The following is a 1,073,475-nucleotide window of genomic DNA, read 5'->3' as shown; positions in this document are numbered from 1 at the left end:
GGGGTATGACCGTATCCGCTCCCAACGCTGCAGTGCTGAATCTGGCAGACTCTGTGCCGGGAGCGGGGTAACATCATACCCTGCTCCCAGCGTGTACTATACTGACCTGGGGGATGGAGGAAGGACTGGGGGGGCTTGACTGGCCACATTTTAAGCAATGGGTGGGGGAGAGGAAGATTTGAGATACATTTAATTTAGATGGTTAAGTGGCTGAATATACCAAATTTGCCATTTAAGACATCCGTCTAAATTGCTTTTGAATATTGACCTCTTAATAGTTACTGCACATGGGAAGCGTTTTGGACTGAACAGAGCTTACGTTTATAGATTTTTCTTCAACACTTTGTTTTATTTTCATGGATATGTGCACTGAATAATAAAGTAATAGTGAACCAAAAGTATTGTGAATGCTTTTTTTTTCCCCCTGATCTTAGCCGAGCCTTTATCTGCATAGTGCCTGGCCATTTGGACATGGTTGCCAAGGGCTGACGTGATGTTTTCTTAACGAATGTCGATATATAAAAAACTTTAAATAAAATAAATAAATATTAACTACTCTGTAGTGTAAGATTTTAATCATCAACCCATCCTCTGGGTTTTTTTTAAACATTTGTTTGGTCATGCCTATAAAACCCACAGTCTCTTGTAAAAAATAGTTCAGAACTTGGAATTACTACTTTCCTTTCTTGTTGTTCAAAGAACCCCGCCAGAGTAGTTATTACCCTTGGCAACCACTTCTGAATGTCCCAGTGCTATGCAGGTGATGGCTCAGTTTAGTGAATTTTTGCATTCTTCTGTTCAATTTTTTTTTTCTGATTGACATTCACAAACAGTCCTCTTTGTGGAGCTTCCTCCTGCTCCTTTAGGGGTTAATTTTGTAAGACAGCATAATTAAGTCAGCAAATACACGCATAAAATATTCAAATTTTAAAAAGTGACTTACTGGTGTATTGTAGATTGTGTTACGTGCCGGGTTTGGGGAGGGAGGGACGGGGTTTGGGGGGAAAACAAAAACTTTTGGATAATGGGTTTGCCCGTTTGAGGCTTGGCTGTAAGAAATTTTACATGGCATGTATATATTTTGCATTATCCAATAAAAATGTTCAGTACAAAAAAAAAAAAGTGACTTAACACGCATAAGTCCACTTTGAAAATTATCACACCAAATCTGCCCCCACACATTTACACCTGCCATTTAGTGCTCAGAAACTTTGTGTGAAAATTTACATGTATATATTAGCATTTTCAATCACATGCATAAGTCCAAAGCCCCTCCCTGCCCCCAGGAATGCCCCGCTCAGTCTGGGTAAAGTTATGTACAAACAGGTCATACAAGCATACACTTACCTACATACCAGGAAAGCAATTTTGTCAAAGGTCATTTATGCAAGCAAAATACTATTTTACTTGTAACTTTAGAAAATTGCCCTTATTGGTCTTCTAGCTTAATCTAAACCTGCCTTAACTGAGCTAAGGTACCATAAGTCTTCTTCAGAGTTGCCTGGAGGTTTTCCCCTGTTGTTCCCCCTTGCATCCAACCTAGTCATCCTGTTGCATGGGAGCTCCAGGATTGCAGCTGGACCTCCCACACAGCAGAGCTGCTACTGAGCCATCAGGCGCAGTGCTCCAGAAATGCCTTTTCTATTAGTGATATGAAGGCCTAATCTTACTCCCTTGTGCTGAGCTGCCTGTGTCCATCCTTCTGTCAGCATTATTGGCACAGAGTATGCATAAAAAAGCTGTTCAGTCACTTTAACACACGCTGACCAAGAGCAACACAAAAAGGCAATTGGAAGATGAGTGTGAGAGGTAGCATATGTGCTCCTCTCCACAGATCCAACCGCAAGCCTCGCGCCCCCATGCACAGCTTATTCACTCAAACGCACGACCTTTCCTCCCTACAGTGTTAAGGATTAGCCACCCATTCAGCCTTGAGAAATCTGATATTTTAATCTAATAAAATGAAAAAAGTCACCCAATAGCAAAAGCTGAATGTGCAATTAAAATCATTGACTTTAGTGCCTGTATGAACCAGCCATTTTTTTCACTCATTTTTGGAGTTTTTGGTTAAATTTTGTGTAAATTGGACACTCGATTTCTGCTTTAGAAATATTGATTGAATCTTTTTTTCTTTGATTGATCAGTTGATTTTGGGTTGCCTATTTCGAAGATACTGGGTGGGAGAGAGAGGCAACAGAGATGAGGATGTTCGAGATATGGGATAGCTAATAGGAGAAAGGAATACAGGGTGAGAATAGGGGAGAGGATGCTGGGGGAAGCAAGCAGGGGCACATGTTGTAGGGAGATAGACAAGGAGTGGATGATGGTAGGGGGAGGGAGGAACCCCTGCCATTCACTCGTAGAGAAAGCTTGCTTGTGATTTCAGTTACCCTAATATTGATTGGATAAATGTAACATCAGGGCCTGCTAACAAGGTAAAGTTCCTGGATGGAATAAACGACTGCTTCATGGAGCAAATGGTTCAGGAACCAATGAGAGAGGGAGCTATTTTAGATCTAATTCTCAGTGGAGCACAGGATTTGGTGAGAGAGGTAACGTGGCAGGGGCACTTGGCCATAGTGATCATAACATGATCAGATTTGAACTAATGACTGGAAGGGACACATATCTATAGGTCTAACAACTTTCAAAAGGTAAACTGATAAATGAGAAAAATAGTTAACAAAACAAAACCGAAAGGTGCAGCTACAAAGGTTGAGTGTATAACAAGCGTGAACATTGTTAAAAAAATACCGTTTAGAAGCACAGTTCAGATGTATTCCATGCATTAAGAAAGGTGAAAGGAAGGCCAAACGTTTGCCGGTATGGTTAGAAAGTGAGTGAAAGAGGCTATTTTAGCCAAAAGATCTTCCTTCAAAAATTGGAAGAAGGATTCATCTGAAGGAAATAGGAAAAAGCATAAGCACTGGCAAGTTAAATGTAAGAAACTGATAAGACAGTCTAAAACAGAATTTGAAAAGAAGTTAGCCAAAGAGGCAAAAAAATACTAATAAAAACTTTTTAAAATATATCCAAAGCAGGAAGCCTGGTAAGGGAGTCTGTTGCCTGTTAGATGATTGAGGGCTTAAAGGGGCACATAGCAAAGATAAGGCACTCATAGACTAAATTAATTCTTTGCTTTGGTGTTTACTGAAGATGGTGATGTGGAGATACCCATTCTGGAGATGGTTTTCAAGGGTGACGATTCAGATGAACTGACCCAAATCATGGTGAACCTGGAAGATGATGCAGGCCACACTGACAAATTGAAGAGTAGCAAATCACCTGGACTGGATGATATTCACCCCAGGGTTCTGAAAGAATTAAAAAATGAAATTTCAGACCTATTACAAGTAATTTGTAACCTATCATCAAAATCTTCTGTTGTGCCTGAAGACTGGAAGGTGGCCAATGTAACCCCGATATATAAAAAGGGCTCCAGAGGTGATCCGAGAAACTATATACCAGTGAGCCTGACTTCAGTGCCGGGAAAACATTGTGGAAACTATTATAAAAAATAAAATCACAGAACATATAGCTAGACATGATTTAATGGGACACAACCAGCATGATTACTCAAGCCTCTGTATTGCTCAATGATTAGACCACACCTTGAATCCTCTATGCAATTCTGGTTGCCACATCTCAAAAAAGATATACCATATTTTTTGCTCCATAAGATGCACTTTTTTCCCTCAAAAGTGGGGGGAAAATGTCTGTGCATCTTATAGAACGAATATTAAAAAAAAACTAACTACAACCTCCCCACTCTCCTGACCACCCCAAGACTTGCCAAAAGTCCCTGGTGGTCCAGCGGGGTCCGGGAGTGATCTCCTGCTTGCGGGCCGTCGGCTGCCAGTATTCAAAATGGCGCCGATAGCCTTTGCCCTTACTATGTCACAGGGGCTACCGGTGCCATTGGTTGGCCCTTGTCACATGGTAGGAGCAATGGACGGCCGGTGCCATCTTATGCTCCTACCATGTGACAGGGGCCAACCAATGGCACCGGTAGCCCCTGTGACATAGTAAGGGCAAAGGCTATTGGCGCCATTTTGAATATTGGCAGCCAACAGCCCGAGTGCAGGAGGTCGCACCTGGACCACTGCTGGACCACCAGGGACTTTTGGCAAGTCTTGGGGGGGGGGGGGGTCAGGAGAGTGGGGGGTTGTAGTTAATTAAATTTAAAGGGTTGGGATGGGGAATAGTGACAAAAAAAAAATTTTATGTTTTTAATTTTCCCTCTCTGAATCCTAGATGCGTCTTATGGTTAGGTGTGTCTTATGGAGCGAAAAATACAGTAGTTGCAATAGAGAATGTACAGAAAAGGGTGACCAAAATGAGGAAAAGCTAAAGAGGTTAGGGTTGTTCAGATTGGAGAAGAGATGGCTGAGGGGGGGATATGATAGAGGTCTATAAAATCATGAAAGGACTTGAAGTGGTAAATGTGAAACAGTTATTCACCTTTCGAATAGAAACAAAGAAAAATAGAAATGATGGCAGAAAAGGACCAAACGGTCCATCCAGTCTACCCAGAAAGTTTATGGTAGTATCTGCCGTGCCATACAAGTCACCCCCATACTTAACAGTTTCAAAGACCATCAAAGTCAGGGCCCTTGATTGCTTTTTGAGCCAATTCCCCATCACTTCTTGCAGTTGAAACAGAGAGCAATGTTGGAGTTGGATCAAAATGTTCAGGCTTATTGGTTAAGGGTAGTAACAGCTACATCAGCAAGTTACCCCCATGTTTATTTGTTTTCCCAGACCATAAAATTTGTTGTCCTTATTGGTTGCTGTCTGAATATAATTTCCTTTTTCCTCTTTTCTTCCTGCCATTGAAGCAGAAAGAAATGATAGAGTTGCATCAACAGTATGAAGGCTTATTGGTTAAGGGAAGTAACAACCATACCAGCAAGTTACCCCCATGCATTCTTTTCTTCATTTCCATCTTCTAGCCTTTAGGGATCCACAATGTTTATCCCATGCCCCTTTGAAATCTTTCACTGTTATTGCTTTCACCACCTCTTCCAGAAGGGCATTCCAGGCATCCACCAATCTCTCCTTGAAGAAATATTTCCTGATGTTGGTTCTGAGTCGTCCTCCCTGGAGTTTCATTTCTGGATCCCTAGTTCTACTGATTTCTTTCCAATAGTAAAGGTGTGTTGTTTGTGCATCATTAAAACCTTTCAGGTATCTGAAGGTCTGTATCATATCTTCCCTGCACCTCCTCTCCTCCAGGGTATACATATCCCACCATTATGGTTGCCCTTCTCTGGACTGTCTCCATGCTGTCTCTGTCCCTTTTGAGATACAGTCTCCAGAAATGAACACAGTACTCCATAAGAACATAAGAAAATGCCATACTGGGTCAGACCAAGGGTCCAGCAAGCCCAGCATCCTGTTTCCAACAGTGGCCAATCCAGGCCATAAGAACCTGGCAAGTACCCAAAAACTAAGTCTATTCCATGTTACCATTGCTAATGGCAGTGGCTATTCTCTAAGTGAACTTAATAGCAGGTAATGGACTTCTCCTCCAAGATCTTATCCAATCCTTTTTTAAACACAGCTATACTAACTGCACTAACCACATCCTCTGGCAACAAATTCCAGAGTTTAATTGTGTGTTGAGTAAAAAAGAACTTTCTCCAATTAGTTTTAAATGTGCCCCATGCTAACTTCATGGAGTGCCCCCTAGTCTTTCTACTATCCGAAAGAGTAAATAACCAATTCACATCTACCCGTTCTAGACCTCTCATGATTTTAAACACCTCTATCATATCCCCCCTCAGTCGTCTCTTCTCCAAGCTGAAAAGTCCTAACCTCTTTAGTCTTTCCTCATAGGGGAGCTGTTCCATTTCCCTTATGATTTTGGTAGCCCTTCTCTGTACCTTCTCCATCGCAATTATATCTTTTTTGAGATGCGGCGACCAGAATTGTACACAGTATTCAAGGTGCGATCTCACCATGGAGCGATAGAGGCATTATGACATTTTCCGTTTTATTCACCATTCCCTTTCTAATAATTCCCAACATTCTGTTTGCTTTTTTGACTGCTGCAGCACACTGAACCGATGATTTCAATGTGTTATCCACTATGACACCTAGATCTCTTTCTTGGGTTGTAGCACCTAATATGGAACCCAACATTGTGTAATTATAGCATGGGTTATTTTTCCCTATATGCATCACCTTGCACTTATCCACATTAAATTTCATCTGCCATTTGGATGCCCAATTTTCCAGTCTCACAAGGTCTTCCTGCAATTTATCACAATCTGCTTGTGATTTAACTACTCTGAACAATTTTGTGTCATCTGCAAATTTGATTCTCACTCGTTGTATTTCTTCCCAGATCATTTATAAATATATTGAAAAGTAAGGGTCCAGGTGAGGCCTCAGCAAGGGACCTGTACAAGGGGGATTATCACCTCCTTTTTCTTTCTGATTATTCCTCTCTTGATGCAGCCCAACATTTTTCTGGCTTTAGCTATTGCCTTGTCACATTGCTTCGCCATCTTCAGATTGCTAAACACTATCAGCCTGAGGTCCCTCTCTTGCTCTGTGCACAACAGCACTTCACCCCCATCACAACAGCTCTTTTGGATTACTGCACCCCCAGATGCATGACTCTGCACTTCTGGCATTGAATCCCAGCTGCCGTACCTTTGTTCAAGCTTCCTTAAATCACATCTCATTCTCTCTACTACTTCTGGTGTGTACACTCTGCTGAAGATCTTAGTATCATCCACAAATAGATGAACTTTACCTTTTATCCCTTCTGCAGAAGGGCCTCTGCTTAACACTGTTCTCTCTTCAGAGAAGGTTCCATTTACCGTCACACGGTGTCTTCTATCCATCAGTTTGTAATCCATGCCACCACTTTGGCACTCACTCACAAGCTTTTCATTTTATTCACACACCTCCTATGCGGGACCGTATCAAAAGCTTTGCTGAAATCACAAGGAGATGACATTGAGCGCTCTTCCTTGATTCAATTCTTTAGTCACCCAATTCAAAAAAATCAATCAGATTGTCTAACAAGACCTTCTCCTAGTGAATCCATGTCCTATCTGGTCCAGCCATCCTCCTGACTGTAGATAATTCACTATCCTTTCCTTTAACAGAGTCTCCATTACTTTTCCCACCACCGAGGTGAGGCTAACTGGCCTGTAGTTTCCAGCTTCCTCTGCTACAACTCTTGTGGAGCATGACCATCTCTGCTCTTATCTAATCACTTGGCACCACTCCTGTTTCTAGGGATCTACTGAACAGGTAGTGCAGTGGACACGCCAGCACATCTCTGAGTTCCATCAATATTCTGGGGTGAACCTCATCACGCCCCAATGCTTTGTCCACTTTCAGTTTTCCTAGCTCTTCCCATACATTCTCTTCTGTAAATGGAGCTTCATCTACCCCATTTCCATCTATGGACTTGTCAACCAGCAATAGTCCTTCTCCAAGGTCTTCTTTAGTGAATACTGAACTGAAGTTTTGTTTAATATTTCTGCCATTTCTTCATCTCTCTCCACACAATGCTTCTTGTCATCTTTCAATTTTGTTGTACCACTTTGGGCCTCCTATCTCTGGTTTATCTGAAAAATGTTTTGTCTCCTTTCTTTCTCTTTCGCAATTTTCTTCGCTTGACTTTTTGCTTTTCTGATTTCTTTCTTTGTCTCACTCATTTTTAACAGATATTCTTCCTTGTGGTCCTTTTTTAGATCCTTTATACTTCTTGAATGCTTTCCTTTTTCCCTTAAAATGTTCAGCCAGCTCCTTAGAGCAGCATATTGGTTTCTTTTTCCTCTTACTCTTCTTTACTTTCCTAACATATAGATTTGTTACCTTTATAATAGCTCCTTTTAATTTGGCCCACTGTTGTTCTACCTCATCCATTTTCTCCCAGTCTTTCAGTTCTTCCTCCAGGTACATCCCTATTTTGACAAAGTCCATATTTGTGAAATTCAAAACTCTGGTCTTTGTGTGACTTCTCTGTATCCTATTCACAATATCAAACCAAACTGTCTGATCACTACTGCATAGGTGAACCCCTATCCAAACATCAGAGACATTATCCCTATTAGAGAGCACTAGAATGAGGATCACACCCTCTCTCATAGGTTCCATTACCATTTGTCTGAGCGGAGCCCCTTGAAGATCATCCACTATCTCTCTACTTTTTGTAGATTCCGCAGAAGGGATGCTTCAATCCACATCCGGCAGATTAAAATTTCCAACGAGCAACACTTCTCCCTTCTTTCCCAACTTTTGGATGTCCTCGATCAGATCTCTGTCCAGTTCATCCGTTTGGGTTGGAGGCCTGTAGATCACACCAGTGAAAATGGAAGCACCATCTTCTCTTTTTAGGACGGTCCATAATGCTTCTCCTTTACTCCAAGTCTCTTGCAATTCAGTTGCTTGGATATTGTTTTTGACATACAGAGCTACATCCCCTTTTTTTTTCCTCTGTCCTTCCATAACAAGTTATAGCCTGGGTTGGCCACATCCCAATCATGAGCCTCTATGAACCATGTCTCCATAACAGCAATGTCCAAGTTCACCTCCAACTAGGACCTGCAGGTCTAGGATTTTATTACCCAAACTATGAGCATCTGTAGTCATAGCTTTCCAATTTTTCTCCCTTGATTTGTTGCACTTTCTAGACACCTGTTCTGCTTTTTTGAGCAGATTTTGTTATTTTCTCCTCCCACATATTTTATTCCTTGGGGGTGACATGTCACTTTCATTGGCTATTCCCTGCCACCCCCATTTGTTTAGTTTAAATGTCTGCTAATATATGGTATGAATTTCTCACTTAGCAACCTCTTTCCTGCTACAGACAAATGTAGGCCATCCTTTCCATAAAGCCTTTTACTGCTCCATACTCTACCCCAGCCTCCAATGTATCCAAAACCACTTTCTGTACAGCAGTTCTTGAGCCAGGAATTGAAATTATCTATATGGCATAGCTTTTCATTTCCCTTTCTATGATCAGGTAATACTTCCAAAAAGGCAATAGTCTTTGTAGTGTTTATCATCTTTCCTAGATTTTGGAAATCGTTTGTACTATGTGGATATCATTTCTGTGGAGGTCATTGGTCCCCACTTGGATGATAAAGGAAAATTGGTTATTACCTGCTAATTTTCGTTCCTGTAATATCACAGATCAGTCCAGACAAGCAGTTTTATTCATCCCTACCAGCAGATGGAGGTAGAGAACAAAACTTTGGGCACTGCCACATCTATGAGAGTGCCACCTGCAGTCCCCCAGTATTAATTGATACCCAAGCCAAGATAAGAAAATGAAGAGCAAATGAGGCTCCCAACATGGATATCCCTGACCAACTCGATAACCATGCAGAAAACACTAAACCTAGAAATTGAAGCCACATGCTTCTGCTGTTGCAAAAGCAGACAGCTGCCCATGAGGTTTTTTGTTTTGTTTTTTTTTACAACAAAGATTTAAAGGCCCAGACACACAGGAAAGCACAAAAATAAAAGTAAGGGTACTTCCCTGTCCTGGGCAGGGGCCCACCGAGGGAACCTGACCACTGGCTGTCAGGGGTCGCGGGCTGAAGCTGGCCAGGGGTATCCAACCCCCCCGTTCACCCGGCTCAACCAGAGGGATAACCCTTCTGCAGGAGCCTGTCACCTTGGGAAGCAATTTTCCTTAAAATATCCAGTCAGTCGGTACTGCAGGGTTAGCACTTCTACCATCTACTGGAGGTAGAGAAATACTAGGGGACTTCAGGTGGCAGTCTCGTATATGTGGCAGTTCCCAAAGTTTTGTTCTCTACCTCCATCTGCTGATAGGGATGAATAAAACCGCTTGTTTGGACTGATCTGGGTATGTTCAGGAACACTGATATCAAAGTTCCTACTTTCTTCCTCAATTACTTGGACTATCTGGTTTGAATTTCTATTAGCTGAGGATCCTGGAAGGCATTTAACTGTTGTATCACCATCAAAATGTGCTCCTAAATTGGTTCCTCTGAGTCTCCCACCAGAATCAACTTTCTTTTATGACATTTGATTCTATTGAAGGTCTTCTGGGTGCACTGGGAGACCTCACTTTTAGAAATCACTTCAAAACCTATTGCTGAGGTTTCTTCATTCTCTAATACAGAAAAAGCATTTTCTAGGGGTAACCGTGGGTGTCTCTTCCACATAGGCCTTATTCTGCCAGAGCCCACTGTTATCTAATTGTTCCTGGGTTTTTGAATCTTGTATTTCTGACATCTCTGTGGGAGTGAGGGTTGATGCACAGGATGCTGTAAAATTGGGGAAGATGGGTGTCTGTGAGAACAAGACATGTGACAATTAGAGCTCACTATAAACCATTTTTTCCTGGGGTTCTGAAACTTCTGTCTGAGATGGGTGAGAGATATTGGATGGTTCAAGGTTAACTGAAACCTGGACAATTCCTCCCTTAGATGAATCAGCTCCATTTTAATTGCAGACAGCTGAAGGCAGCAGGGACAACCTTTGGATTCTTCAAATGATAGGCCTTGGGCCATAAGCACCACAATTGTTGCATTGACTGAAAGATATTTTGTCAAATTATCACTGATTCCTTAAAAACATATAGATAAGGTAGAATTTAGGCTCTAGCAAAGATTTTTAATAGGTATTTGAACTAAAACTAAAAGTATTAGTGTTAGGCAGTAAAGATGAATAGGTGGAATAGAATGTAAAAACCCATTTTTGCAAGCAATTTGACAGTTTAAGTAAGGGAGCTGTAAGGGACTACTATATAATGGGAGATGAAGTAATTGAAGCTAATAATCTAGGAGGCCAGGGAAGTTATAAAAGAAAAGTGAACTCAGGAGAGGGAACTAAACAGTTGAGATTACTTGCAGGAAAAAAATACTTTTTTTTTTCTTTCAGATAGCTTGTAGCTGCCTCTCACAGGAAATATAATACCACCTAGAAAGCAAGTGTAAGATTTCAGCAACACCCAAGACAATAAACCGCAGAACTAAACCACTGTCTACTGGAGATTTATTTCTTTTTAGCTAAATCAATCAGCTACACACAAGCCAGATACCAACACCGCAGCAATCTCTATTGAGAAAACAACAATCCACCCACACACAAGAACAGATTCAAAACAATAGTAAGAAAACCATAAGAACATAAGAAATTGCCATGCTGGGTCAGACCAAGGGTCCATCAAGCCCAGCATCCTGTTTCCAACAGTGGCCAATCCAGGCCACAAGAACCTGGCAAGTACCCAAACACTAAGAAGATCCCTAAGGCTATTCCCTAAGGGGCGGATTTTAAAAGGCGCGCGAATAGCCTACTTTTGTTTGCGCTCCAGGCGCAAACAAAAGTACGCTGGATTTTAGTAGATACGCGCGGAGCCGAGCGTATCCACTAAAATCCTGGATCGGCGCGCGCAAGGCTATGAATTTTGGGGCAGATTTTCAGAGCCCTGCTCGCGTAAATCCGCCCAAAACCGGGCGGATTTACGCGAGCAGGGCCCTGTGCGCCGGTAGGCCTATTTTACATAGGCCTACCGGCGCGCGCAGAGCCCGGGGACTCGCGTAAGTCCCGGGGTTTTCGGAGGGGGCGTGTCGGGGGCGTGTCGGGGGCGGGCCCGAACCGTGCGGTGTTTTCGGGGCGTGTCGGGAGCGTTCCGGGGGCGGGCCCGGGGGCGTGGCCGCGCCCTCCGGACCCGCCCCCAGGTCGCGTCCCGGCGCGCAGCAGGCCCGCTGACGCGCGGGGATTTACGCCTCCCTCTGGGAGGCGTAAATCCCCCGACAAAGGTAAGGGGGGGGTTTAGACAGGGCCGGGCGGGTGGGTTAGGTAGGGGAAGGGAGGGGAAGGTGAGGGGAGGGCAAAGGAAAGTTCCCTCCGAGGCCGCTCCGATTTCGGAGCGGCCTTGGAGGGAACGGGGGTAGGCTGTGCGGCTCGGCGCGCGCCGGCTATACGAAATCGATAGCCTTGCGCGCGCCGATCCAGGATTTTAGCGGATACGCGCGGCTCCGCGCGTATCTACTAAAATCCAGCGTACTTTTGTTTGCGCCTGGAGCGCAAACAAAAGTAGGCTATTCGCGCTCGTTTTAAAATCCGCCCCTTTGTATAGCCGGCGCACGCCGAGCCGCGCAGCCTACCCCGTTCCCTCCAAGGCCGCTCCGAAATCGGAGCGGCCTCGGAGGGAACTTTCCTTTGCCCTCCCCTCACCTTCCCCTCCCTTCCCCTACCTAACCCACCTGCCCGGCCCTGTCTAAAACCCCCCCTTACCTTTGTCGGGGGATTTACGCCTCCCGGAGGGAGGCGTAAATCCCCGCGCGCCAGCGGGCCTCCTGCGTGCCGGGCCGCGACCTGGGGGCGGGTACGGAGGGCGTGGCCACGCCCCTGGGCCGTAGCCACGCCCCCGTACCCGCCCCCAAAACGCTGCCGACACGCCCCCGAAACGCCGCCACGACCGGGCCCGCCCCCCGACACGCCCCCTTCGAGAACCCCGGGACTTACGCGAGTCCCGGGGCTCTGCGCGCGCCGGGAGGCCTATGTAAAATAGGCTTCCCGGCGCGCAGGGCCCTGCTCGCGTAAATCCGCCCGGTTTTGGGCGGATTTACGCGAGCAGGGCTCTGAAAATCCGCCCCTAAGTAAACTTGATTAATAGCAGTTAATTGACTTCTCCAAGAACTTATCCAAACCCTTTTTTGAACCCAGCTACACTAACTGCACTAACCACATCCTCTGACAACAAATTCCAGAGTTTTATTGTCCGTTGAGTGAAAAAGAATTTTCTCCGATTAGTCTTAAATGTGCTACTTGCTAACTTCATGGAATTCCCCCTAGTCCTTCTATTATGCAAAAGTGTAAATAACCGATTCACATCTACTCCTTCAATACCTCTCATGACCCCTCAGTCGTCTCTTCTCCAAGCTGAACAGCCCTAACCTCTTCAGCCTTTCTTCATAGGGGAGCTGTTCCATCCCCTTTATCATTTTGATTGCCCTTCTCTGTACCTTCTCCATTGCAACTATATCTTTTTTGAGATGCGGTGACCAGAATTGTACACAGTATTCAAGGTGTGGTCTCACCATGGAGCGATATAGAGGCATTATGATATGTTCCATTTTATTAACCATTACCTTCCTAATAATTCCTAACATTCTGTTTGCTTTTTTGACTGCTGCAGATTTAAAAGTATTAACCACTATGATGCCTAGATCTTTTTCCTGGGTTGTAGCTCCTAATATGGAACCTAACATTGTGTAACTACAGCAAGGGTTATTTTCTCCTATATGCAACACCTAAGATGCATACAATTGGGTCCAGGTGATTTGCTACTCTTTAGTTTGTCAATCTGGCCTACTACATCTTCCAGGTTCACAGAAATTTGGCTCAGTTAGTCTGATTCATTACCCTTGAAAACTATCTCCGGAACCAGTATCTTCCCCAACATCCTCATTAGTAAACACGGAAGCAAAGAATTAATTTGGTCTTTCTGCAATGCCCTTATCTTCCCTAAGAGCCCCTTTAGCCCCTCAGTCATCTAACGGTCCAACAAACTCCCTCACAGGTTTCTTTGCCTCTATGGCCAACTTAATTTTAAATTCTCTCTTTGCCTGTCTTATCAATGTTTTACACTTAACTTGACAATGCTTATGCTTTATCCTATTCAGATGGATCCTTCCAATTTTTGAAGGATTTTTTTTGGCTAAAAAGCCTCTTTCACCTCACCTTTTAACCATGCCAGTAATCGTTTTGCCTTCCTTCCACCTTTCTTAATGTGTGGAATACATCTGGACTGCGCATCGAGGATTGTATTTTTAAACAATGTCCATGCCTGTTGAACACTTTTAACCTTAGAAAAAACTGAAAGGTGCAGCTTCAAACTATTTTCCTCATTTTATCAAATTTCCCCTTTTGAAAATTTAGTGTTAGAGATGTAGATTTACTTATTTTTCCCCTTCCAGTTATTAGTTTAAATTTGATCATGTTATGATCACTATGGCCAACTGGCCCCACCACTGTTACCTCTCTCACCAAATCCTGTGATCCACTAAGAATTAAATCTAAAATAGCTCCCTCTCTCTTTGGTTCCTGACCCAATTGCTCCATGAAGCAGTTATTTATGGCACCCAGGAACTTTGTCTCTAGCATGTCCTGATGTTACATTTACCCAGTCAATATTGGGGTAATTGAAATCTCCCATTCTTATTGTACTGCCAAATTGGTTAGCTTCCCTGATTTCTCTTAGCATTTCATCATCTGACCATTTTGTCCAGGTGGACGGTAGTATACTCCGATCACTATCCTCTTACCCAACACACATGGGATTTCTACCCATATAGATTCTACTGAGCATTTAGTCTCTTGTATGATCTTTATCCTGGTGGACTCTATACCCTCCCGGACATAAAGTGCCACACCCCCACCAAGTTGATCCTCCCTATCATTGCGATATAATTTGAACGCAGATATACCACTGTCCCATTGGTTATCTTCCTTCCACCACGTTTCTGTGATGCCAATTATGTCAATCTCATCATTTGCTGCTATACACTCTAACTCTCCCATCTTACTTCTTAGACTTCTGGCGTTGGCATACAGACATCTCAAAGTGTGTTTTTTTGTTTGTATTAACAACCTACTTTTCAGTTCTTAGGGATAATGTGAAAAGCTTTAGCTCAGGTGATTTTTTACATATAGGCACATGGACTATATATCTGGAGAAAAATATAGAAGAAAGTTAATTTAGACCTTTTTTTTTTTTTTTTGTAACTTGTTTTTATTGAGTTTTAAAGAACAGAAAACAGAACATACAATGATTCACAGGTGTACAGCCTTTACATGAAATCGACCCCAATTACAGAAGACGACAAAATCCCCGGTAAATCCCCCTATTATCCGAGGCTTCTGGCTACTGTGAATTAAAAGAGAGATTTAGAAACAATCATCAAAACATGAGTTAGGGTAACTCTGAGGACTAGTAAAGGTTCATGAGAAAACCCTCATTCTGGGCTATTCAGCCAGGCCAAACAGACCCCGTTTCCCAGCAGATCCCCGTGAGGCCTTTGAACTCATCCACACCTAACAGAACAACAGAACACCCCGTTAACTGTTCCCGTAAACTTCTCCCCTCCCCCCCTCCCACCTCCCCCCCCCTTTTTCCTTCCCTCCCACCCGTGAGAACCTGTGTGAGTACCAAGTGATGTGAGAGTGTGACTGTTTAATTTAGACTTTTAAACTTAACAGAAGCAGGACTCAGGGACCTGGTTGAGAAGCTGAACATTTTACCTATGTGCGTAGAGGCAAAATTTCAAGCTATCGATATCTCTAGTTGTGCGATAGTTTCAAACCACTCCCAAATTCCTAGCAGATACCAGTGCTCTTGGTTCCTCTCTTAAATAACTAGGGGGCACAACATGAAGTTAGCAAGTAGCACATTTAAAACAAATCAGAGAAAATTCTCTTTCACTCAGTGCACAATTAAGCTCTGGAATTCGTTGCTAGAGGATGTGTTTAAGGCAGTTAGTATGGCTGGATTTTAAAAGGTTTTGGATAAGTTCCTAGAGAAGAAGCCTATAAGTCGGTATTAATCAATAGGCAATAGCTACCATTTGTTGCCAGCATTTGTAGCAAAAGAGCAATTTTCTATTTTGATAACTTGTCAGGTACTTGTGCCTTGGATTGGCCTCTGGTGCACACAGGATGCGGGGCTTGATGGACCCTTGATTTGATCCAGAAAGGCAGGTCTTATGTTCTTATGCATACTCTGTCCCATTGCTAATGCACAGGAAGGATCAAGGGGATTAGCTGAGCTGGGGGCTGCATCAATGATTTTTGGCCAGGGCACCATTTGCTCCAGAGCCAGTCCTGCTGGAGAGGGAGCAGTTTTTTCCTCTCCCTGCAAGTGTTTCACAGGGAGACCACTAGCAGTGTTGGATCTGAGAGAGGATGTAATTAAAATTTAGAAAATCATGGTTTGCTCTCTGAGAATGACCCAGTGCCACAATTGTGAAGAGTGGGCTTGTCCACCTGGTACTGATCAGGAGGTGAGAAAGGAGAGTGTGTGATAATTCTGCAAAGAGGACAAACCTCAGAGGATTGGTACTCAGGTAGAAGAGGAGTTCCTAAGAAGGAGGCAGCCTCGGCTAGAGCTTTTTCCAGGGAGGTCCAGAAGCCTTCCTACTAGAGGGGATCCTAAAAGACTGTGCTTGTGCCTGCAACACTGTGTTAACTATGGACTCTTCTGCAGCGAAATGTGTATTATACCAAATTATTTCCAATGAAGAAGGTGAGTATTATGTAAAGTTTTAACTTGTTAAACTCCACCTCTTGTGTGAAAAGCAGTCATTTGAGGAGATTCATGGTTTCGAGCTTACAGGCCCTAAAGTTAAGCATTTCTCCCTGTTCTGAATCGATTTGAAGCTGCAGCCAAGATGGGGTAGTGAATTATGACGGTATGCAGGTGCGACTAGTAGGCGATTGCCGTGGGTGGGGTTCTGCTGGGGTATGCAAGGGAGCCATTTTCAAAATGTGAAAGAAGGTAAGAGCAACAGCAGCCATGGAGAATTTGTTAGGTTTGTGCAGAGAGCGTGAGAACGATTAAGAGGGTGACCATAACGCACTATATCTCAGCGTGCACATTCAACGTGGAGGGGGTGGGGGGTGTTTGGGGGCACAGTGTTCCATTGGTCTGCCTCGGATGCTACAGACCCTTGCACCCACCACTGGGGCTACATATCTTTTCTTACCACAGCTGGCATACAAACAGAATGTGGGGGAAAGGGAGTCCCAACAAAGCTCTTTCTGGAGGTTATAAAGATTTTGAGTGACTAAAGCCCTGCTCTGCAACTACACTAACAGGAAAATCAGCAGCAACTCAGCGCCACTTGACCAACCGCCTCTTCCCCCTATCCTCCCGCTGGGCTTTCCTTTCTCTACACACGGAGCAGAGTTTCGCTTTCCACTTCCTCCGCCGTTTCCCTACAGATAAGATACCGTCATCTTCAGACATCTTATACAGCTCGGCCGACCGTTAGCTCCGCCCACAGAGGCTTCACAACCAATCAAGGACTGGTGCGCTCACAGCCCCGCCCCCACCTAGCTCCAAAGGCAGCAAAAGAGCCCCTGCAAGCGGTATTTTTATTAAACTTTAGCTTTGTTATTGTTTCGTTGCTGCCCCGGGGAGCTAACGTCTCTGTTTTTAATAGCGGACCTCCTCTCTCTGTCTTCATTTATTAATTTTGCATCTGAGTTCTGCCCGAGTGGATTGAGTTTTCTAGAGCCGGACGGTGAGGGGGGAGACGATGGGGAAAAGGTCCTTGAGCCGCGGGCGGCGGCGAGAGCGACCGGAGCGGAGTCCTGATTCCTCGGAACCTGCAGCCTTCCCCTGGTGGCTCTTCCCGGCCCGGATCTGCCAGCGCGGCTCTCCCCGGGGACGGCTCCGGCAGGTGCTCTGCCCCCGGGGGTACCTGGCGCTGCTGCTCAGCACGGGCAAGGCGGTCGTTTTGGACACGGAGGAGCGAGAAAACGGAGCTGGAAGCTGCACCAGCAAACCCAGTAAGTGATTTAATGCAAAAACTGCTGCTTAATTAACCGCCGGGGTTATGCTCTGAAATCTGGAGCCTTGCTCTGTGGCCGGAGGAATCTGTCAGATGGTAACGCCCGGCTTGTTTGTGAGGGTTGCTGGAGACATTGCTTGCCTGTCCTGTGAGGCTCGTGCTTGCCCTAGGCTAGGGATTGCCCTGGCTCCTCCTCATCCTCACTGTTTTGTGTTTCTTGGCTTCCCCCCAGCCCAAAGTGTAAGTTTCGTTTCTCGGCGATGACGTTTCCCAGTGCGCCAGAGGTTTCGTTTTCTGTTTCAGAGCATGGGGAAGGCTGGCGCGTGCCCTGTGCTAGAGCCCTTGAACATGTATTAGGGACTTTCCTTTTTATTTTATTTTGCCTGTGACTTTCAATGTTATGGCAAAAAAAGAAATCAGGGGTAAAATTATTTTCCCCTCTGATTTTATTCCTGTGTGTTATAACTGTCATTTTCCCGCTGGCTTGTTATAATATTGAAATTCCCAGGCAAAATAAAATTAAAAACTGAAAACGAAGGTCCCTATCCTATAAAATGTTATAGGATAGGGAGTCTGTTTTATTGTAAATTGAGAACTGGTAAAAAGAGAGAAAACGGAGAGTAGAACATTTCATTGGAAGAAGGTAAATAATTCGGAACTGGGACAGCTGCTTTCTAACATATTCATAAATGACCTAGAGATGGGAACAAGAAGTGAGGTGATTAGTTTTGCTGATGATTCAAAATTATTCAAATTTGTTAAATTACAAGAGGATTGTGATAAATTGCAGCAGGCCCTTGGGAGATTGGGCAGCCAAATGACAGAAGACATTTGATGTGGACAAGTGCAAAGTGATGCACATAGGGAAGAATAACTCAATTTTAGCTAAACAATGCAAGGTTCCACATTGGGAGTCACCACCCAGGAAAACCATTTAAGGATCATCGTCAATAATATGTTGAAATTCTCTGTTCAGTGTGTGATGGTGGCCAAGAAAGCAAATAGAATGCTAGGGATCATTAGGAAAGGAATGGAGAATAAAACAGAGAATATCATAATGCCTTTGGTATGTCCTTATTTTAAGTATTGTGTGCAGTTTTGGTCACATCTAAAAAAAATAATATAGCAGAACTAGAAAAGGTACAGAGAAGGGTGATCAAAATTTAAAGGGGATGTAACGAATTCCCTATGAGGAAAGGCTAAAGTGGTTAGGACTCTTCAGCTTGGAGAAGAGATGGTTGAGGGGAGATCTGAAAGAAGTCTATAAAATAAATAATGAGTAGAGTGGAATGGATAAATGTGAATCAGTTTACTTTTTCAAAAAGTACAAAGACTTGGGGATATGCAATGACGTTCCTAGGTAATACATTTAAGCCAAATAGGAAAAAATATTTTTTTACGCAGTGCATAATTAAGCTTTGGAATTCATTGCTGGAGGATGTGGTGAAAGCTGTTAGTGCAGCTGGGTTTAAAAAAGGTTTGGTACGTTCTTGGAAGAAAAGTCCATAAATCATTATCAAGGTGGACTTGGGGAAATACCCTTCTTATTCCAGGGATAAGCATCATGGAATCTATCGACATTCTGCAATCCTGCCAGGTACTTGTGACTTGGATTGGCCACTGTTGGATTTATTTATTTATTTATTTGTGTATTTATTTAGAGGCTTTTCTATACCGATATTAGTAGGAGCATCATAGCGGTTTACATCCAAAACTGAAGGTAGAAATTACATTAAACAGGGAAAGGTGTTGGAATAACTAGGAAAACTAGAGGAGAAGCTAACGAAGCAGAGGGATATAAGGCTGCAGATAAGTAGAGAAGTAACATGATAACGCTTGATGGACCTTTGGTCTGACCCAGTATGGCAAATCTTATGCTCTTATGAAATAAGAGTCGACAAACAAGCCCTAGGTGAGATGTAATACAGACACAGACAAAATATTAATACAACAGATACTATAAATCTTTTCAACAGAAAGTTTAACTTTATTATTGCACTAACTTAATCCATAACCTACAACTTGTTTGATTTCTGCAGTGACTAGATAAAACTGCTGTAAATAACCAGAAAGTCAAGAAATATGTTAGTTCAATTAATGCAGTCTTGTCTATTGACTGAGTATTGAACTGGTTATCTGTTTAATCACGTTTTGCTAGTCTGTCCACGGTTGCTTTTGAAAACAATACTGGCAGGCTGATATCACTGCAGGGTTATATATACTGTATGTCAGTTTGCTCAGTCTCCATCTGCTGGTAGAGATGCGTAACCCACTTGTTCTGGATTCATCTGACTGTCCTAAAGAAAAGGAAATTATCAGGTAAGTAGTAATTTCTCAATAGGAATTATATGGTCGATTTCGTCTGCCCAATTTCATTCCTGGCACAAGGCTATAGAGCTTGGTAGCGCTCTGGTTCACCCTGCAGTTTTCTTCAGCAGCTCAAGTGTAGATTCTGTGGCAAGTGTTAGAGAATTCTGTGGCAATTCTGAATATTTGCATGCATTTGCATATTAAATAATGCAGATAGTTGTTTTCCTGTTATAAAAATGATCATTTCCACTCTTTTATGGGTCTTGGTAACTTATATTTTTTAGATTTTGGGGGGATGAGGGGAGGGGGGAAAGGATCTTTGTGACCGGTGCAGCCCTTGTCAGGGAATCTGATTTTTCTCTTCACAGCTAGGGATCCCCTGTGCTTATACTTTGCTTTCCTCAGTTTAATTTTGATCAGTCTCTTCTGTGGAGAGTGTCATTGCCAGGCACTCTCTGGGGTAAATTTTAAAAGCCCTGCGCGCATAAATCCAGCCAGATTTACGCGCGCAGGGGACTTGCACGCCGACGCGCCTATGTTGCATAGGCCGCTGGCGCGCGCAAAGCCCCAGGACACGCGTACATCCCGGGGCTTTGCTTGGGGGGGGCGTGTTGGGGGCGTTCCGGGGGTGGGGCCATGGGCGTGGTACTGACCCAGGGGCGTGGCCGAGGCCTCTGAAGCAGCCCCCGGGCTGGAGAATGGCGCGCCGGCAGCCAGCCGGTGCGCGCAAGTTACACCTGCCTCAGGCAGGCGTAAGTTTTTCGACAAAGGTAGGGGGCATTTAGTTAGGGATAGGGGGTGGGTTAGATAGGGGAAGGGAGGGGAAGTCGGGGGGGCCAGAAAAAAAGTTACCTTCAAGGGAAGGGAACTGGGAAAGCCATCGGGGCTCCGCTCGGGCTCGGCGCACGCAAGGTGCACATGTGTGCACCCCCTTGCGCGCGCCGATCCCAGATTTTATAACATGTGCGTGGCAGCGCAAGCATGTTATAAAATTGGGCGTAGATTTGTTTGCGCCGGGTTGCGCGAACAAATCTATGCCCGCGCGTATGTTTTAAGATCTGCCCCTCTATGTTTTCATATCCTCCCCTGGATAGACTTTAGTATTGCAAAGGCCTCCTATGGCAAAGATGTGGGGAAAAACATTTTTAGTCTGCAAAGAGATGTTCTGACTATTCTGCAAAAACTGACAAATCTATGGATTTATTCTCCATAATCTTTATATTTTTATCTATCTATCTATGTTTATTTTAACAACCACATAGAAATGACTAGATTTAAACCAGGTATTAAAAGTTAAAAAGAGTGAGTATAAATCTTTTCTCTATAAATGGCAGAAGAGTGCACGATTCTCACGTTTTAAATCCTACCAAAAGGAAAGGAACATTGCACAAGTATGGGGAGACAGTAGAGAAAGAGAAACCAAAAGAAATGTATAAAATTCAAGTGTCCGTATAAATTCAACTTAATAAATATAAAAACTTGATTAATGAAACAAAAAAGCAATATTTTAAAAATAAATTGGAGAATTTTAATAATAATCCTCGAGCACTGTTTACTCTAGTGAAGAATTTAACAAAAGCTCCCAATACTGTATCAACTATGCTAAACGAATCCAAATGTAATGACGTTGCGCTTTTTTTCAAGAAAAAAGTAGAGAATATTGTTGCTTCAATACCTAGCATCAGCAACCAAGATATTAAAATGGTAAAAAGAGATGTGCCGGAATGGTCCTCTTTTGATGAGATCTCTATTGCTGAAATCAAAAGTGTGATAAAAAAAAACCCTAAATCCAATACCACCTTCAGCCTTGAAACCATTTGCACCAATTATTGCTCCAACGATAGCTAAGATTGTTAATCTGTCTCTAAAGGAAGGACATATCCCTGAGATGTTAAAATCTGCTATAATTAAACCAATCTTAAAAAACCAAACCTAGATCCTGAAGTAATATCTAATTACAGACCAATTTCGAATCTTTCTTTCATATCGAAAATACTAGAAAAAGTTGTACACAGTTATCCGAACATTTAGAGAAAACAACATTCTATTCCCAAATCAATTTGGTTTTAGGCAACATCTCAATACAGAAACGTTATTAATATCATTTACAGATACTATTTTGAAAGGATTTGACACTGGTCAGAGATATCTTCTTATCTTACTTGACATATCGGCTGCTTTCGATACAGTCAATTATGATATCTTAATAAGCAGATTAAAAGAAATTGGTCTAGCAAATAATACTCTTAACTGGATGTCCTCTTTTCTCCATCAAAGATCCTTTCAGGCCAAAATAGGCAATTCAATCTCTGAAAAATATGACAATATGGGAGTCCCCCAAGGCTCAGTGTTATCAGCCACTTTATTTAACATCTATCTTTTGCCAATCTGTCATCTCTTAGCCGGGCTCAGTTTGAATTTCTTCGTCTACGCCGACGATATACAGATTCTTATTCCCATAGTCGACACTATTGAACAAACTTTCAAGGAAACAAATATCTATCTAGCTGCAATCAAACAGTTATTGAAACACATGAAACTTGCCATTAATATGGAAAAAACAGAAATTATCCTCCTTGAAAGAAAATCTAAGCCTGACATCAAAAACGTTTTTTCGTTATCAAATAATGTTAGAATTGAACTAGCCAACTCAGTTAAAGATCTAGGAATAACAATCGACTGAATAGAATTTCAAAAAGCATATCTCTATGAAAACAAGAGATGGATATTATAAACTTTTAGTCCTCAGACGTCTAAAGCCATTATTAGATCTTAATGATTTTCGATCCATCTTACAGGCCCTTATATTCTCATCTTTAGACAACTGCAACTCTCTTTTTTTTAGGACTTCCACCGTCAACACTCCGACCTCTACAAGTGCTACAGAACGCGGCTGCACGGGCTCTTGCAAACTGCAACAGGCGAGAACACATCACACCGATTTTGATTAGATTACACTGGCTTCCCATTACACAAAGGATCCTGTACAAAACTTGTGCATTATTCACAAGGCGATTCATGATCATAAGACAGACTGGTTAAACTTTTCCATATGTATGCACACGCCACATCGATCCTTAAGATCCACTAATAAAGGACTTCTTTCCGTCCCTTCAATAAATACTGCACATCTAGCATTAGTACGGAAAATAGTTATTTCCATAGCAGGCCCAAATACATGGAACATCTTACCAACTGAGTTGCGGCTTGAAACTGAGTTTAAGAAATTTAAGAAAGGACTAAAGACTTGGCTCTTTGAGCAAGCCTTTGCGCCCAGCCCTTGAATTATGTTCTCAGTATGATATATAACTGTATATTTTTTTTATTTATTATTTTTAGTTGCTTTGAATGTTGTATTTTTTATTTTATTTTATGTTACTATTGTGAATACCCTTGTTTTAGATGCTAATACTTGTACACCGTTGTGATGTAACCAGGAATGATGGTATATAAAATCTTTTAAATAAATAAATAAAAACCTGGAGGGCTAGCAGACCTGGATAAAGGTGAAACCCTAATCCCAAAACAGGTAGATTTTATTCCAAAATGTAATCTGGCATTTGACAGGATATTTCAACCCAAAGCCAGCTCCAAGATTCACATCTGGGTAGACAGTCTCCAACTTCTGGAGAGAGATTTCTAAAACTCAGTCCTCATCCAAATCCAGGGGGAAGGAAATCAGTATCCTAGATTTTTCCCCATAGGATTTAACACATTTCACTCCTGCGATAAAGTCCCACCCTTATAATTAAGATCACCTGTCTGTTCCCTACAGGGATGAAAGTGGGCTCCAACTAACCGAGGGAGGCCTTCAGTGGGAATCTTCAAACCCTCCAATGTATGTTTCCTAAACAACACCAACCCAACAGAACTCTTGGAAAGTTGACCACCTTCAGGTTTTTATATCTGGGGATATTCTCCATAGTATCTTGTTTTGTTCTTAAAGCCACATTGTCCTTAACTAGTGCTAAATTTGAAGTTTGCAAGACATTACCTATTTTTCTCCCCATGACTGAATAGGTGAAGTGTGAGAGCTAACTTCAGGTTTGGAAAATAAAGTTAATTTCTTAACAGTAGTGAAATATTTAATATCTGGGATTGTTCTCCATATTTACTGAGGATTTGCATCTCTGCTGTGTATTTTGTTTCTTGTGATTCTCATCCTTATCTGCTGCTGGTTGACGGACGTTTCACCCCCTCCCAGAAATTTTTCACTTACCCACGGCCGCCTCCGACCCCGACCACGAGGCAGCCCCTGCCGGCTTCCGTCGAACCGAGACGCCTGAGCCCTCTTCCTCCGGACGCTGAGCCCTCTTCTGAAACGCCGAGCCCTCTTCCTCCGGACACAGCACGCAGCACGGCGGAGCAGTGAAGCAGGGCCTGCGCGATCGGCGCCGGAGACCCGCCGGGGTAAGGCCTGATTTTTCACTTACCCACGGCCGCCTCCGACCCCGACCACGAGGCAGCCCCCGCCGGCCTCCGTCGAATCCGAGACGCTGACGACATCCGTCTCACCTCCCTCCGCCTCCGAGGGGCACGCCGAACACCTTCAGCCAATCAGGGGACAGCCCTGATTTGGCCCCTAATTTAAATTGAGAGACACCCAGGCGTCGCGCGCCTAGCGTCGCGCGCCTAAGGAGCTCGACAAAGGAGCCTGCTCCTTTGTGCGCTCCTTAGTGCACTCCCTATTAGTGGGACCAGCCCGAGACCCATCCCTCCCAATAGGAGGCCTTTTAATAGAGCAAAGGAACCGAAGCTACCCAACTACCATTCTAGCATGTTATCTATCAACCTAATCATCGGAGGCCGGAATATAATAGTCTTCGATGTAACTGCTTGTGACCAGAATCATCCCAGCAACCAGTCAGGCAACCACTCAAGCTTACAGAGGACAGAGCACTCTACCAGCCAAACCCACTAACTTACAAATACCTTCAGCATTTTCATCCAAACATCTACCCTTACAGACAGACACCTCTCTCTCACCCACCCTCAGACACCTCTTGAATTTCTACAGACTCACTCCTTTGGGCCTCCAAACCCGGACCCAATTAATCCGTATCTCAAAACAAACCTACCAGAACCACTCTCACCATGCTCACTTTTAATATCCCTATCATCCACAACAAAAGGCGAACCCCCTTAACTAACATCACCAACAGCTTACAAAAAAGAATCATCCCTATTACGACATCACCATTGAACCAACTATTAGGCCTCACGCTACTCTCAGTAACTCTCATCAATGCGCAATCTTTAACGAAGAAGACACATATCCTCAATGATTACCTCTTGGATAGCAACCCAGACATCTGTGCCATCACAGAAACCTGGTTAAAAAACTCGGACATTGCCTTAACCAATCAACTACCAATTCAGACATACGACATCTTCACCTTCCATAGACTCAAAAAAAGAGGAGGCGGACTTCTTCTAGCCACGAAGAAAGAACTCAGATTGACTGCGCATACTATCAAGACAGAATCCAAATTAGAATTGGGTCTAGTCAAATCTAAACAACTACAAATTCTGTTAGTCTACGCTCCCCCGGGAGTTCTAGAAACGGACCCATCACCCCTCGTAGAATCCATCGTGAAATATATTAATGCAGACATCCCAACAATAATTATGGGGGACTTCAACCTTCATACAAATGCAATACCTCGCTCTACCAATTGTGAAGCTCTCCTCACCACCCTCGGCGTGATGGGATTCACTCAGACCATCAACAGCCCCACACATAAAGCTGGTCACACCCTGGATCAAATATTCATCAATTCTAATTTCACTTGCACAATAGAACCGTCCTGTACACCAATCCCTTGGTCAGATCATTTCCTAATAGAATCTTCCTTTTCCACACACAAACAGACACACACTTCTCCATACACTTCTACCATTCAATTCAGGAAAACATGTCCTTCTGACATACTCGGCGATCAGCTATCCAAAGAACTCTCCAACCTAGACCTAGCTAATCCGGACTCAGCACTATCTTCTTGGCAAAAGATTACGGAAATAGTTGCAAATAAATGGTGTCCAATAATCTCCAAATCACTCAACCCAATAAAAAAGGGAAACCAACCTTGGTTCTGCTCGGAACTGAAACGAATGAAACAGGATTTACGCCAGAAAGAAAATAGATGGCGCAAAACCCCAAATAAAACAACCCTCTCATCATACAAGGGACTCTTAACTCAATACAGGATCGCCATTCTACAGAAAAAGAAGGAATACTACGCAAACAAAATTCACCATTTTCAATACGATGCCCAGGCCTTATTCGCCTACGTATCACAAATCACTAAATCAACCTCACCACCTATTCCAGATGAACAAGCTCTCTCAAAAGCTATAGAACTCGCTTCTTACTTCCAACAGAAGATCTTAAATACCCTCGCCCTCCTTCCTACAAATACAACCCCCCTAAAGTCAGGTGAGAATTCCAATTCTCTAAATAGACCCAAATTTGACTGTTTCGAATCAATCTCCACCAAAGAGATTGAATCCCTTCTAAATAAACTGAAACCTGCTAGCCATCCAGTTGACAACATCCCATCGAGACTCCTGCTTCTAATCCCTAACTTGATCTCAGGACCTCTGACCAGTATAATAAATAGCCTCCTATCCCAAGGAAGCTACCCAGACATCCTAAAAACCGCTTCACTCAAGCCCCTCCTCAAGAAACACAATTTAGACCCAAATGTTCCAGCAAATTTCAGACCCATCTCTAACCTCCCTTTCGTCGCTAAATTAACGGAGAAATTGGTAAACACACAGCTTTCTGACTACCTGGAAGACCACAAGATCCTACACCCTTCGCAATATGGTTTCCGGAAATCACGCAACACGGAAACCCTCCTCATCTCACTAACAGACCATATTATTATGGGGTTAGATAAAGGACATTCCTTTTTACTAGTCTTGTTAGACATTTCGGCGGCTTTCGACACCGTCAATCACACCATCCTGTTGGATCGTCTAGCAGATATCGGCATCTCGGGATCTGCGTACAACTGGTTCAAGTCCTTCCTCAGTAATAGGACTTACAAAGTCAAAATCAATAATAAAGAGTCTCCCCTAACAAAATCTAATCTTGGCGTACCACAAGGATCTTCTTTATCCCCAACCCTCTTCAACATATACCTCCTCCCCCTCTGCCAAATGTTAACAGATCTCAATCTAATTCATTATCTGTACGCAGACGACGTACAGATTCTAATCCCCATAACAGATTCAATAGCAAAAGCGCTCACCCATTGGAATAACTGCCTACTTTCCATCACCAATCTACTCAATAGCTTAAACTTGGTCCTTAACGCTTCTAAGACAGAGCTTCTCCTCATCTCCTCAAATGATAATATCCATCAACCAACATCACTCAACGCTCACATCACATGTAAACAGGTGAGAGATCTTGGGGTGATTCTAGACAACCGACTAAACCTCAGGAAAATGGTCAACACAACAACGAAAGATTGCTTTTACAGATTACAGGTCCTAAAACGACTTAAACCTCTCTTATTCTTCCACGACTTCAGGACAGTCCTCCAAGCGTTACTGTTCTCCAAAATAGACTACTGCAGCGCCCTGCTACTAGGACTTCCCAAATCCTCTACTAAACCGCTGCAGATGATTCAAAATGCGGCAGCAAGATTGTTAACCAGTACCAGCCGCCACGATCACATATCACCCATTCTCAGGAATCTACATTGGTTACCAGTAAATTACAGAATTCTTTACAAATCAATCACCTTAATCCATAAAACTATCCATCATCAACTTCAACTTGACCTGGAAATACCTCTTAAACTCTATTCTTCTATCAGACTAACTAGAGACATGTACAAAGGCACTCTGAATGTTCCCCCCACTAAAGCCTCACGCCTCGCTATGACCAAAGACAGAGCCTTTTCAATAGCAGGCCCATCGATCTGGAACAGTATCCCATCAAACCTCAGACTGGAGCCATGCCTTTTAACTTTCAGAAAAGGACTTAAGACCTGGCTCTTTCAACAAGCCTTCCCTGAACCAGACAATCAATAGTTGGCCTTCATTGCTACTCGGTCTGGCACTCCATTTTTCAATGAAGGAATAAATGGACTCTGAGTCATTAAGGTTAAAACACCGTCTAAGTTTTTAACTTGTACTTTCTATGGTAAAATTTCTTTTACCGGCCTATCTTCCTTCCAGCTTGTTGCAAGCTTCCAAGTTCTCTCCCCTTGTTGATTGTAATTTTTGACTTATTCCTACTTATTGTTATCTTTCGTTTACGTGGATTTGTTACTCTTGTTGTTTTTCCCTTTTGTTAATCTGTAAACCGATCCGATATGGTAATTTACTATGAAGGTCGGTATAAAAAACTGTTAAATAAATAAATAAATAAATATCTATCAGCGTCGCCCTTGGACAATATGAGGCGAGGCCAGTAGGTGGGCCTTTGCCAAAAAGGCCACCCCTAAAGGGGGCTCCTTCGTGGAGCCATGAGTGGAACTATGAGTGGAGTTATGGGAAGCTGTTGGTATTGGATGTTAGGTATTCTTGTTGTATGGGATGGGTGCTTTTGGTTTGATGGTGACTATGGTTGGTTCCTGTTATATTCCTGTTATTGTAGGGTAAAAGAAGTACGGCGAGCATGCTAAACCCAAGGCTTGTATTTCTAGACAGCGATGTGTAACTTATCCTTTTATTCAATTTGAGGTTATGACTCTTATTATACTCATGTAATGCATATTTAAGTGCTCATTCAGTTAGATGTAAGGAAATTTAAATTACCGTACTAATCTTTTGCTTCAGCTTGATTTAGATGTTTTATTTATAACAGAGCCATGGTATAATTTGTGCCCGCCGAGTTACCTTTTTGTGGGTATATCTAAACAGAATAAAGAGGGGGGTGAGGTGTTAATTTCCCTCCCTCCGAATCCTGCTTAAAACTAACTACCTTTCATTTATTATTAGCAGAATGGAAGGGATCTTGGTGAAGGTTAATGGGCTGGGTACAGTAAAGGTTATAGATTTTCTTCTGCTATGGATCTGTTAGGTTTCATGCAAATTGTTCAAGAAGCATTGGTCAGAGCATGTTTTAGATCTTATTTTTACTCCTGATTTCTTGGTTAATGATAGGATAATATTTTAATTTAAAAATATGTTTGTGCCTTGGCCTGATCATTGGCTTCTGTGTTTTAAATTGAGGTTATAGGGTGATAAGGTAAAGCAGTGGGATTAATTTAGGCAGGCTAGAAAAAGATTTTCCATTATGGGATAAAGTAGATTAAAATAAGGTATATGCTACTGCTACTGAAGCTGTGAAGTGGTGGAATAAATCTGTGAAAGAAATTTTATGATGAGGTAGGACCTTTAGTTGTTCTAAAAAAAAAAAAAAGAAGAATTTGAAAGAAACGCCATGGTTTACTGCTAAACTGAAAAATGTACTAATTGAAATTAGTGAGACAGGCAGAACATTATTGGAGGAAAAAAAATCGGTAACTAATAAATTGAGTTATGATGAGGTAATGATAGATTAGATTTTGTTAAAAGGTTAAGAAGAATTATTATTCTGCTTTGTTGCAAAAATCCATTAATGGGCCATTGGAACTTTCTAATATTATTAAGGTTGCTATGGGGGTCCTATTAGGGATAAGAAAGAGGATATGCCATCCTGTGAAGCCTTAGCAGGCTACTTTTCTGAAAAAGTTCAAAGGTTAACTGCCAAGATACCACTGGTTAATGTTTTGTAAATCACCATGTTGATAATTTAGTGAAATGGGATCTGTTTTCATTAATTTCTAATAGATCTCTGAAAGATACTATGACTCAAATACGGGTTACGTCTTACAGGTTGGACCGTTGTCCTTTTTTATTGATTGAAATAATCTTGATACATTTTGCTCCCTTTTTAAAAGATGCAGCAGATATGAGAAAATAGACTAACAAGGACTGACAATATTTTTCAACAACTCTATAAAATTTTGTATACTGCGGTAGAGGAGGATTGTGATAAACAGGCTGAATTTATTTGTGATTTAGTCTTGCCCACTTTGACTGCAGAGCAATTGGCCTTTTTTAATGGCCCATTCACAGAAGCTGAAATAGTTGGGGTGATCCAGAATCTTAAGGGTCAAAAAACCACTGGATCTGATGGATACTCTGCAGAATTTTATAAAATCTTGAAAAATCAAATTGTGCAACCTCTGCAGGGGATGTTTGTGAAATCTGTGCAAAACCCTTATGGAAGCTTATATTGCAGTTTTGCCTAAAAAAAGGCAGGGATTTAGAAACACAAGCAGCTTATAAACCCGTTTTCCTCTTAAATGTAGATGCAAAGATATATATTAAAATACTGGCAAATTATTTGTCCTTGGAATTGCCTCAGTTAACCTTGAAGGAACAATGGATTTTTTTCAGGGACGGACAGCAATCTGTAATGTTCTCAAGGTTTTGAAGGCCAACCAGTTATTAGTTTTGATATTTGAGAAGGCCTTTCATCATCTGGCATGGGGATTTTTATTTTTTGACCTAGTGAAATTGGGTTTTCAAGGAACTTATGTGGAATGTCTGTGGATTCTGCATACAAAACCCCAAGGCAGTAGTTGTGTGTAATGGAATGATTTCAGAGCAGTTTTTCTTTCAAGGTTAGCTAAACAGAGATGCCCCTTATCACCACTTTTATTCATTTTAGGCCAAATCTTGAAAGGCCTGCGCACGTAAAACCTGCACGTGCAGCTCGCATTTTATAACAGGCCTGGCCATGTGTGTAAACCCCGGTGTACGCATAAGTGCCTGGCCCTGAAAAAAGGCCGGGCTGGGACAGCGGCCATTAGCCACTGTTCCGGGGAAGCTTGAGCCAGCAGCCAGTTGGCGTGCATAACTTGTTTCTGCTCCAGAGGAGCAGTAATTAATAAAATAAAAAATGTTGGGAAAGGTAGGTTAGATTTAGGGGATAGGGAGGAGTGGGGAAGAGGCAGGAAGTGTAGGCAGGGGGGTAGGGAAGTTCCCTCCCAATCCACTCCTTAATTGGAGAGGACTTGGAGGGAATTGGGGAAGGCCCGATTGTGTTGCCGTGCGTATTTTATGAAAATTTGCCCCCCCCCCCCCGCACACACCGCCTGCACATGTGCTCATGGATTTTAAAATCCAGCACGCATGTGCGCGCAGCCATCCGATATTAGCCAGAAGACTTCTGTAGGGTAAGGGGTAAATTTGAGAGCTGAGGAGATGAAGATAGTGATGTTTGCTGATGATCTCTTAGTTTGAATGTCACAACCTGAGTAAGTTTTGCATGATTTTGCTTCTTTTTCAGGGCTTCATATTAATATGGTGTGAGATAGAGCCCCTAGTGTTCCCTTATTTACCTGTGCAGAACCAGGTTAGATGCCTTGTCCACCTTAAATCCCGTAAGGAGAGTATGCTCTGTGGGCAGGATTCTGCGGGGCAGGTGGAGCCTTCTTAGGTCTTACGGGATACTATAGAAGATTCATCCCTAACTATTCTGATAAGGCAGAGCCAAGAAGGTCAGATCCTGATCAGCCTGGACTTCACTGAACCCTTTACGGTGCAAACCGATGCTTCGGAGGTTGGCTTGGGGGGCATGTTAGCCCAGAAGAAGGATGGCTTGTAACATCCTATGGCATACCTTATCTGGAAGCTGATGCCACTGGAGAGAGGTTACTCAATTGTTGAGAAGGAGGCCTTGGCAGTCAAGTGGGCCTTAGCAGGTAGTAGCACAAGGCCTCTGGATCGTCACTTTACGCTCATAACGGACCATCAGCTGCTCATATTGATCAACAGAAATAAGGAATCCAATGCAAGAGTGATGTGGTGGTTCCTGGCCCTGCAGCCTTTCAGCTACAAGATCTGACACAGAGCAGGAAAGGAGAAAACCAATGCAGATTTCCTGTCAAGGGAGGTTGCCCTTGTGCAGGAGAACACTTAACCCTGGCAAAGCTTAGCTGAGAGATGGGGGTGAACATGTCACTAGGTCCGCGTTCCCAAGCATAGCTGACGGGAAGCTAGAGGAAGGGGAATGGGATGTTTTGGACTCTCCTGGAAGGGATCCAGGATGAAGTAGGGTCACTTGGCCCGATGGGGCCAAGTTGAGGGGAGGGGATATGTGAGATAGTGCCCCTAGTGTTCCCCTTATTTACCTGTGTGGGACCAGGCTAGATGCTTGGTCCACCTTAAATCCCCTAAAGAGAGTTATGCTCTGTGGGCAGGATTCTGCGGGGCAGGTGGAGTTCAGAGGGTACGACCAGAGACTGGAGAATAAAGGTCTGAGCCTAGCTAAGATCAGCAGAACAGGCCTGGGTCTCCAGGAAGAAGGCAACTCCTGTTGAGTAACGCTGTCCAAACACATAGCTGAGACAAAGCTTTGTGAGTACCGAAAGAAGCAGTACAAGCTGTGAGTAGAGAGAGTACACTGTCTGAAATAAGACAGTCTACTGTTGTGTATATGATTGAAGCTGTAAATAAAGATATAATGTTTTAGGAAAGGCTGGAATCTCTGCTTGTTCTCACATATGGCTAAATCATTTGTGTTGGATCTTAAAGGTTCCTTAACAGATTCTTGGGAAAGGTCTTTCCCATGGTTGGGCAATAGTATAAAAATATTTAGGGCTGTTTATTCCTAGAGAGATAGCTCAGGTTTGTCAATTAAATGTAAACCCTTTGCTGAAGATTATATCTCATCTACTTCATAGTTGGAGGAATCTCTCAGTCTCATTTTATTGTAGAATTCAGTTAATAAAAATGATTGATTATATATGTTGCGAAATCTTTCTATCTTTTTAATTAAGGTGGAGGTTCTGAAACTACAGAAGATTGTCAGCTTTATTATGGAACGGAAACATACCAAGGATGCCAATCCAAAAAACTACAAATGCAGACGATGGATGGGGGGTGTTAAACTTATTGGATATTAGTACATATAATGAATTTGTTTACTATGAGTGGCTCATGATTGGATTACACATACCTCTGGAGTAATATATATAATGGTTGGAGATGGCTTTTTATCTTCACTTCAGTGATCTTATATTTTACAAGCCAAACTTTGGACCTAGTCTTAATGGTGAAAGATTCTATATTATTTAGCCTTGTGTGAGTAGGATGGGAATGGGCCAGAAAAAAGTATGGTTTACCTCCTTGGATTTCCTTTTATTGTCATTTAGGGGCAACAGAATGTTTACACCTAGTTTGGAGAACAAAATGTTTATGAACTAGGAAGCTAAAGGTTTGCGATCCATATGACATATTTTAATGGAAGATAGACAAAGTATCCAAACATTTGAGTTCTTGAAATAGAAATTTGAGTTCTGGCATAAAGAATTGTATGTATACTTGCAATCCTGACATTTGTTTGTTGCTTTATTGCAAAAGTCTGCTGATAAGAACATGCCAAACTGGGCCAGACCAAGGGTCCATCAAGCCCAGCATCCTGTTTCCAACAGTGACCAATCCAAGCCATAAGAACCTGGCAAGTACCCAAAAACTAAGTCTATCCCATGTTACTGTTGCTAGTAATAACAGTGGCTATTTTCTAAGTCAACTTAATAGCAGGTAATGGACTTCTCTTCCAAGAACTTATCCAATCCTTTTTTAAACATAGCTACAATAACTGCACTAACCACATCCTCTGGCAACACATTCCAGAGTTTAATTGTGCATTGAGTGAAAAAGAAGTTTCTCCAATTAGTTTTAAATGTGCCACATGCTAACTTCATGGAGTGCCTCCTAGTCTTTCTATTATCCGAAAGAGTAAATAACTGATTCACATTAACCCGTTCTAGACCTCTCGTGATTTTAAACACCTCTATCATATCCCCCCTCAGCCATCTCTTCTCCAAGCTGAAAAGTCCTAACCTCTTTAGTCTTTCCTCATAGGGGAGCTGTTCCAGTCCCTTTATCATTTTGGTTGCCCTTCTCCATCGCAACTATATCTTTTTTGAGATGCGGCAACCAGAATTGTACACAGTATTCAAGGTGCGGTCAGAGCGATACAGAGGCATTATGACATTTTCCGTTTTTATTCACCATTCCCTTTCTAATAATTCCCAACATTCTGTTTGCTTTTTTGACTGCAGCAACACACTGAACTGATAATTTCAATGTGTTTTCCACTATGACGCCTAGATCTCTTTCTTGGATGGTAGCTCCTAATATGGAATCTAACATTGTGTAACTTTAGCATGGATTACTTTTCCCTATATGCATCATCTTGCACTTATCCACAATTAATTTCATCTGCCATTTGGATGCCCAATTTTCCAGTCTCAGAAGGTCTTCCTACAATTTTATCACAATCTGCTTGTGATTTAACTACTCTGAACAATTTTGTATCATCTGCAAATTTGATTATCTCATTCGTCGTATTTCTTTCCAGATCATTTATAAATATATTGAAAAGTATGGGTCCCAAAACAGATCTCTGAGGCACTCCACTGCCCACTCCCTTCCACTGAGAAAATTGTCCATTTAATCCTACTCTCTGTTTCCTGTCATTTAGCCAGTTTGTAATCCACGAAAGGACATCGCCACCTATCCCATGATTTTTTACTTTTCTTAGAAGCCTCTCATGAGGAACTTTGTCAAACACCTTCTGAAAATCCAAATATACTACATCTACCGGGTCACCTTTATCTACATGTTTATTACCCATGAAAACCTTCTCTGATATGGGTATCTCCCCAACATCCTCTTCAGTAAACACTGAAGCAAAAAAATCATTTAATCTTTTCGCGATGGCCTTATCTTCTTTAATTGCCCCTTTAACCCCTCGATCATCTAACTGTCCAACTGACTCCCACAAGCTTTCTGCTTCGGATATATTTAAAAAAGCTTTTACTGGAAGCAAGTGGCAGACTGGCTTATCCAAATTGTGGGAAAGAAAGTCCTCGTTGATCCAACCATTGTGCTTCTGGGGAAACCTATAGAGGGTTTACCTACAAACTCTTAATGACTCTGCCAGCAAGTATATATAGTAGCATGTATTGCCTTGGCTTGTAACTGGCAGAGTCCCCACTTGCCATTAATAAGCGTACTCATACGACGCTTACACATCCTACAAATACTGGAACACATTACGGCCATCTGCCATAATCGCTTGTCTGCTTACCAGGCTGTTTGGGCTCCTTTTAATTCTTGGTACCAGACTCATGATACCTCATAAAGCTATGTCATTATCAGTCCCTTTGTCATTCATGTTTCTTGTTGAAATAAAGTCATATTCAAGTGCTCCTGTTTCCTTGGGCTGTCATTCCTTGCTATGACCATGACACCCACAGATATGCACTGGGAACTATCCTCTTATACTCTATCCATATCCTCATTATTGATGTTTTTGTCTTTTTAATATAATATGTTTAAATATATCAAGTGGACGACTGAAGTTGTACTCTATCTTGACTATGTTAATCTCTGTACAGCTGAAGCATGTTTGGTTGGGAGGGGGTGGGAATTGAAATGATCACATACCTAGAAAATGTTGGCTATGTTTATTATGTTTGTAAATTGTTTTCATGTTTTGCAAATTTGCCAATAAAAGCTTTAAATACAAAAAAAAAAGTTTTTACTGTGAGTTTTTGCCTCTACGGCCAACTTCTTTTCAAATTCTCTCTTAGCCTGTCTTATCAATGTCTTACATTTAACTTGCCAACGCTTATGCATTATCCTATTTTCTTCTGTTGGATCCTTCTTCCAATTTTTGAATGAAGATCTTTTGGCTAAAATAGCTTCTTTCACTTCCCCTTTTAACCATGCCAGTGATTATTTTGCCGCCTTTCCACCTTTCTTAATGTGTGAAATACATCTGGATTGTGCTTCTAGGATGGTATTTTTTTAACAATGATCACGCCTCTTGTGCACTTTTTACTTTTGTAGCTCCTTTCAGTTTTTTTCTAACTATTTTTCTCATTTTATCAGTTTCCCTTTTGAAAGTTTAGCACGAGAGCCGTGGATTTGCTTACTGTCTCCCTTCTAGTCATTAATTCAAATTTGATCTTATTGTGATCACTATTGCCAAGCGGCCCCAGTACCGTTACCTCTCTCACCAGATCCTGTGCTCCACTGAGAATTAGATCTAAAATTGCTCCCTCTCTTGTTGGTTCCTGAACCAATTGCTCCATAAAACTGTCATTTATTCCATCCAGGAACTTTATCTCTCTAGCATGTCCCGCTGATATATTTACCCAGTCAATATTGGGGTAATTGAAGTCTCCAGGCGCGAACAAAAGTACGCTGGATTTTATAAGATACGTGCGTAGCCGCGCGTATCTTAAAATCCGGAGTTGGCGCGCGCAAGGGGGTGCACATTTGTGCAACCTGTGCGTGCCGAGCCCAGCACGCGCTGCCTGTTCCCTCCGAGGCCGCTCCGATTTTGGAGCGGCCTCGGAGGGAACTTTCCTTCGCCCTCCCCCCCCCCCTTCCCCCCCCCCCTTACCTTTGTTGGCAGATTTACGCCTGCTAAAAGCAGACGTAAATCTGCACACACCAGCACCCGACCCGGGGGCTGGACCGGAGGCCTCGACCACGCCCCCGAAGCGCCGCGTCATTTCGGGAACGCCCCTGATACACCCCCTCCCCGCCCCTTTTACGAAGCCCCGGGACTTACGCGCGTCCCGGGGCTCTGCGCACGCTGGCGACCTATGCAAAATAGGTGCGCCGGCGCGTGAGGGCCCTGCGCGCGTAAATCCGGCCGGATTTATGCGCGCAGGGCATTTAAAATCCGCCCCTAAGTCTGTCATTATTCACTGCTATACATTCTAATTCTCACATCTTCTTAGACTTCTGGCATTAGCATACAAACATTTCAAAGTTTGTTTTTTGTTTTTCATTCTGCTTTTTAATTGATAGGGATAAGTTAGAATTGTTTAGCTCAAGTGAGTTTTTAGTTACAGGCACTTGGACTACTTTTCTTATTATTGGAACCTCACTGTCGGGATGCCCTAATTTTAATGCATCATTAGTATCCTTTGAAGATAACTCCCTCCGAACCATGCGCTGCTGAGCGACTGTCGGCTTTCCCCTTTGTTCTAGTTTAAAAGCTGCTCTATCTCCTTTTTAAAGGTTAGCACCAGCAGTCTGGTTCCACCCTGGCTAAGGTGGAGCCCATCCCTTCGGAAGAGAGTCCCCCTTCCCCAAAAGGTTCCCCAGTTCCTTACAAAACTGAATCCCTCTTCTTTGCACCATTGTCTCATCTACGCATTGAGACTCCGGAGCTCTGCCTGCCTCTGGAGACCTGCGCGTGGACCTGGGAGCATTTCAGAGATTCTGGATTTAAGCTTTCTACCTAAGAGCCTAAATTTGGCTGCCAGAACCTCCCTCCCACATTTTCCTATGTCGTTGGTGCCCACATGTACCACGACAGCCGGCTCCTCCCCAGCAATGTCTAAAAGCCTATCTAGGTGACTCATGAGGTCCGCCACCTTCGCACCAGGTAGGCATGTTACCAGGCGATCCTCATGCCCACCAGCCACCCAGCTGTCTACATTGCTAATAATCAAATCACCAACTATGATGGTCGACCTAACTCTTCCCTCCTGGGCAGTAGGCCTTGGAGACACATCCTTGCGAAAGGACGATGCACCACCTGGAGAACAGGTCATTGCTACAGGATCCTTTCCTGTTGCACCAGGTTGGTGTTTTCCGATCATGAGACCTTCTTCCTTCAAGGCAGCATAATTAAGAGATGGAATGAGGATCTGGATAAGGAACTGCTAGACAAGGAACTTCAAATGACTCTAGGGCAAGTAAATAAGTTGGTTGAATGTGCTGCTTTGAGAGCTTCATTTCAAATTTATATTCATAGATTATATTTTTTTCTCCCACAAGAGCTTATCAGGCGAAGGTGATTCTATCCAGTGCATGTTTTAAATGTGCGGAAGAGGGTTCCTTTATACATTGTGTGTGTAACTGCCTCTATATACAATGATTTTGAGCAGCATTTTTCTTCCACATTTCATACCATGCGCATATGAGTATACTTTTGAGTGCTGACCTCTGTCTTTTAGATATTATTGATGACTATGTTTTTGACGATCTAGACATGCTCACAATGATTAGGAAACTACATCTTTTCTCTAGTGGTGTACTGTTTAGTATTCTCATTTTTTTAAAAACAATTCTGTTTTTGCCTTATGTATAAAATAACGCTTCGGTACATTCTATGATAGAAACACTTGCCAAAATAGAAATTCCCCCATGGATTTTGCCATGAAGACAGAAAGTTTACAATTTGCCAGATTCACTTCTGCAGCAAATTAATTTTCTCATATCTCCAGCCTAGAGAGTAGGTTGCATTTCTTATTACGGTCATTTCCAGAGCCCTTCAGCCAGCAGATAAGGGCGGTCAGTGACGTACCTAAAGTATTTGGCACCCGGGGTGGATACTTTCTTTGCCACCCCCCCTCAGATTCACTTCTCCCCCCCCCCCCCCCTAGTAATCTCTGGTTCCTGTCTCCTTCACACAGGCTCCCTCTCTCGCACACAAATATGCACTCTCCCTCACTCCCACACACAGACATTCACAGACTCTCCCAGACAGACACATATAGTCACAAACTCTCACTTCCTACCCTGCTCCCCATCAAAAGTACAGCAGCAGCTTCTTCTTTCAGCCCCCGTGACAGACTGGGTCTCTTCATTTTTCTTGAGGCTGCGCGGGGGCTGCTGTGGCTCTGCTTCCTGTACTTGCGGTGGGTAGGAGGGCAGTGCTGTTGCTGTTCCAACTGCAAATGCTTATGCTGCATCTTCATGCGACCCGGGTCACGTGCTCTTCCTTCTGCTTCAGGCCGTGACTGCAAGATCTTTCCTTTTTCCCGCCCGTGCCAACTCACCACTTCCTCTTCCGGGCTGCATGGGTGGGAAGAAGAAAAGCCTATGCAGTTTGCCAACTCCAGAACCGTAGCACTGTAGGCGGCAATTCAGTGCTTACACTGGCCCTGCTTCCACCGCTTTTCGGCTCGGAAGCCTCCCTCTTCTTCTGCCACGAGCAGGATGGGGTCTGCTCGTGGCCGCCGACTTCCCGGCTGGCAACTCCTCCTGGTTGTCACCCGGGGTGAACCGCACCCCCCCCCCCCCCCCTTAGTGCGCCACTGGCAGTCACAAAAATGAGAAAATCCTAAAACATTCTTTATGAAATCAGCAGCTGCAATAATCCTGAATATCCCCTTCCACCTAAGATTTAACATAAGAACATAAGACATGCCATACTGGGTCAGACCAAGTGTCCATCAAGCCCAGCATCCTGTTTCCAACAGTGGAGGAGTAGCCTATGAACTTGGGAGACCAGGGTTCGAGTCCCACTGTTGCTCCTTGTGACCTTGGGCAAGTCACTTTACCCTCCATTGCCTCAGGTACAAACTTAGGGGCTGATGCAATGCAGTGCGCTCAGCCAAGAGCACTGTATAACTCGCATTTGGACGTGGGTTGTATAGGCGTTAACTAATCCTCTTATGCAATAAGGGGATTAGCGCCTCTACAATGCGCGTTCAACGCGGAGTGAAACTAATAGCGCTCGTCACATGCAAATGCATGGGAATGAACCTATTAGCTATTCGCTCCCAATGCAAAAACAAAAAATGTGCCCCTAAATGGCGGATGGCAGACTCCTCTCTTGGGCTCCCGTTATCAAGGAGGCGTTAGGGGTGCACAAGCGACCCTAGCACCTCCTTGATAACGTGACCCCTAATTTAAATATTGCATGGTGCCCCCAGGAGGGGCGCCTGGGGGCGCGTTAGTAAAGCAGGCACTGACTATTCAGCGCCCGCTTTCTGCACAAAAATATTGCATCGGCCCCAAAGATTGTAAGCCCTCTGGGGATAGGGAAATACCTACAGTACCTGAATGTAATCCACTTTGAAGAGTCGAAAAAGTGTGAAAAGTGGAATATAAAAATCTAAGTAAAAAATAAAACAGTGACCAAGCCAGGTCACAAGTACCTGGCAGGAATCCAGGGGGTGGATGGATTCTGAGCTGCTTATTCTAAGAATAAGCGGTGGATTTCTGCAATCTCCCTTAATAATGGTTGACTTTTCCTTCAGGAACTTGTCCAAACCTTTTTTAAATGCAGCTACACTAATAGCTTTCACCACATCCTATGGAATCAAATTCCAGAGCTTAATTATGCATTGAGCAAAAAAATATTTTCTTTTATTAGTTTTAAATATATTACGTAGTAACTTCATTGTGTGTCCCCTGGTCTTTGTACTTTTCAACAGAGTAAGCAGCTGATTAAAGTTCACTCATTCCATTCCATTCATTATGTTGTAAACCTCTGTCATATCTCTCCTAAGCTGTCTCTTCTCCAAGCTCAAGAGACCTAGCCTTTGGGAATTGTTCCATCCCCTTTATCATCTTGGTCACCCTTCGCTGTACCTTTTCTAATTCTGATATATCTTTCTTGTGATGTAGTGACCAGACTTGCAGCCAACACTCAAGATGAGGTCGCAGCATGGAAGTCAGATTTACTGGTAGAGTCTCTGCTGTGTGTTTCCTAAGCTGAGAAGCTGCACAGTTGAAACAGCACTGGAGTTAACTGTAATGGTTACTCTTGTGTTTTTGAATGAAGTTTAGAGAGCGGGCTGAGTAGATGGGGCCTCCATGACTCAATTTGTGAGAGGCACCAAAAATCACAAAATTGTGGCTCAGAGGTTAAGTTGTCCTCAGAGCTTTAGTGTTCAGGAACTTCTGCCAGATAATGCAGTATTTACCTGGACTCCTTCAGAGTAACTTTGTGTTTCTGTCTGTCTTTTCCTGCAGGGGATGTTGAATTAGGAAACGTGCGGGTGTGTTCCTTGGCCTGTGGAACATCTTATATGCTTTTTCTTTCTTCAGAAGGAAAGCTTTATGAACAAGTCTATATAGCAGGGCCTCACAGCTTGCAGCCAAGGTAAGCCTGGTTATGTGTAATTTCCCGTTGATAAGCAGGCTGAATTAGCCATGCTGTCTGGAATGTCTCTCTGGTGGCCCGAGGCAGAAAACTCTCTCCACAGATAGAGCTTTGCTCTGTGTGTCCGTTCCCATGCGATTACCCAACTTCCTCAGTTCTGTTTCTTCCTGCACAGCTCATGGACACGGATTCCTCTCTCTCGTGATTCTTCTCATATTTTCTTTCTCTTCTACACCTCAGGGTACCCCAAAAAAGCACTTTTAAGTGCTATTCATGGCACACAAAGCCCCAGGCTTTAAGTATTGCCAGTGTGGCAAAGTTATGTCCATCACTGATGGGCATGACTATTGCTACCTGTGCCTGGGGCCGGACCATGACCAGACATCCTGTTGAGACTGTGGCAGGATGTCCCCAAAGGCCCAACTTCAACAGGCCGAGAAAATCGCCAGACAGAGAACTGGTTATCGGGCTCTATGCCCCGACACACTGCTCCACTCAGTCTTCACCGGCGCCAACCCCAGCAAAACGGGTGGTGTCGCTGGAACCAATCTCAACCGACTGGGGCCAGGTGGGGGAAAGCCCCAGAGAGCCCGAAGGTAGGGGTTTGGGGCGAAAACTTCCCAAAAGACCCGAAGGTACCATCAAAGCCAAAAGCCATTGCACTAGAGCCGATGGCTCTGAAAAAATCTAAGCACGATGCAGCTCAGCGCACAGCGCATGAAATAGATGTATAACATGATGTATAATAACGCTCGCCACACAATGCTCAAAAGCTTATGACGCAACATGGAGCACAATGCAACACCGATGCAAAACATATCGACACATGTGTTGAAAGGAAAGGTGAAGGACAAACGTTCAATACAGGAATGCCATTTGTCAACACATTTGACGCACAAGACACAGCATAAACTAAAGGAACATTAAGAAGGAGCCTTTCAGGCTCAAAGGTGTCCGGACCCACAGGTAATTTTCACTGCAGAGGAACTCCGGGGATCTGACGACTCTGACATGGACATTATGAGAGTCTTCAGCTTCCTCTTCCAGAAGTAGTGTGTTCAGTCTTTCAGATGTCTCTAAGCAAAAAAGGAAACAGCCTCATCTCCAGGAACCCCTGGTCAAAAGACAAAAGTTTCATCATGAAGACCAGGTTCGTTCAGATAGGAACAGAGGACCAGACTCCTCATTTCTTTTGGCAGCATTACCATCTTCCAAAACAAGGTGTTCAATCCAATCCATTCAAGAAGGAGTAAAGATGTAGCTTCACCTCTGTAAAAAAAAAGAAACACCCCCTTTCCAACCCTAAATTGGATAATGCCGCCTTACATGCCATGTCCCAAATTTCAGTCATTCTACAGACCTTCTTTGCACCTCTGCCTGCTACCCACCACACTAGGCTATCCTCTAGTGCCTCGGAAGATAATTTGTTGTCATGCTCGCTTCCCTCTTCCCCACCCCCTTAGGACGTAGATGTAGGAGAGGACAACCACCAAGGCCTGAGTCCATCAGTTTCAGAACTTGACATAGACCTTCTAGACTCCTCGCCAGCTTCTCCAGGCATGTCCATGGGAATTCCATTAGACCCTCCAGAGGAGCCCCAGAACACTCCTCACCTCCAGAGGACTTGACATATTCAAAGTTCATCAAAAAGGTGGGCTCCCTCTTAAAAATAGAAACACAAAAATTGCCAGATTTGAGATTGGAGGTGCATGGGATTTTCAAGATTTTTGACATCGTGTCTGAGCCGATGGCACTTCCATCTCATGTGGTCTTGGAAGGTCTATTGGACAAATCCTGGGAATCTCTTTTCTCGGGGCTCCCATTTCGTGAAAATTGGATTTGAAATACAGAATGCGAAAATCTTCACACTACGGATCAGTACAGTTACCTCACGCATCAGTGGTGGTTGAATCGGCCATGAAAAAAGCAAAGAAGACACACCTGCACTCGAATACACCACCAGGGAGAGATGATAAATACCTAGACAACTTCGGTAAGGTTTTTCAAGCAGTAATGCTGAACTTCAAGATTCAGCAATATCAGTTTTAAATCACTCAATATTTGTATGAATGCTTGCAAGTCTTGAAATCTAAAGAAGGTTCGAAGACTGACGGCCAGCTGCAAAACCAAGCCATAGCTGACATGGAGGAAGGGTTACGCCATCTCTTTCATACGGTGTATGAGGCCTTTGATACATCAGCTAGGATGTTAGCAGCTTCAATAGCAGCCCGCAGAATTGCTTACTTCTAGCAATCCTCCTTGAGAAGGTTCTACCTGACTTATAAAAAGTCTTTCTACCAGAGACATCAATACAGACTACTCAACCCCTACAGGGTATCTCCCTACCAAACTCAGAGGCAAAAGCTGCAACAAATGCAAGCAAGGGGACATGCAATAGTTCAACGACCACAAAAGCAACAACAGGGAAACAACCAAAAACCTCAACAGAATTTTTGAAGACAGCTCGGCCACAGCCTTTGTCGGCTATAGGCGGAAGGATATCCTCCTTTTACCATACCTGATCCTCCATCACATTGGACCGTTTGGGTTCTCAGTGTGGTACAGAAGGGTTACCAACTGAACTTCAGATTAACCTCACAACTGCCCCATCTCGCACCATCTTCTTGAAACGAAAGGACCATGATCTTCTTTACCAGGAGGTTCAATTGCTTCTCAGACAGCAAGTGATCCAACCATTACCTCGACATCAGCACAATAGAGGATTTTATTCCCAATGCTTCCTCATCTCGAAGGGTGGGGGGGGGGGCCCTCCGCTCAATCTTGGACCTATGGGCTCTCAATAGATTTATTCGGAAGGAGAAATTCAAGATATCTCTCACAGAGAGGTCACATGATGCGATAAGCCAGATCAGACATCTCTGATCTGGCTCTACATACCATCCTCCTCTATCTACAAGATATCTTGGGCATCCCTGCTTCTTCACAATCGTTTTCCCCTCTGTGAAACCAGCTTATGTTATTAGAATCCTATATGCAGAAATGCCCATGGCATATGCCCCTAAAAGGAGAGAAAAAGGAGAAGGAAAACCCGACGGGGCAGCAGACAAGATGGCCGGTATAGTGGAGAATGTAAACAAATCTACTGAACATAGGGGAGTCGTTCCATCTCCTTTATCATTTTGGTCACCGCCACAGCGGCCTCTGTAGCTCACCTTCGAAACGTACCAATTCTGGACATATGTAAAGCAGTTATTTAGTCATCTCTTCATACCTTCTCATCCCATTATTGCCTCCAACAACAGACAAGATCAGATACAGAGATGGGTGAGGTGATATTGCAGTATGCTACTCGCATGTAAAGCTGTCTACCAATGAGAAGGTTGTTTTTTTTGCATATGAAGACTCTTAACCAATGCCAGAGACAAAAGGTCACCTCCATGAACATACGGTTAAAGGTGTGTTCAAAAGACCATCAGCTGGGGACTCCCAGACAGAATGGCTAATTCATCCTGCTTATTGATGGGGAAAAAAGCAAGTTTGCTTACCGTAAACTGTGTTTTCTGTAGATAGCAGGATGAATTAGCTATTGGACCCCTCTCTCCTCCCTGGACAGCCTTTTATTCCTTCTATCTCTGCCTGTATTTCTTCTCTGTATGCTGCTCGTACATGCTTTTCTATCAATTGAGCAAGTTGGGTAATCACGTGGGAACGGCCATGCAGGCACGCAGAGCAAAGCTCTGTATCTGTGGAGAGAGTTTTCTGCCTTGGGCTGCCAGGAGAATGTCCCAGACAGCATGGCTAATTCATCCTGCTATCTACGGAAAACTTGCTTTTTCATTCATTATGAAGACACCTATTACTTTCGGTAGCCGTCTATCTTTAATCCTGCTCTGCTCCAGTGGCGCTTTGCAGCAGTTTCGTAAGATAAGCTATTTAGAAAGTAGAAACCAATAGATGGCACTACACCCCAGAACGACTTCATCGTCTATATCCCCAGGTCTCAGATATATGCTGGAAAGGTTGTGGGACGGTGGGTACCTTTTTCCATCTTTGGTGGAAGTGCCCTATGATCTCTCGGGTCTGGGATGCCGTTTCCGCCTGGCTCGCGGCAATTATGGGGGCGGTGGTATCTCTCACACCGCAGCAGGCTCTTCTTAATGGGGATCTTGCGTCCGGGGATGTGTACCATTCTCGGTTTGTTAAGTTCGTGGTTTTGGCTACCAGGTGTGAAATAGCGCGCCTCTGGAAGGCACCTGAGACACCAACTCTGGCGGCTATTAAAGCGAGAGTGGACAAAGTTTATCATATGTGCAAGATCACTGCTCACAAACGCCAGAGATTGTCTTCTTTCCAGAAGGTATGGCAGCCTTATCAGTTGTGGCGAACGACCCTCATCACAGAATGATTACTGGTTGGCGCTCTTTTTACCCAAGCCTAGGGTATAATAGGCAATTTCATAATTATGATTTGCTGCGTGTGTATCTTTTGCGACTGGAGATTGTGTTAAATGGTTCCTGCAAGATCGGGGGGAGGGGGTGAGGGGAATAACTTAATAACACCATAGAAACTCATTTTTGTTCAGTGTTTATTGTACTTCCCATTTGTACTTAACAAAGTTACATATTTTTGTTTATGATGTTTCTAATAAAAATTTTCAATTATAAAGAAAGTAGAAACCAAAATTAGATCATTTATGTTCACAAAATGTATTTAGGGAGGGTAATGTTCAGTGGCTCAGACGTAAGGCTAAAGTCTGCTGGAACAAAGTCAACTGCAGACTTTAGCTGGATTTTCAAAGCAGACTTACGTGCTTAAGTCCGCTTTAAAAAATGCGCGCATGTTATAAAATCCAGGGACGGCGCGCACAAGGCGGTGCAGACTTGTGCACCTTGTGCGCGCCCAGCCCTAGGGGAGGCCCGATGGCTTTCCCCTTTTTTTGGTGTACCCACCCCCCAGCCCTACCTAAATCCCCCCCCCCCACCTTGTTTCGTAGAGTTACGCTTGCTGCCGGCGCGCCAGGCCCCCGGAACATACGCGCGTCCCGGGGCTTGCATGTGTCGCCGAGCCTATGCAAAATAGGCTCAGCGCATGCAGGGGTAGGTTTTAGGGGGTTACGCGCGTAACCCTTTGAAAATCTACCCCTTAGTGTGGCAGGACTGTGCATTCTGGGCCTTACTGCTACTCATGACTGTTTCCTCTCTGCTGATGTCACAATATCATCCCCTCCCACTCAACCAGTGACCCCGCCCACAACAAAGACTGTACTTTTGTGCTTACTGGAGGATCACTAAAAAGACTATGAAATGGCCGGGCTTCCCAACCTGTCCTGATGACGCCATAACCAGACAGGTTTTCAGGAAATGCACAATTAATATGCAAGAAACAAATTTGCACAATTGGAGACTCAGTATATGCATATTCTTTGTGGATGTCCTGAAAGCCCGACTGGCTGTGGAGTCATCAGGACAAGTTTGAAAAGTCCTGGTTTCTTTCATTACGTCACCTATATGTGATACTACTTACTACATTTTATGACCAATATAATGCAGTTAATTCTATTATCAACAGTAAGCAATTTGTTATGGTTAATTTTTTTTTAAAGGATATGAAAAGTTCTGTGGGTGCCATTGATCATAACAGGCAGGACTGAACAAATAAAAAAGATAGACATAGCACCATGACTTTGACTTTCACATAATTTCTTGTTGCTTGCAATTCCACAGTAGCAGGATTAGACTTGACATCCATAAGGACAACAAAGTTCATGATTCACAAACTGCTGAGGTCCTTCTCAGAACAGTCAGAAACAGTGCTTTGCCTCTTTGTTTTCCTTGTTTTCATTTTATCAGAAACCCACTTTCATGCCTTCTCACTCTCTGGTCTCTTTCCTGGACTCTGCAGCTTGGGATGTATTTTTTTCTCTTTATCTCTCCAGCCCCAAAGGCTGCACAGCTTAATTCCTTCTTCCCCCCCCCCCCCCCCCCCTCCCCAACTGCCTCCAGCTACAAGCCCCAGTCCTGTTCAGCTGCCAGTCTCTTTTTATTTTGGGGGAGGGTTGGAGAATATTGCTTGCCTTGGCAACTGCATAGTCTAGTTCTGTTCTGGAAGAGAAGATGTTTTAGCAGGAAACATAAATGTGCACTTCCAAAAATGTTGCAACCCCCTCAGAACTTACACATGGCAGAATGTGTAGTAATGTATGCACTTATTCCATTATAACCAATAGGGATGTGAATCGTTTTTCTGACGATTGAAAATATCGTACAATATTTTCAAAGTCGTCAGAAATCGGGGGCTCCCCGAAACCGACAGGAAAACCCCACAAAATCGTTCATGGGGTTCTCTTATCGTTTTGGGGGAGGGCGGGAAAAACGGCACACAAAAACAACCCCTAAACCCACCCCGACCCTTTAAAACAGATCCCTTAGCTTCCCCCACCCTCCAGACCCCCCCCCCCCAAAACTTTTTTAAAGTACCTAGTGGTCCCTTGGGGGTCGCGGGAGCGATCTCCCACTCTCGGACCGTCGGCTGCCACTAATAAAAATGGCACCGATGGCCTTTGCTCTTACCATGTGACAGGGTATCTGTGCCATTGGCCGGCCCCTGTCACATGGTAGGAGCAATGGATGGCCGGCACCATCTTTAAAAATAGTGCGGGCCATCCAGTGCTCCTACCATGTGACAGGGGCCGGCCAATGGCACAGATACCCTGTCACATGGTAAGAGCAAAGGCCATCGGTGCCATTTTTATTAGTGGCAGCCGACAGCTGGAGAGCGGGAGATCGCTCCCGCAACCCCCAAGGGGACCACTAGATACTTTTAAAAAGTTTTGGGGGGGTCGGAAGGGTGGGGGAAGCTAAGGGATCTGTTTTAAAGGGTCGGGTGGGATTTTTGTTTATTGGCTTGGGTGCAGCCGATTTAAAAAACAAACAAACAAACAAAAAAAAACGATTGGACCGCACGAAAAAAATTTCACGATGTGAATTGGAACCGGAATCAGTTCCGATTCACATCTCTAATAACCAACCCAAATATCCCTTGCCTGTACTCCCTTGTCTGCCCTAACAGGCCGATACAGAACGGTGGGCTCGGCCGAGCGCACCGTTTAGCCCCCGTTTGACCACGCGTTTTACACGCGCTATTTTACCCCTTATACGGTAAGGGGTACATAGCGCGTGGAAAACATGTGGTCAACTCCCCGAAACTAATAGTGCTCATCACATGCAAATGCATGTTGATTAGCCTATTAGTTATCCCCTTGGGATTCTGAAAGTAAAATGTGCGGCCAAGCTGCACATTTTACTCTCAGAAATTAACACCTGCCCAAAGATAGGCATTAATCACGGACAACACCGGGAAAGTGTACAGAAAAGCAGAAAAAACTGCTTTTCTGTACACCCTACGACTAAATATCATAGCAATATTAAGTCGGAGGTACCAAAAAAAACCCAAAACTTTCCGCCGGCCCACGGATGCTCAGTTTTGCCGGCGTCCGTTTTACGAACCCGTGGCTGTCAGCGGGTTTGAAAACAGACGCCGGTAAAATTAAGTGTTGGTTGTCAGAGGCGCTGACAGCCGCCGCTTCCGCTAATAAGGAGGCGCTAGGGACCCGCTAGTGCCTCCTTATTAGCGCCGGCCCTAATTTAAATACAGAATCTCGCGCCCAGGAGAAGTGCCTGGGCGCATGTCGGGAGAGCTGGCACTCAACACGGAGCGCCTGCTCTCCCGTGGGGGTTTTTTTTAAATTGGCCTGTAAGCTTTTTTTTCTTGCACGTTCTCCATAATATCCTCCCCCCCATAAATTCACTGCCTCCCCTCCGCTCTCTTATTTCCCATCTCTGTTTCTGGGGTTTCTTTTCTTTTCCCCTGCTCATGCCCTCTCTCCTTCTACCGCAGTTTCTCTTCTGCTATAACTTCTTACCCTCCCTCCTTGTGATGATTCTCTCCCGTTTCCCCCGGCTTTGTACCAAGGAGGAGGCTTTTCTCCTGGTGTCCACTTTAAACTGGCACTGTTATGGCTCGCTGAGACTCTGGGGCAGGCCGAGAATGGGGAACGTCCTCCACTTTTCTGTCTCCAAGGTCTTCCAGCTCCCATTCTCCAACCCTGCCTGTGGGCCCAAAACACTTAAATCTGGCTCTGCCTGTTCTCTCTGCGAAAGCTACGTAAGTCGCAGTCCTGACGGTAAGGAGAAGGCAGACGAAGCGTTTCTCTCCCTGGTTCCTGCTTCCAGCCCCTCCCATAAGACCTGTGCGTTCGCTCTAAAACCAGTTGGCCGCAGGAGGAGGCAGACTCACGGGACATAATGTGATCTCCTTACCGCTGGAGACTCGTTATGCAGCCCCTGGGAGGCAGGGTGCCTGCACTCTGCAGCCCTTTGCTAAATAGTGCATTTGCAATTTATGTTTTCCTGCAGCCTACAGAAAAGCTTACGCGAAAAATGCATAATCCAGGTGTCCTGTGGAAAACATCATTCCCTGGCACTGTCTAAAGGTAAGAGCCTCGCCTGAATTGCTTATGGTTTTTCTTATTTGAGAACTATCGGGACGTTACTCCAAAGTTGTTGGGTTTTATTTATTTATTTATTTATTTATTTATTTATTTATTTTAAATGTTTCAAAAACTTTTCAATATCTATGTGTCAGTATTGGGGGGGGGGGGGAAGAAATGTACAAGATAAACCAATTCCCCTGAAGGATTCACATTGTTGTCCCACATCCGCTTGTGAGGAGGAAACGATTAGAAAGCCGATCAGGTCTGAGTCTAGGAGGCTGTCCCGTCTTCCCCGTCCCGCATGGTCTCCCTCAGGAAAGGACGTCTCATCGCTTTAGGAGCCGGCCTGCTGGAACCTGGCTGCAAAGGAGAGAATTAATGCACAGGGTGAAGGACCATGGATTCATCCCACCTACCTCTACAAATGATGGAGGCTGAGGGAGCTGGCACTGGGCAGGATCCCAGCAGGGCAGAGCTATTTCCCCCAACCGAGAGAGGCCAAGAGTAAATAGCGGCTGCGCTCTGCTTCTTACTTGACTTGCCATGCCCTTTTCCCGTTGGGTGTGAGGTGACCTAGGTTCCTCCTGGCCTCTTTTATTTCTCCTCGGGGTTTTATTTAATTTTTTGCGACCCAGGCGTTTCCTCGTGCTCCGTTTGGACTTCCAGAGCTGGGATCTGGAACCGTGAGAGCCTTTATTCACAGCCGCCTAGGGATTTTCCCTTTGTTATATCGTGCCCCTCCCCCCCCCTCGCAGCCAAAGTCCTCAACTGGGGGCCGTGCACCAGGGCTCCTTCCAAAACCTTGCAGGCCAGGCTCCTAAATCAGAGTTTTTGGTACAGGAATTCAAAGTTTTATAATTCCATACTCTTTTGAAGATCCCTCCCTCCAAGTCTCCTCTGGCAGTTTAGGGGTTGATTTGGTGGCAAACGGGATACAAAAATCTATGGCCCAGTTTTTGCAGTTCTGCAATGATTCTGTGGCCTATTTGGACAAAAAAGGCACATTTTGTATTGAAAATGTATCCATTGTGTAAAATATTTTAAAATAAAATGTTTCTCCAATCTGTTGCACGTCTGAATTTTATATTTTTCTTTTTCTAGTGCAGCATTCTTGCTCTTTCAGAAATTTTTACTTTCTTTCATTTTTTTTTCTGCCTCTTACTTTTTTTCTCTTTGCCTTATTTCTCCCTTCAGCCAGTTTCACTCATCTTTCCCTCTCAGCTTCCTTTTATTCTTCCATTCTCTCCTTTCACTGCTCATTCCTCTCTGACTTCCATACCCATCCCTCCCCAGTCCCTGTTCTTCTTTCCTCTCTAGTCTTCTACCTCTTTATCCCTCCTTATCATCTCAATTTCCTTTCAGTCTCTTCCCCTTCCCTCTAGTGTTTCACCACCATTCTCTCTAGTATTTCACTACCAATTTCTCCATCTTTCCCCTCAGCACTTCATCATTCAGTTCATTCTCCACTTCCATGCAACTCCTTTCTCTACCCTCACACTTTTGTTGATCCTTTCTCTATTTTACCAGTTGCACCCCTCCATATCTCTCCTTCCCTCTTCCTCCATATTTCCTCCCCACACTCATCCTCTGTTTCCTTCTCACCACTCCCTTCCCGTACTAACTCTCCATCCTCCTTCGCTTCCTTTTCTTCACTCTGGTTACAGTTGCCCTTCTCAATGCCAATGTATTTTTTTTTTTTTTACAAATCACTTTGAGGCCGATTTTCAAAGGGGTTAGGCTCCTAAACTTGGCCCTTTCAGATTGTTACTAGGGCCGAGACCCTAAATTTATGCTCTTGGACTCACTAGCTCCTAAATTTAGGAGTTGAAAAAGTAGGTGGGGTTATGATAGAGAAAAAAAAATTAGGAGGTCAGTATTCGGACATAGCCAGCTAAGTAAGGTCTAGATTTGTCTTTTTGCTATAAATTTCGCAGGGCTAACGCCCGCGATAAGAAAAAGGGGCATGGTTAGGAATGCTTTCCTGGTACCGCATCGCACAGCTATTTTATTGGAACGTGATTTGAGGGAGAGAGAGAGACTCTTTAGAGGCTCCCTGATTTGTTAGTTATTTCTAACCCTATAAGAGGGATCAATAATAACTCTGGGTGAGGTTTTGGTGTTGGGGGGCAGTTTTACATGCACAGTTACAGGTATGAACAGAACAGTAGACATCAATGAAGATTTTATGTGACTTGGCGTGAGGAAAGGTTCAAAAAGATGAGATTTGTACATTGAACTCTTGCCCTAGCTTGAAACATAGAAATGACGGCAGAAGAAGACCAATAGGCCCATCCAGTCTACCCAGCAAGATTTTACACTTATTTTCTCATACTTATCTGTTACTCTGATGCACTCTCTACCTAGCTGCTATCAGTCCAATTGATGAAAAGTGCAAGAGGAGTTGATGTGTATTGTACAAACAGTAGAAAATCTTTAGTGATGTCAACTTTGCTGTTCATACCTCCTACTGTGTATGTAAAACAACCCCCCCAAATCCCACTCTGAGTTAAAAGTGCCCCCTTTTACAGTGGTATAAATAGTAAAGTGATATATTGTTCTCTACAGAGGTGTTTTCTCTCTCTCTCTCTCTCTGGCATTAAAACCCGCTTTGCTGTGCGTTGCTCTATCAAATTTTATTTATTTTTTCATATATGGCCTAGTTTTAAATCCCCGGCGCGCTCAAATACTGGGAGATATGTGCGTGGCTGGGCCGCACGCATTTTCAAAGCAGCCCAGTCATGTGTGTAACTCCCGGTATGCACGGAAGTGCCAGGTTCGTAAAAAGGGGCAGGCTAGGGGAGGGGCCGGCTGGGACAATGCTATCAGGCGCTGTCCCAGTGAAGCGTGAGCCGGCAGCCAGCTGGCGTGCGGGACTTACTTCTGCTCGTGAGAACAGATAAGTTTTAAAACAAAAACATTTAGGTGAATTTGAGGGGGTTTGGGGTGGAGTGGGGGAAAAGGGAGGAAGAATAGTTAGGGGGTTAGGGAACTGGGGAAGGCCCGATCGCGTCGCCACGCGCTCTTAAATAAGATCCCCCCCTCTTTGCGCATGCTCTTTTTAAAATTTACCTTATATTTAAAAATTTGTATACCATAAACTTCCAGATAACTTTGTGTTCAGAGTGGTTTACATAATACGTACATAAAATATACATAAATAGATAACAATAAAAAGTCATAAAACAATACAATATAGACATTTCATGCATTTGACGTTAGGAGCCATTCATTACCATTAACTCTTCTCCCCTTTGATAGCAAATGTGACATTTGCATACTAGCCCACGTTGCACTATTTAAAGCGCGCTTTACAACGTTATCAGTGTGCAATAGGGCCTTAACACTAGTGTTAAGGTCCTAACGCGAAATGATAAATGACCCTGTAAATTAGCCAGATAAATAGCACCGCCTAGTTACACCCAATGCTTGTCCACTGACATTCCAGCTAACTACTTAGCTGGATAAGTGACTTTTGTGGTGATCCCTGAATGTAGTCAGATATTCAGTGACTGCCACTTAGCTGGATAAGTCTCTATTTATCTGGTTAAGTAGTGTTCAGTATCTTTTCAACATCAGGGCTCTGCTGTTGAGCACTGGTTTTCAGCACTAGACAACTAATCTGGGAGACTAAATCTAGACCAACGAACAGCAAGCCTAAATGGTTGGCCTTTACATTTAGGTGAATTTTCAACTGAAAACTTAGGACCTAAGTTTTGACTAAAAATAGATGCCTAAGAGATTCCTGAGTTTAGGAGCTCAGCTTCTTTGAACATTGGCCTCTGTCTTTCCCAGTGTTTGAAAATGCTTGGAATTTTTAGCTTTCTTCCCCAAGGGAAGCAGGCTTATGAGATATCCAAGTGTGAGTATGCGTTTGGTGCTGTATTCATACCACATTTTCAGGAGATATAAGGAAGGCCAAGGGGATCCTGGCAGGGGAGTTTTTTTTACTTGATCCACATCTACTCGCCTATACTTGCATGCCTGAAAGTGAACTCCTTTATTTCTGTATGGAACTTAAATTTCACTTGCTATATATTTTAAGCCCAGATTTCTTGGACATTATTGAAACTGGAAAATGTCAGGGGTACTTACTTTGAAATAAGGCTAACAAGGGGTGAGATTTGGTTGTAGCGTTTCCATCTCTTTTTGAGCTAGATGAGGACAAGAAGGCCAGACTTTTTTTTTTTTGTGTGTGTGAAGTGGAACATTTTTTGTGTTTTGTCCTCTGCTATCTCAAAGACTATTGGACCAATTTTTCTGAAATTTGGCAGGCTGATTTGAGAGGGTTTGAGACTCTGACCATGTTTGTCAAATGTCAGAAAAATCAGAATTTTTTTTTCTGACATACAGAACGTGTGAAAATTGTGTTCTGCTATAGGAGTGCTCTTATATATAGCCTTAACTCTAGGGCTGCTACCACACCGCCATGTCAGACTTTTGTGCTAGAATGTTTTTTTTAAATTTGACCATGGAACGTAAACTCAGGTACTACTAATATTGTCCTCTACAATAAGACCATGCAGACAGGGCTGGCTTTAGGAGTGTGCAAGCTGTGAGGTTGCTTTTAAAGGGGACTGATTCAGCATTCTGGGGAGGATCCCCCTCTCCTTCCGGCCACTGAGAACATGGTGTTTCTTCGGGGATGCAGGGGCGGCGCTGTAGGGGGGGATACCCCATCATGGAGAGCAGGGCGCTGCTGTTACAGGGACGTTGTGGTAGCTTTAAAGGGGAACTGCTACCCACAGTGCACCAGGGAAGACCCCTGCTCCTCCGCAGCCTTAGAGAATGTTTGTTCTCCCTGCTTGCACCGGGTGCCGCTGGCACTAAAACCGGCCCCGCGTGCGGATGACATGAGTACTTTTTTTCTACAGGTACATTTCCCCCCCCCCCCCCCTCTCTTTTTTTTTTTTTTTCATTTTCAAATTCCCTATTGGACGTACTACCTCGATGAAGACTTGCACAAGATCCCTAGCCCTTGCCTCCATCTGGGCCATCGATGCCGAGGCCCTCCCGGTCCCATTTCACATAGGCTCAGCAGTTCGGGGGAATCGGAAACGGACCGGGAATAGGAGAACATACAGAACATCATGGCATGAGCAGGCTGGCAAAACAAGCATGTAAAATGATTTGGTCTTCCAGTTCTGTTTAGGTTCATTTTCCTTTGTAGCAAATATTGTGAAAAGCAGGTATGGGTCTCCGCCCAGCAGGAGAGCCCCATGGTGCTGTAGCTGGTTGAAGGAGCCTTCAGGCAGTGGTGGGAAAGATGCTTTACTGTGGGGGTACAGGGCACGCATTAAGAAACAACAAGGAGGGCAGGCTGCCTGTTATTTCGTTTCCTCCACAGGCTTCTTTTTAGTTCAGTCCAGAGGTTGGTTTTTTTTTGTGTTTTGCTTTAGCAGTATAATATTCCTTGAATAAAATAATTAAAAAAACCAAAAAACATTTTCTAACCTCAAAAGTTTTTTTTTTGTTTTGGGTTTTTTTTTTTTTCCACAAAATGGTGCAAAATTTGGAACTTCTTGAAAAATTCTAGAAGTTTCACAGAACCCAAGACATTCCTGAAGTCTCCTCCATCACTTGTAACGTAAATAACCCTGGCCACCTGAACTGTTTGCAGCTGGTGAGTGCCCTGCAGTAATTGCCTTCGTTCCCCACCCCTCCCTTGGTGCTTTCAGACGGGCAGCTCTTCGCGTGGGGAGAGAACACGCATGGCCAGCTGGGCCTGGAAGACTGGTGCTCTCCACAGCCCAAGCCCAAGCTGGTGAGAAGTCTCGGCGGCAGCCCGTTGGCTCTTATCACCGCAGGAGGCGAACACAGTGTCGCTCTCTCCGTTTCAGGAGCCGTTTACGCCTGGGGGAGGAACAGTGCGGGACAGCTGGGGCTCGGCCACACCAACAGTAAGTGACAAGACTGCTGACCGCAGCTGTGAGCCGGGGGAGTCTTCGTCTTCTCTTCGTAGAGCGGATTGTTAGACATTTTTAAAAGAAGGATGGACTCCATGCCCAGCTTTCAATGTAACCATTTCTTTCTTGATATGAATTTGTCTTTGTGGGACCTTCTTACAAACAGCTTTGTTAATGTACTATTGATGTATGATGGGAGGTGAAGGACAATGCTTTTTAAATTGAGCAGTCTGTCATGATGGTTTATGCAAGGCAGCTGCCTTCATTTAAACCCACAATCGCAGAAAGGCATAATAATAACCTGGTGGGTCGAGCATGACGTGGTATGATCCATAATTATTATGGGGGCAATGTTCAGAAAAAAGTGCACGCAAAGATTAGAAAATGCAATTTGCGCTCTACTTTTCCTCCCCTGACCTAAACATGCCCCTGGGGAAGGGGCCCCTGCCCTTCATTGTGGAGCAATGACCCTACATTAACCACCTACAGTGGCAATTCTTAAGGCAGCTAATTTTTGTGGGTAAAAGGCTTTGTACCTGTTGAAACCACTTGGACAATCGCCCTCCCCATTAGTTTCTACAAGTCATAATGAAGTTCCTGAGTCTAATTTTCAGGATTAGAGCAAATTAGATTTTCTTGCCTAAAAGTATGAAGGTGTTGTAGATATTTGCTTCTATTCTCAGCCAATCTGGCGATGATTAAATATTGTCTCCGTTTACTTTTCCATAATTGCTTTCGCAAAAAGGGTGGTGGATGCACGGAGCGACCTGCTAGTGTAGGTAGGGGAGGCAAAAACAACAAAGAAGTTCCGGAAAGCCTGGGATAAGCGCAGAGCATCCCTAGTTGTCAGGAAGCGAAAGTCAGAAATCAGCTTGGCTCCTTGGCATTGCACTGGGCATGAAACTGGGCGGATTAGATAGCCTTAATGTCCTTATCTGCCGTCATCAGCAGAGCACTTGATGCTGTGGAGAGCAGCCTCCGGGAGCAGGAAAAGAGAGACAAGGCAGGCCCTTGGTCACACACCACATGTCAGAAGTTAAGTGAGCAACTTACAAGCAAAATAGGAATAAAAGTGGTAAAGAAGAGAAAAAAAAATACATTCAGTTGGGTTGTTGGTACGAAGCCTGACTGTGACATATGAAGTTGCTTAGTTTCAGAATAGCATTTATCCTTGACCCTTTGACATGCAGTTCTCCATTACTGCATTCAGGTATTGAGGTGCTCCCTTGCATGCTGCTATCAGAACAGGCCATTAGGGCTGTTCGGACTTTTACTTCAGCTGTTGCCTACCAATGTACCTTCTGGTTCTTTTTCTCTCCTTTCTAGGCCTCTGTTGCCCAACATTTGTTGCAGCCCTGGAACAGCAGAAAACAGTGTTTGTCTCCTGTGGTGAAGCGCACACCGCTGTTCTCACAAAGGTTTGCCTATGCTTGTCTAGGGTGGATGACTTTTCCATGGACAGTAACCAGACACCTCATTAAACTTCATCTTTGGGAGGGAAGAGGGGGTGGAGGTTACAGACTACTATCAGTTGTCGATCCACTCATTACTTAGCTTTCAGGCACCCCTGTCAATATACTTTGTTTTATAAAATGTTATTTCAACTATCTTACATTTACCTTTATTAATATATGTTAATCACTTAACACATAAAATAAAACATACATAATAAAATAAAAAACTAAAAACATACCAAATCTAAAATAACTTAATAGTGCTATGCATTCTAATAGTTAAAACAAGCATTCCAGCGCTAGAGAGTATTGGATGTGAATATCTGGATGAAATTTGTTTTGCATGTATAAAACTAAGAAATGTATCACATATATGCCAGCTTAAATAAAAATAAAAAAGATGTTGAAAAGTCCTCTGAATGGGTTTAGAGAGTCGCATAAGCATAGTTCTAATGAGAGAGAGTTCCAAAGAACTGGGCCTGTGACAACTCTCGGGTGATATGAAGACTTGCTAATTTTAATGAGGGGATATTTAGAAGGCCTCTTTGGGAGGAACGCAAATGTGGATGGTTGGTAGATCTTTAAAAGGGTGTTGGACCATGGGCATGAATGACTGTTAATCAGTTTGAACGTTATCATGCCTATTTTATATTCGATCCACTCATTGATTGAAAGCCAGTGGAAATCAATCAGGACCGGAATGATGTGGTCGTGATGCTTAATGCCTGCAATTAAGCAAGCAGATGAAATTAATAAGCATTTGTTGTGGTTGCAGTGTAAAGCTGGGAAGGCCTAGGTAAAGGCTCTTACAATAATCAGTAATTGGAAAGATGGAAGCTTGTACAACAGAGCGAAAATCTGAGGCATGTAACACATTTTTAACACTGGATAAGACATGCATTTTGAAAAAAAACCCTGTTTGAGTACCATTTTGATATATGGACAAAAAGATAGGATACTGTCTAGTCAGACTCCAAGAAAACAAACCGGTAACCGATCCAAGATGACTGACAGCAATTCCACCCTGTTGTGTGTTTGTAGTCAGACTCCAAGACTTTTAACTTGATTCTGAATTGAAAAAGATAAGTTTTCTAGGTAAACAAGATTGTCAGAAAAGGAAGTATAAGGACTATGAACAGAAAGGAACTCTGTTTTGGACATGTTCATAAACACATCAGCCACAGCCTTTCTCATGCAGTTTTTACTCTCTTATCACAACTAAAGCCTTTATAATACACACTCATTTCCAGACTTCCCCATAAACACACAGCCTCCTCTGTCAGACACACACTCTCTCTCTCCTATACACACATTCACAGACACATACACACATACACACATACACACATACGCTCTCTCTCTCTCTCCTGTCTCATACACACATGCTTATGCCCAAAAACACAGCCTCCTTGCTCAGGCACATATACTCCTAAACACACAGCCTTCTCTCTGACAAAAGTGGTTCACACTCCCTTTTTTAAAACCTTCCCAGCCTTTCATCTCTGACTCCGTTGTGCCACCTGTCTCTCAATATGCCTTCCCCCCTCCTCTGTGCATGCCTCTCTTGTGCTGCCCTCCTGTCTCTAATCCCCTCCTCATGCATCAGTCTTTTTCTCCCTCTCCTCCCCAGTGCCTTCCACTTTCCAAGTGAGTATGATGATGCACCTCATGCACGTGCACTCCTCCCGTTTTTTGTTACCTGAGCGTTCGCTTATTGTTGCATCCCGATCTTTGGAAATTTTGCCCCGAGATGACTTGGCTCTGAGTTTGCTTTCTTCTTTTCCCCCCCGGCCCCCGCCCAGGACGGACAGGTGATGACCTTTGGAGCTGGAGGCTATGGGCAGCTGGGCCACAACTCCACAAGGAACGAGCTGCGGCCTCGTTTGGTGGCGGAACTGTTTGGCGTCCGTGTCTCTCAGGTGGCGTGTGGGAGGTGAGCCTGTCTTTTCGTTAGAAGCAGAACTTCAGTTAAACTCAGCACGGAGAGTTTTTATTTTCAGAGATAACAGGGTAGAAGTTCCCCAGTGCAGACAAGAGTTCTTTTCTTCTCTTTATGTAGAAATAAAGATTAACAAATGAGGCCTAGGTGATACCTTTTCGTTGGATTAACTTAATACATTTCTGACACTCTTGAGAGCTATGCCCCCTTTCTTAGATCAGAGTTAAATCAGCTGAGAATAACTTTTATTGTTTGTGCATTATATTTTATAACAGTTATTCTGTGATCTGCCTTAGAGCTATTCTCCGTAAGAGAGAGAGTGAATAAATAAGTAAATCACAGGCTACATTATAATGATGGCGTAAGGAAAAGGATAGAAGAGGGGGTGATGTGTTAGCAGAGTGGTGAGGAGACTGTCGGATTATGTCTGTATGCATTTGTGAATATATAAAAACACAATGGAGACAATTGGTTCCTTCATTCCCACACCCAAGCTCTCTGCTTCTCTCTCTAGTCTACATCTTACACCTCATTGTAAGAGAGGCTTATATAGCAAATCCAAGCTGTCTTAATTTTATTGGAAGTATTCCCTTGATGAACCCTTTGCTGGGACTTGACTAAAGCAACATGGGATTCAACTAGCACAGTATAAATTAGGGTTAGGAATGCATGTGAATCATTACTCTGATTATTGCAAATTTACTGAACAGAATATTGAAATGCAGTTGTAATTAATCTTGTAAACTCTGTGTCTGAGTATATTCATTCCGCAATTGTGATATCTATTTAATATATGTAATTTTTATAGATACTAGCATAATATAAAAAAAGATTTTTTTTTTTTTCTGTATGAGTGGAGCTCATGATGTGGATGGAGTGAATGATCGTGTGTTGATATGTGTGCTTATTAATTGTTAATAACAAGTGCTATGGAGACATTTTAAATATAATAATTGAGATGTAATAGGTTTTTGTTGGCAATATATAATAAAGTATGTGAATTGAACAATATACCCCTACATATATTTGTATAATATACCCCCTACATATATTTGTACATATACAATATACCCCCTACATATATTTGTATAATAACTTGTTGAGTACCTATATACTGTTAATTAGTTAAAGCCAGTATTCACAGTGGGGTAGATTTTTAAAGTTATGCACAGGCGTAGATTTGTTTGCGCAAACAAATCTACGCCCGATTTTATAACATCCCAGCTTGCAGACTTGCTGGGGGGGGGGGGGGCTGTCTGGGGAGACTTCTGGTAGATTAGGATCTAGAAACTTCTTTCCTACCTGTATTCCGTAAGCTTTTCAAAAGGCGTTTGTATTTATACTATGAGCTTTAACCCTGTGCACTGCCCACCCAATGTAAACTTGATACCACAAATGGCCACCTGTGTCCTCACCTTAATTTGTTCCTGTCTGTTCTTCTCTTTACAGGTCTCATACACTTGCCTACGTTCCTTCTTTAGGAAAAGTGTATTCTTTTGGTGCTGGGGAACAGGGGCAGCTGGGAACCGGGCCAGAGTGTAAGCAGTTGGTTCCTCTTCCTATGGAATTACCAGGTATGTCACTCTCTCTAGGCTGGCGTGAGCACACTAAAATCCCAGCTGCCTTTAGCTGTTTTATGGGCACAGCAGACATTCACCGTGTACTGGGAGAATGTGGGCCAGGAGTTTCCATACCTGACCTGGGGCACCCAACAGCCAGTCAGGTTTTCAGGATCTCCATAGTGAATATGCAATGATATAAATTTGCATACAGTGCAGACACAGCCTATTCCTATTTCTCTCATGCATATTTATTATGGATATCCTGATAGCCCAGCTGGAGGCAGGGCAGGTTTGGGAGTCTCTCATCTAAGCTGTGACTTAGGCCACTGTAAGGGCTTTTCCAAAATGGTAAATAAGATTGGCTTTGAATGGCAACTTTCCTCCACATCAGGACCCCCAAAGTGTTTTCCAGTTATGATAGTTCTGAAATATATATACAGCCATCTCAAAAAATGAGCGGAATTACTGGCAATTATTATGAGTGCCTCAATTACAGTGAGTGGGACAAAGCATCTTCACCTCCCACCCACCCACTAAAAAAAAAAAAAAAAAGTAAAAAGTCCTTCATTTTCAGGCTTCTCTTTTTCACTGTGCTGCAATTTTTCTCTCTTGGGTAGTTGGTTTGATTAGCCTGCATACGCTCTGTATCCCTGAAGCTAATTTAGATTTTTGGAGAGATTTTAGAATCTCATCCGCTGTGAACAGTGCGGGTAGAGATGTAAGAGAGGCAGAAGAGCCGGGGAGGAAAACGTATGTGTATGAGGGAGGAAGAGAAAGGAGACAATTTATATTAAAAAAATGCTATGCTGGGTCAGAACAACGGCCCACTGAGCCCAATATTCTGTCTGACAGTGGCCAATTTCAATCCACGAGGGAGTTAAACAGAAACACTAGCACTGGGATAGGCAACTCCAGTCCTCGAGTGCTATATACCGGTCAAGTTTCAGGATAGCCACAATGAATATGCATAGGATGCATTTGCATGCACTGCCTCCACTGTATGCAAATGTATTTGGTGCATATTCATTGGGGCTATCCTGAAAACTCGACCAGTTTGAGGCGCTCGATAACCCTAGCTGCCTACCCCTGCAATAGCAGCTTTGGTTCTGATGCATTTGTGGTTTTGGCTCATTGCATCTATGGACTTGTAGTTCCATTTTCTTTAATACAGGCAGGACTACAAGTCCATGGATGCAACAGGTCAAAACGACAACTGGATCATTCGACTAAGGATTTAAACATAAGAGCATAAGAAGTGGCATGCAGGGTCAGACCAGCATCCTGTCTCTGACAGTGGCTAATTTATTTATTTATTTTATTTATTTAACATTTTTCTATACCGACCTTCATGGTTAAATACCATATCAGGTCGGTTTACATCGAACAGGGGTAAATAACTAAGGTAAAGGAAAAACAATCCAGATAACTTGGGTGAACCTGGCAGATCTCAATGGGGAGCGCCATCCCCTGTTGCTCAGATCTCAGGGCTGCCTGACTAATTGTTAATTGACCTGTCCTGCAGAAACTTGTCCAAAATTTTTTTAAATGCAGCTGTATTATTGGCCTTAACCATATCCTCTGGCAGCAAATTCCACAGGTTGACCAAAGTCATGTAGCAACCCTAGGAGTGAAGAGTGTTTTATACCAGTGGTTCCCAGTCAGATCCTTGGGTGTTTCAGTTGGCTAGTCTGCTTTTCAGGATATTCACATTGAATGTGCACGAGAGAGCTTTTCATGCATGCTCTCCATTGTGTCAGATATAACGCCTCCTTATTTAGAGTTGAATTTTAAGAGTTACTTGTGTAAAAAGGCTGAAGAACCAGAGGGGTCTTGATGACTTCGAGATAGACTAGGCAAACTGGTGGACTGCTAGGTCAAACTGGTAATTTCCTTCACATGCACATGTTTTAAAATGTTCTCATTTTCTCATATAAAAGTCAACAGGTCCTAGGGAAACACATGCGAATAACGTTTCCTTATATAACCGCTTAAAATTAGGGGCACAATGTCCCGCGCTAGGCATATTTTATATAATATGTGCTCATTTGCACGGCCAATTTAAAATTCCAGCGTATGGGTGCTTGTGCACAAATATGGGCGCACACACGCTCATTTTAAAGTTACCGTCCTTTTGTGGGTATCCTGAAAGTCAGCCTGACCTGTCAGTCTCCAAAGACTGGGTTGAGAGTTTCTGTTTTACACTGTCACATACTCATATAAATCCCTGCCGTGTCCACCGAGACACTAGAAATCTGCAGAAACTTTTCAGAAGAGTTTTCAGGAAATGTGTAGTGTTTTCACCTCTGTAGCTTTCTGGTCATCTGCTTCAGTGCAGAGGCACGTTCAGGATTTGTACATCCTTAGCGATATCCTGCAGGGAAGGAAAGAAAAAATGTAAAATGCTGGTAAGATTTACCTCATTCATTAAAATGTATGTGTGACAAAGCATAGACACAATTTTTGATTTGCATTATGTTTTACAGCTTTGAAAAGTCTGTTACTTTATAACTTTAAGTTTACTTTTATCTATTTATTTTAAAAAGATTTATATTCCGCTTCATTCAAATAAAAAGTTTGAAACTGATTGCAATGCATTATGATCATAAAAGCATAAAGACAAATGACAATGAAATGCATAAAAATTGAAAACAGTATAAACAGAAATTATAGATCAAAAACCGAAATCCTGCTACTAAGGTGAACTTTTGAGATTCAGTAGTCTCAATTGCTTGACAAAACAGATGGGTCTTTAATGCTTTCTTGAAGGCTTTTGGACATGTGATCGTATGAAGGGCTTCTAGCAGCGAGTTCCACCAACGAGGGCCTGCCACTAAGAATGCTTTCTCTCTAGTAGAGGGGAGGTGCACTACTTTGGGTGATGGAATTTCCAAAGATGTTTATTGGCTAAGTGTAAGGCCCTAGGAGGTTTATGCAGTATATTCAGAATATGATGCTGAACCCAGATGGACAAATCATTGCTTGGTAGCTTCTTGAATAACACTTGTAATTTTATAGTGGATGTGCCAAAATATGGAAACAGTGAAGTGCCTTCAGAATCGATATGATCACGTGGTTTTGAGTCTGTCAATAGCAGAGTTTTGGACTATCTGCATTGCCCTGATGGAAAAAGCTGGTAACCCAAGGGATTGTATAAGGCATTGCAGTAATCCAAGCCATTTAGAATAAGAGCTTAGCATACAAACTAAAAATCAGATTTTTCAAGCAAGGCTTTTTAGGTGGCTAAGTTTATAAAAGGATTGCTTTACCACCGAATTAAACTGAATACTAAAAGATAAGGTGGAATCAATGAGGACTCCTAGGTTTCTGATTTTGTGCTCAATCAATATACAGGTTGTTAGGCTCACCGCTCTTGGGATGGCCCTACGAGCGGCTCTACTCACTTTGACACTGGCTAGTCGCTGCCGCTCCATGCGGCAGAGGGATGCCACTGACACTGCTCCTCCGATGCTGCTCCTAGGCGCATGCAGGCTCGATACTATTTCCTTTAAAGGGCCTGCCACAGGAAAAGCCCCGGCGAGCTTGGATGATGTCATTCCTGCCTGCCCTTTAAAAGGGTTCTTCTGACACCCCTGCGTTGCCTCAGCAAGAAGGTCTCCTGGTTCCTGCTCATAGTTCCACTCTTATTTTTACCACAGTCCTCTTCCAAGTCTTCAGCTACTCTTCTACTTCAGTCTGGTTCTGGTCTTCAGTCTTCAGCTCCACTTCAGTCTTCAGCATTGCCTCAAGCCACCAGCCTTGCCTTTGCCAAGTTTTCAGTCTCAGCCTTATATTTGCAAAGCTCTTGGACCCTGTCATAGCCTGGCCCATGCCAAGACTCACTCACCCGCCGTTGGCAGGGGCCTTGGGACCCAATCCTTAAGGTTGCGCTATGGCAAAAAGGGCTCTCTGAGGGAGTTTATAGACAATTCCCTTAGTTTATTTTAAGATATGGGGACACAGCTATCCCACTAATCTAGAGACAGCTGGGGAGGAGGGGTCAGATACGGAGGGAGAACAACCAGCCCCCCAGAATGTCATACCTGGCTCCTGGAAGTGGGAACAGGGTAATCCAAGGAACTTTTGATGAGCTCAAAGGGAGGATGAATCCTTAAAGCGGACCCTCAAACAGGTACAATGGATGGATGGGAGAGTAGTCCCGGGGGACACAGAGTGTAGGCCTTGTCCCACCTTGTTTTGTGATGAAAATGCTTGCTAGCTAGGCAAGAGGTGCAGTATCTTGGCTACACTCTGGGGAAGGGTAAGATACATCCACAGACCTGGAAGGCCGAGACAATCACTGGGCGTCGTTCCTGCAGATGAAAGCCAAAGTGAGAGCCTTCTTAGGCCTTACAGGATGCTGTAGAAGATTCATCCTTAACTATTCTGAGAAGGTGGATCCTCTTACAAGGCTACTGTTAAAGAAAGCACCAGAGAAGGTCCAGTGGTCGGAGGAAGCTGAGAAAGCCTTCAGAACCCTGAAGGAGGCATTGTGTTTGGAACTGGTCCTAATCAGCTTGGACTTCACCGAACCCTTTTATGGTGCAAACTGATGCTTCAGAGGTTGATTTGGGAGCTGTATTAGCCCATATGGCAAAGAACATGCTGTGTCGTCTTTCAGCCAGAAGCTGATGCCACGTGAGAGACGGTATTCAATGGTTGAGAAGGAAGCCTTGATGGTAAAGTGGGCTTAGAGGTCTTGTTCTACTGTCTGCTGGAGTGGCAGTTCAGCCTCATAATGGACCATCAAACACTTATGGATCAACAGGAACAAAGAATTCAATGAGAGTTATAAGGTGGTTCTTGGCCCTACAACCCGTCAGCCACAAGATCCGACACAGGGCAGGAAAGGAGAATGCTAATGTGAATTTCCCTTCAAGGGAAGTGTCCCTCGTGCAGGTAGACGTTCACCCTAGCAAGGCTGAGCTGAAGGGGAGGGTATGTGAAGGAATTTATAGACAGCTCCATCAATCTACCTTAAGAGACAGGGCACAGCTATCCTGTCCGGTCCTCCTTAAGGCTGAATCCCGCAGTGAACCCTGGGTGAAGGGAGGAGCCCTTCACCAGTCCTTAAAACTTGAGGATCTGAGAGGGTTAGAGAGGCCCTGAGGAGCAGATTGAGTCCCAGGTTATGCAAAGGCCATGTATTTATAAGGTTGGTGAACTACATGTATTTTGAAGCTGAGCTACATTAGCGTCTAGCCTGAAATAAGGTGAACTGCACTGATTACTTGTATGAAAGATCGGGTGGACCCTGGCATAAGGGCCACCTTGGAACTGTTTTGGTTTGTTTGCTGAAGAGCACTGCTGACTTTAAACTGAAGGCCAGTGGCCATTTTGTGTTGAAGCCATTCTTTCTTGTACTGTAAATACTGTAGACACTGGCTATGACCTAGCCACCCACTGCATAAGCTACCACAGGCTCACGCACATATGTGGTTCTGAACAGTTTGCTGTGGCTATGATCTCTGTGAATGTGTCCCCGTGATGGTCCATCACTGCCTTGATCACCCAGATGCAGGACCAAAAAACAGAATTGATTGGTCTCCTGCACCAGTTCATAGAACAGGCCCAGCAGCAACTTGCTCAAGTAAAAGACTCATGAAAGTCCTTGTCACAGCGAAGAGATGTAATACAAGTTCAATGTCCAGCTTCAGTCCCAGTTCCAGTTCCAGTTCTGGCGAACCCTGCATTGGCACCTATCTGGACTGGTGAGTCCATGATTCAACTCCCGCCGCCTCTAAGGTATGGTGGTGATCCTAAAGGGTGCAAAATGCAGTTATAGCTGGCTCGTTTTTTTTCTGATCTTGTCAAGAGAACCTTCAGTTCTATACTATCCAAAGCATGCAGCCCTTTTGTACTTGGACTACCCTGGATGAGTCTCCATCAACTGTCTATTGACTAGAATTCCTTACAGAGTGACCAATGGGGTATTTACTTATTTATTTAGATTTTTATATTCCACTTTTATGGCACTTCAGAGTGGATTACATTCAGGTACTGTAGGTATTTCCCTGTCCCCACAGGGCTTACAATCTAATTTTGTACCTGAGGCAATGAAGGGTAAAGTGACTTGCTCAAGGTCACAAGGAGCACCAGCAGGATTTGAACCCTGGTTTCCCTGGGTCATAGCCCACTACTTCTCCTCCAGGGCCTGGCCTGCTGAGAGCATTGTATCATTTCACCCTTGTCTCCTGGCATTTCACTTCAAACTTCAGTGAAGTTGCAGTTTCAGTGTATTTCCTGTTCTTATGTGAATTCCTTACTGTGTTGTTCTCCTGCCAAAGAATTCTTGTTTATCGATCAGGACCAGCCTCAGTCTTCGTCTAAGTCCGCTGTTAGGCTCACCGCTCGTGGGATAGCCCCGCGAATGGTTCTACTCACTCTGACGCGGTCAAAACGCTGCCCCCTCCTTGTGCGGCAAAGGGATGCGACTGATGTCGATCCCTTCACTGCTCATAGGTGGCGCATGTGATACTATTTTCCTTTAAAGGGGCCCGCAGTGGGAAAAGCCACAGCGCCCTTGGATGATGTCATTCCTGCCTGCCCTATAAAAGAGCTCTTTTGACACCCCAGGATTGCCTCAATAAGAAGGTCTCCTGGTTCCAGTCTTGCTTTTGCCACAGTCCTGTTCCAAGTCTTCATCTATTCTTCTACTTCAGCCTGGTTCCTGTCTTCAGTCTTCAGCTCCGCTTCAGCCATCAGTCTTTTCTTTGCCAAGTTTTTAGTCTCAGCCTTATATTTGTGTAGGCACTTGGACCCTGTCATAGCCTGGTCCGTGCCAAGACTCGCTCACTTGCCATTGATGTGGGCCTTAGGACCCAGCCCTTGAAGTTCCGCCATGGCAAAAGGGGCTCATGCATACGCGGTTCCCAATACTGGTGCCCTGAAAGGTGAAAGTGGTAGGAAAGGCAATGGCCGGTGATTTGATGATAGAATAATAATTTCAGTCTTTCGGATGTTGAGTTGAAGTTTATTGTGCATTAACCAATGCTTCACTGAATTCATGCAAAGGGAAACCAGGTCAAAGGTGTAGTCTCAGGAATGATCATTAATGTATGAAAAACTGGATATGGTCCCCCCTACAGTTTGTAGTTGACTCCTAGGCAGGCTAAAATTTTGCACTGAGGTGAGAGGTTTATATTGAAGAAAGTGGCTGAAAGGGAAGAACCTTGCCGGACACCACTGTTGATGGGATACCAAGAAGATGACGCACTGCCTGTTCTGACTTGTGACTAGTGGGAAAGATCAGAGTTAAACTAGTTTAAGACTGTACCCATGATACCTACGGTTTGAAGCTGAGCGATCAGACTTGTATGTTCGAGAGCGTCTCAAACAGCGGATATGTCCAGGAGGGCCGTCTTGTAATTAACATTCATGTCAAAATCTCTTGGTATTGTATCGACATTAGATAATAGAATAGTCTTTAGTACTGAATCCCTTACAAAAGCCAAACTGAAACTGATCAAGTATTGATTGTTCAGCTAGAAAATCAGAAAGTTGTTCAAGATCAAAGGTTTAATTATGTTTGAAAAGAAAGGCATTGAAGAGATAGGCTGGTAATTAGAAAGTAAAGAAGGATCAGCATTAGATTTCCTTAAATAGTTCTAACTCATGCTCGTTTCAAAAGGGGACAGACGTATAGCAGAAGCTATGAAAAGACTGGTAATGCTTCCAATAGATGAGCTGATGTATTCTTGACCAGTTTCGAAGCTTGCAGATTCGTGTTAGATGGAGGTTTTCATTTCATTAGAGTTATTATATATTTTTTTCTTCTCTCCTCTCCTTGTGTTTTAACCACTTTGCCCGCAATTTTATAATGGCCTACGTACATTTTTGGACTGTTACATGCGTATATGGGCGTAAGTTGGCTTTGAAAATTATTCGGGCAAAACTACGCACGTACAATTGCACCTGCCGGGAAAATTTACGCACAGATATATTTTTTGTTGTTGTTTTTTTTAATCAAAAAGTTTGCATATAAATGAAAATCCCCATCCAGATTCTGCTTCCTAGGAAGCCTCTTCCAAAGGTATTTTTTCACCTCCCTGTTAAGTGGGCAATTTTATAAAAGGTTATTTCTGCAGGAAAAAAAGGTATGTTAGTTGCAGTAATGACCTTTTTACAATATTGTCCACCTAGTATGCAGGTAATTTGCATGGATATGTCCTGCTTGCTTTGAAGTTTACCCAAACTGAGCGGAGGCATTCCTGGGAGGGGGGTTGGGGCAGGCTTTGGACTAGCATTGCATATTTTTGCATTTTCAAAAGAAGGTGTGTAAAAACCTTTCTGTGCATGCAATCGTTGGTTGGGTTGTTTAGGTGGGATAATTTGCAAAGGGGACTTGTGCGCATCAGTCCGCTTTGAACATTGTGGTCAGTTAGGTGTGTTTTGGTCCTGGGAGGGGGAGGGAAACCCAGTTTTATGGTGTAAATGGTTGTAGTAAGAGGCCGGGGCTGAGTGCCTGCAAAAGCACCTGGGCACTTTTGCACAAGCTGAGCAGAGGCATTCTGGGGACCGTGTAGGAGCGGAGTTGGCACTTACGCGTGTATGTTTGGATTTTAAAATAGACGTGTGAGTGTACACGCATAAGTTACACCCTCCAAAGAGGAGGTGCAACTTTACACAAGTGAATGTGTGAGTACTCTGCCAATTACTTGAGTATTTTCCGAGCAAATCTACACATATAAGCTCATTTTGAAAACATTCGGTAAAGTCTAGTTGAACAATGTACATGCAGATTTTACTACTCTGTGGGCTGTCACTTTGACAACACATGTACAAATCATCAATAAAGTTTCCTGAATCTGAATCTAGTGTTTTCTCCCCTCATAGTTCATGCCTTTGCTGTCACAGTTTCTGAAGTCTTGTCTGCTTTCTCCTTCTACATGATATATTTGACACCTTCTTCCTTCTCAGCAGATAATAACCTGTCCCTCTCCTAGGGTTGCCAACTGGCTCCAGATTTACAGGATAGGTTGATGCAGTACTGTTTTTACCCCATGACATGCAGGAACTTGTAGTTCTGACTTCCTGTGAAGGAGTGGCTCTAGAGCCCCTCCTTAACCAGTGCAGGACCAGGCTTGATGCCTCTTCCACCTTAAATCCTGCAGGGAGAGAGAGCTCTGTGGGCAGGACCCTGCTGAAAGTGAAATAAAGGTCTGAGCCCTGGAGACACTGGGATCAGAAGGCCCCAGTATCTCCAGGAGAGGAGCTCCTGTATAGAACCAAGGTGAGAGTACACTGCTGGGAGGTAGGCAGTCTACTAAAATGTATGTTGTTTGATGTTATAATAAAGTTTAAATTGCAAGAAGAGAGGCTGGAGTCAGTCTGAAGTGTGTCTCCAGCCTGAAGCTTTGCTCAGCTATCCCACACTTCCCTATTGCATTTCCTAAGAAAAGGAAGACTACAAGTCCCTGCATGCAGTGGGTTAAAACCAGGACTGGATCGACCTGAAAATCTGGAGCCTGTTGGCAACTCTAACCTCTCCTGCTATCTAATTTAAATTTAGGGTTTCAGACCGTTTAGATATAGATTTTTTTTGAATTGCCTTTATTACAATAAGTCAAAGTGATGTACAAATTAAAAGTAAATATATAATACAATATAATAAAAATAAACATATAATGGTGAGTAATCAAATAGAATAACAAAGTACAAACGCATGCAAATAAATACTCACAGATAAAACAATGAAGACATAAAAATAATAGTAAATTGGAATCAAAATAAAGGAAGAAATACTGCTAAACATAATCCTAAATATAAAGATGAATAATAATAATAAGCCAAACGAATGTAGTAGTAATTAAAGGAAAACTCTAGAAAACCGCCATACTTTTAACTGTTGCAGAAACTCCATTGGCTCCCTATATCCTCATAATCAGTTTAAGTATTACATCATCTTTCACCATTCTATTTCTCAATGTAGTAGTAGCATATCAACCATTCCATACTCTCCAGTCTTCTGAACTTGAGCTCCTGAAATTCCCCTTGCTTAAAGAATTATTCTGGAAAGAATGCAGGAGATGATGAGACTTTCATACCTGGCCCTTGCCTTTAACTTTGCGACTTGAGAAAGCATATCTGAAATTTAGGAAACTAGTGAAGTTCCTGCAACAAGAGGGTCTCACGATCATATTTTTGTAAAAAAAAAAAAAAAAAAAGTTCGGCAGCTATGTTTTGAATTAATTGCAGGCAGTGGATTGAACCTGAGGTAAGGCTGTGAAAAAGGGCATTGCAATAATCCAACCGATTAAGGACTAATTCATGTGTCAAGGTTTGCAGAACGGATTGATCTAGGAATGGTCATAGTCACTGAATGAAACACAATAGAATGAATGCTACACTAAGTGAGAAATCTGTGGAACAAATGTCAAGAGGATCAAAAGTATTGCCCAAGGTAGTAACCAGAACTTTCAGTTCAATAGTGGATCCTGCCACATGACCTTTGATTTCTCCGGATTGACTTTAAGTTTATGAGAAGAAAGCCAAGTGGAAACTGCATAAAGATACTGAAATTTGGTAATGATTTTGGATTCTAGGATCAAAAGAATATCTGCCTAACCCGCTGAGGGACACCACAAACAACCATCTGGACTTTGAGCACATAATATTGTTAAATAAAGAAAATGGCAACAAAGAAAGTATTAAAAAAAAAAATTGAGTGTGTAAAAATTCTCAAAATTACAGAGAAGACTAACACAGGGCTTCCCCAACGTTTAGCCAATGTGACCCTGTTTTAACACTTGAAAATTCGCATGACCCCAGGGGACGATCAAACCCAAAATAGCAAGGGTGTGCTCCCTCTTCAAAAATCAGTCCACTCACCCTCCCCCACACTCCAGCACATTCTCTCTCTCTCACTCCCTCCAGCCTTTTTGCATCCCCCTTCCCCAGATGACCATCTCTTGCCTTCCAGCCTGTCTTATAATCCCCAACTGACCTGTCATCCCCTCCTCTCACCCTGTCCCCCATTCCCTCTCTCGTATCTTGGCCTCCCCTCCAATCCTTCTCTCACATTCTTTCCGAGCAGATCCCTTCTCACAGCCACCTCCTCTTACATCCCTCAGTTGATCTTCTGTAATTTTACTTTCTCTCACCATCCACAGTCAATCCCTCTCCACCTTATCCAGCCTTCAAACCATCCCTGCATCTCATCCTTACCTTCAAATAACCCCTCCTTCATTCATCCTTCTGGCAACATTTTCCTTTGGCCTCTAGCTCAAAGGTGGATGACAGCCAGTGGGAAGAGAGGGCAGGCTGATGACAAGGGCAACATTTTTCTCTTGGTTAGGTTCAGTGGTGAGGGAGGAGAGAAGAGCAGTGGCAATCTCTGCTGATCCGTACATGCTCAGCCCTCCCCTCTCCTCACTGCTGGTCCCAAGCCTGACGGTCATCTGCAAGTGGCAGCAGCATTACTAAACAAAGTCAGCACGGGGTCTGTGGTAAGTGCAAGCTCGCTGGTTCTGCAGTGGCCCTAATCCCTTCTTGTGCAGCGCTTCCAGTTACCATGGAAACTCATGCAATTGCAGTGCCCCTTGCAGGGCCTGTGAGTGTGTGCTGGCTCACAGGCCCCCACATTGACTTCCACTACTACTGGCACCTGCAAAGTGCTGCTGTTTGTGTAGGCACTTGTGATCCCAGCTGAATGCTTGTGACCTCATTTGGGGTCCCAGCCTGCAGTTTGGCAAGCCCTGGTCTATCAGTTACATTTTTTTTTTTTTTTGCTGGGCAGGATGTCCCTCTTCATAACTTACTGACCTCTTCTTTTTTTTTTTTTTTTTAATCTTTTCTCTAGGAAGTGTTACATGTACCTCGGAAGAGCTGTATAAAATTGCTGCTGGAGGAAACCAAAGTGTTGTGTTCTGCCTAGACAAGGAAGCAGAGAAGGTGATTAATAGAGCAGTCTGTGGTACTGGAGACAATGATACAGCAACACTGAGGCCAAACTGTTGCATGCCTTGATTTGTAGTATAAACCAGATCTATCGCTGTGACTTGGGAAATAATAAAATTTCAATTTCTAGAACAGGTCGGCAAACTTTTTTAGGATGAACGCCCCGAAATAAGGCAACATCACTATTTTTGGGGGGGTGGGGCCTCTGAGAAGCAGCCACATGGCACTCACGAAAGCCCTCCACTCCCTCACAGCTTGCTGCTTACCTCCTGAGATTATTACAACCTGCACACAAGGTTTGAAACTGCTGGCAGCGCCAGGATTCAGGGGCAAGTGGCATGCCAGTTAAGAGGCTTTGCGTGCCACCGTAAGGTACACATGCTGAGTTGCCAACCAGTGTTCTGGAGCATGTTGTATCTGTAGTAGCATAGGTAGTAGATAGTTCATGTCATGGAGGGGCACATCTGGTGAAAGAAGCAGGTTCTTAGTAATCCTCAGAAATTTATTTTTGTTTTCTTTTGGCCTGGCAGGTTCTTCCTGCAACTTTGGATGTTCAGTTCAATTGCATCTGGCCTCTGTTGAGCTATGGCACCAAGAACCTTCATTTGCAGCTGCCCAAGGATTTTCTCCATTTTCTGTATACTGCCTAGCCATTGCCCGGGGGGGGGGGGGGGGGTTTGGGGATAATGAGCACGGCTTCCTCCAACCCCACCCCCCTCAACGATAATGGTGAGCCTGAGTCTGGCCTATCTGTGTCACTGACTATGGGCACTGCCTTTACGGCATCCACAGCCCCGGCTGGCCCAAGACCGCTCGCTGTGGCACCCGCCTGGCCCCCTAGAAGCAATCATTTGATAAATTCTGCAGTGCTGCTATTTGCGGTGAGGAACCGCCTTTGCTGCTGCCACGCATTTCCATCAGGGCTGGTGGGAAGCTCGATGTATTAGCCACCCGGTGTTCTTGTCATGACTTGCGTAAACAGAGAATCTTTCCGCGGTGGCAGCAGCCCTGATATAAACAGGCGGTGGGGGGTGTGAACCTCACGTATTATACACGTTCTGAATCTGAGTCAAAAGGCCAGGAAAGGATCATCCTCAGATCATAACTCAGACCCTACGCTTGACTCTTAGCTAAAACGCTGAGAAGTGATACCGGGCCAATGTGGGAGGCCATCCTACGATCTGATCCCTGGACCCTGACACCTCAATGGTGACGCCAGCCAGCAGGCTCAGGGGTACGCACAGGCCAGGTTCTGAAAAGAACAGCAATCCGCGACCCTGGGTCTGAAGACCATCACAGTAACGTGATGTTAGTTAAGGGGAAGAAGAGAGGACTGAAGGGGGGAGTAAATGCAAGTGGCAAGAATGAAAGCCTGTCCTATTACTTCTTTAGAACTCTCCTTCATCACAAAATGCCAGAAAATGAGGCAGCAGCAAGTTCTGATTAATTCCGAAGTGTACGAGTTTGACATTAGCCACCCAGAGACAAAAATGCGAAAGTAAATAAACTGAGCCCGTTTTCCCCAAAAGAGATTTTCTCTTATTTTGTTAGTATGGGAACAGTCTTTGGGCCTGCTGGGAGTAATTTTGTAACATTGCACACAAGTTAGCCAGCATATGCATTCATAAATTATAGCAATTTTCAAAGCTGGCTTACATGCATAATTCCATTTTGAAACTTATCCCACCAAATCTACCCTGCCCACACTCAACACCTGCTAAAGCTGGCTCAGAATTTTTCTTGAAAATTTCGGGACATATCTTTTGGAAATCGAAAAGTTTGCGCCTAAGTCCAAAACCCTCCCCAGCCCTGCTCCCCAGAATGCTTCTGCTCTATCTGGGTAAACTTGCGCGCGCGTGCGCGCACACACACACACACACGCATATCTGGCGGGCAATTCTGTAAAAGGCCCTTTCTGCCGGTAAAACACTGTGTTCCCTAGAGAGGCCCCTTTGAAAATTGCCCTCATTGTGTTAAGTGAGCACCGCTCCAGTGTATACTTCCTGTCATCTGCACCTTATAATTACCGTATTGTACATCCTGTATTCTCCAGTCTCCATTTTTTTTTTTTTTTTTCAAAATCCTATGCTTCTGGAACATGGAAACACCAGTTACTAAATTAGGTAGGGATGTGCATTCATTTTAACAGTTGACTCTCTATTTTAAAAAAATGTGCTTTCTTTTCTTCTTTCACATTTGTTGTACCTGGTGAGACTGCTGGAAAGTGTTGTGGTTTCATGTCTTTCTTTGGTCAACGCCAAAATAGAAATCTGTCACAGTTTCTGAAAACTGATTAGTCCTGAGGTCATGAGATGGAAAAATGTCTGTGAAACAGAAAGAGATCCAAAAAAGAATAACACAAAGAAGTACATTACTTGTGATCTTTAAAATGAGGGCAGAAGAGAACAAAGGAAAGAATGCTGTAGTGGATGAGCCCCTTGTGTTCTGTCGTTGAAGAGAGATGCTTAGATTTACCCTTGGGTGGGTGCTTATTTTCCTTTGTCAAAAGAATGTCTCACGGACAACTGAGTTCCGTCCTTGGAGCCTGCTGTCCAGGCCTAAAGGCGCTCGGACCCCTTGACAGTGCTTGTTTGCGTTTACAGTAAGGTGTGGAGGCTCGCTAGATGTTGAACCTCATCCTTCTACTTTTCTGTTTTTGTATAGCATCCAGACATGAAGATCGCAACAGTGGAAGAGAGCATGGTGGAAAAATGGATTGCACATGGGAATTCCAAAAAGTTGCAGAAAACAAAGAAGTAGGTTCCTTCTGTTGTGTTGTTATTATTATTAATTAAAGTAGATATAATACCTGTAAAGCAAGTTAACCAAGCGGTTCACAATAAAAGAAGCATAAAACATTTAAAGTAGAAAAAGAAAATCGATACAATATACAAAAATGCTAATAACAAAATACCATTTGGCACCATTAGGGATACTATTGCAGCATAGAGAGTAAGGCCCAGCAGTGAAGTCCAGCGTAGGCTTAGAGGGTGTCTCCATGTATTTCAAAGTACCATCGCCATTAGAGAGACCCAAAAACCCTGCTGTCCAAGCCAACCTCGGGTATTTCTACAGACTGCAATAAAGATGCTGAGAGAGGCCTCCTATAGCTGCTGCTGCTTTAGAGGAACCTTCCTCTGCAAACGTGAGCTGGCATTGCTATAAGAAAATGCAAACTACTAAAAGACAATAATAGTTTATGCTAGAGAAGGCAAAAGCTACATAAGCAAGCTGTGACAAAGCCAAGTATATGAAGCATGGTTAAGAGCACAGAAGTGGGATTTTGGTAAGAGAGAGTATCGCCAACTGGCTCATATATTTTCAGAAGAGGCTGATCAGTCCTGGTTTTATCCCACTGCATGCTTGCACATGCCCTACTTTTCTTAGATAAATCAGAACTGCAAAGTCGTGCATGCACTGGGATGAAACCAGGATTTGGATCGACCTGTCCTGAAAAGATGGAGCCAGTTGGTGAGCCTAATAAGGGATCAGCTTGGAAGAAAATCGGTTTTCCCCTGCCAACTGCTAAAGTCCCAGATGTGGGCAGCTGCCATGGACTGGGATCCTGAGGCTCACTGCTAGCGTAAGCCTGCCCCAAGAAATTGGAAGCCAGATCAGGTAGATGAAGAAGGTTAGTTTATTCACTATACCTTTCAGGGAACAGAGATCCCAAGGTAAACAAGGACCAGGTCAAGATAATAAGAACTCAACAGCAGGCATGAACCGATGCGACAAACCAAAAGTAATCACAGAAGACAGGAGCACAGAAGTAACACAGATAACCAGATGTATGAACACAGAGGACTGGAACCAAACACAGGCAACAGGACCAAGTAACACAGAAGAAAATCAGGCAGCCAGGAACTAGGAACACGGAGGACTGGAACAAAATCGCAAGCAATGAATGAATCAGCGGAGAACACAGCTCAAGGTGGTAGCAGAAATGCCCTGACCAATAAGGGCTGATTGCTGCTGGACGAGTCAGGACAGGACGGCACCTGCACATGCAGCAGCTGACACACAGACCGATACAGTAAAAGTTGCGGGCGAGCGCCCGCTCTCCTGTGCGCGAGATTTAGTATTCAAATGAGGGCCTGCAGTAAAAAGAGGCGCTAGGGACACCAGCGCGTCCCTAACGCCTCTTTTTTGACAGGAGCGGCAGCTGTCAGCGAATTTGACAACCGACGCTCAATTTTGCCGGCGTCGGTTCTCAAACCCGCTGACAGCCATGGGTTTGGAAACCGGACGCCAGCAAAATCGAGCATCTGGTTTTCAAGCCGTGGGCCGATTTTAAATTTTTTTTAAATTATTTTTTACTTTTGGGACCTCCGACTTAATATCGCCATGATATTAAGTTGGAGGGTGTACAGAAAAGCAGTTTTTACTGTTTTTCTGTACACTTTCCCGGTGCTGGCAGAAATTAACACCTACTTTCGGTTGGTGCTAATTTCTGAAAGTAAAATGTGCGGCTTGGCTGCACATTTTACTTACTGAATCGCGCGGGAATAACTAATAGAGCCATCAACATGCAATTGCATGTTGCGGGCGCTGTTAGTTTAGGGGGGGGTTGGCCGCACGTTTTCGACGTGCTATTACCCCTTACTGAATAAGGGGTAGAGCTAGCACGTCGAAATGCGTGTCTAAACACGGGTTAACGGCGGAGCGCACTGTACTGTATCGGCCTGACAGTCAGTAGAGAGCCGGTTGAAATACAGGAGGGGCCTGACACCAGCTGAGGATAAAAGGGCTGACCCATTCTTGTTGAGAGAAGAACCTGATACTAATCCAGGAGGGCTATTTTGTGTTGGCAGTCTTGATCCCGTATCTTTAATGGATAATAAGAAGATACAGTACTGGGTCACACTGCAGCATGCCATTCCGTACTTGCTTTCAGCTTTGGAAGTAGAAGCATTATCAACAAAGCAATTAGTGTTTCACTCAGCGCATGGTTAAACTCTGGAATTCATTGCCAGGGGATATGGTTTCAGCAGTTAGTGTTAATGGGTTTAAAAAAGCTTTGGATAAGTTCCTAGAGGTTAAATCCGTAAACTGCTATTACAGTAATTAATAAGCAATAGTAGCTTGAGATTTAATGTTTGGGTACTTGCCAGGTGCTTGTAGCCTGGATTGGCCACTTTTGGAAACAGGATACTGGGCTTGATGGACCCTTGGTCTGACCCAGTATGGCATTTCTTATGTTTCACTGTGGTCACCTGTCAAAAAGAAGCAAGTGTCATATAAATGATTTATTTTTGGTGATGTAGAGGGGTGGGGATTATAGCATTTCTCAATAAAAGAACCCTAATCCATGCACAGTAAGTAGTTTAATCAATACTAGATATCCAAGAGTCTGATTCTAGTATCGCCAAAGTCCCTTGGGATTCATTACAGCTCAAATGTCAGATGGGTTGAGTACAGTCCTGCAGTCAGAGGGCCTGGGGCATGATGTAATCGTGAAATATAAAACATGGACTTCTGCTCAGCAAAGAAAGTATTATTTCTTCCTGTTCTAGCTTACATTTTGCAGCCCAACACACTCCTTGCTTTCTCTTATGATGTGGGATCCACTGATATTGGTGTTTGATTCTGTACAGTTACTGTGAATTGAACAGAGTTTTTTTCCCGTTGGCCAAGAACTCATAGGTGTGAGTAATGGCTAAACTTTGTGCTGCCTTGCACGGAGGTGGAACCAGTCTGCTCACTTTCAAAATAGCTCAATTATCTGTCCAGGTCAGGTTTGCCATTGATTGATGGATAAAATCTTCTACATGTCTTGTGCTAGAGGAGAAGAGAAAAATAGTTAAGCTTTGGGTTGTTTTTAAAAGCGATGCGTTTCCAAGCCATTTCTGCGGGTAAATGGGACTTTTCATGTGGAAAACTGATTGTCTGAACATTGCCCTTCCTTAGCACACATGCGTTTAGCCGCGTCGAGGAGAGGCATTCCCCGGGAGGGGGGAGGGTGTTGAGCAGTACTGGAAAACATGCAAGTAGTTTGTATTTTCATGTTCATAAGGACGTGAGTCAGAGTTACAGAATAGTGGACCAGTCATGCTATTTATTCTGTTACTGCATATTTAAAGCTGAGTGAGCCAGATTAAAAGGTCCTGTGGGCTAATTTCGGCCTACAGGCCGTAGTTTGCCCACCTCTGTGTAAGATCAAAAAACAAAAAGTGATATTTATATTTAATAAGAAAATCAATAGTTTATTCTTACAAAAAAATTACAATAATCATATACAAGTTAATACCCACCCAGAACGTATTTTTAAAAAACATTCGCACTCATCCATACATTTAAAACCATCAAACCCCAAAACACCAAGTATCTCCCATCATCTTTCACTGTCCAAAGCTTCTTCAGGGGAGTTCACAATATTATATTGTAAAAGGCTGGGTCGGTGTCTCCCTATACTTTATTCTCAAGGGTTTGTAGCCCATTTCTGTATTCTATTCACAATGCCGGTCTACTTCTCCGAACACCACATATACACAAGATATTTTTCCAGTCTACATAAACGTACACACTAAGTAAATATACAAAAAACCACCCCAAAAAAAGGAAAAGATAAAGAAAAAAACAGCAAACCTTAAAATGCAAAGACTGCACGTATATGTGTGTGAAGGATAAAGCAGGACAGCATCCTCAATGTCTCAATGACCAAATGTCTCTATACAACAAAATTAGATAATCAAATCAAAATTCTAAAATGCCTCAAATATATGAAAGCGGGAGAAGTTGAAACTTACCAAAGATTTTTAAATGAAGCAGATACTATAGCTACAGCAACTGCAAAAAAAAATGCCACAGCGCTTGTCCAGAGCAATGGCTCAAAATATCCAAAGGGATCATATATAGTGTGTCGAGACAAATCAAAATGTTGAATTCAAAAACATGAAAGCCAGGGGATTTTCTCATTCAGACCATCTGGAGCAATAGTTTTCAAATTGAAAATCCAACGTTGTTCGGCCCGTAACAACATTTTATTGATATCCTCAGCTCGTCTGTTTCCCAATTGTTGAAGACAAAAAAACGGAGATCATCAACAAAATGTTGATACATCTGCCAATGCTCAACAAGTGGAGCATTGGCAACAGAGTTGCGAATCCTGTTACAATGTTCCATAATCCTGCTCTTAATTTTTTGCATACTTTTACCTATATAAAATAAATTACACGGGCAATGAACAATATAAATTATAGATGCTGAATCACATGTCGTTGCAGATCTTAAAAAATAAGTCCTACCTGTAACGAAATGCAAAAAAGAATTTAGTGACAAGACAGCTTACAAACACCACAATTATTACAAGGATGATGTCCTGCGGGTGTCTCATCCATCACCGTAGATGGTAATATATCTGAATGCATCAATATATCACGCAGAATTTTAGATTTACGAAAAGAAAATACAGGAAAATTTTCTAAACCGGGAAATCCCTGTACTAAATGCCAATGTTTTCTCATGATACCAGTCAGATTCCCCGCACGATTAGATGGAGGTTTATGAGATTTTCTTGGAATTAAAAGAAGGTCCTGATTTATAAATTTAGCCCTCTTGTAAATTTGACGAACCACCCGCTGGGAATAACCCCTTTTGAAAAATCCGTCAGAAAGATCTCTAGCATGTCTTTTATAATCTTCCATCCTTGATCAAACTCTTGTCACTCGGAAAAACTGGTTTATAGGGATATTTTCCCTAATAAACCAAGGGTGAAAACTAAAATGTAAAAGTCTGTTTTTGTCAGTCACTTTTCTATGTAAATGGTGAAAAGAATGCCCCCATCCAGATGTACCATCAAATCCAAAAAAGAAATATGGTGCATATGAATATTACATGTAAACCTAAGGTTGAAATCACATTGATTTATAAATTTAAAAAATTGTTCAAAATTAGACCGCGATCCTGACCCTATAATAAAAATATCGTCAATGTAACAACACCACACTTTTACAAATTCAAATAAAGGAGATGTATACACAAAACGTTCCTCAAAAAGTGAAACACATAAACACGCCAAATCGGAGGTCATAGTGGTCCCCATCACGGTTCTATGTATTTGCTGGAAAAATTCATCTTTGAACATGAAGTAATTCTGGGTCAGGGAAATTGATGCCAACTGCACTAAAAACTGAGTATGGACCCTTTTTACAACAAGAGTGTCTAGAATTTCTTCTGTCAATCAAATTGAGTCATTCTGCAGAATACTGGACTATAAAGATTCAATATCCGTGGATATAAGGAGTACAGAGTCAGACATCGTGGATAAAGTTTCCAAAATGTGAATAAAGTGAAAGGAATCTCTGATATAGGATTTTGCCAAAGGCACAAAAGGTTGCAAAAAATGATCAATAAAGATCGACAAAGGCTCAAGTACCGACCCTATACCAGAGACAATTGGTCTCCCCGGCGGGGAGACCAATGATTTATGTACCTTTGGAGGTACATTAAAAACCAGAATCCTGGGTTTCTGTTGGACCAATAAAGCCACTTCTTTGGCGGTTACCCAACCCACACTAAGAGCCTCAACAACTAAATCTGAAATTTGTATCATTAAAGAATGAGTATGATTTGCACACAATTTACGAAAAATCAATTTAAATTCCACGTGCCTGCCAGCTGCTGGCATGCGCTTTCCCCGGACAGGCCCTAATGGCCGCTGTCCCAGCCTGCCCGACCACACCCCGGCCTGCCCCTTTTACACAACCCAGAACTTCTGCGCGTACCAGGAGATATGCACATGACTGGGCCATTTTCAAAATTTGCTCGGCATCCACTTGGCCCAGCCACACTCTTTATCTCCCGGTTTTTGCGTGTGCTGGGTTCTGAAAATTTACCCATAAATGAATAGATCCCAAGCTACTGTTCCTTCTTGATTAATAACAGTTTATGGAATTCTAGGAACTTATCCAAACCTTTTTTAAACCCAGTTACACTAACTGCCATAACCACATCCTCTGGCAATGAATTCTAGAGCTTAACTATGTGCTGGGTGAAAAAGAATTTTCTCTGATTTGTTTTCAAATGAGCTACTTGCTAACTTTATGGAGTGCCCCCCTAGTCTTCGTATAAATAACCTTTCATGATTTTGTAGACCTCTATCATATTCCCTTTCAGCTTAGAGAAGAGACGGTTGAATGCCCTAACCTCTTTAGCCTTTCCTCATAGAGGAGCCGTTCCATGCCCTTTATCATTTAAGTCGCCCTTCTCTGTACTTTCTCCAGTGAAACTATATCTTTTTTTGAGATGCGGCGACGAGAACTGCACACAGTATTCAGGTGCGGTCTCACCATGGAGTGATATAGAGGCATTGTCAATCACCATTTTATTCGCTATTCCCTTCCTAATAATTCCTAACATTCTGTTTGCTTTTTTGACCACCACAGCACACTGAGCTGACAATTTCAATGTATTATCCACTATGATGTCTAGATCTCTGTCCTGGTGGTAACTCCTAATATGGAACCTAACATCGTGTAACCACAGCAAGGATTATTTTTCCCTATATGCATCACTTTGCACTTGTCCACATTAAATTTCATCTGCCATTTGGAAGCCCAATCTTCAAGTCTCACAAGGTCCTCCTGCAATTTATCATAATCCACATGTGATTTAACTACTCTGAATAATTTTGTGTCATCTGCAAATTTGATCACCTCACTTGTCATATCCCTTTCCAGATCATTTATAAATATATTAAAAAGCATGGGTCCAAGTACAGATCCCTTAGGCACTCCACTGTTTTCCTTTTTCCACTGTGAAAACAGACCATTTAATCCTTTACTCTCTGTTTCCTGTCTTTTAACCAGTTTGCAATCCACAAAAGGACATCGCCTCCTATCCCATGACTTTTTCGTTTTTTAGAAGTCTCTCATGAAGGACTTTGTCGAACACCTTCTGAAAATCCAAATACACTACATCTATCAGTTCACCTTTGTCCACATGTTTATTCACCCCGTCATAAAACTGTAGGAGATTTGTGAGGCAAGACTTCCCTTGAGTAAGTCCATTCTGGCTGTGTCCCATTAAACCATGTCTAACTAAATGTTCTATGATTTTATTCTTTATAACAGTTTCCACGATTTTTACTGGCACTGAAGTCAGGCTCACCGGTCTATAGTTTCCCTGATCTCCCCTGGAACCCTTTTTAAATATCAGGGTTACATTGGCCACCCTCCAGTCTTCAGGTACAATGGACAATTTTAATGATAGGTTACAAATGTTTACTAATAGGTCTGAAATTTTATTTTTGAGTTCTTTCAGAACCCTGGGGTGTATACCTTCCAGTCTAGATGATTTACTACTCTGTAGTTGACAGTCTGGCCTACCTCATCATCCATATTCTCCATAATTTGGTTCAGTTCATCTGAATCATCATCCTTGAAAACCATCTCTGGAACGGGTATCTCCCCAACATCCTCTTTGGTAAACACTGAAGCAAAGAATTTAAGTCTTTCCGCAATGGCCTTATTTTCCTTAAGTGCCCCTTTAACACCTCAATCATCTCAGGGTCCAACTGACTCCCTCGCAGGCTTTCTGCTTCGGATATATTTTTAAAAGTTTTTATTATGAGTTTTTGCCTCTAAGGCCAACTTCTTTTCAAATTCTCTTAGCCTGTCTTATCAATGTCTTACATATAACTTGCCAGTGCTTATGCTTTATCCTATTTTTCTCTGATGGATCCTTCTTCCAATTTTGAATGAAGATCTTTTGGCTAAAATACCCTCTTTCACCTCACATTTTAACTATGCTGGCAATCATTTGGCCTTTCTTCCACCGTTCTTAATGCGTGGAATACATCTGGACTGCGCTTCTAAGATGGTATTTTTAAACAGTAAGAAACCAAAAAAGGGGCAAGTGAAAGATAACTCAAATCTGCAAAATTCTTTCACTGAAATAGTTATATTAAAGAGAATATCATGGATTCATTTTTTGTTATATATATTTATAGTTATTATATTATTATTATAATATGAAGGAGGAAAAGACTTCAGAGATCTGGCATACTGCATCAGCCGACTTCAAAATGTCAGTATTTTTTCTAATCATTGGTCTAAAAAACTCAATCAGCCAGTTTTATTCAAATGTCAAAAAATCTTTTATTCAGTCCAACTGTTTTCTTTTTATATTTTTGTAAATGAGATAAAATAACTTATCTTATAATTACCATTCTTTCTGATGAACAAGAAAAATCTCTGCAAAAGCCGCCACCGACATTGGCCAACCGTTTTGTCAGTAGGCTGCCTCAGGGCGGAAATCAAACTTTTTGCCGCCGCTTCAAATTTTCTTCCAACAGGGAGCAACGCTCTCACTGCTTGCTTAATAGCAAGAAAAATACTGACGGTTGAAGTAGGCTGACACAGTATGGGAGATCTCTGAGGTCTTTTCCTCCTCCATATTATTACTATAATTTGAATCCAAGATATTCTCTTTAATAATATAACTATTTCAGTGAAAGAATTTTGCAGATATGAATTTTTAAACAGTATCCATGCCTGTGGTAGATTCTTTACTTTGTAGCTGCACCTTTTAGGTTTTTTTTTGTTTTTTTTAAAACTATATCTTCCTCATTTTGTCAAAGTTTCCCTTTTGAAAGTGTAGTGCTAGAGCCAAGGATTTATTTACTGTCCCCCTTCCTGTCATTAATTTAAATTTGATCAAGTTATAAACACTATTGCCAAGCAGCCCCACCCGATTTCTCTCACCAGATCCTGGTCTCCAGTGAGAAAAATTGCTCCCTCTCTCATCTGTTCCTGAAACAATTGCTTCACCAAGCCAGGAACTTTATCTCTCTAGCATGTCCTGACTGTTACATTTACCCAGTCAGTATTAGGGAAATTGAAATCTCCCATTACTGCACTACCAATTTGAATAGCTTCCCTAATTTCTCTTAGTATTTCACTGTCCATCTCTTCATTTTTGGCCAGATGGATGGTAGTATATTCCTATCGTTTATACTCTTCCCTACCACACAAGAGATTTCCAGATACATGAGGTACTACATGGTAATCAGGGGGAGGTGATTGAGATTAAAACATTTATCATATTTTAGGAATGCATGGGGCAAGCGGATCCCAAACTCAACCAGACCTGATTTTTTCAAGATAACCCAAAATATGCAAATTATCCAGAGTTTTAGCCCACATATATGCAGCTGTATTTCATCAGCATGTGGATATCCTCAAAGTCAGACTTGGTTGAGGATCCCAAGGACTGAATTTGGGAAACCCTGACCCTTGCTTCTGCCTCCATCAGCCCTACAGCAATAAGTCACTTTATAAAATGTCACTTTCAGGTTCCTTACCCGAAGCTGTTCTGTGATTTCCAGATTATTAGCTGCTCTTACTGATTTAAAATCACTTTACATATTTAGATACTGGAAGGTCCAAGATATGCTAGGACAGGGGTGACCAGCTCCAGTTATCAAGAGCCACACACAGGCCTGGTTTACAGGATATCCATATGAATATCCATGAGAGAGATTTGTATGCACTGTTTTCATTATATGCAAATCTGACTCATGGATATCCTGGAAACCAGATTTGTGTGTGGCTCTTGAGGATTGGAGTTGGCCTCCCCTGCTCTAGGATTTAGGATGATTCTCTCAGGAGCCAACATTATGAAACAATAACTATCCTAGAATGTGATGACAACAGCTTATAAGAGAATCTTCCAGAATATTCTAATTGTGTTTTTTCTTGTCAAGGCCACTTTTAATTTTTTTCGGTTTGAGTTTCAGCTGTACTTTGAATGTGATCTGAGAGGAAAGTAAAAGTTGACATTTTTCTTTTTCCTATTTAAAGCACAGACCTTCATGCGCCCGTACTTTGAGACTTACTTCAGCTCTTTAGATTGACATTTTGATTATTAATGCTGTTTTGTAAGTTTTGGGTTTTTTTGTATAAATGTTTTTATTGGTTATTATCAAGTAAGTTTTGTTTTATATTTTTAAATTTCAGCCAAATTGAACAGATTTTCTCATCTGTGGCTTGTGTCAACGGGAGTTTTTTGAAACAGAGGTAAGGTAATGGAATGGTAAAACCACAAAGCAGCTTTCCTTTTGGCGTTAAAGGCACATTATATTGTCATGAAGATGAATAGTATAATTTTTTTTTCTTTAAAAAAAGTCAGTGCAGAAATGTATAAAATTGTTATTACTTGTACCATATAAATAGACTCAACAGTCATTTCACAAACTTTATTGGAACAGCCAGTGATTGCTGGAGAGTAGCCTCGGGTTGGAAACAGCTGAGAGTACAAAAAGGAGGGCCCAACTCCAGCTGGTTCCAGACAAACAAACACTTCTTTTACAGGAAACAACAAAAGTACAGCGTAAAGGCCAGGTACCTCAGCAGTCCCTTGTGTTAATTAAATATATGTAGTTCTGGCATAAGATGGATTCTCCTGCCTTTTCCCACGGCTTCCTCCGTCCTTCTGGGCCCTGCCTTCTTATGCTAGGCTGCTGGTATCCTCCCTGGGCTCAGAATGCCTGGCTGGCTTGGTCTAAGGAAGAGCAGGCCAGATAGCTGTAGGCCGGTTTTCTGAGGGAGTTTCTTATATACTCCTTCACACAGCCATTAAATTTATTTTCAAAAAGCATAGAATTGGTGCTGAGGAATAACTTTGTTTATCTACTATTAAATCTTCCTCTGGGATTGGATTGCAGTAATACCAACACCTCATATCTGGCCAGTTGCAGGCACTATAAGCCGATGGACATTACTTGCCAGTGCATTTTACTAGTTAAAACTGTCACCATTTGCAGGTTTTGTCATGAAATTTGACAACCAAATCTGTGTTCAGTGACAGTCTTAAACAGCAAAACATGCTATTAATTTCCTGTAAAACACTTATGAATTTTGTAATTGTAGAAATTCTAAGGTTTCTTTTCACTCCTTAATTAGACTGAAAATAAGAGTCTCACCCCAAAACTGCTGCAGTTATAAAATTCTTCCTTTATTCAAGGTATGTGTATACACAGAGAATTGACTTGCCAAAAAGTAGAAGCAATTCTTGCCCTATGCAGCTAAAATTAATTTTATATAGACAAAAGTACTTCTGCTTTTGTACCATACAAAATACATTTTGAAGAACTAACAAATGAGATAAGTTTCATACTCATCATAATTATTAAACCAACTAATGAATATTTAATAATTGCTTGCTAAAGCCTTATTGGTGCAATATAACAGGCTTTTTTAGGAGAAAAACTCATCTAGTTATATCTGGCTTATCTAGTTTGTTTACAGCTCTTCTGTGCTTTGTCCTTTATGTAATGTACATCACTGCAGTATATGAAGAGATATTAAGTTCTTTTGTGTAGCCTCAGTATTACCAGGGAATCTAACTAGAAATTCCCTTTGAATTTGATTTTGACACACATCAGAGGCGGGGTCCCTGGTCCATGAGAATGTACAGTCTGGTGCAGAGACAACACAGACAAGACAAATAAGGGGCTTCAGGAAACTTATGTTTACAACCTAAGGTTGTGTGTGTGTGCAGTGGTGATCTTCTGCAAGGTCCACACCCCATAACTTTTTTTTTTTTTTTTTTTTTTTAACTTGCCTCCTTTTCATCATTGGGAAGAAGGTAGAAGGTAGCGGCCACCAGCTGCTGAACCCAACATGATACTTTTTTTTTTTATTTAGAAAATTACCAATGTTGGTGTATGCACAGATGAGGGATCGAGGAGGAGCCAAAATGATATAACAAGAAAGGAAAAAAGGTGAAAGAGGAGAAGCGGATAGGAATAGCTTAAGTGAAATGGGAAGGGCAATAGGGCATGCAAGAAATAATTTCTTTAATAAGTACTCAGTATCTCAAATCCTACTTTTCCTCATGCCCTGGGGTTTTGAACTGTTCTATTTGTTGGTGGTTGTGCTACAAAGCTTCCTTCCATATCTGAGGATGCCTTTCTGACGTCCCACACCCACCAGCAGAAACACCTTAGTGGTGTTATCTTCTCAGACAGATGGGTTAGTCTGGGTACAGTATGCAGTCTAAACGTTTCTCTCTTTAGATTTCTTGTGCTGACGAGCAGAGAGGCTGATTTTTCTTTCAGTTTTGCTCTCTCTCTCTCTCTTCCACAGTAAAGATGAACACTTCAGAACTTGCATGGGACTATCTGGGCTGGACATGTGGGCAGTCCGTCTCTTTTTTGAGAAGCTTAAACAGAAGCCTCGAGTTGTACAGCAGGTAAACAGATGAGGAATGGAGCAATGCTGTCTCTCTGCTCCTTCCAGGAGAAAAAAAAATGCAGCACCAAGCTTTTTCTAACCCAGTGTTTCCCAACCACTGTGCCATGGCACGCTGATGGGCCTTTCAGACCTGTTCAGGTATGCCATGGAAAAGTCACTGCTGCCTGATGCTCAGATTCAGGCCAGCCCTTGAGCTCTGCTCTCAGTAACAACAGTCAGCAGTGGTGTCTCATAAACATGTAGGGGCTCCTTTCTGAGAACATGTGTAATCATGCAGGACTCTTCTTCCTAGCTACAAGCATGAGCCCCAGAGTGTGTGAATTAATGGGCAGCATGCAGGGAGGGCGTGAATAGCTGGTCCCAGCTTTGTGCATCACACATGTTGCACATAGTGCCTCCTCCATTGAGTCCTTCCAGCCTCCCTGTTATCCCCAGGCTGAGTGGGATGGGAGAGCGTGCACGAGCACTGAATGTGACTGAGAGCAGCAGCAGTGGACAGCAGTGGCAGTCAAGGTAATTAACTGAGCCAGCTGCTCGCCCAACATGGACTTCTCTCATCTCCTGCACTTATTTATAGAGGGAGCTGGTGCGATGGCTTCATGAGTGTCCTTTGTCCCCTTTTCCCTTTATTTTGAATTTGGAGACTGGTGAGACTTCTTTCATTGCATTCCTAGTTCTTCTTTTCATGATATGAGTCCTCTCCATGCTGCACTGCTTGTTCTGCCGAGGTTGGTGTGCCACACAAACATTGTTAATGTAGTGTGCCTTGGGCCCGAAAGGGTTGGGAATCACTGTTCTAAGCATAAGGCATTACAGGAGCCACTAGTTTTATTTAAATACTGTCTGTTAATTTGTTGACTGAGAGAGTCAGATTAAGGGTCTGAATTACTGGATGAAACCAGCTTGGATATTCGACTCTCAAAACTCAGAGGCACGAGGATATAAAATGACTTGGCCAAGGTCACATGCGAAGAGAAGAGCAGAGTTAGATATGCCTTAACATTGGATAGCAGGTACTTCACAAGACAGGGTTAGAGCTGTCCTTTTGGGGCCAAGCTGTCACTCCACCTAGATATGAGGGAGGCAATAAGAAGAGGGTTAGTTGATAGTGATAAGTGCATTCTTACCTAGACGCCACCCCTCAGTGATACGGTCAAAATTCCTGATTGCGAGAGAATGTAGGCATAAGTGGATTCTGTATCCTGGACATGACAGCCACGATGATGCCCTTGGCATCACAGACTACCTGCATATTGAGGGAGTGGAAGACATTATGGTAGGTGGCCTCGTCTCCCTCTGGTGCCTTTGTAGGGATGTGAGTGCAATCAATAGCCCCAAGACAGAACGGAGAACATGCTGTTTGATAGGAATTGGACATTGATGTTGCTATCTTCTCCGAGGGAAGGATTATAGTGTTGCATTTTCATGATCAGTGCAGCAGGACCTGATCTATACACATAGAGGGTGGCAGACCAGCTTGTTCCAGACATGACTACTAGAGTAGTAGTAACCTTGATGATTACTGGCAGGCATGACCCCCTTAGAGTGGAACCTGCAACCTACCACCTGAACTGCTGGCATAGGTACAGTATGGTTTCCTTGTTAAACCTGAGCTTGCACATGATTTGCTCCTTGGACGATCCAAAAACTGTGCCCTAGTTCTGTCTACTCTCTGTAAGGTGTACCTCCTCTGTTCTCTCTCCTTCCTCAGCCATTGTGACAGTATCCATAGGGCTATTCGAGTCATATTGAAAAAGGAATCTCCACTACGACCTCGCACCCCCCTGTATGTCCCAATAACTCCCACTCCCACCCCCGTTTATTGCCTGTATTTTGCAGTTCTACCCCCTCCCTCCAGTAAGAACCTGTATGTCCCAGTTACCACCCAGTTGGTCCCAGTCTGTCCCAGGTACACTCCCTCCCACCCCTAGCCTACTCCTGTGTCTACTCATCAAGAGAAGCCAAACTGCCAAACACCAAGTCCAAAATCAAAATGAAAGTTTGTATTTGTGTGCGTAAATGAGTTGTAAATGAACATACGGACGTTTGACGTTTGCAAGTATGTCAGTGTTTGTGTGTGAAAGAAAGTAAGAGTGCCTGTGTGTTTATATGCAAGAGAGAGAGTGTGTGAGAGTGCCTCTGTGTTTGTATGTGTGTGAGTGAAGAGAGAGTATCTGTTTGTGTGTGACAAAGAAATCTGCCCGTATGAATATGAGAGAAAGAGAGCTTGTGTGTGAGAGAAGTTTGTGTTCCCCCTCCTATCTATGACAATCTCAGGGTGACTGGAAATCTAAAGTTCCCAACTATGGAGAATGGAATTTTTTATCCTTATTAGTTTTAATTATTAGATGTGATGAGTTTGCTGTTTTAAAATATTTGATGTTTGGTAATTTTTGAACATTTTTGTATGTGTTTTTAATTATTGGATGTTCTATTATTTTATTGGTATGGTTGAGGTTTTAATATTCTTGATTGTATTTGATGTTTGACAAGGAATGGTAAATTTTGTTTAAGAACATAAGAACATGCCAATCTGGGTCAGACCAAGGGTCCATCAAGCCCAGCATCCTGTTTCCAACAGAGGCCAAACCAGGCCACACGAACCTTGCAATTACCCAAACACTAAGAAGATCCCATACTACTGATGCAATTAATAGCAGTGCTATTCCCTAAGTAAATTGATTAATAGCCATTAATGGACTTCTCCTCCAAGAACTTATCCAAAACCTTTTTTGAATCCAGCTACACTAACTGCACTAACCACCGTCCTCTGGCAACAAATTCCAGAGCTTTATTGTGGGTTGAGTGAAAAAGAATTTTCTCCAATTAGTCTTAAATGTGCCTCATGCTAACTTCATGGAGTGCCCCCTAGTCTTTCTATTATCCGAAAGTGGAAAATAACCGAGTCACATCTACTCGTTCAAGACCTCTCATGATTCTATAGACCTCTATCATATCCCATCCCCTCAGCCGTCTCTTCTCCAAGCTGAACAGCCCTAACCCCTTCAGCCTTTCCTCATAGGGAAGCTGTTCCATCCCCTTTATCATTTTGGTTGCCCTTCTCTGTACCTTCTCCATCGTTGCACTGCATTTATAGTCTGACTTGTGTTTTCTAGTTCAGTTTATGTCTGCATATTTCGATTTATACTTTATAGTCTCTCTATTCTGTATTTAGCAAGGATCTGTCTGTGTTCTGTATGTGACCGAGATGAGGTATTTTGCTAGCATGTAGTGTCTGTGTAGAAATCCATAGCAGCCTGACTTGTTCTTTTTTCCTAATAGAAGGCATATTGTTTTAGGGCCAGGTGTAATATTGCAGTGTTGCCGTTTCATGGGTAGGGTTGATGCTGTTTGAGTACGTGTGTTCTAGTATGGCAGGTTTCCTACAGGTTCTGAGTACAATTCTATTTCTTTTCAGGGTTCCGAGGGCCACTAAAGAGTTGCTGTTACAATGAGGTGACACCAGAGTTTTGAATAGTATTTTCTATGGTGAGTGGTAAAGAGGAAGTGTCCTAGTTCTGTCCAATTCTTATTCTCTTTGTTGAGGAGCTTCTGGAATGCAGGATATTGTAGAACCTGAGGTGCGTGCAGGGTTTATTTTGGGATTCTGTTCCTATTTTGTATAGATCCCAGACTTCACCCTTAGAAGAAGAAATGATTATTGAATGATGCTCTTGAATAATTGTAATGGTAGTTTTAGTAGATGGTTGAAACTGGCTAGGGTCTTTTGTTGCTTACACGGTCCTTCTGTCTAGAGATGAACACGGACATACATGCCCCGCGTTTTCCAGCAATGGTGGAGAATATTTGTAAGGGGGTGGGGCCATGGGACCCCTGCCAGGTTCAAACTGGGTGGTTTCCCTGTCACAGTTCACACAGAATGACTCCCTGATGACAGCTGCATTGGAACGTAAATCAGAGATGATTCAAATTAAATATTTAAAAATGTGATGTCAGCTTACGTGTTTACAGAATTATTCTGGGGAAGTGGGGAAGCTATTGATCGTGATGAGTTCATTATTAAAATCTCGAGGGAAAGGACAAAGAGAGCTTATAAGCTTCTGCCCATGATGGAATTGCCTAGTGGTTAGAGCAGTGGACTATAAACCAGGAGACCAAGGTTTGAGTCCAGCTGTTGCTCCTGTGTGACTTGGGCAAGTCACTTTACCCTACATTGCCTCAGGTACAAAACTTAGATTGTAAGCCTTCTGGGGATAGAGAAATACCTACAGTACCTGAATGTAAACCGGTGTGATATCTCAATTGAGAATCAAATGTCTGTATATAAAATAATAATAATGATCTTTTAGGTACCTAGCAACATTCCTACCTTTTAACCTTGACCTGAGAGGGAGAATGGGGATATATCCTGGTTTTAGGGCGTGTACCTGCAGCAACATTGCTGGGGAATATTACCACACAGCCTCCAAAGAGAAGAGAACATGTCACTGCAGGATACTTCCAGCAGTGTATAGTGCCCCTGGTTGCTTGACAACAGGCTACACAGATGTAAGGAGTCCCTTTCCAAAAGAATTATAATCAAAGTAAATACCTGAGACAGTGGAAGATAAATCACCCAAGGTCACGTGCCTTTCAGTAGTAGAAGCAGAATTTGAACGCAGCTCTCCTAGTTTCCAGTTCATTATTCTAACCACTAGGCCACCCTCATAGCCATCCATGTGTTTTCTTTTTAGAACTTACAATCTTGCTATGACAACTGTTGTTTCCTCAGATAAGTACATTATGAGTTAGTATTTTTTTTCTTTAGGTGAAATAATGCTTGTAGTAAGTGCTGCTGCCGATCTGCTGCCTCCCCCTGTCCCGTCTCTACAGAAGCCTTTCGGGTGTATCTGATCATCCCTGAGCTTATCCGGATACAGGAGCTCTCTAGGCGACTCTGACCCAGTCGTAAACCTGCTGGTTAAGAAGCCATCCTGAATGTCCAGATAGAAGGGCAGATAATATTAGGTGAGGGTTTCTGGAAGTTTAGGCAGATATGTATCTCTTGCAGTTACGGGACAATCCCTTCCCCCCTCCGCGGGATCTCCGTTAGTTACAGCCCCTTTTGCAGGATCATAGGTGTAATTACAGGATACCTCCAGATTGGAAAGCACCTCTCTAGAATAATGGGAAAAGTGACTAGAGGGGGAGGCAAAGGAGGGACATGCAAAGGGGGGCTTGAGTAATGGGAGGTTAACAGAGACGGGGGAGAATGGTCCAGGCATCCTCTCTCCCCCCTTGCATTGTTTGCAAATGACATTCTCTCAGCCCACACCCTGCCCTGCCTTTATCCTTTTTGTTTCCACCACAGGGAAAGAGATGCCAAAAGCAATGGAGGGAGGAAGAGGGAATCCATTTTTTTTTTTTTTTTTTTTTTTTACTGAAGATCTCCCAGGAGGAGAGTGAGAGAGAGCTGGAGGAATTAATTTGCCACAGGATGAGCTCTTATTAACCCAAAAAACTTTAGAGACAGATTCTAAAACGTTTTCAGGAGCTGTAAAAGCCTGCTAATTCCACGAAGGAAATCCTCTCACTTAAGATAAACACCTCTGCTTGTTGGCTCCCAGATCATTAAACGCCGCTAGCTGCAGAGCTTACTGTAATCTGTCCCACTGTATCTTATAGATTAGCACAGTTTGGTCATGTCCATTGTCAATTTAATATTAGTGTTTTAAAATCCTGATTGGCTCAATTCACTCAAATTCGAAATGTTAGAAAATATTTTGCCAGAACGTGAATAAAAGTCAACACCATGCTATGCTAAAAAAAAAAACAAAACCAAATCAACTGCAACTGAAAGCCTTGCCAGACTCAAGAAAGGCGAATAAATATTGGATTTTTAGACCATCCCTCGTTGTGTAATACATTGTCAGGTTTATTACAGCATGCCTGGCCCTCTCCTTTTCACCTATGCTGAGTTGCTCTCCTGCTGTTGTGAACATCTGCACTTGAGTAGTGGAAGCGAAATGAGCTGGAGGAATCTTTGATGCTGGCTCATATTTAGGGAAAGAAGCCAAAAATGCTTGCCCACACTTCAGTCACCATATTTTCTTGTTTAAATATAGTCAAAACCAGTTATGTGGCTCAATTCGGGAGAAAGTGTGGGAAAAAAGAAAAGTAAAATAGAAATTTTTGTCCTTGATTGAAACCCCCCTCCCCCCCCAAAGAAATTTATGCAGTTTGGGAAGGCTCACATAGATGAGGACTTAAAAGAATGAAAATAAAATGTCTCATCGCCTTTGTCTTGTCCTTATTTTCTTAATGGTACCATCCAGGAGGAACAATACCTTCATAAGTCTGCTCTTCGCTTCTCTAAAACCTTTATCCTGCACTGTTCTATTACTAGGACAGATGCTTTCGCAGCTCAGACTATACGAAGCTTTCCACAGTTTTGTGGCCGTGGGAGCCAATGCAGAATCTACCACTTGCCGTGGGATCATAGCAGCTAGCCCCGCCTCTACCTGTGGTCAGCAGCTGTGTCCATTCTCCAAACCCCTCCGTCTTCCTTGTGACAGTGGCAGGCTGGAAGCCATTACTAGCATTCCAACGGTGGCTTCTTCCCCTGTGTACCTCAAATATCTTTATTCGGGGTATGCCGAATGTTTTTCTTCTCCTGCCACACCTTACGAATACTTCCTTTCATGATTGTTGCCATTCAGCATTCTTAGATTGGCATCTGGGGGCTGAGCTATGCATTAGATTATTATTAGATTATATTTGGTTTATATGTTGACGTGTAATATTCAGTGACATGCTGAGCAGCAAAATTTGTCTGGGGAAAGTTATGTGCGTAACTTATGCCCAGTGTTCAGCAGGACTTGCATGCACAAGTCTCCTGCTAAATATATTCAGATAAAGTTAGGACTGCTGTTTTTTCATTTGAGACTTGCGTGTGTTTAACTTTACCTGGACCGCGCTGACTATGCAGTCTCCTGGAGTGAAGTTAATCCCCGCCCCTGGAATGCCTCCATTCACACCCCTTTCTGTGTGGGTACATTTGGCTCATGTAATAAACTGTGTGCACAATATATATGCATTTGATAGGGAAAAATATTGAAAGCTTGTTTTTTTGTGTGCATAACTCTGAAAGATGCACACAAAAGCTTTGAATATTGATGTCGTATTGTATTATGATATTTTTACTGTATTGCTATTGCTGCTGTTTATTGTCTTGGTTGTAAACGACTTTTGAGTTTTGTCTTTTTTTTTTTTTTTACACTAAAAACGCTGTCGATAAACATAAATGGAAAATGGAAATGGGCATGTACTCGCCACATTACAGATTGTTAGCCAACCACCTTTGTTCTTTTACAGAATCTCTGTGGGCAAATCTTCCCAAAGCCATTTTTCAAGAGTCTTGTGAACATACACCAGCAGGCGGCCAGCCGTTATCTACAACAGATGATGGAACATCAATACAGAGAGAACACAATTTATCAGCTCAAGAAGACTGTGGCTGTACTGCAGATCCTTTACCAGGTACAAAGGCTTTATTCAGCAAAAGATGCCTGCCCAAGTAGTAGATATTGATTATGTGTTTTATGCTGACTGCCTCTGAACAATCCACTGTTGGAAAGGGGCTGTTCTCATGTGCTGTGTGAATTATAAAGCAGTTTCTCACTTCCTTGTATAGATTTTTTTTTCACCATCCTATTCTCGGTATCTGCGACTGTAGTATAGACCAGTGGTTCTCATCCTTTTTCCCTTCATAACACACCTGACGGACAACGCTCACATGTGTGACCACACTGCTTATTACAATCCATGAGGGAAATTAAAAAAAACAAACCAAAAACCTAAACCTGGCCCCATATTACTTTTATTGTTAAGAATGACACAAGGGAAAGATAAGAGTACTCTCTCTGAAAGAAATTACATAAATAATAAACCTCCCATACCAGAACAGTACCAGTTTCCAGCATTCAAACCATAACCTCCTTATCTACGAAAAGGCAACATTGAAAATATTACACTAGTAACCAATACTTCTCCTATTAGGAAAACAGAACAAGCCAGGCTGCTATAGAGCCCTACACAGAAACTACATGCCAGCAGAATACTTCACCTCGATCACATGTGCAAACCTTCACCTAATAAAGAATAAAGAGATGATAAAGCATAATAGAAACATGCAGACAAAAAAACTGAACTGGAAACTGCAACAAGCCAGAGACTCTGTATGCAGTGCAACAAAGGAAAAAGAGAAACAGCATTAATCCTCTAAAACAAATCAAGAAATATAAAATCAATAGCTGTAAAACCTTCATAATAAAAAGAACAGATTATTTCAAAACAGCTGATGAATGGAATACCCAATAATTAAAACATTATTTAAAAAATGTATAGACACTAATAAAATATTTCAAAACAGCTGACACAAAGACCCAATAATTAAAAATAATAAGGATTAAAAAATGTTCTGCTCTCCATACCTGGGAACATTGGATTTGCAGATGCCCTGAGATTGTTGTGAATTAGCAGGAGGGGAAAGGGGGGGATTTGCTAGCAACTTTCTCCTCTGTCACACACAAGACCCCTCTCTCTCTCACTTACATAGGCTCTCAATCACACACACATACACATGCTCTCTCTCACTTACTCACAGGCTGTCAATCACAATCACGCATACTCTCACACATACAGGCTCTCAATCACACACTTACTTACATGCTGTCTCTCTCACACACAAGCGCACACAGGGTCTCAAACACACATGCGCGCTCACTCACTCACTCATTCTCTCTCCCCCCCACAGAAGAGCAAGTAGCGGCAGCAGCAGCCTCCTCTTCTTACAACTCTCACGGCATTGAGAAAGGAGTCCCAGTGGCCGCAGGGGTTTTGTTTCTCCAGGCCACGCTGCTCTTTTGCTTTGGGCCAATGCCTCAGGCACTTGTACCTTAGCATGGTCTCTTCTTCCCGCTGCTGCACACCCCTTCCTTTCCAAGCTGGCAGGGGCTGGAAGAAAAGAGCATGCTGCTAGTGCCGCTGGCTCCCTCTCTCGTGCCACATTCCACCTGAGCTATCAGCATTTCAAGCCAGGCGGAGGAAGAGTTTGCACCTTGCTGGGGCAGGGGAGCAACTGAGCCAGCGGGGAACCAGGAAGTGGTGGTGACACACCTGCGTGTGCTGAGAACCACTGGTATAGACAGTAGTACCAGAGTGCAGGGTGGGATGTGCCTTGCAAACTCTTTTCTTCTCCAGAGAATCCTTCAGTTGTCAGCTGTTGCTTTTGTTCCAGGGATATCCCTTTGCGTTCTTTTTTTGCTTTTTGTCTTCTCACAGCAGATGGAGCTCAGGGGATCTGTATGGGAAGAGGGGCACTACTCTAGAAGGGAAGGAAGGGGGCAGAGCAAAATGCAGCCAGCCTGGGAGCTGGCAGGGATCCAGGAATTGTGGCTTTTCAAGATGCTCTGTGGCACAACCTGGACAGGTTTGTGCTATTATTCCTTTAGAACTTATCTGCTTTTAACATGTGCAAGTTAGCCAATTTTAAAACATGCCCCCGTGAAAGAAATAACCAGTTTGCCCACTCTATCTGTAGGCCATCAAGACTCCTCTGGATCTTCAGCACACATTGTCCCCGGTTTACCCAGACCCGTCTCCTAGTCAGGTTTTGGTTATAACTAAGTTTTGTTTTGTTTTGTTTTTTTTAAAGAATTACATCTGAACAAGAGCAGAAATAAACGTGTGCAGGCGTGCTGCAATTCGCTTTTTAAAATCGGGATTACGCACGTAGATGTTGGCCCCACCCCCATAACGCTCCTGACCCACCCTTAATCTGCCCTTTCTATCGCGCGTTCTCTTGCATGCGCATATACGCAGATTTGTTTATTTATTTATTTTAAAAGTTTGTATATACCGCATATACATACACAAAGTAGATCTAGGCAGTTTGCCAGTTTTAAAAATACTTAGTTTCTCGCACTCGACCCATATACCCGCCTTTTAACTTGAGCAACTCTTTTAAAATTCACCCATTAGAGGTAATTTTAAAAGGAGTTACACATGTAAATGTAACATATTTAATGTAACAATTTTAAAAAGCCATTTACACGCATAAAGTACACTTACACTTGAATGTCCTATGGACAAGTCAATGGCATATATTGTAGCAATTTTCAAAAGTCCACTTACCTGGCTAAAGTGGATTCCAGTGTAAAATCCAATTTTAAGCTTCTAAGTGCTTTTTTTTAAAATTACCCTCCTATTGAGCAGTGCAATATTGGGCTCAGTTTATTACAAAGTTAACAAAAGGTGAAATTAGTCTTATTTCCAGTTAAAGATACAGACACCGTGAATCTTTTGTTACATATAAAAATCAGTGAATGGATGGGTCCAGATTGGAGGCATAGCAGCTGGCTTGTGTGAAGGGTAAGCTCCTGGTACCCTGGCTAATACTCACAATTAATCCTGCTTCCCACCTTGCAAGCTATGGCTAAATACCCTCCAAGCGGTCGCTGTCCAGGATGTGGCCTGCCCAGAGTGTCAGACCTACCAGAAAAGTGGCATAGAAAAATCTGCAACCCAAGAGCAGGCTGGATCCATGAAGAGTGGCTGGCGAGCCAGGTGTCTCGGGCAATATGCTAGATAAGAAAAGAGAATGGGCAAAATCAGAAACCAGCTTGGAAACTAAGCTAGAATCAGTGATGGCACAAATTTCAAATCTGGTAGCCATAGTTGCCAAAAACACTGCCAGGCTGGAAAGTTTTCAGGAGAGAGTGGAGGAGGTAGAAGTGACGCTAAAGTCTGCCGGCCGGCGCATATAAAAACTGGAGGTTACGCAGCAGCCGTGAGAGCGACAGGGCGAGGAGGAAAACAGAAGCTGATAGAACAGCATCTCTATAGTCTGCCTTCCTGAAGGGACAGAAGGAGGCGGACCCGTCTGTTTTTTTTTGCTAAATGGCTGCCGCAGGCCTATCATCTGCAGGGTGCCAAGCAGGTCCTGAAAAATCGACAGATCGTATCGGGCCCTTGCGCCTAGGCCCGCAGGCAAAAACCCAACCTCATGCGTGTTGGTGAAGCTCCCAACTTTACTGAAAAAGCTAGAATCATAGAGACATCTCGCAGAATATTGGAGCTGCAACATGAAGCCAGCGTGTCTGTTTTTCCAGGATTTCTCAGCGGAACTCCAGACGGTGCCAAGGTTTCCTTGAGGTGAGTTGCAGCTGCGAGCCCTCAAAGTACAGTATGCAATGTTTTATCTGGCTCGCCTACGTATCTGCTATGATTGGATTACAAAATTCTTTTAAAAGACCAAGCAGAAAAGTAGACCAAGGACCTGCAGGACAAGGCTTAGAGTTGGACAATGGGCCTGAGTTGATCCGGTGGGGAAGCCTGATGAATTTTGGGGATCAGGAGCTGACGGACTAAGCAGCAAGCAAGATTCAGAATGGGAGGTGGGGGGGGGGGGGGAAGGTTGTTTTGAAGAGGGTTCTGCGGGGTGTGGGTCACTTGTAGGAGGGAGGTGGGCATGAGAGACACAGGATGCACTGTTTGGGACATTGAGGCAGCTGGCGCATTACCATGTAGTACAAGATGGCAGCGAGGATGGACGGCGGCCACGTGTGCAAATGAGAATAAACTGCAGCGATCAAACGGCAACTTGTGTCTGAAGGAGTGGACACAGGGGAGGGGGGTTCTGTGGTCAAACCAGCACAGCGGTTGAGAGGAGATACAGCTGTTCCTCATGACAATCCAACGCTTGTGGTGCTCCTGTTTGGGCCGAGGTCATGTTATTTTGGCAGGAATTTGACTGCATTGCAGACGGGGTGTAGTTCCAGGTGGTTAGAGCGTATTGTACATAGAAGGCCTGTCTATTGTATTTCCTGACTTTATTGGCAACCTATTGCACCACCATGTGCTTTGACAAGTCCAGCACCGGAAGAAGCCAACACCCCAGAGACAGTACCTGATTGGACTAAAAGCAACGATCCCCATTGGTTACCGGAAGTAGAAAACACACCCAGGATGCACGTCAAGGCATTTCTATTGGACAATGCAAAAAGTTTAAAAGTTTCGGACACAGAGCTCCGTGCTGAGAAGCAGCGCTGAATACCAAGTTGTAGCAGACCTGTTTCTCCAGGGAACAACTATTTCCTCTTTTCTTGTTCCGCTTTTTATTGTCTCTGTCTTTCTATCAATAAACTTGCTTTTTAGATTGCAAAGCTGCCTGAAGTTGTCTTTCTGAGTCCCGCTATAAACAGTATGACTGAATGCGTCTTAAACTTTGCATGTTAAATTTGATCATGATGAAGGGCTAGATGTGGGGAGGGAGCTAGGTGGGGTAGGAGGGTTGGTGTGGGGGTTTTGGTTACTATAAGGGAGTATGTCAGCGGGATCTGCAAGGGGAAGGGTGGTCACGGGTGTGGGGAAGGGAGGGGGGGGGGCAGTCCGTGGCAGTCCACGGCAGTCCACAGACCTCTGGTTTCCCCCTTTTTATGGCATTGCACACTAGAAGTACCTGTTGGAAAACAGGGTGGGGGATCCCTGGAAATGAAGGGATTGTAGGTAGGGAGAAAGATCCCCATTATTTACAAAAGGGGAGGTGGAGAAATAGGCTGGTTTTGATTTCGGTTGACTTTATGGTCAGTTCGGGTGTTCCAGTTTAATTGGTTTGTAATTGATTTTAAAAAAAAAAGGGGGAAAAGAGCAGAACATATGCTCTGTATTTTCTGTTTCAAGATGTACTACGGGATATGTGCTGGGAGGGATGAGTGCATAAAAGATTGCATATTTATCTTGTTAAACAAATATGTCTTTCACAAGTGAACATTGTCACTTTTAATGTTTTGAGGTTAGTCTCCCTGATTAAAGGAAAGAGATTGTATACATACATACTTAAAAAAAAAAAACCCAAAAAAACGCAGCGTGTACACATAACGATGTTGCAGGAGATGCATCTCACCGACTGAGAACACAGTAAGTTGCAGAGGGACTGGGTAGGACAACTGAGGTTTGCCTCATACAAGTCCCACAGCTGAGGGGTCTGCATTTTAATACACAAGATACTCCTGCTGGTCATCCATGAGACTTAGATGGACCCAGAGGGCATATTCATGTACATGGATTGTACTCTTTATGGCAGAGATGTAATCTTGGCAAATATATACTGACCCAAGAAAAGGCAAAATGGTTCTTATAGGAGATTGGTGGCAGGTCTGTCTTCCTTTTTTGCACAGAAGGATATCATAGCTGGAGGGGACTGGAATGCATGCTTGAACCCCCAGCTGGATCGGTCATCCCAGGCATCTGGACAATTACGTTAAACAGCAGGGCTGCGATTTTTTTTTTTTTTTTTTTTGAGACCGTTATGGCTACAAGACGTGTGGCGAAAGCAGTACCTTATAGGGCGAAAATACCCATTGGTTTTCTCTTACGCACAACACATATAGTTGCCTGGACTTTTTTCTTTATTCCACCTGGCTCTCTTTGCATTTTGGGGCGGCTGATATTTTGCTAACGATTATGTCAGACTAAAATAGTCCACCTTCCTTTTTCCACTGGGGCAGCAGAGATGGGAAACAGAATGTGGAGGCTTAAATCTCTCCTTTCTGGGCAGGGACAACTTCTCAGATTTAGTGGTCCAAATGGTGCAAGAATTTAGGGAACATCATGAGACGTCCTGAGTTATTGTGGGAGACACTTAAGGCAGTCCTGAGAGGTAAGATAATTGGATAGGGTAAGTTACCTTAAGAGACAAAGGTGTAGGAGGGAGGCTTCACTATTGAGGAAGATCAGGGAGCTTGAGAAGCGTTATAAAGCCGCATGCTCCAGGCGTGTCTGGAGGAAACTTCAGCGGTATTGAACTCTCTCCTGCGTGCTGTCCAGGTAGATCAGGTGGAGCAATCATATGGCTATACAAGACAGAAAATATACGAACAAGATAACAAAACAGGGGGTGTTTCTGGCCAGAATGATCAGAAAAAGGCAGGGGGGGGTAACACAATTGTAGGGGTTTGTGCAGCCACGGGAGCACTTGCATGTCAAACAACGGGCATAAATTACACCTTTGCAAATTTCTTCATGGGATTATATGTCTGGGAGGACGGAATGTCTCTGCGCGAAATTAATACTTAACAAAGTTGCATCTCCCACGTGTGACCGAAACACAAAATGCGAGTCTAGCGATGCCTATTGCAGTGGTCAAAGTTCTACCCAGCGGCAAATGTCCAGGGCTGGAAGGCTACCGTCTGGACTTCTATAAAATGTTCTTACCTCAGATAGGACCACTCCTATGTAAAACATTTCAACATCTCCATCTGCATCCCAAGTGTTCACGTAGGCTAACGGTAGTATTGCTTCCAAAGAAAGGGAGGATGTTCTGGATCCTGGTTCATACTGGCCCATATCGCTGTTAAACGCGGACATAAAAACTGTGTCTAAAGTGCTCCAACTAAGGCTGGAAAACGTGTTAGATCTCATAAACCTGGGCCAAACAGGATTTATTAAGGGGAGTCAGTACTCGGCTAATACATGTTGGATTTTCAACATTCTATTGCAGCCAAGATTCTGAACTTATTGGTAGCGATAATCTCTCTGGATGCAATGAAAGCTTTTGATCATTTGCAACTGTACTTCCTCTTTGCTGTCCTTGGAAAATATAACACAGACCTGCAGTTCATGGCATCGATCAGGGCCCTATGCGCCCACCCAGAGGCCAGAGGGCCGACCAATGGGATTACCTCTGTCCCTTTTCCACTCCAGAGAGGTACGAGGCACAGCTGCCCCTTATTGCCTCTTCTGTTTGACTTGGCAGTTGAAGCTTCCGCACAGAAAACAAGACAGGACCCAACAGTAACCGGTTTTAAGTATGCTGTGAGAATTCACAAAATATTGCTAGACGCGGACAATGACCTATTATATTTGACTGAGTCCAAACGCTCCATCCCCAGCCTGTTTGAAGTTATAGCAGAATATGGTAGAACCTCCAGATACAAAGTGAACACCTAAAAGTCCGAGATTTTTATGGTCCCTTCTGAATCGGGGGGTGGGGGTACTACACAGTGCTTGTATTCCCTTTCAGATGGCTTCTGAGGGGTTTAGATATCTAGGAATCTTTATTCCTCGGAATTGGGGGGGGACGACGACATATGCAAAGCAAATTATGCCCCGGTCACAGGTAAGAAACATGCTGACCTCAGGAATGGAAGGGACTGTTGCTCTCCTGGGCAGGCAGAAGTGGGGTGTTGAAAATGAACATATTACCCAGGCTGATATACTTGTTTCAGCATGTCCCAGGATTATTGCCCAGGAATTTCTTCTCCGCTCTGGAGAGCAGCATTTCCAAGTTTATCTGGCAGGAAAGGCTTCCCAAGATCAAGCTTGCTACGCTGTACCAGGCAAGGGAGGGATGGCCCCTTCCTCATCTGTTGGGATATTACTGGGAGGCTAGACTGTGCTGTCTTAAAGGCTGGTTAGGGGGTGATGCTGAATTAGCATGACTGTCCTTGCAGAGGGGGACAATGGAAAGGCCAGAACTGGCTACCTTGCTCTTTCTTCCCCCTCACATTGCCTTTAATTAGGTGGGTGGCCAGGTCTCACCCTCAGATTGCATATACGTTTACGGTCTAGCAGGAGGAGTGCAGATATATGCGGATGCCAGGGAGCTTCAGTCGCCTGTCTCACTGCTTTGGCACAATCCCTGCCTTTCTATTCATACTTTCAATGCAGAGGTGCAGGACTGGTGGGATTTGGGCCTTAGGCACCTGGGACAATTATGGGATGAAGAAGGATAGTTGACTTTTGAACAACTGTGTAAAGATTTCGGCATATGACTTGAGTCCCAGGTATTGTATACGCAGCTGACGGAAGCGATACACAAATGGGAACACACTGGCTGGATGAGGAGAGTGCCTACTGCTCTAGAATCTGATCTAATGAATGAGGATCGCAAGAAGAGCATAGTTTCTGTATTTTACAGGGCAGTCAGGGCATTGGGGGAAATGCCACTCCCGCTAATAGATAAGTGGAATGAGGATCTAGGGCTAGAACTGGAGTGGTTGGCTTGGAGGAAGATTTGGAGGAGGGCCGTTAAAGTAGCCATTTGTAGCTATAAGGTAGAATGCCTGTATAAACCTTTGCACAGGGCTTATCAATACACAGTATATTTTACAAGATTTTCTCCCACCTTGTCTAAACTATGTGGCCAAGAGGGTACATACATTCACATGTAATGCTCTTGCCTATATTCCCAGTCCTTCTGGATGGAGGTCCAGGAAGAAATCTCAGAAATCTTGGCCCAACATGTTTAGTTGTCAGCAAGTATGTATCTCCTAGGGAAGCCCACCAGAAAGGATCGAACAAAGTATAAACACATACTCTGTGTTTACATTTATTTTTATTTATTTATTTAGTCATTTTATATACCATCCTTCCAAAAGATGATCTCAACAGTTTGATTAGGTACCAATATTTGTTAATCAGAACAGCAGTGAGTCATTCAGGACAACTAACTGTAGTGTAAATCTGCACAAAGGTATTGTTTTGTACAAATTTATCTTAGAAGCACAAGATATATTGCAAGTGAAGAGCTCAGTAACCCATAATCCAGTGGGAGCACTGCTGGTAGCTGGAAAGAATCAGTAAGTACTACTTGGAGAAATTTTTAAAACTTAAAAGTATTGGGGAGAACTAAACTATTGAGGTATATTATTTAGTGTGTTCATGTGTTTTATTTTAAATAGGTAGTCAAAGTCAGGCAACAAACAAAACTTTGTCTTTTCCCACCCACCCCTAGCTCATCCTTTCATTTAAAGGCAGGAGCCACTTTCACACTTGAAATAAAATTAAAAATAAATTAAAAAAATAAAAAATCAGCCTTTTAACTTAAACTCAGAAATTCCCCATACCTTATCCAAAGTTGGATCATGCCCTTGTAGGTCACTACCAGATATATAGTAAATACAGAAATACATTTAAAGGACCCTAATTGTACGCAGTCCTACACCCATAGCAACCTAAAACTTAACTAGGAGCTGAACAAATTTAAGATGAAGGCAGCAGTCCAACAGCAAGAGAGGGTCTCCCAGTCTTTTGCAAGTAGTGTCACATATATTATTTTTTTCCCGCCGGTGAGCAGTTGTACGTGTGCATGTGATGCAAAGAGTTCCTGTCTCTCAGAGAATGAGTCAGATGTCTGGAGGCTAGAGTGGCAGACCTGGAGGAGCGGAGGCAGACAGAAAGGTATATAGATGAGACCTTTGTGGACTTAGTAGCCAAGTCCCAACTCCATTCTGGTGCTGTCTTGGAAGAGAAAGGTCTCATGATCAGAGAGCATGAACCTGGTGCAGCAGGAAATGATCCTGTAGCAAGGACCTGCTCTCCAGGTGGTGCATTGTCCTCTCGCACTGAGGATGTGTCTCCCAGGGTTTCTGCCCAGGAGGGAAGGGTCAGGTCGGCCGTCATAGTTGGTGATTTCAATTATTAGGAATGTAGATAGCTGGGTGGCTGGTGGACATGAGGACCGCCTGGTAACTTGCCTGCCTGGTGCGAAGGTGGTGGACCTCACTCGTCACCTAGATAGGATTTTAGACAGTGCTGAGGAGGAGCCAGCTGTCATGGTACACGTGGGCACCAACGACATAGGAAAATGTGGGAGGGAGGTTCTGGAAGCCAAATTTAGTCTTAGGTAGAAAGCTGAAATCCAGAACCTCCAGCGTAGCATTCTCTGAAACATTCCCTGTTCCACGCACAGGTCCCCAGAGGCAGGCAGAGCTCCGGAGTCTCAATGCATGGATGAGACGATGGTGCAAGGAAAAGTGATTTAGTTTTGTAAGGAACTGGGGATCCTTTTGGGGAAGGGGGAATTTTTTCCAAAGGGTTGGGCTCCACCTTAACCAAGATGGAACCAGGCGCCAACCTTTAAAAAGGAGATAGAGCAGCTTATAAACTAGAACAAAGGGGAACGCTGACAGTCGCTCAGCAGTGCATGGTTCGGAGGAAGGTATCTTCAAAGGATACTAATGAAGCATTAGAGTTAAGGGATCCCAACAAAGAGGTTCCACTAATAACAAACGGGCCGATACAGAAAAACCCGCGGGAGAGCAGGCGAGTGCCCGCTCTCCCGACGCATGCACAAGCCACTCTCCTGGGCGTGCGATTCAGTAAAAAAAAATGTAAATGAAGGCCCGCCTCCTTTTTGACAGAAGTGGTGGCTGTCAGCGGGCTTGACAGCCGATGCTCAATTTTTCTAGCATCTGTTCTCGAACCCACTGACAGCCACGGATTCGGAAAATGGACGCCAGCAAAATTGAGCATCCGTCTTCCAACCTGCGGGCAGATTTTACATTTTTTTTTTTTTTTTTTTTTACTTTTGAGGGTGTACAGAAAAGCAGTTTTTTCTGCTTTTCTGTACACTTTCCTGGTGCTGGCCGAAATTAATGCCAGCCTTTCGTAAGCATTACTTTCTGGATTGCACGAGCGCTATTAGTTTGGGGGGGGGGGGGGGGTTTGGACGCGCATTTTCGACGCGCGGCCAAATGCGGACTAACAGTGTGCTCTGCTGGAGCACACTTTACTGTATTGGCCCGAAAATTTGTCCAAGTGCTTGTACTTAAAGACTCACCTGAGTTAAAAGATTCCTATTTATCCCTGACAACTGAAAAGCAGAATGTTAATACAAACAAAAAACACACTTTGAAATTATTGTATGCTAATGATAGAAGTCTAAGAAGTAAGATGGGAGAATTAGAATGTATAGCAGTGAATGATGACATAAACTTAATTGGCATCTCAGAGACACGGTGGAAAGAGGGTAACCAATGGGACAGTGCTATCCCGGGGTACAAATTATATCACAATGAGACTAAATGTACAATCAAATCTTTATGGGTAGAAATCCATTGTGTGTTGGGGAAGAGGAGTATACTACAGTCTACCTAGCCAAGATGGTGAGACAGACAGCGAAATGCTAATTAAAGAAGCTAACCAAACTGGTAGTACAGTAATAATGGGAGATTTCAATTACCCCGATATTGATTGGGTAAATGTAACATCAGGCTTACTAGAGGGATAAAGTTCCTGGATGGAATAAATACAGTTTTATGGAGCAATTGGTTCAGGAACCGAGAGAGGGAGCAATTTTAGATCTAATTCTCAATGGAGCATAGGATTTGGTGAGAGATAATGGTGGTGGGGCTGCTTGGTAATAGTGATCATAATATGATCAAATATGAATTAATGACTAGAAGAGGAACAGTACATAAATCCACGGCTCTAGCGCTAAACTTTCAAAAGGGAAACTGTGATAAAATGAGAAAAATAGAAAAACTGAAAGGAGCAGCTACAAAGGTAAAAAGTGTGCAAAAGAGGTGGACATTCTTGAAAAATACCATCCTAGAAGCACAGACCAGATGTATTCCATGCATTAAGAAAGGTGAAAGAAGGCAAAATGATTACCCGCATTCAAAAATTGGAAGAAGGATTATTCAGAAGAAAATAAGATAAAGCATAAGCATTGGCAAGTTAAATGTAAGACAGGCTAAGGGAAAATTTGAAAAGAAGTTGGCCATAGGCAAAAACTCACAATAAAAAGTTTTTAAAATTATATCTGAAATAGAAAGCCTGCAAGGGAGACTGTTGGTTGATCAAGGGGTTAAAGGGGCACTTAGAGGCAGATTTTCAAAGCTTACGTGCGTAAATGGTCCTGTGCGCGCCGAGCCTATTTTGCATAGGCCCGGCATCGCGCGCAAGCCCCGGGACACGCATATGTTCCGGGGCTTGAAAAAAGGGGCGGGGCGGGGCCAGAGCCTCCAGACACAGTGGCCATTTGTCGCTGTGCCCGGGATCGCGGGCCAGCCCTCGGCCGGCGCGCACAACCTGCACCTGCCCGGAAGCAAGCGCAACTTATAAGGTAAAGGTAAGGGGGGGTTTAGGTATGGGAAGGGAGGGGAAGGTGGAGGGGGCGGAAGGAAAGTTCCCTCCGAGGCCGCTCAGATTTCCTCCGTGCCTACGTTTCATCTCGTCAGAACGACTGGGCCGAACTGTTACTGTGGGCCAAGTTTTCCATCAACTCCCTGTTATAATTAGTGAGATTTGGGTGGACCCTTGGACACTGTGGCAGCTGACCCCGCCCATGGGGGGAAGTCCCGTGAGGGGGCCACTGGTCAGGCTCAGCTCAGAACACCAAACACGGAGATTGATCTTTTATTAGATAATGTGGTAGAGCCACCAGAGGTGGCAGTAGTGAGCAGCTGAAGTATCCCAGCTGGGCTAGTATCCCTCAGGTGCTGGAACAGTGACTCCTCCGGTAGCAGTGCTGTAGTGGAAAGAACTGAGAATAATGAGTACAGTGGAATATGCACAAAGCCGCAGTATGGAGAACCCCAGGATAGGGAGAGCAGGCCCTTGAGGAGCGAGTACCTGATCCCTGAGAGCTGAGAGGCTTGAAGGTAATGTACTCACACAGCGGTTCCACGTAGGAGATGGCACTAGGGCTGGAACGGAAGCAAGCCCTCGAGCGAGTACCTGGTTCCAGGGAACAGCTCTGAGGTGAAGATGTTAGTACTCACTGATGTTGAAGATAGCGAATCCTTCCAGGCAGAAGAGAAGATAGGAGCAGGCAGCGAGTCAGGGAACATGGACCGTCGAGGAGCGAGTACTGGTTTCCTGATAGCGACCTAAAAAGCAAGTGAGGCCCCCGAGGAGCAGGTATCCCATTAGCATTAAGAGTCCAATGAAGATTGGAGAGGCAGATTAGCTGGGTACAGAGAGCGAATCCCATCCATAAGATTCCCCTTGCTAACTCAAAGGCTAGCAAACAACGTTGGCACAATCTGCTGTGTGGAAGCTTACTTTTTCGCTAAAACATAAGTTTTCGTTATGGGGTCTTTATGGAACATCCATGTTGATATGAAACTATAGGGAGGTCTTCAGTTTGAAGTGCACATATTGGAAGGTGAGTTCCTCTGTACTATGGTGCATTGCACGGCTTGCCCAGTTTGTAGGTACACACTATTGGAGATCTGTGGCGTTATTTGTTGGATATGTCTACTCTGTTAAATAAAAACTTAAAAAAAAAAAAAACTAAACAAATGAGTTGTAGGAGATGCCTTTGCACTGAACTAACGTTATACATTTGTGGCCAGCTTTGGAGGGCTGTAGTCTCTTTGCACCAACTTTACTTTCTTGTTTTATTTTTACATTTATTAATCACACTTAAATTGCCCAAGGTGAGGTACAACAAGAAATAAGACGTAACATATAAAACACAATCATAAAATATAAAATAAATCTAAAAACAATTGTGCATAACCAATCCAAATTATCCATCTGTGCCTGCACTCTAATATAAATAGGTGAATTAACATGGCAACTAAGCTAGTAAGGCACACACAAATTCTCTTGCGATACTCTGTTACCACATTTGGTGACATGCAGGCAACCATGAGCTCTCTTCAGAGGTAGTAAAAAGAAGAGGTATCCCTGCAGGATGAGGTCTCTGGGGAGTAGACCCAGGATAAACTAATAACTTTAGCAAAAGAAGCAGACAGCCAGCGGCTGACTCCAGTGACTCTTCTTGCTCCACAGATTAAGATGTGACAATTCTGCCCAGTTTTATGAGTAGTGTCCATTTTTCAGATTAAGTCAATTCATGAATGATTCTAGTAGGTAGACTAGAGAAGTCTGTAACTTTTAAAGAGAAAATAAAGCTGCATTGGGTAGTTTTCCTTCTGACTGCTAACACCATCTTCTGATTACTTACTGAGCTGAGAGTGGACATGGGTTCTGGGGCACACCAGCTTCTCTTGCTTTTTGGAGTTCATGATACCCGGGAGAGTTCAGGAATATTGTCAGCTGCCATAAGTGATGTCTGCCCAACAGAAATTCCCCATCTCCTGCTCACTGGCTCCCTGCCACAGTCCATCGCCAACAGCTTCCTTTCTCTGGCAGTTAACATCACACCCACCCTGTCTCTCTCCTCCCTCATCACCCTCCTCTGGCTGCCTCTTACCCATCTCCTGCACTGACTTTTGTCAAATACCCACCTGCCCTCATTACAAGCTTTGGCACTATCTCTGTCTTTTCTTCTCTTTCTGTCTCGCGCGTGCGCGCACACATCCTCCTCCACTCCATCACCAACTTTCCCTCTCATCTCTCGTCCCCACCTACCCCAATTTGCCATCTCTACCAAACTTTCCCTCTCCCTACAGTACCATCTCTCAGCTCTAATTCAGTGTCCTACGCCTCCTCCCATTACTAATTCTGGGCTCCTTTTCCTCCCTTCTTAGGGTCTCTTACATCTAACCCCCTCACCGCCTCTCCGCTCCCTTTTACCTGCCCTATCCCATCAACATTTCTAGACCTTCCATTTTCTATTATGGAACAGATGGCAGTGCAGGTCCCCATGACTGCCCTCACCATCTCCTCTCCTTGCATGTGCACTTCTGTTCAATCCAAAAGTGCTTCACAGGGGAGTGAGAGGAAACTCTAGCAAACAGACATCGCTTTGGGGTAGCAAATGCCATCCCCAAAAAATGGCATGCCACCCCTTTCTCACCCCAGCTTTATACATCAGATTGGGCAGGGATAAACCAAACCTCTACTTGAACCAATGCTTAGATATAATTTCCACCCCCCCCCCCTCAACCACCACCACCAGCAGCAGGAGTCGCATTTAAGCCTGCTACGATGAGGCCAACCTCACAGCTCTTACAGTGAGACTGACGCTGCAGCAGTAAAAGATGATATTTCTTAAATGCAGCTCCTGATGACTGCCACACTAACAATCTGGTGGCCACCAGTGAACCCTATCCCACTGGCAGCTGAAGATGGAGAGAGGCCCGGTGGCAGCCAAAGAGAAAAGAGGACATTTGTCCTGGCAGCTGAAGAGAAGGCAAGGCCCAGCAAGTTTCTAGAAGAGCCCATCCTGCTGGCGGCTGAAGATAGTAAGAGGCGCAGCAGGCTGCCGCAGAGCTTATCCTGCAGCCAAAGAGAGAGGACCCGTCCCCAGCGGCTGCCAGTGGACCCCATTCCGCTTTTGGCTGAAGAAGAGGCCCAGAAAATAAGGGAAGTCCATGAGATTATGTGTGAGCCTGTGTGTTTGTGTGTGGGGGAGAGAGAGAGAGAAGGGGAAGTGTGTGACTTCCCTTCCTCTCCCCCACTAATCCATGACCATCTTGGTTTATCTGGAAATCAAAATTTCCCAGGTTTGGAGAGAGGGATTTTTTTTTATCCTTGCTTGTTTTAATTATTTCATGTTTTTTAGCATCCAATCAGATGATTCCAGAATAAGTGGGTTATGCACCTCTACCAGCAGATGGAGACAGGTAAACTGACTTCACAGTATATATACTCCTGCAGGGACATCAGCCTGCCAGAATTCTCCGTCTCCAGCAGACGGTGGATGTTCATCTTCCCACTGGGGATTGCTTCAATTTTAAGATGGAGAATTGGGGTGGGGGAAGTGTTGTCATCCCTGGAATATGGACATTTAAAATGTCTGCTCCCCTCACATTCTCTCCTTCAGAAATAACAGCACAAAAGCAGTGGGATTTCACAAGATCAGAGGCTATTTTATTGTGGATGAGTGGAGGGATGACTGTCTGGAAAACATCAGTAGATTTGAAGCATTTTTCATACGATTCCGGCGGATTGAGATTTGTGGCCTTGAGTGAAATGGCGGATGTGGATGCTAGGCGCCCTGAGATTTGAGAACTTCCCACTACGGGAGCTGAACCCACAAAAAGGGATTTTCGCTGCTGAGAAAGTAGTCTGGAATGTGAAAATTCAAATAGAAGAAAAATTAGGAAATACAGTAAAACAGGGGGCAAGACTTTTTTATTTTTAAAGGTATGTTCGTGATAGAAGGAAGTGCAAAACTGGCATTATGAGACTCAAAAGATGAAGGGGAGGAATAAGCAGAGGTTGATGAAGAAAAAAAGCAAAATTGCTTAAATATTTGTTTGGTGTTCACTGTGGAAGGATCTGGTGCAGAACCACATAAAACAAACATAAATAAGACTGGAAGTGAGGTAAATCTCAATCAGTTTTCAGAACAGTGTGTTTGTGAGGAGCTAACTAAACTTAAACCAGAGAAGGTGATGGAGCTGGATGCGATACATCCAAGGGTACTAAGGGAACTTGGATATGTCCTGGCCTTCTCCACTGGCTGACCTTTTCAATGCTTCTTTAGAGTCAAGTAATTCTGAAAGACTGGAAAAGGGCAAACATTTTCCTATTCATAAAAATGGAAATAAGGAGGAGGCTGGGAACTTAGAGGCCAGTTAGTCTGATCTCTGTGGTGAGTAAACTAATGGTATCACTGCTAAAACAGAGGATAGTGCAATTTTTGGAATCCGAATGGATTGCAAGATCCGAGGCAGCATGGTTTTACCGGAGGTGAATTTTTGTCAGATGAATCTGATCATCCATCCAGAGCCTCCACAGCGGGCACTTATCCCACCCCTCAAAATAGCACACCACTCAACCACTAGAGAGAGAGCCTTTACCATAGCTGGCCCCTCCCTCTGGAATTCTCTTCCCATGTATCTCCGCCTTGAACCATCCTTACCCAACTTCAAAAAAGGCATCAAAACCTGGCTCTTCTTACAAGCATACCCTGACTCCAATCAGACCTAAACCCCTACCACTGCCACATCCCCTTCCCTTACCCCTTTTAATCTGTTGATGCATCATATGGAATTGCTGATTTTGTAAATTTGTAAATTTTTTTTTTTTTTAACATTTCTTTATTAACTTTTTGAACAAATGATAACTGCATACAGTAAGCAACCTAATCAGTTACATTGAAAAAACCACCCAGCGACCTGTAGGTCAGTCCTACGAGCCGTCAGGCCCCCCCCCCCCCTGTTTCCCCATCTCAAGCAGTAACCGCCACCTGCCACTGTCAGGTGGGCGGTGGTTATAGATGCGCATTCCTCGGTGTTCCGGTAGAGTCTCTGTAGGTATATGTGGTAGCTCTGGTAATAAGGTCCCTTTTTGACGCAGAAAGTGACCACCAAAAACAGTTCCACACAGCATGGCACGTCCCGTGTGTCCCCTTCTCGTGCGCCGCCACCGTTAACAGCTCATGAATTAATAACTGTTCCAGACGTGCCTTCCATTGAGCTCTCGTGGGCCGGCGTTCAGAAATCCACTGATGCATGATCGTTTGGGCTGCAATAAGCAGCGCCTTCTGCAAGAAGAGATGATCCAGATCCGACATAGGGTCGAGAGTTTCCGTGACCAAGCGCAGCAGGCAGACTTGTGGTGTCCTAGGAATCCGAACCTTCAAGATCTTGTCCAAATCATCCAACACCTCGCCCCAAAATATAGTCACTTGAGTACATTCCCATAAGCTGTGGAACAACGTACCCTTAGTAACGTGGCATTTTATACAGGTATCGGAGTCGTGCAATTTAGCTGCAAATAATCTGTCCTGGGATATATACAGACAGTGTAGAATTTTATACCCCAGCTCTCGCAAGATTACATTTTCCGATACCTTTGTATAATTATCCAACAGTAGAACAATATCTTTTTTAGACAAAAAAATATTAGCATGTATCACCCATTTATTTTGTATAGCTAAATAGGCTGTATGATCCGGTATCTCCCTCAATGCTCTAGAGAAATGAGCACACTAATGTGCCCTACCCCCATGGCGGGTATTCATAAAAATATCCTGAAGGCCCGTCCAGTAAACCGCTATCTTAGACAGCCCAGACATCGCATGGATATAGTGTCTGACCTGTAGGTAAGCATAAAAATCAGTCTTTAAAAGCTTATATTGGTCTTGCAGTTCCTGAAAGCTCCACAAACGCCCCCCTACTGGCATAACGAACTGGTGGACCCTTTGGAGCCCTTTCCCCTGCCATAGCCTGAAGACCTCACTATCCAATCCCGCAGGAAATTGTGGATTGCCTCTTAATGGTATGTATAAGGGGACAACCTGCTCCATGCGTATCTTGGAGAGACAAAGATACCGCCAGGCTTTCCAACTAGACATAACTATCAAGTGTTGGCGGAATCGCGCTGGTATCTGGGCGCTAGTTATTTGTATGAGAGCATCTGGTCTATACGGTGTCATCCACTCTAGTAAAAAGGAAAGAGGAGAGTATTTCTCCGTGTCCGTCAACCAGTCCTGAATATGCCGCATTAGACAGGCCACATTATAATCCCTCCAACTTGGGCAATTCATACCCCCTTGCGACTTGCTCAGTTTTAAAATGCCCAATGACAATCGGGCTTTCCGGCCCCCCCCACAGGTATTTTCGTAACTTGCTATCGATACATTTAATATCGACTGGCGTAATCCACAGTGGTATTTGTTGTAGGACATACAGCCATCTAGGCAGCTCCAACATTTTCAAGAGACTTAATCGACCCGTTATGGACAGAGGTAAGGCTTCCCACAAAGTAAGTCTGCCAATCATACGGGTCAGTAAGGGTCGTATATTAGCCTCGTATAGCTTCTTCGGGTCCCTAGTTAATTGAATCCCAAGATATCTCATCTCCTGACCCACCCAGCGAAGTGGAAAACCCCCCCGCCAATCCCGCTTAACCTCCGGGCTGAGGTCCATGGCCTCTGATTTATCTACATTGATTTTAACCCTGCGAAGGACCCAAATAATACCTGATGCTGTAGAACCCGCTCCAACGACCTCTGTGGAGAGGTCAGAAAAACCAACACATCATCTGCAAAAGCAGAGACTTTGAACACCTGTGAACCCCATTGGAAGCCCTGTATATTGGGGTCCATCGCTATCTTACGTAATAAGGGGTCAATTGATAACACATAGAGCAGTGGAGATAGCGGACACCCCTGTCTAGTTCCCCTGTGTAAACTAAAATCTAAGGAAACTTGACCATTTGCCAGTATCGCAGACTGGGGGTTATGATAAAGCATTTTTATGCTGGATAGAATCGCCCCGGTAATGCCATACCGCTCAAGCACTGAGAATAAATACTCCCAAGAAACCCTATCAAAGGCTTTCTCCGAGTCGAAGCCCACCAGCATCGCCGCCGTATTCTGTTTTTGACATTCCTCCATGGCCACGATTAACTGTGTCATATTCCTACTGATGGCACGCCCTTTAACAAAGCCTACTTGATTATCAGTAATAATACTTGGAAAAACGACACTTAACCTATCCGCTATGATTTTAGCAAACAATTTGGCCTCCACATTTAATAGCGAGATCGGCCTGTAGGCGGCCGGGGATGACAAATCCTTACCCGGTTTTTCCAGGACCGTAATATAGGCCCTGGTAGTGTCTAATGGGAACTGGCCTCGTCTCTGAGCATCATGATAGAAATTTAGGAGATCTCCAGTGGCATGATTAATCAAAAGCTTATAATATTCGACACTCAAGCCATCGGGACCAGGGGCTTTATTATTCTTACTGGTCATAATGGCCCCCCTTAACTCCAGGAGACTTATGGGAGTATTTAGAGCAGACAATTGAGCTGCAGTAATCTGTGGGATATGTAGGCCATTGAAGAATTCATCCTCCTGGGTAGGCCCACCTTGCCTATCCTCTGCATATAAAGCTTCATAGAATCGACGAAATTCTGCACAAATCTCCGTCCCATGGACAAGGAGCTGGCCCTCTTTCCCCTTTAATTTGTCTATAACGGTACGGCCCTGGTGCAAACGCACCATGTTAGCTAACAACCGTCCCGCCTTATTTCCATATCGGAAGAACCTATGAGCCCCCATCTGCAACATCTTTAACATACGAAGGATATCATTATACACCCTTTGAGTTTGCGGGGTTTTCCGTTGGGCAAGTTGGAGCTTGGCCCCTTGTAGTTGTTCTTCCAACAGCAAAATGTTTTTAACCATTGCTTTAGATTTCGCAATCAGGTAGGACGTTATGTCACCCCTCATAACCGCTTTGCTAGTAGCCCAATAAAGTCCCGGATCAGATTTATGTCCGCCATTATGTTGTTCATACGCCTTCCATTTAACATACAGAAAATCCTGAAAATTTTTATCTGCCCTTAAATGATTAGGGAACCTCCACAATCTTCCTCCCCTATCGGCCAACCCATCCCCTATATCCACCCATATCTGCGCATGGTCTGAGATTGCTATGGGCCCGATATGCACCAGCTGTGCTTTAGAGAATAACCCGGTCGATATCAACAGATAATCAATACGGGATAGGGTAGCGTGAGCCCTCGATACATGAGTGTAATCACGGGCTGTCTGATTCAGCGTGCGCCAGATATCCATCAGGCCCAGCTCAGCACACAGGTAGGAAATACCTTTAGCCATGGCATCTTGGGATACCCTTTGCGACTGAGACTTGTCCAATTGCGGGTCGTGGATACAATTGAAGTCGCCCATCATCACCAATGGTCCACGCACTATGAGAAGGACCTGCCTAACCAAATCCTGAAAGAATGAATGAGTGTAAGCATTGGGAGCATAGGCATTACACAGAGTAAGTTCCTTGCCCCCTATTTTCCCTACAAGAATTACATACCGTCCCTGTGGATCCACAACCTGTGTAACAAGCTCAAACGGGACATTTTTGTGGATCAAAATTGCCACGCCGGCCTTGCGCCCTACCGCTGGAGCATAGTGACAGTGTTGAACCCATTGATGCTTTAGCTTTTGGCTTTCTACAGCCGTCAAGTGAGTTTCCTGGAGCCCCACAATCCCTACTTTACTTCTTTGAAGGGCACTAAGCACTTTCTGCCTCTTAACAGGCATACCCAAGCCTCCCACATTCCAGGATATATACCTGATTTTACCTATCCGGTTTGTAAATAGGTTTCATAAAATACAAAAGACAGATACTTCCTCCAGGCCCATGATTCCCCAGCCTGAACCATGAGTCCAGCGCCTAAAAGAATACGCAGCTCCCCCCCCCTCGATTGCAGCTTGAGATCTCCCCTCCCCCCCCCTTCAAACTAACATACCTGTCCAAACAACCCTCCCCTGTACCCCACCCCCTCCCAACAAACATTCTCCCTCCCAACACATCGCCCGATACAACTCGGGCTGGAGATCCGTATTGAGATGCATTCGGGTGCTGGCCCACCCCCAGAAAGAAAACATGACTAAACAGAGCAAAAACCTGTGCAGTAGGAATTAAAGATAACCATTGACATAGATTGGGCAGAACTCTGTCCTCCCCGAGCCCATGCTGCTCCTCACAGCCCATAAAGTATCTGTAGTGAATAGGCTAGTACCAGGGGCCCACAAACTAATAAAGGAACCGCTGGTCTTACAAGGACTGAACAGAGTTCCTCCTCTGTCACATACACCTCCGGCACCCAGAGTCATCAGCGGTGGCCTAAGTTGGCTTTCACCCATTCCACCGCTTTGTCCGGTGTCTCAAATGTAAGCACTGTACCATCCCTCCAGATCTTCAGGAGAGCAGGGTACTGCAAAGCAAAGCGAACGTTTTGGTTGAAAAGGTCGTTGCAGACCGCTGAAAACCGCCGTTCCGCGCTGCCACTGCCACCGAGAAGTCCTGAAATATGACAACTTTATGGTCCTTGTGGCGCAGGTCTCGTTGTTTCCTGAAAGCTGTAAGAATGGCTGCCCTCTGTGCCCAGTTAAGAAACCGGGCAATAACCAGCCTCGGACGTTTCTCAGTCTCTCTTCGGGGCCCCAACCTATGCGCGCGCTCCACCTCTAATTTCCCCTCCAGGGCAGGCAGATTTAGAGCCCCGGGAAGCCAGTCCGCCAAAAAGTGGGAGAGTTCACCATCTTGCACGTCCTCCGGTATCCCTAGGAATTTGAGGTTGTTGCGGCGGGCTCGATTTTCGAGATCCTCAAGCTTCTCATCCGCCATCTTGGCCGAGGCCTCCAGGGCTACAACTCGTGCCGTCAGAGCCTGATGATCTTCCTCTACCGCTGATATCCGGCCTTCCGCGATATCAATTCGCTTGCCAATGTCCCGTAGTGTTTCCTTCACGACGTTGAAATGGTCATTAATATTATCAAACTTAGTTTCCAACGCCGCCACTACAGCCGCAGTCAGCCGCGCCACAGCGCCCTCATCCAGGCTCCCGCCGTCAGAGAGACGCCCGCCGTCCGCCATTTTAGGGTCTCCACCGAGCACTTTAGATTTATCTTTGCGCAGCGGCTTAGACGTCATGTTTTGGAGGCTCAGGGTGTGTATCGCGTTCTACCTCCTTTCCGCTGCCAGGGGAGCCCTTTGCATCTAGGTCCGGTGCGGTTTCAGGTAAGTTTTTAGGTTTTGGTGGGCCAGCACCCGGAGCCGCGAGAGAAAAGCGTCTCGCTGGGCTCACTGCATCACGTGACCTCCCATTTGTTAATTTTTATACTCAGTTTTTAACACAGTTCCTATCAATTTCTCTCTCTCCTAGCACTTCACTACCTTTCTCCTTCCCGCAACTTCTGCGCTTGCTGTCACCTGGCCCCCATCCTCTCCTTTTTCCTTTCCTGCTCCACCTCCCCCCTCCCTGTTATTTGTAATTTCCTCTTCCGCCTTTCCAATGTTGATTGTGAACCGGCATGATATGTCCTATGAATGTCGGTATATTTTAAAAGCATTTAAATAAATAAAAATAAATAAATCAATTTCTTTGATTGGGTGGTCAGAGTTGGATCTTGGAAGAGTGCTAGATGTAGTGTACTTGGATTTCAACAAGGCCTTAAACGCAGAAATTGTGCACCCTTGGTATGGATTCTAGAGTGACTGACTGGTTTAGAAACTGTCTGAGTGGGAGTCGACAAAGGGTAGTGGTAAAGGTTGTTTTCTCTGAGGAGGGGGTTATTACTAGTGGTGTGCCTCAGCGATCGGTCCTTGGACTGGTACTTTTCAACATTTTTGTGAGCGATATAATGGAAGGATTGTCTGGAAAGGTTTGTTATTTTGCAGGTGATACCAAAATCTGTAACAGGGTGGACAGCCAGAAAGAAGTGGAAAACATGAGGGATCTAGCGAAGCTTGAGGGAATGGTCTGAGGTCTGCGAGCTAAGATTTAATGCTAAAAAAATGCTATAAAATGCACAGTAATGCTTTTAGGTTGCGAAAACCCAAGGGAAAGGTACAGTATTAAAAGTGAAATACTTCTAAGCACAAAGGAAGAGTGGGATCTGTGGCTAATTGTATCTGATCATCTTAAGGTGGCCAAACAGGTGGATAAAGCAACAGTAAAAGCCAGAAAGATGCTTGGCTGCTTAGGAGGAATGGTCAGCAGAAAAAAGAAGATGCCCCTATATTGGTCCCTGGTGAGACCTCACTTGGAATACTTTGTACGATTCCGGAGTCCGTACCTTCAAAGGGGTATAAACAAGATGGAGTTGTTCCAGAGGATGGCTACTAAAATGGTCATTGGTCTTCATTCTACAGCACATGGAGATAGACTTAAAGATCTAAACATGCATACTCTAGAGCAGCGGTTCTCAACCGGTGTGTCGCCACACTTCCCTGCTCCCCCTGCGCCAGCTGCTCTCCCTGCCCGGGTAAAATGCGGCATTGGAGCTAAAGTCAAATGCACCAGTATAATCTCTTCTTCCCGTCCCCGTGGCCCGGAACAGGAAGTGGTATGCGGCGGCCACGCCCGCGGAAAGAAGAGACCATACTAGTGCGGGCAGCATCGGGCCAAAGAAGCGCAGCGCGGCTCAGAGCAAAAGAGCAGTGTCAGCCCCCGTGGCCAATGTGACCAGTGTTCCCTCGAAGCAGTGACTAGTTGTGTGCAAATTTTTTTTTCACGTGAGCAACAATTTTTTTTAAAACAATTTTTAGCGCCAGTATTAGCGTTGCATTTCTGCATATAGCACAAAGAAAAATGTATGTGAGTGACCATGTGAAACGTGTGACTGGCGCTGCGAAATGTATGAGCAATTTCTCACATGCTCAGCTTAGAGGGAACTAATGGATGGGACTCCTTTCTCGAGGCCTCGAGGGCTGGAATTGGAGGAGGCTGCTGCCGCTGTTGCTGATAGTTCGGTGGGGGGAGGGAGAAAGAGTGAGTGAACAAGCATATCTGTTTGAGATTGTGTATGTGTGTGTGAGACAGCATGTACGTAATTGAGTGATTGAGAGCCTGTATGTGTGTGTGATGGAGAACCCGTTTTTGTGAAAGAGTATGTGTATATTATTGAGCGCCTGTGTGTGATTGAGATTCTTTGTGTGTGTGTGTGAGAGAGCATGAATGTAAGTGTATGATTGAGAACCTATATGTGTGAGAGAGATCATATGTATGTATGATTAAGAGCCTGTGAATATAAATAAGAGAGAGAGAGAATGTGTATCTGTGTCTGAGAGCCAGTGTAGGTGAGAGAGCATGTGAGTATGTGATTGAGAGCCTGTGTATGTGAGAGAAAGAGACAGCCTATATGTAAGTGTGTTACTGAAAACCTGTGTGTGTGTAAGTGTGAAAAGAACAGATGATTAAGAGCCTATATAGTGAGAGAAGCAAAAGCATATGTATATGTGTGTGATTGAGAGCCAGTAGAGGAGAGAGAGAGAGCTTGGTGTGTGGACTGAGACAGAGAGGAGAAAGTTGCAAGCAAACCATCCCCCTCCTGCTAATTCAAAAACAATCTCAGGGCATCTGGATATCAAACGTTCCCAGGTATGCAGAGCAAGCATTTTTTAAATCCTTTTTATTTTTCATTATATGTGGTCCTTTGTGTCTGCTATTTTAAAATATTTTATTGGAATCTGGAAATTTTTGATATTCAATTCATCAGCTGTTTAGAAATATTCTGTTCTTTTTGTTAGTATGATTTTACTGCTATTGATTTTATATTTCTTGATTTGTTTATGAAAACTGGTGATGTTTCTCTTTTTCCTTTGTTACAACCTGCATACAGATACTCTGACTTGTTGTGGTTTCCAGTTCAGTTTTTGTCTGCATGCTTCTAGTTATGCTTTATGGGGTAGATTTAAAAGCTGTGCGCGCGCATCCATGTGCACGTGGTTCCCCCGCGAGCGCACGTGGATGTGTGGATTTATAACATGCACTCGCCAGCACGCACATGTTATAAAATCCATGGACCGTGCAGACATGTACGCCAGATTTTAAATCCGCATGTTGCGGGGGGAGGAATTTTAGTAAATTACGCGCTGACACGCAATCGGGCCTTCCCCAGTTTCCCTCCCAGTCCACTCCAGTTAAGGAGCGGACTGGGAGGGAACTTCCTACCCTAAATTCCCATCCCTCTTCCCCTTTCCTCTCCACCTCCTAAACCCGTCCAGCAACTTACGGGTTTTTTGTTTAACTACTTACTACTCCCCTGGAGCAGAAGTAGTTTGCATGCGCCAGCCGACTGCTGGCATGCGCTTCCCCGGGACAGCGGCTGGCCTCTGTCCCACCCCCAGCCTGCCCCTTTTTCAGGGCCCGGCAGTTGTGCGCGTAAGTGCCGATACGTGTGTAAGTCGGGCCCTTTTGAAAATGCATGTGACGCCGCAGGGCCCGGCCACACGCCAAGTGCCGATATTTGCACGTGTGGCCCTTTTAAAATCCACCCGTTAGGTCTCTGTTCTTTGTTAGGTGAGGGTCTGCACATGTGACTGAGGTGAGAGATATTCTGCTGGCGTGTAGTTTCTGTGTAGGGCTCTATAGCAGCCTGGCTTAGTCTGTTTTCCTAATAGGCCTGGTGTAATATTTTCAGTTTTGCTTTAGGTAAAGTGGTTACTGTTTGAGTGCTAGAAATTGTTGCTGTTTTGGTATGGGCTGTTTACTATTTATGCAGTTTCTGTTCAGACAGAGTACTTATCTTTCCCTTGTGTCATTCTTAACAATAAAATTAAATACAGGACTTTTATTTTTATTTCCACCCGTGAATTGTAATGAGCAGTGAGTCACATATGTTAGTGTGGTCTGTCAGGTGTGTCACAATGAAAAAAGGTAGAGAACCACTGCCCTAGAGGAAAGGCGAGTTGGGGAGATATGATAGAAACATTCAGATATCTCAAAGGTTTCCAAAGGTAAGCCTTTTTCAATGGAAAGGAGGCTGTAGAATGAGGGGTCATGAGAAGATCTGCAACAGAGTGGACATGCCTGAAGGAGTAGAGAGAATGAAAAGAAGCTTGAACACTGTTCGAGGATTTGGTGGCTGGAATTCCATATCAAGAAGTGCAGAGTCATGCCTCTAGGGTGCAGTAATCCAAAAGATCTGCATTGGATGGGGTGTGAAAAACTAATGTGCATGGACTGGAAGACGGACCTTGGGGTGATAGTGTCTGCTGATCTGAATGCAGCGAGCCAATGTGACAAAAAGATAGCTAAGCCAGACGAATGCTGGGATTGCATAGAGAGAGGAATAACCAGTAAGAAAAAAGGAGGTAGTGATGTCCTTGTTGAGACCTCATCTGGAGTACTGTGTTCAGTACTGGAACCCATATCTCAGAAAAGGATAGACACAGGATGGAGGTGGTCTAAAGAAGGGTGACAGAAATGGTGTGGGGTCAGTATTAGAAGACTTATGAGAATAGGCTGAAGAATCTGAATATGTATACCCTGGAAGAGAGGAGGTGCGGGCTGGGTATGATACAGACCTTCAGATACATGAAAGGATTTAATGATGCATAAACTTTGAACCATTTCTTTTTGAAAGGAAACAGTAGAACTAAGGGATCATGAAATGAAAGTCCATGAGGGAAGACTCCGAACCAACAAAAGGAAATATTATTTCATGGAGATGTTGGTGGATGCCTGGAATGCCCTTCTCGAAGAGGTGGTGAGGATGAAAACAGTAAATGAATTCAAAAGGATGTGGGATAACACTGTGGATCCTAAAGGCTTGAGGACGATAATGAAGAAAAGGGTGCATGGGAGTAACCTGCAACGGAATAGCGTTTAGTACCCTTAACCAGAAGGCATGGGGGATTACACCCTTAACCAATTAGTCTTGATGATTTTGATACAACTGCAACATCATTCTCACGCTTTGATGGCAGGGGTGGGGGGAAAAAGGGGTATTGGATTCTGAAGACAGCCAAATGCTGGCCCCAACATTTTCTGTCTCAGTTTACTGATATGCTGACATTGAGGATAAAGCTTCTGTGGCCATGTTCAAAAGCAAAGAATGTTCAGCTGCTCACCATGTAAAAATGTTGCAGTAATTTGTTGATGGTTTGACAGTTGCTTGTGTTTGCTTTGAGTATTACTGTCCTTACATAAGGCATGGGAGTAACGTGCACAGAGTGGCACTTACTGCCCTTGGTGGACACTTGGGGGGTAACCGGCATGCAGTGGCAGTTTGCTGCCATGGGAAGGGTTGCTGGCAGGCTGAGATGGACTATTTGGTGTTTTTCTGCTGACGATATTAGGTTACTATGATTTGAAAGGGGGTAGGACTTAGGAGTAATCTATGAAATATTTATTTACAGAGAGGGTGGTAGATGTGTGGAGCAGCCTCCCAATGGATGTGGTTGGAAACAAAAACAGCATCTGAATTGATGAAAGCTTGGGGATAAATACAAGGGATCTCTAAGGAAGTGATGAGAATTATAATGCTAAATGAATTGGATGGATGGGCAGACTGGATACCATCATGTTTCTATGTTTAGACATTTATCCTAATGGTTCAAAATGGGATAAAGGACCCTCTTCCCCTTCATAAACAATCTACAGCAGCTAGAGTAAGAAAATAGAAGGGAAGGGCATATTATCAAAGAAACAAAACTGCATAGCCATTTAACTATATGAAGAACAACAAGTACAGTGTATTTCAAGTGGAGAGAACTGGAGATGGATAGACAAGCGCATTCCATTATCATAAATCTTAATCCATTATGATAGCAGTAACCTTGGAAAGCAGGGAATAAAAAGGCATAATCTCCCTTCATATTTTCATGGGGTTTCTAGAGGGATTGGTATGTCATGGGGAGGGATGTGAAGTTTTCAGCAGATGAATTTATATCCTGCAATTAGGATTCAGAGCCTGATATTCTGGGTAAAGGAAACACATGGAAGATTCTGTTTTCTTTAGAAAAGTAAGAATGCTCTGTTGTCCAAAGAAATGAAAACCTCCACTAAACAAAAGAAGTGATAATGCCTTTATATACGTCTTTGACACATCACCTGGAGTATTGCATCTTTCTGAAGGCCGTATCTCCAAAAGGATGTAGTCAGAATAGAGACATTTTGCCCAAAAGCCATATGAGATAAGGACTAAATATATGCATTAGATTCCATGCTGCTTATCCTAGGGTTAAGCAGTAGATTTCCCCAAGTCTACCTTAATGATTTATAGACTTTTCTTTCAGGAACTTGTCCAAACCTTTTTTAAACCCAGCTATGTTAATAGCTTTTACTACATCTTCTGACAACAAATTCTAGAGTTTAATTATGCGTTGAGTAAAAAAAAAACCAATTGTCTTCTATTTGTTTTAAATGTATTATCTAGTAACTTTGAGTGTCCCTTAGTCTTTGTACTTTTTGAAAGCATAAACAACGGAAAGAGAGGAGAGGTGGGGGGGATATGATAGAAACCTTCACACGAGAAGCGATCATTTCTCAGTGGAAATAAATTCTAGGTCATGGTGTAGGGCTCAAAGAGGGCAGACTCACGAGCGATAGAAAGTATTTCTTCATGGAAAGGATGGTTGATGCATGGAATGGGCTCCCACTAAAAGTGGTGAAAGCAAACAAATGTAATGGACTTTAAGAAAGCCTGAGCTAAATACCAGTGACCCTAAGTTGTAAAGAAGGAAGGGGAAAACCAGAGACTGACTAGGGTCTATGCCATTACAACAGGAGGTAAGTTGGACAGACTAGATGGGTGCTTACCCGCCATCATATTCTGGGTTTCTGTGTAACTCCACGCCATCAGGGGCAGTTGTTGGGGGGGGGGGGGGGGGGGGGAGGTTTACCTGCTTTTCTCCTTTAGATATTCAGGGATCTGTATTTCTGCTTTCAGCAGTACAAAATGGAGGACTAGACATGGCAGTGTGTGCCTGATGACTTGTGGTTGGCCACCAGCTCTTAAACTGAGAGCCCTGGGTGGGAGAAACTCACCAGAACATGAGCCAGGTCCAGAATGTTTCCAAGGCCGAAATGTCTAATCCATGAACATGAATGAAACTTGTAGAAAGTTTCCTTAACAGGTTTCCTTCATTTGCTGATACTGCTGAATCTACACCTCCATACTTCACCCTTCTGTGTTACTGTAACAGCCAGTTAAATTAAGCACTTTTTCCTTGTTTTTTACGTTAAATTCAATGCAGATGAATTCCAAGGCGAGTTTCAAGATAGAAGACTGTCACTTCTACCTACCTGAACTGGAAATTTTTCTTCAAAACCCTTTGAGGGGATCGACGCTTCAGCATTCTGTTCAAATAATAGTATGTCTCTGTTAAGTTTATTGGGAATTTTAACATTGTTTAGACCTGATTTTCTTTTAATGCTTCCAAAGTTGTTGCCACTACTGACAGGTTTCAATCCTTTCTTTATAATTTGTACTTTAATTACTTTATCTAGTTCCTTGCTTATTTGTAAATGCTATAGCTAGAGAAATTGAAATTCAGAACCTCCAAGGTTGCATTCTCAGGAATGCTCCCTGTTTTGCACACAGCATACCAGCCACATGCTGAACTCCAGAGTTTCACTACATGGGTGAGATAATGATGCAGGGAAGAGGGTAGTATATTTGTTAGGAACTGGGGAACATTCCGAGGAATGGGGAGCTTATTCCGATGGGATGGGACAACCTTAACCAGGCTGCTGGCACTAACATTTAAAAGGGATATAGAACAGCTTTTAAACTATACCATGGGGGGAAAGCTGACAGTCACTCAGAAGAGATGGCTTGCAAAAGGATACTTGCAAAATGGGGAAGTTAAAATATCCCACTAGAGAGATAGTAAAGGTTGAAGAAGCCCAGATTGATGTAGATGAAGAGCATATACAGGTAGATGTGCATGGCTCTAACCCAGGGGTTCTCAACCTAGTCCTCAGGACACACTTAGCCAGTCAGATTTTTAGGATATCCACAATGAATATGCATATGAGAGATTTGCATGCACTGCTTTTATTGTATGCAAATCTGTTTCATGCATATTCATTGTGGATATCCTGAAAACCTGACCGGTTAGGTGTGCTCCGAGGACTGGGTTGAGAGCCCCTGCTTTATACTGACTGTATCATCTGCTAATAAGCAGGTTGTGATACAAATAGAAATAAAAGAACAAATAAACATAACTTAAAATGTCTGTATGTGAATGCCTGGAGTCTGAACAGTAATATTGGTAATTAGAATATATGGCATTATATAAGCTTATAGATGATATAGGCATTTCAGAGATGTGGTGGAAAGAGGATAATAATGGGACACTGTGATACCAGCGTATAAATTATATCGGCGAGACAGAGCAGATTGAACTGGTGGATGGGTGGCACTATATGTAAAGGATGACATAGAAACAGGCAATGATAAAAATCCTGAAGGAAACAAAATAGACGGTGGAATTCTTATGGCTAGAAATTCCATGTATGAAGGGTAAGAATATAGCAGCAAGCGTATCTACTATCCACCTTGCCATGATGAAGAAACAGACTGAAATGCTAGCTGAAAGTAGAAAGGGACTTAAATTTGGACACAATAATAATTAGAGATTTCAATTACAATAGTATTGACTTGGTCAGTGTCTCATCAGGATATGCTAAAGAGGTGTGTGATGCCCTTGGAGCGGTCTAGGACTGGGTAGGCCACAGAACAGACCAGACTGGTCTTCTTTTCACCAGTTTATTTACAAAAGTATATATATCACTTAAGGGACCGGGCCAGATAGCTGGAGCCGGTCCCTTAAGGTAGTCTGAGGCTTTGTCCTGTACTCTTATCATATTCCCTCCCCCCTCAGCTCAACCTTCCTTAGTTGAGCGCCTGCCTGTCAAGGGAGACTTCCCTAGAAAGGAAGTTGGCATTTATGTTCGCTTTCCCTGCTCTGTGCCGGACTTTAAAGTCAAATGGTTGGAGTGCCAGAAACCACCTCATCATTGGACTCCTTATTCCGAGCGATCCAGACAAGGGGTTGGTGATCCGTTACCAGCGTGAACTGGCGGCCTAGCAGGTAATAATGAAAAGCCTCCAAGGCCCATTTGACCGCTAAGGCTTCTTTCTCTATTGTAGAATAGCGTCTTTCTCGGGGTCTTCCTGCTAATGAAGGCTGAGTGTTCTTCATCTTCTTTCTCTTGTGTGAGGATGGTTCCTAGCCCCACCTCTGATGCGTCTGTCTGTACTATAAAGGGCTTAGTAAAGTCCGGGCTTAGCAAAACAAGTTCCGAGCATATGGCTTTCTTTAAACCCTGGAAGGCTTCCTCCGCCTCTTCAGGCCATCTAACCTTCTCTGGGGCTCTCTTTTGTAGTAAGCATTTGAGTGGTTCTGCCATTTCTGAAAAGTTTGGTATGAACCATCGATAGTAACCGATGAGACCTAAAAAGGCCCTCACCTTAGTCTTAGTCTGTGGGACTGGTACTTGGGTAATTGCTTCTATTTTCCATGCCTGTGGGTGGACTTTTCCTCTCCCAAGGGAGTATCCCTTCGTAGACTTGTAAGTACTGCCTGTAATTGCCTTAGGTGGGTCTCCCAGTCACCACTGTAAATGACTATGTTGTCAAGATAGGCCGCTGCATAACCCTGATGTGGGCGTAACAAGCGGTCCACCAAGCGCTGGAAGGTAGCTGGAGCCCCATGAAATCCAAACGGCAGGACCGTAAACTGGAAGTGTCCTCCCGGTGTTGAGAAAGCCATCTTCTCTTTCGCAGTTGGCGCCAGAGGAACTTGCCAGTATCCCTTTGTCAAATCAAGCGTGGAGATGAACCGGGCAGTGCCTAAGCATTCAGTGAGTTCAACCACGCAGGGCATTGGATATGTGTCCAACTTCGAAGCCTCATTGACCTTCCGGAAGTCAATACAGAACCGGATACTACCATCCGGTTTAGGTACCATTACAATAGGCGAGGACCAATCGCTATTGGATTCCTCTATTACCCCAAGTCGAAGCATTTCTTTCACTTCCGCTTCTACAACTTGCTTCCTAGCTTCGGGGATCCGGTAGTGCCGTTGTTTAACTATTACTCCTGGGGTTGTAATAATGTTGTGACAAGCTAAGTGAGTTTTCCCAGGCATAGTCGAGATGACATCTTTATTCCTAGTCACCCAGTTTATCTAGATCCACTTTCTGCATTGTGGAGAGTTGGTCCCCATACAGGATCATCTGGTGCCTGGAAGTTTGTGAAGTGTCTGGACCAAAGTCGTCTTCTTGGACCAGACTGCAGGTCGGAGCAGCCCATTTTTTAGTAGATTCACATGGAAGATCTGGGGCCTTCTTCAGTTTGTCGGGTTGGGCCACTTTATAATCCACCGGGCCCATCTTCTCCAGTACCCCATATGGGTCTTGCCAACAGGACAACAATTTACTTTCTGAAGTCGGTAATAACACTAGTACGTGGTCTCCCGGCTGGAAGACACGATGCACAGTGGACTGGTTATATTGCCGGGCTTGGGTAACCTGGGCCTTTTCCAGGCATAGTCGGGCAGCTTCCCCTGCCCTCCATAGTCATTCCTGCATCTTGATCACATAGTTGGCCAAATTCCGTCCAGAGTCTGGTTCCTCCTCCCAGGTTTCTTGTACTACATCCAGGATTCCCCATGGTCTTCTACCATACAATAATTCAATCTGTGAAAATCCAGTCGAACTTTGAGGGACATCCCGAATGGCGAACAATATATATGGCAAGGAGAAAGTCCCCAATTCTTGCCATCTTCCGCAATGAACGTCCTCAGTATCTGCTTGAGAGTTTTGTTAAAAAGCTCCAAGAGCCCATTAGTTTGTGGATGGTAAACTGATGTTCGCAGGATTTTTACCTGCAATAATGCGCAAACTTACTTCATCACTTTAGAGACAAACGGGGTCCCTTGGTCGGTTAATATCTCTTTGGGTAACCCCACCTCGGAAATCACCTCTACCAAGGCCATGGTTCAGAGTAATTGTTCAACCTTGGAATTATCTTTACTTGTCTAATTGAAAGCCTAATGAGTCAATCAATTCTTTGCGCACTATTAACAGCTGTTTAAAAAGAGGATTAATGAATCATTTGGAAGGGTGTCAAAACTTTTGCACAGGCTATATTCATTTTTTTTATTATTGTTAATCTGTTAAAATCAGCAAATAAAGTTCTTCACTTTTTATTGCCAAATTATTATGTCATGTTTATCTTTGTACTATGTAGACATTGCGTCAGCTTCTGTTCACTTTGAGATTCATTAAAACATACAATTTGACCAATTTGCACACAATAGGATGCATAGCCTCCAAAAGCACAGTACTCAAATTGGGGTTTCCCTAGCAATCTACAGAAAGTCATCTATTTGTTTTTGTTTATTTGAAAGCATTTATTACCCACCCCTCCTACATTCAGAGCAGGGTAGAATAAGAACTATACAATCAAACAAGCAAGATAAAATGGAACATTACATCATTCTTCCATGGGGGGGGAGGGCAGCACAAAAAGAACAGGGGAGTTCACTCTAACATTACAGTAGTATGGCCAAAAGACAGCTATGTAGTCTTCCCTGAGGAGGGATATGTTGTGGGTAATCGTCACTTTTATTTGGGAATGCTTTTTTGAAGAGGAAGGTTTTTAAGGCTTTTTTAAAGAATATTCTCTGAGACATCTTACTTCCTTCGGTAAGCTGTTCCATAGGAGAGGGCCTGCAGAAAAGAAAGCTTTAAGTTTAGGAGATGGGACATCTAATAGTAGTAGGTTTGCTGATCTGGGGAGGTCGTGAGGAAGTGTGAATTTTTTATTGAAGAAATCCAGGGGGAGTGTAAATTATAAATAGAGGAGTGTATGATCATAGCGAGTTTGTACTGAATACAGAAAGAGATTGGGAGCCAGGGTAGTGATCCAAGTACAGGAGTGATATGTTCGTGAATGAGAGTGCTAGTTAGGAGAATTGCTGCCAAGTTTTGTATAATCTATAGAGGACAGGTCATATATAATGGTAGAGTAAGTTACAGTAGTCTATACCGGAGAATAGTAGGGATTGAAGGACCTATCAGAAGTCAGTGTTCAAGAAGATGACGGAGTAGGCGTAGTTTGTAGAAGAAAGAGTTGGTAATGGTTCTTATATGGTTGCGCATAGAGATGGAGGAGTCAATTGTGACACCCAAATTGCATACATTTTGGGAAATAGAGATAGCGTAGGTATCTAATGAGAAGTTTTGGGTGTGTTTTTCAACAGGAAAATGTGATAAAACAATGATTTCTGTTTCAGAATGTTAAGGGCTAATTTATTGTTGTGGAGCCATTTTTGGATGGTTTTAAGACTGTAAGTAGGTAAGGAAAGATTCTGTAAGGGCCCATGTTTCTTTCAGGGGAAAAAAGAATTGGATGACATCAGCATAAACGTTATAGTGGACTCCAAGGTCAGCAAGGGTGCAGCATAATGGTGTAAGGTAGAAGTTAAATAAGGCTGCAGAGAGAGCACACTCTTGGGGAACCCCAGAGCTCAGAGACATCTCGAAGGAAGTAAAAGAGTCAATATGGACTTGTTGAGTCCTGTTATTGAGGTATGAAGAGTACCAGGCCAGGACAGCACCAGTTATACCAATAATATCTCTGTTTATTTCTCCTGGTGATACCCCTTCTTTTACACTCAAGCATGCTGTTAGCTTTCCCTGCTGCTGTATTAATCTGATTGACAATCTTTAGGTCATTCAAATGGCTACTCCTAGGTCCCTTTCCAGTGTGCAGATTTCAGTTCAAGGCCTCATAACTCATACCAGGGCTACTGGATTTCTGCACCCTTGATGCATGATTTTACTGATGGAGTAGCTCTACTTTATGGGCTTAATTTAAGCCAAACGGAGGCTGTAGGCATCTACTGTCCCCATGAGCATTAGTCAGATATTCCAGCAATTTTCATTTAATTACAAGAAAACCAGTATAATAGTAGGGTAGATAATGCCCATTACAAGGTTAATGAAAAGTTTATAGATGCAAGCTTTCAGACTTCCTAAGGTATCTTTCTTAGGTAGTGTCTGATTTTATAATTGTTGCATGTGATCTTTTTTTCTTTTCACAGGCCACTCTACTAAAGAACCTGACATTATTTCCCTTGTATTTTTACAAGGCAGATTAAATGTTGGTTGCATGATGTAGACTTCTTGTTAATGACTAAGGTAAGAAGTTCTCAACTGGACAGTAGTTTGTGAGCTGTGCAGTTCTAGTTGCCACATCTAAGAAAAGATATACTATAGTTGCACTGTAAAAGGTAGAGAGAAAGGTGACCAAAATGATAAAGGGGCTGGAATGGCTTCCTTATGAGGAAAGGCTAAAGAGGTTAGGCTTGTTCAGCTTGGAGAAAAGATGGCTGAGGGGGGATATGATAGAGGGTTATAAAATCATGAGTGGTATAGAACGGGTACATGTAAATTGGTTATTTGCTTTTTGAAAAAACACAAAGACTAGGGGACACTCCATGAAGTTATAAATAGCACGCTCAAAAGAAATAGGAGAGAATTCTTTTTTACTCAGTGCAGAATTAAACTCTGGAATTCATTGCCAGAGGATGTGGTTAAGGAAGTTGGCGTAGCAGAGTTTAAAAAAAAGGTCTGCACAAGTTCCCGGAGAAGTCTATAAACTGTTATTAACCAAGCAGACTTAAGGAATAGCCACTACTTATTAGAGATGAGCTTTGTTTTTTTCTACCGTGTTGTTTTTTGAGTCTGACGCTTCGGGGTAAAGTTCGTTTTTCCTCGGTTAGTTTTTGGAAAAACGAACAAAAAACTAAGCAGGGAAAAACGAAACGGGCCCAAAAAACGAGGCGGAAAAACAAAGCTCAAAAAAACCCACCCCAAGCATTAAAATTTACTATAATACATTAAATACAACCCCTCCACCATCCCGATCCCTCCCCAAGACTTACTAACATCCCTGGTGGTCCAGCTGGGTCCTGCAAGCGATTTCTCCCTCCTTGCCGACAGGCCTGCCTCGCATCAAAATGGCACCGATAGCCTTTGACCTACTATGTCACAGGGGCTACCGGTGCCATTGGTCAGCCCCTGTCACATGGTAGGAGCAATGGATGGCCAGCGCCATCTTGTGCTCCTACCATGTGACATAGTGAGGGCAAAGGCTATCGGCGCCATTTTGATTACTGGCAGCCGACAGCAAGATTGCTCCCGCACCCCAGCTGGACCACCAGGGACGTTTGGCAAGTCTTGTGGGGGACAAGAGGGTCTCTTGCACTCGGACAGTCAGCTGCAGTAATCAAAATGGCGCCGATAGCCTTTGCCCTCACTATGTCACAGGGGCTACCGGTGCCATTGGTCTGCCCCTGTCACATGGTAGGAGCACAAGATGGCGCCAACCAGCCATTGCTCCTACCATGTGACAGGGGCTGACCAATGGCACCGGTAGCCCCTGTGACACAGCCTTTGACCTATCTGCGCCATTTTGATGCGAGGCAGGCCCGACGGCACGGAGGGAGAAATCGCTCGCTGGACCACCAGGGATATTAGTAAGTCTTGGAGAGGGATCAGGATGGGGGGGGGGGGGGGGGATTGTATTATAGTAAATTTTAATGCTTGGGGTGGTTTTTTATTTAAAAAAAATAAAATGTACCCCTTCCCCCGTACAAACCCGAAAAACAAAATTTCCCTGAAGTTCGGGGAAAATCCATTTTGGGGTTCAGGGCCCCCGACCCACAACAAATTAGGCAATTTCAAAAAAATTGCCTAATTCATGATAAACGAATGCACATCTCTACTACTTATCACTGCACAATAGCAGCATAGGATCCGTTTACTGTTTGGGATCTTGCCAGATACTTGTGTCCTGGATTGACCACTGTTGAAACAGGATGCTGGGTTTGATGGATCCTCAGTCTGACCCAGTATTGCAGTTCTTATGTTTTTATGTTAAAAAGAGTTGTACTTTGTATCATTTAGTTTCTGTTTGTCATTTGTTTGGGTGGGGGGGGGCAGCCAGGAATCCTACCGCCGCACACTCTTCCGGTGAAGCGGGAACAGCTGGTGGCAGATGCATGGTTTCACCTGAAGCTGAAAGAAGGCTCTGTTTTCCAGAGAAGACTGGAGGTAAGAAAGCTGTAGGGTTTTCTGTTCTGATATATGTCCGTACCAAAATTAATGAGGTCTTACAAAAATGTTTCATATACCTTAATCTTTTTTTTTTTTTTTTTTCCTGACAATTTCCCTCCTTTTGCTGAATGGTAATGGTCATCTCTTAAACCATGTTTCACTCCATTTCAGATAAAGCTCCTATTGTCTTACCAGGGCATGTTATAAGCCACAGTACTCAATTCATGGTATGGGGCTGCCAACCAGATTCTGTGTCATCATGAGATTATGCCCATTCCCCATTTTCTAACACCTATTACTAGTAACATTTTGTAGGACAAACAGACTATTCTGGGGTGAGGAGGTGAAAAATCAGTACTGAACTACCCATCTCATGATGATGTGGAATTTGGTTGGTCTCTGTTTCTCTCTTTATCCAGATTGCCTTTTTTCCAGCCACTAAGTCTGTAGCAGGCTGTCTAGTAAAGGTGCACCTCTTCCCTAATATAGGGATGAGCCCTGAAGCTCTTATAACCCTCTCCCCACCACAAAACTAAAACGTTGGAGAAGCTTGAGGTATTAGGGGAATTAGAAATAATAGTACTATCAATGCCAAAATAAACAATGAGAGTTAGAAATAAATAATTCTTGGAGCCTAGAAAATCAGTTTCAAAGCCCAGTTTCAAACGTGAACTGAAAACATGGCTCTTCAGAAATGCATATGATTTAACTTAAAATATCAATATGGTGATAACTTCACTGTAAAAAAAAAATCATAGATAATGTTAGTGTAATGAGCGATATAAAGTGCAACATGCAACTTACTGATTAATATGTGAAGGATAATGAAAGGGAAATTATGTATTACAAACTACTATCATAGCCCCCTTGATGTTGATGTGTTGACCTAGAATACGTATTTGCTGATGTGTTGATATAGAATATGAATGTTGACCCAGTATATGAATGCTAATTTCGTAAAACGTTGAGAACTTCTTTTGGAATGTCGGTATATAAAATGCCTAAAATAAACAAATAAGGCTGCTGCATCCATAGCGCACTTAAGAGGTGTACCTATCGAAGATATTTACAAGGCTACCAATTGGTCCTCTGTGCATACCTTCACCGCCCACTACTGTCTGGACTCCGTAGCTGCTCAAGCCAGTGCAGTGGGGCATGCCGTGCCACAGCACGCTCAAGTCAAATAGTCTGCTTTCCACAGTGGGATCCGGGTTGCGAAAAAAAAAAAAAAAAAATTAGAAAAGGTAAGGGAATGAATTCTATGCTTAACCCTCAGCTATGGGACTCCCCACAAATTCTGGCTTATTCAGCCCTGCTTATCGACGGAAAAAGCAAGTTTGCTTACCGTAAACAGTGTTTTCCGTAGACAGCAGGATGAATTAGCCATGATCTGTAGTGCTGCATCCCCTGGTGACACAGGATGGAAACTGTCTCTCCAAGCTATTAGAGCTTTTGCTCCACTGAGCATGCGAGGGGGTTCCCATAGGTGGGCATCACCTGCATACCGCCTCAGTCCATTTCAAAGCAATAAGAAGAAGGAAGAGTCTGCCGTCCAGGGAGGAGAGCGGGCATCTCATGGCTAATTCATCCTGCTATCTACGGGAAAACACTGTTTATGGTAAGCAAACTTGTTAAACATCCATTATTGCTAGGCTTTGGAAGTCTACTTGTCCCCTCATTTAGAGATTATTTTCCCATGTGATAGGCCCAGCAGCAGGGAAAACAGCAGAGGTGTATTGACCCCCCCAGTTGGGGCCCAGGAGCAGGATCTAGGAGAGGCAGAAGGAGAAAGAGGTAGGGAATGAGGAAAGTAAGGGCATAGGGCAAGGAAAGGAAAAATAGCTCCTGGGTGAGGAGAGAAAATAGGGAGAGGACTACATCAAGATGAGGTGGGGAGAAATGTGACCATGTACTTCTGCTGCCTACTTGCCCACGCCTCCTCTCCCCCCCCCCCCCCCCCCCCACACACACACAAAAAAGAAAAAAGAATTGTCGGGAATAGAGGCAGAAGGTAGGAGTACATGGTGAATAAGTCTTAGAGGAACAGTAGAGTCTCTGATACCAGAGCGATCAAACACTGACAAAACTGAACACACTAGAGGGGCATCCCTCCACCGGCCACCCATAGTGCTGCTGATAACCTAGTAGGGGCTGCCCCTTAGCAGTAGTCGCCATCTTCCAATCCTCCCTAGACAGTAGATCTGAATCTGGATTCTCCATACTTGGAGTACAGAGCACAGCAGCACAAACCACAGGGTCTGCTCATTGCATTTTTTTTTTTACTTTATAATGAAATATCTAGAACACATCAATCCATAACCATTATCTTTATTAAAAAAAAAAAAAAAGTGTATACAAAATCAAAATGTCAAAGTTCTCTCCTCTGTTTAAAATGTATAATAATCTTTCTGTGAAAGTGCAACAGGGACCTGATAAGACTGGACATCATTCAGCCGGTCCCTGTAACAGGCATATGCAGTCCCTCCCCTTCCTTAAGGCACCAAGGGCTGTAAGTGTCACTGCAGCGGAGGAAGAAGCCACAGAACCACTATATCGCATTCCAGTTCTGCAAGGCTTCAGGTCTGGATTCTTGTTACACAGAGCCACATGCCCCTGCCCTAGTGGAAGAAAAAGCTTTGCCTAACGGTGAATACTGGAGCCTGGGGAGAAGCTCCACCTTACAATAAAACTATGAAGGGCGAAGACACAAAACACCTAAATTCACTACAATTAGATACCTGCAGTCTGTTCCAGAGGCAAATTCCTTTTTAATTATTGCTCTGCTGGGCTGTGAAGGTAACTATTATTACATCCATCCCCATAGCAAGTGGCCAAACCTCATACTTTGCTAAGCGCGAAGTCTGAATGAGCCTCCTTTCCTGTCCATCATGTCTCCCCTAAACTGAGCATGAAAATGAGCAGAAAGCTCTGTGCAGTCCTGCAGCACCAAGAGGTGAATTACACAGTTTAAAGTTTCCAAACAAAACAGCAAGGAGATGCATCCAAAGAAACACCGGAACAGAAGCTAAATTGATTTTTACAGTCATCTTTTTAATTTGATATTTTACACAAAACTATTGGGACATATCTGATAACAGGCTGAAGCTCCCAAATTTGTTACAAAATGTGACTGCTATAGTGATTTACAGCAAAAATGTCATAGAACTTACATTTGTTATAGCAAAGGCTTACCAATAACTTAACATTATAGACTCATTTTAAAAAGAAAACCAAAAAGCATGCAGTAGTCAGCATATAAATATTAAATTTATATTAATGCCTCAGTGTGTTTAAGGCAACAGGTGGGGATTTATTTTGCCTTTTCGCCCTTAATTGTACAGTAGTTGCTGCTGCCTTTTGTTGGCCCCAGTAGGGGGTGTCATTTCATAGTCACAGCCTCAGCACCACTGTTTGGTTGCCACTATTGCAGCAGCACTTGCCCCCTCCCCCCGGGCCTCACAACCCACCAGATCTGGATAGAGGATCCAAATCTGGATCACACATGCTGCAGAACACACTGCTGTAGCCTAAGCTCCCAGGCCAGCCCAGCACACGGGAAGCAGAGGTTCATTCTCATTTACCAAATACTGCAGAAGCTATTTGTTTTACCTTTTGGAAAATGACTGCAGTTTGAGTTCATTTTCTGGGCCCTCAGCAATTGTACATCATTTAAGAATTGCATTTTATATAAAAAGGAATATGTATGCAACTCCATTTACAACATACCGAGGGCCCAGTGTACCCAAAAACTAGAATATCTGCTCCCATCACACTAAATTAAGGTTACCCGGTTTTCTTTTCTAATTTTCCTTTTTTTTTTAACCAGACCTGCAGTTTTCAGTAAAACCATAAAATGACAACTACAATCACTAGCAAACTATGGGAAAAAGCTCCACAATTTCTTATACCAATGCTTTGCTAGTTGTGCCTGAAGAGTTTAATCCCCATCCATGTCCAGAGGTGGAAGAAGACATACACGGGGATGGTGATGGGGAGGAGTAGACTGTAGAAACACAAGCTCGCTGTGCTGGTGCAGCCATGGGGAAAATCTTCCTCCACAGATGCCGAATAGAACAAACCAGCCAAGGACAGCAGTGGGATGAGCACAGTTAGCGTAGGTAGAGACAGGAAGGTGGCCATCGCCTTTCCCCGAACGCTGCCGGTTTAGGCGTGTATACGCTGCTACGCTTAGGGCTGGCTCTGCTCAGGATCTTCTTGCTTCTTTTCTTTCTGGATCATCCGTGCCTCCTGCGGCAACATGTTAGGCATCCCATCGATGATGGGGTATGCTATTCCCAGCTCTTCATTAATTAGCTCATTGGTGGACTCTTCATATCTAGACAAACAGACAGCAGTTTGAGAGTTCTCTCAGAGGCAAAACAAACATAACAGGTTATGAACAGGTGGCTGCTTGGCAATAGTGACCATACTATGATCAAATCTGAACTAATGACTGGAAGGGGGACAGTAAGCAAATCCAAAGCTCTCGTGCTAAACTTTCAAAAGGGAAACTTTGATAAAATGAGAAAAATTGTTAGAAAAAAAACTAAAGGAGCAGCTACAAAGGTAAAAAGTGTGCAAGAAGCGTGATCATTGTTAAAAAATACCATCCTAGAAGCATAGTCCAGATGTATTCCACACATTAAAAAAAGGTGGAAAGAAGGCAAAACGATTACCGGCGTGGTTAAAAGGGGAATGAAAGAAGCTATTTTAGCCAAAAGATCTTCATTCAAAAATTGGAAGAAAGATCCAACAGAAGAAAATAAGATAATGCATAAACGTTGGCAAGTTAAATGTAAGACATTGATAAGACAGGCTAAGAGAGAATTTGAAAAAAAATTGGCTGTACAGGCAAAAACTCACAGTAAAAACTTTTAAAAATATATCCGAAGCAGAAAGCCTGTGAGGGAGTCAGTTGGACTGTTAGATGATCGAGGGGTTAAAGGGGCACTTAGAGAAGATAAGGCCATTGCGGAAAGATTAAATGATTTTTTTGCTTCGGTGTTTACTAAAGAGTATGTTGGGGAGATACCCATTCCGGAGAAGGTTTTTCATGGGTAATGATTCAGATGGACTGAACCAAATCATGGTGAACCTAGAAGATGTGGTAGGCCTGATTGATAAACTGAAGAGTAGAAAACCACCTGGACCGGATGGTATACACCCCAGGGTTCTGAAGGAACTAAAAAATGAAATTTCAGACCTATTAAGTAAACATTTGTAACCTATCATTAAAATCATCCATTGTACCTGAAGACTGGAGGGTGGCTAACGTAACCCCAGTATTTAAAAAGGGCTCCAGGGGCGATCTGGGAAACTACAGTTAGCCTGATTTCAGTGCCAGGAAAAATAGTGGAAAGTGTTCTAAGCATCAAAATCACAGAACAAATAGAAAGACATGGTTTAAGGGAACAAAGTCAGCATGGCTTTACCGCAAGTCCTGCCTCACAAATCTGCTTCACTTTTTTGAAGGACTTAATAAACATGTGGATAAGGGTGAAACGGTAGATGTAGTGTACTTGGATTTTCAGAAGGCATTTGATAAAATTCCTCATGAGAGGCTTCTAGGAAAAGTAAAAAGTCATGGTATAGGCGGTGATGTCCTTTCATGGATTACAAACTGGCTAAAAGACAGGAAACAGAGAGTAGGATTAAATGGACAATTTTCTCAGTGGAAGGGAGTGGGCAGTGGAGTGCCTCAGGGATCTGTATTGGGACCCTTACTTTTCAATATATTTATAAATGATCTGGAAAAAAATATGACCAGTGAGGTAATCAAATTTGCAGATACAAAATTGTTCAGAGTAGTTAAATCACAAGCAGATTGTGATAAATTGCAGGAAGACCTTGTGAGACTGGAAAATTGGGCTTCGAAATGGCAGATGGAATTTAATGTGGATAAGTGCAAGGTGATGCATATAGGGAAAAATAACTCATGCTATAGTTACACAATGTTAGTTCCATATTAGGTGCTACCACCCAAGAAAGAGATCTAGGCGTCATCGTGAATAACACATTGAAATAGTCGGTTCAGTGAGCTGTGGCAGTCAAAAAAGCAAACAGAATGTTGGGAATTATTAGAAAGGGAATGGTGAATAAAACAGAAAATGTCATAATGCCTCTGATTCACGCCATTGTGTACAATTCTGGTCGTCACATCTCAAAAAAGATATAATTGCGATAAGGGGAATGGAACAGCTCCCCTATGAGGAAAGAATAAAGAGGTTAGGACTTTTCAGCTTGGAGAAGAGATGGATGAAGGGGGATATGATAGGTGTTTAAAATCATGAGAGGTCTAGAACGGGTAAATGTGAATCACTTATTTAGTCTTTCAGATAATAGGACTAGGGGGCACTCCATGAAGTTAGCATGTGGCACATTTAAAACTAATCTGTGAAAAAACTCTCTCTCAACGCACAATTAAACTCTGGAATTTGTTGCCAGGGGATGTGGTTAGTGCAGTTAGTGTAACTGTTTAAAAAAGGTTTGGATAAGTTCTTGGAGGAGAAGTCCATTACCTGCTATTAAGTTGACTTAGAAAATAGCACTGCTATTACTAGCAACAGTAACATGGAATAGACTTAGTTTTTGGGTACTTGCCAGGTTCTTATAGTCTAAACGTAGTGTGCTTGGATTTCAATAAGGCCTTTGGCACAGTTCCACACAAAACTTCTAAATAAATTAAGCACCCTTGGTATGCTTGGTAACAGACTGTGTCAGAAACCTGCTGCTTAGGTGGTGACAAAGGATAACAGTAAATGGTATTTATTCTGAAGAGGGAGCATTATTAGTGGTGTGCCTGAGGGATCAATCCTGGCACTGGTTCTTTTCAATATTTTTGTGAGCAACATAGCGGAAGGACTATTGGGAAAGGTTTGGCCTTTTGCCGATGATATCAAAATCTACAACAGGGTAGATAGCCAGGAAGATGTGGAAGACAGGAGGAGAGATCTAGCAAAGTTCGAGGAATGGTCTAGAGACTGGCAGCTAAGATTCAATGCTAATAAAGGTAGAGTACTGCATTTAGTCTGCAAAAATCCAAGGGAGAGGGTACAGTATTGGAGAAATGCTTCTAAGCTTGAAAGAAAAGTGGTGGGGTCTGGAAGAGATTGTAGCTGATTATCTTAAGGTGGCCAAACAAGTGGATAAAGTGATGACAAAAGCCAGAAAGATGCTTGGCTACTTAGGGAAAGGAATGGTTAGTAGAAAAAAAGGAGGCGATATTGCCCCTGTATAGGTCCCTGGTGAGATCTCATTTGGAATAGTGTGTACAATTCTGAAGACTGCACCTTTAAAAGGTTGGAGTCAGTCCAGAGGGTGGGCACTAAAATGATCAGTAGTCTTTGTTCTAAAGCATATGAGGATAGACAAAGATCTAAACAAGCATACCCTAGATGAAAGATGAGATATGATTCCATGAACAGGAGGGCTCTAGAACGAGGGGGCATGGGATGATGGTGAAAGGGGATAGACTCGAGTAATCCATAGAAATATTTATTTACAGAGAGGGTAGAAGATGAATAGAGCAGCCTTCCAGTGGAGGTAGTGGAAACAAATTTTCTGCCATCATGTTACTATGAAAGGAAGAGAGTCCTCTCTCTTTTCATTTCCATTATATTCACAATTAATGACTGCAATCCTATTTTTCATCCCCTAATCACGTCTCAGTGTGGGTTCTGGACTGGTCTGTCAGGACTTAAGAAAAGATATTAGTAGGCAAGATCTAATTGAACCTGCCTTATCAGCCTACAGACCAATCCAGACAAGTGGGATGTACTTAAGCAGTAACTATCCTGAGTGGGGCTCATCCTAGAGTTGTTTCTAATGCTGGGCTTCCCAAACCTACCCCACAGCCAGTTAGATTTTCAAGATATCCACATTGAATTAGCATGGGAAATTTTCATATCATGAAATTGCAGTATATACAAACTTTTCTCATCTAAATTCATTGTGGATATCCTGAAAACCCAAGTGGCTCTGAGGTCCCCAGGACAAAGGCTGTATCTCCTCTGTCTTGAAGATTCAGCCTATAGTGCTTTGAAAATGAATGCTATGCCAACCATGTGGCTGCCCTTTCAAATCTCTGCTGGGTCTACCAGACTATATTCAGGCCTTGAGGCCACCTGGGCCCTCATGGAGTGGGTCTTCAGCCCCTGTTACTTGCTGCCTAGTTTTTCAGCCACAGTAGTCTCCGGGCCAACACTCTTGTTTCCATTGGGTTGGCCGACACCCTGACCAAGTCATACAGAGAATAGACAATAAAGGGCACTGAGGACTAAGTACTGCTGGATTGTAATGCAGCTGGGTCCTCACCCCCAAGGGGACTGCTGCATTCATATGAGTAATGATCTTACTATATAGCGGCCACAAATGGCAGCTTGGAGTTCAAGGCTGGCTACTTCAAATGATCTCTTCAAAGCAGACTCCACCTTCCTATCCCTGTGCAGCTCCTCCTTCAAGCAGATTTGTGGTCCTCCTAATGGCTGCCACTATAGCTGCATCTACCTTAGGCAACCAGCACAGCTGTTTCTTTTGTTGCTGTTGTAGTGGGTATAATTTTTCCATAGTTCTGCCTTTAAAATGTTGCAACTGGGTATTACCACTCTAGTAGCAGCATTTTCATTATGGGTGCATGGAATGGGAATGCATTAGGAGGCTTCTGCACCCCTCTCAGTATTGGGTCCCTTTAGGCCCTTCCTGTCTAGGTTGGTCATCTTGCAACTTCAAGGCTTGGTAAACTTTAGCAGTTGGCTGCCCCAGTTCTTCACCAACAGCCAAACTGCTGCATGTTCTACTACTTTCTCCTTCCTCCTGGCCCTTTAGTCAGTCGATGTACCATATAATCAATATCTTCTTTATCTAAGATGGAGCCTTCCTGCAGATGATCCAATTTTGGTTTCTTGTGGTGCCTGGGCTCCATTTCTCTTTTCCTCCTGATTCTTCCTAGACTTTAGCCTGCAAAATTGCCTTGTGTAGTACCATCACAAAACCAACTGCATCACACTCCTCCAATTCTTGTGGTTCCTGTGCCAGGTGAGGGCTTGCCGAAGCGTGTCTAAAGTGCTGTGTCCTAGAGTCCTGTGGCAAACACTGCTTCTGCTGGGGCCTGGAGCTCCACAGTTGCTGTTACCTGCAGGCCCCCTTCCTATCCGGTCCTGCACTTGTTTCAGCACCACTGCAGCTCTTTCAAAAGGAGATGACTACATTTGCGACATGGTGGGCTCCACCCCCACTGCACTTCCTCCTGCATTCTATACCTTGCTCCAAACGTGGTGGAGGGGTGTTCCCGGTAAGACTGAAAATTCTAGATGAGACACCCCTGTGGGATACTGTTACTTACTTCATCTCTTTTCCTCTCCTTTTTTTTTTTTAGTTTCTTGAAGGGGAAGCATTGTCCAAGGAAAATCAAAGGATCTCATGCTCTGATTGCCCTAGGGAAGAGGTTCCCAAACCTGTCCTGGAGGATCCCCATACAGGTTTTCAGGATACCCACAATGAATATGCATGAAACATTTGCATGCCATGGAGGCAGTGCATTCAGATTTATGCATATTCATTGTGGATATCCTGAAAACCTGACTGGCTGGGGGTCCTCCAGGCCAGGTTTGGGAACCACTGCCCTAGGGGGTGGGAAGATCAGTCACCTTGCTGCTGTTTCATGCTCCAAAGCCCCTGCTTGGCCAAGGTCTCTCTGGGGATTAGGATCTATCCAACAGAACATTGCTCCAGGCACCTTCCTCTTCTGTCTTTTCTGCTGTCCTGGATTTTGCCTACCATCTGCTGTAGGCAGAGAACTATTGACAGGTCAAACATTTTTGCCTCCCTCTGCTGATACTAATAGGGATGAATCCCACTTGTCTGGACTGGTCTGCAGGCGATGAGGAAACCTTTTAAAATAGTAAAATGTTACAAGGGACAAAGTTGCCCTAGCTCTTAAAAGATTTCTCAGACACTTTAAGTTTTCTAATTATTTTTCTACTCCAATTATATATGTGTAGGCGTAACACAGGAAGCATGCAATGCATAGTGCTATATAAAAAAAACTTAGTAGTCATGAGGGTCATCAGTTATTGCACGGTGCACATGTGAACCATTTTTCTTGAACATGAGTGCTAAAGTTACAGCGCAGAAGAAACACCTTCATAAATAGGGGTGGTGAAATATTCTGTCACATCTAAAAAGCATATTCTGTTTAATGACTTTCCTGCATGGGAAACATTTTTCGATGGTAACAATTTTGAGCAACTAAAACAAATCTATGAAAATGTAGGGTGTAATAGATCAAATTGATAAACTAAAGCGTAACAAGTCACGAGGACTGGATGACATCCATTCCAGAGTCCTGAAAGAATTTAATCATGAAATTATAACTATTACTTATTTAAAACAGCCACAATACCTAAGACTGGAGGGTAGCCAGTGTAATGCTGAGTTTCAAAAAGGGTTCTAGGGGTGATCCGGGAAACTACAGAGCAATGAGCCAGACATCTGTGTTGGGCAAAATGGTAAAAGCTAGTCTTAAAAACAAAATTATTGGCCATAGACAGTGCTTAATAGGGATGAGTTAACATGGTTTTAGCAAAGGGAAGATGTACTTTACAAATCAATTATTTTTTTGAAGATAACACCAAACATGAGCTGGTTTGTATTGTGTATTTGGATTTTCAGAAACATTTGACAAAGTCCCCCATGATAGATTCTTCAGAAAACTGAAAAGTCACAGAATTGGAGATAGTGACCTACTGTGGACTGCTAACTCTGTAAAAGAAAGGAAACAGAGTAAGTCAGTTTTCCAAATGGGGAAAGGTTACTAGTGGAGTATCACAGCGATCAGTATGATGATCTGTGCTGTTTAACATAGTCATGAATGTTCTGGAAAAGGAACAATGAGTGAGGTGATCAAATCTGCAGATGAAACTAAATTATTAAAAGATTGCAAGGAACTGCAGAGGGACTTTGCAAAACTAGGAGACCGGGCATCTAAATAGCAGATGAAAAATAATTTATTTATTTATTTAAATAATTTATATACCGGAGGTTCCTGTATAATATACATATCACCCCGGTTTACAAGGAACAGTAACTGTCGCTACATTTAGCGGTTTACATAGAACATAATTAAAAACGAGGTAAACAAGTTTTATATTGAACAAATTAATCATAGTAAGCAAATAGTATAAAATAGTAAAACAGTTACTAAACATGCAGTTAATAAATAAATAACATGGTAATATGTTAGTCAACATGAAATATGTATATAGTCAGCATGAATATGTGTATATCTGGTTGTATAAAGGAAGAATATAAATGATCTGATTATCTGATTATAATGTGGAAAAGTGATGCACATAGGGAAAATAATTGCAACTAAAGGTATAAAATGCTAGGTTCCTGGGAGTCAGTGGTTAAAAAAAAACAAAAACCAAACCCAAATAGATTCTTCAAAAACGAAATAAGAATAAAACAAAATTTATATCGCCTTTGTACTGGTCCATGGTGTGATCACACTTTGTGTATTGTATGCAGATCTGATCACCCCCATCTCAAAAAATACTTAGTAAAACTAAAATGATAAAGGGAATGGAACTGATCCCCTATGAGAGGCTTTATAGGTTAGAATTCTTTAGCTTGGAAAAGGGACAGCTGAGAGGGGGGTATGATGGAAGCTTATAAAATGATAAATGGAGTGCAATGAGTAATTGAAGGACCAGTATTTACCTTTACAATGTCTAAAACAAGGGGACACGCCGTGCAAGAATAAAATTTAAAATAAATCACAAAAGTCAAGCAATGGAATCTGTTGTCAGAGGACATGGTCAAGGTGACTAGCATAGAAAGGTTGAAAAGAGGTTTGGACAAATTCCTTGAGAAGGATTCCCAGATCTAAAATTAGATTAAACATACATCCAGTACTTTAGACCCAGATTGGCCAGAATGGCCTCAATGGATCTTGGTCAGTCCTAGCATGACACCAGTTCTCAGATTAGAGCATAAAAGATTGCACTAAGATCAGGAAAGGGGGAAATGCAAATTTATTAATTTTTTTTTTTTAGTTTGGCTATAAGAAAGTTCCAAAGAGCCAGCAGGAGAATCAACAGCCTTAATCTGAGGCCTAACTAGAAACAGAAAAGGGTGGGGTCCCGTGTCTTCACCCTTCCTTTCTAGATTGCAGAAGCTATTCCAGTAACCTAGGGCTAGAAATTGATTGCAGTACCCACCAACAAGCAATGCAACAAGGTGTCTTGTGGGGGGTTGGGGGTCAAATTCCTTATTTCCTCTCTTGCCCCCCTGGAGCTCAGCTGCAGCCATGTCTTTCTAAGACTTCCATAGTAAGAGATGTGGTCAGGGTGCACAGGGCAGCAGCTGCGACAGGCACCTCTATAGCCCCCCCCCCCCCCCCCCCGAATTAAAATGTGTATTCAGCAGATACAGAACGTACATTTTAACTCTTTTCATCCTCTTGCACATTTCCCACAGGACGAAAGATTTAACTATTCCAGAAAGAATCCTCAAACCCAATCTGAAGTCCAGGCTGTGTATTTTGTGCGTGCATATGCCGGTAGCAGGAGAAAACAGACACCCAGAGATTGAGCGTCCATTTTCCCAACCGGCTTGACAGCCTGTTTGACAACCACTTCTCCTGTGCATCCAATACAGAGGAGGCACTAGGGATGCACATTTATCCCTAGCTCCTCTTTTAGCATGACCTTTCATTTTAAAATTGGATTGTGAGCCCAGAAGAGATGGCTGGGCACAGATTAGGAAAACAGGTACTCAACACTGAGTGCCCATTTTCTGTGCACATTTATTGTATTGGCTGGCCCCTGTGAGATCTTTCCTTTTGTCCAGCGTGCACTACCATTGCCACATTTTGTGTGTGTGTGTGTTTGTAGCGACAAGTCTGGGAGTTGGTAGGAAGCACTGCACTGGTACCCTAATCTCTGAAAGCACTCCTGATTCTACCTTGCCTCTTCGGGGGGGGGGGGGTGTTTCGGGTCAAATTCCCTATTTACTCTCTCGCCACCCCTTGGGTACAGCCATGTCTTTCTGAGACTTCCATAGTAAGAGACACTGTCGGGACATACAGGGCAACAACTGCCACAGACAGCTCTAACTCCCCCCCCGAATTAAAATATGTTATTCAGCCGATGCAGAACGCACATTTTAACTCCTTATGCATTATCCTGTGCATTAAAACTGCTTTCGTCCACTTGCACATTTCCCACATGACGAAAGACTGTACTGTTCCAGTAAGGATCCTCAAACCCTGTCTGACCCCTCTCTGCTTTTCTGCAAACTAGAGGGGAGGGGCTGGAAGCCAGGGAGAAATGCACGGCGAGTAAAGAGCCGAGAAACCAAGCTTGTTAACCAGAACATGCGAAAACAACAGAGAGGCGGCTTCACCCCTTTCTGCTCTGAGGGAAGGCGCCCCTGCATGCTTAACGTGGCTTCTTTTCGGCCGGGGGAAGCACCGACGGCTGCTGCCCAGAGTTTCTCAGGCCCTTCTGACTAATGACAGGCTAAGAGATACAAGCCCGACTCCCCCTCCCCCCAAAAAAAATATACAGTTGTCCAGCAACATCCGGGAAGGAAAGTCAGAGAAAGAAAGCTTCAGACAAAGCAATAACCTGAGAGGTTTGTGGGAGAGCGGACAGACAAGGATCCGCAGCAGCTCGGGGTTAAAACTCTTCTTGCTGCCGGCAGGGTCCTTAGGGCTCTGGGACGCTCTACGAGGCCCGGAGTGCAGGAGGCTCCGGATGGCGGCGGTAATAGACCGGCACGCGCCCAGCCCCAACATAGTCACCTCCGAACGTCCCCCGGGTTCCTTCCTGTTTGCCCGGTGCAAACATCTAACCAGCCCCACCCACAACACTGCCTGTCTGGCTAGTTCCTACTTACCCCGTTGCGCAGTGTAACTCCGCCCCTTCCCCCTATTAATCCGTGAGTTTCCCAGAAAGGATCTCAAATCTAGCAGCAAGACTGAGTTAAGGAGCAGGAGTTTCGCCATTTCAATTCTTTACCCTCCAGCACCACACAGGGTGTAGCGAGTCCGCTGGGGAAAACGTTAGCAATTTAGCCCCCCCAAATCAAACGTGTAATCTGATAACTCGGCACCATAGTATTTTTCTTACCAGGAAATGTGAACTACATGAGCCAACAGGCTAAAAAAAAATTAGATTAACCTGCCTGGTCCTCCAAAAAAAAAAAAAAAAATCAATAGCAAAATGCACCAAGCTGCAAATGAACTATCCCACCGAGCTGCAGAGGCGTACGAGGTGGAGGGCAGCTCTTTAGGAAGACGAGAGCCGGGACAGCATTCAGGAATATTATCGGGGAGGGGGGAGAAACAGGAAGTAGTGAGCAAACAGAATAAAATACAATAAATCTGGGCGAACCAGGAAATGTGAATAGAGGACGGGTCCTAAAAAGAAGGGACATTCAGATAAAGGTGTTGCCTGTATTTTTCCCCCTATTATTTTAAAAGCAGGATTAAATATAAAGGAAAGAGGCAGGGAAAACACCTGTACAAAGAACGTTTTTATTTATACATTTTGGGAAAACAAATCGGGCAGGCAATTTCCGGAACAACCATAACAAATGAGCTCTTTACCGAAAATGACAAGTTACCACTCCCCTTCCTCAGGAAATCTGCAGAGAACAGGAGAAATGGGGGGAGCCTGGCGTAGACAGCAAAGCAGCATGTGGAGAGAAACTGCAAAGGGGCTGCAATAATACACAAAATTCAGTCTGCAGCTGTGATTCCAGGATTTGGGAATCACTCAGCTAAGGATAGAGTGAGGATATATACGTCATGGAGCTGAGACTTAATAGGGAGAGGGAGCAAAGAGTGCTGGGGTCAAGAGAGAGACTGAAGGGGAAGTGTGCAGGGTCATCTCTGGTGGGGGGCAGGTGATGGTGACAGGTGGGAGAAAAAGAAAATGTGGATTAGTTGGGTGGGGGTTTGGAAGAGAGAAAACAGATACATATTATTCCATTCCTTCCCCCTCCCCAACAGCAATCTCAGGGTGACCACAACTCAAAAGTTCCCAGATATGAAAATTAGTTAAACAAGTAAATTGCAGAGCAATTCTCTTACAGTACTTTTTTTTTTCTAATTAACTGCAACAATTTTCTTCTTGTTCATTTCATGTCTTGTTTTAGTTTTTTAGCTGTTAAATTTGGTATGCACTTATACTAATGAAGATACTTTGTCATTTCTTCTCTTTTTGTTTTCCATTTTTATCCTAGTTTCATATAAGGACTTAGGAGACTGATCTTACAAAATTGTCTTATCTGCGCATATTTGTCCGTCCACCTAATAACTTTTGAACCATTCATCCAATTTAATTCAAATGTAGGCCATAGATAGTAGAGCACCCAGTACCCTCCTTAGAGTCACTTTTTCTTTTTTATTTCCTGTAGTGAAACAGACCATAAGAACAGAGACATACGGGCCAATCCTGTAAAGTGCGGCTGCATTTACCCTGCTCCTAAGCCGCTTTTAACTCACGTTCCGGCCGCGTTAGCCCTTCCTGCGATCCCGAATCCCCTTTAACCTACTCCTACCGCGTCCTAAATTCCCCGGGTAACCCCTTCCGCCCGCGGCATGTATATTGCATGCAAACGAGCGAATTAGCGCGATATTGCATGCAAACGAGCGAATTAGCTATTCCCCTAGCATCCCGCAACCCGCGCCCCGACTAACGCTACCTTTCCCTGCCGCTTTGTCGCGCGTTTAACCTGCAAACTTACCGCCTACCCTGACCCAGGCGGTAGAGGCAGGGGTCAGGGTAGGTGGCAAGCTTTCCCCCAGCCCCCGCTCACCTGCCCCGGCCGCGATCATGGGTGCCGGTCTCCGTGGCAGCCCCAGTCCTCTCCCCTGCTCCCGAAGCCAAAAAAAAAAAGCTTTTTTTTTTTTTTTGGCTTCGGGAGGAGGGGAGAGGACTGGGGCTGCCACGGAGACCGCTTTCCCCCCGTGCAAGTAAGTTGTTTCGCCGCTTGTCTCTTCTCCCCCCTCCCGGAGCAGGGCGCGAAAAGCCGCCTTGCTCCGGGAGGAGGGGGGACACTGACAGCGGCGAAGCTTTCCCCCAGCCCGGACACCGGCGAAGCCAGAAGATAGCGGCGGAGAAACGGCGAAACGACTGTCAGTGTCCCCCCTCCTCTCGGAGCAGGGCGCGAAAAGCCACCTTGCTCCGGGAGGAGGGGGGACACTGACAGCGCACAAGCAGCGATGGAGAAACGGCGAAACGACTGTCAATGTCCCCCCTCCTCTCGGAGCAGGGCGGAAAAGCCGCCTTGCTCCGGGAGGAGGGGGGACACTGACAGCGGCAAACCTTTCCCCCAGCCCGGACACCGGCAAAAAACTTACTTTTTTGCAGCCACGAGCACGAACACGATCTGGCCTGCCTTAGCTCCTCCCGACAAGATGGCCGCCTGCACGGGGAAAGCGTGCAATTGGCCGCTGAAGACGTGACGTCACGACATCACGTCTTGAGCGGCCAATTGTACTCTTTCCCCGTGCAGGCGGCCATCTTGTCGGGAGGAGCTATCGGAGCCAGATCTTCGCGTTCCTGCTCGTGGCTCATGGCTGCAAAATTGTAAGTTTTGCCGGTGTCCGGGCTGGGGGAAAGTTTTGCCGCTGTCAGTGTCCCCCCTCCTCCCGGAGCAAGGCGGCTTTTCGCGCCCTGCTCCGAGAGGAGGGGGGACACTGACAGTCGTTTCGCCGTTTCTCCGCCGCTGTCTTCTGGCTTCGCCGGTGTCCGGGCTGGGGGTAAGCTTCGTCGCTGTCAGTGTCCCTCCTTCTCCCGGAGCAAGGCGGCTTTTCGCGCCCTGCTCCGAGAGGAGGGGGGACACTGAAAAGTCCTTTCGCCGTTGCTTCTGCGCTGTCGCCGCCGTTGCTTCCTGGTATCTGTCATTTCAAATGACATTTGAAATGACAGATACCAGCGTGGCGTGAAGCCTTAGGCCCGCGCACCCAGGATCCTGTATAGGCGCTCTATCCAGTATCCTGGGTTGCGCGGGACTAAGGCTTTTCGGACGCGGCTTACATTTACATATAATTAGGCTTCAGGATCGCGCGGTAGGTGAGCTGCTCTGTGCGGGCGGTAACCGCGGGTGCCGTAGGCACTAACGCAGCTCTTCCTACCGCACGATACAGGATTGGCCCGATAATTAGGAGTTTACCACGCCTAGGCACTGTTTCTGCTGCTGTGCCCCCCCCCCCCCCCCCCCGGGTAAGGGCAGACAATGAGGCTGATGCAATATTGGCAAACCGAAAATGGGCACTCATGATTGGGTGATCCATCTCTCCCGGGCGCCCAATTTAATGTTAAAATGAGCTGCTGCGGTAAAAAGGCACACGGGGAAATTGTGTGTTCCTAGCGCCTCTTCGTGACGATACTAATAAGAGGAATCACAGAAAGCAGGAAATTTTGTTTTTTTTCCAGTGAGCCCTTGAGCGTGGTAGCCCTTTATGCCAGCCCTGGGTTCGTGTAAAATTTGCCGCATTGCAATGGGTGCATTGGCTGCGTGGGAAATTTTTCGAATCCCGGGGATTAGCTAATCGCCTCAACTACATGTACTTTACATGTAATGAGTGCTATTACCTACACACTCGATTGGACACACGTTTTGGACGTGCTAAACCCCATATTGCCTCAGGGGTTATGGATGCACATACAAAACACACGTCCAGTCCCGTGTTAAGCTGTGCGCTGGCCACGATGTATGATATTGCATCGGCTTGATAGCAGGAGGTGTAAGGGACAGTCCCACGGTTTGCTGTGTCAGCTCAGGCATAGATTCTGTGGCAAAAACTAGAAAATTGTGAAGCACATTGGCAAACATTTTCCATCTTTCATATTATAAAAATTAAGCAATCTTCCAACCTTGCTTGTGTCTTTATAATTTTTTTTTTCTTGGGTGAGGAAAAGGGATCTTAAGTATTAGTACAGGAAGAAAATTTCAGGGATAGGCAAAAGATAAGGAGAGGGTGGGAGGGCCAGGGATGGTGAAAGAAAAGGAGGACTAGGCATGGGTTGAGAAGGTGAAAGGACTGTGGATGGAGGGAGGAGTATCAGAAGAAAGGAAAACTGGGGATGGGGAAGATTGAGAAAGGGAGGAAAATCTGGGATGGGAAGAAAGGGAGAGAGGTTCTGGGATTGGGAAGGGGACTAGGAAATGGGGGATTAGTGCGTCCAAAACGTGCATCCAAACCAGTATGTAGCTAATAGCACTCATCACATGTAAATGCCATGTTGATAAGGCAATTAGCTATTGCACCCTGATGTAAAAAATAACCGTGCACCCAACACGCACATTTTAACCCTCAAAAATTAACGCCAGCCCTGGAACTGGCATTAAGTTTTGAGGAGTCCCAAAACTAGAACTAAAAAGCAGAAAATACTGCTTTTCTACGGATCCTCCGACTTAATATTGTGGCAGTTTTAAGTCCGAAGAACCACAGAAAGCAGCAACCTGGGAAAAAAAATGTCTTGACAGCAGTCAGGTTAGTCCATTTTCTTAACCCGCTCACAACCTCTTATCCGATGCCTAGGAGGTGCTAGGGATGCACAATTTCCCTTTGTGCCTCCCTTTTAATGCAGTGGCTCAGCCTTCTGCATCGTGCACCCAGGAGAGGTGGATGGGCATGTGTTAGGTAAGCGAACACTCAGTCATGAGCACCCATTTTTCATGCACACATATTGCATCAGCCTGATAATGAATAATGTCGTAACAATATGCTCTTTAATCTACAAATCTGCTTTTAGGAAGATAGACTGAAGGTAACAGACCAAGGGACCTATTTATTAAGCTGTGTAATCACAGTAATATGCGGTAATTACAAATAATGTGTATTATGTGCCAATTAACGTGTGTTATTTGCCAGTATCAAGTATAATTTGATGATTTCACAGCTTAGCTCTACAATAAATCAGATGCAATGTGAGAAATTCTTACAATGCAGTTCTTTATTATACAAAAAGAATTATGTGGCTTGTGGCTAACTTCACACGCCATGTTATTCCAGGAGTTTCACTAGGCTGAGGTGCCTGCTGATGCTCTTACAGTTAGCTTGTTAAAGAAGCCACAAGCCCCAATTAATTGCTCCCTCCCCTGCCCCCAAGCAAAACACTCCCCTTCTGGTGGTTTGTGGGATGCCTCCTTATCCCACTTGGCAAGCCCCACCCCCAACATGGCTTAACCCCACCTTACTGAAAGAAAAATACTCCCCATTCCCAGGATACCCCACTGGCTTCCCCCAACTCACCCAAAGAAAGACAGTGGGCCAAAGGGGCAGGAGTGCCAGCTGACCCAGAGTGCCCTATGCCCTGTGTGTTCAGGAAGAAGATCCTTGGGTCAGCCAGGACCATTTTGAAATTCATCACCGCAGGGCAGGAGCAACAGAGGTGAGCTGCAGGAAGAAGAGGAGGAAACAATCTATACTGTAGATACACAATGTTAGGTTCCATGTTAGGAGCTATCACCCAGGAAAGAGATCTAGGCGTCATAGTGGATAACACATTGAAATCGTTGGCTCAGTGTACTGCGGCAGTCAAAAAAGCAAACAGAATGTTGGGAATTATTAGGAAGGGAATGGTAAATAAAACAGAGAATGTCATAATGCCTCTGTATCACTCCATGATAAAACCGCACCTTGAATACTGTGTACAATTCTGGTCACCGCATCGCAAAAAAGATATAGCTGCACTGGAGAAGGTAAAGAGAAGGGCAACCAAAATGAAAATGGGGATGGAACGGCTTTCCTATGAGATAAGGATAAAGAGGTTAGGGCTGTTCAGTTTGGAGAAGAGACGGCTGAGGGGGGACATGATGGAGGTCTACAAAATCATGAGAGGACTAGAATGGGTAAATATGAATCTGTTGTTTACTTTTTCAGACACTAGAAGGACTGAGGGGCACTCCATGAAGTTAGCAATTAGCACATTTAAAAAAAAATTGGAGAAAATTCTTTTTCAGTCAACACACAATTAAGTGCTGGAATTTGTTGCCAGAGGATGTGGTTAAGGCAGTTAGCTTAGCTAGGTTTAAAAAAGATTTGGACAAATTCCTTGAGGAGAAGTCCATAAATCGCTATTTGACTTAGGGGATAGCCACTGCTTATTACCAGCATTGTAGCATGGGATCTATTTAATGTTTGGTTACTTGTATCCTGGATTGGCCACTGTTAGAAACAGGATGCTCGGCTTGATGCACCATTGGTCTGACCCAGTATAACAACTTCCTATGTTCTTAAGATGGAGGATACCCCAGAGGGAGGGGGTAATCATTATATTGGGTGGAGAGAAGGCTTTTGTGGCCAGGGATGGAGTTAAGTCACAGAGGGGAGACCTTCATCTTGGGGATGGGGGATATTAATGATGTGCAAAGTGAGGGAAAGAGAGCGTCTCATGGATCACCGGGTTGGGGGGGGGGAGGGGGAGATGTTTATGCCAAGGTATACAAGAGTGAGGGGGTAATTAGTTTGAGCTGGAGCCTTTGAGATGGCTGCCCTGGGATGGGTCAGATGTCATTTTCTGTTACCAGAGGCAGGAACATTGTTTCCCAGCCTTGGCAATGCAAGTAAATTTACTGTGGGTACTGTAGTTTAGTAAATCCCATAGTAAGTAACTCACAGTAAAACAGCGCGTAACATATTGTTCTCCAAGTTGACATTATTGATTTCAGAGAGATGAGGGAGAAACATTTATAGCAAATGCCCTTTCTCTTCTACTTCCCTTCAAAAAAAAAATAATAGACCAAAATTTTGAATTTGGTGTATCTTAACTGTAAATAGTTAAATACTACAGGAAATATGAGCCAGCAAGAGCAGAACAATACTACTTGTCTATTATTGCATATCTAATAAAAAAAATTGCACTTTGCACTTACAATCCTCTGTATATAAATACCAAGCATTTGTATGTTGTTCACTCTGTCATGATGAAAATGATCACTTTCCTGAGCATATGGGAAGCTGCAGATGGTGGAGTCGGTGTCCTTCCAGTGTCCTCGCCATGCAGCAGCAAAAATGAGCACGGGAGAAAATATTCTAGGAGAAATAGAAGTTTAATGAGCGGCACATTTTCCATAGAATCAGGAGGAAGCGAGACTTCATGCTGGTAACAGTATCAAAATAAAAAACAAGCAATGCACAAAAACAGCAACAGTTTAGCAACACAAGAAAAGGCAATAAAATATAGCTACAGACATCGTGCAATGAGCAAAATCAGGAAGGATTTAGCAAAACATACAAAATCAGCAGTAAGAATTAGACACAGGGAGTAGGCAAAAGTTTTATTGAAAGCTATTTGGAAGTAGTGGATTTTCAGTTTTCCTGAACGTATGGTAATCAGCAGTGTTTCTGAAGGATACAGATGGGGCCCACAATAGAAAAGGCCCTTCCACAAATGGTCTGCAAATGGGAAGATTTAATAGTGGGGACTACTAACAGACCCTTATCCACAGATCTTAATGGGCAATGGAGAAGATACTGTAGTAATTTATAAGTCAGATAACCTGGACCTTTGACGTGAAGCGTTTTGAAAACCAAAGTGATGACTTTGAACTGTATCCGATACTTTACAGGAAGCCAGAGAAGTTGCTGAAGTATGGGAGAACTATGCTGTCTGATAGGATGAGAGACAATAAGACGCACCCCATCATGTATTGAGACAGCCAATGTAAAGAGAGTTACAGTAGTCCAAGGAGGTCAGGATCAATGCCTGACCTACTGTTCTGAAATTGGCCATGGGCAGGAGGTATTTCAAAGGACAGAAGGATCGAAGCTTGAAAAAGGCTGACTTGATGATGGCTTTGAATTGGGGCTTAAAACAAAAAAGTGGGGTCTAATATGACGCCCAAGACTCAAATGACAGTGACAAATGCAAGAGGTGATCTGTTTACAATGATCTCTGAAACATCAGTGGGAGGCGGTGTTTGACTCAACCGCAGGACTTCGGTCTTGGCTAGGTTAAGAGTTAGGCCATTTTACTTAAGCCAAGAATTGATGGCGGTGATACAACTGGCTATATTCAGGTGTACAGAGGCGATAGAATCAATAATAGCAAAAACTAGCTGGATGTCGTCAGCGTAGATTTTTAAACTTGTCCGCAAAGGAAGAAATGATGGAACATAATGGTGCCAGGTACAAGTTAAATAACATAGACGAGAGGGCCAAACCCTGCAGGACCCCTCTTGTTGGAATTTTCCTAGATGAGATAGCCTGAGCAGATCTTATTTGAAAGCGTTGCCCTACTTTTATCTTATTTGTCTTCCCCTATCATCTTTTCATGTTAGGTTTCCTTAGGTCTGTCCTGCTGTCAATCTTTATCTCTTTGCTGTGTCTTTTCTTCATGACCCTTCTCTTCATCGTTATCCCCTTCTCTTTGCTTTTCTAATTTCTCGTCAGCTCCCATCCCCCTACATATTTCATCTTTATCTCTACTTTACTCTCTCTTACCTATCCATCTCCCCTCACAGTTTTTCACAGTTCATCATCCACTTTCCGACCCCCTCATCCTTCCAATTTGTCTCCATATTTAAGAACAGGCAATGCAGGCAACTGGTTCCAGTGTCAAGTTTTTATAGGTGCTGGAATGTCGCTGCCACTGCTATGCCTCCATCCAGGTCTGCTGCTGCAGCGCTACTTGTCCATTTTAGTGGCACCAGCCCCTACAGCAGCTGCAGCAACTAGAGATAGAAAGTTCAGTGCAGGGCCTTCTGTAGCCATCACATGCTGACAGGCCCTTTGCTGCTTCAGATTTTTCATGGGTTTCTATGGTAACCACAAGCCTGTGTGGGAGGAGGGGGCAGGGCCTGTCAGTGCACCATGGCTGACAGGCCATTGCTGCTACTGCTTCAGGGCCAAATGAAGACAAATGGCGCCATGACTTGGAGGTGAGGGAGGGACACCCTGAGAGAGGAGGGTTTGGGCAGGGATGACAGAAGAGAAGCAACCCTTCCCACTATTTTCTGTAGGTGCACCCAAATAAAATTCGGCCCTGTCTGTCATGTATTGTCTTTTTAGATGTCAGAAGAAGGGCCATATGTGGTCCAGAAAGCTCACACACATTATGTTTGCATAATTTTTACATTGCCTTAGCAGAGGAATCACAATGTACAAAGAATCAAGTGTTCTCTAGGACCAGTATGGCTATTAGTCCTCTGCAATATGTTGGCCAATCAGCCCCTCTTGATATGACAAAAGTGAAGTGTGTGCAATATTTCCTTCAGGAGATGTCATTCATGTCTTGTAATTTTAGAGTGCCGGAGTATTTGATACATTAAAAATTGAAAGGACCATGATGTTTTCCAGTCAGATAGCAATTGTCCTGGTATTACTTTCTTAGATCTTACCTTCCCCAAATAAGCTAATGCTATAACTATAGTGCATTGTTATTACTATTTATACTTGTATTATTTGCATGCAGTAATTAACTTTTTTTTCTGTAGGCTTATTAATCATGTGCACTTGACCACAATTCATCTTGGTCACTGGACAATTAATCCTTATCAGTTTGATCTTTCCAGGTGATATTTGTGGGAGAGCCAGGAATTGATAGCGGGGGACTATCCAGTGAGTTCTTCACTATAATTTCACGGGAACTCTCTTGTCCTAAGGCAAATATATTCAGGCAGTTTGAGGACTCTGGCCTGGTTTGGTTCCCAAGCCACGTAAGTATTAAAATGTTTGTACTGCCTCTCTTTCCTGCACTAATTTTATTTGTAGCCTTATATATATACATGATTTTATTTACATTGTCGCTGCACATCCATTGTTCTTGTGGAGCTTCACTTATTTAGTGTACAATCAAGGATTAAATATAAGATGCCTTATAACTTGTTATCTTTGCATTCTACTCCTTGGACCAATACCATGCTTCAAGTTTTTAACCCGACAAGGGTGCTGCGGTCTTCACAACCAGGAATACTGGATCACCTTGTCAATTCTAGAGAGCATTTTCAGTGGCAGCCTCACTGCTCTAGAATTCCCTTCCGCCTGAGCTACCTTTGACAGAATGTATGTCGTCATTTAACAGTATGTTAAAAACATTCCTTTCCAGCAAGCTTTTCTTTGAACGGACTTAGTCACTGACACATTAGTTCTGCTTTCGTCTGAATTGGAACTTGATGTTTTTTTAATTTGTTTTTATGTGTTCATATGGGTTTATGTTTTATTATTTGTTTATGTCTTTTGTGAATGTTTGATATGTGCGCTTCTTAGGACTTTGTGCGTAAGCAGGTTATAAATATATAAATGCAGCAGGCTCCCTTAAAGCAGCACCATATCTCACATAAATGTCATTTTTTTCAGCATATACTCAGTGGCTAAGATGCCCACTTACTATAACACATGTGTTAGCACTGTGCATTCGTTGCTGGTGTTGTGACTGTTCAATCCGGAAGTGGATCCTTGGGCCGACCGTCTCGGAGGGACGGACGGGAGGCGGAACACCGCAGTTCAGATGAACCTTCACCTGGAAACCCGTAACCCCTCCAGAGGAGCTGTGGGGGTCCGGGTCGCTAGGACTTAGGAGTCTTCACCCTGGAAGCCCGAGGTCCCCCCAGGAGGAGCCCGTAGGGACCCGGGCCGCTGGGACTTAGGTGAAGCTTGAAGATCCCAAGGAAGGAATACGAACCGGAATCAGGGCAGGCAGCAGACTAGTGGAATGAAGACACGGACCGGAGTCAGGGCAGGCAGCAGACTAGTGGAATGAAGACAAGGACCGGAGTCAGGGCAGGCGGAGGACAAGCAAAGTGGAGGTCACGAACCGAGGTCAAGGCAGGCGGCAAGCAGGAAGAAGTCAGAGTCGTTGGGCAGGCAGAATCCAGGAACCAGGCTAGCAGATGAAACCAGAGTCAGGCAGGCAGAGATCAGGAACCAGGCAAGCAGGAATCAGGAATCAGACGATCCGGAGGGCAACTAGTACTCAGCAGAGAGACCTCGTTGCAAGGCAAGTTGGAATCGCAAAAGACCCTGTTTAAATCCCCTACCCGGCGTCTGACGTCAAAGGGGGCGTGTCTGCATATCCGGGTGCAGACGCCTCAAAACGCGGCCCTTCGCGCGCGTTCCCCCGTCGAGGGGAGGAGTCGATGGCGGCGTCTCCACGAGGAAACGCCGCTGCCATGCGGCCCTGGAGGTCAGAAACCCGGCGGTTCGCGGCGCGGCAGAACAAGGTAGGAGCCCGGTCACTAGGTTAGTGACCGGGATCGTAACAGCTGGAGCGCTAGGGAGATTCAGGGGAGAGTGTGTGCCCTTTGGCCATGGCACGGCCCCAGAGAAGGACTCCGGAGAAGTGCCGAGGCAGGCGATACGTATCCCATCACAGGCGGGCAGGCTGAAGACTCGGGGCACTGACCTCTGCTGAACCCGAATGCACCAGAAGAGACCCAGCAACGCAATGCTGGTCTCTGGGGTAGCCCTTTGGCCACTCCATATCCCTTTTGGACCCGGCGCCTGGAAATGGCAGGTGTGACAGGACGGATAAAGTTCGAGGACAGGCGATGGCATTGGAACAAGGACGAGACGAGGCACTTGGAGACTTAAGCAGGCACTGCCCCTCAGGGCACCCTACACAGCCCCCCATGGGCTGGTCTCGGACCACACTGTCCTACTGCGCACCCTACACAACCTGAAGAGGCCGGTCGCGGACCACGCAGAGAGTGGGGCAAGTGCAGGATTGAAGCTCAGGATGGAAGAGGAATCCGGGCAGCACTTGAAGACAGATCCGACCGGAACGGGGCTCCGATGACTGGGAACAAGACTCAGGCTCAGATTCAGACATGGATTCAAGAAAACTCAGGATATACCTTTTTATGGCATCATTGTTCTTAATCATTTTCAATAAAGGTTTTAAAGTAAGAAGAAATAATAGTGCAGATAGTGGGCACCCTTGCCGGGTTCCCCTCTTAAGTTTGAAACTCTCTGATTGAGCCACATTTACCAAAATGAATGCGGTCGGTTTATTATAAAGCACCTTCAACAGTGCACTAAAATAGCCTGAAGAACATAAGAAATTGCCATGCTGGGTCAGACCAAGGGTCCATCAACCCCAGCATCCTGTTTCCAGCAGAGGCCAAAATAGGCCACAAGAACCTGGCAAGTACCCAAACACAAAGAAGATCCCTGTTGGTGTTTGGGATAGTTGTGGGTGGATTCTTGGGCCAATGCCAGATGACCATGCCCCCGGGGGAAGATCCCGAGAGGGACCACCGGTCAGGCTCAGAGTATGGAGACAGACACACACTACTTCTTTTATTAAACAGTATATTGAACCACCAGAGGTGGCAGTAGTGAGCTGGAAGTGCCCAGCAGGGCTGTAGTCCCTCAGATACTGGAACAGTGATCCTGGATAACTGAGCTGTAGAGAAACTGAATATAGTGAGTAGGCAGAGTATGCAGAGTTCAGGAACAGAACCTTGATGGTAACACTCACACAATAGTCTCTAGCAGTAGTCCAGGTGTTGGAATGAGTTAGGCCCTCGAGGAGCGAGTACCTGGTTCCAGGGAAAGCTCTGAGAGAGAGATGGTGACTCACTGGTGTAGTAGGCAGCGATGACTTCCAGGCAGAAAGAATATTCAGCAACCAGTCTGGGAACATGGGCCCTCGAGGAGCGAGTGCCGGTTCCTGACTGTGACCTGAAAAACAAAGAGAGAGCGAGGCCCCCGAGGAGAGGGTACCCTGGTAAGTCCGAGGAGGCAGAGTAGCTTGGAGAGAGCGAAACTGGTCCGAACCAACTCCTATTCAACTCCTTGCTAACTCGATTAGTAAGTGACTTCTAAGACCTTATATATCCGGTACTGATGACGTCATCTCAGGGGGACGCCCCTGAGGTAAGCGCCACTGCTGGTACATCAGTCGGGGCCGTGCCGCATGCGCACCCTTAGGCCCTTGTGAATCATGGCGGATCGCGGCGTTGAGCCGCTCCGGGGACGCCGGAGGAAAACGGCAGAGGGACGCCGCGGCAGCCAACCTTCCACTTGAGCAAGAGGGAGTTGCCAAAGAGGTGAGGAGAGTGGAGTGGAGACTTCAAGCAGCGACAGTCGCAAAAATCCCATGCTACTGAAGCCAGTAATAGCAGAGGCCATTCCCTAAGTCAACTTGATTAATAGCAGTTTATGGACTTCTCCAAGAACTTATCCAAACCTTTTTTAAACCCAGCTACACTAACTGCACTAACCACATCCTCTGGCAACAAAATGCAGAGCTTAGTTGTGCGTTGAGTGGAAAAGAATTTACTCCGATAAGTCTTAAATGTGCTACTTGCTAACTTCATGGAGTGCCCTGTAGTCCTACTATTATCCAAAAGTATAAATAACCGATACTCGTTCAAGGCCTCTCATGAATTTAAAGACCTCTATTATATCCCCTCTCAGCCGTCTCTTCTCCAACCTGAACAGCCCTAACCTCTTCAGTCTTTCGTCATAGGGGAACTGTTCCATCCCCTTTTTCATTTTGGTTGCCCTTCTCTGTACCTTCTCCATCGCAACTATAACTTTTTTGAGATGCGGCGACCAAAATTGTACACAGTATTCAAGGTGCAGTCTCACCATGGAGCGATACAGAGGCATTATGACATTTTCAGTTTTATTAAACATTCCCTTCCTAATAATTCCTAACATTCTGTTTGCTTTTTTGACTGCTGCAGCACACTGAGCCGATGTTTTTAAATTATTATTCACTATGATGCCAAGATCTTTTTCCTGGGTGGTAGCTCCTAATATGGAACCTAATATCATGTACCTACAGCATGGGTATTTTTCCCTATATGCAACACCTTGCACTTGCCCACATTGGCATTCAAATGGCAGTTGAAATTTAATCTTCCAGTCTCGCAAGGTCCTCCTATAATGTATCACAATTCGCTTGTGATTTAACTGCTATGAATAATTTTGTATCATCTGCAAATTTGATAACCTCACTCGTCATATTCCTTTCCAGTTCATTTATAAATATATTGAAAAGCACCGGTCCAAGTACAGATCCCTGAGGCACTCACCTGTTTACCCTTTTCCACTGAGAAAATTGACCATTTAACCCTACTCTTTGTTTCCTGTCTTTTAACCAGTTTGTAATCCACAAAAGGACATCACCTCCTATCCCATGACTTTTTAGTTTTCTTAGAAGCCTCTCATGAGGGACTTTGTCAAACATCTTCTGAAAATCCAAATATATTACATCTACCGGTTCACCTTTATCCACATGTTTATTCACCCCTTCAAAAAAATGTAGGAGATTTATGAAGCAAGACTTCCCTTGGGTAAATCCATGCTGACTGTGTCCCATCAAACCTTGTCTATCTAAATGTTTTGTGATTTTATTCTTTATAACAGTTTCCACGAATTTTCCCCAGCACTTAAGTCAGGCTCACCGGTCTATAGTTTCCCGGATCACCCCGGATCCCTTTTTAAATATCAGGGTTACATTGGCCATCTTCCAATCTTCAGGTACATCGTATGATTTTAATGATAGGTTACAAACTTTTACTAATATGTCTGAAATTTCATTTTTTAATTCTTTCAGAAACCTGGGGTGTATACCATCTGGTCCAGGTGATTTACTACTCTTTAAGTTTGTTAATCAGGCCTTCCACATCTTCCAGGTTTACCGTGATTTAATTAAGTTGATCTGAATCATCACCCATGAAAACCTTCTCTGGAATGAGTATCTCTCCAATATCTTCTTCAGTAAACACTGAAGCAAAGAAATTATTAAATCTTTCCACGATGGCCTTATCTTCTCTAAGTGCCCCTCTAACCCCTTGATCTTCCAATGGTCCAACTGACTCCCTTGCAAGCTTTCTGCTTTGGACATATTTTAAAAAGTTTTTATTGTGAGTTTTTGCCTTTATGGCCAACTTCTTTAATTAATGCTCCCATTTCTCAAGGAGATACCCATATGAGATTGCTAGTACATCACATTTGTGTTGCTGCTAGATGTGAAATCGCCAAATTCTGGCAAGTTATTGGAGTCCCATGTTTAGCTGATGTTACAAGCAGGCTGGAACAAGTATATTGCATGAACAAGATTACTGCCTCTAAAAGCAAATGTATGAGCAAGTTTGAACAAGTTGGGTCTCCCTACATCTGTTGGCGAACATCTATGGCAGAAACTCAATGATTGTTTTCCATTTCTTCTTATGTTAGATGGGCTTTAGGTATTGCTCCTTTGTGAATTTTTCTTGTATGTGTGATTATTGATGCATATCAGCAGGGTGGGGGGGGGAAGGATGGGTGGTTGATATCTGGTTATGAATATTGTCGATTGTGCTGTACTTTTCCAGGTTCAGTATGTAGAAGGGGATTTCTGCTGTCTATTTTTCTTAAAATCTACTTTATCCTGGCCTTTTGGCTATTGGGCAAGTTTGTTTGTATAGTCATGTGTTTTGCTGTATCAGAGTAGAATGACTGACATGTTATTAATATCTGGTTTTGGTACTCTGTTGCTTGTGATTTTGGTATGTGAACCTTAATAAAAAATTTCAGTGGAAAAAAAGAAATCTCCGGTGGTCCAATCTCAACATGTGAAACTTTCGAGAAAGTGAGGCCGTCAATGAGCAAATAATCTATGCGTGAGTGGGATCCATGTGCCCTGGAAATGTATGAATACTCCCTATCCCCAGGATGTAATGTATGCCACACATCTACCAAATCTAGCTTATTACAAACATAAGAAACTCCTTTTGCGGGTTGGTCCCCCATCATGCCTTTCCCTGAGGATCTATCCAGCTTAGGGACATGCACATAATTAAAATCCCCTCCCATCAGTATAAGACCTCGAACTTTGGTGGCTATTAATTTCACCAGGTTCGTGAAAAAAGAATGTATATATAGGTTCGGCCCATAGACAGTACATAAGGTTACTGACTGACCAAATAGTATACCTGTTACTATTAAATATCTGCCGTCCAGGTCAGTTATCAGTTGGTTCAATTGGGAAACAACTTGCTTCCCAATTAAAATGGCTTTGTTGTGTTTTATTATGTTATTTATGAATGTTTTATTGTAATCTGCTCAGTACAGCTGGACTGCTATGGGGGGAGTAGAAGTACTTTTAACTAAATAAATAACCACCTGCATTAGGTGAGCAGTGGAGGAGAGAGAGATTGACTGCGTTGGGATGGGGGTAGGGAGGTGCACTTGCCAGGGAGGAAGTTCATTCATCGTGTAATCCTGCTGTCCCCATCCCCATCCCCACAACAAAAACTATTGGAGGTGCAGAAGGGAGTACACGATGAATGCATTTTGCCCTTGGTGAGTAAGGCCTGGAGGAATTTTTACATCCTGTGCGCGAGTTGTCCAAACCCCACATCTGAAGGGAAGATCTCAAAGTTCGTATTCAACATCATCTGTCAATAATTCTTACATTAGTTGTGTCACAAAATACAGGGCAAATACAGCTCCTAGTGCTCCGCACAGCAGTTAAATCATGAAAACAGATTTTTTTTCAGTAAAAATCAGTAGAAACTGAAAAGGAACCGCTTTAAAGGTGTAGGAATCTAAAATACAAAGTATTTGGTACTCCATATGTGGGTGCCAATATCCTGATTTCCTTCAATCTAATGTGCCAATGACTGTCCCAAACTGAGAGGGGTGGACTGGAGAGTTTGACTGGGAGATGATGCTGTTTGTTGACACGATTAGAACAAAGGGACATGGACTGTAGCTTATGGATCCTCTTTTTTTTTTTTTTTAATCTTTTTTAATGTAGGACCCAGCCGGAAATGACACCTTTTTCCTGATTGGGATTCTCTTGGGTATGGCCCTATACAATGCCTGCAAGGCTGATTTCCATTTCCCACTGGCTCTCTACAAAAAGCTCCTTAATATGCAGCCAACATTGGAGGACTTAAAAGAATTGTCCCCTACGGTAGAAAGGTATGGTGAGCAGGCCTGCGCCATTTAACCCGTCCTTTCACTAATCTTTTTTTTTGTAGCAGAACGCCTTTCCTCTCTGTATCCAAAACAAGCACACACACGCACATGCAGGCATATTTCTGGTGAAGCAAGCAATGCTAACTAGATTTCTTATGCAGGGACCTTCTAGGTCTCCACTATCCATTTGTTTCCCTAGCTCAGGCCATGGGTTAGATGGGCAGGGTAATTTGCTGTCATCCCTTGCAAGCACCCTCCTCCTGTGAGGCTGCCTTGGTTGGTTAGGTAGTCTGCGTGAAAGCAGACAGAGCACCAGGAGGAGTACGGCACTTTGAGTTTGCAGTTTGTCAGAGCTGGAAAATCAGGAGAGGACTGGAGTTCTGTCCCCATTTATGGACCCCCACAGCCTGATACAGAGGAGGGGGCATATTTCTGACCAGTACCCCCCCTGATTTGGCAGGAAATGTCTCTGGGAGTGGAGAAGATTTTTGTGAAGAGTGATTTTTTTGTGTGCAGAACCTGATCCTGTCTCAGGAGGAATTTTTCCCCTGCAGGGAAGAGGGTCAGGGCACAAGAACCGTGGTTCCCTGCCTTCCCTACCAGGAGGAACAGCTGTGACCTGCTAGCAGAGAAATGAGAGGGATTTTTGAGAATAATTTGTTCCTGTTTAGTTCTTCTTTTCACTGTCTGGATGGTAGAATTTTGCATTTGTTCTCATATGCAGCTCTCCATTTCAGATTCTTCTCAACCAGAAATTTCCAAGGATCTTCTGAAAGCATTTGTTTTGGAAGGTCTCTAGCTTGTGAGCTAGTGCTGCCCGCTCAAGAGTTCTGCCCCTGATTTGCTTACATTCGTAATTGGGAGAATGTTTAACTAGGAAGAATTGGGAAAAAAAAGCCCCCCAAGCTTTAAAATTGAAAGACTTGATTATTTGAGTGTGTGTGTGTGCATAGTTTATGAGTATTGTATTCCTGATATCAAGGTTAGGTTGATTTGTTTTGGAACAGCCTAAATTTTGTGTAAAATAAATTTCAATTCATAATTTGTTAAACTGGCTGGCGTTGCCATGCAGAGAGACCTGGCTTCGATGCCTGACTCAGGTCCTCTGCTCACTGGATCAGGCCCAGGCTGGGGATACTGTGGAGACAGCGTTCACAGCCCCTGAATCATCGCTGTGATGGCTGCGCTAGATGGGAAGAGGGGAGCTAAAAGTTAGGACACCCCTGGCTAGTGTTGAAGGGCCCAGATATTTTTCCTATTCTCCTTTATATATTTTGATTTGTAAAACATTAACCCTAATGCTTCTGGAAAGGAGATTTATTTATTTATTTGATGAGTTTTATATACCGTTATTCGGGTGAGCCATCATAACGGTTTACAAAAGTATACAATATCTTGAAACTGAGCATTAGTAAGAACAGTAAACAGATTCTTAACAAATGTGTAGTAGTATAGAGACATTTGAACCATTGTTTCCACTTTTGTTATTGTTCATTCCAGGAATCTCCAGTTTTTACTTGATGAAGAAGACGATGCTGATATTGAAGACTGGAACCTGTATTTCAATGTAAGAATTTGTTTTAAAAAAACAATTTCTTTTAATTTTTATAATTTATTTTTTTTTAGTTAACATTTGGTTACTGCCATAGGCTAAAGGCATTGGAAGGTTAAAACTCAGATTGCTAGCACCAGAAAATTGTCTTTCTTTTGTCAAAAGAGCAGATACTGCACAGGCAGCAGTGTGCGCTTTCAACCCCCCCTCCGTAACTCCATACTTGAGCTTTTACTGGCTCTGAATAGACCACAGAGGGCCAACCCTACAGGGGTGCGGGGCCTCCCCCCCCCCCCATAAACTTGTTCATTTCTTCTCCTTTCCCTCCCTCCCCCATCCCAGTATGATCTGCTCCTCCCCCCAATATGATCCTTTCCCAGCCCTCCCCCACTGGGGCAATCTCCTCCCCTTTCCCTCGAGCAGGAGAGCAGACCTTCTTGTCTGCACCTGCCTCCTTCTTTGCTAAGTGAATCTAAAGTCCGAACGTACAGGCCCTGTAGCCTTGTGGGATCTACCCGCATCGTGTGTTCAGACTAACAGATTGAAGTTGGCAGTGGCAAATGCAGTGCAGCTTTCCTGTTGCCTATGGGAGGGAGGGAGAGATTGCATGGGGGTAAGGGAAAGGGAATTAGGGGGAGGATCATGCTGGAAGGGGCAGAGACCACTTGCCGATGACATATCAAAGTGCAGGAGCCTCCAAAAGTACAGGCCCCTGGGCAGTCTTCCTGATTTTCCTTTCCCTTGTAGTGCTCCTGGGACAACATTTTGAGTGAAAAGACAATTAAGTCTTAGTGCTCATCCAGTCTGATCTCTCTACTGAGGTTTTCAGATTGAAACAAATTGAGATGGTGGCTTTTGTGATGTGGACATCTATCTACCAATAAGGACAAGTATCGGCTCTATTCACATAGGCCAAGCACCAACTGCATCACTATTGTCCCGGGTCATATTCAAACAGCACTGCCAAGGTCCATGGCTCAATCCACTGCACCCTCTGCTCACAGCAGTTTCGTTTTGGGTATAGGGGGAAATAATGTCTTTGCATGGTATATAGTATGCTATGTTTCTGAAAAGGATTTCTTTTATCTTTGGGAATTTTAGGTGATAACAAGTCAGGAAGAATCTGTTGTGGACCTTGTGGAAAATGGTTCAAACATTCCTGTTTTGAAGCATAACAGGCAAGTTCTTTAATAGCTTTGCTGAATCACTAGCATAAGCTCCTCCCTCTTCCCCCCTTTCTGTTAAAAGAACATTCAATTTCCAGGTAGGTACCTGCCTCCAGCTGGTGACTGAGCAAGCATCTGAAAGACCATGCACAAACCCCTGACTTAGACCAAAATCTGCTCTATCTTAGAAAGTCCCAAGTGCTGGAAAATAAGAGCAAGGAAAACCACTGGGGCTGCCAGTCAGTTTGCAAAAGTAAACACATTAAATGCCAGTGTAGCATATGGGGCATGACTAGAACAATTCTTGAAGCAATGCTTAAGATGTGGTTCTCTCCTTTTTTCTTGCACTGCAGACATACGTCCAAGCCCTATGTAAAATGCTTCTCTCGGGTACTGCATTTGATGACGTGGACTCGAATCTTTGAAAGGTTATGGGAGGTGGACGCATGGAACATCCTCTGTGTCACTTTCACCTTCATCAAGGAGGCTGTTCCTTGCATCCACCTCCCTATCCATGAAGAAATATTTCTTTCCTTAGCGTTCGGGTAGGTCAGTCCCAATGAGCGGGTTATGCACCTCTGCCAGTAGATGGAGACGGAGCAAATGTTGATGTCATGGCCATATAATCCCCTCCCGACATCAGCCTGCCAGTATTCTCTATCTCCAGCAGATAGTGGACATGTATTTCCCTTCGGGGGATTGCCTGTGAGTTAAAAAAAAAAAAAAGAAGAGAAAAGGAAGAAAGAAGTTGGAAAGGAGATATCTGTGTAGCACCATTTCCTCCTGAGATGATACCTTGTGTCCCTCCCTCAGTAGAGTGCATTCAGTCCGGTAGCCTTGATTGGCATGGACCTAAATTCCAATTTGCAGTTGCAGGCTGAGAGAGGCTTGACAGTGAAGGCTTTAGCCCTCTTCTCCCATATCCGGGACCTATTCCTGCTCTCATCGAGGGAGGGCTAAGCTCAGATAAACATTTTTAACTTTAAAAAGTGTCAGTGTCAGGAAGACAACAGGAGAAGGGTCTGTTTCCTCAGTATTCGGCTGTCCCGTTCACATATCTGGGGAGTTCTGAGAGGTGAGGAGAGAGTGCAGGCATGGCGGGTTGAGCAGCTGTTTGGCTAGGACACGCTCCCTGGGTTCTCCCATTTTGGCGCGTGGTAGGCTGCGGGATACTTTCACGCACTTTTTTGCTGCAGGCTGTCGGCTTGCATGTCCGTTCTCGTCTATGTGTGCAATTTGGGAGTTTTCCTTCTGGGCATTCAGTTTGAGCATCCAGTAGGATGAGCAGCCTAGGCGTGTGAGCTTGGATGCTCATTTTTTAGTGTGTCCATTTTAGGTGCTCTTGTATGTGAGGGAAAGCTAGGCGCGAACCTTCATCTGGCTGAACACTTACAGTAAGGAGCTTGCAGTGAAGAAACATAAGCACCTATCTATCTGTGCTGCCTGTCACAGGGCCATTCAGCCAGAGCTTTCTTTAAGCCTCTGTCATCGCTGCCTGGCTGCTTGGGGAGATTTACCTCCTTCCGATTTTGCCGACGATGGTCCATTTCCTCGGTCTGAGGGGAGTGGGACTGAGGGAGACACTGCAAGGGTGTCCCCTCCCCTGATTGGTCCATGGGTCGAGTCCTTAGGGGACACTGGCTTGCAGGAATTCAGGTTCAGGCCTATGGGGCCTGGAATTGACCTGGCCTCCTTTTCCTGGGTGGAATTCTCCTAGGGATTGAAGACATTTCTACAGGGCTGGTGTGCTGAAGCAGCAGTTCCTACTAAAGTAGGTCCAGGCACTCCAAGTGCTCCTCCACCTGTCTCCACAGTCACGCGTCATAGCGCAGTGCAGTGAGACAGAGCTGGAATGTAGGTGGAGCGGGATGATATTGATGATGACGATGGGGGCTTTCCTGGTGAGGAAGGGGACATTAACCCCAGCTGTGAAGCCATATAGAACTCTTCTAAGTTTCTTTCAGAGAGATGAGTTGCCGGGTCTGATATCTCAGACCCTGAAGACCCTCGGAGTGGCCGGGCCTGACTCCTTGGATGCAGAAGGAGGATCCTATTTTATTCATCCTGTGCAAGGCTTCTTGCTTCTTTCCCCTCTTGCATGCAACACAGAAGTTGATTTATCTTGAATGAAATGTGCCAGAAGCGCCCTGTAAAGGATGACGCATCTTAGCGGGTTTATACGCTTAGGATCTGCAGGCCAGAGTGCAGATGTGTTTCCCTAAGGTGGATGCCTTGGTGTGTTCTGTCATGAAAAGTACCGCCATCCCAGTAGAGGGAGGTGTATCTCTGAAGGATGCTCAGAATAGCAGGATTGAAACTATCCTGAAGCAAGCCTTTGAGGCAGTGACAATGAACTTGCAAATTGCTTCTTCTTGTGCCTTTGTAGCTCGGGCTACCTTGTGTCTTTTTCAAGAGTCTGGTGGCATTGGGTCTGATTTGGGACCTATGGTAGAACCAGGGGCTGCTTTCTTGGCTGATGTGGGCTGTAGCTTGGTGCACACAGTCGCCCGAGGAGCTGCTTCAGTTATTGCGGCCAGGCTGCAGCTGTGTCTATGCAACTGGTTCGCAGATACTATTTCAAAGTCCAATCTAACTAAGCTGCCTTTCAAAATCTCACTTTTGCTTGGCAGTGAATTGGAAAAAAATGGCAAGTAAATGAGGAGAGAGACCCAGGTCCCATGTTTCCCAGAGGATAGGAAGCCGGTTTCCTGGACTTCTCGGGCGAGTGGCCGCTGTCCAGACTACCGGCATTTTCAGCCTTATAGGGAAGGTTCTTCCCAACGATCCCATCCCTTCCGCAGATCTCAGTCCTTTTGCCCCCAACGTTCAAAAATTTCTTTGCGATCACCCAGATATCTTCATGGTCTGTCCATGCAACTCCCCACAGAAGAGGGTAGAAGTGGAAGCGACTGTACAATGGCTGTTGATTCTAAAAGTGGTGATCCCTGTTCTCAAATCACAGCATCGTGCCCAAGAAGGAAGGTTTGTTTCGGCCTATACTGGATCTCAAGGGCATCAGTTGACATCTACGAGTCATGCATTTCAGAATGGAAATGGTGCGCTCTGTCATAATGGCGTTCAAGCAGGGGAGTACTTCACGTCTCTGGATTTGATGGAGGCGTATCTGCGTATTCCCATCCAGCAGAAACATCAGTGGTTCCTCCAATTTGTCATCTTGGATCGTCATTACCAGTTTCAGGCCTTGCCTTTTGGACTAGCCACAGCACACAGAACCTTTTCCAAGGACATGGTAGTGGTAGCGGTGGCCCTTTGCAAGGAGGACATTCTAGTTCACCCCAATCTGGACGACTGATTGATTTGGGCCACGACATTGGAAGAAAATCTTCGTGGTTCCTGCAGGGTGATTTCCTTGCTACAGGAACTAGCTGGGTGGTGACTCTGGCCAAGAGCAATTTGCAGCCATCACAGACCCTAGAGCAGGTCTAGGATTCAATATGATACAAGGCCAGGCAGAGTGTTTCTGCCAGAGTCTTGGATCCATATAGTGATGCTGCTAATCCGATCACTGTGGAACTCTCTTCATCCGACCGTGAGGTCTTATCTACAGGTCCTGGGGTTGATGGCTGATGCATTAGAAGTGGTTCCCTGGGCGAGGGCATATATGCGCCCTCTTCAGTGCACCTTGCTCTTGTGATGGAGTCCGCAGTCGCAGAACTATGCAATGAGGCTGCTCCTTCCGTTAGAGGTGAGATCCGTTAAACTGGTGGTAATTCGTGGACCATTTCAGGAAGGGAATTTCCCTGATGATGCCGAATTGGTTTGTACTCACAACAGATGTGAGCCTCCGGGGCTGGGGGGCTCACTTTAAGTAGTTGGTGGTGCAAGGGCACGATAATGCAGCGGAGCAGCAGTGGAACATCAACGGACTGGAGGCACAAGCAATTCAGTTGGCATGCCTGTGGTTCACCAAGCAGCTAGAGGCTCGACTGGTTCAGAAAGTGACAACGGTGTCTTACATTAATCATCAGGGTGGAACCAAGAGTCGACAGATGACGGAGAAGATAGATGCGCTCATGATATGGGCAGAGTAGCATCTCCTAAGCAAATCTGCCTCTCACATTGCTGGAAAGGACAGTTTCAGAGAACTGATAAGAATGGGGGACTTGTATGGCTCAAGAGAAACAACCATAAACTTGCTGGGCAGACTTGATGGACCTTTGGTCCTTTTCTGCCATCATTTCTATGTTTCTATATATTGTGATGGTTATTATATCCCCTGGGAAAGGTTGGGGCAGGAAACCTGGGTGGAAATCTCAAAACCAAAGAAACCCCAGGTTAGGGGAAGAGATCCTGCTCTGAAAAGTACTGGGAGAGGGGGAGGGGAGGTGAACTGAGAGGGAGGGACTGCACAACCGACACCTCATCAAGAGGGTGGGAACATCCAGGTGGACTGGGAGAAGCCAGGGAGGTGGCCTGACGAAGGGGCTGGACAGGAACAGGAAGAAAGACTACAAAAGACAGAGGGAGACATGGAGGAGATGGAGATGGACTTGCTGGAGAGTCCAGACCTGGTACCCCACTGAACCAGTTGGAAGGACTGCCAGTCAAATTGGGGTCCATGAGTTTGAAGCCAAGGGAGGCCCAGTATAACTGGGTGTGTTGAATGTTTTAAAACATATAGGAAAATCTCTTCTTCATGTAGGATTCTCACAGTGAGATGGAAGGTCACCGTGCAGTTCGTGATAGGTCCGGGGAGATGTTCCCCTTGGATAGAGGCTATGCGAAGAGGAACTTCTAGGAGTTGTACTGGGATTTTCAGAAGGTTCACTATGTCATCCATTATGAAGCTGCCACTTGCTCCTGTATCGATGAGAGCAGTGGTGGCGAAGGAGCGGGACGCCATAGATAGGGTAACAGGTAGTAGAAGTTGGGGTCCGGTGACAGTAGCGCCCAAGTTTGGGACCCCCGCCGGGCTTAGGCCTTGAAGCTTTCCGGATGGACCAGATAGGACTACCTCAGATGTCCGAAGGCACTGCAGTAAAGGCAGAGGCTCTGCTTCTTACACTGAAGACGCTCTTCGGAGACAACCGCCCACGGTTGACTTGCATCGGTTCTTCGTTGGAGGGAGGCGGTGCCGGTAGAGCCTTCAGCTGAGGGCTAAGGGCATGTGCTGGGTGTTGAACAGAAGGCCAGGGTGCTTTCACTTTAGGTGAAAGCACCTGTTCAACACACCTGGCCTTCAACGGCAGGGGAGAAGAAAAACTGATACTTCATGCATATCCAGCATAGCTCCCTGCTTCAATGGCAGTGGAGAAGAAAAACAACCAATAAGGGCTGAATAACATAGTCTGGGTAAAACAAATAAGCATGGGTGTAGCTTGATTATTTCGGCGGTTACTATCCCTACTACCCCTAACTAATCAAGCTTGATATTTCACTTGGATGCAGCTCCATCACTGCTCTCTACATTAATGGTGGGGTTGGAACGGAAATAGAACCAAAGAGCTAAGAGAAACAGATAAGAATGAGAAAAAAATGTGTGAAGCTTGCTGGGCAGACTAGATGGGCCGTTTGGTCTTCTTCTGCCGTCATTTCTATGTTTCTATGTTTCTATAGGTGCCATTGTCTGAGGCGATGGCCAATTTTCCCAGTGAGGGAAATCAGGTCCTCTAGAGATATAGGAATCTCAAGGACAGCAAGTTCATCTTTGAGAGCAGGTGATAGACCCTCAAGGTAGAGTGCCCGAAGGCAATCCTCTTGCCATCCCAGTTCCATTGCCAGTGTCCGGAACTCCACCGTGAACTTCGAAAGGGATCTGGAGCCTTGACGAAGGTGGAGTAGGTGATGACCAGCAACCTCCTGATGACCAGGATTTCAAAGGTCTGCTTGAAGGTGGTGATGAACTGGGACAGTTGCATGAGGATGGGGTCAGAGCGCTCCCAAAGTGCAGAAGCCCATGCCAGGGCCTTCCCCTCAAGGCGAGAGAGGATGAAGGTTATCTTTGTTGATTCCTTCAAGAACAAGGAGGGCTGAAGGGCAAATTGCATGAAGCACTGATTGAGGAAGCCTTGGCAGAGGTGTGGATCCCCATTGAATTGAGGAGGTGCTGGCAATGCCAGTGATGCTCTTGGTAGCAGGGTAAAGGTTAGGCCCACTGGATTGGCCATTGCTGCGTCCTGCATTTGAGAGTGGAGTTCCTCTATGGAGGAGGCTAGAGTCTCTATGGCTTGTCATTGTTCTTGAACAGTTGTGGCCGAATGGTCCGTATGGCGGGAGACTCCGCTGAGTCCATGTCCTTGGCAACCTGTTGCACCAGGAGGTGGACCCTTGTCATAGTGCATGATTGGTAGGCTCCCTGGTCGGATCCAGAGAGCGCCTGCCACCAAGAGGTGGAGCACAAGAGGAGACAGAGGCTAGCTGGAGCTTCGCCACTAGCAACCCGGAATTCCCTCGGGTTGAGCCTTTGGGTACCCGGGCCGCCTGGTCTTAGGTGGGCCTCGCAGGATCTTCTAGATAGAAAGTTCAGAGGTGTGCCTACCACGATCAAGGGTGTGCGGTCGATATTCAGGCCAGATGTCCGGGATGCCTGAGAAGGCCAAAAGAGAGTCTATGAATGTATGGCAAGGATCAAGGCCAGATTCAAGGAAGCGTGGTCATCCAATGCAAGGGTCAGAGCCAGTAATCAGTCCGTGGATAGTCAGTCAATGCAAGGGTCAAATACCAGTAGTCAGTCCATGGGTAGTCAGCCAAAGCAGAGGTCAGGTTCCAGGAGACAGTCAGTTGTGGTCGAATTCAGGCAGAAGTCAGTTCCAGGCAGCGTGCAGATGTGGTTTGTTATCAGGCAGAGGTCAGTTCCAGGCAGCGTGCAGACATAGTCGTAGAAAAAGGCAGAAGGTCAGGGGCAGGCAGTGATCAACGTAGACAAGAACAGGCCGAGATCAGTACCGAGAAGACAGTCCGAGAGGTACTACCTGGGGAGACGAGACAGAAGGACGCTGGAACAGGACTGGAACAAGACTAGAATAAGCCTAGAACGAGACTGGAACACAAACTGGAATGCATAGGCAAACTAGAAATCACGATGTGATCGACCCGATTGCCAAGGCAAGGAAGTGAGGGCCGGAGCTTCCTGTCATATTGTGCTCAATCAGGGCATGCCGCGGAGCTGGGATCCGCCCCTGGCCCTTTAAGGCACCGGGCGGTCCGCGCGCACGTGCCTAGGGGCGGGGCCGATGCCACAGAGGACACCGAGCCCCGCCATGAGACCTGGCTGGAGGAAGAGGGCCCGGCGACCGCCGCTGCGAGATGCCGAGGCCTGGCTGTGCTTGCCACCATTGCAGGGGAGGATGACCCGGGACCCCTGGAGGAGCTGGAGAGGTGAGCATGCCCGGGTGCGGACGAGACACGCAACAGGCTTGTTACAGGGGAAGAGTCAATGGAAGGCCTTTGTCTTCTCATCTAGACATAATCTTCTTGCAGGGAGTTAAACATCTTCGTCCCCTGTTGCAGCTTTTGGTGCCTTTGTGGGATCTTACTATGGTCTTCTCATTCTTGGCAGGTCCAGCTTTTCAACCACTGCGACTTTCCTTACAGCTGCTTACCTTGAAGACAGATTTTTTGGTAACAATTTGTTCAGCACGTCGGGTCTCTGAGCTGCAGGCTCTTTCCTGCCAAGTGCCTTTTCTCTTTATGACTCCGAGTGCAGTTCAACTTTGTTCCTGTTTTTTTGCCGAAAGTGGTTTCGGATTTTAATTTGAATCAGTCCATTTCTCTGCCTGCCTTGGACAGGGACAGAGATGAAGCTGAGTACCACCTTTTGCATTCCTTGGATGTCAGGCATCATTTACTGTGGTACTTGGAGATGACTAAGACTGTTCGAAAGTCTGATAACCTGTTTGTGCTCCATGGTGGAGGTAAGCAGGGAGCACCAGCGATGCGGGCAATGATTGCCCGCCTGGTTAAGGAAGTCATTACGGCAGCTTAAGTGGTTGCTAAGGTTCCCTTAATGAAACAGATTAGACCACATTCCACGAGGGCTCAGGCGGTATCTTGGGCGGAGCTTCGTTTGTTGTCACCTGCTGAACTTTGCTGAGTGGTGGCATGCCATCTTTGCAGACCTTCTCCAAGTATTACCCCGCTTGGATGTTAGGGCTAGGGTTGATACCACTTTTGCACAGGCGGTTTTGACTGGGCCTCTGGCAGCCTCCCGCCCTTTTTGGGATTACCTTTGGTACATCCCTCTTGTTGAAATTGACCTACCCAAGCACTAAGGAATGAGAAATTACCTCTTACCTATAATTTCCTTTCCTTTAGTGAAGGGTAGGTCAATCCCAGAACCGCCCTTGGCTGCCAGAGTTAGATGTTGTAGTTAGCCTTCCTAGGGCGAGCTATGCAGAGAATGATTCCTGCTCTTTGTTGATAACTAATAAGTGGCTTCTCTAGTTTGCTAGATATGTTCTCCTTTTGGCTAAGCTCAGTTACTAATAATGTTCAAGTTGAATCAAGTTTGTCCACAGTTTGGCTTTTCCAGAAAATACTGGTGGGCTGATGACGGGGTGGGACTATATAGTCGTGACGTCAGCCTTTGCTCTGTCTCCATCTGCTAGCAGAAGTGCATGACCTACTCGTTGGGATTGACCTTCTCTTCACTAAAGTAAAGGAAATTATCAGGTAAGTAGTAATTTCTAGAGATGAGCTTCATTTTTTTACTATCGGGTCGTTTTTTGAGTCAGACGCTTCGGGGTAAAGTTCGTTTTTCCTCGGTTAGTTTTTTGGAAAAACGAACAAAACCTAAGCGGGAAAAACGAAACCGGCCCAAAAAACGACGCGGGAAAACGAAGCTCAAAAAAACCCACCCCAAGCATTACAATTTACTATAAAACATAAAATACACCCCCCCCCCCACCTCCCGATCTCTCCCCAAGACTTACCAGCATCCCTGGTGGTCCAGCGGGGTCCCACGAGCGATTTGTCCCTCCGTGCTTTCTGACTTTCGGGCCTGCCTCGCTCAAAATGGCTCCAATAGTCTCTGACCTACTATGTCATAGGGGCTACCGGTGCCATTGGTCAGCCCCTGTCACATAGCCATCTTGTGCTCCTACCATGTGACAGGGGCTGACCAATGGCACCGGTAGCCCCTGTGACATAGTATGGGCAAAGGCTATCGGCGCCATTTTGATTACTGGCAGCGACGGCGAGATCGCTCCCGGACCCCCGCTGGCCCCCCAGGCACTTTTGGCCAGCTTTGGGGCCCAGCAAGGGGGGCCTCCTGACCACCCCCAAGACTTGCCAAAAGTCCCTGGGGATCCAGCGGGGGTCCCAGAGCGATCTCCTGCCCTCGGGCCATCGGCTGCCAGTAATCAAAACCAGAAAAACAAATTTTTCTCGTAGTTCGGGGAAAATCTCTTTCGAGTTAGGCAATTTCATTGAAATTGCCTAATTCGTCATAAACAAATGCACATCCCTAGTAATTTCTCCTTATGATACCCTCAAGTTTGCCCCCTGAGCTTGATTAATGTATTACTAATCATTTCTATAGTGTATTCCTGATGTATGCAGCACACATAAGAGACAGTCCCTGCTTTTTGGAGCTTACAATCTAGACAAGACACACAGACATAAAAAAACTAAACAGAACATAAACACCCAGTCATGGTGTCTTGTTCTAGAACTTCCTTTCTGCAGGGACATGCTCACCGCTTCTGTACTACTAACACCACTGGAAATGTTAAATTTAATATTTCTGCAGAAAACAATATGTGGACGCCTATGTGAATTATGTGTTCAACGTATCGGTGAAGAAACAGTTTGCAGATTTTTTCAGCGGGTTTTTAAGAGGCTGCCAAACTACAGCGTGGAGACTTTTCCTTCCTGAGGAGCTTCAGGCTGTTATCTGTGGGAGTGCAGAATATAATTGGGGAGACCTGGAAAAGGTAGGAAGAACCAGCTGTGCTCCCTTTCCCCCACCCGCTTCTTTTGTCAGCCTTACAGCAGTAGGGACACGTCAGCCCAAGTTCTCGAACACCTACCCAGCTGGCATTTAAGGTACAGCGTATATTTGTTTGTGATTTGAATTTTATTGTGTATGTTCTGTTGTGAACCGCTACAATTGTTCAGAGCTGGCGGTATAGAAAAGATTTAAAGTAAATAAATACAGTGTGCCCTCGCTCAGAGTATTTGTAGTGTACTAGCAAGTAATATGTTTTAAGAAAGAAAAAACAGGGGAACCTGTCTCCCCACGCTTGTCTTTTAGAAGTCTTTGAGAAAACTATCCAGGAAAAAAAATCATCGAAATGAAAGGGTCAGCAAACATGTTGTGGTGAAAGCTTTTTTTTATTGGGCTAACTTTATACAACGCTATGTTAAACACGAAAAATCAAAAGAATGTGAAATTTGTAGGTGCTGTGGAATAAGAGGCGAGGTGCTGCTAGTGATGTCTCTCATTCTGTAAGAGCTATTATCTTATGCTGGTTAGGACAGATCAACCTGCTTTAGGTAATTAAGCCAATGCAGGGTGCATATTACAGGATGTCAAGCAAGGTACTTCGGGCATTTTGAGGCTCTTGACTCAAGGCACCCATGAGAAGTGCTTTGTAATTCTGTAATACACGCCCTGCATTATATGTGATTTCGCATGTAAAATGGAAGTGGAGCAAATTAGGTTTCATAAAAAGAAACTATAGCGAAAGAAAAGTAGGCAAGAAAAACAGGTTACAGCATACAGTGCATGAGCATGTCCAACATACGTAAACTGCAGGATCTCTCGACTCATTTCTAACAGAGCTAATTAGAATGTAGAGTCCCTAGTTTAAGACCAGTAGGAAATGAAGGAATGGAGCATACCATTTTACTACAGCATCCCCTGTATGGTCCCTGCAGTGGTAGGCTCCGGCCTGCTCAGTCTTTGAAGAAGAAGAATCCAATTGTTGCTCCCCTGTTCCAGTGTGGTTGGGCCTCGCACCTCCTGCCCCTCCCCTGTCTATACAGAACAGAGGTGAGATTGTACTTTTCTAACTCAAAACCTGGCTAGAGAGTGTCTCAGAGTTTTTGGATTGTTTAAGAGATTTTGGATTTTCTTTTTTGAGATTATGCCCAAAACCTTAGTCCTAGCTCAGGGAGGGAAATCTCCCTGAGAAGGATTAGGACCTGCAAATCTCAACTCACACCCAGTGGTTGGGCTGTGATGATTCTGTGCCAGTGAAGCTGTTTTTTTTGGAGATTTTTGAGGATTTTATCTTTTTGGTTTGGGAGGAAGATTTGCCCACCCTTCCTGCCCAGGAGTGAAGAGAGAGATTTACCACTGTGCTGAGTTTGGGCTTTTTAACTAGCAAGATGTGGGGTTACAAATGGCGGAAAGTGAGAGAGGACGTATTACTGTATTAACTCTGACACACCTCCATGTTGTGCTTGTAATGGTTTGTGTGTTTGTGGACCCTTGGCCTGAGGTGAGAGTTGTTACCACCTGTGGGGAGAAGCCCCACAGGTCCACACAGTCGGGATGCGAGGTCAGGGACAGCAGGAGCTCTGGGTGAGAATCTGTGGAGCGGTCCCAAGGAGCAAGGTAAGAGACACAGCAAGGAGGGACCCCCACAGTAAGTAGGCAGGCTGGAGATCAGTACCTGGGCTAAGACCTCCGAGGGGGGTGGCACTAGGCAGACCCGAGGTGCTGGAAGCGCGAGACAGGACATGCAGGAGGTATACTGTAGAGACAACCCCGAGGGGTGGAGCTGCGTAGCGAGGGAGGTACTGATGCGATGACATAAGCTAACCCACAGAGCAGGGAAGCCCGAGTCAGGTCTCCAGGTGATGGCGTAGACAAGCTCGAGGAGCGGGAAATACCGGCAGTCACCGGTGGTTGAACAAGGGTACTGCCCCGAGGAGCGCGGAAGCACAACAGTCTCTGGTGTCGAATGTAAGCATTGCCTCGAGGAGCGGGGAAGCACTGACAGTCCCAAGTGTAGAACTTAGGCACTGCCCCGAGGAGCGGGGAAGCACAGAGATAGAACTCCCAAAAGCTGAAGGCGATCCCAGAGGCAGCCCCGAGGAGCAGGGCACCGGCAGAATAGGACTTCTGGAAGGCGCAGGGCCAGCTTGTTATAATTAGTGAGGTTTGGGTGGACCCTTGAATACTGTGGCAGCTGACCACGCCCACGGGGGGAAGTCCCGTGAGGGGCCACAGGTGAGGCTCAGCTCTGGACACACAAACACAGATATTTCTTTATTTAGACAGTTTGAGAAGCCACCAGAGATGGCAGTAGTGAGTAGAAGATGTAGCCCGGCTGGGCTAGTATTCCCCAGGGCACTGAAACAGCGATTCCTCTGGTAGCAGTGCTGTAGTGGAGAGAACTGAGAAAATGAGTACAATAGAACATTCACAGAGTCCCAAGTATGGAGAAGCCCCGAGATAGGGAGAGCTGGGCCTCGAGGAGCAAGTACCAGATCCCTGGGAGCTGAGAGACTCATTGGCAAAGTACTCACACAGCGGTTCCACGTAGGAGATGGCACTGGTGCTGGAACGGAGGCAGGCCCTCGAGGGGCGAGTACCTGGTTCCAGGGAGACAGCTCTGAGGAGTGGATGATAGTACTCACTGATGGTGTCTATAGCGAATTCTTCCAAGTAGAAGAAGAGATAGATGCAGGCAGCGAGTCAGGGAACATGGGCCCTCGAGGAGCGAGTACCGGTTACCTGATAGCGAACTGAAAGAAGCAAAAGAGGCCCCCGAGGAGCGGGTACCCCTTAGCAGAAAGTGTCCAATAGAAGTTGGAAAGGCAGAGTAGCTGGGTACGGAGAGCGAATCCCATCTGTAAGAATCACCCTTGCTAACTCAACGGCTAGCAATAAACTGTAGGCTTAAATATCCGGGCAGCATGACGTCATCACAGGGGGACGCCCCTGAGGAATGCGCCAATGAGGAAATAAGAATGAGGGTCGCGTGGCGCGCGCGCCCTAAGGTACCTGTAGAACATGGTGGGAGGCAGCGTCCAAGCCGGTCCAGGGATGCCAAAGAGGACGGCAGGCAGATGCTGTGGCAGCCAGGCGTCTGTGAAGAGCAGGAGGAGCCGCAAAAAAGGAAAGGTAGGCAGAGTGAAGCAGTCGGGAAGTGACGGTCGCAACAGTACCCCCTTCAAAGGGCGGTCTCCTCTGCGGGTACCAGGTCTTGGTTTCCAAGGATGCGAGAGATGAAACTGATGGAGCATCTCTTTGTAAAGGATATTAGCCAGAGGCTCCCAAGAATTTTCTTCGGGGCCAAAACCTTCCCATGAAAGAAGGTATTCCCAAGTCTTGCCTCATCATCTGACATCAAGGATGGCTTCGACCTTGTATTCTAGGTCATCTTCTGCATTGATGGGAAATGGTTCCTGAGACTTGGAAGAGAATTCACTGAGAATGAGTGGTTTCAAAAGTGAAACATGGAAAACGTTGTGGATGTTTAATCCAGGTGGTAGCTTCATACTGTATGTGATGTTGCCAAGACATCAGAGGATTGGAAATGGTCCAACGTAGTGAGGAGCAAATCAAGTGGAGGGGAATTTCAGTCTAAGGTGCTTAGTGGATAGCCAGACTTTGTCACCAGGTTGAAAGACAGGTGCTTTGGAATGGTGAGCGTCATAAAACCTTTTGGCTCAGTCACTCGCTTTGAGTAGCATTTCTTTCGTCTGAGTCCATAATTGATGGATATCATCAGCAGTGGATTGAGCTGCTGGGGATGTCACTGAGAGCTTCAATGGAAGTGGCGGTGGTGGTGAACGTCCATATACACCACTTCAAAAGGTGTTGATCCAGTGGATGATGCTGGATGAGAATTAATGGCGAATTCAGCCCATGGTAACAGTTCGGCCCAGTTATTCTGATGGTAACTGACATAGGCCTGAATGAACTGTTTCAGGGTCCTATTCATCCGTTCTGTTTGGCCATTTGATTGAGGATGATAGGCAGATGTATAATCTAGAGAGATGTCGAAAAGCTTGCACAAAGCCTTCCAGAATCTTGTCATGAACTGTGATCCTCGATCTGAGACTATGTGCTTCGGTAGGCCGTGAAGGCGAAAGATGTGGGTTATGAAGAGCTTCACAAGCTTCATGGCTGAAGGTAATCCAGGCAGCGCCACGAAATGGGCCATCTTGCTGAAACGGTCGACTGTGACCCAAATGGTATTCATACCTCCAGAAAGGGGAAGATGACTACAAAGTCAGTAGCTATGTGCATCCAGGGCTGTTCCGGGGCTGGAAGCGGTTGCAGCAATCCCCACGGTTGGCCAGAAGTAGGTTTGTGCTTGGCACAGTTGGCACAAAATGCTACGTAGGAGAGTGTATCTTCCTTGATAGTTGGCCACCAATACTACTTCTGTAGCTTCAGCAGGGTACGGTGTTGACCAGGATGGCCAGCCATCTTGGAATTGTGCGCCCAATAGAGCACTTTCTTCCTGAGGTGTTTAGGCACAATGGTCTTACCAGCGGGCACAGTATGAGTAGCAGCCAAGATGACTTTCTTCGGATCGATAATATGCTGAGGTTCTTCTGGAACATCCTCCGAGAGAAAGGAACGTGACAGGGCATCAGCTCTGGTATTCTTGCCTCCGGGGCAATATTTGAGCACGAAGTCAAAACGGTTAAAAATAAGGACTATCTGGCTTGTCTGTGATTAAGACATTGTGCGTGGCGGCGATACTCTAGATTCTTATGGTCCGTAAACACGGTAATTTGATGTTGAGCACCTTTGAGCCAAGACCACCATTCCTCGAATACCAACTTAATAGCCAGGAGCTCTTTATCTCCGATCCCATAGTTCTTTTCTGCCAGAGAGAAATGTCACGAGAAGAAGGAGCAGGGACGTAAGGATTTGGAGTGTCCGGTTTGGTTCAATACAGCCCCCACACTGACATCAGAAGCATTGACCTCCACGATGAATGGCTTGTCGGGGTCTGGCTGACACAGGAATGGTTCAGTGGAAAAGGCAGTCTTTAAATCCTCGAGTGCGGAAATGGCCCAACCCAGGAGAGTGCGGCGCAATTTCTGCGCTTGACCTTTCGGTGGTTAGAGTCCCTGGGGTTTATTATCAACTACCCGAAGTCCCATCTTGACCTGTCATGTTAGTTGAGCTTCATTGGCGCTCTCTTGGTCGCAGCTCAGGCCCAAGTGTATCTTCCACACGATCGGGCACTCTGTCGGGAGTGGTCCAACATAGCCAGCAGATTTCAGCACACCGCATGTTGCACCTTTTGGGAACACATGACCTTGACTGTCCATGTTACTCCCTTCACTCGCTTACATATGTGCAGAGTTCAATGGACCTTGCGGTCCCAGTGATGGCATGCCACCCAGGACCTCTGCGTCCGTATATGCATTACTCCACCTCTCCGGAACTCCTTGTCTTGGGAGAGTCTTTCCAATTTGGAGTAGGGGGGACCCTTTCAACCTACCCATGCCCAGATTGTGCTCACTATGGATTCATCCAACCTGGGGTGGGGTGCCCATGTGGAGGGCCTCCGCTCTCAGGGCATGTGGTTCACTGAGGAAGCACAGTGTTAGGTCAACTTCCTAGAGTTCTGTGAGATTCGGTACGTGCTCTGGGCATTCCAAGATCGCCTGCTTAACAAAGTGGTTCTGATTCAGACTGACAACCACGTGGAGATATGGTACATCGATAAGCAGGAAGGTACAAAAACATTCTTCCTATGCCAAGAAGCAGTTCAGATCAGAGACTCTATCCCAGTGTATGGTCCTCCGAGCCATGTACTTAACCGGGACAGAGAATGTGGTGGCGGATAGGCTGATTCGAGCCTTCTGGCCCCATGAGTAATCCCTGAAACAGGAAGTGGCAGACCATATCTTCCGCCTGTGTGGGACCCTGGATGTGGATCTGTTCGCTTCCCCCTGCAACAGAAATATGTGGATCGGTTCTGCTTCCTATACAGGGGAGACGGAAAACCAGCCTCAGATGCCTTTGCCTGTCACTGGGGCAAGGGCCTTCTGTTGGCATATCCTCCGCTTCCTCTGGTGATGAAGACTCTCCTGAAGCTTCAACAGGACGGGGGACTATGGTCCTCATAGTCCTTCATTGGCTGAGGCAGATCTGGTTCCCACTCCTGCGGGACCTCTTTCTCTGGGACCTGATCACTCTGGGGACTTCCCCGGATCTCATCACGCAGGATCAAGGCAAGCTGCACCTTCCCAGCCTCTGGGTCTTGTCCTTGATGGCCTGGATGTTGAGAGGTTGATTCTGCAGCCCCTTGACCTCTCGGAGGATGTGTTCCAAGTCCTGGTGGCTTCCAAGAAGCCTTCCACTAGGATGTCTTATGGCCTGAAGTGGAAGAGGTTTTCTGTGTAGTGTGAACACCATGGCGTGGATCTGTTCTCCTGCTCCACACCAAAGCTTCTTGATTATCTCCTACATCTTTCAGATGCTGGCTTAAAGACCAACTCCGTTAGGGTACTCCTGAGTGCTATCAATGCCTACCACTGGGATGTGGATGGTTTGCCCATCTCTGAGCAACCCTTATCTGGACACTTTATACAGGGTCTGCTTCAGTTGAAGCTTCCCCTGTGTCCTGGGACCTCAATGTGGTGTTGGCTCAGCTCATGAAATTGCCTTTAAAGCTGCTGCATTCTTGTGACCTCAAGTACCTGACCTGGATGGTCATGTTTTTGGTCATGTCACGTCATCGCGCAGAGTCAAGTGAGCTTCAGGTCTTGATGTCATATCCATCCTACATGAAGTTCTTTCATGATAGGGTCATTCTGGGTACACACCTAAGGTCCTGCCTAAGGTGGTGATGGATTTTCATCTTAACCTGGAGTGGACAGCAGGCCATAGGCAGTCCATGCAACTCTTCATCTCTTTTGTTAGGAATAGACTGGGAGTTGTGGTTACAAAGCAGACTCTGTCCAACTGGCTGGCAGATTGCTTCTCCTTCTGCTATGCTCAGGCGGGACTGCAAATTGGGGGTCATGCCAAGGCTCATTCTGGTAGAGCCATGGCAATTTCGGTGGCCCACTTGAAAGCAATCCTCATGGAGGAGATCTGCAAAGCTGTGATGTGGAGCTCTCTCCACACTTTCGCCACTCACTATTGTCTGGACAGGGATGGCTGATGAAATAGCAGCTTTGGCCAGTTTGTTCTCCAGAATCTCTTTCAGCTGTTAAAACCCAACTCTTCCTACCTACGGCCCATGGTTCGGGTTTATGCTGACTTCCTCTGTTACCAACAGCACCTGCGTTGTTGTGCCTGTTGGTCTTGCTTGTTGTTAGGGAGCAGCCTGTAGCTAGGGATTCACCCATGTGTGAGGACTACCATCCTACTTGTCCTAGGAGAAAGCAGAGTTGCTTACCTGTAACAGGTGTTTTCCTAGGACAGCAGGATGTTAGACCTCACGAAACCCACCCGCCACCTCACAAAGTTGGGTTTCTCCTATGTTTGATGTTTTATTTTTTTGTAATTTATTTTACAAGACTGAAGAGGGACCCCACGTGGATAATAGCATGCTGGGCATGCTCACTGTGCCAGTCAAAGTTTCTAGAAACGTTTTCTAGAAATTTTGACATACGTTTTCCGTGCCGGGCTCTGTCTCATGATGTCATACATGTGTGAGGACTAACATTCTGCTGTCCTAGGAGAACACCTGTTACAGATATGCAACTCTGCTTACTATTGCTTCTTTTAGCCACTGTGTGATGCTAGCCTTCAATGCCTTACATCCTTTCTTCACACTACTAAACAGTATGAAAAAGATGATTGGATCTTGAAAACCATTATTAACTTTGAGATACTGCAATAAAATCTGCCTGACATCCAATAAGTGAAGTTCCCTCGCATTTGGCATCCCTGCATCCAAATTTCAAAATGCGGGAAGCTCTCTGACTAAGGTGAGAGAACTTTTGTAAAAAGGAAGGCATCGTATGCAAAGATATCCATCATCCGATATTTGCTTATGGTTGAGGCGTTTCGTTTTTCTTTCTTTTTTAATAATTGTTATAAATTTTAGTATTTGTCTGATTATGTTTTACATTGATTGTATATGTCTGTTTTTATCTATTTTATGATTGTTACTTTGTAATCCGTGCCGAACATTTGATGGAGGTAGCGGAATAAAAGTATTTTTAAATAAACAAATTTGAAGGAAAGCATCCCTAAACGATAGGGCCGGCGGTTCAGAAATCCTTTTGGCTGAACAAATCGCCACCAGGAAAACCATCTTCAGGATAAGATCCATCAGCGATGGCTGCCTCAAAGGCTCAAAGGGAGCTCCATAAAGGACTCTAAGGACCAAATTAAGATTCCATGAAGGGCTTATCTTGCGAATCAGAAGATGCAAATGCTTCACACATCTAAGAGAACAGATGATATCCATTTCTTCACCTGGCAGTCGCAGCCATGTGACCACATGTGGCCAACCTGCCAAACAACCTTTGTCCTCGTCACCTCACTCAGCTCCCCAAGTCGCAGAAGTGCCTCGGCCACTCCTCTCTCCCTTCCCGCAGTTACAAACAAGCTCGTTCCCCACCCCCCACTATGTCTTTTTTAAATTTTTTTTTTTTTTAGAGACTGTCCTGCTGACCACCCCAAATAAAACAAAAAATACTCCCCTGTGGCTGGTCAGCGTCCAGCAAAGGGGAGACTCAGAAGAGAGAACGTCAGCGGGACCGAGGTCAACCAGACCCCTGGCTATCAATCCCCTGGAGAGTTCAAATTGATCTAGACCAGGGATACCAATACAGCATGCTGTATCCAAGGGATGGCCCATAAAGGCACCTAAGACCTCAGGGAGCTAATCTTCCTTCTTTGATTCCTTCCCCCTTTTTTTTTTTAAGCTACTCCAGACTGCAGGTTTTACACCTCTCCATCTGCTGGAGACAGAGGAATACTGAGGGACTGCAGGTGGCACTCTAGGTTAAGTAGCAGTATCAGAAAAGTGGTTTTTTTTATTCTCTGCCTTGATCTGCTGGTAGGGATGCAAAATCCAGGCGTCTGGACTGATCTAGGGTATGAATAGGAGCAGAGGGTGCACGGCCCCTGCCTAGATCTTTCCCTCTTACCTTGGCCTCCCACAGCAATTAGCCTCTGACCTTCAGGCCCAACAACCCTTTCCTTTCTTTTCTTCCAGGTCTGCAACAGGACCTTCCCCTAAACCGGGTGCGGGGCTCGTGTGGCCGGCACCTATGTGTTGACGGGCCCTGCGGCACTCCAGCCCTAGTGCAGGTTTCCCTGGTAACGGGACACCCATGCTGGAGTGCCGCAGGGCCTGTCAGCACGCAGACGCTGGCCACATGAGCCCCGCACCCAGTTTAGGGGAAGATCCTGTCACAGACCTGGAAGACAGAAAAAAAGAAAGAAAAGGCTTGGCAGGCCCGAGTTGGTGGCAGCATTGACCACACTCCGGCACCAGAGACAGTTGCATATATTGCTTGTGCCTAAATCCAGGTGTATGTATTCTGTTTATGGGACAATTTTCTTTTATTTAATTTGATTTTCAGTTAAGTAAAAGTTTATTCTTATTTATTGTGTGTGGTATTTTTGACTGCAGTGGGAGCAGGAAATCATGCGGATGGGGTCTGAGGTCACAGGAAGGTACCACAAGTTGGTGGGGTGTGAGCACCACAGCACTGTCTTATCTATTCACAAACCAGCAACCTGAGTCTCTAATTTATAGTGGGTCCCAGTGGGTTTCTTGTGTGCCACTTTTTTCAGCTGTCTTGGCACCAGTAACACTGTATTACCTGAAGTGGGGTGGGGCGCTACACTACGATTTTAAAAAAATGTCAACAGATTAGAGCATAATGTGGCCTCATGCCAGGGATTCTGGGTTGAATAAGGCAGCTAGCTCAGTGACTTTGTCTAACAAAAAGTTCATTCCTAGACTCTGCTAATTTCCATGTCATGATCAGTATAGAACTGTGAACCATATAATACAAGATATCATGAAATTTAAGTGACATATTCATGTTTTGTAATAGAATGCACAGTACATGGGCTATGAACGTACAGATGAAGCTATTAATAACTTCTGGACAATGTTTCATCAACTCTCAGAAGAACTGAAGAAGAATTTTCTTGGTAATCATGTTTTCTGTTATTATTATTGTTACTTATAATGTATCGACAGGGCCAGCCCAGTGGCTCAGTGGCAGCTGCATGTCGCTCTGCGGGAGATCTAAGTTTAATTCCCTATCCCAGCCTTTAATTCCTCAGGCCAGTCAAGGGTGCTGTGGAATATTCCGGAAGAGGGAGCAACAACTGCTGATTAGACTGTGCATGTGTGCTAGGATTTGGAGGGAGCAGGGGTCTGTGGCATCTGGCTAAGGACTGTTACTGTGATGGTAGGTTAGAGGGAAGCCCAGATAGTTGCAAGTGAAGGCTCCTGGCACTAAATTCCAGTAGAGACTGATTCTGATTGAGCTCAAAGCCCAAAGAAGCAGAGAGGTTTTATTTTGATTTTCCAGAAAGATCATTTGTAGATCCTGAATATGAAGTCTGCTTTGAGTTAATAGAGCAGTCATGCGTATTACTGCTCACAGTACACTGTGACGGTTACATGAAAGCAAATTACATTGGAAACCCTTGTTCTCATTGGCTGCTATTCTGTGAAATTCAGAGGGTGCAAAAGGTTTAGCACAGGAGGTCATCTTCAAGGGCCAGATGTCCTCTGAGCAAGCCCAAATATCTAGTGTGAAGCCTAAAGCAGCAAGAGCATCTTGGGATAAGGTAAAAAAAACCAAAACAGAGCCTCCTCTTACTGAAGAATAACAAGTGGATCTTTTGGTACTGTGACATGAGTGCTGAGTACTTGGCTGATCGACTACCAAAATTATTAGAACTTACATCAGAATGCTGAGGCCATTGAGAAACCAAATTCAGCAGCAGGTTCGCTGGAACAGATTTTTATAGTGGAGATGCTGAAAAGCCCTGCATATACTAGAGGTCAACAATACTGTCTTTCAAACCAGATGATGTTCCTGTACCTTCCCCTTTTCTTCCTGACACCACAGCACGTCTGGCTTCCAGCAGCTATGGTCACATCAGGCACACTGCATCATTGGCCCTGCAGCCTTCTGAACTACATTTCCCAGGATGCCAAGCTATATTAAAAATAAAACTGGCATGAAGGACCAGGATCTATGTTTAGCCACAGCTCAACAACCCCTCCAAGATCTGCTGTACCAGCACTTGCAGCCTCGTCATCCTCACCTGCCCTCATCAGCCTCCATCTGAAAGAACAAATGCTGCAGGAGCGCAGATAGCTTCTCACAGCTCTGCCTCCTCTGATTCCCGAACTGCCAGATAGAGTCACAGCTGCAGTCCTCGCCCCCTACCCCGCATACACACAATTCCACCATGAACACAAACAGCTCCACAGGGAGAGGAGCACCATGAGCAGTTTAAGGATGTGGGGGTAGATGGAGACCTGGGGAAGGTGAGATAACCTAAAGCAAAAGAAGAGCTGAGGCAGAGTCGAATACTACGTATGTGTGCGTGTGGACTTTGCTGTGTGAGAAGCTATGTGAAGTTACATGGGATTGTCAGCATGAGTATGCGACAAAGGCTGTGAGCACGTTTGGCAGTATATGGGAGAGTAACAGATGTGTTCTGTATGTGAGTGAGAGAAATACAGATATGCCCTGGAGTCAGTTTTCAGTAATGCACCTAACTGCAAAGTTGCATGCATTATACAAAATGTGTGCATAAATTGTGTTTGAATATCAGTCATTATGTGACTATATATGTGCATAACTTTGGGAGGTAAAAGGTATGGGCTGGATTTTAAAAGCCCTACGCTCGCTGGGCCTATTTTAAAAAGGCCCGGCGAAGCGCGTAAAGCCCCGGGATGTGTGTAAGTCCCGGGGCTTTACTAAAGGGGCGATCTGGGGGCGGGGGCAGGGCCAGAGGCCTCCAACACAGCGGTCATCGCGCAAAAGGTAAGACAAACGTCAGGGGTGGGGAGTTAGAGTATGTCTGGGGGAGGGGGAAGAGGTGGGAAGGTCAGGCTAGGGGGAAGGGAAGTTCCCTCTCGGACCGCTCAGGGAAAGCAGTGTGGCTGAGTTTGGGCTCGGCGCGCGCAAGGTGCACAATTGTGCACTCCCTTGCGCGCGCCGACCCCTGATTTTATAACACGTGCGCGCCTGCGCTCACGTGTTATAAAACCAGGCGTACATGTGTGTGTACCGGGTAGCGCGCGCACATGTACGCCCACGTGCACCTTTTAAAATCTACTCCTGTGTGTATAAATGGCACGCCGTTCAGCTTTAGCAGGTAAATCTCTAACAATATATATGCACTCATGTGCTTATTTTTAGGTGGCTGAAAATCCCACTTGTGTGCATAACTCCTTATTGCGCATGTGTAAGTCCTGACTGAGCTTTGGAAAATGTATACTTTTGTGTGTGTGTGTGTGTGTGTAAATATATATGTGACAGACAGCCTAACTGTTCCAGCTGTATAGGGAAACCCACAGCCTATAGGTATTCCCTCATGGCCCAAGATACAGAATCACACTTCTCCTTAGCGCTGGCGTGCCAAGGTCAGGAGGACAGGCATGTAGACTAGCATGCTTCTGAGTATATGAGGCACAGAATAGTGACTTCCCAACAACTAGAGAACCCATTGGACTGTGGCTAACTCATGTTATGAAATAAGACCGAAAGCCAGATTTTTGAGCAAATGTAAGCCAAGATCTCATCTTAGGCATCTTCTAATGATTAGTTTTAGCAGTTCCTACTATTTGGAGTGTATAGTTTGCATTAATAAAGGACAAAGGTAAGCATTATGCCCCTTGGCATTAATATGGACAATTTTTCCATACACTCAAAAAGTTACCTACATATTCAAAACAGGTTTTTTTTTAAAGTAAGAATTTGTATTTCTAAATGTGGGGACCCATTAGGAGTTCTGCCATGTTGTCTTTGATTTCCAGTGGTGTTGTGATAACCTCTACCCATGGGAATTCTCATCATTTGTTTCTAATGCATCAGAGGCTTCCTTGCAGTGGGTGATATTGTTGCGGTCCTGGGCCGTGCCCTGGTCCCCCCACCTACCTCGGGGATGGCCCAGGCCGTTTCGAGGCATCCCCGGGCCTGCAGGACTTCCAGTGCGTCTCTCCCTCCTCGGGAAAGACGCCGATGATCCACCGCGGCTGGTCCCGACCCCTAGATGCGTGTGCACACAGGGGCTCCGGATTTAAAGGGGCCAGCACGCGAAAATGAAGCTCAACCCTCTGGATGACGTCAGACGCTGCAGGGTTATTTAAACCCTGCAGCTGGCCTAGAACCTTGCCTTGCAATGAGGTTCTCTCAGTTCACTGAGCGTCTAGTTGCTGCAGTAGATCCTGGATAGTCTCTTGTGTCTTCTGGCTTCTGACCCGGCTCCGTTCCTGGACTTCGACTTCAGCTTCTTCCACCACCTCAGGTATTCGGTACCCGCTGGCCCAGAGGATTCTCCTAAGTCCCAGCGGCTAGGGCTCTCACGGGCTCCTCCTGGGGGAGCCGCAGGCTTCCGAGGGTGAAGACTCTTCCAACCTCCTGGGCCCGGCTGTCCTTTTCGTCCACCTCGCCGGAAGCTGTCCAGATCCTTGGTCGCATAGGGTCCCGCCTAAGTCCAAGAGACCCGGGTTCCTACAGGCTCCTCCTGGGGGGACCTCGGGCTTCCGGTGGTGAAGTCCTCTTCAGAGTCTCTTCAGTGCCACCTCCCGGCTGTGACGCTTCCTGTGGGTTCCCACAGTATTCCATCTACCGTCTCAGCCAGCCCAAGGGTCCACGACCGTAACAGATATTACCAAGAATTCATGAGCAAAGCAAGGTTTTAAAAAATTCAAGCCCTTTGAAATGACAGAAGTCTTCTTTCAAGTCACCTCCAGTGAGGAGAAATCAAAACAAATATAATGGACAAAATGCCAAACATTTTTTATAAGCTTAAAGTGACAGCAATAGTTCTCTTGTGTTCTCATTCCTAGCCCTCTGTGGTGTCCTCTTATTACGGTATTTAATTTCTTACATCAGTTTTTACAGCTTTCAAAAATGCAAAACATGAATATGCCCTCTGGAATGAAATCAGAATGAGAAAGGAGGAGCTTAAGGCCTTTGACTTTCAAATGTATTATCTCTAAATGATGGTTTTGTTGGTACTGCTGTATTAATGGCCCTGTGGCAATCACTCGTCGCCACAGTGACTAGCCCTGCAAGAGTCAATTGACTATGGGTAGCCTGTTCAGAAATGCTTCTAAAAGTCTATTTCTAACATGGGAAACCCAGGTTGTTCATTCCGTCTTACTACGCTCAAACGGCATACCTATTACCGAGAGCTTGTTTTCCCAGTGTGCACCTTGTACAATGTATTTTCATGATTGTTTTTTTATTATTTGTACTACCGCTTGGGTAACATGTTTAATCAAGCAGGATAGTAAGTTTTAATAAAATGAAATCTTTATTTGTTTTTAGCGTTTTTGACAGGAAGTAACAGAATACCTGTAGGAGGGATGGAACATTTTGTCATCATTATTTCTGACTACCAGCCAGAAGATCCAGATCTCTTCTATCCTGTGGCTAATACTTGCTCCCGTATCCTGCACCTTCCCAGATACAGCAATATCAAGATTCTGCAAGAGAAGTTCCTGCGTGCCATAAAGTCCTACGAAAAATTTGGACTTCAATGAGACTTTACAAGCTGCACTTTCATTTCTTTGGAACGTGCCACCAAATACAAATGTTTTTTTGGCTTGGGCCTCACTGTCTATCTGCAATGAGGCTTTGCTAAAAAGGAGTTTTGTGACACAAGGAGAGGTTCTAACTCTTATTAATCGTCAAGCACTGAAACAAGATGTGGGGGGAGGGGATGGAGAATAGTGGGATTACTGCATTTTTTTATCTATGTACTTGTTAAATTTTAAATCCTGAGCTGCACAATAATAATCCAAACTTGAATTTTATAAATATGTTTAAATTAATACAAAAGGTTTCAATTTGTCCTTCCTCCCTATGATGGCTTTTTTCTTTTTAAAAGATTTTCCATTTCTTGAGACTGGTGTTATATTTAGCATTGATAATGATAATGAAAACTCTGATAATTATAGATTCTGACTTCTTGGTTTCTGTATAGGTTGATAGTATTGTTAATGTGATATAGGTTAACATATCTAACAATGATTTTCCTTATTATATTTATGACTTTTTATTGTGTTTCAAGTTACAATTAAATGTTTAGTGCTCAGCAGGGACTAAAAATTACATGAAGACATCCCAAATAATGTCAGTGCTATGAGATGTGTAGGAAATGATCTCTGCCCCTCTGCTGCTGGGCTGCATAGAGGACGATCCACAACTCCATTGGCCCTGTGCTGCCAGGCCTCACACAGGATGAGTTGCCACAGCAGACCCTTGCTGTCGGGATACCAAAAGTTTTTTTAAATTTTGGAGCCCTGTGAGTGATTTATTTATTTATTTATTTATTTAGGGTTTTTATATACCGGCATTCGAGAACGCAGTCCCATCATGCTGGTTCACATTAAAACAAGTGTGCATCGTAAACAAAACTAAAACAATGGTGCGGAAAAAGGCAGTTACAAATAACAGGGAGATTAGAACTTGGCAGAGAGAGAAGAGAAAGGACAGGTTATTAAATCAAACATGTAACGATAGTGTAAAATAATATAAAATTCAAACATGAAGGTTAGTCATGGTGTATGTGAGGTAAGGATTGGCGTGGATGGGGTAGATCAGTTTGAGTCCGGGAATGCTTGTGTGAATATCCATGTCTTTAGTCTTTTTTTGAAGGTTGAGATGCATGTTTCAAGTCTGAGGTTTGAAGGGATGGAGTTCCATAACGGAGGAATGGCTGTAGAGAATGCCCGATCTCTTAGTGTGATGTGTCTGGTAGATTTGGACGGTGGTACCTGTAGCGATCCTTTGTATGCATCTCTTGTTGGTCTTGCTGAATTATGTAGTTGGAGAGGGATCTGTATCGATGGGAGCCAGTAGGTGGATATTTTTGTATGTGGTAAGGATGGCCTTGTAAATAATTCTAAAGTGTATAGGTAACCAATGGAGCACCTAACATGATGAGAGAACCTAACATGTTCCAGTTCTACCGGGGATTCTTACAGGTTTCTTAAATTAAATTAAATTAAATTAAATTAAAGATTCTTAAAGTGTATAGGTAACCAATGGAGCACCTAACATAATGAGAGAACCTAACATGTTCCAGTTCTACCGGGGATTCTTACAGGCTGCCTGTTTTCTCTCATGGCCGCCAAAACGGAATCACACACACACATACACCCCCCACCCCCGTATAGGATCCCCAGCCCTAGCAGGCCCAATCTGGGAATCCAGCCCAACTCTTGCACAGCACCTGCCACTGAGCCATCCCCATGAATCCACTATTAAAACTAATGAATTATGACTTCTGGTATAGCTTCCTGCTGAGAGGTCATTCCACAAGGAGCTCCACCATAGCCCAGCATCAACGTTTTTAAAAACCGGTGGAAATCTACTAAATTTGCTTCATTCCAAGCACTATATCTTTGTGGATATTGAAATAACATTGGCAGATTCTAAAATGCATACCTCAGCCGTGTCAGTGTTATTTCATTGAAACCTCAGGCCAGCACGTGATAAAAGCAGGAATACAGAAGCCGAGATGGAGATGAGGAATTCATTAAATGATTTTAAAGAAGAACTGATTAAATACATTTCTAAAAATGTATTGGCCATGACAGAGGACAGTTTGAGCAAAATTCAATCCTCCTTAAATGAGATATGGGAAGGATTTGAGTGCTATGCTAATACCATTTCCGACTTGGTCAATAGACTGGAGGCCCAGGAGTTAGCAGTGGATCAACATGAGATGCAACTAGAAGCCCTGTGTAAGGAAAATTTAGCAGTTATGGAAAGAGTAGAAGAAAATCATGGCAGGTGAAACAAAGTTCGTGTGATCGGCACTCCAGATTCGGTAAGAATAATGAATTGCTGCAACTTATTCAAGTTTGGCTTCTGGAGATCCTAGGCTTGTCTCTTTAAACAGAGCCTGTTTTGGTGGAGTGCACATAGACCAAGACATAGACTGGCCAAGACCAGTGATTGACCAAATGTAAAATTATGCCAATAAGATAAAGTTGTGGTAGGCTGTGGGAAATATAAGCTTTGCCAGCAAGCCATTTCATCAGGGTTTAAACACGTAACTTCCCTTCTCCCTGACCTTTGCCTGAATAAAAGCATCACTTGTGCTTAAGTCTCTGCCTGGGAAAGGATACCTGACTGTCATGTATTTCTCTAGTTTATAATTAATCCTGATAGCCTGAAAGTAGGGCTGGGTGTTCCTTAGTCAGAGGCAGGACGAAGTCAGGAGGTATAGATTTCAGCAGCCAATGAGATGATCCGTGCACACCCCCTGAGCCAAAGCCAATAGTGTAGGGACTCGTCTGTTGCTATGGGGAAAGTAGCCAATCATGTAATGACACATCATCTGCCTTTGTATGAATGTACAATAAAAGAGAGCGCTGCATTGTGCTCAAGTCCTTTTTTTACCTGCCTGCCATGAAAGCTGCCTGAAGTGTCTTCTTTGCCTCCATATTCAACAGTAGGCATACAAGAAGAAGGGAAACATAGACTATAAAGGCTATAAGCTTTTACTTTTCAACAACTATTTGTCTAGATCTCAGAGAGCAGGAACCTCTTAAGCCCAATTTAGTCTGAGGTGTACCATAAGGGCGTCACATTTTTCCTCTTATTTCCACTGAAGTTAAAGGACACCCATGAAGGGAAAACTGTTCCTTCAATCTAAAGGACAAATTGATGCTTTTATGGTGAAGGATCACCAGAAAATATGATTTTGATAATGATCTGCTCTAATTATTTATTTTTTGTCCTCCTGGAACTTTCTGTGAAATGTTGCTGGCATTAATTTGATTGGTCACAGCACAATCATAAGATCTTGTATATATTTTATTTATTTGTTTTTGTCCTTTGAATCTTTATGGGCTACGCTTCAGGACGAAATTTGGGAGTCTGATATACTGAGGCTTAGAATGGACTCTGAGTATCCTCATCTAGTTTGACTGCAAACATTTATGTTCTATTGATTGCTTGCTGTCAATGGCTTTTTTTGTGTATCTATAGAAAATTGTGTCAAAGCGTGGCCTTTTTCACAATGCTGCAAATTTTCCTAAACAGTGGAAACTATTTTTTTCTTTTTTTCTATCAATGGAGAAAACCTCTAGATAAATCTCAATGTGTAGAGGTGCTCCCTTGAAGATGTGTGAGTGTCTGCATCATCTGCCAGCAATTTCTGTGTAGATACTGATCTGCTGGGTTTTTTTTTTTTTTAGCTTTACTTATAATTCAGCATCATTGTCAGCGATATGAATTATCGTTGCACAACAGAAAGGAGTTCTTATTTTACTTCTTGTGAAAAACCCACAAGTTGTACCTTGGCTCCCTAATTGGAAGTTTGGTTACTGTGACACTAGCATATGACACTATTTTGGAGATCAACGTGCCATGGCTACTTAACTGATTAGCTGCTTGCGACTTTTGAACATTTATTTGATAAAAAGCCTACAACTGGACAGCTGCGATTTGCCTGCAAGAATTTTTGGAAACACCGACTCTATTTATTTATTTTTTGATGGTTTAGTGTGTATAGCCAAATGTTTATGGTGAATCTTAGTTATTCCAATTCTATCATTAGTTTTTCTAAAGCAGAAGTTTATTTTTAATTGGAAAACTGAGTGGACACAGCTTTGAGATTTAACATGTAGATGAGCTAAATGAAATTTGTTCATTTTCCTGCACAGATAATATTATAAATCTAAATAAATAATACATAAATAAATCTAAATAAATAAATATTATAGCAGCATTTTAGTCCTGTTTATATCTCAGTGCATTGGAGAATTTATTTTCTTTCTCAATTCTTGCAAAGGATTCTAGAAAAGACTCTTGCAAATATCTTCTTTTTCCTTCTGCGCCTGAATTTCCAGGACATAAACCTGGTTTTAGCTATTTACTTAATATGCCAATAGTGCTACCACTTTGATTTGGAGAGAATTGAAAATCCTTTAATAATCTGTTATTACAGAATGATGCCAGTGCCCATAATTTTCAATTTGACCCAGAATATTGTTTGCATAGGAGAGATAGTATAGATATTTCTATATTTCATTTTCTCTGGTTTCTGTGTTTAATAGTTTTTCCTCTTCAGTTTCTGGGGGCACACAGGGAGTATCTTCAGCTCAAGAAGATAGACCAGGCAGAAGATGCAGTCCTTTGGCGCTGTAATATCTGTTTATGTAATGCAGCGGAACTGAATGCAGACTGTGAGAAAGAGATGTTGATTTAGCCACGGAAGGAAGTTATGCTGATGGAACGGTGTAAAATTGGAGTCACTGCAGGATATGGAGTACAGTTTTTGAAGAGTGGTTTCCCCTGAAGCAGGACCGGGTGGTCTGAAACACGATCGTGTCGGGACTGTTCTCTCAAGCAGTTCAGATGAGTATTGTTCCACAGACTTGTTTGTGATAATTTCTAACATGATCTATAATAGTATATCCAGTTTGTGATGAACATGGGACTGTTTCTAAAGTAGCACAGATGATTATTGCTCCATTGACTCTTTGTGATAATTTCCAAATATGATCTGCAATGATATACCCGTGTTGGGATAAATATTGGAGTTCGTCAGCTTTTATGAAGATTTCAAGATAGAAATCAAAAATGTAAAAAAATAACAAAAAAATGTAATAATAAGTCAATCATTAAAATAAAATAAATTAAAGGGACCTATGACCATAATCATGAGTTTGATTGACAGACAAACTCATTGAGTGTGGGTCCTACAAACAATATGCACATGTGGTTATATTATAAATGAGAAAATCTGACCAGTGAAACCTATTTTGTTTTTGTGAGTGTGTTGCACTTGTGAGGGTTTCTGGAATACATTGGATATTGGGCGTTTGTTGTGACTGATATATTGATGACATAATTCATGATTTGGACTGCATCAGAAATGGAGTTATCGGCTTTTATTGGATGGATTAATTCCCTTGATAAACATCTCCAAGTCACATATCATTGTGATAGAAATTCAATAGCTTATTTGGATGTGTTAGTCCAAATTCAGGGGCAAAGCATCACAACAACAGTTCAGACTAAACAGCATTGGGCTGGTGGCTTCCCATTGCAATGGGCAAATATTAAAATTAAATATCTGAGTGCATGTGTGCCGCAGGACCATTATTTATTGTATAAACTAAATATTAGTAAAATTATTGATGATTTGCAAGAGCAGTTGTCAGCTTGGATAGAATTGCCTCTTTTGCTATTTGTTAGATATTCATTTAATAACACCCTTTTACCTAAGCTTCTATATACACTGCAGCTGATTCCCTGTTGCTGACCAAGAAAAGTATGGCTCAGTTGAAGTCTATGGTAACTAAGTTTTTCTTGAGAGGTAAAACTTCTAGATTCGGATATATCATTTAAATGTGGACAAAGAAATATGGAAGATTAAATATGCCTGATTTTCATTTTTATAATATGGCATGTCAACTGTGTTTTTATTGGGAGCAGCAGTCTGGGATATACGAATATAAATTTGATATTCCACACGGGATGGAAACTTTATCTAAGCCATTTTTACCCATAGGTTTATTTCATTCCAATGATTATTTGATCCCTGATAGGGAGAAATCTAATGCTTTATTTAAGCCCACTCTGCTAGCTTGCTGGTGGTTGGTTAAATGGTAGGGTGTTTTGTCCCATTTTACTTAGTTGCTCTTATTAGTTGGGAATCTAGATTTTCTACTAGGTTTGCATAGTGCTATATTCCAAGAATGGAAACGAAAAAGAATTGTTAGTATTTCACAACTTTATTGCAAAGGACAACAAAATCTTTTCCTTTATGCTGTTAACAACACAGCATAGTCTTTCTCAATATCATTTCTTTGCTTATTTATAAGCTAGGCATTATGTGCCAGTGCTACTTTCACAGTTTCCAATGTTATTTCATATTAATTAATTGGCTTATTGGTAAAAGAACGACATAACACACTCTGTTATTGGTATAAACTGCAGCTCTCCAAGTACACACAAGCTTCGTGTTCTAAGTTAGAGAAGTTTTGGACTGATACTATTGGTGTGCATTTGCTATCAGAGGATGTGATAAAATATTTTGATATTACGTTCACAACTTTCTTAGATTCTAAATATCAGGAGCTGAAATTTTAACTGCTGCATCATTGCTACATTGATTCCCTTTGGGCATATAGGATGGGTAAGATTGATCTGTTTCTAAGTCTTAATTTTCATATTGAGAGGGACTCTCTGGTGTATAGCTTTTTATTTTGTGTTCAACTCTTCCTTCTTTGGAATGCCATATTGTCAATAGTAGGAAAAAATTGTGGATATCAAGCCTTTTTACTGTGGAGCTTTTCTTTTCTTAGGGTCTGTGCATTGGGCTGCAGGATTGGCCAAAGGACTACATAAAATTCATTTGGATTGCAACTTTTTTGGCTAAATTTTGTATGCTAAAAAATTGGATACAATCTTCTCCACCTCTGCCGCTACTTTGGTATCAAAATGTGGCAGACTGGATGTCAAGTATACTCATGTAGCCAAAGATTATATTAAGGCCTGGGAGGTTTTCTATTATTTATTGCCTCCTCCAATTAGAGATAAATTAAAAGGGGTAGGGTATACTACGGATTGGGTTTGATGTGCCCAGAATGCTGTTCTTGTTTATGTTTCTAGCACTTAGTATGCATGATGTATGAATGTCTAGATGTTTGATTTGTCTTGTGTTATGCAAAATATAGTTATGCAAAAATATAGTTAAAATATAGTTAATATATATATAGTTATATAGTTAAAATTGAACGTAATGCATTCTTTATAGACATCTAGATGCTCATAATGTTTCTGTATCCTGCTTGGTTATTTTTGTATTTATAATTGTCTTGAGATTTTAACTAAGTCTGTATCACATTATTAATAAATAAGACATTTTTAAAAATTAATCATGAAGGGCTAAATTTTCCCAAGCTTAGCAAATTTGTATGAAGGTGATTTGTTGGAGAGAGTTCTGTTTTTTAAGCACATTTCTAGTGTCAGTTTACATGTACTTAATATAAATTTATTTATTATTTGTTTTTATATACCGTCGTTCAGTATTCTGTCACAACGGTTTACATAATCATAAAATAATAATACATAAATAGTAGATAAAACAATAAAATAGTAATAAAAATGATAAAAGAAAATATAAAAGCTAAAAATAAAATAAAACTAATACCTTAAAGCCTTAGGGGTAGATTTTTTAAAAAAGCACCTTCGCGTACTTTTGTTTGCGCACCAGGTGCAAACAAAAGTACGCTGCAAGGCTGCCGATTTTGGGCGTGCAAGGCTGCCGAATTTGGGCAGCTGGCGCGCTCCGAGCCACGCAGCCTGTCACCGTTCCTTCCGAGGCCGCTCCGAAATCGGAGCGGCCTCGGAGGGAACTTTCTTTCGCCCTCCCCTCACCTTCCCCTCCCTTCCCCTACCTAACCCTCCCCCCCGGCCCTATCTAACCCCCCCCCCACCTTTATCCATGGATTTACGCCTCCCGGAGGGAGACTTAAATCCACGCGCGCCATCGGGCTGCTGGCGCACCGAGACTCAACCCAGCGGCGGTTCTGGAGGGCACGGCCACGCCCCCGAAATGCCGCGTCGTTCAGCCCCGCCCCCGACACGCCCCCTTCCGAAAACCCCGGGACCTACGCGCGTCCCGGGGCTCTGCGCGCGCCGGCGGCCTATGGAAAATAGGCGCGCCGGCGCGCAAGGCCCTGCTCGCGTAAATCCGCCCAGATTTACGCGAGCAGGGCTTTTAAAATCCGCCTGTTAATTAAATATAAAGAAATGTTTGACTGTGAAGATTTTAAAGTGTCTTTTGAATTTGGTACACATCTTATTTATTCCCACCCAGCCTGTTTAAATATTATAAATGTTTTGTATTCTGGGGTAGATTTTCAAAGGGATACGCGTGTACCCCCCGAAACCTACCCCAAACCCTCCCTGCGCGCACCGAGCCTATTTTGCATAGGCTCGGCGGCGCACGTAAGTCCCGGGGCTTGCATGGAGGGGCATGTCGGGGGGCGTACCGCGAGTGAAGCTGCATTTCAGGGGCGGGCCACGAGCTGTGAAGATAGTGAAAAACCTGTGCATACATACAGCCTCTTACTAACCGATATATGGCACTCAGTGCAAAAGCTCCTAGCTCACAAAGAATGAGTGTGATCTATGGAGGCTAGAGTGACTAGGACTTGAATTGGTGTGGGCAGGCTCTGCTGAGGCTGGGAGAAAGGACTTGGTCTGGGAGAAGGTTATGTTGCGCCGGAGGTGGACCCTTGGACAAGGAGGGGTTGATGCTACCCTGTAGAAGAGATCCTACGGGTCCCCACCATCGGCAGGCGGAGTGGACTGAAGGACGGAGGTCGACTGGTGCTTCACCAATACCAGCCCTCGTTCCCCACGGGCTGAGCCTTTGGGTACCGGAGCCAGCTGGACTTAGGTGGGCCTCCGTATGTTGTCGTTGATGGAAGAACAAAGAGGTCAGCCCTGAGGCAGCAACGGTGGAATGGAGAAGTCTGTACTGGACAAGGCAGAGTCCCAGAGACCCGGGCGCCAATAGGAGCAAAGTCGGACAGAGGACGCCTGAGCAAGAATAGGCCGAAACCTGTGTAGGTCAAGTCCAGGACGTAGACTGGAGAGGCGCCATAGAACAAGCTGGAGTCAGGTCCGGTGGAAATCAAGAAACGATGGTGAGTCAAGACTGAGGTCTGGACGAGGAAAGAGTCACTGACGTGGTCAGGCAATGTAGAGGTCGTGGCTCGGAGAGGATCAGTAGAGTAGTCAAGCAATGCAGAGGTCATGGCTCGGAGAGGATCAGTAGAGTAGTCAGGCAATGTAGAGGTCGTGGCTCGGAGAGGATCAGTAGAGTAGTCAGGCAATGCAGAGGTCGTGGCTCGGAGAGGATCAGTAGAGTAGTCAGGCAATGCAGAGGTCATGGTTCAGAGAGGATCAGTAGAATAGTCAGGCAATGAAGAGGTTGAATCCAGGAGTCAATCACAGGAAGGACCGGAAATCAGGAACACAGGAACGGAGAAGACAATCAGGAACACGAAGAATCACCAAAGGCAACGAGTAGCAAGGAGACCTGTTGTGAAGGCAACCAACAAAGGCTAGGCCCGGCCTTATATACCGGACCCCGTGATGTCACTGTGGGAAGGGCCGTCAGCCTTAGCGTGCTGCGGGCCCTTTAAATATTCTAGCAAGGCATGCATGCGAGCGAGCCTAAGGAGCTAGGCTTGCAGAGGAAGCAGCGGCGGCGTCTCTGCCATGCCGCGAGGCTACCAGCGGCAGGCAGGGCCACCGTAAGGAGGGCAGCACTGGAGTCGCTCCCTCCACATCGAGAAGGGCCCGGAGCCTGTCCCCGGGAAGGCGACGAGAGATAAGGAAGGCTGGTCACCGTGGCCGGCCGATGTAACAGGTTGGTTGTGCTGGGGCTGGAAGGAACGCAGGCTCTGAGGCTGCTGATGGATGAGGGAAGGCTATGATGGAGCTGGGATAGCAGGATGCGCTGGGATGGAGAGGAGAGGACAGGGCTATGATGGGGCTGAGATTGCAGGGGCAGCAGGCTGCACTGGGAATGGAGGGAAGAAGGTAGGCTGCTGAGGTTGGGACTAGATGGGGGAGGGCAGTAATAGGAGCCTCAATAGAGGCGGGGTGGGGGGTGTTTTGGAAAGGAGACACTGATTACCTATGCTGACATCAAAACCTTCTGCTCAACCACATACCATCTTGTCATGTCTCACATCATCAGAAGGCAGTGATTATTCCTATAAATATAATACATTGAAATCATCAGCTCAGTGTGTTGTGGCAATGAAAAAAGCAAACAGAATGTTAGGCATTATTAGGAAGGGAATGGCAAATAAAACAATGGATGTCATGATGCCTCTGTATCGCTCCATGGTGAGACCATATCTCGAATACAGTGTGCAATTTTGGTTGCCACATCTCAAAAAAGATATAGGTGTCATGGAGAAAGTGGGCAGGGAACGGCTGCCCTATGAGGAAAGGCTAAGGAAGTTAGGGCGGTTCAGTTTGGAGAAGATCCGACTACGGGGGGATATGATAGAGGTGTACAAAATCATAAAAGGGCTTGAACATGTTAATGTAAACCATTTATTTACTCAGATAATAAGCGGACTGGGGGCACCTCAAGAAATTAGCAAGTAGCTCCTTTAAAACAAATCGAAGAAAATTCTTTTTCAGTGCATAGTTAAGCTCTGGAATTCATTGCCAGAGGATGTGGTTACAGCAGTTAGTGTAACTGGTTTTAAAAAAGGTTTGGATAAGTTCTTAGAGGAGAAGTCCTTAAACTCTTATTAATCAATAAGGAATAGTAGCTTGGGATCTATTTAATGCTTGGGTACTTGCCAGGTACTTGTTACTTGGATTGGCCATTGTTGGAAACAGGATACTGGACTTGATGGACCCTTGGTCTGACCCAATATGGCATGTTCTTATGTTCTTACGAAGCTGGTAGCTGTGCTCTGCCAAAGCCACATGCCAAATGGATATATCCCTAGATGGAATTTGGGACATCAAATTTCTTTGTGTAAGTTGTCTCCTTCCTTTATTTTCTTGAATTGGTCGTATGGGGAAGAAGAGGAAGGGAAGTGTTAGACTTATCCCATCTGGATCCACGCCTTTGTCCTATGGAATTCTGTTGTCCATACAAAGTATTATGTCTGATATCTGGGCCTGTTCAGCACCGTTTCATTTGGGACTTCTATCTCCCTCAGCTCTGATGTTCGCGCTCCACCTCAATGTGAGTCTGAATGAAGGCCCCCAACTTGGGAACAAGACTTATGTATCTGAAGTAGTTTTTTAATCCAGTCCTCTTCATGGGAAAATTGTGGGCCAAGTAGACTCTTGTTTGGGAGCCAGTGCAGGATCTGGCAGTGATGCCTTGGCTCCCTTAATTTCTACTAGTTTTCTCTTTTGTCTATACCAGAATTGATAACATTAGACACTTTATGGTTAGCTATCTCAGAATTGGGCAGATCATTATCTGATAAAACTGATTCAGTTTATGTCTGGACATGGTGAAATTCATGGGCATGTTATTTCACATGATCAAATTCTCAAGATCCATGAAGAGAAACTGAAGGATTTAGAGGATTATTGGATAGATTTACATAAATAACTTAGAAAAATGGATAGGTTTTCAATATCTATCCATCTGTATATTACATTGGCAACACATATAAAACTGTCATGCCAATAAATGTATCTGAATCTGAGAATCATAGAGTGTTTTCTGGAAGCTGGGTTGGGGTGATGGGATGGGAGTGAGCAGGCACATTAAATAACACCCAAAAAATAAAATTAAAAAGGATTTTAAAAATTCACACTCACCATACCTGGGAACTTTTGATTTCCATTCACCCTGAGATTGTCATGGATTAGTGGGAGTGGGATTCATAAACTTTCTCCTTTCTTTCTTATATTTGCACACACATACATTCATATGCACAAACAAGCTCATACTCGCGTACGCTTCCTCTCAAACCAACCCACAGGCATCTCCAGCTCTTCTTTGGTTAGGATCTGCCAGCAACCCTGTTCGCACACACATACATACATCCCAGACAAGCTCCCATTCACACACACACATACACCCATCCCAGACAAGCTCCCATTCACACACACACATACATCCCATTCACACATATACATACACCCATCCAAGGCAGCCTCCCATTCACACACATGCACCCACTCATGCCAGGTAGCCTCCCATTCATACACACACACACACACACACATTAATACCACCCGCATCTATTTTATTTGTACATTGCTTTGTTTTACATTTGTAATTAATTGTGATTAATCAAGTATTAATAAACATAAACACACACACACACATCCATCCCAGGCAGCCTCCCATTCACTCACTCACTCACACACTCACACACACACACACATACACACACACAACCCAGACAAATTCACATTCACACCAACACTCCCCCTCCCAGGGAAACTCCCATTCACACACACACATTTGCAGACCAGGAAGGCAGGGTCCACAGGTCATTCCTCCTCTGCTGCTGTTGCCGCCAACCTGAAACTTCTTCGTTGGGGAGAGCAGAGATGAGAATACAGGAAGTTATAGCACCGCAAGTGTTGAATTACCGCATAGCCAACTCTTGAGAAGAAGCTGCAGGATGGGCTTCTTCTGCCACCGGTGGAATGGAGCTCGCTGGCGGCCGCACGGGCTTTCTGATTCTTCTGCCACCAGTGGGATGGGGACCACTGGCGGTCATACGGGCCTCCTGTTTCTTCCACCACCAGTGGGATCGGGTCCACTGGTGGTAGCACGGGCCTCTCCTTGTTCCCAACACCGCCCCCCTAGGTGTGCCTCCCTGTACATATTTTAATGGTGTTTGGGACATTTAAAAAAAATTGTGAGTTTTTAATTATTCATTCTTTTACTTGTCATCTGTTTCTGGAATACCATTATTATTATGAATTTACTGTTATGATTATGTATTTATTTTATTTCTTGATTTTATCGTTTGATATTTGAGGAATGGCGATGGTTCCGGTTTTGATTTTCCAATGCATAGAGAGTCTGGCTTCTTGTGGTTTCCAGTTCAGGTTTTGTCACATTTATAGTTCTACTTAATGGTTGCTCTATTCTGTATTTGGTGAGGATCTATTTATGGTCTGCATGTGTGACTGAGATGAAGTATTCTCCTAATAGGAAGTGTATTAGTGTTTTAGGGCTTTTGTAGGGTCAGGCGCACACACAACACATGTTACAATAGGTCTAATACCATATGGCTTCCAAGTGTACTCGTGGAGAGTGAGACCCTGTTCGAGGGGCACTTGGCCTTGGGGCCACCCCTCAGCGCTTGGGCCATGGGCGCTAAAGTCAGGCCTGGGGATTGGGCCTGACGGTTAAACAGCTGGACACATCTGTGAGGGGCCCTGGAGGGTTCTGCTTTGTGGCAGACTGCCCAGGACTCCTTGGAGTGTGGGCCATGGGCGCTAAGGTGAGGACCGGGGATTGGGCCTGACAGATAAACGGCTGTACGCATCTGTGAGGGGCCCTGGGGGGGGTCTTGCTGGGTGGCGGAACGCCCAGGATCCCGCTGTCGAAGGCAGTCATTGCGGGGCAACACCTCAACGCTTCGGTTGTTGGAGAAGAATGGACAGTAGAATGGACAATCAAATCGATGGGTCAAGGAGGCATGCGTTGGCATCAGCTCTATCCCATGCCACAGTCGGGAAGAGTGAGGTGACACCTCCTGACCTTATCGCCACATGCTTTGGTGGCAGCAATTTAGGTAACCGCATCAGCATCAAACACAGAAGACTGAGAGCCTTGCCTCACTGCGGCCATCCTCAAGAATCCACTGGCCAAAAGCCATAGCTTGATAGAGCATTACCCTGCCAAGTTCAAGTGGCAGGTAACTAAAGCCGTACAGCTGTTATAGTTAGTGAGGTTTGGGTGGACCTTGGACACTGTGGCAGCTGACCACGCCCACAGAGGGAAGTCCCATGAGGGGCCACAGGTCAGGCTCAGCTCTGGACACACAAAAACAGATAGTTTTTTATTTAGACAGTTTGAGAAGCCACCAGAGGTGGCGATAATGATTAGAAGATGTAGCCCGGCTGGGCTAGTATTCCCCAGGGCGCTGGAACAGCAGTTCTTCCAGTAGCAGTGCTGTAGTGGAGAGAACTGAGAAAATGAGCACATAGAACATTCACACAGTCCCAGATATGGAGAAGCCCCGAGATAGGGAGAGCTGGCCCTCGAGGAGCGAGTACCAGATCCCTGGAGATAGAGGGACTTGTTGGCAAAGTACTCACACAGCGGTTCCACGAAGGAGATGGCACTGGCGCTGGAACGGGGGCAGGTCCTCGAGGAGCGAATACCTGGTTCCAGGGAGAACAGCTCTGAGGAGTAGATCATAATAGTACTCACTGAAGGTGTCTGTAGCGAATTCTTCCAAGTAGAAGAGGAGATAGATGCAGGCAGCGAGTCAGGGAACATGGGCCCTCGAGGAGCGAGTGCCAGTTACCTGATAGTGACCTGAAAGAAACAAAGAGGCCCCCGAGGAGCGGGTACCCCATTAGCAGAAAGAGTCCAATGGGAGTTGGAAGGCAGAGTAGCTGGGTACGGAAAGTGAATCCCATCCATAAGATCACCCTTGCTAACTCAACGGCTAGCAATAAACAGTAGGCTTAAATATCCGGGCAGTGTGACGTCATCACAGGGGGACGCCCCTGAGGAATGCGCCAATGAGGAAATAAGAATGAGGGCCGTGTGGCGCGCGCGCCCTAAGGTACCTGAAGAGCATGGTGGGAGGCAGCGCCCAAGCCGGTCCGGGGATGCCAGAGGGGATGGCAGGCGGACGCCATGGCAGCCAAGCGTCTATAAGGAGCAGGAGGAGTCGCAAGAAAGGAAAGGTAGGCGGAGTGAAGCCGTCAGGAAGTGATGGTCGCAACAGTACCCCCCTTCAAAGGGCGGTCTCCTCTGCGGGTACCAGGTTTTGGTTTCCAAGGATACGAGAGATGAAAGTGATGGAGCATCTTTGTCAAGGATATTAGCCAGAGGCTCCCAAGAATTTTCTTCGGGGCCAAAACCTTCCCAAGAAAGAAAGTATTCCCAAGTCTTGCCTCGTCTTCAGACATCAAGGATGGCTTCGACCTTATATTCTAGGTCATTTTCTGCATTGATGGGAGATGGTTCTTGAGACTTGGAAGAGAACTCACTGAGAATGAGTGGTTTCAAAAGTGAAACATGGAAAGGATGTTTAATCCAGGTGGTAGCTGGATGTTTAATCCAGGTGGTAGCTGGATGTTTAATCCAGGTGGTAGCTTCAAACTGTAAGTGATATTGCCAAGACGTCGGAGGTTTGGAAATGGTCCAACGTAGCGAGGAGCAAATTGAGTTTAGGGTAACTTCAGTCTAAGGTGCTTAGTGGATAGCTAGACTTTGTCACCAGGTTGAAAGACAGGCGCTTTGGAATGGTGAGCGACATAAAACCTTTTGGCTCGATCACTCACTTTGAGTAGCATTTCTTTCGTCTGAGTCCATAATTGTTGGATATCATCAGAAGTGGATTGAGCTGCTGGGGACGTCACTGAGAGCTTCAGTGGAAGTGGTGGTGGTGGTGAACGTCCATATACACCACTTCAAATGGTGATGATCCAGTGGATGCGAATTAATGGTGAATTCAGCCCATGGTAACAGTTCGGCCCAGTTATTCTGACAGCAACTCACATAGGCCCGAATGAACTATTTCAGGGTCCTATTCATCCGTTCTGTTTGGCCATTTGATTGAGGATGATAGGCAGATATATAATCTAGAGAGATGTCGAAAAGCTTGCACAAAGCCTTCCAGAATGTTGCCGTGAACTGTGATCCTCGATCCGAGACTATGTGTTTCGGTAGGCCATGAAGGCGAAAGATGTGGGTTATGAAGAGCTTCTTAAGCTCCAAGGCTGAAGGTAAGCCAGCCAGCACCACGAAGTGGGCCATCTTGCTGAAGCGGTCGACTGTGACCCAAATGGTATTCATACCTCCAGAGAGGGGAAGGTCAACAACAAAGTCAGTAGCGTATGCGTCCAGGGCTGTTCCGGAGCTGGAAGCGGTTGCAGCAATCCCCACGGTTGGCCAGAAGTAGGTTTGTGCTTGGCACTGTTGGAACAAGATGCTACATAGGAGAGTGTATCTTCCTTGATAGTTGGCCACCAATAATATTTCTGGAGCTTCAGCAGGGTACGGCGTTGATCAGGATGGCCAGCCAGCTTTGAATCGTGCACCCAAAAGAGCACTTTCGTCCTGAGGTGTTTAGGCACAATGGTCTTACCAGTGGGCTCAGTTTGAGTAGCCACCAAGACTACTTTTTTCGGGTTGATTATATGCTGAGGTTCTTCTGGAACATCCTCCAAGAGAAAGGAGCGTGACAGGGCATCAGCTCTGGTATTCTTGTCTCCGGGGCAATATTTGAGCATGAAGTCAAAACGGTTAAAAAATAAGGACCATTTGGCTTGTCTATGGTTAAGACGTTGCGCATGGCGGAGATACTCTAGATTTTTATGGTCCGTAAACACGTTAATTTGATGTTGAGCGCCTTCTAGCTGAGGCCGCCATTCCTTGAATGCCAACTTAATAGCCAGGAGCTCTTTATCTCCGATCCCATATTTCTTCTCTGCCGGTGAGAAACATCGCGAGAAGGAACAGGAATTTAAGGATTTGGAGTCTCCAGTTTGGCTCAAAACAGCCCTCACACCGACATCAGAAGCATCGACCTCCACGATGAATGGCTTGTCGGGGTCTAGATGATGCAGGCATGGTTCAGTGGAAAAGGCAGTCTTTAAATCCTCTAACGCGGATATGGCCTCCGCAGACCATTTAGAAGTGTTGGCCCCTTTCCAGGTCATTGCAGTTAAGGGCACAGTTAAAGAAGAATAGTTCTTTATGAAGCTTCTATAGTAATTAGTAAACCCCAAAAATCATCTCAGGGCCTTCAGGCTTGTAGGTTGGGACCAATTTTTAATACGCTCTAATTTTTGGGGATCCATCTGGAAGCCATCTTTAGACACAATGTAGCCAAGAAAAGGCACAGTGTCCTTATGGAAGTCGCACTTGGATAGCTTGGCATAGAGCCAATGGTCTCAAAGTCTTCATAGTACTTGTTTGATGTCCTCTAGATGAGTAGACAAGTCCTGAGAAAATATCAGAATATCATCTAGGTACACTATGACACTCTTGTACAACAGGTCCCGCAAGATGTCATTCATCATGTTCTGGAACACAGCGGGTGCGTTGCATAGGCCGAAGGGCATTACTAAGTCCTCGAAATGACCATCTCGAGTGTTGAAGGCCTTTTTCCATTCGTCACCACTACGAATGCGAACTAAGTTATAGGCTCCCTTCAGGTCAATTTTCGAGAATATCTTGGCACCTTGAAGCCGGTCGAACAGCTCTGAGATTAAAGTCAGGGGGTATCAATCTTTGATCGTGATCTCGTTCAGACCTCAATAGTCGATACAAGGATGTAAGGTGCTGTCCTTCTTCCCCACAAAGAAGAAGCCTGCACTGGCTGGAGACTTTGATGGTCTAATTAATCCTTTCTATAAATTCTCCTCAATGTACTCGGACATAGCCTTATTCTCTATTACAGAGAGTGGATAGACACGTCCTTTGGGAGGTTCAGTGTTCAGTTTCAGCCTTATGGCACAGTCGTAAAATCTGTGTGGAGGAAGGATGTCAGCAGCTCGTTTGGAGAACACATCAGCGAATGATGCGTATTGAGGCGGCAGTCCTGGCATCACTGGAGTTGTAGGCACGCAGAGGACAGGAGAAACCTCCTTAAGGCACTTGCCATGATAACCTGGGCCCCAGCGGGAGAGTTCCAAAGTGGCCCAGTCAAATTGAGGCTGATGCGATTGCAACCAGGGTAACCCCAGAACGATAGGGTGCATGGCTTTCTCTAACACAAAGAAGGAAATCGACTCAGTATGGAGGGCTCCGGTGCGAAGGGTTACCGGTTCCGTGCGATGGGTCATGTCACCCGGCAAAGGCTCTCCATGGATAGATGATAAGAGCAGTGGAATCTTCAAAGTGACGAGGGAAATCCTCAAATGTTCCACTAGGCGTCGAAGTATAAAGTTGCCTCCTGCCCCTGTATCCACCAGGGTAAGAGTTTGAATTTCAGACGGTCCGCAGATCAGGGAGACTGGGAGAGAGAGCGGAGGAGAGGGAGTAGTAAGGCCTAAGAACAGTCCTCCTGCAGGTCTTAGGCCCAACCGTTTCCTGGGCGAATTGGGCATGTTGGGACATCGTGACCAGCTTGCCCACAGTGCATACACAGGCCATGCCTCTTCCGAAGTCTTCTCTTTTGTGAAGTCAGGTGACTGCGACCAAGTTGCATCGGTTCCTCTCCACTGGCGACAGTATTGCTGGAACCATCTGAATAGCAGGTTTAGCATGAACCTCCCTCTGAACCGGTTCTCTACTAGGCTTGAGTTCTTTCACCTTATCACGAAGCCGGTGGTCAATTCTAGTAGCCAAAGACACTAGTTCATCCAGCGAGTTCGGTGTCTCACGAGCGGCCAGCTCGTCTTTCAAGCGAGTATCCAAACCTCTGAAGAAGAGGATTTTCAGACATTTGGAATCCCAGCATAATTCGGTAGCAAGAGTTTTGAACTCTATTGCAAAATCAGCCAGTGGTCGGTTGCCTTGCTTCAGGTCCACCAGAGCAGAACCAGCAACAGTCACTCGAGCAGGATCATCAAAAACGGATTTAAACAAATCCAGAAATCCGTCGCTATCCTGCAGAATTGGATCCTTACGTTCCCACAGCGTTGAGGCCCAAGAGAAGGCCCTTCCATCAAGATAAGATAGAATATAAGTAGTCTTGGCGTAGGCTGTGGGGAAGTGAGAAGGCTGTAATGCAAAATGCATGCAGCACTGATTTAGGAAACCTCTGGTTCTTTGAATTTCTCCAGAGAAACGAACTGGAGCAGCCAGAGGTACCATAGTCTTTATAGTTACTTCAGGTAACTGACCTTCATTACTGGAAGCAGCGCTTTGATTTTTCAGTGCGTGCAGCTAATGAAACGCAGAAGTGAGTTTCTCCAATGCATCCTGTTGTTCAGCAATGTGCAGGGCCAGGCCGGGAATGTCCTGCAAGGCATTGAGCTGCGCCGGATCCATGGAGTTAGCAATCTGTTATAGTTAGTGACGTTTGAGTGGATCCTTGGACACTATGGCAGCTGACCATGCCCATGGGGGGAAGTCCCGTGAGGGGCCACAGGTCAGGCTCAGCTCTGGACACACAAACACAGATAGTTCTTTATTTAGACAGTTTGAGAAGCCACCAGAGGTGGCGGTAGTGAGTAGAAGATGTAGCCCAGCTGGGCTAGTATTCCCCAGGGCGCTAGAACAGAGGTTCTTCCGGTAGCAGTGCTGTAGTGGAGAAAACTGAGAAAGTGAACACAATAGAACATTCACACAGTCCCAGATATGGAGAAGCCCTGAGATAGGGAGAGCTGGCCCTCAAGGAGCGAGTACCAGATCCCTGGAGGTAGAGGGACTTGTTGGCAAAGTACTCACACAGCGGTTCCATGTAGGAGATGGCACTGGCGCTGGAATGGGGGGCAGGCCCTTGAGGAGCGAGTACCTGGTTCCAGGGAGACTGCTCTGAGGAGTAGGTGATAATAGTACTCACTGATGGTGTCTGTAGCGAATTCTTCCAAGTAGAAAAGGAGATAGATGCAGGCAGCGAGTCAGGGAACATGGGCCCTCGAGGAGCAAGTACCGGTTATCTGATAGCTGTTACATATCGGGTGGCATAGGAAGGCCGTGCATTTTGTTACAGATCGGGAACGCTAGGGAGCGATCCCAGGTGAGGGATTTTAGTGTGCCCTTGGGCCTTGGCCCAATCCCAGATGAATCTAAGGCCGAACCAAGGGTTGGCGGCGTGTCCCAGCATGGGCGAAGACAAGGTCTGACCCTCTGCCGGACCTGCATGCTTCCGGAGCCAACAAGCTGATGTTGGTATATAAACAGTCCTCCGACTGTTCCCAGCCCTTTCGGACCTGCCGCTTAGGATCGGCATGAAGCAGCAGGCCGGACTGAGGATGAGGGCAGACGGAGGCCTTGTAACACAGAAGATTCATGACGTGAAGACACTGGAAGTGGGTTAGGATCTTGGAAGACTCTCGATGAGACGTGGAACTTGGAAGGCTCTTGGACGAGACAAGAAGCTGGGAAGGTTAGACATTGGCACTGTCTCTCAGGGCACCCTACACAGTCCACCCGCTGGACTGGTCGCTGACCACCCTTTCCCACTGTGCACCCTACACAACCTGAAGAGGCTGGTCATGGACCACGCGGAGAGCGGGACAAGCACAGGTAGGGAATCCAGCCAAGATGAGACTCCAATGACGAAGCTGGTGTCATCCGGAGAACCACAGGAGCTGGCAGGTCAAGAAGACTCGGGAAAACAGGAAACGGATCCAGCTGGATGAGACTCCAATGACGGAACAAGGTGTCATCTGGAGAACCACAAGAGCTGGTGGATCATGAGGACTTAAAATGGCGAAGGAGGGCGGAACCTCGGAGACATCAGGAAGAGTGGAACATCAGGAAGCAAGTCATCAGGAGGCGAGACATCAGGAAGCCTGGACGAGGAACCTCAGGACAGGGAACACAGGAAGCAGATGAGACATGGAGCTCCAACGATGACCAGAGACCTGACGGAGCGCTGGAAGACAGGAACTTCCAGGAGCGAAGTATTTATTTTATTTATTTTATTTAACAATTTTATATACCGACCTTCATAGTAGATTACCATATCGGATCGGTTTACAGTTTAACAGAGGGAAAAAACTAGAGTAACAAATTCACGTAAACGAAAGATAACCAAAGCAGGAATAAGTCAAAGTTACAATCAAAGTTACAATCAACAAGTAACTCCGATGCAAGGCAAAGCTGAAATGCAGGAGAAGCCCTTTTATAGGGCTGACACAGGAAACAGTCCTTAGGTGGGGCCCAGGGCATATCCGGCCGAGGGTCCTTTAAATCTAGCAAGGAGGCGCGGCCGCGCACCGAGGAGCAGGAACAGGAAGCTGTGCAGGACCGTGGACAGCGGCCCTGCACCGATGTTGACAAGGAAGAACCAGGGCTGGGCCCGAGGAGCAGGCCCCGATGTCGGCAGCGGCTCCTGCTGCTGCAGGGGGAAGCAGAGGCAGCTCCAACCGCGAAGAAGCACGGCGGCCGGCCCCGCCGTGCCAGAGAGGCAGGCCAAAGTCCACAGCTCCTGCGGCAGTGAAGAAGGAGAGCTGACTGCAGCACCGGCCGCAAGGAACGTCGGCGGCGTCCGGCCGTTCCAGCATTGAGGTGAGGAGCCTGCTCGCGGGGAAGCCTGCGGGCAGTTATTCATGACAATAGCGACCTGAAAGTAAGAAAGAGGCCCCCCGAGGAGCGGGTACCCCGTTAGCAGAAAGAGTCCAATGGGAGCTGGAAGGCAGAGTAGCTGGGTACGGAGAGCGAATCCCATCCGTAAGATCACCCTTGCTAACTCAACGGCTAGCAATAAACAGTAGGCTTAAATATCCGGGCAGCGTGACGTCATCACAGGGGGACGCCCCTGAGGAATGCGCCAATGAGGAAATAAGAATGAGGGCAGCGCGGTGTGCGCGCCCTAAGGTACCTGAAAAGCATGGCGGGAGGCAGTGCCCAAGCCGGTCCAGGGATGCTGGAGGGGACGGCAGCCAGGTATCCATGAAGAGCAGGAGGAGTCGCAAGAAAGGAAAGATAGGCGGAGTGAAGCCGTTGGGAAGTGACGGTCAAACAACAGCTCCACAAAGCATATAACCATGAATGCTAATACTGTATAATGTTGTAATCTTCTTTTGGAACAATGGTATATAAATCGCCTAAATAATATAATAAATAAGTGTGTTTTTACTTGATTTCTGGTTAGCATCACAGCAGTACATGTAAGTATAATGTAATATTTTTACCTCAGAATATGATACTTTGATATTTTTCATGTAAAATGTTATTATAAATGCATAACTTTTAACTGTGTGTGTGAAGTGGGCCAAGGGTGAGGGGGTGGGGCATTGCACAAGGCTAGAAGGTTCTCCTAGGGCAGTGGTCCCCAATCCTGTCCTGGGGGGGGGGGGGGGGGGAAGCCCCACCAACCCAGGTTTTCAGGATATTCCGCATGAATATGCATGAGAGAAAATTTGCATGAGAGAAAATTTGCATGCAAATTTTCTCTCATGCATATTCATTGTGGATATCCTGAAAACCTGACTGGCTAGTGGGCACCCAGGACAGGGTGCCCACCATAGGCCCACTGACCTATGGTATCTAATATCGGGTGGGGTGCAGATGGTATCAGTTTTCAAAATTTGTATCACTGAAGGAGGCTGGACAGACAATGAATGAACAAGGGGAGGGGGGGGGGGGGGGGTGCAGTACAATAATTGTTCGCACAGAGCAGCAAAAAAGCTAGCACAGGGGGGAAGACAGCTCTTTTACGGTCTGATCTGGTCTTCAGGTTGTCCTGAAGCCGGGAAATAGCAGTGGGCCAGTGTCAGAGGACCGGGAGGGACTTTGTCTCCCTCCCGCTCACCGTGGCTGATTGGCCCAAGCTGGACGTCAACGCCGCCCCCGCCCCTCCCATGCACAGCGCTGGGGGCGGCTCGAGATCAGTTAGCGCGAGCCGTGCCGAGGGAGCAGCCTGTGCACGGGGAGAACCAATCCCGACTGCTTCCCAGCAGGCGGAGGCGGCGGCGGCCCTGAGCTCAGCTGCTCAGGAGCAGTCCCGGGGAAGGCTGCGACTTCCTGCCTGCGGGAAGCATTGGCTGGGGCTCCAGAGCTCCACATCCTGCTCTTCCGGACATCTCGCAGGTCAGCCTCGGATCACTTTCTCGGCGTGACAGTTTGCTTTCTCTAAAGCTTGCTTTCTTTGCGCTTCAGTTCCGGTTCCGGTTGTTATATTTGGAGAGTGGGCTGGGAGCTCTCCCAGGGTTTGCGTTGCTTATTCTGTCGCCGCTCTGCCGGGCCCGAGAGTCTCCGGGGAGCCCCTCGGCTCCACCTCCCTGGAAATGAAAGAAGCCGCACTGAGAATGCAGAGGCGCTTTAGAGGCGGGAGAGGTGAAGCCACCTCTGGGTTGTTGTCTCCTGCTGCTTTGCTTTACACTTTTGTTTACTTAGTCCGGAGCCCGCAACTATTTCCAGGGACCTACTTTGAGGGGGTTTGAGGCTCCTGCTGGAATAATGCAGCATAGTTTGTCTTCCGGTGAAAGGAAAGTGGCTTCGACTAAGGAGGGCTGCATGGCTGATCGGATTAGCACAGAATTATGCTTTTATTCTTCGAGTTATCTTAGCTCAGGTGGATTTTGGACAAACCAAGAGAGTTCAAGGAATTGCAGGTCTCGGTCCAGTTTCATGTTGAGGGCTTTATTTTATTTCATTTATGTTCTGCTTTTCTGCACCTCAAAGTGGATTACAGTCAGGTACAGTAGGTGTTTCCCTATCCCCAGAGAGTTTACAATTTAAGGGGCCTCATTGACTAAGCATTTTCCCCCTTAGAATGGGAGAAAAGCCTTGGTAAACAGGCCCTAAATTTGTACCTGAGACAATGCAGAGTGATGTGATTTGCCCAAGGTTGCAAGGAGCGGTAGTATTCACATGGCAACTCCCCTTAACTTTACTCTCCTTGGGGCCGATGCAATAAATAAATGTGTTAATTATTATATCTATACTTGTATGATGTGCTCTCTTTCTTGTACGTTTCACCCAATAAAAACAATTTATACATAAATAAATGTGGAAAGTGGGCGCTCAGTGTGCCCGCTTTCCTAACATGCCACCAGGCACTTCTCCTGGATGTGTGATGCAATATGTCAAAGAGGGGTCATGCTGCCAAGGAGATGCTAGGAACAATTGTGTGCCCCTAGTGCTTCCTTGGCAGTGGATGCCCAGGAGAAGTCTGTTTTCCGTCCGTTAGGAAAACGGATGCTCAATTTTACAAGTGTCCGTTTTCCTAACCGGTGCACAGCCACTGGATAGGAAAAATGGACACTTATTAACTGAGCATCTGTTTCCCTAACCTGACCACCTGTATTTAAAAAAAAATAAAAAAAAAAAATTTAACTTTTGGTTCCCCCAACTTAATATCTCCATGATATTAAGTTGGAGGATGTACAGAAAAGTAGTATTTTCTGCAGGTCGGGTGCACCATTTTTGGGATGAATAACTAATAGCCTTATCAACATGCATTTGCATGTGATCGTGATTAATTTTGCTGTGGAGTTGGACACACGTTTTGGACATGCTAATCCCCTTATAAGGGGCTGTGGATGCGTGTCCAAATTGTGCGTCCAACCACGGGTTAAATAGTGCGCTTGGCCCCCTTGTTTTTGACACCTTTGTCGATGGTCTTGGCTAAGAGGCCCAAGTCTGTGCAGGCCTGAGATCTGAATTGCCCTTTCACTCTCCAGAGCAGGGCAGTCTGGCGAAACTGGCACTATCCCTAATCTGCCTATTCTGTGGAAGACTAGAGTTTCCAGTGCTGCCAGTCTAGCACCTTTCTCAAGCCCTGCATACTGAAATGAATGGGCAGACTTGCTGGATGAAACAATTCGACTTTTTCCCACTGTGTTAATTGTGTATGTTATGTATTTAAAACAGAGGAAGTGTACTGCAGTGGATTTCTGATGTTGTCAGTTGGCAAATGCAGAAATGATCAAACTTTCGGGCCGATACAGTAAAAATCGCGGGAGAGCGCCCACAGGCCACTCTCCTGTGCGCGCAATTCAGTAAATTAATTTACTTAAATTAGAGCCCTTGGTAAAAAGAGGTGGCTGTCAGCGGGTTTGACAGCCAACGCTCAATTTTGCCGGCATCGGTTCTCGAGCCCACTGACAGCGACGGGTTCAGAAACCGGACGCTGGCAAAATTGAGCATCCGGTTTTTTTTTTTTTTAACTTTTGGGACCTCCAACTTAATATCGCCATGATATTAAATCGGAGGTCCCAATTTTCCCTGGCGCCAGCAGAAATTAACGCCTACCTTTGGGTAGGCACAAATTTAAAGTAAAATGTGTGGCTTGGCTGCACATTTTATTTACTGTATCACACGGAAATGACTAATAGGGCCATCAACATGCATTTGCATGTTGCGGGCGCTATTAGTCTTGGGGGGGTTGGAAGCGCGTTTTCAACGCGCTGTTACCCCTTACTGAATAAGGGGTAAAGCTAGCGCGTCGAAAATGCGCCTCCAAATGCGGGTTAACAGTGCGCTCCACCGGAGCACACTGTACTGTATCGGCCTGTTAGGCTGCAAAAGTCTATTTGTAGCATTGAAGTAGAGGTATTGGATAGTTTTGAAAATGTTAGTATACCTATTTTGGGGCTTCAGTTCTGTCTTTTTGTCTTATTCTCTGGTCTCCTGTGTCTCAGTTTATATTTGTTCCTATATTTTCACGTGTTCTTGGGTTATTTTATAACCGTGTGTCTATCTTGGAAAATCACAATCCCAGCCTTTGGTGCAGTGTGTGTGTCTGCATGGGGCTCTGAGGATCAACAGCCCCTGATTTGCTTGTTTTGAATCTGAGTAGATGCAACTTTCAAAAACTTGAAACTTTCCCCAGGAAAGAGAGAAAAATTTAAAGCTAAAAAATGCAGGAGGGAGGAGTTATGATGTTTTAACTGTCTACTGAATTATTAATAACATGATTTGCTAGTATTGCTCCTGCTGTAGGTTAAAATAAAATTTAGTATTTTTCCACACTGATGTAGGCCTGGTGGCTCAGTGATAAGTGATGAGCACTGCCATACACAGAACCCGGGTTCTTTTTTTTTCATGCCAGTATTCTGCTCCCTGGGTTTGGCTGGGGATGCCAAAGAGGCGGTGTTGTTTAGTCCCTGGAGGGAGGGTAGGATGTTGCTGTCATTGCACAACTGAAACACTTACAGGTAGATTTTAAAAGGGTTGCGCGCATAAAGTACGTGCGTAACCCTTTTAAAACGCCCCGACGCGCGCCGAGCCTATTTTGCATAGGCTCAGCGGTGCGCGCAAGCCCCGGGATGAGCATAAGTTCCGGGGCTTCGCTAGAGGGGCATATCGGGGGCATGTCGGGTGGGCGGCATGACGTTCGGGGCTTGTCGGGGGGGCGTGGTGCCGGCCCGGGAGCGTGACCGAGGCCGCCAGAACAGCCCCCGGGTCGAGAGATGGCGAGCCAGCAGCCCGCTGGCACGTGCGAGTTATGCCTGCCAGAGGCAGGCGTAACTTTTACAACAAGGGTAAGGGGGGGTTTAGATAGCGCCGGGGGGGGGGGGGGGGTGGGTTAGGGAGGGGAAGGTGCGGGGGGGGGGGGGAGGGAACGGGCAGTGTGTGCAGAGCTCGGCGCGCGCAAGTTGCACAAATGTGCACCTTCTTGCGCGCGTCGACCCCGGATTTTATACGATAGGCATGGCTACGCGCCTATCTTATAAAATCCAGCGTACTTTTGTTTGCGCCTGGTGCGCAAACAAAAGTACGCGTGCGCGCGCTGTTTTTTAAAATGTACCCCTTAGTGTCTGGATTTAAGGCCCAAGTTAGCCAGGGTCTGAAGAAAGCTGTGGTATGTGGCCCTCAGCCGAGGACTGTTACTACACTGTTTGTCACATATAGATAGGAATTCCATTTGTGATGGGTAAGAGTATAGCAGTGGATGTATACTACTAGCCACCCGGCCACAATGGAGACAAATTGTGAAATTTAAAATTTGGTAACACAATAATAGGAGATTTCAGTTACCTTGGTATTGATTGGGTCAATGTTTCATCGGGACATGCTAAAGAGGCAACGTTTCTAGATGCCATAAATAACTGTTTCATGGAGCAACTGGTCCTACATCAGTGGAAAGAGACAGCTACTTTGGATCTAGTCCTCATTGTAACACATGAACCGGTTGCAAAGGGGTTACTGTGGTGGGGCTGCTAAGCAATAGTTGTCATAATGCAATCAAATTTGACATAATCACTGGAGGAAGAGATTAAGTAAAAGTACTACTGTAGCATATAAACTTAAAAAGAGAGACTGATAAAATAATTATAAAATAAACTAAAAACGACTGAAGGGTTAAAAAGTTTGCCTGAGGCATTGAAGTTGTTTAAAAATATCATTTTGGAAGCTCGGATAAAATGTATTCCATGCATTAAGAGGTCAAGTTTAATGGTGAGGTAAAGGAGGCAGTTAAAGCTAAAAAGGCATCGTTCAAAAAATGGAAAGCAGACCCAAATGAAAAGAATAGGCAAGAGCATAAGAACTGGCAAGTTAGATGTAAAATAGAACAAGAGAATTTAAGAAGAATCTTGCCACTGAGGCAAAAACTAATAACTTTTTAAAGTACATTCGAAGCAAAACGCCTGTGAAGGAGTCATTTGGGCCACTAGATGACGAAAGGCAAAAGTGGTGCTTGGGGAGGACAAAGAATTAGGCAAACTAAATTTAATTCTTTTCCTTGGTCTTTAGGGAGTGTTCATTTACCTGACCGATGGTCAGGGAGTTCAAAGGATCACTATTTGTGTTCTCCACGCACACAGAGAGTTCAATTCCGGAGCTTATACTCTGGGGCAGAAGGCTGGCCCTTCTGTAATATTCCACAACTTCTTGTCTTAGGGGTAGATTTACAAAAAGGGCGCCCTCGCGTACTTTTGTAGGCGCATCAGGCGCAAACAAAAGTACGCGGGATTTTAGTAGATACGCGCGTAGCCGCTAAAATCCTGGATCGGCGCGCGCAAGGCTGCCTATTCTGTGTAGCCGGCGCACGCCGAGCCGTGCAGCCTGCCGCCGTTCCCTCCGAGGCCGCTCCGAAATCAGAGCAGCCTCGGAGGGAACTTGCTTTCGCCCTCCCCTCACCTTCCCCTCCCTTCCTCTATCTAACCCACCCCCCCGGCCCTATCTAGACCCCCCTTACCTTTGTCGGGGGATTTACGCCTCCCGGAGGGAGAAGTAAATCCCCGCGTGCCAGCGGGCCTCCAGCGCGCCGAGACGGGACCTGGGGGCGGTTCCGGAGGGCGCGGCCACACCCCCGGACCGCTCTGGCCTGAAACCACGCCCCGGCCCCGCCTCCGAAACGCCGCGTCCCGCCCCGAAAACGCCGCGCCGATCGGCCCCGCCCCCGACACGCCCCGGACCCGCCCCCCTCAAAAAACCCCGGGACTTATGCGAGTCCCGGGGCTCTGCGCGTGCCGGTGGGCCTATGGAACATAGGCGCATCGGTGCGCAAGGCCCTGCTCGCGTAAATCCGCCCGGATTTACGCGAGCAGGGCTCTTAAAATCCACCCCTTAATGAATAATTTTTATTAGTAAAATGCAAGAAATGAATATATAGAAGTAGCATAGTGCGTCTAACAGCAAAGTACTACCTAGCCTGTTCTGCTCTCTCGCTTCTCCCTAATACAAGACACATTGTCTTATATACATGTATGGCTGACAACATTTTTTCTTTTTTTTTTCTCTTTTGTTTTGGGATGACTCCTTTATTTGGAGTGGAGAACTACTCAACCTTTACCTAAACTAATGATGTCAAAATACTGTTATTCTGGTATACTGCCCCCATTCCGTGTTCAGTAACTAGGCCTTGAGTTGGAGACAGTTCTGTACACAAACTGCTTTTGTTTCTCATCCAAGGTCTATTTTGCCTGCTCATAAGGCAAAATATATTCTTTTCTCTTTTGCAAAACTGTTCCATTAATTTCATTTTTTAATTATTTAATCCAGGTTATCTTCAGGAGGAGGATGTTGGGGAACACACCCATACCTGAAAAATTCTTTATTCCCTGTACGTACCCGGATCAGCCCAGACTGCTGGGTTATGCCTTCCTTCCAGCAGATGGAGACAGAAAAATTCTTTATTGGTGTAAATTCTAAGCAACAAAATATTGAAATCATTGGCTCAGTGTGCTGCAGCAGTTAAAAAAAAGCAAACAGAATGTTAGGAATTATTAGGAAGAGAATGGTGAATAAAATGGAAAATGTCATAATGCCTCTATATCGCTTCATGGTAAGACCGTACCTTGAATACTGTGTACAACTCTGGTTGCCGCATCTCAAAAAAGATATAGTTGTGATGGAGAAGGTACAGAGAAGGGCAACCAAAATGATAAAGGGGATAGAACAGCTCCCCTATGAGGAAAGACTAAAGAGGTTAGGACTGTTCAGTTTGGAGAAGAGACATCTGAGAGGGGGGGGGGGTATGATAGAGGTGTTTAAAATCATGAGAGGTCTTGAACTGGTGAATGTGAATCTGTTATTTACTCTTTCAGATAATAGAAGGACTAGGGGGCACTCTATGAAGTTAGCAAGTAGCACATTTAAGACTAATCGGCGATAATTTTTTTTTCACTCAATACAAAATTAAGCTCGGGAATTTGTTGCCAGGGGATGTGGTTAGTGCAGCTGGGTTTAAAAAAGGTTTGGATAAGTTCTTGGAGGAGAAGTGCATTAAGTGCTTTTAATCAAGTTGTCATAGAGAATAGCCACTGCTGTTACTGGCATCAGTAGCATGGGATCTACTTATTGTTTGGGTACTTATAGCCTGGCTTGGCCACTGTTGGAGAGAGGATGCTGGGCTTGATGGACTCTTGGTCTGACCCAGTATGGCAATTTCTTATGTACAAATATCTGTAACAATGGAAGATGTAATAGATCAAATTGACAAACTAAAGAGTAATAAATCACTGGGACCTGATGGCATCTGTCCTGTCTCCACAGTTTTCTGTTCTCCTGCTTTTACAATGCCGATTCCACAGTAGCTTTTCCGTTTGCTAATGTGTTCATTCTCTTTTTCTGCAGTTTCTTTGCTTACTGTTTTACTGCCAACTGGTGGTCAGCTGGCATGTTCACTGCTTCTGTTATATTGAGTAGAGCTGGCTCTGAAAGGTTACTAGTATGCCTACTTTAAGATCTTCACAAAGGGGTCTTCAGGATGTTCCCTTTGTCTGGTACACACATCTGGCAGAGAAGCATGAAAGGGCTTTCTCGGTGGCTGGACTAATCCTTACCAGAAGTGCAGTGTCTTTCTACCTATGCAAAAACTTTCAAGAAAAGGTGCAGCTAATAGATTTGACTAGATCTTATGCTGGTTATTTCATTGTAGTGTTTATAATATATAATATATTGATTTGCTCTGATTTTATTATGAATGTTTTGTTACATGCCACTAGAGCTGTGGAAATAGGTGGCCTATACATCTCTTAAAGAATGAACTAATGCTATTGCTATCCCTGAGTGTGAGCATCAGGAATGGGATTGGCCAGGTACTTGTGACCTGAATTGGCCACTGTCGATGGACCTTGATCTGACCCAGCATGGCATTTACGTTTTTATATCTGGGCTTATACAAGGGGGGGATATAAAATAGAGGAAATAACCTTGAGTATTTGCAAATGAAGGCTCATAGTAAACAGAGGTTAGTTTCAATTGAGCTGGAAGAATAAAGCTGCTGGAAGATACTGCTGGGCTAAAAAGTCCCAATAATGGGGAAGTCTGTATAAATGAAAATTAATTCCACTCCTGGTTATTTCATTAACAGCTGCAGCATCCTCAAGTGGTGAGTTAATATTAGCATTGTACATTTCTCCAGAACGTATGGCACAATATGCTCCATTTCTTAGCGTTCAGGAAGGTGAACCCAGAACCAGTGGGTTATGTACCTCCTACCAGGAGATAGAAATTGAGCAAAGCTGACATCAGGGTGTATATATATATATATATATATATATATACGCCCTGCACTGACAGCCTGCCAGCATTCTCAGTCTCCAGCAGATTGTGGACTTTCATCTCCCTACTGGGGATTGCTTAAAACTTTTAAATGAGAAAGGAAAATTATTCACTCCGCTCTTCTGTGGTGATACCTTATGATCCCTCCCTTAGTTGAGAATTCCTGAGGTGATTTCTTTGGATCCTTCCCTCAAATGACTGCCTTGGTCAGGTAGCTGTTTTTTTAGCCAGCATGGACTTAGCTGTGTTAAAAACAAACAAACAAAAAAAAAAAAAACTGCTGAAAGGCAAGCGGGTGCAGGAAGCAGAGTGTGGCGATGAAGGTCCTTGCCCTCTCTCCCCACAGCCGGAGACCAACCTTGTACTCAGCCGGGATGGGCTGAGCTCAGGTAAAAGGTAACTTAAAAAAAAAAAAAAAAGGGGGAGTTTAGTAGGGATTCCTCTTCCCCTCCTCCCCCCCCCCCTTGCTGGGTGTGCCGATCCGATGTTCTTTCCCACCTCCAGGGGAGCTTTGAGGACATGGGTAGCTTGGTGGGTTGAGTGGCCTTTTTTGGCTCGGCCCCGTTTCTCTTGTTTGCTGCTTAGTAGGTCGTGGCGGCGTGCTTTTCTGCGCACAAGACTGCCCTCTTCAGTACCATCTGTTCGTGTTTGTGCATCCAGTTTGTGGGTGCTCAGTTGTGTACATGCACATGTGCACACTATCTGAGCGACCTGGTTGGAGCACAGTTTGTGCACTTATTAAGGCACAGTGGGGCACAGTGGTGTGCGCCTAAACTTTGGTTGCCTAATTTTTGCAGCACGACCTCACTATTGTCAGATGCCTGTTGGGGCGTATTGAGACTGATGATGCCCATAGTAAAGAAGCCTGAGCGCCTTGCCCTATGTGTTGCTTGTCATATTCAGGTATCCCAGCTTGGCGTTCCCTCTAACTTGTGTCAGCGCAGTTTGGAGGCTCAGGGAGAATTGCCTCTGTCTGATTTTTTACTAAAGCTGGTTTTTCCCAGCCTGGTGCAGGAATAGATAAAGAGCTGCCAGAGGTGTTGCCTGATTTTGGGACTTTTCTAACTGGTTTGTCAGTGGGGGTCCGATGCCCACTGGTTTTGGAATGGATCCCTCTGCCTTTTTCTTGGGTAGAATATTTTTTCAAGGACTGTAGTCCTTTCTTTTGGGCGCTGTCCCTGGCCAATTGTGACGGATCATGATCGCAGGCTGCGGATTCCTGCACGCCTGGCACTGCAGGTAAGCGTCGGAGTAAGCCTTGGTCTGCTGCAGGTCTCTGATAGGTACCCTGATGCCATGGATGATGAAGCAGATCCTTCCTCCCTGGAGGATGGGGAAATTCCTCCGGGACTGGAGCTGTATAGAACAGTGTTTCGTTTCTTTCATAGAGATGAGTTACCGGCTCTGATTTTCCCAGACATTGAAGATGCTGGGAGTTCCGGAGGCTGAATCCATGTCTGAGCCAAAGATCCCATTTTGGTTTCTTTGCGTAAAACCTCCTTGTTCTTCCCTATTATGGAGGCCATTCAAGAATTGATTGATCTTGAATGGGGCGCCCCTGGAAGCTAATTTTAAAGGGGGTTGAGTCTTGGAAGGGCTGTACCCCCTGGATCCAGTTGCATGAGAGCAATTGCGTTTTCCAACGGTGGATGCGATTCTGTGTGCCGTTTATCAAGGGGACAACTATCCCCGTATGAGGGGGAGTGGCCTTGAAGGATGTACAGGCTAGGAGAATTGTGGCTATTTTTAAGCAGGCCTTTGAAGCAATGACAGTGGATTTGCAGAGAGCTTCTGTTCCTGGTGTCTCACTCATATTTGCTTCTCTCTCAGGAGGTCGATGAATCTGGTGTGAATTCCAGGGCAGTTGCAGATGCAGGCTGCAATTTGGTTCACACTTCGGTAAAAGTGATAGGTGTCAGCTATGGCTGAGAAATTGGTCGGCCGATGCAACCTCGAAGTCTAACCTTACAAAGTTGCCCTTTTAAAGGCACACTCTTGTTTGGGAGCAAGCTGGAAAAAATGGCCAGTAAATGGGGTGAGTGTCAGGTTCCTCAGTTACCAGATGATAAACAGGCGCCACACATCTTCAAGTCGTAATGGGAGGGGGGGGGGGGTGTTTCAGACTTTTTCAGCCCTACAGAGGAGCAGCCCTTCAGCGGACTTGACCTCTTGGGTAGGCCTCAGTCCTTGGGGCACAGGCTCAGGTGGTGGAGCATCGAGATCACATCAGACTGGTGGGTCTTGGAGGTGATAAGAGATAGCTATGTGCTGGAGTTTCACAGGACGTTTTCATGGTGTCTCCCCACAGAAGAGACAGGCAGTGAAGTGTATGTTGTCAAGATTCCTCAGCCTGCGGCCTGTGGTTCCAGTGCCCATGGCTCAAGAAAATAAGAGCCAATATTTCATTTATTTCATTGTGCCCAAGAAGAAAGGCTCCTTTCACCCTATTTGAGATCTCAAAGGGGTCAAGCCATTTGTGGGCGACTCTTTCGCATGTTAACCTTGCGCTCAATGATAATGGCAGGGGAGTTTGATGTCTCTGGACTTGTCCGAGGCGTACCTTCATATTCCCATCTGGCTAGAGTTCCAACAATTTCTGCATTTCGTGGTATTCGGGCATCATCAGTTTCAAGCGCTACCTTTTTTGTTTGGCCACTATGCCCAGAACTTTTTCCAAGGTTATGGTGGTGGCAGCAGAGCTGAGAGAGAGGATGGGATTCTGGTACCTCCGTACTTAGATGATTGGCTGATTTAGGCCAAGAGTCTGAAAGAGAGCCTTCGGGTCTTGCATAAGCTGATTTCCTTGTTATAGGAGCTAGGTTGGATGGTGAACCTGGCCAAGAGCAGTCTTCAGCCATCTCAGTCCCTGGAGTATCTCAGTGTTCGATTTGACACGAAGCAGGGTTTTCCTACTGGAGGGCTGCAGTAGGAAGCTGATAGCGCAGGTGTGTCTATTGATGAACACGATATGAATGACAGTGTGGTCTTATCTACAGGTACTTGGGTTGATGGCGCCAATTCTGGAGGTGATGGTGAGGACGCATATGCATCCTTTTTGGCACGCTCTACTGTCTCATTGGACCCCACAGTCTCAGGACTGTTCAATTCGGCTCCACCTACCGATGGAGGTCTGCATACACCTGCAGTGGGGGTTGCAAGTTGATCATTTAAGAAAGGGGGTTTCCCTAAGATCACTGGACCCGCTAGTACTCATGACGGATGTGAGCCTCCAGGGTTGGGAAGCTCACTGACATGAGCTGACAGCACAAGGGCACTGAAGTGCAGAAGAGTCTGTCTGAAGTAACAACCTGCTAGAAGCCCATGCCGGGTTTTGGCATGCTTGCGATTCGGCGACTGACTGCAGGGGTGAGGGGTCCAGGTAATGTTGGACACTGTGACGACAGTGGCTTACATCAATGGCCAGGAAGGAACCAAGAGCCAGCAAGTGTTGCGGGAAATAGCCCAACTTATGGAATGGGCGGAAGTGCATCGTCGGGAGATCTCAGCCTCATACATTGTGGGAAAAGACAATGTAAGAGCCGACTTTTTCAGCAGATAAGAGTCTGGATCCAGGAGCATGGCAGCAGAATACGTCACCTCAGTCACACATGGAAAACACGGAGAGACCCTGACCAAATACGTACTAATGAGACCAGAAAGTATAAACAGAAACATGCTGAGAAGAACTGAACTGAAGCCAGCCTCAATAAGCAGAGCAACAATGGAAAAACAGAAACGCTACCATTCTTCATAAAACAAAAATAAAATCAAGAAATATAAAACATCAGTCATAAAAAGAATAAATATTTCAAACCAGTTAACAAATAGAATATCCAACATTTCCCAAACATCAATAAAATATTTCAAAACATCTGATGAATAAAAAAAATCCAATAATTAAAATGTTCTATTTCCCAAAAAAACAATAAAATATTCAAAACAGCACAAACATCAAATTACACCCCAAAATTAAAACTAATAAGGATTAAAAAATCCTTCTGCTCTCCAAAGCTGGGATCATTTATTTATTTATTTGCAGATTTTATATACTGTCATTTGTTTAGTAACTTCACATCGGTTCACAGAGAGCGTAAAATTGCAACTGTGCTAAAGAACATAGGGTTAGCAACGGAGCATTACAGTTGACACATTAACATTAACGGAGCAATACGGTTAACACATTAACTAAGGGGAAAAGGGTAGGGGAATAAAGAGCATAAATATATGAAAATAACTGAGTGTAAACGGGTTTAAATAAGATAAGATAAACTAAAGAGATACAAATTAGATTACAATGTGATGCAACTTAATTAAATAATGCAATATCATGGATCTTATATACAAATTTGACAATGGTTGCTAGAACAAATGGAAAGTAGCTGTTAGAATATTGCTAGGCCGTGAATTACTGGGGGTAGGGTCGAGATCTTATGTGAATTTTAATGAGGAAGTGGGATTGTATGTGATATGAAAATGTATGTTAGGTGTATGCTTGTAGGAATAGCCATGTTTTTAGTTTTTGCTTGAATTTTATTGGGCAGGTTTCTTGACGCAGTTCTGGTGTCATGTTGTTCCAACAGATAGGCCCAGCAATGGTAATCGCACGTTTCTTAGTTGACTCAAGAGTGAATGTTTTGTGAGAGGGGGTGTGTAGGGTTGCAGCATGTTGTGTTCTGGCGGGTCTAGAGTGCTTGTGGAAATGTATATCATTATTGAGCCATGTCATGTTGTCAGTATGTAGGGTTTTGTGAATTAAGGATAAAGTCTTGAACATGATTCTCTGTGCAGTAGGTAGCCAGTGTAGGTCTCTGAGTATGGGAGTGATATGCTCTGATTTTTTTTTGTATTGGTGAGTATGCGCGCTGCTGAATTTTGAAGCATTTGCAAAGGCAGTATGGTAGTTTTGGGGAGGCACAGGAGGAGGGCATTACAATCTATTTTTGAAAAGATGAGTGATTGCAGCACTGTATGGGAATCATGTTGACATAGAAGTGGTCTGAGTTTTTTTAGTGTATGTAATTTGAAGTAACCATCTTTAATAGTATTATTGATGTGCTTTTTAAAGTTAAGGTGGTTGTCTAATGTGACTCCAAGGTGAGTGGTGTGTGAGTGGTAGTAAGTATGGTTTTGCAGTTCTGGGGGGTAATGATCATAAGCTCTGTTTTATCAGGATTGATGGCCAGTTTGATGTTTGTAAGTAGTTTGCTAATAGCATTGAGGGCATTGTTCCATGTTTTGAGGGCGTCATTGAGGGAGTCAGTGATAGGAATGATGATTTGTACATCATCGGCATAGATGAAGTCTAGGAGGCCAAGTTCAGATAGGAGGTGACAAAGTGGAAGAATGTATATATTAAAGAGGATTGAGGATAGGGCAGATCCTTGTGGTACTCTGTGGTTTGTCATATGGCTGAGATTCATAGTTTTCAAAATTAACTCTATATTGCCGACCATGCAAGTAGGCTTCAAACCATTGCAGGGGGTATCAGTTATGCCGATTTTCCTGGAGCCGAGTGATGAGAATGTTTGTTTGATTTCCAGTCACCCTGATGTTGTTGTGCATTGGGGGAGATAGGGCCGCACAAACTTTATCTACACACACACACACACACACACATACACACACATATATATATATATATATATATATATATATATATATATATACACACACACACACACACACATTCATTCTTTCACACATTCCATCACTCATATACATGCCTAAGCTCTCTCACATGTTCCCCCTCTCTCCCTCATAGACACATTGTGTGTGTGTGTGTGTGCGCGCGTGTGCATGCCTGTAAGAGCCTATATGTGACACACAGGCTCACAGGTACACGCACTCACACATAGGCTGTCACACAGATACACACACATTCACATGAACGCAAACTCTGACACAGACAATACACACACTGTTTCCTTCCTCCAGGCTCCTGGTACGGCCACATCGATCCTCTTCTTCACTTCAGACTATGGTGGGATGAGCTCAACCACACCCCCGCTGGCTGCCTCCTGCCTTAAGATCGGGCCATGGTGCACCACATGGGCTTGTCTTTCCTTTGGACCTGCTGGCCTTCTTGTGATTGAGGGAGGGTGATGGGGGCTGGAAAGCGGTGAGCGTCTGCGTGGCTAACAGAGAAAACTGCCACGGCATTTCCTCAGCCCACTGGTGACCTGCCTCTCTCTTTCCAGGTCTCTTTTCATTTTCAGCCGCTGGCAGTTTGAGCTCTGTCAGCAGCCCATTTTCCTCTCCTGCTGCCGCTGCCCCCTCATGTATGCTACCCTGTGCACACCTGGTCGCGCCAGGCATGGTTAAGTTTTACACACAAATGCAGTTTGGTGCATTTTTTTTCGAACATAAATCCATGTTTGTATGGTTAAATTTTATTTATTTTTAGAATATGCATCAACCACATAATTATGCAGCTCATGATCTATTTTGCTTCGCACTTTGACTTTTTTTGGAACATAATTTTATATTTGTAAACGAGAGAACGCAAAATTCCACAAAAGTTGGCCTCATTTGGTGTTGTGTTACTTCTTCTGTGAAGTGCAGCACAGCTAGGTACATGGACCTCTGACCCTGTCCCAATTTTGCTGCCTCTGCTGGTAGGCTGTTCCACACATCCAAAAAACAGTAGTTACATTTTCTTTGATCCTTCCTCCTGTCTAAAATGAGTGGTAATCACTCCACATCTTCAAGGGCTACAAATGGTTCAAGATTCCAGGATATCCCTAATGAACATGCAGGTACACTTCCTCAGTTTTATGTAAATGTTCCTGCATATTCATTAGGGATATCCTGGAAATCTGTTCCACTTTAGCTCTCGAAGACAGGAAATGAATACCACCGATCTAGACAGTATATTTAAAGTTCAGTTTTAAGTCTCTGTGACACTTAAGACATACTTGAAGAAAGAAGGCCATTCGTTATCGCTGACGGAGACAAATCTAGACTAAGGGCCTGCATGATGAAGGCTTCTCTCCCAGTTTGTCTCTATATGGGGAAACCACCTGGATGAATCGGGCCTTAGGAATAAAAATGCAAAAACACTCAAGTTCTTTTCTTCGGCAAAATTATGGTTAATAGGGGTTAACCATTCTCTCAGCCATCAATGCCCTGTTTTCCCCTACACAGCAGTTATAACCAAAAGATGGGGTATCCAGCTTTTAGACCTGATTCCCTTATATTATAATTCTGGTCACCAACAAACTCACCCCACAGCTATGGTAAAGACCTGTAAAAAAAAAAAAAATTCTACTAGGAAATCTCACAGAGATTACCTTGGTCATGTGGAAACACGTAAGCCTGCATCCCAGTACATGACAGTGACTCAAACTGTAGGGCGGTGCCCCAGACGAGAAATAAATTACCACGCTCCAAATGAAGTGCTCTGAAATTTTATTCACTTAGCAGTCTGCTGTGAAAGCATGACTCATAGCTCAAACTTGAAAAATAGGTCACTGCCAAGGCAGGATGACTTTTTTTTTTTTTTTTTGCAGATTAATCAATTAATTTTTTTCTAACAGGACGTTTTATCAGACTTAGAAGGCACTATGATTGTCAATGAATAAATAGTGTTCAGAAATCCAGTTTTAAGGTTATTCCCAAGTCATATCAAGCTAATTTATCTGTCTGCCATTATTGGCTCTATTCTCAGCTTGAGACAAGCTACAGTGATTAGGGAAGGGATATGAGCATTCAGGCTAAAGTGAACAGTTATGTCCTATTAGCTGAGCTTGGGGAGCTGCTGCTTTAGCTCAGTGGGGAGAGTCCCTGGAGGTACAGCCAGAAGGCTGCAGCATCAGATCTCCAGAATTCGATTGGTGAAATAAGCTGCAACTCTGTGGAGCCTGTTGCACCAAGGGTGAAACCCTCCTGCAGGATGTCACAAAAGTCTCTTCTGAACCAGGTTTCCGAAACACAAGTCCATAGATGCACTGGAGCAAGTCTTAAGCTATCTGAGTGTGGCCCTGGTGATGTGGAGTCAACTGGTAAACCGTATCTGGAGGGGGTTGAATACTTCCAGGCATCAAGTTATCTAAAAGGTTGTGCCTGCTGCCATCTCAGGAGGAGCTACTACCATTGAAATAGTCCCTGCCCTCTGCCCACACAGAATATGAGAGAGGCTGGAGAAAGGGGAGAGAAAAAATTTAATTTTTTTTGCCCCAGTTCCTAAAAATTGTTGCTGTTTCACAAGTCCACTAATATTGCTGGATCAGAGGAGGGAAGGAGGGCAGCCTGCTTCCCATACTTACCCCATCAGCAAACCTCTGCTCTGCAAGCTGCCCCTTTTTACTCAGACAGGGAGAAATAATCAGAACCAGCAAAATATTCAGAAGACTCTTTTTGAGGTGGAGTGAGAGAGCCAGGGGTGTGTGTGTGTGACACTCTGCTTTCTCTTCCCTGTCGAACCGGTTGCATTTTGTGGTTGGGCTTGGTACCAGGCACCAAAATTGTAGGCGCTCTACTTTGGGGTTTTTTCCAGCCCCGATTTAATGCACAGAAGAGAATATATCCCTAGGTATTTTTAATAGTTGTGGAAGTTGTGCCCCATAAAGGTGTTTAATGCTGCAGGAAACGGGGCATCCAGAGCACAAAACAGTAACTCGGCGGAGCTAGAAGGTGGCAGAAATACTGAACTGGTTTAGAGCAGCAGTACTGCTGCTATTTTTCTTTATGTAATTTTAGTCAGCAGCTGTACTGTGAGCAAAGCGTGATCAGGCAAGGCATCACATTTTCCCACAGGCTGACAACGCATTACTGTCGCTGCCAGGAACGCTGTGATAACAACATGCACCATTTTGCTTGCACTAATTCATTGCTCTGACTCTTACTAGCGAACAAAAATCTCACAGACATTCATCTTGTTTTTCCAACTGCAGCTTCATTTCAGAAGCCAAAAAAAAAAACCAAACCCTCCACAACCAACTCAAGCTGCCATGTAAATTCTACACTTGGGAGAGCGCCACTTCTTATGCTCTTCCCTCAGACTTATTTACCTTCTAATCCCACGGCTTTAAGCCTACACCTTCCAGCTTTCCACCCCATCCTCCTCCAGTTTCTCGTACAAATCCAGCTGCACCCTCCCTCCTTCCGGCCTACTCGCGGTGGCGTGGTGGTCGACTTGGCAGCAGAAAACTGTGAAACAGTGCGGAGGGGCGGATGCTGAGGAAACGGCGTGAGCACAAGGGGACCCCACTGTGTGCAGTTGATGCTGAAGAGTTGGAGGCAGACTTTTACCATAGTAAACCCCGATGGCGTTATACCACTGCACCAGTCAGTGTGCCTCTGTCTACCTGCTGTGATGTCAGCATTGCTAATAGACAGACAAAGCAAAACAGCTTTTTTTTTTTTTTATTACATATTCAAAGAGGTTAGGATGAGAAAACTCTCTCAGGGCCAGTGCATGATCTAGGTATCTTAGGGGAAGCTTCAGCTATTTTGTACCTATTCCCTGCCCTTTATTAACTTTCATAGGCCAATCCCCCTCCCTCTGAGATTTTGATAAAATCGGCGATCATGATGGCCTCTTCCCAGAACAATTCCCTCCCCCCCCCCCCTGCCATTGAAGTGGATTGTTGGAGCAGGCTTCTCCTTGGCATAGCTGCAATCCTTTTTTGGCCTTCACAATTGCCGTAGCCTAAATCTGGGCCAATTTCAAACTCATATCAATAAAATGACATAAGAACATAAGAAATTCCCATGCTGGGTCAGACCAAGGGTCCATCAAGCCCAGCATCCTGTTTCCAACAGTGGCCAATCCAGGCCATAAGAACCTGGCAATTACCCAAACACCAAGAAGATCCCATGCTACTGATGCAATTAATAGCAGTGGCTATTCCCAAAGTAAACTTGATTAATAGCAGTTAATGGACTTCTCCTCCAAGAACTTATCCAAACCTTTCTTGAACCCAGCTACACTAACTGCACTAACCACATCCTCTGGCAACAAATTCCAGAGCTTTATTGTGCGTTGAGTGAAAAAGAATTTTCTCCGATTTAGTCTTAAATGTGCTACTTGCTAACTTCATGGAATGCCCCCTAGTCCTATTATTCGAAAGTGTAAATAACCGAGTCACATCTACTCGTTCAAGTCCTCTATCATATCCCCCCTCAGCCGTCTCTTCTCCAAGCTGAACAGCCCTAACCTCTTCAGCCTTTCCTCACAGGGGAGCTGTTCCATCCCCTTTATCATTTGGTTGCCCTTCTCTGTACCTTCTCCATCGCAACTATATCTTTTATGAGATGCGGCGACCAGAATTGTACACAGTATTCAAGGTGCGGTCTCACCATGGAGTGATACAGAGGCATTATGACATTTTCCGTTTTATTCACCATTCCCTTCCTAATAATTCCTAACATTCTGTTTACTTTTTTGACTGCTGCAGCACACTGAGCCAACAATTTTAAAGTATTATCCACTATGATGCCTAGATCTTTTTCCTGGGTGGTAGCTCCTAATATGGAACCTAACATCGTGTAACTACAGCAAGGGTTATTTTTCCCTATATGCAACAACTTGCACTTGTCCACATTAAATTTCATCTGCCATTTGGATGCCAAATTTTCCAGTCTTGCAAGGTCCTCCTGTTATTAGAAGAATATTTTTGAATTTTTTTTTTTTTAACAACCTCAAATTTAACATACTACCAGAGAGAAAAAATAGGCAATGTCAGACAAGGAAGCAGTCTCCTTATTTAGAGAGAATTCAGATTTTTAACCTATTTTTTTAATTAATTTTTTTTCAGCTGGTGGTTTCCTGCTGCTCCTTTTGTAATTCCAGCAGAAACAAAGCCAGGACTAGGATCTGGTGTCAGAAGCTGTTATCGGAGAAAGTTCTTTTTCACTCAACACACAATTAAACTCTGGAATTTGTTGCCAGAGGATGTGTTAGTGCAGTTGGTATAGCTCTGTTTAAAAAAAAAAAAAAAAGATTGGATAAGTTCTTGGAGGAGAAGTCCATTACCTGCTATTAATTAAGTTGACTTAGAAAATAGCCACTGCTATCACTAACAACAGTAGCATGGAATAGACTTAGTTTTTGGGTACTTGCCAGGTTCTTATGGCCTGGATTGGCCACTGTTGGAAACAGGATGCTGGGCTTGATGGACCCTTGGGCTGAACCAGTATGGCATGTTCTTATTTGTAACTACCTGGTAACTTTTTTTTTTTTTTCCTCCCCCCTTCTATTTTAGGTCCCCTCCCAACTTAAGTTTCGTTCAGTTGTTCCTGCCACTGTGTTTCACCCTTAGGACATGACCATGCCTCTCTCATCCAGGAGTTTTGAACAATGCTGCCATATCGTCCCCATCTGCAACTAACCCTGGGAGTGGAAGACCCAATCTGGGGATAAAAAGGGGGCCTTTTGCACACACCAGGCCAGCCCTGAAATTTATAATTTTATTTTTTTAACTCAGTTTAAAAATTAAAATGAAGTACTTTCAGTTTTTCAGTCTTTAAGATTCATACACATGCTGATTGAAGATGCTTCTAAAAGTTAGAGCAACATGTTCAGTGCAGACACAAAGCATCACTTGGCTGCCACTTAGGAGACCTGTGTTTTGGTTGCTGCACCCAGCCAGGGTTTGGAGCGAGTCCTGGTTGCCTTACTGTAGCCCCATTATCAAGTTGGTATAGTATGCAGGGCCTAGGACCATCACTGTGACCACCAAGTGGATGGAGGCAAAGGGCAACCAGAGAAGGAAAAGATTTCAATAGATTCTTAAGAGTTGAAAAAGCTCAGAGTCTGACTTCCATAGATGATGTGCTGCTGAGAGGTCATTACTAGTCTGCTCCTATAGAGTCTGTGTGGTTTTGGGTTTTTTTTTTTCTTTTCAGTTTTTTTTGGTACCTCTGGCAGCAATTCCATCACATGATATACTTGTTTATTCATGGGCGATTTAAAAAAACAAAAAAAATCATCGAAATGTCAAATAGAAAAGAACTGGAATGCATAAGATGCCATCTTCCAAGGACAAGATGGCACCTGAAACTGGGCCCATAGTGGAAGGGTTTTCGGATGCAGTTTTTAAAGAATTCACACGAACAATATCTGTGGCGGTCAGTGATAAGCTGCAAAAATTGCAATCCTCTTTGGATGAACCATATGGCAAGATGGAGTATCACAATTCTGTTATAACTGCGATTTGACAAAGTCATACAGCATGGAGATCATCTGGAATCGCTGGATAATATGTGAACTGTGGGGGAAAATAAATCAGGCATTGGAAGATAAGCTAGATGGTCTTGAAAATCACAGAGGAAGAAATGATGTGCGCATATTAGGACTACCAGTAAAGGTATAAGGAGAAGCTTTCTCCTTAGTTTTTAATTGTGTAAGAAAAACTTTCAGTTTTACATATCTCCCGCTTCCCCTCCTCCCTAGCTCTGTTCCCCTTATTTGCAAACTCATCTTCAGTTCCCTGTGCCCTTTCAAGTTCTAAAATTTCAGTATTAGCAATTGCTTCTACAGCAACAGAATAGTCAGTCTCACTAGAGGAACTCCCGTGTCATTCCATGACCCTATTCTGAGTGTCCACGGCAAGTGTAAATTGAGACTGTCTTCCTGGAGCAGATCTCCACGCTGGGATTTGGGCAGACAGCTGCGGTAACTCACTTCCATCATAGCAGCAATCAGACATAAACATAAGACCTGATTTCAAAACAGTTACACTTGCCAACCTTCACTGGAAAAGGCAAGTAACAATTTCAAAAATCAAATCAGAATTTTGTCCTAGCGTTAAAGCTACTACTCCTGGATGTTCAGAGAGCACTCCTGAGATATTTGAAGGTGACCAAAGGTTTAGAAGGTCAGATAAGCTATTTTATACAATTTGCAGGAGGGTGAAAAGGTGAGGCAGCTTCTAAAGCATCCATCACAAGATGGATTCAGGAGGTGATATCAAAAGCATATATGATAAGAGGGAAAATTGTTCCATGAGGGTTGAAAGTGCATAGTACGAGAGCTCAGCTAGCAACCTGGGCAGAGTATGGAGAAGTTTTAGCCTATGCCATTTGTGAGGCAGCCATGTGGACCTCAGTACACGCATTCACAAAGCAATATAGGTTAAATCTCCATGAAAGAAGGGAAACTAAGCTTGCCACCAGAATCCCTTAAGAAGCGCTAAGTATCTCCTGCCTGGGATAGGTACTGCTCAGATACAGCTCCCTGTAAGGACTGGTCTGGTAGGACAAAGAAGAAGGTACAATTTAGTTCTTACCTGCTAATTTTCATTCCTTAAATCCTGACGGACCAGTCCAGAACTTTCCCCGTGAACAGGGGGTAAGGAGGGAAACTTTTTTTTTTTCCCCTTTCTTTTGCAGGAGCAGAGCCTGGATGTGTTGGGTAGGAATCATAATCGGGAGAAGGAAGCATAGAAGTGACGAATACTCCGAGGTTCTTTGAGTTGTTAAGGTCTAACTTCTTTTTTTTTGTAAAAAAAAAAAAAAAAGTACAAGGAACAAGAGAAGGGAGCGTATGCATGCCGGGGAGAAATGCATCTTGGGGAAGGAAGAGCAGAAGTTATGCTCAAGTTGGAGGAGGCCCTTGGCTGATGAATCAATGAACTAATTCATTTTGATTATTTTTCTGTTTCTATTTACCAAAAAAAAAGAAAAGGGAAGATTGTATATAATAGGGAAGTAAAGGAACCGGCTTGGGCAAACTATTACCGGCTCCTTCCCTGCTGTACCAGCCTATAGAGGGAGGGGTGTCAGAAGGATTGCTGCTTCAGGAGACTGTGGGGCTGTGCCTTAGATCTTCTACTCATCGCTATCCTTGTAGGGGGCAACAGCACCAACTGTGCCAGAGGGCAGCAAGAACTTAAATCACTGCCTGTTTCGTCTTCCTAGCACCTCCATGTACTCAAACCTTTTCCTTACCTACCTTTTGATTCATGCCACAGAACTAGTTCCACTAAACTATTTATAACTAAATAACCCACCATGTACACTCACAGTTCACACAACCCTTCTGGTATTCTTTTTTATTCTTTTTTATAATATTTATTGAATTTTTGTTTCACAAAAGATACAAGCAGATACTGGAAACCAACAAATTGAACAATTAAACAGTCTAACATTCCAGTTACTACATATCTGCATAATATCTATAATCGAAAGTTCAGGTTGGTTTTGCTGCCTTATTAACCAGAAGGAAACTTGGATCTGTGGTGCATCTTAAAACCGAGATCCTTAAGAAAGGAAGAGTCCATCAACAGTTGCATAGCAAACAGCTATCCCCACCATATCCAGTTACTATATACATACTCTTCCCCATCCCCCCTTCCCTCCCCCAACAAAGATCCTGCGAATAACTGTATGTGTTAGTGTATTGATCAGTTGAACTGCCATGAATCGGACATAAGAACAGACTAGTGGTGTTGTGCCACCTGGGATAGTAAAGTCTATAAGCTCTCGGAGACACCTTCAACCTGTTCAATGCATCAATGTATCCCATCTCAGTGGTATAAAGTAAGTGAGTGATGTCACCCGTTCACTCATTGGCGGTAGATAGATAAGTAAACCAGTCCTAGGGAAATCAGGGTTTCTCCCACCATACACAGACTCACTGTACCTTGAATGTGCTCCTACCGATCTGCTTGATCTTTCATTTCTATAGAACATCTGATTGTTAGTATTCCAAAATGAAATTGAGAATGAGAAGTTCTGCCCGACCATGTGCTAAAATGTAGTTGGGGAGATGAATAGTGAAAATTCTTCCCATGTCTGATGTATAGTACGCTTCTTAATAGATAGTGTTTGGGCTATTACATATTCAAAAGAAAATAAACGGAGCATGCTAGAGAACCACTGTTCTGTATCCAGGCCTTGAGATGTGGTCCAATGGGAGAGAATAACTTTGCGTCCAATCAAACCCGCCTTCTGTACAAATAAAAGGTTGGATCTTGTAAGTGGTGTGTCTTGATCGGTCAGAATTCCAAATAACCACAAATTAGGAGTTAATGGTAATGTGATGTTTAAAAGTTCACAGTATCATTGGAGCTTTCCCCAAAAAGTGAATATAATTCTGCATTCCCAAAATGAATGTGTGAATGTGCCTTCTTGTACTTTGCATTTCATACAATTTGGGGACTCCGTAATTTTCATAACATATGCTTTGGATTGTGGAATGTAGACCTGCCATAAGAATTTATAGTAAGATTCTTTTAAGAGGACATTCTCTGAAATGGTTGAAAGGTGCGTGAAAATGAGTTTGAAATCATGAAGGGATAAGGTGAATAAGGGCCTCTCGGACCATTTAACATGTAGCTGGTGTGTAAGGATTGCGTTTTGGTGTTTAGTGAGGGCTCTATGAAGTGCTGAAAGTGGTGGACAGGCCGTTCCCTCCGTTTTCAGCAGCTCGTGGATTTTTCTTGCCAGCTGTAAGTTTGTTAAACCTGGTAGATTACTGCGAAGGAAATATCTAATTTGGAGAAAGGCAAAAGAATCGGTCTTGGGCAATTGGAAACAAGACTGTAATTCTGCTGGCGTTAGCAACTCCTCTGATTTGGGATCAAACAATTGATAGATGTTAGACCATGTTTCTGCAGTGTTATATAGGCACTATCAGCTAATCTGGGAGTAAAGAGTGGGTTATGTGTGCTGGCTCAATAGAAAACGTCAGAGTTTCCCCTCATCCAGACTAACTTTCCTTCCCAATCAGTCTTCGGACAAAGATCTCTTAAGTTTGAAATTATTTATTGTACAGATAATTTTCCATTACTTACAATTGTTTGCTTCCAAATGTATAGCCCCAGACAAAGACCTTTGTAGCTGGAGAAAGGCAGGAGAAGGGAGAACTGAGTTTCTTGGGATGCAGGGTGAGAAGACAAGGGGTTCTGAAGTTGATTTAATCTTTAGAATTTAAAGTGATAAGAAGGAATGTAAAAAAGCTGATCGTATCACAGAGGTTGCAGACACTTCTAGCTTTGAGTCAGCATAGCTGAGACTGACTAACAGTCTTGGAGAGTGATTATAGGAAATATTCCCACAAGCTGGGGCTAGGGGGTGAGATCCAATGGTAGCGAGCCTAGGATCCATGTGATGCAGGTGGGAACATGAAGGGCAGTCCCTTGAGCCAATAAGGCACTTAAGATTCAAGTTAGATTGAGAGGGTATACAGACCCTTCCTAAGTGGGAGAAGCAAAGGATGAAGGGAACTTCTCTTAAGGGCAAGCTCCCTTAAAGGCAAGGCTTACCGGTTTTTATCATGGGTTACAAAGAAGTGTTGCAGCACTAAGCACAGCATATACAGACACAAACATGTACCCACTGCTGGGGACAGAACATTATGGGGTAGATTTAAAAACCCCTGCGTGTGTAAATCCTCCCGGATTTGCTTGCGCGCCGGCGTGCCTATTTTGCATAGGCCGCCGGCGAGCGCAAGTCCCGGGGCTTCGTAAAAGGGGCGGGAGGGGGCGTGTCTGGGGCAGGGGGCGGTCTGGGGTGGGTCCAGGGGCATGGCGACGGTTTGGGGGAGGGCGGTCCCAAGTCCCCCGGCACTGCGGCTTGTGCCGGGGGATGCCGGGGCGGCGCGTGCAAGTTACACCTGCTTCAAGCAGGCGTAACTTTCCCAACAAAGGTAGGGGGGGGGATTTAGGTAGGGCTGGGGGGTGGGGTAGATAGGGGAAGGGAGCGGAAGGAAAGTTCCCTCTGAGGCCGCTGCGAAATCGGAGCGGCCTCGGAGGGAACGGAGGCAGGCTGCACGGCTCGGCGCGCGCAGCCTACCGATTTTTGCCCAGCCTTGCATGCGCCGACCCCGGATTTTATAAGATACGCGCGTATCTTATAAAATCTGGTGTACTTTTGTTCGCGCACACGTATGTTTTTAAAATCTACCTCAGCATGTTATAGTAAGCAGTGGTGTTAACCGTGTTTTATGCTGCCCACAAGTGCACATCTTTAACCAGGCATTTTGACAGGTGTGTAGTAAGAGATGATTCTTTAAGTGCTCCGGTATGAATTTAGTGTGAATATGGAGAAGGCGATTTAGTGATGCTACTCCGTACCATTCTAACAACATACTATACGGCGTTGCATGTGATTGTGCTAGGAGCCAGTCTCTGGCATAACGGAGGCAACACGCTAAATTATATAGACTAAGATTCTGCAAACCAATCCCTCCCTCTTCTGATGGTCTCATCAACACTGAGAGAGGAATCCGTGCTCACTTACCCTGCCACAAGTACTGTCGCAAAACTTTATTAAGATCTTTGAGATCTCGTTGTTTGAACCACAAGGGGACCATCTGCATAAGATATAGCCACTTTGGAAGAATTATCATTTTGAATAATTGTACTCGACCCATAAGTGATAATGGCAGTGGTTACCAGCGGGCTAAGGCATTGATGGTATGCTGCATTAAGGGTTTTATGATAACTTGGTAAATGTTTTGTATGTTTAAGGGAATTTTGATTCCTAAATATTTTAAGATCCTTGATTACCCACTTTAACGGAAAACTCCCTTGCCAGGTAGATTGTATTATACCCATCATATCCATGGCCTCTGATTTGTCTTTGTTAACTTTTAGCCCTGCAAACCGCCCAAAGAGATGCTGTATGGAAAGAGCTGCAGGAAGAGAAACTAGTGGGTTCATTAGGGAGACTAGCACATTTATTTATTTATTTGTCGAGTTTTATATACCGTCTTTCGGTTTTGCCATCGCAACGGTTTACAAAGGGTCAATTTCTACAATCGCACATTTGTTGACATGGTTTTTAGAGATGAAAGCATATATTTATTCATAGGGTTGTTCTAGTATAGTCAGGGCTAAGCTGGTAAAGACGATTAGGTAAAGAGTCAGTAGAAGTTTTGGTAGGCTTTTGTAAACGTCCAGGTTTTTACCTCTTTTTTGAAGGTTTTAAATTTTGTTGTGTTCTCAAGTCCATTGGGAGGAAGTTCCATAGTTTGGGGCTTCCGAGGGATATGGCTCTCTTCTTCTGAGTTGAAATGAGTATTTGGACATCATCTGCAAATGCCACCTTGAAAATAAATTCCGGGCCCCCAAAATCTTGAACTGCCTTAGAAGCTTCTAATCGCCGTAGCAAGGGATCAAACGAGAGTATATAGAGAAGCGGCGAGAGTGGGCATCCCTGGCGAACTCCTCTCTGTATGTGTACTGCCCCGGACAGGAAACCATTGGAGACTATTTGGGAAATTGGGTTATGGTACAATAGTTGGATGTACTGCAAAAATTCATCCCTAAATACTTTGTTACTTTTGACTTTTTTTGCTTTCCTCTTCTCCCCCAGCCACCTCACTTCCACATGGCCTGGAGCAGGGCACAGCATTGGGCCCAATGTCTCCTCTAGAGTCTGGACTGGCTCTGGTACTGGCATTTCTTGTGGGATGGCTGTAGTACCAGGTGCTGACTTTTAGGTGACCTGGCACTTGAGGATTTTTTCCACAGTCAAGAATCATAAGAAATCAAGGGGAGAGGCCTTTTATATGAAAGAATAGCAGAAAGGTCCCATTGAAAAGCTGTTTCAGTGGCATGACAGAAAGCTAGATTGAAGGCTCTAGGAGGAAAACAAATATGAATAACTTGCTTCAACATTTTCTAAAGAAAATACCATTAAGGTAGTTGTTAACTAGATATAGAGAGTGAACCAAATTTTTTTTTTTTTTTTTTTTAAGAATTGGAGAGAAAAGTAGTGCCAGGCAGGTTGCTGCCTTTAAGAGGTGGTCGAAACAGGATGTGGGACCAGGGTGGGGCATGTTATTTGTGGGGTAGGAGACACATGTTTGGTGTAAAGGTAAGGACAAGTGTCCTTGTGAGGACTAATGCCACAGAATTTTTTTTTTTACTTCATTTGTTAAGATCAATATCAAGTCGTCATATTGGGCCTCCCTCCATTTTCACCGTTTTGCCTGCTGACTTCCTGTGAGCACTTCATTTGAACCCACTCCCCTTCAAGTGACATTAAATGCTGCCAAATGCACCCCTCCTCTCCCTCCCTTAAGAGGGGTTGCCCATAGGTGTGGCTCACCGTCTAGTGAGCCACACCGAAAGCTGTGCCACCTTTTTTCATTTATTGTGTATAGTAACTAAGCTGTAATAGCAAAACAGTATTGAATGAGAGGAGGAAAACATAATACATTAAAGCATCAAAATCATACAAATCAGTCAGGGATGTGCATTCGTTGGTCATTCGTTTCTCAGTACGTGTGATTTCTAGTACATGAGTAAATGTCTGTGCTTGTATAAGGGAAAACATCCACATGTACTGCGAAACGAACGACCAAAGAATGCACATCCCTATCATACTAAAAACCAGAGCCCAACATGGCTATGTTTTGGCTAACATCTGCATCAAGAGCTGGACATGAAATCTATAAAGATTCAGTAGATGCAAAAACAAATGAATACATCATTAATGATCATATAGAAGTACAAAGGAACATAAAAATACAAGTGAAAACAAAAAGGTCATTTGAACGTTCCTTTATGTAAAAACAAAAATAATAATGGCAATCTCTATGGTTCTTGTATTGGAAACATATGTATGTAGATATATTAAAGCAAAAAAACATAAGAAAAATAAAATAGAAAAATAAGGAATAAAATTTAAACATTAAGAATGTTTTAAATCCCTGGCCAGACCTCCACGCACCACTTGCCTGCTAGATAAACTCCAAAACCATGACACACACCCCCACCTTGTTGGAGAAAAGCTGTAGTTCTCCACTGAAAAACTAGGGTGAGCACTAATTGCACCCCACATCCTTCCAGATTGTCCTGCTCTTATATTTTGCTAGAAATGTTTTCAACATCTTCCATGTCGGTCCTCAGTTTACTGGTAATCGTAAGGAAATGGTTTGTTTTGATGCCAGCTGTGGCCAGGGCTACTATCTGTTAAAAAAAAAAAAAAAAAGCAAAAAAAACCCCCCAAAAAGGTCTGCCCATAGGCATGATCTTACGGGTGAAATGTAGGTGACTGATCGGTGATTGCATGTCTTTCTTTTTCAGTGTGACCTATTTTTTGTTTTCAGTGTACTGTTGATTATCTACTTTAAGGCTAGCGATTTGGACAGTGGGAGATGAGATTTCATTCCCACAGAGTCAATTTCTATCCCCCCAAGAACACCAGGGACTGTTTGGGGCTCTCGGTCTTTTCTTGTGAAAGTGGGAGCCCTGATAGCTCAGCTTTATGTATAAAGACTAATGGTGCACCCTTCCAATGTGTCAGCTTGATGGGGGCCACACAAAAAGGAAATCCATGGAGGAAGTGAATCCTTTCTTCTCCTACCTCCCGATATCCTGCTCCACTCCTCACCACGGCACAAAACTGCCGAATTTCTCAAAAGTGTGCACAGGAGGTGGAACAACCAGTGGGCAAGCATTTATCATAATAACATTTCCCTTGAAATTGGAAGCCCAACAGATGAAAAGTTTAACCAAGTGAACTGAGAGGAGTCGGAAGGCCAAGTCATTATCGGCCTTCGCCATCCAAGTCCCCAATCCCATTTTTGTACCAATTCCCATTGCCTGATCAAAGGATGCGTTACTAACTGAACATAGAAAAGGGTCCAAGAAATCCACCACCTGGCAAGTGATGAATCATCTTAAACTCCCCTGCTTCTTTTTTGGGTACCGCCCCCCAGAGGTGAGATTTTAAAATCCTTCATGGGCCTACTGTCTGTGGCCTGCCACTCTCCCTAGAGAACAAGATCCCTGCATTATCTTGGGCCAGGAAGGACATAGATTTATGGCTGGAACTGATGACACCCGCTCAGCCTTTAGCTTAAGCAGGGACAACAGGGGCTTTATATCATTACAGGTACATAACACCGCAGGCTTGGGTGGCGCTGCAGGGGGAGATAATCCGGCCGAAAAGGGTGTACGCTCTTTGACAGCAGATTCGGAACCGGTTGTAAGTTCAAGCATGCCTGCCCGTCCTCCAGGTCAAGTCACCCTCAGTCTAGGAGAATCCAGGGAACATACCATCCCAGCCATCGTTAATTGTAATGTACAGCACCGAGAGAGGCTCTGCAGGGCTTCCACGCCCATAAAATTATATCTGTTGCTGAATCCTTAGTGGCTACAATACTGAAGGAGGCCCAGTGGTTATAAAAAGGATTTTTACATGGTTTTCATATTCCCTGCAAGTGTTCCCAAAGTGACATGGAGTTGAGGAATCTTTAAACCTGCAGAGGACAACCTGGGGATCATTAAAAAGAAATGATCTGTGTAACATGCCACCAACCATGGGGTGCTGCACTGGGGTCCGCATTGGCCCCCTGGCATCCTACTTGTTTGCTGCATCCTTCTACCCTAAGTAAGGGTCCATTGCAAGTCCGCAGCTTTATAGGGTCAGCTTCCAGGATTTCTTGGGGTGCGGACTGATGACATCAGCACTGCGCTAACATAAATGGAAGTTCATTCCTTTTGGCAGATGCCTAAGCAGCAGGTCCCGATTCTTCCTTCCTCTGCTCGTGGCTGTTCCTGATTCTGACCTCTGAGACCAGATTTCTTATCTACACTGGGGATCATGGCTTCAGTAAGCTATCCAGTGCCCAGATGATGCCCATCTACCCCCCTTCCTGCCCTTTTCTGTGCCCCCCCCAGGGACCCCTGTTGCTCATTAGGAGCTTGGTCTGTTCAAACTAGCCAGGACCCTTACCAGCCTGGCCCTAAGTTCCCTTCCCCTTCCTTCCCAGTTAGTCTCTGCTGCTACCTACACTCCTGGATAGCATCCCTGGTTACATGTCCCATACACCCTACCGAGGCTAGGCCTTCGCGCTCTTCAGGTTGTACATTAGAGAGAATGAGCCCCTGATTTCATGAGTCAGACTACAGATCTGTTGAGCCCAGCACCCTGGCTCCGACCGTAGCCAGATGTGTAGTGTCTGTGTGGAAGCTTATAGTCAGCTGATTCCTTTTTGGAGTGAGTAGAAGGGTAGATCACATGATGAAACCTAGCTGGACAACAAAAGGATGAGGTGTTCCTGATGAAGAGAGACCAGACAGTGTAACTTATGACATAAGGGAACATTCTTCTGTTCTCCTGCCACCTCTCTTCCTTAAATAAGATGTAAATGTGGGCTAGCATGTGGGAAGGTCTGGTGAGTCACAGTGAAATCTTGCTTGACAAGAGTTTGGCTATATAAACAGCACCATACAATGAAGTCTTCATTATCTGGCAGGCCAGCCTAGTTAAACCACTAATGTTCTAAATTTCAAAGTTCATTTTGTCAGAGAACTGGTGTACCTTGTGGTTGGTTGATATTTTTCTTTTATGTGTCTCCTGTGCCTTGTTCTTCCTCTAATAAACTATGTGCCAAGCTCCTGGCCTTCCCATGTATGAGACACACAGTGTAATTTCTATAGCACTTGACTGTTTCTTTCTCTCTCTTCCAGACTTGGGTAGGCTTTGTGTGTGAGCGGTGCTGTTTGCTCTTCCCCCCCCCCCCCCCTCCCCCCTCATAGGGTAAGCTTTTCTTGCCATTGCCAGCCCTTTGGTGCTGCACTATATAAATCACCAATAAATAAAAGTGAGCAGCAGCAAGGTGTGCACTCCAGTTCTTGCATTTGCCCTGCTGTTTGGAAGCAGATTGATTTGGCATTAATTAGCATGACCCTGTGGACTTGGGCAGCTGGTGGCTGAATGTTGAAATAGAGGGTGAAAGATTCCACGTGCCTAAAAATCTAGCTTTTGCTACCAGCCAGGGTCCACAGAGAAGCCACTGCTGCCCACTTCCTGCCGGCATGGAAGAGAGACTGAAAAGGTAGGGATGGAAGAAAGAGGCTGGAGAAGAAACCAAATAGAACCACATGAAAATAATCATGAGAGACGGGCATTTCCTTACCCTAGCTCCTAAAATTTGTGGCTGGTGCCCAAGCTTTCTAAAGTTTTTCCGTCCCTGCTTATAGTGACTGGATAAAAGTTGCAAGCTTTGTGATATCCCAGATCTTTAAAATGAAATTGCAGCCTTCTTTATTGGAGCACTAAAACACTGCAGGCCCTGTGTTGTGTTGGGGTCATTAGCAGTTCCTCTTGCCTTGTGTTTTGTCACCCATCCATTGAAAGGCTTATCACTTACCTATGACTAAAACCAGCTCTTTGGGCTGTATCTTGGAGTGCTGCAGTGGCATGGCATGGCCTGTTCTACCTTAATGCATGCAGGGCTGGTGAACTCCAGGCCTCTGGCTGCCACACGGATGGCATCTCCTGGATTTGCCACATTTTTTTTTCTGGTTTTTGTTCTCAGGGGACACCCTCTCGGGAAGGATGGAAAACTGGTCCTTCCCTCCTCCTGAAATCAGTAGCCTTCTGTTGTAACTATCCAGTGTGAGTTCTCATCCAGCAGTGTGTGGGGAAAAAGACAGACAGAATTTCAAACAATGGGGGGCAATCATGTACTAAGCCAGGGAGTTTTCCCTTAGAAATGGGCAGTACCATGTGAAAAGGTTTACAAGTTAACCAGCCCATTTTACTAATGTAAGTGACTTTGTGGACTTTTTTTTTTGGCGGTAAAGCTTGTGCAAAATCATGGACTTCATTGCATTTTTATGACATTTTTTTCTGTGTCATTTTTGCTCCTGATTTGCATGATTTTTCAGCTGCTTTAATGATTTTGCATAAGTTTCACAAACACAAAATTACATGCATTAATACTGCAAATAGCGCACACAATCACATTTGTGAAATTTTATGTTCACTGTTTTTGCCATCTTAACTCGTGTAATCGTGTTTGCGGCTTGGTTCATTGGCCGCCTGTTGTTGGATGAAGAAGCAGGGTCTAACTTTTTAAAATGAGCTTGAATGCTTATCTCAAATATGTATTTCTCACTGTCTTTAGTTTTAATAATCTATCAGTAACAGTTGACATGGCTAACAAATGGGTCTACCGTCTGTCTGAAGAAACCCTTGACCGTGGGATGTTCTTGAGGGGGAATTGGTTCTCGGATAATAGTTTATATTCATATACTTTGATAACACTAATATCGCTTCATTCAAGAACTGTCTGTGCGCAAACATTTTACGAAAAAAAAAATTGTAAAGGAATATTGGGATCCTCTTTGTAAAAAAAAAAAAAAAAAAGTAATTATATAAATACAGACTATTCTTAATTTACATTTGTGGAAGGACAATATTATTGGAAGAGGCACAAGAAGGATGAAATTTTAGTACATGCTCCGATGCAGGAAACATTTTGTGACACAATTCTTACCTAGTGGGCAGGGCTGCAGTTTTGTGTTGCATGAATCAAAATGTAGCAAATTTTAGATTGTATGATATACATCTTTCTGTCTGTCTTTTTCTTTCTTTTTTCCCCTAACCCCCCCTTCCTACTCCCCCAATTCCAGCTTTCATATTCTTTCTCTCTCTCTCTCTCTCTCTCTCTCTCTCTCTTCGGCCTCCTCTCTGCTTCTTTTCTTTTTTTTTTCTCTTGTAATTCATTTGTCCATATTGGGTTTTTTGACCATTTGTCCCCCTTAAGTCAGTGTTTCCCCCCCCCCCCCCTTTTTTTTTTCCTCTCTCCCTTCATCCCTCTGCAGGTAGCCAGCCGCCTGGGCTATGCCCTTCAGTGACCCACCAGCCTCCCCTTTATAGACACACGTTTACTTCACCTATTTTTTTTTTTTCTGATGCAAACCACTGCCTGCACCGTGGCCACACGCACTGTTCCCACTCAGCAGCCCGAAAGCCATCCTGGCACTTCTTCAGCTGGTAATAATGACTGACGTGGTACTATTACCAGTCTCTCCTTCATCAATAATCATACATAACAGGAGAGAGGTATATACTCTATAGTCAACAAAAAGCTAATGTATAACAAATCTCAACAATATTTATTATAAAACATGTATAAAGTACCCAAAATACAGTACAATATCAATAGACACAATTTACAACACTGTTATTTTGTATATTTTGATTGTGATATATCAATACTTGCAATATACAAAATCATGATACACAATATTCAAAATACTTATATCACTTATATATGTTATACATTTCACTCACATACCCATGATTGCCCCGATAGAGACGTCTGTAGGGTAGGTTGGTTTTGTCGGTGCAGTTTTGAGTGCTGTTTAACATTCATGCGATAGATATATCAGTGGTTCCTTGTCTTTTGGAATTATAGTTGGAAGCGCTGTTCTTTACATTTTATGGCTGGAAATGGCGAACACACACGTTCTGTATTGACGTAAAGTTATGAGGTATCCCTGAAGAAGTCCTGTTGGGTGAAACAAGGACCCTTTGGATCTTGACATCTTGAAATTAAGCCGCATTTTGGTATAGTTGTGGATATTTTATCATAGAGTTTTTCGGGGTACAAGATAGTGGGAATAACAGCGTGCTGTTGGATTTGTTTTGAAGACAACCAATACTGAAGTTCGTGGTTGAGTTTATTGCAGCAGTTTCCAACATTTCTTAGTGTTTAAAAAAAAATGTTTTTGGGTGGACTTACAAACATTACGCCATTTCTAAAATTGGGTGAATGTGGAATTATTGTTGATTGGGGGAACAATGTGTAGTTTGATTGGTGTGGTATGAGTGTTATATTTTATTGTTATGCATGTGCATTCAATAAGAATGTAATTAATGACATATTTGCAATTATGGGTGTGTGAATGAAATGTATAACATATGTGAAATAAGTATTTAAATATTGTGTATCATGATTTTTGCATGATGGGCCTCTCCTTCGGTCGCCGGCGCGCTCTCCTTCTTTGGCCGCCAGCTGGTTAGGCTCCACCGGCGGCCCGTGCCCTCTTCTGCAGCCGCCGACCCATCTCGCTGGGTGTGCCGCCCCGAGCAAATACACAGTACGCACACCCGGTCGGGCCGGGCCTGGTGATAAGTGCTCTTGTCACTGTTCTCTATCAACCCCTGCTATCCTCTTCCATTACTTTTTTTGCATCTCTGGTCTCAACATTTTTTTTACTTTTTGATGGTACAGTTTCCCTTCACCCTCCCCAGCCATTGACCCAGGTCCACTTGCTGTCATTTCTGATCAGGGGAGATTTGAAGTTAAGATACTCTGGGGGGGGAGGGGTGTCTTCATTCCTATATGCTCTTATTTCCCCCTCCCTTTTTCATGTGCTCTGTGATTCAGGGTAATGATGTGAGATTCAGATCTGATGGTCTCCGATTAAGGACTCTGAGTTGGGAGTAGGAGGCAAGATCTCTGAAATCTACCGTGATCCAGCAGCCAGAGAGGAGAAGAGTCTGAGTGATCTGCAGACAAGCTGCTGCTTTTCTGCACCTAAACAATGGCGGTTGTAGGTGCCGACTGCGTTGCTTTTGTTTTCTTCTTCTTTTTTTTGTTACACAGTGATGTTGAATGCCACCTGCTGCAAGCATGCAAGGCAGAGGCGTTATTACTAGGCTCAGCCCCCATGCACACTCACTCTCTCCCCTTGGGGTTTTGATAGTTTTAAATTGAACAGCGCTGATCGGCTCCCTCCCCTTCTACCATCCCAGAGAGAGTGATCACGCTAGTGTAACAAAGATCCTGTCGGCCTTATGGCATTCATCTCCTCTCTCATATCACTTGCGCTTGGCCGAGCGCACCGTTTAGCCCCCATTTGGCAGCGCGTTTTAGACGCGCTATTATTACCCCTTATACTGTAAGGGGTAATAGTGCATGGAAAACGCGAAACTAATAGTGCTCATCACATGCAAACGCATGTTGATGAGCCTATTAGTTATTACCATGGAATACTGAAAGTAAAATGTGTGGCCAAGGGCAGGCGTTAACTTGAAAGCACCAGGAAAAGTGTACAGAAAAGCAGAAAAAAACTGCTTTTCTGTACACCCATTGATTTAATATCATAATGGTATTAAGTCGGAGGCACCAAAAAAAAAAAAATCTGCCTGTTGGTCGAAGGGTTCGAAAACAGATGCTCAGTTTTGCCGGCGTCCGATTTCCGATCCCCTGCCTATCAGCAGGTTCGAAAACAAGACGCCGGTAAAATTGAGCATCGGTTGTCGGACCCTCTGACAGCCACCGCTTCTGCTGATGATGAGGTGCTAGGGACTCGCTAGTTTCCCTAGCGCCTCCTTATTAGCCCGCGGCCTAATTTGAATACAAAATCGCGCGCCCAGGAGAGGGGCCGGCTTGGAGCATCGGCTCTTCCACGCTGGCCTCCCCCCCCCCCCCCCCCCCCCCCCCCCCCCCCCCCGGCAGGATACCTTTTTAAGCAGGAAGCCTGCTGGAGTAGGAGGTGGGGCTGCTGCGGGGGTTGTGATCACATGCGGGCATTCGGTGCTGCTGCTGCCTCCTTTTGTGCCCGCACCTCTCACCTGAAGAATGGCGTGTTAAACCTATCAAAAGCTAGTCTTCAGGTCAGACATTAAGTTAGTCCAATAAAAGATATGGTCTTATTCATTTTTTGTTGTTGTTTTGACCCTTATTTCCGAGAAGATCCCTTGCAGTTAGTAAGCTAAAGAGTGCTGTTCTTGAGGGTTGCCACTGCAATAGAATAGGACTGGACAATTGTTCTTTTCATCTCCAATCTTTTTTTTCTTTTCAATTTTCTCCCACCTAGATTTTTGGCAGAAATTGTCCTTTTGCCCAGGTCAGTGGTGGCCAACCTGTGGCTCTTCCTTTTCTTTTCTTTTTTTTTTGTTTAATGGGCAAAATATCAGATCTTTGTCTCTTGGCCCCCTGGCAACTTAAGGCTCTGCTCTGAGCCCTTGTCATTTGCAGAGCTGCTTTCTCCCTGCTCCAGTCCCTCCCTCCCAGTCCGCACAGCGGCTGCTGATTTGCTACAGAGACAGGAGGGAGGGGCTGGAGCAGAAAGCGGTCTCTTCGCCCCCCCCCCCCCCCCCATGCTCTCCCTTCCTGTCTCTAAACAGGATAGAGGGATTGAGAGAGACTAATGGCATAGGGGAAGGATGTGGGACCCCCTCCTCATACCTTCCCTTGAAAAGCTGAGCTCTTTTGCTATCATGCATTCTGTTTCTTTGCTTCTTGTTGTGTGGAAGGTTGGCCACCCCTGCCCTAGGATATATTTATGGAGATCTCCTCCTACCTGAAATAATTTTCCCAGGCTCTCCTCCTACCTGAAATAATTTTCCCAGGCTCTCCGCCTTTGTACTAGGCCAGGATGGTTTGGTTGGGTTGTGACCGCCTGCATACAGCAGGCTGTATTATTTTCCCTTCTGTCATCCTCTCTTTATTCCTTTTATACTTTTTTTGCTGCTCTGGCTTCCTATCCACTTGAGCAGAACCTTGTTGCTGTCTGGTCGATGCGTCGTTGACATTGCATCATAATGTCGGGTTGGTCCATGTACTGCAGGGTGAGTCGTCACTGGAGGGCTCTTTCTGCTTAAACCCCCGCTCCCTTTAGACTCTGTTTTGATATTGGTCCATCACACAGGGTTGTAAGTTAGGCTGATCCTTGCACATTTGCTTGATTGGGTTGGGGAGGTAGAGGGTATTGTGATGACTGATGAGGTCATGGCTCCGCTGCCTACCCAATAAAATTTGCACAATTAGGGATTACTTGAGTTTTTCATAAGCATAGTAAAACTTGTGGGGGTGGTTTTGTTTTTTTACTTTTAGCTTTTAATTAGCAAGGTAGATACATTCTGTTAGGATGTTAGAAGGTGTATAATTGGGACATGTTCTCAATTTATTTATTTATTTTTTTAGCTGTTGACAGCTATTATTTGGCTGAGATTTGATTTTAGGTCCTTTTTTTAAATTTCCTTTTATATTTTGGTGCTATCGTCTCTTATGGATATTTTGTTATATTTTTTATGTAATTGTGACATTTTTAATGTTTTTTTTTTTGTTTTTTTTTATAAACCTGCCCAAGAGTCCTATGTGAAAGGGTGTGTTATGAATGCAAAATGTTAGGAAGCACATTGGCAATTATGTAGCACAAAAAAATACAAGTGTGTTTTTTTTTTTTTTCTTCTTTCCTTTTTGATGATCTAGTTGGCCTCATGAAGGTTCTGCATACACTGATGCTTGGATATGTAATTGATTTAATTTCAGTAAGTCTATTTACAGATTGGTAAATTGCATGACTTGTATGTTTGAATTATTTGAAGGTAGATAGCCACACTGCCTCCTTTAGGTCACAAGCAGTGATATGGTGTGATGTCAGTTTTCAGGCAAAATGCATTTTCTATGTGTCACTTAGCAGGTATGGCCTTTGGGATGCTTCTGTAAACTTGAGGAATGTCAGCCCCCTAGATCTTAAAACATTTTTAGGTAAAAGATGGATTTTAATTGCACCTTGTTCTCAGGGCCAGTGCAAGGGTATTAGATGCCCTAGACACCCTTCCCCAACCCCTTCCAGCTTTAAGAGCATCCCTTTCTCTCTTTCCCCATCCCTACCCAGAATGTGCTGAGAAAGTGGTGGGGAGAGTTTCACCAGATCAGCTCTGAGAGCATGGCTGGTGGTTTCAGAGCTGCTGCGAATCCAAAAATCGAGCCAGGTTACAGTATCAATGATAGCCAGGGGGGGAGTACGTGGGCAAGCTCCCGGTTGCTATGGCAAGGCTTGGGTCCCCGATCAGTGCTAGCCTGGTCCAGTTCTGCTGCTGCAGCTGCCTCCTCCAAACCTGTGGTGCTCTAGGCATCCACTAGCCCTGCTTACTATGAAATCTGCATTCTTGGTGTCTTAGCTTGTTTAAATTCTCCTCTTATATTTCTTTTTTGGAACGTGCTTATCCATTTTTTTGAATGTGTAACTCTTGCAATGAACTTTTTCCATATCCTGACTTTTTTTTTTCCCCTGAAGTCCTGCTTCTTTGTATATATTGAGAACATTTGCTCTGACCATGCTGGGCACCAGGGGCTTACCTGCGTGCAAGCATCTGTCCTTGTTTCTCCAACCTTTTCAAGCCCAAGGCACACCTACATTAACAAAAATTGCTGAGTGGCGCGCCAGCCTGAGAGGGCTCGTGTAGCCAAAAGAAGAGCTAGAGAAACACTGGAAGGCCCCACTGGTGTGACTGCCAGAGCTCCTCTACTGCTGCTGCTGCTCCCAGTACCCAGCATGCTCAGAGCACATCTTCTTCCCATCTCACTCAGCCTGGGGGAAGGGGCAGATGAGATGCTGTGTGCACTGCACAAAGGGGGGATCCCAGCTGTCTGTGCCCTGGAACCTGCCCATTAATTACCACACTCCGGGAGGACTCCTGCTCTAGCTAGGAATGAGAGTAGTGCATGATTGCACACGTTCTCAGGAAGGAGTTCCTACATGTTAAAGAGCCACTTTTGAGGTGTGGGGTTTTTTTTGGGGTTTTTTTTTCCCTCCCGCTAAAAGCAAAGCCCAGATGCTGGCCTGGATCTGAGCATCAGTCAGTGGTGACTTCCATGGCACACTGGTGGGCCAATGCAATATTTGTGTGTGAAAAAACTGGTCCAAATTATTGAGCGCCCGTCCTCCTCTCCTGGGCACATGATGCAGTTAGCTAATGAGCTGCAGCATTAAAAAGCAGGCGCTAGGGAATATTCAGCTTTCCTAGCTCCTCCTTGGCATCGGGCGCCCAGGAGAAATGGCTGTGGGCCATTAGGTTAGGAAAACGGATGCTCTAAAATTGGGCGTCTGTTTTGCTAATCTAACTCCCATCAAGACTTTTTTTTTTTTTTTACATGTTGCTGCTTTCTGTTGTTCCTCTGACTTAATATCACGATGACATTAAGTTGGAGGAACCACAGAAAAGCAGTGTTTTCTGCTTCTCTGTCCAGGCTTTGGGGTACCTCAAGACTTAACGCCAGCTGCAGGACTGGCGTTTAATTATTGAGGGTTAAAATGTGCGCGTCGGGCGCATGCTTATTTTTTTACATCGGGGGGGGGTGGGGTGGGGTACTAGCTTAATAGCCTCACCGACGTGATACACTTACATGTGATGAGCGCTATTAGCTACACACAGGTTTGGATGTGTGTGTTGGACGTACTGATCCCCTTATTGCATCAGGAGTTAGGGACGCGCGTCCAACCGCAGGTTAACCTGTGCGTTAGCCTGACTGCGCGATATTACATCGGCCTGAAGGTGAGAAGCACTAACGAAGTGTTCTCAGCAGTTTCTCAGTTTTGTAACTAATTCAGTTGACACTTTTTTTTTTTTTTTTTAAATTTTGTGTGACATGGCCTGATTTTATCTCATGTCCGATGCAGATAATGGGGAAACTGCTTCCTCCTGAAAATAAACTCTGATACATTTCACCAAGTAATTTGGAATCTTGTTTTTTTTTAAACTCCAGGAAAAAGAAGGCTACATAACTTACTGACACATCCAGGCTATATGATCCATTCCAGGAGGAAAAAATGTTATGCTGGGGCCATTCTGCTTTTGGCCAGCTGGGACTGGGACACGACTTTCTTACAATTGTGACCGAGCCACAGACATGCAGGCTCTTTCAAGGGAGACTCGTCAAGGAAGTGGCCTGCGGAAGGAGTCATTCGGCTTTCCTCCTGGAAGATGGGGAGGTCTACACTTGTGGGCTGAACAGCAAGGGACAACTTGGCCATGACCATGAAGGACTGGAACCAGGTACAGCCACGCCTAGGGGTAGATTTGAATACGTGCGTGCGCTTCCCGGCACGCTCACATGGACACGCCAGTTTTATGACGTGCGCAGCAGCACATGCATGTTATAAAATCATTGGCCGCACACATAAAGGGGGGGGGGGTGGATTATGCAATGTTCATGCGGTGACACATCGCGGCCTTCCCCTTCCCCTCTCCTCCCCAACCCCAACCCCTAAATCCATGGGGGGTTTTTTGTTACATTTCTTGAGCAACTTACTTCAGCTCCTGAGCTGCCATCAAAGTGAACAATGGCGCCCTCCCGGCCCACTCCTTGGAAGAGGCCTGGCTCCTGTGCGCGTAAGTTACGTGCATAGCCAGGTCCCTTCTAAAATGCGCGCAAGGCCCAGCCACTCGCATAACCCTTGTTTTCCTCGTGCACACCTTTTTTTTAAAAAAATCGACCCCTTGTTTTAGAAGGCTTGGGTTGGAGGGAGACCAATGATTAACAATGTTGGTATCTCTTGCTGCTGTCTCTGGTAACAATCTGGGGGAAGTCGGATGATAAAAACCCTCCCAGTTGCTTTGCTGTCCCAGTGGAAGAATTACTTCCGTGATCTCCAAAAGTGGATCCGTACCTGGAATCTAAGCAGATCTTAAAATTGTTTATTTACTTGGCAGCTTCTGCCTGCTCAGTGGTGACTTCTGCTTCAGTAACCCCCAGGAGCACAGCGAGTCTTAATTCATAGGCTAGCATCAGGGGTTTTTTTTTCTTATGATTTTCTCTTATTTTTCTCTTATGCATCAACCTGGCCATCTCTGCAACAGTCTTCCGCTGATAAGCGTGGATCCATGGCTTCCTCCACCCAATACAAAGAAGCTCTTGGGTGTTGCTGTCCGAGCAACAACTATGACTCCTTCCATCTCCACAGTCCTGGAAGGCTCCACCCAACTCAAAGTTTACGAGTCCGAGCTCTTCCTGGATGGGAAGTGGTCTTTGTTAATTTGAGCAAGATGTTGGAATTCCCCTACAGCAGGACATAGATGGGCTCTGTATTATTGCCTCAGGATGGGAGTGGCAAAGAGTTCGCCAGAATTGGGGAGGGGAGGATCCCCTGTCTTAGGGATGGGGGAGGAGGCTTTGTAGACTTGCAGAAAAAGGCCCGAGCACTTTGGGTGTAGCACAGCTTTATTTCAGAACTCCAAGGGCTTTCGTGGCACAGGCTGAGGGGCGTTACCATTGTATGTTCAACTCCTAGCCAAGGGACCATTGTGTGATTACCCCCTAATCCTGCACAGAGAAGCCTCTGACCGGGTACACTTGTGTAATTTAAATTTTTTTTTCCTATATGTAATGGCATGTGTATCCAGTCACATAGGCAAGCTCAGCAGCCAAGTAGGTGAGAAAAAGAGCAATGCAGGGTGTGCCCAAGTTCAGCCCAGAGAAAAGCAGCTTTTGAAAACGTTTTCATAGTTGGCAGGCAGATTTCCATGGGGCCTGGAGGAGACCGCAGGGAGAAAAGTGAGAGGGCTGTACAGGGATGAATAAGAGGGAATGGGAGAGTGAGAGGGCTTATTTGGGGCTACAGCACTTTGGAGTAGAAGAGGGTGTAATGTGGGGAAGACAGGAAAGTGAGGGATCTGTACCAAAAAGACAGAAGAATGAGAGCGCTGGAAGGAGAATAGTGGGACGAGAGGTATAGTATAAAATGAGTGCATTTCCACTCTTGTGGGTAAACCATGGAGGGATTTTTTTAAAGAGAAATTTGCAAAGCAGTCAAATTTAAAAAGGTCTCGTGGGTTTCCCCGAGGAATAGTTCTGGGAAGTGGGAGGGTCCAGAGCTCCAAGGCTAAAAGGAGGCAAGCTTGGATGTGAATGCACGTCTAAGAAGACAGCCAATGCCTAGAAGCTGGAAACCACATGTTTCAGGACGGTATCCAAGGTCATTACTAGTATGAAGCAATGTCCAGCTGGAGGAATTATCCAGGACATATTTAAACTCTTTGCCCAACAGGGAGTAATGTGTATAAGACTATTTTCCACCGTGAATCAATACCTCACCCTAGAATGGACTCCACTCCTTTCAGTGAAGCCTATAATGATTGTTGGCACCAAGGTATGAGGAAACTCCTAGCCAAGGGACCTAGTAAAGTTGTGGTCCATCACTGGAACAATACAAGGAAAATTTGTCCAAGAACCACTGTAGATACATCGGAAGCACCTGTTTGTAAGAGACACTGGCATGTATACCAGCCTAGTAATAAGGCACCGCAGGTCTGGAGAGAGAAAAGAGTGACCAGACCTAGCAGGACCAGAGAAATGCTCTACTTACCTCAGGAACTTCATGTGGTGTAAGAAGTGGGATACATCATCTACAGATGGCAATATTGCACAAGATGAATCGGTGCAGACAAATGATGTGCCTGTTCTGAAAGGACTGTGTTGAGAGGACCTAGGGTCAAACTCCTGGAATTGGGAAGGAGAAAAAATGGCTATACATACATTTATTTTTAGTTCTTCCTTAGTATTTACTTTTCATTCCTGGCTGTCAGGGAGCTGGAGAGGAAAGGAATTGACTGATAGAGACCTAGCAGGTTCCAAACAGATATGCTCCTTATCCAGGGAACTTTTAGTATGTGAAGTAAGATAGTGCAGTAGCAAGTTCTTACTTCCTTCTGTGACAATCTGGTGCATTATGGATGGGTGGTAATGAGACCATACTATAAATGTCCTGTTCTCTCGCTCTCTCAAAGCTTTAGTTTTACCACTCTCTGTATAAAAGAAACACCTTCCACTGGAGCTGATGAAATCTTTTCTCTCTAGTCTGCGAAGGTTTCGGCTTGTTAAGTCACTTGCTGTATGAGTGAACACCTGCCCCTGCAAGATCTGTGTTTTTAATGCTTACTAACTTCTCTACATCCCCTCTTCTCCCCACCATGGAGTGTTAGAGAGTCCTGCAATTGTACAGCAGCTCTAGGATGGACTCAGCAATGGGTGTGGTTAGAGGCCTGCTCTCTACCTGAGAATCATTTAAAAAAAAAAAAAAAAAAAGTTAGCTTTTCTGGATAAAAGACCCCCTAATTCCAGTACCATTGGTCAGATGGGAATCTGAAGGAAAACTGTGAAAATGAAAACCAAAGAGCATTCTAAGGAAGTTAAAGATAAAGTTATAGAATGCACAAGATAGGAAAAGGCTACAAAATAATATCAAAGTGCTTAGTTATCCCAGTGCGTCATACCACCCGGACACTAGACAAGGCCGTTCCTCAAAATTCAGCATCAGAGCAAGAAGGGGACTTGTGAGGGAAGCTGCAGAGAGGCCAACAATTACTCTGAAGGAGCTACAGAATTCAGTGGCTGAGACGAGTGGAGCTGCACCAGTCAACCATAATCAAGAGCTCTGCAAACAACTGGCCTGCATGGGAGGGTGGCTAGAAAGAAGCCATTACTTAAGAAAACCTACATCAAAGCATGTCTGGAGTTTGCCAAAAAGAATCAGAGTGACCCAGCTAAAATGTGGGGATATGGTTTTGTGGTCAGATGAGACGACAATGGAGCTTTTGGGCCAAAATTCAAAACGTTATGTGTAGCAGGAACCTAACATTAATCATTCCTCAGCAAACACCATCCCAGCAGTAAAGTATGGGGGTGGCAGCATCATGTCATGGGGATGCCTTTCCTCAGCGGGGACTGGGCCTCTTGTTAAAATTGAAGGACAGATGGATGGTGCAACATAGGGGCAGATTTATTTATTTAGACACTTTTATAAACCATCGTTCCATATAAAGGTTTACAAAATTAACATTCATATTATAAATCAACAAATGATTACAGTTTAAGGGGGGTAGTATTCATAGACAGGAATTAATATAAATCACATGGGATGTTCAAATACATATTAACTAAAGATCTAAGAAATAAGGCGAGTAGTATGGACAATTAATCTGATAAGTTTTCACATGATGATCAGTACATTGTATTGAGATTCTTACAGTCTCTCGTTAGATGAAATTAATACCTCATTTAAAATCTCTTGTCCTTGTTTAAGGCAGTTCTCTGTATTCTGATGTTTTTTAAGTTAGGTTATAAGTATTTTTGAATAGCCATGTTTCTAGTTCACGAATAAATCTCTCTGGTATCATATGTAACTTCTCAGCTAGAGAGTTCCAAAGCTTTGGTCCCGCTATGGAAAATACATGATCTCTTCCTTGCGTCAGATGTGTACTTTGTATTGTAGGAACAGTCAATGGACTTTATTTTGAGATCTTAGTGTTCCCTGAGGTGTGTATGTTGTATTGTCATGCCTATCAGACTCATGTTACTGGAGTGAATGATGTGGAGTATTAACGTTAATATTTTATAACAGATTCGGCAGCTAGTGTAGTTAAATCAGTAAGGGTGTGATGTGATCAGATTTCCTTGTTCCTAATAAAACTCTTGCAGAGGCATTTTGTAGTAATTGTAATGGTTTTAAGAGAAATGTGGGACGACAGAGTAATAGGGAGTTACTGTAGTCTAGGTTTGAGAGAAGTAGAGTTTGTAATACAATCTTGGAAGTCTTCTAAGGTGGTTAAAGGTTTCAGCTGATGTAATATTCGTAACTTGGCATAGTCAGCATTAATTTTTTGATGTGTTTTTTTTATTGTCATGTTTTCATCTAGCTGGATACCTAAATCATGTACTTGATCTGAGGGAATAATTTTGGAAATTACCCAGGATAAGAGCCTGAAGTCTAACTATAGAAGCATTTCTGTTTAACCAAATAATTTCTCTCTTTTTGGGGATTAATGTTAGTTTAAATTGGGAGAGTTCATGTTGCATTGCTTTTATATGGGTTGAGTGTCGATGCAGTATTTTCAAATGATTTGGAGAATGCAATGTAAAACTGTGTGTCAGCATACAGGAAGAAGGTAATTCATAAATCAGCCATTAATTTATTTACACAATGGGAGCATATAAATATTGAATAGTGTTTCTGAGAGGGCTGAACCTCGAGGGATAACCTGTATCAATATGGAAAAGTATCAGATATGTGATTGCCCAGTTTGACTTGGAATGTTCTCGATATTGCTCAGCTGATGGCACAACAGGGTATGATCCACAGTGTCAAAGGCGGCAGTTAAATCGATTAGCACAAGAAGGAAAATTTCTTCAGCATCACACCTTTGTAGAACAGAGTCCATTAATGAGAGGCATAAAGTCTCAGCTTAATGATGTTTCCTAAATCCAAATTGGTTTGGGAAGAGAATATTGTGGTCTTCCAAATGACTTACAAATTGATAGCACTGCTTTTAAAAGTATTTTTGAGAGAGAGAGGACATATTGGATGATAGTTGTCCCAATTGGCGATTCAGCCATTGTTGTTTTATAGGATTGGTTTAATCGCAGCTTGAATTAGCTCGTATGGAACAGATCCTTTTGATGGAGAATGATTAATTAAGGTTGCAGTTGTCGGAGCGATAACACTGTGTACTTGCTTTAAGGAACTGGCTGAGATTGGGTCACGTGGGTGATTAGCAGGATTACTTTTTGTAATGATTTAACTAATTTCAAGATTAAGTTACTCTGTTGAATGTGGTCCATTTATCCAGGCCATGTGATTCTGCAGGTGCTTTTGTTGGAGAGCAGGTAGGAAACGGAGTCTTCAGCTTAATGATTTTTATCTAATAAAGATATTGGGTATTCATTGCATGCATCTTTTGAGAAGTTTTTCTTTCTCGAGATGGAAGATGACCAGTGTTCCTTCTATGCCTGTAAGGTAGCACAAATGTCCAACAGCTGAGATAAGTCAGGAAACTGCTCCTGCTGCCTAGTATAAGCAAATCATGTCTTCAAAATTCTTCAGTGCACCTGTTGCCAGCTTCTCACAAGCAATTTAAAGTCCACATACTGAGCAATCCAATTCTTCTTAAATACTGCTTCTTGCTTGTTTAGCAAGGTGCTATATCTTGCTGCCAGTATTTCAAGTTTGTCTGATCCAAATGAGAAATTCTTCAAATTTTCAGAAGCAGTGAAAGAATCTTTACTTAACAGACCATTCACAGAGTTCATCATCAGGAAATCTACTGCTAAGTGATCACAAACCGGTTCTATAAAATGAACTATGGCAGTAGTGTCAACAGGAGATCGATTAAGTTATAGACTTCTTCTGTGAAGTGAATGGTTTCCCCAAGATATTGTGATCAAAGTTAAATTACTTTTGCTTGGTAAACTGGAACGCCTCTACAGTTGTTAGGTTACATCTCTGAAGATGTTGACACAGTTCTGCCAGTTCTCTTAGGACTTCATTCAAAATAGTGATGGCAACTTGATACTCTGGTTTGGTCAACTTATCTAAGCAACATTTGTGGATAGGGTCATTGTTTTCTTGAATTTGTTCTCTGCAGTACTGACTTAACATACTCACAGAGAAATCTCTAAAAAGCTACCTGACTTCATTTAATGGCCTGAAGAATGAAACTAACTCATATATTCTGCTGCCTTGCAAAGTTCCTCAAACTTTGATTTCTTCACAGAAGACAGACTGAAAATAGTATAGGCTGTTCGTATTAGGGTCTCAATGTCTTTCATTAAAGAGACATGTTTCCTTGCATCATCCATTCCTACATCCTCTCTATGTGCCACACAGTGCTGCTCAAGCAAATGTGGAATAGATCATCGAAGTATTACAGGGACACCATTATATTTTCCAAGCATTACAGAAACCCCTTCTGATGTAAATATTACCATTTTGCCCCAAGTCAAGCTTGTTCTCTTGGTAGAATTGTGTAATGGCTGCTACAATATTATACTGGTACATTATGTCAGCTTCAGCATCCCAGCAAACATAGTACAGTATGATGTCTCCTCTGCTTTACTAAATTTGACATAAAGAATTAACATTTTGCTCATGGAAATGTCTGTACTTTCATCAATTATGAGAGTGTGGAAAGATGATCTGCGCCAATCTTTTCACATTTTCTTTTGTATCAGAGTTTATGCGTTCCATAAATTAAAAAGCATAATTTTTGCTTCTCCAAGTTTCCAGAATTTTAAAATATTTCGCAATGGGATTATGGACCTCCTGAACTGAGAACATCGAGGAATTTAATTTTATGGCAAAGAGGACATCGATTTAGAATCTTGACTTCATCACCGTCGGCTGGTTTTCTTTCACACAATTCAGTTCCGTTCTCTCTGTCTTCATGGGTTTCACTTAACAAGGTCCTAATTGTTCCCAGACGCTGACTGGGAACAATCCACAGATTTTATATGAACTTTCCTAAGCAAATGTTTTAAATAGTCCTGTTTCAATTCATCCCATTGCTTTCCAAAAGCCAAATCATACTGGGCATTTGTTCGATTGCAGATGGCGCAGACAACTTCACAGTTCTCAGGATTGTACTTAAAAATATCGCCTATAATTGTGCGCTGCTTACTGGATGAATCTGGCATGTCAGCTTGTATATATTCTAGCAGCCATTCTTCCTTAAATCTTAAGCAGACCTCCTTCGACCGTTTTATCGTTTTTTTGCTTTCTTCAAAACCACATTTCGACACTTTACTAGCAGTAGGTATCGCTTTACAGAAAAAGTAACGATCGACTTTCCTCACTTTGCAAATTGCCATGAAAAGAACAGGAAACAAGACAATAGGTGATGTTTTTACCACTTTGCCAGTTGCACTTTTATAGCTTTCATAGCACTATCATAGAGGTATTACAATCTGAATGCAGACCTTATAAAAATTTGTTACGTGAACAAAATAATATATATAACTTTTTTTTTTTTTTTTTTTAATGGCAGGTTAAAACGTTTGCACGGCAGGAGTCTTTCTTTTGCATGGCCGCGCAATTGCACAGCTTAGAAGGAACGTTGAAGATGATGGGTCCTTTAATTAGATGTTTAACAATCCCCAAGAACAATTTAGAAATAAATAATATCCCATGAATCCGTTTTAGCATAGTGATCTTTTTTTGCTTTATTAGTTTGTGCATGGTATTTTGTTAGGAGAGAGCTGTATTTTCCGAGGGTTTCAGTAGATGGGCATTTCCACCATTATTTCTCAAAATTTCTAAGGGTCTGTTTCAAGTGTCTTAAATCATCATTGTACTAGGGTTTAGAGCAGGGTTGTCCAACTCCGGTCCTTGAGGGCCACAAACCGGTCTGGTTTTTAGGATATCTCTAATGAACATAGATGAGACAGATCTGAATACAATAGATGCAGTGCATGCAAATTTATCTCATGCATATTCATTAGGGTTACTCTGAAAATCAGATCGTTTTGCGGCCCTCTAGGACTGGAGTTGGACACCCATGGTTTAGAGGTTTTCCTTTCTTTTATTAATAGTTTTTGTCTGGACTGTACTGAGGTTTTTAGCTATTTCATTGACAATCTGATCCCAGGAATCTAATGCTGAAGAGGCATTAGCTTGATTCTAATTCATGGAGCTTATTTTCCATTGATTCTGCAAGTACCTCCATGTCTGTCTTCTTCCTGAAGGTAAAACTTTGGTTATTATCTATATTTTTATGTTTTGGGTTGAGGAAGGTTATTTACACTTTTATTAATTGGTGATCAGACCAGGGTAATACAGTGTGGGAAGTATTGATTAGACAGTCTAGAACGTGAGTAGCTTTTGAAACAAATTGGGACAATCCTAAAGCCTCCATTGTCTTTAAAAACATTTCACAGGTTACTGTTCTAGGTGTTTTATCTAGATGCAGGTTAAAGTCTCCTACAATTAAGGTAGAGTCAGGGGATGGAATCACCTTAGCGAATAATTCAGTCAGTGGCGAGTAATCTTTTTGTACTATTCCTGGGGGACAATAGACCAGAGTTATGTTTAGTTGTACTGATTTTAGAATTGCCACCTCATAGGGATGGTTAATCTCTACTTTGTAGGGTATTAGCTTAGGTTGTTTTTTGTTTTGTTTTTTTTTATTTACAAATTATTAATAAGCCCCCACCTTTTCGTTTCGGTCTAGAAAAATGAAATACATCATAGTTAGGAAGTGAAATTTGGTTTAAGAGCGCATTATCTTTGTCATTCAGCCAGGTTTCAGAAATGCAAAAGATGGGATTTAAATCCTCTAGCAGGTTATTAATCAGAGGGATGATTTTTTTTTTTTTTTTAAGTACGAGGAGACAACCTGCTTCAGTCTGCTATAAACTAAAACTTGGGAGAAAGTTCACCTTTCAGCAGGACAATGATCTTAAACACACAGCCAAAACAACACAGGAGTGGTTGAACAGCAAAAAGGTGAATGTTCTGCAATGGCCAAATCAAAGTCCAAATCTCAATCCAACTGAGAATCTGTGGCACTATTTGAAAACTGCAGTCCATAAGCATCATTCAACCAACCTGGAACAAATCTGCCAGAAAGAATGGGCAAAATCACTCCCATACAGTGTGCAAAGCTGGTAGAAACTTAGCCCCAACAGCCAAAGTTCTTATTGCAGCAAAAGGTGCTTCTACCAAGCACCAGTCTGAAGCAGCATTTTTCCATTTCCCATTTTATTTTACAAAAACTACAGAGAAATAATGAATTGCGATTTTGAAAATTTATTTTAAGAGCCTACTGGTTTGCAGTAAACAAATTGTCTGGAGCAATCTGTGTCATTTGTAATCCACACAGATCTGTTGACTTTTTTTTTTTTTTTTAGGGGCTTGAATACTTTTGCAACTCCACTGTGTGTGTGTGTGTAATTTTTTTTTTTTTTTTAAATTATGTGCACTATCTGCAGTTTCTGGTGCTATCTTGTAGGTAGGTGTAAGACTCCTGATGCGTGGATTTTTATTGTTTTGTTTTTTTTAATTGGTACACAAGTCTTGTGTTCTGGAGCTTCAGGCTTCCTCTCCTCCCCTGAGAACTCTTCTGATTCCCCTTAACTTTTTTTTTTTTTCTTTCTTTCTGCGTTTCAGTGCATGTGGGAGCCTTGGCAGAGGAGCACATCATCCATGTGGCCTGTGGAGAATCTCACAGCCTGGCACTCAATGACCAGGGGCAGCTCTTTTCCTGGGGTGTTGGAAACGATGGACAGCTGGGCCTGACTACCACAGAGGGCTCAATTTCAGTGCCCAGGTAAGGGCATGCACCCGCCTCACGGTCTTTTTTTTTTTTTTTTTATTTAAGTAATTTCCTAATCTTTTTGTATCTAATCTTGGTAAGAGACGGCAGGAGTGGAATTTTCAGTCTGATGTTCTCCCTTAAACTCTTATTCCTTCCCCACCCGCCAATTGGTCAGGAAAACTTATTATAGTACACATCTTTTTACAGCATGCATACATCTTGCCATGATCCCTTTTGAGAGAGTCTTTGAAATAGCTGCTGTTTGTAGTTGCTTTTTGGTGGGATGCAAGAACTGAGCTGCCGGATCTTTTTTTTTTTTTTTTTTGTACTGCTCTTTGGTATAGGGAAAGATGGTAAACCTGTCTTTCCTCAAAGTTTGTAATATTGGGAATTGTTTGACTAAATCCATAGCCAGCTTCTGGTAATTTGTGTTGAGGGTTGATGGGCTATGCCCATAATTGGAGGAGGTAGTACGGATTAATCTTGTTTTCTGAACTTTTTAATGTTGCTGTTGTGAAGGGGGATGAATGATGGCCTTTGATTTATTGTCAGAATGTTTGATGAAATAAAGGGCCTAGAATCATTGAGCTTTTTATGTATGAGATGCGATTTTACTTTTGAATGCGTTAAACAGAAAGGACCATCCAATCTGTCCAGCAAGCTTATAGTAGTATCTGCTATGCCGTGCCGTGTTGGTTACCCCATGCTTATCAGTTTCCCACACCATAAAAGTCAGGACCCTCATTGGTTGCTGTTTGAATCCAATTTCCCATTATGTCTTGCCGTTGAAGCAGAGAGCAATGATGGAGTAATGCATCAACAGTATCAAGGCTTATTAGTTAAGGGTAGTAACCGCCACACCAGCAAATTACATCCATGCACTTTTTTCTTCATTTCCATCCTTTAGCCCTTAAAGATCCACATGTTTTGAATTCTTTCACTGTTTTGGTTTTCACCACCTCCTCTGGAAGGGCATTCCAGGCATCCACCACCCTCTCTGTGAAGAAATATTTCCTGATGATGGTTCTGAGATGTCCTCCCTGGAGTTTCATTTCGTGACCCCCCTTACTTCTGCTGATTTCTTTCCAATGACGATTGTACATCATTAAAACCTTTCAGGTATCTGAAGGTCTGTGTCTTATCTCCCCTGCATCTCCTCTCTTCCATGGTATACAAATTCATATCCTTTAGTCTCTCCTCATAGGTTTTCTGATACTGACACCACACTATTTTGGTATTCTTCTCTGGACCGCTCCATCCTGTCTATCTCTTTTGACATAAGGGCTCCAGAACTAAACACAGTACCCCAGCTGAGGCCTCACCAAGAATCTGTACAATGGTATCACCACCTCCATTTTCTTACTGGTTATTCCTCTCTTTATGCAGCCCAGCATTTCTGGCTTTAGCTATCGCCTTGTCGCATTGCTTTGCCATCTTCAGATCACCAGAGACTATCGCCCCAAGATTCCGCTCTTGGTCTGTGCACATCAGTCTTTCCCACCCCATCAAATACAGCTCTTTTGGATGACTGCATCCCCAGATGCATTTCTTGGCATTGAATCCCAGCTGTCAAATCTTTGATCACTCTTCAAGTTTTCATAAATAACTTTTCATTCTCGCTACTCGTTCAGGTGTGTTCACTCTGCAGATCTTGGTATCATCTGCAAATAAACTTTACCTTATATCCCTTCCGCAATGTCACTGATAAAGATATTGAACAGAACCGGTCCCAATATCAACCCCCGAGGCACTCCACTTAACACAGTTCTCTCTTCAGAGTATGTTCCATTTATCATTCACTCCGAAGCTTCTCATTTTGTTCACAAGCCTCCTATGTGGGACAGTTCAAAAAATTTGCTGAAATCCAAGGAGATGACGTTAAGTGCTCTTCCTCTATCCAATTCGCTTGTTACCCATTCAAAAAAATCAATCTGATTTGTCTGACAGGACCTTCCTCTAGTGAATCCATGCTGCCTTGGGTCCAGCAACTTACTGGATTGTAGATAGTTCAGTATCCTTTCTTTCAGCAGCATCTCCATTAATTTTCCCACCACCGTGGTGAGGCTAACTGGCCTATGGTTTCCAGCCTCCTCTCTGCTACCACTTTTATGAAGCAGGACTGCAACCGCTCTTCTCCAGTCTTGTGGCACCAGTCCTGTTTCCAGTGATCTATTGACCCAGTATGGCATGTTCTTATGTTATGTTACCAGGATTGAGGTGCCTAATGATTTAGAAGCCAGAATAAGGCTCACATACACGATAGCTGAACGCATCGTATGAAGGCACTCTCAATCCACATCCTTTATATAACAAGTCTTGTATTTATTGTATTATGTTACCAGGATATCCATTTCTCCTTCCTGAGCAAGAGTCACTTTATTTTTAGGAAGATAATACGATTTAGATAAGAGGAACTTTAACTTCATCAAAAGCTAATATTTCACAAATATACTTCTTAAATAATTCTCTAGGTGAGAGCAATCTAGAAATAGGAAAATTTAAAAATTGTAGGTTACATGATCTCATTTCATTTTTTAACACATTGATCTGATAATGAAGAATAAGTTTATCCTTAAAGGATATGCAAGCAACTTGCAAAGAAGTAAACTGAGAATTAATTGTAGGAATTGAACCCTTAACACTTTTTAAATCCTATTATCTTGATCTTCCATATTAGCTCTTGATTCTGTTGAGAAGATATGAATCTGGGACATAGAACTAGATTTTTTTCCACATTGGCAATCAATTTCCAGACATCCAGAAGAGTAACATTAACTGGTTCTTCAATTCCTTCAACCATTCCTCTCAAAGAAGGAATTATTGAAGGAAGAGGAGCAGATGAGGGGTTAACACCCGAAGCCAACAGTGGTGAAGAACTAGGCTTCGCCTGATTTCCCATCCCAACGAGCTCTAGAGCCTGATGAGATTGAAAGGCTACCACTGGAGTGTCAGATATGTTCTTTAAATACAGTCAAATCATCGGAAAAAGACACTACAGCAGGTTGAAGGTGTGGCTGAGTTGGACCAAGACTTAAAGATATTCCAAAGGTCGAATTCTCACCCAAGCAGTCTCTATTGAATGTCTCACCAACACGAGTAATGTGGTCATCCATAGGTCCATGTATTGTAGGAACAGGAGAGGAGGTCCAGGCTTTAGATTTTCTTTTCCTCCCCATTTTGCACCCAGGGGTGCGCCCCTTTGGCACGCGGCTTCGGCTGCACTCCGCAGGACCCTGAAATTTAAGCTGTTCTGGGCGCTCCTAGATGACATCACTCGGGCCCAATTGTGGGGAGCCTCACCACCTCTCTCGAGGCGTTGGCATCGGCAAAAGATGTCAATTCAGCCCACAGAGCTCTCCACCACACAGGATCTTTCCTCTCCTCCCCCCGTTTCCTGTCTTTTAGCCAGTTTGTAATCCATGAAAGGACATCGTTACCTATCCTGTGACTTCTTACTTTTCCTAGAAGCCTCTCATAAGGAACTTTGTCAAATGCCTTCTGAAAATCCAAGTACACTACATCTACCGTTTTATCCACATGTTTATTAAGTCCTTCAAAAAACTGAAGCAGATTTGTGAGGCAGGACTTGCCCTGGGTAAAGCCATGCTGACTTTGTTCCCTTAAACCATGTCTTTCTATATGTTCTGTGATTTTGATCTTTAGAACACTTTCCAATATTTTTCCTGGCACTGAAGTCAAGCTAACCGGTCTGTAGTTTCCCGGATCGCCCCTGGAGCCCTTTTTAAATATTGGGGTTACATAAGCCACCCTCCAGTCTTCAGGTACAATGGATGATTTTAATGATAAGTTACAAATTTTTACTAATAGGTCTGAAATTTCATTTTTGAGTTCCTTCTGAACTGGGGTGTATACCACCCGGTCCAGGTGATTTACTACTCTTCAGTTTATCAGTCAGGCCTACCACATCTTCTAGGTTTACCGTGCTGTGCTTGAGGTGGGGCCTGGAGTTTAACCCCCACCCCTGGAATGCCTCCATTTATCCGAATAAGTTTTAGCTGGATAATGACTTACTTGAACTATGGGGACATACTGTCCAGTTAAATCCCAAGCATAGCCAGACAATCCGTTTTGAATATTGAGCTCTGTTTCATGTTCATCATCTTCCGCCCCCGTGCCCCCCCCCCCCCCCCCTGAGTCCACTCTCTTTGGAGCAGTTATTGAGCTGAGACATGTCCTTTTGATGAAAAGTCTCCAAGGAGATGGATCCTGTCCCCATCCCTCAACACCACTCTTTGGAAAATAGGTTTCCCTTCCCCTGGAAGCTGAAAATACCACCTCTTCTGTACTCCCCCTCCCCCCCTTTATTAGGAGATCTGAAGAGGGTATCCTGCACCACTCGCTGGGACCATGCTTTGGAACCAGGCAGATTTTTCTGCCTGAGAGATGTCAGTTTGCCTGTCACAGTGGACAAAGAATAGTGTTGTACAGGGTCTTGAGTTCAGTTTATGGGCCTCTTCCTCCAGCTGGAAGGAGAGGGGAAGGTGCCTTGCATGTTCCACAACGGCGATGCCCAACAATACTGTTTTATCGGGCTCTGGAAAGAGATGACAGTGTGACCCTTAGCTGGTCTGTTGCAGCAACTTCTAGGCCGCAGCTGTGGAGAGGCATAGCCAGAATAAATGGTCTGCGGGGCCATAGCTGGGAAGGCTTTCCATCCCCACAAGCACTGCACGTAAGTAAGGTCAGGCAGTGTCCATTTTGGGTGGAGATCTAGGAGACCAGTGAACCTTTTTTATTTTTTTCTGGCAGTGCTGTGCATACTGCTCCATAGGACCAGGGAATGGGGCTCGAGGCTCGTGTTTGTCAGGACCATCTGGGATTCGGGTGCATTTGAAGAAGTAATGCCTTTGGGGCCCTGTGGGAGTGGGAGGACATCTGCCTGCTGGCCAGCACAACCTTGACCAGAAGGGAAGAACCCTGCTGGGTTTCATTCTGTCATCTTCCTCAGTCAGTTGGAAGCTTGGGTTTGGGATCGTGTCCTTCCAGGAATGGAGTGGGTGGAAAAGGGGAAGGGGGGAGAAGCATCAGAACAGCCTTTCTTCCACAATAACAATCTTATACACTTTTTTTCTGCTTCAGGTTGATAAAGAAACTGAATCAGCAGAGAGTCCTGCAAGTTTCCTGTGGCAGCTGGCACTGCTTGGCTCTTGCAGATGGTACGGCAAGATTGTGTTGCAGTGCTTATTGTACGAGCTGTGGAACTGTAGGCGGGGGGGTGGTCTCATGTTTTGGCGGCGTTCATTGCTCATGAATTTGGAGGGGGTGGGATGTTAATCGCTCTGTCAAGAGTCTGTGTTCAGAGACCCAGGGGTGGGTCATGGGAAACCTGGGTTTGGCTGGCCAGATGACACGCCATTCTTTTTATGCTTTAAGTTTCTGAAGGGTTGTAGCTTCTCAATAGATGGATATTTTAAAATCCGAATTGAATTTGTTACAAAATGTTGCATTATATATAATTGCTGTCAAACTGAAGCCCCAGAAAATCTATTGCCAAAATGCATTCCGCTCTGCAGGCCACTTAAAATGTTTTTTTTGGCTGCACATTTGCACAGGTGGCTTTGGGGGGGGGGGGGGGGGAACAACCTTTGCTCGCTCTCATTCCTCAGCCCTGCCAGCTACTGTGAGTGTCGCAGAGCCCTACAGTTTTGCCCAGTGGCTGGGACTGGCATTGCATGCCAGAATAGCGGGGTTTCCTCCTGGCTGGCGAAGGGCATGCAAACACAAGCAGCTGGTAGGGTGGATGGCAGTCGGACGAAGAGAGGGAAGAGCCTAGGAGGAATGCAGTGGCATTAGTTTCAGATGGCCCACCGCCTACCTTCCTCCTCCTCAAGCCTCTGCGGCCTTCATGGCTTTTATTTGCCCCTCCATGACAAGGGCTATGCACTGGGACAGTGATGGCAAAGTGGTTTGGTGGGGCAGTGTGGTCCTAAAATATTTAGGTTTCTTAATATTTTAGGATTGGCTTCCTAAATGAACAGCTACAAAAAAAAAAAAAATCATCCACCGCAGAATTTAAATGTCAGATGGCTGAATATTAGATATAATTGCTTCTGTAGTTAGAAAAGGCAATCTCGTAAATTGTTTTTGTAAAGAATAAGTTGATAGAAAAAAAGAAAATGCAATCTGTGATGTTACTGCCCGGAATCAGTTCACCTAAAAGCATTCGGGTGTCCTTTCCATGCAAAATAATGTGCAGTCTTAAGCTCACAAATCACATTGGGATGTATATTTTACAGAGCTGGGAAAGCAGATTCAAGCTGACAACCGTTCCTCGCTCTGTGTGTTCCGTTGCTCCTTTGCCTGTCCAGTATTGACTTCCTCTTTCTGGTTTCCCCCCCCCCCCCCCCACCCCCTTTTTTTTCCCCTGCAGATGGACAGTTCTTTTCTTGGGGTCAGAACAAGCACGGGCAGCTGGGCCTGGGCAAAGGATTTGACGCCCAGTTCAGCCCTCAGCGAGTGAGGTCCCTGGAGGGCATCCCCCTGGCTCAGGTCGCTGCAGGAGGGGCGCACAGCTTTGCCCTGTCTCTGTCGGGGGCTGTGTTTGGCTGGGGCAGGAACAGCATGGGCCAGCTGGGACTCGGCGATGAGCAAGGTAGGCAAGCATTTCGAGGGGAAGGATAGCGGGGCAGGCTTTGGTGGCCACGTTAGGATAATCGCGACCCCCCCCCCCCCGCCTGCAGACCTGTGGCGGGGATAAGATTGTGATATCTGTGCACTGGCGGGTAAGGTGTATGGTGCGAAATGGTAAAACGTCAGTGAGAGGGGCAGACGATTTAGAATACTGGGACTCTTGCTGCGAGTGCAAGGAATGGAGACACGAGCTCTGGTACTCTCGCTGGTGCCCCTTCCTGGCTTTGGTTCCCAGGCCTCTGTTTCACTCCCCAAGGCAGCCCCCCCCTGGAAGTGGGGGGAATGAGGGAGTTTCAGCCATTTCTGTATGTGTACTGGGTTAGAAAGAGAGCCAAGGACGGATGCTGGGGAGGCAGACCCGGACCCTGGGTGCCTGGGCGGCTGCATATGAAGGCTCATAGCACTGTTGCCCAGTAGCAGCCAGTTCCTATTCATACCCAGATCAGTCCAGACAGGGATGCAAGACCTCGCTTATCAGCAGATGGAGGCAGAGAACAAAAACTTTGAGGCGCTGCTACATATCCGAGAGCGCCACCTGCAGTCCCTCAGTATTTTCCTGTCTCCAGCAGATGGTAGAGGTGCAAACCTGCAGACTGAGTATATAAAAAAAAAAATATATATATATATATATTTATTTTTATTTTTATATACCGATGTTCCTGTATAAACAAAACACCGTCCTTAAGTTTTAACTTGTACACTCTATGGTAATATTATTTTACCGGCCTATCTTCCTTCCAGCTTGTTGCAAGCTTCCAAGTTCTCTCCCCTTGTTGATTGTAACTTTTTGACTTATTCCTACTTATTGTTATCTTTCGTTTACGTGAATTTGTTACTCTTGTTTTTCCCTTTGTTAAATTGTAAACCGATCTGATATGGTAAATTTACTATGAAGGTCGGTATAAAAAACTGTTTAAATAAATAAATAAATAAAATACATATCACACCGGTTTACAAGGAACTAAAACTGTCGCCTCGGGGGTGGAATACCTTGAAACAAATAACAATGGCTAACTTAAAGATAAATAAAAGACGTAATATAACTGAGATTTGGTGATACTCTGAAACATATATACAGGGGAGAAAGGGGACCGGGGACTATAATGTCATAGTATTCCTCGGGTCTTAGTTCTTAGTGAGACTAGAAAAATTTGGATTTGGAGCTCCCTGAGGTGTTAGGCTCCTTCATGGACCATCCCTCAGGTGGAGCCAGGTGACCGGGGGGGCTGGGAACCTCTGGCTGATTTAACCCGTTGGTGTCCGAAGGTGCTGATAGCCAGTGGACTGGCTCCCTTGCGACCTCTGAAGTCTCTGCCTGTGGCCTGTTGATCCCTGAAGGGGAAGTACCCTTGCTTGTTTTCATTTGTATTCAGTTTTGTTTAAAAAAAAAATTAAAAAAAAAAATTAGTGAGTTCACTGTTTTTTTTGTTAGAGCAGGAACTTGTCAGGCTTGACGGGCAGGGCGCCATTGACTGTGGTGCGGTTGGCACCAGCAGGATCAAGAGAGTGAGTGCCGTTTCCTGTTCTTCCTTCGCTTTGGAGGGCTGAAGGTTGTTTCCCCGAGCGCAGTTGGGCTCGTTTGGAGCACCACATGGCAGCCACAAGTGCAGCCTGTTTTTCATGCGCCATTTCTGCAGTTTGCAGCAGCGTGGCGCTGCGTGCACAGCAAGTGACCATGTGTGTGGTCAAACTGGCCCGCAAGCGGTGCTTGGTAGTCCTCTATTGCAAGCACGTGTTCAGTAGTGCCAAAGCCGCTTGTAGCTGAATGCAGGGGTTATGGTATGTGTTTGGCACACTTTAATGCGCTGTCCCTGTGCTCAGGCTGGGCCTTGGGAGTAGAGGGTCCTTCAGCAGGGTCAGCCATAGGGAAAAGGGCACTACGGTTGTCTGGGCCCATTGCTGCAGGCTCAGAAGGCTCTCAGAACACTGAGGAGCCCACGTGGGTTTGCAGGTGAGGGTCCACAAATTCCAGAGAGTCTGGGGAGTCTCCTCCCACTCTTTCATCGTTGGGAGAGTGCCCTGCAGGAGGTCAGGAGGGGGGAGCAGAGTCTAATGAGAGCCTGCTGGATCAGGGGATTGAAGATCTGAAAGATTTTTCTCTGGAGGTTGTTTTTCTTATGCATAAGCCTTCCTGGCGAGAGAGGGCATGGGGAAAACGATCCCGGAAGGAGCAGCCACTTTGCGCTTCCAAAAAGCCTAAGAGGCCGTCTGGTGGTTCCGGAGATCTGTTACGCCAGCTCGGTCTGGTCTACGCAGGTGTGGAAGCTGATCCTGATGAGTCGGGAGATTCTGAGGATTTCCAGGAGGATTCACCGGCTCCGTGGGGAGCGGATCTGGAGGCAGATGTAGCCACAAATGCTGACCCAGAGGTTCACAAGGATGATCCAGATCTGGATGGTTTTCCAGTCTCTGAGGGAGATGATCCTTGAGTGTTCTATTTGTTTAAAAAGGAGGAGTTGCATCCCCTTATTCCCCAGATGTTGGAGGAACTTGGGGTTAAGGTGGCTCAGGAAGAGTCCGATAATGAGGGCGTGAATCTGGTCCTGGAAGGATTGCAGGGTCCCCCTAGTGCCTTTCCTTTGCCGAAGAAGATTCAGAAGTTAGTGAACAGAGAATGGGATTTTCCAGAACGGGCCTAAAGTTCAACAGGTTGTTGGCGAAGCTTTACCCTCTTATGGGGGATACCTTGGAGTTCCTGAGGGTCCCCAAGGTGAATGCTGCGGTATCACAGGTTACCAAAAAGATGATCATTCCGGTAGCCGATTCCACAGTGCTTAAGGATGCAGAGGACCGCAAGTTTGTGATTCAATTGAAGTGGATGTTTGAAGTTTCCGCTTTGAGTCTGTGGGCCACGATTTGTAGCAGTATGATGCAGAGGGAATGTTTGTGTTGGTTTCAGAAAGCCCAGGAGCAAACTGCGTCTGGAGATGCCAGTAGTCTGTATTCGTGGGCTGTGGTGGTCTATGTTGCAGATATCCTGTATGACTTGGTATGTACTTCGGCCAGGAGTATGGTCTCAGCGGTGGAGGCCCACAGACTTTTGTGGTTGCGCATCTGATGTGGCTGATGTGGTCCAAGGCTTAGTTGTCTAATATTCCTTTTAAGGAGAAACATCTTGGGGATGATTTGGACCAGCTGATGAAGACCCTGGGGGAGTCCAAAGGGAATACACTCCCTGAGGACAAGAGGAGCAGCAAGAAGATTCTTCCAGCGCAATCCTGTTTTCGAGATTCATGTTGGTTTTATTTGAACAAGAGTTCCGTGGGCTTAGGGACTAAGCCGTCGAGGGGACGACAGTAGTCCTTTTGAGATGCCCACGGTTCTTCCAGAGAGGTCACCGGTCAGGGGGTCAGTAGGGGGAGGAAGTCATTGCAATAAAGCCAGGGTCTCCCATTCCTCCGTAGAAGCAGTAGGGGGCAGATTGTCCAGCTTTTGAGGCATGGTCCAAGATTACCTTGGACTGTTGGGTTCTTGAAGTAGTGAGAGATTATGCCTTAGAATTTTTGCACCTGTCTAGGGGGCCTTTTTGGAGTCCACGTCACTTCTCGAAGTCCTTCTCACCAAGCGAGAGGCGGTGAGAAGGGACTCTTCAGAGGTTGTAGGATTTAAATGCAATAATACTGATCCTGCTGGAGTAGCAGGGACAAGGCAGAAACTAGATTTATTTTGTGGTTCCCAAAAAGGAGGGCACTTTTCGGCCAATTCTGGACTTGCAAAAGGTAAATAGGTTCTTGCAGATGCCGCGATTTTGGATGGAGACCTTGCAAATGGTAATAGCAGCAGTACGCAAGCGAGAGTTCTTGGCATCCTTGGACTTCACAGAAGCTTACCTTCATATTCCTTTTTGAAAGGATCATCAGACGTATCTTCGCTTCATGGTACTGGGACAGCATTTTCAGTTTCAGGCAATCCTGTTTGGATTAGCTATGGCACCCAGAACCTTCACGAAAGTGGTGGTAGTGTTAGGGGCAGCTTTGCAGCAAGAGTGGATTCTTGTGTATCTGATGATTGGCTCATTCAGGCAAAGATTGAGAATGACTGTTTGGTTAGTCTAGCAAGTTATGAACACCTTGAGTTCGCTGGGTTGGGTAATAAATGTGGCGAAGAGTCATTTAGTTCCGACCCAGTCATTGGAGTATCTGGGGCGCTGTTCGATACCCAAACAGGCAGGGTATTCTTGACTGCGGACAGAGTGTCGAAGTTAAAGGCGCAGGTAACGTGCTTTCTACGTCGGCCAGTACTGACAATCTGGGATTATTTACAGGTCCTAGGTTCCATGGCCTCTACGTTGGATTTTGTTCCGTGGGCCTTTGCGCACATGAGCCCTTTTTTCAGACAGCGGATTCCACCTGGACGAGAGCGCCTTCTGTAGAGAATCATCTCCCCTTACCTTTTTTTTTTAAGAGAATCAAGATCCAATCTCTCATGATGGTTGTTGCTTCACAATCTGGAAAAGGGAATGAATCTGGAGACCCCAGACTTGGGTGGTGGTGACCACAGATGCCAGTCTCAAGGGTTGGGGGGTAGTCTGTCTGGGGGTGATCTGCCCAAGGTCAAAGAAAGGGGATAAAGCCTCAAAACGAATTTTTTGTTGGCTGAAGGAGACCATTTGCTCTACTTATATTTGTAAGGGTCAAAGTTCCACGTGATCTAAAGGCGCATTCTACGAGAGCTCAGACGACCTCCTGGGCAGAGTGTCAATTGTTGTCTTCCCAGGAGATATGTAGGGCTGCAGTGTGGTCCTCTCTACATACTTTCACAAGGCACTACGGTTTGGATGTGCGGATGCAGGAAGATGCGTCTTTTGGTAAGAGTGTTCTCTGTGCAGGTCTTTCTGTTTCCCGCCCAGTTTAGGGGTGCTTGGGGTACAGCCCACTTGTCTGGATTGATCTGGCTATGAACAGGAAAGGAAAATTGGTTATACCTCCTAATTTTCATTCTTGTAATACCACAGATCAGTCCAGAGACTCAACCTGTTGCTGCCAAAAGACTGAATTTCCTGTTGGTTGAGAAACCCAGTTTTTCAAATGAGATCCTTTTCAGTGTAAATAAGTGTTTGTTTGTTTGTTTGTTTTTTTGTTATCCGACTGTTTTTGGTCACGAAGAGTGAGGGGCTCCTACTCCAGGTTGTCTGTTTGCCTTGATCGGGGGTTTTGAAGGGACATTATCTGGCTTGAGTACAGGTCAATACTGAGGGGGACTGCAAGTGGCAGTTTCAAATTACGGTAATAAAAATTAGCAGATAAGAACCAGTTTTCCTTTCTGAGTGAACTGGAAGCCCAAAACAGCAAAAGGAAACTTCTGGGCTGAAAAAATAAAATTAAAAAAAACTATAAAGTCTCTAATTTTGCCCTAAGGCTGAAATAAGTCTCTGCATATTGCTCATAGCCCTGCCTGGAACAACAGCTAGTATTGTTCATGGCTGCTCTGATATAGATCTTTTTGCAGAGGATCTGACATGTTTTATATCTGACCTTTATCTGTGGTCGAAAATGATGTATTGTATTCTCAAGCTGGTTTGTGGACTGAGCAGAGAGAGACAGGGCTGTTCCTGTGTAGAATACATGGGGTTAACGCCAGACACAGATTCACCTGTAAAGGAGGTGGGCAAGTGGAATAACCGGGTAGGAAAAGCCTTTTTCCTTTTTTATTTCAGCAACTATTAAATCTCCTGTGAAGCAGTGCAGAAATCTCTAGAAAATGACTTGTGCTGAAACTGGCACACACGGTTGCCCTTTCCTCTCTGGCCTGTCGCACCGGATGGTTTTGCAGCAATGGCCGTGTTCTCAAAGGCGCACTCAGACCCCAAGAGCCTGAAATTAGTGTTAATAAGAGCTACCATAATGTCCTTTCAGACAAAATGCTACTCATGTATGGTAGGAACAGGCAGTGGAATGATTGCCCATCCAGCCCTAGGCTCGGCCCTTTTCCGCTTCTCGCATAGTGGTGCCAGTGGTTTTGGGAATTTCGACTTTGCAATTGACGCACGGGGTGCATGAAGAAAAAAAAATCTCTTCTTGAAAGGGCAGCCATTATAAATCACAAGTGAGTTTATTTGAATAAAAGCCAGTTCCATAGGGGGGGTGTGATGGTGGGTTGTGTGGTTTTTTTTTTTTTAATGGCTTTTGTGAGATTTGTAAAATCCTGAAACTTTTTTTTTTTTTTCTGATTGCTGTGTGTAAAGAATGTTCTGGACTCTGGGGGGAGCAGGAGGGAGAAGTTTTCTGTCGCTGCAGAGAGCTTCCTCTTACCCTCTCTGGCACAGCAGTTAGCGCTGCAGTCAGATGTTTGGATGTCAGCTGTCAGATGAAAAGGAGGGCCCAAGAGCAGAACTGCAGGCAGCATCTGGCCAGCTGTAGTTAAAATTCTTGTTCAGACTGTGCACAGGACGTCCCCCTGAGGCCATTCACTACTTATTTCCAAGTGAGGGGTTTCTTGATTTATAGGTTGTGTGGGTTTGTGGTTTTTTTTTAAGAATTGTAATTCCCTTTTGTATGATAACTAATACAAGGACTGCCCTCAAAAACTGAGTTTACTGTTTCTAAGACTCCTGGTGATAAATACGCCACTTTCCCTGTCTCTAGAAGTCCTTCAGATTATAACCGGGTGGTAAAGGGTGAAATTCCCAGTCCAGTAGCCCAGGGTTCACTAATTATGCTATTGAGCAAATGCTATTTGTTGAATCTTTTCCCCCAGGCCTGAGGTAGATTACGATGGCTGTAATAAAGCCCCTGATCTTAGAAGTTGCAAAAGGCAGGGTTGTGTGTTGTTTTTTTAATGTTTGTTTTGATTGTCAGAATTAGCATGCCCTTGCAGTGATCTCGCTGCCTTCTTTGTCTGTGCCAGCCTATATCACAGGATGCAGCTCTTGGTGCTTTCTGAGCGATCTTTGCTATTTGTGATTTCAGAGATGCTGTGCTTATTGGACATCCTTGCAGAGGCTGGTGTAGCCCCTGTCTGCGGTACTCCGCGTTCTGTATCGTACTGTTAGGGGCTCACTGCCAGCCTTGCTCAGATCGGCTCTTCAGGTCAGACACTATAAAAGAAGGGATGTGCAGCCAAAAAAATATTTTAGTTTTAGTGCGCACCATGTCTATTTTTAGTGTGCACTAATTGAAACGAAACAAACAGCACATCCTTTTATATAAGAAAAGCTTTTACTAGTCTGCCATAAAACAGCAAATAGAGTCCAGAACAGCTTTAGCAGGGAAGCTTCTCACAGGAAAAATCCTCACCTGTTTTTTTCTCAACCTACTTCTGTCTTTTACTTCCTGTGGTTCTCGCAATTCCTGCAGGAATTCAGCAGCAGCTCATAAGGATCACATGCTGTCAGAATACATCCAGCTGATTTTGCTAAATTATTCAGTGTAATATCTTAACTAAATTAACTGGTCACACTATCCATTGCCACTGCTACCCTCCATTCCCCCTCCCTCCACCTCCCTTGTACTTCAGCTGCTTCCCCCAGTCAGTACTCAACCACATCTCCCACCCACACAGCATGACGCTGCTGCTGCTTCTCCTCCATACCACTGCAACCACTCCGTGGCTTTGCCTTGCAAAGACATAATACTCATTGCCTTCCTCAGCTGCAGCTTAACCCTTCCCAAGTTGGTCCCTTGCTACCTGCTTCATAATGACTCTTACCCCCAGGTAATGTCCCCAACTGGCATCTGCTGCCCACCCATTACCTTCTTCCGATCTTGGTCCTTTTCCCCTGCAGGAGCCTTCCCCATTGAAGGCAAAACCAGAGGCATGCACCTGCATGAGCTCCACAGAGCTCTGTGACATCCCATCTACCCAACAGTCCTTCCAACAGGGAACACAAAAACTAAGATGATGATTCACAGCGAAACAGGAGATGACGCCAAACATACTTTTATGGTTTATATTCTAGCAAGTGAAAAATAGTGTTAATTTTTTTTTGACCAATTTAGTAAGGCAGTAACCATCTTGAAAGAAAATTGTTGATACTTCACCTTTTAATGGCACCATATTACCTAAAGCAAGTGATGGAGAGGAGGCTAGGAATGGAACATAAGAACTTTGCCATGTTTTTCTTCCTCTCACATGTATTGTCATCTCTGAATCTGTATGTACACGTGCTTGTGAGAAACCCAACGCACACTGGCATTTGTGTAACCTTGTGCTGCTTGTGGTACAGAATTGTGCCCTACTTCAAAATGTAAGGGGGGGTGCCACTGCAGGAGGCATCTGCTTTGGGTAGCATTGAATTAAATGCCTTGTTTGTTCCTGTATAGACAGAGCAGCTCCATGCCATGTGAAATCCCTGCGCACTCAAAAGGTTGTGTATATCAGCTGCGGGGAAGAGCACACCGCTGTCCTGACAAAGGTGAGCAGAGCCCAGCCCAGCCTTGCCTCTCTCCCACCCATATCCTTCGCTTATCTTTGTGGTTTCCAGCCGTTGAGGTTACTGGTTTTCCCCCTTTACATAACTATGGAGATTGATGACACTCAGGTAAGAGGTAAGTTGACTTCTACCATGCAATCGCTTGAGGTGAGTTTTTCATAATGGGAGACTGTCATGCATTTTGTTAAGGTGAATACATGAATGTAATTGCTGACCACAGAACGCTGTGCTTTTGGCAAATGGTTAAAATGTCTAACCTGCTGCTTTTACTTGATTCCAGTAGTATTGGGCGGGTGATGGCACTGAAAGGAATGCAGCTTCATGTATGGAAGTGCAGTGATGTTGCTGCAGTAACATTACAAGTCAAATTCCCACTATTGCTGTAGTACACTAAAAAAAAACAAAAACCCAGTGTGCATATATATATAAATACCTATAATAAAAAATAAAAGCATACAATTTCCAAAAACCCAAGTGCCTGTGGTTGGTAATTACAGGGTTCATTACAGGAAAGGAGAAACAGACTCTGGCTGGAACTACACGATCTGTAGAAAGCAGCAGCAACATGCAATCAAATGAAACAATTTGTTTTTCCAAGATTGTGCACAACCCTTTAATATGCAGCTCAGCTAACATGGATAATTATTTTCTGCTTTTACAAATGAGAATTTCTCTGCAACAAATGGTCATGTACAGAAGATGAGATGTTTCCATAATGATTCTATCATGAATGCTAGAAACAGATGGTGGGTAGATTATGCATTTGATGGAGGAGGACCATTGCATATGTTCTGTATTTTTTTTCAGCATTTCAAGGAAAGAAATTGAAATGCAAGTTTAAATCCTTAGGAAAATGAGCTGTCTTTTTGACAATCATTTTGGCTAAAATCATAGGCGCAGCATCCATAGTGTACAGTGGTACATGGGCACCACCAACTTTAAAATGAGGCGTGCTGTGCACCACCAACTGCGTACACATCCAGGAGAGCAATGACAGAGAAGAGGAGTAAGACCGGGAGGCTGCTGGTGGACCCACCATTCCCCCCCCCCCAGCAGCCGAGAACAGGAGGAGGCCTGCAAGGCTGCTAATGAACCCCATCCCACCAGTGGCTATAAAAAGAAGAGATCCAGGAGGTCGCCGGCAGCTGAGAAGAGGAAGAAGCCTGGTCTTCAAACCATCTGTGGGCCAGTACGTTCTCTATGCTGATCTCGTGTATTGTGAGATCAGCATAGAGGAAGTGCTAGCCCTGCGAATTTTGAATAGTGCAGATCAGGCACACAAGGAGCAGCAGGAGAATGGGTTCCTTCCTCTTCTCAGCTGCCAGCGGCCTCCCAAGCCTGCTTCTCTTCTTGGCTGCAGGCGGGATTGGGTCTGACGGTGGCCTTCCGGACCCAATGAGGAGCCTGTCTGTGTTTTGTCTTTCTGTAAGTGAGTGAATGGGAACCTGCCTGGGTGTAAGTATGTGTGAATGGTAGCCTGCCTGGGTATATGTGCTTGAGAGAGAAAGAGAACATGTGGGAGTGAGCTTATGTGAGTGATGGAGTATATGGGTGTGTGGGAGTGGGAACCTGTGTGTGTCTCTGTGTGATGGTGGCAGCCTGCATGTGAGTGTGTGTACGTATGTAGGGGAGTGGGAGCCTGCAAGTGAGAACCTATGTATTTGTATGGCAATAATAAACTGTATGAGAGACAGTGTGTGTTTGTGGGGGGGAGCCTGAGTGTGTGTATGAGAACATGGCAGCCTGCATGTGATAGTGAAAGCCAGTTTGTGTATGTATGTATGTATGGGAGTGGGAACCTGCATGTGAAAACCTGTGGGGTAGATTTTCAAAGGGTTACGCGCGTAACCCCCGAAAACCTACCCCAACCCCCTGCGCGGGCCAAGCCTACTTTGCATAGGCTCAGCGGCGCGCGCAAGCCCCGGGACAGCGTCGCAGCTGCGCGTCATCCGGGGCTTGCGCGCCGGATGACGCGCAGCCAGGGCCAGATGACGCGCCGGATGACGTGCACCCCGGGCCAGAACCAAGCCCATGCGTTGGCCGTGGGCTTGGTTCTGGCCCGGGGGCATTCTGGGGGGCGTGGCTGTGGCCTCCGGACCAGCCCCTGGACCGGAACCTGGCGTGCCGGCAGCCGGCCCGCGCGAGTTACACCTGCCTCGAGCAGGCATAACTTTGGGAATAAAGGTGTGTGTGGGGTGGGTTATGGAGGGGAAGGTGGGGGGAGGCGGAAGGAAAGTTCCCTCCGAGGCCGTTCTGAAATCGGAGCAGCCTCTGAGAGAATGGGCAGCGCACGCAAGGTGCACAAATGTGCACCCCCTTGCGCGCGCGCCGACCTGGATTTTATAAGATACGCGTGTATCTTATAAAATCTGGCGTACTTTTGTTTGCGCTCGCGCTTTTTTATAAAATGTACCCCACTGCGTTTTGTGTGAGTGAGCATGTAAGAGCCTGTGTGAGTCTGAGGGGGCATGAGAGTCTGTGTGTGACAGCATATGATAGTGAGAGCATGTGTGTGTTTTATGGAAATGGGAACATGCATGTGGGAGCCTGTGTGAATGAGAGGATTTAAGAGTGAGTGTGTGTGGGAGCTTGTATGTGAGAGAGAGCCTGTGTGTGTGTGTATGGAGGAAGGAAAGAAGACAGGAGGAGAGAGAAGAAACAGAATAAGAGACCCTGAAAAAGGACTAAGGAAAAGACAGACAAGGGGAAAAAAGAGACTGGGACCAGCAGATTAGAAAAATAAGGTCAGACAGCAAAGGTAAAAAAGGCAATTGGAATAGGTCATCTTTGGGAATGTGCATTTTTTATATATTTGTATTTTGTTTTTTTTTCAGCATTCCTGAGTTCAGAGTCTGGTTTCTCTGGCTTTACATTTCAGTTTTGCTTGCATGTTTGTTTCTAATTTATAGTTTCTTATGCTATATTAGGGACGGGTCTGTCTGTGATGTGACAGAGGTGCAGTAGTTTGACTAGCATGTAGCTTCTCTATAGGGGTTTGTAGTAGTCTGGTTTGTTCAGAAGGTGTTGTATTAATGTTCTGGGGCCTGGTATGTCACTCACAGGCAGGTGCGTGAAAGAGAGCCTGTGTGTGTGTGAGAGAGGGAGTGTGTGAGAGCAATGGCAAGTCTATGAGAGAGGGAGTGTGAAAGAATGAATATATTACTATGTATGTGTGAATGAGAGAGGAGAAAAAATAATTTGTGGCCCTATCTCCCCCAGTTTATGATAATTTTAGGGTGAGTGGAAATTAAAAGGTTCCTGGTATGGAGAGCAGATTTTTTAAAATCCTTATTAGTTTTAATTATTGGGTGCAGTTTGTTTCTATTGTTTTGAAAACATTTTTTGGGGGGGAGGGGGGAATATTAGAACATTTTTTAATTATTTGTTTTGAAATATTTTATTGGTATTTGGTAAATATTAGAACAAATTTATGCAAGTTATTTTAAATTATTGGATGTTTGTCAGCTGAGTTGACATTCTTTTTATTAATATGGTTTTAATATTATGAATGTTTTATATCGCTTGATCTTCTTTCTTGATTTGTGAAGAATGATGATTCTGGTTTTCCATTGTTGCACTGCACTATACAGTTGGGCTTGTTTCCAGCACAGGTTTTATCGATACATTTCTATTTTGTATTTGGTGAGAGTTTGTCTGTATTTTAAAGGTCCAGTTCTTGTGTAATTTGAATTCTTGCTGTGAAAATTATTGTACTTACTGACTTTTATGGCATTATGGTCCTCCCTTTCTGATTTCTAGTTTCGTATGTTCTTGCAGAAAATATGTTTTTCATTCACATTTTATTGTAACTAATGTTAGTAGATTAGGCGATTATTTTAAGGGATGGCTTTAGCTAATTTTCCCTCTTAAGGGTTGGGTTACTGTGAGCATAAAATTGATGGGCTTTTTACATCAAAGAAAAACCAGATGCGGTTAATGGCTTACCTATGGGAAACGTTTTGAATCTGTCACTGAGGGATTTACATTCAAAACATTTTCCTCCGATCTTTGGTTTAAAGACTTGTCAGAAACAGGTAAGGGAAAAAGTAATGTGGGCACTGCGAAAATGATGAGCGACAACCTGTGGTATCTCCTGCTTCAGCGCCCCTCCTTACCTGTAGTCTGTCATTTGCCAGGGTGGCGAGAAAGTGTCTTTTTATTAAAGAGCTTGCCTGTTTTGGGGCAGAAGTAAACTTTGGGCACTTCTGTTACCCAAGGTAAATGTTTTCTGCAAAAGTGAATGGCATAATTGTGCCAAAATAACTTTTTCATTTTTTTTTTTGTAAACAAAACGATGGCGTTTAACCTAACAAATAACACTGGCGGCAGCTTTTACAGCCTTGGCTGTGAAAATAGCTGTTCTCAGCAGCTATCGGCAGCATTCTGTGAGGGCCAGGGAATCCCTCCTCATGGGCCTGGAGGAGAGGAGCGGGACGAGCTTGCACGGCAGACCAAGAATTCCCTCTCAATTTCACGTGTTGCTACTTGTACTTTTAGAATTTTGCTGAATGCGTGTCTTTAAAATGCCAGTACTAGCCCAAAAAAAAAAAAAAAATTACAGTTGGAAGTTAAGCAAAATAATAAGCATCCTGGGTTTTTTTTTTTCTTCTGACTTGTGTATTTACTCGCTATTTAAGTTCTATTACCATTTTTATATGAATGGGCATAAATCAGGAGCTGCTATGCTGATCTTCCTCTGAGCTCCATCCAGGCAACGTGGTGATACATGCAAAGCACGAATGTGTTGCTAACAGCTGGAGAGGAGGCTTGGGGAGGAGATTTCAAAACCAAGGTTTTCAACTTTTATTCTCCTAGGGCAAGCAGGATGGTAGTTCTCACACATGGGTGACATCATCGGGTGGAACCTGGCATGGGAAACTTATGTCAAAGTTTCTGGAACTGAGGATGCCCAACATGCCCTCTGCCACATGTCCACGTGAGGTCCCTCTTCAGTCTGTTTTTTTTTTTTCCTTGGAGCTTTCGCATCACGGTAGAGTGAGTTTGTGGCTTTTCTTTTGAAATTGCCTCTGGAAACTTTTATACCATCTCTTTTTCGGTTTTCTTGCAATTTCATCGAACGCGGGTCCCTCTTGATTCCCCTTAGTCTCCTCAATCAGGGTTTTAGCAGTTTGATACGTTTTATTTTTGCTTCCATTCCCCTCCCCCCCCCGTCCCCATGGCGGTAGGGCCTCTGTGCTCACCAGCATAGACTGCCTGCCATCACTATCCCTCGTTTTTCCCCTTTTTTTTTTTTTGTTCGGCATGGCCTCGTCTGGTTTCGATGCTTCCAGCGTCCAAGGACCATGTCCATCTCAGACCCCCACGACGTATGTGTCCTTTGCCTTGGGACATCACACAATGTCCGGGGTTGCCGCATGTGCACGCAAATTGCCCTAAAGAGACGTCACGCTCAACTCGATAAGATGAAGAAGTTCTTCTGGTCGAGCCGTTGACATCAGCATTGGCGGCATCTGCACCGATGGACCTTGGAACCGCACTGATGGACATCGAGCCATCGACTTCGGCGGGGCCGTTGGCAGATAGAGGCTGGTCTCTGGCGCCCCTGTCTGTCTCTTCCAGGTCGAGGATGTCTGGTTCATCGTTATAAACCTCGGCACTGGGGAAAGATCGGACCGAGCACAGAGGGAAGCTGAGGAAGCATCAGCACTGGACACCTTCAGTGCATGGTGCTGGGCTATGGAAATTGCCGGCTCATGCCATGATGCCCCCAATTTGACCCCTTGGTGAGGAGTGCCCATTGTCCATCGATGCCAGGGATCTGCGATGGTCTCCACTGGTGCCGGTCATTGATCCACCTTGGCGATCTGAGGAAGATTTGGCCACTCTTCATGCCTCCCAGTCTGTTTTGGCATCGGCAACTTTCGAGGAGGAGTTGGAGCGTAGAGTCTAGCTGGTGGTGGAGCAGGCACTGCAGGGCATCGAACTGGCAACACAGACAGTGCCAGTGTCAGCACTCGCCCTGCTGGAACCGCTGCTGAAACGGCTCAACATGATGATCGATGTGTTACCGACCCAGTTGGTGTCTGTTCTTGGGAGGCCATTAATGCCTAGCAAGGCACCGATGCTTCCTTCAACTGATACAGTGCTTGTTGCCAATTCCTCAGAGGAGGAAGCTCCATCAAGGCTGACAAGGACACTGAGGCCTGCAGCCCCCCCCCCCCCCCATTTAGCTCTGCTGGGGCCAGCACCGGTGCCACAGATGCCCATGCCTCTGGATGAAGGCCGAGCACCCCTGTGGATTACAATGAGGATGAGGTCCCGTATAACCCCTGGGGGGATGACATTGTGGACTCGAAGGTCTCCCCTCGGAGCCGTCTCCTCCATAGGACTTGACCGTCGAAGGGTTTGTCCAGACAATGCCTGAGGCCATCCCTTTTCAGTTAATAACAAGAGGAGGATGCCAGGCACAAGATGCTGGAAATACTCTAGTTCATGAAGGCTCCTAAAGAGATCATGATGGTCCCAGTACATGAGATCTTTAAGGAGTTGCTGCTGAGGATCTGGGAACACCCCCTTACAGTACTTCCTGTCAACAGGAAGGCGGATGGGGTTTACCTCGTCCAACAGGCTACCGGATTCAAGAAGCGCTGTCACACCAGTTGGGTAGTGGTCGAATCCGCTCTCAAGAAGGCCAAGCACTCTCGGACACATGCCTTGGCGCCCCAGGGCAAGGATCATAGAGCGATGGGAGAAAAGTGTTCCAAGGGGCCATGCTCATTGCCCTCATTGCCTCTTATCAGCTGTACATGAGCCAATTCTCACGCAACCTCTGGAAGTAGGTGCAAGAGGTAGCCGAAAGACTGCCTGAACAGCAGCAAGACCCTCTTCCTTATTGCTGGTGCGACAAGGGCTTGGAGTGTGGAAAACACAAAGTTCGTTCAACCTAAGATGTTTTTGAGAAGGCATCATCTCTACAGTGGGAATCTGTGCCCACAGGATGGCATGGCTACAGGCTTTGGATCTCCGGTCAGAGGTACAGGAAAGACTCACTGACTTCCCATGTGCAGGAGAGAATCACTTCAGAGGTAAGGTGCCGGACGTGGTGGCCCAGATATGGGATCACTATGAGACCCTCCAACAGCTCTCTGCCAGCACTTCTGCGAGGCAGGGTCAGAGGAAGTCTTTCTACCACCAGAGGAAGTAATATCTTCCAACTCCCATGGCCATCCCAGGCAACAGATATCCAAAGCCCCAGCCGGCTCACCAGCCGAATCCTGGGATGGGATTTTGGCTGGATCATAGGAAGCATGAGCCTGCCACCTGTACCCAAGACGCTGGATTCCCCAGTCAGGGGCACACTATGGTTCTTTGCGGATCGGTGGCACAGTATAACCTCGGACCAGTGGGTTCTGTCCATAGTCCGTGAAGGGTACCAATTGAACATATATTGGACATCCTGCCAAATTGCCCTCCATGCCTGTTTTGGGGGCCAGTAGTGCATCAGGAGGTACTGTTATGTGAGTTTTCTGCCCTCTTAATGGTTAGATTGGTTGATCCTGTTCCACCAAGGCAAAGAGGGCAGGGATTCTACTCCCAGTACTTCCTGATTCCAAAGAGAACAGGGATTCTATCCCATCCTAGAACTGAGGGCCTTGAACAGATTTCTCAAAAAAGAAAAGTTCAAGATGGTTTCCCTGGGCACCCTGATTCCCCTCCTGCAAAAAGGGGACTGACTATGCTCCCTCGATTTAAAGGACACATACACTCACATCAAGACCTTCCCAGGTCAAAGGAAGTATCTCAGATTTGTGATAGGAAAACAGCACTTCCAGTACAGAGTGTTGCCATTCGGGCTAGTGTCAGCTCCACTTATCTTTACAGAATGTCTGGCCATGGTGGGGGTGCACCTCTGTAGACTGGGCGTGCATGTTTTCCCTTACTTGGATGATTGGCTGGTCAAGAGCCACCTCTCAGGCAGGGGCTGATTGGACCTTGTGCTTGACCATCCAGGTGTTGGAGTCACTAGAGTTCATCATCAACTTTTCTCAAAGTCCCATCTCAGCCCTTCACCTCTATTGGACTTCATAGGAGCCCTGCTAGACACGGCTCAGGCAAATGCCTTCCTGCCACGATCCAAGGTGATTACCTTGGTGTCCGTAGCGGCGGTGATTCAATAGAGCCAGCAGGTTTCAGCTCAGCACATGTTGAAGCTATTGAGTTACATGGCCGCAACCATCCATGTTACTCCCTTGGCATGCTTACACAAGCGCAGGTCCCAATGGACCCCGAAGTTACAGTGACATCAGGCCACGCAGAGCTTCTGGGCTCACATCTGAGTCACTTAATCTCTCCGGGACTTTGTCCTGGTGGTGGGCTCTCTCAAATTTGGAATGGGGAATATCCAAAATCCTCCTACCAAAATTGTCCTAAACATGGCTGTGTCTACCTTGGGGTGGGGAGCTCATGTGAAAGGGCTCTGCCACCAGGGCATATGGTTCACCCAAGAAGCACGGTATTACATCAACTTCCTGGAGCTCCAAGTAATCAGGTATGCGCTATGGACTTTCAGAGATCAGCATATCCAACAAAATTGTCCTGATACAAACAGGCAACCAAGTTGCGATGTGATATGTGAACAAGCAGGGAGGCACAGGGTCGTACCTCCTGTGTCGGGAAGTGGTCCAGATCTGGTCCTGGGGCCTGTCCCACGGGATGGTACTCAGGGCTATGTATCTGGCCGGAACAGAGAATATGAATGCGGACAGACTGGTGTGCCTTCAGACCCCACAAATGGTCTCTGGGCCAGGGGGTATTGAACTGGAGCTTCCGCCTCTAGGGGAAACCCGGTTGTGGACTTGTTTATGTCCCCCTGCCACAGAAAGGTGATTCAGTTCTGCTCCCTGTACAGGTGAGACTGCAAACCAGCCTCAGACGCCTTTGCCCTACATTGTAGCAGAGTTCTTCAGTGCGCATATCCTCCTATTCCTCTAGACATGAAGACTGTCTTGAAGCTTCGCGAGGACCAAGGGACTACGGTTTTCATAGCCTCTCATTGGCTGAGACAGATCTGGTTTCCACTCCTTTGAGAGTTGTCCTTCCGGAGACCAATCAGTCTGAGGACTTCCCCAGATCTCATCATGCAGGATCCGGGCAGGCTGCAACATCCCAACCTCCGAGCACTGTTGCTCACAGCTTGGATGTTGATAGGTTAATCCTTCAGCTGCTCGATCTTTCAGAGGATGTGTCTCTGGTCCTAGTGTCTTCCAGAATGCTTTCCACTATAAAGTCCTACGGGCTGAAGTGGAGGAGGTTTTTTGTGTGGTGTGAGCAGAAAACAATGGATCCATTATCATGCCCTATGCAAAAACTGCTTGACTAACTCCTACCCCTTTTAGAGGTTGGCTTGAAAACAAACTCTAACAGAGTTCATCTGAGTACAGTTGGCGCATACCACCAAGGTGTAGATGGTACGCCCATCTCTGTACAACCTATAGTTGTATGCTTCATGCGGAACCTGCATCAGTTGAAGCCTCCCCTAAGGCTTCCCGCTGTGTCTTGGCACCTCAGCATGGTGCTTGCTCAGCTGATGATAGCTCCTTTTGAACCACTGCTCTCTGTGATCTGAAGTACCTGACCCAGAAGGTCATTTTTTTTGGCAGTCATTTCCGTGCGTAGGGTCAGCGAGCTCAAGACCTTAGTGACTTATCCACCTTTATATCAAGTTTTATCATGACAGGGTGGATTTGCGTATGCACCCTATATTCCTGCCTAAGGTGGTGATGGATTTCCATCTTAACCAATTGTCCTGCCAACATTCTTTCCCAGGCCCCATTCGCACGAAGGCGAACGAGCACAACTCAGTTTGGATTGCAAGAGCGCCTTAGCCTTCTATCTGGAGTGGACAGAATCCCATAAACAGTCCACCCAACTTTTTTTTTTATTTCTTTTGACAGAAATTGCTGGGGAATTGGGGTTGGGAATTGCTGTTGCCAAACAGACACTATCCATTTGGCTAGCAGATTACATTTCCTTCTGTTATGCCCAGGCGGGACTGCATCTTGGGGGTCATGTCAAGGCTCATTATGTTAGAGCCATGGCAACATTGGTGGCCCACTTTGAGCACTTCCTGTAGAGGAGATCTGCAAGGCTGCAACGTGGAGTTGTTTCCACATATTCGTTTTTCACTACTGTCTGGATAGGGATGGTCAACGTGACAGTAGGTTCGGCCAATCTATCCTTCGAAATCTCTGAGGTGTAGAACCCAACTCTTCCTGACCAGGGCCCATTGTTTGGGTTCAGGCTGTTTCCCCCTCTGTTACCAACAACACTGTGATTGTTGTGCCAGTTGGCATCTGGTTGGTGCTTGTTGGGCCCTTTTGTATTGGGGAGCGGCCTGTAGCTAGGGATTCCGTCGTGTGTGAGGACCACCATCCTGCTTGTCCTAGGAGAAAGCAGAGTTGCTTACTTTGTAACAGGTGTTCTCCTAGGACAGCAGGATGTTAGTCCTCACGAAACCCGCCACCATGCTGCGGAATTGGGTTTCTCCTGGTTTTTTTAATTTTAATTGTTGTTCTGTATTACGAGACTGAAGAGGGACCCCACGTGGTATAGGGCATGCTGGGCAGGCTCAGTCTACACATTCGAAATTCCAGAAACTTTGACATAAGTTTTCTGTCTGGCTCCATCCCATGTGTGAGGACTAACATCCTGCTGTTCTAGGAGAACACCTGTTACAGGTAAGCAACTCTGCTATCCAAAAAAATGTTTTAAAGACATAAGCAGTAAACTTTGAGCACAAAGTGGGAAGGAGTCCTGGGATTAAGACCAAAAGGGAAAGTAACATAGCCAAGAGAAAAACAGTCTGTTAGGATTGTAGATGGCAGTGCTGCTATAAGTGACCCTTTGAAGGGTTTGAACTGATGCCTCAGTTTTCAGTGCTATATGCTTACGGCCTGACATATAACACTGCTGTTAAGCAGTCACCAGGAAGCACTGGTAATAGAACAATAACTGGAATTATATACTAATGGGTATTGACTTTTTAACATTTGTTAACATTAGTTAACACCGTTGTATTACCACTGATTATGGTATTTGTGTGCACCTTGTTACTGCTGATTCCCCCAAATGTAGCAATAAATTGCACCCCTCCCCCCAAAAAACCCTTTAAAATAGCTTTTTGAGAGGATGGGTGTTACAATGCAAGGGAATTACTTGCTTGGCAAATAAATCCTGGAGGAATTTTTGATATCCTGTATGCACATTATTGGATAGTGGGGATCTTTTTTGCTTTTAGTATTTATTTTTATTTTCTCTCTGTTCTTTTATATCTGGCACGGTGTTTTGTTAAATTGTTAAAAGCAAACAATTATAATACCCCTGCTGCCTTACTTCTAGAAAGCTTATAGTAAGGGAAGATAAAGTGCTGATGAGAACACCATGTGATATATGCAAACAAACCCTCACATGTTTTGGCCAAATATTTAGCCTGATCCTGAGGAAACTATGCAAGTAGGTACAAAAGCTGTACATAAGCAGGCATTTTTTTCATCTTCCTCCTCCAGCAATCAAAGGGAAGCTGCAGGTGTTTGATCATTACCACTTAGTCCCATGGAGATGCCTCTCGAGTAGCCTAAGATTATATAGTAAGTCATCTTGAAGTGCCCCACCCAGTTGCATTAATGGAAGGAGGGGCTGTGGCTCAAAAAAAAAAAATATCTATACACACACGTACATATGTGAAAGGTATTCACCAGGCTACCACACCACCAGCCAGTGGCTCAAAGCCCCCATTTAGTTTCTCTTTAAGTATCTCTGAAAGGAGTAAGCTCACATATAAATGTACACGGACACAGAAAGACGGACCCCGTACCCAGACAGACACAGAGAAAGAGATACCCCACACCCAGACCAACAGAGTGAAACAGATGCCCAGACAGACACAATTACCCCATACCCAGACAGACAGAGAGAGACAGACACACCACAGAGAAAGAGAGAAACTAAACATCCAGATTAGGCATAGATATGCCACATCTACACACACACACACCACCCCTCAAGAAGACACAGGCATAGACACAACATACCCAGACATAGAGAGATGCACAGGCATACAGACCATATCACACCCAGAGACATAGACCACATGCCAGACAAACACAGACACACACTCTACACCATACTGGTAAGAACTGGAAAACTTTTTTAAAAACCGAGACGCTAGCCAAAATATTTTTAGAAACTGAGACCTCCATCCCACCTGCCAAACTTTTTTTTTTTTTTTTTCTCATTAACTTTTCCTTTTTTTTCCCTCTTATTGTATCTTATTTACTCGTCTTTATTTTCTCATGTTTTTATTTGCTTATTTAACTTTTTTACACTTCTTGCTTTCATTCTCTCTTCTTCACCTCCTCCATCTCGTCCCTCCACTTCTTCATTCTCTGGGATCTCTTTGCCTATTTCCCTCCCCAACCTCACCACCACTTTTCCTCTAGTGGGCAACAGCTGTGATCTCTCTCCCTGAGTAAGGACCTGGCAGCAGCCGGAGCTCCTCCTAGGCTGAGGGTGGCAGCTCTTCCTGGGTTGTGGAACCACCACAGGAACTGTTCTCATGTCCAGTTCTGCCACAGAGCAAGCAGCTTTCCCCATCTCTGCAGATCCTCTCCCTGGCACACTAAAAGACACGTGGCTAAGCCATGACATGCTATGCTTTGGCAACTACCCCCACCCTCCCCCCAAACTTGCAGTGCTTCCACGGCCCTGAAACTCAGCATAGCTATTTTTTTCTTTAATGATTGGGCAGCCAGTGTGCCCCCCCCTTGCCCCCTTTCAGGTTTAAGATCCTCTTGGGCGGTTTGCCCCCTGAGTTTGCTCACCTCTGTGTTAGAGAATGTGTGTATATAAGAGAGGAGAGAGTTTGTGTGTTCCCCACACCCATCTGATTCATGACTATGAAAGGGTGAATGGAATCAAAAGTTCCTGGGTATGGAAAACAGAGATTTATTTATTTATTTTTAATACTTTTTGGGTGGTGTTTGTTTTGAAATCTTTTCTTGGTGTTTGGGAAATTTAAAAAAAATGTATATATGAGTTTAATTATTGGATGTTCTATTCAACTGTTTTTTGAAATATTTTTTTTAGTTTGGTTTTCCTATTATGTTTTATTGAATTTTTTTTTTGTTTGTTTTTCCATTGTTGCACTGCATATAGCGTCTGGCTTGTGGTTTCTAGTTCAGTTTTTGTTTTACTTTATGGTTTCTTTATTCTTTATTTGGTGAGGGTCTGTCAGTCTGTTCTGCACATGTGACTAAGGTGGGGTATTCTGTTAGATTGTAGTTTCTATGTAGTGCTCTGTAGCAGCTTGGCTTGTTCTGTTTTCCTAATAGGTGTATTGGTGGTAATATTTGCATTGTAGAGTTCATAAGTAGAGTTGTTTATTTGAGAACTTGCAGGTCAGTTTTCATATGGGAGGTTTACTATATTGTAATTTTAATTGTTTACGCATGGCTTTTTGAAGGCCTCGTCCACTCCACACACTTTATCCTAGACCTAATATCATAGGGGTTCCAACTGTCTTGTTGGTTTTTTGCAGGGTTGTCTGGTTGGCACTACAGCAGTGCATGTAAATACAGGAGGTAATTTTTAAAGGAGTTAAGGCGGGTAAATGTAACTTACTATCATAACAATTTGCAAAAGCTATATACACACGAAAGGTGCACTTTCACTGGTAAATCCTATGGACGATTCAATGGCATCTAGTGTAGCAATTTTCAAAAGCCCATTTACACAGGTAAAGTGCATTTATATGTATAAAACCCAGTTTTAAGCATGTAAATGCTGTTGAAAATCAGGCCCTAAATGCACATTTTAAGTAATATTTTTATCTCAAAACTGTACTGTATACATTTATAATAGATTTTACATGGAAAAGGACGTTTACTTTTTAATTTTTTGAGAAGGGTGAGGCTGGGGGGATGCAAGGCTGTAAGGCTTGCCTATGGCTCCTGCTTACCTGTGCACCAGCCCTGGCTGTACTGCTTTCCCATGGGAAAGGAGGATTCTACCTGGAGCTTTGCTGCTTTGAGTCTGTTTCTCTTCCCGGTCTTGGCCAGGGCTTAATATTTATTTTTTTTTTTTTTTTTAAAGCCCAGGGAAAGGCATGGATCACGTCTGGTCCCCGGCCCCTCCCCCCCCCCCCCCTCCCCTAGAATAGGTAGGCAGAGCCGAGCCTGGGGAACCATAAAAGCAGAAGACTCTGTAGTGCACAGTCAATGGTAATGCATTGGAGTGGTGTTGGTGATGGGGTGGGCAGTGGAGGTAAGCTACAAGCACATAAAGGAAGTAGGCGAGCCAGGAAGTGGCCGTGCAGTGTTTGTGAGGCTACTCTGAGAAGAACAGCTGGCTGTGGAACCAGCGAGAATCGGGAAGGGATGGGACTGCTGCAGGCTGGGAAAGGGCTGGCAGCAAGCGAGAACTTAATATAATGATGTAGCAGTGCTGGGGTGTGGGGCACTCCCTGTGTGAGCACAACAGCAGAGTGTATATGTAGAGAGAGTGACTGTGTGTGTGTGTCTTTGTGACAGAGAGAGAAATACCCCCGTACACACTATGGAGGTAATTTACAAAATAATTTATGTGCTTAAAACTGATTTTTCAGCATGTAAACAGGCTTATAAAAATTGCTATGGTATATGCTACTTTTATACGTGTAAATCTTTTTGATTATTACCCCCTTTAGTATCTGAGAATGTTATGTGTGTATAGGTGGTGTTCTCTCTGACACTCACTTGCTCTTAGGCCGATGCAAATAACGTGTGCCCAGCCCAGCATGGTTGGACGCACGTTTTGGTGATACTGCATCGGGAGTTCGTCTAGCGAGGGGATTAGCGAGTCCAAAATGCGTGCTCAAACAAATGTGTAGCTAATGGCGTTCATCACATGTAAATTCCATGTACATGAGGCTATTAGCTATTACCCCTAGATGCAGAAAATTATTTATTTATTTAAAGCTTTTCTATACCGGCATTCATGATACAATCATATCATGCCGGTTTACAGATAACAAGGGGTGCAATAACTTTGTTCTTTTAACCAGTGCCAAGGAAGTAAAAAGTTACAATATAACAAGGTTGTTGAAACTGGGGGAGGAAGGAGACAGGGATAGACAAGAATTATATAATCTTTACAGAGATAGATTATTTACATTGTGCCGTAATGTCTCTCTTAATGGAAATTATTTACATTGTGCAGAAGGGTCTCTCAATTGTGCAGTTGCCCAGCGCACCCTTTTTAACATGGCAAACTTAACGCCAGCCCTGAAGCTGGTGTTGTCATTCCACGAGTTCAAGGGCTCATAGCAACGAGATGTAACCAGGGCTTGTGGTCTACACCTTCCAAGATTGAATCCTATCCCTGACCTATATTCTGATGTTTTCTTTATTATCCCGAATACAATACATTTCACTCCTCCTTCATGATTTTTTTTTTTTTTGTTTCTTTTGAAACTTGCAACAAAACAAGTCTGGTTTTTAGAGCAGTGCCGAAACTGTCTAGTAAGTGCAGAGGATGCACTTACTTCCTCCTCAACGTTGCCTAAGGTCTTGGATAAGAAAAATAACAAGATCATAAAGGTCGCTTGAAAACAGCTGGGGATCTTTTGGTTTAATTTCACGGTGGTTGTTCTGCTTCCCTTCCCCACGCATGTCTCCTGGGAACCCAATGCATTTGAGCGCTAGGGATACACAATTTCTCCCTAGCACCTTCTTTTTAGTGCGACAGATCATATTATAGCATTGGGCGCCCAGGAGAGATTGTTGTGCATGTTAGGAAAACATGATATTGCATCGGCCCCTCTGTGTGTGTATTTGTGTGAGAGCAAGAGAGAGTTTGTGTGTCTGTCAGAGAGAGAGAGAGAGACATCCAAAGAGTATGTGCCAATAAAGATTTCTCAGTCTTAAAATCTGTCTGAGTGACTGGGCATGTTGTCTGAGAGCGTGTGTCTGTGTGCGCCTGACACTGGTTGGCAGGGTGGTTGTCTCATTGCTTGGCAAATGGTTCAAGAGCTGATTGACAAGAGGTTTTAACACCAGACCAAAAATCCAGGATGGATATATATATATATATATATATAAGATGTACCAAACTTGTGGGGGAACCAACTGATTGTATGGATGGAAGGGAGACTGCAGCTCTCTTTGCTTATCCCTGCTCCAGGCTGTAATGTACTACTTAGTTATTTAGGGAAAAATGTGAAAATTTATCTTGGAGATTTTTTGGATCAATTCTGCCAGGCTCATTGGTTCTCAACCTTTTTTTGGCCAGGACACACCTGACAGATGGTTCTCACATGCGTGACACACTGAACATGTGACCGTAAAGGGGCTATATGTAAACATGCACTCTGCATCCACAGGAATCCCCTCAACCCCCAGCAATGAGTGCAGAGCAGATCTAGGGCATTACCCTGTATAACTCACCATACAAAAAAGATGTTCTGGTGACATCCCAGTAAAAGCAAAACAAACTCCCTTTACTACCAGGCACAATAGTCTTCCTTATGAAAAGACAGTAATTTACCACTAATGCATGTCCTTTTGAGAAAACACAACATATAAGATTGATACAAATGCCTACATGCTAGTAAAATACTTCACCTCGGTCACACACAAAGCCGACCTTCACCAAGGACAGAAAGACCACAAATTATAAATTATGGAGACAAACTGGAATGGAAAACCAAAAAAGCCACTCTGTATGCAGTGTGAACCTGGAGAAATGGAAACAAATATAGCACCTAACAATCCCAGGATCTGCAATAATGCACACAAACTAATCTGCACAAAGTTACACCTGCATTAAGGCATGCACTCCAACAGTAACAACCCTATCTATGAAAAGGTAACACTATAAATATTAAACTAGGCCCTAAACACCAATATACTTCGTATTAGGAAAACAGAGTAAGCCAAGCTGCTGTAGAACCCCACGCAGAAATAATTGTAAAACTATACTAATAAATGTTTCAAAACAGCTGATGAACAGAATAACATCCAACAATTAAAAACTCATAAAAACTATTTTAAAAATTGTCCAAATACCAATTCAATATTTCAAAACAGACAGATTACATAATACCCAATAATTAAAATGGCAGTCAATCAAGAAAAATAAACTTAAAAAGCCACCTTTACTTACCCTCTCCAGCAACTCTCCTACTCCTTTCTCTTGCAGGCCAAAAGCACAAGCAGCAGCAGCTGCTGAAGCTCTGTCCTCACGATCCTCTTCTTAGGGCCCACAACCAGTTACTCACTCACACATTAGTCATCTTCCTGACCAGTCTCTCTCTCACCCAGAAACACATCCACCTCCCTGACCAGTCTCTCTCTCTATCACACACATACTGTCTCATATACAAGCTCAAAAATCACACACATGCTCTCGCACCCATTCACACCAGCCCTCACCCAGGCACCGATTCACACCCACACACACACCAGCCCTCACTCAGGTTCTCATTCACACATGCATGCACCGGGCCTCACCGCCAAACCTCTTCTTTCTTTGCTGCAGGGATGGGCTCCAGTTCCTCCACGGCTTTACTCCAGCGGGACTTCTTTTTTGCCGCCACGGGGATGGGATCCTGTGGCGGCCTTGATTCATTGGCATCGGGTTTCCTCTTCGCGGCCACGGGGATGAGCTCCCGTGGCGGCCTTGCTTCGTTGGGGGTCGGGTTTCCTCTTCGCAGCCACGGGTATGAGCTCCTGTGGCGGCCTCACTTCGACACTGCCACTCCTCCCAACCCCCGGCCTATGCTATTTCCCTTCTGCCTCACCACCCAATCAGAAGCTTCCTCCCTTCTTCCTACTTCCACTGGCTGGTAGAAGAGAGGAGGTTTCCGATTGGCCTGCGCGGTGGCAGGAAGAATGGAGAAGGCTTGCCATTGGCCAGTGGGGACAGGGAACGGGGAAGTACAACCGGGGCAGTGGGACACCAAGAGCCGTGACACACCTGCCGGTGCTTGGCGACACACCGGTTGAGAATCGCTGCTCTAGGTGATATGATGTGCCTCTAAAGGGTCGGCTTGATGAGCATTTGGGAGCGGCTGAATCATAATGCTGCAGGGAAAGCACATGAGGAAGTCAGATACCCCATGGGCCAGTTTTCAAAAAAATTCCCCAGGCTGATTTTCCTGCAAACTGCCCCTGATTGTGGAGAACTTTTTTTTTTTTTACTGTATGTACTTTTGATACATGGGAGAGATGGGGAGGTGGAATTTTTCACTTGAAGCCATATATCGTAAATGAATGTGCGATTACTTCTTTGTGAGTTGTGGAATATAGATCATTTTGTGATCTAGTCTAAGATAAGTTTGCCATCATTTTAAGTTAGAAGGCAATGAGGAAGGTTGATCTTTGTCTAAGCTTGCAAAGGACATTTTTCCTTCCTGATGGGATGTGTTCATGTATCCAGTCTGAACATGAGTGATTAAACCACAGTGTGAAATTAATCAAGTCTTCAAACTTAGCCAGTGGTATGGGGAAAAATCTCTGTGTATTCAGTCCTGCCATGGTAGACCCGTTATCTGAGGACATTTCTACAAATTGGCAGTGGAAAGACTTTTAAACAAATAGACTATGTAACACCATGAGAATTGTTTGTGTAGTGAAGAAGGTGAAAATGATTTCTTTATACTTTGTACTGTGTGTAGCATGTGGTACCTGTATCTAGCTTTTGCCTGTGCCCTGCCAAGACTCTCACGATATAAACATTGCTTCTGAATGAGCCTCCCTAGGAAAGAAAATAAGATAAGGAGAGATGTCTTATTTTATCTACACTTAGTTCCTGTTGAAGTTGAGGCAGCACTGTAGAAACAGAGAGGACTTGTACTGTACAAGGCAGTGACCTGGATGACCTTGGGGTTTTGTTTGTTTTTTTTAGAGTGGAGGAATCTTCACTTTTGGAGCTGGTGCTTGTGGGCAGCTGGGCCATAATTCCTTCCAGGACGAGGTTAATCCAAGAAGGGTTCTAGAGCTGATGGGCAGCGAAGTCTCCCAAATTGCCTGTGGCAGGTAAGTGATCACTTTCCCTTACCATTTTAAGAGGGTAATCTTTTTATAACATCGCAGATAACTTATGCAGCAGGTAAGCACATAAGTTTGCTTTGAAAATTTTTCCAAAATAACACGCATAAACTGGCCTGCACAGCCGCACATATGCTTTCTGCAGCATGTAACTTGTGCTGTTAATTTACGAGCATAATATGTAAAATTAAGCTTGTGAGTAAATCCAAACTCCACGCCAACTCTGCCACCAAAATGCGTATTTGTGCACCTAAAAGTATGCACGAAATGTATGTTACATGCATTCTTTTATACACACACACACCAGCAATTTTATAACGAGCCATTTATGCGCATAAACTCATGTTTTTTTTCATGCGCAGAAATGGCTTCTGTGTGACAATTTCTAAACACTAGTGGAGGGAGGTGAATGTGGTAGCAGTCACTCCGTGTTTGGAACTGCAGTGTTTGGGGTTGTGTTTCTCTACCCCTTTACCTGCCCCTTTTCATATATTGCATCTGGAGAATGTTGTATTAGTGTGGAATGGAATGCCCCCCCCCCCCCCCCCCCGCCGTCCCTCTATACAGAGGACACTTGCTGGTTTCACAACACAGACAAAGGCCTGTTGAGGACTAGACTAGCTTCCAAATTAATTTAACCTGTGACCTGTTCCTGACTCTTCGTAAAATCACTGGATGTGACAGACCACCTGCTTTAACTCGTAATAACATAGTAATGATGGCAGAAAAAGACCAAATGGTCTATCAGGGTCTACTCAGCAAGTTCCCTATGGTAGTAACTGCCGCTCCATGCAGGTTACCCCCAAGCTTTATCTTAAGGGTAGTAATATTAACATTCAAAACCAAGCAGTGTCAAACCCAAAAAAGAAATTACTATCAACATTTTTACAGAGCGAGCAGCCTTCTTGATCAATTCAGGCAATGCTACTTGAACATGCTTTGCTTTAGGATGCTGCAGAAGCAATCCTATACTTTTTCCCCTAATGTCTGTGTATCAGTACACCGGACCATAAAAGTCTGGGCCCAGCATTGGCTGACACCTGAATCCAATTCCCCTCCCCCCATCATCGAAGCAGAAAGCGATGCTGCAGTTGTGTCAAATTCATGAAGGCTAATTGATTAAGGGAAGTAACCCCCATGCCTTCTATTAGGGTAATAGCTGCCGCACTGAGAAGGTTACCCTCATGCACCCTTTTCATTATTTCCACCTCTAGCCTTTAGGGATCCACAGTCTTTATCCCATGCCCTTTTGAATTCATTTACTGTTTCATCTTCACAACCTCCTCTGAAAGGGCATTCCAGGCATACACCACCCTCTCTGTGAAGAAATATTTACTGTTCCCGTTCGTATCCCAGATCAGTCCAGACAAGTGAGTTTTGCATCCCTACAAGCAGATGGAGGCAGAGAACAAAAGCTTTAAGGCACTGCTACATAACCGAAAGTGCCACCTTCAGTCCCTCAATATTTCTCTGTCTCCAGTAGATGCTAGAGGTACAATCCTGCAGTCTAAATTAAAAAAAAAAGTTTAGACTTAGTTTCAGGAGTAAGAAGATCGAAGGAGTCACTCCCTGAGTTGTTTAGGCACCTTCATGGGCCATCCCTTAGGTCGAGTCGGGCGAACAGGAGGTTGGTGATCCTTGTGCTGCTTTTGCTGCACCCTCCAGGGTCCTGACAACCAGGAGTCCTGGTTCCCTCTGGTCCGTGCAACCTATGATGCTTTTGAGATGACATCGAGAGTCTCTGCAACGGAATTGGCACCCACAGAATGGCATGGCTGCGGGCCTCAGATCTCCAGCCAGAGGTACAGGAATGACTCGCTGACATACTGTGTATTGGGGAGAATCTCTTCAGAGATAGGGAGAAGAGGTGCTGTGACCCAATTTCAGGACCACCATTTAACCTTCCAATAACTCTTCGTCCTTCTCTTCTAGGAGGCTGGCAAGACGGGCCAAGGAAGTCTTTCTTTTGCCAAAGGAAGTACTATACTCTGCCCCCTCACTCCCATCCACATCATCTGGGCTTCCATGGCTGTCCTAGGCAGCAGAGAACCGCCAAGCCCCAGCCGGCAATTGTCAACTCCGGGGACAGGGTTTTGACTGGGTGGTAGGAAGTGTAGGCCAGTTGCCCGTACCCACGATGATGGACCGTCTGGTCAGGGGTAGGCTGCGGCTCTTTGCAAACCAGTGGCCCAGTACAACCTTGGACCAGTGGGTTCTGTCCATTGTCTGTCAAGAGTTCCAATTGAATCTATTGGGTGTCCCGCCAAATTGCCCTCTGTGCCCATCTTGGGGGCTGTGGTAGCTCATCAGCAGATGCTACTAGCGGAGCTCTCCTCCCTCTTTATGGCCAGAGTGGGCGAGCCTGTACCACCAGGGCAAAGAGGGTGGGGATTCTCCTCCAGGTACTTCCTGATTCTAAAGAGAACAGGAGGACTCCATCCCATCTTAGACCTAAGGGCCTTGAACAAGTTTCTAAGAAAAGAAAAGTTCAAGATGGTTTCCCTGGGCACCTGATCCCCCTTTTGCAAAAAGGGAACTGGCTATGCGCCCTCAACCTAAAGGACGCATATAGTCATATTGAGATCTTCCTCTATCACAGGAAGTATCTCAGATTTGCAGTGGGAAAACAGCACTTCCAGTACCGGGTGTTGCCGTTCAGGCTCTCATCAGCTCCGCAGGTCTTCACAAAATGCTTGGCCATGGTGGTGCAGGCTAGGAGTGCATGTTTTCCTGTATCTGGGTAGGGGCCACGAGGTTCATGCATGTGGCCATCTGGGTGTTGGAGTCACTAGGGTTTATTCTCAACTACCCAAAGTCCCATCTCAGCCCGTCACTTCAATTAGACTTCATAGGAGACCTGCCAGCCAAGGCTTTCCTGCCTCAACAGAGGGCCCGTCACCTTGACAACCATTGCAGCAGAGATCCAACAGAGCCAGCAGATGTCAGCCTGGCACAAGTTGAGGCTGTTGGGCCATATGGCCGCAACCGTCCATGTCGCATGCGCAGAACCCAATAGACTCTGAGGTCACAGTAGCGCCAGACCACGCAGAGCCTCCAGGTTTGCATTCGAGTCACCTCGTCTCTCCAGGATTCATTGTCCTGGTGGCGGGAAGTTTCAAATCTGGAGCAGGGGATCTCTTTTTGAAGTCTCCCTGCCCAAAAATGTCCTAACCACAGATGCATCCACCCTGGGGTAGGGAGCTCATGTAGATGGGCTCAGGACCCAGGGCCTCTGGTCAGCTCAAGAGTGCTCAATTTCCTGGAGTTTCGGGAGTTCAGGTATGCGCTATGAGCTTTCAGGGATCTGCTGTCCAACAAAGTTGTCCTTATCCAAACAGACAACACGGTAGCCATGTGGTATATTTATTTATTTATTTAACACTTTTTTATACCGACCTTCATAGTAATAACCATATCGGATCGGTTTACATTTAACAAGGGTATAACTGAAGCGTAACTAAATTAAATTAAATAAAAGAGGTGAAATAAGGCAAAGTTACATTCAACAAGGGGTAAGAACTTGGAAGCTAACGTAGCTGGAAGAAAGGTAAAGGCGGATAATAAACAAGAAAATACAATAGAGAATACAGGTTAAAGCTACAGGTGCTTTAACCTGGCAGTGCCATATGAACAAGCAGTGCCATATGAACAATGCCATATGAACAAGTGCCATATATGAACAAGCAGGGAGGCACGGGATCATACCTCCTGTGTCAGAAAGTGGTCCAGAAGTGATATGGGCCCTGTCCCTCGGGATGGTGCTCAGGGCCATGTACCTGGCTGGGACAGAGAACATGGTAGCGGACAGACTGAGTCAAGCTTTTAGACCTCATGTGTGGTCCCTGGACAGGGGGTAGCGAATCAGATATTCCTCCTTGGGAAGCTCGGGCGTAGATCTGTTCATGTCCATCCTGCAACAGGAAGATTCCTCTGCTCCCTGTACAGATCAGACAACAGACCAGCCTCTTATGCCCTTGCCCGTCATTGAGGCAAGGGTCTTCTGTATGTGTGTCCTCCAATTCTCCTAGTGGCAAAGACTCTCTTGAAGCTTCGTGAGGACAGGGGGGACTATGAGCCTCATAGCCCCTCACTGGCCAAGACAGATCTGGTTTCCACTCCTATGGTAGTCCATCCGGGAACCGATCAATCTGGGGACTTCCCCAGATCTCATCACACAAGATTAAGGAAGTCTGTAGCATCCTAACCATCAGGCCCTGTCACTCACAGTTTGGATGTTGAGGTTAATCCTGCAGCCTCTTGATCTTTCAGAGGAATGTGTCTCAGGGCCTGTTAGCTTCTAGAAAGCCTTCTACTAGAATGTCCTATGGACCGAAGTGGAGGAGGTTTTCTGTGTGGTGTGAGCAGAAGGCCCTAGATTTATTCTCTTGCCCCACACAAAAACTGCTTGATTACCTTCTACATCTATCGGAAGCTGACTTAAAGACCAACTCTGTTAGAATTCAACTCAAAGCAATTGGCGCATACCACCAAGGTGTGGATAGTACGCCCATCTCTGTACAGTCTGTAGTTGTTTCATGCAGGGCCTGCTTCAATTGAAGCTTCCACTAATGCCTCCCACTGTGTCTTGAGACCTCAGTGTGGTGTTAACTCAGCTGATGAAAGCTCCTTTTGAGCTGCTACACATCTGTGACCTGAAGTACCTAACCAGGAAGATCATATTTTTGGTGGCGGTCACCTCATCTTGCAGGATCAGTGAGCCCTAGGCCTTAGTGATTTATCCACCTTACGTTATCCAGCACTGCTCTCTACATTAATGGCAGGGGTGAAAGGGAAATAGAACCAAAAGGTTACTAAGGGCCAAGAGTAACAGTTAAGTATGAGAGGGTAAAAAAAAAAATTGCGAAAGCTTGCTGGGCAGACTGGATGGGCCGTTTGGTCTTCTTCTGCCGTCATTTCTATGTTTCTATGTTAAGTTTTTTATCATGACAGGATGGTCTTGCATGTGCACCCTAAGTTCCTGCCTAAGATGGTGAAGGACTTCCATCTTAACCAGTCAATTGTACTGCCAACATTCTTTCCCAGATCCCATTTGAACCAAGGTGAAAAAGCAGTGCACAATTAGGACTGTAAGCGAGCCTAAGCCTTCTATCTGGAATGGACAGCAGCCCATAGACAGTCTACCCAGCTTTTTATTTCTTTTGATAGAAATAGGTTGGGCATTGGCATTGCCAAACAGACAATATCCAATTAGCTAAGCAGATTGCATCTCCTTCTGTTATGCCGAGGCAGGACTTCATCTTGGGGGTCATGTCAAGACTCATTCTATTGGCGCCATGGCAGCATCAGTGGCCCACTTGCAAGCAGTTCCCATGGAGGAGATCTGCAAGGGTGTGACGTGGAATTCTTTCCACACATTAACATCTCATTACAGTCTGGACAGAGATGGCTGATGTGACAGTAGGTTTGGCCGATCTGTCCTTCGGAACCTGTTTGAGGTGTAGAATCCAACTCTCCTGCCTAGGGCCCATTATTTGGGTTGAGGCTATCTCTTCCTCTGTTACCAACAGCACTGGTGGTAGTGTGGCCGTTGGCACCCTTTTGTTGTTGGTACTCTTGTGTTGGGGAGCAGTCTCTAGCTAGGTATTCACCCTTGTGTGAGGACTACCATCTTGTTCTCAGAGAAAGCAAAGTTGCTCATTTGTAGCAGGTGTTCTCCGAGGACAGCAGTATGTTATCCCCACAAAATCTGCCCACTTACCCCATGGAGTTGGGTGTCTCCTATTTTTTATTTTAATCATAATTCTATGTTAAAAGACTGCAGAGGGGACCCCACATGGATGCATGGTATAAGGCATGCTCAGTGTGCCTAGTCAAAATTCTAGAAACTTTGACATAAGTTTTCCACATTGGGGCTCCATTTGATGATGTCACCCATGTATGAAGAATAACATCCTGTTGTCCTCGGAGAACACCTGTTACAGGTAAGCAACTCTGCTTTATTCAAAAGAGAATCGGGGTAGTATACATGTTTTAACCAGAAATATACAGAAATATTTTAAAGTAAAAAAATTGCCTGAAAGCTAGGCCTGTTTGTTGCCCTTGAAGACCATGGTTGTGCACTTCTGTTTATAATCTATTCTATACATGTCGATTAGCCAGGACAGAATTTCTCAGGCCCCCCTCCCCCTTTCATAAGTTTTTGCTTAGATGCCATTTTCTCCTTTTTATAAACTTTTTATTGGGCTTTGTATAAGAATGACCCTAAAGTGGAATCTTCATCACATATGTTGCAGACAACACACGCTAGCCTTCGTGCCTTCTTCAGGAGTGATCTACGCCTTCGGCTGTGGTACTGGAGGCCAGCTTGGCACAGGGCACACTGTTAACATGAAATGTCCAGTGCTGGTCAAGGGCAGCTGGGCAACACATCCTGGGCAGGTCTCTGCAGCAGCCGGTAAGTATCTTGCTAAGAATTTATCTACGTGGTAATGTTTTGGGTTTTTTTTTTTATTTTCCATTTTTCAGCATTTCAAAGCAAATTACATTCAGGTACTGTAGGTATTTTCCTGTTCCCAGAAGACTTACAAGTTTGTACCTGAGGCAATGGAGGGTGAAGTGATTTGCCCAAGGTCACAAGGAACAGCAGTGGGATTTGAACCCTGGTTTCCCTGGTTCATAGCATGCTGCTCTAACCACTAATCTATAGAAAATTTTAATATTAACCTAAAATGTTTTTTGAGGCTTTATATTTTTATTCTGTGGGAAGGGTCTCAAGGGCCCTAAATCAGGCTTCTTTTGAATCCACAGTGAATATCCATCAAATGTATCTCCATACATGTGGTCTATAAACAAACTGAATTGGCATAGTTTACCGGAATTTTTGCTCCATAAGACGCACCTGACGATAAGACGCACCTAGGATTCAGAGGGGGAAAATTAAAAAAAAAATAAAAATTGTGCTAAACCTGCTCTGTCCCTGGGCGTCTGTACGTCTTATGGAGTGCATAACATTTTTTTTCTCCCCATTTTGTTTTCGGGTCTGGGGAGGGCCATTTTTGTCCATTCCCCAGATCAGAAAACTTTTGTCTTTCTAATTCTGTGGGAACCCCCCCCCCAAACAAAAACCCCCATCCCAACCCTTTAAATTAATTAACAACCCCCCACACTCCTGATCCCCCCCCAAGACCTGCCAAAAGTCCCTGGTGGCCAGCGGGGGTCCGGGAGCGATCTCCTGAACTTGGACCATCGGCTGCCAGCAATCAAAATGGCACCGACGACCCTTTGCCCTTACTATGTCACTGGGGTCGACCAATGGCAGCGGTAGCCCCTGTGACATATTAAGGGCAAATGGCCATCATCTGCCAGTAATCAAAATGGCGCCGACGGCCCTTTGCCCTTACTATGTCACTGGGGTCGACCCATGCCAGCGGTAGTCCCCGTGAGGGCAAAGGGGTCGTCGGCGCCATTTTGATTGCTGGCAGCCAACGGCCCAAGTCCAGGAGATCGCTCCCGGACCGCTTCTGGACCCCCGCTGGACTACCAGGGACTTATGGCAGGTCTGGGGGGGGTCAGGAGGGGGCGGGGGTTTTGTTAGATTTTTAACTTTTTTTTAATATTCACTCCATAAGACGCACAGATATTTCCCCCCACTTTTGGGGGAAAAAAAGTGCGTCTTATGGAGCGAAAAATACGGTAGTTACCCTGAAATCCAGGCATCTTCATTTCCCTCAAGGACCAGGGGACTGGTGAGCAGGAAATCTCCCCAGATAACTTTATCTGGCTGTTCGGTGACACTCAGTTGGGTAAGTCTGCTGCTGAATATACCCGGTTACAACTGAATCAGATAACTTTCCAACCAGACTTACTCTAACTGTATGCTCACCAGCTAAAATTTAACCACGCCTCCACCACTGCATCTTTTTATCTGAATAAATTTAGTGTGGCCAATGAGTTACAATGGATACAATTTAGCTGGGGGGTGGAAATTTCCAGTCTTTTTGTCCAGGGAACTCCAGAGGTTACCGAGAGAAAGCCTTTGAATATCAACCACCTTTCTTTTTTTTTTTTTCTCCCCCTGAAGGGGGGGAGGGGAGCAGATTTTAGAGGAATTTAAAAAGAAAACATGCTTTAACTTGCTGAAAACAAACGAAAATTGGCCTGGCATTAGCCATTTTTTCTACTGTTCTAGCTTGCGTGAGTTGTTCGGTTTTTTTTTTGGTTCTTTTGCCGCAAATGGTAAACGTGGTATGTGCCCCCTTCCCAAGCTGGGCAGTTCTGTGCCTTCTAGGAGCAGCAACATAGACAATGCAGCATGAATGCGGCATACGTGTCTATTTTACAAGTGTTTAAAATATCCTTCTGTTAGGCAAACATAATGTAAAAGAGAGCAGTAAAGCTGCAAGGTTCTGATTTCAGTAAAAATACCTACCAAAATGGGGCCTCTGCAATTCAAACAATTTTTTTTTTTTTAAACACTTCTAAAAGTGGTGCTTGCTGCATTTGTGCTGCACTGAATCTCACCTGCCCATCCCTTGTCATGAAACAGGATGTCTTGGAAGCAGGCCTGGAGCAGTTTTTAATAGGAGGCCACAATATCACAAGGCCACATGTGCACAAGATATTCTGCAACCGTGTGCAGCCTCTTCTGCTTTGTGATTTATTATGGCTTACTATGCTTATGGAATTTTTATTTGCTGGATCTCACTTTCAACATGTTTTAGAAAGGCTAATAACAATAAATATTATGGTCCTTCCATGTCCTTGCAGTACAGTAATGAGGATATGGGACTAATGCATCAGTAGTAGGGACTTCCATCACCTTCATTTATAGTTTACTCTCTAAGTAGTTTGTTCTCCATTAGTCAGAGCACTTTCCAGTCTTCGGTTATAAAATCATTTTTATCCAGATATATAGAATAGGTGTATACTTGTATCAAGAACGATAAGAGAATGACTTGTCTTGTCTGCATGCTGGGCGGGGCTTATAGTTTCTTGTACAAATAATGTCATTGCATCCATTTGCCAGCAGGCTCACTCGTTTATGTTAAACGAATCTTCTCTGGTGGAGACCAAACTTTTGTGCTTTGCACCAAATACGAGGTAAGCAAAGGTATAATATTTTGGTGCTACCCTCCCCCCCCCCTTTTTTTTTTTTTAAAGCTACGTTTATGGGTCCACGTTTGACATGGAAGTATAGGAAGGTCCTTACATGGCCACTAAGCCAGGTTTTAGCGCTTGTTTGGTTTATTTAGTGTTATGGTGCTTGCAGCTCAGGCACAGCTGCAGAACCGGAACATTTTATGCAAAAGCTGGGTTTAACTATAAGTTGAAATCCCAAGTAAGACCGTGGCACAAAACTGTAGTAATAATGTTCCAAATCTGAACACATGAAAACGGGCACAAGCTCCCTCTATACTTCTTTCTCTGAAACCAATGTCCTTGTTCTGACAGGCATCATATAGCCCTCATGGAATGGTCAGCATGATTTGAAAGAAATAGGTTTGGTTTGTTTTATTTTTAAATATCCCCCATTTTTCCTCTTCTTCTTTTTTTTTTTTAAATTGGATTCCCCTCCCCCCCCCCCCCCCCAGCCACCCCCATCTCCACAGACACCACGCTCAGGTACTACATGTCCTTACGGGGGAGGGGGGAGCTGGATGGAGGCCTCCTCTGAGAGTCTCTGTGCTGCTCCTGTGTCCCAGAGTGACACCTGCCCTCCCCTCTCTCGGTGGGACCAACAGCATGGTCATTACCTTGCAGGACCCCTGCTGGCCTCTTTGGGTAGGTGCCTCTAATTTTGAATCTCCTGAGGCACAGGGCCGTTCCTCTTCCTATTTCTCTCTCTTTTCTAATGGAGTACTGAGGTGATCATGCCAGTCCATTTAAATGCATAGAAAGGCCAGCAGACAAAAGTTGCAGGGGATACATTTTTGCTAGGCTGACCTGACCCAAAAGGTTTTTTTACTCCTCTCCTTTTGGATTTATCTGATGAAGGAAGGATGGTAACACATGTAGCATTTTAGTCTAATAAATGATGTAATTTAAGACTTTGAGGACCTTTTCTAGCTGTTGTGAGAAGGTTCCTCAAAGGAGAGATGTAGAGGGGGCAGAGCGCTGCTATGACGCGGTGGTCTTTGTCCTCTGCCATGAAATAGAGTTCTTCTTCTCTACTGATAGCTTGCAGCTGGACTTGGTCAGGAAGGGTTTGGGATGCAAATGAGAGAGAATCAGTCAAATGTACAGGCAGTAGAAATGAAAACCAATATATATATTTTTTGTTTTCACTTTGCCTTCTACACTGTTTCACAGAATTCCATACCTGCTGATGACTTCCGGTCCATTAACCAAGCAAATTACACCAACGTCATAAACGACGAAACTATGGATATGTGGCGATGTAAAGTGTTAGAACATAATCACGCAAACTCTATCAAGTATGTGCGTTTCTACTTTCAGATATCTGCCTTTCCGAAGGCACATTGCTGCCTATGCTTCTGGAAGGCTTTTTGGATGAGAACTTCGAGTTGGTCTCCTGGGGCTATCCTGTGCCTTACAGCTCTTGTCTGCTCAATGTACTGTGCAGTCGAGAATTTTTCATACGCATTCACTTAATGCTCACTTGATTGGGTGTTGGGATAATTCTTTCCAGAACTCCTGAACTGACCCCATCAGACGGTGCCCATCATGCTATGTGATGTCATTTCCTGAAAGAATCTTCCTGAGCTCAGCAAGCCATTGCCATCACTTTTGTCACTAGAACACTTTTTTTGATGTATTTTTTTTTCACTCCATTTGAGGGTCTTGGCGTGCCACTCAAACATTGTTGATGTCAGCACAAAGCATAATGTTGTGCGTATTAACAGATTTCCATTTTTGGAGAGAACCATATCATAAAGGCTCATCCCTTATGATGTGGTTCTATTTTTAAAAGTGACTTGCCAGAAGGAAATACTGTGTTGCCTGAATGGTGTTGATTTTGCAATTCAGGTTTGGCCATCTTTCTGTGCACTTGCTGCCACACAGGGGAAAGAGCATTGTTTTTTTTTTATACCTGATGGCTGGTAATTGGGAAGTGCAGCCCTCCTATTTTATTTTTTTTTCAGTGCCTTTTTATACCTAAAGGGTCCTACCTCTGTGCCATGCAGTACAGGAATATTTCAACTGAGATAGAAATGTTTGTTGTCAGCATTTTTTGTTTTAGTATTGTGCATCGCTTTGAGCGATTTTAATCTGGAAAGCGATCTATAAATGATATTAAATAAATAAAATTACAAAGCATAGCCTTCCACAGTAGTTCGGAGAAAGTGGGGGGAGGGGCTCAGTTAAATTTTGCATTCCTGGAGATGAAAAACACTTTGTGGATCCAAATTTGGAAGATCCCCACATTTTGGAGGCAATGAGTATGATTCCCTGTATGTACCTGGATCAGTCCAGACTCCTAGGTTTATGCATCCCTGCCAGCAGATGGAGACAGAGAGTTTTACTGACACTGCTACATAATCCTTGGTGCCACCTGCAGTTCCTCTGTATTTCTCTGTCTCCAGCAGATGGTGGTGCAAAAACCTGCAGTCTGGCAAGTTCTTTAATTTCGTGAGCCTTCCTCCCAGGGGTTTTTGAGTCCTGGAGGATTGTTCCTTGTTTGGTTGAGGTGGACGAGCTGGAGGTCGGGGACCTTTTTGTATGCTCACTCCATTGTTCAGTGGGGTGTAAATATGGTGGTCCAGATCCCTCCCCTTCACGAGGTTTCTTAGGCAGCTGTGGGCACAGGGCAGCTGGGTTTTTTTTGCTTAGCTTGCCTCTCCTTTTTAAATCTGGCTGATCTTGGGCTAGACAGCTCTGTTTTCCATCCTGAGGGGAGGTTTGCCAGTTTTGTTTAAATTTATCAAAAAAAACCCCCCAAAAAACAAAACAATAAAGGAGACCCAATTCTGAGGTAAGGCAAGGGTGATTTCATGTCTCTAGCTAATGTCTCTCTCCCCTCCGGTTGTTGGGAGTAGAGGGAGAAGGACTTCTTTCGCCTCTCCCACTCATTGCTGCGTTATGGGCTTGGCAGGGGGGGCATTTTCTCGCCAAGTAGACTATGGTGCACAGCTTGGAGTGCAGCGTGTCTAAGCCACCTAGGGCTCTGTGCGGCTTGCATAGCAGGGGAGAGGGACCGTTGAAGCTCCTGGCAGCTGCGAAACAGAGGAAGCGGGGTGCAGGAACAGCCATGGTGGCTGTTCCTGCATGCCGGAGTTCAGTGCATGTTGGAATCCCCCTCCTGAGGCTTTCCCTGGTCTGCCAAGCTCAGTGGAGGGGCAGATGAGAGGGCTGGCTCAAATTTGCTTATCTGTAGTGATGAGTCCATGCAGTTTTTGGTGGCTCCTCGCCCTGTCTCAGCTGATTTCGCCTGCTGCTTCATGAAGCTTATTTGGCTCAGCAGGCAGGGCTGGGGACCCAGTCTTGGCCTCCCCGTGGGTCTAGGCTTGGTTTCTACACCTGAGGGATCCCAAGGTAAGAGGCCTTCCTTGGTGCAGCGTTTGCTGGGTCCTTTTCAGGCTGGTGAGGATTCAGATGACTCAGTCGAGTCGCAGGGGATCCCTGGAGCTTCGGGGGCGTTGTTGTCGCTGGACCAGGGTGTTGATCCAGATGCAGCCACCACAGGTACTCCAATTTCTGAGAGGGATGACCCCAAGGTGCTCCACTTGTTCTGGAGGGAGGAATTAGGCCCTTTGATTCTTCAGGTTCTAGAGGAGTTTGGGATAAAAGTAACACAGGAAGATTCAGACCTGGAAGGAGCGGATCCGGTCCTGGATGGGCTTAGGGGTCCCAGAGAGCCTTTCCCTATTATAGGTCTGTGAAGAAGATGGTGGATCGGGAGTGGAAGGGGCTTCTGACTCAGACTTGAGAGTGGGGAGGGCAATGGTGAAGCTTTATCCTTTTCCTAACAGACACTGGAGCTGTTTTCCCTTCCAAAAGTAGAAGTAGTGTCGGCGGTCACAGAGAAGACGAATAGCCAGGTCACGGGTTCCACAGCTTTGAAGGATGTTTAGCATCGGAAGTTGGAGATTCACCTTAAAAGGATTTTTTGAGATGTCTTACCCTGAGTCTGTGGGCAGCCAGCTTCATGCAAAGAGCGTGCCTGCACTGGGTACAACAACTTCAGGATGGACAGGCGAAATCTGGTGACAAGGCTGGTAAAGCTGAGCGCATAGAGGCGTCGGCATACATGGCGGCTGCCTTGTATGACTTGGTGAGAACTGCGTCTCATATTATGGGATCCACGGAGTCAACCAGGCGGTTATTGTGGCTGTGTAATTGGTCGGCGGATGTGTCATCTAAGTCCCAGTTGGGTTCTTTGCACTTTAAGGGACGCCTCTTGTTTGGAGAGGATCTGGAGCACTTGATGAAAGATGTGTACCTTATTGTCTCCAACATAAGTTGCCAGAGGACAAGCCTAAGGGGAAACTTTTTTCAGTCTCTGTTGTGGTTTCATGATGTCAGGAGGTCTCGTCATAAGAAACATAAGAAATTGCCATGCTGGGTCAGACCAAGGGTCCATCAAGCCCAGCATCCTGTTTCCAACAGAGGCCAAACCAGGCCACAAGAACCTGGCAATTACCCAAACACCAAGAAGATCCCATGCTACTGATGCAATTAAAAGCAGTGGCTATTCCCTAAATAAACTTGATTAATAACCGATTAATGGACCTCTCCTTCAAGAACTTATCCGAACCTTTTTTGAACCCAGCTACACTAACTGCACTAACCACATCCTCTGGCAACAAATTTCAGAGCTTTATTGTGCGTTGAGTGAAAAAGAATTTTCTCCGATTGGTCATGCGAGGGGAAATCAGCCTTGCAGAAGCATTTCTCTCACTGAGGTCGGTCTTGGTGGCAGTCCTTCTGAGGAGGCCGGATGCCCTTCAGAGCCTCCACAGGGGGTGGACCTACAGGAGCCAAATCCTCGCAATGAGGCGAGGCTGGTCCACTCCTCCGTTTCTTTTATAGGGGGCTGTTTAGCATGGTTTTATGGGGAGTGGGCCAAGATAGTTCAGGATCAATGGGTCCTCAGTGTAGTAAGAGACTGTTCCGTGTTAGAATTTGCTCAGCCCGTTCGCGACTTGTTTTGCATCTCTCCTTGCAGTCATTGGAAAAGCGATAGGCGGTGCAGGAGACGTTAGGTTGCTGATATTAGGGGGCAGTGATTCCAGTTCCCATGGGCAAGTGAGGCGAGGGGAAGGTATTCTATTTACTTCGTCGTTCCAAAGAAGGAAGTCACTTTCTGTCCGATTCTGGATCTAAAAAAGGTAAACATGGCACTGAAGACCCAAGATTCTGGATAGAAACCCTGAGGTCGGTGATTGCTGCACTGCGCAAGTAAGAATTTCTGACTTCTTGGATCTGATGGAGACGTACCTCCACATTCTCATTCGTCCAGATCCTCAGGTGTATTTGCGGTTTATGGAGCTGGGACAGCATTTCCAGTTTCAGGCTCTTCCTTTTGAGTTGGCCACGGCTCCCCGCACGTTCAGTGCTGGTGTTTCCATACCTGGATGATTGACTCATCAGGGTGAAGGTTTTAGAAGTTTTGGAATTGCTGGGCTGGGTGGTTCCATCTCAGATCCTTGAATATTTGAGAGCTCAATTCAACATGCAGATAGGCAAGATATTTCTTACAGAGGAGCATGTTTGCAAGTTGCAGAGTCAGGTCTGATGTTTGGAGTTACCGGTACCCAGAGTTTGGGATTACTTGCAAGTTCCGAGTTCCATGGCTTCGACGCTGGAGTTGGTGCCATGGGCCTTTGCGCACATGAGACCACTGCAGAGAACTCTGTTGGAGTAGTGGAATCCACTTTTGGAATAGTTTCATCTTCCTCTACCACTCACGGGTTCAGCCCGGGTCAGTCTGTCTTGGTGGCTGTTGAAATCCAGTCTGGTTCAGGCTGTTGATCTGGAGTTCCCGGATTGGGTGATTTATTACTAGTGATGCCAGTCTAACGGATGGGAAGCAGTGGTCAGCTCAGGGCAAGTGGTCCCTCAGGGAAGCGTCTTGGTCTATCAATCGGTTTTAGACCAGGGCAGTATGGTTAGCATTACTTGCATTTCTGCCTTTGATTCGAGGTTGATCAGTGAGGGTATTGTCGGAGAATGTGACTGCCATAGCCTGCATCAATCAGCAGGGAGGAACCAAGAGTTGTGTGGTGGCCCAGGAGGCTCAGGGTCTGGTCCATTGGGTGGAGCAACACGTGGAACGACTAGCAGCACCTCACATCGCAGGCGTCAAAAACATCCAAGCATATTTTCTAAGTTGTAGTTTTCTAGATCTAGGGGAGTGGGAGCTGTCTGAGAAAGCAATGCAGCACATCTGAGAAAGGTGGGGCTGTCCCCATGTGGATCTAATGACGACTCGTCTCAATGAGAAGGTGGAACAATTTTACAGCTGAAGACAAGATTAGGGAGTTGATGCTCTGGTGCTACCCTAGCCTTGGGAGGTTCTGCTTTACTTGTTCCCTCCTTGGACTCTAGTAGGCAAGGTGTTGCGTCAGATATTGAGACACCAGGGTGACGTGGTGTTGGCAGCCTCGGAATGGCCACGTCGGCTGTGGTTCGTGGATCTGGTCAACTTGGCAGTGGACAGGCCGTTATGTTTCAGTCATATTCCATGCCTTCTTCATCGGGACCCCATATTTTCAGACCAGGCCGATCGCTTTTGTCTAATAGCTTTGCTTTTGAGAGACTGACTTGAGTCGCAGAGGATATTCAGAGCCGGTCATTGCTACTCTTCTTCAAGCTAGGCGAACATCTTCTTCGTTGGCATATGGTGCAGGTCTGGAAAGTTGGTTTTTTTTGTTTTTGTTTTTTTATGCCTGGTGCATAGCTAATAGTGTACATGCTTTACGGTCTTAGTTATCTCAGGTTTTATCCTTTCTTCAAGAAGGTTTGGTCAAGAGCCTGGCTTTCAGCTCTCTTAGGGTTCAGGTTGCAGCTCTTGCTTGTGAGGTAAAGTGAAAGGTTGCACACTGTCTTCTCATCCTGATGTGGTTAGACTTCTGTGCAGGGTTAAGAATTTATGCCCTCTGGTGAGGAAAGTTTGTCCATCCTGGAATCTTAATCTCGTTCTCAGAGGTTTGTATGAGGCACCTTTTGAACTTCTTCACAGGGCGACGCTTAAGGACTTGACCCTAAAGTTTGTTTTTTCTGATGGCTATTTGTTCAGCTAAGAGAATCTGAGTTGAAGGCTTTGTCTTGCCGTGATCTGTTCTACAGATTTCGGACTCTGTAATGTCATTGTAGACAGTATCCTTGTTTCTACTGAATGGGCATTTCAATTAATCAAATGGTGGAGCTTCCAGCCTTTCCGGAGTTGGATTCTTCTGTACTTCATGTGTGGAGCTTAAGCTTTTGGATGTCTGCAGGGCCTTTTAATATATCAAGGTAACAAATTAGTTTAGGAAGTCGGACCATCTTTTTGTTTTATGGAATGGTTTGAAGAAAGGTACCCAGGCTTCCAAGGCTACCATTGCAAGAGTGGCTCAAGGAAGCCATTGGGTCAACATACATTCTCAAGGGAAGTAAGGTGCCTAAAGGCTTAAGGGCACACTCTACGCATTCTCAGGCAGCCTCGTGGGCAGAGGCTTAGTTGGTTTCACCTCAGGAAATTTGTAGAGCAGCGACTTGGACATCGCTGCATACCTTTGCAAGACACTATCATCTGGGTATGGGGGATCCAGAGTCTGTCGTTTGGTAAAAGTGTCTTGCGAGTGGGGCTCTCCAGGTCTCACCCTAAGTAGGGAGCTTTGGTACGTCCCAGTAGTCTTGGCTGATCTGGGTATGTATAGGGAAAGGAAAATTGGTTCTTCATGCTAATTTTTGTTTCTATAGTACCATGGATTAGTCCAGAACCCGTCCAAATTCTGGAGGTGAAGAGTCATCCAGTCAGCTGCAATTTCTTGATACAGATTACGATTTTTTTTTTCATGGTATAGAATACAGACTTAAAATTTAAATGTAAATGTTTTTTGTGCTTGGGTACAGGTCAATACTGAGGAACCAGGGATTATGTAGCAGTGTCAGTAAAACTTTGTCTGTCTCCATCTGCTGGCAGGGATGCATAAACCCATTATTTTGAACTGATCCGTGGTACTACAGGAACGAAATTTAGCAGGTAAGAACCAATTTTCCTTTGTTACTGCATGAGCAAACTGTTGGCACGAGTGGCACAGCAGCAGATGTTAATCTTAGGGAGAAACACTTCATGGGGAAGGTAAATCTTTGGTGATGGTGATGGGTAATTTTTAATAGGTGAAAAAAAAGGAAAACCATCACTTGGTATTAGTAATTGTAGTGGGTCAGGGCAGGGAAGGTGATTTGGTCTTTGTGTTGGGTCAGAATATCAAGGTAGGTAAACCTCATTGCCTTGCTTCTGTGAGGTGGCATTTGTGAAAGTTTATTCTTATCTTAACTTCTAAACTGTTTCAGCAACTTAGTAGCTTCCCAGCATTGGTTAACATATAGTATATTAATAGAGGTGCAAGTAACGCATTTATTTTGTCTCTTTCTTATGCATTGTGATGAGGTGCGCAACAGACTTCACAGATCCAGGGGAAATTGACAGGAGCCATGCTGTGAATGCTTCTGCTTTAGACCCTGAAACTGGATTGAGACCACCATCTCATTTCACGCAGGTTGCTTGGGCTGGGATTTGAACTTGTGTCCTAGAGCTCGAAAGGCTCTGTAATGTTGTGACTATTCTCCTGAGCTGATTAAAACGAGGGCTTCCAAGATTGGCCTGGTGACCCCACAGCCATTCAGGTTTTAAGGGTATCCTCACCGAATATACAGGGAGTAAATTTTGCAATACTAGAGATCCACTGTGTGAAAACTTCTCATGCATATTCAATGTAGATATTCTGAAAACCTGACTGGCAGTGGAGGGGTCAAAGGGACAGGTTTGGGAAGACCTTAGTTAAAACAGATGTAATCGTGAAGTGCACACAGAGCCCACCTGCTAGGGATTCCAGTAAAACCCAGGACTAGGGCCGAAGGCCCAATGTTCACAGGGCCATCTAATTTGGGCCATACCATACCTCTGTAAAGGCTTAGGCAGAAAGTGCAATGGAAATATCAAATCCATGCATGCCGCCGTGACGTGGCCCTGTTTTTCGTCACACTGACTCTATTTTTTCATCCCCCACTTTCTCTGCAGTGCTGTTGTCCAGTCGCTGGCCTCCTGTGCCTGTTGGAATGGGAGTTTCCTGGAGAGGAAGTGAGTTTTTGCCTTTGCTGATCCTCCTTGATGTTGGAAAGCGCTATGTGCTGTGCCATTTATCTTATTGTGTAAAGAAGTTGCCAAGCTTAAGACCCAAGGGATGAGTGCCAGGAGGGTAGTGCTGCCATGCCTGCCCTTTGCACTGTAAGGTGTGCTTGGCACACAACCTATGTTATTGTGAAGCACCTTCAAGTGTGACATTACTTGTTGCTTTGTAATATATTAGAATGTTTGGGGGGGGGGGGGGGTTCCACCTTTTTAACAAATGTTTTGCAGTGCAGAGCACCCTCACAAACTGTGGTAGAACAATCCAACTGCTCTTTACAATGCACAGGACACAGCAGCTAATCCATTCCTTGGGGCTTCAGAACAGGGTTAAGGAGGTTTTTGTGTGTTCCTAGGACAGACTGCGCGAAAATAATCTTAGCTTCAGAAATGTAAATAAAATGAAGCAAGTACGGCAAACCTAAAAATGGAAACGTGTCCATACCAACTTATGATTCCTTTCATTGGCATTAAAGTATCTAATTTTGCCCAATTTTTACGTAAACAAAAATCCTTGAGGAAGTAGTCAACATGCCAGCATTAAAGAATACAGGAAACTGCACGTGTGTGTGTGTGTTTTGGGGAGACTCTCCCTTGCCTCTCTCTCGTCTCTTAGAGCACATGTGGCATGGTGATTTTTGCGCCCTGAAATTGACGGATTTGATGTGATATTTCTGTGTATGCAGGGGGCTCAATTCTCCCCATTTTTTTTTTTTTTTTTTTAAATCTGAGAAATAGTAGTTTCCTCTTCATCCGGGCAAGCCAATCCACACCAGTGGGTTGTGCACGCCAACCAGCACTTGGAGACAGAGAACAACACCGAGGTCCCTCTCATAATAGCTCACCACAGACATCAGCCAGCCAGCCAGTATTTCTCCATCTCCAGCAGGAGGTGGATATGGATCCTTGCTTGTGGACTTCAGCCTGCCAGGATGGAACAGGCTTTCCTGACCTCCTGAGGTGACTGCATTTGTTCCCTCCCTCAGTTGAGTGTCTAATGTCTCGGGATAGGAGTGAATTGAAGGCTGGTGCCCTAACCCCCACTCCTGACAGAGAAGAGAGTTCCTGTAGGGTAAGACAGCTTTGGGCTCAGCCTGTTAATTTGTCTCTCTGCCACTCCTGTCTGTTTTGTCCTCCTCTCCTCTGCCTGCTCCATCCCCTGGTGTTTTCTCTGGAGTTCTGCCTTACCCAGTCTTCAGCACAGTGAATAAAGTGAAAATAAATAACCCACGCCGGCAGTCTGCTGCAGCGATCACGCGCACAGGAGGGGCAGGGATAGAAAACCTCATTGGGCCACACTGAGTGCCTTGCTGAGGTGCTGCTATTTCCAAGCCGTCCAGAGTGCCATGAAAGGGAAACCATGTGGCAGGCGCCATTTTGGACTTGCAGTGATACTGCTGAGGCACGCACAGGGGAGAGATGGCATTGGGAGAGCAGCGCAGGAAAAAGCTGCGAGTCTGCTTGGCCTGTCGGATGAGGGTGATTAGTCCCAGGAGATCGCTAAGCATTTGCCAGAAATATGTGGAGGCTGAAGGGCATGTCTCTACAGGGGAATTTATCCCTGCAGGGACTTCAGGGGCTCCAAGTTCTCAGGAGGGAAGTGTCCCCACAGTTCCTCCTGGGGGAGATGAGACTTCCTCACCACCTCTACTGCTAATCCTCATGGGGGGTAAGCTCAGAAAGGGCTTCATCTACTAAAGCAATGTATCTTTCCACAGTGTCATGGGTGGAATTTTTTTTTTTTTTTTTAATTTATTTATGCATTTTCCTAAATACAACAAAATGTTATAGAATACAGATATCATAATTTTCATTAAAGAATTATAATAATTAATGTAACATTTATATCTGTGACATCAGGAAATAATGGGAGAGTAGGTGCAATAAATGGTTATAAAGAAAAAAAAAAGCACAAGGATCCTTTTTACCAATTGTAATAAAGAGGTATTATCTAGTTTACATTCATACTTCCTCCAAGCTGTGGTCTCTTGGGTATGTGAGTCCAGGAATACACGGAGTTCTGAAAATTCATAGAAAACATACTTATGATTTAAATGCAGGATCTCACATTTACATAGAAATTTAAGTAGAAATTTACCCCTATGGCATCCACCTCTGATTTCATTCCAAGAAATGTTCTCCTCCTTTCTTGGGTAGTTCTGGATAAATCAGGGTACATCCATATCTTTTTTTTCACCATGGAAAGTTACTAGGCGATACCGCATGAACAGACGCAAAACTACGTCTCGATCAGATGAAAATGGAAAAGAGACATGAAGTGTAGATCTTGTGGAAATTATAGTTTCCAGTGAAGATTCAATTATAGCCGTCAGATTTAAAGACACCTCTGCTGGCTTATTTCCAGTGATGTTATTTAAATTAGCTTTTGAAGGAAGATAGTAAATCTTTGAAATAATAGGAAGTGCTTGCTTCAGCATTTTCAAAATCTGAATAAGATATTCCTTAAACATATCATAAGCAGTTATCATTTTTACCTGTGGAAAATTGAGAACCCTAAGATTTAAATATTTTAATAAGTTTTCAATACTTTCAAGCTTTTTCTCATTTACAATGTCCGTTCATGCAAATTTTTGCTGCCATGCTTCTAAATTCACCATCCGAACTTCCAGCGTCTCCAGCTTAGCATTATTTATAGAGATTGAACTTTCTATATTTGAAAAGCGTTAATTAGAGTCCAAAGTTATTTTGGTCAAATTTACTATAGCTGTTTCCAATGATTTAATGGCGGACCATAGGGAGTCTAAAGTAATCTCTGCAGGTTTCAAGGAAACAATTGAACTCACGGCAGACCTGGGCTCCTCTTCACCCACCATTGCCTGGTTTTCACCTCTCAGCCCCTCAGTAGTAAATCTCATGAAATTACCAGAGTCTCTGGATGTTATGGGGAGAGTAGGCCTCGCCTGAGAAAAGATTTTTTTTTTTTTTTTTAATTTTTATATACCGACATTCTTACATCCGATGTAAATCATACCGGTTTACATTAAACAGAATAGCAGGAAATAAATTTCCATAGTCTAATACAAAGAACATTTCTAATTAAAATTATTAACAAGCAAAAAGAAAAGGTAAAGAATTGGAATAAAGTTTAAATAAAAGAAAAATATAAAAGATTTTTTTTTTTTACAAGCAGAAGGGTTGCACGAAGGGGTGCACAAAGGGGAAGGCCCCTTTGTCGCGCCCCTTTGGTGCACGGCGCCTGATGGTGAGGCGCTCTTCAACCGTCGCCGGAGCTCCCAGTGACTTCAGGGGGGGGGGCGTGGTCATAGATCTCAGTCATTCAATTTCCCTCACCTCCTGCTGTTGGTTGTTGGTTCCGTATCTTTTTTTTTTTTTTTTCCTGCCATTCAGTTTGTTGTTTAGTTCTCGCTGGGGCCCAGGATGGAGGGTGGCCTCCCCGCTCTCCTATTTATCCAGTGCTTCCACAATAATGGCATCAGACGTACCTTCTTCCTCTCTGCCTTTTGACGAAATGAAATTTTGGGGTGGAGAGGGAGTGCGCGAAGCGCCCAGGGCTCAAAGATATTACTTCAGCCAGCAGTGCCGACTCCCACTCAGTGTCTGCTTCTGCAGCGGCCCTTTCTTCCGGTGACATCCCCAATGCTGGCGCAAAGAAAGTCGAAATCCGGAGCTGAGATGTCTCCGGTAAGGGAGATGAGGTTGAAATCTCCCTTACCTTAGCTTTTCGCTTGGTATGCGGCATTATTCCGCGGCAAATGCAGAGGAAATGAAATATCAGAAATCGGAATGAGAGCGGCTCCTTCGTGTCTACCTCAGTCAGCGGCCATCTTGCTCTCTCGGAATTTTTTTAAAGGCCTGCAGGCTTTTTGTAAGGGGCAGGAAGTGTCCCGGGTGGGATCTCAAACACCTGCATCAGTGGTCTCCCTTCTCAAGATCGTGGAAGCAGTCCAAGGAGGACTCATCTCCACCGACAGGTAAAGCAGAGAAGGGGTCAGCGTGCTGGGGGGGGAAGGTGAGAACATGGATCCTTCGGGAGACTCCTGAAGTCTGGATCTTTGATGGGGGATCCCGCCGAGGCATTTTTGGAGGAAGGGGAAATTTCTCAAGATGTAGAACCGTACAGGACGATGCTTCGACTCTTTCACAGAGATGAGATGTCTGGTTTGATTTTACAGATCCTGAAGGCTCTTGGTTGTGAGGAGGCCTTGCCTGCTGCGGCTCAGGATCCGAAGAAGAATCCTGTGATGGTTAGTTTGCAAAAGAATCCTGGGGTTTTTCTTCTGCACAAGGCTGATCAGGAATTGATCGATTTTGGAATGGAGTTCTGAGGCTAATTTTTAAAGGGGGTCGCTCATTAGCGGATTTGTACCCTATGGAGCGGCGACGTGGTCTTCCTTGCATATGTTTGCCAGATACTAACAGTTAATTTGGCTGCATGGGAGGATTTGGCCTTTGCTAGGGCAGTGCTGCTTGGGACTTAGGCAGCTTCCCACCCTTCTGGGGAGTAGCTTTGGTATATCCCACTGGTGTGGACTGGCTTTCCTGGATGAAGACGAAGGTGAAATTACTTCTTACCTGATATTTTCCTTTTCTCGAAATAGAGTAAGCCAGTCCTCCATCCCACTATGGGCTGCCTTGAGGCAGTCAACTTTCTTCTGTTGTGTGAGATCCTTATTATGGAACGTATCGTATGGCTTGGATCTTGGATGCTAATGGAATTGCACTGTACCTGGTAAGTGAGTTTCATTCTACGATATTCGTTTTACAGTTTTCTTATGTGACTATTGTTGGTGGAGCTGAATCCAGTGTTTCCATTATATAATAAAAAAAAAATTGAGTTATTATCTAATGGAAGAATGTTCTGTTTTGAATAATGATTATTGGAGGTTGCAATAACATTTAGGTGGTTTAGTGTCCACAGTTGACTTTTGAAGAAAAATACTGGTTGGCTGATGTCTGTGGTGAGCTATATGAGAGGGACATCAGCGAGTTGTCATTCTCCGTCTCCACTTGTTGGTTGGAATGCACAACCTACTGGTATGGACTGGCTTGCCCTACTTCAAGGAAAGGAAATTATCAGGTAAGAAGTAACTTCACCGTTGACTATTATATATAAGCACTGTTGTATACAGATGATGATGTATACAGGTGTAAATTGGGGAATTAGCAATAACTGGTAACCATGTCAAAATAAGCAATAAAACTTACAAACCAAATATTTCTTAGGGACTGGAAAATCACTCAAACTAATATTTTATTATAATTACTACAATTACAATACTAATCAGATTATAATGTAGTGTGTGTATGAGATAAAATTAGATGTTTGCATTTACTTTGGATCTCCAAGAGAATTTGTAAAGAGAGTAAGGTTCTGCTAAATTTATCTTTGCAAGAATAATACAATAGGACCTTCTGGCAGTTTGGCCAAACTACTACTTGTAAATAAAATGGGCAAGTCTGCACCCATACTTGCTTCTTGTACATAAGATTTGCCCTACTGGGTCAGACCAAAGGTCCATCAAGCCCAGTATCCTGTTTCCACAATGGCCAATCCAGGTCATTAGTACCTGGCAGGATCCCAAGGGGGTAGATAGATTCCATGCTGCTTATCCCAGGGATAAGAAGTGGATTTCTGCAATTCCATCTTAATAATTCTTCATGGACTTTTCCTCCAGGAACTTGTCCAAACCTTTTTTAAATGTAGCTACACTAATTACACCACATCCTCTGGCAATGAAATTCCAGAACTTAATTAGGATGATGATGATTTGAAGGTTCCTTTGTTTTGGCAGCTTGTCTAACAGACATCCCTGTCACTCATGGGTTACATTGTGTGCACTCTGGTTAGAGGTACTGTGATTTTCCACTTATAAGTTGTGGCTTCTCTAGGCAAACATGTCTTTTTGTTTTGGCTGTGCAATATCTATATGAATGCAGAAACTAAAGACAGTTCTCAAAAGTCTGAGCAAATACTGTATATTGATCTTGGCTTTTTCAGTAGAAACATACATAAACATAGAAATGACGGCAGAAAAGCACCAAATGGTCCATCCAATCTGCCCAGCAAACTTTTTAAGATAGTAACTGCCTCTCCGTGCAGGTTACTCCCATGTTTCTCTTAAGGGTAGTAACTGTCGCCCTGTGCAGTTATCCCCAAGCCTTATGGTACCCATAAAAATTACAGCTAGCAATATTGTTTTACTAGGTGATGAGCTTTCTTGAAAATTCAGACAGTATTGCTTGATGTGCTTTGCTTATGGACTTGTCCATAGAAGCAGTCCTGTGCTTTTTCTCTTACGTCTGCGTATCAGTACCCAGACTGTAGAAGTATGGCCCTCTTGGTTGTTTTCTCAAGCATCCACATTTTGGAGTATTTAGACTTGATTCACAGAAGTTGCCACGAGTTCCCAATATGGCCTATAGAAATGTACCTAAAACATTGTCCCATGCGATACATAATATAGCAAAACTAAAACTGGCTGCCACAATGGTACGAATTGGCAGTGTCAGCAATGAGGCAAAGGGTTAAAGAACAGGAAGACTGAATCCCCCTCAACAGCACTCATTCTGAGTGAGATGGAAATGTATTTTGCAAAGTAGTGTGAAGGCATTCGTACTGCTCTTTCTCTGTAGTATCTGTCGTCTTAGTACACAGAGGCCCTTTGCTTACAGAGCTTTCATTTTTGATACCTTTTTGACAAGCATGAAATTCATCTTGACAGTAAGTAAAAAAAAAAAAAAAAATCCTCTGGACAGCATAATTCTTGTGGCAACAGCATTCTTATCTCTGAGCTCAGACTCTGAAACTGAGCATAGGAGAGAAGGCGCCACATAGTGTAAGTGGACCAGGGAGCTCAAGCCATGCTCTGGATGCTGACCATGTAACCATACTGCCAGTCCCAAAGCAAGACCTTAGCGTGGCCCAGAGGCTTCACTGAAGTCTTCAGCTCCCGAATATTCCCCTCAAAAATATCGTTTTCAACGGGCAACCCAAACAAGGACATGTTCTCTGACCAAGAGAATCCAACAGTAGCCTTTCAAAGGTGTCTTCCATCCTACATTTCCTCATTAATGCTGGAAGTTGAGAGACTGCATGTCAACAGAAATCTCTCGTGAGCTGCGAGGCAGCAGGATTGAAATGAGGGGTTTGTTAGTTGCTGGGTGTTCGTAGATGTACTGCTTATCTCCCTCCGCTTTTCTCTTTGCTGATGGGTTTCATCTTTTTTTGGGTTCCTTTAGGAATGATGAGCACTATCAAACAAGTCCAAAGATCCCGGGGATCAGCCTGGGCTCTATCAGACTGCTGTTTGAAAAGCTGATGAGCTCTCGGCACTCGAGGCTGCTTGAGCAGGTACAGACTCCCACCTGCTGCCGTAAGATCTTGTCGGAACTATCAGGGCCATAGGTGCCACTGCCGGAAGGGGCTCCATGACACTGCTGTACCTGCAGCCAGGAAGCGTGGGGCAGGAGGAAATAGTAGGAAAGGAGGAGCTGGATTAGAAAGCAGAGTAGCTCTTCTTAGGTCTGTTCTGTCCACTTCAAATGTATTTATTTTATTTTAAAATACTTCTATACTGCTTACCACACCAATAGTGGATGTCCAAAGACAGGAAGGGAGGGGATAGATATGGGGTGACTTTTTTTTTTTTTTTTCTTCTCTGCTGTGCAGGCTCCAGCCTCTGCACTACCTGTCCCCCTCCTCTACTGGAGCAGGAAGCAGAGGGCTGTTCTCTTCTAAGCCATTTGTGCCTATGACTAGGGAAGGGGGAGAGTATTGGGGTTATCCCTGGAGGGGGGGAGGGAGGGAGGATAAAGCGAGAATATGAGGTGAGGTGAGAGAGTAGAGAGAATGTTGATGCATGCATCCCATCTTTCCAGCCACACTGAATCTCAGGGTGACCACAATTCAAAAATTCCCATGTATGGCATTTACAGAAAGGTACTGGTTGGGGAAAAGTGTGCAATGTACCGCGGGCTTGGCGCTGTCATCAGAATTGAGCAAGTGCCAATCCAGATTATACAAAGAAAAAAGACTGGTTTAGAAAACTAACAGCTGTGAAGGAGAAGTATACAGCTGACTGTATTTTAGACTTGTAGCAAACAGAGAAATCTAGTGAGAGACTAAGCAATGAAGTGATTAGAAAGTGGGCAAATGGGTCAGCAAGGTGTGTGGGAAGAAGAGCCTGTTGTGCAAAGGGCCTTGCTGTAAGATTGTTGCTGTGGGAGTTTTAGGTATTAGTGCTGTTATGGTGTGGTGGATTTGCTATAAATGTTCCACGTGTTTGGCAAGGTTTTGCGGTTCATCACGATGTGCCTGGCAGTGGGGGAGTTTCATTTGCTGTTAATGAGATCTAGAACCTAATTTGTTTTAATATAATAAAATATATAATTTGATAAAAGCACAATAGGCATGATATGCTCAAGACTTAAAGGCACACACTCCCTTTTCAACATCTACTGCTTACCAAGGTAGAGATTACTAATCAGGTGGGTGGAGATTAAGGATCACATCCATACAAACTGAAGGGTCACAGTTTTGAGACAAAGGTCATACTTGTCTGCTTAGAGGTTATAAATAATAGCATTATGTTTTATGTTTTAAAAAAAAAAACCCAAAAGTTTTAAGTGTCTCCCACTGATGTGGTGTGTTTGTGTACAGGGTGAGGGTTCACATTTTCACTTGTCCAAATTGCCTAGCTACGGTTCTGGCAGCCAAGCTCCCTTATTTCCCTGAATTTTACTGGGAAAGGAAGATCCTTCTCCCTGCCCTCGTCTCCCTTTTCAAGTGTACAAATCATCCCTGCTTGATCTCATGTGATTTGCTGTTCCTTTTTCTGCAGGTTTTAAAGAGCTTTGAAAGCTTCTTGATTCCTCAGCTGCCTAGCTCCCCGCCAGATGTTGAGGCAATGCGGATTTATTTGATTCTGCCTGAATTCCCTCTGCTTCAGGACTCAAAGTACTACATCACGCTAACCCTGCCCTTAGCCATGGCCATCCTGCGGTTGGATGCCAACCCAAGCAAAGTGTTGGGTAAGCGTAACTCTTCTGTGTGTGGCAGCATGGGTGGGAGGGGAAAGCCAGCTGTCAGCTTCCTGCTGCTTGGGCCGAAGCGATGAAGCTTCTATACCCCATGAGGCATTATATGGGGAACATGCTTCCAAATATACCATCATTCTCCCTGGTGCAGCTGTTTGTCTTCTGTAATCTCATCATTTACACGGTGATGGCAGGAGCAGAAAAAATGCACAGGCTCGATCAATTTCTTTAAGAATTAAGTAGTGCGGTTGCCATATTAGTCCATGTGATTCCACGGAAATAGTTGTTTCTTGTTTTGTTTTTTTAAATTTTATCTCTATTTATTTATTTACTTTATTTATTTGACAGCTTTAATATACCATCATTAAGTGGGACCATCACAACGGTGACATTGCTGTGACATAATAACATAATAAATATTAATAATAAAATAAAATTACTCAAAACATAATAAAATTTTATAAAAATCAATGAGCATAAAACAATAATATAAAATGCACAATAAATACTAAAATCTTAATAAAAAAGAAGAAATAAACAACAAATAACTAGTCTAAGAATCTCCTTTCTTGGTGGTAAAAGCCTGTGTATATAGCCATGTTTTCAAGTCCTCCTTAAATTGCCTGAGGTCATGCTAAATTTAAATCTTAGAGAGTGATGAGGTGGGGTTTTGTAAATATTTCTCCAATAAGGATATTCAGTTCTGTGGTCAGAGAGTTCAAGTATTTCCAAATGTATCATATATAACTGAGTCTGGAAGGAAACAATTCCTTTTGTTGAAACAACAGAGTGTTATCACTGCAGCTTTTTTTTTCTTAAGTTTTCTTGCAAACGTTTAATTTATTATCAAAAAAGAAATTTCTATTCTCTGACTTTATACAATGGAAATAAAGGTTAACAAACAAATAATATAAGGTGTGATACCATTTTTGTTGGACTAACAATACATTTCTTGACTAACTTTTTGTGAGCTGACCCTCTCTTCCTCAGAGCCAAACAGAATAGGGCACATTTCAGCTTCTGAAAGCTAGTAAAGAAATGTAAGTTTCATGTGACTATTTGATTTTGTTAACCATTATTTCTGTAAGAATTAAGTAAGGCTTGTATGGTTTTTTGTTTACTTGTTTTGTTTTTAACTTATCTTGGTTTAGGGCTTTTAATGGCTAGCATTAAGTAATCTTGTTCTAAAAAGCCCAAGAGTTCATTACTTCAGCTGTACCAAAATTTGCCCTCTGAACTACTGTATTGGCAAAGGATGCATTTTCCATCACAGTTTCCCCCCAACACCTCCCCATTTAGACAGCATTCCATGAGGAATGATTTGCAGTGTGGGAATAATGTTAGCAGGTGGTGGTGCTGGCTGCACAGGAACCCTAAGTCTTGCCGGTGAAAACATGTAGCTCTTTGGGACACTGCAGCTTGGTGTAGTTTTATTTAAATTCCGTCACTGTAGAGGGTGATACCTTTTAAAGGCCCAACGTAAGATGTTGTACAGGAGCTTGAGAGATCACAAATATGATACCATCAGGTATGAAGAAGGAGCCCTTTTTGCTTTCTCAAGCTTTCGTTCTTTTATTAAATTATTTTTTAATAGGTAGGGGCATCCTACAACAAAAACTACAGATTCCTTCAAGATTAAGATGAGTACTGACTACTGCACTTGTGACACTGATACAAAGATGTCCATCAGCGAGATATAATTCATTAGATGTGATGCCGAGGTGTGGACCAGGCATAAGTGTAAACTGTTATGTCACCATGTGCTGGTTCTTGCATCTGCGAGCCCTGAGCATGATAACAGCACCCAGTGCTCCTGGACCAAGTCAGGAAGTACTAAACAGCCTGGGGTGCCCTTTGGAAGATAGTAATATTTTGAACCCAAAGAGTTGAATCCTAAACTTTTGAACACAGAGCCTGATTTATAAAAGCCTTTTCTCCCATTGTGTGCCACTGGAGAAAAACCTCTTAACTGAATATGTGGTTTCTTTCTCCAGATAACTGGTGGTCCCAGGTGTGCCCCAGTTATTTCTTTAAGCTGGTGGATCTGTATAAGAGAGCCGTGGTGTATCTCTTGAGTGGAAGGAAGACACTGCTGATCCCTGTGCTCTTCACCAGTTATATCACGGCTGCACTCAAGCTGCTTGAGAAACTCCACAAGGTAAATCTGGATGTGTGCTTTTGTGTAACCCCTGGAGGTTAAAGATTAGTTGGGGGGGGGGTGTAATTTTTTTTTTTTTTTAAATAGTAAAACTGATCTGGGCTGCTGGGAGGGTCACTATTAAATTTTACTCCAAAAGGGCAGGGGGGCTAGAAATTGGCATCACATGAACAGGAAAGTATCTATTTTAATAGTAATAGTATATTACTATATACCGTATTTTTCGCTCCATAAGACGCACCTAACCATAAGACGCACCTAGGATTCAGAGGGGGAAAATTTAAAAAAAAAAAATTTGTGCTAAACCGGCTCTGCGTCTGGGCGTCTTATGGAGCAAATTAGGGGAGTGCATAGCTTTTTTTTTCCTCCCCATTTTGTTTTCGGGTCTGGGGAGGGCCATTTCGGTCCACTCCCCAGATCAGAAAACTTTTTTCTCTGGGAACCCCTCCCCCCCCCAAAAAAACCCCCCCATCCCAACCCTTTAAATTAACAACCCCCACCCTCCTGACTCCCCCAAGACCTGCCGACTTAATTTACCGCAACCCCCCACCCTCCTGACCCCCCCAAGACCTGCCGACTTAGTTTACCGCAACCCCCCACCCTCCTGACCCCCCCCAAGACCTGCCGACTTAGTTTACCGCAACCCCCCACCCTCCTGACCCCCCAAGACCTGCCGACTTAATTTACCGCAACCCCCCACCCTCCTGACACCCCAAGACCTGCCGACTTAGTTTACCGCAACCCCCCACCCTCCTGACCCCCCCCAAGACCTGCCGACTTAATTTACCGCAACCCCCCCACCCTCGTGACCCCCCCAAGACCTGCCAAACGTCCCTGGTGGTCCAGCGGGGGTCCAGGAGCGGTCCGGGAACGATCTCCTGAGCGTGGGCCGTCGGCTGCCAGTAATCAAAATGGCGCCGACGGCCCTTTGCCCTTACTATGTCACTGAGACCGACCAATAGCAGCGGTCGGTCTCAGTGACATAGTAAGGGCAAAGGGCCGTCGGCGCCATTTTGATTACTGGCAGCCGATGGCCCACACTCAGGAGATCGTTCCCGGACCGCTCCTGGACCCCCGCTGGACCACCAGGGACGTTTGGCAGGTCTTGGGGGGGTCAGGAGGGTGGGGGGTTGCGGTAAATTAAGTCGGCAGGTCTTGGGGGGGTCAGGAGGATGGGGGGGTTGCGGTAAACTAAGTCGGCAGGTCTTGGGGGAGTCGGGGGGGGGGGTGTTAGATTTTTGTTTGTTTTTTTTTATATTCGCTCCATAAGACGCACATACATTTTCCCCCCACTTTTGGGGGAAAAAAAGTGCGTCTTATGGAGCGAAAAATACGGTATATACTAGTATATATAATAGTAATAGAAAAGCCCTATACTGGTTACCCATTGATAAAAGGATAGAGTTCAAAGTTCTATCCATATTACACAAATCAATTTACGGAAAAGAAATCGATTGGCTGAACAATGTAATCCAAATATACACCCCACAACGCAATACAAGATCAACCAATAAAGCATTACTATCAATACCCACGGTCACCTTCGCCAGACTTACATGAGTATGGACAGAGCGATTTCCCTACCGGGACCATGCCTATGGAATACCCTACCAGAAAGCTTACGAAAACTAGGCAACATAAAACTATTCAGAAAACTCCTAAAAACCTGGATCTTCGAACAAACATATAAAAACGGTATAGGATAAATACCTTTCCAACAACTCAGATCCTCCTCCTCCCAATACCAACATCATTTACATGGACTTTAGCTCATGATTAGCCTTGATCTAAAGCAATAACTATAAGAATCATAACTCTCTCAACTTACAAAGTACCAAAAACCCCAATTAATCTCGTTTCCACATCCCTAGTTCTAACTTTGCTACCTTCTTTCTTTCCCATCAAGACCCTCATAATACTCACTCCTCTGTTTCCCCCCTTATAGCTTGATATATCTACAATCTTATGTATCGACCAATAACGCTCCACAACATATCTCCCTAAGATTTTTGTTACAATGTACCCAGTTATGTTCTGTTGCTATGTAAACAGTTGTAATAACAGTTAACAGTTATGAAAATTTCTCCCTTCTCCCCTCACCTAAGTTGCTTGTTATAATGTAATCAATTTGTGCTCTGTTTTATGTAATAAGTTGTTACTTCTGTAAACCGTTGTGAAGGCATGCTCCAAACAACTGTATATAAAAATGGACAAATAAATAAATAGTACTCGTTAATACTTGGTCATAGGAAAACGGGAGGTTGTCATGCTAAGTGTCTGCCAGATTTCTGTCCACCCCTTGTTTAGTTTCTGGGAAGATTCCCGAAGCTATATTCACTGAAGTCAGTTCGCCAGAGTTTACAAAGTGAGTCAAGACCTGGAAGAAATGGTGTACACCTTACAGGCACAGATGGAAACGCTGATGCACCAGAGCAGAGAAGAAAGGCACAGAGCAGAGAAATTTGAAAAAGGCCCAAGGATGACAGCATTGTACATGCCTAAGGATTAGAAAATCCCTTATTTATCAGGGATCCCACAAAAGCTGGGAGACTAAGGAGGAAGACTCAGAACCAATGTCAGGAAGTATTTCTTCATGGAGAGAGTGGTAGATGCCTGGAATGACCTTCCGGAAGAAGTGGTGAAGACCAAAACTGTAAAGGACTTCAAAGGGGCGTGGGATAAACTCTGTGGATCCATAAAGTCTAGAGGATGTGAATGAACGAATGGGTGGCTCACGGGAACGACGGCTACTACCTGGTGATATACCCTTATTCAATAAACATTCACACGGTTAATGCGACTCCATTGCTCTAAGCTTCAGCGGCAATGAGGAAATGTGGAAAAAAGGATTTGCATTCACAAAAAAGTGGGGAGTAGCTTGCTTGTTACGGTGGTTACTACCCCAAGCCAAATAAGCCTGATACTTCACTTTCAATGCATATCCAGCATAGTTCTCTGCTTCAACAGCAGGGGGGAGCAAGACTGATACTTCACTTTCAATGCAAAGCCAGCATGGCTCTCTTCTTCAACAGTAGGGGGGGATGAAGAAACATGGATCTATATTCAGGCAACAACCAACAAGGACTGAGTTGGAAATAGTCAAGGACCATTTTCTGGGACAGGTGAAAGATGCAGCAGAGTATGCAAGACCAAGACCCAGAAATGTTAGAAGCACTGTTTAACCACCTTTGAGTGGTATTCGGTGACAATATTAAAGTAAGCACAAGATTACAGGAGTTTCATAAGAGACAGACAGTAAATGAAGATCTGTACACCTATGACTATGGTCTGCAAGAAAAGTTGGGTAGAACACACTGGCTAGATGCCCCATCCAGCAGATCCTGAAAAAATGCTGAAAGAGAGATTTGTAACAGGTCTTAGAGACAGCAATTTAAGAAGAGAGCTGGGAAAAAGTCTATTTGAACACCCTGATAAAACTTTCCAAGAGGAAGCAGCCATAAGATCTGAAGAAAATGCACCTCGGTTATTGGTACATGGCAAAAACTAAGGGGCAAGCAGAGCAATAGTGACAGAACCAAATAGATATGCAGAGATGGACACCATGAGTAAGATGGTCTTAAGTTGCATAGAAATACAAAAACAACTGATGCCAGACAGGACCAAGTGGAACTGCAACAACAAAGTCATTATTGGGCACTGCCAGTTAGCAGAACAACATGATCAGACACCAGAAATAGAACTGTGTACCAGACCCGGGGGGCGGAACCAAGATGGCTACTCAGTAGCTGAATGCTACGTTTGAGCTCCTTAGGACAGAATTTGTAACGTATTTTCCTGCTGTGGATTTTCCAAAATGGGACAAATGCATAAATCGAGAGGTGAGCCTTACCCTGCAGCCCCTCCGAACGCTATCGTCGCTGGTCCTATGGATGCGCACATGGTGCGTAGAGACCCGAATGCAGGAGCTCAGCCGCTGGAGAGAGGGGGAGAGGAAGATGAGCTACCCCCATTCCCAGGCTCATTATCACCGCTACGTCCTGCTGAAGGAACTCCACCCGTGAATCTGGCCGCAATATGGAGCACCTCTGAGGTGGGAGAACTGCCATTAGACCAAGGAGTTTTTCGGCGGAGCTCAGCAGGGCATGACAGAGGAGAAAATGCAATCTTGAGCCCAGGAATAATAGCTGGAAAGACCAGGGAAGAAGTTCCATTGCTGGAGGTAACTGGAGGAGCAGAAGGAAGCACTCCCGTAAGAACTTTGCTGATAGCGGTAAGACCAGCTGTATTCACCCTAGAAACTATATGGGAGACAATAGTGGATATGAAAATCTCTATTTTGTCACAAATAAAACCTTTAAGTGACTCTGTAAAAGAACTCGAAGATAAAGTTGTGGTTAACTCAAATGTCTACTTGGAGCAACAGATTGCAACTAACAGAGACCAAATTAGGAATATTCAACAAATACAGAATGTTACTATAAAAGAAAGGAAGAGCATTTCACTGAAATTGGAACAATTGGAGAATGCAATCAGAAATAAAAACTTAAGATTCATTCTTTCCTCAAATTTCATTAATCCCCCCACCTAATATCTTTAAAAGATATCTTGGCGAAGTTTTACATATAGGGGGAAGTTGAAATGCCACCAATATCGAAGATTTAGAGCAATGGAACATAATGGAGGAATAACATGTTTGGTTCCGGTTGGTGAAATGCCCTTGAATATTTCTACATTTCTTGAGACTTCTGATACTGAACTTGCGATACCAGCTACATTGATTATTAACTTAACTTTAGAGCCAGATAGAGATTGGCTATTAAAACGTTGTCTTAGACATAGAAACGATCAGTTTCTGAGATGTAATGTAAGGGTTTTCCCGGACGTGGCACGGGAAACACAAAAGAGGAGAAAGGCTTTTCTCCTTATAAGACCGCAGGTAATACAACTTAGGGGTGCATTTTTCCTAAAGTTCCCTTGCAGGTGCTTGGTAAAACATGATAGTAATTCTTAGGTATTCTATGACCCTCCACAGCTGTCTCATTTTCTGACAGGGAAATGTCCTGTAAGCGCCACAGTATCCAGAGAAAATGTAACTAGTTCCTCATAAATATGGTTCTCGAGAATGCTACTGAGGATGTCCTTTTTCCTTTGATTGTGTTAATTGCATATTTATTTAAGTTGTGTATTCCTGTTCCCCAATATTAAGGACTAGAAATCAGAGAAGAAATGTTTGATTTCAGTAATTTGTTAATTTCTTGAAAATACATTGATACAATCTTTCTTTGTATTACCTATCAAGGGTGTTATCTTGTTTGATTTTGGAAAATTGCATAAAGATAAAATAAAAAAAAACCTGTCCCAGCCCAGAGAAATATCCCTTCTAAGATTGTGCCAACAAACAAAGATTAAAATATAACCAACAAAGAGCTCCACCCTCTAGAAATGAGAGGTGAAATCATATACTTGGAATTGTGAAAGCAAGAATAGAAACCATTCACATGTAAAAGATTGGTCCAGTAATGAAGAATCTCAGGGGGTGCCTGCTGAATCAAGAGCAGATGTGATTAGACCACCAGTACAACAATAACAAATCATGTCACCAGAACTGCCCATGGCTCCAGCAAAGTAAAAATAAATAACTGGCTGAATTAGAGAAAAAGAAGGTAAAAGTTCTGATCTGGAGATTATTGTTGACTCAGTATCTACAAAGTATTTTGTAGACACTGGCTCCCATGTGACCACCATCACCATGTCCCATTTTCACAAATATTTTGAGCAGAATTGCAAACTGGAAGATGCTAGTAGGGTAAAGCTGAATGCTGCAAATGGCCTTCATCTCCCAGTATTTGGTTACTTAGAGGTAAATGTTCATTGTCTGGGTCAGAAAATAAAGCAACAATGCATTTTTATTGTGCCTGATCGATCCTCTCAGAAGTATCTGGCATATTAGGAATGAATATGCTTCAAGACATCAGTGTGACCAAACTGATCACAGCTCTCACTAGGTGCCAAGTTATCTAAAGTATGGAAAGAGCTATAACAAAGATCCTACTCGAATAGGCTTCATGAAACTGGGGCCTGGAAAGATTACATTGCCACCCTTGACTGAGGTGATGATCACCAGACTATGTGTGAGGCTTCAACAACTGGCAGCTGAAAAGGTAATAGTAACAACCTCTGACCAAATCACCTTACTATCCACAGTACTGGTGGCAAATACACTATTGAGTCCACAAAGAGACCGTGTTGGTTTGACTCATAAATGCGGGGCAGAGACAAATACAACTGGCTCCAAGGGCAAAGACTGCTGAAGTGATTCCCCTCAAAAGGTTTATGCAGCAGCTCCCATCTCCTTCCAAGTAAATGGTGATGTAATCCAGGTACAACCTGTGTCACAAAATCTAAGTAGCCAAGCAGCGACCAATTCCTGTGATATCTCAGTAAAAGTGCCCTGAGATGATTTGTCCTCTAATCAAAGTCAGACATTATGACAAGTTCTTTAGAAACATTGTTCCATCTTCTCTATCTCAGATACGGACATATATGAAATACAGAATTGGTCAAACATTCAATACACACTGGAAAGGTGGCATCAGTCAAGCAGAGGGCATAGACTAGTATCTTCCCATGTCTATGTCTAAGTTAAACGGCACATACATGACTTAGTCGCACAAGGAATCCTGCAGCCAGCAATAGTCCCTGGGCATCTCTGGCTGTGATCATAAAAAAGAAAGATGGCTCCATTTGCTTCTGCTGCGACTATCACAAATTAAAACAGATAACCACCAAAGATGCATATCCTCTGCCAAGAATCGATGAATCTCTGGACGCTTAGATCCAGTGATGAGTAGAAAACTGCCTGACTCAAACAGGATACTTCCAGTTGGCCATGGCCCCCCCCCCCCCCCCCCCCCCCAAGGATTAGTAAAAAAAAAAAAAAAAAAAAGCTATCGCCACTTCATTCAGGTTAGAGTGGACCCAAATGCATTTTGGCCTCTATAATACTCCAGCAGCATTTCAAAGACTCATGGAGTTGACCTTCAGTGTCCACCTATTTGACATTCTCCTCCTTTGCTTAGATATCCTGGTGTTCTCATGTGACTTCAGTAGTCATCTAGAGCATCTGGATAGAGTATTACGACAGTTTAGCAGAGTGTGGTCTAAAACTTAAGCCAAGCAAGTGCAAGTTATTATGCAGAGAGGAACTATCAAGGGCTCGTGGTCTCAGCGAAAGGGGTGGCCATGGACAATGACAAAATAAAGGCTCTGAGAAATTGGCTACCACCTAAAATCATAATGGAAGTCAGACAATTTACGGGTTTCACAACTCCTACAGAAGATTTGTGCCCTCCTTTGCAACAAATTGCATCAGCTCTCCCATCAATTAATGGGCAAACCAAGAAACAAATAGAAGCCGCAGCCTTCTTTCTGGACCCAGACTGCCGAACAGCTTTTGTCATACTCAAGAAGAAGTTAGTCAACAGCCATTTTAGCATTCCCGAGATTTGAACTGCCATTTGTATTAACAACTGATGCCAGCTTTTGTGGGCTTGGAGTCATACTGAGCCAGATACATGACAACAAGAAAAGGTAATTTCATATGCCAGTTGGCGGTCTGTGAAAATCTGAATGAAATCATAATTACAGCGCATTCAAACTAGAGCTGTAGGCATTAAAATGGGCTGCTACTGAAAAGTACAAAGAGTATCTAATGTACAAGAAATTCGCAGTATGAACTGACCATAACCCACTCAAGTATCTGAAGATTGCCAATGTATAGGCAGTTTAGCAGAGGGGGATAGCCCAATTGGCAGAACTAACATTCAGATATGCTACAAACCAGGTTGGCAGAACATGATGACTGATTCACTGTTCAGGTAGCCAAGTGAGGAAGAGTCAAAGGTCATGGAGCCAGAAAAGGACTTTTTAACTATTGAACCTAAAGAAATCAGACTGTAATGCTGAAAAAAAATATATAAAAATTAAAAAACAAAAAAGACCTGTCCCAGCCAAGATCCAACTGGTAAAACAAAATTCAAGGGCTGTTGTCATGGGATACTCGCCTGATATTTTGAGACATATATGCAGCAACAAGATCCAGACCTAAGTGTGATAGGTCTGGATCTATCACAATGTCACAGGTTCCACTTCATAGACTAGAGCGCAAAGAAAATGGTTACATTGGAATAGGTTATTCTGCAAACAAGGCCTATGTTATTGAGAAATACAAGAGCCCAGGGACGCTCAAGTACTCCAGTTCTTTGTACCGATTACACTTTGAGAAGTATTTCAAGCCAAGCACGATCATGCCAGACATCCAGGGGAAGAGACCACTTTAAATAGTTTAATAGCTGATTATTACTGGCCTAACCTGGCGATTGACATACATATGAATACAATAGTGCCAGCGGTGCATTTTCTCTAAATATCTTTCCCCAAGAGATCATGCAGAACATAAGCAATTTAAGGCCACCTCTCCTCTTGAAGTACTAGCAGTTGATTATGCCATGATAGAACCTAGTTCTAATGGCATCGAGAGTCTGTTGATAATGAATCTGGTGAACATGTCCATCATTATTGCAGTACTCACCTGTTATAATTAGACAGTTACTACTGCTAAAATGATTGCACAGAAGTGTATCAACAATTATGGGTGGCCCATGTACATTCTCGCTGATCAAGGGAGGAACTTTGTCAGCAGTCAGAGAAATGTGCAAACTATATGGAATGCAAAAGAGCAGAACAACCCTGTACCATCCAAAGGAAATGCATAATGCAAGTGTTTCAATAGGCCCTTGCATGACATATTGAAGATGCTGTCAAAAGAGGAGAAAAGGAAGTGGGTGGAGTACCTACCTCAGTTGGTGCTGGCCTATAACAGAATACGCAGTTCACCTTTTTACCTGCTCTTTAGGATTCAAAGCTACCATATGACCTCCAGATCAAATAAGAGGAGATACCAGAAGGAATAGATCATGGGTAGAGTAACAGCAGGAAAAGTTCCAAGTGGCGTACAGTATCACACAGAAGAAGTTGAACGATAAGTTTTATAAGAGAAAAAGGCAGTTTGACCGTTTCACCCAAGCGGCTAACATAAATGTGGGAGATAGTGCTTCTATGGAATCTGATACTCTGGTCAAAGGAAGATGGTTGACACTTGGGATGGGCATCCCTATGAGATCACGAAAGTGTACGAGCCACTTGGAACTACTTATAAAATTAAAGCTGCTGATGGTACATTAAAAGTCGTACATAACATCAACATCAGTTTGTATTTCCTGAAGATTTTGTTCCTCAAACTCCTGGAGAATTTGACCCAATTGTTCAAGAAAACAGAGGTCAATTCTGAAAGGGAGGGGGGACGAGAAAGTAGCACAGAGAAAAATTGGTGGAAATGTCAGATGGGAGCTGGGATTTGGAACCCTCTCAGCAGTCTTTTGGGGATGATTCAATAAGTATAAGTGAGGAAGTAGTTTGGTAGAGCGCAGATGAAACCCAGAATGAGGATTCAAGGCATCCTGTATAGAGTAACAGAAGGGAGACTTCCTTCCAACTTAGGTAACTGTTATATATATATATATATATATATTTTTTTTTTTTTTTTAAGCTTTCTTTATTAAATTTTTAATATCAAACAGTTATATAGGATGACGACAACATCAGATAGATCATCACAAAAACCTTGAACCCACCAAACCCCTCATTTCCCCCCCCCCCCCCCCCGCAGTAACTGTTATATATTAAAAGTGAGAAAGCAAAACAATTTATAAAATTGTTGATAGCAGTTGGGTCCTTCATACCCTTTTTACTTTGAAAAACAAGAGCTAAGCTGTTGACTGTGAAAAAATGATTGACAATGTTTTTCCAGATCAATAATAATTTTGGAGAAAACCACTCTCACTTATCTTGAATGAAAAGTTTCTGAGAGTATTGTCTGAAGATTGAAGCATACTTTCTTTGCTTGGCAGTGTAGCCCTGAATCTTACCTTTGGTTGAATGATGGTGTATGAATGAGGGACATGTTGAGGTCAACATGAAGTAAAGAGGGGGGGGAGTGTAACCACTCGAGGTAAAAAAAAATTAGCTGGGGGATTATAATTTTTTTTTTTTTTTTTTTACATATCTGAGCTGCTGGGAGGGTCACTACTAAATTTTATCCTGGGGGGGGGAAATCCCACAGAATAGTCAGAGCCTCACTGCCTCAATGGAGGTAATTTCCAAAAGGATTTATGCACGTAAATGGACTTTTGAAAATTCACTTCAGTGTGTATGTGGAAAAGAATTTTAATTTGGAGGTCAGAGAGAGAGGGAAGATGACTTGTCTTGTGTTTTTTCTTTTCTTTTTTTTTTTTTTTTAATAAAGTGAGTTGTCACCAGATGACCGGGCTATATGAAAACTGAACCACTGACTAATTTACAGAGCTTTGTACCAAAGTTAAACACTTGTTGCTAGAATATTTTATTTTTGGAATTATTCACATAGCATTCCTGCAGCGTTCCTGAATTCAAAATGGAGAAAGAACTTTAATAAATGAATTTGTTGGCCACAAAAATGTTGATTTCAGCATCTGTCCCAGAGACACAAAGGGGTAAATGAACTTGCCATGAGGCATATAGAGAATTGGGCAGAAGGGTATCTGGGGCTTAGGCACTGGGACCTCTCAAATCCTATATTTAATTATCCAGGCCAAGATTTAATTTAAGTGTACACTTAATTATTTTTATGATGTTCAGATTTTGTTTTGGGTGGGCAGAAAGCAGTGCATGGAGTGTTCTCTGTACATAAAACGAATTTTCCGCACTGAACACAGTATCAGCTGAAAATCTGAGGGCTTCTATTACATGCCATAAAGCTGCTGCTCAAAGTGAGACCTTGGAAGGGTCTGGTTTTATGGTATATGCTGTAATTTATCTCACATGCTTTAAGTGAGTTCAAGATACATGTAAAGATCAAGAGCCCCTGCTTAGTTTCCTCCAAGGACAGGTATAAGCATCAGTTGTAATTTTGTCTCTAAAAAACATTGTTTAATTAAAGTATAGTGTGATAAATGAAAGCCAAATACAAAAAATATATATATTAAGTTACTTGGTAGAGTATGAATGCTCCTTGCCCATGCAAAATATGGTGAATTCTTTCATGGAACTGTATAAAGAGAATTTTAAAAACCCCAGAATGTTTTGGTTTTTCAATTAGGTAAACGTGAAAGTCAGACATGTGGAATATGACAAGTTTTATATCCCTGAGATTTCCAGCTTGGTGGACATTCAGGAGGATTATATCCTGTGGATAATCAATCAGGCTGGAGTGGTAAGTGCAGTCTGACATCACCATGGTAATGCAGGGGCCCTCATGATGGATTATGTGGTGAGGGAGGCCTCAACGGTGGAGGAGGCTCTGCTGCTACTTCCCCTCTGCCTATGAGCATAGATGTCAAAGAAAAACAAAAGTAGATAGAGGTGCATAACTCACTGGTACTGAATCTATCTATCAGCAGATGGAGATGGAACAAACTGACATCACAGTATTTATTTATTTATTTATTTATTTATTTAACTTCTTTTACTATACCGACACTCAAGACCAGGTCTTATCGTACCGGTTTACATTAGAACAAGGGGAAAAATCAATTAACGTATAAGTGGAAAAGAGAAGTTACATTAAAACAGGGAGAGTAAAAACATGGATGTCGGAAGATAGGACAGAATTAAGTAATTGAACAATAAGTTAACAAAATTACAAACTATAAATTAACATAAAATAATAAATTAATAATACAGAAAACATGGATTATAATCAGCGGAAATATACATGGAACATATACACATATGGAACATATACACATATATACATATATACACATTCCATATTATACACATATATATATATACACACATACACATATATATATATATTCCATATACATACATATATATATATATATACATATATGGAACACATACAGCTGGAATATACATGTTATGTCAGATGGGATGTATATATCGTATATATCGTATTTTTTGGGATGTATATATCGTATATATCGTATATATCGTATATATCGTATATATCGTATTTTTTGCTCCATAAGATGCATCTAGGATCAGAGGGGGAAAATTAAAAAAAAAAAAAATGGTGTGATAAACCGGCTCTGTTCCCGGGCGTCTGTGCATCTTATGGAGCAAATTAGGGGAGTGCATAAAAATTTTTTTTGTTCCCATTTCGTTTTCGGGTCTGGGGAGGGCCATTTCGGTCCACTCCCCAGATCAGAAAACTTTTATCATTCTCTTTCTGTGGGAGCCCCCCCCCCCTTAAAAAAAAAAACCCTCCCATCCCAACCCTTTAAATTTAATTAACTACAATCCCCCCAAGACCTGCCAAAAGTCCCTGATGGTCCAGCAGGGGTCCGGGAGCGTTCTCCTGCACTTGGGCCGTCGGCTGCTAGTAATCAAAATGGCGCCGACGGCTCTTTGCCCTTACTATGTCACAGCGCCCCTACGGCGCCTATAGCTAAGAAACCTAACTGCTTTGCCCTGTGCGCAGCCTGTCATATTCAGCTTCTCAGCCTGGCCTGCTCTCTAACTTGAGCCAGCGCTGTTTAGAGGCTCAGGGAGAATTATCTTCCTTTGCTTTTACTAAGCCTGGTTCTTCTCAGCCTGATGAGGTTCTGAGTAAAGATGTATCAGGAGGAACACCTGATATTGGAACTCCCTTGACAGGTTCCTCAACAGGAGGATGGCAGCTCAGTGGGTGCCGCACAAGTGCCTCCTGGTTTTGACGTGGATCCATCTGCCTTTTATTGGGTAGAATTTTTTTCAGGGATTACAATCTTTTCTTCAGGTGCACCTCAGCCCTGTCCAATCCTGTCAGGTCAGATCCTCAGGTGGGTGGCCTCTCCCTCTTCCGGTACTACATTTAAGCACTGAAGTACATCTCGAGCTGCAGGTATTCCTGAAGGAATCTGGGAGGGCACTGATGATTAGGTAGATCCTGACTCTCTGGAGAATGGGGAGATGAACTGCTGGCCATGGTTTCCCAGACATTGAAAATGCTGGGAGTCCCTGGGGCAGATTCCATTTCTGAGCCCAAAAAAAATCCCATTTTGGTTTCTTTGCACAAAGCCTCTTGTTTTTTCCCCAGTTATGGAGTCCATTCAAGAATTGATTGATCTTGAGTGGAACACCCCGAAGGCAAATTTTAAAGAGGGTCGGACTTTGGAAAGCATGTCTCTTCCCCCCCCCCCCCCCCCCCAAACCCAATGGTGAGAGAGTCTACATTTTCCAAAAGTGGATGCACTTTGTGCCGTTTCTAAATGGATGACTATCCCCATGGAGGAAGGAACGGCCTTGAAGGATGTGCATGATAGAAAGATTGAGGCCATCCTTAAGCAAGCATTTGAAGTAGCAGCAATGGCATTGCAGATAGTTTCCTTTTTGTTCCCTGGTGTCTCATTCTTGTTTGCTTCTCTCTTAGGAGGTTGATGACTCTTGGGTGAATTCCAGGGCAGTTATGGAACCCGCCTTCGCCTTTTTAGCAGATACGGACTACGATTTGGTCCATACCTCGGCCAGAGGAGTGGCTTCATTAATACCGGCCAAATGTCAGTTATGGCTGAGAAATTGGTTGGCCGATGCGACCTCCAACCTACCGTATTTTTCACTCCATAAGACGCACTTTTTTTTCCCCCAAAAGTGGGGGGAAAAAAGTGCTCCCACCCTCCCCAAGACCTGCCAAATTAATTTACTACAACCCCCCACCTTCCTGAATCCCCCAAGACCTGCCAAAAGTCCCTGGTGGTCCAGCGGGGGTCCAGGAGCGATCTCCTGCACTTGGGCCGTCGGCTGCCAGTAATCCAAATGGCGCCGACGGCTCTTTGCCCTTACTATGTCACAGGGGCTGTCGGGGGGGTTGTAGTTAATTTGGCAGGTCTTGGGGGGGTCAGGAGGGTGGGGGTTGTAGTTAATTAATTTGGCAGGTCTTGGGGGGGGTCAGGAGGGTGGGGGGTTGTAGTTAATTAATTTAAAGGATTGGGATGGGTTTGTTTGTTTTTTTTGGGGGGGGGTTCCCACAGAAAGAGAAAGATAAGTTTTCTTATCTGGGGATTGGACCGAAATGGCCCTCCCCAGACCCGAAAACAAAATGAGGAGAAAAAATGTTATGCACTCCCCTAATTTGCTCCATAAGATGCACAGACGCCCGGGGACAGAGCCGGTTTAGCACAAAATATTTTTTTTTTTTAATTTCCCCCCTCTGAATCCTAGGTGCGTCTTTTGGTCAAATGGAGTGAAAAATATGGTAATCTTATGAAATTGCCTTTAAAGGCTCGCTCTTATTTGGGAGCCTGTTGGAGAAGCTGGCCAGTAAATGGGGCACATCTCCGGTTCCCCAGTTGCTGGAGAATAAAAAGCAGTTGCTGCGCCCATTTAGTATGAGGGGGTCGTCTCGGGTTCCAAGCAGTTTCATCCCTATAGAGGTACGACCTTTCAAAGGATTCGGCCTTTTGGCAAGTCTCAGTCCTTTCATCCCAGACAGCCCAAGCGAGGCATGGGCTCGGGTAAAGGAACCTCCCGAGCCTCCCAGTGAAGGTTTTCTGATCCACCCCTGGGAGCAGGAGATGGGGGGGAGGTGCTTCTCTCTTTTCTCAGAGTTGGGTCAAGATCACATTGGATCAGTGGGTCCTGGAAATGATATGAGAAGGATCTGTGCTGGAATTTTGCAGTATTCCTTGGGACATGTTCATGGTGTCTCCCTGCCACTTCCCGCAAATGAAACAGGTGGTGGAGTGTGCATTGTCAAGGCTTCTTGGTCTGAGGGCTGTGGTTGCAGTATCCAAGTCTCAAGAAAATACAGGTCGTTATTCCATCTATTTCAATGTGCCAAGAAGGAGGGCGCCTTTCGTCCCATCCTGGATCTCAAAAGGAGTCAACCGTCATTTGCGGGTGACTCATTTTCGAATGGAAACATTGTGCTCAGTGATAATGGCTGTGCAGTCGGGGAAATTCTGACTTCCTTGGATTTGTCCAAGGTGTACCTCCATATTCCTATCCGATTTGAGCTCCAACGTTTTCTGAGTTTTGCGGTGTTGGGGTGCCATTATCAATTTTGGGTGCTGCCTTTTGGTCTGGCCACTGCTCCCAGAACTTTTTCCAAGGTTGTCGTGGTGGTGGTAGAACTGAGAGAGAGGGAGGATAGGATCCTAGTACACCCGTATTTGGATGACTGGTTGATTCGGGCCAAGTCTCTGGAAGAGAGCCTTCTGATGACCTGCCAGGTGATCTTCATGTTACAGGAATTTGGTTGGGTGGTGAACCTAGCCAAGAGCAGTCTTCAGCCATTGCAGTCGGAGTATCTGGGTGTGCGGATCAGCACAAAGTAGGGCAAAGTTTTATACACTCAACAATGTGGTCCTGTCTACAGGTACTTGGTTTGATGGTGGTGACCCTGGAAGTGTAGCCATGGGTGAGGGCGCATATGCGTCTTCAGCACTCCCTGCTGTCTCGTTGGAACCCGAAGTCTCAGGACTATTTGATTCATCTCCAGCTGCTAGTGGAAGTCTTCTCTCCCCTCCAGTAGTGGTTGCAAGTAGATCATCTGAGAGAGGGAATTTCGTTGACATCACCAGACTGGTAATCACAACAGATGCAAGCCTCCAGGGTAGGAGAGCTCACTGTCAGGAACTAACAGCACAAGTGCGCTGGAATACAGAAGAGTCTCTCTGGAACATCAATTGGCTGGAAGCCCAGGTGGTCCGGTTGGCATGTTTGCAGTTCAGCGGCAAGCTGCAGGGTCAAGCGATCCAAGTAATGTCTGACAATGCAAGAGCGGTGGCCTATATGAAATGGCAGGGAGGAACTAAGAGCCAGCAATGGGCAGAAATGCATCTTCAGGAGATTTTGGCATCACCATTGCAGGAAAGGACAATGTAAAAACAGACTTTTTTCTTAGCAGAGAGAGTCTGGACCCAGGAGAATGGGAATTATCGGACGAGGCATTTCAGCTGATAGTGGATCGCTATGGCCTTCTGTTTCTACACCTGCTGGCAACTTCTTGCTTTGTGAAAGTTCCTCGATTCTTCAGTTACAGGAGAGATCCGAAGTCCTTGGGTATTGATCTTATGCAGTCTGGCCGGAGGACAAGCTGCTGTATGCCTTTCCCAGTGGCCCATGTTGGGCAGAATAGTTTGAAGGGTCGAAGGCCACAGGGGCATGTGCTCTTGGCGGCACCGGATTGACCCAGGAGACCATGGTATGCAGATCTGCAAACATTCCTGGTAGACTTCCCCCCCCCCCCCCCCCCCCCCCGTCTCCAGATGCACAGGAATCTGTTGCAGCAGGGGCCTGTCCTTCACAAAGATCAGACTGTTTTGTCTTACACACCATAAGAGAGGGCGCGCTTGTTGAAGCATGGATATTCTACTGCGGTGATTGTCAACTTGTTACGAGCACGAAAGTTCTCCACTTTCATAGCCTATGTGGGTTTGGCGAGTGTTTAAGGCATGGTGTGAAGATCGAGGAGTGCTTCCTCATTCAATTAGGATCCCGCTCATTTTGGAATTTTTGCAGGATGGGTTGAATAAAGGGTTGACCCTTAATTCCTTGAAGATACAGGCTGCACCTCTTGCCTGTTTCAGGGGCCAGGTGAATGGTGAATCCTTATTGTCTCATCCTGATGTGGCCCGTTTCTTCAGGGGAGTGCAACATCTTCGTCCTTCCTTACAATTACCGGTTCCTTTGTGGAATCTTAATCTGGTGTTGGATTTCTTGGTGGGCCCTATGTTTCGACCACTGCATAGCCTTTCTTTGCAGTTACTGCCTTGAAAATGGTATTTCTGGTGGCAATATGTTCTGCACGTCAAATTTCCAAGCTGCAGCCCATGTCTTGCTGGGAACTGTTCCTTCAGGTGACTCCAGGAGCAATACAGCTGCATATTCCTTCTTTCTTGCCTAAACTGGTCTTGGATTTTCACTTGAATCAGTCCATTTCCTTCCGTCCTTGGATAAGGACAGTGATGCGGAGGAATATCACCTGTTGCGTCCCTTGGATGTCAAGAGACATGTCGTGAGGCATCTGAAGTTTCTAAACCTTTCTGAAAGATGGATCGCCTGTTTGCCCTTCATGGTGGAGATAAACAGGGCGAGCTGGTTTCGTGGGCTACAATAGCTTGCTGGATTAAGGAGGTAGTTATGGCCGCTTCTGAGGCTGCGGAAAAGTCGTTGCCTACTTTGGTTAGGGCTCATTCTACTAGGGCTCAGGCAATGTCATATGCGGAGGTTAGCTTGTTGTCTCCTATCGACAGTTGCTGAGCTGCTACGTGGTCCTCCTTATACACCTTTTCCAGGTATTATCGCCTGGATGTTCAGGCCCTTACAGGCCTGGGAGGATGCAGTCTTTGTATGTGTGGTTTTGAGTGGAATAGGGCAGCCTCCCATCCTATTCAGGAGTAGCTTGCCAGAGGATGTGGATAGTGCAGTTAGTGTAGCTGGGTTCAAAAAAGGTTTGGATAAGTTCTTGGAGGAGAAGTCCATTAACGGCTATTAATCAAGTTTACTTAGGGAATAGCCACTGCTATTAATTGCATCAGTAGCATGGGATCTTCTTGGTGTTTGAGTACTTGCCAGGTTCTTGTGGCCTGGTTTGGCCTCTGTTGGAAACAGGATGCTGGGCTTGATGGACCCTTGGTCTGACCCAGCATGGCAATTTCTTATGTTCTTATGTTGATGAATCCATCTATTTACATTCTAGGAAATGAGAAATTATTACTTACCTGATAATTTCCTTTTCCGTAAGGTAGATGGATTCAGCTTTCTGTCATTGGCTGCCAAATAATTGTTATTGTCCTGTGTGACTACGTGTCCCAGATGATTACTGGTAAGTGTTCATCCAGTCCCTAGATTAGTATTCATACATTCTTGCTTGAGTTCAGTGTGTGGTGTTGGTCGAATACAGAAATGGCTGTCTGTTTTTAATCAAGTTTTTGGCCAGTCTGTCCACAATTGGCTTTTGGAGAGAATACTGGCAGGCTGATGTCGCTGCAGGAGTATATATACTGTGCCGTCAGTTTGCTTTCCTGGCCATCTGCTGGTAGAGGTGCATAACCCATTGGTCCTTAAGGAAAAGGAAATTATCAGGTAAAGTAGTAATTTCTCTTTCTGCACTCAAAATATGATTAAAGAACAGCTGAAGTAAACTTAAAAAAAAAATCTTATTCAAATTGATATTGAAATAGCCCCATATGCCTTTTCTTCAGTAATTTGACCACCTTTTTTATTTTTACCACATTCCCCTCTCCTCTGCCAAACAAATTACATGTAAACTTCCTTTCTGGCTGAGGGGGTGAAAGGGAAGCTTAATTCATGAAGATACTCTTCCATTGCTACTCTTTTGTCTGTAGGAGTGTCTCCCATAATTCTGTCCTCTGTGAAGAACATAAGCATGGTTACATAGCCAAACCACCATGTCAGCTTTTTCCTCAAGCCTCCACTCCCAAAAAAGAATTCAGAGCAATTGTATCCTCCTACCTGGATTTGTGAGCTTTTTATTTTATTTGATTTTTTTTATGCTTTTTTTTTATGTTTTGTCCTATTCAACAATATAAAACATAAGAGACAAGAGCCAAAAACAGAAAAACTTGTAAAGGTACTATTGAAATATTAAATGTGAATATAAAGGTGTCAGCAGCTCCAACACCTGGTGTTATCCAGATAGCAGCTGACATTTTCATATATACTTCTTCGGGAGTGGATTCACAAATAGAACTTATCTGTGGTCTCCATGCTCTCATCTAGGCCGTGCAGGTTGTCTGAACAAAAATAGAGATCTGACTGGAGGATATACTGTATGAAGAAATGTAACCATTTTTTTCTTTTCTTTTTTTTTTTCCCCCACAGAAAATTGAATCCTCGATCATGCAGGTACATTTTCCCTCTCTCCGTCAGCAATTAAGAACTGTAAGACCCACATCGTCTGTCTTACTTCACTCCTGGTATATTGCTTATATATCTCCTATGATCTCTGGCTTTCCTCTCACTTCAGTGCTAGGGGTCACCTGTGCTTATCCCAGGCTTTCTTGAATTGTTTGCTTTTTGTCTCCACCACCTCCACCAGGAATCTGTTAAATGTATTTATCGTCCTTTTCTTGGAGAAATCTTCTCTGATGTTGCTGCTGAGTCTACCACCTTGGGAGCCTCATCCTGTGACATTTTTCATGTAAAACATTATTCTTTCTGAGAGGTTTTTGGGGTTTTTTTTGTGCATTTATATCCTTTGAGACATTTAATGGGGCAGTTTTGAAATCGATCCATGAAGCTTGCAGGAATGTAACAGTGGGACCTGCAAGTTAATTGTCAAGGAGAACATCCCCCACAGAGTTTTTTTGAAATTCAGACTGGCAGGGGAGAGCAGGTAGTTTTTGTAGCTACTTTTAAATAGGTGAAAAGTATGCATGAGAAAACGCATGGAGATTTTGAAATCTCTACATGTTCTTTCCCTATCCCATCCCATTTTACCCACACTGAGAGGGGGGATGCAGTTTTCCAACACACTTTTTACACAGGTAAACCCCTGTTTCCTGTTCATACCCTGGATCAGTCCAGACAAGTGGGTTTATGCATCCCTACCAGCAGATGGAGACAGAGAACAAAACTTTGAGGCACTACTACATAACAGAGAGCGCCACCTGCAGTCCCTCAGTATTTCTCTGTCTCCAGCATATGGTAGAGGTGAAAACCTGCAGTCTGGAGTTAAAAAAAAAAAAAAAAAAAAAAAGAAAAAGTAAGGAGATTCAGCTCCCTGAGGTGTTAGGTTCCTTCAAGGGCCATCCTTTGGGTGGGGCTAGACGAGTTGTTGGGGGGTTGGTGACCCCTGTTCTGACTCTACCCTTCTTGGCAGGATGGGTTTGATAACCAGGTGTCCTGGTTTCTTCACCCCCTCCTGGCCCTTTACTCCCTCTGTGTCCCAGGTTCCCTCAGCGCTCAGCATGGAAGTATTTCTATTTTTTTTTTGTCCCTTTCTGTTTGGCTGTTTCTTTAATAAAAAATAATAATAATAATAATAAACTCAACAATAGCAGCTGAGAGCAGGGCTGAGGCAGCAGGTAAGTTGCTGGGTGGTTTTTTTCTGCTGGGAGGCAGGCAGGAGAGAGCGGGCCAGATTGCCGTGGTTGGTTGGGCCCGGTGTTAGTTCAGCACCGGACAGTGTTGGGGTGCGCTTGTGACAGGACTATTTTTAGGCCCGACCATGTGTGCAGATCTGACTCCTGTGCAGTGCAGCAAAGTTTGTTGTGGCTGAGGTTTAAAATGGGCTCAATTCGGCCTTGTTTGCTGAGAATGTGCCTTGGGGCCGGACCCCCGGGGTGCGGCAAGAGCAAATTGGCAACTGGGCCAGTTCTGGAGAACCAGTGGGGGGGGGAGGGGTTGGAGGAGACGGCAGCCATTTTGTCAGCATGTGCAAGGAGTCAGGGTGCTATTTCAGAGCCTCTGGACTCCCCTCCCATGCTGTTTCCTGCTGAACAGGACTCTGCTAGTGACAGGGGAAGGGGAGAGGCTCAGGGTGTCACTGGTTGACTCTTCCTCCTCAGATCCAGAGTTTTCCACAGATTTTGTTCTTCTCCTCTATAAGGCTTATTTATTTATCCAGGAGAGGTTTAGGGTCCAAGAGACCATTACCCAGGAAGTCCCAGGCAGCCAAGAATGCTAGGGATTTGGATGCCTGTGGAGACGGGAGGGATCCTGTGCTCATTGGGACTCGGACAGGCTATCGGAAGGGATGGACAACCCTAATCAGATGAAGGGGGGGTCCCTTGGATCCAGACAAAGACTCTGTTGGTGCCTTAAGGGATCCGATGCAGGATCCATACCAGGATCCAGTGGATGCATTGGGAGATCTGATGCAGGATCCAGATATGGTGCCGGAGGGAGGAACAGGGTCCGCTGATTCCCCGGGTGTTGGAGGAGCTGGGGATTAAAGTCACCCAGGAGGACTATGATAATGAGGCAGTGAACCTCATTATCATAGTCCTAGACAATGACTATATATAATGTCATTATATAATATATATAATGACTATATATAATGTCTATTGCCAATAGACATTATCATAGACAAGCCTTCCCATAACACTCGTCCTTGCCTCATCCTCCACGGACCTTCTCTTCCTAAGCTCAGATGCCTAAGCACTAACCACATCCTCTGGCAACAAATTCCAGAGCTTTATTGTGCGTTGAGTGAAAAAGAATTTTCTCCGATTAGTCTTAAATGTACTACTTGCTAACTTCATGGATGTCCCCTAGTCCTTCTATTATTCGAAAGTGTAAATAACCGAGTCACATCTACTCGTTCAAGACCTCTCATGATCTTAAAGACCTCTATCATATCCCCCCTCAGCCGTCTCTTCTCCAAGCTGAACAGCCCTAACCCCTTCAGCCTTTCCTCATAGGGGAGCTGTTCCATCCCCTTTATCATTTTGGTTGCCCTTCTCTGTACTTTCTCCATCGCAACTATATCCTTTTTGAAATGCGGCGACCAGAATTGTACACAATATTCAAGGTGCGGTCTCACCATGGAGCGATACAGAGACATTATGACATTTTCCGTTCTATTAACCATTCCCTACCTAATAATTCCTAACATTCTTTGCTTTTTTGACTGCTGCAGCACACTGAGCCTTTGGAGTGGTTCCAAAGGACTGGAGGCAGGCAAATGTGGTTTCTCTTCATAAAAGTGGAAGGAAGGAAGAATCACTGCTAAAAACAGAGGGTAGTACAGCTTCTGGAATCCAGTGGATTACAGCAGTAGTTACCAACCCTTTCATGGGGGACGCCCAGCCTGTCAAATTTTCAGGATGTTTGCAATGCATATGCATAAGATTGATGGAGACAAAGATAGAATCAGAATTTAAGAAAACATGGGACAAACGCAAAGCATCTCTGAGCAAGAGACATGCACTATTCCTTATTGTCTCCCCAGACCAGTCCACAGTGCTTGGGTTTAGCATCCTTGCCAGCAGATGGAGACAGAGAAGAATCTGATTCACTGACGTCACCCCTCTTAGGGCACTGTGAAGCTTGCAACACTAGTAATTTCTGCTTCAACAGATAGCATAGGTACTGAATCCTGCAGCCTAGATTTTTGTAGTCCGATTGCCCTGGTGGAGTAGGAGAAAGCAGTGGGGGTCAGTGGCTCCTTTTTGTCTTGGTCTAAGTACGTTGGGAAGATTGATAGCCAGTGGAGCTGCCTGTCTTTTTCTTTCCTTTCTGAGTTTCTGCTCTCCTTACCCTGAAGTCTGTCTGTCTCTGGCAGGGAAGATTTTTTTTTCAGTCAAAGCTTTGCCTTCAGTAGTTATTCTCTTCAGGGAAATATTCTTATTCTTTGTTTTGTTATTTAATTAAAAAAAAAAAGTTAAGATTAATCTAAGTAGGCTCTGCTGACTCAAAGAAAAGAACCTCCGGTTTCACTTTAAGTGGCTTTCACAGTGGAAAGCAGAGCTGAGCCATGGTAAATCACTTTTTTAAATGTTTCAGTAGCTTCACTTCATGTCGGCTCTTGTGGAGCACAGGAAGCACTGCTCCTTCTGTGGAGGCCTCCACGGGAACTCTGCTGTGGTAGGAATTTGCAGGAACCATTTGCATTTTGAATCCTATAAGTCTCTGTTAGCAGCAGAAGAGTCTCCTTCACCTTCGATAATGTTGTGAGGGGGGGCGGGGGGACGGAGAGGAGAGTGACTCCACAGAACTGAGCACTACAATAGACACTGTCTCTGATGCAGGTCCCTTGGGAGTTCAGAACTCTTTTAAAATGATGGTGGCAGCTATTATGTTGGCCCTGGGAAGTAGCAGCTCTGGAGAGAACCCTTCAGGGAACTTCCGAATCTTCCCAGAAGAGGTAAATCCTGTTAAGTGTATGGGGAGAGAACTCTGGCCAAAAATGGTTTGAATTGGTTACCTCAGGTCCCCTCTACCTCTTTTTCACCTGTTTTGTTCTTTTGATGCATGAGGCATTTTGTTTGAGGCAGGGACCCCACAAGGGAGGTCTGGTTTAAACTTGGGGATGGGGAGAGGGGGCTTTTAGATTATAAGTTAACAGAGGCCCAGAATGGACCTTGTATGGGATCTGGAAAGGGATTCTGGGACTGTGTTTGAGGAACTTCTGGAAGGTAGAATTGCTTCAGAAGATGATCCCCCTAGAAGAGGATGAAATTCCCCCAACAGAGGGGGATAATCCTTGTGTCATTAGATTGTTTAGGAGGGAAGAGCTTTCCTCTATTCTATCTCAGACCATGGCAGAGTTAGATATTAAGGAGACTCCAGTAAAACCACTGGTGAAAGGAGAAGACTTAATTTTGGATGGTTTTTGTAGAGCAATCGGAACTCTCCCATTCCACAGGACTATCGGGCCGATTCAGTAAAATTCGCGGGAGAGCCGGCGCTCTGAGGCGAGCGCCCGCTCTCCCGAAGCGTGCTCAGGCCACTCTCCTGGGCGCATGATTCTGAATTTAAATGAGGGCCTGCGGTAATAAGGAGGTGCTAGGGACACTAGCACATCCCTAGCGCCTCCTTATTGACAAGTGGCGGCTGTCAGCGGGTTTGACAGCAGATGCTTAATTTTACCGGCATCAGTTGTCGAACCCGCTGACAGCCACGGGTTCGGAAAACGGACGCTGGCAAAATTGAGCGTCCCTCTTTCGGGCCGCGGGCAGATTTAATTTTTTTTTTTGGGGGGGGGGGCCTCCAACTTAATATCGCTATGATATTAAGTCAGAGGGTACACTTTCCTGGTGCCGGCTGAAATTAAAATGTGCGGCTTGGCTGCACATTTTACTTTCTGTATCGCGCGGGACTAAATAATAGGCTCATCTACATGCATTTGCATGTTGCGGGCACTATTAGTTTTTGGGGGGGTTGGACATGAGTTTTCCTCGCGCTATTACCCCTTACTGTATAAGGGGTAATATTAGCGCGTGGAAAACGCGCGTCTAGATGGGGGCTAACTGTGCACTCAGCCTGAGCGCACTGTACTGAATCGGCCTGTATGAAAACTCTTGTTACGGTTGAATGGGGTTTGCCAAAAGCAGATTTGCAAGTCTGCAAAGCTGTGGCAAAACTTTACCCTTTGCCATCTGAGCAGTTGGACGTTTTAAGATACCATAAGATGGATGCCTTGGTTTCGGCAGTCAAGAAAGACTATTCCAGTTGAAGGCGGTGCTGCATTAAGATACCTTGGATAGAAAAACTGAGGCTATCCTCAAGCAATCTTTTGAGGTATCTGCACTTGCTTTGCAAGCTGCAGTTTGCAGTAGTTGTTAAAGAATCTGGGATAGGTGATTAATTTTGCCCAGAGCAAATTAGTATCATCTTAGATACTGAATATTTGGGGTCCTGCTTCAATACTCATCAGGCCAAATTGTTCTTGACATCAGACTGGAGGGACAAGCTTATAAAGCAGATTCAGAACCTGTTAAAGATGGTCTCCCAGAGTTTGGGATTATTTACAAGCACTGGGCTCCATGGCAGCAGCCCTAGGTCTGGTTCCTTGGGCAAGGACTCGTATTCATCGATTACAGCAATATCTCCTTTTCCGTTGTCATGCACAAACTCAGGATTTCAAAGTGAGGCTGATGTTCACATCAGAGGCCAGAACTAGCTTTAGGGTGGTGATTCACAGTTCAGAATTTGGTCAAAGGAATGCCCTTGGAATTCCCAGACTGAGTGCTAGTAACAGATGCCAGTCTTGAATGGTTGGGCGCTCGTCAAGACACAGGGTCGGCATAGGATCTCTGGTACCCAGTAGAGGTGTCATGGTCAATGAATCATCTGGAAGCGAGCTATAAGAAAAACTCTACAGGTATTTTCTATAATCATACAGGGCAGATCTGTAAAGGTTTTCTCCAACAGTGCATCACCTGTAACTTGTGAATTGCCAAGGAGGCAAAAAGTCACCTGCTGGCTATGGAAATGGAGTTTTTATTCAGATGGTGGAGAAACATCTTCAAGTGCCCTTGGCCTTGCACATCACAAGAATGGAGAACATTCAAGCAGATTTTCTCAGTTGTCATACTCTGGATCCTGAAGAATGGGAACTAGCCGATGCAACCATCAAAATAACACTTGCATAGGGTGAACCAAGTTGCAATCTCATATACCAGAATACCAAAACTGTTCGCTGCTTAATTTGAAGAATGAAGGCAGCATCAGCGGGAGTAGATGTGCTGTCAGCAATGGCCTTGTCGAAGTCTTCTGTATGTCTTTTCTCCATGGTCCATGATAGGTTGAGTGATATGGAAGGTAAGAAAGTATCAAGCTCTAGTTATCCTGATAGCTCCAGATTAGGTGAGGCAACATTGGTGTACCAATCTCATCAGCCTCAGAATGGAGGGGCCTCTGACGCAGAACAGACTCAGGACTTGTTAAATCAGTGGCCGGTGGTCATGCAGGATCCAGTTCCATTTTGCCTTGAGGTCTGGCTGTTGAGAGGAGAAGGTTTAAGAATAAGGGTTATATGGATGAAGTTGTTGCCTCTTATAGGCAAGAAAAAAATCCATTTAATTAGCTTATGTTCGTCTGGAAGATTTTTTAACTTTGGTATGCAGAAACTGGGATTTTTCTTTGAAGCTTTTTATTCCTATAATTCTGTCATTTTTACAGAGATGCCTTAAAAATGTTTGGCTTTTAATTCCTTGAAGATGTAAGTTGCCATGATTACCTATCATAGAGGGAAAGTCCCAAGGCATGTCCTTGGTGGCTTTTCCGGATGTTCCTCGTTTCTTTAGAAGAGTGAAGCATCTTAGTCTGTCATTTCATAAAGAAATTCCTCCATGGAATCTTAATTTTAATTCTTTGAGCATTATCTGCAGCCTCCTTTGATCCCATTAAGAGGGCATCTATTAGAACTTAAGACGGCTTTTTCTGGTTACTCTTTCTGAATTCCAAGCTCTTTCTTGTAGAGATCCATTTCTTCAGTTCTTGGATTCAGGAGTATCTATTTGGATGGTCCCTTCCTTTTTGGAAAGATGTATCTGTTCCATCTGAATCAGTCTGTTGGATCTCCCAGCTTTCAAGAAGTGCAAGTAGACAGGACAGTTTAGAGATTTGCATGTTTTGGATGTTGAAAAGTACTAAATAACTTTATGGGCAGAGCAACAATTAGTGTTGCCTGAGGGAATTTGCAGGGCAGCCACGTGGTCTTCCTTTCACACTTTCTCAAAGCACTGCAGGTTGGATCTGAAAGCTAGGAAGTTTGCCTCCTTCAGGGCTGGGATGTTGAGGGTAGGTTTGTCTGGTTCCCTCCCTGTTTTAAGTGTAGCTTGGGTACATCCTATGCATTTTGAACTGGTCTGGGGGGAGCAATAAAGAATGGAAAATTTAGGATTTGTACCTTATAATTTTCTTTCCTTGAGTCCAACCAAATCAGTCGAGGGTCCCACCCTGTTTAGCCACCAACCTGTATAAATACGTCTGGAGCAGATTTTAAAACCTGCGAGCGGGCGCAGATTTGTTCACGCAACCCGGCGCAAACAAATCTACGCCCGATTTTATAACATGCGCGCACAGTTGCGTGCATGTTATAAAATCCAGGGTCGGCGCATGCAAGGGGGGTGCACGATTGTGCAGCTTGCGCGTGCCGAGCCATGCAGCCTGCCTCCATTCCTTCCGTCCCCCGCACCTTCCCCTACCTAACCCGCCCCCCAGCCCTACCTAGAACCCCCCCTTACCTTTGACGTTATGTGCACCGGCCAGCGGCCAGCCCGTGATCCCGGGCACAGCGGCAAATGGCCGCTGTGCCTGGAGGCTCAGGCCCCACCCCGCCCCCTGGACCGCCCCGGGCCGCTCACGCCCCGCCCCTTTTTGCAAGCCCCAGGACATACGCGTGTCCCGTGGCTTGTGCGCACTGCTGAACCTATGCAAGATAGGCTCGGCGCACACAGGGGCAGGCAGGGGCAGCTTTTCGGGGGTTACGCGTGTACCCCTTTGAAAATCTGCCCCTCTATTGGTAAGGTATGATTTGAACCATTGGAGGGGTTTAAGGACCAAGTGTTAAAATACCTTTTTTTTAAGTCTCCCTTGCTCTTAAGGGGGATGTTTCTTACATTTGCTTTGTTCCGGTATTTACTGAAGTACTGCAGGCTTCATAGTGCCCTATGAGGGATGTCAGCAAATGATTCTCCTCTGTCTCCATCTGCTGGCAGGGTTTCTAAACCCATGTGTTCTGAACTGATCTGATTGGACGAGGAAAGAAAATTACTAGGTAAGAAACCCAATTTTCCCTTAAGCTGAGCGCAGGAGGTCTGGATGGCCATATGATTTCATCTGTTATGTTTCTCCATTTTGCAGTACAGCATAGCTCCTAAAAATATTCTAGCTGAATAAGTATATATCCCAGTCACTGGATTTATGAGATGTCTCCAGGTTGCCTTTTTCCTTTGGTACTTCTTTCCTGATTGTAGTCTCACACCAACATGCTGTATAATTTACAAGCGTGCCTGGGGAGGGAGAGCCAGAGTGCCACAGTACACGGTTTTTGGAACTCTCTTTATTTCCTTTATTTTTTGTAATTTCGTTGATGGGAGAATATCAGTGATGAGCATCTTCCTTTCTTCCAGGATTCGGTGACGCTGTGTTCTTACCCTTTCGTCTTTGATGCTCCAGCCAAAACCAAAATGTTGCAGACAGATGCGGAGTTACAGATGCAGGTAACATCTGTGATTCCCTTGTGGTGTTAAGGATGAACAGACTCCCCCCACCCCTCACCAGCACTTTATTGGGGAATCTGTAGCTGTGGACAGTTTTCCTGAGCAAGAGCTCCCCTGTGGCCACAAGCTCAGCAGGATGTGTTCTCAGCAAGAAATGTTACGCTGCAAGTACAAATGTAGTATAGTGAGAGGTGGGGCTGAGGGAGGATTAGAAATAAAAGGTTAGTCAAATGCAAGGGGCCATAGCCTTTTAGCATGTATACAGAGAATTGTTTAGATAAAACTAACAGTTCCTGTGTTTTTCTTCGTTTGGTGGAAAAGTCAAAGTCCTTTACTTATTCTATAATAGGGAATATTGCAATCCGGTTATTGTGCTTGTAGCAAGCAATGGGGATCATTTCCCTTTTGAGGAAAAGACTGTGGGATTTACTTACCTGTGGTACAGAGCATCGCAAGTTAGCGAATCCTGTTTTGTTTTGGGGTTTTTTTGCCACGACATGGTTGCATCATGTGATGGTGGCTCTACATCCTGGAGCCACCATCTTTAAAAGGGCCAAACAGCTCCATAACTACTCCCACCCCTGTTTAATGCATTTAAACCCCTGGGGGTTTACTGAGACTCTCGTCCCACAGCCTCCTTCCCCCCTCCCCCCAGTAATGGCAAGCCAAGTGAGAGGGCTTTGCTTTTCCCATGGCAGCCCCTCCTCCTTTCCTTATTGAAAAACTATGTCACGTGATAGAGGAGAAGTGAAGCTGCCTTGGACAATGAGAGGCTCTCCCTCACTCTATCTGTTCCCATGATTCTTTTTCTTCTCCCTTCCCAGGTGTTAGTGGAGATAGGAGGGGACGCGGGGAGAGGGGGGAGATGTAGTGGAAAGAGCAAAGTAATTTTTATTACAATATTAATTGCCCTATGGCCCTGCCCCTGCAGGGACTCCACATGCCTTTCTTTGCCCTTTTTCCTTGGCTCTCTCATATTCGCACACACCCAGAGACCATGACTTGAGGAAATTGTAAAGGTGGGGGGAAAAATGGATGTGGGGCTGGGGAAGAGAGAGAGAGATGGGAGGAAAGAGGGAAAAGGCAGGGGAGCAGGGAAAGAGAGAGAGACCAGTGAGGGCCGGGGGGACAGCGATGGAGAGGGGTAAGGCTTGGGGGTATTCCGCTGCCCCTGGAACAAAGAGGGCTGCACACACACAGAATGGCACCTGCATGCTTGGGAAAAAATTGCTCTTCCTGTTCTCTTCTTTTCCTCCTGCTTTTGAGCTTCTTGCCAGCTAATGGTGCTGCTTTCCTCCGGCAAGAGCAGAGACCGCTGGCTACTAGCTGTTGTAGACTTTGCTGCCCTTTGGTGATGGTGGTGGTGGTGGTACTGCATATTTACATCCTTTCACTGAAATTGTTAGTCCCACCGCTCTGAGAAAATAACCAATATGAGGAACAATGCTCAGGTCTGTAATTGGATATTGCTCAGCGCTAACAATTTTTGGCCTGTAGGTCCAGCATGGACCCAACCTTCTGGTTGCATGGAAGGTGGTTTGTTCTGCTAGTACAGAGCAGTTGTGTGCCAGGATGACCACCCGGTGTCTGTCTCTCCCGCTCTCTCTTGTACAGGTGGCTATCAATGGAGCCAACTTGCAGAACGTCTTCATGCTGCTCACCCTGGAGCCCCTGATGGCCAGGAACCCGTTCTTGGTTCTTCATGTCCGCAGAAGTAACCTCGTTGGCGATGCTCTGAGGGAGCTGAGCATTTATTCTGACATTGATCTGAAGAAACCTCTGAAGGTGAGACCTGCTTCTTCTAGCCCAGCTTCCTACCTTCCTTTGCTTTCTCAACCAGTATTTTGGTTCTTGTGTGTATTGCTGATGATTAAAGTAGAACAGCACTTTCTATGTGAAGCTACCCTGCCAGCAACCTGCAAATCACAAATACCCATTGCCGTGCTGCTCCTTGTTCCGTGTTTCAGGGGCTGGCACTGCACAACAAGTTTGTCCGTTAGGTTGACGTATCACATGTGCCAGTCAGTGAACAGAGCAGCTGGTGGGAGGAGGTGCTCATAGTCATTTGAGATCTCTGGATCCCTTGTTCCTCTATCCCCAAAGTGCATCCTGTCTTCATTATATTATCTAAATGAGCAAGGCTGGTGCCAGGGGGCCAGCGGGTTGTGCTCATACATTAGCAAAGGCAGTCCAGCTGCCGATCTGGCCCTTGCTGTTCTAGAGACGGAGCTTTATCGGATTGTTCTGTGCTGTTAAAATTACCGATTGGCCTGGATTCAGGATTAAATTGTGGAACGCATTGGGTAGTTTTCAGCTGAGATATCTTACAGATAGGGATCTTAATTTTCAGTTTTTATTTTATTTTGCCTGGGAATTTCAGTATTAACCCAAAATGTCAGTGGAAAAATGACTATGACGACACAAGAACAAAAAAATCAAATCAGTGTAAAAATAACTTTCCTAGTGTGTAAACAAATGGACTCAGGACCAGTGGGTTTTATGCTCCCCTGCCAGCAGATGGAGACAGAGCAAGCTGATGTCACAGTATATATAACTCTGCAGAGACCCCATCGTGCCAGTTTTCTCCGTCTCCAGCAGATGTTGGACATGCATCTCCCTATGGGAATTGGTTTGAGCTTTCTGAAAGGAGAAATTTTAAATTCAAGAAAAGAAAGCCCTGCTCTCCTGCGGTGATACCTAAAGATCCCTCCCCCCAGTTGAGAATTCCTGAGGTGATTTCCGTGGTCCCTCAGAGGTGTGCCTTGGTCCGGTAGCTGGGTTTCCTGGCGTGGACTTAGCTGCTAGTTCAGCTGAAAGGCAGCGGGTGCAGAAGGCCAAGCATGGCGATAATGGCAGATGCCCTCTCGCCCTACAGTCGGAGACTATCTCTGTACTCAGCTGGTAAGTGCTGAACTCAGGTAAGGTTTAAAAGAAAAAAAAGGAGAAAGTTTTACGTGAATCAGAAATGGGGGGTTCAGGATTTCCTCCGTTCTTGCCACACCCTGCCAATGTTTGTTCCTGCTCACATTGGGGTTGGGGAACTGGGCAGCCTTGCAGGTTGAGCAGCCCCAATGGCTAGGCCCTCACACTTATTTTTCTTGTACGCCACATGGTAGGCCACAATGGCTGTTTTCGTGCACTATTGTGTGTGTTCTGCCCTCTGTAGGCTGTCGGTGTGCACAGTGTGTTGGCTCCGTGCACGCGTTGTGTGTTCAGTTTTTGGGTGTGCTTTTTACGCGCACAAATGTTTTTACGCGCTTAACTTGGCACACAGCTTGTGCATGCACCCTGCCGCATTTTCTTCTAGCCGCTTACTTTTTAGGCGCATTTCATTTTTGAGCGCAAGCCGTGCCAACGCACATTTTCCTGTACGTTCCCGGATCAGTCCAGACACCTGGGTTATGCCTCCGTACCAGCAGATGGAGACAGAGCAAAACTTTGACGGGCTCTGTCATATACCAGGGTGCCACCCACAGCCTCTCAGTCTTACTCTGTCTCCAGCAGATGGCAGGTGTAAAACCCACAGTCTCTGGAGATTCCTGATTGGGTAGTTGTATGGTTTAGTTATAGTCAGAATCTCTTTGTTAATTTGATTGGTTTTTAAAAGTTTAAAAAAAAAAAAAATAAAAAAAGTGAGAAGTCAGGTCCCTCGTCGCTGAGAGCCTCCCAGGGGGTTAGAAGGTCCTGACGGGACTATCCCCCCTGGTTGAGGCCGCTGCTTAGGGTCGAGGACCCGGTCCCATCGGGGTAGCAGCATCGGGGGTGATATCGGGGAGCCCGGCTCACTCACCCCCCACTGGAGCAGGAGGTCCAGCACCAAGGACAACGATCGGCAAGTGCTTCTCTGCAAAAAAAAAAAAAAAGTGTTGGTTTCTCCCTTTGCGCGCCGGCTCTCCGCTATCGTCGCTGCTGTCTGGTGAGTTTTATTGCAGTTTTTGTGGGGTGTTGAAGGCGGCAGGAGGGACGGATGTCTCAGGGGTCATCGTGCCGCGCGCGTGCCTATCAAGCGACGGCCTGTGTGCAGGGATGTGTGCAGGGACGCGAGGACTCTTCTGATCTCAGTCGGGGGGGGGGGGGGGGGGTCGTTTATGGGCGTCATGTTCGCCGGTGAGCGCCGGACCAGGTGAGGCAGGGCTGGAAGATCCGGCGGCCATTTTGCACTCACTTCGGGAAACCATGCGGCCAGCACTGGGGGAGGGATCGCTGCCTCCCGCATTTTCTCCACAACAGCTCCCACCGGGGGGGGGGGGGGGGGAGGGAACGCTTCAGCGGGGAAGCCTCTTCCTTACAGGAGGATAGCCCAGGGAAGGGCTCCTCCTCAGAATCGTCTTTTTCTCAGAATTTGTGCTTCTTATGCACAAAGTTTTAAAGCTAAGAAGGTAAAAAAAAAAAAAAAGAGAAAGCTGGCTCCTGGGAAGCTGAGGCTTCAGCTGAAGTCCCAGGAGAATCGTTAAAGGAATAAGTCCCGGGGGGTTTTCGGACCCGCCAAAAGGAAAAAAAAAAAAAAAAAAAGGACCATTGTGGTCTGCTACACCGGGGACTGACACGGTTTCCACATCTCAGGATGAGACGGACCCTCCGGTAAGGCCCCTGAAGGGGGGCCGAGGAGGTGGATACGGAGGTATCTGTGCACCGAGGTGCCAACAAGGGAGCGCAAGCGATGGAAGGTGACAACCCACGGGTGCTACGTCTTTAAAAAAAAAATAATAATAATAAGTTGAGTTGGCACCGCTCATTCCGGCCATCCTGTAGGAGCTCGGAATAGAAGCTCCTCTGGTAGAACCCCGTCTGGGAGTTATGGACCCGGTCATGTCTTTTTCCTTTCTCGTCTCGACCACAGATCTTTTCTTCCGGGAATGGGACACTCCGGATTTGGGTCTGAAAGTAAGCAAGAATATGGACAGGCTGTATCCTCCCAGAAGACACTTTGGGGATCCTGCGCCTCCCTTGGCTGGATGCAGCGGTGTCCGCCATCATGAGGAGGTCTACGATTCCAGTGCCAGGGGCTACAGCTCTTAAGGACTTACAGGACAGGACGCTGGAACTCCAGCTCAAGAAGATCTTCGGGGTGTCGGCGCTGGGTGTCCGCCCAGCGATATGTTGTAACGTTGCAATTTTGGGCGGGCCTTCGCTGGGCTCAGCAACTCCAGGTCAATGCTGATCGCTCGGAAGGAGAAGCCACATAGGCGAATCAGCTGGAGGTGGTAATCGCTTACAGCGCGGATGCGTTGTATGATCTCCTGCGTACGTCCGCCAGATTCATGGTCTCCGCAGTTTCCGTACGCCGTCGTCTTTGGCTCTGGAATTGGGCTGCGGAGGGGTCTTCCAAGGCCCATCTGGGGTTCCTACTCTTGAAAGGGAGGTTGTTGTATGGCGAGGAGTTGGCTGATAGGATGCAATCACTGGGAGAGAACAAAGTATATAAACTTCCAGAGGACAGGCCTCGATCTCGGGGCTTGTTTTCCGCTAGAACTCGGGTCCGGGGAAACAGGAGGCCCCGTCTAGCAGGATCTTCTGGGTCGTCCTACCACTCAGGTTTATCCAGACAGCCTTCAGGGCCTCAGTCTTTTCGCGGCAGACAATTCGGCACACAAGGTAACCCCCAATCGGGGGCAGGATCTAAGACTTCACCATGAGATACGTCCGGTCCATTTCTCTCTTCCGGTTTCTCATCCAGTTCTACATGTGGGGGTCCAGACTGTCGCTGTTTTTTGAGGAATGGACCATAATAACCTCGGACCAGAGGTTTTCACCGTGATAAGTCAAGGCTTCGCATTAGATTTGGTAAGTTCTTCGTTTTCTCCCTGCGAGTACCAAGAAGAGAGAAGAGTGGTGCAGGGAACTCTGCATACGGCCGGCTGAGCAACAGCACAGGGGTCGCTACTCCATTTACTTCATTGTCCCCAAAAGAGGAGGGGACATTCAGATCATTTTTAGACTTAAGAGTGAACAGGTGTTTTCGGATACCGTGTTTCAAAATGGAGACTATTCGCTCGGTTATCGCCTCAGTTCGGCCAGGCGAGTTTCTGGCCTCATTAGACCTCACGGGAGTATATCTCCATGTCTGCATACAGCCATTTTGCCAGAGGTTCCTAAGGTTCTGTATTTTGGGCAGGCATTATCAGTTCCGAGCTCTTCCTTTTGGTCTCACCACCGCTCCCCGCACGTTCACCCAAGGTAAGGGTGGTGGTGGCGGTTCAACTTCGGAGGGAGGGTTTTCGGGTACATCCCTCCTTGGACGTTTGGCTGATTCGAGCGAACTCAGAGCCTCTGTGTCAGATGGTGGTCCGGCAGGTTCTTCATCTGTTGCGGTCCCTCGGATGGGTGGTCTCCGAGTCCCGTGCCAAAAGTCATCTGACTCCGACACAGTCCCTGGAATTCCTGGGAGCTCTTTTTGACCCAAGGCAGGGCAAGGTATTCCTCCCGGCCGAATGAGGGGTCAAGCTACAGAGTCAAGTGAGGACCCTATTGTCTCTACAGATGCCACTGGTGAGAGGTTATCTCAGTCTTGGGCCCCATGGCGTCCACCTTAGCTTTGGTCCCCTGGGCGTTCGCGCATCTGCGTCCCTTTCAATCCGTTTTGCTGTCCTGCTGGAATTCCTGTGTCAGAACAGGGTCCTCTACCGTTTTCACTTACGGACCGGGCGAGAACCAGTCTTGAAGGGTGGCTTGTCTCAAATCATCTGATGTATGGAGTTCCCCTGGTAATGACCGACTGGACAGTGGTCACCACAGATGTCAGTTTCTCCGGATGGGGAGCAGTTTGGGATGGTCAGTACAGGGACAGTGGTCCAGAACACAATCGCTGTGGTCCTTCAACCGCATGGAGACCAGAGCGGTGTCTCTGGCCCTGCAAGCCTTCTTCCCAATGCTTTGGGGGAAGTCGGTCAGAGTCCTGTCTGACAACGCGACCACAGTGGCGTACATCAGTCGCCAAGGAGGAACCAGGAGTCTGCTAGTTGCGACGGAGGCACAACATTGGATAAGCTGGACGGAACAGCATCTCACATCACCGGGGTAGACAACATACAGGCAGACGTTCTCAGTCTGCACCATCTAGATCCCGGAGAGTGGGAACTGGCCGACGAGGCGTGTCGTCTAGTCTGCGAGCGGTGGGGCACGCCCCACATGGATCTGGTTACTTTCCATCTTGCAAAGGCCCCACGGTTCTACAGTCGGCGCAGAGAAAGGGGAGCAGAGGGAGTTGATGCTTTGGTCCTTCCTTGGCCGACAAACGTATTACTGTGTGTGATTCCTCCCTGGCCCCTGATAGGCAAGGTGCTTCGGCGTGTAGAATTTCTCCCATCAAGGTTTTCGATTTCGGGAGTCCGCGGTTTTCTTCATCTAGGTCCTGTCTGTTTGATGGAGGCGGATCACGTCTGTCTCGCGGCATGGCTTTTGGAAAGGCAGCGCTTGAAGAATAAAGGATATTCCAATGCGGTGGTAGCTCCTTTATTGAGGTCACATAAGTCGTCCACGTCCTTAGCTTATGTTCGGGTCTGGACAGTGTTTGGAGAATGGTGCAGCTCGGGTAGTGGATCCTACGCGGGCGTTGGTCTCCGACATTCTGGGATTCCTTCAGGCAGGTCTTTCTAAAGGTATATCTCACAGTTCTTTCCATCTCCAGGTGGTGGCTCTGGGTTGGTCTCTGGGTAAGATCCAAGGGGTATCCTTAGCTTACACCCCTATGGGACGCGTTTCTTCGGGGGGGCTAAGCATTTGTGTCCTCCACTGCATCACCCGTGCCCTTCCTGGAACCTAAATTGGGTGGTTTTGGTCCTATGTTCATCTCCTTTTGAACCTATCCAGAGGGTGATGCTGAAGGATCTCAGGCTGGAAGTGGTATTTGTAATTGCGATCTCGCTGGCTAGGCGGGTATCCGAGTTGCAGGCTTTGTCGTGTAGGGAGCCGTTCTTGCGGATCTCGGATTCGAAGGTGTCATTGGAGACGGTTCTCTCTCTTCTGCCAATGGTGGTGTCTTCTTTTTCCGTTTGAATCAGTCACTTGAGCTTCCTTCTTTCCCTGAAGAGGAGCGGTCGGATCCCATGGCACGGGATTTACGGAATCTGGATATTCGCAGGGGGCTGCTGCGATATCTCGAGTTAACAAATCCCTTCCGTGTTTCTGACCATCTTTTCGTGTTGGGGAGTGGTCCGACGAGAGGAAGTGCAGCCTCGAAAACTTCGATAGCTCGCTGGCTTAAGGAGGCCATTGGGTCGGCATTTTTGCTACGTGGGAATGCTGTGCCAGGGGGCCTTCGGGCTCCTTCTACACAGTCTCATACCGCTTCTTGGACAGAATCTTTTCAAGTGTCCTCTCAGGAAATTTGCAGGACGGCTACTTGGAAGTCGTGGCATACTTTTGCGAGACATTACTGTTTGGATGTCCAAGCTTCGACTGTGAGTGGATTTGGCGAGGGAGTGTTCCGAGCGGGCCTCTCTGGGTCCCATCCTAGGTATCTTGGCTCTGGTACATCCCAGGTGTCTGGACTGATCCGGGTACGTACAGGGAAAGGAAAATTAGTTTCTTACCTGATAATTTTCGTTCCTGTAGTACCACGGATCAGTCCAGGGACCCGCCCATATCTGTATGTTTGTAATTCTGAACTAGCAGAGAGTCCGCTCGGATGTTCTTTTCCTGGATGTTGTTATATTTTATCATTGTTCACTCCTTCTGGGTATTCTGTTCCAGTTGGGGGGTTTTTGGACTCGGCTTTTATAGGCGAAGTATAGTTAGGTAGTTTGGTTTTGTTCCATTCTGCTTTGACATTACGTAAGACTGAGAGGCTGTGGGTGGCACCCTGGTATATGACAGAGCCCATCAAAGTTTTGCTCTGTCTCCATCTGCTGGTGCGGAAGCATAACCCAGGTGTCTGGACTGATCCGTGGTACTACAGGAACGAAAATTATCAGGTAAGAAACTAATTTTCCTTTACCACAGCGATGGCACCAATAAGCAAGAAGCCTAAGCATCTTCCTATTTGTGTTGCCTGTCATATTAGGGCTTCTTAGCCTGACCTGGCTTCTAACCTGTGTCAGTGCTGCTCAGATGCTCAGGGAGAGTTGTCTTCCTCAGATTTTGGTAAGCCTGGCTCTTCCCATTCTGATGATGGGTTGATCATGGCCTTGACTGTGGGGACGCCAGCTCTTGATTCTTCCTTGACTGGCTCCTCTGCTGGCGAGGGCAGTTCTGGGGTCCAGCTCCAATTCCTTCTGGACTAGGTCTGGACCTGGCTACTTTTTCTTGGGTGGAATTTTTTCAAGGCCTATAAGCTTTTCTCCAGGTGCAGTCCTCCGCTTCCCCCATTTCTATCCGGTCGGACCCTCAGCCGGTGGCTTGACCCTCTTCCGGTCCTATGCTTAAGTGCCAGGGCTCGCCTCTGCTCCCTGCGGATATTCCAGACAGGAATCCAAATGACACTGATGATGAGGTTGTTCCTAATTCCCTGGAAGAAGGGGAAATTCCTCCAGGGCTGGAACAGTGTTAAACCATGTTGTGGTTCTTTCATAGAGATCAACTGCTGACCCTGATTTCCAAGATCTTGAAACATCTGGGTGTTCTTGGTTCGGATGCTATGTCAAAGCTGAGGAAGAATCCCATTTTGGTTTCCTTGCGTAAAGCCTCTTGTTTTTTCCCCATGATAGATGCCATTCAGGAATTGATTGATCTGGCATGGGAAGCCCCAGAGGCAAATTTTAAAGGGGGTCGGATATTGGAAGAACGATTTTGGATTACTTATGTATTATCTTTTTTTAAAATTCTGTAAACCGGCTTGAAGTTATTTACGAAAGTTTTGGTATATAAAATGGTAAAATAAAAAATAAAAATATCCCCTTGATCCGGCTGTGAGAGAGCGTTTGCATTTTCCCAAAGTGGATGCTCTGATATGTGCCATGTCTAAGCAGACAACTATTCCCATAGAGGGAGAAGCGGTCTTGAAGGATGTACATAATAGAAAGATTGAGGCTATTCTTAAGCAAGCCTTTGAGGCAGTGGCGATTAATTTACAGATTGCCTCTTGTTGCGCCCTAGTTTTGAGATCTTGTCTGCTTCTCTCTCAGGGAGTCTGGAGGAATTCCAGAGCAGTTATGGAGCCTGCTGCCACCTTTTTAACAGACGCAGGTTATAATTTGGTCTGGACCTCGGCCTGAAGAATGGATTTGGTGGTAGCAGCCAGGCGTCAACTCTAGTTGTGAAATTGGTCAGCTGACACAACTGCCAAAGCCAATTTTACCTTGATGCCCTTTAAAGGCTCGCTCTTGTTTGGGGAGAGAGTTGGAGAAACTGACCAATAAGTGGGGCAAGTCTCTGGTGCCTCGGTTGCTGGAGGATAAGAAACAGTTACAGCTCCCCTTTGGTGTGAGGGGTCGTTTCCAGGGTTCCAAGCGTTTTCATCCCTACTGAGGAAACTACCTTTCAGAGGACTCGGCCTTTCGGTAGGCCTCAGTTCTTTCGTCCCCGGCAGTCCAAGAGAGGAGCGGACTCGGGTGGTGGACCTTCCCGAGCTTCCCAATGAAGGTTTGCTGACCCACCTTCTGGAACAGGAAATAGGGGAACGTCTAACTCTTTATTGGAGGGGGTTCAAAATCACATCAGACCAGTGGGTCCTGGAGGTTATACTCGAAGGGTATGCACAGGAATTTTGCAGTATGCCTCGGGATGTGTTCATGGTGTCCTCTTGCCACTCCCCACAGAAGAAGCAGGCAGTGCCGTTCACGCTTCAATGCTCCTCAGACTGAGGGCTGTAGTTCTGGTGCCCACGTCTCCAAAAAGTATGGGGCGCTCTTCCATTTATTTTGTTGTGCCCAAGAAGGAGGGCTCCTTTCGTCCCATCCTGGATCTCAAGAGGGTCAATCATCACTTGAAGGTGACTCATTTTCGAATGGAAACCTTATGTTCTGTAATAATAGCACTGCAGTTGGGGGAATTTCTGACCTCTTTGGATCTGTCAGAGGCTTACCTTCATATTCCCATCTAATTGGAACACAAACGCTTTCTATGCTTTGCGGTGTTGGGGTGCCATTATTAGTTTCGGGCATTGCCTTTTGGTCTAGCCACCACTCCCAGAACATTTTCCAAGATTATAGTGGTGGTAGCGGCGGCTTTGTGAAAAGAAGGAATCCTGGTGCACCATATTTGGACAACTAGCTGATTCGAGCCAAATCTCAGGAAGAGAGAAGCCTGGTGACACACAAGGTGATCTCCTTATTGCAGGAGCTCTGTTGTGTGGTGAACCTGACCAAGAGTAATCGTCAACCATCCGTTGTACTATCTGGGGGTCTGGTTCGACACGGGACACGACAAAGTTTTCTTACCGGAAGTTTGGATCCAGAGATTGATGTCTCAAGTGCATCAGTTGATGAACACCATACGTCCGATGGTGTGGTCCTATCTACAGGTACTCGACTTGATGGCAAGTACACTGGAAATTGTGCCGTGGGCAAGAGTGCATATGCGGGTCCTTCAGCTCTCTCTGCTATCTCGCTGGAAACTGCAGTCTCCGGATTATGCGGTTTGGCTCCACTTGCCGATGGGAAAACTGCTCCCACCTCCAGTGGTGGTTGCAGGAGGTCATCTGAGAAAGGGAGCTCCCTTGTCCTCTCTGTACTGGTTGGTACTCAAGACCAATGTGAGTCTTCACGGTTGGGGGGGGTTCACTGTCTAGAGTTAACTGTCCAAGGGTGCTAGAATGCTGAAGAGTCCTGCTGGAACATCAATCTCCTGGAGGTCCGGGCAGTATGGCTGGTATGCTTGCAGTTCAGCCACAGGCTGTATAATCAAGTGGTTCACATGATGTCTGACAATGGTGGCCTATATCAATCGCCAGGGAGGAACCAAGAGCCAGCAAGTTTTGCAGGAAATAGACCAAACTGATGGTATGGGCAGAAGTTCATCTGCAGATTATCTTGGTCTCTCACATTGCAGGAAAAAACAACGTAAGAGTGGACTTTCTCAGCAGGGAGAGTCTGGACCCAGGAGAGTGGGTGTTGTCAGCCAAGGCGTGTCAGCTGATTGTTGATTGTGGGGCCTTCCGTTCCTAGATTTGTTGGCGACTTCTCGAAATGCAAATGTTCCTTGCTTCTACAGTCACAGGAGAGATCCGTGATCACTGGGAATAGACGCTTTCGTACAGGTCTGGCCGGAAGACAGATTACTTCATGCCTTTTCTCCGTGGCCCTTGCTGGGCTGGATAATTTGCAAGATCAAAGGCCACAGGGGGCTAGTACTCCTAGTGGCGCTGGACTGGCCCATGCGTCCATGCTATGCGGATTTGAGATAACTCCTGATGAAGCCCCCCCTTTCGTCTTCCACCTCACATGGATCTGCTTCAGCAGGGACCAGTTATTCACAAGGGTCCAACTCTATTCTGTCTTAGGTTTGGCCCTGGAGAGGGCTCGACTGTTAGTGTGGTTATTCCTCTGTGATGATTGTCACTTTACTCCGTGCTCTTGCTGGGAGCCGTTCCTTCAGGTGACTCTGGGGGCATTACAGCTGTATACTTGTTCCATCCTTCTTGCCCAAGGTAGTCTCGGACTTTCATTTGAATCAATCCATCTCATTGTCATCTCTGTATAAGGTCAAGGATGAGGAGGAGTTTCGCCTTTTGCACTCCTTGGATGTTAAGTGTCTTGTCATGCGGTATCTGGAGGTCTCTGAGTCTTTTTGAAAAATGGTTTGCCTGTTTGTTCTCCATGGCAGGAGTAAGCAGGGTGCTCCAGCTTCACAGGCTATCATAGCTCGTTGGATTAAGGAGGTAGTCACAGCTGTTTGTGTGGATGCTGGAAAGCTGTTGCCTACTCAGGTTAGTGCTCATTCCACTAGGGCTCAAGCAGTGTCATGGGCGGAGGTTAGTCTGTTGTCTCCCGTCGATATCTGCCAAGCTGCGATGTGGTCCTCCTTACACACTTTTTCCAAGTTCTGTCATCTGAATGTGCAGGCCCAGGAGGATGCAGCTTTTGCACGTGCAGTGTTGACTGGACCGTGGACAACCTCCCACCCTGTAGGGGAATAGCTTTGGTACATCCTACTGGTCCTGAGTCCATCTATCTACATGCTAGGAAATGGAGAAATTATTTACCTGATAATTTTGTTTTCCTTAGTGTAGACAGGTGGACTCAGCTTCCCACCCTCAGCTGCTGCATGAATGCGTCAATAGTCCTCCTGTGGGGCTCTGGGTCCCAAGGGATTATTGGTAAGTGTTCATCCCGTCCCTAGCTTGGGGTACCTTGAGTCTTATGCGAGTTAATTGTTTATGGTTTGTTGAGTAAAGTTCTTGTTATCTGTTTTTAATTGAGTGTTTTGCTAGTCTGTACACAGTTGCTTTTGAAGAGAATACTGGCAGGCTGGGGTCACTGCAGGGTTATATATACTGTGATGTCAGCTTGCTCTGTCTCCATCTGCTGGCAGGGGAGCATAAACTACTGGTCCTGAATCCTTCTGCCTACACTAACGAAAACATAATTATCAGGTAAGTAATTTCTCCTTTTTCCATTGATTTTTATCCTAACATTGAAATTCCCAGGCAAAATAAAAATTGAAAGCTAAGGTCCTTATGTACAGGGCAGCAGTCCTCTACACACGTCTCCGGTCTTGGCTTTCACCCCCTTATTGGACACGTAAAGCCATGCATGGGTGTGGATGGTGAATCAAGATGGAGAGTAGAAGTGGTCTACATGGGTGTGAAGGGTGGTGGATATCCCAGTGTAAAACCTAATTCGTAACATTAGGTGATGGCAGAAAGACAAACTGTGACCCATCCAGTCTGCCCAGCTAGTCCTGTCCTCACAGCCAAGGGTATATCCCAGTTGCCAGACAGTGACCACCTGTGAGATCTAACTTCATGATTAAAACAGTTTTTCTTCTTCCACTATACTCTATTATCCTAATTAGATGAGCATACAATAATCCCTTATTTAGTTCACATCCAGCACCCTTCCCCTCCCATGACTTACCACACAGCCCTGAAATAATCCAAATAGCTGGCAGCATTGTCAGAGCTGTTACCTGAACATCCAGCCTCCAAGGTTTCTATGGCCTTTCTAGACACACCAATCCAGTCAACATGAGGCATGCCTAGCCTGCCAGACAGATCCAGCTACATGAGTACCGACATCTCTGCTAGGATTTCTAGCTATAACTGTAGTTGCAGCCTGCCAGACAGTCTAGTTATTTCTGTCATCCCATGCTGTATCACCAGTGACACCTTTGCATATCTCTTAACTTTTGACTGTCCATACTGACTGCTAGAGACTTCAATACATCTCCTTTATTGAAAGGATAATAGCTGACTAGAAGAATAGTTGTGTATGTATAGCTAGCTTTGGGCACTTTATGGTCACTCTTAAAATCTGTGGATTTTTATTTTAGCCTTGTTAGCTGGACCATTTCATGCCACAGTCTTGCAGGTTTTGGTGGAAATTCACATCCTTTCAGCAGCTTGGCATTATACAAGGGAAGACATAATATTGTGTGTGCCATGTAAGTGTCTGGATGTTAAAAACGAGCTTTGTGTGCCCAGGAAATCCATTCCATTGCTTCTTAGATAAATGGGATTCTTTGGCGGATATATGGCTGCAAACATGAAAAGTCAGCAACATGGGCCAGCTCAATGGTAGTGCTGCCAGGCAGAAGCTCCCTATATAGTCAACCATGTCCCAAGTTGGCTGGGGCTGGGAATGCTGCAGAGGTGGCATTCACAGCTGCTGGAGGGGTGGGGGAAGGCATGGTCATCATTGGTTACCGATTAAGCAAAGAATTGAATATAAGTTGCTATGCATCCTATTTAAATCTATAAATAACAAACAAATTGGCTAAATGCTATTTTACGCCTACACACCCCACAAAGAAACATTCGTTCTGCAAATAAATGTTTGTTAATAGTGCCATCAACTAAAACTGCACATTTATCAGAGGTCAGAGAACGGGCTATCGCAGTTGCAGGCCCCAAATTGTGGAACTCACTACCCGAAGAACTTAGATTACAAAAGGACCTAAAGATATTAAAGAAACAACTGAAAACTTTGTTATTTAGAAATGCTTATGATCTGGCTGTAGAGTAAAAAATCTATGGTTTCCTAGCATGTAGCAGATGGACTCAGAACCAATGGGTATAGTGTACTCCTGATAGCAGTTGGAGACGGATCAGATTTCAATCTGACGTCAGCCCTAGTACATATACCCCTGCAAGAAGTGCAGCTCTTCAGTATTTTCCGTCTCCATATCACGCTCGCACAGAGTTAGAGTAATTTTACCAAAGAAATCAAAAATAAGAAGTCGTCTTACCTCTACAGACGAGCCCCGCTCTCCTGCGGTGACACCCATTGGGTCCCTCCCCCAGTTGAGAATTCCAGAGGTGATTTCCGCAATCCCTCGGAGGTAAGCCTCGGTTCGGCGGCCGACCCTCGGCAGGGACCTATCCCCAGATATCGGGTGAGGCTGAGAGGCAGCGGGTGCAACTTCGAGCACGGCGATGAAGGTATTTTCCCTCTCCCCCCGCAGCCGGAGACCGACTGGGAAGCGCCGAGACAAGGTAAGGTAGAAATCTATTTAAAAGTCTCCGGTCTCCGAAGCTCGAGGAGTCGCACAGGTCGCCAGCCGGCACCAGTGCCACCGGGTTGATCTGCCTTAGCAGGGCTAGACCTCGGTCAGATCCGAGAGTCCTCCCACGTGGAGACCCTCTGAGGTGGTCGCCATGTTGTCCGCATGGTCGCCGTCACCATTTTGATCTGTTCTCCACCCTGTCCGCTGTTCCGATCCATGCACACAGAGGCGAGCCATGCGCACAAATACCTTGTGCGCACAAATACCTTGTGTGCACAATGTTGCGCACACAAGCGACGCGCATAGCCATGCGCTTACTGTGCCAGGCGCATAACTTCGATCTGTGCGCACAACAGCGCACACATCTCCCTGAGCGCGCACCAAACCTGCGCGCACAATTTCAAGGCACCGGAGCGCACAACTGTATCTTACGTGCACAAGCCATGGCACCACTGGAAAAGAAACCCAAGGCGCTCAGGGCCTTTGCCCAATATGCCACATTAGAGCTGCACAGCATGAGGAGGCCACGGCCTTGTATATACAGTGCGAAGAGGCCCTAGGGGATCCAACTCATGGCCTTCCCCAGCCGGTACCGGGTTCCAGCCTCTTGAACAGTACACCGGACCTAGCATTGCACAGCGGGACCCCCCCTCAAATGGGGCTCCCCAGGGACATGGCGCCCCTTAGTCTAAACCCAGTATCTATCTCCAGGGTGGAATTCTTCAAAGGTCTGCATACCTTTGTCCACATGCAACCGGGGCCTCCTATAATATGGCCACAGGCTCCACCAGAGGACCTCAACATCCCGGGACCCTCTATGCCCAGGGAAGTGATCCCACTGCCCAGAAGCCCCACCTTCGGGGACACGGACAACTCGGATGAGGATTCAGAACCCCTGGAGGAAGGGGAACTCCCTCCGGGGACAGAGCCCCACCGAACCATGAGACGCTTCTTCACCAAGGACGAGCTTCCAGACCTGGTCACACACAGCTTTAAAAGAGCTTGCTATCCCGGGCACAAGTGCCTCAGGGGAACCTAAGATGAACTCCCTACTAGAGGGACTCCGTCAGACCTCTGTCATTTCCCACTATTACAAGCCATCCAGCAACTAATTGACCTGGAATGGGATGCCCCGGAAACTATGTTCAAAGGGGGGCAGGCTCTGGCAGCCATGTACCCTCTGGACCCAGCCGCCAAAGATCTCTTGGCATGTCCGAAAGTGGATGCCATGGTCTGCGTGGTCTCACAGCGCACTACTATCCCGGTGGAGGGAGGAGCAGCACTCAAGGATGCTCAAGACAGACGTCTGGAATCTATCCTCAAACAGTCCTTTGACGTCTCCGCTATGTCTTTACAGATCGCGGCCTGCTGTGTCATGGTGACACGTGCCTGCTTATCACAGACCAGGAACAACACTCCTGGGGAGGCCCTGGAACCAGCAGTATCATTCCTCGCGGATGCTACCTATGACCTGGTGCGCACTGCAGCTAGAGGAGCGTCATCTGCCGTGGCAGCCAGAAAACAACTCTGGCTCTGAAACTGGTCGGCCGACACATCCTCCAAAACGAGACTCACAAGGATGCCTTTCAAGGGAACACTCCTGTTCGGAAGCGAACTAGAGAAACTAGCCAACAAATGGAGTGAGTCCGGAGTCTCTTATTCCGGAGGACAGGAATAAGAGAAACCAGCGATCCTTCCCCCGAGCCTCCAGGGGCAGAGGATCACAGCGCTTCAACTCATATAGAAGCACATATCAAGTGGCCCGCCCCGCAGGCCAAAGCCAGTCCTTTCAGAACAAGCACAACAAAAGGGGCCCCAGCCGCACCCCACAATGAAAATCAGCCGACCCGTCCAAAGGAAGAAGCCATAGGGGCAGACTTCCCTATTCTACCAAAGATGGGTCGAGAACTTCGGACAAGTGGGTCCTATCCATCATTCGAGAGGGATATTACCTGGATTTCCACCACTTCCCTCCAGACAAGTTTGTGGAATCTCCCTGCCATGACCCTTCCAAGAGGATGGCAGTAGAAACTACACTGACCAGATTGCTAGCCTTAGAGGCTATAACACTGGTGCCTCCACAACAAATAAATACTGGACATTATTCCATCTATTTTATCGTCCCCAAGAAAGAAGGAATGTTCAGACCCGTCCTGGACCTCAAGGCGGTCAACAGTCACCTGAAGATTCCTCGCTTCCGCATGGAAGCACGGTAATAAGGGCGATACAACCGGGAGAGTTCCTTACATCCCTGGATCTGTCATAAGCCTACCTACACATTACGATCCATCAAGAGCATCAGCGTTTTCTACGCTTCTTGATCCTGGACCATCACTACCAGTTCTGGGCACTACCATTCGGGTTAGCCACTGCACCCCGGACGTTCAACAAGATCATAGTGGTGGTGACAGCAACACTGAGGAAGGAAGGAATCCACGTGCACCCTTATCTAGACGATTGGCTGATCAGGGCGAAATCCCCAGAGGAAAGCCACCAGGCAACCAACAGGGTCAAAACTCTACTGGAGAGCCGTGGGTGGTCAACACAAACAAGAGCTGCCTGCAGCCCTCCCAATCTCTAGAATACTTGGTGGTCCGGTTCGACACCAAACAAGACAAGGTCATCCTGACACCGACAAGGAGATCAAAACTGATGACCGAGTTATGAACCCTGTTGAGTGAACTTCGCCCCACAGCATGGGACTACCTACAAGTCCTCGGCCTCATGGCATCCACACTGGAAGTAGTGCCATGGGCACGGGCTCACATGAGACCCTACAACGCTCACTACTATCATGATGGAATCCACTGTCCCAGAACTACACCGTATGTCTTCAGCTCCCAGAAGGAGTTCGGGCCCAACTACGATGGTGGCTACAAGAAGGCCATTTGAGCCAGGGAATGAGACTATCCTCACCAACCTGGATCCTACTCACCACGGAATCCAGCCTACGAGGATGGGGAGCACACTGCCAGGAGCTAACTGCGCAAGGGCAATGGAACAAAGAAGAGTCGGGATGGAACATCAATCGCCTAAAAGCCGGGACAGTCAGACTAGCCTTCCTACGGTTCAGTCACAGACTCCGAGACAAAGCGGTCAGAGTAATGTCGGACAACACCACAACAGTGGCCTACATCAGCCGTCAGGGAGGAACCAGAAGCCAACAGGTGTCTCTGGAAATAGACCTCCTAATGTCATGGGCGGAAGCGAATCTTCAAGAGATCTCGGCCGTCCACATCACCAGGAAAGACAACTTCGCTGCGGATTACCTCAGCAGAGAACGTCTAGACCTAGGAGAATGGAGGCTGTCGACCACAGCATTCCAATTGATAGTAAACCGTTGGGGAACACCAACCATAGACCTCCTGGCAAACCGGTCCAACGCCCAAGTGCCCAGTTTCTTCAGCCGCAGGCGGGAACCCCAGTCCCAGGGAATCGATACCCTGGTACAGAACTGGCCACAGGAGACTCTGTTATACGCCTTCCCGCCGTGGCCCCTATTGAGCGCAATCATCCACAAGATAGAACACCACAGGGGACCAGTGCTTCTAGTGGCCCCGGACTGGCCAAGAAGACCATGGTACGCAGACATGCGTAGACTGCTGACAGGGTGCCCCCTTCCGCTACCTTCACACAGAGACCTACTCCAACAGGGACCGATCCTTCACGAGGATCCAGTTTGATTCTCTCTTAAGGTCTTGCCATTGAGAGGACTCGCCTAAGGAAGAGCGGATATTCGGGGGCAGTAATTGACACCCTACTCCGACCTCGCAAGTTCTCCACATCCCTAACATACATAAGGATTTGGAGAGTATTCAAAGCCTGGTGCAAGGACCACGACATCATACCATGCTCAGCCAAAATTCCTGCGATTTTGGAATTCCTGCAGAACGGCCTACAAAAGGGATTGTCTCTCAACTCCATCAAGGTACAGGTGGCTGCATTGTCATGCTACAGAACCAAGAGCGGCAGCATAGCCTCTCACCCGGATGTCTCCCGCTTTCTGAAAGGAGTCAAGCAGATCCGACCACCCCTAAAGTGGCTGGTGCCTCTTTGGAACCTCAACCTGGTCCTAGATTTCCTAGCAGGAACCTCCTTCAGACCTCTCCGCAGCCTGTCTCTCCGACTACTAACATTGAAGACAGCCTTCCTGCTGGTAGTCTGTTTGGCCCGTCGTATATCCGAGCTACAAGCACTGTCCTGCCGAGAGCCGTTCCTCAGACTAACCCCGGGAACCATCCAGTTACGCACAGTTCCGTCGTTCCTCCCCAAAGTGGTGTCTCACTTCCATCTCAACCAAAACATCTCGCTACCATCGCCAGATGAGCATAAGAATTCGGAAGAGGCTCGAAGTCTACGCCATCTCAACATTGGCAGGCTCCTAGTCCGATACTTGGAAAGGTCGGAAAACAATACGAAAGACGGACCATCTATTCGTCCTTCACAGTGGGAAGAAGCAAGGGGAAGCGGGCTCGCGAGCAATCATAGCCCGCTGGATCAAAGAAGTCATCAAGGCGGCCTACGTAGAAGCAGGCAAGCCACCGCCTTTACAAGTCAAGGCCCATTCTACTAGAGCCCAGGCAGTGTCCTGGGCGGAAACAAAGATGCTGTCACCCGCCAAGATCTGCAGGGCGGTGGCATGGTCCTCCATCCACACCTTCTCCAGGTTTTACTGCCTGGATGTTCAGGCTCGGGAGGACACAGCATTTGCAAGGGCAGTACTAAGTGGGTCACTGGCAGCCTCCCACCTGGTTCAGGAGTAGCTTTTATACATCCCATTGGTCCTGAGTCCATCTGCTACACGCTAGGAAATGGAGACATTACTTAGCTGATATTTTGTTTTCCTTAGTGTAGACAGATGGACTCAGCATCTCACCCACGGCTGCCGTTACTCATGGAATTCTCGGGTGACATCCCCGGGAGTGAGAGATTCATGGGTAAGATATGCTTCCCTTCATCTAGGACACCCATCCTACCGGGTGTCGACGTTTCTTGGTTGAGGGCACTGGCAGTCTCCAGCTGTAACCAATTCAACTGGTTCAAATTAATCAAGTTAACCAAGTTATAAAGTTATAAAGTTAATCAAGTTATTCAAATTATTCAGTCATACATATATCCACAATGCTTTTCAAGGAGAATACTGAAGAGCTGCACTTCCTGCAGGGGTATATGTACTAGGGCTGACGTCAGATTGAAATCTGATCCATCTCCAATTGCTATCAGGAGTACGCTATACCCATTGGTCCTGAGTCCATCTGTCTACACTAAGGAAAACAAAATTATCAGGTAAGTAATTTCTCCATTGTGCGAACCTGTGCTTAAAGCTATGTCACCTGGCTTTGTTTTTATTTTAGATTTTTTAAATTCTATCTTATTATTTTTACCTCATTGTGGTTCTTATGTTTTATTTTACCATTATTATTTTAGTTTTTTGAATTTTTATTGATTCACTTTATTATGTTGCATATAATTATTGTATTATTAATATTGGTTATTTTTACAAATGTTAACTGTTTTACTATGTAATTTTCATTGTATCATTATATAGTGTCTTCTATATAAGTGAGTGTAAACCGTCGAGATTGTTCCAGATTGACAGTTTACAAAATAAATGAAGGCAACTCCCAGTTGCCAGATTTAGAGTTCATGATGCAGGGTTTCAGAAGGAGCTCCCTCTGGTTCATGGCCCCTCTGCCTCAGGACTTTTGCTGCAATGACTTGAGTAGGAACCTTGGGAGGGCACATTTAAAATATGTAAAAAAGCACTGGGTAGTTGTGAATGAAGGCTCATGACTTCTTGTTGAGCTGGAAGAAAAAGAAGAAAGGAACTACCAGGCCCCAAAAGAGCCAGAAACTCTCTTGAGATCCCTGTACCCACAGGCCTTTTTTTTTTTTTTTTAAACTTTTGCAGGTCATATTTGATGGTGAGGAGGCTGTGGATGACGGAGGAGTCACAAAGGAATTCTTCCTCTTGTTGCTGAAGGAACTTCTGAACCCTGTCTATGGCATGTTTACCTATTACCCAGATTCCAACCTGCTTTGGTTTTCAGACGCGGTGAGTTGCTGAGGCTGAACCTCTGGACCAAGGGGTAAAATCTTTACTCTTGTCTTTGTGCAATGGAATCAGCTAATGTTTGGATATTTTGGTTTGATGGCCAGGATGGGTTTCTGGTAAGGCAGCAATATCACAGCAAGGATAGAAATTACATTTTGTGGACATTTTTCATTCCTGGGATTTCCAATCCCTTTTTATGAACATGTGTAGGATGGAGTGGAGATAGGTGCAGAAATAAACCAGATCCTGCTGTAGTGCCACAACAGCATTGTGCTTACAGAGAAGGCATGGCATGGTAGATACATCCTTATAGCCTGAAAGCAACATTGGCAGTGCCTTGTGGTTCCAAAAAGGCATTCAGGTGACCTGCAATGACATAATTATATTGGGCCTCCAAGAAGCTGGGGGACTAGCATGAAAGGATTTGTGAGCAAGGGGGAGGCTGGATTTTAACATGGAAGGGACCTGCTTAGCAGATGGTGGAGACCATCACTGTAACACATTTTTGGGTGATCTTGAATGGATATAGAATTGCAGGAAAAGGGTGAGGAGGAGTTTATATTGGGTTGAGAACATATGCACATCTACCCAAGTGCACAAACCTGAACTGGAGAGACCAGATAGGCCATTTTGGTCTTTATCGCCATCATTCACAATGATACTATGTAATGCTGTCACTGTAAATTAATAGCACATAAATATGTCTGTTCCCTGTATGTACCCAGATCAGTCCAGACTCCTGGGTTTTGCCTCCCCTCCAGCAGATGGAGACAGAGAAAAGTTTTACTGACACTTAACACAAGGTGCCACTTGCAGTCCCTCAGTATTTCTCTGTGGAGGTGGAGGTGCAAAGCCTGCAGTCTGAGTTTAAAAAAAAAAAAAAAAAAAAAAAAGTACAGAACTGCAATTTTCAGCAGTGCTGGCCTCCCAGGGGGTTGCTAGGTACTAGTGGGGCCATCCCCCCTGGTGCTTGAGGCGGACGAGCAGGGGCTCAGGGACCCTTATATAGCTTGCTTCCTTTCCCTGCCGGACAGGGCTGAAACCCGGGGGGCCCAGATCACTCAATCTGAGGGACAGACGGAATCTGCAGCCATTATAAGGGAAGTTCTTTCTTCTTCTTTATTTGTTAGTTTAAAAAAGAAAAAGTGTACGGAGGAGATTTTTCAGAACAGTCAGGGCTCTGCTCTCTCCTCATTTGGGTGGCTTTTTATTTATTCCTGTTCCTCTTTTTCTTTGCCTGCCGGGCGCTGATTTCGTTTTCCTGCCCAATGCCGTCTTCAGTGCCACATGGGGGCGGCTGCTGCCTCCCTGATGGGGAGGGCTCTTCGGGGAGCTTGGCGGGGGGAAAGTCAGTCAAGTGCTGTGAGCCTGGGAGGCTCTTGCTGGCATGGCAAGTTTCTGACTATTCCTTCCTGCTGAGTGCGGGAACAGCAGCCATTTTGGCTAAGTTGAGGACTTCCACGTGGGCTATGGAGGGGGGGCCAGTCCAGCACCACCAGGAGAACAGATGCTGAGGGGGCCCCACTAGGAAGTGAGGAGGACCCCTGAAGAAGACTCTGATGCTTCCTCTTCCTTCTCTTCAGACTTGTACTTTTACAGCATAAGGCCTATAAGGCCAGAAAGTCTGCGGGACGCAGAATTGAGAAGGAGGCTCCTGTAAGTCCGGCAAAGAGGTCCAGGTCCTCCAGGGATGTGGGGGCCACTGGGGTCAGGCAACTCCTGAGGGCCCTGGTGCCGCTGTCCACTGTGGACAGCTCTTCTGACACTTCTGACAAGGATGATCGTCAAGGGCTGAACCCTCAGGGATCTGTTCCGGGTTTGGTTGAGCAGGACCTGGATCCGGCATTACGAAAGAGCTTGGCAGTCAATGGGGATGATTCTAAGGTGCTACGATTGTTCCTCAAGGAGAAGCTGAGTCCTTTCATTCCCGCAGTTCTGGAGCAACTGGGCATAGAGGTCCCTTGAGAGCATTCCGAATTTGGAGCAGTGATCCCGATCATGGTTGGCCTCTGAGGTCCAGCCAAGTCATTTCCTTTCCATAAGTCGGTTAGCACTTTACTGTTCAGGGAGTGGGATACTCCAGACACAGGTTTAAAGGTCAGCAGGGCTATGGATAGATTGTATCCTTTGCCAGAAGATGTGCTTGACCTTTTTAAGGTCCCGAAGGTGAATGCCTCAGTCTCTGCGGTTACCAAGAAGTTGGCCATTCTGGTTACCGGTGCTACCGCTCTGAAGGAATTCCAGAACAGAAAGCTGGAAGTGCACTTCAAGAAGATTTTTTAGGTGTCTGCCCTTGGTGCTTGAGCTGCTATGTGTAGCAGTTTTATTTTGAGAGCAGAACTTAGCTGGGTGCAGCAGTTTCAGACAAAGACTTGTCTATTTGTGTCTCTACAGTGTAGATGCATTATATGATCTTCTCAGAACCTCTTCCAGGACAATGGTGTCAGCAATTTCGGCCTGGAGTCTCCTCTGGCTGAGGAATTAGTTGGCCGACGTTTCCTCCAAGTTGCAGTTGGAATCTTTGCCTTGTAAAGGGAAATTGCTCTTTGGTAATGACTTGGAGGAGATGATCAAGTCCCTTGGCAAGAATAAGGTTCATACGTTGCTGGAAGATAAGCCAAAAGAGAGGCTCCTTTTCTCCTTACTCCCACTTCAGGGGGAGTCAAAGATTTCAGGCGTTAAGACAGTCAGGAACTACTCCGAGGCAGTTCTCGGGTAGATGACAGTCCTGGAGTCAGTCCTTTTGTGAGTGTTGATCTGGCAGAGATGGCTCTTCCCAGGGAGGAATTGGTGCCAAATCTTCTCAATGAGGCGAGACTGGTCCACTCCTCAGTATCTGCGATAGGGGGCCGTCTGGCTCTATTTTACGAGGAGTGGACCAAAATCACATCAGATCAGTGGGTCCTAAGTGTGATAAAACAAGCTTACACTTTAGAGTTTGCTTGGCCGCTAAGAGACCGGTGTTTTGGTATCCCCATGCTCTTACCAGGAAAAGAAACTGTTGGTATGAGATACCAATCGTTGCCTGCGCAAGTTGGGCGACATCGTCCCTGTTCCCTCAGACGAGCAAAGAACAGGACACTATTCCATCTATTTCATAATTCCCAAGAAGGAGGGAATGTTCCATCCGATCCTCGATTTAAAGAATGTGAGCGTGGTTCTGAGGGTTCCTCTGTTCCAGATGGAGACCCTACATTCAGTGATTACAACGATTCACAAGGGGGAGTACCTGGCATCCGTGGATTTAACCGAAGCGTACTTGCACATAGGAATCTGGCCCGATCATCAGAGATATCTGAGGTTCATGATTCTGTGGGAGTACTTTAAATTTTGCACTCTACCCTTCGGTCTAGTGACAGCACCCAGGACCTTTACCAAGGTAATGGTTGTGGTAGCTGCAGCTCTCCGGAGAGAGGGGGTCCTGGTCCACCCGTATCTGGACAACTGGCTGATCTGGGTGAAGTCTGAATCCCTTTATTGGAGGGCAGTGGATATGGTCCTCTGGTACCTGAGATCGTTGGGATGGATAGTCAGTCTGTCCAAGAGTCGTCTTGTTTCTTCCAAGAGTTTGGAATTCCTGGGGGTGCATTTCAATATGAGGTGGGGAAAGTGTTCCTCACCGAAGAGTGTATTTCCAAATTGCAGGCTCAGGTTCACAGATTGTTGGAAAAGTGAGTACTCTAGGTCTGGGATTACTTACAAGTTCTCGGGTCTATGGCTTCCACCTTGGAATTGGTTCCATGAGCTTTTGCTCATATGAGACTTCTTCTGTTGGCTTTACTATCTTCTGTGACCCGTTAGCGGAGCTTTTTCAGTTACCTGTCCCGTTTCCGGAGTTTGCAAGTTCAAATCTTTTATGGTGGCTCTTCCCGGACAAGTTGAGTCGTGGCATGGATCTCAACATCTCGATCTGGACGATCATTACCACCGATGCCCGTCTTCCTGGGCGGGGAGCGGTATGTCAGAACCAGTCAGTGCAAGGCCGGTGGTTGATGGAGGAAGCTTCCTGGTCCATCAATCGTCTAGAGACCAGGGCGTTTGACCCTATTGGTGTTTCTATCCTTGCTGAGATGATGACTGGTGAGAGTCTTGGTGGACAATGTGACAATGATGGAGCGCTTGACAGTCTCCCACATAGCGGGCTCAGACAATGTGCAAGCAGATTTTCTAAGCCAGAAAAAGCTGGATATCCTGGGGAGTGGGAGCTTTCAGAAGAGGCGATGCATCTAGTCAGTCACAGGTAGGGTTTACCATGTGTCGAATTGATGGCGACCTCCCGAAATGCCAAAGCCCTGCGTTTCTTCAGTCGATGAAGAGAAAGAGGAGCAGAGGGGTAGATGCCTTGGATCTGCCTTGGCCAACGGATGTCCTACTGTATGTGTTTCCTCCTTGGCCATTAGTAGGCAAGATCTTACGGCGCATAGAGATTCATCTGGGCAATGTGATTCTCGTCGCACCACAATGGCCAAGGCATCAGTGGTTTGCAGACTTAGTCAACCTAGCAGTGGATGGACCATTGAGGCTCGCTCACCTGCCGAGTCTTCTGCATCAAGGGCCTATTTATTTAGATCAAGCAGATTGATTTTTGTCTAGTGGCTTGGCTTTTGCGAGGCATTGTTTGAAGGATAAAGGTTATTCGGACACGGTCATCGCTACCCTTTTGCAGTCTAGAAAGACCTCCACTTCCCTCACTTATGCGAGGGTATGGAGAGTTTTTGAGTCCTGGCATTCCACTCAGCGGGTGGATCCTAGGTGAGCCTCAGTGGGGCATATTTTGGCCTTTCTTCAGGACAGTTTGGTCAAAAAGTTATCCTTTAACTCTCTCAGGGTTCAGGTAGCAGCATTAGGATGCCTATGAGGTTAGGTTCAAGGAATTTCGCTATCAGCTTATCTGGACATTGTGTGTTTTCTTCGGGGAGCGAAAAGTTTATGCCCTCCAGTTCAGCAGCTGTGTCCTTCCTGGAGCCTTAATGTGGCCTTAAAGAGTATGTATATGCCCCCCCTTCAAAACTCTAAGACTTGCGTCTATGAAGAATCTCACCTTGCAAGTGGTTTTCTTGGTGGCCAACTGTTCGGCTCGTTGAATTCCTGAACTTCTAGCCTGGTCATGCAGGGAGCCTTTTTTGACAATTTCGGAGGAGGGAGTTTCCTTGAGGACAGTGCCTTCCTTTTTATCCAAGGAGGTGCCCTCTTTTTACTTAAATCAGTCAGTCCTTCTCAAATTTGGATCCTTTGGCGGTTATTGTAAAGCGCGTGTTGATGCGATACCTGGAGGTCACCAACAGTTTCTGCAAGTCAGATCATCTTTTTGTGCTGTGGAGTGGTGCCAAAAAGGGACATAAAGCATCAAAAGCCATCATTTCGAGGTGGTTGAAAGAAGCTATTAGTTTGGCTTATATCTGTCAGGGGTGCTCTGTTCAGGAGGGGTTACGGGTGCATTCTACTCATTCGCAGGTGGCCTCTCGGGCCGAGTGTCAACTAGTTTCTCCACAAGAGATCTGTAGAGCACCTACTTGGAAGTCGTTGCACATGCCAGGCATTATCGCTTTGATGTCCAGGCTCCAGAGGCCAGGGGCTTTGGTGAACGTGTGCTTCGAGCGGGACTCTCAGTCCCACCCTATTTAGGGAAGCTTTGGTACATCCCAGGAGTCTGGACTGAACTGGATACATATAGGGAAAGGAAAATTGGTTCTTACCTGCTAATTTTCATTCCTGTAGTACCACAGATCTGTCCAGAGTCCCACCTTCTGGAGGAAAGGGGTAGATTGGAGAGTCCACTCTATTTCTTTTCTGTGATTATTCTGAAGAATGGTGCAGGTTTTGTTAGGCCTATACAGGGTTTTGTATGGGCACAGTTTCGCTTTTAAGGTTTTCCTCTTCCCACTGCTCATTTGGGGGAGACTAGTTGGTTTTGTTTGTTGCATTTCTGGCTTGGGTACAGATCAATACTGAGGGACTGCAGGTGGTACCTTGTGTTGGCAGTGTCAGTAAAACGTTCTCTGTCTCCATCTGCTGGAGGGGAGGCAAAAACCAGGAGTCTGGAGTGATCTGTGGTACTACAGGAACGAAAATTAGCAGGTAAGAACCAATTTTCCTTTTCTTTCCATTCATCCTTCTTATAAGACCATTTTATGCCCTTGTCCCATCTGATTATAATCCGAGCCTTCAGTAGATTACTCCTATATCACCTTTATATAGAGCTGATTTTGGGCCCTTATGCTGCTGTTATACCACATCAGCTGCTGTAGAATTTGCCCCTTGCTGCAAAATCATAGCAACTGCCTCGCTCTGGGTCCTTGCTGCCTTTGTCACCGGTTGCCATGCTAATTTGTCTCCCCGTGCTCCCATCTCCCCTGTCTTTTTCATCCTAGGTCATCCCTGCAGCCTCTCTCCCCGTTTTCGTTACTGTCTGTCTTCCTATGAGCCCAAACTACTACTGCTGCTGCTACAGTCTCTCTCTCTGCCTTGTCCCTCTCCCCATGTTCTCCTCCCTCTCACCTGTGCTGTGTGACCTAAGTATGATGGCAAGAAAGGCGGTAGCTGCAGCAGTGTCATTTGTGGGCTGGCGGGGCAGAGCAGGAGGCAGAGAAAAATTGATGGAGCCAAGGGGAGGAGAAACTGGGATGGAAGGAGATAAAAGGGAGAGCTGGGGGAGTAAATGAGGGTTTTGCGAGATGGGAGGAGAAAGAGGAAAGAAAAAGAGAGCTAGATGAGTGAAGGGAGAGGTAAAACTGGTTACGTGACTGTGGCTGTGCTGAAATCATTCCCCTATGGTCACCTGAAAGCATCTGAGAAACACGCTGATCCTCACAGAGGAGATACGGGATGCTTCCCTTCACCTCCAGCAGCTGGTGCAGTGACAACTGGCAAGACGGCCCCTGAACCTGGCTCTTTTTTGTGTGACAGCACACACCAGGCCCGCTCACAGCAGCTCTTTATTCTTTCTAATCATGACTTGCAAAGGAATGGTGGCCAAGCATATACATCACTACAGTAGTGGCCAGACTTAAGTTGTACATGGCAGCTTCTGGAGGGAACTGCAGCCTGTAGACCCCTGGGTGTGAGGATTGTCACTTCAGCGTCTGAGCTGAATGGTGCGGGGGAGGGAAATACCAGGTAATTACAAATGAAAGCCAGTTCCAGTTTCTTTTGCTAAAATGTATGATATATGAACACGATATTTTTATCAAATCAACTTCTGGGCAACATCCCCGTTCTCTTAAAGAACTGTTGGTTCTTTAAGAGAACAGAAAAAAACTTTTCCCACCTTGAAGTGGATATAGATTTGTTGATATATGAACACATCATGTGAATGTAATTGGCTACATATCAAATTTTTGTCATGATGTAAACTGTTGTGATCTTCGCTGGGAAAGACAATATATAAAATGGCTAAATAAAATAAATAAATTGAGCAGTCAGCCCAAATGGAGCTAAAGGAAGTTGCTGGACCAAAACAAAACTATCATTTAATCTTTATCTTCCTCCTGTCAAAATCTGTGATCATGAGCTCGTAAACCCTTCTCACTGGTAAATGACTGAAGTATAAGTCAGGCCTGTAGGATTCTTTTTTTTGCTTCACCTCTAGAATTAGGGTACATATTAATGCATTTGACAGCCTCTCTGTGAGCTTTTTGTATTGGTGCTAAGTATGCCTTTTGTTTTTAGTGTATTGTAGAGCAGAACTGGTTCCACCTGATTGGAATAGTCTGCGGTTTAGCAATCTACAACTTCACGGTAGTGGAGCTTCACTTTCCCCTGGCCCTCTACAAGAAACTTCTGAAGGTGACGCCTGACTTGGAAGACTTGAAGGAGCTGTCCCCTGTAGAAGGAAGGTAGATAGCCTAGACCTTTACCTTTCAGCTCTGCTTTTGCTTTAATACTGAAGGATAAGATTGACGTGGTCACTGTTAACTTGGCGCACAAGTTGTGCGTGTGCCTTGCCACACTTTCTTCTACACACCTATTTTTTGTGCGCATTCCACTTTTGAGCGCGAGCTGTTCCAATGCATGTTTACCGCTGTGGTGGTGCCAGTAAGCAAGAAGCCTAAGCAGATGGACTCAGGACCAGTGGGTTTATGCTCCCCTGCCAGCAGATGGAGACTGAGCAAGCTGACATCACAGTATATGTAGCCCTGCAGGGACCTCAGCCTGCCAGTATTCTCTATCTCCAGCAGATGGTGGACGTGCATCTCGCTATGGGTATTGCTTCAGGCTTTTTGGAAGGAGAAATTTGAAATTCTAAATTCAGGAAAAGAAAGCCCCACTCTCCTGCGGTGAAACCTAAAGGTCCCTCCCCAAACTGAGAATTCCTAAGGTGATTTCCTTGGTCCCTCAGAGGTGTACCTTGGTCCAGTAGCTGGGTTTCCTGGCATGGACTTAGCTGTTAGTTCAACTAAAAGGCAACGGGTGCAAGAGGCCGAGTGCAGCACTGACAGCAGATGCCCTCTCCCCCTGTAGCCTGAGACAGTCTCTGTACTCAGCCGGTAAGCGCTAAGCTCAGGTAAGGTTTAAAAATATAAATAAAAGGAGAAAGTTTACCTTGCTTCAGTGCCAGAGGGGTCTCAGGACTTCCTGTGGTCTCTGTGCTTGGCACTCTATACTGACGGTCATTCCTGCTTCCGTTGGGGTTGTGGAACTGGACAGCCTGGCAGGTTGAGCGGCCCCTGGTGGGTTAGGCCCACACTTAGGATTTTTTCTTGCTCGCCGCATGGTATGCTGCGGCGGCCATTTTTGTGTGCTCTTGTGCGTGTTCTGCTGCCCTCTAAAGGCTGTCGGTGTGCACAGTGTGTCAGCTCTGCGCATACATTGTGCGCACGGTTTTTGGGCAATCTTCTGTGACTCACTTCTTTGGCGAGCCGCAGTAGCAGCTTGTCTCAGAGCTTTGAGGCTCCGCTGATGATGTCAGGTAGGCGGGTCAGCAGTAGCGTCCGCTGGGGGGGTGGGGGCATGGACAAGAGCCCGATGGTCCGGGGCTCAAAGAGCAGTGCTCGGGGAAAGCTGTGGTGGATAAAAACAGCGTCCCAGACCCCTCTCTGGACTCCCCCGCTGGTTATGAAGTTCAGAAAGCAGCGGTTCATCTTAAAGCTTTTGAGGCTCATGGTCTGCTGAATATTGGTTAAAGTTATTCTGATAACTTTCCTGCTCACCAGCCTGTAGGATGCACAAAATCTGTTCCGAAAACAAGGTGCAAATATACACTTTGTCTTTTTATGTGAAAGTGTATTCTGTTTATGAACATTTTGCTATAAAGGGAAACTATCCTGTCCTGTCATATTTTTAGTTTATATATTGTACATATATGTATATATAGATATAATATTGAAAGATACAGGAAACAAGTTGACAAGGACAGTTTTCAAAGGCATTGTTCTGGTTAAATTGTCCAGATTGAAAAACGGCCTCCTCATAGAAGCTAAGGGGCGGATTTTAAAAGGCGCGCGAATAGCCTACTTTTGTTTGCGCTCCAGGCGCAAACAAAAGTACGCTGGATTTTAGTAGATACGCGCGGAGCCGCGCGTATCTGCTAAAAACCTGGATCGGCGCGCGCAAGGCTATGGATTTTGTATAGCCGGCGCGCGCCGAGCCGCGCAGCCTACCCCCGTTCCCTCCAAGGCCGCTCCGAAATCGGAGCGGCCTCGGAGGGAACTTTCCTTTGCCCTCCCCTCACCTTCCCCTCCCTTCCCCTACCTAACCCCCCCCTTACCTTTGTCGGGGGATTTACGCCTCCCAGAGGGAGGCGTAAATCCCCGCGCGGCAGCGGGCCTCCTGTGCGCCGGGCCGCGACCTGGGGGCGGGTACGGAGGGCGCGGCCACGCCCCCGGACCGCCCCGGGCCGTAGCCACGCCCCCATACCCGCCCCCAAAACGCTGCCGACACGCCCCCGAAACGCCGCGACGACCGGGCCCGCCCCCGACACGCCCCCCTCAGAGAACCCCGGGACTTACGCGAGTCCCGGGGCTCTGCGCGCGCCGGGAGGCCTATGTAAAATAGGCTTCCCGGCGCGCAGGGCCCTGCTCGCGTAAATCCGCCCGGTTTTGGGCGGATTTACGCGAGCAGGGCTCTGAAAATCCGCCCCTAAATGTATGTGAGGCCTTCTTGCTCAGCTGGAGCCGGGACTGGGGTCTGGCACAGAACCTTCATTTGCACCTGCACAGGGATAATTTCCTATTATTTATTTATTTAATTTTTTCCCAATGTAACAGTTCTTGCAGCTACAGTCTGCAAACGGGGGGATGCGGGGAAGCCATGCACCAGGGCTCTTTTCAAAGTCCTGCAACAATGGACTCTAAATCCAGCCACCAGGTGTCGCCATTGCATGATGAGCATGACTTCCTCATCCCCTACTGGTGCCCAGGGACTGTGAGCACTGCCTCCGGACCATCCCTAGCCCTAACTGACTCGGGAAGTGGAAGGCCTGAGGGAGGAATCAAATCCAGGTCCTTCTGCATGGCAGCAAGCTGCATTACCTCTAAGCCACCAGGCTAACCGCCCAACATTTTATCTTTTAGGGATCTATTTACTCACCTTCAATAATGTGACAACTCGCATTAGCCCAAGTTTCAAACCCGTCCTCTGTACACCGTTTGCACTCATGAGTGGACGTGCGGAGATCAATGCTAAGAGTTTTATGAATCTTGTGGCTGGAGCAGCACAGTTTATAAAACACTGCATGCTTCTGCCCCCAGTAATACGCGCATGTAAATTTGTAAAGCAGGAACATGTATGCTTTCTCTACCCATTTTTTTTAAAAAATACTCATTTTATATACAAAATTAAGTGTAACAATGTGTGTAATAACCCAGATTTAAATGCAGAGGCAAGTACTTATTTTAAAAAATGTATATTCTGCATATTCTAAGGTTCACCGTGGAGTCCATGGATACATATATATAATAAATAACAAATACAAACATACAATTAATACAATATTAAAATACAAGTAAAAGAAAAACAAGAAAGAAAAAGTACAGCGCAGTCAGAGGACCTTGTGATACTGGCTGCCACATTATCTAACCTGCCCTTATAGGATCATAAGCACCATGGCCTAATCCATTGCTTTTGAGCAGTTTAACACTTGGCTCTGTAAACTGCCTTGGGGAGGATTTATTTTTATTTATTTATTTTGGCAAGGCAGTCTAGAAGTGCAGTAAATACACTAAAATAAAATAGATATGACAAGAGGAGGAAGTGAAGAAGCATCTTCTGCCAGAACCATCACTGGGCTAAACGGCACCCTGAGTAATCAGGGATCCCTTGGACCCGGCCACATGGTGGCACTGGTGCCCATCTTTCCTGCTGCTTGCGATGGGCCCGGTTTCCTGTCATTCCATGTTCTCCCTTCTCCAGTTGAGGTTTTCCATTGTTTTGGTAGCATAACTATATTGTGCAGTATTTCTTTTTTTTAAATTTGTTTGGTCTCTCTCTTTCTCTTTCTAGGAGCCTTCAGCAGCTTTTGGATTATACTGGTGAGGATTTGGAAGATGCCTTCTGCCTCAGCTTCACAGTAAGGAAACGTTCTTTAGCTCCCAGTGCTTAGGGAGCATTCCTGGTTTCTTCCAGGATCCAGACATTCAAAGGATGATGTGTATGGCAAAGTGGGTGTATGACCTGCACATTTTATGTATAAACCACCGCTGATCATTTTTGTGGACAGGATAAGGCCCTCTTGTGCACGCAAAAAATGGCATATTATGCAGGAAGTCCTTAACATGCAAGTTACTGTGTTACTAAAAAGGCATAAACATGCAAATGGAGGAGCATCTTATATAAATGAGCGCTTGGTAAATAAGAGGTATGCTCACCCTCCACCTTATTTATCAAGCGCTCTGTAAACAGATGCTAGTTAATACCTACTGGGACCAGGTGTTAACTAGCTATTATGCACAGAGCTGTTCAGCTTTCTCCTGTCCTCCCATGGCAACAATAAGCCATCTCTTTCCCATCTGTGGTCCAGAACAATCCCTGTTTGGGGCATCTCCCCCTGCGGTTTAAGGCATCCCACCGCTCCAGATTTTCAGGCCAGGGTGATAGCCTTGATTTTAACCCCTTGCATGTAGGGACTTGTGGTTCTAGTTTTCCTTTGCATATTAAGAAAAGCAAAACTGCAAGTTCCCGCATGCAGTGAGATAAAACAAGGATTGGATCAACCTGTCCTGAAAATCTGGAGCCTTTTGGCAATGCTTATCCCGCCCACCCCCTACATTCCTTTCTAGTCACTGTCCTGCACCCCCCCCCCCCCCCAATTGGTCCCACCCCCAACAAGATGAACTTACGATTTGAGAAAGTTCCAGATCGTCATGGTAAGGAGGGAAGGCAGAGCCTCCTACCTGCAGTGCGGCTCAATAGTGAATGGTGCTGCTGGGGACACTTCCCCAAAATCTCAGGAGGGAAGGGGGCCTTTTGACTGATGGAGGAAATGACCTCTTCTGCATGGGAGAGAATTGCCGTTGAAAGTTGAAACCTTATAATTTGATGGATGATTTTTTTTTTTTTAAATTTAAAAAACAGATTTGTAGAGAGAGTTTTGGTGTGACGGAAATGAAGAAGTTGGTGCCTGGAGGAGACCAGAAAACTGTGACTAAGGAGAACAGGTGAGGTACAGGACAAGGGATAAGATCAAATGTGGCCAGTGAATCATCATTGTACACTACAGTATCCAGGGATTTTCACCTTTTGGTCTTTGAAGGCTTCAAACAGATCTGGTTTTCAGCATATCCAAAATAAATATATATCAGATACAGTGTTAATTAAGCATGAGGTGAATTTACATGGCACCCTGAAACCCAGGCCTGTTTGACCCTGGTATGGACTCAGAACTTCTGCGACAGAAACTGGTAGTAGTTCCAAATATCAATTTCTTTATTCAAAATCACTTTTTTTTTTTTTTTTAAACTTTAGCTTTAGGGTTCTAAAGTGAATAAGATTTACATTTTCTAGAATAGTGTAGCCAACTAAAAACTCATAAAAATTATTTCAATTACATCTGAAGCAGGAAATCTGGGAAGGCATTGGTTGTACCATTAGATGATCGAGGAATAAAAGAGGCAGTTAGGGAAGACAAGCCCATAGCTTTTGTGTTTACGGAGGAAAGGGAACAAATCGTGATGATCCTGGATGACGTAATAGGGAAAATTAACAAACTAAAGAGTTACAAATCATCTGGACCCAACGGTTTATACCCCAGAGTTCTGAAAGAATTGAAAAATGAAATTTTTAGACCTATAACTAGTCATTTGCACCTGTCATTAAAATCCTCTATTGTACCGGAAGATTGAAGAGTGGCCAGTGTAATGTCAATCTAAACATTGGTGAGTTTGACGTCCGTGTTGGGAAAAATAATAGAAACTATTTTAAAGAATAAAATTGCAGAACATATAGATAAGGATACAAAAACACAATAGATGCCTCAGTCTTATTTCAGTATTTATTAGAACAGAGATGTGCTCAAAAGTTGCCCGACTCAGGCCGAGTTTCGCAGCTCGTTGGCCGCTGCCTCAGGGGCTTGAACACTTCAAATTCTCAATCGAAATCCACACATTGATTCAATGTGAAACTGAGTGCGGTACATCACCCGAAGCATTGATCACACATTGGCTGAACGTTTGATTAAATTCACTGTGTGGATTTCGATTGAGAATTTGAAGTGTTCAAGCCCCTGAGGCAGCGGCCAACGAGCTGCGAAACTCGGCCTGAGTCGGGCAACTTTTGAGCACATCTCTGTTCTAATAAATACTGAAATAAGACTGAGGCATCTATTGTGTTTTTGTATCCTGACGGCTATCATAGATCGCCTACCTCTTTGTTTTCTTGGAACATATAGATAAGACAGAGACATGGTTTAATGGATTTACCCAAGGGAAGATTTGCTTCACCAATCTGCTACATATTTTTGAAGGGGTTAATAAACATGTTGTTAATGGTGAGACAGTGAATATAGTATATCTGGATTTTCAGAAGGTATTTGACAAAGTCCCTCATGAGAGATGGCTCAGGAACTTAAAAAGTCATGGGATAGGGAGGCAGTGCTCTATTGTGAATTATGAACTGATTAAAAGAAAACAGAGTAGGCCAGCTTTCTCAATAGAAGAAGGTAAATCATGGAGTGCCCTAGGGATCTCTACTGGGCCTGGTGATTTTTAACATATTATTTATAAATGATCGAGATAAGGAACAGCAAATTTGCAGACAGCATAAAGTTATTCCAAGGTGTTAAATCACAAGTAGATTGTGAGAAATTGCAGGAGGACCTTGTGATTCTGGGCATCCAAATGACAAATTAAATTTAATGTGGATAAGTACAAAGTGATGCACATAGAGAAAAGTAATCCAAACTGTAGTTACACAATGTTAGGTTCCATATTAGGAGTCAGCATCTATTTATTTATTTATTTATTTAACGTCTCTTCTATACCGATAGCCGTTCACACATCGTATCGGTTTACATCAAACAAATAACTTTTGGGCAGGGCCCTTACAAGTAACAGTTGAAGATAATTAGTAAAGTAATTAGTAAAGTAATTATTAGTAAAATAATTAGTAAACAGTTGAAGATAATTAGTAAAGGAATCTAGGAAAGGAATCAAGGCTTCCTCATGGACAATACGTTGAAATCCTCGGATCAGTATGTCGTGGCTGTCGAAAAAGCAAACGGTATTAGGAATGATTAGGAAAGGAATGGAGAATAAAACCGAGAATATCATAATGCCTCTGTATTTTTCTGTGGTGTGACTACACCTAGGGCCGGATTTTAAAAGGGTTACGCGCGTAACCCTTTTAAAACTCCCCTGCGTGTGCCAAGCCTATATTGTATAGACTTCCGGCGTGCGCAAGTCCCTGGGCTTTCTTGGGGTGGGTGTGTCGGGGGGCGTGTCATCGGGGGGGGGGGGGGGGGGGGGGTGACGCGGGCGTGGTTTCGGCCCGGGGGCATTCCAGGGGTGTGGCCTCCGGACCAGCCCTCGGACTGGAACATGGCCTCCAGACCAGCCCTCGGACTGGAACATGGCGCGTGGCAGCCGGCCCGGCGCATGCAAAGTTACAAGCAGGCGTAACTTGTGCGACAAAGGTGGGGGGGGGGTTTAGATGGGGATGGGTTAGGTAGGGGAAGGTGGAGAGATTTTATAAGATACGTGTGGCTACGCGCGTATCTTATAAAATCCTGCGTACATTTGTTCGCGCCTGGTGCTTGAAAAAAAGGATGCGCGCGTGCTATGTTTTAATATGTACCCCCTAGAGTACTGCGTGCAATTCTAATCACCGCATCTCAAAAAGCTATAGTGGAATTAGAAAATGTACAGAGGAGGGTGCCTAAAATGATAAAGGGGATGGAACAGCTTCCCTATGAGGAAAGGCTAAAGAGATTAGGGCTCTTCAGCTCGGAGATCTGTAAAATCATGAGATGATGGGAACAGGTAAATGCAAATTGGTTATTTATGCTTTTAGAAAATGAAGACTAGGATAATCCTTGAAATTAAGTAGCACATTTAAAAGAATTTGGAGAAAATATTTTCATTCAACACACAATTAAATTCTAGAATTCATTGCCGGAGGATGTGGTAAAGGCAGTATTTTTCTCTTTCTCTCTCTCTCTCTCTGCGCCACAGGCAGGAGTTTGTGGATGCTTATGTGAATTATATCTTCAACCTGTCAGTCCACGAATGGTATGAGGCTTTCTCTGAGGGCTTCCTGAAAGTGTGTGGAGGAAAAGTGCTGGAACTCTTTCACCCATCTGAGCTGCGAGCAATGGTGACAGGGAGCTGCAACTACAACTGGCAGGAAATGGAGGAGGTAAGGAGCCCAACCTGAAGGTTTCCTGTCTGCCCTTCCTGCACTGAGGAGGATGTTATGGTGGAGACTTGCCTGTTACCCTGGCTTCCTTAGGTGGGTGGGGAGAGGTGCTCTCAGCGTCCTGGGAGAATGGGTATTTGCCCATCAGCATCCTCCAGTGAATGGCACCAAGTACAGGGACTGCTGATGAGAGCAAACTGGGAGCTAATGATGAGGTGGGCTTGGATTTAATTCATTAGTGAATCAGGAAGAGATCAGGTCGCATTGCTAGTGCGATCTGAGAATCAAAAGATATCTTAGAACTTGTGAGCTCAAATTTCAACCCCCTTCTCTCTTTTTTTTTTTTTTTAATTTTTCTCTTCATCCCTATGTGTGACCCTGGGCTAGTCACCTTTTAGCACCCTGTGACTTAGTTTGCCCAGCTGTCATTGGGAAACAAATTAATATTTACTTCTTCTCTTGCCCTGTAGAAAGTGTTCTTACGGTACTGTGTGTGTGTGTGTGTGTGTGTGTGTTGGGATGCCTGCTAAGATGGAGAGTCCTGAATAAATCCAGCATACTCCTGCAAGCTTTCCTTTTTTTTTTTATATTATTGAGTTCAGAAGTCAATGGTACTGTTCTGACAGATGAAATGAGTGTGTTTTGGGGAGGAGGGCCCCAGTGTGGGATATGACATCAGAAATGTATATTTCGTATAGTAGGCAGGATTCCGATTGCGGTTCAGGGCACACCAAGTGTCAGACGTACTGAGAATTGAAGCTATGACTTGGGCAGTCTGTCAGAGTCCCAGGCACAGGTCACTTCCTGTGACACTTCAAAGTGCTCAGGGCTTCCTGCCACTAAGCGAATGCAGCAAGAAATATCTGTTGCTAGACACATTCAACCAATATAATTGTTTTTTCTCTCCTTATGCACCCACTTCTCTGTCTCTGGCCATCACCTTATTGCGCTTTCACTATCTTCATACCACATCTGAAAACTGTTTTTGTTTCTGAAAGAGTGGAACCCTGATATCCCTGTCAGGAAACGATGTACCAAGCTTTGGCCATATTACACCTGTTCTGCTCTCTTCACTAGCTCTCGATACATTGACGAGTATGATGCAAACTAGCCATCACAGTCCACAATCTATTAAATGATGTCAAATAACTGGATTTTTTTCAGTATTAAAAATTCACAATACAGAAATGTGCGAGCGGGGGGTTTTCAATAGTGGGTCTTCTCTTTTGGAACTTGTTGCCCCTTATGGTAGGCAGTATTTCAGATTCTAAAATGTTTAAGCGAGCATTAAAACCTTTTCTTTTTTTTTTTTTTTTTTTTTTTTTAAATTTAAGCAGGCCTTTGAGATTTCTAATTAGCCACTTACACAGCCAGTTAATTTTAGTATGATTTTTATTTAGACCCTTGTATGTTTTATTTGTCTGTGCTTTACTTTAACATGTTCGTGAAATTGTAACCTGCTCTAACCATTCTGAGGGCACAGGCTATAAATTTAAATAAATAAATTGGAGGTCTCAGGAAGCCTCTCTCTGTCCTCACTACTGTTTGAGTTCTTTTTCTGCAGGGAGGCGGGAGTAGGCCGCATTGCCTTCTGTCATGGGACCGGGTTCCGAATGGTTTAGCAGTAGACAGCGTCGGGGAGCGATCGCATCAGCAGCGTCTATTTTTAGGCCCAACTGAGCTGGCATGCTGGCTTCCTCACAGCACGGCAAAGTTTGTCGCGGCGGTGGTTTGAGGTGAGCTCGGCTCGATTCGACCTTGTTTTGCCACGATTGTGCCTCGGTGGGGGGGGGGGGGGGGGGGGGGGGTCTAGGACCTCATCCGGAACCCCAGGAGGCGGCAAGGCAAGCTGATCCAGCTTGGGGATCCTGGGTGGTCAGAGGAGCCGGCGGATATTTTGGCAGCACATGCAGGCTGCTATTTCTGAGCCTTGGGACTCTCCTCCCATGCTGTTTCCCATGGCAGGGCTGGTGGCAGGGGAAGGGGAGAGGCTCGGGAGGTCGCTGATCAGGATACTTCCTCCTCTGATCTGAAGGCGTTTTCTATGGATTTTGTTCTTCTCTTCCATAAGGCTTATTTAGCCAGAAAGGATTTAGGGTCAAAAAGACACTTACCTAAGAAGTCCCGGATGGCCAGGAAGGCTAGAGGATCGGTGGAATCAGGAGGGATCCTGCGCTCTTTGGGACTTGAACGGGCCGCAGTGAAGGAAGATTTGTAGGAAGGTACGGATGATCCTGATCAGCTGCAAGGAGGTTCCGGTAGTGCCGGACAAGGACCCTATTGTTGCCTTGGGGGATCCGATGCAGGATCCGGACCAGGATCAAGTGGATGCATTGGGGGATCCAATGCGCAAGATCCAGATGCGGTTCCGATCGTGGAAGGTGATGACCTGCGAATGGTCCCTCTGTTCCAGAGGAAGAAACTGGGTCTGTTAACTCTCCAAGTGCTAGAGGAGCTGGGGATTAAATTTATCCGGAGGACTTGGATAATGAATGGGTCAACCCAGTCCTGGAGGGGTTGCGGGGACCCCCTAAAGCCTTTCCGTTGCCGAAGAAGATGAAACTGGTGGATCGGGAGTGGGAATCTCCCGAGGTGGGCCTGAAGGTAGCAAGGGCTATGGGAAAGCTATATCCCTTGCTGGAGCAGACCTTGGAGTCGTGGAGAATTTCCAAAGTGGATGCAGCCGTGTCTACCAAAAAGACAACCATCCCGGTAGCGGGGGCAGTGGCCCCAAAGAATGTCCAGGATCAGAAACTGGAGGTTTTACTTAAGTGGCTGTTTGATGTTTCAGCTTTGAGTCTTCATGCAGCAGTGTGCCGAAGTCTAATGCAGAGAGCTTGCTTGTGCTGGGTGCAGAAGGTGCATGACAAGCAGTCAGGGACAGCAGTTGAAGCAGCGCAGGCAGCCCACTTAGAGGCAGGAGTGGTCTTCTTGGCCAATGCTCTGTATGACATGGTCTGGGCTTCTGCCAGGACTATGGTCTCTGCAGTGGAGGCTCCTGTGGCTGCAAAATTGGTCAGCGGACGTGTGGTCTAAAGCCCAGCTGTCAAATCTCCCCTTCAGGGGGAAGCTGCTCTTTGGGGAGGACTTGGAGCAGCTCATGAAGCAGTTGGGAGAGTCTAAGGGTAATAAGTTGCCTGAGGACAGGAAGACCCCTAAGAAGTCTTTTCCACTGCAATCTCGCTTTCGAAAAGCACAGAATCTCCTTTTGTGGGCGGGAACCCTGCACCAGCATCACAGAAGCAGAGTTCTGGCAGGCAGCAGCCCTTTTGGTGTTGGCAGAGACCCCCAAGGGACTTTGGTTCTCAAGGGGGTGGCAGAAACAAGATTGGGTAATGAAGGCATGTTGGTCCGCTCCTCCCTGGAGGCTATTGGAGGGAGGCTGCCCCCTTTTTTTTTTTTTTACGAGGAGTGGACCAGAATCATGTTGGACCAGTGAGTCCTAGAGGTGATAAAAGATGGCTATGCCTTAGAATTCTCTGTCACTCAGGGACGCCTTTGTAGTCTCCCAATGCGTCTCCTGGTGCAAGCGAGAGGCAGTGCAGGATACACTACATTGGTTACAACTGCTGCAAGCCATTGTGCCAGTTCTCCCTGAGGAGAGGGGGCAGGGCTGGTACTCCGTATACTTCTTGGTACCAAAGAAGGGGACTTCTCAGCTTGTTCTTGATCTGCAGAAGGTCAGTGCTACCTCCGGGTGCCGTGCTTTCGGATGGAGATGTGCACGATGATGGCAGCGGTACACAAAGGGGAGTTTCTAGCATCATTGGACTTGTCAGAAGCCTATTTTCATATCCCCATCTGGGCCGAACACCAAATGTTCCTGAGGTTCATGGTTCTGGGAGAACATTTCCAGTTTGAGCTTTTCCCTTTGTGTTGGCAACGGAGCCACACACATTTATGAAGGTGATTGGTGGTAGTGGCGGCAGCAGCACTCAAGAAAGAAGGTGTCCTGGTGCACCTGTACCTGAACAATTGGCTGATATCGGCCAAGTCTGAGGTGGAGTGTGGTCGCTCAGTCCAGCAAGTATTGCAGATTCTGGAGTCATTGGGCTGGGTGACAAACCTAGCAAAGAGTCATTTGAAGCCGGTTCAGTTGTTGGAGTATCTAGGAGCACACTTCAGTACCCAGCTGGGGAAGGTGTTTCTGAGTACGGAGAGAGTCATCAAGTTGGAGCGTCAGGTTCTACGGCTGCTGTGCCTGTCTGTTGCCCAGGGTCTCGGATTACTTGTGGGTCTTGGGTTCCATGGCGTCTACGCTGGAATTGGTTCCATGGGCTTTTGCTCACATGCATCCACTGCAGAGGGCTCTGTTATCCCATTGGAATCTGTTGTCGGAAGAATTTCAACTTCCTTTACTGTTGTCAGAGGATGCCAGTCTGTCTTGGTGGCTGGCTCGGCACAATCTGGAGAAAGGAATGCATCTGGAAATGCCCGACTGGATGCTAGTGACCACAGATGCCAGCCTCCCTGGCTGGGGGTTGATTTGTCAAGGGAAATCAGCCCAAGGTTAGTAGTCGCCAGAGGAGGCGACTTGGTCTATCAATTGGCTGGAAAACAGGGCAGTGCGCAAGACCTTATTGGTGTTTCTTCTGCTCGTTCGGGACAAGTCAGTGCAAGTTTTCTCAGACAATACGACGACAGCGTATATCAATCATCAGAGTGGCACAAAGAGTCTCCTGCTGGCTCTGGAGACACAAGAGCTGTTTGTGTGGGTAAAGAAACATCTTGTTGAATAGCTGCTTCTTGTGGCCGGGGTGGACAATATGCAGGTGCCACAAGATTATAAGGTGGAAAAAGGGGTTATTTTGGGCAATAGGTTTTTGATACCTGTGCTGATTGATGGACAATATGTTCTGCTAGACAGACTGAACCTGATCTGTTACTTTCTGAGTTCCCAGGTCAGTGAAGCAGTTCGATTTCTACAGGGGCTGGCTCTTACAGCATTCCTGTGTTCATGCTTTCAGCAGAAAGGTTTCCAGACTTCTTCCTCAGAATATTCTTCACCCTTGTCTCTCAGTATTCATTGCTGCTGCCTGTTGAGAGGAGATGTGTCCTGTAAGCTGAGTCAGCCTCTGTGGCAACTCCCTGATGGCATCAGCAAAGGGTTAGTATAATTGGGGTGTTGCCCAACATTGATTTCTATAGCCTAGAGGCTATTTCTTTATAAACCTACAGCTCTGGGGTTTGCCTTCTTGTATTCTTCACTGCTTCTGACTTTCCATAGGAATGTCAAGGGAGAAGCCATGATACGATGTGGTGTACCTTAACATATAACTTCAGGGACAGGAACACCGTCCTTTTCCTGTTGACTCTTCATGCTTTCACTGGCAAAGGTATTTCCCGTTCGCCTGGGCTTCCTGCCAGGTAGATGGATTTGCCTTTCTATGATAGTGTCGAACATGGGTGCACTTCAGTTGCAGCTCTTCATCTATGCTTGGAGGCTTGGCGTGGTGCTTCCATTTCAGGGATAGCCTTTTCATGCCTTGGCATGCTTCCTTCCACGATCTGATCTGGGACATCAGATCTTTTCTTGTAGTTGTACAGGTGGGTCTGCCACAGACTCTAATGCTTTTTGGCACAGCTTCTTTCAAGCCAGTGCTTGGATTATATGCCCATTTTTCCTATCTGCCAATTACCAAGCCTAACTATGCAAAATGCAATCTGTTGTTCTTCTTCAGATACTAGTGAGCCACAGTTTTCTTTCTGGAGGGCTTTCTAGCCCCAGTTTGTCCTGCATAGAAAATCTATGTAGTCTCTGTCCAAGAGCTCTTTCTCTTGAGTGATGATTTGTGCCCTCTTCTGAAGAGGAGGTCCTAGGCTTACTGGTGTTTGTCAGAGTTAGCAGTATGGAATCTCTGCCTATATTATGTTTTGTGCGGCGAAGTGAACTTCTCACCATGAGTTTGCATCACATTCCTGCCTTAGGCACCTATGCTGCGCATCAGGGTTTTTGTGTCTCGGTCTGTCCTATGAGTCTCTTGAGGATTAGAGCCTAACTTTTTCCTTTCTAGAGCTCATTATGGGTAGGCTGCCTTACAAACAATAGGGGGAAAGGTGGTGGCTTCCACACTATGCATTTTCTTGCTTTTGGGCAGCCTGTAGCTTGGGATTCACCTCTGTGGGAGGACTGGCCATTCTGCTTGTCCTCAGAGAAAGTAGAGTTGCTTACCTATAACAGGTGTCCTTTGAGGCAGCAGGAGAACAGCCTTCCCTGGGAGTTGGTTTCTCCATGAATTATCTATATCATAGACTGAGGGACTCTGCCTAGGGGGCAAGGTTATCACTACAGCTTCACCTGCTCAGTAGGGCTTGCTGAAAGCTCTAGAATCTTTGAGATCAAAGTTCCATGCCGGGCTCCATCAGATGTCACCTACGTGTGAGGACAGACATCCTGCTGTCCTCGGAGAACACCTGTTACAGGTAAGCAACTCTGCTTTCAATAAATAACGTAAAAAGAATAGCCAACCGTGATTTCTCTAACAACGAAGCAAGGGCCAAACAAGCAATTTCTGATTCAGCGGGTGCCCCTTTTAGCTATTTACTTTTATTAATAATCACATCTTTTGACCTTTTTACATTTTTTTTTTCTCTTCTTTTGGCAGACTGCAGTCTACAAAGGGGAATACTCTGCTGAACATCCCACAGTGAAAATGTTCTGGGAAACATTTCATGAATTTCCCCTGGAGAAAAAGAAGAAATTCCTTTGTAAGTAAACTGTCCAGTGTGACTGGATTTACTCTGGGGCTAAGGAAAGGGCAGCAGGGTCAGAGCAGCAAAAGGCTCCCCCTTTGCCTTTCTCTGTTACTAGAGTTTCCTAGTTAAAAATTCCTCTCTACCTCCTGTTAAGAGTAAAAGCCGGGTGCCGATGGTGGATGCCACTGGCCTGTAAGCTACCACTTACCATCTTGACTCCAGGTTCAGGTACAGTGGGCACTATACAGTGATTCTATGAACTTTGAACTTATAGGAAAGTCCTAGATAAAGGCCATTTGGTTTTAGGGTTCAACCTAATAAAAAAAAAAGAAAACCCAAAAATTTTGAAGACAAATTAAAGTACTTAGATTTATAGCATTTTGAAGAAGAGTCTCCTCTGGCATATCCTAGCTGTGCAGAAGAACAATTTACTTTTGCAGTGCTCAAGTCAACCTAAATGTGCTCTGGTTACAAATAATTTTAGCCAAACCTATGATTTGAGAAGCTCAAATCTGCAATGCAATATGTTTCACACAATTTTGCAAATCTTAAAACCTGATACTGGATAGCTACCTATGTGGTAGGGAATACAACTTGGTGGGTGGACGAACAAGATAAATAAAGAAAATTAAAGGCAAAATAGCAATGTTCATTTAAAACTTGTTTTGTTTTGTGTTTTATTTTATTTTTGACCAAGTTGGGTTGCAAGTCCCTTGGATTGCGATCGCCTGCATTAACTGAGATAAAAGACCAATGTTAGTGCAGGGTTTTGTGGTCTGTTACCCAGTTGCTTTCCTCTATCCTTTGGTGCTGTTGGGTGCCATTTCAAGTCTGTTATGAATAGGCCTGGCCCTGTGGCTCACTTATAGGCATAAGCCCTCACTTATAGGCATAAGCTCAGGAGATGAAGGTCAGAACAGGCAGGGGCTCAAGTGGGTCACAAAAGAGGCATGAAAGGTGACTACTGCAGCCTGGTGTCGTCCCCCCCCCCCCCCCCAGATTTTTGGTTTTTTTCGTGGGTGTGTGTGCAGCAATCGGGCACATCATTTCAGTCGTGAACAGCAGAGGAGCAGGGCTTCTCTCTCTCTCCTTCCCTTCTCCAGGTTTTTCTCAAACTTTTTATAGGAGTGGAGGTGCATACATAACGTTATAAGTGTGCAGAAGGGGGAGGGGGTTATCCCATCATGTGATGTTTCTGCCCTGTGCCCAGGGACCCAAGCTCTTTCTCATTCCTTTATCTTTTCAGCTCTCAGCTCTTTTGCCATCTCTTCTCACTCCTCCATACCTTTTTCACATCTTTCAGCTCCATCACCTACCCTCCGGACTTTCATTCATTTTTTGTTTCCCATCACCTCTGCCACCTCTTCTTATTCCTCCATCTCCACAATATTTATCATCCATATAATGCCTCTTTCCCATTCCTCCACATTGAACACTTGCCCCTACTGACCCTCCTTTTTTTTCTCCCCCCTCTACCCCATCAGCCTTGGCACCTTTCCACCATTCTCCAGCATCTGCCCCCCCCCCGCCCCGCTTCCTCAGTAACCAGGTCACAGCTTGCATTCACTCTCCCTTCTCTCCTTGTGCCCAGAGGCATTGAGATTCCAGCAACAAACTCAGCTTGGCTCGCTCCACTCTCCTCTGCCCTAAAATCACACCTGCTTAAATTTTTCCCCTCTCCGGCTTTCAGGGCAAGCACTCCTCCTCTCCCTTCCTCATCTCTAAGTCCCCTGTACTGCAGCTAGAGTAATTTACACGGGGCAGCCTGCAGCTGTCATGTGCTTACAGGCCCAATGGTGCCCTCTCCCATGGGCTTCCTGTTACCATGGAAACCTGTGCAAGGGGCAGGATTCTGCAGGCCCTGTCAACGAGCGACAACTGCAGGAGGCCCCATACTGAATTTCTTGTTTCTGCAGGGCTGGTGCGGCAGGCCCAGAACCTGGCCTGGCAGTGGCAGCAGTGTTCTGACACTTTTATAAAACATTTTGTACTTATGCCTAAATCTGAGCCCACAGAGGAGTGAAGAACTCTCCTGGTTAGCTGTAGGCAGGTTCAAGAAATAAAAGAAGGTTGGGCCACACACCAATGTTGCCAGGTTTTCATGAAAGAACAAGCACTTTTTTCCAAAAAAAAAAAAGCCCCAAAAAAGCCCAAAACAGGTGAGATTGAAACTTTTTTTTTATTTTATATCATTTAACGCCCTCACATACTCATTCCCCTCGCCCCCACCCCCCTCCAAGCACATCTCTGGCCCCCACACTCTCATTCCCCCCCCCCCCTCCATAACCCCTCTGAGCACATCTCTGGCCCCCCCACACACTGATTCCCCCCTCCGAGCACATCTCTGGCCCTCACATACTCATTCCCCTCTCCCTAACCCCTCTGAGCACATCTCTGGCCCCCACACTCTCATTCCCCCCTCCGAGCACATCTCTGGCCCCCCACACACACTGATTCCCCCCTCCTAACACATCTCTGGCCCCCACACTCTCATTCCCCCCTCCGAGCACATCTCTGGCCCCCCACACTCTCATTCCCCTCTCCCTAACCCCTCTGAGCACATCTCTGGCCCCCACACTCTCATTCCCCCCTCCGAGCACATCTCTGGCCCTCACATACTCATTCCCCTCTCCCTAACCCCTCTGAGCACATCTCTGGCCCCCACACTCTCATTCCCCCCTCCGAGCACATCTCTGGCCCCCACACTCTCATTCCCCTCTCCCTAACCCCTCTGAGCACATCTCTGGCCCCCACACTCTCATTCCCCCCTCCGAGCACATCTCTGGCCCCCCACACACACTGATTCCCCCCTCCTAACACATCTCTGGCCCCCACACTCTCATTCCCCCCTCCGAGCACATCTCTGGCCCCCACACTCTCATTCCCCCCTCCCTAACCCCTCCGAGCACATCTCTGGCCCCCACACTCTCATTCCCCCCTCCGAGCACATCTCTGGCCCCCCACACACACTGATTCCCCCCTCCTAACACATCTCTGGCCCCCACACTCTCATTCCCCCCTCCGAGCACATCTCTGGCCCCCACACTCTCATTCCCCTCTCCCTAACCCCTCTGAGCACATCTCTGGCCCCCACACTCTCATTCCCCCCTCCGAGCACATCTCTGGCCCCCACATTCTCATTCACCCCTCCCAACATACTAATTCCTCCCCTCTTGATACCTGGCTTTAGCTGCACATTCTGAAGATTCCTTTGCTGTTGCTTGCTGCTGCCCTCCAATGCCGTGCTGCTGGCCTTCCCGTTCCAGGTCTGCCCACGTGCGATGCTGTGCTGGCTGGGTCTGCCCACAAAATGTGCTCGGTGTCCTGTGCATCAACAAGGCTTGCAGCTCTGCTCTGATTGGCTTACTGCTGCAATATAGGGATAGGGTGCGCCAGCTATGGACAGGCTTCATCACAGTAGCAGCCAATCACTGTAACATGATTCAGAGCACAAGTCCCGCCCAACAAGCCCAAAAAAATGCGACTGGCAGAAAAAATAGCCCAATTAAAAGCAACCCGCGAATGACTACAAAAAGAAGCCCAATCTCACGGTAAATAAGCGAGGTTGGCAACACTGCCACACATGTGCACTCACATTTATTCTGCGTTGGGGGGTGGATGGACTCATACAAGTTCAGCAGATTTCACTGCAGGCATCCAGGAAGTGTAAATGGAAGGCAATAATGTTCCGGTCTTTTCAAATACAGCAACTGTGTGCGGGCAGGATTAAAGGTCTATGCAGCCACGCACCTGCACAGATTAAAAGCATCGTTGCTGCCACTGCTGCAGCAACCCAGGCTGGCACAGGAACAGCACTGAGAGGTTCAGTCTCAGGAGAGACTTCCCTAAAACCCTGGGCCAGAGAGAGAACTTGAGGTCACCCAGATCAGGAAACCTGTGAAAGGGGGCATAAAGAGCGAGAACATGGAGAATAAAAAAAAAAAAAAAGTATGTAATCTGATTTTAAACTTTTCTGTACTAATTTCTCTTGCAACAGTATTTTTGACTGGGAGCGACCGGATCCCGATTTATGGTATGCGCAGCTTGCGGATCATTATCCAGTCCACAGCAAGTGGAGAGCAGCACCTGCCTGTGGCACACACCTGCTATAACCTGTTGGACCTGCCCAAGTACAGTAGGAAGGAGACGCTGGAGGCCCGGCTCACTCAAGCCATCGACCACTATGAGGGATTCAGCCTGGCCTGAGAGAGAGCTTCCCCGCTCCCTCACCAGGGAATATGCACTTTAGCACCATTGGACATGCTTAAATGTATACAAGATTGAACTAAGGGAAAAATGCATCTTTTTTTATATTTTTGTAATGTAATGAATCAAAATATATGTATATAATTAAAAAAAAATCAACGTGCATCTTCTGCCGCTGAGATTTTAGCAAATTGTGTTCCCCCTGCTGTTTCTAAGTAATTAAAGAATTGGATAGTTTTTTCACAGCTGCTTGCATTTTATGCAATGTATTTTTAGATTCATCATTCTAGATAGCATTCTTGTATTAAGCCTGGGTTTCTTTCCTTTTTTTTTTTTTTTTTTTTTTAAACTGTGTGGTAATATTTGCAAATGTTAACAATCCACCAGTAAGGTTAGTGCAAGTTGTAAGGATGGGAGTCATGTTACATGCCATTCTCCATCTTCTGACATGTGTTCCTGTACTGAGCTGTATTTGTTAAAGTTGGGTGCTGGGTGCATTGGATTCTTGTGGATGTGCTTTTCCAGATGTATTTTTTGCTATCCCCAGTAAGTCTTTCATCTGTTATACAGAATAGTAATCTTGTTCTTACTCTTCATCCAGTCAAACCAGTCCAGATGAATGGGTTATGCACCCCAACCAGTAGGAGAAAACAGATAAACAGGGTCACTGATTTCACTCTTATGTACATCCATGCTGACCTCAGCCTGTTGGTATTCTCTGTCTCCAGCAGATGGTACAGATGTGCATCCCATGCTGCTGACTGAGGCCTGATAGGCTAAATTGGAATACTTGAAGGGGCAACTCATGTGAAAGATCAGTTCTTCATCCCTCAGCTGAGCAGCGTCCCAGGATAGTAAGTTAAAAAGAGAGAAAGCAGTTCCTGAGGTGAAAGCTCAGTGCTCCCTCCCTCAGTTGAACAAAACCTGGGTCAGAGGGCTTCCAGATTGGGTTGAGGTCTTATCACTCCACTTACTGTCCAGATAAGATCCACAACTCAGGATTACTCTGTATGGCTTGACAATGCTGAAGAAGGTCCAAACAAGCTTGAGATGGTGATTCAATCCCAAGAATTTAGCGTTCACAGTGGATCTCAAGTCCCCAGCCTGGGTGTCAGTGATGATTGATGTTGGATGGGGAGCTCATTGTCTGGGACAATTTGTTCAGGGCTGGTGATCAAAGGAAGAGTCAGAATGGTCCATCAATCGCCTGGAAACCAGGTTATTCGACTAGTTCTGCTACCATTTGTCCTGCTTTTGAGAGATCAGGCAATCAGAATAATGTCCGATAATGCTACATCGGTGATGTATGTGAACCATCAAGATGGCACAGAGAGTCGGGTAGTGGAAGAGTTAGTAATGCTGCTCAACTGAGCAGAAAAAGCATCTGAGGATTCTGTCAGCCTCTAATATAGCAGGGGTGGAAAATGTTCAAGTGAACTTTCTCAGTCAACATGTGGTGGACCAGGAGAATGGCCTTTGTTTCCCATGGCATGGATTTGATGATGACCTTTGGGAATGTAAAGGTCAGCAGGTTTTTCAATAGAAGAGAGGTATGGGCTTCCAATATATATGCTCTAGTTCAGGGATGGCCAATTCTGGTCTGCAAGAGCCATAAACAGGCCAGGTTTTCAGGATATCCACAATGAATATGTATGAGATAGACTTATGGATATTCTGAAAACCTTGCGGATCTGCTACAATTGTTCCATGGCAGGCCACTGCACGTCCTTCAACATAGAACTGCTATCTCAAGGCTTGGTCCTTCCAGAGGATCCAAATCAGTTTTGTCTTATGGCTTGGCCCTTGAAAGGGCTTGTTTAGTCAGGAGAGATTATTCTCAGAAGGTTGTGAATACTCTGCTGAAGACCAGGAAAAGATCAGCCTCTTTGGCATATGTTCAAATCTAGAACATTTTTGAATTGGTGTGCTTAGAAACAGTTTTATCCCCTGAAAGTTTCAGTTCAAGGTTCTGGATATTTTTGCAGATGGGCTCTACAAGGGATTGGCTCCTAATTCCTTGAAGCAGCTATCGTGTTCTAGGGGACAGATACGAGATAAGCGCCTATCCTCTCATCCAGATGTCACATCTCCTTGGTTTATATTGAGTCCTGCAAACTTGCCAAACTCTGTTAGTATTTGTAGCAGTGGAAAGAGAGACCTGACAGGGTCCGTTAAGAAAATAAGGAAGTCATCTGCGAATGCCGCCACTTTAAATGGTATTGGATCTTGAGAGAAGCCCACTATGTCTAGTGACCTAGTAATCTTCTGCAGTAAAGGGTCAATTGATGAGACATAAAAGTGGTGAGAGGGGGCATCCCTGCCACACTCCTCTCTTAATCTCTACCGCTGCTGATCTCTCCCCATTAGCGACGATGTGAGAAACAGGGGTATGATACAATAAAGAGATGTAATGTACAATATTCCCCTTGAGGCCAAATCGTCTCAAAATGGAAAAGAGATAAGGCCATGACACTCTGTCAAAAGCTTTTTCGGAGTCAAATCAGATCGCGAGGGCTGGTATATGATCTAATTGACAAGTGGTCATGGCAGTTATAAGCTTGATAATATGTGAGCTCGCCGATCTCCCTCTTACGAAACCTACTTGTTGCTGAGAGACCAAGGATGGGAGAATCTCATTGTCTGTTTGCTAGGATTTTGGCTAGAAGTTTACAGTCACAATTTAGAAGTGAAATCGGCCTATAAGAAGCCGAGCTCATGAGGTCTTTCCCTGATTTTGGGAGGACGGTAATATGTGCCGTATTAAAATCTTTTGGAAATTTGTTTTCTGCTAATGCTTGTATGAAAAAGTCGTTCAATAAGGATGATAAAATGGTATTCAGTATTTTGTAGAAGTCATACGATAGGCCATCTGGTCTGGGTGACTTACCAGCTTTTGAGTCCCCTATGGCATTAATGACTTCCTGTTGGTGTATAGGTTTGTTCAAGTAATTCAACTGTGATTCAGAAGTCTGCAGGAGAGAAATACTATCAAAAAAGGTTTCCTCCTCTTTATGCCCTCCCGGAACATCATCTGTATAAAGGGTTGTATAGAATTCTTGAAAAACTGCACAGATATCTGTTTTGGTGGTTACCGTCATCCCTGCCCTATTTTTCATTTCTTATATAAGGGCCTTACTCCTGGCTGTTCATAACGCATTAGCCAGAAACTTTCCGGCTTTGTTACCATGCTTATAGAAATTAAGTTCTGATACTTTAAATGATTGTTGCGCTCTATAGTGAAGCATGGAATTGAGACTCCCCAAAGCAGTTAGGTATAAAGTTTTATTGGCCTTAGTTGGATGTTCTATAAAGGTTGATTTGGCAGTCTTAACCTTGTTTTCTAGGTGCAGTATGGTAGTGTTAGTGTGCTTCTTTCTTTTGCTTAGAAATGCTATAACTTCTCCTCTCATGACTGCCTTTCCTGTTTCCCAAAGAAAGGATGGTGTCTCCACATGTGCTCTATTATTTGTTAAAAAGTCCTGCCACTTTTCTTTAAGAACTGTTTGGAATTCTGTGTCTTTATTTTAAAAACTTGGAAATCTCCAGGAGTGAGATCTCTGCTGTTCCCCAAACATGGCAAGTTCAGTCATTACCGGTGCATGGTCAGAAAGTACTTGATGGCCAATAATTGCCCGTTTTATTAAATAAAAGGTTGCGTTCGAGATTAGTATGTAATCAATTCGGGAAAGGGTCGCATGTGCTTTTGAGAAGTGGATATAATCACCTTCTTCTGGGTGCAGCGTTCTCCAGATATCGATCAGATCGATTTTGTGAGATAGAAAATTCGTCCCCTTGGTACTCTGAGAGTGTCCTCTCCTGTCCCCTGGGCTTTTATAAATGGAGAGATCTGCAACCCAGTTAAAGTCACCCACCACAAATAAATGGCCTTGGGAATGTTGCACTAGTAAATTGAAGATCCGTTGGAAAAATGCGTGGGAATATTTGATGGGGCTGTAGAGATTGCATATTGAGATAGTTGTATTATGTAGTAGCCCTTTAATGAAAACATATCGTCCATCAGGGTCTGTTATGGTGTGAGTGTATGTAATGTTAAAATTTAAGTTTTTGTGGATGAGGATTGCGGTCCCCGCATGCTTACCCATGGCGGCCACATAATAGCATGTGCCTACCCAGTCCCATTTAAGTTTCTCGCTCTCTATAGCTGAGAGGCGTGTCTCTTGGAGACAGGCTATGGATGCTCCTTGTCTTTTCAAATGTGCTAACATTTTCTGTCTTTTTATTGGGGAATTTAATCCGTTTACATTCCAGGAATATATCTGAGTCATCATTTACTTATTATGGAGCTGTTGACATAAGGGCTTTTATATTCCAATAAGCAGTATTGGGCTGTGGGGCTCCCAGCGTAACCCCACTATGCCCTGAGTGTCCTTTCAAAACCTTTGGGGATGGTCACTGGAAATATTCGAGTTGTTTGTGCCTTAGTTTCCTCCTGTGTGTGTCTCTGAACCCAGCTTTGTGATACCCGTTTGATATTGGTGTCCTGATGTATTTCCCCTGCCCTATGTACCTTTTTGGTCCCCCACTCCCTTTTTCTGTTGCTTAACCCCGCCTCCCTCCCTTCCCCCTCCTCCCCATTTATCATAGAACCCCTGCTTTTGAGGGGATGCTTGGGTCATGTGTCTTATGTGAATGGCTGCCACACCACCCCATATACAACTGTGTAAAAGGAACAATGAACATTCAATACTTAAAAGGTAAACGAAGTAGCAGACCAAGAGTACTCAAATGTGAAACACTCCCCTCCATCATCCATTCCCTTGTCTCCATTATCTACTGGGCCTTATCTGCTGACTCTCCGGCAGTGATGATTTCCAACCTCGCCAGATGTTTATCCATGGCTTTGTTATGCTGGGGACCCAGGGTGACAGTTCCGGGCACCGATCTTCGTCCCCTTAACACAGTTCCACCGGTATAGTTGCCCATGTCGTCCGGTCCTTGAAGCCTCAAGGTTATGCTGGGGATTAAAAAGTTCCTATCTCCATAGGCTTCTTGAGATTCATTGGGCCCCATAACAGTTCTTTGAAGATTTATCCCACCACTCAGAGAGCGCCCGATGTTCAAGAAGATTGTCCGAGAGCTCAGCCTGTGCTGCTCCAAGTTACTTATGCTAGCTTCCGCCATTCTCTTCTCTTAGATATGTCTCTCCAGCTGTCTGTTTCAGAAATGGTTGCCCTTCCAGTAAGGCCCAGATACAGTCCAAGGAGGATGCTGGAGGGAATGAGAATGCTTCGTACCTGGTGTAAAGGCTCAGGGCCTACCACGAGTATGAAAAGTTCAACAAAAACGTTCTTAGGCAAATTCACTGCCATTGCCTTTATTTACTAATAATAGCATCAGTGTATGCTTGCGCCTCCATGGGTGTATCAAATACCTTCATCTGGCCTTCGTGCCATATCTGAAGTTTTGCAGGAAATCCCACCATGAATTTTATGTGCTGCTGAAACAGGTTGCAACATATTGGTGAGAATGTTTTCCGGAGCACCACTACTTTGGCAAAGTAATCTTGCATTATTCAGATTTTCTGGTTATGATAGCAAATTTCAGGGTTTTTCCTTGCAGCCTGTGTAATCCGGGCTTTGTGGGCAAAGTTTAATATTTTTACGATCACAATCCTCGGTCTATCTGCAGTGCCTCGTTTTTGGCCTAGTCTGTGAGCGCGTTTGATTTTCAAGCAATCTTTCAAGTCCGGGAGTTGTAGGGCCTCGGGGAGCCAGGCTTCTAAGATTTCCCCCAGCTTAGTTTCTTCAATTGATTCTGGCAGTCCCTGAAAGCGGAGGTTCGATCATCTCATGCGATTCTCGAGGTCATCTATTTTGATGGCTTGCTTGTCTAAGAGCTTCTCCAGCTTTTGTATTTTAACCGCATGGCTTTGAGTGTCATCTTCGAGGAGACAGATGCTCCCCTCAACCTGATCTAAATGCGGGCCCAGCTTGGCGATAGCCAATTTGACCTCCTCTAATTGGGTGCCTATGCTGGCAAGTTTTTCTTCGAGTGCCGCATGAACTATCCCCTTTATATCAGTGAGAAGTTGCTCCATCTTACCCTGCTCCGTCGAAGTGTTTTTAATAACAAGAGGCTTGGTCACCATTTTATCGGGAACCTGGCACCTTTCCTGCCTCCACGGACTGGCTTTGACAGCGGCAATTTGTTCATAAATGTCACGATAGACATTAGGTGCCGGTAGGATGATTAGTTTCCGTGAAGGCACAAGGTTTCAGCGGGTGGATAGAGGATTTGAGCGGCGTGGTGTCCGGAGCTGTGCAAGCTGTGTCCTTCTTAGCTCATTCAAATCACGTGACTTCCTGTGTCACATCTCCTAAAGGGAGCAAAGAATATTAGGTCTCCATTTAAGCGCTTCGGTCCCTCCTTGGGACCTCAGTTTAGTTTTGACTTTTTTGATGGATCTGCGGTTTGAGACTATCAAAGAGATTTTGGTTAGACTGCTTGCTTTGAAGACTGTTTCTGGTAGCGATTTTGTTCTGCCAGGAAGATTTCGGAGTTGCAGGCCTTGTCCTGCAGAGAGCCTTTTTTTTTGTTTGATATTTCAGATGGTCAGGTGGTTTCTGCTTTTCACTTAAATGTCTGTTTACCTTCATTTAGTAGACATACAGATGAGGAAAATACAGATTACTGCACCATTTGGACATGCGCAGAGTGCTTTGGTGGTATCTCAAGATCACACAAACTTTCAGAAAATCTGATCATCTTTGTATTATACAGTGGAGTATGAAGAGGCAAGGCAGCATCAAAAGTTTTGATCACTTGCTGGATTAAAGAAATTATTATAGTGACATATGAGAATTGTGGTAGGTCCTTACCTAAATGGGTCTGGGCACATTCTACAATGTCACTTGTTACATTGTTTACCTGTTTTTGCACTTGTTTTTGCACTTGTTTGCTAACTCCTCGCTATCGCTCTTGTTCCTTCTAGTCCCATACCCTGTACCTGTTTAATGTAATTTCAACCTGCAGTTATGATGTAAACCGATATGATGTAACAACTAATACCGGTATAAAAAAAAGCTATAAATAAATAAATAAATATGACTCAAGCAGTCTCCTGGGCAGAGCTGTTTTGCCTTCTCGGGTGGAAATCAGTGACTTGGACCTCATTGCTTTCCTTTTTGAAGTATTATAAATTGGATGTAGATGCCAATCTGAATGCTGCATTTGCCGCTGAGGTACTGAAAGCAGTTTTGGCAGCAACCCACCCCTATTCAGGAAGTAGCTTGAATGTATCCCATTCATCTGGACTGGTCTAACTGTATGAAGAGGAAGGAGAAATTAGGTGTTACCTGATTATAATTTCATTTCATTGAATCCAGTCAGACTAGGCCAGAACCTTCTCTGTGTTGCCAAATTCCTGTCTACTTTATTTCAGTACAAGAAGATTCATTATGTTCGATGTTGTACATTGCGGTGTTTATTATGGGATTACTCATATAATTCTTGCTGTTCTTTCCATTTCGTATTTGGGTGTCTTGGTCTTAGAAGCCCTGTGGTTCCTAAAACAAAAAAAAGAAATGAGGAATAAGAGAGAACTTTCATCATAAGATAAGGTTTTATGTTGCCCACAGTTAGCCTGCCAGTATTATCTGTAACAAGCTAAGATCAGCAAGCTTGTTTCTATGACTCCATCTGCTGGTCGGGGTGCCTAAAGCATTTTCTGGACTGGTCTGTCTGGACTCAAGGAAAGGAAATTATAAGGTAAGACCTAATTTCTCCTTCCTCTTCCCCAGGAAAGTTATTCATTTCAACAAAAGCTCATTTCTTAACCTTGCTTCCAGTGTCCCTCACTCTGCGCAGATCACCCATCTATCAGGCTATGCCGCAAATGCATATATAAATGTGTTTCCCTGTACGTACCCGGATCAGTCCAGACTGTGGGTTGAGCCTTCTGTCCAGCAGATGGAGACAGACCAAAACTGAAAGGGTATCCTATATCAGGACAGAGCCTACCCTGCAGCCCTTCAGTATTTGTCTGTCTCCAGCAGATGCAGGCAGCTCACCCTGCGGTACCCTGGCTTTCTTAACTAGCTTTTGCCCTGTGGAATTCCTTTTCCTCTATTTCTGTCAGGATCAAGCAAGTGGCTTGTTTAGAAAAAAAGTTTGACAGTTTGGACAGACTTTTTTCTTCAGGAGACAGCGCTGTCTCCTCACTCTTGAGGAGCCTAGGGGGGCTTGCCCCTTGTGTGATGCAGCCTAGGCTCCTTTCCCGATGAACCTTGTTTTGGGGCGATTACTGGTGGTCCAGTCACTCCCCCTATATAGCTGCTCTCTCTCCTGGGACGCTTCATTCCCCGGGTGTGCCAGCAGGGACGTTCATTCCCCTGCATTTAAAAAAAACAAAAAACCCCAAAGAAAAAGGTTTAGTTTGTATGGCACTACATCTTTGCAGCTGAGTTCTTACAGAAACGGAGCGAGCAGGGTTCATTCTCCTGCACCCGCTCATTTGAGGCAGCACAGCTCAGCCATTTTCTCCCTGCCTCGCGGCTCTTCGTCTGCTCATGCCGCGATCAAATCTTTGTCTGGCCTGCGGAGAGCCTGCTTTGCGGCTCTTTCACAAAGGCCTCTGTTCGGGGTGCTTGCCGGGGGAGGAAGGCCCCTCCTCGGCAGCAATTAAGCCGGCAACCTGGGGTAGGTCCTCCCGACGTATGGCCGGGCCATTCCCAAGTGGCCATTTTGGGAATCTCGGCAGCTCCTGTTTCGAGGCTGCAGGAGGCCGAGGGACATGATTTTAATGCCCCCCCCCCCCCCCCCCCAATTTAAGCCCCGCGCGGTCTCCAGATGCGGGTCCTGATACCCCCCCCCCCCCCCCCGGGAAATCCAGGCCACGTTTTTCATTGGAATTTGTGCTATTAATGCACAAATCTTATTTGGCTAGTTTGCAGGAGGAGGAGGACCCCCCCCCAGGTCCCCCTCCTGCTAAAATCCCCAGATGCCCTCCCCGCCCGCTCCCGCGGTGCCGGATGCGCAGGGGTCCGTCAGGGTACAGGTGGTTCCTGGGGTTCCCCCCTCCAGATCCATCGGCTCCTCCTGAGGCTCCGGATCCAGATTTGTCTGGGACACCCCCCCCTCCGAAGGGGATGACCCCCAAGTTCTCCGCTTATTTCAGAGGGAAGAGCTGGAGCTGCTCATCCCTTTTATCATCCAGGAGCTGGGAATTGAGTCCTTCAGTGGATGTGCTCACGGCCGTGATGCCAGCTCACGTGGACCTGGTCCTGGCGGGACTCAGGGCTCTTCCATGCACTTTTCCGTTCCATCCCGTGCACAAGCTGATGCTTCTCTGGGAATGGGAGGCTCCCGAGTTGGGGCTCAGAGTGGGGAGGGCTATGGACAAGCTCTATCCTCTCCCTGAGGATTGCCTGGAAATGCTGAAAAATTCCCAAGGTGGATTCTTCTGTGTCTGCGATCACTAAGCACACCTCTATCCCAGTGGTGGGAGCCACGGCTCTAAAAGATGTCCAGGACCACAAGCTCGAATTCTATCACAAGCGCATCTTCGAGGTCTTGGCCTTGGGAGTTTGGGCGACAATCTGCAGCAGTCTCATGCAGTGGGCAAGCCTTAGGTGGGTTCAACAATTGCTCAGCACCTAGGACCTCCCGTCTGCAGAGGCGGAGCAGGCTGAAAGGTTGGAAGGCGCTATAGCGTATGGGGCGGATGCTCTTTACGACTTACTTCGCGTCCCGGTAAAAGCGATGGTCTCAGCAGTGTTGGCCAGACGACTTCTCTAGCTACGCAATTGGTCGGCGGACTCTTCTTCCAAGTCGCAGTTGGGCACTCTTCCTTTTAAGGGATAATTGCTTTTTGGCGAGGACCTGGAACAGCTTATTAAATCCTTGGGTGTTAACAAGGGCCATAAGCTGCCTGAGGACCACCCGAAACAGTCGAGGGCTTTTTTCCCTACACGTTCCCGCTTCCGGGCCCAGCAAAGGTATAATAATCGGGGGCGAGTGTCTTTCTCTAGAGGGACTCGCTCCAGATCTCAGTCCTGGTCTCAATCCTTTTGAGGCCACCGTGCCTTCCGAGATGGTAACCCACAACAATCCACAACAAAGCCCGCCTCTCAGTGAGATTCGGCCGGCCCATTCCTCCGTTCCAAGCTTAGGTGGTTGCCTCTCCCTGTTTTTCGAGGAATGGGCCAAAATCATGTCAGGCCAGTGGGTCCTCGAGATAATAGAGAAAGGTTACGCTTTAGAGTTTGCTCAAGACCTGCCGGATCTGTATATCGTCTCCCCTTGTGGACATCAGAAGCGGGCTGCCGAATGCCAGACTCTCACCAGGGGCTGGGGGCCATAGTCCCAGTCCCGATGGAAGAACAAGGTGCCGGCCAGTATTCCATCTACTCCGTGGTGCCGAAAAAGGACGGTTCCTTCTGCCCCATTTTGGACCTCAAGAGTCAACCGAGCCCTCAAGGTGCCCCATTTTCGGATGGAAACCCTGAGGGCGGTAATAGTGGCTGTTCGCTCCGGAGAGTATCTGGCCTCTCTCGACTTGACTGAGGCTTACTTACACATACCAATCCGACACAAGCATCAGAAGTATCTTCGATTTCCACATCTTGGGCCAGCATTTTCAGTTCAGGGCTCTGCCTTTGTCTAGCCACAGCACTGTGCACATTTACCAAGGGTCATGGTGGTGGTGGCAGCTGCCGTCCGACGAGAAGGAGTTCTAGTTCATCCTTACCTGGATGATTGGCTCGTGCGAGCCAAGTCGGAAACTCTATGCAAGCTGGCAGTCGACCGCGTCCTTGCTCTTCTCACCTCTCTGAGGTGGATAGTCAACTTTCCCAAGAGCAATCTCCAGCCTTCCAGGGTCCTGGAATTTCTGGGGACTCGCTTCAAAACTCGGGTCGGCAAGGTATTCCTGCCAGACGCTCAAGCATTCAAGCTGATGGACCAGGTACGACATCTCCTTTCGATGCCACTTCCTACGGCATGGGACTACCTCCAAGTTCTGGAGACCATGGCTTCCACTATCGACCTGGTCCCCTGGGCTTTTGCGCATATTCGACCATTACAGAAAGATTTGCTATCCCGATGGAAGCCGATGTCGGAGCAGTTTCGGACGACTCTAACACTCTCCGACTCTACCATCGCTGGCGTACAATGATGGCTATCGCTACAGCACCTTCTGAAAGGAGTCTCCCTACAGACTCCACAGTGGATTGTAGTCACGACAGATGCCAGCCTCTCCGGGTGGGGAGCAGTGTGCCACTCTCAAGCTACACAGGGATACTGGTCCCCAGTCCAGTCCTGCTGGCACATCAATCGCCTGGAGGCCCGGGCGGTTCGTCTGGCTCTCAAAGTCTTTCTCGCGCTGATTCACTGCAAGGCGGTGTGCGTGCTCTCAGACAATTCCAGTATGGTGGCTTATATAAATCGACGGGGCACCAAGAGTCACCTGGTGGCTCTGGAAGCCAGCAAGCTGTTCACCTGGGCGGAGCGCCACCTGGAGTGCCTAGCAGCTTCTCACATAGTGGGCAAGAAGAATGTTCAAGCCGATTTATTGAGTCGCCAGCGTCTCGATCCGGGTGAGTGGGAGTTGTCCGGCGTGATGGATCTGATTGTCAGCAGGTGGGGTCCTCCTCACCTGGACCTGATGGCAACCCTAGACAATGCCAAAGCTCCCAAGTTCTTCAGCCGCTGGAGGGAGCACTGCTCGGAAGGAATAAATGCACTAGTCCTTCCCTGGGCCCGCAATGTCCTTCTGTACGTGTTCCCTCCTTGGCCTCTAGTGGGAAAGGTTCTCAGAAGAATAGAATTCCACAGGGGTCTGGTCATTCTCGTAGCACCCGAGTGGTCCCACAGACCGTGGTTTGCGGATCTGGTAAACCTGGCGACGGACGGTCCTCTTTGCCTCGGCCATCTTCCTCACCTGCTCCAGCAGGGTCCCGTATTTTTTGACCAGGCGGATCGCTTCTGACTAGCGGCCTGGCTTTTGAACACTGAAGACAAAGAAAGAAGGGATATAAAGAGGAAGTTATATCCATTCTGCTTCGAGCCCGTAAGCCGTCTACTTCGCTGGCTTATGTCCTCGTTTGGAAAGTTTTTGAAAATGTCTGTGCGGAATCGGGTGTCTCGGCTCGTTTGGCTCCAGTTTCTATGATGCTTTCCTTCCTGTAGAAGGGCCTCTCCAAGGGTCTCTCCTTCAGCTCGTTGCGCATCCAAGTGTCTGCTCTCGGCTCCCTCTTAGGCAACATAGATAGTTATGCGGTAGCGTCTGAGCCGGATGTTGTCAGTTTCCTCAAGGGCGCCAAGCATTTGAAGCCACCCGTCCGGTCCACTTGTCACAAAGAGTCCTTCGGGCTCTTTGTAAGGCACCTTTCGAACCTCTCCATCGGGCTACCCTTAAGGATTTGACTCTCAAGCCCGTCTTCCTGGTTTCTATCTGCTCTGCCAGAAGGGTGTCTTGAGATCCAAGTGTTGTCCTGTCGGGAGCCTTTTCTGCGGTTTTATGATTTGGGAGTTTCTCTCAAGACCGTACCTTCTTTCTTGCCGAAGATTGTTTCTTCCTTTCATGTCAATCAGTCGGTGGAGCTTCCTGCGTTCTCTCCTGAGTATATAGCTGGTTCAGTTGGGAGTGATCTTCGCCGCCTTGATGTAAAACCAATGACTTCCGGGTCTCAGGTTACCAATGACTTCGGGTCTCAGATCATCTTTTTGTCCTCTGGAGTGGTCCAAATAAGGGCAACCAAGCTTCTAAGACTACAATCACTTGGTGGTTGAAGGAGGCGATCTCATCGGCCTATATCTGTCAAGGCCGGGCAGCTCCGGAGGGCCTAAAGGCTCATTCCTTGTGTTCTCAGGCTACTTCTTGGGCGGAGAGTCAATCAGTCTCTCCGCATGAAATATACAGGGCCGCTACGTGCAAATCCCTGCATACCTTTGCTCTACATTACCGCCTTGATGTACAGGCGCCAGTATTTGGTTCCTTCGGTCGGCAGGTGCTTCGAGCGGGACTGTCTCGGTCCTACCCTTTGTAGGGAAGCTTTGGTACATCCCACAGTCTGGACTGATCCGGGTACGTACAGGGAAAGGAAAATTGGTTCTTACCTGTTAATTTTCGTTCCTGTAGTACCACGGATCAGTCCAGACACCCTTCCCTGTATTTTCTGCTGTCCACTTGAAGCTCTTTTTGCAGGTTACTGGATGTTTTTCATTGGTGATTATCCTTTAAAGGCACCAGAAGCATCTGTTTTGATGTCAATGGATATGCAAGAGCAATCATATACAGAGTCTATTCAATGTTTGCAATTGTTTAGTTTTGTGAGTTCTCTCTTTACTTGCTTGATCTTTTACTGGTTATCTTTATTCTTATCTGCTTTGACAATGGTTATACTGAAGGGCTGCAGGGTAGGCTCTGTCCTGATATAGGATACCCTTTCAGTTTTGGTCTGTCTCCATCTGCTGGACAGGAGGCTCAGTACCACAGATCACTGTGGTACTACAAGAACGAAAATTAGCAGGTAAGAACCAATTTTCTTATACACATAGGCACTTTCAGTGCCACATTACAAGAGTAAAAAAAAACCCAAAACAATAAATCCCCAATATTGTACTATTTTCAGGGAAACATATGTTGACACTAGCAAAAAAAATCCAGTATACGTAATCTTTGTTAATTTTTAGAAACATTTTGTGGGACCATTTAATGTACGAGTAATGGGGAACATGAACTGAAACTCTCTAACAAGCTTTTCATTTTTTATATTCTTGTGAAAAATAGACTAAGCTACACTGCTATAGCAGCAGAGAGATCTGTGTAATACATTGCCATGTCACCTAGTGCCAATTAGCAGTCACAGGTAAATGGCCGGTCTTGGGATAGATTTTAGACCCCAGCCCCAGTGCCATGCTCTGCAGGACAGACCTAGCTCAGGCTTTCTACATCATCATTATGAACCTTACAGCTGCCACCCCAGCAGGAAAACATTGAAATTCCAAGAGGATTAAAACTGCTTAAAATAAGGCAAAGAAAATGAATGCAAATGTTTTGTTACAGCTGAGGCATGCTCTCTTTTTTCCTGGAGTCTGTAGAACGAGAAGTTATTTATTAAAGGGTCTCGTGTAGTTTTGCCTACTCTGAAAGGTACATTATTTTGTGTAAAATAAAACTTGACAGGTGCTGCTCCCATTGCTGCTGTTGCTCTGGGTCATGAGCCACAGAAAAAGAGGCACAAGGTGGGGGTGGGTGGGATGAACCTTTTGTGGAATATGAGCAGCTTGGTGTGGATTTCCCTGAGCACCAACTTTTTTTATTTTTCTGTTTTCATTTCTGTGAACTTTCGTTTGTTAGCTCAACTTGTCAAACATTAAATACTAGGTCTCTAGGGATAGTCTTTGTGATAACTTCTGTAGTAGCAAAAAAACAAAACACACAGAGTGTGGTGACACCTTCTAGACCAACATGTTTGAGGCATGAGCTTTTGAGGCCAAGAATTCACTTCGTTAGATGATATAAATCTGATGAGACTATAAGGTGCTACCAGTCTTTGCTGTAAATCTTTTTTGTTAGGAAGATTTGAAATAGAAGTTAACACTTTTACATGTTAAGCTATATCCGGAAAGACTACTGCAGTCATCAGTAATTTTGTTTATTGTGTAAAATCCTTCTTTGCTTAGTGTTGGATCTGATATAGTAAACACTTTTCCCATAGGCACCAAATGGAAGAAACTCCTTAGGACATCAGGCCCATTTGCAGTGCTCTGATGAGGTGATCTTTTTTAATCCAAGGACAAGTTTTAGACAGAAAAATTGTAACATTTGAAACCTGCCAGTGAGGAAAGGTGTGAGCTGAGTTTGGAAGAATTGCAACCATTGGCTTAGGACATCTCCAGTCCCACATCAAACACAAAAAGCCATCCCCTCACTTAGGGGCCAATGTAATAAGGTGCGCTGAAGCTGCCACGGGTTTGTGCGCGCATTTTCCCCTGCAAAGCCCTAATCAGGGCTGTAATAAGGCTTTTGTGCGCAGGAAAACGCATACGAACGCGCTTAAAGACGTGGTCTTTCCTGTGCGAATGCATGCTAATGGCATACAAAGGAGGTGATTAGCTAATTAGAAGCAATGCAGGGAGCCACACTAATGCCACTGCAGGTTTTTTAATGTGGGTTTTTTACCACCAGAGTCAGGGAATGAGAAGTATCAGCACCGACTCGGGCCTATGTCGGCGTCCGAGCGTCCTGAAAACCACCTAGCTGAGCGCCTGTCTTGGCATCCAAGTGGCCAGCTTAGCTAGGTGCTTTTCTGGGCGCTCAATCATATAGATTTGCGACCAACTCCGTGCCTAGCTCAGCGCCTGACCAGCAACATTTGTTAGAGGCCTTTCTGGGTGCCAGAGCATCCATATTCACTCCTGCCTATGTCTGCAGCTTGAGCATCCAGAATGATCTCGCTGCTGGGCCACTGTGAATTAGCATCCATGAAAATATTTACCATGTTTTCTGCAGCACAGTTATTTGAAATATTAAAAATATTTTTCAGGGTCATACTTTCACTTAATAGGCAGACCTGTTTATTCGCTCGCTTTTATCTGCAGATTATTGGCACAGGTTTTGAGTGTGGATGCGGCCGCTTATTATATACTGCGCTTAGATACATGCATGTCTCCTTATGTGCATGGATCTCTGCACGTGAATCATTTGCATAATTTGTTTTTTTACAGCCCGAGGAAGCAGCATCTTCAGCCACGTGTGGTGATCAAAACCCATGCTCCAAGCTAGGGCCTGTTTTGCCACAGATCTTATTACATCTGCCCCTTAGGGACCATTTTGAAAGGCTTGAGGTTGGCAGCTGCTTTTTGTTAATTTGCATGTTGCCCTGTGTTGGGATGAATGGACACACTGGCACAAATTAACCCCAAGATATGGGTCATAGTCACCTAAATGAAAGAATGTTTTGAGACCAAGACTACTAAATTCTTGCTAAACCAGTATGGATGTTCTGTACTGTTGGGGGGTCCCCCCCCTTTCCATCCATTCCAATTACTGAGATCTTGGTATGCAAATAGAAGCTATTGCCTTGATGGCTTGCCTACATCCTTCAGTTGTCACAACCACTGTATTTGACACTACGGCCATTTCTATGGGTTTGATTTGGGTTGTCGCAAACTCTGTTTTGTCATTGCTGAAGGCATCAAAATCTGTAGTAAGCCATGATTTGGGGGGGGGGAGGGAGAAGAAAGAAAATCCACTGTCAGTGAAGGCATAAGTAATTCTTTATTCATTTTTTGGGGGGATGCATTCTATTTATGCTCAGGTTGATTCTCTCCATCCAGTCACACTAGTCCAGATGAACAGATTATGGCCACCAAACAGGAGATGAAGAGAGAGAACAACAGGTTCACGGATGTCATATCTTATAAACATTGGGCTGACCTCAGCCTGCCAGTATTCTGTCTCCAGTAGATGCTAGGTGAGTATCCCATGCTGTGCCCTGAAGCGGGTTCTTTTAGGCTAGCTGAAGATTGGATGGTAGTGGATGGCTCCTGAAGTTGAAGATAAATTTTCCGCAGATAAGCAGGGTGGAATTAGCCATGACAACTGGGGATTGTCCTCTGGTCCGCTAGGTGGCGGTGCTCCTCAGAGCACACAGAGTTGTCTGTGTATATAACCACATGGTGTCCCAGCCTGCCTCAGTTTTTTGTTTCTCCGCGCTGCATGGTGCACACGCAGTCTCCTATTACTAATATTTTTCTTTTTTTCTTTTGTTACAGGATTGTATGAAGCAGTGGCTGGGGCCTGGGGGGCCCTACCAGGACGAAGCCTTTGCTGCACAAAATGGTGGATGCCCTCTGAGGAGGGAGTGTGAAAGCAGATCAGTGGGGTTTCACCCCAGGCCGGATGCATTTCAGGTCCCTCAGGGAAGTCCGAAGCTCGGGTATCTCCCACCAAGCTCCACAGCCTAGCAGCACCAGAACAACCCATCTATAAATCAGCTGCAGGCCTCTTAGGAGTGGAGCAGGCAGTAGGAGCAGAAAAGGATATAACTCTCCTCTGGGCCCCCGATGGGGCTACCCGAGAGCAGGGTGTGGGGGCCCTCCTCAGAGGGGTTTCCCAGCGACACGAGATGGTCAAGGGACTGGAGTGCCATGATTGACAGCAGCACCATAGGCACACTGATGACCAGCATGTCGAAGCACAGAGACTGACACCGGTGCTGGTGCGTTTAAGCGCACTGATGACAGCGCATCGAATTGCTGAGGCGGACACACTGAGTCCGCACCGGTGCTGGCGCGTTTAAGTATACTGAAGGTGACGCATCGAAGTGGATGCACTGATGACGATGCATCAAGCCCTAGCAGCAGAAGTCAGCTGACAGTGACTGCTCATTCAGAGCTGCAGGGAACTCTGCCTCTAGGATACGAGGGGGGGGGAGGGGCAGTAGTCCAGCTAGTTAGTGAGCTGGGAGTTATTTCCTTATGGGAGCCCACTCGTGCCATCCCGCCCCAGGACTTCTGCCAAAACTAGCACTGTACCTGGGTCAGCTTTCTTTTAAATAAATGCCCTCTGGAAGCTGGGCTGGGGCAGGGGACCTGCATTTGCTTGAAAGGTAGAGCATGCAATCCGGCAGATTTCCCGGTATTCCGGCATCCCTAGGGTGGCTCGATGCTCCTTCGTGGGCAATGAGCATTGTTGGTGAAAAGATATCTCATTGGGGAACATGGGTTGGTCACAAGGTATGGCCACCTGGGGATATTAAGGCTAATGAATGACAGTTGTCGTTACTAGGGCAGTGTTACTTGACCATTTTGGGTGGTTGTGCTTTCCAACCTTCCTAAGAGCTTGCCCAGATGTTACCACTGAGCACAACTCCAGAGACGTGTGGATGTATCAAGGCAGAGCAAATGCCTTTTCCTGAGAGATAGTGGGCTGTAGGAATACCAGGGTATGCAGCAGAGTGGCCCCACAGCCAGGTGGTCTATGGCGCTTTCCTATACCCTCGAGAATGGAAGGAGCCAGGAAGGAAAACGTTATCAGTTACGCAAGCCCCATGAGAGGTGACGCAATGTATCGGTGAGATTCCATAAGGCATATGAGCCTGGGGGGAATGCTGCATGCGCATGCAGTATTTGAAGGGATACTTTCAACCTTGAACCCACACCATTGCTGCTGTTGGGACAACAACCCGCAAACAGCAGCATGCTAAGTGGGAAAGGCCTGTGTTCACCGTAAGACACCCGGCACATAGGCCAGAATCACAGGAGGCCATTACGGCCAGACATAGGACACGGTCTTGGACCAGAGTGCACAGGTCAGCTTCGTAGAGAAGCCTAGAAGAGGGCAGCACGGGGCCGGCCCCACAATGCAGTGTATGCCAGGGGAAACCCTCAGATTCTACATAGGAGACAATGCATCAGCAGCCTCTGCCTCAAACCTCTGGAATTCTCTAGTGGTGCTGTGCGGGTAGAGTTTCAGTCTCCTAACAAAACCAGGGGTCTCTATTCCCTGCACTTTCTCATTCCCGGGAGATCAGATGACCGTCGGGCTCTAAGCAGGGCCATCACCAGAGGGAAGTCGGGATGACTCCCTCTACACCATTCCAACCAGCAGTAACTCAAGGGCGAGGGTATGAGTCAACCCAAAATCCAGGGACCCATACTCTCACAGCCTTACCTTCACGCCATCCACGTGGAGCTGTGGGTTGAATCTCTTCCAAGACCCAACAAGAATTCTTGGAGTACCCAAGCCGTTAGTACCATTAACGGAAAGGAGAAGAATAATTGCAAGGGCTTGGGGAGGACTAGCCCTGTTCAAACCTCGGGCGGCTCAGTGGGGAGGTTAATTTCCCCCAGAGTCATATCCCATGTATAGCCCAACGACTAGTGGGGAGCACATGTTCAACTGCCATATCCGCGAGCAGGAGGGAGCGGTTAAGCCAAGAGCGCCCTTGTGAAATATATATGAAGGGGAGTAATCCATCTCAAGGAATGGATAACACAGGAAACTCTTTTCCACAGCAATAAGAAGCAGTTGCACTGACTCCGTTCCTCGGCAACACAGCCTATGGACTACTTTCTGATGACAAGGATTACCTTTAACAGGATGACAAATTCGATCCACGTGATATGCACATGGTTGCAGATGGGTCGAAGGCAGCAGGGTCAAGAGATACAATAACACCACCAAGGCCGCAAACAAGGGGTTACGGCGAAGGCCACATCTTCTGGCGTCGACGGGGGGCACCTCGAAGATAGTTCTTCAAGCGACACGGGAAGAAGTCAGAGATACATGCTCTTCACGAACGGAGGAAGAGAGCCCAGTAAACGTGAGCTATCAGGCTCACCCCAAAATCACAAGAAATGCAAGAATGGACAGTACCAGTTCACCCTCAAAATGTTGGGATGATATCGACAAACGAGTGCGCCTGTCACCCAGTGTCACCCCAAATCCAAACACTACAGGGCAACTTGTTCTCAGTTTGTGCCCCTTCAGTGTCACACAGTGGGGGAAATGAATGCACCATGGCCAACCTAAGATGCCCGGGTATCCTCCAGGGAAGTTTCCACCAGGAGGGATTGTTACACCAGGGAGCCAGGTGAGCAGAGCGATTCTTTCCTTAATAAGGAGGAGGAAAGCCGACTTGGTGATATTGGGTGTTCAGTGGGAACCCCAATAGTGGGGCTATCCAGGCAGTTTCCTGCTGAGGAAATGTGTATCTTGGTGAGAATAGCGGCCATTTTAGGAACATGGGCAGTTGGCAGAACTGGAGCCTCTCCCTCAATCCCGTGGAGCAGGAGCCCCATGCTGTGACTTCAAGGGGCTCTTCCCCCAAGGGATGCGCTATCAGTTCTGTCTCCCATGGAAGCTGCTTCTTTAGCCTGAGCTGCTATGTCCATTGAATTTAAGTGCAAGCAGCTTGTGGTACGGGGCAGAGTTTGATACCACACATCACTCCATGTTTTGCTGCATCAGGACAAATTTCAGTTAGAAAGGGATCCAGGAAGAGCAATGAAGTGGAACTAGAAGAGGTTGTTCCTGCAAAATCAAAGGATTCTCTAAAGGATTTTAAAGCCCCAAGACGTATTGATGCTGAGGAGGAATTGAAGGAAGGAGAATTCCATCCAGATGGGAAAGATGGTTCTTCCCTGGTAGAGAAGAAGTTCCTTCACTGATAATGCAGGCCTTAGACTCTGAATGCTTCACATGAGAAAGGGGTAGAAAATCCTGGGTTTATAGAGGATACTATAATGATCAGTATCAGGAAACCCTCTTAAGTTTTTCTCCTAGGTGGACAAGGATTTGATTGATCTGGAGTGGTTTTACTGGAGATACATTTTAAAGGGAATGCTCATTGTTTGTTATATCCCCTAGAGCTTCAGGAGAGGGAGAGACTGAAATTCCAAAAAGTAGATGCACTGTTTGTTCTATTTCTAAGTGAACAACCTTTCTAGTGAAAGGTGGCACTGTCTTAAAAGATGCACAGGATGAGAAGATTTTGAAGGCAGTTTTGAAGCAAGCCTTTGAGGCCTCTAGCATGACACTGCCAATTGCTGCTTGTGCTGCTATTGCAGTCTGATTTGCATTTTGTCTCAATGTATATTGGAGGAGGCTTCTGGTATTAGTAGAGAGGTTCTGGAGGATACTTCCCACTTTGAGCCAGGCAAGGTATACCTAGAAGATGCCTCTGATGGTTTGGTGTGTACTACAGCTAAGAGTATGACTTCTATAATAGCAACTAGAAAACTTCTCCGTGAATTCCATATCCGTCCAATTTGAAGAAACCTCCATTTAAAGGGACCTTATTTTTCAAAGTGCCTAGAGAAGATGACAGAGGTTTAGGGAGGGGGCGGAAGTATGGACTAAGATGCCAAGACTGCCGGAAGATAGGTCCAAAGGAGATTCCCATTCTGCTCAGCCCTGTAATAGATTTCGGGATTCCAGAAGTTTAAGCAAGGACGTGCTTTCCCTGGTCAAAGATCTCATTCATTTGAGAGGTTTTAATCCTTTCAAACTAAAAGAGCTGGTAAAGGGAGAGCCTGGGGTTCTTAAGGATGCTCTTGTGCTTCCCAATGAGTGTTTCAGGACCCAACTTCAGATGCTAGAAAGAGGTGGCTGTCTGTCTCAGTTTTGTTGGTTTGATCTACATTATCTCAGATCAGTGGGTCTTGGAGATAATTTGAGATGGTTACATCCTGGAATTTTCTTGTACTAGTTCAGATGCATTTATGGTTTCCCCCATGTCACTTGCTCATGAAGCCAGATGCAGAGATTCACTTCAAAGACTCCTCTGCTTAAGGGCTGTTGTTCTGCTTCCAGAACCTCATTTAAGTTTGGGGCAATATTAAATTTACTTTCCTTGGCTCCCCAAAAAAAGAGGGAATCTTTAGCTCTATTCTGAACTTGAAGCAAGTCAACAAATGTTTCCGGAGTATTTCATTTCTGTATGGAAATATTGAAGTCTGTGAAGCAAGAGGAACCTTACAGAGGCCTATCTTCACATTCCAATCAGAGAGTATCATAAGAGGATTCTTGTTTCATAATACTAGAAGAGTATTATCAATTCCAAGCCCTGCCCTTTGGACCTATTCAAAGGCAATAGTGGTGGTGGTTGCACTGCGAAGAGAAGGAATATTAGTGCACCCGTAAGTGGACAATTGGCTCATCAGGGTAAAGTTGGAGTAAAAGAGCCGCAAAGCCACCAGCAGGGTGGTAGAGTTGTCGCAGGAGCTTGGTTGGGTGATAAACCTTTCCAAGAGCAGTCTGCGGCGTTCCCAAATGTTTGAATATTTGGGAGCTCTGTTTGACAAAGAGTGGAATTTGTCAGTCGGATGGAACAGAAAGTTGAGAAGATCCAGCAGCAGGTTCAAGCATCAGTATCAGGCAGACGTCCAACAGTATGGAGTTTACTGCAGCTCCTGGGATCTATGGCAACAGCGTTGGATCTGGTGCCTTGGGAGAGGGCACATATGAGGCCCCTTCAGAGGGCATTATTATCCATATTGGATCCTTAGACACAAGAGTATTGTATTCATCTTCCAGTTCAGAGCATATCAAAGTGAGTTTGACTTGGTGGCTAGATTCCAGAAATCTATTGAGGCGTGAATCTCTAGACCCCATCTAGGTGATAACTACGGACAGTGGCCTGTTTAGATGGAGAGCCCATTACCTGTCAAAAGTGGCTCAAGGCTTGTGATCAAAGGAGAAAATAAAATGGTCTGTTGGTTGGAGGGCCATTCATTTGGCACACCTCAGGTTGGCACCTCTTCTTAAGGGGCCAGCAATGAGTGATGTCAGATAATGCTAATGCAGTAGAGTATGTGAATCATTAGAGGGAAACCAAAAGCCCTCAAGTATGGGAAGAGATTAATTTATATCTGCTTTTGGTGGAAAAGCAATCTGAAGATTTCAGTGTGTTGTAAATTGTAGGAATGGAGAACAGGTAGCTTTTCTCAGTAGGAACATCTATCCTAGAGAGTAGTCATGGTCTCAGAAAGCATTTGCAAAAATAGTGGGCAGGTCAGATCCATCAATGGGGGATCCAATGGTGACTGATAGGAATGCAAAAGCATGAGTGTTTTTCAGCAGGAGAAGACAAGAGGGCCTTCCGGGCTGGATGCCTTGGTGCAGCAATGACCAGTAGCAGAAATGTTGTATGTCTTCCCTTCAATTCCCATAATAGGAAGGGTGATCCAGAGAATTTCAAGTCATCGAGGTCTGGTCATCCTGGTGGCTCCTGTTTGGCCAAGGCATTCTTGGTATACAGATCCCGTCAGAATGTTGAATAGAAGTCCATTGCAGTTTGTTCCAGACAGGGAGCTGCTTCCTCGGGGGCCTTTTCTTCACGACGACCCGAATTGACTTTGTTATATGGTTTGGTCTTTCAGGGGTCATGTTTGATAAAGAAGGGTTATTCTCAGGTGGTCGTGAACACCCTTTTGAAGGCTAGAAAATCCTCTAATTCCTTGGCTTATGTGAGAATTTTTGAAGTGTGTTGTCCCAGGAAGCAGATTTTGCCCAGAGCCATTTCAGGGCACATTGTCTTCTATATCCTTGCTGGATCGCCTGTCTAAAGGCCTTGGTCCTCTCATCCGGATGTCACATTAGGCTGCCAATGAGGGATCCCATTCCATCTTGGGATTTGAATCAGGTTTTATCTTATTTAGTTGGGCCACAGTTTGAGCCTCTTGAATCAATTTTCTTGCTTTTGAAGGTGGTTTTTCTAGTGGCAATTTGCTCAGCCACAAGGATCTTAAGAGTTGAAGGCCCTTTCTTATAGGGAACTGTTTCTGGTGATTATAAAGAATATGGTGAATATTTGTACGGTACCTTCCTTTTTGCCAAAAGTATTTTCGGTTTTTCATTTAAATCGAATGGTGTGTCTGCCCTCCTTCAATAAGCGAGATAATGAGTACAGTACTATTCAATGTGAGGAGAGTTCTTCTGTGTTATTTGAAGGTCAGATCACCTCTTTTTGCTGTTTAGTAGAGTTAGAAAAGGTGAGGCAACAACCAAGGCTTCGATTGCCCATTGGATTAAGGAGATCATCACAGGAGCTTACGTCGATAAAGGGAAGGCCTTACCCAAGTCACAGGACACATTCCACTAGAGCTCAGGCAGCTCTATGGGTTGAGCTCCATTTGCTTTCACCCCAGGAGATTTCTAAAACAGGATTGGCAGCTCTTCCCCCCCCCCCCCCCCCCTGTTCAGGAGTAGCTTGGGTACATTCTGTTTCTCTGGACCAGTCTGACTGGATGAAGAGGAAGGAGAAATGTAATCATACCTGATAATTTCCTTTCTTTGAATCCAGTCAAACCAGTCTAAAACCCTCCCTCTACTACCAAATGTGTGTTCTTGTCTTTTCAGTGCTTGATGTGACGTATTGATGACCGCTCTTCCATGTGTTTGAGAGGAGTTGTTATGGTAAGTTTGAAGTTGAACTTACTTCTGTTCCTGTTTTTTCACCCTTATATTTTTTTCTCTAGATTCTGGGCAGGCCCCTGGTTATGGGGCATGTCAATCCCTATCTTAGCTTGTTAGAGGTAATACTGGCAAGCTGAATTCATCACAGACGCCTATAAGAGGTGATGTTAGTGAATCTGTTGATCTCTGTCTCCATCTGCTGGGTGGTGGGCACAACCTGTTTATCTGGACTGGTCTGATTTGGATTCAAGGAAAGGAAATTTTCAGGTAGGATTAAATTTCTTCATTGCTACACTCAACACCCTACCTCGCTTTCTGGCTTAGCTGGTACATAGCAGCCAGAGGATAAAAGCCAAGTACAGCTTATAGGGTGGTACTGAGTTGTCAGTCAAGAAGGCAGCTTTAGAAATTTGGTGTCAGTTCTCACAGGAAATTCTTTGGCCGTGTAAGGGTATGGTAAAAGAGAACAGGCTCAATGAGAAGTACAAAGGGAAAGCCTTGCCAAGAAGGATTAAATATAATGAAAATGGGGATTTGGTGCAATATGTGTGTTAATACTTGTGTAGTATGGTGATGAGTCCTTTAAAATGGCATCCGGCACAGAGTTTCTTCTCTGCTTTTATGTTTTGAGTGGAGGAGGGGCTTCTCCCCTCACCCAAGCTCCACCCATACACATCTTATTCCTCTATCCAGAAAAGTACCCAATAATGTAGATCCCCTAGCTGCCTGAGGACCCAAGGAGAAATATCCCCCAGCACTGTGTTCCAAGTTGGGGGGAGGGGGCAACCATCTTCCCTCCTCATACATTACCCGGGACATACCTGCATGCCACTAGGCTGGAACCTGGCTCCCGCAATCTTGGTTCAGCCTCAGGGATTGGCCAAGTTACTTTCAGATGTCTGATAATTTCCTGATTGAATGTGCTACTTTTTATAAATTTGACATCTTCTGGAAAGAAGTTTAAAAAAAAAAAAGAGAAAATCTTGGGTTTTGGATACTTAAAAAGGGAAAAGCACTTTAATTGCTATGTTGTATTGATCCCTTTAAAATCTTAAAAGCATGTTAATTATACAGTGTAAGACTTCTATGTATATATAGTTCAGTATTATGCAATAAATTTATTTAACTTGCACATTTCTTTTGGTTTTTCACCTTCATTAGGATCCATTCTTTTGAATCCTTAGATTCTCTGCCTCCAGATTTCCCTTCTGCCGTGCTCCAAATTATTATGCAACTGTTTTAAATCTAATGTTGCAAACTGGTTTTGACAGCATGAATTGGGAGCTGGGGCAGATGGCATACATATGATTGGATCACAAAAAGGAATCCTAAGCAAGAAATGGAGCATATGACATCAGGCATTTAAACTAAAGGAGGGGGGGGGGGGGTGGCAGAAGGAAGTCAATGCAATTGAAATGTCACCCCCAACATATACAAATACTGGAAGTGGGTGGAGAAAAGAGCAAAATTAGTCCATGTTTAGGCAAAGGCTGAGGGAGAGGGGCTGAAAAACTATATGCACAAATGCTTGCAGTCTGAGCAACAAAGTTCCAGATTTGTAGGCCCTAATGATGTAGGTGGATTTGGATACATGCAGACATAGTTCAATAAGTCTCATGAATAGGATACAGCCATCTTGGGCTATAACCCGTTGAGGAAGGATAGAGAGGGCAGAAAAAGGGGTTGGAGTTGCACTTTGTCAAAAACAGTATCCTAGTTAAAAAAAAAAAAATGCAGGGGGCGAGCGGGCAAGGTAGAAGCACCGTGGCCTATCTTCTAAAAAATATGACGACACTTCAGTTTACTCTGGTGTGTGATCTACAGGCCTCTGAAATAGAAGAACTGGTCAGAGATTTGGCTGAAAGCATCCAAAAGGTGGGAAGGCAGGAAGAAGTGCTGCTTGAAGATTTTAAACTACCGGATGTGAATTGGAGTATCCCTGCTGCAGAATCTGTAAGGAGTAGGGAGACTGTGAATGCCATTTAAGGAACGCTGCTTAAGCAAGTGGTGATGGAACCCACAAGGGGAGGAGCGATACTGGATCTGGTGCTCACATAAGAACATAAGCTATGCCATATTGGGTCAGACTTAAGGGAACATCAAACCCAGCATCCTATCTCCAACAGTGGCCAATTCAAGTCACAAGTACCTGCCAAGTACCCAAACATTAAATAGATCCCATGCTACTAAAGCCAGCAACAAGCATTGGCTATTCCCTATTGATTAATAGCAGTTAATGGACTTCTCCAGGAACTTAGCAAAATGTTTTTTAAATCCAACTACACTAACTGCCTTAACCAAATCCTCTGGCAATGAATTCCAGAACTTAATTGTGCGTTCAGTGTACAGTACCTGAATGTAATCTGCTTTGAAGTGCCAAAAAGTGGAATATTAAAAAAAAATCTAAATAAAATCTAAAGTGAAAACTAATTTTCTCCAATTTGTTGTAAGTTTGCTACTTGCTAACTTCATGCAGTGCACCCTAATCCTTGTATTATCTGAAAGAGTAAATAACCGATTTACTGAGCTGTTGATTTAAAAGTAATATCAACTAAGGCCCAGATCATTTTCGTGGGTGGTAACTCCAAATATGGAACCTAACATTGTGTAGCTACAGCAAAGGTTATTTTGCCCTATGTGAATCACCTTGCACTTGTCCACACTATAGTTCATCTGCCATATGGATGCCCAGTCTTCCAGTCTTTCAAGGTCGTCCTGCAATTTATCATAATCTGTGATTTAACTACTCTGAATAATTTGTGTCATTTGCAAATTTGATCACCTCACTTGTACCCCTTTCCAGATCATTAATAAATATATTAAAAAGCACCGGTCCCAGTTCAGATCCCTGAGGCATTCCACTGTTTTCCTTTATCCACTGAGAAAATTGGCCATTTAATCCTATTTCTCTGTATCCTGTCTTCTAACCAGTTTGCAATCCACAAAAGGAAATCCTATGACTTTTTAGTTTTCTTAGAAGCCTCTCATTAGGGACTTTGTCAAACACCTTCTGAAAATCCAAATCTACCACATCATCTGGTTCACATGTTTATTCACCCTTTCAAAATATGTAGCAGATTTGTGAGGCAAGACTTCTCTTGGGTAAATTCATGCTGCCTGTGTCTCATTAAACCATGTCTATCTAAATTGTTTGTGATTTTATTCTTTAATAGTTTCCACAATTTCTCCCAGCACTAAAGTCAGGCTCACTGGTCTATTGTTTTTCTAATGTCTGGGTAGGTGCCCACCTGAGCACTAGTGATAATTAGATGGTATAGTAGCCAAGACAGAGAAGCCACACAAGAGATCAAAGTCCTAGATTTAAGAAATACAGATTTAAAATGGGGGTAATACCTTCAGGAGGAGCTAAAAGATTGGGAGGGATCACATGATGCGGTGAGCCTAGCCAGTCGTGTCTGCTGGAGCTCAGAGTGCCACCCCTCCAAAACAGTCAATAAAGCCACATTTAATCAGTTTTTTCTGCACTGCTAGATAGATTCTCGGCTTGTGGACTACCAATGGCTGAGAAACAAAGCAATAGCTTTTGGAGGTACTGTGAAATGACCACGAGACTGGAACACAAAGAAAGAGGGAAGGGAAAACTCGTGGATCCCAAGATGGCGGACAGACTTGAGTCAATAGCGCCAGCTTACCCTGATGAGACAACAATCAGTAGGCTGAGCATGGCTGTGGTAGCTGCACTTGAATATAAATTTGATGGCATCTCTAGTCACTTCATAGAATTGAAAGAATCAATTCAAGATATTGGTTGTCGCATAGAAGTGGCTGAGGTCCAGATATCATTCATGGAGGATGACACAACCACGCTCACTTCACATGTAATCCAACTGGAGAGCAAACTAAAGGCCATGGAGGAGAAGGCCAAGGACCTAGAAAGCAGGTTGCGGCGTAATCTCAGATTCTTGGGGCTACCGGAAGACATACCGGATGGAAGCTTGACCGATATACTGGAACAATGGCTTCCAAAAGAGCTGGACTTACTGATGCTCAAGGGAAAGTTAATCATTGAACATGCACACAGGATGGGGCCTAAACGGAAAGCAGATGACGGGCCTTGTCTCATTATAGCAAAATTCTTGAATTATGCGCAAAAACATCTGATCCTTATAGCTTTCAAAAGCAGCAGAAATATAAAATACCTTGAGCATAAGGTCTTGATTTTTCAGGACTTTTCTGCTTTGGTAGCATCACAAAGGAGGGCTTATTTGTCTGTCTGCAGCGATTTGGTATATAAAAGAATCCTCTTCGCAATGATTTTTCCCACAAAACTAAAAATACAGATGAGCGATAGTCTACATGGCTGAGTCACCAGCCCAAGCATGTGTGATCTTAGATGAAAAACTCATCGTGGCAGCAACCCGAACTGCGTGGCAATGCAGCATGGAATAGATGGAGAAAATAACGATCTGGTATGCTCCCGCTCTTGTCATCAAGCTTTTCTAAATTGCTTTTCTAAATTGCTTTTCACAGCTTGAGGAGCTGACATAAGTTTGTAGAATTGACTATTGAGTTGACTAGTTACAGGTATTTTTGCTGTTCATAACAATATAAAAGGAATGGTGAGACTAATAATTGTAAATGTAATTTCTTGGTGATTTCCCAATGTTAGCATTAAAATATGGGGGGGTGGCTGGGTGGCACCTGACCACATTTTTATACGGATCTCATCCCTACATAAGAGGGGAAATCACTAATGTATTGGTGGGGAAGGGGAGGGTAAAGTATTTAGCTAAAATGGGATAGGAGCGGGTTATCTCTAAGAAGTAGGTAAGTTCTTTCAGTACAACACAGGAAATCGACAACTTTGTAGTCTCTCATAAGTGTGATTATCTATCTTTCCACACCATACTAACCCAGAAGGCTAGTTCACTTGCACAAATTCTTACAGCATGGATACTTTTCGACTGTAGGCTGATTGCCCAGGCTGGGGGAGGTCAGCCTAAAAAATGCAACTAATCAGCAATATGACAGAATACTTCTCGGGTATAATTATATGATGGGGAGCTTACGGCTGGTTTCCTGGAATGTAGGAGATATAGGGTCTCCCATTAAAAGACACATTTTTTTTTTTTATCAGCTTTGCAAAGATACAAAGTGCTAATAGCTGGGATTCAAGAAACTCAATTGTCTGCTGAGGAAAGCAAAAAATAAAAAAAAAGAGCTGGGTGGGGCAATGTTTTTACTCTTCTGCACAGAAAAGTAAAGCAGGGGTGGCATTTTTATTTAATAAGTCACTGAGCTTTCAGATGTCCCAACAAGAAATCACTGATGCTGAGGGTGAAATAATGGGAGAAGCACTTACTATCTGCAATGTTTATATCCCCAACAAATAAAATCATAGCTGCTTTGTGTCATTAGTGAGTCAAATTTTGCAAGTTGTCAAAGGTTCGCTGATACGAATGGGAGACTTTAATTGTGTCCATGATAATATGCTGGATAGGTCTAATGCCAGTAAACTGCTGGTAGGAGGTAAACCCAAAGGGATCATTTATTGGTGTAGCGAATTACAAATGTTGGATATTTGGAGAACAATGCATCCCACGGAGCATGACCACACTCACGTGGCCGGAGCCCATGCCACTTTGTCATGAATTGACTACATTTTAATTTCAGATAATCTTTTCTCTAAAACTCAGCAAACCGGGATTATTGAGATATCGGACCATGCTTTGATATGGTTCGAGGTCATTTTACACCCGATGATGGATAAATCTAAACTCTGGAGATTCCCGTCATCTCCATAAAAACCCTCAATTTAAGCAATTTCTTCAGGCCAAAGAGGAAGATTATTCTAAATTCAATTCTCAACATGAATGCAACCTATGTTTATACTGGGAAGCTAGTAAGGCAGTTTTAAGAGGGGAAATTACTTCTTTTTTTGATAAAGAGATCTAAAGACCTACATAAAAACATTTTAGACTTAGAACATAGGGTGCAGGCTGCCAGAATTAATACTCAGAGGTGTGCTGGTGGGTCCACTGCATGACCTGTTCAACAGATCCTTGGAAATGGGAGTACTACTGCAAGATTGAAGAAGGGCAGTTGTGATCCTACTTCACAAAATTGGTAGCAGGAAGGAGCCTGGAAACTGCAGGCTGGTTAGCTTTACCTCGGCAATGGGAAAAATAATGGAGATGCTTCTGAAGGAAAGGATAGTGAACTAGGTACAAAGCAGTGGGTTGCATGATCCTAGGCAGTATGGTTTTATCAGAGGAAGAACATGTCAGACAAACCTGATTTTTTTTTTTTTTTGGACTGGGTGACTAGAGAATTAAATAAAGGACAAGCACTTGATGTGATGTATTTGGATTTCAGTAAATATTTTGATACTGTCCTGCATGGGAGGCTCATAAACAAATTGAAAAGCCTGGGAATGAGTCCCAAGGTGGTGGAATGGATCAGAAATTGGTTAAGTGACAGATGACAGCAAGTAGTCATAAATGGAACCTACTCTGAAGAGAGAGAGTGTGATAAGTGGAGTCCCTCAAGGTTAGTTATTGTGAGCGATACTGCAGAAGAGTTAGAAAAGTTTTTGTTTTGTTGGGTTTTTTGCCGTTGACACTAAGAGAAAGCTGAGTAAGCTTGAGGAGTGGTCAAAGGCTTGACACTTGGCATTCAATGCATTCTAAAGAAGTAATAATATGATTGGTAACCCACACAATGGCAACTTTTTTGGAAATCTTGAGTTAATAGCTCATTATAACAGCATCACTCCAGATCATTTGACCAGAATAAAACCAAAGCATGCAGAGGTCAAAATGATGCAAGGACAGGCTCATTATCTCTCATGGGAGAGTCAGAATTAGTTTATTGAATTATGTGGCAAGAGTGTGCGCAGAAGACCACTCTTGCGCAGCTAGTGATAGAGAACAGACATTTATTATTATTTTATCATGTGATACTACTCCTGTCTCTCACTAAAAACAACATACTAAGGCATGGCTTCTCAGCCAGGTCTTCCTCACAGCAGACCCTCAGTCTCCTGCCCTAATTACCTGAAATTCCGAGTAAGGACTATAACTTATGCACTATACTATTCTAACTGTAAATTTTATTCTGTAAAGCTTTTTTGAATGCTCTTATTTGACTTTGAGGTCATTCTTGGAAAAATATCAAAAGTCTTAAGTAATTTAAATATTTCAATACATAATCCACAATAAAGATACTAGTATATTCCCTTATGTTTGTGCTGGATTTTGTATTTTTATGATTTATTGTTATATATTGTATTGTTTTCATGTTTTGCAAACCACTTTGGATTGAACTGTTTTCTAACGGGCGGATTTTAAAAGCCCTGCTCGCGTAAATCCACCTGGATTTACGCGAGCAGGGCCCTCGCGCGCCAGCACGCCTATTTTACATAGGCCGCCGGCGCGCAGAGCCCCGGGACGCGTGTAAGTCCTGGGGTTTTTTTAAGGGGGCGTTTCGGGGGCGGGATGCAGCGTTTCGGGGGCGTGGCGCTGGCCCGGGGGCGTGGTCCAGGCCTCCGGACCAGCCCCCGGGTCGGATGACAGCTCGCCAGCAGTCTGCTGGCGCGCGTAGATTTAGTCTGCTTCTAGCAGGCGTAAATCGAAGGACAAAGGTAAGGGGGGGGTTTAGATAGGGCCGGGGGGGTGGGTTAGGTAGGGGAAGGGAGGGGAAGGTGAGGGGAGGGCGAAAGAAAGTTCCCTCCGAGGCCGCTCCGATTTCGGAGCGGCCTCGGAGGGAACGGAGGCAGGCTGCGCGGCTCGGCGCGCGCAGGCTGCACAAAATCGGCAGCCTTGTGTGCGCCGATCCAGGATTTTATAAGATACACACGGCTATGCGCGTATCTTATAAAATCCAGTGTACTTTTGTTCACGCTGCTGCGCGAACAAAAGTACGCGATCGTGCTTTTTTTTTTAATCTACCCCTAAGGGAAGAAGGATTAGAAAATAACTAGGAACTTTTGTTTTCAGATTTTATTTTATTTTACATGGGAATTTCAATGTTATGACAAAAGAAAGACATCAGTGAAAAAATGACTGAAAAAAATCAGTGCAAAAGTAATTTTTCCCCTGATTTCTTCTTTGTTATAACATTGAAATTCCCAGGCAAAATGAAAAAAAACAACCCAAAAACCCAAAACATAACATAACATTTAAATTAAAGAAATATTGTTTATAAATTTTGATTTTAAAATAGAATGAACATACTAATTGCTGGCTTAACCAGCCATAACATTTCTCTTAACTATAGTGGTCAAGGTTTTGATAGTGTTTTTTTCCCCCGATATATTAAAACCCTTAACAATTGTTTTAAATTTCATTTAGCCCTAAAATATGACACTAGAAGAAGCTTCTAAATGTCTGCTTTACAAATATCCTCCAGATCTTTCTGAGACCTTTCCTTGTGAAATGTTGCATTTGAAAAAAAGCTTCAGATCTATTTGTGGAAAAAAGCAGGAACTACCCTCACTTATTTACTGCAACTAATTGGTAGTAAATCCTGCAGAGCCCCAGTTTTTTGGTTTTTTTTAACCATACTTCCAGTGAGTGTCGTAGAAGCTGAAAAAAAGTTTCAGAATGCTGGCATTTTACTAAGGGAATAAAGTGGTTAAGCTACTTTACTGATTTGTCTGAGTGTGAACTTGCAAGAAAAATTGACATTGTGGAGAAAATTAATGATTTCACAATGAAAAATACAGCTTTAAAGCGAATTGGTATATTTATAACAGAAGTGCAGCCACATTAGTCCATTAGAACAACAACAACAAAAAAAACCCAGCAACTGGGAATATCATTAGTGAGACCAACACCCAAAAAGTTACAAAATAGGAATGTAGAAGGGGACTTCAATTTGGCAAGAAAACCAGAGATAGATGCCTCTCGGGGAAGTGTATCTGCCGCCCCAATGCATAGGAAAAAATTGCAGGAGTTGATGGATAATTGGCAATTGATGGATGTTTGGAGAGCACATTATCCTTCGTCAAGATCTTATACTTTTTATTCCCCTCCACACATCTCACACTGTTGGATAGACTATTTCTTGATAGACAAGGTGCTGTTTCATAACATTACCAACCCAGACATAACCCCAGTGGCGTGGATGGATCACGCAGCTGTGTCGATTGATATTACTTTTACCCAATATGACAAAGGGATACGCTTCTGGCGTCTCAATGACTCTTTGCTGGTAGATGAGGAATACACCAAAGCTATCACTACTCGTATTCAGGAATATCTGAAACTAAACGACAATGGGGAAGTATCCCCACCAATAATATGGGACTCCCTTAAAGCTTACTTGAGGAGGTTATTCATGTCTAGAGCTACTTTCATTAAAAAAACGAGATACCCGAGTAGCTCAAGAGCTGAGGCAAAAGCTAGTGATACTTTCCCATGAACACAAGGCTACTGGAGCCCAAAAAGTACTGCTGCAGCTGTCCAATGCTAGGGAAGAGCTTTTGAGATTAGAATCCTCAAGGATGGTTCATTTATGAGATGTAGCTAAACAAGAGTATTTCGAGGGGGGCAATAAGGCTGGACGGAATTTAGCACAAAAACTAAAGAGGATAGCCTATCAAAATACAATTGCTAAGATAAAAGATGAAAAGAGCGCTCTATTAAACAACAATACAGAAATCCGCAAAAGATTTTTAAGTTTCTATACCGATTTATATACCCTGTAAAACAATATTCCACAAGAAAGGGTGGATAGGTACCTTGGGGCGATCCCGATACCCTCCCTATCTAATGAGGCCCAGTGAGCACTGGATGAGGAAATAACCACAGTAGAAATCTTGAACTTAATAAAAATGTTAAAGGTAGGGAAATCCCCAGGCCTGGACAGCCTTACGGTAAATTTCTATAAGCAATTTGCTTCTATGAGCAATTTGCATACCTCCAGAAAGTCTTCAACTACCTGAGGAATGGAGGATTATTTGTCCCAAATTCCAATCTTGCAGGGATAACAATATTGCTTAAACCATTTGCGGGTCATACAGACCTATATCCCTCTTAAATTTAGACTTTAAAATTCTAGCGAAAATACTAGCAGGACGAATGAATAAATACATCACCACCCTGATTCAACAAGACCAAGCTGGCTTTATACCTGGAAAGTTAGTAGGGGATAATATTTGCAAACTGGTAGATATAATGTGGTGGGCCCATGGGAATCATACTGAAGCTATTTTCCTTTCCATTGACACCGAAAAGGTCTTTGATATGGTTCACTGGCCTTTCCTCTTTAGCGTCCTGAGGGGGATGGGATTTGGGCCTTCCTTTTGTATATGGATAGCATGGGCGATTATCAAACAATCCCAATTGGCTGCGATGCCTTTAGAAGCCATGCCATGGCAAGCCAGGAAAACCTGGAGACCATGCCCACACATGCTGCCAACTACAAGACATACTTTAAACACCTGGGAAAGGTGGAAAATGAAGCTGGTGGGAAAGAGAACTTACTATTATCTTACTCAGCTGTTTCATAACATCACTTTTCCCCCTTCCCTGCCGACACTTTCCTTTCCAGTGTGGAAAGCCCAAGGCATAACACGACTTGAAAACATTTGAGAGGGAGGGGCATTTACTTTCTTTGACTCTCTGTGCTGGACACATGATTTACCAATCTCTGAATACTTTGCTTATTAACAGATTCGTCATTTTTGTAAGGATAATCATATGAAAGATAATCTATGCTGGGGGAAATCGCTGTTTGAAGGATATTGTTCATCCCCATTTCAATTTAAGGGTCTCATTTCTAAGGTTTACAGACTGCTAAATGTGAGACTTACCTCCTTTCCAACTCATATTAAGGCATGGAACAAGGACTTACTAAAACAATACTCCATAGATGAATGGTCTGCAATATACGAACTTATGGGCAAGATCTCAATATCTTCTTCTCTAATTGAAAATGGGTATAAGCAACTATACTGATGGTCTATAACTCCGAAGAGATTAGTGAAAATTCTACCCAGCAATGATGGGAAATGCTGGAGGGGATACATATGCGGTGGTCTGGGGATTGTATTGCACCCTTATGGAAGCAGGTAGAAGATATGATATCTTCTGTATTACAGGACACAATACATCTGTGGTTGCAGTCAGCACTTCTGCAAAATAACGACGCAGACACACATTCTTACCAACATCCCTTTGTCACCCAGGTGTGTCTAGCCACTAGACTAGAGATCGCCAAAGCTTGGAAATTGACGCAAAGCCCACCCTTAAAGACAGTGTTACTACGACTTGATCATGTGTGCACTATGAATCTGATGACAGCGACAAAACATCGCACTATCGCACTATGAAAAGGTACCATCACACCTGGGATCAGTATCTCCAGTGGCACTCCACAAACGCACCTGAGGACGCCGTGAAGAATTGATAATACAAGCGTTATAACTTAAGAAAGGTACCTGATACGATATAGGAACACTGTGTGTGGGGGAAGGGGGGAGGGAAGGGGTTTGGCAGTCAAGGGGAAAAAAATCACAACAGTGTTTATAAAGTTGTTAAATTCATTTCACATGTATGTTTATGCAAAACACCAATAAAACCGTTTATAAAAATAAATAAATGAAACATTCCCCCCCCCCCCCAGCCCATTTTAAAGCATCCCCTTCAATATGCAACTGGGGATAGTGGTAGAAGCAGTAGTCAGGGGTCCTTTCTGCAAGGCAGAGGACACTATTTGAAAAGGGGATGAGTGTTCCTCAAGAGGCTTCCACGCCTTCAGCTCCTTCTACCAGACAGGTGGCAGGCCAGCAGCAGGAGACCCCCAGCTATAACTAGGAAGCGACAGCCCCCAATGGAGGAGATGGGAGTGGTGTTGGGTAGCACTGTCACAGGGAAAGAAGCAGGCAGACTCTAAACTGGTGTCCAGGAGTATTAGCGAGATGATCGTTTTAGATGATCAGCCCTGTAGGTAGTGGAGAATGTGCATTTCAGCCTTTTGCTGCACGTGTTTGCACCAAAGGATAAAGTGCCCTCCAGGACCACTTTCAGCAGAAAGGTCATCCCCAGTTTCTACAATCATTGCTATGGTCGCATCCAGGTGCTAATGGCTAAGGCACAAGGGAGCAGTGTGCATTTTACAAGCGACATCTGGACATGTACAAATGCCTCACATGCCTTCCTCTCCCTGACCTGGCTGAGGTAGGGGCAGCAGCAGCTCCACAGGAGAATGGAGTAAGAGGGCGCAGAAGGGCTTTGCTGCCTACTCAACTGGTGGATGGGGCCCATTCCTTGACCAATATTTTAGAACAGTGGTCCCCATCCCTGCCCTGGGGGCCCACCAGCCAGTCGGGTTTTCAGGATATCCACAATGAATATGCATGAGAGAAAATTTGCATGTACTGCCACCATAACATGCAAATTTTCTCTCATGCATATTCATTGTGGATATCCTGAAAACCCGACTGGCTGGTAGGCCCCCAGGATAGGGTTGGGGACCACTGTTTTAGAAGCCATTAAAGTAGGGGTGGTGAACTCCAGTCCTCGAGGGCCACAAACAGGCCAGGTTTTCAGGATAACCACAATGAATATGCATGAGATAGCTTTGCATACATTGGAGGCAGAGCATGTAGATCTAGCTCATGTATATTCATTGTGTTTATCCTGAAAATCTGGCCTGTTTGTGGCCCTAGAGGACTGGAGTTTGCCACCTGTGCATTAGAGGAATACTGGAGGGCTGGCAGCTGGATCAGAAAGCCAGAAGTCTAAACGTAGGGTTCTTTGTCACAGACAATTGCTCTAACATGGTAAAGGTAGTATCTGACAGGGGCTATCAGGGTGTACAATGCTTTGCTCACACCCTACCCCTAGCACTGAAAGAGGTCCTGGGGCTGGGGTTCAGGGAGCCACAGAATGTCTACCTGCATGGTTTACTAGAGAAGTGTAGGAAAATAGCTGGGCACTTCCACCAAAGTGTGAAGGAGAGGCAACTTCTCTGTGAAAAGCAGAAGCAATTAGCAATGCCTAACAAGTGTCTCACTATAGATAGGGGCACCCACTGGAATTCTACCTACATGATGCTGCAAATGCTAATGGGGCAGCAGATGCCCCTGCATGATCTGGCTATGGAAATGGAGATAAGTGTGCAGGCCCCCCTAGGGCATCCGGACTGGTCAATCATGAGACAGCTTGGGATAATGCTGCAGCCCTTTAAGGATGCACAGTGGAGCTGAGTGCCACAAGCGCCACCTTGGGAGATGTCATCCCCATAGTAAACATCCTGTTAGAAAAGTTGGAGGATTTTCAACAGGAAGAGGGGATGAGAGCTGAGGTGCTGCACTGTCTACAGTCCTTGGAAAAGCAGATGACAAGACTAGGAGCTCTAACCACAAACCCGCCATACCTGTTCGCTACATTCCATGATCCATTCGCACTGCAATCTGACACCTATGAAGAGCATGCTGACAAAGGAGGTCAGAGGTCGGTCAACTAGAGCACCAGAGGTTAAGGGAGGATGAAGCACAGGAGGAAACACCATTATGGAGCAGGTCAGACAGTAGTGGAAATCTGAGCAGTACCCTGTTATCGATACCTAGCACTCACTCCTCCTCTGTAAAACAGAAACAATCCTCACTTCTGTCCCAGGTGATCATGAAAGCAGCCGTGAAGAAAGACACATGTGTGACACAAGCAAGGGAAACGGCCATTCAAATCTCTGTGACATGCTGTTTTGCAGAGACCGTTGAGGATATGATGTGCTGGCATATTGGTCCTAGAAGTCCAGCATCTGGCCAGACCTAATGAGAGTGGCTCAGCGCTATCTCTCTAGCCCACCACATGTACCCAGTGAAAGTATGCTTTCGATGACGGGGACATCCTCAGCCCTCATCACTCAAGACTGTCCCCACCCTTGATGGGAAAGCTAGTGTTCCTCAAAATTAATCTGCCTTTGCTTGGGTTTCCAGATTTGCCATGCGAGTGGCAAGATGAATGAAAGCAATTTGAAGTAATTGTAGGTGCTTTGCTGTGCCTCAAATAAATACCAGTAATGGGGTCTAGTATATCCAGCAGGCGCAAAACACCTTTCTGAGGGCCACAACACCCTGAATACTGAGCCCTGCTGTGTCTCAACCCCACTAGTTGGGCTACAGTTTTGCAAACAAATTACTGCTGCCTCCCAGGCCCGAGAAGCCATTCCAAAGACTACAACAAACCAGTGTTGTGTCCTGCTGTGTCCCCAGTACCATCAGTTGGGCCACACACATCCTGCTTCCTCCTGCCATGTCTTCCAAAACACCACTGCAGCCAACATGCACTGACACCTTCTGTCTGCCTTGCCCTAAATACCTACACTGGGATCTGACCAATCCTGCTACATCCTGACATGTCCCCATGAACAACACTGGATTCTGACTTAGCCTGCTGCCTCCTGACACATCCCCATCAACAACACTGGGGCCTGTCACATCCCTGCTGCCTTCTGACAAGTCCCCATCAACAACACTGTGGTCTAACTCGGCTTACTTCCTCCTGACACGTCCCCATCAACCATACTGGGGTTTCACTCCTCCTGCTTCCTCCTGACACATCCCTATCAACAACACTGAGATCTCACTCAGCTTACTTCCTCCTGACACGTCCCCATCAACCATACTGGGGCTTCACTCCTCCTGCTTCCTCCTAATATGTCCCTGACAACAGTATTGGGGTCTGACTCAGCTTACTTCCTCCTGACACATCCTCATCAACAACAATTGGGCTTCACTCTGCCTACTTCCTTTTGACATGTCCCCAACAACTCTGGGTCCTGACACTATAGGGGTCTATTAGTACAACCAGCAGCAGCCTTCCACTGCAGTTCCCCAACAACAACAGCACATAGGTCTGGCATGCAGCACATCCAACAGGAGTTTTACACTACCATACCATAACACCAACAGCAAAGAATTCTAATAGCACATCCAGCAGCAGCCTTATGTTTCCATACACGTCACAGAACTACAGAGTTATGATACATCCTTATTCTGCCTGCCATGTTCCAGGCACCACCACTAGGGCATATCTCCTGAGTTCCTCTGCCTCTTTTTCCCCCAAGCACCACCACAGCAGATCATGATCCACTGAGTTCCTCTGCCTGCTTAGCCCCAAGCAACATTGCAGTCATGACTCCACCGAAATTCTCTGCCTGCTTCTGCACAATCACCACCACCTAGGCATGATTCCACCGAGTTCCTCTGCCTCCTTTTCCCCAAACACCACCACTCCTCTGACTTCCTAAGCCTGCTTTGCCCCAAACAGTTGTTGAAACGAAGTATGCAGGGGAGGTCAGTGGAGTCATGCCTCAGTGGTGGTGGTGTTTGCCAAACACCACTGGGGTATGACTGCACTGAGATCCTCTGCCTCCTTTTCTCCAAACACCACCACGGAGGGCTAAAATATCCTGCAAAAGCCTGTCTTGCTCAAACCATAACCAGAGTGGCCTGACACTTCCAGCTTCAGAATGCCATGCTCCAACCATAATCTCTGTGGCCTGACATATCTTACATAAGCCTGTCATGTTCCAACCATGACTGCTGTGGCATACCATGCTTCACCATATCCACTGAAGCCTAACGTATCCAACAAAAGCTTATCTTGCTTCAAACATAACCACAGTGGCCTGACGTTTCCAGCTGCAGAATGACATGCTCCAACCATAACCTCTGTGGCCTGATGTATTCTGCATAAGCCTGTCTTGCTCCAAACATAACCACTGTGGCCTGACACTTCCAGCTGCAGAACACCATGCTCCAATTAAGGAGCAGACTGGGAGGGAACTTTCCTATCCCCCCAACCTAGCCTTCCTCCCTTTTCCCCTCTCCTCCCTGACCCCTAAACCTACCCTATCGTAATTGTTTTTGTTTTAGAACTTACCCGTTCTTCTGAGCAGGAGTAAGTTCCATGCGCTGGCCAGCTGACGGAGCCTGCTTCCCCAGATAGGGCCTAGTGGCTGCTGTCCCGGTCAGCCCCTGCCCAGACCCCCCCCCTTTCAAGGAGCCGGACACTTCCACGCATAATCGGGAGATATGTGCGTGGCTAGGCTATTTTTAAAATACGCGCATATCTCATGGATTTTGCACGTGCCGGGTTTTGGAAATTTGGGCTTTAGTCTTTACACTATGGCTTTATCTTCCCTAAGTGCCCCTTTAACCGCTCAATCATCTAATTGTCCAGCTGACTCCCTCACACACTTCCTGTTTTGGATATATTTTTAAAAGTTTATATTACCAGATTTTGCCTCTGACAAGCTTCTTTTCAAAATTCTCTTTCTGTCTGCCTTATAGATATTTTGCTTCTAACTTGCCAGTACTTATGCTTTTTTTCTATTTTCTTTATTTGGATCCTCTTTCAATTTCTTGAAAGATGTTCTTTTGGTTATAGTAGATATAGGTGAACCGGATTTGGATTTTCAGAAGGCATTTGACAAAGTTCCTCATGAGAGGCTTCTAAGAAAAGTAAAAAGTCATGGGATAGGTGGCGATGTCCTTTCATGGATTACAAACTGGTTAAGAGACAGGAAACAGAGAGTAGGATTAAATGGCCAATTTTCTCAGTAGAAAAGGGTAAACAGTGGAGTGCCTCAGGGATCGGTACTTGGACCTGTGCTTTTCAATATATTTATATATGATCTGGAAAGGAATACAATGAGTGAGGTAATCAAATTTGCAGATGATACAAAATTATTCAGAGTAGTTAAATCATAAGCGAATTGTGATAAATTGCAGGATGGCCATGTGAGACTGGAAAATTGGGCATCCAAATGGCAGATGAAATTTAATGTGGGTAAGTGTAAGGTGATGCATATAGGGAAAAATAAGCCATGCTGTAGTTACATGATGTTAGGTTCCATATTAGGAACTACTACCCAGGAAAGAGATCTAGGCGTCATAGTGGATAATACTTTGAAATAGTCGGCTCAGTGTGCTGTGGCAGTCAAAAAAGCAAACAATGTTAGGAATTATTAGGAAGAGAATGGTGAATGAAATGGAGGATATCATAATGCCTCTGTATCGCTCCATTGTGAGACTGCACCTTGAATACGGTTTACAATTCTGGTTGCCGCATCTCAAGACAGATATAGTTGCGATGGAGAAGGTACAGAGAAAGGCGACCAAAATGATAAAGGGGTTAGAATTGCTCCCCTATGAGGAAAGACTAAAGTGGTTAGGACTTTTCAGCTTGGAGAAGAGACGACTGAGAGGGGATATGATAGAGGTGTTTAAGATCATGAGAGGTCTAGAACTGCCTCCATAACATGCAAATTTTCTCTCATGCACATTCATTGTGGATATCCTGAAAACACGACTGGCTGGTGGGCCCCCAGGACAGGGTTGGGGACCACTGCTGTACAGGATACCCACCATGAATTCTGTTAAAGTTAGTAACTGCCTCTGCATGTGGGTTACTCCCAGTCAGAAATATTACACCTAAAGTTAACAAAGGTGACCCCTTTTCTTCATTTCCATCCTCTACCTAATAGGATCCTCTTTATCCCATGCCCTTTTGAATTCCATTATTGTTTTTGCTTCACTACCTCTTCTGGGAGGGCATGCATCCATCACCCTTTCCATGAAGAAATATCTCCTAACATTGTTCCTGAGTCTACCCTCCATGGAGATTCAGATCATGACACCTGGTTCTACAGCGTCTTTTCCATCAGAAAAGGTTTGATTCTTGCCTTTAAGGTATTTTAAAGTCTGTCTCATATTACCCCCGTTCTCTACCTTTCTAGGGAACACATATTTAGGTCTTCCAGTCTCATCCCCAGCATCTCTAAAATCTTATCTAGGTGATGCATGAGGTTTGTCACCTCATACCAGGCAGGAAAGTTACCAAGCAAACCTCACAATCTCCTAATGATCAAATTGCCAACTACAACAGCTGTTCTAACTCTTCCCTCTTTGGAGACCCATCCTTGGTGCAAGAAGATACTATCACCTGGAGAGCAGGTCCTAACTGCAAGATCCCTTCTTGCTATACCAAGATGATGCTTTCTTTCCAGGTGATCTTGTTCTTCCAAGGCAAGACAAGGCCTGCCAAACCGGAGTTAGGCCTTTACTACTCTACCCTCTAAGAATCTGTCTGCCTCAACTTCTTCAGATATGCCACTCTGGTCTCCAGAGACTTGACCTTTTCTATGAGCCAGGAGCTGTTTACATTAACTGCACACATACAACCTCTCACTAGTGCAAAAAACTGGATAGCCCCCCCATCTTGTTGCTGGACTACTGTTTGCATTCTAATATTGTTGTTATATAAGTTAAGGGAGTAAGAATATCTAAGCTAATATAAAGTCCTTAACATTTTGTATATTTTATGTTGGTTAGTCAATGATTAGCCAGGGGACTATAGTTAATCTACTTATTAGGTTAAGGTTACTCCCTTCTTTATATAAATCCCCAATTAACGCTTGTGAAAACTTTTCCCTCTTTTATTCTCTATAAATCAAAGAAATGTTTCTGGAGTGGGGATAGATGGGCAGAAAGGGGAAAGGAACAAACATATAGGGAAACTAACATCTAAGGCTTTTTAATATTCTAACACCCAGGGAATCTAACATTTCAACCACAATCTCTCTCCCCCTTACAGGCTTTAAGTCACAATTTCCCCAAACAGCAGTACTTACAATTTGTGCTCACCCAGCAACAGAGGCAGCTTCTGCTCTCATCAGTCTCTCAGCATTAAGGCATCTGAGCTCCTGCCTTGCTAAAGTATTAAATATATTCTGTGAGTGTTTTAAGGTAAAGCAATGTCATTTGCAGGAAGCCAATGTCCTGGGTTAGGATTGGTTCTGCAGCACCAGCCCTAGAGAATTCCAGCCCATAATTTGCCATAAATGTTTCTTAATTGAGAAGCACAGCCAACCAGACCTGTCCTACTTCTGAACAGTATCCTGTGGACAGACTGTTACCAGAACCTCCCTGGGCACAGGCTAATTAAAGTGAATCTTGATTAGGTAGTGTTTACTGTACAAGCCCTGCTCCTTTTGCTACTTATTTTATAACTTCTGCAGTTCAGGGTAGCTCCTAAACTGTTTGATTATCCTTACATTTTTTTGGTGTTTGGTCTGTAGGTGCATTTCTAGGACCAGTGTGACCTTTGAGTTTGGTGGGGGTTTCAGTGACCCTAGAAACCACCAGGGGATAGCTTGTGGGAGGGGTATTAGGCAAGAGGAAATCAAATTAGCGGGCAGGTTGCAAGTATAGGGGCATGTGCACAGATGCAGGTGGCCTGAGCAGTGTTTGACAGGACCCTCTAACTGTTCACAGGGTTAACCCTGAGTGGATTTTAGGGGTTAGTGCTAAGGCATTATGTGATACCTGGTAAATATGTTTCATGTTGCAAAAATATATTCAGGCTGACTTGGAGAACATTGAATTGACCTGGCTTGGACCCTAAAACTGGTGATAGGATGAGCCTAATATAATGGGGTGTGATGGGTGGGGAGAGAGAACCAAGAGGATTATGGAAAGAGAGAATGGTAATAGTGAGGTAAAAAGCATCACTTTATTAATAACACCATTCAGTTATACAATAAGTGCTGAACCCATGAAGTAAAAAATAATTTTATTTAATACAAAATACAATCATGTACAAAAATGTACACATAACATTTCTCAATCAGATTACATAAAAAAGACACAATTTCAAATTATTTTGCTTATGTAAGTTGTGTAAACTTAGAACTGGGCCCATATTCACAAAAATCCTTACATGTTTAATACATTTGCACAAGATCTGTATAGTTTCTTTAAAACAGAGAATTCAATCTGTGAACTTGGTTTCTTTGATTCAGCCCACCCTCGGGCTGTAATAGGCTTCACAAGCATTTCTCACTATATACATATTTATTTCTGCATATTAAATGTGCTTGATTGTAGTGCTCTTATAAAAGGAGAGACTGAGAGTGCGGGTCATTAACTGATGACTCTCCACACTGCTATACCAATCTGCCTGTAACCTGACCTGCATGACTATTGTAATACCAGTCCCAAGACTTTCCTGGTCAGGCCAAAATTTTGTGCTGGGTCTGGGATTGGAACAAGCATAGAGGAGAGTTTGGGTTGAGACCCAACAAAGGAGTCATTGCATCTGTGCCCTCAACCTTATTTTATCCTGGATCTATTGGGGGAGGGGGGGGGGGGGAGTGTAGTAGAGACTTTCACTCCTTCCTTGGCAACCTGAGCCTAATGCAAGCCTCCACATTTACATGCTTGCAGGCTGGATAATTTATGATTAAACAAGCTTGAAATGCCCATTGTCATCGCATGCACATGACTGGATGCACAGCATGTATTGCTTTACATAGCACTACTCATAAGCCATCATGAATACTTTGGAAATTTGATTATTCATAGAATTGCTCTTAATCAAAATATACATCCTCTATTTACAGGGCAAGAATTTTTTTTTTTAAATTCCTTTCCATCAATGGGTCTTCTTTAGGAAAAACTAAACCATTTATCTACATCACATACTGCAGACAAATGCAGGAGGCATCCCCTTTACCTGTACCACTGTGGTTATTAAAATCTGCCAAACCACGCGCTCATATCTGATAAACGGCGCCTCTCCCCCCTTCAATAATGCCAGGTCTTAGATGAAAGCGAGGCATTTTCCACAGAAAGCACAGTGACGTTCCCACTTTTCTCGGACAAGAGAACAGCTGCTCGAGACGTTGTTCCGGAAGATTTCACCTGCATACCCCTGTGTAACATTTTTACAAAAAAATTGCATTTATTCTATGCTTGCTTGTGTACAATGCCTGAGGGGAGTCACCAGCGCTCTTTTTCTCAATTCACATCACTGGCCACTGTGCACACCCAAAAAGTTGCCAGTGGCAGTTTGGTACACTTTTGTAAGTTCAGCTTCTATCACTGCATATTGCGGGCGTTAAACTCTTTGGTCTGTGAGAGCTATTCCTAGTTTAATATGGCTACTAGAAAGCTGAAATGTAATTGCACGAGTTTAAAAACTAAGCAACCCCCCCCCCCGCCCCTCAGATGGCGAATAACTCCCTCTCTTCATTGAAGCTCTTGATAAACAGTTTAAAAGGAGACAAGAAAGTCTCACAAGCTATTGTAATACATTCCCATTGTCATCTTTTGTAAAATTACAGATTCAGGCATGTCTTTCTTTACCACCTGTAAGATCTAAAACAGATGTAAAATTAAAGCATCTAATGAATAGGGTTGGATATTAAACAATTATAAAACACCCAGATCAGCCCCCAGCCACCAGCCCAGCCTTTAGGAAGATACATAATAATTGCTATTCAGCCCGATATTTCAGTTTGTAATGTGCACTGGGACTTTACACAAGAACTCTCTTTATAAACTGGAACACCTCTACAGAAAAAAGCTGCCTCCGAGCTGTATGTCCACATTTGCATCTGCTGCTCAGTAAAAGGGTAATTTTAAAAGGAGTTACACATGTAAATGTAACATATTATCGTACTATTTGAAATGCATGTAAAGTGCACGTACACATGAATATCCCATGGACAATTCAATGGCATACATTGTAGCAGTTTTCAAAAGCCCAATTACACAGGTGAAGTGCATTTACATGTGTAAAATCCAGTTTTATGCATATAAATTCTTTTTAAAATTACCCTTCTAAGAAAAAAAAATAATTTATACATCTCGGGTCCTTGAAAGTAGAACAACCTACTACTGTGGCAGGGATCCACTGCTGATCTTATTCCTTTCAGCTCTGTAGATGCAGCACCACAGCCAGTCAGTGAAATGTTAACCTGCTAATTTATTTAATTTTTCCTGTTTGCTGAATAAATATTGTGCACTTTGATATGGACATATTCTTTAAAAAAAAAAAAGAAAAGAAAAGGGAAATCATGGCAACTGAACAATTTAAAAGCATTTTCTTGCTAACTCTGCTCCTTTAAGTATACTGCTTGTAAAAACAGCCTTGAAAGCTTCATCATGGAACTGGATTTCCCCCTCAATAAGAGCATTTTACTGTATAATAATCACTTGTGATCGGCCTTTATTCTTCCAGGACATTCTTTATACTCATCGTGGCCCACATTCTGCCAGGGACAATCTGGTAAATTAACCAGATAACATCTGGATAACTTGAAAAAGTCAGACTACCATGAGGAAGAGTAAAGCTGCTTAATTTTTTCCTTTTACTCTATCATTTTACCATTCTATATTTTTGAAAGGAAAAAATAGAATTAACTTACTTGAATTTAAAATAAGAGCTTAAGCATTATTATTATTTATTACATTTAATATACCGCTTGTAATCAAACAAGAAGTTAATATCTTTAATTACATTAGGGCTTCCTAGCTTTGCTACACTTGATACGCAATATATTTCAGTCAGGAGGTGTGAGGCTGGTTGGACAATGTACCTCACCCTAGGTCAGAGGCTTCAAATGGGTTACTTAAACCCACTGGGCTGTAGGTAGAGCAGAGTCCCAGTTGGTGAGTATAAATTGAAACCTCCTGTGGACAGCACCTCTAGCAGAGCAAGCTACTGGCAGTGTGACCTGCTGACAGCTGGACTACTGTAAGAGTCCACTGGGAGAGGAGGCCCAGGGGACTAGGCACTAGGCTATCAAACCATTGAGCGACTTTTGTATTAAATCCTACCATAATCTCCAAAACCACATAGTTTAGCATTGTAAAGACCTTAGACTTTGTTGAGTATTCCCCAGAGCCTTTATTAACTATACAAGAGAGAAAAAAAGATGCAAACAGTAGTCTACTAGTGGGATAGGGGCTATTCAGTCTTTTGCACCAAGAGTCATATGTATGTTATGTTTGCACCCAGTGCGGAGAGATCCTACCTCTCAAGAGAACAAGAACCATCCTGTATAAATCATTCTAAATTACTTGAATCAGTTGTTAGCAGGCTGTGAACAGGAATATGAAGTGTACATTTAGGTGTCTAAATGCAAAGTTCAGAAATCTAAAAAAAAAAAGTAAGCCCGGAAAGGTATAGTGTATGACAGTAAATGATGATATAGTACAAACAAAACAAGTGCATTGAATATTTTATAGTCCATAGTGATAGCGCTCGATCACTACGGTTGTTGTTAAAATTGTTGTCCTTCCCGACGCAGCCTTGGCGAAACACGGGGTCCGTGTCGGGGGACCCTTTGAAAGTATTATTTATTGAAACAGTAGAGTTGCCGTTTTCAAATTAATAAAATCTTCTTTGAAGATTTATGGACTATAAAATATTCACTGCACTTGTCTTGTTTGTACTATAATTGCTGAGTGCAGTCTTTGCTCTTGTGTTCTTTAGTAAATGATGATATAGACATAACAAGCATCTCAGACACTTGGTGGAAAGAAGACAACCACTAGGGATACTGTGATCCCAGTGTATGGACTGGTGGTGTCAGTGGCATGGAGCCAAGTAGCAAACAAAACTCTGCATGAAAAAAACTGCACTCCGGCATCTCTACGATAGGAATTCCATGCACAATAGGGTTGAGTATAGCAGACTTATTCTACCATCCACCTGATCAGGATGGTGATAGAGACTATGAAATGCCAACAGAGATTAGACATAATACAATCATAAAGGGAGATGTCAATTATTACAGTATTGATTGGATGAATGTCTCATCAGGGCATATGAGAGCGCTTAAGGTTCTAGATACTATAAATGACTGCTTCATGAAGCAGCTGGTCATCCTACAACTAAGTTAAGGAAGTGCTACTTTATTTCTAATTCATATTGTAATGAAGGACCTAGTACACAGGGTAATGGTGGAGGCTTGGCAATCAAATCTGACAATCACTGAAGGAAACATAATCAATAACTTTAAAACATTTTATTATTGTATTATCATTTGCTGTACTCCATCTTGAGCAAGTTTACCTGAAAAGATGGACTATAAATTTTAGAAAAATTACTTTAGTAGCATTTAATTTAAAAAAGAAGGGAGTATAATGAAATTAGATGAAAACTAAAAAGGAACAGTTGTGATGGTTAAAACGTCTGCTTGAGGCATGGAGGCTGTTTAAAAATACCATCTTGGAAGACCAGATAAAATGTATTCCACAAACTTAAAAAACTGCCAGCATGGCTAAATGTTTCTGTGAAAGAAGCTAGTATATAAGACATCCTTTATAAGATGGAAAGTAAGAACTAATGAGGAAAACAGGAAAGATGGAAAATATTAATAAGGCAGACCAAGAGAAAATTTGAGGAGATACTTGTGAAAGAGACAAAAACTAAATAAAAATTTTCAAGTACATCAAAAGCAAGAAGTCTGTGTAGGAGGAGCCCATTGGACCATGGGGAGGTCAATTCTGAAAGCAATTTACGAAGGTCAAAAGCAATGTTCCCTTAAATTTTTGAAAGACTATGTGCAAACATTTTCTTTCTGTGCAACATTTTATAAGCCAAGTTTAAATTTGTGCACTATGAGCCAGTATAATGAAAATATTAGGATTTCTTGTGCACAGAGTTCATGACCTGTATGCACGCAAACATTTGCACAGCTTAGAGGGAACAGTGAGCAAAAACATTTTATTTGAGTTTCTCAACTGTCTGAAAACTGCCCTCTCTCAATGCAGCTAAAAAGTATGTGCATTGTTCCACAAATATGCACTTTTAGCTACATTAACATGAGGTGTTCCTGGGGCATGTTTGGCTGAGGAAAATAAGATGTATAGGGTGCATTTTTAAAGCTGCATGAGTTATTTTACATGAAAAAATTACCTACAGAAAAAAACAGGTAAAAATGGCCAGGGATACTTTGTACCCCCAGCAAGTTCCAATAGAAAAGAACATGCGTACTTTCACTTTGAAAACTGGGGAAAAGTCTGCAGGTAAAAAGTACCCATGGACTTTATCCCAAAAAGCATAGTTTGAAAATTGTCTCCTAGATGAATAGGGGGGAAAAAAAGGTGTGCTCAGGAGGATAAGGCAAAAAAAGAAAAATTAAATGAATTTGTTGTTTCAGTCTTCACTGCAGAGGATGTTGGGGATAATCCCACATTGGGATCCATTTTTTTGTAAATGATGATTCAGAGAAGCTAAAGATACATCATTGTAAATGTGAAAGAGTTACAAACTGACAACCTAAATAGTAGTAAATCACTAAAACCAGAAGGTATTCATCCCAGAATTCTGAAGGAATACAAATACAAAATTGTAGACCTGCTACTGATAATCTGTAACCTATCATTAACTACATTGGCTACTCTCCAGTTCTTAGCTATAGTGGCAGATTTTAAGTTAGTAGTATAACTGGATTTAAAAAACAAGATTTGGGTAAGTTTCTGGAGGGCAGGTCCATTAATACTATTAGCCAGGCAGACTCAGTGATTATCTCCTCTTACTTCTGGGGAGTGAGCCACAGGGAATGATCTCTCTACTAAGATCTTCGGGATATTTTCAAGTGAACCAGACTGGCCCCTGTCAGAAACAGCATACTAAGCTCAAAGGACCATTGGTCTCCCCCCCCCTCCATGGCACTTCTTACATTATCACTCTACCGGACCATAAAGAGAGAGACATTTTGTTAACTTTGTCTTTGCTACAGTCCTATTCATGAGGCATATTACACATAAATATACCCTATGTGGCCTGAGAATTCTGGCTGGAACGAGACACATTTTGTCCATCATCATAAAGGGAGAGGACCACATTGTTTGAGGAAGGAACCTGAGTGGTCTTGAAAGCTTTTATCTTGATACACTTGTCAGCATTATATAAGTTGTTATTTTTATGGTTTTCTATCAGCTAATTTCAGGAAGACATTGGTGAATGGCTCCTTGATGTATATTACTATGGTAGCCATCACCCACATGGTTAATCTTCAGTAATGAAACCTACGTGCAAGTCAAATAAAGACTACCCTACTCTATCCAACACCAACCCAGTTACGAGCCAGGTTGACACCACACCATACAGCTATAGGCTTCACAGCTGTGAAGTCTACTTCTGCCTCCCGTGCTAAGAACTTGCCAATTATATTTAGAATACGTACTTCTAAGGGTGGGGGGGGGGGGGGGAGGAGGAAGGGAAGGTTAGATAGTGATGGCTGGGGTAGAGGGAAAGTGATAGCTCGTCACAATGAAGTGAACCCTGTGCCACTACACTGTTATAAAACATTTCACACCGTGCGATTCTCACTATTCTCAAGAGGTGCTCCATTGCTCAGTCAGTTTAATGAGAGCTCAGCAATCCAAGTGACATTACAAAGGGAAAAAGAGCAAAAGCACTAGACCAGTCATTTACCTCAGATATTTATCTCTTCAATCGGTGATGATGTGAACATTTTGTGAGAATAAAGAATGTGGGAAATAGCTTTTCTTCAGGACCACCATGCAGGCTCACATTGGAGAGGTCACTGCATTTTTTAAATCTGAATTTTTACATTATAATTACTTTCTCTGTGGTTACACTTGTTTTTATTCTTTTCAAGTATGCATTTCATAACCGATTTTATAATGCTTTCAGTGAATTAAATTTACATCAATTTTTTTGTAGATGGTTTAGACAAAAAAAACCCCTCATTAAACAAAGACAATGACCTATGTAATAGTTTTAAAGTACAATTTTGGTTATTTATATAATATTTTTCAATTAAAAAAATACATATCTAAAGTGCAGATTTTTATTTACAATTTATAGCTCTCTGAGATTCTAGCAATATGCTTTGTAAACAGAAGTAGCTAAGAATTCAGGCATCAGCTCTGCAAGACCCACTGTTGAATCAAATTTGATCAGTCTCTAGAAGTTGTGCAGTTCACTTCTTGGGTGCTATGGGCTGTGCATTGCCTGCCTGGCTCTCCCCTCATCCCATGTCTCCTATAGCTTCCTTTTAATCACCAGCTATTGCAAAAGGCCCCATCATCGTCTAGAGCAGTGCCGTGCAACTTCCGGCACCAAGGGAGGCACATCTGCATGGCAGCGTAGCCTCAAAAGAACTATAGTCAAATGATTATCGTCTTTCAATTTTACAATTTTAGCTGTAGCTGAAATAGAGTTGCTGCTCTGTTACTAATTCTGTTACATGAAACAAACAGTTCCTTCCGAAAAGTTCTGAAGGGCAGCTTGTGACTCCTGATCCTTAAAAGCTAGGTATCGCTATCATAAAGCTTTTTTTTTTTTTTTATTAATGTCTGAGTGATTCAATGTAAGCTACTATATTCTGAACCATTTAGTAGGGTGAAACCTGCAGATCTGGGGAGAAATCTGTTTTACAAAATTTGAAGAATTTTCAACAGAAAAATAGGGAAACCATCTGTACAAAATGTCAAAATCCTAGGAAATATGGAGGAATTCCATTGATACTGCTGAATTCACTAAGAAAATCCTTCAGGATTCAGCCGTCTTCTTATGCACTACAAACAAGACCAGAAATTCCTACATATTTTTAAACAAGTCTGACTGGCAAAACAGAGGGAGGTTCACAGAAAATCCACAGAGGAGAAAAGCCCGCTTTGCTTTTGACATGGGGAAAATTCACACCTCTCTGGTCCCTTTCCATGCACACACAAATTTACAAAAACACGTCATGAGTAGGATCCAAAGAGACACTGTGGAACTATCCAACAACACTGCAAGCAGCACAATGGCAATCATGGATAGTCAGCTGAACAGCGAAGTGGCACAGTTTCCGTCAGCTAGTTATATTACGGAGCCGTGCGGAACCAGCAAGCCATGGCTCAGCCCAAAAAAATTTAACTGAAAAGAACTCGAGGCTTCTTCACAAGAAAAAAAAAAAAAAAAAAAAAAAAGGTCGGCATCATCACTCAATTCTGCCGGCCTCTTAAAATTAAGATCTAATACAGTGGAAGGGGCAACTGCATTTTCTTTCCCATGAATTGCTCAGGTTTGACTGGGGAAGAAGGTCGCCAGCTCCATTTTCTGCAGTGCCACCATTTCCAGCTGCCCTGGCCTTCTTTAAATAGGACACCACAGCTGCCCACGAGAAGCATCACCCTTTGCCTTCTCAGAAAACTCCTCTTCTTGCCCTCAGCACACACACACACAAGTATTGTAACCTCCAGCTCTGCACCCGGTGGGAGAGAAGCAGCTGAGCAAAAAGCTGTGCACAGGATTCTGGTTGCAATGGGCAACATCAAGACCGACCGGAGCACACAGCCATGGTTTGCAGCCTACGCAGGTAACTGAATGCAGGAGCAAATACCGAGGTAGGAAAATCCCCAGACTTTCTTAGACATTTTCATCTGCTTTGGTACCATGGGGTGATAATGTCACAAGGTGAGTCGGCTGCAGTGTTCTTTTGCTTTTTTAAAATTTTCGTTTAGGACTGAAATCTCTCATACAACCCTCATTTCTCAATGACAATTCACGGCACTAATTTCCAGTTTGAGGAAACCCCAGCAAGCTACATGAAGCTGAATGGCTTTGTTGGTATGGTTATGTATTCTGAGCAAAACTCTAGAGGGAAAAAAAAAAAAAAAGTCGCCTTGTGCCAGATCACGGGAATTCTCCAAAAATGCCAGAGGCACCAGGCGGGGTTTGCAGCTCTTAACGGGTCCATTCTTGAATAATCCACCTGGATGTTTGCAAGCACAAACTAAAACTGAAATTCTATTTAAGCAGAAATTGCACAGTGCCTCCTGTCTTACTGGGTTTGTGCTGGTGGTGTCTTAAAATGTATTTTGTTAGGACGCTTTTAGAATGCAAACAAGTGCCTGCCCGCTCATCAGATCACTATTCAAGCGTCAGCAGATACGCAACACTGCAGTGTCTCAAAAGAAAACAAAGAAAGAAACAGAACCGCCTGAATTTGTGGGCAACGGAAGATCTTCTCTAATCCTGTTGAAGTGAACTGCCACCTCAGCTCATCCACAAGAGGAGTTCAGACAACTGGCAAGGCGGGAGAGGGCAGACCACATGACATACAAAACAGGAAAGAAGCACTGACCCTTCCCATAACCCTCAGAGCTGATCTACTCTTGCAGTCCTCGGGGGGGAAACCACCAACTCTTCCTTCTCCCCTCTCCGGGTGAGTGCCTAAAGGGGTTCCTCATGCATCCACTCCTCCTTTCAAAAGCACTGCAGCTTTTCCTCATCACAGTGCACTCTTGCAGCTACACGACCTTCGAAGCATCTCTCTTGCTGATGAGGACCTCCAGGAGTCGCAGCTTTGCCTTGATGTGCTTGTACTCGCTGTACTCTTCTGCCATAGGACCACGGTCTTCTTTCTGAACGTTTCTAAAGAAAAGGCAAGGAACGGATGTGGGTGACTCTGGCATCCTCATTTCTGTGCCAGAGGTACAGCACATCTACGCAAATCAGATCTGGCATGAGGTAACGCTATGTCTTTCATGTACACAATCCTATGCACTTTACTTTTCAATTTACTTCATTTCAAATATATGTTTTCAGATCATATATAAATTATATATATATATATATATATATATATATGTATATATATATATATACATATACACACACACACAGAGCCTTGTAAGTGTCTTCACACACTTGTACATTTTTCACATTCTGCTGTCTAAAAAATACAAATCAAATGAAAGTGCATTAAAAGTACGAGTTTGTTTCACTAATCTACACAGCATATACTATGCTTTCATCATGAAAGAACAAACCAGAGTTGCTTACCTGTAACAGGTGTTCTCAAAGGACAGCAGAATGTTAGTCCTCACACATGGGTGACTTCTGATGGAGCCCAGAACGAAAAACTTATGTCAAAGTTTCTAGAACTTTGACTGAGCCTCTCTGAGCATGCTCAGGCTTGCATTATACCACGTGGCCACCCAGGGTCCCTTTAGTCTTATAATATAGAATTAAAGAACACAACCCATGAAGTGAGACCCAACTCCATGGGGAGAAAGATGTGTCTCATTTATTTATTTATTTTTAGATTTTTATATACCGGTGTTCCTGTATGAAATACAGATCACATCGGTTTACATTGAAACAGAACATAAAAATTACGCCAAGAGGCGGTACATGTAACAAGGTTAAGGAACTTGGAAACTGTAAACTAGTTTCAGAAATTAACATTGAAAATATAGTAAAGTCTCTTTGAGCATACAAATCATAAAATAAGGCGTAACTGTCTAAGTCAAATGTGTTCTGCAGAAGGGATTAGAATCAATGTTAAGTAGTAGAAAAGAACATGAAGATTGCGACGGAGAGAAAATCTTAATAGCTGGAGGTGAAAAATATGCTCATAGTTCTGGAAAAGCTTGGCTAAAGAGCCAGGTTTTAATTTTCTTTTTGAAGGAGGCGTGGCAGAGCTCTAGTTTAGCTTTAGTTGAAGCCTTCCATAAGAAATCCTGCTATGGCCTGAGACCTCCACATGGTTTTAGCTCAGCTGATGAAAGCTCCTTTTGAGCCACTGTGCTCCTGTGACCTGAAATTCCTGACCTGGAAGGTTGTATTTTTGGTGGCAGCCACTTCAGCGCGGAGGGTCAATGAGCTCCAGATCTTAGTGACTTATCCAATTTAAACTAAGTTTTTTCACAATAGGGTGGTCTTGCATACACATCCTAAGTTCCTGCCTAAGGTGATGTCGGACTTCCATCTTAAATCAAAAAATAAGCCCAACAAACCTCGGAAATCTGAGGAAATATCAATCAATCACATATATACCAAAACAACCCCAGTAGTGTACTCTTTTTGATTTTTAACAGGTAATTTGTAGGACTTTCATGACCTCAGCTTGCCAATAACACCAAGCCGTATCGACCTCTGGTCCAACTTTATTTTAATTTAATTATTGTGCTCACTCGGAGTCAAACATACTTTTTTTTATATTATTTTATATTTTTCCTAAAAAGTCATGAAAAGTCCACGGGGACTGTACATCACTGTACAGTGTTTGACATTAAAGTTAAGTACCGTTTACTTGTTTAGCTCCTGGACAGGGGCAAAAAATTGCTTTACAAGATCTCCCTGCCCCGTGGACTTTTCATGACTTTTTAGGAAAAATATAAAATAATATAAAAAAAGTATGTTTGACTCCGAGTGAGCACAATAATTAAATTAAAATAAAGTGGGACTGCCATGATCTCCTTAGGAGGCTCCACGTATGGGGCATCTTGTTCCAGGTATCCTCTATCTGCAAAGTAAACAGGATGGCCTCCGCCATCAACTGGACAAACCTGCGAAGTAGAGGTCTTCCGGAGGAGAAGATTGGAGTGGAGGCCATCTGATGCCTCTTTTTCCAAAGCCTCCGAGGAGTCTCGTCCCCAAGAGTCAAAGAGCTCTTCCTCACTATCATAGAAAGGGGATAGAGCCCGAGGTGCTCAGTCCTCAGCCAGCAGTATAGAACTGACTTGACTGGCTTGGACCCAGAGGCCACCCCAATCGTTGGGAGAGCTTCCTCCTGCAAGGAACCATGGATGACCAACAGACCGGTTGGCGGCAATTCCAATGCCCCAACGGGTGTTGAAGCTGCCCCGGGCACTGACATCGGTGGCAGCAGTGCATTGATAAGTGCATGCAGGGAGCCAAATAGCAGCTCGAGGAATGATGGTCCCGGTGTCATTGATGCATCAATGCCGAGGCCCTGTAGCATCTTCTCCACAGCCTGCTGCACTTACTTCTCCTGCTCCTCCTCAAAGATTGCCACTGCCGAGACGGACTGGGATCCAGGAGGCGTGACCAGATCCTCGTCAGAGCTGAGAGGATGATCGATGGCAGACATTGGGACTGGTGGAGGCTATGGTGAATCCCTGTGAACCGTGGAGGACTAGCACTTCTCACCATGGTGTTGCTCTGGAGTATTGCAGTCAAGGCTGGTGCATCCCCATGCCTGATACTGTGCATTGACGGGGACCAATGCCGATGCTTTTTTGGCTTCCCTCTATGCTTGGCTTGGTCCTTCCCCTGTGCCAAGGCCAAAGTCGATGGAAGAGCTGGGCGATGGCCCATCTCTGGAGTCCCTGGCAGCCACCGATGCTGATGGAGCTGATGGTCCCAAAGACGTCCATGGCTCGATGTCCATCAGTGCGGCTCTGAGGTCCCTCGATGCTGATGCTGCCGAAACATAGATCTGTCTTCCAGATCCTAAAGATTGGTCCATCTTCTCCAACCGGGCCCAGGCACAGGACATATCTATCATGGGGATCTGCGATAGATACAGTCCTCCCCCACTGAGGGCATTGCTGGAACGCCGAAGATGACATGGCGTCACAAAATAAATGGGGCGTAATATTAAAATCGATGGCAGGTACAGAGTGCACTGCCACCACAGGGATCAATGCAAACAAAAAAAACACCCCAAAACTTACCAAAACGTCAAAAGCCCTAACTAAAAATGATGTTCTTTATAGCGAAAAAATGACAGGAAACTATTCAATAAAAGTTTGAAACACCAGGCTCTGCTGAAAGGAAAGACTGAAGGACCCCTCTGCAAGGCCATGTGGTATAATGCATGCCCGAGCATGCTTAGAGAGACTCAGTCAAAGCTCTAGGAGTAAATATTCAGCCACTAAGCGGCTAATTAAGTTATCTGGATACCCATATCTGGCTAACTTATCCAGGTTATTCAGCAGCGCAGCCACGCCGCTGAATATACCCGGATAATGGAGAAATTACTTGTCTGATAATTTTGTTTTCCTTTGTGCAGACAGATGGACTCAGGACCAATGGATTATGTTCCCCTGCCAGCAGATGGAGACGGAGTAAGATTACAAAGCTGATGTCACCCAACATATACCCCTGCAGTGACCTCAGCCCTTCAGTATTCTCTTCAAGAGCCACTGTGGACATACTAGTGAAAAAACCTGATTAAAATATGATTAAAAACGGATAACAGTAACTGTACTCAACCAGCCATAAACAGTGAACTCCAGTAAGAATGTAGGTGCCTTGATCTAGGGACTGGATGAACCGTAATCTCTGGGATGCTGAGTCCATCTATCTACACTAAGGAAAACAAAATTATCAGGTAAGTAATTTCTCCATTTCCTAGCGTATAGCCAGATAGACTCAGGACCAATGGGATGTGAAAAAACTACTCCTGATCGGGGCGGGAGGCTGCCCATGGTCTGGTTAACACTGCCCTTGCAAAGGCTGCATCCCCTTGGATCTGTACGTCCAGGTGATAAAACCTGGAGAAGGTGTTCAAGGAGGACCACATCGCGGCTTGGCAGATATCGACAGGAGACAGTGGTCCAACTTCCACCCATGAGACCGCCTGAGCCCTGGTGGAATGAATTTTAACCTGAGAAGGTAATGATTTCCTGCCTCCACACAGGCTCCTGTGACCACCTCTTTAATCCAGTGAGCTATGGTAGCCCGCGAAGCTGGTTCGCCCTGCTTCCTTCCACCATGAAGGACAAACAGGCGGTCCATCTTTTGGACCAGTTCTAAGACTTCCAGCTACCGCACTAAAAGTCTCCTGACATCCAAATGACAGACGAGACAATATTCCTCCATGTCCTTCAGTTTATCTAGGGATGGCAACGAAATGGACTGAAGGGGCAAGAAGGATGCAGCTGTACCACCCCTGGAGTCATCCAGAGGAATGGTTCCAGGCATGACAACGCCCGAGATTCAGAGATGCGATGTGCCGAGCATACAGCCACCAGGAACAGTGTTTTCAAAGTCAATAACCGCAAGGAAAACTGTGCAGTGTTCAAAAGGAAAGGCCTGCCAAAAAATCCAGTACTAGATTAAGATTTCACAAGGGAACTGGCAACCGTAAGGGAAGTTGGAGGTGCTTCACTCCCTTCAGAAAACGGGTCACGTCAGGATGAGCCGACAGGGAGGTCCCATTTACCTCACCCCTAAAACAGGAGAGGGCGGTAACCTGCACCTTCTATTAGTTAAGGGCAAACCTTTATTTAAGCCAGCCTGCAAAAATTTCAGAATAAGTGGATTTTGGCCACCCAAGGGGGGACACTGCGTTCCTCGCACCAGGGCTCAAATACTCTACAGACCCACACATACGCTAGGGACGTGGAGAACTTACAAGTGCAGAGCAAGGTGACAATTACCGCCACTGAATATTCTCGCTTCATCAGGCAAGCCCTCTCAAGGGCTAGACCGTAAGACAGAATCGAGTTGGATCCTTGCGAAAAGCTGGTCCCTGTGCGGTGGGAGGCACAGGGGGGTTTCTCCACCAGGAGTCTCCGCATGTCTGCGTACCATGGACACCTGGGCCAATCTGGAGCTATTAGCAGGACTAATTCCATGATGCTCGATTCTGCGAATGACCCTGCCCAGCAGGGGCCATGGAGGAAAGGCGTATAGCAACTCTTCTTTCGGCCAAGACTGAACCAGAATGTTGACCTCCAGGGACCATGGATCTCTTCTGTGACTGAAGAATTGGGGGACCTTCGCATTCTGAGATGCAGCCAGCAGGTCGATGGACGGGAGGCCCCAGCGATCTACTATCAGTTGAAAGGCCTTGGCTGACAACACCCACTTATCCTGGATCCAGACTCTTCCTGCTTAGAAAGTCTGCTCTGACGTCTTTTCCTGCAATGTGGGAGGCTGAGATCATCTGTAGATATATCTTCTTATGGAATGGGCAGAAATACATCTCCTGTGACACTTGTTGGCTCTTGGTTCCTCTCTGGCGGTTGATGTAGTCTATCATTGTTGCGTTGTCTAACATCATGCTGCCCGCTTCACCCTGGAGTCTGTGGTTGAATTGTATACACACCAATTTGACTGCCTGGGCTTCCAGGCGGTTGATATTCCAGAGGGCCTCTTCTTCCATCCAATGTCCCCGGGCCGATAGTTCCTGACAGTGAGCTCCTGAGCTCCAGAAACTCGCGTCTGTTGTGAGGACCAGCCAGTTCGGGGATGACAGAGGAACACCCCTGCTCAGATGAGCTTCCTATAACCACCACTGGAGGCGAAAGCAGACTCCCATCGGTAGGTGAGATGAACTGAATAGTCTTGAGACTGAAGGTTCCAACGTGACAGTAGTGAGCGCTGGAATGATCGCATGTGTGCCCTCACTCACAGCACTACTTCCAGGGTTACCACTCTTAAACAGAGAATGTGGACATAGCTCCACATCATCGGGTGTATAGTGCTTATCAGCTGACGCACCTGGGTCAACAACTTTCTTATCCACATGGTCAGAAGGAAGACCTTATCCTGCTTGGTGTCAAACTGGACTCCCAGATATTCCAAGGACTGGGAAGACTTGAGACTGCTCTTGTCCAGGTTTACTAGCCAACCGAGTTCCTGAAACAAGGAGGTCACCTGGAGGCTCTCTTCCACAGACTTAGCCCGGATCATCCAGTCATCTAAGTATGGTTGCACTAGGATTCCCTCTTTCCTCAATGCTGCCACTATGACCACCATAATCTTGGAAAATGTTCTGGGGACGGTGGCTAGGCCAAAGGGTAGTGCCCTGAACTGATAATAGTGGCCCAGTACTGCAAAGCGTAGGAAACTGTGTTCTTGATGGATTGGAATATGTAGGTAGGCCTCGGATAGGTCCAGGGAGGTTAAGAACTCTCCCGATTGACGCTCCATTATCATGGAGCATAAGGTTTCCATGCGGAAATGATTCACTCGTAGATGTCGGTTGACACTTTTGAGGTGCAGGATGGAGTGAAAGGAACCTTCCCCTTCTTGGGTATGATGAAATAGATGGGATAACATCCCATATTTTCCTGGGGTGTAGGTACTGGGATTAAAGTCCTCATCCTGAGGAGCCTTAAAAGAGTAATTTCCATTGCCTGCTTCTTGTGCTGGGAGTGGGAAGGAGACATCATGAATATGTGCAGAGGAGTGCTGTGAAATTCCAGCGCATATCTTTCTCGTATGACCTCCAGTACCCATTTGTCCAAAGTGATCTCTACCCACTGCTGGTAAAAATGGGACAGATGGCCCCCTATCTCCTCGCTCAGAGGGTGGGTCAGCAAAACATCATTGGGGGGTTCGGGCGAATCTGAACCTCTCTTGGGCTGTCAACTACGAAAGGACTGAGACCTCCCAAAGAGCCGAGATCTCTGAAATGTTGAGTTGGGAGCCCCTACATTGGGCCCTCATAGGCAAGGGGCACTGTAACTGCCTCCCTCTTATCTTCCGGTAGCCGGGGGACTAGAGATTTGCCCCATTTACTGGCCAGTTTTTCCAATTTGCTTCCAAAAAGGAGTGATATTTTAAAGGGCATCTTTGTAAGACTGGCCTTGGAGGTTGCATCTGCTGACCAACTCTGCAGCCATAGCTGTTTTCTGGCTGCCAACACTGAGGCCACTCCTCTGGCCGAAATATGGACTAGATATGAGCCCGCATCTGCTATAAAAGGTGGCGGCGGGTTCCATAACTACTCTGGAATTCACCCCCGAGTCATCCACTTCCTGAGAGAGGAGTAGGCACAAAAGGGCTACCAGGGCACAAGAAGAAGTAATCAGCAAGGTCATTGCAACTGCATCAAAGGCTTGTTTAAGGATGGACTCCATCTGTCTATAGTGTGCAACCTTTAAGGCCGCTCCTCCCTCTATTGGGATAGTGGCTTAGAGACAGCATACACTAGCGCATCCACTTTAGGGAAATGTAAACGCTCTCTCACAGCTGGATCCAGTGGGTAAAGATTTAAAACTCGTCCCCCTTTAAAACTTGCTTCTGGGGCATCCCATTCCAGGTCAATCAACTCCTGGATGACTTCCAGTACTGGAAAGTAGCAAGAGGCTTTTTGTAGGGAGATCAAAATGTGATTCTTCTTTGTTTCCATTGTAGAATCGATCCCAGGGACTCCCAGCATCTTCAGGGTTTGGGAAACCAGGGCTGGCAATTTGTCTCTATGAAAGAACTGCAACATGGTTTGATATGGTTCCAACCCAGGGGGAATTTCCCCTTCTTCCAAGGGATCTGGATCATCCTCTTCATTTGAGCCATCTGAATCCCTACCAGGGATGCCCTTGGTAAGGCAAGGCATGCCTCGAGGTCTGCCGATAGGACTGCGCCTGTACGAAGGCTTGTAGGCCTTAAAAAAATTCCACCTAAGAGAAGACAGCCAGGTCCATGCCTAGCCCAGGAGGTATGGGGTAGGAGCGACTGAATTTCCCTCTCTCATGGATGACCCAGTCAAGGTAGTACTCAGATCCGGAATACTTCTAGTTAAGGATGTGAATAGCCCATCTTCCGAATGGGAGGAGCCGAGCTTAGTGAAGTCCAGGAAGGCCAACTCACCTTGGAATTCCTCACAGTACTGACATAAGTTGGAATCCAGGTCAGACTGTGAAGCCCTAATATGACAAGCAGCGCAGAGAGAAAAGCACTTATGTTTCTTGGCTGTCGGCATCATTGGTGGCGGTAACTATGTGCTCTATCAGCTCACGCTTAAAATTTTATGTGCACAGATTTCGAGCGCCTAGGCACGGCACAGAGAGGTGCACACACAGCCCGAGTGCCCGGCTTTTCCTGTATCCTGTGCTTACTTGGTTTTGCGCATATGTATGCATGCGATCTTATGCATGGGGTGCGTGCACAGAGCCGATGCACTGCGCGTACCAATGTTCTACAGAGAGAAACATGGCACACACATAGACGGGTGCAAGATGGTGCCGCCACGGCCTACCACGCGGTGTGCAGACCAAGCCTAAAAAAACGGGGCCTAGCCTACTGGGGAGCCAGTCAACCAACATGGAAGCCCACTTACCCTTACCCCAATGGGATTGGGAATGATGCTGGTATGGTGCGCTGAGCAAGGAGACAAGAAGTCTTACTGAAACCCCTGCAATGTCCCTGAACCAGGAAGTAGTAATTCTTTTTTTTTCTTTTAAACTTACCTGGGCTCAGTGCTTACCGGCTGAATACAGAGACGGTCTCCGGCTGCGGAGGGAGATGGCATTGGCCGTCACCACCACGCTTGGCTTCCTGCACCCGCTGCCTTTCAGCTGCCTAAGCAGCAAAATCTGTGCCGGGAACTGGCTATGGACCAAGGCACACCGCTGAGGCATCTCAGAAGTCGCCTCAGGAATTCTCAACTCGGGGAGAGTGGAGCTCAGTTTTTTCTCCAATTTAAACTTCCAAAAAGTACAGCAATCCCCATAGGGAGAGGTAAGTCCACCATCTGCTGGAGATGGAGAATACTGGAGGGCTGAGATCATTGCAGGGGTATATGTAGGGTGATGCCAGCTTTGTAATCTTACTCCATCTCCATCTGCCGGCAGGGGAGTATAACCCATTGGTCCTGAGTCCATCTGGCTATATGCTAGGAAAGTTACTGTTAGCAAGAGATGGCTAACCTTAGACCTGCCCTATGGCACATCTAGAGTTAGCCGATTAAGTTAACTGGATAACTCCAAATATCGGAGACAGCCGGTTAAGATAACCGGCTAACTCAGCTCCTGCCCAGAATGCCTACCTACCGCCCCACGAACACCCCCCTCTTACCCTGCTAAATTCTAGCCAGATAATTTGTTTCCGGCTAGAATTTAGCTGGGTAAGCATTTAAAAAATGCGGCAAAGCCATTTAGATGTATAACTTTCCCATTATCTGTCTAAATGGCTTTTGACTATGTACCCTCTAGAAACTCTGGCATAAGTTTTCCCTGCTGGGCTCTATCAGTTGATATCACCCATTGGTGAAGACTGCCATGCTGCTTGTCCTCAGAGAATTATAGAAATATTACAAAAGCAATTAAGAATACAAAACCAAAATCTCTTGATTGCACAAGTTTTCACACCCCTTGACTCAATGCTTGGTGGCAGTCCCCTATGCAGCAGTAATGGTCATGAGGCATTTATGATAAGCGTCTACCACCTGTTCACAGCAGGATGGAGCAGCTTTTATCCATTCTTCATGGTAGAAGAGCTTAAACTTGAAAAATTGATGGCAGATCATCGGTGGACTGCAGTCTTCAAGTCTTACCACAGATTTTCTACTTGATTCAGCTCTGGAATTTTACTAGCCACTCAAGGACATTCACTTTTTTCTTACTGAGAGACTCCGTTGTTACTTTTGCTTTGCGATTAGGATCATTGTCCTGCTAAAAATCTTCTCCCCAGTCAAGGGCCTATGGCAGACAGGAACAGGTTTTCCTCCAGGATCTGTTTGTACCTTTACACCATTCATCTTTCCTTCAAGCTTCACAAGTCTCCATGTCCCTTCAACTGCAAAGCATCCCCACAACATAATGCTGCCTCCACCAAGCTTTACTGTAGGAATGGTGTTAGCAGGGCGATATACTGTTTTACACCACACGTATTGTTTAGCATGGAGACCAAAAATTTCCACTTTGGTCTCATTAAAGCACAAAACATTTTCCCACATGCACGCAGTGACCCCTAAGTGTTTCTTTGCAAACACTAAGTGGTGCATCATATGGCTTTTCTTCAGCAGTGGCTTCCTTCTGGTCAGCCTTCCATACAGGCTATGTTTTTGTTGAGTAATCTTGAAATTGAACAGTCAACATTTTCTCCAGGCTCAGCCAGAGATAATTTGAACCCGAAGAATTTGGTATTTCTTTTAAAATAGAGGTTCCCAAACCTGTCCTGGGGGACCCACAGCCAGTCAGGTTTTTAGGCTATTCACAATGAAGATGCATGAGATAAAATTTGCATGCTGTGGAGGCAGTGCATGCAGATTTATCTCATGCATCTTCACTGTGGATAGCCTGAAAACCTGACTGGCTGGGAGTCCCTCCAGGACAGGTTTAGGAACCACTGTTTTAAAGTAATCTTAGATCTTGCAGTGGCCTTCTGCAGCAGTTTCCTTAACCCACAGCTACTGATGTTGGAAGGACGGCCTGATCAAGACAGTGTCTCTCAGTGGTTCTAAACTATTTCCACTTTATAATGATGAAGCTGACAGTATCCCAACGGATTTTCAAACAGAAATTTTCTTACAACCCTCAGAGAATGTTTTTCTTTTTGTAAAATTCAACTTGCAATATGACTTCACACTCTTATCCTAAGACTAAATTTCAAAAGGTGGGATCTTCTCAATGTTCAGGCAGCTGTTAAATAAGACACTGAAGAATTATATCTTTACATACCTTGAGTTTTGTCTAAAAAAATTATCTTCAAAGTCTCGGAGTTTTTTTCGGATTTTTTTCTTTTCTTCCCTCATTTCCTGAAGCTGCTCCAAGAGCTCTGGCCTGAGTTGAAAAGATGAAACAATATTCTAAACAAAAACCAACATGATTAAAGGCCAATTCAAAGACAGCATAGGATAATACAACAGATCACACATATTGCATGCCCGCTTCGGATATGCAATATTCACCTCAATGACTATATGACTGACTCACTGAAAACCTTATCAATTTTCACTCATTATCAATTCTTTCCCCACACATGATTTGAGCACAGATATATACCTCGTTATACTGTAAACATTTGAATGGTTCAAGTTATTTGTTATTTATTAAGTTATTTGTTATTTATTAATTTACTTGTTTCAGAACCAGTTTCAGTTACTGTTAAATGCTTTAGATGTAACAAGTTGTTGTAATTGTAAACCGGAGTGAAGGTATTTTTTTGCTATATCTTGGTATATAAAAAAAATCTATAAATAAATAAATAAAATAAATTACAGTACACATATAAATGGCAGTTTTCAAAGGGCTTTAGCTGGGTAACCAGATTTAAAAAAAAAAAATAAATAAATATATAAGACAGAGTTCTGGGATGGGGGTGGGGAGACAGATGGTGCTAAGCTCAGAGAAGTAAACACGGGGTCTACATTCAGAAGCAGAAGTCAGTCAGCTAAATGAATAATTTGGCACTTATCCAGCTATTTTCATGTAATTGTAAACCGCTGTGATGGCATTGCCGAAGTGACAGTATAGAAAAACCAATAAACTAAAAAAAACCTAAATTCTAGCCAGCTAAACTAGCCGGCTGTTAGGGGCATACCAGGGGCATAACGGAGAGCAGTCGAGTTAGCTGGCTAAGTTAACCAGCTAACTCAGATATTCAGTTAGCTGGCTACCTTGGCTGGTTAAGCCTAGCTGAGCCAAAAAGCCATCCTAAAGTTAGCCGGCTTACTTTAAGATAGCTGGCTATATTCAAAAGTGCAGCCACACTAGTGACTACACCTCCAAAGTTAGCTCGATAAGTTTTTCTGGCTAACTTTGCTATTCGGACAGTAACTAAATATGGACCTCCACAGGTATACTTGAATCTTCAAATGTTATGTGCAATGTTTTTCCCCTTTCTTCCATCTGCAAGTAAAGCACTTTTGTACCAGAGTATCTTGTAGGCCATTTTTGAAAAGGTAATTACCCCTGTCTATAAGGTCTGCAGGTATAGAGGTATTTGTGCACTTTGCAACACCTCAAGCAGACTCCTTCACCTCATAAAAAACACTCTACCATACCCAGAGAAGTTCATACTCAGCTACTGTGTGGCTTGGCTAGCTTAGCCCATATATTAAGTGTGCAGCTGCGCCTCTTGAGTATATCTGGCTATCTTAAAATTAGCAGGATAAGTTTATCCAGCTAAGTTTAGGACAGGTCTACAGGCTAACTCTGAATATTGTAGATAGCCGGATAAGTTATCCAGCTAACTCAACTCCTTCTGGTTACGCCCCTGGAATTTATTTATTTATTTTTGGCTTTTATATACCGATCTTCTTGCATTGGATACAAATCAAACCGGTTTACAGTGAAACAAACAGAATACTTGCCCTGGAGCAATTACATAGAACAAAAAAACATTCAAAAACAGAAAACTTTGAGTAACATGGTATAAGAGTTAAATAATATCATAAACAAAGCAAAAAAGATGAACATAGGCTTAAGAGTGCACAAAACCATTTGGGCATGTTGCCCCAACTTATGCCCCAACTTATCCGGCTAAATTCTAGCCGGCTAATTTATTTATCTGTCTACAATTTAGTTGGGTAAGTGCATAAATCTTCATTTATCTAGATAACTTCTGAGTTATTAGACTAAATTCTTTTGAATTTGGACCTCTATATTTACAAATATATAAATATGCACGCTACTATAATGCTGCCCTCCTTCAATCTCCCAGCAATTTCTGGAAAACTGCGGATTTGCTGGGGCAAGCTGTGATCACAGAAACAAAAGAGTTGTTGACAGAGGAAGAACACTTGGTCCAGCATGCCTGAGGCACCGTAACAGGTTTTATATGACCTAGGCGCTTCTCTCTTACTACACCATACTGTACCGCACGCAGCAAACAGACATGAAAAGTTTGACATTGTCAAGGACTCCCAGAAGTTTGAAAAGGCCAGCACTATCCATTATGAGAAGTACTGCTTCCTCAGAGAGTGATGATCTGATGAAGCAGAGTAAAATCAGCTCAGTGGTCTTACTTGTTTTAAAAACACAGTGCTATGGCTAGTTTTCAGCTTTAAAAAAGGGGGCAAGGGTTCTATTTATTATAAATTACTCATCATTAGCAATACTTATTTGTGGCCAGTCACAGTATCCCTTTGGATCTAACGTCTCCTTTTTATTTCTCTCTCAAAAGGTCTCAGATTTATTTGACTCCATCAATTACTAAGGCCTATTTCATAAGAGAGTCAGTTAAGCATCTGTCATTTGGCTATGAAATTTGCAAGGATTTGTTCTAGAATTAACATTTCTACAACTGTGATATTTCCACTCAGTTATTCAGATACTTGCATATTTATTGGTGTCAAAACATAAAATGATCACCCCCTTTTCTTTTCATATATACAGATCAAAGACACAAAATGTCTTTATGTAACAATATATACAGTATATTCAGCAAAAGACAAGACCAGTATTTTAAGCAGGAAACTCAGGCTAAAACAGAAATCTATGAGCATAACTTCAGCCAGAAATGAACTAGACATACATTGATGCAGAATGAAGATTTGAGAGTCCCACATCCTGGGCGTTCTTCGAAGGCATCTTGTCGTCCATTGGCGAAATGAAACCGTCTGCGTCATCTTCCAGCTGCTCCAGGAAGTTTCGCACACTGAAACCAGGCTTTTCCGTGACTAAAAAATCTGCTTTGATACTGGTGTCATCTTCTGAACCCTCCTCCTCCTCCTCCTCTTCCTACAGAGATGAGGTCCGGAGAGAAGGGGAGAGAGAATAAGAAAAATATGAGGTAACTCTACAGGGAGAGTTGAATGTATTTAATGACTGGAGTCCACTACACCTTGGTAAGTGTGCAAATACTTACCTATACAGCTTGCATTTATTTTCCCTAAAATGAATGTGAATAATTTCAGAGACTAATGAAGTCCATCAGGCCACTCTTCAAGTGGCTTACTCCAGTTTGAAACTTTGCTGCCTTCACTAATTTAACAAGTGGCTTGTGCCTCCCTTCCAGCAGATGGAGACAGAGAAAAACTTGAAAGGCACCCAACTCATAACACGGTGTGCCAGCTGCGCCCCTTCAGTATTAAGAATATCAAAGCAGAATAACATTTCAAGACCAATAGATAAATAGAACAAGCAATAAGAAACTGTATATTAACAAGAACTATAAACTTTGAAATGTATAGCCAGTAAGGCATAACTTGATATGCGGAGTCTTCGTGTAGAACAAGTTTATTCGTAGATGATGCTCCTCATAACTCTGCAGATAGAAAAAAACAATCAAATGGACTCTCCAGGAAATGTATTACCCATGACGGGTGGGCATCTGGACTGATCCGTGGTACTACAGGAACAAAAATTAGCAGGTAAGAACCAATTTTCCTTTCCCTGTACATAACCAGATCAGTCCAGACCATGGGATGTACCCAAGCTTCCCTAAACATAGTGGGACCTGGAGAGACCCGCTCGAATGACCTTATTCCTAAAGGACCCGAATCCCGGGCCCTGAACATTCAAGCGGTAATGCCTAGCAAACGTATGCAGAGACTTCCAAGTTGCCATCCTGCAGATCTCCTGCAGCGACACCAAAACACTCTCCACCCAGGACGTCGCCTGTGAACGAAGCAAATGAGCTTTAAGCCCTTCTGGAACTAGACGGCCATGGCAGATCTAAGCGGAAGCAATTGCCTCTTTCAACTACTGTGCCACCATAGTTTTGGTTGCCGAATGACCTTTATTCGGGCTGCTCCAGAGCACAAAGAGATGGTCCGACAAACGAAAATCATTCGTGACCCCGAGATACCGCAACAGTGTCAGTTTGACATCAAGGCGTCTCAACTCTGCCGAATGAGAAGTATCTTGTTCCAAATCAGGGAAGGCCGGAAGCTCGACAGATTGATTTACGTGGAACGAAGAGACAACCTTCGGCAGAAAAGATGGAACCGTTCGGTGAGACACTCCGGAATCGGAAAAACGGAGGAAAGGTTCCCAATAGGACAAGGCCTTAAGTTCCAAAATCCTTCTTGTGGAGGAGATAGCCACCAAAAACACCATTTTGAGAGTTAAATCCTTCAAGGTAGCCTGCTTAAGGGGCTTAAACGGAGGCTCACACAGTACCCGTAGAATTAGATTGAGACTCCAAGAAGGACAAATAGGATGGACTGGAGGGTTCAAGTGTTTCGCACCCTTCAGGAAACGCACCACATCTGGATGAGCTGCTGGGGATCCCCCTTCAACATGGCCATGCAAGCATCCTAAAGCTGCCACCTGTACCCGTAAGGAACTGAATGATAAACCTTTGCTTAATCCCTTCTGCAGGAAGGCCAGGATCTGAACAATGGAAGCACACTGAGTAGAGATCCCATGTGCAGTACACCAGGAGTCAAAAACCTTCCAAACCTGGACGTAGGTAAGAGAAGTAGAGGTCTTCCTTGCTTGTAAGAGTGGAGATGACTTCCTCCGAGTACCCTTTCTTCTTCTCAAAAGCCGGGCCACTAGACAAAAGCGATCTGCCTGGTTGAAAAATACCGGAACTTGACGGAGTAGACGTGGAAGATGTCCGAGGCGAAGAGGGCCGTCTATCGCGAAGATGACCAGATCTGCAAACCATGGTCCCCACGGCCATTCTGGGGCGACTAGGATGACTGGTCCCGGGTGAGTCTCTGTTCTCCTGAGAACTTTGCCCACTAGCAGCCACGGAGAAAATACATAGAGTAGTACATCGTGGGGCCAAGATAGGACCAGGGCATCCACTCCTTCCGCCCTGTGCTCCCTTCTGAGACTGAAAAAGCGCGGGGCCTTCGCGTTCCTATGAGTCGCCATCAAGTCCATGTGCGGAATGCCCCAGCGGCACGAGAGAAGTTGCATTGCGTCCTCTAACAACTCCCACTCTCCGGGGTCTAGACGCTGACGACTTAGAAAATCCGTCTATATGTTGTCGACTCCTGCTATGTGGGAAGCTTCCAGCCGCGCTAGATGTCGTTCTGCCCAGGCCATCAACTTGTCCACCTCCAAGGCCATCTGTTGGCTCTTTGTTCCCCCTTGACGATTGATGTAGGCTACTGTCGTCGCATTGTTGGACAATATTCGAACAGCCTGTTGGTGGACCAGGGGAAGAAACTCTAGCAACACCAGGCGCACTGCCCTTATTTCTAGGCAATTGATCAACCACTGTGTCTGCTCCCGCGACCACTGACCTTGTGCCGACTGAGATTGGCACACTGCCCCCCAGCTAGAGAGACTGGCATCCGTGGTCACTATTAACCACTGAGGGATCTCGAGATCCTTCCCCTTCTGTAAGTGGTCTAAGATGAACCACTAGCGCAGACTGCATCTGGTGGATCCCGGTAGTGGCAACGGGGCATAGAACTCTTCTGACTTCGGCTTCCTGCGGGAAAGCAAAGCCCTCTGTAAGGGTCACATATGAGCAAAAGCCCAAGGTACCAACTCTAGAGTTGACACCATAAATCCAAGAAGTGATAGTGACAAGAGAACTTGAGACATCAGCTTGAGAGAGCGGTCTTGCCTGAGAAAAAAAAAAGACTTTTCCGACCCGTGTATCAATCTGCGTGCCCAAAAATTCCAGGTCCTGGGAAGGCACAAGGCTGCTCTTGGCGTAGTTGACAATCCAACCGAGGGAGTGAAGGAGATGCAGCACTTTCTGAACTGCCAGCCGGCAAAGAACTTCCCACTTTGCCTGGATAAGTCAATCGTCCAGGTAGGGATGGACCAAGATCCCGTCCCTCCAGAGAGCTGCTGCCACCACAACCATCACCTTGGTGAATGTATGCAGAGTGGTCGCTAGACTGAACAGGAGGGCCCGGAATTGGTAATGACATCCGAGTATCTTGAATCTCAGAAATTTCTGATGCTCTGGGCATATTGCAATATACAGATAAGCCTCCGTGAGATCCAAGGAGGCTAAAAATTCTCCGCTTCGCACGGCTGAAATGACGGAGCACGGCGATTCCATCCAAAAATGCTGTACTTTGAGGGCCCTGTTTACCTTTTTCAAATCCAGAATTGGACGGAACAACCCTTCCTTTTTGGGAACTACAAAGTAGATGGAATAACGACCTGTCCCGCACTCCTCTGGTGGAACCGGGAGGATGGCTCCAAGACCAGTTAGTCTGCGGAGGGTCTGACGCATCACTTGCTTTTTTGCTGGGGAACCGCATGGAGAAACCAAAAACTGGTCTCGCAGTGGACGAGCAAACTCTAAAGCGTAATCGTGTTCGATGATGCTTAGAACCCATTGATCGGAAGTGATTTTGACCCATTCCTCGTAAAACAGGGAGAACCGCCCTCCTACAACTGGAACTGAGGAATGGGTCTGCGTTGTCTCATTGTGGACTTGGGACTGGATGGTCCGTGAGAAGCTCTGTCGCAGAAGGATCGGCGCCCACAAAAGGACTGAACCCAAGCCTGCGATCGTGCGGATAGGGGTCGTTGACCAAAGGAAGACAGCCTATTCTGACGAAAACACCGCTGTCCCCTAAAGCGAGGTCCGAGAGCTATCCTCGGGAGCTTATGCAGCTTGTTCTCTCCCAGGGACTTAATTTGTTCCAGATCCTCCCTGAATAAAAATTTGCCTTTAAAGGGGAGAGTTCCCAACTGGGACTTTGACGAAGTGTCTGCCGACCAGTTGCGGAGCCAGAGTAGCCTCCTAGCTGGAAACTGCTGACACCATGGTTCGAGAGGAAGATCATACAAGGCATCCGCACTATAAGCCACTGCTGCTTCTAGACGCTCCGCTTCCTGGGGAGAAAGATCCCTTGCGCTGAGGAGTTGTTAAGTCTACCTCAGGCTTGCTCGCTGCAATAGACTGCTACACACAGCAGCCCTGATTCCCAGAGCTGAAACTTCAAAAATTCTTTTGAGATGGACTTCAAGCTTCCGATCCTGCAATTCCTTAAGAGCTGCCACTCCTGCAACCGGGATTGTCGTCCTTTTGGTGACCGCGGACACCGAGGCTTCTACTTTCAGAACCTTAAGGAGATCCAGAGACTCTTCTGGTAAAGGATATAATTTGTCCATTGCTCACCCTACGCGCAGGTTCGCCTCTGGAGTATCCCACTCATGCAGCATAATCTATAGAAGCATGGGATGAAAAGGAAAGGTACGTGCCGGGTCCCGCCAGGACTGGATCCAGTGTGCTGTCGCTTGGAAGTTCTTGAGGAGTGGAGATTCCCAACTCATCCAGCACATAGGGAATTAAGGAGTCCAGCTCGTCTCTCAGAAACAGATGAAGCACCCTTGGATCATCCCTTTCCACCGGAAGAAAAAGCTGGAGGATCGCCGTCCGGATCTGGCATGTCCAAAGGGTCTTGGGAACTGACCTCAGGCGGGTCTAGGGCCCCTGAATCCCGGAGAGTGCGAATCCTATTAACTTCTTGCGCCGCCATCTTCTGGACCTTAGAGGAGGAAGCTCTGAGCCCTGAACATGGGCATGGGTACCTCATTTGGCTGAGAAAAACTGGCCATATAAGCCTTATGCAGAAGGAGAACAAAATCCATGGAGAAAGGAGCTGGAGGCCTAGGTCCAGTCAAGGGAATCATTAAATCCTCTGGAGGGTCCTGCAGCAGGTTCTGAGGGCCTTCAGGAATGAGAACAGGGGGCGAAAGCGGAGAAAAGGTTTCCTTTCCCCCAACTGCCTGCGCTGCTGTGGCAGCAAAAGTATCTAAAATGGCCACCGTTCCCACGCTTAGTGGGAACGGGTTAGGCCTGCTCGCACAGGCACCCGACGAACAAGACGACACATCGGTAGAGCGGGACTTAGCGCCCAATTTGCCTGTTGCTCTAGAAGTGCCTTCCCTGCCGGGCAGGCACGAAGAACACATGCTGTCGCGGGAGAGTCTCGTTGCCGACTCCCCGCAGGCAGCGCATCGCGAAGATTGTGGCATGGCCGGGCCCCGGAGCACAGCGTGCAAACAGAAAAAAACATGTCTGAGATGTCCGGGAAGGAGAGCGGGAATGCAGAGAACAAGTCGGCGAGATGTTAGCTTATTTTTAATTTTTTTTTTTTTTAAACGAATCCCAGAGGCATTAAGCTTCTCTGCAGGACAGTAACACAGGGAGAGGGACCGGACCACCGGTACTCACCCCAGCCAAACACTTCTCCCGGGCACTTAGTCCACCCTACAACCTGGGGAGGGTGGGAGGTCCACCTGGAACCTGCCTGCCCTCCGAGAGGAATGGCACCGCTGAGTCCTTCATCCTGGTTTTTTTTTTGTTTTTTTTTTTCAAAACTTGCTTGTTCTAAAAACTATGGACAAAGGAAGGATTCCTAAATAGAGAATCCCTCCTGAATAAAAATATTCTTTTTTTTTTTTAATTTGGAAGAGGACCACAGGTGCTGCCACCTTCATCTGCTAGAGACAGAGAAATACTGAAGAGGCGCAGCTGGCACACACCGTGTTATGAGTGGGTGCCTTTCAAGTTTTTCTCTGTCTCCATCTGCTGGAAGGGAGGCACAACCCATGGTCTGGACTAATCCGGCTACGTACAGGGAACAGACGCTGCAGGGTCTCTAGGGCAAAGAAGGCTCCTGATAGGTTTTTTTTTTATGAATTCTGATCAGGTTGCACATCCTTTCAGGAGTGGAGTGTCTAGGGACGGCTAGGGGCATTCTCAGTACTGACTCCAACGCTTGGAGCCAAGATTCCTGAATTGCCAATTCTAAAATGCATTCAGTGCCTAAATGAAGAGCTCTCTGTCCAGCTGAGAGCACAGCATGGGATTGGATCACACTGCTGGGTGAAAGCTCACGGGCGAAAAGCAAATGATCTATAACTGATCCAAGGCTTCCTTCAGGAGAAGGGAGCAGCTGTGCAGTGCCTCACTGTATCTATTTCTTTGGCTTCCCTCCATGAAGGCAGTGCTAGTCCAAGGCCCGGTGCTCAAACGTTTTAATGCTTCCATCCTGTAATTCTTCTAACAATCTGTGAACAGTGCGGGAAGGCTTCCTGGCAACCTTAAAAATGTTGAATGGGCCAGCCTGAATTGGGACTTCTGCACAAAGAATGGGCACCTTCCAAAGTTAGACAAAAATTGGTGATTAATAAAATACTGCAAGGTCCGGCTAACACCTAGAGCCACTAAGCCACCCTCTCCTCGAAAAATATCATGGCTCTATGGTGCTTTGTTTGTCTCGCGGCCAAATACTGCGGGACAAAACAACATGGTTAACGGCCCTTTAGGTGCGATGGTGGCTCCAACCTCAAGGGACTGCCATCGCCTTAAAAGAGTGGCCACTGAAAAATAGCCTGGCAAAATATATGAGTTGAGTGGGGGTCAGGGCTGACCCCCGGCTCAACCTGGGGCTACCACTCGAGGCAGCCCCAACATCCCAAATTAAAAAAAAAAAAATTACATTTCATGCGTGACAACGGACCCCCCACCCCCACCCTTACAAAATAAATAGTGCCCCCCCACCCCCTTTCCAAATACATACATGACGACCTTGGCTCCCCCCCACCCCAATACTGATCTCAACTCGTTGGGGGAATAGTGTCTCCTCTCCCCCCTCCAAATTATAAAATAAAATCTGAGGGGTTCAGGGGGACCTCTACAACCTCCCACACGTTCAAAAGTCAAAAAAGCTGACCCTCTAGCCCCGGTCAGCACCTTTTTTCAAAATGGCACTGACCAGACCTTGCTCCTGTCATGTGATAGGGGCAAGATTCCAAGATGTGACCTCATCCATGTGACCTAAGTCCAATCCCCAGACCTTACCCCAGTCACATGACAGCAGCAAGGTCTGAGCGGCATCATTTTGAAAAATGGTGTTGACCTGGTCTGGGGCTAGGGAGCACTCCAGACCCCATCGAAGGAGCTTCTTCAACTTTTGAAAGTTTAGGAGGGGAGCGGAAAGGAGTCTCAGTGAACCCAATGATTTTATTTTATACATGGGGGGGTGGGGGTGGGGGAAGGGGGCACTATACCCCTACTGATTTATCGTCGGTGCAGGGAGCGCGATTGTATTTGAATGAAGACTGGGTTGAGGGGGAGCCATTTCCGTGTGACATACTGAACACTTATTTATTTTTACTTAGGGGTGTGCAGCCCCAGATTGAGCTGGGGGTCAGCCCTGAACCCCGCTCAACAATAATTTTTTTGCCATGGCAGTACTTCATTTTTTTTCCATGGACCAGTGCTAGGGTCCCGGGCTCCTGCATTACATTTACCAATTCCCCAGGAGGTGGCATTTTTTGTGGCTGACCGCTTTTTGGTTTGCTGTGATAAAATATTGACATGAAATTGCCTCGTAATGACCTGCTTTGCAAGCATTTGCAGTATTCATGCATGCAAGGCACATGCAAAGCAAGTCATTGCAATAAGAGAGGGAACCTGGGCAGGGCCATGCAAAATATTGCATGATATCACGCGATTATACACTGTTTAATGTGCATTAAAGCACTAATGCTGCTTGATTCATCTCTCAGTAAGTTTGGAATTAGCCGAACAAATAGTGGGATTTGAAAGTCCTGCCCCGAGATAGCTGGATAACATGTTATCTGGCTCAAAAGTTACAGTCAGCTATCTGGCTAAGTTGGCCAGATAAATGCTGATTTTCTGTGTTATCTGGTTAACACAGCTAGATAACTCTAGAACAGCCGAAGTGCTGTCCTAAAGTTGGCAGAGAAGTTTATCCAACTAACATTTCCAGCTGAACAGGTCTCGCATATTTACCATCTGGCTGGAGAGCCACAGGCTGAATGGGACTCTGTACAGGGAAGGGCAGCATTCTCGGTTTCCATCTAGTGGAAGAGGGACAAAAACCGTGGGTCTGGACTGGTCTGACGATAAGGAAATGCCGATTTCAGCGTTATCCAGCTAACACTGCCCAATATCTTTAGGTTAGCCAAAGAATATCCCAAGATAAGTTCGCAAGATAAGTTTATCTGACTAACTTTGCTAGCCAGCCAGTGTCTAAATATGGACCTCAGTATTTTTACTTGCTTGGAAAGAGGATGCCACCGCTGCCAGAATAAATAGCATTTTTCTTTGGCCAGGCAGTTTTCCTTGCTCTTTTGTGCTTCCAGATCTATCAGAACTGGCCTATGCTTGGCAACAGCATTCCTGGACCTTTATTCACAGCCACCCTGTAATTTCCTTCTGGTTTTCTATCATCCTCCCAAGTTTAGCTCGGCCACTGCAGCAACAGTTTGGGGGCTGCAAGCTGAGAGTCCCTCGCCTAATGTGGACCCCCAAGACTGGCCACCAGGTATCACCATTTAGCGATGATTGATCCCTCTCCCTTAGGGGCTCTAAATGCTGCCTCTATTGCATTCCCAACCCTGGCATCAGACATCCTCTGTATGGCTGCACACAGCACTGCCACTGAGCTGGTCCAAAAAAACCAAATAATCTACCGAGGTTATTTAAAAAAAAAAAAAAAAAAAAAAAAAGAGAATTCAGCCCCTCACACATAACCCTGATTGGGTGGTGGTAGCAGCTCTTGGCTGTTGAATTTTTCCCCCCAGCCATGTAGTGAGTACTATAGCACGGCACATGAGCACGTTATCTTACAGCCCATGCTAAAGTACAGCTCAAAAGAAAAACTGTGGCCATGTCATATTTGAAAGATGTAGACTTTTCCACTGTGCAAATTGTTTTACTGCTCTGGCTACATTTTGCAGAAAAGTCAGAAGGGTTTTCTGAAACATCTGTAAAAGTGAGAGAGAACTCAGCTCTGCACACCTCCAGATACAATACTGTGTGCCAGCTATCAGGACTGCACAGATCAGGGCAGGGAAGTGAACATCACTGCACACTAAACCGCAAGCTCCATGCTCTTTGAATCCTACCACTGATTTTTACACGGAACAATTTCAAAATGAATTTAGAAATAAAGAATAAGCACAAAGTGGGAAATGAAGCAGTTGCATGCCTGACAGCCTCAGGTCTCCAGAAGGTTGAAAAATTCAGTGCAAAGTATATAAACTGCTGCCATCCGATGCAAAGCCAAGGTAAAAACAGGCACCAAATCAAATGAAATGCCAAACCAAAGCAAACAGCCAAAAGGAAAGGTGGCATTAATTACTTTCCTTGCAACGTAAAATGCAGACAAACGACAAAGCGCAGGAATTGTTTTAGAATCATGGGCAACAATGGAATAATCAAGAGACTGGAGAAGCTGAAGCAGCTGCCGATATTGGGGAGGCACTGCAAATAATCAACGCTGTGATTAAAAACTAGTCATGCCCTCAATCGGCTGTGGGGTGCAGGGGGGGGGGGATGAGCAGAAGGGGAGCATGAGGCAGATTCAGCAGTTAGCAGCTGGCAGTCTTCACCTTTTTGTCCTTGAAGAAGGAAGCCGTTTCGCCCTCGATAATTGGCTGCAGCAAAGGGCTTCTCCGCTTGCTGGAAGGGGAACCCTGCGACAGGTGTTAACAAGCATGTTACATTGTGAACCCCTTTCTCCTCCCCTCCACGTCTCTACAGATTAGTGACTACTAAAAATAAATAAATAAATAAAATAAAGGCTCTTCTGGTAGGTAGCAACCCTAGGATCGGTTCTGGTCTTGATCCATTTGGTGAACCTTGAATTGATTGCATATTTTCTGTGGTCCTTGTGAGATAACCCTCAATTCCCTCCAACCCAAATTATGAATTACTAGATTTTAGGATTACGTTATAGCAGTCTCTCTGCTTCTATGGTATGCCCTTCGTTCTTTTGATCCTCATTTCATGGTAATGCATTATCAGCTCCCTTCCTTTTGAAAAGCTTTACATAAAACTTTTCCATTTGACATTTTAAGAATGAAAAGTGCATCTGAGGACTGTGGAGGAGCTTGTCAGAATAGCAGAACTCACAAAATAACTTCACATTTGCTTTCCTCTTGCCAAAATATGTTTTAAGTCATGCAGATGGGTTTGAGCCTAATCATGGAAACCTCAGAATATTTGACACACTACGGATCTGTCCGCAAAATCCTGACCATAAAGGTTACTGCTCAGTCGGCCTCCAGCTTTCCCTCTCCTGTTTCAGGGCTGTATCACAAAGCAAGCACACACATTGCCACTTTCATTCCATAATGGAAGCGCTAGTAACTATCCAGGATAACACTGGATGTCAGATGTCAGCTACAGGCAATATCAAATCCTCACGCCCATCACTCTTACTTGTCTTGGGATCAATATTTTCCTTCACCTGATCTCGCTGGCACTCCGGATGGGCACACACAGTAGCTTATGTTTAGCTATGTCTTGCCATGAGATGCTGTTACCCTGACTGCGCACCTGAGTGACGAGGAGCCTGGGAGGTAAGCTTACTGAGGGTATGCGGACCACTAAAGTTATTAAGGAAGAGCAGATGCTGGAATAGGAAGGTGGGAAAGTCTGAAACACTGTACTCACAAGGACGGGAATTGTGCTTGCTCGGTAGAGGATCTGCTTGACCAGCCGATACCTGTCATAGAGTGGTTTCATGACCTGCCTCTCATTCTTTGTCGCCTGGAAAGGAAGGAAAAAAGAACATCACTTGTACAATTTGGCACAAGATTCTCCCCCTTCTGACTCCTTTAATTCATTTTCTTCTCCAGCTTCATTGAACAGACAGAAAAAGAGAGGCACTGCAATTCCGGAAACGTGGAGACAGAATGAAAAGCTCTGGTAGAAGCTTTATTATGTGTTTGTAACTGTTAAATGTATCGCCCCCACAACAGCTCCTTTATTTGCATTTCAGCCTGGAGCTGTGTGAAAGGCAGGTAAAGGCAAATGAATGGGCCAGCTGCCAGCGGCACTGCTGTTCACTGTCACATGAGAGACCAGGTTTTAATCCCAACACTTGACTCCTGCATCTTGAGCTGTCATCTAGGGATGACACAGAGGCAGCCATCACAAGGCCCCAGGAAGAGGGAGGTCCCACCATCGCTCAACAGTGACACCTACTGGCTGCATGAAGACCACATGTGAGGGGTTGGTGGGGCAGGTTCTGAATAGGCTGGAAAAGCAAGGAGGAGGAAGAAGCCCCTCCAACACAACCAAACAAAATAAAAACAGGATGTATTTTTATTTTTAACAGACAAATATTTTTGTTTCTACCAGCTACACTGAACAACAAAAAAGTTCAAGAGTCAAAGATGCAGGTTTGACCCCGGCACTCCCTGCATGAACCTGCGATGTGGCTACCTATCTCCCTGCTATCTTGAGACGTCAAGTCAAGCCTGAGTTCTCAATTACCATCACAACTTGATGGATTGGATTTTAGATTTGATTACTTGTCCTTCCAAATCTTGAGCGCAAAGCAAGTTAGAATCAAGTATAGTGGGTAGTTCCCTGCCCCAGTGGGCTTACAATCTTGGTCCTTGCTGGCCTGCACATTACACTGGAATGGAAGCTAGAGAAAAAGAAACAGAGATCTAAGTTCCCATAACATGGGTAACAATGAAGCTGTCATCTAAACAAAGTCACAACACACACAAACAGGTGAGTTTTCAAAACTTTACGCATGTAAAAATTAGCAGGTGCGTGCATAAGTAGCCTCTGGCTTGTATATTCCATATTTTATAAAAGTAGAAAATACTTGCCTATATTCACTTTCGTGCGCTCATACAGACATCTAAAAAAGGGTGGTCTGGGTTATTCGGGGGTGTGGCCAACATTTATGCATGAAAACGCTAACTTTAAAACAAGCACACGGGCACTCGTACATGCATGTATGGGCGCACGAGCGGACATCTGCTGAAATTTTAAATCATGTGAGTGGTTGCTTGCGCATGATTTAAGATATACCTACCACCTGTAGCCTTTGCTCCTAATTTTAAGCAGTTACTCGAGCAAACATACTTTGCATATCTTCCTTAGGATTTTTTCGGCTTTAACGCACGCATATAAGTGGATCTTAAAACATGCTCACATGAAGGACATTCTCAGTTTTACCAATTAGTCCACCAGTTTGCCCAGACTGCCCTCTGGTTCTTCAGCCTGCACTCTCCCCAGTTGACCCAGACCCCTCACCCAGTTATCCTAGGCCTAAACAAAGATTTATGCAGACTTGTACCTCATCAAGAGCAGAAGTAAACGTGTGCGGCTAACAGGCTGCCAGGCAACGTGGCTGCCAGATTTATGATATGCCCCCAACTCTGCGCCTTAATTTTTGGTTCACGCACATGCATGGATGCACATAATTTGCAGCTTTTAAAATGCACATTGCTCCTGTGTGGCCCATATACTTGCGTATATGAGCCTTTTAGCCCGAGCAACGCCTTTAAAAACTTCACCCCATTAGTTGATATTTTAAAAGACAAGCGTGAACATTTACCAACTTACTCGCATAATCTTATACCTAATCATCTAGCATAAGTGATATTAAACGGATTTATTGGGTACTCTTGGCTGGGTGGCAGGTCTGGGTAAACTGGGGGGCGTTCAGATGGTCTTGATGATCTGGAAGTGGTTAAAACTGGTAATTTCCTTGTTTTTAATTGGCCGACTTTTGTGCATAAATCCTGATATACATAAGTCAGTCCTACTTTACTTTCGCCCTTAAAATATCTGTGCGCACATTTTTAAGAGTACATGCGTTCAATGCATTGAAATAATGTTTCAGTGCACTGCATGTATCCTCGTGTAAGCCTACATGTGCCTGTACGTTCAGGGGTACGGATAAGCGTATTTTACAAAAACACGTGGGATATAAAATACTATGGTAAGAGTAGCATGGCCACAGACACATGTAAATGCAGCCACGTGCATCTGTTTGATAAGTTATCCTCATAATCGTGTACAGAATGTATCCTTGGTAGAGACCTTTCCCCAAGTTGGGAAGGGTTATGCAGATCCAAGTCAGTGCACCCTGCTCCATCTCTAGCTATATTCAAGTCCCGCTTAAAGAGCCCCCTCCTTGAGATTGTTTTTAAATCCTAAAACCCTGACTCTTCCTGATATTAACCCTCACATGACACATTTCACTGTAATACTAGAAATTCTTTGTCTTGTCTGTGGGTCCCAATTAGACTAGAAGCTCCGTGGAGCAGGGACTTTCTTGTGTGCATGTGTTCAGCATTAGGTGCATCTAGTCGAGCTACAGTAACATTAAGCAGTAATAGATTTACTGGTGTAAAGGACAAATCTGCTCAAGTATCTAAACCACAAATCACCAATACCATTTGGCTATAATTACTATTCATTCACACTATTCCTAGTGAAGTTAAACCTTGGCACTTGTGTTCCACTTTCCTTCTTTGCCCCACAGTAGCTCATAGAATTTATCATTTTGATTGCAGTTCAGAAAATGGGATATCTACATCTTTCTCTTCTTCTACATGATATCCTGCAAGAAGGCATTTCTAAATCAAGCCATGCATCTTTAGCCTGTAGGTAGCTAAGCTTCTATACACAGGAACACAATATAAAGACTTTATTTTGTCCAAAAATAAGAAAGTGTAAAAAACAGCAGAGCATGCGCTGGCCTGGTGCGATGACGGAGCCTTCCTGCAGAGAAAGCTTTCAAAGCCCCTGGTGGGAGGGTGTACCAGTGGTCTTGCAAGGGTGACACCTAATGGCCTCGTCTGAGGCCCATGACTGCAGGATTTTGGAAACAGCCCTGGCCACGGGCTGCCACTGCAGAGGACTGGACTAAGTGAGGTGAGCAGTTAGCAAGGATTGAGAGATGAGGAGGATGCTGGGTGATGCGGAAAGAAAGAGGATGCTGGCAGTACAGCAAGAGGGCAAAGAGACTGGGGCAATGCTGGGATACCAAGCTTGGAGAGGAGAGGAGAATGCAGGGGGATGAAGAAATGCTGGGCAGGGAGAGGTGGATGCTGGGTAGATGGGGACTAAGGGGTTGCAGTGCCAGGACTAATTGTGCAAAAGATGGGAGCACTCTGCTGGAGCTTCTGTTGTTGGACGGAGGGAGCACTCTGCTGGAGCTTCTGTTGTTGGACGGAGGGAGCACTCTGCTGGAGCTTCTGTTGTTGGACGGAGGGAGCACTCTGCTGGAGCTGCTACTAGTAGGTAAGTCAAGGTGTCTGTGTGTAAAACTGAAGGTCTGCCTATGGCATCTGATGCCCTTGCAGACAATCTGTTTTGAATTCGCTCACTTTAACGTCTGTCTTCTGAAGTAACTAAACCAAGAGTGGCCTGTAAATAAATCTGACAGCACTCAACACCTCATATTTGGTAACCCACACTCCTCTGTCACTCATTCTTATTCACACTGGGTCTCTCTCTCCCCTCTTTGGCTGCTGGCGGGATGGGGGTCTGCCACTGGCCATGAGGGGCCTCTTCTACTCTTGGGATGGGCTCCACCATTGGCCCCTGGCAGAATGGGATCTGCAGGCAGCCCTGGGGCCTTTTCCATCTCTTTAGCTGTTGGGAGGATAGAGACTTCCTCCTGGGGCCTGGCTGGTGGGATTTTGCCTCTTGACTACATTGTAAACTCCAAGGGAGTAGGGACTGTCCATTACGACGGTATCTTTCCAATGGACTTCTGCAGTAAAACAGTGCTTTACCTACCACAAAGTGGCCCCTTGTGCACATAAAAGTAGCAATTTTCATAAGTCCATTTAAGGTGTGTAAAACCCAGTTTTATGCACGCAAATCCTTTTTGAAAATTACCTCCATAGTGAGGTTTCAGGGTGCGGGCAGGGTTTAGATTTACATGTGTACCTTTCGATTTTGAAAAGTATGCACATCATTTTTCTGGGGAAACAAAAAATCACTGCAGAAATCAACAAATGTAACTTCTGCCGGGATCAATCTGGTGCAATTTGTGTGTTTCATTAACAGCCAACAAATGTTACAAAACACCGCCCTATGTTTCTGTAGAGTTCTGCCCTGCATCTGGTATGTGCTATACAAATCACAACAATAATAAAAATGATGGTCCAGATTTATACACGGAAATGTTTTTTTTGACAATTGCCCCGGGAGCTGTGCATGTAAAAGTATGCATTGAATCAATATTGCACAAACTGTTAATGTGTCTTTGACAGAGGTGTTCTGGGGGGCAGGGGCAGAGTTGGGGGCGGAAGAACCGTTTACGCACATACCTTCGGTTTTTCCAAGGTTCGCACTCAAATGTACGCATACACATTTACACGTGGTCCCAGGCAGGCGTGAATGCGAGTGTGCATGCCATGCCGGATTCCCTGGACACCTGCTATTTTCAAAACAGACTTATGCTTGCAAGTCCTCTTTGAAATTCTGGCTGAAATCCACACGTTACAAAGTGCCTTCTGCCCTAAGTGGGTTGTTATAAAATTATCCTCGATGTGCGTATGCAAGAAGCTTTCTTGGTGGCACCCCTTGGAATGTTTCGTGGTATCTGCTATATAATCAGGGATGAAATGCTGAGCATCGCTTGATCAATAAACTCTCTGCCTCCCACCCACCCACACACACAAAAATGAGTCCAATAGCAGTAACTAATTCTTTTCCTACAAAACAATGGCAAAGTGAGCATAGGCTTTACCATACGGGACACTGGTAGCATCTGCACCAGTCTCCAATCACAGCTATGGTGTATTCAGAAACTCATGTGCAATGTCGTCTCAGCTTAACATTTTAGCAAGCTGACTTCCCCCTCTGAAGGTTATTCTCTAGTGGTAGGCATACCCTTGGAAGGAGGAGGATAGAGATACCTACCGGTCGCCCGTGAACACTTTCATAGTAGAGCAGAGCCTTCTGCAGAGACACCTTCTCGGTGGCGATCTCTTCTCTAGTCATGTCCTGTACAAGAGCAGAAATCAAAAAGAGAGAGAGGCAAGGGCATTATCCACACATTACATCCGTTCCCTGCCTCACCCGTCTCCTGACGCTGCTTCCATTATCCGACAAGATAATTCCAATTGTATCCCAGTACAAAAGGAACATCAAAGCCCAAGCAAGGGATGCCAAAACCCCAGTGACAAAGCCCTAAAAACACATCTTTGCAGTAACTTGTATATAATGCCAAGGAAAGAGCTTGGAACACGAGACAGTGCAACGCCTCAGGTCCTGGGCACATACATCTCTGCACACTAGAGAGTCCAACAACAGAATTGACAAATCTGAATGCGAAACGAGAAGCTACTGCCTGCCCTCTGGTAGACAGATGCCTCCCTGTATCTCACATGCACTGCAGTCAAGGAATTTTTAGGAAGAAGGCAGTGGGAAAGAAAATAAAACAAAACGTTGACTCTTTATATGAAATGCTGGCGTTTATGAGGTTGGGCTGGGAACGTTTCAATGGCTTGCACTACATGATGCTGTCCTAGGTGCAATGCCGGTTATCTGCTCATGCCACAATCTTGCTCAGCAGTACCTTGATGTCTTCTGGTCGGCTCGTCTCCGTTCGCTTCTCCTGGAGCTTCTTCTGGATGGTCTCCAGCGTGGCTTCCACCGAGGGCTTCGCAGCTTTCTCTGCGGCCTCCTGTTTCCGTTCCTCCTCCTTCTCCAGCTGGGACCCGAAGCTCTTGGGGAGAGTGTTGCTCCGCTGACGCACCTGCGGAGCCAGGTCCTCTTCAGATATCTTCAGTTTGGATTCTGCATGACGGAGAAGTACATGGTCAACAAACCCAAGGCAACGGTCCTCTGAAACGATTCAAGGTAGACGGCCACTGTCTGCTGAAGTCCATGCCTCGCACTATTTACTTACCTTTCAGTTGTTTTCGAAACTTTGCCAGTTCATTCGTCCATTTCAGTACTTCTGGGTTGCCAGCTTTATCACTATGAGAAGGCTGAAAAAGGAGGGACAGAAATCCTTAGTAAAGAATACATGTTTGCATTTTGATCAAGGGGGAAATCTTTCCATCCATTTTAAATCTATTACAATCACCAGCCATAGTAAATCTCATTTCAGTGTCACAGAAAGAGAACAGCACAAGAAGTTGTGATATATGCAGAATATAAAAATGTTTAAATAAACAAACTTGCTTTGCTTGGCTATTTTTATTTTCTGGTGATGACCACAAAAGCTGATGGGAGATTTTTATTTTCTTATTTCTAAACAAACCCTCATACACTTTCTGTATGGAGTTCATTTTGAATGGACCATTTAAAACAATAAAATTGATTTGAATGCAGCAGTCTAATGGCCCAATTTTTATGATTTCCAAACTTAAAAGTATATTTGAAATTGCCCGTCTTTCCCCTTCCCACCTGCCAATATGGCACTTACTGAGGAGATCACTTTAAAAACATTTTTTTTTTTTAAACCATGCACATGCCAATGCAAAAAAAAAAAATAACATTCAAATAACATGCAAAACTGTGCCACCTCTGTTGTTCTAAGTTTAGCGAATTCACTGCTATCCCTGGTCAGACTGCAGGTTCGCCTTCAAGCGGGAGGCGTGAAATCACTCTTTTTTTTATTGTTTTGCTACGGTCACTGGAAAGCAGAACTCACTCTGTATTTCCTTTCTTCCTCAAACCTTTCCTCGAACTTTCTGATTTTTTTCTTGAGGCTCTGAATTCTCCGAGTCAGCTGCACAGGGCTCAAGTCTTCTTGGTCATCTTCATAGGAGCCCAGGGAGGAGCTCCTTCTCCTGCTGTGAACACAGGCACAACGTCACTTGCAGGGACTACAGGAAGCAATACCTTATCGCCAGGTTTAGCAAAGTATTTCCCACCCCCTCTCTCCAGACACTCAAAACAAGAGAGAGATGCTTTCCTTTTATTTTTCATTTGTTTTGCAGTGATGTTTTCAGTTAATAAATTTTGCACTAGCCTGCAAATTTAGCATGGGCGAGGTTTATAATTGTTTTAAATATTTTACATAGTCCTATTTTGCAGAATAGCCAGATGCTCCAAACTGTTTTCCGGCTATGTACTTATCTGGCTAAGTGGTGGCAGCTAACCAATTTTATTGACTGCACATAAAGTGTTACATATGCATATACATAATAAAATGTCACAATGTACCCCACAGCTCCCAGGAATTAAGCCTCTGCAGTGTACTAAATAAAAACCTTAAAAAGCTAGGCTTTTAACTGTCCGTGGAAAACTAAATAGTCCAACTCTATTCTGAGTTCATCAGGCAAAGCACTCCAAAAGTCTCTTTTCCTGGAGCCAGCCAACCAGGGTTCAGAATGTGCTGGAAGCTTTAGCTATGGGCCTCGAGTGCAATGAACAGCTCTGGAAGGCTTCCCCTCATTGGATCACCTTCTGCATGAAGTCGCTGTGTGATAATCCGGGGAAAGCAGAGAAAAATCTATTTACCTGCAGAAATGGATTTTTACAAAACTGCCTGCACAATATTTAGGTAAATTAGGTGTGCAGGCCCTGCACGTGAAAGTTTACCCACAGAGAGTGGTGGAATTTTTTGGTTTAGGTTTGAGAAGAGTTTGCACTTCGACACATTCTTACAAGTATACATGTCATTTTTCCCAAAATATACTTGCAAGTGGATAGTTTTGGTGGAATAATTTTCAGAGTGAAACCGTGTGTACTTTCCCTTTGAAAATTGGGGTGAAATATGCATTTAATTGCCTTTAAATGTATGCACAGACGGTTAAAAAAAAAAAATTACCTCCACAGGGAGCAATTCTGAGACTGTGTGTCTATGTGGCCTGCAGGCAATACCTGTACCTGCAGGCCTGCAAGCTAATTTTCAAAGGGAAACTCCTGGTGTAGTTTCCCTTTGAAAATCTGGGCTGGCAGGAGACAGCAGATATTTTCTATCCATGTGCTTTGCACCTGCTTTGAGGCAGATACAAAGCACCTGAGTGAAAGTATGTGTATTCCCCTGATCCAACACTGCCCTTTTACCCACAGTGAGAGAGGTGAGGTAATTTTCAAAATGGCCTTTATGTGCTGTTGAGCCATGTAAAGTTTTGAAAATGACCTCATACTGCATGCAGGTATATGCACCAGACACATATGTACATATAAATGCCCACACATGCTTTCCGGCCAGAGCCACATGCCAACCACTGCATCAGTTTGACCTGAAGATTTCTATTGCTGCCAATCTCATGAATAATGCTAACAGAAGAAAATCTGAGGTGCAGCAAGATATCAAAAGACAAACAAGTCCTTATATAATTAGCAAAAAGTCTACCTCATAAACGAATGAGAATTGGGAGGCGAGGGAGGAACTTCCGTATCATCCAGGTACTGCTGGCTTTGCCCATAGGCGTAGAAGCGAGGGGATAGCATGGGATCGCTGTCTCCATCTAGGAGCTGACGAATCAGATGGCCGGCCTGTGGGGAGAGGCTTGCTTCCTCACGATCTGGGCCATCTTGCTGCCAAGAGGGCAAAGATGGAACAGGGTCTGCTGATCAAAAAAATATTACTATTTATTTTGAACACTGTACACACACACATATAATTTGTCAAATTGTACAATTATGTTTGGGTTGGTTTTTTTTAAAGTCCAGTCTATTTTATAGATTCAGATCAGGCAGTGATCACAGTGCAGTGCTCTGAATAGCTCTTAAATCTGCAAACATTATCACTTGCAATGTAATGTGGCATTTACGTAGCTATGTGATAGGCCTGGACAAAGCATGGAACACTGCAGATCAATTCCATGGTGAAGTGGGCTTGTTAAGATTACTTATTTTGCACTGAGATCTTTGTGTCCCCCTAGTAAAACCTCATTTTCCTTGCAATGTTTGAACTGACAGCTAGCAGCCAACTCTTGCTTTGCTCTACAGTTTCTTGCAGCAAGAACTTAACAGATGAACTTGCCTATATCCAAAGTGAGGCTTGGAATGCCTACTCCCCCAATTTCTACAAGATTGTGTAAAGTTGCAACATTGTATTTTACTATTGGTTAGGAAGCCAGTGCCTTGGGCTTTCATTGGTCATACAATGCCAGCCCACAGTGATCCAGCCCAGAACCAGCTCTATACATCCTTGTGAGGCAGACTTTCTTGAACTTCCCCAGGCACTGATAAGTGCAGTGAAATTTATCTAATTAGAATTAACTATATAAAATTTATTTGTTGCTGTTTGCAAATTGAATCCTTTTTTTTCTGTTCACTGTTGTTGCTATTTGTTAATAAACAATTTAATTTGTTAGCTCTGTGTATCCTGTGGCTGATTAATGACCCCAGTATTTTTTTGTAGCCAATCTAAGTGCATTTCTAGAACTGTATGACCCTTGGATTTTATGGGCTCTCAGGAGTCCCTACAAACCATCAGGGGATAGCTTGCAGGCATAGTACATGCTCAGAGGCAAGTGGGAACCCAGCTGGCTAGCAGGTTGCCAGTATAGGGCACATGTGCACATGCAGGTAAGCCTGAGCAGTGCGTAGCAGGATCCTCTGAGTGTCCAAAGGGTTAACCCTAAGTGGGTGTTAGGGGTAGTACAGGGATGGTAGCTTTTAAATAGGCACGAATGTGTGTATGTTTGTCAGTCTGTGCCCAGGGATGCTGCCATTTTATAATATACACATGCATGTTGTAAAATTGCTTGAATGCATGCATGTGTGCGCAATTTTAAGTGGGCCACGCACCTGTGCATGCACGTGCTGCTTCTACTGTTTTAAGTGGGTGATTTTAATAAGCACACATGCTGATGCCATTACCAGTTTTCCCAGTTGGCTCCCCGTTCTCCCAGGTAATAAATAGGCCTTCCAAAGCACCCTAGTTTAATTGCCCTGACCCTTTGGACCCTGCTGATCTGCCTGTTTCTCTTTAGTTTTTTTTAATTTAGCTTCAGTCATAAGATATAATATCACAGATTCAATCCACTTACTGTCTAATGATGTAGGACACAAATGTCTATTGATTTATTTTTTTTTAATGATAACTTTTAATTTGTTTTACTTTGGTTTATTATGTATGTTCGGTTGGATACCGCTTTTTTATTTTTATTTTTATCTATTATGTATGTTTGGTTGTAAACCATTTTGATTAATTCTTTGAATTGTAAAGGCGGTATATAAACATTTTTAAATAAATAAATAAATAAATAGTTTATTACTTACAGGTCCTCCATAGCAGAAGTAAAGTTACAAGGCAGGGGACCCACGGTTGAAATCCAGGAATGCCCATGCCCCACCCAGACCACGCCTATTCCCTGCCCCTTTTTGCAACTTTTCATTTGTGCATGTGGCAGGAGATACACGTGAACACTGGCTGCTTTTAAAATCTGCTCAGTGCACGCTGGTCCAACATCGTCACGTATCTCCCGGTTTTGGGGCAAATCAGGTTCTTAAAATTCACCTTTAAGGTGTTGCATGACAACGCCTAATGCAACTTAACCAGTGAATGGACAAAAGGTTTGCCACATTAAGAAGTGACAGCCTGCATGTATTACTGCAGTAAGAAGAACAGTGCTGGGCCACTTGCTGGAACCTGCATGGGAGCAGTAAGTGCCCCCGTCCTAGAACACATTCCAGCACTCTCTGCCCCTACAAGCTGTTGAGCTGGAGCTAAGCGAGTGCTGTAGCTGTGTGCTACATAGCAAGGATTTCTTTTTCTTTTGGATAAACCTGAACCTATTGAACAGGATTACCACAATGCCCTCCAATTAGCTTGTATCATCAATTCAGGGGGCCGTTTTCCAGCTTTACGGGGTATCAGGATATCCCTTACACAAGACTAGGGAAAACACCTGAACCATTGCAAATTCTCCTCTCATGTGGTTATTTCATCACACTGTGCCACATGGTTCTATTAATGCACTAAGCTGGTCTGCATGCTTCTACTTAGCAGTAAACAATTAGACATATTAATGGAGCAGCATGGCAGTCCGCACATCAAAAACACAAAGCAAATAAGGAACTTATACAGCGGGGGGGGGGGGGGGGGAAGAAACACTGGAAATGGCCTGTTTGATGAAGAGTAAGAGAGTGAGAGTATGAATGAGGGGTGGGAGAGGGTGCGAAGTGGGAAAATGCTACAGTCCCTGGAGGTTGAGAGGGAGAGAGCATGTGAGTTTTTGTTTTTTTTAGAGAAAGAAAGTTTGCAAACTGTTTTCCCCACTTCTTTATGTCAAACATTAAAAACAAACAAACAAAAAAAAACCCAACTAAACAGGTATGTGCTGCAGGTAAAAAAAAAAAAAAGTTCAAACACCTAGTCACACAGGGGTCCATTTTCAGCTGCTGTGTGGCTCAGGTAGTTAGCCAGATAAATAACTCCAGGATATTTACAGCAGTGCAGTTGTGTCACTGAATGTACTTGGCTATCTTAAAGTTAGCCAATTAGGATAACCCTATGTCCTGACCAGAGTTAGCTGCATAGGTTACGTGGCTAACTCCGAATATCTTATGCGGCTAACTCTGCTCTGCCCAGAAATGCCTCCCACCTGCTCCCGGAGCACTCCAGACTTACGCAGCTAAATCCCAGCCACATGACTCACTGTGCGGCTAGAATTTAGCTACATATGAATATGAATATCACTGGTTAGCCATTTAGACAGAAATAACATCAATTTTCCCCTGGCACTATGGGGGCCATAGTGTGTGGTGTGGCCACACCCCGGCAGGCGAAACCGCACCCCCATGATGTGGCCAGCTGCCCACTATCGTCCCCCCCTTCCCTTTTTTTTGGTGACTCATCATTCTGTTATAAATATAGCAGAACGATGAATCTAGGGGTTGGTTAAGATTCACACCATCATTACTTGGGTTCTCTGTCTTTATAGTAAGTGAATCAGATAACATTACAGGCAAAAAGCACCACAAGAAGCAGTCCTGAAAGCTGTAACTACTTGGAGATGTCCATCTTAACTCAAATCATCATGCACTCACCGATTTAAAAAAAACCTGATGCTAATTTTAAAGCCATATAAGGAGGAGGGGATGCTTATGAATAATTCTCATCACATTTAACTTTGTATCTTTTGATATAAAAAGATGCTGTCTTTCAACAGGTAAAAAGAAGCATGCTTGAACCTGTCATGGAGACCAGTACTGTGACAGAATTCAAGCATGCTTGGGGCAGACAGAGGATGGTGATAGGGACAGGGTTGGGAAGTTGCAGGGAAATAATCCATCTTTTTCTCCTTCTAGAGCAGAGGCAAGGGGAAAATGGAAGCAAACCTAGCAACACTGCAGGTCATGGGATATCCAGGTTAGAATCAGCAGGCTACAACACTTTAGAAGCCAAATGGGTTGGTGCTGGTGGACTGGTGGCGGCTGGGCCATGGGGCACTAGGAGGCTGATGTTTGGGAAATAGCCTGCCTTGTTTTGGCAGCTGTTTAGATTAGAAAGTTTGGTGGTAAACCAAGAGGAGACTGGATGTTGGATTATGTATGAGCATTTGTAAGCTCATCACTTCCAGAAGGGTAGAAAACTAAAGAGAATAACAAAAGCTGACTTTGATAAGAAGTGATATCCTTCAAGCGATCAGACTTCCATGTCTGGCAGCTGAGGGCTGGAATAACTGAGCCGACTGGATGGGGCAACTGGTCTGAACTGTCATCATCTGCTTTGTTACTATGAGCCCTGACTCTCCAATCCCCCTGAAACCACTGAACTACAGAGAAACTTCAGGGGGAAGACTTTAAAGTGATCAGAATACAATAAGTGAATGCATTTTGTACCCAAAAATATATTAAACTGGCCTCCCCCCAATAAAACAGCAACAAATCGTAGAACAAGGAATAAAACCAATGGAACATGGATGAGATCTATGCCCTCCCCCACAAGGGGACACTGCCACTTACAAAATGATGGGCGCAACACATGCAGCTAACCCCTTGTGGAAATCTGAAAATAGGAGATATGCTTATCCACCACCAAACAAAAATATACAAACCACTGATGTGGAGCAAGTACAGCTAGTGACACTGTTGACAGGTCCAAATGCAGAATTCACGCTGTGACTTGTTCGCTGTCCAACATTCGCTTGTGGAAGGGAACTTATTGCGTCAACTCAGATGCCTTAAACTAAAAGTGTTCTTGCTTCTGGCTTCATGTTAACACCAGAAAACAGAGGTGTCTGCTTAAGGGCAGCTACAGAGCTGAGCAAAAGGTGAAGGAAGGCATGACCCCCAACCAATTTCATTCATCATTGTGTCCATCTGTCTTTCCCCATGTCCACTTGAATTACAAAGTGAGCAGCTCCGTAAAGGGGAGGGGAGTAGGACACTACCATCCTGCATACATTTGTGGGCCGCTATATTCCTAAGTTACACCAATTTTAAAAGTAAACTTATGCACTTAATTTCACTTTGAAAATTATTGTACAAACTTAACTGCACAAAAAGGTACACCTGCTCCTTTCTGCGGGGATTTTGGGGAAACTGACGTGCACACTGCTTAAAAATCGAAAAAGTATACAAACCTACTCAGATTCCGCCTCCCTGGGACGCTTCTCCCCAAATGCGCTTTAAAAATTACCCGCCTACAGGGCACATGTATGGAATTTTACGGGCAATGTCAGCCAGGCAATTTGCAAAAGGACCATTTCTACGGGCACAGCACGGTTTTACCCATAAAAGTCCAAGTACCATCTTATAATCTACCTAAATAGCAGAGTTACAAAGGCGAAATGGCGTAAACATCACAGACTCAATTTTCAAAAGCATTTAGGTGCATAAAACCCATATTTTTGCATGTAAAACAGGTTTTTAAAACGATCTGTGGGTTTGCACGCGCAAGAGCTATGCACAGAAGGGATTCCGCACAGGGCGCGAGCACACGTGCGCTTGAATTTTATATCGTCCACGCAACTGCGCTCGCGCATTATTTAAAATACACCTAGTGCGCGCAGGTGTGCTCCTAATTTTAAGCCGTTACACAAGGTATCGTTATTCCCGTATGTTCCTTAAGACTTGTCGGCTTTTACATGCACAAGCGAGCACATTTTATAACCTGCATGCGTGAAGGAAACAACTAGTTTTACCACTTAGCCCAATCTCTCTCTAGGTCATCCAGACCCTTCTGGTTCTTCAGCCTGTACTCTCCCACCCAGTTTACCCAGACCCCTCAGCCAGTCATTTTTTCACCTTTATGACGTTTACGATCACTTACACCTGACATTGGGCAGACGTAAACGTACGCAGTGGCTTTAACAGGTTTTAAAATAGTAACTTGTGCATCTCCATGCTGGCCCCGCTCGGAATGCCCCCCCGCCCACAACTTTTTTTCCTACACACAAAGTTACTTGCGGTCCCTGTGTTATGCGCCTAAGTAGTGGGTTTTGAAATACAATTTACTCGCGCACGTGGCCTGTTTTTTTTCCAGCTTTTTAAAATCTACCCCGTACTGTTTAGGTGAATTACAAAGAGGAGGAGTGGGAAACACCCTTAACATGCACACTTTCAGTTTTTCAGCGTATGCAAGTGAATGAGTGTGTTCACATTTACCCCTGGCTCCGTAAGCGGGGGCAGGCGCCCACCCACGCATGTTCCAAGCCGACTTTCGCACGTCAGCTTGCTCTGAAAATTCGGGCTGCAGCCCGCACGTGCTCTCCGCAGGCAGACTTTAGTCCTAAATGAGCTGCTATAAAAAAAATCACCCTCAATAGTTTTAGGCTGTTTGTTGCTCCAAACCCTGACAAATTGAGAAGAGACTGCCCTTACAGACCACAGACGACCAGAACAAGCAATACCAATTTTCTTCAATACTGATCCTTACCCATGCACTGGAAAGGGAGGGGAAGGGAAGCAGCGGCAAACTTTTTTAAAACTCAGATTATTGTATTTAACTGAAACAGTACCTATTGTAATTCATTACTGTTAGAACGAGCAGCTGCCTGTTGCAAATAAAAGTAAAACTAGAGTTAAATGTGAAACCAATGCTTTCCCCTTTCAATGCAGCGATATTTGGGAATATTTTCAAGGACTTCTTTTTCCTGTGTAGCTGTAAAATGTACCAGGGCAGGGCACCGGGATCCTCAACACTCAAGTCTCTCCTTAACCAAAAGGCTTTCCTCTTACCTTCCCAGCTCTTGTCATCACAAAGCGAGCTCAGGTCCAGCCGAGGCACTTCAGGGACGAAGCTCTTCTCCACATCCCCAGCATCTTGGCTTTTCTGCTGCTTGGTTTCTGGGTTGCTCTGATGTTCCTGAATCTTCATGCTGGAAATCTAAAATAATCCCAAAACATACAGAACAAACTGTATTCCTGCGTAAGATCAGAAACCTGCAACCAAAAGTGTGCCAAGGAGCTAGGGCTGACCCCTCAGAGCAATCCAAACGTTCCTGCTCGGCATCAACCAAAAACAAAAAACAAAACAAAAAAAAAAAAACAACCCCCCCCTCACATTTGCCCGTCTGCTTTGCTTTTACTTTCCCTGGCAGAAAAGAATCACAAGATCCAGTTCAATCTCTGCTTACTGATCGCAGTCCTCAAGGTACTGCGCCTCCTTTGGAACAAAAGCAGAAGGCAAAACAGGTCGACAAAAACAAGGCCCTCCTTTTTGCCCCCTGGGGGCGGTTGCTAGGGAAGCTGACTGTGTAGCGGGATCCCTGTGGGGCGGATGTGCAGGGCCGAGGTGCACCTTCGATTAGAGTTACTGGGTCATTACTAAATCTGGGGGAAGGAGAAAGCAGACAGTGCAAGCAGCCTGGGAGAGCAGAAAGCTGCTCGGAAAATGAAACCTTCCCCAAATGTGTATTCAGGAGACAGGCGACCCGGTTCCATCCATAGGAAGCTACACGCCAGCTGTTACACATAGGGAGGGCAACTTTCAGGCATTCATTTAGGGTCAAAGTCTGCCAGTAAAAAGAACTCACAGACTTTAGCCTGAATTTGCAAAACAGACTTATACGTACAAGTCTGCTTTGAAAACTTTGCTGGTATAAGCAGAAGCCAGTGTCGCACACGGGCACAAACTGACACCTGCTCATTAGCCGTGTGTATACCGATTCATACACACTCAAACATATGCACGTAAAATGCTACCCCTGCCCCAATTCTGTCCCCCCCAAAGCTCCTCGCTCTCGTGCGTGTACAAGTATGCATAGAATCACTTCTGCACCTATTTTTATGTACATGATCCCCCAGGGAAATTTTCAAAGTCCATTGATGTGCATAAAAGCGGGTTTTATGTGCGTAAATCCTTTTGAAAATTTAGCCAAAGCAGAACAAGATAGCTACTGCTAAATATACACACAGGGCTTTTATCATATTCTTCAACCCCCAAGACATATACAACCGGGTGCACAGTCACTCTCAGTACCCATAAATAAACTCATAAGAATGATTCCTTGAGCTCTCCGACTAAGGACAGCAAAACCAGGAAACGAGTGGCATAGCTGCAGAAATAGGGAGGTCATGACCTTTTTGACTTTGCTTGCATCATACATTTGGGATTTGATTTGCAGCAGGGGAATTGCTAATCTATCTTGTGACCAATTTTCACCAGTGCCTTTATCAAGCTCATACACTCGAGTGGTCCATTCCATTATGCAAATTTTAAACTAGACTGATAATTGACATCTGCAGCACTCAAGCCCCGGCCAGTCAACCAGTGACCACTTGTCTTCACAACCACAACTTTACTTTCAGGCTGATGCAATACAGACGTGCTGAAAAGCACTTTTTTTTTTTTTTTTAACGCGCACAATCACCTCTCCTGGGCGCCCAATGCAATACGCAAATGAGCCGCCATACTAAAAAGGACGCGCTAGGGATAAATCGTGCGTCCCTAGCGTGTCCATGACATCGGGCGTAAGTCTAGTGCGTCCAAAACGCGTGTCCAACTGCACATTCAGCGGTGCACTGAACTTAGCGCTCAATATTTCATCAGCCTGTATGCATATTTTCTTGAAGACAACCAAGTTTGTCAGTACAAGGATTCTCCCTAGGCTAGCTGGTAAAGTTCAGATTTATATTGCAGACTTCACAGCACTTGCCTGTAATTTTCACATGCAATGGATCACAATTTCCTGCTAGGCTACCTGCTACCTTTATTTCCACTGGTGCACAATTAAAAGTGGAGTGCACTGTGCACTTTGCCCCTCTCCGCTAATGTGAAAATCAAACACCAAAAGTCCAACACATCATGCAAGGCCAAGGTGGTGTATGCGAATATCTAGTGGCAGCCACAGCTCCCTTTAAAAGGCCAAATTATTATGTTCAAGGGCTCTAAGAGCACAGGCAGTTTTTCTAACAATGGGAAGATTCCTTGCATGAAAAGCACAAATATTTAGGTTTCTTCATAGGCAGCTGTTTGAGTTTGGTCTTGGGATAATCTCTGAAGGGGGTTTAAGAGGCTGAAGTCTGACCCTGGCCAAGGGTCATGTCAATCAGAGAAGAGAAACTATTTTTTTCCTTGGGCACTTGCCATATACATATGGGTCACCAATTAGCTGTGTTCCAGTCACATCTTTACTTTAAGCAATATCTGTAAATATAGTATGTGTGACATACACAGGAGTAAATAACAAATATTACCTACAGTCTTGCAAATTTGGTGGGTAATTTTAACCTACTGGGTTTGCCACAGTAATGAAAGCAAACGAGCATCCGTAGTTTACCTTTCATAATTGTCCCCCTGAAAAATGACCCACACAGAATTACGCCTGCTTCCTCTGTAGGTAAATTTATGTGGGACACAAATGAGCTTTGCTCTGATTATAGAAAACTATGAGCACTGTTCCTTCTCCTGCCCCCAGGAGGGTGAGTAATATTACCCCAGTTTCACAGGCAATGGAGAAATTGCTTACCTGAAAATTTCATTTTTCTTAGTGTAGACAGATGGACTCAGGACCAGTGGGTTATGCTCCCCTGCCAGCAGATGGAGATGGAGCAAGCTGACATCACAGTATATATAACCCTGCAGTAACCCTAGCCTGCCAGTATTCTCTTCAAAAGCAACTGTGGACAGACTAGCAAAAAACATGATTAAAAATAGTCAACCATAACTGTACTCAAACAACAACAAACAGTGAACTCAAGTAAGAACATAGGTCCCCAATCTAGAGACTGGATGAGCACTTATCAGTAATCTCTGGGAACCCACAACCCCACAGGAGGACTATTGACACAATCATTTGGCAGCAGAGGGTGGGAAGCTGAGTCCATCAGTCTACACTAAGGAAAACGAAATTATCAAGTAAGTAATTTTTCCATTTCTTAACATACAGAGAGATGGACTTGGGAGCAGTGGGATGTACCAAAGCTACTCCCGAAACAGGGTGCGAGGCTGCCTGCGGTCCAAACAACATCACACGTGCAAAGGCTGCATCCTCCCAGGCTTACATATCCAGACAATAAAACCTGGAAAAAGTGTGAAAGGAGGACCAACGTTGCAGCTTGGCAGATATCGATGGGATACAACAAACTAACCTCCGCCAATGACACTGCCTGAGCCCAAGTGGAATGAGCCCTAACCTGAGTAAGTAATGGCTTTTCAGCATCCATATATGCGGTCTTGACTACCTCCTTAATCCAGCGAGCTATGGTAGCCCACGAAGTCGGAGCGTGCTGCTTACTCCCGCCATGGAGAACAAACAGGCCATCCATCTTTCAAAAAGAAACCTCCAGATACTGTACGCCAAGTCTCTTGACATCCAAGGAGTGCAAGAGGCAATATTCCTCCACATCCCTGACCTATCCAGGGACGGCAAGGAGATGAACTGATTCACATGAAAGTCCAAGACTACTTAGGCAAGAAGGATGGAACAGGATGCAGCTGTAACGTCCCCGGAGTCATCCGAAGGAATGGCTCCCAGCAAGACAAGGCCTGCATCTCAGAAATTCAAAACGCCGAACATATAGCCACCAGTAACACTGTCTTCAAAGTCAACAACCATAAGGAAAGGCTACACCGTGGTCGGAACATAGGACGCGCCAAAAAACTCAGCTCCAAGTTAAGACTCCACAAGGGAACCGGTAACCGCAAGGAAGGCCTAAGATGCTTCACTCCCTTCAAAAAATGGACCACGTCAGGATGAGAAAACAATGAACCCACCATTCACCTGGCCCCTGAAACAGGTAAGAGCCAAAACCTGCACCTTCAAGGAATTCAGGGCCAACCCTTTATTCAACCAATCCTGCAAAAAGTCCAGAGTAAGTGGGATCTTAACTGAACGAGGACAAACACTACGCTCCTCACACCAGGCCTCAAACTCTCCAAACCCGCACATAAGCCAAGGAAGTGGAGAACTTGCAAACATGGAGCAAAGTGGCAATCAATGCAGAGGAATAACCACACTTCAACAGGCAGGCCTTCCATAGGTCAAACCGTAAGAAAGGACAGAGTCTGATCCTTATGAAGAACCGGTCCCTGCTGTAACAGATCCATGTGCGGCGGAAGGTGAAGGGGGCTCTCCAACAGGAGTCTTCGCAAAGCCACATATCATGAACACCTGGGCCAGTCCGGTGCTACCAGGAGTACTAGCCCCCTGTGGCCTTTGATCTTGCGAATTTATCCTGCCCAGCAAGAGCCACGGAGGAAAGGAATAAGCAATCTGTCTCCAGCCAGACCTGTACAAGAGCTTCCTATGCCTAGGGCCCACAGATCTCTCTTGCAACTAAAGAGGAACTTTCGCATTGCAAGAAGACACTAGCAGGTCTAGGAATGAAAAGCCCCAGCGATCCACAATCAGCTGAAATGTCTTGGCTGACAACACCCACTCTCCTGGGTCCAGACTCTCCCTGCTTAGAAAGTCCACTCTTATGTTGTCTTTTCTTGCAATATGAGAGGCCAAGACTATCTCCAATGACTTTCCACCCATTCCATAAGCTGGTCTAATTCCTGCGACACTTGTTGGCTTCTTAGTTCCTCCCTGGCGATTGATGTAGGCCACCGTCGTCGCGTAGTCTGACATCACATGAAACGCTTGATCCCGCAGCCTGTGGCTGAAATGCAAGCATGCCAGCAGTACCGCCTGGGCCTCCAGACGAATGAAGTTCCAGCAGGACTCTTCGACATTCCAACACACTTTGGCCATTAACTCCAGACAGTGAGCCCCCCCCAACTGTGGTGTGAGTACCAACCAGGTCAGAGGCGACAAGGGAACTCCTTTTCTCAGATGATCCTCCAGCAACCACCACTGGAGGCAGAAGCAAATTTCCATCGGCAAGTGGAGCTGAACCGCATAGTCCTGAGACTGCGAGTTCCAATGCGACAGCAGAGAGTGCTGAAGAGGATGCATATGTGCCTTTGCCCATGGCACCACTTCCAGGGTTGCCGCCATCAAGCCAAGCCCCTGTAGGTAGGACCACACCATCAGGCATATAGTGTTCACCAACTGACGCACTTGAGACATCAATTTCTGAATCTGAACTTCCGGTAGGACAGCTCTGTCCAGCTGCATGTCGAACCGGACCCCACAAATACTTCAACAACTGGGATGGCTGAAGACTGTTCTTGGTCAGGTTCAGCATCCAACTGAGCTCCTGTAATAAGGAGACCACCCTATGTGTCACCAGGTGGCTATCTGAGACTTGACTCGAATCAGCCAGTGATCCAAATAAGGGAGCAACAGGATCCCTTCTCTTCGCAAAGCTGCTGCTACGACCACCATAACCTTGGAAAATGTTCGGGGAGTGGTGGCTAGACCAAAGGGCAGTGTTCGAAACTGATAATAGCGTCCCGATACCGCAAAGTGTAGAAAGCGTTGGTGCTCTAATTGGATGGGAATATGAAGCTAAGCCTCTGACAGATCCAGGGAGGTCAGAAATTCCCCCGACTGCACCGCCATTATCACAGAGCATTAGGTTTCCATGCAAAAATGAGTCACCTTCAAAAGACGATTGACTCTCTTGAGGTCCAGAATGGGACGAAAGGAGCTCTCTTGGGGCACAACAAAATAAATGGAATATTGCCCCATACTTTCTTGAGACGCAGGCACCGGAACCACAGCCCTCAGTCTGAGAAGCCTTTGAAACGTGAACTCCACTGCCCGTTTCTTCTGAAGGGAGTGGCGATATGTCCCGAGGTATATTGCAAAATTCCAGTGCATACCCTTCTCGTATCACCTCCAGGACCCACTGGTCTGATGTGATCTCGATTCACCTCCGATAAAAGAGAGAGAGAGAGAGAGTCATCCTCCTATTTACTGTTCCAGAAGGTGGGTTGGCAAACCACTGGGAAGCTTGGGAAGGTCCGCCACCTGAGCCTGCTCCTCTCTTAGGTTGTCAAGGACAAAACGACTGAGACCTACCAAAAGGCCGAGTCCACTGAAAGGTCGTCCCTCTATAGGGACGACACTGCCAGAATCCCCAGAAACAACCCCTCATAACAGAGGGGGCGCTGCAATTACTTCTTATCTTCCGGCAACCGGGGAACTGGAGATGTGCCCCACTTACTGGCCAGCTTCTCCAACTCATTCCCAAACAAGAGTGATCCTTAAAAGGCATTTTTGTAAGATTAACTTTGGAAGCTGCGTTAGCTGACCAATTTCGCAACCATAGTTGACGCTGGGCCGCTACCACCGAAGCCACGCCTCTGGCCGAGGTACGGACCAAATCACAGCCCACATCTGCCAAAAAAGGTGGCAGCGGGTTCCATAACTGCTATGGAATGCACCCCAGAATCAACAACTTTCTGCATGAGAAGCAGGCAAGAATGGGCCACAAGAGTGCAACAGGAAGCAATCTGAAAAGCCATCGCCACCACTTCAAAGGCCTGTTTAAGGATAGGCTTAAGTCACCTATCATGTACATCCTTCAAGGCCGCTCCTCCCTCCACGGGGATAGTCGTTCGCCTAGAGATGGCACAGACCAGCGCATCCACTTTGGGAAGACACAAATACTCTCTCACAGCTGGATCTAGGAGTACAGACCTTCTGATGTCTGACCCTCTTTGAAAATTGACTCTGGCATGCCCCATTCCAGATCAATCAATTCCTGGATGGCATCCATAACTGGAAAAAAAAAAAGAGGCTTTACACAAGGAAACCAAAATAGGATTCTTCTTCAGATCCAACATGGAATCTGCACCAGGAACACCCAACTACTGCAAGGTCTAGGAAATCAGAGCCGGCAGTTCAACTCTATGAAAGAACCGTAATACGGTCCAGTCCCAGAGGAATTTCCTGTTTTCCAGGGAATCAGGATCTGCCTGATAATCCATGCCATCCGGGTTCCTGTTGGGAAACCTCATAATGAATCGAGGCGTGCCCCGGCGTTGAACCAAAGGAGTGGAAAAGGGAGGGGCCACTGGCTGAGGATTCGACCTGACCAGATTGGGTAAAGCGGAGGACTGTGCCTGAAGAAAGGATTTTAAACCCTGAAGAACCTTCACCCAAGGAAAAGCAGCCAGATCCAGGCCAAACTCAGAAGGAACTGGAGCGGGGCCTTCTGAACTGCCATCTCCTGCGGAGGAGCCAGTCAAGGGAGTACCAAGGTCTGGCGAACCTCTGGACAAAGCAGTCACAAAACCTTCATCAGGATGGGAGGGCCCTGGCTTAGCAAAAATCAGAGGAGGACAACTCTCCCTGAGCATCCAAACAGCACTAACACAGGTTAGAAGCCATGATAGGCTGAGAAGCCCGGTACAGAGAGAAAGATGCTTAGGCTTCCTGTTCACTGGTGCCATCGCGAAGGTGAATGTGCGGCCAAACGGCTCATGCTGAAAATTTTATGCGCACAAAAATTAGGCACCCTCAAAAAAAAATTAAGTGCCACTCAATTCACTCGCACACTGTGTGTGTGTAGGCTCTTGCACTTATCAGCATCATTAAAAAGCTGTGCACGCAAAAGGTGCGTCCTAACTGCACGCACAGCGTGTGTGCAGATCCTATGTACTGTACGCACCAACATCTTATAGAGGGCAGAAACACGCACAGAAACACACAAAAAACGCCACCGCGGACTACCACATGGCGCAAAGGTAAGAAGACTAACTGTGGGCCTAGCCCACTGGGGGCTGCTCAACCCACCAGGTTCCCCTAACCCCACTGGGAGCAGGAACAAAGATGGAATGGTCCTAAAACCCCTCTGTCTGTATCAGAAGGTAAAAAACATCTTCTGTCCTCTCTTTTATTTATTTGTGTTTTAAAAAACTTAACAGAGCCCAGCGCTTACCGGCTGAGCACAGAGACAAGTCTCCGTCTGCGGGGGAGAGAGGGCATCTGCCATCACTGCTGCACTTGGCCTCCTGCAAACGCTGCCTTTCAGCTGCACAAGCAGCTAAGTCCATGCCGGGAACCGGCTACCGGACCAAGGTACACCTCTGAGGGACCACGGAAATCACCTCAGGAATTCTCAACGGGGGGAGGGACCATTAGGTATCACAGCAGGAGAGCAGGGCTTTCATCCTCAATATAAAATTCTCCTTCCAAAATTTACAGCAATCCCCATAGGGAGATGCACATCCACCATCTGCTGGAGTCAGAGAATACTGGCAGGCTGGGGACACTGCATGAGTATATATACTGTGACATTAGCTTGCTCCAGCTCCATCTGCTGGCAGGGCAGCATAACCCACTGGTCCTGAGTCCATCTGTCTACATGCTAGTAAAAATTCTGTTTTACCAGCAAAAAGGGCTCTCATTATTACCCTTACACAATGGAGGTAGTTTTCAAAAGGTTTTACATGCGCAAATGGGCTTTTGAAAATTGCTTTGATATATGCTACTTTTACACCTATAACTCCTTTGAAAATTCACTCCAATGTATACAGCATGTGTGAAAAGAAACATGTCCAATTACATTATTTAAAATGGATTGGTTAAACAAGGTTTCTTTACAGAATGGGTGTGGATGCATGGAATGGCCTCCCAGTGGAAGTGAAGGAGACAAGAACAGTATCTGACTTCAAGTAAGCATGGGATAAATACAGGGGATCTGTAAGGGAGTGATGGGAATTACAAGGCTAAATTAGTTGGGTGGCTAGGGAGACTAGATAGGCCATACAGTCTTTTTCTGCTGTCTTGATCTATGTGATCTACGATCATAAACGGTGAGCCGGCAGTTCACTGCATCGTCAGTTGTGTTCTGGAGTGCAATCAAACCTACATTTTTTGAGGCTTGCACTACCTTTTGCTTGTTCAACATCCACTTTTCTCCAGGACCAATCTGGCTGCTAGAACTCTGAAATCAAGTCTATGGTATTAGAAATTGTAGCACTATGAGCCAGAATACTGTACACTCAAAGTGTGATGTGTGAACTGTATTCTAATGCTAATGAGGATACCCATACCCAGACTGAAACATACAAAAATAACATGATTCAGTCTTGTTCTGATTTTCCGGAAAATGATCCAGCCTAGCAAAGTAATTTGCATCTTGGTTTTCTAGAAAATTGGCATACACGAGTTGCGGTTAGTCTTTCACACTTGTGAAAATATTATGTGAAGAGATACGGCATGTTTTGTTATTATAGCATGGGGCTTCCAGCAGTGCTTGGAGTGGCACTTCCTCCCCCACTCTGAAGGTTGGACTCGCGTGCTCTTTTCAAGCAATTCGCAGTTTAACTTAATGGCCCTTGAAAGTTTATTTAATGATTGTTTAAATGATTGCATCAATCATGGTTATTGCCTGCATATGATTTTGTTTCTGGTCTATGGTGTGCGGGGGCAAAGGATAAGAGATGGAGATCATGGTGTACTGTATCTCTATTTTAGACTTTGTGGGGTCGACTTATTTTAATTTTTCTTTTAAAGGATTTACAGGGATAAAACCCGGTTGTGCACGTAAGTGGCCTTTTAAGCGCGGCCTTAGGAGACATTCCGGGTGGCAGAGCTGGGGGCAGGGAAAGATTTTACCTGCACACTTCTGATTTTCACAAAGTATGCACGTGTAGATTTGTGCCCAAAGTCACACCTGCCCACTGTCCATTGGGAAGCAAACAGGTGCAGCTGAAAGCACCCGCTTAGGAGAAATCTGGAAGGTCGTGAGGCAAAGGAGCCACATCTAGACCTCTTTTCTTCCTGGCTCACCAGACAGCAAAAACCAATCCACCAGCCTATTATGCCAACATCATCAGCAAAGGCAACTGGCATGGCAAGTACACTAAAGCTGGAGGTGACAGGAGACAGAACCATCACAGAGGGGTGGGGGAAAAAAAAAAAAAGTTTATCTGCATCGGCAGCCACTGATGCGATTTGGAGAACTTCTAACTAAAAATCTTTACATCTGTTTCCCGATTTTTCTTTAAAAGTAAATAAATGGATTCCTCACCTGCTCCTTCTAACCCCTGCGACTAACTGTAAATAAGTTATTTGCTACTAAAAGTCTGCTTTTAAGCTCCCTCAGCAGCAGGCTTAGCTGGCATCAGAGGAATGTGACCCTTTCCTGACCTTGCCATTCATTTAATGTAATTGTTGGAGGGGGGCCTAATAATCCACACAGTAAGTCTTCCGGTGGGAGGAGCTCTTACAGGATTTTAAAAATTCTTTCCAAGGAGATGTTCTCCTTACAACTAGGATTTAATTTTCTAGTTCTTAGAAGACAAAAATGCAGATCCTTCTAAGAAAGGATTTATACTGCCCTGACCGGGCCTGGCAGTCGTGCACCCGTGGCTGATCAAACTGCTGCTTTGGAGACAGCCCCAGCACGCCGGGGCACATCCCAGCGACACGCTCCACTGTCTGCCAAACTGGAAAAAAACAAACAACCACCCAGAAAATATTAATAAAGTTCCAGCTACACTGCCGCTGGGGTCTGGAGAGTGATGTGTAAAAGCTACTTCAACGAAGGTAGGAGAGGGATAAAAAAAAGACCTCCACCAAGTAATGACTGTGCAACCTTCAAGCAAGATTACAGCGAGGCGTGTACACTGTCTTCCAGGTTTCAGGGGAGACTGTTAAAGCCATTTAACAGCAGGAGCGGCGACACACAGGCCCTTATTTTCCAAATGTTTTCTTCCCCTTTTGTGTCTGCAAGAAAAAAAGCTTTGAAAAACATGTTTTGTCCTACTTGAAGCCATCTGCCAGCCTGCAGCAGCTGTTTGGGGGCTTCCTAGCTAGAGTAAACTGGAAAGCTGGCATGGTCATTTCAGGGTTGGTGTGCAACATGAAGGAAAACAACAAATTAAAAAAAAAAAAAAACCCAAAACACTTCCCTTCCCTGTCACAGCGTGGGTGAGTGCACCCTACCAAATACTGTAGACATCAGAGAATGAAGGCAAGCCTGCTTCAATAGACAATAAAACTGCATGCCGCATGTTAGTCTGTTTCTGATCCCTGCCTGTGCAAAGTTCTCTCTGGGGTAGCGGGCACAGAGTCCTTTTATGCTCGTCTGGCCTATACTCAAACCTGATTCAAGGAGAGTGGCTCTCTGTTCCGACATCGAGAAGATCTGGAATGTAGCAGGTGAAGCACAGGCCATGAGGTGAGAGAGGTAGGACTCTCTCTTAGGGCACTCGTGCACAAGGTGGGTGAGAAGGGGGATGAAGGTCACTGGATCCCTGAAAAGGGACCTCTTTAGATGAATGACAGATGTGAATCTTTCATCTGGATTTAATGGTATGCAATGGACTCTTTGAACTCTACAATAGCTCTCACTGGACCAATGCAAGAGTGATGCAAGCTTTTCAGACCACATGGCTTTAAAGATGCGCGAGTGTCTTACGTTGGGCCCCACTACAAAAAGTGTTGCATCTGCAAAGAATCCAGCTCTCTCTCTCTCCTTCCAGGATCAATCTGGCTACTAGCCCCCTGCATTAAAGTTATACAGAGCACCCATTCCCATTAGTGTAAATACAGTGTCTATGGGAGTTTCCATCATTTGCTAGATGACTCGCTCCTGGAACATTACCTACAGTAGCAGGCATGGTAAACAATCATCTTAAAACCACTTACGCCCAACAATATCAACCCTGGATACTGATGTGTAACAATGATATTCTTACATACTAGGGAAAAGTGCTCATCCAGAGATTCTGAGCCGACAGCCATATTTAGGGGCTGGGGGAGGTATTTGTCCCCACTATTGCAGAATTGGCTACAGCTATGAAGTGTTTTTCACCTTCCCCTGGAAGGCCATATTGAGAATGAGCTTAGGCAATTAGAAGGTCAGGTTCCATGGACTCCTGTTCATCTTTCAGCCTAAAGAACAGGTAACTATCACTCGCTCATATTCAGGTGTTTGCTTACGTGTCTGCAAGCGACGTGTAGGGGGAAAGTACATACCGGTGACCAGAAAACCCCTTCTGGTGGCTGGTTAGGTACACTTACCCCTACAACATAAACAGTTCAAAATGCTAGTCATGTTTTGCCACAATAGTGCTGCCATTGTTCCTCTTAAAGTGTTTGTTAGTGCAGAGTTCTAGTAACTGTACTGGTCCAGGAAAAAGCCAGATTCCTTGCAAGTTGTGACACTTTTAATGAGATCTACCTACAAATGATCTATTCTATCCTAGTTTACTGGCCATAGGCTTCTGAGGTCACACATGAAGTGACCTAAGTGGCCTCATAAGCTCACGCACAGCATCATCATCCCCTGATACTTTTCATATTGGTCCAATAAAAGATTCACACTCTGCAAAGAATCCTGCGAGCCCTGTTAAACATTCCGGGGGCTGTCAAAAGAAAACTGCTTGTTTCATGCAGTCCTTCTATTGGCCCACAGACACAGTTCCAAAGTGATTTCTGTTCATTCCTGCCCCTTGTGACCTCAAGCAAGTCACTTCACCCTCTATTGCCTCATGTACAAACTTAGGACTAGATTCATCAAAATATCACATATGATAAGAGAGAGGCATGTTTTATGGTAATAACCTATTTATTGCAATGTGGGTTATCTGCAAAGTGTGTTAACTTTTTGCACTTGTGGTAATACCACAAATACTGCATTTCCTACCTGCAACCACTTGGGGGGGGGGGGGGGGAGGAGAGAGCGAGCGAGCAAGCAAGAGACAGAGACAGAGGCACTGAGCTATTTATGCGACTATAGGAGGCCCACCTAGTAACTCGAGGTGAAGTTTAGGTAGTAGTGTAGGGGTTAGGAGCCACTTTGATATGCAGAGTGAGACGTACGAACAGAACAGTACACTCTTGTGAAGATTTGAAGTCCTTCAGAGAGAGAAAAATAACACAAAGATGAGTTTTGTACAATGTTTTCTCAACCTAGCTTGATGGATTCTCTACCTGGGTAACATCAAGCTAGGTTGAGAGAACATTGTACAAATCTCATCTTTGTGTGAGTTTCCTCTCTCTGAAGGATATCAAATCTTCACAAAAGTGTACTGTTCTGTTTGTACATCTCACTCTGTATGTCAAAGTGACCCCTAACCTCTTCACTACTACCTAAACTTCACCTCGAATTACTAGATGGGCCTCCTATAAATAGCTAATTACTACAAGGGCCTTATAGATAGTCTCTGTCTATCTCTCTCTCTCTCTGCCTAAAAATGGGCACATCACACAGCTTAACACCAATGAAAAAGGTGTATTTATTTTCGTCATTCAAATTGTGCGATATCATGCATTGTGGCTTCGCGAAGCCAGCTCCCTTTTACAAAAATCCCGCCCCCAACTCCACCACAATCCCTCCCATTTTTAAGAATTAGCATCGCACCATGCATTATGGTGCTTCTCGCATGCATTAAGGCGTTTTTTGCTTGCGAAAACGCCATAACGCGAGTTGGAAAATGACCTCCTTAGATTGTGAGTCCTATGAGGATAGGGAAAATACCTACAGTATCGGAATATTTATTTATTTATTTATTTTTAGTTTTTGATATACCGATGTTCTTGTATAATATACAAATCACACCGGTTTACAATGAAATCAAACTGACGCCTCCGTGGGCGTTTACATTGAAACAAGATAACAAGATAAGATAACAGATGTTATGGGGGGGCAGAGGAACTTGGCGAAAGTTATAGCAATTGAGCATGAATAGCTAAATGGAGATGGCTAAACATATATACAGTAAACTATGTACATAAGGTGATGGTGGTTCAGAGTCCAGGCTGATATTGTTTTCTTCTGGCTCTCAGCTTTCCGGGAATATAATATAATATAATATAATTATAATTATATTATATTATATATTATATAATAGAATATAATCTGCTTTGAAATGTTTGAAAGGTGGAATCTAACATTAAATAATAATTCCTGAGGGTTTGCAATTTGTGCAATGGAGTGATCCTCCCCAGAGATGCCACAGAGTCCCCTGCTGTGGTTAAGGAGTGAAACAGCACTGGTGAGCACAGGAGTTTATCCATGGCATACATAGGTGAGTATATAAGTCATGACTAAAGTATAAAGCTTGACTCAGAGCATTTTTTACTTTTTTCTCTACTCACAAATGGGGCTGCATGCATTGGATAACTAGTACTATGGGTCAATGTCATTCTTTTCTCTCAATCATCTAACTGAAGCTGATTTATAATTCACTGCCATGTTACCTTGGTCTGTGCTGCGGTGACCCTCCAGCCTGGTTAGGTTTTCACACTCGGCATCTCACTAAGCTATACTGTGACTTTGCTAGTTATCCCACTGTAGACCACAGAAATACATATTTGTTTCTGCCATGAAACCAAAAGTCTGCTCACATTCTTGCCTGTGAGTAGTTTCTTAACTATGCTTGCATTTTACACAAATTTATAAGCAGCTGCATGCCCCTTAAAAGGGGATATGACTTTCTTTGAAAAGGGCAAGTCCAACCTTTGGAGTTGGTTGGACAAAACCTCAATTGCAATGTTTCTTTCCCTTGCAAAGTGGATAATGTTTGAGTGCAATTTGTCCGGATTCCAGAGGCGGCACAGTGGGCATTACACGCATAATTTTATCAGGCTCGCCAGTTCTCTGAATTTCCACTTTGCTACTTTCAATGAGAGAAAAAAAAAAAGTACGCAGAGAGAAAGGCAGCCACAAACATTCACAGGTAGAAGTTTCAAAGTAAAAGTGGACATGTGCTTTGCCCTGATGCAGATGGCTTGGAAGTTGATCCCTTATTGACTAACCTCCTGCAGTTTGATTGCGACCCTTGAACAATAGCTTAGAATTCTGTGAAGGACTAACCTGTGGGCGTCTTAAATAGTCTCCCTCAAATTCATTTTCTTTGCTATAAAAAGAACAAATCATTAAAAAAAAAGGTATTATTAAAAAAACAGCAGACAAGTAAAAAAAAAGTCTTAAACTAGTACAGCTACAGTACTGCCTGTCCATGCCATATAGTAACGGACGTGGGAGAGACGGGTCCAAAATACCCAACACATAACTTGAGTACATGCACACGAGTGGGAACTGAAGGTCTGCAGCGACAAGAACCCAGGAAACGGGGAGGCTAAAGACACAGTCTCTGATACAACCGTGGCCTCCGCTGTTTGCAAACTGGATTTCGGGGGGGTTGTTACTGTAGTCTTTGATCATAATCCAAAAGACTCTGCATATGGAAAATACTTGCATTGCGAGCATAGGCTGCCCTTTCCTTTGGTCTATCTCTGGTACGTGCAGTAGTTACATTCCACTGAAGCTACTGCCTTGGTGTTGCACTGAACCGAGAGCAGCTGAAAGTTCAGGCTGAACCACTGCTGACACGTGGTGCCGTGTCTGGCTCCAGAATGTGCTGGCAAGGGAATCAAAGCATTGTGTTTGTCGGTTCCGTTCCAGTTCAGGTTCAGTTGCGACTGAAGTTGCTCTGATTCAGGCCAACAGAGGTTCAGTAACTAGTTAAGCATACATGAACCAACCAGATTATTTAAAGCTGACATGAGGAAATAAACATATAGGCACATTACAATGATCATTTGTAAAGTGCGGGTGGGGGCAAGCTAACAGGAATAAATCTTGTGTCAGCCATGTGAGGCAGGCATAAAACAAAAAATTAACTGACAGGTCTGATTTTCAAAAGCATTTACATGCTTAAAATGGGATTTTACATTTTTAAATGCACTTTAGCTATGTTAAGTGGCTTCTGAACATTGCTACAATAACGCCATTTAATTGTCAATAGGTTTCACCCCCATTAAGTGCACTTAAGGCTTTTGAAATTGCTACGATAGTATTTTACATTCACATGTGTAACTCCTTTGAAAATTCACCTGTAAGGAGGGAAATTTCAAATTATTTTACACGCGTAAAGGGGCTTTTGAAAATTACTATGATATATGCTATTTTTATGTGTGCAACGTCTTTGAAAATTCACTCTTAAGCATTTCATAAACTTGAAATGTATATTCTCCCAGATATTTATTAAATGTGCTTATTCTGGTTCAGTCTGATTCTGGAGCCAGTGCACGCACCACACATATTTTTTTTAGTTAAACACGGGAGGTTGCTATTCAGTGCCACATAGCCAGATAAGTAAGGACTTATCTGGCCATATATAGTGGCTGCCATTTATCTAGATAAGTATTAACCCATAAGCCAGATAAGTGGTGGGTGGGAAATGGGCGTTTCAGGGAGGAGCTAACTTAGACCCTGATTCATCATTTTGCTATAAATTTTGCAGGAATAGCATACGAGAAAGAGAGGGAGAGAGAGAGAGACTCTTTGTAAGGCTCTCATATAAGTCAACTATTTATACCACTGTAGGAGGGTGAACTAGTAACTCGAGGTGAGGTTTTGGTGGTAGTCTAGGGTTTGGGGGTCAGTTTTACATGCACAGAGGTACGAACAGCACAGTACTCAATGAAGATTTGATGTATTTGGAGTGAGGAAAAGTACATAAAGATGAGATTTGTACAATGTACTCTCGACCAAGTTTGATGCACTCTCTACCTAGCTGCTATCAAGCTAGGTTGACTAATATGTGTGCCTCCCTGGAGGTTCTCGCTCTCTCTCTCTCTCTCCCCCACTCCACTCTTCTCTCTCCCTCTTCCCAAAACGGAAATCCGTTTCGGGCATATCGCACGGCATAACACCAAGAAAAAAGGTGTAGTTATTTCCGGCATTAAAATGTGCAATAACATGCATTATGCTATCGCACGCAATGTTAAACACCCCTGATTTTCATAAACTCTGCCCAAACTCCTCCCTTTTGACTAAATTTTAAAAATCTGCATATGCTTCTTGCAATGCATTTTTTATTGCGGGCGTTATGGTCCCAACGCTCTTTGCTAGATAAGCAACAATATTCAGACTTATTATCCATTTAAGTTAACTGGTTAAGTTAGACCTGCTCATTAGCAGGTCTAAAGTTAGCTGGATAAGATTTATCTGGCTAACTAGTGACTTATTTGGAGATATTCAGCATCATGGCTGTGTTGCTGACTATCCCATGTGAGTTAGCTGGATTAGTCTTCTCCGGCTGGCTGACTCGTTTATACATTTATACCTGAATACCTACCTCTTATTCTGAACTGGTAACCTGACTTTATTTATTTATTTATTTTGCAGATCTGTTCTGGTTCAGGTTCAACAGAGACTTTCAAATAACGGTTCAGGTTCTTTTTCGATTCGGGGGAAAAAAAAAAGCCAAACAGTTTTGGTTGGGTTTTTAATTCCTGATCAGGTTCAGTTTCACGCCCTGGGCACTTGGTTTCTGCTTCCTTCCTTTGCTTTGTGATCTCCCCCAGAAGAGTGGCTTGGAAGGCAATGTGTACCCAATGCAGTCTGCCTGCAGTCCTCCAAGGACAATGGGGAGGGAGTCGTGGGAAAACGAAGTAGTACAGTTAAGTATTTCTGAGGGTGAGGGGATGGTTTTCAAAACGCGCGCAAAAAAAAAAAAAAAAATCACAGCTATTGATGTAACTGCTGCTGGTGCACAAGCACACAGAGGTCGATATTTAGAAGGCCAGTAATCAAGAAAACCTGGATATTCAGCTAAATTAAACTGGATAAGCATTCCACTGAATATACCAAGCTAAAGTTATCCGGATAACTTTACGACAGATATTTTCCAGCCAGATTTACCTGGTTAACTTTAACTAGATAGTGTTGAATATAGCTGCTCACCGGTTGAAATTGAACCACAATCCTGGAATGCCTTTATCTCCGCCTCTTTTTAATCATCTCAGTAAATTTGGTGCCAGTAATGAGTTACTCAGACAAAGTCTTGGAATATCGACCTCCATGTTGGAGCTTGGCACAGTTACAGGGGGCAGAGGGGGCAATCCGGACTGCCAATTATTGGAAACGCATGCCAATTCTCTTTCAGCAGCTTCATTAAATTGCAAACCCATGCCACATACACAGACAAGCTGTCTGGGCCAAGAAAAGCCATTTGTACAGCAGGCAACCAACAGAATTACCTTTCTTCAGGCAAAACTTCCATGCTGTCAGGTCCCGAGTGGTCTGCAGCTCTTGGGGTGCCAAAGCCCTCCACACTCTACAACACATCAATGATGGAAGACGTATGGTTACTGCTACTGCTCTGACACAACAGGAGGCAAAGAGCCCACTGAAACTGTTCAGATATAAAAGGACAAGTTGGAGGGTTCTTTTTCCACTGGCCAAAATAATGCACAAAATTAAACAGCTCGGGGAAGAGAAGCAGTGAGCGACCTCTCTGCAAAGGCAGTCACTTGTGCTGTCTGGATAGAAGCTAATCATCGTCTCTCTATTCTAGGACTCTTGGAGGCTGTTTACCCTTCACTCTTGTGAGTAATTTAGGGCTGGGACTTAAGAGGACTGGGGGTGTGGAGCTTTGCCCCTGGAAATCAGAGAGATGCAGGAGTCCCGTTTGTAGGCACCTTAAGAATTTGGCACCCTGGGCATGTGCCTATATTGCCTCTGCTTAAATTCAGCCCTGGGGGCTGAAGAGTAACTGTGATGCACCTCAGAAATTAATTATAACTGGATGGCACGATGGACTGATGCAGAACAAATACAAACGCAGGTAAGAGGGAGGGTAATTTTCAAACGAGAGATCTGTGAGTAAAGCCGTGGTGCACCCGCAGAAATGCCCCATTTGAAAAATGATCGGCCAATGCGCATGGAAGATAACATGCACGCGCCCTGCATGCGTGTAATTTAAGTGTACTGGGGAGAGGCATTCCTGGGGGAAGGGGAGGGGGACAGAACCTGGGTGGGGTTTATTTTCAAAATTACAGATGTAAATCCCCCTCTTCCCCCCAAAAAAAATTATTTCCCCACAGAAAAGAGCAGTAAGTATGTTTTTGCGAGCTTGCACACAAGTTCATTTTTGAAAACCGATGCAACTTATGAGTAAAGCAGCTTGCAAAGTAATGCTTGCTGTTATCAAATTACCCTGTAAGAGGACAATTTTCAAAGCGTGTTACCCACGTTAATCAGCTGTCTGAAAAGCACTCTCTCTCAATGCAGATAAAAGTCTGCGTGTCGTGGCACAATACTGTATGTAAGCCGCACTGAGAAGAGATGGCCCCAGGAGAGCGTTTAGGGTGGGAAAGGAAGAGTACATGCATAGATGACATTTTCAAAATTTACACGGCTGCTTTTCTGGCAAAGTTCTGCCCACAGAAAAATGCAGATAGAAGTGACCATACACATGAGTTGAAGGAGAGAAAGCCTCTTCAGAAACCCAGTTGGGCTGCTAGAAGAGTGGAAGAGGCTGTATCTGCTGTAAAAACAGCTGGCTCCATGACTCTCCACGCTAATTGCACTGACAATTCCCAAATGGCACCAGGTTTCCTAGCCAATGCCAGGCCATAGCACCAACAGGACTCTTTGGCTTATGCACAGAAGTGCTCCGCTCCGAGAAAATCAAAGGCGCCTTAGCCTGATGTGCCGAGAGTGTTGACTGCCCTTGAATGTGCACTTCTTGCCGATGAAACAGACAGCACCCTAGTCGGCACCAGGTCCAGGTAAAACAGGTGGCTTGGCACCATGGGGGTCTTTCGATATTTGAAGGACGATGGCACCCATGCTAATGAAGCTATCTCCCATCTTGGCATCAATGAAGGGCCTGCTCTCGGGGAGCCTTGAGCTGATGATGCTGATCTTCTCTTCGGTGCTGAGGAAGACTGCCCCAGAGGGGATCCCTCACCTCATTTAGGTGCCCTTCTCAGCACCTCCACCAGCACCACAAGTTGCCGCACCACCCTCGAACCCTGAACTCTGGTGGAAGCAGGAACTTGTACCATAGGGGGTCAGACACCACGTCACTCCTGGACGAGGAGTGGCTACACTGCTCAGTCTCACACTGGGCTTCAGGCTTTTAACTGTTGGCACCTTTCTCAGTGCCTCCATCTTCCAGGCACAGTACTGCTGTGCCTTTGGAGACCTCCAACCACAGGCATAGCTGTTGAAGCAGTCATGGGCCCAGGCAGTGATAGAAGATGGAATGCATATGCGTATCTATGATGGACATCAAGTGCCCACAAACGCAGGCCTTGAAACTGACGACTGTGGTCTTCTTGGCCTTGGCCTTTTCCATATTACTTTTTATATTGAAGGGCTATATTGAAGGGCTGCCAAGGCAGCAACAAAAATAGAAAAATCAAATAGGCAGATAGGGTTAACAAGGCCAACATAACAAATTCTGAGAAAAGACTGGGCCGTGCCTGTGCAGTACCTCGGATGAAGAAAGACTAAGGGGATTATGAGGCAGCATGTGTGTGTGAGGAACTCCTGTGTATGCTCACTAAGGCTTATTAAGTGCTGCCAGCTGGATCCGTTTTGTCGTCATTAGATGACATTATCCACATGTTAGGGCTACTTAAATGTTTTTTTTGTCTGCCCCACAGCTGCACTGGCAGGGAGGCGGGTCCTGACAACAACGTGCCCACCTCCTCTTGTCACTGCATATCAGGCCACAGAGCAGGAATTTTGTTGCCAGGGGAGGGGTACCATGGTGGTGCTGGGTCAGGAGCACTTGCCCTGGCTAAGATGCATATTATAGATAGGATGGATGTCATCCAGAGTGTGGCTCTGAACATTGTAGAGAGCCTGCACCAAAAGCCCTATGAGATGAGAATATCAGATCTAAATATGTATACCCTACAAGAGAGGGGACAAATGGTAAAGGCATTTCAATACCTAAAAGATATTAATAATATACAAGTGGTAAACCTTTTCATGGAAAAGAAAGTTGTAGAACAATGGGTCATAATATAAGGCTCTAAGGATACGGACTCAGGAAAAATAGTTTTCTATGGAAAGGGTGGTAGATGCATGATATGCACCCCACCCCTACCCCGGACTGGGTGGTGGAGGCTAAAACAGTGACAGACCTCAAGAAGGCATGGGATAAGCACAGAGGATGCTTACTTGGAAGAAGTGAATGAGATTGTAGTACAACGGACCTAGAAACACCACAGGATATGGGGGATAGCTGATCTGGTTTAGCAGGCTACAAAGTTAAAAGTCAGCCAAGTCTAACCTGACAGGTTGACTGTAGCCAAGTGTCTAGCAGGCTGTGTGGAAATGCATAGTAACCACCTGGACTTCAACTGTGCAAGATCAACAACTATGAATGAAGTGAGCAGGGTCCTGACTGTTATATACAGAATATAACATGATATGTGATATAATTATTATTTGACAACTGTTAAAGCTGCTATAATGCAAATAAAGCTACAACTTCCCAGAGTCTAGTGGGGTCAGTGGTAGCAGGCTGATGGTGACGGGATTACCATCCAGGAGGTCCATATTCACAAGCACTTAGCCAAAATACATAGGCCAAGTTAGCTGGCTATGTTTATCTGGCTAACCTGCCGAGCCGTGGCAGCTGTTGTACTAGTGTTGGTAGCTGTTTAAATTGCAACACTTTGGGTAAAACACAGGAAGAGAGGTGGGGGATGTAGGCTGTGAACTCAATAGGATCTTCTCTCTTTCATCTACTCAAGATGGTGGGATACAGAGGAGGAAGATGACAAAAACAGTCCTGGATAAGGAGAGATATCTAACAAGTTGTCACATTCTAAGGCTTGCAGCTGGGGATAGATCCTTAGCAGTGTGGACAGGTAGAACTGGACAGACTGGTGGAGCCAATTGGTCTTTTTCTGCTGTCACCCACTATGTTATCATGGGGGAAATTTTCAAACTGCCCGCACTGGTGAAAATTCAAAATGTGTTTTTATTTTTGTTATCTATGCTATTTACACCAATTTCAAAGTGAGGGCTTTCACTTTGAAAACTGTTACAGGTACAAAGTACTTGCGCCTACTTTTTTTGAGTGGGGAGAATTTTTCTTCGAATAAAGTACAAGTGTAGATTTGAAAATGCCATCTACCTATATACTCATCCTCCTTGACTTAAGCACGCATACAGGAATGTCTTCTCTCAATGTGGCTAGAAGTGCAGTGTAGGACTGGATTTCTCTCTAGGGACCTGTCTCTTGAACCGGACCAAAATTAAAAGCAAATCAACAAAAGCAGAATCCCTAATTATATTCCTTTACTTAACAATTATTCACCTTCCCAAAATCATGCACAAAGCGAGTTACAGCCTGGGTAGAGTAGGTAGGCCCCTGCCCCAAATTAAAGAGGTTACCTGAGACAATGGAGGGAAAAATGACTTGTGCAAGGTCAGAAGGAGCATCAGTGAGATTTGAACCCTGGCCTCCCTGTTACTTACTGGGCTATTCCTATCCGCCTATCCATGAGGTAAATGACCAGAGCTGATAACTTGCCTACAAATCATTGGCCCAACATCCAGCATGCACGGACGAGCGGTTATAGGGCAGTGATATGTGCTAGTAGGGCGAATAAGCCACTTACAGGGTGGCCACGCTAGATGCCAATCTTTCCACTGAACCGAGTGGCACAATCACATCCCCCCTTCTATCTCCCTTTAGCCTGCTCTGTGCGCTGCCCAAATGCTCACCACTGATTTAGCACCGCTAGTCTTTAATTTTGCTGGTGGGCAAATGTTCAGCTAATGCCATTTGCCCCAGAGCACAATCAATCCGCTAGCCCCAGGCTATAAAGATTTTGGATATGTCATACATGGACAGAGCAACACAGGGCACCGCCGACATTAAACGCCATACCGACCAGGGCTGGAGGAAGCACTAGGCGAGCTAGGCCTGGGCCTAGGGTGCCGACCATTAGGGGGCGCCGGCGCCGCTCATGAGTCAATAAGGCAGGGTGAAGTGGCCGCTTCAAGCGGCAGAATTTTCAAGCGGCAAAAAGTGCCCCTCCAAAATTCTGCCCAGCCTAAGCCTCACCCTGCCTCCCCCCCCCACCCCCCCCCCCCCGTGGTGCCACTCTCCCGACTCCCCCCAAGACTCACGAAAAACTCTGGTGGTCCTGCGGGGGGCCCGGGAGCACAGATGGCACCGGTGGCTTTAGTCCCTAACGGCCCCCCCCCCCGCTGGACCACCAGGGGTTTTCGTGAGTCTTGGGGGGGGGGGGAGGGTCGGGAAGGTGGAGCGGTTATTTTATTTAAATTTGGGGGGGTGCAGGGGGGGGGGTGGGGGAGTGGCGGCATGTGCTCCCCGCCCCTGGAGGTAGGAGTCGGGGCTGGGCGGGGTGGCGCAAGGCAGAACGTGCCTAGGGCGCCTAATCCCCTTGTACTGGCCCTGATATCGACAGCCATTTAAGGGACGATTTTCAAAACTGTGCAGGCCGATGAAACGGCCATGGCTACTTGTACCCAATTCATGGACTTTGCACCAATTCTCAAAGCTTTGAAAACTGCCCAAAAGAAAAAAAAAAAAAAGGTAGTCACAGAGATTTGCTTTTCATGTTTCTGCAGATACATTTTCCAGGGAAATCATGCGTAGTTTTGAAAATCCCTAAGTACGCACATTGCTACCTCGCCTGATGTAACCCTGTTCTGGGACGCCTCCACAAAGAAGGCTGATAAACATGTGCCCTGTGTACAACAGCACATGCACTTTTACCAGCATACAGGGTGGGCAACTTCCAAAATGCCCTTTTACCAAGATGAATAGCCATTCACATGAGGACATGACTGATTAATTGCTCAAAGCCATTTACGTGCATTAACCCATGTTTTAGGCCACTGCGATATAGCTCGGGGCTATATTGCATGTAAGCCGGTTACAAGGGCACTTTTACAAGAAAGGTGATCCGGAAGGGGTGCAAGAGCTGAAATTTCAAAAATCAAAATGAAAAAGTATCTGCATAAAGAATGCACATAAAAGCTTAACCTGCGCACGTTATGCTTTCCAAATAGAAGGTGCAACTTTATCTGTGCCAATTACCTGAGCAATTGAAGGCAAATTTATGTGCATAAGTTGGCTTACCTGTGCGAACAAGTTACATGCAGACTTTAGCCCTAAGGCTTATTTAAACCCCCCCCAAAAAGCCAAATAAAGAACCCACCTACTTAAAATATAATTTAGCATAGTATGAACTCTTAAGCAATATAACCACCACTGCAAAAATACCAGATCCAAAACTATTTTATGGGATATATACACAATTTTATAAAACTTAATGTACTATACAAATTTATAAGATATGACTAATGTTACAGGTGCAGAAATATTCACCGGCAGTAGTGCACACATGAGGCTTGTGGAGACGAACAGAGCTCTCATGCCCAAGGAGAGCAGAAAATATTGCATAACCTATACTCATCAATCTTTTACCAGCATGGAAAAGGGAGGCTAGGGCTTTACTGGTGCAATTGTTATCACTGCCTGCAAATTGAAATTGTGGGGACATACAGTCAGAGGACTCATCCCGTTGTTGGCATGTACAATTTTTTTTTTCCTGGAACAGCAGCAAACCAAGCAAATGAGCTGGATGCCAGTAACAAGACCGTGTCTTCCCTTTTTCACTAGACACCGGATAACTTGTACTAAGTTTCTTATGATCTGATTACTAAGCTTTTTGACTTAATGGACAGACACAGAATGAGAGAAAAGCCTTAGTAAAACCATGCCCTAAATATCTGAACTGCTGACAGAACAATTAATGCTAGAGGGTTCTAAAGTTAGCGTCTACTCAGAGGCTCTAAGGATCGCAACAAGCTCCAGCTCAAAGAGTAGGCAGCAGAATGTAAATCTCCATCCCCCAGACTATTTAGTCTGGCACACAAGAGCACCATGCCTGGTAATTGTGCAACCAGGCTAACACGTCCCCATTGCTCAGTGAGGATGGACCGGTGCAAGGAAGGCCTCTCTCACACTCGAGCACGTTCCACACAGGGAAGGCGGCCCTTGGCTCTCTGCTCATTCTCTGTGGCCCAAGCTAGTCCCCTCTCTTCTCCTGTGCCAGTGTGATGAGAGCGAGAGAGCGTGTTTACGGGCCAATGTCGCATGTGGAGTGAGATGTCCAAACAGTACAGTACACCTCGGTGAAGATATGAATAGTTCACTACGGTACTATGAGGGCCTTGTAGATAGTCTCTCTCTCTCTCTCGCAAATGTTGTAATCCACTTTGAGCTTACTCTGGAAAGGAACAACAAAAATATAAAATTATTTAAACATATCTTTCTCAGGTCCTCTCACTAGCTAGTCTCCCTCAAGTACTGATCTGAGGCTTTCGTCACTCCCCCAGGGCGGAGTGCACTGCTACTATGACCCATCCAAACCCCACCAGCCTTGAATGGGAGTAAAATTTAAAAAAATTAAAAAAAAAAAAAAGTTCCTTCATATAGGGAGCTTTGCTTCTTCCCAGCAAGAGGACAAGTTATACAGCCTTCAGCAGACAGAGCGTGTTTGCAGGCGTTGGCTTGCTAAGACAAGCTATGCATGGACTCCTAAGGGTGGCTGAAGCCTTACTTTTTTTTTTCCTTTTTATAGCCTGCTGCCAAGCTTTCCCCAAAATAATTGCTCCCGGTCGCTGTCACACTCCCACCAAGCACACCTGTGCTGTTTCCTCACCCGCGGCTTGCTTGAAAGCCCTGGACGGGGAAGGACTGGAATCTGCTCGGGCTGATTTTGCTTCCTCTGACTGCCGGCAGCTGTCATGACTCCCCGCTCTCCTTCGATGGCAGCCTTTGCGTGGGAGGACGGGAAACCGATACAGAACGGGCTGCGCACAGAGGAGCGGCTCCTGCTTCCTGGTAATCGGACTTGGATTTTAAGGAGGTCATTGCCTTACAGGGGACAGGGACAATCCTGTGTATTTTTTACAGCACGTACTGCACTTTGTAGCTAAATCTTCAAAGGAAAAACTACTGGTGGGCTTTACACCTGCTTTTTACACTGGCAGCAGAGGGGGAGAGAGTGAGTAAAAAGGCCTGCATACTTTACAAAACGACGACAGGCAGAGGGGTTTCCCTCCCCCGACCTCCACCCGTCCCCAGGATTGCCTCGTCTTGAGTGCTGTGCATGCCCACATGCACTTTCAGCCGGGCAGAGGAGGAGGAGGTGGCGGCGGCGAGGAATTTCCAGACATTTTCAAGTCAATTTACCCAGGTGAAACGGCTTGGAACGCTGCCCTAGAAACCTCGGACAATCAATAAGGGAAAGCAACTTATCAAAGAGAAGTTTCCTCATAGGCCCCCAAATGGGGAAGACCTTCGATAAGTCAGGCAGGTTCTCCCAGCCTTTGCTTGTAAAGGAAGAAGAGGTATCATTTAAGTAAAAGGGGAGAGAGAAGCCTCTGCCATCCACACAATAAAGACCATCCAGCGTGCGATCCTGCCCGCTGCCCTGCTAAACCAGGCCAGAGCTTCCAACTTATGTATTTATTTATGTCAACTCAAGGTCTTTTACAAATAACTCATAATCACAGGTATATTCACATGTTTTTTTTTTTTTTAAATAATAAAAAAGACGACAAAGTAAATTCCCCAATACACATAATATGTCCCTTTAAAAGGTAACATCTTATGCTCGGACAATAACATTACTAAAATATGTGTCCTCGGCCCTTGGCTCCACAATCATTCAATATCCCTTCCAATCATTTATTAAAAGATTTCTTACATCCCTGACCGCTTCGTGCAACCCACCTCCCCGGATGCCTGGATACTGTCTCTGCTTCAGAATTAGCCATATTGTACCCTGAAGTTACAGAGGATAACGTGCTCCAGCTGCTTACTGAGTTATCTTCCCAGAGACACAACATGAGGACCAACCCTTCTGACCCTAGAACAGCAAACACTGAACCTACTGGTTTCCTGCATCCCTAACAAATAAAAAAACAACCCACACACCACAGGCACCGCTTCACACTGCGCTGAAACATTGCTGGGTGCAGATGTTACAATCTAACCTCAGAAAAACTGTGTGGTCCCTGACTATTCTGCTGCGCTTTATGTCCATGGATTGCCCTTTTAGTCTCTCTTTTTTTTTTTTTTTAATTATATTTTTGGCCTGGCAGCTTCCTCTGCTCTTTCTGCCTTCCACCTCTATCAGAATTGGCCCCTGTTGGGCTAGAGCACTATGAGCCTTCATTCACATCTGGGAGGTTTCCCCTAGTTTCACAACCCTCCATCTAGTGCAGTCATTGCAATGATCATTCTTGTGCTAAAGCCATAGGACCTCTGCTCCCGCTGGAACCTGGTAGGTCATTACTGAGAGAACTATGTTTGTAGCATATCTTGCTTGTAAACTTCCACAAAAAAAAGTCAGTAAGAATGTAATTCATATTGAATTAGCTAGCAGTAATAAAACCTAACCCCCCTCACCAGCACCAGCACCGTTGTAAAATCTCAAGTTTACAATCAGCGTTCACCCAAAAAAAATCTCTCCTGTTAAAACCTTTGCTGGACCACGTTGGTGAGCCAAGAGGCAGTAAATTGATTTCCACCCTCAAGGTCACTGTCCTGCTTTCCTTCCAGACAACTCGAGTTCTTTGCATCGCTCGTGACAGACGGAGGGGGCTCGGGCGCTGCAGTACCACATCACTTACCAGGGGGCTATCCTGATTCTCATGCAGCTCCGAAAGCTTGCTGCTGGACTTCTGACGTTTCGGTTTAATCCTCTCCTCAATGTAGCCTGAACAGTTCTCTTGTAACTTGTCAGCTTCCTGGGCATTCAGAACGCCTTCTTCCAGGCTGCCAAACACAGAAGGAATGTTCTCTTTGTCGATAACCTCCCTGCAAATCAAAACCTATGTTATATTCTTTATCATTTTTTTCCTCACTCCCATTTTTTTTTTTTTGTATCCAGGCCTCTAAAATAGAGCGACAGTGCATGGCCTGATGGACAAACTGATGGACTGGGAAACTAGGAGATCAGAGTTCAAATCCCGCTTCTGTCACCAATACTCATATGTCATTTTATCTCCCACTGCCTCAGTTATTTGTTTATATTTATAAACTACTTTTTCCACAGAAAAATGCTCAGAGCGATGACTAAATCAGCAATACAATAAAGACCTAAGCCTAATAAAACAAATCATAAAGATAAGTAGTCACATGAAAATGACAATCTTTAACACAATAAAAGCATTTCAACAGAAAACCTCACAATAGGAAGCCAAGCAGCATAAAAATAGGACTTTAAAATCACCAGGCATGTCAGAAGAAAAACCCAGGTCAAACAAGTAAAAATCCCATTACAGTTTAAAAGTGTGTTGGGACAGCCAGGTTTTCACAAGACTTCGAAATCTCAAGTAATCAGTTGTTGAGTGACCTTCCTTTGGCACTGCATGTGTGGCACAGAACACCTTGGAGAAGGCGGGCTCTGCAGAGTGAGCAGCATCTTGACTAGGTACTAGAACGTCCACCAGTATGTGGTTTAGGGTGCTATATAGATGCCAAAATCACAACAATAATAAAAACAAGGGGCAGCAAAAACAATGTATTGCATGGTGGAAAATGCTGAACGATTCAAAGAAGTTAAATCAAGCTCCATGTAATTATAATAGCTTTAAAAAGCAGCCATTTTTATCTGTATCATTTTGACAAGATGATAAAAACATTACCTCCTTAACATTGGTATACAGTATATAAATGGTGTCGCTACCATCTGTGATACCAACAGAAACCTTTAGCTGATAATATGGCACAGGAATGTGGCTACAGGCTGCAGAAACTGAAACAGCTCATCTGTGCCCGTATTTACTGGGGCATCTCTGGAAGACGCTTCAAAATCATTTATTTGTGGCTTTCAAGTGCCAGGAGAAAAGCAGCACCAAGATTCTTCCACACTGACAAACATCTCCATGGATATTACTATATGCTGCAAGCCGATTGCTTCTTCAATATAGCCACACTGAATATTCATAAGCTGCATTTGCATGCACCACCTCCACTGCCTGCAAATGCATCCCATGCATGTTCATTAGGGATATCATGAAAACCTGACTGGCTTGCAGTGCTTAATGAACAGCAGAGAAAAAGTGGAAAAAATTGTGTGTAGAATAATCATGTCCTTTTATATTTATATTGTTTCTCTATAAAATTCTCCTCGAGGCAGGCAGGACTGCTGAAACACAGCCATGTTGGGCTTTATACCGGATTGAAATTTCAGAACTGTTCTTATATTGGGTTTTTTTTTTTTTTAAATATAATCAATAACTTTGTATTTATACAATTACATTTTGTATGCCTTGATCATGTATTTACTTTGTTTTTAACACACCACTGGATATTGCCACTGGATATTGTCCACTACATTGGAATTCACTTCCCCAAGACTTACGCCAAGAACAATGCCATTTAACATTCAGAAAGAAATTGAAAACCTGGCTGTTCGCAGAAGCCTACCGCTGAAGGATCTCCTCAACCATCACTGACTCTCACTCTCCCACCCCTCCCCAATCCCTACCCCCCCTCTTTTCCCTCTCCCCTTCCCCCCCACCCAACCTCACCCTTTCCTTCTCCCACTGGACATACCATGCTAATAACTGCCTAGGATAAATCTATGTTTATGTATCTTATAGTTTTTGTTGATTATATATTTATCTCTCTCTAATTGTTTCTTAGTTTAAATTCTGTACTGTCTTCCATTGCCCAGGTTTTACGCTCCCTGTTTAATGTAACTTTACTTTCTACCTTGATGTTAATTGGTTTCCCCTCAGTTACATTGTAAACCGGTACGATAAGACCTAGTCTTGAGCATCGGTATAGTAAAAGAAATTAAATAAAATATTACAAATAAATCACAATTTGCCTCTGACATATAAGGGGTCAAAATTATTCTTTTTTTAAAACATATTAAAAAAGAAAGGGCTCCTGTAAGTCAAAGTGAGACAGCCCATTGTCCCTGAAATAAGGAGAGTTTCCTTCTTTATGTGTTTTGATTCTTAAAAAAATTTACAAGAGGCACAGCCACTATCGGGGGGGGGGGGGGGGGGGGGGGGAGCCGGGCCCTTGGCTGCTTTAGTATACAACAGACCAAATAGGCCCCACCTCCTCTTACCTGTCTCTGATTCGTCGGGCCTCATCTTGCTCCTTGAGGTGCCGCCTCCTCTGCCGTGCAGATAACGCGGATGAAGCCGAGGAGGTTCCGGATTCAGAGTCCTCGGAACTCTGGCCTGAGCCATGCACATCAAAGAGATGCTGTTCCACTGCTGACCTGATTGTCCTCTCTAAGAAGCTGCCAAGCAGAGTGAAATCTTGTTAAGGCCCACAGGAAAACCTCTTTGCTTGTTCACATCTTCCTTAATTGGTTTGCATATTTCTAAAACCGCAGTACCTCAGAGTCACATTTCATAAGGACTGTGTGAGCAGGAAGTGACATGGTATGCTAGTTACATAACAATGTTGTGTGCTTGGCTGAGTAGCCCATGGAGCGAAGCTGCCATCTGTCTTAGAACACTACATCAGCTCAAAAGTAACTTGGACGAGATTTGACGGGGAAAAAAAAAAAAAAAAAGATGTTGGTGGCTATGATGTTATAGCTGCATGCTCTGGAAATGCGGTAATCAAGCAGTTCAGCCAGCGGTCATTATTAGGCCCAGCAATGGATTTTATTTTTGTCCTTGCTGCAAAATTGGCTACAGATGCACCCGTACTTTTGGATTTCATTACTCGCCTTTCTAAGTCTGGGTATTAAGGATGAGGATAGAGCCATGGATAAAAAAAAAACCAAAAAAAACCTCCTCAATTCATGCATGTTGAAAGGCTTACGGAAAAGCAAACACTATGTTAGCTGCCATGAGAATGCTTGTGTTTATAGGAAGTATTTATATTTCTAATGTACTCTCTTTACTGAAGTGCCAAGGTTTTGTTTGTTTGCACTAAGAATTCTCCTTCATTTTCAGCTGGGTGTTGCACTGGTAAGTTAAAAGGAGGAAAAGATATAGTTTCCCAAGACGGGTTAAGAGCACAGACCAGTCCATTTACTTTCTTGAAGCACTCTGGATATATCTGCTAAATACCATGAGAAACCAAGCGAAAAGTACAGCAAACTAAATGACAGAAAAGAAATGAAACCTAGGAATGACATCAGCAAAAGAAAAAGGTGGCAGCATAGGGGAAAAATACAGAAAAAAAGGTAACACTAACAGAATGAGGAAGAGAAAAAGAAATCAGGGGTGGATATGGAAAGGAAAACTACTAAGCAAGTTAGCCAGATAGAACTTATTTGGCTAACTTACATAGGATACTCAGCAGCATGGCTACGCTGCTACTTAGCTGGATAAGTTACATCTGGATAAGTCAGACCTGCTCATGTGTGGGTATCCCCTCCCTAATAAGCTTTGTGTTTTGGTGCCTTGTCCACACCAGATTTTCAGGGTATATCAGGGGTGCAGTAGGGTCCAGAGGGGGTGGGCTTTTGGGATCCATGAACCAGCATGGATGTGCGTGCCCCGGAGAGTAAGCTCCATTCATTCAGTGCGCAACTTCTGGTCTGAAATATGTTTTTATCTTTAGCTGAGCTAGGGGGAAGGCATTTCCTCTGGTACAACCGTGCGTTACCCGCAGAAATGGCCTGTTATAAAACTATTCGCTCAATACGCAGGTAAACCTTATTCATGTATGGCGTGAGTTTACCCGGACTGAGCAGATATATTCCTTGGAGCAGAGTTGGGGAGGGGTTTAGACTTACGCACATGGTTTATGGATGTTCAAAAGCATGCGTGTGGATTTTCCTAAAAATTTTCCAGTGATTTTCAGGTGTCATGGTGTGCAGGTAGATTTGGTGGGATAATTTTCAAAGCAGACTTTATGCGCGTAGGTCTGCTTTGAACACTGGTGTAACTTGCTTATTTGCCACCTAATTTAAGCCTCTAAATGGCCTCTAACGTGCAAACGTGAAATGCCCTTCCCCTCTAATCAAATCCAAAGAAGAAAAAGCCGCCCCCGCGGCTGTTTGAACAGGGCAATGTTCAAACAGCCCATGTAGCAATTATGCCTGTGTTGATATGATATACTGTACATGCAAACTTCACAGAGGATTTTCAAAACAAACAGCCATTTACACTTATAAACCCGGGCTTTGTGCACAGAAATGGCCTTAAAAATTACCCTCTGCGCATGTAAATCCTATCCCTTCAGAAACCAGGCTAAAAATATGCCCCGGACATACTAAACCTCTCCCCCCTTTTCTTGCGCTGACAACAATCATGAAGGTGCTCTGAGTTTGACGGACTTACTCTCCGCTGGCAGGAATGGCGGCAGCTTGAGAGGCAGGTACATGGGCACTATGGAGAAAGCAACAGAAAAGAAGCAAGTTACATTACATCACAGGTGACAGGCACGCTGGCAAAGCTGGGGAGCAGAAAGGAGTCAAGTTACTTGTTCCCAGTATCTTTTCCCAGTCATTCACTTCTGTCATCTACAGAACGGATTAAAACTGATTCAGTGTCAACAGGAATTAAATCTTCTGACATTATGATTAACACTATCCGTCCCTTTTATTACTTCAGCACCTTCATGACTTTTTTTTTTTTAGAGCACTGTATGGCAAGATTTAGGCTGTGATGTTCAACAAAACAGAAAAAACCCCCCCAAAAAAACAACCCAAAAAACTCTCCAACAATTATTTGTACCGCTTTAACTGACTGTAAAACTTGTACTGCATTTTTTTTTCTAAAAGAAAGGCAGGCAGGCCTCCTCCCATCATGACCCACTGCATGACTTTTCCTGGGCTGACTTTAGTGCTAGGGATAATATTGCCTGACCGTAACCATCTTTTACAGTTAGGTGGTTCATTTGGCTTTATTTGCTTATCCGTAGTAGATCTCACATCATTGCTGGTGCACTTGTAAACTGATCCTACAGCATGAAACTCTGCTATTAATTAAAAAAAAAAAAAAAAAAAAAAGAGGAAGCTGTTCTACATCTCATTTTGGTGACTAGGATTACTCTGCCCATTCCAGTAGCTATTTATGGCTCTCTTACTTCAGGAGGAAATTGTGTTCAGTTCCACCAGCATATATTTTTTAAAGCTATTGAAATTAAACAGAAACTTAGCCAACCACTGATCTCAAATCTTACTGCCCTGATGTGAGTCACGGAACTGACTGATAATGGCTTATGGGCACTGGCTTCCTACCAAAGTTATAATTTTATTCTTGTAGAAATAGTCCAGAGAGAAGATTCCTCACCTAATAAAAACGTACTTCAAAGCAGCCGGCCTACTGCCTGAAAGATATATTAACCCCAGCAACAGCAGCAGCAGCAGATCGGAGACTGAAATCTCCAGCAAGGGAGCAGGGATGCATAAATAAGTGGGTAGGGGATGTGGCATAGAAGAACGTAAAGAAATGTTACATATAATGATAGTCTTTACCTACAGAGTAAGGGATTCTTTAATAAAAATAAATAAGGGAAAGAGGGACAAAAGAATGGACAGGATCCAAAATAATTTGTATGGAAGGTGGAGTCAAAGGGTTGATCTCTAAACCAGTGGTTCTCAACCTTTTTTTGGCCGGGACACACCTGACAAATGGTTCTCATATGCGTGACACACTGAACATGTGACCATCACGGGGCTAAGTGTAAACATGCACTCTGCATCCACAGGACTCCCCTCAACCCTCAGCAATGAGTGCAGAGCAGATCTAGGGCATAACCCGAACAACTCACCATACAAAAAAAAGATATTCTGGTTCTGATGACATCTCAGTAAAAGCAAAACAAACTCCCTTTACTACCAGGCACAATAGCCATCCTTATGAAAAGACAGTAATTTACCACTAATGCATATCCTATTGAGAAAACACATCAAATAAGATTGATACAAATGCCTACATGCTAGTAAACACCTCACTTGGTCACACACCCAGAACTGACCTTCACCAAGTACAGAAAAAACACAAATTATAAATATGGAGACAGAAACTGGAACGGAAAACCAAAAAAGCCACTCTGCATACAGTGCGAACCTGGAGAAATGGAAAGAGAAATATAGCACCTAACAGACTCAGGATTTGCAATAATGCACACAAACTAACCTGCACAAAGTTACACCTGTATTACGGAACACACGCAAACAGTAACAACCCTATCTAAGAAATACAACTATTAAACCAGGCCCTAAACACTAAAACATTTCCTATTGGGAAAACAGAATAAGCCAAGGTGCTACAGAGCCCCACACAGAAATCATTGTAAAGTTATAACAAAAATGTTACAAAGCAGCTGCTGAACAGAATAATATTCAATTAAATACTCATAAAAATTATTAAAACATGTCCAAATATCAATAAAATATTTCAAAACAGCAGACATCGCATAATACCCAATAATTAAAATGGCAGTCAATCAAGAAAAATAAATTTAAAAAGCCACCTTTACTTACCTTCTCCAGCAACTCTCCTACTCCTTTCCCTTCCAGGCCAATAGCACTAACCAGAAGCAGCAAGGGCTGCTGAAGCTCTGTCCTCAATCTTCTTCCTTAGCACCCACAACCAGTCACTCACAACACACACACCCCCAAATAGACCCCACAACCAGTCTCGGTCTCTTTCACACCAGTCATCTTCCTGACTAGTTTCTCTCTCTCACACAGAAACACATCATCTCCCTGACCAGTCTCGCTCTCTCAATCACACTCATGTTCTCTTATATACAAGCTCTCAATCACACACAAAAGCTCTTACACCCATTCACACCAGCTCTCACCCAGGCTTCCATTCACACCCCTACACACAAGCTCTCACCCAAGCACCCATTCACACCCAATGACACAAGCTCTCACCCAGGTACCCATTCACACCCACAGACACAAGCTCTCCCCCAGGCACCCATTCACACCCTCCGACACAAGCTCTCCCCCAGGCACCCATTCACACCCTCCGACACAAGCTCTCCCCCAGGCACCCATTCACACCCTCAGACACAAGCTCTCACCCAGGCACCCATTCACACCCACAGACACAAGCTCTCACCCAGATATCCATTCACACCCACAGACACAAGCTCTCACCCAGGCACCCATTCACACCCTCAGACACAAGCTCTCACCCAGACATCCATTCACACCCACAGACACAAGCTCTCACCCAGACATCCATTCACACCCACAGACACAAGCTTTCACCCAGACATCCATTCACACCCTCAGACACAAGCTCTCACCCAGACATCCATTCACACCCACAGACACAAGCTTTCACCCAGGCATCCAATCACACCCATAGACACAAGCTCTCACCCAGACATCCATTCACACCCTCAGACACAAGCTCTCACCCAGGCACCCATTCACACCCACAGACACAAGCTCTCACCCAGACATCCATTCACACCCACAGACACAAGCTCTCACCCAGACATCCATTCACACCCACAGACACAAGCTCTCACCCAGGCATTCATTCACACCTCAGACACAAGCTCTCACCCAGACATCCATTCACACCCACAGACACAAGCTTTCACCCAGGCACCCATTCACACCCACAGACACAAGCTCTCACCCAGACATCCATTCACACCCTCAGACACAAGCTCTCACCCAGGCATTCATTCACACCCTCAGACACAAGCTCTCACCCAGGCCCCCATTCACACACAAGCTCTCACCCAGGCCCCCATTCACACACAGACACACCAGCTCTCACCAAAAATAACTTCTTCCTTCATTGCAGGGATAGGCTCCGGTTCCGCCGTGGCTTTAATCCGGCGGGCCTTCTTTTTTCGGCGCCACGGGGATGGGCGCCTCAGTCAGAGGTCGGGTTTCCTCTTCGTCGCTACGGGGCTGGGCTCCCGTAGCGGCCTTGCACCATCGGGGTTGGGTTTTCTCTTCACCGCTACGGGGATGGGCTCCCGTAGCGGCCTTGCACCGTCGGGGTCGGGTTTTCTCTTCACCGCTACGGGGATGGGCTCCCGTAGCGGCCTTGCACCGTCGGGGTCGGGTTTTCTCTTCACCGCTACGGGGATGGGCTCCCGTAGCGGCCTTGCACCGTCGGGGTCGGGTTTTCTCTTCACCGCTACGGGGATGGGCTCCCGTAGCGGCCTTGCTTCGTCGGGGTCCTACACTGCTATTCCTCCCACCCCACTCCCGGACAGTGCCATGCCTGCCTCACCGGCCAATCAAAGGCTTCCTCCCTTCTTCCTACTACCACTGGCAGGTGGCAGGGAGGAGGCTTCCGATTGGCCTGCGTGGGGGAAGGCAAAATGAAGGAGGCTTCCCATTGGGCAGTGGGGGTAGGAAGAAAGGAAGCTTTCAATTGGACCGCGGGGGCTGGAAAAAGGGAGAAGGAAAGTACAATGGGGCAGTGGGACACCGGGATACGCGACATACCTGGCGGTGTTTGGCGACACACTAGTGTGTCGCGACACACCGGTTGAGAAGCGCTGCTCTAAACTATAGGAGTTACTGATGACGGGGAATGAGGAAGTTGTTGATGGGTCATATGAATCACTGGGAGATTGAGAGATCAGACCAAAGAAATCCATAGAACAGTGAGGAACTATATTTTTAATTTATTAAAAAATGTATTAGATGGCTATTAAAAGGAGGTCTAGACAAGTTACACTAAGAAATAACATATACATTAAAACCTAACATAAAAAGAAAGACAATTCAATCAAACAATCAAAAAACAAAACAAAAAAACCCCCCACCCTTAAAAGTGAAAAAAAAAGCATTACATTTATTCCTAAAATGTCAGGTAATCCTCAATTGTTACATTAATTTTGAAAAAGAATTTCAGATCACTGACACTGTATATGAAAAAACCTTTGTCTGGGTAGTAACATTTAATCTTCTTGTTCGGAATACAAAAAGGTGACATAAACAGATCTCAATTGTCTTGTAGGAACAAAGTAGTCAGCAAGTGAGGCAGAAGAAAGGATTGCCAAAGAAGTAAAGCGAGATACATCAGAGAAAGGAAAAAGGTCCGAAGTGGTATAGTGAAATTGAACCGTGAAAAAGATCAATGTGTGGAGAGAGCCAAAGAAATGGCAGAAATATTAAACAAATACTTCAGTTTGGTGTTCACCCCGAAGGACAATCGCTAGTTAACAAGACATTGGAGGGGGGTGGAGTAGATGAAATTCTGTTTACAGAAGAGAATGTATAGGAAGAGCTAGGAAAACTGAAAGTGGACAAAGCCATAGGGCCTGATGAGGTTCATCTCAGGATACTGAGGGAGTTCAGAGACGTGCTGGTGGGTCTGCTGCACGACCTTTTCAATAGATCAGAAAGAAAAAAGAGGGGAGAGAGGCGGAGAAGGGAAGCAGAGGAATTCAATCTGAGGCTGACCTGAGCCATCCGGAGTGAGAGGGAGCACCTGCAGACCCGACCTGACCATCAGCGTGACTGCCGACGTCAGGGGGCGGACCCGGCGAGAGGAGGCAGGAAGCAGTGAAAAGCTGGCTGCGGGAGAGAGAACGCTGAGAGAGGCGGAGAAGGGAAGCAGAGGAATTCAATCTGAGGCTGACCTGAGCCATCCGGAGTGAGAGGGAGCACCTGCAGACCCGACCTGACCATCAGCGTGACTGCCGACGTCAGGGGGCGGACCCGGCGAGAGGAGGCAGGAAGCAGTGAAAAGCTGGCTGCGGGAGAGAGAACGCTGAGAGAGGCGGAGAAGGGAAGCAGAGGAATTCAATCTGAGGCTGACCTGAGCCATCCGGAGTGAGAGGGAGCACCTGCAGACCCGACCTGACCATCAGCGTGACTGCCGACGTCAGGGGGCGGACCCGGCGAGAGGAGGCAGGAAGCAGTGAAAAGCTGGCTGCGGGAGAGAGAACGCTGAGAGAGGCGGAGAAGGGAAGCAGAGGAATTCAATCTGAGGCTGACCTGAGCCATCCGGAGTGAGAGGGAGCACCTGCAGACCCGACCTGACCATCAGCGTGACTGCCGACGTCAGGGGGCGGACCCGGCGAGAGGAGGCAGGAAGCAGTGAAAAGCTAACTGCGTGCGGCGCGCAGCAGAGCCGGCGCGTCGCCAAAGCCGCGCGCGCCTAAGGGGCGCGCGACAGGTCGGCTTTGCCCGGCTTCGCCCGGATCGCCTGGACACCTGGGTCTTTCTGATATGTGACTTGAGGTAAAAGTTTTTCCTTTACTCTACTTAATACTCCCGTGAAACATCTGCTGGGGAATATAGGCAATATTAAATTGCAGAACGGCTTATATTTCCTATATCTAATGTGAAATGCCTCCGAAGAGGAAAGGAAGGGTGAGAGTATTTCCATCTCTCCCCTTACCCTCTCCAATTCAATTGGACATTAGCCGTTTCATGCTTGCTACTGGGGTAGATGGGTCAGGTGTCGAAGAAACTGGTGTGCCTGCCAATCAGGGAGGATTGGCAGTGCCTGCAGAGGAGGCCTCCCTCAGCCCAAATGCTGGGCTGCCACCGGCACAAAGGGAAGGGAATGGGTCAATTGGAGAAGCTCCAGGAGTAGCTGAGGGTGTTGTAACTAATGGAGAGAGTATAACAAACACCCCCTCCCAAGCGGAAGGTGGTGAAAAGCTGATCAACAGGACACCCCCCATCCCAGTAACCCGCCCAGCGGTGGTTACTTTAGATATGCTCTGGGATATGATGGCTGGAACCTTACACAATATCCAAAGGTTGGAAAATAAAGTTGATGCGATAAATGCAGGATATCAAATGGATCTTCTTCAAACTCAAAAACAGTTAAAAGAATCAGCAGAGAAAATTAAGCTATTGGAGATAAATGGAAAGAAGAATACAGACTTTCAAGTTGCAGTGGTCAAAGACCGAGAAAATATCTCTAAAAGACTGGAGAATCTCGAAAACAACGCCAAACGGTTAAACCTTAGATTTTTAAATTTCCCCAGGGTGGTGGGGGAAGTATCGTTGATTTCCCTTAAAAAATTTCTGATAGAGGCTTTGGGGTTTGTATTAGAGAATTCTCCAGTGATTACTAATTGTTATTTTTTACCTAAATCTAGTAATCCAATTCCTTTAGAAGATCAAATGTTTCAAGGAGATCTTACTAATTTTTTAGAAAATTCCATGGCTCAGATAATTGATAGGGGAACACTAATGGCAACTTTTTCATCTATTGAAGATGTAAATCTAATTATGAAAAAATACTTTTCTAAATTCCCAATCAATTACCTTGGCAAGGAAATGAAAATCTTTCCTGATTTAGCTGCAACAACTCAACAAAGGCGGAAAGCCTTTTTGGCTTTCCGAACAGAAGTCATTGCTCTGGGTTATAAATTTGTTTTAAGGTTTCCATGCAAATGTTTAATCTCAAAGCAAGACGAGATTTTTATTTTCTTTTTGCCCGACCATTTGAAAAATTTCATAGAACAACGTAAATTAACCACCTCATCCCCACTGTCATAACTGAAGTAAAAAAGAAAGGAATACCCAGTCAATATTGCCCTGTTAGTAAATTGTGGTAAATATATTCTCCCTTAAATTTCTATTTTCCATGCAGCTCTCTCAAGTTTGACTTGATTTATATAGAAATTGGTATAGGACGAAATATAATGTTAGCCTATTTTAATACTGTTAACAAGTGATTCTTGCTTTGTCCGACCAATAATGTTTGCAAAATTGATTTGTGTCTAATATTGAAGTTATATTGTGTTAACTTTCAAATTGATAAATAAAGTAATAAAAAAAAAAAAAAAAAAAAAAAGAAAGAAAGAAAAAGGAGGTGATAATCCCCTTGTACAGGTCCTTGATGAGGCTTCACTTGGTGTATTGTATTCAGTTTTGGAGACCAAATCTCAAAAGGGACAAAGACAGGATGGAGGCGGTCCAGAGAAGGGCAGCAAACATGGTGCAGGGTCTCCATCAAATGACTTATGAGGAGAGGTTAAAAGAACTAAATATGTATACCCTGGAGGAGAGGAGGTGCAGGGGAGATATGATACAGACCTTCAGATACCTGAAAGGTTTTAATGATGCACAATAAACCGTTGGAAAGAAATCAGTAGAACTAAGGGTCACAAAATGAAACTCCAGGGAAGACGACTCAGAACCAACGTCAGGAAGTATTTCTTCATGGAAAGGTTGGTGGATGCCTTGAATGCCCTTCCAGAGGAGATGGTGAAAACAAAAACAGTGAAAGATTTCAAAGGAACCTGGGATAAATACCGTGGATCCCTAAAGGCTAGATGATGGAATTGAGGAAAAGAGTGCATGGGGGTAACTTGCAGGTGTGGCAGTTACTACCCTTAATCAATAAGCCTTCATAGTGTTGATGTAACTCATTATTGCTCTCTGCTTTAACAGCAGGGGCAAAAGAAGAAGAGAAGAATTAGTTTCGGACAGAAACCAAAAAGGACATTGAATTTTATGGTCTGGGAAAACAAATAAGCATGGGGGTAACTTGCTGATGCGACTGTTACTACCCTTAACAAATAAGCCTTATATTTATGCTGTATCTCCAACTTTGCTCTCTGCTTCAATAGCAAGAGATAAAGAGATAACGGGGTACTGAACTCAGATGGCAATCAACAAGGACCCTGATTTTAACGGTTTGGGAAATTAAGTATGGGGGTAAATTGTACGGCATAGCAGATGCCACCACCTGATGCTACCATTATAGAGAGACCTGTATGGCCCAGCAGATGCTACCATAAACTTGCTGGTTAGTCTGGATGGACCGTTTGGTCCTTTTCTGCTGTCATTTCTATGTTTCTATATGTATTTAAAGATTAAATAAATTTTATAACACTGGATCCCATAAAATACAGCTGTTTAAAACATAAAACAGCTAATTAGTCTGAATTTTTGCTGTGACATCAATGGATTGTTTTGTACTCTCGGATGTGACCATGACCCAACAGAATGGAGACTGTTTATTGATTCATCAATCTTAAGTTTGAAGGCTGTTTTGCTGCACAACAGCAATATCTACCCATCAGTACCTGTCGGGCATGCTGTTCATATGAAAGAAACGAATGAGAACATGCAGCTACTGGTGAACCACATTGAGTACGCGTACAACTGGAATTTGTGTGGTGATCTCAAGGTTGTTGCAGTTCTACTGCGTCTGCAGCTTGGTTACACCAAGTATTGTTGCTTCCTTTGTGAGTGGGACCATCGAGCAAGAGATTCGCATTATATCAGAAAAGTCTGGCCTCTTCGCAAGATGTTGGTTCCAGGGCAGAAGAATGTTGTGCACAACCCATTGGTGGATCCAAGTAAGATATTTCTTCCACCTTTGCACATCAAACTTGGGCTGATGAAAAGCTTTGTTAAGGCAATGAACAAGCAAGGTTCATTGTCTTTGTTAAGGCAATGAACAAGCAAGGTTAAGGAAGTTAGGCTAGTTTTTACCTTACTTTAACTGGGGAAATTGATAGAGTGAATGGTAGCACAACAGCTTGAGTAGCTATTAAAGGAAAAAAAATGATTGGATGTTGCATAGATGGGTTTTCACCTTTATCACAGTAGGAAGGCAGCTTTGGTTGTTTAAATATGATTTTTTACATCAGGGATTACATAAAGGGGTTGACTCACTGATGATCCTTTTAGATTTGTCAGCTGCCTTTTATATCGTGGACCATGAGATTCTGCTTAGGCGTCTCATGGCCATTGGTGTCCAAAGTTTTATTCTTTTTTTTTAACTAATAGATCTCAGTGGGCAAAAGTAGAGGATCTGATTCTCACATCTTGAAATATGAGGTTCTGTAGGGGTCTATTCACTCCCCTATATTTAAATCTTTAGTTTTGTTTAATTAAAGAGGCATGTTTTAATCGCTTAATCTATGCTGACAACATTCAGATATATGTAGGAATGGGGCATCGATGAGCTGAGGATTCAAATATGTTATTTGAATGTCTGAATCTAATTGGGGATTGGATGATTAGAAATAAGTTTGTTTTGAATCCAGCAAAGATGGACTTGTTTTAAGTGAAAAGTCCAAAGATAAGTTTTCCTTTTCCCTCTGTTAATTTTTAGGGCCATGGTCTCCTGATTCAATCAGAAGGGAAAATTTTGGGAGTCATTTTGAACTCTGAATTGGCAAGGAGGTCTCATATTAATAAGGAAGTCATGCTGACTGTCAGCTTAGAATAGTACATAATCTTTGCCCTTATTTCTAGGGAAAACTTAGTCACTGTTATGCTTTTATATGCTAGATTGTGAAAAAAGTACTGAACCATTTACATTATGTTCAAAATAACTGCCCTGAGAATTCTAATGGGTCTGAAATTACAGGTTAATATTACCCTGGTTCTTCATCAGCTTCATTGGCTTCCTATACATTTTTCTTTTTCATATTTTATTTAAATTACACTGGTAAACAAATTTCTGGGAACATTTTGTTTCCTCCACAACCTTCGGTAAAACAAGTAGATTTTAACAAGCTGAACACAAATATGCATTTATTATGTCTGTATCACGTACCGTTTGCCAGAAAAGTGCGATATACATTAAGCATCGTTACATGTCTGTAGCAGCAAAAGCTATAAGGGCAGTGTTGGCACCAGAAAACAAAACTAAAAATGTTTTGCTGCAGATTTTAGTTTGGAATCACTGTCCCGACGCTTTGCGGATGAGAGTCCAATAGTCACCCAGCATGCCTTGATACCATTTCTGCATTTTGACAATGTCTTGATGAAACCTTTCACCATGTTCATCATTCACAGCGCCAAGGTTGTCTGGGAAGAAGTCCAAATGGGAATGAAGACAATGTATCTTCCATGACATGTTGCACTTTATCAATTTGTTCTACAAACTCAATTGACTACAAACCAGCCTACCCTCTTTTTTTTTTTTTTTTTTTTTTAGAATACCACAATGCTGCTCAAGTTTCTGGCCTTCTCAATTTAAGATATTGGTGTTCAATAGAAAATCAGGGTGGAAATGTCTGCTTGGATAAAAATTTAGTTTTTAAAAGGAGCAATTTTCTGCAATGACTAAAGATTGGGGATCTTGGCTATAAAGAATAAATGATTGATCCAGATTAGCTAGGAAATTTGAAGAAGTCAGCTAAGCCTTTGAATGAAGGTAATGTTTCTCTTAGCCAGCTTCTGTTTATTGTCTGATCACCATAACATAAAACTAATTAAACATTGATCAGACAAAACTACCGAATTATTCCTCTGGTGAGAAATAGTCCAATCTTGTCTTTTGGAATGTGTACATTCTTTTATAAACTGACTGCTTTGTAGCATCATAGAATAAAGCTAGACTTCAACCCCTGATGAAATAGAGTTTACATGAATATTTAAATCCTCTAGAACAAGGTGATGAGGAAATTCCAGCTGAATATTCTAGATCAAATGGGATAACTCCCTGAAATACTGTTCTTTACCCAGAGGAGCTTAATAGACAACTAATATAGCGAATAATTTATCCAATCAGAGAAAGGAGACACTCTGCTCCTTTAGGCTAAGTGATAAATATTAACTTACTACCAATGAGATTAGCCACAACACCACCCTAACTTCTTGAGATTGGGTAAAAATTAAAAAAAAAACAAAAAAAACAAAAAAAACTGCTGAGGCATCGTTGAGCTAGAATCAAATTATCAGCCAGACATAGCCACATTTCTGTTTATACAAAATATATCAAAACTTGATGTTCAGAAAGTCCTTAATTGTACTTAACCTAAATGTGATTGAATAAGCATTGATCAGTACTGTAGGGAGATATCAGTTATTTTATTACTGTATTCAACAAAATATGAATACTGACTCCACAAGATGGACACCGACATGCAATTCAGCAGAAATATAAAGATGAGGAACTTTGGCCAGAGCAATACATGACTAAGCTATCTGATATGCCTCTTTAACTAAGGAATACAGTTTCTCTCCATAAACACTGATCTAAGAAGCAGCCCAGGTGTCTGTCAGGGACATGACCCAAATCAGTTTTAGAAACAAGGACAGCCGATCCAAGAATGAGCTTATCAGGCAGGTGAATTACTGCAACCAAGTCAGCTTTCTGGTCCTAATGTCATAGAACTTAGATCACGCATCCTGGTCAGGAATTGCCATTCTGTAACAGTCAAGCACCAGAAGGTGGCTGCAGCTGTCTGAAATGAAGATCCCTTTTTCATGCTCCTGCTTGACTATGCATGAGCTTTTACATATGCATGCCCTGCCTGTTAAAAGCAGCAGGGGAGAGAACTCAGGGAGGTGGCTGGCGGAAGAAACCCATTCATGAGATATCACCCCTGCCCCTCTCTGCGACGTAGCAAAACAGCTCATAAGGCTGCACATAAGAAAGTCCTGTCTGTTACCTGGCTGCTCATGTTGTACCTGTCTTTTCTTCTCCAGGGCTCAGACAAGCTTCCTTAGCCCTGCAAGCACCAAGGGCCAAGAAGGCATGCTCCCTTCGGCAGAGACTGTCTCTGAGACCTCCAGCTACAGAGACTGCTCCAGGGCAAGACTGAAGGTAATCTAAGTTATGGGGGTAGTTAGCTAACTACATTTATTAATGCACCCTAAGCAAGTCAAAGTTTCTGATACGTTTGCCCTGAGTTCACTAATGATACAAAGTTTTAACCAGTATAAACCTACACTGTGTTAAGTACTGTGGAGGCACGAGTCCTAGTCTAACTGGTAAGCCTGAAATGTCTGATCAATACAAGTCTGATTCTGAGACTAACAGTGTCCTTTCCTGAGCTGTTTGGATTGCATAGATAGAAGTTAATACGTGGTCAGTTTCAGTGGTGCTGCCCTTCCCCCAGACACAAGGAGAGACAAGAGGGGGAGGAAGTGAGCAGTAATCCACAAGTTACAGAATACCCTTATTTTCCTACAGTACTACTTTAAATGGAACCTGCCTACAAGACTGTAAACAATAGGTACTATTACCAAACAAGAACAACAAAATTTGTCTCAAGGAAACACTGCATATTCACACCCCCCCCCCCCCCCGAATACATTTTATTATATCCTTCATATATTTCCCAATAAAAACAAATGCCCAGTCACCAATGTTTCTCCCAATAAATAAGCCAAAAGATTAAGTAAAAAAAATAAAAAAATTAAATCTTAATCACAAGTAGATATTGTTTGAATTATCTCTATTTAGACTAGTCAAAAACTAATTACCTCATTTCAAGTCTTTTGTTAAATTCCAGAACAATTGATGGTAATAAAAATAACATTAACCTTTTTCTTAGGACTCTTTTTGCAGGAAGGAGCACACAAAGTGGCAGCTCTTCTACTGTGCTCCTTCATGTGTGTAATGGAGTGTGTGCAGCAGTGCCTCCAGCATTGACTCTCAGGACTTTGGCACCCCCACCCCCAGACTGGTGACATCATCGGGGTTGGGGGGGGTCAGGCTCAGTTCACAGCTTGAGCAGGTGAGCAGAGAAGTGTCCAATATAGCAGCAGCTGAATCAATTGCTTTTGATTTTTGACAGTCTCCAAAAGTAATTCTATTAGTGCGCTTATACAGGACATAGGATATAAATTATTATACAGATAGTACCGTATCTTGGGCCAGTCATGCTGCATAAAAGAAAAGCCAGAAAACCTGATAGGTGCCAGAGGGAATGTGGGGAGGAAAGGACTTTGGTGTAGCAACTGGGGCCTGTCGAATCCCTCTGCTTTCTGGACATTCTTGGTGTCTGCCTTCTTACAATAGGAAATAAAATGTGTGGCATTTCTACATTCTCTTCCATACATCCAGTATGCTGCAACTAATTCTTTAGAAACATCCAGGTATTTGAGAAGGCTGTGAAGAGGTGCCCTGGGCGTTCTTTCAGTCAAAAGGTATATTCTTTGCAATCTTCGGAAAAATCTGGAAAGGCTAGGTCAGAAAAGTACTCTTCTTCAGAACAGAATTCCTTTGACAAACAAACAGAGTGATGGGACTCCAGATTAAGAGAGGACACGTTTAGTGGATACTTGGGAATCCACTGACCTTGGAGCTGTGTCCTGAAAGTCATCTCTTTGGGTGTTGAGATTGAGTGGTATCAAGTAGGAAAGGCGTTCTGATCTGGTTCGGTGAGTCAAAACTGCATCAGCAATTCCACTGGCCAGCTCAATCTCATAGAGTGCCAAAGACAACATTGGGATTGCCCTTCTAGGGGGGCCAATGTCTTCCATAGCTCTTTGGAGGTCTGGATTGAAGGTTGTGCACTGGACTTCTGGAGAAAGGCACATTGTTGTCTGAGTCTGGGAGGCAGAGGTAACTTCTAGGTGCAGCTGCTTTGAATGGTGTGGAGCCTTCTGCACCTCTATGCACTTGGAACTGTATGTCAAAAGAGACACAGAGCTTCTGCTTGATGCATACTCTCAATTCCTGGGCTTGTCTTCTGATCAAGAAGTTGAAGGGGTTGAAGGCTCCTTGGTTCTCACACTGACCTTTTGACACCACCTTCAAGGAGCTGAGTTTTTCTTCTCAGTAAGATAGGGGAGGAGCATGAACCACACAGAACGACATTTTAATGCAATACTGGATACAAAACAGATGACGCCTTGTGGTCTTGACCCAGAAATTTGCAACAAACTGTGATGATTGGCAATGAACAATTTATTTTTGCGCTTAGGACAGAATACTGACAAAACAAAATCAAATGAGGGTATTTTTCTTCAGAAGAGGACTGAAGAGAGAAAAATAAATCTGACTGGGTGCAAAGCTTGGTGTGGCTGCATCACGGGAAAACAGGCGATGGAAGATAAAGAAACTTACGTACCAAAAAACCTAACTGGGGAAACGGGGGGGGGGGGGGGGGGGGCAGGTGATTATGGTGAAGCCTGAGGTAAATTACAGAATGACGCTAACAAATGCAGCTTGGCTGCCGAAGAAACTTAATCAGAGTCAGACGGTCTTGGCAGGCAAAAAGGAACCGTGTGGAAACTGTGGGACTGCAGCAGCATGGGAACTAAAGTGCATGAGTGGTAAAAGCTTTTAGGATTTTCCAGAAAGCACTGGAAGAATTTGTCCATTTGACGATTAGCATGGTCACGTAACCCCCTTGGACGACGAGGTGAATCTGCTTGTTCTTAAGAGAAAGAGAGGTCCTGGTATGAATGTGGATAGCAGCCCTTCTGGCAATATATATTGCTCTTGGGGCAGCTGGAGGTGGAAGAGAAGGAAAGGATGAGCGCTCCCAATACCATTGATAAAAAAAAGTCATTGATATCCTAATATATCAAATACAATTATAAATAAATAAAAGCTGAAACAAATTTAAAAAACAACCAGGAAATTTATCCATATACAATACATGCAATGAGTCTGTTTCATCCCAAAAAAAGGTCACTGTAATAGGACACTTGCTATTTCCGGAGAGCAGGTGGCCTGCTGACTTACGTTATAGGCTGAGTGAAAAACCAAAGAGAGACATACTGTAGAGCAACACACCACAGGCACATGTTCATGTCACTTTTGTCCTCTACACATTATGTGTGGGTTAAGTTAGCCAGATAAGCTTATCTGGCTAACTTTAAGATAGCTGGGTTTATTCAGTTTAAGTTTATTCAGCTATTTCCACCAGTCACGCAGCAGCTGAAAATTCGACCACCTTGTTTTGGTGTGTGATGCATGCATGTAACACGTACACATTTCTGTAGAGGGTACCACCCACCACCATCCAACATCGTCTACTGGTACCACAGTTAAGTAAAAACTCAAATGATCTGCACCAACAGTGCTGTTGGTAAATCCTTAGAAATATAAAAGAAAGACAAAACTAAGTGCACTTTGTATAGAAATAAGGGAACAGTGAAAACATGTACTACTCCATGAACCACGAGGATAAAAAGACATCTTGTGAAATCAATAATGGAAGCGCTAACACATGAAATTGTAATTTGTCACATTACTGGCGAAGCAAGGGAAGAATAAAAGGGTAAGCGGGATCGATCTAAAAGCAGCATTGCTGCTCTCTGATCAATACTGTTATACATGGAAACAGAGAGAGCGAGAAAGAGAGAAAACTGAATGGGGGAACACTGCCGGCACTTACGGTGCCCACAGTGGGGGCCATTAGTGCAAGGCAGAAGAAAAAAATCAGAAAAAGAATGCCAGAATCTATCACTCTTGCTTCGTGCCGGTAACATTACTGCTCAAGGTGAAACGGAGATAAGGGCACATGAAGGCTGTCACTGGACACAATACCTCAACTCTGCTTCCTGCTGTGGAAACAGTGCCATGCTCGGTCCCAGCTCCTGCCGCGGGATTCCTGGGCGCCTTTCTGGGTGGCGGAAGCTACACCAAGCTGTGCAGCGCACTCTCTGCTGCAGAACCTCAAACAGGGCTGCACCCCTACACCCTAGCCACCGTCAGAGCACGAAACGCACGTACTAAAAAAGGACAATGGCTGATTGGTGGCAGGGGGAATCACTGATATAATTTACAGGCCTCTTAAAATTGGTTTAGCATAGAAGCCAATAGCCAAGTAAAGAGACAGAACGACTTTATGGCCTCCTGAGGTCCACATTAACCAGAGCGACAGGAACAGGGCAGAAAGCAGTTCCTCTACAATACTTGGTTAATTATCCACGAGAGAGAGACATTAAAGTGGATATAGAAAACAGTGCAGAAAATGTCCCCATCAAAGCCTGGAGAAACGCCAACTTGCTGTTCATACAGGGCGGCGAGGAAAACCCAGTGATGTGTCTTAGTGCTCACAACTGTGGAAATGGGCTGGGGGAAAAAAAAAAAATTGCAACTCTCACCTTCTCAGCCTGAAAGAGAGGGGCAGCGCCAAGCACTCCCCATGCTCCCCACTGCTGGGCGAAGGTGAAAGGGCCGGCACGTGTCATGTCGTCTTCTCCTCCCTTTGCACACCCTGTCATAAAGAGCTTACCACATCTCCCCTGCTGGAGCTGCTGTCCGCCGGGCTAAAGTCTTCTTGTGCAAGCTGGCTGCAGGCCAAGCTACTGTTTTGCTAGAGGTAGGCAAGCCAGCCAAGAGCTCTATTCCTGGACTGTGAAATGGGGGTCGTCGGCAGAGCTGGAGAGGATTTTCAAACAAAAGCCCGAGTGTCTGGAGGCTGCCCGGGTGGGTCCAGGCCTGCCACAACATCAGAAAAATCTTTAGGTATTTAGAAAAAAGTGCAGGATAATCTGCCGACAGCCTGGATAGCTGCAAAGTCTTTTCTGGAGTATGCGCATACATTTGCATTGAAAATACTCGGGCACTTAGCAGAATAAGCACGCCCATCATCACATCGCACAAAGTGACACCTCCTTTCCGGATCGTTCCAATTGGTGCAATGTTATTCACTCGCGCACTTTTCACACCAAAAAGCACGCGCGTAAATCCCAACCTCACCCCCAACGCTGCCCTCCAAAATGCTTCTCTGCGGGTTGCGTAAAAGTACGTTTGGGACTTGGGCTGCAAAACTGAGCCCGGGGCTAGTTTAGTACAGGCATTCACAAGTAGAAATGTGAAAAGGCATCCCAGCAAGCAAAGAAATGGGCAAAGTTGGCAATAAAACCATTCGCAGCACATGTTCACTATTTGTTTACCTGGAAGACTTACAGCTGCCCTCAGACTGCTCTGCAACCAAGGCTGTCCCGTTCCATTATTTGATTTTCTAAGTCTGTGCTGCCGCTTTCCAATGCTCCTGCGTTTTTCTCAGCTTTTCTCCTCGACCTCTGCCTGTCCACGCATACCTTGCATCTTCCAGACCCTCTTTTTCACACTTGTTCCTTTCTCTGTTTCTTTTTTCTACCATCTCACCTTTAGAAGCCTTATTTGCTTTGTCACCTCTTATTTTACTATCTTATATTCTGCTCTTTTCCTGTCTCCATCCAATCTTGTCAATATTTTCTCTTTCAGGATGATTTCTCTGTCGTGTCATTTTTTTTTGAACCCCTAACTTTTCGCCTCCTTGCATCATCCAGTGTCCCTTCCTTTTCCCACTTTTGAAATCACTTTGCTCTGATTTTTTTTTTTTTTAATTATAATCCTTGCTTGTGATTTTTCTGTGCTGAAAATTCTCCTCGGTCCCCTTGCTGGACTGCCATGGCTTAACCGTCCACTTGCTCTCCCACTCTCTCTCAAAGCCACTATGGATTTGGTGGCCCGATTAGCTGCAATCCTTTTCTTACTCTGGCATGCAGCCTTCTCTCTCTAAATCACTTTTTCTTTCTTGTCCAGGATCCCCAGAAATTACTTTCAGCACATCATTCGCTTAAATAAATGGACCAATCTCGCCCTCCACCTTAATCAGAGTCCTAGAACCTTTTCGCGCAGATCTCGTGCCTGCTTTTCTATTCCCACATTACTTTAATTCGTCACTTTTCCATTGCCTCTGATGTAAGCCCAGTCTGCTTTCTGGCCCACCACAAGCAGCGGATCTCTCTTTACCGCGGCTGTCCTCCCAGATGTGTCTTCACCTCAAACCACGCTCTTTCTCTCTTCAAAAAAATCCGCCTCAAGCCTCACCTTCTCTCCCTTGCCTTTCAAAGCTCATTTTTCATGCCGATACATTTCGGCATGGTTATGCACTGTGCATTGTATGTAACTAGAACCCTTTTGGGATTCTTTTGTGCGAAAGAGGCTTTTCAAAGTGAAATGGCACCGTACTGGATTGCACAGTATCTCCTTGCTTTTCAGTGTCCTACCCTCCCACCCCACGAACTGGGTATTCCCACTTCCTCTCTTTTACCCAGTTCTCTCTGGTTTCTGCACTTTGGGTGGGCCTCCCCCTATTTCTTTTTGCCAAATATTTACCTCTTACTCATCTTATATCCTCTTCTTTGCCCCTCACATTCAATTTGTTACCTAACAATCTCGCCCTCAGCTTTTCTCCTCCGATTCACCTCCCATCCCATTAATTTGCAGATCCCATTAATTGGCAGATTTTTATGTGGGTATGAAAAGTTTTCATCTTTCTATATAAAAAAAAGCAGACATACGTCACCCGCCAAACTGTAATTCAAGCCTCAATAATTCTGTAACAAAGGGATTATTTATAAATCGAGAACAGAGTAGACAATTCTTTTCTTGCCTACAGGATTTGGTGTTTTAGCATGGAACAGATATTCTTCTGGCACTTTTATCATGGGAACAGGCTTTTCTGTCCTTTCACACAAGGACGGTAACTTTTAAACCAGTGCACGGGGCATATGTGCGCGCGTTCGTCGGCCCGCACCCAAGGACGCAGCCATTTTACCACAACCGTGCGTATATGCATGCGTGTTATAAAATAGCCAGAACACGTGCACATGTATGCACAATTTTAAGTGAATGTACGCCTATGCGCGCAAACGCAGCTTCTGCCATGTAAGTGGGGGGGATTTTAATAGGCGCGCCAATGCCATTACCAGTTTTCCCAGTAAGGGACAGGACTTCCAAACCCCTTCCTAGTTTAAAAGCCTCTCTTTGCCCCCACCCTTAAAACGCCTCCGATCTATTTATTTTTACTTTATTACTTGTACGTTCCCCGCAGCAGAAGTAAAGTTATGCAGCCTGTGCACGCAAGCATCCACATGCTCATTTGAAGTTGAAATCCAAGAACGCCCACACCCCGCCCCTTTTTTTTGGAACTTTTCATTTGTACGCGCCATGGGAAATGTGTGTATACTCTGGCGGCTTATAAAATCTGCTTGACGCACGCCGGTCCAACATATTTGCACATCTCCCAGTTCTGGTGCACGTCGGGCTTTCAGAATTCACCATTTTTTTTTTTTTTTAAACAAAGCCTTCTTGGAGTCAAAGAAAGAAATGAAAAATCCCAAAATGGTGTCAGGGAAGTATGACCTAAACGGATGCTGAATTCTCTTTTCATAAGAGACCTCGCTTTAATTTCTAAACACAAAAGAAATACACGTACGCCTCGTTATGCCCAAAACAACTTTACTCTGTCAAGAAGACCAAAGAGTGAAGTATACGCTGGTTCCTCTTTTTCTACCAAATCTTTAGTTTAATTTTTGCCATTAAAAAAAAAAAAAGTTACTCCCCCTCCCCCACCCAGTGCAGGTTTTGGTTTGTAGAGATTTGTCCCACCTTAATGCTTCTCCACCATCATTCATCTTTTCTGTTGGTGATGCCACATTGCCTCAAAGCAGATCCCCACACTTCCTTGCCTCTGCCAGCGTCATGCGCCACCCAGATGTGGTAACCCAACAGGAATCATTAAAGAGTAGCACACAGTTGCTAGATACACAGCACAGGACACACTTTCACAATTTTTGACAGAAAGCACTCTGACATACTTTATAAGAAATAGAAGCAGGGCACAGCAGAAACACGGCACATTACCAGGGTCAGAAGATCAGTCAGCACCGTCTCTCTCTCTTTTTGCTTCCTTAGGACACCATTTCTTATTAGACTTGTCTGAGTGTCGGAGTAAACTGTAAGCTCTGGGGAACAGGGACTGACTCATGAGTGCTTACACAGTGCTATATAAATGGTTAATAATAGTAGTCATAGAAAGAGTCCAAATCCAACTTCTGCTGCAGTTATTCCAAAAAGCATTAGTGTAGGATTTGACTTCAAATAAGGTTTTAAGGTATACTCCACTATAATTTAAAAAACATGTGCCATTTCATTCTTCTCTTCCTAAAAGTACACTCGTACCCTTTACTTGTTGTAAAACAATGGTGTAAGGCATGCACGTCAACGGCACGCCTGCTAGGCACAGACTTCATAAAAATTCCCAACACGTCCACAAACCACCCTGCCTCCTGGAATGTCTCTTTTCTTGCAGTGAAAAGTACAAGCACGCTTTTTTTTAGGTGGTCACAAATAACTCGCTATATCCAGGCAAGTGTAACCACTTTTACCAACATGAAAGGTGCTTAGCCCTTTCGAAAAACTGCCCCTCAATGTCCCTTTGATTGTCAGTTCTCCGTCATAGGTAGAGGCTCAGCAATACGTAACAGCAGAGGAAATAATTTTAGGTCCTCTGCGGCTTGAACAAGCTTACAAAATAGAGTCTACTTGAGGAAGACTTCATTTAACTTTCTCACTCAGTACAAGTACTCCAGGTTTCAAATTGTGTTAATGCATCCTTGTGTGTGATACCACGTGTCCAATACACGTGTGGGTATGTTTCTGGTAGAGTTGGAAATTAGTTTCAAAAGTGTTTTTTTAAATTGGAAACTTAGTTTTTGGGTACTTGCCAGGTTCTTATGGCCTGGATTGGCCACTGTTGGAAACAGGATGCAGGGCTTGATGGACCCTTGGTCTGACCCAGTATGGCATTTTCTTATGTTCTTATGTTCTTAACGGTCTCCACTTACCAAAGAATGCACTCCTATTTGGTTTGGAATGCATTCTGAGAAAGTTACACTCAAATGTACAGCTCAATCTGCATTTATTTCTCCTCCATATCTATTTACGTATATACGGTATATTCTGCAAAACTATTCGACCCCCTATAAAATCAGCAGATTTAAGGGGATTACAAATAACAGACTGTTCCACACAGTATGTTTAAGAGCATACTGGTTTGCAATAAAGTACATTTTCAAAGTCACAATTGCATAAGTATTCAACCCCTTCAGACTAGTACTTGCTGGAACCAGATTTTGCTGCAATAACAACTTTGGCTGTTGGGGCTAAGTTTCTTCCAGCTTTGCACACAGTTTGGGAGTGATTTTTGCCCATTCTTCCTGGCAGATTTGCTCCAGGTTGGTTGAATGATGCTTATGGCCTGCAATTTTCAAATAGTGCTACAGATTCTCAATTGGACTGAGATCTGGACTTTCACGTGGCCATTACAAAACATTCACCTTTTTGTTCTTCAACCACTCCTGTGTGTTGCTTTGGCCTTGTGCATGGGATCATTGTCCTGCTGAAAGGTGAACTTTCTCCCAAATTTTAGTTTTTTTAGCAGACTGGCAGGTTAGGTTGTCTTTCAGTATCTCCCGTATGCTGCATCCGTTCTTCAATTTTAACAAGATGCCCAGTACCGGCTGAGGAAAAGCATCCCCGTGACATGATGCTGCCACCCCCATACTTTACTGTTGGGATGGTGTTTGTTGAGGAATGGGTGGTGCTAGGTTTGTGTCACATATTTTTGAATTTCAGCCCAAACGCCCCATTTTTGTCTCATCTGACTACAAAACCTTATCCCACATTTTAGCTGGGTCGCTCTTATGCTTTTTGGCAAACTCCAGACGTGCTTTGTAGGTTTTCTTCAGTAATGGCTTCTTTCTAGCCACCCTCCCATGCAGGCCAGTTGTATGCAGAGCTCTTGATTATGGTTGACTGGTGAACCTCCAACTCCAGTCTCAGCCACTGAACTCTGTAGCTCCTCCTCTCTGTGGCTTCCCTGACAAGTCTCTTCAGATTCAAAGTCTGACTAATGATACTGGAATTAGGGGGTCTTTTACCCAGAAATGCTTACTTTTTTTTTTTTTTTTTAATGATTCACAGGTAGAGGCCAATTGTTAGGGCAGTATCTTAAATCTGTGTAAACATGGAGCTTCCACAGCACAGGATCTGAATACTTATGCAAGCAGTATTTTTCAGTTTTTAATTTTATTTAACAAAAAATAATGAATTGTGACTTTGAAAATGTACTTTAAGAGTATACTGGTTTGCAATAAATATACTCTCTCGAACAATCCTCGTGTCATTTGTAATCCATACAAATCAAGGGGATCGAATACTTTTGCACGCCATTGTGTGTATATCTATCATATATCTATCTCTGTATAGAGATAGATAAGAATTCAGCCTATATTTAACTTTGTCACAATACAGTCCAAACCAGATCTATATATCTTTATCCAATTATATATAAAATCATTTGCCCATGATGGCTAGAATTAAGATAAGAATGAAGCCAATCTGGAAATTATGCTACTATATCTTTAGAAAGGTCATTAGAAATACTCATGTACTCACTACAGGTTTTGCCAACATGCACATAATTAAATGTTTACAGAACCTCAAACTTAAAAGAACTGCTTTTCTTTTGTAATATATTTTATACCTTTACCCATCTATATGTAAAGAATGAACATGAAAAAGAAGTAGGATTTGCCTCGGGTTTGGTAGAGTGATGTTATTTTAAAGCTCTTTGCTAAACTTGTATGATAAGATTTATAGATGCACTTAACAGCTAACCACTTAATTCCCAGTTCAAACTGGCCTAGCTATCCATATTGTGGCTTTTTTAGTTAATGTCTTCAGGAATACAGGCAAGATTGATACTGAAGTTAAATATTTTCTTGATTATTGCTCATACCATGTCCTTTAGGAAGTGAGTGGAATTAATTGTCTCAGTCTAGTTATTCAACTGATTAAACACATCTAGGATTTTCTTGGGGATAATAATTTCCTATTTCCCTTAAACCAGCACATGGTATAAGGATTGTTTTCATTGCTCAGAGATTATATCACAGCTATTGACCGAGTTCCTGCTTGGTAAACAACCATAAGGGGCAGATTTTCAAAGGCCTACGCGCGTAGGGGGGGGTTACACGCCCCAGGCCGATTTTCAAAAGGCCTGGCGGCGGCGCACGCAAAGCTCCAGGACGCGTGTAAGTCCCAGGGCTTGAAAAAAGGAGGGGGGGTGGTCCAGGGGCGGGGCTGGAGCCTCCAGGCACAGTGGCCATTTGCTGCTGTGGCCGGGATTGCGGGCTGGCTGTTGGCTGGCGCACGCAACCTACGCCTGCCCAGAGGCAGGCGCAACTTATAAAATAAAGGTTGGGGGGGGGGGGGGTGGGGGTGGAAGGAAAGTTCCCTCCGAGGCTGCTCCGATTTCAGAGCGGCCTTGGAGGGAACGGGGAAAGCCAGCAGGGCTCCCCAAGGGCTCGGTGCGTGCAAGGTGCACTATTGTGCATCCCTCTTGCGTGTGCCGACCCCGGATTTTATAACATGCGCGCGGCTGCACGCGCATGTTATAAAAATCGGGCGTACATTTGTGCGTGCCGGGTTGCGCGCACAAATGTACGCCGATGCGTAGGTATTAAAATCCGGTCCATAGTGTGCTGTATGGCAGGTAAGCTGATGCCAGAGACGTCTCTTGAGAGCAAACCATTCCAGAATAAAGGGTTATGCAAATACTCTTCTCAGGAGCAGCACACTGGCCAAGGTTTCAGGATATCAAAGCCAAATATCACATAAATGTAAATATTCTTTGGTTGAACCTGATGCCCTCACAAGTGTCTGGCATCCAAAAGAACGGAGTTGTCTTCCTCTAAAATAAAAAAAGACTATTGTATTACCTTCTCTGTCAAAATGGCGAATGCCAGAGACCTGGTCTGCTATAAAGTTAAGGTGAATTTTCAAAACACTACACAAATAAAAATTAGCATATATGCACGTAGGTAGCAACTAATCACATCTTCTGTATTTTATAATACATGTATTTTCACTTTTCACGCACATATGTATGCAAGGTGGCCTGGGTCGTTCCTGGGTGGGAACAACTGCGCACAAAAGTGGCTGTTTTAAAGAGGCTCACACCTGTACACTTTCCAACTTACTTGTGTCGCTTTACACCTGCTACTTATCTGCTGTAAGAACTATTAAACACGTTTATTGTGTAGTAACTGACTGGGTGGGAGGGGAATTCAGGCCGAAGAGCCAAGAGGGTCTCGATGACCCGGAGGTCTGGGGGAACCGATGGACTAATTAGCTGATCTGGTAATTTCACTCACACGTGTGCGGTTTACAATACATCGATTTACATGTGCAAATACCTTCTCACACAAGTAGGTCCTACACCCGTATGTTTTGGGGCAAACATGTATGTATTTTATAATATGTGCATGTTATAAAACACACTACACGTGTATATGCCGCAGTGCGCGGTTGTTTGATAATTACCCACTTTATCAATAAACTTTCCGAAACGCTGGTAAAGAGGTAATGGATGCCTTGGATCCCCCAGCTCTTCTACAGTGATTTAAACACCCAATCCCTGGGGACTCCATTACATAAACAACATAAATAAGGTTCTTAGATACACATAATATTGCTATACATCCACGCAAAAGCATTTCAACCCAGCAGACTATAGGGCCAGCTATTCGTTTTCTTCCTACCCATGTTTTTGGTAGTCACATGGTCACCTACTGAAAAAACAACGGGCAAACCCTACCTGTGGTAAGGATTACTATCACAGCTTAGACTCGAGCTGGACACACCCTGGGCTCCGGGCTGCTATGGAACATAGATGACATCTCCCAGGGACCAGGATCTGATGCCCTTCACCCCCCCCTGGCAGAAGAGCTCGGGAACCTACCTCCCTCCTCCAGACCACTGTCTGCTACCAGCATTCCTCAGTACTCTGGGGTTTGAACAGCGCATTGCACGTAGGTTGGCAATGTCTACAGGCCACCTGGCCTTCATGCTGCAAAGCTTTGAACAGCAGCGTTAGTGACAGACGGCAAGAGGGAGGTCACTTGCTATGCTCTTCCCTGCTGGCCAAGGAGAGGGAAGCGAGTGCAACTGAGGGGGCGGTTGGTAAGAAAGTGCATCAGGAGAGAGGAGCAGACAAGATCCATCTTGGCTGTCCATTTTATGTTCAAGCTATTCATTTTACCTAAATCTGTCATCTCTCATATTATTCTCTCTCTTCTAAGGTCACTGTTCCGGCCCTTTGCACCCCCCCCCCCCTCTATTATAATCTTTGTGTATTTCTGTCTTACTACTAGATTCTTTATAAGTTGTGATACCTTTTATTGGACTAACAAATTCTCAGACAAGATTATGGTATGAGCTTTCAAAGCTATAAAAAGGTCCCTTTTGGGGACTGAGGTGTTCGGAGGAGTTGAGGAGGACCTGACTTGTGGGGAAGATCAGCCCTGCACTCTCTTGGAGCTTTGTTGCTATCTGACTCCATTGGGGCCTTGGTACCGGCTAACCCGAGGTGTCCTGACATCACTTCCTGGTGACGCCGGGAGGAGCCCTTAAAATCAAGCCCGCAGCAGCGCGCAACAAAGGGGTGCGCGGCTTTGTAAGAAATATAATTTTGTGGAATCTTTTTCTTTTCAAGAGGACCACCTCATCCTTGTAACACGCCACATCCCCTTAAGGGAGGTCTGTGTTAAGTGGTTTTTATATACAGCCGAGTCTAGATTGATCTAACTATCTTGGATTTCCCTTGTTTTTCTTTTCCTTTTTAATCAATATGCCACATAAAAGGAAAGGTAAAGCGAGGATCTTCCCTTCAGAGTCCTTACTTCCTTCAGATCAACAGGTTATCACTGGCTTTGCTATATCTACCCCTGATCTATTGCGGGTAAGCCTTGCTGGCGGAACAAGCAAAGGAGGATTGCTGTTCTCGCCTGGGGAAGTCTCTCTTACTCCGCCAGATCCTAGGACACTGCTATTGAATGTGCCGGGAAGTGGTACCGCTGCTTGGGGGAAACTGGACGTTTCTGTCAGTCCCCTGGAGGAGGGAAGCATAGGAACACTCCAGGCTGGAGGATCTGAAGAAAACCCCTCACGGGTATCATTCCCAGTGAGTGAAGGAGCAGCAGCGGGAGCTTACTCATCAGCTCCCCTTGGAAAAGGGGAATTATTCCCTGAAGTTGAACCATCTGAAAGTCAAGCTATACCAGACCCTCCTACTGTTATTACCAGAACAGCGGTGATGACTTTAGACTCATTCTGGGAGCTGACTGCGGGTCTTTTACAGGTCTTCAAGGAACAATCCCAGCGACTGGAGAAAGTTTCAACGAAGCTAGATGCTGTTGCTAGAGATCACCAAAAGATATTGTCGGAACATTCCTCTACTATGCAAGTGATGGGAAGTGACATTAAAAATTTACAAACAGTTAACACTTTGATGATACGAGAGCGATTAACTACTATTAGAAGAATTGAATCTCTGGAAAATCACTCCCGACGTTTAAATTTAAGACTCATTAACTTTCCTAAAGTTTTAGGATTACCCGTTCTAGCTATAGTGAGGAAATATTTTGCGGATACACTACAAATTCCTTCGGAAAAAATTCCAGTTTTAACTAAATGCATGTTTCTTCCATTTCAAAAGAAAAAAGAATCAATGATGACCTCTACCAAAGCAACAGATTATAGTTAATGTGATAGCATTTTTGGAAAGCTCTACAGAGGTGCTTGATAGAGCTACACTTCTGATATCTTTTCTTTCTTCCCAAGATTTAAATTTAGTAATGAAGCACTACTTCCAGCACTTAAATATTTCCTTCTACGGAGGTCAAGTCTGGATGTATCCTCACTTTGCCAAATTAACGCAAGAGCGACGTAAAGCTTTTTTTTTAAGTATGAGACAAGAAGTTATGGATAGCGGTGCAAGTTTTCTCCTACGATATCCATGCAAATGTGTTCTTAAAATTAATAATTATACATTTATTTTTTTAGTCCAGATCAACTGCGAAATTTTTTTGAGGCAAAAAAAAAAAAGACCCCCTGTTTCAGTAACTCAGAATAATTCCCAGGTATAATAATAAAAAATGGGGAATTGTTAAAACTGCTGGTCTTCTTCTAATATAGAATATGTACAAATCTCTAATTTTCTAGCTCTCCCTTAATTTTGGAAATGATTTGTGTAACTAGTTCGGAGATATACGATTTGTGGCTTTCTTAAGCTTAAAATTGTATTTTTCTTTCTTGTCTTTTTTTTCCCCCTTTCTTTGATCTCCTAAAATTGCTGTACAAAGTTTTTTTTTTTGCTTTGTAATATTATTGGAAAATTGATAAATTAAAAAAAAAAAGTCCCTTTTTCAGCAGACAGGTTCCTGCAGCAGCTCCCCATTAGGCTATGTGAAGGGTCAGAGAAAAAGTGGGTGCATGATACCAGAAAGCAAGTCCTGAGAGAAAAAAAGTTATTTTAATAGAAAGCTCAAATCTCCCAAAACTTCTGGGAGAATCCCAGGCTCTGCTGGGCTTTTTGGCTATTCCATTGCCACCAGTTGTCTTCCAAATCCCCCACCAACTGTGGGGACAGCAAGGGCACAATAAATGTTGGCCTGCTGGCAGTAAAAGTGGCACCACTGTGGAGACACAGCTCATGTTCACATCGAGGCAGCTGTTTTGCTTTCTCCAGAGCACGCACTTCCTATCTAATCAGCAAGAGCAAGGGTGAGCTGCAGCTGCAGGGACAGTAATGAAGCATTTCCTGCTATATCCCTGTCCTGTAACCACTGCTGCTGTTTTGCCTGCCACAGGAGACGTTGAAGGGGAAGATGAGGAAGGACAGGTAAGAAGTGAAGGGTAAATGGGTAAGAAAGGAGAAAATGGGTAGAAGCAGGGAAATGAAAGGGCTGGATGCCTCTCCTCTAACCAAGGAGCCGAAGAGGTTGAAGGCCTTCTCGGCATAACCTGATCGATGAAGCTCCTTGGTCCTCACATCGAGCCTTTGGTGCCAACTTAAAAGGAGATGAACTTCTGCTCTTAGTCATCTAGTCAAGGAGCCTGATCTTCTGGGTCTGAACTGCTCTGGATGATGAAATCCTTCAAAAGATGCCAATGGCTTCCTGGCCTTGCCCCCGGAACCCTGCAGTCGCAGGCCCTAAATGCAACCATTGGGTGCCCCCCATTGTTCAATGACTGATCCCATCCCCACAAGGCGATGTGAACCCTGCCCCCTGCAGCAACTCCAGTCTTGGCTGATCCTGGGAGCAGAGACCTAGATCGGGAATAGAACCCAGGCCCCCAGATGGTAGAGCACAACATAGGAGCAGGTGCAAAGCGTGTGCCGGGAAGTATTTGAAAACGAAATCTATGTACTTTTACTCCTCTAACCTAACTCTGCCCTGTAAAAGTATGGGTAAAAGTATGTATTCATTCGGGGAGGGGACATTTTTAAAGGGCTTTGTGTGTAGGTAAAAACATGTTTACTCATGTTAAAAAAAGGTTTGAATATTGCCCCATAGTGCTTAACCAGTGTCCTATGTTCTATTACATGTATACCAGACGCTTGTTAGGAGATGCATACTTCTAGCACTCACAATTTTTTTCCAGCTACCTATGCTTCCAAGTTTATCCACCTTGTTGATTGTAACTTTGCTCCTTTTGTTAAAATGATTGTTTATTGTTAAAGTTCCTCCCTGTTCTATGTAAACCGATTTGATATGGTTATTACCATGAAGGTTGGTATAGAAAAATGTTAAATAAATAAATAAATGAATCTATGAATTTTTTTTAATTTAAATTTTATTGCAGTACAACTCAACACTTGAGTAACAATGGCACTTCCAACAAACCATACCATATAAAAGCCAGAACAGTGCTGCCATATTCACAGAAAATGTCAACGTTAATCTGTAGTTAAGTTCATTAAGACTCTTGGCTGTTGATGTATCCCATGAGCAGATGGGGTTAAGTCAAGTAGTGAACAACCAAAGAGCAGAACTGAAAGTGCCAATGACGTTAGTTGCATCCTGCTCCCTCTGCCACAGCTTCCTGTAATGTACAAATTAAATATAGTGGAACTGTGGCAGAAAACAGATAAAATATCGGGATATTTATTTATTTATATTTTGCTCACACCTTTTCTTTGATAGCTCAAGGTGTTTTATATTCAGCCACTGAAGGTATTTTTCCTGTCCCAAGAAGGTTTACAATCTAAAGGGTAGATTTACTATGCCATGGTATTTTTCTGTGAAAGAGGAAAAATTCTGCAGGCCTCAGAAAAATACAGCAGGGGTTTCCAATCATGTGATAGGAGCAATGGCTGGGTGGTGCCGTTTTGAAAAATGGTGGCAGATGGCCTCCAGGCCCCACTAGACTACCAGGGACCTACCAGGCTACCAGATATGGCCAGGGAAGGGGAGGGGATGAGCTTTGGATCGGGTGGGGGTTGACCTATTGAGGAAAAAAGGAGGGGTTTGGGTGGGAGTAGAGCATCACTGCATGACTTGGACTTTATTTTTTTTTACTTTAACGGCTTGGCCACCTCTAGAGGTAGCAAGGGGAATGGACTGGACTCTCACATGACCCCTGAGAGGGGGTTATTGTGAGGGCCACTGCTGGCCCTTTAATTAAGCATCCAGGAGACATCAAAATGCACATTAATGTCCCAATGTCTCTGGGAAAAGTTACCTACAACTCCTGAGTTGTAACTAACTTTTCAGAAAATAACACAGCTTGTGTGTTTTGAGGCAAGCCATGTTGAATGCTTGTTAAATCTACCCATAGGTTTGTACCTGAGGCAACAGAGGGTAAAGTGACCTGTCCAAGGTCATAGGGATTTCTCAGCCTGCTGCCCTAACCACTGGGCTAGTCTTCCACTTGACTTTTGGTGAAATCTCATTATCATTTCTTTTCCAAGAAAGTTGTGTGTGACCATCACCAGTACTGGCTGCCTTAATCTGTGGATTTAATGATAATGCCCATATTGATAATGCTAATCTCTCTTCAAGAGATAAATAAAAGGAAAAAAAAACCAAAACCAACAACTTAGGCTGGCAATTGGATTTAAACTGACACAGTTCTGATAGAAAACATATCTATATAATGGTGGGACCCTAGAAGAACCCATCTTGATTTGTTTGTACTAAAATCCTCTCAAGGATTTCAGAATCTGTCAGCGAGTAGCAAAACCCCTTTTTATTCTAAGAGTCCTAATGAACCAAAATAAGTCCATTTTTGCAGAAAACATATCCAATTTCACCACTGGAACAAAAGAAAGCCTCTTTCAAGCACTTGAATATGTGTTGACCTAAATCTGTATATGATGCAGATGGCATGCCAAGGGAGCATAAAAATGTATGCAAAGTTTTAGCTTCTAACAAGATACTTACCCTACACTTTAAACTGTTTTACCCCATTCAGCTGTAAAATGTAATGTTCACTGCTACCAGAATCCTTTTCAGATTCTAACTGTTCCAGGAAGAAAATCTACTTGTGCAACCTGCAGTAAAGATGTTTTGAATAGGTAAGCATATTAATGAGGAGTTAATAATAAATCTATGTAGACTGATACTCCCTGGAGATAAAGGGAAAAGAAAAATATGAAAGAGTGAGTATATGATTAGCGTCCAATGTCACTCACATGAAGGACAAAAACTGTGCAGGGAAGGTAAACAATCAAAAGAATGCACTAAGGTAAGAAGATGAATGGTCTCTAAAAATAGTTGCTCAAAACACAAATATACTTGGATTAAATTTCCGAGACAATAATATTCCTGCTCAGAGAATATCATTAGGAAAGCAGCTTAATCTTTTAGGTACATGGGTTGTTTTTTTAAACAAGTAACATGAGAACTTCTACTTTCTCCCTTTACAAAAAAACATATGTACTTTCACACACAATGACATAGAAACATGATAGACGAAGACCATACGAGCCATCCAGTTTGCCGAACCACAGCTCCTGCTTAACTTTGTAGTCCTGTCTCCTCCCTCGGGGATCCCTCTGTGCTTGCCCCAGGGTTTCTTGAATTCTGTCCCTGTTTCCACCACCTCCACTCAGAGGCCGCTCCATGTATCCGTCACTCTTTCTGTAAAGCAATACTTCCTTTACTTACTCCATGGTCTACCCTCTTTCACCTCATGAGCCCTTCTTCTTTGCAGTTATTTGTGTTAGAAACAGCAACAATCTAATGGTGAAATTCAGTTGTAATAAGACAGCCAAGGTATTTCAGTCTCTGTGACTTATCACTCTATGGCTCTTCTTCCCTCTTCTCCATCTTTACATTTGGGAAGTATGTATAAAGATCAATTTGGAAATCTAAAAAGGTATCTTAAAATTAGTATCACAGACTAGGGCATCCCATTCATATAACACCCCATAATCAACTGGCACACGTTTAATCTAAGAGACTGGAGCATGTTTGTCAGGTGTAACCAAGCTTTCAAGCTCTTTGATGACCACAATAAGCTCCTCCCATGCACAGGAAACCTCCATGTTTCTAAGCTCCCAAATGACTTGATGCCATTTTGGGCCAGAAGCTGCACTAAAAGACCTGCAGCACTGTTATTATTTCTGAGCCAGTGTTTGAAGACGCTTAGTTCCCTGCTTGCTTTATTGGTAGGTAGTGCAATATGGAATAAAATACTGATACATATCCTGCCTTACAGCAGTGAGCAGAGTCTCAAAAGAATCATATTCAGGGCCAATCAGAGGGGGACCAGGAGGGCCATTTGACCTGGTGCTCAAGTTCAAAAGGGGAAAGCTGTGTACCTTGTTTCTATGTCATTTTTATTGGAAACAGAACATGATGGCAGAAAAAAAAGACCACATGGCCCATCCAGTCTGCCCATTCATCCAACCAGTTTAGCATCGTAATTCTCATCACCCCTGTATTTGTCCCATGCTTTCTTGAATTCAGATACTGTTTTTGTATCCTCCACCTTCTCTGGAAGGCTGCTTCATGCATCCACCACCCTCTCTGTACCCTGTATTTCCTAATATTATTCTTAAATCTACCCCCTTTCAGCCTCACTTCATAACTCCTCATTCTAGAGCCTCCTTTCCATTGAAAACGGCTCACCTGTGCATGGAAACCTTTGAGATATTTGAATGTCTCTATCATATCTTCCCATCTCACCTTTCCTCTAGCGTATACATGTTTAAATCTTTACCGTAAGTCTATCCCCATTGACCGCTTTACAACAAAGACCACGGACCATTTTAGTAACCACCCTCTGGACCGACTCCATCCTGTTTATATCCTTTTGAAGGTGCGGTCTCCAGAATTGCACACAGTATTCCAAGTGAGGTCTCACCAGGGACCTGTACGGGTCAATATTACCTTCCTTTTTCTGCTGACCATTTATTTATAAGTCTTCTGTGTGGAACCGTGTCAAAGGCCTTGCTGAAAATCCAAGTCTAGTGCTCTCCCTTGATCCTAATTGATCACCCAATCAAAGAAATTGATCAGATTTGTCTGACAAGATTTACCTCTGGTAAAACCATGCTGCCTCGGATCTTGCAATCCATTGGATTCTAAAAGTGGCACTATCCTCAGTTTTAGCAGTGATTCCATTAGCTTGTTCACTACAGAGGTCAGACTAACTGGCTGTACTTCCTAGTCTCCTCCTTATTTTTACTTTTATGAATAGGAACCACATTCGCTCTTCTCCAATCCTCCGGAACTGCTCGACTATTAGGGCCAGGGGTCCCAAAAGCTGCACGTAAGGCAGGCCTCCCTTGACTTTGCAGAGGGCGTGATCTTATTCAAAATATTATTTTTGTTTGAACCTCATTGTTTCCGTATTCACGCTGCATAGTTCGATTCTGTGCAGTTTCCATAGTCCCTGTGGCGTTTATGAAACCGAACACAGCCCGTCTTCAGTTTCCTGCCATTTTAACTTCTGGCACATTAAAGCTGCTCTAACTCCTACTTCCAGTTCTCTTTCCGAATACAGGTGATATCACTCCAGTTTCTTATTACAATCTAATGGTTTAGAACGTCTTCATTCTGCCCAGGATGCTACAGTAATCTTCACTTACAGCAAAATAAAAATATGTTTTTGTTAAAAAATTTAAATGAGGCAGACTCTTGGTTTCCTTTCTAGAGCACTAAATATTTCCTTTTACTTAGCAAGAAGGAAAAAAAAAAAAAAAAAGAAGGTGTTGCTAGTTAAAGTGTATTCATGGAAGTCTAATGCAGCATCAAGTTACAGGTTCTCATAAAATATTATGACCTTCACTAAATGGATAAGGAGTGTTGACTAATCTGAGGGAGGTTATTATATTATCCTGGAATTTGACCTGCACTTTGGTAAAGCTGACATTCACCTGGAATGCAGCACACATGCTTCTCTATAGAGAGACAGGTGGGACAAGAAAGGAGCCTGCAGGAAAGCAGATCCAACGCCAGATCTTGATACAAACAAATCTCACTCAGTACACATAATGAGGATGTCACCGTTTGCACTACAGATGGTAAAGGAACGGTGGAACGTAGCAAAGGCTGCTCTAAAGCAGGATTCTGCATTATTTGGCAAAAGCTAGCATGCCGACCACTAAACTAGTGGCCAGGTGGTCAATAGCAATCATAAAATGTTATCTGGCAATCAGGTTTCATCAATAGGAAGATGTAACTAACAAGCTTCAGGTGTACACACTTTGGCATGTCACAATGTGTTCAAGCAGACTTTTTTTTAATGAAATTAATTCTTGGTAACTACTTGAATGTTTAATTTCTCCAATATTAATCAGGATGCAAACTTCTGTTGCTAATTATCTGTCAGTTAAATTTTAATTCTTATTAGATTAATGAGAAGTTAACTAGTGATAAGGCTCAGATATTGAAAACTATGTTGTATCATATTACAAAAACTGTTTTTTTTTTCTGAAGTGATGCATACACCCCCAGGATAGTTTAGGAACAGTAGATTCTGCCTATAGACAGGAGGATGGACTAGATATACTCTTGAGGTCACTTCCAGCTGATTATTACACACACAGACACCCCCCCTCCCCCCAAACTGATACCCAGTGAAATTCCTTGGAGTCTCCTATACATTCCCCTTCTTCCCAGCCAGGCCATCAGCACCTGTGTCCTGTGTATGTCCACACCACCTCAAACAAACCAAACCCTATCAACCTTCTCCCCCCTCCCTCAAATAAACCCAGCATTCTCATCCCTCCTCCTCCACATCCCTCCCTATGTCCCCTGCCCAATCCCAGCACTCTCATCCCACCTCCTCCACCCCAGCAGCCTCATCCCCTTCCTCCACCCAACCCAAAACCAGCTCTCATTCCTAGACCTCCCTCCCCACAACTGATGGACCCCAGTAACCTCATTCCTGCCCGCCACTCAACCCCAGCAGTCTCATCCTTCTTCCCCCCTCCTTCCACCTGCTGGACTCAACCTGTGCACATTGTTTTGCCCAGAGTCCTCTTATCCCAGACTCTGGCAGCAGAGCATATGCTACGAACTTGTAAAAAAAAGTAAGCACAGAACTCCATGTGTACAAGTGTAGCTTCTGAGCGACACACCTCAGTGGCCTGCAGGGTGTGCACAACCCACCAGTCCCCGACAGACAACAACATCCACTTTGCTAGGTACATTTTATATATCTTGGTACCAGCAGAAAACTCCCTCATTGAATAATGAGAAACCTAACTGGTAGGCTGTACACAGGGAGACAAACTTTCAAATCTATTCATGCTATTGCTTTTGTGCGCGGAAGTGAATGGGTGGAGATTTATCCGAGTATTTTAAAAACCAAGCAGCTGGAGGTGCACAGTTTATAAAATATTTTTGTCCTCCTCTGAAAAAGTGCACATGTAATTTTCAGTATGCACAAATATTTCCCATGCAATGAAAGTACTTATTTTCTCTGCCTAGTTTATAAACATACGTGTTTTATAAAGTTTGGGCAGATATTGTTTTGAAAATACTTGCATGCACACTTGAAATTTCCAGTACGCCTATACCTCCAATAGCTCACCCAGATCCTATAGCACTTCACCCTGAACTGCCACCAGTTCATCCAAATACTGCAGACAACAGACTAGTCTGAGATTTCACTTGTGGAGCCAATTAGAAGGTGTAAAAAATTGTATGAATAAGTTTGGTAATGCCTACGTGTATCTCTTTTACAAAATAGCAACTAATGCGTGTACTACTTGACTCTGCCCCAGAACACCCTCAGCCTGCTCCTTTTTACTGCTAATAAAATCTGTATGTGAAACCAGAAATTTTGCACAGGTTAAAAAAAAAAAAAAAAAAGGCAGTCCTGGGGTCGGCACTATATGCATGCTATTTCCTTCCCCCTCCCCATCCAGTTTGGTCACCCACATAAATAAGGGGTACGAAGTACAGGGGCGATTTTAGCATGCTAATTTTCAAAGGTAAACAACGCAGATAATTAGCCATGAAGCACAAGGTCTAAAAGTGCCCATGTACGTTACAGAGAATAGGGGCTATTCAAAATCTCCCCCTTAATCCTTGGCATACAAATCTTAGACAAAGTAATGAAATTTACATCAACCAACCAGTCAAGGAGAATATTCAGGAAAGCATTCACCAGGAATTTCTGTCATGGATGGTGAAATGACAAAACCCCCCCCCCCCCCAAAAAAAAAACAACAGTTCCCTGAATTAAACTTTTAGGCATCACAACTTTAGGAGTGATACCGTCTGCAACTGTTTGGTTATAACAAGAATTGCTAGCTACAGAGCTAGAGAAGAGATCCATCAAACAGCTCTCCCCCTAGTGACTGTACTCTACCCAGCGATAGGGCAGAAAGAGGAGCCTGTATTTTTATAGCGGGAATTCAGGCAGATTCCACTGTACAGCTAGTATTAAAGTCAGTTTTCCATTTTGGTTAGGTCATCCAGATCAACGTGACTTCCCAGAGCATGAAATCCTCACTCATCTTTCCCAATCCAAGATTTCTGAATTCAGAACAAAAAACGAAGGCAATTGGAAGGTGACAGTACCAGCAATGTAGTCGAATGAAAGCTGTAGAAGACACGCATTAAACGACAAGCAACTGACTTATTCAGCATCTTTCCCTGGACACAAAATGAGAGCAATTCCTGCGTCTGTGAAAACTAAATGACGACCAATGCCGATTCAATGGAGACAGGCTGCCCTTTAATCTCCAACAAGTGTTTGATGAGCAAGGAGCCAGATGCAATACTGTTTTGTTCATGGCTATCACAGTTCCCAGTCGAGAAAAGTTTAAAGGTTCTCACAGAATTAGTCATATGGGTCAAAAACACAGATCTGCACATAGCTAGTAATTTTATGATTCACAAAGCAAATAAAAATTAAAGAAAATATGCAGTGAATTTTCAAAGATTTACATGCATAAAAATTAACGTGTGTACATAATGTTATGTTTGGCAGCAGGGACGCCTCCGGTAACAGATGCCGCCGAGAGTAGCACACCCTGCTGAAGACGCTGCCATGTACTGGGGTCTTCCTAAGTGCGAACGCAGCACACATCAAGCCTTAAAAACCTGAGGTGCACTTTGATGATGTCAGTAGATGTCCACTATTTAAGGCTGCCTTGGACACCTATCAAATGCCTTAGCAACAGGTCTCCTGCATACTGTAGTGCGCGTTGCTTCTGCATTCTTCTGTTCCTGTGCCTCGACATTCCTTGTTCCTGCCTAGTCCAGCCTCGCCTTGCCTAGCCTGCCTCATCCAACATTGTCTCCTCGTCTCAGTCTCATCCAGTGTCATCCGTGTGTCTTCATCCATCCTCAGCCTGACCTCCTGGTATGGACTGCTTCATTGGACCTGACCACACATGCCTACCCGCCTGGACCTAACCTCTTGCATTGGACCCAACCTGTCTGCCGCTTGCCCCGACCTTGGCACGTCTCCGGCTTCTACAGTCTACTTTCTGTCCTGACCCAGGCGCTCCTTCGGATTCTTGCTCTACCACCCTAGGGACTCACTTAGGCACTGCCGGCTGCCAGAACCCAAGGGCTCAACCTGCAGGGGAGGCGGCTGATATAGGTGAAGCTCCAGCCTGACCCGTTTCAGGGCGTGTTCATCAGCTGTTGGCATAGGCCTTGTAGCTTTGCCTTCAAGGTAGCATCAACTACACCACAGCACCAAGGACTCACTACCTTGCCACTCATCACGCATAGGTAGCAACTACTTGTGTCATTTTATAAAAATCAAACATACGTGTGTATTTTTGCTTTTGCACACACACACACATATATGCATGTAAAAAGGGGGAGGCATTCTAGGCAGGACCAACAATTACATATGTAAGTTGCTATTTTAAAAGAAACTTACACCTGTAGATTTGCCAACTTGCTCATGTAATTCACACCTGCTAATTATCTTGCATAAGTAATATTAAACATGTTTATTGGGTAGTACTGACTGGGTGAGAGGTCTGGGTGAACTGGGGGGTGGGGGTTCAGGCTGAAGAGCCAGGCGTGTCTTGATGACCTGGAGAAAGACTGGGTGAACTGGTAGAGTAATTGGTAAAACTGGTAATTTCACTTATACGAGCACGCTTTAAAATACACCAACTGATTTACGCAAGTCCCACTTTATTTTTGCATGTAAAGTATACGTGTATATATATATTTTTTTTTTTGACACAGATAGGATACGTACTCTCATTCAATGCATTCAAATAACTGCTTTGAATGAACTACTTGTATTCACGTGTAAGCCTACATACGTGCGTAACCTACGTGCAGGCATAAAAATGCAGGTATATGCCACAGCATGCAGTTATTTGAGTTATCCTCCCTATGCTTTATGAAAAAATATCAGATTTGTTTCTGACAAATACAGCTCTGCTGTGCACATTTCATATTTTTATTTTCATTGTAATTGTATCTTTTTCTGTATTTCTGTATTCTTAACTCTTAGGATTTGATCATGTAAAATTCAGAAGTGTACATAAAATTTGCAAACACAGGCTTACTAGGCCTGTGCCTAGGGTGGCAAAATTTGAGGGAGGATAAACATATTTCCATGTCCCACCCTACCCATATCACCTCACAATCTTTCTTCAGAATTCTATAGATACCCCAACAGAGATTCTCAGAGGTAAGTGAGCGAAGGAAGCAAGCTTGTGCTTACAGGTCTCACTCCCTCTGGGCTTTCGTGTAGAGGGCTGGGCCTGTGACTCACTGACCTAGAGGGCCAGGCCAAGAATATTCTGTGCTCTAGGTGATCCTTTGATCATCCCCCCCCCCAACCCCATACATTATTTGAGGAAGTTCCAGCAGAGCGCTCTTTCCAACTGGCGGCCATGGCTCCAGCACAGTACTCCCTTTTTCTGCTACAACACCATTCTGGATCTCATACTCGCAGAATTTTGCCACCCCCAAAATCTTGGTGCTCTAGGCAACTGCATAGTTTGCGAAATGGAAGCCCTGACCCTGCTGACCTAGGGGGGAATTGCCGCTGAAGCCCAGGTCTGGGGGGTTAGAGGGCAACACTGTAGATCGGACATTTGCTGGGGGGTGGGGGGGGGGGGGGGCATGGGGAGAAGAGGTGGCATACCATAGCACTAAATCAGTGCCTAGGGTGGTGGCAGACAGAATCCATCTATCTCTGAATAGAAGTACATCTCTAGGAGAAAGAGCCTAATAGCTCCAAAGCCAACCCAAATACCTTCTGTAGTATGAGAACAAAAGGCCAGGTTTCAAACATCTCCAGAAATTCAGTAACTTGCACTAATCTCGAATTTTGCAGAGTTGAAGCCTACGTATATAAAGAAACATCAAACCCAACTCTTATCCTGGCTGCCAACTGGATTCTGTGTTCCACAGAAAGGGAAAGTTTTTACCTTCAAAAGGCCAAACATACAAAATAATCAGGCCAGTAGGCACCAGCAGGAGTGGGACTTCCAGCCACGAGTTGTGGCTCTCGAGTGGCAGTTAAACTGGCTATGGAGTACTATTTCAAGAATTCAGTCCAGAAAGTTTGACATCAAGTTCAAAAAAAAAAAATTGTTAAATACTCTATACCTGAGCTTCAGTTTCTTTACACAGTTGTGCTATGCATGCAAATAAAAAATAGGCTTTAGTGTTAACCATGAAAATTTCGTTCCCAGAAAGATGAAAAAATGTAACGTACATACCTCAAGTAGAAAGGTGATATGGGCCGGTCATCTTCTTGGGAGCTACAATAATAATTAAAAAGTCATTAGGCTTGTGTTCCATGCAGATATAGAAGACAGCAATGAGACACACTGATCCGCCAGACGCATTTTACGTGCACATCAGAACACAATATGAGGAGATACAGGACTGGATTGGGATAGTCCAAGTCTTTTAAAAGCAGAATCAATTGGTAGCGTTTTTTCCTCTTGATCTGACCATTTCTTCCTGCTCTTTTGTGCTTCCCCAAACCCCGACTTATCATCATCTAGTTCACCCAGGATCTCTGGGAACATGCCCTGCAGCAACAGAGACCCTCCCACCTCTTCTGTTTCGAAATTTTCTCAAAGGTAGCACGGGAGCATAAAAGTAAAGGCTCATCTCCTTTCTCAAGACAGCACGTGAGCAAGTGTCTCTCTCTTTCCTGGGCATTTATTTCATTTTTGTAAACCAGCTTTCCAAGCATGCCCCAGATTTCATTTAGCCTTGGCAGAGTCAGCAGCAAAGAAATATCACTGTACTAATAAACCCTTTGTTATTAACACAGCATTAGTGTGCAGCAAAAAAAAGCAATGTTTACAAATGTAAAACCACGTTGGCGATGAAGGCAGGGGTCAGTCAGAATCTGCTAAGCACGAGAGCCGGCTCGGGCTCCTGCAGCTCAGGGCGACTGGGGCGCGGCGTTCAGCCCGCCGACGTGCAGCAACAAAAGCTCTATCTTGAGCAAACTCGCTCTCTCTGCAAAGAGCTTGCTGAATAGTCAGTGGGACAAGTTTCCCCGTTGAATATACTTGGCTAAAGTTACTTAGATAATTTTAGCTGATCGCTGGCTTACTGAATATTGACCTTGCCAGCAAAACTTACAATCATTGCTAACCGGCTAAGTATAAACCTTACAGCACGAACTGCAGCACCCATCTACCCTCTTCTTCCCTGTTTTACCTCCCCCCCTCCCCCAAATAAAATCTGCTGCCAACCTCCACCAACTCTTCTCACTGCTATATTTACATTTTATTTATTATATGCCTCTGGCCATAGAAAACAGAAGATCCACTACCTACCAGAAGCTGTGGCATTAACCACCATCCCTCTCATTCTCCTCCCTGCTTCACCTACATCCAAGTGCTGTCATTTCCCCACCCAACCCCTGAAACAGACTGTGCAACCAACATAGGAAGAGGCAGGTGAAGCTCCTTCCCCTCCGCGTCCTGCATTGCTTTGACAACGTGATCCATTAGACCACAGGGGCACACTAAGCCATGACCTGGATGTTGAGGTGGCGATCTTTGGAAGGGGTGAATCTACAACTTTGGGGAGGGGATTGCTCCTATCACTAGGAGTCTCTGGGGTGAAATGAAAGACTCTGAGGGGCCCCAAGATGTGGGGGGAAAAGCTCCTCCATCTTGGACAGAAGAGCTTCCACCTTCCCTCTTACGGAGGCACCGATGGTTGGGCTCTCACGGACTGGAGGGACCCATTGTCCTGGAGTTGGAGAGAGACATACTCTTCAAAAACCCCAAAATTGGTTCATGCTCACTAAGGACTGCCGACTTTGGTGGCACTGGGTGGGAGCTTGGAGCCACAGCTATGGCAATTGAAGTGGCTGGCTTTGAAGCAATCTACACCAGTTGTGCCAACCCGGCATCAGGTCTGAGCAACAGCACCAGTGGCACTGCCTTCTGGGCCACAACCAGACTCCTGCGCCTAGGCAGTGTACTCAGCTCCAACAAGGACAGAGCCTTGGTAGACTGAACAGAGGGCATGCTCCATGCTGAAGAAAGAAAAAGGCACCTGGATTGCACAGGGTCCAGTTAGAACAGGTGGCTCGGAACCAGGGGGATCATCTGCAGGAAACAGAGAGTAGGATTAAATGGACAATTTTCTCAGAGGAAGGGAGTGGACAGTGGAGTGCCTCAGGGATTTGTATTGGAACCCGTACTTTTCAATATATTTATAAATGATCTGGAAAGAAATACAACAAGTGAGGTAATCAAATTTGCAGATGATACTAAATTGTTCAGAGTAGTTAAATCACAAGCAGATTGTGATAAATTGCAGGAAGACCTTGTGAGACTGGAAGATTGGGCATCCAAATGGCAGATGAAATTTAATGTGGATAAGTGCAAGGTGATGCATATAGGGAAAAATAACCCATGCTATAATTACACAATGTTAGGTTCCATATTAGGTGCTACAACCCAAGAAAGAGATCTAGGCGTCATAGTGGATAACACATTGAAATCATCGGTTCAGTGTGCTGCGGCAGTCAAAAAAGCAAACAGTATGTTGGGAATTATTAGAAAGGGAATGGTGAATAAAATGGAAAATGTCATAATGCCTCTGTATCACTCCATGGTGAGACCGCACCTTGAATACTGTGTACAATTCTGGTCGCTGCATCTCAAAAAAGATAAAGTTGTGATGGAGAAGGTACAGAGAAGGGCAACCAAATGATAAAGGGGATGGAACAGCTTCCCTATGAGGAAAGACTAAAGAGGTTAGGACTTTTCAGCTTGGAGAAGAGACGGTTGAGGGGGGATATGATAGAGGTGTTTAAAATCATGAGAGGTCTAGAACAGCTAATGTGAATCAGTTATTTACTCTTTCAGATAATAGAAAGACTAGGGGGCACTCCATGACGTTAGCATGTGGCACATTTAAAACTAATCGAAGAAAATTCTCTCTCACTCAACGCACAATTAAACTCTGGAATTTGTTGCCAGAGGATGTGGTTAGTGCAGTTAGTATAGCTGTGTTTAAAAAAGGATTGGATAAGTTCTTGGAGAAGTCCATTACCTGCTATTAATTAAGCTGACTTAGAAAATAGCCACTGCTATTACTAGTAACAGTAGCATGGAATAGTCTTAGTTTTTGGGTACTTGCCAGGTTCACATGGCCTGGATTGGCCACTGTTGGAAACAGGTTGCTGGGCTTGATGGACCCTTAGTCTGACCCAGTATGGCATGTTCTTATGAAAAGAATGGTACCTGCACCAATGAGGCAACCTCCTGTGGGGTCGAAGACACTTCTGCTGTGGCATATGCCCGGGCCAATGGCACTGTCTTCTTCAGCGATGAGGAGATAGCCCTAGAGGGAATCCCTATTGCTTTTTAGGTGGCCTTCTCTTCACCACAAGTAACCCTTTCTTGTGCCAGGATTCCAACAATACTTTGTACCGGGGTGAGGAAGGGCTCCGCTGCTGTACCTCTTTGTGCTTCTATCCAGGGCCTCTATTTACCAGGTATGGTGCTGTTGTGACTATAAGGACATCCTACCAGTTGGAGGCAGCATGATTTGGACCCAGACAGCAAGAGCCTCTGTAATGGACATCCCACAAATGCAGATCTTAAAATCGCTAACCGTGGTTATTTATTTATAAAAGTGAAAAGTTCTGGAAGGGCTGCTGAGGTAGCAGCAAGAAAAAGTGATAATGAGGCAGAAAAATAGCCAAAATAAAGCCAAAAGTCAAAACAGAAGAGAGACTAGAAACACGGCCATGTGTAGCTCGGACGAGGAAAGAGTGAGGGGCTCATGGGGCAGGGTGCATGCATGGGAAATCCCGCACACGCTCAGTGAGACTCACTTAGCTCAGACAGCTGGGTCTGTGTCACCGCTGTCGGATGAGATCACTCAACATTATGGCTAATTCTTGCCTGCTTATCAAACGGAGAATCGCATTGTTAGCCCAATAAAAAAAAAAGGGTATCACTGCATATTATTTTTGGTTTTTAACCTTAATTTCTGTGCAAAAAAAATTTTTTTTTTTTTTTTTAACTAGTTTCTTTAAGTTACGTGGACCTAAGAGGTCCAAAGGTAAATAGTTCTAAATTAGTTTAGGCAATTTCAGTTTAGGTTGATGTGTTGCATTTATTTTACACAACAGAAAAGGTCCTTCTCACTGTAACATTAAGTGGCTCTAAGCTACTTTATTAACTTTAATTAAAAGTTGATATGCCTCATTCATTGTACATAAAAATTCTTCCTCAGCATTAAAGTTAAGCAGTCCTAAGTTAAGAGGTCTTATTGATATTTTTGAAATTAACATTGAATGTTATAGAGTTACTGTTGACTCTTAGGACCTGCGAATTTTCCCACCCAGATTTTAACTGCCACAACAAATCTACTTCTGAAAATCATTATTACATACAGATAACAAAACTACTTTAAATGGAATTCTATTTAAAAGCACCAAGGCTGAGATTCTCTGGTAACGCAAATGTAAAAATTCATTTTGTTTCCAGTGGAGAAAAAAAAAAAGTTTGTTTATAGCCTTGTTCTTTTTTAAGTTCTTTGGTAAGATATATATATATTTACCCCTCTTGCCTAGCTTTCTTGGTTACTTCTTTGTGCATGGATAGAAACAGCTACGCCTTATGTCAAAATAGAGGGCACTAGTGCACTTCCATCTATGCCAGGCAAGGAAGGAGCTGGCACTGCTCGCTCGCCTGAGGGCAAAGTACTTTAGCTGTACAGCGTGTTCAGCCTCCGCCCACCTGTGGCATATATCCTACGCCTGGCCTGAATCCGGAGTTTCCTGGTTTGCGTGTTGCTTACACTGCTGCACTTCTTGGCAGACCCATCCCAGTCATAATCCTTCAAGGCAACAGTTCAACGCATCCCTACACATTCTGCCTTGCTCAACATGTTCTCCCACTAGAGTACGGCATTCACTGCAAAATACTGCTGCTGCTACTATTAGTGATTTATTATCCATATTTTTGAATAAGAAAGTCACCCAAGGCAGGGTAATACATGCCTTACATAATTATGAAAAAAAAAAAAACCAAAGTTGGCTGGAACTAACCACATACATATATAATTTTTTTTTTGTAGGTGCCATTGACATGTATACGGCAGGTACAATTTACCCTGCAGTATTTGGAAGGTCATGTCCCAAAGCAGGAAAAAGCATTTATATAATACACAATGTGCCAATTATGCCAACACGGATTTTGTTTCTTCCAAATGTTCATTTGACCTTCCAAAATTAAATTCAAATTCTATTTCCCCTGTACGGATCTTGGTTTACTGTGGTGCAATATTATTGAAAGATAAGGGGCACAGTATTGACTTATTTTAGGTTATCATTAATTCTGAATGTAAAGGGTAAATTATTGTATAATTAGATATCAGTTAGTTATGGATAGTTAAATTAAACAAATACAAATTCACATTAACAAAAATATGTAATTCCTCCATTAACGTGTGTGGATGTAACGAACAGCTCCTGTTAGTTAAAAAAAAAAAAAAAAAAAAAAAGAGAGGCAATGCTAAGGCAGCAAGGTAACTTGAATTATGCTATTGCTTTTTCTTCTTTTATGCTTGCTGCTGCATGTATAGCAGGGGGAAAAATAAAACCTCCCATCAGCCAGTCCAAATCAGGAATGAGACAAACTGCACGGTGACTCTGCACGTCAGGGTCACATACTTGACTTGCAGAGTTTATAATTAAGAGTTACATGATGTAACAAATGTCAATACCTGTTTGCTTAGTTGTTAGCACAGAGAGTACAACAGTTTATTAAATTATTAAACTAGTTTGGCTGTTCCCACAGGTAGAGAATGGGAGGAAGCCCTAGACCAATTGAGGCCAACATAGCAGTAATGCTTGGGAATGTGTATGAATAGAATTGCCGCATCAAAATCAACTAAAGGTTCACTCCTGTCTACAGGACGCATGACAGACCTGAGAATGCCTCTTACTTTTCTGCGAGTGGAAAGATAATGCACTGTCTCCTTGCACAACTGAAGCTTATTTGTTGGACAGGGAATACATCAAATCAAAAGTATCATTACAGCATGCCACACAAAAACTGTGCATCAAATTCCATCGCAACTTATTCAGCAGGTAATGCGTGACTGGAGGCTCTCAGAGCTTGCATCACAACATGATCCAGATGGCAGATAAAAAAATGCACAGACATTGGTTCTGCTCCAGACACATTAAAGCAGAGGTCATTTTATGGTCTATAAGAGGGGACCCTTTAACTTATTTTCTATGTTTCTGCTCGGTTAGTTCTGTAAACTTCATTTCCAGTTTTGCTTTGCAGCTTCCCCATTTTGCCTTTGTTTAAACCCATTCCACTCAGTTTTCCATAATCCCCAATCTTCTGGGCTCATGCCTATCTCCTAAAAGATAAAGTGGGAAAACTCTGCTATGCCCTGGCATTAGAAACAGCAGGCTATCTAAAAAGGTCAGGAAAAAGTTTTATTTTAACTCCAGTATAAATATTTTTCACGGCAGACAGGTAACTAGAAGTGCCAGGAAATGCCAAATCAAGGTTATGAGTGATTTTATATAACCAGGTAAACTTCAGATAGCAAGAGAAATCACTGCAGCTTTTTTTTAACGTTTAAACCATTAATGAGAAGAACCACAGGGGAAACCACAAACTGAACAAAACAAGGGCAGGCCCGATGTCTTGTGTTGTGCACTGCCCTGCAGAAGGCCGTCAGGTCCATCCCAGAATCAGGGCCCATGATTTCAGGGGTCCATACTGGCCCCGGCCCCTCACTGCTAGCTATGTCAGGGTGGGGGACTGTAAAACAGGGGGAAATATCCCAGGGTTGTTGCACATGAGGGCCCATGGCACCAGATCGCAGGTCTGGTTCTAACTGAGCTGGAAGCCCAAAAAGCAAGAAAGAACGGAAAGCTAATTGTTTTGTTTGCTTTTTCTCCGTCCACATTGTTTGAATTAAAACTATGGAAAATGTTAATAAAGCACAAACAATTTCTGGCAAGAGGTGCGATTTCTCATTTTTTATACCCCCCTGCCTTGTCTCTCCTATGGCTGAATAGCTGCAGGAAAGGTTCGCTGGCCAGGAGCTACACATCACTCCCTCTGAAACCCTGTGCGTGCATCCCGAGCCTCGGCTGGAACGCCCTCGCCAGACTGGGCCTGCCATCTTCTGCAGTGCTCCAACCTCTGCAGGGCCAAGCAGAAGGAACACCCACACAGTATCTGGTTACTTAGCTATAGTTGTCCCCACATCATCCTGCTGGTCGGTGTACCATTTGTTTTGGTTTGCATTGTTTTTTTCCCCCTATATTTTGAGTATGTATTGGATGGAAATTTTCTGTTTTTTCAATTAAAAAAAAAAAAAAAAATTTAAGTCGTGCATTTGAGGCCATTGGAAACAGGCATCTCCAAGTGGAGCCTGTCCACATCCCTTGGCAAAATTTTCCTCGCTCCACTGAAGCGATGCTGAAAAAGAGAAATTGCATCCAGCATTCGCTGCAACACCAAGAAGGAGGCAGCTGACTTTTCTCATCATCCGGATGAACAGAAAGGAAGGCAAGGGTGGGATAAAAGGGGATTCAAACAGAGCCCGTCAGACACTTATCTTTGCATAATTTATGGCTGTGGCCACATCCCATGGGCTCACCACACAGTTCAGAGCGCTCTACTAGGCCACCACTTTATGCTCTCAGATTTTTATATTCCGTTTTTCACTTTTTTTTCAGCACTTCAAAGCAGATTACATTCAGGTACTGTAGGAATTTCCCTATCCCCAGAGGGCTTACAATCTAAGTTTGTACCTGAGGCAATGGAGGGTAAACTGACTGGCCCAAGGTCACAAGGAGCAACAGTGGGATTTGAACGCTGGTTTCCCTGGGTCACAGCCTGCTGCTCTAACCACTAGGTTACTCCTCCATATATATATATAATTTACAGTAAATATTTTAATATTTACTTGTTTCTGAACCCCTGTTTATTTGTAGAGTTTTATATACCGTTATTCGGTAGAGCCATCATAACGGTTTACAAAATATGCAATTATCATTCAATAAAATGCAATCATCATAGTAGTTGGGAACAGTAGAGATTTTGTGAAAAATAAACATTTTTTCTTAGTAGAAGAGAAACAGTAGAGTGAGGAGAATATTTTCATAAAACTTAACGTAACAAGTCAGAGATCAGGGAGGGGTGAAAAGGGAAGGGTAAGGGGTACATCAGGAGAGCAGGAAGAAAGAGGATTATGTCTGCGAGTTTGGTTGAGAACTGGGATGATCAGGTGTCTGATAGAATAGAATTTGCGGAATAAAAATGTTTTTAGGTCTTTCTTAAGTGTGTACAGGTTGTGCTGGGTCCTCAGGTCTTTGGGTAGGGTGTTCCAAATTTTGGGGGAAGCAATGGAAAATGCTCTCTTTCTCGTGTAGTTGATATAATATCCCTCTTGTTCACAATATTTGTCTTCATCTTCTCTTTTCATTGAACAGACGCACGATAAAAATTTAAGAACCTTCATTTAGAGCATCTTGTTTCTGTGCACAGTTAATCTTTGTAGTATCTTTAAAATTTAATGACGTTAAAAAAAAATAAAATATATATATATAAACCAACCCAATCTCTAAGATCAGTTGGGAAAAATGTACTTGAGGTACTTCACTGCAGACGGTGCGTCTAGGATTCGCCCGCGATCAAGCATTTTTAGTGGCAAATCTTTTTTTTTTTTTAAATTCCCTACCAGATAGTCTTCGTTCTATATCAAAGATGGCGAACTATGACAGACAGGTCAAAGATGACATGCCAGTGTCCACCAACACCCGACAAAATTATAGGACCTCTATAAGTCGGTGTGATCAAACACTAGGCCCCCGCAGCAGCCTCCCTCAAGGCTCTCTTCTCATTTCTCTTGCTTTTCCCACAGCTTCATAGTCTTCTGTTTCTCTTCAGTCTCCCCCCCAACTGAGGCTGCGTTCACTTCTGCATTTTTGTTTTTTCTCTCTTCCCCACAGAAACACTGATAGCTGTGGGATTGCTCTGTCCTCCCTTCACCACCGCAGTGACAGGAAATGCTCCCATGGCCTTCCCTCACACTAGCACCGTGCTTCTCTCTACTGCTGCCAGAGGAAACAGCAGACCTCCCGCTGCTACCTCACCACAGCTGAAGACTCCTCATTGATTTCTGCAGACTTCCCCCTTTATATCGGGGGCCGTGGCAAAAAATAACTCTCCCAGCCTTTTCTTCCCACATCAGCTGGTAACCCTGCCTTGATTCCTCCTGAGCACCAATTTATGGTAAAGTACTTTTTTTTTTTTTTAATATATTTAGAGGCTACATAAAAGAGGAGAGAGAGTGGGATTGTGCAAGGGAGCATACGTGCATGTGCGTGTCAGCAGGCACAAGAGAGAGAGTGTGTGTATATATATGTCAGCGGGTACAAGGGAATGTGTGTGTTTCTACATAACTGCTGTTTTCATCCTATTTGATTAATGTGCTGTATGAAACTGTTTTTAATAATGAATCCGCTTTACTTGTTTTTCATTTCTGTAATTATTGGACTTTTTTTTAAATATAATACATAGCACCAGACATGATGGGACTGTATATTTTTGTAAATGAATGAATATATTTAAAGAATTGTGTCGGCGGCGGCGACGGCCTCAGAATAGTTATGCATTTTCCGAATTTTTGACACGCCAAGCCTAAAAAAGTTCGCCAACACCGTTCTGTATCCTGTTTAAAATCTTTTAAGAAGACTGAAAATCTATTTACACAGGCTCTCTCTAATTAGGTAATAAGGTAACAATGGGGCTACAACCCCCATTAACACTGCAAGCAGCGAACTGTATATACATTTTGTGCTGGTTTGTCCTGTTTTGTTTTAACTTATGTTATGGTTTTTTTTCTCTCTCGTACTCTGCGATGAGCATACAGTGCGGTGTGTGTAGACGTTTTAAAATAAAATAAAAATACAAGAGAGGAGAATGTGGCGCCAACATCTCTTTACGTTAAGTACTGCACCAAATAATGACATTTAGAACAATACATCCACCTGCAAATTATACCCGGAGGCTGATGAAAAATCATCAAATAATCAGGAAGTCACTAAATATTCTAGGAAAAGAAACCTCATCCCAAAAAACTTCCCAACCCCCAGTCCCAAAGAGAAGCATGACTTGCTACGCGGTGGCCGACAACCCCTATAGCCAAATGTCAGATATTAGGACCAGGAAAAGGTGCCCATGGCCTTGTTCCATGAGCAGTGTAAAAGCACCAAAGGGTTACTGCAAAAGTGTCTCTGTGATTTTGTCTTGTTTGTTTCTCATTATTGCTGGCCCAGTGGCTCACAGCAAGGCTTAGGCTTCAGCCCAAGCTTTGGCACTGGATTTTGAGCCATCCTGTATCGGGCGTGCCTTGGAAGCTGCAAGAACAAAAAAGTTACAATCCTCATTCATAAAAAGGACTCCTACAAGGCCCAAGGCAACAGACTTAAGCCCGAGGGACTTTGGGCTGTCATCACCATTCGGTCAGCACGCTCAAAAGATTCAGGATTTTTGGCCTCGTGTTTGAAAATCAGCAGCGTGACCAAGACGACAGGAACCTATGGGGAAGCCAGCCCAGAATGCTGGGGGCTTCCCTCCCTAGTCCAGTGGGAATGGGTAGCGACATGGAAATTTGAAAAATACTTTTTTTTAAAGTTGCCTTTTCTTACATTCTTTTTCTCTGATAAATTCCTAAGGAAAATAAAATAAAAGCTGAAAATGAATGTCCCTAGTCACATGGCATCTATAGTGGGCTGTAGGTTGGTATTTCTCTCTTAGTTAAGGTTTGAGTTTCAAGAAGTTTTGAAATAATTTTTAAAAACGTATGGATTTCAGCAAGCAGTTTAAGGACTAGCCTTAGCTCTTCAGCAGAATCAGTCTTCTAATCTCTGGATTTGTGTTTCAAGAGTCACTGCTTAGCTTATTTATAAAAACATGCCAGAGAAATCCATAGGACCTAGAAAAGTGACAGCAAATGCACAGCCACCCCAGTGGAAGTGATGGATCCAGAGTACACAGTGAGAAGTCCTTCCTTGCTTGTCCTACAATGAAAACTAGCAGAGGGGGTCTATTTGTAAAAATCCCACCGTAAGAAGTCTTTATACAGGGCCCCGAGATCATTAGCTGGTGCACAGCGACCGCAAAGACAGGAAATATCTATACATGTAGCCACTTTGAAACCTCAGCAATACAGAGTCCGCTTCTATGAAAAGTGACGCACGATGGAGAGAAAGTAGAAACATATCCAATAAACCTGCTTCCAACAGAGGAACTGCATGGCCTTTACATGCCACTCACTGTCCCTGAGGTGAATAACTAACAGGACTTTACTTTCATACCCAGTCAACCAATGCAATACAAGGAAACAATGCAGGATGGAAAACTATCACAGGACTGTCTCATCATATGAAGCGGTGGGTGAGCCATCCAAATGGTTTTACAAATAACTTTTTAAAAAGGTTAGGGCAGACACAGCATTATAAGGCAGATGATGAGATAGAGTTTTTACAGTGCTTTATAAAATTCTGTACGACACTTTATCCGATTGCTATTAGCCGCTATACATTTTGTAACCTTTCCTGATGGTGCTGTACACACATACACAGATAATCATAATTACGCTGGCCTTCACAATGTTTTACCACAGCAGCAATTACAGGACTCAGAACCACTAAATGCTGCCATGGGAACCAATCTGTTCCACAACATTTGCTAATTTAACCGTACCAACACACTGCAAAGAAGACAAAGGAAAAAAGAAAGGTGGTGATTTATCATCATCTCTTCTTAAAAAGAAAAAAACAAAACTAAAAGGTAGAAGGATTTCTGCAGAACCTGGGGCATGAGCACAGCAAGGGAGTTACAAATCTGTGCCCGGATTCCCTCTGGAGCTCAGGAAGCACTGGTGAGGCTGCATAGCTCTGTGATGTCCCCAAGCACTCTGGAAGCCACTCTCCTGCACGAGCCAGTTCTCAACTAATGATGCAAATAAGACATTTAGGACATGCTTGGACTCCGCCTAAAATTACTTAGGCCCATTTCATAACCAGACCGTAATACTCGGGCGTATCATACAAACATAAGCAAAGTTGTAAAAGAAAAATCTATTTGTATGTTGCATATAATTATCATGCCAGTTGAAACCAGCTATAGAAAGCACCACTGGCTAATTATCTGAATATCAAACAAGACCAGATAAAGCCTTGAAACCACACTCCGCATTTAAAAAAAAAAAAAATTATGAACTTTATACATTACACAATTTATCTGTGTGGGAAGAAATGCTCTCTATCATTCAGAAATACTGGAGTTTGATCCTACAAGCACCCTGTCTGGAACACAACAGCAAAAGGATGTGGCAGCATGGTTTTGTTAGATGGGAAAAACATGAACGGACAACAGTAATCCTATTATATCAATGCCGCCTGTGGTGAATCTTGAACTGGCGACAAAGAACCAGTGCTCTGCCTCCTGAGCCATGGGAGGGAACAAAAGACTTCTAAGGAAAAACATTGAGATAACACTACATACTGTAAAATAGATTCCATGAAATTGTCCCTAATAAAATTGTATTTTATATGAATTAGGATATCCCACATATCTACCCCATCTTAAGTACTGTGTTCTGATTTGGAGGCTGTACCTTTCAAAGGATGTTGAAAGAATGGACATGGTTTAAAAAACAAAACAAAATAGCTACTAAAACACAAACCCTACAAAAAGAGCCTTAAAAACACTCAAAATATATTCACTAGAGAAAACAGGGGATAAGCTGAACTGGACACAATTAGAAAAAAAAAATACTTTCAAAGATTTGATGGGTTTCAATAAATGTACAAGAAGGTGAAATTTTACATTAAAAAAGGAAATTCAAGGACATGGATGGCCAACTCTTACAGTACCTGTGGCTTGGACAGTTATGTCAGAAATACCAGGCATGCCATCACAGTATACTGAATTCGCTGACGTTTTCAGTAAGCAACAGGCAGAGGTCCTTCCGCCACATCGCTCCTATGATTGTGCCATAGACTTGATTCCTGGCAAGGTTCCACCCAGAGGCAGAGTATACCTGCTTTCTGCTCCAGAAATGGAGGCTATGACCAAATATATTAAGGAGAATTTAGAGTGAAGCTTCAGTTGCCCTCTCTTCCTCACCTGCAGGGGCTGGATTATTTTTTGTTGGGAAGGATAGGTCATTGCATCCCTACATTGATTTTTGTGGTCTTAACTCTATTACTAAGAAGAAATGATATCCTTTTCACTTGATCTCCGAGCTCTTTGATTGTCTTCAGGGTGCAAAAATATTTACCAAACTGGACCTTTGGGAGACATAAAATCTGATCAGAATCTGAGAGGGTAAAGAGTGGAAGACTGCCTTTAACACCCATGAGTACCTAGGGATGTCCTTTGGGTTGAGCAATGCTCCTGAATTTGTGGTAAACGAGATCTTCTGGGACCTGCTCTACTCCCATGTGATAGTTTACCTGGATGACATCCTAGTCTTCTCAAAGTCATTGTTTTAGCATCAACATCATGTGAAATAGGTCCTCCAAAGACTCCATGAGCACAATCTCTATGCCAATTTAGATAAGTGTACCTTGGAATAGAAAGAACTTCCCTTCTTGGGATAAATGTCTCACATCAAGGCCCTTGGATGAACCCACAGAAATTAAAGTCCATAGTAGAGTGGCCCCAGCCAGTACGCCTCAAGGCACTGCAACGCTTCTTGAGGTTCACAAATTACTACAGGCAATTATCCATGATTACCCCTTTTTAGCAGCGCCACTCATAGCCCTTACAAAAAAGGGCTCGGATATCAAGAATTGGACCTTGAACGTTATCCAAGCCTTCGAGCAGTTGAAAGAGTTCACCCTTGATATTTGCCTACAACATTCAGATCTGTCTAAGGCTAAGCCATTCATTCTGGAGGTAGATGCATCCATTCTCAAGGTAAGCACTGTTCTCGTACAGCACAACCATAATGGTACTCTTCGTGAGTTGCTCCTATTTTTCAAAGAAATTCTCTCCAGCACAGAATAATTATACTATTGGTGATCGCAAGCTACAAGCGGTCAAGCTAACCTTGAAAGAATGACAACACCTGCTAAAAGGAGCTAAACACCCAGTAACCATTTATTCAGATTAAAAAAAAAAACTTGAACATCTGGCACTGGCTCAGAGGTTAAATCCTAGGCAAGTTTGCTGGACACTTTTTTTTTTTAATTGATTTGACTTAGAGTTGCAGTACCGGCCCGCTGAGAAAAACCACCAAGCCAATGATATCTTCCATTCTTTCAATACCAAGGGAACCCTGGAGATTCCACATCATATCATTGAGCTAAAACTGTGATTGCGGCCACATTCACAGTTCCGCCCGGGAAGACTGTGGTACCCCGGTGTCTACGACAGAAAGTTTCTCAAAGGAACTTAAAGTCCGCCTTTCTGCTCATCCTGGCATCACTTGGGCACTGGAATTAATTGTGCGATACTACTGGTGATCTCAGTTGAAGACCGAATTTAAGCATTATGTAGAGTCCTGCACCACGTGTCCCATGAATAAAACTGTGAGAGCATGAATTTGGGGAGTTGTTACAGTTGCTGCCAGCCTCCAAGGAACCCTGGCTTCTTGTGGCCACTGACCTTCCCCTCTCTAGCGGCAACACCACCATATGGGTTGCAGTGGATAGATTCTCGATGATGGTGCATTTCATACCCCTTCCAGGCCTCCCATCCATGCCTGAATTAGATAAACTTTATGCACTACATCTTCCGGCTACACGGCCTGCCACTTCACATCCACTCAGCTGAGAGGTTCGGTTTACAGCCTAATATTGGAAAGGCTTATGCAGGAAGTTAGGAATTATGTTGGATTCCACCTCTGCTTATCACCCTCAAAGCAATGGACAAACCAAATGAGTGAATGAAAACCTCAAGGCTTTTCTACATGCCTCGTGAACCAACTACAGGTTAATTAAGTCTCCCTCCTTCCATGGGCTGAATTTGCCCATAACAAGCATGTGAATACTTCCACAGGCTCATCACCCTTTTACATCATCTTTGTCATCAACCCATGTGCCTAGACCAGGTCTTATCTTTGACAATGGTCCAGTGGCTAGCCTGATGGGGCAGGAGCTCCAGGAACTGTAGCAAAAAAAACAAAACAAAAAAAAAAACAACACAGCTTCTTTTGGACCAAGCAACAAGATGTTTTAAAGATCAAGTTGATAGAAAACTTTGGCCAGCACCTCAGCTTTGTCCAGGAAGTCTAGTCTGGCTTATCACCAAGAACTTAAGACTTAAAATGCCTTCCATGAAATTTGCTCCGCAATTCATAAGACCTTTTCCAAGGTCCCTTGGCTCTTAAACTCAGATTGCCACAATCTTTGAAGATTCATGATGTATTCCATGTCTCCCTATTAAAACCAGCAATTAAGTCTTGGCTGGGCAAACCACTCCTCCAGACCTCTGAAGTGGTCACAGAAGAAGATACCCAGTTCGAGGTACGGAGGATTTTAGATTCCCGATGGGTCCAAAATCAACTCAATACCTCAATTCTTAGAAGAGCTATGGACCCAAGGAACCTGTGGGAGCAGTCATCTGCTACAAGTTGGGGGGGCTTGTAGGTTGGAACTTAAAGAAGATTTTCCAGGATTCCCAAGCCCAGAGAACTGGGGGGGGCTTTGGAGGAGGGGTAATGTTAGGATTTGCAGCTCACGGGTAGGCCCCATGAGCTGCATCACTCCAGCCTCCTCTGCTGCCATGATACCGTGAGCTGCTGTTCCTTAGGTGCGCGCATACACATCACAGCCTTGAAAGGCCTGTCGCAGGGAAGTTCCCGCAGCACCTTTTGATGACATCACAAGCTCCTCTGCATATAAGTAACAACAGATGCCTCAGTAATGGGTCTCCTGCTTGCAGTACATGTTGCTATTTTCTGCATTCGTTGTTCCTGCCTTGCCTTATCCAACCTTGCCTCCCTTACTCATCTCATCCAATGTCTTGGTCTACCCTTGGATTGCCTCTCTGGATCTGACCCCTTGCCTGGCCCTGACTATTCTTGCTAGCAGCCTGCCGTGACCTCAGCCCGTTTCTGACTCTGTTAACCTGCTGCTTGCCCTGGCCTTGGTATGTCTCCAGACTTTAGTTATTACCTGTGCCCCAGTGACCCGCTTAAGTCCTGTCAGTCTCCAGACCCCAAGGGCTCAACCTCTGGGCAAGACGGCTGGTACAGGTGAAGTTCCAGACTGTTTCACTATAGGGTGCGTTCGCCAGCTGCCGGCATAGGCCTCAGGGTTGGGCCAAAAACTTCTGCATGCAGGTCTGTAATCTTACTGACATTATCTCTGATTAACTTGCCCATCTTGTCAAGGAACTTGGGAGTACGAGAGGTCTTCCAGTGGAGATGAGTCCTCCAGTGAGTAAGGTTAGGGGGTCAGATGGGATTCCTGTAGACCCCTCTTCCGAATTATAGGCCAGGGAACACTAACCCAAGAACCCAATGAATATGATGGCACTTGGTGTGAGGGCATCAGTCATCTCTGAGGGGAAAAAATCCCAGGGAAAGTCTAAGCTGAACTCCCAGATCTCAAACTCTGAAATTTGGCTGGATCCTCCAACCAAGGAGGAAGGCCTGCCCAAAGGGACTTCCACCACCAGGACTGCTGATAGGATACTTTGTGGCATGAAAGAAGGTGGGGTTCCCCCTAGTTTGAATAAATCGGACCCCTTTGACAGGAACAGTTAAAGGGTGCCTTCCTTGCTGGCCATCGGTGATTGACATTAACCGGCCGCACACACACTCCTTGAACCAAATGGACATGGGCTTTTTTCTGGGCATTCTGACTTTCCTTTTCTTCATGGTTTTTTTTTCAGCTAGCTTCAAAAAGTGTTGTTGAGGAGCTGCCAAAGCAGCATAGCATATAGAGAAAAAGACCAAAAAGAAAGAAAATACTAACAAGAAAGAGAGTATACGCCCGAGCAGTAGCATGGACAAAAAAAAAAAAAAAAAGAGAGAGATTGAGGGAGTCATGAGGCAGCGTGCACATGGGAATTTGAACACATACTCAGCAGTAAAAGCTCTGCTGAGCTCAAAAGAAGGATCTGTTTGGTGCCATCAGATGATGTCACCAATGTGCAATGGCTAATTCAATCCTGCTTGTCGATGGAGAAAGTATTGGCCTTATAAAAATGAAAGACGACGACAAGGATGACCGAAACAGCTGACTAGCAGAGGTGGTGGCAGCCAGCGCTGTAATTGAATTTGGACATGCATGGAGGACAGTAATAGAGAAAAAAGGGTAGAAACGTGGAATGAAAGACATGGAAGGGGAGATGGTGTCAGTATAAGCAAGGGAGTTTACATAATGATCATTTACCCAAAGTGGTAGAGAATCAGAGTGGAGGAATTTGGACTGGGCAGACTGGATGGACCAACTGGTCTTTATTCGGTATCATTCACAGTCACCATGATACCACTGAACCTCTAGAAGCATAAGCTCATCATCGTATCAAATGTCCCTAGGTGGAAGCCTTCCACTTCTTTCCCTCTTATTTTTCAATGCAGCCCACAACTTCCTGCAACAGCTCAAAGGTAGATTCTGCAATAAGAGTTGTTATTATTTATTTAATAGACGCCTGGTGCCAAGCTCTAGGCAACTTATAAATATACAATCATAAAATCACAAAACCCATCACAAACATAAAAGCAGTTAGGAAAGTCTGTGGCAAAGTTTCAGAAACCGTGGCATATTTGTAAAGTTTTGAATATTGGATACAATTATGTTTTTCACAGTAAAGCAAGTTGGTCCCATGGCTCTGAAGCAGTGCTGTGTGCTTTTACATGGAACATCCCAGGTTTGGGTCTTCTGCACCCTAAGTCAGCTGGAGCTGAGGATGCTCCCCCAGCCAACATTGCCCCCTTACATCCCCCCAGGCTGATTCAGACATGTCAAGTCTCACACATTATGCAAGAGACTTATGCAGCTGAAGGATGTCTCGTGCTCAGATACAGTGAGTTCATCCCCTCAGACTTCTAGCATTCTTTCAGCTCACATAGATCAGCATAGAAACAATTTGGCACCATGCTATTCTACAATTACCAACTGAAGGCAATAATATTTCCAGGATTATATATGTCCTGTCCTCCTTCCAATCCACTGATGAGAATGGCCAAGGATTCTGCTTTTGTTTATGGTCAAATTAATAGAAAACTAGCACTGGAACCAGTCTGTATGCACCCACACTGAGACTCCATCAAAGGGAGTCTGTCATCAAAGGGTCAGAATTCTCAACCAATCAACATGAACATAAAAATGTACAGCCAATGAACAGTGAAGAGTGACAATTAACCAGGAAGTGTTGTCAGGAACAGTGAGGTTTCATTAAAGATGTAGTAACTGGGAAAGCTATGGCAAGGAAGGAGACAGAAGAGTGTAGGCCCACGTTTCAATCATGTGGTTAGTTCTGTGGAGCTTCTTGAAGGAAGAACTAAGTGGGTTTGGGAAGTGGCTGGGTGGGTTAAAATGTATTGTCCCAAAGTGGTTCCATGTCATCAGACTTGGTTTTGCATCATTGAACCTAGGGACCTGTTGTGATTTGTCCGAGACAGGCAGTGTTACAAATTAGGTGCAAATGTGCAAAAAAGCGAGACTGGTCCAGTTGGCACAGATGGCCTAAAGCAATCTAGGGACCCTAATTAATCGTAAAGGAAATAGTACTGGAATACTCTTTATCCTGCAAATTTCTGAATTCATGATTTTAGATAAAGCTGTGCCAGACACCTCCGTTAATTTGAAGACCTCTCTACTACTGAGATAAATACTGAGCAGGCCAACGCAACATCGGTGCGCGTTAAATGGGCGCTCAGGATTGAGCTTCTGCTCTCTTAACACATGCCAATCCACCTCTCTAGCGTGCCCAATTTAATATTTAAATCAGCTGCTGCGGTAAAAAGGAGGCACTAGGAAAAGTTTTGTGGCCCTAGTGCCTCCTTGGCATCGGGCGCCCAGGAGAGGTGGCTGTTAGAAGGTTAGGAAAACAGACGCTCAGTTTTACAAGCATCCGTTTTCCTAATCTGTGCACAGCCACGGGTTAGGAAAATGGACACTAGTTAATTGAGCGTCCCTTTTCCTAACCTGGCTGCTGGCATACTTTTTTTTTTTTTTAGGGTTCTCTTTCTGCAAACTTTTTGGGTCCTCCAGGGCAGGCATTAATTTTTGAGGGTAAAAATGTGTACGTCGTGCGCACATTTTTTTCCTTTTTAAATCACAGGGAAATAGCTTATAACCTCATCAACATGAATTTATATGTGATGAGCGCTATGTGCTCGGCTGGATGCGCATTTTGGACGCACTAACCCCTGCTCTGCATCGGGGGTTATGGACGCGTGTCTAAAACGCGTGTCCAGTTACGTGTTGAGCTGTGCGATGTGGCCAGTGCATGGTATTGCATCAGCTTGTTTGTGTGTTGTTCCTTTAAATTTGCAAAGCAATACACTCAGATCTTTCCAGATTTGTACCCTGGGACATACCACCTGAAAAAGCTCACTGTATGGCCTTCAATCTCATTCACTATGGCGGGTAATCTCTGGGATTAATAACCCATGGTATCTCTGCCACCTCTCCGAGCCAGAATGAGGAGTGTGGCAATGCCCTGAGCTATGTTCTCTTCTGTCGCCAGGGCCCAACTTGTGCTCTGAACCATGATGATCATGTAGTGCCACACAATTCAATATGCAAAATTAGGCCCTAGTTGCAGTACAGGAGGATGCAGCCAGATGCCTCATCTCTCTCCTCCTACTACTGCTGCCGACTCAAAATCAGCATGCTATGGGGATGGGAGAGGGTGGGAAGGAATTGAAATGTTATGGGACATGTAGAAAGGGAGCTGCACAGCTTCACAGCCACCAACCCCAACCTGGCTCCTAGGATTCCAAAGAGACCAACCAATCCTGCAGCAAGGGCTGTATTTTGTGGGCCTTGCTTAGGTTGCAGAATTGCAGAAGAACTCTCAGAGTTTAGTCATACCTACCTATCTGGAATGCTATTTAATAGCTGGCTGACAATCAGTGTCAAAGCAGGATCCTAAATTTAATTACTGTTAATCAGTATAAAGAAAACAGCACAACCCTTCAAAGCTCGTTTAAGACAACAATGCTCTGCTAGTGGGAAAAAGCTTACTGATCTTGGCAAGTAAACATGCAGGTCATAAAAAAACGGGAGCAACCCGGATGCATGCTATCATATTTAGAAGCCAGTAGCAGGACAGTCTTCCAATGTACACATTCACCTCGGAGATCCTGTCAAGCACTGTACATGCATACAAAAAACTATTTCAACCAAAATTCCTCTGAATATGCCAAATGGATCACATGCTACTGAAAAAATGCTGTGAAAATATGTTTTTAAAAAAGGCTCAGGAGGCTGTTTTCTGGTACTAGAAAGGCAACTACCATACACATAAAACAAAACAGTCTTTCCCACATCCCAAGTCTCTAAATTTCTAGCAATTCCCACAGAGATTAATACAGCCTGTACAGAAACTGAACATGACAGTATTACAGGATACCAGTAGTTCCTCTCCTTCTCTATACCATCTTTAGAATATGTAAGGTAAAAAACGACAGCTCTCCTCAGAAGGAGAGGAGAGATGCATGTTCCTTCATGAAACACCACCTTAAAATATAAAGGTGAATTATCTGAGTCCTGCAGTGGACAACTTGCTCAGTGGAAGGCTCTGTCCCTCTCCTTTCTTAATGCAGCAATACTGCCAGCCATGTGTGTTTATTTATGATTGAGATTTTCAAAAATGAAGCTAGCAAAACTGATACCTTATATCCATCTTTTATTGTGATTTTCACTATTTCATTTCAGCTCATCCACAGGTACATTCTGTAAACATGCAGTATACAGAAACATATCGGGGGGGGGGGGGGGGGGTGTCACTATTTAAAAAATGTATCTTTGTGGCAGTTTTCATTTCCAGTACACATCTCATGTACATACATTTATTTCGATTACCTGCTTTATTTGAATATCAAATTCAGGCAAAATGGGTTACAGTGCATTAGAATAGCAGGAGATGAAGAAAAGGGCATTTGCAGCTTTACAACAGATAATGTAAACAATTTAAATAGCATCAATTAAACATTTCAAACTGGCAGGAAAAAAGATGCGCAATAAATTCTAAATTCTACTGTCTAAGTTTAATAGTGATTTAATTGTAGAAAAAGGCAGCACATAATATAGTGGTATCCCAGATATTAAAACATGAAAAATGCTCAGATTACTTTTGAAATGGTTGATAAAATGCTACAAGTAGGTTGGGGGGGGGTGGGGGGAAGAGTTGTGGGGAGCTCATCAGCAATGCCCTACCTATGCAGAGGCATGATTTCGCAAGCCATTCTCGTCAGGAAAGTCATACTGGCAGCAATAGGCTCCTTTAAGAGCTGGGCAGGCTGTGGAGAACACCTTCCCTGCTAGACAGACGGATCTCCTTCGTAGCCAGGTGTACGGAACAAGCAGACTGCAAGCTCTAAGAGGGCCCAGCGAAACCTTCACCGCGTATCCAGCAGCCGAGCCCACACTAAAACATCGAAGCTTCCCTCTAGTGACGCTCCCTTACCTGCGGCTGCTCTCTATAACCCCACTGCAGCAGAACGTTCTAACCGCGCCCCTCCACACAGCAGCCAATCAGAATCGGGAATATCCAGGCCCCCTCCTCTCTATCCCCGCCTCCTCGATGGGCTTCCCCGCCCCCTCGTTCGTGGCTGGAAACTTTGCTTACGCTACCAAAGGTTACGTCTGCCAATCAGGTCAGGGCAGCCAATAGCTGCCCTCGAGAGCGCCCACGCAGTTCTCTTAAATGGCAACGATCCAAAGCAAGGAAAAAAAAAAAAAAAACATTCCGCAAGACACAAATACACTGTTCCGGTCTTCCCGCTCAGTAAGATCTAGAATCACATATCATTTCTCGCCTTTTTTTTTTTTTCTTGTCTTATTGTTTTCAAGTCATGCAAGATTATTGCCACAAAAAAATGCAGCGCTGTTTTTTGGATTTCCTGTAAACACAGACGCATACACACACTGTTGTTCAGCTGCAGCACACTGCAGTACTTACTGTACTAGAGAATGAGTGACGCCCTGTGCAGCACGTAGCACTCGCTCCTCCAGGGGTACTTCATTCTTTTTGTGCAATCCGCTACCTCTTGCTCCTTCAGTATATTTACAATGCCTGGCCATTCATTCACATGCATGCCAGACCTGGGCGAGCAAACTTCCTAAATTTACAGATCTGTGCTGTCACACACATGCAGGAATCAACATCCATTGGTGTGTATAGCTTTTAAAATAGCAGCCAAAGCTAAAGTAAATATATTACACTTAGTGGATTTTTTTTTGCACTCTGTGCTACTGCTATTATGAAATGTATGTTCATGTGTATGGTCTTTATGACTGTGTATTGTAATCCACTTTGACAAGTTGATTGGGTATTGCAAAATATAAGAATGAATAAATAAAATAAATAATTGTGTGATATGACATAGCACATAAGAACGTTCTTTCTAGAATGGGCCATTAGAAAAATGAACTCATATGTTGATGTATGTTGGGAACACTCTGGTCATGGATGCAAACAATTGAACAGCCTTCTCAGACTGAAGATCTCTTTTCTTGCTACATGTTTCAACCAGTCCTCCTTCTACAGATACCCACTACTACAAGACACCCACGATTCTGGGGAATTGTTAGGAGACACAGGCAACCCTGTTATTTGCAGTGTCCTAGCTTTATCTTATTTACCCATAGGATGTTAATCGTTCATATTACCTACAGCCCATGTCATGTATATAAACTTAAGTATATGTTATGTGACAAATGCAGTTTGCACAGGGTAGCATGATAAATATTACACTTGTGTTCTCCACTGTCACACATACTATATGCATATACAAAAAAAAAACCTGGTGTATTAAAAATTCAATTTAATATTACAGCAGTATTATGTTGCCCCTTCTAGCTAGTGACCACACAGCTTCATTTGAAAAAGGAACAGCCTCTGGTGTGGATGCACACATAGCATGTGTTTGTGTGTGCATTTTTATGCATGCAACGTTACTCTTAATTTATCAAGGAATTTAGTGCACAAAAATTGTGTGCACAAATTGTTGCATTGGAGGTGGATTCTTGGGCTGAGGTGGGGTTGACGCAACCCGTAGGCAGGGGCCTACAGATCCCCACCATCAGCAGGTGGAGTGGGCTGAAGCGAAAGGCCCTGGAGCTTCACTTATACCAACCCGAGTTCCCCTCGGGTTGAGGCTTTGGGTGCCGGGGCCGGCAAGACTTAGGCGGGCCTCGAGATTCGGTATGGGTAGTAGATGGTTCAGCCCAGAGACAGCAGCCAGCAGATGGCGTAGTACTATCTTTGACGGGATATGGAACTGGAACTCAAGCACCAAGGAACTAGGAGAAACTGAGGGTGCCTGAGCAAAGGAAGGCCGAAGCCTTAATAGTCCACATCCAGAGGATAGAGACTGATAACTCACTGTCAAGCTGGAATTAAGACTGGCAGCAATGGTGTAGCAAACAACATGGAACTCTGGACTTGAGAAAGTCTGAAACGTAGTAGTCCGTAGCTAGGGTCAGAGCATGGAGAAAGCAGGCGTGGTCAGACGAAGCAATGGTCAGGGCACGGAGAAGGCAGGCGTGGACAGGTGAAGCAATGGTCAGGCGTGGAGAAGGCAGGCGTGGTCAGATGAAGCAATGGTCAAGGCATGGAGAAGGCATGCATAGTTGGACAAAGCAGAGGTCAGGCTTGGAGAAGGCAGGTGTAGTCGGGCAAAGAGGAGGTCAGGCTTGGAGAAGGCAGGCGTAGTCAGAAAAAGCAGAGGTCAGGCAAGATGCGCCTCCAACATTGGGCCTACACAGCCCAGCTCTGAATCCTCCTCTCTCAGCAGGGCCGCTGTCCAGGGTCCTGCATCACTTCCTCCTTCCTTCCTTAGGTGCGGGGCGCGCCTCCTTCTCTAACTTAAAGGGCCAGCGAGGGAGTGGCCCCCTGGTCCACTTCCTGGAATTCCTTCTGCCTACAAAAGGCTCTTCAGGTCAGTCCTCTCTTGCCTTCACAAGGAGCTTGTCCTTCTAGAGCTTGTTCTCTTCAGGACTCCTGCTCTCCGCTCCTGCTAGCATTCCTGTTATTCGTTTTGGGAATCCCTCGTCGTCATTGTTCCTGGTCTCTTGTCTTTGTCTTGATGTTCCGTTCCAGCCCTGATGTCTTCGTCCATTGTCCAGATGTCCTCAGCTCCATTCTGACCCATCCCTTGTGGTCCGCGACCACCCCGGCTGGGGTATGTAGGAGGCTGTGGGTCTTTCCATCCGACGGCACCAAGGAGTCTTCTCGTCCTTCGTCAGACCTGCCTCGTCCTTCGTCAGACCATGTCCGATGTCTGCCTTGCCTTGAAGTCCATAAGCCTGATGTCTGTCCTTCCCTGGGCAGGCTTCGTTAGTCAGTGTGGTCCGCGACCAGCCCGGCAGGGCTCTGTAGGGCGCCTGAGGGACCTTGCCCGCCTGTCCATTCTGCCTAGTCCTTGGATTTCCTTGGTTCTGATGCCTTCTTGTGTGGTTCACGACCAGCCCAGCTGGGCTGTATAGGACGCCGGAAGGACATTTCTTGCCTGGAAGTTCTGGATTTTTAACTACTTGATTTTAACCTTGCCTTGCCATGTCGTGCTTTGCCTTGCCTGAGTCTTCGTCTTCCTATGGCGGAGTCTTCGTCTTCCTACGCCGGAGTCTTCGTCTTCCTCATTGCCTGAGTCTTCGTCCTGTGCCAGATGTCTTCGTCCTGTGCCAGATGTCTTTGTCCACCCTTGTCCTCTGTCTGACCTGTCGCTTCTTGCCGTTACCCAGTGGCAGGTCCGAAAGGGCTTGGAAGGGTCGGAGGACCACTCAGAGACCACCATTGCGTTGGTGGCCTCACGGAAGTGTGCAGGTCCGGTGGAGGTCCCCGGTTCTCCAGTTCCCAGACAAGGACTGTCTCTCCGCAAGGGCACACACACCTTGTCCCAAACTGGGGAGCGCCCCCTAGCGCTCCCTTCCATCGCAGCGCAACAGTATTTTTTCATGAATCCTCTTTTCAGAAAGGTAAATATCATCATAACTACAATAAAATAGTAATACTTATAAGAACTATTGCAGAGCAAAACTACCAACATATAAAAAAAACTATTCAGATTCTGGTGTCAGTTGCCATACCATGCAATCACAGTACTGATTCTTAGAACTCAAATAACAGCAATCTTATGAAAAAGCTGCAATGCAAATACTACACCAGGCCCTAGAACATTAATACACCACCTACTTGGGTGACAGAACAAGCTGGACTGCTATAAATCCCTAAAGAGAAACTACATGCTAGCAGAAATACTGCACCTCAGTCAAAAACAGGCAGAACACAAGACTGACCCTTACCTAATACAGAAATAAGGGACTATAAATTAGAAACAGAAACATGCAAACAAAACTGAAATAGAAAGCCTGAGAAACCAGGCTCTGAAGAGTGGAACTCTAAAGAGCAAAATACAAAAATATAAGAAATGCACAAACCCAAAGATGGCATATTCCAATCGCTAAAAACTCAATATAATTTTTTTTCTTACCTTTGTTGTCTGATCTTTTTATTTTTCTAATCAGTTGATCCTGGTCTCTTTTTTCCACTTTCCTCTTTTCAGTCTTTTCCTAATTCCTTCTCCAGGGTCATTCTTCTCTGTTTCTTCTGTTACCTTCTTCCCTCACACACAGGCTCATGTTTTCTGTCATAGACTCCCTTACATACACAAGCTCTCACATGCTCTACTACACACATGAGCTCATGCTCTCACTCATACTCCCAGGCTCCCATTCTCTCACACACAAAACACCCAGTTCCCTATTCTCATACACACAAAACAACCAGGTTCCCATTCGAAAATACACATACACAAAACAACCAGGCTCCCATTCTCACACACACACAAAACATTCAAGCTCCCATTAACACACACACATACACAAGCTCCCATTCTCACACAATACACATACACAAAACACCTAGGTTTCCTTTCACAAACACAAACACACACAAAACACCCGGGCTTCCACTCTCACCCACACACACACACACACACACCCCAGGCTCTCATTTTTACACACAAATACCCACACTCAGGCTCCCATTCTTATATACACACAACCCAAGCTCATACACAGAGTCAGGTTCCCATTTCTCATACACATGCACCCACATTCGGGCTCCCATTCTCACACACAAAAACCCTTACTTTGACTCTCATTCTCACACACAAACATCCACACTCGGGCTTCCATTCTTATACACACACACACACACACAAAACCCAGGATTCCATTCTCACATGCATACACCAAACCTTGTCTTCCATTACCACGAGGATGGGCCTTCTTCCTTACTGCCAGAGGGAAGGGCTCTCATTGGTGGCTTGCTTCAAAGGGCCTTCTTCTTTGCTGCCACGGTGATTGGCTGAATGGGCCTTTCTTTGGTTGGCCCTTTCATTCTTCAGTCACCGCAATAATGCGATTACAGCAGCCATTCTTCAGGCTTCTGGTGTTAAGCAGCCCTGATTGGGTGGGCCTGAGCCCACAGTGGTTGTACCACTGCCCATCCATAGCTATACCACTGGTCAGAATATCTTACGATACTTGAAGGTGACAAACCCCTTCAGAAAATCTGACAGGCTTTTCATGTTGTTTGGAAAGAGAGAAGCAGCTTTCAAGGCCATATTAGCGAGATGGATTAAGGAATCAATCATCTCAGCCTATATACCGGAACTTAATGGTAGGTAAGCGCCAGGGACTCTCTGCGCACACCTTATAAGGGTGCAGTCAGCATCCTGGACAGAAGCATCATCAGGTTGTCTAGGTGAGATCTGCAGAGCCGCCACCTGTTCATCCCCACACTCCTTTTCCAAGCACTACAAGCTGGCCATCTAAGGGAGCAATTGGCCAGGATTCAATTAACCTCCCCTTCCTTAAAAAATCCACCATCTGTCACCCATCTCCATCAGAGATTACAGAATCCCAGGAAAAAATGGTTTACAGTAAGCTCTGGTAGAACTACACATGTGACAAGCAGGCACCCACCTTCCCCAAGTTTACAGCAACCTGTACCTCAACCCCCATTCCCACAGAGTTGTCAGACATCCAGGTTTAATTGGATAACAGTAGGCTCTGGCAGAATAAGAACAGTGAAGAACAGCCATCTACTTTCCGCAATGTTACCCCTACATAATGCTTTTTCTACATTAGAGTTAGAAGAAACCTCAGTAATAGATTTTGATGTGGTTTCTAAAAGGGAAGTCACCCATTGCACCCTAAAGCCCCGTAACAGAACCAAATATCATAAAAGAAAACTGCTTCTGCTGGGAGACTCAATCATCAGACGAACCAATTTGGGAGCACATTTTGACGGTGACACTATAGTTAAATGCATTCCAGGATCCTCAGTCAGTAGAAATGCAGACCAGATAGTCCAAATCATAGCAGAAGAAAGTAGGAACTGTTATCAGTGTTATCATCCATCTGGGAACCGCTGAACTCAACAGAAATGGAATCCATGAAGTTCAAAAAGATTTCCATAATCTAGGCATGAAGATAAGAAACACCGCAAAGGCTATTGCATTTTCAGTAGTATTACCTATTCATGGAATAGGAGTTGAGAGGCTTTGCCATATAAATAAGTTCAATACCTGGTTCAAATCCTAGTGTGCAGAAAATGGTTTTGGATACATTGGTGGCTGGGGTCGTGTATGGAGCAATAAAAGGCTATATGGAAAGGATGGCCTACATTTGTCAGCATCCTTCTTCCTGCTGCAAAGTGAGAAATTCAGATCTTACATCAAAAGACGTTTAAACTAAAGCGTGGGGGTAGCAGGAGATGGCCCTTGAAGTTGTCTTGTCACCTCCAAGCAATACAAATACTACAGGACATGCGAAGTGAAAACAACAAAATCATTCAGCTCAAAAAAACAGAAAAGGTTCATAGGAAGTGCAACATAGCAAGGGAGAAAAATTGGAAAGCTATGACTACAAATGCTTGTAGTTTGGGAAATAAAATCCCAGACCTGCAGGCCTTAATGGTGGAGGCGGACTTGGACTTTGTTGCTGTCACGGAGACATGGTTCACGGATTCCTATGACTGGGATACAGCCATACCAGGCTATAACTTGTTAAGGAATGACAGAAAGGACAAAAAAGGGGGAGGAATAGCACTTTAAGTCAAAAATCATATCCAAGCAACTGAACTGCAAGGAAAGTGGGGTAGAGAAGAAGCATTACGGGCCATCCTAAAAAAAAGATGACGGCCATAAACAGAGATGCCTGAGGTAATTTGACTCGCTCTCTTACTTTCTCTTCGCCTGCCTCAAGATGGAGGAACGTCAAGGAACAAAAAAACAAGGATTTTCTTCATGGAAAAAAGGGGTAATATGATGGTCCTTGTACAGTTGTTTTGACAGCAGGCTACTGTCAAGGTCCCGTGGCCACTCCCCCTTTATGACGAAGAATGAGGTAATCAAAGAGGTATGCCCTCTGTCTCCGACTGGTAATGGACTGGTCTAGGAGGACTCAAGGAAAGAAAATTATCAGTAAGTACAATATTACCATAGGTTTAACAATTTTGTACACTGAAGTTCTGCTCACCTCTTATTTTATCAGGACCTCAGTTTCTTAAGAAAGGCTAATCACAAGTCCATGAATAGAATGGGAGTAAAACCAGGATTGGCTCTGTGTGTGTACTTTGTGACATGGAGCTATATGATCATCATGCATCTGTCTATTATTTATTTATTTAGGCATTTCTAATATACCGGACATATCGTATACACTTCATGTCTGTTTACATAAAAGTTGGACAAGCCATTAATACTTTGTCCCAAAAACTTATAATAAAATAAAATTAAAATTAAATAAAAAAAATAAAAAATGGAAGACTCAGCTCTCACCTGCATTAATATTTTATATCCTTGTCCCTTGTGTGCCTAAGCCATATTGAAAACTACAAATTTAACCTAGTCAAAACCCGCTGTTTAACTAGAAACCTCATTGTTTTTTGAAAACTGCTTCGTTTTTTGTTGTTGCAAATAAAAAAAAATATATAAATTTTTATGACACATTTGTAGCCACCTAACAGTTGGTGCAGACCGGATTAAAGGCACGCAGCTGAGACTGCCAAATTGATTTCCTCAGAGACCCTCTTAACTGCAAACTCATTCCAGAGAGGCCACTGCGCCTCCTGCTCAGCCGTGCCAACATTTCTCAAGCAGTCTGTAATGCACAAACTAGAAAGCAGAAATGTACTCTGGCAATATCGCCCCTAATTATATCCTTGTGAAATAAACTGTCAATTTAGAAACAGTGGCTATTCCAAAGAAAATAATTCCAGTTTCAAACTGAACTCTCTTTTAATGGGAATATATTGTATCTTAATTTTGTGCAGCTCGTAATACATGCTTTCTTGGTTATTCTATTTTTATTTTGTCATTTAAGTAGCTGTACATCACATTTCATACAGGTACAATGATTCCATGCCCCACACAGCTTGTAATGTAATTGTTTCTTGTTTAATAACCTACCCTTTTTATCATGAATATACAGAACTGGGACAATAAAAAAAACAAAAAACATTAATGGGTGAATAAGAAATAAGGCAAGAGGAGGCAAAGTTAATGTCCGTGACATTCAAATATCTTGGTTCCCAGCCTCTCACCACTAGGCAACTCCCTCTCCCTCTAGAATAGAGGTTTTCAAAACTTGTCCTTGAGAACTCTCAATGGGTCTGATCTGCAGGGTAACTGAAATGTGCAAATTAACCCAGCTCTTAGTCTAAGGGGCTACAAATATAATCTCATGAATATTCATTGTGCATAATCTGAAAAGCAGACCCTCTTGGAGACTGGTGGGGACAGGATTTGAAAGAAGCCCTGAGAAAAGCCGAAGATGATTCACCAATCTAAATATGCCTACCTTCCAGGCTTTCTATTTGCCAGCAGTTAACTCATAAACATTTCAACAACTGCTGATTGCAGCAGAGCTCTGGAAAAACACATTGGCCTATGCATACAGGCATATCCCCCTCCCCAATATACACTGCAGAGTGGCTTAGCCATTAATTAATCAAATGAAACCTTTTTTTTTTTTTTTTACATTTAAATCTAATCTCTTAAAAAGAAACTTCATGTCAGGTACTTGCAATGTTTTGAAAATGCACATACAAGATGGTAATTCCCTTTACCAGTCACAATTATTTACTGCTAAGTACCGTAATTACTTTAGAAATTCTATACACTGCCCTCAGCACTTTCCTTGGAGAAGACCATATTTGGAGAAGTGTCACAAATTATTTCACAATTAGGATCTGTTAAAAAAAGATTTTTTTCCCATAGGCTCAGAACGGGCAAGAATCTTTTTGGAATTAGGCCGCTAAAATGGGATCTGACTGGTTCGTGCCAGCAGTATGTCTCTGAGATTTTGTTTGTGACATCATAGACTGTATGGAGTCTGAGGTAGTTAGTATTAGTAAGACTTGTTGAAACATGGCTATATACTTACGTTCAGCTTAAAGAATTCAAAAGAAATGACTTAACAGTTGTCTGTATCAAATGGTTACCCATTTATATTGTTCGTTGTCTGTATCAAGTTGTTATACTGTTAACCGGAGTGAAGGCAGATTGCTATACTTCGGTATATAAAAGACTTTAAATAAATAAATAAATAAATCAATCAATCTTTAATCAATAAAGGGCATTATTACTTGTACTTGTGAGATACTGCCCGGTTAAAATATTATAGTATTTTTTCCAAAAAATATTATTATTGGATATCCACTGAGAGCTCGATCTAGATAATACATATGATGAAACATTTTTAAAAACACTGTGGGAAACTTATGTCTGTAACTGACATTGTATTCAGAGGTGACCCTAACACCCTAGACCAGTGAGTCCCAAACCTGTCTGGAGTGGGGATGGGGGGGGTCTTTCAGCCAATCAGGGTTTCAGCATATCTGCAATGAATATGCATGAGATAGATCTGCATGCATTACATTCACTGTGTACAAATATATCACATGCATATTCATCACACGCCATCATCTTACAATCATATGAAATAAGGAATGTTAGAAAGCTTTTCCATTTATAAAAATAAGAATAATGGGCCGGATTTTCAAAAGGTTACGCGCTTCGGGTCTATTTTAAAAAGGCCCAGCGGCGCGCGTAAAGCCCCGGAATGCGTGTCAGTCCCGGGGCTTTACAAAAGGGGCGGGGCCAGAGGTGTCGAGGGATCGTGTGCCGGCGCACGCAACTTGCGCCTGCCCGGAGGTATTTTGGCCTGGGAGGGAACGGAGGAAGGCAGCGCAGCTCGGCAATTGTGCACCTTGCTCACGTCGACCTCAATGCTTCTGTAAACTGAAGTTCTGCTCCCATGTTTTAGCACAGCAATATTTTCCTAACTCATGAAATGTCCATGAATGTGACAGTTTCCTCCTTCTCTTTTGTTTTTCCAGCTTATTCATAATTAACGGGGGCTGGGATCTGGTGCATTAGCCTTCATTTGCAATTACCTGCACAGCCCTGCCACTGAGCCACTGGGTCAACCCTTGTACACAGTTCTAATTGTCTGACTGTAAGACAAAATACTTCAGAGTAATCTTAAAAGCTTCAAACATGATTTCTTTTCTAGTTAATCCAGACGGCAGCTACAATAAATAAAATCATTACGGTCCCGTTTTAGTTCTATGGGAAGAGAGGCTTATTAGATCGTACTGATGTCTGTATGTGTGCCCTAGAGATGTGAATCGGAACTGAAATCCGAACCGATTCTGGTTCCGATTCACATCTCTAGTGTGCCCCTAATTACTTGGAAACAGCTAGGGCTGTGATTTCCAAATTTTGGAGAGCTGTATCGGTACTTGGATGAAACTTTTACAGAGTGATTAGAGGGGAGTATTTTTGGTTGACAAATCTATGCTTGGCATATTGGACTCTGCCATAGTGATAAACTACCAAAGCAACGTCACGATCCAAACAAAAAAGTAGATGGAACCAAGGCTATTTAGAATGTTGGAAATTCTACCTTTATAGTTCTGATTTTTAACTAAATTGTTGAGGACACATTAATGTGTACCATTTCTAAAAGCTCCTCCCACTTAGCCATCCTTACTACAACCTCCTGCAGGCATCCCACTGATAAGAGGGAAAGCATTAACATAGATATATTAAAGGGACTGCCAGGAAGACAGGAAGAGGGTTAAAATGTCTGGAAAATGTCCATATTTTAGCCCTCCAGGTTTAGCTGCAATCTCCTCTTGTTGATCCTCAATCATGCCCGCAATCTCAGTTGCCTGCAGAGCGCTGCTCAACATCCAGCCCAGCACTGCGGTGCTTTGCTGCCACAGCCGCACAATCTCTCTTGCATCACACAGTTCAAATGTCAGCTGTTTGAACTGTGCAGGGATACGTAGCCCATGCGGTTCAACGGGTTGACATCTGAACTACGCCTACAAGGGGAGACAGGGTACGGAAGCAACAGTGGCCAGGCCCTCCCGACCGAAGAGAGGTGGCAAAGTGGTGGTTGGGCCCACCCAGCTGATGAGGGGAGTCAGAGGCTGCAGAGGTGTTCAGGCCCTCCCGCTGAAGAGAGGAGCTGGAGGTTGCAGCGGTGATCTCTCCCAGCTGAAGAGAAGAGGCAAAACATTTGAGGTGATGGGCCCACACAGCCAAAAAGGAGAGCAGTGTCAGTCCTAGAAATGGGAAGCAATCCATTGCCACAGAGTCTCTGTCCCCTCACACACATATACATGCATATATACTGTCTCACATAGAGAGCAATGTGCGCGCCGACCCCTGATTTTATAACATGCGCGTGCATGTTATAAAATCGGGTGTCCCTGTGTGCGTGCCGGGTAGCGCTCGCACACGAACGCCGCTTCTTTTAAAATCTACCCCTATTTGTGGTACTACCTTTTCATAGGTAAGGTTATTGTTGTTTGAGGTTTGGATGTTAGTGCTGTTTGGGGCTGGCAAATTTGCTGCATAGGTGCTGAATGTGCTTTTTTAAGGGTTGTTTGTTGCTTCAGAGCCTGGTACAAGATAGAGTTTGTGTCATTGTTTCTGAAACTATGCCAAAATTTGAATTTTCTTTTTCATATGGTGACTAGTAAGGGGAAACATTCTTTTCCTGCTCTGCACCCTTACTGGGGTGTTTCTATTGGACACAGAATATTTGTTTGCAAAACCGGAGGTGCAGGATTTCTCTAGGGGTTCTGTTTTATTCTGTATATGGTGTTAATGATAGATCACTCTTATCATATAAGAAGATTGATTGAAAGATGCAATTGAATAATTGGTCTTTATCTGCCATCATTTACTATATTATTAATGATGGGGGTGGGTAGTAACAATCGTGTCTGAATCTGGAAAGATATCATCAGCAAAGGTTTTACCCGGCACCTCTAAGTGTTTGGAATTGTCTTTAACGGAGCACCAACACCTGAAGAGAGGACCCAGGCTAGAAAACTGAAAAAATGGGAGCGTGACTACGATGAAAGGCGTACATCTTTTATTCAAAAGAAGCGTGCAAAAGTAATAAAGTATGTAAATATATAAAAACAAAGAACAACTGAACAATTCTCAGTGTTAAACCCAGCACACAGTTCAGCATGGCCTAAAATGACGTATGTAGAGGTAGTACAGTAATGGAGTGAAGTTAACCTGTGTGCATGGCTTGCCTCTCCCCCCCTGCTCTCAGGCCTTCTTTACCACCTTGACTGCATGCAGCAGTTTAGACCCAAAGACAGAGCAGTGATCTTGTGCTGCTGGCAATCCCAGAATCTGCAAGACTTGCACTATGGCTGCAGCCAGGGACAAAAAAAAACAAAACATGTCAGGAATGGTAAGTGGGAACCGGAACATGGCAGTGGGCGGGAATGGGGGCAAAGAAGGAAGAAGAGAAAGAAGAAGGCTGCGACTGAAATTCAGGGAAAGGAGAGAGGGAAACAAAGAGAAAGAGAGGAGTACAAACTTACGCTGTGGAGCCAAGAATCTACACGCCGCCATATAAGAAAACACATGGAAACCTTTATTTCTGTGCATTCAAGTGGACTAACATGGCAACCACAACATTTAAGACAGAAACAGAAACGCACTTACTCCTGTAATGTGCAAAATAAGAAGGTACAAGGGTTGCACATTTCACAAAGATGACAGAAAATAAGACTTCCCATAAAATAACGAACAGGAAAAACTATGTATAATCCCTAATAGAAACAAGAGAAACAGCAACTACAGCAGCAAAATATGTAGGGCTTCTGAGTTCTAGTTTAAACCAAGAGGACTTGATAAACTCTGCCCGACCCTTGACCCGAGAATCAAGCCTATTGGTTTAAACTGAGAAAACACTGCACTGGCCTGCAGGAGCAGAAGAGCGAAGCCACTCCCCTCTCGATCTGGCCCATGGAAGCCAAACAGTGGGGCCGCTAGTCTGCACCGTTCCCCTGCTGGAACCTGTTTAGGTAAAAGGAGGATAGAAGCGCTGCTGCTTTTTGTTGCAACTCCTCCTCCTCCCCTGCAACCTAGAGCCTGACTCCTGCAGCACCACGGTGTCCCTCACGGTTCAAAGCATGAGCTGCGCCTCGGGCGGCAGCAGTTTTTCCTTGGCTCAAGTGCAAGCCGGGGGAATGACATCTCTCTCATTCTCTGAGCCCATCCACCAGCCGCAGGGCTGAGGGGGGGCACTAAGCTGCCAGGTGTCTGGCATGACAAGAGAGGCACAAAGGCAGTTCATTTATTTTGCAACCGGCAAATGGAATTTAATATAGACAAGTGCAAGGTGATGCATGTTGAGAGAAATAAAATCCAAACTACCTGTACCCGCTGCTCTGGAAAGCTGCATTCAAGAGAGGGATCTTGAAATTACTGTGGATCACACATTGAAACCAGAGGTGCAGTGTATAGCAGTGGCCAAAAAAAGCCAACCTTATGGTAGGATTCATTTAGAAAGGTGTTGTTGACAAATTAAAAGATACTGTGCCTCTGTAAAGAGCTTTTCTGTGACCACATCTGGAGCACTGTGTACAGTTCTGGTCGCCCCCATCTCAGCAGAGCTCAAGAAGTACCGAAAGGGCAACCAGAACGGTGAGAAGACTGGGGCATCACTCATATGAAGAAAGGATAAAACATTTAGGGCTTTTTAGCTTGGAAAAAAAATGAAGACTGAGGGGGGGGGGGCATGACAGAGGCATACAACAGTGTTCCCCAATCCTCTCCTGGAAGCATACCTAACCTGTCTAATTTGCAGGGTATCCATAATGAATATGCACGAGACAGATTTGCATACACTCGAGACCCAGTGTATATAAACCTTTCTTATACATATTCATTGTGGATATCCTGAAAACCCGACTGGCTAGGCGTGACTCCAGGAGAGGGTTGGGAAATCGCAGACTACCACAAACCTCAAGCAAGCAATTGTTTACACTGTCCAAAAGAAGTTACATTGGCTACCCTATAGAACAACGAGTACAATATAAAACACTAAGTATCATGCACAAGGCAATTCATGGAGATAAAGTAGAATGTTTGAACGCATCAATACGGCTACACACACCTCAAAGAAATTTAAGATCATCAAATAAAGGTCTACTATCCATCCCTTCATTGACATCAGCAAAACTGACTACTGGGAGAGACAGAGCTCTATCATTAGCAGGGCCTAAAATTTGGAACAAAGGTCCAACAGATTTAAGGCTAGAAACCAACTTAACACAGTTTAAAAAGAGACTTAAAACATGGCTGTTTAAACAGGCATTCACTGAGGGCAACAGCTGAGCATAACTATTTCCACTGGCACTTAATAAACAGGAGTGGTCTACTGATCCGTCTTTGTGTTTTTATGTGATTTTATTTACTTTTTTATATTTTATAATAATGTGTAATAACTTAAGTTTTAGTAATATTTTTATGTCTAGTTTTATGTTATTTATCTGAATGTAGTAGAATTTTAGTTAATTGTATTTATTGTAAAGCGATATGATGGCTTGCTCCAAAAACCAGTATAAAAATGTTGGCAAATAAATACTGGCACCAGGAGACATCCAAAGAAACTGTATGCTGGCAGTTTCAAGGTGAACACCAGAATGTATTTCTTTAGTCAGCAGATAATCATTTATTATTATATACCAACATTTGATCTGAGATATCACATCGATTTACATTCAGGTACTGTAGGTATTTCCCTATCCCCAGAGGGCTTACAATCTAAGGTTTGACCCCGAGGCAATGGAGGGTAAAGTGACTTGCCCAAGGTCACTAGGAACGACAGCGGGACTCAAACCCTGGTCTCCTGGTTTGTAGCCCACTGCGCTAACCACTACGCTATTCCTCCTCCCTACACTGTGGAACTGGCTACTGACCATATGCAGTCAAGGCAAGCAGTGTAGAGGGGTCTGGTTGCATTGCTGGAAGAAAAAGACATAGACAGATAAGAAGAGAGTGGATGGACACCAAGTGGCTTTATACTTGTAGATCTACAGGGAGCACTTAGAAGATCTGTGGCTTTCATCTGGTGACGCGGGGGCCAGTGGCAGAGATAGGATGCTGTGCTAGATGGATCACTGGTCTGACCCAGCTTGGCCATGCTTATGTTCCTTCAGAGCTTTTGGCACCAGTTCAGTGGCGCTGGACTTCTTCATGCCCAGAGGTTGATGCCCCTCAGTGACATATTGAAGCAGATGAACCTCTCCCAGACATCTATAGCAGGTCTTACGATGGTCAGTGACAGACATCTTCCGACTGCAGTCTGGGTGCTTCTTGAAGCCACTGATCTTCTTTCTTTGCCAGTCAGAAAAAGCAGATGATGCCAAATTAAAAGGAGAAGGAATTTTTGTCAATAGGCAGCTCGTGGAAAACAAAGAGCCCGCAGTGGGAAGGCCTGTTCTGAAGCTGCCGTAAAAGGGGCCCTACCAACAGGAACAATGAAAAAGAAATAAAACTTCAAAACTAACAAAAAACCTATTTGAAAATTACAAGGAACAGATAAAAAAAAAAAAGGACTAGGATGCAAGAGGGGAAGCTGGAACTGAGAAAAATCCAGTTGTTCAGCCAGTGAAAGAGGGTGGAGCTCTGGAACATGGCCATCACTGCTAAGAGAAAAACGTCCAGCTGAGTTATTACACTGCACAGCCTTGGGAATGCGGCAGCTGCTTCGCATGCTTAGAGGAGTCTTCCGCATTATCAGTGTCTCCGATCTGTGTGACTTTAGTGAGCTGCTTGCCTTCAGGGAATGTAATATTAGGGATTCCGAATGTCAGACCTCTTAGCTGATGCACCTGACCTGTGAGTTAGTCTGCATGTGTCTAAAGCGCATGACAACTAGTAAGTGAGGGAAAAGGTCACCGCACACAGGATCAAACTGGCACTTTACTAAAGGGCATTTGGACAAACTGCGGCAGCACAACTGTGACAAATTTTATCCACGTGTCGGGTGAGCTTTGAAACTAGCTCTGTTCCCATGTGAGCACTGCTGCTGGTTTAAATGGCACTCCAAGCAGGGCAGGGGGGTCTCCCCCTTCGATGGAGGGAGGAGAGGGGTCCTTCTCTGATGATGCACAGGAGCGGCTGGGCTGAATTTACTTCTGTTGGGCAAGCAGCAGCATGCACGACGTGCTGTTGCCCCCTCGGCCCCGTCCTCCAGGCTTGGAGTCTCGGGCAGCCGTCCATCGTCTCATCCACCCCTTCCAGCAGTGCTGCCTGTGACTTTCACACGTGCACCCACAGCATTTCTTTATTGCACATGTAAACACTGCAACAATAATAACATTTGTTTTCCAGCCTCGTGTAAACAGCTGGTTGTGGAACGGGCATTCTATACACCTGCACTTGAACCTCAAAGAAGTCCGAATATTCAGTGGATATACTGTAAGCGTGGCAGAATATAGCAAAAGAGTGTTCCTTCTCAGTCATCACCCTGAGGTCCACCATGTTCTAGTTTATTAATGCTCTTGTACCTTATGCTCACCTATCCTGCAGCGTTCAGAGAGGAACCTCCCCCCCCCCGATAGGCTTAAGTCACGTCATGGACTCCTCTAGACAGCATCTTGGGGCCGATGCAATACAGTGCGCCCAGCTGAGCCAACTGTTTAACCCGTGGGTGGACGCGGGTTTTGGACGCACATCCACAACCCCTTATTCTATAAGGGGATTAGCGCATCCAAAATGCAAGTACAAACCCCCCCTGGGGGGGGGGGAGGTGTTTAGACTTGCGTTTTTGGACTTTTTATTTAAAAAAAAAAATTTTTTTAAACCTTTTGGTTCCTCCGATTTAATATAGCCCCCGATATTAAGACGGAGGATGTACAAAAAAGCAGTTTCTAGGCAGGCGTTAATTTCTGAGTGTAAAAATGTGTGGGTCGGGTGCACTTTTTTTTTGGGATTTGCATGAGATGAGCGCTATTAGTTTTGCAGGGGTGGGGTTGGGCACGCATTTTGGGATTACCCTTATAGAATAAGGATTTGGGGATGCTCATCCAAAACCCGCGTCCAACCATGGGTTAAGCAGTGCGCCCAGCCGAGCGCTCTGTATTGCATCGGCCCCTATTAGTGCTTTTCTGTACTTCCTCCAACTTAATAATGTGGCGATATTAAGTCGGAGGAACCAAAAGGTTTAAAAAAAATATGTAAATAAAAAGTGTGTCGGCAGTAAGGATAGGAAAAGGGAAACTCAATTAACGAGCATCCATGTTCCTAACCCGTGGCTGTGCACAGATTAGGAAAATGGGCGCTTGTGAAACTGAACATTCGTTTTCCTAACCCGCTGACAGCCGACCTCCCCTGGGCGCCCGTTGCCGAGGAGGCGCCAGGGGTGCACATCTGTCCCTACTGCCTCCTTGGCAGCACGACCCCTCATTTAAATATTCAATTGCGCGCCCAAGAGAGGTAGCTGGGCATGCATTCCCCCCCCCCTTGCAGATTTATTGCATCAGCCCCCTTTTTCTGCTAAGAAGCATCCTCTCTATGGCAAGTACTGCCGGAGAGCCAGCCAGTCTGCCACCTTACAGAGCCACACCCCACGTCATAAGAAAGCACAAGGTAACGTTCACCTGGCTGCCTGCAATCACATAACCACATCAAACAGCGCTAACCGCTTGGCTAGATTTTCCACAGTCAGGGAGCTCCTCAGTTCCCCCAGGTCAAGACTTGCATTTGTTATATAATCTCTTCCTTCCAGTTTATGTTTATACTTGCTAAAATCGTGCTCCTAAGCATCATTAAATCTCTTATGCAAGCTGTATTTAAATACCTTTCCCATATTCTTCTGGGTGGTTTTATCACCGGCATATTGCAATGCTGCCTTTTACTGTGGGTAAATCTTTCCGGCTGGCAGGAAAGAAGTGAGGATGAACAGACACCTGCATGCATCCTTCTCAAGCGCTGGCCGGTGCGGGCAACTGCTGTACAATATCTCATGGGCACAGATCTATGCAGTTATTTTAGGCAGGGCAGGCACTATTCATTCTAAGCACAGGTAAGCAGATAACCAGGGTAGGAAGAAGAACCCAGAGAAACAGAGAACCTAAGGGAAAACAGACTTTTCAGCAGGGAACAACAGCAGCAACTAGGCCCAACCAGTCAGCAGTATCTTTCAGCAAACCAGTGCCCGGAGCTGCTTTTTCTACACCTTAGGAAACTATTCAGAAATACGCTCCCTCCCACCCCCTGTCCTGACACAGCGCTCTCTCCTTTGGTTGTCCCCGTGGTAATGGTGATGGCAGCAAAGCACCCACCCCCCTCTCACCTCCTCTTCCCCCCCCCCCTTACCCAACATCTCTCTTTCTCTTCCCCTCCTGCCCCCCTGCACCCGAATCTACTCTATACCCTGAGTCTCCCATTTTCTCTCCCACTCCATTTCATGCCCTAGATCCCCCTTCTTTGTACCCTCACTCCTTGCCAGGCACCCCCTCTTTCCCTTCCTCCCACTGCTTGCCTTGGGTTCCCCTTCTTTCTCTCCCCCTACTTGTCCTGCATCCCCCCCTTTCACCCCACCCACTCCTTGCCCTGAATTCTCCTCTTTCTCCCCCCTCCATTCTTTGTCCAGGAACATCTCTTTCTCCTACCCACCCCTTGCCAGAAGCACCACCTTCTCTACCACCCATCCCTTGTCTAGCAGCTTCCCCCTACCTCCTAACTCATCCTCTGCCCAGCAGCAGCACCCTCTCCCCTACCCCTGCTCAGCAACAGAAACCCCTTCTCCCCCTCCCCAGCAGCAGAAGCCCCCTCCCCTCCACCCCTCTTGCCCAGCAGCAGTCTCTTCTTTGGCTCTCTACCCCCTGTCTAGTGGCAGCCCCCTCCTTTCCCCCTCCTCATTCCTATGCAGCTCTGGCTACAATGCTGTAGATCTTTGTGCAATGACAGGAGCAATAGCTACAGAAACTTAAAATAAAATCAGCACAGGGCTTGTGCACCCACAGACCCTGAGGCAGCCCTGACTCTTCTTCCATACAAGCTTTTCAGTGCAGTATCTTGAGCATCTGACTGGCTGGGGGTTACCCAGAACAGGTCCTTCAGCCTTGGGCTCCCCTCCTAGCTAATGTTCAGACCCCCTTTGATAATATAATTAAACTCAATAATCATTATGTCTCCACCACAACCCTTCCCAGAAAAGTCCTGTAAAATCACACAATTGGACATCATACTTTTAAATATTAAACTTTGCTTTGTGAGTATATCTTTATCTTATGTATCTTATTTTTATGTATCTTTGCGTACTTAATGCAAATATGTTTCAGAAATCATGTCACAGTGGCTGATGAATGTGTTATTTGTGATTTCTGACTATATCAAGTCTCAAGAAATTCCTAAATTAAACATTTATCAATTAAAACAAATTCATACTGAGACTTCCGGTGATGATGTCAGTCAGATAGGAAGCAGATTCCATTCACTCCCTTGGATTCCAGAAAGAAACTGAACTTAACCATTGTCCATATATGTACACTGAAATATACGTATATGGACAATGTTGTTTATCATTTGACGGATGAAATTTTGATGCAGCCAAAGAGAATTGGGGAGGAAAATCAGGGCCTACTGCTGAAGAAAAAAATATGGCGCCTGAGTCGTCACAAACAGTAGAGGGGCTGACTGAGGCCGCAATTCAAGACATTAGTAAAGCGGTTTCCGCAGCAAATATAGAACAACTAACAAAACGTCAGTCTTCAGTGGACGATCTCAGAGAACAATGTGAGAACTACAGAACGTCCACTTCAGAAATTTTTGAAAAAGTGAATAAACATAAATCAAAGCTTGATTACATTGCTCTTACGACAGAAGATCTAAAGACCCAAAATAAAGCCACTTTGTCAAATTGGACGACTTGGAAAACAGAAGCAGAAGGAATAACTTGTGAATTGTGGGTGTCACTGAGGAGCTGCAGACGGAAGATCTGCTGAAATTTTGTGAAGTCTGGTTGCCTAACACTTTTGATGTGGGCACAAAAGAGCGACAGATTTTGGTGGAACGAGCACATAGTGGGCTCTAGCGGGATCTCTGGGAGACAAACTGCAGCAGATCATCATAAAATACTTGAATTTTATTGACAAAGAACGATTACTGGCAGCTGTTTTAGGAAAATATAAAAATCTTGATTTTCCCCAATTTTTCTGCAAAAGTTATGGTGGCTGGGAAGGAACTAACACCATATTGTACACAACGCTATAAGCGTGGCATTAAATTTGCTCTTCAGTTTCCAGCGAGAATAAGAGTTTTTTTTACAATGGAGAATCTAAGATAGTGACCTCTGCTAAAGATGACCAATACTTTTTGTCACAGTTGGGTGATTGACTGGGTCTGTAGCTTTCCTAATGGAGAATATATGTTACCTTAACTCCGAATGATGTTTGGTCGGTGATTTCTCGGAGAACAGTCAGTTTCATATTTGTTGGAGGTTTTTGCGTGTTGCGGCTCTTTTTTTTATAATTTTGTGGCAAAGCAGTTTATTTTTTTTCAAGCGCCTGCAATTGAACTACATCATTACATTGCTGTTCACACAGCAGGTTTCTTCGTAACTCTAGAGCACTACTCTGTGGCAATGCTTATTCAAGACTTCTCACCGCACATGACTGAGTTCTAATTTTTTCCTAAAAGGGTTTGGCTTTCTTCACCTTTCTTCCATATTATCTTGGAACGTGTTCTTCGTGGACTCCAGGAGGTCTCCAGGATTGATTGTGGAGCAGCATGAAGAATGCTGAAGAAGAAACAACTTCAGTGCTTCAGTAGTCTTCTACCCCAATGACCGGGGAGATGGAAATCCCATTTGGGAACCAAGAGCTACAGAGATTGGATATGTTAAGTGTGAATGTGATTGTAAGTGTGTGTGTGAGATTGTTTGTTTTTTTTGTTTTTTTTTATTAGTCATGGTGGGGGGGGGGTTGTTTTTTTTTACACTGGGTGTCTTGAAAGCGAGAAACTGTAATCTGGGATCCGTGTTCAGGACGGTAGGTCTAGCTGGGGGACCTACCGTTTCATAATTTCAGTTATGACTACCTTTTACTGGTATTCAAATGGTACAAATTCATTTTAGGTCATTAAACATGGATGGCCCACATTCGCCAATTAAACACAAAAAAATATTAACCGATCTGAAGAAAAGAGGCTCACATTGTTTTCCTTCAAGAAATACATCTAGTAGATTCTGAACACAAGAAATTGTGCAGAGAATGGGTAGGCCAGTGTTTCTTTTTCTCATTCTCAGCTAGGCAGCGAGGTGTGGCTATTCTAATTCATTAAAATATATCATTCTCTTTGGAAAAACAATTTTCTGACATTAATGGACGCTATCTTATCTTGGACACTCAATTTGGCAAAAAGGTTATGCTTGTCAATATATATGCCCCTAATATCTATTCCCACGGTCTTTTTTCTCTACCCTAGTTGCTAAACTGCTTCAATGGGATGATTATTTATGTGTTATGGGAGGTGACTTTAACATGACAATCCTCTAGTGCAGGGGTGGACAATTCCAGTCCTCGAGGGCCACAAACCTGTCGAGGTTTTAGGATATCCTAATGAATATGCATGACATAGATTTGCATACAACTGAGGCAGAGTGCATGCAAATCTTTCTCATGCATATTCATTAGGGATATCCTGAAAACCAGACTGGTTTGTGGCCCTCGAGGACCAGAACTGCCCACTCCTGCTCTAGTGGATTGTAATCTACCCAAACAGCCCCCAAAAAATCAACGGGATTTAGGTATTGGATTTCTTACAAAAGAATTGGGTTTAGTTGACGCATGGAATCTGCTACATGGTTACGACTCTGACTTTACCTTTTAGTCTCATATGCACCGCGTTTACTCAAGACTGGATTACTTTTTTAGTTTCAGAGAGCAGGTTTGATAAGATTCAAACCTGCAAGATTTGTGAAATTTCTTATTCAGACCATGCCTTACTCTTACTTACACTGGAATTTTTAGATATTTAAAACCGGGAAAAAAAGCTGGAAATTCTCCATCCATTTATATCAGGACAGTCAATTAAAAAAAATTCCTCCTGGAAAAATGGAAAGAATATGCAGACACTAATAATGCTACCCCAGATGTAGATCTGCTGATTTTCTGGAATGCAAAAATGGTGGAGTTTAAGAGGATTCATGTGCAATGCTTAACAACAGAAAATAAAGCCAAACTAGCAGTGGTGAAAAGGGAATTGAAAGAGGTACTAGACTACAAAACTAGAACCAATTTGTTTTAATTTAATTTGAAGCTCTTTCAATAGGGTAATAAATCTGGGAAGCTGTTAGCGAATCTCCTGAAACCCCCCATACCTCGATGACTGATCACACAATTGAAGAATGTTTCCACGGGTCATGTAGTCACTGACATGGGGGATATTTTGAAGAACTTAACTGCCTTTTTCAAGCTCTTTATACAGGGGAGCACACAGATAGGGTTGCCCAATGGAAACTTTTTGAGAAAATTCAGTTGCCCAAATTGACTGATGATCAAAAATGTTTTTTAGAATCTCCTATACAAGCCTTAGAGATCTTGAAAGTCATCCAGTTTTTACAGTTGGGCAAAGCTCCCAAACCTGATGGTTTTGGACCTGAAATATATAAATTACTGGGCACAAATATTGTGGTCCTCTACGAGACATGTTTTTGGCTGCTCACAATCAAGGGGTTTTGCAGTAGGCCATAATTTAGCCACTATTCTACTACTCCCCAAACCAGGAAAAGACCTGTTACTGCCAGAATTATACCAACCCAATTCTTTACTTTATCAGGATATTAAAATATTGGCCACTATTCTAGCTGACCATCTAAATAGAGTGATCCAGTCTTTAGTGAACACAGATTTGTCAGGTTTTATTAAAAAATGAACTCTACAGCAAATATTCTGAAGGCCTTAATCACCATTCATGGTGCCCCTAAAGTCAATCATACTAGACTTCTTTTGAGTTTGGATTCAGAAAAAGCCTTCGATCAAGTAAGCTGGCCCTACTTATGGCATGTTCTATGGGAATTTGCCTTCCCAGAATGCTTTGTTAACTAGGTGAAGCTGCTCTATGAGGGTCCTGAGGCTCAAATTTTTGCTAACGGATCCCTGTCCCGTTCCTTCTCAATTTTACGTGGCACGAGACAGGGATGTCCTCTATCCTCCTTACTTTATGTGCTGACTTTGGAACCACTGGCTATTTATTTATGAGGGCTGCAGAGATTCAGAGGTATTATGATTGATAGGCAAGAACTGAAACTCAATTTGCTCACAGATGATATACTGTTATTTGTGGGTAACCCAGAACAAAGTGTGCCATTAATCACTGCAGCTCTCCACAGCTTTGGTTCTTTTCCGGTTTGAAAATCAACAACAGAAAATCTGAAGCATTCCTACTCTTCCCATTGTTAAAAGATACTTGGCAAACTCCCTTTCCCTTTAAATGGAATCTGTGGGGTCTGAAATACTTGGGAAGTTATTTAACTCGCACAGAGACAGAACTGTACCAGTGAAACATTCTTCGAGCATTAAATGATTGTAAGCAGGTTTTAATCAAATGGGCAGACTATCCTTTATCATTTTTGGGAAGATGTGCAGTAGTCAAAATGTGATTTTGCCAAAAATGTTATATGTCTTACAGATGCTCCCTTAATGGGTAAAAAAAAAAAAAAGAGATCAAGATTTTAAAATTTGCTGTAATAACTTTTATTTGGAGGGGAAAGCCTGCTCGTATTGCCTATAATTCTTTATGTTATAATAAACAGCTGGGTGGACAAGCCTTGCCAGATCTCAAACATTATGATGTAGCAGCTTTACTTCAGTACATCCAGGAGTGGGTTTGCCTACATTCTAAATTTGACCCTGATCATCTCCTGGCTCAGTTAGCTGCACCATGGGAACCAATCGATCTGTTGCATTATTCTTTACCTATGAAATTGCTACATCACCAATGGGGTTTCTGGTTTAAGGCTTTCCATAAAGCATAGAAGTGATGGAGACTTTTGAACACACAATCACCATTTATATCTCCCTTTATGAGCTTGATGGACACCTCAGATTTTCCTACTGGACTCGACTATAGAGCGTTCAAGGAATGGAATGCTAAGGGTTTGTTTTGCATAGGGCAGTTAGTGGATTCAGATTCTACAGTTCTATATTCTTTTGGCACAATTAATGTCTGACTGAGATATTCCTAAAAATGATTTTTTTGCATATCTCCAATCCAGACACTATTCCTTTTCTGTGGGGAAAGCGAACTTAGAAGCAATCACTTTTACAGCCGAGTCCAGTAGGAAAATCTGGGGTGTCCATCAAGCTCATAAAAGGAGATATAAACGGTGATTGTGTGTTCAAAAGAAAGAGATCTACGCGTCATAGTGGATAACACATTGAAATCGTCGGTTCAGTGTGCTGCAGCAGTCAAAAAAGCAAACAGAATGTTGGGAATTATTAGAAAGGGAATGGTGAATAAAACGGAAAATGTCATAATGCCTCTGTATCACTCCATGATGAGACCGCACCTTGGATACTGTGTACAATTCTGGTCACCGCATCTCAAAAAAGATATAATTGTGATGGAGAAGGTACAGAGAAGGACTACCAAAATGATAAGGGGAATGGAACAGCTCACCTATGAGGAAAGACTAAAGAGGTTAGGACTTTTCAGCTTGAAGAAGAGACGGCTGAGGGAGGATATGGTAGAGATGTTTAAAATCATGAGAGGTCTAGAACGGGTAGATGTGAATTGGTTATTTACTCTTTCGGATAATAGAAAGACTAGGGAGCACTCCATGAAGTTAGCATGTGGCACATTTAAAACTAATTGGAGAAAGTTCTTTTTCACTCAACACACAATTAAACTCTGGAATTTGTTGCCAGAGGATGTGGTTAGTGAAGTTAGTATAGCTGTGTTTAAAAAAGGATTGGATAAGTTCTTGGAGAAGTCCATTACCTGCTATTAATTAAGTTGACTTAGAAAATAGCCACTGCTATTACTAGCAATGGTAATATGGAATAGACTTAGTTTTTGGGTACTTGCCAGGTTCTTATGGCCTGGATTGGCCACTGTTGGAAACAGGATGCCGGGCTTGATGGACCCTTGGTATGACCCAGTATGGCATGTTCTTAAGAATATTTTTTCAAAACTGTACCTAAATTTAACAGAATGTGCTCTCGGTTGATTAAATTAATGATATATTCCCTTTAAATGGGCTAAGCTGGCAGCACAGTGGATTCCTTAGAATGAGTGTGACATGGTCTCCTTGATTAGTGTTGGTTGGAATCCTTGCGGTGGCATTCTGAAGCATCTGTAGCGATCTGGTGGTAGTAGTGGGGAGGCCTAGTAGTAGGGAATTGCAGTAATCGACTTTGGAGAATAGGGTAGCTTGAAGAACCGTATGGAAGTCGTGTAGGTGGAGGAGTGGTCTAAGCATTCTTTAATTGTATTGTTGACGAATTTTTTTAAAGACAGACGGTTGTCCAAAATGACGCCAAGGTTTCTCACTTGGGCTGTTGAGATGGTTGAGGAAGTGGGGTGGTTGTTGATAGAGCGGTTGTTATCGTCCAGTGAGATGAGGAGGAGCTCGGTTTTGGCTGTATTCAGGACTAGATCGAGACTGGAGAGGAGGAGGTTAATGGAGTGTAGGCAGCTGTTCCAGAAAGAGAGGGTTTTTGAAATGGATTCTGTAATAGGAATGAGGATCTGTACGTCATCAGCATAGATAAAATGGGTTAACTTTAGATTGGCGAGGAGTTGGCATAGGGGTAGGAGATAAATGTTGAAGAGCATCGGAGTGAGGGGAAATCAAGAAAAGGGTGCATGGGGGGTAACCAGCATGGAGCTGCAGCTACTACCCCTAACAGAAGACATGAGTTAGCGTCAGAGCCCAGGTAATTGATAACTCATTCAATAATTGATAACATATTAACATTTTTAAAATTTTACTAAACACCAATAACATATTTCAAAACAGCAAATAAAGTTGAATAATTAAAACAAATAGGGGTAAAAAAATATCCCCAGCTCTCTATACCTGGGAACCTTTGATTTCTAGTCACCCTGAGACTGTCATGGATTAGTGGGGGAGAGGGAGGGTTCACACTTTGTTCTCTTTTTTTCTCTCTTAAATATATAAACTACCTAACACACACACACACACACACACACTCATTCTCTCTCACATGTTCTCACACATGTTCACTCTCATGCACACTCCCTTTCTCTCTCTCACAAACACACAGGCTATCTCAAACTCATTGGCTTTCTCTCCCTCCCTCACACACACACAGGCTCTCTCTCCTTCACTCTCATACACACAGGGTCTCTCACTCACTAGCTCTCCCTCCCTCCCTCACACACACACATATATACACATACAAAGGCACTCATTCTCTTTCGCCCTCCCTCATACACACAGGCTCCCTCTCTTTCTCTCCCTCTCACACACTCACTGGCTCTCTCTCCTTCCCTCACACACACAGGCTCTCTCTCTCTCCCTCACACACAGAAGTTTTCTATCTCTCTCTCTCACACACACAGGCTCCCTCACATGCACACATACACAGGTTCTCTCTCTCCCTCCCTCACATGCACACACACAGGCTCTCTCTCCCTCCCTCACATGCACACACAGAGGCTCTTTCTCTTTCCTTCCCATACACACACACAGGCTCTTTCTCTTTCCTTCCCATGCACACACACACACACACACACAGGCTCTTTCTCTTTCCTTCCCACACACATAGGCTATCTCACCTTCCTCACACACATACATGCTCTCACACATTCACTGGCTCACTCTCCTTCACTCATATACACACACACATACACAAGCTCTCTCAAACTCCAGGCTTCCAGTTGAACATATCTACAGCCTTGCTAGGACTTTACTTTTTGTCACAGGCAAAGGGAAAGTGCCAGAAACCCCACTGAGCTTTTACTTCTTGCTGTGTGTGTGAGAGAAAGTGCTGGTGGCCCTGCTAGGCCTTTACACATTGCACCGCAGGTGGGAGAAGTGCCAACATTCCCACTGGGCCTTTATTTCTTGCTGCGGGCAGGAGGGAATCTTCCAGCAGACCCGCTGGGCCTCTAACTGTTTTGCAGCGGGTGGGAGGGGATCCGCCAGTGGCCGAAGAAGTGGAGACTCTGGGCAGGGGCCAAATGTGCTTCTTGCTAACCAGCCCCCTGCCTATGCTGTTTACTGCAGCAGGCAGATGGGGCATGCGCAGGCAACTTCCCAGTGATAGTTTAACGCAACTGATTGTTGCGTTAAACTACAGCTCCTTCAGGCTAGGCTAGGAGATACGGGTGCCACTGCCAACATAGCTGCTTTGCTGGTCTGGAGGGTTACAATCTGGACAATTTCTGGTCATTTTAGCCCTCCGACTGCTTTCAGACACAGATTTTAAATTCTGTACTGCCTGGAGAAAATCTGGGCAGTTGGCAGCCTTAGTGGAAATCGGCTGGACACAGGATTCACTTGGAGCCTGTAGTTGGAGAACATGGAAGATTATGAGAATTAAAGGAGAAGGGTGATGACAGTAATAATGAGTCTGTGGAACCCTTCTCTTACACCTTTTTTATTGTTTTATCAAAAGGCAGCAGTGTGGGGCTGGGATAGGTCAGGAGCTAAGTCTGAACAGGAAGAGAGCATGCAAGAAGCTTGGAAGGACCACAATTCCTAAAGGAATCTTGCTCTTTGCTGGAAAGAAAAATAAACAAGTGCATGTACACATATAAACAGATGATATAAACAGGTTCTGTACATGAAACAAAAAAAACCTATGCAAAGTAAAACGGTACAAGTTGTGAGTTTAAGCAGTGCCAAGGGAACCGAGTGACGGTTTTGCCCTTTGGAATCCTGATCATCAGTCCTGAGCCCATGAATCTGACCCCAGCCAGCTGCCCACCCCAGATTAAAAATATCTTTCTTTATCAGAGTCACAGCTGATCTCTTACAACAAACCTAATACTGCGCAGAACACAGTGTTCAAAAATATTTCTCCACTTGAACTATAAAAGGGAAACTGTAATCTATCTAATTTTGTTTCATGACCACTTCCTGTAATTAGCTGCAGATGAATGCTCAGCACTGAGCATTGGAAAATTCTGCTTACAGGTTTCTGAGATGCTTGAAGAAAGATACCTAAGTATAAGATGCACAGATTCCCAAAATAAGAAAAAACAAAATTGCTTTGGATGATGCTTTTTCCTGTATTGTGGAGGAAGAGAAGGCGGGAATGAAAGCTGGGAAGAAATCTAACCCTTGAGGATAAGTTGTTCAGATTTTCTCTGTGCCTCATGCGGGTACACAGATGTTTTGGCGGCCCTGGGCTCTGCTCTGCCCTATGCTGCCAAGTACAAGACTTGGGTTACATTCCTGCCTGTAGCTCGCTGAGCTGGTTGGGGCTGGTGTGTGGCTGAAGCAACAGGAGTTAAGTGCTTCTAACTAAGTTGACGTACGGTGACCAAAGAGCATTAAACATCATCTTTCAAGTCCACTGTTCATCCACTATTGCTAGACAGAGTAGAAGTAGAGAAAAAAAAAACAGAGAGGAAGTTACATTACATTTTCGATTTATACATTGCTCTTCACCAAGAAGGACCCAGGATGTCTTACAACATAACAAAAAAAATACAATTTAAGAATGTGGGTCACATAGTGGAGATAGCAAGGAGGGACAAAGCATGAATGAAGAATGCTAAAAAATGGGGAGCAGAGCCATAAATCTAGAAGAGTTTTAGACTGGCAATAGTATACAGTTGATAACTTTCTGAGCCTATGAATGAGTTTTGGAACTCTGCTCTTCCTAAAATAGATTATGTTGTATTGTTCCACATCTAGATAGAAGTACATGCTATCCTAGGAGGGGTGGAGTGAAAAATGAATTTTGTGACTTGTACAATTAAGGAAAGTAGTATTTATAGTTAAATTGGGCATTTTATATGTTCTTTAATCCTTAGAAGTGAGTATAGGCAAGGTAAAGTGTCCTGTTGTGCGCCTGGAGACGTTTGAACTGGGGACTGCTCAAGGAAGCAGACTGGTGCTCTGCTCATTGGGCTAAAGCTTTGGCACAGGGAAAGCTGAGGTGCAACAGAGAAAATGAGCCTGATGTTAAGGTCAATAACTACGCCCTCAGGGCACCTGATTGGGCCATCAGCCTTGGAAAGGAGTTGCTGGGAACCAGGAATCTGTTCCTGGCAACTTGAAGGCTACCTGGCCCTATACCTGGAATTCAGACCCTGCCTCTGCACAGAGATGACTTGTTTTGAAATTGGAACATCAATTTATTGTACATTGACTTGGACAGGAGCTGTTAAGCTACTAAAATCATCTCTATTCCTTATTACTACCACACTAGCCCTGGCATGACTCTGAACTATGAGAGGCCTAGAACTTTCTCTGGCCCCCACACCCTGGTAAAGGCCAATGACATCCAGAGACAGGGGATATGGGCAGCAAGAGAGTGAAGCTGGAAAAAAAGTAAGGGCAGAAGGGATCCACCTAGAAAGGACTACACTATAGCTACGATATATGCTCTAACACATATAGATACTCAGACGCCTGAAACAAAGTATTAAGGAATTCAAAACACAATTGCTCTTTTTCTATCACATTTACTCAGTGAGATTCTGTATTGTGTGAAAATACTGTGCTGGGAAACATTACACATCATTATCATCACATCACAGCATCAGAGGCTGTTGATAGCAAACCACCTCTTTTGAACAGCAGGAATAATCCATGTTTGATCCTAGCTGGTCTTAAATATAATAACAGTTATTATCATCGGCTCATTTTGTCCAGCTGCTGGAAGACACACATGAGATTTCACTTGAGAACTCAATTAAAGTAACTGCTTTCTGAAAGGAGACCATTCCTGCTTCAAGGGATTGCCATCATTGCATTTTCACAAAAGGTTGCATGAGATTTTTTTTTTATTTTTAAACGATCTTCTGTTGAAAACAATAAGTGTAATAGAATCTAGAACCCGTGGATAATAATTTGGTGCTGACATCAGCAAACAATAAGAGGGCAATTGTACAGTGATGTCAACACCTGAAAGAACTATCCCAACATCCAATAATGAATAAATTATTTTTAATTAGTAAACTGAGCAGGGGCGGGGGGGGGGGGCAAGGGGTGACAAGTGTCCCCTTTTAAAAGTGTCTCATTCTCCCCCCCCCCCCCCCGTTTGCCACCCCAATTTCAGAAAGCAGGAAAAAAATGCCCTCCTTCTATCACTTCTAGCCTGCTCCTCCTTCCATGTGGTTCAAAGTGCAATCAGCTGCTTGAACCACAGGGAGAGGAAGAAGCTCTGGTGGCAGGAGAAGCAGCAAGCTCCAAGCGTTGGGCTGAGGGTGTTTCATGCGTGGGGGGGGGGAGTGAGTGTAGTGGTGTTCTCCTGGGGGCGCGTCACAGGAACTCGTCTGTGTCCTCCCACCACCAGCAGCAAAGTTTCCTCCCTAGTCTTCAGGCTGACGCGAGCTCTCTCTCTCCCTCTTGACGGCAGCATGGAGCCATTAAAAAAAAAAAAAAAGATGTTTGCTGCTGCCTCACTGGGGTGCAGTTCTTTCTGTTCCCCACAGCCTGCCCTCTTAGGCTGTAGAACGTGAGACAGCACTGCCTCTGCTCCGGATGCCGCTCTCTTTCTCTCTCTCTCTCTACAGTTCGGTGCTTCTCATCAATGCTTGCCCCAGGCTCCTCTCCCTCCGTGCTGGTCCGAGAGCTCATCTGATCTGCGCAGGAGGGAGAGGAGCCTGCAGAGGGTTAGAAGTGCAGGCCTCGCAGCCGAAGTGAGGGGGAAAGGAAACTCCTTGGAAGGTAAGAGGAGCGGCCTTCGTGGGAACGCAGCTGAAGTAGAGTGGGCTTGATTAGATGGGAGAAATGGATTGGGGGACTCAGGGATTAGGTGCGGTGGAGGAGGAATAGGGCAAGGATTTATTTATTTATTTATTTAAATTTCTTATATACCGGCATTCGCGATGGGAGTCGCATCATGCCGGTTTACAAATAACAAGGTGTGACAAAAGAATAAATACTTAATAACTTAATAACTTAAGGATGATAACAGTGACTCACGGATTAGGGAAGAGAGGACAAGGGGATTAAGTGGACGCTTGGGAGAGGGAGACACTGATATGGGGGAGGCAGTGGGAGAGCAGGGAGAAAAGAAAGGCATGAGTGTGTGTGGGAGAAAAAGGCACAAGGTGTATTTTTGGGAAAGGGGAGAGAAAGGAATGCAAGTCACATATAAAAGGGTCCCTCACTAGCTGATTTGCCCTGGGCTCTGCACCCTCTTACAGTCAGCCTGGGTGAGGGAGAGAGAGAGAGACCCCAAAGCAGGAGGCAAAAGGAGCAAGCTAGAAACTCCAGGGGAAAGCAGGACTAAAGGATTGGGTGGGGGAATCAGGAATGAAGGACAGCAGGGACTTGGGGATTAGGTGAGAATTTGGAAGAATGGAGACTTGGGGATGGAAGGAAAGCAAGGGCTTGGGGTTAGGTGAGAAAATGGAGGAGCAAGGGCAAACTGGATAAGAGCTGAATGGAATTCAGTAGGAGAGAGAACGGGAACTCAGGGATTGGATGTGGGGAGTGAGCAGGAACTAAGGTTGGGAGGAGAGAAAGGACTTAGATTTTGGGGGACTACGGGGGCTTGACAACTGGGTGGGAAGTATGAGTCAGGGTATGTTGGGCTGGGGGTGATGAAGCAAGAGTGTAGAAGGATGGAGAGATGATGTGAAGGCAGGGTTTGAGAGCAGCGGAAAAGGGTGAGGTTTTGGATGGGACGAGAGAGAGAGAGAGAGAGGAAATGGGCGAATTGGGGAGAAGTGGGGACGGGAAACTGTGTCAACAATAAGAGACAGAAGAAAGGGGCTCGAAGCCAGAGAGGGGATGAGTGATAAGGAAGGATTTGGGGCTGGTGAGAGGACAAGAGAAAGAGGAAAGTAGATGAGGTCCTGGGAGGGGGTGAATACCGATGGTGGAAATTTGGGACTATGGGTAAAAGAGAGAGAGCAAATAGGAAGCCGGGACAGAGAGGGAAATGGCAAAGTAGGGAAGGAGTGAGAGTGGTAGGTGGCAATCCGATAGGTGACAATGAGAGGTGAAAAAAGGAAAATTAAAGACTAGGTAGAAGAGAGAGCGATGAATTCTAGCTATGAATGGATAGCAAGGCAGAGAAGAGGAAATGTAGATCAAAAGAAGATGAAAGGGAAAGATCAGTGTCAGAGAGAGAGAGACGTAGGGAAGGAAAGGAAGAAGGAAAGAGAAGAAATGAAGAATGGACAGCAGACTCTGGAAAAGGAGTTAGGAAAAAACCAACAAGCGACTGGAACCAATTGCAATTAAAAAATAAAATGTCCAGATAAAAGTAAGAAAAAGCATTTTATTTGCAGTTTATGGTGACTGGAATATGCCAGCTTTGGAAATGTTCATTTCTTATATATGTTTGTGTTTTGCTTAGTACAGGAGGAAATGTATTTCGGTTTCTATTGCTCCAGTATTACACTGCATGCAGAGTTGGGCTTCTTATGGTTTCCATTTCAGATTTCCGTCTGCATATTTATATTTCTAGTTCAAGGTCACTTCTTGACGGTCCCCTCCCTTAAGCTGGCTCACCTAACGGAGACACCTGAGTGTGCTTTCACTGTAGCAGGTCCTCTCCTTTGGAATTCCTGATCCCTGGCAATACGCAGCATTTCTGATGATAAGCACTCAAGCAAGCGCTAAAAACCTTTTTTGTTCAAGCGGGTCTTTGAGTTTTTCATCCAGACACCTCTACCATCCGGTGACTTTGGTTAAGAGCTATTTGCTTGCAGCATGAAGCAGTCTGCATTAATAGCAAAGTATATTAATATGTTGTTCTTATTTATCTGAGCATTGTATGTCTTTCATTTGGTCTATTATTTCATCTTTATGTGTGAAGACTTTTTGGAGGGTGCAGGCTACAAATAAATGTAAGAATAAATAAATACTTATTCTGTATTTGGTGAGGGTCGATTTGTGTTCTGCATGTGTGACCGAGGTGAGAGGTTTCTCCAGGGTTAGGCAGCTCTGGTCCTGGAGTGCCACAAACAGGTCTGTTATTCCGAATATCCACAATGACTATGCCAGCCATTAATTAGCTTTCCTACATTATTGAATGTAACAGTACAACCAAAAAATGCAGTTGTAATACTGGGAGTCAAATTAGGCTCAAAATTTCCAATGAAAGGGCAGATCTCTGCTACTGTTCAGAAATGTTTTTTATTTAACCAGAAAAATATACTCCTTAATTTTCACCAAACTTTATTATTGTAATACACTTTTTCAGGGTTGAACACTGCAGCTGATAAGATGCTTACAGATGGTCTAGAATACCGCTGCCAAACTTGTTTGGTGCTAAAAAAAATATGATTCTGTTACGCCCCTTATGATTAAGTTGCACTGGCTTCCAATCAACTGAAGGGTTAAGTTTAAGATTTTATGTTTGAGGATAATTGGGATAATCTTTGGTAGGCTGCTTACCAAAGTGTCCATGAGTAGCAGACGAGCAGATCTGATATTTTGAATGCTCCAGTGCACATACAGATACCCAACCTTTTTCTTAAATGACTACAAGCCCTTTTGTTGGAGGGCTTGTAGTCATGCAGGCTCCCATATTCATATATGCTGGACCTGCCCAAGGGTGACGGACCTCTGTAGTAAAGTCTTTCATACAACATCAGCTGTGGTGGGTTTCCAAGTAAACCCTGTTCCGACCCTGGGATTGTTGGGATATATGAGGGGATCAGGATGCATCCAAGAATAGCAAAAGCTTAGTTTCACAAATGCTTTAAGCAGCCAGGTTTACCACCACTACAATTTGGAAAAACACTGCTTTTATTGTTTACTGGCAATCACAACTGTTTTGAAGTATCTCAAACTGAGAAATTAGCCTACTTGTGAAACTATATGAGCAGACATGGGGAAAATGTTGGTCCTATTTTAGGATTCATGGGTAGGAGCTGTTACACGACAGAATGTGCTATTTTTATTCCTATTTTTGTAACACCAAGGTCCAAAGAGAGTCTTCTTCAAGTTTGTTTATTGCTTTATCTTGCTTTTTTGTTTTGTTTTGTTTTTGGATCAAGATGCAAGGAGTATAAAGGCTCAGCACAGATTTATTTCTATAAATTACTGTGTATACAAGGTTGCAGCAAGTTAGATCTAAGTTTATTCAAACAGGCCTTTGTGTTGTATTTCAGTTTACTGTACTTTGGTCTTGATTATGTCCTGCCTGTTTAAAATATAGAGTTAAAAAAAATGTATGTTTTGTTTTCAAGGCCTTATCTTATTAATTATATGGGTAATCTTTTAATGCCTTATCAGCAAACATGCCAACATTATGCTTTACTCAGCAAGAGCTTCTTGTTGTTTCTTCTCCAGTTAAAATTAGACAAGCAAATTGGATACACAGCTTTTAGTTATGTAGCTTCTGAATTATGGAATATATGGCAATAACAATCAAGAAAGAGAAAAGTTACCTGCAATTTCATAAGGCTCTGAAAGCCTGGACGTTTTCTCAAGTATATGAGGATTGCTAAGTCTATTTCAGAAGGTGTCAGTTTTGTCTTTTTATAATTATTCAGATTATTTTAAGTTATTTTTAATTGTTATATGTTATTGGAATGTAAAGTTTTATGTTTCAACGTTTTTATTGGAGTTTTCCATAATGATAATACAACAAGGAGAAAGGTGTGGTTCTGACCTTTCTCCAGTTTACAACCAAACTGTTAACATTCACATACAGCGTAACCTACTGTCTTCGACCCCCTTCTCAACCCCACCCCCACCCCAACTTCCAGCCTTTCCTACCTCCCCCCCCCCTTCCCAAGGAAGAAAAAAAGTCTACGCATAAGGTGGGTATCCGAAATTCTACATTCAGCTATCCGGAGACATCAATTCAATCATTCATAGCAAGACTACAAGCGCGTTGAGAAAGGTGCTGCAGGTAATTGTTCCATACTGAAAGAAACTGTCATCGGTGTCGAGAAGATTCTCGGGACGCCAAGCTTTCCATGGTCATCGGGGCATGAAAGTGGTTCCTCCAGACCCAGAAGGATGGTGCCTCTGGAGACCTTCATACCAACAATATTACCTTTTTACCAACTAGGCAAGCTTTTTGCAAAAGTAAGCGTGAGCAGGGATCTCGAATCCGGATAGGGGAGATACAGCCAAATAAAAGCCACCTAGGAGACATTGGAAAACCTGTATCCAATATGTCGGCCATATAATCCGCTATCCAGTGCCAAAAACAGCGCACCAAAGGGCAGGACCAAAAAACATGACAAGGTACCCACCACGGCGTTACAGCGAAGGAAGAGTGCCAACTGGGTTATAGTCAATTGATGCGCCACTTGAGGGGACAAATATGCACAGCATAAAAATTTAAACTGTAACTCCCTGTAATACATGTTGGTAGAGATCCTGGCTATGCATCGAAAACATTTACGCAAAATATTGTGGGTGACAGTACAGTCCCCATCGTGTTTCCAACGTGCTTCCAACAGAGAACAAACATCAAACTGTACTTTACGACGCAGATATTTATAGTAAATAGATAAAGAAGGTACTTGAGTACGTTCAAAATGAAACACTTCATCCAGTTCCTGAAATAACGAAGAGTGTTTAGAGACCTCCGGCAGGGCATTAATATAGGGGCGAATCTGCAAATACGGAAACACATGGAAATAGGAGATTCCCAGACCGTAAACCTCACTGAATTCTGTAAAGTATAAAAGCTTCCCGTCCTGAGTAAGTAAGTGTCCCAAACATGTGATACCTCTAGAATCCCACAAACGAAAGGAACCGGATTGAGATCCAGGGGTAAATTCAGCATTCCCCTGAAGAGGAAGGAAATGAGCACATAATCGGGATATTTGTAAAAGTTTTGATAGTCGGACCCATGTAAGTTGAATGGGTTTAAGCAAAGCAGTCTGTCAGAAAAGTGGGAAGATGTGAGGACTGGGCCTGAAAAACATATGAAACAGCTCGGGGGTAGGACACCGCTTTCTCCACCACCAACGGAACATAGTAGGATTTATCTAATAGCCAGTCGCGGATTACTCGCAAATTACAGGCCATATTATAAAGGGCCATATTCGGGATCCCCATGCTCCCCTCCCCTCACTGCAACTTCAACCAAGAAAGAGGTATTCTGGATTTCCTACCTCTCCAAACAAAGCGGCGAAGAGCACTATCTAGTGTTACCAAGTCGCGCCGCTTCAGCCAAAGCGGTATGTTTTGCAAAGGATAAAGCCATTATGGTAGGATGGTTTTAAAGAGATTGATTCGGCCCCCCATGGAAAGAGGTAAGTTACCCCAATTAATCAACATCTCCAGAGTCTTGTTAAGCAACCGTGGGATATTGGCCTGGTAAATCTGCTCCGGGTCAGAAGGGAGAATTACACCAAGCTAGTGAACGCTATCACCAGCCCATTGCAAAGGAAAATTACCGGGCCATCACTCCTTCAGGGTCTCCGGGAATGCCAAAGCCAAGGATTTAAACTCATTTAACCGAAATCTGGAAAAGGCCCCAAAGTTCCCTATTAAGTGCATTAAAGGGGGCAACGAGGTCTGTGGATCCGTGATAAATACCAGGATATAGTCTGTGAAAGCCACACATTTGAAAATATTAGGCCCAAGGCGCACGCCTCGAACTGCAGGGGCAAGCTGCAGTGCTAGTAAAAGGGGTTCTAGTTGTAAAATAAACAGTAACGGGGACAGAGGGCATCCCTGTCGGGGTTTTCCTAGATAGGGAAAACAAGTCCGATTGCATCCCATTGGCTACAACTAGGGCCTGTGGAGCATGATAAAGCAGTTGAGCATTAGAAAAATTTTTAGCTGGATGCGTTATCAGGCTAATCTTTAGCTGGGTAAGTGAGGAAATATTCATAAGGTGGCATTTAGCTGGATAACTCACAAGTTATCCAGCTAAATACTGATGAATATGGACCTCTTCAATACTGCCTTAAACTATGTTCACCTATCTCCAAAAACTTACTGACCCAAATATACCTGTGTCTTTAATTCACATTTGGCAGCTCTTAAACCTGAATATATTTATTCCTGCTCAAGGCTGGCGTAGGTCTGTGCCATGGCACCACCACAGACATACATACAGTTCCCAATATTTCTATGGGAGTGATTTTGAAACTTGTTTATTAAGGTTAACCAAAGTTCAAATAATACTTGCACAACTAGAATATGTACAGTTTCACATTTTGCACACCCCCCTTCTCTTCCATAATAACGATTTACTAAATGCTCATAAAATGCCAATATATATCATTGATCATCACTATCAAATGCAGGCAGTTTGGATTTACATAATTTCAAATCATACATTAAGCACTAAAATAAGTATAACCAAGGCCAGGTTTCTCCTGTTAAAGAATTAAAAACTAACACGGTTATTCATCAAAGTGCATTATGGCGTTAATGCCCACGATAAAACCATAACGCACGTGATAGTTATTGCAGTGTACGGTGCAAATGCAAATTTATTCAAAGGGGCAGGATTGGGGAGGGGTTTGGGTGGGATTAATGAAAATGAGGGGCATGATCACACTGTGCGCTAGCGTAACACACACTATCACACGCTTTTAATACCAGAAATAACTACACCTTTTTTCCTGAAGTTAAGCTGTATGACATGTCCAAAACTGGCATAATGCAATTTGCGATAAATATTGCAAATTCCGTTTTGGGCACGGGGAGTAAGAGAGAGAGAGAGAGAGAGAGAGAGCGCCTCTGGGATGGCACACTTAGTAGTCAACTATTTATACTGCTATAGGAGGGCCAGCTAGTAACTCAAGGTGAGGTTTTGGTGAGTGAGACGTATGAACAGCACAATACACCTCAGTGAAGATTTGACATCATTTGGAGTGAGGAAAGTCACACAAAGATGAGATTTCTACAATGTTCTCTCACCCTAGCTTGATGGACTCTCTACCAGGGTACTATCAAACTAGGGCGAGGGAACACTGAAGTAATCTCATCTTAGTCTGACTTTCCACTTTCCAAATGATGTCAAATCTTCACTGAGATGTACTGTGATGTTCTTACGTCTCACTCTGCAGGTAAAAATGGCCCAAACCCCTACATCACCACCAAAACCTCACCTAGAGTTACTTACTGGCCCTCCTATAGTGATATAAATAGTTGACTACTATGAAGGCCATAAAAAGAGAGACTGTCTTTCTCTCTCTCTCACTCACAAAATTATATAGTATTAAAAAATTGATAATCTATGTAACCCCTTTTATTCTTTGCTTTATCTCATTATCGATGTCGTGATAGTAGATTGGTTAGCCAATATTCAGCATGAGAAAATTGGGGGCTTTTATTGTTGTTTTTAAAGTTTTAAAATAATTTTATGCTTGCAAAACATAGGTGTTGCGTCCGTCGGTCTCAGACGGCTTCGACCTCTGTGCCTCACCTTTCTTCCTTCTCTCTCCTCAAGCCTTGGGAACATGGCTGCTGCCGTGTCTTCATGCCGCTCTCTCCGGCGTCCCCGGATCGGCAACGGCGATGGTGTTCACCATGATATTCCTGAGGGCCTCCTAGGGTGCGCGCACGCCACCCACGTTTTTATCCACGTCATGGTGGGAACCTCGGGGGCGTCCCCTCCGAGTGACATCATCACATCCTGGTATTTAGCCTGCCCTTCGTTTGCTAACAATCTGAGTTAGCAAGGATTGGATTGTCTCCGATCTAAGCTGCTCTGCCGCTTCCCAGCTGCAGCAGGAAGCTGTCTCTGCCCTTCAGGGTATTTCTTCACTAACCTGAGTACTCGCTCCTCAGGGGCCCTTCTACTTTCTTTCAGGTACCTATCCTGGGATACCGGGTACTCGCTCCTCGAGGGCCTGCTCTCCCTAATCTGGTGCCTGCCACTGAACAACTTCTGCCTGCCAGGACCTTCAACAATACAGCTTTCTGCCTCAGTGAGAACTAACCCATCTTTCATACATATCTTCTCCTTACTTCCCATTATCCTATCCCCTTCCCTCTATTTTTTCTTTACTACATTCTTTAACCCATTCCTTTCATGACTCTCCCGCATTTCAACCCACTTTCATTCATTGATCACATTCCTATTCTTAACATATATGACATATATTTTGTAATACACATCTCATTTTGTTCCTTCATTTGTTATATTTTGTTACATTGTATCCTCTTTTATTTTTTCAAATTGTTGTATGCAAACCGATGTGATGGCATTTGCTGAATCTTGGTATATAAAAGCAAATAAATAAATTAAATAAAAATAAATAACCCTTCAGTCTGTCTCACCTTCAGCTTCAGCGCTCAGTGTCTACATCCGGGACCTGTCCCTGCTACGCCGCGCTGCCTATCACCTACTCGAGTGTGAGGCTGGTCTCCTCTGCTGAGGACCCCTGGACTACTTCACTGGGCTACCTTCACTGCTGCCCGCTCCCCGGGCAGTACTATCGAGCTGTACAATAAATACTACTTCTCTGTGTCTGCGTGCATAGAGTCTAGCCTAGTACTGCGGATCATCACGGGGCTCCTCCCCGTGGGAGTGGCCATCACCGCAGTACCCAAGAATCTACTCCAACACCTCATAACCATAACAATAGGAAGGCTAGCTGCTATGAGTCTTTGTCTCTTACCTTGTCACATTAACACTCCTAGGGTGAAGATGGTGCTCGGCCAATGGCTCAGAGGCAGTGCTGTGTGCTACCATGCAGGATCTGGCTTCTGCTCCTTAGAGTACATGTGTACTAAGTTACACTTCAGTCTGGGCCTCCGCCCAATAATCAAGGACACTGCACTGACTAGGCTAGACAGGGAAGAGGTTAAATTAGAAAAAAAATCCAGGGAGTTGGGATCTTCTGTGCACAGATAAGCGCCATAAAAGACAAAGTTGGGAAGCTTATATAAAGGGATGTGCTGTAAAAATCCCCCAAATCCCTAGCCTTGTGCTGTTTTTCATCTACAACCAGCAGCCAATCCAGATTATTTTATCAAACATGTCCACTTCCCCTGGTACTGGCACTTTTACCTGCCTGAAGATGGTCACAGAAGCTCTATTTGCCTTCAGAATCTGTCAGCATATACATATCTTTTACTAATGTCACTATTCTGGCATTGCCTCCGCCTCATATCTATCCAGCACATACAATTTTCTATGACTTCCCTCCAACCAATCAATGACCAATTTTCAGTGGTTGATTCATGCATCCTGAATCACTCTCTTATGTGCTTTCAAAGGTTTGCATGTAAAAAGTATTATTAAATGGTTTTTACCTACTACAGTGCTTCATAGAGCGGAAAAAGGGAGATTCGCTGCTTTAAGAAAATCTATTTGCAAAAAAAAAAAAAAAAGCAATGGAAAATCTGAGACAATCGAAAGAAAAAGATACTAAAGATGAAAATTATCAAAAGCACCAAAATTGCAGTCAAACCTTTGCTACTGACAAAGATTTTTGTGAACAACAAAAGGAGAAAAGCAGAAGTTATGCAGCATTGAACTGCTGAGAACTCCACATTTGTTATCAAAGGTTCAAGGAAAATGCAGGCTGTTTTCTTTGTTAATATTCTAAGATTTACAATCCTTATAAATCTGACTGGCGACTCTAGACTGATAAGCAAGCAGGCAGCGGGCATATTAGGAGGTAAATGTGCTATACTGCACAGATAAAAGAAAGAAAAACAGAATCGTTTCATTTTTCTTGTCAGCAATATGTACGTAATCACGGCCTTATCGGGCTACATGCCAAAATCATTTAATTTTTTTTTCTTCTCCCAACAAGGTCACAAAGGTAATTTGCACAGAACATTCCTGCTGTGGGAAATTTTCTGATGTCCATGTAAAGGATACCACGTATGGAGACACTCCAAGGCTTAAGCTGACCAGTTAACTCTGTGATGTAAGCTCTATGGTGAAGGACATCTCGGACACTTATGTTCCAGGCTATTCTGCACGTCCGCACAGTATTTGTTGTCTCATCTGGTGAACCTAGAACCTCTCCCCATTTTTTGTCATGTAATTTATTGTTTAAAGCTACGTGTTTTCTATTGCTCCTTCTCTTAACTGTCCTGCTATTAATAGTATTCCATTTGTTTGCACCTATGCTGCTCAGAAAGGAGATCAGGAATCTATTCTCCTACTCTTTGATACCAAAAAGGCATTTGACCCTGTTAAATGCAATTACGTTGGGCAGCTTTGAGAGTATTTGGTCTAGGCCACAATTTTATTTTATGGGAGTAACAGAATGTATGAAAAACACTTCGGGCCTCATTTACTAAACATTTTTCTCATAGACACAGAATGGGAGAATACATTCCATGGAAGACAGATAGTCAGGTATTGATTCTACTGGGTTAGATATGTAAAGCAAGCAATGGCAATTTATTTTCAATACAACCAGCTATGATTCCCCTAATTAAGATGGGTCTTAATTCTAATAACTGGCAGTTCAAGAACTAGTACAAATAGTAAAATCCATGCACATATATTAGACACATGGTAACAGACACAAAAAAAGGTCTACTACTCCTTAACATTCCTATAGCACTACTCAATGTAGGTAGCACTGTACAAACACACAAGAGGCATTCCCTGCGCGATAGAGCTTGCAGTCTAATCAAGACAAACATACAGGTCAACAGACAATTGTTAAAATTAGTTAATGAAGCTGAAGCAAACCAACAGGTTAAAGACTTAAAAGCAGCCTCAAAAAGAGGTTGAATTATCATATTTCAAACGTGTAAGCAGTTGTGTCAATCATCAAGACCTGTTAGAAGTAGGTGTAGGGATAGGAGCAACCTTGCATAATTCCCTAAGCTAATTAAAAAAAAATGAAAACAGACACCATTCACTTGCACCCTGACCAAGGGCTTGATTTACTAAGGCTTTTCAGAGATTTAAATAAAGCTGCTAATTCATTTATTTAGAACAGATAGTAGGATCAACCCTTACAAGATTTAAGAGGATTTAGATTGCTCTCTCCAGGTCTTAGCCTTTCCAGCTTATGGCTAAAACAGAGTTGTGTCAGGAAGAGTAAGACAGGCGTTGGGTTCCCTTTGAAAAAAGGAATCAGTTATGGAGGAATGAATGGATAAAACATTGTGGTGGTCTGATAAATATATGAAAAAACTATTTTCTTTCTTGTCCAATAATTGCTCGTGCATGCAAAAAGTGTACCTCTAGAAATGCCTTAACATCTTTGACTTCCCAACCATCCTTAATGTGGGACAATCTAGATTCTCTCCTGATTTTTCTCTATGAAAAATCTCTGCAAGGAACTTGGATTCTTCAAACTGAACAGCTCTTTGAGGTAGAGAAAGCCTTGAAAAACGGAAGAAATGATTACTAAACTGAGTCTATGAAATCCTATTTTCCAAGCATCTTCAGTTCAAAGGTTTCTCTGTAGAATGTTAAGGATAATTGGGCTGGAAGTGTCATGGCCAGGCTTAGATTTAGGAACAGGCAATCTAGGCAACGTCCTAAGGCACCAAATTTTGAAAGTCCCAAATATCCAGGCCAAAGAGGAGCCTGCTCTCGCTTGCTGTAGGACAGGGTACCAGCAGCTTCAAAGGGGCGCCACTACCACACTCAGCCTATGGGCACCAAAATCTTCAGTGCGACCCTGCTCAGGGCATTTGAACAAGTGTGTAGGGGATCTACCAAAACTAGGGGAATTGTTTCTAAATTGTATAGTGGTATGATCATCAATGAGGCTCTTCCTATATTTATGTTAGATTAGGAGAAAGATGTAGGTAGCTGGATCATTTTGGAGCAGTGAAGGCAGATCTGGAGGAGGATCTTCAAAGGGAATTCAATTACTGCTCAGGCCCACGAAAACTGTTTTGAAAATCTTATACAGACTGTATTGCATCCCAGAACGATTACCCATAACTAAGCCAGCTGTATTGCTGTTTTTTGTTTTTTTTAATCACATTTGCTGATTCTTGCCTAGTGATTAAAGCTTACTGAAAATAAATCATTTCTTGGAAACATAAAATTATGAATATCATCTAACCCCTGGCCCCTGTGACTGTTCATTTTTGTTTCAAAGATTTACCTAGTTTGGCAGCATCTCCTTATTATGTCTCTTTTTCATACATTGGTTTGCTGTACTGTTGCCAAAGAATGGAAAACCACCCCTACCAAAATGACTGCACAATGCGATGAAGAATATTATCTTCTTTGTAGAGATAAATATCCAAATTATGGTGCAGTATGGTGGCCATTTCCAACACTGATGGAAAATGGTGTTTTGGAGTCTCAGAAACATCAGAGTGTTATGCGTGCCGTCTGTGGCAGTCCCGCGGCACGGCCCCCTCATCTTTCCACAGAGACTCCAGCCTCTGGTTCCTCCTCGCTGGCAGTGGTGGGCCGCCAGCTCTGTCCTCAGGCCTCCCCAGTGCCTCTGGCCCTGCCACAGTCCCCGGCGTTCCTGGTCCTGATGCCACTGCTCGTCGGGCCTCTCCGGGTGGCCCGCTCAGAGACGCCACCACTTGCGCTGCGCCCCTCCCTAGGCGTGCGTGCATCGCTGATCCTTAAGTAGGGACCATAGCGGGAACCTAGCCGTGGCCCCGGATGATGACGTCAACCTATCCATAGTATTTAAGCTCAGGCTCTGCTCCCTAGTGTTGCCTTTGCAACAGGTCTCCTCGCTGGTCGAGTACTCATTGCTACTTAATTCGTCTCTTCCCTGCTCCTCGTTGTTCTTGGTTCCTGTTTCCTCGTTCCTGCCCTGCTTATGCTTCAGATTGACTACACGGACTTTCACTTAGCTTCGCCTGACTATGCTACAGCCTATCTCCAGACTCAGACCTCTGCTTTGCCCGACTATGCTACAGCCCATCTCCAGACCCAGACCTTTGCTTCGTCTGACTACACTACTGACTTCTCCATGATCAGACCTCAGCTTTGCTTGATTACGCTATTGACTACCTCCTTGATCAGACCTCAGCTTTGCTTGACTACGCTATTGACTATCTCTGTGATCAGACCTCAGCCTTGCTTGCCACTGCCTCTGGATCGCTGCCAGCCCTGACTCAAGCCTACCCTTGGACACCTCTTCTGCCTACTCCCTGGACATGGATTCTTCAGGCTTCGGTCTACCTTTGCTTGAGCACCCTCTGTTTGCCTTCGTTCCATTGGCACCCGAGTTTCCAGGACATTATTCAGTCCGGAGTAAGACTGTACCATCTCTCGCCTGCTGTCTCTGGGCTGAACCAACTTCTCCTGAAACTATATACTGAGGCCCACCTACGTCCTGCCGGCCCCGGCACCCAAAGGCTCAACCCGCGGGGAACGAGGGCTGGTATAGGTGAAGCTCCAGCGGCCTCTGCCTATTAGCCCACTCCACCTGCCGACGGTGGGGACCCATAGGTCCTTACCTACGGGTTGCGTCAACCCCACCTTGGCCCAAGGGTCCAGCTCCGATGCAAAACAGAGTCTGTGCTCCTTCCAGGTCTTTCAGACATGAATTAGTACACTCTGATCTGGGGTGTATGTGAGAGTCAAAGGGGAAAGCCCAGTTTTCATAGATATTATCCACAACGTTTGTCTTTATATAGACAAGGCAGGCAGGCATGAAGCCTAAATAGGCCAAAAGCAATACACAGAGCAGGGCAAGGATCCAGGAACAAGGACAAGATATGCATGCAAGAGTCTAAAAACAATGAGCAAGGCCAACAAATGTATAGGGACAAGAGAGGACAATACAAGAATGCCTAAACAGGCCATGCTGGAGCAAGGCTAGACAAGAAGGCCACAAGGAACCAATACAAAGCAAGGAAAACCACACTGTAGAAAGAATAAGTGCAAGGTTGACCAAAGCAATAAGCCGAGATGACTCCATGAAGAGGCACTGAAGGAACTGTGAGGGAGGTTCTTATAGAGCGTGCCTACTGCCTTACTAAGTCATGCAGCCTTCAAGATAGCAGCTAGAACAGGTGTGAGAGTGGTTTGGCGAGGACCCCTGTTGTCAGGGAGGCTGCATAGCAGCTAGTTTCATTACATTATATGAAAGATATATATTGTACATGATTAAGATGCTCATTTCTTTCTATACAGTGCAGTTTTACCTTATTTGTTCTATACTCAAAAATAATTATATTAGCTCTGAAAATGCTTCTGTGCTCTATTGCTATTGATTCTTTTCTGCTACTGATAAACAAATGTCTTTACCTGGTGCTTCAAATTAAAAAAAAAAAAAAAGTAGAAGCCTGGCCTCCAAGTCTGTGCAGCCTCTGTAACATGTAAATGAAAAACATTCTTATTTTGGGAAAACTGGAAGAAGTTTCATTTGGTGACAAATCTTTAGCAGAGCTTGCCCTAGCTTTCAAACACTAAAACCAGAGTATTTATGTAGCAAAAAGGTACAGAAGTACTGCATAAACGGCAGATGATGTTATTTTTAGTCTTTGTAATATTCAAATTAAGTATATGAGAATGAAAGGGATAGACTTTCCAACAAATAGATACAGATTTGTGCTTCTTTAAGTGCCATATACCTTATGGACTACTTTTTCTTGCTCATGTACAATATATTTGGCCCTTTTTGAAATAAAGAATTCTTTTTCTAAAATCTAACCCTTCTGTAACCCCCTCTTGGGTTGCAGTCTCTAAAACTGTCACAGGGCCAGCTCTCACTCGTAAGTCTCACCATGTATTCTGCAGTAATCAGTCACTGGGAAGCCAGGGTCTAACTGGCAGGGAAGGAGACAAGCCTCTGGGGCCTTAAGCTCTTGGTTGTAGGTACCTTGTACATTCTCCTTCTCTACTCAGCCACTCTTCCACAGTATTCACACTTATAGATCTCAGCAGTCTTAAGCAGGCTGGTTCTGAGGCTGGAAGAAGCAGGCAGAGACTTGGAGTGGGTGTTCAAACAAAAAGTATTTTACTGCAACGTAAAAAACAGAATCCAAACAAGAATGGCAAAAAATGGAAAAACGGAATGGTATCTCCAAGTGCTACAGTCTCTCCATCCATGGAGGAAAGAAAAAACTCTCTTCTCCACAAAACTGGCAGGGAGATGGTTGTGGAAAAATATCTCCCTCCTTCTCAAGGAAACAAAAACTCTCACAACAGTCTCACTGTCACACCCCACTTTAACTGGGCACAGAGTTCAGGAGCCAAAAATCCAATCCTCTCAGACAAGATTTGCCCTTCCGAGCTGGGAGAGAGAAAAAATAGCCAACTCTCAAAGAAAAAAAATCCTCTCTTCTTCTACAAGTCAGAACCCTCGAAATCTGTTAAGGCTCCAGCAGGGCTTCTGACCTTGAATAATCTCACCAGTGCGGGGATCCACCAGGAAAACACTCCACTGCTCTCTCCAAACGTAATCTAGGCAGGCAGGCATACTCCAACCAAACAAAACAGTCAAGCACATATTGGGGCCGATGCAATACCATGTGCTGGCCGCTGCGCGCAGCTTAACACTGGATTGGCCCATGTTTTGGATGCCAGCCCGGGACTGACGTAAAGGTATGCCAGGCTCAAGGGTGCATTGAAAAAAAAAATCCTGCTTTCTGTGATTTCTCCTAATAGTATCGTAGTGATACTAAGTAGGAAGAACCAAATAAAGCAGTATTTATTAAAAAAAAAAAAAAGTCTTTGAAAAAATAAAATACTGGACATCAATATACACATAAGATACACGGTCCAGGCCATGTATCTTGTGTGTGTGTATATATACCAGTAGGGGAAGAAAATGGTTGTTTGTAGATTGAGCGTCCATTTTCCCAACCCGCTTGACAGCCACTTCTCTTGTGCGCCCCTTGCCGAGGAGGTACTAGGGACGCACATTTGTCCCTAGCGCCACCTTTTAAGCGTGAAACCTCATTTAAATATTGGATTGCACTCCCAGGAGAGGTGGCTGGGCGCACATTTATTGTATCAGCTTCTTTGAGTATGCTCAACCCAGTTTATATAGGGGAGCGCTGACCAATCCCAAAACAGGAGGAAAGGCCAACACCTGGGGAGGACTTAAAAAAAAATGCAAAAGTCTACCAGCGGATGGAAAATGTCTGGTAGGGATGCCAAGCCACTGCTACACTTCAACTCACAGTCATTTTATGAATGCAGTAACCCTTAAAAATGTCTATTAATGGATTCTGGCAAACTTCCCAACCTTGTGTGTCAAACCACATTCAAGGTATGGACCGAAATCCTTTGGTATCCCATCCACTATGCATCATTGCCTAATTCAAGTTCTCCTTTCCTTTACAAAGGGAGGTGTGCAGTAGAGGCCAAAGAGTTAATCCAAGTTGGTAGAAACTCCATTCCCGTTCCCTTTTGAAAGATTTCATGCAGTCCAGGTGACATGTTGCTATACTATCTACCCAGGAGGTGGCTGCACAAGCAGATCACTGCGATCTGTCTAGGTGAAAAGTACTACATAAATTCATATTATTATTATAATACTATATGGACTAATTATTCATCCGGTAAAACATAGACCGGATTCCAAATACTGCATCACTCCAAACCAAGGAATTACTAACAGTTGGGCCATGCTTACTGACCTTCACTTTGGAAACACACATAGCTGCCAACTTGCAGTGACAAATTCCACTGCTGTCTGGGTTAAAGGCACAGAGACGTCATCTTTGGCAGACATGGCAAACGGATGTGAGATGCATCAGAAGTCTGTTTACTCTCTTATGACTCTCAGTATCTACCCTATACACCATATTTATCTGCCTATGACTACCAATACTATAAATATTCTCACTGATATAGGCACCATATAGCAATATATTTTCCTTTTGGCTTTTTTCCTTGCAACCCTTCTGGGATAACTGGGTACTCAGTGTATCATTTCCTTATTAGTTTAGAACATGATACTACCCCTGATTCTTGCAAACATGAGATGTGCCACACAACTACAGGTTGGTCCAGACCGGTCTTGTTTACTTCTTGACCCTCATGAACCCAACCTTTTACCCAATAACAAAACAGCCTCTGTTTTGAAGAATACAAAGCGAGTAAATGTTTTCTTGCAGAACTGGCAACAGATCCACGATTTAACACCATGTACTTAACAACTCAGCAGTTGGCCTTACTGTGATGCAGAGAGGTAACCTGGTCTTTGATAACACCAAATTTAACAGATTTTCAAAGAACAACAAAAATGATATGAAGAAAACACTGCATACGATAAGATATCCTAGTTATCCTACAATACTGACCAAGGTTTGAAATGAGGCTCTGTTTTCCTGTAACTCAATATTATGCTAATTAGCATCACCTACGGAACTGTCTAAATATTGAATTGTGTAAAATTCCAACTTCTAACAAATCTTTGTGTGATTCCTCTGTTGATTATAGCTTGTGTCTGCTTCTTTTACAGGATAAATTCACTTAATTACCCACTTAGTTACTGCACAGAGATACTGGACCAAGGAGCTCAGGCTGTACTCTTTCTGCAGAGGATGTCAGATTCCAACCAGTAAACTGAGCAGCTATGAGCCAGAAGTCACAGAGCAGGGCTGCATAGGGCTTGTTCCTCCATAGCAGCTTTCATTACAGGAAGGACCCTCGCAAGGGCAACATGCCCTTCAGTGCACCCCAAAATTTCCCATTTCTCAAATCCCTTCAGTCTTTCAGTGTAGCTGCAGTTACAGATTCACTACATATCAAAAGCAAACAGACAGAGAGCGCACGGTTTATCGTTTAGGCAACTTCGGTTCTTGGGCGCTGCCAGCCAGTCGGGTTTTCAGAATATCTACAATAAAAATGCATGGGATGTATTTCCATACAACAGAGGTGGTGCATGTAATGCATCTCATGAATATGCAGTGTGGATATCCAGAAAACCCAACTGGTCTGAGGCAATTGAGGACTGGCAGTGCCTATCCCTGGTTTAAACTGTACTATTCTTAGAATACTGGAAATGTTACAGATGCTGGTCAATTATTTTGTTATTCACAACGAATGTTGGCTGTATGGTTTTAGGTACTCACAATTTCCAATAAGTCTGCATACTGTAGCCAGCAGAGGATTTTTCTCCACTATAAACAATGGAACGAGTGGGCTCAACTTCCTAAAGGTTACAGAATCTCTATAAGGCCGTTGTTCTAAACTCAGTGCTTGGGACACATCCAGCCAGTTGGGCTGTCAGGATATGCACCACAAACATGCAGTGCATGCAAATCTCTCTCACGCATTTTCATTGTGGATACCCTGAAAACCAGACTGGCTGGGTGTGTCCCAAGCACTGAGCTGAGAATCCCTGCTATAAGGTATGGACTTGACAAAAAGAGTGATGTCTCCACTAACCACATGAAGCTGTAAGGGAGCATGGCTTCAAAGGCTAAACTAGATCAGAGTTTCACAAGCAAAAGGCAGCAGACAATCAATTATGACTTTGCTACATAATTAGAAACAGGATCATCAAAGGCACAGGAAAAAACACAGGCTGGTGCATTTATTCTTAACCTCTTCCAGTTTTTCTAAGTGCTCTCAGCCAGTAGAAGATCTCAGGACAGGGAGCGAAAAAAAAAAAAAAAGCTTTCACTCTTTGCCAGAGCCATGTGGTGTGTCACTACTTTTACATGGCATAGAGCACCCAACCCCTAACAGAAGGCAGACAGCCCAGGACCTGGAGCTCTCTGCACAGCAGGGCAGTGCAATGCAGAAGCAGTTCCACCTTTTTCAGAGAGCAGAGCAGCATTCAATTAAGTACAACTCACTAGTCCCAATAATTAAAAAAAAACACTTTGCAGGGTAATAACAAAAACCTGATTTAGCTTATCTCCCTGTTGCAGGAAGCAGGCAAGCACTACAGCAGAACCAAATAGTCAAATGATTCTTCTCTCTAAGGGGGATGTACCTGAAAAGATATTTGAAAATCTTCCAGAAACATGGAATATTTAAGACTCCTACTGCACAGCAGTGTGGACATTCCCCCTTTTGCTATGAACTTAAACCATCTGAAGAGATACAAAGTAGGTAATATTCAATCACTGGCTGGCATGCAAAGTTAGCTGGTTAAACTTATCTGGCTAACCTTGGAGGGATATCAGTAGTGCAACCACATTACTAAACAGCAGGCTATCTTCAAAATTGCAAATACGCTTATCTAGCTATCTTTAGGACTACTCTATAGCATGACCAATTAGCTGGAAAACTTAGCTAACTTAACTCTGTCCCAGAGTGCTTCTACTTAATTGGCTAAATTTTAGTCAGATACTAAGTAATCAGACTAAACTTTAGCCAGACAAGTGGGTGAATATTGAAAAGTGAACATTTAGCCGAATAACTTGAGAGTTATCCTGCTAAATGCTACTGAAAATTGACCCTCAAAGTCTTTAGTTAAATTGGTGTGGACAAAATAATGAGGAATGTCTAATTCAGCTTTAAGGAGTAGGGACTGGAAGGCTCATTAGACTGGTCACAGCATTACAAATTCTTTGGCTTCTAGGCCACCAGTTCAGATCCCTGCTCAGGTGGCTTAGGTGAAATGAGACGGTGATCCTCCATCCCACTTCAGGAGAGCCACGACAGAAGCGGACACACTGTGGATCCTGTCAGACGCCTTTGAATCTGTGCACTCCTTGGCACTGACCTGTGTCCAGAACACGAGGAGAGGGCTCTCAAAGAAACCTATGACACTGATATATAAGACTGACTGACCAACTAGGAATGCAGAGTTGCAGAGAAGTCACACTGAGGGTGAAGTGTTCCAACAGCCTGAGTCCTCCTGGAGAAAACTGATGAATGGGCCTGTGTAGCCTATAGAGCTCATTTGCACCATCGTCTCTGCACAGTGCTGAGGTTGGTGCAGTGCAAGGTATCCAAGCTGCAAAGAACCCAGACTTTGTTGCGGGTGCCGGCCGCGGTAGGCCTTCAGTTGGGCCCACTTACCCCTGTTTGCCTCCTCCAGCGCCAGGTTCCGCCTCTCTCGAGGCCGTGGACAGCTGCCTCCATGCTCGTGCTTCTCCCTGTGCTCCCAGCTCCTCCGCAGATGTTCCGGCTCCGTGGCGGGTCTCCCCATGTGGCCCGCAGGGGAGACGCCATCGTCTCGTCCACGCTTCCCCCTAGTGCACGCGCACTTGCTCTACTTTTAAAGGGGCTGCGGCGGGAATCCAACCCGCGGCCCCGGATGACGACGTCACTGGGTCCCGGTGTATAAGGCCGAGCCCAGCCAGTCCTTCCCTGCCTTGGCAACAGGTCTCCATGCTTGTCGTGTACTAGTTGCTTGTTCCTGGTTCATTCCTGCTTCGTCTCTGTTCCTGATTCCTGGTCTTGCCTTATTCCTGTGTTCATCTCTACTCTACTGACTGATACCTGGCTTGACCTCTGCTTCGTCTGACTACGCTACTGATTGATACCTGGCCTGACTTCCACTCGTCTGACTCCGTTTCTGCCTGACTCTTGGTTTTGACCTTTGCCTCGCCTGACCATCCTCTGCTTGACTCCTGGTTTGATCCGAGCCTTATTGCCACTCCTCCTTGTCTGCCGCCTGCCCTGACCACAGTCTGTTCTCCCACGCCTCTGCTGAATCTGTTCTGATTTGGCCTCTCAGGATTCGGCCTGTTCTTGCTCGGGCACCCTCAGTCTTGTTCCTGTTCTTCTTGGCGCCCATGTCTCCGGGACTCTGCCTCGTCTGGACTTGTTCTCCTACCGCTGCTGGCCCCTGGCTGACTCTCTCACCACCTTCCGGAAGGCCTCGGATGGAGGCCCACCTAAGACCTGCCATCCCCGGTACCCAAGGGCTTAACCTACAGGGAACGAGGGCTGGTACTGGCGCAGCTCCAGCCGGCCTCTGTCTGTCAGCCAGCTCCACCTGCCGACAGTGGGGACCCGTAGGGCTTGCCCTGCGGGTAGTGTCAACCCCACCTCGGCCCAAGGGTCCACCTCCTGCACAACAGCTTTCCTCCGAGCAGGATACAATGGCCTTAGAGATTATAAATCTGTCTGTTGTTTCCACAAATGGTTAACAATAGTAAGATCTACATCTTTCTACGTATTTGTTGTCATAGTTGGATGTCCAAAACTTCCATTTTCTATTGACTGGCAGAAATGTCAATTATCTGGCATTTTATTCAATGAAAAATTATCCACCTGCCCATGCAGCCGGAAAATGTGAACACACAGGGATGGATTTGGTGCGTTGCTGCCTTTAGGCAACGAGTCAGTGCCATGCCATTCCCAAGCCTGGATTTGCCAATAGGCACATTGGGCCTGTACCTAAGGTGGAACATTTCTGGGGGGGGGGGGGGGGCGCGGCAGCTGGCCAGATGAATATTTTGCTGTCTCCCAGTTCTACTGAACCTCAATCAGCACAGAACAGCCTTCTGCTTCCTGCTCCAACTCCTCCTCTTCCAGTGCAAAGAACAGAAAGGAAGAGGTGAGGCTGGAAGGAGCAGAGCAAAGTAAAACTGCTCTTCTCCCTATTCCAGCCCCTCCCCTCCTGTCCTGTGCAGGAAAGAGGAGGAAGGAAGTGAGGCCACAGCACACACAGCAGAGAACAAAGCCACTCTGCTTCCTTATGCAGCCCCTCTCCTCCTGTCATTCAGGGACATAAGGAGAGGAGGTGAGCCTGGAGCAGAACAAAGGCTGTGCCTCAGATTTTCTGCTTGGTTGTCTTTTCTCCAGAACAGCACCAACAGTGCCTAGAGGCAGCAAAATCCTAAAACTGTCACTGGCCGTTCCCGCGCCCCCCGCCCCCCGCCTGGGCAAACCTTCCAAGAATTGTGTGTTGGCGCCGCTCCCCACCCAGCTCCTACAGTAATCCTCATAATAAAGTAAGCACAGGGAATAAACCTGCATTCACGGGCCCACCCCTGCATGGGAGCCCAACGGGAGAAGGGCCTGTGAGTGGCCTCTTAGTCCCCATGCTTACTTCACCATTAGGATTGCCACTGGAGCCAGGAGCCAAGGTCCGAGGGTAGGGGCAGTGAGGTGGCAGCAGGCGGGACAGGTAGAAAACTTGCTGCCCTCTCCAAATTTTGCTACTCCAGGCATGGAAACATAAAACAATGTAAAAAATAAAATAAAATAAAACAATATGCAAATGTATATCCACATAAACATGTCTCCATGTCTCAAAATATAGCCAGGAAACCAAGTTGTGCCTTCACATGCTTAGAGCAGTTCCTCTCTTGCTTCTATAATCCCTGTGCTTTCTCTTGCAACCTTAAGCAAAAAATGGAGACTTTTCTCCTGAAAGATACGATGTGATATATCAGTTAATTTAGGCACAGTCTATTTTACAACTTTTGTATAGTAAAACAGCTACGCCAAATTTTGCTAAACTTTTTAATATAGTCTACAATGGAGGGTGCACCTACTATAAATAGATGTAATGGCAACCTTTAAGATTTTACAGATATGAAGCGATATAAAGTCAGTTAAATGACAGAAGCACAGAACCCAATCCACATACAGAAAGCTTACACTATATCTATGTATCTATAAAATATATCTACAAATGTACACATACACACACATTTAGATCTGCTGAAGAACATCTGATAGAAACAGCATTACTTGTTGCCTTCTAAATCAAGCAACAGTTCATTTTTCAGATAAGCTAGTGTGATGGCATCCGCCATTTTGACAAAACAAATGCAGAATTTCTTTCCGCAGAGAATCTCCATTTTTCCACAGAACTTAGGCTGTGCCAGCAGCAGCTGCTTGTTTCTCCACTCTCTCTGCCACTATCCCACTATGTCCCCTCCATGCCGTCTTCCCCCTCCCTCCACCCCAGTAGCTCCCAGGAGGGCACCACTGCTTCCCTGGGATGGGGGTCGCTTCATCTGCTGGAGCGGTTGTGGCGATGGCACGGCTTTACGGAGGGAGCCAATGGGTCATGACAAACACAGGCCCTGGACGCCGCTAATCGTTCAGTAAACATGAGCCGCACACGGTGCCTGCACTCCCGCGCTGTTCTCATGCCGCTTCCCAAGAAGCATGGGTCTTACAGGCACCGTGCAGACGAGAAGTATCGGTTGTACCAGAGGCACCGGAGAAAACACACAGCCTCAGAGCAGGAAGAGGAGGACAAAACAGGGGTGGAGGCTCAGAGAGAGCGGTGGATGCGGGCTTAGGGCTGGTAGGAGATAAGAAAATGGTGGAGATGGGCTTGGCGCTGAGAGACACTGGTAAGGACAACCTGGGGGGTGAGGCAGGGGGAGAGAGCTGGAGGACAGAGATAGCACTGGTAGCACAGATAAGCTTGGGGATAGGGAGTAGTCCATCGATGTGCAGTGCATTGTTAGAGGACTCAGGTAAATGCTGAACAAAAAAAAAAAAAATATATAACATTTTGCATCTGAGGAACAATGTTTTTCTGTACTGTCATTTAAATTAATTCTTGCTCAAAGACAGTGATTATATTGCTTTACTTTGACAAATAAAAGGCAGATTTTAAAATGTTTTGGCACAGGAGTAATATTTCAATAAAAGAAGGTGTTTATTCCAGCACAGTACCAAATCCTTCAGTCAGGTCTACAGAACTAAAAAAATAAAAAAAAATGAAATGACATCCGACAGAGCGCTGCCCCTGTGTCTCCACGCTTTCTGATAAGAGCGATAAAGCCTGAGCAAAAACCATTTACAAACAAAACAGCCGAGCATAACAAAGATAAAATGCACCAGTAGAATGTAAAAAAATTAAAAAAACTACAAGTGATACAGAAGCATGGAAAGAGCACAAACCAAACCCTACGGTATTCTTCCTCTTTCAACTTGATGTCATAAAGGAAGCAAAATAATAAAGAAAAAGCACAATGAAAAGAATCAAAAAGCCCAGGCTCCACTAAATACAGGGACAGTAACTTTAAAACGCGCGCACGAGCACACACACGCTGGAATTTTAAATCGTTCGTGCAAGTGCATGCGTTTCATTTAAAAATGCACCTAAAACGTGTGCTGCTAATTTTAAGCGGTTATGTGAGGAATCATTCTTCACGTATCTTCCCTTGGACTGCTCAGCTTTAACATGCGCGGCAAGGTAGATGTAAAAACGTGGGTGCGTGTAAAGACAATAGGCAGTTTGACCCATCAGTTCACCAGTTTGCCCAGCCCCCTCTGGTTCTTCAGCCTGCACTGCCCCCAGTTGACCCAGACCCCTCACCCAGTGGTTTTTGGCCTGAAACAAGTTTTCCTCCGACTTACACCTCAGCAAGTGTGGTAGTAAATATGCGCAGCTAACAGCCCACTGTGCGCTGCCACTGCTGGATTTAAAATATGGATTGATGGGCGTAAATGTTGGCCCCCATCCCGGAACGCCCCTGACTTTGCCCCCTTTTTCCCGCACGCTTGGTTGCTAGCGCATATATGTGCGTAATTGGACTATTTTAAAATAATTTTAAATCAGGCCCTACAATATGAGCGAGCAAACTAGCAGCTGCAGTGGCACGTGTATTTACTATATTTGAAAGTCGGTTTATATATGCAGAGTAATGCATTTAGGATTCAAAAACCCAAGGAAAAGGAACAGTATTGGAGATAGAATTCTTCTAAGCAGAAAAGAAAAGCGGGATCTGGGGGTAATTGCATTTGATGAACTTAAGGTGGCCAAACAGGTGGAAAAGGCAACGGCAAAAGCCAGAAAGATGCTTGGCTGGATAAGGAGAGGAATGGTCAGCAGAAAAAGGGAGGTGATATGGCCCCTGTATAGGTCCCTGGTGAAACCTCACTTGGAATACTGTGTACAATTCTGGAGACTGCACCTCCAAAAGGATATAAACAGGATGGAGTCAGTCCAGAGGGTGGCTACTAAAATGGTCAGTGGTCTTTATTCTAAAGCATATGGGGAGAGATTTAAAAATCTAAACATGTATACCCTAGAGGAAATAGGAAACAGAGGAAATATGATAGAGGCATTCAAATATCTCAAAGGTTTCCATGCACAGGAGGTGAGTCTTTTTCAGTGGAAAGGAGACTCTAGATTGAGGGGGGTCAAGAGATGAAGGTGAAAGAGGGTAGACTCAGGAGTTATCTTAGGAAATATTTCTTTACAGAGTGAGTGGTGGATGTGTGGAGCAGCCTCCCAGTATATGTATTCAAGAAGGCAAGGGGTAAATACAGGGGATCTCTAAGGAAGTAATGGTAAATTAATTGGATGAATGGGCAGACTGGATGGGCCATAGGGTCTTTTTCCTGCCATCATGTTTCTATGAATGTGGGCCCACCTGATGGGTCAGTGGTGGTGTTGAGTGCTGTAAGGCAGGAAATTTTGGTTAGATTCTTCAGCCCAGATTCCACTGCATGGAACATTTGGGGCCAGGTATGCTACAGAAGCAGCGTTCACGGGGAGTCTCATTCATTGCGTAACTGTGATTTCTCCTAGCCAGACTTAAGAGTGTAAGCACACACTGCTTTCTAGAGGGAGCTGCAGTCTGCAACCTCTGGCTGGGAGCAGGTTACCCTGGGTAGAAAAGGTTTAAAAATGGGAAAATAAAATGCACAGAGCAGCTGCGAACGAAGGTTCATGGAGCTGCTTCTCAGCAGGAAGATACTGCCAGGTCAAAAGCAAAAATCTATTGCATGGGATATGTGATGTTATTCCCTACTGGTGTCCGTATGCTTTGCATTAATAATGAATCACAAAGGTCACGGTTATGCACAATACTACGTGCTTGCTTAGGTTAATATGAGGGAACTGGTAACTGCTGAAATGGGAGAGATGTGGTGATTTAAAAAAAACAACAAAGCAAACCAAACAAATGCAATAGCTAGGGTCTCCAGACCTGCAACAGCAACACTAATTTCTTTTAAACTCCACTGTTTTATATTTTTGGCTGGGAACTGCAGTAAGAGCAGCAGCAAAAGTTTCTTTACAAAAAAAAAGAAAACCCATCTGTGGGCCAAAAGAAGCTGAGCTCAGGCCTCCACCAAACAAGTGATGGGTGACAGCACAGCTTGAGAGAGGGTAATGCCTAGTGGCCGGATTCAAGGCCTACCATTGCAGGGTTCTGGAAGAAACCCAGGTGCCATGGGCCCTGGCCCAGAACCGTCACCGCACGGTGCAGATTAAGTATGGGGAAGGAGGAGGTTATAAACTAGGAGAAAACCCAGGGTGGCTGTGAATGAAGGCTCACAAAGCCTTGAAGTTCAAGGTATAGAGAACAATTCCCAACAGGAAGTAAGGTGGGTAGCGTAGCTCGCTGCTGTTGATAGAAAAAGGACTGCACATCTTCAAAGACTGTGTGGAGGAACTTAGACTGGAGCAGCTCAGCCTTAGCGTTAGAGGCTTAGGGGTCCCTCCGGGCATGGCTGCTTCAGAGCAAGAGTAACCTCAGCCACATTATCCATGCATTATTGAGGATCGTCAACACACCAAAGTCTCTGCTTGAAGACGAATGCTTGCCCAGTTCAAGTTGCAAGCGGTGGGAGGCTTGACGCCGAGGGGACTTTGGTTGACTCCCTGGAACGTTCCCCTTAGGCTTTGAGAGCAGCTTCAAGCTGGACTTGTTTGTACTGGGCAGGCAAGCACAGAGCCTCTCCAGCCAGGCCTCAGGCAGTGGGGCAATTTTGTATAGGAACGATTTGGTGTGCACCCCGACATTTGTAGAACTCAGTGTGGTGATCCATGACGAACAATGTATTCATCAGAGAAAAAAAAAAAAGTACAACAGAGCCTTTAGCACCAATTGCAGATTTGCGGGGGAGGAACGCTATTCTTTTGTGATGGTGAGTGGTGGCATCGAAGAAATAAAACATAAAACTTTGAAAAAAACTGCCTAAAAAAAAAAACTTAACTAGGTGATACAGGGTAAAGAGGAAAAAGCTTGGCTGAAGCAATTTCTGCAAAAAGTGAAAAATAAATTCACATTTTCTGGTATTTTATCGAGAAACACCGATTTGAGCATATCATAGCAGTAACTTTTTTTAAAATTTCAGTTACATTTAAGAAAGTGGTTTAGGGAAAAAAAGGAGTCCAAAGTTTCTGGTGCAGGACTTTTCCTCAGTGGTCCTTCAGGGCCACAGACAGGTCTGATTTTCGGTCTGCCCACAATGAACGTGATACATTTGTTTGAAGAAATAGGTTAGCATGCCTGTTGGGTTACCCGAAACATCAAGCCCCATCTGTAGCCTTCCTGGACTGCAGCTGAAGAGTCTCATGCTACTGCACACTGTACGCTGTAATTAAACAACTTACCGTTCGACAACTCTAAAGATTATTTCTCTTTGTTGTGCTGTCATAACATGCAAATAGCACACCGCATACATCATCAGTCAAATCGGTAATTTATTTGAACTAATGTGAAACTTTGCTCATCTATGTCTTTAACCTGTATTTCATACACAATTCTGAAGAAGTTTATAACCAGGGCCCTGACAGACGTAACTGCAAGCCCAATTATCTGTAGACTTTCACTGTATTACAATATGCCCACCCTTCTGCCACCTTCAAGCATTACTGCGGTGTCCCAGTTTCACTGCTTGCGAGCAGCTGGCATGTTATCGGAAAGTATGCCTTCAACTTCCATTCTAGAAATGAGCAGGCAAGGACTGCTCCCTTCCATCGCCGAGAATCATGCAGAATGCATATGCAGGAGATACATTTGCATAAGTTAGCATATATACGTTTCTGATGCATCTCTTGCTTATTCACTGGGAATATCCTGAAAATTTTATTGGCTGTGGGGGTCCCCAGGACGGCGGGAAGCCCTGCCATAGGGGATAAGACAGAAGTTCTTTTCTCGTTTAGTGTGTATGGTGCCAAAGCAGCACTTTTTCCAGCCAGCTATGTCAAAATGACTGGGACCAGTGGCTCTGATGCTGCCCTATATGATCGTAATGCCTTCCCCCCACGGCTTGAGAAGAAATACATTCTCAGCTTGCCGATGGCAGCGGTGGGAGAGGCAGCCTTTCACTAGGAGCACATTAACAATTTAACTCCTGGCCAAGAAACTGGAGCTGACCAGCAGCAGGCCTCATCTTTCATTCTTGAATAGGTTGCTGAACTGTCCTGAATTAAGGCTACGGTAAAACGGAAGAACGCAGCCAAGGGGGAAGAGCTGGCAACATTCCCAGCTGCTTTAGGCTCTCCTGTTGGAATCGGATCTGCAGTTCAGCCTCATCGTTTTGTGCCTCTTTTTCCATCGCTGAAGCAGCACTGTAACAGCTGAACCCCAAAGGGATTTCTGCAGGGCTGTAAAATGGGGGAGGGGAACTCAGCCCCTGACTGGCTAAAGGGAATTTATCATTATATAGCCAGAGTCCACAATGATACTACATGGCTGCCACACACATCAGAATTTTTTTTGGCTCAGGAGACTTGGGTTTGAGTGTGTACCTGTCCAGTGGGACTGACAGGGCTTGGGGAGCATCGTGGGCTTGATGCCCTTAAGGCTCCGTCAGGGTGGGAAGGAAAGAAGACAAGTGCTGGCGCTAGAGCAGCCCCCGAGTGGGTGAGTCTCCGAGAAAACATTCCCTGAAGCCCTAAGCCAGAGACGGAGCCCACTGAGGAGATGGGGGGAGGGGAATTCTAAAGGCTGCTCTTCAGTCTTCTATAAAAATTGATTAAAAACTGCAGTTATTCAGGCCATTCCAGTGAGAGCAGGTCACCTAGGTAGGGCTGGAGGGTGTATAAGAGGGAAAGCATTGCATTTTAGATGCAAATTCCCTTTCACTCTCCTTGAACCGGGCTGTTGCAGTGCTAAGTATGTTTTTCATCCAACCACAGGCAGGCAGACAGACGGCAGGGCCCGCTGCCTGCTGCCACACATTAGGTGAATGACACTAGAACAGGGTGGCTAAGCAGGCAGTTGTTAGCAGTCCCTTATCCTCTCTGTGGTTTCTCTCTCTCTTCATGACTGCTGCTGCTGCTTCAAGGAGCTGACAGAAACAGCACGAAGCAACGCAACTATCGAGGAAAACAAGGCAAAAGCTTTACTGTTGTATATCCTAGCACGTCAGATAACGGCAACTTCAACTCCTCTGCCCTCCGACCACGGCAGCGAGCTGTGAAAACTTGAAAGCCATAGCTGACCAGATTTTCTTCCCTCCCCATGTAAATAGTTTCCCTGGTTTGTGGATTTACAGTTTCCTATTGCATTCAAAACAAGGAAGCATTCGTTAAAGATCTCAATGTGCTACCAAGACAGCGTTCCTCGGGAGATGAAGCCCCCTCTCCTTTGCTCGGCTACACTGCCCACAAACACTACAAAAAAGGCCTCACGCAAAAGGAGAGGGGATTCCAGCTGACGAAAAAAAATTAAAGCCTGAAATAACAGCGCAGGCTGGAACAAGGGAAGGAGTACTAACCTGGAAAGAGGCTCAGGGCTGTTAAGGAAGATCTCGTCTGCTAAATCCATCTCTTCCAGGCATGCGGTCCTGCCTGCGAGTCGGAGCCTCAGCAGAGGAGCTGCGGCAGACAACTCCGGCTGTGGCACAGAAAATGGCTGTAGGGAAGCTTCACACTTGGACACGGAGATCTAGGGAAGCAAAAGGAGAGGAACAACTGAAGGAGGAAAAAAAAATGGGGGCATGACAGCTTCTGCTGCTAATGTCTTGCAGAGAGAAATCTTACAGCTGCACGTGTAACACAGAAGAATGACAGCTTGCAAAATCCTGGAATGAAATGTAGGAGGCAAAAGCATATCCACAGGATTCAAATAATTTAAGGTCACAGCAGCCTGGAGAGATCTGCTTAGTGACAAGATGGGTTATGATTACATTTGTGTGGAGGTCAGTAATGTAAGTTGGAGATACACATGGCATGATATCACATACTAAAAGCAAGTATCAGAGAACTTCTGGATGCATTTTTTTTATAAATATGTCAATTATCTAATATCCCTTCAGGTAAGCTCCCTCACAACACGCACAGGTGAAACTCTGCTCAGTCTCTCTCTCTCACACACGTAAATGCTATGTTTGCTCTGGGACTTTTCCCTATTCTGTGCCAATGGAAAAAAAAATCTTTATTGAATAATGCTATGAAACATATATATCTAACCATCTAGAGAGGGAAGTCTATAATCAGTGGGCCGGTGAGCAGGGAAGTTACCCAGGTACCTTTATCTGCATATTCAGTAGCACTTAGCTGGATAAGTCAGTTGCCGGCTAACGTTAGCCACCTCGCGTTAGGGCAGCTATTTTTTCCCAACCAGACTACCTGGCTAACCTTAGCTGGACAGCACTGATGAATATCAGTGATCGCTGTCTAAAATTTAACCCTGCCTCACCCACTCCTCTCAAGCTTCAGTTTCCTTCCTCTCATCTAAGCCATCACCACTCTCGCCGACTCTCTTTTATTACACATAAACAGGTTTTTAACCCAAAATTAAGTCCAATCAAAAAGATTATCAGATTGTATTTTATTTTTGTTAATCGACCTCTGTCGCCTTGCGGGTGCCATGAAAAGTCAGCACCCGCTTTCCGCGAAAATGATTGCATCGGCCACTATGCGAGTGGGGGAGAGCGTGAGGGGGGAACGAGTGCCCCCACCCTAACACTCACTATACTCACACACCGTGTGCTGAATCGATGGTGCACTGCCTCAGACTGTGTACAGAGAGTTTTTAGATCAACAACAAGGATTTAGATACATGACCTTTGGGCCAATAGAGACAAGTTTGCCCTATAATTGAGCAACATGCTTAACTGAAGAATTAAATGGACATAGACCTACGAACTGAATTGTATCCACAAACCGTGCACCTACAGATTGTTTTCAGGATCCGTTCTTCACTTCTACTAGTTGTGAACCTGTGGTCAACCAACACACCTTTTTCTTTCCAATTAGGTGTACTGGTTATCTGGATTTTTGTATTTTTTAAAATCATTTTAAAATCATGCACTGTTGACTCCTAATGCAGGCTTTGTTGCTGAAACATGGCCATATTGGGTCTTATGGCTTAATATATGCATTTATTTAATAATGTAATATATCTTTACCCTTTCCTTCTATATTTTCATATATTTATTATTTAATTTTATATATTTTGTATTTTCTCTATTTGTATATCTACATATAGACATATAAAATATGTACTATTTATGTATTTCGTGTGCAGCATTCTTATCTATTGACCTTTGTTCATTCCTGCTAGCATTCACCTTTGCATCAGTTTGCGGTTTTGTGCCTCTTTTCTTGTGTGTCTTATTTTAACGAAACTGGATTATTTTAACTCAGCCTATCTTGGTTTACCAGTTTTGGTTCTGAGAGCTCTGCAAATTGTCCAAAATTCAGCATGAAGAATGCACACTGGTACTTCTTGATACCAGCATTATCACATCTGTCCTGCAGTCCCCTCCAGTGACTTCCAGTCTTAGTCTCATAAGCTTTTGCAGTTCCTCACAATCCACTGCTGTTTTAACAACTTTTAATAATTTTGTGTCATCTCCAAATTTGATCATTTCACTCTCATTTCACGCAGATCATTTCACGCATATCCAGCATAGCTCTCTGCTTCAACGGCAGGGGAGAAGAAAAAACAACCAACAAGGGCTGTACAACATAGTCTGGGTAAAACAAATAAGCATGGGTGTAGCTTGCTTATTGCGGCGATTACTACCCCTACTACCCCTAACTAATCAAGCTAGATATTTCACTTGGGTGCAGCTCCATCACTGCTCTCTACATTAAGGGTGGGGGTGGAAGGGAAATAGAACCAAGAGCTAAGAGAAACAGATAAGTATGAGTGAAAAAAAAATGTGTGAAGCTTGCTGGGCAGACTGGATGGGCCATTTGGTCTTCTTCTGCCGTCATTTCTATGTTTCTATGTTTCTATTCCCTTTTCCAGATCATTTATGAATATGTTAAACAGCATAGGTTCCAATACAGACCCTGTGGTACTCCACTAACAACCTTTCTCCATTTAGAAAACTGACCATTTAGTCCTATCTTCTGTTTCCTATCTTTTAACCAGTTACCAATCCACAACACTACACTGCCTCCTATACAGGACTTTATAATTTCCTGAGGAGTCATAGGCGGGTGCTTTGTCAAATGCCTTCTGAAAATACAAATACACTATATCAACCGGCTCACCATTATCTACATGTTTATTTACACCTTCAAAAAAATCAAACAGATTTGTAAGGCAAAAATTCCCTTTGCTAAAACCTTGTTGACTCTACACCATTAAGCCATGTCTATTTATATGGCCAATAATTTTGTTTTTAAGAATGGCTTCTATTATTTTGCCCAGCACTGCCATCAGGCCCATTGGTGTATGGTCTCCCAGATTACCCCTGGAGCCCTTTATAAAAACTGGTTTTTCACCTGCCACCTCCCAGTCTTTAGGTACTGTGGCTAAGGTCTAAAGTATGTGATGTGGCACCAAAATTCTATTAACTAATTAGTAATAGTCTCAAGAGAAGAGAAAAACAAGGACATTATGCAAAATATGTATACTATCAAATAGTCATGGTGGAATCTGTGCAGACAGTAACAAATGACTTTATGTACTGGAGGCAGACACTACACCCTCTATATGAAATTAAGCTATGCACACATTTGCATGTGCCAGTGAGCTAAACTATAGAAACCATTTCCCTCATTTTCAGGCCAATAGAGTAAAATCCGCTGGAAAGCCAGCACTCCGAGGTGAGCGCCCGCCCTCCCAACATGCGCGCAGGCCCCTCTCCTGGCCGCGCGATTCAGTATTTAAATTAGGGCCCACGCTAATAAGGAGGCGCTAGGGACACTAGTGCGTCCCTAGCGCCTCCTTATTGGCGGAAGCGGTGGCTGTCAGAGGGTCTGACAGCAGACACTTAATTACCGGCATCGGTTGTTGAACCCGCTGACAGCCATGGGTTCGGAAAACGGATGCCGGCAAAATTGAGCATCCGTTTTCCAACCTGCGGGCCGTGGGCAGATTTTTTTTTTTTTTTAAATTTTTTATTTATTGAATTTTCAAAATATAGAAAGAACAAATGTTCTTAACATTAACTGACATCAATATTACAGAAAAATTCTTGAAACAGAAAAATGAAAACTTTCTCTTCAAATACAAATATTTCCGTCATTATTTATAAGAAATAAGAGACCAAAATTTTCACACCGAGCAGTGTCAAGGAAATTACCATATTAGCAAACAAATATTGTCGAATAGTTTTTTTTAAGAAGAATTTTTTTTTTTTTTTTTTTGGGGCCTCCGACTTAATATTGCTATGATATTAAGTCAGAGGTTGTACAGAAAAGCAGTTTTTTCTGCTTTTCTGTAAACTTGCCCTGTTTAAGGGGTAAAAATAGCGCGTTGAAAACGCCCATGCAAATGGGGGCTGACAGTGCGCTCGGCTGAGTGCACCGTTCTGTATTGGCCTGTTTGTTACTTCACTCTCTCCCAAACATTAGGATATAAAACTGTGATATAGATTTATACAGTATCTATAAAACCACTGTACGCCTTTATTCTGTCACCGTTTCTGTAAGTTAATACAAATCCTTTTTTTTTTTTTAACTCTATTATTTTCAAACAAAAAACATTAAGTATTTCCAGCATAAAAGGGAGAGAATTTTACTGTGTGTCCAACAGATTCTATCACTTCAAGTGTGCATCACAAAGCCTTCTTTTAGCTCTAGTGAACTTGCAGCATGCCATTTATCACTCTGTGGGGCTGTTTAAATCACAGATAAAAAATGCCACAATATGGATGTGGCCTAAACCCTAGTCCAGATGTATGAATAAAGTGGTTTGGGGGGGGGGGGGGGGGGGGCTGTGACTTGAGCATCATTTCCAGCTCTCATTTCCACCTGCGTATCTCTAGTATCAGCGCAGCAGGCTGTTTCCTCCCATTCAGGCACAGAGCACTACAGTGGAGCGAGTGGGTTCTGAGCTGCAACACATACACATGCAAGTGATGAAATTATTATTTTATCTTGGAGGCCGGAGACAGGACCTCTGCTTGCTTGATGTGCATACTTACAGTTGAGGCACGGTCTCCTTTTACGCCTTCTCACGAGTGGCTCGGCCTGCCGTTTATTCTGCACGAACTGCAACGTAAAGCCTCACCAGAAAGCAAATCAGCCGCCACGACGCGCGTGCTGTACATCCGCAGAGCTCCCAGCCACAGCAGCAAGGGGGCAGCTGGCTCTGATGCTGGGCTTGGCAACCACCTTCCCAACTGACAATAGATGGCAGAGGGATTTTAAATCTAGACAGCTCCCGAGTGGTGGAACAGAATCTGGAATGCCCCATTCAAAATGGCTTCAATCTTGGGACGGTTTCCAAGGTGACACTGCAAAACCTGCAGAATGCATTTAAACACCGTGCAACCCATCACAGGCATTTCTCCTCCTTGATGACCCCAGCCTTAGCTAACCTGAGACATAGATCCCACCAACCACTAGGCCATCAGACCATCCCAGATAGGCTGATCCTATTGCTCTCAAATTACAGGCAGATAACATTTAACTCACCTCTGGCACTGGAACCATCCATGAAGCCGCTAGGGGTGTGCATGGCCAAAAATTTCATTTTGTTTTGCTTTCATTTCATTTTTATGGTTTTTTTTGTTTCTTTACTTTTGTTGTAATCATTTTTCATGTTTACATGTAAGTTTCATTTTTAGTATGTATTAAATCAAATTAGTGTGCATTAACTTGAAATATGCACATTATTTCAAAATAGTACATGCTACTTCAGTTCAGCGTGCATCATTTCAAATTAGTGTGCATTGAAAACAAAAACAAACAAAAAAAATCCAGAAATTACATGGATTTTTATTTTCATATTAAAAATGACATGAAACCATGTAAACAATGTCACTGACATTGCCCATATCATTTCAAACAAAAGCACATCCCTAGAAAGCACACAAGGCTCTCCTTCTTGACATACTGTCAGGCAAATGCATAGAAGAGAGCCGTCTTCATTTTCAATATCAAAACTGCATATTTCTTTTGCAACAAATCATATATACAGAGTAGAGCAGCCTCACAGTTCAGATAAGTTTCCAATTGTCTCACTTGGAGTCTCAATATAATCAGATAGGTACCAGAAAAAAAAAATTAGAGCATCTGTCTGCTGAAATGTATTTTTTCTCTTGGGCAGGTGATTTGTAAACCGTAGTGTTAATGCCAAAACGGAGGTTATTCCAGCGCCTGAGTTATTTAAGAGGTATTTAACGAAAGTAATAATGAATGTTCTCTAAAGGATGCCTTTCCTCACTGCATCAGCACAATTGACCTTTGGCTTACTGCAAATGAGCTTATTCGAAAGTCATACAAGACTAATGTCCTATAATTTTATAGCTTGGGATTCCTCAGTGTTTGTTGTTTGGCAATAAAAGACACTGAAATCCAAATATAATCTGAAGCATGGAATACAGGCATTGGCTTGAATTCAAAACTTGGTTTAAACCCGCAGATCAGGGCAGTAGCCAAGCTGGCATTTTATAAGTCGCAGTTAACTGGGCCTTTAAAGTGGTTTCTCTCTCCTGCTGACTTTAGATCTATGGTATAGGCACTAATTTTATCTATGTTAGATTACTGTAACTCGTTATCAGGATCTGCCTAAAAAGGGGTTACGGGTGTTGCAATCTGTGCAGAACGCTGCGGTCAGGCTTATCATTTGGGATTAAATGGAATGATAGAATCACTCTGAACTTAGCTACCCACCCTGCATAGGCTGCAATGTAACGTGCTGACCACTGGTCATAGAATAATATGCTCTGATGGTATACACTGCTCATTTGTTTTCCTACTATATCCCCAAGCGTTCTCTGTGCTCTGCTGATAAGAGCCTGCTTGAAGTTATCCACGTTTTGTGCCCATACATTACAGGAGACAAGACCTCTGGCACTTTCTATTGCTGGGGAATTGTTATAGAATACCCTAACTGCTTTATTTGCAAGAGGAACGAGATAGCTTTAGTTTAGGAAATGAATGAAGGCTTTTTAAAATTTGCTCAGGCTTTTCTTTCCCTTATTTTAAACTTGCGGCACGTCGACAGTTATTTTTGCACTACTGTTTTGCAGGGTCATTCATCAAAATGCGTTATGGCATTAACGCAGATGATAATGCGTTAATGCCAAAATGCATGCAATAACAGCACTAGTGCATGGCACAAATGCAAATTTTGGGAAGGGGCGGGATTAGTTTGGGTGGGATTTATGAAAATGAGGGGCAATATCACATAGTGTGATAGCATAATTGATGCTATTGCACAGTTTTAACACTGGAAATAACTACACCTTTATTCATGGCATTAAGCTGTGTGGTATGACCGAAATGGCTGTGACGCAATTAGCAATAAATTTTTAAATTGCATTTCGGGGCTTGAGAGAGAAGCGCAGAGAGAGAGCACCTCAGGGGAGGCCATCACAGTATGCAACTATTTATATGCCTAAAAGGGGGGGGGGGCAGCTAATAGCTCATTGATGGTGGTTTAGAGTTTAAGGGGCAAGGTTTTCATGCATAGTGAGATGTACGAACAGCACAGTACACAGTCGTTGAAGATTTGATGTCATTTGGAGTGAGGAAAGTCTCACAAAGATGAAATTTTGTGCTGTGCTTTATCAACCTAGCTTGATAGTACCCTATTATAGAGTCCATCAAGCTAGGGCGAGAGAACATAATAGAAATGTCATTTTTGTGAGAATTCACCCTGATGTTTCTAGGTTAGCCCAAGTCTGCAGGAAAAGGTTCTGAAGTTTTTGTTCAGAGATGATTTAATTGGGTGCTAAGTATCAGCTTTATCTGATGGAAGGTGGAGTTGGTAACAGTACTGTGTACATGGTCTTATTGGTGGACTTCTACTTTGGGGATTAGTATAGATATTATTTGCTTTACATCTTTCTGTAAGTTTTATTTTCCTGATGTTATCTTTTTTTGTTGCTTTGGTTCTGAATTTCAGTATTGGAAAGTAAATAAAAACCAGTTACTACTTTTTGAAGATAGCTAATAAAGGGCCTCATTTATGAAGTGTTTTTCCCCCAGACACAGAATGAGAGAAAAACCTTAAGGCCTGATTTTAAAAGGCTGCGTACATTTTACAAACGGCCCAGCTGTGGGTGTAATCCCCGTTACGTGCAGAAGTGCCAGGCCAAGTAAAAGGGGCAGGCTTGGAGGCGTGGTCTGGGAGGGGCGGCAGGGACAGCGCCATTAGACGTTGTCCCAGGGAAGCACAATCCAGCAGCCGGTCACAGTGTGCAGAGTTTACTTCTGCTCCTGAGGAGCAGTAAGTATAGAAATAAAAAAATTTAGTGTACCTAGGTAGGGGTTAGGGGACGGGGTGGAGAGGGGAAAAAGGAGGAAGCTTAGGTAGGTGGGTATGGAAGTTCCTTCCCAGTCCGCTCCTCAATTGGAGCAGACTGGGAGGGAATTGGGAAAAAGGCCAATTGAGTCACCATGCGTAATTTACAAAATCACCCCCTGCACGCAGAAGAGTCCACCTGCCTGCACATGTGTCCGCTGATGTTAAAATCCGGCACACCTGTGCGTGCAGGTATCATATTTTATAACATGCATGCGCCGACGTGTCATGGTATAAAATAGCCGTGTCCATGTGGGCGCACCCTTGAACCCTTTAAGAAATCAGGCCCAAAAATTCTTAGGGTAGCGGCCAGTAAATTAAAACTGTACACTACTTTTTCAGCCTACTCCAGTCATGGAAACACATATATTTGTCTTCACAGTATTATCAGGTTACTAAAAAAATAATAATTTAGGTTAAAGCCCTTTGGTCATTCAGCACGATTGCAAGAATAAGCAGTTCCCCTGCATGGAAAACTGGTTCTGTCGGCATTCTTTAGGGAGAAAAAAACTCTGCAAATATGGGCAGTGTCTGCCTTCTATAACACTAGATTTGCTGAGTAATGAAAGATAAAATCAATCTCCTTATGTATTGCAAACCATGCAGCTGAAAAAAAAATAGCAAGCTGTATCACTGACAGAGTTTTTAAAAAGATCTACCTTCTGTTTCAGGCAAGAAAAATGTGGCAGGAAATCTTTAGGGCCACTGAAATATTATTTCATTGTTGTGGATGACTACAGAAAAGAGTTTCTCTCAGAAGCCAGAGCAGTTCTCACCATTTTAATCTTCCAAAACCAAATTCCAGATGTCTCAGTTGAATCTCAGTGCCTTCCAAACGACACACACGGTTGCTGATCTAATGCCACAGACGGGAGAAAAGTACAATATGCTGTTCCTTTCCTCTGTCTCGACTAGACAAGTTGCTACAGCAGCTGTTAGGACGGCGGGCACAACTGAACAGAAACCCTTCAACTCCAGAAAAGGTATTTGAAAATCCTGACAATTTTGGCCAGCATGCTGGATAATCTTGTCGTGTTGCTGAATTTAATTCCAAGCTGCACACCAGTTTCAAGTTTTTCTTGGGAGGTAATTTATGATTCTCTTGCCGGGCTTCTACGACAATTTATACAAATGTTGCCAAAGTAATATATAAATAGTTTAAAAGGAAAAGAAAAAAAAAGGTACAAAAAGGCAGCATCTGGAGTTTGACGCTGGAGCAGGGAGAAGGAAAGCCTCCCTCCTCCTGCCAGTTCAAGTGGGGGTAGGGTTTCAGGTAGGCCGGGGACAGGATGAAGTAAGGATGCTACGACGCTTCCACTGCAGCAGCCTAGCAACCGCAGAGGCGTCCCCAGAAGTGCCGGTCCCGGATCACGGCAGAAGGCCACCCACAAATCCTGGAGACCAACTTGAAATAAAAGGTATGGGGCAGGGGAGGAGGGAAAGGACTGGGGGGGGGGGGGGGGTGTGTGAATCTGGACGCCGCAAAATTGGAAATTTTTTTTTTTAAGTATAATGGGAAGTTCAGAGCAGGGAGGGGGAGGCCCCCCCCCCCCCCCAATTTTATTTTTTACATTAAAAGGTCCGTTTTTGGTGGGGTGGCTAGTTCGGCCCTGAAGGGCCTTTGCAGCTCAGGTTGGGAGGGAGGCAGGGCGTGTTGTTGGGTTTTTTTTGGTTTTTTTTAAAATGAAACATAACGTAATCGGATACATTCTTTTTTAAATATATACGGTTAAGTCTAAAGTTATATGGCTACCATTATACACAACCAGCGCTATGTTTAAAGTTATCCGGCTATGGTTAGCCGGATAACTTTAATCGGGGATATTCAGTGGGATGTTTCTCCCCCTGAATATCCAGGACAAATTATCCGGCTAACATTAGCCGGCTAACTTATACATTAAAGAGCCAACTGCCTATTGGCCTCAAAGTGTGTGTGAGAGAGTGTATGTGAGAGAGTGTGTGTGAGAGAGGGATTTACAGACTGTGCAATCAGGTCTTATTCAGGGCAAAGCCAAGTTCCAGCATTGATGGGGGAAAATCAGGAAAATGGGACCAAATATCTGAACATTGGCATAATGAGTTTTCCTAAGATCCCTTTGTCCTCTCCTGTAGACTTACCTAAAAGATACCTTTGGGAAAATTTGACAATCTAAGCCCTTTTTTTCTCTCCCCACCAGAAGACGTTTAGAAGATGGCGTGGGTGAAGCAGGAGGGAATCTGTCTGCGCACAGTTTGTACCTCTCGGTTCTTTTGAAGAGTTCCGAGGTTGGGGAAGAGAATACGGTTACTCTTCTGGTTCCCTTCATTTTCTTTCAGGATAGAGATGCTATCCTGCATTGGTTTTTTCTGGGTCGCAGAGCTTGGGTTTTTCCTGACTTGTGCTGGTCTGCACAGGACGGAAGGAGGACATTTCTGGCTATGCTTCAGTAGGCTAATTCTATGGGTGCTTCTGTTATTTGTTTTCCTTGTAAATGTTTCTTAAAATTATCTAATATCAAATGTGTGTTAGATGAACTGTTGCAATGTAGGAAAATATTGGCATGGGGGATTTTTTTCAAAACAGGCCCAGGGATTACATGCCTGACACCCTTGTGAGTTTTCTGTGCAGCACATGTTTCAACAACTCCCAAAAGCATGGGAAGCCAACCCTTGAGAGGTCCATCATGTGACCTGGAACCAAAATATCTATATCGTAAATTTCACATTTTTCCCTAAATAACTAAGTAAACACACCCTAGAGCAGGGATGAGCAAAGTGAACTTCAGTCCCTCTTCCATCCATTCAATTGGTTGGTCCCATACCTGTTCGGTTAAATTTTCCATGTTTATATATATCCTGGATTTGTGGCCTGGTGTTGCCAACTAACCCGCTCTTGAATCACTTGCCAAGCAATGAGGCAATTACACTGCCAACCAGTAGCTCAGACAGAGAGACAGATACACACGCACACTTTCTTTCTCTCTCTCTCTCTTTCAGACATATACACACATTCTGCTGTTGGGCTGCTACTTAGGTGCTCACTTGGGGTAGATTTTAGTACATGTGCATGCGCATCCATGTGTGCGTGCTTCCCAGCACGCACACATGGATGCGCTGATTTTATAACATGTGCGTGCCAGGGGGTAGATTTCTGCAAGTTTCGCGGCCTTCCCCAGTTCCCTCCCCCTACCCCATCCGTATCCTATCTACCCGTTTTTTTTTTTAATTTTACCTGTTGCTCCTCCAAAGGAGCAGTAGCAAGTTGCGCGTGCCGGCGCCCTGCAAATGGCTGCTGTACCGGTGCCTCCAGCCCTGCCCCTCCCCCCGGACCACCACTTTTCTTTGGCCTGGCTCTTATGCACGCCTGGGCCCCTTCTAAAATGCACGCACAAGGCCTGGCCACACGCATAACCCCAGTATTTTACGCGCTCGGGCGATTTAAAATTCGCACGTTAGTGAATGTCTCCCACATCATTATGTGGGAGACATTAATATTGCTTACTGCCAGCCTTTCTCCAGCCTGCTGCACCCCCTTCCTTTTCCGCACCCTGTCGCTCAAGGACACTCACTGGTTCTACAGCCAGCTCAGAGCTCAGCACCGTTACTTCAGACAGAAACCTCAACACTGCACAAGCACTTCCTCCTGGCTCACCCCTTCTCTTTCTGTGACTGAAGCTTGTCTCCACTTCTGTGGTCCTCCCAACAGTGCATACCCATTGACCGTGTGCTACGGAGTCTGCTGCTTTTACAGTTATGGTTCTCCAGACTCGGCTCTGCCTACCTACTTTAGGGGAGGGAAGACCAGAAGTAATCCATTTTGCTGGCTTCTTCTGGGGTTAAAAAAAGAAAGATGTCTGTATTGAGGGGTTGTGGGTTTGTTGCACTCTCTATCTAGTTTCAAACAAGGTAAGTAGAGAGTGCATTGTACAAATCAACTCCTCTTGTACCTTTCATTGATTCAAACAGCAGAAAATCTTCAGTGATGTGAACTTTGTTGTTCATACCTCCTACTGTGTATACAAAACCCACTCCCCCAACCCCCACATTGAGTTAAAATTGTCCTCTCTTACAGTGGTATAAATAGAGAGTGACATAAGGATTTCTCTACAGTCTCTCTCTTCCTCCCCCCCCCATGGTATGGTAGGGACTATAATGTAGCGTGCATTGCATAAATTGCCCATGTGATGCAGTAGCTTGGAAATTTGCCTAACCACACCTTTAATCGTGGGTGCTATTTCTGCTATAAATATAACATTTTGATAAATCTACAGGTAAATGCTTTTTTTCTGAGCAATCTGCATTTGTATGGACAGAAAAGGAATACTGATATTTCCAGTCAAAGATCTATGCTGCACTATACTCCAAAAGAACAATTTTATAATAAAGACAAAAACAGAATAAACAGCCTACTTTTCAAAGGGAAAAAGGCTTGTTAATTCACCAAATGTATGTGCGTGTATCCCTCTAATAACCTTTATGCTCAGTATCCTATCCATACCAAGTCAAGGGAGAGGAACCTGACAGGATATTATTCTACATATATGTACAGCACCTCAGAAGGTTCTGAGTGGAACTTCTTATTTTCTTTTAAATTTACTATTTATTAGTTTTTCAATATGACTGTTAAACACAAGCATATTGCAAACAGCTATCATGACATAAATTAGACAAAATATAAAAAAGATACAATCGTAGTCCTCAAAGAGATCCATGAACATAAAGCAAATACAGCAAAGCAGAAAGTAGTCAAGAAAAAAAACAACATGAAGAACTGACTAGCAGATCAGCACACTCATACTACCTGCCAAATGCATAAGAAATATATCCAAAGCTAAAGTCAATACAAAAATCTAATCCTCAGCCTTCTGAATTAACAGAACTAACATTACTCAAGGAATGTTAGATAATAACTTTTCTTTCGATAGAAAGTTGAGCTCGTTCCCAGATAATATGTACATACAGGACCACACTCACTCGCATCCACCCTGAACATAGAAATAACTCCAAGACAATGGTTTGGGAAAAACAAAGGCCGCAGCTTTATTCATAAATGGTCCGAGCCCTGAAACAACAATCATTTATTATTATTGTGGGATCTCAACATTCCCTCCCCGTCTATCCGCCACTCCGGCAGGATAGCCTTCTCCAGCCACCCGGCTCGAATAAATTGGCACTCACTCCAAGTTCCGGCCTCCGATGTCCTCTGACAAGGAGCCAACTCGAGTGGACCCTCGCCTCCGCCTGCCAAGGGTCTGGCCTCCGTGGTCCCCGCCTCCTTCCAGCAAGGGACCACATCCATACAACAGCCCAGTTGTCGACCATCACCTGTCTAATGTTGAAATCCCTTTACCATCAGACATCATTTTAACTCTGCAGGCTCGGACCAAGCGCCCCCGCTGCGACGACCCGCCCAAACACAACATGTTCAATTCAATAAGCAAACAGTAAACCATAAAACACAATAGGGTGGGTGGGAGGGAAACCGAATTGTCCCGCTAATCCCGCCGCCGAATCACTACTGATAGCCCCCCCGTACCGACCCTCCAACTTCAAAATACTTTCCCCCAATCAGATGCTCCCTGCTCCCTGTCAGCCAATCAGCGGCTGCCACTCCATATCTTGGATCTACGTTGCCTTCTCTCGTACTCCGCCACCCCCCCCCCCCCCTTCCCGAACGGACTTTCATTCCCCCCCGCGCTCCTTAACCCTTTCCTTCCCCCTTCCTTCCTTTCCAAAACCCCCTCTTCCCCCCCCCCCCCCCCCACCCGCGCTCGCCGAGTGTGCCTTAGTCACATTATAGGGTCTCCGCGGACACAAGGTCCACTTCGACCGTCATAATATGTACATACAGGACCACACTCACTCGCATCCACCCTGAACATAGAAATAACTCCAAGACAATGGTTTGGGAAAAACAAAGGCCGCAGCTTTATTCATAAATGGTCCGAGCCCTGAAACAACAATCATTTATTATTATTGTGGGATCTCAACATTCCCTCCCCGTCTATCCGCCACTCCGGCAGGATAGCCTTCTCCAGCCACCCGGCTCGAATAAATTGGCACTCACTCCAAGTTCCGGCCTCCGATGTCCTCTGACAAGGAGCCAACTCGAGTGGACCCTCGCCTCCGCCTGCCAAGGGTCTGGCCTCCGTGGTCCCCGCCTCCTTCCAGCAAGGGACCACATCCATACAACAGCCCAGTTGTCGACCATCACCTGTCTAATGTTGAAATCCCTTTACCATCAGACATCATTTTAACTCTGCAGGCTCGGACCAAGCGCCATAGACACGGGCATCCTATGCCCTGTGACCCCCCAAAGATGCGGCCCTGTCTACCTTCGGAAATAGTGTCTCCAGTACCTCCTGAATGGAATTTAAGAACAGGTCAGTACCCAGGAAAGACAAATGAACTCCGTCGGAGCCGAACAGCCCCGAACTCGGACCCCAGGACCATTCATGGCGGACGTGCCGCCCCCCCCAACCGAGCCAGCCAGGATCCAATCTGCTGGTTCGCTTTGGACCTACTACGTTTCCACATCACATTTTCCCATTCAGTAGGTCTGGCAATTATATCCGACCAACACAGGATGGTGGTAGGCAATAGGATTGAAACAGTCATCAAATCCTTCCGGACAATGCTGATGAATTGCCTACCAGCCATCCGTCCCCAGTCATTGCCACCCAAATGAATCACCACAACACGAGGCGGTCGGAGACGCGTGCATTCGTTCCTCACGTATGGCACCAACTCGTCCCAACGCATGCCTCTCCGCCCCATCCAATGTACTTGCACCCCTCTGTTCTGCAGATCCAAATGGGGACCGTAAGGTCGACCCTGTGCATGCTTATGTGCCCAATGAATATATGAATGTCCAATGATCCACACCGACATATCAGCGGGCACTGCACCTAAAAGAAACAATAATTAGTCGATTTTTTGTGACATCCCCCCATCCGGGCGGATATAACTTGTATATGCACTGGATCTCCACCGTCCAATCCTCTGTATCACCCCCCTGGACAATCCCGCCCCAGCTGCTGAGGTTGCCGCTCCAATTCGAAAAGAGTGTGTCCCGAATAGCCTTCCGTCCAATCCTATCTGGACCAGCGCCCGACGAAGTACCGATTTAAATTGGTACCTGGTCAACGGACTTAGGTTCTCGTGTATCAAGAATGGATCCGCCTCCCCCGGCCGCGCCCTACAGTACTGAATCGCGTTTGCCACCGGGCAGGTATCCAATCCTGGCACTGCAGTCAGCACCACCGACGACCCGCGACCCTGTTGATCGGTCTTTGAGCGTGGTATACCTAGTACCACCGACCGATTTGTCACAATGACGTTCCTGGCCAAGAGTCCCAGGCAATCCTTGCTGCCGACCGATCGCGCCACTAATTCGCTTATTCTGAAGGCACCGAAAAAGGCAAAAACAAAAGCCAAACGGAATAGCAGAATTTCGTAATTGGAAGAGCACACCGCTCCTACCGCTCCCCATAGCCGAAGCAAAATATCGTGCGTGATGGGCAAACGATAATCCGATCGTTGCCCCACTTCTCGATGCCAACCTGCTAACAACCTTCGTACTATAAAACGCCCCGAAGGAAAACCCCAGTCATGAACACGCATAAAGAAAGAAAATCCCGCCAATTGCTGACACACCGACGATCTCGCATAACCATGTAACCTAGCTTGTTCAATAAAACGCACCAAAGCAACATCAGAAACGGGACCCCCGCGCCAACCTAGAGAAGACAAAAATGCGGTCACTCTTCGAGCTCCGTTAACGTAACCTGTCCATGTTGACGTTGCTAATGAAGCTCGCAGCATACTCCAGGCATCAGGGCACCAAATTTCCAAAGGGAAGATGGAACCGGCGTTCCATCGGACTCCGCCTCCGGCGCTAATTCTCGAAATGTATCCCACTTGAAACGAGAAAGAGAGTCGGCGACACCATTAGAAACCCCCGGCACGTGCCGGGCCCAGATAGTGACATTCAAGGACATACAATATAAGATCAAAGTCCGCAACAACTCCGATACACGAGTACATTTCGCTGATCTTTTATTGATAACCTCGACCACCCCCATATTGTCGCACCAAAAAACGACCCTCTTTCCCCGTATCCGCGCACCCCAAACATGCACCGCTACCACAATCGGGAACAATTCCAAGAATGTGATATTCCTTGTTACCCCCTCTTCAACCCAAGCACGCGGCCATCTCGCCGCACACCAGGACCCTTGAAAATAGGCACCAAAACCCGTAGCCCCCGCCGCGTCGGTAAACAACTCCAGATCGTGATTAGACGACGGATCAGATTGCCAGAATTCCACACCATTGAAACCAACTAAAAATGTATCCCATATCTGCAAATCATCCCTCATTCCTTTGGACACCCGAATGCGATGATGACGCTTCCTAACGCCTGACATGGCGTGTGACAATCTCCTCAGGAATACCCGACCCATAGGAATTACTCGGCACGCAAAATTAAGGCTGCCCACTATAGATTGCAATTCCCGCAAGGTTAGTTTATGCCTGTCAACCGCATCTCGCACCAAACTCCGCAGCCGCTCCACCTTCACTACCGGCAACCGCGAAACCATTTCCCCTGAGTCTAACTCAATTCCTAGGAACGTCAATTTTGTGCAGGGTCCCTCCGTCTTGCCCTCTGACAAAGGAATACCAAATTCCCGCGCCACCTCTTGGAAAATGCCCAAAACATGTTCACACTCCTCCGATTCAGCCCTTCCCACACACAAGAAATCGTCCAAATAATGCACTATCTTATTCGACCTAGCTCTTATCTGAACCACCCAATGCACAAAGGAACTAAACGCTTCGAAGTAAGCACAAGCTATAGAACAACCCATAGGCAAGCACTTATCAAAATAGTATCCCTGCTGAAAACGAAATCCCAGCAAATGAAAACTATCAGGATGTATAGGCAGCAAACGAAAAGCCGACTCTATATCCACTTTTGCCATCAAAGCATTTGGACCACAACTTCTCACTACCTGAACTGCCGAATCAAACGAGGCATAACGCACTGTACATAATTCTCGAGGAATGCCGTCGTTTACGGACTTACCCTCGGGAAAAGACAGATTATGTATCAGCCTGAATTTTCCCGCCTCTCTCTTGGGAATAACTGCCAATGGTGATAACACTAAATTTGGAAACGGTGCCACCGAGAACGGACCCGCGATCCTGCCGAGAACTAGCTCCTCACTCAATTTTTTCTGAACTACTCCCAACAACTTGCGTACGGACGGACAATTGCTCCCCCCCCCCACAACCCCTTCCCCCTCATAAGGAATGCGAAAGCCTCCTGTAAAACCTTGAAGAAGCAGTTCCGCCGCCACGTGGTTTGGATACAATCTTAACCAAGACGACATCGCTGCAATACGAACCGGCGTCCTTGCTACTTCAAATCCCTTGTTTGTTCCCGCCCTTGACCAGTTGGGTCGCAGGGGAACCTTCACCTTGTCTTTTGGGGCAGCGCAAGGCAGTGTGGGCTGCTCCGCAATTGGAACAGGCATGCCTGAATTTGCAATCGGGGAAGTTGCAATTGGAGCGATTAAATCGCCAACAGATGTCACTGCGCACCGCCCCTCCCTTAACCGTCCCTCCGCTCGGGAACTCTTTTCGAAAGGACCGATTCGAATTTGCCCCCGATACCAAACCCTGGCCTGACCCCCCACCCGTCGCCTTGGAGGCCATCTGGGTTAACCATAAGCCTACATCCTGCGTACCCCAAGTAATAAATTTATTTTCTTCCATTCTGTCGCGGAACCTCTCGTCATAGTTTAACCATGACCATCCTTCATAAGTTTTGCTAGCAGCCAGAATGGAATCTGCGTAAGCTAACAGAGACCCGTACTGAGATGGATCCTTTTTCCCCACTACACTAGCTAACCGCAGGAATGCTCTCATCCAATTATGCATGTTTCTTGCAACTTTTTGCTGTACCCCCGGAAAGCGGTCACTCTTACTCTTCTTCTTCTTTTCCTTACGCCTCCCCCGCCTACCTTCCAATAACTGGAAAATATCTATGAATTGCCTCCTCCAAATGCGCTTGCGAATGGATTTTGGCACCTCCTCCCAGAGTTCCGTTAAAGCCACTAGCGCTGGGGCACCTCGAACAGTAGCACCCCCCACCATCTCACTCTTCTTTGGCGCCCCCTCCTCTGAGGAACTAGAGGACGATGACGAAGAAGAAGAAGAAGAGGAAGAATCAGAAGAGCTAGAACGGGCCCTCTTCCGCTTCCTTTTAGCCTTCCCTGATCTAGCAGAACCCTTTTTTCCGCTACTGTCAATGTCATCTGCTTTTCTCAGCAACCCTCCGAATAACTGCCCCGTACTTGCCCTGTGCTCCCCTCTATCCTCACTAACACCGGAACTCCTGAACTGTTGAGCACCCCCCGCAGCTTTCTTAGGAAAAATTACCCACTCACCAGCCGGATCAGAATCCCCCACTACTGTGTCACCCCGCGTCGTCCTGTCACGCTGCCCTGATAAATCCTCTCTCGGTGCCAGACTCCGCCAAGCTTCCTGCCCCGAAGGACCCGGTAGTTCTCCGTCTTCCTCCGACAACTCCACCTGAGAAGACAGCACACCAGCAGGGGAAAAAAGCCCAGCACCAGCCAAACCGCTCCGCGCTCCCGTCACACCCTGCCTCTCTGAGCCTCTACGGTTCTGCGGCTGAGATTCCTTCCCGCGGCCTGACCTGACAATACTCCCCACGCCCATATGCAATAAATCACTAGAAAGGGAACCGCCAGGGACCTGCTGCCTTTCACCCCTCTGCAGAGTCATAGAACTCTCCTGCCTCATGCTCAACGCCTGTCCTCTATTAAATACCCCCCAGCCAGAGTCCCAATTGCCTACGTCCCCTATACGGGAGAGCGTTTGCCGCTCCCGGCCCCCCCCCCCCTCTGACTGATCCCTGCCCCGCTCTGCCAGAACCGACTTCACAAAGGCCAGAAACAGCACCTCTGTCGATCTCTCTTTCAGACCCTCCGCTAGCCTTCCCCCCACGTGAAGCCCCTCTGCCTGAGACAAAACCCTGCCGATCATCAGATCTAACATCTCCCCTTCCCAAATGCACTCTCCCAGTCTCTCTCCCAGCTCCTCTTGCCGCTCCCACTGAATCTGACCATATAGCTGAACCAACGCCGCTCAGCCCATCCCCCCTGCCTGCCTCCGACGCTCGATCGCGATGCTCGACCTCTCTCCGCAGTCCAGCCCGACCAAGCCCTCTAGGCCGTATAATTCTAATGGACCGCCCCCGTTCCGCCCGAACTGAAACACCCCCTGACTCAATAATCGGCAGGACTTCCAGGCTCCTGCCCCTTCCTAAGACCCTCCCTCCGGCACTTCCAAAAGCCGCGCCGCCCAGGCCGCCGCCGCCCCCTCCCAGCTCTTTGCTCACCCAGTCGCCAATGTCTTCCTCATCAAACTCCGCCTCCTCGCCAGTGCCGGGTACCCAGGCCGCCTCCTCCGATTCGAACTCCGCCGCCATTTCGCTGCCGCGCTCCCTCTCAGCCTCCGCCCACGATCTAGCTATGACCCAGACGGCTCCTTCCGCTCTCTGCACGCCTCACGGGGAAAAGAAAACAGCCCTCTCGACTGGAACTCCACGCAATTCAAGTACACAGAGCAGACAAAAACCGAATTGTCCCGCTAATCCCGCCGCCGAATCACTACTGATAGCCCCCCCCGTACCGACCCTCCAACTTCAAAATACTTTCCCCCAATCAGATGCTCCCTGCTCCCTGTCAGCCAATCAGCGGCTGCCACTCCATATCTTGGATCTACGTTGCCTTCTCTCGTACTCGCCACCCCCCCCCCCCCCTTCCCGAACGGACTTTCATTCCCCCCGCGCTCCTTAACCCTTTCCTTCCCCCTTCCTTCCTTTCCAAAACCCCCTCTTCCCCTCCCCCCCCCCACCCGCGCTCGCCGAGTGTGCCTTAGTCACATTATAGGGTCTCCGCGGACACAAGGTCCACTTCGACCGTCAAAATATAATTATCTTCTTTTATAAGATATGCATTGGAACTTCTTGTTTAAACATAACATGACTGTGTCTAGCCACTTAATGAATACCAAGAAACCATATACCTAAAAGGAGAGGTCATCCACATTGGTACATATCAGCCCCTTACATAAGCTGTTCAGTTATCTGATCAAAACAGTGGAATTAAGGGTCAACAAAAAAGTTATAGGCGATACTTTTTTTTATGTGACTAGCTTTTGAGAGTTATCCTCTTTTCATCAGAATGGTAAGGAAACAATACAGTTACACTGATCAGAACCAAATTTTTTGAAACAAAATAAAAAAGGAGTCACAAAAACACTCAAAACCAGGATATCCCTCACTACATTTGGAAGTTGTTTTTTCAATTTTTAAAATGTATCATAAGAACATAAGATTTGCCATACTGGAGCAGACCAAAGGTCCATCAAGCCCAGTATCCTGTTTTCAACAGTGGCCAATCCAAGTCACAAATATCTGGCAGGATCCCGAAAGATTGATAGATTCCAACCAAGCTGCTTATCCCAGGGATAAGCAGTGGATTTCCCTAGGTCCACCTTAATAATAGTTTAATAGGCTTTGATTCCAGGAAGTTATTTATTTAAAGTCTTTTACATACCGATACTCATTAAGAAAACATCACATCGGTTTCCATACAACATGAAATCAGCCAACAGGGCTTTACAGTATAACTGATAATAGAACTGGGGGGAGGGGGAGGGAAAGGAGGGGGGAAGGGGTCGGGTAAACAGGGGCTTTGTTATACATTCAGTAAGCGCGAAACAAAACTTAGATACATATATACAAGTTATATACAATCAAAGTACAAGGAGGAGCGGAGGGGGAGGGGGTGTGACGAGGCTGAGGATGAAAGGGTTGGAGGGAGGGGTGAAGGAAGGGGCAGGGGAGGGGATCAAACCTTTTTTAAAACTAGCTACACTAACAGAGTTTACTAAATCCTCCAGCAATTAGACAACTTAATTATGCGTAGAGAAAAAATATTTTCTCCTACTTGTTTTAAATGTATTACCTAACGCCTTAATTGCACTTCCCCTAGTCTTTGTACTTTTTAAAAGTGTAAACAACCGATTCGCATTTACCCATTCCACTCCACTCATTATTTTATAGACCTCGATCAACCATCTCTTCTCCAAGCTGAAGAGCTCTAACCTCTTTAGCCTTTCTTTATAGGGAAATTGTTTCACACTCCTTTATCATTTTGGTTGCCCTTCTCCGTATCTTTTCTAATTCCACCATCTTGGTGGAATTAGAAAAGGTTTGAGATGCGGTGACTCAAGATGTAGTCACACCATGGAGGAATACAGAAGCATCATGATGTTCCATTCTTTTCCTAATAATTCCTAGCATTCTATTTGCTTTCTTGGCCAATGCCACACACTGAGCAAAGAATTTCAACGTATTATCCATGATGATGCTTAGATCCCTTTTCCTGGATGGGACTTCTCAACGTGGAACTATAATTGGAGTCGCTTTTCCCTTTGTTATTTACTTTGCACTTGTCCACATTAAATGTCATCCACCATCTGGATGCCCAGCCAGCCTCCCAGTCTTGCAAGGTCCTCTTGCAATGTCTCACAATTCTTTTGTGATTTAACAACTTTGAATAAATTTGTATCATAAGCAAATCTGATCACCTCACTCATTGTTCCCATTTCTAGGTCATTTATAAATATGGTAAAAAGCAGTGGTCCCAGTACAGATCCCCGGAGCACTTCACTATTGACCTTTCTCATTGAGAAAATTAACCATTTAATCCTACTCTCCGTTTTCAATCTTTTAACCAGTTCTCAATCCACAATAGAACATTGCCTTCTATCCCATTAATTTTTAATTTCTACAACAGTCTTTCATGAAGTATTTTGTCAAATGCTTTGTGAAAATCCAGATACACTATATCAAGTGGCTCACCTTTATCTAATATGTATTCAACGCCTTCAGAAAACTCTGGCAGATTGGTTAGGCAAGACTTCCCTTGGCTAAATCCATATTGGCTTTATTCCATTCAACTATGAATATTTATATGTTCAGTTTTGTATCAACTTTGTTCTTTATAATAGTTTCAACCATTTTGCCTGACTCTGGTATCAGGCTCACCAGTCTATAATTTTTTGGATCACTTCTGGAACCCTTTTTAAAAACTGGCATTGTGTTGGCCACCCTCAAATCTTCAGGATGCACAGCTGATTTTAATGATAGTTTATAAATTACTAACAGCATGTCTGCAATATTATTTTTCCAATTTCTCAGCACTCTGGAATGTTTAGCATCTGGTCCCGGTGATTTGCAACTCTTGTTTGTCAGTTTGCCCTATTACATATTCCAGTTTCATTGAGATTTGTTCAGTTCCTCTGAATTAACATCTTTAAATATCACTTCTGGCACTGGTATCTACCTTACATCTTCTTCAGTAAAGTCCGAAGCAAAGAATTAATTTAGTCTCTCTGCTATTGTCTTGTTCTTTTAGTGCCCCTTTTACCCCTCAATCATCTAATGATCCAACTGACTTCCTTGCAGGCTTTTCGCTTTAAATGTGTCTGAAAATGTTTTTGAGTTTTTATGAGTTTTTACTTTCATGGCAAGCTTCTTTTCAAATTTTCTCTTTGCCTTCCTTATCAATGATTTGTATCTAAACTTGCCAGTGCTTATGCTGTTTCCTATTTCATTCATTTGGATCCCTTTTCCATTTTTTGAAAGATGTTCTTTTGGCTAAAATAGCCTCTTTTACCTCACCTTTTAACCATCCTGGCAGTCATTTGGCCTTTCTTCCACCTTTTTTAAAGTGTGGAATACATCTGTTCTGGGCTTTCAAGATGGTATTTTTAAACATCATCCATGCCAGATGTGAACTCTTAGGAGGTAATTTTAAAAGGAGTTACACGTGTAAATGTAACATACTATTGTAGCAATTTTAAAAAGCTATTTACGCGCATAAAGATGATAAGTTTAAAATGAGCATACGGATTCCCGTATACACACGTATCTGCGTGCGAGCGCACATATACAGGAATTTTAAATCATGTGTTCCACTAAGGATTAGGCCAAAAATAGCTCCCCCTCTTGTTGGTTCTTGTATCAGTTGCTCCATGAAGTAGTCATTTATTTAATCTAGAAACTTTACCTCCTTAGCATGATATGATGTGATATTCACCTATTCAATACTGGGGTTTAGAAATCACCCATTATTATTGTGTTGCTAATTTTGTTAGCTTTCCTAATTTCTTTTATTATTTCATCATCTATCTGTTCATTCTGGCCAGAGGGATGTTAGTACACCCCACTGCTATTCTAGTATCCTTTTCACATGGAACTTCTTTCTATAAAGATTCTACATTGCATTTTATTTCCTGCAGAACTTTTATCCTGTTTGTCTCTATGCCTTCTTTAACATATAGTGTGACCCTTCCACCAATTTGATCCATCCTATCATTCCGATTTAATTTGTATCTTGGTATCACAGTGCCCTAGAAGTTATCCTCCTTCTACCAGGTCTCCGAGATGCCAATTATATCTACCTACATACCTACAGTACCTGAATGTAATCCACTTTGAAGTGTCTGAAAGGCAGAATATAAACCAAATACAAAATGCCTCTTCATTCAGTGCTATACACTCTCCCATCTTATTTTTTTAGACTTCTAGCATTTGTATATAGACATTTCAAAGTAAGATTTTTGTTTGTATTAATAACTTACTTATCAATTGACAGGGGTAATTTGTAATCTTTCTGCTCCGTCTACTCTTTACTTAAAGGCACTGGGTTACTTTAGCATATACTACAACCTCTCTCAGCTTCCCTGTTTTGCTAATACTCTTCACAGATACATCATTCTGAACCATGCGTCTCTGAGCAACTGTACGCTTTCCCCTATCATCGAGTTTAAAAGCTGATCTATCTCATTTTTAAAGGCTAGTATCAGCAGCCTGGTTCCACCCTGGTTAAGGTGGAGCCCATCCTTTCAAAAATGTGTCTTCCTATCCCAAAATGTTGCCCAATTGCTAACAAATGTAAAACCTTCTTCCCTGCATCATCCTCTTATTAACATATTGAGACTCTGGAGCCCTGCTTGGGCTTCTGGGAGTAACATACAGATGAGCTTGCTGATCAAATGCAATTCAATCATAATTCCTGTGTTGGACCTCACACTTTCTTGGATCACTGCTCAATTTCACACTCCATCTGGAGCGTCCACTCTGTTGCAAATCTTCATCAGATATTTCAAAAGGCAAAACTTTACTATTGCCCCTTTGCAATACCACTTAACAAAACTGGACCAAAGACATATCCCTTTTTCTCCACTAATTGCTTCCCTCTTCTTGGCATGTGCTGCATCCTCTGTTTCCTATCAGCCAGTTTTTAACCCAATTTACCACCATATGACCCACCCCTAGACTGCTGAATTTATCAGCCTTCCATGTGAAGGATAAAATCCAAGTATATCTTGGCTCTTGAGTTTTTGCAGCCTTTTTAAAAAAGGGCTTCTCCAATTTTGTATGTATGGAAAATCTTTCTAAAAAATATTAAGGCTCTTGTATGTAATCTGTTTACACAGAATAAATGACTAATCTCCAAAGTCTTTCAGAAGGAGGCAAGAGAATTTCAGCTATTTTGCTGAGACCCAGATATATTTAGTAGACAATATAGGTGACCCCAGGCAAATTCTAGAGACTTGGAGGGTTATCTGAATGTTCATACGAAATCAGTGAACTCACGACAATATAAATGATTCAGTGGCATGAAAATTTCTGCTGACAGAAAAACTCAGGGCAACATACTTTACTTTGTGAGTTGCCTGAAGGAATGCAAAATAAAACCTGGAAGGGCAGGAGCATTTCAAAGTGTAGGAATTAGTTACACTTGTGATCAGAAGCACTGTACGACTGCAAAGTAGCAGTGCACCTCCGTTCAGTAACATGACTATTAGGATGTGAGGATGTGCTGATTTATTGTCTGATCCTTTGGCGTACATAGTATGAACTGTAGTTTGGCATCACTGTAGATAAAATGGCACAAAATCTGCCAGCGGCAGGACAGAGGATTACTGTTGTGGCAAGATTATATAATACCACTAGAGTCAATAACCTGCTTGTCTCCACTGCAGCACCACAACTAAGATTTCACCTTGCACATCATCACTCTAGGTGTGGCAATGCCTACTAAGTAACGTCTCCACATTCATCTTCTAAATGTCTTGTATGGTAATTATTATTTTAAATCCAGTTGCACTCACATAATTCTTAGCGTAGGTGCTTTAGGTACATAACAATAATATTATTCAATCCAACTTTAACCTCTGCCTGTTATTAAGTTGTACAAACAAAGTTTGCCCGCCCTTTTCTGTACACCATGATGTTGGCCAGAGTTGCTTTAATAACAGTAAAGGCGACAGGAATGGGCGGTAGACAACAGGTGGTTGAGTGGCTTCCACAGAGCATAAGGAAATTGATCTGCAGTTCTATGCCAGTCACAAGCTTAAATAGAGACTCTGGATGCTAGCAAAGGGAAGTTTTGGCGAACAGGAAGGTTATGAACCCAGAGACCCCATTCTAATTCTTTACCCACCACTCACGGTGTGACCTGGAGCCAGTCCTCTGCTTATATTTAGACTGAGGGGTAGGAGCCCGTGTAATATCTTTAGTGCACTATAGTGGCGGCACTATCTGCGAATTAGTATCTCAACACAATTTTCAGAATCATCCTAATTTAAGTTTCAAATCAATTTAAATACATTCCGTTTTGTGTTTTGTATACATTTGAGTAAATGCATTTGAAGCTCAAGCAGGAATGCATTTCAAACACATTTGAAAAAAGTTAAACAAAGACTGCCCTGGAGTCTCTGCAACAGCTGCTACTATTTCACAGCCAAAGCCCAGAACCCTGCTAGAGATTTAATTTATATCCTGTGGAAGCAAATACTGTGGGCACAAAGTCAACAGAATAATTCAAGAAATAAGTACACTTGTTGTCCATTACAGGTATAAATTATAGAATATGGCGGCAGATAAGAAGCATAAAGGACTGTACCTAGCACAGGAGTAAGAAACCTCCAGTCCTGGAAGGGCACAATTAGTCAAATTTTCAGGATACCACTAATGATTCTGAATATGCATGAAATAAGCTGGCATACAATTGAGACGATGTGCATGCCAATTTATCTCATACATATTTCTTAGGGATAGCCTGAAAGCCTGACCAGCCTGCAATATTTGAGGACCAGAAGTTCCCTACTCTTGGCCTAGGGTGAAAAAATATTGGGAATGGCAATGTTCTTGTCTGTTTCACCCCTTAATCCCTTCTTTCCCTGTGCTCCTATGGAACTCGAGGCTCTGGCAAACAGTATCAGCAGAAGGCCATGAGCATGGGGACAGTCGGTTTGTTCTCATTGGCACCACAGTGACCCCACCCCCTCTGGTCTTTGTGTGTGTGTGTATGTGTGTGTGTGTGTACGTGTGTGGGGGGGCAGGCTCTATGAATTTAGGCTGATTCAATCCCCATGCTCATGGCCTTCTCGTAAAAACCATGGAAGATAAGTTTCAAACAACTGTGCGCACGGGCATATGGGGGCGTATATGGCCACGTGTAGATCTACGATAGTATTTTATAACCCATGCGTATTATAAAATATATGCATTTCTACCCTGCTACATATGCGCGTATGCACGCTTATGCACTTTTATTTTAAAAATATACCTGAATATATTTTATGAGCGAAAATCAAGTAGGACTGACGCAAATCCCAATATACGCACACAAGTCAGTATATTTTAAATCATGTGTGCGTAAAGGAAATTAGGTGTGTTACCAATTACTCCACCAGTTCACCCACTCCTTCTCCAGGTCATTGAGACCCTCCTGGTTCTTCAGCCTGAATTCCCCCCATCTCACCCAGAGTTTGCACCCAACCAATAGAACAAAATAAGAACGTCTGATATCATTTACGCCAGATAATTAGCAGGTGGAAAATTACACAAGTAAATTGCCAAATTTACACACGTGTCTTTTAAAATAGCAACTTATATACATAAATGTTGGTACCTGCCCGGGGAACACTGCCAGACTGCCCCTTTTTTTATGCACATATGTGCGCGTGCGAATCATTAAGTATGCATGTATTTTTGAGGTTTAGAAAATAGTGATTACATGAGTACGTGCTACTTACGCTTTTATGTGTTTCATTTTACGCATGCAACATTCTGAAAATTCACCGCTAAGCGTTGAGGTCTGGGAGAGGGTCATATTGGATCAGGGGTCTACAGGAAGGGGGGCTCAAACTGGAAGTCCAGCAGACAGGGGTGATCATATCGGACTTTCATGGTGGGGGGAAGGAGGAGGATGGCATGGCCAGAGTGCCTCAGGGTGGGCAAAAGCCTAAATCCATAACTGTCTTAATATTCTTCTCTTCCACCTCTTAAAAAAAAAAAAAACTTTTCCAAAATTAAATCACTGATCCTAGTGGGGATGGGGGATCAGGGAGGTTCCCTTTTTCCTAATCTATTTCTTTTTGCAGATCACTATTAAAACAAATATACCGTCATTCTGGGGCTCAGGATGGATGTGTTGGGTTGGTGTGTGATATACCAGCAGTAGGGGTTTTCTTTTCCTGGTAACTCCCCTTAAGTTGGTTGGAGCAGGGGTGAGCAAACCTTTTGAGTCTCGGCCCCCACCCTGCATCCATACAATTTATTGGGCCCCCTCACCCATCAAAGTTGGGTTACATCGCGTATATAATATATGTCAAAGTTTCTCACCAACCAATCAGCTGTTGAACCGTTTGCTAAATAGCTGGCAATCACGCTGCCAGCCAAAAGCTCAAAATTCCAGTTTTGATTCTCTTCAGATTGCCGATAGGAGCAAGCAGATACACACAAACACAAAGAGAGACAGATACCACACCACATCACATCCAGACAGGCACCTCACAGTAACAGCAGCACAAGCACAGATACATTGTAAAAAAAAAGACACTCAAAATCTATACTGCAAACTTATAATAATGTAAAAGCAGCACTATAAATATTACACTGAGTCCCAGAATCCCAATACAGCACCTACTGGGGGAAACGAAACAAACCCGATTGCTATAGATCCCTATGCTAGCAGAATCTCTCCCTTTGGTCACACGCACAGAGCAGAGACAGACCCTCACCAAATACAGAATAAAGGATCACAAATTAGAACCGCAATATGCAGACAAAAACTGAAATGGAAACCCCAAGAAACCAGACTCTGTCTATAGTGTAACAATGGAAAAACGGAACACCATTCCTCATAAAACAATCAAGAAACAAAAACATCAATTATAATTGTAGAATCATACTAATAAAAAAATAAATATTTCAAAACTACTGACCAATAGAACATCTATTAAAGTCATATGCATTTTTTAAAATTTCCCAAGCACCCATAAAATATTTAAAAACAGCACACATATCAAATAACATCCAATAATTAAAACTAATGAGGAATTAAAAAGCCCCTGCTTTCCATACCTGGGAACTTGCTTTCCAGTCACCTTGAGATTGTTGAGGATTAGGAGGACATCCAAATTTTATTTTCTCTCCTTCAGACACACACTTGCATGTTCATTCTCTCTCACACATACATACATGCTCTCATACACAGGTTCTAAGTTCCTCTCCTTCCCCGCCATGCACACAAAAACTCTTATTCCCCCAGATTCCCTCATATACACACAGGCTCTCACCCACACAGACCCCCAGGCAGGCACCCATTCTCTCTTTCTCTCATACACACATACACTCAGACCCCCTAGGCAGGTACTTATTCTCTCTCTCTCTCACACACACACACACACACACACACACACAGACCCCCCCCCCAGGCAGGCACTCATTCTCTCTCTCTCTCTCTCAATCACACACACACAGAGACCCCCCCAGGCAGGCACTCATTCTCTCACACACACACACAAACCCCTAAGCAGGCACCCATTCTCTCACACACACAGACCGCCAGGCAGGTACCCATTTTCTCTCTCTCACACACACACAGACCCCCAGGCAGACACTCATTCTCTCACTCACTCACACAACCGGATCCTCAGGCAGGCACTCATTCTTTCACATACACACACATAGATAGACCCCCAGGCAGGCACCCATTCTCTCTCACAACACACACACACACACACACACACACACAAACTCCAATTCATACACATACACTCACTGAAGACAGGCCCCCTCTCTTTGTTTTGCCGGCAGCCTCAGAACCTCTCTCATTCCTGTTGCCACTGTCACTGCCAACGTGTGGCTGTTTGGGAGGAGCCAATCCCTCGTCGCTGCTTCTGGCACCGAAGCTCGTTCTGCTGACTCCTTCTCTGTGCAGGCCCCGCGACATTAAAAATTGTCAGGACTAGCACTTCCTCCATGCTGATCTCGTGCATCGTGAGATAAGCATAAAGGATTTGCTACGCCCGCAAATTTAATACTGTGGGCCTGCAGAAAAGGAGTGTCCTTCTCTGCTCAGCCGCCAGTGGGCTGAGAGTCCATTGGCGGCTGCATGCACCTTCCCTCCTGGTACGACATTTGCACCCCCCTGGGTTGGAGAATATATTTCACATAAAACAAGAACCCACCTATGACTAACTCGACTTCCCTTGTAATCAAATTTCACAGTCAAATCATTTATCTTGCTCAAAAATGGTGACAAGTTAAAAAAATAATTAGTCCAAAAAAGTTTGTGAACCCCCTAAAATGGTCTGTATTTTAGCACAATTTATACTCAAAAAATGATTAGATCCTAATCTAAACCCTTAAAAGAGAGAAAACTAACCCCCCTTGAATAAAAAACTCAGACAAAAGGGTATATTTTGATTATTTATTCAACAAAAGGATTCAACAATAAATATTCTTCTGTGAAAAAGTATGTGAATGCTTCATTCATCTTCTTGAGCAACAATAATTTCAGCTAAACGTTTCCTGGAATTGTTTATAGGTCTCGTACATTGCCCTTAAGGAATTTTGGCCCACTCTTCCATACAGAACAGTTTCAACTCTGTGACATTTGAGGGCTTCCTTACATGAACAGCTTGCTTTAGGTATTGCCACAACATTTCAATAGGATTTTAATTGAGATTTTGACTTGGCCAGTCCAAACCATGAAATCATTCCTTCTTCAGCCATTCTGTAGTAAATTTACTTGCATGTTTAGGGTCATTGTCTTGCTGCATGACCCACTTTCGGTTCAGCTTCAGCTCAAGGACAGATGGCCTGACATTCTTCTCTAGAATTTTCTAATATAAAGCCGAATTCATGGTGTCATCAATGATGGCAACACATCTAAGGTCTGATGCAGCAAAGCAGCCCCACAGCATGATACCTCCAACACCATGCTTGACAGCCAGAATGAGGTTCTTACATTGGGTTTTGCCAAACAAAACATTTGCTATTGTGACTGAAAATTTCAATTTGTGACTCATTTGTCTAGAGAACATTATTCCAGAGGTCTTGTGGATCATCCTGATGCTCTTTGGTGAACCTGAAGAGAGCAACAATGTTCTTTTTTAGAGCAATGGTTTCTTCCTAGCTATCTTCCCATAAAGACCATTCCCATTCATTTTTTTCCTGATGGTTGACTCATAAACCCTCATATCAGCCGCAGTGAGTGAGGTATGCAGATGTTTAGATGTTAGTCTGGGGTTCTTTGTGACTTTGTGGATGATATTCCGATTTGTTCTTGGAATGAACTTGGCAGGACAGTCGCTCCTGGGTAAATGTTACTTAATCTTTACCTTTTTCTATTTGTAAACTATCTCTCAGACAGTGGATAGATATATCCCCAAATGTTTAGAAATGGTCTTGTAACTCTGTCCAGACAGATGAGCATCAACTACTCATTTTCTTAAGTTCTCAAATTTCTTTCGATTGCAGCACGATGAAGTCTCACTAACTTTTATGGTGAAGACCAAACTCACATCCTTTTGATCAGGATCCCCAAACTCAGTTGTGCAGATTTACTGTGCGGGATGGTTTACTTGTTACCCAATTATTTAATCAACTGATCCTAATTAGTCAATTAATTTTGCTAAGGAAACTAGGGGTTCATGTACTATTTCACACATACTGATTTTACATTAGTCTTATTGTTCTTACTTTGTATATCACTGTGACTCAAGAAACACAAAATCATTTAATGTATTCCCTTTTTACTGCAGAAGACCTATTTCAATTAAACAAGGGTATCATGGTAAGAACTTATAATTCTCATTATTATACTTGGGGTGCAGAAAATCTCTCTCAGCACTGTATGTATATATGAAGGAGTATACAGGAGAAAACTCCTAAACACCTTAAAGGACTGGCTCCAGAGATCTGGCCTAGTCCACCTTAAGCCCTATAACAATAGGGAATCCTGCCCCAGGGGCAGTTCCCTAGGGAGAAGGAATAACTAGCTAGGCCCAGAAGGGGAGAGGGGACCCAGGGATGAGAAGGAAGCCTAGGGAAGGCCAATACTGCTGAACTGTGAAATGTATTGCTGTTTTTGTTTTGAGAAGTGCTAAGGTAAGCAGAACTGCTTCTATTTTGTTTTCTTTTCATTAATAAAAAGTTTATGAGAGAACAGCCACAGTCCAGCCTTAGTCTGTTCTCTGGCCATCCCATAACTGCTCATGGTGTTACTTACAATGTCAGTTCAGTGGTTTCTGTGCTAAACCTTGTACAGGCAGAGAACCATGCCAAAAAGAGAAGGAAAAAAGGGATTTTTAAAAAAATCCTTTCCTGGGGCCTGGCCTCAATTGTGCTCAAAGATTATTTTATAGCAGGGTAGCTCTGCCTGGAGAAAGGGACTTGTATAGGCAGTTGTTTGTTTTTTTTTTGTGGTTTGTTTCACCTTTAAAGGAAAGTTTTGCTGTGTATGTACTTCTGAACAGGGACAAGCCTTTCAAGAAAGCTTTTGTGCTACCAGAGCCAGTTAACTAACATGAAGCAATTTCAAAAGGCCCTTGCAAAAGGGAGCAACAGCTCCAGAAATGAGTTCAACCCTTACACGAACAGTATGGCCAGCAGCTGGGAGTGCTGAACCAGCAGCAGGGGGCAATGACACAGATGGCTCCAGCAATGTAAGCTGCCACAACATGGATAACCCCAGTGCCTCCAGTGTTATTTAAGATGAAGGCCCGGATGTATCTTTAAAAAATTTTGAAAGATCCGCCCACATGTCTGGTTGGTCAGAAGCCACCTGGACCACAAAGCTGGGAAATTTACTTACTGGCAAAAGCCGAACAGTCTTTAAAGCTGCCAATCCTGATGGGAGATCCAACTATTCCAATGTCAAAACCACCATTCTGGAAAGAGCAGGTTACAATGCAGAAACCTACTGGCAACAGTTCCAAAGGAGTACCATACAACTTGGGGAAACTCTTCACAGTCATTTTCATTGGCTAAAAGATGCCGGTTGGAAGTGGCTACAGCCAGAGGTGAAGACAGGCCTCAAAGTGGCCAATCAGGTCCTCCTGGAGCAGTTCCTGGGCAGGTTGGCGTGGCCCCTGTGGAATTGGGTGTGTTGACACCCAGAGCTCATCCTGGAGAAAGCACTGAAATAGCAGACACCTTCCATCAGGCTCAACTGATGCCAGAATTGGTACAGAGGCTAGACAGACCAGCTGCACATGCTTTCTGTTGTGGCAGTGAGACTGCAGGACCCCAACAACGGTCCCTAGAGCAAGACAGCTTGGCTTTCATACTCGACACACTCACCAGGCTCCTCAGCTTTTTTCAACTGTGGAAGGAGAAGGCATTTGGCTAGAGATTGCCAAATACCAAGGAAGCGAGGCAATGGACATTAGACATGTGCATTCCTTTATTATAAATTAGGAAATTTCAACGAAATTGCCTAATTCGTTGTGGTTCAGGGGGACCTGAACCACGAAACGGATTTTCCCCGAGCTTCGGGGAAAATTTGTTTTTCAGGTTAGTACGGGGGGAGGGGCACATTTATTAAAAAAAAAAAAACCCCACACCCCAACCCTTACATTTTAATTTCTTACACCCCCCCCCCCCCCCATCCCGAACCCTCCCCAAGACTTACTAAAAGTCCCTGGTGGTCCAGCGGGGTCCCGTGAGCGATCTGTCCCTCCATGCTGTCGGGCCTGCTATGACTCAAAATGGCACCGATAGCCTTGCCCTTACGATGTCACAGGAGCTACCGGTGCCATTGGTCAGCCCCTGTCACATGCTCCTACCATGAGACAGGGACTGACCAATGGCACTGGTAGCCCCTGTGACATCGTAAGGGCAAGGCTATCGGCACCATTCTGAATACTGGCAGCCAACGGCCCGAATGCAGGAGATCGCTCCGGACCCCCGCTGGACCACCAGGGACTGTTGGCAAGTCTTGGGGAGGTCAGGAGTCCCTCCCAAGACTTGCCAAAAGTCCCTGGAGGTCCAGCTCTTGTCACATGCGCCTACCATGGGACAAGGGCTGACCAATGGCACCAGTAGCCCCTGTGACATCATAAGGGCATGGCTATCGGCGCCATTTTGAGTCATAGCAGGCCCAACAGCATGGAGGGAGAGATTGCTCGCAGGATCCCACTGGACCACCAGGGACTTTTAGTAAGTCTTGGGGAGGGATCGGGATGGTGGAAGTAAAATTTAAGGGTTGGGGTGGGTTTTTTTTCCCGATTTGCGGTTTTTTTCCTGATTAGTTTTTTTTAAATTCGTTTTTCCGGTTTTGGGTTCGGGTTCCAGTTTCATTTTTGGCAAAAAATGATCTGTGGGAAAACGAGTTTTCCCACGAAGTGCCCGAACCGAAACCCGACCCAAGCCAGAAAAACGAAACTCATCTCTAATGGACATCAACCTGGTAACTCAGCCAGCACTAGAGGTTAAAACATACACTGACATGGGAGGACTTTCAAAGCAGGGATGACCAAAGAGTCGGAGGAGAAAAGGAGTCTCTGAAGTACTTCCCACCTGAGCAGCAAGGGTCTGGACACTTTCTCCTTTTCCCCATTCTGTGCCAGGAATGGACATAAGAAGGAGTTTTGCCCATATGATAAACAGAATGAAGAACCTTTTGTAAGAAGCTGTAAAGTTAAAGTGGAGCAGGGCCTGCTTACTGTGCGACAAAAAACATGCTGTTGTGGAGTGTTCATGGCTTGAAGATCTAGAATGGGAGTGCAAGCTAGCGAAGATCCAAAAAGGAGAGTGCAGTCAAACGAAGGAAGGGAATGATGAACTATCTGTGGGAACTGTTGGGAGTTAATGTGGAGAAAAATCTGCAGCATGCTCCCATTGTGAAGCAAAAGAGCACATTGCTAAGGAATGCCCCCAACTTGAGGATGAAGAATGAGCGTGCGAGTGGGCGCACACTTTTGCCAAGATGCAGAGCTGTAATTTGGTGGATGGTCCACTTCTGGGATTTTCGTGCTTCAAGATCCCAGATGAGCTGACAACTATGGCAGGGCAAGCCAGTGCAGAGGTGGGAGTGCTTTATGGGCTCCCCTACCCAGTTGTTCTGGGGCAGGATTATGTCCACTTTCAGACTCTGGAGTCCAGCTTGATGCTGGATTTACCAGTTGTAAAGAAGATCCATTTCTAGAGATCTCACCTTGAGGAAGCCCAGAATTAGATGGGAAGAGCTCCAAATAAAACCTGATGGCAATGACGCCAAAGAAAGGTGAGGTATTCCAGCTACCCAGAAGACAAAGTAGAGGAACTTATTGTGACAGAGGCAGAGCAGCGTTTATCCTGCATCCCTTGACTGGTTCCCCAGAATGGGCTGGGAAGGGAATACCTAGAAGGGTTAAAAAACCCATCATAGGATGGGAAAAGAAAATAGGAACATCTGTTTTCTCATGTAAACCCCTAGTAAGCACTCAATCTGAGCTGAGGAAAGGAATATACAGGAGAAAACCCCAGAACCCCTTAAAGGTCTGGCTCCAGAGATCTGGCGTAGTCCACCATAAGCCTTCTAGCAGCAGGGAATCCTGATCTATGGGTAGTTCCCTAGGGAGAGAGACTAACTAGCCAGGCCCAGGAGGGGATAGGGGGCTCCAGATATGAGAAGAAGCCTAGGGAAGGCCAATACTGCAGAACTGTCAAATACATTGCTCGTTTTGTTTTGAGAACTGCTAAGGTAAGCAGAGCTACTTCTGTTTTGTTTTCTTTTCATTTATAAAAAGGTTATAAGAGAACAGCCACAGTCCAGCCTGAATCTGTTCTCTGGCTAGCCCCAAACAACTCACAGTGTCAAGGTATAATATCTAAAACTGTAAGTAAATGTTTTTATATTAACTGACACCAGTGGAAACTTCCTGGAGGCCACTAAGAATTGTCTTCCCCCCAGCTCCAGTACAGTCCACTCAGCCCCATCACAGCCTGCCTCCCCCCCCCACCATACAGCCCCAGGAGAAGCACAGCCTGCCTCTCCCTCCCCAGCCCTAGCACAGCCACCCACAGAAATTCCTCAGAAGCACCCATTTATTCCCCTCCCCCTCCAGTCCCAGCACAGCTTGCTCCCGCTCGTTCAGCCCCAGCATTTGTCCTCACCCCTAGCAGCCTCAGCACAGCCTGCCCTCCCAAATCTGAGCCCCTCCCCCCAGCCACAGTGCAGCCTGTCCCCTCACCAGCCTCAGTCCCAGCCATTCAGATATTGGACTCATTCTCTGAGAGCTAGGAGCTCTTTGCACTAAATACAGACGCTCACCAAATGTTAGATAATCATACATGTGGCCCTCAGTGCAAAAGACTGAGTAACCCCCCTCTCAATGCTGAACTAGTGTTTGCATCTTAATTTTGTTCAGTTGTTGGTGATTTAAAAAAATGATGTTGTGTCTCATATCTTCTGATTCTCTGCAGTCAGAAAGAAGGGAGGATGTGGAAACGTGGTTGTGGGACACTGGTAGCCTAGATGGCTACCAGTGTCCCTTACAGTCCTCTGCTAGGGTTGCAGATTAGCTTTCTGCTCCTCTGCTGCTAGAAAGAGTGCAGGGGCTATGAAAGCTGAAACCTAGATGGCTCAGTGATCTCTACTGGGGCTACTACAAGAAGCATGCAAATAAGCCTTCAGTTCTCTGCTGCTGGAAACAGTCTGGGAGATGAAACCTAGATAGCTCACAGTGTCCTCTGGCATCCTCTGCTGAAGGACTGTTGGGGTAGATATGCAAATGAGCCTTCAAGTCTTCTGCAGAAAGAGTGCAGGGGCTATGAGTGCTGAAATCTATATGGCTCATTGTGTCCTCTGGAGTCTTCTGCTGGGGAAAAGTATGCAAATGAGCCTTTCATTTTTCTGCTGCTGGAAACATAATGGGGGCTATGAAAGCTGAAGACGATAAGACTTGTAGTGCCTTCTGGCGTCCTCTGCTGCGGCTATTGGGAAAAGTATACAAATGAGCCTTTCAGTTCTCTGTTGCTGGAAACAGTGTGGAATCTGAAGCCTAGACAGCTTACAGAGTCCTCTGCTGAGGCTACTGGGAAAAGTGCACAAATGAGCCTTTAGGTCCTCTGCAGCTACAAAGAGTGCAGGGGCTGTGAAAACCAAAACCTAGCTAGCTCACAGTATCCTCTGCTGGGAGAAGTATGCAAATAAACCTTCAAGTCCTTCCCTGTTAGAATGCGCAGGGCCTGTGAAAGCTGAAACCTAGATAGCTTGCAATCTCCTCTACTAGGACAAGTATATATATGAGCCTTCCACTTCTCTACTGATAGAAAAAGTAAGGAAGCTATGGAAGCTGAAGGCTAAACAAATCATGGTGTTCTCTGGAGTCCTCTGCTGAGCTTTTGGAAAAAAGTATGCAAATGAGCCTTCTACTTCCCTGCTGCTGAAAACAGTATGGGGGCTAAGGAAGATGAAGCCTAGACAGCTTATGGTGTCCTCTACTGGGGGCTGTTGGGAGAAGTATGCAAATGAACCTTCCAGTACTATTTTGCTGGAAATAATGTGGGAGCTGTGAAAGATGAAGCCCAGACAACTTACAGTATCCTCTGGAGTCTTCTGTTGGGGGCTATTGGGAGTAATATGCAAATAAGCCTTCCAGTTCTCTAATGCAGGAAAATATGAGGGGACTGTGGAAGCTCAAGGCTAGACAAATTGTGGTGTCCTCTGGAATCCTCTGAAAGGACTGCTGGGAAAAATATGTAAATGAGCCTTCCACTTCTTTGCTTCTGGAAACAGTGCAGGGGCTGTGAAAGCTGAAAACTGGAAAGCTTGCAGTATCCTTTGGGACTGTTGGAAGAAGTATACAAATGAGCCTTCAGGTCTTCTACTGTTAGAAAGAGTGTAGGTACTATGAACGTTGAAGCCTAGAAGGCTCACAGTATTCTCTGGCACCCTCTGCTGAAAACTAGAGAGCTTGAGATATCCTTTGGAAGCTACTGCAGTGAAAAGCATGCAAATGAGCCTTTCAGTTCTCTGCTGCTGAAAACAGTATGGAGACTGTAAAAGTTAAATCCAGATAGCTTGCAGTATTCTCTGGAGTAGAGGTGTGGTTCGTTTATCACGAAATTGCCTAATTCGTCGTGGGTCGGGGGCCCCGAACCTCAAAACTGATTTTCCCTGAACTATGAGGAAAATTAGTTTTTCGGGTTTGTATGGGGGGGAGGGGCACATTTAATTTTTTTAAATAAAAAACCTCCCCAAGCATTAAAAGTTACTGTAATACAACCCCCCCGCACCATCCCGATCCCTCCCCAAGACTTACTAACATCCCTGGTGGTCCAGCGGGGTGCCGCGATCAAAATGGTACCGATAGCCTTTGACCTATTATGTCACAGGGGCTACCGGTGCCATTGGTCAGCCCCTGTCACATGGCCATCGGCGCCATCTTATTTATTTATTTATTTTATTTAATATATTTCTATACCGGACTTCACGAATGGGATTCATATCAGGCCGGTTTACATGGAACTTGGGGGATTAACAAGTGTAACCAAACAAGAAGGCCGAAATAAGCAAAGTTACATATAACAAGGGGATTGAACTTGGGGGCTAAGGTAGCCAGGAAGTAGACAGAGAGGAATTAACTACATATAAATAATATATGACGGGTTCAGAGATTAGTAAATATCCATTCCTTGGGCTGAGTCTGACGTGACATTTTTGAATTAGGGGAAGGCTTGGTGGAAAAGCCACGTCTTAAGTTTTCTTCGAAAGGTGAGAAGACAGGGTTCCAGTCTTAGGTCAGTCGGTAGTCTGTTCCAAAGGACTGGGCCTGCTGTGGAGAAGGAACTTTCTTTGGTGGATGTTAGACGGGTGGATTTAGCAGGTGGGACTTGAAGGGTTCCTTTGTGTGCTTCTCTGATGGGTCTTTCCGAAGAGCGGTGTTTGAAAGGGGTCTGAAGGTCTAGTGTGAGCTGTTTGTGGATGGTTTTGTGGATTATAGTGAGTGCTTTATGTAGAATTCTGTATTTTATTGGCAGCCAGTGTAGGTTTCGGAGGATGGGGGTGATGTGAGCACGTCTGTTGGTGTTGGTTAAGACTCTGGCTGCTGCGTTCTGGAGCATTTGTAGAGGTTTTGTGGCTGAGATGGGGAGCCCCAGGAGTAAAGCATTACAGTAGTCAGTTTTCGAGAATAACGTAGATTGAAGAATGGTTCTGAAGTCCTGGAAGTGGAGAAGGGGTTTGATTCTTTTTAGAACTTGAAGCTTATATATATATATATATATCTTATGAAGCTTATATATATCTTGTGCTCCTACTATGTGACAGGGGCTGACCAATGGCACCGGTAGCCCCTGTGACATAGTAAGGGCAAAGGCTATCGGCACCATTTTGATTACTGGCAGCCGATGGTCCGAGTGCAGGAGGTCACTCCCGGACTCCCGCTGGACCACCAGGGACTTTTGGCAAGTCTTGGGGGACCTTCCTGACCCCCACAAAACTTGTCAAAAGTCCAGCGGGGGTCCAGAAGTGACCTCCTGCACTCGGACCGTCGGCTGCCAGTAATCAAAATGGCACAAATAGCCTTTGCCCTTACTATGTTACAACACTGAAAACTATCTTTAAAACAAGCTATTTGTTTCTAACAGAAGTTTGTCCCAGAGCTTGTAAATTCAAAAATAAAGCCAGGAAAGCTGATAATACCTGCCCTTGTTATCACACTTCCTGTGCTCTTACCTAGCAATTTCAGTGCCAAGGTCTGACACTTCTGATTGCTCCCGAAGAAACGGCTTCTTGACTGAACAGTTTCTCAGTATGATGTAGCATTCATGAACTGGACTAAGATATCCACTCTCACTTGGAGAAATCAATTCCACGATCCTCAGGCAACTTGGCCGGACAATGTCTCCAAGTCTAAGCTAAACCAATACTCTCTTATGTCCCAAGATGGCTACCGCACTCAACACCAATAAGGCAGGTGTGCTAAACTGTGTCACAGGAGTACAAATTGACCTTGATAAATACTTTCAGAGAGTTTGCAGGCTATTATGATTTTATTAATGGCACAAAATTCATAGGTTAGTGAAAAATTAGAGGGAAACCCTGAAGGACTGGGTATTAGGTTAAGCAAGGATGGATTTGAAATGGGGGCGTCTATAGATAATATGGGTGGGTGGGGGAGGTATCCTTCCTAGAGGTCATTGGAGGTTTGGGGGACCTGGACCCCATGCCCTGTTCTTCCCCTCACTTCAGAGTTGGCCTTGTCCCTATAGCAGCAGCAACTCCTTGCAGCAAATTCAACTTGGGGCCAGGGAGCCATGGCATGCTGACAGGCCCAGTGGTGCTCCCCCCCCCCCCCCTCTTATATGGGTTTACCATTACTATGGAAACCCATACAAGGGGTGAGGTGCTGCTAGGCCTGAAACCCTTAAGGAATGACATGCCTCCCTCCCCCCCAAGGGCTGGGAATACTACCCAGGGTGGTAAATTCATTGTCTCAGTCAACAGATGATGCCTCTCTTTTGAAGTGCCAAGTAGATTTCTACTCTATATAGTGCTGGCTGAAGTTCCTTCTGTAATTGTACGACATTATAAGTCAGTGTCTACAAGTTTCATTATTTACCTGACACGCCTTTCCCAATCCATGGTTACCACATGTAATGAAAAAACAATAGCAATAACTCACAACCAAAACACCAAACATTCATGCTCTCTGTAAAGGCACATTTTCTTGCATTCAGCTGGGCTGCAGGATGATATTCTGTATTGTAGCGTGCTGTGACTTTTTACTCAGCCAAGGGCCACCAGGGGCTGCTCCATGCATCCATAGGACGAATGAGCTTAGAGAAAAGCACTTAAGACAGGTTTGCAGCCAACAAACGACTTTTTCTCCCTCTTTACCAGCCTCTCTCACACAAATCCATTGTAAAGATATCACACTGCCCGCTTAGCAAGTGGCAGAGCAGAAGAATTGCCAAAAATGGAGCAATTGAGCACCTAAAACTATGTTGGGATCCTGTTTGAAGAAAAGATGTTTCCCAGTGGTCGGAGTGGCTGAGAACCAGGGAAGTCAGGGTTCAAATCCTGTGGACGCTCCATGCCACCTGGGGTAAGTTACTTAACCCTCTCTCTGTTGCTTCAGATGCCAATTTAGATTGTAAGCCCTTTGGGGCAGGGTGTACGAACTGTACCTGACTAACTCACCTGGAAAGGCAAGTAGCTAAATTATTATTATTTTACCGGCTCTCGCAAAAACCCTATGACCACATTCATTAATCAGTTTATAAAGCGCCCATTATCAGAGAGAATTTGGCATCCAACAAAATGATGAAAACATCAAAGTTTCCAAGACGAGGGATAAGCATCACAGCTCCTAACACAAGGGATCATACAAACGCTGCATTACACGTGCACGTACTAAGCAAGCACACAACTGCACTTCTGCTGCACACACCCATGCAACCGCTGCAGCAAGAGCATCAGCCAGCACAAATGTCAAAAGCGGGGTGCCAAAGCCTGGTTACAGAGTTTTTACTTCACTGGCTCCTCCTTTGCCCCTCTGCTCTGCAATCAGATTTTGCATCTGTTAAGCTTCAAACTACCGGCCTAGCAGTTCTGCTTTCAAACACACCTCAAAGTAGGGGTTTGAAGCCTCTGCAAAAAGCATAGAGAGCTGAAAACATTCACCTGTTAAGAATCCCGATGCCAGCACAGAGAAACAAGATGGGAAACGCACGTAGAAGAGGCACTGGAAATTCGGAACCAGGCACTAACTCCATACAATTCTTTCCAGCAACTGAAAATATTTCTCACCAAAGACTGACCTCCTCCTGTGGTCAGCACTGTGCCAGGAGGCTCTGACTGAACAAAATATTTGCACAGCTTTCAAAAGCTCATCAAACACTCTGCTACCTTTTCACAAAGACAAATAATGATAGCGGTGAGGGAAAAAAAACCAAACAAACCAGCCTGAATACTTTAAACAATGCATAGGAAATAAAAGGAGGGAAAACCATTTTGCAATGCATAAAGAGGAGAAAAAAAAGCAAGCAACGTAAACTTGCACATTAAAATTTAGTTTATGCTCATTATCAGTCTAATGCAGAGGTTCCCAACCCTGTCCTGGGGACTCCCCCGGCCAGTTGGGTTTTCAGGATATCCACAATGAATATGCATAAAGAGAAAATGTGCATGTCATGGAGGCCGTGCATGCAAATTATCTCTCATGCATATTCATTGTGGATATCCTGAAAACCCGACTGGCTGGTGGGCCCCCAGGACAGGGTTGGGAACCACTGGTCTAATGTGAAGTTTGTTGACACCTCAAGGCCTCTCCTGACCTGGAAATAATTTCTCTGAATGAAGGTGCAGGGTGCATCACGCCTTGCTTGGAGAGGGAGAGAGGGAGGTGGCAGACTGAGGCAGGTTCTCTGCCTTCTCTTTCTGTGCAAATAAAAGTGTTCATAAATCAGGCCCCGAAAGTCTTAGAACTGCTGGCTACAAGCAGTAACAGAGAGCTTCTGAGTACAACTCTTAGAAAGACGGACTGCTTGGGATCAGTCCTTGGGATGGGGAGCCTAAGTTAATAAGGGTTTAGCCCGGGGTGGGCAATTCCAGTCCTCGAGGACCACAAACCTGTCGAGGTTTTAGGATATCCCTAATGAATATGCATGACATAGATTTGCATACAACTGAGGCAGAGTGCATGCAGATCTCTCTCATGCATATTCATTAGGGATATCCTAAAAACCAGACTGGTTTGTGGCCCTCGAGGACCGGAACTGCCCACCCCTGGTTTAGCCCATAGATGCAGGAGGGGAAGAGAAAGTATCCACAATGGTACTACCAATGTGCCGTGAGGTGTTTTTCCAGCTGCTGGGTGCTGCTTTGGTCTTTTTTTTTCTTTCAGAAAATTTCAGAAATGTGTATTTGTTTTTCAGTTCCTTCCCCCGTCCCAAACCCATGGAGCTCAAAGAGGACCCCCACCCGGTAAAGACGAGTGCCAGTAACACGACCTCAGTTAAAAAAAAAATTGCCCTCATCTGTCCTAATTCATGAGAGGTTTTGTTATGTACTGAGCTTAGTATTTTCAAAACAGCTAACAGATTTTGCAGATTGACTTTTTATTACTATTATTACACTCACACAGGCCAATGCTATAAGGTGCATTCAACGGAAATCACTGTTCTACCTGCACTTGAATGTAAATTTAAAATAGTCGTTTGTGTTAAAAGACCCTTATACGTGAGTATATGAGCTGAGCGCGAGCAATTCTTATTTTAAAACCAGTAAATTACGTGTGTGTATATGCTTGTGTGCACAACAGAGTATGTGGGGAAAGGGGGCGGGGCCAACATGTATGTGCATAAATCCTGATTTTAAAACTGGCGAAAGCAGCGTGCGCATATTTACATCTGCTCTTTATCAGGTGTAGGCCTGAAATAAATATTGCTATAGCCAAAAACTGGCTAGGTAAACTGGGGGGAGTGCAGGCTGAAGAACCAGAGGGGTGTGGATGACCTAGAGATAGACTGGACAAACTGGTGGACTAATGGGTCAAACTGGTAATTTCCTTCACATGCCCTTATTACAAAATGTGCTCGCTTGCACGTGTAAAAGCCACCAAGTCCTAAGGAAAGATACTCTTAATAATGTTTCCTCGCGTAACTGCTTAAAATTAGGTGTGCACATACGTGCACTTGGCATATTTTAAATAGTATGGGGTAGATCTTTAAAAAGTACGCGCATGCGCGTACTTTTGTTTGTGCAACCAGCGCATATCTTATATGGCGCGTATCTTATAAGATACGTGCCACGCGAGGTGGCACACGCAAGTTACACCTGCTTGAAGCAGGCGTAACTTGCGTGTGCCACCTCGCCATCCCCCGGCACCGCCCTCCCAGTCCGCCCCCGAACCATCGCCAGGCCCCGGACACACCCCTGGACTGCCGACACGCCCCGCCCCGGACACACCCACTCCTGCCCCTTCTACGAAGCCCTGGGACTTACGTGTGTCCTGGGGCTTTGCGCACGCCTTGGCGGCCTATGCAAAATAGGCGCGCCGGCGCACAGGGCTTTTAAAATCTACCCCATATGTGCGCACTTGCGCAGATGATTTAAAATTCCAGCATATATGAGTGTACATGCTCTCATTTTAAAGTTACATTCTTTGTGAGCAAAATGTGCATTCAAAACTCAATGTGGTCTGCTTATCGCCCTTTCATGGAAATCCCTTGCAAATGAAGGCATTGAGCAGTACTCCCCAATGCAGAGAGATGCACTGGCTTAACTTATTAGCACTGGAAATCTGGCTTGAGGTGGATTTAAGTTTCCAGCAGCTGTTTTGGAAGTGGCCGGCAAGGTCAGCTACCTGTGCTGCCTTTTAGAATTTTGAGGGGGGGGGGATATTTCCCCCTAACGGCCTCAGTCTCGCAGTGGCCATCCCAGCACCAGCCCAATACCTCTTATTTCTGAAGGGTTCCCTCTTCTTCCTCCTCCTCTCTCGGCCAGAATAGGGAGCATGCCTTTACTAAAGCTCCTCTCGCCCATCCCCTCTCTCTGAGGAGGAGAAGGCACGGCCGCCGCAGAAACAGAAAGGTAAGCGGGGCAGCGACAGGCTTACTGAAGGCTCTTACCCCAAAATGTGCATTTAGCCTGTGCTGGGCGCACATGCGTAGTCTGCGCTCTTTTAGAAACTCCCGATGCATTAGCATAGCATTAACTTACTGCATTTGACCTGTGCATTAAGAAACTGTGCGCTGACTTTCAGCACACAATGCACAAGAGGTCACTGCACCAGCCTGACAGTAATTCCAAATATTCACAACGCTGTGGTAGTCAGGTTTGCTTTTACTTGTGAAATAGAAACAAAAATGCCAATAAAGAATGAAACATCACTATGGGAAAGGCTCTCCCCCTCTCTTAGCTTCTGGCCACCTTCAGTTTGTTTTATTTTAGTTATTAGTGTGGAGGGGAAGCGGGGGAGGGGAGGTGCCTTTTATGATTTTAAGTAAAAAGTATTTTTTAAAATCACATTTTCAAAATATCTTCAAGCAAACTTGAGAAACAAGAGTTACACAGATAATAAAAAAAAAAGAACGTCACATATAAACCAACATGAAAAAAAGAAATAATCGTAGCTCTAATTTCAAGTCCACCATACAGGGAGAGACCAATTCCACAATCTAGAGAAAAATAGCTTCACAGTAAGCAATGACCCAAGGAGCGGAAGTCATTTCATAGGAGAAAATCAAGGTACAGTTCTAACCGAAGCCAAACCCTCCACCTGCTGTACCAGTTTATCACTTGGAAAAAGCATTGATTGAGTAGGATCAAAACATACATGAAACCCTTTCATAGAGGAGAAACACAGGATTATATTTTATAGTTGATGTTTATGTTTTATTGCCATCTTACTGTTCTGTGGTGCTGTAATTGGGATCCAGTTCCTTTTAAATTTTGGCTCACCTTCATTTCAGCCTTTTACCTTATCTTGCTAGTATTAACGCCAGCCTTTCTTTGGGTTCCCGCTGAACTGAAAGCTGCCCATGCTCATGCAGTATTAAAGAAATCCCAGAAAATGATAGGCTTATCTCCAACTTGCCAACTCTTTCCAAAGTTATGGGGAAAAATTGTCTTTACACAACTTCCACCTTTTTCTAGAAAAAAATATTGGTTTTGCATCCAAAACAATCAGGCCACAGACACAGTTTCAGCACTGAATCTGCCCTGCTATTTGTAAAAAGTGCCATCTATTGAAGGCAAATCGGTTTTGCGGTTTTGTTTTTTTAAATAACCGCTGCATTCGATATTGTTGACCATCTACTGTTAATTTCCTGGCTTTTGGATACTGGTGTCTGTGGTAATGCACTGGAGTGATTCAATTTTAGTCCTTATAAGTGATGAAAAGGAGTAGATTTCTACAATGCAGCTAGCAGAGACTGCAGGGTACAAATCTACTCCTCTTGTTAGAATTTTCATTGCTTGTAAGGTCTAAAATTCTTTAATGATGTCAATTTTACAATAAATACCTCTGAATGTTTCTGTAACACCATCCCCCAAACCTCCCCGAATCAAAATACCCCCTTACAATGGTGCAAATATTGAGTGTCAGGCTGAGCCTTTATAAAGAGTCTCTCTCTCTCCCCCTCCCCCACTGCATCACACCTCCACCAGACTGGTTAGAGCCGCGTACAAAGACACCCTTCACGCTCCTCCTACCAAGTCCTCCTCACACGCTACCATCAGGAAACGTGCATTTTCCACAGCTGGACCCTCTCAATGGAACGCTTTACCTCCAGATCTACGCCAAGAACAATGCCCGATGATCTTCAAAAAAAACCCCTCAAGACTTGGCTTTTTAAACAAGCGTTTCCTTAAAAAAAAACAGCAGGTTTTTCTCACTGCTGTAACTGCGCCCAAGTTTCTCCTTGTGGCTACTGCTTCCCCTCCCTTTCCCATCCCTCCCTACGTCCCTCCTTGTGGCTACTGCTTCCCCTCCCTTTCCCATCCCTCCCTACGTCCCTCCCTCCCCCACCCCTGATACCATAGAATAAGTAACATTAGATATAAGTTGTTCTGGTTTAATCTTCACTCTCATTCTCTTGTTAACAGTTCTCGGCTCCTCCCTCTGCAAGGTAGTTCAGCTTTAGGCTGCTTTCAAATAAGCGATCTCCTGTACTCCAGCCAAGTTATTACTTCCTGTTAAATGTAATTTCTTTTCTTCTAATGTTCGATGTAAACCGATGTGATATGACTTGTTATGAATGTCGGTATAAAAAATAAATAAAGCTGCAGACTTGCACGTGTGAAAAGTAATTTAGAACCTACGCATATAGGGCCGGATTTTAAAAGGGTTACGCGTGCCAGGCCTATGTTAAAAAGGCCCAGCGACGCGCGTAAAGCCCCGGGGCTTGCAAAAAGGGGCGGGGTCAGGCTCCAGGCACAGCAGCCATATTTGCTGCTATGCCAGGGATCGCGCAGCGGCAGTTGGCCTGCGCGTGCAACTTACTCCAGCCCCATGGCTGAAGAAAGTTTTGAAACAACAATGAAATAAAGGAAAAGGTAGGGGGGGAAAGGGCAAGTGGGTGGGGGGGATAGGGAAGTTCTATCCGAGGCCTGGGAGGGAACGGGGGAGGGCAGCACAGCTCGGAGTGGGCTCGGCGCGCACCAGTGCACAATTGTGCACACCCTTGTGTGCGCCGACCCCTGATTTTATAACTTGCGCGCACCTGTGCGCGCAAGTTATAAAATCGGGCGTAAATGTGTGCACACCAGGTAATGCGCGCATATGTACGCCACGTGCACTCCTTTTAAAATTTACCCCATACTTTATAAAATAGCGCGTTTAAGGGTACAGCGCAGCCCTTTTAAAATCTCCCTATTAGAACAGTCCCAGCCAGTCAGGTTTTCAGGATTTTCCTTAGTGCTTGTTGGCTCTTATGTGTGGAAATTCTCAAATTTTATAATATGCGCGCATGAAGGAAATTACCAGTTTTATCAATCAGTCTACTAGTTTGCCCACTATTTCTAGGTCATCAACACCACTCTGGTTCTTCAGCCTGAACTATCTCCAGTTTACCAAGACCTCTCATCTCGTCAGTATTTGGCTATAAAGAATTCTATTCTGACTTAAATCAGATAATTAGCAGGTGTAGATATGCACAGGTATGTGCTTTGCATTCACAGATTATAAAATAGCACCTTATGATGGTAACTTAAAACAAGGCGTGTGCACCCACATATGTGCATATAACGCACATACACTGGAATTTTAAATCATCTGCGCAAGTACCCTCATACGATTTAAAATACGCCTAGCACGCATGTGTGTGTTCCTAATTTTAAGTGGTCACAAGAGCAAACATTATTCGAGTTTGCTCGTGTAACTACTTATCTTGATTTAAAACTAATTGGGCTAATTGGTTAAACTGGCTATTTCTTTCACGCGCACATGAGGTAAAATCAGCTTAACTGAAGCCAACGCACACAGCTAAGCAGATTTTAAAACATGCACAAGTGAAGGAAATAGCCAGTTTGACCAATTAGTCCACCAGTTTGCCCAGTACCTCTTGGTCCCTCCTAGTTCTTCAGCCTGCACCCCACCCAAATTTCACAGACCCCTCACCTAGTCATTTTAGGCCTAAAACGAGTTTTCTTCAGACATGCACCCCATCAAGAGCAGAAGAAAATTAGCGTGGGTAACAGCCCGATGTGTGCTACGGGTGTTGGATTTAAAATGCGTATTTATGCGTGTAAATGTCGGCCCTGTCCCAGAATGCCCCTAACTCCATCTTTTTGGCCACATCTTGCGTTGCTCGTGCATTCACATATACGCATGTAATTAGGCCATTTTAAAATTCGAGGTGCTTGTGATTGGCCCAGATACTCACATATATATGGGCATTTTAACAAGAGCAACTCCTTTAAAATTCACCCCTATATGCATAAATTTTGGCTCTGCCCCTGAATGCCCCTGGCCCACCCTAATCCTTCCTATTTTATATGAGCAAATCTTTCCGCACACCATTACTTGCATGTGTTATGTCTGAGGTTTATAAAATAGCACTTATGTGAATATGTGCTATTTGGGGCCTATTTTTAAAAGGTTACGTGCATCGGGCCTATTTTAAAAAGGCCCAGCAACGCGCGTTAAGTCCTGGGGCTTGCAAAAAGGGGTGGGGTGGAGAAGGGGCGGGGAGGGGTCAGAGGCTCCCGGCACAGCGGCCATTTGCTGCTGTGCCGGGGATCGCGTGGTGGCAGTTGGCCGGCACGCGCAACTTACTTCAGCCCAAGGGCTGAAGTAAGTTGCGAAGTAAGTTTTAAAACAAAAGAAAAAAGAAGAAAAAGGTAGGGGGGAATGGGGGAAGGCAGCGCGCCAACTCCCGATTTTATAACAAGTGTGCGCATGTTATAAAATCGCATGTTCATGTGTGTAGGCCGGGTAGCGCATGCACATGGACACGCGCGCGTATCTATCAAAATCTACCCCTTTGTGAGCAAATGTGCTCATTTTTACTTGCAGAACTCTTAAAGTTCCCCTTTAGGTATTATTCTAGATCCAACTCTCTCTTTTCTTCCCATATTTCTTACCTTATTCAGAAATCTCATCACTTTCTAAGAACGATTAGGATGGTGCGGTCTTTTTTAGACAGGAAAGATCTTCAAACTCTCACCTATTCCCTTATTTAAGCCATATTGAGTATTGGAACTCCTTCTATCATATTCTTTCAGCAGCCTTAATTTACAAACTTCAGATTATTCAAAACACTGCAGTAAAGTAAAAATTTTGGTAAACATAAACATGATCCCACCACTCTGCTTCTCAAGGAACTCCACTGGCTTCCTTTAGCACGTCGCATACAGTTTAAAATCTGCGGCCTCACTTTCCAAACTCTCCACTGGGGTGGGTCCAGCCTACCTTTCCAATTATCTAATTACCTATGCACCTACCAGAACTTACCTTTCTTCTCAGGAGGAACTCAAACATACCAACTCATAAAGATATTCACTTTGAAAGAATCAGAGAGCTAAGTTTCTCATTCAGGGCTCCTTCTTTATGGGACTCACTTCCTCTGTCTCTAAGAGGGCCATTTATCAAGTCGCATTAGGGTCTTATCGCGGGTGATAAATAATGCATCGCTAAATGTGTAGGCAAATTTGAAAAATTTAGTCAAGTGGGAGGAGTTTATGAAAATGAGGGGTGCTTAATGTCGTGTGCGACAACATAATGCATGCTATCGTAAGATTTAACGCTGGAAATAACTACAGCTTTTTTCCTAGCGTTGTGCCTGCAATAGTTGTGCATTACGGCCAAAACAGGATTTATTGCAAATCCTGTTTTTTAGAGTGAGAGAGAGAGAGAGAGAGAGAGATTCCAGGGAGGCACACATATTAGTCAGCGTTTTATACTACTGTAAGAGGAGGCATTCTGAACTCGAGGTGAGGTTTTGGGAGGCAGTTTTACATACTTAGTCAGAGGTATGAACAGCACAGTTACCATCAGTAAAGATTTTATGTTATTTGGAGTGATAAAAGGTATAAAAAAATGAGATTTCTGCAATGTACTCTCAACCTTCCTTGATGCACTCTCTATCTAGCTGCTAACAAGCTAGGTCAAGAGTACAATTGTGTCCCTTTCCTCACTCCAAATCACATAAAATCTTCACTTATGTCTACTGGGTTGTTCGTACCTCTGTGCATGTAAAACTGCCTCCCAAAACCTAGCCCACCATCAAAACCTCACCCCAAGTTACTAGTTGCCCCTCTTACAGTGGTATAAATAGTTTACTTATATGAGAGCCTTATAAAATCTCTCTCTCTCTCAGCAGTAAAATACCTATGCGATATGGTATCTGAAAAATTACCACATCCCTTTATCGCAGGCGCTATTTTTGTGAAAATTATAGCAGAATGATAAATCTAGGCCTAAGACTGGAGAAAGAGCTTGTAAAATTTAAAAAAGGTTTTAAGATTTTCTTCTTTTCCAAATTTTTGAATCTTAAATATAAATTTTATTGATTTCATGTTTTTATTTTAGATTTTTTTGCAATTGTTAGTATCTTGATTGTTTTTATTAAACTGCCTTCTAACTGTTAATGCCTGTTTTTTTTCAGTTTATTTTAGCTTTTCAATTTTTATTGTTTTGATTTGTATTGTATTTGCAGTTTTTTTAAATTTTAGGTTGTACATCATTTTGATTTATTTTAGTGAAAAGCAATTGATCAAATCCAATAAAGTAATGTATGTTTTAAATATGTAATTTATTATGTACATATTTTAAATTGTAATCTGCTCAGAACAACTTGAAGTTGACACAGGTGAAATAAAAAGTTTTTAATTAAATTAAAATTAAATAAACACAAGGACATTTGAGGGGAAAAAAACAGTGCACTCAATTGAATTACTCTAGGCCTTATTAATAGGAACTGCCTTCTCCTTTTCTGAGCAGCCTTGGCTACATCAGGAAATACTCTAACCTTCATCTGAAGAAACAAATCTTTGTGACCTTTAAAAAATAATTTAAGTAATCAGTCTCTGACAGGATCCAAGGCTAAAGTCACAATCAAAGTTGTTGGTTGGCCATGATCTTATCAGAAGTTTCCAGAGTTGTTAAATACAAACTATGGTCCAGGTACTTGAGTTAATTAAAGAGGAGGGGGAAGATATTAAACCTTTGATACTGGAGGGGATTAGAGCCACTTTGTTACCCATAGTGAGGTTCTTATCAATCACCACTGACTTCTGGGCCAGGAGGGCTTTATCAAGCCCCCTCAATTGCCTTTGAAATCACCCCCAGTATAAACTCAGGAGGTCTCTGTAACTGAAAACATTTCTGGCTCCCTCCTTCCCCCTTCACTGAGGCACAAATGGAATCAAGGGTCCCCATCAGGAGTCCTCCTGGCAAGTAGCAAAGGCTCCTGGCAATTCATCTCCCAATATACTGCGATCTTTGGCGACAATTCTGCCAACGCCACAGCAATGCCCGCGGCTCTCCCCGCACTCACAGGTGCTTTGGTGACATTATTCACCAATGACTGGATGAGCAGAGCTCTGGATACACAATCCATGCCTGGATCCATTGGTGGAACCCTCTGATCCGGGTTAAGCAAAACCTTTTGGTTTGAGGGAGACGGGAGCGCTCCACTTCTTCCTCCTGAACTCCCCAGCAACCATCTGCCGAGACTGCATGGAAGTCCGCACCACAAAACAGTCAACTGGGCTGGCTGCAAAGGGAGGCACCGGTAGCGCAGGGTGAGTTCCAGGTCGACCCTTTGTCTCCATAACCATTATATCTTAGGAAGTATAAAGCAGGAAAAACATGCAGCCAGTCCTACGGCGTCATCTTGGAATCCCTGTACTTTAATAAAAAGGATTCAGTATTATGGATCTGTAGTTGTTTTGTATGGACCTATTGACACTTTTTCACTGTAAAATCCAATTTCTTTTCAGAATAATGGAACAGTACCACCAGAACCGCATTTACCTCCTTTTTTTGAATGACAAGGACACATCGATGAGAAGGGATAAACAGCAGGAAAATTTCTGTGGTATTTTTTGTTTAGGATTGTCCCATTTGTTTCACTATTCTTTTTTGTTTTAGGGAAATCTTCATTTCCACCTAGTGTGCACTAAATTGAAATAGTGTACAGCAAATCAAAAACAATGCACGCTAAATCCATTGTGTGCACTATTTTGATTTAGTCAATACTAATTTTTTTTTAGTGCATGCTAAAAAAAATTAGGGATAGATTTTAAAAGGCCCGTGTGAGCATGTTATAAAATGTGATTCCCAATTGCGCCGGATTTTAATGTCCACATGTGCATTTGTGGGCGGGTGGCCTCCAGCATGTGTGTGTGTGTGTGTGGGGGGGGGGGGGGGGGGATTTTAAAAGTATCGTGCAGCGACGCAATCAGGCCTTTGCCCAGTTCCCTAACCCTATCCTTCTTCCCCTCTTCTCTCCGACCCCTAAACCTACGCGGCTTGCGCTTCCCCAGGATGGCGTCTAATGGTGCTGTCCTGGCCCACCCCGCCCCCTCCTGCCCGTCCTTTTCTTCAGGCTCGGCACTTCTATACATATCGGGAGTTATATGCATGGTCAGACCCTTTCTAAAATGCACTCGGCGTGCGCAGGGCCCGGTTACAAGCATAACCCCCAATATTTGTGCACACAGGCCTTTTAAAATAGACTTGTTAATGCGCACTAAAATTTGAAAATGAATCTATGAATTGCACATTCCTTCTGATTCTAATTTACTACTTGTAAATTACTGCAGAAAAGCAAACAATGGCGCTCCACCTTTATTACAATATAGAAGCCTGGAAGGATAACCAAGAATATATTACATCATTCCACTGCTCAAGAAACAAAATTGACTAGGACGTTCCCTCCCTTGTCACCCTCACGTGGTACCTAAAAAGCTTCAGAACCCACATCAAAGAACCTATCCCTCTCTCACATATCCCGCCACGGATTCACAACTGCTAACAGTACCTTTCAACATACTGACTTTACTAAATACTTTTACTTTAAAGAGGAATATTAATCTCAAAATTGTAGGCAGTTTATTGTGCAACCAGCTAAAAGCACCCCTGTGGCTGAACAATAACATTTAGAATTAAGTGGATTGTGAACTGAGAATCTTCTACTGCTCCTAATGATATCTGTGTTTGGATAGCATTAGAGTAGTAGTGCCGGAAAGCACTCCCCATTTCAAAAATCAGAGGTCTTTGAATCTTCAGTCCCTGCTCTGTTTCTACTGGTGCAAAAAACATACCCCCAGCAAAACTAAAAGACCCTATTCTAATGCTCATAATCATGTTCAGACTAAAATTTATTATCTAACCCCTGGACAAAAACAGAACAATTATCAAAGTCAGTTAGCCAGGTAAACTGGCCTGTCTGGAAACTGCCTTCCTATGCCCAGCTAAAAGTATACATGCACTTTGAGCCGGGTTAAAAAGAGACGATTCTCGGAGGTATATTTACGTCTGGGGAGAAAAATAGTGTGCGCACATGGGATTTCCAAAAGTGCACATGCTAGTTTACACTTTCTTGGCTGCTCACACAGATAGCAGTTGCAAACTATGCAAGTACTTCATAATATATGCACCTTGCATTAGCCCATTTTCAGAGACAAGCTAGCTGAGTAGTTTCTTTTTGAAAATTAGTTATAAGTGCATGTGGCAAAAGTACCCATGCGCTTTGTAACTATTAACTCCTGGGGGAATTCTGTGCACAAAAATTGAAAATGCTGCAAAATTCTGCATATTTTATATTGGTCAAAATAATTAATTTAAATTGTAATGCAGAAAACTTATTACTCAAAAGATACTTAGTTTTAAATATTTTGAGAATTCCCCTAAAATTACACTGTAAGAACGTCCCTTCTGACTCTCTCCTTACTCCCCTGACCAGACCCCCTTCACTCTGCCCTCACAGGCCCCAACTCCTTTGCTCTCCACTAATTCTACTGTTCCCCTTCACACTTCACCCCTTCCACTTTCTCTCTAACCCCAGCCCTCCACTTCCAGAGTTTGACCCTCTCTCATACAGCCAACTCACACAGGCTCTTTCTCTCTTGCAAGTACGTACACACACACACACATGAATATATACACTCTCACACAAGCTCACACAAGCTCCATCTCTTTCCCACATACATATCCTACCTCTCTTGTACATACATTCATTCATCCATCCTCATAAAGGCTACCTCTCTCTCACATACACAGACACACCTCTGCACAGAGGCTCCCCCTCTCACACACAAACACACACCTGTTGTCAACATGCATACACACACCCAATCCCTCTTTCACACATACAGGCTCCTAATTTCTCACTCACATACACAATCCCTCAGACAGGCTCCCTCTCTCTCTCTCCGACATGCACACTAATCCACACTTTTCTCGCTCACAGGCTTTCTTGCATCTCCTGTCTTCTTTGGCTGTGAGCAGGATGGGCTCTGCTCACAGCCCAGTGGTCTCGCTCTTCTTCTGCCATGAGCGGGATGAGCTCCATTTGCAGCCCGGCAGCCTTGTTGTTCTTCTGCTGCAAGCGGAATGGACTCCGCTCCTGGCCCACAGACTTTTCTACCAATTCTGCACAAAGAATACAAATTCTGTGCAGCAGGGGAATTCTGTGCAAATTCTACACTCCGCAGTAGTGCAGAACTCCCCCCAGAAGGAAACTATTCATGCTTCTAGGAAGCTGATTCAAAGTCAACGACTTTTGCGCAGAATCCCTAATTGTGCTGCAATTCCATGGCTACAGCAACTGCAGCAGAATTTCTCTCCTATGGAGGAGTCATAGCAAACTCACTACGTGCCCAACCTCATTGCTGGTTTTCACTCCTATCCTTGCTCTAGAACCCTCCCATCCTCCCACTTGCTATAATCAGCTGCTGCTAACTCTTTTATTCAAAAATAAATGTAAAATAATAATAATAAGGTGGCAGCTTTTCATTTGGACTAAATACATTTCTTGACTAGCTTTTGAGAACTAATACTCTCGTCTTCAGGCCAGAATACAACTACTCTTGTTGCTGTTACCCACTCACTGTTTGGTTCTGCTTCCTGTGCTACCAATACTGCGCAGCTCACAGGAAACAGAGCTACACACAGTGGCCATGCGACTGCGGCTGCAGTATTCGTGCAAGCGGCTGCTGCTGCTGGTGGAGAGGGAGGTGCTGGCGGCTGGCTTGAGGGGAGGGTGGCAGGCAGAGATATAATGGTGGAAGGCTGAAGAAAACAAGCTGGAAAGCAGGGATAGGAGCCTAGTGGGGAGAAGGAAAACAAGTGGCATGACAAATAAGGGGGGAGGAAGAATGAGATGAGAGAAGGAGAGACACCGTCTAGAGAGGAAGGAGAGGAGGAGACTGGAAAGGATGAAAGGGAGCGAGGAAGGGAAGATAATGCTGAAGCAGCTGATAGGGAAAAAAAAGTAACTTTTGGGAGGGGAGACAAGAATGGAAAAAGGAAATGGGGGAAAGAAAGATAGAAAAGTGAAAGAAAGCAGAAGAGAGGGAGAAAATGAAAATGAGAAAGAATAAAATAAACAGTTATTCAGAAGTGTACAACAAAAGCTGAAAAACGCTTTTATTTCCCCATCCCCAAACTTTCCTGTTTTTAATCCCCACCCTCAATGATATTCCCCACAGGTCGCCAGGAACTAGAGGGATGTCTCGTCTGAGAAGATCTCCTTAGCATTGCTTTTAGGGCTGGCAGGAGTTGCCAAAGTAGTGGCAGCAACCCCAGGGTTGAATGTGTCACTTTCACAGGATGCCTGGCTCCAGCGCCATGGTCTCAGCAACAGGCCCAGACCACTATTTCATTTTTAAAAGAAGTCTATTTAAACTAGGGATATGTAATCAAAATGCACTTTTTTCTGCATATTGGGGCGGATTTTCAGAGCCCTGCTCGCCTAAATCCGCCTGGATTTAGGCGAGCAGGGCCCTGCGCGCCGGTGCACCTATGTTCAATAGGCCTACCGGCGCGCGCAGACCCCGGTACTTGCGTAAGTCCCGGGGTTTTCCGAGGGGGGTGTGTCGGGGGCGTGTCAAGGGGGCGGGCCCGATCCGCGTGGCATTTTCGGGGCGGGCCGTAGCGTTTCGGGGGCGGGCCCGGGGGCGTGGTTACGGCCCGGGGCGGTCCGGGGGCGTGGCCGCGCCCTCCGGACCTGCCCCCAGGTCGCGTCCCGGCGCGCTAGCGGCCCGCTGGCGCGCGGGGATTTACGTCTCCCTCCGGGAGGCGTAAATCCCCCGACAAAGGTAAGGGGGGGTTTAGACAGGGCTGGGCGGGTGGGTTAGGTAGGGGAAGGGAGGGGAAGGTGAGGGGAGGGCAAAAGAAAGTTCCCTCCGAGGCCGCTCCGATTTCGGAGCGGCCTCGGAGGGAACGGAGGTAGGCTGCGCGGCTCGGCGCGCGCCGGCTATACGGAATCGATAGCCTTGCGCGCGCCGATCCCGGATTTTAGCGGCTACGCGCGTATCTACTAAAATCCAGCGTACTTTTGTTTGCGCCTGATGCGCCAACAAAAGTACGCCAAATCGCGCTATTTGAAAATCTACCCCATTATTTCTTAAGATGTAAGAGCAAATTTATGTATACTGCAGATTTGCCTCCGAATCTCAACTATTGTACAACTTTGTTACAAAATCTACCCTGACCTGCTGCAGAATATTTGGGCCATGATTAGAAACCTAGGGTTCACTTTTAAATCCATGAGCTGCAGGGACAGCAGCACCAGCAGCACCATTCACTGTATCTATTTTGAATTGAGATATGCAGCTATGGCTCACACAATTAAGGAAAGCATGCAGCAGCATGGCTTTGGAAATGCTTTCTAATATAGATTTGGAGAAGGGGTGTATGTGTGGACTCTGGCTCTTTCCTACAGACTTTTATTATTTACAGGCAAACATTAAACAAACAAAAGCTTGCTTGCTTTAGCAGTGCTGGAAACAAAAATGCAGTAGCCCTTCACATAAGTAGCTTTAACAAAGTTTCCACCGCCCCGCCTCCCCCTTTCTCTCTGGGCCCTGGAGTCTTATCCCTCTTCCCAAGGGAAACACCCTCCAACCAGGATTCCTTTGTGGCTGTCTTAAGGTGGTTCCTGCTAAATGCCTGGTCCTGGACTTTTAAGGAGCGTGGGTATGGGTGTTTGTGGTAGAGGAGTATTTCAGGGCATGGGAAGTGTAGGTGGGGTTTGTGAAAAAGTGATATTATGTGGAGAGTTGGGTGGGGAATGGATGTGTATGATTGTGTGCGAATGTAGAAGTGTGTGAGGTATAGGAGTGTATATGTAGTGAGTGTGGGGTGTGAGTGTAGAAGAATGAGGATTGTAAGTTTATTTGTGGGTATGTAGAAATGTGTGGTGTGTGGGGAGAGTAGGGGGATGGGTTATTGAAGTAGTGTGTGTGTGTGTGTGTGTCCAAGTGGCAGGTGAGTGGGAAATATATGGACAGATGGACTGTGTGTGTGGCTGTGCATGTGTATGAGAATGTGTGAGGATGCATTTAGGGAAGTGTAAAATTGTGTTGGGTAGGTGTGAGTGTACAAGTGTGGTGGTTAAGGGTTTGCATGGGTGTTTTATGGGTGCGGGACGTGATTCAGGGTGTGCTGAATATGCATGCTAATATGTGAGGTGTAGAGGTAAGGATTTGTGAGTGAGGGAGTACAGGGAGATGGGTTGGTGCGTATGAACGGACATGTGGAGGTATGTGGTGAGGTGTTGGTGTGAGCATAGAAGGATCTGGAGGATCTTGAGCGGGTAGGATGTGTGCGCGGCTTTGGAACTGTGGGGAGAGGTTGTTTTAAAGTTGCCATCCTTTGCCAATTGCTTCAATTATGTTTTCCTTGCCTGTGTTGCTCTGTGGCAAAGTGATGAAAAGGGGAGGGGAGGCTTTTGGAATGGAGCGGGGTTAGCATTCTAACAGTTACAGCAGCTTTTAACAATTTTCCGTAGAAAGCAATGGGGATATTTTTTTTGGAGGCTCGGTTGTCTGAAAATAAAATAGAATGGCTAAATGCATCCTTGCACATCCATACACCACAACGAAACTTAAGGTTAGCAAATAAAGGTTTTCTAACTATACCATCTGTACACACGACACATTTAAGTAAAGTGAGGGAATGAGCCATATCAATCGCTGGGCCAAAATTGTGGAATTCACTCCTGGTTGATTTAAGACTGCAGTCTGATTTTTTAATATTTAAGAAAGATGTAAAAACCTGGCTTTTTGGAGATGTAAACCAAATTATAGTATAGACGAGCATGCATATAGTTTGAAGTAATATATTGTGCAGGAATACTAATTTAACCAAACGAGGCTTTTAAGAAGATAGTATGCTGATTGTACGTTTTTAATTGAATATGATATATAATTTTCTGACTTTGAGTTTACTGTTATTTTATTTATTGTTTTTATAGTTGTATTTTATTTGAATTTTACTGTATTACCCATACTGAATTATACGATTTTGTCTTGATGAACTAGTCATCTTATATTTCAGATGATTTTATATTTTGTATATTTATATTGTGAACTGTTATGATTGTAATCAGAATACCGGTATATAAAATCATATAAATAAATAGATAAATAAAATGCTGAGGCAGTGTTTCTGGTTTTCATCCTGAGCAGGAACATGTTCTGTGAATCCAAGACAGGCACAGTTTCTTACACCAAAATGATCCAGATTGGTGCAAATTTCCAAATAGTTTCAATACAAAAAATGACACTGTAAAAGTTTGCTACATGTGCATTTTCACAAAAACAACCCTAGCCTTTTCTTGGAAAAGAAAGTGATCAAGACCTCGCCACCCTTACTGGTTTGGTTCAACATGAGTTTCAAATCATTTCTGCATATTTGTGCCCCTTGTCAACCATGTGCCTTCATTGGGAAGGTCCACACTGCTTAGTGATAATAGGAACAGACACACTGACTCTCTTCTAAAAAAGACAAATAGAAAATGAAAGATGCCTGGAAAGCCTGTTGAACAGGTCACAAATGAAAAAAATTAAGTTTCTTTCTTTCTTTGTGATTTTTGAACACCCGAGATGTGTTTACATTCTGGTGCCAGGAGTGACAACAGAAGCAGAATATTCTTCAGCAAATTACAAGGTAATTTTCCAGCACACTGTCTCAAAATCAGTCTGATGTGCCGAGACACATTCAGCCTCAGATTTCACTTCCCCCAGCAGAAAGTCTTTGAATGCCAAAACACATTTCTTTTCTTTTAAATCATTTTTATCCCATCAGTCCCTCGGTGGCCTCTGCAGCTTGCCTCACCCCAGATGTTTTGCCCAAGGTGGCTCAGGGCAGCCTGGCTGGCCCTGGGGCTAGAAGGACCACCCTTCATCGCTGCTCATTGCCCTGCAGGGGGCAGCCACCTTTCCCTTCCCGGGACTTAAGTTGCACCACTTCTGACCCAGCTTGATGGATGGGGAATCTGGACCGGAGCAGGCAGTGCTGCGGCCTGAATCATCTTTCAGTCTTCTTTAAGTTTTGGTCCTCTAGAAGCAATCACTAGGCCCTTCTTTTTCTTTTCTTTGTAGGAGGGTGGCCCAGTTGAGAAAGAGAAATGCTTTCCACAGTGAGAGAGAAGTCGCTCTCGTATTAAGAACATAAGAGCTTTGCCATACTGGATCCATCACGCCCAGTATCTTGTTTCCAGGAGTGGTCAATCCAGGTCACAAGTGCCTGGCAAGATCCCAAACACGAAATAGATCATGCAGTGGCTATTTCTAGGGATGGTAAATTTCAAACCAGCGTGCAAGCGCACATTTGCACACGTGCATCGGCCTGCAGTTATTTTATAACTTGCACGCATATATGCGTGTTTTAAAATAGTCTGGCCGTATGCACATGTGCGCAAATCCTGTTTCTAGTTTACCAGTTCATCCACTAGTTCACCCAGTTAACAGTTAGGTCCTTCAACAAATCCCAGAGTTTAATTGTGCGATGAGTGGAAAAAGAACATTCTCTGATTAGTCTTAAATGTGCTACTTGCTAACTTCATGGAATGTCCCCAAGTCCTTCTATTATTTGAAAGTGTAAATAACCGAGTCACATCAACTCATTCAAGACCTCTCAGGATCTTAAAGACCTCTATCAAATCTCCCCCTCAGCCGTCTCTTCTCCAAGCTGAACAACCCTAACCTCTTTAGTCTTTCCTCATAGGGGAGCTGTTCCATCCCCTTTATCATTTTGGTTGCCCTTCTCTGTACCCAGATCATCATCACGCCCTTCCCTATTTTAGAATGGCTGCTGTCAGAGGTGGCTGGATAACATGGGGCAGGTCTGACCACTGGGGTTACCTACACAACACAATCAAATGGCTGTGTAATCCTGTTGTACAAAGTGGAAGAGATGGGACACAGTGCTTTGGGCTGCATTTAAACAGGGGGAGGAGTCATACTGTACAACTAGCAATATGATTTGCCTAGCTGTAGTGTAACACCTCTGACCACCATGGAAGAGGCCAGAACGCTGCGAACTGCTGCACGGCCCCCTCAGCCAGCGTACACCTGGAAGCTCTATAAGCCTGGTGGCAGAAGGAATGGCAGCTGAAGAGATCCAGTCTAAAAGAAAGGTAAGAAGTAAATTACGATTCTGGTGCTTAGCAATTTTTCCCTTAATAGCTAAATAATTTAAAATGGCTGAAATAGGGACGAAAGATCAAGATAAAGGTATAAACAACCCTAAGGTAAAGTTGATTAGCTCTCAAGCATGTGCTACCTTTGGAGAGGTGCTTAAGGCTACTTCTAAGTCCAGCACTTGGGCAGAATGTTTTCAGAGTAAGCTGCAGAACTCCAGCTTAAATATCAAGAAAAGATGATGCATTAAAACCACCAAAGAAAAGGGAAAGGCATCCTCCCTGTATACTACTGCTCTGTGTTTTAAATCATTGGGTCTCTTGCAGCCTGAGAGTAGCATGGATAAGAAAAAGATTTAAGGAACATAAGAACATGCCATTCTGGGTCAGACCATGGGTTCATCAAGCCTAGCATCCTGTTTTCAAAAGCGGCCAGTCCAGGTCGCAAATACTTGTCAGGATCCCAAACAGTAGATAAGATTGCATGTCACTCATGCCCAGGGATAAGCAATGGCTTTCCTCAAGTCTACCTGGTTAATAACAGTTTATGGACTTTTCTTCCAAGAACTTGTCCAAATCTTTTTTAAACCCAGCTATGCTAACTGCCTTTAGCGCATCCTTTGGAAATGAATTCCAGAGCTTAATTGTGCATTGAGTGAAAACATTTTTCCTCTGATTTGTTTTAAATGGGCTACTTAGTAACTTCATAGCATGTCCCCTAATCGTGTTATTTTTTTAAATTTGCATTTACCCGTTCCACGCCACTCATGATTTTACAAACCTCTATCATCTCTTCTCAGCCATCTCTTCTCCAAGCTGAACAGTTCATTAGCCTTTCCTCATAGGGGAGCCATTCTATCATCCGTATCATTTTGGTCACCCTTCTCTGTACCTTTTCTAGCTCTGCTACACCTTTTTTCAAATGCAACGACCAGAATTGCACAGAGTACTCTAGGTGTGGTTGCACCATGAAGCAATGCAGATGTATTATTTATTATTTGATTTATATTATGCTTTTCAGACACTTCAAAGCAGATTACATTCAGGTACTCTAGGTATTTTCCTGTTCCAAGGGCTCACAATTTAACTTTGTACCTGATACTCTCCATTTTATTCTCCCTTCCTTTCCTAATAATTCCTAACATTCCTTTGTTGTTTTGACCGCAGCAGCACACCGAGCCAAGGATTTCAACATATTGTCCATGTTGATGTCCAGATCCCTTTCCTGGGTGGTGACTTCCTAATATGGAACTTAACATCATGTCACTGCAGTCTGAATTATTTTTCTCTCTGTGCATCACTTTGCACTTGTCCACATTAAATCCCACCTGCCATTTGTTTGCCTAGTCTCCCAACCTCACAAGGTCCTCCTGCAATATTCTCACAATCTGCTTGTGATGTAACCACTTGGAATAATTTGGTGTTGACTACAAATATGATCATCACGCTCACTGTTCCTTTTTTGAGGTCACCTATAAATGTGTTAAAAAGCACCGATCCCAATACAGATGCCTGGGGCACTCCACTATTAACCCTCCTCCATTCCAAGTTCATCCTCTCTCTCTCTCAACCCCAATCAGACTCTCTCAACTCCCACTCCAGCCTCAAGCCATGACTTCTCTCTCACACTCCCCCAGGTTCACCTCCCAGTCTGGACTGACCCTTTCCAGACTCACCCAATCTCTCTCAATCCCTCCCCCAGACTCACTCACTTTTTCATACTTCCCTCAGGCTCACCTCCCCCAAACATCCTCTCTGCCTTCCACCCAGCACACTGCCAATCTCATCCCTTCTCTCTGTGATCCCTTCTAGCTCATCCGTCTGTCACCCCCCCACCCCAGCTCACTCACCCAGACTCATCCTCTCTCAGACTCATTGCCTCCCTTTCTTCCCACCCTCCAGGCTGACCACCCCCTTTCCCTTCCCAACACTCACCTGCTCATTTTCCCTCCAATGCTCACCTCACTCAGACTCATCCTCACTCTCTTTTCCCCAAGGCAACACCCTTTCCCTGTCCAGGCTCAATCCCTTATTCTCTCTCTCATTCCTTTCCCCAGGAGGCTCACATCCTCACTCTTTTTTTTCCCTTTCAACCCCCCTTAGCCTTTTCAAAATTCTCCCACCTGTCTGACAATCAGAGCCGGCCGGAGGAGAAGAACGGGAACGCCTCAGACCATCTCCTCCTCCTCTGCAGCCAGAAGTAATGGCAGTGATGATGATGATGATGGTTGTTGATGACAGGGAGGGGTGAGGCCCAGGCTGGTGGTAACTGTGAATGCAATGGAAAGGGAGACTGGACAGCAAGCCCCGCTGGCAGTTATTACCAGTGTGGCTGCAGGATTTGTGGCCGGGGCTGGTGGCAGCGATTGCCGAGGAGGGAAGAAGCAATAGTGAGTGGTTATTTCAAGAACCTGATCCCTGCTCTTCAGTTAGTGGCAGGCACACATGAGGTGGGAAGGAGAGCAACTTGCTCCCTGCTCTGTGCACTCTTCAGCCAGCACTGCAGACGCACACGTGAATGAAAGGAAAGCGAAGGCTTTCTGTACATGACTGCCAGACACATGGGGCCAGCTGCACATGTGGTGCTTTTTTTTTTTTTTTTTGCTTTGTGGATATGCTCACGAACCCAAATGAGGATTTTGCGATCTCCACTTGGGGTTGTGACCCACAGATTGGGAACGGCTGGTCTGAACACCTGGAGTGACAGATTCTGAATCCAAAGATGTAGACACGCAGACCCTTAATTCTCTTTCAGGGGATGGCGTCTACCTCTCTAGTTTCCTAGCTGAATGAGTCAGACTTAAGATTTATTCCAGATTTCTAAAGATGAGGTGTGGAAAGAGTTAGTAAACGTTATGTCATGTTTATCATTACAGCAGCCAAAGTATCAGCAGGCTTCCTCAGGGGATCTAGTTCTGGCAAAAGCGAGAAACAAAAGTGCAATTTTCTCATTGCAAGAGACATTAATAAGCATGGTTTATTTCAACGGAATGCATGTGGACAGAAAGATTTACATATGTAAAAGCTTTGTATCCCTACACCCTGTAGATTCAGCTGAAGCACCCGGATACATGTAATCTCCCAAAATAGATTAAGAAATAGTTAGTTAATAAAAGGTCAGCATCCCTTAAAGATGCAATGGAAAAGAGGATAGAGCATGCCTCAAAGTTTCTGAGGTTCCTGGAGCCGTTCCCAGTATAGCAATTATTTGCTGGCTGTGTCTCAGAGCTATGGTGAAGGAGCTGGAAGGTTTGCAGTCACAAATAGCAGCTGGGAAGGCGAGCTCCAGCATTTTTTTTTTTTTTAAATAATTAGTTTATTAGAAGTTTATTGAGTTTTCACAATGACTAGAGTACAGAGCAAGAAACTGGCTACAACTACGTTATACAAACAAGCCCAAATAACAGATAGGATGACATGCACTGTCCCCAGTTACCCCCCCCCCCCCCAAGCACTGCACAGTGAGAAGGAGAAATGAAGAAAGAACATGGCAGACCTAAGTAATCATTTAGTCTCGCTATACAATAAACAATAAATTGCAAGTACAAGGCAAGTCCCATAAGTGGCCTAATGAGATAAAGGAGGCAGCTTACATATGTTGAGTGTCAAGGGGTCTCCAGATTTTATGATAGGAAGTCAAACGGTGGGGTTTAGCTGCTCTTAAGAAAGACAGTCGACGATATTCAGTAAGTCTGGCAAAGAATTCAGAGAAGGTTGGTGTGACATCCCATCTCCAGGGAGTGGCAATGAAAACCTGCAATCAAAATCGCTGCTGAAATTTGCTCAACCCCTGAGAAGCAATGTTTAACAAAGCTATCCCCGCATCAAGCGGTAGTTTCACATCCAAGATCCAGTCCACTATAGATTTCCAAAAGTGCCACCACATGTGGAAATAAGAGCCAACCAGCCTGCATGTTCTCCAACATAAATTAGATTGTTGAGGATAAATCCTATGTAACTTCTCTGGCGTAAGGTGCCAACAATACAACATTTTGAAACAATTTTTCTGGCAGCCGAGCAGAGATGGAGCATTTACCTGCATTTCTGAACATGGCGCCCCAAACCTTAGGTTCAAGAGCTCGCCCAAGATCCTCCTCCCATCGGGAAATATGGTTAAAAGATTGCTGCTCAGGGTCATTAAGAAGTCTACACATTTTAGATATCACCCCGTAATTGAGTCGGCACGTATACAATAATTTTCAAATAAAGATCTGCTGGCCCGAAAGTCATTTGAATTTCTCAAGGAGTCTATGAAGTGTTTAACCTGGGCATACACTAGATAACTAGGGTGACCAAGTGGGTAGAGTTGCTTAAGAGAATCCAAAGATACAAAATCTCCACATCTAAATAGGTGCCCAAAGCAAGTGATCCCGGCACTTTGAAACAATTGAAAAGCTAAGGTTTGATGACCTGCTGGAAAGTAGCGATTATGAAAGAGTGCTGATTGATAAAAATAAGAAAAATCACCCACTACCTTAGCCTTGCATTGAGACCAGACTAAGGGTATTATTTGTTGACCAGGGGATGGAGCACACAGGGCGCCACAACTGGCGTGGGTGCCAAAGCAAGGCTCCCAGCGGCATATTGCCTATAATTTCTTGCTCAATCACCGCCCATTGTTTCACCGTGCTTAAAAGGGTAATATCAATTAATGCCCACAATTGTGAAGCTACATAATACAAAGAGAGATTAGGTACCCCAAGACCACCCTGACCTTTGGGGAGGAAAAGTATTCAGTGGGCCATATGAAGTCAAAGATCTTCCTCTGCCATCTACACAAAAGTGCAGAGGAGATAAATTTTAGCAAAGTAGAAAACAAATATAAAAACCGAGGCAAGACATTCATTTTAACTACAACGATACGCCCCACCCAAGCAAATGAACCTCTACTCCACTTCTCCAAATCCCTATTGATGGAGCGTAACAGAGGAAGATAATTGAGGGAAAATAATTTGGATAAACTGGAACCCAAATTAATAGAGAATTTAGCTCAGCAGAAAGTGAAACGCTTTTTTATAGTGTCGACCTCTGCCTCCTGCAAGTTAATATTAAGAAACTGACTTGTCAAAATTAACTTTAAATCCTGAGACCTTACTGAACAGTTTCAATTCAGACTCTACTCCTGCCAGGGAGGAGCCCGGATCAGAGAAGATGAACATGAAGTCAACCACAAAGAGTGAGAGTTTGTAGGTGGAGTCACCAAGTTGTATCCCTTGACAGAAAGGGAGGCTCTGACCCTAGATGCAAAGGGTTCCAAAAATAATGCAAATAAGAGAGGAGAAAGAGGGCACCCTTGCCTAGTGCCTCTGCCAATGGGAAAACCTTTCCCATATCCCCCATTCACCTTCACTTTAGCTCTGGGTTGTTCATACAATTGCTTTAGCCATTGAAGAAAGAAGGCGCCAAATGGCATTCTCTGCAGAGTTTGAAACAGAAATGGCCAATGTACAAGATCAAAAGTCTTCTCTGTGTCAATGGACAAAAGCACAGATGGAATATGCACTTTTTTCACCCACCACATCAAATCAAGAATTTTGCAAACACTGTCCACTGCCATTCGTTGCAGTATAAAGCCCACTTGGTCAGAGTGGACCAGAGCAGGCAGAAATTGGTTCAGTCGCAGAGCAAGGACCCTAGCCAAAATGTTTAAGTTTAGATTAATTAAAGATATGGGTCTGTAAGACCCACACAAAGTGGGGGTCTCTACCCGGTTTGGCAATTACTATTATTCCTGTGACATTAGCGTGCTTATGAAGTGAGCCTACCCCCGAAGAAAATTTTTAAAAAAGGTTAGAGGTTCCACTAAAATTGGAGAGAGTTTACTATAATATTCGCTCGAGAACCTGTCTAGTCCTGGAAATGTTAGCTTTGAGGGATTGAATTACTTGCAAAACGTCATCTGTTGAGACAGGGTTATCTAAGAATTGTCATTGTGCAGTTGACAAAAGAGGTAGGTCCATAATCTATAAGTAACTCTCTATGGCAGAATCCTTGATAAGGATGTCTTTGTTGTAGAGGGCCGTGTAAAAAGCAGAGAAACAATTCCATATCTCAGTCTCAGTGCAGATTCTCCCTGTAACATCCTTAACTTTAGGGATGATGCTTTGTGACAGGTGGAATTTTAATTGATGGGCTAATAGACGGCCCACTTTATCTCCGCCTTCGAAATAGGCTTGCTTAATCCGTTCAAGAGAGAACAAGATTTTATTGTCATCTAATTGCTGATGTTCAGACCTAGCTAATATCAATTCATGATAAGTTGTTTTCGATTGAGAGAACATGTGTCGGTGAGAAAGCTGCTCCACCTTGTGCATCAAAGCTATGCGGTGCTGTTCCCGCTCTCTCTTGCAAGCAGCTGCTTTAGACATAAGTAAGCCTCTGGCCAGTGCCTTGGAACAATCCAAAACTACACTATATGAGTCAGAAGATTGGGAGTTTAGGAGAAAGTATTCCTGCAGCTGTTTATTTAAAGATTGAACAGAAGCATCATCCCTAAGTATTGAGGTATTCAATCGCCAAAGGATTCCCCGCATCCTGTTCCTGCAAACCTAAATCTATCCATACCGGCCTGTGGTCTGACCACGTGATGGGATCTAGTGCGGCAGCCTGGATCCTAGGAGAAAGAGCGCCCCCCCAACTCCAGCATTCTTAAGACAATGCCAAGCTTGCTGACAGTGTCAAACTGATGACACAACATATAATTTAACACTGCTGGTAACAAGGAATGGTGTATATTTAGTGGCAACAAGAAAATCTTTGTGGTAGAAACAGTGGGCAGCAGATAGCTTTTCTCAATGGCTTGTCCTTTCAGGACAATCTGTAGTTATTTCAAGAAAATCTAGAGAACTTCTTTAAAAGGTTAGCAGATACAGAAAGCTTGAGTCTCCCACCAGAAACAGGGAGGCAGAAACAGAGATAATTTGACATCAAGTGGATTTCCTTGTGGATCTCATTCCAACATCTGGGGGCCAGCCCTTGAAAAGGAACAGGACCTGATTTTCACTAGTATTTGATCTTATAGTTCTCTGAGGAGTTTATCACACAATAACATTCTCTAGACATTCAGGGCCAATATCATGCAAGGATCTTAATGCTAAAGATGACAATTTAAACTAGTTCAAGCTCTAATTGGCAGTCAGTGGAGTTTCTTTCAAACAGGCAACATGGCATATCTGTATCTACAACCAGCTACAACCTTTGCCTCTGCAGACTGGACCATTTGGAGTTTTTATACAAGTCTGATTGGCAAACCCACAAACGGCATGTTCCAATTATTCAAAATTAAGATGACTATCGACTGCATTGCTTCTTTCAGCAAATCTGAATCTTGAAAAGGAGATACCTCTTAAGCACACACAATAAAAAGAAAGCAATATCAGTGGTTCTCCTAATATAGGATACTATATTTACAGCTTATTAGCCCTTCCATTGATGGACATCTTGTGAAGGTTGCTGTCTGCAAGTTGCCCCAGAATAAGAGGCCTAGTGTCAGGGAATACCCATTGAGAGACCTTACTGCCCAATGTATATATCCATAAAGAGTCATTACTGCACAATGTAAATAAGTTACCTCTGTAAAGATTTTTACTCCTGTCTATTCTTGTCTCCTTCCTACCCCAGTTATACAACCCTGTTTTATTGTAACTTTTGCTTCCTACTCACTTGTTGAAAGAACAAAGTTTTGTTTCTGCACCCCCTGTTATTTGTAAACTGGCATGATATGATCTTATCATGAATGCCGGTATAGAAAAACCTTAAATAAATAAATAAATAAATAAATAAATAAATAAATAAATGTCAAATCCAGGCCACTGACGATAGAGGGAATTCTGTCTATGCCAGACACCTTCCCTTTGGGTTGAGCCCTCTGGTGCTGGTGGCCAGCAAGGCATGAGAAGCAGGTTTGGACTCGGCACGAACAGGGTGAGGAACGGGAACAGAAATCCAGGAACCCAGGAGGGAGAACAAGCAGGACCACTGAATGTAGAATCTGCAGGCAAAGCAGTCTTCCAGATGTTGAAGAGGGCAAATGATAGAATGTTGAAGGAGATACTAAGATCACACATGTCTCTTTTGGCAAAGACTGTTTCCCTTTGGTTCCAAAAACAGTAATAATTTATTCTTTACTGAAAAAGTCAACCTTCAATCCAAATGTTTGATCTAACTTTACACTGTTTTCCAATTTACCCTTTTGGAGCAAATTTACAGAACAAATAGTTGTAAATTAGGAAATCTGGCTTCAGGAGGGGGCATAGCTTACGGATACTTTTTAACTTTGCTGTTGGATCATCTGAGGTGTAATTTGGACTAGGGTTGTGTAAGGATCCAATGGTGGATTTTCTTCCTGCCTGTAGGAGGCACTATAAGCTATTGTGGACTATCTAGACAATCCTTCTACCCAGCACCCCTCACTTCCCCTTGACAGCCATCTTGTTTCCTGTATAGACCTGTATTTATAATGAAGTAGGTTCATCTGTCAGTTGCCAGAACTTGGTCCTACCTTTTGGTCTTTGTATTCTGGCTCTGAGTATCGTAGTAATTTCCTCCAACATTCTATCTTTTATTCTCTTCAATAGCCAGAAAGGGCAAGGATTTAACAAACAAAATCCTAGTCAATATCTTCCTGGTCTGTTCCCAGTCCAGAAGATCAAATTATGTATTATTCTGTAATGGATAGCCTGTTCACTTCCCTTTCTAACTGATGCAATTTTATTCTAACCCCCCCCCCCCCCCCCCAAAAAAAAAAAAGAGAGAACATTACAATTCGAGTCACAGTTGGCAGAACAATTTACTTCCTGGCTGAGTTCTGTCAACTTTTTTACCACTTGGAATAATTGTTTAGGACCAACTTGAGATGAACTAGAAGATAAAACAAAGAATTTCTTCTTTTCTAGAATTATCTCAAACCTGTATAACCTATGATCTGCTCTGGATGGGCTCCCCCACTGTGTTTTTATTACTGTTTGCTGCTATTTCATTGCATTTGCACTTTACAATTTAACATAAAACTGGGCTTGCAGGCCCCATCCTCTTCAAATGATGTTATGCTGCCAAATCTTCACTGACACTGCAGTTGGCCAGTTATTCCCTGGCCAACATGAGATATAGCCCCATCAGCATGTCATAGCCATAGAGCTTAAGAAAAGTTAAGAAAGAGAGCCCAATTCAGCTTGAAATAGCTCAGACTGCACAAATTCCCAGATCTGATTATAGTTTACCCAGCTTCCACATCTTTGCAAGTTTGTGCCTCAAAGAATCATTATATTCTTACAGTACAAGACAATCTCACAAAGTCATCACTTCTGAAGGTGGAAAAAACACATCAGATCAAATCTAAATACAATCCTTGTAGCTCCACATGAAATTTCAGCTGCATTGCATTTTACTTCAAGGCCACGCCTCTGATTTTCTCCAAGTCGTTATCAATATGCAGTATGGTTCACAGATCAGAGTCACCACTAAAAAACAAAGGTTCTCAGAACAAATGTTGTGGACTTCCGATCTCAATGACTTGCAAGTTGGTACCACAACAAATCAGTACATTCCTGTAGTACAAGTCAGTTTCATAAAGTCATCCATAATCCAGAGCACAGGAATCCAAGATGGGGTTCTGAGTGTGGACATGTGTGTATGGGCTCCTATATTGCCTTTGAATCACTCTTGGTGTTTTTTCTTTCTGTATTTATTTTATGGGGAAGTGCAAGTGCATTGTGAAGGGGAAAACTTCCAATTTCTCAAGGCCACAGCTCGGTCAGACCTCCCTTATGGAACATATACAACTTTGGCCTGTAATGGCTTTGGAAACCAGCTTAGCTGGAGTTGGGGGTGAACATTTCACTGGAGGCAGATACATCATTGAGCCCTGATGACCATACAGTGCCGCCACTGCTACCCTTTCCAGCTCAAGTGGAGATTCTGGGACAGTTTTTGACATTGGACTTTTACTGATTTGTCTCCTTTGGTATGTTGGAGCCTGTGAGAGCAGAAGAGGAGGCAGGGGAGCAGAGTGTGAACTGACAGCAGGATATTAAGGCTGGAGCTGACGACTCCAATGTAAGCAACGAGGATGAAGCAGTTGCAGCACCGGCTTTGGGGAAGAGCATATTCAGCTCTTTGGAGGTCTCCACAGTGACTGCTGAACTCAAGGTTAGAACCTCCTTCATGAAACATTCAGCTCTTACGTTGGATTCCATTTGGAATGTGATATCCTCCCTAGAACAATCTATTTCTTCTTTAGTTCTGTCGATAGTTGATATATATTCTAGATTTCAGACTTAGGAGACCAGAATGGATCTCTGCAAGGGAAAGTTTGCTGATTTGGAGGTTTTGTTTTCACAGACAATGACCAGACATGTTTGATCTGGGACTAACATTGTCTGCTGGAAAACCTGGAGGATTCAGCTAGATCCTTGAATTTGTGCATTTTGAATTTTCCTGCTATGAAGTTTCTTTCTCCTATGGAATTGTCTAAGTCATAACTTACATTTGTGTTGCACATACCCAAGGCAAGCTTTCCACCTATTAGTAAGATTTCTTATATCTTCCTGTGGGGAGGAAGAAGGCCAAAGGGGCTTTAGTAGAGGGGGACCTAGATGATGTTTCTGTGGTCGGCCTGGACATATTTATTTATTTAATAAATTTGTAGATAGCAATCACCATTTCTTGGTGCTTTACAATCATACATTCATACTCATCAAAAACATACATTTGAAACATATCTGGTTTCTTGGAGAGATGTAATGAAGAAGTACTTAGTAGAGCAATTTTGCTTGTAATTTTTGTTTTTCTTCAGGGTTGTAATTATGTACTTTGTTTGCATTTTCATAAAGTATTATTTAATGGGCAACAATTCTGGATTTTTTAAGACTTAGCCAGGTCCACCCAGGAACATAGGAAAAAGTTTCTTTCAAAATGTTCTAAGGTGCTGGAATTGAGGGCTGCCTGTTTCACTCGATTCCCATGAACATGTTTTGTAATATTGGCAGCTGTAAAATATTATTTTTTTGATCTGTCTCCAATGAAATATTTCCTTTTTTCTAAGAAGGGGAATGTAAGCTAACCTTGTACATGTTATGGGAATGCAGTTCATTGGTGAGAGCTAAAAGCTTCTGCACTCAGCTTAGGTGATTTTATTTCCCTTGATTTATCATGCCTTAGGACATTTTCTGTTGGATTTTCTCTTCAGTTGTGGTTCTCATTTGAAAAGCGTATTGCAAATTCTATGGAAATATATTTTTTTCCTGTTTATTTACTTTTTATGCATTTCTGTTTCTTTTTCAAATACTTGTTTATTTGAATTATTTAAAATTCTAACAAAGAAAGAAAAATAATCTTGAGCATAATCTTTGGAGCTCCACATTTCAGATCCCACCATCTTTGCAAGCCGGTGCTGCCAGGAATCAGCATATTCCTAGAGTATAAGCCCATCTCACAAAGCCATCAAACTTTCTTCTCAAAACAAATATAGAGAGCATTCCTGTCCCCACAACTTGGAAGTTGGTGCTGCCTCAAATCAGCACATTCCTGTAGCACAAGTCAACCTGACAGTCATCAAAATTCCTGAACAAAGTCCTCATAGCTCCACATGAAATTTTATCTGTGTCACACGTGCTTCAAACCCAGGCCTCCCAAGCCTTCTCAATATACTAGGCCGTTCAGCAATCAAGTCATAAAAAACAGACTTTAACAAACAACTAAGTAGGATTGTGAATCCTTTGATAACCAGTAGTGAAAAGCAAAGCAACAAATTAAAGTCCGCACAAGCTAGACACCATAGCATTCTCGCGTCCTTATCCATGAGACTGTTCTTAGCCCCTTGGCAGATTTGCAACAAAGGTTTTCAATTCTAAGGGATCTTCTAAAATTTCTGATGTATTCTGATGAGACACCTTCACTTTAGCTGGAAACAGCAGCATAAAATTAATGTGCTGCTCATTTAACTCTGCACAATATGGCACTCTAGCCCTTCAGTTCTCTGGTGAAAAATGTATAAAGACATAACTTTCCCTTTATCTGCAAAGTTTAAAAGTCTCACAATGTCCGGTTATGGCCTGTTTTTAGCTCATATTATTCCCATCCTAGGAACTCTTTCCACCTTTACAGGCAATTCTTCTGGTTGAAATCCTAGAGTTCAAGGAAACCAAGATTTCACAATTTGTTGCAACTCTTATCTTTAATCAATTCTGGAATCCTTATCAGTTAAATATTATTTCTTCTTCCCCGGTTCTCTTGATATTCCACACAATTCAACAATTTCATATTTTCATCACCAACACAGTCACTTGTGAAACCAAGTCCTGAACACATTCCCTTTTCAGTCTGTAGGCTGGATTTTGCCAGCTTGCACCTTCCTTAAACTCATTAACTGAAGGCAGCATTGTGAGACTGGGTGTGAATTCTTTCATCATCTTAGGTAAATATTGACTGTGTGTTTAGATGCCATCTTTGCTTCCTGTGGTTTATTTATTTCTCTTACAAGCCTTAACTTTTTCTCTGACATAACCGCACAGAAAATTCAGAAATGTCTTCCTAAGATTCTCTATAGTCTCCCAGATACATCCGAAAAAGATCATATGATCTCTGCTAGGGATTTTTTTTTTTTTTTTTTAACATAATTCAATTCTAGCATTCACAATCTAGTCACAGGCACACTGTTCCAGTCTTCTTCAGTTCCCTCCAAAATGCTCATTTCAGCTCATCTGTGATTCTATATTCCTTTCCTTCACCATTCATTTATTAGGATTAATATTTTGATATCTATGTTTAATATTCCTAAGTAGTCTCTACTTCATATATTTCTCTGCAAGTTCAATATACTCCTATGGTAGCCCAATGCACTTGTATGGCTATCAAATGCATTGCCAAAATCTAGTCAGGCTTCTAAAAGTGCAACAGACTTCAACTTTCATTCACAAAAATGTAGCTAGGCCTCCACTCTCAAAACTTGTCTTAATTGTTTTTAGTATTGATTTTCCAAAACAATCTTCAAGTAAAATACATATTTTGAAGCTCAGAAGCTTTGCTTCAAATTACCTGCACTTCCACTGTACCTTTTTCTGTAAACCTTTTAGATACTAACAGTACTTTTGACATTCTCTGCTTCAGCCCTTTGGGCTTTATTTAATTATTCTCATTTGTAAATATCAGTGTGTGCTCAAATTTCCTCTGACTTCTCACCTTGGAATGTTATCTGACTGATCAGCTCAGGCCATCCTGTTAGGACTCGGCCTCTGTCTCCTATTTTTGAGAAGGTGACATCATTTCATAAAGAAGAGCTCAGCTCTCTACCAAAATTCATGGTTTCTCTGACAGCCACAGTGGGAACATATTAGTTCTGTAAAATAGTGTTAATTGTACAGTATACTGTGGGAAGTTGTCTAATACTATGACCTGGCCTGAAATCACCAAATTATGCCTCACAGTCACAAAGCAAATTCTTAAAATAGTAAAGGACGTTCACCATAAGCTAGAAGTGAATGGGCAGAGCTACGATCAAAGGATCTACCATCATTCATCAATCCACACACTCCTCTAGTTCCTTTCCAAACCTCATTGCACACATCGCAATGTGGCCTTATCAAAGACGCCATGGCTGTTACATCTTACCTTTCTTCTTGGGAATGGTTTGGGCACATCACTTTCCACAGCATTTGTCAGACTGACTGGCAAAAGTTGCTCACAACTGACCTGTAAAACAGAGGTAAGCCAGAATGAAAACTTGACACAGCCAAAAAGATAACAGGGCATGTTCCTTACATACAAACACAGGCACAGAGCTGTTATACTAGGTTAACATAAGAAATTGCCATGCTGGGTCAGACCAAGGGTCCATCAAGCCCAGCATCCTGTTTCCAACAGAGGCCAAACCAAGCCACAAGAACCTGCCAATTACACAAACACTAAGAAGATCCCATGCTACTGATGCAATTAATAGCAGTGGCTATTCCCTAAGTAAACTTGATTCATAGCCATTAATGGACTTCTCCTTCAAGAACTTATCCAAACCTTTTTTGAACCCAGCTACACTAACTGCACTAACCACATCCTCTGGCAACGTTTGCTGAAGGAGCTGTGCAACTGGTTTTCGTAAACTGATTAGAAGCTAAATAATGGTTTCTGTATAGAATCAATTCAAATCGAGAGGTGGCTAGAGAGCCTGATATATCAAGCTTTGCCCCTGTCACTGTGTCTGATACAAGGGGTGGTCTTGCCAGTAAGACAAGAATAAAGAGATACATTAATCAGGGAGTGAGAGGAATGAGAAATAAGAGCTGGCATGGACTATAGAGAGGGGTCATAAAGAGCCAAAGAGAAAGTGATATTTGGCAAGAATAATGCAGGGAAAAATGAGGAGAAGGACATGATTCAGGGCCGAGAGCAAGAGAAGGCACAAAATAGCACAGAGCTATTCACGTTTTAATTATTCTAGGAGTGAAGGGCTTCAATCCTCCTGCTGTTTTCTGGGGTTCATTTATTTTCAGTCCTTAGGATACAACATTTCTCTCGCCTGTTTCTTTCATTGCATCTTCTCCCATCTGCATACCTGCATTTCTCTTTTTCAGCATCTGCTTTCTGATTTCTTACCTGTCATTATTTTCTTATTCCTATCTCTCTCTCTCTCTAACGGAAGACAAAATGCAAGGGATAAAGTAATTCTGTTACCATGTTAATCCACTTGAATAAATAGAAATAAAGGTTAACAAATAATCTACAAGAAAAGATTAAGAGTTATATCCCCGCTCGTAGTCTATGCTCAAAATCAGCTGCTTTGGTGTTGGTTCCATCTAGATGAGACATTTGTAAGATACTAAACAGGAAAAGGATGTTCTCTGTTAGTGGCCCAGGGTTATGGAATTCGGCTCCATTGGAGGAGACGGTAGAGCAGAATTACGTTAATTTTAGGAAAAAGGTAAAGGCTTGGCTTTTTCCAGCATAGCCTGGGCGCATAGAGTGTGCTGACAGTGTTTACTTCAGGGTTATCAAGGTATTAAGATTTTTCTTTTTATTGTGTTATTTGATTATGTGTAAGTTTACACTGATGGTATTTTAACTGTTTTAATTGTGAACAGCCCTGGCCAGGTCTGGTATCTGAGGTGCGGTATATAAGAAATGAGAAATAAATAAAATAAAGAAATTGGGCAATGTATGTAATCAATAAAGTGCTCTGTGTGATGTACAAAAAAAATTTCCAAAAAGATGCATTAATGTGAAAAGATAAAAACAAATTATTACAAAAATAACCACATTAAAATAAATGAGCAATGCCTGCTCTATCAAGTTCTACATGAACAAAAAACATCTACTTGTACTATAACATTGCTAGATTCCAATATAACGTTAAACTGCTCTCTCATATAGATTACACAATTAAGTAGTAAAGGTAATTATATGCTACACAGACAGATACAGTAATACTGGTTAAGAATCAAATGTGTAACATTTGTTTGTGGGTTACATGTTACTGCTTCAAGATGTAAACCATAAAAAATGGTATAGCGCTATACGAGTTCTTGGAACCTTGTCTTAAATTTTTTTAAATGATAGAAGCTTGAGAATTAATTAGATCAACATATCCTCTTTATTAAACAATTGCTTGTAGATAAATCTTTCGGTCCCCCGACACGGACCGTGTTTCGCCACAAGGGCTGCGTCGGGAGGGACAAAGCCCAAAATTATAATGGTAAATGCTGTAACCAAGGTATATGAGGAAGAGTAGTGGAGCCCTGCAGAGACTTTCAATTCAAAAACGAGAGATACACAGAGTTTTTACCAACAGCTCCTTCCAGGAGGATTTCTAAAAGGAGGAGAGACGTGTGTGCTCTGCCGAGTATAACAGTCCGTATGGTGACTGTGCCCTGCAAGCAATTGTTTAATAAAGAGGAAATGTTGATCTAACTCTCAAGCTTCTATCATTTAAAAAAATTTAAGACAAGGTTCCAAGAACTCATATAGCACTATACCATTTTTTTATGGTTTATACCTAATCGTATACCTCTCATCGTCTCCACTTTCTATTAGCTGTCACTGCTTCAAGATGTTACATTTTCAAATTACTCACAATGTACGAACATTAAAACATACACACACATACTAACATTCATACACATACAGAAAACACACTGTGATCTCTGATGCTTCGGGCCGGTATAACAACTGTTATGCACATTTGATTGTTAACCAGTAATATAGTATCTGACTATGTATAGCATATAATACACTTTACTGCCAACCCGGGACATCAGAGATCACAGTGTTTGGAGGTTTTTTTGTTAACATTTATTTCTGTGCCAGATATAAGGGAGTGAAGGTGTCTACAAGTTTTTAATGTATGTCACTTTTACTATCTTGTACCATTTCTTTCTCTTGTATGCCCATTCTGTCAGTGAATCTGTCTCTACTATTTTTTGATCTTCTTTCCCATTTCTATCTTTCTTATGACAACACCCCCTTCCTCTCAACCCAGTGTGTCTCCCTCTACCTCTTCTGCCCCAGTTTTTTTTTTGTTATTTTTATTGAAATGTAATAATTACATAGCCAGAACATTTAAATAAACAGGAAAAAGGCAATATAGTGTAATGACTGCATTCAGTTTTAACTTTCCAATCAATTGTAATCCCCATCCCCACCCACCCTTCCACCTGAATCTATTATAATACGTTTAAGGCATAGCATTGTGAGTTAACATGCTAACATACCTTATTGCATTCACTATCTGCTGAACTACAATACCCTCAGATAGCAAGACCAGTCAGTTACATGGATAACAATAGAAAAGAAGTGAAATATAGGAATGAAATACAAAACCTGGGTCTTCTCATTACTTCATGATAAAGAATTAATTGCATTTTCCCAGCTTAGAAAAGGCTCCCAAGTCCTCTGATAGGCCTGTTTACTATCATTCCTAGAAGCTATTATAGCTGTGATAATTAGGGATGTGAATCATTTTTCTGACAATTGAAAATATCGGAAGATATTTTCAAACTCATCAGAATTCGGGGGGCCCCTGAACCCGATAGGAAAACCCCACAAAAATTTTCGTGGGGTTCTCTTATCGTTTTGGGGAGGGGCGGGAAGACGCACCATCCTGTGCTCCTACCACGTGACAGGGGCCATCAAATGGCACGGATACCCTATCACATGCTAAGGGCAAAGGGCTATCGGCACCATTTTGATTAGTGGCAGCCGACGGCCCGAGAGCGAGAGATCACTCCCGGGATCCCCGCTGGACCACCAGGTACTTTTAAAAGTTTTTTGGGGGAAGGGGGTGTCGGGGATGCGAAAGGATTAAATTTAAAGGGTCGGGGTAGGTTTTTTTTTCAGCACGACACAGCCAATTAAAACGGGTAAGAATTGCGGGAATGAAGATTTCCCGTGGTTTTTACCCGAAATCGGTACCGGAAATGAGTCCAGTATCGATTCACATCCCTAGTGATAATAGCTACTCTTTGCAATATCGCAGATATTGGGAGAGGTTCTGAGCTCTTCCACCTCCATGCTATCTCACAACGGGCAGCTATGCATATTTGTTGACACAGCCTCTGTTGGAATTTATCCACTTTTGGAGATGGTATATTGAGTAAAGCAAGACCGGCATAATACAAATCCTCCATTCTAAGCATTCCCTTTACCCAGACTTAATTTCTTCCAAAGTACAGAAATAATTGGGCAGCTCCACCATATATGAAGGAAGGTTCCCATATTCCCACAGAGGCGCCAACAAGCTATAGTAGTGGAGGGGTACATACGGTGTAGTCGCACTGGTGTTATGTGCCACCTCACTAGAAGTTTGCAACAATTTTCCTGCTGTTGTGCCGAAACTGAGCATTTACTTGCCGATAAATAAATACAGTCCCACAATTCAGAAGACTCTGAAAACCCTAAATCAGCTTCCCTGGCTGCCATAAAGGGAAAGGTGGACTTCAGAGGGCTATTTAGGATGGTGTAAAGTTTAGATACAAGGCCTTTTAGGCGGGAGACTCCAGAGCAATAATGTTCAAATATTGTTTTACCATTGGACAAAGAGGTGCGCACGTTTGGAAGCATTAAAAAATGTCTCACCTGAGCATAGGCTAATATATCAAAAGCACAAAGGTCACATTGGTTAAAGAGAGAGTCATAGGATTTCATGGAGCCTCCAGAAAATAAGGGTTCAAAGTGTATTATTCCCCCTTTCTTCCTTTTAATGAAAGCTTTGTTCTGATACCCCATGGGGAAAGTGGAATTTTGATATGAAATTCCTCACCATCTTAACTTTCCAATGGTCCCATATCCTTAGCGTGGTTTGTAGAGCTAGGGGTAATTTAATAATCTTGGGCCATGTGTACCTGGGTTGCCATGGTAATGCAGAAAGTGGTATATTGCCTACTATCAATTGCTCAAACTGGACCCATTGTTTCAGGTATAAATGGTTATGAAAATCAATGATGGCCTTCAATTGAGAGGCAGCATAGTACCAGGTTAAAGTGGGTACTCCTAGGAGGATCTCGCTTCCAAATAAAATCAAATACTCTTTTTTGCCACCTAAGGAGTAACGTAGGGCACAGAAAGATTGGCAGTGTTGTGAAAAAGTATAAAAAGCGAGGCAGGACATTCATTCTAATTGCGGATATGCGCCCCATCGAGGAGAAGTGTAATCTCTCCCATTTTGTCAGATCTGATACTATGGCTTTCAGCAGGGGAACATAGTTTAAAGAAAAGAGGTCTGTGACTTCTGAATTTAATCTTATTCCTAAATATTGTATCCCTTTTTTTGGCCTTTTAACAGAAATGCTGATTTGATATCACTAACTTCTGCATTAGAAAGTGTGAGATTTAAAATCTGTGATTTTTCAAGGTTAACCTTGAAGTCAGATACTGATCTAAAATGATCTAAGTCACCTGCTATGCTCCTTAATGACAAAGAAGGATTGGACAAAGTAAAAAGAATGCTGTCCGAAAAAGCGATATGTTGATGTTCATGTTTCCCATTTCTATGCCGGTAATTCCTGGGGACGATCGCACTCTAGATGTGAAGGGCTCCAAGAACAGAGCAAAGAGAAGAGGAGATAAGGGACAACCCTGCTGGGTCCCTCTCTCCACCTTGAAAAAGGGACCATATCCCCCCGTTCTCCTTGATGCATGCAGTAGGGGCTTGGTAAAGTGATCTCACCCAACGTAAGAAGAAGGGACCAAAGCCCATTCGTTCTAGTGTTTGAAACAGAAATGGCCAGTGGACCATGTCGAACATTTTTTCCGCATCTATTGACAGGACTATAGCTGGTATGAACTCCCTCTTGGTCCACCATATTGCATCTATAAACTTGCACATGCTGTCTGCTGCCATACGCTTGGGGATGAAGCCTACTTGGTCCATGTGTATAAGGTCAGATAGGATTCTGTTTAAGCGTTCTGATTTTTTTATATTCCACTTTTTTAAGCACTTCAAAATGGATTACATATAGGTATTTCTCTATCCCCAGAGTGCTTACAATCTAAGGCAATGGAAGGTAAAGTGATTTGCCCAATGTCACAAGGAGCAACAGCAGGACTTGAACCCTGGTCTCCTGGTTCATAGCCTGCTACTCTAACCACTAGGCTACTTCTAAAATATGCCAAAATTTGCCAAAAATTCACCAAAATACATGCTAAAATTTTGAGATCTAGGTTAATGAGGGAGATAGGTCGATATGATCCACACTGAGTTGGGTCACGCCCTGACTTGGCTAATATTGTTATACTTGCCATGTTGGAATAGGGTGGGAAAACAGCACCTTCTCATACACTGCTGAAATACTCTGCTAATAGTTCGACTAGTTGGTGAGAAAATGTTTTATAATAAGTACTAGTAAACCATCTAGTCCAGGAAGCTTTTCCAGATTTTAATAACTTTATAACCTGGGCTACCTCCTCTGTGCTTATGGGGGCATCTAAGTAGTTGGCCAGAGTCTCTGCTAGACAAGGTAATGAGGTGGTAGCCAAGTAATTGTTAATACCCTGGTCTACAACAGATGGATTTTTACTGTAAAGAGGAGCATAAAATGCTGTGAAGCAGGCACGTATATCAGCGGAGGAGGTAGCCATAGCACCAGAGTTGGTCTTGATTTTGGCGATGGAATTCTGAGTGATTTTAGCTTTTAATTTCCTCGCCAAGCATCTGCCGGCTTTGTTACCTTCTTTGTAGAATACTTGTTTATTGAGATCTAATTGGTGTGCTATCTGATCAGAATCTAGCAGTGCAAATTCTTATCTAGCTTTTGCTAACTTGCATAGAATCCCCTGTGTAGGATTTAGCATGTGAGCCTGGGAAAGGGCCGCTATCAAGCCTAGTAAGTTGTTTCTGGATTTCTCTCTTTCCCTTTTTCGGTAAGAGGCTTAGGATATGAATAGGCCTCTCATAACAGCTTTAGATCCTTCCCACACAACTCCAGGAGAGACGGTGGAAGAACCATTTAGGGTACAATATTCTTGAAGTTTAGAAACCATGGATTTAAAAAATTCCCCATCTTTTAATAGGCTGTCATTCAGCCTCCAATAACGTTGCCCAGGATCAGAGTCTCTCAATCTTAATTCAAACCAGATGGCACATGGTCCGACCATGTAATATTACCAATGCCCAGTGCCTGTACACGATTTTGTTGCAGTTTGTCAGTGAGAAAGAAATCAATGCCAGAATAAGTGTTGTGAGGGGCAGAGAAGAAGGTGTATGTTTGAGAATGAGAGTGACGTTGCCTTCAGACATCTACTAATCCCCAGTTTTCCATCAAAATACGTAATCCTTCCTTACTCCTCTCCCTCTGCTATATTTGAGGGCAGATGTATCTAGTTTGATATTTCAGATGAAATTAAAGTCGCCCCCTAAGACAACTAAACTTTCTGCATGATGAGATAGAATAGTCCCCAATTTACATATAAATGTGCCTTTAATCTGAGAGGGGTGCATAAATAGAAAGTATGGAAAACATTTCATTCCCAACCCTTATTTTGACAAAAATAAACCTTCCCAGGGGGGTCTGGTAATTGAAACAAAAGTTCAAATGAGAGGGTGCGAGCAATTAAAACTCCCACTCCCATGTATTTTGCCTCCTTGGAACTAGCAGCTAAGAAGATATGTGGAAACCCCGGGTTCTGAAGTAAGTATTCATTAGCATTTCTTTACATGAGTTTCTTGAAGGAGTACTATAATGGCCTTCTGAGCTCTTTAAATAACAAACTTCTTTTCCTGTGGGTATTGAGTCCTTTTACATTCAGGGATAAGAATCACACAGCCATTAGTCCTTTTTTTTATATGAAATGAAGATAAAATAGAAAAATGAGCTTGTTGAACGAATTTCCCCATCCTTCCCCATCAAGATAATAATAGTGAAAGGAAATCTGCCTAAACCCAAACCAATACATTTCCCTTACAGGTGGAGCTATTACCCCCCACCCCCCCCCAGAAAACTCCTATCCACTAAACCGCTAACGTCGATCACACCAGCCATGGGGGAATTGACTCAGTTGAAGAATAAAACTCCCACCCCTGCGCTCCCCTCTATAGTAACACAGGCTAGCAAAGCCTGTCAGAATCGTTAGCTCACAAGTTAGCTACGCAATTTCTTGGCCCCGTATCTGTAGGGCACAGCACTGCAAACAGTAAACACCAGAAAGTCAACATCAGGAGAATGAAAAACCAAGCACAATCAGAGATAATGAAAAAACTGAGTTCAAAGGACCAACAGTGAACATGGATATGGCAAAGTTCGCTGTTCATCCTTGGTCTGACATCAAGCTGTTAGCATCTGCAGAATAGCGCCTCAACCAACGCTGTCCTTCCCTGATCCAACACCATCTTGGTTGGGGTTGTGGATGATGTCACTCCCTGCTCGGTCGATTTTGGTGAGATGAAGTTTACAGACAATCCTGGCTCACTCAAATGCCTCACCCGCTTCCGACAAAGACTTCACTCTAAAGGCGACGCCGTTTACCGAGAAAATGAGACAGAGGGGAAAGTCCAGCACTAGTTGACCTTTTCGGAGTGTAGGGCAGAGGTTAACCTGCTTAAGTTCAAAGCGTTTGCGCAACATAGTTGGGGTGATATCATTAAAAATGAGTAGTTTATGCCCTTCCCAAACCCACTCCGCCTGTTTTCTCGCAGCTGTCAATATTTTTTCTTTCAATGAGAAACTATGCAGACGTAGCACTATGTCCCAACTCTGTTTGCCATTGCAGGGCCCAACGCCCTATGTGCTATGTCAATTTTGATCTGGCGGGATGAAGTGGAACCTGATGTCTGAGCGCCCTCGTCGGTAGATAGTATAAAGCTCCAAATGGATCTGGCTACAGAAAAGCAGTCCATATATTCTGGAGACCCTGGGGCGGCACGTATTCATAAGTTAGACCGCTTAGAACGATTTTCCAAATCTTCAATTTTTTCCACTAATAGGACATTTTCCTTTTGTAAATTTTTCTGCTCGGCCAGCACTTTTTTGAGAGAGTCTTCCTGACTCTCAATGCAAATATCGATGTCATCCACCCTTGCTTTGAGTGCGGCGAGGTCCTTGCGTATATCCGAGATGGACTCTAATAGTTCTTGTTTATGCAGTTTCATGTCTGATCGTAGTTCCATGAACCATGATCGCAGCTTGTCCCTGGATGGTAGTTCAGTGGTGCTGCTGGAGGATGATCCAAAAAGGGAGTCAGTAATATCATTTCTGTTCCCTGTGGCCTGCACAGTGGCATAGCTCATCCTCTGACATATCGGCCACGTGTTTAGAGAAGAAGAACTGTTTTAAATCTGTTGTCTTTTTCTTCATCGCCATCAGGGATCTTAGAGCGATCGCCAGAGCTGAAATTTGGTGGGGTATAGACGCTGTTGGTAACAATTCTTGAAAGATTCGAACAGGGGTTGGCAACAGCTCCAAGGTTAGACAGCCATCTTCCACAGGTGACATCAGCACCCCCCCCCCCGCCCCAATTTTAAAGTGGTATGTGGAGGAGGGGATAGGGCAAGCATGGAAATGCCTAAGATTTCCATGGTAAAGCTAAGTTACATCACTGAGGCAGAGCTTCTGGGTGCCTGACATTGCCTGGGCCCACTCCTTCATTTTTGCCCTGGAGCCCAATGTGTCGATTGCTGGCCATGTATTTATTTTTAGCATGCAGAAAATTAATTTAAAAAAAAGAAACAAACAAAATGACTAGGTAGCAATTCCCTGAACAAACAAGGAGGAAAAAAAAGAGTCAGTTCACACAGCAGTTTATTCTTCCATCTGACACTATCCCCCCCCCCCCCCCATCACAAATAAGAACTCTTGACAATTTGAACATTAAAAGATTAAAACAAGATGCGAGAACACAAATCAACACTGCCTTCCTGCATCTAAGACCCTGTTCTGTTCTCTAGTCTTTTTACCCATTCGATACTAATTACTGGGACCTTTCACCTGAGGTGGCAGGCATCATCAGAAAGAAAAGACTGGGCCCAACATGTTGGGAAGTGTTGCTCCCTACCATGCAAAAGATCTGGGTTCAACTCCCAGGTCTAGCGTCTGCTCCCTGGGCTAGCTGGGGCGAAGAATGCTGCAGAGGTAGTGTTCACGAGAATCGCAATTGTGACACCTAGTGGCTAGACTTTTGGTTCCCCATTAATTAATTTCCAGCAGGAGTTACGGTTTGTGGCTACCAGGCCAAGAACTGAAACTGCAACGGCTGGACTAAAATGGGAAAAGGGTACAAAAAATAGGGGAAAACACCCCAAATCATTTGCGACTGGAGATTCATAGCACCAGATCACAGCCCGAAAAAGTAGAAAAAGGCTGCTCTGCTCCACTTCTCCAGAACCTTCATGGCCTCTTTATTTGCTGCTGAAATGTGCACAACTCATGAGGGAAAGCAGAGTTTTACTCATGCAAGCAATCATGCCTTTGTGGCAAATGAGCAAAGAGCAGGGAATACAGGGTTTATAATAATCAACTTTCCTGAACCAGAGCAGAAAAATACAAACATTGCCTTTTCTGTCCCAAAAGCCACTCCTTATTCCTCCCCCAATAAAACTCAAAGGCTACCTTTATAAATATATATATTTTTCCCTCCAGTCCATTTTTATCATTCTCTTTCTTCTGCATCTAAAGCTAACCAATTAATTCTGGGAAGGAGGTTTGTTTTATTTTATGTTTAGCTGCAGAAAAATCCCATGGTTGGAAAAATAAATCAAAAAATCAAACACTTCCATTCAACTTTTTTTTTTTTTTTTAAATTATTCCCAACTCTTCTTATTGATGTGCTTAAACAGAATTGATTTTCTTAGAATGATGGTAATTAACTTTGCAAGAGTATTTTAAATAGAAATATGGAGAAGGAGTGAAGAAAATTATGTTCTCCTTCTATGAGTGCACAGCGCTATGGTTGTAGAGTTATACACCCCAATAGAACATATTAGTTTAATCATTTTTATGATTTGGCTAGGCTGTGATGCCTCTATAATAAGTGCAAGATTATTGGGGATGTTGTTAACACTCTGCAACACAAAATTCCTAACCAAGACTGCACCAGGCCTGCCTCATGGCAGGACATGATGAACTGCAGCTCACAACATAAAAATCGGTCAAAGAAAGGGAACTAAAGTAGCAGATTAGGGTTTTGGGACACAGTTCCATATGTGGCACACAAATCAGCCAGCATGAAAGGTGGGACAGAAACTTGCTAAGTGGATGAGGAACCAGTTAAGTAGGGCCGTAACAGCGGTGGGGGCACATGCAACAAGGCCCCACATAGTGAGGCAGAAAACTGACTGAAATATGAGTATGTGCTGGCAGCAGATGAAAAGTCAGGAAGAGTGCAGCTCTCCTCTTACCTTCCACAATGAAGGGAAAACGGAGAGAGAGAAAGAGAACTGAGGATTGTAGTGAAGGGGGTGTAGGGATAGAGGATCAGAGTGGGGGACAAGAAAATACATTTGCTTGCCCCAGGTGCTAAAACACCTAATTACAGCTCTGTGATTAAGCAACAGAACTCACAGGCCAATACAGTACAGTGCGCTCCGGTGGAGCGCACTGTTAGCCCAGGTTTGGATGCATGTTTTCGATACGCCTGCTTTACCCCTTATACAGTAAGGGGTAATAGTGCATCAAAAGCGTGTGTCCGACCCCCCCAAAACTAATAGCTCCTGCAACATGCAAATGCATGTTGATGGCCCTATTAGTTATTCCCGCGCGATTCAGTAAGTAAAATGTGCAGCCAAGCCGCACATTTTACTTTCAGAAATTAAAGCCTACCCAAAGGCTGGCGTTAATTTCTGCTGGCACTGGGAAAGTTTTTACTGCTTTTCTGTGCATCCTCCAACTTAATATCATAGCGATATTAAGTCAGAGGCCCCAAAATAAAAAAAATAATAATTTTAAATCAGCCGGCGGCCCACGGGTCTGAAGACAGACGCTCAATTTAGCCAGCGTCCGTTTTCCGAACCTGTGGCTGTCAGCGGGCTCGAGAACTGACGCCGGAAAAATTGAGTGTCGGCCGTCAAACCCGCTGACAGCCGCCGCTCCTGTCAAAAAGGAGGCGCTAGGGACGCGCTAGTGTCCCTAGCGCCTCTTTTTACCACGGGCCCTAATTTGCATCTTCTTCCCCCCTGAATCGCACGCACAGGAGAGCAGGTGCTCGCCTGCTCTCCCGCGACTTTTACTGAATCGGCCCGTCAGGGAGCTAACTCCAGTGAAAGTAAAGTGACCAGTAAGAAACCTCAGGGCTTGGTGCTGGGGCCATATTTTTATCAATATTATTTGTTTTAACACAGGAGTTTTCTCCAGCTCAGACAGAATTAGACTCTATTTGGCTACAATGCCATAAGCCTACATTCGCAACTACCTGTATGTGTGTATGTGTGATTTCCCCTATTTTATATTCCCTTCCCAACTCAGTCCAGTCATTATCTATTACAGGATAATTTTTGGACTGCAGATTCTTCTGGAACTTTGCTAATGTGGACTGTTAGGCTGCTTTGAAAAAGTTTTTCCTATAAAGCTATTATTGCACTGAGAATTTACACTGACCAGACTTGTAAAAACTAATTCAAGGATGCTGACATGACAAAATATCCTGAAATGCTAGAGTGTAAGCCAAAAGTAATTAAAGTATGATAAGTTTAGTCTTAAGTTTGTCCTGCCTTCTGGGCTCAATTTATAAGAAATCACATGACTTACAAGAATCCCAGTTCATTAATATATATGAGATAAAAATATAATACTAGCTTATTAAGAGGATGTTGTGTTAATGTCAATCAATTAAGAAAATGTTATGAAACTAACAGACTAGCTCAGTGTGTAAATTGGATTTAATCTATTATGGAAACAATGCTCTCTGAGACTGCTTCTGAATTGTCTTGCTGGCAATCTCGTGCTCTCCTGGAATATTCCAATAAAAGTACTTTCTTAAATTGCTGGTATGAAGTGTTTATTTTGGTTAAACCACACCAGGGCCTAACTCTAGTCTCTAGGATTTGCTATTCAGCAATGGCTGACACTTTCTACAGGGGCTATAAATGTCATCTCTGTAGCATCCTTAGGCCTGGCTGACCCAGGGAATGGAAGATCTGACTCAAACCCAGGTCCACTACATGGACAATGTGCAACACTGCCATTGAGCCACTGCGCTGGCCCTTTCCATCTCTTTATTGCCAATATTGCAAAAAGACTTGCATGAAAAATATGCCTATTTGCAGAGGACACAAAAATCTGTAATAGAAATAGACATATTGGGAGGGATAGAAACAATGTAATGTGACTTGAAACAACCATAATAGTCAAGGATTCATAAATTGTGCTTCAATGCAAAAAAAAAAAAAAAAAAAATCGTAAACAAAAACAAAGGTCAAAACTAACAATTTATTATTGGAGGAAAGAATTAACTACTACCAGGCAGGAAAGGGATCTAGGAGTAATCATCTCAGATAACTTGAAAAATAATTCAACTCAGAGCAGAGTTGTCCTAAATCTATATTTATATCCATATCTTGCTAATCAATCCACATAGCAAATCTGTGACTGACTGTGAAATGTGGATTGATTAGCAAGATATGGATATAAATATAGATTTAAGACAACTCTGGTCTGAGTTGATTTATTTCTATCCTTATTCTAGAGTGCTAGATACAGATATGACAACCCTAATGCCTCCAGTAGGTATGTTTAAAGACTGCAGCCCCACGGTTATTACACTGAACCGTTTCCATCTTTTCTACTCCTTGTATTTCTAATTTATTTCTTATTTATTTTGTTAAATATATAACTGCAATGCTTTTCAAATTTACCTACGGGGCAGATTTTAAATGTTATGCGTGTGGGGTACATTTGTGCGCGCTACCCAGCGCGCACAAATGTACACCCGATTTTATAACATGTGCGCGCTGCCGCGCGCACATGTTATAAAATACAGGGTCAGCGCGCGCAAGGGGGTGCACACTTGTGCACGCCAAGCCCAAGGGGAGCCCCGATGGCTTTCCCCGTTCCATCCAAGGCCGCTCCGATTTCGGAGCGGCCTTGGATGGAAACTTTTATTTCAATCCCCCCCACCTTTCCCTCCCTTCCCCTATCTAACCCACCCCCCAGGCCTAACTAAATCCCCCCTACCTTTTTTTTAGGAGCTACGCCTGCCTGGACCGCCCCCAGACCGCCGCCAAGCCCATTTTGGACAGCCCCGGGACATACGCACATCCCGGGGCTTGCGCGTGCCGCTGAGCCTATGCAAAATAGGCTCGGCACGTGCAGGGGTAGGTTTTCAGGGGTTACGTGCCTAACCCTTTGAAAATCTACCCCTATGTCAACAGATCATTATGACTTCAGAAAAATATTAACATTTCTTATGTGATAAATCTGAGCTCAGGGTCCATTTAATTTAATTGAGAAACATCTGCAGGAATACTTTTTCTCCTTGAAGGAGGGAGTGGGGAGGACCAGTTAAAATAGTTGAACTTTTCAATTAAAGGTGAATTTTCAAACATTCTATATATAGACATAAGCACTTGGTGGGCACAAAAGAACATATATGCGAGTGCATGTTATTTTAAAAACCCCAACCTCTTCCCCACAAAAACCACTGTATTCTAGCGTACCGGGGTGTGTATCCACAAATCCAAAACAATGGTACAACCAGTAAATCTAAAGCTAATATCTAAATCTCTTACCAGATATTTGTAGGCCCCTTATTCCAAGGGTCTGTATAACATCACAGACTCTATTACGGTTCAGGGTCACCTTGCTTTAATTTATAACATCATTTTGTTATTTTTATATTTTTTGTGTTTATAATAAAATCTCTAAAAGTCTCATAGTACTCTTATTAATGCACTTATTTTTTCAAAAACATGCACACTATCCACAGATATAGAAAGAGCTCTAATACTCATCCATTAGTTGGTCACCCGACATGATCATGTTTCGGACAAAAAATGTCCTGCTTCAGGGGTTGCCCTTTACACTTTTGTCCGGGAATCGTCCCGTGTTTAATACTCCAATTCAAGCTTTCTTCTCTTCTGTTTCAGTAGATGCAAGAATAAACTGGTGCAGAGCGAGCCTAGTTTTCTTCCATATTAGCTGCTGTCGCTTAAGCCTTTTTATATTCCTGGCTTACGTGTCCGTCTTATATACACAACAGCCCTAGAGCCCGAGTTAAGCCCTGAACTTGCTACATCTTTTTCCCCGGACGAAAGATCTCCTCCTACAAATCCAGCTGTGAGACGAGCCAGTCAGCTGCAAGGGGAAACTGAGGCACTGGAATCGAGTGCCCTGAGTAATTCTCTTCCGGAGCCCGGGCTGCTGGGAGATGAAGTCTCGCTGCAATGCCATTCTGACCCGGACATAGGAGAACTAGCAGACGGAGAGAAACAGCTAACGCAGGAGAAAAATTTGTTGGAGTTACCTGGGGAAAGCTCTGAGGTTTCGGGACAATATCAGAAGTTGGTAAGACCTGAAACCTTTTCCCTCAAGTCTTTATGGGACGCTATTCAAGTAATTAATATAAATATTTCAAAGCAAATGCAAAATAATGCTAAAGAAGTAAAACAATTGGATAATCAATTAAAAGTTACTGAAAAAGCTAAGGTGGAAAATGGAAAAAAAATTACAATCATTGGAGGTGAAAACTGAAAGTGCCTTAAATATCCAACATGACTTAGTAAAAGAAAATCAGTTTTTGCATTTAAAAATTGAAAGCCTTGACAACCAAATTTAGGCAAAGGATTTAAGGTGCATAAACTTCCCTAAGCTGCCATATATGGCACCTAGGGAAATATGGAGAAGGTATATAGTAGAAGTTTTAAAAATAACTGAAGAAACACTACCAATTATTTCTAAAGTCTATTTTATTCCACCTAAGAAGAAAGAACAAATGGAGGCTAAGGACTTTCAAGCTTTAACTGCTAGGCAATCTGAGAAGCTGGACATTTCTGACATATTAGATCAGTCGGAGGAAAATCAAGCAACACCATCAACTTTAACAGTGACTTTTTTGTTGGAAACAGACAGGGAATGGGTTTTCAAAAAGTATTTTACATATAGGTCTGAATTGTTTCTGAAGCACAGAGTTCACATTTTCCCGGACCTTTCGAAGAAAACAATAAGAAGGAGACAACAATTTCTTATACTAAAACCACAAGTGTTAGAAATTGGATGTTTATTCTTTTTAAAACATCCATGCAAATGCTTGATAAAACATCATGGTGTTTCATATTTGTTTTACCAACCATCTCAATTGATTGCGTTTCTATCTAATAAAAAAAATACTATTCTTAGTTCCTCACCTGCTGATTAGCTTAGTAACTCCATACAATGCTAGCATAGATCTTTAAAAAAAAAAAAAAAAAAGTTGTTCTCCACAAGCCATGATATTAGTTAATTGATTTCTTTGAGGATGTGGTGATTTTGGATCCTATTTGTGGGCTTGATATATGCATTATATTTGTAATTTACAATTTTGTTATGCTAATTGAGGATTTTCTGATTTGTAAAGGTATTTATTTGATTTTGCAATGTTAAACTTGCATGTTTCTTGTCAAGTAATTACTTGAAATTCATGTAAAAGAATAAATAGAAAAAAAAAAATACGTGAGTATATCAGATGCCTTAATTCCAATTTATCTGGCTAAATAGCGCCTTTGCCACTACTTAGGCAGACATATTTGAACATCTGGCTAAGTAGCGGCACTTATCTGGCTATATTGATTTATCTAGCTAAGTAATAGCAAGTGCTACTTAGCTGGAGAAGTCTGAAAAGAACTAAGTAGCGCTTTTCAGATTTATCTGGTTAAATGCTGCTACTTATAAAATTATAAATTGGCATTTATCTGGATAAGTCTGAACTTATGCGGCTCATGGTTTTTACATACTCAAGCATTTATGTGTGCATATTTATTTATTTATTTAAGGTTTTTTTATACCGACATTCGTTGTTGGACAACACATCGGTTTACAGTCCACATGGAGTCAGCAACAGAGCTTTACAGTGCAACCAATATAACAACTTTTACAGAATAACTATAATGACAGTTTAACAGAAACAGCTAAGCAGATTATATTTGTTAAGTGCAATAGTAACAGGTTAATAATGTGATCAATAGGGGTTTGCATCATAATGAAATGTATATAAATAAATTGACTAGTATGGTTAATGTAATAACTTGTATTTTATAACTTGCGCATATAGGGGTAGATTTTAATACCTATGTGGGCGAGTCCATGTGCGTGCACACATCAACGTGCGATTTTATAACATGCGTGCACAGATGTGCACATGTTATAATATCGGGGGTCGGCGCGCACAAGGGGGTGCACAATTGTGCAACTTGAGCGCGACAACACCTGCGGCCTTCCTCTGTTCCCTCCCAGGCCGTTCCGAACGAGCGGCCTGGGAGGGAATTTCCCAAACCCTTAACCTAACCTCCCTTCCCCTTCCCCTAACCCTCCTGCCCCCTAGCCCTCACCTAGATCCCCCCGACCACTATCTTACCTGTTGCACCTACCTCTGGGCAGGCGCAGGTTGTGCGCGCCAGCAGCCTGTCGGCACGCGATCCTGCGGCACAGCGGCAAATGGCCGCTGTGCCGGGAGCCTCTGACCCCGCCCCTGCCCCACCCCTTTTTCGAAGCCCCGGGACATACGCGCATCCCGGGGCTTTACGTGCGTGGCCGGTCCTTTCTAAAATAGGCCCGGCACGCGTAGGCGTTTTAAAATCCAGGCCATAATTTCTGCGCAGGTTATAAAATACAGTAGCAACTTTGTGTGCGCCCATAACCACGCATGAATGGACACATGAAAGCAGTTTTGAAAATTATTGTCCCTGATTTTAAATTCTAACCTACAGTTGGCAGAACCTATGCGATTTACATTTGAGAAGTGTAGGATCCTATTTTAAATCAGGAGATAAATACTATAAAATATAAGCTCTTGCAGCAAACATGCAGAAACCTCTGGCACAAAGGGAGATTTTTTTTTTTTTTCCTCTTCACCTTCTCAATGAAAGCTGAGAGCAATAGATAAGGGAGAGATATCTAGGAGGAGGCTTCAATATGGATACAGATGGCTTTTGGATTTCACCACTCATCTTTCTAAACCTGAGCTCAAGGCGAGTTACATATCAGGTACAGTAGGAGCAGGTAAAAAGTTGAAGGTGGTACCAGTGCTGGTGTGAATAGCAATGCTGGTAAGTTTATACTTCCAGCATTGCTCACACAGCAATGCAAATAACGCTGGTCTCAGGTCACGGGAGTAGCTTACCGGGATCCGAGCTGAAGATTGGCATTTTAAAAAGCACCAAGAAGGTGGGTTGGGCTGGGGTGGCAAATGGGGAGGGAGAGAAGTCCCAGAAGGGATCTTTGACGTGTGATCATGTGGAAGCAGGGAGAGGATGAGGCTGGCTGCAAACTACTTCCAAATTTAGTTTTATAATTCTTTTAGAGGGGTTTAGGGAGTGGGGATGCTCAGCCCTGCAGGACTCATTGTCACAGCTTTTTGGGGGTGAGGGGGGGCTGTCATTCAGGCCCACTAGGTCCTATTTTATTTATTTATTTATTTTTTAACAGCAGCACCGGTTATATTATTTTGATTATAGCTGGCTTAAGCTAAAGTTATCCAGCCACACAAGGCTAGACAACTTTAAACCTCACTGGTGACATTCAAAAGATAGCCGGATAACTTTAATCGGAGATATTCAGCGACATGTTTACCCTGCTGAATACCCGGGATAACTTATCCAGCTAACTATAGCCAATTAATTTATATGTTGGAGGCTTTTTTTTTTTTTTAATATCGGCTTCAAAGAGTTTCCTCCTAGAGCTTGCTTGTGGGTATTTTCGGTGAAAGTCCTGGAAGTCTGCCTGATCTCCTGCTTCTGAGGATCAGGCAGGAATGTGTGTATCTGAACACTCACTGGTGACTGTTCAGATGGGCTTTTTGAACTTGCTGAATGTTTAGCCGGAATACAGCATGGCGCAACCGGAGTACAATCATGCACGACCGATGTTTCATCCTTCCCCCAGCCCCATGGGGAAACTATTACGTTACTAGTGAAGATGACTCCGCAAATCACCTGTCCAGTCTGTGAATGCACTGTTGGGAATGAGTAAACCAATACTGCTAACTCATTCTGTGTAACAAGATCCAGAACCCTTTCTTACACCAACAGAATGGATGATACTCAATTATTCACTGCTCTCAAAACCAAAGCTGGTTTTTTTTGTTTTTTTTTTTAACATTTATAAAATGTTTACCCCATTTATTTCATTAAAAAAAATGTTTACCCCATTTATTTCATTAAAAAAAAAATCCCTTTTTTGTCCCAATTAATTCTTTATTAAGTGCTTTAGCCATTTGCTTTACCCCCTTTCAGTACAGTAGCTAGATCACTGCCAACATTAAGAGCACGGTGCCACAAATAGTTCTCCTGTTTATCTGTGTAACAGGGTCAAATGTCTCAAAGGACAAACATGACTAGTGTTTACTGGCACCACCCAACTGAGAGCCCACTTAATCTCATCAGCGATGAACAGCGTCCAAGTGTCATTTTGTAATACATGCTAAGAAGACAAACTGAACCAGAGCCTTTCTTGTTTTCTTACAATGTTAAAGGGCACCTCACTTGATTTTGTTTACCGTAAAAACAAGTTTTAAATAGACCATGCTTGAAATGAAAGCAATGGTCTCTCTAGTCAGTGCTTCTGTTGGTCACATGCACACAGTGGTGGGACCAGGTTTTTTTTTCTGAACATAAGCTTTCTTTGTCATTTTTCAACTGGGGAATTTGATTCAATGGCAAAAAAAAAAAAAAAAAAGGAAGATTGTTGCAGGAAACAGAAGAGTTTCAGAATTTATGTTATGAATGCTCTCTGAGAAGTAAGGAGGAATGCAGTGCCGTGCGTTCAGGCCCTTCAAAGGATTCAGTGAATCCCCAGCCCATAGGTGTCTCTACAAGGTGGCAAGTGCACCCCAATTTAATACAGCAAATGGGGCAGGGATACACCGAATCCCTGCCCGATCCGATCTATGGCATCACACATATCTGGCCTACACCATCCCCAGTAGGAGTTGCGTTTATCCAAACGTCATCTCCTGCTGCCGTGGGGCCAATCTCGCAGCTCTTACCACGAGATCAGCCCTGTGGCAGCAGGAGATGATGTTAGGACAAACGTGACTCCTGCCGCTGCCTGCCCAAGAACTTGGTAGGCCGCTGCTGAGCCAGTCAAGTGGCGGCTGATGAAAGAGAGAGAGAGGACACGGTGGCCACCAGCAGACCCCATCCCGCTGGTGGCAAAAGGGAGAAGGATGACACGGTAGCCACTAGCGGACCCCATCCCACTAGCAGATGAAGAGAGAAGGATGACGTGATAGCCACGAGCGGACCCCATCCTACTTGTGGTGTTAGAGAGAATGAGGAACTAGTTTCCGCTAGCGACCCCCATCTCGCTGGCAGCTAAAGAAGAGGCTCAGGCTCTATGTGTGGCTGGGGTAGAGCCTGGATGTATGGGTGACTGCATGTGTAGATGAGTAGCTGGGGGTGGGGGGTTTGAGTTTGAGAAGTAGGATATGTGGGTAAGAGGCTGAGTGTATGTGAGGATGGGGGTGTATGTGTGTCTGCCTATGTGTGGATGGATGACTGCGTGGGGAAGAGGATAAGATCCTGTGGCTAGGTGAGAGTCTGGTTGTGTGTTTGTGGATGGGTGAGATCCTGTGTGTATGTGTGGATGAGAGGGTTCGTGTATGTGTGTGTGTGAGAGAGGTGCTGTGTGTGTAGGGGTGGGGTTTGAGAGACTGTGTGTGTGTAGAGTTGACAGCCTGCATGTTTGTGGGGTTGAGTGAGAGTCTGTGTGCGGAGATGTGTGTGTATATGGGATTGCCAGTGTATGGGAGTGGATGGATAACTATCAGTGGGTGGGGGGAGTGAGAAGCAGTGTAACTGGGCGGGCGGGAGCTGGTGGGCATGTTATTTACTCTTTCGGATAGTAGAAAGACTAGGGGGCACTCCATGAAGTTAGCATGGGGCACATTTAAAACTAATCGGAGAAAGTTCTTTTTTACTCACGCACAATTAAACTCTGAATTTGTTGCCAGAGGATGTGGTTAGTGCAGTTAATATAGCTGTGTTTAAAAAAGGATTGGATAAGTTCTTGGAGGAGAAGTCCATTACCTGCTATTAAGTTCACTTAGAGAATAGCCACTGCCATTAGCAATGGTTACATGGAATAGACTTAGTTTTTGGGTAGTTGCCAGGTTCTTATGGCCTGGATTGGCCACTGTTGGAAACAGGATGCTGGGCTTGATGGACCCTTGGTCTATGGCATTTTCTTATGTTCTTATGTGTGAGAAAGTGTGTGTGTGTGTGTGTGTTTGTGTGTACACAGCTTCCCCTCCCCCAATCCACAACAATCTCAGAGCAGCTGAAAATCAAATCATCCCAGGTATGAAGAGCAGGAGATTTTTTAAATCCTTATTAGTTTTATTATTGGATATTATTTGATATGTATGCTGTTTTGAAATCTTATATTGTTATTTTGGGAAGTTTTTAAAAAACTTTTTATGAGATTTTAATTACTGGATGTTCTATTCAGTTTTTATATATTTATTCTTTTTTTTATTAGTATGGTTTTACTTTTATGATAGGTGTTTTATATTCCTTTATTTTTGTTGTTTGTTACTGTTAGTCTCTTATTTTGCCTTTGGTAAGGATCTGCCTATTCTGTATGTGTGATTGAGGTGAGGGATTTTGCTATGTACAGTTTCTGTGTAGGAGTCTATAGCAGTCTGTCTTGTTCTATTTTCAATAGGAGGTATATTTATATTCTAAGGCCTAATGTAATGTTTGCAGTGCTGCTCTTTCCTGGGTAGGGTTGCTGCTGTTTGAGTCCTGGGGGTTAGTGGTGTTTTGATATGGCAGATTTGACTCTTGGAGTAACTGTATTTTTGGCAGGCTGTGATAGCTTTTATTGGAGCTATGTAAGTATTATCTGTATGTGAGTTATTAAGATAATATAGGACCTGTCTTTAGATGTGAATGTCTCTAATCTGATATCTGAAGAAGGGACTTGTGCAGTTTGAGTGCTAGCAGTTAGTACTATTCTTGGAATGGGAGGTTTACTATATTCTAAATTGTTTATTCATGGCTTTCTAAGGGCCAAGCCTATACCCATTACATTTTACAACAGACCTAATTCCATGTGGATTCCATGTATCTTTTGTGTCCAGGAAAGAGGGGGTTGAGGAAGCAAGACTGGGGAGGGTGGACAAGCATGTGGTGCATGTGAGAGGGGAGAGGGGACTCAGGAAATTCGACTGAATCCCCTGCTATAAATGTCATCGCACACGACTGGAGGAATGTGAGTTGTATCATTGCTTCCAATAAAAAAAGAAACCACTGCCTGGAATATAGCCATAGGAGTAACTTACCTGCTTAGTCTGGGGAAAAGTGGCCATATTGGTGGTAGTGGTGTGTGTGTGTGTGTGTGTGTGTGTGTGTGTGTGTGTGTGTGTGTGTGTGTGTGTGTGTGTGTGTGTCCGTGTCCGGGGGGGGGGGGACGACGACAGAGGGCGCCTGATCCAGCACAAACACCTGGAGGATTTGGGGGCCACTGCCCCCCACCATGCCTCCTCTCAAACCTATGAGTGCAGCACTAAAAGAATACCCCCCTACAAAGCTAGCTTTTAATTAGGAAATCAAGGGAATATTAAGTAATGCTCCCATTTTGTTCTTGCTCATGGTCTCCCCCCTCTCTCTCTTTAAAGACATTAGCTGTTGTAAACTGAAAAAGGCTGCTTGATCTTAACTTTATTCATTCCTTCTTTAGCTTTCAGTGGATAAACTGGAAACAAGTCCATCACTAATTGGATTGTACATAACAAAGCCACACTGCTCAGAAGGAGATTGACGGGCATTGTTTCTGTCAGAAAAGCATCCAGCTAGACCACTTCAACTGAATTTGGCTTATTACTCAGCTCAGTTCATTTAAAACAGAATACAGAATTTGTTTTGAAATATATCAACAATAACAGAGGCAGGGTGGGGTGATTTTTGCATTCAGCCTATTCTCTGAAGAGTGGAAATAACCAAAAGTATTGTCCTATTTATATATAAGTAATCACTATAACTGTTCTTATTTCAGTTGTCCTAATTAATTTAGTTAGATTGACAAAAGTGGAAATCATTCATTTATCCACAGAGCATGCCACTAGAGGCAGCTTCCCACCAACTGTATTCTGGTAGCAAGTAGAACTGGTAGAGGGGAAAAAATAGTTTAGCTTCGTCCCTCTACTGAAACCAGGGTGACAATTTTATGAAGGTTCCAATAAACATGGATAAGGCGATCCTGTCAATATTTGACAAAGTCCCTCATGGCAGACTCCTCACGAAATATAAAGGCCTGGAATAAGAGGCAAAGCTCTATTGTGGACTGGCAACTGGTTATAAGGAAACAAAGGGTAGGACTTAATGGTCAATTTTCCCAACTGAGAGGTGGATAGATGCATGCCCCAGTGATCTGCACTGCAATCGTGACATGTGAACAATAAGCGAGGTGATCAAATTTGCAGGTAACAAAAAAATATTCAAAGCTATTAAAAATACAAGCAAATTATGAGAAATCGCAGGAGGGCTTTCCAAGACTGGGATGATAGATGAAATTTAATGTGAACAAATGCACAGTAATGCACATAGGGAAAAATAATTCTAACTATAAATACAGAATGCTGGGTTCCATATTAAGATTTATCAACCACGAAAAGGACCTTAGGATCAATGGACAACATGTTGAAATCTTCAGTTTAGTGCATGGCTACAGCCAAAAAAGCAAAGAGAAAACAGGGAATAAAATAATGCATCTGTATCATTCCGTGGTGTGACCACACCTTGAGCATTGTATGCAGTTCTGGTTCCACATCTCAAAATAGAGATAGTGGAATCAGAAAAAAGTGCAGAGGGCAACAAAACGGAACGGCTTTCCTATGAAGAAAAGTTAAACAGGTCAAGGATCTTCAGATTGGAGAAGTGGAGGAGTAGCTTAGCGGTTAGAGCAATGACCCAGGAAACCAGGGTTCAAATCCTGCTGTCGCTCCTTGTGATCTTGGGCAAGTCACTTTACCCTCAGGTACAAAATTAGATTGTAAGCCCTGTGGGGATAGGGAAATACCTACAGTACCTGAATGTAATCTGCTTTGATGTACACTATAAAGTGCCAAAAAGCAGAATAAAAAAATCTAAATAAATAAGTGACGACTGAGAGGAGACATGATGGAAGTTAACCTGTTCTGTATCATTCATGATTTTGTGAATAGGGAACGGTTATTTTCTCTACCACACACATGGTAGGACTAGAGGACATTGCATGAAACTAGCAGGGTTGAATCAAATTTAAAAAACATTTTTACAGTCAACGAACAATTAAGCTATGGAATTTGTTGCCAGAGAAGGTGGACAGGGCTGGTAGTACAGCTGAGTTTTAAAAAAATGTTAGACAAGCTTCTGGAAGACAGGTCCATAAACAATGATTAGACGGGGAGAGACGGGCGTCTCCAAACTTCTGGGAATGAGAAATAGGGAAAGGTCTTTCATTCCTACTAGGATCTGCTTTGATTCTTTCAAGTAACCCAGTGGCCACTGTTGGAGACAGCTGGATGGATCTTGGTCTGACCCAGCATGGCAATTCTTGTATTCTATGGTATGTCGTTATGTTTGACTTAGTGTAAACTCTGAAGGTGGCCTCATCACAACATGGACTACCTACACACAACTCATTTCAATAAAGCAAGAAAGTGGCTTACGGATGTCAGTGGCTTTTGAACACTCTAGGGGGGGGGGGGGGGTGATCTTTGCACCACATGTAGGCCTGCAAGCTAATTTTCAAAGGGAAGCTGCCAGTAGAGTTTCCCTTTGGAAATTCAGGCCTGCGGAGGAACGTGGAATCTTTGTACAGACGTGTTTTGCAATGAAATCCTCACATGTACCTTCCCTCCTCTGATCTAACGCCACCCTTTTGATCCCACATGTTCAAGTACCTTTTCAAACCTCATTTTCACCGGGGTGAACAACCTCTTTAGTTGCCTAACAATGTCTGAAAACTGTCCTGTATCAGACTGAGACAGGTCTTGGACTGGCGGCCTAGAAGTGAGGGTGTCCTCTGCATCTGCAGCCTCACACCAAGACCTCCAGTCCCTCCTACCAATAACTTGTTTGAAACAAGGACAAAGCGCCCCGACACAAATTTAGAATCGCACTGGTTTTATCTTGCCTTTCTTCTCGGGGACGGTTTGGGCGCTTCTTTTCCCGTTTCACTCGTCAGGTTCATTGGCAGAGATCGCTCAGAACTGGCCTCCTGTAACATAAGGAAATGGAGGGTTAAAAAGGCAGGCAGAATTTTTTATTTATTTATTTAAAAACTTTTCTATACCGTTGCTAAGTTTAAATACCATCACAACGGTTTACATGTAGGCATATATTTAATGTAGGTAAGTGTACTATAGTACATTCTAACAGGTGCCGTCAAAGGTTCGGTTACAATATATCATTAGACATAGTTATTTAGCGAAGTAGTTCATGACCAATTGTACCAAGGTACTTACACGGGTAGTTTTATCACACATAGTTTTATAGTTAAGCTTATTGTGGTGTAGAGTTCATAGACTAATCTACTGTAAAGTTCTAAGTACCCTGGGTCGGTGCCTTTCTGTCTTTTCCTGAATAATTTCTATTCTCTCGTCTCTTTGTAAAATGCTTGTTTAAAAAGCCATGTTTTTAAACTTTTCTTGAATGCCTTGAGATCACTTTGTAGCCTGATCTCTGGAGGCATTGTGTTCCAGATTATGGGTCCTGCTAGTGATAGGGCTCTCTCTCTCATTTGGGTCAGTCTTGCTGTTTTAACTGATGGAATGGTTAGGAGTGCTTTATTTGCTGATCGGAGGTTCCTGTGTGGAGTGTGTACCCGTAATGCTGTGTTTAGCCAATCTGCTTTCTCATCATAAATTAGTTTGTGAATGATACATAGGGTTTTGTATTTAATTCTGTGTTCAATTGGTAGCCAATGTAACTCTGCTAGGGTTTCAGTTATATGGTCCCTAAGCAAGCAAAACACATACATTACACAAAGGCACAATGGATGGTGTGTACACGTCAAAGTTACTCCTACCAAAGCAGAGCTAGAAGGTCTATTTATGAGCTGCGGCTTGCAAAAATGTGGGTTATTTACCGCAGCACCCATTATGTTTAATGGGGATCTATTCACTAAAATGGTAGCTTTCAAACCAGTGCTTTTGTTGGTCTGTGCCCAGGGACGCAGCTATTTTATAACTTGCACACGTATATGCACGCATGTTATAAAATAGCCTGGCCGTGCGCACGTGTGCCAAATTTTAAGTGGGCGGGCAAATCTCTTAATGAATGCGTGTGTCAGGTTTTCAAAAATTCACCTTTTATTCAGTAGGATAATGGGCAGCGTGCCACATACCATAGTAAAGAGACCCCTAATTAATTAAGTACAGCTAAAAAAAAAAAAAAAGAAATATGGCTGTCTTACGAAGGAAAAAATGTAGATTTTATTTTACTATTTAAGAAAATATTAAATATGGCAACTGACATGGTTAGGCTTTTTTTTTTTTACATTTCCTGTTTCCTAATAATTAGTAAGAGATATGCTCCCCATTGGGCAACATTGCTTAACTATTATCACATACAAGAAGAGAGGGATTGATTCACCCCTAGTCTTCTCGGGCTCCAGAGAGTGAAAATCTTAGGCTATTCAAGCTTTTGCCAAATATAAAAGTTGTAGAAGGGGATATTCAGAAGATATTCATGGTGTTCAAAAAGATATCTAGAATAGCTCAAAAAAGAGAAATGCAGGGTGCACAGGAGAACCTCCACTCTGACTAGGGACTGGCCCAGCAAGGATTTTTCACTCATACCCTTATTTATTTTTATTCACCTCCCACAGCCTTTGAACCAAAATATATGCACTCCTATCTTAAGGCTAATTTTCCTGATCCTGTACCACATAGGCAATTTACGCAACTCGCAATAAAAATTTATTGCACCTGCACTATTTTTCGCTTTACTGGAAAAAGGTTTGAGAGAGAGAGAGAAAGAACGAGAGAACACCTCTGTAGAGAACAATGTCACTTTACTATTTATACCACTGTAAGAGGGGGCACTTTTAACTTGGGGTTGGGGTTTACATACACAGTAGGAGGTACGAACAGCAAAGTTGATTTGTATGAACAGCAAAGTTGATTTGTACAATACAATGCACTCTTTACCTAGCTTCAATCAAGCTAGGTAGAGAGTGCATCAACTCCTCTGGTACCTTTCACCAATTCAAACAGCAGAAAATCTTAAGTGATGTCAACTTTGCTGTTCATACCTCCTACTGTGTATGTAAACTACTCCCCCAATAAGGATGTGCATTTGTTTTCAATAGAATAGACAATAGCAACAACATTCTCTATTTTGTCTTGTTTCGGGAGTGCCACAAAACGAAAAAAAAAAAAAGACGACGAAATTTCAGAAAAATTAGTATTTTGTTTTAGTAGTTCGTGTGCACTAAGTCCATAAATACGAAAACTATGGATAGTGCGCACTAATGGGACTTAGTGCATGCTGAATGGATGTTAACTAACTAGAAATGTTACTAATAAGTTAAACAGTGTCAATTGGGGAGCAGTTCGTTAGCTAGAGCTAAGGTTCTGCATTCCCACTGGCGGTCTCCTTAGTTACTTGTCTGTGTTGCCAAGGTTGCAAGGTGGTATTTGTGAGAGAATGGCCAGTGCCTGGTAACAAATGTAAACAAACAAGGGATATAATAATACCATCAAGTTCTAGTCAGAATAAGCAAAAGCATGTAATGCAAATGCATATTTTAAAATTTGCCAATCCCTTTGTATTTTACGAAAGGGGCCTTGGCAATTTAGGATATGCATACTTTTAATTCCCCTGGTATCTGTCTGTTTGGGTGAGGGGCAGTAACTGGTGAGAGGGGAAGTGACTGGAGTGAATGTATGGGGTGACAGGTGAGAGACTAGTAAGGGTGATGACTGTTAGTGCGCAATAACTCAGAAATTAGGAAATTAGTTAGTGCGCACTAACAGAACTTAGTGCGCACTACCATGTAGTTACTCCGAAAATAGGGAAACACGAAATAAATACCTCATGAACCATTTTAAAAATGAAATCTAACCCGAAACGAAAATGACATGAAAAAAAAATCAGTGCACATCCCTAACCCCCAAACCCCACCCTGAGTTAAAAGTACCCCCTCTTACAGTGGTATAAATAGTAGGGAGACATATTGTTCTCTACAGAGTCTCTCTCCCCCCCTCCCCCCCACATCCTAAGAAGCCAAATGGCAGGTTTCTAAGCATATATTAGACATGATCTTATATGCATGAACATCTTTTTGAAAAGATGCTTGTTTAAAGTACCTAGTGAATAATGTCTGGGAGATGATTATAGAGATTAGCCTTCTATATGTATGAAAGGATAAATGTATCCTGAAAGATAGTTTTACCACAATTTATGAATGCCCATTCCCACTCTTAATAGAACATTTTACATGAAGATTTTTAAAAAGATTTTTTTTTTTTTGCCACGTGTATTTTTGATTGATCCACAGTATGATTTGATTTGTGGTGCAATTTATTTATTTCCTCCGCCCCCCATCCAGTGCACATGTCATGCAAAGAAAAGGTGAAAAATCCTTCCTAGTTGTAAAATCTATTGAAAATATTTTGTTTATTTTTTCTTCTCTGGACTATTAGGTTACTTTGTTCTTGATTTAATCAGTGCACTAATGAGCGTCTTCTTTAATTTGGGGATGTTTTTCAGACCAACCTAGACAACACAATGCTCTGGGCTCCCATTGCAGATGTTAAAGCAGGGCACTCTCCCTCCTGCGTACTCAGAAGCTGAAATGGAGGGGGTCTTGGTGCCCCACTACTTGCTGGAGGACCCTCCAGGGCACAGAGGCCTGGAGAACTACCTAAAGGATATCTTTTTTCGGACAGCAGGGAGGGGGAGGAGGGTGGTATCCCAGACGGACTCTCCTTTTTGGGGCAGTGATGATTTAAAAGGGAGGGGCACAGAGGGAGTACCTTCTTTTAATGACAACTGGAAGGAAGAAAAGAGAATCCCATGATGCAAGGGGATTTTTTTCATTTTTTACACAGCTAAAAGAAAGGAGGCATAGGTCTCAGTCTTGGGTTTGGTTTTTTTTTCTATTGGTTGGGCTAGAGGGAGAGAAGAGGTAGGGGCTATCTCAGGACCATTTTCTTTACCTTCAAAGGTCGGAGAGAGGTAGTGGTTCCATTACTGGGGAGATTATTTTAAAATGTAAAGAGAAGAATCCGTTGGGGGGAGGATTAAAAAAAAAAATTTTGCAGATTAGTGCCTGATTTTCAGCATTAACTAGCTAAGTTTAGCTGGGAAACCGAGCCACACTATGGGGCTGATGTAGTAAGGTGCACTGATGTTAGCACAGATTTTTACTCCTGTTTTAGCATGCATTTTCCCACAGTAAGTTAACTCTGGTATGTAACAGGGGTTTTAACTCCTAAAATGTGTGCGCTAAAACAGGGGTAGATACAGCACTAAAATTAGCGCAGGTGCATGCATATCCCATGTAAAAGATGGAATGAGTTATTCCCCAGCAATGTAGGAAGGTGCATTAAAGGGCAGACAACGTAAAGCCTATTTTCTTAGTGCTGGAAATTTATCTCCTGGGTTAGAGCAGGAGTAAAACTTAACTCACTTTTCTGGTGGCCATGTTTCACTATTGCTATGCTTAGTGTGGTAGTGTCTAGCTACTTCTACCACACAGAGCACAGCATTAGAATAACTTTGGCCATCAAAAATGTGAGCTTATTCCACCTCGGACCCCGGAATGTAATTTCTAGTACAAGCTCTCGTAGCAGACACCTAAAGCTGAACAGTACACCGGTGCTGTACATCCCGACTTTGTACACTCTCACCCCAGAGAGCTTATGCTTTGATTTTACTTGCCATGCCTTGCCAAAATAGTACTGCATATGAGATTTGCGCTGTACATACCAACCTTTGGGCACATTCTCGCATCCAAGGCCATTTTGGCAATGGATGTCAAGTAAAATCGAGGCATAAGATCTCTGGGGCAGGCACCTACTACTGAACGGGATGCCAAAGTCAGGATGCAAAGCGCCAAAGTGCATGCTGTTTGAGCGAAGGCGCCTTCCCAAAACAGCTTACGTTCTGTTTAGCTGCAGGTACACGCCCTGGAGTACACTCCTTGGTCTGAGGAGAGAGGAAGCTCACATTTCTGTGGCCAATGTGATTCTATTGTTGTGCCCAATGTAGCAGAAACACCTTACCATATGGGCACAGCAACGGTCGACAGAAATGTGACATAACTTTTTCATTCCACCTCAGACCTAGGAGTTAAATCTCCAGCATTGTACCAGTCAAAGGGATTTCAATTGCCCCAGCCATACACATATACATACACACATCCCCCAACACTTGCGCCCTCCCATACACCATCCCCATCCCTATCTACAAGATTAAAACACCCCCCCCCCCCCACACACACACATACACACACGTGGAGGTGGAGGGAGAGGGAGTCAAGGTGGACGGGATACTAGAGAGAGAGAGAGTGGGGGCACACACACACAACCCCACACATCCCCCCTCCCCGATGCACAGTGCCATTCTCGCATGAAAGGCCATTGTGCCACAGTGCCAATACATATTTTTCAGCTATAGGTGCTTGCCCCATTGTGGCAAGGCATGGCAAGTAAAACTGATGTGTAAGTTCTCTGGCACAGGTACCTACAGCTTAACTATCCGCACTGGCCTTACATGCAAGACTGTACCTGGACTTGGGCATATTCTTGCATGCAAGGCCATGCGAGCAAGGCATGCCAACTGAAATGAGAGGATAAACTTTCTAGAATGGGCACCTACAGCCATACAAGTTCACATTTTTTTTGCGCCCTAGTCAGGATGCACAGTGCCAAAGTAGGTACTGTTCAGCTGAAGGTGTTCAAGCTTACCTTATTGATTTCACTTGGCATGACTTGCCCAGATGGCTTTGCATGCGAGATTGAGCAAAGGTTGAGATGCTGAATGCCAGCCTTGCATGCAAGGCCATTTTGATCACACTCCTTCCCACTTCAAGCCCTTTCCTTCCTACGTCTCTTTTAAAACACTTTTCCTCATTACTGTGGATTTTCAGTTTAATTCACATTTTGACGTTTTTTTTTCATTTAGAATACTTTTTTTTTTGTGTGTTTTTACTCCTGCTTGATCTGCATCCCAATAACTTGCTACATCCCATGGCACTGCTGGTATCTACCACGCAAGTTAACCAAAACCCATGCTAAAATGTAACTTCTGTTAGTATGGGTTTCATTACATCAGTCCTACAACCTAGCTAGATTTAGGTGATTATTCAGTTGAAAAGCTAGCCAGTGAGGTTCAGGAGAATATTTGCCCAAAGTTAAAATTAGCTGGTTATCTTACTTGCTCAGCAGTACTTTCAATATCTACCCCCATGGGACTATGCTGGCAAAGGAGAAGCTATCCGGTTTCCTGTGATGCGTTATGTGGTCCGGAGGAGAGTTATTTTTCAGGGATGTGTTTGGGGAATGGTATGTTTTCATTTTAATATGTGTGGCTTATTGCTCCCATTGTAAATCAGCACACATTTCCCTATGGTGGCATTTAATAAATGTTTTTGGTTATTATTATCACTCATTTTATTAATATTTATAGTTATAATAGGGCAGTTTTTCATAAATAAAATATTGCCTATGCAGTGTAATTAGGACTAGTAAGTACAGTAATTACCCTTTCTTCTTTACTTATCTAGGTATCAGAAAAAATCTTTAGGTAAACATAGTATCGACTCTTTTCCTTTAATTTTTCATCCAGGCAGTCTTCCTCCTGCTTCTATGGTTTCCATTCTATTCAGAACCTGCCCTGTGCAACTTCCCCGCAGAGTAAAGAGCTTGCTACAATACTAATTACACAGTAGTCTGATAGTAATTGAGCAGTGCTACTAGCAGTGAGTACAGAACTTCAGTGATGAAATGCTCCAATACACCACCAGTTATTATTTAGCAATAGTATACAAAACCCACGTCTGTGCTACTAAACACAGTAGAAAAGAAGCTGAAGCAACAGTAAATAGGCAAGCATGTGTTAAGCAGCAAATTAGGATCCTTCCACTTTCCAATGCAGACCACTGGAACTGACTTCCATGACAAGCAGAATAGCAAAAGCAATGTTTGTCAAACAATTACACAAAATAGGTGGCAAAAAAAAAAAAAAAAAAAGATAACCCTAAGGGAGAAAACAAATATCAACTCTGTTTGTCAAGGCTGCAGCAGTCTTAATGCCAAGGATACAGCAAATAACTGTGCATTCATTTTATTATGTCTGGTGGAAATAAAAAGACTCAAGGGTGCATAAAACCATTGTGGAAGCTTTTGTTGCCCGCCACAAGCCAAAGGTTGACAAGCCTCAGTTGAGAGCCAAGGCCTAAAATGACACTGAATTTGATAAAAGGCTATATCAACATTCAGAGAAGCTCGCTAGACACAACAAGCTGGGTTGATACAGACAGTGAAATTAACCTTGACATGTAAAAAAAACACACCAAAAAAACAGGATTGTATTCAAAATAAGTTTAAACAAGACCATTAATAGTGTTTTTATGAGCAATAAAATACCTGCACAAATTCAGGAACATGTGGATTAACACAGCATAAGCAATATTTTCCTCATAAGCTAAGGTGTCCATGACAGAGGAACACAGAATATTATGGCAGATAAGGCCTGTAAAGCTGATCTACTCTGCTCACTTTCCTTCCTGTTGCAATACCGTTGATACCCCCACCTGATTCTCAATGTTGCCTTTTCTCTTTAAAAAAAGCAATCAATCAAGATAAACTAAACTTCTTAGGAACTAGGATTCTCCATGCTTATCAAATGCTTTACTAAATTCTATTACCGTTTTTGTCTCCATCACCTCTACTGGGGAGGCTGCTCTATCCATCCCCCACTTTTTCAGTGAAGAAAAATTCCTGAATGTTATTTCCAAATCTATCCCGTTGTTTGACAGCATGACCTCTTGCCCAAAAACTTCTTTGAGGCATTTGAATGTGTTTTCCCCTCGCTCTAGTGCAATGGTTCCCGATCTGTGGTCCACAGGAAAGAAATATTACAGAAGGTCCTATTCCTGGGGGGGGGATCAACAGTGATGGCAGCAGCAGCAGCAGCACGCACAGGCCGGGAGATTAGCAGCAGTGGCTTTGGCCAACACAGTCTGGGAGATAGGAAAATTAGTTTCTTACCTGATAATTTTCGTTCCTGTAGTACCAAGGATCAGTCCAGGACACCTGGGTTGTGACTCCGCACCAGTAGATGGAGACAGACTAAAACTTGTGGGCGGAGATTGTATGCCCCTGTGCCAGTCACAGCCCCTCAGTTATACGTAATGTCAAAGTAGACAAAAAGCCAAAAGGCAACCATAGCTAACCATACAACTTGGTAGGGAAACGAAAGAAATCCAACACCCCTACAGGAACCAGGCTCCCCAACCGGGAGAGCGAATAAACAAGGGTCAGCGTACTGAAAAATAAAAACAATAATGAGCGGACTCTCCGTTACTATAGCGCAGCACTGCGGGCGGGATCCTGGACTGATCCTTGGTACTACAGGAACGAAAATTATCAGGTAAGAAACTAATTTTCCTTTCCCTGTACGTACCAGGATCAGTCCAGGACACCTGGGATGTACCAGAGCTAACTTACCGAGGGTGGGAAGCAGAGAGTCCCGCTTGGAGTACCCTCTCTCCAAATCCCCCAGCATCAGTAGCCTGAACATCCAACCGGTAATGTTTAATGAAGGTATGCAACGACTTCCAGGTAGCCGCCCTGCAAATCTCTTGAGGAGACACCTGAGAAGATTCCGCCCAAGACGCAGCGTGAGACCGCGTCGAATGAGCCCGAAGACCCACCGGCGGCGATTTTCCGCGCAGAATGTACGCGGAACCAATGGCTTCCTTGAGCCAACGGGCAATCGTCGTGCGGGACGCCGCAGAACCTTTCTTTGGACCCGAAGTCAACACAAACAGATGATCCGTCACCCGAAACGGATTGGTGACCTCCAGATAGCGAAGAAGGGACCTCCGCACATCTAGCTTTCGCAATTCTCTCGTTTTCGTGTCCGAAGACTCCCCAACCGCGAAAGCGGGAAGTTCAATCGATTGATTCAAATGGAAAGCCGACACGACTTTAGGAAGGAAGGAGGGAACCGTCCGCAAGGAAACCCCCGAATCGGAAATGCGCAAGAAGGGCTCCCTACAGGACAGCGCCTGTAATTCCGAAACACGGCGAGCGGACGCAATCGCCACCAGGAATACGGTCTTCAACGTGAGATCCTTGAGCGTAGAATGCTTCAGGGGCTCAAACGGCGCTGAGCCTAAGGCTGAGAGCACCCAGTTGAGGTTCCAGGACGGGCAAGGGAGCCGCAAAGGAGGACGGAGGTGTTTAGCCCCCCGAAGAAAACGGGAGATATCCGGGTGGAGAGCCAGAGAGACCCCCCGGACCTTACCACGCAAACACCCAAGCGCCGCCACTTGGACCCGAAGGGAATTGCACGCTAAACCTTTGGCGAGCCCCGCCTGGAGAAAAGCCAAAATATCGGAAATAGAAGCGGAAGTGGGATCCAGACCCCGCTCCACGCACCATTCCTCAAAAACTACCCAGACCCGAACATAAGCTAGGGACGTAGATTGTTTTCTGGATCTCAGCAACGTAGCAACGACCGCATCTGAGTAGCCTTTTCTCTTCAACTGATACCTCTCAAAAGCCATGCCGCGAGACAGAAGTGAGCCGCATCCTCCAAACAGACGGGGCCCTGACGAAGGAGCCCCGCGAACCCCTGGAGACGAAGAGGTGCGGCCACCGACAACTGGACCAGGTCCGCAAACCACGGACGGCGTGGCCACTCCGGCGCCACCATGATCACGTTGGACGGGTGCAATTCTATGCGCCGCAGGATCTTGCCGATCATGGGCCACGGTGGGAACACATACAGTAGCACATCCACTGGCCAGGGAAGCACCAACGCGTCGACTCCCTCTGCTCCTCTTTCGCGACGTCGACTGTAAAATCTCGGAGCCTTTGCGTTGTGCCACGTGGCCATCAGATCCATGTGGGGCGTTCCCCAAGTCCTGCAGATGAAGAGAAACGCCTCATCCGCCAGCTCCCACTCTCCGGGATCTAGGTGGTGACGGCTGAGAAAATCCGCCTGGACGTTGTCGACCCCTGCTATGTGGGACGCAGCGAGATGGCTGAGATGCCGCTCTGCCCAGAGCATCAAGAGCCGCGCCTCCTCCGCCACTAGAGGACTTCTTGTCCCGCCCTGGCGATTGATGTAAGCCACGATGGTAGCGTTGTCCGACAATACCCGGACCGCCTGTCCGCGCACTAGGGGTAGAAAAGCTTGCAGCGCCAGACGGACCGCTCTGGTCTCCAGCCGGTTGATAGACCACCGGGTCTGCAACTGTGACCACAGACCCTGAACCGACTTCCCCTGGCAAACTGCCCCCCAGCCGGAAAGACTGGCATCCGTGGTCACCACCGTCCAGTTGGGCACCAGAAGGGACACTCCACAGGAGAGATGCTTGGAATCCAGCCACCAGCTCAGGCTGGATCGCGCCTGACCCTCGAGAGGTAGAGGTAGATAGAAATCTTCGGAAACCGGTTTCCAGCGGGAAAGCAATGAGGACTGCAGCGGTCGTAGATGAGCGAACGCCCAAGGGACTAACGCCAGCGTGGATGCCATAGACCCCAGAACCGTCAGGTAATCGTAGACTCGTGGCCGGTGTAGCAACAAAAGACGCAGCACCTGAGACTGCAGTTTGCACATCCGTTCCTGAGAGAGAACCACCTTGCCTCGCTTCGTGTCGAAAAGGGCTCCCAGATACTCCAAGGACTGGGAGGGTTCGAGATGACTCTTGCTGTAGTTGACCACCCAGCCCAGGGACTGCAAGAGCTGCAACACCCTGGCCACCGCCTGCCGACACAGAGTCTGAGACTTCGCCCGGATCAGCCAATCGTCGAGGTAAGGGTGAACCAGCAGGCCTTCCCGACGCAACTGGCCGCCACGACCACCATCACTTTCGTGAATGTCCGAGGCGCTGTCGCCAGGCCGAACGGGAGCGCCCGGAACTGGAAGTGCCTGCCCAGAATGCAAAACCGCAGGAACCGCTGAAACGCTGGATGGATGCCCACATGAAGGTATGCTTCTGTGAGATCTAGGGACGCCAGGAATTCGCCGGGACGCACAGCAGCGATCACCGAACGAATGGTCTCCATCTTGAAGTGAGGGACCCGAAGGCATCTGTTGACTCCTTTCAGATCCAGAATTGGGCGGAAAGTGCCGTCTTTCTTGGGGACTATGAAGTAAATGGAGTAACGGCCCTTGCCGTACTGATCGGCTGGAACCGGAGAGATGGCTCCCAAGCTTTCTAGTCTTTGGATGGTATCTAGCACCGCCACCTTCTTCTTGGGATCCTTGCAGGGTGAGACCAGGAATTTGTCCGTTGGGATGCGAGCAAAATCTAACTCGTAGCCGTGTTTTATCACGTCGAGGACCCACTGATCCGACGTCACGCTGGCCCATTCCTCGAGGAATAAGGATAGACGCGCCCCCACGTTTGGAACAACGGGCCGAGGACGCGACGAGGGATGGGCCGGCCGAACTTCATTGCGATGGCTTGGAGCCCGCACCCGATGGGGCCCCTCCTTGTCGGCCAAAACGTTTGCCCCGAAAGGACTGCTGCCACTGGGGGTTCCGAGAGGAAGATGGTCTATACGAGGGTCCAGAGGATCTTTGCGGCCTTGACTTCCTGGGCCCCCGGAACCGGGCTCTGCCTGAAAAGGAAGATCTGGACCGGGCCCTATCCTCCGGCAGCTTAAACGCTCGGTTCTCTCCCAGGGAAACCATCAAATCGTCCAACTCCTTGCCAAACAGCAATTTCCCCTTAAAAGGCAAAGCCCCGAGGTGAGCCTTGGAAGAGCCATCCGCTGCCCAATTGCGCAGCCAAAGGAGACGACCATGGACCTAGCTGCCACCATGGACCTAGCTGAGGTGCGCAAAAGATCATGGAGTGCATCAGCTCCATAGGCAATAGCCGCCTCTAATCTGTCTGCTTGGGAAGCCTCCTCGGAAGAGAGACCCGCATTCGCCTGCAGGACCTGAGCCCAGCGCAGACTAGCACGCATAGCAAAATTTGTGCAAATGGCGGCGCGCACCCCTAGGGCAGAAACCTCAAAAATCTTTTTGAGTTGAACCTCCAACTTCCGGTCTTGAATATCCCGGAGGGCTGTCGCTCCCGTGACCGGGATGGTAGACCTCTTCGTGACAGCGGACACCGCCGAATCCACCTTTGGGAGTCGGAGGAGCTCAAGTGCGTCCTCCGGCAAAGGGTAAAGTTTGTCCATGGCCTTGCTGACTTTCAGATCTAACTCCGGAGTATCCCATTCCTTGAAGAGGATATCCGTGGACGAAAAATGAAAAGGAAAGGCGACCGCCGGCCCTGTGAGCCCAAGCAGCACGGGATCCATATTTGCCTCCTGGCGGACCACCACCGGAGGAGCTTCAATCCCCAGCTCCTGGAGAATGGCCGGAATGAGTGGCGACAGTTCCTCTCTGCGGAACAGACGCACCACCTTAGGGTCATCCCCGTCGACGGCCTGCGCTCCTTTACCTGTACTTGGCTGCGCCGAGCCATCTGCTGCTGCCGTCCCGGCCCCCGGCAGGGGCTCCTCGGAGGCCTCTGTGTCCGCCCCGGAGGTATCTTCGGAATCAGAGTCCTGCGGCACCCCTCGGGGAAGCCGCTTGCCCCGGGCCACGCTCTGGGTGATCTTCGCCACCCTCCTGGCCGTCTTCTTCTGCGGCGGGGACCGGTGGACCCTTGAGCGCGAGGCGTCCCCCCGTCTGCGCTTGCTGCGCTTATAACGGAGAACTTTGCGCAGCAAAAGCGCAAAATCTTCAGAAAACTCGCCCGAATCTGACGCGTCGCTTTCCGAATGCCCCCGGGACTGGGACCCCTCAGAAGGGACCTCCCCCACCGCACCCCGCTGCGGGGAAAGCGTAGGAGGTAAAACTGAGGCCCCCACGTTTCCCGCGAAACTATCCGGCCGGAGGACAAAATGGCCGCCACTCCTGCGCTGACCGGGAACGGGTCAGGAGGCCTATCAGGGGGACCCCTCCCCTGCGACGGCGATCGCGCAACCCGGGAACGGGCCCCCCGAGGTGCCGCCGACGATCCCTCGTCTCCCGGGACGCAGGCCGAGCAAAGGCTGTCCCGGGAGTGATGCGCGCGCGCCGAGCCGCAGGCCCTGCACTGCGAGCCGTGCGGCATAGCAAAAACCGCGGGAAACCAAAGGGCGCGCCGAAAAACAGTGAGGGGTGCTGAAGAAAGCAGAAAATTAAAAAACAAATCACCGCGGCGAAAAACGGCGACCTCCCCCCTGCCGACGCCCCCCCCCCCCCGAGCGGAATGGAGCGCAACGCCAGGCAACGGAGAGCCGACAAAAACAAAGTAAAACACTTTACAATTTTTTTTTTTTTACAAAAAAACAAACGCTGTCCCTGGTACTGAAAAGCCCTATGTCCTGCAGGGGTGAGTGAACCGGGCTCCCCGGTGTCACCCCTGACGCTGCTACTAGACCAGCCGGGTCCTCAACCCTAGCAGCGGCCTCAACCTGGGGAGGGTAGTCCCCTCAGGACCTCTCAACTCCCCAGGGAGGCAGGGCAACCGGGACTAAAACTAACCAAATTAAACAAAAACCCAATTTGCAGAAAAAAACCAAGTCGGCCTAATAGAAAATAAAACCCAAAAAGCGAACCTGACTAACAACCAGAATCAGGCCCGACAGGGCTGTGACCGGACCTGCACCACCTACTGGAGACAGAGTAAGACTGAGGGGCTGTGACTGGCACAGGGGCATATATGCTCCGCCCACAAGTTTTAGTCTGTCTCCATCTACTGGTGCGGAGTCACAACCCAGGTGTCCTGGACTGATCCTGGTACGTACAGGGAACAGCAGCAGCAGCAATAAGGTGTTAGAGGGATAGAATGTAGTGAGGAGGCAAGATGGCCGCCAAGTGAAAACGGAGCGAACATCTGAAGAGAGAGGCTCTTTACCTGATACTATTTTCCTCAAAATAGAATTCCTCGTACCTCGCCTCCCTAAGTCTCCCCTTCCTAAGAGGAAGGGGAGACTTAGGGAGGCGAAAGAAGAATCGCCATCCCTGGACCCCCGACAGCCTTGAATCGAAGGGTTTTTCCTGGGATCCATTACATCTCCACCGGAAGGCTCGGTCACTGGGAGTGCAGTGCTGGAGCGCGCACAGTCTCCCCGACCTGCGATACAACCTTAAGCCCCGGAGAGTCGAGAAGGCCAGCTCACCCGGGAAACATCACGATACCTTCTGGAACCCCGGAAGCAGCAAGGAGCCCTTTAGAGAGAGACCTAAGTGAAGGAGGAAATGCTGATCGGGAGGAGAGCAGACGAGAGACCCATGGGCTTGGGGGAGCAACTACCGCAAGCCCGGAAAGTGTTATGAGATCTCTGACTCTGGAATCCTCGCTGGGAGCTAGGAGAAAGGAGAAATTATTAACATCAACTCCAGAAGGTAAAGGAAAGATCCTGAGCGTAGAGGAGGAAGCGGGAGACGGCTATATGAAAGCCCTAACAGCAGGTTTTACGATATCTACCCCAGAGAAAATAACAGTAGAGGGCATATGGACAATTTTGAAGTCTATTGAAATGTCCATTAATACTCTATCAGCAGTAACTATAGAGACTAGGAATCAAACTCTTGCAAATAATAATCTTATTTCAAATTATGAGAAAAAAGTAGAAGATATGGACAAAAAAATATCCTTGGTTGAAAATGTCCAACAAAAACTCATAATATCGGATAATACTACCAATAGAAGATTAGAGATTGTATTTTTTTGAAGAATAGCAATTTTCTGCTTTTTTGTTGCACTGGATACAGAATCTGGCTTATAGTTTCCAGTTCAATTTTTGCATGCATGTGTGCCTATGAGAGAGAGAGATAGAGGAAGTGTGTTTGTGTGTGTGAGAGATGGAAGAAACATGTCTATGTGTGACACACAGAGGAAGTGTGTGTGTGAGAGAGTACAGAGAAAGTGGGGCAGATTTTCAAAGGGGTACGCGTGTACCCCCAGAAAACCTGCCCCAAGTTCCCCCTGCGCGCGCCGAGCCTATGTTGAATAAGCTCGGTGGCGCGCGCAAGCCCTGGGACGTGCGCAAGTCCCGGGGCTTTCCTGGGGCGGGCGTGTATCTGGCCAGGGGGCATGGCCGAGGCCTCTGAAACAGCTTCCGGGCTGGGGAATCACGCAGCCGGCACAGGCGTAACTTTTAAAACAAAGGTAGGGGAAGGGAGGGGAAGGTGCGGGGGGTGGAAGGAAAGTTCCCTTCGAGGTCGCTCCAATTTCGGAGTGGCCTTGGAGGGAACGGAGGCAGGCTGCGTGGCTTGGCAGCCTTGCGCGCGCCGACCCCGGATTTTAAAGGATACACGTGGCTACGCCTGGCGTACTTTTATAAAATCTACCCCCTAGTGTGTGTGTGTGTCTGTGTGTGTGTGTGTGTGCGTGCGTGTGCATGCGTGCTCCCAGTGTACAACAATCTAAGGATGACAGATATGGAGAGTGAGAGGTTTTTAAAATCCTTATTACTTTTAATTATTGGATGTTATTTGATGTGTCTGCTGTTTTGAAATGTTTTATCGATGTTTAAGAAATTTTATTTATGGGGGGAAGTACCAAAGAAGTATCCTCCCCAGGTGCCAAATACTCTAGGTACGCCTCTGCTTGGCTTTTAATTTTTCTGTTATAGCAAATAAGATTTGCTGCTTATACTTATCTTCTAATGCGTTTCTTCTTGATATACAGCATTTCCTGTTCTTTTTTGTACTGCTGAGAAATTATTTTTTTTTAACCATTGAATTTGAAATTTGCAACAGCTCCGGTTTTGTAAATATTACAAAAGCTGATCTTCCTCAGCCTTACAGATAAATGCAATACAATACCCACAACAGAAGTGAGCAATTTGTTCCAAACCAAAGCTATAAAAAGTTTTACAAATACACCCTACAAACCTGGGTCTGATCTACCTTTGCCAAGTGCTTGCACTATTTAGTCTAATGTATAAAATATTATTTCCAATTCACAAGCTTCTTCATAACAAGTCTATACCATGGTTTAATACTGTTTTACGAATGTATAAACTTTCTTGAATGCTAAGATCGACCAATAAGAATTGGCTGGAGATCCCTTCCCCCAAAGCTGGTGCATCTTGATATAACCAGGGAGAGAGCCTTTCCAACTGCAGGTCCCGGACTTTGGCACACCCTCCCAGAACATCTTCGACTAATATCATGCCATAAGTCATTTAAGAAGGCATTAAAGAGTTACCTCTTTACGCAAGCTTTCTGTGACAGTGTCATTCATTGAATCACTCTGTTATATTTTATTTAAGAGAAGGTTTAGTTTATGCTGTACCATTATTTTCTCCCTTCATTCTTATTTTATTATTTTTATTTAACTTTTATTATGTGAATGTGCAATTTGTAATCTGCCTCAAATATAACATGTAGAGTGCGAGCAACAAATCTTTTAAATACAAATAAATATATAAATAGGATGAGAGATTTGCAAATTGATGTCCATTCCACTGTGTCTAGTTTTCTCGATTACTGTAATGTTCTATATGTGGGATGTATTGCAGGTTTATTCAATTTGTACAAAATACTGCAGCAAAAATAAATACTTCAGTTCAGTGTTCACTAAGGAAGACCCTGGAGAAGGACTGTCACTTGTTATCAAGACCATAGAAGGGGGTGGAGTACACAAAGCTCCATTTAAAGACGATAATGTATGGGAAGAGCTAAGAAAACTGAAAGTGGACAAAGCCATGGGGCCTGAATACTGAGGGAACTCAGAGATGTGCTGGCGGGTCCACTGTGTAACCTGTTCAATAAATCCCTGGAAAAGGGCGTAGTGCCTAGTGACTTGAGAAGAGCAGTGGTGGTCCCGCTTCACAAGAATGGGAGCAGAGAAGAGGCTGGAAACTACAGGACTGTTAGCATCACCTTGGTGGTGGGAAAATTAATGGAGATTCTGCTGAAGGAAAGGATAGGGACCTATCTACAATCCAGTGGGTTGCTCAATCAGAAGCAGCATGGATTCACCAGGGGAAGGTCCTGTCAGACGAATCTAATTGATTTCTTTGATTGGGTGACTAGAGAACTGGATCAGGGAAGAGCGCTTGATGTCATTTACTTGGATTTTAGTAAAGCTTTTGATACAGTCCCACATAAAAGACTCATCTACAAAATGAGAAGCTTGAGAGTCAGCCCCAAGGTGATGGCGTGGATTACAAACCGGTTGACAGATAAAAGACAATGGGTGATGGTAAATGGAATCTACTCTGAGGAGAGAATGATAAGTGGAATGCCACAGGGATCAGTGTTGGGACCAGTTCTGTTCAAAATCCTTGTGAGGGACATTGCGGAAGGGATAGATGGTAAAGTTTGTCTATCTGCGGATGATACTAAGATCTGCAACAGAGTGGACATGCCGGAAGGAGTAGAGAGAATGAGATGGGATTTAAGGAAGTTGGAAGAGTGGTCAAAGACATGGCAGCTGGGATTCAATGCCAAGAAGTGCAGAGTCATGCATCTGGGGTGTGGTAATCCAAAAAATCTGTATGCATTGAGGGGTGAAGGGCTGATGTGCATGGAGCAGGAGAGAGACCTTGGGGTGATAGTGTCTAAAGACCTGAAATCGACGAAGCAATGTGACACAATGATAGCCAAAGCCAGAAGAAAGCTAGGCTGTATAGAGAGAGGAATTTCTAGTAAGAAAAGGGAAGTGATAATCCTCTTGTACAGGTCCTTGGTAAGGCCTCACCTGGAGTACTGTGTTCAGTTCTGAAGACCGTATCTCAAAGGAGACAGAGACAGGATGGAGGCAGTCCAGAGAAGGGTGACCAAAATGGTAGGTGGTCTCCATCGAATGACTTATGAGGAGAAGTTGAAGAACCTGAATATGTATACACTGGAGGAGAGGAGGAGCAGGGGTGATATGAAACAGATCTTCAGATATTTGAAAAGTTTTAATGATCCATGGTTGTCATCAAAGCTTTTCCATTGGAAACAATTTAGTAGAACTAAGAATCACGATTTGAAACTCCAGTCAGAAAGACTTAGAACCAATGTAAGGAAATATTTCTTCATGGAGAGGGTGGTGGATGCCTGGAATACCCTTCTGGAGGAAGTGGTGAAGACTAAAACTGTGAAGGATTTCAAAGAGGCATGGGATAAACACTGTGGATCCCTAAAGGCTAGAGGATGGGAATAAATAAAAAAGCTTGGGGGTAATCTGCACGGAGCAGCAGTTATTACCTTGGGAAGCTTGCTGGACAGACTAGATGGACCATTTTGGTCTTTCTGTTGTCATTACTATGTTATTATGTTTTGAAATATGTGAGACTTATGGTGAAAGTGTTTCCCCACAGCACACAGGCCATTGAGTTGTAATAGTTTGAGGTCTCCATATCCATATCACGTTATTTAGAGGATGGATCCTAGGTACTAGGCTGTTTTTTGGATGGCAGGTATCCTAACATGTGCCGAATTTTATTTATTTATTTTTTTGTAGGATTTTTGCCTGGTAGTGCTGGTAGTGGAGGGAGTCTGTGTTACTGTTGATTAGATTACACCAGAATTTGAATATTATTTTTTTTTGTATGGTGAAGTGTACAAACAAAATTCCTGCTCTGCCACTATTGTTGGAAATGTGTATGTGTGTGTGAGTGATAGGGGAGGTTTTTGTGGATATATTTGAAAGAATTGGAGGTGCAGGATACATGTTTGGTTTGTCTTGCATGAACATTGATAGGAATGAACCTCACTCTTAAGCCAGGGTATAGTGGGGGCATGATCTCAGTCTCTCAAATTTACAGTTAGTGCTCTCCTAAATACTCGCATTATGCCAAATAGCTTCTTTCTGAACCTTGTTCGGTATAATATACACAGGCCAAATAGCGAGGTCAACTTGGATCCATTTTTTAGTCAGGCAAGTGGTGCCAAAACAAGTGGCAACTTCTTGTTAGTTTCTGTTTACATCTCTTCCTACTTGCTAATCTCTCTCTCCATATAGTACAGAATAGGCTTAGTACTGAATCTCTATTAGTAATGCTGGTTTTGTCACTTTCTCCTTTATCATTATGCCTCGTTTTCTAGCATTTTATTGGTTGGTCTGGGAGTGAATAATTATACTCCAATTTACACGAAGAATGTATTTAAGAAATTGGCAGTGGGAACTGGGGGATGGGGCTTGGGAAGAAGTTGTGGGCAGAGCTCAACCAAAAAGACTACCCCTATATATAACACTTGCAGACTGACCCTCTTTTGGTGTGCACTGAGCTGCATGTTGCTTACTTGGCTGTACCCATGTCTGCTGTTACATTACTGTACACACCATGTGCTTGGTTTTTATGACTGTAATATTTTATATGATCGTTTTACAATTTTATGTTTTATTTTATGCTGTAAACCGCTCTGGCCAGTATTTCAGATTGTGCAGTGTATATAAAAGTCTAGAAATAAAATAACCTTTTGTAAAGTGCTGCTTACAAAACTGGGAAACAAAACGAGCACTTACTTTCACTGTAATGATTCTAGGAGAGTCTTCACATGGCTCCTCCTTCTCTGCTGTGAGCTCAGATTCAAAAAGGGTACTGTGGGACGCCAGCAATTTGACCACAATTCGATTGCACGTTTCCAGTTCTCTCATGCCTTCAGTTCCAGCGGGCACACTGACAAAAGCACACGTGACAAAAACGTGTCAAGCAATCGACTGCACAAATACACAGGAGCACTGCCTAGGAAAGCAGTTTCTCAAATATATTTGGCAATTATATCGTGATGTTTATCAAGGCTGGAGGCCAGGAAGAAAACAAAATTCTCAACTGTCAGCAAATGCATATAGGCTTGGATTCACTAGACGTTGCGAGAAAGCCATGGCATTTAAAGTTGGCCAACTCTAAGCTCAAATAGTGCATTTAAGAAAAAGTGTTGGAATTCAGCATTGGACCAAGGCCTAACTTTTCCCCCAAATGGATTTTTGAGGAGCGCAGAAAAAATGTCTGAGCAGCCCGCAGCACACGGCATCCAGTATGAGCAAAGCCTTCCTTCAGCTGAGTGTCTCAGAACTCAGGACTCAACTATAGGAAGTAGTAGTACAAACAAAACAGTAAAATGACTTCCTTACAAAGTGCATTTCAGCTCCCTGGTAAATTGCAAGGATAATGCTCTATGAAAAATGTAAGGAGCCTGATGTGTATTTTATATCAGTTTTGTCTACCCTATGACATTGGCAATCCATTATATGCTTGATAACATCACGGTGAGTGATATCAAAAGTAACAATGTCAATATCAATACCAACCACAATATTACAAATTCGCACAAATCACTGAGTCACAGAAGGCAATAAGCACAGACTGGAAAAATACAATGTGTTATCTATTCTAGACTGATCCTTGTACGTAGCAGAAAATTATACAGAGGGTCATTTTCAAACATCCTGCATAACTTATGCCACTGATTCGCAGATAAGTTACACCAGTTTTCAAAGCAAATTTACTTGAGTGCAATTGTTTTGAAAATTATCCCACTGAATCTACCCCGCACAAGTTACCCCAAAATTTTCCTGAAAATGTATGCACAGTCAAATTTCACACAGTATATGTCTAAATCCAAACCCCTCTCCAACTCTGTCCTCAGGAACGGCTCCTCTCAGACCAGGCAAACTTACACCTGTGAACGTGCCATACACTGTTTTACTTGCAGACGTCCTATGAAAAATGACCCCCTTAATGTAATAAAGATAATTTTCATCCTACCATCACTACCACCTGGAGGCACACACCAAAGTTTTTGAGTTTACTTGGCCAATCCCATAGAACATTTCCAAAGACAGTCTTTACGTTGAATGCAGATTTCCAAAACAAGTTTGCATTTTTTTGTGTGTACAAGTCACAAGGAGGCCGTGTTTGTGTCTGAAAGCAAGAGTGAGCGTTTTCTTGTTTAGATGTGAGAGAGAAACAGGTTAATATTGTGTATATGTGAGACAGGAAAGAGTGGTACATGGCTCTTTGAGCAAGAGACAGGATCTTTGTGTGAGAAAGAGAAGCTGTCTGTATGTGAACTGAGGCCACCACTCTATCTCTGCCTTCTCCCGTCAGACTCCCCACCACTCACAAACTTAGCTTTTTCCTCATTCTCTCCCTCTCCACCCGCTTCCCTGTGGAGGCAGTGGCAGAGCACAAAGTGGCTACTTTGTGGGGGCAACCTCCTGCCTGCTTCCCTTGCTGCAAGCCACAAAACGATAAGGTCTACGATGATTTCCGTCCATATCTTATGAGAGTCATTTTCTTGGCAAAGCAAGGTTATGCATGTAAGCTGAGAAAAGATATGGACGGAAATCGATGTCGACATAAGGCGTTCTCCATTTACTGTAAAGAAATCCTACAAGCTGTACTACACTATAAAACTTACCAAACTCCTATGTGGCACTGTAGTAATATTCAGAGTCTGGGTCATTTTTCCATTTAATCTATGCAATATTACAGACTTTCATGGTGCCTTAAGATTTTTACCCTATCACACCATAAGTCCATGTGTTTCACACTAGGCAATCCTAATGCACTAACTTAAAGGAAGAGGGGGGATGTGTGAAGCTCACATGAACAGAAGTGGGCCAAAAAAAGCAACTACTAGTGTCTTTATCCCAGTGTCTTGGTGGCTGCTGCTTACCTGAGTGCTGGGCCCCAGCCCAGTCCTAAAAACTGCCCTACCTGGCTCACGGTTGCATCCTCGGTGCTGCCAGTTCTGTCCACCTGAGGCCCATTGGAAGAGGTCACAGGAGCCATCTGATCTGTCTTTACTCCTACTAAATATTTCATACTGTGGACAATAATACCCGGACACACTTTCACCGCTTGGTGTATCTTGCTTGGCTTTTCTCCCACCTTGTTAACTGCTCCTTTAGGGGGCTGGTCACCATCTCTTTCTGTTTTACTTCACCACTGTCTGTTGATGTTCTTCAAAGCTTTGTATTTGCTCCCCTCCTTTTCTCTTTTTCTTATCTTCATGGTCTTGGTTCTTTTATTGCTTTCTAATTGCTCATATCACTCCTGTGCAGATAGCACCCCATCCTCTTCTGTATCCACCTGCCTTTCCGGCTTTCTTTCTTCTATTACCCCATGGATAAGTTCACGCTTTCTCACATGAAATGAATCTGAACCAGAGGGTCTCTTTTTTCCTGTCATCACTCAACTCCCTTGTCCTCCAACGGGCTTCTTTCTGTTGATTATAGATTCCTCCTCTTTGAAAGAATTGTCTTGGAATTTAGGTATTACCTTCAAATCCTCCCTCTCTATTTCCCACATCTCTCCTCTCTGCTTTGCTCTCAGTTATAGGCTCTGTGATATTCCTATAAGTGGTCTTCTCCTGCATTTGACACTTTTCACACACTCCCTTATGCTCTCTTCACTTTCTCCATTCTTCTAGCTTTTTCTTGCTCTGTATATCCAACTCTGCCCACAGTCATAAAACACCTACTTCCCTAAGTACATGTCTACTTTTTAGCCAGCTCTGGTAGCCCTCAAACCCAAATATATTTATCCCTGATGATATGGAAGCAGGGCGTATGAGTATCCACTCATACTGAACGCTCATAGCACTAGATAAGCACTACAACATAAAATTCTCTTCTTTCACTCATGCTAATAATGAACATCTTGCCTTTATTCCACACACACCTCATCCCACACGTCCTTACCACCACCCATGGCACTACACAATCACAGTGTGCTCAGGAACTCAAAACACACACATGACACGGAAACAAGAAAAATGTTGTTTATTACAGAATAAAGAAGTAAGAAAAATTCACAAGACAACCAGCAAAAGTATTTACATAAACCTTCCCCCCAGATCTAATGAGAAGGTACCCTGGACCCTCACTTCTTTGCTGGCTGAAAGGAAGGTGCTGGTGGTGCTGGGGGGTGGGGTGGGGGTGGGGGATGGGGGCAGTTGGATCCCTTCTGCTCCCTTTCCAATCTGCTGCAGCAAGGGATCTCTGGATACTCCTCTCCTCTCCTCCTAATCCTGCTGCTGCTGCTGCTGTATAGCCACAAGAACAGCAAATCACAGTGTGGTTGCAAAGGAGGAAAAACAGAGGAGAACAAGTAATTAAGGGCCTTTCTTAAATGCTACCAAACCGCCTGCAATGCTTGTCTCTCATAACACACCGACAGGCAAAGCAAGAAAGCAGCAAGATAATGACAAAGCCCTAGGAAGGAAATAGTAACAGAGAAAAAGTACAAAAAGGGCCAGCAGAAACTTAACAGTGAGAACGCCACAAACAACGATATCAGACCAATGTAGCAAGAGGCAAGGATACAGCTTCAGTGGGGTTCAAGCTGAGGTCCGTGAAGGGAGGCAGTTTATTTCTTCAGCTTCCAAGCCATGACCCTACAAGTCATGAACTTGACAGCACACCTGCGAAACCACTCCCCTGAGGTGGTGGACTGGCTCCGAGAACAAATGCATGGACAGGTTGGGAAACAGAAGTGTTCCCAGTAACTAGAAGGCTGCCTAGCCCATGCTGTTCCACAACGCCAGCCAGCACTGTTGCTAAGCTTCAGTGCCTCTACTATGGAATGTAACTCTTACACTAGCATACAGCTTTCCTGTCTCCTGCGCTCCTGGTGTCTTCAGTCCGATTATTACCAGACTGCAGCTTACTGCATACTCTGACCTAAGAGGTATGCTTGTTTGTCTGGTTTGAATCTGCTGTCCTAAATAAAATAGGTTGAAAGTGGACAGTTTGTTGGGAACCCATACTCCACTCCCAGTGCCCTCTGGTCTGCCTTCAAGACATCTAGTGCTATAGGTATGGAGGTACTAGGGTTGCCAACTGGCTCCTGATTTTCAGGACAGGTTGATCTAGTCCTGGTTTTACCCCAATGGATGCTGGGATTTATTCTGATTTCCCTATTGCATTGCCTAAGAAAAGCAAGACTATAAGTACCTGCATGCAGGGGAGTAAAACCAGGACTGGATCAACCTGTCCTGAAAATCTGGAGTCAGTTGGCATCCCTACCTATGTCTGTACAAGTACTAGGAATCCCTACAGAGACAAATATGGTGCCGGCCTTGGGGACTGCAGCTCTGTAGTAGCAGGTGAGACAGTTACAGATAGCTCTGCAGCATCCCCCTTCTCCTTTGCCAACCTTTCTCTTGCTGAATATGGGTCAGGATAAATCCAAAATTCCCTCCTCTCCAAGCAATGCTCAATCAGTTGAATGTCTGTTGTAGTGCGTACTGATGCCACCGGACAGACTCACTCTACACAGAGGTGGAAGCCAGTTGTCAGAAGCAGACAGGATGCTGGGCTTGATGGACCCTTGCCAAAACTGGACTAGTTTATTGGAACTCTGAGGCAATTCTGTGGCTCCAATAAACAAAGCCATCTCTGTTTCTTGGTGTACCCTCATGTCTACCCCAGCAATAGAGCCCAGGTGGGACTTGATTTAGTCTGCTCACTGGAGCAAGACAGCCCCTTGCTGGCTAATTGGGATGCCTTTCTGCAGACTTTCTCAGCTGCACTGGGGTCGCATCACAAAATCTGTGATGCACCACCTAAGACCAGTATCAGGTACTGTGACCAAGTAAGAACATAAGAACATAAGAAAATGCCATACTGGGTCAGACCAAGGGTCCATCAAGCCCAGCATCCTGTCTGCTTCTGACAACTGCCTTCCACCTCTGTGTAGAGTGAGTCTGTTCGGTGGCATCAGTACGCACTACAACAGACATTCAACTGATTGAGCATTGCTTGGAGAGGAGGGAATTTTGGATTTATCCTGACCCATATTCTTATACCCCATTCCAACAGATGCAGAGTACCCAACCCCTGATCGCATAGAGGTGCTTCTGCCTTGGCCTCAACTGCCAACTGAAGAAAACGAGTGTCAGTAATAACTAAACCTGTGCCTGTGCTGTGGAGGTCCAAGGCCTGCCCACACAAGGAAAGCCCAAGTAGGATACAAGCAGGAAATGCCATTGCCTGGGTTCCAACAATGGACCCTTGGATGTCCCTTCACTGTATCATTCTATTTTTATTTTTTTTTTGCAAAATGATTTTTGACAAAAAGAAGAGATTACATTCCAAAGCAAGCAATAAACATACAATATAAACAGAGTGAATATCTAGAGACATCACCTTGCTGGCCACATAAAATAACAGCAAGGAACTGTTCCTCCTTTCCATTTTAATCCCTATGAAGAAGAAACCCCCCTGCTTTTCTGTACACCCTCCGACTTAAAATCATAGCAATGTTAAGTCGGAGGCCCCCAAAATTAAAAAAAAATAAAAAATCTTTTTAAAAATCTGCCCATGGATTAGAAAACGGACGCTCAATTTTGCCGGTGTCCGTTTTCCGAACCTGTGGCTGTCAGCGGGTTCGACAAATCGATGTTGGTAAAATTGAGTGGCGGCTGTCAAACCCGCTGACAACCACTGCTTCTGCCAATAAGGAGGTGCTAGGGATGGTCTAGTGTCCCTAGTGTCTCCTTATTAGCGCGGGCCCTCATTTGCATACAGAATTGCACGCCCAGGTCAATGGCCTGGGCGCGCAATGGCCTGGGCGCGCGTTGGGAAAGCAGGCGCTTGCCTTGGAACACGGGCTCTCCCGCGCATTTTACTGAATCGGCCCGTTTGTCTGGCTTGCAGGTATGCAAAAAACTACCTAGGCAGGATTGAAAACAGTTGAGAAAGTGTGAAAAAGGAGTGACTAATCAGGCTATCCTCTTTATAGAGGTGGAAAATAAAAGTCACCACCAACTGTGCCAGTGCAGAAATATGGCAGCATTCTCTATACCTGGAGAAAAAGCATTATTGCCTAACAGGGGTAAAAACAGGGATTGATGACCTGCATAGCCTCCCTGTTTCCTGAACTAACGCCAGGCTTGCACAAAAGGATAAAAAAAGAGGAGGGCGAGCTGAGAGCAATCTGCGAATTTCTCGATCAGTGGAATGGATGAGATACAATGGAGACCAAGGAAACAAAATATTATCCATGAGGCCAGGTTCACAAAAAAAAGACCTGCCAGTGATCCACTCGCTGATAAAACACAACTGACAGGCAGCATTGTAAAAATGTAAATTATGGGTGCTAGACTCTCTAGCACCCATACGTTTAGCTAGACTAATCCTAGCCCCCTTACCATTCCAAATAAAGGTAAGGAACACAGACTGTAACAGTTTAATATCCTGTGTTGTGAGCCAACAGATAAGCATCTGCAGTTTATACAGAATCTTAGGTATGATCATCATCTTCAGAAGTGCACATCTGCCAAAGAATGATAATGGCAAAGACCGCCATAACCTCAACTTCTCCTGAACAGACAGGATTAAGTCTCGAATATTGAGTTCATATAGAGAAGTCAAAACCCTGGGGATCCACACACCCAAATACTTAACTTTGTTGGGCACCCAGGTGAGGGGAAAGGGGCCCACCCAAGATAGAGCCAACCCAGGGTCTAGTACTAGGGCCTCTGACTTAGGAAAATTGATTTTTAAACCTGCTATCTGGTGAAACTGGAAAAACAGGCCAATAATCCCGCCCATGGTCCATAAACAAAAGAATATCGTCCGTGAACATAAGCAATTTTCGTAAGATGTTTACCAATCGAAAGGCCCTTGAATACCACCTCTCATCGTAATTGTATCGCCAACGGTTCAATTGCCAGAATAAATAAAAGGGAAGAGAGGGAACCACCCCTGGCAAACCCCACAATGCAAACTGAAAGAGGGTGATAAAGATCGGTTAATGAGAATCCTAGCACTAGGGTTTGCTATATAAGGTTTGTAGCCACCCCAAAATCTGACCTAAGAGCCCAAAACATATAGTCCCAAGACAGAGAGTCAAAGGCCTTCTCCGCATCTAAACTAAGAACGCAGGCCTCTGCCTTGGACCGAAGAGAGAGTGCAGCAATCAGCCTGCGCACATTCTTGACCCCCATGGCGGCCTTTCACAAAATCAGTTTGATCTGTATGGATTACATACGGGAGAAGGAAATTTATCCTAGCTGCCAAGGCTGCTGCCAGTTATCTTCATGTCCACGTTAATAAGTGAGATGGGGTGATACAACCCCACTTCCAAGGAGTCCCTGCTTTTTTTTGGCAAAACAACAATAACTGATTGATTCATAAAGGGCGATAATGAACCAGAGAGGGTAACATCATTGTAAATGTTTGTCAGCACAGGTAGTACTGGGAACTTCAAAATCTTATAGAATTCTGAACCGAGACCATCCATCCCTGCAGCCTTCCCTAACTTTAACCCTTGAATAACAGAGAATATTTCCCCATCATGGATGGGGGGATTAAGTTTGGTCTCCATGTCCTGCGACATCTGAGGCCAAGGAAAACCTGGAAAAAAAAAGACTCCCAAGCGGATGTGCCATGCCCTTAGAACCATAAAGCTCCCCATAATACTCCAGAAAATGGTCCATAATATCAGAGAGCCGATGTTTATGGTTACCTGCCCTATCTCAAATTGCTACTATGCTTGAACAAGATCCCCGATTGCGCACTAAATTAGCTAAGAGCTTGCTAGACTTGTTCCCAAAGCGGTATAATTTATATTGAAAGAATCCCAAGGACTTCACTGCCTTCTGATGTAGAAGGTGGTTCAAGGCAGCTCGCACCTGGTTAGATAAATCAGCCATGTTTCGAGATTGAGCTGCTTTCAGAGCCGAAGTAAGTTTCAAAATAGCAGCATTTCAGACCCTATTAACCTTGGCAACATAAGCAATGATATGACCGTAAAGTACTGCCTTACCAGCCTTCCATAACAGGGATGGAGAAATGGCCATAGATGAATTGGTCTCCACATATTTGTCCCATTTGTCCTTCAAAAATGTATGGAACAAATCATCTAGATAATGTTCAGGGTTCATCCACCAAGAGAAAGGAGCATGTTGAGAGCTTACCAACCCCAAAGCCCACAGAAATTGGAGCATGATCGGAGATAGAAATAGAACCAATCGTAGCTTCCCTTACCAAGGAAAACAAACCAGACACCAAAAGATAATCTATCCTGGAATAGGATTTATGTGGGTTCGAATAGAAAGTGTACTCTTGCTCCCCTGGGTGAAGGACCCTCCAAACAGCCAACAAATTGAGTTCCTTACACATATAATTAACCCCCAAAGTGCCATCCTGAGGTTTAGGTCTTTTAACAGGCTTACAATCAAACCTCTTATCGGCCACAATATTGAAGTCCCCACCAACCACAAGTTTATAATGTGGGAAAGAAAGCAGGATACCCACCAAATTAGTAAAGAAATTGTGTGAGTACACATTTGGCGCATATATGTTGCAGAGCACAACTTTATGTTGGTGCAGGATACCCACTACGATAACATATCTACCCTCCCGTTTCCGGCTAGACAAAGAAGCGGATATACATTGACCCACCCATTCACGCTTCAGCTTCCTATGTTCATCTTCAGACAAATGCGTTTCCTGTAAAAACACAATTTGGGAATGAAGGGTCTTAAACAGATTTAATAGCTTCTTCCTTTTCACTGGAGAGTAGATCCCAGTGGTGTTTAAAGAAGAAACCTTAACCCATATCAAGGCTGGTTGGTTATAGGCAAAACAAGACAGAGAACCCCTCATGGGACAAACAGAAAACAGAACAAAACTTCAAGGACCCCCCAGCCTAGGCCCCCAAAGTTCCACTGCTGTTGTAACTCACCAAGATAGGAGCCTCCATGATAAAGGATGTCCAGTTTCACCCCCAACAAACTGAATCCCCAGATCCCCACACATTCACACCCTCATACAAACACACAAACATACCCCAAACCATAAAACCAGTAAAAGCCAAGAAAAAAGAAAACTCCTCCCGTTCCTAGAGGGCAAAAACAACACCATCCCAGTATTGCCTACAAGGGTACTACCTCTGGGAAGAGGGCCCATGCAACATCTCCTCCCGAAAAAAGGGGTAAACAAATACCAGTACAAATCTATAGCCTTACAGAAACAGTAAAGCAATAAGGACAAAGACCCCCAGGAAACCAGCCAAAAAAGAAACAGCATAAATATATAATAAAAACCATCAAGAGCGCACCACTACCAGTGCCAACAAAAAGTGCAAGATTACAAAAAGACCAGAGAAATACTCAATGGCCAGGGAGTAGACCCCAGAGGGTAAAAATTTGGAGCCAGAAAAGGGCAGAAAATGTGCAAAACCTCTGGCCTGTGTATTGACAACAAACACAAGCTAGGCATTACCATGGTGGAACAAAAGAATTGCGCAGGTCCTCAATGTTAGAAACCCCTGAAGGCTCCAAAGCAAATCAGCAAAATAAAAAAAAAAGAGAAGCAGCTGGTGAAAATGTTTATAGATTGGTCAGCACATAAAAATCAGTTCAGAGTGGCCAAGAAAGTGGCAGCTTCCTCCTAAGTAGCAAAAAAAAAAAAAAAAATCTAATCATGATGCACTCGCAATTTTGCAGGGAATAAGAGTGCAAAGCAGATCCATCTGCGATGTAATTCAGAGCAGGTAGATGACATTTCTCACAATTGCATGCTGACTTGAGCAGAGAAATCGTTAAACAGCAAAATCTTGAGCCCTTGGTATTCCACGGAAGATCGCTGACTAAAGGCTCACATAAGCATTGTTTTATGGAAGTAATTAAGTATTCTTGCCATGACAGGCCTGGGCCTGCCATCCCTGGCTTGCTATGGCCTAACTCAATGTACACACTCACAGTGAAGGCGGTCATTAGAAATCTCCAGGCTCAAATGCTCAGGCAATCATTTCTCCATGAACAGATGTAGCTCATCTTCGGGTAGCAACTTGAGGAGGCCAATGATTTTTATGTTGTTTTGGTGGTTACGATTTTCCTGGTCCTCCAAATGTTCGAGAAGCATCACATTTTTACTGGTGAGATCAGCAATATGGCATCCTACCTCAAGCAGCCTATCTTCCTGAGTGGAAAAGCGTTCTGCGGAATTCAAACATTTGGATTTGTCTTCCAAGCTGCCCTTAATATCGTCCATGGAAGTCTGTATTTAATTAAACATTCATCAAGAGCAGCAGTAACATTGTTAGAAATTTGAAGTAAAACTTCTTCCGAGATCGTTACCAGCATCTTGTCTCCCTCTGCTACCGTCGCCATTTTAGGTTTGCTGGTTCTCTTGTCCCGCGGACCACTTTACAGCTCATATCCCCAGTGGGAACAGCCGTCTGGCTTAAAAATCTTCACTGCTCTGCACCACAATCAAAACAAAACAGGGTCAGGAAAGACCAGGAGATAAGGCGATTGTGGAGGAGATGGCCTGAAGCACCTATACCCGACCTCCGCTCAGCTCAGTGCCATAACTGGAAGTCCCACTGTATCATTCTGAAGTGCCCCCTGGTTCTCTGGAGGTCATGGTCCTATTCACACCAGATGCCCTCAAATACTAATAGGGACCAAAGAAGTCTGTCGGCGATCATTAAAGCTGAACTGTCAAAAGCTCTAGCCCAAAGGAATAAATTAAATGAATGCAAGAACAGATGACCCAAGAAACTGCAAAATAAATGCAAAACAGAATGAAAATGAGATGTTAGTAGACCTTAAATGCATCCTAGGTGAAGTCCAGGAAAAACTGTGATGACCTGTGAATTGGCTTTCTTTTAAGGCTGATGCATAAGCTTCAACTGGTCCAGAATGTGGCTATTAGGGTAGTATTAGGATGTTAAAAAGACACTCCTGCTTACCCACTGTTACATTATTGTCACTGACTTCCTGTGGAACTGCAAATAAAATTTAAATTTCTGATACTGACATTTCATATGATGCGAGGAGAGGGGCTGTTTTACTTGAAAAGTGAATTAAGGTATAAATCCCAGAATGGGATTTATGTAGCACTTCACATGTTGTTTTTTTTCTTTGAGGGACCACAGAGCAAATCAAGCAGGTGAGGAGGAAGGTGCCAGTTCACAGTACTGACAAATACCCCTGAAAAAATGTCCTGGATGTCTAACCAGGGCATGCTTCTATCTATTCCAACTTGTAAGATCAAAAGGAAAACTAGGCTACGCGCTAGGCCCTTTTCTGTAACAGCTCCAGTACTGTGGAATCAATCTTGGGGAAGAGGAGGAGGTTGTAAAGATATGAGAAAAATGTTTAGAAAAAAAACTGAAAGGAACAACTGCAAAGGCTAATATTTTATCTCAGGCATGGACATTGTTTAAAAATATCTTGGAAGCCCAGGCCAGATGTATTCCACACATTAGAAAAGGTGGAAGGAAGGCTAAATGACTATTGGCATGGTTAAAAGGTGAGGTGAGAGAGGCTATAATATCTAAAAGAACATCTTTCAAGAAATGGAAAAAGTAACTGAATGAAGAAAACATGAAACAGCATAAGCACTAGCAAGTCAGATGCAAAGCATTGATAAGGAAGGCAAAGAGAAAATCTGAAAAGAAGCTTGCTGTGGAAGCAAAAACTCCTAATAAAAAAACTTTTTCAGGTACAATCGAATTAAAAAGCCTGCAAGGGAGTCAGCTGGACCATTAGATGATCAAGGAGTAAAAGGGGCACATAGGGATGACAATGCCATAGCAGAGAGACTAAATGAATTCTTTGCTTTGGTATTCAGTGAGGAAGATGTAGAAAATATATGTATGTCAGAAATTATATTCAAAGGTGATGATTCAGAGGAATTGAAAACAATCTCAGTGAACCTGGAAGATGTACTAAAGCAAATTGACAAACTAAAGAGCAACAAATCACCTGGACCAGATGGTATACATCCCAAAATGCTGAAAGAGCTGAGAAATGAGATTGTGGACTTGCTATTGGAAATTTGCAAACTATCAGTAACATAGTCTATGGTACCTGAAGACTGGAGGGTTGCTAATGTAACACCAGTTTTTAAAAAGGGATCAAGGGCTGATCCAGATGTCTGCGCCAGGCAAAACATTAGAAATTATCATAAAGAACAAAGTTGTTTAACATAGAGATAGGCATAGTTTAATGGGACAAAGCCAACATGGATTTAGCCAAGGGAAGTCTTGCCTCACAAATCTGCTACATTTTTTTGAGGGTGGAAATAAACATGTGGATAAATGTGACCAGTTGATTTCCGGAAAGCATTTGACAAAGTCCCTCATAAGAGCCTTCTTAGGAAATTAAAAAGTCACGGAACAGGGGGCAGTGTCCTATTGTGGATTGCCAACTGGCTAAATGGTAAATTTTCCCAGTGGAGAAAGGTGAATAGTGGCGTGCCTCCAGGGATCTGTTTTGGGACCACTGCTTTTTAATATATTTATAAACTACCTGAAATGGGAACAATAAGTGAGGTGATCAAATTTGCAGATGACACAAAATTATTCAAAGTTGTTAAATCACAAGAAGATTGTGGGAAATTGCAAGAGGACATTGCAAAACTGTGAGACTGAGCATACAAATGGCAAATGAAATTTAATATGGATAAGGGCAAAGTGATGCACTTAGAGAACAGTAATCCAAATTATAGCTACACAATACAAGGTTCCATGTTAGGAGTCACCACTCAGGAAAAGGATGTAGGTGTCATCGTTGAAAATACATTGAAATCTTCTGCTCAGTGTGCAGCAGTAAGCAAATAGAATGCTAGGGATTATTAGGAAAGGAATGGAGAATAAAACAGAGAATATCATTATGGCTTTGTATCGCTCCAATGTGCGACATCATCTTGAGTACTGTGTGCAGTTCTGGTCAAGACATCTCAAAACAATTATAGCAGAATTAGAAAAGGTACAGAAAAGGGTGACCAAAATGATAAAAGGGATGGAAAATTCCCCTATGAAGAAAGGCTAAAGAGGTTAGGACTCTTCAGTTTGGAGAAGAGACAGCTTAGGAGAAATATGATAGAGGTTTATAAAATAATGAATGGAATGGAATGAATAAACATTAATCAGTTGTTTACTCTGTCGAAATGTACAAAGACCAGGGGACAGACAATGAAGTTACTGGGTAATGCATTTAAAACTAAAAGAGAAAATATTTTTTACTCAACACATAATTAAGCTCTGGAATTTGTTGCCATAGGATGTGGTGAAAGCTATTAGTGTAGCTGCATTTAAAAAAGGTTTGGACAAGTTCCTAGAGGAAAAGTCCATTAGCCATTATTAAGATAGAGTTGCAGAAATCCACTGCTTATTCTTGGGATAAGCAACTCGGAATCTATCTACCCCTTGTGATCATAAGAACATAAGAAAATGCCATACTGGGTCAGACCAAGGGTCCATCAAGCCCAGCATCCTGTTTCCAACAGTGGCCAATCCAGGCCATAAGAACCTGGCAAGTACCCAAAAACTAAGTCTATTCCATGTAACCATTGCTAATGGCAGTGGCTATTCTCTAAGTGAACTTAATAGCAGGTAATGGACTTCTCCTCCAAGAACTTATCCAATCCTTTTTTAAACACAGCTATACTAACTGCACGAACCACATTCTCTGGCAACAAATTCCAGAGTTTAATTGTGCGTTGAGTAAAAAAGAACTTTCTCCGATTAGTTTTAAATGTGCCCCATGCTAACTTCATGGAGTGTCCCCTAGTCTTTCTACTATCCGAAAGAGTAAATAACCGATTCACATCTACCCGTTCTAGACCTCTCATGATTTTAAACACCTCTATCATATCCCCCCTCAGTCGTCTCTTCTCCAAGCTGAAAAGTCCTAACCTCTTTAGTCTTTCCTCATAGGGGAGTTGTTCCATTCCCCTTATCATTTTCATAGCCCTTCTCTGTACCTTCTACATCGCAATTATATCTTTTTTGAGATGCGGCGACCAGAATTGTACACAGTATTCAAGGTGCGGTCTCACCATGGAGCGATACAGAGGCATTATGACATTTTCCGTTTTATTCATCATTCCTTTTCTAATAATTCCCAACATTCTGTTTGCTTTTTTGACTGCTGCAGCACACTGAACCGACGATTTCAATGTGTTATCCACTATGACACCTAGATCTCTTTCTTGGGTTGTAGCACCTAATATGGAACCCAACATCGTGTAATTATAGCATGGGTTATTTTTCCCTATATGCATCACCTTGCACTTATCCACATTAAATTTCATCTGCCATTTGGATGCCCAATTTTCCAGTCTCACAAGGTCTTCCTGCAATTTATCACAATCTGCTTGTGATTTAACTACTCTGAACAATTTTGTGTCATCTGCAAATTTGATTATCTCACTCGTCGTATTTCTTTCCAGATCATTTATAAATATATTGAACAGTAAGGGTCCCAATACAGATCCCTGAGGCACTCCACTGTCCACTCCCTTCCACTGAGAAAATTGCCCATTTAATCCTACTCTCTGTTTCCTGTCTTTTAGCCAGTTTGCAATCCACGAAAGGACATCGCCACCTATCCCATGACTTTTTACTTTTCCTAGAAGCCTCTCATGAGGAACTTTGTCAAACGCCTTCTGAAAATCCAAGTATACTTTATCTACCGGTTCACCTTTATCCACATGTTTATTAACTCCTTCAAAAAAGTGAAGCAGATTAGTGAGGCAAGACTTGCCCTGGGTAAAGCCATGCTGACTTTGTTCCATTAAACCATGTCTTTCTATATGTTCTGTGATTTTGATGTTTAGAACACTTTCCACTATTTTTCCTGGCACTGAAGTCAGGCTAACCGGTCTGTAGTTTCCCGGATCGCCCCTGGAGCCCTTTTTAAATATTGGGGTTACATTTGCTATCCTCCAGTCTTCAGGTACAATGGATGATTTTAATGATAAGTTACAAATTTTTACTAATAGGTCTGAAATTTCATTTTTTAGTTCCTTCAGAACTCTGGGGTGTATACCATCCGGTCCAGGTGATTTACTACTCCAGTTTGTCAATCAGGCCTACCACATCTTCTAGGTTCACCGTGATTTGATTCAGTCCATCTGAATCATTACCCATGAAAACCTTCTCCATTACGGGTACCTCCCCAACATCCTCTTCAGTAAACACCGAAGCAAAGAAATCATTTAATCTTTCCGCGATGGCCTTATCTTCTCTAAGTGCCCCTTTAACCCCTCGATCATCTAACGGTCCAACTGACTCCCTCACAGGCTTTCTGCTTCGGATATATTTAAAAAAGTTTTTACTGTGAGTTTTTGCCTCTACAGCCAACTTCTTTTCAAATTCTCTCTTAGCCTTGTAACCTGGATTGGCCACTGAAGGAAACAGGATACTGGGCTTGATGGACCTTTGGTCTGACCCAGTATGGCAAGCCTTATGTTCTTATGTCTCTGTCTGGCTGAGAATTTGACTGTTGTTATAAACAAACCTGGCTGAGAATCTGAAACAAGGAGGGAATATGAAAAGTTTGTTAACACTTCAAAGAGCCCAAGTGAGCATAAGCATTAACACTGAATTATTAATTCCTGTTTCCTCCTCATGCAGGACTGGACAGCCGCATTACATATATGGCCAAAGAATGGCACTCTCAGCTGTGTCAAAGCAGCCATAATGGCACACAAACTTTGATTACACAGAAGCAGCATGTGAATTCATGCTTGCAGACGTATCTATATAGCCAGCAGTCAAAAAAAATGCAGAACTGTATTCAACACCTTCCTAACCAATGATGTGCCAGGGCTGCCCCCTAGTGTGCAGTATCTTCCTATAGCAAACTAAGACACCCTGTCAAATGGAAAGAGCCAAGAACAAAATCCAGGGAGTAGGGTGCCCAGACTGCTTCTCCTCACAAGGAATAGAGTGGTTGCCTGAAAAACAGTGTGAAAAACAAAAGCAAGGAAAAGCATATCATGCGACAAATAGTAACATCTCAAACCTTAGTAAATGCAAGGCAAATGGAAATTACAACTATGAAAAGACTGTGTAAACAGGACATATCAACTATTGATTAATACGTCTCAACTCATGCTTTGTTTTACTTTATAACAAACATCGTTTTTCAAGTACTTACGGGATGGACAAGAGTATTCCCCAGACTACATCCACAGGGTCAATAAAGAGGCCCCAGAGCACTAGCTGGAGGTGGGGGGGGGGAGGGCAGCCTTGGCCTCCTGGACTATCAGGCAAGGTGGCCCCGTCTCATTGTCATCAACACCACAGGTCAATGATGGAAATCACATGAGGTGCCTGGTAAGAAAAGCATTTGCATGACTACAAGGGCGGCAATCAGGGGCGCTTCTATAATGAGGCAGGGGGAGGCAGCCGCTTCAGGCGGCAGAATTTTGAGGCGGCAAAGAATGTCCCTCTCAGAACGCCACTGTGGCATCCACCTCACCCTGCCTGTCCCGGCCGGTGGCGGCAGAAAAGAGGAGGGTCGCTTCCATAGGCCACTGCTGCCGGAGGCCAGGCCGGTGGCATGGAGGAGGGCCGCTCGCTTGGTCTATCAAGGATGGAACAGCGTTTTCTTTTGTCAGATACAAGTAACATTTCTCTAATCCCTGTATAATGTTTTGTGTTACTTTTTTATTACCATAAAAGTGTTTTTTCGAGCTGGAAATAAAAGATTTATTTTTCCAAGTTTCATTCCCCATCGATTCCTATGGAGGTCAGTGGTTCTCAACAGATGTGTCGGGTCACACTAGTGTGTCTCGAAGACCCAGGAGGTGTGTCGCAGAACCAGCAGAAGACTGATCTTTCCTCATCAGTTTGGGCAGGAGTTGGCTGACTTCTCTTTTATTGTGTATGACTGGAAGCTGCTCTTGCTTGCATCTCCTCTTACTGGCCAGTGGAAGTCTGTTCCTTCCTCCTTCACCCAGATCCTTCACCAACTCCTGATCATATGGGCCTGGCAGGACACCACTTTATCTTCCTCAGTGAGGCTGCTGATGCTCTCTTCGACCCATGGGGCCTGGCTATGAAAGCAAGAGCGTAAGGGAGAAAGGTGTGTGCTCTATTGATCCACTGCTGCTGCCGCCTCATCTTCCTCTTCTCGATACCTTTTGCCTTCATCTGCTGCTGATAAAGAGGAAGGGAGACTCTGGTTTGGACTAAAGTCTTTTTCTGTTGGGTGGGACCAGGAGGAGGGGGAAATGTACTAGGCAGGAAGGCAAGGGGAGATAGAGAGTCAGGGGTGGCGGAAAGGAGATTGAGGTTGCTGGGTAGGGAGAGATGGAGGACGGAGGAGTTAGGGCAGGGGTCAGGAACCTTTTTGGCTGAGAGAGCCATAAACGCCACATATTTTAAAATGTAATTCCATGAGAGCCATACAATATGTTTAAAACTAAATACAAGTAAATGTGTGCATTTTATGTAAGATCACACTTAAAGTACAATAAGTCTCTGAAAATATTACACCAGGCCTTAAGACACCAATACATCTCCTATTAGGAAAACGGACCAAGTCAGGCTGCTATAGAGTCCTACACAGAAACTACACGCCAGCAGAAAACCTCACCTGAATCACGTGCTGTCCCTCACCTAACATAGAATAAAGAGACCAAAACGCATAACAAGAAGCATGCAGACAAAAACTGAATTGGAAACTGCAACAAGCCAGAGTCTCTGTATGCAGTGTAACAAAGGAAAAAAGAAACATCACACATCCTTATAAAACAAATCAAGAAATATAAAATCATCAGCAGTAAAACTGTACTAACAAAAAGAACATATTTCGAAACAGCTGATGAGTGGAATATCCAATAATTAAAAACTCATATAAAACATTTCCAGATACCAACAAAATATTTCAAAATAGCAGACACAAAGACCCAGTAATGAAAAATAATAAGGATACAAAAATTTTTTTGCTCTGCATACCTGGGAACGTTTGATATCCAGGTGTCCTGAGATTGTTCTGAATTAGCAGGAGGTGGGGTGGTTTGCTTGGAACTTTCTCCTCTCTCAGTCACATACCAGCGCTCTCTCTCACACTGGCTCTCAATGACACACCTATACACACATGCTCTCAGTCACTCACATATACAAATGTTTTTTCTCTCTCACTTATATAGGCTCTTAATTACACATTTACACACATGCTGTCTATCTTTTCACGCTTACACACACACAGGCTTTCAATCACATAAATACATGCTGTCTTTTTCTCTCACACACAGACTCTCATTCACATGCTTACAAACATGTCCTCTCTTTCTCTCATTTACACACAGGCTCTCAATCACATACTCACATGCTCCCTCACCTAAATCAGCTCTCAATCACACACAGACACACATGGTCTCTCTCTCTCATTTAAACACAGGCTCTCAATCACATACTCACATGCTCCCTCACCTAAATCAGCTCTCAATCACACAGACACACATGGTCTCTCTCTCTCATTTAAACACAGGCTCTCAATCACATACTCACATGCTCCATCACCTAAACCAGCTGTCAATCAGACACAGACACACATGATCTCTCTCTTACTTATACACACAGGCTCTTAATCATACATACACATGATCTCTCTCACACACAAAGGATCTCAATCATACACACATACTCTTTCAAACAAACAGGTTTTCAATTACAAACTTACACATACAGGTTCCCAATGGTAAACTTACATTCATGCTCTCTCTCTCACAGGCAGGATCTCAATCACAGACATACTCTCTTTCACATATACAGGCTCTCAATCATTCACATACATGCAATCTCTCACTCACACACACAGGATCTCAAACACACATGCTTGCTCGCTCATTCATTCACTCTCTCTCCCCCCCCCCCCCCCCCCGGGAACTCGCGGCAGCAGCAGCCACCTCCCAACGCTAACCTCCTTCATTTTCAGCCCTCGCGGAGGCGAAGGCGGAGTCCCATCGGCCGCGGTTGAAGATTTTCATTTTCCTCCGAGCCGCGCTGCAGTCTTCTTCCCGGACACTAGCGTGCCTGCGCGGGTCTTCCCGCGCAGGCACCCGATGCTCTCCACTTCCTCTTCCGGGCCGCGGGAAGAAGAGAGCACGCCGGTGCTCTCTTCTTCCCGCGGCCCGGAAGAGGAAGTGGAGAGCATCGGGTGCCTGCGCGGGTCTGACTCCAGCGCTGACACCCGATGACTCCCGCGCAGGCACCCGGATGACTCCAGTCGGCGTGCTCTCTTCTCCTCCCCCCCGCGGCCCGGAAGAGGAAGTGGAGAGCATCGGGTGCCTGCGCGGTGGTCTCTTCTTCCCGCGCAGGCACCCGATGCTCTCCACTTCCTCTTCCGGGCCGGGGGGGGGGGGGGGGGGGGGGAGAAGAGAGCACGCCGGTGCCGCTGACTCCAGCTGTGCTGCCGCGTTCCGCCCGGGCTGACAGCATTTTAAGCCCGGGCGGCGGAGGACCGGGGAGCAGCTGGGTCAGCGGGGAACCGCAAAGTATGGCGACACTTGTCTGCGAGCCAGATGCAGCCCTCAAAAGAGCCATATCTGGCTCGCGAGCCATGGGTTCCCGACCCCTGAGTTAGGGGCTGCTGGGCAGGGAAGAGAGATAGAGGTGGAGAGAGATGGAGGTGTGGGGCTGCTGGTTTGGAGGAGAGGGGAGTGGGGATGATGAGCATGACGTGGTAGGAAAGAGGTGGTCAGAGGTATTCTGGGTAAGGGAAGGGAGAGGGAAGGACAGAAAGTGTTGAGCATGGGCAAGAGGGGGAGCATGGGGAAGAGGATGCAGGGGTGGGGGGTGTCGGGAATGTTGGACAGGGATATGAGGATGTGAAGGGATGACTGAGTAGTTGGGAGAAGTGAGGGATGATGAGGGCATGGAGGGGAGTGACTGGGTACAAGGGCCATACGGTGTCAGTTTTGAGAATATGCATTTCTTCTCTCTTTGAACTTTACTTAGTGAAGGAGGAAATATATTTTTGTTTCTAGTCTCCAGTTTTGCACTGCATGCAGAAGGTGGTCTTAGGGTTTCCATTCCAGGTTTTATTTCCACATTTGTAATTTGTGGTCTTTTCTTCTATATTTGGTAAAGACAGGTCTGTCTGTGTTCTGTGTGTATGTGACTGAGATGAGGAACTTTACTAGAGGTTTGTATCAACCTTATTTGGTGTACTCTCTCAATATTATATTGCACTGGTGGTGAACTGCTGCCTTTTCATGGGCAGGGCTATTGCTGTTTCATTTCTTGGAGTTAGTGCTGGTGCGGTGTGGCAGGTTTGATAGACATGCACAGAGTGGGGTTTGTTTGTATTATTTTACAATGCACCTGGTAGTAGAGGGAGTTTGTGATGCTGTTATTGAGATGACATCAGGGTGTGAGTGAGTGAATAGGGTGGGGGGGGGGGGGGAGTCCATGTTCCGATGGTCTCTGATCCCTCTTCACCCCTCTGCTCCCTCATTCAACCCTTTTCATCCCTCTGCTCCCCCCTCCCCCCCAATCCTTCTCCTTCCCTTTCTCATCCTCATCCGATCCAAACATAGCTGCTCCTCTGCTATGGTGTGGGCCTGGGCTGGCTGAGCAATGCCTGCTCAGTTTCTGCTGCACTGCCTCCTGTTTGGCGCACAGGGCCTGGCCTCCTCATGAGTGATGCATTGCTTCCACTTGGCTCAGCGGGGCCCTGGCTGCTCCACAGGATGTGCCACTGACTGCCGCATATTTTTTTTTTTATTTCAGAAAGTATGCGTGTAAGTTTCTTCGGGAAAGATACCCGTATACATAATCAGGTGTATCTGTGTGTGGGGAGCTGTCCTGGGGTAATAGAAAGTGCCCACTGACTTCACACTGTTAGAAAATGAACTCCATATGCTAGGTTATATGACCAAAAATAAACCACGAGAGGCATGAAAGCAGCAGAAAATAAAGTGGAGACAGAATCCACTTTATTTTCGAGAGGTCGAGAGCACTGACGGTGCTCTCGACCTCAGAAGAAATAGCCAAAATAATCACTTGCAATACAACAGCGATGCCTGAAGGAAATATTTAGTTAAATGCAGATAGCAAGAGAAGCGTGATGAACGTGTCCCAAAAGGAAGGCAGATTGACTGACTGGAGAGTCTCAGGCAACGGGGACAACAGTTATAGCTCCAGGGAAGAGAAACAAAAGCAAATAAAGATGTTAAAATATGAGAGTGAGAGAGGAGGGTGACCCTGGGACACAAGGTTTGGGAGAGGGAAGGACCAAGCCAGCCACATCCTCCAGGGGTGGAAAAGAAGGGGGAAACTAAACAGGGCAGCAGGAAGGAGACGCTGCCAGGAGCACGGCTGGAAGAAGGAAGCCAGAAAGGAAATGGTCAGCAAGATCGCTGATGCAATTAATCTCAGTGGCTCTGCATCGGAGAGACAGCCCAGAGCAACAGCAGAAAGTGAGCAAAGGCAGACAGCGGTTGTGTTTCTAATTATTAGGGAAATTAGCCATACAGCTCGATCCGCGTGCCAATATCAGCACCGAACGGTTACATAAATTCAAAGCGAGATTGCGTTTAGCACGTGCAGCACAACGGCTGCTGAGAAAGAAGGAGCTCTGTCTTCACTCTCTTCAATAGTTTACACAGATAAGTGTACTCTCCGGATTCAAGCACAGACTGATCAAACCAGATACAAAAAAAACAAACTTTACCACACAACACCCACAGCTGCCGTTGCGCGTCTGGTAAAAACTGACCGAAGCACTGCTGGTTTATACCAGCTTTAAACATTTGTAACCACGTGTTTGGCACAGTATGGACCACTGGCTACTGTGCCAAAAACCACAAAACCTTAAACCATCATAACTTCTGCATTGCTGGCTGTTCTGCGTAATCGTCAAAGCAGCGCCGGATGCAGAACTTGATATGCTCAATCCAGGGCATCAAAGTTACCCAGGTAATACCCACCTTCTCCACTCACATGCTGCTAAGTGCTTACATGCATTAAAGAATTGCTTAGATACTTTAGCAACCATTGCAGACAACTAATACTGATAATGGGATGAAAGAAGGAGCAGGGCTTGATTCTAGGTGACGTGATTGGCTGGAATAATGCAAGGGTGCAATTAGCTTTTTATTGTTACCAGTGCTGTATATGGTCTCCAGGCCCAACCCCATCCCCCAACAAACTATTTTCCATGATCTAAAATATCAGGGTCTCAATCGCTAGCTAACTATGGTACTAGTTACATCAATTGATAGTCATTCAAATGACTAATTCAATAACAAATCCAAATTTATGACAGCAACTTACCAAATCAAAAGTACTTTCACAATGGTACATAGCAGGCCTGATCATGTTGCGTTGCTTTGCTTGCTCTCTTCCTGCCATGCCCTCACCACTTAATCCCCCTACCCCCAATTAACTTTCAGGCCCACAAGCCCCCAGGATTTTGATAATTAAACACAACAATCATAATCACCCCATCAGCACCATCCTGTAAAAAGACGTAACTGGACATCATGCTTTTAAATTGTATACTTTATAATGATTATATAAACATATATATATAAATAAACTCAAGAAATATATTGATTTATATATTAAAAGAAATCCATACTGCAATGGCTGACGATAATCTCTGAAATAGCTTGCTGGACTGACTTGGAGGCCACATCCTGAAGTTTTGCTTTGGATACAAATGAGTTCATTTGCCAGGGCTGCCATGGATTAAAGGGGGCTGTGCAGCCTGCATCAGGCCTCCCCTCACCCAAAGTGACAGAGTGTCCCTCATGAGCCAGTGACCCCTTCTCCCCAAAGTGATAGTGTCCCTGGTGGGCCAGTGGTGCCTCTGCTCTGATGCTCCCCCCCCCCCCCCGCACCCACCGAGCCCCTTAGAGGGCAAAATATGTGGGAGCAGCAGGACAGTTACGAGCCCCCCATTTTGTGAAAACCCCTTCAAAAAAGCCTCGCAGTAGCTATATAGCAAACCTACTATACCAAAGCAGTACTAACTCTCAGAACTCAAAGGCAACACTGCTAACATTCAACCTGGCCCTAGAACATCAATGCACCTCCTATTGGGAAAACATTATAAGCAGGACTGCTTAGATCCCTGCACAGAGACTACACGTTGGCAACATCCCTCACCTCAGTTACAAACGAGAACACAGAAAGACTCTCACCAAATAAAGAACAAGTGACCACAAATTATAAAAAGAAATATGCAGACAAAAACTGAACCACAGAAAAAGAACCATTAATGCATTTCCCCCTGTGAAGAACATTAGAAAAGATGGAGGTGCACAGTCCCTCTGGGGAAAATCTTACAGCCTAGTATATTACCCCTAAGTTTATTCTTGAAGTAACGGAGGGTTTGCAGAGAAGCGTGTCTGCTGAATTTGAACTGTGGTTCTTAGCCTCCTGTTCCAACTATGAAGCTACTCTTCCACTCCACTGTGTACTAACTACTTATATACTTAACGCATTTTCACCTACTCAGTTTAAGACTATAGTATTCAATAAATGAACTGTCAAAGTACAGCAGGGTACACAATGAGTTTAACTCTAGTATAGTGGAAATACTCTAATAACCTTTTCTTTAAAAAACACTTTAAAATGTCTCTAAAGCTCATAAATGTTCTTTATAACTGCAGCTGGACACAGACGCATGGCTGCCTCATGTTAATATCTTTTTTTAGTATAAGCAGTGCTCAATCTTGAGAGTAAAATACAACTCGGTGTGGCCAGTTTGCATTATGGAAGTTTCCCTTTCACGCAGAACTGATTGGAGCGAGAAACCATACTTTAAGATTAAAATAAAAGGCAACATAAGAAAGTGATTATTCTGAGGATCACTGAGCGCTAAAGCTGACTTTCTATCAAGTTATTTCAGTGGACCTGAGGGTTAATCCTACAAATTACAGCTTTACTGTATGATGAAAATCCTCCAGGTACAAGATGTCTGAAAACAATGTCGGTTGAGTTTGAAAACTGTGCACTTCAATATCCAGTAGGAAAATGTATGTAATAAATAGGAAAATAACCCCCTGCTCTGAATAATGCCAACAACCCACAGGACACATCTCAGTAACCAACAGCAAACCTCTCAAATCGATACTGCACACAATGAACAAGCAGAATGCTCAAGAGAACAAGTGTGATGAATATTATTAGATTTCTAACCAGTTATTATTACAAAGGGAAAATTTCCTAGCATAACAAGGTTTAATGCCTTTTAAGTATTTTAACCTAACTTGGTAACAGTTACCTCCATGCCCTCTTCAGGAAACACTGAATAAACAGGAATAAACTAAAAACAAAGGGCTCTGTGCTTGCTTATTATATACATTAAAGCAAAGAGGTCCATATTCAGAAGCATTTAGACAGATAACTCAGAAGTTACCTGGCTAAATGAATATTTGAGCACTTATCCGGCTCAATCACTACATTTTAGCCGGATAACTTCAGGGCATTCCGGGAGCATGTTGGGGAGGAGTTATGTTAGTCAGATAAGTTATCCAGCTAAGTCTGGTTGCACCAAAAAGCTGTCCTAAAGTTACCGGCTAAGATAGCCGGCTATATTAAAAAAAAAAAAAAAAGTATGTGTGTGAGGGAGAGAGTACCAGTGAGTTTGAAAGAGCAAGTGTGGCGGAGAAAGAGTCTGTGTATGTGTGTTACTACCGTCCCAATTTTAAACATCAGATCAGTCAGAGTTAATTTCATTGATAATATACTACCTTGGCGGGGATGGGGGAGGGCAGTCATCACCACCAAAACTGCCCAGGAGTGGTAAAAACATAAATCTGTCCCTATAAGTAGTAGGTTCCCCCAACTCACCCTATAAATACCACCGTAAATTCCAGTGTCGCCTTAGAGAAAGGAAAGCAATTCTCTCCAGTAACAGGTACTTTGTGAAGTGAAAAAAAACAACAAAAAAACCCTACAAAAAGAAGTCACTTAGAATCTAAATAGCAACTCTTCCATACCATAATAGTACTAATTCCCAGGATTCAAACAATAACAACCAACTTACTATCGGGCATATACAGAAAAACTGCAGGAGAGCCGACGAGCGCCCGCTCTCCCGGGCGCGCGATTCAGAAAGAAAAAATATGCAAATGAGGGCCCACGGTAAAAGGAGGCACTAGGGACACTAGCGCGTCCCTAGCGCCTCCTTTTTGACAGAAGCAGCGGCTGTCAGCGGATTTATCAGCCGACGCTCAATTTTACCGGCATCGGTTCTTGAACCCACTGACAGCCACGGGTTCAGAAAATGGATGCTGGTAAAATTGAGCATCCGTCTTCTAACCCGCAGACTGCGGGCAGATTTAAAATTTGGCAGGCGTTAATTTCTGAAAGTTAAATGTGCGGCTTGGCTGAACATTTTGCTTTCTGTATCGCGCGGGAATAACTAATAGGGCCATCAACATGCATTTGTATAAGGGGTAAAAATAGCACGTCAAAAACGCCCGTCCAACCGGGGGCTAACAGTGCGCTCGGCCTGAGCGCACTTTACTGCATCGGCCCGTATGAAAAGGCAGCATTGCTGATATTAGACCAGACCTTAAAACACCTCCTACTACGAAACCAGAAAAAGCCAGACTGCTACACATCCCTACACACTAGTAGAATCCCTCATCTCGATCACACACACAGAACATGTTACCATAAACTAGAAATCGAAACATACGAACAGAAACAAATGGAAATCCCAAGAAGCCAGACTCTGCATGCAGTGCAACACTGAAGAAAATAAAGCATTTCCTTTAATAGTGTGCAAAATACAAACATATCAGAGATGCACATTCCCAAAGCTGACATATTTCAGTCACTAAATTGGAAATAAAATCTTTTTTTTCTACCTTTCTTGTCTGATCTTGGTCTCTTTCTCCTGCTTTCCTCTTCTCAGTTTTCTCCTAATTTCTTTTCCAGTGTCTCCTTTCCACAAACACACACTAACAGGGCCTCCCCCACTCTTCTAGCCCTCTTCTTGAGCTGCCACAGGATGTGGTCCACAGCGGCCCTGCTGCACAGCCTCCTTTTCTACCTGGGTCACTGTGGATGGGGTCTGCGGTGATCTTGTTGTAGGGCTTCCTTGAGCACCCAGCAGCACTGGCTGGGCAAGCCTGAGCCCAAACTGGGTAGGCCACGACTCACTCAGGCCTATCCATGGCTATGCCACTGGCCTCATGGGCCCTGTCAGGAGGAAAGAGAGCAATAGCAGCAGCAGCTCTATAGCTATACTGGAATGGGGTGCTGGTGTCCCCTAGTGCAGCGGTTCTCAACCGGTGTGTTCTTGAGACACACCAGTGTGGCACCAAGCACTCAGAAGTGTGTCGCCACACTTCCCAGTCCCCTGCTGGCCCAGCTGCTCCCCCTCCCCCAGCAAAATGGAACTCTTCCTCTGCTCGGGTAGAACGCGGCAGGAGTGTGGGAGTCAGCGGCACCAGCATGGTCTCTTCTTCCTGCCCCCACGGCCCGGAAGAAGAAGTGGAGTGCAGCGGCCATGCGCATGGGAAGAAGAAACTATGTTAGGTAAAGTGCATTTGAGTCGGCCCGAAGAAAATCAGCAGCACTGGCCCGAAGTAGAGCAGCATCGGCCCGGAGCAAAACAAGGAGCAATGTCAGCCCCCGCTGCCAACGGGGCTCCTTTCTCTAGGCCACAAGGGCTGGAAGAGGAGGAGATTGCTGCTGCTGCTAGTTCGGTGGGGAGAGTGAGTGAGTGAGCATATATGTTTGAGATTGTGTGTGTGTGTATGTGTGAGACAGCATGCATGTAAGTGTGTGATTAAGAACCTATTTGTGTGATTGAGAGCCTGTGTGTGTGTGACAGAGTATGTATGTAAGTGTGATTGAGAACTTGTATGTGTAAGTGGGAGATAGCATGTGGGTATGTGATAGAGAGCCCGTGTGTATAAGAGAGAGAGAGAGAGAGAGAGAGCGAGTGAGCATGTGTGTAACTGTGTGATTGAGAGCCTATGTAGGTAAGAGAGAGAGCATGTGTGTGACTGAGAATGAGGAGAAAGTTGCAAGCAATCCCACCCCCCCCCCCCCCTTTTCCTAATTCAAAACAATCTTAGGGCACCTGGAAATTGAACGTCCCCAGGTATGGAGAGCGGAGCATTTTTTTTTATCCTTATTATTTTTCATTACTGGGTCTTTGTGTCTGCTGTTTTGAAATATTTTATTGGTGTCTAGAAATATTTTATATGAGTTTTTAATTATTGGATATTCAATTCTTCAGCTGTTTAAAATAACCTGTTCTTTTTATTAGTAAGGTTTTACTGCTATTGATTTTATATTTCTTGCTTTATTTTATGAGGACTAGTGATTTCTGTTTTTCCTTTGTTGCACTGCATACAGAAACTCTGGCTTGTTGCAGTTTCCAGTTCAGGTTTTGTCTGCATGTTTCTAGTTATACTTTATGGTCTCTTTATTCTTTGTTAGGTGAGGGTCTGCACACATGACTGAGGTGATGTAATCTGCTGCATGTAGTTTTTAGGTAGGGCTCTAGAGCAGCCTGGCTTGTTCCATTTTCCTAACAGAAGTATTGGAGTTGTAAGGCCTGGTATAATATTTTCAGTGCTGCCTTTGCTTAGGTTAAGCGGTTGCTGTTTGAGTGCTGGACATTACTGCTGTTCTGGTATGGGAGGTTTACTTTTTATATAATTTATGTTCAGAGAGAGTACTCTTATTTTTCCCTTAACAATTAAGGGAACAATTAAAGTAATATGGGGCTGCTTTTTTTTTTTTTTTAATTTCCGCCATAGATTGTAATGAGCAGTGTGTCACGCACGTGAGAACCATCTGTCAGGTGTGTCCCGACCGAAAAAAGGTTGAGAACCACTGCCCTAGTGTATGGTGCTCTGTGCGACCACACAGGTTGCACACCCCAAAAGCCAGCTATGACTGCACAATATCTGCTGGGAGGGCATTTGGAGGAAGCTCTTCTGGTCACAGAACGGACAGCAGACAAACAGAGGGACGACCTTGGTAGAGGAGGGTTTTTTCACTGCTTTAGGCAGGATTATTTTCTCTAGCTGCTGCCCTCGGCATAGGCCTAGTGCATTTAATGACAAATCTGGGCCTGCTGCTACCTATGAATATGTTACCACTCTAATTTGTTGTACCCCTCCCTTGGGGTTCAGTTTTGTTTGTAATGGAATACTGTTTAACAAACAGAACATTTAAAAAATGTGTTTGTCATAGAGCTATTTATTAGCTCTAATACTCCTTGTTCAACAACCAGAGCAACCTAAAATCAGACAAGCACAGCACCGAAAATGGTTAGGTGCACACGCACACATTAAAAAAAATGGGATTTAGCGTCCCTTCTTCTCTACTTCAACAACAATTTATAAGCAGAAGCACAGTAGGCACTTAGCAGTGGATTCCCTGGATCTACAGAGTTGAACATTTTAACAACATTTCAACAAATGTAAAAGTTAGATGATGACGCAAACTGGGTTCTGAAAACCATACACAGCACCAAATGTTAGTAAAACAGGCATGGAGAGTTACAAAGCCACATGAGATGAGATTTAAGGACCTAAATATGTATAACCTAGAGCAGTGATTCTCAATCTTTTTTTCTATCAGGACACACCTAAGAGATGACACTCACATGGCATGACACACTGACCACGTGACCATCATGGGGCTAAATATAAGCATATGCTCTGCATCCACAGAAATCCCCCACTTCCTAACAGTGGGTGCAGAGCAGAACTAAGACCTTTCCCTGTACAACTAACCCTACAGAAAGATATTCTGATTCTGGTGTCATCTCAATAACAGCATCACAAACTCCCTCTACTACCAGGTGCATTGTAAAATAATACAAACAAACCCCACTCTGTGCATGTCTATCAAACCTGCCATACCTCAGCAGTGCTAACTCCAAGAAATGAAACAGCAATAGCCCTGCCCATGAAAAGGCAGCAGTTCACCACTAGTGCAATATAATATTGAGAAAATACACCAAAGGCTGATTCAAACCTCTAGTAAAGCTCCTCATCTCAGTCACATACACACAGATCACAGACAGTCCTGCCTTCACCAAATATAGAAGAAAAGACCACAAATTACAAATGTGCAAAGAAAACCTGGAATAGAAACTAAGTCCACCTTCTGCATGCAGTGCATAACTGGTGACTAGAAACAAAAATATATTTCCTCATACACTAAGTAAAGTTCAAAGAGAGAAGAAATGCATATTCTCAAAACTGACACAGTATGGCCCTTTGTTATGACTGTCGGTCGCAGATGGCTGCCACTGCGTCTACTCACGTCCTGTACTACCCTGTTTCCCTCTCCGGGTCTGCTCACAGTGGGAGCCAGCCTCTACCACCGTGTATCTCATGGTCCCTTGTGGCAGCCAGGACGCCACCGCCATCTACGCTGACTCCAGGCCTTCCTAGGTGCGCGCACCACCGCACCCTCTTTGAAGTTGCTACGGTGGGAACCTCAGGGGCGTCCCTGATTGATGACATCATTGGATCTGGGTTCTTAAGCACAGCCTTCGCTCCCTGCTAGCCGACTTGGCAACGAGTTCCATCGCTACTCTGCTTGCTAATGTCTCCTCGGACCTGTTGTGGCTTTATTGGACCCTTCTTGGACTCTGGACCCTGGCTCAGGTACCCACTCCTTGGGGGTCTGTGTGCGCTCTCTCCAGAGACTTGGTCTCCTGGCTTCCCCCGCTCCTCGGCCTAGCCCTGCGCTGTCCAGGAGCTCTACCTGCCAGCTCCCCGCTCCTCTGGGTTGCCGCTGAGATGCCCTTGCCACTAGGAAGACCTATGTCCATGCTTCCCCGCTCCTCGGGGCTGTGCCTACGTTGTACACCAGAGACTGTCTGTGCTTCCCCGCTCCTCGGGGCAGTGCCTACGTTCCACTCTAGAGACTGTCTGTGCTTCCCCACTCCTCGGGGCAGTGCCTACGTTCTACACCAGAGACTGTCTGTGCTTCCCCGCTCCTCGGGGCTGTGCCTACGTTCCACTCGAGAGACTGTCTGTGCTTCCCCGCTCCTCGGGGCAGTGCCTACGTTCTACACCAGAGACTGTCTGTGCTTCCCCGCTCCTCGGGGCAGTGCCTACGTTCCTCACTGATGACTGTCTGTGCTTCCCCGCTCCTCGGGGCAGTGCCTACGTTCCACACCAGAGACTGTCTGTGCTTCCCCGTTCCTCGGGGCAGTGCCTACGTTCTACACCAGAGACTGTCTGTGCTTCCCTGCTCCTCAGGGAAGTGCCTACGTTCCACTCCAGAGACTGTCTGTGCTTCCCCGCTCCTCAGGGCAGTGCCTACGTTCCTCACTGATGACTGTCTGTGCTTCCCCGCTCCTCAGGGCAGTGCCTACGTTCCTCACTGATGACTGTCTGTGCTTCCCCGCTCCTCAGGGCAGTGCCTACGTTCCTCACTGATGACTGTCTGTGCTTCCCCGCTCCTCGGGGCAGTGCCTACGTTCCACACCAGAGACTGTCTGTGCTTCCCCGTTCCTCGGGGCAGTGCCTACGTTCCACTCCAGAGACTGTCTGTGCTTCCCCGCTCCTCGGGGCAGTGCCTACGTTCCATTCCAGAGACTGTCTGTGCTTCCCCGTTCCTCGGGGCAGTGCCTACGTTCTACACCAGAGACTGTCTGTGCTTCCCCGCTCCTCAGGGAAGTGCCTACGTTCCACACCAGAGACTGTCTGTGCTTCCCCGCTCCTCGGGGCAGTGCCTACGTTCCACACCAGAGACTGTCTGTGCTTCCCCGTTCCTCGGGGCAGTGCCTACGTTCTACACCAGAGACTGTCTGTGCTTCCCCGCTCCTCAGGGAAGTGCCTACGTTCCACACCAGAGACTGTCTGTGCTTCCCCGCTCCTCGCGGCAGTGCCTACGTTCCACTCCAGAGACCGTCTGTGCTTCCCCGTTCCTCGGGGCAGTGCCTACGTTCTACACCAGAGACTGTCTGTGCTTCCCCGCTCCTCGGGGCAGTGCCTACGTTCCACACCAGAGACTGTCTGTGCTTCCCCGTTCCTCGGGGCAGTGCCTACGTTCTACACCAGAGACTGTCTGTGCTTCCCCTCTCCTCAGGGAAGTGCCTACGTTCCACACCAGAGACTGTCTGTGCTTCCCCGCTCCTCAGGGAAGTGCCTACGTTCCACACCAGAGACTGTCTGTGCTTCCCCGCTCCTCGGGGCAGTGCCTACGTTCCACACCAGAGACTGTCTGTGCTTCCCCGTTCCTCGGGGCAGTGCCTACGTTCTACACCAGAGACTGTCTGTGCTTCCCCGCTCCTCAGGGAAGTGCCTACGTTCCACAACAGAGACTGTCTGTGCTTCCCCGCTCCTCGGGGCAGTGCCTACGTTCCACTCCAGAGACTGTCTGTGTTTCCCCGCTCCTCGGGGCAGTGCCTACGTTCCACTCCAGAGACTGTCTGTGCTTCCCCGCTCCTCAGGGAAGTGCCTACGTTCCACACCAGAGACTGTCTGTGCTTCCCCGCTCCTCGGGGCAGTGCCTACGTTCCACTCCAGAGACTGTCTGTGCTTCCCCGCTCCTCAGGGAAGTGCCTACGTTCCACACCAGAGACTGTCTGTGCTTCCCCGCTCCTCAGGGAAGTGCCTACGTTCCACACCAGAGACTGTCTGTGCTTCCCCGCTCCTCGGGGCAGTGTCTATGTTCAATGCCGGTGATAGCCGGTACTTCCCTGTTCCTCGGAGATATCTACGTCATCACTTGGAGAACTAACTCAGGCTTCCCCGCTCTGTGGGGAAGCCTACGTGATTGCATCAGTACCTCCCTTGCTACGCAGCTCCGCCTTTCGGGGTTGCCTCAGCAGTCTACCTCCAGCACTCCTTGCTTTGTCCTTCCTGCTCCTCGGGCCTGCCTACTGCCACCCTCTTGGAGGTGTCCGCCCAGGTACTGCTCTCCAGCCTACCAGCTTCCTGTGGGGTCCCTCATTGCTGTGTCTCTCACCCCGCTCCTCGGGACCTTCCCACAGATTCTCTCCCAGAGCTCCTGCTGTACCAGATCTCACCTCCTGGCGGTGTGGACCTGTGGGGCTCCTCCCCACAGATGGTAACAACTCCCACCTCGGGCTAAGGCCCACGAAACCCACAAATCGTAACACCCTTGTACCCAGTCATTTCCCTCCATGCCCCCATCACTCCATATGTCTCCCAACTACTCAATCTCTTGACATGCTCATATCCCTGTCCAACATTCCCAATACCCTCCACCCCGCATCCTCTTCCCCATGCTCCCTCTCTCCCCTGCTCAACTTTTTCTGCCCTTCCCTCTCCCCTTCCCTACCCAGAATACCTCTGAACACCTCTTTCCTACCCCTTCCTGCTCAGCATCCCCCACTCCCCTCTCCCCCAAACCAGCAACCCCACACCTCCATCTCTCTCTCTCCACTTCCATCTCTCTTCCCTGCCCAGCAGCCCCTAACTCCTCCATTCTCCATCTCTCCCTACCCTGCAACTCCAACCTTTCTCCCACCCCTGACTCCCAATCTCCCACGCCTTCCTGCCCAGTACATTTCCCCTCCTCCTGGCTCCCAACAGTTATTATGAATATCTCGGACTGTGTCCAGCTGTTCCTGATGCTGTGGTATATCCTGTGGGTCCGCCAAAGGATGACAGCAGCAGAAGGTTTGGCAGGTGACAGAGGTCGTGGCAGGAGAGAGAGGATCAGGAGGGAGCAGATAGAGAGGAGGGATAGTTTGTGAACAGGCTGTTCCTGCGGTGTGAATTATCACCCATTTATATATTTGCCGTGTTTTCTGCAGCCCACAGTTATTAGAAAAATACGCCTTCCTATTCCAGGGTCGTAATTTAGCTAAAAACGGAGACCCGGGTCACTTGTCACATGTGCTTTTATGCGCATATTTTCGGTGTGGATGCAGCCACTTATTACGTAGGGCCTTACCGCGCATATGTACGAGCATTTCTTCGTGAGACGTGGATTTCGGTGTGCAAATTGTTTGCATAATTTTTTTTTTTTTATATCCCATGGAGGCACCAGCTTTAGCTGCGGGCGGTGATCAAAACCCACGCTCACAACTCGTGCTTGTTTTACCACGGGTCTTATTACATCGGCCCCCGGAGAAAGCAGCTCCATCACTCTCTGCTCTGCTTTACACAGTGGAGGGGCCAGACTTGATTTACACCGCTAGCTGTACTCTGTCTCCTTAGGTCCTGGAGAAAAGGTGGCAGAATGTCATTCTGGATTATTCTGCCAGAAATCAACTCCTGGGGAACACACACCCAAAAAAGGGGATGAATTAGTACAAGTCTGAAACTTCGGTGCTTAGGAAGGCCAGGAATGAAGCCTTAATGCATTGCTTCTCATAAGTTTCAAACGTGTGCTAATTCAACCTCTTTTTGTATCTATATTTTTACTTTGCAGCATCTGCTTCATTATCACCCCTTCTCCTCCTGTTTCCCCATAGAAGAGAAGGGGCGTGGGAACAACAGGACAAAAAGGAGCTGGATTAGAAAGTAGAGTGGTTGTTTCCTGCTCTTATCTGTTCCAGACTCAGCCTCTCTTCACCTCTTCCCTGCAGGCTGCCTGAAGGGGAGGGGCTGAAGCAGAACACCCCTGCTGCTCTATCCCTTAAATCTGAAAAGAAGTGGCAGAATTGCCTTCTACTCAGTTCCCCCACAAATTAAGCCCTGGATTTAAGTAATGCCCAAGAAGCAAACCTTTACTCAGAAGAAAGAATGCCGTAGGTCAAAAGATGGTCTAAGGGGGGGGGTCAATTCAGGCAAAACATCAGAGAATATTTCTCCACCGAAAAAGGGTGGTGGATGCATGGAATACTCCCCTCCCTTGGTGGAGACCAAAACAGTTACAGAATTCAAGAAATCCTGGGCTAAGCGCCGAGGATGCCTAGAGGTGAAGAAGTGAAGGGAAAGTCAGAGAAACAGGGATGAAACTGGGCAGACTAGAAGGGGCTTGCAGTTCTTATCTGTCATCAAATTCTCTGTTTCTTTGTAGTTAGAGGGGGGGCTAGTATCCCATTAACAATATCTGATACTTCTAGAACTGGTTCTTTAACAGCAGCCCTAGTTTTAGCATTCCTTTAGTCTGTGGAGTGCCAAAATACGAAGGTGGCAGCTGCAGCTCAGAAGACTGCAACACCACCCACATATTAACCTGACCATATTTATATTAAGATCGTGACCTTCAATTATCACTCCTTTTTGCACCTTAGATGCTAGCAAGCACCTTGATTTCTTAATATTTTCACCTTTTTTTTTTTAGGATTAAGATCTCAAATGCTTCACAACACTTGGTTGGACTAACAACAGCTGCAATCATCTTAAAATCTAACTACCATTTTCAGCTGCTTGAAGACCCATAGCAACAAAACAAAATTTGGACCCTTGCTTTTTTTAAAGTGCTTTTTTAAGCAGTGCAAATCTCAAAATCTCTGTGGAGCCAATGGAATAAAACCTGAGCTGAAATCACAGTTACATTTTTTCATGGGTTTTACTTAACATGTGCATTAAAAACAGGGGACCCTGCCAAGATTCAGTAAGTTAATGGAATGCAAATTGAACAGGAGTAAAAAAAAAAAAATAATAAAAAAAAAAGCATATTAAATATGAAAAGTGCTAAAAAGCGAGTTAACCTGAAAAATCTGCATTAATGTAAGAAAAGTGATTTAAAAAGGAGTAAAGAGGTAAATGCTTGAAGTTAGAAGGAGTGTGACCAAAATGACAAATGCAAGATTAGGACTAGGCATCCTGACTTGGGCACTCCAAGTGAAATGAAATGGTAAGCTCTCCAGGGAAGGCACTTACAGCCGATCGGTACACACTTTGCTGCTGTGCATCTCTAATGGCTGAAGCCTCCTGATCCCGAGAGCTTACCCTTTGATTTTCCCTTGGCATGACTTGGCCAGATGGCCATGCATACAAGACTGTGCCCAAATTGGGATGCCTAATGCAAATCTTGCATGCAAGGTTATTTTAGTCACACTCCTTCCAACTTCGAGCACTTACCCCCTTCCTGCTGTGTTTTGTTAACTCCTTGGCCTGAGGAGGAGTAAAACTTAACTCATATTTCTGGTGGCCATGTTATACTATTGCTGTGCCGATGTGGTAGGATCCAGCCGTTTCTACCACACGAGGCACAGCAATAGAATGACTTTGTCCACCAGAAATGTGAGTTTATCCCTCCTCAGACCAAAGAAGGAGTTACATTTCCAGTGTAAGTTCTAAGGGCAAGGCACCTTCAGCTGAATAGTTTGCAGTTTAATATGTTCATCCTGACTTTGGCATGCTGTTCAGCTGTAGCTGCCCACCCCAGAGAGCTTACACATTGTTCAGCTGTAGGTTCCAGCTCAAGAGAACTTACATTGGAAATTTAAGTCCTTCCTGGGTCTGAGATGGAGTATCACACTGTGCACAACAACAAAAAACATTTGCCACCAGAAATGTGAGTTCACTCCACCTCAGACCCAGGAGTTAAATTTCCAGTGTTATCTTTTGAGGCAGACACCAGTCACAGGTTTTCCTTGTTTTACTGAACAGATGGACAGTACACAAACCAGTGCCGAAGTATGTACTGTTCAGCTGTTGGTGTCCACTCAGAAAGCCCATGTTTCGTTCCTCTAGCTGTAGGTGCTTTTCCCAGAGAACTTATTCTTTTATTTTACTTGGCAATCCTTGTCAAAATGGCCTTGATTGAGAAACTGTACCCACAAGTTGGGATGCACAGCACCAGTCTCACATTCAGTGTCATTTTGCCAAGGCATGGAAAGAAAAATCAAAGCATAAGTTCTCTGAGGTCACCTTCAACTGAACAGTATGCACTTTGGTGCTCTGGATCAGACTTTGTCATCCTGTTCAGCTGCAGGTACCCCTAGACAGGGTTTTGGGTTTTTTTGTTGTATTAAACATGTTTATTGGTTTTACCATTAGAGAGACCATAGACAGTACTACATATACAATACAGTGCAACAAACAGGGTCAACAGTTACAATTATCTTGAATAAACAAAAAGAAACTTGGAAGAAAATTGCTGTGAGACATTACAATAGTCAATATACAGTTCAGATGAGTTTCTTTGATGCTATAATCCCACCCTCCCCCCGGTCCCAGGTGCACGGAGCAGGCGAGAGACCTGGGGGTGATGGTGTCTAATGATCTGAAGTTGGCGAAACAATGTTACAAGACGATAGCTAAAGCCAGAAGAATGCTGAGCTGCATAGAGAGAGGAATATCGAGTAAGACAAGGGAAGTGATTATCCCCTTGTACAGGTCCTTGGTGAGGCCTCATCTGGCGTACTGGGCTCAGTTCTGGAGACCGTATTTCCGAAGGGACAGAGACAGGATGGAGGCGGTACAGAGAAGGGAGACCAAAAAGGTGGAAGGTCTTCATCAAATGACTTATGAGGGGAGACTGAAAAACCTAAATATGTACACCCTGGAGGAAAGGAGGAGCAGGGGTAATATGATACAGACTTTCAGATACTTGAAAGGTTTTAATGATCCAAAGACAACGACAAACCTTTTCCGTTGCAAAAATAAATAAAAATCAGCAGAACCAGGGGTCACAATTTAGAACTCCAGGGAGGAAGACTCAGAACCAATGTCAGGAAGTATTTCTTCACGGAGAGGGTGGTGGATGCCTGGAACGCCCTTCCAGAGGAAGTGGTGAAGACCAAAACTGTGAAGGATTTCAAAGAGGCGTGGGATAAACACTGTGGATCCATAAAGTCTAGAGGATGTGAATGAAGTGAAGAGGCATGGGGGCAGCTTGCGGGAATGACGGCTACTACCTGGAGATTAATATCCTTATTCAATAAACATACACACGGTTAGTGCAACTCCAACATTGCTCTATGCTTCAACGGTAAGAGGAAATGTGAAAAAAAAAGGATTTGCATCCACAAAAAAGCAGGGGAGTAGCTTGCTTGATACTGTGGTTACTACCCCAAACCAAATAAGCCTGATACTTTACTTTCAATGATATCCAGCATAGTTCTCTGCTTCAATGACAGGGGGAATGATGAAAAGATGATTTATATTCGGACAACAACCAACAAGGACTGAGTTGTACAGGCTGGATAAACATGCGTGGGAGTAGATTGCTATGACGGCGGTTACTACCCCTAAACAATTAGCTACATACTTCACTTAGATGCAGCTCCAGCACTGATACCCCTAACCAATTAGCTAGATACTTCACTTAGATGCAGCTCCAGAACTGCTAACTACATCGATGGCGGGGTGAAAGGGAAATAGATCAATGGCGGGGTGGAAGGGAAATAAAACAAAAGAGTCACTTACAAGGGACGCGCGCAGGCTGCCGATTTTGCGCAGCCTTGCGCACGCCGACCCCGGATTTTATAGGCTACGCGCCTATCTTATAAAATCTGGTGTACTTTTGTTCGCGTCGGTGGCGCGAACAAAAGTACGCACGTGCGTATTTTTTGAAGATCTACCTCATAGTATAATAGAAAAGAAAATTAAAGAAACAGTAACAAAAAATGAATAAATAAACCAATAAGATCCTGAATCCCCCTCTGAGAGGAAACCTTTGCCATCAAGTTGACCCAGAAAACAGATTCATGTAACAATAATGGGTGCAGAACTTAATCATATCTTGGGATCAAGTCAGAGCTTCATCACAAATTTAAAACTGAATTTCTCGGAGATTGTATTGTCCATTGTCTTGCAAAGGTACGTCGTATTACAATTAATGTCCCATTAATTGGAGAAGAGACGGCTGAGGGGGGATATGATAGAGGTCTTTAAGATCATGAGAGGTCTTGAACGAGTAGATATGACTCGGTTATTTACACTTTCAGATAATAGAAGGACTAGGGGGCATTCCATGAAGTTAGCAAGTAGCACATTTAAGACTAGAGAAAGTTCTTTTTCACTCAATGCACTGTTAAGCTCTGGAATTTGTTGCCAGAGCATGTGGTTAGTGCAGTTAGTGTAGCTGGGTTCAAAAAAGGTTTGGATAAGTTCTTGGAAGAGAAGTCCATTAACTGCTATTAATCAAGTTTACTTAGGGAATAGCCACTGCTATTAATTGCATCATTAGCATGGGATCTTCTTAGTGTTTGGGTAATTGCCAGGTTCTTGTGGCCTGGTTTGGCCTCTGTTGGAAACAGGATGCTGGGCTTGATGGACCCTTGGTCTGACCCAGCATGGCAATTTCTTATGTTCTTATGTTCTAAGGGAGAGTCGTTTAAGTTCCTTTTACGACATTTTTTTTATTTTATTTTTTATTTATGCATTTTCAAATTATATAAGACATAATCTTGACAGAAATATGAAACTGAGTAGAGGTAATAATAAAATACTACAATCATAGAGTAGGTAAATAATTGATACTCAATTCAGATCCTTTATACAAGTCCTCAATAGGAGAGAGATCCAATCCCCAACCCAATGTAAAGCAAAAAAAGAAGAAAAGAATAGTCAAACACAGCAGCCATACTACCTATCTAATGGGGAACATCGAGTATGTTTACGACTGGAGGTTATCGACAGCACATGGAATTTTCCCTATCAAAAATTGAGTTAATTGAGGGGGGGGGGGAGGGATCATAAAAAATGTAAGAATTATTCTGGTACTTAATCATGCATTTGCATGGAAATTTCAATAAGAAAACACCCCCTATTTGCTGAATTTGTGGTCGCATCAAAAGAAATAATCTCCATCTTTTTTTAGTCTGCCTGGAGACATCCGGGAAGACCCTGACATTAAACTGTAAAAACAACTCTGATCTGTGACAGAAATAAAGTCTCAGTAAGCAATCCTTATCTGGTTCAAGAGCTAAAGTCACAAAAAGCATAGCTGAAACAGCCAATTCTGTATCCGATGTTTCTAACACAGTCGACACGTCTACACTTGATTCCACTGCAGGAACTAATGGTATTGCTTTTTTACAGGCATTTTATTCCCAAGCTAAAGCATTCAAGTGTCACCTGGTGGCCTCTGATCTCTGTTTGAAATGTCATCTTGTGGTGGGATCATTGTGACATAGCTTCTGGAAGCATGATTGTATTCAAGGCTACTGGAGAGATGTGCAGTCATGGGTATATGGGGTAACAGGCATGTTGTTTGCTCTTGATGTCAAAGTGTTTTTATTTGATGATTTCCACTCATACACATTTTCATTGGGCTATACGAAAATGTGGTGCTGGATGGTGTTTTTAGTGGTAAAGTGTATTCTACAAAAATGGACCTCAGGAGACCCTCCTTCTATTGTCAACTGCAGATTATGCTCTTTCACATTTGTCAGCTGGAGAAATACGTGGAGCAACTGGATTTCCAGAGAAAACACTGTGTTTTCTTGAAAGTGTGGGACTTATATGTGCACGAAAAAAAGAGCAAGGAAATCCCAAAAAACAAACACTATCACAAAAAAGGGGATCAAATTGAAAAACTCAGAAAATGTTGCTCACTCATAAGCTGACAAATTAATGAATGAGTGCTTCTAAGCCATTTATTATATTTTTTTTAACTTTAGCTTTTTGTTTAAATCAAAAAATTGTGTATGTTTTGCAATGGACCAGCAAGCCAAACAGCATATCTCCTATAACAAGTGAGATCGCTCGGTCTTCTCAATTATTTGCGGTGCTTTGCTGTGAAGAAAATTTTTCAAAAATAGAAATGATGTTATCACATCAAATTGCCCATTAAAGGCACCTATAAGTCAATGGGCTCACTGTGCTGGTGAATTTCAAAAACAAAAAAGCTTGATGAATAATTCCAAAACATCAAAAGGCTCAACAACGGCTGAGGTTTCGCTGTAAAGCTTCATCAGGAGCCTGTCTTATAAATCTTCTGCAAAGGACAAAATTGTCTCCAATGAGATTGAACTGAGAACCAACTTGAGAAGACCGAGTGATCTGACTTGTTATAGGAGATATGCTGTCTGGCTTGCTGATGCGGTCCATTGCAATACACACCTAATTTTTTAATTAAAAAAAAAAAAAGCTAAAGTTAAAAAAATATAATAAATGGCTTAGAAGCACTCATTCATTAGTTTGTCAGCTTATGAGTGAGCAACATTTTCTGAGTTTTTCATTTTGATTCCCTTTTCTGTGATATTGGACATATCTGCAACATTTATCCCCTTGCATGAGGAGTTTAATTTTGACTGACTTGACTTCATATTGATGCATATTGGAAGTGGTCACCCAGGACACTATGTTCTTCTTTGTACTTTGCTCTTCCCTCTGCGCTGTGTTTTGGGATTGTTGGTTTTGGGGGGAGGGGGAGGGGAGGGGGGAGATTTTGATTGTTTGTTCTTTATTAACTATGGAGTCGGGGTGCAGCAGAGTGTACATAGCTTGGCTGTGGATGTTTATGTGTTGTATAATAAAAATATATTTAACCATAAAATTGAATTTCTGAGGAAGGGAGATAGAGAATCAATGTAATCTTGCCAAACCCTGAAGTGCTGTTCTATTTTGAGGTCTGAGGTGGCTTTGACCATCATAGTTTCGAAAGTGATCAATTTAAATACCCTGTTTTCTCAGAGCTTTAGGGTTGGGGAATCTCCTCCCACCCATACAGTGAGAATAGATTTCTTCACCAATAAAGCAGCTTTATCTATAAACGTATGGTCTCGAGAGATTGAGCGTGGGGGACCAGAATAACACCCAAATAACCAAACTCTAGGAGTAAGTGGTAAAGGTATCTGGAACAAAGTACTTATGATAGAACTTATTCATGTCCAAAAGTAATAAATTTTGAGGCAACTCCAGAAACCATGTATATAGGTGTCAGTGTCCTCCCCACATTTCCCGCAGATTGAGGAGTTGCTAAGTTTGACTTTTAAAGCTTGATCTATTGCCAAGTAGGATTGGTGCAAAAATCTGTATTGAGTTTCTCATAAAGTAACATTTTCTGTAATTTTACTTATTTTGGTAAAACAAGACTGAAATTCCAGTAATGTCAATTGAAATCCAGGCCATTTCGTCCACTTATCAAAGATAGAAAGAAGAATATTCTCCTGTGGAATAAGTTCTGCGCATAAATTTAGCACAAGTAGGGGATTCTTTTTTACTCCCAACTAATAAGTCCTCCAGGGATCCTAGCAACCCAAAGTTCGGGTGTGTTTTAAGAATACTTGACAGATAATGTCTCACTTGCAGGTATGCATAAAATTCTTTGGAGGATAATTAAAACTTAGATTGTAAGTCTTGAAAACTTTACAACGTGCTAAAGTCTGGCATGAAAAATTGATGTAAATACCGAAGACCCTTCTCGGACCAACTCCGTCAGTTCGGATTGGTCAGGCCCAGCACAAACTGTGGGTTACCCTGCACAGTAAGAAATGAGGAACATGTGTCTTTATGCAATAGTGTTTTGCACAAATATGCCCAGGCTGATCGACAGGATCTGATGAATAAATGTCCTTTAGTTCCCCTGGATTATCTATCCCAGAGCCTTGAATCAAAGAGTTCAATGAGAGAGAACCCAACCAGTGGTGTAAAATGGTCTGTGAGGAAAAGAAAGAGGTTTCAAATATCCCATCGAATATGTGGAGAAGCATAAATGCTAAATTGTATAATTGCATGTTTGGACACTTTAACCCTCCGTGCTCCACAGACCCCATCAGAAGTTTCAGAGAGATTCAAGCTCTCTTTCCTTTCCAAATAAAAGTCTTAAAAGCCTGGTGTAAATCCCAGAGATCACATTTGTGTAACCAGATGGGTAGCATTTGTAGGACATATAACCATTTAGGCACTTCCATCGTTTTCACAAGTTGCATTCTACCCATGACAGAAAGTGGAAGATCATGCAAACGTTGAAGAGAAACTCTCAAATTTTTCAATAGGGGTTGAACATTTGCCTCATGTACTCGATTAATATCCCAATTCTGATCCCCAAATACCTCATGTCTCTAGTCACCCACTTTAACAGGAATGTCCCATCCCATGAACTCCTCAAAGTACCTGAAGTGTCCAAAACTTCCGACTTGTCCCTATTAATTTTCAAGCCTGCAAAAGTCCCAAATTGAGTCTGGACCTGAAGGACTTTCTCCAAAGATGGCATTGTAAGAAAAACTAAAACATCATCGGCGAAGGCTGCTATTTTGAATTCATGTCCTCTCTCTCCAAACCAGTAGTCATTCAGGATAATAACCAATATAATGAGGAAATCAGAACACAATTGAGTAATGCTACGTATTATAGATTGGTAGTTGAAGATCCCACTCCAGCACTAAAAAACCTTATGTTTAGAACTAGAGTTGGCAGCCACTAGTGTTTTTTTGACACAGCGGAAAATTACATTTTTAATTCCCCAAGATCTGGCTATTCCATTTTTTTTATACATTGCCGAATGTTCATAAACAGCTACAGAATCCACCAGGGCGACCGATTTTTGCATCTATCGGCTCTATTTTAGAGCCGTTGTCACAATTTGTGGATATGTTTTAGAAGGATGAAGTTCCAAAAATACAATCTTATATAAGAGATACCAAACATATGTTGAATATTCTCAGCACAATGACATTGGACACTGTACCAACTTTTTTGGTGACTCTGGATATTAAGTCTCTTTATATTAATATCCTGCAGGCTTCTGCTTTGAATATCATTAGGAACACTGTAGAAATGCTCCCTAGACCTCATTGAATACCCTCCTCATTTATAGTAAGGATGGCAGAGTTAGCCCTCTGCTATAACTACTTTTTTGACCTGGATGCTTTTCATATTTAGCAGCATAGCACTTCAAAGGGTATGACCATGGTCCCAAGTATTGCGAACCTATATGTGGCACGATTTGAGGAACAGTATCTGTATCTGTCTGAATACTTTAAACATATCCAGACATGGTACAGGTATACCGATGATATATTTTTGGTTTGGACATCATCAGAAGATCATCTTCATCAGTTTATTTCATGACTTAATTCACAAGATCCGAATCTAGAGTTTACCATGTCGTGTAAACCCGAAAAAAAATATCCTTTCTGGACATTCGGATTTGTAAACAAAGAAACAGATTGGAAACTTCCTTATATCATAAACCTGCTGAGAGAAATAACCTGTTACACTACTCTAGTTTTGAACCGTATAGGTCAAAAGATAATCTGCCGGTGGGTCAGTTTTTGAGAATAAGGCGTATTTGTTCCGAAAAGACTGATTTTTTTAACCAAGCACAGGAACTGAGCATAAGCCTGCAGGAACGAGGCTACCCCTTCCACATAGTCAAGAGAGCTTTTAAGAGACCTAAATATGCAGAGCGCTCCTGGCTCTTTGTGAAAAAAAGAGCCCCACTGAGTTACCTTTGGTTTGTGTGCTACAATATTCTTTAGCAGGAACCATTGCCCAGATTGTCCGCAAACATTGGGCAATCTTGACATTACATTCTATTTCTAAGTCACCTCTACTGTTTGCATACAAAAGAGGTAGGAATATCAGGGATTTAATAGTACATTCTTTCAGTCCCGCAGAAATTCCCACTCCAGTTGCCGCCATGAATCAACATAATCCTTAGAGTAAATGTACTTTTTCTAATCAATCTGTCACAGGTACATACTGGATTAACTCTTCCTCTGGAAAATCTACTAAGTTTTGCAGCAATACTAATTAATTGTCTACTTGTATTGTGTATTTTCTAAATCTTGTAACTAGATCTAAGTTAGCCGTACTAAAAGCAGCATAAGGGTATGAATGACAGAACACAGAAGCTGCGTGAATATGTGCAAGATACAGGCTTACATTGTACCCCATTGTCTAGAATACAAACATTGTTTTGAGGATTTAAAATGGGTATCCTGGAACAAATTACTGATAAATTCAGAAAAAGCAATCGGCTTAGTCGGTTGACCCTAAAGGGAGCAATTTTGAATCTACCATCTTAATACTGTGGCTCTCCGTGGTTTAAATATTGAGGTGGAGTGGTATTTAGTTATAGAAACCAGTGACAGACAAAGCACGATCAATATAACATCCACACACACTGCTGTATCCACTAAGTGTGTAGTCTTTAAAGGACAAGTCACAATTTTAAAGTTAATTCTGTAATAAAAACCGAGATAGAGACATGGACATGATTAATTACATTTAACATTATTGATCACTAACTATGTTACCGAATCTTATGGCACTCTTGTAAATTTGCAAATTACAGTATCATTAATTTTATGTTCCTCGATGTAAACCGTTGTGACGGTCTCCTCCAAACGACGGTATAGAAAAGATTTTAAATAAATAAATAAATAAATAAATAAATAAATATGAAGATCTATATAAATATCCTGACCAGAACCATTCGGGATGTAGCTTCCGGTCTGTGAAATTTGGCGCCAAAGAAGACGCTGTGGCGATGCAGGCTAACGCTGTCATCTGTTCAACATGATATATTAGAACTGTCTAATCTATTCACATCAAGACTGTTCAAAAAGTGGCTGGTGTCCTTCTGCTTCCGTATCTCATTATGGCACATGTACGCATTTATTTAGTCCCAAGAAACAAAACGGAAGCCGATCCAATACAGCTGTGTAGCGACCAAGAACAAAGGGATCGGTGTAATAGCAAAACTCTTTATTCTCTCAGGGGTAGATTTTCAGAGGGTTATACGCGTAATCCCCGAAAACCTACCCCAAACCCCCCCTGCGCGCGCCAAGCCTATCTTGCATAGGCTTCCGGCACGCGCAAAGCCCTGGGACGCATGTAAGTCCCGGGGCTTTCCTGGGGGAGGGCGTGTCAAGACGGCACGTCATCCAGGGGCGGGGCCACAGGCGTGGTTCCTGCCCGGGGGCATTCCGGGGACGTGGCCGCGGCCTCCGGACTGGAACATGGTGCGCCGGCAGCCGGCCCGGCGCGTGCAAGTTACGCCTGCCTCGAGCAGGCGTAACTTTCGTGACAAAGGTAGGGGGGGGGGTGTAGATAGGGCCGGGGGGGGCGTGAACAAAAGTACGCGTGTGCGCAACTTTATAAAATCTACCCCACAGTACGTAAGCCCGACTGTGGCCGAGTTTCGCTCTGTCCATAGAGCTGCCTCAGGGGCTACTGTGCGAAGTGTTCTTTTTTTCTCAAAACTGAACAGTGGAGATCTTATCCAAATTTCTGTCAATCCTTGTCAGTGGGGTGTACTCTCGTCCTCTGTTGTTCTGCATATAAATCTAGGCTGACGATGCTTAGGGATTTATTTCAAAGACGTGCTGTTCAAGGAACGAAGACGCTTAATAATGCAAAGCCTGATGATAGCTAATGAAAGCACCGGAGTTAGCGCCTTGATCAGCGCGTCTTTGAAATAAATCCCTAAGCACCGTCACCGTCTAGACATATATGCAGAATACCGGAGGACGAGTGTACACCCCACTGACAAGGATTGACAGAAATTTGGATAAGATCTCCACTGTTCAGTTTTGTGAAAAAAGAACACTTCGCACAGTAGCCCCTGAGGCAGCTCTATGGACAGAGCGAAACTCGGCCAGAGTCGGGCTTAAATACTGTGAGAATAAAGAATTTTGCAATTACACCAATCCCTTTGTTCTTGGTGGTTATGCATTTATTCAGTGTCACTGACAAATTATCTGAATAACTCGAGACTTAATGTCATTTTGTTTTTACTACAGCAACAACCTGATATCTAAATGAACAAAGGAATGGCTATCATTGAAAATTCCCCGATGTAGTGTACGAAACACGGACCCATGTCGGGAGGTTTTGTTTCACTCTGGAATCAGATAAGATAAGTTGTTTGTGTATAAAAAGTTGAAAAATTAAAAAAAGAAGAAAGCAAATGTTGCTTACCTGATGTAACAGGTGTTCTCACAGGACAGCAGGATGTTAGTCCTCACAAATGGGTGACATCGAGGATGGAGCCCACCACGGAAAACTTCTGTCAAAGTTTAAACAGAACTTTGACTGGCCCCTACTGGGCATGCCCAGCAAGGCACTGACCCTGCAGCCAGCAGGGGTCTCCCCTCAGTCTGATGTTCAAAGCTACAGGCAGTGCCTAGAAAGTAAAAATAAAACAAACCCAACACCGCGGGGTGGCGGGCGGGTTTCGTGAGGACTAACATCCTGCTGTCCTGTGAGAACACCTGTTACATCAGGTAAGCAACATTTGCTTTCTCACAGGACAAGCAGGATGGTTGTCCTCACAAATGGGTGAGTACCGAGCTGAGGATGTCCTGACTTGCACCAAATGCACCCAACGACGTGCAACAGGCACTACAACTGGGGTGGAATTTGGTAAAGGGCATCCGCACCCTACCGGGAAGGTGGAAGGGTGTTGGTACATCACGTTGGAAAAAGGTTACGCAAGACAGATTGGCCGAAGATGGAGTCCTGTCTTCCAGCTTTGTCCAAACAATAGTGGGCTGCAAAGGTATGGAGAGAACTCCAGGTTGCAGCCTTGCAGATGTCAGGAAGCGGCACCGATCGAAGGTGTGCCACTGACGTAGCCATGGCCCTTACAGAGTGTGCTTTAACACGGTCTTGAAGAGGGATGCCCGCTTGCTCATAGCAGAAAGCAATGTAATCCGCCAACCAGGAGGAAAGAGCCTGCTTACCCACAGGTTGTCCTAACTTGTTAGGATGGAAAGAGACGAATAATTGAGTGCTCTTCCTGTGAGAAACTGTACGGTCTAGGTAAAAGGCTAGAGCCCGTTTACAGTCTAGGGTATGCAGGGTCTGTTCTCCAGAGTTGGAGTGGGGCCTGGGAAAAAAGATAGGTAGTATGATGGATTGATTAATATGAAACTCAGAAACTACCTTAGGTAAAAATTTAGGGTGAGTGCGGAGTACCGCCCGGTCCTGCAGGAGCTTAGTGTAAGGCGGATAGGTAACTAGGGCCTGTAATTCACTAACCCTGCGAGCTGAAGTGATAGCCAAAAGGAATAACACTTTCCATGTGAGATACTTTAACTCACAGGAGTGCAGAGGTTCGAAAGGAGGTTTCATTAGACGACCAAGAACCAGATTAAGGTCCCAGGATGGGGCCGGAGGCCGTAAGGGTGGCTTCAGATGGAGCAAGCCTTTAAGAAAACGTGTTACTAGGGGTTGTACTGAAATAGGGACACCCTGTACACCTTTATGGAAGGCGGCTACCGCACTGACATGCATCCTAATGGAAGAGGTTTTAAGACCTGATTCAGAGAGATGCCATAAATAGTCCAAGAATTTGGAGATTGGACAGGAAAGGGGATCAAGGGACTGAGAAGTGCACCATGATGTGTACCTTTTCCATTTGTATGAGTAAGACTTTCTTGTGGAAGGCTTTCGTGAAGCTATCAGGACTCAAGAAACGGAATCTGAAAGGTTGAAAGGCTGAAGGACTAACCTTTCAACATCCATGCCGTCAGGGACAAGGCTTGGAGGTTGGGATGGAGGAGGCATCCGTCGTTTTGAGTGAGCAGATGCGGGTCCTTTCCCAGAGGAATGTGCCTGCGGATGGAGAGATCCTGGAGTATTGGAAACCATACTTGGCGTGGCCAGTAAGGTGCTATCAGGATCATGGTTCCTCCGTCCTGGCGTAGCTTCACGAGAGTCTTTGACACAAGAGGAAGTGGAGGGAATGCGTAGAGCAGACCGGTTGTCCACTTGAGGGAGAATGCATCCCTCGGCCGAGAGTGCTGGCTCCGAATGAGAGAGCAGTAATCGTCCACTTTGTGGTTCTGAGGGGACGCAAAGAGGTCTATGCGGGGAGAACCCCACTTGTGAAACAGAGAGGTCGCTATCAGAGGATCGAGTGACCACTCGTGCGGTCGGAAGACACGGCTCAGCCGGTCTGCCAATACATTGTCTACTCCCGGCAGGTAAGTGGCCCTGAGGTACATGGAGTGGGAGAGGGCTTCCGCCCAGATCTGCGCAGCTTCCTGACACAGAAGGAAGGAGCCTGTGCCTCCCTGCTTGTTTATGTACCACATGGCCACTTGGTTGTCCGTCTGGATTAAGATTATCTGATGAAAGAGATGATCTTTGAAAGTGCGGAGCGCATAGCGGATTGCTCGAAGTTCCAGGAAATTGATCTGGTGTTCGGCTTCCTCGTTGGACCATAACCCTTGGGTTTGAAAGTTGTCCACATGGGCTCCCCAACCGATGTGAGAAGCGTCGGTGGTTAGGATTACTTGCGGATCCGGTGGAAGAAAGGGTAAACCCTGAAGGAGGTTGACCTGAGTCGTCCACCAGGTTAAGGATAGGCGCAGCGCTTGTGTGACTGTGACTATGGAGGACAGAGGCTGAAAAGCTTGAATCCATTGGTGTCGTAGAGTCCATTGTGTTACTCTCATGGCTAGTCGGGTCATGGGAGTGACTTGAACCGAGGATGCCATGTGTCCTAGGAGAATGAGGAACTGGCGAGCCGTGGCCGTGTCTTGAGACTGGAGCTGGTGAGCTAGGGACATGAGAGTTTGGACCCGTTGAAGTGGAAGGTAGGCCTTTGCCTGTAAGGTGTCCAAGTCTGCCCCAATGAAAGATAAGGTTTGAGATGGGACGAAGCAAGATTTCTCGTAATTGACAAGAAACCCTAAGGAAAGGAGTGTGTTGATTGTCAATTGTAGGGAGGACCGGGCAATCTGAGGGGTGGAGGCCCTGATTAGCCAATCGTCCAGATAGGGGTATACGTGGACACCTTCCTTCCTGAGGAATGCTGCTACAACTACGAGGCATTTGGTGAAGACTCGTGGAGCAGATGCCAGACCGAAAGGTAGTACTCGGTATTGATAATGGTCGCGGCCTACTAGAAACCGCAGATATTTGCGATGGGATTGTGTTATCGCAATATGGGTATAAGCGTCCTTGAGGTCGAGGGAGCATAGCCAATCCCCTTTTTGCAGCAGAGGGAGTAACGTGCCCAGGGTTACCATCTTGAACTTTTCTTTTTGAAGGTACTTGTTGAGGGCCCGAAGGTCCAAAATTGGACGTAGCCCTCCTGACTTTTTTGGAATTAGGAAGTACCTGGAGTAAAATCCCTTGCCTCGTTGAGAGGGAGGGACAGGTTCTATAGCATTTGATTGCAAAAGAAGGGATACTTCCTGTTGTAATTGAGTCAAGTGGCTGGAGAGACTCCATGCTTGAAGAGGCGGGGAGTCTGTCGGAAGAGTTATGAAATTGAGGTGGTAACCCTGTGCGATAATTGCCAGCACCCACTGGTCTGAGGTAATCCGTATCCAATGCTGTAAAAAGTGGCACAGACGACCCCCTACAGGGATGTGGGGGAGTGGGATATGGCATGTGCTCCGTATCGGGAAGTCAAAGGCCTGCCGCAGGCCCGGGAGGTGGGGCTACAGCAGGTCTTTGTTTCCGAGGTTGGCGGAGCTGAGGTCTGGTGGAGGATCGAGCCGGACGAGGCCTAGTCGACGGAGGGTAATAACGACGTGGCCGAAAGAACGACTTTTTAGAGTCCTTCTTAGGTGGTGGTTTGGAGGATACCTCAGATGGAACAGACGAAAGTTGTTTCAACGTCTCGTGGTGATCCTTCAATTCCGCCACAATCTGTTGAATCTGTTCTCCGAACAGATTGTCCCCCAAGCAGGGTAAATCGGCTAGACGATCCTGGACCTCTGGGCGAAGGTTGGATGATTTTAACCAAGCCCAACGTCTGGCTGAGATGGCAGTAGCTGAGACTTTCGTGGAAGCATCGAAGATATCGTAGGCCGTTCTGATCTCGTGCTTCCCAGCTTCAAATCCTTTGTGAAGGAGGGCTTGAAGCTGTGGCTGGTATTGGTCCGGTAATGTGTCAGCGTAGTCCTGCATCTGTTTAAGGATAGCTCTGTTGTATTGAGTCATATAAAGTTGGTATGAAGCTATGCGAGATATCAACATAGCCCCATGATACACTTTCCTTCCCACACTATCAAGGAATTTGTTGTCCTTGATAGGGGGAGTGGAAGAGTGTGGTTTTAGGCGCTTGGCCTTCTTTTGCGCAGACTCAACTACAACAGAGCGATGATCCAGTTGAGACTTCTGAAATCCTGGTGCTGACTGAACGAGGTATGTTGAGTCAGCTTTTTTATTAACTGGTGACACAGAGGAAGGTGATTCCCAGTTTTTCTTTAAAAGATCCAGAAATACCTGGTGAATGGGGATGGAAGCGATGATTTTTGGGGCATCCAGAAATTGGAGCAGCTCCATCATTTGGTGCCTGTCATCGGTCTCAGATTGCAGCTGAAAAGGCACAATTTCTGACATCTCCTTTACAAAATTTATAAAGGAGAGATCTTCAGGAGGAGATCGTTTTCTACTCTCTGTAGGAGATGGTGGGGATGGTAAATCTGTATCTGAAGATGTATCATCACCCCAGGTATCATAAGGATCATGTAGGGCTTGCAGTCCTGAAGGACCTGGTAGAGGATCCAAAGGCATCGATGGAATCGGTGCTGCAAGCGGAACTGTGAACGGCATCGAGGGCTTCGGGGGTACCGATGGAATCGGTGCCGATCTTGGAATCGATGGAGCCGAAGGATAAATCGGTGGAAAGGTATGTGAAGGCACCGATGGAACGACACCGGACGGGGGAATCCGGAACGGTGTTTCTCCTGTCGATGAATGTCCTTCCGGAGATGATGGTGTAGTCGGTGCTACTGGAATCACCGATGGAAGGGCGCGCATGAGTGCCTCCATACGAGTTAGTATCGGTGCCAACGCTTCCACTAGAGGCTCGGTGGTCGGTTCCCTCCTCGGTGGCAGAGTCGGTGCCGGGGTCGATGCCGGTGGCGGTGCCGGAATCGGTGCCGGAGGCGGTGCCGGTGGAGGCTGGAATCTTCGCATCGCATTCTCGATGGCCTCCTGGACCAGCCGGTCCAGTTCTGCCCGGAGACCAGGGGTAACCATACCCGGCTCGACGGGAGAGGGAGGCTGAGGCAGGGCCGGAAGTACCACCGTAACCGGTGGGATCACGGCCCCCGCACCCCGGGAGGGTGAGGGTTTCCTCGGTGCCTGCGAACGAGACGTGGACGGTGCCAGGTCTGACCGAGGCTTTTTCGTCGGTGGCTCGGCCTGATCAGAGGTCGATGGTTGTGGATCCTCGACGGGCCGAGACTTGTGCCGTCGATGGCGATGCTTATCCTTCCGATCTCCTCGCCCATCCGGGGAGGGGACAGGAGTCGACGGCCGAGAAGTCATCGGTGGAGGACGGTCACCGGAGGGTTGACGATGGTGGTGCAACTTCGACGGTGCCGGTTCCGATGACGTCGATGCTATCGATGGCGTTGGGGTGGGTGCATGGAAGAGGAGCCCCATCTTCTCCATCCTGGCTTTACGACCCTTAGGTGTCATTAGGGCACATTTAGTGCAAGTCAGGACATCATGCTCACTTCCCAAACATAGAACACAGACCCGATGGGGATCTGTGATTGACATAGTCCGGGTGCAATCCGGACAACGACGGAACCCCGTCGCCATGGCCTAGGGCCAAATTTAGCCGCGGGATTGGTAAGTGCCAACAGGCCTCTAGGGCTAAAATCGACGGCAGTCGATGAAAATCGGCAAAAAACTTACCGGCTTTCGCGGAGGTGACAAAAATTTGTCGAAGGGAGACCCCTGAGGGGCAAATTTTCTTCGGAAAGAAAAAAACCGAATTCCTGTCAGGAACGTGGTAAGAGAGCTCCTTTCACCGCGTGGCAACTGCTGCGCGGAAAAAAGAAGACTGAGGGGAGACCCCTGCTGGCTGCAGGGTCAGTGCCTTGCTGGGCATGCCCAGTAGGGGCCAGTCAAAGTTCTGTTTAAACTTTGACAGAAGTTTTCCGTGGTGGGCTCCATCCTCGATGTCACCCATTTGTGAGGACAACCATCCTGCTTGTCCTGTGAGAAAAAGTCTATATCAGCTGAGTAAGGCAAATGAAGGTATTTTATACCAGGAGTGCCTAATATGATGGCCACATAGATGGTAAAAAATGTTTCTAGGGGAAGTTGGTCTATGATTGTTAACTAGGTGGGTACATTCAAGTTTCAAAAACATATGCGTGCAATAGGCAAGCTGTTAATACAAAATTCAATGCTACTCAAGCATACATGTGTTCTTTTAGCTGGGCAACATGCAGATACTCAAATACAACGCATGAGGGTACCTTATATTTAAAAATCAGATGAGATTCTGCAAACTGAAAAGCACATGCATACTTTTGAGGTTATATTATTGAAATCTTGCTATATAAACGTAGAGGGACTAATCTTATATAAAGTGACCATCATATAGCGCCACTGACTGCTAATAGCTTTTTTGAATGAGCCCTGAAGCTATTAGCAGCTGGTGGCGCTATATGATGTTCACTTTATATAAGATTAATCCCTCTACGTTTATATAGCAAGATTTCAATAATTTGGCTATTTGATTTTTTTCATGCTATATCTGGGTTTTTTGATGAATTAGTATTATACTTTTGAGGTTAGGCATCCTATTGCAGGAGAATGTTTTAATTCTCATTTACCCAACAGATCTGTTCGCTTCGCCACACTCCGCTCTCAAACTTCTTGTCAATTATGGTAGGAGGTAATAACTGTTATACCAGGACATGTAACTTATTATACTGGACCTGCAGGTGAGCTCAACAAAATATCAAAAGAAAATACGTACTGCAGCAACAGGAGAATGACCGACCCTCCGGAGGAGCACCGCTGTGGAAAAAGCCTAGGAGCCTTATGGTAGTACAGCCCAGCTGATATTCACAGAGTAAATGGCTGGCATACACCGATACTCTCCTAACACAAACACTGCATCAACACTGAATCCCCTCCATTCTCGGGCTACGCTGCACTTCAGATTCTTCTAATGGTATTCCCCATTTCTCTGCCTGAATCAGCCTATCACATCAGTCAATTTGATTTCTTTTAGGAGGCAACACCTTCCTTTGTGGGGAACCACCTGCAGGTTTGGCAAATTTTATCACGTGGATACTAAGTATCACCATGATCTGATATTGTAAAAAACTGTCTTCCAAGTCCATACAACACTGTAGACAAGTAAGAATCGGAGAAACATGGCATCTTTGTGATTACAAGAAAGAACCTTGGAGAAATCATGGAATACACTGGGATTCAACTGTGCATGGTCTGAAAATCCAGCACTGCTTTTAGAGTCATATACATCCGTCCTGGGGTATCAAAACCTGTACCGTAGCATTCCGGGAATGTTTATCCTGCTCTGTCAGTACAAAATGCAGACCCACACATCACAGAATTCTGGGAGATGGCAGAGGACAACCTAGGACTGGCGTCAATGTCCCTGATGGACTGGAGTTACTTAAGAATTAGAGTGCACCACTGTGGTTCTGATCCATTGGTTTTCAGCCTATTGCTTTGTTTCCACTAGAAACCACAATTTATATATTGCTGTATAAATCCTGTATGGATGCTGCTCTATCCTCTGCACTAACAAGCCAAGTTTCAATAAGAGTTAAGGGAAAAACCCCTAGCAGCTCTGATTCTGTATGGATGGCCTGCTGTGCTGATGATTTGACTTATCTGTCATCATATTTTATGTTTTCATGAAGTCAGCAGGAGAATCTACAGGAGACGGCAATCATTTCTGCATATGGAACCAGGTTTAATAGGCCTCCTCTCGTAAATCAGATACTTCTTTACTGAGTAAAATGCTTTACTTGGTAGAAATGTGAAACACGAAGCAAACACAAACATCAGCGTTGCTAAAAATTCACAATATCTGGTTCTCATAAAAAACTTGTGTGTTCAACACAAGCATTATGGACACTTTAATTTTAGAAAAAATGTTTTGAAAAAAGGAATATCATGGACACTAATAAGCTATAATAAATGTTTTTAAAAAACTGAGAGGTTTATGAGACTTATGATTGTTGGAAGCCCTGTGGGATGGACACTTTCCATCCTGGGAAATCTGAAGTCTTTTCCTCTCTATAAAGAAAGACATCTTTTTAGTATTTATGAGAACCAGAGAAGTCTATTTTTGTGTTTGGTTCATAGTAGGTAATACTTTACTGCCTCAAGTAATATCAGTGATTGATTAGAAATGTGAAACATCACACAAAATATTTTTTAAAATCTATTCATCATACCACAAGTGAGTAAAGACTACAGAAAAGTAAAAGAGAGAGATAGTTTAAAACAGCTGCATTTAAAAAAGTCCATGAAGCATTATTAAGGTGGAGTTGCAGAAATCCACTTCTTATCCCTGGGATAAGTAGCTTGGACTCTATCTACTCCTTGGGATCCTGCCAGGTACTTGTGACCTGGATTGGCCACTGTTGGAAACAGAATACTGGGCTTGATGGACCCTTAGTCTGACCCAATATGACAAGTCTTATGTTCTTATGTGTTATCTACCAATCAAAATCAGTGGCATAGCCAGAACTGATTTTTTGGATGGGCCCAAGGTTAACATAGGCATGCAGGTTAGAGCAATGGCAGTTATACTTTTACTGATAAATATTGCTTTAGAGAGCACTTGACAGCAGATTTCTAGCTGCTTGTTACAGCTGTCATACTTTTAATACTTTAAACTCAGTGTCTTCATGCACTTACCAATGCTAAAACTAGGTATATAGTTATGGAAACATTTCAATTATATTTAAAGATGTTTCCAGAGGAGGTATCTCATAACTTAAACATGACCAGATACTAGTCTACCTTAAAGACAAACATCTCAACAAACATTGCAATATCCTGCGAGGTGTTTTAGAACTCAGATATCACACAGTGATGTAAATATAGGTCCCTATTCAAAAATGGGAGTTTTTACATGCACAAGTCTGAAAATTCACCTCTTAGTAAATTACTTTGGTAATGCATGTATAAATTGTCATGCCAGTCAAGTTTCCTGAATTAGAATTTCTCTCAAGTCTCAACCCTTGTCCCCAGCAGTCTCTCTCTCTTTCTCTCTCAATGCTCCTCCCCATGATGAGAAAGAAACAGAGATAAGGTGAGGGTGAGGGTTGAGGCAGCTTGGGACAGGGAGGGCCATGAGATGAAAGTCTCATCCCCTATTATTCCCCCATCCCCAACAGTGTCACTCTCACTTCCCCTCACCCATTTCCAGCAGTCTCTCACACCCCCAATTTCCCGTCCCCAGCTCATCCACCTCCCACCACTCCCAACCTCAGCACTCTACACCCTTCTTTCCCTCCCTTTCTGCATAGCAGTCTCATTCTCACCCCCAGATTCATTCTGCCAGCATTTCAGCTCTCACCACCTGAGTTCCCACTCCTATCTCTAGCAGTCTCATTCTCACCCCCAGATTCATTCTGCCAGCAGTTCAGCTCTCACCACCTGGGTTCCCACTCTTATCTCTAGCAGTCTCATTCTTGTAACCCAGATTCCACCCTCTTTGAGCAGTCTCACACACTTCCTCCCACCCATATCAAACTCCTCCTCTCCAGCAGCCTCACATTCACTCCCCAGAACCCCAGCAGTCTCATTCTCACCTGACCCCACCCGGTCAGCCTCCTCCTTCTCGGATCCTCTGCTGACCATGCTGTGCCCGTCCCTTTGCAAAATACAGCAGGAGAGCTCAAAGAAGCAGCCTCACAGATGCTGCGTTACCTCCATCTGCCAGCCCGACTCTGTATTACTTCAGCGAGCAAATTTTAATGCCCTGCCTTGCTCCTGCTAAACATTTATTACAAATCTTTCCTTGCTTCGATTCTTCTGCACACTGAATGTTCCTCTTCCCGTATGCTGTGGCATGATAAGGATTTCATTTCAGATGCCTGTTTTTTTTTTCCCCACCAGTTTGCTTCCCATTAGGTGCTGTGGAGCTAACTGTTTCCCGTTTCCTTTCCTCAGCGGTAGCTTTGGGAGGGCAGACTGTCATGTGTGTGGCGGGCGGGGAGGGAGTCAGAGAATGTCCTCTCTGTTGAGGAGGGAACTTGGATATCAATGCAGCATTAGTGAAATGTCTGCAGCTTGAGGCCTCTGATTTCAGAGAGTCTGAGAATCAGGGCAGGGCAGAGCCCAAGCAATCTGATTCCATATAGTCTGCAGAGCTGGCTCAGCTCCTGACAGCCTATCCCAGTTCGTTACTCGGTGCTCGGCTCCTGCCTGTTGGATGCCTCCAGCACCTCTCGGTGATCACATTTCCTACCCTGGGTAGGTTCTATATTACCTAATGTCCTGCTCCTGCTTGCCCCCTGCTCCTCCCACATGCCACTGCCTCACTAGCTACCACAGATTGTTTCCTGCCGCCGCTGATCTTCCCATCTCCATGGATTTTTGCTTGTTGGCTGCATGGTACAACAAGAAGCCTGCTGCAATTGACCCATCTCTGCCCCCTTGCCAAATACTCACTGAGGCTGCTGGCTCTTTGTCATTGACCCTGGGTGGCTATTAGATGCTTGTTATTGGCCCCGTGGTTAAACTTGCAAACTGAAAGGGAAAACTAGGTGGGTCATGGTCCACCCAGGCCCACTTGTGGCTATGCTACTGGTCAAAATACCACCATCCCTCTTTTATGGCTCTACTCATTTGCCAGACTTTTGCTGGTCTGATTTCCGGATTTTTCCTTTTTGGATTAGTATGCTTTATTTCTTAGACCTTTACAGTTTTTTGGATTTAAGAGGTACGCTCTCTACAATGGCCATGGCACTCCATCGCTTTTAAACAGTCAACTTTCCTGAATCAAAGGTATTCATTTTTGGCATGATCAATGAAATAAGGAGCAACATAGCAGCCCCTCAGTTCACTAAAATTCATAATGAGCAGAGTAACTAAGTAACAGATGCGCCCATAAAATTTAAATACTAAAATTGCTGCAAGGAGCAGGAATGAAATACTGAACATTTAGAATGAATATCTTGATCTAGTTTAACAGATAAGAGAATTGCAAATAAACAAGCTAATATTATTTCAGAGTCTACATTATTAATATTATTATATTTATATATATATATATATATATATATATATATTTTTTTTTTTTTTTAGCAAACTTTAGTTCAAGTTACATTTTCAATCACTGAGAAGAAAGGGAGGAAGAGAGAGAGGGTAATAAAGTAAGAATACAATAAGAGAAGTTACCGAAAAAAATTTGGTCCAAATACTGTGGCAAGATTGAAAATATTCATGCGATTCTCCTTATGATGCTCAGCAACACGGGCCAGAAACCGGCACAGATACTTCAGCAGACTATGGTGGGCATCAGGCAGCTCCTGTATCAGTTCTTTTAATCCAGCTTCCATTTCTGATTCATTTATGCTATCTGGAAAGCAAAACAGAGATTTCCTAAAGCTTCTGTTCAAAATGTGCAGAAAGATCTATCCAAACATGTAAAGAGCTTGCAAATGACAAAAATGCAGGCATATAGACTTCTCTTTTACGATAGTTATACTATAAAAGTTTTTAGTTCATGCTGTAAAAAGAAGATATCTAGATGGGTTTAGGGGAAATTTGCTTCTATCCCACAGAGATTCCTGAACATATGTTTTTCATGCTAGCGAAATTCAGAGTACAAGGCTCTAATGCATAAACCAGCCGTACCCCACAGTCAGTGGGGTTTTCAGGATATCTGCCATCAATATGCAAATGATAAATATGCATGCACTGGAGACAATGCATGCACATCTCTCTCGTGCATATTCACTGCAGATGAAAACCCCACTGGCTTGGGGTCCCCCGGGCAGCCATGAATGTATTAATAGGCATTCATTATGCCTGCGCCTAGATCGGCAAACATGTAGGGGCAGCAGACTGGCTAAGATATGCTGCCTTCCAGCTCTGCTGAATCTCATTCAGCAGAAAACAGCCTTCTCCTACCCTGTAACAGTCCCTTACAGGAGGGTAGAGAGTGAAAGCACCGAAAGTGCCTGTCATGGGATGCCGGGCTGGAGTCAGGAAGCACACCTGCTGAAACAACGCAAGGCTGCAGGGCTGGACTGAAACTGGTCTTCTGCCTAGCCAACCCACTCCCACGCAAGTTGAGCCCTTGGGATCTGGTGCCAGCAGGACTTGTCTCCTGGCAAACATCATGGCTGGTTACAGCTGGAGGCTTGGCAAGAACTGGATATAGACAGGCTGAAGGCTGGGCTGATACTGAGGACCTGGTAGGAGCTGGATGCAGACAAGTTGAATACAGAGACAGGCTGGGGCTGGTACAGAAATATTCTGAGTACGGGGAATGGATACAGACACAGACGGAGTACTGAGAAAGTCTGAGGCTGGATACAGACAGACTGAATCCTGGGACCAGCAGGGACTGGATTCAGACACAGACAATGCTGGGGCTGGATACAGACATAGTGTACTGGGACTTGCGGGATGTGGATACAGGGTACAAAGGACAGAGAAAGGCAAAGACAGGAACAAGACAGGATTGGGACTAGGACAGGAGCAGAACAAGGACGTGGCAGGACAGGACAGGAACAAGTAACAAAAACCACAAAACAGGGAAGGCTGGAGGCAATGAACAATAGGCCCAAGGGCCAGAAGCTGGGCAATAGGCCTGGAATAAGACTATAGGCCAAGAGAGTTTGCAGAGCAAGACTAGAGCCCAAAAGAGGCCATAGAGCAAGACTAAAGGTCCAGAGAGGCTGCAGAGCACAGCTGAAGGCCAAGAGAGGCCATAGAGCAAGACTACAGGGCCACAGAGGCTGCAGAGCAAGACTAGAGGCCCACAGAGGCCGCAAGGCAAGACAGGAGGCCAGGGTAGGCTGCAAGGCAAGACAAAATAGCAAGGACAAGGTGGATAGGTCAGGGAGCCAAGGTAACTCAATGAAGAGGCACCGGGATATGGGGCAGGCTGGGTGAAGTAGGACTCTGGCTTGGGCATTGCACAATAGTGAGAAGGTGACAGGCAAGACAGGGAGCAAGGCTTGCTGAGCACTCTTGGTGGAGCCTAAGAGCGGCAAATACTTAACCAGTCCCTGCCCCCAGAATAAGTTTGGAAACCAATGACATAAAATATTGGATATTCCCATAATTAAAATAAAACAAATTTACTTTAATTACTTTCAATTGCACAAATAAAATCAATTCTTATTCATTTTCACACCAGTCCACACCTTGGGTAGTGAGCCCCTGTTGGAGACTGCAGGTCTTCACTTATGCTATCTCGAGCCCAGCTTTTTGCCTGTCAGCGACCTGTTCCCTCCCAGTTTTAAGATCTGTGCCAACAATTAATTTCTTCAGAAAACTCAGAGGAATTAATTATCTCTATGTAACAGTGTTCCAAACTAGGGTACTTTTTTTTTAAGATTAATAATGAGAAGGATGATGTGGACTGGTGTGAGTTAACAGAAAAATAATTGACAGCACATGAGAATTCTTAGTCTGTTATACTCTCACTAGTCCTCACCTGTCTAATCTGCAATGTTTTGTGAATTTGTAATTGAATCTCCAGGTAGAATTATTGCTAATTTATTCCATGGATACAAAATTGCTACTACTCTTTGGGCTGAATTTTCAGAATGTTATTAACATAAAAATTAGCATACATGCATGTATGTAGCCTCTACTATATTCCATATCTTATAAAAAAAAAAAGTCAAAAATACATGTGCATTTTCACTTTCATGTGCACATGTGAACGTATAAAAAAGGGGCAATCTCGAGACATTCTGGGGCAGGGAAAACATTTACCAAGGTAAACTGCTGTTTTAAAAGATACGCACGTAGATCTGCCAGCGTACTTGTGTAATTTTACACTAGGTAATTATCTGGCATAAATTACATTAAATGTGTTTATTGTGTAGAGCTGACTGGGCGGGGGTGGAGAAGGTCAGGCTCAAGAACCAGGAAGGTCTTGATGCCTTGGAAGAGGACTGGGAGAACTGGTGGACTAATGGTTAAAACTGGTAATTTCCTTGACACACACATGTTTTAAAATGGACGATTTACACGAGCAGTCCTACTTTATTTTTACACGTTAAACATACAAGCGTATATTTTTAAAATAGGTAGGAAAAGTGCACGCATTCAATGCGTTGATATATGTTCTTTCAATGCATTGCATGTATGTGTGCAAGCCTACATAAAATGTGCATATATTTTATGCGCAGGTTATAAACTACTAGCATAGATCTGCTGCCAGCCACGTACATGCAGATATGCCGCTGCTTGCATTTGTTTGCAAGTTATCCTCCCTTTGCATGGGTTTTAACCAAGGAGGATAATAGTTTGGTTTTAAAGCTTTTGTGCTTTAAAATTCTGTATGTTATCCATCTTGACATAGATGTTTTTGTTGCAGGCAGATGATGTTTCCTTGTACCACAGAGCACAAACATTTGCTCTGATTTTTTTCAATTATTTGATTTTCTCCAGATACAGTTTTAGGGCTCTTTTAGTTTCTTTGCAGGGCAGAACTTTCTTGATTACTATTTGAGCAGACTTTTGAATCAAAAGATGGAATATGTTCTGAGTACCACTTTGCCCCAAAACATCTGATTTAATAGAGGCTCTGAAGGTCAATTCAATTGTCAGGCCAAACTAATGCCCACTAAAACCACAAACTATAAGTTCCAAAACCATAAATTATTGGAGCTTAAAGGCTCAAGAGGAAGCAAGTGCTTAGGGCCATGGCTTAAGTGATTTAATACATTTTAATAAAGATAAAAAGAATAAAGTAGAAAAGAAATTCTAAACTTTGCCAAATTAACAGCCTTCAAAAGAACATTAGGATCATAATTTAGATCATGGAAAAAACATACTCCTGAGACCGAATGCCTTGAACTAAGGACAGTTAAAAGAGCTTGGAAGAGTACATCTAGGAACCAAGGCTGTCTTGGCCAATAAGGAGCAATGAGAATGATCTCCAGTAGATGTGATCTGATCTTCTGTATTAACTGCTGAATGCTGAACCATGGTGGAAATATTCACTGCAGATTGATTTCCCATGTCTGAGCCAGGCATCTGCTGCTATGGCTTGAGCATCAGCACATGTGCTGAAACTAGAGATGTGAAGTCCCCGAAACATTTGGGTGGGACAGGACAGGCCTTTTTCCCCCCCAAGACCAGAAGTGGAAAATTTGGAAAGTTTGAAAAAACATTTTGAAATATCCTCTCAAATGCTTTTCAAGACATGTTTTTTTTAAGACATTAGCACTCTCTCAAAATGCTTGCTAATAACTATGTAATATGAAGATGTAAGATAATTAATAATATTAGATAATTACAATTCCAATCCCGAATAATGTATTGTGGTTGCCATGTTAACCCATTGAAGTGACACCTTTTTATTGGACTACCTCAATACATCTGTGACTAGTTTTCAAGAACTAAGCAAGCTTGCTTCATCAAGTCAGTGAAGAAACAGTGCATTTGGGTTTAAATAGTACAGTCAGCAAGGCCATAGGTTGCCTACAAACGCCATTACAGCTCAGTAAAAGTAAAGTGGGGGATGAATGAAGTGACTGTGATAGCAAAATGTTACAGTACAGATGGTCTACATCTGATCATGGGTCAGACAGCCAATGGCCTTATTAAATCCTTTTAATACTTGTTTCAGAGTGTTTGATCATCGTAATTTTAAATGTTTTGTGATCTTGTCTAGTTCTGAGATTCTCATTTGGTACCCTGGTTGTGGGGTTTTTAAAGGAGAGATCTTACTTTTACAAATGTTCACCTACTAAGGTGACACCCTGTCTCTGTAATGTATTATTTTATGTCTGTCGCCAACCATTTCACACTGCTGCAAATGCGTTAGATCCAAAATCAAAAGGTAAAAATGTTACCAACAGTAAAGACATTGCTACTGCACTTGACTGGATTACTAAGCAAGTAGCAGTCTTAGGACTTGATGTTGGCAAAGTACTTTTTTCCAGTGTGGCAGAATAAAGAACTCTGCAGGAACTTGGGTCCAAGAGTACAATCTGGGACTCTGCCAAGCACACTGTTCCTGCAACATGGTGGCTGGGGACTGGCACAACACAAACTCTCGTCCCTGTTCCAGATTCCTCCTGCAGCAGATGAAAGAAACTGGTCTATGTTTGGAAATGCACACATCCCAGCAAAAAAAAAAAAAAGACAGACTCACATGCAAAAGAGTAGATAGCGAAGTTTGTTTCAATCCATTCAAAATTTCACTTCACGAAAATGAAAAAAAGGGAGTAGTCAAGATGGCGGCACAATCACCAGGCAGCAGCAGCCAGCTATACTCTCTCTTTTCCTTTTTCTTTCCCTTTCTTTTTTGTGTTTTTCCCTTGGACTTTATTACTCTTTTCTAGTTGGGAAACAAAATATTTTCTTTCAAGAGGAACACACACAAAAAAAAAAAGAGCTTTAAACAAATACGGTAATCTACAAACCAATGTTTTATCCAAACTCCTCTTCTGACTGCCAACATCAGACACACACAGCAGCTTACGCAAACAGAGAAATATCATTACAATGCAATCTGTGACATTCCTTGAATAGAGATATAAATGGTGATAAAATAAAGTTGTTAAAGGGAACCTTTATCAGTTTCTTACTCAAGCCATTGAATTCAGTGAATGGTTACTCTAGATGCACATGATAATTACCTTCCTATTTATTTCAAAGATACTTTTAAGATGTGTGGCTGTTTTATGGTCAGTTTTGCAGCAGTAGCCTCTGCTGCAGAAGTAGACCATTTCTTGATAAAATATATTTTATGCCATCTCCCTTTTCTAATCAGTTCTTTTAAATGTTTTTCTTGATATTTAAGACTCTTTTTGGCTCAGGTCCCCAGTATTTGAAGAACAAATTCAATCTCTGTTGACAAACCGGAGTCTTGCACTGCTCTCCGGATGCTTTGCTTTCAAAAGGATGCATGTTTGCTAAATCAGTCAGTTATAAACTTTAAAAATGACAGCCTTACAAGGAGAGTCTACCGAGTTGGTCAGGACATGACTGTGTCACTCTGTATTTCACTGAGGACGTAGTGAGGAAACACCAGGTTACTGCACCAAGCAAAGCACACACTGACCCCACACTAATTCAGTGCAAGTCCTCGATTACTCTCAGCTCCTTCCCTCTAGATAGGGACAGGACTCCTTTCCCCAGATGAACAAAACATAATTCTTCAAGCTCATCCTAGGTGAAAGATACCTCTTCCTAATAGAATGGAAACTGATTCCCTGGTACCAAGGGCACTCAGCTGTTGGTAGCAAAACAATAGTCTTACTCCAAAAATAGGGAAAAAATAAATCTGAGACAGGAAGCGTGGAAAAATGTCCTTGCCTCACAATTGAGGAAATAACTACTTGCAGAAAAACCCAACCGAAGCTTGAAGCTTCATATCTTTAGCTTGTGATTTAACAGATGACTGAGTTATTTTTAATGATGCTACTTGGACCTTTTGGGTCATTGTTCTATTTTTCTATGTATGCTGTGAGAATATAGAAGAAACAAAGAAGATCGGTGTATCAAGGGATATTCATGATGAGTGAGAGATTATTGACACAACTGGCCTCTGTTTCTTTAAGTTCGAGGATAAGATATTTCATCAAATTAAAGGCATTCTGATGGAGTCCCCTTTGGCCCCTTCAGTTGCTTGCCTATATAAAGATAATTTTGAGGTGAAATACATCTATAGTTCAAACTATTTTATAAATATATATATATATATATATATATATTGTAGTCTGGAAATGATTTAGCGATGATGTGTTTGTGATATGGTCAGGCACTGAAGAAATGTTATTGGAATTCATATCATGGATCAATACAGTAGATGGTAATTTGAAATTTCATTTTTCATATCTGCATAATGATAATACATTTTTAGATGTGGTAATTAGCAAGAAAGATGGCCAATTTCATACTTCTATCTACCATAAGGAAACAAACTGAAATACATTATTACACAACACGAGTTTTCATCCTCGGCAACTTAAAGAAAATATACCTGTGGGACAATTTCTTCATTTAGGATGTCTATGTTCAACATTTTATGAATATAAACAATGAGCTATAGAGTTATCATCACAATGAATTTATTGAACGTGGATATATCCAGATTATTCGCAGAGCTTTTAAACGTGCTCTGTATGCGAACAGGGATAATTTATTGGTTACAGGGAATGAATCTACTCTAACTCGTTATGTTTGTGTCATTCCTTTTTCAAATTGTATTTCATATATTAAAAACATTGTGAGGAAACAGTCTATTTTAATGGGTGATGAAGTATTTAGAGATTTTCTTGTGCTTGCCATTCAGAAGAATAAATCCCTTTGGGATAGATTGATTTTTTCTAGTTGTCCAGTTGAGCATGGAATACCTGGTACGTTGCTAGGCCAATTCCCTTGTGAAGCATGTAATGTATGCATTTATGCGTTGAGTATTTCCATTTTTAATCATCCATCCATGACACAAGAATATCAATTAAGAGAACGCTTTACTTGTAAGTCAGCTCAGATTGTGTATGCAATTGTCTGTCCCTGAAATCTTATATATAGATTAGACAAACTATATGATGTTGGTATTGCGCAGATGCAGCGTCTCAGCCAGTCGTGTGCTAGACGTGCGGTTGTTTAGATTTGAAGGAGAAGCAGTCTGTTAATGAGTGTCTTAGTTACATTTTGACTTATGGGGTATTAGATTTGTTTGGTGGAGCTTTTTAAGAAGATGGTGATGATCAATTGTATATTCTTTTGGCAGATGGGCTAGAAATATATTTATATGAGATTGATACGTTTTAATGTGCTTTGGCATGGCGACAAAGAAAAGTGATGCATAGCAACAATTCTGGAGGTATTTAATTTGAGCATAGTGTGTTTTAAGTGTTTGTTTAGAGTGTTAATAATAATATAATTTATATTTATACATTATTTTTAGGAGTCTGCACATTATCTCAAGTTGTTCATTAGAAAGCAACACAGCATACTCGACGTAGCTTGAGTGCAATTGTCCTCGAGGAAGCCCCATAGAGGTGAAACAGAGTGGATCCAGTCTTTTGTCGGGACTGCTTGGAAGATGCTTAAGTGTAGGAAACTGATTTGAAGATTTAGATGTTCATTTTGATGTTCATATACTATATATTGTTTTGAGAGTAATATGTATGAATGGCATTAAGTGCAGACTGAGTATGAGTGTATTTGTTTCATGGTATGTTGAGTAATGAATGAATATTTAAGATTTTATTGTACATTTAAATAATTGCACTTTATATTTACACATGTATGTGTAAATATAAAGTGCAAATGTGTAAATATAAAGTGTACAATGTGTACAATGTGTAAATGTGTAAATGTGTACAAAGTGTACAATGTGTAAATATAAAGTGTACAAATGTGTAAATATAAAGTAAATATAAAATGTGTAAATATAAAGTGCAAATGTAAAGTAGACACTACCAACCAATCACTACAATGTTTTACTTCTTGTTAAACTTTTTATCTCTCCTCTAACTCTAATCCCAGTTAGAATAACCCGTTTTATTGTAACTTTTTCTTCTATGCACTTGTTATACTTTTGTAATGTATACTCTTACGTTTTAGCTATGTACGTTATAATGTATTGCTCACCCCTTGTTTTATGTAAACCGACATGATACGAACTTCCGTGAATGCCGGTATAGAAAAACACAAATAAATAAATAAATAAAAATGTTCCATATGACGTTGAATATTATCACTATGCTGTCTCTGGGTTCCCTTTATAGCATATTTAAATATTTAAGAAGCTGTAGTTTTGTAAACAATTTCCACAGAATGTATTAAAAATGTAATTACAGATTGCTACCCCTACATCACAGGGTGCTCATAAAGAAAAGATAGTATGACAGTGTCCTGTCTCAGGGATTTCATGTATTTTTATTTTTTTTACCCATCCCTTTGCAAAAAGTATCTGAATCTGGCTACAAAATGATTAACAATATACACTATACAAAGAAAAATGAGAAAAGGGATCGAAGTGCTAGGGCTGGCCATGAATCTGGAGATATAGGAAGAAATTAAGGAATGATAGGTGTCTGCTACAAGGCAGAAGAATGAACATCATTAAACAATGCCAGCTTTAGTGTAAAAACCATTCTACAATGTTATTCTGACAAGCATCTCACAGGGAGTCTTCATTTTCCTTTGAAGGTTCAGGCTGTTCCAGGCTTTCTCATCATGGCTATCCATTTGGTTAATATGCTTAGGTTACATCTGAGGAAAAATGATACATTTGTCTAGCACTGCCTTGTTCTGAAAGCACTGCCACAGATGAAGCCACATGAAGTATCCTATTGCTTAATACAGACATGAGTGTCCATCTCCAACATGAAGCCAGGGGCTTTATGTATATTTATTTTGTGTTACAGCATTTTCTTTCTTTTTGAGTCTGTGGGAATGCAGAAAAATATAGGACATAGCCCATAAGAATTGTTTTTTTTATTGGGGGGAGGGGCAGAGGCAAAGAGGCCAAAACTGGAAGAGAAGCAAAAGAGCCTTCCTTGTATTCAAGTCAAACAATCAAGAGTTGATTTAGCTGAACTGAGCTAATCAGACTCAACAGGTCCCAGCATGCCATGTATAGATCCCACCTTTGTGCTGGGCTACTGGACCAGGTCCTCAACCCAGTCTGAACCAACTACTTCATACAGTAAGCAAACTAAGCACTGATAGAATAAATCAAGAGTCCTTAGTCAGAACACTGGCAACTCCTCAGTATTGCTAAGCTGTTTTCTAACATCTTGGAGGCTAATGACTCTTTCTAAATAGTCCTGTCCATGTAAGGCAACGACCAAGCACCCTCCCGAGTTGACTAAGTTGCTTTTGCTAATTACTTTCTGCCTGGTCAGTACTTTCCACTCAGCTAGCTAGTGTCGTTAGGCAAGAATCCCTTCCTAACTAATGCTAATCAAAAACATTTGCCAATAAATGAGCTAGAAATTACTATCCTGAGTTCTTGGAAGCATTAATTTTGTGTCTAGCAACAAGGCCAGTACATAAAAGTTTTAAATGACGTACCTTCCATTCAACTTAAGAGAACAGATAAGTCAACATCACTTCTACATTATTTGGTACAAGCTATAACATGCCTAGTAGCTCAGGAATGTACTTTCACGTCAATTCACTGGCAAGCTTTTTATTATTATTTTGTAGCTAATTGTACAACCACTAAGGACTTCTACTTTTAGACAATGAAAACTGCCCCACAATACAATGGTTTTCAAACTGAGGGGGTGCTAGTACATTTAAGGGGGAAGCAGGGCTAGCATGCAAGAGAGCTGGCAACAAGAAGTTTTGTTGCGGCGCGGACCTGTACCTCTCCTGCGGGACAGCCCTCCTGACACGGTATGCTCCCTTCCCGCCGGCGGCATGGCCATGCGCCGCACGAATCAGCCCGGTGAGGCTCCTCCTCCCACGCTGACATTTCTGACGGGCCCTGCGCCAGCACGGGAAAACTTGTTATTTAAACTGGCTTTTCAGCACCAGCAAATGCCTAGGCTATAGGCTTGCTTGTACTGGTGCTCTTCTTTTGGATTACCTTTTCTCCCTGTGTCCCGGATTGCCTTCTTGGATTGATTGCTCGCTGCCCGCCTCTGAACCGGCCCGCCTCTTGGATTGTTTTCTGAACAGGACTGCATTTGGATCACCCACTTGCCCCCACCTCCAACCTGGTCTATGGCTGGATCCTGTGTCCTGACCACATTGGCCGAACTTCAGAGCGATTCTACTCAACATAGGCTGTTATTCTATCACTGGGGTCCACATCCCTAACAGTTAGCTGAGGCCAAGGACCCGGTGGATTTAACAGCTCTACAGGCTATTCACGGTCTCACCACTCGGGTTCAACAGCAGCGAGGAGTCTTGGATCAGGTCACAGGAGTATTGGAGAGATTGGCGGCCCAAATGGACGCTTTGGCTATAGCAGCCCCCTAATCATCTCCGACACCTCCTCCATCCACCACTGTCTTGTGTCTGCCGCCTCCTCCCTGTTTCAACAGAGAACCAAAATTATGTCGTAGTTTCTTAAACCAATGTAAGATGCATTTTTCATTGCAAGCTCCATTGTTCCCTTTGGATAAAACTAAGGTTATATTTATTCTCTCACTCCTGGAAGGACCGGCCTTGGCATGGGCTTCTCCTCTGTGGGAATGTGATGACCCCCTGCTAAACAGTCTGGATAATTTTCTCAAAGACTTTCGCTTAGTTTTTGATGAGCCGGGGCGATCAGCCTCTGCAGCGTCAGAGCTCCTCCAGATACAACAAGGGACGAGGTCAGTAGGAGAATATGCAGTTCAATTCTGGACTCTTACTACAGAACTTGGTTGGGGAGATGAGAGTCTGACATCCATTTTTTGCCAAAGCCTCTCGGAATCCATAAAGGGCGAATTAGCTGGATGAGACCCTCCAGACTCCTTGGAGGATCTGATCCAACTAGCCATTCACCTGGATCTCCATTTCCAAGAACGGTCCTGGGAGAGGGCTACACTCCTTCAACTGGTGTGCCTAGCACCTTCTTTCCAGCATCCTTTCTTCCCTCCGAAACCTCAAGAATTTCCAACCACCACTGAAGAGCCCATGCAGATTGATCGGTTGAGAATCTCATCAGAAGAACGCCAGAGACGTCGTCTGCAGAATTTGTGCCTTTATTGTGCGGGAGCCAGGCATTTTACAAAGACCTGTCCTTTGAAGCTGGGAAACTCCTGGACCTAGGTTTGGTAGGAGAGGCCTCCCTGGGTCATGCAACTTCCTCTCCCCAGATACTAATTCCGGTGACACTTTTCCTGACCAAAAATTCCCTTCATCTGCAGGCTTTCTTGGATATGGGAGCAACTGGGAATTTCATTGGTTCAACTTTACCACATTCCCACAGAGCTTCTTAAGGTGCCCCTTACCATTTCATCGGTATCCGGACAACCCCTGGCAGACAAGATTTCGCACATCACCAGGCCAATTACCATGACCATGGGGGTCCTGCATCACGAGACTATTCGTCTTTACATTCTACCCTCTTCAGTGAATCAGATCATCCTGGGTCTGCCTTGGTTGAGATTACATCAACCTAAATTGTACTGGGAAACTCTACAATTAGCTGCCTGGATTCCCAAGGGTCACCATGACTGGTTTCTGTTAAACCTCCCTAACATAATTCCCCCCTCATCGAATCCATTCTTCCTGGATTACCACATCAGTACTCTGATTTCAATGACGTCTTCAGTAACAGCAAGTTGAGATGCTGCCTCCTCATCGTGATTATGATTGTAGGATTGATCTGTTTCCAGGAAAAATTCCCCCTCAAGGAAGAGTCTATGCGCTCTCAGAACCAGAGACGGAGGCCATGAACCTCTATATCCAAGAGAACTTGGCCCGAGGCTTTATCAGGCCATCATCCTCTCCGGCGGGAGCCGGGTTCTTCTTTGACAAATAAAAAAGACGGTTTACTGTGCCCACCAGGGTACAGCTGGCTGCCGTTCATCTTGTGCTCAGGTCCCTGATCAGACCTTTAAGATGGATGACTCGGGTGGCAGCAGCGAGTGAGAGAGCCTAAGACAATTTCAGCACTCCTGATGAATGTAAGATTGGCTAGTAAGTATTTCTATTCCTGGTATTTAGACTGAAATGTGTCTTTAAAGTGCAAGTTGGATTAGAAGCAGACCTATGGTTTGTTGAAAGCATTAAAACAAGAATGATTTATTATACTAAACAACCTATGAAAGCTTGCGCAATTTTTTAAAATTTAATCGCAGCTGATTGAAACTTCATGATTTTTAACCATTTATGCTGACCTTTGACTTCTGATAATTTGCCCTCAGCCCCTTCAGTTTTCCTCCAAATATTGAAATCCCCTAGAACTGCCAAGTGCACGTAAGCTTGTACTGTACTATTTATTGTATTAGCTGATATCGTGTCAGCCTGTGGTATCTCATGGCTTAAATTCTCTGCTGTCTATATAGACTACTTTTTTTTTTTTTAATGATTGTCATTGTGTTTTTGGGCCACTTATGTATTTCCTTTATCTCTTTTCATTGTTCCCTCCCACAAAATAATTTCTGGGTGTATCTAACTTTCTGCTCAGAAACTGAGAGTTGATAATTTTGCTCTATTTTCAGAGATTTGGAACAGGCTTATTAGAAACATACAAATGTGCTACAAAAACTGCCTACAATTCTTTTCATTTTTTATTATTTATTCATTCATTTATGGCACAGTAGATGAACAGCTGATCCTGACCAAATATGGGTGCCATATTTTGCATTTCATGGCTCCTAAGCCAGATAAGAATGGCCAGAAATAGAAACAGAATTAGAAAGAGTGTAACTAGAAGCCAAAGTGCCTCAGAAGATGAATCAGGATGAACAGAAAGAGGGAAACATTCACTGGCGCATGTGCTGCTGGCTATTCTAGAGTGTGACCATAAAGGGAAGGTATTTTCCCTTTAAAACTGCCATGGGTAAGGGGACCCGCAAATTTTGCATTTGCTTTTTCTGCAGGTAAAAGTGTTGGAAAATAACATGCATAGACTTGAAAGCACAATTTACAAGTTATTTTCTGATCCGTTCCAAAACAGACTCCTAAGAATGTCCTAACTCCCTTCAATCTCGATAAAAGTACATGCGCTATAGAACACTGTGCATACGGTTAGCCAGACTGAATGAGAGAAATTCTGAGACGTCAATTTAAATAACTTTGAAAATTGTCCTTCCCATGTCTGCCAGTTCCTCCTCTCTCTCTCTGTTTCTTCTGTTCATCACAATTTTCTTGTGTTTTCATTCATTCTTTTTTCTTCAAACTTGACTGTCCTTTTTTGACTGTTTCTATCTTCCTCTTTCTTTCTCTCTCCCAGTTTTTCTCCCTTGTATCTCGCGACAATTCCACACCATTATGAGTGGGGTGGAACAGGTAAATAGTGGGTGGTTATTTACCTTTTTAAATAGTACTAGGGGACACTTCATGAATCTGAGCAGTAGTAGATTTAAAACAAATTTAAGAAAGTTTTTTTTTTTTTTTGGTAACACACAAGCTATGGAATTTGTTGCTGGAGCATGTGGTCAAAGTTAAATGCTTTTACTCTGCATAAAGTTACATTGTTTACTGTTATGCTGCCAACTGGTGGTTAGCCTGCATATTTACTGCATCTGCTGTATTCAGTAGGGATGTGCATCGTTTTTTTGATGAATTAAAATATCGAACGATATTTCCTAATTCGTCATGTATCGGCACAACCGATAAACGATCACATTTTCCACAAATTTTCGGGAAAAATCATTTTTTTGTTTAGTGCGCACTAATGGGAGTTAGCGTGCACTAACGGTTTTATTTTAGCACGCACTAACCCGGAAACGAATACCCAACCACGGGAGATACGAAATTTCCTGTGGTTTTACGAAACCGAAAACGATCGCCAGCACGATGCACATCTCTAGAATTCAGTGCAGCTGGCTGGCTCAAAACAGGTTAAACTCTGACTTAGAAGCAGGGATCCTGGGTATTTTAACTCGGTCAGCTATGTCCAGCCCGTGCGATTCAGTGTTGACAATTTAGAGATTTTGTCACCAGATTTGGCGACCTTTTCGACCAGATGGAGATTTTAGAAATGTGAATGCAATAGGGAGCCAACAGCTTATTTTTGAAAATCTCAGCAACAAATCCAGTACCTTTTTCTAAAATCTCCACCTGTTCTCCTATTGGCTGAACAGGTTTTCGCCTACCTCCATCCCTTAGGGCTTTACTGATGAGTTTTCCATTTCCACCAATCAATCCCATGCGGTGGTAGGAAAAGTGGAAGGCAGCACTGGGTACAGGAAGGGAGGGGAAGTCTCTCTGCCCTCCCTCCTATTAAGGCTTCAGTGTGAGGAGGGCCTGGTGAGCTCAGAGAGCACAGATGGTCAGCGGAATGATCATGGACAGAGCCAGCAAGTGTGTAGGTCAGGGGGAGAGAGAGGTGGTGGCTGTGAGACTGGAGAAGGGCTGACAGCAACGTACAAGAACTTTCTGTGCAGATGCCTATGCCGATGAAAAAGGTCTGGAGAAGTTCCTGGAGAAGTCCATAAACTGCTATTAATCAAGTTGATTTAGGAAATAGCCACTGCTTATTACTGGCATTAGAAGCATGGGATTTATGTACCGTTTGGGTATTTGCCAGGTACTTGTGACTTGGATTGGCCATTGTTCACTCAGTATGGCAACTTCTTAAGACATAAAACAGGTGGAGAGAAATGGAAGAGAGGATGAGAAAAAAAGGGGAGAAGCAGAACAGAAAATAAAACCAGACATACCAAACGTAGGAAAACTAATTTCATTTCCTGGAAGAGATTATTATTTAATGAAAGAATTATGGATCTACATGTACACCCCACATAGAGGATCTATGTTCAATAAAATGATAAATTTGATTGGCTACTCTGGCTTTTCCAGTTTCAGGTTTCCATAAGTTAAATTAGGGTCATCAATTTCTTTGTTAAAAAAAACCCCCAAAAACTTTTAATGTAATCTTTTGATACCTAAGAAACATTCTTTATTTTAAGACAATGCTGATTAATGTTTGTACGGGGAGAACTGCCCAGATCTCAAAAACTGCTCTCTCACTACTAGTACTAAAGGAACAAATGTCCCAGATTTGCTTGTAAAAAAAAAAAATCTTGTTTCATAGAAATTAATGGTAGATAAAGAATACAATGGCCCATCCAATCTGCCCAGTTGAAATTTGTTCACTTTGGATAGATGAGCACAAGGCAACCCCACACTAACTCCCCCCTAACTCTTGTCTTTTACATAACCTGTAAATCCTTTAACTTACCACTGCCTTCCATATCTGTCCTAAGAATGCACAAATTCTGTCACGGTAATTAGCTCCACCACCTCTACTACTAGGCCATTTCAGGGCCTTGCAGTCTTCAACTTTGCTTCTTACAAGATCATTACTGAAGCCAACACCCAGGCCCCCTGCTATGTGTTATTACCAAATTTTATAATAATCCCCACAGCCACCAAGGTTAATGAGGCTGTTGTATAAAAAAAAATCAATTTTCCCTATGCTGGCTGAAGTTTGGGCATCAATCATGGGCCCTCCATGCTGGTTACCCCAGCCTTCCTGGAAGCCCAATGCTGTTGTACCACTATTGTATACTACTGTAACCAACTCTCCACAGAATATTATTTTAATATATTTTATGAGATATATATATATATATATATATATTTACTTTTTCCTGTTTTATTATGTATGTTTGAATTATACTTGCACTGAACATCATGGAAGCTGCAGATAATAAACTTTTAGTAAATAAAATAAAATAAAAATTGAGGTAAAAGATTTACAAAATCATGGACAATACGGGTCGAATTTTAAAATGGCCATATGCATAAAAACCGGCACTTACACGCGTGGCCCTCTGCGTGCCGTGCACATTTTCAAAAGGCCCCGGCCACGCGAGTAAGTTCCGATACGCGCACAAGTGCCGAGCCTCTTCAAATGGGCAGGCCGGGGGGTGTATTCTGAGCGAGGAGGGGTGGAGGCCGGCCGGGACATCGGCCATTAGCCGCTGTTCCGGGGAAGCGCGCACCAGTAGCCGGCCGGCGTGCAAGCACTACTTCTGCTCTGGAAGAGCAGTAAGTCGTAAAATAAAACATTTTCAGGTAGGTAGGTAGGGGTTAGGAGTCGGGGTGGAGAGGGGAAAAGGAAGGAAGGTTAGGCAGGGAGTTAGGGAACTGGGGAAGACCCGATTGTGTCACCATGCGTAATTTACTAAAATTCACCCCCACCCCCACCCCCGCATGTGCCGCCCACACATGCGGATTTTAAAATCTGGTGCGCATGTGCATGCAGCCAATGGATTTTATAACATGCACGCACCGGCACGTGCATTTTATATAATTGGCGCGTTCATGTGCACACGTCGGGAACCTTGCGCACATGGATGTGCGTGAGCTCCTTTTAAAATCTACCCCTATATAAATAAATCACTGTCCTTCAGGTCAATGTAACAAATATTTTTGCATGCAACCTAGACTTTAAAGAAGAAAATTAAAACAAATGCATTTATTTTACATTTTTTTTAAATTTTTGTTGTATATCTGGAGCTTTTTTAAACTTGAGCAATTCACAAATCTAAGGTATAAATAAGTAAATACATTTTATTATTATTTTATGCTTTCTGATGGATTGTGGTATGTTTGATTATTTTTGCTGTAGAAACTAATTGTGCTGCTTTTATCATATTGTAACCTGCTTTAGGTAGCTTGACTGGGAAAGCAGGGTATAAATGTTTTAAATACATTTTCCAGTTTTGCAATGAAAATAAAAACACCTTTCATAGACACCTGAAGTAGCAAATTGCAGATTTTGACAAGTGGATTTTTAGAATCATATTTACTTTTACATGTGGCTTTCGATCTGGTCAAAAAATTGAAAAAGTCTAATAATATACATGCACTGTAATGTGGAACAGGGCACTGTCACTTGGATACTGAATATCTGTTCCAACACATGAGAAAGACTTCCACAGGGATGGCCCAGTGACTCATGCAGAGGTCCCAGGATCTATTCCTGGGCCAGTTGGGGTTTGGAATCTTGCAGAGGTAATGTTCATTGAGTGAAGAAGCCCTGGTCATTATGCTGTAGTGACACATAGAGGCCATGCTTGCAGGGTCCCAGGAGGAGCCCTGATGCATGGCCCCCTGCTGAGATTGAGCGAGTTGGAAAGGGATATAAAATAGGGGAAAAAAAAACCCTTGATGGGAAAGAAGGCTCATTATGCTGGATTCCAATCCACGGTGCGTCATGCTCCCGCTCTCGCCATGTTTAAATCCCATCTAAAAACCCACCTTTCTCAGGCTGCTTTTAACCTCATTAACTTTCTCCTTTTTGTTTTAACCACTGTCCTACTTTATGAAATGACCCAAGTCTCTTATCCTGTATGTTTGTCTTATTAGACTATATCAAGCAAGGACTGTCTTTTTTGTGTGTTGGTTTTATAGTGCAGGGTATGTTGTGTAGCGCTATAGAAACGTTAGTAATTCCAAATGACCTAAAGTTCAGGAACAGAACAAATTGCCAAACCAAATAAAAGAAAAAATGAGTACAGCTACAGGCATGCAAGCACACCCTGATGGCTAGTGATTTTGCTTAGGTTGAATGGTAGGCTGATATCAAGCCTCAATCAGTAATTGAATATAGCTGTGTAAATAATGATGGCTAAGCACATGACTCAGAATGCAATGACAAGCCAAGCTCACTTCTTTCTTGCAAGTGCATTCTGAGGCTTTTATTGCATTCTACTTGGACAAACTTTTGAGGAAAACAATCTAACATGACCAAGAGATACATAAATCAGTGGGGTAGCCAGAAATGAATGTTTGGAGGGGTCCAAGGTTAACTTGGGTGGGCAGTTGACAAACAAGTCTAGACCCTACTAGTTGTACTCTAAGGGGCAGATTTTAAAAGCCCTACGTGCGTAAATCCAGCTGGATTTACGCGCGCAGGGGGGTTACGCGCACTGACCCTATTTTGCACAGGCCCGGCGACGAGCGCAAGCCCCGGTTCGCGCGTATGTCCCGGGGCTTGAAAAAGGGTGTGGGCGGTCCGGGGCGGGGGCGTGGCCAGAGCCTTTGTAGGGCCACTTGGCCGGCAGGCGCAACTTCTAAAATAAAGGTCGGGGGGATTTAGGTTGGGCGGGGGGGCGGAAGGAAAGTTCCCTCCAAGGCCGCTGCGATTTCGGAGCGGCCTCGGAGGGAACAAGGAAAGTCATCGGGGCTCCCCTAGGGTTCAGCGTGCACAAGTGTGCACCCCCTTGCGCGTGCCGACCCCAAATTTATGCACGCGGCTGCGCACGCATGTTATAAAATTGGGCATAGATTTGTGCGCGCCGGGTTGTGCGCACAAATCTACGCCCGCACGTAGGTACTAAAATCTGGCCCTTAGAGTGTACCTGATAATTAATTTCTAAATACCGTATTTTTCGCTCCATAAGACGCACCTGACCATAAGACGCACCTAGGATTCAGAGGGGGAAAATTAAAAAAAAAAAAATTGTGCTAAACCGGCTCTGCGTCTGGGCGTCTTATGGAGCAAATTAGGGGAGTGCATAGTTTTTTTTTTTCTCCCCATTTTGTTTTCGGGTCTGGGGAGGGCCATTTCGGTCCACTCCCCAGATCAGAAAATTTTTCTTTCTGTGGGAACCCCCAAACCCCCCCCCCCCATCCCAACCCTTTAAATTAACAACCTCCACCCCCCTGACCCCCCCAAGACCTGCCGAATTAATTTCCTGCAACCCCCCACCCTCCTGACCCCCCCAAGACCTGCCAAACGTCCCTGGTGGTCCAGCGGGGGTCCAGGAGCGGTCCGGGAACGATCTCCTGGGCGTGAGCCGTCGGCTGCCAGTAAACAAAATGGCGCCGACGGCCCTATGCCCTCACTATGTCACTGAGACCGACCGCTGCTATTGGTCGGTCTCAGTGACATAGTGAGGGCATAGGGCCGTCGGCGCCATTTTGTTTACTGGCAGCCGACGGCCCTATGCCCTCACTATGTCACTGAGACCGACCAATAGCAGCGATCGGTCTCAGTGACATAGTGAGGGCATAGGGCCGTCGGCTGCCAGTAAACAAAATGGCGCCGACGGCCCTATGCCCTCACTATGTCACTGAGACCGACCAATAGCAGCGGTCGGTCTCAGTGACATAGTGAGGGCATAGGGCCGTCGGCGCCATTTTGTTTACTGGCAGCCGACGGCCCACGCCCAGGAGATCGTTCCCGGACCGCTCCTGGACCCCCGCTGGACCACCAGGGACGTTTGGCAGGTCTTGGGGGGGTCAGGAGGGTGGGGGGTTGCAGGAAATTAATTCGGCAGGTCTTGGGGGGGTCAGGAGGGTGGGGGGTTGCAGGAAATTAATTTGTCAGGTCTTGGGGGGGGGGGGGGGGTTGTAGGAAATTAAGTCGGCAGGTCTTGGGGGAGTCGGGGGGGGGTGTTTGTTAGATTTTTGTTTGGTTTTTTTTTTATATTCGCTCCATAAGACGCACATACATTTTCCCCCCACCTTTGGGGGAAAAAAAGTGCGTCTTATGGAGCGAAAAATACGGTAGTTTCTTCATGAGTGATGGTTTAAAATATTTTAATCTGCATTAATTTATTTTATATTACAGTTTATAAATACACGTACACATAGAGAATATCATAACTACAATAAAAACAGCAATAATCATAATAATCATCATAAGAATTTAAGATTTGTAATAGGTGCAGAACAGAACTAGGACATGCAAAAAAAATATATTCAAATTCTGGTGTCACCTCAAAAATTCCCTCCATTGCCAAACACTTTGAAGTAAAACACATCCATACAACCCCCCCCCCCCAAAAAAAAAAACAATGCCTAGAACTTAGCCATACCATAACAGCAGTAACTCTCAGGACTCAAACAATAACAACTTTATTTACAAAAATTAGCAAAGGCAAACATTACACTAAGCTCTAGAATACTAATATACCAACTAGTGGGCAAACAAAACAAGCTGAACTGCTACAAATCCCTACAGAGAAACTGCACACTAGCCAAAATAGTACATTTCTGTCACATATGTGCAACATAGACAGACCCTTACCCGATACAGAATAAGGGAGTACAAATTAGAAACAAACATGAAGACAAAACTGAAATGGAAAGCCTGAGAAACCACACTCTGTGAATACTGGAACGCTGAATAAACAATAAAATATAAATATATAAGAAATGCACATTCCCAAAGATGGCATATTTCAATCACAAAGTCAAAATATTGTTTTTTTATTTTTGTTGTCTGATCTTATTTTTTTAATCAGTTGGTCCCAGTCTCTCTGTTCCCCTTGTCTGTATTTTCCTAATTCCTTTTTCAGGGTCTCTTTTATTCTGTTTCTTCTCTTACATCTTCTTTCCTTTTTCCTTCATACACACACCCTCTCTCATATGTGCGCTTCACACACAGGCTCCCACTTTTGCATGCTCTCTCTCACATGCTTGTATAAATGGTATATAAAAACTTTTCAATAAATAAATAAATATACACAGGCTCCAGCTCCCACTCTCATATGCTCTCTCACACATGCAGGTTCCCACTCCCACACACAAATACAAGCTCTTGCTCTCACTCTTACATGCTTCCTCTCACACAGAGGCTCCCATTCCCCTTCACAGATACACATAAGCTCTCACTCTTACATTCTCTTTCACTCATAGGTTCACATTCCCACACAAACACAGCTCTCACATGCTCTCTCTCACATAAGCTCTCACTTTCACAAGTAGGCTGCCACTCCCACACACATAGAGGCTCCCACTCTCATGCTTTCTCTCATCATGCAGGCTCTCACTTCCATACACAAACTCCCTCACACACATGCATAGGGTCTCACTCCTACATGCGCTCTCTCTCTCTCACACACACACAGCTTCTCTGCTCCCACATGTTCTCTCTCATACACACAAATACTCAGAACCCCAGGCAGGCTCCCACTCACGCCCCCCCCCCCCCCCAGGCAGGCTCCCATTCACTCACACACACAAAACACAGGCAGTCTCCCCATCGGGAGCAGAAGGGAGAGCCCGTTCTGCTGCTCCTCTTTGTGTGCCGGCCCCTGCACTATTCAAAACTCTTGCGGCTATCACTTTCTCTATGCTGTCTCATGCATTGCGAGATCAGCATAGAACACATGCTAGCTGCATGTTTTGAATTCCTTAAGGCCGACAAACTTGGTAGAGCAGGTGAACGGGCTCTCTCCCACAGGGTTCTCTTCCCGAATGCTGGTGGGATGGGAGACACAGTCAGCCTCATTCTCTTCCCGGCCGCTGGGGGACAGGGCTCACTGGCAGCATCCCAGGCCACATTCTCTCTTTGGCTGCTGTTCCGCTGGGTGTGCAAACATGGCAGTGCCAGGCCTGTTCGAGGGGGCCTTGCAACAGGGCCTCTCTTCTCAGACCGCTGGATAACATTAAGCGGATGGGCCTGAACCCAAAAGTGGGTGGCCATGGCTCACCCAGGCCCACCCGTGGCTATGCCACTGACATAAATAAAGAAAACGAGTCTTTTCTTAGATAAATTACATTGAGGTCCATTTTTAAAAGCCTTTAGCGGGCTAAATAAATATTTGGGCACTCATCCTGTGGTTGCACTATTGAATATACCTCCAAAGTTAACTGGATAAGTTTATCTGGCTAACTTTATTATCTGGACTATGTTTGAATTTTGTAGCCCCCCCTCAGCCGTCTCTTCTCCAAGCTGAATAGCCCTTTCTCATAATCACTTTGGTCGTCCTTCTCTGTACCTTCTCCATTGCAACTATATCTTTTTTGAGGTGCGGCAGCCAGAATTGCATGGAGCAATACACAGGCATTATGACATCCATTTATTCGCCATTCCCTTCCTAATAATTCCTAACATTCTGTCTGCTTTTTTGATAGCTACAGCAAACTGAGATGACAATTTCAATGTATTATCCACTATGATGCCTAGATCTTTTTCCTGGGTGGCAGCTCCTAATATAGAACCTAACATCGTGTAACTACAGCAAGGGTTATTTTTCCCTATATGCAACACCTTGCACTTGTCCATATTAAATTTCATCTGCCATTTGGACACCCAATCTTCCAGCCTCACAAGATGCTCCTGCAGTTTATCACAATTGCTTAACATTTAACTACTCTGCATAACTGTGTCATCTGCAAATTTGTTTTTAATTATTATTTATTTATAAGTTTAACAAATATAAAACACAAAATTCTTATGTCAGAAAATATATGAGAGATCGTGCCTTGTATAAGAAAACACATCATATCAAGTACAAATAAAGTGAAAATGTATCACACATCCCTCAAATAAAATATAGGAAATAAAGAGGGAGATCAAGAAAGAACAAGGAGAGAAAAATAAAAAGAAATAGGAAAAAAGAAAGAGAGAGGCATACCAGACCTCACAATTCCAAAATGCCATACCATCTTAATGAACTCCTTGAACATGCTGATCTGAAAATGAACGGAGTTGAGAAGGTTCAAAATAAAGTATCCATGCAAATACCTTGTTAAATATCTAAATGTTAATTATGTTTAAGGTAAATTGTGTACTTAAGGACAAAACTTCTGACCTCATAGCAAGAAATTTCTTTCTACGATCCTGAGTTGTTCTAGTGATATCAAGAAATAACCAGATCTTCTGACATTAAAAAAGACAATAATCTGTTGCGGAAAAAAACCCTAAGAACAGCATTTCTATCATTCAAAAAGGTAAATGAAACTAGTAAGTTTCCCCTTTTAAATACTGAAAGATCTTGAGATGATTCAAGGTCTGTTAAATTCAAAGAAGAAATGTCCTGTTCTTGATCATCAGAAGCAGCAGTGGATTGAGATGGCAAATAATAAGCCTTAGCAATTACAGGCAAAGCCTCTTTGGAAAACTTGAGAACTTGTAACATAGTTCTTGAAAAGTTCCAAAGGTGAAATAAGTTTAATAATAGGAAAATTGAGCTCTCAAATTCAAGCTTCAGATAGCATTTTCTATGTTCTCAAGTTTCTTGAAACGAATTAGATCAGACTGAACCAAAGCATTTTGTGTCTTCTCAACTGCAGACACTAGTGACGCCAAGGTTTCAATCTTACCCCTTGTGAAGAAACTAATTTATCTATGACTAATATATGCTGGTTGGAGTCCAAAGAAAACTTTGTTAATGATCAAATAGACATTTCTATAGAAGTCAAGGCACTCCAGACCGCATCTAAGGTAATAAAAGGGGGCTTGGTTAAAGTTACTCATGGAGCCAAACAATTGGTTGTGTTCAAGCTTCCTCCTCCCAGAAAAGAACTGCCAGCAACTGAGCTTTCCTCTAATTACACAGGCAATCCCTTCATCAAGGGGATATCTGACAAAGTTCCTTAAACTGGGATAGAACAGGCTTCTCTGTCCAACCCTCCTTCAAAGATAGTGTCAGTCGCAGTTACCATGACAGAACCCACAGGAGCCGGAGCCCAATCAATAGCAAGACTTACTGGGCTCTGTGCTGCTTCCATTAAGGGTCTACCGAAGGGAGGACACAGTGTGATAGGTGCAATCCGGGACTCAGCGATACCTCCTCAGCCCGCGGCGTCAGTGTTCACTCCCTGCCAGCTTTTGCAAGGGCCATCACCGGCGTAGTTGATGTCAGGGGAAAAGAAGCCCTCAATCCGTGGTTGAAGGAGGGCTGTCGAGGGAGAAACTTGAGAAGAGTCCCTCAACCTTGCCTTCCTCTTTGTATGAGGCATTAGGAAACAAAAGGATCACGGAAAGGGAGAGAACTCCGACCCAGCATCTCACATGGCAGCCATCTTGATCTCTCATCTGCAAATTTGATCACCTCACTCATCGTACCCCTTTCCAGATCATTTATAAATATATTAAAAAGCACAGATCCAAATACAGATCCCTGAGGCACTGTTTACCTTTTCCACTGTGAAAACAGACTATTTAATTCTACTCTCTGTTTCCTGGCTTTTAACCAGTTTGCAATCCACAAAAGGACATCGCCTCCTGTCCCATGACTTTATAGTTTTCTTAGAAGCCCCTTTGTCAAACGCCTTCTGAAAATCCAAATACTCGACATTTATCAATTCACCATTATCCATGTGTTTATTCAGCCCTTCAAAAAAATGCAGAAGATTTGCGAGGCAAGACTTGCTTGGATAAATCCATGCTGGTTATATTCCATTAAATCATGTCTGTGATTTTATTCTTTATAACATTTTCCATGATTTTTCCCAGCACTAAAGTAAGGCTCACCAGTGTATAGTTTCCTAGATCATCTCCGGAGCCCTTTCTACATATCAGTGTTACACTGGCCAACTTCTAGTCTTCAGGTACAATGGGTGATTTTAATGATAGGTTACTAATTACTTGTAATAGTTCTGAAATTTCATTTAGTTCTTTCAGATCCCTGGGGTGTATACCCTCTGGTCCAGGTGATTTACTACTCTTCAGTTTGTCCATCTGGCCTGCTACATCTTCTAGGTTCATTGTGATTTGGTTCAGTTCATCAAAATAGTCACCCTTGAAAACTGTCTCCGGAAAGGTATCTTCCCAACATCCTCATCCATATACATGAAGCAAAGAATTATTTTAGTCTTTCTACGATGACCTTATCTTCCTTAAGAACCCCTTTAATCCCTCAATTATCTAACAGTCCAACTGACTCCAACGCAGGCTTCCTGCTTCGGATATATTTTAAAAAGTTTTTATTATGCATTTTTGTCTCTATGGCCAACTTCTTTTCAAATTCTCTTTTAGCCTATCTTATCAATGTTTTGCATTTAGCTTGCCAATGCTTATGCTTGTTATTTTCTTCAGATGGATGCTTCTTCCAATTTTTGAAGGAAGGTCTTTTGGCTAAAATAGCCTTTTTCACTTCACCTTTTAACCATGCCGTGGTGTGTGAAGCTCTGGCACTACATATAGAATACACATGGCTAAGACCACCACAACGGCATGGATCCTAGAAAAAACCTGACAAAATTCAAGTCCAAACCAAATAAAAAAAAACAATTGAGAGCTAACTGTAGTAAGAAGGAACGCAAGGGCAAACAGTACAGCCCAATGAGAGTCTAGCTACTAGCTCTAACATTCAATTGGGAAATTAAGAATTCTAGCATCTGTTCAGAAAAATCATGGCCCATCCGCTTCTCCCAGACCTACAAGACATGCGGTAAGCAGGTGGCTAGATTTAGGAAGAAGAGTCTATATGGTGCAATGGAAAGAGGAATTCTTAATGTGGATGACCATTTCATGCAAGGCCTGTGAGCATTATTCCTTGAAAGCTTACTTGTGCTGAGACTTGCAGGTACCCAGCAAATGCATTCAATGTATCTAGATCAGTAAAAGACATTGAGAGTTCCCCCAGGCCAGCACTAAAAGAATCATTGCTGAACACAGTTGTATAAGCAGAGAATTAAGTCAGTCTACAAGTTAGGACCATCGCCAGCCAATCAAATGCATGAAGATGTATCATTCACTTTCACCCAATATGCTAAGCAAAGAGGGATCAAAAACATAACATGCATATGAAATGTCCCTGCTTATAACAACTGTGATGAGGAAGTCCTGAACACAGACCTAGGCGTTTCAGCCTCCAGGTGAATGTGGATCCATTGGGGAGAGCCAACAACCCCCAGGGCAAGTAAACAAAGTATAGGAACTACAACTCCCATCAGAGAGCAGAAGTGGAACAGCCAACAGGGATCTGGAAGTGGGGCCTCTAAGTGCAGGGAGGGTGGAAGTTCCGATCTCACAAAGGCGACAAGCAATGTATATAAAGAGGGCCTGGAACAGGAAGAGGAGGAGGAGGAGGAAATGGAGTTTCTCCCACATGCGACATAGATGAGCTGGAGGATAGAAACTTTGATTTCGGACCTAGCAAGAAACCGATGGAGCTGGAGAAATTCAGTGAACTGTTTTGAGTACAAATGCTGTAGTGCAGAAACTGCTACTGGATTTCAGGAGAATATAAACTCTGGATTTTTGTTTGTGTTGAACCACTATTGCAGTTTCTTGTATGAAAGCATTAGAAATGCTCTAGGTTTGTGTAGACTGAACTACTACAACTTTGTTTAAAGGCACCAGAACTGTTTTGTTTTTTTTCTGGTGGTACTAAACCGATGCAAGTTTTTCTTTTTTTAGTTAAAACTGAAACTCTAGTAACCATCTGTATTGAACCAAAGGCAAAAAAAAAATCCAGGGCAAGAGGAATGATCTGTGCAGACCAGCGGATCTGGTTGGGACCTTCACATCACTCAGGGCATACAAATACTGCCCTGGCAATCTGGTGAGAGAGCCAAAGGTACTATGAGGGAGAAAACCTTGAGCACAAGGGGTTATGACTAATAACACAGAGGTGAAATAAAGCTTTGTGAAAGAAAATTATAAAAACAACATGAATGACTATGTTAACTGATCCAGGAGACAGATTTCTGTGCATGCAGCTAGTTACTGCTTATCAGACTTCCAACCTGTTTCATGCCATGCAAAGATATAATTAACTCTCCGGGAAAGTTTATTAGCTCAAGGAGTTGGTGATGTTGGCGTATAATCTTAACATCAGATAGATATATATGGAGAACTAGTTTTAATACGGAATCATTGTAATGGGGCGATGGTGGGTTCCTTTTTTCAGGGCTGCTATTGTTGCGCCGGAGGTGAACCCTTGGCCTGAGGTGAGGTTGATGCTACACACAGGGCAAGCCCTATGGATCCCCACTGTCAGTAGGCGGAGCTGGCTGAGAGATGGAGGCCGGCTGGAGCGTCGCCAATACCAGCGTCGTTCCCCGCAGGTTGAGCCCTAGGGTGCCGGGGCCAGCTGGTCTTAGTTGGGCGTCCATCCGAGGACTCCCAGGGTACGATGTCGGGATCAGCCAGAGGTCAGCAATGGTAGTTGGAAGAAGAAGACGAGTCCAGACGAGGCAGGGTTCCAAAGACCCGGACGCCAATGGAGTACAGGAGGCAAGACAAGTGGCGCCTGATTAGCAGAAGGCCGAAGCCTGAGAAGCCAAGTCCAGGGTAGAACCAATAGAGGCATTGTAGAGCAGGCTGTGGTCAGGACTGGCGGCAGACAAGGACAGGCGGTCAAACAAGCAAAGGTCAAAACCAGAAGTCAGTCCGAGAATGGTCAGGCGAAGCAGAGGTCAAGCCAGAAGTCAATCAGAAGCAAGGTCGGGCAAAGCAGGGGTCAAGCCAGAAGTCAATCAGAAGCATGGAGAACAAGGACCGGGTACAGGAGCAGGAACCAGGAACGTAGATAGGAACAGGAAACAGGAACGTAGGCAGGATCAGGTACAAGCAACGAGAACACGACAAGCGTGGAGACCTGTTAGCAAGGCAAGGAAGCACTGGCTGGGCCTGGCCCTATATACCGAGACCCGGTGATGTCATCATCCGGGGCCACAGGGTGGATTCCTGCCACGGCCCCTTTAAAACTCAGACAGGCGCGCACGCTTAAGGGGCAGCATGGTGCTGGACAACGGCGTCTCCCCGTGGACCATGCGGAGAGGCCTGCCGCGGAGCTGGAGAGTCCGCAGAGGAGCCGGGGATGACAGAGGAAGCCTCAGGTGCGCAGGCGGCTGCCCACAGCCACGAGGGAGGTCGAACCGGGAGAAGGAGCTGGCAGTTGGGGATAAGTGGGTCCGGACGGGGGCCTGACGCGGGTGGCACATGCAACAGCTATCCTGGGTTGGTTATTAATATGTTACATTATTTTATAATTTTGGTTTATTTTAATGTTTTTGTATAATCTCTTGTCGCTATAAGTGTACATCGCTTTGGGAATTTTATTATAAAATTGGAAAGTGATTAATAAATGTTATAAAATAAAATAAATAGATAAATATAAAGGGCAGGACATAAAAGATCAGGTATAAATTAACACTAAATCCAAAATTTAGCACAGGGCTTCCCAAACCTGTCCTGATAACCTCTCAGCCAGTCAAGATTTCAAGAGATCCACAATAAACATGGATAAAAGATACACTTGTACATTCTGGGTCTCCAAAATATTCACATTTATCTCATGCGCATTCACTGTGCAAACCCTGAAATCCTGGCTGGCTGTGGGGACACCAGGTCAGGTTTTGGAAATCCTGGTTTACTGAATGCAATTTTGATTATTTAAAGAAGAGCAAATGCATCCAGTTTTAGCTGGTTTCACAGTCACCGGCATCCTGAGGCACTTTTTGCACTTTCTGGGGCTAATATGCCAAGTCCTGCGAACCCAGGAATGCTTACAGAAAAGATAAGAAATCTTGGGCTTGTGACCCTGTAAATTCATATCTCTCAGCCAGTGGGATGCTGGGAGTTATGCTGTTTTATCCACAGAGGACGTCTGCTTGAACCACTGGTAACAACTTCAATAGGTCTGTAAAGCTGAAAGACCTACAATAACATACACCATTTGGGTTTTGTTTTGGGGGGTTTTTTAAGTAAAGAAATAAAAATTATTTTTCCACTTATTTTAAGTCGCTAATACTATACAGTGGAAAGTATAAAAACCCTTTCAAAACGGGGGCTTTAAGTCCTAAGGACTTCCCCTTCCCCTCCATGCTGATCGGCTCTAGAACGTAAAGAATGGTGGAGTTCCGTAGGAAATGTTGCCTCTGTCCCCCATGCGCTCAGCAAGGGGAAAGGCCGCAGCTGCTCGCAGTTAGGAGGGAATTTTCAAAGATCCCCCACGGTGGCAGAGTACGTGGGTAATCTTGCCGCATGTACCTGCGCTAATTTTAAAAGCTTCAGCAAAGTGCACGCGCTATAAGCACCGACCTACTTTGCACCTATTTGTGCATATGAACAGCCATGGGGGAGAGAAGGGAGGAGGGGGAAAACAGAATCTGTACTTTTGGAAATTCCACTTACCTGCAGAGCCGGCCGGAGAGAGCAGGAATTAGGCCCGTGCCAGCTAAGAAAAGTAGGCCCCTATGGAAGGTTCTGATGTGATACTTAATAAGAGAAATCATTTTCTAAATTTTCCAAATAACTTTTTATTTAAGAAGGCTTTATGAGCTTTTTTTGTTATCAAATTCTTCAATTACAATTGAAATTTTTATTTATACATGTTAGAAATAGATATACTTAGCTTTATTTTTAATTCTGCCCAACAAAAGTAGACCCCCTTGAACATTGTAGGCCCTAGCCAAATGGCCCTGCTGGCACCCCCTCTTCTCCTGGAGTGCGTACCTGTACCGCTTTCCTGCCCCCACTGTAAATACACCGCTGTAAGACCGTGTGCACTTTTAAGCTGGAAAAAGGAAGGCAGATTCCAGACAGACCCGTTTACAAGGATAAAAGCTCTGACAGCTGCTCTCCACATGATCAGCAGATGGCAAGAGAGAGGAGCAAGGAAAAGGGTGAGCAGGGAGTGAAGGGAACCCTTTCCTCTGAGCCCCCTATCAAGATCACTAGCTCAGGGAGATGGATGCTCTCGACAGCTACCCTGTCGCACTAGAAAACAATTTTATTAAGATAAAGGCTGCCAAGGAGATACAATAGTACATTTTTTTTGGAAGGAAGGAAAAGGCACAGCAGGTTTGGACAGATCTACACCATTCTTACCCAGGTAGAGTTGTATGAATTTAGGATGCAGTGCAGCGGTGATGATGCTATCCGGCAACTCTCTCAGAAACAGTTTGAGGAGGCTGGCTGCCGAGTTCACATCCCCATCCCTGGCCAGCTCCACTTCTTCCCCACTCTCATACTTCAGGCGTAGTTGATCCACTACTTTCATGCTGCCACTCACCCTGAAGAGACCCTCCTGCCTCAGCCCTGAAAAATGCACATGAAAGAGGAAAGATCAAGTTAATTATAAAAACAGCCAAAAAAAACAAAACAAAAAACCTTCAAAACTCACGTTTTTGCTCAAAATGGATTTGTGTCAATGTTATCTGTACTACTCATACTTAATCATTAGATGGTCTTGTGAAATTTGAATCACAAGTAATGTATAAGTAGAAAGTAAATACTTTTAAGAAGACCCTTGTTCATTCTTCAGGGTCAGTGGAAGAACCATAATTTTGAACTGACAGACAGGAGACATAACCTCGTAATCTATCTATTCACACACACATTCTATTCCCCTAGCTGTTCTCAAATTTAAATTAAAAAATCCCATGCTGTGTCTTTACTTATTTGATTTATATTCTGCTTTTTGGGCACTTCAAAGTGGAATACATTCAGGTACTGAAGGTATTTCCCAGAGGGCTCACAATCTAATAGGGAGATTTACTAAGCCACGATATGGCAATATCTCATGTTAAACGCTGTATATTACGGACATATCACACAATATCTTCAATGTATTTCTCCCCCTATGGAAATAAGCCGCTTTGCATGCATTTGCATGCATAAAATTACCTAGCACATGCAAAGCAGCATATGCATAGACAATTTGATGTAAATAAAATAACACAGCAGACTTACAAAAAAGTTGGCCCCATTATTTTAACGCATGTGAAGAAGGTGCATTATTTTCCTGGGGGGAGCATCGGGATGCTAGCACAGGTCCCTGATGGTAATATGGGAAAATTTAAAGGGCAAAGTGGCCTGAAATACCTCCCCCTGGGGGTCAACGTCAATACCTGCATGATCTCCCCCCTTCCACCTGTACAGGTAGCGATGACCCTCACAAGTATAAAAAAGAACTTTGTAAATGCAGGCGATGACACCCACTCCTCTTCCCTAACTCCTCCCCAAAGTATCCAATGAACACACCTGTCTGAGACAAATGCCCCCCCTTCAAAGCCCTCCACTGATCAACTCAACTTGGCCCCGCTCCCCCAGGTCCAAATGCAAACATATCCCTGGGGTCTAGAGGCACCCCCAAGCTCCTCCCCCACCCAACCTGAAAAGTAGCCCTGGTAGTCTTGGAAGGGTAGTGGCCAGACTGGTTTGGTCCCCAGATTTTGCACTTATCACATGATAGGGGCAAGGTCAGATCGGTGCTATTTTGAAAAATGGCATTGACTGGGCCCGGAGCAAGGGGATGCTATGGGCCCCCACTGAACACCAATATTAGAGATATGGTGGTTCAGGGGTAGGGGAGGGGTCTGATCACACCCCAGTCCACCAAATTGAGGTGGGGAGGGACTTGAGGGGCCACTAGACTCCAAGGGATGTTTGCATTTGGACTGGGGAAGAGGCCAAGTTGACTTTTTTCAGGGGGGATTTTCAAGGGAGCCATTTGTCTCAGGCGGGATGTGTACTGTAAACCTTAGGGAGAGGTTAGGGAAGAGGGCAGAGTGTCACATACTTACAAAAATCTTTTTTTTTTTTTTAAACTTGTGAGGGTTGCCACCACCTCTACAGTGGTGGTGAACGAGGGCAAGTGGGGGTCTACATTGCCCCCCCCCCCAAGGTCTTTTTTTGCAGATCTGAAGGGAGAAAAGATTTTTGGACTTTGGCTCCTTTAAGTGTTGGCGGACCCAGCTGGCGACCATTGCACACTTTGGGGTAGTTTCATGGTGCAATTTTTGAATGTGCTGCGTGAATGCTGCAACATTTTGTCAAGAAGGGGCAACTTATCGCAGTATGGCCCCTCCATGTTAATTTGCACCTCCCGCAATAAAATACTGCGGCTTAGTAAATCTCTCTACAAGTCTGTACCTGAGGCAATGGAGGGGAAAGTTAGCCTGTTCTTCTAACCACAAGGCTATTCCTAAACCTTGCTGTATTATTAAAGGGTATTCTGTTAAAGCATCTGCCAGCACAGAGCCTGCCCTCACAATTAAATGAGCTTCCTTTCCAAGCAACATGGACAGTTGGTCCTTATACCTGGATGAGCTACTGCAAGACAATTTAGAAATACAAAGAAACAAAGTGACTTAACCCAAGTTAACACACTTCAGTGCTGGGATTTATTTTTCTGGTACCAGTATGGTCCAATCTACTTATTCAGGGTCAGAACACCCATTGTCAATGGCTGAATGGTCAACTCTCAAGACCCTCTCCAGGGTATCCCTGTGGTGGTCTCTCATGCTGTGCCCTTATGGGGAGAGTCTTTATTTTCTATGCCACTCTCTTCTATTCCCCAATAATGGTAATGGTCATCTTTATTTTGCTATATTGATTTTCAATAAATTTTAAAATAGTTTACAGAAAAAAATGAATAGAAAATAATTATATGATGATAGAATAAAACAAATCAAAACAATAAAAACACAATAAAAGTTACACCATAAAAATAATTACAACATATCAGAATAAGAATATTAACAATAATTATTATATGACAAAACAGCAACACAGAACATATAAAAATAATAAAACTAGTAGTCAGCCAGGGAAAATGAAATAATCTTCAATCAAAGACCTGCAAAAACATCCAGGCCTTTAATAATTTCCTGAATTTTAAAAAGTTATTTTCTGTACTTATGGCCAGAGGTAGAAAATTCCAGATTAACAGTGCTTGATATTGACAAATTTGTTCTCTAGACTCCTCATACCTAATTTCTCAAAAGGGATCCACAACAGTTGTTTTTGAGGGAGATCTCAAAATTCTTGTAGGTCTATATGGAAGCAAAAGATTTGCCAAATAGTTGGATTTATGAGACTAAGAATTTTAAAAACAATCCTACAGCAAACTGGGAACCGATGCAATTCATACAAAGGAGACACACATGTTCATATTTGGAGACACCAAATATAATTCTAGCTGCAGTATTCTCAAGCAACTGTATACGGCTTAAATTAACCTCTGTCATTCCAACATAAAGCATATTACAGTAGTCAATTTTTGATAATATTAGAGCACTAGATAGCATTTTTAGATCATCCCTACTTAATAAAGCAACTAGTTTCCGAATCATACAGAAATTATAAGAGAAAGATCTAGACAGCAAGGCTACTTACTTAGAACTAGACAGTGCACTGTCTAAGTTCATCCCCAATATTTTAATCAAATCAACCAGAGGAATGACTACATTTTGCAAGCAGGGAGCTAATTTTATACTGGATTTAAACTTTCTAAAGCAGATGGATTTTGATATCCAACCAGCATGAGGACTCTGATAGTTCTTGGACTTGTGTTCTTTGTGGCAGTATACTCTTCCTTGTCTGAACATACCTTCTCTGAGCCCATAACCTACAGGATTTTCACTTTTGTGTCTTAGGAGGTAAGTCTTTGTGTACCTGAAGAAACCATCAATGAAAGTCAGGAAGTACCTGTTTCACATAGCACATGCATTATCCGTGTCTCTGTGCACAGGGATATCTTTAAATTTGTCGTAATCTGTTTCAGCATGGCAATTTATTTCATTGGGTATCTGTGCCTCAGTCCCTATGCCATGGTGAATGCAGTCTGATGTTGGGCTCGAGCAGCTGCTTTGGCTTCTTCATCTGTGCAGGTGATTCTGTTACAAGTTGTCACCCACAACCCCTTGTGCCACTATACCTGTTTTCTTCTTAACTGTCCACATATCCTTGCAAAGAAGATGGTGTCAGGCATTTCAATAACAGTAAGCTTCCCTTCAGGTCCAGCATATTTTTCTTGAGAATTCTGTGTCTGCATCCAGCAACGGCGGCACACATAAACCACCCTTCTCCTTTCCCTATCAAAGAAATGCTTTCCCCATTGGTTAGGCAAACTTTATCATTCATACTATAGTCAATGTCTGTGAAAAAAACTTTATTACTTGTCATGTAGCTTGTTGCTCCTGAATCAATACACCAGTCTGTCAGGTTGCTTCTCTCAGCAAATTTAAAATTGCAGTTCCATGTCACCTTTCTTTCAGCTTCAAAATTGCTTTTCATTGTCTTAATGACATCCATTGTCTCAGTGATTCTCTGGCTCTCTATTTTCAAATGACCCACCTTTCTGCAGTAGAAGCATATCTTGGGTTGTGATCCCCCCCCCATCAGCTATATTCCCTTCTGTTTAAATATCTCTGCCTTTTCTGGGCTGGGCCTGCCCACAAGCTATACCCAATGTTGGGTAAGGAAGTTTTGCTCTTCTGTCTACCAGGCCTCCTCCTGCAGCAAGGGAAATCTGATAATCCTTTGTCTCTTTTTCTCCCTCCCTAAGCATCATTACTTTGTTTCCTTTAGTCCATGATTTCTGCAGACAAATTCATTTAGAAGTCTCCCTTTCACATAGTCCAATGTTAATTTACATTCTGTTCTAGTTTCTAGAGCATTTATCAGGGCATCATATATATCAGGGGCGCTGTACATTAATACTGCTGACATATGGTTATTTTTCATGTCTTTGCTTACGCATCTCAGTCTCTCTGTGATCTCTAACACAGCACTATGTTCCAACATTTCTAGAGACAATTTCAGCCTTAAACTATATAATTTGCAAAGCTGAAACAGTTTGCTGTTTAAATTACATCTCCTTATATTTCTTCAGTGATTCTCATGTCTTTTGTGGTGCACTGCCCTCAGATGTGTATTGATTGATTATCCTCCACAAGAGGAATTATAATCTTTGCCTCTATATTTCTGTTTCCAATGCGATACATTTTCACTAGGTTTGTTCTAGCATATTACATCCCATAATTTATCCTATTCCACAATAAATCCATTTTAAACTTCCATATCTGATAATTGCTTGCATTTAGGTTGGGCATCAAAATGGCAGATGAAATTTAATGTGGATAAGTGCAAGGTGATGCATATAGAGAAAAATAACCCATGCTATAGTTACACAATGTTAGGTTCCATATTAGGTGCTACCACCCAAGAAAGAGATCTAGGCATCATAGTGGATAACACATTGAAATCGTCAGTTCAGTGTGCTGCGGCAGTCAAAAAAGCAAACAGAATGTTGGGAATTATTAGAAAGGGAATGGTGAATAAAACGGAAAATGTCATAATGCCTCTGTATCGCTCCATGGTGAGACCCCACCTTGAATACTGTGTACAATTCTGATCGCCGCATCTCAAAAAAGATATAATTACGATGGAGAAGGTACAGAGAAGGGCGACCAAAATGATAAGGGGAATGGAACAGCCCCTACGAGGAAAGACTAAAGAGGTTAGGACTTTTCAGCTTGGAGAAGAGACGTCTGAGGGGGGATATGATAGAGGTGTTTAAAAGCATGAGAGGTCTAGAACGGGTAGATGTGAATCAGTTATTTAGTCTTTCAGATAATAGAAAGACTAGAGGGCACTCCATGAAGTTAGCTTGTGGCACATTTAAAACTAATCGGAGAAAATTCTTCACTCAACGCACAATTAAACTCTGGAATTTGTTGCCAGAGGACGTGGTTAGTGCAGTTAGTGTAGCTGTGTTTAAAAAAGGATTGGATAAGTTCTTGGAGAAGTCCATTACCTGCTATTAATTAAGTTGACTTAGAAAATAGCCACTGCTATTACTGGCATCAGTAGCATGGCATAGACTTAGTTTTTGGATACTTGCCAGGTTCTTATGGCCTGGATTGCCCACTGTTGGAAACAGGATGCTGGGCTTGATGGACCCTTGGTCTGACCCAATATGGCATGTTCTTATGTTCTTATACAGTTGTTCTGAATTCTATGCTTGAAGCAGTGGGGTGCCTACTTCTCTGCAGCTTGATTCTTTCACTGTTTTCCTGGATCAGCACTATTTATTTATTTATTTAAAGTTTTTATATACCGACATTAGTATGCAAACATCATGCCGGTTTACATTGCAACTGAAAGATCGAAAGTACAATGAACAGGGGAGGGGGCAAAGATGAAGTTAAATACATAGATAAGGTAGAAGAGAAGGTGCAAACAGTGATCAGAGAACGCTAAAACGAAGGAACAAAAATGCAATGGGGTAACTTAAATACAAGGGTCTAAGGGAGAAATTATGTACATGGGTTCAAGAGAGACTATGGGATGAATTCTGATGGTACAGATGGAGGAGTTCGAAGGTGCGTTGGAGCAAGTACTGGAGGGGGGAGGGGGAGAGGATAGTGGCTGTAGACTATTCTGGGTAAGCTTGTCGGAAGAGCCAAGTCTTTAGTTTCTTTCGGAATTTAGAGAAGCATGGCTCAAGTCTGAGAACAGGAGGGAGGGAGTTCCATTGTTTGGGGCCTGCGATGGATATTGCGCGAGCCCTTGTGGTGGAAAGGTGGGCTCTTTTAAGAGGAGGTACTGTTAGTGTAGCTTTGTTGACAGACCTGGTGGGTCGATCCGAGTGTGAGAGGCAAAAGGGTTCTTCAAGCCAGTTGGAGTTGTAGGAGTAGATGGATTTGTGAATTATGGATAGGGTTTTAAAGAGGATACGGGATGTTATGGGGAGCCAGTGGAGGTCTTTGAGTATGGGAGTAATGTGGTCGGATTTCCGTGTATTTGTGATGACCCTTGCAACAGCGTTTTGAAACATTTGTAAGGGTTTGATAGTGGAGGCAGGAAGACCAAGGAAGAGGGCGTTACAGTAATCAAGTTTAGAGGATAGAGTTGCTTGGATGACAGTCCGAAAGTCATGAAGGTGGAGGAGGGGTCTTTTTTAGGACATTAAGCTTGAAAAAGCCCTCTTTGAGGATGGAACTGATGTATTTTTTAAGATTAAGTTGTTGGTCTAGTATTACCCCAAGGTCTCTTACATTGTGTTGGGAAGAGACGGTGTTGAAGGCTGGGTCATTGCGGATCAGGGGTTTGTGGGGTTGTTGTTGGGATAAAAGGAGCAATTCTGTTTTGGAAGTGTTTAAAGCAAGGTGGATGCATGTGAGGAAGTCATTTATGGAGGCGAGACACGTGTTCCAGTGTGCCAGGGAATCAGTTAGGGAATTATGAACGGGGATGAGGATTTGAACATCATCCGCATAGAGGTAGAATTTGAGGCCAAGGTCTGTTAGAAGATGACAGAGGGGGGTGAGGTAAATGTTAAATAAAGTGGAGGAGAGGGAGGAGCTTTGTGGGACGCCTTGGGAAAGGGTGTAGCGTGTGGATTCGGCATTTCCTATTTTGACAGCGAACTTCGTTGGATAGGTAAGATTTAAACCATAGCAGGGCTAGGCCTGAAATGCCTATTTCAGCCAGTCGGGTGAGGAGATGATTGTGGTTGATAGTGTCAAAAGCGGCTGAGATGTCAAAAAGGGCAAGTAAGTAGCAGTTACCCTGGTCCATGCCTCTGAGTATGTGATCAGAGAGGGAGAGTAGGAGAGTTTCGGTGTTGAGGTATTTACGGAAGCAAAATTGGGCAGGGTGCAGTATTTTATTGTTTTCAAGGTATTCTGTGAGTTGGCGATTCACTATCTTTTCCATAATCTTTGAGATAAAGGGCAGGTTAAAAATAGGGCGGAAATTGGATGGGTCTTTGGGGTCTAGCGAGGGCTTTTTAAGAAGGGATTTGACAATGGCTTGTTTAAGGACATCTGGGACAGAGCCTGAAGAGAGGGAGGAGTTAATAATGTTGGCAATAGGTTTAGCAATGGAGTTTGGGATGGAAAGGAGGGTCTTACTGGGTATGGTATCTGAGGGGTGACAGGCGGGTCTGAGTTTTCTGAGAACTGATTCAACGCCCTTGTCTGAGGTCAGTTCAAGCGTTTCGAAGGTGGTAGTAGCAGGAGTGAGTTGAGGGGGGGAGGGGGGAAGGGGGGAGATGGGTGTCGGAATCTGAGAAGGATGTTGGTGATTTTCTGGTGGAAGTATTGGGCGATTTCTTCGCTTCTGGAGGATGCTTCATTGTCTGGGATAGGGGAGAGGGAGGACTTGGTGAGTTCGGCTACATATGTGAAGAGAGCCTTCGGGTTATACGTATATTTGTGGATTTTAGAGGCATAGAAGTCTCGTTTGGCATTAAGTGTGGTTATTCTGTAATGATGAAGAGCAGATTTATAGCTGGAGGCGAGCTGGGGCGAGGGGGCTTTGCGCCAGGTTCTCTCTCGCTGTCTGAGTTTCTTTTTTAAGACTCTTAGCTCCGCTGTGTACCAGGGTTGGTGGTTTTTTGTAGATTGAGGTAGTTCTCGTCTGGAGAGAGGGCATAATTTATTGGCAATTTCAAGAGTGATGTTACTCCAGGATGAAAGGGCAGCTTCAGGAGTGGAGCAGTCAAGGTCTGGTAGAATGTTGGAAAGAGCAGTGGAAAGCTCTTCACTGGAGCAGGGTTTTCTGAATGTGATAGTGGTGTTGTGTACTGGGTTAGGGGTACTTGGGGCAGTGAAGGAGAGGGATGCTTCGATGAGGAAGTGGTCTGACCAGGGTACCGGAGAGCAGGTGGGGGGGGGGGGGGGTGGGAAGGTAGAAAACAGTGGTTGATAAAGATGAGGTCAAGGGAGTGCCCAGCTTGATGAGTCGGGGAAGTGACGATTTGTCTGAGACCTATTGCTTGGAGAGCGGAGAGGAAAGTGTCACAAGAGGAGGTGAGAGTGGTGGCGTTAACATGGAGGTTGAAATCCCCTAGTATGATGGATGGAATTTCAATGTTGATACTGGCAGAGAGGAATTCAATTACAGGGGATGGATCCCGTTCAATGGAGCCAGGTGGGGCGTAAATAAGGCAGATCTGTAGTGTGGGGGATTTGAAAAGGCCAATTTCCAGTGTGGGGGGGGGGGGGGAGGAGGTAGTGTTTGCGAGTTTGAGGATGAGGTGTTTTTTGAAGGCTAGAAGGATGCCACCTCCTCTTTTTTTGGGTCTGGGGATGGATAGAATTTCGTATGAGAGAGAAGGTAGTTGGTTAAGGAGGACCGTGTCTGTTTCTCTGAGCCAAGTTTCAGTGATGGCACAGATGTCAGGATTGCAGTTGGTGAGAAGGTCATAGAGGATAGGAGTTTTTTTGGAGAGGGATTGGGCGTTGAACAGAATGATCGAGAGAGTTGTGAGTCCTAGGAGTTGGGTAAAGGGGGTCATGAGGATGGGAAGGAGGGATTTGTGGTGGGGAGGAGGTAGATGGAGTTCAGGGCGGGGGTGTCTGTTATGAGGGAGGTGAATGCGGGGGATAAAGTGAGTGGTCATGGTGGATAGATAGGGAAGAGGAGGGGAGGGAATGATAGGAGAGGATCCAGAGATGGTGGAGCAGGGTAGTTTCAGTGGAGGTAGGGTCAGCGGTTTCAATGTATAGAGCTGGGAGCTGTAGAGCAGAGCTGACGTCAGTACTTAAAGTTAGGCGAAGGAGCGTAAGGCTAAGATGCAGTGGGGGTGGGGGGGGGAGTCCTATGGGTGGAAGAAGTTAGGGGGGTGAGCACGGTGACGTTGTCATGTGGTGAGGAAACTTATAGGGACCAACAAGACTATATGTGGAGGTGGACTTTGATCTTTAATGGGACGCACAAAGGGGCGCACAAAGGGGCAGGCCCCTTTGTCGCGCTCCTTCGGCGTGCCTTTTTAAAGATCCCTCCGGTCCCTGTTGATGAAGCGATTCTGGGGGCGGAGCAGGGCTGCGATGCTCGGGGCAGCAGATAGGCGCAGGATTCGGCCGCGTGGCTCGGGGAGGGCTCCTTCGACCCCGGTGGGTCAGCGCCGAACGCGCAGGAGCAGGGAGCAAGGTCCGGTGGTGAGCGGGCGGCGAAGAGAAGATACCTCAGGTCGGCGCGCCTGAGGTACCTGAGAACCTCTTCTCTGGGTCTGCAGCCTTCTCTAGGCCTATAAACTGTTGATTTTTTTCTAGATGGTAGCAGAGCATGGCTGTGATCCACCAACCATGTAAGTGTGAACATAATGGTGATTTTTTTTCTGGTACTGGTCTGGCCCAATCTACTTGTTCAAACAGGAGAAACACTTACTGTGAAGCAGAAATGACTCAGCACTCTTCAGTGGCAGCATGCAAGTTTACTTGGGAAACTTGGATAGAAAAACAAATATTATGTACACAATTACATGGTTCTGTACAGGCAATTGTGTTGGTATGACCAAACAATAAGCAGGGAGGAAGGTGGAGACTTGGACTCACCAGTACAGATTACATCCTATTTAGGTAACTCTTACAGTCCCATCCTTTCCCATGCAAGGTCAGGTAATACAGTTGGGGAATGTTAACCTGTTGCTGTCTGATTTGGAGGCTGATCTTTTGCTGTTGGTCCTCCCAAAAGATTAACACTCACAACTTCTTGTCTAAATACTACATGCTTCCATGTATGTCTGCCCTTACATTCAATCCTGAATGATACCTGGGGCAGAAACTTAACACAGTCCTTCCACTTTCTGCTTACCTGCATATCTCCTGCACACAAACGGTTCAGTAGTCAGAACTGGAAAATATTTACATGCCCAGTAGCCTGGGCATTAAAAGTTGGCACCTGTCATCTGCAAATGAAGCCAGGGTGGGGGAACTGCTGAACTGGAAAAAAAACATTGGTGCCCCACCCTAGAGAAGCTAGGGTGGGGCGTGAAGAAGCAGCAGAGGTCCCATATGGAAAAGGCATCAGCAGCAAGGGGGCTGGGAGGAGCAGCCGTAGCCTACGAACCAGAAAAGATCAGCAATTGCTAAGAATGCAAAAAGCATCAGCAGTCAAGGTGGGCAGGAACAGCAGCGCCAGCGCACTCAAAGAACAGGTGACAGGCCTTTTCTCTCCTGTTATGCAACTGCTCTGTACTTGCTGAGGCCATTCATGCCATGTCTTCATGCTGGTTGGTCAGCCTCCTGATTACCATGTTCAGGAAGCAGCAGAGGTGGCTTCCAGTAGACTGCTCACTGGTTCCATAATGTCTTTGGTGTGGATCAGCTTGTAGATGGGTCTGTGCATACTAAATGGAACACCACCACCACCACTGGATACACCACTACCAATTCAGAATTAACAACTGTATACATATTTCCTTCTCTGCTCCTCTTGTCAATTTCATAATGCAATTAAGGATTTCCAGCAAGATGCTATTATAATTGTGGCTTCGATTAACCCCAAATCATTTTGGTTTCCGGAAGATGAATAGTGAGCAATATTTGGGTTTTTTTTTAAATATCAAATGTCATAAAATAAGATCTTCATAAAATAAAAAAATAAAATGAGGGGTATTGTGGCTGTATTTCTGGCCTGAAGTCATGCTGAAGGATCTGTGATGTCAAAGCCTCACTGAAAAATCAGCATGAGCACTGGATAGCCACTCACACTGACTGGCTGTCAGGACAACAGCAAGGGGGTAGAGCTGCAAACTTTTACTACCAGGCACTCTAGGCAGACCCTTTCTCTCCATCCTCCAGCTGACAAAACAGAAGGCACACATAACTACATGTGCATGGAAAGAATGAGTAATTCTGCTAGTGTGTGCATATACAAAAAAATATATAATTTAAACTATATATCACAAAAATCAGAGACACTACAAAAAAACAAAAACGTATGGTACTTGAATGCAAATACACCAGATAAGTGTGGCTAATTCTTATGTCTGGAGTGAAAACAGTTCATAATTTAATAACTAAAGTCATGTGCTTAATCAATTTCCATCATGTTACCACCTGGCATTGCACAGTAATCATTACCTGCATAAAAAACATCCCAATAAGCAATGTGTAAATGTATCTTCAATAGCGCAGGGGTACTGCAAAAAAAAATTTAACTTGAAACTTCAAAGAATATACATCTCCTATACAGTAATTATCATATTATATTGCCAAATAACTTGCTACAAAATTCAGCTCAGTATCACATATTATATTGCCCCAGCAACAGGCCTATGTTTCGCTGATGTTAAAAGCTTCTACTTTCAGTAACTGTTTTGAGATACAGGATCCGCATTTATTGTTGCAATATTCTTTATGTGGCAGGTTTGATTGTGAGACTCACCAAGTTATAGATGCCATCATATTTCCATGCCAGATGCTATATTTTGGTCAAACAAGGGACCAGTAAAAACACACATTATTCAGCATAACAGTCACATTTGTACCGTTAAGTTTGAGGTACCTAGAGTCATAAATTGGGTGGAAAAAAATCCATCTTTTAGATAAGTGATAGCGAACTCCAGTCCTCGAGTGCCACAAACAGACCAGGTTTTCAGGATATCCAGAATGAATATGCATGAGATAGATTTGCATACAATGGAGGCAGTGCATGCACATCTTTCTCAATCATATTCACTGTAGATATCCTGGAAACCTGGCCTGTTTGTGACACCCAGGGACTAGAGTTCGCCATCACTGCTTTAGACCAACTTTGTTTTTTTTGTAATTCAACAAACAGCATCTAACAGAAGAGGTAACCTCTCTCTACAACTTCATCATTATGAACAGTGCTTTATTTGCACCTGGGAGTCCCACATGGTTTAGTCCCACATGGTTTAAACCAATTAATAGAATGGGAAGCATTGTTTTGAATATTTTTTCATATGTTTATATCCCCAAGGCCAGTTCATGAACGGCGTTTTCCTGGATGGTAGTTATAGCAAGTATCACATTTCATTTGTTTGCATATTTCATTTTGCATTTTTCGTTTACAGTGTGTGGTATATATTTTTTGGCCTTTGACATAACCTCATTTTCTAGTAGAGGGGTTTTGTTTTATTGGCATAAGTAAACATTTTTTATTTCTCAAAGCAGTTTTGTCCCTTTAAATAAATACAGTGTCCCAAATTGGTTAGTACAATATTTTTGTCTGGAGCAGTTATGTCTTTTTAACAACAACAACATTCCAATTGGCCAATATCTTGTTGATGTTATGTTGAGGTCTAATATATTAGTTAAACAGGTGGCCATTTTGATTCCCAAAAAGCCAGTCAGATTTTAAGAGAGTACAAATCAGGTATGTACAGCATTTTTAAGAATGTTAATTCTTTTTTTTTTCTTGTAGGTTATGGCAGGTATTAAAGTCTTTATAACTCATACACATTAACCAGCTACTCCCACTGAAGGCACAGTTATGGATGTTTAAAAGATAAGTTCAGCACGTTTTGTTTTGTATAAATTCCCCCTTAAAAATCTTTTAATATCAGCAAAACAAAGGCCTGTTGTTGGAGCAGTATAATATGTGGATTACCCATAATAATTTATAGAGAACCATACTAGTATCATATTAAGTGCAAGGCAGCTAATTGTGTTTGGCAAATGCACAGTATTATAATCAGCTTTCAGACTTTTGCTTTGTGGGTTAAGATGTTTTTTTGCTTTTTTGCAATTAAAACTTGCATAGCAGCTGCTCATATACCATTTCAGAAAGCCCCAGACAGATGCAATTATATCTTCAACTCATGAATCCATAGCATCCCCATGTTCAAGAATCAACACTGTTGATATGAGACTGATCCTTTTAATACTTAGCTTTAGGATTTTGTTTTTGGAAATGTTGGGGTAAAGTCTCAGTAGATAGAATCATGGGGACCTCAACCTGACACCATCAGTGTTTCAGCAATCCCCCACTTTTGCCTTGAAGAAAGCTAATCATTTTCAGGATTGCCTAGTACATTCTGCATTTTACACACAGTGACATTAAACAAGATGTAAAAGCAGGACACTTCCTGTCAGAAGTATAATGTGTGCCAGCTATCGTTTGATGGTGATACCTTACTGTTTCCTATGCAGAAGCCATACGAGTTGAAGCAAAATGACTACATGTAAATCAAGAGGTGATTTATGTCACATGGGACCCATGTCCACTGTTATGCATTGGAAAAAACACTTTGTGCAAAAGTCACCCGGCATTCAAGAATAATTAAGTTGCATACGCAGACAACAACAAGAGGCTCCATTGGTAACACATTGGCTGACAGACCGCTCAATGTCCTAAAGATTTACGGTTTTCAGTTGTGTTTCAACTGGTCCCAAACAGAAAAGGTGGTGATTTTAATAAAAAGCTCATGAGCAAGAACAGCGTTTCATTTACAACTGGAATACTGTCATCCCTCATGGTCTTAACAAGAAAGTGGAGTAGTCCATACTCTATTAGAAGTCATTGTGTTGTCTGTTGTGTTCAAAGCACCAATTGAGTCTAGACAGATGGAAAGTTTAGGTGACGTCTGCAGAGAGTGGATTCTCATTGGATTACAGATTTCATTTAAACTGACATGTTGACATCAGATGCTTCTGATGTCCCATGGCAGCCATGTTGTAGACTGATGAAACTGTGGTTCATTGTTGATTTATGTTTTATAACGCTTCACCAGCTGGTAAGAAATGTTATTATACCCTTTGGTTGTTTCCATCAGAATCATCTCCAAAATTAATATGATTGTCCCCTGAAGCAGACAAGAACTGTGTCAGTACACTGACAGTGTACGGCTGAGGTCCCCATGATTGCATCTATTAAGACTTTAAATCAACTTGGATAGCCAAGAAAGAAAATCCTAAAGCTAAGTAATAAAAGGCTCAGACTCATTAACAGTGTTGATTCTTGAACAAGGGAATACTATAAATTCATGAGTTGGAGATATAATTGCACCTGTCTGGGACTTTCTGGAAAGGTTATTACAGCTCCTATGTGAGTTTTAATTGCACAAGAAAAAAAGAAAAAACACATCTTAACCCACAAAGCAAAAGTCTGGTAGATGATTATAATACTGTGTGTGCATTTGCCAAACACAATTGGCTACCTTACGCTTAGTGTAATATCAGTACGGTTCACTATAAATTATTATGGGTAACCCATTTTATAGTTGTAGAATATTAAATATTTGGATGGATTGGTTGGCTTTTGGCATTTGCAGAGAGCAGTATAATATGTGACATATTGAGCTGAATTTAGTAGCATGTTATTTGGTGCTATTTTAGGGCAATATAATGTGATATATATATTGAGTTGAATAGGAGATGCATATTCCTTTAAGTTTCAAGTAAAACTTTTTTGCAGTACCCCTGTGCTACTGAAGATATTTGATGGCTATATTTATTTCAAATCTAATTTAATCACATTCACACACTGCTTATTGTGATTTTTTTTAAATTCCAGTAATGATTAAAGTCTGCAATGCCAGGTGGTAACACAATGGCAATTGATTAAATTCACTGCTGTGGGTATTAAAATTATGAACTTTTTTTCATCCCAGACTAAAAAAATTATTCACACTAATTTGTGTAGTATTTGCATTCAAGTGCAAAAATTTTTTGTAGTATCTCTGGTTTGGGAGAAGGTGATCACAGTACTCCCATCGCATGACAATATCTCAAGATACACCACACACTGCCCTGTAGCACCTCTTAAATTTTTCAATTTCTACAGTAGGCAAGGAAAACATCTATTACAGAAAAGACCTTGTTACGTCCATCAGTTGCAGACGGCTGCGACCCCCCCAGGCTCACCTCTTTCTCTGCTGCATTGTCAATCTGGGAAGAATGGCGGCCTCTGCTAACCACTGCCGACCACCCTGGCGTTCCCGGGACGGCATGGGCACTCTCAACTGCCATCTTGTTTCCGGAATCACTTAGTCGCGCGTGGGCCACCTTTGTACACGTCATGGCAGGAACCTCGGGGGCGTCCCTTCCGGATGATGTCAACCCGCTACGGTACTTAAGCTGACTGGCCCTATGCTTCAACGAGTTAGCAAGGAGTTCTCTCGTTGCTGAATCCACACTATTCTTGGACTTCCGTTTCCAGTCCCTCACTTGGCATTCGAACACTTTGGGTACCCGCTCCTCGGGGGCCCTTCCGCGTTCCTGGCTATCCGCTCCTCGGAGGGCCTTCCTGCCTTGGACCGCTGTCTGTCCCGCTTCTCGGGATGCTCTCCTGGAACTTCCTCCTGTGAGTACTACTAACTTCTACGACATCTTCCCTACTGAAGATTCTCTGCGATGTACCCCGTGCCTCGGGCCACTACCGTGTCTCCCTCAGTAGGAGTCGCTCCAGTATACCTGAACTACAGGTTGGTGCCTCATCCACTACAGGATCCTCTTCGAGTTTCTGCACCTCAGATTTTCTCAACATCTTCACCTCTGAATTGACATCCCCAGCGTACCCCGCTCCGTGGGCCACTACCGGATCTACACGTCTGAGGTATTGCTAAGCATCTGGAGGGACTTCCTGGCATACCAAGCTCCGCGGGCCACTACCGGATCCTCTCATCAGAGGTATCACCCTGGGTATATCCCTCTGCTCAGAACTATATTTTTATTACATTTCCCGCTCCGCGGGCTCTGCTTCCTTCCTTCATAATAAAGTCTCCATCATTAGCTGTGTCCTACGTCACTGAGAACACGCCTACTGACGGTGAGGCCCACAGGTCGCCTCCCTGTGGGCAGAGACACCTCTCACCTCGGCCCAGGGTTCTCATCCTTACAAAAACATAACAGACCTATTTTGCAAGGCTCAGTCTTCTCCTGTTGAAACCAATTCATCATGAAAGAGTGATTAGAGCAGCAAGCTGCGAATCAGGGAAGCCAGGGCTCGAATCCCACTGATACTACTTTGACCTTGGGCAAGCCACTTCACCTCCCATTGCCTCAGGCACAAATGTAGGGCCTCATTCACTAAAGGTTTTTCCCCATTCTATGTCTATGGGGAAAAAAAGCTTAATAAATAAGGACCTTAGATTGTAAGTCATCTAGGAATAAGGAAATACTTACAGTACCTGAATGGAATCTGTCTTGAAATGTCACAAAAGGTGGAAGATGAATAAAAAGATATTATTATTATTATCTTGCAAACCCCAACAGTCAGAAATAACAGGAAAAAAACATTAAGCCTGGCAAGGTCCAATCTTTAGCACGTTTACATCTTAAAACTGCAGTGACACTTAATGGTGAAAAGGTGTCACAGCTCTGCGAACCTTCAGGTGGGGAAAAAAACCAAAACCAAAACAAGTTGTTTTGTTAATGCAAAGCTTAAATCCTAATGAAAGCCCCCAAATGGAAAGCAACAGCCAAAACAAATTTAAAATGTTGCTGGTTAGTTCCAAATGAACGCTTAAGACATCAGGATCTCCCAGCTGAAAGAAGAAGTAAGAAGCTGGGCCAAGCAAAAAAAATAAAGAATAAAGAAACCCAATTTGTTTTTCGAACTGCAGTGGCGATTCCTTCTGTGACTCTCCTGGATCTTGCGCAGATGCTGCTGCTGTGGGACGGCCGTCACCTGCACTCGGCTGCTCGGGCAGGTATTATTGGGTCCCTTGGAATTCCCCATTCTTGCGACAGCGTCAGGGAACGCTGCGGGAAAGACCTCAGACGGCTGGGCTTCTGCGGCAGGGAGGCGGCAGCCCTTTCCGTCACAATTCGGAAAGGTGAAGCCGGGCCACCGATCTTCTCACCTTCCGCCTGTACTAGCACCGTCCCTAAATGGCTTGGATAAGCAAAAGAAAGCTTGCTGTATTGATGTCATGAAATACCAAGTCAGCTATTCCTCAGAAAAAACGGTGCTAAATTGAATTGAGCGGGATCCTCATCGTTGATGCAACATCTGTCGAATCTGAAGCACAACCGCTCAGTTGAGTAGTGGCAGTGGGCAGCCGCCGTCATCTGACTCTAGCCGTGAAGGAGCAGCTAAACTCAACAGGGCAGAAAAGCACAAGCAGTACAGCTAAAAGTACAAGATCAGTAGGATCCAACTCGATGAATTACATCAAAGCAGAAAAGGCCATCTTTGAAGTGTGTGGAAGGCGGGGGCTGTACTTTGCAGTTAGTTAGTTTGTGATTTTCTGCTGTCAGATCCACCAGTCTGTAAGGGTATTCTTAGGTAGTGGGTATTTTCTGCACCAAATTGTACACGAGCTTGAAGGACAAGAACTGAGCCACTTAGCTTTCTTCATTCTTTTTTTTTTTCTCAATTGTTCAATTAAATTAGGTGTAGTGTTGTATTATTATTGCTATCTTCATGATTTGTGTAGCGTATACCTGGGACACATAGGAGACGTGATTTGTATAGCGCTGTACAGGGACATGCAAGAAACAGTTCCCTGCTCCTTAGAGCTTACAACAGGAAAAAAAAACCTTTCACCAGGAACAACAGGTATAAGAACAGAAGGCACCAATTCTGCCTTCTCCGGTATGCCACACAGCTCCAAGATGGGCGCCATTCCTGCCCTGGCAGACAGACAGTGCTCCTGCCCCCAAAGCATCCCCTGAGGAGCTGTTTACTGCCAACACCGCCCTCTCCCTCCTCTAGGCATTGCCTGCATAAAACGTTGCCCCCCCCCCCCCCCCACGGCAAACTCTACACACACACACACACACTGCATAGGCCGCCGTGCTTGCCACGCTTGGCTACCCCCACTAAACCGGAGAAAAGCTCACTGCGATGCCCACCGTGGCCAGCTGCCAAGAGACTGAAAGGCTATCGGTAAGGTCCCGCCACTCTCTCTTCCTCACTGCTTCGGAGCTCAAGCCTTCCTTGCCACTGCCCTTTATTTATTTTCAATGAATCCAAAGGCAGGGGGAGAAGCAGTGATCCTGGGAGGAATCCCAAACCAAGAGGGAGGAAGAAAAAGAAGGCTGGATACGGAGGGCCAGCCAGCCTCTCCCCTCAATGCCCCTTGAAAGCCTTCAGAATCCTCAGCTATGCTTAAATGGGGGAAGGGGATCAGCCCCTGTCGTTCTAGGAGCAGTCAATTTCCTTTTTTAGATTCCTCTTCGCCCGGGTTAGGCCTAGCTCCAGCTTTCAGCACGGGATGCTTGTCCTACCATCTGCTGGAGGCAGGCTGAGGTCTGCATGAGACCCTAGAGGGCATGACGTCAGCACACCTGTTGTTCTCTGTGTCCATCTGCTGGTAGGGGAGCATAAAGCCTTGTGTCTGGACTGGTGTGGCTGGATGAAGAGGAGGTAATGGTGTAAATATCCTCACAAGCAGCTGGACCACATCTTAATCTTTCCTTTCTTTCACATTGTCCCTCCCACAAACCTTGTTGCTTCTTCTTCCACAGCATCCTCTTCCACATCCAAAACCTGATTATCCCTCACCTTGACAACTAAATCCTTTACCTCTCAAACCTCATCATCTCCTATTTGGTCACTTTAAAAGCCATCCAGAATACAGTGATTATAATTTTTCTCAACCACTTATCTGCATTCCCCTCCCCCCCCATTACATCCTGTATTAAAATCAAGTTGGGTCTTCCTCTGCCTCTCATTCCATCTCAACATCCATTTCTTCTTTCACCCCTCCTGCATGCCACATTTGGCAAAGGCATCTCTCCTCTGTACCCCTCCAGCATCCACAGCAGACTCACAAGCCTCTTCCTTTCCTATCCCCCATATCTGGAACTCCATTCCTATTATCCTCCAGTCTACTCCTCCCTCTCTTACCCCTTTTTTTTTTTTTAATCTCCTGACAACATTTCTTCAGAGAAAACAACCCCTCTGTTTCCAGGAAAGCCGCCATCCCCATCCTTCCTGCAACTTCCTCGTTATCCGACTTTTCATAGGTCTTCCCTTCTTTCCATTTAGAGTGTAAGCAAGGAAGTCTCACAGAAGTATGATGGCAGATGAAGACCGTAAGCCCATCATGATATCCTGCTGAGTTGTATAGTCCTTTCTTCTCCCTCAGAGATCCTTTGTGCTTGTCCCATGTTTTCTTGAGTTCTGATTCTGTCCTTGTCTCCATCACCTCCATAAGGAGGCTGTTCCATACATTCACCACCCTTTCTGCAAAGAGATTACTCCCAAGTCTACCCCTTTTCACCCTTATCCTATAACCTCTTATTTTAAAGCTCCTTTCTGTTGAAAGAGGGTTGCCTCATGTGCTTGTAATCCTTAGAGGTATTTAAATGTCTTTATCATATCTCCCCTTTCCCTCCTTTCTTACGGGATCTTTTGAGGATGTGGTCTCCAGAACTGTACTTGGTAGTCCAAATGAGGCATCATCAGAGAATTATACAAAAGGCACCACCACCTCCCTTTTTCCTGCAGGCTGTTTCTCTCCCTGTGCACACAAGCATCCTTCTGGCTTTTGCCAGTGCCTTATCTACCTGTTTGACCATCTTAAGATCATCAGTTATGATCTCATCCCCTGTTTGCACAGAACTTCATCCTCTATAGCAGGGGGTCACCAAATTATGGCCCGAGGGCCGGATATTGCCTTGGGCAGAATTTCATCCAGTTCCTGGCAGCAATGGCAGAAGGAGCTTGATCTGACCTCCCGCTCCCCACCCCACCCCCAGCAGCAATTCACAAGGAGTTCGATCTGGCCTGAAGTGGTGGCAGCACAAGCGAATTTGCCGCTACCACCAGCAAAAATACTTGAAGTCAGAAGTGCAAGTGGCAGCACGTCGGAGCAGCATGGGCAGGGACATGTCAGTGCAGGAGCCACCGCTGACTGCCTGCATTATGCATTGCTGTCATTAGTGCTACTTGTGCATGTGGAGCCACTTGAGCCAAAGACAGGGAGCGAGAGAGAGCCTGCAGCACAGCCATAAGGAAGTTTTGCCCGCTGTGGGGGGGCAGAGCAGGCCATGAGGAAGATATTGGTGAAGAGAGAGAGCAGGAGTGGAGGGGAGAGGGGGCAGTGTGAGTGAACGGGTATTATACACACACACACACACCATCCCATCATCCATCCACCCTCCCCTACTTCTCTGGGGGAGGGTGGGGCAGGGTTGCCAACTCTGGAGAAATCTAAAAAGATTGTTAGCGGCATTCTATCTGCCGCATCCGTACACCCTGGGGAGCCCTGCCTCATGTTTCCCTACTTCCCCAGCATTTATCAAAAGGACCAAACAGGTCCCTCCCACTAACCCTTCTCAGCAAACAACGTCCCTTCTCCTCTCCTCTTCTGGCTCGGCAAACTCTGAGGAGGAGCCCCCTTCCTCCCCAGCCCCTACATGCCCTCTCTCTCTTTAAAACGGGTTTTAAACCCTCTCCTTTGGGTTTTTGCAACCCTGCTTTCTCTAGCATTAAATCTTAGCTGTCAGACTCTAGGCCATTCTTCAAGCTTCACTAGATCCTTCCTCTTGCTTTCCACGTTTTCCTGCTTATTGTATCCAACTTGCGTTACTCATACACTGTACCTCTTATTGACTTTTCTATGTTTACCATGAACAGCACTGCGAGCACTGCAACAGTAATATACACGTGCCAGTGTACTTTTAGTCTAGGCCTTCCTACTTTGATTAGCAACCCTTTTCTTCTCCGCTCCTTCTAACGCAGTTTTACTTCTTTTGCTAGGCCCAAATTCTATAACATTTTCTGGTAAGACTCATTTTCAAAGAAATTAAACAATCACTGAACTTTTTATCTCCGGTTACTCTTTTTGATATTTTCACAACACGGCAAAGGGAAACAGAAAAGGGAACATGCAAATGCTTCAATCCAGGATTTTTGCAGCTATCACAGTCACCCGGAGCCTGCTGGGTATTTAGCTGGCGAGTTACGGTCTGCAGACTGCACATGTTCTTATTGTTCGGCACTTGGCTGGACAACAACAACCTGCAAAGAATCTTTCAACCTCCTGCCCATTTAGAAAAAAGCATTTCAGTATGAAGCACATTTTTTAAATTAAATGTATGCATGCTATTCTCTAGCATCTTGCTGTGGCTGTCATCTCGCCACTGCCAGACTGTGTAAGGGTGCGCAAGAACTCAGGGAATCAGCAAGCAACCAGGAGCGCAAGGATTGGTGAACAGTGGACAGTCAAGGAGCTAATTAGTTATTTTTTAAAATGACATTTTAACTCAGCCAGTGAAAACATGTTTCTTCTTTTGGAGGAAAAAAAAACCCATTTACCTTTGCGTTTATGGAGTATGATAGATCAGAAACTGTCTGCTCTCTCCCAGTGACTCTGAATCTCTGAAGAACCCTTTCAGAAACTGTGCCCCACGCTAACTTCCTTGTGGCAACTTTCCACCAGAGGCTGGAGGGTAACCAAGGATGAAACTCAAACAAGAAGCCAGAAAAATCCTATAGATAAAGATATCTTTTTTGTCAGCTATTCTGCATGTCCAACTGTAGGGGCTTTCAGTCCTAATACTATGTCAGTGACACAGGGAGCATGAAGAAAAGGTGCCATGGACTTTCAGTGATAGCAGTTCCGGAGTTTACCTTTTAGTACCCTGCCTATCCCCACCCCATACGACGTGTGTGTCATGGTTACAATTTCCCCAGCTGAGAGGCAAAGACTGCGGCTCCTGCCAGTACCAGTCCAAGGGCACCCTTTGGTAGTCAATAGTATCATCCATGAATCCTTTTTTACCTGGAGGTGGAATTCAATGGATTACAAGATCCGAGGCAGCATGGGTTTTACCAGAGGTAGGTCTTGCCAGATGAATCTGATCAGTTTCTTTGACTGAGTTGGATCAGGTAAGAATGAAGGTGTAGTGTACTTGGATTGCAGTAAGTCCCTTGACATGGTTCCACACAGGTAACTTATAAACAAACTGAGCACCTTAAAGTGACTATGTTAGAAACTGATTGAGGGGGAGAAGATAAAGGGTAATAGTAAACTGAGATCACTCCAAGGAGGGAGGCATTACCAGTGGTGTGCCGCAGAGATCAGTCTTTGGACTGGTTCTTTTCAACATGTAAGCCCTGCCCCCTGGTAACACTCACTCCCCAAGTCCCCGCTAGAGTAGTCACTAACCTGGCCTTCTAATGTAAGGGCTGATTGTTAGCAGTGGGGCTAAAGGTTTACAAGAATAAAAAATTAGAAACCAAAATGTGAAGTTTTATACTTCTTTTTGATCACTAGGTAGACGTACACTCTCTTATTATACTTAGGGAGAAAACACAAACTCAAACTGGTGGTGTTAGATTAAATAAATCGGGGGATTTTGTTTTTAGGTTGCAGTATAACATTTTAGAAACAACCCAACAAGTCCAACAGGATCAACAACATATGTCAGATAAGTATAAATACAAAATTCACTTTGTCTATCCTTTAACTTATGTATTTTTTTTTAAGCATTGGTTCTTTAAATCCCTTGTATTTACAGGTACCAGGTTCATGACCTCCTGACGGAAGATTCTATGAAAACGTCAGGTAAGTAAATTTTTTCTTGTTCCATCTCTATTATTTTTTTTTCTCTCTTTTTCCTTTCATAAATTTCTCAGTCTTTATGCATAACCTCTAAAACTCTTTCTGGTCCTTTCTCCTTTTCCTACAAAAATGTTTTATTGGCTTTGTTTTAGTGAGCTCACCAATTGAACACCGGTGGGTTTTTTTTCTTTCAGATTCCGCTTCTTCTCTTCAGAGACTCAAGTTTTCTCCATTGCAGGTCTTCCTCTGACCCCTACTGCCTATCTTTAAAAACTAATTTAAAAAAAAACTATCTATTCTAAGTTGTCACTTAAAACCTAACTAATACAAATAAACAAAAGAATTATAAGCCCTCTAACTATAGCCTTAACAAGACTCTAAAAAAAATGTAAATAAATTATAGGGGCTCTTTATGCATCAGCATAGTTTACTTGTGCACTTATGCTGGACCTCTTTAGAGGGCAATAATTCATAGCTTTATAGTTACAGGCACTTAGACAACAACTATACTCCCCTCGGGTACAGCTCGGAAATGGCCAATCTTTAACCTGTGCCTCAGCTTCTACAATATTTCTCCAATCTTAGGAAATTCCCTTTCAATCAATACAGGATCCTCAGACTCCTAAAGGTTTCCTTTATACTCAGGCGGCAGCAGCAGCTTAAAAGTGGCTCTGTCTTCCTATCAGTCATACATCACCCCAGCATAAAGGGTTTAAAAATCAATCGACTTCAGAGAGGAAGGTTTGTTACATTAAACTAGTCCACTGTCGATTTAGAACTAACAAACTTCAATAAACCCCTTTATTTTATTTATTTATTTTTAAAGAGTCCCTACCACATTCATGCGCTAGAGCCAAACTCCCGCGGGGCTCTTTAAGTTAACTAGGACACACACTCCCACCCCCACACTCTCAAGACTGTCAAATAAACCTACAAAAATGCCTTTTAGAGAAAGGATCTTCACATACACCTCTTATCTCTCTCAAGGCTGCCCACCCACTGTTTAAAATGTCCCACTTAGAATTCTGACAGCAGCCATTCCGAGCTCGTGACAGCCACCGACAGAACTCTTCACTCAAACAGCCACATACATACATCATTCACACGCACCTAAACACGCTCCCTTTTTTTTTTTTTTCCTACCTCTTTTTTGAAGTTTTCTTCTTTAAATATATTTTTCCTCTCCCCTGCACCAACCTCCCAGCCTGAGATCCATGGACTTTACATTTCTTTTTTAAACCATAGGGGTTACAGTAAGAGACATTGCAGAATGATTGTCGGGGAAAGCTTTGTCCTTTTGCAGATGATAATCTACAACAGGGTTGACAGCCAGGAAGGTGTGGAATACAGGAGGCTCTAGCGAAGTTCTAGGAATGGTCTGGAGTCAGGCAGCTAAGATTTAATGCTGAAAATGCAGAGTCCTGCATTTGGGCTGCAATTCAGGGGTGAAACTCTTCTACACACGAAAGAAGAATGAGATCTGAGGGTGATCATATCTGATGATCTTAAGGTGGCCAAACAGGTGGATAAAGTGACAGCAAAAGCCAAAAAGATGCTTGGCTGCGTTGAGAGGAATGGTCAGCAGAAAAAAAGCAGGTGATATTGCCAGTGTATAAGTGCCCAGTGAGACCTCACTTAGAATAAATAAAGTGAACTCTTCTGGAGACCGCACCTTCAAAAGGATATAAACAGGATGGAGTCGGTCCACAGGGTGGCTACTAAAACGTTCAGTAGTTTTCGTTCTAAAGCATACAGGGATATACAAAGATCTAAACATGTATACCTTAAAGGAAAGGCAAGATAGGGGAGATATGATGGAGATGTTTAAATACTTCCATGACTTATCTCTTTCAATGGAAAGGAGACTCTACAACCAGGGATCATAGGACGAGGGTGAAAGGACCTAGACTCAGGAGTAAGCTAAGGAAGTATTTCTTTACAAAATGGGTGGTGGATGCATGAAACATTTTCTCTGTGGAGGTGATGGAGACAAGGAGTGTATATGAATTCAAAAAAAGCATGGGACAGACACAGGAGATCTCTGAAGGAGTAATAGAGAATATAAAGATGAATATTTAGTGGATGGACAGACTAGATAGACTGTGTGGGGTTTTTTTTCTGCCATTCTGTTTCTGTTATCTGATCTGCAGAATAGTAAAAGCCTCAGCAAAAACTACTGCCTTTACATTTTTCCTGAAGTGTTTTATATCCATCTCTGCCCTAAATGATTCAGCAAGGCAATCCACATCATTGGACCTGATACTGCAAATGTTATATCCCTTGTCTTACACAGGCGATCAGCTTTCAGTAGAGGAATTTCAAGGAGATTCTTGTCTTGTGAATATAGTCATTGATTCTGAACATAAATTTTTAATAATGCACTAATGCTGTATGGAGCTTTTGAGTTCAATACTCTATGAATTAGCGTGAGGATTTTAAATTTCACCCTCCATGCTACCCTTAGCCAGTGTAATTCATAAAGTATTGGGGAAATATGTTAGTTTCAGCTAACTCCCATTAATACTCTGGTGGCAGAAGTTTGTACCATCTGAAGAGCTTGTAATGTTGTACCTGGCAAATCAATATATACTGAATTACAGTAATCCAGGTTCGAGATGCCCAATGCCTGTAATTCTGTTGAAAATATTTAATGTTTAAGAAAGGTCTAAGTCTCTGTTGCATCCGCAATTTATAGAGCGCACTTTTAACACGTGTATTCTCCTGTGGCTTGAAGGATAACGTTGAATCAAATATCTCAGTCAGGTTATGGAACCTGGGTAGAAATCGGTGTCTTGAAATCTCCCACCTGAATATATGAAGATAAATCTATATAAAAGAGGTAAGAAAAGAACCGAGAAAGCACAGAGTCCCGAAATCCAAGTGAGGATGGAATGGAGTAGGTGGTGATCAACAATGTCAAAAGGAACCAGATAGATCAAGGAGGGAAAGGACTGAAGGCCCTTTGTTTTAGCCATAAACAGGTCCATCGGAGCCTTTGGCAAGGGCTGATTCTGTGGAATGTAGAGGGCAAAAGCGCCAGACTGCAGTGGATCCAGAACTGAAAGAAAGTCAAGACAATGGAGGTGGACAGCAAAAGAGAGGGAGATGGGACGACAGCTGGGCAGGTACGGTCCAGTGAGGGTTTATTTGAAGAGTGATGTGATCACAGCATGCTTGAAGGCAGCAGGAATGCAGGAATAGCAGCATTGGAAAGTGATAGATTGAGGATGTGACAGATGGAAAGGTTAATTTCAGTGAAAGCAGAGCAGAGCTACTGGGCGGGAATGGGTTCAAAGGAACAAGTTGTGAGTTTGGAGGAAGAGAGAAAATGGGTAGTTTCCTCCACTGTGAGGCTGGGGGAAGAGCAGAGGAATGAAGCTCCCCCCCTCTTCTTCACAATTACTTCTGCCATTTGCTTTTCTTCCCTCATTTTGCCCGCTCCCACTGCTACAACCATTCCCCCCCCCCCCCCCCCCCAGCCAACACACAGTGCCAGAAACAGCTAGTAGGGCAGGGACAGGTAACTGGAGGCCGCAGGGAGGAGGGAGAGAGCTGCTACACGAGATGAGGCGGCAGAGGTGGCAGCTCCAGGATTGGTTTCCCATGACAAAAGGTAAATTCTGCAACAGCTGTAGCACAACTAGCCTAAACAGAGTGCCTGGATTATTAAAGTTAGTTTTGCTTTCAAAAGATCCAACAGGTTGAAATGATGCTTTTAAAAGCTGCCTCTACTTCCAGAGGGTGCACAGAACCGTACCTCTGTGCATTTCATCACAACTTGGTTTCATTCAGCTCTTGCCCAAGGCTGCATTAGGACCCAGCTTCTCAGAAAGGTGACACTGCTTCTCTCCTGTGACCCATGCAATGATGGGAAAGGGAGGACGAGAACCTCAGAAGCATTATTATTAGCTGAACAGCCTTACATTCAAGAGCTCCACGCTGTCATGTCAGGCTAGCACTCGGCAGCTTATTTTCACTTCACAGAACAAATCCCTAAGTTGCACAGCACTCGTTTCCCCACTGCAAGCAAAGCATCAGAGTTAGGCTTAACAGAAGCGGAGCTCAGAGCAGAAAGCGAAACCGATTACTTCACAGCTTCATCCCTAGAAAACTCAACCCAAGATTTTTTCGCGGGGCAAAAGTCCCACGTCACAGATTCACGTTTCGTTTCTAATTAAAACAAAACAAAACTGGTTTAAGACAGAGAGAAAAAAAAAATGAAACGGAAGAAGGCAGAAAACTGCATGCAGGAGGCTTACCGTCGCCGGCGCTCAGGTACTCCACCACGTCGCACACCATGGCGGGGATGCCGTCCCGGGCCAGCCCCTGCTGCTCCCGCAGCTCCGCCAGGGGGGCGCCGAACACTCTCCGCACCGCCGGGCAGCCGTGCTGGGCCGCCAGCCTCTTCATGTCCTCCCTCAGCCTCGCCGCCGTCTTGCTTTGCTTGAAGGAGCAGAGGAAGAGAGAGCAGTCAGCCAGGCTTACGACGGGCGGCTGCATGGCGGCTCCAGACTGCCGCGGCATGGCAGACGGGCAGGGTCTCCCTCCCCCCACCCCAGCAGGCTGCGGGCCGGCTCCTCTCCCCGCAGGGCTCAAGCCCGGAGGAGGAGGAGCTCGCCCGGAGGAGGAGGAGAGGCTATTTACAGGAGGCGAGCTCCAGTACCAGGGCAACCGCTGGGTGGGAAGCAGCAGCCACGTCAGTCTCGGAAACAGTGTTGATGACACTTAAGAGACCACAGCCGCTAACCTGATAAAATGGAGGACGCTTGTAGGAGCTTTATGGTTCATGAGACTGAGGATAGCAAAGGAGGAAAGCCATAGGTTTGGTTTTTTTTTTTTTTATTTTGGTCGGGGTGGGAGCCCAAAATTAATTTCATATAAAAGGGCTGCTGCGTCTGCTTCGATTACAAGATGTGTGAACATTTCACACTGCCTTCTTTGGTACCAGAAGTTGCACATGGTTATGACAACGATTATGTGGCTTTCTGAATATCATTAAATATTAGAGAGAGCTTTTCCCTATAGGAAACTAGAAAAGAAATGGAGATGGCGGCAGAGCAGCTTTAAAAAATGCTTGATGGCATCACAGTGGCCTTAGATCTCCCTGAGATTTCAACTGAACCTGAGCTATTAAAGGGTCCCTAAAGCCGGTCCCGGCCGTAAACCAGTCTGGTTTTCACGATTTCTGCAATGAATATGCAGGAGACGTATTTGCACGCACTGCTTCATTGCATACAAATCCATCTCATGCATATTAATTATGGTAAAACCGAAACCCGGACAGGTTGACAGCCCTCCAGAACCAGATTTGGGAATCTCCTGCCCTTTTGGAAAGAAGTGTAGGGACGAGTGATCACAGACATAGGAAAAAAATGCTAGCTAGCCAGGGGGCAGGGAGTGCTCGAATGTGGCAGAGATTTGAAGGAAAGTGGGTGTAAATTGCTCAATAGTTATTAGGGGGGAATCCAACAGATACACTTAGTGGGGAGGGGGAACAGGCATGATGAGCTTTCAAGAGCAGTTTCCTTCTAGGAAACTAGGCTAAACAAAGGTGTGGCCTAGCACAGCCATTTGTCAGTATGAAATGGACTAACTTCAACATATGAAAATGTCACAAATCTTCCTCCTTGTTTTTACGTGTTTCCAGTTGCAAGTGTTGCTGGATAAAATAGATGTTACACAATACTTGGTGAAGTTCACACATACATACACACACAGGGGTTTTGGCTCCATTTGAAAAGCCATCTGCAGGAAAAGGGGAGCAGGCAGGGGCAGCTCACAGCAAGCTGCTGCCTGAGGCCAGGGATGTGATGGTGCTCCTCCCCCCCCCCCCCCAAGACATGGGGCAGGTCAAATCACCAAAAGGGCCAAGAGAAGGGACAGAGGGGACCCCGGTTGGTGTTCTGATGAGAGGAGAATGGGGAGATCCCCCATGGAGTTTTGCCAAGTGATAGTCCCTTGAAGTCTGGCCCTTTCGGTGACTTGAAATGCTTGGGAAAGCGGAAGGCAAGGGTCTCAGGTATGGCAGACAGAGTCACTGAAGATATTTCTAGGAAGCAGACAACCCTGCTACACTCCCAAGAATCCTACCTCCTGTCTCCAACCCTTCCCCAGCATCTTCCCCCTGGAGCAATGGGAGATAAGTGAATGGTGGACAGGGGCGGATTGTAGGAAAATATCAGGCTGGTGGATTTTTTTTTTTTTTAAACAGGCCCATGTGATTCAATGACTCCCAAAAGCACACCAAGCTGACCCTAGAGAGGTACATTATGTGACCTGAAACACATATGCATCTACTCTTAGCCATGAGCCCAAAAATCTCCAGTAACAAGGCTGCTCGCCCCTTCCCCAGTTTCACACTTACCTTCACCCAATCTTCAAATTTCTGCTTTAATCCCCCAACCCACCACCCCAGCTTTTCTTTTTTTTGTAGGTAACCTTAACCTACCTATAGGTTACAACTGGTGCATTCGGCTGCTGGGTTCTGCAGCACTTTGTTGTCCTGGTGATTGTGGGACAGCTGCAATGTGATGGTTTCAGCCAGTCCCTCTCTCCTTCAGATTTTGTTTTGTTTTGTTTTAAACTGTACTGGATTCACTGAGGCAAAAAAAAACAAAACCCTGTTTCTTCTCAGGGCAGTGCTGTTTGAGTCATAGTGCTTGCACATTAACCTTACTTTCCCTTCTTCCATCTCTGAGGCTACAGGCAGACAGTTTCAACAGGATGGAAACAGAGCTCTGTCACTTTAGGACTGGTAACAGGCTGCTTTTTTTTCTCCCTAGGAAGGGCCATTTTGGTTCGTAGCAGGTGACAGCCCGGGAGCAGCAGATCGCTCCTGGGCGCCCCCCCCCCCCCAAATTGAACCACCAGGGGTTTTCGTGAGTCTTGTGGGGGTGAGGGAGGGGCCATTTGGGGCGGCGCAGGAGGTGGGGGTGTGGCGGCATGTGGTCCCCACCCCTGAAAGTAGGAGTCAGGGCTGTGACCGGGGACGGCGCAAGTCAGAAGGTGCCTAGGGTGCCTAATCCCCTTGCACAGGCCCTGAGTTTTCAAAATAGCATATACTGTGCATATGCCTTTTTACACATGCGTTATTTTTGCAAATGTCTTTTGAAAATTTACATCTATATGTTTAAAATGGCCAATTTATTTTATGACACTCTAGGCAAGTTATAATCTTACATGCATAAAACCATAAATCATACATACCTATCCTATTTCATGATTTTGTTTCATATTTTATGAGAGTGTAATATTTCTGTTTTCCCATAGTTGTACTGCATACAGAGTCTGGCTTCTTGCAGTTTCTGTCTGAATATTTTTATTTGTACTTTATAGTCTCTAACTCTACATTTGGTGAAAGTCTGTGTTCTGCATATGTGGCTGAGGTGAGGTATTCTGGTAGTGTATAGTTTCTGCATAGCCTGGCTTGTTTGTTTTCCTAATAGAAGGTGTATTGATGTTTTAGGGTTTGATGTAATATTTGCAGTGTTGCCGTTTCATAGGGTTATTGCTGTTTGAATGCTGGTAGTTAGTGCTGTTTTGGTATGGGAGGTTTATTGTATTCTAATTGTAATTCTGTTTACTCATGAATCTTTGAGGGCCAAGCCCACACCCTACATGCGGTTCACTAGGTCAAATACCACAAGGGTTCCAAGTGTCTTTTTTGAAGGGTTTTCTGGTTGGCATCACAGCAGTGCTTGTAAATATAATATACATGTTGTCATACTTTTACTTCAGAAGACTGAAGGTCCCTTTTCATGTAGAATCTGTTTTAAATGCATAATTTTTAATTGTGGATGAGAAGGGTGGAGCCAGGAGAGGCAAGGTTGTAAGTTTTGCCTAGCATACCTAATACCCTTGCACCAGACCTTAGTTCCTGACACATATCTGCCATCGGGGTGGATTGGCCTATCGGGGGAATCAAGTATGGTCCGGTAGGCCGGTTAGGTTGGTCACGTGTCATTTCCTCTGACTTCTTTGTGGCTCAACTGAACTAGCAGTTAGCTCCTTGTCTTTGTGTGCAGACGTGCTGGGCTTCAATTTCAGAGGGAGCAAAGGCAGGCTGGTACTTGTTGCAGGTAAGCCAGTATCTTGATGACCCTGCCTGCTGCATATATTTAAAAAAAAAAAAAAATTAATTGCTGCGCTGGTTTTCTAGTCAGAGCACTGCCTGTCTTTGGCCTGCCTCGTTGATGCTCCAGTCAGAGCTACAGTGTCCTGGCCCCAGTCCGCCTTCCTGTCTCTCCCACTTTCTCCTCTTTTTTTTTTTTTTTTAAATAATTGGATGAGCTATCAGCCTCAGGGCCCTTCCTAGGGAGAAAAAAAGCAGCCTATTGCCAGTCCTGCAGTAACAGAGCTCTGTTTCCATCCGATTGAAATTGTCTGCCTGTAGCCTCAGAGATGGAAGAAGGGAAAGTAAGGTTGTGCAAGCACTATGACTGAAAACAGCACTGCCCTGAGACAAGAAACGGGGGGGGGGGGGGTGTTGCCTCAGAGAATCCAGTAAAGTTAAAAAAAAAAAAATCTGTGAAGGAAAGAGGAACTAGCTGGGACCATCTCACTGCAGCTCTCCCACTATCACCAGGACAACAAAGTGCTGCAGAACCCAGCAGCTGAACATACCATTGAATTGTCCATAGGATGTACTCCCACAAATGCACTTTATGCAAGCATATGACTTTTGAAAATTGCTGTGATAGCATGTTACATTTATACGTATAACTCCTTTGAAAATTACTTTCTCAAGGACAGATTTTAAAAGGCCTGTGCACGTAAAATCTGGGGTTTATGCGCATGGCCAGGCCTTGTGCGTGCTGCGCAAATTTTCAAAGGGGCCTGGTCACGCGGGTAAACCCCAGTATGCACACAAGTGCCGGGCCTCTTCAAAGGAGAGGGCCAGGATTCGAGGAGGGGGCAGAGGCCGGCTAGGATAGCGGCCATTAGCTGCTGTTCCGGGAAAGTGCGTGCTGGCAGCTGACCGGCGCATGTAAATTACTTCTGGTCCCAAGAAGCAGCAAGTAATGAAATGAAAACAAAACAAAACAGGCAAGGTAGGTTAGCTTTAGACGGTGGGGAGGAGAGGGGAAGGGGAGGGAAGGTTAGGCAGGGGGTTAGGGAACTGGGGAAAGCCCTATTGCGTCACCACGCATACTTTGCATAAATTCAATCCCCCTTGTACGCCTGCGTGCGGCCACCTGACTTTATAACACGCGCACACCAGCGCGCACGTTATAAAATCCGTGCAATCATGTGTGCGCACCGGGAACTGTGCACATGTTATAAAAATCTACCCCTAGCTGTATAAGAACTGACTGATAATAGCTAGAGAAGAGAGAGATTGCTTCCAGATATGATAGAGCAGACTGATTCCTAGGAAAATGTAAACTATATGGTATATATATATATATATATATATATATATATATATATATATATATATATATATGCAGTAAATGTTTTGGCGAAGGGGTAGTAGTACGTGAGATTAGGCTTATTTTTTTTGTGTCATTTTTTGGCAAAGCACTAAGGACTATGTCACCTCTGCATTTTTTTTTTGTTTTTTTTAGGAAATAACCTGCCAGTTCTTTAGTTAAAAGTCCCCTGCAAAATTTCCTGTAATTTTTTGGTAGGACACATTTAAAGGTACAGCTCTAAAATCAGTTTTTGCACCCTGTCAGTGAAAAAGTTCGGGGATAAAACTTTGACAAATTTTTCCCAGTTTGGGTCTCAAAATTACCAAAGATTCACAGTGCATTGAAAAAATTTGCAAGAGCATCATGGAATAGATGCAGAACAAATAGTGCAAAATTTGCATAACATGCATGGAAAAAACCATTATTTTTCATATTTCACTAAGGGAAAACACACTTCTAGAGTCCTGAGATTTGGTCTTTCAACTGCATATTATAAATCAAAATTTAACTCTGAAAAGGGAGACCATGATAAAATGAGAAAAATGGTTAGGAAAAGTGCAAAGGTTAAGATTTTAGATCAGGCATGGGCGTTGTTTCAAAATACCATCTTGGAAACCCAGACCAGATGTATTCCACGCTTTAGAAAAGGTGGAAGGAAGGCTAAATGACTACCAACTTGGTTAAAAGGAGAGGTGAGAGAGGCTATTTTAGCCAAAAGAATATCTTTCAAGAAATGGAAAAGGGATCAAATAAAGACAACAGGAAACACACTGGCCAGTAGAAAGCAAAGCATTAGGGAAAGCAAGGACATAATTTGAAAAGAAGCTTGCCGTGGAAGCAAAAACTCAAAATGAAAACTTTTTCAAGTACATTCGGAGCAAAAAGCCTGCAAGGGAGTCAGTTGGACTGTTAGTTGATCAAGGGGTAAAAGGGGCACTAAGGGAAGACAAGACCATAGCAGAGAGATTACATGAATTCTTAGAAGCTTTCTTTACTGAGGAAGATGTAAGGCAGGTAACCCATGCTAGAAGTATTTTTAAAATTGATGATTAAGAACATAAGAAATTGCCATGCTGGGTCAGACCAAGGGACAATCAAGCCCAGCATCCTGTTTCCAACAGAGGCCAAAACGAGGCCACAAGAACCTGGCAATTACCCAAATACTAAGAAGATCCCATGCCTCTGATGCAATTAATAGCAGTGGATATTCCCTAAGTAAATTTGATTAATAGCCGTTAATGGACTTCTCCTCCAAGAACTTATCCAAACCTTTTTTGAACCCAGCTACACTAACTGCACTAACCACATCCTCTGGCAACAAATTCCAGAGCTTTATTGTGCATTGAGTGAAAAAGAATTTTCTCCGATTAGTCTTAAATGTGCTACTTGCTAACTTCATGAAATGTCCCCTAGTCCTTCTATTATTCGAAAGTGTAAATAACCAAGTCACATCTACTCGTTCAAGACCTCTCATGATCTTAAAAACCTCTATCATATCCCCCCTCAGCCGTCTCTTCTCCAAGCTGAACAGCCCTAACCTCTTCAACCTTTCCTCATAGGGGAGCTGTTCCATCCCCTTTATCATTTTGGTTGCCCTTCTCTGTACCTTCTCCCTCGCAACTATATCTTTTTTGAGATGCGGCAACCAGAATTTTGTACACAGTATTCAAGGTGCGGTCTCACCATGGAGTGATACAGAGGCATTATGACATTTTCCGTTCTATTAACCATTCCCTTCCTAATAATTCTTAACATTCTATTTGCTTTTTTGACTGCTGCAGTACACTGAGCCGACGATTTTAAAGTATTATCCACTATGATGCCTAGATCTTTTTCCTGAGTGGTAGCTCCTAATATGGAACCTAACATGTAACTACAGCAAGGGTTATTTTTCCCTATATGCAACACCTTGCACTTGTCCACATTAAATTTCATCTGCCAGATTCAGAGGAAATGAAACAAATCTCAGTGAACCTAGAAGAGGTGACAGGGGAAATTGGCAAACTAAAGAGTAGCAAATCACCTGGACTGGATGATATACATCCCAGAATGCTGAAAGAATTGAAAATTGAAATTGCAGATCCACTATTAGTAATCTGAAAACTACCTTTAAAATCAGCTACGTTATCTGGAGAGTGGCCAACATAACACTAGTTTTTAAAAAGAGTTCCAGTGATGATCTAGGAAATTCCAGACCCGTGAGACTGACATCAATGCTGAAAAAATGGTTGAAACTATTATAAAGAAAGTTACTGAACATAGACATAGGCATAGTTTAATGAGACAAAGCCAACATGGATTTAGCTAAGGGAAGTCTTGCCTCACCAATCTGCTACATTTTTTTGAAGGCGTGAACAAACATGTGGATTAAGATAAACATGTTGATATGAGTTAACTGGATTTTCAGAAAACATTTTACAAAGTTCCTCATAAGAGATTCTTGAGGAAACTAAAAAGTCATGGGATAGGAGGCAATGATCTATTTTGGACTGAGAACTGCTTAAAAGATAGAAAACAGAATAGGGCTAAATGGTCAATTTTCTCAATGGAGAAAAGTGAGTAGTCCCAGGATTTCTACTAGGACCACTGCTTTTTAACATATTTATAAATGACCTAGATATAAGAACAATGAATGAGGTGATCAAATTTGTTGATACAAAATTATTTAAAGTTGTTAAATCACAAGAGGATTGTGAAAAGTTGCAGGAGGACCTTGCGAGACTGAGCATCCGAATGACAGATGACATTCATGTGGTCAAGTACAAAAATGATGCACATAGGGAAGCGCAACCCAAATTATAGCTACAAAATGCAAGTTTCCACATTGGGAGTCACCACCCAGGAAAAGGATCTAGGCGGCGTCGTGGATAATATGTTGGCCTCCACCACACATTGAGCAGAGGATTTCAAGAAAGTAAACAGAATGTTAGAAATTATTAGGAAAAGAATGGAGAATAAAACAGAGGGTGTCATAATGCCTCTATCGCTCCATGGGGAGACTGCACCTTGAGTATTGTGCCCAATTCTGGGCACCACATCTCGAAAATGATATAATGGAATTAGAAAAGGTACAGGGAAGGGCAACCAAAATGATAAAGGTGATGGAATGGATCCCCTATGAGAAAAGGCTAAAGAGATTAGGGCTGTTCAGCTTGGAGAAGAGACGGCTGAAGGGAGGTATGATAGAGGTTTATAAAATAATGAGTGGAATGAAACAGGTAAATGCAAATCTGTTTTCTCTTTCAGAAAGTACAAAGAATAGGGGAAATGCCTTTACTACATCCTCTGGCAATGAAACCCAGAGCTTAATTGTACATTGAGTGAAAAAGACTTTTCTCCGATTTGTTGCTAACTTCATGGAGTGTCCCCTAGTTTTTGTATTATTTGAAAGAGTAAATAACCAATTCACATTTACCGGTTCTATTGCACACATGATTTTATAGACTTCTATCATATCCCTCCCTCAGCCATCTCCTCTCCAAACTGAACAGCACTAACCTCTTTAGCCTTTCCTCATCGAGGAGCCAATCCATCCCCCTTATTTGGTCACTAATCCCTGTACCTTCTTCAGTTCAACTATATCTTTTTTTGGGATGCGGCGACAAGAATTGCAGATAGTACTCTAGGTGGAGTCTCACCATGGAGCAATACACAAGTCTTCTGACATTCTCCATTTTATTCTCCATTCTTTTCCTAATAATTCCTTAGCCAAGGATTTCAAAATGCTGTCCACGATGATGCCTAGATACCTTTTCACTATGTGCATCACTTAAATTTCATTTGCCATTTGAATGCCCCGCCTCTCAATCTTGCAAGGTCCTCCTGCAATTTCTCACAATCTGCTGTGATTTAACAAATTGGAATAACTTTGCATCATCTGCATACTTGATCACCTCACTTGTTGTACCCTTTTCTAGATCATTTATACCTTCCTGCTATATGTAAAATCCATTTTCACTCCATGTGAAGTAGTTGGAGAGTCAATGCATGGACACTTCAGAATGGTTTCTTTAACAATAATGACAGCTGCATATTCTTTCATGACAAAATCATCATAGTTTCCTTATTTGGCAGCACTAAATAACATTGACATATACAAAGATAATAAAATCAAAACATATCCAACTGCTGAATAAGGTTAATATCAATGCTTTCAGTGAGGAGCAATTATCCGGTGAAATCAGCCTGCTATTCTTCTTACGTATAACTGTTTACATTTACATTTCCTACAAGAAAATCTGTTTTAATGACTGTTTCAGAGCCAGAGGGATTCTACAGTGTATAAGTAGAGATGATAATGCCCCATACAAGTCGTTAGTGAGACGTCCCCTGAATAATGGGTTCAATTCCGGAGGGTATATCTCCGCATGGATATATAGACTGGGTGGAGGCAGTTCAGAAAAAAGCTATTAAAAAGCTGTTTGAAATGAGACTGAAGGAGGTGAACATGCGAAGTTGGAAAAAACTCAAGCATCTAAACGTTTACACCTGGTTCCTGCTGAAGGAGCAGCAGTGGCCCTCAGCAACACACTGTTAACCGGGGCTGAATGGAGTAGCAGCAGCCCCTGGGCTAGAAAGAACAGCAACGGACCCAAGTTGAAAAAATCATCAACAGTTCTGAGCTGAGAAGAAGTGCCAGGATCGGGACATGTGGAAGTAGAGAAGAAAGGTTGTGAGGAGAAGATGTATGCTAATGCCAGACGTCTAAGAAGTAAGATGGGAGAATTAGAATGTATAGCAGTGAATAATGACATAGACTTAATTGGCATCTCAGAGACATGGTGGAAGGAGGATAACCAATGGGACAGTGCTATACCGGGGTACAAATTATATCGCAATGATAGAGAGGAGCACCCGGGAGGTGGTATGGCACTTTATGTCCGGGATGGCATAGAGTCCAACAGGATATACATTCTGCATGAGACTAAATGCAAAATTGAATCTTTATGGGTAGAAATCCCTTGTGTGTCAGGGAAGACTATAGTGATAGGAGTATACTACCGTCCACCTAGTCAAGATGGTGAGACGGACAGTGAAATGCTAAGAGAAATTAGGGAAGCTAACCAAATTGGTAGTGCGCTAATAATAGGAGACTTCAATTACCCCCAATATTGACTGGGTAAACGTATCATCGGGACATGCTAGAGAGATAACGTTCCTCGATGGAATAAATGATAGCTTTATGGAGCAATTGGTTCAGGAACCGACGAGAGAGGGAGAAATTTTAGATCTAATTCTCAGTGGAGCACAGGACTTGGTGAGAGAGGTAACGGTGGTGGGGCCGCTTGGCAATAGTGATCATAATATGATCAAATTTGAAATAATGACTGGAAGAGGAACAGTATGCAAATCCACGGCTCTCCTGCTAAACTTTCAAAAGGGAAACTTTGATAAAATGAGAAAAATTGTTAGAAAAAAACTGAAAGGAGCAGCTACAAATGTAAAAAATGTGCAAGAGGTGTGGTCATTGTTAAAAAATACCATTCTAGAAGCACAGTCCAGATGTATTCCACACATTAAGAAAGGTGGAAAGAAGGCAAAACGATTACCAGCATGGTTAAAAGGGGAGGTGAAAGAAGCTATTTTAGCCAAAAGATCTTCATTCAAAAATTGGAAGAAGGATCCAACAGAAGAAAATAGGATAATGCATAAATGTTGGCAAGTTAAATGTAAGATATTGATAAGAGAGACTAAGAGAGAATTTGAAAAGAAGTTGGCTGTAGAGGCAAAAACTCACAGTAAAATCTTTTTAAAATATATCCGAAGCTGAAAGCCTGTGGGGGAGTCAGTTGGACCGTTAAGATGATCGAGGGGTTAAAGGGTCACTTAGAGAAGATAAGGCCATCGTTGAAAGATTAAATGATTTCTTTGCTTCGGTGTTTACTGAAAAGGATGTTGGGAAGGTACCCGTACTAGAGACCATACTAGAGAAGGTTTTCATGGGTAATGATTCAGATGGACTGAATCAAATCACGGTGAACTTAGAAGATGTGGTAGACCTGATTGACAAACTGAAGAGTAGTAAATCACCTGGACCGGATGGTATACACCCCAGGGTTCTGAAGGAACTAAAAAATGAAATTTCAGACCTATTAGTAAAAATTTGTAACTTATCATTAAAATCATCCATTGTACCTGAAGACTGGAGGATAGCAAATGTAACTCCAATATTTAAAAAGGGCTCCAGGGGCGATCTGGGAAACTACAGACCGGTTAGCCTGACTTCAGTGCCAGGAAAAATAGTGGAAAGTGTTCTAAACATCAAAATCACAGAACATATAGAAAGACATGGTTTAATGGAACAAAGTCAACATGGCTTTATCCAAGGCAAGTCTTGCCGCACAAATCTGCTTCAATTTTTTGAAGGAGTTAATAAACATGTGGATAAAGGTGAACCGGTAGATGTAGTATACTTGGATTTTCAGAAGGCATTTGACAAAGTCCCTCATGAGAGGCTTCTCAGTGGAAGGGAGTGGGCAGTGGAGTGAGATCTGTATTGGGACCCTTACTTTTCAATATATTTATAAATGATCTGGAAAGAAATAAGACGAGTGAGATAATCAAATTTGCAGAATATACAAGATTGTTCAGAGTAGTTAAATCACAAGCAGATTGTGATAAATTGCAGGAAGACCTTGTGAGACTGGAAAATTGGGCATCCAAATGGTAGATGAAATTTAATGTGGATAAGTGCAAGGTGATGCATATAGGGAAAAATAACCCATGCTATAGTTACACAATGTTAGGTTCCATATTAGGTGCTACAACCCAAGAAAGAGATCTAGGTGTCATAGTGGATAACACATTGAAATCGTCGGTTCAGTGTGCTGCGGCAGTCAAAAAAGCAAACAGAATGTTGGGAATTATTAGAAAGGGAATGGTGAATAAAATGGAAGATGTCATGGTGCCTCTGTATTGCTCCATGGTGAGACCACACTTTGAATACTCTGTACAATTCTGGTCACCGCATCTCAAAAAAGATATAATTGCAATGGAGAAGGTACAGAGAAGGGCTACCAAAATGATAAGGGGAATGGAACAGCTCCCCTATGAGGAAAGACTACAGAGGTTAGGACTTTTCAGCTTAGAGAAGAGACGGCTGAGGGGGGATATGATAGAGGTGTTTGAAATCATGAGAAGTCTAGAACAGGTTGATGTGAATCGGTTATTTACTCTTTCGGATAATAGAAAGACTAGGGGGCACTCCATGAAGTTAGCAGGTGGCACATTTAAAACTAATCGTAGAAAGTTCTTTTTTACTCAATGCACAATTAAACTCTGGAATTTGTTGCCAGAGGATGTGGTTAGTGCAGTTAGTGTAGCTGTGTTTAAAAAAGGATTGGATAAGTTCTTGGAGAAGTCCATTACCTGCTATTAATTGGCTTAGAAAATAGCCACTATTACTAGCAAAGGTAACATGGAATAGACTTAGTTTTTGGTATCTTGCCAGGTTCTTATGGCCTGGATTGGCCACTGTTGGAAACAGGATGCTGGGCTTAATGGACCCTTGGTCTGACCCAGTATGGCATGTTCTTATGTTCTTAACAAACGTGTTGAAACATACAGGTCAATTAGTCCTGGGGGAATTCTGCGCTACTGTGGAGCGCAGAATTTCCCCCACGCAGAATTGCCAAATTCTGCGCAGAAAATAGCAGAGGAGACCTCGGCGTGCCGCGGGACGCAGTCCTTTCGCAGCGAAGATGAAGGCCCCGGCGCGCCGTTCACGGTGAAGATGGAAGGCCCCCCCGTGTGCCACGAACGGAGTGTGCTCCGCTCATGGCGAAGAAGGAAGACCCCGGTGAGAGAGAATATGTGTGTGAGAGAGGAGAGGGGGAGGGTGAGAGAGAGAGCATGGGAGATAAGAGAGGGGGATGCTTGAGTGTGGGTTTCAGAGTCAGGGAGCCTATATGAGGAGATTGTGAAGGAGTGTGTATGTGTGTGAAAGATTGGGAGCTTGTGTATATGTGAGGATGCTAGCCTGTGTGAAGGGATTGTGTATGTGTGAGACAGAGCCTGTGTGAAGGGGTGCATGAAAGAGAGACATAGGTAGCCTGTGTGAGGATGTATGTGTGAGAGAGAAAGGGAGCTTGTGTGGGTGTGTATGCAAGAAAGAGGGCCCTGTATGAGGGGATGTGTGTGGGTGTGCAAGAGAGTGAGGGAGCCTGTATGAGGGTGTGTGTATGTGTATTAGAGAGAGGGAGGAACAGAGGGAGCCTGTGTGAGGGACAGTACTGAGAACGGGGTCAAACTCTGGGACTGGAAATAGAGTGGAAGGGGATGAGCCTAGAGTGGAGGGGAGAGATACTGGCAGGTGGAGGAGTTGTGGCCTGAGAGGGCAAAGTGGCCAGGGGAGTAGGGAGAGCTAGTGGAAGGGACACAGTGAATTTCTAGGGAAGTTCTGCTCAAAATATTTAAATTTTTGCATCTTTAAGTAATAACTTTTTTCTGTATTAATTTAAAATGTAATTACTTAGACTGTCATGTAAATTGTGTTATTTTGACCAATATAAAGTTTGCAGAATTTTAAGTTTTTGTGTGCAGAATTCCCCCAGGAGTAGTCAATATAAAAAAAGTGCCTTCCACTATAAAACAGCTTTAGAGATTTACTCCCTGAGTGCTTGTCTGAATCAACAGTGCAAGTATTCAGGTCAGACCTGCAACCCACTGTCCCTTATTTCCTTCTTGGTTATTTTTAATTGTAATGTAACCATTGACTACATCGTGCAACATTTCTACAAAGACAACTAATCATAGTTCCCCAAATGCGGATCAGACTAACAACGTGACTGAATACTTATTACCTGTGAATATACCCGAAAGAGACAAATATTTACCAGATCAAAATATAAAACATCTTTCTTTCAGCTTCATTAAATACATTATTAAAGCATAAGGAAGAGGAATTAAAAACAAAACAAAACACGTTTTCAACAATTTTGCAAGCTTGCTAGTTGCTGGTGGCTTGCGCCAGCCGCATGGAGTAGTGCACACCGAGCCTGTACTTACGCACAGGGCTAATGCTCCTGCCCCCATCCTCTCGGGAAGAGACTGCAAATCGGGATGTAATCAATCAGCAATTCTCCTCCGAAGAAAAAAAAAGATGTAACGTCTGTCCCATCATATCACTGCCGTCCAGAAAGGGTCAACCGGACAGAGAACAACCGGAAAGAGGGGAGTCCTAGTAAGTTGCTAACAACAGAAGAACCAGCCTGCGGTTACAATTCACTGCTGGAAATCTCTGCGATTTAGTCACCGGCGTGCTTGCTGCTGGGATTGGGCGCCCACATGGTTGGGGGTGATTAGGGCTCTGGAGTTGAAATCTGACCCAGAGCTCTTCCATTGGTATTCCGGACTGATCAGGTGACAGGGCCACACACACACATCTTTACTTTCAAATTCAGTTTTCTAAGAGAGAATCTTTGTCTTTGAAACATAAAACCAAGCCTCAGCCAAAGAAATCTGTGTACATCCTGCTTGCCACTGGGCAGCTTTATTTCCTAGTTACTATTTACTTCTTGCATGCTGCCCGACCTGCTTCTGGACGTGCTGTAAACTGAACAGATTCCTGTCGGGAGCATTCCGCAGTACAGTCCACACACCAGAATCCTCTTCCTGTGTGAGTGCACTTCCACAATTACAGGTTTTCAGTTTTGTAAAAATCAGTATCCTTTGGTTATCCTTGTGCCTGACAAAGGTGAGTGTCTTCTACATTAAACATTGTCTTGAAAAAACACACCATAAAAGTGTAGGAACATAAGAGCATGCCATACTGGGTCAGACCAAGGGTCCATCAAGCCCAGCATCCTGTTTCCAACAGTGGCCAATCCAGGCCATAAGAACCTGGCAAGTACCCAAACACTAAGGGGCAGATTTTTAAAAAGTACGCCGGATTTTAATAGATAAGCACGTATTTTTTAAAATCCGTGGTCGGCGTGCGCAAGGCTGCACAAAATCGGCAGCCTGCGCGCGCCGAGCCACGCAGCCTGCCTCCGTTCCCTCCACACACACACACACACACACACCCCCCGCACCTTCCCCTATCTAAACCCCCCCCTACCTTTGTTTGAAAATTTACACCTGCCTGAGGCAGTTTCCCTTTCCCGGCCTGGGAGCAGTTTCGAAGGTCTCGGCCATGCCCCCGGGCCGGAACCAGGTCCGCGGCCCCGCCCCCGGATTACGCGCTGCTGCGACACGCCCCCCCCCCCGACATGCGTCCCGGGGCTTGCGCGTGCCGCCGAGCCTATTCAACATAGGCTCGGCGTGTGCAGGGGGAGGTTGGGGCAGGTTTTCGGGGGGTACATGCGTACCCCTTTGAAAATCTGCCCCTAAGTCTATTCCATGTTACCGTTGCTAGTAATAGCAGTGGCTATTTTCTAAGTCAACTTAATTAATAGCAGGTAATGGACTTCTCCTTCAAGAACTTATCCAATCCTTTTTTAAACACAGCTACACTAACTGCACTAACCACATCCTCTGGCAACAAATTCCAGAGTTTAATTGTGCGCTGAGTGAAAAAGAACTTTCTCCGATTAGTATTAAATGTGCCCCATGCTAACTTCTTGGAATGCCCCCTAGTCTTTCTATTACCCGATTTTTTTCTTGAAAAAAAATCATTTTCTCAGGGATCCCATAAGGACAGCATCAATCATGCTGTACTTTAAAAAGAAAAAAACAAAACAAAACACATAGGCAAAATAATTCGAGGGAGCTGCAGACCCTCCCACTTTGCTCTGGAGGCACAAACTCTGGAAACTCGGTCACTGACAATTCCTAAGGGAAACAGGTAAAGGATAACTCACCAGGAAAAGTATAAATTAAAACTAAACAAAGGCAAATCCAAAATACCACATTGCCAGAATTAGAATGGACAGCATTCCACCCTGCTTTGGGTGCCATTTTCCAAGCCATTGTACCGGAGATATTCACACCTGCTTACTATAAATGCTGGATGAACCTGCAGAGCTAAGATGGCACTCGCAGCCCATAATCCCCTGCAGTAAGGAAGGTGCTCTGCAAGCAAGGTGACTCAGAGATAAGCTGCACCCACCCGATCCTTGTAGTATTAAGGGTTCTGTAGCATAATTCTGAACAAGAACATTCACACACCGTAATGTCTCTGTCCAGACCACCAGGCCATTGAGGCCAATATTAAAAAAAAACAAAAAAAACAGTCTCTAAATTTAGGCACCTAGAAGTCCGTATTCAATATTTCTGCCTCGCAAAACTTGGCATTCAACTGGACAAATGCCAGGATTTAAAAAACCTCACTGCTGACCTTGCTGGATAATTTACCTAGCTAAAATATTATCCAGCTATGGCAGGAGCGCTTCGGGGGCTTTCCAGGTCAGAGTATTAGTTATTTAGCTACATTTGCCAGATAACCCTGATTTTCAGCCACCGCGCAGTCCTATCCAAGCCAAGAGAACGATGCAGAAAGGTGCGGTTCAGCTGAATGCACCTTTCTGCCTGCACTTCAACACACATTTTCTGTGCACAAGATTTACTGCCAATGCAGCAAGGAGTTTTGCACGCGGAAAATGTGCATTCAAAAATAGGAGTACTGCTTAGCGCCCTCATATGGAAATACCATACGAATGAGGACAATAACTAGTATTCCCCAATGCAGAGAGATGCATTGGCCTAGTCTGGATATTTTTAGTGCTGGAAACAACTTCTAGATCAGAGCTACGCTGGCATAAGACCTGAAAATAGGGGGGAGGCGAAGAGTTCAGGAACACTTGCCAGATAAATACTGTCTTTTCCAGCTAAGTGGCAGTTAACCACGGCTGCAGTTAGCCACCATGATCTCCACTGGCTTGTAAGAGACGCACACCCCCTTCTTAAGTTAAAATGTGCCTCTGTCCTGTGCTGAATGCACATTTTGCAGTTAATGTGTTGTTTTTAATCCCTATGTATTTGCATAGCATCGGCTTACTGTATCGGAACTTTAAAAAATTGTAATCTGAGCGTTAAAACTGCCCTGAAAACCAGCAGAGTTTCTTAACTCTCTGATTATTGCATCAGCCTGTTTGTTACCTGAATAAATTTATCCACTAACTTTCTTAGGCACCCAGTGGCTGAATATGGACTTCCTATTTTCAGCTGAATTTAGGACTGTCCAGCTCTTTTCTCCTCCCACAAGCTCATGGAGCCTTTTTTTTTTTTTTGCAGAAACAGCTGCACTGGCTTTTCCCTCCTCCCTCCAGCTGGTAGAGCCAGCTATTTACATTTCCGCACTCACACGAGCTCTTTATGAATTCTGCACAGTGCATGGTCAATTCTGCCTGAGGACGGGAAGGGAAAGGGGGAATTCTGCATTTCACGGCTCTGCAGAATCCCCCCCCAGGAGTACACAGTGGAAGAGGGAACCGAGCTCCCATCTCCAGGTTTGCAGCTCTGTGCTCTGACCACCAAGTTACAGCAACATGCCCCAGGAGAAGCAGAAGTGGTTGGTCTGTGCTTCGTCATGATAGCAGTTGGCAAGGGTGCCGTCCTCCCAAACGTCACTGCTTTCTGCTGCCTGCTCTTACTGTTTTTCAAGGCACCATGCTTCTTTATAACTCCTGCTGTAGGCTAGAACTGCAAAGTGTGCTGCAGCGTGCCATTAGACCGCCTCGGGGTGCTGTGTCTCTTTTCGGACTGGAACTGTCTGACACCAGGAGGAATCGGGAAAGCAGTGGAAATGCTCCACGGATGTCATGGGGTGGTGGAGGTGGGGAGGGGAAGGACAGGTTTACTGTTATTTACATGAACTGTTTACTTGTGAAGATTCATTGCCAGACAAGAAATTTATTCCATCAATTATTCTCCCTTTGGACTATCAGGTTCTCTAAAGCAGTGGTTCTCAACAGGTGTGTCGGTGCACACGGGTGTGTCACGAGGTCCTGGGAGCTGTGTCGCAGGGCCAGCAAGAGGCTGCCTCCTTATCAGCCTGGGTGGGAGTTGGTTGACTTCTCTTACATTGGGCCTGATGGGAGGCTGCTCTCACTTCCTTCTCCTCTTTCTGGCCCAGTGGGAGGAGGTTTCCTCCTTCACCCAGATCAGAGCGAGACATTGCCAGCTCCTGCTGTTCTGAGCCTGATGGGACACAAACTTTATCTTCCCCGGCTGAGTCTGGGAGGGATGCTGCTGAGGACCTCTTCACCCTGTGGAGGATGGGGGAAAGGTTGGGTATGTTGGGAAGATGAAGGCAGAATGGAGAGGGAGTGTGGGGGCTGCTGAGGAGGAAGGGGAGGGAAACAGAGGGTCGGGGTAGCTGGGTGAGGGGGGGGGAGATGAATGGGGTTAAGGAGAGTCAAGCAGGGGAGAGAAGGAGCACAGGGATGTGGGTGTGAGTGGATGATTGAAAGGGAGTAATTAGGAAAAGTGAAGGATGATGGAGGCATGAAAGGGGAGTGATGGAGGCAAGAGCCATAATAGGTCAGTTTTGGGAATGTGCATTTCTTCTATCTGTATTTCTGTTTCTAGCTCTCCGGTTTTGCACTGCATGCAGAGTGGCTTTTTGAGGTTTCCATTCCAGGTTTTGTCTCCACATTTGTAATTTGTGGTCTTTTATTCTGTATTTGGTGAATGTCGGATCTGTATGTGTGACCAAGGTGAGGTATTTTACTAGTAGGTAGGGATTTATATCAAATCTTCTTTCTTGCGTTTTCTCATTCTCAGTAGGACGTGCACTGCTGCCTTTTCAGAGGAAGTTCTTGAATTAGTGTTGCAATGGTATGGAAGGTTTGCTACATGTGCTGAGTGGGTTTTTTTTTTCATATTTTGTATTTTACAATGCGTCTGGTAGTAAGGGAGTTTGTGTTTCTGCTATTGAAATAGCACCAGAATCAGAATATCTTTTTTATATAGCGAATTGTATTTGAAATATCTTAGTTCTGCTCTGTATCCATACAGTCGAATACAGAATGGTGCGCTCGGCCGAGCGCACCGTTTAGCCCCCGTTTGGCTGCGCGTTTTTGACGCGCTATTATTACCCCTTATACAGTATGGGGTAATAGCACGTGGAAAACACGCGACCAACCAACCCCCCCCCCCCCCCCCCCCCCCGAAACTAATAGCGCTCATCACATGCAAATACATATTGATGAACCTATTAGGTAGTCACCCGCAATACAGAAAGCAAAATGTATGGCCAAGCTGCACATTTTACTCTCAGAAATTAACTCCTGCCAAAGGAGACAGCACTGGGCAAGTATATAGAAAAGCAGAAAAAAACAGAGCGATATTACGTCAGAGGACCCAAAATAAAAAAAATCTTCTTTAAAAAAAAAAAAAAAATCAGCCCACGGGTCGGAAAATGGATGCTCAATTTTGCCGGCGTCCGTGTTCCAAACCCATGGCTGTCAGCGGGTTCGACAATCGACGCCGGTAAAATTAAGCATCAGCTGTCAGCGCCAATAAGGAGGTGCTAGGGATGCGCTAGTGTGTCTAGCGCGGGCCCTAATTTAAATACTGAATCGCGGTGCCTGGGCGCGCATTGGGAGAGTGGGCACTCGCCTCGCTGAGTTTACGGTTTGGGCCTGACTGTTTGGTGATGGGGTTGGGGGATGGGGTTGGGTTCCTCTGGATGCAGAGTATATGTTTACATTGAGTCGTGTTCAGTGTGTCACGCCTGTAAGCATTATCTGTCAAGTGTGTCCCAATAGAAAAAAGGTTGAGAACCACTGCTCTAAAGACTAAATAGCCCAGCATTCTTCAGCAGATGCTCCTTGGTTTGATGGCCAATATTTAAAAAAAAAAAAAAAAAAAAGTTCTGTAGGTCTCTACAGCATGGCTTCAGCTTGACAGTTCTCATCTTATCCTACCCTCTCCTGACCTGTATTGGATCAGTGCGTGTCTTAGGGTAATAGGCAGGGCTGGTGAGGTACACAGGCGAGCAAGTAGGGGGTGAAAGCAGGGGCCTTATATATTTCATATCAAGCTAGGCCCAAATATGCACCTGGACCAAGTGCAGAGGCTCTAGGGAAGGACTTCCCAAACCTGGCCTGGGGACCACACAGCCAGTCGGGTTTTCAGGATATCCACAATGAATATGTATGAGATATATTTGCATGTACTGGAAACCCAATATCTGCTAATTTATCTCTTGCATATTCACTGTGGATATCCTGAGAACCTGACTGGCTATGGGGTCCTTAGGACAGGTTGGTGAAGCCCTGCTCTACAGCCCATGCACCCTGCCCTTCTGATGCCCCACCTCTCCTAATCACTCACCCACTCTGCCCTTACCACTGCTTCACTCCCCTTCCACTCTCACAAGAGGTGGAAGCAGCACTTATGTGGGCGAGAAGCATCCCTTCTCCTTGAAGAGCATGTGAAAGAGAAGGCGGTCCATGACCATATAAAGCATGGAAAGAGGAGAGGCACCAGGACCGAATGTGGCAAAGGATAATCAGGCTTCTGCATCTGACCCCCATTCATATCAGTGATGCAAACTTAATGTGGCCCTTGGGGCCTGGCAGGGCTGTGACAAGTGGGCAGAAGTGATTTACAAAGTGGGAAACACATGGATGGGTCTGTCCAAGAAGAACCTGTCTCACTGCACAGGAGGAGTTCTGCTTCCTCATAGAAAATGTACCTGAGCTCCAGGCAGGAGATACAGAGAATGAGCAAGATGGGAGTTTAGTCTCCTCTCACTGCCTAATGGAAGGAGAGATTTCAAGAAACACCAAGAGCTTGAGGAGATTTAGGGAGGGTAAGGGCTGTCCTTGTTATGTCGGATGGTTCTAAGACATAAAGCAAAAAGGTTAAATATAAATATCTTTAAAAACTGGCAACTTTTTCTTTTTTCCTGGCTGGGAGAGGAAGAGGCGCAAAAGGGAAAATGAGTAAAGCTGGAATCATTAACTGGGAACAACTATGCTTTAGAGAAGCACCCATAAATAAAAGACACAAAAATGGAAAAAAAAAAAGCCGATGGTGATTTCCTATAAACTAAGGGTCAGAGTCAAATGAGAGCTTGTACCTTCCACTACAGCTGCAGTGGGGAAAATATATTTATGAACATTTGATATTCCACCTTTTCCCTAGGTTAGTCTCAAGGCTGATTACAATCAAATTTATAAAGGAAAAAAAATGGGAGATTACTGCGCAACTGTAATTGTACATCAACATTGTTTTATAACCAACAGAAGAACAAATATGAAGGGGGGATATAAACAGACTTCGTTACGGATATGAGGTAGAATATAGTGATCATCTAGATTTAGGATATAGTCTCATGATCATAACAAAAGAACATAAGACTTGCCATACTGGGTCAGATCAAGGGTCCATCCAGGCTAGTATCCTGTTTCCAGCAGTGGCCGATCCAGGTCACAAATAACTGGCAGGATCCCAAGGAGTAGATAGAGTCCAAGCTGCTTATCCCAAGAATAAGCAGTGGATTTCTGCAACTCTACCTTAATAATGACTAATGGACATTTCCTCCAGGAACTTGTCCAAATCTTTTTTAAAAGCAGTTACATTAATGGCTTTCAGAACATCCTCTGGCAACATACTCCAGAGTTTAATTATGCATTAAAAAAAATATTTTCTCTTACTAGTTTTAAATGTATTACCTAGTACCTTCATTGTGTGTCCCCTGATCTTTGCACTTTTTGAAAGAATAAACAACTGATTAATGTTTATTCGTTCCATTCCACTCATTTTATAGACCTCTATCAAATTTCCCCTCAGCTGTTTCTTCTCCAAGCTGAAGAGTCCTAACCTCTTTAGCCTTTCTTCATAGGGGAAGTGATCCATCCCCTTTATCATTTTGGTCACTTTTCTATCTTTTCTAATTCTGCTATATCTTTTTGGAGATGTGTTGACCAGAACTGCACATAATACTCAAGATGAGGTCACACCATGGAGCGATACAGAGGCATTATGATATTCTCTGGTTTTATTCCCAGTTCCTTTCCTAATAATCCCTAGCATCCTATTTGCTTTCTTGGCTGCTACTGCACACTGAGCAGAAGATTTCAAAATATTTTCAACAATGACACCTACATCCCTTTCCTGAGTGGTGGCTCCTAATGTGGAACCTTGCATTTTGTAGCCATAATTTGGGCTACTCTTCCCTAAGTGCATCACTTTGCACACATTACCTTTAATTTGCATGCCCAGTCTTCCAGTTTTGCAGTGTTCACTTGCAATATCTCACAATCCTCTTGTGATTTAACAACTTTGAATAATTTTCTGTCATTGGCAAACTTGAGCACTTCACTTGTTCCCATTTCCAGGTCATTTGTAACTATATTAAAAAGCAGGGGGACACTGCCACCTATCCCATGACTTTCTAATTTACTAAGAAGTCACTCATGAGGGACTTTGTCAAATGCTTTCTGGAAATCCAGATCTACTATATCAACTGGCTTACCTTTATCCACATGTTTATTTATGCTCTCAAAAAGCGTAGGCAATACTTCCCTTGGCTAAATCCATGTTGGCTTTGTCCCATTAAACTATGCCTAATAAGCTCTGGTAGTCAAGTAGTAATTAAAGGGGAAGTCTCTGTCACAGAGACTTCCTCTTTAATGCATGAGATCATCATGGAAGAAGTGCTAGACCTGCAAATTTTTAATACTATGAGGCCTGCAGAGAGAAGAAGCAGCAGAACATGCTCCTCTCCAACAGGCACGTTGTAGTGGTGACACTGTCAGCAAAGGAGTGAGAGAGGCTCCGAGGCTGCCGGTAAAAGAGAGGGGAGCCTGCCTAGGTATTTGTGTGAACGAATGGGAGCCTGCCTGTGTGTATGTGTGAATGAATGGAAGCCTTCTTGGGGGTCTGTGTGGGTGTGTGAGTAATAATGAATGACTGCCTGTCTGGAAGGTGTGTGAGCATGAATGGAAGCTGCCTGGGGGTCTGTGTGTGGGTGTGAGAATTAATGAAGAGACAGCTGAGGGGAGATAAGATAGAGGTCCATAAAATAATGAGTGGAATGGAACTAGTAAACGTTAATCGGTTTACTCTTTCAAAAAATACAAAGACTACGGCACACACAATAAAGTTAGAAGGTGATATATTTAAAACTAATAAGAGAACATTTTTTTTTTACTCAGTGCACAATTAAGCTCTGAAATTCATTGCCAGAGGATGTGGTGAAAGCTGTTAGTATAGCTGGTTTAGACATGTCCCTTGAGGAAAAATGCATAAACTTTTAAGGTGGAGTTGCAGAAATCCACTGCTTATCCCTGGGATAAGCAGCTTGGAATCTATCTACTCCTTGGATCTTGGCAGGTATTTGTGATGTGAATTGGCTATTGTTGGCAACATGATACTGTGCTTGATGGACTTTGGCCTGATCCAGTATGGCAAATCTTATGTTCTTAATGGGAGCCTGCCTGGGGATCTGAGTGTATGTAAGAATGAATGAGAACTTGCCTGAGGGAGTGTGTGTGTGAGAGAGAGCCAGTGAGAATGAGTGCATGTGAGGAAACCAGAGACAGCGGGGTGCATGAGTGTGTATGTGGGTGGGTGAGAGCGCATTGTGTGAATAGGTGAGAGAGAGCATGTGTATATGGGGTAGGTGAGAGAGCATCGTGTATACGGATGAGAGAGCATATGCATGTATGTATGGGTGAGAGAAAGAGAACACATGTGCAATAACCCTCCTTCTTCTCTGCCTGCTAATCCATGACAATTTCAGGGCATCTGGAAATCAAAAGTCCCCAGGTACGGAGAGCGGGAATTTTTAAAAATCTTTACTAGTTTTAATTACTGGGCTTTATTTGATGTGTCTGTTTTGAAATATTTTATGGGTATTTGGAACATTTTTCTATGAGTTTAACTATTTGATGTTATTCTATTGAACTGTTTTGAATTATTATTTTTATCAATATGGTTGCTGCTTTGGTTCTCTCACTGTGGGGTATGCTTGCCACTGTAACCCTGCCGCCCCCCCCCCCCCCATGAAATTCTAAAGGGGACCCTCCCCCCTACCAGCCCCTGGCTCCAATAAGCACCAGTAATGTGGCCTTTAAAAAAAAAAAAAAAAACCTCCGCCCACTATGCCTTAGGAGCATAGAAGATGGGAAAGATACACGGGGCAAATTTATTCACGCATTTGAAGGCAAAGAGTATTGAATTGTATTTTGTTGCCGACTGGAAGCCAGTATAATTGATTTAAGATTGGGTTGATGTGGTCAGTTGCTTTGGCTCTTACCAAAATTCTGGCAGCTACAAGAGTTGGAGGTGTTTGAGATTATATTGTGAGATACTACTTTATAAAGAGTTTCATCTGTCAGTACCACTGATGAGTAACATGTGCATCACAGTAGCAAGGTTGGGCTTATCAGACTACTTGCACAGTTGGCGAATCTGGCACAGATGCATGAAAATTGTCATAGTTCAAAAAGGTTGAAGGACGGTGACCTGGCAGAAGAATCAGCACTGATTAGTACAAAGCAAGCTAGGCATTTTACCTAAATCACTATTTGATTTCTTTACCTTAATTCGTCTATTTCTATTTTACTCCTTATTAATTTTAACACAAGGTTCAGATGGAATTGAATTGAAACAGGCCAAATTTAAGCACAATTTAATAAATGTAAAAGATAAAGGCTGGAGATAAGCATCATCTCAGCTAAAGTCAGCCCCAGGCAGATATATGTGGATATGCCTCCCTCAGAGTCCTTCTCTTCTAAAACTCTGCTAGAACCTTATCAGCTTTATCCCAGATAGCACGCTAGTAAAAAGATCTAGAGTCACCATCCGATGATCAATATTTCTACTCAGGGAAAGGAGTCCGTGGAAGAGCCGACTACAGGACAAGGTCAGGCCCTCATGGACGAACAAGCTTCATTAAGCCCGGGAGCACCCAAGACACCCGCTCCTCCGTTCCAAAGCAAACCTCCGGAGCAAAAATCGAGAGCAGCGGCAGTTACAAGCCGATGGGGATTGATAGTGGAGGCTGCTACCTAAGGTATAGCGGCGGACATTTTTTCTGCTCTACCCGCTGGGGGCCTCAGTAAGCAGCATGAGAGCTGTGGTTACTAGAGAGGCAGGGAAAATCGTGCCGGGCCCGAGCGGAGCTTTCAACAAGCAGGAGAAGAGAGAGAGGACACAGCAGACGAATCCTCTCGGTTAGAAGAAGTCTGCCGGCAAAGTGGGGTAAGACAGCCTCTAACCATGCCAAACCTAACCAGACCAAGTGTGATTACTCTTGATTCCATATGGAATGCGCTCGTTGTGCTAGAAAAGTCTACTTCCTCCTTAGTCACCGTGGTGAATAATACTCAGCAGTCGATTCAGACTATGGAACCGCGGATAAAGACCCAAGAGAATAAGATGAACGATATGACTGAGCAAATAACATCTATAAAGGAGGTACAAAATTGATTCGAGGGGAAGAAATAACCGCAAAAATAATTAAAAACTTGGAAAACAAGCTCAGGTACTTGAACCTTAGAGTTTTAAATTTTCCTTCTATTAAGTTAGTTTCGATTAAAGATCAATTTAAAAAATACCTAGCTGAAATTTTATCACTGCCTGCAGACACGATACCATCAGTTTCCAAAATATTTTTTGCTGCAACACCTAGAAAACATGAATGATTTACCCCCACCTTTGCAAACTCAAGATCTGGGAAGTGACCTTACCGCTTTTCTTGGAAACCTCTATGGCAGATCAAATAAGAGTTCCGACGAACGTTACTTGTGTCTTTCATATTTCCAAATGGATAGAGACATGATATTAAGTTTATTCTTAAGAAATAGGAATAAGCTATTTTTCAGACAAAAAGTCTGGATATATCCAGATTTGATCAGCGAGACACAGGTGTGGAGGAAACTTTTTCTTGGTATGAGTCAGGAGGTCAGACAAATAGGTGGACAATTTAATATTAGATAACTATGCAAATGTATATTAAAACTAGAGAATAATAAATATATTTTCTTTGAACCAGTTAAATTAAGGCAATTATTGGATAATCACTTGGCAGAGGCTAGTATTACCTAACTCTCAGGTGCTATATGTAGGATAAGAAATGTTCTGCCTCCCTATTTCTTCTGACATATTTTCTAAAGATGTTTTTTTGTCCTGATAAAGTCTTGGATCTCCATATTACTTTATGACTTTACTTACAAGAAACGTTTGCAGACTGTGAAGTGTTAAATGGTAAAAAAATGTGTATTTTTCTTTTAAGTATTATATACCTCAAATGATGTGATGTGAGTTTATATGCTCTGTGATACTTTTCTGTTTAGTAAAAATTGAAAAACGTGAATAAAGAATTGAAAAAAAAAATCTGACTTAGACCCATAGATACAAAGGTAAACAGATGAACTAATTACATGACTATAGCTATTCAAAGAAATAAGCAGGAGGTATGTCTGATAATACCATGATATCCCTGTTCATTGCACCAATCTAGAAAGGATTTTTTTTCATTTTAGCATTTTTTTCTTACTTCTTTGGGCATCCAGTTCATTTAACAAAGGCTTCTATTGGCCTATAGCACTCTAGGCTGTTGTAGTCTTATATTCACTGGCCTAACTCTGCTTAAGACTGGTACAGATTTATGGAACCAAACTAGGAAGTGAAGGCATCTGGGTAATCTGCCCTGCCAACCCCAAAACCTACAAATGGACTATCAAACTCTTGCCCAGCAAAACAACTAAGAACAAACAACTAATCTTTACAAAAATGTGAAATGCAAAAGGTATTTGTGGCAGGGTGGAGGACATGGCTGTAAATTCCTGGCAGGACTAGTAGTGCAATCAATATGCCAGTACAACAGGAAAAATATTAGTTTGCACAAACCTCAAGGATTAGAGGGAAATATTAGGCAGCTGTCAAATCAACTCATTGCACCATTAAGAGTACACACAAACCAGCAGGAAACAGGAATATCCAATCGGAAAGGCTGGCAAATCTCTGAAGTAAAATTGCCTACAATTTACATACACAGAAAAAAAAAAGAGGGGATCCAGCAATGAGGGAACAGATACAAGTCTCCCTTGTATAAAAGCAAGTGCAATGTGGACTGGAACTTCATGATCCAGTTTCTTTGCTGCTGATGAGGCAGCTGGTGAAGCAGCTTTCACAGGTAATGTTTTCTGCCATGTGCTATTAAGTATCAGGACAAGCATTCTGAGGGTTTTCCGATATTTTTTTTTTTATAATCCTCTGCCTAGCTCTGCCATTGTAGTGAAAGCTTTTGGCTAGGAGGCAGAGACTCCTGCTCATTCCATGCACACCCTGAGTCCAGTCAGTACGTTACCATTGTGCAGCAGCTAGGATTCCCTTTCCCCAAGGACATTCCCCCGGTAACCAGGAAATAAAAGATCTAACCTGGGAATCAAATCCTCAACTAGCAACACTGTCACTGAGCTACTGGCTGGGCCTGCCATTTGTGGAAGTTTTAAAATAATTTGCAATAAGAGGCTAGGGGGTGTGGTGGGAAAGGGGGGAGGAGAGCCTTACCTCTTGGCATGGGAGTGCCACACATAAAAAATTACTCTAGGCACCAAAAGTCATTACAAGCTCACTGTTAATCACATAACCCTGAATAAGATCCTTGCTTTTATTAGAAAGCTAAAATCAGAGGGCTGGCCTGGTCGACCGAGCTGTGAAGTGTTGCATGGAAGACTCAGATTCCATTCCTGGAGCCCAGCTTTTGCTCCTCGGGCCAGGGACGCTACAGAGACAGCATTCACAGCCCTTTTGGAAGGAGAGAGCCCCAACCATTGCTCAATGGTGATGTCTATTGAGTGGTTTTAAGAGTGCATGCTTACAGGGTTCCAGAGGGAGCCACCGTCAGCCAAAGACTGTCACTGCAACAGTCAAGCTAGTAAAAGTTAAGAGGCAATTTTTATTTGCTGGCATTATTTACAATATGTGTGGGCCCTTTTAGCTTATGTACATTTCAATTAGCCAACAGCGCCCAGGAGCGTTGCACGCTGCTTTTTGTGCAGGTGGCCGAGAGAGGTTAAAACCGCATGGATACATTTGACAAAGTCAGTCGTGCATGTTTCTTCTCTCCCCTGCCTAAATACCCCCCCAAAAGGAATACCTCTTTAACCTGCCTAAAAGTACATGCATTATGGAAGCTTGCTGCCAGGCAGAGGAGAGAGCAAGTTTCAGACAGGCCCAGTTGATCTGGGAAATACTCAAGATACTTGTGATTTTTAGTTGGGTTTTTTTTACACCAAATCTCAATACCTTTGCCTTCTAATGTACCATTTGTTTTATTTCCACGTGGGGTATAGGGCAATCAGGTTCCTCTGTTCCCCTCCCCTTCCTGACATATCACAGCTTGTTTTCTCATTATCGCCTGGGTCCCGATAACTGATTCTTAATGGACCTGGGGGTCTTCTGATTTTATTCTTAGACGTTTGTGCAAGTCCTTTATACTTATCCTATACAATTCGAAGAATTTCCCACTTTGTGTAATTCACCCGTCAGCTTCAAGTCCCAGTTTGGCCAACCAGGTTTTTCCTTAAACTTCTCATCCTTGTATGAAGGGATATAACTCCTGAGATACCTACACTGCCTAAACAGAATCCACTCTGAAGTGCCAAAAAGCAGAATATAAATAAATGGAGGCAGCAGCAGCTTTTGTACGGTCTCTTTCAGGAACCCCCACAGTACTACTGAACTCCCTTTTCTCTGTAGACTTGTTTCCTATGGGATCTATACTATGAATTCCCTAAGCTCATTATTGTTGTGTCCGTCGGTCCTAGACGGCTTTGCCCCGTTTGCTTCACCTTGTTCACGGCTTCTCTCGCTTACCTTGGGAAAATGGCTACCACCGCGTCTACAAGCCGGCGTCCCTGGAACGGCTATGGTGTTGCCTCCCGCCATGATCCTCCCAAGGCTCTACTAGGGTGCGCGCGTGCGCTACACACATCTTTATTCCAGCACTGGTGCGAACCTCGGGGGCGTCCCCCTCAAGTGACATCACGCCATCCAGGAGTTAGAAAAGGATTGGTTTTGGCCGGTCTTAGCTTCTCTGCCACTTCCGTGCTGCCGCTGGAAGCTCTCTCTCTGCCCTTCGGGGTATTGACTAACCTGGGTACCCACTCCTTGGGGGCCCTCTGCTTTGTTTCAGGTGCCTTACAGGGATCAGGTACCCGCTCCTCGAGGGCCTGCTCTCCCTGCCTTGGAGCCAGTACCATCTACTTCAGCCTGGTGGAATCGCCTACCTACAGCTACCATCTAGTGAGTAATTTAACTCTCAGTCTGTCTCATCTACAGCATTGCCTTGCTGGGAAACCTACATCGGAAGTCCCCTACACTAACGGGGTGAGAAGGGTTCCCTCTGCAGAGGGTCCCGAGACTGCTACATCCAGACTACCTCACTACTGCCACCTCTGGTGGTATCCATCAAGCTGCATAATAAAAGATCTAATTCTGTGTTTGTGCGTCCTGAGTATAGCCCAGTACTGTGGCTCCCCACGGGGCCCCTCCCCGTGGGTGTGATCATCTGCCACAGTACTCAAGAATCCACCCAAACACCGCTAAACCCTAACAGTTAGCGTTAGCTTTCTTGGAATCATTTTTACTGTGTTACCATCCTTATTAATGCTTCATGTTCACTTTCACCAAGGTCGTCTTCTGCTCATAAAAGTATTGCCACAGTAGCAGTTAACTAAAACTATCAAACATTTACAGTGATACAGTAGATATTAAACAAGAATAGTTGCATCAGAGAGAACACGTCTGCAGCCCATACAAAATATATTCAGGAGACAGGATCTCTCCAAAATGCCTTGCCTTTTGCTGTGGGCAGACGACTAACGTCTCCTAAAGAAAAATCTGATATATCAAAACTTTCCTCCCATTCTATGTTTGACACAAGAGGGTGAGGTACGACTGCAGTGCTGGAGGATAACAAACAAGTACGGGTCTCAGAGGAACCAAGCTATGCAACCCACTTTGTTTAGCCTGAAAACTAGGCCCGTTTGCAGCCCCTGAGAACCACACACCTCTGGTTGGCAGGAAAAAAAAGCCTTGAGAATTTTTGGTTTGAAGCATCTGGTCAAAAAAAAATTACAGTCCCAAAGTTAAAACATGTAACTTTATCCAAGTGTAATCAGTGAGAGACTTGTCACAGATATTGCAGAACTTATACACACAAGATACATGCATTACTTCCCCCGAATCAATCTCTCACTGCGCCACTGAGTACCGACCTCGTGGTTCATATTCAGGAGAATTATTTTATCCTATCAGGGCATCAAAGACATCCCCAGGAGATATAAAAGCTGGAGTTTTGGAAGCCCGAGTGGGGTTGCTGTTAGTTGGAAGCTGAATGCAAAATAAGCTGCAGTTGAATGGCAGCAGGAAAGTAGGGTGAGTGTTTTGGGACTTGTAATTTGCTCAAAGCCTACCGAGTAAATGAGTTCAAATAACTGAGAGCCAATCAATAGTTGTCCTGAGAGTTTAGCAAGTTCACTGTTTTTATTTTTAAATCAGGCATCCAGTTTAAAAACAATTTTACACACTAAAGTGCAGGCAAGCCATGTTGAGGAATAGCAGAAGATTCTTTGTAAGGCAGTCAGGCAGTACGGACCTCCCCGAGTATTCCCGACTTCCAGTGAATCCAAAGAGCAAACCGGACCAGTTCTAGAAGGCACCCTGGTCCAAAGCAGTACCCGGACTCAGCACAAGATCCATCCAGGCTCAGCTCTTTACTGGCACCTAACAGGTCAATCAATACTGTTGTAAAACTGGGCATCCGATATTAACCTTTTAAAATCCATGCACAAGATGGTTTTCATGAGTTTTAAACATTTTTACTCTTTTGAAACCTTCATTTATTAATTTCTTTAAATTCATCTAAAGCACATGGCCTGAGTAGTGAATAGCCTATAAAATGATAAAAAGAGTTCCTTGCTTACTTGTATCCTCCTCTTGATCCACAAATCTTCATGAACCTAAAAGGGCAGAGAGAAAATTTGCTAAAAAAACATTTTGTAGAGAGCAAATAAATGGAGAGAGTCATATAAACAGGAAAGAAATTTACCTGTTCGATGTTCCAAGGGAAAATTCCCATGTAAAAGGAGAAAAATGAGAAATGTTATGAGAAAGCGACATGTTTCTTGAGAAAGTATTAGAGGGAAAATGTGACAAGATTTTTTTCAGCTTAACTCTGTTTTAATATTTTGGTCACTTTACTGATGAAGTAGTCCTCATGAAAAAAAAAATATTAATAAAGTGTGGTGTTCTGGTACCCTTATACGTATTACGTGGGTTATTTATGACCGACACCTACCTAAGTCTGTTGCTCTGAAAACACTGTTGCTCCATCCTTTCCCCTCAACTATTGGGGACATTGTTCCTGTTGGTTATCCCATTTACATAAGTTACACAGCAGATAGGTGAAGCTATGGGGAGGGTGGTAGATTCCGCCACCCCCCCAGTACAATCCCCTGAGTGGTTAACCAGAAATACCACAATATCAGAGTTGCACAGCACTTTATCAAGACATACTGAACAGGGGAGCCATTCCCAGTGTAAAAAAAAAAAGCAAAAATTAAAAAATATTATGCAAATCAAGAAAGGGCAAAAAGAAAAAAAAATCCAAGGAGATCACAAAAAATCTGACAAATCAAAAATCAGCAAAAACACAAAAATACACAAGGAAAAATTAAATTTTTGCCCTAGCTCCTAAAACCTTTGGTTGGAGACCCTTTTCAAAATGTTTTTTCACCTCTGCTGTCAGGGATGAAGAACATTTTGCAATCATAATGGAAAGGCAGAATCCAAAACTAAACCTGCAACATCAGCTTCTCCTCCCCAGGCACTGAGGGTCTCTGGGGCTTTGCTTTTGTGCTGCACCCAGACTGTAAATGTGTGGAAACACTGCAGTGGCCCCTAAAACTTTACATTTTCTATAGTAATATTTAATAATGACCATAAAACTAAGCATAATAGATATAAATAGGAAAATGACAACAAATGATGGGAGAGCAAGGTTTACCTTTTAAATCTCTGAGGGTGTGAGCTATAAATTTTAACTAAATAACATTATTTTTACTAATGCAGCATTCCTCTGACAGACCAGCCATAAGACCTTAGAAAGATTTGTAATGGGGAGGGAGGCAAGGTTCCCACCTATGCCAATGGAATAGGCATAGGTGGGAACCCTGCCTCCCTGCCCAGAAGTCATCAGAGGTTTGGGAAACCAGTATCCCCTGCCCTGATTCTCCCTAACCTTGGAATTGGCCCCAATGCAGCAGAAACACCATGTAGCAAACGCAGCGTGGGGCCTGGGCGCTCTCTTGCGCTGACAGACCCAACAGCGTTCTATCCTGGCAAAGGTTTTGTGAACTGGGCCTGTCAGCGCACAAGAGCTCCCAGGCCCCGCCCTGAATTTGCTACATGGAGTTTTCTGCTGCTGTTGCTGCAGGTCCAGGGCAAGAAAGGTAGTGCCACAGCAAGGGGCAAGCCGGGAAAGCAGCAAGGCAGCAACACTCCAGTGCCTATGAAAATTTGGCACCGGAGGCAGTTGCCCATTCCTAAATCTAGGGATGCATAAGAAGTGCTATACTGTGTCAGACCAAAGATCAATCCAGTCCAACATTCTGTCCAGGTCAATAACAAATACACAATAGATCCTAATATGGAGATCCCTTTCGTGTTGCTTACTCCTAGAAGTAAGAGATGGCATTTCCCAAGTCCTAGCTTAATAATTGTTAATAATCTAGCCTCCTGAAACTTGTATGATGATTTTTTAAAGAGATCCAGAGGCAATTTACAGAACAACGGGCCTGCAAACCTAAGATAAGTGCATGCAAGATGGCAGAAGCTATTAAGAACAAAATTACTGAGCATATGAAAAAACGTTGCATAATGGGAAAGAGCAACATGGTTTTAGCATTCTTTACCAATATTTTTCAGCCATAATCTCTATTTAAAAGTTGAACTAACTGGCTTCCTCAAAATACCAATTTCACGTTTTGTTTTTAGCAACATTGCTTTCTACTTGGCACTTAGTTCCCTTTTCTGTTTAGTTCATTTTATATATATATATATATATATATATATTTATTTATTTATTAATTAATTAATTAATTATTTTTTTTTTTACTGTGTTCACAGTGTTGGAGGAAAAAGGTCGCTCTTATTACGGCCGCAACCACTCACTCTACGTGCATGGAGCTCTGAACACAAGCAGCCCCCTTTACTTATTTTCCAAAGGCAGGGACTGACTTAAGGTGTTCTCCCAAGCCCAACAGAGAAAAAGACGAAGCTGCAGAGGCGAGCCGGACCCCGTGCACCGTGCTTTCTCCTCTACCGTCTCACACCTGCGGCAGAATCAGTCAGACGGTGGGGAGAGCTACTACTGGGGGCGGCAGCAGCGTTAAAAAGCCAGCAGTGCAGCCACTGACCAACCCGTGCAAGCAGCACGCACGCGCCATAGACACGGCCAGCGCATGGAGCAGGCAACAGCGGCGGCGAAGCGGCACGCGCCCTGCCTGCCCCCGCAGCAGCTCGGCGCCCCCATCTCGAGGTGCAAGTACCTGCGCTGAGCGGGGTCTCGCGCCCCGCCTTCCTCCGCGTGCCACCGTTCTCTGGCCGAGCCTGTGGTAGTCGAACATTCCAACCACACCCATCCGCGCCTCCCCCTCCCCGGGCTCACTCCCTGCAGATTGTAAACACGTTCCACGTGCGCGCTGCCTTCCGCTATTCACTGAGACGCGTTACGCTGCGTCGCTGTCGCAGAGAGGGGCCGGGGAGGGGAGTGAGCGCCTACGTACTACAGTAAAAAAAGTTCTTCGGAGGTAAGGGAGCAGGGCACAATTGCCGTATCTCATCTACCGTGCATGGGACACGGATGCCCCCTGGTGGTCATGGGGAGCTGCAGGAGCAGCACTTAATCCAGTCTTGACTTTTAAGACGTTCGTGAGTGGAGATCTGTCCTCAGCGAGCTCATATTTCCAAGGGGCCGATGTAATAAGGCGCGCTGAAGGTGCCGCGGGTTTGTACGCACATGTATGTGTGTTTGTACACGTATTTTCCCACGCAAAGCCCTACATGGGGATGTAATAAGGGTTTTGTGCGGGAGAAAAAACCGCGTACGCTTACTGACCCACATTTTTTTTCTGAGCGAATGCATGCTAACAGCATGCAAAGGAGGCGATTAAATCAAAGGCAATGTAGGGAGCTGTGCTAATGCTAGTGAGGGTTTTTTAATGCGGATTTTTCACCGCCACGATGAAAGCATGAGCTAAGTTGACAGCGCCAATTCAGGGGCCATTTTATTTCATTGTTTCTATTGGTATGGTTGTGTGTCTCTGCAGCTCTGCTATGATTTCTATGGTGGAGATTTCTGATTGTGTCCTGCTGTTCCTGATGCTGTGGTATATCCTGTGGGCTCGCCAAAGGTTTTATTTATTTATTTATTTTTAACTTTTATATACCGAGGTTCCTGTATGGGATACAAATCACCCCGGTTTACAAAAAACTGCAAATTCGCACAAAGGCAGTACAAAAAACAAGAGAATACAAGAACTGGTACAACTAATACATAAAACAAGTGAATACAAGAACTGGTACAGGGAACTTAAACTGAATATTCTATAATAAGAAACGGTTCAGGAAACCGCATCATTGAAATTAATGGGAGAGTTTATACAATCGAGAATAAAATGGGTATCGTATGCGGGTAAAAAGTTACGTGCCTTGAGATATAGGATGAGAAAATACACTGGGTGATTGTACATTGGGACCTGGATAAGACTGTATTAAACCAAGGCCGGGGTTAAGTGGAAGTACATTGGGAACTGGACAATACTGTTATTGAATCATGGCCAAGGTTAAGTGTCCGGGAAAGCTTGGATGAAAAGCCAAGTTTTTAGTTTTTTTTTTTGAAAGCCGAAGGGCATGACAGTAGGATGACAGCACTAGAAGGTTTGGTAGGTGACAGAGGGTGTGGCAGGCGAGGATCCGGAGGGAGCAGGTGGAGAGGAGGGATCCTGAGGAGCAGGCTCTTCCACCTGAAACAGGCCACAGAAGGGTAAGGAGGAAGTGTATATTTCGCTTCAGTACCACGCTGACATGTGCCATGCCATACAGAGTCTGATGTCGTCGGGACCTACAGATTGAGCTCCAGGGCTATCATGGGCCTGTATGAAGAGCTCAGCGAGGACATTGATCCCCTCACACAACTTGGACATGCTATCCTAGGCCTGGTGAAGCTGCTTCATTTTCTGGCCACCTATTCTTTCCAGAACACAGTGGCTGTGGTGGGTGGCATGGAGCAATCCATATTCTCCCGTCAATTCACCCAGGTACTGAGGCCATATGAAGAGGGTCAAGCAGTACATCAGATACCCACAAGTATCTGATGTACTGCTTCATGTACTGCCACTCCCAAAGCAGCTTTGGGAGTGGCAGTAAACGAAGAGAGTGTTTTTCGTCATGGCTAGTATGCCAAATGTGATGGGAGCATTCGACTGTACCCATGTGGCTCTCACCCCTTCTCATGGAAGAGAGATGACATGCTGGAATCGAAAGCATTACCACTCCCTCAATGTGCAAGTGGTCTGTAACGCTGACCAGAAGATTCTCAGCATGGCGGTAACATTCCTTGGTAGCAGCCATGATTCCTTCATTCTGTCGCAGTCGGCACGGGCACAGCAATTCACTGAATGGAACTATGGTGAAGGCTGGTTGCTTGGTAAGATATAAAAAAGTGACTTCTTTTTAATTGTTATTTGCTATATGGGAATGGGGGTGTGCAGTTAAAAACAGAAGCAAGTGTGCAGAGGAGGGAATAAAAGTCTAGTTAGTATGTGCTTTCTGTTTCATGTGTGCCCTATTAAATTGGTTATTCACCTGCAAGCTCACATATGGTACTTTTTGCTTTATATTTTAGTATACATACATGAGAAAGATTATAACATTATACCCTCGGGGCTTTCAAGTTGTCATGTTTAACCAAATAATAGTTACCAGAGCAAACATGTATTGGACAGAATGTACTAATATGCATGCAGTCAGATTTAGTTAAGTCATTGTACATGCTGAATGCTACATGGGTGCTTTCATGTCTAATAATTTGCCACACATGTCAGCCTGTAGAGCTGCAGTACAAACATGACAAGTGCAGTAAATATTTCATAGTCCATGTAATCTTCAAAGAAAATTTTATTAATTCAATGATGGCAATGCCACTGTTTCAAAATATAATTCTTTCAATATGGTCATGCAGAGCTGACCATATAAGGCATAATAGTAAAGGTTTATAGGGTCATGGATGGCCAGTGTGCATGATAAAATGTTTCAGTAGTTAATTCACAGGGGTGGGTAAAGATGGCAGGAAACTTTCAGGCAGAGCAATCATATTTTGTTTTAGAAAAGATATTTTTTTGTGTATGTTCTACAGGTGATGCTGGCTATGGAAGCAGGTTGTGGCTGCTGACGCCATTGACAGTGCCTCGAAATGCTGCTGAAAGAAAAACTCAGGAGGCACAAGTTAAAACCAGGGGGGTAATTTGGTCTATTTAAAAGTAGATTTCGGTGCCTGCACCGTTCAGGAGGGGCTCTCCAATGCTCACCTGAAAAAGTAGCAGATATTGTGGTAGCATGCTGTATGCTCCACATAGCCCTGCAGCATGGTATCAAGCACGAAGTGACCTGGAAACATAGCCAGAGAAGTGCGCTACAGCTCCTGAATGCAACAACACAGTGAGGGGGAATGAAGTAAGGAGACAGCTCATCGCAGACTATTTTGGATGAGCAGCGCCATTCTCTTTTGGACTGTTCCAGAAAGTTCTTTAAATGCATAGACCTTTTACTATAATGATAAATATTTATATCTTTAAGAATTACTTTTTTTTTTTTTTTTTTTTTTAATGTTCTCTATATCTGCCTTGGATCCTGTCCTTGGTATGGGTCGTCTTTGGGGGTTGCCAGCCTAGTTTCCAGAGTCCACTGGCTTACAGAGCTGGGCAGGCAGAACACATAGCACACCTCTGCCAAACTCAGCAATCATGTTGCAGTTTTATTGCTGTGTCCCCAAATGGCGGTGTTGGGGTCACAGCAGGACACAGCATTGTATCTCTTCCAGCCCTCAATTTTGCATCTCAGGCCTGGAACAAGAGCATCAGAGTGGTACTTGTAATGTGGACCAACTAGCGGTGCTGGGGACACAGCAGGACTCATCATTTTGGTATTGTGGCCCCTGGATTGGCTTTTTGGATGTGGAGCAGCAGTAGTGTGGTGTGGGGGACACAGCAGGACACAGCATTACATCTCTTCCATCCTTCGATCTTTCATCTCAGGCCTGGTCAGGAGCAGCAGTGTGGTGGTGGATGTAGTGTGGCCCCACTGGCAGTGTTAGGGACACAGCAGGACTCAACATTGCAAACCTTTCCAGCCCTTGATCTGGCATCCTGGGCCTTTGCAGCAGCATCAGACTGGTTGGTGAAGTGTTGTCCAATTGATGGTGTTGCGGACAGAGCAGGCAGTTAGTCAATCTCGCTAGTTCTGGCCAGATGTTAGACTTGTGAGTCCAATATGCCAGCACATCTGTCTCCATGTCCTCGATGATCTCAGTAAGATAGCGTGTCACTGAGATTTGAGCTGTCATCTCCTTTGGTGGTATGGGTTGTGAATCTTTCTTCCCATCTGCTTTAGTGATTGCCTACGACAGGAGTGAGGATTGTTTCCGTTTTCCTGTGGAGGGTGTGCTAGATGGCGATGATGGGGTGCTGCTCTGACTTGCACTGCTTTCTGACCTGGCCAGTGAGGATGTTTCTTCCTGAGCTACATCTCTCCTCTGCCTCAACCTGTGGCGCTCTAGCTGATAGACCTCCCCTATCAGCATTCTCTTCCTATATGTCAGATTGTTCATCTCCAGTGCAAGTCTCCCTTTCGCATGTGGATCACATAATGTAGAGAGCAATTATGTGGGGTTTCTGGTCAGAGGTCCTAGTCTCTCTGTCACTTGCTTTTCCCAGGGCACCGAACAGTGCAGCATCTCATCTCTCATTCCCTCTTCCTGTTGAAAGCCCTCCAGCTTTTATAACAGGATGTTTACTATAGGATTGACATCTCCCAAGGTGGTACTTGCAGCACTCAGCTCCTCTGTGGCATCCTAAAGAAATGGGTAAAAAGAGGACAGAAAATCAACAACAATACAAAGATCAATAAACAAAGACCTCCTATAACATAAACACATGGCAGTAGCTCAAGTTTAATCATTGGTCAGTTGAAATATCTCCACAACACAGTAGCTTATGTTTTGTTTTATCATTTTATTGGACTCACTCTTTTTGTGATTAGATTTTATCCAGGGAATTTTGGCAAGACCCGAGATCGGGAAAGAGGTATCGATTGTATGGATTCACCAATTGCCAATCCACCTTTGTCCATTTCCAATGGTACACGTAATGAGGATGAAAAGAATGGTGAAGGCACATTTAGCAGAACTTCAGAACTGCCTCACCACTAAAAACTACTTCAGGCACCAATGGTACAGCATTGCTTGGACCAAGGTCATACTTTGCAACATTTGAAATGATGTATTATTGAACACATCCAAAAATCACCAAGAGGAGGAGATTGTCAAGCTAGATTACATTTAAGGGAACAGTTTTGGATTTTTAAATTGCTTACTGTTTCACCACATGGAATAAATGTGGTAGTTGAATGGTATTTAGTCATTTAAATCAATTTTTATACTAATTGTATGCCTGCTTTTTTTGTGAGGGGTGTGTTACTTTATTTTTGAAACATTTTTTTAGTTCCACCATGGCGGTAAGAGCCAATAAAAGTGGAGGTTCGTTAGGAAAGACTGATTGGTTCAATAAGAATAGCTGACAAGTAAAAAACACTGGTTGTTTTGAAGGTTGGAATTTCTATTTTGTGTACATTCAGATTACATACTTTTCTGTTAGTTCTAATTATAAATAGTTTTAATTAGTTCATAGAATGAAAAATATTGGCTAACACAGTGATAAAATCCCACCTCCCCCCCTGAGACAGAACTCCATTCGAAACACAAACCCATGTTGGGGTGTGTTAGAACCTAAGAAACTGTTAGGGGTGCAAAAACAGTGCAATGAAAAATTGCTACAAGCAGTCACTGCTGTCAGATAAGTGTGGTATTTTATTTGCATTATGAACATGATATAATGAGAAAATGATAAAAAAAAAAAGCAAACAGTTACAGTAACATGGACATATGACAGATGTTTAAACAGAAGGCTAATTAAGAGTTATTGAACTTTTTAAGCTAAGTATGATGGTCTTAATTAAGTAAGATTATAATTGCAAAAAAATAGGTTGAATGCAGAGATTTGTATTAGTGTGGTTGATTGAATAGTCTCCCATTTCAATCAGTTCTGGGCATTTGATTTGGAGTAGCTGAAGTTACACAGATAAGCTGCATAGAGCAAGTCATTTATGTACAGTTAGGCAATTTAATAATTCATCACTGTACTTAACTGGATATCCCCCAGGGCAGCATACAAAATTCTTTTTTCTACTATATCTATATCGTCATAAATCTTTTTTACATCATAATATTAGATTTTTTTCAAAATGTGAGAGATTTGTGAATGGCCAGCAGTTATGGGTGAAGTCTTGACAAATTGGCACTCCTCTTCACAAGTTTCTAAAACATGCTGTGTCAGTCCTTTGAATGTCTGTTATCATGTCTCTCACATATTTACATTTACTTTTCTGTGCACTAGCCCAGCGGTTTTCAGCAACACACCAATGTGTCAGCAAGCACACGCAGGTGTGTCTCCACCACTTCCCTGTCCCTTCGCTGGCTCAGCTGCTCCCCCTGCCCCAGCAAGATGCAAACCCTTTGCCCAGGCTTGAAATGCTGATAAGCCTGGGTGAAACACGACAGGAGAACTGGAGTAAGTGGCACTAGCAGCATGCTCTTTTCTCTCCCCCCCCCCCCCCGCAGCATGGAAGAGGAAGTGGTGTGCAGCGGCTGCGAGCGCAGGAAGAGTCCATGCCTAAAATTCAAGTGTGTGCAGCATGAGCCCAAAGGGGAAGAGCAGCGTGGCCCGGAGCAACTTCAGTCCCCATGTGCAATGGGGACTGCTTTCTTAATGTCGTGAAGGTTGTAAGAAGAGGAGGCTGCTGCTGCTGCTAGTTGCTCTTCAGTGGGGGGATAGAGAGTGAGTGAGCGAGCGAGCAAGTGTGTTTGAGATCCTGTGTGTGTGTGTGTGTGTGTGAGAGAGCATGCATGTAAGTGTATCATTGATAGCCTGAATGTATGTATGTGATTGAGAGCCTGTGTGTATGAGAGAGAGAGCACACGTGTGTAACTGTATGATTGAGAACCTGTTTGTGTGAAAGAAAGCCTGTGTGTGATTGAGAGCCTGTGTGTGAGAGAAAAAGCATGTCAATAAGTGTGTGATTGAGAATCTGTATGTGTAAGTGAGAGAGAGAGAGCATGTATGTATGAGATTGAGAGCCTATATAAGTGAGAGAAAGACCTTGTATGTGACTGAAAGAGAGGAGAAAGTTGCTAGCAAACTATCCCCCCCTCCCTTCCTCTCCTCCTGCTAATTTACAACAATCTCGGGGCACATGCAAATCTAATGTTCCCAGGTATGCACAGCAGAACATTTTTTGATCCTTATTATTTTTAATTATTGGGTCTTTGTGTCTGCTGTTTTGAAATATTTTATTGGTATCTATAAGTTTTTTTATATTTGTTTTTAATTATTGGATATGACATTCATCAGCTGTTTTGAAATAATCTATTCTTTTTATTATTATCGAAACCCTGAGCATGCTACTCTTTTTAAGTGAACTGCAGCAGAGAAAAAAAAAAAGAGGACAATGAAACTTTGTAACATGAGCCGTCAGCCCAGGAAACCTAGAATGAGACTAAAAAAGTTGCCAGACCCCTTACTGTGAAAGTGCTTAAATGACCATTGAATAGATGAGTCAGAGACTCAAGTAGGGGATTCGCATGTCACAGCCCCCTTGATTACTGTTGGTAACTTGCAGTGACATATCACTTTAAATCAAAGGATAGCAAAATCCTAAATTACTGAACTATGACTGGAAAAGTCCTACATTGGAGAATTCTGAATGAGAGAGGGATTTATGAGAGAAATATACTGAAAAAAGAGTCCTAGGAAACAGATTCTCACCTTGACTAACAAGGGGAGTCAGATCCTTGGGTACCCAGTTCTCAGACAACAGAAAAAAAAAAAGCCAGGCAGGATGGAAGGGTGTGCACATATTCTCTTTCCATGATCGTGCCCATGTCTTGGCCTTTTGGCTGAGAGAAGGTGACCTATCCAGGCTGAGTAACAGCGAATGACTGGCCATGAACTTACCGGAGCTAAAATCACTGACAGTTGAGACTTCGGAGGGCCTGAATCACTGAACGCTAAACAAGCCATGGGCCTAGTGGAGCTATAATCCCAAGCCAGGGAAAACCCTCCTACCAAGGGAGAAGAATTGAAGGACAGTGGCAGATCTGAAGATCAAATGGTGCCCCAGGAGGAAGGGGACCCCAGTGGCAGATTGAGCAGTACCCCAGAAGGAAGAGGACCCCTGCGGCAGATCAGGAGGTGAACTTAGATCCCCCCTTGAGCAAGGGGAGCCCAGTGGCAGATTGAGTGGTCACTCAGGAGGGTGTGGATCCCAGCAACAGATCGCGCTGTTCCCCAGGAGGAAGGGTACCCCAGAGGGAGTTTGAGAGATGACCCTGGGTCTGGCAGATTGAATGGTCTCCCAGGAGGATATAGACCCCAGTGACAGATCGAGTGGTCCCCCAGGAAGAATGGGACCCCAGCAGCAGCACTAGAGGTGCAGTTGGGTTCCCTGGGAGGACATGGCCCCAGCAGCATTCCAGGAGCTGAAGTCAGGTCCCCAGGAGGGTGTGGACACCAGCATTGGCACGGACCTTTCAGTGGAGTAGAAGTGGCACCAAGAAGATGGCAGCGGTTTAGACACAAAAGACTGTCCCCAGGCCAACAATGCCCACCAGCCTAGTTGCATCTTTTCACATGGTTGAGACTTGGGGGAAAAAAAGGGGGAGGATAATCATAACACTCGATTAAGTGGGAACTCAAGAGGTCCTTTCTATTCTATATGGTGGTATACTGTGTGAGCTGACAGCCCCAAATTGCCAAAATATTAAATGATCTCACTATCTTGTAGAAATGTATATAGTTGTGTGGCCTTAGACTATTAGCCTAGTGGTTAGAGCAGCAGGCTATGAACCAGAAGACCAGGGTTCAATCCCACTGTTGCTCCTTTTGATCTTGGGCAAGTCATTTTATCCTTCATTGCATCAGGTACAAATTTAGATTGTAAGCACTCTGGGGATAGGGAAATACCTGCAGTATCTGAATGTAATCCGCTTTGGAGTGCTGAAAAAAGTGCAGAAAGCAGAATATAAAAATCTAAATAAATAAATAAAATATTAACAATGAGTAGATAAGTGTGCTGTTTGACAGCCTATTAACAATGTTCATAGTTATGTAGAAATGTATATACTTACATAGTCTAAGAAACCTGTATATATTTGCATATACTGCCAGTCTTGTTCACAGTCCCATTTGTTTTCCTGGAGTGAATGAAGGGAAATCCCACCCATTAATACCTTCTTCCCCAGGTGGAGGCACCAGGTGCCAAGAACGTGAGGACCGATGGAGTCTGCCTTTAGGAGGGGCTCCCTCCAGGTCGGTCCCAGACCCAGGAATGCCCCGTGAGGTAAATGTTCAAGGAGCGTTACATACATTTTTGGAGGCAGGGCTGGGATCAATTTGATTAATTTTGAATTTTTGTACCATGAACAGGACTGGCAGATTGGGGAAAATGGATGCTAAGGATGTATTGGTGTTGAAAAATTGGTGTAGAGGTGAAGGGGTTAATTTGTCATGAGCTATATTGGTGAATGGTGTCCCCAAGGACATGGAGTCAGCTGCCATTGAGCAGGCCCTATAAGATCTCCAGGTGTTGGGGCAAGTAAAGGTTAGGGGGAGATTTTATGATGATGCACAGAGGAAGGTGAAAGTTTTCTGTACTTGCTCTATGGATTTAGATCCTAACAAATCACCAGCTACAGTTTTTCTGGGAGAAGAGGTATCAGTTCCCTTAGTCACTATGGGGAGTAAAGTGTCTGTTCCTCTTAACCCCAGTGGGAGGGTGGATGTTCTATCCCAGCCTCCTGGTAGCTGGCAAGAAAAATTACAGGCCCTTTTAAGAAGTGATGGAAAATCTCTGCAGGATGTAGCAGGGATTCTGCCCCAGGAGGGACAGCCAGCCTATTCCCCTGATACACTGATTTGTACCATGGTGAAGGTGTTAGAGAAGTGCCTGCAGCCCCTTTATGATACCAGCCCATACAAGAGGTTGAGAGTATTCTCAGGAGTTGACCCCACCAGGAGAGGAGGAATTTGACCACTGGATGGTCTTGGCCCTTCAGATGCTATGTACTGAGTTGGAGAAAAAGAAGAGGGTGGTAGAGAGTTTGCGTGCCCCTGCCCTTGATGCAGTAATGTCTCTGACCCTTTCTAAGCCTGAAGCTACTGCCCAGGATTTCTTGGACATTTTAGAAGGCATGTATGGTAGTACAGTAGACAAAGAGGATCGTTTTATCTACTTCAAAACTACCATGCAGAGGGCTGGGGAAAAGCTCTCTCAATATGCATCCCGTCTAGAGCATGTCCTACTTAAAGCTGTGAGGAAGGGGGCAATAATGGCACAAGACATGGACAGGGCTTTAATTGAACAGATAGTCAGGGGGGCCTTATATTCAGATGTGATTGTGATGAAAATTGGGCTAGTAGAAAAGAGGAGGGAACCTCCTTCCTTTGCTATTATAATGAAGGGGGTCAGGGAAGAGGAAGATCGGAGGCTGTGAGGAGCTCTCTAAGTCACCCCAACAGAGAGGGACTGTACCTCAAATTGGAAAGGAGAATAGTCCCAGAGGATAAGACTCTCCAGGATCATCCAAATACCCCTGCTATGGTTCAGAATCCACAGAAACAAAGAGTGAGGGAGGGCACCATGAACCCACCTCAACCTCAGAGAAGGAGTACCAGGCTAGAATCCATGAGTTGGAGTCAAGGCTGGAGGCCCTTCAGCTCAAACATGACACTCCAATGAGGGCTATCTCCACCCAGAGGAACTGGAGGGAAAAAAAACTGCCCAAACAATACAGAAATAATGTGCTCGCATTAGGAAGAAATACTAAGTATTCTGCTGTGTGTCACAGATGTGGGAAGCCAGGTCACTATAATAGAGAATGTAGGTTCCCCTTGGCCACATGGAGAGGGGAAGGGAATTCCCAAAATCAGAGGAACCATGGAGGATCCAGAGAGGAGGAGCACCCAGGAGCCCTATATGTTGATAGCGCTCAGTCACCCCGGAACCCATCCAATTGGACAGGATACCCTATGCCAGAGGGGTTAAATGGGCCCAAAGCAACTGTCCCAATCTGAATTGAAGGTGTGGCCACCCAGGCCTTATTGGATAAAGTGTCCCAAGTCTCTTGTATACTGGAGTTTCTGTGATGCTAGATTGTTACACATCCCACTCCAACCATTGCAGGGACTGGAGCCGAGGGGGATAAATAACCATAGTTGTCCCAATGAGGGCTATATAGTGGTGACAGTGGAGTTTCCCCAACACCTTACTAGGGGAGTCCAGCAGCTAGAAGCTTAGTTTTTGGGTACTTGCCAGGTTCTTATGGCCTGGATTGGCCACTGTTGGAAACAGGATGCTGGGCTTGATGGACCCTTGGTCTGACCCAGTATGGCATGTTCTTATGTTCTTAAGCTTTGATGCTGGTGTGTCCAGATTCCCAGTTTGGAACCCATATCCCAGTACTATTAGGTACCAATTTGCACATGTTTGGCTGATTGGCACAGGCATACTAGGAAGCCATTGGCGGCCAAGACTGGCATTTCCCCCCAGATATAATGCTGTTACAAGCATACTTTGTAGGGGGATAGCACAAAAATGAGATGCTGGATTTAGTAGGGAGATATGACAAAGGAGCAAAATCCCTATTGAAATACCCCCAGGAGGTTTGAAGAGGATAAATAACCACTTAAACATCAATGCCACCTTTGCACACAGCACAGTGATAATTGAGGCCCCAGTAGAGGACCAATTGCCTGCAGGGTTACTGGTGCAGAATGGTGTACTAACTCTAGATGGGGGATGGACATAGAAAGTGTTTGTTAGGCTGAAGAATGAGTCTAACCACGCTGTCCAGTTACCCCCAGGGGTCAGAGTGGCCACACTGAGCCGAGTGGAGGTTGTGCAGAGAGTAGAACCTAAAGGGAGGTTTGCCCAGTCTATTGGCCAAATATTTTCCAGTTTGGGGACTCCCCGATTCCTCCATCTTAGAAGGCCAGACTACAGCAAAAATTAGCACAACATTGTAGTGTGTTCTTGTGGTATGAGTAGGATGTGGGGTGTGCAAAGGGTGTAGAATACCATATTAGTCTTATAGATGAAACCCCATTCTGGGAAAGATCAAGGAGAATAGCCCCAGGTGAATTAGCTGATGTGGCAAGACATCTGGAAGAACGCAGGCAGGAATTATCGCTGAATCACAGAGTCCTTATGCCTCCCCTATTGTAGTTGTTAGGTACGACCGTACCCTAAATTCCAGGACCACACCTGACCAGTATACTACACCACGAGTTGAGGATGCTTTTGACTCTCTTGACTGGAAGTCAATGTTTCTCTGTCCTGGACCTACACAGTGGGTATTACCAAATACCCATGAGTGAGGTTGACAAGGAGAAAAACTGCATTATATGTCCACTAGGGTTTTACCAATTTAACCGACTCCCCCAGGGGATCTCAGGTGAACCAGCTATGCTTCAAAGGTTAATGGAGAAGCCTATGGGGGACATGAATCTATTGGAAGTGCTAGTATACTTGGATGACCTGGTAGTCTATGGGAAAACCCAAGAGGAGCATAAAGAAAGACTACTCAAGGTACTTGATTGGTTGGCACAGTGTGGCCTAAAATTATCATTGGAGAAATTCAAATTTTGTCAAGCTGAGGTTATGTATGTTGGGTACAGTCCCATTTGTTTTCCTGGGGTAAAGGGAGGGAAATCCCACCCACTAACACCTTCTTCCTCAGGTGGAGGAACCAGGTACCAAGAATGTGAGGACCGACCGAGTCTGCCCTAAGGGGGAGCTCCTGTGAGGTCGGTCCTGGACTGAGGTAAGCAGTCAAGGGGGCATTACATTATGGTTTTACTGCTATTGAATTTATTTCTCTTGATTTATTTTATGAAGATTAGTGTTGTTTCTCTTTTTGTTGCACTGCATTCAGAGTCTCTGGCTTGTTGCGGTTTCTAGTTCAATTTTTGTCTGCATGTTTCTATTATGCTTTATAGTCTCTTTATTCTTTATTAGGTGAGGATCTGCATATGTGACTGAGCTGAGACAGTCTGCTGGCATGTAGTTTCTATGTAGGGTCTATAGCAGCCTGGCTTGTTCTGTTTTCCTAATAGGAAGAGTATTGGTTACTAGTGTAATATTTTCAATGTTGCCTTTTCTTAGGTAAGTTGGTTACTGTTTGAGTGCTGGAAGTTGGTGCTGTTCTGGAATGGGAGATTTTACTATTTATGTAATTTCTTTTCAGAGAGAATACTATCTTTCCCTTGTGTCAACAATAAAAGTAATGCGGATTTTAATGAGCAGTGTGTCACACGTGTGCATTGTACATCAGGTGTGTCATGATGGGAAAAAGGTTGAGAACCACTACACTAGCCAATTTGAAATCTGTTTTGCAGACATGCCTTGTAGCTATGTATTCTGTGGTGAATGCATGCGGGAAGCTCTGGGAAGGGGTGTAGAGGTGTGATCACTTGCTCCTGTGTGAGTGTGAGCCCCTGGTCCATGAGATAACTCAGGGAGGAGCCCCAAGATACCCAGAGGATAGGAAAGCAAGTGTGAGTTTGGACACAGTTCGAACTCATGAAGAATGAAACCGGGACAGGGAACTCCTGAACCGGAGAGCTTAAGAGTCAGAGTTCATAGAAGAAGAAGAAGGATTCCTGGAACTTGGACTAGATGAGGACTCCTGGACATGGATGAAGAAGAGGTGTACTTTTGAAGACGAAGACAAGACGAAACTCTTAGAGAGGATGAAGAGGGACACTCGAGTATGAAGACAGACAAGACGAGACTCTTGGAGACGATGAAGAGGAACACTCTTGGATATGAAGACTGACAAGATGAGACTCTTGAAGTTAGGGAGTGCTATCCCTCAAGGCGCCCTACACAGCCAGAGGACTGGTCACGGACCACCTTGTCCGATGCGCGCCCTACACAACCCGGAGGCTGGTCGCGGACCATGCTAGGAACGGGAGGAGCACCAAATGGAGAGGAGTCAGGCAGCACTCGATGAAGTCCAACGGAGAGATTCCAATCTATCAAGCATAGACTGGAGTCCGGGGAACGCCAAGATCTGCTGACATGTTCTCCAGGATAAAGAGATGTAGTGAAGAGAGGTGCGCAGAGGGCAGTACCTCAGAGAAGCCTTCTTGACATTAGGATACCTGGACATCTGAAGAGATGGACGACAGCAGGAATGGGCCTCTGCTTAAGGTAGGATCTGGAAGTCTTTGTAGAAGAAGAAGACAGACGAACATCTGGATGAAGGACGTCGGAACGCCAAGACATCTGGTACTCAGAACAGGTGGACTTTGGCACATCAGGACATCAAGACATCAGAGCATCAGGGACATCTATGAATAGACGAGGGATCCAGAGGCTTGTGGAAGGAAAGCCTGAGACTGGAACATACCACGAGGAAGGTAGATGACAGGGGAGACCTGGACGTCAGATGAAGACATCATGAAGAGAGAAGACTGGAAGACGAAGTCTTCTGGACAGGAGCTTGAAGATAACCACGTTGGGACAGTGGAACTTCTGAGGATGGAACTTTCTGGAGGATGTTGATTCTGGAAGGTGTTACTCCATTTGAAGGCACTGAAGGAATGAAGCAGCGCCTTTTTATAGGGCAGGAGCAGGAGCAGGAAGAGCCCTGAAGACGTCATCTGGGAGGGCTGAAGAGGAACTTCCTGCTTTGTCCCTTTAAATAGAAGAAGAAGCCACACGGCCAGCCCCTAGAGGGAGCCCTGGAGCACAGGGGGTGGAGCCAAGGCCTGCAGCAGCGTTAGAGGGACAAAGAAGGCCTGAGGATGTCAGGCAGAGGCTCCTGCCGCTGAAAGGAAGTCTCGGCGGCAGCACTCGGGCTGCGGCGAAGGGGAATCCCTGTGAGGGGATTCCCTCGATGGAGAGGAGGCTCCGGCGACGTCCTGGCCGCGAAGAAGAGGTTCCCGTTAGGGGGGGAATTCCCCCATAGAGGCGGTGGCGGCGCAGCCCTAGCTGCGCAGGAGGGGAGAGACAGCTTGCGGCAGCAAGCCACGAAGAAGGGAGGCAGCGCGGCTCGGTGGCAAACCGGGCCACGGGAAAGGTGAGGCCCTGTCCGCTGAGCAGCTGCGGGCAGGGGCGTAACAATCTCTTCTAATTGCATAATTAAATTATAAAATATAGGATTTTTTAGCACTTTACAGGAAAACCATGGGTTTATGTGGAATCTGTGTTTGAAAGATTCCCATATTTCTATTATAATATATGATGAACAGCAGGGGTGGGCATTATCTTGCAAAAGCTGTATATGCGGCCCACTGATGCTATGACCTGCTTTCCCAAATGCTGAATGTCATTATCAAAGGACCAAAATGTTACCTTTGCTACCATGCTAAAAACACGTGATGTCAGGCCTTAAATGATTATATAAAAAAATCTCATTAATTATCCAGAAAGAGAACAAAACAATCAATTTTTTTGAATGTCTATCATAAAGTACTGGGTAGGCACTCACAAAATATTTGCATCAAACCCTATCGCTGGGCTGACGTTTTATAATCATTTAGTCATTCAATATATGCATATGTTATTTTAAGCTTTTATATGTATTGAAAACACCTCAATTCATTTAGATTCCCATATGCATATCTTTTTTTATATATGTATATGTGTAGTGCACTTAACATTTAACAGTTCATTTAAATTCATGTAGAAATCCACTTATCTGAATGTAGAAAGGTGGCTGGGAATAAAGCCCCACATGGGAGGAGATTGACGTGTGTCTGAAATCTGTGGTGTGTTCAACAATTTTCTTCTTAACCTTGACAATGCAATGTTTAGGAAGGGAAAAATCACCTTCCTTCTTCAGGGGTTATACAGACCACACTATGAAATTCATATAAGAATCCCGGTATTCTAAAAAGATAATAGATTGTGTTACACCATGCACATATATTGAAAACATGTTCTCCTTACTAAAAGCACATCGGAGTGGAAAATGTAAAGATGCTGCTGGCAGCTATGATAAAATCTCATTGCAGAAAATCTATATTCTCCTTTTGACTGAATATTGAATACCAAGCACAGTACTGGTAGATCACACAGACCTATTTGTTGTAATAAACACTCAGAGAAAAATAAAGCTCAGATAAATTATGCCTACATGTCAAATGTGTAACATCATGGTTTCACAAAAGCCACATCAGTGCTCTGCAGAAAGTGGCATTTTAAATTGTCCCAACGTGTGCCGACACCAATGTGTCACCATTTTAAAGAAAAAAAAGCTTGAAAAAATAGTTGTCAATCATGTTGTATACAACCTGAAAATAAAAAATAAAAAAACCTCAGAGAATGCTAATCAGTCTTGTCATTAAGACCAAACAGAATAATTGTGTTTGAAAATCCAATAATTTTCTTGACTATTTAAAAGGAATTTATGATCACCTCCCTATGGAGACGGTGAGACCCATTCCACCACAGTCCAATGTAAGTCAAATAATATCTACTAGATAAATGAAGCTTGACTGACGTGCCGCAAAGGCGCAGTAGAGAGCAGCTCTACCTCGCATGCGTGGGTGAGCAAGTCGGTCAGAGCTTGCCAGTAACAAAAATGGCACTGGGAGGAGCGGTAGCGGCAGCGAGGAGGGAGGGAGGGACCTCCCCCGGAGATCTTCCGTTTGTGCCATCCGAAGGGGTTGTGAATGAGCTGAGAGAGGGGGAGTGACTGAGGGGAGGAGGGAGTGACTGAGGGGAGGGGGGGAGAGAGGAGGGAGTGACTGAGGGGAGGGAGAAGGTGAGAGGGAGGGAGACTAGAGGGGGAAGGTGGGAAGGAGAATAGAGGGTGAGAGGAGAATGAGGGGAAGGGGGAAGGAAATGGACCAAAAAACCCCATTTTAATGTAGCCTGTTGTTACGGGCTTAACGGCTAGTATGACTATATTCAATACAATGTGAAACAATGGGAGCCTGCAAATCTCCAGTAGTAATATAGCTCCTATGCTTGATGAGCCGAACCCTGATCGTGCTTGTTGTCCGTCCTATATACAGTTTTGGGCATGGACATTGAAGGGCATAAATCACATTGTTAAACCGACAAATTAGAATTAAAGCATCTATACTCTACAGTCTCAGAATTCATAGGATCCCACCTAATGCCAGAAATGGTGGAATCATATAGAACACACTCGTTACATGGACTGTGACCCACAAGGGTATCTTGTGCCATTTGTTATTGTGGAATCTACGCTCTGAAAAGACGTTTGATGTTTAACCCCCTAGTACAGAGCTTTCCAAACTTTTCATGTTGGTGACACACTTTTTAGACAAACATAATTTCATGACACAGTAATTCAGTCTACCAGCAAACCAGAAGTTAAAGGTTAAACGAACAAAATGTATTTCAACAATTTATGTATGTTTCCTTAAATCAGGGGTCAGGAACCTTTTTGGCTGAGAGAGCCATGAACGCCACATATTTTAAAATTAATTCCGTGAGAGCCATACTAACTACAACCCCCCACCCTCCTGACTCCAAGACCTACCAAATTCATTTACTACAACCCCCTACTCTCCTGACGCCCCCAAGACCTCCAAAATTAATTTACTACAACCCCCACCCTCTTGACCCCCCCCCCCCCAAGACCTGCCAAAAGTCCCTGGTGGTCCAGCGGGGGTCCAGGAGTGATCTCCTGGACTTGGGCTGTCGGCTGCCATTAGTCAAAATGGCACAGACAGCCCTTTGCCCTCACTATGTCACTGGGGTCGACCAATGGCGGCGGTAGCCCCTGTGACATAGGGCAAAGGGCCGTCGACGCCATTTTGATTATTGGCAGCCGACGGCCCTTTGCCCTTACTATGTCACAGGGGCTACTGCCGCCATTGGTCAACCCCAGTGACATAGTGAGGGCAAAGGGCCATCGGCGCCATTTTGACTACTGGCAGCTGACAGCCCAAGTCCAGGAGATTGCTCCCGGACCGCTCCTGGACCCCCGCTGGACCACCAGGGACTTTTGGCAGGTCTTGGGGGGGGGGGGGGTCAGGAGGGTGGGGGTTGTAGTAAATTAATTTTGGAGGTCTTGGGGGGCTTCAGGAGGGTGGGGGATTTTGTTAGATTTTTACTTTTTTATTAAAGATTTGTCTGCGAGCCAGATGCAACCATCAAAAGAGCCATATATGGCTCCTGAGCCATAGGTTCCTGACCCCTGCCTTAAATATATACATAAATAAAATGTTTCACAACACAACCTATCTCATAATAAATATTTGCAGGCTTCCACTTCCTCCATGCTGATCTCGTACATTGTGAGATCGGCATAGAGAAAGTGCTACTCTTGCACATTCCCAAAGATTACATGTGCCAATCACTAAAAAGTAATTTTTTTTTTACCTTTGCTGTCTGATCTTAGTTTTCTAATCGGTTGGTCACAGGCTTTTTTTTCCACCTTTCCTTTCTTGTTTTTTTGCCAATTCCTTTTACAGGGTCTTTTTTTTCTATTTCTTTTCTCTCCATCTGTCTTCCCTCAAACACACAATCAGGTTCTCATTCTCACACGCTATCTCACACATTCTCACACACACAGGCTCTCACTCACATGCAATCTCACACATCCACAGCTCTCACTCTCACATGCCTCTCTCTCATACATACATACATACTGTCTCTCTCGTGCACATGCTGTCTCACTCTCACACACACAGGCTCTCTCACTCCTACATGCTCTCTTGCTCAAGCACAGGCTCTCACTGGCACATGCTGTCCCTCTGCACGGGTTGCCGAAGGATGGGCTCTTCAGAGGCCCTGATCTTCCCTGGCCGTGACATGGGATCTGCAGCGGCCCTGCTATCGGGTTTCCTCCTCTTCTCGGGCTGCCGCGACGTGGGATCCGCAGCGGCCCTGCTATCGGGTTTCCTCCTCTTCTCGGGCCGTTGCGACGTGGGATCCGCAACGGCCCATTAATGCTGCTCTTCTTCTGTACGCAGCAGATGCTCCTCCTCCTTCCTGCCCACGTGGCTCCGGCAACGTTTTTCTTCCAGGGCTGCACAGGCAGGAAGGAGGAGGAGTGAACGTGACCCTTTTTCTTCGGGCCGTGGTGATGTAAGCTCCACCACTGCCCGCCGATCTTCCTGCTATAGTTCCCTGCTTCCGCCGGCCCTGTGGACCGGGCGACACACCTCCACACTACAGGCGACACACTAATGTGTCCCGACACACACTTTGGAAAGCTCTGCCCTAGTATAAGGAAAAAGAGGGAGACTGTGAAAAACTCCATGCCAACTTAGAACATGCAGTATTTTAGAAATAATTTTCTTGATCTTATTTGCTAGGTTTGAATATCTCAAAACACAATTCCATCAGCAGCTGGTTTTGTGTTGTATTATAGTAATTGTTCTCTATCTGAAAACCTTGCACGCATCTGAGTACTTCTGATGGCCTTCCTAGGATATCCATGTATATGGAATCTTGATGCAAGCTCTTTGGATTCTCTTTCAAAATCCACTCCTTCTGTGAACATAGGTGACGTAGCTGAAAAAAGTGGCCCACTGGTAACTTGTACTTAAAGGGGCAAGGATGAAAACTTTCAAAATGAAGAAAATTATTTCTACCATACTTTTACAATGTAATGTAGTGTGAAGTCCTACTGGTGACTTAGTAATCAAGATATCCAAATAAGCAAGTTGAGAGCAATAATAAGTAATTGTAAATTTCAAGTTGTGGTCCTGCTGATTAAGCCATTTATGAAAACACATCAAATGTTCTGTATGATGCCAGATGAAAAAAATATCATCTATGTATCTTGACCACAAGCTAACATGTTGAAAAAATACAGAAGTATATACAAACGTTTCCTCAAACCTAGTAACAGATTGGCAACATCAGGGGCTACGGGGGAGCTCATCACAACCCCATGTGTTTGATGAAAAAAATCTACACCGAACTGAAAAAAATTGTTACACAATAGAAGTTTGGCTATTTCCACCAAGAAATTTGATGGAATACGCTCTGGGCATTCTTGCTTTGCCAATATCTCTGTAACAGTTTGTAATGCTGTTTGTTGAGGGACATTCATATATAAGGACTCTATGTCCAAAGTAACTAAAAAACAGCCCAGTTGTAAAGGACCACAATTTGCTAATTTTCTTAATATGTACACCGAGTCCTGTATATAAGATGATGCTTGATACAAGAATGGTTGCAAAAATAAATCCAGAAAATGAGCCAAGGGCTCCAAAAGTGACCCATTTGCTGACATGATAGGTCGATATGGAGGATTGAATCTTATGAATCTATGGAATACTATATATAACAGGCATATGAGGTGAAACCATTTGCAAAACATAAATCTCTTTTGATGTCAAAAAACAGACTTTGCTCCTTTAAAAGTGCTTGAATCTTGATTTGTATGTCTTGTGTGAGATCTATTATCACATATTCATAAAATTTCTTGTCATCCAATTGTCTATGGATTTTACTAATAAAATCTATTGTATCCACAAGAACAATAGCACCGCCCTTATCCGCTAGCTTTATAACAATGACTTTATTAGAACTCAAACTTTTCAAGGCCAAATTCTCCTCTGCTGTCAAATTGAAAAAAGTGTGACATGAGCCTTGTTCTATGGCCTCTAGATCACGTAGCACCAAACATTAATATATGAGGGTGAATGGGCCCTGGTGGGATCCAACAAGATCGTAGTTTCACCAAGGATGGATCAATTCTACTACTCTGTATTTGAGAAAAAAATAATTTCACTTGCAGGGTACGAAACAAATGATACAAAAAAATTCAACACTCAAAAGAATCATGTACCATAGGAGGAACAAAGGCTAAACTCTTGTTTAATCTCACTCTTCAGCAGGTGATAAGCAATAAGTGGACAAATAAATTACTGCCGATTCTGTGCCGTTTGTGAGGACATGAAAGGTTTGTGCCATTGTGTGTCTTGTTGTCTCTGGGGATAAGATCTTGCTTACGATTGCCTGGTCCTGAATTTTATTTATTTATCTATTTATTTATTTATTTAAAAACTCTTCTATACCGTTGTTGAGTTAGATAACCATCACAACGGTTTACAAAAAGGCACAATAATGAAAAACTATGAGTGGTATAGATTACAAATTGTTGTGTACGGGCCTCGAAAGGCCTTGCATTCTGTTGAGAACGGTGTTTTTCGTGTGCCCATGGGCCTCAACCTGACCCAGACCTTCTGAGCCGGGCCAAGGGTTGACGGTGGCTCTGCATGGCTGAACAATCGTGCCCTCGGCCAGGCCGGCAAGCTCCCATGGCCAACATCCGAGGATGTTGGAAGTTGAATGCTCCTCCGACCATTCCGGGCCCTTTCGGACCTGCTGCGAGCAGCATGGAGCAGCAGGCCTGGCCTGAGGTTGAGGGCAGACGGGCCTTGACATGAAGACATGACTATGGAGTGATGCGACGGCATCCAGAGACGAAGACACATGGCTGATGCAAAGGCATCCAGGGATGAAGACACATGGCTGATGCAACGGCATCCAGGGACGAGGACACTTGGGAACGAGGCATCCAAGACGAGACTCTTGACATCCACAAAGGCAACACAAGGCATGGACATTGGCACTGTGTCTCAGGGCGCCCTACTCAGGCCACCCGTGGGACTGAGTCGCGGACCACCCTGTCCCAGTACGCGCCCTACACAGCCCTTGCAGAGTGGTCACGGACCACGATGGGAGCGGGACAGCACAGGAACACACATCCGGAGCATGACGGCTCAGGAGCACAGGACAACCATCCATCGGCAGGCAGTCCACTCAGGAGTACTGCATCTGAGGGACCCCTGGCCTACTGGACCAGAAGGCTTGAGAGCGAAGACGAGGCATGGCGTAGGAAGGAACATCATGGAAGGCAGGAACACCAGGATGTAGAGGATCACGAAGACACACCTGGACATGGACCTCAGGCATGAAGACAGAACATGGCACAATGGACAAGACGAGGAGCTCCACGGAGAGAAGAAGACCTTACACAGGCTCTGGCAGGCAGGAGCCTCCAGAGCGAAGACTCACGACGATGCAAGGAACTGAAGAACTGACGGAGCAGCCCTTTATAGGGCTGGTACAGGAAATAGTCCCAAAGGTGGGGCCCAGACACTTCCTGTGTCTGGCCCTTTAAATGCAGAGAGAACGACGCGGCCGCGCACCTAGGAGGAGAGTGCAGGAAGCTGTGCAGGACCATGACCAGCGGCCTGCACAGCGTCTGTACGTCAGACGCAGGGCAGGGCCTGAGGAGCAGGCCCTGACGTCAGCAGCGGCTCCAGCCGCTGCGTGGAGCCCCAGGGGCGGCTCCAGCCGCCGGATGGCACCGGGCTTGCGGCCTAACGCTGCGAAGAAGAGGACAACGTCGGGGGCACTCCCGGCCCCGAAGAAGGCAGCAAAGGCCGCGGCTCCGACCGTGGCGAAGAGGAGATTCCAGGGCGGCCACTGGGCCTCGAGGGCAGGCCGACGGCGGCATCCTGCTGCGTCGGCCTGCCGCGTCGGCAAAGACAAGATGGTGGTGAGTGTGCCTGCTCACGGGGCAAACCCGCGGGCAGCGCTGTTCATAACACAAATTAACCATGTGCCAAAATAGAACGGTAACAATTTAGTATAAAAAAACTATGTGTGTAAGTTAAGCTTGTTTGTTAGGAACATATTAGGCTGTTTGAATTTAGCATTAAAATGCATTTGAATAGATATTGTCCATGTGTTAAAAAAATTCTTTTGACCTATTGGATATTCTTGTGTCAGATCTTCATCAGACCCACTCGAGGAATCATCTGATGAATCAAAAGTTACCTTCCTAACTTTATATGTAGGTTCAGAGCTAGAGACACAATTCAACCATGGATAAACTGTCATAAGAACATAAGAACATGCCATACTGGGTCCGACCAAGGGTCCATCAAGCCCAGCATCCTGTTTCCAACAGTGGCCAATCCAGGGCATAAGAACCTGGCAAGTACCCAAAAACTAAGTCTATTCCATGTTACCTTTGCTAGTAATAGCCGTGGCTGTTTTCTAAGTCAATTTAATTAATAGCAGGTAATGGACTTCTCTTCCAAGAACTTATCCAATCCTTTTTTAAACACAGCTACACTAACTGCACTAACCACATCCTCTGGCAACAAATTCCAGAGTTTAATTGTGTGTTGAGTGAAAAAGAACTTTCTCCGATTAGTTTTAAATGTGCCACATGCTAACTTCATGGAGTGCCCCCTAATATTTCTATTATCCGAAAGAGTAAATAACCGATTCACATCTACCTGTTCTAGACCTCTCATGATGTTATGCTGATGTTATGCTGATTTTATGCTGATTTATGCTGACACATTCTTAGCATATCTTGGCATCATCCGTTATGAGTTGTATTAAGTAGGGTCAGAGCAGGAATCCTCTTCTGACCCTTGACCTCTTTTGGTCTCAAAAGCCGAGTTTTAAGCCACAGTGATTTTAGCCTTCAGTTTGACATGTTCTCAGGCTACCATGGAACCATTTGGTACTGTTGAGAAGTTTCTGAAAAGCTGAATAAAATTTAAAAAAGCTTTACTGGATATGTGTAAGCATGCCTTCCCCCTACCTCCTCCTGCTCCTGTAGCATTATATAATGGATTATAGGAAGCAGTCTCCCAGAAGAGAGTGGTTGTGTGCCTTCTTGTCCTACTGTCTTTGGAGGAACACCTGTTATCGAAGGTAAGTAAGCCATATACAGGGTTTAATTTGTAAAGGAACTGCCCGGAACTGAGTTTCACCACTTCTTTTCAGATTTAAGAATCAGAACAGCAGGGGTTTCAGCCCCTCCCCTCCAGGCAGCCTGCATGGAAGAGGGAGGTGAGCTTGGAGCAGACAGAGTAAAGAACAGCTATTCTGCACCCTAATTCAGCCATTCCGCACCTGTTATTCTCCCCCTCCCCTCCTGTTGTGCAGAGAACAGGAAGGGAGGATGTAATCCTGCAGCAGACATTGCAACCTAAAGCAGAAATACACTAAGGGGTTGAATTAACACAAGTTTGAAACCTGTGAGCAGTTATACTGGGCTATAACACTTGTAAAGGGAGGACAGAAAAGTGGGAGGAGTCTCTCTTTATGTAAAAAACAATATCCAAGCTACTGAACTTCAAGTAATGTGGGGTAGAGAAGAAGCATTATGGGCCATGCTAAAAAAAAAGATGATGTAGCATCCATTTTTACTGGTGTGATTTACAGGCTTTCAACTCAAATGGATGAACTAGACAGAGATCTGGTCGAAGACATCCAAAAGGTGGGAAAGCAGGGAGAAGTGCTGATTGTTGTGCTGAACATAGACTGGAAAATGCCTTCTGCAGAATTGACCAGAAGTAAAGATATTGTAGATGCCTTGCAAGGAGCTCTCTTCAAACAAATGGTAATGGAACCCTTGAGGGAGGGAGTTATACTTGACTTAGTGCTCACTAATGGGGATAATGTCTCGGATGTCTGGGTAGGTGCCCACCTCAGCACCAGTGATCAACAAACAGTATGGTCTGACATCACAAGCAGGTTATGTCACACAAAGACCGAAGTTCTGACTTTCAAAAATACAGACTTTGTCGAAATGGGGACATAACTGGAGGTAGAACTAGAAGACTGGGGGAGAAAATGGGAGAGGTGGAACAACAGTGGACCAAACTAAAGGGAGCAATTACAAAAGCAACAAATCTATATGTTAGAAAAGTAAACAAAAGTAAGAGAAATAAAAAAAACCATCTGGTTCTCAAAGAAGGTGGCTGACATAAAAGCAAAAAAAGCAGCATTCAAGAATTATAAAGCATCCCAAAAAGAGGAACACAGGGAAGAATATCTGTTAAAACTTAGGGAGACAAAGTAATCAAGAAAGCAAAAAGTCTGGCAGAAGAAAGGATTGCTAAAGAGGTAAAGTGAGGTGACTAAACTTTCTTTAGATACATCAGGGAAAGGAGAAAGGTCCAAACAGATATAGTGAAACTGAAAGGTGACCAGGATCAATGTGTGGAGAGAGATGAAGAAATGGCGGAAATATTAAACAAATACTTCAGTTTGGTGTTCATTAAAGTAGACCCTGGAGAAGGACCGTCACTAGTTAACAAGACTGTGGAAGGGGGTGGAGTAGACAAAACTCCATTTACAGAAGAGAATATATGGGAAGAGCTAGGAAAACTGAAAGTGGACAAACCCATAGTGCCTGATGAGGATCATCCCAGGATACTGAGCGAGCTCAGAGATGTACTGGCGGGTCTGCTGAGTGACCTGTTCAATAGATTTTTGGAAACAGGAGTGGTGACACGTATTTGGAGAACAGCGATGCTGGTCCCACTTCACAAGAGTGGGTGCAGACAGGAGGCTGGAAACTACAGGCTGGTTAGCCTCACCTCGGTGGTGGGAAAATTAATGGAGGCTCTGTTGAAGGAAAGGATAATGAACTATCTACAATCCAGTGGATTGTTTAATCTGAGACAACATGGATTCACCAGGGGAAGGTTCTGTCAGATACATCAGACTGATTTTTTTTTTGATTGGGTGACTAGAGAATTGGATAAGGGAGGAGCACTTGACGTGATTTACTTGGATTTTAGTAAAGCTTTTGATACGCTCCCACATAGAAGACATGAATAAAATGAGAAGCTTGGGAGTGAATGCCAACAAACTGGTTGATGGATAGAAGACAGAGTATAATGGTAAATGGAACCTGCTCTGAAGACAAAACGGTGTTAAGTGGAGTACCACAGGAATTGGTGTTGGGACCAGTTCTGTTCAATATCTTTGTGAGTGACATTGCGGAAGGGATAGAAGGTAAAGTTTGTCTATTTGTGGATGATGCTAAGATCTGCAGCAGAGTGGACATGCCGGAAGGAGTAGAGAGAATGAGACATGATATAAGGAAGCTTGAACGGTGGGCGAAGATATGGCAGCTAGGATTCAATGCCTAGAAGTGCAGTTGAGTGATAATCTTGCTCATCATGATGAAATTTAGTTATCTTCCCTTTTTTAATTTCTAATTTAAACTTATCAATATTAAGTTGTAATTCATCCATAGATGCCATGAACTCTTCTTTAGAAATGTTCTGCTTAAGATCTTCCTCTACTTCTACCATTTGAGCCTTAATGTCCTCCAATGTTAATTTTGTGTGATCTATAATTAACAGCTTCAAATCCAATGAGCATTTATTTAAAATAGCTGTCCATTTAGAAAGGAACTCTGAATTATCTGCAAACATCAAAGGGTCTTTATTGATCCAAAATCCACGTGGAATCATCTGTTGCTTCACATATTCAATCATAGTTGCCCCATGCAATTCAGTGCGAGCTGCCTGTTTATGAAGAGTAAGCTCATTCATGAGATCTGCTTGAGAATGAGATGTAGTCAAACAATCTGAAAATAATGATGATTCCTGTACAATATTTGCCGCATGTGTTCAGTTGAATAAGAAAATTGTTGAACACAGCACAGATTTCAGACACATGTCGACCTCCTCCCATGTGAGGCTTTATGCCCGGCCACCTTTCTATATGAATTTAAATGAACTGTTAAACTTTAAGTGCACCACACAATTACATATATAAAAAAAGATATGCATATGGGAATCTAAATGAATTGAAGTGTTTTCAATATATATAAAAGCTTAAAATAAATATTAGGGATGTGAATCGTTTTAGGACGATTAAAATTATCGTCCGATAATTTTAATATCGTCTTAAACCGTTATGGAACACAATACAATAGAGATTCTAACGATTTATCGTTATAAATCGTTAGAATCGTGAGCCGGCACACTAAAACCCCCTAAAACCCACCCCCGACCCTTTAAATTAAATCCCCCACCCTCCCGAACCCCCCCCCAAATGACTTAAATAACCTGCGGGTCCAGTGGCGGTCCGGAACGGCAGCGGTCCGGAACGGGCTCCTGCTCCTGAATCTTGTTGTCTTCAGCCGGCGCCATTTTCCAAAATGGCGCCGAAAAATGGCGGCGGCCATAGACGAACACGATTGGACGGCAGGAGGTCCTTCCGGACCCCCGCTGGACTTTTGGCAAGTCTCGTGGGGGTCAGGAGGCCCCCCACAAGCTGGCCAAAAGTTCCTGGAGGTCCAGCGGGGGTCAGGGAGCGATTTCCCGCCGCGAATCGTTTTCGTACGGAAAATGGCGCCGGCAGGAGATCGACTGCAGGAGGTTGTTCAGCGAGGCGCCGGAACCCTCGCTGAACGACCTCCTGCAGTCGATCTCCTGCCGGCGCCATTTTCCGTACGAAAACGATTCGCGGCGGGAAATCGCTCCCTGACCCCCGCTGGACCTCCAGGAACTTTTGGCCAGCTTGTGGGGGGCCTCCTGACCCCCACGAGACTTGCCAAAAGTCCAGCGGGGGTCCGGAAGGACCTCCTGCCGTCCAATCGTGTTCGTCTATGGCCGCCGCCATTTTTCGGCGCCATTTTGGAAAATGGCGCCGGCTGAAGACAACAAGATTCAGGAGCAGGAGCCCGTTCCGGACCGCTGCCGTTCCGGACCGCCGCTGGACCCGCAGGTTATTTAAGTCATTTGGGGGGGGTTCGGGAGGGTGGGGGATTTAATTTAAAGGGTCGGGGGTGGGTTTTAGGGGGTTTTAATGTGCCGGTTTTGCGATTTTTCGATTTTTCACGATTTTTCACGATATTTTACCCCCCCAAACAGCAACAATACGATTCCCTCCCCCTCCCAGCCGAAATCGATCGTTAAGACGATCGAGGACACGATTCACATCCCTAATAAATATGCATATATTGAATGACTAAATGACGTGAACCATTTTCTATTGGCTCTAATGTTTGAAAATACATTATTTTATCTCAGATTCTTTTTCAAGTGGCTTGCTTAATATGCTGGTAACACTTTCCAAGCTGCAGCTTCTACAAGATCCCAGACTGCTTATTTTGTATAATGGTGCAACATTTACTAATTGATAGTCTGTTGGTACTCTTCCTTCCCTTGATGATTCACTGAATATTAATGAAATAGGTTGTACCAGTTCAGTTGAAAACTCTTTTAGCATTCCTGGAAGTAGGTTATCTCGCCCTTGAGATTTAGTTGGATGAAGCTAATGTATAATTTCCAGATAGCCTCTCTTCCTTCACCCACTATCACATGCAGGCATTTTTCAGTTAAATAGAAGATGAGGCTACTGTAACCATCTCCTCTGTGAAAACAGTATGGAAGAATTTGTCTTTCTGTCACCTGAGGTATTCTCGCCCATTGATTTTTAGTGGTTGTACTTCTCGTGCAAGGGGAAAAGAGTGCGACACACATACTCCCCTATCCACATCCAGTCTCCTCACTCCAGAATACACCCACCATTCACCCACACCCACATATACCACAGACATCCCCCCTTTCCACAAAAACACCCTTCACTCCTCTCCTCCCCCTGTGTACCTATTAGATACGTACACATACATCCACCCCACCTCTCTACACCACTTTCCCCCATTATTTTCTCCTGCAGTCTCAGGGCCAGTTAGCATAAGGGTTGGCAACAGTTACCTCAAGTATTTTAATGCAGGTCTAATTATAACAAATATTTTAATGCATAACATCATAAACCTTTGTTTGCTATATGGTAAATGTAGAAAGTTACATTTGGTAACCTTCCGTATTAATTGTACTTTATGACATATGCCCCCTAAGGAGATGAATATGCTGTTATGCACTTGGGAAAAAATAACTCTAAAACACAAACAATGGAAGAATACTAGAGGTTGTAGTTGAGGAGAGCAAAATGCCTACGCAAACTCACACCATCAACCACACTGCCAGACACCTCCGCACACCAGCATCAAGAAACAACCGTCCATCCTATGATCAACAACATACCTACGACCACTCGAACTTACAAGACATTGATTTTAACTAACCCAAAACGCATATCCAACAGCATCTCATCTATATTTAACCTTGAAAGCCTGTTTCACTAACCTACTTGTTTGATTTATCCCAGTTACTTTCCTACCCAATTGCCTCACCCTGTAACCCCACCCTACATGTATTAGCACGTTATAGCAACTATCCCACAACTTATTACGAAACTGTAAACCGATGTAATAAAAATATGCTGTAATGTTATTTAACTAACACACTAACCAAACGCTGTAAACTGTTCTGATGGCGAAACCGAATGACGGTATACAAAACATGACAAATAAATAAATAAATAAATGAAAATAAATAAATAATGCCAAACCACCAGAACCTGATGATATTCACCCCTGAGTTCTAAAGGAACTCAAATATAAAACTACAGAACTAGTACTGGTAACTTGCAACCTATTAATTCAAATCTGTCTCTAAAAACATAAGAACAAACAACAAAGAGCAGCACTGCGAACCTATCTGCTCAAAAGCAAAAATAGAACAAAAGGTATCGCCAAATTATCTAAAAAATGCTCTTCACCATCAACCAAACAATATTATAAGGAACGGGACCGCATCAGCAAGCCTTAGACAACGTGCTCAGTAACAAAACCGAGCCGTCCGGTCTTTTCAATCATTTGCAGGCCATGAGAAATTATTTTGCAAAGTACACCATCCGGTGTTACCAAAGTCGATGTTATTTGTATTTATATATGCCCTTTCAATGAAACTTATGGTGGTTGTGAATATTCGAAAAAATGACTCTTGTGAACTCAGAACAAATGACTCGACAGCGGCCGTGTTTCGCAGCCACTAGGCTGCTTCATCAGGAGTCAATGGTATAACAAAGAGTCTATAGAAAAAACAAACAAGAGTATTTCACAATATATCTTGATAATCAATGTAAAATGAAAGTACTTAGCTTCAGTTGGTGTAGCAACCTGTTCCAAATGGGACGCAATGTCTCCATAAGTCTTCTTTGACAACGCTGGGCTAGAAACCGCATCAGACTGGTAACTTAGATTAAATAGCCCTCTCTTTTGAGGGCGTCATGACGTCATCAGACATCTACTATCACCTTGGTAACCGGATGCTCTATCTATGAGAACGTCAGTATTGCAGGAAATTCCTCAGCATAAACCATCCTACGGAGCAGTCAAAGACAGGGGTATGTTTATAAAAATACATTAAGCTCTAACATGGTGTTTAAGCCCGCCCGGTGGACAGTGTCCAGGGAATGAATCCATTGTTGCTCTGCCTGCAGCGGAATTCTGTCGAAATCACCACCTCACCATGATGGAAAAAATTGTTCCAAGACGCACTCTTTTAGATCATCAGAAGAAGCAAATTGAAGACAATGGGTGACTAGTGGTGCTGTGATTCGTCCCGTATTAATACAAGATCGATGCTCAATCAGGCGTGTTTTGAAAGATCTTTTTGTCTTCCCCACATACCATAAATTACAGGGACATTGAGGGCCTCATTTTCCAAAGCTATCGCAGGCTTGCGCTGTTAGCACAAGCCTGCGATAGCTAGCGGAAGTAGCGCAGGCCTGCGCTACTGAAATCGGGGTGGAGTCGGCCCTGGAAGAGGAGGAGTCGGGGCGTCACCGGGGCCGACTCTGCGATGACGGTGCGCACAGGGGCGGATTTTAAATGCCCTGTGCGCGTAAATCTGGCCGGATTTACGTGTGCAGGGCCCTCACGCACCGGCGGCCTATTTTGCATAGGCCGCCGGCGTGCGCAGAGCCCCGAAGCGCGCGTAAGTCCCGTGGCTTCGTAAAAGGGGGGGGGGGTGGGGGCGTGTCAGGGACGTTCCTGAAATGACGCAGGAGCGTTTTGGGGGTGGGCCCGGGGGTGTGGTGCCGGCCCGGGGGCGTGCTCGAGGCCTCCAGACCAGCCCCCGGGTCAGGTGATGGCGCGCCAGCAGCCCACTGGCGCCGGCGCGCAGATTTACATTGCTTTTAGCAGGCGTAAATCTGCCAACAAAGGTAAGGGGGGGGTTAGATAGGGCCGGGGGGGGGGTGGGTTAGGGGAAGGTGGGGGGAGGGCGAAGGAAAGTTCCCTCCTAGGCCACTCTGATTTCGGAGCGGCCTAGGAGGGAACAGGCAGCGCGTGCTGTGCTCGGCGCGCGCAGGTTGCACAAATGTGCACCCCCTTGCACGCGCTGACCCAGATTTTATAAGATAACGAACGTATCTTATAAAATCCACGCGTACTTTTGTTCGCGCCTGGTGCGCAAACAAAAGTACGCGATCGCGCAAATTTATAAAATCTACCCCACAGTGATAAGGAAGTGCCCTTTTCGCTGTCTATTTCGCGCCCAATACATAAACCTTCTATGGTGTAGTTATTGGGCGCGATGCCGGCAGCGATCGCACCGCAGTGGTGCGATCGCTGCTGGCTAGCCCCCCCCAGCCCTATCTACACCCCCCCTACCTTTATCGCGAAAGTTACGCCTGCGCCGGTCAGCCGCCACCGCGCAATTCCCTCGGCCCAGGAGCAATTTCAGAGGCCTCGGCCACGCCCCCGAAACACCCCCAAACGTCACACCGCCCCCCGACACTCCCCCCTAGCAAAGCCCCGGGACTTATGCATGTCCCGGGCTTGCACGCCCCGCCAAGCCTATCCAAAATAACTTATGCATAACCTATGCAAAATAGCCTATGCATAACTTATGCGCGTAACCCTTTTAAAATCTACCCCCAAAATGAGCTACAGCAGAGTCTGGAGTTTGATAGACAGGGCCTGTAACTTTCAAAATTGCACATGGGCGCATATGTGCTTGCGTTCTTCGGCCTGCGCCCAGGGATGTGGCTATTTTATAACATACACGTGTTTATGCAAGCATGTTATAAAATAGCCTGGCCACACACACACAAGTTGTGCCCATTTTTAAGTGGACCACGTGCCTGAGCGCACAAAGCCGCTTCTACCGCATATGTGGGAAAATTTTAAAAGGGACGTACGCAGACACATTTGTCAGTTTTACCAGTTTGTTCCCAGTTTTCCCAGTTAACAGAATGGTCCTCTAACCCCCACCCCCAGGTTTGATAGCCTTCCTTCTCCCCAGTTACCCTAGACCCTTTAAAACCCTCCAAAATAGCTTTGTTCTTTTTTTTTCCTTACAACGCCATCCATAGGTAGAAGTAAAGTTACACCGCAGGGGTCCTCAGCGCATGTCGGATCGCATAAGTATTATGCCACAATTTTCTGGTTAAAGTCCTGACCATGCCCAAGCCACTGCCTATTTTCGAGAAGTTCCGAGAGTGCGTGCAACGGCATTTACAACGCATATTCGGGGCGCTTTTAAAATCCGCTCAGCCTGTGCCAGGCCCCAACAGATTCGCACCTCCCATAATTAATTCACACGTCGGGCTTTTTTTAAAATTCACTTATTAGGTTCTTTCATAAAAGAAGCACATTGCACAGACACTTTTCAAGGCCAACAGTAGTGGATTACAGCTTTGCCAGTCACTAGTTTTATTGTGAACATCATTGGTGCAATGGCTGGAGATTCACAACTTGTAGGCCCGTCTGCAGAGCAAGGAAATGAACATAAGGCGTCAATAGCAATCTCAGAAGACAAAGCTGTATATATTTCCTCTACTACCTTCGCGGGGGTGGTCACTTCCCAGCCTTGGACAGCACTAGGACTGCTCAACCAGGGTTGGGGGAGAAGTTCTGGGGTTCCATGGAATGGGGGCAGGACTCTCCTGCCAGGCCACCAAGAGGAAATTACCACAAAAAAACTCAGTTTACTCCAACATTGTTGCTCCAAAGAAGAAAGTTTATTCAAAAAAGATAGCCAAGTTTCAGGAAGTACCCTCAAAACAGAAGTCCAGAAATAAAATATAAATGTTCAAACGGATTCCTAAAAATGATTTCCACACTTAGGGGGTCATTTTCTATGCAGATCGCACGCGAAAAGGGACTTTTCGCACTCGAAAAGTCCCTTTTCGCATGTGATAGCTAAATCGGGGCGGGTTCTGGGCGGCGGCGGCGCCGGGGCAGATGCCGCGAAGACACCGCCGACTGCGAAAAGGTAAGGACCCTTTTCGCCGCCAATTTCACGCCCAATAGCGCCAACTTTTACGATGGCCCGCCCCCCGCTTCGCCACTCCACCCTCCGTTATCGCCGGATTTTCTAAGGTCTGCGGCCTTAGAAAATCCAGGCCTTACAGCCTTTTGCAGAATAAGTCTCTTCAGGTATTGTAACCCTGCTCCTTCTCGCATAGGCTTTTTGTTGAATCCCAAAGGAAGAATTACAGAGTTCCTCTTAAACTTGCTCCCATTTCTCTCTCGATAGTCTGGCACACAGAAAATCCTCCCACTTGTTATTAGTGGACAGAGATCCTGGCTCAACATTTTTCTCTCCACAAAGAGTTCTCTTCCATCCACAGGAAAATCCAGGCCCTGGAACCTAGTCTAGGACAACTTCATCTTTCTGCCATCCCCTTCTCTTACTCCCAACTTCTAAACCTCTATTGTGTCTCTCCCTCCTCCCACCATAGATCTTTTCCTTAGGTGGGTAGGGAGAAGATCCAAACCTGTTGCTCAGCTAAACCTTATCTCCCTCCTGAATTCCTGCACCCTTCATTGCTGGAAAATTCCCTATGCTAGAGTCTAGCACAACTCTAGTGGCCAAGCAAGGGCTAAGTGCAGGTTCAGCTTATGCATTAGGAAAAGCTCATCACCAGGACTATAAAAGGAAAGCACAGGGTGGGATTCACAGCCATTCATAAAATCCAAAATGTGTTGACGTCACTTCTGTGGCTAGTTCAGCTGGTCCATTTTGTACTTCGTGATTTTATTCTGTTTTGTACCTCCTGAATGGTTTTACTGTTCCGTGCCTGCAGTGCCCTATTTCTTTCTTTTAACTCCAATGTAAAGTAATTAACAGTCTGTGCTATGGAGGGTTTTTAAAAGCTCAGTTGCTGATTGGTTTTGATTTCCTCCACTTTCAAAGCTGCACATGTCCTTACAATTTCTCAGCATCTCAATTCTATTTTAAGTGCACATACAGTGTAAATCGTGAAGAAATAATGAACAGAACAAATTTAACCGAGCTGAATACCGTAGAATACCAAAATATTTCTTGTGAGAATGCTAACACACTTGCTGTTTTTTTGTGTGTGAATTATTGTTTCTGCTAATATTTGGTTCTGTTAGACTGTATGTTATGTTCACTGCATTCTGAAGCATTACTGTATGTTGTGTTACTACACATTATATGGGCAAATATTCAAAGTATTTGTTATGCAAATTTTTTTACATTCTACAGCAGTGTTTCCCAACTTTTTTTAAGCTCAAGGCACACCTAGATTAACAAAACTGTTGTGTGGCACACCAGCCTCTGTGGAGCAGGTAATGCAGACATGGAGATGACTTGTATGGACAAAATAAGAGCTTGCTTATTTATTTATTTACTTACTTACTTACTTACAGGTACTTGTATTCCACATTCATTACCAACAAGTTTGTTTGAAGCAGAGCAGTACTAGGGAAACAATGAAATTCCCCCAATTTGAAAACAAAGGGAGAGAGAAGGCAGCGCCACACATGAAGCTGTCACAGTGGACCAGTTGCCTCTCTATACAAATGCAAGAAAAGGGTGAGGTGAGGGCAGCCAGTTCAGGGGGCCAATGCAAAAAAAAAAGCTCTGAAAGTGAGCGCTGCGTGTTCAGAGCCTGCTTTCCTAACGCGACTCCAGGCACCTCTCCTGGGGGCACCATGCAATATTTTAATTAGGGGTCACGTTGTCAACTGGCGCCCACTGTCAGCGGCCGTCCACCGGTTAAGAAAACGGAGGCTGAATTTATCAGCCTCCATTTTTCTAATCGGCGCACAGCCACGGGTTTGGGAAATGGACGCTTGTTAATTGAGCATCTGTTTCCCGAACCTGACCGCCTGCACTTTTTTAAAACTTTTTTTTTTTTTTAAATCTTTCGTTCCTCCTACTTAATATGGTAACGAGGATATACAGAAAAGCAGTATTTTCTGCTTTCCTGTACAACGTTTGGGAGTGCTCATAAATTAACGCCTGCTCTAGGCAGGCATTAATTTCTGAGTGCAAAACTGTGCGTTTTGGACGCACCTTTTTTTTTTGCAATGTGAGTGATTCGCTAATAGCCTTAATATGTATTTGCATGTTTTGCCGCGTGTTGGATGCGCATTGTGGAGGTGCTAATTCCTTTATTGCATAAGGAGATTAGGTTGCACCTACATAACCCACGTCCAACTGCGGGTTAAAAAGCACGCTCAGCTGAGCGCCCTGTATTGCATCAGCCCCTCAGTTAGTTACCTTGGCTGTCAGTCACATATTTATTTATTTATTTATTTATTTCAGATTTTTATATACCGGCATTCGAGACAGAAGTCACATCGTGCTGGTTCACATAAAACAGGGGTGCATAGTAAACATAACTATAACAATGGTGTTGAAAAGGCAGTTACATATAACAGGGTAATAAGAACTTGGCTGAGAAGGAAGAGAAAGGAAAGGTTATTAAATTCACACAGGTAAACGATATAAGATAAGGATGACCATGGTGTATTTGGAGATTAGTTAACCGAGTTGGAGATTAGTTAACCATGTTGGAGATTAGTTAACCATGGTATAGTTGGAGATAAGGGGTGGCTTGGAGGTGTTCTATCAATTGGCGTCCGGGAAAGCTTGTGTGAATATCCAGGTCTTTAGTCTTTTTTTGAAAGTTGAGATGCATGGTTCTGTTCTGAGATTTGAGGGGATGGAGTTCCATAAAGGTGGAATGGCTGTAGAGAAAGCCCGGTCTCTTAGTGTGCAGTGTCTGGTGGATTTGGACGGGGTACCTGTAGCGATCCCCTGTATGCATCTCTTGTCGGTCTTGACGAATTGTGTAGTCGGAGCGGGATCTGTAGGTCAATGGGAGCCAGTTGGTTGATGTTTTTGTATGTGGTAAGAATGGCCTTGTATATTATTCTAAAGTGTATAGGTAGCCAATGGAGGCTCTTTAGAATGGGGGTTATGTGGTCCCTTCTCTGGTATTTGTCAGAATTCGTGCAGCTGCATTTTGCACCATCTGAAGCGGTTTGGTGTATGAAGCGGGAAGGCCAAGTAGGATGGTGTTACAATAGTCTAATTTTGAAAAAATGATTGCTTGTAGAATGGTTCTGAAATCTTGGGCATGGAAAAGTGGTCTAATTCTTTTCAGCACTTGTAGTTGGTAGAAACAGTCTTTGGTGGTTTTGTTAATAGTGGCTTTGAAATTCAGGCGATTATCAATTAAGACTCCTAGGTCTCTCACTTGTGTGATTGTTGGCGTGGCTTGTTGTGCAGAGGTGATGGTGCTGTTTTCTGAGGCGATGAGCAGGAGTTCAGTTTTGCCAGAATTTAATACCAGGTTTAGGCTGGTGAGGAGGAGTTTAATTTTTTGAAGGCATGTATCCCAGTAAGCCAGAGTTTTTGCGAAGGAATCCTTAATGGGTATCAGGACCTGGATATCGTCCGCGTAAAGGAAGTGTTTGAGGTTGAGGTCGGTGAGAAGTTGGCATAACGGTATAAGGTAAATGTTAAATAAAGTAGGAGACAGGGAGACCCCTGTGGGACTCCTACTGACGACGGGTGTTGAGAGGATTCTTTGTTCTGTATCTTACCTTGTATCCTCTATTGCTGAGAAATGATATGAACCAAGATAGAGCTGTGCCTGAGATACCTATGGAGGCTAACTGGTAATGAGTAATGAATGATTAACGGTGTCAAAGGCTGAAGAAAGGTCCAGTAGGATCAGTAAGAAGGCTTGACCTTTATCGAGGCCCAGGATGAGGTGATCTGTTAAGGAAATGAGTAGGGACTCCGTGCTTAGTGTTTTGCGGAAACCGTATTGTGATGGGAAAAGGAGGTTGTTTTCTTCAATGTAGTTTGAGAGTCGGGTGTTCACCAATTTCTCCATAATCTTGGCTATGAAGGGGAGGTTGGCGATCGGACGGTAGTTGTTTGGGTCATTAGGATCTAGATTAGGTTTCTTGAGTAGTGGTTTGAGAGAGGCCAATTTTAGGTCATCTGGGTAAGATCCTTGCGTTATTGAGCAATTTATGATGTCTGACAGGGATTTGGAGATGGAGTCAGGAATTGATAGAAGCAATTTCGAAGGGATGTGGTCCGAAGGGTGAGAAGATGGTTTCATTTTCCGTAGTATACCTTGGATCTCAATGGAAGAGGTGAGTTCCAGTTCTTCTAAGCGTGAATTTTTGAAGGCGGTCTGAGGTGGTGTTGAAGTAGAAGCGGTGTTAGGGGCAGTTGAGTTAGAAGTTTGCTGATTTTGTTGTTGAAAAATAGCGCTAGTTCTTCCGCTTTAGATTTGGCTTGGTTGAGAGCGATTTCTGATGGGTTTATTTGAGTGAGGTTAGAGATGTAGCTAAAGAGGGCTTTAGCGTCGAAGATTAGGTGGTGGATCTTGGATGCGTAGTAGTTCCTCTTGGATCTTAATGTATTGGATTTGTATTGGTGAAGAGTTAATTTATAGGTAGATAGAGTGATGGTGCATGGGTTTTTGCGCCATTTAGCCTCATTTTGTCTTAGCAGTAGTTAAGCTTTCTTAGTTCTAGTGTAAACCATGGTTGCCTTTTGGCGGAGTTGGGTGAGGTTTTTTTGTTGTTAGAGGGCATAGCTTGTTGGCTATCGATTCCGTGATGATGTTCCAAGATCGAAGCGCTGAATTCGGATTGGTGAAGTCTACTTGGGTGAGATGTGATGATAAGTGATTGCTCAGATCTTCTGTGGTGCATGTTTTTCTGTAAGTGAAGCAATGTGAGGGTATGTGAGATGGACTGGTATCTTTTATTGAGAATGAGGAAGTTATGAGGGAGTGATCTGACCATGGTACCTTCGTGCAGGTGGGGTGCTGGACCAGTTTGATTGCTGAATTGACGAAGATAAGGTCTAACGTGTGTCCGGCTTTGTGTGTGGGTTCGTTAACTAGTTGAGTGAAACCTAAAGCGGAGTATGCTGTAAGTAAGGCTTCGCAGTTAGGTGATAATATGGAGTTGTCGACGTGCAGGTTGAAATCACCTAAGATTATAGCTGGTGCATCTAGATTGATGAGGGAAGTAGTTAATTCGACCAGAGGAGAGGTGCCAGAGCTCCTCCATTGCTGCTGTTCCCAACACTCAGTGAATCGCATTCAGTGCTCAGCAGTGCGCACACTCTCCATCTCACTAAGCCAGGGGATAAGACAGAGGCTGGAAGAACTCAAAGCAGGAAGTTCAGGAGGGAGGAGAGGAGGTGGGTACTTGTACAATGAATCTGTTGCACAAAGCAGGACCCAGCTATCCTGTATACTGTCCCTAATTCTTACACTTCAGGGCTCATGCTGTAGCTAGGAAGTAGAGGCATGCTTGACGACACATGCTCTCATGAAAAAAGTTCCTGCGTGTTTAACAGCTACTGCTGGTGTCTCTTGTTGCTGTGAGGGGCTGAGGGCTGAAACTAGGTGCTGGCCTAGACTTGAGCATCAGGCAGTAGTGACTTTTCCTGTGGCACATCTGATCAGTCTGAGGGCACACTGGTTGGGAACACTGATCTACAGACTCTAGAACATAATCAATAAATACAATATGAAATTAAGACATCAAACTAGAAGTAATCATTGCCTCCTACAGTACTGACATGAGGTCTGAGTAGTTTCCCAAGGCTCATTTCTCTGAATCAGACAAATTTCTTCCAACTGAAAGCTATTAGTGCATAGCAACTAAGTTGTATTGTATTACCCAGGAAGCTACACACAAGGTTAAAATAACAACAGAGACAGGAAGTAGAAAACAGTGAAATATAACAATCAGCCACAAGGTGGCATCAACCTATAAGAACACTTGTGACAATTTTCATTAGTGCCAAGATTAGCCCTGTCTTGACTTTGGGGGTGGTCTGGATGTTTTGCACATGCTACATCTAACATGGTAGGTACTTACTTATAATAACACTGACCCATGGGTGAGAAGGCCTTGGTGCTAACATTGGTATGGTCAGTTGCCCAGTAGCCATGAAGCTCTTGTTCCATTTATCCTTATTGCTGCAGAACATGATGATCATGCTGTTTCTAGTTGTATTGATGACTGGAGGAATCACAAATCCACAGAATTGATGTACAACAGTTGGCACTTACATCATAACCTCTGTGAAGCGCGTGAGGGGTCTTATGAAAGAGAAATGAAAGTAGGCACTCTGATTAAGCTCCAAAACCCAGAGCAGACTTCTGAATAGATAAAGTAAGCAACTGCCTATGGGTGACTGTGCCTGAGAGGGGAGGTGGGGTTGGTCACTTCTGTCAGCAGAAGTTATTTCTATCATCATTGTTCCCAAGTCATGGCCAGCCAGAAGGAGAGAGGGGTGGAGTTCTCCATCTGAGAACTGGGCTGCCTGTGACATCAGAAGGGGACCAGAAGCCCCCGCTTCCCCCTTACCTGGCTGAAAAGGGAAGCTAGAATTTAAAAAAAAATGCTGATGTCAAGGACATCAGATAGAAGCTAACCTTGCTGCATGCAAAGTAAACTCTTTAGTGCTGTTTATTTTTCAATTATATATTTTTCCATAGTATGGAATGCTATTCAATGGAACAAGTACTATGTTCAACAAATATAATTTCTTAGGCTGTGCTAAATTACCCTTTGAAGAGTTCTGGATCTCAGACACAGGCAGCGGAAAGGGTTGGACCACAGGGGCCATGCCCCCCCCAAAATTCAGGCACCGCTGGTGACTGCTCCCCCTGCCCTTATAAATTTCCGTTGGGCTCCCTACTTACTGAGCATATCTAGAAACTTGTTTTGTTTGATATTTTATCAGGAATGGTAATCTTTCTGTATTTCTATTGTTGCACTGCATTCAGAGTCTGGCTTGTTGAAGCATCTGGTTCAGTTTTGGCCTGCACATTTCTATTTGTACTGTATGGTCTCTTTATTCTGTATTTGGTGAGGGTTTGTCTGTGCTCTGCAAGATTGATCAAGGTGAGGTATTCTGCTATTGCACAGATTCTGTGTAACAATTCATAGCAACCTGACTTATTCTGCTTTCCTAACAGGATGGGTATTGCTGTTTTAAGGCTTGGAGTTATATTTGTGGTGTTGAATTTTCATGGATAGGGTTCTTATTGTTTGAATGCTGGCAGTTTGTGTTGTTTTGGTATGGGAGGTTTAATATACTGTAATTATAGTTCAGTTTACTTATGGCTTTCTAATGGCCAAGTGCAAAACCCAATACACTTTACAATTGGCCTGATACCCTATGGGTTCCAAGTGTCTTTGCAGGTTCCTCACTGTCCCACAGCAGTTGCATGTAAATATAATATATGTTGTTTGTAACTGATACTTTTACCTTAGGGCATTCAAAGTACAGATGTCTATTTCATGTCAAATCTGTTATTGCAAATGCATAATTATTGTGTGTGTTGGGTGGGTGGGGAGTACAAAGCTGTGAGATTCACATAGAGTGCATATTAGCCTTGCATCGACCCTGAGGGAGTTCAGCACACACAAGCCCTCACCATTCACCATCTCCCACTTCCACAGGGGGCAAATGCTGGGGCAACATAGCAAGCGAGCTTGGATATTCATTTTAAGCAGACGGTGGTACCCAAGCAATTAGGGCTGTTTTGATATCTGTACGCTACATTTTCTTAGGTTCTGATTCCATCCCTTGGCACTCAATGATCTTCCCTCTCTCCATACATAGTACAGAATAGTCGCTTAATACTGACACTTCTTTTAGTAATGCACTTTTTCTCAGGGGCAGGCCATCCCTGCCTGTAAGCAGGAAGACCATAGCGGTTTTCTAGCATCAAGTATTTTATTGGTATGTCTGGGAATTAATAATTCTACTCTATGATTTATGCAAATGTACCCTTTTCTTTGGCGTTGCATATTCTCCAAGGACACAAAGACAGAGGTTTAAAGAAAAGTCCAGCAGGAAAAGCCCTGTCTTCCTTTTGGTTCCTTTCTCCCTAGACCATCATGGCTCTTGGATCAGACATGAATGTCTACTGTCTCCCAATGGTGAGTATTGATTGCATATGCCACCGTATATGGGTACATCATTGGTGGGTGCTTAAAAACTGATTTTTCTTTTAGCAATAGATATACTTGGTGATGGACATGCTGGGAAACCCTGCTTGTTGATCAGTATTTGCTGCTTAACTGGATAAAATATCTGTGAAGGACATTGCAGCCTCAACAAGTTTGTGTCCAGTTAGCCAGTGTCAGCTAGTTTAAAACCGCACCCTGTTTATGGAACAATAGCAATTCTTTGTCCCATATGCTGCTGTACTATCCATCTTTGGTTCGGAACCCATTTTGTTGGTTTCAATTATACACAGCTTCTTTAAGGGCAACCTGTACTAGGCCCTACAAATCTGCCTTGGAGGGTGCAAAACACCAAGTATTTTCCAATGTTATAGATAACAAAAAGGTCTTATTTATTATGATAAAGTAAGGAAAATTTAGATCTAGTGCACTGAATGCTGAAGCTGAGTTGAGAACTCCTCTTCACTCTTCACTTAACGGTTAGAACATTACAAAACAGGAATATTCACCACGGATTTCAGGCAGACCTGGTATTCAGGGTAACCACAATATGAAAATAAGCCTCATTCTTAGACCAGATATGTGCAGCTATATCTGATGAATATTCCTTCAGGATATTCACAAACCAGCCCACTTTGCAGCCCTCAAGGACTGAAAGTGAATATCCTTGCCCTAAATTGAGCTAATATGATTGGTGTGCTAAGCTTATAGACTTTGTTCTCACTACTGCAGATGAATTCTCCTTCTCCAAAATAGTGTCATTATATTAGAGTGGTAGTTTCAATCATTTCATCTTTTTACCACTTTAATAGTTAAACATTATGTACATACACTGGAAACCAGGTCAAGAAGTTAATAATATACAGTAAAGATGAAGGAGAAATGAAATAGCCTCATGTCTATTTATATACATAAGATTTGGATGTCTTGCATGAAAGGATATTTGGATGGACTCCAAGAGATTGATAATCACTCATAATAGAGAGAACACCTTTGAATACCCATCGCCTTTTCTCTTTTTTATAGCATACTCATCCACAAGGATATAAACAGTATTGCTAATGCTTCTTCCAAATAACTGCACGCAAAATGTAATGTAATATTCTCTCAGTTGACTCACTCCTTTCTACAGGCAAAGCCCCTACCAAGTTTGTTACCATAGGCCTAATAGCATAACAATTTAAATCATCAAATGCAATGTCATAAAAATATGAATAAAAAATATATCAACCTTAGAAATCCCTACTACAATCTGACTCGTTCCATTTCTCTTAGGGAAAGTACTATCAAGACACCAATTCTCTGCTCTATGAGACTTCATCTTTCTATGTAAAAGACAAAAGGACTTCAGGTTTGGGGAAAGAAAGATGGAAAGAAGCTTGGAAAAAAGGGTCAGTGGGCAGAGATGAGGGCCCAACAGCGTGGACAGAAAAGGGAGCAGAAGAAAACGAACAGAAGCAACTCCGAGACAAGACATAAAAGGGAAATTGTGATGTTAATTACTTGCAGTGGAGCATCACTGAGATGAAATGAATCAGATTAAATATAAATATTTTGTTATCTAATGCAAAAGTAATGCTAAAAGAAGGCTAGTGTTTTTTTTCATTTGCAGAATGTTCTCATATGATAGCCCCTTTTGAAGATGTGTGAATGGATAAATAGTTTTTCATCCCATGTACAGTCAAGGTTAGGTTTACAATTAATCAAATTTCTGCTTCACTTAATCTAAAATCTCTATAGTTCCAGGAAGGTAGCACCTTCCAAACCTCAACAAGGACAATCCCCCTGGATCCCTTTGGGAAATGTGGTGGCTCCCAGTCCCTTCCTTTTATTAAATGTATTTTCCTTCCTCAAGTATTTAAGCAATATTCTGACTTGCTGAAATACCTTCATGTTCTGTTCCTGATGTAGCCTTTTCCTTTTACAATGAGTTTCATTTCCTTGATGCAGTTTTTTGACAAGACATTCAAATACAAAAATGGCATTAAAAGCCTACTTTTCAAGTCTGTGTTGTTTTTCTGTAACTTTATTTATATTAAGATAAACTTCAGTAATAGCTATGCAATATTATAACCACTTCCCACACTCAAACTGATCTTTTTTTTTTTCTCTGACATCTCCGTTTTAATTCAGTAAATGGCAGTAGTACTGAGCAGCTGTTCCACTATTTCTGTGACTTGCTTCACAAGCTTCAGTGAAATTCAGACAAGAGGCATTAGTAAAGTCTTATTGTTCCACTTACAAATTACAGAGGCAGCAGAGACTTAGTAGATAGGATTTTGCATTTTATTTTTGTTGCGCTGGTGGTGGACCCTTGGCCCAAGATGGGGTTGACACTACCCGTAGGGCAAGCCCCACAGGTCCCCACCGTCAAGAGGCGGAGCAGACCAGGAGACGGAGGCCGACTGGAGCTTCACCAATACCAGCCCTCGTTCCCACAGATGGAGCCCTTGGGTGCCAGGGCTGGCTGGTCTTAGGCGGGCCTCTGTCAGATGAATTCCGGTGGATGTTGTGGCAGGTAGCCAGGAACCAGTGAAGGTATCGGAGGGACTGAGGCAGGTCTGGATGAGGCAGGGATCCAGAGACCTGGTTGGTAAGGATGAGGCAGGAACAAGAGTAGGTGACGCTCGGGCAGCAGAAGGCCGAAGCCTGAAGGCCAAGTCCAAGGAGATTCAAAGGCACGGTCCAGAACAGGCTGGAGTCAGGGCAGGCGGCAGAGCTAGGCGAGGTATAGCAGAGCAAGAGTCTATACCAGTAATCAGACCAAAGCGAAGTCCAACAAAGCAAGAGTCAAAGCCAGTAATCAGTCCTGAGCATAGTCCAACAAAGCAAGGGTCAAAGCCAGTAATCAGTCCTCAGTGTAGTCCAGTGAAGCAAGGGTCAAAGCCAGTAATTGGTCCTGAGCATGGTCCAATGTAGCAGGGGTCAAAGCCAGTAATCAGTCCAAGATAAGGCTAGGTAGGAACCAGAGCAAGCAATGAAACACACAACTACTGTGGAGACCTGTTGCCAAGGCAAGGAACAAGTGGTGGGCCCTGCCTTAAATAGGAGGGCTGATGACATCATCATATTGGGCCACAGGCTAGTTTTGTGCTAATACCTATGCAAAGTGCTATCAGTGCAAATTACAATAACTTTTTTGCACTTTGTGATAAGTGCGAGAATTGTATTTCCTACATCTAACCATTGGGGGGACCATGTTTATTTATTTATTTATTTTTTATTTATTTAGCATTTGTTTATATACCGAGGTACAGCTGACATCGCCTTCACTCCGGTTTACATTATAACCAAACCAGTTACATTTAAATTCATAACAGTGTAAAGAGAATGAATCAGAACATTAACTTAAAAAGTCAATAAATACATTGACCCATACATTGAACAATAGTTATTAGTGTAAGCAACACTTGAAGTAGACGGTTGATACCGTTAAAGAGAAAAAGGTTTCTGCAAGACAGGACGGAATACAGAAGGAGGGGATTGCAGGCATAAAAAGGAACGTGAAGGTGGATATGAAACAGATTATGTTCAATTGTCATTAGGTGAGCAGCCATTGTACGACTGTGAGAGTAACCAATCTTTGAGATCTTTTTTAAAAGATTTAAAGTTTTCTTGCGAATTGAGGTGTTGAGGTAGTGCGTTCCATAATTTTGGGCCGATGATGGAGATGGCTCTATTTCTAGTGGAGGATAATTTGGCTTGAGGTAAAGAAGGGACATCCAGCTGAACTTTATATGTAGATCTTGTTGTACGTGAAGATTTATGTAGATGTATAATATTGTCCAGGGCAGAGAAGTCAACTTTGTGAATTGATTTGTGTAGGATTGTGAGTACTTTGTACTCTATTCTTTTTTTAACTGGTAGCCATTGTAAGCTGTATAGTACTGGGGATATATGGTCAGATTTTCTTTTACCAGACAGGATTCTGGCAGCTGCGTTTTGGAGTAACTGCAGAGGTCTTAAAGTTGAATTAGGGAGGCCTATCAGAAGGGAGTTGCAGTAGTCCAAACTGGAGAAGATGAGGGCTTGAAGAATGGTTCTGAAATCCTGGGGATGAAGCAGCGGTTTTAGGTGTTTGAGTATTTGAATTTTGTAAAAGCCTTCTCTTGTTTTTGTTGTGATGTGCTTTTTAAAATTTAGTTCATTATCTAGCCAGAAACCCAGGTCTTTTACGTTGTCTCTGAGTTGAATTTGAATGTTATCAAATTGGAAGGGTGGAGTGGAAGTTATACCAAAGTTTTTTCTTGTAATTAATATACATTCTGTTTTGCTCATATTTAAGCATAATTTTAGATTGTTCAGCAGGTTTTGTATTTCTTTCAGGTGTGAGGCTGCTTTTGACATTGTTTCTTCTAATGATGAAGTAATGGGAATGAGAAGTTGTATGTCATCAGCATATATGTAGAAAATGATGTTAAGGCTTGTTAAAAGATGGCATAAAGGAAGAAGGTAGATATTAAAGAGAATAGGTGATAAAGCCGACCCTTGAGGAACTCCAGTATCTAGAGGGATGGCCTCAGATGAAAAGTTGTTGTAGAAAACTTTGAAAAATCTGTTATTAAGGAAGGAGGAAAACCAGTTGAGGGTTTTTCCAGTGAGCCCGATGGATTCCAGGCTAAAAATAAGCCTTTTGTGGTCCACAGTGTCAAAGGCTGCTGACAAATCGAGGAGGATCAGAAGGTGATCTAGTTTGTTATCAAAGCCTCTTAATAAGGTGTCAGAGAGATTGAGTAGTAGGGTTTCTGTGCTGAGGTTTTTTCTAAAACCGTGTTGTGTGGGAAATAGAATTTTGTGGTCGTCAAGGTGTTCGTTTAGTTGTTTCAGAACCGCCTTTTCTGTCAATTTAGCAAAAAGGGGAAGGTTTGATATTGGGCGGTAGTTGTTTAAATCTTTTGGGTTGAGGTTTTTTTTCTTCAGTAGTGGAGTGATTGTAGCGATTTTTAATTTGGTAGGAAGCTCGCCCTCAGTAAGCGATTTGTTGATAATTGCTGCTATTGTTGGGGCTAAGGGATGAGCGATTTCCTTTAAAGCTTGGGTTGGGATGGTGTCCATGTCATGACGTGCAGGGTTTATTTTTTTCAACATTTTCTCTGTTTCCAAGTTGGAGATAGGATTGAATTCACGCCAGGGACTTATGTTTGATAAAGGTTGCTTTTCTATGATTGATGGGGAGTTGAAGGCATCCGTGATTTTTGAAATTTTGTTCTTAAAGAAGATGGCTAAGTCTTGGCTCAAATTTATTGTTTCAGTGGTAGTGGGATTGTTGTTTTCGACGATGAGATTGTTGACTATGTTGAACAGTGATTTAGCTTTGTTGGTAGCGTTATTTATTTTTTTACTGTAGTAATCACGTTTTGTGTTCTGGATGGTTTTTTTGTAGGCAGCTAGATGAGTGCGGTATTTCTGCTGTAATGATGGCTGTTTGTTTTTTTGCCACTCTTTTTCGATTTTCCTGAGAGCCATTTTCATATTTTTAAGAGTGGTGTTATACCAGGGGTTTTGGTGTTCTTTTTTGTTCCTTAGACGTTTGATTTTCTCTGGGTTAATGTTGTTAGCAGTTTCTTCAGTAATATGAAACCAGGATTGGATAGCGTTATTTATGTTAGAAAGGTCGAGATTAGAAAGCTGGTGACCCAGTTCTTGTAGGAGAAGATCAGATTGAAATGGTGGTCGATATTTGAAGAAATTTTGTGTATCCTTAGTGTAGGTTGGATTGTTGAAATTTATTTGAGTCTTGCATAGTAGAAGATGGTGGTCAGACCATGGAACTGGGCTATGGATAATTGTGGTATTGGAGAAGTAGTTATTAGTGAAGATTAGGTCTAAAGTATGACCTGCTTTGTGAGTGGGGTCATTTACTTGAAGGAAGCAGTTTAAGCTTGAAAGCATGTCTATGAGTGTTTGGCAATTTAGAGATCTTGGGATGACATCTATATGAAGGTTGAAGTCACCAAGAATGATTGTAGGTTTTTTCAAATTAATGTAGGTAATAAGGAACTCGAGCAGAGGAGAGATGTTACTTTCGAGAAGCTTGGGTGGGCAATAGACAAGGCAGATTTGTAGATTTGGTGAGTCGAAGAGTGCAACTTCGAATTGTTTTGGGAGGTTATGTGGGATCATTTTCATTGAGAAATGTTTAGTAGCTATTAGGGCCACTGGAAGGGAGGGAGGGAGGGACAGACAGACAGACAGACAAGCTGACAAGCTATACCCTCATCCTAGGTAGGTATTTATATCTCTATGGGAGGCCCGCATAGTAACTCGAGGTGAGGATTAGGTATTAGTATAGGGGTTAGGGGCCACTTTGACATTCAAAGTGAGATGTACGAATAGAACAGTGCTCTCTTGTGAAGATTTGATGATCTTTGGAATGAGGAAACTCACCCAAAGATGAGATTTGTGCAATGTTCTCTCAACCTAGCTTGAATGTTACCCAGGTAGAGAGTCCATCAAGCTAGGTTGAGAGAACATTGCACAAATCTCATCTTTGGGTGAGTTTCCTCACTCCGAAGGTCATCAAATCTTCACAAAAGAGCACTGTTCTGTTCATACGTCTCACTTTGAATGTCAAAGTGGCCCCTAACCCCTAACCCCTACACTAATACCTAAACCTCACCTAGAGTTACTAGGTGGGCCTCCCATAGAGATATAAATACCTACCTAGGATGTGGGCATTACGGCTAGTCTCAGTGTCTTTCTCTCTCTCAGCACAAATTGTGATAAACTGCCTATTACCGTAAGACAAGCCCCTATTGCATGCAATATTTAGATAAATCCAGGCCTAAATAAATGAGAGTATTACATAAAATGGTACCTTCAAGAACATACAATCTGAAGCTAAATTATCAGAGGCTAAGGGACTTTTGTAAGAGTGTCCATGTAACCAGGGATGGTTCAGAGCCAGACAGTGTTTAGATTTTCCTGAAAATTTGGCCTGCAGCATTCAGTTTGGTTCTATGTTGGCTCCTCTGGTCCCTGTTAATACCAGTTATAATATGTTAACCTTATAATTTTTCAGGATTTTGTGGACTTTTATTTCTTATTTCTTTTGGAGACCTACTAGGCATATTTTTTGTCCTGCATCAGGGCACCTCATTTATCATCCTCAATAATGAAAGTTCACCCCATCATGTGGGGCAAGTATTATTGTGACACTCAGATCTGCCAAGAGCATGAATGATACTGAAAGTGTTCTATATCTGACAAAGCTTTACCATCTGAAAGCCGTAGTCATAGATGATTTGCCCTCTGTTGATCTCTTTACCTCCGTATGTCATTGGCACAATAATGATACTTGAAATCGGCAGTGGGGAAATTCCAGAAAAAATGGTAAAACAAATCAGAATTATAGGTAATGATATAGTAATGCTCCATGGCTTTAGATTTCCGATCTGAAACAGTCTTGCTATGACATTTACAGAAATGATGGAATTTTTTAAAAAGAAATATAGGACAAAAGATATATACCCTGGAATTATATGAGGGATTTTTTTAAATAGAGGCTTAATTGTAATAAATAATGTTAAGAATTGATGGGAAATGATATACCTACATAGGTTATAGTGAGAGTGTTAAGGCAAAAATGCCTTAACACGAGTTGATAAATGACCCCATAAGAGGCCTGTTTACCAAAGAGCGTTAATGCAAGTTATTAATAAATAAGCTCCACTGAGATTAATGAAAGCTATGTTAACATTAGCCAGTTAACATGCATTAATAACACGGAATAACAGTGGATTTTACCACAGTCTAGTAATTATTCTTTTAATGTTATACAGATCAAACATTTCACACATTAGCATAATAGTGATGATAAAGGTTAAATAATACCTATTCACTGATAACCACAAAAGTTCTGGAAAATATAAAATATGGCCCTATTGAAATCAGGACATTCTTTACATAAAAGCAAATGCTTTCCTGACTTTACACCAACCACTGATGATGGATTTTCTTTGAGTATGTGATGAGAAGCAATGATACTTTAATTCCACCCACAACCTTAACAACATTTTTTCAAAATAAATTGTGTAAAACAGATGCAAGAAAGTTTACAGGCAAGATGTTCAAAAAGCCTAGATTTTTACATTTAAAAATTTGCAGGCTTTGAGCACCTAAATTTAGGTGGCCTTAAAAAAAGGGGCAGGCCAGAGCAGACCTAGATCTGGCTGCCAAGTCCCCCTCCCACTAGCCAGATGCAAAATTTAATCGGGGGGGGGGGGGGGCGCCATCAGCTCTCACTGATTCCTGCTCCTGCTGGCCATAGTGAAAACAAACTGGCAAGGCCTCCAGCCCCTCCAATCTCCCCTCTCACTGGTCCAAACAAATACCAAAAACTGGAGGCTCCGCGTGCACTTCTCTCAGCCCCGTTAGCCTGCCTGTCTGCCCGTAAAAAAAAAAAATCTAAGCTGGGCGGACAATAGACGTACAGTCCTCATGGCTTAGCATTTATCGTTGCTCTGACAGCAGCGATAAATGCTAAAGTTGGGAAGACGGTAAGATGGTGTCCTAGCTTAGTTTTCTTTGCAGGGAAGACAGGCAGGCTAATGGGATGGAGAGTGGGGGGATCAGAGCCTTATGGTAACTACCCAGCTCGCTGTACCCAAGGGCCGGCCCTGATTGGAGGGGCACATTGGAGCCTCCATTTTTTTCTTTTTGGACTGGTGAGACTGAGTATTGTAGAGGCTGGCAGGCCCACTAGTCCCTCTTGGCTGCCTAGCGTTGATTTTTAGCATTAGGTGGCTTAAGTTTAGGAAACTCAGTTTCAAGACCTTAAAGTCCATTTAGAAACCTATATTCAGTTCAATTTTAAGGCTGAATATAGGGGCCTGCTTAAGACACCTAGAATCAGCCACTGACTGGCTTTTGAAAATCAAGCTCTTGGGGTCTGATTTACTAAGCTTTTTTATTCCCTCATAGACACTGAATGAGAAAAAAGCCTTAGTAAATCAGGCCTTTGCTTTGCTATTCTAGTAAATGATATTGAAACTGGATAAAAGAACTCATAACAGTAATAAATAAAAATGCATAATATGGAAATCAGTTAGCACATTATCAATAAAATCTTTCAGGCTCTGATATATGGTTTCTTTGCAAGGCTGTGCTGTCATAGTTCTTGCTTTGTTCCTTTTTCACAGATATTGCTTGCATTTTTTCTCATCTAGCATCATGCGCTTTTTTTTCACTCGTATAGACTGTAAATTTTCAGCCATACTAAAAATAAATGTGAAAAATGTAAAAGTTATAGCTACCTGATTAGTCTAGCTTGTTGGAACTAAGGCCAACAGGCAATTAGCTTAATTTCTGCATTCTAGCACGGTTATCGCTAAAACAACATCATTTTTTTTTCTGATCATACTTTAAGGAGCAGCTGAGTTTAATTTGGGATTTATTTCTTAATTCATTGTTGGATAGATCAGGGATGAGCAAACATTTTGAGAAATGGCCCTTCTTCCATTCATTCAATGGTTTGCCTCTCCCCAAAGATGGGTTACTTCACACTTTATACATTTATATATCTATAGATATATTTATACATTCATATATATATATATACTTTATATATATATATATATATATATAAATAAATGTATACATATACATATATACTTTATATATGAAGAGTATCCACCAGACAGCTACACTGCCAGCCAGCGGCTCAAAGCCCCTATGTCTTTTTCTCTTCAAGTTGCTGAAACGAGTAAACTCACACATACACACATATGGGCAGAATGAGAAAAAGATACCTCATACCCAGACAAACACAGACACCCCACACCCAGACCAACAGAGAAACAGACACAGAGTGACAAACACAATTACCCCATACCCACTCGGAGAGAGATAAAGACCCAACACCTAAACAGAGAAAGACAAACACACTGTACCCAGAGAGAAGACAGACACACCTCAGCTGAACACAGAGAGAGCTATAGACACACCACACCCAGACAGACAGACAGACAGACAGACAGACCAGACATGCAGACCTCAGCACACCAGACAAACACGGAGACACACTTCACCCCCAGACAGACCCAGAGTGGGATGCACCACACTGAAAACACAGGCTATGCACCAGAATGCTAAGGGCTGAAAAAGGTTTCAAATAATTTAGCTGCCAGCCAAAACCTTGTAGGAGCCGAGAAAAACTCCATCTTACTCTGCCCAGCTTTTCTTCCCCCATTTTTCCTGTTTTCACTTATTTTTCCTGTTTTATACTTTTCTTAGGCCTGGATTTTCTATCTTTGCAAAGTTTTATCGCACGGTAATGGGGGGGGGGCGAAGCGGGGGGCAGGTCTGTGAAAGCGGGCAGTGATCGCACCACCGCGGTGTCATCGCTGCCGGCTTTCGCACCCAATAGCGCCACCGTGAAAGGTGCTGCTACTGGGCGCGCTACTGGCAGCGATAACAGGTCTTATCTTATCGCCGCCTGCGAAGTTTCTGCGGCGTCCGCCCCGACGCCAACCCGACTCCTCCTCTTCCAGTCCCGACTCCGCCCCTATCTAGCTATCGCACGCGAAAAGGGACTTTTCGCGTGCGATAGGGATAGAAAATGACCCCTTTAGTTTGCTTGTGTTTTTCACTTTCTCACGTTTTGAATTATTTACATTTTTACTGTTTTTGGCTTTATTTTCCCTTCCCCACCTCCTCTCACTATTGCATCCACCACCTCATTCTCTCTGATCTCTTTGCCCATTCTATTCCCCTACCTCACCACTTATTTTCCCCCAGGTGGGAAAATAATATCTCTCTCCCTGGGTGGGGACCCTGCGGCAGCAGCAACTCCTCCTGGACTGAGGATGGTAGCTCTTCCTGGGTTGTCGAATGCCACAGTGGCTCTTCCCGTGTCCAGTTCTTCCCACCAGGACCCGCTACAGCGGAGGCAGCTGCTCTCCCCAGCCCACCGAATGACACACATGGCGAAGCCGTGGTACGCTTACAATGATGTCACTGAGTTCTGGCAGCAAACTTCCTCTTCAGCTTGCAGTGCCCTTCTGGCACTGACACTTGACAATGTAGCCATTTTTTCCCTGGATTGGGCAGCGAGTATACCCCTCCCCCCCCCTAGTTTGCTCACCCCTGGAAAAGATTTGAAAGGAGAATAATAGTTCCTGCCACAAAAGGATGTGGATTACGTGAAAAAAGCATTAATCTGGATATATCAAATCAATCGTAAAACACTAATTGCCAAGGTTAGTTAGATTTATGAACCCAGTCCTGGGATCATATAGAGTTAATCTCCAGAAGCTGTCACCCCCATCTAAAGAGGATGTATGTCCACAAGTGAACAGGCATGCAAAGAAAGTACACAAAATTAAGAACAATCTGACCACAGTTCTTGGGGGTAGTTTTGTTCGCTCCATCTAAAATAGAAATATTCAAAATAAATTATTTCAACTAAACGAGTTGCACCTGCTATAAGTAATAGAGATGTGCAATCGTTTTTCACGATTTAGTCAATGCCAACGACATTGTCTAAATCGTCATTGTTGGGGAAGTTGGGAAAAAGAATCAAAATTCCACGAATTTTCGGGTTAAAGTCGGTTTTTTTATTACTGCGCACTAACGGATGTTAGTGCGCATGGACTATCCGTTAGCGCGCAGTCGCTGGACGTAGTGCGCAGTACATGGCGCCTCACCATACTGCGCACTAACGGATTATTAGTGCGCACTCGGTACATGGCAGTGCGCGGTGATATATGTTAGTGCGCACTAACGTAAATTGATACTAAATTGACACTTTTTTTTAAATTGAAGGTTGAATATGTATTCCTATTGGGTGTCTTCTTGTTTTTTATTCATTACCAAGGTTACCAACAGCCAAGGTGCTGTTTTTTACAGATTGTTTTATATGGGGGATGGGGAATGGGAATGGGGGATAGAGCTATTAGCTTGAAGTTCTAATCCTACTGTAGTAGTGTGTCTGTGGATATTGTGATTAGGTCATCAATCATGTGACTAGAATTTGTTTGATATATTATGCATAATATTCATTTGCATCATTTTTGAATTGGCCACTTAAATTAATAGGTTTATTTTCCCTCCTACTTTTAGTCAATAGGTAGCTATAATAGCTATATAATAAGGGGTGCTCTGCTTATGTGTTGCTTTTGTTTTGTGGGTTTGAGGAGAAAACATCAGTCAATCAGTCATTATAGCTAGCTGCAGCTGTTGATTGATAGCTAATATTATACAGCCTTTATTGTTATTAATAAGGGGTAGCTGCTAGCTGGCTTAGCTGCTAGCTGATACTAGTATCAGCCTATGATACTAGCCAGCCAGCCAGCCAGCCAGTAGCCATTGCCACTAGCCACAGTAGCATATAGCTACTGCTAGCAGCCAAGTACCACTAGCCAAAATAGCCAATAGCCACAACCAGTGAGCTGAGCTGAGCTCTACTCTTTTTTTCTGTTTCTTGAGTGAGCTCTTCGTTCGCAGCATTCCTAGCCTAGGCATAGGCAGGCACCAGCACTCCAGTCCAGCAGCAGTGCTTGCTTATAAAGGACAAGGTAGGTGCTTTGACTGCTTTCTGAACATTGTAGCAGTAGAGTTTTAATAGATTTATAAATATATAAAATTATATAATATTATATTTATCAATATTATATAGATGTATGTGTAATCTACTAGATTTATCACTAATAGTGTTTATAGCTAGCTAGCCATAGCCAGTGACACTAGGCTAATAGCTAGCTTGGCTATTAGCCTAGTGTCACTGGCTATGGCTAGCTATTAAAGCCAGTGAGTCACTACTATCAAATCAATTCTACTACTAAACCTATAATTGGCCAATAGTCTGTCCAATATCCTATATTATGTTTCTTGTGCTTGGCTTAAGGCTTCTGCTCCTGTGTGTGAGATTTGTGGGTAAGACTTGAAGTGGGAGGGAGAAGTTATTTTAGTCCAAAGAACAGAATAGGCCTGAAAAGGATATGAAAAAATAAGAATAGGACTTCTCTAACCTCAATGCTTGGCTTGCATGTAGTATTAACAGAAAAGCCTAGCCAGTCCTGCCAGGAGGCTAATGTAATGAGTGAACTGAAGTATTGCAGCCTAGTTTCAGTCTCAGTCTGCTGCAGTTTGATGCTCTGGCCAATGCATGGTATAAATTGCAATATAATATATTAGTAAGTATACTATATCAAATTATCAATTGTCAGTGTCACTCACTGACTAATAAAAAATAATCACTATATCCTTCTTTGTCCTGTGGTCTGGGGGTAGCCTTAGCAAGCAATAGCTAGCTAGCTAGCTAATGCTATTAGCTCAATAAAGTTTTAAATATGAATACCAAACTAATTTATTAACTTGTTTAATGTACTATATTTATTATATATTTCTTTGACCACAGGATCATAATGCCCCTACCAGTACCCTCTGGAAAAAAACGTGTTGCTAGTGATAGTGCTACTGGAAAGAGCTGTCTGCCAGTCCCTAGGAAAAAACTGCGATTTTTTGAGAAGAAAGAGGATGTAGAAGTGCAAGGAAACTTGTTGCAAGGGAAGGAACGAGCAAAATTTGAGGGAAAGGTGAAAAGATTAGATGAAAGAATGGTGATACAGAAAATATTTGATGATGATGAAGAATCAGATATTGAGGAGGAGGAGGAGGAGGAGGAGGATGATGATCAGGAGTTTTTGGCTAGTAAACATTCAGAGGAGAAGGAGGAGGAGGAGGAGAACAGAAGCAATGACAATGTTAGTCAGATTGCAAAACAAACAACTACTGCCAGTGCCAGCAGTATTGCTGGTACCCTGTCCCCTACACCATTTGAACATCCACGTGTGACTACTACTACTACTACTACTATTTCTACTACTAGTATGAAAATGACAAGTATCCAGCCTAGAGTAAGGAACAGTACAAGGACATCAAAGATTTGGAATCATTATCATGTTGTGGCTGACCAGAGATTTGGACAATGTATCCATTGTAAAAAGATGGTGAGCCGTGGAAGAATTATTGGACATCTTACTAACAGCAACATGAAATATCACCTTGAAAGAGAACATAGAGCACTGTTGCTTGCAGAAGAAGCTGGTCCCACCGTGCTTGCCCAGGCTTCAAGTAAAGCAACAGGGAAGCAGCCACAGAAGGAAAGTAGTAGTACTAAAGAAGATACAGATTGTGTGCATCTGCAGAAGCAGCAGTCTCCTCTTCCTCATCCCCAGCAGCAGCGGCAAGCTACCATGGAGCAGATGGGGTGGTGTTCTTCTGCAATGTCACAGAGCAGGAAGCAGGCAATGTCTAAAGTGGGTACACGACATATTGCTCTAATGATTGCTTTGGATGATCAGCCACTGCAGATTGTAGAAAATGAGGGATTTAAGCGGATGCTCCATTATTTCGCCCCTTACTACAAACTTCCTTCAAGAAGTACATTTAGCCGTCAGGTGCTTCCTTCCCTATACAGAAAATGTCGTGCTGAAATGCAGATTATGATGGCAAGGGCAAAGGGGAGGAGCATCCATCTCACCACTGATGTTTGGACTAGTATGAATGCAATGCATGCATATTTGTCTCTAACAGCACATTGGTGGCAGCTGGATGAGGCATTAATACCTGTAAGCACTAGCAGCATTGGCAGTGGCAGTGGCAGCAGCTCCAAAAAGGTTTCACCAGGATACCATTGGGCTTTACTGCATGCTCAAGTGCTAGACAAGAGACATACTTCAGAAAATATCTTACACGCAATTCAGGGGATGATGGAAAAATGGAATGGGCTCCTTAGAAGCAGTGATATGGAATGCTTAAATGGATTTTTCATTACTGACAATGGTTCCAATATTATTAAGGCTCTGGCTGATGGCAGATTCAGTGGCATCCGATGCTTTGCACATACCCTGCATCTGATAGTGAGGGATGCTTTGGGGCTTAGTGGCAAGGAAGGTGGTACTACTACTAGTTGTAGTAGTCAACTCCTGAAGCGGTTGATTGAAAAGTGTCGCAAAATAGCTGGGCATTTCAATCGTAGTGTAAAAAGTGGGAAGCAACTCAGAAAGAGGCAAATAGCAGTTGGCGCACCTTTGCACAACCTTCTTCAGGATGTGCCTACCAGATGGAATTCCACCTATCTTATGTTGGAGAGGTTGTCTGAACAGCAGACACCTCTTCATGATTTGGCAATGGCAACTGAAATTGGATTGGAAAATCCTCTTGGATGTCAGGACTGGACAAACATTGCACACATGGTGCATGTCCTCAAGCCTTTCAAAGTATATACTGATGCATTGAGTTCAGCTAATGCCACTTTGGGTGGTGTCATCCCTGTAATAAACTATCTGGAGGAGGTATTACAGGAATTTCTGCATCATCCAGATTTCTCTAAGGAAGTGTTAATGCTTGTTAAATGCTTAAAAGAGCAAGTTGAAAAAAGATTGAAACCTCTCATGCAAAGGGATTGCTATATGTTAGCCACGATGTGTGACCCACGTGTGAAAGGCAGTATTGCTCTCAAGAACAATGCTCTTACACATTGGAAAAAAAAGTTGATTACAATGGTTGAAAACATAATGTCTAACAGGGTCTGTTCCACTGGTAACGATGAAAAAGAATTAGTATTATCCTCTCAGTCTCCAACTCCATCCTGCTCAAGTACTAGTATGATCAGCTGCTCCCCTACCCCTTCCATAACACATCAAAATATGAGTCATTCCACATTTAATGAACTGCCTGCCATGTCACAAGCAATCGCATCAGCTGTTGGCAGAAGAGTTACTACTACTGAGTCCTACCTGCAGGAGAATGTTTCAGAACTGCATGTTAAGAGTTTTCTGTCTGAGCCAATTCAGAGCATGGACTCAGATCCCTTGAGATATTGGGCACAGAAAGCTTCAATGTGGCCTGATCTTGCAATACTAGCACAGCACTTTCTTTCCTGCCCGCCAACAAGTGTGCAAAGTGAAAGAGTATTTTCAATGACAGGGAACATAGTGAGTCCACACCGTGCACGTTTGTCTCCAGACTTAGTCGAGCAATTGGTTTTTATCAAAACGAACTTTCCACAGCTTGGGTATCCGAACTTTCCCTGTGACTGGGAGGAGTGAGCCTCTTGTCGAGGGCCGAGATCCAAGGTCAAGGGGTGGAAGAGAGGCTTGGCTCTATGCAGCTGTGCTCCCCGCATCGCTTGCTGGGGTGCCCGGCCACAAGAGGCAGCAGCGGCCACAACACTGCCGCTGCTGCCTCTTGTGGCCCACAGGAGAAGCCAGTCTGGGAGTCACAAGACATGAACACTCTGTCCTGCTGCGTCTCCAACACAGGCTTCTCACTCCCAGGCTCCTTTCCCCCAGTGTCCACCTCTGAGGCAGGCAAGTCCTCGCTGGGTTCTTCTGCCTCAGCGTCCATCTCCGACAGCATGATTGTGTGAATGAAGTATGAAAGAATTTCAGGCCAATACAATATAAAATTGCACTTACAGTGCACAGAGAGGTTGATACTCTAACAAAGTAGCTAGTGGTTGTACTAGTAGTAGCTAGCTACTAGCTAGCTACTACTACTAGCTACTACTTGGATATCCAGTTTATATCCAACTAGTAGCTACTACTACTAGCTACTAGTTGGATATAAACTGTTACTGTTATATCCACTACTGTAACAATATATTGATTAACCAAATATATACAAACACCCTTGAGTGTAATAAAAAGAGAAAACTGAGCACCCAGAAGTTGTACATTTCTGAAGGATTTTTTGTTCATGAGTCTGCTTTCTCCTAGTCCTTACTCCTACTTTAGTATCACAAGCATTAAAGTTTTTGCTTCAAATGGCTGTCTTGGTCCTGGAGCAATTTTTGGCATTGACGTGTGAGTCATTGCAGTAGCTTGAGTGCTGCACACACTGCACACAGTGCACAATATTGTATTGGCCAGGTTGAAAGATGTGTGAATGGTCAGTAGCCACGGTTGAAGCCTTGACGTTGGCGCTACTGCTCACAAGTATACAACTTGTGCTAATTCAGCCAGACTGAATGTTGTATGGAAGTGTATGACTAACTTAGTTACTACTAAAACAATGAAATATGTTGGATTATAATAGACATACATCCGTACATGTCTGCTCTTTGTAATTTAGTAGTACCATACTATATTATTTATGAATAATTATTATTAGTTAAATGACTAATAAAATAATATATAAAAAAGAACAAACAAACATTTTGCACAATGTTAAAACATTTATTTTTTTTTACAAATATTTAACTATTAGAAGACATTAACAAATTACAATAGACAAACATTTTTGTCAAAAAAAATAAATTAAAATAAAAAAAAACCAGCCCAGCAGCCCAGGTCAAGGCGAAATATGATGCCTTGACTTCATGATGTTGCAGCAGGGTCAGGCTCATGTGGAGAGGAGGGTGCCGCCACTGGAGAAACCTGCTCTGAAGCAGAGGGAACTGGCACCTCCTCCTCATGAGGCATCTCATGAGGAGGAGAAGCCATTTCCCTCTGCTCCTGAGGGGCCTCCTCCAGGGCTAACAACCTCCTCTCCACATTGCTGACACTGGCCTGCACCTCTCCGACCCTCTGCTGCAACATCATGAAGTCGGCATCATATTTCGCCTTGAACTGCCGTACTTCCTGCAGGATCTCCTCCAACTTTGAATATTGTGCACAACAGCACTTACAGGTTGGAGGAGATCCTGGAGGAAGTACGGCAGTGCTGGTGCTGGTGCTGGCACTGGCGCTGGCGCTGGTGGTGGTGCTGGTGGAAGTGGTGGGCCGCTGGCTGGTGGCAGCTTTATCTTGGCCTGTAAAGAAATTAAAAAAAAATAATAATTCAACATGAGACACAGAACTATACATTATACATACATTACACATAGTCAGATATGACAAATAAAAAAGCAAATACTGGATGCGTGCGAGCAAGTTTATAAAATAATCTACCCCTTATTTAGTTTATTGACCTTGAGGATTATAGAAAAATGAGGAGTCCATTGCAGGGGAGAAGGAGTGAGGGGGAGAGTGGAGGGATATCAAATCTATCAACATAGATTAGAGAGAATACATAATTTGAAGGATTGGAAGGAGAAATAATAGTCAATCTCAGGTTACACAGAATATGATGGTAGGAGATACACTACAAACCTCTTCTTTTTTTTCACCTTCAATTCTTTAGTTTACTATCATAGCCACTCAGTGTCATTTAATATATACAAATAAATAAATACACACTTCCCCCCATTCCCAATCCCCAGCCACTAAAACTGATTGATATAAAAAAAAAAGATTTTGTTTTTCAGCCTCAGATAATATATACTACTTTACTGGCCGTGCCAAGAGATATATTATTTCCTACCTAGACCACTACTGGTTGCTGCCTCCGTCCTCCTCTGGTGACAGCTCTGCCTCCCACTAGGCCCAGGAAGCCCCGCCTCGTCCCTGCCTGGGTGTGGTTCTGTACAAGACAAATCAAAATTCAGAGAACAGTTAGAATTTTAAAAACAAGAATGAGATCAGACACAATGATTCATTCACTGTTATAGTAAAGAAACATTTTTAAACACAAATTCCATTACAATTAATTGAATACTTGTGTAATGTGTGTTGTTCTTGTGTAGTATTCTGAAAACAACTTACCAGGCACGGAACGGGCCACGGTTCGGCGGACCTCCTCGAGCCACCTACCCTCGTGCAATCGCAGATGGCGACCTGAAAATTAGAGGGATATACAGGAAAAAGAATAACATTGATTAATTTTTACAACATGCCCATGTTTTGCCTTGACCTACTAGATTATTTTTTATGCAACATACAAAAGTTAGTTATACATAAATACTATTTTATTTATATTTCAATGTGGCTTTCAAAAAAATCCCAAATACCACCATTTCAAAACGATTAATATATAAATATCAATAATATACCACAGATAATTTTATTTCCTGTGTAGTCTAGTTATTAAGTATTAATACTAGTATAGTATAGGGTAAGGGTGGTACACTAGTAGCTAGCTACTAGTATTTCTGTTTTTTTAAAATATATTTACTTAACATTATAACTTTTATTACTTATAGTAGTTAATTATTACATTATAATTATATAACTCAATGTATGCTACTAGTAGCTACTGTAGCTAGTATTACTATCATACTCTATTTAATTTTCAATGACAAAATAATATACATAATTTATAATTGAATATTATGATCAACATTATTATTTTCACCTTTCTTTTTCAGGTCTTCCACCTCACGAGGGTAGGAGGCCCGCCGGCAAAACTCCTCCTGGAGAGAGGCCCAGGCAGCAGTCTCCCTTTGCAGGTTAGGCCTGCTGCCTGGGGGGGTGTAAAGGTTCCCCTCATCCAGGAGCATCAGCCGGGCCAGGAGGTCCACGTCGGCCTGGGTAAAGCGGGGCTTCCTGGACCTTGCTGCCACCTTGGAGGAGGACGGTGGGGAGGAGTCAGACTCCCTCCCCCTGTCATCTGACTCCCTTTCACGTTCCATCCTACCATGAGAAAATAAAAAAGAAGATGAAAAAAAGTATGTGCTATAGGACAGCTGTTTGTTCAGAAGCTCACACACTAATGCAGGGAGGGGCTAGGCAGCTCCCCCCTGTCTGTGAAGCCAGCCCTCAGCCCTCACCCTCACAGTGACAGTACACTATTCAGTTCAGTGGCAGGGACATGGGGGGAGGGGAGGAGTGAGGGTCAGGCAGCTGAGCTCCCCCCCCCCCCTGTCTGTGAAGCCAGCAAGCCTCTCACTACGTAATGCAGGCAGGGAGGGAGCTGTCTCAGCCCTCACTGTGAGGGTGAGGGCTGAGACAGCTCCCTCCCTGCCTGCATTACGTAGGGGGGGGGGGAGCTCAGCTGCCTGACCCTCACTCCTCCCCTCCCCCCATGTCCCTGCCACTGAACTGAATAGTGTACTGTCACTGTGAGGGTGAGGGCTGAGACAGCTCCCTCCCTCCCTGTCTCAGCCCTCACCCTCACAGTGACAGTACACTATTCAGTTCAGTGGCAGGGACATGGGGGGAGGGGAGGAGTGAGGGTCAGGCAGCAGCTGAGCTCCCCCCCCCCCTACGTAATGCAGGCAGGGAGGGAGCTGTCTCAGCCCTCACCCTCACAGTGAGGGCTGAGACAGCTCCCTCCCTGCCTGCATTACGTAGTGAGAGGCTTGCTGGCTTCACAGACAGGGGGGGGGGGGGGGCTCAGCTGCCTGACCCTCACTCCTCCCCCCCCCCCATGTCCCTGCCACTGAACTGAATAGTGTACTGTCACTGTGAGGGTGAGAGCTGAGACAGCTCCCTCCCTCCCTGTCTCAGCCCTCACCCTCACAGTGACAGTACACTATTCAGTTCAGTGGCAGGGACATGGGGGGGGGGGAGGAGTGAGGGTCAGGCAGCAGCTGAGCTCCCCCCCCCCCTACGTAATGCAGGCAGGGAGGGAGCTGTCTCAGCCCTCACCCTCACAGTGACAGTACACTATTCAGTTAAGTGGCAGGGACATGGGGGGAGGGGAGGAGTGAGGGTCAGGCAGCAGCTGAGCTCCCCCCCCCCCCTACGTAATGCAGGCAGGGAGGGAGCTGTCTCAGCCCTCACCCTCACAGTGAGGGCTGAGACAGCTCCCTCCCTGCCTGCATTACGTAGTGAGAGGCTTGCTGGCTTCACAGACAGGGGGGGGGGGGGGAGCTCAGCTGCCTGACCCTCACTCCTCCCCTCCCCCCATGTCCCTGCCACTGAACTGAATAGTGTACTGTCACTGTGAGGGTGAGAGCTGAGACAGCTCCCTCCCTCCCTGTCTCAGCCCTCACCCTCACAGTGACAGTACACTATTCAGTTCAGTGGCAGGGACATGGGGGGAGGGGAGGAGTGAGGGTCAGGCAGCAGCTGAGCTCCCCCCCCCCCTACCTAATGCAGGCAGGGAGGGAGCTGTCTCAGCCCTCACCCTCACAGTGACAGTACACTATTCAGTTCAGTGGCAGGGACATGGGGGGAGGGGAGGAGTGAGGGTCAGGCAGCAGCTGAGCTCCCCCCCCCCCTACGTAATGCAGGCAGGGAGGGAGCTGTCTCAGCCCTCACCCTCACAGTGAGGGCTGAGACAGCTCCCTCCCTGCCTGCATTACGTAGTGAGAGGCTTGCTGGCTTCACAGACAGGGGGGGGGGGGAGCTCAGCTGCCTGACCCTCACTCCTCCCCTCCCCCCATGTCCCTGCCACTGAACTGAATAGTGTACTGTCACTGTGAGGGTGAGGGCTGAGACAGGGAGGGAGGGAGCTGTCTCAGCCCTCACCCTCACAGTGACAGTACACTATTCAGTTCAGTGGCAGGGACATGGGGGGAGGGGAGGAGTGAGGGTCAGGCAGCAGCTGAGCTCCCCCCCCCCCTACGTAATGCAGGCAGGGAGGGAGCTGTCTCAGCCCTCACCCTCACAGTGAGGGCTGAGACAGCTCCCTCCCTGCCTGCATTACGTAGTGAGAGGCTTGCTGGCTTCACAGACAGGGGGGGGGGGGAGCTCAGCTGCCTGACCCTCACTCATCCCCTCCCCCCATGTCCCTGCCACTGAACTGAATAGTGTACTGTCACTGTGAGGGTGAGGGCTGAGACAGGGAGGGAGGGAGCTGTCTCAGCCCTCACCCTCACAGTGACAGTACACTATTCAGTTCAGTGGCATGGACATGGGGGGAGGGGAGGAGTGAGGGTCAGGCAGCTGAGCTCCCCCCCCCCTGTCTGTGAAGCCAGCCAGCCTCTCATGCAGAGAGGGAGCTGTCTGACACTGACAATTTCTGTTAAACTTTTTTTTTCACTAAATTAGCATAAAATTAAATGAAGTACTTTTGTGTGTTAAACTTTTAATTTCCCCTAATGTAAGTAACTTCATTTAATATTATTTTTATATTATTTTATGCTACTTCACCGAAAAAAAGTGCATTAACTATTTCTTAACCAACTAAGTAACTACTAGTAAAGTAATACTGTTGTATAAAAACTAAAACAAAATCTTATATATTTATTATATTATACACTTACAGTGGTAGAGTTGATGATAATGTGGGAAGAATGAATCAACGTCTGTTGAATTGATGATTATTATATTACTGGTGTCTGTAGTATGTACTGCTGCTCACAGTGCTCAGAGTCAGCTCACTGCGCGTGCTGCTCAGCTCACTGCTCTGTCTCAGAGACTGCACGTAGTAAGAAAATAATTATTAGTGCGTGTATTTTAAGCAAAATGGCCTCCGGGGACCTCACAGAGCATGCTCAAGGTAGTGCGCACTAATCCGCGATAGTGCGCACTAGCCAGCGATAGTGCGCACTACCTACGGATGATTTAAAATACTGGTTCTACATTCCCATTGCCTGTTTTCCAGGTGGTGCGAACCAGTGGGAGCTGGGAACCGTACATTTAGCTAACAGACTCCTTAAAAATTGATACGTTTTACTTAAAAGTTGCAATTTTTGGCTGTGCGCACTAACTTTAGGTAGTGCGCACTAACGGTAACAGTGAGCGCACTAACCCCGTTAGTGCGCACTAACTACGGATGATTTAAAATACTGGTTCTACATTCCCATTGCCTGTTTTCCAGGTGGTGCGAACCAGTGGGAGCTGGGAACCGTACATTTAGCTAACGGACTCCTTAAAAATTGATACGTTTTACTTAAAAGTTGCAATTTTTGGCTGTGCGCACTAACTTTAGGTAGTGCGCACTAACGGTAACAGTGAGCGCACTAACCCCGTTAGTGCGCACTAACTACGGATGATTTAAAATACTGGTTCTACATTCCCATTGCCTGTTTTCCAGGTGGTGCGAACCAGTGGGAGCTGGGAACCGTACATTTAGCTAACGGACTCCTTAAAAATTGATACGTTTTACTTAAAAGTTGCAATTTTTGGCTGTGCGCACTAACTTTAGGTAGTGCGCACTAACGGTAACAGTGAGCGCACTAACCCCGTTAGTGCGCACTAACTCCGTTCGTATAAAAAAACCAAAACACACGCGAAAAACTAAATTTTTAAACGAATCGGTCGACCGAAGCCAGACCCGATACCTAAACACGAAGCACATCTCTAATAAGTAACAGCATAGACAAATCATAAATACAAACTGAATAATTTGTAAAATGATAAAAGTAACAATGTAATAAAAAGGACATCAAATACTAGAGTGGTAGTTGGGGAATACCAAAAAAAGACTTTTCCCAGCAAGAAACCTAAGCATCATATTATATTTTTTGATCAATCCACTTTCAATAATTATTGTTAAACTTAGCATCATTTAGCCACAAATGGTTAAGAGACAGTCATGAATGCCATGTTCCATTTAAAATAATATCTGTGGACTATAATTTAAGGTTTTGAAAAGAGACTTTAATAGGCTAAAAAGATACACCTAGATAATAGACATACTATTATGCAGGACAACTCTTGCTGGTTTTTATATCTAAATATTCCCCTATTGTGAAAACCCTTAAAGGTAAATTTTAAAAGCCCGGCATGTGCATCAATTAGGAGATGCATGCCTTTCAATTTACTTTAGTCCAGTCACTGCAGACAGGGCTTCTTCCAGAAACTTGCTCTTATGGGCCCTAAATCCAGCCACTAGGTATTGCCATTGTGTGCTGTTTCCATACCCCCAGGGACTGTGAATGTTGCCTCTGCAGCATCCCCAGCCCCAGTTAACCTGGGGAGCAGAGGCCCTAATTAAGGAATCAAACCCTGGCAGCGTATATGGTCTTGTCCAATGCTGGCCACTGGATATAATTGAAACTGATTTCCAGATCAAGTGAAAAGACTAGAAATAACACAGTATTTCTTCACACAGTACTATAATATTTTGTTGCATTTTTGTGTGAAATCAGAAACCTTGCCTTTTACAAACTGAGGCCTGGATTTATCAAATGCATTAAATATCGCATGCGATAGGAAAAGGGGTGTGTTTTATGGTAATAGGCAGTTTATCGCAATTTGTGCTAATACCTATGTGAAGTGCTATCTTAGCGCAAATTGCTATAACTTTTTTGCACTTTGTGATAAGTGCCAGAATTGATATTTTTCCTACATACAACCACTGGGGGGACCATGTTTAGTAGGGGGGGAAGGGAGAGAGAGAGAAAATGTCTAGCCATAATGTTTTCACACTAGATTGGTATTTATATCTCTATGGGAGGCCCACCTAGTCACTCGAGGTGAGGTTTAGGTATTAGTGTAGGGGTTAGGGGCCACTTTGACAAAGTGAGACGTACAACAGAACAGTGGTCTCCGAAGGTCATCAAATCTTCACAAGAGACCACTGTTCTGTTCGTACATCTCACTTTGTCAAAGTGGCCCCTAACCCCTACACTAATACCTAAACCTCACCTCGAGTTACAAGGTGGGCCTCCCATAGAGATATAAATACTAGGGATGTGAATCGTGTCCTCGATCGTCTTAACGATCGATTTCGGCTGGGAGGGGGAGGGAATCGTATTGTTGCCGTTTGGGGGGGTAAAATATCGTGAAAAATCGTGAAAAATCGAAAAATCGAAAAATCGCAAAACCGGCACATTAAAACCCCCTAAAACCCACCCCCGACCCTTTAAATTAAATCCCCCACCCTCCCGAACCCCCCCCAAATGACTTAAATAACCTGCGGGTCCAGCGGCGGTCTGGAACGGGCTCCTGCTCCTGAATCTTGTTGTCTTCAGCCGGCGCCATTTTCCAAAATGGCGCCGAAAAATGGCGGCGGCCATAGACGAACACGATTGGACGGCAGGAGGTCCTTCCGGACCCCCGCTGGACTTTTGGCAAGTCTCGTGGGGGTCAGGAGGCCCCCCACAAGCTGGCCAAAAGTTCCTGGAGGTCCAGCGGGGGTCAGGGAGCGATTTCCCGCTGCGAATCGTTTTCGTACGGAAAATGGCGCCGGCCATACGCGTATGGCCGGCGCCATTTTCCGTATGGAAAATGTCGCCGGCAGGAGATCGACTGCAGGAGGTTGTTCAGCGAGGCGCCGGAACCCTCGCTGAACGACCTCCTGCAGTCGATCTCCTGCCAGCGCCATTTTCCGTACGAAAACGATTCGCGGCGGGAAATCGCTCCCTGACCCCCGCTGGACCTCCAGGAACTTTTGGCCAGCTTGTGGGGGGCCTCCTGACCCCCACGAGACTTGCCAAAAGTCCAGCGGGGGTCCGGAAGGACCTCCTGCCGTCCAATCGTGTTCGTCTATGGCCGCCGCCATTTTTCGGCGCCATTTTGGAAAATGGCGCCGGCTGAAGACAACAAGATTGAGGAGCAGGAGCCCGTTCCGGACCGCTGCCGTTCCGGACCGCCGCTGGACCCGCAGGTTATTTAAGTCATTTGGGGGGGGTTCGGGAGGGTGGGGGATTTAATTTAAAGGGTCGGGGGTGGGTTTTAGGGGGTTTTAGTGTGCTGGCTCACGATTCTAACGATTTATAACGATAAATCGTTAGAATCTCTATTGTATTGTGTTCCATAACGGTTTAAGACGATATTAAAATTATCGGACGATAATTTTAATCATCCTAAAACGATTCACATCCCTAATAAATACCTATCTAGCGTGAGGGCATTATGGCTAGTCTCTCTCTCTCTCTTCCCCCCCACTTGGGCCACCATTTTTTTGCATACAAAAACACCATATAGCACTTTGATACATGACCCCCTGAGTAAGGCTCCGTGGCCATATAAATAACTTCAAAGCCTGGTGTAAGAATGTGAATTTGAATACATTGGAGACTTGAGCCGTATATAGAGCAATAAAAAATTATAGGGTAATGATAGGCTATGTTTGTCAATGGAAAGAGGATGCTAAGTGAAAAATTCAGGTCATATATTATCAGGCGTTTAAGCTAAGGAAAGGGAGTGGCAGGAAGTGGCCAGGGAACTTGGCATGTCACCCCCAAGCAAAACAGGAAGAAGGAAGAGAAAATAACAAAATCAATGAGTTAAAAAATGTGGAAAAATTGACTAGGAAGAGCAGCTGGAAAGCTATAACTACAAATGCTCATAGTCTGGGTAAAAAAAATCCCAGACCTGCAGGCCCTAATGGTGGAGGCGGACTTGGACATTGTTGCAGTTATGGAGACATGGTTCACTGAATCTCATGATTGGGATATGGCCAGCCCTGGCTATAACGTGCGTGTGGGGTCTGTAACAAAAGACCTATGAGGAGAGGTTGAAGGATCTGAATATGTATACCCTGGAAGAGAGGAGATGCAGGGGAGATATGATGCAGACCTTCAGATATCTGAAAGGTTTTAATAATGTACAATTATCAAACCTTTTTGATTGGAAAAAAATCAGTAGAACTAGGGGTCACAAAATGAAACTTCAGGGAGGATGACTCAGAACTAATGTCAGGAAATATTTCTTCATGAAGAGGGTGGTGGATGCCTGGAATGCCCTTCTGGAGGAGGTGGTGAAGACGAAAACAGTGAAAGAATTCATTGGGGCATGGGATAAACACTGTGGATCCCTAAAACTAGAGAAGGGAAATGAAGAAAAGAGTGCATGGGGGTAACTTATTGTTGCGGCAGAGGTTCAGACCTTGCCTTAAATGGAAAAAAGCCAGGAGGAGTCCCAGGGAGGGGCTGTGACAATTTCCTGTCGCGGTCCTTTTAAATGCAGGAGAGCAGCCGCGCAAGTGGCTCTAGGAAGGCCCGGTGGGGGAGGAGCCAGCAACAGGGAGGAAGGCAGGCCAGAGATGCGGCCATGCTCAGCGGCGGCTGGAGCGGCCACGAGGAGAACTTCGGGGATGGCTGCCCGCCACTGCCAGCACCCCAGGGATGGCCCGTCCGCACTGGTAAGTGGCCGGCACCGGTCGTGGACCGCTGTGGCCGGTGGCCATACCATGGACAAGTTCCTGGAGAAAAAGTCCATAAACCATTATTAAGGTGTAGTTGCAGAAATCCACTGCTTAGTCTTCGGATGAGTAGCTTGGAATCTATCTACCCCTTGGGATCCTGCCAGGAACTTGTGATCCAGATTGGCTGATGTTGGAAACAGAATATAAGGCTTGATGGATCTTGGGTCTGACTCAGTATGGCAAGTCTTCTGTTCTTATGAATACTTCAGTAGCATTTGTAAGCTGCTGAGAACTATCCCCGATCTACATGCACTTTCTGATCAAAGTACTGAATCCAGAAAATTGAGGAATGTCTGTGATCACATGGTTTAATGTGTACGGTATGATACACAGTAAATTACTTTCAGGATGAATGAAGAAATCAGTATCAGAATAAGAAGCTTTATATAGTTACCAGCTAATATAACTCAGTAGAGATATGGAAAGATGGATAGTTAAAGTAACATTAACCCCTTCGAGGTATATAGATTTTTTAACTTGGTTATATGATCTATAATGCAAATTGAGGTTAATGCATTCTAAAAAATAAATAAATATATAAATGCCTTAGGAAGTCAGAAATCCTGTTTTTGGAAAAGACACAGTCCATGTCTCTTTGGAGAGAGGGCGCTTACTGTGTAGATTGTGGATGTCCTTCTTGATAACCTGTTCTATCCATGGAATATATGCTGAAGATCGAGTGAAGACACTGGGCTTCTTGTTCACGATGCAGCCAAATATTCCAAAGCTGGTGATCCCATGAACTTCCCAAATGGTCTTATCAGCTGTGGATGGGCAGACGAAGGGACCTCCAGAATCTCCCTGGGAACATGGAAGGGATGGAGAGAGAAAAGACAGAAGAAAAATGTTGTAAGGGAATTTAAAAGCACATCAAAGAAACATTAGGCAGTGGATTATAGGTCTATATATATATATATATACAAATGTCATCAACCCCTTAGAAGCATCAGTTTAAATTAAATTTCCATTTCTACCCATTCAGGGAAGGAAGAAGGTAAAAATGTTTTCCTTAGACAGAAAATAGGAAAATTCCCTTTTCAATTAGGCCCAGAGTTTATGTTAAAGTTATAATATTTTAAATAAAAAAAAAAAAAAACAAACAAGACTCATTTTGACTTGATTTTGATTTTTTTTTTATCTGAAATTATGAGCTGGGATGTGAGGTGCTCACAGTTTGAATGTCTATTTTCCTTTTGTTCACTGCATTAGCTCATGTAAAGAGATAGATATAAACTAGCAACGTTATAGAATTACATTAGCTTGCACCTTCATCTTCAGTAGTTCCCATAAACATAAAAATTCTGGATTTGGAGATCAATGTCTGTTAATTCATTATGGCCGCTTAATTAATAGGTCCCTAAATGTTTTGTCTGTACATTTCATTATTAATTTGCCATGAAACGGTGTACCAAAAATCTATACAAGATACATGAATATTTGGAAACTTGCTCTGTGTTATGAATCTGAAGGTGGACCCTTGTTCCGAGGTAGAGTAGAGCTACCAAAGAGAGAATCAAACCTCTTAGGTTCCTACCGTCAGAGGGCAAGGCCTGATGGATCAGCAGCTGAACGAAGACTTCACCCTGGAAGCTCGTGGTCCCCCCAGGAGGAGCCTGTAGGGACCCAGGCCGGTGGGACTTAGGAGACTCACTGAAGACTGAAGATAGGTCTGGATGCAGGCGCCTCCTGCAGGTCGTGGAATCCAGATGGCTGGCACCTCCAGCAGGTCGTAGACAGTCCCGGAGTTGAAGCTGAAGTATGGTCAGGGGCCGGTCCAATGGTCGAATCCAGGAGAGGGGTCGAGAGCCGGTCCAGGAACAAGTCAGGAGAGTGATCCGAAGCCAGTCCAGGAGCAAAACAGGAGAGTGATCCAAAGCCAGTCCAGGAGCAGGTCAGGAGAAGAATCAGAAGCTGGTCCAGGGTCGAGCCAAGGGAAGAACGGGAGCCGGTCCAAAATCAGGTGCCAAGAATCAGTCCAACAAAGGAGGAGAGAAGGAGCAGGACGAAGAACAGGAACCAAACCAGGAGCGGAACCAAAAGCACGGACTCAGGATCCAGATAACCAGAAGCCTCAATACCAAGGCAAGGGGAGCAGACCTTGCCTTAAATACAGGAACTCGAGGGAGGAGTCCTTTAAATTTCCTCTTCAGCCGCGCGTGCGGCTCTTAGCAATTCTGGAGGGGGAGTAGTCAGCCCGACCGAAAGAGGCCATGTGTCCAGGCCTCAGCAGCGGCAACAGCCATGAGGGGAGCGCTGCGGGAGGCTGTCCGCTCCTGCAGGAGCCCCTGTAGTGCCCCGATGCCACAGGTGAGCAGACAGCCCCGGTTGGGGACTGCTGCGGCCGCCGGCCGTAACACTCTGACCTGAAATGATGATAAGCACAAATATAAAGCACTCCAGCAGATGCCCATTGTGAGAACTGGATGTTTGGGACAAGTAAAATTGAAGAGACAGTGGCAGAAAAGCCAAAAGGAGGATGTTAAAATATTATGTCAAGAGCACTTTAAGACATATAAATTGGCCATCATGACGGCTAAAAGAAAACTTGGTGTATTCACTTTTGGGATCCTCTAATCATTCAGCGATTATTTCAGTTGATTAATGTTCCCACAGCTTCTGCCTGCTCTTTAGTGGAATTAGCCAGAGATTTAGATTATGTTAAGTTTGCTTTTATTCAGAAAATCTCTATTAGGAGTGAAGTTAATACCCCCTGGCAACATGTAGACAGTAAATGATGCTTATGAATCTGAAAAGACTGTATCTTTGTAGTCTTTTATGTTATTAAATCAAGATGATATAGAGAAAGTGTGGGGAGAAGTGAAATCTACAAATTCTGTATTTGACCCATGCCATTTTAGATTGTTGAAAGAGATTAAAGAGATATTTTAGGTCCTTTAAAAAAATACTTAAGACCTCCTTGACAGAAGGAGTTTGTTGGCTTGTCTCAAGCTAGCAGTAGTTTGTCTGCCTTTAAAAAAGGGAGACATTTTATATGAAAATTTTGGCCAGTTATAGACCATTGTCTAACATTTTATAACTTGGGAAGGTGATTGAGTGGGCTGTATTGGTGCAACAAAGATTTTGTGAAAAATAATATTTTAATTCCATATCAATCTAGTTTTAGACAAATCACAAACACAGAAATACAATTTATAGCACTGAAAGATGAGTTAAAGAGAAGATTAGATAAGAGGGTGGATCTCTACCTGGTTTTGGTAAGATTGTGATGCCTGCTGTATTGGACTGCGCTACCAACTGTTCTCCCTCTCTTATAGCATTGAAAAATTCTGTCAATAGGGGGACTACTCTATCAGAAAGTTTCTTATAATATTCGCCCGCCAGCCCATCCAAACCTGGGGACTTGTTATTTTTTAAGGATTGTATCACTAAAGACACCTCCTCCTTTGATATAGGTTCGTCCAGAGCCTTTTGCTGTAGTGCCGATAACTGAGGGATTTCCACCATATGTAAATAATCAATAATATCTTGATCTTCAATTTGGGCATCAGTTTTATACAGGTTGGCATAAAAATCTGAGAAACATTTCCTAATTTCTTTAGGGTCCATTGTAATCTTATCTTTGGAATCCTTGATTTTGGAAATTATACTCTGAACGGTTTGTTCCTTCAACTGCTTTGCCAATAACTTGCCCGCTTTGTTAGTGCCCTCATAGTATTTTTGTTTAGATCTCTCTAGATTGTAAGCCAATTGGGCATCATCCAATACTTTAAGCTTCAAGCGAGCCTCAGAGAGTTGTCTATAAACCTGATCAGATTGAGATAGGAAATGTTTTGCTAACTTATCTATGCTGAGTAATAAGGTATGCCTCTCCATCTCCCTTTCCCTTTTTAGAGCCGCTGCACGCGCTACACAGAGCCCACGTACCACAGCTTTAGAACACTCCCATAAGCAGCTGACTGTGGTCTCTGGTTGGCGGTTGTGCTGGTAATATTCTTTTAAACCTGTGGTTAGACTTTGCACAAAGCTGGCCTTCTGCAGCAAGGACGTGTTAAGTCTCCAGAAGGTTTGACCCCCCTGACCTGATTTTAATGCAAAAGTCATCCATACCATACCATGGTCGGACCATGTTATAGGTTCAATCTCGCTCCAAGTTGTTTTCATCAGCAAACAAACATCAGCCAAAAAAAAATCAATACGGGAGTACGAGTTATGAGGTTTAGAATAAAACGTATAGGATCTAGAGGTAGGATTATGGTGGCGCCACACATCCGAAAGGTGACTTTTCTGCATGATAGATGACAACACTTGTCTGGCCTTATGATTCAAAGGCAGCAAGCTTTGCGACCGTATGTGGGATGTGTCTTTGTTATTATTAAGAATAATGTTAAAATCCCCCCCCCCCAAATAATAAATCCTTCTCCATGTTCTTCCAAGATATTATGGATTTTTCTGAAAAAGGAGGACTGATCATGATTAAGGGCATAGATGGACATGAGAGAGTATATAGCTCCACCCATTCTGACTTTAAGAAAAACATATCGACCGTGCTCATCCTTAAGATTCTCAATGACATCAAATGTTAATAGAGAAGAGATTAAGATCCCTGTACTTGCATATTTACATTGTTTACTCGCTGCTGCTAGGAATTTGTGAGGGAACCCCCTCAGATTCACCAACCGCTCATGTTTTCTCTTTATGTGTGTCTCTTGCAAAAATGCAATGCTTATATGCATCCTGCCTAAATCTTTCTGGAGCAAATAACGCTTTCTATAGCAATTTAGTCCTTTAACATTTAAAGAAGCAATTTTAATAGACATATTTCCCTGTTGTAGGACTTATTGAGCAACTAAGAAGTAATAACCTCGAGCCCGCAACTGTGGTGAGAAAAAGTATTATGCACATAATTGAGAGATTACTTTGCCTAAAATGCCCAGCCCTAACATATCTATTACCTTGAAAATTCCCCACCCGCATCTCCCCACATCCAAGAAGGAACGCCCAACCCATATTCCCTAACTGATCCGTCTCTCTCCGACTTCGGATCAACAGATGGAGAGCACACCAACAAAACAAAATGTCTCCCCTCCCCCGCCCTCCCTATCCCCCCCCTCCTGATCAATGTGATTATATAAGATTATTGTAATAATAACACTCGAAACCATAGAGCATACAGTAAAACAAAAGGGAATACATTATCATGTCAATTAAACCCCCCTTCTAGTAAAAGTCCAACCAATACAGACAAAATGACTCTTATTAAATTGAAGTTCAGCAGACAAACCACGTGGCAATTCCCCATTGCGCTGCATAGTCTCTTCGCTCAGCCCTGCTCTGCCGAATCTCCTTGAGTGAGGCCCGATCGATTTTTAGGGCGTCTCCTACTTCGGTCAATCTTCTGCCATTTCAAAGAGGAGGTAATTCGAGGCTTTGCCGTTAAGGCGTTTTGCTCCGGTAATGTCAATTTTAGCCCTGCTTCCTGAAAAGATACCGCAGCTTCTGCCATGTTTTTTATTCGATGCGTTTTGCCTTCATGCTGAAAAGTTAAGGCAAATGGAAAATTCCAACGATATCTTATTTCAGCTTGTTGGAGTGCATCCGTTGCTGACCGTAGGTCGTACCTCTTTTTGAGGGTGATAGCCGCCAAATCTTGAAACACCGCGACCTCGGCGTTATTCCATGCCCAGAAGCGCTTTTTGCGGGCTATGGCCAGAATTTGCTCTTTTTGTGAGAAACTGTTGAAATTTAAGACAATATCTCTTGCTTTGTTATCTCTTCTGCTCCCTAAAGCGCGGTGCGCTCTTTCGATCGTAAGAGACGATTGATGCCAGCCCATCTCTGCGTCCACGTTTTCAATAGGCCCGGAGCTCGTTGTAGACTGTAGAAATAGGTAAGAGCAAAAATCGCGCGCCGTGGCCATACTGTCCGCATATGCAGGAGTCTCAGGAATTCCTCTAAGCCGAATGTTATAACGTCGAGACCTATTCTCTAGATCTTCGATCTTGTCGGATAGCGACGCTATCTCCGCTTTGGTGTCTGTGGCTTGAAGGACAAGTTCTTTTATCGAGAAATCCTGCTCGTCAACTCTCAGATCAATTTCGTCTACTCTGTGACCGAGCGAAAGAAAATCTTCACGTAGTTCGGAGAAAGAGTCCAACAGCTCTTTTTTTTGTGCTTTAAGTTCAGACCGTAGGTCTATGAACCATTCCCGCATGGCTGCCTTAGTCAGTAAATCGGCCAGCGAAGACGCCGAGCCTAGGCTTGCCTGTGGGGAGAGTAAAGGAGCCTCCATTTCCATCTCCTGTTCAGTTCCCTCTTCGCAGCCTGCCGAGTCAAGGCCAGATTTTTTCATCTCCATCGTTGCTCGCGTAAAAGAAAATTTCCGGAGATCACTTCTTTTATTAGAGGCCATCCACCCGATGTAGCTAGTAATATGTTCAGATTTTTAACTCACTGGGCCGCGGTTAATCCACTATTTCGAGTGTTTTATCTTGAGGGGGAGCGGGAGCTGAGGATTCAAGCAGCCATTCCGTCTCGTGGCGAACAGCGCCCCCCCCCCCCGTGAATTTCAAATTTGACAGCATAAGTTCTCCCATTCCCATGATTAACTCCATAAGTGTATATACTGAGCATCCAAAGCACATTGCATTTTACAGAGGGGAAGGAGACAGTCTTTCTCAGTGTATTTCACTGTAGGTCAAAAACCAATGGGTACAAAAGAAAAACCGTCCAGCAAAAAGTGTTGATTATATTACAGTAAACTGGCAACACTGCATTAAGTATCTCCCCTCTTGACTCTTGGGCATCACCATTTCACTGGAGACCCCCTCAGGTAACACACACAAATGTTTGATTTATCAACCTCCACAGTTTGGGGCGGATTTTAAAAGGGATATGAGCTTAATATACACGCGTAACCCTTTAAAAACCCTCCTGTGCACGCTGAGCCTATTTCGCATAGGCCCAGCGACGCGCGCAAGCCCCGGGATGTGCAAATGTCCCGGGGCTTAAAAAAGGGGGCAGGACCTGGGCGGGGTGGGCCGGTCCGGGGGCCTCCAGGCACAGCGGCCATTTGCCGCTGTGCCCAGGATCGCGGGCCGGCCGTTGGCTGGCATGCGCAATTTATAAGTTAAAGGTAAGGGGGTTTAGGTAGGGTTGGGGGGCGGGTTAGGTAGGGGAAGGGAGGGGAAGGTGGGGGTGGCGGAAGGAAAGTTCCCTCCGAGGCCGCTCCGATTTCAGAGCAGCCTCGGAGGGAACGGAGGAAGGCTGCGTGGCTCGGCGCGCGCAAGTTGCACAATTGTGCACCCCCTTGCGCGCGACGAGCCTGGATTTTATAACATGCGTGCGTCTGCGCACGCATGTTATAAAATCGGACATAGATTTGTGCACGCCGGGTTGCACGCTCAAATCTATGCCCGTTCATAATTCTTAAAATCCAGCCCTTTGGCTCCAGCTGAGAAAATGAACCAGTAACTAACCACAGTTGCCAAGTGAAAGAAATATCTTTACAGTACATTGTTTATTTCTATTTCTGAATTACAGACAATGGTATGGAGCAAGAAGATTTTTGCTGTGCAATTTACATTCACCTGGAAATGTCGTATAGAGCACAACCTCAATGAAAGAAATCATCAGAAATGATTTGGGGCAATAACAATCAATCACTACCATTTTCTTTGCTATTACACTAAAATGTAAGTAAAGTGGGAAAAATGCGTGCAAAAACACCAACCTGGCAGGCGGATTTCAAGACATCTGGGCGGGTGTACCCTGCACAAATCATGGAATTTTTCACCTGTAATCCCCAATAATCATTCCTTTTGCAGGTCTCAAATGGAATAATGGGTAAATCCACCTGGTTCAGGCCCTTAGACACCTTAGGATTTAAAGAATTTCCTGAAAAAGGCCACCAAGAACAGGGAAATACAAAATGTGAAACAAACATAATCATCCAGGAAATGTTTATTTGATTTTATTATTTAGGATTTATTATGCATTTGAACCTGTTTTTGATCCAACAGTTTCCTTCTGCTCCTTTAGCCTAATAACTCAGTTGGAACTGGGGCTGGAGAATAGAATCTGGCACCATCAATTGTCGCTACCCATGAATTTTTTAACCCCTCTCAATTTACTTCATTATAGTCATTACAGGAACATTCTTCGACCAGGGGGTACCAGTGCATTAGGACTTCTTCCAAAACCCTGCAATCATGCACCATAAATCCGGCCACTAGGAGTCACCATCGCACAATAATGCTCTCCCCCTCCAGAGGCTGTGAACGCTGCCTCTGCAGCATCCTTCATTCCAACCAACTCAGGGAGTGGAAGACAGGAGCTGGACCTCTAACCCAGATTCCTCCACAGAGCAGTACACAGTACAGTCACGGAGCCACCAGGCTGGCCTAAATTTGGAATTTTAAAATAAAAAAAGGGTTGGTATAACTGGCAATAACCTTCATTGTATGTACACCCCCCGACTCATTGCGGGATGGTTTGACCCTAGTCCATTCCTCTTTTATCTCCTGCCATGGACTGCTTTAGCTCTGATTCTGGTCTACCTGGGACGATGTCACAAAGCCTGTGAGGAGGCCAGCTCTACAGCAGCAGGTAAGAGTCTGTATAAAGGCTATCTACAAATCTTACATGGTCTTTTCAATCCCCTTGGATTGGACTTTCTGTCAAGCAGAGATCCAATAATTACAGGCAGCCCACAGTTTCCTGTGGCAGCTCAGGAACAGATTCTATGGTAAGAGAAAATTCTGTGCAAATGAAACCAGAGGTTACTAAAATGGTATGTTCTGATCACCCTGCTCTCAGAGGCCAATATTAAAAAACCGGATGTTACCTGGGATATTCAGTGGAATAAACACATCCCCCTGAATATCCCCCATTAAAATTATCTGGCTAACTGTAGCTGGACAACTTTAAACATAACTGGATATTTTTTGAATATTGCTGGATAGATGTAAAGAATATAGCCAGTGAAGTGCCAAGCTGGTGGGTTTAAAAAAAAAAAAAGATTGCAGACCTAGTATCCTTGTCACTGGCCCCTTTTTTACCTGAACTCCAAATATTCGGCCCTGCTGGGCAGAGTCTGTAGCCTTCCCCTCAAACCCCTTCCACCTCCATAAAGATAAAAATAAAAGGGGGGCAGAGGGATCCAAGATGGCTGACGGGTCCGGACATGGGTAACCAGGGCTCTGAGGAGTAACATATATTTTTGTGTAAAATGCCCCATAACTGGCAGAAAAAGAAGAGTGAAAGAGAGAGAAAGTCAGGGTGAACATACTGAGGGTCGGATCCAAGGACCTATGGACTCCCACGTAATATGGGAGCAGAAACCGGAGGAAAACTCGCAGCGAGGAGAGCGGGTAGAAGAAGAAACCGCCTCCTCCCATGAGCTCCAGACAACCTTATCCCCGGTACTGCGGATGCCCCCAGGAAATCCTGCAGCTCTGCGAGGAGCTAACGGGAAGGATCTCAACCACGAAAGTGAGAGTGAAACCGCCGGAGAATTGTGGCTGCACGATGAAGGCGGTAGGGAGGAACATCAGAGGCCACACCTCGTGGAAGAGACCGGCCTGGGAGACGCTGTAGGCTGTACGGCACAGCCTCCAACAGAAAGGAAAGTACTTTTAACATTACCTAAAAAGAAAGAATTAATAAAACAAGATACTTTTTCTCTAGAGAAGATATGGGAAGCAATACAAACAGTTAACGATAATCTTTTCAACCAGATAAATCCTCTGGCTTCTGTGTTAAATACTACCAGGGTGAGAATGGGAAAACTAGAGGAAGATATGAATAAGCAAATGGAAAAATATGAAAAGGTTGAGAATGAAGTGAAAGAAATGAGAAATCTTCAATATAACATCATAAAAGAAAACTCCATATTAATGAATCGCTTAGAAAACATGGAGAATCAAATAAAAGGGAGAAACTTGCGTTTGATAAATTTTCCCAGAGACCCTATGGTGACCCCACGAGATATGTGGAGGCAATATTTGGTTCAGATATTAAAGATTTCAGAGGAATTGATACCGCCTACATCTAAGTTGTATTACATACCAGCTTTCAAAAAAGTTGAGAAGGAAGGAGAAAAAGATTTTCAACTTCTAACTCCTGTGATATTAAATACAACTGAAACTCCAGCCTTGGAAGTAACAAAGTTGTTAGAAACAACCCAGAGAGAGCATGTGAAACCTGCCACTCTTATTGTGACGTTTTTGCTTGAATCAGATCGTGACTGGATTTTGAGATTATGCTTTCGTAATGGGACCGAGTCTTTTCTTGGTTTAAATGTTGGAATATTTACAGATCTGGCGAGAAGCACCCAGTTAAGAAGAAAATTATTTCTGAAATTGAGACCTCAAGCACAAAAAATGGGAGCTATGTACATTCTCAAATATCCGTGTAAATGTTACATAAAATATAAAAATGTTTCCTATATATTTTTCCATCCTGAGCAATTGGAGAATTTCCTAAAAAATGTATTCATTAGATATAAAAACTTCCTCTCCTGTTTTGGAAAGCTAGTACCTTTAGTCTACAGCTGGATCCGTAACACTAGAAATCTCCTGTATAGGACCCGTCAATTTCGTTAATTGTAAATTTTATATTCCTGAGGTAGAGTAATGGATCTCTCCCTGCTGATGAGGACTTTAAAGCAGATGGTTTAGGGAAAAGATATTATTGTGTTAAGTTGTAAAATGTTGGTTTGTTGGAACTGCTTTCTACACAAGATTGTTTTCTTGATGTATTTTGGAAAATTAAAATAAAAGGGCCGGTGCCAGCCTCCCCCCACCCGTTCCCTGGTCAAGCCACATTTTTCATCATTGGTAGCCTCCAGAGTCTCCTCCCACTCTCCCAGTACCTTCAGTCTGGAGGTTTCTTCAGTCCAGATTACAGTAACAGCCTACAGCAGCTCAGACGCAGTGCTTCTGCTTTCACTAGGGGAGATATTCTGGAAGCATGTTTTGAGTTAGCCAAATTATTGAAGTTAGCTGGATAAGTTGAATAACTCAACTCTGCCCTGGAATGCACCTAACATGACCTTGTTTTATTCGGCTATATCTTATCCAGATAGTGATTTATCTGGCTAACTTTAGCCAGCTGAGCAAAGGGAATATTCAAAAGTCATTTAGCCAGATATGTTTTTATTGGGTAGAGCTTGGGTAATCAGAAACATTCCTGTATTGAGTCACAGGAAAACTTAACTATCAGCATACTGGGTCAGACCAAAAGTCCATCAAGCCCACTAACCTGTTTCTAATAGAGGCTAATCTAGATTGCAAGTACCTGACAGGTTACCAAATAATAGATAGATTCTATACTAATGCCCAAAGATAAGCAGTGGATTCCCCAAGTGTACCTAGTTTATAATGGTTTATGGACTTTTCCTCCAGGAACTTGTCCAAACCTTTTTTAAACCAAGCTAACTGCCTTTACCTCATCCTCTGGCAATTGAATTCAGAGCTTAACTGTGCGTTTTAAATGTGCTACTTAGTAACTTCATGGAGTGTACCCTAGTCTTTTTATTTTTTGAAAGAGTAAACAACCGATTCACATTCGCTTGTTCCACTTCACTGATGATTTTAAAGTTCTCTCTCATATCTCCAGTCAGCCCAGTGGCATAGCTACAGGTGGGACTGGGTAGGCCATGGCTCACCTACTTTGGGCTCAGGCCCACCCAACCAGGCTTGTTGGAGTAATGCCGTCGCAGGATCCCATCCCCATGATGGCAAAGAGGAGGGCGTCAGAAAAAGCAAGGACGTTGTGAGATCCCATCCCTGCGATGGCGAAGAGGAGGGCCTCAGAAAAACCAAGGCTGTTGCGGGATACCATCTCTGTGGCAATGGCAGCGAAGTAGGAATTTGTCTGTGCCTAATGGAAAGGCACATGTGTGTGAGTGAGAATAGGAACTTGAATGTGTGTGTGTGTGTGGGTGGGTGAGAATGGGAGCTTGAATGTGAATGGGTGAGAATGGGAGCCTGGGTATGTGTGTGGATTAGAATGGGAGCTTGAATGTGTGTATGTGGGTGAGAATGGGAGCCTGGGTGTGTGTGTGTGTGTGGTTTCAAATGTGAGCCTGGGGAGTGAGAATGGGAGCCTTGGGTATATGTGTATGTGTGTGTGGGGGGTGAGGATGGGAGCCTTGGGTATAAGTTACTAAGTGTATGTGTGTGTGGGGGGTGAGAATGGGAGCCTGAGTATGTGTCTGTGAATAAGAATAGGAGCCTGGTTGTGCATCTGTGTGTATAAGAATGGAAGCCTTGGGGTTGGGGTGTGAGAGAGTGAGAGCTTGTGTGTGTGTGCATAGAGAAGGTGAGCGTGGGTATATGGGGGGAGAGCATATGAGAGTGAGAGCTTGAGTGTGTGTGTCTGTGTGGGAGAATATGAGAGTGAGAGCTTGTGTGTGTGAGGGAGTCTGTGAGAGAAAGCATGAGCCTCTGTGTGTATGTATGTGTGTGTTTGACAGAGGGAAGGAAGAAGACAGTAGGAGAAGAGAAATCCTGAAAAGGAATTAGGAAATGACCAACAAGGGAAAAATGAGAAAAAAAGACCAGGACTAACTTATTAGAAAAATACAAAGATAAGAGAACAAATGTAAAAAAAAAAATATTGAGATTTTGGCAAATTAAATATGCCATCTTTGGGAATGTGCATTTCTTATATTTTTGTATTTTGCTCTTTCTTCAGTATTCCACTGTTCAGAGTCTAGTTCTCAGGCTTTCTATTTCAGTATTGTCTGCAAGTTCCTGTAGTCGGTCTCAGTTTTGCCTGTGTGTGACTGAAGTGCAGTATTTCTGCAAGCATGTAGTTTCTCTGTGGCAGTCCAGCTTGTTCAGTTACTCCAGTAGGTGATATATTAATGTTCTAGTGCCTGGTGTAGTATTTGCATTGCTGCTTATTCATAAGGTTGCTATTATTTGCGACCTGAGAGTTAGTGCTGTGACTGTATGTAAGGTTCTAGGCATCTCTTTCTTTGCAGGAGTTTGTGTTACCTCACAAAATAACAGTGGAGGGATATTTTTTGCTGAGGTAGCACCAGAATTTGAATTTTTTTTCATGTTAGTTGTAATATTAATTGTCCTAGTTCTGCTCTGCACCTGTTCTGATGATTAATGGTATTTTATTGTAGTTATGATGATTTCCGGCTTTCTGCAAAGAGAATTCATGAAAGAATCAAAGAATACATTTTTGTTTTATTACATGATTAATTGGATCTGTTTGTTTTCTTTGCTTTTTATATGATATACCTGTGTATTTATAAACTGCAATAAATATAAAATAAATTTAATACAGATTAATAAGGAATTTTTAATTCTGGTAAGTGCTTGAAATAATTGAGGTAAAATGTTTTAAAGTTTCACACATGATGCATAATGGTTGTTGCAAACTACATAGAAAGCCATTGTAGTGTGCAGTATATGGCATTATTTGTTAGGGATGTGAATCGTTTTTTGACGATTTAAAATATCGTCCGATATATTTTAAATCGTCAAAAATCGTTAGGGCCACGATACAATACCAATTCCCCCGATTTATCGTCAAAAAATCGTAAATCGGGGGAAGGGGGAGGGCAGGAAAACCGGCACACTAAAACACCCTAAAACCCACCCCGACCCTATAAATTAAATCCCCCACCCTCCCGAACCCCCCCCCCCAAATGCCTTAACTTACCTGGGGGTCCAGCGGCACACTAAAACACGGCACACTAAACCCCCCTAAAACCCACCCCGACCCTTTAAATTAAATCCCCCACCCTCTCGAAACCCCCCCCAAATGCCTTAAATTACCTGGGGGTCCGTAGCGGCGGTCCATAGCTTAAATTACCTCCGTAGCGGTGGTCCGTAGCTAAATCGGGGGAAGGGGGAGAGCAGGAAAACCGGCACACTAAATCGTGTAGTCTTCAGCTGGCGCCATTTTGCAAAATGGCCGCCGCCGCAAAATGGTGGCGGCCATAGACCAAAACGATTCGACGCAGGAGGTCGTTCCGGACCCCCGCTGGACTTTTGGCAAGTCTTGTGGGGGTCAGGAGGCCCCCCCAAGCTGGCCAAAAGTTCCTTGGGGTCCAGCGGGGGTCAAGGAGCGATTTCCTGCCGCGAATCGTTTTCCGTACGGAAAATGGCGCCGGCCATATGCCAAAAGTCCAGCGGGGGTCCGGAACGACCTCCTGCGTTGAATCATTTTGGTCTATGGCCGCCACCATTTTGCGGCGGCCATTTTGCAAAATGGCGCCGGCTGAAGACTACACGATTTAGTGTGCCGGTTTTCCATCAGATGAATCGATTTTTCTAAGACAAGAAATTCAATTTCTTCGACGTGAAGTGTGCCAGTGAGGAGATGAACTGGCTCCGTAAGCAAGGAGATCCGGCCGGGTAATGGCTCGCCATAAATAGATGCAATACACAGGAAGTTTCCAGAGGACAGGTATTGATACCCAAAAACTGATCTAGGTCCTTAAGAATAAAATTTCCCCCTGCTCCGGAATCTATCAGAGCAAGGACAGGGAAGGACCAGGAGTCCCAGGTTAAAGTAACTGGCAAGGATAGCTGAGGGGCCGGAGAGGTAGTTCCCAAGTTCAGGACGCCTACTGAACTTAGGTCTGGAAGTTTCCCGGATGGACAGGACAAGTCTGAAGATGATGGCCAGATGCTCCTCAATAGAGACATAGGCCTGATTGCCTCTGCTGCAGGCACTCTTCCGGGGACAGCTGCCGACAGCCCAACTGCATGGGCTCTTCCACTTTAGCCAAGGAAGGAGTCCTGCTGGTGGCAGGGCTCGTGGTAGGTGGTGAGCGGGAGCGTTCCAAGGTGGGCCTCCTGGGCATCCAATTCTCCTGATAACCCTCTTGGAGGCAATGGTCGATTCGGTCAGTCAGATCAATAAGGTCCTCGAGTGAGGATGGGAGCTCGTGAGCTGCCGGTTCATCTTTCAACTGAGGAGACAGTCCGTCCAGGAAAATGGCTCGAAGGCAATCTTCTTGCCAGGAAAGCTCTGCAGCTAGTGTCCAAAATTCTATCTTATAATCAAACAGGCTTCGTTGACTTTTCCGCAAATGAAGAAGATTAGCATTTGCCATGGCGTACCACCCTGGGTCATCAAATGGTCACAAAACGAGATAGTTCTTGTAGGAGCGAGTTTGGGTGCTCCCATAGGGTCAAGGCCCAGGCCAACGCCTTCTCCTCCAATTGGGATAGGATAAAGGTGACCTTTGAGAGTTCATCTTGGAAGATGGATGGCTGCAGAGCAAACTGCATATAGCATTGGTTAATAAACCCTCTGCAGAGCTTGGAGTCACCGTTGAAGCGAGGTGGAGCTCGTAGGGCCAGCAAGGCCCTGGAAGTGAGGGAGATGGCTGTTGGTTGGCGGAAGCTGGTGCAGGAACCGGGTGACTGGATTGGGCATCAAGCTGGGCATGAAGAAGCTCTATGGAGGAGGCCAATGCCTCAAGGAATCGTTGCTATTCTTGTACTTTTGAAGCCAGGCCGGGGATGGCCTGGAGGGCACACAGCTCTGCCGAGTCCATGGCCTTTGCAACCTGTTGCGTAGGAGGTGGACCTTTGGGCCGAGGTGGGGTTGACGCTACCTGTAGGGGAAGCCCTATGGGTCCCCACTGTCATTGGAGGAGCTGGCTGACTGATGGAGACCACCTGGAGCTTCGCCAATACCAGCCCTTGTTCCCTGCAGCTTGAGCCCTTGGGTGCCGGGGTCAGCTGGAGTTAGGTGGGCCTCCATCCGAGGTCTTCAGGTAGATGAGGAGAAGGTCAGCCAGGGGACAGCAATGGTAGTGATGGAGAATCTGTATTGGACTAGGCAGAGTCCCGGAGACCCGGGCACCAATAGGAACAAGTTAGACAGGGGGCGCCAGGGTAAAAGCAGGTCAAAGCCTGAAAGGCCAAGTCCAGAATGGAGATTGAAGAAGCGTCGTAGAACAGGTTGAAGTCAGGGCAGGTGGCAAGCAAGAGACAGTGGCAAGGCAAAAGGTCAGGTCCGAGAGATGATCAGTAGCGTGGTCAGGCAAAGCAGAGGTCAGGTCCAGGAGATGATCAGTAGCGTGGTTGGGCAAAGCAGAGGTCGGATCCAGGAGATGATCAGTAGCGTGGTCAGGCAAAACAGTGGTCAGGTCCAGAAGAAGATCAATGTTGTGGTCAGGCAAAGCAGAGGTTGGGTCCAGGAGATCAGTCCGTAAATCAAATAGAGGAGACACAAGGCATAGGACCAAGAAGTAACGGAACCAGTAACGAAAGAAACAGGAACAGGAACACGAAGGACGTCACCAGAGGAAGCAACGAAGTACACGTCCAGCATGGAGACCCTTTGCAAAGGCAACTAACTGAGACTGGGCCCAGCCTTATATACCGGAGCCCAGTGACATCATCATTCGGGGCTGTGGGTTGGATTCCTGCCATGGCCCCTTTAAAAGGAACAGAGATTCGTGCGCACGCGCCTAGGGAGTAGTGCAGCGTGGGATGGCAGCATCTCTCTGTGGACCATGTGGGGAGGCCCACCGTGGAGCACAGGTGTCTGCTGTGGTGACAGGCGCAGTGGGGACGGCCCGAGGTCAAAGGCGGCGGCCCACAGCCGCAAGGGAAGTAGAGCCAGTGTTACGCTTGGGCTCCGGACAGGAGTCGTGCACACCACCCAGCAGGGTGGCTCCAGGTGGAGAGAGACAGGAAGCTCGAAACAGAGTCAGGTACCAGGCTGGGTCAGGGCAGGCAGCAAGAATCAGTGTCTAGTACAGGCTGGGTCAGGGCAGGCGGCAATAATCAGAGTCTGGGTTCAGGCTGGGTCAGGGCAGGCGGCAAGTGGCAGTGTCTAGTACAGGCTGGGTCAGGGCAGGCGGCAAGTGGCAGTGTCAAGTACAGGCTGGGTCAGGGCACAGTAAGCAGGACAAGGCAGGTCAGAAGGCCCGTAGGCCACACACACATACACGGAAGGCCCGTAGGCCACACACCAATAGCGGGGCAAGGCAGGTCAGAAGGCCCGTAGGCCACACACACACACACGGAAGGCCCGTAGGCCACACACCATAGACGGGGCAAGGCAGGTCAGAAGGCCCGTAGGCCACACACACACACACACGGAAGGCCCGTAGGCCACACACCATAGACGGGGCAAGGCAGGTCAGAAGGCCCGTAGGCCACACACACATACACGGAAGGCCCGTAGGCCACACACCAATAGCGGGGCAAGGCAGGTCAGAAGGCCCGTAGGCCACACACACACACACTGAAGGCCCGTAGGCCAGGTATGGAAATCAAGGAAGAAGGCCCAAAGGCCACGCAAGGCAAGGATAGGCCCGAAGGCCGCACAAGGCAAGGCAAGGATAGGATAGGCCCGAAGGCCACGCAAGGCAAGGCAAGGCAAGGATAGGCCCGAAGGCCACGCAAGGCAAGGCAAGGCAAGGATAGGCCCGAAGGCCGCGCAAGGCAAGGCAAGGCAAGGATAGGCCCGAAGGCCGCGCAAGGCAAGGCAAGGCAAGGATAGGCCCGAAGGCCACGCAAGGCAAGGCAAGGCAAGGATAGGCCCGAAGGCCACGCAAGGCAAGGCAAGGCAAGGATAGGCCCGAAGGCCACGCAAGGCAAGGCAAGGCAAGGATAGGCCCGAAGGCCACGCAAGGCAAGGATAGGCCCGAAGGCCACGCAAGGCAGGCTAGAGCAGGGAGCCCAGGTGAGCTCGATGCCGAAGCACCGAGGCAACTGTCAGGCAGGGTTAAGAGGGCACACCCAGAGCATAGAGTGGACATAGGAGATGGACTGGGCCTGTCAGGAAAGCCAGCCCTAGAGGGACCCCTGGTGGTGAGGCGGTAGCACAGCAGCCACAGCCGTAACAGTACCCCCCCCTCAAGGCCTCCCCCTCCTCCTGGATCCCATCTGTGCAGGAGGTAATCAAGAATAACGGGAGACCACTCCGGGGGTGATGTGGCAGGGTCAACTCCTTCCCGAGGAAATAAGGCAGTCCATAACCCCACCTGGGGTGATAAGGCAGACACAACCCCAACCTGGGGCAGAAAAATAGTCCATAACCCCTCCTGGGGTGACAAGGGGAACACAAACCCCACCTGGGGCAGAGAAATAGTCCGTAACCCTTCTTGAGGCGATAGTAGGACCGGTCCGGACCCTTCCAAGGTCGGCATTAAGACCGGTACAGGCCCCTCCAGGGGCGGCAGCTGGGCCAGTACAGCAGGCTCGGATCCTACTCGGGCAATTGTAGCAGGCTCGGACCCCTCTTGGGGCGATGAAGCAGGCTCGGACCCCTCTCGGGGCATTGTAGCAGGCTCGGACCCCTCTCGGGGCGTTGTAGCAGGCTCGGACCCCTCTCGGGGCGATGAAGCAGGCTCGAACCCCTCTCGGGGCGATGAAGCAGGCTCGGACCCCTCTCGGGGCATTGTAGCAGGCTCGGACCCCTCTCGGGGCGTTGTAGCAGGCTCGGACCCCTCTCGGGGCGATGAAGCAGGCTCGGACCCCTCTCGGGGCATTGAAGCAGGCTCGGACCCCTCTCGGGGCGATGAAGCAGGCTCGGACCCCTCTCGGGGCGATGAAGCAGGCTCGGACCCCTCTCGGGGCATTGTAGCAGGCTCGGACCCCTCTCGGAGCGATGAAGCAGGCTCGAACCCCTCTCGGGGCGTTGTAGCAGGCTCGGACCCCTCTCGGGGCGATGAAGCAGGCTCGGACCCCTCTCGGGGCATTGTAGCAGGCTCGGACCCCTCTCGGGGCGTTGTAGCAGGCTCGGACCCCTCTCGGGGCGATGAAGCAGGCTCGGACCCCTCTCGGGGCGATGAAGCAGGCTCGGACCCCTCTCGGGGCGTTGTAACAGGCTCGGACCCCTCTCGGGGCGATGAAGCAGGCTCGAACCCCTCTCGGGGCGATGAAGCAGGCTCGGACCCCTCTCGGGGCGTCAGCAGGACCGGTATGGACCCCTCCAGGGGTGGCAGCAGGACCGGTATGGACCCCTCCCGGGGTGGCAGCAGGGCCAGTTCAGCAGACTCCGATGGCTGACTCAGGAAGTCTGTCAGTAGGACTGGTTCGGACCCCTCTGAAGACGGCAGCAGGGCCGGTTCGGCAGGCTCAGATGGCAGAGTTAGAAAGTCTGTCAGCAGGGCTGGTGCGGACCCCTCCGAGGACGGCAGCAGGGCCGATTCAGCAGACTCAGGCTCTTCTCGGGGTAGTGCAGCAGGTTCAGATGGCAGAGTAGCATGGTTAAAGGTAGTGTGCATGGAAGACACAGATTGTACTGCCGTGGGCTTGATACCTCGAGCCAAAGTCTGATGCTCCTGATTTTGTTTCTGGAGGAGCAGTTTAGAGAAGGCACAGGCAGTTCTAGGACGTCTAGGGAAGGTGCTCGTTAGTGTCCACTTGGCAGCTGTGGGAAGCTGAGCCCTGCTAGAGTTAATCAGCTCTCTCCGTTGTAGAGAAACCTGTTCCCGAGGCTCTAGCACTGGTCTCACAGAAGCCTTCTTGGCCAGGTAAGTCCTGGGTTTTTCTACCCACAAACTGCCAGCAAAAATGTCTGTTTTAGTTGAGCCAGAAACAGAATACTGGTTAGGAGAGCTGATAGCTTTTTCTAATTGCACAGCTGGTCCTAGAGCAGAACAACAGGGGCAGGGTTTGCCTGGAGGTAACAAACACGGGAGACAGGAGCATTTCCACCACCCTGGTTTAGGAGCCAGACAGTTCAAACACTCCTGATAGACAGAGACATTTTTCTTGTTGCAGTTATTGCATGACCAGTGTTCCTGACCAACAAGTTCACAGGCTAGACAGTTCTGATAGCTTGGATAATTCAAAGTCTGACAGGAATGGCAGGTATAAAACTTTAAAGAAGGAGGCATCTTGAATTAGTGAAAAGTTGACTCACCGGCAGGACACAGACCTATCTCTTCCCCTGGAAAATGTGATGGCTTCGGCATACTGTTACGCTTGGGCTCCGGACAGGAGTCGTGCACACCACCCAGCAGGGTGGCTCCAGGTGGAGAGAGACAGGAAGCTCGAAACAGAGTCAGGTACCAGGCTGGGTCAGGGCAGGCAGCAAGAATCAGTGTCTAGTACAGGCTGGGTCAGGGCAGGCGGCAATAATCAGAGTCTGGGTTCAGGCTGGGTCAGGGCAGGCGGCAAGTGGCAGTGTCTAGTACAGGCTGGGTCAGGGCAGGCGGCAAGTGGCAGTGTCAAGTACAGGCTGGGTCAGGGCACAGTAAGCAGGACAAGGCAGGTCAGAAGGCCCGTAGGCCACACACACATACACGGAAGGCCCGTAGGCCACACACCAATAGCGGGGCAAGGCAGGTCAGAAGGCCCGTAGGCCACACACACACACACGGAAGGCCCGTAGGCCACACACCATAGACGGGGCAAGGCAGGTCAGAAGGCCCATAGGCCACACACACACACACACGGAAGGCCCGTAGGCCACACACCATAGACGGGGCAAGGCAGGTCAGAAGGCCCGTAGGCCACACACACATACACGGAAGGCCCGTAGGCCACACACCAATAGCGGGGCAAGGCAGGTCAGAAGGCCCGTAGGCCACACACACACACACTGAAGGCCCGTAGGCCAGGTATGGAAATCAAGGAAGAAGGCCCAAAGGCCACGCAAGGCAAGGATAGGCCCGAAGGCCGCACAAGGCAAGGCAAGGATAGGATAGGCCCGAAGGCCACGCAAGGCAAGGCAAGGCAAGGATAGGCCCGAAGGCCACGCAAGGCAAGGCAAGGCAAGGATAGGCCCGAAGGCCACGCAAGGCAAGGCAAGGCAAGGATAGGCCCGAAGGCCGCGCAAGGCAAGGCAAGGCAAGGATAGGCCCGAAGGCCACGCAAGGCAAGGCAAGGCAAGGATAGGCCCGAAGGCCACGCAAGGCAAGGCAAGGCAAGGATAGGCCCGAAGGCCACGCAAGGCAAGGCAAGGCAAGGATAGGCCCGAAGGCCACGCAAGGCAAGGATAGGCCCGAAGGCCACGCAAGGCAGGCTAGAGCAGGGAGCCCAGGTGAGCTCGATGCCGAAGCACCGAGGCAACTGTCAGGCAGGGTTAAGAGGGCACACCCAGAGCATAGAGTGGACATAGGAGATGGACTGGGCCTGTCAGGAAAGCCAGCCCTAGAGGGACCCCTGGTGGTGAGGCGGTAGCACAGCAGCCACAGCCGTAACAGCCAGATGCTGAAACAGGCAGAAGAGGGTAAGAGGGCATGGCCGCGGGCCTGCCGAGGCTGGCACACACAATAGTAGACATTTGTATCAATCTTATTTGTTGTGTTTTCTCAACAGGACATGCATTAGTGGTAAATTACTGTCTTTTCATAAGGAGGGGTATTGTGCCTGCCAGTAAAGGGAGTTTCTTTTGCTTTTACTGAGATGTCATCAGAACCAAAATATCTTTTTTGTATGGTGAGTTGTATGGGTAATGCCCTCGTTCTGCTCTGCACCCATTGCTGGGGTTCGAGGGGGTTCCTAAGGATGCAGAATGTATATTTACATTTAGCCCTGTGACAGTCACATGTTCAATGTGTCACGCATGTGAGAACCATCTGTCAGGTGCGTCCCGGCCGAAAAAAGGTTGAGAACCACTGGTATAGGGGGTGAAATACTTCTAAGCATAAAAGAGCAGGATCTGGGGTTGATAGCTGATGATCTCAAGGTGATCAAATATGTGGATAAGGTGATTGCAAAAGCCAAAAAAGTTTTTGAGTGCACAGGGAGAGGAATGGTCAGCAGAATAACGGAGGTGACATTGCCCCTGTATAGGTCCCCGGTGAGACCTCACTTAGAATACTGTGCATAATTCTGGAGACCACACCTTCAAAAGAATATAAGCAGGATGAAGATAGTCCAGAGGGTGGCTATTAAAATAGTCAGTGGTCTTCATTTTAAAGCATATGGGGACAGAATTAAACATCTAAACATGTAAACTCCTAGAGGAAAAGCAGGATAGTGGAAATAAAATAGACATTTAAAAACCTCCAAGGTTTCCATGCACAGGAGGTGAGCTTTTTTCAACAGAAAGGAGGCTTTAGAAGAGAGGTCATGGGTTAAAGATGAAAGCGGATAGAGTTAGGTGCATGCCAAGGAAATATTTCTTTACCCAGAAAGGGTGGTGGATGCATGGAACAGCATTCCTGCGGAAGTGATGGAGATAAGGACCATATCCGAATTCAGGAAACCATGGAACAAGCACAGGGAGTGGTAGGGATTGTAAAGCTGAGTAGTTGGTGCAGATGAGCAGACTAGGTAGGCCGTATGGCCTTTCTCTTTTCTGCCATCATGTTTCTGTGATTCCAAAGAATGCAGATCTGTGGTCTTAAGGTCTGGATCCATTTTATTTATTTATTTATGAATATTTGATATTCCACTTTTTCACAAATTTTTATCTCCTAATTCTTCATGTTTAGGACTAACTTTAGTTTTTGTGCTTCTTGTACAAATGTTTTGTGCCTTTATGCCATTTTCTCTTACCTCCCGCATTTCTTACTATCTGCTCTAGTACTCTGGGTAGGTGAAGTAGACATACACTATTCTAAATGTGTGAGTAAATGTTTCCTTCTCTCTTTCCCTGTCACCCATTCCTTGATGTTTTTCTAATTTTCTGTGATATAAACTTACCTGTCTCATCTCCCCAGCCTGTGGCATAGCACTGGTAGCCCTCTTTCAGGACTTGATCAAGGGGAGGCAGGCAAGCAAAACTGATGACACTATTGGTCACCACTTCCCCATCCAGCTTTACTAAAGCAATGTCAAACTCCAAAGAATTGCTCTCAGGATAGGCAAACTTCTCGTGCCGGTATATGCCAGTTACATTGAAGCACTGCTGTGTGGCTTCTACATAGGTTAAGTTGTGCTTCCCCAAACACATCCGCCAGCGATACAACTGATCTGCAAACCTTCAGAACACAAAGGTATACAAGGTATCAGAAAGGCTTTATTAAACAAAATCATTGGCCTTGCATACTGTACAATATTTCAAAAGAAAGCATGGAAAGGATTAATTCCTAGCTTCAATTAAAAATGCATTATATTGTTTTTTTTTGCTGATCAGGGCTTGCAAAAGGGACAATTGCATGCTTTGTTGTATATATATATATTTTCTTTAATAAACATATTTTACCATAAAGGTCAAAAGAAGAGAAAAAATGCATTATATTACTAAATGAGAACTGAATTAATTCATTATTTTTAAAAAGCTCCCTTGCATTTACCCTACAACTCTGAAAACAACTATGTTAGACTAACAAATAATCTGAAACAGAACAGATCTGCTTGGTGCATATTAACTATGAAGTTACAAACACGGAATGAACTATGACATAGCAGTAAGTGTGTGATGTACACTAATATGTGATTCACTTCCAAACCTGGCTTCTGTCAGTAGACTCATAGAATAGAGGAGAGCAATTTAAGAAAGTATAGAATAATAATAATAATAATAATAGGCTTTTTGTCAGCTTCTTACAAAAGAGAACTACAGCTCAGCTATTGTGGTACAACCTTGTTGACATTGCAGGCTTTTCTCAGTTTATAATGGTTGGCTTTTGTGCTTGTACTAATTCTTTGTCTAACATTATTCAAAAGAAAAGCTAACAATTTGTATTATCTTATCAATATCAAATGGCTTAAATATGTTACTATTCATAATATTAATAGAAATATATGGTTCTTCATTTACTTAAAACATTTTAACCTGTAGGTCCAATATAATTGCCCCCTGTGAGGAACAAGTAATATCTGTAATATATGAAAAAACGTTCATAACATCATGACATATATCACGCCCAGTTAAGTAATTAAAAAATAAATCACGGACGGTTTTGCGGTTTTGTGCAATGCCACGTGGAAGACTTGGGTCTGATTCCCAGGCCACGCCTCTGCTCGCTGGGCTGGCCAGGAGTGATATGGAAGCCACAGTGCTAATCCTTGCAAGGTAGGAGTCACAACCATTGCTCATCAGTGACACCTAGGGTCCACATGAGCCGGTTTCTGGAGGGAGCTGCAGTCTGTGGCACCTGAGGCAAGAATTGTCGCTCCGATGATTGGGCTAAGTTGTGAGGGGGGATATAAAAATAGGGGAAAGAAAAACCTTTGGTAATTGTGAATTAAGTTTCATGGAGGTAGAGCCCAGTAAGTGTTCAGAAGCACAAAGAAGCAGAAGCAAACCAACAGGCTAAAAAGTAAACAAATACATTAATAGCAATAATTCAATTAGCTTCTGTCAATGATATATAAACAAAGTTTCTGGCGACATTCTAAAATATGAGATCAAGGGGTGAATGGTTATAGGTCTCACGAGATGCCAATTACAGACTTAGGCCCCTAGGTCTAATTGCAAAGCCATGTTAAAAATTGTGATTTAGTGAATACTACCATACTGTTTCCATGGACAGGAACACATGGATATTATCAGCAGAGATAACATCCATTCGTTACTGCCGGTGGGAACATGCGATTCTGCTCCCCCCAAGTGAAGTTATAAATGGGCCTTGAGACCTGAGTTCAAACCCCCTAAAAAATGGTATGCCAGTAATTTTTCCCTTTTCCTAACATCTCCCCAAAAGTATTGGCAAAGTCTACGCCTACCCAACACCAAACACCCTCCCATCAGAAGCCCTTTTCACAAGCTCTCCGATGTGGGGGCCCCCCCCCCGCTCCACAAAAGCCTCACATATTAACCTATACCCTAGGATTAAACTCTGTTCCTCATGCAAAAAGCAGGTCTCTTTACCCCTTCCAGACCAACCTTCCTTACTGTTAGGAGCCTTGGAATATCAAAAGGGCAGGGGTGATTTATAATCATGCCTGCCCCGCAACCACTGTAATCCAAAATGGCACCAACTGACTTGAGGCTCTCCTTTGCCCCACGCTTGCTTTCCACTCGGGGTGGGTAGGGTTTATCCCGGGCAAGGCTTACCATATATTTATACAGGATGGGCAGGAGGGAGGACAGGAGACTTCATTTTGACCACACAGGCCATCAAAGCTTTTTTCCAGAGGATTGGGTGGCATTCTAAATGGCCTTGCAGCCTTGGGTGCATCATCTTGCACCCTTGCAATACCATTGAGCTTCTTTGCATGCATTTTCATCCGACGCAGCATTATTACTTTGCCTGCATTACACCTGGAACATGATTTTCAGCGCTACTTAGTCAGCTAATTGGGTCATTCATCGAGCTGCATTAGGGCTCTAATGCACGCAATATCACACATATCACGTGATGACCACCACCTAGGGAAGTGTTAGATGTGTGGCAGAAGGCGTGAGACCCTAATGCATGTCTCAAGGCTCCCGCCGCACATTTAAAGAGGCTCTAATAAAAAAAACAATAAACCGCACACAAACAGGGAGGGAGAGAGGGGGGTCAGTGCTGATCTCCATTTTAACCACGGGCCACCGATTGAGGTGGCTTGAACTCCCCTAAAATTTTAAAAATAATTTTCAATAATGTGCACAGCACTGGCTCCTCCTGAAGCACATGCAGCTCAATGCCCTCCACCCCCGTCCTCCCCCTGCAGCTTAATATTGCCCCCTGGCCACCCCGAAACATCAGCACCACCACCTCCCACCTCCCCACCCCTGATGTAACACCACCCCCCACCCCTGGCCCCCCAAAGCATCAATACCTCCCAAAAAAGGGCCAGCATCCCATCCCCTCATCCCCTCATCCCCTTCCCTCTCCCACCCCCTCCCACCGCCCTCCAGAACACACCTTACCTTAACCTGGATCCCGCATTAGGGATGAATACACCCTCACACCTGTCTTGATCGGCACCATTTTGCCAAAATGGCACCAATCTGACCTTGCCCCAGCCCTGTGATTGGGGTAAGGTCCAGGGATAACATGACTGAGGCAAGGTCAGATCGGTGCCATTTTGGAAAATGGTGCCGATCGGGATGGGTGCGAGGGTGCCCCAGTTCTTGATGTGGGATCCAGGTTAAGGTAAGCTGAGGTCTGGAGGGGGGAGGGTGTGAGGGGGCTAGGGGGTGCTTCATTTCTACTTGGAATTATATTCTACGTCTTAGATAATGAATGAACGACAACAAGCACCAACATTTCGTACACATTCTTTTAAGGTAACAGTATGTTCATTTGAGGGGGCTAAAGATTCTAGAGTTAATACTTAAAACAGTATTTCAGCTTCGCTGGAGCTAACACAGACATCATCTTCCGGTGTTTGATTCCAGGGGCCACACCACCAGCTGCCCTCTGACCTCTTGTGGGACTCTATCTAGGATAGTTTCCTCCATGGGACTCAGTGAAAGGTTTATAGTATAGTCAGTTTTCTTGGCATGCATTACCTCCATAATAAGAGAGTAAATAATTAAAATGGTACAAGCGTTATAAAGTAGAGCTAATAAACCCACAAAGGAACATGTCAATGCAAATCTATTTTTAGCATTTTCACGTGATACTGAAATCACAGGAACACAGTAGACGGCTCAAAATTGGAGAATAGTGAATATCAACTCACTCAAGATCACACCCTTGTTGGCAGCCTGACTTACAATCTTGATCTCCTCGATTGCTTTGTTTAGCAAACCCCCACTATGATTTACACTGCTAGTGCTGCTGGGAGAGGAGGAAAGAGAGGCTCGGGTCTGTATGGATTATTATGAGACTCTTCGTGAACACTGTTTAGGACAGTGAATTTAAAGAAAAATATTATAAGTGTTTTGTAGAGGTGCTTGCACTTTTCTGTTTTGCTAACACATTCATTCCTTGATGATAGTGCATAAGGGGAGGCAGGTAGTGGAAGGACACATGCTGTGAGTCTTATAATTTTCAGAAGGTGCTACCCAGGGAGCCTATGCAATATGACACACGGTAAAACAGGCGCACACAAACACCTCTCCTGGGCACCCGATGCAATAATCTAATGAGATGCCATACTACAAAGGACGCGCTAGGCGAAATTGTACGTCCCTAGAGCTCCAAAGCATCGAGCGCCTAGGAAGACATGGCTGTGCATGGCTAGGAAAATGGATGCTTAATATGAGCATCTGTTTTGTCCCGCCGCGTCCAGCAAAGACTGCAAGCCGTGTGCCCTGATGTCAGCTAGCTCACGCCCTTTGCGGCGTGTTGTAATCACTTTACTTACAAGCAGACAGGCGCACGGCCCAATCTAAAAAAAAAAAAAAAAAGTGTATTGGCTACATGAGGCAAGGGATTAGAAGCAAGACGGTAGAAAACAAACCTGCACGTGCTGGCGAAAACAGCTGCAGACAAAGCAAAAGAGAAAGCAGTATCTTTGCTTTTTTGTTGAGCCCTTGATGTGCGGCAAGACTTAACACCAGCTCTGGGGCTGACATTAAATTTTCTGTGTTAAAAAGTATGTGTCGGGTGCACAGCTATTTTTTGCATGATGGTAATAAGCTAATAGCCTCATTTACATGGCATTTACTTGTGATGAGTGCTACTAGCTAAGCGCTTGTTTGGACATGGTTTGGAAGTGCTAATCCCATTACTTCATCAGGAGTTTTTCTAGCGCATCCAAAACGCATGTCCAACCGTGCGTCAAGTTGTATGCTAGGCTGAGTGCACTATATTGCATCGGTCCCCAGGAAAGTAAAGAGTTTCCCGGCTAAATCCAGGGGCGCCGAAAACGTTCCCCTTCTGATTGGGTAAAAATAGCCTCCTAATTTTATCAGGTGGTTATATTTACCCACAGAGCAGAAAGGCATTCTGGGAGGTGGCAGCAGGTCAGGGAGAGAAAAGATGCACCTGCATGTAATTTTCGAATGTACGCGCGCATTTTCCAGTGCGAGGCTAACCCGCAGAAACAGCACACGCAAGGTACATCGATATTTTTGTACCCGCATACCCTGTAAAAAATGTTCAAAAGGGATATTGCCCAGGTTAATGAAATTGCCCTCTCTGTGTACAAGAGTAAATATGAATATACAACCTTTTTTTTATTATTTTGATTTAAATGTTTTTCAAGCAGCACATAAATCACAGCGTTCGTTTCTAGTGTCATCCATTAACAAGCCTGAGTGTACTCCACAGATGTTCTGAGAAGTGCCCCTGCCCCACCGCTATAAGAAAACAAATGACAGCAAAAATATTATTTTGGTACACTATGTAAAGCACCCACAGTGCGCAGCACAGCTGAATTTGCATTTTGCTTATGTTGAATGGATGCTAGGGCAATTTAACTCTCAAGGCAGAGTTATTGGCTAAGACAGTGGTCCCCAACCCTATCCTGGGGGCCCACCAGCCAGGCGGGTTTTCAGGATATCCACAATGAATATGCATGAGAGAAAATTTGCATGCACTGCCTCCGTAACATGCAAATTTTCTCTCATGCATATTCATTGTGGATATCCTGAAAACCCGACTGGCTGGTGGGCCCCCAGGACAGGGTTGGGGACCACTGGGCTAAGTTACCATCAAGGGTGACTGCAAAATTAAGGTGCCAACGCTTACCCGGTGAAGCAGTGTGCTGCTGTTAGGACCCAGCTCTTGTGGATGAGAGTGCCGCCGCAGGTGTGAAGGAATACCATTTCTTTGCCTGTGCCTGGCCAGACCTGAAAAAGCACACGCGTAACTGCAGGGAAATACAGTTGGCCCTGTCCCAAATGAGATTTAACATTCTGAAAGAGGGAAACAGAGGACCTTGGGCAAAAGAGAGAATTGGGTTTGTGTGATCATGCCGAAGCAGCTGCCACACATGGAGTGCCACGTATGGAACTTGAGCTGTTCTGCTGCTTGATGTTCCGGCCGGCCGCCGCTCAGCTCAGCAGCATTACCTGCTGGTTAGTCCAAAACACAACCAGATACCTTTAATATCTGATGAGTTCCAGCATTTTGTTCTACCGCTTTGCAAAAATAAAATGATTGTGCAAAACTAATACCAGACACAGAGGGCCGGAGCCCCTTTGCTCAAGCCCTATAGCTTTGCATTGCAGCATGGGGGGGGGGGGGGGATCTAGGTTCTGATTATCTGTCCGTGGAGGAGGGGCGCTCAGGCCTGGGAGGGGAACCAAATTGCTTCTGCTCCTTCTGTGGCAACCTCCGCTTGCCAACAATTAGCACTAAGTGTGCACCTCGGAGATGGCATTCCTTTGGCCCTCAGTCAGGCGAAGGATCCTAGAGACGCTTGGGCATGTTGGCTGGGGGAAGGAGGAATGAATGTGGATGGATATGAAAGGGGAAGAGAGCAACCCCCCCCCCAAAAAAAAGCAAAAACAACTAGATATGGAGACAAATCCTGTCTAAACTCAAGTACTGTGTTTATCCGCTGAGAATTAGACTTTTTTTCCTCTCATTTTTATATCCCCTTGCCAAATAAACAGCTCCAAGCGGATCCTGGCCAATAGGAACCCTATATCTGGCTCTTAGTTGTCACTGTTGAGCAATGACTGAGGCTTTCCTCTACCCCACAGAGGCTGTGAACATTCCCAGCCCCTGCTGCCCTGGGAAACCAACTCAGGTTCTCCGGACGGAGATGACAGCACTTGCCATTGAGCTGGCCTTGTAAGCAGTTTGAATGCATATTTACATAAGAACATAAGGAATTGCCATGCTGGGTCAGACCAAGGGTCCATCAAGCCCAGCATTGTGTTTCCAACAGAGGCCAAACCAGGTCACAAGAACCTGGCAATTACCCAAACACTAAGAAGATCCCAAGCTACTGATGCAATTAATAGCAGTGGCTATTCCCTAAGTAAACTTGATTAATAGCAGTTAATGGACTTCTCCTCCAAGAACTTATCCAAAACGTTTTTGAACCCAGCTACACTAACTGCACTAACCACATCCTCTGGCAACAAATTCCAGAGCTTAATTGGAGACCTGGTATGTGCAAGAACAGAGAATCTCAGGGAGCGGACTGGATGAGTAGACTGGATGGGCTCTAAAAACCAGCTCCTAGCCCCACTGAGTAAAGGCATCCTAATACCTTGGGCTTGGCTCAATTCCCCTTAGGCTCCCTCCGGACATGCTCCATGCCCCCCCCCCCCCCCCCCCCCAACATTTTGCCATATCCTTGGGGTCAGATTGATCCTCATTCACTCTTTTTCCGCTGGTGCTATTTTGAAAGAAAGCACTGGTGAGACAGACGTGAGTGGAGATCACCCCTTCCCCAATCTGACCCTCATGGATGTGCTATTTGATTTAATAATTGGTAACAACTGAACTGAATGCCATATTTATACTGAAATTCAGTATATCATAAATTATAAGAACATAAGGCTTGTCATACTGGGTCAGGCCAAAGGTCCATCATGCCCAGCAGCCTGTTTCCAACAGAGGCCAAGCCAGGTCACAAGCACCTGGCAATTCTTACAGAAATGTTAAGATGTGAAATACAGCTTACCATAAAATACTTTGGGGTAAATAATGCTACATATAGTGCTAAATACTGAGCTTAATAGTGTACTTGACAGCTAACACAGCATGTTGTCAATGTGAAATGCATGTATGAATGTTTAATGTTAATTACATCATGTAATTACAGCATCTGGAAGGAAGAGGGTGCCAGAGTTCCCTTCTAGCTGAGCTGGTGTACCTGTCTTTGCAGCTGCCGAACTCCAGTTCTCTGTACAGTCTTTCCTCTCCTACTTCTGCACACAGTTCCTCCTGAACAGGAGTGTTTCTTAGGTGCCAGCAGTTTTGACAGGAAGAGAATTAACTTGTCCATGCTGCTTCTGATATTAACTAATAACTATGGGTTTAATTCCTCCCTATTTGGGACTTATACAAATGTATGACCAACAGATATTTGGTGAGTTTGTTGAATAAAAATAATCACATACTGTATTTAAAAAAACACAGATTTATTTATGTACTTATTTATTTAAGCATTTTATATACCATCATTCCAAAAGAAGATCACAACGGGAAAGCTACATAACAACCCTGATATTCTGGATCTTAGACTGACAACTGTTCCGATTGGTGTAATACATTGTCAGGTTTTCACAAGGTCATGTATAGGAAAATTTGTTCTTACCTGCTAATTTTTGTTCCTGGAATACCATAGATCAGTCTAGACAAGTGGGTTGGGCATCCCTACAAGCAGATGGAAACCGAGAATACAAAGTTTTCAGGCACTGCTACTTAACCGAGAATGACACCTGCAGTCCCTCAGTATTGACCCATGGCATTGTCAAGATCTCCACTCTCAAAAAACCCAAATGATTTCCCATCTGGGTTGAGCAGAGAATCAAAGTTGGAACCCCCTAAAACCTGGAGCCCACTCATCTTTAACTTGCAACTATAACTTTTTAACATATGTACAATCTTTGTAAATATTGAATTATCAGCATCCAGAAGTGAGGGAAGTCTTTCAAAAAGAAGGGGGCAGGCTTCTGTACTGATCTGTTGTATTCCAGCAACAAAAATTAGTAGGTAAGAAAAATATTCCTTTCCAGTTCATACCCCAGATCAGTCCAGACAAGTGGGATGTACCCAAGCCCCTCTACACTGGGTGGGAACCCGAAAGACCCACCCACAACACATTTTCCCCAAAAGTAGCCTCCTCTGGCGCCCATACATCCAGATAGTAATGCTTGGTAAAAGTGTGCAGTGAAGACCATGTCTCCGCCCGATAATCTACTGCGGAGAAACCAGCTAACTCTCTGCCTAGGAGGCTGCCTGTGCTCTAGTAGAATGCGCCCACAAACTGTCTGGAATCAGTCGACCCTTACAGAGATAGGCCGAAAAACTGCTTCCTTTATCCATCGCTCAGTTGTGCTCTTTGAAGCTTTACCTCCTTTCTTTGTTCCACTGAATAAAACAAAGAGATGATCTGAATGGCGAAAAGCATTAGTGAACTTAAGATATCACAACACAGACTGATGAACATGTAATAAGTGAAACTCCTTCGCGTGCGGCGTATCTGACACCAGGTGTGGGAATGCTGGCAGCTCCACTGGTTGAGATGAAATGAGGGTACGACCTTTGGTAAAAAGGAAAGAACCGTACACAATGATACCCAGTTGTCCGAAATCCGCAGAAATGGTTCTCTACATAACAAAGCTTGAAGCTCTGAAATCCGCCTCAGCAAACAAATAGCCACAAAAAAAATGGACTTCAGGGTGAGATCCTTTAAAGACACTCTTCTGAGCAGTTCAAAGGGAGATCCACAGAGCACCCAAAGAACCAGATTAAGGTTCCATGGTGGACAAATCCTAAGAATTGGCGGGCGCAAGTGCTTTGCCCCCTTAAGAAAATGAACAGCATCTGGATGGAATGCCAACGGCCTCCACTGAAGCTTTCCTCGAAGACAGCCTAAGGCTGCTACCTACACTCGGAGTGAATTATAAGCTAGTCCCTCTGCCAAGCCACTTTGCAAAAATGCTAAGACCTGAGAAACGTCCACCTGCAAAGGCTCAAGCCCATTCTCCAAACACCATGACTCAAACACTCTCCACACTCGGATACAAGCCAAAGAAGTGGATGACCTCCTAACCTGAAGGAAAGTAGCAATCATTGGCTCTGAGTACTCTTTCAAGCTAAACTGCCACCTCTCAAAAGCCAAGCTGCTAGACAAAAGCAATCCACCTGCTCCAAAAAGATGGGCCCCTGATGCAGCAACCCCTGCAGGTGGGCTAATTGGATGGGACCATCTATCACGAGATGAACCAGATCTGCAAACCACGGCTGGCGCAGCCACTCACACTACGAGAAACATCCTTCCTGGATATTGTTCGATATGATGCAACACTCAGCCTGTGAGGGGCCATGAGGGAAATACATACAGTAGAAGTCTTGTTGGCCATGGTTGAACCAGAGGATCTATCCCTTCAGAGTCGATTTCCCTCCTTCAGCTGAAAAACCAATCCACCTTGGCATTCCCTCAAGACATCATGAAATCCAGTTCAGGTTTGCTCCACCTGTCCTAAATGAGAGCAAAGATATCCGCTGACAACTCCTATGCCCCCAGATCCAGCTGCTGTCTGCTGAGATAATCCACTTGCACATTGTCCATTCTGACCACATGAGATGCTGCTAGCCCTGCTAGATGTTTCACCGCCCAGGCAAACAGCTCCTGGGCCTAACTAAGCCACCACCTTTATGAAAGTCCATGAAGCTGTTGCTAATCTAAAGGGAAGAGCCTGAACCTGAAAATGCTCCCCTAGCACCATGAACCGCAGAAATTTCTGATGGTCTGAACATATGGGAATGTGCAGATAGGCCTTCGTTAAATCCAATGGCATGAAAAACTTTCCTTTGCGAACTGCTGCAATCACAGTCCACAGCATCTCCTTATGAAAGCACGGCACCCGCAGTGCTGCATTGACCTTCTGCAGATCGAGAATGGGCCGAAAGATGCCCTCCTCCTTGGGAACCATGAAGTAAACTGAGTACCTTCCTGGTCCTTGATCCTTTAGGGGACCTGGGACAATTGTGTCCTAGCACTGCAGCCGCTGCAAAGTATCCCATACTGCCTCTCATTTGACATGGGAAGCACAATGCAAAATAACATAGGCTTCTTTGATCGGGCAAGAAAATTCTAAGGCATAGCTATCTCTTATCACCTCCAGAACCCATTGATATGTCTTGATCTTAGTCCACTCCTCGTAAAAGAGAGCTAGACTCCTCCTGATAGATTCCAAGGAAGAGAGGACAAGTCTGCCTTCATTGGGAGGCCTTGCCTCCTCTGACCCCCTGTCTGGAACTATCCCAGGAAGATCTACGTGTCACCCGAAAAGACTGCTGCCTTCCCAAACCTTGCTTCTGCATAGAAGCAGGAGAATTCCTGTTGGAGTGAAACTGCCTCATCTCTCGAAAAGAAGAACGCGGTGGAAATTTCTTCTTGCTGCTCTTCATATCTTCGGGCAACTTGTTTTCTTTTGACTCCCCCAAATGCTTCATCAACTGTTCCAGATCCTCTCCGAACAACAGTTTTCCTTTAAAGGGGAGATTATACAGCTGCACTTTAGACCACACATCTGCCGCCCAATTCCACAACCATAGGAGTCTCCATGCAGCCACCGCAGAAACCATATTCCTGCGGCCATCCGGACCACGTCATACAAGGCATCTGCCACATAGACCACACCTGCTTCCAACCGGGTGACCTGGTTGGAATCGTTCACAGATCCTGACTCCTTCTCCTGTGCCTTTTGGACCAGCACAAATAAGTTCTCTGCATCAGGCTACCATAGACCGCCGCTCAAAGGCTGAAAGCCGTGATCTCAAGCAGCCTCTTCAATAGAATCTCCAACTTCTGATCCTGGACATCCTGGACATCCTTCAGTGCAGCCGACTCTGCCATGGGGATGGTCATCTTTTTGGTCACCGCTGACACTGCCACATCGACTTTTGGAAGCTCCAAAGCTCCAAGGTCACCTCCAGTAAGGAATATAACTTAGCCATAGCCCTGACTAACTTGAGACCCACCTCAGGAGAATCCCACTCCCAGTCAACCAACTTCTTTACCTTCTTCGGTAAAAGGAAAGCTCCAGGCAGCCCATCCAGATAGGGTGCAACCCTTCATTATCTGAATCCTCTTTCGTGACCTTGGTCCCCAGCTCTTCCAGCACATGGGGAACAGGGGGATGCAGTTCATCCTTATGGAATTATCTTACACTCTAGGGAACCCCCTTCCACAACAGGAACCTCCTCTGTCTCAGGCACATTATCCACCAATGCATCCACCGTATCATTGCCTGGATCATGTCCCTGACCTTCCTATAGTCCTTCAGTACCTTCTGAATCCTCAGAGGTCTCCTCATCCTCACCCAATGGACGTCCCATTCCCAGGAGCAGAAGAAGCCCCCCTGACCTTGCCTGCGCAGTTGCTCTAGATCTCTTAGCTGAGCTTTGGGACTTCTGGGTGAACAAACACTGCCTGCTTCCTTTTTTGCCAGATAGGTATTATGGAGCAGCAGGACAAAATCTGTGGAAATATACTCAGAACCACTGGACCCCTTGTCCACAAGGTCCTCATCCGGCTCCCCTGCCTCTTCCGTCTTCCACAGAAAGCTGATCCACTGGAGATAGCAGGGAGGGGAGTCCTTAGGCTCCCTTGAAGTTGCATGCCTCCTGCCACGTGGAGGCAACATGGCTGCTGTCCCCTCCGAGTCCCCCGGACCTCCTGAATGGGTCCTGAACATCGCGTGCAGTGACAGCTTCCAGATACCTCTGCAGAGCAGGCATGACCAGTGTACAACGAGGCTGCATTGAGGCACAAATGCCTCATTCTGCAGGCTCGACATACTTTCCCACGCTCAGCGGGAGGTGCCATGCTTGCTGCGGTCCATGCTAAAAATAAACACTTGCGTGCTGTGATTGCCGAGCCGCTTCTGCCAGTAAACCAAACACCCCTTTGGTGCTGCCCTGGACCACCGGTGCTACTGCCAAGCTGCATGTGTCCCTTCTCACCCATCCTTCTGGCCTTGACACTCAGATCCTGGTGCACAAACAGCCCTGCTCCTCTAACTCACTCTTGATCTTTTTTTTTTTTTTAAAGAGACAGTGACGATGGAAGCCAAGAAAGGAAACATATACTTCCCTGCTCCTGGCTGTCGACTGAGGGTGAGAAGGCCTCAGAGAGAGCGAGGGAACCAGGATTTCTGGCTTTCCTTCCCTCTGGATGACGAGGGCCGAGCCAGATCAGGGATCTCCAACCTCCCCACTCACCCTCCTCTTCCGGAGAGTTGGCCCACAAAGTAATCTAACACCTCGGAGAGAACCACTCTTCTTAGTTATTCTTTTCCTATTTTTGGTTTTTTTACTCCAGACTGCAAGTTTGCACCTCTACTATCTGCTGGAGACAGAGAAATACTGAGGGACTGTAGGTGGCACTCTCCATCTGCTGGTATGGATGCAAAACCCATTTGTCTGGACTGAGCTGAGGTATAAACAGGACAGGTTTTTAACATGTAGTTCTACTTGTTAATTTTAGAAAATGAATTAACTGGTTGACTGTATTTGAATCTTGTTAGGTAATTTCAGCCATTAACTTATTTTCTCTCCCCATCTTACCTGGACTTTATTGTGAAGTGATTAAGTTCCCATAAGATGGAGGGAAGCCCTTCCAAGGCTGAAGCTCTCAGTATACTGCTATTGCCAAATAGACTTGCCCTGGCAGCATACCAAACTTCCTCTTCCCTAGGCTTGAACATAAACTCTGCTGTTTGTGAAAGGAAGGAGACATCCTACATAATATTGCTTGGTACTGCTGCCTAACAATGGGACCAAACTGAAATTTGCTCTTTTATGTGAAATGAAGAGAATTACACTTTGAAAGCTTTGCATCTTGAGCTGTTCTCACTATTTAGATCAGGGTCTCAAACTCCGATCCTCAAAGGCTGCACATTGGATTTTCAGGATATACCTAATGAATATGCATGAGATTGATTTGCATACAGTTTTAGGCAGTGTGCATGCCAATATGTGGCCCTTGAAGATCTGAGTTCAAGACCCTGATTTAATTCGTAATAATATTTGGCCATTAGTATACCATTTTTGATCTGCCATTTGGTTAGGCAGCACTACCCTGAGCCTATCAAAGAAAGAATATAACATGAATATTTGAAAAAATGACCTCAGAGCTGGAAAATCTGTGGACAAAGGGCAGTGCTGTAGCTGCTACAGTTCAAAGTACACACATTAAGCTGTTATACTTTCTAGCCATTAAGCATTGTTCTGCTTAGTCATTATTTTTGAAATTTCCTCAAGCAGCGCTCCTGCAGTTCAATGTTCAGAACAGCATCACAAATTACCCAACATGGAATGGGGTCTGATTGGTTTGTGAAATCCACATGGTGTCATTTGTGACATCATAGTAAATGTAGGCCAATCAGAGCTAAGTTTAATAATGTTTTTAAATCTGTGAAAAAAAAAATGCTTACAGGCACTTAGCGCTCTACTGGAACTTGCAATGATTTTTTTGATAGAGGACAGTTTTTGGAGGGCAACTACTGTGATATGCAGGAGGTGGGGGGATGTCACCTAGCACTATTTAAGTATTTTGTGCCACAATTAATTGTTTTCAATCACAGTTCTGGAATGATATTTTTGACAGAAGAATTAATCCATGATTATGACCAAAAATACCCAGCTAAGGCTATGACTCCCTGGTTGGTGATTGTCACAATTTTAAAACTGACCCACCTCTATGGCTTCATAATATCTACTGTTGATATAGGGTGCTTTTTTACATCATGCTATCTGTGCTTTTGAAATACTACACAAGAGGGCACAAATGTTTATTAATGCATGACTTTCTAGCTACCTTATATCGTACAACTTGTCCTCTTCTGGCAAAGGGAGTACACCTGTAAGCTATTGCTCTGTGTTTTTGATTCAAAGACGTCTGATGGAATGTACATCCTCATTTCAAAATGCTTTTAAAGCAAAGATGAGGACCTAATAGCTTACTGCTGCAGTTACTGTTATTTCGCTTTGTGCAATGTAATGTAATTGTTATTTACGCTTTATGTAGTTTTGTATTTTTTATGAAGTCTTGAGTTCCTAGAAGAGGTGCTCAGTTAATACAACTCTATTTCTAAAGTTAAAGACGAGAATAGCAGTTTATCCTGTATAAATTCTAAATGTGCAGAATTTCCACAGTTTCCTTATTTTCATTGGTTAATGCCCAGCTTAGGCATTTATCTAATTTTCCAGGTTTATAGAAATTGTATTTTTCTTTTTTCTTAATTTTGTGGTTGTTTGTCTGGCTAGGCCTCCCCCCCTCCATTCCTATGACTGAGGACTTAATATGTTGATTTGGTTAATGGAACTCATTTACTATCTTTCCTTTTTCTTATACTTTTGGATATATTTTGCCTTTTAACTGATTGTGCAAAGTTTTATTCAGCTTGTACTATGAAGAGATAAAAAATTTAAAAAAAGAAAAGAAAAATGATTTCCATAGTTTTAAGAACTCACCCAAAGCAATTATGCTGAGCTGTGTGGAATTCACTTAGTCTTGGGGATTCTAAAATAAAATATTTTTCCACTACAGCAACCTGTTAAAACTATTAATTTTAATCTTTCAGTCTTCCCTATGGTTCTCATTGTGGGTCCTAAACTACGCATTTTCCCCAAAGACACAAAATGGGAGACCACCTTTAATGCATAAACTCCTGTATTTGTTATGCAGTAGCTAATCAAAACATTAATCACATTCATGTTATTCTTATTGGCACAGACAGGATATTTACCTGCATGGAGACTTGCCATGGCCAAGAGCCTGGTGCTGCCGGATGTCCATTTACAATACGTTGACTAATTTGAGGATGGATTGCGGGTCTTCCACACTGAGTTGGCCAGTCTGGAAAGAGACGCAATTTAATGCAACAAAAAATGTAGAGACATAATACATAGGTTGGTCGAGAAACCTTGTTTACAGGTCATCAGGATACATGGACCGTATTAGAATGATAAAATAAATGTACCATGACATTTAACATGAATATCTAATCAAAGTAAATATATAAATGTTTAGTTATAAGACAAAGAAGATTTTAAAGACCAGGCACTCCAAACTGTTAACATGTTTCTTTAATCCAGCATGTGGCCTTTACTCATCCAGGATAAAAAACGGAATGGCAAAAGGTCAAAACTGTGAAACAACAGGCATAATGACAAATGGAGCTTAGTGACTGATATGCTATTTACATTTATTTTTAGCTTTGTTAAACTTTGCTGTTGTGGGTTTAATCTTATGAATTTCATGTAATATTAGATACAAAAGCAAAAGAAGGAAGAAACTACCTTCTCTCACTAAGTAAACAGAATAACAACACAAGAGAGGACAGATCCTTACAAATCATTTCACACAGTATTTTTAATCAATTCACAAAATCCTTAACAGCACTAGCTTTTACAAAAATAGAACAATATACACAGGTTTATATCATGCATGTGCATATTGTTCTATTTACATACTATTAGATAACACAGTATACTAGTTTTCATATCTGCTTTTCATTGCCAAGGTGATGGAGAAACTAGTTAACACACAACTAGCAGATTACATAGAAGAACACAAAATTCTTTTCCCCACTCAATTCGGTTTTAGATAAGCCTCAAGCACCGAATCCCTTCTCATCTCACTGACTGACCACATTATTTTGGGCCTCGATAAAGGACAGGCCTTCCTACTGATCTTATTGGATCTATCGGCAGCGTTCGATACTGTGAACCATGCCATATTACTAAATCAACTAGCGAACATCGGTATTGCAGGATCAGCACTAACATGGTTCAAAACATTCCTAGAAAACAGAGGTTTCAAAGTTAAAATCCACAACAAAGAATCCTCCAGATACCCATCATCACAAGGAGTTCCTCAGGGTTCCTCTCTCTCACCAACACTTTTCAACTTATACCTTCTCCCGCTTTGCCAACTGCTAAACAAATTGAACCTAAAACACTTCATTTTTGCCGACGACGTCCAGATTGTGATCCCCATCAAAGAATCCATCACTAAAGCGCTAGAACTTTGGGAAAATTGCTTTCAAGAAATTAACGAGCTCTTATCCAGCTTAAATCTAATCCTAAACCAATCAAAAAGTGAATTCATTCTAATCTCTCCAGATAATTGCAAAATCACTACAAACCCGCCAGCCAACTTGCAAACCTCAAAAGTAAGAGATTTAGGAGTCTCCATAGATAACCGGCTAAATTTGAAATCGTTTATCAACCAAACAACCAAAGACTGCTTCCACAAACTGCACGTATTAAAAAGAATAAAACCCCTATTTCACTTCCATGATTATAGAACAGTGCTCCAAGCAATAATATTTGCGAAAATTGATTACTGCAACTCGATCCTACTAGGCCTCCCATCATCACATACTAAACCGCTCCAAATGATACAGAACACCGCAGCAAGAATTCTAACAAACAAAAGAAGAAGAGATCACATTACACCAGTCCTTAAAGACCTACCCTGGTTACCAATCCACTACAGAATAATTCATAAATCCCTCACCACAATCTACAAGAATATCCATGGACTGGCTCCACTCCATCTACAAATAGCTCTTAAAAAACACTCCTCCAACAGACCCATCAGAGAAGCATATAGAGAATATCTACAGGTACCACACAACAATACCACCCAACATATAACATTGAGAGATCGGGCCTTCTCCACAGCAGGTCCCCCACTGTGGAACTCCATCCCCCTAGAACTAAGACAGGAACCATGTCTTCTAACCTTTAGGAAAAGACTGAAAACATGGCTGTTCATGAAAGCATTTCCGGACCCTTAAAGATTCACTACCATCAAATGCAGCATTACTGAACATTTCCTATTAAACTGAAACAGTCACTATCTACCAATCACTACAATGTTTTACTTCTTGTTAAACTTTTTATCTTTCCTCTAACTCTAATCCCAGTTAGAATGACCCTCGTTTTATTGTAACTTCTTCTTCCATGCACTTGTTTTACTTTTAATGTATACTCTTATGTTATTAGTTATTTACGTTATAATGTATTTCTCACCCCTTGTTTTATGTAAATCGACATGATACGAACTCCGTGAATGCCGGTATAGAAAAATACAAATAAATAAATAAATAAAAAATAAAATATGAATTCCAATTTGGAGGCAATTTTCAAAAAAGCTGCCTAGTTGTAGAGTACATGGGAGCTGTCGGCATGCACACTTTACGCTGACTTTGAAAAAGATATTAGCTGGCTAGTTTCCTTTTGAGAAATTAGCCAGCGTAAAGTGTGCACATGCAAAGAATCCATGCACTCTGCACTTGCCGAGCTAGGGAGGAGAAGAAACAATGCAGATACATTTGAAAATTGAATGAACATGTACAGTTTTTCTCCCCTGACCAAAACATACTGAGAGGAATGCCTCTTTTTGTCCCGTGGCTAAAAGGATGCACCCCATGGAATCTTCTGGTACTTTTAGTGAGGTGGAAAGGGTAATTTTCAGTCAAGCCATTTTATGCAGGGATATCACTATTTACCTGAGGAAATGACTTTGCCAATTTGCCCGCCTAAGGGGGGGATTTTGAGTAGCCCGTGCAATTTGCAAAGTACAGGGAGACTGTTACTGGATGTGCTTTGTAGCTCATTTTCAAATGGAAACGATAGGGATAATTTCCCTTGTGCAAATGAAAGTGCTTGTGCTAAAAGCACCCACATGTTTTCCACCTGCTGTACAATAGCGCGGGGTACTCTTCCACATGCTAAGTACACACACTGTTTTACTCCTCCGGCCTAAACATGCCCCTTTATAACACAGCTAAAAGTATAGGTATACAGGCCAATTCACTCTGGTAAATGACTTTAAAAATTGCCCTCCATGAGATAAAGCAAAAGGAGTACAGGGCTATAGACCAGACTCTGCTAGCTGTGCACTCACTGATGCTTTCTCATTTCAGTATGACCCATAATATTATCTTGATGCAGATTTTTAATTTCTTATGTTTTTTTTTTTTTTAATTAAGTATTAATGTATGGTCAAAAGGTATTTGCTAAGTTGGCAAATAATAGAAATGTTCACACTATGGGGCAGATTTTAAAAGCCTACACGCGTAAATCCAGGTGGATTTACGTGCATGGGGGGGGGGGGGGGTGTGTTACGTGCGCCGGGCCTATTTTCAAAAGGCCCGGGGGTGCGTGTAAAGCCCTGGGACGCGCCTAAGTCCCGAGGCTTGAAAAAATGGGCGGTCCGGGGGCGGGGCGGGGACGTGGCCAGAGGCCTCCGTATGGCTGCTGGGCCGGCGTGCGCAAACTACGCCTGCCCAGAGGCAGGCACAACTTATAAAATAAAGGTTGGGGAGGTTTAGGTAGGCTTGGGGGGTGGGTTAGGTAGGGGAAGGGAGGGGAAGGTGGGGGGGGGGCCGAGGGAATGGGGAAAGCCATTGGGGCTACCCTAGGGCTCGGCATGCACAAGGTGCCCTAGTGTCCACCCTCTTGCGTGCGCCGACCCCGGCTTTTATAACATGCGCACAGCTGTGTGCGCATGTTAGAAAATCGGGTGTACATTTGTACATTTGTACAGGTTGTGCACACAAATGTATGCCCGCCCGTATTTCTTAAAATCCGGCCCTATGAGTCTTGACTAGCCAAGTGAGAGTGTGTGCTGTCTGCCTAGTCTATGAGTAAGTGCATGCAGGAAAAATGAGTTAGTTCCTTGCAGGTGAGTGTAACTTAAAGTGTTTTGAGAATATAGTGCTTCTGGATAGGTGAATGTGGATTAACGTTAGTGGGAGTATGCTGGATGGGCGAGTGTCAGTAAAATGGAATATTTTGCAGTTTCATTGTAAACATTGTAGAATGGTTTTTCCCCACTCAAAACATGGCAGGTAGATGTAGACTGCTGTTACTGTCACCATTCATGCAATATATGAACACATTTTTACTGTAGCTTCCTCCCTTTGAAAGTATATTTCCTGCAGTTGCACAAGAGCACCTGCAAACTTCTTTGTGTGCATAACAAGTATTTTGGTATTACCCTGGAGGGAAAACAGAAACAGAAGGCAAGGCATTCTAATTTTCATAATGGCAATATTTTTTTTAATCTCCTTCCCTCCAATACCATTTTAACTATAATAGAATGGAAACGTCACCTATTTGAACGTCATCCCAGGGAGTGGTCTGTGGTAGGGCCTCCGTTGGAGCTGATGACAGTTGTTTGGTTGTCCAGTAGGCTCTGTGTCTTTTTCCTTTGGAAAAAAGATCAGTGTGGAAACGAACCGTTAACTGATTTCCTTGTGATGTGATGACTGGTGGGAACTTAGTTCCAGAAAAAGGATCTAGAAAAGGGGGGGAAATAAAATATTAACATAGTGAATGACAACAGATAAATACCTAAATGATGCATTAGTCTGCCCCTGAGAGTACTATCCCTCGCCAGCTACTTCATTTGTCATGCTAAGTTTCTAACACATTGAAAGGATCATGTAAAATGGATCCGTGTCCGACTGTCTGTCTGTTCATCTGTTTGTTTGGAACGAAAATAATTTTCAAAAAAAGGGATGGAAAGTCATCAAATTTGACTAGCAGGAAGAAAAGGGGAATGTCTTTGATGAGTTCAAAACCCAGAAACATGAGGGCAACTCTTTGAGCGTGGTAGCAGTGGAGGACAGGAGCCTGGTATTGGAAAGTAAAAGTGGAATCCTGCCTCCTGTTTGTTCTGAATGTCTTTAGCTGAACCTTCACAAATGAATTTGAAAGTGTTTAAAAAAATACTTTACGACAGTAGATATTCAAGACAAAATCCAATATTCAGAGGCTGTGTGCTTCCTGGATGTCAAAACTGCTGGGGTTAAATCAACGTTGCTATGAAAAAATGCTGTACATACGCAACAGAAATAAATGCATACTCATTGAGGTTAATATCCAGTGCCACTTAGCCTGATAAATTCTGACTTATCCGGCTCAGTGGTATCGTTTGAATATCAGGCTCTGTTTCGCAGCTACCATTTAAGTGGATAGCTACTTATCCAACAAAATAGTTAGCTAGCTACGTGGTGGGTAGGATGAGAGCTTAATGAGGAATCACTAATTATCCAGCTAACTTACAGGTCGATACAGTAAAGTGTGCTCCGTCGGAGCGCACTGTCATCCTGCTCTGGACGCGTGTTTTCCCTTACCCCTTATTCAGTAAGGGGAGGAAAACACGCGGCCCACCCGCGGCACCTAATAGCGCCCTCAACATGCAAATGCATGTTGATGGCCCTATTAGGTATGCGCGCGGGATCCAGTAAGTAAAATGTGCAGCCAAGCCGCACATTTTACTCTAAGAAATTAGCGCCGACCCAAAGGTCGGCGCTAATTTCTTCCGGCGCCAGGAAAGTGCACAGAAAAGCAGTAAAAACTGCTTTTCTGTGCACCCTCCGACTTAATATCATAGCGATATTAAGTCGGAGGTCCCCAAAAGTAAAAAAAAGTAAAAAAAAAAAAAAAAAAATTTGAATTCGGCCCGCGGCTGTCGGGCCGAAAACCGGACGCTCAATTTTGCCGGCGTCCGGTTTCCGAGCCCGTGGCTGTCAGCGGGCTCGAGAACCGACGCCGGCAAAATTGAGCGTCGGCTGTCAAACCCGCTGACAGCCGCCGCTCCAGGCCAAAAGGAGGCGCTAGGGATGTGCTAGTGTCCCTAGCGCCTCCTTTCCCTCGTTTGTACCGCGTCGCCTAATTTGCATGCTGGAGCATACTGGATAGCTCGCACTGGCGAAGGGCCGGTGCGTGCGCCAGGAGAGCGGGGGTTCGTCCGCTCTCCCGCGGTTTTACAGTATCGGGCTGATAGCCAGATAAGTGGTGATATTCACACTTATCTGGCTAAATTAACTGAATAAGTTAGAGCTGGTATTAAGCAGGTCTAAAGTTAGCCAGATTATACTTATCCGGCTAACTTTAAAGTTGTTTAACTATATTCAGCAGTGTGGCCGTGCAGAATTTATGCAGAATTCCCCTCCAGCACAGAGGGGTAATATTCTCTTTTTGCACAGAATTTTAAAATGCCTGGCGGGCCGCAAGTGGAGCCCATTCCGCTCACGGCAAAGTGGAGGGAGGACTGGCGGGCCACGAGTGGAGCCCATCCCACTCATGGCTGAACTTGAGGGATTCCCTGGTGGGCTGCAAGCGAAGCCCATCTCACTTATGGCCAAAGTGGAGAGAAGCCTGGTGGGCCGCAAATGGAGCCTATTATGCTTGCGGCCGAGGAGTAGTGAACAGTTGATGACACTGACATGGCTTGTGAGTGTGTGTGTTTACAGAATGAAAGGCACAGAAGAGAGTGTGTGTAAATTGGAGCCTGTGTGTCTGAGTGAGGGTGTGTGTGAGAGAGGGATTTTGTGAGGATGTATGTTTGTGTTTGAGAGGGAGCTTGTGTGAAGGGATATGTGTGTGTGTGAGAGAGGGAGACTATGTGCAGGGATGTATGAGTGTGATTGAGAGAGAAAGAGCCTGTGTGAGTGTGTGTTTGCTAGAGAGATCGAGCCTATGTGAGGGGGAGGGGTGTGTATGATAGAGATAGGGAGTCTATTTGAGGGTGTATGTGTATGCACAAGAGTCTTTGTGAGGGGGGATGTGTGTGTGTGTGTGAGAGAGAAGGATAGAGAGAGTCTGTATGAGCGGGTGTGTGTGAATGAGAGAGAGAGGGAGCCTGTGTGAGAATATGTGTGAGAGAGAGGGACAGAGGGAGTTTGTGTGAAAGGCTGTATGAACGAGTGGTCAAATTCTAGGAATGAAGGGCTGGAGGGTGGAGATAGTGGAAGGGGTTGAACCTGGAGAGGAAGTGGAGAGATAGTGGAAAATGGAGGTTAGAGCCTGAGAGGGCAGAGTTAAAGGGGTCTGGCCAGGGTAGTAGGGAGAGAAGAGGGAAGGGACACTCCTACAGTGCTCTTCTCGGGTAATTCTGCTCAAAATATTTAAAACTCTGCATCTTGGAATAATAACTTTTCTGCATTACACAATGGCGTAGCCAGAACTGAGTTTTTAGGTGAGCACAAGGTTAACATTGGTGGGCTGTAGGCATGCAGGTCTGTAACCTACTAGTTGTATTCTTATTGATAAATAATGCCATATACTGCACCCTACAATGGCTTTCTAAGTAGTTTGCAACAGCCATTATGCATCATGTGTGAAACTTTTATACATTTTACCTCAATTATTTCAAGCACTTACCAGCATTAACAATTCCTTATTAATCTGTATTAATGTATTTATTGCAGTTTATAAATGTATAAGTATATCATGTATAAAGCAAAGAAAACAAACAGATCCAATCAATCATGTAATAAAACAAAAATCAATGTATTCTTTCATGAACCCTCTTTGCAGAAAACCAGAAATCATTATAACTACAATAAAATAACATGAATTTTCAGAACAGGTGCACAGCAGAGCTAGGACAATTCACATTATAACCAACATGAAAAAAAAATTCAAATTCTAGTATCACCTCAGCAAAAAATAACCCTCTATTGCTAAACATTTTGTGAAAAAAAAAAGACATCTAGAACCTTGCCATACCATGCAGTCACAGCACTGACTCTCAGAACTCAAATAACAGTAACCTTATGTAAAAGCAGCAATGCAAATACTACACCAGACCCTAAAACATTAATACATCACCTACTGAAATAATAGAACCAGCTGGACTACTACAGAGAAACAACATGCTAGCAGAAATACTGCACTTCAGTCACACAGACACACACACACACACACAGGCAAAACAGAGACCGACCCTTACCTAATATAGAAATAAGAGACTACAAATTAGAAACAGAAACATGCAGACCAAGCCAAAATAGCCTGAGAAACTAGACTCTGAACAGTGGAATACTGAAGTAAGAGGAAAATACAAAAATATAAGAAATGCACAGTCCCAAAGATGGCATATTCTAATTGCTAAAATCTCAAAATAATTTTTGTTTTTACTTTTGTTGTCTGATCTTTGTATTATTCTACGAAAACTAAAAAGTCATGGGATAGGAGGCGATGTCTTTTCGTGGATTACAAACTGGTTAAAAGACAGGAAACACAGAGTAGGATTAAATGGTCAATTTTCTCAGTGGAAAAGGGTAAACAGTGGAGTGCCTCAGGGTTCTGTACTTGGACCAGTGCTTTTCAATAAATATATATAAATGATCTGGAAAGGAACACGACGAGTGAGGTTATCAAATTTGCGGATGATACAAAATTATTCAGAGTAGTTAAATCACAAGCAGACTGTGATACATTACAGGAGGACCTTGCAAGACTGGAAGATTGGGCATCCAAATGGCAGATGAAATTTAATGTGGACAAGTGCAAGGTGTTGCATATAGGGAAAAATAACCCTTGCTGTAGTTACACGATGTTAGGTTCCATATTAGGAGCCACCACCCAGGAAAAAGATCTAGGCATCATAGTGGATAATACTTTAAAATCTTTGGCTCAGTGTGCTGCAGCAGTCATAAAAGCAAACAGAATGTTAGGAATTATTAGGAAGGGAATGGTTAATAGAACGGAAAATGTCACGATGCCTCTATATTGCTCCATGGTGAGTCCGCACCTTGAATACTGTGTACAATTCTGGTCGCCGCATCTCAAACAAGATATAGTTGCGATGGAGAAGGTACAGAGAAGAGCAAACAAAATGATAAAAGGGATGGAACAGCTCCCCTATGAGGAAAGGCTGAAGAGGTTAGGGCTGTTCAGCTTGGAGAAGAGATGGCTGAGGGGGGATATGATAGAGGTCTTTAAGATCATGAAAGGTCTTGAACGAATAGATGTGACTCGGTTATTTTTTACACTTTTGAATAATAGAAGGACTAGGGGGCATTCCATGAAGTTAGCAAGTAGCACATTTAAGACTAATCGGAGAAAATTCTTTTTCACTCAATGCACAATAAAGCTCTGGAATTTGTTGCCAGAGGATGTGGTTAGTGCAGTTAGTGTAGCTGGGTTAAAAAAAGGTTTGGATAAGTTCTTGGAGAAGTCCATTAACGGCTATTAATCAAGTTTACTTAGGGAATAGCCACTGCTATTAATTGCATCAGTAGCATGGGATCTTCTTAGTGTTTGTGTAATTTCCAGGTTTGGCCTCGTTGGAAACAGGTTTGGCCTGGTTTGGCCTGGTTGGAAACAGGATGCTGGGCTTGATGGACCCTTGGTCTGACCCAGCATGGCAATTTCTTATGTTCTTAGTCTCAGTCTCTTTTTTCCCACTTTTCCCTTGTTGGTCATTTCCTAATTCCTTTTAAGGGTCTCTCTTCTGTTTCTGCTTCTACTGTCTTCTTCCCTTCTTCTTTCTCTCTCTCTCTCTCTCTCTCTCTCTCTCTCTCTCTCACACACACACACACACACACACACACACACACACACACAAGCTCTCTCTCACACTCTCTATATACACAAACATACAAACGTTCTCACTCTAATATGCTCTACCATATACACACATTCACACACAATCTCTCACTCTCACATGCTCTACCACAAACACAACCTCTCTCTCTCACTCATTGGCTCTCATTCTCACACACACACACAGATGCAGACCTAGGTTCCCATTATTATATGCACAAAGACACACACACAGGTTCCTATTCTCACCCACAGATAGATGTACAATCAGGCTCCCAGTCTCTTTCACATACACACATGCCCAGGCTCCCATTTTCACCCCCCCTCCATGCCCCCCCAGGCTCCCATTCTCACCCACACAAACACACACCCAGGCTTCCATTCTAATCTACACTCACACACGTCCAGGCTATTCTCCCCCCCCCTCCTCCCACACCCAGGCTCCCATTCTCACTCATATATACACATTCAAGCTCCCATTCTCATCCACACACACATATGGGGCCTTTTCATTAGCCATAGCCAAACTCCTACTTCCACTGTCGCAGGGATGGGATCCCGCGATGGCTTTGGTGCTCCAGCCCTTCTCTTCGCCATCGCAGGAATGGGATCCCACGACGACCTCGCAGCTCTGGCCCTCCTCTTCGCTGTCGTGGGGATGGGATCTCGTGATGGCCTTGCAGTTCCGATCCTCTTCTCTGTTGTGAGGAAGGGATCCCATGACAGCATTGCTGCTCTGGCTTACTTCCTTGCCATTGCAGGGATGTGAGCCTGCAATGGCATTGCAGCTCCGGTGGCAGACAGCCCTGGTTGGGTGGGCTTGAGCCCAAAGTGGGTGGGCCATGGTCCACCCGTGGCTACACCCCAGGTATTATACTTTAAATTAATTACTCAAAGACTGTAATGTATATTGTGTTATTTTGACCAATATAAGGTATGCAGAATTTTGCAGAATTTTAAAATTTGGTGCACAGAATTCCCCCAGAAGATTGGTTCTTCCTGTGGCAGTGGTAGGTGATTACTGTATCTCCTGCAGTTTGGGCTTCCCTCTCTCACATGGCAGTGGTGGACTGACTGTGTATCCCTTGATAGGCTTCCACGTACCTTTGGTTGAGACCCACTTTCTAGTTATTCCAACCTACACTGCTAAAGATATATCCTAGCTGCCAATTATAGAAATTTGACCACTTATAGGATATTACTCCTTGTCCAAGTCAGTTTTTGTTGTTTCTCTTTAGCTCTCTAGGGTAGATAAGTAAATGAGTTCCTACACTTAATCTAACATCAAGCTCTCCCCTCAAGTTTCACCACCAAGCTTTGTAATAATCTAAATAGCTATCAAAGCTAGTCAGTCTGTTGCTACAAAAACTAGTTGTGCTGTTTTCTGAACATCCAGTCACCTAGTTCCCTATGGCCTTACCTGCCCCAAACCAACCTGCCAGCATCGACCTGGTTGGTTTCTGAGGAATTATAGCCTGCTGGTTCCATCCTGGTTGTGTTGTGATCTGTGGTGTTGCCTAGTCATGTGTCCTTTAATTGCTATTTGTTTACTATTTATAACCTCTACCTTTGCCTTTATTCTTGAGGGAGTAAAGGGCAGGTTGATTGCAAAACTGCAACTTCTCAAGCCCGCTCTCTGTCTTTGTCTTAAGCAGGCTTGATTTCCATCACAGTACTAAGTAATTTCCACCACCTCTGCTGGTAGCTTATTCCAGATAATCTACCACCCTCTCAGTAGAGAAGTATTTTTTCAAGTTTCTCCTGAAACGTCCTCCCTATTATGTCATGATCCTTTTACCTTTGAAATTTCTTTTTTTTTATATGTAATATTTCACTTTTCAGTTATTTATTAAAGGCTGAATGTTTTTTTTTAATCATATTCTCCTTTTTCCTTCTTTTACCCAGCAAGTTCATTTTGAGCGTATGTTAAGCTCTTCTTTGTAGGGTTTAAATGTCAGGTTCTGTATCATTTTAGTAGCCCTTCTCTGAGCTGCTTCCATCCTTTCAATTAACAAAGATATGGCCTCAAGAATGGTGCACAGTACTTAAGGTGGGTTCTCACTAGTGATTTATGCAAGGGCAATATTACCACATTTTTCCTGCTGATGCTACATCTGCTTTTACAACCAAGTGTCAGTGGTCACATTTCCCCTTATCATTGTGCCACTTTAAAGTACCAATAAATTTTAATCTTTTCTATCTTCTAGTTCCCTAAACAAAAATCCCTTTAGTGAAGCTACATAAAAATCACACTACAATCTACGGTTTAAAATATAAACAGCAAATGGCTTCCCTGCAGTGAGAAACAATAAAATTTGTGGTCCTATAAACCTTGTGGTCACTGCTTCTCTAGAGCAATTAAAATGTTAATGTGTAACTGTGGTAGTACCTTTAAATTACTTACCAAGCATTTTAAATTATCTTTCCAACCTCTTTCCCCATGTCTTCAGACCATTTGCTGGTTATACTTCAGGCAGTAAAGGTGATGAGATTTTTTTTTTTTTAATTCTTTATTTATCCAATTTTACATTCACAAAACAAAGTTTGCCCATAGAAACACGTGAGAAAAATGCATTAATTTCCAAATATGTAAATGTGAACATAATTAAACTACTTTTCCAAAAATAATTATAGAAGTCAGTGGGGGGAGTTGAAATTAAGGGAGAGATAATTTTAGGAAAAGCAAAAGATTCTCACAGTAAAGCTATAACACACTATTCCAGCATTATTATTATTTTACGTGCCCATTGGGGAAGAAGTAGCGGGTTTCTTAGAGTCCAAAAATACTTTTAATTGTTCAGGTAGAAAAAATATGTAACACTCATCCCCTTCTTTAATCAAGCATTTACAGGGAAACCTTAATAAAAACGTATATCCCAATGAATTATATCCTAACGGAGGGTTAAAAAACCTCTACGACGTGCTTGAGTTGTAGAAGCCAGGTCAGGATAATTTTGATTGGAGCGTTCAAGTAGTTTACCGGGAATTTCCTGAAGTAAATTTTCATTACTTGATTTATATCGGATATTGTTATAAAACAAACAAGTACCTCTGTCAACTTCTGAAGTAGAATTTTCAAGGAAATCTGTTAAATCTTGTTGGAGATTTAACCTTACACAAGAAATTGTAGGTTTAGGAAGGAAATAGCAATTATTAATTGAAGGCATATTCTCTGAAGTAAAGCCCAAAGGTCCATAGGTCCATAAAACATTTCTTCAGCGTAGAATAAGGAATCTCACCCAGCACTTTTGGAAAATTTAAGAACCTTAAATTAAGGTGTCTTGCATTATTTTCCAAACATTCTATTCTTCTAGCCAAAGCATCTCTGTCTTTAACTGTCGCAACCTTAAAATTTTGGGTCTCCATTTCTTTCTCTTCTAAACCTGTTATTTTTGAAGCCTGGACATTGACTTGTAATTGAATTTCATTCGAGATTTGGTTACTTTTTTGAATTGAATGGTCCAGTTTAATATTTTAATTATTTAAGGTTGCTGCAAAGCCCGCCACGAGGTCCCACAGGGCACCCAAGTCACCACCTCCGGGCATGTAGGGATTGCAAAGGGCTTAAAATCTGGGGTTTCACTTCCATTGAGTTGCAGGTTCTCAGTATTGAGGTTTCCCCCAGTAGCCCCCACCTCCGTCCTGGTACCTGCTCTTCCTGCGACATTTAATTCCTCTGGCGAGACTGTAAAAATTGTTGCTGAATCCAGCACTACTGTGGTCGACGTTACCTTCTCTGCATTCGACCTGGAAGTATATACCTCAAACGGTGCTCCGGGAAAAGACAATGTCCCAGCCCTTTGGGATGGTGGCTGTCTGAGATCTGGGCTCAGGGACGTCTCCTCCGCCGGTGTAGGCAGTACTCTCATCCCGCCTCACTCATCAGGCTCCTCGACTCCCGGGGTGCACGCTGGCGAGGTCATGAAACGGGTGATCTCCTGCTGCTGAATCGGAGAAGGTACGGGGATTGTACCCATACCTTCCCCTTCCTTTTAGGCAAAGAAACAATTATTTTCATTGAGCAGCACGACATGCTACTCACATCCGACCTCCGCATGCCGCCATCTTAACGCCCCCAGGTGATGACATTTTATGTAGCTTCACTAAAGGGAAGGATATTTGTTTAGGGAAATAAATGGTAGAATAGATTAAAATGTATTGGCAGCATTGTAATAAGGGGAAAGCTGATGATACCTTACTCAACTTAGTCAGGGCTTATGTTTGGTGTCATGGACAGGATTCAGGCCAATGGAACAGAATGCTTTTTCATTGAATTGGATACAGATATAAATTCCATATCTAAAGTAAACAGAAGTCCAAATCCAAAATAAAATAGTTGAACGTGCATTACTATAATACACTGACAGAATGTTAATAATAAGTGTCCTCTGGGGAATCTTGCTTTTCACTATCAATCTGGCATTCACTTGTTTCAGCTGCCATGGAAGGACTGAGAACACAGAAGACGACCCGGAGAACCAAGATGGCCACCGCATCGTGAGCACGAAAACCTCTCTGCTCCGTGGTTCTTTTTCCTACTTTTCTCTAAGAACCCTTGCCTACTGAATTTCAAGAATTATATGCCTCATTCGAAAAGAAAGGCAAGGATTCGCGAGATCCTTACCTCTACTCCTGAAGCCTCAATGTGGCAAACCCGGTTAGAAGAGGTGTTTCGAGCGGTGCAACAAATACCGGTGAGCGAGGCTGCTGGTGTGCCCGACGGAGAGCGGCCGTCGGATGCCCAAGCCGACGAAATATCTTTAAGCCCTGGAGCCCCAGCGGTTCCCTCCTTGTCATACAGACCCCAGTTTGTTGGGGGGACGGAACATCGGACAACACCGCCGTGTATATCCGGAGTTACTCAGAGAGGAGATGGGGAATCGCCATCGACCTCGGTGAGCCTGGAAGAACATGGCTCCAGAGAGAACAAGGATGAGACGCGGCAGGAGAGTCCAGACAGAAGGGACCCCATGGAGATAGGTGAGGAGACCGGGATTCATGTAGTGTTGAAAACAGACGTGGTAATGCCAGAAAAAATAACTCTCACTGAAATTTGGAAAGTACTTACAAAAATGAATACCGCCATGAATGATTTGACTAATGCTGTTAAATGCAATATGGATACAACTCAAAACCTGGAGAAAAGAGTGCAGACAGTTGAAAAAGTCCTTAAAAACGCCGAAATGGAGACAAAGGAGATAAAAGAGGTTCAAACCAATCTAATTAAATCATAAAATATGCTTAATAATAGGATGGACTTTCTGGAAAACGAAATAAGGAGAAAAAATTTAAGATTTCTTTATTTCCCCAAAACAAAATGGGCAAATGCAAAAGATCTCCTTAAAAGTTATGTAACTAATATATTGGGATTTCCTGAAAATAATATACCCAAGATTTCAAAAATTTACTATCTTCCTGGGAAAGAAGTTACAAAACAGCAAGAAGATCGGGATAACACTGTATATGATAATCTTACAGACTTTCTGGAGAAATCCTATGAGGCTAAGATCGAAGCGAGAGCAACTTTGTTTGTGACCTTTATCCAGGCTTCTGATAAGGAAAATATATTAAGATTATCCTTTAGAAAACAACAACATTTGTTCTATGGTTCTCAGGTGAGAGTGTTTCCTGACATTACTAAAAAGACACAAGAAAAAAGGAAGTTTTTCTTCTGATGAAAAATGAGGTGCTCTCTCGGGAAGCCAAATTTTTCTTGAGATTTCCCTGTAGATGCGTCCTGATACACCAAAATGATAGATATATGTTTTCGGAACCTCAACTACGTCTATACCTGGACTCACACTCTTAAATGTCTTCATGAGGAGCTGGGCATGGAAGGAAAAGTAAAATTGTTGCACTAAGATGAAACTGCCAATTCTTATTAAGTTTTTCTTATGAACTGCTTTTATATGGTTCTCCTTATAATTTGAAACAAGCATTTATTTTCCTATACCTAGATTCGGAGGTAATATTACTCCTGTTATATTTGATTTAATTTAATTTCTTGTATTATAGACTGGAGAAAATATTAATCCGTTTTGAATATTCTGTTTTATTTTCCTCAAATATTGTTGTCATTGTATGATAATGAAAATTCAATAAAAAAAAAAAAAAAAAGAAGACGACCCTTCAAGCAAAGTTTGATTTCCAAGAAGCTCATTTTGGAGAACAATAGGAAATAACAACTTAGCCAAAAGTTAACAGTCAAGTAGAGGTCAATTTTCAAAGGATTTAGGGTGCTTAGCTTTGGGTCTTAGGCTTCTAAATGGGACCCTTAGAAAATTTACTTCAGCTGAGTCCCTAAATTTAGAGTCTTTTTTCACTAGATACCTAAAATTAGGATCCTAAAATGGTGGCTACAGGGGCACAGTTAGGGCAGGGAAAAGAAGATAGGAACTTAGAAATGATTGTTAGCACTGGGCACCCAACTTACAACTAGATTTATCAAACTGCTATAAATAAAGCAAGATTAATGCCCACGATAGAAAAATGGGTGAGGTTAGGGTAATTTGGCAGATACCGTTCCACACCATATTTTACCGCATCGCATAGCTATTTTATCGTACGTTGTATTGCGTCATCGCACAGCTCGTTGCATCATCATGGCATGCATTATTTTTTTCCCTGTATAAATACTGCCTTCCTGCACAGGCCTTTCTGAGGATGTGTCAGGCATTGGAGTGAGAGGAGAGGAGATTAATGTTCTAGAGGAGGTTTTGTGCAATAATCACCGAGATAATAGCTCGATGCGCGGTAACATGCGCGATACAGGTGTGAAGGAGTGTGTGTGTGATTTGATATTTTATGGACACATTTCTAAAATATTGCTGAAAATTGTGATAATAAAGCTGTACACTTTTCTCTTATGATTTGTTATGTTGTATCACTTAGAGAAAATAATTCTTGATACCCAGTGAGTATAACTCAAATTTGTAAGTCATGATCAACAGTGATAGAAGAGGTAGAAAGCCTATTGCTAGTGTGGATTAATGAAAGGCAGATGGCAGGTGATTGCCTATCAGAGTGTCTAATTTGTGAAAAAGCTAGGGCTATAAATGCAGATATCATAAAGGATAAGCCATCAGCAAGTGAAAATGGTGAAATATTTCATGCCAGTAAGGGGTGGTTCCACAATTTTAAAGCAAGAACTGGTGTTCATAGCGTAGCTAGGCATGGTGAAGCTGCCAGTTCTGATAGAAAGGCTGCTGAAAATTACATACCCCACTTCGAAACAATGACACAGAGAAATGGCTTTTCCTGTCAGCAAGTTTTCAACTGTGATGAAACTGGACTTTTCTGGAAGAAAATGCCCAAGAGAACGTACATTACCCAGGAAGAGAAAAAATTGCCAGGTCACAAGCCAATGAAGGATAGGCTAACCTTATTGCTATGTGCCAATGCGAGTGGTGACCTCAACATAAAGCCTCTCTTGGTTTATCATTCTGAGACCCCAAGAGTGTTCAGAAAACAGAATGTCATGAAGAATAGGTTAGGTGTCATATGGAGATCCAACAGAAAAGCCTGGGTAACAAGAGTCCTTTTTCTTGAGTGGATCAGAGAGGTTTTTTGTCCTACTGTACAGAAATATCTTGAAGACAAAGGATTACCACTCAAGGCTCTCCTCATCATGGACAATGCTCCTGCTCACCCATGAGACTTGGAAGACGAGTTGGCTGAAGAATTCCCATGGCTCACAGTAGAATTCCTTCCACCTAACACAACTCCTCTACTGCAGCCTATGGACCAGCAGGTCATAGCTAACTTTAAGAAGCTATACACTAAGGAACTGTTCCAGAAGTGCTTCCAGATGGTTTCAGATACGGATTTAACCCTTAAAGAATTCTGGAAAGAACATTACAGCATCCTTTCATGTGTGGGGTTAATAGAGAAATCCTTGGCCAATGTCTCTCAATGGACGTTGAGATCGGCCTGGAAGAAAGTGTGGCCTAAAATTGTAGAAGAAGAGGAGCCGGACCCTGCAACTGACCCTGTGGTTAATGACATTGTCACTATAGCCGAGTCCATAGGCTTGCAGGTAGACAGTGCTGATGTTGAGGAACTGGTGGAAGAACACTCAGAGGAATTGTCTACAGAGGAACTTCAGCAACTTCTGGCTGAGCAACAGAGAATGGCAGCCGTGGAGCTTACTGAAGAGGAGGAAGAGGAGGATCAACAATCACTGCAGCAAATTTCCTCTTTTGGAATTAAGGAAATCCTGAAAAAATGGACAGAGCTACAAACATTTGCAGAGAAGACCCACCAGACAGAGGAAAAGCCAATCATTGCATTCACTTACTTAATGTTAATGTCATGTCATACTACAGAACAGTGTTGAAGAAAAGACAGAAACAGACAACCTTAGACCAGTTTTTACTTGTGGAAAGGTTGAGACCAAGTGAGCCAGAAGCAGGTCCTAGTGAGCTACAGACTCCCCCAAGGAGAGAAAGGACACCAGAAAGCCAGATTCCAGATGTTCTTATGGAATGGAACTCTCCTTCTGAACAATAACCACTTCCATTTCATCCCCCGATGCTGTTTGCAAACCAAACATGTCAACTTTTAAATAAATAAATAAATAAATGAAAAATAAACTTGAATTGTTTTTTCTGATAGGCTAAGCACATTTTATAACGTCTTGGTGAGTACACTAGGGAAGTATAGGTGTTTCTGGTAATTACAGACCTCATACAACCATTTTTTATTGTAGAAATGGTTGGTAAGGGGTGCTTTTCAGAGGTCTGGAACGCATTATGGGTTTTTCCATTATTTCCTATGGAAAACAAAGTCTTGACTTACAACCAACTTGAGTTACAACCAGCCCTCTAGAACCAATTGAGTTCATAAGTCAAGGGCCCACTGTAATTCCTTTTTCCACCATAGCCCCAAAAAGATGTAGCTATTTCCAGCGATGTATCCCACAATAATGTGCGATACTGTATTATATGCTGCGCTAACAAACCCCAATTTCCATTAACCTTGCCCAAACTCCTCCAACTTGAATAATTATTACTATTTTGCATACACAATCTGTAATCTGCCCCCCGTCATGCCACCCACAGCCCCACCCCTGGTCGCAGCCCCGACTCCTCCCCCCCCAAAAGAAAACTTACAAAATACCTGGTGGTCCAGGTGGGGACCCAGGAGCGATCTGCCGCTCTCGGGGCCTCAGCTGCCACTAAGCAAAATGGCGCCGGTGGCCTTTAGCCCTTACCATGTGACAGGGGCCACGGGGGCGACAGATCGCTCCCGGGCCCTCCGCTGGACCACAAGGGGGGTGTTGGGAGGGTGGCATGGTGAGGCGGGGGCTGGAAAAATTTTGAAAGGGCACTTTTTGCCCTTTCAAAATTCTGCCGCCTGCCATGGCGCCCCCTAAATCGCGGCACCCTAGGAACAGGCCTAGTTCGCCTAGTGGTTACTCTGGCCCTGCTCATGTCAGTCAGAGGGAGCCATTGGGAGCTGAAAGAAGCAGATGGCAGAGCAGATGAGCAACGGGCCGGAAGGATGGAGGAGGCAGCTGAGAGAAGTGGTGGGTGCTTGGGAAAGAGTGATCCGGTGCTGGAAGAAGAGCATTCGAGTGCAGTAGGTGTTGGGGAGGGAAAGTAAAGAGCAGCTGTATTTGAGGAGAGAGCTACTGAGAGAGTATACGACTGGGGAAATTAAATAATAGAAAAAAATCGTGTGTGGACAGAGAATGAAAGAAAGTGTGTGAGAGGAAACCACTCTGAGGAGCGCTGAGCTGAGAGACAAAATAAAATGTGGTTGAGTTTTAAATGCTAATGAAATTTAGAAAAGTTCCATATGAAAGTGAAAGCGGTCAACAAAAGAGGGATGTGATCGTGTGAGAAACAGTGGGCAGTGATAATGAGGAAGGATCCCACTTACCTCTGTGAAAAACTGACAATGAGAAAAGCCTGTGTCCTGGACACTGATCCTCATTACAAAATTGTGTGAGGTGAACTGAGGTAGCTGCTGTGAGATTAAAAAAAAACAAACCCAACAACAACAAAACAAAAACAAAATTGAGGTAGTGGTGAATAGAGATCACGATCTAAAGAAAATTTTCCAAGAAACCTGAGGAGAGTCTGGAAATGGGCAAATAAACTCCCACTTTTCTAGCCCCTCGCATCTCAGTCATTTTCTCTTTATTTTTTATGGAGTTTATGTTACGTTTGCCGGCCGTGGCAACATGCGGCTGATCTCGCTTACCTAGCCGGACCACGGAGTCAAGTCATCCTCTCTTGCGGCAGCGAGGAGATGCTGTCATGATCCTCCTGGCCGACCGGCATGGCTCCAAATCTGCCCAGGCTGGCTGCGACCTAGGTGCACGTGCTCGCCCTACCTCGGCTCTTAAAGGAACCACGGCGGAAAAAGCTTCCACGGTTCCTCCCTGACATCATTCAGCAGGGACTATTTAAACCTAGTCCCTGCTCTTCAGCCTTGCTTCTGCAACAGGTCTCCTGAAGCTGCTGGCTGCGTGATCGCTCCTCGTCCTGGTTCCTGCTCCTCTCCATTCCTGCCCTGCTCCCTTCCTCCTGGATTGTCTCCTGGTCTCGGACCTTGGATTGCCACCGGATTCTGTTGTCTGCTGCCTGCCTCTGACCTTGGATTGTTAACGGACTCTGCCATTTGCTACCTGCCTCGAACATTGGATTGCTACTGGACTTGCTGTTCACTGCCTGCCTCGACCCTTGGATTGTTACCAGACTCTGCTATTTGCTGCCTGCCTCGACGCTTGGATTGCTACTGGACTTGCTGTTTGCTGCCTGCCTTGACCCTTGGATTGTTACCGGACTTGTTGTTTGCTGCCTGCCTCGACCCTTGGATTGTTACCGGACTCTGCAGTTTGCTGTCTGCCTCGACTCTTGGATTGTTACTGGATTCTGCTGTTTGCTGCCTGCCTCGACCCTTGGATTGTTACCGGACTCTGCAGTTTGCTGCCTGCTTCGACCTTTGGATTGTTACTGGACTCTGCTGTTTGCTGCCTGCCTCGACTTTTGGATTGTTACTGGACTCTGCTGTTTGCTGCCTGCCTCGACCCTTGGATTGTTACCGGACTCTGCAGTTTGCTGCCTGCCTCGACCCTTGGATTGTTACCGGACTCTGCAGTTTGCTGCCTGCCTTGACTCTTGGACTGTGTACTGGATCCCGCTGCTGCCCGCTGCCCGAATTGACACTGCCTCCCCGACGGCGAGAGTCTGGGAAGTCTCCTCTCAGGTAGGCCTTGCTCATCTCGGCTCAGGGGTCCACTATTGTAAAAGTTTATTTCCCCATTTCCAGGCTCTCCTCAGGTTACTTTTGACCTTACCTAGATCTTGTGACCTCTTTTCACAATTGCCTCAGTTTTGTTTTTATTAGTTTTTTTAATTTCACAGTAGATACTTCCATTCTCCTCACACTGGTATCAGTGTCCAGGACACAGGCTTTTCTTAGTGTAACGTATTGTTCTTCACCTTCAGTGTGGGCCTGATGATGTGAAAATACGTAAATAAGTAAACAAAACAACGCAAGGACACAGATTTTAAAGGTGCAAGGAACAGTTTTTAAGGAATCATAAAATGAGTATGAGAGGAATTTAGCTATGGAGAATATAGAATGAGAAACTGAATCCATGAAGGTGACTGGACAGAAGCAAAGGCTGGAGAAAAAGATTGTATGGATATAAGGTAATGGGAAAGAAAGATCATCGGAGTGCAGAAGGAGGTAGAGGATATAACCAGACCTCTGATTTAACAGATTCTGCTATGCCTCCCCCCCCCCCTCTCTGGCAAAGTATTTGGGCCATTCCTTGTCAGCAACTCTCTGTCACGGTTTTCTTAAAGCAATTCTGCATATGTTAAATTGTCTTTGCACTATCAATAAATATTATTCTAATTTGTCTAATAGACTTTTTGGTAAATGTCATATCTATATATACAAGAACCAAAATTGGATATAAATAACTACTAAGAGAAAAAAATGCAACACTCTTGTAACTTATTTACTGTATTTATATTCCACTTTTTGGCTCTTCAAAGCTGATTACATTCAAGTAACTGTAGGCATTTCCCTGTCTCCCAGGGAACTCACTATCTAAATGTCAGGTAGTTCTGGGTTGATGACCCCTTGCAATGCACACTGAGTCTCACTTCACCCGCCAACAGATGACAGAGAAAAATTCAAGAGTGATTGTACCGAGTGATCCGTGATGCTTTCGCTGTGGGCTGGTCCGGGCGCGTGGACACTGGCTGCTGAGTGTACTGTGATGCACTAGTTACTCTGGCTGTCTTCTCTTGCTGCTGCATTTAGAATTATTCAATATAAAAGGAACATCATAGGTGACAGCTGTTTTTAGTTGACTTGTTGGTCTTTCGTGTTAAATATTGCTGCATTTAGAATGCCAATGTGGCCCAATGCCATTTCTTCAGTCACTATGGTAGACTTTATAGATAGTTGTGTGTAGGATATCAGATTATCGGGCCGATACAGTAAACCACGCGGGAAAGTCGGCGAACGCCCGCTCTCCCGACGCGCGCCCAGGCCACTCTCCTGGGCGCGTGATTCACTAAGGAAAGGTATGCAAATTAGGGCCCGAGGTAAAAAGGAGGCACTAGGGACACTAGCACGTCCCTAGCGCCTCCTTTGTGACAGAAGCGGCGGCTATCAGCAGGTTTGACAGCCGACACTTAATTTTACCGGCATCAGTTGTCGAACCCGCTGACAGCCATGGGTTCGTAAAACGGACGCTGGCAAAATTGAGTGTCCGTTTTCCAACCCGCAGGCCGTGGGCAGATTTTTTTAAAAAGATTTTTTAATTTTTTTTATTTTTGGGGCCTCCGACTTAATATCGCTATGATATTAAGTCGGAGGGTGTACAGAAAAGCAGTTTTTTCTGCTTTTCTGTACACTTTCCCGGTGCCGGCTGAAATTAACTCCTGCCTTTGGGTAGGCATTAATTTCTGAGAGTAAAATGTGCGGCTTGGCTGCACATTTTACTTTCTGTTTCGCACGGGACTAATAGGCTCATCAACATGCATTTGCATGTTGCGGGCGCTATTAGTTTAGGGAGGGTTGACCGTGCGTTTTCGACGCGCTATTACCCCTTACTGTATAAGGGGTAGAAATAGAGAGTCGCTAACGGTGCGCTCGGCCGAGTACACCATATTGAATCGGCCCGTATGTTTCAGGGATGACTTGCTAAGAGGGTCAGAGTATAATGATGAATGTGTTAAAGATCAGTAGCAATGACTGGAAATGTGGTGTGAAAGTCAGCCCATCTATTTTCCTCACTTATTGGTAGGCATCCTATCTCTGTGACTTCAGACTGCCTTTTATCTTTCTTTTTTTCCCCATACTGTTAATCAATTAAATAATTTTTAAAGGAATTTTTATGATCTGCATTTGACCTTTGTAAAAGTGAATCATACTCATTTGTACTTTTGCTCCAATGTAAGTACCGAGGTAAAAGGAACACTGTGCACAAATTGAAGCTTATTATAACAACGTTTGAAAAGGTCAAACAATGTTGAAATACTTTAGAAAATTATAACATCTTTAAAACACAAATTTAGCAGATTAGAGGGAGGAAAATAGTGCAAGGGATAGGAAATGGTTATAGCTAGAGGTAGAATGCAGACAGGAAATGAATGGTCAGAATGCAGCAATGGATTTAGATTCTGTATAATATTAGAGCGTAGTACTGTGCTCATTACTATCAGATAAGTGCCTACAACCAGCCCTGAATTTGTCAATAGGCATCGATTATTCCTGTGCTTAGAGTGGCAATCATTTAGGGGCAGCAGACAGGCTACGATTTGTTGCCTTCCAGCTTTGCTGAATCTCAGTTAGCAGAGAACAGCCCTTTGTTACCCTGTAACAGACCCTTATAGGAGGTAGGGGGATGAAAGCACCAAAAGTGCCTAGGAGCAACAAAATCCTAAATTCATCCCTGCCTACAACCTGAGTTAGACATCCCCCTGCGCCATAAACTGCAGTATTCAGCAAAGATTAAATGTAGTTTTCAGCAAGAGTGCACTACCAAGGAGCCCATCACTTTGGAGAAATGAAATTTGAAAAATAAAAATTAAGAAATCATAATCAGGACGATTTCATGCAAACATTTTTCACTACCACTGTGTCACTTTCTTTTCTGGTGAGATAAAGGTGTGCCTTTCATGGAGGATGCAATTTTTTTCCCTTATAATTAGAAATGGTGGCGGGCTTGGCAGGATGTTATCATATGATATTTCTAATGTATCCTAAGGACATAGCTATGGGGGGCCCTGAGGGCATTGTGCCCCCTCACATTTTGCTCAGGCCTCCTCCCTAGCAGCAGGGTCATGTCACATCTGAGTCAGCCCTTAAAGGGGCAGCAATTAGAGGGCTGGGGGCCATTGGAATCACTGCTAGTACATTTTGCTTGTGCCTTTAAGGAAGCTATATCTTTTTTGAGATGTGGTGACCAAAACTGCACACAGTACTCAATTTGCAGTCGCACTATGGAGTGATACAGAGGAATTATGATTATGATTTATTCTCCATTCATTTCCTAATAATTCCTAGCAGTCTATTTGCTTTTTTGGCTGTTGACACACACTGAACAGATTATTTCAACATATTATCCATGATGATGCCTAAATCCTTTCCTGGGTGGTGACTCCCAAAGAGGAACCTTGCATTGTAAAGCTATAATTTGGGTTATTCTTCCCTTCATGCATCACTTTGCACCTGTCCACATTAAATGCCCTCTACCATTTGATGCCCAGTCTCCAAGTCTCACAAGGTCCTCTTGCAATTTCTCACAATCCTCGTGTACTTTAAGAACTTTGAATAATTTTGTATCATCAGCAAATTTGATCAACTTACTTGTCATTTCCATCTCTAAGTCATTTATAAATATGTTAAAAAGCAGTGGTCATAGTACAGATCCCTGGGGCACTCTACGTTTCTTCACTGAGAAAACTGACTACTTATCCCTAGTCTCCGTTTTTTATCTTTTAACCAGTTCTCAACCTACAATAGAACATTGTCTTCTGTCCGATAACTTTTAAATTTCCTCAAGAGTCTATTATGAGGTACTTTTTTCAAACACCTTCTGAAAGTCCAGATATACTATATCAGCTGACTCACTTTTATCCACGTTTGCTCATACATTTAAAAAAATGTAGTAAATTGGTGAGGAAAAATTTTCCTTGACTAAATCCATGTTGGCTTTGTCACATTAAAATATGTCTATCTATATGCTCTGTAATTTAGTTTCAACCATTTTCCCCAGCATTGACATCAGGTTCACTGGTCTGTAATTTATCATATTACCCTGGAATCCTTTTAAAAAAACAGGCATTGCATTGGCCACCCTCCAATCTTCAGGTACTGTAGCTGATTTTAATGATAGTTTACAGATTATTAACAGCAGATCTGCATTTCATTTTTTCAGTTGTTTCAGCAGTCTGTAATATATACCTATTCCAGGTGATTTGCTACGTTTTAATTTGTCAGTTTTCCCTAGTACATCTTCCAGGTTCACTGAGATTTATTTTAGTTCCTCTGAATCATTGTCTTTAAATATCACTTCTGCCTTATATGTTCCTCAGTAAAGACCTAAGGCCTGGATTTATCAAAATGCGGTAAGTACCGCATGTGATAGCAAAAGGGGGGTGTTTTATGCTAATATAGCATTTATCACAATTTGCACTAATTACCTGTGTGAAGAGCTAAGTTAGCGCAAATTGTGATACCATTTTCAGATTCTGTGATAAGTGCCAGACCTGTTGTATTTCCTGCATTCAACCACTGCATTCAAGCTAGGTTGAGAGACAATTGCCCAAATCTCATCTTGGAGTGAGTTTCCTCACTCCAAAGGTCTTCAAATCTTCACGAGACCACTGTTCTGTTCGTAGGTGTCATGTAGAATGTAACGTGGCCCCTAAGCCCCTACACTCTTACCAAAACCCCACCTCGAGTTACTAGGTGGGCCTACCATAGGGATACAAATACCTACCTATGGGAATGACAATATGGTCAGTCTCTCTCTCTCTCTCTCTCCTCCCTTCAATTCCCCTCAAATAGGCCTTACAGGAGACATCGCAAAGGGCGATGAAACCTTACCTCACGGCAGCTAGCGCACAGCCTAACACAATTCAAAGAGGTGTTGTTAAAATCAGCATTACAGCTGTGCGATAGCTCTTTGCAGACAGGCTAACCCAGCCCACTCTTCGCCCCTAACTCCTCCTATTTTTGGAATTTGCATCGCACCATACGATATGGTGCTATTGCATGCGTTAATGGGGCTTTTCGCATGCGATAAGCCCTTAACGCATGCGAAAACGCCTTATCGCATTTTGATAAATGACCCCCCTAAGTAAAGAATTCATTTAATCTCTCCACTATGGCCTTGTCTTCCCTTACCCCCTCTTTTACTCCTTGATCATGTAATGGTCAAACAGATTCCCTTGCAAGATTTTTTGATTCAAATGTATCTGAAAAATTTTATTATGAGCTTTTGCTTCCACAGCAAGCTTATTTTCAATTTTCGTCTTTGCCTTCCTTATCAATGCTTTATATCTAACTTTCTAGTGTTTTTGCTGTTTCCTATTTTCTTCATTTGAATTCCTTTTCCATTTTTGGAAGGTATTCTTTTGTCTAGAATAGTCTCGTTCACCTTTTTACCATGCTGGCAGTCATTTGGCCTTCCTTCCACTGTTAGGATTCCCGGCCCTGGGCACCAGCAGCTGGGTTCCCTTACGTCCGCTGGGAGGCAACCAGGCCCACCTCTTCCCCATTGCTGCTCGCCACGGCTGACACTGACCACCACTGTTGCGGCCTGCCCTCGCGGCTTGGCACGCCGCTGTCCTGGACTCTGCACCTGCCCCCTAGGTATGCGCATACACCGTCGCTCCCAATTTAAAGGGCCCATGGCAGGAAAGTTTTCCGTGGCCCGTGAAGATGACGTCAGGCAGGGTGGGTATATATACCTGGCCCTGCCTCCAGCACTTTGCCTCAACAACAGGTCCTGCTCTGTTTCAGAGTGTGAGTTCTACATTGTCTCCTGATCCTGTGTTCCAGCCTTGACTCATGATCCTCCGTTCCAGCCTTGACTTCTGATCCTGTGTTCCAGCCTTGCTCCTTATCTCCTGTTCCATGCCCTCCTGCTCCTCACCCCTCCGGACTGACCTCCTGGTTTTGAACCCGCCTGGTAATCTGATTCTGGCTGACCTCCGCCTGACTTCCATCTGCCTGAGGGGTGTGTGTGTGTGTGTGAGTGTGTGTGAGTGTGAATGAGAGAAAGCACCAGCATGGGTATATGAAAGAGAAAGAGCTTGAATATGTGCATGAGAGTGAGCCTGCATGTGTGTATGAAAGAGATCTTGAATATATGCACGAGAGAGAGTTCCTGCATGTGTGTATGAAAGAGAGAACCCCGCATTGTGTATGAAAGGGAGCCTGAATGTGTGCATGAGAGAGAGAGCTTGCAAGTGTGCATGAGAAAGAGAGCCTGAATATGTGCATGAGAGTGAGCCTGCATGTGTGCATGAAAGAGAGAGAGCCTGCAACTGTATATGAGAAAGAGCCTGAATATGTGCAAGAGAGTGAGTGCCTGCATATGTATGAGAGAGCCACCTACATGCATGTATGAGAGTACCTGCATGTGTGCATGAGAGACTGAGAGCCTGCATGTGTCCATGAGAGAGAGAGAGCCTGCATGTATGTATGAGAGAGATAATCTGCATGTGTGTGTGAGAGCCTGCATGTGTATGCGAAAGAGAGTGCCTGTGTGTGTGAAGGAGAGACAACGAGGATAAAGATTATTTGGCCTTCTTCACCCAAATCCACAACAATCTCTGGAAAATCAAAATATGTCAAGTATTTATTTATTTAATGGTATGAAGAGCTGGAGATTTTCCAATTATTTAACTATTTAGGGAGGAGAAATAGCCTAGTGGTTAGAGCTGTGGACTATGAACCAGAAGACCAGCATTCAAGTCCTGCTGTCGCTCCTTGTAACCTTGGGCAAGTCACTTTACCCTCCATTGCCTCAGGTACAAAAACTTAGATTGTAAGCCCTCTGGGGATAAAGAAATACCTACAGTCCTGAATGAGATCAAATGTCAGTATATAATAATAAAATATTTTATATTTTGGGGTGTTATTTCATGCAACTGCTGTTTTGAAATATTTTATTCGTATTTGGGAAATATTAGAACAAATTTATGTGACTTTTTAAATCATTAGGGGTCCAATATTGAAAGATGGCTATTTAAGTAACTTGGCCGGATATAACTTATCCAGCTAAATTACATGGTATATTCAGCAGCAAGGCCTTGTCACTGAATATATGCAGATATATTTGTACTTAGCTGAAGCAGTTATAAAGTCTAACATAGCTGGTAAACTTATGCAGCTGAGACAAAATATTGCTACTTAGTTGCATAAGTTATGCGGCTAAGTCACTCCACCCACTGCCAGCCCAAAAGTTATGCAGCTAACCTTTTGGCTATATAAGGGACTTATGTGGCTAAGCAGCAGCCACTAAATGTAAGCGCAAATTCAGTGGCCACTACTTAACCACATAAGTCCTACTTATCTAGCTAGGTACTGCTGAACATGCTTTGATTATTGGGCCCCCTATGTTTGTCGGCTGCTTTGATATATTCTTTCTTTTCATGGTTTTAATATTATGAATGATGTCTTATATCTCTTGAATTTATTGCTTGATGTTTTGTGAGTTGTCATTATGTTTCTGTTTTTCCATTGTTGCACTGCATAATACAGTTGGGCTTGTAGTGGTTACCAGAGCATGTTTGTGAGTGAGAGAGAATGAGTAATCCATGAGCATATGCTTGAGCAAGAGGACTATTTTAAGTGGCTTGTGTGTGAGTATAAAAGAGAGCAATTGAACCAATGAACATGTGTGTGGACAAGAACGAGTCAGTGAACATGTGTATGAGCATGTATATGAGAGCCAAATGAACCAGTGAGCATGTGTGTGACACAGTGAATATGTCTGTGAGAGAGCGCATGTGAGCCAGTGAACATGTATGAGAGAGCGTGTGATCTAGTGAGAATGTGCATGAGGGAGAATATAAAGGAGTTTGTGTGAGAATGAACATGTGTGTTAGAGTGAGAAGAAAGTTGTGCATATCTCCCACCCCTTACTAATCCATGACAATCTCAGGGTGACTGGAATCCAAAGTTCCCAAATACAGAGAGCAGGGGATTTATTTTAGCTTTAATTTTAATTATGGGGGGTGTTTGCTATGTCTGCTATTTTGAAATATTTTATCGAAATTGGGAAATTAAAAAAACAATTTTATATGTTTGTAATCATTGGATGATCTTTTCATCAGCTTGTCTTGAAATATTTATTCTTTTTAAGAGTTTGATTTTACTATTATGATTGATGCTTTATACTTCTTGATATTATTGTTTGATGCTTAGTGAGGAATATTTGTTTTTCCATTCCATACAGAGTTTGGCTTTTTGCAGTTTCAAGTTCAGTTTTTGTCTGCATGTTTCTATTTATTCTTTTTTTTCTTTCATTTTATATTTGGTGAGGGTCTGTCTGTGTTCTACATGTATGACTAAGGTGAGGTATTCGGCTACGGAGACTTGTGGTGTGGCCCCAACTGATTTGCATGGATGGAATGGGGGTCTACAGCTTTGTTTATTCACTGCTGGTCTAGTGTAAGCTCTATTTCTTAGTAATTTAGGAAAAATGTCACATTTATTTTGGAGATATTTGGGCTTAATTTTCCTGGGTTTCAGAATCGACTTGGTGTGTTGATGCATGTGCTGCAGATAAAGTGCGCAAAGGAGTAAGATACCCCTTGGGCCAGTTTTGAAAATATCCCCGCGGGCTGATATTTTCCTGCAATCCGATCCCGGGAGTAATTTAGAATCTTTCTGCTGTGTCTGCTCTTTACTTAAAGGCAACATTAGCATTTATTGCAACCTCTCTATCGGCATGCCCTAACTTTCCTATTTTGTTAGTATCCTTTAAAGATACATCATTCCGAACTATGTGCTTTTGAGCAGCTGTCAGTTTTCTCCCATCATCTAGTTTAAAAACTGCTCTATCTCCTTTTTAAAGGCTAGTGACATTAGCCTGGTTCCACAATAGTTAAGGTAGATCCCATCTCACCAGAATAGGTTCCCCTTTCCCCAGAATGTTCCCTAGTTCCTAACAAATTTAAATCCCTCTTCCCTCTGCACCATCATCTCATTCATGCATTGAGACTCTAGAGCTCAGCTGGCCTCTGGGTTTCTGTGCATGAAATAGAAGCATTTCTAAGAATGCAGCCCTGGAGGTTCGGGATTTCAGTTTCCTACCTAAAGTTAGCCTCTAGAAATTCCCTCTGGCACAATCCTATGTCATTAGTGCCCAAATGTACCATGTTAGTTGGATCCTTCCCAGCACTTTTTAAATCTTATCTAGGTGGCACATGAGGATGGGCAAACTGGATACTTACTAGGCCATACTATCTTTATCTGCTCTCATGTTCTGTGTGTCTGTTATTTTTTGTGGGCATTAATGTGATCTAACATTTTAGACATTTGTATTTAAGTGTCCTGATAGTGCCCTTTCTTGTTGATGTTTTTTTTAGTTTATTTTGTACATGTTAACCCTCATTTTTACTGGAGCCAATTGCTTTGGAACAACACATTTGTTAAAATACAAGCATCAGCATTCTGGTGTAGAGCAAGAACCTTCTAAAATTCAAAAATCCCTGATTCAAATCTAGCTTGAGTCCCAAGAGCCAGGAACCTGATGATCTAATTTGGATTTCGTGCTGGACTTGTTATGTATCTTGACATTACTATCAGCCTTCTCACAGAGAGAGCCCAGAAGAACATCAGGAGTGCTCCAGGTCAGGAATGTGGTATCTTGATAGAACAATGTGAGGAAAATATAAACAGTGGCTGCTTGTACCACACTGTGCAGAGATCTTCAGCCAGTGATATCTATGCATGGTATATATCTCTCAAAAAGAGCTGCTTTTGACTAATGCATGTTTTTTGATGATTCCTGGCTCATTTGAGTGCAACTCGTGCTAGGGCCATATCGGTAGCTAGACCATTAATTTGGAATACATTGCCTGAAAATATGCATCTTCTGGGGGATTATTATAAATTACTTAAAAAAGCATTAATAACTTGGCTTGTCAATGAAATATTTCAATAATATGTGGGTGGGTAAAAATTAAGAGTTGAATAAATAACGGTTATGCATAGAGAGATGAGAGCAACTGTTTGTTAGAATTGTAGTTCATCCAATATTTTGTAATGATGTGAATTGTATTAGATTGTGTTTTATATATGTGTTCTGTGATTGATATGTATGTTTTAGGTTTGTACACCATTTAGATTTATTGCTAAGCAATATATAAATACAATAAATAAAAATAAATACATAATTTTCATGAATATTTTGAAATCATTTATTTAGCTATATGCCTGATTTGTTTTGCAGATCCCCCCATCCTCAGGTTTACCTAATATATCTGTTTGTATATGTTTTCTCTTAATCTATAATCATGAAGCTAGAAATGCAGATACTGTGATGGTAACTTATACTTACAATTATATAGTTAACTTGCCTTGGATATGCACAGAAGGCCCCTGGATACTGTTTCCAGTCTTGGACTATGAGTGACTATGCTGGTAGTTAATCAGCTGGATGGTTAGAAGAGCCAATCTAGAGCGTGATGTTGCCAGTCTTGAAGTTTTGTGGCTAGATTTGGTGACCTTTGTAAGCTGAGATTTTAGAACATGGACAGCACAGGGAGCTACGGTAACTATGTTTAAACAAGTTAGCAGCAAATCTGGAGACTTTTTCACAGCTCTAAAATTTCCATTGGGTTCCCTACTGACTGAGCATGTCTGGAAGCAAGATAATGGGTCTGATTTTCAAAAGGTTACGCGAGCCGGGCCTATTTTAAAAAAGCTCAGCGATGTGCGTAAAGCCCCAGGACGCGTGTAAGTTTTGGGGCTTGCAAAAAGGGGTGGGGATGGGGCAGGCATGGGCCATCCGGGGCGGGGTGGGAGCTGGGTGGAGGCGTGGCCAGAGGCCTCTGACACAACGGCCATTTGCCACTGTGTCAGAGATCGCGTGACTGCAGTCGGCCGGCGCACGCAATTTACTTCAGCCCCAGGGCCGAAGTAAGTTTTGAAATAAAAACAGAAGTCATCAAAGGTAGGGGGGAAAGGGCGGGGGAGGTAGGGGAAGGGAAGGGAAGTGGGGTGGGGGGTAGGGAACAGGGAAAGGCAGCATGGCTCAGAGCGGGTTCGGCGTGTGCAAGGTGCACAATTGTGCACCCCCTTCATGCACCGATCCCGGATTTTATAACATGCGTGCGCCCTCGCGCGCATGTTATAAAATCAAGCTTACATGTGCGCGCGCCGGGTAGTGGGCGCACATGTAGGCCACGCGCGCTTCTTTTAAAATCTACCCCAATGAGTGTTTGTTCTTGCAGGGCCTCATCCCCTTATTATTATAATTTTTTATTAAATTTAATATACCGCTTGTAATCAATTAAGAAACCAAGTGGGTCACAGAATAAAAACATTCATAATAAATATCATATTATATAAAAACATCTACAATAAACAACAAAGACAAAATAATTAAAATATTTCATAGAATACATACAATAAAACCCACAATAAATAGCGCATTCTCCAACCCCAACTGTGTTCAAAAACATAACTATCAAAATATCAAGAACATTGAAAATGATCTCCAGAGCTCCAAACATGGCATTGCTCATCCAAAAGTTAAAAAATAAGGATAGAAGATGATACACTGAAAATCAAAGTTAAGCAAAAAAGGGATGCACTTCAAACTGAATTCACTTGCCCAGGTAATATCTTCCACAACTAGTATCCAATTCTTTATTTTGAAATCACAATATTGCTCTTTGCAATTTGCAGGATGTAAGAACTAAAGGTCCCCTTTTACTCATCAAAAGCCTTACTAAACAACCATGTTTTTACCAATCTCATAAATTTCAAGTAGTTCAATTCATCATGACAAATATTGAGGCAAGGAGTTCCATAGCAATGAAGCTTGATAGCTAAGAGGCCGATACAATAAGCTATGCCCTGCATAGTTGTGTGCTGATGTTTTGCATTTTTGCGTGTTAGTGATTTTTTTGTGCAAAAAATGATTTTTTATGCAAAAAATGCTTTCCGTGCAGAAAGCATTTTTGTGCACATAAATCACAATTTATATGTGGAAAACATGATCTGTGCACAGGAGCAGGTCTTCTGGCATCTTCTTTGTTTTTCCATGAAATACAAATGACATCCTCTGCCTGAAAGATGTGATGCAGTAATGCCACTGTGGCATCTCCCTCCAGAGCGGATGGCACCATTTTGTTCCACGGCTGTAATGGCATCACTGCAGCATGTCATCCTGATAAGGATATCATTTATAGTCAATGAAAGAAGAAAAAAAGATGCCAGATAGCCTGTTCCTGGGTCTCTGAAAATAGGCCTCAGGCCTGGGCGTAGTCTAGACCCAGGCCCCAGTGACAAGACCCAGCCTGGGTGAGGCCTCGACAATAGGTCCCAGCCTTGCGCCTCAGGCCTAGGCCTACACTTGGGACTTAAAAATGAGATCTACCTTAGCCAGACTCTGGCATCAGGCCCAGGACTAGGCCCTGAGCCTAGACCTAGGCTTCAAGAACCAGGAACCAGACTTGGGCTTGTCCCTAGCATGAGACCTAGGACTAGGCCTAGGCCAGGGCCTTGGCAACCAAGACCTGGCCTTGGCCCTAGGGCTAAGTGATCAAAACCAGCCTCGAGCTGAGCCCCGGCATTACGCCTAGGTCTAGGTCCAAGTCAGGGCTTTAGTGATGGGACTTGGTCTCGGCCTGGCCCTTGCATTGGTCTTGGGACTAACTCTGGAATTAGGCCTAAGCCTAGGTCCAGGCCTCAATGACAGGATCCAGCCTTAGGCTTGGACCTGGCATTGGGCCTGGACTCCGGTCCATTTTTTCTTTTACATTGAAGTCAAAGATGTCTTCCCCTATTGACTTCAAGGTACAATAAATAAACAATTGAAATGAAAAAATGAATTTTTTTCTCAAATAAACCTTACAAATGACTGTGACCTACGAAACAAATTAACGAACCAAAACAAATTTTTAGACCCTGCACATCCCTACCTTCTAGTCACTCAAAAAACCTCAAACTTGGAGGGATTGACTTTAAGCTTATGAAGGTATAACAAATCAGTAGTACAATCCAAGCAAGTATTAATATTTAGAATTTCTTCTGGGTAACTAGAATCCATATATGCTACCACTTGGATATCATATACATAAAAAAAAAAATATTCATAGTCTTGAAATAGGGTGGCTAGCAGAGCCAGAAAGTGTTAAAGAGCAAGGGGGCCCTGAGCGACACCTCAATATGTGGATTTCCAGTCAGAGAGCTTAGATTGATATTCTACTTGCACTGACCGTTCAGTAAGAAAAGACTTAAACCATGATAGACCATCCCAGTAAGGCCGATGTCAGCCAAGCGATCAAGCAAAAACTGGTGATTAATGGTGTCAAAGGTCTCGTTCAAGTTGATGAAGACAATGAGGGTGTCCTTTTCCCATTTGCTCTTAGCCTAGCATATTCAACCAAAGCTGATAAAGCATTCTGGGTAGTATGACGTTTTTAAAAACCAGACTGATAAGAATGCAAGGTTTTAGTTGCAGAGACAAAATAATGAAGTTGGTCAAATATACCTTTTCAGAAAAGTTCCAACCACTCCAGGAAAATGAAAGCAAAAAACTACACAATAAGCACACAGGGGAAACTCACTCAAAGATGAGATTTGTGCAATGTTCTCTCAACCTAGCTTGATGGACTCTCTACCTGGGTAACATGTCAAAGTAGCTCCTAACCCCTACACTAATACCTAAACTTCACCTCGAGTTACAAGGTGGGCCTCCCATAGAGATATAAATACCTATGTAGTGTGAGGGCATTATGGCTAGTCTCTCTCTCTCTCTCTCTCACATGGTCCCCCCAGTGGTTGAATGTAGGAAATACCACAATTCTGGCAAAAATGTCAATTAGCAATTAGCACAAACTGCCTATTACCATAAAACAAGCCCCCTTTTCTATCGCATGCGATATTTAGTGCATTTTGATAAATCCAGGCCAAGGTAAACTATTCTTTAGATGTTGGGGATGAAAGCTTCCATATTCTAAACAGGTGTTACAATCTGTCATTTTATTGAACAGCGTGGTTTCCAAAATGCCCTCATCAGTCTTGTATATACATACATTGAGGAACGAGATGCTACATAAATCATGTCATAGAAAATTGAATTTCCTCTTCACATGTATTTATCCAAGTATAAAACTGTTCAAATTCATGAACAGAACCTGACCATAAAACAAAAAAATAATCGATGTACATTTTCCATAATTTGAAGTTATCTTTAAACGGAGAACATTGTATCCACTCACTTTCACATTTTATTTTTGAAGGGCACATATATCAACAAATAGCCGAGACAGCGATGGAAGCCACTATGGCCCCATCTCTTGCAAATTTGCACATGGACAAATTTGAAAGTGAGTGGATAGGTATCAAAGGAGCTGATAATTATAATTTTAGCAGTTTTTAGATAAGAATTTTAATTTATTCTGTGCTCTTATTTTTCAGAACTTGTCTTGAAACAAATTGGCAAAATGTTGGCCAATGTCGGCAATTTTGCATTCAGACTTATAGATAAGGGACACAACAACAGGAGATAAGTTTCAGTTTTTAATTTAACACATAAAATTAACCCCAAAAAGGATACAAATATTGGGATTGAATAAAATAAGAATCAAGAAATGGATGATTTGGAGGTTTTTCAGCCCAATGATTGAATTACCCGATTGTATGCTCATATGTTCTGTTAGAATAATGCATATGGGGATCTGAGGTCTTTTCCTCCTATTAATTAGTATTTGTCTAACATCAAAATAATTAATCTATACAAATATTTGTGAAAGCAATTCATTTTGTGCTTACAAATATAACTTTTTCAGAATTATGGATTGAATTGGGATTTGATACAGATCTCTAGTGATTGTAGGGTCCAAAGATCCTTTAGGGGAGGATGGACCCTATCCAGTTTGAGCAGAAAAGAAACCACACCTGTAGAGAGACTAGAACTCACTCTTAATGCAATAAATCTAGCAAGACTCATTTCTGATTTTTTTTTCACCTGTCAAAGAAGGTAAGGGCTGTAGACCAGAGGTAGATGAGCGCATACAGTATCTTTTAAAAAGTAATCAATACAAACTGATTATAGTTAAATTAAATGCAGAAAACTGAGTATTGTGAGTCCTATAGGTAACCTCAATTTCCATGTTCTCAAAAGTACAACTACTGTAATAGGTGGACATGGTATATCTCCTACAGGAAATTCAGAGATCTTGAGCACCTTGTCTTAAAAAAAATATGGCAAATCCATTAGCTGAAAGATTAGAGTTAGCCAGAGGAAACGCCACAGGTTTGTTTGCGAGCATCAATAAACTTGCTTCCTTCAGATGATGTAGACCCAGGCATCAGCAGGGCCATGTGGGACCGCAGCAGCCACTAGGGAAAGTGCTGTGGATGGTAATCTTGAAAGCAAGCTTAGCCCAGGAAGGGAAGGAGTGAGCCAGGGGAAACTCCTGTGCCTCTGACTGCAATGGAGGAGGAGGAAGTGGGAGTCTGGAAAGGGAAGCAGTAGCTAAATCCAGCTATAATTAAGCCAGATAAAAAAAAAGTGATTTCCGGCAGAGTGAAATTATCAAGATAATTGCTTTGTATCTGGCTAAGGGGGCGGAGTCAGGGGTGGGGAGGGGCGGAGTCGGACACGGCGTTATCTTCGCTGGCAGCGATAAGGTAAGGACTGTTATCGTCGCCAGTAGCACGCCCAATAGCATCGCCTTTCACGGTGGCACTATTGGGTGCGAAAACCGGCAGCGATAACACCACGGAGGTGCGAGCGCTGTCGGCTTTCGCAGGCCCGTCCCACCTCCCCCCGTTACCGCTGGATTCACCATTCTCTGTGAGAATGGAAAACCCAGGCCTCAGTTAGCCAGATAACTTCAGGACTGTCTCAGAACCCTTCTAAAGTTATACGGCCACTTCAGCTGGATAACTTGTCCACTAACTGGCTTACTGAATATCACCCCCCCCCCCCCCCAGTTTTTTTTATGTATTCAACTCAATCAGATTTGGAACACAGATTTGGTCAAAAATTTACAGCAAAACAGTTCACCATAGACATCCCAGAATTTGCATGCTGATATATTGGAAACAACTCTGAGGAAGGGGGAGACATGGTACTGGCAGGAATCGGTAATTGACTATCACACTATATAATTTGTATTGCGATGTCAGAGGGTCCGGGAAAGATATCTCCCCTCTCACCCCACACTAGCTTTTTGGTAAGAACCTGTTTGAACACAGTATTTTGAGGAGTGCCACTTTATACTGTGATCCCCCTCTCTTTCTGGCTAACACACCTGGTGGGTGATTGTATAAAAAAAGAAACACTCATCTTTTAGAGAACCGGGGCCTTTGAAAATAAACATTCAACTGTGTTCGGGAAGAATAACTGCATCTCCGCTTTGAAAACATAATACGAATGTGTCTTACCTGATGTCTTCATTGGATCAATAGCTTCATAGAAGACTTTAAAACCCTCGTCTTTTGTTTTGCTTTTACTGGCAAAGAAGACTGTCAACTTGTTACCCACGGAAACTAAAGGTTTAGGATTTCCATATCCACAGAATTTACCTGTGCAAGATAGGAAAGTAAATGCATTTAACCTAAGCTAGTTATTAGGCTTAATATTGACAGTTTATCAGTTTATATAGTTCCACAGGTTAAATTTCTTCCCCAAATCATGTACATAAGTTAACACAAATGGCAGTATATTTCAGTTAGAAAAGCACCATCATACTGTATATATCTCATGATTTTCGACTGTTGTAAATTGCTTCAAACATGATTTTGGTAAGGAATGCAGTACATAAAAATGTGTAAACAAATAAATAAATACAAGACCGGAGCACTGTTGTAGTACCTAAGTCATCGCATTATAATCATAGGTCCATAATGTTCATTTTCAGATTTTTTTTTTCTTCAAAATTTTACTTTACAAATAAGAACAATCTTGTAAAGCAACAAAGGAATATAAAATTCATATCATGAAAAACTACATAAGGGGAAGAAAAAGGAAAAATTGTAATTTTTTAAAAAAGTTTTTAAATTGTGCAATAAAAGTCCCACTTAGCTGCAATTCACTGAATTCAGACACGGATCCATGTTTCGCATCTGCTGCCTCAGGGATAACTAGTATTCTGCACTCAAATGACACAAATTAGGTCCTTTCACCTTCAGTGTTCTTCAGCTATGGCTAGGTACTAAAGTGGTACTCCAGTCTGATAGATATGATGGTCCTTTTCTAACTGATGTACTGTAACGCTGACGGGAATAGTGGACTCATAGTGCTGTGGTGTGATTGGCGCTGCCTAGCGAGCAAGCCTACTAGGCCCACACCAACAGCTGGCGGAGAGGCACTTGCACGGGTCCGGCTGGAGCTTCGCCTATACCAGCCACCTCGCCCGCAGGTTGAGCCCTTGGGTTCTGGTGGCCGGCAGGTCATAGATGGGTCCTTAGGGCTATGCAGGAGTGAGAGTCTGGGCGAAGGTCGGGGCAGACAGCAGATACGGATACCAGACCGAAGGTAGGGGCAGGCAGTAGACAAGGCAAGGTGGGGTTCAAAGCAGAGGAACAGGTCCGGGCAGTGATTAAAGAAGGTCAGGATCCAAGCCAGAGTCAGAATCCAGGAAATCAAGCCAAGGGGAACTTAGACAAGAGAAGGACAAAGGCACAGGCAAGGCAAGGACGAGGCACAGGCAAGGCACAGGAAAGGCAAGGAGAAGACACAATAAGGCAAGGAACAAGACATGGAACTAGCAACATGCACTATGACACAATATACACCAGGGGACCTGTTGTTGAGGCATCGGGGCAGAGTCCAGGCCAGGCTTATGTAGGCAGGAACTGTTTATGTTATCAAAGGGCACCATGAGGGCTTTTCTGCCGTGGCCACTTTAAGAATTGGCAAGTTGGGCGCGTATGCGCCTTAGGGAGATCTTGGCTGACGGCAGTGGGCTGTGTCATACTCGATGGCGATCCTGCCCCACAATTGTTGGAGCCTGCAGTGCAGCAGCTCACGGGGCCATCCTGCAAGCCACCAAACGTGACATGTATTCTGCCGTTTGTGCTACATTTTCACCCAAAATCTTTACATCTGTTAACTTGTGAAATTTTCTAATATTTCTTCCCTGTTATGATCAATTTATACAGTACAATACAAAGAGACAAGTTATATGGGGGTCCATATTCAAATCCTGGCTGGCTAAGTAACTTATCTGGATAATACTTTCCCGGCTAAGTTACAAGGATATTCAGCGGCATGACTATGCCATTGAATATCCATGTATACATTGCAACTTAGTTGGATAAGTTATATCCATCTAAGTTTAGACTTGTTATTGTTCCTTAGCCAGATAAGCAGATATTCAGTGGCTGCTAGATAGCTGGATAAGTCCTATATATCAAACTATCTGCTAGCTGAATATCAGGCCCCGGCACACAATATAATATAAGAACACAAAAATAAATGAATAGAGAGACTAGCGAGTGTCTGTAACAAATTATTTTCAAGTAAGATGAGGCGTTATGACATTTGGCATTACTTTTAAAAGCCTGTATTTCTGTCTCTTTTTTTTTCAGCTTTTAGCCCCATTTGCTCCCCCTCCCCTACATAGCATGCGCAGGGACTGATCTGGTCATTTTCCCTTAATGCAGTTCTACACATCTCTGGCTTTACTTTTGCTTCTCCATAGATAAGGATCTAAGATTTAACAATAACTTTGCATTGCAATAACCTGCTTTGTAGCTTGGTGTGAGCCTGCTCTGTGATATGTATGATATAACTGTTCAGCTTTTAAAATAAATTCACCTTTTAGCCTCGTAGTTACAGGTAAAATGGATTTCTTAGCTCAGGCTGTGTACTTGAGTGGAAAAAGCCTCTGGTGGAGAAAAATGCTTTTGGAGTGAGCTACTATCAGTTGGGCTTCTATGAGAAAGAGGTAAGCTTGCTTAAATGTTTCCCTTTCTATATTTTATCATTTTTAATTTTATTATTTAGGCATGAGGTATTTTTAAAATGAGTTACACGTGAAAAGGTAACATCCTATCATAGCAATTTTAAAAAGCCATTTACTCATGTAACATTTCCTATGGACAATTCTATGGCCTATATTGTAGCAATTTTCAAAAGCCCACTTACGTGGGTAAAGTACATTTACACATGTAAAACCAAATTTTAAGCGTGTAAATGCTTTTTAAAACCAGGCCCTTAATTTCTAGTGTCAGTGCTCCTAACCTGAGCTGCAAGCCAGATTTCTTTAAGTTTCTAATTTAACCCAAGAGTTACAATATAGGGTACATTTCACTAGCTTGAATTAAAAGCTAAGCGGTGAATTTTAGAAGCATTGCTCGTATTAAAAGGCCCATATAAGCGAGTATATGGGGATGGGCCATACGTGAGCAACGCGTATTTTAAAAGCCACAAATTACATACATATTTGTGTGAATGCAAGTAAAAAAAAAGGGGAGGGTTATAGGTTGTGTCAGGAGTGTTCTGGGGCGGTTCCAATAGTTACACTCTTATATCCATATTTTAAATCCAATTGCTGCAGCGCGTGTTGGGCTGTTAGTCGTGCATGTTTATTGCAGCGCTTGATGAGGTATAAGTCTGCATAAATCTCTGTTTAGGTCTAAAACAACTGGATGAGGGGTCTGGGTCAGCTGGGGAAAAATGCAGGCTGAGGAACCAGAAGGGTCTGGATGACCTCGAGACGGTCTCGGCAAACTGGTGGGCTCATTGATAAAAACCATGAGTGTCCTTCATGTGAGCTTGTTTTAAAATCCACTTACCTGCGCATGTTAAAGCCAACAAAGTCGTAAGGAAGATACGCAAAATACTTTTGCTTGAGTAACCACTTAAAATTAGCACACATACGCTCGGTAGGCATATTAAAACCTATGAGTGCAACTGAGCACAGGATTTAAACTTCCAGTGCATGAGAGCTCGGGCCCATACGTGCACGCATATGCGCCTGTACACTTGTTTTACCCTCCCTGTTTGGAAGAAGATTTAAGGTTCTCTAGCTCTGATTTAAAATCTAGGTTTAAAGGAATGGCTAGGTTTCTCTATCTTTGAATTTCCAAGGTTAAAGGGAAAGGAAAAGTGCACTAACTTGAATTTAAAAACTGGAGTTAAAATGTGAGGTTAAGCTTGCTAGCTTCATTAATGTTTTGGAAAAAAAGAATGGAGTGAGGTGATTAAATCTGTAAAACATGAACTGACTGTGAGAAATTGCAGGAGGATCTTGTGAAACTGGGGATCTGTGCATCTAGATGAAATGCAATGTCAAGAAATACAAAGTGATGCAGACAGGGTAAAAATAATCCCAACTATATGTCCACAGTGCTGGGTTCCATATTATGAGCTAGCACTTAAGAACGGGACTTTGGAATTCATTGAGGACAATACGTTGAAATCCTCAGGTCAGTTTGCAGCAATGGCCAAAAATCAAATAGAGTGTTAGGAATTATCCGGAAGGGAATAGAGAACAAAACCTAGAATATCATAATGTCTCTGTATGGATCAATGGTGCGAAAGTATCTTGAGTATTGTGCGCAGTTGTGGCTGCCCCATCTCATAAATGAAATACCAGAAATAGAAAAAGGCAAATCATTATTCTATTACTAGCTGTCGCCTGTTGAAGATTCACTGGACACTATAGGACCCCCCCCTTTGCCTAGCCTGGATACATTCCTCTCCTTGCCCCTAACTCCCTCAGCCTGACCCGAGATAACTATCATTCTTCTCTCAACCTGACTTTACTCTTCCCCCTCAAACTCCAGCTTTTTCTGCCACCCTCTGGTCCTGTGGATTTGCAGGAATTATGCACAGACATCTTCTCTTTCAAGCTGGCTATCCTTTCACCTCTCTCTGGTGCCAAACTGCATCCCCCTGCCTGCCTTCCTGCTGCCAGCGCTATGTAAGAAGGCACCTGAGCACACTCACACCCCACTGGTCACCAAGAGATAGACCCCCCCAGGCAGTAGGTAGATAGATGGTCTAAAAAGTATTTTATATCAAAGAAATTAAATAAATTGTTGGGAAAAGTGAATCAGTGTAAGTGTCCAGGCAGCATCCTATGACTAAATATCAAAATTGTTTATTTGCCATTAAAATGTCTTGACTACTACTGCTGCTGCTGCTGCTACTACTTATTTCTACAGCATGATCCTAGATGTACACAGCACTGTACAGGCACAGAAAAGATAGTCCCCGCTTCATGGAGCTTACACTATCACGAGACACATGACAAGGACAATTTTTAAATAAAGCTCTATGACATCATACTGTGTTTTAATGGCAGTTGAAGAGATCTACATAAAAATAGGATTCAAAAAATAACTTTGAAAAACAAACCGTGTGGCTTTCTCTGGCTCCTGAGACATTTTATAAATGCAATACAACATGTGTGAGATTGTGTCTTTTGCCTTCTGCCTCACCGTGCGCTTGAGGGCCCACATCAAAATCCTTTAATGTCTTCTCAAACAAGCTCTTAGGAGTCTCTGCTTATGTCACAGCAGAAGGGCACTGCTATTTTTAGAAAGCAGGTGATATGAAAAATTAAAACAAAAACTGACAGTCCCACCCTTCCGTTTTGCTAGAGAAATTCAGTTTGACAGACTATCCCCTCATGGCAAGGTGAATGACTAATAAGGACGATTAAGTTTAGGGAATCATGGAAGCTCTCTCTAGCTAAACTTTATATACAGTCCAGTTGCTGCACTCACTGCGATGGCTCCATTCATCCTGCAGTGTTAGTCTTACCTGAGATAAGTAAGCACGACGACTGTTGCTGGGTTAGTGCATTCATGGATTTTTGGAGTTCAAATGTGCCCAAACGCAAAAGGTCATACAATTCATTCTATTCATATTTGGGAAGAGCTCAATTCCATCACAACTGGGACTTAGAATCATTTATGGCCAAAAGTGATTTGCCGAGTTGGGCAAATAAAAATATTCAAATGCTTTGTTTATATGACCCTGGTCCTAAATGGACAGTCTTTAACTTCTGCCTGAATGACACTTAACCTCTATCTATACTAACAACTAGGTTCTGTTTTTGTGTCAGCAAGCAAGATTAAACTGGAGAGCTGATGATGTCACTTCTGCCCATACATGAATATATAAGGTGATGAAGCTAGGGCAGTGCTTTTTAAATCGTGTGCTGGTGTACCGCAGTATACTGATGTGTCATAGGAAAATCCTTCCTGTGCTGAAGTGCTAGTGCCCCGAGTATGACCCTCCCTTCTTCTCTCCCGGCCTGTGCTCCAGCTCTATGGGACAATGTCCCAAATCTCCTGCTTGCTGCTCTTGCCCTTTTCCTTCTGTGCCCAAGGCACCTGGACAGCAGTGCACACCATTCATTTCTGCATGCCCACTATCCTTTCATCAGATTCGCTTGTACTGCCAAAATGAATCAAATGAATGGAGCAAGGAATGCATGTGCCTAGACAGCACTCCAGAGGACAGGAAGGGAGGAGCAGGAGCAGGGTTCCCACACAATAGCAATGAATGGCAGAGAAGATCCCCCAACTCCCTGCTCCCACCATCCCCTCCCTTCATCCCTATTTGCCCCCCCCCCCCAACTTTGATCTGATAAGAGGCTACAACAAGGGACTGTAGGTGGTATTCTGGAAAATCTTCCTGCCCACCTCTGTCAATACTATAATTATTTTTGTTTTTTTTATATTTCAACTCAAGATAAGATAAAGAAAGGGGGAAAGGGCAATTTGCAGTTGATGTGTCCTATTTGTGTATGTTGAAGTTCAATGTCTCTGTTTATTGATAACATTTGTATTGCATGCAGTTAAGTTTTAGATGCAAATAATCACAGACATGAATTTCCTTCTTTAGTTTTTTTGAATGACCAAGGACAGGTGAAAATCATGTTCCTTCTGAGGGTTACGACTGCTTCATTTTTTTGAGGGGGTTAATAAACATGTGGATAAAGGTGAACTGGTAGATGTAGTATACTTGGATTTTCAGAAGGCGTTTGACAAAGTCCCTCATGAGAGGCTTCTAAGAAAACTAAAAAGTCATGGGATAGGAGGCGATATCCTTTCGTGGATTACAAACTGGTTAAAAGACAGGAAACAGAGAGTAGGATTAAATGGTCAATTTTCTAAGTGGAAAAGGGTAAACAGTGGAGTGCCTCAGGGATCTGTACTTGGGCTGGTGCTTTTCAGTGTATATATAAATGATCTGGAAATGAATACGACGAGTGAGGCTATCAAATTTGCGGATGATACAAAATTATTCAGAATAGTTAAATCACAAGTGGATTGTGATACATTACAGGAGGACCTTGTAAGACTGGAAGATTGGGAATCCAAATGGCAGATGACATTTAATGTGGCAAGTGCAAGGTGTTGCCTATAGGGAAAAATAACCCTTGCTGTAGTTACACGATGTTAGGTTCCATATTCGGAGCTACCATCCATGAAAAAGATCTAGGCATCATAGTGGATAATACTTTAAAATCGTCTGCTCAGTGTGCTGCAGCAATCAAAAAAGCAAACAATGTTAGGAATTCCAACCTTCTGTTAACATCATTTTCACTTTGAATTATTGTTGATTGTGTTTTCTCCATTTCAACTATTCGAACCTCCATTTTCTCTAAGGTTTGTTTCTGCTGGGCAATTTCACCAGCATTTTAATTAACTTGAAATTTTACATCCATAACTTCCTTGGTGAGTCCCAAAATAGCTTTCTCAAGAGATTGGATTGCAACCCATATTGTTCTCAAATATATTTCATCTGTAGGCTGTATTAAACTTTGCAGTTTTGGTTCCTCCTGAACTCCAATAGCCCCTCCTCCACCCATTGCACCGTCGGCGGTCTCTTCCAGTTCAGCAGTTCCCAGCCCTGCAGAGAGGCTCTGTCCCACTCCAACAACACTTCCTTGGGACATTACCTTCATCTGCGGCTCCAAGGTGTTAAATCCTTCAGGTCTCTCCGACTGCCACGCAGCCATTTCTCCGACTCCAGTTTCCTCAGTCAGGTTGGCTGCCTCCCTTTTTCTCATCTCTTCCACTTGATCTGGAGGTGCCGATCTTGTGGGTGATCCGGAACGCAGCGATATTTCGGTCTGGGAGGGTAAGTCCGGCTCCATAGACGTCCCTCTAGCGACCTGGTCTCCCGGTGTCAGTGGGGGTATGGCAGGGAAGAAACTATCAATGCGGGGTTGAGATGTTTGGAGAGATGTAGATGTCTTTTCTACACCTCTGACCCACGCTTTTCTCTTAGTATGAGGGATATTAGAAATCAAAAACGCGGAAACGTCGGGAGCTTCTTTCCAGCACATCTGTTCATGAAGCCATTTTGAAAATGATGTTAACAGAAGGTTGGAAAAAGTAGAGAACAGTATAAGAGCACACAATTTGCGTTTTGAAAATGTTCCTGTGTTAAAAAATATATCAAACAAATCAATCAGGCAAATGTGCAGAAGAATTCAATGTCCACACATGATTTTGAGTGGAAAGTGTCGTAATTTTAAGATGGCAACTCCACAGTGTTATACAGTGAAATAGTTCAAAGCGGGTCCCCCGACACGGACCCGTGTTTCGCCGCGAGGCTGCGTCGGGAGGGACAGAACTGTAATTTATTTTTTCTGAGATAAGTTTAACAGACGGCGTCACTGCAAGGTCGGGGTCAGCTCGAGTTTCACTGCTGACTAAAAAGATGAAAGATCATGTCTAATATGGCTAGGATGTTGGTTTACTGAGGAGAATGTTCCAATGTTTTGAATTTCATTGAGAAATATGGATGTATATATTGGTGGTAACTATTATTTTTGCTTGTACTGATATTGGGCTTGATATGGGATAATTATAAAGTTGGTTACTTGAGAGATGGGTGGGGGAAGGTGTATCACACACATCAATAATGGTTCCTATTCTCTGGGTTCAGAGTAGTTAAATGGGGATTTGGGGAATTGCAGGGGAAACATACACAGGGGAAGTGGGGTCAGGAGGGAATGGGGTAGAGGAGGGAGATGGATGGCAGACAAGGGGAGCTGGAAGGGGTGTTCAGACTCTTAATATTTTCAAGACAATAAGGTTATGTGTGGGCTTTATGAACAGAACAGAGAGCGGGTTGGGGCCTAGACTGGGGGGCCCTGGTGAGCTATTAATGGGAAATTGGGTTAAGAGACGATTAGTAATAGTCAATAAGTGATGATGTCAATAAAGATCCGAAGTATAATGTGGAATGTGGGAGGCATTGGGTCAGTTACTAAAAGATATAAAACTCTACAGGCTTTACAAAGATGGGGAGCACAGGTGGCATTTATCCAAGAAAACCACTTACATGCAGCAGAACATCAAAAGTTAAAAAGACAATGGATAGGAAGGATTTACTCGACTCAGTCTGGGACTAGGAGAGTGGAAGTAGTGATTCTAATGGGGAAAGCGATACCATTTTCTGACAGCAAGATAATAGGGAATCAGGAGGGGAGATGTTTGATTGTGGAAGGAACGTTATATAGTAAATTAATAGTACTGTTTAACATCTACGCACCTAATAAATATGACCATATCTTTTCTGTAGGTCTGTTAGATTACAGGTTGCTGTTAGATTACGCCAGTGTCCCGATGGTGGTGGGAGGAGATTTCAGTAATGTCCTAAATAGTCAACTTGGTCAATCCTTGGGGCTAACATCAGCTATGTGGACATCACAGAAGGGAGAGGGATATCTATGTTAGAGTTTGGCCTTGGTGGATGCATGGTAAACTCTCCATCCTTCAGAAAGAGAATATACTCACATTTCTCATGCACAAAATAATCAATCTAGGATAGATGACCTCTTTACAGATTGGAAAACCTTTCTAAGATTTTACAGGTACATATTGGTCCACTCATCGTCTCTGACCATGCGCTGGTGTGGATAGATTTGACTGGATTTCGCCCAACTGATACAAGTCCTCATTGGCACGTTCCATAATATTCATATACTGATCAACCATTCCAAGATTACATGATAAAATGATGGAAGGAATATCTGCTCTCTAATGAAGGACATCAAGACACCCCAATTTTGTTTTGGGAATCAGCCAAGGTGGTCCTAAGGGGTGATATTATAACCTGTGTAGCAGCTAGATGTAATTGATTGTCTTCTATAATCTTACAATTAGAAAAACAGCTGCAGATTCATAAGAAAAACTACAAGAGGCACCTGACTTTGGAAAAGAGAGACTGATTTGTAGCTACACAGGAAGTGATGAACACAATGCTGTATCAACGTGTAAAAAAAAAATATTATGTATTATTGTTACAATCTTTACCAGTATGGTAACAAGATAGGTCGCTCCTTAGTGAATTTGACAAAAATTAGAACAGGCGTACTCTATGTCACCATGCTTCACCATACTGATGATAGACTGATCAATTCAGGAAAGGAAGTAAATAATATATTTAGAGATTATTCTCAAACACTCAGCTGCTCAGAAGGATCCAGTGGGGTTTGATCAGTATTTAAGATCTTCTCACCTCCTTCGAATGACTGAAGCTCAATTAGAATCTCTTATCAAAGCATTGCAATTACAAGAGATACAGCAAAGAATCGGAGGCTAAGTTATGAAGACACTTGGACCCAATGGCCTTTCAACAGAATTTTATAAATTGTTATCCTTGAAAACCATAGCCCTTTAGGGGCTGAATATTTATTGTTAACTGTCATTGATACCTTATTGTTCTGTCTTGATCAAGGTGGATCTGGCATTCTGGTCCAACTAAACTTGTCTGCGGTATTTGACACCCTTCATCATGATATTCTATTGGGGATCTCGGAATTCCAGGGTGAAGACTCCATCTTCTCGTCAAATCTTGCTGCTGTCACCTAAATCCCAGCAGTCCGGGTCCTCACGGGCTCCTCACGGGAGGATCTCAGACTTCCAGGGTGAAGACTCCACCTGTGCCTTTGCCATGGTTCCGCCTCCCGGCCTAATCCATCTCCGCGGAGCCTTCTCTTCCATTCAACTCACTCTTCCAGGCCGGCCCAAAGGTCCACCGTCCCATCCGCAACAGTTTGCAAGGCCATGGACCCGGCGGACATCCCTGGACTGCAAGCCATCCCCCCGATGGCCCAACAACTGCAGCAGCAGCAACACTGTCTCGATGTCCTGCAGTGTTTGACACCTGCATCATGATATTCTATTGAATACCTTGCATTCGATGGGTATGGGAGGTACTGTCTTAAACTGGTTTCAATCTTATTTGACTGAAAGGGAACAAAGGATTCAAATTGGAACACAACGATTGGCGAATCTGCTGGATGCCACTCCGCCAGAGCCACTACTGGTGCCACCTCCGGTTCCCACAGTAAGCATAACTGCACCCACTCAGCTCCCAGCCCCCTCTCGCTACGCGGGTGATGCCAAGGGTTGCCGAGGATTTTGAACCAGGGCAACATAAAGTTCTCGATACTCCCAGGTCAATTCCCGTCAGATTCAGTGAAGGTAGCCTACATTCTGTCACTGCTGGAGGGGAAGGCGTTGAGTTGGGCCTCACCAATGTGGGAACGCCAGGATCCATTGTTGAACAATCTACAGCAGTTTGTTCTCAATTTCAAACAAGCCTTCGACGAATCCGCGCACCTGCCTACTGCTACGTCAGAGCTGTTACAGCTAAGACAGGGATCTTGGTCCCTGGCAGACTACACTATCGAGTTTCGTACTCTCGCAATGGAGGTAGGCTGGCATGATGACAGCTTACAGGGAGTCTTTTTGGAAAGCTTGTCTGGTCACATCAAGGATGAGTTGGCCACCAGAGACATTCCTGACCACCTCAACGACGTAATCGATTTAGCCGGTCGGATTGACCGACATCTCCAGCAAAGGGCCAAGGAGAGACAATCGCTACGCCGTCCCATATCTTTAGCACCAGTCTTCTCTAGACCTATGACGACACCTGCTAGTCAGGGGACGGCACACTCAGAACCATCAGCTGAAGAGGCAATGCAGTTAGGCCACACGCCATTGACTGCCGAGGAGAGGTGAAGACACCGTGTACTGGGATTGTGTCTATACTGTGGCAACAAAGGCCACTTTCTAGCCCAGTGCAAGGAGCGCCCGGAAAGCGCCAAAGCCTAGGCAGTACGGGGGAGCTACTCCTAGGCTGTGTTAATTCTGCTCTTCAGTGTACCATACCAGTGACTCTAGAACATCCAGGAGGGTCTTTTCACACTCTTACCTTCATAGACTCTGGAGCGGGTGGGAACTTCATCTTATCCAATTTGGTGCAACAGCTACAGTTGCCTACTGTTCCTCGGAGCCCCCCACTATGCATCACTTCTATCCATGGTACAGTCCTTCCCGGAAGTATTTCTGACTCTACGGTTCCTCTGACTCTCCGGACCGGAGCACTGCATTCGGAGGAGATATCTTCCTAATTTTGGAGAAAGCTGTTTATCCGGTAGTACTGGGGCTGCCGTGGTTGCAGCAACATTCTCCCATAATTCATTGGGACTCCTTACAAATAGCTCAGTGGAACCCTTTCTGTTTTTCCAACTGTCTCAACGTGCCGAGGCCTTCTGTCGTGCCCTTGCTGAGTATTTCTGTATTGCCTCCTACACCTTACATGGAATTTGTGGAAGTTTTTTCGAAAAAGAAAGCGGAGATTTTGCCATGTCATCGCCCCTTTGACTGCGCCATAGACTTATTACCCGGCACCATGCCACCGCGTGGTAGAGTGTATCCTTTGTCTCTGCCGGAGACACGCGCAATGTCCGAGTACATCTCTAAGAATCTCACCAAGGGATTTATCCGACCTTCTCGATCACCGGCTGGAGCGGGATTTTTCTTCGTGGGGAAAAAGGATGGTACGCTCAGACCATGTATTGATTACAGAGGCTTAAACGCCATTACTAAGTGAGATCTGTATCCTCTTCCTTTGATTCCAGAACTCTTGGACAGACTGCAGGGGGCTAAGATCTTTACCAAGCTCGATCTGCGGGGAGCTTATAATTTAGTTCGCATCTGTCCTGAAGACGAATGGAAGACTGCCTTTAACACAAGAGATGGGCATTATGAATACCTAGTAATGCCGTTTGGCTTGTGTAACGCTCCGGCAGTCTTCCAAAATCTCATGAATGAGGTGATGAGAGAGATGCTGCACTCTTACGTCATAGTGTATCTGGATGACGTCCTAATTTATTCCCAAGATCTGGAGTCCCATCGCCAACATGTTAAACAGGTGTTACAAGTCTTGAAGGACAATCACCTATATGTCAAGCTCGAGAAATGTATGTTCGAATGTGAGTCGCTTCCCTTCTTGGGTTACATCGTATCATCTACTGGTTTTCGAATGGATCCAGAGAAAGTATCAGCAATCACAAACTGGTCCCGCCCCATGGGGGTGAAAGCCTTGCAGCATTTCCTCGGATTCGCGAACTTCTACAGACATTTTATTCCACATTACTCACTGAGAGTGGCACCCCTTACTGCACTGACTCATAAAGGGGCGGATGCCAAGGAATGGCCTGAAACAGCTTGTTGGGCCTTTGAGGATTTGAAACAGGCTTTCTTGATGGACACTTGTTTGTATCATCTGGACCCGCAACGCCCTTTTATTGTGGAAGTAGACGAATCCAGCATCGCGGTAGGAGCGATAGCCAGCACCCAGACACAGGCAAGTTGTTCCCATGCTCCTATTTCTCCAAAACGTTCTCACCGGCCGAGTGTAACTACAGTATAGGGGACAAGGAGCTGTTGGCAATTAAGTTGGCCTTCGAGGAGTGGAGGCAATGGCTAGAAGGTGCAACTCATCCTATCACGGCCTACACTGATCAAAAAAACCTGCAATTCCTGTGTCAAGCACAGCGGCTGAACTCCAGACAAGCCAGGTGGTCTCTTTTTTTTAATCGTTTTGTTTTTATCCTTCGCTACTGTCCAGCATCTAAAAATATCCATGCAGATGCCTTGTCCCGAACTTCTGAGTTAGAGGAGGAGGAGGAGCGTCCTCAATACATCCTGGACCCCACCAAAATCAGCTTGGCCACTGTGACCGTGAGTCCTCTGAGGAGGACATTAGTTCCCAAGTGTCTCTGGACGAGGGTCTTGAGTTGGGCCCACGATTCCCTGTCTGATGCCCACGCTGGTAGAGACAGGACTTTGGATTTATTGAACTGCTATTACTGGTGGCCAAACATAAGACAAGATGTACGTACTTATGTGAGTTCCTGTTCCACCTGTGCTAAACAAAAACCTCGAACTGGTCACCCTTGGGGGTTATTGCAACCATTGCCTGTTCCTACTGAACCTTGGACTCATATAGCTACGGACTTTGTAGTAGATTTGCCTTCGTCCAATGGAAAAACAGTCATTTGGGTCACAGTGGATTGTTTTTCCAAGATGGCTTATTTTGTGCCATTGACCAAGCTGCCGTCTGCATCAGTGTTAGCACTGCTATTTGTACAGCACATCTTTCGCATCCATGGACTTCCGCAGGACATCGTTTCTGACCGGGATCCGCAGTTCACGGCCCGTTATTGGAAGGCTCTGTGCAGGAAGTTTGAGGTGCAACTTAGTTTCTCCAACGCATTTCATCCCTAGAGCAATGGTCAGACAGAGCGTATGAATTGCTCCCTAAAGACATTTCTTCGAGCTTTTGCTAACGACAAACAGAACAACTGGGTAGAGTTGCTACCTTGGGCCAAGTTTTCCTACAATAACCAAATTCACTCGGCTACTGGGGAGTCGCCCTTTCAAGCAGTAGATGGGAAGCAACTTTATTTATTTTTATTTACTTACTTTTATATACCGGTGTTCGATTTTACATATCACATCGGTTTACATTTAAACAAAATTTGCAGGAACTTATGCGTTACCTTTGTCAAATACATTAAACATTTAAATATGGGGATTGTTAACAAGGAATATAAAAGAACATGGGGAATGGCTAACACTACGGGATGCATGAAGGGGAGTGCCCCTTCAGCGCATGACGCCTGGTGTTATGGCGCCGTTTAACGTCCGTCACAGTCCTCAGTGACATCAGAGGGGGTGGGTCTCCCAATCAAGGATCACACACCGCTCCTCCCCTCTCAGTTCCAGATGGATTGTTTCACCTTTTTTTCTTTTTTTCTGTCTTTCTCATCACTGTTAGTTATTTCAGGGAGCCCGCTGGTGATGGTGTGTGGCATCCCTGTGCGCAGGCACCCGTCACCATCAGCCCAGTTGTCTGCCCAGCAGTTGCATAACCTCTGGAATTCCATCCAAATTAAACTCACTGCATTGGCAAGATCCGCTAAAAGGCATGCAGACCGGCATCGTCGGCCAGCACCAGTATTCCTTCCAGGAGACAGCGTCTGGCTTAGCACCAAGAACATTCACCTCAGGTTGCCTTCTAAAAAACTGGCTCCTAAATTCTGCGGACCATTCCGAGTTGCTGAAAGGGTTGGAATGGTTTCCTATTGTTTACGCTTGCTTACTACGTTATGCATCCACAATGTATTTCATGTTTCTCTTCTTAAGCCAGTAGTCCTTTCTTGATTTCATAGGAGACCTCCTGATACTGCGAAGACACCCGCTGCTGATGACCCTACATATCAGGTTCGAGAAATCCTTGATGTACGTTTTTTCAACCGTCGCTGGGAATACTTGCTGGCTTGGGAAGGCTGTGGTGAGGAGGAGAACACTTGGGAGCCTGCTCTCAACATCCTAGAAAAGTCTCTTCTGCAACAGTTCCACTTGGACCATCCTGGTAAACCGGGTCCCTTGAAGAGGGGGCATAAGGGAGGGGGTACTGTTGCGGTCCCATTCGCTAGACTAGCGACCGGATCCTTACCTCTTTCCTCCTGCTGCAGGCCGCGTCGGGGCTTGGCATTTCCCGGGCCTACCTGGCCGCTCAGCGGTGGCGTCTCCACGAGGGAGACGCTGCCGAGGCCCAATCCAAGCTCCGACCCTCCAGGGGCATGCATGCACGTGCGAAGGAGGACCTTTTAACGGTCCAGCACCAGGAAGCAGTGGACAGACCCCTGGATGATGTCAGACGCCGGCAGGGTACTTAAGGCCGGCGACTGCCTGGAGGAAATTGCCTTGCAATAAGGTTCCTCAGTTCTGAGAGTCAAGTTGCATTCCTGCTGCTCCTGATCCCGGTCTTGCTGTTCCTGCACCTGCTCCTGCTGTTCCTGATCCTGCTTCTGCTGTTCCTGATCCTGTTCCTGCGGTTCCTGTTCCGGATTCTCTTGGTTTGATTCTCTGGTTCCTGACTCCAGCTGTGCTTCCAATACCCTGTGTCTGCCACCAGCCTCGACTTCTGGTCTGTCTTCTCATCTCTTCTCGCTGCCGTCTCCTAAGTCCCAGTGGTCCGGGTCCTCATGGGCTCCTCCCAGGGGGATCTCGGACTTCCAGGGTGAAGACTCCACCTGTGCCTCTGCCGTGGTTCCGCCTCCCGGCCTAATCCATCTTCACGTAGCCTTCTCTTCCATTCAACTCACTCCGCCAGGCCGGCCCTAGGGTTCACCGTCCCGTCCGCAACAACTTGACGTGAATGTACTGCTGTTTAATCTATTGCAGAGGGTGGTTTTGGGTCAGAAATTTACTAGACTATGGATATGTAAAGCCTTTCTGATGGCAAAAAAGGTGATTTTTACAATGTTGTGTAGGGATGATGTCCCTACTTTAACACAATTTCATGATTTTCTGCATAGTATATTTATTTACGAAAAGCTGGATATGACTAAAAAGCACAGAACATTTCTACATATATGGAACCAATATTTATGAGTTTTGCCTCATCGAACTAGGAGCCAAATATCAATGACTATTAGAGGGTGGGTTAATAAGCCTACAAGAGAAATTGGGATATAGATACACTCTGTCTAAATGTGAATTTTGTTTTCTTATAAGTGTGGCGGAAGGGGCGAAGCAGGTGGAGATATTTATGATTCTTTGTTATATGTGGGGTCATTGGAAATATCTCACTAATGACCCCTTTACTGTTCAGAAGTTGTGTTGTAAAACTGTTGGAAAATCAATAAAAATGATTTAAACATAAAAACAGCATATAAATCTGCAACTTCTCACGGAAACATTGCAACTCACCAAGCATCACCAGGGTATTCCATACTGCAACATGGTCTCCACTGCAGAGAGCAGTTTCCTCCAGCAAAAATTCTTCAAACCACAAGTGGATGACCTAGGAAGCAGCAGTAGGACACTTTCTCAGTTTTGCTCCTTGACTAGAAGGAAATATTCTTTCATCCAAGCAGGTCTCCAGCTGGCCCCCCTAGCTACTGTTGTCAACATCCATCTAGTATTCCCAAAATACAAAAAAACTTTTAGTATAATGCCAGCAGTAGCATGAGCTCATTCTGGCACCTGTGAGAAGTGGGGAAGGCAAGTTGATATCTTCAACTGCTTGTTCACTAATGCACTGAATCCTTTTGGACATATCTTAGGT

At 44.3% G+C, this 1,073,475-nt stretch overlaps 6 protein-coding genes and 1 long non-coding RNA gene across 19 annotated transcripts; 3 read left to right on the top strand and 4 right to left on the bottom strand.

The window, feature by feature from the left end:
- Positions 1 to 17,061: 17,061 nt before the first annotated feature.
- LOC115095690 (probable E3 ubiquitin-protein ligase HERC4) lies at positions 17,062 to 191,082 on the top strand. The gene is made up of 21 exons (XM_029609747.1): positions 17,062 to 17,517; positions 40,581 to 40,710; positions 49,086 to 49,162; positions 54,838 to 55,059; positions 56,392 to 56,483; positions 58,322 to 58,452; positions 59,908 to 60,032; positions 71,818 to 71,909; positions 74,580 to 74,671; positions 84,872 to 84,931; positions 87,002 to 87,115; positions 87,545 to 87,622; positions 130,111 to 130,174; positions 131,981 to 132,091; positions 155,627 to 155,770; positions 162,808 to 162,974; positions 164,472 to 164,538; positions 165,625 to 165,701; positions 175,399 to 175,582; positions 185,601 to 185,700; positions 190,074 to 191,082. Exons 1-21 carry the CDS (start codon positions 17,265 to 17,267, stop codon positions 190,286 to 190,288), a joined length of 2,595 nt encoding a protein of 864 aa, XP_029465607.1. The 5' UTR covers positions 17,062 to 17,264; the 3' UTR covers positions 190,289 to 191,082.
- PIGY (phosphatidylinositol glycan anchor biosynthesis class Y) lies at positions 135,125 to 136,265 on the bottom strand. The gene has a single exon (XM_029597930.1). It carries the CDS (start codon positions 136,232 to 136,234, stop codon positions 136,013 to 136,015), a length of 222 nt encoding a protein of 73 aa, XP_029453790.1. The 5' UTR covers positions 136,235 to 136,265; the 3' UTR covers positions 135,125 to 136,012.
- Positions 136,252 to 145,932, bottom strand: PYURF (PIGY upstream reading frame). Its single transcript, XM_029597917.1, has 2 exons — positions 145,723 to 145,932; positions 136,252 to 136,430 (listed from the first exon to the last, which is right to left on the bottom strand). The coding sequence occupies exons 1-2, from the start codon at positions 145,890 to 145,892 to the stop codon at positions 136,283 to 136,285; spliced, it is 318 nt and encodes a 105-aa protein (XP_029453777.1). The 5' UTR covers positions 145,893 to 145,932; the 3' UTR covers positions 136,252 to 136,282.
- Positions 191,083 to 212,895: 21,813 nt separating the features above from the next.
- LOC115089674 (probable E3 ubiquitin-protein ligase HERC3) lies at positions 212,896 to 402,172 on the top strand. 5 transcript variants are annotated; one of them, XM_029597878.1, is made up of 26 exons: positions 212,896 to 213,126; positions 249,908 to 249,966; positions 252,188 to 252,477; positions 262,359 to 262,518; positions 267,607 to 267,683; positions 268,898 to 269,119; positions 277,419 to 277,510; positions 296,429 to 296,559; positions 302,826 to 302,986; positions 305,558 to 305,631; positions 306,841 to 306,965; positions 314,720 to 314,779; positions 322,049 to 322,160; positions 323,650 to 323,839; positions 325,840 to 326,003; positions 337,159 to 337,272; positions 344,850 to 344,873; positions 353,555 to 353,644; positions 355,259 to 355,429; positions 375,096 to 375,239; positions 382,908 to 383,074; positions 386,679 to 386,745; positions 387,750 to 387,832; positions 390,842 to 391,025; positions 397,631 to 397,733; positions 401,719 to 402,172. In XM_029597878.1, exons 3-26 carry the CDS (start codon positions 252,252 to 252,254, stop codon positions 401,925 to 401,927), a joined length of 3,150 nt encoding a protein of 1,049 aa, XP_029453738.1. In that variant the 5' UTR covers positions 212,896 to 213,126; positions 249,908 to 249,966; positions 252,188 to 252,251; the 3' UTR covers positions 401,928 to 402,172. The 5 variants fall into 5 exon arrangements, with proteins under 5 accessions (XP_029453738.1, XP_029453731.1, XP_029453752.1 ...); XM_029597871.1 differs by lacking the exon at positions 249,908 to 249,966 and adding an exon at positions 218,989 to 219,049; XM_029597892.1 differs by lacking the exon at positions 249,908 to 249,966 and having other exon boundaries at positions 305,561 to 305,631.
- A 6,247-nt stretch (positions 402,173 to 408,419) lies between these two features.
- On the bottom strand, positions 408,420 to 913,784 carry FAM13A (family with sequence similarity 13 member A). Of its 9 annotated transcripts, XR_003856193.1 has the most exons (26): positions 913,674 to 913,784; positions 880,066 to 880,249; positions 852,694 to 852,903; positions 822,804 to 822,984; positions 765,696 to 765,849; positions 746,190 to 746,273; positions 721,084 to 721,164; positions 647,566 to 647,735; positions 565,993 to 566,034; positions 526,929 to 526,976; positions 524,750 to 524,926; positions 522,294 to 522,480; positions 512,846 to 512,922; positions 509,673 to 509,715; positions 494,742 to 494,889; positions 487,960 to 488,176; positions 486,307 to 486,448; positions 485,557 to 485,638; positions 485,224 to 485,444; positions 484,566 to 484,649; positions 479,334 to 479,429; positions 478,268 to 478,351; positions 468,501 to 468,706; positions 465,704 to 465,805; positions 426,636 to 426,762; positions 408,420 to 409,453 (listed from the first exon to the last, which is right to left on the bottom strand). XR_003856193.1 is itself a non-coding variant. In XM_029597821.1 (25 exons), exons 1-25 carry the CDS (start codon positions 913,764 to 913,766, stop codon positions 409,387 to 409,389), a joined length of 3,180 nt encoding a protein of 1,059 aa, XP_029453681.1. In that variant the 5' UTR covers positions 913,767 to 913,784; the 3' UTR covers positions 408,421 to 409,386. The 9 variants fall into 9 exon arrangements, 8 of the variants coding, with proteins under 8 accessions (XP_029453681.1, XP_029453642.1, XP_029453660.1 ...); XM_029597821.1 differs by lacking the exon at positions 426,636 to 426,762 and having other exon boundaries at positions 408,421 to 409,453; XM_029597782.1 differs by lacking the exons at positions 408,420 to 409,453; positions 426,636 to 426,762 and adding an exon at positions 445,283 to 454,973.
- Positions 913,785 to 913,846: 62 nt separating this feature from the next.
- On the top strand, positions 913,847 to 956,407 carry LOC115089720. Its single transcript, XR_003856212.1, has 3 exons — positions 913,847 to 913,934; positions 954,273 to 954,394; positions 955,697 to 956,407. It is a non-coding gene; the product is annotated as an uncharacterized LOC115089720 (long non-coding RNA).
- Positions 956,408 to 964,722: 8,315 nt separating this feature from the next.
- LOC115095657 (chymotrypsin-like elastase family member 2A) lies at positions 964,723 to 1,073,239 on the bottom strand. The gene is made up of 11 exons (XM_029609673.1): positions 1,073,118 to 1,073,239; positions 1,056,510 to 1,056,650; positions 1,055,251 to 1,055,309; positions 1,030,312 to 1,030,408; positions 1,023,665 to 1,023,850; positions 1,019,285 to 1,019,394; positions 1,009,593 to 1,009,693; positions 1,003,780 to 1,004,057; positions 988,917 to 989,080; positions 981,841 to 982,027; positions 964,723 to 965,790 (listed from the first exon to the last, which is right to left on the bottom strand). Exons 1-11 carry the CDS (start codon positions 1,073,122 to 1,073,124, stop codon positions 965,678 to 965,680), a joined length of 1,443 nt encoding a protein of 480 aa, XP_029465533.1. The 5' UTR covers positions 1,073,125 to 1,073,239; the 3' UTR covers positions 964,723 to 965,677.
- Between the last annotated feature and the right edge of the window lie 236 nt (positions 1,073,240 to 1,073,475).

Source organism: Rhinatrema bivittatum, chromosome 1, assembly GCF_901001135.1.
Source record: "Rhinatrema bivittatum chromosome 1, aRhiBiv1.1, whole genome shotgun sequence".
Taxonomy (NCBI): domain Eukaryota; kingdom Metazoa; phylum Chordata; class Amphibia; order Gymnophiona; family Rhinatrematidae; genus Rhinatrema; species Rhinatrema bivittatum.
Note: the sequence above shows the minus strand (reverse complement) of the source record. Positions and strands in the feature narration are given on the sequence as shown.

Excerpts from the sequence above, each read along its gene's own strand:
- LOC115095690 (XM_029609747.1), top strand. The coding sequence starts at position 17,265 with ATGGGGAAAAGGTCCTTGAGCCGCGGGCGGCGGCGAGAGCGACCGGAG. Across the intron at positions 56,484-58,321 it reads ACACCGCTGTTCTCACAAAG|GACGGACAGGTGATGACCTT; the intron begins GTTTGCCTATGC and ends GCCCCCGCCCAG. Across the intron at positions 185,701-190,073 it reads ACTGAAGAAGAATTTTCTTG|CGTTTTTGACAGGAAGTAAC; the intron begins GTAATCATGTTT and ends ATTTGTTTTTAG.
- PIGY (XM_029597930.1), bottom strand. The coding sequence starts at position 136,234 with ATGGCCACCTTCCTGTCTCTACCTACGCTAACTGTGCTCATCCCACTG.
- PYURF (XM_029597917.1), bottom strand. The coding sequence starts at position 145,892 with ATGTTGGGGCTGGGCGCGTGCCGGTCTATTACCGCCGCCATCCGGAGC. Across the intron at positions 136,431-145,722 it reads CTCTCCCACAAACCTCTCAG|ATATGAAGAGTCCACCAATG; the intron begins GTTATTGCTTTG and ends CTGTTTGTCTAG.
- LOC115089674 (XM_029597861.1), top strand. The coding sequence starts at position 252,252 with ATGTTATGCTGGGGCCATTCTGCTTTTGGCCAGCTGGGACTGGGACAC. Across the intron at positions 302,987-305,557 it reads GCAGGTCTCTGCAGCAGCCG|CAGGCTCACTCGTTTATGTT; the intron begins GTAAGTATCTTG and ends TCCATTTGCCAG. Across the intron at positions 326,004-337,158 it reads TGCTTGAGAAACTCCACAAG|GTAAACGTGAAAGTCAGACA; the intron begins GTAAATCTGGAT and ends TTTTTCAATTAG.
- FAM13A (XM_029597782.1), bottom strand. The coding sequence starts at position 913,766 with ATGGGTGTGGTTGGAATGTTCGACTACCACAGGCTCGGCCAGAGAACG. Across the intron at positions 478,352-479,333 it reads CAAGCACAATTCCCGTCCTT|GGTTCCCCTTCCAGCAAGCG; the intron begins GTGAGTACAGTG and ends CACCTGTCGCAG. Across the intron at positions 454,974-465,703 it reads TTTTTTAGACAAAACTCAAG|AAACGTTCAGAAAGAAGACC; the intron begins GTATGTAAAGAT and ends CCTTTTCTTTAG.
- LOC115095657 (XM_029609673.1), bottom strand. Across the intron at positions 1,055,310-1,056,509 it reads TGATCCAATGAAGACATCAG|ACAAGGTGCTCAAGATCTCT; the intron begins GTAAGACACATT and ends ATTTTTTTTAAG. Across the intron at positions 1,009,694-1,019,284 it reads CATGGCAAGTCTCCATGCAG|GTCTGGCCAGGCACAGGCAA; the intron begins GTAAATATCCTG and ends GTGCTTTTTCAG.